This window comes from Orcinus orca, chromosome 19 (genome assembly GCF_937001465.1).
Source record: "Orcinus orca chromosome 19, mOrcOrc1.1, whole genome shotgun sequence".
NCBI classification, from domain to species: Eukaryota; Metazoa; Chordata; class Mammalia; order Artiodactyla; family Delphinidae; genus Orcinus; species Orcinus orca.
Genome location: NC_064577.1, coordinates 30,800,500 through 31,931,624, shown reverse-complemented (window position 1 = coordinate 31,931,624; position 1,131,125 = coordinate 30,800,500). Strand labels below are relative to the sequence as shown.

Sequence of the window (1,131,125 nt, the reverse complement as noted above, 5' to 3'; positions counted from 1 at the left end):
TCTCGAGAAGCGGGAGCTGCGTGTGGCCCAGGCGGCGAGGACCCACGGGCTCGGTGCCCGGGCGTCCCAGGCAGCCTGGAGCCGGCCGGGCGGCGGGAGGGAACGGTGAGAAGCATCGCTGTCACACCCCCCTCAGCGTCTCCTCTGTACCTGCCTGCTCCTGGACGGCAGGCTAAATGCTGCCCAAAGTGACAGGCCCGGCGGGTCCGCGGCCCAGCTGCGCGATTGGGCCCAAGGAGGCCGGATCAGACAGCTGCGAGGGGGAGGGCCGCAAGGGGTGTCTTTGGGAGGGGCGGTTGGCCAGGGTGGAGCCTCGGCCATCTCGGGCTGCTGCGCTCGTCTTTGACCCCCAAGTCCTATCTCCAGCTTGCTGCACCGCGTGCCTTTTCCCTCCTCACTCTGGCCGGGTTCCTTGCCCACCTGGAGAAGAGTTTTGGCCTCCTCCAGGCGAGGGTCTGGACAAGGGAATGGCCCCTGGTCAGGTTGTCTGCCAACCGGGGAGGAGCCTCAGTGGTGTGGTGACAGTTCTCCTGCCAGCTGGGTGGGTGGCACAGCATGGCTTTGCCAGTGAATGTTGTTGGAGACCCCAATAGCTCACCTATCGCTCCCCACTGTGTACTGGGCTGAGGCCTTTTCTTCCCACCGTTTGCAATGGGCATGAGACTCCCAGAGAGTCTTGCCAGAGGCTGATGGTCCTGAAGAAACCTATGCATCTGGACCAGTGGCCCCCAGAGTCTGAGAGAACGATTCCTCCTCTCACACTCCACGGGTGCCTCAAGTGCCCCTCTCTTGCCAGTTTGAACTGGGGTTGTGTCGACCTTGCCTTGGCTTCCCCAGTGCCTGGAGATGCCACGGAGGGAGCCTCTTCCCTCTAAGGAGGCCATTTCCAGTAGCATGATGCCACCTATAGAATGTACCTGGAATTAGTCCCAGCTGTGGCTATGCCTCCAGCAGCTTGGCACTGGTACTGGAGCTGGAGAGAAGATAATGCCCCCCGTTGTCCCCGACTGAGGTTGGGACTGGAGAGGCCATCTGGTCACTCAGCGCTTCCTTCAGGACTCTTCCTCTTTCTTCCTGGGCCCCCTAACTATTTAGTAGCTCTGAGCCTGGCATCATTTGAGAAACTGAGACCAGTACCGGGCACAGCTGGGACAGGAACTCCCAGCTCTCCCCAGGAGTCCCCGTGATTTCTAGGCAGTCACAAACTCCAGGGTTGTGTGCTGGCTGAGGCAATGCACCAGTGGCCAGCCGCCAATGGTTAACAAGTATTTTCTAAAGGTTTTGGAATCCCAGTAAACCTGACCACACGACCCCAAATGTACGGAATGTGGAAACTAGACAGGCTGCTCCAAGACTACCTGCTCCAAATGACCCTTTTACAGGAGAAACTGAGATCGAGAGAAAAAAAAAAAAAAAGACTTGTCCAAGGCAGCTCAGCCAGTCAGGGGTGGAGCAAGCGCAGGTTTGGACCCAATTCTTTCCATTCCCAATCCAATCTTTTTGGATTATGCAGGCATGTCTCAGCAGCAGCCCGGGCACTGGCTTCCATGTTTGCATGGTCTGGTGGTCCTGGAACCCTGGAGCTGGTGCATGAAGACCCATAGTGGCTGCCTGATTGGCTCTGCAAGCACTTTGGAACTGACTGCCTTTGATGGCAGCCAGTGGCTCTTCCTGGGTGGCTGAGGAGGAGGGGGGCCAGAGGCAGGAAAACTCTGTTGGACTCTGGCCCCAGGCTGCTGGGCTTCTGGTCTGGCCAAAGTCTGGGAAATCCAAGGGCCAGTGACCCCAACTGCACCCCAGATGGCTCTCTTGTGCCAAACCCCATGGCTTAGAGCAGCAGGAGGGTGTGTCTAGCTTCCTGCCGAGCCTGGTTCCACTACCACGGCACCTCCTCTTAGGCACCTCAATTCCTGGGTGACAGACCTAAGTCGAGCCCTGTCCTGCAGCTTAACTTGGTCAGTAGCAAGTTACTTAGCCCCTCTGAGTCTATTTCCCCAGCTTTAAATGTGGTTAATAAAGTCTCCCTCTAAGGGCTGTGATGAAGAATAGAAGTGAAGAGTTCGGAAATCATCTAGTCAGAGCTTGCCATGGAGCAAGCAGCCCTTGCTCAGCGGATGGTAGCTACATCTATCCACTCCCACCACTCCTGCACACCCTCTTGCACCAGGCTGGGCACAAGACTCTGGGATACAAATGACCATAAAACATCATGTACATTTGAGCCCATGTAGAAACAGGTACTCCCAAGCACTCCCCAGCAGGCTCCCTTGGGCAGTTGGTTGGTGGGTGTCAGCTCCAGCTTCCTCCCTACCCTTGAATAAATTCCTCCAGTCAGTGCTCTCCAGTTCCAGCCTGGCTCCACCCTCTGCCCTGCCCCACCCTCTGCTGCAACTCAGAATCCAGCTGTCTATCCCTTGGCTGGCTTCCCTGAGCATCCCTGGGAACTCTCCAGTGTAGACAGCCCCGGGATCTTTCCCTCTGGGGAAGAGAATTGCCTGAACCCACAGAAGCTGGAAGAAGCACTACCTTACTGTAGGAAATTGAGCCTGGGACCTCTTTCCCCATCTTAGAAAAACAACACGTGTGTGTGTGTGTGTGTTAAGGAGTCCTGCTTTCCTGGGATCCGAAGTACTCTCCATGTGGGTCCATTATAGGTACCTGTCATAGCAACAAAATGGGGAAGAACCTGCCAATCTGGCAGGTGGGAATACTGATTTTCCAGAGAGGAGAGGAGCCTGCTCTTCTTGCGGTGCAAGTGCTGAAGGCACTTTCCTGGATTCCCCTGAGCTGGAAACCCGGGCTGGACAGCATTGAGAGCCTCATCTGGAGGGGGCACCCGGGTTAGCCTACAGGATCTGAGTACCCAATGGTGGGGAGGAGAGGCTCTGACTGAGGCTCCAAGTCACTCCCCCAAGCCACCTCTCCTCCACTTCTGTGCCCAACTTTCCTTCTCTTCCCCCACACTTGCCTCTGGCACACCCTCACCCTCAGACTCCCATCTCCACGCTCGCTGTCGGCTCACCCCTCAGCGGAGACAGGCGACTCCTCCACCTGCTTCTGAGTGGTCCAAGCGCCTTTAAAGCCCAGACGGATTGCTGAGATCCCCGCACCCACTGCCCTCACTCTCTCCATTTCCACTGGACAAGTCCGCGCGGACCCGACTAGTGCAAAGTGGGGCGCGAACTTTTCGCCTAATCAGACTTGGGAATTTGCTCTTAGAAGTTTCCGACTCCAGGGAGGAAAGCTCACCACCCTGCTGCCCCGCACTGGGGCTTGCGACGGTGACTCGGAGCCCGAAGCGTGGCGCTCGGCGCCCCCAGCCCGCGGGCGCCGTTCCAGCGGGATGGGCAGCCCGTCTCTCTGCGTGGGCTGCTCTTTGTTCTCGGTCGGTTGGGCCCGGGTTGGCTCCGGCTCTGGGGTCAACGAAGCCATTGCTCCGGACCTTGCAGGCTGGATGGTGTCCCCCTCAGGATGAGAGGCTGCTCGCGGGCCGGGGAGGTCCGACCCCTCCCCTAAGCTTGTGTGTGCAGGGGTGCGGTAGTGGGGAGGACTGTTCCGAGACCCACGGCCCGGGGCTGCTAGAACACCCAGAGCGGCCGGAGAACGAGGTCGTCTAGAGACCTTCTCCTTCAGACTTAAGAGATTTCGGAAGCAGTGGACCCGGCAACGCCTCTGGCTCCTTTCTCTACTATTCATTGGGTGTTCTCCCTACTCTCCTAAATGGAGAAATTGAGGCTGAAACCTGGAGCTATGATTGGGAGGCCTGGAATCCCAACTCTCCCTGCGTTTCCTAGCGAGGAAAAGACTTGAGAGCGGCTAGAACATTTCCTCCGGTATTCCAGGGATGCCCTTCCCCCAGGGCGCCCCTGCCCCCAGGGAAGAAGCTGTGATATCACACCCACCGCCAGAAAAAAGATAATACCTCTGGGGTCGAGCTGCGCCACGCAGGGAGGTGTAAAAAAGGCAGAATGGAGACTGCGTCCAAAAGGCAGTGAGAATGAATGCAGAGGAAAGAGAAAGGAGATGGAGGGAGGGCCGGCTTCCTTGTCCCAACCCAGTAGTCCCAACTCTCAGCGACACCCTCTCCCGCGCCCCGCGGTCTCTTGGCGCCCTCCTCCTTTTCCGCGAAAACAGCCAGTCCTTCGACCGTGGGCTAATCCTCCGCCCTCTCGCTTGCTCACTTCACTCTGCAGGTCGCTCCACTCTCAGCAATTCGTAATCCGGCTTTCCCCCTGCAACCCTGATTTTAAATGAAATGTAAGAATTATTTTAAAAGGAGTGACCGCAATGATGGCTTCTTGGTGGCTAAGCTGAACTGGCGCCACTTCCTTAATTAAACGTAAAACTTCTGTCTTCTTGGAAGAGATAGGGAGTTCCTGTCCACAGCGCGATGCGGGGGAGGCCGCGGGTGGATCTCCCAACCTTTTGCACTGTGCTCTCTCTGCACTGTTTACTGGGAGAGGCAAGACTGACCTTGGAGGGGACAAGTTCTGCTGCAAAAATCTTCTGGAGCCCAGAATAGCCCTGAAAGTGGCCCCACGATGACAATTCTGGTCCAAATCCATTTGCCATATTTATTTGTGGATTTCTCCATGCCACTCCCCTTCATATTAAAAAAGATCAAAAAGATGTTTTAATGTATAAAAGATGCTTCCTCCACATAATGCCCTCCTGACTATCCACACACCCGTTTTCTGCTTTGAATCCAAGGATTTCTGCTGCCCCAGTCGTTGCGGCGACCAATCCCAGAGCAAGGAAGTACTTCCTCTTGATCTGTCCAAAGGGTGGAGAACTGAGCCTTAGAGGGGCCAGACCAGAGGCCCAGAGCGCTGATCAGCCAGATACCTCCTTAATCCAGTCGGGCCGCTGGTCTACTTTCTCCCCTCCCCACGCTACCTTCAACATCGACCTCCGATACCCCCAGCCACAGTCCATGCTGCCCCCGTTTCCCGAGCCACTGAACATCCCTCTACTGTTGAGGTGATAGAGTGTTTTCCAGGACTCTCACGGTGGCTCAGCCCTTGACCCGTTTGGCCCAAAGTAGATAAACTCCAAGGGTGAAACTAAAAAAACAACAGAAACTCAGCGTGAACATCACATTTCCACTACTTTAAACTTTATCTCTCCCTGGTCTGGTCAAGAACCCCACACTCACAGCAAAATCAGTTTTTCTTGCCGTAAGCTTCTGTTTTCAGGATCTCAAAGACTAGCTGAAGCAAAGAAAATTAATTTTGCCTCCATTTGCTGTGTCATTCTAGATAAGCCATTATTATGCAAATGAGAGAGTGCGGCTTTCAAGATGAATAAGAACGGTGCCGGGTAGCGGCGCAGGACAGCCCCAGATGTTTGCATAATTACTTCTGCCCCAACTTCAAGAGTGCAAAATGTCAAGGGAGGAAGTGTTGCGGGTAAATACGGTACCACGTTCCCTGAATTTGATTTCCTAGAGAAGGGCGGGGAAGTCGATCTGAGGCTTTCATCTGCAGCGAGAGAAGGCGTCCCGACTCTCTGGCGAGAGTGGCCCGGCCTGAGTGGCCGTCGGTGTCCTCCCCCTGGGGGGTGAGCCATCCCGCAGACAAGGGTGGCCGGAGAGACGGGTCTTGCCCGGGCAGTGAGGCGCTTGCGCGGGGACAGAGCCACCGCTGGCCGCGCGCTTTCCGGCAGCCCCGGAACCAGCAGCACGGCTTCTGGGCGTGCGCGGAGCCGGCGCGCTCTGGTCGCGCAACCTCGACGCCCGCCCGGCCTCGTCCGGCCCCCGACAGCGCCCACCCTTGGGACTAACGCTGGGGGCGCACCGCGGAAGCCCCGACCGGGGGCTACAGGAAAAGGCACTGATCAGAGTGGAGGACGCCGAGGTTCCACCAGGGTCCATCAGAAACAAGAAGGCCGGACCCTCCCGAGCACCGTCGCGTTTCCTCCGTCGAATCCCAAACGTCTGCCCCTAGGGTTTCCCGTATGCCCCGGTGAGGGCGAACGCCTCGGCCCCCTGAGGTTCTTTCGGAGTGCTCAGACTCGCTCCCCACCCCCACCCCTCCAACATGTGCCTCGTCAAAGGACCCGGCAGGCTCCTGCACTCGATTTTTCCGACCTCTAAAAGGGGAGACTGGATTTTGGCTCTTCTCAGCGTGAACAACCTCGCGAGGAAGTGGCACTGACTGAAGGATCTCCAGTTTGGAACTAACTTGAAGTCCCCTGAGTCACATCAAAAAGTCACCTCAATTCCTTCCGCTTGGGGGCGGGGTAGGAAGTGAGAATGAACGTGAAGCGCCAGAAGGAGTCCCAGGCGTCCCTGCAGATTCCCTGGGGCGGGAGAGATCCTGTGGGGATGGACAGGGCAGTGTGGCGACCAGTTGGCCACCATGGCTGGCGGCCGAAGTGCCAATCCTGACAGAGGTCGGGTTCTAGGGAGCCAGGCGACCTCGCTGAGCGCAGGCTCTAGGGCCACCAATCACTGCCCAACCTTGTCTTCCCTTGGGAAGTGCGTGTTCCCTGCCTTCTCGATGGATGGGGTCACGAGCGGGAAGGAAGCACACACGGACCCTGTCGAGTCACTGCGAGGTCAAGGCCCTCTCCGTGCAGGCAGAATCCGGAGTCAGACTCTCCACCTGGGGCATCTTATATCACAGGCTGCAGTCAGTGGGTCGAGCCCGGTGGCCAAGGCTGACGCAGCAGCAGAGTTCGCGCGTCCGGGGAATCTCGGGGCCAGGAGGCTTCTGATAACACCCTCCTCTCGGATGGGGCGCAGAGGCCTTGACCCTTAGGCCACCCATTTTTCTCAGGCTTCTCTGCCCCCACACCCCGCTGCCCTCTTCGCTTCTCCCAGTCCCGCCCCGGCTGTGCCTAGGCCGTAGAGTCTGACGCCCTTCCAGGGACGACGGGAACCGAACACCCAGACCTATCCGCTCTCGGACCCCTTTCATCCTGCGGGTTAGGCACGGAGGTGCAGCCGCTCAGGTCTCCCGTCCACCTCGGAGCCATCTCCCCTTGCACCCCGCCAGCCGAGGGTGCCTCCAGGCTCCCGGAGCCGGACTTCGCAAGCAACACCAGGCAGCCTTCCCGGAGAGGACTTGGGGGGGACCCACCACGCGGCGCGCGTGCGCGCATGCGCGCATGCGTGCCGGCCTCATCTCTGTGCGCGTGCTCCTGCAGCACCGCACCCGCACGGAGCCAGGCCTCCGCGCTGCAGGAGCCGCGGTTGCGTTTTGGTAGCGAGGCCATCTGGTGGGACGCATCCCGCGGCAGGCCGTGCTAAGGGGCGAGTCTAGACTGTGTCTGAGGAGCACACAGTTTCCCTGGGAGGGTCGGTGAGCACCCGGCTCCCTCTTTGTGGGTACCCCTCATAGGAGGTAGGGAAAGTTCGGGCTTGATACCGGGCTCCTTGGGGAAAGTCACCCAACCCAGACCCACCAAGTCCCATTAGCCTGACCTGGCCCCAGAACACTAATAAGCGACAAGTGTAACAGTAATGATGAACATTTATTGAGCATTTGCCTGTGCCTGACGGTGTGATAGTGCTTACATGACAACTCTCTGAACCTGTCCATTCACCCCCTGGGGTAAGCATGTTAATATTTCTTTTTAAATAACAGTTATAGGAGCTGAAGCACAGAGTGGTTAAGTAACTTGCACAAGGGCACACAGCCAATAAGTGGATTTGAACCACTGGCCCTAGAGCCCACAATTTTAGCCACTGTGCTCTATGATGAAGGAAAAACAAAGACTTCCACCAACATCCAGCCTCCAGCTTAGTTGACTGAGCTCTGAGAACTCCTCCCTCCCTCTGTTGTTCCAGCATCAAATTTTATGCTAATGGCCCAGAGCAGCATCTCTGCTTAGCACAACCAGGTTGCTGATTCTGGCAATAAGATCACTGTCTTCATCTATGGCCAGTTCCATGAGCCTCCATTAGCCCTTTCTTACCTTGAATAATTTCCATAAGCCCTGGAGGAAGTGAAACATGCAGAGTGTCCAAAGCCACTGCTGTAGATATTAGAGAGCATTGGGCTTGGGACTCCTCAGGCAGAACCCGTGTTGTATGTCCTTGGGCAAGTTACTTGCCTCACTGTGCCTCAAGTTTCCTCATCTATAAAATGAGGATAATAGAATTGCTCTTACCAGGTTGATAATGGAATGGCTCTTACCAATGGTAAGTGGGATAATGCAGGTGCCCAACAACAGCTGCTCAATAGATGTTGCTTGCTCCTGTGGGGCTGCTATTCCTCCTGCGATTTCAGGGGGCTGAAGTCAAAGGCTATGTGTCATCTAGAGTGTGTGCAGGCTTGTGGGAAATTATTGTAACATGGTCAGCCCCTTAGTATCCTTTGCAGCATGTTCTCGTGTTTCTCTGACACCGATGGTCTGGGTCTGAAAGTCTACTCGGGAGGAGAAAACGGGACAGGAGAAGTGGGAACTTCTTGATTCTGGGAAGGAGTAGAGGCTAGAGCCCAGGCCAGAAACCATGGCAGCCTCACCTCCAGTCACCGGCCAGTCTGCCTGGGCCGGGTCTTTGGGACCTCTTTGCCGGGTGTTCGGTCACCCCTGCCCTTCCCCCTGTAGCGGGCGAACAGCGTCCCGGAGATGTCGGGCCCTGGCCCAGGCGTGGGGGCGGCAAAGTTGGAGGGCGCCCGCCAGGCTCCGGGGCCGCCGGTGGTAAGTCACGGGCCGCGACCGCCACACACGCGGCCACGGCCCACGCGGCCACGCTCGGAGCCACCCGCGCTCACTTCACAGCCGGCCCGGCTGTCGCGCCCGAGGCAAATGGTTGGGTTCCAAATCCGCCCGCGTCCGCGGCCAAGACCAGGCAGGTCCGACACCCGCCAAGCCGTGGAGTTGAAAAGCTCCCAGTGAACGAGCCAAGGCCCGGTCTCACCCTCTAGCTAGAGGACGCGCTGGGGCTTGCTGGTCTGGCGACCCAGGAGCCCAGCCCCTCATCGCGGCCGCCCTTCGCCTTCCCTCCCCTCGGACCGCGCCAGCCTCGGGCCTCCTCCCCGGGGGCTGAGTCCACGGGCAGCGGACACAGGGAGGCCTAAAAGGCCCCCTGGACCGGGGGCGGCTCCCCGGTGAAGGAGGCGGGCGCATGGAGCACAGGGTCCGGACTCTTTCCGGAGACTGGGCCGAGGGCTGGGGCTGGCTTCCAGGAGTCGGGAGCAGGTTGGAGGCCCTTTGTTGGGAAGGGAAGTGGCAGGCGCGTCCCCAGTTCACCAAAACGAGTGCAGAGTCGGGCAGGAGACCCAGGCGTTCGGGAAGCAGGTGTCCCAAGGTGGGCGGGCGTCTATAATTCCATAAACAAAGAAACTGGGCAGCTCATCCCCGGAACTAGGGGGTGGTGGGAAGACTGCTAAAAGAATCGCCGACAATTTCCTTCATAAAAATGCGATCTGAGAGCATTTGATTTCCACTTTCACTCCCCCCCGCCCCGACACACGCACTGTCTCCAAAGACACTCAAATTGCAGCCATATGGGGCTAAAGTAATAGGAAGCAGTTACCTTATTTACTGCAGTGGCGGCGCACTCGAACCTGACAGCCGCAGCCGAGGACCGCCGGGCAATGAAATTAAGAGCAGAAGGTTCTTGTTCTTTGAAACTCTGTTTTGTTTACACCCAAGGGTGCACGAGGGAAAAGCAATTATCTAACTTTGAAGGATAAAAGAGGTTGTGTGGAGGAAAGAAGGGAGGTGGCGAGAACTGAGTGATCGAGGAAGGCAGGTTCAATAAGAAAGGTGGAGAGCGGGGTTCCTTCTTCCCTTGGCTTCTAAGTGTCACCGGCTGATCACTTTGAAAGTCTCAGCGGGAAGGACGCCTCTACCACCCCACGCTAGCCCCCTCTCCCGGCAAGTACAGGCATCTTTCTTCACCCACCAGAGAGGCCCCAGCTCTGGGTCGCGCCAGACTACAAACCTATTTCTCAGACTGCCACCTCTCAGTCTCCAAACTGTCGGGGAGCTGAGGTCACCCAATGACTGGTGTTCACACTCTCTGCAGCCCTGCTCTCTCACAAACAGTTGGCAGCAGTGCGCCAGTCAGGAGTGAGACACACCCCCATCACTAAGTTGGGGGTTGCTTTCCCCACCCCGCGGGACTGAGTTTCTCTGCAGCGGACAAGAACTGGGCTTGGTCTGATTGTTCTCAGATTATTCTATGCCTCTCGTTTCCTTCTGGATCGAGTTCCACCTTTGCTATAGGCGCTGCAGGCAACCCGACGTTTGAAAACTCAGACAGCTCGCAAGCGCTAAGCTAATTTTGTTCAGAACAAGTGTTTTTGCCACCAGACATAAAGACAGGCGGGAAAATGCGACAGGGAAGCAAAAAAAAAAAAAAAAATTACTAAATACCCCTCCGGAGGAGAGGGCCATGCACGGCAGCGCTGGGGTTTTCATTTCCCACTTGAAGCTTCGGAGGCACTTAGGCAAGGAAGAAAAAAGAGAGTGAGAGAGGGAGGGAGAAAGAGAGAGAGGGAGAGAGAGAGAGGGAGGGAAAGAGGGAGGGAGGGAGAGAGGGAGGGAGACAGAGAGGGAGAGGGAGAGGGAGGGGAGAGAGAGGGAGAGGGAGGGAGAGAGGGAGAGGGAGGGAGAGAGAGAGGGAGAGGGAGGGAGAGAGGGAGGGAGGGAGAGAGGGAGGGAGGTGAGGGAGGGAGGGAGGTGAGGGAGGGAGGGAGGGAGGTGAGGGAGGGAGGGAGGGAGGGAAGGAGGAAGGAAGGAAGAAAGAAAGAAAGAAAGAAAGAAAGAAAGAAAGAAAGAAAGAAAGAAAGAAAGAAAGAAAGAAAGAAAGAAAGAAAGAAAAACACTGGGAGGGAGGAGCTGAGCTAACTTTTTCAGCGTGAAACTGATACCATCGACCTCTGCACGCCTCGTGCAAACTCCGGGTCTGTAAAGGCACCCAACGCAAACACAACTCCCGGGAACAGGGCTCCAGAAACCCTATCAGAAGGGAAACCACCACTCTTCTCTGGCGCAGGCCATCTTGCGAGGGGTGGGGGAAGGCGGGGGGTAGCGAAGCCGGTCCGTTCCTCCAGCCCGATCGGGACAGGCTCCCTCTCTTCGGCTCCAAGGTGGCCCTGGGGCTGCCCGGGAATTCGGGCGGCCGGTGCGTGGCTGGGACAGCCTGGCAGCCATCGCCCACAGCGGGCAGCGGATTCCAAGCGGGTGCGGGCGGGGTGTGCAGAGCGACCCGGGCCCAGGGCGGAGGGTGGGCTTTCTCTGGGCGGGGAAACCAGACACTTATAGGCGGCTGAGGCCGACTTTATTTTTACTGCCCAAACTGTTGGAAAGTATTTAAGCTTAAACAGAAACAGCTGTATCGCTGGCACCGGCCAACGAAACTATTTGTTACCGGGAATGACTTTTTATGATTAAGGACGCGGCCGTCGGCGGCCTCTCGCGGGCAGCCCGCGCGGGTCGCCAGAGCGATCTGGGCGTCGCCAACTCGCTGTTCGCTTATAAGACCAAATGGCCAGAGAGAGGAGACTGTACACCTAAAGCCCACCTTGTAAAGTTTGAGCAAGGCCAAAAACTGGAACCCCGCGTTTCCAGGGGTGGGGGCGGGGAGTGGCAGGGAGGGTGGGCCGGGAGCCGCGCCTGTCCCGCGCTTCCAGGACGCGCCGCTCCCGCCGCGCACCTAACTTTGGACAGGAGGCCGGTTTTCCGCTCTGGGCTTTCTGCCCTTTCGAGTCAGACTCCTTGGCTCGCCTTTCCTTCTCTCTCTCTCGTTCTTTCTTTTTTCTCTCTTCCACCACATCCCTCGCCAAGGGAAACTGCTTCCAATCAAGTTTATCAGCGATGTTTTAACTAAATCGTGGGTTCCGAGGAGTAGGTGCTGTTACTTGCAGCTTGGTTGGTAAGAGAAAAGTGTTGGGGATTGCTGGGCCCGGACTTGGGCTGCTGTCCCCGCCGCCGCCGCCCCAGCCACGGGTAACCTCGAGCTGAACAGGAGCTTGTGTTTGCGTGTGTGCAAACTCGAGGCTTCTAGGGCCCGGCCCTCGCCCCCTTTCCTGGACCCCGCCATTTTCGCCCCTCTTCCTCAACCCGCACTAGACCCCGCGACGCTCCCCGGGTTTTCTCGCGGAGTGTCTGCCACGCACGTTGGGAAGAGCTGTGGACAGGAAGTGCGCGGCGCAGGCCCAGCGGGTCGCCCGGATCCGGGGGAAGCAGGACGCTCCCCCAGCCGCGCGCCCCAACCCCAACCAAACTCCAGACTCTGCTTGGTGGTCGTCCATGCCCTCCCCCAACACACCCAGGCGCGGGGCACGGAGCGGCTGGGCTGTGGCTGGCGACCCTTGGGGCCAGGGCCTGGCGGGGACGAGCAGCGCGGGCTGGCGGCAGAGGCAGGTGGCTGCGGGCGTCTGGGACGGGTGGGGGGGGCAAGAAAAAGGCGCGCGACGCCCCCCACGGGATCCCGGGGTGTGGGAAGAGTCGGACGGCAACAGCGAGCCGCCACTGGGTCTGCATTCGGCTTCCAAGCTGGGGGCGAGCGCTCGAGCCCAGCCCGGCTCGCAGGGCCCGGAGGGTGGCCGAGGGCAGGGTTGCGCGACAGGAGAAGGAGACGCAGGCACATTGATTTGTTAGCGGGATGGGGCTGGCGGCAGCGGGGGAGGCCGTTGCCATGGAGACCGAGGGTCGGGTGTGCAACTCGGGGGGAGGGGGGCCGGGTGGAAGAGCTGGCAAGGGGCGCGTCGCCGGCTCTTGGGGTTCGGGCGCGGCCTGCGGCGCCCCAACACCTGTGCATTGTGCATTGTGCGGCGCGGGCGACGGCGGGGGGACGGAAGGGCGCGAGTCCGGGCGGTGGGGGTGGGGCGGGCTGGGGGTCGCTGAGGGGGCGTGGCCTGGCTGACACCACCGCAGGGGTCCCAGCGAGAGCTGTGAGGGACGCTGAGCACCGGAGGGACATCTTGGCGGCGGGAAGGGGGCCCCGGCGGGGACAGAGGGTGGACAGCCCCCCTGCCAGCCCAGCAGACTGACAGCGGCCGAGCCCGCCCTCCATGCGACGTCACTTCCGGCGGCGGCCTCTCTCTCTCTCTCTCTCTCTCTCTCTCTCTCTCTCTCTCTCTCTCTCTCTCTCTCTCTCTCTCTCTCTCTCTCTCTCTCTCTCTCTCTCTCTCTCTCTCCTCTCTCTCTCTCTCTCTCTCTCTCTCTCTCTCTCTCTCTCTCTCTCTCTCTCTCTCTCTCTCTCTCTCTCTCTCTCTCTCTCTCTCTCTCTCTCTCTCTCTCTCTCTCTCTCTCCTCTCTCCTCTCTCTCTCCTCTCCCCCCCCCCCCCCCCCCCCCCCCCACCGCCAGCTCTCTGTCTCCGGAGTCGCTTCGGACTCCGCCCCCTGGCGATTGGAACGCGGGTCACGTAGCAACGCGGGGGAGAAAGCGAGAGGGGCGTGGCCCACAGCTCGCCCAATCAGAGCGCGGGAGAGCTGGCCCTGGCCGCTCGGCTTTAGCAACGTCGTTAGCAACACGTGGGGCGGGAGGAAGAGTGGGGAGAGAAGGGAGGAGGGAGCCGCGCGCGGGAGGGGGTGGGGAGGGAGCGAGCGCGCGGGAGGGGGAGGAGAACTGACGTCAGCGGGAGAGTATTATGGTCTGTCGTGCGCTGGCTGCTGCTTTTCTGCTCCTGGAAGCGGCCAAGGGGGGAATCGGCGAGTCAACATGGAGCTTTCAGCGGTGGGGGAGCGGGTGTTCGCGGCCGAAGCCCTCCTGAAGCGGCGCATACGGAAAGTAGGTGCCCCCAGGCCTTGGGCCGAGCCCTCCCCTCCCGGCCCGGGTTCCCTCCCACTGCTGCAGCCCAGCTTCCCTTCCCCCAGGTCCCAGCAGCGGCCGCGGCCGTGGCGGCGGCTCTGAGCCCAAGCGCTTTCCTTAGACTTGCAGCGATGCACAGATTGCATGGGTGGGGGGTGGGGGGGCGGGGTGGGGGGAATGAATGCCGGTGCATGCACTTTGTGCAGCGTTTCGTGCAGGGGTGATGCAGCGGGCGCTTGCCTTTCGCGGTGGGATTTCGCGCATTCATTCGGTGCATGCATTTTTTTGCATGTATTTCTCGTGTCCTCGTCATGCATTTTTCCCCGTGCACACATACATTTTCCTTTTTACATCCTCAGGGACGCATGGAATACCTCGTGAAATGGAAGGGCTGGTCGCAGAAGTAAGTAGGTTCTGTGCAATTCTCAACCCCAGACTGTTATTTGGGAGCTTGCTTTCTTCCTCTTTTTCCCTTTACGTTGAAATACAATACAATGCAACAAGAAAAGTTACAGACATACACACACCTACCCGCGGCTCTTTCCCTGCTCCCGGGACTGATGCCCACTTCTTCCTGATTCCTTTTAGGTACAGCACATGGGAACCTGAAGAAAACATCCTGGATGCTCGCCTGCTCGCAGCCTTTGAGGAAAGGTAGAGGCCCCTCCAAGCTTCGACTTCTCACTTAGAACATGAAGGGTGGCTCCTATCCAGCTTGAACTGGAGGCCCACTTGGTTTCTTTACTCACACACCCCTTTCTCCCTCCTTCCTTTCTGCAGGGAACGAGAGATGGAGCTCTATGGCCCCAAAAAGCGAGGACCCAAACCCAAAACCTTCCTGCTCAAGGTAGGATGGCAGTGTCCAATGGTGGGCAGCAATGTTATGTCAGTTTGTGGGAAGCGGGCCCTGAGGGCTTGTGAACCAGTGGGGTGTCCTATTTGTAATCTAGGAGGGAGTCCCCAGACAGGCTGTCACCAAGTCACTGGCACTGCTAAGTGTGTCTTGAGGGGAGGGGTATTTTAGAATTCCACACTAGAATTCCTTTATCGGACCCCCCAGCCATCCCAAATAGACATGTAATCAAATACAAGAAGTGTGCTTGGTGTGGATGGCTGCTTCCAGATAGATCGTCTACTCCTTCCTCCAGACTGCTGCCCCTAAGCTTCACCCCAACCCATATAGAAATTCCAAGGCATCAGAGAGTGTAGCAGGGAGGGTGGGGCTGGAAGAGGGGTGGGGAGGTGGGGGCGGTAGACAGGGCACTGCTCTGCTCTTGACACTGCATTCTCTTCTTGCAGGCCCAAGCCAAGGCAAAGGCCAAAACTTACGAGTTCCGAAGTGACTCGGCCCGAGGCATTCGGATCCCCTATCCCGGCCGCTCACCCCAAGAACTGGCCTCTACTTCCCGGGCCCGTGAGGGCCTTCGGAACATGGGTCTTTCGCCACCGGGGAGCAGCAGCACCTGCCGAGTGGAGCCCCCTCGGGACCGTGATCGAGAGAGGGAGAGGGAACGAGAGCGTGAACGGGGTGCTAGCCGCACAGATGACAAACCCAGCTCGCCAGGCGACAGCTCCAAGAAGCGAGGTCCCAAGCCCCGGAAAGAGCTCCTGGACCCCTCACAAAGGCCCTTGGGAGAACCCAGTGATGGCCTTGGAGATTACCTCAAGGGCAGGAAGCTGGACGACACTGCTTCCGGGGCAGGAAAGTTCCCAGCTGGCCACAGTGTGATCCAGCTGGCTCGAAGGCAGGACTCGGACCTGGCCCAGTGTGGTGTGGCCAGCCCCAGCCCGGCTGAGGCCACGGGCAAGCTGGCTGTGGACACCTTTCCAGCCAGGGTCATAAAGCACAGGGCCGCCTTCCTGGAGGCCAAAGGCCAGGGCACCCTGGACCCTGGTGGCCCCCGGGTCCGGCATGGCTCAGGCACCCCCAGCTCTGTGGGGGGCTTGTATCGGGACATGGGGGCCCAAGGGGGAAGGCCCTCCCTCATCGCCAGGATCCCAGTGGCCAGAATCCTGGGGGACCCAGAGGAAGAATCCTGGAGCCCCTCTCTGACCAACTTGGAGAAGGTGGTGGTCACCGACGTGACCTCAAACTTTTTGACCGTCACAATTAAGGAAAGTAACACGGACCAAGGCTTTTTTAAAGAGAAAAGATGAATTGCTGGGTGGGTGATCCCAGGACAAGAGAACAGGAGAGAGAGTGAGAGTGCAAACTTGGCATAATGCTTTTTATTTCTGGGTGGGAGGTGGCCTTCTGGCTGGTCCTTTCCCATCCCTACCTTCACATAACCCCCTTCCTTTCATCCCTCCCCCTCAGTTTTGGTTGGAAAGATTATCTCTAGAGTTATATTTTCTATTAGATGTAAATATGTTATTTAAGAAAAAATATCTAAATATATATATTTCAACTCTTGAAGTTGTTTTATTTAAACGAGGAGAGAAAGAGAGACTCAGTGTGGTTCAGTTGGGGCAGACAGGCTGAGATGGGCAGGAGGGGCCTGACAGCCACCCAGGGCACTAGGGAGGATGAAGACCTGGGCACTGGGCCTCTGATGGTGTCAGGAGAGACTCAGCCAGCCCACCTAACCCCTCCTCCCTTTTCCTACAGCCCCAGGTCACACCCCTGGAACCAAGGCAGGACCTGGATTTTTTCTCTCTTCCCATTGGTGGGCCAGGCCAACAAAAGGTTGGCTCCCCAATCAGAAAGGAAGGGGGTGGGGTCAGTCTGTTATTCTTTTTCCTAATTTTTTTTTTTTTAAGACTAAGAAATCTGTTGCGGGGAGAATGTATTAACTGGAGTAACATTTTGTGTGTGAGGTTAAAGGTAAAAAGTTGCGGGTGGTTGGGGAGCAGCAGATTTCTCCCAGGACCACACCAGAAAAAGCACTTTACGGGAGATGTGTGTGTTGTACACGCAGATCGGATCGTGTGTATGTCATGTGGACAAAATCTCCCAGTTCCCTCGATTCCTTTCCTTACTCCACAGAAAGAAAAGAAATCCAGCGAATCTGTTTACATTCCCGAAATGCCAGGATAAATTGGGAGGATTGCATGTCAGTGCCCAGAGTTCGAGGCGCTTGTTGTTTTACAAGAAAAGTGGTCGGGGTGGACTTTTCCTTTTCGCGTCCTCTAGTTACGCCAGAAGAGACGGTGGCCCCCACCTCCCAGGAAGAGTTGGACTAGCCTCCCTCCCTCGGGGAGGGCGGGCCGCCAGCTCTTAGGAGAATGTATGGCCAGACAGGCCCACCCTGCGGGACCCACAGAGGGAGGGGCGGCTGGGAGCGGGGGCCGCAGCTTGGCTGGGAGTGCGATGGAGGGTCTGGGCTTGGGGCTCGGGGCTCGGAGCCGGCAGGACTCGCATCCCGGCGGTTTCGGCTGGGAGAGGGGAGGGGCGAGGGGAGGTTTCCATCCAAGAGTGCGCATCAGAACTTTTCCTTTTTTTTTTTTACCCCCTTAAAAGCAAAAGCTATAATTTATAGGCCTTTTCGATTCGCGGAGTGTTCTCTATTTGAACTCGACATTCAAACTCCGCCAGAGGGGGAGGGAGGAGCGGGAGTTGGAGAAGAGACGGCTGGGGAGGCCTTGCGTGGCGGCGGGTCCCGGGACGCCCCCGCCCCGGCCGACTCCTGACCACGCTGTGCTCCAGGGTCGCAGAACGCGCGCTCCTCTTTTGACTCAAAAGCACAAATCTGTCCCCCTCACATCCCGGTCCCTTCGAGGAATGATCCTGCGGCCTCCCCGCCCTCCCCCACCCTTAAAGGGCCAGCGGGGATCTAACTTCCCATTGCTAGTGGAGGGAGGGGCGAGGGGGCCCCGAGCCTTGAGAGGAAGCACAGATTCCGGGCGAGCGCGGCGGGGACCCGGGATTGAGGGGGGAAACTTCTCGATGCTGGGGGGACAGGGCGGGAACCCCAGCCTGGTTTCTCTTCCGCACTCCCCGTATTCCCACCTCCCTCTTCTCAGCCTCTCTCTCCTCCAGACTTTTGCCTTTGAAGTGAGGGGGTAAAAAAGAGGAAGACGGTGTACTACATGATTTTTTTTTTAATTATGAAATTGCGCCTGTAAAGAGAAGCCCCTGGAATGGGGATTTTTAAATGCTCGCGTTTGTAAAACTGGTATTTTAGACTTTGTATAAAGAAGCGCCGTTGACCAAGTGTATCTATTTAAATATCGACGCTATTTTCAGATGAAACTTCATTGACGGGACATGTCTGTTACCGAGTGGAAGGTCACTCCGGGACACGTGTCTTTACCTGGCTGCCGCCTTCCCTCCCTCCCTTCCTCCCTTCGCCCTCATCTCCCTCCCTCGGGGCTGACTTTGCCCCTTCCCCCTGACCTTTCCCGGCTAGCGTCGTTCTGCCCCACCGTCCCTCTGTCCTGCCGTCTGTCCGTGGCCATTCGCTTGTCTCTTTTACTCTCTTTTGCGACGCTGACCTGGGGGTGGGTGGGCAGGGCCGGGGCCGCGTGGCTGGGAGTCTGCAACCGCGCGGGATGTGTGCGTGTTGGGTTTATTTAATTCTAAGATTTGTACAAATCTCGACTCGATCTCCGCCTCAGCTCGAGTGAAGGTTGGCACCTATCTTCCGCGGTTGTGAATGTCTGTATCCAATACCGCTTTTTACATGTTTAAATATATACTTTGTAAATAGAGACGTGTCTCGGATTTATTCCTTTTTGCTGGCCCTCGAGAAGAGGGAACAGGCGCCTCGCGGGGGAGAGGATCCTTCCCTCCTCGCTCATTTCCCATCCCACCCCCCTCTCTCGCCCTGTCGGCCCTGGACGATTCCGTTTCCAGTAGGCCCTTCCCCAACTGAGGGGATGCCAAACCCGGCGGTGGAGAGGGGTAGGCTTGGGAGGGAGCGGGATGTGACCCTTCTTAGCCTTCTATAAGGGGATGGTCCTGGCTTTCCTCACCTACGGACTGCACTTCTCTGCGGCCTGGGCAGAACTCGGGGATCTCGGGAAGATGGGCCCGACCTCTGGGTTCCCTTTTCTTCTGGCAGGACTCCCGCAGCGCACCCCACCCCCAGGCCTGAGGTCCTGGTCCCTGACGCCCGGCGCCTCTGTGCCGCGCTCCCCCGGCTTCCCCGCCAGCTCACCAGTGCTGTCTGGGGACCCGCCCCCCAGACCCACCTAGCCTCGCCAGCGCTCCCCGAAATGCAGCGCCTCGCGCCTATTGATTGAGGAATTGAGTTCGCGGGTATTGCTAGGCAACTGGCTGCTCCGAGCTGGCGCAGAGCGCGCTGATGTGATTAGTGAACCCGGAGCTGCCGCGGCGCAGCCCCGCGCCCCCGCCCCCGCCAACCCCCACTGCCTCTCAGTCTCCGGTCTTCTGGGGGGTCAACACCCCCATCGCTGGGCGAGGAACGGTCTGGGGTAGAGCAGAGCACAGGGTGGGGTGGGGGTTTCTCAGATTTTCCTGGCCGAAGACTGCAGCAATGGGGCGGGGTCGTGAAGCCGGCACAGAAGAGCCGCCCTTGGGACCCCAAAGAGGCCACCACATTGAGCTCACTTCCACCCCCATAGCCCTAGCAGACGTCGCCCCGTGGAGAAGCGCGGATCTAGGCGTACTTGGCAGAGCCCGAAGGGAGGCGTGTGGGCACGCGTAGGCTGGCGCATCTCCTGCTCTTGTCCATCGAATCGGTGACCCCACGTTTGGCGGAGCTCTCCCCGCCTCCTTTCTCTAGTCTGTGGCCTGTGTGAGGACCCGGGAGGGAGGGCGCGGCCAGGAGCCTGGGCTTGGGGCAGTGGGTCACCCTTCGGACGTGAGGGACTGGGCCGGCGGGCAGAGTCAGAGGGCGGGGAGTGGAGTGGCTTGGCGAGGGTCGCGGCGGGCGGCCAGCCCCAAAGCCCCAAAGCCGTGGCCCCGCTGCTCCACCAAGACTCCCTCCCGCATTGGGCAGCAGAGTGGGCTCGTGCTTTGGGAGATAGGGAGATGGAGGGCACCGACTCTGCCCACTTTCCCCAGTTGTTTGGCCACCACCAGCCTCGGCTTTGATCTGGTGCTTTTTCCACGAGTTTCCGTTGCCTGGGCAGATTCTCTGGGAAAGAGACCAGGTGTGGAGGCCTGGGCCTGTGGTGCTGCCTCCGGCTGGGGCATTCCTTTGCCTCCGGATGGCAGGGCCGCCTCGTGGGGCCGCCGCCAGCGCGGAGCCTGGCCCAGCACACACACTGGTTGAACTGGAATCTTTATGGCTCTTCGGAGAGCGTCGGGTTGGATTTTTTTTGGTCCCTTTGATGCTTAACAGTACAGATGCTAGTCGAGGCCCCGTGCTGTGTGCGGGAGACCCAATGGCGAACAGGCCTGCCCTCGCACTTTGGGGGCTCGTATTCTGATTTCCTCTTCTCACCCCAAAGTCCCCTGGGACCAAAGGGGTGCTTCGGTCCAGCTGGAGTTCTAGTTGGAGCGTCTCAGGGCTTGCTCGGGCTCTACCTCCAGCCTTGGGAGCCTGGACACGGCGAAAGAGGCTGTGGCCTGGGGCCGGGGCTTTCTTCGTGAGACTTTGGAAACGGAGGCTGCTGGGGGGCATCTAAGAGCGGTTGGGTTGCGGGTCGTCCAATTCGGTTCCCCTTAGCAGCTCGGAGCCCCGGGGTGGGGAATGTTCCCCGCGCGTCCAAAGAGCCCTCGGCCCGATCTTCGCGGGTCGCGCGCGCCCTCTAGAGGCGATGGCCTCAGCCCCGCTCCCTGGCGCCCACCCCCTCCCCGGCGGCGGTGCCTTTCTGGGTCCCAAAAGGAGAAGGAAACGCCTCATCTCCCCTACCCAAAAGTACTCTAGAGTGGGCCACCGCGGGCTCCCCCTCTGCGCCCTCCCTTCGGCCAGGCCCTCCAACCACAAAGGTAGGGAAGAAGGATGTGTCCAGCCCGCCAGATCCACCAGGCGCCCTCGGGCTGGACCAGGAGGCGCGGGGCTGAGCCCCCGGGATGCCGCGGGCCAGGTCGGGCCCCTTGGCAGCCCAGCCCATTCTTCTGGGAAGGCGGTGGATTAGGCGATCAGATCAGCAGCGCAGAAACTAACAAAGGCCAGTGTGGGTCAGGGCCCCCCCTCGTGCACGTCTGCCCGGCGCTCTGTACAAGTGGACTCGGGCCCGCCACCGGGAAGGGCGCGGGCTCTTACTCCCTCTAGCCCGCTTTTTCCCGGCCATCCCCAACCCCTTTCTGCTGCTCTCAAAGGCCCAGGACAGGACAGCTAGGGTCGTCCCTGCCCACCTCCTCCAAAAGAAAGCCGCTGCAGCCACCGAAGGCACAACAAAAGAAAACATGCCCGCAGCCTTCCCTGCAGGAATCTGATTGCAAATTCGCAGGGCGAATTCTGGAGCCGGGCAGAGCTGGGGGGGGTGCACTGCTGTTTGTATTGGGAATCTCCTCCCAAACTAAAACATTCAGGCCTTCGCCCCAACTAGCCTTTCAATCAGTGGTGGCCAACATCCAGGCCCAACTTCTCTCTTTACTTCAAAGGGAGCTTCATTCTCCCCAGAGGCTGAAATTTATGAATAAATTCATGCTGAGGGTAATGCAAACCTTAAAGGACCAGGGAAGGTTATATAATAAGCAAATCATCTCTTTATTATGAGCCATGGGTTAGGAGTCGCAGTAGCACCACTGATTCAGTTTCTTGTGCTTCATGGCAACTCCCCTGGAATTTTATTGCTGTGTCCTTCAGAAGTGTTACCATGTGTGGTGGATTCAAGGGGTTAAGCAGCTTTCCAACACAGTATCATTGGATACTGGGTGTGTGTGTGGAAATTTTGTTTTAACCTAAAGTGTTAGTTTCTGGGAGATGTCTCAGAGTGAGTTTATAATGTATTGCAGCATCCCTGGCCTCTACCCACTAGACGCCAGTAGCAACAACACTCACCCCTGCCCCCGAGTTGTGGCAACCAAAATTGTCTCCAGGAATTGCCGAATGTCCCCGTTGGTGCCAAACTGCCGTCCCTGGGAAACGCTGGTGTAGGGACTCATGACCAACCCCACCTCTTTGCTTAGAAGAACATTTTTTTTTTTCCATCCCAGGAAAGTGGCTGAGCCTTTCCCAAAGCCTTTAATTTTTTCACCCCATGATTCAGTTCAAGTCCAGATAACGATTTTGCCTCAAGAAAGGGAAAGTGAAGAGACTGTTGTTTCCAGGTATCACTCATGACATACACCAGGCTGAAAAGTTAAGAAAAGAATTTATTGATATACTAAGAGTTAACAAAAAGTTAAGACAAAAATCCTGACACCTTTGCTAATGACTCTCCCCTGCAAAATAAATTAACATCAGTCTAAAAAGATCTGCAACCTATTGCTAGCGTTAGTTCTCCAAAAATACTAGAAGATCCACAGAATCTTTAGATGCACTTGAGCAAAAATCTGGTCCTCTAGGCACTACCTCTCCCCTCCTCCCACCCCTTTCCCCCAGAACCATTGTGGGTTTCCTGGGGGAAGCATTTCCTTTAACTGGTCCTGATTGAATATGGGGGCTGGGCTGCTGTGCTGTTTCAACAAAGATCTTAAGTTTCCCAGGGCAATAACATATTCACTTTTGTTCTCTCTCTTTTAAAAAAAGCAAACAAACAGCCACACTTTAAAGTAATTAGAAGTGGCATACATGAATAATTTGGCTTTTTTTTTTAAATTAAAAAACACAAATCAAGCCAGTGATTGGCAATGGTCCAAAGCTCTGGTTCTCCCCCCTAGTTTCCCCCTAATAAAACCTCTAGGCTCAGAGCTCTCTTAGTCAGGTCAGAATCTTGAGTGTAACCAAAAACAAGGAACACTCTTTTTGGTACCAAAAAATATATATAAAAATATGCCAAATCCTCTAAAGAAGAAGATAGACTGGCCCCTTCCTATCCGTTACAAAAGCAAACAGAAAAACAGGATTGAAACACCCACTCAACATACACTGTGATGCAGTTCGCATAAGAAACCCTGCAGGATAAACAAGTCAGATGTGTGACCAATGCCTAGCCACACACACACACACACACACACACACACACACACACACACACACACACACACACACACACACACACACACACACACACACACACACACACACACACACACACACACACACACACACACACACACACACACACAGCAGCAAAAAAAGTACTACTTTTATTTATTGGTAAACATGACGACCAACTCTGAGCACCTGTCCAACTCTTCAGCGAAGGCTGTCACGCCTGCACATGTGTGTACACATACAAACACACACAAACATGAACCTCTTGGAGTCACAAACACCAAGAAAGACACACAACACAGCAAGAAGGCAAAGTGGCTGGGAGTAAGGTGTTTGCAGATTCAAACTTTGGGATTGAAGTAGCTGGTAAACAGAAAGGCACCTAATCAGGGTTTGGAGACCTGGCTGCTGGGGCTGTCAGATCAGCCCAGATCAGGGTCACCCTGAGGGCTTGCAGGGGAGAGCTGCTACTGGCCTGGCTCTGCAGCCTCTAAGGCAGCAAAACTTGGAGGTTATGAGCTCCTTTGAGGGGGAGGCAGCCCAGAAGAGCCCCTTTAGTCTCACCCAGGGACATCTGGGGACAGGAGGGGAGGTTGGTGCCAGGGGCCCAGGGTGCTGGCACCCCTTCCTTCCAGACTGTGCAGTGCACTGGCATCTCGCCATCTCCTGCTGGGGCAGTGGAGGGGGCATTCTCCCCCTTTACTGCCCACTTTCCAGTTTCAGCCTGGCTGTCCAGGACCCCCAGTCCTCAGGTTTGCCAGGGTGGGCACCACTCCTGCTGCAGCCAGCATGGCTATCACGTACAAGAGTCGGAAGCTGCATCTGGATGCCCCTCAATGAGGTCCTGGATGTGATCTGTCCCCAAAGGCACACTGTTGAAATCGATTTGGCTATGCAAAAGCCATCTCTTCCTATTTGGCGTGGAGGGTGAGGGACTGAGGGGACTGGAGTTCTGGCAGGCCCACCCTCAGAAACCAGAGCCCACCGTGTCCACTGCACTCAGGGCTATGGGGACAACAGAAGATCCCACACCTACTGGCTGATGTTAACCGATAATTGAAGCAGAAATAAAGTTCCCTGCATTCCCACTTTTTTTTTTTTGGCATAAAGACCAGTGACCCCACTCACTGATGTACCTCTCTGCCCCAAATCAGTAATGGCAATTCTGTTGTTGGTTGGAATTGCCAAGACAGCTGCCGGACTCAGCCATCTGGGGGGAGGCAGTCGGGCTGGCAGCTCTGGCCTTTCCGAAGGCCAGGTGGGTCACTCAGATTTTGTCCCATTTCCAAAATGGTACAGGGATACAGCTTCTCAGCTGGGTAAGAGAACATGGAACCCCCAGAAGTGGGGAGGGATTGTCAGGGGAAGGTAGGTGGGAACTGTGGGAAGCACCTGCACAGCAGCTGGAAGCCAGCGGATGTCGGGAGGGGGGACCTACTGCCAGCAACTGCCCACCTCCCAGTGGATCTGGGGCAGTTTGTGGGGCCATGATTAGGACTAAGACAGTCCTTGAACAGGTTGACAGAAAGGAAGGCAGCAGCGGCCCCCGACACTCGGTTTAGGTGGAAGAGCTCTGGGATCAGCCCCCTCCCTGCCCATGCTGGACTCGAGTCATCTGGGGGCTGCTGTTGTTAATCTGAATCAGGGTTAGATCGCACCAACACCAACCTCTTCAGGGTTCCTGATCCCAACTGCCACACCTGTCCTCTTATATTAAGGCCACAGCCCTCATCTGTCCCGGGTGGGGGCAGGGACAGGGAGGTGGACAGTCCCCTCACCCTTGCCAGCTCAGGCATTGCTGAGGGGGGAGTTCTGACCAGAAAGGCCCCTTTCCTGCTCCCCCCACCCTTCCACACACTGAGCAGAGTCCTCCCTGGAGCAGCTCCCCAGGCCTTACCTCCCCCCAGCCCTAACACCTTCTCTTCCAGCCGCTGGGCAGAAACAGCCAAGCTGGGCCAGAAGCCCCCTCCTCTAACACCTGTGCTCTGGGAAATTGGGAGGCAAGGTGACCACCGTTGTCATCACAGGCCACGGAGGCAGTTCAAACAGCGAACATGGTCAGGCTCAAGGAACACAGGATGCTCTTGAGAAACATTTCGCTGAGCCACAGGCGGCCACCTAGACTTCCTGAGGCAAATGGAGAGCAAAGCGAAGGCCCAGAGGTAGGAACAAGGGCGAGGCCGGGTGGCAAGGCATCACGGAGCCTCCCCTGCCAAAGTGGCAGGCAGGGCTGGGTCCAGGGGAGTTCCCATCCAAGCCTGCCCTTGAAGGAGGCCACCGGCCCCTGGAGAGGGTTTGGGAGGCGGGCCATGTATCAAAGCAAAGCCAGAGGCCAGAGAGGGGAAGGTGAGACCCGGGCAGCCAGGGGGTGTCAGTAATGTCTCAGGTTGAAGAAGCCCACGCTGGTGGGAGACTCCTTCACCGTGACTGTGATGAGGTTGGCGGTGACGTCGGTGACGAAGACGTGCTCAATGAGGCTGCGGGTGGGCTTCCAGTCCTGGCTGGTTTGGACGGACACTGACAGGTTCTGTCCGGCACTGGGCAGGGAGGCCGAGTCAGGGTCCGAGTCAGAGCTGCTGTTCTCTTCGCCGGTGCTCATCTCAGACAGTGTAGCTGTCTTCCGCGCCTCTCCCGGAGTCGGGTGGCCCTCCTGCCCTGGGGCCATGCTGCCCTTGACAAAGTCCCTCTTGCCAGCAGGGGTGGGCAGGGCTGCTGCCCTGGAGGCCAGCTTCTCACTCTTGCTGGCGTCGGTGGGCAGGCCAGCCCCACTCACCGCAGTGAGGCCACCCCCGGCACCCTTCCCAGTGGCTGGGTGGGGGGCAGGGTTACCCTTGGTGGTTGTGGCATGGCGGGCGACCATGCCCAGCCCTGGTGTGCCGTTCTTGACACTCTGTAAGTCCAAGACCTGGAGGCTCAGCTCCTGGGTGGGTGCAGGCTGGGGGCCCAGGCACCCGGCAGGGACCTTGTTGCCACTGTGGACGTGTGGAGGCCCTCCTGTGCCCCCCACTTTCTGCTCCAGAGCACCACTGGGGGCCTTTGGGACTTTGCTTCCCGGGGGGCTTATCCCCAGCTCCCCCTTCTGCGTCCTCACCTTTAGGTCCAGCCCTAGGCTGCACTTGTTGGCAGTTGGGGCCCTGAGAGCCAGTCTGCCAGCGGCCTGGGCCTGGCTCTGGCTCATCCGGTTCATGTAGTGCACGATGGAGCTCTGCCAGCTGATACCACCCCGGCTGGGGCTGCCGGCCATGCCCTTCATCAGGCTGGCCAAGTTCTCCGGGGTGGCCATGGTGCTGGGGCCACTGCAAGCCTCCTTGGCATGGGCCTTCAGGGCTGCCAGGCCGGCCACGGGGGCACTGAGCGGCGGGGGCAGCTTGCCGGCCGGTGCCCCTAGGTCCTTCCGGGCCGTCTTCAGCACCTTGGCCAGGCTCACGGGCCTGCGGGCCGCCTTCTGCTCTGGGGGCAGGGGCTTGCGGCCCCGCTTCTTCCGGATGGGATCCTTCAGTTCGGGCTTGGCTACCAGGATCTGGGCCTTCTTTTGAGGCACTGGGTGAGTCTCACGGCCCCGGGGGCCCCTCTTGGCGTCTAAGTCGCTGTCATCCTCTTCATCTGAGGAAGATGAGGAGGACGTGGAGGAAGAGGAGGAACTGCTGGATTTGGATTTGGAGGGGGCGTCGGGTTCCTGCAACGACAAAGGGGAAGGTGTCACTTCTACAGCCTGGTCTCCAGGGGCATCAGACACCTTGGAGCCAGCCCCTCCTGTGGCTTCCAGACCCGAGAGGCAGCCAGGAGGGAGCGATCTCACTGTTTGGTTCCAGAAAGGACTGAAGAGGTCCTTATGAGGTCCCAAGAAATGCAGTTAAAAGTGAAAGAGAACAAAGAAAAATAGGTGGTTCACAAAGTGAAGCCAGAACGATGGAGGGAAACGCTCACATGCTGACAATGGACGCCGAGCTTTCCAGGGACGCACGGGGAGCTCCTGGCCCTCGGCAGACACCTGGAAAAGGGAAATTCAGAGCAGCATGATTCACGTGTCTCGGAAGGGAAGGGTGGAGTGAAGCAGTGTGTGTGAGAGCTTGGTAACCTAAAGCAACCGGACATCTTGCTTCCATCTCCCCATTTCCAAAGCTGACCCCTTCAGAACCTTCCAGCACATAGGAAAACAAACCACTGCCCTCCTCATCCTCTGGGTGTCATCCCAAACACTAATTAAGCACACCTTACTATTTCTCAGGTCCCTGTGAAAGAACTGTGCTTTAGGTAGACAGAGCCAACACCTGCTCCCGGTCGCAAAGCTCGCCTGCCCCGAACTGGGGATGATGGAATCAAACCCAGGGAGTCTGGGGCCTCCCTGCCTGGCTGGCCCCCCGCCTTGCTGATGTTCCTCAACGTACATGCCCCACATTCTCCTGCAGTAAAGCTGAATCCTCCAGCCCCACTATCCTGCTCAAAAAGAACATTTTGAAGACAAAACCAGGCCAGCGTACCCTAGCCAATAAGGCTCACGGCAGGGTTCTCCGCCTCCTGGAAGGGCAGTTTTGTAAGAAGTGACTGAGCTCCTGGCCAGTGTGTGGGTTCAGGCCCCGGGGGCAGTGCCTTCAAGAGAGAAATCACAGACACATCTAAGACTGAGGCCGGGACCCCTTCCCCATCCTGCCTCTGAGCTACTGGAAGGAGGGGCTGTGCCATGGAGCCCAGGTGTGTGTGCCCCTCTTAGCTGCGCCTACCTGGCAAACCTATGAGCACCTACTGTGTACATGCTTCCTGTTTTTGTTCCCTGTAAGCCAATGGAGGTGAGAAAGTAGCAGAGTGGACGTCACAGGACCAGGAAACCAGCTTGGGGGGCTTAACCATTGCAGGGCCCTCCCCAGAGAGACAGGGCAGGAGGTGGAGAGCTGAGGTTTGCTGTTGCCCCCTGCTGGCAGAGGCTCACAGTGGCAGCCTAGAGAGAGGCAGAGTCAAGGTCTTCTGAGCAAGGGAAAGACTTGGAGGTGCCAGCTGGCCCCCTTCCCCAAAGCCCGCAACCCTCCCGCCACTGCCTTCCACTCAGCCGGCTGAGGGCCACTGCTGGGAGGGGAGCAGCCACCCACCTTAAGCTTGGAGTGCCGGCTGCAGGGGGACATCACCGTGTGCTTCCTCGGCCTGCCCCTGGGCCGCTTGCCTCTCTTCCGGTTCTGCACCTCCTTCTCGTGTTCCCTGAAGACAATCAGCAATCAGAGTCACAGACTTTCCTTCTGCCACCCTGGAACCCCGTGGTTTCAAACACCCCCAGGTAGCTTAGCACCAGTTTCCCTGCAAAAACATATCCTGTTAATTAACACATCCAAGGCAGAGGTCCAGACCCCCATCTTTGCATTAGGGTTCAGTATTATTTTTACCTCCATCTATTTCATTTACCTTTGGGTAAAGTCAAGTCACGAAATTCAAGTAAAGCTGGGAAAGGAACGGTTCCCAGTTTTCTCCGACTCCTCTTAAAACCCTGTGCGAATCCTGGCCACTTTCTGCAGGGAGATGATATTGTGGAAATTCTACAATACCACAACTAGAAGGAGGCTTTGTGCTCACGTGGTCCAACCCCCTCACTCCAAGTAAGAGAGTCCAGAGGTAGGGAGGTGAGGACCACTGCCCCCCATTCTCAGTCTTCTAATGCCCGCACAAAATCTCACGGTCGTCAGAGCACTGGGGTAACCAAGGGCTCCCGGTCCCCACACGGTCTACCCAGAGCCAGTGCCCCTGGCTCACATTTCTTTTCTGGTTTCCTCTTTCTAAGCCCTTTCTGTTCCTATACTCTGCTCTAGATGGAAGTACTGGTGACGCCTGATTCCGAGGTGGCCGGGGCTCAGGGCTCAAGGCAGGACACCATTAACCAGCTCCATGACTTGGGGTCAGGGAGCCAAGAAAGCCGCCTCCACCCACCAGCCCCAAAAGCCTCTATTCCAGGCTACCCCCGGGGAAGAGGCTCTATCTGGAGCAGTTTCCTGGTAATCAAAATGGGCAAACATCATCGCATTGAGGCCTGTAAGGTGATCTCTTAAAGAAGCCAATTAGTACAACGAGACAGAGCTCATACTCAAAGCAGCCCCAACATGTCTCCTAAAAGTAGAGGAGTCTCCGCTGACACATTAACCTGTACCCGTGAGCTCTGAACCTGAGACTTCCCCTTACAGTCAAAGGTCACATCCCCATACCAAGCAAATCACCACCAGTTCCTAGTTCCCAGGGGGATCTCTGGGGTGGACAGGAAGACAGAGCACCCACTTTCCCAGTTTTCTCTCCCCCGTGATGTAAACCAGACCACCCCATGGCTCTTTGTAACTGCTGCATCTATCTCTCTGGTATTTGCTAACCTCAGTTCCTGTCTGCTGTGCTGTAAGTAAAAGTGACGTTAAGGACACACACTCTCTCGACGGTCAGGACACTGTCTTACAGAGAAAAGTATCAGCTCCCACCCTCTGCGACTTACAGGACCTGAGTTATGGAGTAAACAGCAGACAGCTTGCTCATAAGCTTCTTCAAAGGTACTGAGGCAAGCATATGCTCGATGTATTTTCTCTCACCCCCCCCACCAAAATCTATCTCTATTTTTCCCCATTGCTCTGGCCCTTCTGAGAAGACCCAAAATGTCCTGCTATAGTAAAAAAAAGTGGACACAGCTTGAGCTACCAGAGAACAGCTGGCCGGATCGACCCCGTCTGGGAAAGATTTTGAGCACCTAATTTATCAGCCTCTATCAACAGGGCAATCCCCACACCTTGCCCCCACCAGCCTGCTCTGGAATAGCACTCCCTGGAAACTTATGCCATCACATGCCCCTCACCACCCTTTCCCCTGAGTATCTCAAAGAGGTCTCTTTTAACCCAAGTCTCCTACCTAAAAACAGATATGACATCTAGAATTACAGAAGTAAATTCAGCCCGAGACTGGTAAAGGGGCCCCCGTGGTGCTCACTTGGTGCTAGCTGTTTTGCAGCAGAGAAAAATAAATGTGTTGTTCTTGGTCAGACACACCACAGTAGGCATAACTTTCTGCTGTGTGTCCCAGCTCCCTCTCTGAGCCTTCTCTTGTTCAATGGCACCCACAAGGAGGACTGGGAGGCCAGGTCTGCAATTTTTAGGGCAAACCTGCCATCCTTGTTTTTAACCAGTGCTATTTGCAAACTAGTCAACAGAAAAGGCCAAGAAGAGAAGCCAGAACTTTTCTCGAAGGAACCAAGAAGGTTCATTTTGGCAAATCTGGCTGTCACAAAGACCAAAAGCAGCACTTACTCAGTGACTCCCAAGGTCTGGGCACAGTGCTGGCCAGCCGAGGGAAGGTGGGGAGAGGACTCATCTGGGACCTCAAACCACAGCCCAAGCCTGGGACTCCTGGAGCGCCATCACTGCCCTGTACGACTGTGTGACAGGCCAGGGTCCCCCCAACAGTCTCCCCCTCCCACAGGTCTGTTAACTTTCTCACTTCTTCTGGAAAGCCAAGAGCAGCCTCGGGTCCAGGATATTTTCCTCTGGCTCCCAGCTGTTGTGTCTGGAAAAGCAAAGAACAGGGCATCTTAAAGCACTAGGCACTGACCAGCCACTTCAGAAACAAGCCCAAGTGGGGTTGCGCCATTGCTCTCCGATCCCTGTTGGCAGCCAGGGCACCGGGGTGCTGGGGAGAGTCCCGAAAGGTCTCACCCATGCCCAGGACGAGCTCCTGGACACCAAACTCTTGAAGCCAACACCGTGTCCTCAAACTCAAAGGGAAACCACAACCTCAACCCCCAATTAACACCCGGCCTCAGGAGGACTCTACAGCCTCCCTCTGGAGGAAAACAAATCCCAATAAAATGGAAAGTTGCAGAGAGGGAAGACCCCAAACCCTGGTCCGGAGCCAGGGAGGGAAGGGAAGGCTCCTTCAGGATGCAGGGAGAAGGAGGCCTAGGGGCACAGAAACGCAGCCCAAAGATGTTGCTGTCGCCCAGGCCTACGCGGGCCAGGAACCCGGAGAGTTAAGCAAAGAAAGAAAAGTGGGGTCCGGGAAGAAAGGGGAACTGGGTCTGCGCGATTCTCTGTAAATAGAGCCCCTTCCGGGATGCCAAGTCCCCTCCCATCCATTAAAAGAAAAAAAAAAAAAAAGGAGTCCTACATCCATGAATAGAAAGCTCAGGTTACAGCGGGGAAAATACGGACTAGAGTAGGGGGGCTCGCGTCCCGCAGGGAGGGCTGAGGCGGGCGGGGGCGCATGCAACAAATGGGCGCGGGAGGAACGCGCGGCGCCGGAGGGGCGCGGGCCAGGCGCGGGGAGAGGCGGCCGGGGCGCCGGGAGCGGAGCTGGGCGGGCTGGAAGGGGAGGCCGCCCAGCCCTGCGACCCGCGGGCTTGTAAACAAAGGGCACCCTGCGCAGGCTGGGTGCCCCCTCCCGCCAAGCCCAAGGAGCCCGCGGAGCCCCCACAAACTTCCCGCCCGGCGCGCGACGCCCCCCGACGGCGCGGCCGAGGAACCCCACGCCGCCCCCCCTTCACACCGAGGTGGCGCGGGCGGGAAGGCGGGCGCCGCATTGTTGGGGACTCACTTGGAGGACCAGCCACGCCACTTGACCAGGTACTCCAGCTTGCCCTGCAGGGAGAGAAGAGGCGCGTGAGCCGGGGTGGGCGGGCGCGGGTGGGCACGGGCCGGGCCGCACGCACCTTGCGGAGCCGCTTGCTCAGGATGCACTCGGCGGCGAAGACCTGCTCTCCCACGCTGCTCAGCTCCTCCATGCTGCCCCGCCCAGACCGCGGCAACCGCCGCTCCCCGCACAGCCACCGCCGCCGCGCGCCCTCCCGGCCGCACACAAAGCACCGCCCCCGCCCCGCGCAGGCCCGCCCCGCGCACGCGCAACGCTTCCGCGCTCCGCGCGCCCCAGCCCGCCACCAGCCCGTGCGGGCCGCCCTGTTCCGGCATGGGCCAATGAGCGCAAGGGGGCGGTGCCTGGGGGCGGTGCGCGCATTGTTCACGGCGGGACCAGCTTCGCGCCCCGGGCGGGGGTCCGGCGCGCCTGGGCTGGGTGGGTTGGGGCCGCGGGCAGCGCGCGTGGGTCAGCAGAGCGCGGGCGGGTCCCTCGCGGGGAAGAAGGAGGCGCCTTGCCTCTTCGGACCTGGCGATCAGCAGTCGAGTCCCGCTTGGTCTCCGGGGTGCGCCTGGCCTCCTCCGAACTTCGTTTTCCGGGCAAAAAGCCATTGTTCTGCCCCGAAGCGGGGGGAAGTTGGGACGCGGCGAGGCGGCCGCTTCCTGCCTCTGTCCCCGAGGGGCGCTGCTTGGGGCGCGGAGGGCCCAGGCGCCCTCCGCATTTTTGAACTTGGTCTCCTTTGGTCTCGGGCAGTCGTACTATTTTGCGTGGGAGCAAAACGGGATGGGGCGGGGGCGGGGAAGGAATGGAAGACAAAGTGCTGGGGGAGGAGGTGAGCGGCAAAAACGGAGCAGCCCAGCTTTTTATCTCAAAGGCGAGAGAGGAAAATGCATCTGGTGGAAATGAACGGCTCTTCGTTCTTTAAGTTGTGAAGAGTGGCACCCAACCCCCAAGTTTTAGGGCGCACGTAGGGGGAAAAGCAACTGCACCTTTTAAAAATTTATTTCATGATTTTAAGGAAATGAATGTGGAGGAGATGGGATCGGGATTTGAGGACATGGTTCTAACCTAGGACCAAGTCGTTAATGGGCCCGCTAGGATTTGGCAGTCCATGTCCTTTGGATCAATTGCATGCGGCAGAGAGGAGACTGGACCGGGTTTAGAGAAGGCGGTGGGCTGGAGTCCGGTGGGGTCATCTTCGGCAGCCACCCTTAACGCTGTTCAGATCGGTATTCCGTGAGCAACTCTTCCCTTAAATCATTTAGATCTTGAATCAGAGCAAGTCAAACTAGTAATAAAGGGGATATACGTTAGCACTTTTTTTTCGTATCAATACAGTTTAACTCAAAATTCATTTTCTGGCTTTGTTTTTCCCTTGGACACAGCTGCAAAGTACTCTATGGGTTTAGTACGTCAAAAAGTCGTTTCTTGTTGCAGGAAACTGTCTCAATGTAATTTTGATCATTAAAACCATATTTATAAAGGATTCTGCAGGAGAAATGTATTTTTGTTGTTGTTTTAATAGGAAAGGCCTACTGTAGAAAATATGGAACTTCAGGAGCCCATCTTTCAATTTCTGGCATGTTCTTCAGTTTATTTGGTTAAATAGGTTACGTTCATACGATATCCTGGAGAGAACTTGAGTAACATTTGCAAACTCAGATATTATTTGCAAAGGAGGTGGGAAGAAGGAAGATTGCTTTTGGTGGGGGGTTGATTGCTTACTTGGGGGGGGCTGCAGCCCAGAATACCTGTTTTGGGATAAAACCTGCACTCCTGGGGTAGAGAGAACTGCGTACAATCTCTCTACAGCTCTTTTTGTATCCTCATCTTGTGGAGCCAGGCAGTAAATTGTGGAGCTGAGGCCAAAGGTGTATTTATTGTAATCCTACAAATAGCTGGATCAGTTTCAACTCACATTTCCTTGCAGAATTCATCTTGGGTGTGAGGTTTTTGCCCTGGAGGTTTCCAGTTTCCTCTTGATGATATATGTTACCCTGGGATACTTGCTTAATTTTTTTTTTTTTAAAGAAAAGAAAGCTTAAAAAAGAGAATGTTTTCTTTCCCTAAGAAATAAGTTTGTCCAGAATGTGATCCTAACTCATTGGGGGAAAAAAATCAATTTCTTGGAAGGTTTAATACATACATTGTCTATCCAACTGGGGATGCCCAGTTTGGGTAAAATAACGTTTAGATAATTTATTGGGAGAAACAAATATGACCTATTTGACTATAATTAAATTATCAAAGTTTTGTGATCCAAAGTTTGTGAAGTGCTCCTTAAAAACAAAACCGGAAGTTGGCAGAATTGAGGAATGATTCCAGCTAATCCAATTGTGTCAAAACATGGGTTTGGGCCAAAGCTGATTCTGTTTTGACTGTCACATTTAAGAATTATTAAGACAAATTAGAACTAATTATTTTCTTATTCATTCAACAAATGGTTCCTCAGCATTTGCTGTCATCTAGACATGAGTGGATATAGTGCAGAGTCTGTAACAGCGCTGTCTAGTAGAAGTTTCAGAGAGGATGGAAATGCCTTATGTCCATGCGCTTCAGTGTGTCAGCCGCCAGCCATCTGTGGCTAGTGAACACTTGAAATGTGCTGCTGAGGAATTACTTTTTAATTTAATTTAATTTTAAATAATTTAAATTTAAATAGCCACGTGTAGCTAGTGGTTAAGTACTGGGCAATACAAGTCCTTAGGAATGCAAGGACTATACTTTAGACATTTTCAATGAAAGTAATGCGATTATTGATACTTAAGTTAATCCTGGAACATGAATAGTTTATCTACATTTCCATTTATACTTTACTGTTAATGAGAATGTTTAAAACATGTACAAAAAAGATATTAAAAAATACAGGCATACAGGCAAACATAAGTACTCTGTTTAATGCCACTTTCTTTCTGTGCAAGTGACAGTGCCAATGACAAATATTAAGTAATTAATGTCTGAAATACCACCAAGAAAGGTTAAATATTTTCATGCTGCTCTTGTGGATCCGAAAGCAAAGATACCGAGACAAGAAATGAATGATGTGACGGTATTATTCTCAAGTCAATGGAAAAGTCAGAAATTGAGATGAAGCCAATACCCTGGATCTTTCAGCTTTGGCAGTTAAAACTAAATAACACTGGCTACATCTTACAAAACAGTTTCAGGCCAGCTCTTAGTTTTTTTTACAAATACTGTCTCATTGCCGTAATCAGAGTTGGTTAAAAGGAGTAACTAACACCATCCACACTGGACACACGCTCAATGGTCTGCATGGGATAAACTCAGGATGTATAATACATTGCACAAACTTGAATATTTAATGTGATGATTTGTCCCCCAACCAGGTCCGCTCACATTTGCAAGCCTGAGGTATAACTTACAGGCTAGCTGTGTTATGTGATGCTGACTCTGTATATGCAATGGATAAATGTTATACATACGTGACACACAGTGTTTATGTATCAGAACTCAAGTAAAAATAAGCACAGTTAGGGCCCTTGCAGAAGTTCTCAAGCTTTCAGTTTGCCTAAGTATCCCCTGGGCACACAATGCAAATATTGAACCCTGGGCCCCACCCCAGACATCCTGACCCAGGAGACCCCCCCCCGAGGCCGTCTGCAGCTCACACTGTTTAGAACACTTCTTACAAAGGGCAGCCTGTCCCAGCCCTCATTTTACAGATGAGGGCAAGGAATCGTAAATTGCTTCAAGTCCTGAGGCTGTGGAGCCTGTTCCTGCCATTCCCCACTTGTGCCTGGTGGGGGCGGGCAGGCTACGTCTGGAAGTAGTGAGGCAGCCTGCACGCAGTAGGCCCTCCAGGGCTGCACGAGGCCCGCCCCAGGCCGCCTAGCCTATTGCATGGCCCCTAAACATATGCACAGATTGGACCCCCCTTGGATCCTGGGGGCTGGGGAGGTTAAGGAACGCTGTTGTAGGAGGTAGGGAACGACAATTAACCAACTCCTTTGCGATGTTGCTTTGGAGACCAGACCACAGCCCCCTATGAGAGACCTCTGTTGTAGAAGGCTTTTATTTTAAAGAGTGTCGTTTATTAATTTTGCAATCATATCAGTCCATGATTCCAATTTCTTACTATTAGAAACAGTGCAGTGACGAACATCTTTATTTTTTTTCTTAATTGGAGTATAGTTGATTTTTGATGTTGTGTTAGTTTCTGGTATACAGCAAAGTGACTCCTTTATACATATATGTATATATACACACACATATATATAAATACATTCTTTTTCAAATTCTTTTCCATTATAGTTTATTACAAGATATTGAATATAGTTCCCTGGGCTATACAGTAGGACCTTGTTGTTTATCTATTTTATATAGAGTAGTTTGTATCTGCTAATCCCAAACTTCTAATTTATCCCTGACCCCCCTTTCTCCTTTGGTAACCATAAGTTTGTTTTCTATGTTTGTGAGTCTCTTCTGTTTTGTAAATAAGTTCATTATATTATTTTCTTAGATTCCACATATAAGTGATATCATATGATATTTGTCTTTCTCTATATGACTTACTTCACTTAGTATGATAATCTCTAGGTCCATCCTTGTTGCTGCAGATGGCATTATTTCCTTCTTTTTTATGGCTGAGTAATATTCCATTGTGTATATAAACCACATCTTCTTTATCTGTTCCTCTGTCGATGGACATTCAGGTTGCTTCCATGTCTTGGCTATTGTAAATAGTGCTGCTATGAACATTGGGATACATGTATGTTTTTGAATTAGAGTTTTCTCCGGATATATGCCCAGTAGTGGGATTGCTGGGTCCCATGGTAACTCTATTTCTAGTTTTTTAAGGAACCTCCATACTGTTGTCCATAGTGGCTGCACCATTTTACGTTCCCAGGAACAGTGTAGGAGGGTTCCTTCTTCTCCACACTCTTTCCAGCATTTATTATTTGTAGACTCTTTTTGTTTTGGCTATGTTTGGTCTTCGTTGCTGCGCGCGGGCTTTCTCTAGTTGCGGCGAGCGGGGGCTACTCTTCGTTGCGGTGTGCGGTGTTTTCATTGCTGTGGCTTCTCTTGTTGCAGAGCACAGGCTCTAGGCGCGTGGGCTCCGGTAGTTGCAGCACGCAAGCTCAGTAGTTGCAGCTCACGGGCTTAGTTGCTTTGTGGCATGTGGGATCTTCCCGGACCAGGGATTGGCAGGCGGATTCTTAACCACTGCGCCACTGGGGAAGTCCCTATTTGTAGAGTTTTTGAGGATGACCATTCTGACGGGTCGAACATCTTTTTTTTTTTTGGCTGCACCGTGTGGCTTGTGGGATCTTAATTCCCAGACCAGGGATCGAACCTGGGCCCTCTGCCATGAAAGCACGGAGTGCTAACCACTGGACTGCCAGGGAATTCCCTGGTTGAATATCTTTATCTTTGCATGTGCAAGGTGCTGGCACATCTCTGGAACAGCATGTATTGTACTGATGCTGTATTGAAGGGCAATGGGTCTACTTTTTTTTTTGTTGGCTATTGCCAAAGTGTCCCCCAGGGGTCAGCACTGATTTAGACTCCCACCCCAGGTAGATGGGGTTGCCTCTGTCCCCAAATTCTCAGCAACTCTAGGAGGTATAAGTCCATCTAGGGCATTTCTGAAAGTATTTGATGCTTAGCTGGTTTCAGTGGTATTCTAACACAAATTAGTCACGTCTGTTACACATCCCACATCTGCTTTTTTTCAAACCTTTGCCTGGTGCGGGATTGTTAGAGTGTAAAAATGATTTTATGAGTGCAGTTTCCAGTGTGAAATAGCATACATTATTTTCTCAAATTTAACAATAAGTTACACTTAACAAAGTTTTAAAATTTAGGGTGAAGTCCTTATTTAAAAACCAATAATTAGCTTGGGGATTCAAAGCAGTAAACAAATACACATCGTGAGTTTGCTAATTGTTCTCCCCGGATGCTAAAGGCGATCTTGAGCATCGTCTATAAATCCTGTGGGCACCATCGATAAACCCAGCGGTTTCAGGAGTGATGGACCTGAGAACTGGGTTGCAAATCCCCCTGTGAATCAAATGCATGCTCTTGTTTACTCCCTTCATTTGCTGGGTTACTTCTTGTCTAAAAGAACCCAAACAAAGAAATGTCTGTCGCTCAGGTCACATGAAACAAGAGATTTTCATTACCTTCTTTAATCCTGCTGCTTTGGAGAGATAGTACGAAGATAAGTCCAAAGGACACATTTTCTTTTAAAAAGTCATTTTCCTGCTTCTTGTTGGCAAAAATCTCAGTGATAATCAGAGGAACTGCATTTGGAGGCAAGGAATGTTAGAACCAAAAGGCACCGTGAAAATTCCGCTTTGCAGGTGAGCACAGGGTGGTCCAGAGGACGGCGGGAATGTCTAGTTTGACATGTCCAAGGCTGGGCCCCTGCTCATGCCGGGCAGCACCTTGCCAGCCCCCCAGCCTCCAGCTCTGCTCCTCCATCACCATAGGCCTTTGTGGCTCTTAACTGAGCAAGGAGAGTGGGACATGCCCCGGGTGCCAAAAGGTTCAGATGGATACTGAAAAAACTCCCTCCCCTCCTGTCCCCAGCAGTCTAGTTCTCCACTCTGGAAGCAACAAACTCAACCCCTTCCTAGGTTTTCTTCCAGGGCCTTTCTGTGCCTGAACCAGCAAGGATGCGTGGAGCGTTTTCTCCTGGTGCACCCTCCCGCTGGTTTCTTCTGGTCACACAAATGGTAGTGCACTAAGGCTGTTCTGCCTGCTGCTTTTTTTCCTCTTAGTTGTATGGCTCGAAGGTTGCTCCCCAACAAGTGGATAGACCTACCTTGCTCCTTTGAATCTCTCCATGATATTCTGTAGTTGCTGTATGGTAGTTTATATAAATAGATCCTGATTGACAGACGGTGAGTTGTTCCAATGTTTAGCTTTTGCTGCAAAGAGTAACATTTGTTTAAAAAATCAAGTTTTTCTGTTCTCTGGACTGTGAGAGGGATGCAGGCCTGCAGCAGAAGTGTCCATGATGACTGCAGAAACAAAACACTGGTTGAAATGCTGTTAATCTAATCACGATGCACGGCCAGGTGCTGGAGCCCGGCTCCTTTGGCTGGGCATGTCCTCACAGGTTCTGTGAGCATCTGAAATAACTCCCAGTTATTTCAGATGACAGTGGTGACCACTGTCTTTTGAGGTATTTTCATAGAATATTCCTCTTCAGGGCTGAAATCTTCTATTATACACGTCCTGGCTATGTAAGTGAAAGGGGCTGCTATCGACATCACCATTTCATATTCCTTGGGGTTTAGTACAAGTTGCATCCTGCAGTCGCTGCTTTTTAGAGTCTCATGTCTTAGTGTGAATGTTGCTGATGGGAGCACGTGTCCCAGAATGAATGGCACCTCAATGTACCCACGACTTCAGTAGACAGAGTTGGACAAGATAGTGAGGGTGCATCCAGGTAGGAATTCGCAAGGTGAATTTTGGGTTCAGAGGTGGTCATGAGACCATGCACACAGCAAATATTTTTTAGTGGCTCTTTTGGCCTGGCACTGTGTTAGGCTACCCTGTAAGAGTGAGGAACAGGGCTGGCAGGGACCCCAGCCAGCAGTGACAACAGAGCAGGGCCCACGGCCTCATTTGGGGGGTGGATTGTATCAGGTAGGATCCTCCAGAGAAACACCGATATAGAAATGCCAATACCTAAAGAGATGGATTGCAGGGAATTGGCTTATGCCATTGTGGGCTGCCTGGCAAATTGGAAATCTTAAGGCAGGCCGTCAGGAAGGGCAGGCTGGAATTCATGTTCACAGGCAAGATTTCTTCTTCCTCAGGGAAACCTCAGTTCTCTTCTTAAGGTCTTTCAACTGATTGGATGAGACCCACACAGATTATCCAGGAAAATCTCCTTTACCTCTAGTCAACGGATTGTAGATGTTAGTCACATCTACAAAATACTGTTGCAGAAACACCTAGTGTTTGAGCAACTGGGGGCAATAACCCAGCCAGGTGGACACATAAGATCTCCAAGGTAGTATGTTATAATGTGAAAAATCTAAGCATGGAGCAATATTGTATGAGTTTCCTAGAGCTGCCATATAAGCTACCACAAGCTTGATGACTTAATAGAAATTTATTGTCTCAAGGTTCTGAGGGCCAGAAGTCTGAAATCAAGGTGTCAGCAGGGCCAAGCTCCCTTTGAAGGCTCTGGGGAAAAATCCTTTCTTGCTGCTATTAGCTTCTGCAGGTGGTTGCCTGCAATCCTTAGCATTCCTTGGCACAGAGACCATTCCATTCTCCTCCTCTATCTTCACATGGACTCCTTCCCTGTCTCTCTTCTGTCTCTCTGTGTCTCAAACCTCCCTCTGCTTTCTCTTATAAAGACATTTTAAATCTTCTAAGTCCAGTCATTGGTTGTAGGGCCCACCCTAAGTGCAGGATGCTCTTATCTTGACATCCTTAACTTAATCACATCTGCAAAGACCCTATTTCCAAATAAGGTCACGTTCACAGGTACTGGGGGTTAGGACTTGGACATGTCTATGTGGGGGCCATTATTTAGCCCTCTACAAATATATATGATATTACTTCTGTTGTGCAACCAAAAGGAATTTGTGTGTTGGTGCATGTATACAAATCTTTTGAGAGGATACTCAAGACATGCATAACAGTGGTTATTTTTGGGGGGCAGTGAAGAGGTTTTTTTTTTTTAAGATTTATTATTTATTTATTTAATTATTTTTGGCTGTGTTGGGTCTTAGTTGTGGCACGTGGGATCTTCGTTGAGGCATGCAGGATCTTTCGCTGTGGCGTGCGGGCTTCTCTCTTGTTGTGGTGTGCGGGTTTTCTCTTCTCTAGTTGTGGTTTGCAGGCTCCAGGGCGTGTGGACTCTGTAGTTTGCAGCACTCAGGCTCAGTAGTTATGGCACTCGGGCTTAGTTGCCCTGCGGCATGTGGGATCTTAGTTCCCTGACCAGGGATTGAATCTGCGTCCCCTGCATTGTAAGGTGGATTCTTTACCACTGGACCACCAGGGAAGTCTCTGAAGAGGTTTTTAATGATCAGTTTATGACCTTGTGAATATTTGAAAAATTTTACCTTGTGCATGTATAAATTTATATAAAATACTGTTTCCTGAGTTATCTAGCTTTTAAGCTCACGGATTACTTTGATCTTTGTTATAGTTTAATGTGTTTTTTAAAACTCAAATTTTATAAAAATTTTCTATAATAAAAATATTCAGGCCCTAGTCTCCCCTCAGTATATTCTGATTTCTTTATTGTGGAGAAATATTAAAGAAGATTTAAATAAAAAAGACTGTTGGGAATTCCCTGGCGGTCCAGTGGTTAGGACTCTGCGCTTTCCCTGCTGAGGGTGCGGGTTCGATCCCTGGTCGGGGAAATAAGATCCCTTAAGCCATTATGCGTGGCCAAAAGAAAGACTGTTTATGAGCTGGAAGATTTGCTATTTTTAAGATGTCAACATCCCCAACTGGATCTAAGGATTTAACACACTCGCAATCAAAATCTCAGCATACTTAAAAAAAAAGAAATTGACAAGCTAATTCTAAAAGGACCTGGAATCATCAAGACAATCTCAAGGGACTTCCCCTGTGGTCCTGTGGTTAAGAATCTGTCTTGCAATGCAGGAGACACTGGTTCGATCCCTGGTCGGGGAACTAAGATCCCACATGCCGCAGGGCAACTGAGCCCGTGAGCCACAACTACTGAGCCCGCACTCTTTGGAGCCCACGCACCACAACTAGAGAGACGCCCGCATACTGCAACGAAGGGTCTGTGTGCCACAACTAAGACCTGATGCAGCCAAAAGTAAATAAATAAATATTAAAAAAAAAAAGACAATCTCAAAAAGAACAAGGTAGGAGGACTCACAATTCAAAGTCTGGCTAGTTCACTGCTGTGGCCCCACTGTGTAGAGAGGGCTCAGGCACAAAAGACACTCAAAAACTTGTTGAATGAAGAAGGTACTTCCTGCCACTCAAAGGTAAAGACGGCCAGGGAAGGACTTGGGTACAGTGGGGCTGCGGCAGGAGAGACTTAGAGGCCAGGGCTCATCCACGGGCTTGGTGGAGTTTGCCTCAGACCACCTGCCGGAGAGACAGCAGCAGATTGGAGCTGACTTCTGATGCTTTCACTACATGCGGGACACATATCAACCTCATCCTCATCCTCACGTGGAGGAGACAAAGACCAGGTACAGGGTCCACGGCTGAGACAGTGGTATGAGCAGTTTATGTACTGCCATGGGACCTGCAAAAGGATGGCAGGTGCAGTGTGTACCAGGGGACAGTGTGTACCAGGGATAGTATGTACCAGGGGACTATTCACCATGGGGCACTGTGTACCAGGGGATGGCATGACCCAGGGGCAGTGTGTACCAGGGGACAGCATGTACAAGGGGACAGTATGTACTAGGGACAATGTGTATGGGGTGACAGTACATGCCAGCCTGCAGCCCAGCCCATTTACTTGTAGCGACATTAGCATAATTTCCTTCTGATCAAAGTTTATCACTCTTTCTGGTTTGAAAAATCCCATGAAAACATTCAAACATTTTTATGACTCTGACATGAATTGCCAAAATGTCCACAGAAAGAATTACCCCAACTTCCCGCATTCCCGAGGTGTACACAACCTCCCTCTCACTTTCACAGGCTCATTCAGGCCTTTTCAACTTGATGACCTCCTGCGAGTACATGAGGGTTTCTTGGTTTATTTAATTTGTGTATTGTTCTTTAATTGTTTCTTGATTTAAATTCCTTCCCATCAGGGTATAAACCCTCAAGGGTGGGAATGGAATTGGTACGTCCCTAAATCCACCACACCACCTGGCACAGAACTGTAACCCCAGCCTTAGCCATAAAAATGAATAATTTGAAGGTAGGCATGGGGCAAATTCATCCCAGGAAAGAGCATATTAGTGATTTTAACCCCTCAAGTCCTCAATTAAATTAAAAATCAATTTAGAAGGCCCTGGTAAAAGTTGGGTGACTATGTGAAACCAGCCCTCATGCGCCGTGGGTGGGAATGCAAATGGCTTCATTGTTTCTGGAAAGTAATTTGCTAATGCGATTCCAGATCCTTAACACCAGTCACGCCCTTCTGTTATCCATTTGCCTAAGGAAAAAAAAATCAGAGATGTACAGAAAGATTTATTTATGTCCTGATTTGTTCACTGCAGTAGAGCTTATCATTAAATTGGAAATAGCTCAATGTCCATCAGCGGGCAGCTGACTTAAATGGAGTGTGCTGTGCTCGTCCAAGGAGATTCTCTATGATCCTTAAAATACAAGTTTTAGGAGATCTTTTTAAATGACATGGTGGAAACCATGTGTAATGTTAGGTTAAAAAATGCAGATTAAATAAACAGATGCAGTGTGGTCTCAATATTATAAAAATATCTATATAGATGCATCTAAAAAACGAGTGGAGAGAAATAATAAAAATACTTTATGTGAGATTAAAATTAGTTTTTTGATGCCTCTTGTCTATATTTTCCAAGATTTCTGTGATGAGTACACATTATGCTTATAGTCAGCATTTCTGAACTCAGATGCTCAAATTCGGACAGTTGGGTGGCTGGGTGGCAGGGTGGCAGGTTGGCAGGGGTGGGAGGGGGCAGACTCGAGAAGGACAGACTTTTTGAGTAAGAGAGGTAGAAATTATGAGAGGGAAGAAAAGTGAAGAGGTGCTGGTTTGATTTTTTTAAAATCGTTAAAAAATTGTGCACCAGAACAAAGAAGGCTGTGGCATCTTAATAAGTTACAGCCCGTCAAGGTTTTCTTTTCATGAATTTTAACGCAGGAGAGGTAGCATTAAAATGCAACAAGTAGCAGGACTTCCCTGGTGGTCCAGTGGCTAAGGCTCTGTGCTCCCAGTGTAGGAGGCCGGGGTTCGTTCCCTGGTGAGGGAACTAGATCCCACATGCTGCAACTAGCAGATTGCATGCTGCAACTAAAGATCCCGCACGCGGCGACAAAGATTCTTCGTGCCGCAACTAAGACCTGGCATAGCCAAAAAAAAAAAAAAGCAGCAAGTGGTAAGTATCACAACTAGAAGAATTAAGGAGAGAACAGTTGCCGCTGAGACCCTCAGGTATCCTTCTGAGAAATCACAGACCCAGCGGGCATGAAACGGTGAGGCCTCAGAGGACCAGACCCTGGTACTTTTGGTGTCCTGATGGAGCATCTTGTTTCCCTGGCAGGATGTATCTGTATGCTTGGCTCCCTAGCCCTGGTTCTGGGGAGAGCACCCACCTCCCTTTGGGGTGCCAACCCTCACTCTCTCCGTGTGGTTGGGTGTGCGTTGGCTGTGGGGCTGGACATGCATCCTGGGAGTTTATGCAGCTCCTGGCTTGGGGATGGCCGTGACTCAAGTTGGGGCAGTTACAGCCCTCCCCCGGCCTTCACCTAAGGACCCTGCGGGAGGGTCTTGCTTCCTCTGAGGTGGCTAAATTGGAGGGATGTTTGTCATGCCCTCCCCCCGCCACCCCTTGATAAGCGTTTCTACTGAGAGACACTGAAGCCAGCACACAGAGAAAGGCAGGCTAAGAAGGAGAGAATGAGAAATAGAGAAAAATAGAGAGAAACCTGGGACAAACGCAGAGTATCCGCCTGGGCCTTCCTAGTTGGGACATCCCTCTGGTGGTCCAAGCTAGTATGAACTGGGTTTCTGCCCCCTCCTGTCAACCCAAGACTCATTTCAACTTCCCATCAAACATTTGTAAAACTTGATGTTCTAGGCCACAAAGAATATCAAATTCCAAAAGTGGAAACCATATGGGCCCCATTCTCTGATCACGAGGTAATAAAACAGGAGACTAACCAAAAAGGGGGGCTGTCTAGAAAGAATCTAAACAAACACATCACAGAAGCAGACATCACCATCAACAGGCACCTCAGAAGATGCTCCATGTCACTGCTCATTAGGGACACACACGGTAAAACCACACCTCTGCCGAGCAGACACAATTTAGAAGACTGACAATAGCAAGTTCTGGTGAGGGTGTGGGGAAGCTGGAACCTGCACACGCTGCTGGGGGGAAGGCAAAACGGTTCGGCCGCTCTGGGGATCAGTTTGGCGGTTTCTTAAAAGTACATAGACACTTACCATATGACCTGGAAATCCCCCTACGTATCTATCCAAGAGAATTGCAAACACATGTCCGCATGAACCTTGTATGTGAATGCTCAAGCAGCTTCATTCGGAATAGCCAAATGCCCGTCAGCTGGTAAATGAATAAACACGTTTTGGTACAACCATCCTAGGGACGGCTGCTCGGCAACTAAAAGGAAGGGATTACTGATGAAAGAAATAACACGGACACGTCTCAACGTCTTACGCTCAGTGAAAGAAGCCAGACACAAAGGACTACATATATATGCTTTCTTTTCTATGAAATTCTAGAAAAGGCAAAACTTACAGACACAGGAAGCAGATCAGTGGCTGCCTGAGCCAGGGGTGGGGGCTGTCTGCAGAAGGCACGTGGGATTTTTGGCAGGATGCTCCCCACACTGGACTGGGGATGTGGTCCTAAAGTCTTTCTTCACTGTCCTAGGATTTCCTCTGCCTCTCTCATGGGACAGCCATACAACAGAATGCCTTATGGTCATAAAAAGTGCTGTAGAATTTTTTTTTTCTTGTCCTGGGCAGACAGACGTGTTAAGTTTTTAAAAAAGCAGACTATAAAGCTATATACACAAAATGATTCCATATTTGTTAACTATGTCCACAAAAGGCTGGAAATACATTTGTCTAATTTTTGCTTATTTTTTAAAATTGTGTCTGCTCAAGGAATGTGTATTGCTTACATAATGAACAAATAGAAAAGGTATTTGTAAGGAAGCCTGGAGAGGGACTTCCCTGGTGGTCCAGTGGTTAAGACTCCGCGCTCCCAATGCAGGGAAGTAGATCCCTCATGCCGCAACTGAAAGATCCCGCACATGGCAACGGGGATCCCGTGTGCCGCAACTAAGACCCGGCGCAGACAAATAAAAAAAAACCCAGAAAGTCTGGGGACCCTCCACTCTGGTCTTTTCTTCCCTCATCTTCTGTATCCTAAAACTTAATTATGGTGGTGGTTGCACAACTATATACATTTATCAAAACGGGTAGAACTGTTTAAAATGGGTGTATTTTATTGTATTTAAGCTATATCCCCCAAAGCAGAAACTAGTGAAACTGGAGAAATCTGAATAAGGTTTGTGGATTGTACCAATGTCTATTTCCTGGTTGTGATACTGTGCTATAATTATGCAAGATATCAACTTTGAGAGAGGCTGGCAACCACCAGAAGCTGGAAGAGGCAATGAAGAGTCCTTTTCTAGAGCCTTCAGAGGGAATGTGCCCCTGCCGACACCTTGATTTCAGACTTCTGGTGTCTGGAGCCGTGAGAGGATAAATTTCTGTAAGTTTTAAGCCATGTGGTTTGCTGTACTTTGTTATAGCAGCCCCGGGAAACTCATACAGAGGACTTTGAGCCCCTGATGGTAGTGACATTTGAATCAGTGTGGAGGGATGGTTAGGCAATGAGAGGTGTCAGACTAATTGGTAATCTTTTAGGAAAAAAAATAATAAAGTTGTACACTTTACACTGACACAAAAATTTTAAAAATATCAGATCGATAAAAGCTTAAATTTTTTTAAAAAGTAAGGCTATGACAGAAGAAAATATAGGAAAGATAAATTTGTTTACTCATGGAAAGTCCTTTCTAAGCATAATACAAATGTCATTAAAATAAAAAAGATGAGTAACTATAAAGATGCATTAAAAAGCAAATGCGGGAATTCCTTGTTGGTCCAGTGTTTGGGACTTGGGGCTTTCACTGCTGGGGCGCGTGTTCAATCCCTGGTCAGGGAATTATGATCTTGCAGGCCTGGTGGTGCAGTCAAAAAAAAAAAAGAAAAAAGCAAATGCAGTGCTGAAGCTTGGTTGGGTCTTGCTTTGAAAAAGAAATTTTGGGGCTTCCCTGGTGGTGCAGTGGTTGGGAGTCCGCCTGCCGATGCGGGGGACGCGGGTTCGTGCCCCGGTCCGGGAGGATCCCACGTGCCGCTGAGTGGCTGGGCCCGTGAGCCGTGGCCGCTGAGCCTGCGCGTCCGGAGCCTGTGCTCCGCAGCGGGAGAGGCCGCAGCAGTGGGAAAATTTGAATCTTGATTGAATATTAGATGAGATGGAGTATTATTTTTCATTTTCTCAGGTGTGATAGTGGTTTTGCAGCTAGGTAGGAGGCGGGCCTGGTTCTCAGGCAATGTATATTGAGGTGTTTAGTGGGGAAATGCCATCAACACCTACTTCTTTTCATATGAATCGGCAAAAACAAATTGGTAAAACAAATGTGGCAAAATGCTGAGAATTAAGTGGAGAGTACCCAGGTGTTCATGAGCTCTTCAACTTTGCTGTATGTTTGACATTTTTTATCATAAAAAGGTAGTGAGAAAAATGAAATTATAAGTGGACAGGATGTTAACATCCATGCTTTATTCTTTATAGAAATAAAAACAGATATACACTATAATATGTAAAATAGATAAAAAACGAGGACCTACTGTATAGCACAGGGGACTATATTCAATATCCTGTAGTAACTTATAATGGAAAAGAATCTGAAAAAGAATAGATATATATTTTTATGTATAACTTAATTACTTTGCTGTACACCTGAAACACTGTAAACCAACTGTACTTCAATTTAAAAACAGAAATTAAAAAAAGAGGTCCTGGGGATTCCCTGGTGGTCCAGTGGTTAGGACTGTGTGTTCTCACTGCCAAGGGCCCAGGTTCAATCCCTGGTCAGGGAAATAAGATCCCACAAGCTGTGCAGTGTGGCCAAAAAAACAAAAACAAAAACAGAGAGACTCCAAGAAAAAAATGGGCAAAGAGACAAATAAAGAGGCAATTTGCAGAAGAAAAGTTAAGAAAAAAAGTTAAGATGGTAAAGAAATACATGGAAAAGATGATCCCATCCTAGTAATAATCAAATAAATGCAAATTAAAATATCAATTACAGCATCTATTTTCACCCATCAGATTGTCAACAATTTTTTTTTTCGGGCCCACTATGCGGCATGCAGGATATGCGGCATGCAGGATATGCGGCATGCGCAGTGTGCCCACTGCATTGGAAGCGCAGAGTCTTAACCACTGGACCACCAGGGAAGACCCAACAGTTTTTTTTTTTTTTTAATAAATTTATTTATTTTCGGCTGCGTTGGGTCTGCATTGCTGCGCATAGGTTTTCTCTAGTTGCGACGAGCAGGGGCTACTCTTCGTTGCAGTGCGCGCGCTTCTCATCACGGTGGCTTGTCTTTGTTGCCGAGCATGGCTACCTGGGCCGTGTGGCTCACGGGCTTAGCTGCTCTGCGGCATGTGGGATCTTCCTGGACCAGGGCTCGAACCCGTGTTCTCTGCATTGGCAGGCGGATTCTTAACCACTGCACCACCAAACAAGTGCTGACCCAACAGTTTTTTTTCTTTTTTTTGTGGTACGCGGGCCTCTCACTGCTGTGGCCTCTCCCGCTGCGGAGCACAGGCTCCGGACGCGCAGGCCCAGCGGCCATGGCTCACGGGCCCAGCCGCTCCGCGGCACGCGAGATCCTCCCGGACCGGGGCACGAACCCGTGTCCCCTGCATCAGCAGGCGGACTCTCAACCACTGCGCCACCAGGGAAGCCCCGACCCAAGAGTTTTAAAAATTGATACTACAGAAGCATTTAAGGACAAATGGTGAGGATGTAGGGAGGGATACAAGCTCAAGCGTGGGTTGGCTGCGTGCAGTCAGCCTTGGCCATTAACAGAGACCCCGAAAGGAGTGAAGAAAACTTTGTTCCAGGGGCCCCATTTGAAAAACAAACACAGTTTTCTTTTTAAAATTTTTATTTATTTATTTTTTAAAAACATCTATCTTTATTTATTTACTGGCCGAGCCATGCGGCATGTGGGATCTTAGTTCCCTGACCAGGGATCGAACCTACGCCCTTGTCAGTGAATGCACCGAGTTCTAACCTCTGGACCACCAGGAAATTCCCCACATTTTTCCTGATTATGAAAGTAAAACATATTCCACAGAAAATACATGAACATTTAGATAGAATAAAGATCACCTAGAAAAAGGGCAATATTAATATACTTATATAATTGCTTCTTCCTTACTATTTTATATGGTTTATAATCTTTATCCTTTCTTCACTTAACATTACACCAGGAGCATTTTCCCATAAAAAGAAAGTTCTCTGCAAACGTAACTTTACATGATGGCACAGTTGTCCCTGGATAATTGTCATTATTGAGCACTTACATGCCAGGGACTGTGACAAGAGTTTATAGAGATGATCGTGTTTAATTCTTGTCTCACACTAGTGTTTAATTCTTGTCTCACACTAGTCCAAGAAGCAGGTAAAATTATTATTATTTTTTAAATTTTTTTTTATTTTTGGCTGTGTTGGGTCTTCTTTTCTGTTCGAGGGCTTTCTCCAGTTGTGGCAAGCGGGGGCCACTCTTCATTGTGGCGCATGGGCCTCTCACTGTTGTGGCCTCTCTTGTTACGGAGCACAGGCACCAGACGCGCAGGCTCAGTAGTTGTGGCTCACGGGCCTAGTCGCTCAGCGGCATGTGGGATCTTCCCAGACCAGGGCTCGAACCCGTGCCCCCTGCATTGGCAGGCAGATTCTCAACCACTGCACCACCAGGGAAGCCCAGGTAAAATTATTATTCCCACTTTAGCAACTTTAGATTTCCTACTTTGGCTTGTGACCCCTTCCTGTATCTTCTGGGCCAGCGGTGCAGCATTGTCTGTTGCTTCCTCTGACCCCTGCTTCCCCCCTCACATCTCCTCCTCTGACTCCCACCCTCCGGCCTTCTTTGTTCACTTATAAGGACAGCTGTGATTACATGGGCCTGCCCGGATAATCTGGGATCATCTCCTATCTCAAGGCCCTTACCTTTATCACGTCTGCACAATCACTTTTGCCTTGTAAGGCAGCATATTCACAGGCTCTGGGCTTTCAGGTGTGGACATCTCCGGGAACTGTTATTCTGCCCACCACACTTGCCCACATGACACAGTGTAAGCGATGGAGGCCAGATTCCTCCCTGCTGACACATTGTGATCTATTCAACCTCTGCAAATTGTTGGCTGGTTAGATTATTTCCAGTTGTTTTAACATTGAATAAATAATGCTGGATAAGCATTTTTGAATAGAAAACATTTTGTAATTGGAATTATTTCCTTATGGTATGTTTTCTTGGAGGGAATCTTGGGATCAAAGGGTATAATAATTTCTGTTGCTCTTGATACTAAGGGCTGTCCAAAAAGATTGGCCACTGCCCACAACCAGTAGCACCATATTTATCAGAGAATTCTAGCTCACATTTTTGTCTTAGAGCAGGAACAGCAAAAAGTGAATCCAGTTGGCATGGAGACCAAGTGCCGAGGCGGAGGACTTCTGCTCAGGTTGCGGGCTGAAAATTGCTGTTCTCAGGTGGAACGTGGTCCATAGATCTCCTTTATTTTGCTTGCACACTTTAAAAAATGTATACATAATTCACCAAGATAAAATTCACCATTTTAAAGTATACGATTCAATGGTTTTTAGTATATTAATAAGGTTGTACAACCATCATCACAGTCAGTTTAGAGCATTTCCACCATCCCCCAAAGAAACTCTGAACGCGTCGGTGGTCACTCTCCATCCTCCCCCACCCCCGACCACCCAGCCCCTGGAAACCGCTAACCTACTTTCTCTCTCTATGGAGTTGCCTCTTCTGGAATTTCATATAAATGGAATCATACAGTATGTGGCCTTTTGTGTCTGGCTTCTTTCGCTGAGCACCATGTTTTCAGGGTTCACGTTCGGCGTGTGGTGTGTCTGCTTCGGTGAGTAATATTCCACCACCTGGATGTGCCACATGCTGCTTATCCACTCATCCACTGATAAGACCTTTGGGTTGTTGTCACTTTTTAGCTGTTACAAATAATGCTGTTGTGAGCCTCTGTGTGCAAGTTTTTCTTTGAACACCCATTTTCCATTTTCTGGGGTATACACCCAGGAGTGGAATTGAGGGATTTTGTGGAATTCTCTGTTTACCTTTTTTTTTTTTTTTAGTATGAGGGCCTCTCACTGTTGTGGCCTCTCCCGTTGTGGAGCACAGGCTCCGGACGCACAGGCTCAGCGGCCATGGCTCACGGGCCCAGCAACTCCGCGGCATGTGGGATCCTCCCGGACCGGGGCACGAACCCGCGTCCCCTGCATCGGCAGGCGGACTCTCAACCATTGCGCCACCAGGGAAGCCCCCTCTGTTTACATTTTGGAGGACCGCAGTGGCTGCACCATTTTACATCCCCACCAGCAACGCACAGCTTCCAATTTCTCCACATGCTCAACGCTTCTTATTTTCCGTTTTTTAAATTCTAGCCATCCTAGTGGTTGTGAAGTGGTGTCTCATCGTGGTTTTGATTTGATCTCCCTAACGTACACATGTTCTTTTTAATTGGAGCTAGTCATCTCTTGAAAAACTGTAAAAGTCAGGTAACCCTGGGTGGATTCCCCCCGACAGGCTCCTGCATGCGCCTGCTTTCTCTCTCAATCCTGTTTGCCATTCTGGACTTAGGGGCTTACCCAGCCTGGATGGAGGGTGGGGTGCTGCTTGCTCGGTGCTGTCTCCAGACACTGGATGCCCAGCCGGGAGTGGGTCTGGGCCCCTCCCCCTGGTGGCTCCTCTCCCTGGCGGGCTCCTGATTCAGCCTCTTTGGGTGCTGTGTGGTGTTGATTGTTCTGCAGGTTTCTCTCTTACAGGCCGCGGGAGATGGTGAAGTAAGGCCTGGATCAATGAGGCAGCTGGGAGACGCATTTAGCTAAGTGGCTGCGTTAGTCCACTCAGGCTGCTAGAACAGAACACCATAGACTGGGTGGCTTATAAAAAACAGACATTTATTTCTCACCGTTCTGGAGGCTGGAGTCCAAGATTGGGGTTCCAGGGTTCTGGCGAGGGACCTATTCGGGGTTCCAATCTGCAGACTTCCTGTTGCATCCTCACATGGTGGAAAGCGGGTGAGAGAGGGCTCTCAGGTCTTTTATATGAGCACACTAACCTTGTTCATGGGGGCTCCACCCTCATGACAATATCACCTCCCAAGGCCCCCTGCTCCTAATACCATCACATTAGGGGTTAGGATTTCCACATATGAACTTTGGTGGGGACACAGGCATTCAGTCCACGACACTGTGATTGGTTCAAAGTTCAGTGACTCTTGTTTCATGAAAACCTGCCCAGGGCCAGGGCAGGTGGCTTCTCTGACAGATGCCCTCTGAACACTTTTGGAAAGGCTAAACCACCTAGCTGGCCGGCAGGGTTCAGCCCTCAGAGCTACGAGAGTGGGAATTGCTTGTAGGAAATGAGCTAGTGCTCACTTGGAGGCTGGGATGAGGCCTGGGCCTCCAGAGGCCGGCACACCTGGATTCAGGTTCAGAATTCGCCCCGAGTTGGGAGGGATTTAGCAGTAGATGCCGCTTGGGGTGACGTCAGGACTGAGAGTCACTCGGGCCTCAGTGAATGTTAGATGTCATTACGACATCTCATTATTACATCATTGTATGCCTGCTCCAAAAATAACTTGTCAAGGTGAAGGCACAGAGCAGAATATAGTAAAATGTCAGAGAGTAGAATAGAGCTGGAGGAGAGGCCCCAGATATGGGAGCCATGGGGTCTTCCACACCAACAAGTGGGGCTACCACATGCTCCCCGGCAGGCAAGGGGGCTTTCTGCCACCTCTCCCCACACCCAGAGTTGGAGGGATTTCTGCCCAGGCCTTGCCCAGGGTCGGTGGCAGGGTGTCCACTCTGAAATGAGCACAGGGCTGGAGCAGGGCCCTTCCCATCTTCTCTGCCACCTGAAAATGTCTGCTCTGGGGATGGACACGCAGGCAGCATCGATAGTAGAAGCGGCAGGAGGGGGATGGGTGTCCACTGTGCTAGTTTCTCTGAGATGGAGGAGTTTCCAGGGTAGTGGGTTGAATCGTGTCCCTGATGTGTCCAAGTCTTAATCCTGGGGGACCTATGAATGCGGCCTTATTTGGAACAAGCGTCTTTGAATATGTGGTTAAGTCAAAGATCTCGAGATGAGATCACCCTGGATTTGAGCTGGGCCCTAAATCCAGTGTCAGGTGTCCTCATATGAGGAAGGAGAGGGGGATTTGGGACACAGACACAGGGAGAAAGCTGTGTGCCGGCGATGCAGAGATTGGAGTGATGTGTCTACAAGCCAAGGATTGTTGGTAAACCCAGAAGCTGGAAGAGGCAAGGATGGACTCTCTCTCAGCCTCCAGAAAAAAACAACCTGCCAACCTTGATTTCAGATCTCTGGCCTCCAGAACAATGGGTTTCTGTTGTCTTAAGCCCTCCAGATTGTGGTAATTTGCTACGGCAGCCCTAGGAAACTAACACAGCTTGTGTGAGGGCCTTTCAGTGCTAGAACTGGGAGAATCCTGTACAAATAGAAGGGTTGGTCAGCCTGGTGCTGGAAATATCCACCATGTTTTTTATTTAATTTATTTTATTATTACTTTTTTATTGTCTTCTCTTTTTATTTATTTACTTATTTAATTTTTGGCTGCGTTGGGTCTTCGTTGCTGTGCGTGGGCTTTCTCTAGTTGCGGCAAGTGGGGGCTACTCTTCGTTGCTGTGCGCGGGCTTCTCATTGCGGTGGCTTCTCTTGTTGCGGAGCACGGGCTCTAGGTGCGCGGGCTTCAGTAGTTGTGGCACATGGGCTTAGTTGCTCCGCGGCATGTGGGATCTCCCCGGACCAGGGCTTGAACCTGTGTCCCCTGCATTGGCAGGAGGATTCTTAACAACTGCACCACCAGGGAAGTCCCAGCCACCATGTTTTTTAAACTTGAGTCAAAACACATGAGACAGCTCTGGCTCAGATGGCATTTTGAGTTTCTCTTAGATCGGGACTGGTCACTTTTCTACATCTCAGCTCCCCCTTCTGTCTGTCTCTCTGGTATCCAGCTTTAGGTAGCATTTGGGGCCTCCTGTTTAGGTTGGCCATGGCTTCCAGGGAGCAGGAATGGGCAGGGGGTGCCTGTCACGCCCTCAGTAGCCCTGTATGTCTTTGGGAATGTGCAATCTCACCGTGTCTCAGCTTCCCTCCTTTGAAAAGAGGAGATTCTTCCAGCCTGGGTTATATAGATGATCCGGCTTCCAGCTGAAAGTTGCAGCAGATGACAAAGTGCCAAGTGGTCCTCATCTTCCTGGGGCTTGTTTCTGAGCTGGGAGGCACTGGTGGTTTCATTTAGGAAAGAAACAGCCAACATCTGGTGGCAGCGGGAGCCCAGAAGCCCCGTCCTGGGAGGAGAGCTGAGCTGCCCCACAGAGAATGTCTGCTTGCTTACTTTTTCCTATTTCCTGCCTGATCAGATCAGCAGACCCACTGATTATCTAACCAGCGAGACCGCCTGAGAGAAAGGAAGTGTTCCACACTTCCCACCACCCAGACCCCATCTTCCTGGTTGTCCACACAGGTGCCTGGGGGGACTGCAGCACCCACCCTGGGGCGCAGCTGCGGGCACCTCCTCCCTGCCCCCTAGGGACTGACTTTGCAGCTGTAAAGCCAACAGCCAGGAGAATCATTTTGCCCTCGACACAGGTGGGGTCTCGCTTGGATTCATCCCAAACTCTCCTGCCCTTCTCACTGTAGTCGATCCCAGGAAACCTCCTCTGATGTTCTGGAAGCCTCCCAGGAACCCCCCAGAGTCCTTTATCTCCATCTGCAGCAACACAGAGTTGTTTGTCTGGAGATGTATTGATAGTTACACCTGGGCCGAGGCCTTCCCCTGGACGAGGCCTCTTGAACACAAGCAAGAATTCCTTTTGATCTCACAGTTTCTCAAGTGCAAGTATTTAGAAATGACTCTTGCCCTGAAGCAGGTGGCCAAGTGCCAGGAGGGCAGGCAAGACAGAGGAGTTGGGCGGGCTGGGGAGGGATGTAGATTCCCCCCGAGGCTGGGTGCAAAGGAGGGGACTAGTTTGCACGTTGGGGGTTGGGGGGCGAGGAGATTTACTCTTTCAAGAGTCTGGTCTTATATTTTCCTTACATCTTGTGTTGTCCATATATACAAAAGTAATGTGTGCTCACCATAAAAGATATATTTCTATTTTGTGTACTTAATATATACACAAAATATTTCAAGTGTGTTTTTATATACTGTGTTTTCCATATATATATATATACACACACACACACACACACACACACACACACACACACAAGTAATACATGCTCATGGTAAAAATATATTTATAGCTTGTCTTTTTGAGTATTTTTAATATATTGTGATTTTTGTACATATAAAGTAACATATGCTCACAGTAAAAATAACTTGTAAAATTGAGATATAGCTTACATATACTAAAGAGTACAGATCTTAAGGAAATAGCTCAGCATATTTTCACATTATGTATATATCTTTGTAATTACCACTCAGGTGGAGGATGCTGAGGCAAAGTGTCCTTTGGGGCCCCCCCCCGACCCAAGATGTCACCTCTATTCCAACTTATAACACCATAAATTAGTTTGCCTGTTTTAGAATTTCATGTAAATAGAATCGTACAGGATGTCCTCTTTGCTGTCTGGCTTTTTTGTTTTTTGGCTGCACTGCGTGGCTTGCAGGGACCTTAGTTCCCCCGACCAGGGGTTGAACTGGTGCCCCCTGCAGTGGAAGCGAGAAGTCCTAATCATTGGACGGCTAGGGAATTCCCTGTCTGGCTTATTTCACTCAGCATTAGTCTGCAAGGTTCAGATAGTTCACTTTCCCATTGAATGTCTACCCCACGAATTTACTCATTGTCTTGTTGATGGAATTTGGGTAGTTTTCAAGTGTTAGACATTGCAAATAATGCTGCTGTAAACGCCTCATAGAAAGTATTTTTGCAGGCTTATGTGAAGTGTGTGGGTCAAAGGATATATAAAATCTTCCAGTTTGATAGATGAAGCCAAATTGTTCTTCCAGAAACTTTCACCAATGCCCACGCCCACCAACATTAGGTGAAAATGCTTTTATTCAACTTTAAAATAGATCCCCCCACCCCCCGCCCCCCGCAATAGCATCTCACTTTGCTTTGTGTTGCTTTAGTTATGAGCGAGAGGCTGAACACCTTCTCTTGGATTTGCTGGCCATTAATATACTTCTTTTTTGAGAATTGTCTAAATATTTTATTCAAATCCTTTCTATTACGTCATTCATCTTTTTAAAATTGTATTTGCGACCACTCTTTGTATATTGAAGAAATTAGGACCTTGTATTTGAAAAGCATGGAAAGGAAATAATTTTATACCTACAGCAAAACACAGGAGTTTCTACTGATGTTAGTTTCGAAACTCAACTGTCGAGCCACACTCTTCCTTTGCTTGTATACCTTGACCACACAGTATCAAAATGAGGAGTTTAAGTTTAATTTTGGTAAGTGCTTTAGAATAAAATAAACCCAGAACTGGGAGGCACCATCATTTCTCCATCTTATTTCCAGGGATGACTTCACCAATTTACCACAGCATGGTTTCCCTTTGAGCCTAGACTGGGTCTCAGGATCCTTCCTAACCCAAAGCTCCATGTGGCCCGTGGTGTCTTGCGTTGGCATGAGTTGAAACCTCTGTGCCTCCACGATGGAATGTCACTGACTCCTGCAAGTTACCTGAATGCAGTGATGCACAGTAGAGGTCGGGGTAGTACCGGTTTCACCAGGCTGAGGGCAGGAGTTTGGAGTTCCGGGCAGGGGATGCAGGGATTCTGCCTAGAAAGCTGTGCACGGCCATAGTAGGTTCTCACTAAAGAGCTGATGGAATGTTGGTGATGAGCTTATGTGTGCATTTTGAAGGTGAGGACGGCGAGAAGGAGAGATTGGTGGCCTAGGAGGGTTCATGATAAATGTAAAGGACCCAGTTTTGGAGCAAGAGGTAGGTTGATTGTGTTTGTTGGTCCTTGTCCCTGCTTGTTGCCCCCACAGGTGTGTTTACAGAACTGAAGGGAGGGAAGCCTGGCTGACAACGAGGACACCTCCTACTTCCCTCCTCCAAAGTCTTTGCTGTCCTTGTTCTAGGCTGGGCTGGCCAGGTCTCGGGTGTCAAAGGCAGACTTTTTAAGCACCTTGTGTTTCAGGCTGAAGATCTTGGAAAAAAATGTATCCGACTGGGCATTTTGCCTGTTCCTTTTCCTGTACAGAGAAGCCTCCCCCATCTGCCTCCAGCTGGCTTTGCAATTTAAACTTGAAAATGCTGAAGCCTTTTCCCACAGCCACTTTGGGATGACTTGGTTACTTTCCACATCCTCCCAATTAGTTCACTGGCTTTGTGTATCCCTCAACATTCTTTCTCATTCCACTGCGAAAGAAAATGTATTTATGTAATTTGAGGGAAACGTTTTACCATCCAGACCATCACAGGTAGCCTGTCTGGGCTTCTTCGTGGAGCTAAGTGGATGGCGTTAGGTACCCTGGATGCACCTCCTTACCAACCCACCCCTCTGTGCAGGTGTGTGCAGGTGTGTGTGTGTGTGTGTGTGTGTGTGTGTAAAGGCTCACACAATTCTCTGTGTATACAGTTCCTTTGTATTGTGTATATTACCAACATTGCATTGAAAAACCAAAACACCAAATGACATATTTTAAACCTACTAGGGGACAGACAGGTGGTGGGCTGGGTGCTGCGCAAACACCTGGGAATAAGGCTTGCTGCCATCAAGAAACTTTGCTCAACCCCCAGACTGGCAGTCAGTGGGCTTCATTTGGCATCCAGATGTGATGTGTGGCCCATGCTGGGTCCAAGCTGGGTCTTTTAAACATTTTTTCAATTGTACACTTAAACTGTAAATTGTTAAACATAATATTAAATTTACCTTTTAACCACTTTTAAGTGGACGATTCCATGGCATTAAGTACATTCACGTCATTGTGCAACCATCACCACCATCCATCTCTGGAATGTTTTCATCTCCCAAGCTGAAACTCTGCCCATTAAACACTAACTCCCCATCCATCTCCCCCAGCCCCTGGCACCCACCATCTACTGTCTGTCTCTGTGAATCTGACGGCTTCAGGTCCCTCACATGAATGCAATCAGAATATTTGTCCTTTTTTGACTGGCCGATTTCACTGAGCATCATGTCTGCAAGGTTCATCCACATTGTAGCAGGTGTCAGAATTTCCTTCCTTTTTATGGATGAATAATATTCCATTGTATGGGTAGACCACATTTTGTTTATCCATTCATCCTTCGATGGACACTTGCGTTGCTTCCACCCCTTGACTTTAGAGATGGTGCTGCTGTGAACGTGGGCGTACAAGCCAAAAAGTGCTGGCAGCCACCAGGAACTGGAAGAGGCAAGGGAGCATTCTCCCCCAGAACCATCAGAGGGACCCCGGTCCTGCCGACACCTGGATGTCAGACTTCTGACCTCCAGAAGTCTGGATTGTTTGAAGCCATCCAGTTTGTGGTACTTTGTTAGAGCCGCCACAGAAAACACACATAGTAGGTAGCTGGATTGTCTCTGTGGATGAAAGAGCGCGTATTGGTCGGTAACTTCAAGATATAGTTGAAGATACAAAATGCAGAAATGCTGGGACTTCCCTGGTGTCCAGTGGCAAAGAGTCCGCCTTACCATGCAGGGGACGCGGGTTCGATCCCTGGTCAGGCAACTAAGATCCCACATGCTGCGGGGAAACTAAGCCCATGCGCCACAACTACAGAGCCCATGCACCCTGGAGCCTGTGGGCCACAACTAGAGAAGAGAAAAACCCACATGCCACAGCTCAAGAGAAGCCCGCTTCCACAACGAAGAGCCCGCATGCCTCAACGAAAGATCCCACGTACCCAACGCAGCCAAAAGTAAATAAAATAAATAAATAAATAATTAAAAAAAAAACGGAAATGCTTTTGGCATCACATTGGCCTTTGTGGTCAGAATAACATGACAGTGAGGCCCTGCTCAGTCTATGTAACTTGCACTCCCTAAAGTGCAAAAAGGACTTCCCTGGTGGTGCAGTGATTAAGAATCCTCCTGCCAATGCAGGGGACACGGGTTCGAGCCCTGGTCTGGGAAGATCCCACATGCCGCGGAGCAACTAAGCCGTGGGCCACAACTACTGAGCCTGTGCTCTAGAGCCCACGTGCCACAACTACTGAAGCCCGCACGCCTAGAGTCCGTGCTTTGCAACAAGAGAAGCCACCACAATAAGCTCGTGCACCGCAACAAAGAGTAGCCCCCGCTCGCCGCAACTAGAGAAAGCCCGCGTGCAGCAATGAAGACCCAGTGCAGCTGAAAAATAAAAAATAAATAAAGTGCAAAAACCACACAGAACCCCGTTTTAACAGAGGAAACTGGGCACACAGGTGTGATGATTTGCACAGGGTCTCATACATAATTAGTGGCAAAACTGGTGGAGGAGCAGAACCACAGAAAGAGTGAAAAGGTGGGTGATGACAGTTGCTTCCCATCTGGGTGAGTGGTGGTGGGAACCTGCCTTTGTGTTTTATCTTAAAAAGCAATGATTAGGTCCAAATAGCATCCCTCTGCTGTTGGCTCTTTAGAAAGGATGAACATCCTTCCCTATGCTTGCTTATTGGTCCTTTGAATTTCTTTGCAGAATTTATTTACCCATGTTTCGCATGAGAAAAGCAAACCTTTGGTGAAAATGACTTAAACGGAAAACGTTAATTTTCTAATAAAGTCTTAAGAGTAGCCGTAGCAAGAACTGAACAACCAGAGCCTTTTCTGGGAGGATCCTCCCGTAGGGAGTGTGGAGCTGCGGAGGGATGATCGTTCTGGACAGACACTGGGTCTTTCCTGTTCCCTGGGCTGGACATTTACAAATTATGTGCCGCTGCCCCTGACCTGTTTGTTTAGCAGAAGTTTCCATGTAAAACACTGGACTTCCAGAGGGGTTTTCTCTGTGGCGTGGTTTGTCCAAAAACATTGGCTCTTACATTTGTTCTCCAGAATGAGTTTCTCCCAAGGAACTGCCGGTTAAAAGAACCACTTCCCTAATTAATTCCAGATGTGGAATACGTCAACCTTAACTTTTTATTGAGAGGGTGGGAGGTATCTGTTAAGGTGTGCTCTGTTTAAAAAAAGAAAAACAATCTGCTGATGACTTGAATCTGATGATTGAAAAATGTCATTTTCCACATTGAGCCACCAGGAATCAATTCACTGGGACTGATACCCCACAACTGGAGCCCAGAGCAGCCTTGAGGAGGAGTTTCCAGGTGCTCCCTGGAGTGTCCTTGTCCACCTTCCCTGAGCTTCTCTTATGGAGGAATTGGGGCTCCAGCCAGGTTCTGATGGGAGTTGGGTTGAACTCTTCAGAGCGGGGACAACCCAAGCTGCTCCTCCTGGCTCCCCTGTGGGTCCCCGCGGCAGCATTTATCAGCTAAGAAGAGGACTGGGGCAGCTTTGTTGGAAGCGGGCTAAGCAAACTGGGTCCCCCGTGTTTCGTGGCCTGAAACACGGCCACTATGCAGTCTCCCTGCTTTTTTTTTTGTGGGGCCCCAGAACCTGTTTTTTTTTTCTAAAATACACGTAACATAAAGCATATCATTTAAACTAGTGTATAAATCAGTGGCATTTAGTACATTCACAGTGTCGTGCAACCATCACCACTATTTAGTTCCAGAACATTTTCATCACCCCAAAAGGAAACCTGCATTCATGAAGCAGTCACGCCCTGTTTCTCCCTCCCCTCAACCGCTGGCAACCACTAACTGCTTTCTGTCTCCAAGGATGTGCCTATTCTGGACACTCCGTATAAACGGAATCATACAATATGTGACCTTGTGTGCCTGGCTTCTTTCACTTAGCATGTTCTCAGGGTTCACCTGTGTTGTAACGTGTGTCAGTGCTTCACTCCTTTTTATGGCTGAATACTACTTCACTGTATGGATACATCACATTTCATTTTTCCATTCTTCTGTTGATGGACTTTTGAGCTTTTTCCACCTTTTGGTGACTGTCAAGAATGCTGCTATGAACATTTGTGTACAAGTTTTTGTTTGAACACTTGTTTTTAATTCTTTTGGGTATATACCTAGGAGTGGAATTGCTGGGTCCTTTGGTAATTCTATATTTAACTTCTTGAGGAACCACTAAACTGTTTTCCATAGCGGCTGCACCATTTTACATTCCCACCAGCAATATATGAGTGTTCCAACTTTTCCATATCCTCATTAACACTTATTTTCCTTTTTTGAAAATAATTATATTCATTTTATGTGGTGAAGTGACATCTCACTGTGGTTTTAATTTGCATTTCCTTGAAGATGGTGACATTGAGTGTCTTTCCTTGTGCTCCTTGGTCATTTGCCCAGCTTCCCTTGCATTTTACCAGCACTCTGTAACAGTGGACAAGTCTGTCCAGAAGGGAGTTGAACTAGGTCAATGGCCTTCAAGCTGCTTTGTCCACATAACTCCTAAAAGAATTTGGAAAAATCATGCAACTTTGGTACCTTTTCAGGTTGATATCTATTGTTTTTCATCATGAGGTTTACAAGGTTGCAAACGATGTGATTTCCAGTGTATTGTAAACTTCGACTCAAAAATAAAATGGTTCCTCACTCTGGAGAAGCAAAATCTGACATTTTGTCCTGCTTCCAAGGTTATTGAGCAAGTTACATTCCTCCGCTAAAAACAAACCAACCGGGAATTCCCTGGTGGTGCAGTGGTTAAGAATCCGCCTGCCAATGCAGGCGATGCGGGTTCGAGCCCTGGTCTGGGAAGATCCCACATGATGCGGAGCAACTAAGCCCGTGCACCACAACTACTTAGCCTCCGCTCTAGAGCCCACGAGCCACAGCTACTGACCCCGCGTGGCCACTACTACTGAAGCCCGCGCACCTCAACGAAGAGCAGCCCCTGCTCGCCACAACTAGAGAAAGCCCATGTCCAGCAACAGAGACTCAACGCAGCCAAATAAAACAAAAAACAAAAAAACCCAAACCAACCCAGCAAACCACTTTGCACCTTGAGATAAACGTAAATCACAGTCTCTAAATGATCCAACCCTGCCTATTTCCTGTGAACTTCGACTCTATTCGATAACAACAAGAATTTTAGCCCCGACCTTTGCTCTTCCTGTCACGTGTCCTGACCTGTAGGGTTAGCATTATCGCAGGAGAAAGTGGCTGCTGACCCACCCAGGACAGATGAATGTAAATTTGGTGACCTTAGTTCTCTCATGATTTTTTTTTCCCCTTTAAATACTTGATGGCTTTTTGGATTTGGTGAGCCAGTCCTTCTAAAGTCTGCCTCTTCTGCATTCTTTGCAAGAAAACTTTCTTTTTCTAAATGCATCTGCCTCCAGTTTTCCTTGGACAATTCTTTTAAATATATCAAACGAAATGTAATTTAGGTAGCAATGTGGCCTCATGATACCAAAGACATGGGCAGATTCTTCTTCGTTCTTTTCTCCTCCACCTTTCACTTCTTCCACTGAATTTTATTTTGATAAAAACATTTTTACGTTTGAAAGTAATTCACTAACCACTCAAGCATAGGTCTCTGCAACAAAAACATGTATGTAATGTAAATTTTAAATATTTTATTTCCTGTGACTCTAAGACTCTATTAAAAAAAGTTTCTCTGGGTTGAGTGATTTATACAATTAATCAACTCCTCAAACCAACAAAAATGTATTAAAATTGTGGTATATGTTTATGATATACATATAAAAGTTAAATTTTTGTTGGACTGCATCTCTTAACGAGATAGTTGGGGCTGTATGTTTTCAAATGGTTCATGTGTCATTGGATGAATATCACTTATTATCTGAGATGTGGTTCAGAATCAATTCCAACCCCATTTTTCATTTTTATTGGTGTAGACTATGAGAAAACTTGCTCATATAAAATTTATTCATGGTAATGGGATAGTTTTGTTAGAGCTATGTCGCTCCACTTTTTGAAATTCTTTGGAGATTTAAGCTGAAAGTTTCAGTGATTTATCACCAAAAGGAAAACAAAAAATTGACCAGAGTAAATTCTCATCCGGATGGAAAAGATTCCGGGTCTTAGCGACTTGCCTTCTTGGCACTGGGGTTATGTGAGTGGCCTAGGTCTCTCCTCCTGGGAGATTCACCACCTTCAGCCTCCTTCTGCCTTGTGGGATGGAGGGGCAACCTCTGGAGGTGCGATGGGGTTAGGAGGCGGCATCCCTGCGATGGTGGTGGTTGGGTCCCCCAGGTTCAGGCCCTGGCAAGCTCTCCCTGGAAGCGCGCCCCCGGGCGGTCCGACCGGGACACCCTCGGGCTGGCTCGCTGGGCTTTGGTCGCTAGGAGACGCGGGGTCAGGGCGCTTCCGGGCGGGATGAGGAGTGGGGGGTCCGGGGCCACCGCGCTGACCGTCCAGCCTGGGGGTGCGCGCCCCTCGGTGCTGCCCCGTCCCTTAAATGACCTTCAAGGTCGAGCTGCAGAGAGGGCCAGGGAATCCGCTGCCCGCCGATCACAAAAGGAACGGGCGCACCAGTTTGCTGCGCGTGCGCGGGCAAGGGTTCTACCCGGCTGCGGGCTGTGCCTTCGGCGGTAGAAGTCGGCGCAGGGCCAGCGGGGGGCGCCTGTTTAGGGCTGGTATCCTCCGGCGTCCAGGTCCCGAGTAGGGGTGTGTGTGTGTGTGTGTGTGTGTGTGTGTGTGTGTGTGTGTGTGTGTCTGTATGTGTTGTACGTGTTTTTATGCTGTGTGTGGCTGGGTGTGGAGCGAGGTGGTGTAGAGCGTGGGGTGCATGCAGTGTGCGCAACACGTGTGGAGTGTGCGTGCATGTGGCGTGTGTTTTGTGTGTATGTGGTGTGTGTGGGGTGGGATGTGGTACGTGCCGAGTGCGGGTGAGATGAGTGCGCGGCGTGTGCGGTTCGCGTGTGAAAGTGTACAGCGTACGTATGCGGCGCGTGAGGTTCGCGTCCCGTCCTGCTTGAGTCCCCAGCTCAAGCGGGCTCAGCGGTCCTCTGCCTGCGGAGGTGAACCTCCGGCTCGGGCTGCAGGGAGTGCGGCGGGTAACCATGGCAACAGATGGTCCCGTGGCGGGGGTGGGGAGGCGTCGGAGGAGGCGCCCACGTTGGAGTCTGGACGCGCTGCCCTCCTTGGTGACCCTGCTTGCCTGGGGGACCCGGCGACCTGAGTCGGGAGCTCTGCAGGCCTGGGGCGAGGGCCGAAGGATTCTTGCCGTCTCGCCTCCCAGCGACTCCGGTGCGCAAAGCGCTTGCTTCTGTGAGGTGTGAAGGCGCAGCAAGGCTTCGGCGCTTCGGTTCCAGCTCGGGGGAGATGAACCCGCGCGTTCTAAAGGTCGCCGGAACGCGTCGCAAGCAGTGGTCGGGTTTTAAGACTCGCAGGTGCTCCTGTTGAGTCCCAGGACAAATGAAAAGACTGGGAAGGGCTGAAGGGAGGCTTCTCTTCAGTGGAGAGGGGAGCAGCTCGCTGGGTTCCGGAAAGCACAGACTTCTTTGCCAGCAAGTAGAGCCTTCTCGGGAAGAGGCTGGCCAAGCCTACCAGGATTGAACTTGGATATACCTGTGCTCCCCTCCCACCTTTGTCCAGAGCAAACTGGTGGGTGACGCCACCTTCTTATCCTGTTTAACACGAGGAGGTTGGTCTAGGCCATTTTTCTTCCTCCCTCCCTCCCTCCTTCACTTCTTTCCTTCCTTCCTTCCTTCCCTCCTTTCTCTTTCTCTCTCTCTCTCCCTCCCTCCCTTCCTTTCTTTCTTTCCTTCCTTCTCTTCCTTTCTCCCTCCCTCCCTCCCTCCGTCTTTCTTTTCTTTTCTTTCATTCATAACCTTTATCCAGTGCAAAGATTCTCACATGTGGTGCCAGGGGCAGCAGCATCAGAATCACCTGGGAACTAGTGAGAAATGTAAATCCTCAGGCCCACTTCCGGACCTACCAATTTGAGAACCACTGATCCAGGGTGGCCCTTGTGCTAAGCATGGGGCTACATGATCCCTTCCCTCATGGGATCCTAAAACAAACCTAGTGTAGAAAGTTCTAGTTTTCTCTGAACGCCCGGTATTTTGCTTGGGGCTCCATCTAAAGCCAGAGGAAACATAAATACTGCTTGACCACTTCCCCAAGGCTGGTCTGAGGAGGAGTGCAGCTATTTCAGAGGAGAAGGAGAAGCTGGAGGAACAGGAGGTTCTGAATTCCTCTCTACTTCAGAAGCTGCTTGAGAAAGGCTTCAAGGGGTGTTGAGGAGCCCAAGAGTGCTGCCTCCTGGTGACAGCGTGCAGAGCTGGCTCTAAAGAATAGAGCTTCTTGACAAAGGGGGCTTTCAGTGTCCCAATCATACACCCAGCCAGGCATGAACTACACAGTCTTTACTCAGATGTTTCATCCATTACTGCCAGCAGTGGGACTGGCCAAATTCAACAAAGGCTCTGAGCTGACAGGCAGTTGTGTGTGGATGATGTGTGAGTCCCCAGTCATCTCCGTGTGGCTCCAGAATGCAGTGCATGGCTTTGTTTCAGCTGGGGTTTTCTCCAGACTCTTTTAGTTGGACTGATAGTAAAATGAACTTTGTGCAGCAAACTGCAACATTAGTTTTCTGTGGTGTCCTGAACTCCTCTGATAGGTAGCCGAGAAGGGTGCAGGGCATGTTTGAAATATAGTGTATTTCTGTGGAGGGGCTGGGAGGGGGAATCTTTGGACATTGGCCATAGAGAGGCCGAGTGCTGCCCTCCAGAAGTGTCCTGGGCTGGCCACACTGTGGGGGCGGGAGGGGAGGCAGGAGGATAGTGGACAACCTCCAGCAGGTCTGCTTCCGGATAACCTCCTTTATTATTTATACGTTTTGTTATGTCCACCAGTCAACATTTTTCTTTAAATCAACTCATTCTTTTTTACTTGTTACTTTTAAAAGGAAAAAATTTAAAATAACAGACTCAAATGGAAAATCAGTAGCACTCATCCAGGCTGAAGATGATCATAAAAACAAATATAATGCAAATAAAACAGGGTTGTAACATTCCACCCTTATACAGTTGCCCGCCAGAGCTCTGAGCCTGGGTCCTCTCTCTATGCTACAGAAGGAGGTGTTTTAAGATTTAGTATCACCAACCAGAAGCTTTCTGCTAGAGAAACAAGAAGGCTTGGAGATGAAAAGGGAGCCGTTGTTACTTTCTCACTACGTGATACCCTGTCTCTTCATAACTCCTAAAACATGTAGGCCTTCCGTGGGCCAGACCCTGTTCTAAGCAGCTTGTAGATATATATATTTTTTAAATAAATGTATTTATTTATTTTTGGCTGTGTTGGGTCTTCGTTGCTGTGCACGGGCTTTCTCTAGTTGCGGTGAGCGGGGGCTACTCTTTGTTTCGGTGCGCAGGCTTCTCATTGCGGTGGCTTCTCTTGTTGCGGAGCACGGACTCTAGGCACGCGGGCTTCAGTAGTTGTGGCACGTGGGCCTCAGTAGTTGTGGCTCGCGGGTTCTAGAGCGCAGGCTCAGCAGTTGAGACGCACGGGCTTAGTTGTTCCGTGGCATGTGGGATCTTCCCGGACCAGGGCTTGAACCCGTGTCCCCTGCATTGGCAGGAAGATTCTTAACCACTGCGCCACCAGGAAGCCCAGTTTGCAGATATTAACTCAGTCATCAGGCCCACCCCATGAGACAGGTACTGCTATTGGTCCTGATTTTACAGGTGAGGAAACTGAGGCCCGGATGTGAGAACTTGCCCAGGGCTGCAGAGTGTTGAGTTAGTGAGTGTTGGAGTTCGGGAGCTGGTTTGAACCCGCCATGCTGCTCAGGGCAGTGCCCCCACCCCTGGTCCACCCCCAGCTGCACAGATGGGAAACAGCCCACAGCTCACTGCCCGCCTTAGCTCCTGTGTTCCTGATAAAGGAAGCTTATTCAGTAAGTCAGTCAACTGCCTGGAATTTTTTTTTGGGTGCTCTGGTGACGCCAGACATCTGTACTAGCAGGATACTTAATGTGGGACAGACCAGATTATTTTTCTCTTTTCTCTCTCTCTTTCTCTTTTCTGTTTGAAAGAGCCAATCAAGAGTAATTCTCAGAGTATCTGTTGGCCCGTCCCTGGAAAGTAGGGTAGGCTGACCATGATAATCGTGGGCTCTCAGTTAAAGGTTGGGTGTCTCTTGGAAACCCGGGGGTCGTGGTTGTTATGCCGGCACCTGTGAACTCTCACTGCTCCGTGGACGTGGATGTATAGGGATAACCCCCCGGTCTCCTCCAGCCTGATTTGGGCCTGTCCAGAGTCAGAAGGTGGTACGGGCAGGCAGGAGGGTCTGGGTATCCTGGTATGGCTGCAGGCAGTGGGGGCGGGGTAGTCCTTCCAGGACAACTATGGGATGCAGGGCCAGGGAGCCGCAAGGCCTTTCCGGTCAGTCAGGACTCCAGCTCTAGGCTGGTGGTTAGGCAGCTGTGGAGGGCAGGTTGGGATGGATGGATCGTGCAGATGGAGGTGAAGCTCAAGCTGCAGGTAGAAGCGAGAGGCCCGGGGAAGGGAGAGGGGGATTCATAGGTGAGGAACAGGCAGATCCTGACAAAGCTGTCCTTCAAACAGTGCGTCTCCCATCGGTACAGCTGGATTTATTTGTTTAGGAGCTGAATTTGGGACTTCCCTGGTGGCGCAGCGGTTAAGAATCTGCCTGCCAATGCATAGGACATGGGTTCGAAAGCTGGTCCGGGAACATCCCACACGCCGCGGAGCAACTAAGCCCGTGCACCACAACTACTGAGCCTGCGCTCTGGAGTCCACGAGCCACAACTACTGAGCCCGCGTGCCACAACTACTGAGCCCGCACACCTACAGCCCGTGCTCCACAGCAAGAGAAGCCACCTCAATAAGAAGCCTGTGCACCGCAACAAAGAGTAGCCCCCGTTCGCCACAACTAGAGAAAGCCCGCAAGCAGCAACGAAGACCTAACGCAGCCAAAAATAAATAAATAAATTTTTTAAAAAGAAAAAGAAAAAGGGCTGAATTTGACAAGTCCAGTACCTCCCACAGTAGGGATTTAATCATTCCCATGGCTACCATCTATGAAGCATCTGCCCCGGTGCTTCATCCTGGGGTAATCTCAGGGAGGCAGGCACCTCCTTATCATCCCATTCTTTTCAGATGAGGAAACTGAGGTTGGAGGAAGTAAATGACCCCCCTAAGGCCACAGCCTGTGGGTGGGGACAGACTGGAGCAGGAGTTGGTCTGACTCCAAAGTCTACGCTCTTGAAAGTAGTTGTGAACGCACAGTCCTTGAAGTGGCTCAGTACTGACAGTGTCCAAGGCACTAGGTGGTGGACAGTGTCTTCCCTGCTCCTGGCCTGGCCACCCAGGTCCCCTCTCTGGACCCAGTCAATGCTCACCCTCTCTTGAAACTTCTCCAGGGACATGTCTTATGTCTAGACTTATCCCCCCTTTCTCCCCGCCCCAGTGGCATTCTACCATTTGCAGTGTTTTCTTTTTTGCTGAACAATGTGGCATAGAGATTCTGGTTCCCTGTCAGTTCTCATCCCCCCTTTCCTTTTTTTTTTTTTTTTTTTTTTTTGCGGTACGCAGGCCTCTCACTATTGTGGTCTCTCCCGTTGCGGAGCACAGGCTCCGGATGCGCAGGCTCAGCGGCCATGGCTCACGCGCCTAGCCGCTCCGCGGCATGTGGGATCTTCCCGGACCAGGGCACGAACCCGTGTCCCCTGCATCATCGGCAGGTGGACTCTCAACCACTGCGCCACCAGGGAAGCCCCCCCCACTTTCCTTTTTAACGGGGATCCCACCCTTTACCACCTCTTGCTGGCTGTACCTCTAGGGCCCATCCCCAACAAGAATGAGTGGGTTCCCCTGTGTTTGTCAGCCTTCTAAGGAATTAGGAGTTTATTATACACTGGATCCAAGTGGGGAGGCTGTAAGAAACCAGCAGGCTTTAGAACAAAAGGTCACACCCACACTGGTCACTGCATTTTAGTAACGACCAGCCCGGTCCTTTATTCCCATCCATGCTTTCTGCCTGGCGGTACCCTCCCGGTGGCCTGGGTGCAGGACCTGGTCAGCCAGATGGAGATGGCCCCAGGCTGGAGGCATGTGGACTTGGGACAGGGAACTCCAGGCAGAGCCTCTTCGCCGCCCATCGGAGGTGGAGGTGGAGGTCCGAGCATCTGAGGGTTTGGTCCTATAGCTCGACCACCATCAGGCCTGCGGCGCCTTCCCGAGCAGGCTCCCGACACCCCCCCCCCCGTGGCCACAGATAGTGGCACCTCCACGGGACAGTTCTGCGGTGAGAGGAAGTGGGGAGGCAGAAGAGGGCGGTGAGAAGGAGAGGGAGGGGGAGGGAAGGAGTGGGGGCGTCCTGCGAGTCTGGGAGCCGTGGACCGGTGAGTGGACCTGTGCCTCCGGAGGTCTAACCTGGGCAGGTCGTAGTGCCGGCACCATCATGGCCAAGCATGGGCTGGGGCTGTCGGGACAGGGAGGCATGGCCCCAGGTCTACTGAGGAGACAGGCCCATCCGTGTCCAGTAGGCCGTCAGAGCAGGCTCAAGCCCTGTGGCCAGCTTCTGCAGGCTTCCTAGAAGAGGCGGACCTGGAAGAACAGGTGTGTGTTGGGTTGGGAAGAAGGGATGCGGCAGGGGAAAGGCGGGTCTGGTGGAGGAGATGAAGCAGACGTGCCCGGAGGGAGGGATAGAGGGAATTCGCTGGCCAGGGTGGAGCACAGAGGCACCCATGGTGGGCGGAGTCTGAGGAGGGCCCCTGTGGGAATTCCTGACCCTCAGCTGGACCTGGGAGGGCACAGGGTGGGTGAAGGTGGGGCATGCGGGTGCAGAATGACTCTAGCCTGCTCACTTCTCCGTAAGTGGCTCCGTCCTTCATTGGGCAGCTCAGGCCCCGATCCTCAGACTCATCCTTCACCTCTCCATTTTCTTCACCCTCCATCTCCCACCATCTATCCATAAACCTTGGAGGTCAGGTATACCCTTAAAGGTATCTTGAATCTGTCCGTTGTGCCCCATCTCCACCCTGCCACTGAGATGTCCTGCTTGGACCCCTGAGTGACCCCCTCACTGGCCGCACCTGCTCTTGTTTCTGTGCTCCTGCCCGGCAGTTAATGTGCCACCTGATCACTCGTGTCAGACCACGGCACGTCCCTGCGTGACCTCAGCTGGGGGCTCCCCCAGGGCCTTCCCATGGAAGCCCATCGTGTACCCATGCTTGTATACCAGCCTCTGAGCACACTGGCTTCCTTTCTTTCCCAGAAGCACAGGAGCCAGTCCCACCTCAGGGCCTCTCTCTTGCTCTGCCCTGCCTGGAATCTCGTCCCCTGGGGCTTGGTGTGGCCATTTGGTCCTCATCATTCAGGCCTCATCCCACATCCCCCCCACCCCGCAGAGGCTCTTCCAGGCGAGGCCAGGTGACCTAAACAGCAGTCCCCTCTCCCCCACCCTCTCTATGGCCTGCTCTCTGCCATTATTGGGTATGTATTTGTTCTCTTCGTATTATCTGCCCTCCCTGGCCCCTAAATTACAAACTCCAGGGTTCACTGTGTGTCCCCAGAGCCCAGGCCAGAGCCTAACACCAAGCGGGCTCCCGCTGCGTAGTTTTAGAAAGAACGAGTGACCTGCTTCTGCTTTGGCCAGGGGCTGTCACCCAGCAGCTAGCTGAGTCCTCCGAGCTTGCTTCCCGCACATTCCAGGAACACTGCCCTGCAGTTCTCCTCCCAAACCTGACCCACCGTGGCTTCCCTTGTTCCCAGGGAGAACAGAGACATTGCAGGCAGGAGGGAAGGGACCGGGGAAGTTCTGTCTGGGCTGTCTGCTTTAGAAAGAACTGCTCCGAGTCTAGAGCAGAGAGGCTGGCAGGGGCTGCCTGGGCGCCCGAGGACTGACAGGGCGGGGGTGTCAGCTGAAGTTGCAGGAAGCATGGTTCCACCCTCCCCTCTACCTCCTGGGCCTCTGACCTTGAGCAGTGGGTATTATGCGACCTTGACCAGGAGAACTGCAGCCACCAGCGGTCCTGTCACCAAGGGGGGCCAGCTTCTTGGCAGGAGGGCAGACCCTAAGGAAAGTCGGAGGAGCCAGTGAATGAGGGAAATGGGAGCATGTCCCTCACCCCAACTGCTTAATGGCGGGTGAGATGCCACCAGGCTGCCCCCACAAGTGCCCTGGTTTCATCACCGGCCCCACCCGCCCACCGGCCTTGTTCTCCTGCCCCAGCTGCACTGGCTTCCTGGCTCATTTCAATGTGACCCCTCACAGCCCCTGCTCGGCAGGGCCTGCCCACCTCCAGCCAGGCACACACGGGGGCTGCCACCTTGCCAGCTCCCAGGTGACCTTTGCCCCTGAGATGGGTCAGGGTTGCGGTGAGGGTATGTGTGTGGGAGGCTGGCAGAGGAAGACTTTAGGAAGAAAGGAGCCCTCATGTGGCCATGGAACCTGGAGGTGGACTTCACCTGGAAGGCCTGTCTTGTGGGCAAACTGCCGGCTCCTCTGGCCCTCAGCCTCCCCACCTTAAACAAGGCTGCTTACATCCACCTGCTCTCCTGTCTGCGCGGCCAAGATGCACAAAGTGCACTGTAGTATGTCAGGGCCCGTGGGAATGTCAGGGACTCGAGATGTTCCCAGGAGCCAGGGACAGGGAAAGAGAAGATGACACCTAGTGGCAGGCTGGGCACCCTGGTCAGAGCTGTGCACACACACATCACCTGCAACTGCCTGGAGGTGCAATGGGTGCAGGTGGAGGGCAGGGGTGCACCTGAGGGGGTCGTGGGCAGCCGGGTGCTGAGGGCCCTGTCGCCGGCCTCGGAGCTGAGTGTGGGCAGCCGGGTGCTGAGGGCCCCATCGCCGGCTTCGGAGCTGAGTGTGGGCAGCCAGGTGCTGAGGGCCCCGTCGCCGGCCTCGGAGCTGAGTGTGGGCAGCCGGGTGCTGAGGACCCCGTCGCCGGCCTCGGCGCTGAGTGTGGGCAGCAGGGTGCTGAGGGCCCCGTCATTGGCCTCGGGCACGATGCCCAGCAGTTTGCACATGAGCTCGTACACATGGATGCTCTCAAAGGGCTCCACCTCCAGGCCCCTCTTGAAGCTGGGGCCCACGGCCCGGAAGATGGTCTTCATGTCCATGACGCTGTTGTCGAAGCCGTGCTCCCCTTTGTTGAACTGCACGTTCACTCTCTGCGGGAAGGGAGGACCCCGAGTGAGTTCTTGCTGGCCCTCCCAGCCCACCCCACCCTCTCCACCAGCACCCTCTGCATGGCCCTGCATTGGCAGAGGACCCCCGGAAGGAGTTCAAAGTGGGGGTGTGGGTGGGAAGGATTCTGAGCCTCGGTCTCTCTGAATTCTCAGCCCCCAAAGATCAGTGGCCTAAAGAGGGAGGCTTAGCGAAGACCTGATGACATGAATGGAGACCGCCAAGTAAGTGGGGTGGAGCTTCAGCCCAAGGATGCTTGCTGGGCTCCTTTCCATTGCTGGGCACCTCAAACCTCAGTACTTCCTCTCCCAGATTTCCTGCCCTGCTCTGCGTCTTGCTTCCCACTCAGCCTCCCTGGGCTCTTTGCTCTCACCTCTTCCGTGTCACTTTTACAGCTAATCTTCCTGCACTTTACCCTATACACATGTGCACACACAAACACATATATGCGTGCACACGTATGCACACACGTACACACAGGTATGCAATGCACGTACACCGCCCCCTGACTCCTGTTACACAGTGCAGGTGTGTCCCTTTGGTGGCTGACACTCCTCAAATTAGGGTCTGGCTAGAAACAGAGGGTGCTTTTTACAGAACTGGAAAGAGACCCAGCAGCCCAGGGAGCACCTGCACCCCCAGGAACTCACCCCATGGATGACGTAGCCAGGGTCACTGTACATGAGCAGGGGGGTGACCCTGGGGTGGCTGGCGTAGTGGAAGGACTTGGGGAAGAGCTCCTTCTTGTAGACGTGGAGTCTGGGGTGGGCGTCCTTGAGGACCTTGTATACCTTCTCCAGCTTTCCTTCCTTGGGGAGCAGCATCCCGTTTGGTCCGTAGTCTAGGAGCTCGAACTCAATGTCCTTGAAGGTGAAGTTAGCGATCTTGTGGAACTCCACCAGGTCGCTGGCCTTCTTGTTGACGGTGCTCATGCCATGGTCGGACACGATGATCAGGTTGAGGCTGCCCTCCAGGCTGCTGTTCCTGATGCTGTCCCGGAGGTAGCCCACGGTCCTGTCCACCTGCCTTACCATATCCTTCCTCTGCTGGGACTCGGGGCCATACTTGTGGCCCGTGGAGTCTGGCTCCCCAAAGTAGAGGGTGACCAGGTCCAGGCCCTCGTCTGTGAACCACTTCATCACAGTGTCGATGTTGGCTCTCCATTCCTTCTCGTCCTTGTAGTTGTGCAGGATGCCTTCCTTCCGGCTCAGCGTCACGGCCTCGCCTTGATAGGTGACATTCCCGCCCGGGTAGAAGAAGGAGCCGGTCTTTAGGCCCTGCCGGGGAAGGCGGTGTCAGTGCCACGGGCCTCCTGCCACTTGTCCCCTGCCTGTCATGAGCTGCTGACGCTTCTGCCCTCACCGCCTGCCCTTGCTCTGCCCACTCACCCATCCCTGCTCCTTACTGCAGGCACGGGACTTTGTATTTTCTGAAAGGCCTTTCATAGCTCTTATGTTATCAAGGCTGATACTGATTTTATAGAGGAGAGAGCAGGTGCCTAGTGGACTCAGCACTAATGAGATAGTAGGTATAAAAGTATCCCAGATATGCTGCATCCTCATCGACACTGTAGCCCTAGGTCACAGTGCTGCCCCAAGAGCCCTCCCCTTCCGGCCTGCAACCCGGCTTCTGCTTGCTGTACTCTTGTCCAGCCGTGTGTCCATCGGCCCCTCCACACACCGCCCATGACCTGCCCTTCTAGTCTTCAACCTGGCCATCCGTCTGTCTTTCCATAAACCGATTGCTGTTTTATTTACAGATCCATCTGTCCTCACAACCATCTGTCCATGCATGCCCCGTCTGCCTGGCCACTCCCTCTGGCCATTCTTCCTCGAGATGCCAAGTTCTTGGCTACACTTTCTGCAAGTCAGCCTGGTGTCTGGTAGCTCCTTCCAGAGCGAGGGGTCTCAGATATGAGTGGATGCCTTGCCTATGGGGGGGGGTAACCTCTGAAGTTTATTCTGGGCTCACCTTGAAAAATTTGAGTTTGTTGCCAGGAAGCCCAGAACATTGCAAGATGCTGGGGTCCTGGGCTTTTCACTAGGATGACCCACCTCTTTAGAATTAGCTGCCCGGCCCTGAGAGGCGTGCGACAGGGGAAGAGCACAAAGCCGTTTCATTGTTACCTGCCTTTTTGTGGAGTCACATTATTTTCCCCGCGGCCCCCTTCCCACCAGTACCGAAGTCCAGGTTTCACTCCGGTTGGGAGGGTGGAACAACCCCTCTGGGTCCCAGGGCTCCAGGGAGGACTGGGCAGGCTGTGTAGCTGCTGGTGGGTCCTCATGGGCGTCAGGCTTCCACCTCCCGTGGGACCCCACTCAACACCCCTCTGTGCCGGGATTGTCGGACTCCCAGGGCGGGGACTGGGCCTGCTATGGATGTCACGTGGTCATGGCCTCATTGGCTGGGTCCCCCTCCCACCTCCCCCGTCTGTCCGAGTGGGTGTGGGTGCGGCATACCTGCCTTTGGGCTGTGATCCAGATGGGCAGGCTGCCGTTGTCCCACCACGTCTGGATGCCCAGTGTGGCGTGGTAGGGCAGCTTCACCTTGCTGCTCGTGTTGTAGAACATGTTGTGAACCACCCCGTGGTTCTCGATGTATTTGCCTGTGGGGTGGGTGGGCGCGTAGAGGAAGTGGTGGGAGGGCAGGAAACAGCCAGGGCAGCGGGGAAGCACACGCCGCCAAGGGAGCCGGGCTGGGCCGTCACAGCCACATGCTCTGACTCAGAGATTCTGCTTCCACTTTGAGCAGCTTACCCTGCAGCTAAACGCGCACGAAGGCGCAAATACACACGTGCCGGGATGTTGTTTGCAGCCTCGTTGGTTTTAGCAAAAGGTTGGGAGCAACCTGGCTGGCTATCAGGAGGGAGCTAATTAAATAAATTATGGCCCAGCCGTGAAATAGAATCCCAGGCAGGCAGATAAATGAACCAAGAGGAGGCAGGTTTTATAATTTATTGTTTTCATGGGCAAAATGCCTGTGTGTGAGTTCAGAAGGTGGAAAAAGCGGGGTGATGAAGAGCTCGCCTCCTTTCTCCACATCCCCATTGTGACATGTTAAGTAAGGAGGTGACATGCAAAAGGGAGCACCAGGTGCCTCCGTTTGTGTGTGGAAGGGTCTGTGGTCATGGGAATGCTGGTGTGAGAATAAGCTGTCTGTACCGGATGATGTGCCCCAAAGTTGTGTCCACCCGGAGCCTACAATTGTGACCTTGTTTGGAAATAAGGTCTTTGCAGATGTAACTGGTTTTGTTAAGATGAGGGCATTCTGCATCAGGGTGGGTCCTAAATCCAATGACAGGTGTCCTTATAAGAAGAGGAGAGATACACAGAGGGGAGATGGCCATGTGACAAGGGGGCAGGGGTTGGAGAGCTGTGGCCACAAGTTGAGGAACGCCTGGGCCACCAGAAGCTGGGAGAGGCAGGAAGGATCCTTCCTTACAGCCTCTGGAGGGAGTGTGCCTCTGTGACACCTGGATTTTAGGCTTTTAGCCTAAACAGAGCAATAGTGGGTTCGAGGGTGGCTGAGAGGGGTGAGTGGTGGAAAAAGCAGGAGCCTCAGGCTCATTTCTCCTGCCTTTCTGAGTCCTGGCCACCCTCACCTCCACCAGAAGCCCTCCCAGGTTGCCACCCTGGCTGTGATCACCGTTTAAACTGAGACACCCAGGTGTTTTTATCTGCCTTCTATCCGTTGCCACCAACGGTAAGGGTTGCTGACCACCCCGTTGGCCGTGTCATGTCTGCCCAGTGACAGTGTTCCCTCCTTGGTCTTTCCTTGGTCTCTGGCACCACGAGCCCCATGGGTCAGGGCTCCATGCATGTGCTCAGTTCCCTTTGTTGGTTCCCTGGTTTCTCAGCTCTCCCTCCACCCCCAAGCCCCACCTGAGGCCAACACTCACCGGTGACCAAAGTGAAGTGGCAGGGGCTGGTCATGGTGACAAAGGCCGGAGTCATGTAGCGAGCCTTCACCCCATCGAGAGCCATGGCGTCCAGGTTGGGGGTGTGCACGTCCTGGTCATAGTTCCAGCGGAAACCATCGAAGCTCACCAGGAGTAGCTTGTTCCGGGACCCCTGCCGCTGGATGGGCGCCCCTGATGCTGGAACCAGGAGGGTGGCCAGAGCCACGGCGAGGAGGACAGCCGGGCTTCGCATGATGCGTTCTCCAGACATGCAAGAACCCAGGCAGGTGCCTTCTGAGGAGCAGAGCAAAGTCCCAGGGTCACTGGGCAAGTCTTATCCTGTGCAACTAAAATGAGACTGTGCACGTACCTGTGCCTTAGAGAGTGGCCCCTGACCGCGTGTCCTTGCCTGGCCCTCATGCGCATCTGCCTTTATTGCCAGCGGATCTCTCTGGGCTCCATGCCCTGCCCACTTCGTGAATAAGTGTCTTTACAGGAAGCATGGGGACCATTCCCGAAGGCTTGGAGAGCAGAACGGGCCTACTCCATTGGGAAAGCCTGTATCCCCGCCCCAGCTCTCATAGTAACTCTCTGTCCCTGTGCCCTGCTTACTGTGCTCCCAGAGCACCTGGATGGGAGCCCCTCCTCCAGACCATACTTTGGGGAGGCCTTTGGGGTACGTGGGTCTCAGGCCTGCCTGGGCCAGGGCTGTGGGGTGGGCTGGCCGGGGTCCAGGGTCCAGGAGGCTGACCTTGTCCACAGGGAGCCCCAGCTTGGGGGAGTGCCTCTTCCCCTCCCTGCCTGTGTTAAGGGGGCTCCTGGGATGCGGCGGGCAGAGATCCAACCTGATGGCCCAGATTAGCACCTGCTGTGCCCTCCTTCTCGGGCCCCAGGGAGCCTCAGAGGGGTGCACAGGCGTGGGCAGTCTCATCGTTGGAGTGCATCAACAAGGTGGTCAGAAGGGGGGCCTCCCTTTTTACCTTGTGCTCATGGGGAGGGTGGTGCGGGAGAGGGAACCCTGAGTTCATTGTGCAGTTTTCTCTCTGTCTCTGTCTCTCTCACTACCTATGAAGCAGATTCTGTGAGCCAGGCCCCGTTCTAAGTCCTGGGGACACAGCAGTGAACAAGATAAACGGTGTTCTTGGCTTCTTTCATCACGTTTGGGGACACACAAAGTGAATAAACAAGTAAAACAGTGAAATAGAGTCAGCAGAAAGAAGTAAAGCTGGAGATGAGGTGGAACATCTGTCTGGGGGGTGTGGGAGGGGGCAGTACCAGATCGGTGGTCGGCCAGGGCCTGGTGGCTGGGAGATGAGATGGAGCATCTGTCTGCGGTGTGTGGGACGGGGCAGCACCAGATTGGTGGTCGGCCAGGGCCTGGTGGCTGGGAAATGAGATGGAGCATCTGTCTGGGGGGTGTGGGAGGGGGCAGCACCAGATCGGTGGTCGGCCAGGGCCTGGTGAGAGGATGATTGTGAGGGAGTGATTCCGGGGATCGCCAGCCAGGGGAGTGGGTCGGGGCAGGTGGGAGAGCGGCGGGGCAGGTGGGAGAGCGGCAGGGCAGGTCCTGGGGCGTGTGGCTGTTGTACGGAGCCTGGCATTCTTGTGCAGTGCAGGGAGGATGCCATGGGATTTTTTTTTTAAAATAAATAAATTTATTTATTTATTATTTTTGGCTGCATTGGGTCTTTGTTGCTGCCCACGGGCTTTCTCTAGTTGTGGCAAGCAGCGGCTACTCTTGGTTGCGGTACGCGGGCTTCTCATTGCGGTGGCTTCTCTTGTTGTAGAGCATGGGCTCTAGGTGCGCAGGCTTCAGTAGTTGTGGCACATGGGCTCAGTAGTTGTGGCACAGGCCTCAGTAGTTGTGGCGCAGGACTTAGTTGCTCTGTGGCATGTGGAATCTTCCCAGATCAGGGCTTGAAACTGTGTCCGCTGCATTGGCAGGCGGATTCTTAAGCACTGCGCCATGAGGGGAGCCCCCATGGGATGGTGTTTTAAACACGGGAGTGACATAAACTGATTTAACATTAAAAAAAGAAAGAACACACAGGCTGCTCCATTTGCAGGACGGTCAGCATGACAATGGAAGGGAGGTTGGGTGCTCCACAGGGAGGGGACTGCTGGTGTCTAAACCAGGGTGGTGGCAGTGTGAGTGACAGATGCAGAGGGAGTTTGGAGGTTTTCCTGGAGGGATTTGCTTCTAGATTGCATGTTGGGCGGGACAGAAAGGGAGCAATCAAGGGAGACGTTCGGGTTTCCCGCCTGGGCAGCCAGGGTGATCGTGTCTTGCGTGTATCCCATTGGGCGATCAGAGGTCAGAGGGCAGGTCGAGGGCAGAACATTCTATTTTGGCCACATCCAGTTGGAGGTGCCCATGAGAAATTTGACGGGAGGTGTCGAGTCCTTGGTATGTCCTGGTTTAAATTGTCTTCCGCTGCTGACCTGCTGAGGGCGGTCCTACCTAGGACTCTGCTTGGCTGGCCAGAGGGATTCTCATCAGGCGATCCCCAGCGTCACAGAGCCGTCAGCAGCCTCCTCTGGGGTGAGGCGGTGGGGACCCCGGGGTGCAGATTCTTGGGCCCTTCCCCCCATCTGCAGAGCCACACCCTGGGGGGAATCCACGCACGGTGCCACCCCTCATGATTCTCTCGGATGCTGGAGTCTGAGAGCTGGAGATGGTCCCCCGCATGGACTCCTACAACCAGGGCATGTGGGGGCTGCTGTGGGCCGGCGTCACGCAGAGCTGGGGTGCAGGAGGACCAGAGGGCAGGCCTTCCCTCACTGAGATCATGGCCCGGAGCTCCGGCCGGTGGACCAGGTACCTGTGTGAGTAGCCACTGAATGTGGGGCAACACGGTGGAAGTGTGGGTGCCTTAGGAGAGAGCAGCGGGGACCACATTCACACTAGTGCTGGGAGTGGGGACCTGAAGCCTACTCTGAGGATCCAGACCTACAGGATGGATTTAGCAGGGAAAAGAGTGGGCAGGAAAGCCTTCCAGGTAAGGACAGACAATGAGGGTGATGAGGTGGAGGAAGGGAGTGATCAGGCTTGAGGCTGGGAGGCAGGTCTGGGGGAATCTGGATTTTATGTTAGTTGTCTTCTAATATCAGTTCTTATATCTTCTAATATCTATTCTTCCTTTCTTCCATAATAAAATGTCTGCCAAGAAAAAAAAGACTACATTTCCCAACATGCACTGCAGTGTGGTTTGGCCATGTGAGCATGTCCTGGCCAATGGGTCAAAAGAAAAATGTCATGTGACAGCCTCCAGTCTCCTCCCAGCGCCAGCTTTGCCCTTCTTTTTTGATTCTTTCTTCTGGTGCTTCAAGCTCAGAGGCTGTCCCGAGGACTGACGATGATGAGGGGCTCCCCGGGGGAGGGTACACAGAAGGAGCCTGGTCCCCCAAGGCGTCCTGGGCAGTGTGGCCGAGCCAGCCTCGAATGGCTCAGCCCCTGGGGCACCCTCGAAGGGAGAGTTACACAAGCTCTGTCTTTGCTTCCGTTGCCGTTATTTGGGTTTTCTGTCACTCTCAGCAGGACGTATCTTAACCTAATCCAATAGGATAATGGCTCTGGGAGGCCCTGCTGGGTTTAAGCAGGGTGTGTGTGTCATAATATGCTGGCTGCTGTGTGGGGGGTCGGGAGCATGCTGTGTGTGAGTGAGGGGCTGATGCAGTGGTCCAGGGGCAAAGCTGGGGCTAGGGGCAGAGGGGCACAGACCTGGGGTATGTTGGTGGCGGGTGGTTGTGGGGTGTGGTGAGGGAGGAGTCGCTGTTCTGCTCTCACTCTGCACATCCTTCTGCTGGTCCTCATCGGGGATATGGGAGTTCCCTGGCCCGCTCACCCTGTCCTGCTGGCCTGGCTCTGCCCTGCAGGTGGCATGAAAGGTCCGCTTCCGGCTCTCAGCCAGACTTGGGGGAGCTCCCCTCCTTTTTTTGGCTCTGTTCCTCGCTCACCTTTTGTCACAGGGAGCTGCTTGGCTCATCCCCCATCAGATTCCTTTTTATTCCCTGGTCTCCTAGAGCATGTCAGCAGAAAGATTGTGCAGTTGACTGTAGCTAACAGTGACAGGGCATCTCTGCAGATCAAGCCCAGGGCTTTATCCACGATCTGATTCAAGCTTTGCAGCAGCTCTTGGAGGCAGGAGTTAGTAATACCCTCACTTTACGGGTGAGGAAACTGAAGCATCGAGAGGTTTAAGGTCACTGAGCTAGTGGAGGAACTGAGACTTGCGCCCAGGTGTTCTGGCCACAGAACCCCCCTTGGAACCACTTCTAGATCCCATTGACTTACCAGCCACTTGGGATCTTCTTGTCCAGCTTTGGGGGCTGTTGATTTTTTTCTTTAAAGAATAGTGCAGCTGTGAATATCTTGGTATCACTGACTTTTTTCTTTTCTTTCCCACTCACATTATTTCCTTGGGGTACAGTCCCTAGCGAGGGGTTATTGGACAAAGGATGTAAAGGCTACTTGGTTCTTACAATCAGATTGCCATCAGGAACGGGTGAAGTGGATAGTTGCTGATACCTCCTCTGCCCCACTATTTTCATTGGGTTTTATTTTTTATTCCTTTTGGGTAGCTTGGTAGGTGTGTAATGACGTCTTAACGTATTAAGCCAGAGAGGCCAGGAGAGTTTCATGTCACGATTTCTTATCTCTAGCTACCTGCATGCAGATGCTTCATCATCTTTGACCGTTGATTGAGTGGTCAAAGCGGTCATCGAATCTTAGGGCTTTATTAGTTCTTTGTGTAATTTGCGGCATATATTTTTGGGAAGATATACTTCTGAAATCTATTTTCCTGTCATTTAAGTTTGTCACCTGTAACTTTCCCCACCCTCTTGCATGCTGGTCATTCTTCAGGTAGACTCAAAGCTCCCTGCAGGCAGGGCCTGCTGTATTGTTGTTTGTTATGTCCCCAGAGCCTGGCATGATGCCAGCCCAGAGTAGGTGCTCAATGCATATTTATTGAATATGAATAAACGCATTTAGAGGGAAAATGTATGCAAGTATCTACCATACTTTCTGGTTAGGCAAAACGTTTAAAAAAATAAACTTATTTTGCAATAATTTTAGGTTTATGGAAGAATTGCAGAGATAGTAGAGAGTTCCCATACACCCCATGCCCAGCTTCCCCTATTATTAACATCTTACATTATGTGGTATTTTTGCACAGTTTATTAACCAGTATTGATAAGTCGTTTTTTTTTTTTTTTTTGCGGTATGCGGACCTCTCACCGTTGTGGCCTCTCCCGTTGCGGAGCACAGGCTCCAGACGCGCAGGCTCAGCGGCCATGGCTCACGGGCCCAGCCGCCCCACGGCATGTGGGATCTTCCCGGACTGGGGCACGAACCCATGTCCCCTGCATCGGCAGATTCTCAACCACTGCGCCACCAGGGAAGCCCGATAAGTCGTTTTAAACTCGAGTTCCTATTCTGTTCAGATTTCCTCAGTGCCTGCCCCAGTGTCCTTTCTCTGTCCCAGGATCCCCCATTACACTGAGCTGTCACATCTCCTTACGGTCCTCTTGGATGTCTCAGTTTCTCATACTTTCCTTGTTTTTCATGACATTGACAGATTTTAAGGCGTGCTGGTCAGGGCTTTTGTAGAAAGTCACTCAGCTGGGGTGATATGATGTCCTCCTCTTGATTAGACTAGGGTTATGGCTTCTTGGGAGGAAGAGCACAGAGATAAAGCATCTTCTCATTATGTCCTGTCAAGGGTACATACTGTCCACGTGACTCATCACTGTGGATGTTGACCTTGACCATCTGGCCAGCAGAGCGTCTGCCAGTTATCTCCACCATGAAGTTACTCTCCCCGCCCTCCTTTCTCATGCTCCGCTCTCTGGAAGGAAGTGCCGCCCACACTTAAGGAGGGAGGGGTCATGCTCCACCTCCTTGGGAGCATTTACATCCATTTGTCTATTCTCCTGCTTTATTAATTTATTCAATCATTTATATCAGTATGAACGCATGGATATTTATTTTATACTTTGAATTACAATTCAATACTACTTACTTATTGTGTTGCTTAAATCACTCCAGCTTTGGCCGCTGGGAACTCTTTCAGTTGGCTCCTGCATCACTCTGACACACCCCATTGTTTGTCTCCTGGAGCACTCCCTTGCTTTTTGGAGCACAGGATGCTCCAGGTTCATCTTGTACATGTTCTACCTCAGTCCTGGAATCAGGTGTTTCTCAAGGAGCCCTGGTTCCTGTTATTGGAGGATGATATTAGATCTGGGTGGTGGGTGTGCGCCTTGCTACTGGGGTGTTGATAAAACATTTAAAAAGTCACCGTCTTAGCTGTTCTTGAAGCCAAGGATTCCCTAGCTGAGTCAGGTGCATGTGCAGCTTTGAGAGACAGGGCTGATGTGCTCCTCTGGGTGCAACGTTTATGGGCAAACCAGGATCCATGATGGAGAGAGGTCCTGAAGGACCCCTCCTTGAGGACACAGAGGGATGCATGAAGTGGTTTATTTGCTGCTTTTCTTGTTTAGGGGGCCCTGACCCAGAGGCCTGGGGACCGGGTGGATTTGACACATGTACAGGTGGTGGTGTGCAGCACACATGTAACCCTGGGCAGCTGAGCAGTGCATGGGGCTCAGGGTGGGGAGAACAGGCCTGCCCAGCCCTGTGCTCGGTTTCTGCTGGGGAGAGGGACATACCAGGCATTGTCCCCATAAGGTCAGCTTCCCGGGTCAGTGCCACCCTATTCTCATTCACAACCTGGTATGAGTGAACTACATTGCAATTGTTTCTGTGTCTCCCCTGCTAGGCTGTGAGCGACTCTTTATCCCCGCCTCCTGACACACAGTAGGCATTGCATGATCTTGATGCATGAATGAGAGAGTAGGTGGATGAAATTAGCAGGTCGGGACCACTGCTGTGGCCATCTGCTCCTGACCGATCTCCTTGCTTCTCCTTTGTCTCCTTCTAAAAATGGGAATCTCTCTCTCCTTCTCTGGTCACCGTGCCCCCTGGGCTGTGCTGCCTGCCAAGGAGCCCTGGATGTCCTGGTGGGGAGTGGGTGTGGAATCAGGGGTCCTCCAGCCATGGGCTGTCCCCTCTGTTGGATGAGCCCTGGAGGTCAAGGGCCCACCTCCCGAATTTCCACAGTGATGAGTGCAAAGTTGGGTCTGGGTGGGTCTCTCCCAGCTGCCAGTTCGTGCTCTTTCGGGGAGATTGTGGTGTTGCCGGCACACTGTTTGCTTCTGGGGAAGCAAACAGTTATACAATTTAGCTGGAGTGGAAGGTCACCATCAGGCGGGACCTGGACAAAGAAGAATTTGACTTGGGGACACGGTGATGACCGTTCCTAAACAGGGACCAGGATGCAGGTTGTTGCTGCGTTCGTCATCTTGGGAGGTCGTCCATGTGAACTCCTGGCTTGGGGGCTGGACTGGGTGCTTCATCCTCATGTCCCTGGAGAGGGGTGTGTGGGATGAGCCATTGAGCCTGGAACAAGTGCCTGGGGGGCAGTGGGAAGCCACCAGGAGCCACACACAGACAGGCCTGGGCTTCTCAGGTGTGCCGCCCGGTGTGGCCACAATCTTTACAGACAGTGGTTTACGTGGGAGGGAGACCGTGGTCCAAGTATGGTGATTCCTTCTCAAAGGGCTGCTTCGGCCCAGTGGTGCTGTGGAGAGAAGGAGCAGAGAGAACTGGCTTCCTCCCCTCTCTCTCCTGGAGACCTCCCACCATGGGCACCCTCCAGTGTCATGGGAGGCGGTCACCCCTTCCTGCTGAGGCCGGGACCTGCCTGCTGATGGTTGTCCTGATTAGTGACTTGACCTTCCCGACTGAGATTTTATTAGTGCAACAATGATCCACTTTATCAATTGCTATTGCCTTTTATTACTTCTCAGGGCCTTTATCTCAGCGGCCACCTAGCCTCCTGGCTAAATGAGGATTAATATTTTAACAGGATTATGTGCTGTGGTTAGCAGGACTCTGGGCACTCCCCTCGCTCAGAGCTTCTCCCCTCCCCGCAGGCTTCCCTCCTGGTGTGCAGGGAGGTCCCCCCGGAGATGGGGCCGCTTGTTCCAGAGCCTGGGATGGGATGGGACGGGGGAGGTGGGTGGGAAGGCTGGGTGGGGGACGGTTTGTCTTGAAGAGCAGGTAGTCCTGGGGTGGGGACAACCCTGCAGGGTGAGGTCCCTGTAGAGACTGCAGACTGTTTCCTGGGATCAGTGGGCTTGACCACCATCGGGGAGAAAGGAGGAAGATGGAGCCAGAGCTGTGGAGGGAGTAGACAGAGACAGAGATGGGGAGAGAGAGAGAGAGAAGGAGAGGGAGAGGGGAAGGGAGGGAGGGAGGGAGAGGATAGGAGGAGGGCTGCTTTGCTGACGCCCACTTGCCCACGGATCTCAGCCCGCAGGGTTGGAGTGGATCACAGCCTCTAATTTGCCAGCATCAGACCTTGATCTTTCTCCTGAAACAAGATTTCACTTTCCACCCAAGTTTTATAAAAGTAAGTCTGCCCCCTCTCCTGTTTCTGTCACTTAGAGGACAAAGCCCAGGTTCCCAGGCAGGGCTTTCAGGACTGGTGCTCAGACCCCGAGGGTCCCCCAGTGTCATGTCGGCATCACTGTCCTTCCCCAGAGCCACCATCTCCTTCATAAACCGAGGAAGGGCCTCTTCTCTGCTCAGGGCCAGCCCTGGTCCCCCCACCCACATCCCCACTTGGGGAGCTTCTCCCCGTTGCCCCAGGCAGAGTCGGGAACCTTTGGGGCTGTCCTTTGTGGTTCTTCTGTTGAACCACTTGTCACCTTTTCTGAAATTATGAGTTTGTTGGTCTGATTTCCCCACCACTGGGCAGTGGGTCCCTGAAAGGACATGTCTGTACTGTGTTCATATCTAAACACGTGGAGATATCAGAGTGTTCATGGAGAGAGGGATGGATGGGTGGATGAATGGTTGAGGAAAGGAGCGGGGAGGTGTGCCGGCTTCCCTTGGGCTGGCCTTCTCCCGTTGGACTGGAGAGCCTGACAGACCCAGCGGGAGACCCCAGACTCAGCTCCCACGGGGCCCTACTTGAGGAGAGAGGGGCCCATCACCCTTCCTACCTGGAGGTCCAGCACTGGAGGTGTGAGGGACATGGAGTGGATGGGGGACTCAGGAGGGCTCAGGGCCTGGGGCACCTCCAGGATTTGACTAAATGGCCCCAGACATTAGGTACTTGCCTAAGACTGTAGGTCAGTCTAGAACTGGGCCCTTACATCGTTGAATTGAGGGACAACACCTTCTCTACCCCTTTCTTACTTTCCTCTCCTCCCCAGTCTCCTACATGTATGGAGGGTATATTTTAAAAAATAAATAAATAAAGATTGTTTTAGGTTTAGTCATTTTAGACTCACAGCAAAATTGAATGGAAGGTACAGAGATTTCCCGTATACCTTCTGCTCCCACTCATGCATGGCCTACCCATTATCAACACCCCCACCCACCCCCCGCCCCACCCAGCTGAATCTGCATGGACACCTCATCCTCACCCGAAGTCCATAGTTTCCATTATGGTTCACTCTTGGTGTTGTATCAATACATTCTATGGGTTTGGACAAATTTATGACATGTATCCACCATTATAGTATCGTACAGGGTGGTGTCACTGCCCTCAGAATCCTCTGGAAGGCAGTTTTCATTCCAGTTTCTCTATGCTGACTCCTGCAAAGAGAGTTTAGGCACCTTGTACCCATTAGGCTGGCTGCATCGAAACCAAGACAGACAACACCAGGAAACAAGTGTGTACCGCTGCTGGGAACGTGGAATGATTTGGCTGCTGTGGAAAACAGTATGCTGGTTCCTCAAAAAATTAAAGTGGAGTTCGCATGTGATCCAGAAATCCTTCCCCAAAGAATTGAAAGTAGGATCTCAAATGGATACTTGCACACCCATATTCATAGCAGCACAATTCACAATAGTCAAAAGGTGGAAACAACCCAAGTGACCATCAATGGATGAATGGATAAACAAAACGGGTCCAATATTCAGAAATAAACTTAAAATGGATTAAAGACCTAAATATAAGACCGGATACTCTAAAACTCCTAGAGGAAAACATAGGCATATCACTCTTTGACATAAATTGCAGCAATAGTTTTTTGGATCCGTTTCCTAAAGTAAAGGAAATAAAAGCAAAAATAAACAAATGGGACCTAATTAAACTTAAAAGCTTTTGCACAGCAAAGGAAACCATCGACAAAACAAAAAGACAACCTGCTGAATGGGAGAAAATATTTGCAAATGGTATGACCGATAAGAGATGAATATCCAACATATATAAACAGCTCCTGTAACTCAACATCAAAAAAACAAACAACCCAATTAAAAAATACGCAGAAGAACTGAATAGACTTTTTTACAAAGAGGAAATGCAGATGGCCAACATGCACATGCAAAGATGCTCAACATCGCTAATCATCAGGGAAATGCAAATCAAAACCACAATGAGATCTCACCTCACAACAGTAAGAAAGGCTATCATCAAAAAGAACACAAATAACAAATTCTGACAAAGATGTGAAGGAAAGGGAACCCTCATACACTGTTAGTGGGAATGTGAGTTGGTGCAGCCACTGTGGAAAACAGTATGGAGATTTCTCAAAAAACTAAAAATAGAACTACCATATGACCCAGCAATTCTACTCCTGGGTATATATTTGAAAAAACCAAAAACGCTAACTCGAAAAGATACATGCACCCCAATGTTCATAGCAGCACTATTTACAATTGCCAAGATATGGAAGCAATCTGAGTGTCCATCGACAGATGAATGGATAAAGAAGATGTGGTAAATATATATACACATACACACAATGGAATACTACTCAGCCATAAAAAATGAAATGTTGCCATTTGCAACAACATGGGTGCACTTGGGGGGCATTATGCCAAGTGAAATAAGCCAGACAGAGAAAGACAAATGCTGTGTGACATCAGTCATATGTGGAACCTAAGAATACAACTAACTAGTGAGCACAACAAAAGAAGCCAACTCACAGATACAGAGAAACTAATGGTTACAAGTAAGGGGGGGTACATACGAGGTGGGAGGGGGTGGGAGGTACAAACCATTGTGTGTAAGACAGGCTCAAGGATGTACAACATGGGGAATAGAGCCAATATTTTGTAATAACTGTAAATGGAAAATAACCTTTAAAAACTGTATAATTTTTTTTAATAAAAAAATAAAAACGATCAAAATGAAACAGAACAAAACATGATCCATCCACACAATGGACTCTTATTCAGCCATAAAAAGGAAGGAAATTCTGACACAGGCTACAACATGGATGAACCTCAAAGACATTAAGTGAAATCAGCCAGTCACAAAAGGACAAATACTGTATGATTCCAATTATATGAGGTCCCTAAAGGGGTCCAATTTATAGAGACTGAAAGTAGAAGAGAGGTTACCAAGGGCTGGAGGGAGGGGAATGGGTAGTTATTGTTTAATGAGGACAGAGTCTCTGTTTTGCAAGATGAAAAGAGTTCTGGAGATGGGTTGCAACAAAATGTGAATGTAAATTTTATGTTTTGTGTATTTTACTCCAAGTGAAAATTAAAAAATAAAAAGATCTTGGAATCTGAGGTGTCAAGAACATTAGGGGTGATTTAACACTAGGTTTAGAGAATTCTAGATTCTGTCTTAGAGGCAGAGGGATGATTCTCTAAAACATGGGGAACCCCAGAGAGGCCCAGCTCTGTGTGGGGGACTTCAATACAAAGATAAGAAAGATGGGGTCCTTGCTGGAGGGCAGACACATAAAATGAAATCACAATAATAAAACCGTTGTCTCCCCGAAATTTAAAAATGATTAAAACAATTTTAAAAGTTCAAAACTAACTTAGGAGATCATTTTGAAATCAATTCAAACATATTTCCGAAAATCTGGAAAATACAGAAAAGCATAGAGAGGGAGATAGGAGTAATTATAACGCTCACAGCCCAAGGGGCCACAGCCACTAACCGTCTTTGCCATGCACATCATAATGTTATTTTTGATGCTGTTTTTCTCCTTTTTTTTAAAAAAAGAATTTATTTATTTCGTTGCGCCAACTCTTAGTTGCGGCAGGCGGGCTCCTTAGTTGTGGCATGTGGAGTCTAGTTCCCTGACCAGGGATCAAACCCAGGCCCCCTGCATTGGGAGTGCAGAGTTTTATCCACTGCACCACCAGGGAAGTCCCTGTTTTTCTCCTTCTTAATAGTGTTTTGTGAATGTTAAGTGATTAAACAGAGCATTTGCAGGCCAGTGAGGCAATGTGTCAAGGACTGTGATGAGGCCTGCAGGATGGGGTGTGGGGTGTGGGGTACAGGAAACGATTCCATGGGTGCAGCCCCCATGCTGAGCTCTGAGGAGTCTCGCCTCCCCCAGGCTCCACTGGTCCCACAGGCCCAGAACCCGGGGTCCTGATTCCCTTTCAGCAGACTTTCTGTGAGATGGTCAGCAGCTGCAAAGTCCTGGATCTAAGGCAGGATGTGAGTGGGGGAGCCCCAGCCCTCCTCATCCATCAGGGCAGGGCTGTGAGGGGCAGCGACCATATTTGGGGGGTGCTGGAGGATGCTCGGTGCTCTCGTGGCTGTCTCTTTTCACTGTTCGGGGTTGCTTCTTAAGCCTCCAGAGTCTGCCAGCCCCCTGCCCCGCAGACCTCTGCCTGTCTGCAGCCCTCACCCGGCTAGAGTCTTCCCCTCCTTGGCCCCTTCCCTTTGCTGGCTCCCTCGCTGGGCTCCAGCTGTTGAAGTCGAGCCCCTGTCTCCTTGCTCTCACCTTCCCCGCTTCTTCCTGCCCTCCGTTAGCTATTCCACACCACGCTCCCCCCTGCTCACACATCACTCCATCATTTGTTCCGTGACAGCAGCTGCCCATTAAATGAGAATTAACTCCCAGCTCCTGGCTGATGGAGGCGATCAGACGGTGAGGTCTGCTCACCTTGGAGAGGGGTCTCGGGCTGGCGGGCCAGGCGCCCAGACTCACCTCTGGGACTCTTCATTCAGGGGCCCAGGGAGGCAGCTGGGAGCTGCCAGGCAGGGTTGTGTGGCTCTGTGACCTCCCTGTGCTCTGGGTGATGCCCGATGGTATCCAACGCTTATTTAAGAAGCTTGCTTTCTACGGCTCTGGTTGGCATAAAGGAAACTGCCGTGTTCGTGATCCCCCCCTTCACCGATAGACTGTGGCTCTGAGAATCTCACAGGGCCCGGGACACTGGCCAGGATTGGGAGCTTGTCTGCTGGGAGGTTGGGGGTGGCTGGGGTCGAGGTTCTCTCTGGAACAGGCCAGCCGCTCCGGCTTCCTCCTGCATCTGTGAGGTGCGGGGTGGCTGGGGGGGTCGGCCAGGCACTTGCCCTGTGTTCCCACTGAGGACGGACCAGCAGGGAAGGATGTGGTCACCCTGGAAAGATGCGGGTGGGACCTTGGGCAGGCAGCTCTGGGCCCAGCGCCGCGGTCTAGCCCGACTCTCTGGGCTGGCGGTCAGCTGTGTGGGGAGGAGACCTTGCTTGTTAACGCAGGCTGCCGGCCTCCGTGGCCTTTGGGTCTTGGGGGCACAGTCCCCTCTGGACACATTTTCCAGTGATTCCTCCTGCTGCTGCCTTTATCTAAAACTGCTGATTTGTAACCGCTGGGGAGAGGGGAGCAGCAGAGCTGCTCAGCCTGTGACCTGGGTCACGATGGGCCAGTCCTGTGGTGGACAGCTAGCTGGGGAACCAGCTCTCTCTCCACCGGGGACCCTGTAGCCCCCAGAATCTATCTCAGGGTCTACCTCTGCTGGGGTGCCAGCAGCCCCCGGGGAGGCCCGTTGTAAAGGGGGGACGATGAGACACGAGTGGTTCCTGCCTCCGCTGAGGGGTTCCCACATCAGAGTGTCCTTGGACCAGTGGCCTTCTCCCAGACAGCAAGGCCTGAGTGGGCGTCTCCCCTCCCGCCTCCTCCTCCGGGTGTCAGCCTCACCTTCTCAGAGTGCCCCCAGGAGATGCATCAGGGTGGGGGGGGGATGGGCAGGGGGTCAGCAGCAGTCTCTGCTAGTTGGGACAGGAAGTCACATTTGCTGGCATCACTCCTCCCTTCCCACCTGCCCCCCACACCCCCAGTGACCCCGAGGCTGCTCTGTTCCTGGCTGCCCTCCCCCCTTTTTTTTTTTTGGCGGTACGCGGGCCTCTCACTGTTGTGGCCCCTCACTGTTGTGGCCTCTCCCGTTGCGGAGCACAGGCTCCGGACGCGCAGGCTCAGTGGCCATGGCTCACGGGCCTAGCTGCTCCGCGGCATGTGGGATCCTCCTGGACCGGGGCACGAACCCGTGTCCCCTGCATCGGCAGGCGGACTCTCAACCACTGCGCCACCAGGGAAGCCCCCAGCACCCTCCCTTTTGCGGCCCCGCTGGCCAGGTCTGATCACATCCTTTGTCCTGTATTTGGCTGAGCGCCTCCCACCCCCCAGGAACCCACTGCCTGGGACCCGCTCTTCTGATAGTCACAGCATCATTCAGAGCCCCTCGGCCTCCATAGAGCTCATCTACTGGGTGTTTTTTTCTTCAGACTTGCTTTGTCATTGTCTCCTACTTGTTTTGGGTATAAATCTTATTCTCTTCTTAGAACTCCACCTGGTCTGGTCCTCTGCCACCAGCCGTGGTCTCCAGCGGCACTCAGGACTGAGGCCTAGAATTTTCCAAAGGGGTTTTTCCTGAGTGTGTTGGTGTAAACAGTTTTCCCCTCTTGCTCCAGTGGCTGAGATCTGATGGGCAGGGGGAGAGAGGAGGTGGCAGCTCCAGGGGGCTGGGCCACGGGGCAGTGTTTGAGGTCTCTCTATCTCCTTCGCTGGCTCTCAGAAAGCACCTGGCCACCTTAGTGGGGTGGGGCAGCGGCTCTAAGAGGCACAAAGATGGTGGGGTAGGAGTGGCAGGTGCTGAAGTCCGGAGTCAGCTGTGGACTTTTCCAGACACTGTGGGCAAAGGAACACGACAGGTGACGTCTCTGTTCATCAGGCTGTTATCACAGAACCTTCTCCCGTAAGACTTTCAGAGGACCCGCCATCTCCAGAACCATCTATTTTATAACTATTTGGATGCTGTTTATGCCCTGATCATGAAGAAGGGACGTATCATGACAGATAAGGGTCTACCTTTGGCCATGATGGGCAGATAGGGGCTATCCAACATGTCACTACCAGGCCTGCTCCTCCCAACTCATCATCCTTATCTGGGGACAGGAACGGTGTCCCTTTCATGCAGTGCAAGTCCTTGGGCAGGTAACCACCTTTGTGTGGTCCCGTGATCATCCCTACCTGCCCTCCTGCCATCACAGCATTGTTGATAGTAACGGGCTCCATGTCACGGGACACTGGGTGATGACTGGAGGTGTGTGGGCTGAGCTGGGGATGCAGAGAGATGAAATCAAGAGCCTGCACTCCAGGCAGGGAGGCAGGGCCAGGGCCAGAGAAGGGAGGAGAGCATATGTGCGGGGCCCTGTCTCCCACGGGCTGCCCAGGCCGGGCCTCTCGGGGTCGGTGGAGGGGCTGGGGGGGGGAACAGCTCTGTCTCACAGAGAATTAGTGCAGCCTGCCCAGTGGGGCTGATTCACTGAGGGTTTGCCCCTGCACCCTGTCAAGGGTGGAGGCCAAGGAGGAAGGGGGGAGAGGCGCAGAGGGAGGTTGCTGATGCATCACCTGCCCTCAAACCACCAGGGTGACCTTCTCAGCCCCTCTAGCTCCCTTGAGTCCAGCATTCAGATGAGCCTTGCAGAGTGCGTGAGCTTCCTGTGGTCGCTGTAACAAATGATCATAAACTCAGTGGCTTAAAATAACACACATCATTCTCTACAGGTCTGGAGGCCAGAAGTCTCACTGGGTTAAAATCAAGGAGTCGGCAGGGCTGCCTTCCATCTGGAGGCTCAGGGGGTCCATTTCTTCACATTTTCCAGCTTCTAGGGGACGCTGTGGTCCTGGGCCCATGGTCCCCAGTTATGTCGCATCCTTCCAACCTCTGCTTCTGTTGTCACATCTTCTCTTACCTCCCGACCTCTTAGAAAGACCTTTTTGATGATGACACTGGGCCCACCTGGACCATCCCGGATATCCTCCCATCCCAGGATCCTTAGTCACACTTGCAAAGTCCCTTTTATTATATAAGGTACCATATTCTCAGGTTGCAGGGATTGCGGTGAGGACATCTTGGGGGTCATTTTTCTGCTGGCCACAGAGAGGGAGTGTAGGGGCTATAGGACCTCTGGGTGAGCTCCTTCCCCAGCACAATGTTGAACTGGTTCTGAAAGTCCATGAGGGGTGTGGAGGGGATGAGAGGCATCCAGGATGCTTGGTGGGGGCCCAGTAGGAACTCCCCCCTCCAGGTGTCCAGCCCTGCAGCGAGAGCCCCATAGGCTTGTGGGTACAGGAAACATAAAAGAGCAATGATGACACCATAGACTTTCCCTCCCCCAAACGAATATTCCCTGAGCAAGAGAGAAGGTGGGGGTCAGGGATACAAGATGAGTCAACTTCTGCAACTTCTAAAATTTCTACAATGCCAGGTGAGGTTTCTAGGAGACAGGACATGTTTTTCTTTCAATTTTTTTTATAATGTAAGTTTTCAAAATACTTAAATATAGACTAGCACAATAAATTCTCATATGTACATTCCCCCAGTTTGACAATTATCAAGAATCATCACATTAACCTCATCTATTGCTGTTTTCTTGTTCTTTGCTGTTCTCTTTGGCTGAAGTATTTTCAAGCCTGTAGCAGACATTCTGTAACTCTGCTCCGTCAAATGTCAGGATGCAACTCTCCAAATATGGGAAACTTTGTGACATACTTACAGCTCCATTAACGCAAGGTCATAATTAACAGTAATTCCTTAGTATCAGCTAATGCCCTATTTATAACCAAATTTCTCTGATGGTCTCAAAAATACCTTTTTGCAGTTGGTTTGTTTAAATCATGTTCCAGACAAGGACCACAAGTTAATTTAATTGTTGTGTCTCTTAAATCTCTCTTAATCTAGATCAGGACCCCCTCCCCATTTCCACCAGCCATGACTCGCTGCAGAAACCGGATCTGCTGTCCTGCTGAATGTCCCACATATTCTGGACCTGATCGCATCCTACTGCTGTCACTTCATCCCCGCCCTTCCTGGAAATGGGAGTTTAGCTCTGGAAGCTTCATTCAGGCTTATATTTCTGCCAGAACCCTTTGTGGCTGGGGCTCTGAGTTTCACTCAGAGGCACACCTGTGATGCTAAGACTGACCAACAGGTCCCAGAGCTCCTTGGTAAAGTCTTTCATCAATGGTCTTATCCATTCAGGACCATTTTGAGAAATAATTATTTCACAAGAACTTTCAAAATGGTGATTTCCTCATGGTATCATCGTTTTACAGTGAGCAGCTACAATTCTGTTAAACCAACCTTCCCTTGTCAACTAGAGTTATCAGGTTATCCTGAAATATAGTTTAAAAAGGGAAATCATTAATTCTTTTTCTTTTAGTGAACAATTTTTGGAGTAGCGAGTTGGGCCCTACTTAGTTCCAATGAGTTTCCCATGAGGTTTTGCTTTGTTTTGTCTATTCCCCCTTTTTCTGTATATATTTTCTATTTTATGTGTTATGTTTGTTTCAGCCAACTGTGTTCACTATACTCTTAGGCTTGATTTGCCCCTCTTTGGCCAGGGATTTCTGATTTTCCCCCTCAAAAGGCAGGCCACAGGTGCCTGTCACATCAGTGGTGGGAGGAAGGGCGATTCGCTTGGACAGTGGATGACAGACGTGCCCGCGCTGGGGAGGGGGCTTGCTGACCAGAAGCTCTTTCTTTGGGGGGTTTATTTTCCTGCCTTGTTTGAAGTGCCTGGGTTGGGCCCTCTGATAACGAGCCATATATAAGCAGAATCCGATTAGAGGGCAGGGGGTTCTGATAGTCACAGAGCCCCCCTGGGAAAAGGGGAAGAATTCCCCAGACTAAAAATCCCAGAACCAGAACGAAAACGCCGACTGGCTTTGTAGTCTCCGATGTGTCCACCAGATGGTGCTGTCCAGCCACGGCTCCACCGGCTTTGGTCTCAGCAGCCGGCTGGGGTCTCCCACATTTTGTCCCCACTCAGTGCCACTGCCCACCCTCTCCGGCCAGGCTGGGGGAGCCAAGGGAGGACAGAGGCTCCTGTGCCCTGCAGGGTGTGCAGAGGTGGGTTTGGTGGTGCTGTCTCTAACCTCGTGATGGTGACAGCTGTAAAGCTGGTTTGGCTCCCTGGCCCCTCTCCTCCCACCCGGCTGACTCGGGCTCTCCTCCACCTGCTCCTGCACGGAAAGCAGACGTTTGCGTGGTTATCTGACTGAGGCTGGTGGGGACAGATGGGTGTCACTGAAGTGAGGTGACGAGTTGGTGGGTGCACTGGGGGTTTGAGGCTCTGGGCCCAGACTCCTGCCCCGGGAGGGAATGGGGAGTGGTCCAATACGGTGGACTTCGGGAAGGGCACCCACCTGCTCCGGGATGTCTCGTGGTGAATGGTGTGTCAGCTGGAAGGCATCACGCTTGGTAAATGGAAGCTCTTCCTGGGGGTCCCGCAGGAGGGTCGTGAAGGGGGTGGTGGTGCGGCAAGGCCCCATTGGCTGCTTGCTCCTGGGGTGGGGGAGGGGACACAGCAGCAGTTGGCCGGCTCTTATCCTCCGGTCCCTCGCCGTCCTCCCTGCTGGGTGCTCGCCTGGGGGCTACTTCCAGGCTGGGAACTGGGGAGCTGTGGGAGCAGACAGAGCGGCTGACCACCTGCAAGGCTGCCCTCTGTGGCTTGCAGTGTGGACCTGTCTCCGTGTCTGACCCACCAGGAAGAACCCAGGCACAGCCGGGGGCTGACCCTCCAGCGGAGAGGAGGGTAGATGGCCGAGCCCTGCTCATGAGGGTGGGGGGCGCGCTCCTCCCCTCCCCCTCCCCACTCCCCTAGGAGGAGCCAGCCCCTCTCACCAAGGACAACTCGCCCGCCCGCCATCTCATCTGTGGAGGAGCAATCATGTCACACAGTGAGGGGAATCCTGGGAGGAGGCGGGGGTGGGGTTCACGGACAGGGGGTCCTGAGGCGGAGGGAGGCGCTGAGGTCTCATCTCATCACCCGATCTGACCTCTTGGGGTGTTCGTGCTGCAGGTGACACTCCCGGGCTCGGCTGCCGTCTCCCAAGGGCCCAAAATGCCCTGTGCCCAAGGTGGGTCCCCATGGGAGGCCCTGCCATGGATGTTGGTTTCCTCTGAGCAGATGATAGGGGGGGCGGGTTGGGGTCCACGATGGGGCCTGCACTTGGCTGTGGGCCTTGGGGGCAGAGCTGGGGCTTCTGGTGTCTTGCTCCCTCACCAGCCCGGACTGGGCCCTGGATAGAAGTGGCTCTTCTTCCTTCTCAGGCCCTGGGGGTCCTGGGGAGGCGAAGGTGCTGACCGGGGACCTGGAAGGGCGAGCTGAGTGGGGGCTGAAGGTCTGGGTGAGGGCTGCGGTCAAGGCCTCTCCAGCAGGGACACCCGAGGAGCTGGACCCGGCCGCGCGGGCCTCAGGGAAACAGGAGGATGAGGTGGGGTGTGCTGCCTCCTCCAGGTGCAAAGCCCTCTGTCCTCCTCCCTCCGCCACCCCAAGTCGCGAGGCAGAGTCTTGGAGGTGCCCCCTGCCCTGGTGGGGCTCTGCTGTCCCCTTCCCCTTAGGGGTGCCAGAGGGGGCTGGTCCGAGGCAGTCAGGTCTGGGCTCTGGCTCCTGCCCTTTCCCCTCCTGAGGGCCCTGGTAGAGCAAGGAGGAGGGCCCAGTGGGCTGGGCAGATGGTGGGCTGCGAGGAGAGGCTGCCCGGGCAGACGGGCAGACTGTCAGGACAGATGGTGGCCCGGGCAGGGGTCCGGAGCCCGGCCCTTCTGTTCCAGGCCCCTGGTGGGGCTTTTCTCGTCCACCTGGGGCTGAATTGGGATGAGGCCGAGGGGTGGCTTCTGCCCCTGTTTGCTCGTGTCCTGCTGGGTCATCTGTCCCCGAGGCTCAGGGCTGGGGGTCCGCTTCTGGTGCGGATCCTCCTGGCAGCCAGCACGTGGCCGTGCTCACAGAGCTGGCGGGATTCCCAAGGGTCCCGGGGGTGCCGGGCGGAGTGTGTGGCCCACCCTGGGAACAAAGCTGCTCATGGCGGACAGGCTGAGAGGCTCCCGAACCCGCAGATGAAAGTCGCGTCTGTGCTCAGTTGTCATCCTCAGCCAGCCCCATACAGCGGAGGAGTGGGTGGTGGGAAGAGGGGCCCTGCAGGCGGAGGGATCGCCCTGGTCGGGGATCAGGGCTGCTTCTCGGAGGAGGGGGAGGTGGGGCCCACGCAGGCTTCAGGGTGGGGAGGAAGCAGGCAGGCGGGCAGGTGGGAGGGCCCCTGGAGGAGGGAGAAGCCAGACGGGGAGGCGAAGGGTCCGCTGGAGTGTGGTGGGCGGGAAGGCCCCAGGGGTCCCGCTGAGGTGGTGGAGTCACCTCCCTGACCTCAGTCCTTAGAGCCCTGGGTGGGGGCGTCACAGCTGTGTCCCGAGGCCTGCGCACCCCGGGTGAATTTATCACCTTATATTCTTACGCTGATAATGATAACCCCAAAATATCTTCTTCTATTTTTTATTAACCAATTACAAATAGAAATCTTTGCGGCCACTGTGTGCCATCAGCAGCTGTTTCCTGGAGCGAGACAGGGCACTGCTTTTGTGCTTTCATCACTGCTGGGAGCTGGTCCTTTAAAGGCCAAGGGGCAGGGACAAGGGAGGGGCGTGTGGGCCTCAGGGGGTGAAGGAGAGGGTGTATGACAGGGTCAGGATTGCCCTCCAGAGGTCACTCTGGACGCCGGGTGGAGTGTGGTCCTGGTGTCTGCTGCAACGGCCTCTCCAAGGAGCCAGCGGAGGGCTCAGGGCTTGGGCGGCGCCTCCTGCCCGGCCAGCGGGTGCGATGTCCTTCCATGCCCAGCTCTGGGGGCCCAAGATGCCCCTTCAAGGCTGGGGCTATGACAGCTACTTCTTGTCCATTGCGTGATTCCTGTCATGCTCTTTCCTGAGTTCCTCCTCAAACACAGTTATCCCGGAGACCTTGGGTATGTCACTCACTCTCTCTGAGCTTTCATTCCTTCAGCTATAAAAGGGGGATAGTAGGGTTCCCAGCTACACCCTTGGAACCCTGTCCAGCACACAGCTGGCACTCGGTATTATAATTACTATTGTTGTTGTTATTGTGAAACTAGCGCCTCTATCTCATTCCAGAACATGTCATTGTCTCAGAAAGAAACCCTGTGCCCATTGTCAATCACGTCCTACTTATTCCCCTGCCTATCCCCTCACTCCCACCCCCCGACAGCCACCAGTCCCCTTCCTGCCTCTGTGGATTTGCCTATTCCGGGTACTTCCTATAATGGAATCATACAACACGTGGCCTTTTGTGTCTGGCTTCCTTCGCTTAGCACCATGTTTTCGAGCTTCATCCATGTCGTAGTGTGTGTCGAACTTCCTTCCTGTTTATGACTGAATAATACTCCGTTGTATGGAGGGACCACATTTTGTTGATTCATTCATCCGTTGATGGACATTTGAGCTGTTTCTACATTTTGGTCAAGGTTTTGAACACCTGCTGTATCTTTTCCTGTGAAGCCCTTCACGGATTTTGCAGTCGTCCTCGCGGGGGCCCAGGCTAATTTCTCCACATCATTCCAGTTTTGGTTTATGCGGTGCCGAGGCGAGCGCCCGTTGCACGTTTTCACGTCTATTATCTGGGCCCTTCCCAAACATAACGACAGCATCCAGGCTGCCGTGTTGTTGCGAGGCTTCCGCCTCGCGGGCTGACTCCCTGCTGCCTCGTGCTGCAGATGGGGAAACTGAGGCGCGGAGAGGCTCAGTCACTGCCTACAGTCTTCTGCTTCCCCTTGTGTCTCTGAGCCCTCTCCCCTGGGCTCCCCATCGGGCACAGGGGCCTTGGATCACGCTTTACTTTCTTCCTCTCCTCTCTCCAACTCCACTCTCCTCCTTCTTGGCCTTTGTGTCCTTTCTCTCCCTCCTCCTCCTGCCTTTGATGAGACCTTCTGGGATCATCCTGGAGCCCCCATGGGGGTCTCTAGTCCTGCAGGTGTCTCTTTGGGCTACAGATGTTGCCCATATCTCCTTTAGACCTTTGGCTCCCAGAGCAGATGCAGATCCTATGTCCAGCCTGTAGGTGCTCCAATGAGTCTGGCGGTCGGGGGTGTGTCTTGTCCCCACAGGGAGGAGGCCCAGGGCCCCTCGTGCCCAGAGAACTCTGCAGAGCCTTTCCCCTAGGGACAGTCTGGGGACAAGTGGCCTGGTGCTCCTGTCCCATGGCCTTGCTGTAATTGTAACTGCTGTGATAACTCATGTTCCCATTTTATGGTGAGGACCAGAGTGGCCCAGGATCCCTGTAAGGTCCTCACAGGGGGCTGCTACCTGACCTGTGTCTCTGTGGTTCCAGGCCCGGGCTGGGTGGAACCGAGACCCTGAAAGTGCTGCCTGGGACTCGGAGGGACCCGGTGGGGGCATAGAATGGGTCCAGGGGAAAGAGGCCCAGGGGCTCGGCTGGCTCTGCTGGGTCTGTGAGGGAGAGAGGGAGCCGTGTGGACGAGCTTCAGCAGCCGCTGTCCCCGACCTCTCTTTTTCGTGTGGACTGAAAGAAGGTGACACATTTTTCTTGCTGAGATTCGGAAATCCTAGTGTAAGTTCTCACTCGCTCACGAGGGTCTTTGCAGTTCCCTGGGAACAAGTGAAACACGCACGTGGTCACCCACACACCCCAGGTGACAGGGAAAACGGTGCTCACTGCCTGCTAGGCTTTGGGCAAGCCCTCTATTACTCGCTGCACTCTCATGGGACCCCCCTGCAGGGGGCGCCCAGAGAGGTCACACGGCTGGCATGTGTTCTCGAATCTCTAGGAATGGAAGCTCGGGGAGCTCCATCCCTCCTCTTGTGGGAAGGCCCCTTCCCAGCTGGCGGACGCTGCTGGGGATCTGCCCCACTCCAACGGGCCCCAATACCTCTTGTGGACTCTGAATCTTAGGCAGAGGGTGCCGCCTTGACTTGTACCGGCTGGTGCTGCCGCAGCAGCCAACCTCCTGGGGACACCTGCACACGTCCTTCCTTCGGTGCCACCCGCACGTCCACCCCAGTGTCTGGCAGTCAGCAGTTCTTCCGGGCCACGGGGAGCCCAGACCATGGCGGTGACAGCTGGTCCCTGGACGGGGACAAGGGACACCCCAGCTGCCACCCGGGGTTGAGATGTCCGTTGCTGGCCCTGGTGTCCTCTCCCGGGCCCTTTCCTGTCTGTCCTGCTCACCCCGCATTGATTGCTAATTGGGCCCTTTGCTTCCATCCCATTTTCGTGGCTAATGGCTCTGCTGACATTGATCTGCGTAAGGGGGTGTCTCAGTCAAGCGCCTGCTTACGTGCCTGATGGCGGCTGAGGCTTCGCTGCGCCAGTCCCCTCCCCCGTCATGTCCCTCTAGTCCTGCCCTTTCCAGCACCCCCTCCCTGAACTTTGCCCTCCCCCACGCCTTGTCTCCTCTCTTCAGGCCCCTCCAGAAGGAAGAAGGAGTATCCACGAGCCCCCCCCCCCCGGAGGGAATTTCTCCCTTCCCCTCACACGCTTCCCCTCACACGCGTCTGGCTGGGAGGAGGACCTTTCTAGTGGAAGCCTCAGGGGAGGGAGGGTGGGTCCTGCTATTTCATGGGCCGCCCCTTAACCTTGGCCTCAGCCTCCCACCTACAGACTTTGCACCACAGCCTGACCTGGGAGGGGAGACTCTGCCTAGGGCCTGGCTCCAGGAAAGTCCCGTCCCTTGGATGCCCCATTATAGGGCCCTGGGGCAGGGTGGGGAGGCCCCCCGAAGATGGTGCCAGGTGGCCCAGGGGGCTGGGTCCAGGCTGGGCAGGCCGGGGCCAGCTCCTCGCTGAGGCTGCAGTCCCTGGACCGGACACAGCTTGTCTGTGGGCCTGTGGAGCTCCCCAAAGGAGTGGGGAGCTTCAGTGTTCCCCCTCCTCTCCTGCTTCCTGTCTAGGAAAGCTGGATTCCCTGCCCCAAAGGAACCGGCCAAGGAGAATGTCACTGAAGGACACAGTCCAGTAAAAGTGCCCGGCCAGCAGGCCAGAGGCCTCTGCTCCCTCCCACCCTTAGCCGGGGACCCCTGCCTGCCGTGCTCTGCTCCGATTCCGGGGCCTGAGATGGGGTCTTGGGGCTCTGGGAGTCGGGAGGGGTAGTAGGGTCTCCCAGATTTGGGGTTGCAGTTGCCACCTGGCCCTGTGCAGCTGTATATCCTCGGCCCCTTCCAGAAGCCTCTCTGCCAGGGGGACACCCCAGCCTGTGAAATACCCTAAGGATAGCATTGCAGGGACAACACCTCTGGCACTGCCTCCAGCCAACCCGCTCAGTCCAATCCAGGCAGGGAGATACCGCAGCGAAAACTGTGTCCCGGAGAGGGCGAGTCCAAGTGAGTGTGGCCCAGAGTGTCTGATTCCGTGGGGTGATGGGTGGGGCCTGAGATTCTGCATTTCTAACGTCTGCTGCTCCTGGGAACCCCACTCTTAGAACCACATTAACTGAACTCATAGAGCGTGCTCATGGAAAGTTTTGCCTTTTTAGTAAAGACATCAGGTTTCATGTTTTTCTTGTTTCAAGCTCTATTGGAAATAAGCCAGTTCTAAGGCGTCGGAATGGGCGGCAGGGGCGTGGGCTCTCTGCCTTGGGGAGGCCTGGGGTCTCGCCCTCACAGGCAGGCTGAGAGTCAGGGGACATCTGCTTGCTGCTCGCGGGGGCCTCCCTCGGTGCCCTCTGCGCATTCCGTGGGGCGTGCTCCCCTCACACGGCATCACCAGCCCTCACATTAACGGGCATAAAATATTTACGTAACTCAGCTTTTTGTAAATATTCCTTCAGTTATTTCCCCTCTGCTGGGAACATAAACTGTGCACACGCTGCAGCGCACGCTGAGATGGTTGTGTGTTAAATAATACAATAAAAAGCCTGTGAAGGCCAGACAGCTCCGCGCGGCAGCGGCTGCCGGCCTGGTCGCTGCACCAGCAGACAGGCCTCCGTGGGAGCTGGACGCGGCCCCCTTGAGCCGGGCGGGGAGGGCGCAGCCCTGGGTGTTGTTCAGCAGACAATTAAACTTACATTTCCAGTCTTCCCTTAACCCTTCCAGAAGCAAGTTGCAAGGACCTTGGGGAGAACCAAGTGAGAAGCGTTTAAAAATGTACCATTCCTTTATATATGAATACCTTTTTATTGAAATGTTTCCTGTTTTGTTTTTTTTTTGGTACGTGGGCCTCTCACTGTTGTGGCCTCTCCCGTTGCGGAGCACAGGCTCCGGATGCGCAGGCTCAGCGGCCATGGCTCACGGGCCCAGCCGCTCCGCGGCATGTGGGATCCTCCCGGACCGGGGCACGAACCCGCGCCCCCTGCATCGGCAGGCAGACTCTCAACCACTGCGCCATCAGGGAAACCCGGAATGTTTCCTTTCTTATGGCTTTTTCTGACAGCCATTTTGCTTCCCGTCTCTCCTGGAGCTGCTGCTGCCCGTCTCTGAGGCTTTGCCCAAAAGCCCCCAAATAGAAACCTGTCCCAGTTGGTCCAGGGGCTGCTGGCTTCTCTGTTATTCATGAATTGCTACCCTTCCCCATCCTTCTTGTGAAGCTGGTGATCTATAAGCAGATGAAGCTGGAACTCAAACTTTGGGGGGAACCGACTGGGGAAAGGGGTTTTTCCAGGAACTTGGGGGCTGTTCTGCCCTGACTCAGGAGGGAACTTGAGGGCTGTTCTGCCCTGACTCAGGAGGGCATCTTCCTCCTTTCCTGACACTTCTCGGGTGGGCAGAAGCACTGTGTTTTCTTTTTTAAAATAATTTATTTATTTTTGGCTGCGTTGGGTCTTCGTTGCTGCGCGCAGGCTTTCTCTAGTTGCGGCGAGTAGGGGCTACTCTTTGTTGCAGTGCGCGGGCTTCTCATTGCAGTGGCTTCTCTTGCTGTGGAGCACAGGCTCTAGGTGCACAGGCTTCAGTAGTTGTGGCACATGGACTCAGTAGTTGTGGCTCACGGGCTCTAGAGCGCAGGCCCAGCAGTTGTGGCGCACGGGCTTAGTTGCTCCGCGGCATGTGGGATCTTCCCGGACCGGGGTTCAAACCCGTGTCCCCCGCATTGGCAGGCGGATTCTTAACCACTGTGCCACCAGGGAAGCCCTGTCACTGTGTTTTCTTGTCATTTCAGAAGGTTCTGTCCCCTGGGAACCTGCTGTGGACAGGGAGGGTTGTGGGGAGACCGAGCCAGATAGAGAGATGAAGAGAGAGATGGAGAGACAGAGACAGAGAGGGATAGAGAGACAGAGAGAGATGAGACTCTGGAAAGGCAAGGGATTAATCTGAATCACCAGCTGCGAGGTGATAAACGTGTGCTATTTAAACAAAGCAAAACGGCAACTCTGCTTTCGCAGTAAGATAACTCCATTGCGTGCGCCTCTTCCAGCAAAGAAGCAACATGGATTCATAGAATATTTTAGGTCTTCATCTAAGAGACATCCTGGCTTGACTTCTACCCATTGTCCTTCTGCCCATGGACCCGTCACATTCAGGAGTCCTAGGGTCCTAGGCAGGTTGAAGATCGGGACAGAAGTGGGGACCGAGGCAGGAAGTTCCTGGAATTGTTGATGGATTCTTGGAGCCCAGATCAGGCTGCAGGAGAGCGTTAGGAGCCAGGCGGCAGCCAGAGCCCACTCCTCCTTCGTCTGCCTCCTTGCCTACCGGGTGGCTGTCGGGACCAGCAGACTGGTGGTGGCGTCGTCTCACTGCTGGGGCAGTGGGTAGGTGTGGACCGGGTTCTGGTCTTGTCCATTTCCACTCCTTGCCTGGACTCCAGTGGAGCTGTAACGGCCACATCCGTCAAATCACGTCCAAGAGTGAAGAGGTTTCCTCTCACCCACTTTCTGTGGGCGAATATCGCCGATTGTGCTGGTGGCCCTTTCTGGTCCTGCTGAGCTGGGTCCAGGGGGCTGAGGGGGCAGCAGGACTGTGCCTTGTGATGTCCCCACAGGGCCAGACCAGGCTTGGCCGCAGCGAAGTTGTACATACGGGCATAAAATGAAGGAGATGGTGAGTTTATGATAATTTAAAATAAAAACTTGAAGCCTAGTGTCAACGTACAACTGCCACCTTCGACAGCCCCCAGGTGGGATGGACTCAGAGCTATCTGGCCTGGGCCTAAAGTCCCCAGTCTGAAGTCCGGAGGATGCTGCGCTGGGTCTGAGACCTATGTGAGCGTTACTTGAACTTCTCAAAGCTGCTGGGGCCGAGGAGAGAGCGGAGGATGGTCAGGAATCCACAGCAGCCCCCCGAGCCTGGGGGGACAGTCACCCAGGTGACCTGCGGGGTCCAGAGCTCGGGCAAGGTCTGACTTCAGTGAGGGGAGAGCCTGCAGACTCAGGGTCCCTTTGTGTGCATGCTCTCTGAATGTGTGCTGGCTCTCAGCCACGTGCCTGCGAGGTTTTACCTCCCAAAAGACAAAAGCAGGAGGGAGGGAGCTCTGCGGTGGCTGGGGCCCAGGAGGGGGGGCTCTCAGGCCCACAGGTCTCCCCGCATCCCCACTGCTTGCATCACCTCTGCCTGGACCAGGGTCACCTGCAGAGACACACAGGATTCATCACCCCAGTCATCCGGTGTCTTCGTTAACCTGCTCCTGTGTGCGCCCCACGCTGGGGCCTCCCCTTCTGCCTGCCCAGCTCCTTCAGGGCCAGCTCACATCCGCTGTCATCCGTATAGCTGCTCCCAACTGCTGGGCCCTCCCTAGCATTTCCCCAGTCTGCCTCTGGCCCCCTACTTCGGGGCCTACCCCTACATCTGCCTCGTCTCTCAGTGAGATGACAAGGTCGGTGAAGGTCACGGCTGTATTCCCCATAGCCCAGCATGGCACTGGCCTCACACACAGGGTCATAGGACTGAATGTCACGAATGTTTCTTCCCTGCCTGTGACCTCTACCTCCTCATGATTCGGCGACAAGCCACTTGCACGAGGGAACACTCTCACTGATCATTTATTATTTAGCCACCGTCTGTGACTCTCACAGATGTTAACTCCTGCGATCCTTGTAGCGGCCCCAAGGAGGGAGGTGCATTTTGCAGTTGGGGAAACTGAGGCCTAGAGATGTTTTGTGAGCGGCGAGGACCATGGAGCTGGGGAGGTTTGGGGAGGTTTGAACCCAGCGGTCTGCGCCCAGGTTCTCCCTGATCCCAGTGCGTCTCTGGCGTGAGCGAGAACTAAAGAATGTCTTATTTATTTTCCTGGCTGGACATCTTTCCGAGGTTTTTGCTTTTTTAATTTCCTGCTTTCTCAGAGGAGGCCTCTGTGCCCGCCATCTCAGAAACGTGCCCTCAGCCTAGGGACACCATCCTTGATGGTCAGAGCCCTCAGGTCCCCCCCGCCCCCTATCTGCGCGTTTCCCTGGGTTTGCAGCCCAAACCAGGAGACTGCTGTCCAGGAGGAGGACGGGTGAAGCCAGGGGTGCCTAGCTCCTCCGCATAATAAAATGCAGATTTCCTATTAAAAGCAAATCTTTATTTCAAAAGGTTGAATAGGATGCGTCTTAAAAAAAGATTTCCAGCTGGTTAAATTTAGGGCAGGGGATGAGGTCCAATGCACCAGCCCTCCTGGCCGCAGGCCCGCGGCAGAACCTTTGGATGGGAAATTGGAGCATTTTCACTTTCAGTGCTTGAGTCCTGGTATTTTTTTCTCTCCCCCTGAGTTAGGCAAACAAATGTTGATAGCCGTGTTGGCCAGGGCTGTGCTTACTTAAAACACGCTATTTCGGTTGGATGATGGCCAGTTCGAGATGGCCTCGTCCCAGCTCTCACCCTTGCCACACCATGGGCAGGAAGCATCCATCACTGATGGCTTTCTCCTTCCAGTGACCACCAGCACCCTGACCCAGCTCTGTGCTTCTTACCCACAGTCATATGTTCCTGGCCCATCAGGGCTCCTGGGGGCGGAAAGAGTTGAGGAGTCGTCCCTGAACCCAGTCCCCCAGACAGGCTGGTAACCATGGGCCAGTCACACGGCTGCTTGGACCTTGCTACCTGGTCTGGTGGCAGAAGAGCTGGATTAACCCATGTCTAAGGTGGTGTCCATCTCTGACATGCTAAGTGGGCTTCCATTGTGGGGTCAGCCCAGATGCCAGCCCACAGAACCCCAGCAGTGGAGGATGGCCCATGGGAACCTGGATGGGGCAAAACCCTACCGGTGGGACACGAGGCGGGTGAAGCTGTGTGAAGGGGGAAGCTAGGGCAGTGTGCATGTGTGTGTGTGTGTGCATGTATGGGTGGGGGACTGGGTGATGTGGGAAGACTTGCATTTGAGGGTCTCACAGCTCAGAGCCTCAAGAGGGAAGCAAGTGAGGAAGGGCCACCTGCCTGGGGTGTTGGGAATAATGCAGCCTTTTCAGAGCAGCCAGCCAGAGGGAACGGGCACGGCCAGGTGGCTTTTCTCCCTCCCCCCTCTCCCCTCCTCCCCTGAGTAGTGCTGTGTAGCAGCACTCTGCTGGTTGCATTAGTGACCAGCCTCAGAGACCAGAGGCCCAACTCAAAGGAGTTCTGAACTCTGCACGGGTCTGGGTCTGGGAGCCCCACCCTCTCCAATGCCCCCCACCTCTGAGTCATGCTGGGTTTCTCCTGGGGGGTCCAGGCCTTTTCCCCTGTGCCCTGTCTCCCATTCCGTGTTCTCTGGACTGGAAACTCCAGCCCGTGGGCCCCAGGCCCCGGCCTCCCGGTCCCACCTGTCCTGGCCCCTTTCCTTTAGTCTCAGTGCTGGACATGAAAGCAGATGGATGGGCTCAGCATGATATTAGCAACAGAACCTAATTTCACAGCATTTTTGTGTAATACTCCATAAAACTGAACAAAGGAGCTGTGGTCCAAATCCATCTCATTATGTGAGAGGGGCCAGCACAGGCAGCCGAGCATCCAGATTTGGGGTTGGTGCTGGATATCGGGGCACTAGAGGTGTCGTCAAGGGGGAGGGAAACAGAGCCTGAGAGGCAGGACCCCGTGTTATCCGAGGGGCAGGTGGCAGGGCAGGAAGGGAGGTGGAGCCCACCAGGCAGACTGATGGCTCAGCCCTCAGGACCACCTGCAAGGAGCCTTGTCCTTGGACGATCTGTCCAGACGGAGAGGGGAGACTGGCCCATGGCACCCTCCTCCCTCTGCCAGAGGTTAAGCATCCTGAGCTGGTGCACTGTGGGTGCCGAGTGGGGACCCAGGCTGTCCTCCTGGGCCAGGTGGAGGGGGCACCCAACAGGCTTTTGCCAAAGAGGACTGGACAGCAGTGCCACATGCCTGTCGTCTTCCGGTGGAGGGCACCGTGCCCAGGAGAACATTTCACTGGAAGAGGAGGTGAGTCTCCCTTAGGGCCTTGGGGCTGCTGCCCCCTCCATGTGGAGGGGGCACAGCAGGGAGCCCCACCTGCCCTGTGGGTCAGATGGGAAGGAGGGAAGAGGGGAGGTGCTGAGTAAGGAGGGTGAGTCCAGGTCCGGGGGGAAGTTGAATGGCAGGCGAACCTTCCCACAAGCAGCTGGACCGCACACCCCATCCAGCCCAGGTCAGCCCAGGGGAGAGCAGCGTGTCCCAGGCCACATGAGCCTCTAGGCGGGAGGACAGACGCTGCAGCCTGAGATGCTGTTCTGGTAGGGTGTCAGACGCAGAGACGGTCTGCAGGATGGGCCTCGAGGCAAAATTGGGCGGATTGGGGGTGGATCCCCATCAGCTGGTTGGGGGGCACCTTCCTGGCTCTGAGGACAAGCCTGCAGCCCATGCCCTGCCCTTCCCCCCTCCCCCTCGCTGCCCTCTGTCCCATCGCATTAGCTTCTTGCCTTCCCCATTTGCTCCTTTCTTGCGTGATGAAATATGCATAGACATCGAAGTGTAAATAATAAATAAGCAAAATGTGCCTGTGGACCCACCACCGACCCAGAGGCACAGACAGGTATCCTGGCCTTGGGTCCTGCTGCCCCCCCACCCCTGTTTTATTCCCTGTCCCCAATACAAGAACTCTGCCCTGCGTTTGGAATTGTTCATTCTCTTGCTTTTCTTTGTGATTTGAACTCTTCGGCGTCTAGGTCTAAGCAGCATATTGTTTAGTTGTGGATTTCTGAGCTTTACTTGAGCAGAGTCTCGCTGTGTGATTCCTCTGCACCCTGGCTTTTTTATTTTTTTTAACTCTACGTTGTTATTTCTGAGATTCATATATAAATGCAGTCCATTTCTTTTCAGCGCCGTGTAGAATTCCAGTGCGTGAGGGAACGACAGTCCTCCATTCTCCAGTTGGCGGATATGTTTTTAATTATTTCAAGCAACGTTGCTGTAAACATTCACATTTCCTGGTGAACCCGGGCAAGAGTTTCTCTAGAAAATTGGCTAAGAAGGGGGGTTTCAGGGTCTTAGGGAGGTGCGTTTTCAGCTTCATGAGATGATGACAAATTGTTTTCAGCATGGCTGTGGCATGTCCGACCACCGGCAGTGTCGGATTCATCAGTGACCCACACCCTCGCCAACTCTTGATACTGTCTCATTTAAAATTTTTTGATGATCTGATGTCTGTAAAATGGGACCTCACTTAGGTTTTAATTTCCATTTCCGTTACTTGAATATAGCATCACGTTTTAAAAGACATTCACATTTCCTCTGATGAAATGCCTTTTTTGTCTTTGGTCCATTTTCCTATTGTCATGTGTTTTTGAAAAGTTGATTTTTGTGAATTCTACACACATTCTGCATAGGAATCCTTTGTCACTTATGCATGGTGTAAACACCTACCAGATTGTTGCTCATATTCTCACTTTCTTTTTTGTATAAAGTTTAAAATTTTAATGTAGTTAAAAATTCTTGATTATCTCCTTTATGGGTTTTGATTTTTAAAATTTTTTTTTAATTTGTTTATTTATTTATTTTTGGCTGCGTTGGGTCTTCGTTGCTGCACACGGACTTTCTCTAGCTGCGGCAAGCGGGGGCTACTCTTCGTTGTGGTGCACGGGTTTCTCACTGTGGTGGCTTCTCTTGTTGTGGAGCATGGGCTCTAGGTGCGTGGGCTTCAGTAGTTGTGGCATGCAGGCTCAGTAGTTGTGGCTCTCGGGCTTAGTTGCTCTGCAGCATGTGGGATTTTCCTGGACCAGGGATCGAACCCGTGTCCCCTGCATTGGCAGGCGGATTCTTAACCACTGCGCCACCAGGGAACTCCCTGGGTTTTGATTTTTAAGAAAAGACTTTCTTATTGACTACAAGATCATAAATCTTTTCTTTGAAAAATTTTAAAGTTGTGTGATGCACACTCGTGGTGTGGGATAGGTGTTCAATTTCATTTTTGAAATAGGGTAACTAGGGACATTCCCTGGTGGTCCAGGGGTTAGAACTCTGACTCTCACTGCTGAGGGCCTGGTGGTGCAGCCAAAAAAAAAAAAAGATCTAGGGTAACCAGCCATCCAAGCTCCATTTCCTGAAGAGCCCACCCTTCACAGCTCATCTACTCGTGAATTCTCATGACCAAATTTGTATCAGCGTGGGGGCCACTCAAGCTTGAAGGCATCCCCTGGGCTCTGCTTGGTGTTTCTGGGTCAGTGTGACAGTTCTCCTATTTCCAGATTGGGAGAGTCTTACTCTATGGGCAACTGTGTACTTTTTGCTTTTACTCACCTTTCTATCTCTCTCCTCTCCCTCAACTCTCTCTCCTCTTTCTGTCTGAATCTCTGTCCTGCATTTCCATTCTCTCTGCCTCTCTCTTTTCTGATTCACATATTTCAGATCCCTATTTAAAATAGGACGTCTCTTTAGTTTTAGATCCAAAAAAGTTCCCATCCCATTCATGGGAGATCTGCTGCTCTACAGCCTGGGGTCTAGCTTGTGGGATATGAAGCCTGAAGCAGAATCCCTCTGCTGAGCCATCTTCATCCAGCTTCCTGAGATCAGCCGTAGACCTGTCAGAGTATGAATAAATTCTTTCATAAGCTGCTGACTCTGGGGGGTATTTTGTTACACAGCATTAGGTCAGCAGCAGCTGACTTATACACTGGACCTAGAAGAGGGGTGGCATTTTGAGAAGTTGACATTGGGGAGAGGGATGAGAGTGTTCTAAGGACTTGGGGAGGGAGAGGACTATGCAGAGGTGCAGATGTAAGGAGATATGAACTCTGGGTGGGGGGGGTGGGTAGGAGGGAGACTGGAGAGGGTCAAGCAGGGAGCAGTGGGGGGTTGGAAAGGCATATTGGAAGCAGGCTGTAAAAGCCAGTGGTGGTTTCAGAGATGACACCCTACCTCAGGCATCCTCCTTTTTTATTCTTTTAATTTGAGCTTGCTCCTGAATTGCTAAATATTTTCTCTGGGATGGTTACGGTGCCTGCTGCTTGCACCCCACGGAAACACCTGGAATGTTTCAGTGAGAGAGAGATTCTTAGCACATCCAGGCTCTGAGCTTTAACTTGGTTCTGGTGCCTCAGCCTTCAGTTCCTCTACATGGGACCCATCCAAGTGGTCTCTTAGGAGCCCCCTTCCCAGATGCCCCCACTAAAGAGTGTGAACACAGAAGGAGTTGCCAGTATTGGTCAGTCGCCCAGAGGGAAGCAGGAAGGGCTGGAACTCTGGGCACGTGGCCTGTGAAATCATGACTGATAGGGACAGAGTGACCGGATGCCATTGGACCATGGCCTGGGCACGTGTCTGGGGTCAGATGGCTGGCTGAAGGCGAGAGCTGGGGGTGGAGGCCCTCCCTGCAGTAACAGCATCATCCAGAGGAAGAGGCTGGGAGGTGGGGGGAGGAGGGGAAACAGCTTCTTTTACTATCGGTTTCCCAAGACTCCTGATCCAGCCTGAACATCATTAACCCAACAAAAGCAACAACTGACACAGTAAAAATGTTCCAAATATAAACAGCGCACATCCCCATCAACATGTTAATTAGGGCTCATTAACTGCGAACAAGCCCTGTGCAGCCCGAGGAGACAGCAGCCGCTGGGAGGATGTCTCCAGAAACTTCTTTCTGCCCCTGGAGACCTGAGTGCGTTCCCATCTGCTGGGACCCCCGGGCTGCCCAGCCTTCTGCCACAGTCTGCACAGATACCCTGCACGTCCCCTCCTTTTGGGCCTTCTTGTTTGGTGGCTTGGTTTCTGTCCATGCTGGGGTCTGACGTGGACATGGGTAACACAGCACCACAACATAAAATCCACTGGAATGGTTTGCTAAAGTGGCAGCAACAAACCGGAAGAGTCAGCTGCTCACGGCCGCCATTCCCGGGTCATGGCAGGGCCTGTCACCCAAGCCCCTTGCCAAGCTCATGTCACCAGATGAGGGCAAAATCTATTTGGAGGAGAAAAAAGGATGTAATTTTTTCCTGCCCTAGCCACTTAAATGCTAGCTGTAAGATTAGCTCCACTTAGAGCAAAACAAAACAAGAAATCAGTGCAGCCTGGATCAACTGCGTTTTAATTATTATTACCATTATTTGCACCTCTAAATGTGTAGTGATCAAAGATGCCTTCCAAAAGGTTCTGGACAGCCTGGAAGTACTGGTGATCATTGTTTTATAGGGCCACCAAGAGATGCTGACCAGAGGGCCCAGGCAGAGCTGGGTTTAGGGTCAGCTCTCAGGCCAAGGAGAGAATTTTGCTGAACTCCCTTCTACTGAACTCTGTGGTTGCTGCTGCTGCCCCCTAAGATCTGAGTCACCCCCTCCCCAGCTCTGCCAACTTGCAGCAGCACCCTCTATAGAGAATTAACCGCCCCCCCAGCAGTGACCAGAGCAGGGCAACAGGAGGTGCAAAGGGCTGGTCCCAGGGAGGGAGCGACTCTGGTGGTCCCGCAGGACCAGGCTGAAGCTGGCCTTCTGCTGAGACCGTGACTTTCTCGGTCCCACGTGGTTCCCTCCCTCTTGTTTTTTCTCCTGGGAACCCTCCCTCAGAATCCCATTCCCCACCAAATTGTGAGGGAAAACCCACCTTGGGCATTCCTTCTAGGGCACCCCACTGAGCACCCCTCAGGGACCTCTCTCAGTTTCCAAGCTTCACGCAGTCCTCAGTTTCCCACTCCAGGTAATGGGTGAATGGCTTCCTAAGGAAAAGGGATGCTAGCAATAGTGATGATCTCTGTGATTAACCATAGTGATACAGGAATTTAGGGCTTACTGGGTTGGCTCAGTGCAGAGATCAGTTGTAATCAGTGCAGTGCCCTGCAAGGTCAGCCCTTTACAGGTTGCCACGCCTGCTGCCTTCTCTTGGGCTGTGAACGTGTGGCAGAATTTGCTATTTTTCCACCTCAGGTGCAGTTTCTTTTCGTATTAATAAAAGATTGAAGTCAACTAATTTTATTATTATTTTTAATTTATTTATTCTATTTATTTTTCACTGCGTTGGGTCTTCGTTGCTACGTGTGGGCTTTCTCTAGTTGTGGTGAGCGGGGGCTACTCTTCGTTGCAGTGCGTGGGCTTCTCATTGTGGTGGCTTCTCTTGTTGCAGAGCGTGGGCTTCAGTGGTTGTGGCTCGTGGGCTCTAGAGCACAGGCTCGGTAGTTGTGGCGCATGGGCTTAGTTGCTCCACAGCATGTGGGATCTTCCTGGACCAGGGCTCAAACCCAAGTCCCTGCATTGTCAGGAGGATTCTCAACCACTGCGTCACCAGGGAAGCCCCTAATTTTAATTTTAATCCAGAAAGATGTATTTAAATTTGATACACAGATGGATTTTTTAAAATTGGGGTGAAATTCACCTAACATAAAATTTACCATTTTAAGGTAAACAATTCAGTGGTTTTTAGCGCAGTCACGATGTTGTGCAATCAGCACCTTTATTTACAAAGCATTTTCATTATCCCAAAAGGAAACCCCATCCCCATCAGCAGTCACTCCCCATTCCTGCCTCCCTCCAGCCCCTGAAACCTCTACTCTGCTTTCTGCCTCTGTGGATTTATCTGTTCTGGACAATTCATGTAAATGAAATCACACAATGTGTGGTGCTCTGTGACTGGTTTCTTTCACTTAGCATGATGTTTTCAAGGTTCATCCACATTGTAGCATGGATCAGCGCCTCATTCCTTTTATGGGCTATGTAGTATTCCCTCGTATGGATGGACCGCACTTTGTTTATCCATTCATTGGTTGATGGACGTTTCGGTTGCTTCCACCTTTGGGATATTGTATATAGTGCTGCTGTGAACAAGCATGTGCATGTGTTTGTCTGAGTATCTGTTTTCAAGTCTTCTGACTCTATACCTTGGAGTGACATCCTGGGTTGTATTGTCATTTTATGACTAAGTTTTTGAGGAACCACCAAACTGTTTTCCACAGTGGCAGTACCATTTCACATTCCCACCATCAATGCATGAGGGTTCCACTTTCTCCACGTCCTCTCCAACACTTGTTTGTTTTCTTCTTTCTTCCTTTCTCTCTCCCTTTCTTCCCTTTCCCTTCCTCCCTCCCTCCCCCCCCCACTTTCTTTAATCCTAGGAGGTGTGAAGTGGTGTCTCACTGTGTTTTTTGATCTGCGTCTCCCTGATGATAGTGATGTCTTTCCATGGGCTTCTTGGCCCTTCACCTGTCTTCCCAGGAGCTGTCCTTGCTGTCCACTTCTCTCTTCCTGCTTCCTCCCCTCGCTCCTGATCCACAGGCCTTTCCTTGAGCCCACTGGCCCTCAGTGCCCCCTGTGTCGTGGGCTCAGCCTTGAGTGACATAATGTACATTTCAGGAGGTTTCATGTTCCTGGGTCACACGTCCCCTCCCCTTCCCAGCTCCTCCCGTCAGAGCTGAGGGTGGGGGCTTTGATAGGGTTTCCCCAGAAGCAGACCCTGAGATGCAGGCAGGTAGTTTACCTGAGGTTGCAAAGCGCGTCGGTCAGGGCGAGAGGAGGAGAGGGAGGCAGCTCCTAAGGGGGATTATCAGGTCAGCTGCTGACGTGTCTCAGGGTTATTCCACCAGAGGGGAGGGGAGCTGGAGGTCTCATACACCAACCCTCAGTCTCTGAGGGCTGCTCCCTGGGGGTGTTCAGGCCTGCTGCCTGGGATCCGAGGTGGGGAGGATGTGGACACAGCGGCTCTGAGGGCTGGAGAAAACCCTCAGGCAAATAAAGGCAGGAGTTGGCATTTAGAGGCTGGGCCGGCATGCCCTGAAGCTGTGGGGCGAGGGTGGGGCATGCAGAGAGTCTGCTATGTGGGAGGCAGATTTCAAGCAAAGTGACGCGAGTGAAGATTCAAACAAGGTGTGTTCAAACCTAGTGCCATCACCCCTTTCCTGGCCCTGCCCACCTGTGTCCAAGTCCTGCCCAGGACAGGAGCCAATAAGAACCAGACGCAGCTTCCATTGGGGGCTACACCTCACTAGCCGGCGGGGCCTCACATTCCTTCTTTGCCCTCAGGCTCAGAGGATGGGGTGTCGTGGCCGGGTGGGAGCTGACCACGCGGAGTTGGCCACAGCTCTTCTGAGTCAACCACATGCCTGGACGGTGAATCGTGACAGAGCGCCCGGCTTTCGAGGACGCATCCCGGCCTGTCAACACCCTCAGAAATGGCTCTCTGGATGTGACCGAGACAGAAGCAATTTCCAGGCACCCGATGTGGCTGGCCCAGCTGCCTCAACCAAAAAACGTTTTCACCTGTGTCTGTTTTATTCCCAAGGGAGCACGGCTCTGAGGCTGGCTGGGATAAACGAGCATCCAGGGGCTCTGGTCTCTGAGACTTGTTCTGCTGCACAGGGGAAGGGATACAGAAGCGCAGGTGGAAGATGCTTTTTAGAAAAGCAAGAAGCATGAAGGCCGGGGACAGGGGCCTCGCTTCTTCTGCTGCTGACACGTTTCAGTTGGTGCAGCAACATAACCGGTATGTGTGTGTGTGTGCGCGTGCGCGCGCGCGTCCCAGAGTTTCAGGAACCGAAGGGGTGCCTGCGGGCTGGGGCATCTGTGGGTCTTAAGCTGCTGGCTGGCATGAGCCTGGCCGGGCAGCACTGAGCATTTCTCTTGACCGCCTGGCGCTCTCTCTCAGGCCACAGCCTTGGCTTCCGTCCTCGTCACCATTGACTGTGCTTCAGGAACCTCCCAGGGATTTAAATTTGCAGAGCTGGCTGGACATGTTACAAAGCAAGTGGCTGGCAGTGGTGAGCCCTGACTGTGACCTTCACCCCAGAAGGAGGCTGCATTGAGCTGAGAGCGACCTTTTCTCCCCCCATGAAGAGACTGAGATCCCTAAATGCATCCTGGCAAAAGGGCCCGCTGCCTCTTTATCCTTAAAATGCAAGTCTGAGAGGAGTACACTCTGCGGGGGTCCCTGTGGCAGGAGACCGTGAGGGTGGGCATTGCCACTGCCTTGGGGTTGGAGGATGGCCCCTGACCCCTGCCCTAATCCCATCGATTTCTCCCAATCTGCATCTGATGAGATCTGTGCAGGGATCAATACACCTTCAGTCCTGTGAATGAACGCGGGGAGGTGGGGGTTTGCAGGCAGAGAACCCATGGCTTAGGGAGACTAGCACGCAGGCCGGCCTTGCAGTCAACAGGAAAAGCCGCCCTCTGGCCAAGGCTGCACCCCAAAGACAGGACATGAAGGGCAAAGGTCAGCCAGGCGCAGGTCACTGGAGCCCAATGGACCGAAGGTGGGTGTGATCAGTAATTCACATGGGTGGGGACGTCACCCGCAGTCCCCGGAGCTGGGCTCCAGGAACCCATCAGCCACTGAAGGGGGTGTTTCTCCCACATGCTGGACCTGCAGTCCCCAGGGGAGGCTGGGCTGGGAGGAGGATTTGAATTCCCTCCCGAGGAACCACCAGAGTAGCATCTTCTTCCCACGGCACGGGTTGAACCCACTTCACCTCTTGTCCAGTGTCACCAACAGCTGCCCCTGGAGGGCTCTTTGCAGTCTGGCTTTGACCCTCAGTCCACTCAGCCCTGGGTGGCCAATTAATGTTTGTAGAATGACTAAGTGAATTTCTGGTGAGGCAATCCTGTCCCCCATGCCTGTCATAGCCCCATTTGCATCTTGTCACCATCTGAGCTTCTGCCTTGGCCTAGGACCTTTGTGTGGGATGTGCACCTGGGTACTTCCCCCTTTTGAAATCCTCCTGCACATCCTTCAGAACCCCACTGAAATGTCACCTCCTCCAGGAAGACTTCTGTGCACCTTCAGTTAGAAGTGGTCCTTCCCTCCCTAACCTCCTGGAACTTTCTGTTGTCTCATAGCCTTCCAGCAGTGAGGGGCTCCTCCCTCGAGCCTAGACCCACCCATTGGTTAATGTATTCCCCATGCTGTCTGGAGCGGGGCTTAGCCCCAGTCAGGCAGATCATAAGCATTTATTCCAATGATTACTTAAAGGAAAATCTTGTATTCCTGGGCAGTGCCCCATGGCTAAGGCAGAGCCCAGCCCCTTTTCAGCTTCGCCAGGGACACACCTGCAGCCTTGGGTCCTGATAAGGATGCTGCCATTCAGCTGCGTGGTGTGGAGTCTGCAGCTTTCCCAGTTCCCTCCTTGGGTCCACCCACCCTGGGATCCTTGGCCTGAGCCCATCCCTCCCCTGACAAGTCCCATCAGGAATGAAGACCAGCTTTCCTGGGGCCCCCTCCAGCTTAGAACATGCATCTTCCTGGACGTCTGCCTCCGGCTGAGCACAGGAAAGCCCATATGCTTCGCACCTGTGAATCTGGAGATGAGCTTCCTGGGTGTGGGAACCTGGGTCAGTGAGAGGAGAAGCAGATGTGGGGGCTGGCGGGACAGCGGAGCCGCGTCGGCAGAAGAATGAGCTCAGGAGAAGGAGGCAGGAGGGACACGTCCTGAAAGATGGGGTGTGTTTGCCACTCAGCGTGCAAGCTGCTGCTCAGGTGGGGGCTTAGTGACCCCGGACGTGTCTCCCTGACACACGATGGCTGCTTCTCTTTCTCTCTCCCTCAGTAGGAGTGGTCGGCAGAGCTGTGGCTGGCTGTCCCTGTTCTCATCTGGGGTTTCTTTTTGAGAGGAAGATGGATTTTGAGTCTTTCAATTTCTGTGCCTTGGGTGGCAATAATACTGCTGTGTCAACATTTTGAAGTTAAGTCTCATATGTGACCTAATCTCTCTTTTTTCCTTTGGGCATCTGATGCTGGGTCTTTGCCTACTGCCCACCCGTTAAAGGTGTGGGTGTTTTCCATTTTGTCTGGATCCCAAGGGGCTAGCAGGACCAGTGGGGATCTCCCCATGGTCTCCCAGCCTCTGGCCTTGTCCCCCTGGAGCCACACTCCCTGCTGCTGAGGTGGACTTTCGTCCAGCAGCAGGGACGTGGCAGAGACCCCGTGGGTGTGGTCATTATGAACAGGCTTGGAAACGGCCCACGGCATGAGGGTGCTCTCCGTCAGGGCAGAGGCCTCCCTCTGAAACCGACGCCTGGATCCCAGTTCACCAGGCCACAGGGCACCCCAGGGTTATGTGGGGAGGTGTATCAGTCAGTCCTGCTGACTGCCATAGCAAGTGGTCCCCAAGCCCCACTGACTTAACACCCTGCACGTTTATTCTCACTCTCACCAGTAAAGAGGCCAAATATGGCCAAGTCTCAGTAAGATGATAAAAGTCTGTGTTGGATATTTCCCATGTGCTTGTCTGTCAAAAGCTATTGCAAAATGACAAGTAAAATTGATAAAAGGGGATATAGCTGTTGGGTTTCCTTGTCTATTTATTTATTTGCCTGCGTTGGATCTTAGTTGCAGCCTGCGGGATCTTCTTCATTGTTGCATGTGGGTTTCTCTCTAGTTGTGGCGCACAGGCTCTAGAGCACACGGGCTCAGTAGTTGTGGTGCGTGGGCTTAGTTGCTCCGAGGCTTGTGGGATCTTAGTTCCTTGACCAGTGATCGAACCCGTGTCCCCTGTACTCGAAGGCGGATTCTTAACCACTGGACCCCCAGGGAAGTCCCTCCTTGTTTATTTAAAGAGAGAGTAAAGCAGAGATTTGGGGGATTAGCACAGAGTCCTCTCTAACCTAATCTTCCACCTGAAGACTCAAATAACTCAAATAATAAATTTTCCTGTTAGTTCAAGAAATGTAAGTATTCCCCACAATAGCCAAAAGGTGGAAGCAACCAGAATTTCCATCAATGGATGAACAAACAAAAAGTGGCCCATTGACATGATGGAATATTATTCAGCCTTGAAAAAGAAGGAAATTCTGACACCTGCTGCAACATGATGAACTCTGAGAACATGATGCTAAGGGAAATAAGCCAGGCACAAAAGGACAGATACTGTCTGATTCCACTCATATGAGGTACTTAGAGAAGTCAAAGTCATAGAGGTGGTATGGTAGGGGGAGGGGGAGTTAGTGTTTGGGAAGGTGAGAAAGTTCTAGAGATGGATGGTGGTGACGGCTGCACAGCAATGTGAATGTACTGAATGTCACTGAACTGTATACTTCAAAATGGTTAAAATGCTAAATTTTATGTTATGTGTATTTTACCACAATTAAAAAAGAAGAAGTGTGACTCTTTCCACTGGTTTCTGAGCTTCCCCATGCCTTCTCTGACTCTGGCTGGGGTGTTTCTGGTAGCACCAGCAACCCCCAACAGCAAATGCTGGGGCTTCTCAAGTTGGCAAGTCTTGCTTGTCAGGACCTGCCTTGTTCCGTAGACAGCATCTTTTCCTCGACCCTAAACCTTTCTGGATTTCAGGTTTCATGTCTCTGTTCTCTCCCGAACTTTGTGCTCAACACACGGCTTTAAGGGAATCTTGTATTGTTTTACGTAAATTCAAACTTCCAAAAGATACACTGGGGATGATTAACCAGTATCATCGAATCCTTTTTCTCCCTGCAAGATTTGCTGCATAGCTGACGTCTATAGATTAACTTCAAACGCAATTTACTCTGAGCTGTGTCCATGTGCAGCCACTCAAACTTTCTCTTTGGCTGAGATTCCGGGGAGGCTGCATGCATCTTTTATTGGGAGCAGATTACACATGACTGGTATTCTGTTTTCAGAATAAAACCAGAGCTGCATCAGCATGGTGGGAGGTGTGGGTAAAGTAGAGAAGAATGAGGAGAGGTGACATGGGGCATTAGGTGCTTGCAAAATCTGCTCTGGGGGAGAAAGTCCTGTTACTCTCGCATCCCAGAAGTCCTTGGCAAGGTCTGAGCCCCCCACAAAGGCCTTGGGAGGGGACAGCCTCAGCCCAGGATGACTTCATTGTGGAGACAGAAACTAATTCCTCTCTAAGTGGGAAAAGGCTCTTTAGCTGCATTAAGAGGCTGAAATCTGATGAAAAGGCGAATACATTCAATCTTCCTTGCATCAGTCACCTGGGACTTCATCAGCCTCAAACCGATTAGAAAAATTCACACTGAAAGCATCATTTATAATAGACCAAAATTATAGAAAACATTTGGCCTGGAGGGAGGGAGAAATAACATTTCCACCTAAGCCATAATCTTTCATTATCTCCGCCGCCTCCTTTATGGGGTTTGACAGCCCTGTCTTCTCCCCAAGACTAATCATTAGACTAATTAGGAGCTAATCAATGTTTAATTAAAACCTAGCCATTAATTACAGGAAGTACCATGGCAACTTGGGAACAAAATGTGGTTGCAGGAGGGATCAGATTTCCTCAGGCATGGCCGGTGGCCCAAGCAGAAAGCTTTCCTTCTTGTGTTTGTATTTCCTTCTTTGCACTTTGGCTTCAGGGGATCTGGAGGTCAGAGCGGGAAGAAGAGAGGGAGTGGAGAGGAGGATGGATTGCTATTTTTCCTCTAAAAATCTTTTATTGGGCATCTACCTATTTGCATTTGGACTAACACCCAAACCTCTCCCCATGAACTGCAAGGCCCCAGATGAGTGGTTCTCAACCGTGGCTGCATGTTAGAATCACCAAGAGAGGTTAAAAAAATTCGAATAGAAAGATAGACAAATAGACAGATGAACAGAGCATCCAGAAATAAACTCAGCACATATGGGCATATGATATATGACAACTGTGGCACTGTTGAGGAGGGGGCATGAATGATATTTGCCATAAATGGTGCTGGGCCAGTTGGAGAGCCACTGGAGAAAAAAACAGGAAGCTTGATCCCTACCTCACACCATACATGAAAGTCAATTCCACTTTCTAGAAAATAACATAGAAGAAAATCTGAATATCTTCATGATACAAAAAGTGCAAACTGTAAAGGAAAAGATTGACAAATTGGGTTATATTAAAATTGAATACTTCTGTTCATCAAAGGCGCTGTTAAGAGAGTTAAAAGGCAAGCACAGAGCAGGAGAAGCCATTTGCAAAATACATGACCAAAAAAGGGGTTCATAGAAAACTGGGAAAGAGACTCAAATAATCACTTCATAGAGTGCTTTATGGTCATCAGGGAAATGCAAACTGAGACACTGCTCTAAACCCACCAGGATGGCTAGAATAGATTGGCGACCTCAAGGTTTGGTAAAGACCTAGAACAACAAGAACATTCATACGTTCCTCGTGGGAATGAAAACCGGAACAAGCACTTTGGAAACTGTTCAGCAGAATGAGCTAAAGCAGAACACGTGCCTGCCCACGACCCACAAGCACGGTGTCCGGCAAACAGGAGGGGCTCGGCAACTCTCTCTCGAGGTGTAAGTGATGCAAGGACCCAAGACAGGACTTCCCGTTCTCAGAGGAGGAGGGGTGTGAAGGAGAGAGCCTGGACCTTGGGTCCCAGCTCCGCACAAGCGACAGGTTCACCTTTCTGAGCTGTGGTTTCTCCATCTGTACATGGTGCCTACTTCGTGGGCTTGCAGAAGGACTACATGTGATCATGCTTATAAAACACCTAGCACGTGGCATGGCAGATAGTCAGTATGTAATCCCTTTTATCACCCTAGGGGTTTACAACCAGAGAGGGGCACCTGAATGCAGATGTAGAGGGGCAGGAAGCAGGCACAGGGGAATCAAAGGCTGAGTCAGGAATGATCAGCTAGCATCTGCATTCAGTGGATACTGCTGCACTTTCATTCGGGTGTGGGGTCGGGTGGGCTCATCGCTGGGTGGGATCTGGAAGAGATACCAGGCCCTCTGCACTCACAGCAGGCGGCAGTGACGTGACATTCCCTGTTCAGGGAGGCAAGCCAGCGTCAGACACACCTCAGACAAAAGGCAGCCTTTTCACCCTAGGGTCCTCTGTCAGCCTCCCCTTTCATGTTCTGCTGCTTCCGTCCCCCGAAGCTCCATCTTCCTCTACCTGCGACCTGGTCCAGCCTCACCTGTCGGCAGATTGACCTTGGTTACAGTGCTGGATTTCACCTCTCCCGGGACATCTACATTTTTAGAGATGAGTCCTGGAGATCAGAGAGCCTTCCACACCGAATGAAAACCTCTAAGTGTGCGGTGATAAGGGGCACACTTGGGGTTTTGCCCTGTCTGTCTACTACCAGTCCCATTAGCAGTGAAAAGCAGGAGGAAACCAATGCTCCGCTCTCACCACAGGCAGCACCTGGGAAGCCACCGGTTTCTCCACACAGTGCCAGGATGGGCCTGGGAGGGACCAGGAGCCAGGACTGCACCTGTCCAGGTAAAAACAGGTACAAAGAGTGGGCCATGGAGGGCTTCCAGTCCAGGGGACCCCAACCTTTTTATACCAAAGAGCCTTTGGCATCTGGCAAAGCCAATGAATTCCTTCTCAGAATAATGGTCTTAAATGTATAAAAGAAACTTCCTAGGGTTAGAGTATTGAAATATAATTATCAAAGTATTTAAAAAACAAGATATTATTATATACACTTTTTTAAATTGAGATATTCACATATAATAACATAATTCACACATAACAAATAATGAACCATTTTTTAAATACAGAATTTATTTATTTATTTTTTAAATGTATTTTTTAACATCTTTATTGGAGTATAATTGCTTTGCAATGGTGTGTTAGTTTATTTTTTAAATGTATTTTTATTTATTTATTTTTGGCTGCGTTGCGTTTTCGTTGCGGTGCTTGGGCTTTCTCTAGTTGCGGCGAGAGGGATCTACTCTTCACTGCGGTGCGTGGGCTTCTCCTTGCAGTGGCTTCTTGCAGCGGCTTCTCTTGTTGCGGAGCGTGGGCTCTAGAGCGCAGGCTCAGTAGTTGTGGCCCACGGGCTTAGTTGCTTCGCGGCATGTGGGATCTTCCCGGACCAGGGCTTGAACCTGTGTCCCCTGCATTGGCAGGAGGGTTCTTAACCATTGTACCACCAGGGAAGCCCTAATGAACCATTTTAAAGTGTGCAATTCAGTGGTATTTGGTACATTTACAACGTTGTGCGACCACTAATTCTAACTAGTTCTAAAACCCTTTCATCAGCCCAGAAGGAAACTTTGTACCCAAGAAGCGGTTGCTCTCCATTTCTCCTTCCCCCTCCTGCATGGCAACCACCTATATGTGTTCTTTCTCTATGGATTTATCTATTCTGAATATTTTATAAAAATGGAATCATACAACGTATGGTCTTTTGTGACTGGCTTCTCTCACTCAACATAATGTTTGTGAGGCTCGTCCGTTTCGTAGCACGTGTCAGTGCTTCCTTCCTTTTTATGGCTGACTTTTGTTTATCTGTTCATCGATTGATAGGTATTTGGGTTGTTTCTACCTTTTGGCGATTGTATGTGCTTCTTTTAAGGCATTAAGTAAGGCGGCTCTGAGAAACACCTTAATTTAGAAATAATGATCTGGGTAAGTGAGATTTCAAGATGTCTGCAACAACTGTCACGTGACAGGAAAATGCCTGTGATGTTGTGGCAGAGACTGCTTCACTGTTGTGGCTGGGGCCTTTATTCACAATTGCAGGAATTGTCAGATCAAGGTGTGCATGGGAAAAAATGAGATGTTTTCCTGTTCAAGTTCACAGACCCTCTGAATTCTCCCCAGGTTCTGAACCCCTGGTCTTGCCCAATGCACCCATTCTTGTGAGTCTGAAGGAGTCATCTGCTTTGTCCTTCACGGTGGGAACCAGGGCCAGGGCTACAGGTTTCCTGGCTCCCAGGCGGCCCTGCTTCTCCAGCTCAGCAAGACCCACGTGTTGTCAGGTGGGAAGACTCGAGCGGCCACTGCTAATTCTCCAGTGTCCCTTGGCCTGCTCTTGGTCCCAGTGGGGTGGCCCGAGCTGCTGTGGGCAGATGTCAGGCTCAGACGAAGGAGCCGTGTTCTCGGAGCTTCTTTCCAGCTGGCAGACACCTGTAGCTGTTAGGCTCCGTGCAGGGTCTTCAGAGCACAGCTGACTTGCTGGGACCACGTGGAGCTGGGCAGTGATGGCCTCAGCTCAGGGGGCTCAGTCCCTTCAGCAGGCGACACCTGGCTGCATCTGAGGTGAGGCATGACCTCTGGGCTTCCCCACACGCCCGACCCTCTTAAGTGCGTGAGGTTTCCCGGCTTGCTGCTCCCAGGCCTCTGGCCCCTTCCCCACCCTCCCCTGGTCCCTCTTCTTGGCTTTCTCATTCATCTGCTACTTTGAGGGGGAAAACGGAAGGTATGAAGGTGGTGATGAAGGAGCTGTTCTTTTCTTGCTTTGCCTCAATGGTTTTGAAACGCTGCAGCTGTAGAACTGGAGTGACAAAAAGTTAGCCCATATTATTTCGTCATAAAAAGGAATGAGCCCTGATGACATCCTATAACCGGGATGGACTCGGGAAACATGCTCAGAGAAAGAAGCCAGACACAAAAGGACAGAGTTGTATGATTCCACTTGTACGGAGTGTCCAGACCAGGCAAATCCATGGAGACAGCAGATTGGTGGTTGCCAGGGGCTAGGGGGACAGGGGAGTAGGGAGTGACTGTTAAATGGTGTGGGGTTTCCTTCTGGGGTGATAAAATATTCTGGGACTAGATAGAAGTCGTGGCAGCACAACATTATGAATGCACTAAATGCCACTGAACTCGCAGACTTTAAAATAGTTAATTTTCTGTATGTGAATTTCACCTAAATTAGAAAATATTGTTAGTCCAGCATTTCCCTTGGGCCGCTGGGAGACGTGACTTAAACACATTGAGTCGTTACTTTTAAAAACCCACCTATGATTGCCTGCTCTGAGATGATGGGCAGCAGGCTGGATTCATCTGCCCCCTTCCTGATTGCCCTGCTCACTCTGGACCCAGGGCCCTGCAGGTGTTGGGAGCAGTTACGTCTACAAACAGTTTTTATCCCGAGGCCAAGAGCTGGACATTGCAAGGACACCAATGCAAGGACACCCATCCCCACTTCCCTGACCCTTGGGTGCCTCTCCAGGTGCTGGTAGGGTTTCAGCTTGGCCTCTCTGCCCCCATCTCCTTTTGCTTCTACAACAGGAATACACACGCCTGTTGAGTGGATACTGTTGCCATGTGCACGCACCATTTAAAAGGATGTGTTGAGCGGCTGACACAGAGATAAATGGGGATGGAGTCACAGGAGGGGGAGGGAAGGCCTCAGAGCAGGAGGGACAGGTATCACCGTCCCCCCTGGGTTGGCGGGGCTGCCGACCTCATACTGCTATCTTGGAGGGGTCACCGAGTGCCAACCTGCAGGTCACCTGTGTGTGTCTGGGCTCCCTGCCAGTGCCGCCCTCACCAACCTCCAAGGGCATCTGGAACCTGGAGCAGCTGAAGGTTAAGGGGTGCAGGCAGGTATTGGAAATGATCCAGGAGTGCAGGTGTGAGGGATCACATGTTGAGAGAGGGAGAGAGAGGAAAGGAGAGAGGAGGTGTGTCTTTGCCCACGTGTAAATCAGGACACAGAGAACAGAGCCACTGCTGACTCCCTTCTAAGTCTTCTGTCTCCTTTCTCTTATGAGTACTACGAGTCCTTCCCTTTTAAAACAGTGAATTGTCAATTCAAAGAAAAAAAAACCCATGAGTAAATTAAATCCTTCCCCTGTGCTGCCTGTATTGGGGCCACTGAGAACAAAGGGTCTCGTTTGTCACTTTTACAAAACAAAGTGTTCTCGCCCTTTGTCTCATCCTCTAAAGCATGGGCTCATGTGGGCTTGAGGGCCTCTGTCCAGAAAATGCCGTCTGTGTCCCCTGGAGGGACCAGGCCCCACTGAGATGTGCTCCTCAGTGTGGCCTCGATGCATTTATCCGAGGGAGCTGAGTCTCCTTTAAAACCCCGGGAAGCAGACCCTTGGGGTGCTCATTTGGCCCCCACATTCTTTCCTAAGTGTTCAAGGCTGATTGCTATAGTGACCCCAGAGCGTTCCATGGCATAATAGTGTGGGTGTTGGTATCCAGCCCTGTACTATGTGGGCTTCTAGAATCCATCCAGGGTTGGTATGTGTGGCTGGAATGTTGAGAACCTCCTAAGAGTATGTGGGGGTGAGGCAGGGTACTTGGAGGCTTAAAGACCCCCTGAGAACCAGGGTCAGAGGAAGTTTCCAGTCGCTGCGTGCATGCTTCCTCCTCCCCCACCTTCCCCTCCATCTCCCAAATCATCCCCCCATCCGCCGCTCAGCACTTGCCACCAAGGCACTGTGTCAAGAGCCCGTTTCCAGACAGATCTGCTCTTGTGCTCCATGCCACCGTCAGCACGAATATGTGTGTATGTGTGGTGGGGATGGGCTGTCCTGGCCCAAATGTATCTGGACAGGGTGGAGCCCTCCAGGATGGCAAAGGACTTGGGCACAGTCAGAATAAAGAAACCCATAGCAGTGTCTTCACCAAGGCCAGGAAGTTAACCTCGGTCCAGGGGATGTCTTGCTGCCTGCCCGGCATCCTCAGGGCCACCCGCTTGCCTGGCCTGCTGTGCTTTTCTAGGGGGACCATTTGTCAAGGCCCAAAACACTTTGATGGAGGAAGTGGTTATGGGATCAGGACTGTGCTCTGATTCTTGCTTTCCCCCCATGTTCCCACTAATGAAGGGCGGCCGCAGGAGGAGAGCATCCTGGAGGGTTTGGGATGTGGTGGGAGTGGAGGTCCTGCCCCATCCTCCTCCTGACTCCCAGGACAGTGTGTCACATCCCGCATGCCTTCCCGTCTCAACATGTGGTCACCTGTATTTTATGTAGACTACCTACCTGCATGGACCAAGAAGCAGAGGCATGGGAAGCCCGTCAGCAGCTCTGAGCCATGAATTCCAGTCAGATTTAACTCAAGAGTGAAAGGAAGGGGGCTCAGCCTCCCTTGGCCTCCATGATTCTTCATCTTGGTGCCCATGATACACGTGGTGGGGCCTCTCCCCTGTTTGCCACAGTCAGGGCTCCACCTGCAGGGCCACCTCCCACTTCCCTGTCTCTGCTCTTTCTCCTCTACACCCCTCGCCCTGCTCGCCTCACCTCCTGTGTTCTAGTTTCCAGTACCTCCTTATCTCCCACCTGGACCACGCCGAGACCTCCTCTTCCCCCCATCCCTGACATTCCCGGCCTACATATCCCATTGCTTTCAGAGGTGTTTTCTAGGAACAGAGCTATTTCCGTCATATGCCACTGCTCGAGAACATTCAACCCTGTTACCTATAGAAGGAAATATGTCCCAGGGGACCCAGACTCCTTAGCAGGGCATTGGAGCCCCTCCAATTTGACTCTGACAGAATTTATGGGCCTGCCCAGCCTCATCCCCCCACCCCTCTCCTCATCCCCACATACTCCTGGCTTGAGTTAAACAAGATGGCCCATTGCAGTTACCATCTGTGGCCACCCAGCCCGGGCTTTTTGTTGGAAAGGTCTGTGTATGAGAAGGAATCGCAGTGATTTTCCAGCCCACACTATCTTCTCTTTTCTCTGAACTTGGGGTATTCATGGTCTGGGTCACACTGCATGGAAATTCATTTATTCAACAACCACACTTTCCATTGACATGATTCTTTGGTTCAGCACAGCCTCATGAACTCTTCAAGCTGTTTGAGGGGGAACTTCTCGAGGCAACATCCCTCAACCTGCTCCTAATTACTTGGCATTTTCAACTCATTTTTGTATGGTATCAAAAGCATGTCATTGTATCATTTTCAAAATTCCATCATAAGGAACTTACAGTTTTCTTATCATTTCGTCCTTTTATTCTTTCATCCACCATGTGTTTATTGAGTTCCTGTTTCGTGCCAGGCGCTGTGCTGTCGTCAGGTTAGGCAGCACCGGACCCCCCAAGCACACAAGAGAAGCACTATTGTGATGAGCAAGAAAAAGGTGCAAGGGTGCTAGGAACGCAGGTGATGGGAGCTGATGCGGTCTTAGGGGTTGTCAGAGGCCCCCTCTCTGGAGAGGGGACATTCAGCTGACATCTGAAGGATGGGTAGGTGTTGGACACAGAATGGGGCGGGGGAGCATCTGGAGGGACTGAGAAGCAGGAAGACGTGTGAAAGGCAGAAAAAATGTCTCAGGTGACCCAGAGTGGCCTGAAATCAAGCCAGAATATTCAGGCAGAAAGGGCCGTAGGCCAAAGCAAGGGGTTTGCATTCTATCCAGGGGCAATGGGAGTCCTGGAAGAGCTTTGAGCTGGGGAGTGACACTATCAGACCTGCCTTTTGCAAAGATCAGTCTCTGCCTGCTATGTGGAGACACTACTGGAAGACGGCAGAGGGGCGGGGTGAACCAGAACAGGGGTCAGCAAACTAGGGCTGTGGGCCAAATCCGGCCCACGGCCTGTTTGTGTCTATAAAGCTTTATTGGCACACAGCTGCGTCCAGTAGTTTATGTATTGCCAATGGCTGCTTTCAAGAGGTGGAATAGTTGCCGCAGAGGCCATATATATAGCCCTTGATGCCTAATATATTAACTCTGACCTTTTACAGAAAAAGGTCGCTAACAGCTCTGTTAAAAAGCTGCCTTAATTTGGTTTGTCCTGGAAGCAGAGCTGACACAAGGATGTGGGCGCAGGTATAATAATGCTGGGTGGGTGAAGGTCAAAGATTTAGGAAGTGGGGCTGACAGGACGTGAGGATGGATGGGGTCAGTCAGGTGAGACAGTAGAAGTGAGGATATTGATGGAGACCCCGCTTGACATCCAATTCAGATCTGAGCAGGCCTTGACCACCCCAACTGTTCCAGAACCTTCATTTTGTTTCTCTACGAGATGACCTCTAGTTTCTGCAGCTGAATAATGTTCCACGAATCTTTCCCACCACGATCACTCATGAAACTGAAAAGGCTCTTCACCTTCTTCCCAAACATGACCCATGATTCCTGGGAGTGTCTCTCTGAGAGAAGCATGGGTACCATCCTTTCTCTCCCCGGTCAAGAAAGTGGCTGTCTGCCTAATTCCTAATTATGCCCTTCAAGGTTGCATTAAATCATTGTGCCAGGGCACTGCATTGTGGGTAATCAGCTGCTGTTTTAATATCTTTAGCTGCTCTGCATTTCCACAGGCAGAGCCTGTCTGAAGGGAAAATTGTGCCCCTGTCTGTCAGGATCTCCACTGGAAACCGCAGAACAGAGGATAAGTCTGGCATGGCAGGTGGATCGTGTTTCTCCCCACAGAATAAACCCTGCTGAGGGCATGGGCTGGAACTTTCACTTCTCACCCTTAGACATAGCTCAGAGCCCACGGTCATCCCAGCTGGAAGATATCCGGCGGGAATCTGTTCTATGAATTCCCTGTGTCCCTTCACTTCTTTTTAAAAAATAGCTTTATTGAGACGTAATTCCCATGCATACCCATGGAAATCTACCCATGGAAAGTGTTTTTGGTATCTTCACAGAGTTATGCAACCATTACCACAGTCAATTTTAGAACATTTTCATCACCTCTAAAATTGATAACAATAACTATCATCCGCCCAGGCCCCCCAACCCCTGTCAACCACTAATCTACTTTCTGTCTCTATAGATGTCCCTATTCTGGACATTTCATATAAATGGAATCATATAACACATGGCTTTTGTGTCGGGCTTCCATTACTTAGCAGGTTTTCAAAGCTCGTCCCTGTTGTAGCGTGCGTCAGTACTTCATTCCTTTTTATGGCTGAATGATGCTCTCGTGACACTTACTTCCTGTGGCCCATCAGTCACCCCACCCTGGGCGCTTCATCTTCTAGTCCACATAGAACCCCATGCGGTCGGTCCCTGACCTTCACTTGATGGTCCCGGAAGCTGAAACTCAGGGTAAGTGCCTAACTCAAGGTCTTGTGTTTGCAGTGAGGGAGAGGGTCTAATCCTGGTCTCCCCACACAGGGCTCTCTCAACCACACCTCATGGCATCTTTCCAAATCTCCTGTAATTTTCCTAGAGTCCAGAGCAGATTAGAGTGAATTAGGGGAGAGGGCCTCTGAATCTGATAAGGCCCACGATGGGTTGAATAACGGCCCCCAGAGATATCCAGGTCCCAATCCCTGGAACCTGTGAATGTGACCTTATTTGGAGAAAGGGTCATTGCAGATGGGATTAAGGATCTTGAGGTAGGAGATTATGGTGGATTATCTGAGTGGGCCCTAAATGAAGTCATATGTATCCGTATAAGAGGAAGGCAGAGGGAGAGCTGCCACTTTTGACACTTTGACACAGAAGGCCACGTGAAGACAGAGCAGAGAGAGATGTGAAGACGCTGGCCTTGAAGACTGAGTGATGCGTCCACAAACCAAGGATGGCCAGCAGCCCCCAGGGGCTGGAAGAGGCAGGGAACGGCTTCTGTCCTAGAGCAGAGCCCTGCTGACAGCTTGATTTCAGACTAGTTTTGCTGATTTTGGATTTCTGGCCTCCAGAACCAGGAGAGAATCAATTTCTGTTGTTTGAAGCCCCCTATGTGGCATTTGTTAGGGTAGCCCCAGGTCACTAGCACAGGGCCTCATACCTGATTCCCAGGGCTCTTTGTGCCTGAGACAGTTTTCTGCACGATCCTAGCCCGAGCATGGTGGTGCGGCCGGCTGTGCGTGTTCTGTATACGCTGAAAGTTGGGAACAGCATCTAATGCTTCTCACGTAAGAACTTCACATAAATGAGCCCAATCCCCACAACAGCCCTGTGAGATAAGCTCCTGTTGTTATTCCCATTTTACAGATGAGAAAATAAGGCTCAGAGTGGCAGGCTCACCAGTGAGGGGCAGAGCCAGGCAGCCCTGTTGCCCAGTGGGTTTCCACTGCTCTGTGCAGCCTCTTTAAGCTACATGGTTTAGAGAAGCAGATAAGAGGCCAGGCTTGGAGGGCATTTATTCATTGCTTTAACAAATATGTATCAAGATCCCACTGGGTCCTGGAGAATCAGCTGTTAACAAAACTCGTGCCCTCCCTGCTGGGCACACATGTCCTAGTGAGACAACCACGAAAAGTATAATGTGTTTGGTGGTGATAAGAGCCCTGGAGGAACACTGGACGGGGCCAGGACTCTTCCTGGGGTGCATGGGTGTGCATGTGTGTGCATATGTGCAAGCATGCCATTTTACACAGGGGATCGGGGAAGGGGGCTGAGCAGGTGGGAGTCCAGTGGAGCCCTGCAGGGACCAAGTGTGCTGGAGGAGCCCATGGCTGGCTCGGCAGAAGCAGGTGGAGTAGGACCAGAGGAGACTGGAGCAGGCGGAGTGGGCTGGCTGGGCAGAGCCGTGCCGGCTGCGGTGCAGAGGCCCTGGGCAACACTGGGCTGAGAGAACACGTCAGTTGTCCCATCGATGTCCGATGACTCTTGGTCATCTTGTGGCAGGGGAGACCCCCTCCCCCTGCCATAGGATGCCCCATTTCAAGGACCTCCATGGTACCATTAGCATACATAGTCTCTCCTTCCTCTGGAAACTTATTCTTGGAATTTTCATTTTTTTCCTTGGTTCTAGGGGGCTCCTGGTTCTGGAATTTAAAATAATACCGATCCACATTTCCTTCTCTGAAGCCCTTAGAACTCCCTCAGAACTAGGCAGGTTTTGGAATTCAGGCTTGTTCGGATTTTAGAAAAGATAACGGGATGCATGGACTTTATATTGTGACAGAGGCTTCTCGGGCCTGGGGTGGCACTGCCTCATCGGAGGTCACTGAGAGGACGTGACCGCCGGGTGACCCCGAGCTGGCCCCGGGCCACACGAGGCTCCTCGCCCGCCCCCCGCCCTCTCCCTCGGAACTTCCGCTCTGCCCACGGCGACCACAGCCCATCGCCGGTGCCGCTTGCAAGGGCACAGCCGTAAGACAGTTGCCAAGACCGCCCGGGCGGCCACGTGCCCGGCCCGCGAAGACCTCAATGTAAACGTTCCGGATTTGGCGGCGGCCCCTGGTCGCCCGCGACCAGCCTCGCGTGGCCACTCCCCCTGACGGCCCCGCCCCCCCCCAGCCCCGTGGCTGCCTCACCCTCCGCCTCGGTCCCCCTGCCTCCGCGCTGGGGCTTCAGGCTTCACCCCGCAGCTCTGAAGAGTGAGAAGCTACGCGGCTCCTGTCACCACGGTAAGTAATGGCCGCAGGTCACTTCTGGTCAGATTTTGGCGCCAAAATTAGAAAAGAAAACGTTAGGTTTTCGGAGCTTTCTGGATTTTGGAATTTGAGGTAAGGGGTTTGGACACGTGGGCCCAGCTCACGTGGACAGAACTTTCTATGTACCGGTCAGTCACTGTGCCTATTCTGCGCCTCTTCCTCGGGTCCTGTCAGTCACTTCCGGAGGCGTCCAGGAAGCTGCCTGGGGTCGGGGGCCGCAGGGTCGCAGGCCGCGGGGTCGCAGGGCCGCCTGGCTGGGGGGCTGCCCCGCGGGCATCAGGCCCTCGTCCCCTTTGTTCTGGTCGAGGTCGGGGCTCAGGCTGCAGCCCAGGGCCGGGCCGGCACGGAGGCTGAGGCCGAGGCCGCAGAGCCTCCAGGGAAGCCAAGCGCCCAGACCCAGCTGCGGCCCCGAGCATCACTGTGGTAGAGATCTTGTTTCACGATTCCCTCCGGATTCTGAGGTTCTCTCTTTTTTATTTTATTTATTTTATTTATTTATTTATTTTTTTTTGAGGTTCTCTCTTTTTTAAATCGTCCGTGGAGTTAGGTCTCAGTCCTCGGAGGGGAGGCCTGCTTTGTGCGGACAGCCAAGAGGCATTTGAATAACGTGGCTTTAGGGACAGGGGAGGGAGGGACACCCGCGTCCCTGTGGTGGCTTTACATCGGCTCTGAAGGCCACCTCCAAAAGTGGGGTCCCCAGGTGTTTTAAATAGGTAGCATTAAACAAACAAAAGAGAGCCCTCTCCAAGGTGACAGAAACGCTCCGAAGGGCAATATTCATTCTAGTACGTGTGGAAGTCCAGTTATTTTCATTTGAAAAATGGGTCGTCATCGTCAGAGTTCACATAACAGGATGGACTCCCTCACGCCGAGGGCCTTGTGCCCAGGGCTGGATGGCCATGGCCACGTTTATTTGAACTCCAACCTGAGCTATAGACTTTTGGGGCTAGATCTATAGAGTTAATTTTTGAAAAAGGATCAGCATGGTACTGGGCCTTTTAGATGTCGCATAGCCAATGTATGTCACTCTGTGACACCTAAAGTATCTCTGGAGCTAATTTTCCCAGTGTCTTCGTTTTCTCTCCCCCTCCCCTGCCCCCCATGCCAGATCACTTGTTCTAGAAGACTCTTTCCACTGTGCATAAAATCTTTGGAGGGTGGTCTTGAGGGGTTCAGGTGCTCTGGCTACATAAAGGAGAATAGGTCCTGGAGAGTCAGAGACCTGGGTTCGAGTCCTGGCTGTGCTGGTTGTTACCCACGTGCCTTGGGGTAAGCACAGCCCCTCTGGGGCTCAGTTTACAAGTCTGTACAATAGGTGCTTTGGGCCAGGAAACTAAAAGATCTTTGCAAGGTGCACAATTCCACAATTCCATCTTTCTTTTTTGCCCTTGCTTATCTTGGCAAAACCGTTAGTCTGCTCTGGATTACCTACTTTGTGAAGCTGAAAAAAGAAAAAGAGCAGTATTTATTTCAATATCATACTGCTCAGATGTTTTACTCATTTATACAAGCCACGAGACTTGTATGAATTGGTGAGACTTCCCTGTATAGGTACTCCAATACTTATTCTCAAGAAACTAAATGAACCTTTTAAAAAAAATCAAGGTGTATAACAAGACAGTAGTTTTAAAAGTCAAATAGTGCTCCAAGATTATAACAAACACCCTCTCAGCCTCTTTCTCCCTCCTTATCTCTGCATACTCTTAGCTGTCTTTTCTGGAATTTACTTCTTGTATAGGCTGTTGTAACAAATTATCATAGACTGGGTGGCTTAAACAACAAACATTTATTTCTCACAGTTTTGGAGGCAGAAGTCCAAGATCAAGGTGCTAGCAGGAGAGTAAAGAGAGAGCAAGCTCTCTTGTTTCTTCTTATGAGGGCACTAATCCCCTTCATGAGGGCTCCACCTTTGTGACCTAAGTACCTCCCAAAGGCCCCATCCCCTAATAAAATTACATTGGGAGATAGGATTTCCACAGATCAATTTGGGGGGGCACAAACATTCAGTCCATAATAACTCTCTATTTCTAAACATTACCTATACATTGAAATTTCTTTACTCATCAATTTTAGACTTTGTCATTGAGCTTTCTTTTATGGTAGATTAGGTTTTTAGCTTACTTACACTCCTTCTTCCCTCTTCTCTGTCCTCCCCAAATAACTTCTTATATTTTGGTTAAATCTACGTACAGGTTTTCTTCATCATGACTATAATAACTACAACATTTTTTTTTTGTACAGCTTTTTGTTTATCCTGAAGTTAATAATTTCTTACGCTTTCACAGGCCCTCCAGCGTGCCTTCCCGTGCAAGCGCCCATGAGGTCAGTCCTGTCAGATAGTTGATCAGCCCTCTGAAGTTGCCCTGGAGCCTTCTGACACCTGCCCCAGCCTACATGGGCTGCTCCAGGCTGCTGCATGGCTCTTGTCCAGGACTTCCCTTTGCTCACTCCTGTCATGGAGCCCACGCTTCTTAGATCTTACAGCTTCATCCTTCTGTTTCCTACCTAGTCTTAGTGGAGCTCATTCTCTTATAACATCTTAGATACCATATTCTGTTCTCATGTTCAGTTTGAATGTAGACTCCTTGTTTTGAAATTATTTTTACCTAGAATTTTGAAGGCATTTTCCCACCAAATTCTGGTTTCCATGCTGTTGTTGAGAAGTCTGATGCCATTCAAATATTTGATCCTATTTTATGACCTGATTTTCTTCTCTCTGGAAACTTTTATCCTGGTGTTCTAAAATGTCATAAAGATGTGCCTTTGTTCTTTTATTGTTTGGATACTTTGTATGCTGTTCAATCTGAAGGCTCATGTCTTTCAGTTCTGGGAAGATTTCTGGTATTATTTCTTTGATAATTTTATTCTCTTGATTTTCTCAGTGCTTTCTTTCTGAAACTCTTATTTGTCAGATGTTGGACCTCCTGGCTTCATCATGTAACTCTTCAATTAGAAAAAAAGATCTCCTATTGTACATTTCTTTGACTTTTTGTTCTGCTGTCTGGAAACTTTGACTTAATTTTCCAAGGCTCCTATTGACCTAAATTTATATTATTATATTTTTTTTCCAGGCATTCTTGTTCTCTAATTGCTTCTTCTTTTTTTATGGATGGCAATAGCTTGTCTCATCTTTGTGAAGATATTAATGATACATTCTTTGAAGTTTTCTTCTCTTTGTGAAGTATATACTTGTACTAGTTATCTAGTGCTGTGTAACAAATTACCCCAAACACAGTGGCTTAAAACAACAAATATTTCTCATCTCACAGTTTTGTAGGCCAGGCGTCTGGTAGGACCTAGCTGGGTGGTTCTGGCTCAGAGTCTCTCATGAGTTTGCAGCCAATGTGTCACCCAGAACTGGAGTCATTTAAGGCTTCGTGGAGATGAAGGATCTGCTTTTAAGCTCAGTCACTTGGTTGATGGCCAGAGCCCTCAATTCCTTACCACACAGGCCTCTCCATATGGCTGCTGGACATAGCAGTTGGCTTCCTCCAAAGTGAGTGATCTGAGATGGAGAGAGAGAACCAAGATGGAAGTTTCAGTGCTTTTTATAACCTAATCTCAGAAGTAACCATCATCTCTTCTGTCGTGATACATTGTGAGAGGGTAGACACAAGGACGTGAGTACCAGGAGGCTGCCGTCTTGGAGGAGGCTGACCCACCACAGCACTTATTCTGAATTTCCCCATATTTCTTGCTTTGGTCTCTGTTGTCCATGCTGGAGGCTTTTCTTGAATATCTGGTGATCTCTCTTTCTGTCCCCTCATATTTTCAGCCCACAAGCTGATTGGAGGCTGTGTGTATGTGCCTATGTGGGGAGCTTGTAGACTGTCTCTATTTGATTCCTCCAGAAGCCAATCCTGTTATGAAAATCTGAGGGCAAGCAGTTTATTTGGGAGGTGAAGGAAACCCCAGTATGGGAGTGGGGTTTTGGAACATGGAAGGGAGGGTGGCCAAGAAAGGGTATGATATTAAGTCAGGCACTGCAGTGCATGTTTGGAACTCGATCCTGCGGAGAACTCTGAGAAGTGGTGCAAAACACATACCTCAGAGTGATTCCACCTGGATGATGTTGATGGCTCTAGGGTACTTGTGCCCTGACTTGGTTGAGTCATTGGTTGAGGGCTATGGGGGAGGGGGAGGGTAAATGTCAGGACCTGTCCACCTGCTGCAAGAAGGCAGAGCAGTCTTCTGAGGTTTTAGGGAAACCTTCAGGCACAAGATGCAGATACCACTGTTGGAGTCTAGAGCACTTGGACATGGCTAAGGTCTGAGGGCCTGGCAGGCACGGACATTGACCATGCATGGGCTTCGCTATAGAGTGATGGGAGGACAGCCTGCTTTCCAATATGACTCAGTATATTTGTAGGTCTTTTCCCTGGGACAGCTTTTAGTCTCTCCAGAGAATGTTCCTCTGATCTCCTGCCTCGGGTGGGGTTGAGGTGAGGGGATAGGTCTGGCTTCTGGTGCTCTGGGGCTGGTAGGGGAGGCTGGCTGGGTGGGGCTGTCACCCTCAGAGTGGAGACTTCTATTCAATCCTCTTCTCTTCAGCGCTGTGCTTGACCTCACCCTCTCTGAGCTGGCATCCCCAAGCCTGGGGGTTCTCTGATTCACTCCCCACAAGAATGAGTATCAGGTCTCTGTGGGGCTTGGAGAGGGTACCTTGTTGTATGGAGGTGGGCAGGGCCCACATTTCTCATTTAGATCTTGAGGCATCTGTGCCTCACCCTGGCCTTCATAGTAGCCAACTTCCATAATTTTGGGGGAGGAGTCTATGGAGCACATCAGCTAGGCCCCATTCCCTGGCCCCATCCTGGAGGTCGCTAGCTTTGCCTCCTCTGTCCCTGGGTCACCCAGCCTTCCTCTCTCAGCCTCCTGGCTTCATCATGACTGGGGATTCCACATTGCTTGTTCATTGTGTTTCTGTTTCTCTATCTACTTGTTTTGGGGGATTGTTGAGAAGAAAAGGGATCAGAAAAGTCTCATTCCCCATTTCAAATTGGAATCACTCACAAGAGTTCTTTAAATCAGTCTTCGGGAACTTGCAGCAAAGGTGTTTTTATAAAATATAAAAGAGTTGTTGGATTAATCAACACAGAATTAGACCAGACTCTTCTGTGCTAACAAATAAACTCAGACATCTCGACGGCTCATGCCAGGAAAGATTTATTTCTCACTCACACCAAGGCTGAGGTGGGCTGAGCTGCCTTACTCCATTGTGGCTGTGCATCTGGAATGTAACTCCATGGCCGTGCTGGGGCATACGGACGGGTTGGGGAAGTTGAGAAGGACAGTTTAAGAGCCAGAGCTGCAAATGGCTTGTATCACTTCTCTCCACCAGCCACATGACTCCAACCTACTGCAAGGGGGTCTGGGAAACCTTGATGGCCCACACAGGCCTGGAGAGCTTGCACAGACCCTGTCGGTTATGTCCCCGCCTCTGGGAGCCCTCGAGCCCTAGAATCAGGAAGTGGGGTGGGGCATCTGGCTGGCTCTGGGAAGTCTGTGAAAATGGAAACTCAAGGGTGGAGGTGCCCTGTCCCTACTGCAGACCCAGGCAGCTGTGCCCTGCCCTAGCCCCCAGCCCCTGGCAGGGCAGAGGCTCCTGTGAGGGTGAGTTGTTTGGGGGGCATCATGGGATGTATACCCTTCAGCTGTGGGGAGCCCAGGTGTGGCCCTAGAGGGCTTGGTGGGGAGACCCCTGGGAGAGCTCTGTCTTTTGGGCTAGAGGGAAGTAATGGAAGAGATTGTGGAATATAATAATATTGTATTAATAATGTGCATTCTGATTGTGGCTCGTGGAGCGTCTGTTTATACTGAACACCATTTGGGGGCAGGGTCGGTTCTGAGTTAATGATGATGTGAGCCATGTGCACTCCTCCTTCCTTCCCTGGCCTCCGGCTTGGGGGGCTTCCCATTGCCCTCCCCCACCCTCTCCTTTTAGGTCAGCCTCAGGCTCCTCCCTTCGTGAGTCCACCAGAAAGGCATGGGCCCCACAGCTGGGCATGGGCTCCCTGGCTCTTCTGTGGGTTTCGGGAGGGGTCCTTACTGCTCCAGCAGTCTTTTTTTCCAACAACTTCATTGAGATAGAATCCACATAGCACACAATTCACCTGTCTGAAGTGTACGATTCAGTGGTTTTCAGTATATTCACAGAGCTGTGCAACCACCACCCCAGCAGAATTTAGAACGTTTTCACCACCAACCAAGAGAAACCCCATACCCACTAGCCATCGATCCCATAGACCACCCCCTCCCCTGCCGCTGCCCCAGCCCCTAGCAACTACTCATTCACTCTCTGTCTCTGGATTTGCCTAATCTGGAAGTTTCACATAAATGGAATTGGCCCCTCTCTCACCTCAATTTCCCAAAAGAGGATTGGGGGTTGTCTTCCCTCCTCCCTTGGCCCTGCAATCCTGCCCTGGGAGGCCCCCACCTGGGAAGACTCTGGTCCAGGGGAGCCGGGCAGGAGTTGGGGACCAGGCAGGGTGGCCCAGGTGATTGGTGAGCAGGATGGAGGGTTGAGGAGGAGACTGAGGTCAGGGTGAATGAACCCTGAGGTCACTAGACCCTGGTCTGTGCCAGTGTCTGGAGGCCCAGTTCGGTTGGGGGAGGCAGGGCTGGTGGGCTGAGGTGCTCTGGTGGCCCGTGCCTGTTTGGTGCTCCCATGATCCCGGGCTCCTGAGATTGGGGAGGTAGCTGGGGGCTGACTCTGGATCAGACCTGCTAGCATCTGATAGTGACAGCTGGGGAGGTGGTTATGTTTAGAAGTAATTACTCTGTTTGTGCAGAGGTATTTGGGCGTCCTCCTTGGCAGTGGCAGGAATTAGCTCAAGGCATCACTGCTGGAGCAGCAGCAACTTCATTGCTGGACTTGTGCTGCCTTCCTTACTGGGAGACATGAGGCTGCATTGAGGCAGGGAGAGGGACGGGGTGCTGGAAGTGGTGGGAGAGAGAAACCTGCCCACATTCAGAGAACTGGGTTATTCCTGCGAGCCATTGTTACGCATATGATAGACGATACCCACCAGACACCCTGGAAGGGATGCTGACCGTGGCCGTTTACTTAACAGTTATTTATTAAAGGCGTCTGATTGGTGGACATGGTTCTAGGCGCCTGGGATGCGGCTTAGCTGTTAACTGAGTCCCTGTTGTCATTCTAGTGGATGGGGCAAAGCAACACACACAGAAACACACACACAGACACACACACAAAGCAGGTGGAAGTAAAGCTGAGAGGTGCTGCTTCTCTCCTAAGGCAATGCTGTGCAAAGACCTGACTGAGGCCAGTGAGTGACCTGTGCTCTTCTGGGGGAGAGTGTCCCAGGCAGGTGGATCAGCAAGTGCAAGGGCCCTGTGGCAGGAGGGTGCTTGGCAGGATGGAGGGACAGCGACGGGGCACGTGCTCCTTGTTAACCCCTGCAAGGTGAATGTCCATCTGCTGTGAACGTTGGTGTGCCTGCCCCAAATTCATATGTTGGAACCTTAACCCCAATGTGATAGCATTTGGAGGTGGGGCCTTTGGGAGTGATTAAGTCGTAAGTGTGGAAACTGGGACCCTAGAGAGCTCCCTCATCCTTTCTGCCATCAGTGGACACAGTGAGAAGACAGTTGTCTGTGAACCAGGAAGCAGAACTTCACTGAATCTGCCAGCACCTGCTCTTGGATTTCCAGGCTCCATAAATGTGAGAAATAGATTTCTGTTGTTTATAAGGCCCCCAGGCTATGGCATTCCGCTAGAGCAGCCCCAACAGACTGACATACTACTGTTACCAAATAATTGCAGCCTTCACTTCACAGAAGAAGTGAGAAGGGGTCCGCACTGCTGTTTGGACCCCTGTCTCTGGAGACAGGAGCAGGGACCCCTGTGCTTGGATGATAAAGGACACTCTGGGCTGGCCGGGGTTCCCTGGTAGGCCTGGAGGGCAAGCTGTGGGCTCTCTTCCTGGAGGTAGTTGCGTTTCAGGATGAGGCAGCCAGTCTTTTGCTGGAGAAGAAGGTGGGGATGATGAGCACGTGCAGCATCGTCATGTGAGGGACCTGCGTTCTCTGTAGCATCCAGAGCAGAGGAAGGGGACCGTGATGGGAGGCAGGTCCTGGTCCCGAAGCCACCCTGCTCCTGAGGGTCCTTCATTACTGAGGGTGTCTGTGTAGGAGGGCCTGGAGGAGCAGCTGAGATGCTGAGCTCTGTGCTTTATAGGGGAACTGGAGCCAGGGTTGGGGGAGTCCCTGGGGCTCCTGGTATGAAAAGAGCTTCCTGTGACATGCTGCCACTCTTTCTTCATCTGTAGCCTGCTTTGTCTCCCTCCACTGATTCTCTGCTCTGACTCAGTTTCCAGGCTTTTCTTTTTATTTTTTATTGAAGTAGAGTTGATTGACAATGTTGTGTTAGTTCCTGTTGTACAGCAAAGTGATTCAGTTATACATATATATGCATATTCTTTTCCATTATGGTTTATTACAGGTTATTGAATATAATTCCCTGTGCTATGCAGTAGGACCTTGTTATTTATCTATTTTATATATAGTAGTTTGTATCTGCTAATCCCAAACTCCTAATTTATCCCTCCCCGTCGTTCCCTCTTTGGTAACCATAAGTTTGTTTTCTATGTCTGTGAGTCTGTTTCTGTTTTGTAAATAAGTTCATTTGTGTCATATTTTAGAGTCCACATATAATTGATATCATATGGTATTTGTCTTTCTCTTTCTGACTTACTTCACTTAGTATGATAATCTCTACATCCATCCATGTTGCTGCAGATGGCATTATTTCATTCTTTTTTATGGCTGAGTAATAATCCATTGTGTATATAAACCATATCTTCTTTTTTTTTTTTTCTTCATATCTTCTTTATCCATTCATCTGTCCATGGACGGTTTGCTTCCATGTCTTGGCTATTGTAAATAGTGCTGCTATGAACATGGGGTGCATGTATCTTTTCCAATTGGAGTTTTCTCCGGATATACGCCCAGGAGTGGGATTGCTGGATCATATGGCAACTCTGTTTTTAGTTTTTAAAGGAACCTCCATACTGTTTTCCATAGTGGCTGCACCAATTTACGTTCCCACCAACAGTGTAGGAGGGTTCCCTTTTCTCCACACCCTCTCCAGCATTTGTTATTTGTAGACTTTTTAATGAAGACCATTCTGATTGGTGCGAGGTGGTACCTCATTGTAGTTTTGATTTACATTTCTCTAATAATTAGCAATGTTGAGCATCTTTTCATGTGCCTGTTGGCCATCTGTATGTCTTCTTTGGAGAAATGTCCATTTAGATCTTCTGCCCATTTTTTGATTGGGTTGTTTGTGTTTTTTTGTTATTGAGTTGTATGAGCTGTTTGTATATTTTGGAAATTAAGCCCTTCTTGGTCACATCATTTGCAAACATTTTCTCCCAGTTTGTAGGTTGTCTTTTCACTTTGTTTATGGTTTCCTTTGCTGTGCAAATGCTTATAAGTTTGATTAGTCCCATTTTTTTTTTTTTGCTTTTATTTCTATTGCCTTGGGAGACTGACCTAAGAAAACATTGATACGATTTATGTCAGAGAATGTTTTGCCTGTGTTCTCTTCTAGGAGTTTTTTGGTGTCATGTCTTATGCTTGTCTTTAAGCCATTTTGAGTTTATGTTTGTGTATGGTGTGAGGGTGTGTTCTAACTTCATTGATTAACATGCAGCTGTCCAGGCTTTTCTTAAATCAGCCCCAGCAGGTAAGATGGCTTTTATGCTCCCCAAGGTGATAATGGGTACTCTTCCTCATTGGGTTTCCTGACAACACCCTCCAGTGAGCCATCAGTTTCTGCACGACACCTGGGACATGCAAACTCCGTTTTCAAGTACATCCTGGGGCTTGGCATGTGTGACAAAGACAGAGGGTGAGTTTCGTAAGAAAAAAATCAAGTGTGCATTTTGGATACATAAAAGACAGGCTGAGGCTTCTTTTCATGGGAAGGAGGTGGGGGGAGCAGAATGGAAAGATATTGAAACTCACCACCATGAATGAACGGAGAGGGGAGAGACCAGAGGAGGAGGAACGTGTGAGAGAGTGAGAGGGAGAGCGTGAGGCGCACGTGGATGAGAGAGGAAGATGCAAAGAGATAAAACGCTTTCACAGGAGGTGCAGGAACATCAGTCTAAATCAAGGATGTCAAATGATCGCGGATGCCTTTGAGTCTCTGACACATATGCCTCATGCTGGTTGCACACAAACTCTTCATGTCTGTACGCACTTGACAGTTGATTCTGGGCCCTCAGTGGGGGCATCTCACCACTGCCTCTGCCTCCCCCCATCCGCTGCCAGTGGGACCCCTCCCCCTAGTCCTTAGTGGAGGCTTTGTTGCTGCTGCCCCTCCTCCCTTCTCCCCGGCCTGGGTGGCTCTGTGTCCTTAATAAAGGAGGCCACTGTGGTCCAGGTGGCAAGAGTTTAAGTGAGAGACACGCAAGCTGGATGATGCAGGGGGGTGGGGAAAGCAAAACGCTGCATGCCTGGACCCCAGGAGGTAAAGAAGAGGGGAGGCAGCACTAGGGAGAAGGGTAGGATGAGGGAGCTACGTGCATCCTTCACCTGCCCCCCAGGGTCATCCTCGCTCTCAGAAAGCCCTCATTGACCCCCCAGCTCCCTCGGCTGGGCTGGGCTCTTGGTGGACCCAGAGGCAGAAGGAGGGCTGGTGGTGGCGACCGAGTGATGGGGCAGCCAAAATAGGTGAGGCTCAATCGGGGAGGATCCTCGCAGCTACCAGGAAGGGTCCAGGGTTTGAGGCTGCTCAGTTCTGACCCTCAGCCTTGGGCTGAGAAGGGGAGGGCCTGGCTTTGAGGTCCTGGTGTGATGAGCTGTGTGGGGGGCTTCCCTTGAATCCGGATTTGATACCAGTTACAGAGAATTCCCAGTTCTTTATCCAGAGGCTGTGTGTTGGGCACATGCAGTGTGTGTTCACCAATTTCTGTCCACTGTATTTCTAGTCTCCCCTACACACATTTGTGCAAACTGGGGAGCTGGAAGAGGTGGTCTTTTCTCTACTGCACATTCCCTGTGAAATGATGCTTCTCGGGGTAACTTGTCTGTTTGGTCCCCACCCCCCCAACTCCCAGTGCCGTGGTGACATATGAAGCTTCCTTTTTTTTTTTTTTTTTTTTACTGACCTGAAACTCAGTCCCCCTGGACAGAAAAGTCAGGGGACACAATGTCTCACAGAATCGACCCAGAGCAGCAAGCACTGGGATTTCACTCCTCAGCAGTTTCTTGCCCCAACTAATATGTGCACAATGACTCCATTCAGAAGAAGGATCTGGAACAATTGCTTTGGAGTTTGATTCTTTATCTACTTCCACAAAATGCCAAGCAGAGACTGTCCGGCTTACAAAGCCAGACTCCAGGGATAATGGCCATGTAGCAGAGGATTTAACCTTGTCCCAAAAGAGGTCTGTCCTTTGCCCTTGGACAAAGGGGATCTCTAAGGGGATCTCTAAGCCCTTGGAATGTTCTGGTCTTGGTTTGCCTGGCAGCTGTGGGCCATACCAACAAAGTGATTTAAGATGGGGCTCTGGGCCCCAGCAACATGTGACATGGGTGGGTCACATGGGTGGGATTGGGTCACATGGTATAAGCTTGACTTCTAGAGGGGCTGGACTGAGGTCAGCCACATGGGCATCAAAGTGCCTCCATGGTGGACCCCAGCAAAGACTGGATACCAAGGCTTGGGAACTTCCCTGGTTGGCAATGTCACCACACATTGATGCTGGGACAGCAGCACTGTCCTGACTCCAGGGAGAGAGGACAATGGAAGCCCCACATTTCGTATCTTCCTGGACTCCTGGGTTGACTTTAATCTGTATCTTTTCACTCTAATAAATCATAACAGTGAGTGTAACAGCTTTCTTGAGCCCTGAGTCCTTCTAGCAGATTATCAAACCTAAGGGTGGTCTTGAGGACCCCCAACTTGCACTTGGTGTCAGAAGTGAGGGTGGTTTTGTGGCCTACTCCCTGACTTCACACCAGCATTACGAGGGCTCCCTACAGACTCTGCACCTCCTCACTGCTCCTGGACGTTTATAGCTCTCCAACTGATCTCCCCATTTTTCTCACCCCAGGTCATTCTAGTGTTGCAGCCAGCATGGGCTTTTAAAACTGTCAGTCCTCCCACATCTTTCCCTGCTGAAGCCCTCCACTGGGCTGCACCTGCATGGACCCTAAAACCTTGGGCATGAGCTAAAACCCTGGCATAGTCTGGCTTTTGCTGACCCGCTCCAACCTCATCCCCTTGCCTACCACATTCTAGCCCCACCCCCCATCCCGGCCCCCTTTGGTGTATAGAGCATACCTGAGCCTTACCTGCATTGGAGCTATCTCCCATGCTAATCTCTTTGGCTCTTTCTCCAACTCTGAGTCTCGTCCAGTGTCAACCTTCTTGGGAAGGCGCAGAGGGGCTCAGGGCATCTTCCCGCTCATTTGCCAGCTCAGAATCTATTCATAGCCTTCCCAGCACCCCTCTCAGTGTGGAATCATACACTTATATTGTTCCCTTTCCTGTTTATTTCTACTCTTTCCTTACTGGACATCCCCCAAAGGCAGAGACTTTGCGTGTTTTATTTGCAGTTGTAGATCTCGTACGTAGATCTTGAGCCTAGCATCCCTACTTGTTGGAGCAATGAGTGACATTCCCCCATAGCTACCACATGGCTAATTTTCCCCAGCACTGGTGGTGCCCCAGCCCCCTTGGTCAAACTCCCTCAGTATCTGATCCCAAGCAGCATGCTCCTGTGGGTCCTGGTAGGTCTCCTGGCTCCTGGGGTGGTGGGGCTGGTATTGTCCCTTTCCTTCCACTTTCCCGGCTGGGTTATGCTGTGACTTAACCTAGTTATAGGCCTGGTGGACAGGAAGGTAGGCAGGGGCAGACCCTGAGTTCAGCACATGTTGTCTTATGGGGGAGAGTGCTCCATATTGTCTTCAAGCAGAAGGAAGGGTATGCTTTTCTATGCATCCATCCTTGATTTCTGTGTTCCGCAGGGTTTCTATTGCCTCTGTGTTGTGCTCTGGAGTTCCATCACTGCTATTTTCATCGGAATATAGTTGTTAATTCATTGTTTTTGGGGGGAAGATAAGCCTTGAGACCTCCTGGTTCTTCATCTTGCTGCCATCACTTGAGAGTTTTTCCCCAGTGGCTCAGCGCGTGATGTATTTGGTTAATATTCTGGGTACACTTGGAAAGAATGAGTATCTGCAGTTGTTGGATTTAGTGTTCTATAAATGTCAATTAGGTCAAGATGGTTAATGTTCAGATCTTCTGTCTCAATGATTTTGGTTGACTTGTTCTATCAACAGTTGAGGGAAGGGTATGAGAATCTCCACCTGTAATTGTGGATCTCTCTCTTTAATTCTTTCAATTTTTGCCTTATGTATTTGAAATTCTATTTTGCCTTTCAGGCTTGTAAATTTTATACTTTCCTAATAAATTAACTCCTTTTTTTATTATGAAGTATCACCCTGTAACTCTGTTAATACCCTTTGTCTTCAAGTCTAGTTACTCTGTTATTAATATAACCCCTCTAGCCTTCTTATGCTTATTATTTGCCTTGTATTAGTTTAAATTTCTACTTTCAGTCTATCTCTGTTGCTGACAACCTCTGCCTTTTCATTGGAGTGTGTAGTATGTTTACGTTTAATGTAGTTAGTGATATGGCCAGAATTAAGTCTGTCATTTACTATTTGTTTTCTGTTTGTTCTCCTGCTTCCTGTTCATTTGTACCTCCTTTTCTGCCTTCATTGTGGTTAATTTTATGCTCCACTTTAATTTATATATTGCCTTTGTAGCTTTATCCACTGTACTTTATAGTGGTTGCTCTAGGGAGGACTATAATGTGTTTTTTAAAGTCACGAGACTGAATGGGAGAAATGACATCTTTCCTACATGGAGGCGAGACGTCCCAGAATTGAGACCTTGAGCACATCAATGTGTAGAGTTTGGGGAGATGAGGGAAAGCTAGCCAGGGTGACTGAGAAGGCCTTGATTAAGGTGAGAAGGCCTCTAAGAGAGAAAGTGGTGTCCCTGAGGCCAAGCAAAAAGAGGCTTTCTAGGGAAGTGAGTTAATGACTGTGTCCACATTGACAAAGGAGGGGTGAGATGGGGGCTGAGGATTGACCACTGTGTTTGGCCATGTTGGTGGGGGTTGGGGGGGTCATTGGTGATCTTGGCAGAAGTTTTTCCTACTGAAGAGTGAGAAGAAACTTGTTTAGAGTTACTTCAGGAGAGAATGAGAAGGGATGAAGTGGGAACAGCACGTAAACACAACTTTTAAGAAATATTTCTTCAAAGGGGAGCAGAGAAGCAGTGCAGTATCTGGAGGGAGATTTGAGTCAAGGGAGGGTTCTACTGTTGTTGTTAGGAGATACTAGAGTGTATTTATACTAATGGGAATGACTCAGGATGTGGTAAAAAACATATGATCTAAAATACAAACCACATTTATGCATAGACACGTACTTATTAACAGTAGTTATATTTTGATTGTGGGATCATGAATAATTTTTATATTTGTCTCTATTTGAAAATCTGTACTTTATACTTTTTTCCTTACAATAAGCTCATGTAACATTAAAAATAAAAAAGTGAAGCGGCAGAGATAATTAAATTCACCAAGAAAACCAGAGCATGACTTTCTCATCTCCCTTAAAGCCTTTTTTTTTCTATGAACAAAGTATGTTTGCTCATGGCAAAAAGATAAAAACAATATAGAAAAGTTAAGAAGTAGAAACTAAAATCTCCCTGATTGACCCTCTCTGTTAACACCTCATTTCCACAGCTTAGCAGTAAAGTTGGTGTTGCATATTTCCAGAAAATTTCATATATATATATATATATATATATATATATATATGTATATATATATATATGAAAATCCCTATTTTTCTCCTACATAAACAGGATTTTATGTATATTGTTCTGGAACTTGCTTTTTTGGTTACAATTTTCTTTGGAAACAGTGACTCATCAGCACTTATAGCTCTCCCTTGTTTAAAAAGAATGATTGTGGAATATGCCATCATGTGGGCGTTCCATAATTTATTTCCTAGTGGGTGGACCCTTTCCCTCTCAGTGTATTTCCTGCTACTATAATAATATTAACTTAATTTATTGTAAGTAAGTGTTGGCTTACTTGTGAGGGTAAGTCCGTGGGATAGATTCCTGGAAGTGGAATTGTTAAATCAAAGGCATGTGCATTTAAAAATTAATAAATATCACCAAATAGTCCTTCCAAAAGATTTTACCAGTTTAATCCTATCTACTGTGTATCGTCCAGTACTGGGTATTGTTAAATACTTTTACCAGTTTGACACTTACCTTGCTATTAGTTGAATTTCTTTAATTATGAGTGAAATTGAGCATCTTTTCCTATGTTTAATGGCTGTTTACATTTTTCTGTGGACTGGTTGTTTCACTACTGGTTGTTTGTCCTTCACTTATTAATTTGCCAGAACTTTTATTTATGAAGGTGATCAATCTTTTGTTATACATGATATAAATCTCTCCTCACCATATAATTTTTCTTTTGACTTTGTTTATAGCATTTCTTTTTCTGATACAGAAGTTGTTTATCTTTTTGTCAAAACCCTTTTCCTTTTTTGGCTTCTATGTTTTATGTAATATTAAATATTGTCCACTCAGAATTTTAAAATACTTCATCGTGTTATTGTCTAGTGAAAGTGACTTTCTCTCAGTCTCCCTAGCTTCAAGCTCTGCATCCAGGGGAATAGTTTGGGAAGGGGAAGGGAGGGGTTGTGGCCTCATGTGGCCTCACGTGGCCTCACGTGACCAGGGAAGCTCCTTTCAGGCCCCAGGCTTCCAGGACTCCTTCACAGCCACTCTTTCCAGCCTCTCAAAGGGGTCAGAACGTTCAGGTTGCCATGTGGTACCTTCAAGAAATGGCCCACGTGCCAGGGCCTGTGTGCAGGCTGAGTCTCGGGGATGCCAGGACGCCTCCCCTGAACTCTACAACCATTGACCGTAACCCTCTGAGCTCTGGGCCTGTCTCATCCATGTTTCACAGTTTATTCCTGAATTACAGAAGCAGACAATTTTAGAGCTGGGAGAAACCCTAGAGATCATCTATGTCAGAGTCAATTTTATAGTCAGAGAAACAAGTAAAGTCAAGGATGTGTGGACAGTAAGTGACAGGCTGGGAGGCCTAGATGCCAGGTCTCTTTGGACCCAGCACTGGCCCCTCACAGCTCACGTCCTCTCTGAGTCAGTTTCCTTGAAGGCTCCCCAAGGATGCTCCTGGGCCTCCTGCAGCTTATCATCCATGCTCATTAGACAGAGCTGAATGGCAGTGGGTGCTTTTGAACCCCTAGGGGTGGGTCATTGTCTTTGCAGGATGGGCACTGTGTCCACAGCTCAGTGTACCCAGAAGGTCCACTTTGGATGTGATTTGAACCTATTTCGGGGAACAGCAGGGGCAGAAGGCCTCCAGGTCCCCTGGAATGGATCACGAGAGATACAAGGTGGGAGGAGGATTCACTCTGCTACGGGCTCTTGAGGACCTGCAGGGAGGGGAGGGGCAGCACTCCCAGCCACTCGCCAGTGGCTGTGATGGCAGGTGGGCAGGGGCTGACTCATGGTCAAGTGCAGGGGATCTGCAGTTCTTCACTGAAAATGGAGCTTGAGGGTAGTGTTCGGAAAGCATAGGAGAGGCATTTGTTCTGGACTCTGGGGCTCCAGCGGCCCCTCCTCCCTGATGGATGCCCGAAGCCAGGTGAGCCAGATAAGCTTAGTGTCAAAGAGGCTGAGCAACCAAAGACTATGGGAGACAGGTTAAGAGCAGCAGGAAGATGGGAGTGGTCTGTGGGTTATTTTATGGAGGTTTAGGTACTTAAACAGGGATTACAGACTGGCATGGGGATCTGTTTGAACAGGAAACTAAGTAGGAGAGACAATTAAAAAAACAAAATTACAGACTTATTTCGGAGCTCTGTTCTTCCAAGTGTTGTATGTCAGGGGACACTGGCTCTGGGGAACTCCCAGTCGGTCAGAAGGGTAAGAAAGATGGAAGAAGGAACCTCTCAATGTAAAATCCTACTGACCCTCCTGGCGCTTGGTTTATTTTAATTACAATTATAAAGCATGTCCAATCTCCAGTCCTTGAAGTGTGAAGCAGACAGAATCACTTATATGTATATATATATTTTGTGTGTGTGTGATACGCGGGCCTCTCACTGTTGTGGCCTCTCCCGTTGCTGAGCACAGGCTCCGGACGCGCAGGCTCAGTGGCCATGGCTCACGGGCCCAGCCGCTCCGCGGCATGTGGGATCTTCCCAGACCGGGGCACGAACCCGTGTCCCCTGCATCGGCAGGCGGACTCTCAACCACTGTGCCACCAGGGAAGCCCAGAATCACTTATAATAAAAAGAAATCCCTCTGAAGGCTGGTGCTGGCATTTGCCAGGTCTGGAGTTTGACCAGGTGCCTCCTCTGAGCTCTGTGTGGTAGGGTATCAGCCTCTGTGCCTCTCGGCTGGTGGCCTCGGTGCTGTGCAGCCATGGGCTGCCCACTGGGCACCTAGGACCCCTGGGCTGGAGCTGCTGTGGCCTCTGCCTGCCCCTGATCCATGCAGTCTGTGTGTCCCCTCCCTCCACATGTGCAGTGCACCCCCCTCTCAGGGTGGCCATGGTGCAGGATGGGCCCCACTGACGTGAGATCTGCATCCTTCACTGTGGCTTCTCTGTATAGAGATGGGGGAAGGTGCTCTCTATGTCCTGGGGGGCTGCTCAGCTGAGAGGCTCTAAGCCCCCATGTTTAGCAGCCATGGACTCTGTCCTCCACGTCCAGTGTATGCAGGACACATATTCAACAGGGAGATTAGGTCAATGGAAAGGGAGGACCAGGTGTGTGCGTGTGTGTGCGCGCGCATGTGTGTGTGTGTGTGTGTGTGTGTGTGTAACGTTTTGTCTCCAAGGCCAGCTGTACTTCATTAGTGGGCGCCAATGAACCATCTTTCAGATTAAGCTGGGTGAGTTGAGTTTCCGTCACTTGCTCCCCCAATATTTTGACTCTCTGCTTCATGTCTGAGGGCCGGGTGGGAATTCCTCATCTCCATGGCTAGCCCAAGCTGTCATCTGGGGTTTCTGCACCCCACCCCCTGCCTCAGTGAGTTGAGCTCACCCACCTCTCCCCTGCCCTCTACCCTTTGCAGGGCTTCGAGGAGCCTGCAGGGCTTGCCTTGGGGTTGGCTGAGCTTGTCCCCTGGCCTAGCAATTGCCCCCGTGGGTGCAGCACAGCCAGAGTGATGTGACCCTGAGCTTGTCTGCTTGGCAGTAACTGAGGGTGACTCCCAGCCTGGGCCCCCACAGCCCCTGCCAGCCTCCAAGGTGGGGCCCCCAGTGGCCAGGTCTCAGCTGCTGCTCAGGGTCTGGAGACCACGTCCTGGCACCTGGATGAGCTTGTGGGGTGCGACTCCTCCAGAAACAGCTCTCAGAGGAACTTGTGGGTGGTCCCTGGGTGGCATGATGGTGACGAGGCTGAGCGGCTCCCGAAAGGTCCAAACTTGTGTATCTTAGGGATGTGGTAAAAGTGTTTGTTTTTCTTCCCACTTCCGCCAAGAGACACGGGTATTTAGATCGTGCATTCCAAGGAATACAAGACCTTCCTCTCACTCAGTTGGCTACCTTGGCCAACAAGAGTCCTGAGTTACAGAAAGGTGGGGTGAATGCAGGCAGATGGCAGGGACCTACAGACGTGGGGCTTCAGAGACCATGAATATGACTTTCAGCTCTCTGTAGCAGTGCCTGGGGTCCCTGTGGAGGGCTGTTACGAGGACCTTGCCCTCTGGCCATGCCCAGTTTCTCTCCCTCTCCTCTGGCTTCCAGGGACATCACAGCCTCCAGCCACCTCCATCCCCTCCTCCTAGCTTGTGTGGATCCCATCAAATGTAAGCCCGATGGCAGAGAACCCATCCACGACAAATCAAGGCCGTCCATGCTTTCAAATATTAAATCTGTTCAGAATATTAAGTAATTTCCTCTTCAATGATCCCAGGAAATTTAATTAGCACTTGTTCTCCCAATAGAGTTGTCTCTTCATTTCAGAGATGTTGCAGTCACAAGGAAGGAGGCTCAGATCCCTGCAGTGTGCGTGGCTGGACAGTCTCCCCCGATAGTCCCCTCAGCTGCAGGTGCCCCAGTTCATCAGCTGCCGGGTCCCTGTGGCTGAGTGGGGTGTGGCCAGGAGACACAGAGCACCATTCTCTGCGAGCTGTCCATTCTCTAGGAAGGGTGGACATCAAGCCCTTACTTTGGGGTCCAAGTGGAGTCTGGGTTCCTATAGCCCTTATTGGCTGTGAGGTTACAAAAAGATTGTGGCCCCCATCTTGGGACTTTCTCTCTGGCTCTCTTCGATCAGCCGCTCTGGGGAAGCCAGCTGCTGAGTCCTAGGCCAGCTTTCTGTGTCTGGGTTATTGAGACTCATTTTCCTTATCTGTAATTCGGGGGCAATAACACTGACCTCAAGGCATTATTTCAAAGGTTAAATGAGAAATTGCATGTTAGGTGTGTAACCCACAGTAGGAATTCAATAAAAATTAATTTTCTTTTATTGCTCTCATGAATCATGAGCTTCAAAAATATTTATTTTGTAATGATGAAACTTCCAGAACTTCAGCTCAAAATAATAAACCCATGAGGGGCCTTCTGCTGAAAGGAGCCAGAGAGAGGGTTAGAATGTGTTGCCAAGATGGTCCATGAGCTCCAAGGACACATGTGGAGCTCCTGATGGCATGATACCAGCAAATCAACTCAAAACTTAATCTGAGGGCTTCCCTGGTGGCGCAGTGGTTGAGAGTCCGCCTGCTGATGCAGGGGACACGGGTTCATGCCCCGGTCCAGGAAGATCCCACATTCCGCGGAGCAGCTGGGCCTGTGAGCCATGGCCACTGAGCCTGCGCGTCCAGAGCCTGTGCTCTGCAACGGGAGAGGCCACAACAGTGAGAGGTCCGTGTACCACAAAAACAAAAACAAAAACAAAAAAAACACTTAATCTGAAAAGGGAGGTCAAGAGGTTGACTACTGCACTCCCTCAGCTTCTTGGTCAAAGGCATGGGAACCTTTCACCCCTGCAGGTGGGGCCCTGTGTTTATCAGGAACTGTCCAGATTCTTCCTCCCCCTGCGAGCTGGTGTGCTGGCAGATAAACTACCTCTGTAACATTTCTAATTGTATTAAACAACACTCCTTATATTTTTCCTGGTTACAAATGCAGTTGAGATCCAACGTAGAAAACTTAGAATATACAATAAAATTTCAAAAAGAAAAATTACCCATTGTTCACCTGTACAGAGGGAATCACTGCCGGCCAAGAGACTGTGTCCCTCCATCCTGTTTCAGGGCCTGGGGAGTATAAATGGCATTGTATTGCACACTCTGTTTTATAAACCTTCCCATTTGAAGGCTATGAACACTTTGCAGTGGTATTGAATATTCTTCTATGGTAGGGTTTTTAATGAGTGCCCAAATTATTTACCAAGCACCCAGGAGTTGCACATTCAGTTTGTTTTCAGTCTCTTGATGTCATAAGCAATGCTGCAAATATTCTAGTACATAAGTCTTTCGAGATAAATCTGCGTTTGTTCCTGAGTTTCTCCTTAGGGTGAATTCCTACAAGTGGAATTGCTGAGTTAAAGGTTAAACACATTTTGGAAGCTTTTGATCCAAGTGCCACTCGGCCCTCCAGACAGATGCCAGCTTTGACCCCACCATCTAGTGCGGGAGAGGGTCACTTCCCAGCGGAAGCTCTGGCTGCAATCAGCAGTTTCAAAATCTGGCGGGTGGAAAAGTGGAAGTGTGTTTTTGTTTTGATTTATATTGCTTTGATGGCTGGTGAGATGAGACACTTTCTGTACTTTGGGGCCCTTTTGAAGTCTTCTTTGTGAGTTGCCTCTTTAAGCCCCTGCCTGTTGTGGTCTCATCCAGCATATGTGTCCCCATCTTTGGTGTTTAAAGATGGTGTTGGAGGTGAAGACGGCCATGTTAGCATGTGGGAGTATGGATAAAAATATTGATAGAGGGCGGTGAGGCTGCTCTGTGGGTGGAGTATTTCTTCATGTTTTTCTCAAAGCACTTGCCATGTGGCCTTGTCATTTAGCTGTTTACCCATCTGCTTCCCCAACTCAGCACCCAGAGCCTGGACGGCAGGATTGGATCCTTTTCATGCTTGTGAGCCGCCGACTGACCTAGAGCTGGGCACGTAGAAGGTGCTCAAAGAATATTTTTTGGGTAAATGAATGCATGAGGAATTACTGTCTTTGGGCAAATGGCAAAGTTGTTCACGAAGGCAGCTTAAGACTGCCTGTCAGGGCTTCCTTGGTGGCGCAGTGGTTGAGCGTCTGCCTGCCGGTGCAGGGGACACGGGTTCGTGCCCCGGTCCGGGAAGGTCCCACATGCCTCAGAGCGACTGGGCCCGTGAGCCATGGCCGCTGAGTCTGCGCGTCCGGAGCCTGTGCTCCGCAACGGGAGAGGCCACAACAGTGAGAAGCCCGCGTACCGCAAAAAAAAAAAAAGACTGCCTGTCCCTTCATGTGACAATTTTGGAACATCCCTGAGTGTTAAGTGGGCAGGCCAAGAAGATGAGGACGGTGTGACAGTCCTATTCAAAAAGCACCAGTGCTTTGGAGCAAGAATAGTAGAAGCAATTTGCATTTTATTCATTTAACATCAAAAAGCACAGGGCTGGGGGAGTAGGGAGTGGCTGCTTGGTGGGTACAGGGTCTCCTTTTGGGGTGATGGAAACGTTTTGGAACTAGGTAGTGGTGATGGTTGTACAATAGTGTGAATGTGCTAAACGGCACTGAATTGCGCACTTTAAAATGGTTAATTTTATGTTATGTGAATTTCATCTCAATTAAAAAAAAAAAGCACAAGGTCCTCCTGGCTGGCCCCTGCTCCTGGCCACTTCAGCCTGATATGTGGTGTGTCATGACTGCCAAGGACTCTGCTGACTTGCATGGAACAGGAAATTGCATTGGTGTACCGGGCCCCTGGTTTGCTTTGTTAGCCTTGAAGATTAGAAAGGGTCTCACTGTCCTGGGAGTTTGCAGGGGGTGGGGGGGAGATGAGCTGGGTTTGCACAAAGCTGAGCAGAGGGCACATCTGCGTCAGTGTGGGGTCCAAAGTGCTTGGCCAAGGTTGGTTGACTATCCCTAGGCCTGTCCTTGTGGTGGGGGGCAGAGGAGGACCCTCCGGGTGGGCAGGGGCCACAGCCTGGCCAAGGAAAGGCCAGCACTTCATTTGGAGTTGGGCTTCCCAAGCAGGGCAGGGGGAGGCAAGTCTGTAGGAGCTTCTAAATGCTCAAGTGACCCTTCTTCTGGGGACTGGGCACTGTGAGGACCATGGAACAGGGGAACTGGCCTGAGAACAAGCCTCCTTCTATTGGTCTGCCAGCTGTGGGGATGATGGAGGCTGACCTGGAGGGGAGGGAGGTTGAGGGATGGAGGGGTCATTGTTTGACCTTGAAATTTTGCAGCTTGAGAGCCATACCCTCCCTCCCCCAACACCGCTGCCCCTTGCCAGGTGGGACTTGGCCATGGAGCTCCCGGAAGCAGGGAGGAGAGAGGAGGGAAGGAGGCAGAGGAGCTATTTTGGAAAAGGATGAGCTTCCCGGAGGAGGAGGTAGAAGGAGGAAGATCTGGAACAACAGGCAGCTCACCTCTCCTCCTGCCCCCATGTCTCCTTCGGGCACTGGCACTGCTGGGCTGGTTTGGGGCAGCCAGGCTGCTTCAGACAGAACTGTAGGCTCCCACTCCTGGAGATGGACTGAGGGTCATGAGGTCCATCCCTGACCATTAGCACAGGAGAAAACCAAGCCCTAAAGATGCCAATGGTAGGTCCCCATCATCCAGGCAGCCAGGCTGGGCCAGGCACCCAGGCCCTCTGTCCTCCCACCTTGGATTGTCCTCCTCAACAGGGGAGGCTACTTTCCTGTTTCTCAGGAACTGGCCAAGTGGGTCAGGGGCCCTGTGGCTGTGGAGCCATGCTTGGTGAACAGTCTCCAGGAGTTAGTGTCTCATTTTCAGTGTTCATTTTTATCTTGGTGGAAATCTGTCCTGGACATCCCAGGGGGCTGGCTGCTTTGAAGATGCATATAGGGGGCACTGGGTGGAGGCCCTGGTCCAAGGATCTGTGTGCTCTGAGTCATTTATTGCCACTGCTGGGGACAAAACAAGACACCCAGCTTGGCAGAGGGGGTGCTCCCCTGGATGGCCAAGGGACCAGGTCTGCTGGGCAGGGGTGGAAGACCTGCGACCCCAGCGCTGCCACACCTCACAAATATGTGAAAAGTGCCACCTGCCCAGCCCACCTCCCAGCTTCACATGGAGGTTCGATGCTGGATCGAGACAGAAATGTAGTTTTAGTTAGGATGTAGACGGGGCTGAGTGGGGAGGGGAAGGAAGAGTGAGAGTTATGGTCGAGTTTCAGCACTGGCTCTTAGGAGAAATAGGGACATCAACAGGGCATGTGGGCTGAACTGTCCCCCAGATTCACATGTTGAAGCCCTAACCCCCAACACCTCAGGATGTGCCTGTATTCGGGGGCAGGGCCTTTAGAGAGGGCAATTAGGTTAAGCTGAGGTCATGTGGGTGGGTCCTAATCCAACATGACTGGTGTCCTTATGAGAAGAGGAGGTTAGGACACAGACACACAGAGGGACGATCACGTGAGGACACAGGGAGAAGACGTCTGTCCTCAGGCCCAGGAGGCACCACCCTGCCAACACCCTGATCTTGGCCTCCTGGCCTCCAGTGTCTGTTGTTTAGGCTACCAGCCTGTGCTGCTTTGTTTTGGTGGCCCGGGGACACTAACACAGGGCAGGAGTGCAATGTGGGTAGCCCTACCCACAATGGGCGCCTTCTCCAGAGTCAGCTGGAGCTGGAGGGAGGCATCTCCTGTTCTGCTATTGCCTTGGTCAGACAGAGGGCCTTGGAGCTGTGAGTCTGGCTGGTGGTGGTGACTGGCACTGCCTTTGTTGTTGGGGACATGATCAGGTATATTCGTACAGGACTGTGTGTATGGGAGCCCATAGATAACGCAGTGCTCCGAGGTCTCTGGGAGCAAGTATGAAATAAAGCCACAATGTAAAGATGTCTTCTTTGGGGAAGATCTTAAAACAGAGAATGAAATTCAAAATAAGGATGAATTCAAAGACAGCAACAGCTCAGGTTCTAAGAGGCCTGGAACCCACCTACAGTTTTCTCCCCTCTATCATTTATTCCCCTGCCTCCTTCGGGTGGCTCCCAAGCCATGTCATTAACACACACCCTGTCCTGTAGGATGTAGGTACCATCACATGGGTGCCAGAAGCCACGAGACAGCAGCCAGCACCCCATGGGGGCTGCTTCGCATACAACCATGTGTCCCTCAGCCCTTCCTGCGTACGTGAGCTTTCGGTGACTGAGGGGAGGGCTGTCCTTGGTTTCTAGAGGACTTCAATCGGTCACGTCCCAGTGAAGCTGATGTCGTTTCAGTCACACCAACAACTGTCACCTCAGTTCACAGACTCACAAGAAAAAAAATTTGTAACCTTAAACTTATTGCAGTAATTCTTTTGCTGTAGTACATATATCAGATCATCATGTTGTACACCTCAAACTAATACAATGTTATATGTCAATTATATCTCAATAGAACTGGAAGAAGAAAAAGAAGTTTATGGAAATAGTAAAGGTCTGAGTTTACCATTAAGGTACTCAGTAGATTCCAAACTTTAATGATAAAAGCCATCCAAAGTGATTCAGTGAAGTGTTCTTTCTGATTATGTTAGTTACTGAGATTATTTAATAGCTGTACCCTTAAAATGTACATCCTCACGGCAACCCACCCACTCAGCGGCACGTGGGAGGGTTCTGTGCTCAGTTTCTCGCTGGCTTGGGCCAGGCTCTTCAATTGTGCTTTCAACCTGGGGATTATACAGTCCGAAGGACAGGCTGATATATCAGATGGCAGAATCAACACAAAAGATGACCAATTGGATTAAATTTAACAGAAGTAAGTGAAACCCTCATCCCCACGTTTGGATGTATGCACAGAAACCATGTGGAAGAAGCTGGCTGGACATGAAGCAGCATGTGTTGTAGCGACTGTTAGGACATCTTAGTGGAAACCCCATGTCAGAAGGGGGAGAATTATATGTCCTCTTTGCCATCTGACTGTGGTGGGGCTGGAGCCAGGACTTGTGCAAAATTCCATGAGATTCAACAGGACAATGACCACAGCAGATTCTGGGTCCACGTTGGGAGGAAGGTTTTCTAGCAGTGCAGGCTCTCCCCTGATGGGGAGACCGTCATGGGAGGTGGGGAGCACCCTGCCATGGTAGTGCCCATGCAGAGCTGGGGATGCTGTGTCTGGGGTGCTGTAAGAGACATTCCCTCGAGAGAGGGACAGGCTGGACCAGGTGATGGCCAATGCCTCCCTGCTCTGAAGCTCATCTGATTTCATTATCAATCCCCCTGGAGTGGATTGAATAATGTCCCCCCAAATTCATGCCCACCCAGAACCTCAGAATGGGACCTTATTTGGAAATAGGGTCTTTGCAGATGCAGTTAGTTAAGATGAGGTCGTGCTGGATTAGGGTGGGCCCTCAATCCAAAGACTGGGGTCCTTATAAGGAAGGGAAGAGGACACAGAGACAAGGCCATGTGGAGACAGAGGCAGAGACTGGAGTGATGCTGCCGCAAGCCGAGGACACCAAGGACCATTGGCAGTGGCCAGAAGCCAGGAGGGAGGCCTGGCGTGGTTTCTCCCTGGAGCTTTCGAGGCAGCAGGCTGACACCTTGATTTCCAACTTCTGACCTTCAGGACTGTGAGAGAATACATTTCTGTTGTTTAAAGCCCCGGGTTTTGTGTGATGGGAGCCCCAGGAAGCTAACACACCCTTTTGCCTTCGCCCTGGGCAGTCTCTGTGCAGCATCGTAAAAGGGAAGAAGCTCTCTTGGCTTCACCCTTGTTTTAAAGATCTTCAAGTCTAAATGAAAATTCTCGTTATTTTTCATGATGCCGCATCCCCTGCCTTTTCCTTTTAAAAGTATTTTATGCTCATGGCCAACGTTGTAACATCCACAAAGATGTTATCGTGATTATGGTTTGAATGGAACTGTAAAAAGAAAGCATGCTCTTCCATCTCGGCCTTGGGAGCACAAAGCCCAGAATGGCGGTGCCTGGGTGCTCCCAGCTCTGCTTCCTCCCTGCTCCTCCACGGGCTCTGGCCGTGCATCCATCTTCCCTTTCTCCTCCTCCTCTGTCTTCAGCCTCTGAACCTGCTTAATTCACCTCTGGCTGAAGGTGATGAAGACTGCTGGATGGAAAATCAGTTAAGATTCAGGCATTTTGCCTACACAGTTCTAAACACCTGTATCTTGGGGAACATGGGGAAACCAGATAGATTTTCCAGCGTGCGTCCAGATGCCTCTCATCCTGCGGACACCCTCGGCCTCTTCTCCGTCCTCCGGAAAATGCCTTTGTCCAGGCAGATGGGCACGTCTTCAGTTCAGGCAGCCTGTGCCTTCCCTCTGTTCATGACCTTGCTCAGATTCGGCTGAGCACGTCTACACAACAGGGACAAGAGTGCTACTTCTGTGGAACAAGCTTAACACAGACCTTCCCACAGGATCGCCTGGGGTTGCCTAGCAATCTGACAGCACTCTGCCTCAGCAGACACACGCCTTGGATGGATTTTTTCCTATTTTTAATTTGTTTTCTGGGTGGGTATTATTGTGCAATCGCAGGCAGAGCTCTAAGCCATGGCGTGGGTCCCACTCAAAACAAGGAGATCTGAGAAGATGGGGAAGGACACACCTGCCCCTGAGTGGACCGTGGCATCTGTTCTGGGAGGCTCTTGGCCCTGGCTGTCGCCCCTGATTATGAAAGTTGGACAGTGCCTGGGAACCCTCTGCTGGCTCCCCTCATGCATTTCCCAGGCCTTCTCAGCTCTCCCAAAGCAGCTGGGTTACCAAGCAGCCCAATGACTGAAATGTGTGCAATGTGGGCAAGGGACCCTGAGCTGCCTGGATCTCCCTCTGACATTTCCCAGCCACGTGGGAGGAGAGATGGGACGATCTGCAAGTGGCTCACCCTCCTTTGGAGAAGATAAATGTCAGAACTGAAAGCAACTGGGTACTGATATAGAGCTGCATGCTCTTAAATAAAATATCAAGTCTGGAAGTGTGTGTGTGACATTGCAGATGCACCCACCTGCTCCCCTGCATGTGAAATAAGAGGCACCATGGCAGGGGTGGGGGCAGCGCTGCTGGCAGAGTCGGAGGTTGGGTTCAAGGTCTGGAGTTGCTGCCCATGTGCTGGGAGGCCCCGGCAGTGCACCTGGACACGCTGGCCTCAGTTTTCTCATCTTTCTGGAGTTGCTTCCAGCTCTGAAATGTTGGGATGACATCTGCGATGGTGAAACCAGGGGAGGGGGTGAGATCATCGAGGAAAATAATGTGAAGGGACTGGCAATGGAGTCTCGGGGGAAAGCTGGCATTTAGGGAGAAGCAGGGGAACCAAATGGAGATGCGGAGGGAGCTGCCTCAGGAGGGAAGAGCAGAGAGAGTGCTGTTATAGAGGATAAGGGAGCAGGTTCTAGAAAGGGAGTGGAGAGCATGCCACCTGCCTTGAAAGATCCAGTGCATGGAGGAGGGCGCACAGGCTAGTTGGTCACCAGGGACCCCGGCAGGGCCATTTCCAAGGGGTTGTTGGAAAGGAGATGGGGACCACTTGTGATAAAGGGAAGGAGACGGGAGGAGAGCAGCTCTAAGGTCTGTTCTTAAAGGATGGGTAAAGACTGACTATGCTTTTAGGCTGGTGGGCTAGAACCCCCCAGAGCAGGGAAGGTGGAAGAGGAGGAAGCCCAAGGGGGCTGGATGGGGGCAGGGGGAGGATTTGAAAGGGAAGGAAGCAGGAAGAGGAGATGGACACAGACGGTGGGGGAGAGGGAAGAAAGCTGCTCAAATCTGAGCCCTCCCTTCTCGGCAAAGAAGACAGCGCTGTCTGTCTGTCTGCCAGCAACCAGGGTCCGGAGGACCAGGAGTGGGCAAAGTTTGGGACTGTTACTCAGGTATGAGGGAAGACTGGGAAGCCAGCCCAGCCGCTGCGGCCCCTGCTGAGGCTGGGCGCAGGCTGAGTGCCTCTCCACCAGCTGTGAGTAGAGGTGTGGGCCTGAGCCGGCCAGCCTCCACAGTGTCACTTGTTAATTAATCAGGTTGGTGCCTCTGACCTCTGAGGTTTCATTGGGACCTATATCTCACAAGATCCAGAGAGATACAACCCCTGGAGCCCTAGAGAATATAAGCTTTTTCATGGCTGCCCTGCATTTTGTGCGCAAGAATGTTGATGTGTCGTTTGAATAACAGGTTCCCTCAGGCCCTGTGGGGCTGTCCCTATGGGGAAGTCACTAAGATAGGGGGCACTTCTCCACAGTGTCCTAGCACGGCCTGGACTGTGGCCGAACGGGAAAGCCCAAATACCAACAATGGTGGTGAGGAAATGAAAAAATTTATATATTTATATGTAACATAAATATTGGGGTGTGTCTGTGTGTAGAGAGAGACAGAGAGAAAGATCCATTCTTAGCAAGGAGGTTATGACTGCATTGAGTAACCTTCTAATTTACTCTGTTGGATTAAAAGACCAAACAAAGAAGCCCAGCAATGGGTGTAAAGTACACTCTCCAACAGTCCACCAGCTGGTCATGAAAGACTGACAAGGACAAAGAAGGCCCCTTAGATTGTGTTTTCCTCAAACATTTTATTGTTTTATCATCATCTACTTATGTGCAAGGTGAATAATATAGAGAACTAGCCATGGTATCCTTTCTGTTTGTGGCTACTTTGGGCTGCTACTTGTAGATGGAAGAGCCTGGGAGAAGAGAAGAGGAATAGTCTTGGGGTCACAGACTGGCCTCAGCTGCCTGAGAGTTTACTAGAGTCCTTTTTAGGGAGTCAGTGTACCCACTGGCCCTGAAAGGACCATGGCATCTGTTCTAAGAGGCTCTTGGCAAGGCCATGGACATTTCCTGGGGAACTGAGGGCCATCCCCAGCTGGGATGTCTGGCAGGTTGGTGGGCGTGGGGGAATAGACCTATCTGAATTGTCTGTTTCTTAGCTCACTATGGCCATCCTCCTGTTTCTAAGAAAACAAAATAGGACACTTCTGATGGGGAAAATGAGTGTCTTCAGCTTATACAGGTGCCAGTGCATGCAGAGGAGAGCTGGAACTCCATCAGGACCTGGCCCAAGCAGGCCAAGTACAGATAAGAACCTGGCAGGTGCATCTGGCATTAAAAGGGCAGTACAATGTCAGAAGGTATATATTAGTGATGACAACCCTCAGCAGGTCTGTGTACTGGGCAGTTGGACGTGTTGACACCCTGCTCTAATCTGGACAGCCACCCTCCTGTGATCTCCCTTCTCTCCCATCCTGTGGAATTCCCCTCGTCTCTCCCTCTCTTACTGGATCCACTGTTGCATCTATCCCTTGTCATCCTCTTTCAGGCTTTACTCCCTTGTTTTGTTGGAGCACATCCTCTAGTAGCTTCCTGAAAAATGGTGCATGGGTGGTAAATTTGTTTGAGACCTTGCACATGCAAACATCTTTATTTTAATCTCACATTAGATTGCTCATTTGGCTAAGTAATGGATTCTAGGCCAGAAAATATTTTCCTTCAGCACTTTGAGGGCACTGCTCCATTATCTATTAGCTTCTGCTGTTGTTGAGACTTCTGAAGCACAGTCTTATTCCTGCTCTTTTCTGTGGAACCTGGAAGCTTGTGGAAACTTTTCTTTCTCTTCAGTGTTTTGCTTTTCATGATAATATGCCTTGATGTGGGTCAATTTCCCACTGTGCTGAGAACTTGAAAACTCATTTCTGGGAAAATTTATTAAATTAAATAACTCTTTCTCTTAGACAGGGTGGAATGGAAGGGAGGGTTCCTTTTGTACAGGTGCTGGGCCCCATGAGCTGGTCATCTAATTCTTTCATCCTTTCTTATTTTTCTCCTCTTTGTCTTTTTGCTTTGCATTCTGGGACATCCCCTCCCTTCTATCTTCCAACCTGTCTGTTGAAGGTTTTTGTTTCCGTTCTCACATGTTTAATTTTCCAGCCCTGTTTTGTTCTCTAGATGTTCTCCTTAAATAGCATCCTGCTCTTGGTTCATAGATGCAATATCTTATCTGCTGTCTTTTAGGATTATTTAAAATAAATTTATCTATTTTATTTATTTTATTTTTGGCTGTGTTGGGTCTTCGTTGCTGCGCGCGGGCTTTCTCTAGTTGCAGTGAGCGGGGGCTGCTCTTCGTTGTGGTGCGCGGGCTTCTCATTGCGGTGGCTTCTCTTGTTGCGGAGCATGGGCTCTAGGCGCGAGGGCTTCAGTAGTTGTGGCTCGTGGCCTCTAGAGCACAGGCTCAGTAGTTGTGGTGCACGGGCTCAGTTGCTTTGCGGCATGTGGGATCTTCCCAGACCGGGCTCGAACCCGTGTCCCCTGCATTGGCAGGCGGATTCTTAACCACTGAGTCACCAGGGAAGCCCTGTGTTTTAGGATATTAAATGGCTATTTCTCCTCCCTGCCTAATGTCTGTTTCCTCAAAGATGCCCACCCCCTAGGTCCCCACCTGGGTGGCTCTTTCTCTCAAAGGCTTTCCTCAGGTGCCTGGTAATCCTGGGTCATCTACTCACATTTAGGGGAGGGGACTGCAGAGCTGACTGGAAGGTCTGAGGATTGGGTGGGCTCATCCACTGGGGCTTCTCTCTAGGGAGATTGGCTCAGTGGTCTGCGGGGAAACAGCAAAATTACATCTTTAGGTTTCTCCTAAAATCTACAGGAATAGGAAGAGACTTTTCTAGTCTCTTGCCTGGAGGATGTTTGTGCTATGGGGACTGAGGGGGGGCTTTCAGCCTTCAGAATGCAGGACAGCCCTCTGTCACTGTGCATGAAGTCCCCCAGGCCACAGAGCCCCTGCTACACCCTCCTCCCTAGGAGTACCCTTCCACAGACAGATCACTGCTGCTAGCTGCCTTTCTTGCCTCACAGTTACCTGTCCCACAGCTCTAAGCCTTTGGAGGTTCTGTTTCTCAGCTTTCCCCATGGCAGGGTTAGGACTCAGCTCCGCAAGGCCAAGCACCACTTGCCCATTTGCCTTCCTGCTTCCCACATTTTGTTCATGGTTGTCTTTTCTCTGTTCTCCAGCTCCTTGGGGGTTTGTATCTTTAAAAAAATCTCTTTCAATAGTTTTAGTGGGGTTTTCAGGGGGAGTAAAATTAGCTATGTGTGTTCAGTTGTCATTTTAGGCTCCGAGCTAAATCTCCTTTTGCTTCTATGCTAATCATTATTGCAAAGGACCGTTCCTGGTTCCTTCTTCATGGTCTCACTTTTTTTTTTTAAATGAAGTTTCCAAATCAGAGGTTTGTAAAATTCTTTTCAATGATATCCCAAGATAGAAACCCCCCCTGGCTGATCCTAGTACGAGGATATACAGATTGGTCCTGACCCCCTTTTCTGGCCAGATCCCCATTCCACGGCAGCTGGTGCTGGAAGGGCAAATTCCATGGGGCTTGTAACGAGGCTAGCCTTGCCAGGGCCTGTCCCTGACAGGGATTCTGATGTGCAGGTCCTGTGGCTGATCCTGCCACAGATGCCAACTTCAATTCACAGGCTCAGGTGTCTGAGCAGACCTACTGCATGCTGAGTGCTGGCTGGGTCTGGTGGAGCTTGGGAACAAGATTTGGTGCTGTCTTCAGAGAGCTCTCCTGGAAGCAAAAGACCTGCCTATAGGGATGACGAGGAGTGGGTGGGCCCAGCCACGAGTTGGAGGCCTGGACCATCTGACAGCAGAGGATGGAGAGAGCCAATTAGGTCTTTTGAGCAGGGATGTGCCGTTTCAAATACGGGGGCTGGGGAAAGTTCAATCAACCAAGCAGCTGCCTTGCTGGTAGACAAGGCATTTATCCAGTGTTTAGCTGTAGGGCCAAGAAGCTAACTCGAAATTGTATAGCATGACTCCCACTGACCAAGAAAGATCAATGACCCAGACAGGCCAAAGGGCCAGAAATTAAAAGCGTTAAGCTCGTAAGCGGACAGTAGCCACTTGTCGTGGATACTGTCTGTCCTTGCTCTGCAGGGAAGGCAGCCAGCAGTGCAGAGCTCTAGGCACGTAGGAACTGAGTTTACGTCCCTCCCTTCACTGTCTCTGAATCCTCCAGGCCCCTAACAAACCCCAGATTCCATGACATGCTTTTTGCCTCACACAGAAAAGCAGGACAGTCAGGTATAAGGAAGAATCTGTTCCAGAAGCAGCATCGAGAAGTAAAAGCAACCTGGCACAGGCTTTTCATTTGCTTTTAGGTTGAGAATGTCTTTGAGGGTGCAGCTCACTTCCATCCCTGCTCTTACCCTCCTCAGTGGTGCTCCAGGCACTGCATCCGCCTGTCTTTTGCATAGAAACAGGAGCAAGTCCCTGCCCAATCCTGTGGTTCTGTTTGGGACAGTCAAGGCCCTCCTGCCTGTCTTTGGTGTGACCTCACAGCTCTCCATGGGTATCATCCTGCCAGCCCAGACGGTCCCCATTCCACTGGCCCTTAGCCTCCACTTTCCTTTTGCTCCCCCTCCCTCTCTATCCCAATGATAGACACCGTCTCAGACCCTACATCAGGGTCCCTTCCCCTAGGGTTGGGCAGCTGGGAGTGGGGACAGGGAATGCCTGCTTTTCTGATTTTAGGCAAATCCTTAGCTGACCTCCTACAATGACAGCCCCTCTTCCCCAGCCAAGGTGGAAATGTTTGAATTGGTTTGGTTGGTGAGTCTGGACAAACACCCCAGTGGTGACTCTGTGTGGCTGGTCACTCACTCTCGGATTCCTGGGAAGGCAAGACACCGAATTTCAAGCCCCAGTAAGGGGTGGGGTGTGTGTGTGTGTGTGTGTGTGTGTGTGTGTGTGTCAAACTGGAAGAGGAGGTCAGGCAGTGCAGACCAGCGGCAGAGGTTGGGGGGCATTCATCTCCGCTGACCGAGTCCTATTTATGGGGATCCCCAGTGTTGTCCTTTCTGGGCCAGGGCCAGGGCCAGGGTGGCAGGAGGGTAAGGGTCCTGATTGGGGCTGCTCGGCCTCAGGATCGCCGGAGGGAGGGAGGGGAGACGGGGACCGGGACCGGAGGGCGGCGCTCGCGGGAAACCGGGCAGCTCTGGGGGTCCTCCGCGCCTCGCCCACCTCTCTCGTGCAGGCTCTCCTGGCCCGCGTTTCGGGCCGCAAGGGTGCGTCCGGCCTGCGCTGTCTCCGCCGCGGCCCTCCCCGCCCCGCCGCCCTTCCCGGTCGAGCGGCTGCCCGAGCCCCCTCCCTCACCGCGCGCTGCCGCGCTCCGCCCGGGCAGCCGCCGCCGCCGCGTGTTCCTGCTGTCTCCTCTCTCCAGCCGAGCGAGCGAGAGGGGCCGGGGAGAGAGAAAGGGGGAGGAGAGAGGCGAGAGGGAGAGAGAGCGGGAGAGAGAGAGAGGGAGAGAGAGAGGAAGAGAGAGGGAGAGAGAGAGGGAGAGAGAGAGGAGAGAGAGGGAGAGGGAGAGGGAGGGAGAGGGAGAGAGAGAGGAAGAGAGAGAGAGAGAGAGAAGGCGGCGAGGGAAGAGCGAGTGAGGAGCTAGCTGCGGGGCTGCTCCGGAGCCGGCGGAGCCTCCTCGGACAGCGGCCCCGGCCCCGGCCCCCAGCCGCTCGCGTGGTCAGAGGAGACGCGATCGCAGCCGCCGCCGAGCCAGGCCCCGTGCGCTCCTCGCCGCCGGCTCGCCGGTGCCCGCGCGGCCCCGGGACGCCGCTGCCAGCTCGGCGGCCGGGATGCAGCCGGGGCATGGCCGCTGGGCCCCTGTCACCTGCCGCGGGGAGCGCTGAGCCCGTGAGTAGCTGGGTCCTCGCCGCCAGCGCTTCGCCCTGCGGCGGTCATTACATTCGTGTTGAGCGGGGTGGGGGTGGGCACGTCCCAGGGAGGGGCGCACAGGACCCCGCAGGGGGAGGCGGGGCTGGCGGGGGCGCGGGGCTGCAGAGCGTGGCCAGGGACCGACCCGAGGGCGCGCGGGGAGGGGTGGCGCCCTCGAGGTCGGGGCTCTCCGTGTCCCTCCTGGGCTCGGGTCGGGGCACGTGGTCCAGCCTACGGCCGGAGGGGCGGTTTTGTGAATGGGAAGGCTCCGGGGTCGGCTCCATGGAGACGCCGGGGAGTCCCGCGCACTGCTTGGCGGCGGCGGCGGCGGTGGTGGCGGCGGCGGCGGCACAATGCCCGGCGCGGGGAACTCCCTGGCGGGGGGAGGCCGAGCGCGAGGAGATCCCGGCCCTGCGGGGTGCGTCCGGGTACGCGGCTGGAGCTCGCGCGGGTGGGAGTGGGGGGACGGTCAGCGATCTCCACGGGATGCATTTGCTTCCCGCTAGGCACCCAGTCCCCGGGACCCCTGCCTGGGTCCTCGAGGAGAATGGTTCACTAGAGGAGTTGATGACCCAAAGGAGTTTTGGGGAGGAAGGGTCTCCCACGGTCTTCTAGAGAGGCCCCGGGCCCTCAGCGCAGCGCTGTGCGCGAGTGTAAAGCGGCAGGGGTCGAGCCGCGCGCAGGGCCCAACAGGGGGCGGACAGAGGGCGCTCCCCGCAAAGTCTCGGGAGCTGCATTAGGGAGGCTCGGGCGTGAACCCAGGCTGCTTCTCCGAGTCTCGGCAGCCCCCAGGGACCGGCGCAGCGCGGCTGGGGAAGCTGGCGCCAAGGCGGCTGGGCACACCCGGCCCAAACTTTCTGCCCCGGAGGCCCCAGAGGCCCCGGAGGCGGCGAGACTCGCCGGGGGGCGTCCGGGGGTCGCCCCCTCGGGAGGGCTGTCTCTCGAGGAACCTAGGGGTGGCACGAGGCCGTAGGTCGCAGCCTCCCTCGGTGCGGAGCCTCCCCAGGCGTGCATCCCCGCAGTGCCCCGCATCCCCGCAGGGGGCCCTCTTACAGTACGCGCGGGGACGAGGATGCGGCCCCGGGCGTGGAGGGACAAGGGGACCCCATCCCATTCCAGAGCGGCGCCAGGATGCGGGGTCTTACGTGGGGCAGGAGGGATGTTCCTTGGAGTCCAGGACTGCAGCCCCGCCAGCGGCACGGGGTCCAGGGGGATGAGGAGAAACTCCTTCCTGGCGAAGCTCTCCAGCTTTGGGGAGGGACTAGATTTATTTTTTAATGGTCACTTTAAAAAGAACACCCGCGGTTCTGCTCATGCTGACGCATGAGACATCCCGCGGTGGAAGAAAAGGACAGGGACGGAGGGACCCAGCCCTCCACCCCAGCTGGAGGTAAAGTCGCTTTTCCCGCGCGCCCGGCGGCTAATTTCCTGCTGAAACACCCGCTCGGCGCTGGGACGCCCTGGGCGCACACCAGGAAGCCCAGGGCACTTAGCACCGAGCAGGTACGAAGCTAATAGAGTGGGGTCGCCCGTATGAGGTCTTTAAGGCAGAAACCGGCTTTGGTTTTACTGGTCTGCAAATAATAAAAGTATAAACACTGCGACAGAACCTGTTCATTAAGTGTGCATCGCGGAATTGGGCGGATGTCTTAATTAGGCTGCGTTGTTAACGGGGATATTACACCAATTAAAACCAGACCCTCCAGGTGAGCGAAAATTGTGAAGGGAGAGAGGGAGAAAAGTTGCAGTGAAAGCGCCGCCTGATGAAAGCGGCATGCGGGCAGGTGTGGGCCTCCCTCAGGCCGCAAGAGCGCTGGCACCGGGGGGTTTTGGGGGGCGGCAGAAGGGGGCGGCCGGGCGCCTTCTGAGAGCCAGCCTGGCGGGCCCCCTCGGTCCCTGCCTCCACCTTTGGGCTCAGAGCTCCCCTCTGCACTGAGGATGGAGGCCTTGACCCTCCCCCGAGATTGGAGGCCTCCCTGAATGGGCATGGGGCTCGGGGCTCGCTGGCACACTCCTGAAAGCAACGTTTAACCCCTCATTTCCCAACTGGGAGCTTCTGAGAGGGTAGAGCAGAGAGTGAGGAGAAAACTGGAGAGTGAGGTGGGAAACTCTGAGGGGTTAGGGAGCAGAGGCAGAGCTGAGTGGTGAGACAGCTGCCAGCGAAGGGGAGGGTTTGCCAGGGGCATGTGGGCTGTTTGTCTTGGAGCTGCTGGGGTTTTCTGGCACAAGTTGCCTATTTCCAAGAGCAATTCCCTCCTCCATTAAAAGAGGACTTGAATGATTGCTCTGATTCCCCCCTCCAGGGGCCTGAGCTTTAGAGAGACCTGTGTCCACGCTTGGGCCTCGGGTAGCCTCAGGTCACCTGGAGAAGCTGGAGTCCAGGAAAGTCCCTGCAGGCCAGGCTCTGACTATGCTGGGCCTTCACTGCAAATGCCTCTGGTCCAGTGCCCTGGGATAGGAGTTGCAGCTGATCCGGGTGTATTCATGGCCCTTCCGCAGGGACCAGAGGCTGGGCTGGAGGGAAGGCTGCGTCCTGGTAGGCCCCCTGCCACAGGGGGTGCAGCTGGCGGCAGCACCAAGGACAGGGCCAGGGCGCGCAGCCTGCCCTGGCCCACTCTCGCCTTTGACATTGTCCTGGGGCCGCTGGGGGCGCTGCTGTGGCTCACCTCACCCTGCTGGGGGGAAGGGTTAGCCCGAGGCCAGCAAAGAGGCAGATTTAAGAAGGAGGCAGGTGGGAGGACTCCTGGGTACTATTCCAGAGTGGACCTTATGTTATGTTCCTGCCACTTACTAAACTTTGAGCATTACCAATGGCTCAAAGAAATAGCATCAGAGAAATGGAGAGAAATTATGGAGTTCTTTAGTATTGGGGAATGAACTAGGCCTGGTATTGGCCATAGAAAATGCCATCCCTGGTTCTGGATCCTTGCCAGCCTGGTCCAGCTTGGGTGCTGCCTCTACCCTACAGTCTTCTTTACAGTATCCCCCCACCCCCATTCAACCATGGTCCGAGACCCCTTCGTTCTGTGATGTGTAGAAGTTGGAGGCACCTTGCTCCTAAGGGCAGAGATGCTGGTTGATTTATCCCCACCTCCTCCTGTACACGCAGTGTTATTTGATGCATGCTTGTGGAATTAGGAGTGAAGGAATGTACAAGTGAAGGGAGCTGCTATCCCACCCAGAAGTGTCAGAATGGTGGTGTGTTTGTGGGGGGCAGTATAAGGGGCCTGGAGGAGTCACGCAGGGGGAAACATCTCAGTGAGCATGGAGCAACAGTGAACATGAAATTGAAATGTTATTTTTCAGCGGTTGTAGTGTGGGGTTTACCTCCTCCAGCCCATCCGTGTGCCTGCAGTTTTTGGTTGGTTGTCTCTCTGTGTTTATTTCCACACTCCTGCTTGATAGTTTGTTATAAAGACAAATGGAACCTGACTCGCAGCTGACATTTGGTGAGGAATTTTTTGTTTTTAAACAAGTGAAGGGGAAAAACCATCCTGAAACTTCCTCCCTTGAGCAGAGATGCTATGCTCCTCCGTGGGCACCTGTCTTTCCCTAAATCCCCACCTGCAGCAGGCCTTTCTTCTGCACGAGATACTGGCTTTATAAACACATCCCATTTGCACCTGCATCTTTTTGATTAGCTGCAATATCTCCCCACATTCTTTTATAAAGCAGCACTTATTTTCACAGGTTCGTGAAACATTCAGACAGCCTAAACATCTTATTTTTTGCTGCCTCTCTGAAGTAGGTTTTCTCTCCGAGCCATCACTGTCTCCTTTTTATTTATAACATTCTGGTTCCATCTCTCTCTCTCTCTCTCTCTCTCTCTCTCTCTCTCTCTCACTGTCTGTCTGTGTGTGTGTCTCTCTCCTCCCCTTTCATGTCTTTTTTTCTCCCTATACTTTCTGAGTGGTATGGACACTTGGTATGTGACTTTCTCTTTGAATTACATATGAGAGTTGAGGACAGCTCTCATCTACTAGTTGGATGGGTAGTAATTGAGTACACAGTGAGGTCTTTTTTTTTGTGGAGGATTACAGACAGAAAAATGAGTATCCTTGCTTAAAGAAATACCTTGTGGCAGACTGGTTTGATTTATAAAATGCATGTTTTTAAGTGCAATGCACTTAGTAAATTAGTTTGCTGTCGCAGTTTCTCCAACACATGAGCTGACACCAAAACATGCCTTAGAAGGTGACTTGAGATAATAAAGAGCATAAAAATCTGTTACTTCATTTGAAAGTGTTTCCTTTAGTAGCTTGGGGAAAGCTCACAGTATATGAATTGCATTTTGGAAAGTGTTGCCAGAGTCCAGGTGAAGCAGAACTGAACGCTCTGGCTCAGGAGCCAGGGGAGCCACGTGAGCATTGGCCAGCCAGCAGGGCCCTCAGGGCCTGGGAAAGGACTGCCAATTTCATTTTAAATTCTGGGGCCTAAAGATACCCTCACTGTGTGACAGGGACCTCTCCTCTGGATCTAGTCTCTACCTATTCTGTGTAGCTCTGGGCTGGGTCCTACTAATTCCACCCGGGAAGTGGGTTGTAACTCGTTGGCATCAGTTTGTGTTGGATGGGGTGGGGTCTTCAGAGTCTGTGGTTTCCTCTGAGGACCTAGAACAAAGCAGTCCTAGTTGCAAGTTTTTTGGAAGGCTTAATTTGTTTAAAGTCAGAGTGAATTTCCAGCAGAAAAAAGAAGGAGGGAGAGTATACATATTTTGAGCAGAATTTTACCACGGATTGCTTTGGTTAATGGCTGTCCCGAGAGATTCCTCCCAAGATTCTAGAAGAGCAGAGGCATGCGTGAAGAACTGCCCTGTATCTAGCCATGCCAGCTCCCTCTCAGACCTACTCTTGGTCATCAACTCTGTGTGCCAGGTCTCAGCTGATGCTCAGGGAAGTGGGCCAACCCTTCTGGTCTCTCATAGCCCTGGGCTGTGGCTGGAAACCAGGATGAGAGGCAGGTGGTTATGTATGTCTCTTTTGGCCCTTCAAGAAAACAGTCCTACTTGCGGGTGAGGAAACTGCCTGGGGACAGACACTTGCTACCAGCCGGACCCTGCCGTTTCATCAAGTTCCTTTTGGAGGGCCAGGTGAAATTGTAACACGTGTTTTTTGTATGGAAGAGAAGAGACTCCCATGTGCCTCTATTTCTCCAAGTCATCTTGTCTTATGTCAAAAAAAAAATATCTCCCTCCGCCTAATCAAACAAGCAAAAAAGTAACCCAAGCCCACCAAAAAGATCCTCTGTCACAGGGCTGCCATTACAGCTGCGCTGGCATGCACTGCAGAAACCTAGGGACCGTTCAGAGCTCTATCTGGGAATAGGTAGAACGTTGCAGCTCTGCTCATCAGTTCTCCTTGTCTGTGACACCAAATGAAACTGAGGGATGGTGGTGGCAGGAAAGGTGGCCTTCCAGAGTCTGGGTACTTCCCCTGCACCCTTGAAATTTGCGTCTTTGGGCACCAGGCTGGGCGTCACATCTCAGGGTGGTTTTCTTTTAGGCAAGGATAATGAGAACACAGAGAAGCACATTGTTCTCAGCAATGAAGACTTTTTATGTAAAAATGGGAAGCTCTGTTGAAGCCAAAGAACATAAAGTTTACTTGTATTAAAAAGGTGGGTATAACTTGGAGAAAGATTTAGAGGCACAAACACCTAGGCACATTTAGAAATAATTTCTCACTAAACTTTGACAGTTCAAATCCTTCCTGAATCTAAATGAGAGGTTTCTCTACAGGATTAAAAAGAAAATAGTTCCTAATTTTTCTGGAACTTTTAAGGATTGGGTGCAGGGCAATGCTCCAGGGTCTGTACATAAGAGCCTCTGGGCCCCCTGAAATCAAATCTCCTGCTGGTGACTTCTCCCCCACGCCCACACCTCTTTCTTTTGGCAATAGCAAGCAGGGCTTTTTAACCTTCTGTTTTCATCAAGAGGTGTTAAGATGAATTTTTACTACTTCAGTGAAATCACCGCACACACCGTGGTTTCCCTATGTTTCCCATCACCTTGAGATCCTAGAAGAAAAAGGAAAATCAGAATGATGCTTCAGGCTGGGTCTGCACACAGTTTCCTGTTGGGCCCCACCCTTTCCTGACTTGCCCTCCCATCCTCTCTTCTCCGTGGAGGTCTAGTCTGAATCTTCACTCAGTTAGTTTCCTTGTTAACGGGTGCTGGCTTCCCTGAGATTGTACATCGTGGCGGTTCCTCCTGTCAGCTGATTCTTGTAAGAACCAGCCTTCACCCCTGGGACACACACATTTAGATGCACATTTAAATGGAATGTAACTTCTGGACAAAGCTGTGAGCTGATTACCTTACTCGGGACCCCAAGCCCATTAGGGGAGCAGGGAGCAGTTCTGGCACATGCCTGAGATACAGAGGGAGTCTGTGTGCAGGGGACGTGAGGTGTGAGGCCAGGCTCTGACTTCCTGAGTGGTGGGGCTGACTGCAGCATGCAGTGGGAGAGGGCACGCAGATTTCCCAACCCTGTGGCCTGCGGGCAAGCTCTTGAACTCTCGTTTACTCAGCTGCGAAGAGGGCGATACACACATGTAAAGGAGCTGGCACATAGCAGGCGCACAGCAACTGGTGGTGAGCATGAACCTTCCTCGGTGTCATCTGCCTGGTGGAGGAATGAGCATCTCGTCAGAGTTAAGGAAATGGATTCTGCACTGTTTCCTGTGGCCACAAGGAGATGATGCTGTTTTAAAATGGTTCCAGATAGAGTCGCAGGTGCCAAGATGGAAACAAGTCTCAGCATTTCTGTATAGGTGAGGAGGTCCTTACTTGCTCGGGGGCCTAGGAGGGCCCCCAGGAGGAACCTGGAAGCTCATTTTCTCAGGAACACCACGGCCAGGCAGAAAGATGTGAGTGAGGTCCTGTCTGTGGGGCTGTGGACCCAGGGGTCGCCTTGTCCAGGACATCTGGAGAGTGGAGGGGCTTCTGCCTGCTCGTGGTATGCCCCATTGATGCGCCATCACGCCCTCCCCATGCCTCCACTCCTGGCAGAATGTCAAAGGACACAGAAGGAGGGGGGAGTGCTGGGCACTTTGCTTTTGCAGGAGTGGCTTTGGATTCTAAGAGGTCGGGGCCCTAGGTCAGTGCCAGCTGGATTTTCCATGAGGAGGAGGAAGAGAAGAATCGTGACGTCCCCTCTCCTCCCAGACTCCTCTGAACCTGTAGATCGCCACCGTGGCACTTTCAGACTCAGTGGTTCTATCCCACCCCTGCCTTCAGCAGGGAGATGTTTTTGGTTCTCAGGGCTCAATGTGTGACAAACCGAAACCCAGTTTTGCAAAATCCATTAGAAATAAACATAAAGTGTGCATGCCTTTCTGGAATATTGACTCTCCCTCATTGAAGGGACCACTGTGATGCCATTAGGCACAGCTGGGGCCCCCGCTGCAGGGACAGGCGAAGTGGAACTAGGGCCCAAGGGCCTTCTTACCCAGGCTCCTCACAGACCGGGGGTAGGGGCCGTGATTCACCGACTTCCCCGCTGTGTCCCCCAGGCTGCTCGTAATGGGACTGATAGTGCCTGCTGCCTACCTCTTAGGGGTGCTGTCTATGAGTACATTAGTCAACTATTTTGAAATGTTCGCAGAAAAGAGAAGTGCTGGAGGAATTTAAGATGAGAATTATTGTTTTCAGTGGTGTAATATTATAATCAACACTCCTAGACAGCCAACGCTGTATTGAGTATTATCATACCAGAAGTCTTTTTGATATGTTGTCAGCTGTGAACCTTTAACTGATGACCAAAGGGAGGGATACAGAAGCCAGAGGATAACCTTTGTTTGATGGGGGACCCCACTGCCCTTATCCTAACCTCGAAAGCCCTGGGATTGGTGTCTGGGACAACTTTACAACAGGACAAAAGGCAGCTTACCAGCATGTCCTTTTTTTTTTCTCATAGATCTCTCCTAGGACAGTTGAGAAGAATGCACACAGAATCTGCATTCTTTTGACCCTTCCAGCACCCCTTGGCCATGACTGGGCTCTCTCCCCAAGGTTGCCTTTGTGTTGGAAAATAAGTGTCCAGCTGTATCCATGCATTGACAGTATTGCAGTGATTAGCACTTGCAGTCCTGACTTGTCTGTGCTTAAGCTTGTAAAATGAATGGTGCATGGGTGCTTCCCCCCATGTAGATGGAAATCCCATTTCAGAAGTCGCACTGTCTGGACAGAACAGATGGGCAAAACCAAAACCAGGTCATAGATATCAGTGCTGACATGTTAAAGTGCAGCTCGCAGTTCTGCCCCTCCCCACAAGGACGTTATTCTTTCCTTGTCAGAAGTCACCACGGAGACTGACTTAGGGAGAGCTAAGCCATCTGCCCCCCTTCCCGTCATGGACACAATAGTATGTTTTGCTCAGATCCTAAGAAGAAAACTCACAAGACCAGACTTGGAAAACTTCCGCCCCCAAGGATAATTTTTCAGAAAGTAATGAACGCTAGAAAATGAGGGCTATAAAGGAAGTCTTTAGGTAATCATAACTATAATGTTCACTGCTTTGAAATGCATTAATATAGACTAAAATTACAGAAAATATTAAGTCTTTTGGAGGGGAAAGGAGGCCTGCTTTGGAGCCTGAGGCTGACTTTCTATGTGCCTGTGGCCTACCCCCCACCATCTCTTACAGAGAGGTCCCTGTGCCCCCAGCCGGGACCAGTCACACACAGTGAGGGTTGGATGGAGGATAGTATTTCCTCCCCAGTGGGTTCCTTTCAGGGCTGTGCTGTTTTTCAGCAAAGCAAGGGAATGCTGAGACACCCCCGGGGTCTGGCCCACTTCATATGAGTCAGGCTGCTTGAGAGCTGGGCCCGGTGAGGCAGGTGTGTAGACACTGTCCCGGGAGGGTGTAGCCCAGGGCACCCTGTGCACACTACCTTCCCACCGCCTCCCCTTTAAGCTGCAGTGAGGACTCCTCTGCAGTGCCCCGGGTTAGGAGCAGACTGAGCACATGGCCGTGCACCATCCCTCTATCCCCCTCCCTGAGCCCACCAGCCTCTTTCTCCTGCTTCTGCTCCCGCTTTCCCACTCCCCTCTTCCACCTTCAAAGCCAGCAGACTGCTCCAGTGGGATGCAAGCGAGGGGCTGGCAACGGCAGGTCAAGCAGTGCTGAGCTCAGAGCAGCTGGGTGGAAAGATTTACGCTTCCTCCCTGCCCTGCTGGATGGACAATTAAAGCCTTGCATGGCTGGAGGAGAGCATGTCGTTAAGAGGCAGGACGGTCAGAATAAATCAGTCACCTCCACTTAGATGGCCGAGCTAGGCTGCTTCCTGGGGCCTTTAGGGCGGGAGCCCCTTGGGTGTGGGTTTGAAGGCTCCAGAATGGACTGTTGAAGGATCTGACATACTCTGAGCTCCATCCGAGGCCAGGGCTGAAGACCCCAGGGTCTCCTCACAGATGGGGGATGTGCTGCAGGGTCTTCTGCAGAAGTTCTGAATAACACATCTGTGTGTTATCTCCTTAGTACCTGGCAGGCGAGAGAGCCACAAACTGGAATGTTTGTGGGTCAGAATAGTGGACCCTAACCTGCTAATAGAGTGTGCGTGCACATGGATATGTATGCGTGTGTGCACACGTGTGCATGTAGGCATGCGTGTGCATGATGTATGTGTGCATGCACATGTGTGTTGTGTGTGCTCATCTCCTGGACACGCGCAGGCTCCACTTGTGTCTCTAAACCCACACAACCCTCTGCCAGGCTGCCTGGGGCGGGTGTCTGAGCGACAGCCAAGCCCGGCCATCGTCCCTCTTCATTTGTTCTGTGTCTGACTTCAGTGCCTTGGAGACTCTGGCAGTTTCCTCAAGGAAACTTTGTCTTTGTGGAAATGAGATGCCAAGCACTCCCCAGCCCTCCTACTGGCTAATTGATGATGTGATCCCGTGTGGGAGCCTTGTCATTCTTGGAAACGCTCTTTATTTCCTGCGTTTCCCCACCTCCTTCCCCACCCCCTCCCACCTCCCCACTGTGGTCTGCTTTCCCTGGTGGCAGTGGAGCCACTCCACGTGAGCTGCGGGCTGCGGCGTTAGGGGTATTCAGCCAGCCAGCACGCCAGGCCTTTCATTAACTCGGATACTACAATTATGTGCGCTGAAAGGCTGAAAGGGCCATTTAGGATTTTTCTGCTTTAAAAAAAAAATATTCCTTTTTTCACAGCCATCTGCCCAGCCCTTTGGCGCCACAGCTGTGACATGGAACAGTGCGTGGCCCTCAAGCGCTCCTCGACACTCCTGACTCCGACCCTAATAGATGCGTTGGCACAGTGGGCAGCAGGGTAGGCGGGGCCCCACCATTGTTCTGCCCGGAGGTGCTTTGCAGACAATCGGGGCATCGGGCCTGGAGGAGTGTGCTTCCTGCCGCGGTGACTTAACTGCTGGCACAGCCAGGGCCACTGAACCAATGGCTATGTGTGTGGCGTGTGTGCCCCGTCAACACGTGAGCATGTCCCTCAGCATTGAGAGCCTGTTCCTGCTGCCTTCACGGAAAACGGTCAGTGTCAGGGGTGCGGCTCCCATTTGCCTCCGTGGAGGCCACCTGGGCATTTCCGAGTTTAGGTGGGATGTTGTTTTGTGGGGGAATGTAGTTTACACGACTCATGGTGGCTCTTTGTGCCTGCATGTGTGTGAGTGTGTGCACAGCTCTGCATGTAGAGATTAGGTTCTTGTAGGGGATCACCTGACCCTCTCCCTAAATTGGGAGATGTGTGAGTGGTGTCGTGGGACTTGGTTGTGATCCCCAGGGGCATGGATTGACAGTCTCGGGACTCCTGAAGAGGGGGAGGCATGGAGACACGTGTGGGAGGTGCACTGACTCAAGGTCACCCCACGCAGAACAGCCACCCAAGGACAGAACCTGGATATGTGACAGTGGTGCTTGGACGAGATGCGCCGCCCCATTTGAAGGTAATTAGAAGTCTGGAGGCAGCCGCTACTTTGGATGCTGTACCTGAAAAACTCATAAAAGTGTTATTCAGGGACCTTGTTATCTTAAAAAAGAAGGAAAGAACCCAAGCACCAAATAACAACCAGCAACTCACAAACTTATTTTTTTAAACTTCCCTGAAGTTGCCATGGTTACCCGCATGCGTGGTTCCTGGCTCTTTTGCTCTAAGTGTAGTGGCTCGGAGCAGGCATTAAACCCTTGGTGCAGGGCCTCCACGGTGTGTCCGCCCATCTGAGGAGCCTGTCTGTGCTCCGGCATGGAGGGAAAGAGCTACTGTAGAGATTTTGCAGGACCATAGAATATAATATTCTAATGTAGCACTTCTGAGATACTGGAGACAGAATTTGTCTCCCACGCTAAAATAATTATAGCCGGGAGAACAGAGAAGACATCATTCCAGGTCCTTAACAGTGAGGGGTGTGTGTGTGTGTGTGTGTGTGTGTGTGTGTGTGTGTGTGTGTGTGTGCGCGCGCGCGCGCGCGCATGCACATGCCTTATTCCCTGGCTGCTTCAAGGAGCACTTACCTGTACCTGGCTATACGTGTAAGGACAGCACAACCTGCGGAGCCCCTACACCTGTCGGCTGCAGAGCATGTGCCCAGGCCATGCTATGGGATATGAGTTTCTGCGGGGGGCTTTGGGGGAGAAAGAAGCCAGACCGAGATTCCTCCTGGCCAGACTTCTTTCTAGTCAGAGAGCGGAGCCCTCGGAACAGGTAGAGGCGCATTCTGCTATCTGCTGGGCTCCGAAGGGAGCCCCCAGGGTACCCATGGTCCAAGCTCTGCCTTTGTTGCTAAAACATGAGCTAAAAAGTGAAGAGACCAGGCTGCGGGCCACCAACTGCCTTGTCACCACCTGCCGTGGGGTCCGGCTACTTTTCTCGCATGGGTGTCTGGCTATTTTTGTGTTGGGGGCCTTGAGGCCTCAGTGACTTGTGGGGTGTCTGCTCCCTGCTTATTGCAGGGTGAAGCTGTTCTCTTTCCCCAGAAAGGCAGGAGCCAACTTGGGCCATGTGGGGGCACTCAGCAAGTGACGGTGGAGGCAGGGACTGACTCTGGGCAGTAAATTCCAGTTTTTTGGGACAGTAGTGACAGGTGAAGGCCTTAGTGCTGGACCATGTGGCCAAGGATGGACAGTGGGGACCCCAGAGGGCCCATTTTTGGCCAGAGCTCTGGTTTCCTTCCTTTGAGCCCCGCCGAGAGCAGAAAACCCACTGCACCTCCATAGGAGGCCTATCTCTCCCCTTCTCCCACAGCTGGTCCTCGCTCATTCCCCAACTGGAGCCAATTCCCCAACTTCATGCCAGTCTCACTATTCCATGGATGGGGTGTGATCTCAGACTCTGGCATTGTGTTTTTGGCCAATTCATGAACCCCTGGTTTAAGGGCAGGTGTTTTCTTGAGGAACCAGGAGCCCTGGTGTCTCCTCATGACGTCCTCCTGTATGTGGAGTGGGCAGTGGGATGCTGAGGCTGGGGGTGACCTGCATTTCTCCTAGAGAATCTTGGGAGTAGTTGGCCAGTGGGTATGGGTAGATTGTGAAGACAAATGGGGAGGTCCTAGATCCTTCCACAAACCTGGGGCAGAGCTGCACCTGTGGCCGGATCTAAGGCGGGTGGGCATTTGGAACTTACTTGCACACCTCACACAAAGGACATGAGAAGCTGTCCTCGGAGGCCCCTCCTCATGGCTTCTTCCAGGCCTGACAGCACCCTGTCTTTCGCAGCACTTTCTGGGAGCGGTAATTAGCACTCCTAAGGAAGAATGAAAAATGATAGATAGATCCTGCTAGGTGTTTGCACACCCGTCTCCTGTATCAGAGTGTAAAGGCTTTGAAAGCAGGGACCCTGTTTTCCCCCAGCGCGTGTAGGCTGCTCCTGTACTCACTGTATGTTTTCAGGCACTGTTTGTGGGGGTTCTGACAGCTGGCTGGGGTAGGGTGGACGTGGGCCTTGTGTCTTGTTAGCCCTCCATCCTGGCTGGGCCGGCTGTGAGGGGCCTGGTGGGTTTCCGTGCCTTGGTCCTTTCTGTCGCTCGAACCCCTGCTGAGTCCTGGCGGTGGGAGGGTTTGCAGGAGGCCTGGGCTTCCTCCCAGGTGTGTTATGGGCACACTCTGTGTCCAGGGGCCTGGAGCGGGGGTGCTGCCAGAGGGACGAGGAACCCGCTGGTCCGTAGGAAAGCCATGTGGTTTCTGGCTCAGAGAAGAAGTGGGCCCAGCTTCTGCCCCTGGGGTTGGCAGCAGTGAGGTGGTGCCCTGTGAGCATGGTCGGGCTGTGCATCCAGCCATGCTAGCTTCCTTCCCTTCAGTGAACCTTGGACTGTGTGCCACTGTTTTCCCAGAACCAAGGTCAGCTGCCAAAGAGAGCAGAATGCCTCCAAAAGTGGGGGGCGGGTGTGTGTGACTCAGATGTGTCTTTGAGCCCCACTGTTTACTGGGCTTGGAGTGAGGAATAGATGAAAGGGAAGGAACGTTCCTAGGAAGGTGCTGGACTCTTCTAGAAGATGGCAGACTGTTCTGGAAGAGAGCCTGAGACTCCTTAGATGCGTGACTCTGGGCTGGCTGCATCCTGTGGAGTGCAATGTGGCCCATCTACTGGGGAGTCAGCTCGTGATTATTGATGCTACTGGAAAACAGAAGTGAAATGGATAATTCAAGATGGCAGACTAATCAATATTATTTATATTTAGCTTGTGGATGCGCTGCATATTTCTCCGCTGGCAGATTGGCCTTCACAATTATATTTTGCAGAATCCAAGAATCTGCTGTCGGTGGGCCAAGGGCTGCCACCTTGCTGTCCTTCCAGGAGAGTTGTTGGAACACACGCACTCGAACCCCTCGTGACTTGGCCACCAGCACAGAGGAAAGTGCCAGGCCATCCTTACCAGTGCCTGCCCTCTCCCCACCTCTCAAAGGTCTCCCGCTGCTGACAGACCCCTGTAGTGGGGGATTGTTTAAAAAACGATTAGAAAGAATGGTTTATTCAAATAGTGGGTTTTATGCAGCTGTTTTAGATGATGTGGAAGGAAATCCGCAATACAGTATAATTGGAAAGGGAAGTCGGCAGAACAATCTGTGTACTTTAGTATGGAAACATACACATATATTGTCTTGTCTTCCTCTTGTATTCTCAGGGCACACAGTAGGTGCTCAAGACACACTTGCTGGGTGAGTGGCTGGGGGCTCAGTTAGGGGCATGGGTCCCAGTGCGGGTGGATGGGCCTGCTCTAGGGGCGCGTGTGTCTGTGCCCTGTGACACGAGGAACGTCTCCCCTCTTCAGTGGAAGATGCACGACTCTCCTCTCCCCCACAACAGCACCTCAATCTGTGCACCAGTGCTCTTTGGCACCAAAGTTTAAAAAATGACCTTTGATTTCTAAGGTCCCTTACATTAGACCTTGATTTAAATTTTTATACTGAACAATTGGCTGAGCTGACACTGTCCTCCCAGCACACTGAAGTCACACAGACTCAGGATAGGACCAGGGACTAGGGGCGGGGAGGCTTGCTGGCTCTACAGGGCGCATCTTCTCTGTGCTCAGAGGCTGGGTGGCTGCAGGCCTGGGGTGGTCTGACTGTGTCTGTGCTTGTCCAGGGTTGTGGAGCCTGATTTATATACCCAACTGGGATGGAGGCTCTCAAGTTGACTTTTGGGGAGAGAAGAAAAACAGGGCTTGGAGGGGGCTGAATGATGGTGAGGAAAAGATGCTTCCAGAGAATGTCTCAAGATCTGGAGACAATGGTCTAGTTCCTTCTGCGTCTTTCCCACAGTCTGAGTGCTTCTGCAGGGCACTGCCCCACAGCTTTATAAGCAGAAACTTCTAGAATGAAGGCCTTGTTCCTGACTTACATCCTCAGTTTCAGAAAGCTCCGGCAGGTTTTAAGGAGCATTTTGCAACATCTCAGCCCTTAGCTCTAGGATTCTTCTACTTCCAGTGACAAGCGTAGAGGAAAGGGGAACAGCCTCTTACCTCCCTGGCAGTAGATGTTTAATAAACATTGAAAGAATGTGTGTGTGGGGGGGCTGTCCTTTTGTCCTGAGAATGCAGATTGACACTTCACTTTCCTCAGTAACATCTCTCCCTGCATATCCCCCTAAACCTTAAAACAACAAACTCAGAAAGAGGGAGGAAGGAGGGAGAAGGGAGAGTGTGTCGTTGACGGATTCCCCAGGTATCCTGATCCAGTGAGCCTCTTCTCCGAGCAGGTTTTGCTTTCTGTCCTGGAGCCTGCTGGTCCCTTTCTTCTATTTCCTCTGCTGGCCCTCAGGACCAGAGCAGGCTGGCAGGAGAACACGTGCTGGGCCAGAGCAGATGACCTTCTGTCCAGGGCTGGGACCTGAACTTGTGCCCGGCGTGGCCATCGGGTTCTGTTGCTTCCCCTTCTCCCTCTGGTCATTTTAAAAACCAAGACACAAAAAGAAAACTAACATTGGTAGGAGACATGATCATATCACAGAGTTATCTAAAGCTATCAGGCCACTCTGGTTCCCAGAAATTAGATTATTTTAGAATTCCATCAAATTAAGGGAGGATTCTTCTCTCCAGTTCCTGTCTCCGTGCCCCTTCCTCTCGCTGCCCCTCTCTCTTCTCACCCACCCCTCCCTGCCAATGAAAGATTTTCTGGCGGTGTCAAGGCAATGTGACCTGGTTCTGTAATAAAGAGGAGGCTTATTAGAATTAAGGCCTAACAGTGTTAAAAAAGCAGTCTTTGCAAGATTGAGACCACAGGGGAATTGTAAATTCTCAGCAAAGACCTCATTTAAGGATTGGAATAAAAACTTGACACGCATGTGCGGGTGTGCACACATGAAGGGATCCTCGAAAAACAAAAGAAGCTTAGTTAAAAGAAAAAAGAGCAAAGGGGAGGGGGGAAGGATCGGGGACAGGTGGGAAGGATGGTGGTGACTCTGTCCCTGGTGTGAGGCGGGGGGAACCTCCTGGGTGGCGTTGGCCTGCCCGGAGTGGGCTGTCCTCCCGTGCAGGTCTCTCTGCACCCGTGCCTCTCCCGGAGTAGCTGCCCGCCCACCTCTGTCACCTGAGGGTGGCATCAGCCAAAGGGAGCTGTGTGCTGCCCGCACCCCGTGTGTATCCATTCCAGACTGAGGGGCTGGGGTCCCTCCTCTCTCTGCTATTCCCCAAGCAGTCACGTGTCTTATCTGGCTGTTGCCGCGGTTTGGGCTCTGCTAGGGCAGGGCTGCGGGTGGTGGGGTGTGTCTGGCTCCCTCTGGGCAGGGATTTAAGCCTAAGGTGATGCTGTCAGTGGAGGAATAGTCTGGATACGCCAAGGCTGCAGGTACATTTACCTGCTGTCTTAGTCCTTCAGGGCTGCTCTCACAGAACAGCACAGACTGGGTGGCTTATAAACAACACTCATGTGTTTCTCTCAGTTCTGGAGGTTGGAGTCTGAGATCAAGGCACTGGCAGATTCAGTGTCTGGTGAGGACCCGATTCCTGGTTCGTAGCCGGAGCCTTCTTGCTGTGTCCACACAAGTGGGAAGGGGCGAGGGAGCTCCCTGGGGTCTCTTTTATAAGGACACTAATCCCTCAGCACCTAATCACCTCCCAGAGGCCTTACCTCCTAATACCAACACATTGGGGGTTAGGATGTAACATATGAATTTGGAGGGGACACAAACACCTATCAAGGGTCACTTCTTGCAGTAACCAGTCTCATGGTGGGGATGCTTGAAAAGCTGGCCTTCGAGAGACAGGCTGGGGGGTGGAGGTGGGGGCACATGCTCCCTGGAAATAGACAACTGCCTTGGTTTTGGCCTGCGGGAGTGTGTGTCCCTTGGAGACCTCTGGGCTCACCCTCATTGTCTGCGGCTGTGGCCATGGCGGTCAGCTCCTGTGCATGCTGGCAGCTCTTGTCTTGGGCACCTGTGCTTCTCTGCCCCTGAGCTTTCTCTAGAGGGAAGAGGGCTCGCTCAGGCTGGTAACAGGGGCAGCCCTCCACCAGGGTTGGTGGAAATTCCTCCTCAGCTTCCCTGCCTCCCCAGGGAGAGGGGCCAGTCTGTGTGTTTCCCCAGAGGATCCCCCATGGATCGAGCCCCAGCTGCCCACAGGGTGACTAGTTTGATGATACTATACAAATAAATAATAAACAAATTCACACACACACACACACACACACACACACACACACACACACACGGCTGTTCTTCCATCCCTGGCTCAGGCCCCCAATCCTTCACTCCAGCTTCCTGGGATCACTCCCTAACAAGTAATCTGTACCCACACCCTGTCTCAGGCTGTATGTCAGGGGCTCCAAGCTGACCTAGCAACCCTACAGGAAACCTCCGTTCAGGAGGACGATGGGGTGGGATGTGGGACCTTTATAGGAACTGTGCTGCTTTATTGCTTTGGGCTGCACCTGGCACACAGTAGGTGCTCAGTGAACATTTGTGGACTGATGAGTCTGGACATGGTGCCCTTACCTCTCTGGGTGGTGGAGCCTGGCTGGGGGTCTTCCTTTTGGTGCCATGATTGGTCATAGGAAGGTGTCCCCCACCCCTGGGAATTCCAGAAGTGCAAAGTGGTTGTGACAAAGACTCTGAGCTGCAAGCAGAGTACAGCCCCTGGTGCAGGTGGGCTCAGTCCAGCCTTGACTCACAAAGCCTCAACCTGGGGCTACCTGGCCCTGGGTGGACATGTTGCAATGGATGCCAGCACTTGGGACCCCAGGGCAGGTGCTCAGGGGTCCCTCTTGGTGCATCTCTTGTGACGGGACTCTTCATCCTCAGTCCTGGATCCGTGTCCCAGGACAGTGAGCTGGGGAAGTGGGTATAAGCAGGCCTGAGCTGAAAACACACCAGCTGAATTTTCTGGACAAGGGATAGCTCCCTCCTTCCAGGGCCCAGAAGTATCTTCAGAAGCTGTCACAGGCTTATTTTGTGTTCTGGGAAGTGGGACCCCCTGGGATTTCTGGCAAGTCAGTCCCAGTCTTGAGCCCCTCTCCTCTTAAGAGGTTCATTGAAGATTTCTCTGAGGTTTGGGTGGGGTCCATGCTAGTCCTCTTCCTTGACATGGGTCACAGTGAGAAGGTTTCTCCCAGGGTTGCAGGGATGTCCCTGTGTACCCCTGCCCCTTCCCCTGAGAAAAAGAATACCAGGGAATGGAGGTGGAACCTCCAGGTGAGACAGGAGGACAGGTCTCATTACCTGCTTCACTGACAGGGAGAGGTGGCCAGAATGACCTTCATCAGTATCCCTGACCTTCAACTTTCTTTCCTAGGGGGAGCCATCTCTTTCCTCAAGGTCCAGATGAGATAGACTTCTTTAGACCAAGGTTCTAGCCCCAAAGGGCCACCAAGGAAGGCAATTTGCATTTCAGGCCACGAAAAAAGATCCGAGGGGTTTGGGAAGGAAATAATAGTCCCAAACTTGGCAACAAATAGAGTGCAATTTTTGGAAACTTATCTGTGTGAAGAATGAGTTTTCAGCTCTGCAGGAATATTCATTTGCCTGTTAAACAAAGGGCAATTATATGCAATCCTTCTCTGCTTTTGTCGGCTTCCCAAGAAGGATCTGGAGTTGGTCCCTCCACCCTAGTACCCATCCTCTTAACATGATAGGACGAGAAAGTTTCAGAATGATTGTTCATAGTTTACGATGTCTTCGTGTGTGTCTGTCACCCACCGGGGCCTGTCACCTCTCTGGGGTCCTTATCCTGGGCAATGACAGATCAGGACAGTAAATGAGGAGTGTGTGTGGGGACAGTTCAGAGGGGAGGGGGATTAGAGAGGAAGGGGCAGGTTGGGGCAAAGGTGAGACAAATTGAGGTGAAGAGGAAGCAACCCCAAATGCACAGGTTTCTCTCTGGGGTTCCCACAGCCTTAGGAGCTGCTGTGCCCCCAACCCTCCAGGAAATGCATGAGGAGGGGAAGGGGAGAAGGGGGAGGGAGCCCAAGGCTTCTCTTTGTCCTCCTCCTTTTTTCTTTTCTTTTTTAATCCCAGGGCTTCATTCTCCAGAAGCTGTCATTTTACATAAACCTCTGACCAAGGCTCATCCATTCTCACTGCCAGAATCTCCATATCAAACACTGGAATACACTGTGGAACTGCCAGCCCTCCCCACCCGGGCGATGGGGCTTTAGAGAGGCTGGAAGGACAGCCCACCTCCCCCCAGCCCCACCCCCGTGCAGGGGGATGCAGGACAGATTGAGCAGGGCATGCAGCCGGCCTGTCCTTAGCACCTTCCTCAGTCCTCTTGGGGGGGCGGTCCTTGCTCCTTCCCACCATCTCTGATAGGTGTGCGAGGCCCACCTGCCTCCCAGGGGACACACAGGAGCCTGGGGGCAAGGGGGAGGAATGTGTCCCCCCACAAAGATATGTTGAAGTCCTAACCTCCAGTAAGTTTACCTCAAAATGTAACCTTATCTGAAAATAGGGTCTTTACAGGGTAATCAAGTTAAAATGAGGTCATTAGGGTGGGCCTAATCCTATAGGACTGGTGTCCTTATGAAAAGGGGAAATTCGGATGCAGACTTGCCCAGAGGGAAGACCTGTGAAGACAAAGGGAGAAGATGGCCATGTGACAGAAGGGATGCGTCTACCTGTCAAGGGACGCTGAGGGTTGCAGGCAACACGTGAAGCTAGGACAGAGGTCCGGGGTGGATGGATCCTCCCTCACAGCCTCCGAAGGAGTCAGCCTCGCACGTGCCTGCCTTGATCTTGGACTTCTCACCTCCAGACTGTGAGGGATCGATTCCTGTTGTCTTAAGCCACCCATGGTGTGGTCCTTTGATAGGGCTGCCCCAGGACACTCACCCAGTCACCTGGGAGGCATGTCCAAGCTCAGGACTGGGCTTCTGGGGCCGGCAGTCCTGGCAGACTCTTCACTTCTCTGGAAATGATGACGATATTGAGGGGTCGGGGTGGGGTGTAGCTTCCTAGACCAAATAGTAACCTGGCTTGCAGATTCCTTCCTAATGAGGGCTTGTCAATCAATCCATCAACTGTTATTTGTTTTCCTGCCTGGGGAAGGCCCTGTGCTGGGCATCTGGGGCAGCCTAAGGAGGACACTAAGCCACCCTTGCAAAGAAGTCAGTCTGAGCGGTGAGATGAAGCCCAGGAGGTCTTCTTGCATTGAGAGCTCCCAGGATGAGTAAACAATCAGTTGCCCAGTGGAAAAGAACGCATGTGAGAAAGTGCCCAGGGTGGGGCCGGGACGTTAAGGTTCAAAAGCATTTGTTTATGAACATTACAGTGGGCTCAAGAGCCAGATCTGGATGGCCCATCACCACCGCCCCCCAACCCTGGAAACTCCTACTCATGCTTTAAGACCGAACTCAAATGTCCTCTTCTCCCATGAAGTGGTCCTTCCCTGATTCCTCCAGGGGCTTCTTCATCTGTTCACCCATAGCCTCTCCCCTGCCTCCAAGTGGGACCTGGACTGGGGGGCCTATAGTTTCCTGGTGGCGTATCCTATTCTTCCTCTGGGTGCCCAGTCCCTTTCTATGGCTGCATTTCCCAAGGTTTGGTCCCTGGACCCCTTGCAACAGAAACACTGTGTTTCTTGAAAAAATGCAGGTTCCCAGGCCAGACTCCACCTTTGGCCAACATAGTCAGTAGTAACCAGCTCCCCGGGAGATCCTGAAGGATGCTGTGTGTTGAGACTGGAGTGTGGGGTTAGGTGGCATCCAGGCAGGCTTCTGAGGTGTTGCACTTGGCTGGTGCTTGTGGGAGAGGCTTTCAAGCTGGTTCTCTGCTTGGCTGGGCGACTTCTGCAGTCCTGGGCTGCGGGAGCTGGTGGCAGCCCGCAGGTTGGTAGATGAGGGTAGTGTTCTGCTGGTCATGACATCGGGGTTACTTTTCTCTCCGTCCTCACCCCCTACTCCTGAGCAGAAGGATTGCACCATTATTGTGGTCGGAACATCAGAGGGCTCTAAATTATGATTAAAACAGCAGAACCCCTGCAGATGCATCTTGTAAAGAACTGCAAGGTGGAGGTTTTGGGGTCAGGCTGGTTCTGCACCCCTCACAAGAATGATACGAGGACCACACATGACAGAGTGTGTGCAGGGGCGTCACCTGTACAGTGACCCATCATGTCCCCATGTTCCCCTCTTCTCACACTGTCTCTTTTTTCTGGGGACTGGAGGGGGTCTTGCAGAGTTGGTGCACCAAAGGGTGGGTGTTCTGGGTCTCTGTTCATCTTTCTGCCTTGCACACACCTGCCACATAATTTTTGGGGCTGGCTAGTTGTTGAGTTAATTTCAAATGGCCTTGCCAGGACCAGTTTCTCCATCTGCAGCAGCAAAAGGAAAAAAATTATTTTAAACCTCCAGCATGGAATTTTCCCAGTTATTTTAAATAAGTTTCAGTTATTTGTGCTTGGCATTCAGATAAGAATTACAGCCTTGCACAGATGCAAATTCAGAGTCATAAAAGGAATATTGACAGCAATTGCAACCACATCACCATCTTTCTTGCGATCAGATGCCCTGGCTGCCGTCAGAGGAAAATGTAGCATTTGAAAAGCTGTAAGAGAACACACTCTCCAACAAACAAAACAAGCCTCTCTGGAGAAACGCAGGAAAGGATGCTTCTGAGAACTCTGCTGGGACGTTCCAAACAGCTCCTTACATTTCTGATTGAAAATATATTAAAAGAAAAATTTAAACCAAAGATCTCACCAAGTAAATCAATTATAAACCCTACCAGACTGAATTTAGCTGTGTGTCTCTGTTGGCTTCTGTCTAATACTGAGAAGCAGGATGAAGTTGTGGAGCATCTTCCTGCCTTTAGGGGGAAGAGTGTCAGGTACTGCTGTATAACAAACAAGCCCCCTAACTCAGAAGCTTGAAACAACAGTTGTTTCTTCTTGCTCATGAGTCTGTAGGTGAGCTGGTTACTTCTGTTAATCTGGGCCATGCTTGACTGGTCTTGGCTGGGCTCACTCATGGATCTGTGGCCATTTGGTGGGAGGGCTGGAGATTGACAGCACTTGAGGACTGGTTCCTGCTTCACATGGTTTTCCATCCTACAGAAGGCTAGCTCAGGCTGGGTTCCAAGGCAGGAAATGGAATTGAGCAAGGCCTGTTGAGAACCGGACCTGGAGCTGATTCACCACCACTTGCAGGACTTCTTTTGGCCCACATGTCAGGAGGCCAGCCCTGATCCCAGGGGTGAAGACATAGACCCCACTTCTTTGTGGGAGGAGCCTTAATGTCCCATTGCAAAGGGAGTGTTTCCGTGGAGGTGGAACAATCTGGGGCATTTTTGAAATCGGTCTACCCAAGGGGGAAGCATTGACACTGGGAGCCAATCCAGTCTTGAAGTCACGGCCTGGGCAATGGGAAGCCTGGTCTGTGGGCACTTGAGTTTGGCTGCGGGGTGGGGGGTGGTCAGCACTGCCAAGACGCATGGAGACGTAGTCAGTGGAGGGTCGTGTCCAAGCTCAGCCACCTGGCCAGTCCTAGCTCCCTTCTCAGCCCTCCCATGAGCCTGTCCCAACATCAGCTCTCCTTTCTCAGGGCCTACTGTGCTCACCTGTCCATGTGTTCACCTCCTGGGCGTCTCCTCTCTGCTGGCCCTTTGCTGGTGGTTCCTGGTGCCTTGATCTTCTCTCTGCTGTCCCTGGGCTGGGCCTTCAGCCACCATGCAAGTCCTGACTGTCCTCCTGCCTGAACCCCCATCTCCCCGGGTTTGTTCAGGCGTCCTCTTCAGACACGGCAGGTCCAAACATACAGGACTCCTCCCGAGCCTGGTCCTCTCTGTTTCAGCAGGTGGCACCTCTGTTCCCCTGCCCCCACTTGCACAAGCCAGGAGCCCGGGACTCCTCCTGTCATCTTCATCTCTCTCTCTAGTCCTGTTCACTTCTCTCCTTTCCCACAGACGCCACCTACTCTAGTCTTGACTGTGTCCATAGCCTCCCACCTGCCTGGACAGGCCTAGGCTGTAGAGTGGGGGAAGTAGATTGGGGGTGGTGGTGGCTAGAGCATCTTTGACAAATGCAGATCTGATCATACTGATCCACTGCTTAGAAAGCTTTAATGGCTTTAATGTTCTCAGGATAAACACAAAAATCCTGAGGGGCTTCTAGCTGACGTCAGCAGCCACCCTGGGGCCATCCTGCCTCCTGGTCTGTCAGTTCCTCAGACAGGCTATGCTCCTTGGAGCCTCAGGACCTTTGCACAGGCTTTCCTTCTGCTTGACGTGCTCACTCTTCCTCTCCCCATTTACTTTGTCATTAATCCCAGCCTTGTCATTAATACCAATTAATCCCAACTCCCTTTACCTTGTCATTAATCCCATTAGTCTTCAGAGCTCAGTTTTTTAGTCACTTCTGTAAGGAAGCCTTCCTTGACTGCCCCCACCCAGAGGTTGCAGCTAGCTTTTCCTATTCCCCCTGCAGGTCTCCCTGTAGCTCTGACTACAACTGCAGTGCAATCAGTGTGGTGCACTGATATCCGTCTGCCTTCCGTAGGGCCAGGGGCCATTCAGTCTGAGTCATCTCTGTGTCTTCAGAATACGTCATGGTGCCTGCTCCTGAGAAGCCCAACAAATGGTTGAGATCAGTGGATGAACACGTCAGTTATGACCACACACATCAGCTCATTGGGTCCTGAAAATAACCCAGTGAAATGGACATCCTTGGCCCTGCTTTACCGAGAAGAAACCAAGGCACAGGAGGCCAGGGTCATAGGCAGAGGAAGCGGGGTCGGAGCCACACTGCCTCAGTCCAGAGGGTGTCCCCTCCCTGCAGCATGCAGCGCTTAGTTCCTGTAGTTCCATTGTTTGGTTCCATTGTTTGGCCCCCAGACAGGGGCCCTTAGGAATGGGGTCTTGCCTGCCCCCTGCCTCGCCTAAAACGGCTTATCCCTGGGAAGCCCTGCCTGGAGGTTGGGGCACAGCAGGCCATTCGGAGTTCCAGTGGTCCATGACTCTGGTTGAGGCAAGATTAAAGAATGACCACCCCTTCAGAAACCACATCTAGCCACATCCTATGTGGCAATCACACACTGGGAGCTGCTAGCAACTCAGGTCCCTACAGGAAATGCATCTTGAGCTACATTTTATTGAGAAGAGAAAGATCTTGTCTGGCATCCCCAAGTCATTAGTGAAGGACAAAGGGAGGCATGGAGAGGTGGGAGGGGAGCAGCCACAGGGAACTGGAGGTGAATGCCCACTTTTCCAAGGCCAGATACACACACACACACACACACACCTGTGCACACACAGTGCACACTCACACATGCACATGTGTGTGCAGGGCTCTAGCAAAGGGGTTACCTTGCCTCAGGGTCAGCACGAATCATTGAAAGAAGGTTCTCCAAAGTGGCCCTGGTTCTGAGGCAGCATCCATGGAAACCAAGCCAAGTCCCTTTTGGTCCAGCTTCCCAGCTCCTTGGAACAGCAAGCAGTCTCCCTTGCCAGGTCCGGAGCAGGTGGCACCTGGTCCCCCAGGCTGTGTGGGCACAGGAACAGCCCTTCTCCCCTCCCTATCGGGAAACCAGATGGAAATCCTATCCTGTATCACATGCAATGGGGAAAGCATCTGTGACCTGGGGCTAGGGTGGGCCAGAGAGCGTGTCTAAGACCTGTGTCCTTTAAAGGAGGTTTCTTAGCTTGGTGCATACATGCACAGAAATCGAACGGGTGACTCTGATGGTCCCTCCCGCTTAGTTTCATTTATTCTCTTTTGCCTGAGGCTTGTTAGTATGTCGGCACCTGGGATTGCAGCCGGCCCTGCCTCCCCTTAATTGGGGTCAGCAGAAATGTGGGTGAAGCAGGGACAGGGTGACCATGGGAAGAACGGTCAGACAAATCCAAGGCTGGGTGTAAGTCTTCCTTCTTGACTCTGGAAGCCCAGTAGCATCTAAGATGTCCTAATGCACTAACGGTTTACAGTCTACATTGGCCTTGGGTCAGCACAGTTGAGACAGACTCATTGTTTATCACAAATATATGGACTGGTGATGGAATTGTAGCACAAGCAAGGTCTTTGCTGTTAAAAGCGACAGTGAGTCTGTGACCTTTGTTACATCAGCAGAACCTCCCCTCCCCGGGCCGACATGAGGTCCTTCCCAAAATCTCCCAGCCCAGTGTGGGTACCAGCCTCTCAGACTTGCAGTTGAATTCAGTGGGCACCTACTGAACCATCATGGTCTGTGCCCCCAGAGTGGTGCGGGCTGTTAGAACAGTGTTGGGTTCAGTCTTGGGTCTATTGGAATTGACTGTTTGGGGAATGAGCTTTTAAATCTGTGAAACAGGAAGTGGTTCAGGGTGGACTGCGGGAGCCCTTGGCTGATGGATGGAGTTTGGATCATCAAAGAATGGAGGAGGAGAAGGAAGAGGAAGAGAGGAGATCGAGGGACTGGGGCAGGGAATGAGCAGGAGAGGTGGCACCTCGCAAACTCCAGGATAAATAAGCAAAGATGTGGAGAGAGGACTGAGCATGCAGGCCTGGAGGACATCAGGAGACCAGCCTGCAGTGCATGGCGTTGGCACGTTCTGTGAGCTAAGATCCAGAGCCTACCCTTGAGACCAATCCCCCTTTAAGGATGAGTAATGGCTGTGGATGGCCATCCAGTGCAGCTCTGGAGGACAGCAGATACTCAAGGCCATGGAGCTTGTGTACTGGAGCAAGCTCCAGTTGTACTGGAGCAACCAAGTTCCACCATGTTTCCCAATAGCCCATGCAGCTTCAAGGGCCCGTCCACTGTAGCAGAGCCAACCTGCTCCCTGGGGCTCCATTCTGCTGTTGCTGAAAACCAGCCAGGAGCTCAGCCTTCCTCTTCCCCTTCCCATCATTCACCTCCACATGGTGGATCTCCCCCTCGGTTCAGCATCTGGGGCCCCTCCTGCGTCCCTCCCCCCACCCCGACCGCCGGCACTGCCCAGAGCAGATCTGAAGGCCAGGTGTTGTGGAAACAGTCTGCAGAACAGTATCCTCCTGTGGAAACCCAGGGAAAAGGACATGTGAATATCAAGTCCAGAAAAGGGGGGATGTTCTTTGTTCTGGGGAGCTTGAAGCAAATGGGCTGATTTGATACCCTCTCTGGTGCGGGCTTTTCTCAGGGGAGTGATGGGCCATCCACCTGGCAGCTGGGCCTGCACATGTGTCTAATGCTGCACGAGGGCAGGTGCCTGGGGCTGGGAACAGGGATCCCTGACAGGTCTCTGCCTTCACCATGTGGCAGGACCAGACAAGGTCCCGAAGGACCTAGGAAACAATTAGGCAAGGGCAGGAGTGGGAAGCAGAGCAGCGCAAGAGGGAAACAGAAAGACGAAGGCCTGTGCTGTTCAGAGAGGAAGAGATGTGACAGAGGTGCGTGGGAACAGCGTCCGGGAGCAGACACTCCAGACTGCAAAGAGGACGGGGACATTTGGGGGCTCTATGTCTAAAATGCAGCCAACTCTCCAGTAGACCACTGCTTTTTGGAGGATGTAATAAACCAGGGAGTTTGCAGCCAGTGTAGCCACAGCTGTGCACTCAGGGATATGTGGTGATGGTGCAAGCCCTGCTGTCAGCGGCTGGCAAATGGTCTGAGCTGGGAGAATGGTGGAATTCTGGAATGATCCACCGTTTGCTCAAAACCTCAAAATGCCAAGCAAACCCTACAGTAGCTATTTGTGCCTCTGGCTTTCTAGAAGAAGCTGTGTATAGGTTTAAAATTGTATGCTATTTTACTATTTTATTTTTAAAAGCCAGGCCAGGGAGTTCCTTTCCCATAGACATTGTGAATTCAAATGACATCTCTCCAAACAGTCTCTGTTGAGGACTTAGAAAATGTGCATCAATACCCAGTTTTCGTCGTCCAGAGTGGGTTCCAGGAGGTTGGTCGGCAAGCCCTAGCCTTCCCCTCATGCTGCCAGGGAAGGGGGCGGTTCTGTGTACATCCCCCACAACCAGCGCTCCCCCTAACTGTGGCCATACAGAAGAGGAAATGCAGGTATCTGCCTCCCAAAGGTCCTTCGGCTGAAGAAGCCAGCCTCACCCGCAGCCTCTACCTTGGTTCATGCTCTGTACCTGCCATCTGCCTGCTTTGCATTCCTGATGAACCAGGAGTTATTTGAGGATAGGACTTGGCCTTGGTGCTCCCAGAGCTGTAAGGTTACCAAACTTCTGATTTCCCTGGACTTTGTTGTTGCCCCTGGCATTGCTGAAACCCCAGTGAGTGAGGGAGATGAGAGGGAAGCACACAAGTGGCCCTTTTGGTTGAACAAGTTTCTGCCAGCCCCCTTACCCCTCCAACCATCCACCTCCTGCCCATCGGCCAGCCAGCTCTTAGTCCCAGAAGGGAGGGCACTCTGGGGCCAGGTGGAGGCACAGTGGGATTCCGAGCTGAGCGGATGCTTATTTTTAGGAGCTTGTGGGCACTGCTGCCCATGCTGGGTCTACACGGCGTTCCCCGCTGGGTCTACACGACATTCCCCGCAGATCTATCCCTCTGGCAGTGGTCCAGAGCCACCCTTGCGCTAGGAGACCTGGGCTGGCGACCAGTCAGAGCTTTGGCAGGAAGGGCTCTTCAGCCCAATGCTACTTTAGTCCAGAGAGCATTGTACCCCAGTCTCCCTTGTGCTGGTCTGCCCCTGTCCATCCCTAGCTCCTGCCTCCCCTTCTCTGGGTTTTTCAGGGCGGAAGTATGTTGACCAGCTGCTCCAGGAGCCAGAGCCAATTCTGAAACTGGCAGAAATGAGAAGCCACAAGATGTGTGTGTGCCGGCACGGGGATCTTAATTGGCAAAGCATGTGCCCGTCGCTTTTAACACTGGACTTTTGGAAACTGCTGCCTCTTATCAAGGGACCTCGGCACTGGAAATATGAGAGTTTTAAAAAATGTAATATCATTAAAACAGTTTTTAATTGAGTTTGATGATAAGTTTTTAAATCATCAAAGCCCAGGGACGCTTTTGGATGATGCGTCGTTTCCCTTTAGGGCGTTTTCTTGTCCAGCTGAGTCCACTTGGGTATGTGAAAGTCTGTTGCCTTTCTTCTTCTTTGTGGTCGTGTAGCTTCCGGGCTGAGGGTGCCAGCGTGCTCCATTTGTAGTACTGAGTTCCTTTGGCGACCCTACACTCCACCAAGTTCTCATACGTGTTTCTCACTCCCTGCTTTCCTGTTCTAGCCAGAATTGTTGGGAAATCTAATTGTCGGGGAGCTTAAATCCGGGAGTTGGAAGATGATAGAAATTTTCTGCGCTAGCTCTGTCTGCTTCAAAGCCAAGATAATTTCTCCAGTTTTGAGCGAGAAGCTGTGATGGGGGTCTGGTGTGGGACATTTCCTGTCAGAGTGAACAGTACGGATGATGCTTCCCAGTAATGCACTATTAGCATGCTGCGTTCTACAGGTTTGAGTTACCCGCTCCATCCTAATCAGGCCCATGGGGCCTGGGTTGGGGTTTCCATGAACCCCATTTTAACGATGGAGAAGTGGATGCTTGGATAGATCTCACCATGGGCAGGTGAGAGGTGATTAGAGGTATCCGAGGCCAGTCGGTTGAGGTTCTCCTGAGAAGTAGAACCGATAGGACAATTTCATATATCTCCGCCTCTATCCCCATCTCCATCTGCATCCATATTATCTCTATCTCTATCTCTGTCTCTGTCTCTATCTCTATCTCTATCATCTCTAGCTATCTCTATCTCTATCATTATCTATATCAGGCAATTTATTTTAAGGAATTTACTCACTTCATTATGGGGGCTGGCAAGTCCGAAATTCCTAGGGGAGGTTGGCAGGCTAGAAACTCAGGCAGGAGTTTATGCTACAGTCTTGAGGAAGAATTTCTTCTTCTCCTGAAAACCCCAGCGTATGTTCTTAAGGCCTTCAACGGGTTGGATGAGGCCCACCCCCCCACATTATTGAAGATCTCCTGTGCTTAGTCAGCTGATTATAGATGGGAACTGTACACAACACCTTCACAGCCTCACCTAGATCATTGGTTGAATCACTAGGAACTATGGCGTGGCCAAGTGGACGCATAAAACTGACCATCACAGTGGCCTTCCAGGCTCCCAACAGGACTAGGTGACCTCCCCTTGGGAGCGAGGCTCTGACTGGCGGTTTCAGCCTGATCTGAGGTCTGCTCAAATCGCAGGAAAACCGGGAAATAATTTGCAGACCATTGCAGGGTGGGCCAGACTGAAAACAGTGCATGTTGAGCTGTCGGATAATCTGCTGCACCAGGCCTGTCCCGGGCAGGGGCTTATCTCTTTCCCAGAAGTTGGAAATGACCCGACCTCATCTTGGCATTAAGACAGAGGTGCTCCAGTTCTCGGGTATTTAGCCTCGTTTTGAATTGCTTTTTCAAAGGTGAGTGATGGAGATTCAAACTACTCTTTTCTTTCTTTTTCTGGTGCTCATCTCACCCATTTCTCTAAGCCAAGGTCGGTCATATTTTTAAAAGGGAAATCTGATCTTGTCATTCCCATGTTTGAAACCTCCTCAAAGGGCTGCCTTTGGAAGATGGTTCGGGCTCCACAAATCCCGCCCGCCCGGCCCTGCCTGCCTCCCCACCCCCTCAACCCTCTTCCCTGCATCTCTCACATGCCAGCTCCATTGGCCTCTCCTGGTCTTCAGGGCCTCTGCCCATGTGAGTCTGTCGCTATGCCTCTCCCTGGTTGCTGTCACCCCAACATCTGCTCATTGAGAACCCCTTAACCTGGGAGCCCCTGCTCCCCTAGTGCATGTCCTTGCAATAGTGAGACAGTCTGCTCCTGTTCTTTGCAGGGTTTCCACAATTGTAACTCAATAACTAGTAGTTTGGTGAACTGTTTAATGACCCATCTTTCCCATTAGACCAGTGGTTTTCGACCTGGGTGCTCTCAGAATCCCCGATGCACAGACTGTGGTCCACACCAACAGGTCAGAGCCTCTGTGGGTGGGACCCAGGCAGCAGATGATTTTAAAACTCCTCAGGTGACGCCAATATGCACTCAAAGTTGGGAACCAGCCTGGCTCAGAGCTGGGCCTTGCTCTCAGCATCCACCCACGTGTGAGCTATAGAGACGTGAAATCCAGGTCCTGCCCAGACCTGCTGGCTCAGAATCTGCCCCTTAACAGGACCCCATGTGGTTTTGGGGGCACATTGTGGTGTGAGGAGGACTCAGCTGACCACTGCAGGAGGCTGGTCCCTGCCATCCTGCTCAGCACTGCTTCTCCAGCACCAGCATAGTAGCTGCTCAATAAATCCTTATTAAGTGAACAGATGAATAATTTTTAAACAATCCCCCAAATTTCTCCTCCCCATCCTGCTCACCCTGTCCCCTAGAACCATATTCACTTCCTCTCAGGCAGAGGCCCGGGAGGTGGTGGTGTAGGGGATGTGTGGGGGTGAGCATACCCTTTTTTTGCGGGATGCAGAGTCTAGAGTCTGTGGTCCTCTTTCTCCTGCCTGGTTTCCCACCTCTACAATCTTGTTTGTTCCTAGAGAATGTCATCCTTGGCCCAGGTAGGGAAGGAGACACTGCCTTTCTCTGGCTGGTGCATGTCCTGTCCCCCCTTCCCCCACCCCTGTCATGGTTTGGCTTCCCTTGCTGGTAGATTCATAAAGAAAACCCAAACCAGCATGGGGATGGGAGTCAGGTGATGCAGGAGGGAGGGGAGGGAGAAGGAACATTCCAGAGGAAGATGGGAAGGCGGAAATAATCACTTAGACTCGACAGTGAGGTTTTGGAAAATATTCGGCTTGAATCATTGCCTTGGAAAATCCCAGATGTGGTTCTCCCAGCAGCATCTTTCACTCGGAGTGGCCACAGCTGTGGGATGGCGAGGGCTTGGCCCCTTAAAGGAACAGTGTCTGTTCTCCCTGTGTTGGGGGTGTGAGCCATTGCAGAGCACTGAGGGGCCTCTTATCTCCCAGCCCCTCCCCGCAGGCTCCATGAGGTCCCCAGAGATCCCCAGAGCCTCAGGTCGCCCCTTGGGACTGCATCACCCAGAGGTAGGTGTGTGGACAGGACACCGGCAGGCAACGGGGTCTCATCTGCCCAGTCCTCCGCTGTCTTTCTTTATTTGTGGCCTTTGTCTCTCTCTCCTTTTCATCTGTCTCAGGCCCTGAGGAAGTATTTTTGGTGCCTCTGCTTCATTTTCTAGAGCTCTTTACAAAGCTCTGGGAAGAAGGGCGAATTCTAGGGTGGACTGGAGTGGCCCTTGCCTTTGGTGGAGAGGGAGCAGAGAGGAGGTGGCAGTGACTGCGGTACAGGCGAGAAAGGTCAAATGCCGTGGGGTAAAGGCTTGCCTCTCAGATTTCAGATAAACAGTGATTGTTTAGAATGAGTATATCCCCAATATTGTATGGGACATACTTACACTAAAGGTTTTTGTTGTCTATCTGGAATGGAAATTTAACTGGGCATGCTGTATTTTTATCTGCTGTATTTGGCAACCCTACGTGGAGTGGAGGTGCGGTGAGGGTGGGGAGGGATGTTGCGATGGTGCCCTGGGGAGGGAGGGGCACTACTGGTAAGCTTTCTGCTGTCCTGCATTTCGGTCCTTATTCCAGGCCTCAGAGCCTTGTTGCTGAAATCCAGGCCTTTGCTGTTTGCCTGCTGAGATGGGCGCCCAAATAGAGCATGTCTGGAAACTGCTGTAGGTAATAGAGTAAAAGGATACTTTTACCCTTACCTGCTATTGATACTTTAGAAATGAGCACACAAGGGTGATGGGCTCCCACTACTGACCACCAAGGAAAGGGTCCCCAGCTCTTGGGTTCTTCGGACTTGAATTGGCCCCGCCTCTGCTGGACCCCACCTCTCTCTAACTCCTACCCCATTGATGTGGCCGAATGCCTTCAGGAAGGGTAGTGGGTAGTGGGCATGCCATGACTGGAGGGCCCCGTGTGGAATGAAATCTGACCCTGTGCCCCAGGAAGTATTTGTAGGTTTGATTGATTAATTAAACTAAGGATTGAAGCAAGGGGCTGACATGATGGAATTTGCTTTTTCAAAAAAGCGCTCTTTGGAGAGGGGAAAATGGGCTGGAGGCCTGAAGGTGGACATGGATGTCATTGTCAACATGAGATCCTTTGGCTCATAGTAGATGCTCAGTAAATGTGTGTTGGAGGAATTGGCCCTAAGCACTGGGATGCTAGCTCCTCCCTGGGGTGGGGGTGATGCAGGCCTTGGGGCTTCTTCTGTCCCCTGGGAGATGGGGGTGTGGGTTTTCTACTCTCCCTGGGCCTCTGTGAATTTCGGTTCCTCTTGGGGCAGAATGGGGCCAGGCAGCCTCTGGTGGGGGGCGGGCGAAGGGTCCTTGGGTCAGACACTCTGAGGGGCAGGAGGAGGAAGCCTGGCTCTGCACAGCAAGTTCATGAATATCCAACCTTGGCCATGTTCCCTGCACCCTGATTAACCAATAGCCTTCACTTGGTGAGAGGCAGAGAGATAAAATGAGATACTGCATTGGAGACTTAGAACTTAATTGAAACTATGTATCACAAATTTAACTCCAGGCTCAATACAACCTGATATAATTATTCTAATACACTTCAGTTTCGGAGTTTCTGTGATGGAAAAGAGAGTGGGGAAGCCCAAAAAGGGATGAAAAAACACCTGCTATGTGATATGTATGAAGGCATCCGGCCTATGAGGAAGACCCTACAACCTCAGGGACAGGCAGACTGGGGAAGGAGGAAGTGTCACAGCCTGTCCTCACCTGGGCTTGATGGAACAAAGTCAAGACTTTGCTTCAGCCAGTTTTACAGCCAGGATCATGATTCGCCTTTTGTTCTGAGGCAAGGGCATGGTCTATTGCTTCCCCTATTCAGGATGTGTATTTGGAAACCACAACGCAGACTTCTTTAGAGAACTCAGAGATGCAGGAGTCTCCGGGATTCCTTAAGAATCTCGGACCTGAGATTCAGATCATCAGTCAGATTCAGATCATCAGTGATCATTCAGATCAACAGATCATCAGTCCAAAGGGTGAGATTGCAGTAATGAGAAACATCCTTTTCAGTGAGTTAATGACAGCTAGGACAGGGCAGGGGCTGTGGAGCCAGCATTACAGTAATTACCTAATAGATTAACTTCCTCACAGCTCTTCTGGCTCCGTTCGTTCTCTCCTTCCTGCCTCTCTGTTTCATAAAAAGTTCTTTCCCCCAGGGCCCCTCCTCATCCGGCAGTCAGTCTCTTATCTGTAATTTACAGGTTTCTCTATCCTTCCTAAGACACGACATTCTATTTCTTAAAAGCTACCCATGCTGCTATAGCCGTGCAGAGCAGCGGGGCCCCCAGACCACTCCTGGAGAGCTAGACCTACATCAGGGATTCTCAGCCCTGGCTGATCCTCTGAGCCTTGGGAGAGCCTAGGATAAATACTGACTGCAGGACTCCATTCTTGCCTGTCGGGTCAGAGTCTTGGGGTGGGTCCTGGAAAGTGTCACTTTGAAAGTGCCATCCAGGTGATTCTGAGGGGTAGGAGGGTTTGGGAGCCAGTGGCAGTCTTCGCCCTTGGTGGGAAACATCATTTACACACAACTTTTGAGATGCAGGAAGCCTTGTCCTCTCAGAAATTCTTAAACTGCTATTGTGCCAGTCAACTGGGGAAAGATAGGGTAGAGGAGTGGCATAGTGGGGTGTCTACTCATCTGTCCATGCGTCTACCCATCTATCTATCATCCATCCACCTGTCCATCCATCCATCCATCAGTCCATCCCTCCATCCAAACATCCTCAGAAGTTCACCTTGGCCACAAGAATATCTTGCATCTGCTGCCAATGTTTGCAGCAGGTACCCCTGGGCAGCAGCAAATGGAATAAATGCAGGTTGGTGGATTAAAGAAATCAACCTACTAGCATATACCCAAAAGAACTGAAAACATGGTCTCAAAGAGATATTGGTACACCTATGTTCATAGGCATTATTCACAATAGTCAAAGGTAGAAACAACCCAAGTATCTATCAACAGATGAATGGATAAACAAAAGGTAGTATATTCACACAATGGAATAGTATTCAGCCATGAAAAGGAGTGAAGTTTTGGCACATGCTACAGTGTGGATGAACCTTGAAAACATTATGCTAAGTGAATGAAGCCAGACACAAAGGACAAATATTGTATGACTTCATTTACATGAAATTCCAAAATAGGCAAATCCGTAGAGACAGAAAGTAGATTAGTCATTGCCAGAGCCTGGAGGGAGGGGAGAGAGTTATTGCTTAATGGCTACAGAGTTTCTGTTTGAATTGATGAAAAAGTTTTGGAAACAGATGTTAGTGATGGTTGAACAACAATGTGTATGTACTTATTGTCACTGAACTGTTCATGTAAAAATGGTTAAATGGCAAATTTTCTGTTACTTATATTTTACCACAATAAAAGTATTTCAGAAAAAGAAGAACAGAAGGGACTCTCCTGGTGGTCCAGTGGTAAAGAATCCACCTTCCAATGCAGGCGACATGGGTTTGATCCCTGGTTGGGGAGCTAAGATGCCACATGCCACGGGGCAACTAAGCCCGTGTGCTCTAGAGCCTGCACGCCACAACTAGAGAGCCTGCATGCTGCAACTACTGAGCCCATGTGCTCTGGAGCCCGTGTGCCACAACTAGAGAGCCCGTGCACCACAACTAGAGAGCCCACGTGCCACAAGTAAGACCTGGCGCAGCCAAATAAATAAATAAATTTTAAAAAAAGAGAAAAGAAGAAGCATGTTTGGGAGGCCAGTGAAGGTTTTCCTTGCTCTCTTCAGAAGCCAGTGTGTGGCTAGAGGGTGGGCTGAGAAGCCCCATCGCCCCCTTGGCAGGTCCCCACCCTGTATCTGAGAATCTGTGATTTGGGGACAGTAGAGGGGTTCACCAGCTCAGCTGCTCCCACAGAGCAGGATTTGGGGGCTTGGCTGGTTTGTCCTCAGTGGTGGTTTGCGAGTGGGATGCAGGATCCTGGGTTATGGACCAGTCACTTTCAGAGGGAGGGTTTTTTTTTTTTTTTTTGCAGTACACGGGCCTCTCACTGTTGTGGCCTCTCCTGTTGCGGAGCACAGGCTCCGGATGCGCAGGCTCAGCGGCCATGGCTCACGGGCCCAGCCGCTTCACGGCATGTGGGATCTTCCTGGACCGGGGCATGAACCCGTGTCCCCTGCATCGGCAGGCGGACTCTCAACCACTGCGCCACCAGGGAAGCCCCAGAGGGAGGGTTTTTTGATGGGGCAAAGGTGGGAATTCAGCCTGCTTGTCCCCTGCATTGAGTGGACGGGGCTCTTGCATCTGCCCAGGCTTTGATGGGGAGGAATCGCCTGTTTTGAATACGGGGAGTGTGGCAGGGTCAGGCAGCCATGGGCATGGGGAGAAATGTTGAAAAAAAGAGCCCTTAACCCCAGGTTTTGCTGTAGTGGGAGGTAGGGAAGGCCTACAAAAGTTTTATACCATTATAAAGGAATAGGGCATTTGTACTTTGTGTACATACTTATTTGAAATATTAGAATTGGGAGTCCCAGTGCTGTTTCATGGCACTAAGACCAGATGAGGCCCTTGTGCTCCCTGTGTGTTTTGCCCTGTGTTGGGTCCTGGCTCCCGAGGGGCCCAGGTGGTACTGGGAGCATCCAAGCAGCCTTCTGGGGGCTTTTGTGCTATAGGTTTGGTCTGCAAACCATCTCTCTCTCTTTTTAAAAAATATTTATTTAAAAAGTAAATATTTTTATTTTTTAATAAAATAAAAAATGCGCTGGGTCTTAGTTGCGGCACGTGGTATCTTTGGTGCTGCATGCAGGATCTTTGTTGCAGCATGTGGGATCTAGTTCCCTGACCGGGGATTGAACCTGGGCCCCCTGCATTAGGAGTGTGGAGTCTTAGCCGCTGGATGACCAGGGAAGTCCCCAAACCATCTCTTAATAGAGAGTATGGAGGGGAAGGTCAGGCAAGTTCTTATATGTGAATTTCAAATGGATTTTCAAATTCTGAATTTCTTGAATTGGAAGAAAAGAAGGTTTTCTCAATTGACATGACTCAGCCAGCCCTGCCTTGGAGTGAGTCCAGAGCCCAGAGATGAAGTCCCCAGAGAGGACACTGTTGTCATCAACACAGGCGATGGCTTCCTCTGCCAGAGACTTGGGAATCCTTAAAGCAGTGGCCTCGTTTTATAAAGAAGGAAATGGAGGCACAGGCAAGCCAGGTAATTTGCCTAAGAAGAAGCTAAGCACACTGCAGGTAGCTCTTCCACTGCAGGGCAGATACCTGAACCTGTTTGGTAGGCTTCAAGGCACAAGCCATTTACCCCATGGTGATCTGCCAGGCGTCCCGTCTGTAGCAACTCTCTTGATGGTGCTCAGAGATCCATGGAATGGATGAACCATGGACACTGCATCTAAAGGATGGCAAGTAAGGCTTCTGCCACTGGGCTCAAGAGCAGCCCAAGGTCCCCATCCACAGGCAGCTCAGCATCTTGGCTGGGGTGGCCTGGAAGCCCTGTACAGCTCCACCTATGTTGGTGGAGTCCATCCATCCTAAGGAGAGATGCCCCCATGGCGTGGTGATTTTCAAGCAACATCGTGGTTGAAAGCGTGAAATGGAAGGTATGGGGTTTCAGGGTTTGGCTTTAGGATCTGGTGTAAACCTCAGCATTTCTCCTCTTTAAGGGTCCAAGGTGCATAGCACATGGATGGATGGGGGACTGGGGCCCACAATGGTCCTTCCTGGTTCTCCGGCACACAGCTGAGAGTCCCATTGGAGTGCCGGGCAGTGCAGTGGAGGAAGGAGCTACTGGGGAAGACTGTTTGGCTGCTTCTTTTAGTGGACAAGTAGGTGATCCCAGACTCAGCATGCAAGGCTCAAATAGGGACTCTGACAGCCTTGTCAAATACCTTTGTTCAAAATGTTTATAATTGGTTGAACAACAAATGAGAGCTGATTAACAAGTGGATACAACATGGAGGGAGGTTTCTAGAGATGGGCTCTGTCGTCACGCTCTTCCTGCTCTTCATGGTGGTTGATGACTCAGACGGGACAGGTGGCAGAGTTATTAAACTTGAGGATGACGCGAAGCTGAGAGCAATGGTGAGTGCATTTTGTAGACAGACTCAGAATTTAAATATATCTCAGCAGTTAGAATGATAGGATGAATCTAGCAAGATACAATTTAGTAGGAATAAATTGAAAGCACTTTATTTGGGTCCAAATAGCCAAACTTTCCAAGCCTGTGATGGGTGAGACAGGGCTAGGTGGTGGCAAATATAATACTAAGTAAGCCACAGTGTGAGCCAACAGTGTGATAGGGTGGCATCAGAAATCCATAGGGGGTGGGACTTCCCTGGTGGTCCAGTGGTTAAGAATCCATCTTGCAATGCAAGGGATGCCGGTTCTATCCCTGGTCAGGGAACTAAGGTCCCACAACTAGAGAGAAGCCCGCATGCCACAACAAAGACCCCGCGCGCCGAAACGAAAGATCCTGCATGCCGCAACTGACCCAATGCAGCCAAAAAATAAATAAATATTTAAAAAAATCCATAGGTGGTTTAAGTTGCATTAAAAGAAGTATTATTTCCAGCAGAAAGGAGGAGACCCTGCTCTATCCTTTCTCAGAGCACTGCTGGGGTGCTGTCTTCAGATCTCTATGCCTCATTTTAAAAAGGACTTTGAAGAGCCGAGTAAGCTTCCAAAACGAATTCCACAGACAAAAAAGTGATGTGCTAAACTTACTCTTTGCTACTTAAAAATATTTATTATTATTATAGTAAATATTTTCTCTTTGTAAAAAATAAAGCACAGCTAAGTGTAATGATGGGAACAAAAATTAGCCATAACCTTAATCTTCCCACCCAGAGGTAACTACTTTAATATTTTGGTTTATTTCTTACTAGTCTTTCAAAATATGCATTTAAAAATGAGATTAGGATGACATTTATATATAGTCTCTGTCTTGTTTTCATTCAAAATTATATGGTGAGCGTCATTCCACATTTTAAAGCATCCACCAAAACCACAGTCTTTAGTGATTGCTGTCTAGTCTGTTGCATGGATGTCCCAAAAATTCGTAATTTGTTTCTTCCTTCCTTGCCTGTTGGCGGATTGGGTTGTTTCCAGTTTTTTTCCATGTTATAAATAATCCTGTGATTAACTTCCTTGTATATAAATCTTGGTCTGTGCCTGTGATTATTTCTGTGAGATCAATTCCTAGAAGCAGAATTTTGGGTTCAAAGAACACAAACATTTGTAAGGCTCCTGAAACATTTTGCTAAGGGGTCCCCAGGAAGTTTGTTCCCTCATTAACACGTGCCCATCAGCTGTTGCGGGTGCCAGCGCGCAAGCTCGCCAACACGGCTGTTATCCTCAGAAGCGATCTTCCCCAATTCAGTAGGTGGAAATGTTATCGCGCCTGGCTTTCATTTGCGTTTCCTTGGTTGTCGTGAGAGGCTGAATTACCCTTTGGTCGTCCTGCCTCCTGTTTGGTGATGCCTGGTGGAGCGCACACCTTCCTCCCAGCATGGTGAACACGTCTTGGGGTTTCCTGAGAGTGGGGACTATGTCTCCTTCATCTGGCCCTAAGTTCATGGAGAAGGATGGCTGGATGAAAGAGAGAGTCAGGTTGGGGCCACCCAGCCAGGAACCAGAAGGGTTTGGACTGCACACGTGCAGGTGTGGGTCAGAATGAGAGCAGGAGCCAGCCTGCCTGGAGTAAATGCTGGTCATCACCCCTTACCTGGGTGACCTTGGGCAAGTTACCTCAAGGAAACCCTGGGTCCCCCATCTGCACTGGGGCCAAGCGTCATGCTGGTGGGGGCACAGAGACACGTGGAGTGTTAAGCGGGTGCTAGGCACAGGGTTAGTTCTCATTTAACCTTAGATGATTTTCTTTTGAGTATTGTTATTCCAATTTCCTTCCTCTATATGAGGAATTCTTCCGTGAACCATGACAGAACTCACTTCCTCAATTCTGTTCTCTGTTTCGCCCAACAAATATTTATTAGGTGCCTACTCTGTGACGGAGAGCATTGCACCGGACAAGCAGATAGAGAAAAGACACGCTCTGTGACCTAAATTCCAGGCCAGCAGGGGATTCAGACAGGCAGTTGAAGAACATATTGGTTTAATTCCAAAGAAGAAAAGTGCCAAAACAGAGCACACTTTGCAAAAGAGGACATATTCGATTCCTATTTTATGTGGAAAGAAAATTAATCACACTAGTAATTAAATCCATACCAATGTAAACAGCGTGACACTCCCTTTCCCATTTCATATTAACAAAGGCCTAAAAAATGCGAACATGCAGTGTTGGCAAGGTTGTGGTGAAACAGGTACTTCTTTAAATTGTGCCATGAAATCGTGTCCTCTGTAGGTCAAAGACATAAATATGCTGAGAAGTGGCCGTCTTCATTTTCAAATGAACAAGAGAGCTGACAGCAGCGGAATCCTGCCCTTTCCTTGCCTACAGAAGCATGGCCCTTTATTTCCTGCCTCATGGGCCGCAGTTTCTGATGGGGACAGTCTCAGCTCAACAGATGAGTCAGCCTTTGGCCTGTTCACCCTCTTCCTTCTCACTGAACATTTCTTGGAGAAGACCCGTTGACTACGTTTCCACATTCCAGAGCATCTTTCTATCATGGTGGTTTCTGTGGGCTATTGATCCCATTGGCTTGTTTTCTGAGATCCACTTCATTTCATATGTTCCTAAAGGGAACTTCAGGACAAGCGAGGTCCTCCTCGCTCCCCTTCATCACCTCCCTATGCTGCTCCCGCGGAGGCAGTGGGCGTGTGCTGGTTGGTATAGGGCCTCATCTTCAGGTCCTAATCTGAGCTGTGATTTCGCCAGGCAGGTGAGGAGGCTGGCATCCAGCAGAGCCATGCTCTGAAGAGGGGAAAATGTGTAGTTCTACTGAGTGCTTGCTGCTGGAATACTGGGGTGGAGACAAGCCCCTTGGCTGGGCCAGTTCACCCACTGATCACGTCACCTGGTCCCTGATCCTTTTATCCAGTGTCTGGGAGGAGAAGAGTTGTGAATGGAAGGCAGTAGAGTTCTGGCCCTTCCCCGGCTCCACTCTCTCCAGCCACCTTGGACTTTATCCAGCGCCCCCAGACACCAAAGCGGCTGCAACAGCCGGGCAGTGCTTCGTGCTGGATGCGTATTTTCAGAAGCTGCGGGGGACGTCATGTGTATAAAATTAGCATTGCCTTGTTGGCCCCTTACAGACTAATTCAGAGTGAAATGTTTTAGCAATGGTGGGCTGATTCTATCAGGAGAACAAGAACTAATTAAATTCCCTCTGACCATCAAGCAGTAAATTATTTATATCCAGACAGATGCAATCTAATCTCCAGCATCCAGCTCAACCCAACACTCATCCTACATGATTTTTCAAGGGGAGAGGAAGAAAACAGAAAAGACTCAAGTACTCGAGAGAGGAGACAGACATTAGGGAGACCTGTGGAACTCTGGCCTGAGAGGTGCTTGGCCTCCTCTGCCGATGGGGAAACTGAGGACGCAGGTGAGGGCTCAGGGCTTCTCATCTTGGTTCCCAGGAGCCGTGGCCTCCATGCCGTTCCTTACACATGGAAATTAAAAAAAAAAAAAGGGAATTGACAAACTATTCTTTAACATGATCTCAACTGTTTGCGGGGAGAATTAATTTCACTAATGAATTTGCTAATGTGTGTCACAAAGACTTATTGATCTGCCCCTTGCTGGCCTTTGGTGGCCACTGAATGGCTGCCAGCTTGCATTCTGGGTAGAGTGATTAGCTTGGCTTCACGTGGTGGGATGTGCTGCCCACCGCGCGTCTCCTCTGTCCTCACTCATGATGGGAGCGTGTCTAGGAGACAACTTGGATTTCGTGGAACCAGTGCGTGGGAAACCCAGCGCCACCGCATCCCCATACCAGGAGACAACATCTTTGCACCAGTGCTGCTGGGTGCAGGTGGGGATGGGAGACTGGGCCCATCCTGGGCCTGAGTCCCCAAGCCTGTGCCCCTCCCTGGTGAGGAGATGGGGGCTGCCCCTGGGGTGCTGGTTGCTGGTCTGTGACGCCAGCCAGGATGTGGAGAAAACTCCTTTTGCAGTGCCTGAGTCAGTTGAGTTCAAGGTTATTTGCTTCCTGACCAGCTGGACTGTGCTGGCCCGTGCTGGACCCCAGGCTGTGCAGCGCTGAGCACTGTCACACACACACAGCACTTTTCAGCTTTGGTGGTGACCCTATTTGGGTGAAAAGGTGCTGATACAGTGGGCTCGTGGGCCTGGGGCCTCTGTAGCTGTCTCAGGACGCCTGGGTGGACCCTGTCTGTTTTCATGTGAATCAGCAGTGGCTGGCCCTGGTCTGCTCACCTTTGGGGTTGTCTGAGGCAGAGGAAAGCCTGGGGTTTTGGGAGACAAGGGGAAGGCTCATTCCTGGGAGCCAAGTGCCTGGCCAACTTGGCTTTGGTGAGGCCAGGCTCTCCTCCCAGCAGCTCCTTGGGTGACCCCACCACTGCCGCCCTGACACTTTTGGGCCCCTGAGCACGGTGGTGAACCCAAGGCCCAAGTAGGTACGTGGAAAATGACCAAAAGGCCCTTTTCAGAGTAGTCACCTTAGGGGGTTCTAAACTTAGGCCCCAAACCCCTAAAGCACTTTGAGACACCTCTTTGGGAATTATAGTCATGGTCCAAGGTATATTTAATTATGGGAACATGACCCTTTGAGGGTGGAGCTGATTTGGGGAACAGCCAAGAGCCACCTGGGTCTGTCTGGTGGGGGCCTTGGTGCATAAGAGTCGGTGTCGGTCCAAGTCTTAGCTTCACCTTGGTCAAATATGTAGCCTAGGGCCAGTTACTTAATCCCAACTAGCCTCAGTTTCTCCATCTGTGAAATGGGATCAGTCATCCTCCATTGTAGGGCAGTTGGGTGGAGAAAATGAGCTGATGCAGTAAAGCCCTCAGCATAGTTCTAAGCTCAGTAAAGACCCCACTGTAGTCACTAAGCTGGCAATGCCGTTGTGGATGGGAAAGGCGGGGAGGCGTCACAATTTAAGACAACTGAGCAGCTTTTGTGCCAGGAGTGGCTGGCCCCGGCGGGGCTGATGTTGCTGTGGGCAGAACTGGCTGGCATCTTAGATTTGGAGATTGGTGTTAAAGCATGAGCCACCATGTGTTATGGTCACTTGATGTCCCTGGACACAGCAGGGGCCAGGTGGGTGGTCAGTAGTCGCTCATTAGCTGCCTGCTGTCCCTTGTAAACACAGTGATGTGCTCACAGTATTCTGGCCATGTCCTGGGGCTACAGTGGGAAGAAAGTGGCTTTGCTCTCCAAGCGTTCCACCAGAGGAGAGGGAGGGTGCTTCAGTCTTTGCGGGGTGGAGAATAAAGCATGAATACTCCACATGTGTTCACTGCTCTGTAGTTTACAAAGTACCGCTATGTATATTATTTCATCTAATCCTCGCAAGAGCTGGGCAAGCCTTTCTCAGCCTCTTGGGTCTTCTTCAGCATCTCCCGTTCTTTGCTTAGGCTTAGAGACTCTCCAGTGATCCTTTCAGCCCAAGTCTCTTCTTCATTGGTCTCCTGGGGCTGGGATGGGGACTGATGGTGAGGGCACAGTCACCTGGAGCCTGATGTTCAAGGAATTGCTGAAGATGCAGCAGGGGGCCACTCCATCCATTCACTCATCACCTAACCATCCATTCATCTACCCTCCGTCCGTCCATCCATCCATCCGTCCATCCACCCACTATCTACCCCCCCATCCATATCTATCCCTCAATCATCTATCCATCCATTCATCCACCATCTACTCACCCACTCATCCACCATCCATATGTCATCCATCCATCCATCCATACTTCATCCACCATCCATCCATCCATCCATCCACCATTCACCATCTACCCACCCATGCACCCATCCCTTCATTCATCCATTCTACAAATAATTACTAGGCATCTAATACATGCTGGATAGTATCTTAAGTATCAGAGTATCAGCAGGGAAAAAAACAAAACACACAAAACTCCCTGTCCTCAAAGAGGTCACTTCCAGTAAGAACACAAACAATATGCTAGAGAGTAGAGGTCATCTGAGCTCCTGCCCATTTGAGACTTCGGGCAAACTGTTGGCTCCCAGGCCTGAGACCAGCCTTGCTGGTTCTCCTTGGGGTCTCATGGTAAGAGGCCCCAGCGTAGTCCAGCTGCTCTGCACAAGCCCCCTGCCCCCCGTAAATGCCTACTGAGTGGGGGCTGGTTGCATTTAAAGCTAATGCCCGTGTAGAGCCTGATTCAGCCTCTCAGGCTCAGTGGTCCTGCTCCATGATGCTGGCCCTCTGCACCCCTTCCCACCCGCTGTATCCCCCCAGCTCACCCTGCTCTCTGTCGGCCCTTTGCCACTGCCTTTCTGTGTGGCGCCCAGCCCCAGCCTATGCACCCCCTCTTGTACTGCCCTCTCCCCCCTGCTCCCAGCGGGCCCATGCAGCCTCCGCACAGGGGGCCTGTGGGAATATGTGGTTAACTGGATGACTAACCCAGTCCCCACAAGGCAGCGTGAAATGGCTGCTCCAGTAAATTTCCAAATGTGTCCGGAGCTGATGACTTCGTTTTCCTCCCAAGCAATGAACGGGCTGAGCAGGGAGGCCCGGCACTGTTCAATCGGCTGAATCAACCTTCTAGACACGTTCCCACTGCAGCATCTCAGCTCAGGTGCAAGCAGGCAGAGGGTTGGGGGGCAGGGCCTGATGAGATTCCTCTTAGGAAGAGTCTACCCCCCTGCAGCCCCGGTCCCCCACCCCGACCCTTCAACTGCTCCGTCCTGTGTCCACCCTCCCGACCTTCCAGAGTGTTCCCTCCTCCGGTCAACCCCAGGCAGCTGAGTGATGGGTCTTTTTTTTTTTTTTTTACGCGGGACCTCTCACTGTTGTGGCCTCTCCCGTTGCGGGGCACAGGCTCCGGACACGCAGGCTCAGCGGCCATGGCTCACGGGCCCACCCGCTCTGCGGCATGTGGGATCTTCCCAGACCGGGGCACGAACCCACATGCCCTGCATCGGCAGGCGGACTCCCAACCACTGCGCCACCAGGGAAGCCCTGAGTGATGGGTCTTTAATGGGTTCTTGTGCGCAGGCTGGTAGTCCTCTTCCCTGAATCTGATCATCTGCCTGCTTCTGTTACTAGGGCCCCTCTGGGTGTGCGTTGCCTCGGGGAATGTCCCTGAGCAGCACACTCTCCACCTCCTCCCCACAAGAGCTGAAAACACAAATCACACCCCCTTATTGCATTCGAGCTTCTCAAGTACAGGACCTCTGGTCATCTGATGTGGCACCGTCCCTCCTTCCCGGATTTCCTCTGCTCAGCAAATATCTGTTTCAGGCTGGGTTTTCTTCTTCTTCTCTCTTAGACGAGTGTTTACAATTTTCCCTCAAGCTGAATCTCAGTGTATTTGGGAACCGCTTACCTTCCCTCCTCCCTTCTCAGTGTATTTGGGAACCGCTTACCTTCCCTCCCGGTCATTTCTGCCACTTCCCCATCCCCCCCCCGACACAAACTGCAGCGCCCGCCTGCCCGTCTCCCTGACACATCTTGCTCCTGACCTGCCTGCTGTCTTCCAGATCATTAGCTTGGATATTAAACAAGATTGGGTCCTTGCAATGGCCCGGGGGAACTCCCCTGAGACGCCCCCTCCTGCCCCACATGCTGGCCTCTGCCTTGGTCTTTGTTTATGGTTTACAAACCTCCCTTTGGCCTTGTGACTATGTTTATACTGGAGCCAACCTCGTTCAGTTTCGCAAAGACAGTTTCTTCAGACTCCTTTGAAAATGCTTCACCGATGGCCACTCATCTGGGGGTGTGTGTGTGACAGTGTGCTGGCGGCCAGCAGCTGAGACTCATCCCAGTGGTGTCTCGGCTCCCATAGGCCCTCAGGTGCTGTCCCTTAAGGAATGTCAGGAGGCCATGTGTGGCCGGACTCCTGTCTTCTCGGTGTTTGGAGGGTGGTCCCATTCTGCATTCCATTAAGGGAGAGGAGAACAGACCACACAGTGGCTAAGAGCTTGGGCACCAGGGCCACACTGCCTGGGTTTGAACACCAGACCCATGGCTCACTCTCCGGTCCCAGTTTCCTAGGTGGGTTCTCCAAGGATGATGGAGACAGTCATGGAAAACCTCAGTTCTGGGCTTGGCGCAAAGTGAGCCCTCAATGCACAGCAGCCCCTGAGGACAGAAGGCCTTGGTTCCCTCCCCTTTACCATCCAGCTGCTCTGGTAGATTCTGTGCCTGCAGAAGGAAATGAATTTCCTAGGGAATTGCCACCTCAAGGCGTTTATTTATGTGCTACATGCTTTTCAAATATTTTCCTATTTTGCCTTTTGTCAGTAAATATTTTGCCAGTCTTTTCTTTCTAGTTCATTTTTTTTTCGTGCTTACAAAGATGTTAAATTAGCATGCGTTTTTTAAAGTAGCCATTAATTTCATATCATCCCTAATTTGTATACTTAATTTCCTCTTTCCACCCGCTCTGGATGTGTTTACAACTCCTACTTCTGTCACTCATTTTTGTTAAACTTATCTTGTGCTGCCCTTGCATTTTCCCTCAGCCCTTACGTTGGGCAGCCCATGCTGTGCTCTCTCCCACCAACTTCACGTCCACCCTGGTCTTGCCCCCCTGCCTGTGCCCTGAGAGCAGTGCTCTGTGATGCCAAGTGGGGTGGCTCCTCCCTCCTCCCTGCACCAAATGGAATTACTATCTGTTGTGCTTTGTGTGATGATGTCCCTCCTGTGTTCATCTCTTTGGGTTCTAAACTGGGGCCCCGCACAGGGTGAGTGCTCCGATGGTGTTTGGGGCAATGGCGGGGAGTAAGCATGGATCAGAACATCCGTACCAATCTCAGTCTGGACATAAACAGGTGTGAGACCTTGGACAAACCACTTGCCCTACTCTGGTCCTTGCTTTCCCCTTCTGTAAAACAGCGTGGTTGTGAATGGTCTTAAGAATCCTTTCCTGTTCTGAAATTTTATGATTTTCTATTCCTTCAACTCTGTGGGCATTTATTTTTCTTCCTAATGGGGCCTGTTTCTACTGTATGATGTTGGGTTTTGGTGGCATTGTGGTAACTGGAGGACTGGATGATACAATTGTTGTCACTTTCATCATCACCATCTCCACCACCATCTCCAGCATCACAATCATTATTACCACCACTAGCTCCTGAGTGCTTACCACAGGCCAGGCATTATGCTGGGTGTTTATTTCTATCATCCCATGTAATTTTTACAACAGTCCTGTGGGGGTATGGGTGTTTTTCTCCATTTTAGAGATGAAACCACTGAGGCACAGAAAAGTTCAATTATTTGCCTTGAGTCCCACAGCTACTAGTGGTAGATCTGGATTCATACCCAAACCTGTGCTCTAACAGGCTCATGGGCTCTCTCTGTTCCACACAGGCTGGTGTCCTTTGCTTTTTGTGATCAGCACTTAGGGGCACAGGCTTTGGGTTCATGAGTTCTGAATGATGTGACTTGGGGAAGTCCTTGACTGCTCCGAGCCCTGGTTTCCTCACTGTGAAAGGGGGAGAGCAAAACCCACCTCATGGAGTTGACTGAGGATGAGAGAAACTGATGTCCGTTGGGCATCTAGCACTGTGCCTGGCATAGAATAAATGCTCAAACGCGGGTTTTACAATTATCATCATAAAAATTTTTACCACTTCATGATGTTTTCCACATTTACTGATGACCTTTGATGTGTCAGACACTTGTGTTAAGTGCTAGATGTCCAGAGCTGCAGAGGAGTCTGACTCTGAGGAACCCAGTCCAATGGGGCAGACACACTGTCAACAAATACATCACAAGAGGGTCAGGCTCCCAGAGGGGTGTATGAAGCACCTACAATAAAGGACCAGCTGTGCCTGGCAGTGGTGAGGGTGAGGGGGGTAGAGAAAATTCACAGCCTTAAAAACTCAGTAAATTAGAGAGAATTAGAAATAAATGAATTAAGTATATGACTCGGAAAATGGACAAAAGAATGATAAACTGAAGGAAAGCAGAAAGAAGGCATTAGTGATGTTAATGGATAATGAATAGGAGTCACAAAATGGAAAATGGGCCTGATAAATAAAAAGCTGGTTTTTAAAGCAGTGAATAGCTGAACTACTAGCTAGCGCAGGCACGGTTAAGGGGAAGAAGGCATAAGAAATACAACATAAGAAATAAGAGAGAAATATAATTTACCCAAACTGACCAATTGCATGGAAGATAGAAAGTTTTTAAGCTACTCCCACACAAAGGAGGAAGTCTGGACGGTTCCATGGGGGAATTTAAACCAAACCTTTAAAGAGCAGGTACTTCCAATGCTTATCAAACTGTACAACAGCAAACAAAAAGAAGAAAAACATCCACATAATTTTCTTTTTATTTATTTATTTGGTTGCACCGGGTCTTAGTTGCAGCAGGCGGGCTCCTTAGTTGCGGCATGTGAACTCTTAGTTGCAGCATGCATGTGGGATCTAGTTCCCTGACCAGGGATTGAACCTGGGCACCCTGCATTGGAAGCATGGAGTCTTATCCACTGTGCCACCAGGGAAGTCCCCACATAATTTTCTTAAATAGAGGATAACAATGTATCTTAATCCGACAAAGACTGTACAAAAATAAAACTATAGGCCATTCTTACTTATGAATATTGATGCAAAATTTTAAATATTAGAAAGTAGGATTCAAGCATTACGTTAACAAGCATTACGTTAAAATAATAATACCCTATGTCCATTTGGAGTTTATTCCAGGAGTGCAAGAATGGTTCGATATTAAGAAATCTATTTATATAATCCATTATATTAATCAATATAAAAAGAATTATCACATGATTATCTTTTTTGATACTGAAAAGACATTTGAGAAAAGTCAATATCCATTCTTGATAAACACTCAATAAAAATAGGTATTGATAGATACTTCCTTAACATGACCATATGTAGTCATGTCCAAAATCCATTCTTTTTCTTAATGTGGAAACACTAACATAAGAACAAAGCAAGGATGCCTGTTATCACTAACTACTATTTCATATGGTAGCAGAAGCATCAGCCAATGCAATCAGACAAGAGAAATAAATGAGAAGAGTGAATATTAGAAAGTAGGGAATAAAAATATTACTCTTTTGTAGATGATACAATTGTATACTAGGAAAATCTTAGAGAATCAATGAAAAACTACTACAGTCAACAACAAGATAATCATCATTAGCATCATCTAAGGGCTTATTAGAATTACAGATGTCTGAGTCCCACCCTAGACCTGCTGAATTTCAGCATCTGCGTTTTAACAAGATTTTGGGTGCTTCGTATGGACATTAAACTTCCCATCTTATTCAGCAGAAATCTAAGGCTGGAGGAAAACGGAGCTGCCCTGCTCATGTTGGTATCAGTTTCTCAAAAAGTCACCCTTCCCAACTGCCCTCAGGTAGTGCATATTCCAAACAGCCACTCAGGGAGGATCAGCATATACAAAGGTGTGTTGGAAAACTCTAGAACAGTGCTGTCCAATATGGTAGCCACGAGCTGCATGTGACTATTTAAATAAAACTAAGTATTCAGTTGCTCAGCTGCGCTAGCCACATTTCAAGTACTCAGTAGCCATATGTGGCCAGCAGCTACCATATTGGAGGGCACAGGTGTAGAATATTCTCATCATCCCAGAAAGTTCTAACGGGCAGCACTGATCTGGACTATATCAGGTGCTAGATTTTGAGAACTTTCGAATTGCGAAGTCATGTTCTCAATGCTCTGGATTCTGAGCTCCATTTGCTTCCTTTTATGTCAACAGAGCATTATCCACCTATCCATCTGTGGGTCTGGTCCATCCATCCATCCATCCATCCATCCATCCATCCATCCATCCGTCCATCCATCCACTTAAATCATTCAGTCATTCCACAGATGGTATTGGCATATAGTGCTATTTCAATAAGTATGAAGTCCTCAGCCCAAAGCTGGGTGCTGGACACGTATGTGCCATGCTTCCCTGCCATGAGCATGTGGACTTGCATTTGGAACTTTCTCCCCCGATCTCTGGGACCCTATTTTACTCTATTAGTTTAGCTTTACTTGCATCGTATCCACTCAGTTCCATCAATCCTCCCTTCCCCACTGGTTCATGAGCTGGCTCCTATGGAAGAGATCTGGCTCCATGAAGTCACCCCTTTTATGAGAGTTTGTCCTACTGTTCAAGCATTCATGGGGATGCTTCTGGGTGTGGGGGGTGCCTTCTGACCCTCTTGTTTTCCTGGTTCCAGACCCCTTCATTCCAAGCACCCTGTGCCTGACCTCTCATACACATGGGGTATTTAGCTTCCTAAGCCTAACTAGGCCCTGGCTGGGGGGAGGCCTGTCTCTGACCTGTTGTTCTGGTGTAGACTTTTCCTAGTGTAGACCCCAGAAGAGAGAAAGAAGAAGGATTTGAGGAAGGGATACACGAGTGCTCTCAGTGGGTGCCCAGCAGGGACAGTCCATGTGCCTTCGTTGTGCCCTTGGAGGCTGCTTTCCCACAGTTTTGGGTTTTTTTGGTGTGTGTTCTTCCCAGAACACTGGGACTTTTTAGGTAAACTGCTTCATCTGTCATGTCTCTGAGCCTGGAAAATTCTTACTTTTTATGATGATTCAACTCTTCTTATTTTAAAGTTAGCTCTGCCAGGCAGAGGCTTGTGCCCACAGCTGTGGGGACTTCTCAGCTGTGATATTGGGCCACATGGTGAAGGAATATTCATGTTGTCCCCTCTCCCTTCCTCTCCCTCCTGAGGGACAGGGATGTGGAATGTGAGCAGGAATCTGCTTTCTGTTTCCTTTCTCTGTCTCATCCTCCCCTGGGGGCTCCTGTCCCTCAGCAGCACAGGAAAGCCTCAGGCCTGCTCTGCCGAGCCCCCCTCATCTCCCTGGGGTGTCCTCCAAAGCCTCCTTCTGGGCTGGAGGCAGGAGTCACTGCCCCGTCTCAACACAGACACAAACCATTGCCCTGATCTCCTTAAAGAGTCTTCTGGTTACTCTAACACTGGTGTCAGATAGATCATTCTCGAGTCTTCACAGAAACCTGAGCTCTGCCTGCCTCAGAGCTGCAGTTGCCTGTAACTTCTGTTGAGCTGCATCCCTGCCTGTCTCCAGTGGAAAAGGGGGAAACTATCTGCTCATTCCCAGGGCTGTCTGGGGCTCCCCCTGCCCTGGAGGAGTGGGTGACAGCCAGCTCGACAGCTGTGCTTCTTCATCTCAGGCTCCCACCTGGAGGCTGAGCCCCGTCTACCTCCATGTCGTTCCACAGCCTCCCTTAGGACTTTTAAAATAAGACAAGCTCCTGCGTGGCAGAGCCCAGAGATCCTGGTGAAAACCCGAGGCTTTGTTTTTTCTTGCTCACCAGCAGCCTTTCCTTAGCCTTCGTGGAAAGCAGGCAAAGGCTGGCTGGGTTAAAATTGGCGTCAGTTCTGATCTGGGGACAAGGGACCTCGGGCAGTGCATCTCCCCATCCTGAGCCTCAGTTTTTCCATCTGCAAAACAGCGATAATAATCGTACCACCTCACGGCTTGGAGGAAAGAAAGAAACGAGATCATGCAAACAGAGTGCTCCTACAGTCAACCACATCGGTTCCTGCAATAATGATTGTCCCCAGTGGGCTAATGAGGGCTCTTGCTAGTTCACAGGGTTTTTATGAGGATAAAATGAAATGCAACAAGGAAGCATTTCTATATTCATTTCACAAATATTTATTGAGCACCTACTGCGTGCCACGCCCTGACATAGGCACTGGGACTGAAGAGATGCCCAAAGATGTATAAAAGCTGCAGATGTGAACAGGCTATATTCTCAGGTTTAGAGAAGTCCTGTGGAGGAACAATGCCATGCCAAAGAAGCTGCGTGTCCCCTACTTCACAGAGGAGAATGGAGGCCCAGGGAGCTGAAGCCTGGAGATGGGGGGCAGATCCAAGCAGACCCCTTCTCCAGGAGCTGGTGCTGTTTAACAAGCACGTTTCTGTTGGATTGGTCTGTACCACCATCCCAGGTACACCTGTGGCTCTGGGGGTGGTGACAGAGCCATGTCACAGGGCTGTGCTGGCCCTTCAGAGAGGGAAGGGAACCGCTGCCTCCCCCCACCCCTGGCAAGATGCCTGCTTGGACTTTTGAGCTCCGAGAATCTCAAATGCAAGCTGGTCCTTGTTTTCTGGGAGAGTGTGGGAGAGAGAGAGGGGAGCAGTGGGTGAGGGTGGGGGCTAAGTGTGTCTCTGGGAGTGGGCATCCTCAGACCCAGGACCCAGCACTATGGCTGCATCTAGGACGGCCTCTGGAACGACACCTGCTCTGAGCCAGGCTGGATCTTCTGGGGTCGATTCCTGGGGCCCGCCCAGAGCTGGGAGCACCCTGTGCACCCGTTCCTTTACGGCAGGGGCGGCCCACTCTGCCATGCGGGTAGTGGCCGCCAGCCCTGTGCGGCACTCTGCCTGGGAATTTGAGTTTTCCCCAAGGAATCTCCTGACCAGCTCCAGGCCGTTCAGACCACGGTGAGTGAGGAGGGAAGCTGGTTTTCCTCCAGGGTTGTGGGGAGGCAGCCACCCCATGGCAAAGCCTCCCTGAATGAATTATCGGCCAAGCGGAGTGTGGGAAAAGATCAGGGTCCTTCGCCACAGGTCAGGGGACGTGGGGTGCTTGGAATCTGCACACATGAGCGTGTTTGGGTGCAGCCGGACACTCACGCCTGTTCTGGGGGAGCACCGTGGTGGAGCACCCCCACCCCCCACTATTCCCTGAACCTCCCTGGAGCCTCCTGTGCCATCTCTCCTTTGCCTTTCTCTGTTGGCCTCACGTGTGCTGTCGGTGCTGGACAAGCAGCTGCTCGACTGGAATAAAAAGGCGTCTGTCTCTTTTTCACTGAGCGGAGGCTCTCTGAAAATGCAGCATGCGCATTTCCTGCCTGTGCTCCAGATTTGTTTTGGCAAGTGGACCCCCATTCTGAGGAGAGAGTGGGTGAGAGAGCTTGTCTGGGGACTTGCTCCTGCGGTCCCATGCCTGGTTGTCCCCTGCCCTCCTCCTGCAGGCAGCAGATTTTTAATAGAAAAGGGAAAACAAGTGATGTGGGCCTTCCAGATTCTGTGACCTCCGAGCCACTGGGCAGCGGGAATGCTCCTTTTCCTGTTCTGTCATCATTCTGTGCTGTTCTCCATCGTGGCAATGGTTTGCCTGTGAGGGTCTCCCTGGTGGGAGGGCAGTGCCCAACATCCAGCTTCCATTTTCAGCTCTGAGCGGGATGCCTGCCACGTACTGAACCTTAACTATGAGGACAGGATGGCTGGGAGCGCCAGCAGGGAAGTAAGGGATGCCCGGCTCTTCGTGCACCTACTCGGACAAGCCATCAGTCATCCCTCTTTAGAAAGCTTGCTCTTTGGGTGCTGGGTATCGAGGGCTTGGAGCAGAGATTGGATGAGCTCAGGTTGCAGACAGGACCACACTGGCAGTTGTGAGACCTTGGTGACAACATTTCACCTGATGGAGCCTGTTTGTCCAGCCTTGTGGCTGAGAGGGGGAGACTCTGTGAAAGACCCAGTAGGTCCTCCATAAACATGCCTTTCCAGGGCTGAATCCCTCTGTTTTGACAGGAAATAAGCCTGGGGTTTGGGCTTTTCCCTGCCATACTTAGAATTGTCCATGAAGGATTCACACACTCATGGCTCAGCAGTGGCGACAGGTGGGAATTTAGACCCGGGGAGATGAGAGCCTCCTGAGATCCAGACAGCAGCCGTGACCTTCCTGGACCCACCTGTAGCCTCTTGAAGACTATTTGCTTTAAATATGTTGTTATGCACATCTGTAAATTGTATCCCACACATTTGGGATTTATCTAGGTTGTAACATGATGGTTTTTGCATGTAGTATACACTCATGTGCACGCACACACACACACACACACACACAGAGTTAACTATATAGGAATAATCAAAGGGGAGCCTTCCATGCCCACTAAGACCCTCCAAAGACAGTGCAGTAAGCCGAGTGAGTGAGAGGGGGAGTGAGTGTGCGCCCAGACGCTGAGCCAGACGGACTCTTCGCTGCATCTGGGTGTGGGCATCCAGACCAGGGCAGTGAGGACACAGAGAAGCTGAGAACACACAGAAAAGGGAACCACAGTCTCAACTGTGAGGCGGAATTGGATAACGGGAAGTGGATTAGACAGAGTCTCCTGGGGAAGAATTACGGATTTCCCTCTTGCTTTCATGGAAGCATTTGGAAGGGAAGGCAGCCATTTAGCGCTTGGCTGGCTGGAAGGACACAGGAACCCTGGCTCCCTCACTGCCTTGAGGTTGAGGTAGGAGTGGGGAGACGTGTGTCTCCCATGATGTCTCCCATCATGTCAGGGTTCCAACGATGTAGATCTTGGCCTCTTGATCCAAAACCAAACACGGCCCCTCCTCTGTTCCATTAGATGTGCTCCTTTGTAAGGAGGGGAGTGAGGACGAGGGCAGGGGAAACTGGGGCCCCAGATGCCACTTCCTGGTACTGAATTCTAATACCCTCCCCCCACACAAATGCTGTAGGAGCGCTGGGAGCCTGTGCTCGCACCTCTGTGGAGTTCTCTCCTTTCTTTTTTAAAAATAAGAAATATCAAAGATGATTTCAGCAATGGAGATGAAAAGACAGAGCAGCCCTCGTCTGCTCCCTCCATGCGTTCCGCCGCCCCCCCGCCCCCCCCCCCTCAGGATTCGTTACTGTTTTTCTAGAACAAGAAGGAAAGAGTTTTATTTGTAGGAGAGTTTTTCTTGCCCTTAATGATGTGGTGGGCGACAGTGGTAGCATGTTTTTATTTTATGTTATTTTTTATCCCCTGCTGCTTTGGGGGAGGGTGACAGTGTTTGAGTTTGGGGTGCGGTGTGTGGGGGACGGTGTTCCCTTGGAGAGGAGCGAGCGGTGCGAGCAGATGTTCCACCCCCGTGTCTAGAAGGTGGGGGGACTGGGAGGACGGCGCTGCTCGTGTGTGGGGAAGGACCCAAGTTATGTAAGAGCATCGAGGGGGTGGCTTGGGGACGCAGACAGAGCCTGAGGATGCAGGCAGACACCCTTACAGGGGCCGTCAGGGAAGGCGGCCGGGCGCTATCTGCTGGGGGCCTGGCGGCCGTATCGTGGCAGGCGCGGTGCCCGCGGGTGGTTCTCAGGGTGTCAGGTCGGCAGGGCAGGCGGGAGGCCTGGAAGGTGGAGGAGCTCCGGTAGGAGGAGCAAACTTCTTGAAGCCTGGGGAGGACTCGTTCTCTCTTTGCTCTTTCCCTCCCCTCTCTCCTCTTCGTTCCTGCTCCCCTTTCTCCAAATCAGTTCCCCAGCAACCGAGGAGACAGACCTCTTCATTTCCCGCGTTTCCTCGAGGTCTCCTTCCCCCAGCACCAGTCATCACCACGTGACAACAGAGCAGCACACGTCCTGAGCTTTACAGCATCCCAGGGGCCGACGCTGGTGCTTTTTCCTGGTACAGGTAGGGCCCCGCCTGACCCACAAGGAGGGACAAAAACCTGAGCAGGTGATGTTGAAACAGCGAGTGACTGGGGTTGGGTCCAGGCACCACCGCCAACCGGCCACTGATGCAGTATCCTCAAACCTGCTTGTGGGGCCGCTGTGAGGATGACAGCCAGGCCGCTGTGGACCTGACCCCAACCTCAGCAGGCAGGAAGGAGCCCGTCAATGCCGAGGGCGGGGGTCTGGGTGGGTGTTTGGGTACATCTGTCCCATAGTGTCTTCAGCAAGCTTCTTGGCGCTCCAGCTACCCCTGTGCCCCTTTCTGTGGACACTGGCTGTGTCTTTGCTGGTCAGTCAGTCGCTCTGCATTTTCACTGGGTGGGAGCCGGGAATCACACCGTGCTGTGGAATTCCAGCTCTGTCTGCACTAATGAGCTGATGGGCTTGGTACCTAAGGCCACGAGGCCGAGGCCAGTGCGAGCTCGGCATGCTTAATCTTCACAGCTTGTTTTATCTTCGTTGGTTGGTATTTATCTATCTGCTTGTTTGTTTATGTTTTTCCCTTGGAGGCCCTGGGAAAGGAGGGAACATGCAGAGGCAGGAGGGTCTTGGTTTCGCGCCATGTTGAGCTGCCCCTTTTGGCCGAAGGCTGCCCAAAGTGCAAAGTAGGGGAATCCTGTGCCTGTTTGGTTCTAAGTGGTTTCTCTTTGTCAGGACGGGATATTCTGCCCTTAGAGGTTGATAAACATTGATGTTTCAGCTCCCTGATGGTTGTTGACTCACTGTGTGATTCTGCAGCAACCCCATCACAGCCTCTGCTATCGATGGGATGTCGCAGTGATGACAGGACTTGCCTCTCAGAGCTATGCAGAGGATGTAGCAGTACGTCCCCTGCAGAGTTCTTCGTTCTTGACACAGAAGATGCCCGAGGAGTCATGGGGGTGGTGATTTTTCATTATGGTCTCATTGCGGTTTTGGAAAGTCACTAATCATGAAGGTTGTAAACATGCCTTTCTGAGCAATGGGCATATTTCCCTGCACCGGTCGGCAGCCACATGCAGCTTAATGGTTGACTTTTAGGCTTGGGGTTGTTTGTAAGTGAGACGATTGTGACACGAAGGAGTTCTGTGCTGGCGTCGCCTGAGAGGGAAGCCACTAGCCCGTGGCCTGTCCGGGTGGAGATGGGCTGTGGGTGTAGAATGCACACCGGATTTCAAAGACGCAGCGTGCTGAGAAAGCATGTGAATCATCTCGTTAGTAATTTCTTATGTGGATCACATATTGACATGATAATATTTTGGATATATTGGGTTACATAAAATATATTATTAAAATTAATTTCACCCACTTAAAACATTTTTTTAATGTGGCTGCTAGAACGTGTAATGACCCTTGTGGCTGGCATGATATTTCTGTGGGGCAGGCTGATGTAAGACCCCACCCCCCCGCCCACACCCCACCCACACGGATGAGCTGGATCCCTCCTGATCTCTCAGAGCCTTTATATCCTTATCTGTGAAGAGGGAGATTCCGCCAGAAGGTGCCCCAGGACTGACATTCCAGGAGTCGATGACCTTTTCCTTCCCCTGTTGACAGCACCAGGGAGCCCCTTAGCGAGGCTGAAAAGGGGACCTCAGGAAGTCTAAAGCGCTGCCTTTGAGAGAGGTCCCAGAGCTGTGTAACTCCGAGTTCTTCCCAGCTACGCACCACTGGGGTTTTCGGGAGACACCCTCCAGCTTTGTAAATATGCATTAAAAAAATAAAAAGAAATCCATTATTTTGTCAACCTTCACAACAACCGAGCTTCCACAGCGCCTCTCACACGGAGGTTCCAGAGCATAGCACGGTAAACAGTGCACCGGAAAAAAAACAAAACTGCACGCTTGGAGAGTTCGAAGGCAGCAGAGAACTTGTTTTCGCTTCTGGCAAAAGAAATGCTAAGGTGAAGGCTGGGCAACCGGTATGTGGGGACCCTGGAGGAGACCCCGTGGGCATGGAGGTGCCACATCTGCCCCCCAAGCTGGGGCCACGCTAACATCAGGTAACTGATATGGAAGCAAAAGAACTGAGAGGAATTTCTGGAAAGGAGGGAAGAAAGGTTAGTGATGAGAACCAGAAGGGCTAAGATAACCCGGAGTTTTACTGCAGAAGCTACTGCAGCGAGGTGGTCTCTGGAAGCCGGGACAGACTCTGAAGAACTGACCTCTGGGCCTGGGGCTCTGGGGGCAGATGTTCTGCACCAGTGTGCAGAGCTGCAGCGCTCCTTGTCTCGGGGAAAACCCATGTTCCCTCTGCCCATCCTGGCCTTGGTCACCCAGGGCACCAAGAAGAGAGATGCTGCCCAGAGGGCTACACAGACCCGGCACCTCTGGCGTTGTGCACGCAGCGCGGGAGGCATGTCAGACGTCCCTCTTATTTTTATTTTCCATTTTTGACATTGTCGTTCGGTTCCTCCTCCACGCTCCCCATTAAGCTGTTAAATCACTCCATTTATTTAGTGCGAGTGTTTCTGAGAGCTCATTTTTATCTTGGTGAAAACCAGGCTTGCTCATGGGCATATAATGAAATTGCATAAATATACCCTTAGCTTGGAATCTAATTTATTTTTCCTGTTCATTATGGGGTAGAAGGCCATTATGAAATGTATAACTTTTTTTTTCCAGTGCTGGAATTGAAAGGCTGGGGCTTGGGCTCTTTTTATTCTGATGATTTCGTCCTGATTCAATTTAAAGCTGGTTAGAGCTCAAATACTGGAGCGTAATTGACAAAGATCAGTGTGGATTGTAATGCTAATGTCGCGTCTGCGGCTTCCTCAGCTCGACACGATGGACAGCGGGTTAAGCAGCGATTCCATCAGGATACCTGGGCCTGCAGAGCCTCCTGGGGCTCAAGGAGAGGGCCGAGGACTTTCCTGTGGCTAGCGGTCACATTCTCTGCTTTGGGCAAGGGTGGGCTAGTGGCATACTCTGGAACAGGAGGGCTGGGGACACGTCTGACCTTAAACCCAGAAGGCTTAGAAATCCCTTCAAGAACATCTGCCCAGCCTCCGCTTGTACACGTGAGGAGTTTGAGCAGCCTGCAAGCTGGCCAAGGTTGCCCCGGCTCCAGACTCCCCGTCCTCAGCCCTGGGTCTCCTCGCCCTGACAGCAAGTGAATAATGTGGAATGAGATGCAAATATAGCCTTTGGAAGCATCGGCTTAGTCCACTGTGTATGAGGTTCATGCATTGTGTGTTCAGTGCTGGGAGAGGGGGGACAGAAGGCGGACCTGGCAGATAGAGCAGGTTCCAAGATGCCCACCATGGCTAAGAAGTTGGGGGGCATGACCCAGCAAAGCAACTGGCTGGAAGCTGAATGCCACACACCTTGAAGAGAGGCACCATCCTCCCTCCAGGGCATGCCTGTTCCTCTGTTAATTGGCTTCCCCCAGTTTGCTGACTGTTTTCTGTGTGCCCAGCACTGCTGGGCTTGGACACAGAATGGGAAAGGCACAGATGCTGCTCTAGGAGACTTGACGTGACATCCTGACTCTCAAGTAAGAGCCGTGACGAACATCAGTGCGTGCAAGTCAGAGGATGCTCTTTTGGAGGGTGACGAGTGATGATCAAAACATGTGAGTGTGTGTGCATGTGCGTGTGATCACTGGGAGAAAAAAATATCGTCATGGCTATGACAGGTTTTTACAGGGAGCTAGAAGAAATGGATTTAAATTAGAGTTGCAGAGGTCTTCCTTTTCCCTCCCCCTGTAACTAGGGTTGCTAGATAAAACCCGGGATGCCCAGTTAAATTTGAATTTCAGATGAAAAATGAAGAATTTTTTTGTGCAAGTATGTGCCAGATATTGCATGGGACATACTTATATTTTTTTTTAAAAAAATGTTGTTTATCTGAAATTCAAACTTATCCAAAGATCCAGTGTTTTTATTTGCTAAATCTGGCAATCCCACCTATAACAGCAGGGGAGGTAGAAAGGCTTCATTTCGAAATCATTTCCATAGTCATTAAAAAAATGCAGTCACATGAGTTATAAAAGTCATTATTTATTTATTGTATTAGGTCTTCCAAGACAGAAGTGTCTAAAGTGAGGCGATTAGTCTCCTTTGTTCCTCCCCAGCTCCAGCTCTCCGGGGTGACTTCTGACTTCTGCTAACAGTTGGAAGTGTCCCCTCCCCAAATCTCCCCTTTGCTCATACTGACCCACCCATGTGCATATGCTATGTATTTTCCCAGTACTTTCTGCTTTTTTGGAGAAAATCCCCAAAGTAGAATTATTGGGGCCAAGGGCATGTATATGTTAAATTTTAATAACTACAGCTGGATTGCTTTACAAAGTTGAAAGTATTTACAGATCTCTCCACACCATGTGAGAATCCTTTATCTTACATCCATACCAGTATCAGTTATTATTATTTCTTAAAGTACTTGCCAGTCTAAGGTACAAAATATCATTTTAACTTACATTTCCTCAACTTTAGGAAGGTTCATTATCTTTTTCTGTGTTTATTGTTCATTTGCATTTGACTTCTGTGAACTATCTGTTCATGTGCTTTGTCTGTGTTTCCATGGAGTCTTTTTTCTTTATTCATTCCAGGGTGCTCTTTACATATGGGCCACTCTCAGACTTTGACTATTACATGCAGTCTTGGAGTTGCTTCTGGACCAGCTGTGTTAAACCATCACCTGATCTCGAAGCCTTAGACCTGAGCTTCTCATGGTGGTGGCCTTCTGGGTCTAATGACAATGGTAGACCTCCAGCCCCACATGGGTGCCTAAGGTCTTCTGATCTTTTTGTCTGAAACTCCTGGGTTTAAAGGAATCGTGTGTGGCTCGCGAGCCTCAGTTAGTGCTTCACTGCCCTGGTACTGCCCCAAAGACAGCCGGAAGCCCTGGATGGCTTTCAAAACCCCACCCCCCCTTTATTATCCTGCCTTCTCTGCACGCACAGGAAGCTCTGCTCCAGTGGAGGGAACTGAGCGTTGGCAGGCAGCACTGAGGGTGTCCTGCTCTGATCCTGGGCATCTCCTCAACAGCCACATTCAGCATGTAATTCCACAGGGAGGCATCTCAGGGGCTGCAAGGTGGAAGGGGGAAAGATGGGAAGTCTCCAGTTCCCCCAGTCCACTTCAGCCATTAACTCATTCACTAATTCATTCATTCATTCATTCATTCATTCAACAAGACTTTGTCAAGCTCCAGGTAAACACACAGGACCTGACCCTGCTGTCAGCCTCTGGGAGAGAAGTCATCACACGATCACACAGATTTTATCAACAGACTGGCTGGGACCAGCTCTTCTTCCATCTGTCTCCCACACTGGGGGCCCGATAGCCCGACCTCGGGTGAGGGGCTGTCCCCATCCCCATCCCACACCCTCAGCCGGGATCCAGAGTCCCTGAACCTTGTCTCTCCAGCACTCTCAGCCTTATGCCCACAGCACCCTGTGCATGTTTGGGGAGAAGCATCTCCTCGGGGCATTTGTGGTCGGTTCTGTGTCTTGCTTTAGGAGAGTCAGTGGCCAACGGGGCTGGCTCAGCTGGGGTGTGCATGGATGCACACCCATGACAGGTGGGCCCTTGAAGCTACCAGGAGACTTGGAGAGGCAGGGTGGGTGGGGATGGGCCTGCTGCCGTGCTCCACTTATTCAAAGGTCTGTCGTGGTGGAGGAGGAAGTAGGTTTGTCCCTTTGTGTTCAAAGGTAGAAAAAGGATGTGTGGGTGTAAGCTCTAGGGAGACAGAATTTGGTTCTGTCTGAGAGATGCGAGCATCAGCAGGACTCAGGAGGCCGTGAGGACTCCGCCCTGGGGCACTGGAGCGGAGGCCGGCTGGCCTGTGGGTGATGGAGGGGTGTGGGGAGACAACCCTGGCACTGCTGTAAGTGCCTGTCCACCCTTCACCTGCCAGGAGAGACCTACTCTGTGCACTGCTTTGTGTCCCCATACGTCCAAGTCCTAATTCCGGGGGCCTGTGAATGAGATCTTATTTGGAAAATAGGTCTTTGTAGATTTAATCATGTTAAGATGAGGTCATACTGGGGTAGGGTGGGCCCTAAATCCAGAGACTGGCGTCCTTATAAGAAGAGGAGAGGACATACGACGATAGACAGCCACGTAAGGGCGGAGGCAGGGATTGGAGTAATGCAGCATAAGCCATTCCAGAGCGCATAGCGCTGCCGACACCTTAGTTTCGGGCTTTTGGCCTCCAGAGCTGTTCAAGAATAAAATTGGTGTTGTTTTAAGCCGCTTAGTTTGTTACGGCGGCCCTAGGAGACAAAGACATCTGCCAAGCAGGTCAATGTCCCACCTTCTGGGTCCCTTAGGGGATGGAGAAGACAACAGGGGACTCTCTGTGCAAAGTGCTAGGCCGGGTGCGGCCCCAGGAGCCCACGGCTGGCTCCTCTTAGAGTCTTTGGTGCCTCATTCAGCAGGAAGAAGCCAATGGCTGGCAGCCCGAGAGTCAAGGGAAGCCTGGCTTGTCCATCTGTCCATCAGCACAATGGCACACCTTTGACAGAACTGATGTGGCCACAAGCACATGCTTATTGAGCTACACTTAAGCAGGGCCCCTCGGCTGGCAAATTTCCAGGATGTGGTGGTGCATTTTACTGGAACGCACATGTATGTTACTGGTGTTGCCAGGACTATGTGGCACAAGACAAGGATGTGAGTTGGGTGGTGATTAGTATAATGGGGATTCTGGGGTCAAACTGTCAGGCCAAGGGGATGGTAACTTTTCCTCCCTGTCCCCCTGTGGGGTCTCTGAATTCTAGCCATGCATGGAAGTGGGAAGGGTGAGGAGAGAAAGTCTCTCGGTGCGTAGGAAGCTGTGGAGGGAGGCACTGTGCAGACGGACCTGCAGCGGCTACTACTCACAGGCAGAGGGGGCTGGGCTCTTTGAGTGGTCTGCACGGAGGGAACCAGCCCCTTCCCCAGAGGCTGGCTTGTGATTGGGGGCTCAACTGCTCCCAGTAGAAGAGGGGCCCCTCCTACTGCCTGGCGGACTCACTGTCCGTGTGGACTCTTCCAACTCTGCTCAGCCAGTGGCCCCACAAATGCAAATCCTGCAGGCCTCCCAGGGCCCTGGCACAGGCCCTCCCTGTGTTGGAATGGTCATCCCCACCCAGGCGACTTTGTCCTTGGGAGTTGGCCATCCTGTCTTGCCCTGTGCCCCCCCAGAATGTGGCCTGGCCAGGCCCTCTGGCCATGCAGCTGACCTGTGAGCCCAGGAACCCCAGAGGGGCAGCTGGGCCATTTTCTACCCTCTGGATCACCTGTGGACCCAAACGTTGGGGTGAGTGCTCTGGGGGATGAGCGAGAGGGTGAAGGTATAGTGAGAGTGAAGACAGCCGGCTCCCGGTGACATCTCCTGAGGGCAGGCAGGGAAGAGCCTTGCTGGGGAGAGGGCCCCACAGGCTGACCAGCTCCCAGGGGCATCTGGGCCCTCCCCCTTCTTCTTACTGACCTGGGCTTGGTGCAGGTGTCCATCCTCCCACCCCCTCGGGCAGGCCTGGGGAGAGTGAGGCCCACCCTGACCTCAGGGCCGAGCACTTGGTCCATGGGAGATACTGTGCTCTTAGCTGTGACTGGTTCTGTCTAATGAGGCAAGAGGAGTATCTTCCAGCAGGGAGGGTCAGCTTCTGGGAACACTTCTTGGCTTCTAAGAGAGGCCTCAGGACGTTGTTATGGATCTACTGCAGCCATCCTGCTTCCAGCCTGACGGGAGGGTGCAGAGCGGGCCGGGGGCAGAATCTGTGTTCTTGTGACACAGAGAGGTGCTGAATCACCCAGCCCTGCACCAGCTGTGGCCTGGACTTCCCGTCGTGTAGCATCACTCTAGGCACCAGGAGGCCTACATATCAGCCCCTGAAGCTGTGTCTCCCAGGGCCACCAGCACCCTGAGTCCCTGAGCCCTGTTCTCCCGGGGTTCAGCCTCTAGGGAGCCACTTGTTAAAGTGGCTCCCACCTGGAAGGAGATCCTAGCTTTATTTCATACGTGGCAGGTTGGCATTTCCCTAAAGCAGCTTCCCTGAAGTGCACAGAAAAGATAAGCAATAAACCAGAAGCCACCGGTGCTTGGCACCCGTGATGCTTTACAAGCTCGGATTTGGGTCACAGTGAATCTAAGGCTGGCATAGCTTACGGCCAGTCACCCTTGGTTCTGCCCCAGGACAATCTCGTCCTTGGATTTTCAACCAAGCTGCGGGGACCAGTGGTAGGAATAGCTGCTTGCTGGTCCTGAGGCGGACTGGGGGGTGGTTCTCAGCCCCTCCAGCACCCGGGCTCATCCTACTCTGGTGAGGGCCTGAGTCTGTGCAGAACTGCTCTCAGTGCCCCAACCCCTGGTCCCTGGAGAGGAACCCTGTGTTTTTGGCCCCAGGATTTCTCCTGACCCTGCAGGAGCCCTTTTTGTCCTTCTTGGATTTGGCCCTGGCTCTGGCCCTTACAAGCCTGCTGGTGTTCTCCATTCATTTCCCCCTGTTCTTTTGGGCTCACGGCGGGAGAAGAAGGCCACAAACACGGTGAGGCCATTGTGGGAGGGAGCCCGGGAGCTCTGCCTGAGCCTTGTCCGTGAGCAGCCCTGTTGGGCCATCCCTAAGCTCTTTGCACTTCATCTGTCGTCATCGTGAAACAGCAGACCCAGCCTGAGCTCCCATTTCATATTTGAGGGACATACCTCCTTCTGGCAGAGCAGCTGTGAGTCCTGGATTCAGGTTCCTCACTCCTCCCACCTCTGTATGTGCCCCTGGTGGGTCTCTCCTTGGGGAATGGCTTGACAAAGTCCAGATGACTGCAATCTTACCGTCCCCAAACTACCGTAGACATCTTACCTGAGGTCTTAGCCTACTTTGGCTGCCATGACAGAATACCGCAGACTAGGTGGCTTAAGCAGCAGAAATTTATTTCTCACAGTTCTGGAGGCTGGCAGTCTGAGATCAAGATGTAGTGTGGTCAGGTTCTAGTCAGGGCCCTCTTCCTGGCTTGCAGACTGCTGCCTTCTTGCTGTCCTCACATGGTGGGGAGAGGACTCTGGTGTTTCTTCCTATTAGGACACTAATCCCATCATGAGGGCCCAACCCTCATGGCCTCATCTAACCCTGATCACCTTCCAAAGGCTCGACCTCCAAATACCATCACATTGAGGGTTAGGGCTTCAACATATGAATTTTGTGGGGACACAATCATTCAGTCCATTAAACCTGCGGTAAGAGGAAGTCAAATCAGCCCTTCAGAACTATGAGGTTGTTTGTTTCTGAAGACATCGCCAGCCAAGGGGAGCGCCCCCTACTTTGAGCTCAGATCAAGGGTAGAAATGTTCATAGTTATAGTTATAAAGGTCAGTAGCAAAACCTTTTCATCGTTGCTCAGAACTGATTACCTTTCATACACATACATCCCCACCCCAATCTCACTCATCCATCAACAAATCCTCAGATATCCACCATTGCCTTTATACACACACACACACACACACACACACACACACACACACACACACACACACACACACACACACACACACCCCTAGACATAACCCCTTGTTGTTTTAAATTACTCTGTACTGTTGCTTCTCAGAACTATAGGGATCACGCATAGGTAGACTAGACACACACACACAGGGATCACGCATAGGTAGACTAGAAGGTTTTTAGATGCTCAGATCTGGCTATTTTCATCATTGATCCATTTCAGTAAGAGAAGATCTCAGAGAAGGGGGCTCTCTTTTGAGTGTCATGTCTTTAAGTCAGGTTTGGTTTTTTTAATATTGTAGAATTTGGACTAAAGAGGAAAATAACTTTAAAAAATCATATTTTTCTGTAACCTGTAGAGCTGATTTGTTGACAAAGATCATTTTCCTATTTAATGCTTAATTGCAGTGTTCTGTATTATAAAATTTTGCTCTCCTGTCTTCAGCTGTCCTTTTAGTATCCTTTGGCCAATTCAGCCATTTAAAAATGATGTTGTGGAAGAATACTTAGTGATTTGTTATGAGACATAGTTAAATGGAAAAAAGTTACAAAATGGAATGTACAGTATGATCCCACTTGGTACCAAAATATATATTCTATGCATAGGAAAGTCTGGGAGGGTATATATGCTCAAAATGTTAACAGGAGTTATTTCGGGGTAGTGTGATTGTGGGTTATTTTAAATTTTCTTCTTTTTGCATATGTGTAGTTTCTAAATTTTCTGCAGTGAATATGTATCACTTTTATAATAAGGACACAATTATAACTACAGATCTTACCAAAGGCTGCTCAGACTCCCTGACCACAGGGGGCTGAGGTCGCCCCTCCTGTGCTGTGCAGCTCCCATGCTCAGCCCCAGGTGCCTTGGGGGCCACACACCAAAACCTTCCCTCCCACACTCCTGGGACTCTGGGCTGTGCAGAGCTGATGCTGGTTTTCCCTAGTATTGAAGGGACCTGGAGACCCCTCCCTGACAGGTGGGTTTATCACCACCCTCCTTGACGGGCCTCTAGTCCTCTATTCTACCCATGCCAGCCAATGGGTGTGCCAGGGGCATGGCCGGGTGAGTCCAGGGACATGGCCAGGGCGTGGCCTCGGGAGGATTTCTGAGGCCTGAAACCCCCATTGCTGGAGGAGGGTGCTGTCTCATCCCTAGGGCGGTCCTGTGAGAAAAACAAAGGGCAGAGGCTGCGTGGTAGAGAAGGTCAAACCCCAGTTCCCCCACCAACTAGCTCGTGGTCGACTCTCTGAGCCTCAGCTTCCTTAACCTACAAAATGAGGGTGATGCTGTGAAAATGAGTTGAAATACGAGGGTCAAGTACCTTGGGTGGGGCTTGAAACAGGACAGGTGCTGAGTACATATGCATCCTTTTTCTGTCCTTTAAGGAATGTATAATCCAGTTGGGGACACGCCCACCCTGGTATAAACCAGTAAAGTCCACTGGGAGAGCTTCTGCGTGTCAGTGGACATTGAGCTCCAGATTGCTCAGAGCTAGTTCAACAGCAGTCACCCATTCTTCAACACACACGCGTGCGTGTACATACACGTTTTTAATAGTCGCCTGACAGAAGAAATCATGGAGCAGGAACTGGTCCCTGTGGCCTTGCTTGTGTCCTCGGAGTCTACTATGCAGGTGATTCAACAGTAGCCACCCCTGGACAGGGCAGCAGTCATGCTCTCCAGCATCATCAAGACAGGGCCCAGAGGCCAGAGCCCCAGGATTACTCCTGGCTGGTCTGTCCTGGACAGCGGCTGCAGGAGCAGAGGGAGGCTCCCTACTTTGAAGGCGTGGGCCTCTGTCACTGGCCTCTGTCACCTCCCTCTCCTCTGACCTCCCAAATGTAGTCTTCTGCCCAGTCCACTGACCTTGGACCTTGGATCTGTCCACTTCTGTCCATCTCCTCGGCCACCAGCACCATCGTCAGCTTTCCTGCCTGCAGCCTTGATGCTTCTGTCCTGCAGAGAGGCGTCTTCCCACACTGCAGGTCTGCTCGTGCTGACCCCTGCCTCACCCGCTCTGTGCTGGCCAAGGGCTCTGCACGGTCCAGCCTGGCTTTGCTGCCGGCCACCCCAGCCTGCCTTTAGGGCCATCATGTGGTGGATGTTACCACAGGGAAACTGAGTCTACCTCTCCCCCTCCCTCCCCCACTCCTGTGCAGTTCTCATGCAGATCTATCACACAGCAGAGGACACCTTGTGATGTCCTGGCGAAGCAGGTGAGAGGTGTGAGGGTGCTTCTGGTGATACCTCCCTATAAGAAATCAGATGAGGGCTAAAGAAACGCTGAGGAGAGCGCTGTGCCGTCTGCCCCGCTTCCTGGAAACCTGAGCCCTGACACAGCAAAATCGAGGCATGAGTGTTCAGATCACAAGAGGACCCTCTCTGGCTGCAGCCCCCTCTTGAATTGGTGTTTGCTCGAGCCCATTGCTGGTGAGCATGTCTGTGTGTGTGGAGGGAGCTGATCGGCGAGCTGGCCAGGAGAGAAGTGTTTCTGAGATGGAGGTGAATCACTGTGAACATGATTGGATTTACAAAAATTGGTTTGACACAAACTTTCAGGAATCCATCTGCGCTCCATGAGAGGTAGAGCTATTCCCTTGTCTAGATTCCCAGGAAGCTTATGTTCTGGGGAAACTGGGTGTATTTGCTGCCAAAAGAGGCTCTATTTTTAGGCAAATGTGAGAAAGGGAAGGGGAGCCCAGAGGTGGGGGCCGAGGCGCCCTGGGTGGGGACATACTGTTGGGAATAGTGGTGAAGGGAGCAGCCCTTGGGCTGGGGATTGGGACCCGACCTCAGAGTGTCTGCTACCTTTTTCCTTTTGGGAAAGAGTTTCCCTTCTGCAAGCACCTCCATGGGCTGGGATGTGATGGTGCGGCCATGAGTGGATCTTTCTGTCTCCTCCCCCTACCCATGCACTAAGATGAATACCAAAAGCTACCAGCCATCACGCGTTCTAAATTTACAAGGTACTTGTCCTTCACTGGTTGCTTAAAAGTGAAGCTGCCTTAGATGACGAGGATGCTAGAGCTGGAGGAGCATGGCAGCTGCCAGCTTCCTGGGCCCCACCTGCCGGCCTGGGCCACCCTCTGAGTGCTGCGACCTCCTCACCCCACCTGGGACCTCCTTGCAGGGCTGCGATCAGAGGCCGCGGGGAAGGGTGGGCTTGCAGCAGGAGCCCTTCCCCTGAATGCAGGCGCAGTCTGTGCGGGGACTGAGAGGTAGGGTCTGGGGACTTGGCAACGACACCGATGTTTCTCTGTGCTGCACCTTCCAGGAGGGAGCCTGCTGTTCTCTTTTCTTCACTGCCAGAACCGGCCAAGTCCTCGGTCTGGTGGAGCCCCTGGACTGCAGGGGCAACGCTCCAAGAGAGCTTGGGGGGCACAAGCAGGCACCACCAACCCCAAGCTGCTTAGGGTCCACCGCTGAAAACAGACCTTCTTAAAATGCACACGCCCTTGGAGGAGCTGCCCCCCGAGCTCCCGGAGGTCCATCATCTGCGCTCCTTCAGCACTCTGCACACGCCTTATGGTTCTGTAATGATGATCCATATGGGCTTTATCACGGTTCCCCCAGCCCTGCTGTGGACACCCTGAGGGCTGGGACAGAGTCTCATTGTCTCTAAAGCCCCAGGGCCTACACGGGCCAGCACCCAAGGGTAGAGTGAGTGAATGAACTGGGGGCAGACCACCACCTGCCCTGGTTTCTCCTGGTCTGGCTTGTAGGGCTGGCTTGCCTCTTGGTGCTGAATTTCATGGACGGATTTCATCACAACCTCAAAATAAAAGACTGTCAACTGAGCCCCAGGTGAGCAATCACTGGGCATGGGCTGAAGCACGAAGATAGAGATGGCAAGATTCTGGCCCATATGCATCTCATACGCTCGTGGGGGGCTGGCAGGTGTTTATTCACAGAGAGGACCGAGGGCCAAGGCGATGAGAGAGGGTGAGGAACACGGCATTTTCAGTAAGTCACCCCCTCACCATCCCTGAAACACACATGCAAAGATTCATTGCAACTCTCCATGGCAGGAAGGGCTGCTGGCCTCCCAGATGCGCAAGACCAGAGGGCGGAGGCCCAGAGGCCTGGGATGCCTGGACCCTTGCAGATGCCCGGGTTCGGGGGAGGTTGGGTGCGTGTGGGCAGGAGGATGATGTGGGATTCAGACAACGGATCTAGGCAGGCTCAGTGGATGGGGCCATTGGACTCCAGGGCCAAGAAGCCCTCAGAACAGGGCCCCCTGGCTGGGTGTGAACCAGTCACCCTTGTGAGCTGGCTGGACAATGAATTGTAGATGAAAGTTTCTCCCTAGGTTTGATTTTTGTCCTAAAAATGTTCTGGCCACTTGGGTTTTTATCTTTATTCTGGAATTCTCTTAGTTTGGGCTTCCTGTCCTGAATCACATCAGAAATACTCTACCACTTCACAGCATGTTCCCTTCTCTGAAAACACAGTTTACTTCCAGGTAACAGTGCAGGTGCCTGACCCTAGCTTGGCCTCTCCAAAGGTCACAGAGTGCCTTTGCTTTGCCAGAAATGAGGTTTTCCTCCAGGGCAGGTAAGAGGAGAACACTGCTGGTGGGTCCTCTCTCCATGGTGGGGTGCATTTTTGTCTTTGCATCCCATTAAAAATCCCCCCATCCAGGCTTTGTGTAAGTTCAAACCAGCTCTCATAGAGTTGAAATGCTCTGGAGCAGGGCTCTGCAAACTTGTTCTGTCATTGGCCAGGTAGTCAGTATTTTAGGGCCAGACGGTCTCTGTCACAACAACTTAACTTGGCTGTCAGCGTGAAAGCCACCTTAGATAATATGTAAGTGAATGAATGTGACTGTGTTCCAATAACTTTGTTTATAAAACAGGTGGCGAGCTGGGTTTGGCCCCTAACCTTGATTTGCTGACCTGTTCTGGAGCTTCCAGGGACACCCAGAAGCTTTCAGGCCCATCTTCCTCCCTTTGGAGAATGAAAGGCTCTTCTTCCTTTTCTCCTTCCTTCCTCCAGCTCGCTTGGAGCTCCCTTGACTGGTAACGCCCCAGACGTTCCCCGGCATCACCTCCCATGACATGTGTGTACGTCTAGCCCATCATCTCCTTTAGAAGGTCCCTCCTCTTGCACAGACTTGCATCTGCTACCGGGGTCTGCGGCCAGCTGCTTCCACATGCCTTCCCGATTACACGGGCCACCTCTGCCCTTCAGGACTGGCCAGCTCCTGCATTGGGCACCTCGCCGGTGGCCAGCTGCCTCACCCCCACTCTAGGTCCCTCCCTTCTTTGTCTGAATCCCACTAGGCACTCCTGGCCCCCAGTACCCCTCTCTCCTGGGAGCCACAGAACTGGTTCCATGGGTGTTTGAAAAACTTAGGTTCTAAGTGACAACTTTTCTCTGAATGCCTCTCTTTACCTCTTACTGGAAGTCAGAGTTTGCTTCTTAACTGTCAGACCTCAAGCCCACCTGTGAGCCAGGTGATGTACGGGGGGTGGGAGGGGGGAGAGGGGTAAGCCCTTGTTGGGCTTTGCAGCATCTTGTCAAACAAAAAGAAAATGATCTTTTTTTCCCCTAACTTGTTTTTGGAAATAACTGTAGACTTGCAGGAAACTGAAAAATCAGTGTGCAGAATCCTAGGTACCCTTCACTGGGGTGAGAGTGAGTTTTTGACGGCAAGAGTATCCTTTGGGCACTAAGAGAGGTCTTAAAAGAAACGGTTTGGAGTTGACTCCGAGTGATGTTTTCCTGTCCCATCTGCACCTGCTCACTGTGCTACCTGGGGGCAGTTACTTAGCCCTCCTACCTTCATTCTGCCAGGTAGTTTTTGAGCATCTACCCCGAGGCCCTGAAGCAGGGGCTGGGGGCACAATGGGCAAGGAAAATAAACACCACCCCAGTTACACCAACACCTATGAAGTCGCAGGTGGGAAGGAGAGGCCCTTGGAGGGGCTGTGATGGGGAGGTGTCTGCAGGGCCCCGCTCCCCTGAAACCTCTAGGGGAGAATCTTTCCTGGCCTCTTCTGGTTTCTGGTGGTTGCCAGCAGCCCTCGGTGTTTCTCGGCTTGTAGCTGCATCACTCCAGCCTCTGCCTCCATCGTCACATGGCCTTCTCCCTGTCTCTGTTCTCTCTCTTCTTGTAAGGACACCCATGATATTGGATTAAATGCCCTACTCCAATTATGACCTCATCTTAACTTACATCTTATTATATCTACAAAGACCCTGTTTTCAAATAAGGTCACATTGAGAGGTACCAGGTGTAGGGGCTTCATCATATATTTTGGGGGGGACACAATTTGACCCACGGCAAACACTGACCAAGCAGAAAGAGGGAGAGGCCAGGATTCCGTGTTCCACTCTGCTCCGCTGGGACCCCGCTGCTCTCTCCCCTCTTCTTGGAGCCCCTCCCGGCTTGTTTTAATGAGGTGCTGCCTAACAGCAGACTCAGTGAGAGGCAGTAACAGGCGCACTCTTCTATTATTGTGGCTGCCAGCACTCCAGGACCAACTGGGTTTACAAAAATAAAGTTGTATCATCTGCTGCATGTACCGCATCCCCTAAAACAGGTTATTAAGGGGAAGTGGGGAATATCGGAAGCAGATGGAGGAGTCTTTGATTTGCATAAGGTGCCATTTGCATGGCTCAGAAGCCTCCAGGGAGGGAATAATGTATAGAAATACACATACGTAAGCCCTTGGTTGGGAAACAGAGGCACACTGATCAACCACAAAAATAGATGCGCGAGAGACCGGGCTGGAGGGAGGGGGAGGCGGGCGGAGAGGATAACAAGCAAAACTAGTGCCCAGCACAGAACTCCAGGCACAGCTGCGGGGCGGCCCTCCCTCCAGCTTCTTTTCCAGCACTGTGATTTCAGAACTGATGGATTTTATACATGCAACGGCAGGATGGTATTTCCAAAAGATCTGGCTTTTCTTCTCTCTCCCAGAAGGGCAATTGGCTAAAAAAAAAAAGAAAGACAAGGAAAAGAAGAGCATAGTTACCAGCAAGCTGGCTGGATGATCCTGGCAGACAGGAGTTTGTGCATGCTTTCGGGGTCCCCCGGTGCAGAAGAGAGATAGTCCTGTGCACAGAAACAGCTGAGAGTGAGGGGTTCAGAGAGTGGTGATCCCGCCAGGAGAGGAGAGGAGAGGAGAGGGTGGGCTCAGGATGGCGATACCTGACCTTGGGATTGGCCACTGGTGTGGAGGGGCTGGCAGGTGCTCTGTGGGTCTACCACCTGTGAGGTCCTTCTGTGTCCCAGCCCCTCGCAGTCCTCAGCCTTGCTGGCCGCAGTGCTAAGAGCAGGAGGGGCTGGCTGGTGTCACACAGTGGTTTTGTTTCACACCTTCTCAAGTGCCTGGTTCTCTCACCAACACAGGTGTCAGAGGAAGATGGGAGGTGGGTCCCTGTCTGCACAGGGCCCTCTGCAGGCCTGGTTCATCTGCGCCCTGATCTTTTATTTATTTATTTATTTATGGCTGTGTTGGGTCTTCGTTTCTGTGCGTGGGCTTTCTCTAGTTGCGGCGAGCGGGGGCCGCTCTTCATCGCGGTGCGCGGGCCTCTTGCTGTCGCGGCCTCTCTTGTTGCGGAGCACAGGCTCCAGACGCGCAGGCTCAGTAGTTGTGGCTCATGGGCCTAGTTGCTCCGCGGCATGTGGGATCTTACCAGACCAGGGCTCGAACCCGTGTCCCCTGCATTGGCAGGCAGATTCTCAACCACTGCGCCACCAGGGAAGCCCCTGATCTTTTTTTGTGGTACGCGGGCCTCTCACCGTTGTGGCCTCTCCTGTTGCGGAGCACAGGCTCCGGACGCGCAGGCTCAGCGGCCATGGCTCACGGGCCCAGCCGCTCCACAGCATGTGGGATCTTCCCGGACCGGGGCACAAACCCGTGTCCCTTGTGTCGGCAGGCGGACTCTCAACCACTGCACCACCAGGGAAGCCGCCCTTGATCTTTTAATTGTATGTACCAGGGTGACAGAATTCAGAGCCAGTGTCCGTTTCATGTCCAGCCACTGGGACATGGTTTAGCCAGAACAGAACTACCCCCACCTCCCGCCCACCTTTGATTTGTCAATTCCAGTGTCCTCCGCTCTGACCATTCTGAACTCTGCAGATCAGGCGCTTCCTATTTTATGACCCGTTTCAGTAGTGGGGCTGGGGGCCACTCCTTGGCTGGGCACGTGGGCTGCTGTCCTGCCCTCACTTTCTGTTAGTGCCTGTCGATGTGGGAGTAGCACCCACCTACCTCCCTGGGACTTAATACTCTGACAAAGGTGACAAAAAATATGGACGACAGTTAGGGTCACCTCTCCTTTGGGAAGGAAGCCACTTGGCTCAATGCCACAGTCCAGTTTCATAGATGAGCCGGCCTCCTCCCGAGCCATGTGAGTGCTGCCCACTGGCTCGCTGACCGAGGCAGCTGGCTGAACACCGTGGGGCTGGGCTCCCCTCTTTGTGCCTAGTTGTTGCTTGAAGGAGGCCGCCCAGCAGGGCTACACTCCCCAGGCCTCGCGCTCCTGGGGGTCACGCGACTAGTTCTCCCTGGTGGGCTGTGAGTGGAAGTGACGCCTGTCACTTCCGGGCAAGGGGGTGAATACTGGTGGGGGGGCAACCTCCTTCCCCTGGGCTGTGGCTGAGAGACACCAGGGAGACTGTGGGTCCCTGCATCCCTGCGTGGAGGCCAGGCTTCAAGCTGAGTCTGACTGCAAGAGGTGTTGGGACGTGAGGACCCTTGTACAGCAGTTGGCTTGTCCTGGTGAAACCAGCCACTTTCCTTGTGCTTTTCTACCAGGCTGGAGGTCAGCCATTTCCATCCTGGGTGGGCGACATCCCCAGCATTTTGCCAGTTATCTCAAGAGATTTTGTAAAAATTTTAAATAAAAATGAGTTTCCATGCCTTTTGGCTTGAAATTTATACACATAGGGTATATACTCAGACAAGAAAAGAGATTTCCATTACAAAACTCCAAGCTTAGAAAAATAGATGGTGATGAGTGATATTACAATATACTTCTCAGAGAATTCCAGCCAGGTGCCTTCAGGTGTTGAGATCCTGACGAGCGTAAAAACTTCAATTTGCGGCTTCCCTGGTGGCGCAGTGGTTGGGAATCCGCCTGCCGATGCAGGGGACACGGGTTCGTGCCCCGGTCTGGGAGAATCCCACATGCCGCGGAGCGGCTAGGCCCGTGAGCCATGGCCACTGAGCCTGTGCGTCCGGAGCCTGTGCTCCGCAACGGGAGAGGCCACAGCAGTGAGAGGCCCGTGTACCGCAAACAAACAAACAAACAAACTTCAATTTGACTTACACGTTTGTGATTAGAGAGAGCTTCAGAGGTACAGATAGTCCTTCCCCATTGGGGTTGAAATGGGGGTAAGAGAGAGCTCTGTCGTTAGAAATGAAACTGAAATTGCCAGGGCACAGCCCCTCTGGAAAGAATAGGAATCATTTTCTTGGAAGTGAGGACAGCGGGCTTTCTTCCTTGCTGGGAAAGTCATTGGTGAATCCAAGTAAGCGCAGTAGAGGGGCCTGCTGGGTGATGTGGAGGTCTTTGCCTTCTGGCTCACCTGGTCTGTGGCAGACTAGAGATTCTTGCCACCTGATGTACCTGTGGTCCTTTAATTTCCAGCAGCCTTGTCAACCAGGGGAGGTTTTGCTCCCAGGGGACGTTTGGCATTGTCTGGAGACATCTTTGTCACAGCTTGGGGGGCAGTGGTGGTGCTCTGGCATCTAGAGGGTGGAGGCCACAGATGCTGCTCAACACCTGACTGTGCCCAGGACAGCCCCACCTGTCAGTGGTGCTGAGGTTGAGAAACCTTGATTTACAGGGGCAACTGGCAAGGTTGGCAGGTGCTGGAGGGTCCTCTCCATGCTAAAGCCATGAAGACAGCATTCTTTAAGCATCACGATGGGCACTTATCCGATGGTGAATTATATGCCAGAATCCTTGTTATCCAGTTATGTGACTGTGTCGGTCCTGAGCTCGTGGTGCCTGGAGAGATTCTGTGGGAGGGGTGACTTCTCTACCTCTCAAGGCACGAGACAAAGCAGGGCTGCTTTTACAATTGCTCCTCCAGCAGAGGCGTTTGCTTCCAGATGCAACGCCCTGTGCTCAGTCCAGACTCAGCACTTCCTGGGGGCAGCAGGCCTGGACCCAGCGTTCTGCACATTGTTGGGGGGAGAGCTTTCACCACTTGAAGCTGACATCCCAGGGAGGGGGCCTTGCTGCATATTCAAGAACACTGCTTTGCAATGGAGCCCCAGGGAGGACATGCTGGGCAGGAGAGAGAAGCCGTTGTCTTGCTGCTGTTTCTCCTCTTTAAAACCGCTGAAAGACAAAAAAAAAAAAAAAAAACCGCTGAAAGGCTGGAGCAGAGCTCTGCTGCCTCCACCAAGCTGAGCGGGGGGAGGAGAGGCTGAGTTAGACGCACAGGAAGCCGCTTGCCCATGTTAATGCTGAGACTGTTTGTAAATATTGGTTCTAGGGAACCAGCTCTAACCTGCAGTTTGTCTGCCGTGTGTTGGTAAACCTGCCTGAACATCACTCTCTGCAATACCCTTCTGTCAAACTCATTTTTTTTTCCAAATGGGGAATAGAATTATTTTATTAACTCAGAACTCTCCAGAATCCTGGGCTTCCCTCCCTGGTGGGAGAGTGGAAGGTCCCCATCACAGAATGGGGTCCTGGAGATCATTTAACCCAACTTTGGTTTTAACGGTGGAGAAACTGAGGCCCAGAAGGAAAAATCAATGAGGTGGTCACAAGTGCAGGACTGAAATCCCAGCCTTTCATCTCCCAGGACAATGCCTACTCCCCCTGAGGAGGTGAAACCCCACGACCCCTTAGTGATGTCAACTCATTTTGGTGGCACTGAGGCTAGAAGGGGAGTAGGAGATTCAGGACACGGAAACTGTGGGAGGTAAGATATCAGGATGCTGGATATCCTGATGTTGGCAGCTTTGAAAGGTTTGACTTTGATTAGTTTTGCATTTCATCAAGTTGCATTTAATTTGTGTGTTTGGGCTTCCCTGGTGGTGCAGTGGTTGAGAGTCCGCCTGCCGATGCAGGGGATGCGGGTTCGTGCCCCAGTCCGGGAAGATCCCACATGCCGCAGAGCGGTTGGGCCCGTGAACCATGGCCGCTGAGCCTGCGCGCCCGGAGCCTGTGCTCCGCAACGGGAGAGGCCACAACAGTGAGAGGCCTGCGTACCGCAAAAAAAAAAAAAAAAAAAATTTGTGTGTTTGCCAGTCTTTCTCTCTCTCATTGGGCAGACAGCTGTCCCACCCCTGGTTGTACTCCTGGCATCTGGGCTTGCCCAATGCTCGGGGCTCAGGCTCAGTAACTCCTGTTGAATGAACCAATGGATTTCTTGATCACCTCTCTTTGATCAGCTCATGGGGACACTTAACTTGGAAGAGAGAAACTCATTGACTAGAACTTTGGTCTTTTCACTGTGATGTTGTGACTGAATGTTTGCAACCTCCCAATATTCATGTCTTTAAAATGAATCCCCAGTGTGATGGTATGAGGAGGTGAGGGCCTTTGGGAAGTGATTAGGTAGTAAGGGCGGAACCCCCACGAATGGGGTTAGTGCCTTGTAAAAGAGACCTCAGAGAGCTCCCTCGCTCCTACCACCATGTGATGACACAGGAGAAGATGGACATCTATGAACCAGAAAGAGTGCTCTCACCAGATACTGAATCTGCCAGCACCTTCATCTTGGACTTCCAGCCTCCAGAAACCGTGAGAAATAAATGTCCCAGTCTATGGTATTTTTGTTATAGAAGCCGGAGCTGACTAAGAAGTTATGGAAGCATCAGGGCCTCTGTGAGCACAGGATGATCTTTCTTTCCTCCCAACCCATTTCCAGGCACCCAAACATGCAGAGCCCCAGTGGGGTTGGTGGTGCCTGGTGACATTTAGACAAGTTTAATTCCTATCATACTGGAAACATTTCAACTTAAAATTGTGGTAAAATACATGTAACGCAAAATTTACCATCTTAACCATTTTTATGTGTCCAGTTCAGTGACACTAAGAACATTCACGTTGTTGTGCAGCCATCACTACCATCCATCTCTAGAACACGTTTTCCTTTTGCAAAACGGAAACTCTTTGCCCATTCAACACTAACTCCCCATTCCCACTTCCCCAGCTCCTGGCAACCACCATTCTACTTTCTGTCTCTATGAATTTGACTACTCTAGGTATTTCATATAAGTGAAACCATGCAATATTTGTCCTTTTGTGAGTGGCTTATTTAACTCAGCATAATGTCCTCAAGGTCCATCCATGTTGTAGCCTGTGTCAGAATTTCATTCCCTTTTGAAACTGAATAATATTCCATTGTATGGATGGACCACATTTTGGTTATCCATTCATGTATCTATGGACACTTGGGTTGCTTCCACCTTTTGGTGATTTCGAATAATTCTGCTATGAACCTGGGTGTACAAATATCTCCTCAAGATCCCACTTTCGATTCTTTTGGGCATATACCCAGTTGTGGAATTGCTGGATAAAACATTTAAACTTTCTATTATAATCTTTTATTTCTGTGTCTGGAAATTGATTAATTCATCACGTGGGAGATACAAGTATTTGTACTTCTGGTTCAAATGTTTACTGTGCGCCTCCTACAAGTCACTCTTTTGGGGGCTGTGGGGATGCAGAAATGTGTAAGAGGCAGTTGGGCCTCAAGCAGCTCAACATCTAATAAAAGAGATGAGACTCAAACACAGAATGATGAATGCCAGGGAGGACATCGATAAGGGCTAGGATGTACAGGGGCGAACTGGGAGGGTTTCCTGGGCAAGCTGGCATTTCACATAGCTTCTGAGAGGAGGTGGGATTTGGACACATGAGGATGGGTTGTCAGAGATCCTTCTCAAGAGCCAAAGAGCTTTCACTCAAGAAACTCTTTACATAGTGTATTTTCTCTTTTGGATAAATACTAACATGAAGACATTCTCTTCTATACTGTAGATGAGATTCAACATCCCTGAGGTGAGCTCCATAACCTCCCTGGGGTTAGGGGTGGAGTCTGTGTTTGTGCATGTGTGTGTCCGGACTTTATTTAAAGACGACACTGCCTTAATATGACAGGAGATATCATAGGACACCTGGAAATGGTCGATGGGAGCAGATGGATAAAAGGTAACTGGGGCAGGGGAGGGGGGTATCTCAGTCAGCTCCTGCTGCTGGAACAAGAATCCCATAGACTCGGTGGCTTAAACAACAAACATTCTATCTCAAAGTTCTGGAAAGTCTGAGATCAAGGTGCTGGCAGACTCTGTGTCTCGTAAAGGATTCTCTTCCTGGCCTGTAGACTCCTCACCGTGTCCTCAAGTAGCTGAGACAGAGACCATCTCTCTGGGGTGTTTTCTTTCAAGGGCACTAATCCCATCATGAAGGCTCCACCCTCATGACTGACTCACCCTGCAAAGGCCCCACCTCCAGATACCATCTCACTGAATGTGGGGGGACACACACATTCAGTCCACGGGGTGGGGGTGGCCCCATGGGGCTCCTGGCCCTGGTGTCAGCAGGAGAGTTTCTGTGTCGGGAGACGGTTGCGGACTTGTAGCTACTGAGGAGTGGTTTCTGAGGATGAAGAGACTCTTGGACTCGGGGCACGGCGATGCCTTCAGCGTGGCCTCACTACGCCGGGCCTCTGCAGTCAGAGCAGTTTTCAGGACAGGCGTCAGAGAGCAAAGACACCTGGAGACTGGGAGTCCTGTGGGGTACCCAGTGCCTCCTAAACTCCATTTTCCAGCCTTGGAGGCATGCACACTTTTTAGGAGCGTTTCCGGGTCCTCCCCTCCCTCGTGGCCTTAGTTGATCCCTGTCTCCCCCTGTGGCTGAGATTGGCCCCCCAATCGTGGTGGGAGTAATAGGAGGGCTCCCTTCCCAGGTCCTGGAGCAGTAACTTTGTCGAAAAACCCGCATGTCTACTTCACCCTGAATGGGAATTTGTCAGGCTATACAGTTAAAGGTTAAACTATATAGAATTTTCAATGACCTGAAATAATCCACCTGTTTATATTAGCAAAAAGGTAAATTGAGAGTATATAAATATCAAGTCCCAGTAGGACTGTATAAAAATACTCATTGCTCAAGGCATCCTTTCAACAGTGGGTTCTGCCAGTATGTAATGGATTATAAACTGGATAATGCCCATCGATCCTGTAATCCCATTTCAGGAAGCACGGAGCACCGAAGTTGCTAAAAATGCCCAGTCTTACTTGTGCAAGGATGTTTATATCTGCAGTAACAGCGGGAAGAATTTAAACTGTTAATACTGCGTTGTTGTCAAGAATGACAAATTTGCTGATTATATATTTCATAGAAGAGCCTATTGAAATAATATCAAATTAAAATCACATCACATAAAACAGATTCCTGACAATTGCGAATGCAGGTCGATGATGGGAGAACTGGGAGCCTTTCTGTTCGTCCAGTGGCTTTTGTCTGAGTTGCTGCCATGGACAAGGCCCTGTGAGGCTGGGACACGGGTCGGTGAGCCCAGAGGCAGATCCCTGCCCTGAAGGGCCTGCTGACTAGCGGTTGGCGGAGTCAGCTAAGTCAACAGCTGGAATTCCAGGGTGAGTGACCAGTGCTCAGCAGGGCGAGGACAGGGGGCTGTGGGCGCCCCTAGGAAAACTCACAACCTGTCCTGGTGATCATTCCTGGAGGGTGGATGGCTAGGAGAAGGGCGAGTGTGTGTGTATGAGGGTGGGACATGTGGGGTGCACAGACGCCCAGGGTGGGACGAAGGAGAACGCGTGGCATGATGGGGGACCTGCCTGAGGGTTGTGTGACAGAGCAAGAGATGTGCAGTGAGAGGTGGAGATAGAGGCAGGCTGGTCATTCAGACCAGCAGTGGGCACCTGCTGCTTTTGCATTAGTTAGTTTGACTATCTCAAAAGAAAATTTTTTTGATAACAGCTTTAATGAGATATATACTCACACACCATACAACACACTGATTTAAAGCATACCATTCAACGGTTTTGAGTATATTCAGAGGTGTGCAACCGTCACTGCAATCCATTTTAGAACACTTTGTCCCCCCCTAAAAAAACCCCATGCCCTTTAGCTGTCACCTTCCAATCCTCCCCTCCCCCCAGCCTCTGGCAATCACGAATCCACTTTCTGTCTCTACAGATTTGCCTGTTCTGGATTTTTCATGTAAATGGGATCATGTGACTGGCTTCTCTCGCTTAACATAATGTTTTTATACGTTATTTTTTAATTGACACAAAAATCCAATTTGGTACTAAAGTGTTCTTCAGAGAAAAATAATATGAGTCCTTTCTGGCTAGGAAAAGGAAATTCAACTTCCCTAAATTAAAAACAAACAAACAAAAAAGTAGCCATGTATTAGACTGCGGGGGTTGCTGGAGAACGCTGGTGAAGATCCAGAGACTGAATTTTCTCCCTTCATTAGTCTCTCAAAACCGCTGCCCCCAGGCCTGTGACTTGGGGAGAGGTGGGAGGCTGCTCTGGAGCGCTCTGGCTCGGGTCATGGGAGGTCACAAGTGGAGAAGGGGTGTAGCTTCCTGAGTGAGGGAGCCACGCTGCTGCCCTCCTCCCCACCATCCCTACCTTGCACCGGAGCTCTCTGGTCCCTGCGCCCGAGTACCAGCATTGTCTATGGCGTGGCCGCCCCGCAGGGCAGGAGGGAGGGTGGATTCCAGAGAAGGGGGTGTCTGGGCATTAATTAAACACAGACCACCGTGTACCCCGTTGCCATGGGCTGTGTTTTTTTCTTATTTCCTCCCTGTCACTTTGCCCGCCCCCCTTCCTGCCCCCCGCTGGTACGCCCTCCTGTGCTGGACCCGCAAGAGCTTGTCCCAGCGTCTGTGGGCTGCTCGCTACCCTCTGCTCGTGCCTTTCCTTTATCTAGCCATTTGCTCCTCCTGGTTCCAGGATGAAGATTCTAGCCTTAGCTCATTCCACAGTCCTGGCACCAGAGGTACAGAGAGGGGAAGTTACCTGCTCAGGGCTCACAGATCCTGAATTACGGCCCCACAACTGGAACCCAGCCCCTCTGACCTGCAGTCCTGGAGGCCTTACTGTCACCCCGCCCCCATCCCGGACTCGACGGAGCTCTTTTATCCCCATCCCAGTTTAGGGTACCTGCATGAAAAATAAAGCCCTTATTCTTACATTGTTTTTCCTATTAAGAAATTATACTTATTGTAGAAAAATGGAACAATACCAAACATCAGAAAGAAAAGAATTCAGCTATCGTCCTGCTACCCCAAAACATAAATAAACGTGGATCTCTCTGTATTTATGCAGATTTTACATGTGCCTGTGCTCTCTCTTCCTCTGTGACCACAGAGTCCTGTTTCTGTTCCTGGTCCTGGTACTTGCTGGCTTTCTTCCTGGTCCTGTACTTCAGGAAGAGCCTCCGGCTTGGCCGTGATGGCGGGAAATGAAAAGCAACATTTTTCCTTAAAGTCTTCAAATAGTTATTTACCGAGCGCCTACTGTGTCCCTGGTGCTGTTCTAGGTGCTGGGGGAAACAGAGAGATCTGGCTCACCCTGCTGGGAGTTCCGGCCATTGGCCGTGGTGGGCTCATGTTTTTGTGTGATGAACCAGACCAGGAGCTCCAGGCGCTAGCACCCCTCACGTCTTAGGTCCCAGGTCAGGCACTTTCCTGCCTGGTCTCATGGACAGTGGGCTCCAGCATCCGTGTTCTCTGCCTGTTGGGTGCCCATGCCTCTACTTCGTCATGTGAGCTGGAGGCAGGGGCTGTTTTAGTCCTTTTACGTTCTGTAATTGCTGCAATTAAATGACGCCGTGAACTGACGTCCACTCGCCCAGAACTCTTTATTATGCTCCAAGCGCTCAAGTGCTCTCAAGGACCTGGGAGGTGGTTTTTTGTTCTTTTTTAAAAATATCATTGAAGTGTAGTTGATTTACAGTATTGCGTTAGTTTCAGGTGTATGGCATGGTGATCCAGTTATTTTTTTTGCAAATTACTTTCCATTATAGGTTATTACAAGATATTGAATATAATTCCCTGTGCTATATAGTAAATCCTGTTGCTTATCTATTTTATGAACAGTAGTTTCTATCTGTTAATCCCATGCTCCTAATTTGTCCCTCTTCCCCTCCCCCTAGGAGGTGGTTTTTAAGCTTCTGGTGCAGGAGGCCAATGAGTTCTGGTTTCGCATGTGGTATCCCCCAGGGGTCGGGGGCACAGGCTTGGAAGGCCCTGCCCAGCTCAGCCATTCCCCAGCTCCATCACCCTGGACAACCGCATGCCCTTTCTGAGCGTCTTGGAAGCAGAAGAGCATGTCCTGCCCCAGGCTGGGCTCCAGAACCAGAGCACAGAGCACAACTGTGAGGTCCTTGCTCTTACTGAGACATGTGTCAGGGCTAGTAATACAGACCTGCAAGGAGAGGAAGGTCCTGGTGCAGAACCTCCACTGTCCACTGAGAACCTCCTGGGGAGGGAAGTCCAGGCAGCTTTTTGGCCTCTCTTAGCCTTCAGTTCCTTCCCCATCTGCTAATGGAGGGAGTCAGACTAGCTGGTCTCCTGGCACCTTCTAGCTCTGGGACCTCAGGTTCTGGGCCAGAGGGCTGAGCCCATCTGCTCGCTCATCTTTTGGGGAATTGGCCCTCTGGGCGCTCTCTGGGACAGCTGCTCCTCGACGTCAGCTGTGCTGTCATTTCAGCCAACTCTTACGTGGACTTAGTGTCTCCCGAGTGTCAGAGGGAGGCTCTGAGTGTGTGTGTGTGTGCGTGCATGCACTGAGTTGCTGTGTCGTTTCTTTTTTAAAAAGATTAATTAATTAATTAATTTTTGGCTGCGTTGGGTCTCTGTTGCTGTGTGCAGCCTCTCTAGTTGCGGCGTGCAGGCTCTCTAGTTGCGGCGAGCGGGGGCTACTCCTCCTTGCGGTGCACGGGCTTCTCACTGCGGTGGCTTCTCTTTGCTGTGGAGCACGGGCTCTAGGTGCACGGGTTTCAGTAGTTGTGGCACGTGGGCTCAGTAGTTGTGGCTCAGGACCAGCTTGGCTCCTGTGCCACCTGGAAAGCTGTGCAGGGTCCCAGGCTCGGAAGGGCTGGGACTTGATTTAAAGCTCTGCTGTTGCTATCCGAAGTGTGAACAAGGGCCTCACATTTTCATTTTGTTCTGAGGCCTGCAGCTCATGCGGCTGGTCCTGGGGGGGCCCCCCTCCCACACAGAGTGATGCATCAAGTAGAAGCCCTGTCTAGAAGAGGCCCCTCCATGCTCTTTCCTGCAGCCTTGGAGGGAAGCCCAACATGAATCCCGCCCTCACACCTGGCCACCCGAGGCTGAGGGGCAGGTGCTGGCCTCTTGGTGCTGTGACGCTGGATGCCTCCCGGCCCAGGTGCCAGGCTGAAGTGGCAGAGGACATCAATCACTCTCAGGCCTGCGTCCCTTTGCTTTGGGCAGGGCAGAGGGAAGCTGGCTGCTGGGCTGGCGTCTGAGCGGTGGGGAGGGCAATGTGGAGCGTGTGAGTCTGCACCTGGGAGCATGTGCTGGGGTTTTAATTAGCATCCCTGCCTCCTGCCCCCGGGGCCCCAGCCTGTGCACTGGGGAGGGCGGCCTGGTTTGCTGTGGCTCCAGGCTGCTCCCTATCTCGGCCCAACACTCTCCTCATCCCCAGTGCCGACCCTCGGGACAGAAGGCCGTGGCAGCCACTCTGCTCCTTCGCCATCTCTGGCCAGTGGGGACCAGCCTTAGTGCCCGCATCTCCCCTTTTCCCCCTCTCACTCATTCAGTCTGCTGACACACTGCCCAGTGAGGCCTTCCCTTGGGGAAGGAGATAGGGATGAAAGCTGGAAGGGGGAAGGCCCTGTCCCAGGGAGGGGACACTGGTCCCAGCCCACTTCCCATGGCCCTACACGACCTTGGACAGCTCCCTTAACCCCAGTCTCATTTTCCTCAACTGCACGGGTAGAGTTGGACACGATGATTCCTAATATGCCTTGTGAACCACTACAGCTCAGAGGGCCCCGAGACCACCCCCAGGTCCAGTGATTCACTGGAGGAACTCAGCAAAGCCGTTACACTCCTACGAGTACAGTCTATCACAGGAAAAGGACACAAATAAAAATCAGCAGTGGTGAGGACACAGGGAGGGGGAAGGGTAAGCTGGGACGAAGTGAGAGAGTGGCATGGACATATACACACTACCAAACGTAAAATAGATAGCTAGTGGGAAGCAGCCGCATAGCACAGGGAGATCAGCTCGGTGCTTTGTGTCCACCTAGAGGGGTGGGATAGGGAGGGTGGGAGGGAGACACAAAAGGGAGGAGATATGGGGACATATGTATATGTATAGCTGATGCACTTTGTTATACAGCAGAAACTAACACACCATTGTAAAGCAATTATACTCCGATAAAGATGTCTAAATAAATAAATAAATAAAAGTCAGCAGTGGGAAGAGGCGCCCAGGGCAGCGTCCGGGGCGAGACCAGGGGTGAATATCCAGGTTCCTCTCCCAGTGCAGCCATGTGGATGGCCCTCAATCCTTTCAAAACGATGTTTGACAGTGCTCACCACCTAAGGTTGCTCCCCTGAGCGTTGGGGTCCAGAGTGTTCATTGGGAGGTGATCACGTAGACATCACTGACCACCCACGTGGCTGACCTTTGTCTGTGGCCCCCCAAGAGGTCAAACTGATATAGCACGGCCCCAGGCCCCCTTCCCAAATCACACTGTCAGCATAGTGTGACTATCTGGCTGCCCAAGACCCCCAGGTAAACAAAGACACTTATTGGTCAGGACCTTTCAAGGGCTCAGAGGTGACTTCCCAGGAACCAGAGGCAAGGGCCAAACCTTTTTTGGGGCAAAGCTAACCCTTTACTGCACAGGCCCCAAGATGATTGTGGCAGTACAGACAGGAGAGGTAAAGGGAAGACGATCCAGGAGAGAGAGGGCCACCCCCATTCTTAGCACAGGGCATGGTGTGCAGGAATGGCAGAGGGGGAAGGAGGAGGGGCCGAGCCCCAGGGGAATGGCCCCTCTGCCTGTTCTCTGAGGGCCTTGCCTCAGGCATATCCTGGGAGACTCGGGCCTGACTCTGGGCTGGGCTGTGAAGTCAAGGCCATCCTTGAATGAGAGGGCTTAGGAGACAGCTGGACGTGCCTTTTCTCACCCATCACCTGGCTCATCTCTCCTGCCTTGCTTTCCCCTTCTGGCCATCCCCTGGCACCTGCCTGAGAGCATGGCAGCTGGCCTTGGTTCGGCAAGTGAGCCCTGGGGCAGCAGTGGGGTGTGTGGGCTCCCAGGGGCAGCCCCATCTGCCGAAAGGGCTGTCTGCCCTTCAGGAGAGCAGCAGAGTGGAGGCGGCCTTTGTCTCTTCCTTTTTTATGCTGAGTTCAAAGCTCAGCCTTCCCCCCAACTCCTGAGCTCCCCCGTTCACCTCCTGAGCATCCGTTTAGGTGCCCCCAGGGCTTTAGGGGATCCACCAGCCCCGGGTCTTCTCCCAGCAGTTCCCGGGCTCAGCATCCTGAAGATGATGCCTCCCCTGGGCCAGCCTCCTCCTTCCCAGTGCTTCGGAGCTCTTTGCCCCAGCAGCCCTGGGCCCCGCTTCGTTTGGAGGAAATGTTCCACGTATGCCATCTCCACCCCCCACACGATGGGAAAACAATTTTTCAAAATTGTTTCTCTTGAAAGCAGGAAACCAGGAATATGGCTTGCTGGGCCTGGCGCCAGCCACTCGGCATCTCCACGCTCCATACTTCCCGAAGACTTTCCTGCCCACTTGCTCATTTCATCCTCATGTGGTTCTGGGGGGGTGCATGGCAGGCTGCGTCACCCCCAGTTTGTAGATGGGGACACTGAGGCCTGGCTGATTCTTGCAGGGCTCCTTCCTAGGGCTTGTCCTCGCAGCCCCACCCTTCTATGTTGAGGAAAATGGTGAGAATCACACAGATTCTCCCTCTGACCCCTGGGCCCAAGCCCCGCTGGCCTTGGGGAATCCTTCTCACGCTTCTCCTCTGTGGGTGTGAGCCCGCCTCAGGGACACCTTGAACAAGCCCAGTGAGACTCAGATGCAGACCTCTTTCCAGCACAATGTGACGTGGAGGAAGCGGGTCCTTGGCCTGGCCATCACTCGGACCTCAGCTAGGAGCCCCCTCTTTCCCTGGCCTCTCCCTTCTCCCAAACAGCATTACCTCTACATTTTCCAGCTGCTATAATAGATTTTATACAGTCGGTCAGTGCACTTTAGCGAGTGATAGATCACTTTCATTGCTTTGCTTCATGATTAATTTCCCATAATAGTCCTCTCTAACACCAAGGCGAAAAGAGGAGAGAGAGAAAAAAACCTACATGATCCACTTTGTGCTTCGAGTATAAATGAATTAGATTTAATTTCTGTTTAATTGTTTCCATAGCTCAACCTCTGCTGACTTCACAGGATAATTTATTTTGCAGTCTTGGGGAAAAGGAGGAGGGGGCGGGGGGGACAGAGGCTGTAGCCGAGTGGTCTGCCTGTGGACACTGTTTAATTATACCTAATGGTCTTATCTCCTTGTAATTATTGGAGGTTTGTCGGGCTTCTCTGGCGGCCTCCCATCCGCACGGAGGATTGATTCCTGGTCAGACCTCAGGCCAGCTGCTTTCAAGAAGTCCAGCCATTTGCAGGGAGTGTGGTGTGGAGTTGAGAACAGCAGAGGGGGTTCCTGAAGTTGCTGGTGGGGAGGCTGGATGCAGGGTAACGTGTCTTTGGAAGTGGAAATTTCCTGATGTTACTGTTGATGTTACAAAAAAGATGACTCCCAGCAGTGCAGCAACACAGTGAGTTTTTTCCCCAACTCTCCCTCTCTAGAGCCAGTGAGAGGCCAGGGTGGGCAGGCGGGGTTTCCACTGCCCCTCTCCCGAAGCCGGTTGTTAGAGCTGTGTTGACAACAGGTCCTCTCTGCCCATTAACTGAAGCACTTAGTGAGTGCTTGGCCAGCAGAATGGGGACCCCTCCTGCACCCCCCTTCTCACCCCCCTCCTTCCCTAGAGAGGCCAGCATGCTGCTTTCTCTTTTTTGAGATTCATTGTAGTAAAATACATATGATGTAAAATGTATCATTTTAGCCATTTTTAAGTGTTCAGGTCAGTGGCATCAAGGACATTCACACTGTTGTGCAACCGTCACCACTATCTACTTCCAGAACTTTTTCATCGTCCCCAAGTAAAACTCTGCCTATTAACCAATAACTCCCCATTCCCCCTCCCCCAGCCCCTGGTAAACCTCTATTCTACTTTCTGTCTCTGTGGATTTGCCTATTCTAGGGATGTCATACAAGTGGAATCATACATTATTTATCCTTTTGTGTCTGGATTACTTCACTTAGTACGTTTTTAAGGTTCATCCATGTTGTAACCTGGGTCAGTGCTTCACTCCTTTTTAAGGCTAAATAATAGTCTATCGTGTGGATGGACCACACTTGGTTTATCCTTTCACGGGTGATGGACATGGTTGTTCTGGTGGGCTTTGGGATGGTCCAGAGTCCATGGCCCCATCTAGATGATCTAAACTTCTCATCCAAGTTACCTGAGCATTCCCCTCCTCCCCGCCGTGTCATCTCTGCCAGTCAGAGAATAAGGTCCCCGGGCCCTCTCTGTAGATGCCCTCCAACTTGGGACTCCAGCAGAGCCTTGAGTTAGCGGTTCCTCTGGCCTGGGCATGAATATTCATGAAGCAGCTCTTCCTGGGCCATCTTCATTTCATCCTCTCAACAGACCCATAAAGAGAGGATGGTACCTCCATTTACAGATGGGGAAAGCAAGGTCAAGGGACATCAAGGGATCTGGTCAAAGTCCCTCTGGAAGGGTCAGCACCAAGTCCCAAGACCACATCTTCTGGATCCCAAAGCCTGTCGTGTTTCTATTATCCAGCACTGCCTGGTGGCTCCGTCTTACTCCACCCTTACCAGATGGAATCAAGACACCACTGTGCCTGCAAACTTCTGTCTGTAGCAGTGAAAACTGCTCTGCAATGCCCCATCTCCTCTGCCTCCTTGAGAAGCCCCCTGGGGGCATGGTGCTGATGGAGGCCCTGGTTGGGGGGTGGCAGGGGGCAGCCACAGCCCCGGTGGTTCCCAGCGCGACACTATGGTGCATCCAGCCTTGGTCAGGGGTTCACAGTGGTCCTGGGGGCAGGGGAGGGGAGTCCTGGCAAAGGACTGGTCACTCCCAAAACAGGTTACTGCCTTCTGTGTTTCAACATCTCTCATCCTTGGCAGAATTACAAGCTTGTGGGGGCAGAAAACTAATTTGTATCCAGCTTCTGGCACACAGGAAAAGCCTTAGAAGTGCTGCAGACAGGACCCAGGTGGAAAGGGTGGGTCCTCAGGTGGCGTTCCCTTAGAACAGGAGGGAAGATGGGTGGGGCTCCATGTTCAGATCTGTCTGCCCAGCCTCCACGCTTGCAGGAACTTGGAGGGGAGAGTGGCGGCCACCAGAGGGAAAGGCAGGTTTACACTGCGCTGAGATTCCTCCCTGAAGTTCAGAGTGAGGATGGTGCGTCCCTCAGGAATGATTTCTATTAAATGCCCACCGCAGGCTGCCTGTCTTGCGTGCATTGACACGTCCCCACACCTTACGTTTGACCAGCACTCTCTTCCGCCTCATTGCCACTGCACACTCCCAAGGCCATCTCTCCAGGGGCAGCCTCCTGGCCTTGCACTCGGCGGCGCAGGATAGATGCACACAGGGAAAGGGTGAGCGGACATCCAGGGAAGGCAGGGAGCTGAGGGAAGGGAGGGGGTGCCCGGGGAGGGGCTTGGCAGGCTAACTTGTCCCTTCTTACTTTGTATCTTAAACCCTATGGGGATAGGAATGTTTTCGGCAATGGAAATAGTTCATTTTTCTTCATTTGTTGTGTTGAGCGTTTGTCCTGCCCGGGATACTGGCTGACACGGCAGCAGCTGACACTCCTGGCCGGCCAGAGCTCACTCTAGCTCTCTCTCTGTTGTCCTGGGGAAATGTTCTTGGCTGTGGGCCAAGAAATGTTCCATGTCTCACATGGAACCGTGGACTCAAGGCTAGTCCTGGTCAAGGGGAGAAGGCCTTGGTTTAAGTCCTCAGTGGAAGCACCTCAGTGGAAGCCGGGTTTCCGGAAGGAAGAGGGTGCAGCTTGGACCTGGCTGGTTCAGGGCACCTGGAGTATGTGTATGGCGGTGCAAAGGTGGCCTCCCGGGCCGTGAAGTGGGGCGGGTCTGGAATCTACCCCTGTGGGGACTCATGAGGTGCCCTGCGCACACTGGTGCTAGCGGTGCCCACGCGTGTGAATGGTCATCCGTGGGCGATTGCTCAGTGTGTTGTGTGCGCCTGTCCCAAATCTCCCAGGTGCAAGTTTCAGATGCCCGCCTCTGCTGCTCATGTGATTGGGAGTACGGGAGTGAGCCTGGCCCCCGGGTGCCTGGATGTGGGGACTCAGCAGGGGGAGAGGGCCCCTGCATGTTGGCTGCGTCCCAACAGCTTCCCTGCTCCGTTCAGGTTGGAGGTGGAAGAGGCATGCCCTCAGTAAGTCTGGATGCCCTTCATGTAGGTCTAGCGACTCCAGGGAGTGGAGGGCCTCTCCCCACTGCCCTTTAGTAAGTAAAAACTCCAGGGACTATCTGAGGTCTGGCTGGGGTCACAGGTGAACCCGTGGACCAGTCACAGTGCCATGAGGATGGGCAGGATGTTTTGGTTGGAATAGAGGAAGCAGTGATTCGCCAATAGCAGGGGTGATCAGGTTACTGGACGAAGAGGGGAAGTCAGGGTAGACCCACCCAGAGGTCCACTAGGGTGTGTGCCCAGATAGACACCGAGGGACACACCCACTCTGGGCACTGGCCCCACGGGAGCTTGCGAGGTGCTGACACGTGTGCTGTGTCCTTCTAAGAGGCGGGAGCTCCTGTCATTCCCGTGGACAGTAGAGGGACTGAAGCCCAGGAAGAGCCCGAGGCCACACAGCTAGCATGTGGCTGCACTGGGCTGTGAACCCAAGCAGCCTGTGCTGTCTCACCGTGAGGACTGGGGTCCAGGTGAGGACCGGGGCCTGGCCGCAGTGGCCATGTCCGTGGTGATGTGTGCCTGGCACCAGTCACCTGACAGATAAATCCCCAGCTGAATTCACGGTTCATCTCGGGATCATCTCTCTCTTTTGCCCTTCCCGCCCCTGTCCCTGTCCCACAGGTCAGACCCGTGACGCCCGTGGGCTGCCTATGCAGGCCTCATCCTCAGAGCCCTCGGGTATTTATCAAGTTGGCATGACCATCTTCTCTGTGAGACCAAGAGCCTCTTGGGCAGGACTTGGTCCCTCAATACCTGTGTCCCAGCATCTCACATGGAGACAGGAGGTGGTCTAACCCTGAAAGAATAGGTAACCTGTTGCACTGTGTCAGCCCACCACACACACGCACACACACACACACGCACCGTGTGCTATTTCACCTGCATGGGTGTCAGCACATCCACGTACCTGCAAACACCCATTTCGCCGGGAGTGTCTTCCCCCTCGCCTTTCCCCTTCATCCTTAGGAGGTGCCCCCCGCCACAGGCTCCTCCATTCCCTTGGCCAGCTGAGCAGACGTTCTGCTTGACTTGGGCACCCTTGCTGGGATGGCGACCGTCCTGGCAGGAGCGTCTGCCTGTTAGAGGAGGCCCGAGTGTTACCTGGGGCGGTGGAGGGGAGGGGTGGCCACGGATTCCACGTGGTTTGATGAAGGGGCTGAGTCGTCTGATGTTTGTGGGCCCTGTGGACTTGGCCTTCCTCTGCCTCTCCGCCATGGAGAAGCCACTGCCCCGGGGTCCTCTGAAGCCTGGGGAAGGCAGAACGAGGCCTGCACCTCCCCTGGGGCTCGGGTGCTCTGCCTCAAGTCCTGGCTGCCCTCCCTTTTCCCGCACCTGGCCAGCACGGTGACCGCCAAGAGAAAAAAGCTCGGTGACGGGTGCCAGGGAAACGTCCCCACTCTCATCCCCTCCATTAATCACCAGCTTCCAGGGCACCGGGGCCCCTGTTTAAGACGCACCGGTGGTTCTGAGGTGAGCGCAGGCACTCCCAACCTCGGCTGTTAATCTCTCCCTCTGAGACAGGCTACCTCGGCCTGTTAATCACTTGCTGTAATTACAGCCCCAACTTTTTCACAGGGAATGTTAATTGACGTGTTGGATGGAGGGGCTGTGCACGCACCGCGTCCTTCTCCCGTGGCCCCCAAATGCCAAGGTCATGGGATTTGGCGGGGCTGACAGTGCATAGAAATGAGCGTGTCATTGAGGGTGGGGTGGCTGGCTGCCAGTAGCGGCTGTGCTCCTCGCCCCTCCTGGTGTCCTGCATGCCTGCCAGACAGGCAGTGGGTAGGAGGTGGGGCACTGTGGATAGTGAGGGCCGGGGCTTGGCTGGCCCGGGTTGGGAGCCAAGCTCCCAGGAGGCCTGCTGGCCCACCTGTGGTATGGCCATGGACATCCTGCCTGAAGGGTGAGCTCAGCAACTTTTCTGTGGTCCCTCTGTCCATACCAGGCAATTCTGCTGCTTTGTCCGCTGGGGGAAACTTGGCTGGCTGACCATCAGGGCCGACTTCTGGCTGTTCTCTGAGCTGTGTGAGGCCATTCATGCCACCCTTTGGGGCCCAGAGGTAATTTTATGGCCTTCACTGCAATTTACTCCTGTCATGAAGTTTGTTTTTCTCCAATTATAAAAATAATATATGCTTATTAGAAAATACCTGGCAGTGCCTCCTTTTTTTCAGGCTTTTGTGCCCAACAGTAGGATGGAGGGGATTCTGCTGATTCCCTAGTGCCGGCCCATCCTGACAGTTGGGAAACTGAGGCTCAGAAAGGGATGGAGTGGCCAGCCCAGAGTCCACGGGCCAGTGGAAGCACAGGCTGGGACCCTGCTTCTGATCAGGATCCTACCTGCGTGCCTGGAGCTTCCAGCCCCTGGGCCCTAACCTTGGATTCTGGCTTGAGAGTTCCCAGAGGAGCTGGAGAGATGAATGGAATGATGGAATTATGCAGGCCTGGAGGGGAAGGAAGGGGCAGGTCACTGGACTCCTGCGGATGGTGTGGCAGGGACGATGCCCTGTCAGGCGTCTTGGTGGCCCTAGCTGCTCACAATGCCCTTGGGGACCCGAGGGCAGTTGGGGCAAGGAACCAGGGTTGCAATGAACAGAAACATTCTCATAATCTGAGCATGGCCTCTTGGGGTCTGCCAGGGGCGTGGGGCCAGGCGGAGCAGGTGGTAGGAAGGACAGGAGGGCCCTTTGATCCGGGGGTATGTTGAGTTTTGTGTCTGTGATGCTGACGGAAAGTCAAGGACTTGGGCATGCATCGCAGAAGTGGAGGGACACGGGGTGGGGACTGCCACCCAGGGCGCCCCTGTGCTCTGCAGTGGGGCAAGGGGCTGCGCGGCAGCAGACTGGTGAGGAGGACGGAGCTGGTGGGGAGGATGGGTTGGCAGGGAGGACAGGCCTGGGAGGCCACGGCAGGGGCGCCCGCCTCAATCCCAGTGGAGTCATTAAAACCCCAGTCAGCTTCAGCAGAACCAGAGCAGGGAGGCCCTGAGCGCTGCTGTGGGGTGACAGCAGGGAGGGGCAAGGGTGCAGAGAGAGAAAGGAGGGAGCTGAGGAGAATGACAAAAAGGGAGCTGATGGCTGAGGGGCCGTGCGGGGCAGGGTGACCCTCCCGTTCCAAAGGACCCGCAATGGAGAGGTAGCAGAGGAGGTCTGGGTCCAGCACAGGATGCCCCCAAATCCCCATCAGGGGCCCCAACCCAGGAAAGGGTGTGACAAGCCAGTGACACTGACTTGGTGGTGATGTCCCCTGTCCGCCCCACTGGGTGATCACCCCACTGCGGTCCCCTTTTGCCACCCCACACACTCTCATTATTGACCCCAGTGGTCAGGCTGTGGGAGCTCTTTCCAGCAAAAATGAGTAAATGACAGATAAAATCCACCACCAACCCAGAAGCCTCCCAGGTTGCTGCGGGAATGTCCCCTTAGGGGTTAATTACGTCTGCCCTCCGCAGTGCCCCTGTCTACCGGGTTCTCCCGCATGCTCCCCCTTTTTTTTTTTTTTTTTTTGCGGCACGCGGGCCTCTCGCTGTTGAGGCCTCTCCCATTGCGGAGCACAGGCTCTGGACGCGCAGGCTTAGCGGCCATGGCTCACGGGCCCAGCCGCTGTGCGGCATGTGGGATCCTCCCAGACCGGGGCACGAACGCGCGTCCCCTGCATCAGCAGGCGGACTCTCAACCACTGCGCCACCAGGGAAGCCCCAGCTCCCCCTTCTTATCCACACACCCCGCCTTCACTGTAACCTCTGAGGTCTGCCAGTATCCTTGTTACCAGCCAGTTTGAAAGCCTGTCCCATGAAGCTCTGGCCGCGTGGTTTAAATCTGGGTGGGACGTTATCCTTTTCCAAGGTAACTGCAGCCAGGGTTCCTCAGGCCCATCTGAGGTCTTTGATGAGGAGAACTAGAGCAAAGCTGTTTGGTGGGTGTCCTGGTGGGAAAACTCTGGAATTTGAGACTTTCTTGCTTGGTCCCATTGCCGTGATGGGAGTGGGTGGGGCAGGAGCAGGTAGAATCTGCCTTTCAGGGGGATGGGGGGGTTCCTGGCCTGCTCTGTGGGACTGTGCTGACACCAGGCCTCCCATTTCTCATCTGTAAAGGAAAGAAGATATTCCTCCCCCTTCCCTTTGCGGAGTGGCAGTTAGAGAAGTCTCTGGAACCTTCTAGAAAGATCCTGTTAGCACTGAAGATATTCATGAACGTCTCCTCCAGGGGCTGCAGGATACAGCCAACTTATGAGAAGCAGTGATGATGCTTGCCCCAAGTAGAGGGTCTCGTCTGAACCCCAGACGTGGAGTCAATGGTGTATTACGGTTCAACATGGGGGGGTCTCTTTGCTGTGTAAGAAGCAGCCATTTAGAGCACACTGTAATCTTGAGTCGCATGTGTGGGTGGTGCAGCCATCAGAGACATGGGGTGGGGCATTCCCCCTGGGTCTAGTGGGGCAGGGCTTCTGTTTGCCCTGAATCCATTCTGACCACTGGAATGACTGCACAATCAAGGGGTGGCTGGCCGGACTGTCCCCTCTCTCACCCCAAGGCTGAGATCGGGCCTTTGCCAACATGCCCACGTGACGTGTGGGTCAGGATTGCCAGGCCAGAGCCCCATTCTCCTCAGGCCGGTGCTGCTGAGAGGGGCCCCTGAGGACATCAGAAGGAAGCTGCCACTTCCCCGTCTGGAGGTCCTGTGAGTGGCAGGCAGTGTGGGTGTGTGTTGGAGCTCTGACAACAGCGGGGTTAGAAAGGTCCAGCGCCTGCACCCTCAGCCCGGGTTGTCTGAGGGGCACCTTGCGAGAAGGGGTCTTCCCAGGGTCGGACAGCAGGGCTGGATCTGATAGGGCCGGCCTGTCTGAAATAAGAACTGAGGGCCTGGAAGTGACAGCGTCTGACTCCAAACGTGGGGCGAGAAGCAGGCAGGGCAGAGAGGTCACCTCCACAGGCCCCAGGCTGCTCCCCAGGCACTTGCCTCCTCCTGGCTCCACAGAGGTGGGGTTCTGGAGCTGCAGCCCCACCCTGGCCCCCACCACACGGCCAGGAGCTCAGGACCAGGCTCCTCTGCTCTTCCGCCTCTCAGATTCCACCGAAGGGTGCTGACCATTTTCTGGGGGCACAGGGGGCTTCTTTATCTTCTCAGGCAGCCGCTTGACAGCCAGTGCTGTCCCAGAACGCCAGTCACAGGCTCAGCCCTTCACTGCCGTGAAGTGATGACGTGGCTAGTGGAGAAGCCTGGAGACTCTAGATCCTCTCCATCCTGGGACCTTCACTGGGCAACATCCAGAATGGTCCTCATAGGGAACGGTCACTGTGCTCCTCCACCCTCCCTTCCGGGTCTACTTCTCTGTGACCTCATGCTTCTGTCCTGCCAGGACTTGCTGAGCTGGCAGATGCCACGCCTGCCCCCACCCCTACCTTCCCAACCTGTGACAAACAGGACGGAGCCAGGGGCACGTCCAGCGCAGCCCCTCCATCCCCGCCGCCCTCGACATAGCCTTTCTCTCACTGTCCGGGATTCGGTCTTTGTTTACCAGGCTCAATTGCTCTGTGGCTGGGGCAGTGCTGCCGGAACGTGGGGCTGCCTGGGTCCCCGCTTGAGGAGTTTGACAGCACTTGGACCCAAGGATGGGCCAGGACATGGAGGTCACTCAAGCCAGCTTCCTGCCCAGCGGGCCTCTGCTTCCCAGTGCCCCATGACAGATGGCCACACAGCAGGTCCTCCAATGTTCCCGTGATTCGTGATTTAGTGATCGTGGGAGCCAAGTGACAGCTGAGAGCCCTCAGCCCTTCTGCGTGCCCTCAGAAGGGTCCTACAGTCCAGCTGGGCAGGAAACTGGCATCCCCGGGTCCCTCCTGCTGCTTCCTCCCTCCTGCTTCTGCTCCGCTCTGGGGAGAGGCAGCTTCCAAGTGGAGACCTTGGGGTCACTCTTGGTCTGCAGGAACTCGGGGTCTCTATTTCCTCATTCCTCGTCTGGGTTTCTCTTTTTTCCCTCAAATGCCTGCTTCCTCTGGTTATCTTCATCCACAGCCTGAGAACTTCACGAAGTCGGCTGTAAGCATTCATGTGTTTGGTTTGGATGAGAGCGAGGAATGGGGAGCCCCTGGGCTTCAGTCCACCCTCGGCCTCTTGCTAATGGTGCGGCCTTGGCTGGGATGTGCTCTCAGCCTTGGTTTCCTCCACCATAAAATGGGGACAACAGCAGAAGCTCTTGGTTGTGTGGGTTCAATGACACGTGCAGGTAAAACATCCAGCGCCTCTCCTAGCCTTTAGTAAATAGCGGATGACAGTGATACAAATCAGTTTCACTGTCAAAATGCTCATCATAAACTCGACGGAGCAATCCAGCACTGCCCCGTTCAGCCACCTTCTTGGGTCCACTTCGTCCCAGACACCTCCAGGCTGGCCCACCTCTGCTTCTGGCTGTGCCTCCCTGGTGTTCTGACAGTGCCTGTGTCTCTGTCTGGGGGCTCCCAGGATCAGACCCTGAGATAAGGTGGTCAAAGACAGGCAGTGATGGGGAGGAAGGGGAGTGGGGGGTGGGACAGGGAGAGAGGCAGCCCACGGCCTTGAGGGCAACTGGAGCCTATCCCACTGGGACTCTGGGGGCCAGTGAGAACATGCCCCCCAGGGCTGTCTCACCATGGGGAGGAGGTGGGGTCTGTGTACACTCACCTCTGCCATTCCTTCTCGAGGCTGCTCAGGGAGCATAATGCCTGGACTCCAGGCCTTCAGGCCCTGGCAGACACAGAGCCCCAGGCAGGGGCTGGCGGTTCTTTAGAGGGACATAGCTGTGCCCTCTCCACAAAGTCTGGATCTCGGCCTGGGGGTGAGGGTGGGGGATCCCCTTCCTTGGGGTCTCTTCTAGCTCAGACCTGGGAGTAATGGCAGATCCTCATATCTGCTGATCTCATGTTTCTAGAGTTCTCTTTCCCTCTCGCTAGCCAATCCCGTTTATCTCAATTCCCTGTGGTAGTTAATAATTCTTTATATGAAGCATCCCCTGTAATTTTGAGGCAAAATGAATGTGGGGTTTTGCCTCCTGATTGGACTCTGATTGATAAAGAGTTGGTACACTGGGAGTGGTCCTAGGAAGTAGAAGGTTGGCCACTGATATGTTAAGGGTGAGGGAATACGGCAGGGCCTGGGCGGTGTCTTCTGCAGACCCTTACCTGAAGTGGTGATGATGGCTGATGAGACAGAGCACTTTGGTGGTGCCCCACTTGGACAGCTTTGGGGTGGCCCTCCCCAGGGAGCGATGGACCTCTCTGCCCACCTGGTCTTAGGGCCTGGGCTGTGGGGACAGTCAGCAGCAGCTGCCCCTCCGGGGGGTCCTTCACCTTGCTGGCTAAGGACTAAGTTGGCACCTCAGTCCAGCTAGGCTAAGTTGGCACCTCCCCAAGAACGATTTCCTGTGGCACGTGGCCAGCTTTGTCACCAGGGAATGAATCTATCTAATCCAATCTACTCAAATCTAACCTGATCCCTACATGCATATGTTTATTGACATATGGTTTTGGTGTCATATGGTGTCTGTTGTCGGCTGAATAACGGGCCCCTGAAAGATACCCATGTCCCAATCCCTAGAACCCATGACTTTGACTTTGTGTGACAAAACCAGACTGCACAGTGTGGTTAATTTGAGGATCCTGTGATGGGGAGATTATTCTTCTTTATCCAGGTGGGCCCTAAAGGCAATCCCAGATGTCCTTCCAAGAGGGGGGCAGAGGGAGATTTGACACAAACAGAAGAGAAGGCCTGTGAGTGACAAAAGAGGCAGAGACTGGAGAGATGCAGCCAAAAGCTAAGGAGCGCTTGAGGCCATCAGAAGCTGGAGAAGGCAGGCGATGGATTCCCCCCTAGAGCCTGTGGTGGGAGTGCAGCCCTGCCACACCTTGATTTCAGCCCCGTGAAGTTGCCTTCGGACTTCTGGCCTCCTCTGTGAGAGGATAGACTTCTGTTGGGTTTTGCCACCCAGTTTGTGGTCATTTATGGCAGCAGAAACTCACACAGGGTCATAACCAAATGCACCGCGCGGGTAACAAGTGAGCTACACTAGATATGAGGGAATCCTCTCCCATGGCTGTCCTCTGACTTGGCAATGGAGAAGCCTTGGTTTTTAAACATAGGCTGTAAGTGACTCTGTTACGGATATTTCCCTCTCATTTCCTCCTCCACCTGTTCTGATTGGGGTACACGTCATACATCAAAGCTTTAGTGACTGGGCACTTACTTACGCAGGCAGCCCCTGAGGGGCTGATGACCTTGCTCAGGCCCCAGTCCTAGGAGCTCTGTCGAGGGAGGGCACTCAAGAGCTCAAGATGAGGGGTCCAGGCACCCACACACGTGTCCTTTCCTCTTTCCTGTCTGAAGTCACTAAGGTGGGGGGGCATGAGGGGTCAAGGTGAGCACAGGGCTCTGCTGGATTCTAGCTCTGGATGAAGAGTTTTGTGCCCTGTCCTGGCCCAGGAGCCCCTGTTGATCCCACAGGGCCAGCACCTTCCTTCAGAGAGCTCGCATTCTGACAGTTGGCCGTGGAGGAGTTTGTGGGAGCCAGGCAGAGGACAGTCCTTCCCGCTGGTCAGCTCCCAGGACCGGGTGACCCTGCTTCTTCTCATTAGATTTTCCTGATGGACCACTGCAAACGTAGTGGGTCCCACTTTTCTGTCGCGTGCCTGTAGGACATGGAGGAAGCCCTGAGTGGCACCATCCAATATGGCGGCCACAACCACACAGGGCTGTTGGACACAGAACTGTGGGTAGTTTGGGGCTGAGATGTTGTGAACATGGAAAATGCACATTGGATCTCAAAGACTCAGCACAGAAAAGGTAAAATTTCTCATGGATCATTTTTATATGGATGTTGAAATGATACTATTTTTTTTCTCTTTTTTTAACATCTTTATTGGAGTATAATTGCTCTATAACAAGGTGAATCAGCCATACATATACATATATCCCCATATCTCCTCTCTCTTGCGTCTCCCTCCCACCCTCCCTATCCCACCCCTCTAGGGGTTTACAAAGCACCGAGCTGATCTCCCTGTGCTAGAGATTGTGTTAAATTTAAAAAATCATAAAAATCACTTTTGCTTGTTTCTTTCTAATTGTTTTAAAACTAGAAAATGTGGCAACTAGAAAATGTAAGCTTATACAGGAGGCTCACACGATATTTCTGTTGGACCAGATAGCCCCAGAGGTTGACAGATGCTCTCACTGCCCTCTGCCCACTTCTAGGCAAAGGGCACTAGTTTGTTTGCCCCTTATCAGAAGGGACTTTCATACGTTTGTTCTCTATGTCTGTGTCTCTGTTTCTGCTTTGTAAATAAGCTCGTCTATACCAGTTTTTTCAGATTCCACATATATGCGTTAATATATGATCTCTTTCTCTTTCTGAGTAAAGGCGGGGTGGGATGAATTGGGAGACTGAGATTGACATATATACAATATTGATACTATATATAAAATAGATAACTAGTGAGAACCTACTGTATAGTACAGGGAACTCTGCTAGTGCTCTGTGGTGACCTAAATGGGAAGGAAATCCAAAAAAGAAGGGTTATATGTATATGTATAGCTGATTCACTTTGCTGTACAGTAGAAACGAACACAATATTGTAAAGCAGCTATAGTCCAATAAAAATTAAAAAAAAAAAAGAAGGGGCTTTCAAAGGAATCACCGTGAAACCTCAGGAGAGGTTGGCCAGGAAGGTGGTGGCAAGTGTCTCCTGTCTTGAAAGCCTGCCTGGACCCAAGTGGACAGGGAGTCGGGACGACTGGCCTCCCTGCTCAGTCTGTGTTCCCTGCTCAGGAGCACAAGCAGTCGTGGGGAAGACAGGAATAGGCAATGCAAGAAACAGAAGCACATTTTTTCCAGTTCAGAAGCAGGATTTGAGCTCTTTGGGCAGCAGAGACCCCAGTGCCCAAACAGGTGTTGATTTTTGAGGGTGGATGTGTGAGACAGAATGCTCATAAAAGATTACTTTCTTATCGGGCCTACAGGTTAATCATTATAGCATCACTTTGCATTTTTATAATAGTCAAACATTTAAAAAATTTCTTATTGTGGTAAAATATATAGAACATAAATGTTACCTCTTTAACCATTTCTAAGTGTACAGTTCTGTGACATTAAAGACATTCACATTGTTGTGCAGCCATCACCAACATCATCTCCAGAACTTCTTCATCTTCCCCGGATAAAACTCTCTCCCTATCAAATGCTAACTCCCCACATCCCCTCCTCCAGCCCCTGGCAACCACCGTCCCACTTTCCATCTCTATGAATTTGCTTATTCTAGGTGCCTCAAATAAGTGGAATCAAACAGTGTTTGTCCTTTTGTGGCTGGCGTATTCACTCAGCCTATTGTCCTCAAGGTTCAGCCATGTTGCAGCAGGTGTTAGAATAGAATTTAATGTTTTTAAAGAACTTCCATGTAGCCAGTCTTGCTGCATTCTCCCTATCCTCTACACAGGTTATATTAGCCCCATTTTGCAGATGAAGACACTGAGGCTCACCATGGAGACTCACTGAGACATGCCTTGTCACACAGCCAGTGAATGGGGGCGATGACATAGATTTTCTGACCTCCCCACGGGCTCTGCCCACTTCACCCTGGCCAGGTGACACTGGCAGGTCCGCAGCTTTGCCAACACACCCCACCCACCATTTTAATAACAACTGTCACGTAAGTAGAAAATAAAATCAGTTCTGGAAGAAAACCTTCTCACTCTCAGTGTCTCCCCTCTTTTCCCTCTCCCTCTCTCTTGAGATGAGGCAGGGTGGTTTCTAAGAATAACTCCAAGTGATGGGACAGGTCAGTTTATAAATACTGTATAACCTGAGATGATGGGTCCAATTTGAAGCCTGTTGACAGTGAGGCTTTGAAGGATGGGCTCCAGGCGGGTGTGTGCACGCGCATGGAATACGAATCAATAATTTATAAGGAGAAGGGCATGTTATGCAAATTCAAGGTATTGGCATTGTGTCTGCAACAGATAAATGCTAGGATTCCATAGAGGGAGGGGTGAGCTGGAGCAAATCCTCAGCCCCTGGGCTCTCATGGGTTCAAACTCGTGGCTGTGGATGGTGATGACCAGGAGGGGTCGGCGTGGAAGGGGACTCAGAAGCAAAAGTGGCCTGTCCCCAGGGGCTCTAGTTCCCCGGAGCCATTGGATGCCCCTATTCTTTGGTAGCTGGGAGGGTTCCCGAGCACTTTAGATACCCAGTCTCTGTGGCCGGAGAGTTTTCTGGTGTCAGCGAGATGAAGAGCCCAGGACCTTCCACCTTTAGGGGGAGGCATGGTAGGGTGGCCGGAGCCACCCTCTTACGTGGCTAATCTGTCTTCCAAGCAACTGGCATGGGCCAAGGTATATTGCATAATCAACCTCATTACTGTTGTGCACTTAGCAGCTCAGAGGAAGATAATACCTTTCAGGTTTGACCCAATTTTAGTTTTTGTTGTCATAACCATGGAAAATCGACCTTTGGCCCCTCAGCAGCGGGCCTAAATGGGAAGTGATTTACAGTGAGCGTGCCGTGTGGAATCCCTAATGCTCTTGCAGGAGAGAGCCACGCACCCTCCGTTGCAGCCCTAATCTCCGCTGAGCAGCAGTTTCCACGACAAATTCTTATTCTTCCCTGCCACTGAGAGCCCAGCTCCCTGGAGATTCTGAAAATTGCGTTACCTCGACTTCAAAGTAGACAGATAGACAGACAGACAGACAAATCCCTTTCACTGGTGTCTGCATTTCCAGGCCACGGACAACCTTGCTGAACTTCTCTCAATGGTCATTCCTCTGCCTGAGCTGTGAGCTGCAATGTCACTTCCTGTTTCCAGTGAAGTAGCAGGGGTTGTAGGCAGGGAATTGAGGCTTCACGTGATCTGCTTGCAGAAGTCTTTCCTTTTCTGCCTTTGTAGGAGAGACATAATTAGAAGTTATATAATGTCTTTGATACAGAGACAGGAGAAGGCGGTAGAGAAATCAAAGGGGAAAAGGTGTATTAGTTAGCTACTGCTGTATAACAAACTACCTTCAAGGTCAGTTGCATAAAACAAGAATCATTTCTTTTCATTGCTCACAGGTCCCTGGGTCTGTTGGGGGGGTCAGCTGATCTTGGCTAGGCTCCCCTGTGGGTCTGCAGATTGACTCAGTGGCTCTGCTCCAGGCTGGGTCAAGCTGGGGCAGCCCTGCTTCATGTATCTTTCATCCCTGTTCTGGGACTAGGGGCCCAACCGTAGCAACAGCAGAGGCACAAGAGAAAAGCGGAAACAAACAAGGTTTCTTCTAGCCTCGGCTTGGAAATAGCTCACCATCTCCTCTGCCTCATTCTATTGGCCAAACTCACATGGTTGAGCCCAGATTCACAGAGGTTGGGACAAGAGAATCCACCCTTTTAGCAGGAAGAACTGCAAAGTCACATTATTTATTTAGTGCTTACCATGGACTAGTAACTAAATTAAGCATTCTGTATACATGATCTTATTTGTTCTTTATAGTAACCCAATAAGAGAATTATTATTACCTAATTTATACGTGAGCAAACTGAGGTTGACAAAGGTTAGTGACAAGGGAGCCAGGATTTTGATCCAAGTTTATCTGACTCCCAAGGCCAGACTCTGAGGTACTTACTCTACATTTTAGTCTTGTAGCACTGCCCTCCAGCCCCTGCCCCTGTTCTGGGCCTTCTCTGCCCCTCACTGGGGTTACTTTGTGGATGGATGGATGAATGGATGAGTGGGTGGGTAGGTTGATGGATGAGTGGATGAGTGAATGGATGGATGGATGAATGGATGGGGGCAGAGAGATGGATGGCAGATATACAGATGGTTGAGTAGACAAATGGAATTGATGTTTCCAGGGACCTTAACCTCTTCTTTTTTTTAAATTTTATTGAAGTATAGTTGATTTACAATGTTGTGTTAATATCTGCTGTACAGCAAAGTGATTCAGTTTTTTATATATATATATATATTCTTTTTCATATTCTTTTCCATTATGGTTTATCACAGGATATTGATTATAGTTCCCTGTGCTATACAGTTAGGCCTTGTTGTTTACCCCTCCTATATATAATAGTTTGTATCTGCTAATCCCAAATTCCCAATCCTTCCCTTCCCCACCCTTCCCTCCATCTTGACAAGCACAAGTCTGTTCTCTATGTCCGTGAGTCTATTTCTGTTTTGTAGATAGGTTCATTTGTGTCATATTTTAGATTCCACATTTAAGTGATATCATATGGTATTTGTCTGTCTCTTTCTGACTTACCTCGCTTAGTATGATAATCTCTAGGTCCATCCATGTTGCTGCAAATGGCATTATTTTGTTCTTTTTTATGGCTGAGTAATATTCCATTGTGTATATATGCCACATCTTCTTTATCCATTCATCTGTTGATGGACATTTAGGTTGCTTCCATGTCTTGTCTACTGTAAATTGTGCTGCTGTGAACATAGGGGTGCATGTATCTTTTTGAATTATAGCTCTGTCTGGGTATATGCCCAGGAGTGGGATCGCTGGATCATATGGCAACTTTATTTTTAGTTTTTTGAGGAACCTACATACTGTTCTCCATAGTGGCTGCACCATTTTACATTCTCACCAACAGTGTAAGAGGATTCCCTTTTCTCCACAACCTCTCCAGCATTTATTATTTGCAGGGACCTTAGTCTCTTTCTGATGTATACTCCTAGTTTCACCAAGCCATGCTGCCTCTGGAGAGGTCTTCCTTTCCTCATGAGCTAAAACTTATCTCCTGGGTGGTAAGAATGCTGCCCAAAGGAGCTCTGAAGGAAAGTGAGGTCCTAGGAAGACAGATGTCGTGGCCAGGATCACTCAGGGAGAGCAGACTGAAGGGTTGACCTGGGCTTGCACAGAGAGGCCTCCTCCCTGCCAGACCTTGGTCTAAGTTTCACATCCAGAAGGTGGGGCAGGAGGTAGGCAGGACAGCTTCTTGCCAAGGAAGCAAATGGGGAGAGAGGAAGCAGGTTGTGGTGGCCCTCGCTTCTCCAGCCAGCGTCTCTCCCATCTGCTCTCGTCTGCTCCTCAGCAGCACCAGCTGTTCTGACTGTGACCCTCCTGAGCCCCCCTGCACATCGGCTTCACCAGGGAGGCCTGGCTGAGACCAGGGCCCTGTGGCTGCCAGAGGGAGAGGAGAGGCCTCTGCAGTCCTGCATCCCCGGTGGTGATGAGGTGGCCACTGTGCTCCCGAAGGAAAGGGGGCAGCTGTGGGTTTGCCCCACCTCTCAATGCCCCCAGCCCTGTGCGTGGTATGTCCATCTCCACCTGGGACTCATCAGAGGAGGCCAGGCGTGGATTCCGGTCCCTGCTGCAGGTGTGCAAGGTGGCCAGGGTGGAGTCTGAGGCGAGGACACTTCCCGTGTTGTCATGTTCCCCCCTTTCTTCTCACGGCTAGAGAGCTGATGAGGGAAGACTGAGGCTTTGGGTGACAGCATGCTGACAGCTGTGGCCCTCCTGCCACTGCTGGTAGAAGCCCCCTGGGGCAAGTCTCTCAGCCCCAAGCATGGGACACCCGCAGTATCATTACACTGATTATTGCTTCTTTCCAGGCGTATTGATCTAGCTCCTGTCGCTGACTCTGGTGAGTCGAAAGGCTCCGAAGCCTCAGGGACCTGAGAGAGTGGGTGTAACTCAGGATCTACTGTCAGTCCAGGCGGTGACATATTTTTTAATTAAAAAACTTGAGACTAATTTACATACTATGAAATCTATAGGTCTTAGTACAGACCAAGCAGTTTTGACAAATGTACGCACCTGTTTAACCATTTCCTAGACTGAGATATGGAACTTCCTCATCTCTTGAGAAAGTTCCTTGTTTCGGCAGGGGGTACCGAAGTGCCTGGGTGGGGTGATGCGATGCAGGCAGGTGAACACAGGACTTAGTTGTAGCCTTAGCAAGACTCTCAGGACGGCCTCAACCAATGCAGGCCTGTGGGAACCCAGCTCCTTTGGGCTAATGGCCTGGCTGAGAGGGGCCAGCAAAGGGACAGCCAGCCAGGAGAAGGGTCCTCGGCTGGAAAGCACCAGGCAAAATCATCAGCTCATTCCCCACCTCCATGCACGTCCCACTCAGGTCCCCCAGGAAGATGTCCTTGTCCTATGTGGCAGGCACTCCCGACTTGTGGCGGGGCAGATAGGCATTGGCATTCGTGTGACAATCTTGTGAACACCTGAGACCATATGTGGGAGGCTCAGAGGTGGGCATCGATGTGTGCCGGGTTGTCAAGAAAAGGGATATGTGACACCTCGCCCTGGGTGGGGATTCAATGCTGTGTCCCGCCCAGGAATCCTTCGGTTCACTGTTTCTGCCCCAAATCCCTCTTGCTACATCTGCCCCTGTTTGCCTCCTGTGCTCAGGGGAGGTGGGGGTGGCCAAGGACCAGTACCCATACCAGGATCAGGCGACTTTCTCCAAGTGGCCAAATTATTCCACAGCAGGGCCCTTGGGGAATTCTTGGAATGTTTGTGCAAAGGTCATGTGGTTAACGGTAGCTAGCAATATATATTTTTAAAGCATGTTACCATTTTAAGTTAGTTCCCTGAAGCTCAGGCTGGAACTGCATTCCCTGTGCCCCGGGAGGAAGGTGTGGCTCAACAGGGGGAACATTTGAAAAACCTTCCAGGAGACACAGTCGGGCTCGGGCAAACCCCTAGACCTGTGAGTGCACAACAGAATGGAGGTCTCAGGGCCAGGTCAGGGGATCCCAAGGACCCCAGGTCCGAAAGGGGTCTTGGGGGAAGCAGTGATTCCGGTTCCTGCACTGTGAGAGCAAGGACTGAGTCTTCCCTCAGGCCCATTGGCTTTTATGACCCAGAGGCCACAACACCCCCCTGAGATCCCCAGTGCCCCTCCCATCGGCACCCCAAAATGCCAGTTCATGCAGGCACTGAGGCATCCTCAGGAGGGAACCCTAGGAGTCCTTATTCCGCCCTTTCCTTACCTCTCCACTTTCCAAAATTTAGAATCCTATTAAGATCTCAGCCCCCTCCACTTGTGACGTAAAGCCAGTCTGGAGAAAACGTCAGCTGTTCAACATCAAAATCCTATAACCAAATGCCCTGTTTCCGCCACGCAGATACCAGGCAGCGCAGAGATAAGTGAAAAAGAGCCTCTGATTGCTGCTGGCATTGCGCTATCTGCCGGGCCCAGCTGCGTGGGGCGGGAGCAACTGCGGACAGTCTCATCACCACCCCCCAGCCCCCAGCCCGTCCACCCCAGATGTCTCCTCCTACCCTGCCCGCCATGCTCTCCCCCACTCCCTCCACCTAGTTCCCACCTTCTTCGCCCCTCCCCTGCTTACCCTTCTGCCCTTCGAGCTCTCTTCCTCCCACCCCTTCCCTCTTCCCCATCCCTCTCGGCCATGCCCCTCCCTCACTCCCTGCACTCCATCCTGCCTCCTCTGTCCCCTCCCTCATGTCTACACGCCCTGCAACCCTACCCATCTACCTGCACCCCTGTCCCTACCCAGTGCACCCAGTCTCCAGATGTCTCAGCCCCCTGTGTTCCTCCCACATCTCCTTTTGCCCTGTGCCAGCCACCGCCCCCCCCATACCCTCTCCCCTTCCCACATCTCCATCCTCTGAGCTGCCTCTACACCTCTCTTTGCCCCTGAATCCCCCACTCCCTTGACTCCTGAGGCCCTGCATTCCCAGGGACTCCTTCATAGCTGGTGTTCCTGGCCCCTCCCATCAGGCTCTCTAGATGGGGGAACTCCCCTGTCCCTGTCCCTCCCAAGGAGGGCATCCCTGAGCTGGTGTCTCTGGCCTGCAAGAGGGCAGAAGAAAGGGGACCGGTGTGAGGAGGGGGGTTTGACCCTTTACTGGGCGTGGGCTGTGGGTAATACCCAGGGAAGCAGTGTGAGGATTAACTGTGGGGAATGGGCTGCCCTTCATCCCGGACCCAAATCACAGAGTCTTCTCTGTGAACAGACATGGCCTGAAGATGGAGCTGACATAGTCGGCTCCAGGCTCTCTCCTTGCGCCTGTCCATCTCCTTAGTTCTGATGAAAAAATCACCGACCTTCAGTTCTGTGATCCTGGGGTGGGTTCCCTCCAAGTGTGTCTGTTGGAGGGGCTGTCTTTTTGATACATGCCACTGGCCGAAGGACTCCCCTGCAGGCAGGTTGGGCTAATTCTTCAGTGAGCCGTTTGGGACCTTCAACCCCCAGCAGCCCTGTCTGTCCTGCCACCTGCCTGTGCTCAGGCCTCCTCACCTTGGCTGGTGAGGCTCTCCTCCCTGACCTCCTTCCTACATTTCTGCTCCACTATTTCTGCTCGGCTCTGCTGTTACTTCCTTCAGAAAGCCAGTCACATCCCAGCCCACTCCCACCCTTCCTGTGTCCACAGTGCTCTGTGCACCCCCTCTGTAGCATCCATCAGAGTGTATTATAATTTCCTGTTTAAGTCATGGCAGTGCACACCTATGCTCCTGCCCAGGCCCCAGTGTTTGCAGGTGATGGGCAAAAGGTGGTGCTATCACCACCTGTGTGGTTTGAGTAGCCCCTCATGGGTGAGCTGCTGAAGGAAGGAGAGGTTATGCGACTTGCCCAGGGTCTCCCAAGTAGAGGTGGCAAGGTGGGGAACACTCAGCCTCCCAGCCTCACCCCTTAGACACCCCTGTCTGGTTGCCCACTTCCCCACTAGACTGTGAACTGCTAAGGGGCCACATAGGATGTACCCTTGGTTCCCATCACCTATAGCTCGATGTGGCACAGGCTCTTCAGATTTGTTGAATACCTGGAGGAAGTATGGCGGCCACTTGGGCTTCCTCCAGACTCTTCCCCAAGAGCCCATCAGGGTTACTTTCAGAGTCTTCTCTCTTTCCTCACCTCCTTCCCCATCCAGCTGTGTTTTCCTTCACAGCCACATAGCAGTGTGTGGTGAAATGGAGGGGTGAAGGGGGAAGGGATGGTTTGTCCACCAGTTAACCTGGGCCACTAGGTGATAATCAGGGTTTTAGTCTTTCCATTCATTTGTTCATTCATTCGATTATTTGTTCCTCCAACAAATATAAAGAACCTACTACATGTCAGGTACTGGATTTACAGTGGTGAATAAAACATACTTCCCAGCTCTCGCAGACCATGGTTGAGTAAAGAAAAAAATCAAAATATAATTAGTTTGCAACAAGTACCAAGGAGAGTGAGCAGGGAACTGGGGTGGGGACTACGTTAGCTTTGGTGGTTGAGAAAGGCCTCTCATCAGAGATGTGATTTCCACTTGAGGACGAGAGACAGGATGGAGCCAGCAGTCTCACAAGGAAGCAGTGAGTGAGAAGGTCTCACCTGGGGGGTGAAGGACAACTGGGTCCCTTAGAAGTCCAGTCCTGCTGGACCTCTTTGAAGCATCCAATGCCCTCCTTCCTTGGGCTTTTGTGGTATTTTGCAATCTCATCTTCCTTCTCTTTGGGGTCTCTCCTTGTTCCTCCTTTCTCTCCCACAAACTCCTGGGGTGTCTGTACTCCTATTCCACCTTCTCACGAGGTGTTCTTATCCATGCCCATGGCTTCAGCCACCAGTTATATTTATATTTTGGTAATTCCTGCGTTAGTTATCTATTGCTCTGTAATGGATTACACTGAATTGTAGTGGCTTCCAGCAACAGTCATTTATTAGCTCATAGTTTCTGGGGTTCAGGAATCTGGAGGTGGCTGAGCTGAGTGCTTTTAGCTCAGAGTCTTTCATGAGGTTGCAGCATGTTGGCTGTTGGTGGGAGGCCTCAGTTCCTCACATGTGGATCTCTCCCTATGGCTGCTTGAGTGTCCTTATGACATGGCAGCCAACTTCCCCCAGAGTAAGTATGACCTGATCTCAGAATCAATGCACCATCACTTCTGCCATGTTCTAGTGGTTACTCAGACCAGCGCTGGTCTGATGTGGGCAGGGGCTACATAAGGGGACAGGAGGTGAGAATTGTAGGGGCCGCCTTGGAGGCGGGCTGCCACAATCTCCAAAGCAGATGACTGTTTCCTAAGCCTTAGACCCTAGTACCCAACCATCTACAAAGTATCACCCCCTACACATATCAGGGGCTCTTTGAACACATGTCGAAATCTGAACTCGATTCCACAAGCCTGGAAAAATTGTATAACATAATTGTTAACATATACAAAGGTGTAAAGAATAACTTATAAACTACATTATCAACCCAGCTGAAGCCCCCTCAGTGTAACCTTCCCTCAGTCCTGTGCATCACACAAATTCTCCATCTGCCCTTTCCTAAATCTTAAATCTTAATTTCTCACTTGATTCCTGGCGGCAGCCTCCTGATTAAGATTCCTGCCTTGGTTTTTATCCCCTCCATCCTGTCCACATTGGCACGAGAGTGAGCTTCCTAAGACATGCATCTGCATCGTTTCCGGCTTCAAATTCTTCAAGTGGCCTTTTAAAGTCCTTGGCCTGACATTCAAGGTGCATCATGATCTGATTCCTGACTTATCGGCCAGTGTCATCTTCCAGTACATCAAATCCCACACCTCCTGCCCCATTGTTTGCATCCCTGGGAGACATCTCGCCTGCTCTTCCTTCCTGGCTCTGCACCTGCTGTCTCCTCCTCTCCCCTCAAGTCTCTGACTCACTCCAGGATTGGCACCTGGGAGCAAGAAAACCCTCACAGCATGAGTGAGGAGCCTCTGCTCAGGGTTCCACACATCCTTTGTCCACCTCTCTTGTCACTGGTACTTTATTCCTTCATTCTGTCACTCAGACATATTCCTTTAACACCTGTGTGCCAGGCACTGTTCTAGATGCCGGGAACATGGCATTGAGCAAAACTAAGGCCTGCCCTGTGGAGCTTGCCATCTGTGGCCTCACCCCACCTCTGCTGGGAGTTTTGGTTTATTGTCACCTGTCCCTCTGTACCACAAGCCCCTTGGGTACAGGTCAGTGTGGCGTTTCTTATCTGTGTCCCCAGCATCTAGCACAGGAGGGACTTGATGGACATTCGGCGCAGGAATGGTGCTTTCTGGAAGGGCCAGAATGCGGGAACCAGATGACCTGAAGTCCCCTGATGTGTCTGGAACAGGCCCAGTTAACCATCCCGGGGTTTCGGTCATCGATTCCTAGACATAGGAACCCCGGTTTGGCGAGGGAGGCAGGCAAATGGACAGCAGAGCCTGAGAACGCTTTGGATCATGGCTTGGCAACGCCATCTCATCAAGAGTTGCTCGAAACCCAAGCAGCCTAGCAATCCAGCAGTATACTGGAGTTCTCCTGTATTTGGGGAATATTTCTGGTTTGGGGCCCGGAGTCCCTTGGCCACTGGTCCCGGCCTCACGTCAGGGGTTCTGAGCCCCCAGCTTGAGCCCGGCTGTCACTCAGGTCACACCGTCTCCAGCCACTCCAGTTTTCCCTGACCTTGCGGAAAATTGCTTCCCAAATGACACCCTCCATTTCACAAGCTTTAAACACAGTGCCGAGGACACATAAATTACATGAGGCCCTTCCCGTTCCCGTTGGATACGTTGAATAATGTAACATTTCAGCAATACCTAAAGGTACACTATTATTAAAACACACTGGTGTTAAAAAAAGAAGAAGCAACACCAGTAGAGCTACAGTAAAATTGTCACTGACTCCCACTAGATGCCAGAATAATAAAACCCAAATTATTTTTGCCAGAGACAGGATTCATAAGGCATGAGAGGAGTCGGGAACAAAGCTGGTTTCACAAGAGTGGTTTAAAAATGGGAGGAGGAGATTCATTTATTCAGAATATTACATATCCCCTATAATCTTTACTACTGAAATGAGATGCTTCACATTCTTCTCTTGGTTAAAGAAATAGCAAGTTTCGCTTTCTTAGCTTGAGTCCCATTTTAAGCTCTGATTTTGGTTATTAGCTCATATTTTGGGGGAAGCAGACTGAGAAGGAATTGGTGTGATGAGAAATCGAGGGGAACGCCGCCAGCATCTCTGAAAGATGCCTCGAGAGAGATTGAAGAGAGAAGATGGGAGAAGGGATGCTGGCACACAGGGAGGAGCGGGTTTCAGAGAAAAATAAGGAAGGAATACAGTGCCTTGCTGAACTACAAAGCAGGCAAATGAATGAGGACTCCATGTTTTAACGAATGGGTACAGTTAGCAGGATAAGCAGCTCTGTTTGGTTTGGAAATTTGGATGGTTTTTAAAAACGAAAACCGAATCCCTGCCATTACTTTGAATTTTTTCCCAGTTTTATTGAGATATAATTGACATATATAACTTTGTATTTGTTTAAGATATACAACACAATAATTTGATATTTGTATTTACTACAAAATGATCACCCTAATTAGTCTGGTTAACATCCATCACCTCACCTAGTTACTTTTTTTTTCTTGTGATGAGAACTTTTAAGATATGCTCTTAGCATCTTTCAAAAGCATATCTGTAGCACTGTTAACTAGTGTCACCATGCCATGCATTACACCCCCAGAGCATATTCATATTATAACTGGAAGTTTGTCCCTACTGACCACCTTCACCATTTCCCCCACTCCCCACCCCCTGCCTCTGGTAACCACCAATCTATTCTCTGTTTCTATGGAAAATCTGTGCCATTACTCTGAATTTCTTTTACTTTCTGCCAGGCAGAACTGGAGGACTAAAAAGCTCCATTTTCTGCAATGAAATGCAGCAGAAAGGTGTGATGTGGGAAGAAAAGCCCATTTCTAAGATATGTATGTTGAGTCCTCTGGGATTCTGCTGATGCCATTTCTGGAGTCCCTTTGGGAAGCCACACAAGAATGCAGGCACATCTCTGGCAATGTTTGTATCCTCATTAAAACAAACAAAGTACAACAAACTCCCCCAAACTTGATTTCTGAAGATTTCAGAGTCCTTTGGGAAAACCTTTGCCGTAAGCAATGGGGTCCCCTATACTCCATCCTGCCCCCCCTTAGGCGGCTCCTGGGGTCCACAGCTGACCTTTATGAAGAGGCCTGTGGCTCTAGGGGCCCTGAGAGGTCATTTGACTACTTGAGGCATTAGGAGAAAATGCGTCTGATTTAGTGCAAAGCCTTCGGAATGTATTATCCCTGTGCCTCTGGGGGGAGCAGGTCAGGTGATATTCCAGACACCACACCTCTTGGAACCTCCGGCTCCTGGGTCTGTGTCTGCACGCAGTAGGCTCTTCATACGATGGGGCAAAGGGTCAGAGCCATTCATTTGGCTTGTCCCGGGTCACACAGTATGTCGGAGATGGGGCTGGAGGAGAACATGCTCCAAACTGTTCCACCCCAATGCCCCAGAGTCTCCAGGAATGTCACCCAGTCTGTCATGGAGGGCAGCGACTATGTGCCTTGTTCCAAGGAGGAGATGAAGGGATCCCGAATTCGAGACCTGCACTTGCAGGGCTGCACATGCCCAGAGGAGGCGCTGTTGTCTTAAAGAGCCTCCCCGCACCCCCACCCCCACCCCAACCCACAACGGTGCGCATGTGCTGGCAGCAGACCCAGAGAGGGCACTACAGGGAGGGCTCCATGTTAGCTCATGGGCTGTCTCTGCTTCTCTGTGTTGCCTCAACCCAAGTCCTGTAAATAAAAACACATTCTCAGGTGACCTGTACTTTATAAAGGACTGTTGTCGTCCCAGCCTGTCTGTGGGCCCTAAAGTCCAAGTGCACCTTTCTCTTGGAGATCTGGAAGCAAATCCAGAATATCTGCTTGGCTGCTGGGCCTTCTCTCTGCAAGAGAAGCTGTGAGTGTGAGGGGCTTGTGTGGGCCCGGATTGCTGGCTTTGCTGTGTAGAACGTGAAGGTCATTCTACCTCTGGGAGTCGGAGACCATCCCGCTGACAGCCCCAAATTAAGAACAGTTAATTCCATGTGTTGGTTTTAAGGTTGGCTGGGAATTTTAATGAGAAACGTTACTCTCCTGCATACTGGTCAACCGGATGTGCCTTCCTCTCCTTCTTTGTCATTGTTCACTTACTGACTGAGCACGTACTGTGTGCAGTACTGGGCCAGGTACCAGGAGCCATGGTGAGCAAAGATCAACACAGGTCTGCCCTTGTGGGACTACGTTCAGTCCTATTTCAGGGATGATGATGATGATGATTCAGCCAGGTTCTCCCCCTCCTTCCCTCCCCCCTGCCTCCCTCCTCCAGTCCCTTCATCTCTCCCCACCTCCTCACTCCCCTCCCCGCTTCCTCCTGGACCCCTCTGCTCAGCCCCTCGGGACAGAGTCCAGCTGCACGGTGGGCAGAGGACAGGGGCCCTCAGAGAGGAATGGAGGGGCTGACTGCCCAGTCCCTGGCTGTGTAACTGCTCGTCAGAAGGGTTGGAGTTTGAGGGTGGCCAGAGGACCTTGTCATCCATGCAAGTCTGTTCTTGAAGGAGCCTCCGCTGGGGCCTGTGCCCCTTTCTGTGTTGGCTTATTTTTTGCAGAAGACACCTTTTAAAAGCCCAGGTGTTAATTTTTCCGTCTTCTCTCCCCAGTGGCAAGAATCCAACAGGAGGCCTTTTGGGGCCGGAGCACAAAAGGCAGCCCCCAGCTTCCTGCCTCCTTGGGAGCAAAGCTGGGAGCCGGGCTGGCTCAGCAGCTGCCATGGGCTGGAGTAGTCAGACTGGGCCACTCCCAGGCCTGGGAGACTTCAGTTCCCAGCTGAGATGTGGGGAAGCAGGCAGTGGGAATGGGCTCTTTACTGCCCTCTGAGACTCAGCCCTCCCTCCCGCCCAGGCTCCCTGCCCTCGCCCTTGGTACTTTCCAGATCCAGGGCCTTCTGTATATCACATCTCCAGCCTTCCTGGGATATAAGCCTCTGTCAATCCCCAAATTATTTTGAGGGCACCCGCCACTAATGCCAGGGGTATGGATCCTGAAGCAGGTAGGGGGAGCAGGGAAGAGTCCTGGCCCACAGTGAGCCCTTGCGCCCTGGTGACCCTGGGGTTCTGGAATGGGTGTGGGCAGCGGTGGGGGTGGGGCCGCAGAATCCTCCCCCTCTGCCTGCCTCCCTGCAGTGGGAGGGGCGAGGAGGCCTCGCAGATTGCAGGGCAGCAGTGGGAGGCCCCTGCCTGCCTCCTGCGCAGGGTGTGCTCTGGCAGAGCCTGGAACCACGGGTGCCTGGCACCGAGCTTGGTACATGGTCGGGCGCAAGAAATATAATTCCGAGAATGAGGAAGACGCAGATCGCTCCTGCGACCTAGCCAACCCTTTTGCCTCAGAGCCCAGAGTCCGAGATGACAGGCTATAGCCTTGACCCTGAGCCTGGCCCTGGGCAGGCTTGGCCTTCTGCTCTTTTCTTTTTGCCTTATCAACGGAGCCAACCTTGTGGGCCTTGAGAGAGGCATCTTGGCGACTTCATTGCTTGGCCTTTTGCCTCCACCCACGCTGGGCTCCGTGGGCAGGATGGGACCAGTTCCTTCCCCTGGCATGCCGGGAGCTGGGGCACCCTATCTGGGTGACCCCTGTGGTCCCTGAAACTGCGGGCCTGGCTTCTGCTCTGTGGGTGATGGGTGGTGTTTCCTACTGTGGAGTGAGGGAAAATGTGCCACTGCAATCAGGGACAAGCTATTAGATAATCTCCCAGTCAGCTCAGGTGGAGGAAAACAAATGAAGCGGGGAGAGGGGCCCCCCTCGGGCCCTGGCCCTGCTCTCGGCAGGCACTGCGTGTGGGGCAGAGTTAGGGCGCCAGGTGGGTGGGGGATGCGGAGGCATTTGCCCCTGGAGAAGGTGGCCTGGATTTGGGGATCGTCCATAACGATCAGGGTGGTGGGGACTGGAGGAGTTTGGGGGCATCCCTTGGATTCTAACTGCCTGTCCCCCCTATTTTTGCGCCCTTTCCTTTGTCACTTTCTTTCCCAGGTTTGGGTACCGGGGACACGGGGGTGGTGCCTGGCTGGGGAGCATCCACAGCCCTACGTGGCTCCTGTTCCAGCAGGTCTGGGAGAAAATGAACACCAGCCCTTGCCTTTTATGCCGGCTGCTGAGAATCACGCGTTTAGTTGTAAGAGAAGCCAGCCTACCTGCCTTCTAGCCCCGCCACTGGGGTGACCACCTGGAACCGCCTCTACCTGGGCTCCCTCCACTTCCGCCTGAGCCCCTCTTTCTCCCCCAGCCCCTCCCCCAGCCAGCCCTCTCATTGCATTTAGCCCACTGACCTAGGAGAATCAGATCACACACTTGTTTCTCCCCTTGAAAAGTGGCCTGTGGAGCTCAGGGCTGTCCCTGGCCTCTCCCATGCCCAGCTCCTGGCTCTGTGCATGGCACGGATGGTCACTGGAAAGGCACATGTGCCCGGGCATGTCTCTGCAGTTGGCAGCGCTCTGTGAGTTTGGCCCTGCCATTTGGGATGGGGCAGTGCTCCCTTAAGTAACCAGATTTTAGAAAAATAAAAAAACTGGTAATTTTTTCTTTATTATTTTAAAAAATCTCTGTTGTGAGATTTCTGGGGATGTGCCAATGGGGGCCTTTCCACTGGGGGTGGGGTGGGGCAGAGCTCAACCATTCCCCGGACAACATGATCTCACAACCCTGGCCCAAAGCCAGTCTCTGCAGGATGAGCAGAATGGATCCCCTAAATGGTTTTGTGTCCTGTTTGCCTGATGGCACTCACACTCGGTTAGAGTAAATTAAGCAAAAAAAAAAAAAAAAAAAAAAAATTCAAGGCCCAGGTGCCTCCTACCCCTGCAAAACCCAACCGGACACCACCAACAAAATGAACAGAAACAACAGCTCCCTTCTGTTTCCTGGGAATTCCTGCTCTAGAGACTGACACGGGAGGCTCTTCTAAGTAAACCTAAGAGTGTGAAACAGGAGAATAAAAGCGGGGGGGTGGTTCTTTCATTCATTCATTTATTCACTCGAATACTGAGTGAGCTCCAACTATGTGCCAGGCATGTTCCAGGCCCTGGAGATGGAGTTGAATAAAACAGATCAAGTGCCCGCAGGACGCTGGCATTCCGGGGTGGGAGAGGGGCAAAGAAAGACCACAGGAAACAAGTGCATTTGTGTGACACCAGATTCGATAATTTCTGGGAAATTATCCGTGTAACAGCTGGTGCAAAGGCTTGATGTAGGGGGGATGCAGGTGCTTGAGTGTGGAGGGACAGCCAGGAGGCCCAGGGGCTGCAGGGGGTGGGGAATGGTTGGAGGAGGGGCCAGTGGTGCAGCAGGAGGCCAGACTGCTTAGGGTCCTGTGGGTAGAGGAGGATTTACCATGAAGTTATGCACCCATGGGCCCCGTGTAAGACCCTGCATCTTACTTTTGCATCCACCATCTTGTCTTATTTTCTTAGAAAGCCCCCTAAATCGTATACGCTTCAGAGTCCCCAAACCTGGATTGACCCGGCTTGCAGGCAAATCTGGGTGTTTCCTCCCAGTGAAGTAGGACACCTTTGGAGGGATGCATCAGGAGAGTGAAATCACCTGAGGAATCTGTTAAAAAGAGAGGGACAAGGCAGTTGCCGTGGTGGTGGCAGGGATAGGTCCTGGAATCTGAACTGGGTGAGGCGGGAAGTAAGAGCAGGAGAGGGCATGAGACAAGGTGGTTTGGGACCAGCACAGAGGGGTCAAAGAATTGCAGGGCTCAGGGCTCCACAGCAAGAGAGCTGGGCAAGCAGCAGAGGACGTCACACCCCAGGCAGCAGTTGGGTTCTAATGATTTGTTTTCCACAAGGTTCCCCTTATTCCCCTGGGGTGTGATCCCTGGTGGCAACCAACTGGCCTTGAAGCTGCTCTCTCTTCTCTTGTTTATTAACACCAATGTTTGTTTCATATCAAAAAACGGATGTTTGCTCCAAAGGCATTTAACCTTTTTTCTTTTCTTTTCCTTCAGGTTGGAAGCCTGTCTCTGAGATCCTGAAGCTTTTCCTGCTGGTACTCGCCTTCCCTAGTAACCCTCTACCCCAAGAGAGTCCCAGAAAGAACCCCAGGGGGCCTCCTTGCTACCGCACAACAGACCTCACCTTCCACTACCAGGTAAGGCGCCACCTGCCCACCACACCCATCCTCGGAGTTTGCACTTGTGGTGGAAAAACATCTTAATGCGGCGATTTTATTTTACACGAGGGAATTCCAGGGACCTTCTTCTGCTGGCTCTGGTTTGCTGATTGTGGCGTCTTCTGTGGCTTCAGGGAGTAGGATAGGGAGAATCAGCAGATCCCCAGGAATGCCTTGGGTGGGATTTTGTAAGGAGTGGCTGCTGAAATCCATCAGCCTGGCCATGAAGTTGTTATCCCAGGAAGGAAGGTGGACAGGGTTGTGTCCATTGTCCAGTGTCAGCACAAAATGCCTAGAGGCCAAGGTCGGGGTCTGACCCTCCCCTGCACGGTTCCGTGTCCTGCTGTGCACATTCCCCTGTAACCAGTGATGGGCTCTGATGCCTTCATCTGGCTCTAGAGGGGACTCGGTGATTGCCCTGTTCCCCCCTCCAGTGGCTGGACTGTACTTCAACCCTGGCACTCACCACCTAGAGTTATTGGCAGACCCCAGAGGCTTAGGGCCTGTCCTCCCACAAGACTGCCCCACTTCAGCTGCAAGTCTCAGGGCCACTTGCACTTCTGACCACTGGCTACAGATTCGAGGGTTCCTACAACCCCCTCAGTTTTGATAATTTGTTAGAACAGCTTGCAGAGCTCAAGAAAGTGCTATACTTACAAGTAGTTTTATTATAAAGATACACATAGGAGGGGTCTGGGAGGGCGCCGGACAGACTTGGAGCCTCATGCCCTCTTCCGATAGAGTTAGGGCAGCTCACCCTCCCAGAACATCCATGTGTGTATCAACCACCAAGGTCCTGAGCTTTGGGTGTCCAGAGTTTTACTGGGGTCTTATTATGTCATTGGCCACGTGGTTGAACTCAGTCTTTAGCAACTCTTCCCTCCCCTGAGGTGGGAAGTGAAAATACCAAACCTCTAACCAGTACCCCTTCCTTGAAGCTATCTGAGGGTGTACCTGAGTCACCTGGTTAGCATAAAGTCAGCTGTGGTCTGAACGGACTTGAATATCAAAAGGCACTCCCATCTTTCAGGAATTCCATGGGTTTTAGAGGTTACCTCTCAGGTACCAGGGACAGAAACCAGAAAAATTCGTTATTACACCCGTGCAGCCCCGCTCCCTGCTGAGAAAATGCGCAAAGCTGGTGGGTCCATGTCATCCAGGGCAGGAAAGACCAGAGCCCCCATACCCCGTAGTCGGAAAGATACCAACAAGAATTCTGGGCAAAGAGACCGGAACACAGGCTGGTCTCTCTAATGCTCCTTAAAAGATGCCCATTTTAGAATCCATGGAATCAGATTCTACAGACGACACTGGTGGATCTCCAGGAATGCACTGCTTGTGTTCTTTTCGTGACGCAAATCGATTATCTTCCTGCCTCAGAGCATTTGGGTCCTTTTCTTCAGTGGGCTGGTGGGTCCACTGACTGGTCTGCATTCAGTCATCCAACCATTCCTGAGCCCCTCCAGGTGCCGAGCCCAGGTGTGGGTCTGGAGATGCAGTAGAGACACACCAAGTTCTTGCCCTCGTAGTGTTTATCTTCTAGCGGGGACGTGGAGGGTAAACAGATGCTTATTTAGAGCAACGTCAGGTAGTGACACGGCTATGAAGAAAATGAGGTGGGCAGGGGTAATTGAGAACCGTGGAGGCTGCTGAGCACGCAGGCAGTCAGGGCGGCCCCGGGTGCTGGTGTGAGCAGAGGTTGAAGGAGGCCACCTGGCAGAGCTCTGAGGGCAGAGGTCCAGGCGGGGGAGCGGCAAATACAAAGGCCCTGAGGCAGTGACGCACAGGCACATTGGAAAAGCAGCAGGAAGGCTGGTCTGCCAGGGTGGAGTGGGTGAGCAGGGCATGGAAGGAGGTGAGGTAGAGAGTGACCAGGCTACGTTCAGAAGCTTTTAGGTCAGGGTTAAGGATTTTGGATTTTGTCTTAAGGATGGTAGGAGCCATTGAAGGGCTCTGAGCAAGGGATGAATGACCTGATTTGAGTTGTATGAAGATGACGTTGCCTTCTGGGTGGGGGACAAACAGGGAAGGGAGGTCAGAGCAGAAGCAGGGGGACCAGCAAGGAGGATGCTCCTTCTCCCAGGGAAGGGTGACTGTGCCGTGGACCTGGGATGAGAAAGGTGTGGGTCTGGGGACGTGTTGGAGATGAGTATGTTGAACAACCCCTCTTCTATGCTGAAATCATGCTGTCATCCCGTTCCCTAAACCACTGGAGACCACTTAGAGAGCCCGGAAAGGAAGAACATATGCCCCAGACCACACTGGGACAGAGGAGCAAGTCCTCATGACCGATCAGGAAGTCTCAATCCCCCAGGACCTTCTGAAGCTTCCTCTCTGGGGCTCCTCACAGCGTTGCCATAAAACCAGTGCCAGGGCGCCATCCTCCGCAGCCCCTTCGTCACTCGTCACTGCACGCACCGAGATACCAGCCTTGCCAGCTCTCTGAAGCACCCTCACTGGACACATGATTTGGGGCTGACCTCAGCGTAAGCCAGATAACCCCTAGGGTCATGCACCATCCCCTTAATCTCAGGCTCCTGGTTCTGAGCAAGTGCACCTGGCTCTGTCCCTGGGGGAAGGGCAGCAGGGTGCCCACATCCTGAGGGCAGGTGACTGTGGATCAGCTCTGTGATCCCTCGGAGGGTACTTCTCCTTGCTGCCTCCTTGAAGGAGGTTGCAGGCCCCAGCCTCGCCTTTCTGTGGGTTTGAGAACGAGCATTCTCCTCAAAAGGTAAATCCTTGGTGTTGTGGAAGCTGAAAGCACTAGACTGGCCGATCCCGATGGCAGGGCCGGGAATTTGGGGCTCAGAGGAGTGGCTACGCAAGCTCCTTTCCACCCGGAGCGGCTTCTGGGTACACACGCCCTTTCTGTCCCCTTGTGGCTTCCGAAGGCATGCTTAGGGAATGTGCATCAAGGGTCTTCTCCCTCCCAGTGGGGTGAAGCCCAGGGGAGAGAAGCATCAAAGGGAAGACCCTCACGTTCCGTTCACCCTGAGCAGCATTGAAGCCTGCAGAGGCAGCTGGGCCCTGTGTATCACCTTCTGATCACCTTCAGGTGGGTGGTGGGTCTGAAGGGAGAGGGCCAGGCACATTGATCAGCGGTCAGGCGTGCAGGCTGCTGAGCCCCTGCAGACACCCTCCCACCCAGTGGCGGTGCTCCCACTCTCCTCAGTGGGATCCAGATGCAGGCTTCAGAGAGGGCTGCCAAACCCACCCTCCAGGTGCCCCCATGCTTCCAGAGCTGAGGCTGAAAAGAAAATGAGGCATGGGGCAGCAGGCATCCCATCTGGTTTCTCTCCCCCAGGGGCCCCCTCATCCGTGACTTAATCACCAGCAGCAGGAACAGGCGTTTTGGAGACAAGTCGACCTGGGGGATGGAGGTTTGGGGGATGACGGTGCTGGGGAGAGGCGCCAACACAGGCACGTATGGAGCCCCTGCATATATACGTCTTCCATGCCCTCTTGCAGTGGAAGGTTGCCTGGAGAAAGTGCTCCCTAGGGGTACTCTGGGATTGGTGATGGAGAAACTGCACAGAAGGGCACACGGGAGCTTCTGCTCTGGTGAGCGGGCTGTTCCAGCTCCTGTGGCATGTGGGACTGTCTAGTGTAGCTCCCCATCGCTGCAGACGCATCCTCGATGGAGCCCTGGGGTCAGGTGGGGGCAGGAAGGGGTCAGAGGAGGGCGCGGGAGGAAGCTGTTTCCTCCCAAGACATTGTTCCATCCCTGGCTCCCTTCCTCTGCCTTGGAAAGGGTCCCATAAATTACATCCCATTCTGAGGCTCAACCTTTAAATATGGATTTGATTTGGATTTTACTGTAAGTTCTGAGTCCTTATTAAAAACATGGGTGGAAATTTATCTGCTGCAAAATGAGATTTGTCTCTTATGTGCAGTGGCAGAAGCCGGGGACAGATGTGTGCTCTAGACCAACGGGGCAGGACCCGCCTGCCAGTATCCAGAACAGAAACTCGCAGTGGGCATCACACACTCTTCTATCCACGACCCTCCCCTTTCTCTCTCCCCTCCCCGCCGCCACTCTCATTGGACGGTCTGACTCCTTCCCACCCTCGGTGCTGTGCGTCACGGTCACTCAGACAGAGCAGAGGGCACAGCTGGCTGTTCCTTCTCCAGATGTTTTTTGGGGTGGGGGAGCACCTTTGTTCTGGAGCTGAGAGATGGACAAAGTCTTCTGCTCTGACCTCTGGCCCCTCAGAGGGTGCTCCTAAAACCTGCAGGGGCGAGAGAAGGGGAAAGTCCACACCCAAGAAGAATGGCTTTGGGCTGGGCCAGTCGCACTTTTTCAAGTACAGAGGAGAGCGCGTGGCCGAAGTGGGGGCTGCCCCACGCGTGTTGGGTCAGGCATGAGCGTGTCGTGGCTGTGCAGCTAGCACTTCAGGCTGTTGTCCCCCCCCAACGATATTAGAGCCCATCTGTCTACCCCAGTTCCCAGCCTAGGGGATGGACCCCTGAGCGGCAACATGCGACTTCCCATAAATCATTCCCGAATGAGCGTGCTTCCTGCACCATCCATCACGCTCGTCTCTTGTCTGCTTGTTTTTAAAAGCTGTTAAACTGGAATCCATCACATGGCACCCTCGGGGGGCCAAGCCGTAGCCAAGCCTGCCCGCATCAGCAATATTAATGCACACAGAGCTTTCTAGAGCATCGAGGTAAATGTCTCCCCGGTGGTGGGGAGAGGGAGAGCGTGACTTTATCTAGTTACACCAGAAGCTAATGGGATGTTTCTCTGACACTTGCAGTTATTACATTCCTGCCACGCATGAGGAAGTCCCGGTGGCTGCTGGGTGGAACAGGTAATACGCACCTGAACGATGAGGCTGGTGTTTCTCCCTTCTTGCAGAGGCATCTTATTTGCTTCTCATGCCTGATATTTTAATTTGAAGACTTTAGCTTGAGCCAGCTTTTGAAAGGAAAGATGAGTCTTTCTAGAAATACCTGTGGTTGCTCTTCTATTGCTAAATGTGTTTGGAAAAGAAGACTTGGGAGAGCGCTGAGGTCAGCTTTAATCCTTCCTTCTGAACATTTACTACTAGAACACGTTCTGGGGATGCGCCCATGAGGAAGGGGGAAGAGTCTGGAACCCTCTCCTTATATTCATTCTCTCCCTATCTCTCTCTCTCTGTCTCTCTTTCTCTCTCTCCCCTCTCCTTTCCTCTGATTGCGTGGGGAAGGCCTGGACCCTGTTTCTCTGTGGCTGGAATCTTCCAGCCTCTTTAACATTCACTAGTGCCAGGTTTGCCTCCAAGAACCCTTCTTTCTGTCCAAGACAGGTGTCACAAACCTCGGTGGCACTGGTGATATGCTGTCCCATCTGCTTTTGGTTTTTTGCTCTCCTTTTCTTTGCCTCATGTTTGTTGGTTGAAGGATGAAACCGCTTACTGGCACTGGTGTGACATCTTTTTAAAAATGGGAGAACAGGCCAGTATTTTTTGTTGGTGACCTTTGAACTCTGGGAGTGAGCAACCCAGGAGGCTGGGCGGGTGGCGGAGGGTGCTGTCAGAGCACCCCCTCGGCGACGGCGACGGGGCTGTCCAATTAGAGCCCATTAGTCACTCAGTGTGTTAAAGCATTAAGAACAATTAAGGGTGAGAAGAGTTTCCAGATGTAGCTTCAGCTCTGGGGCTGGAAGGGAAGCAATGCTGGCTGCTCCCAGGATGGAAATAGTCTGAGAAGAGTGGCAGGGATTGGCAGCCGTCTCATCAGAGCCCAGGGCTTTGAGATGGGGAACCTGTGTGTGTGTGGGGTGGGGCTCCAGATTCAGATGCTCTGTGGGCGAGTCCTGGGGCTGTGGCAACAAAGGACCACAAAACGTCGGTCCTTGAAACAACAGATATTTATTCTCTCACACTTCTGGGGGCTGGAGGTCTGCAATCAAGGTGCCAGCAGGGCCCGTTCTCTCTCCAGATTCTGTGGTCACTGGCAGCCCTCGGCGTTCCTTGGCTGGCAGACACATCATTCCAGTCTCTGCTTCCGTCACCACGTGACTTCTCCCCTCGGTGTCTGTCTGTCCCTGAGTCTTGACACACCGTGCCCCTCTGTGTATGTCCAAGTTTCCCTCACTTTATGAAGACTCCAGCTGTGGATTAGGGCCACCCTACTGCAGGAGGACCTCCTCTTAACTTGATCACATCTGCAAAGACCCTAAGTCCAAATAAGGTCACAGTCACAGGTACTTGGGGTGAGGATCTCAAGATATCCTTTTGGGGGGACACAATTCTACCTACTGTATCCGCCAAGACTACCGGGGAGGAAGGTGAGCCCAGACACCGTGAACTCTGCTTGTCCCCCACCCAGAAGTACCATCATTAGTCATTTTAAAGACAATGATAAGAATGTACCCATAGGCCAATTAGGAAGGCCAGAACCCTCAAGCTATAAGAGGGGCTTCTTGAAAACCCCAACCCAAGGTCATAGGTCCTCTGTAATTCAAGGCGGGGCAGCAGTGCCGGGTGCTTTTGGCTGAGGTCCTTTCTGTGTCATCAGTCCACTGTTGAGACTGGTCTTGAGAGCAAACTAAAAGTAAACAGTTCCTGCCGCACGTCTTGGGAGCTGTTTCAGAACCGGGCCAGTGAGGGTCTCCTTGGAGGCTTGGGAGGCCCAAAGGAAGGGATGGGAAGGTGAGGGAGAGAGGCCTCGGGGGAAGGAGGTGGGCGGCACGTAGCAGCGCTGGGGGTTAGAAATGTGGAGGCTCTGAAGCCTGAGGAGCGCAGCAGGCTACTGGAGGATGAAGTGCGGGAGTGAGAATCCAGGACTGGGGGAGGCCAGTAGAGAAAGGAACAAAGATGTCAGGGGACGAGGGGGAGCTGAGGCTGCAAACGGCCTGGTACCAGCTGCACTGAAGTCTACAGATACAAAAGTCCAACATGGGTGGGGCATCCTCCTCGGAGAACGGAAAACGCCGTCCGTCCGCAGTCACCTTCATGTGCACGTGGTGCATATTCCCGTGAGATTACGGGCCATCGGTATCAGGGCCATGTCATCTGGTCCGAGCTGTAAAAGATTATCACCAGCAACAGCAGCAGGCAGGTGCGTGGAGAGGAGGGAGGGACAAGTTTTTGTGTTTCAGCGTGCTATGCTGACACACTTGTGCACGCATCACGTGCAGTTCCTGTAAAGGACTTCGGGCTTCAAGGACAAGTCCTGGACAGAGACGTGTGAGAGGTTCTACATGGATTTGTACAAATCCACTGATTCGAGATTCAAAATGGGCTACTGGGGGCCATGAGGGTTTGTGAGCCGACCTAACCCGGAAGTTGACGTGTGCTTGCTGGTCCCACTGCCGGACGGGCACTGGCCTAGGCCCCTGGGTCTGATTCCATAGAAGCCTTACTTTGTTCTTCTGCGTTGACGTGGCAGTGAACTCCCCTCAAAGGGCAAACAGATGAGTGGGGATTTTTATGGATTGGGAGAAAATTATTTTTTTTTATCCGATTTGCAAGGATACATTAAGTATTCCCAGGCCTGGTGTTTTCAAAGACATCGGTGTTCTGAGGGGCAAAGAACAGAAAGAGTGTCAGCAAATGCCTCAGGAAGAAAAATTCATTTAGAAGTAGAGGTCGAGACAAGCTTAACTTTAGTGGGGGGTGTGTGGGGAGTGGGGGGAGAAAACATGGAGGTGGAACAGAATCCTTTTTCTCTTTTTCCTTGAGGCGGGAGAGGAGGTGACGCATGGACAGATGGTGTTTTGAGTGACCTTGTGTCGCTGAGTGTGGCTGGGTAACTGCTGGAATTGCAGGAAGCTCGCAGGGTGTGGCCACCTGCAGCTACCAGTGGGGGTTCATCAGGATGCCAGCATCCCGGAAGGACCTGGAAGCAATCAGAAGACAAACCCAAGTTCAACGAAGATCAAACAGCACACTCATGAAACAGACTCACGTGGGAGACGCCCCTGGGCCTGGAGCCTCTAAAGCAGTACGTGGGGCTTGGATACTGGTCCAGCTGACACGTTTCAGGTATCTTAGCCAAGGTCCTCGTCTCTGTTAATCCTCACAATGGCCCTGTAAGCTAGGTTCCCTGAGGAAACTGAGCTGCAGAGGAATGGTTAGCACGGGGCCATCTAGAATGTGATCCCACAGCTGCTCCCTGGTGACAACACTGGCTCACGTGTCTCTAGGATCCAAATCAGAGCTACTCAGAGTGAGGTCCAAGGACCAGTGCCTGCCTGTGAGCTGCTGCCCTGGTCTCTGCAAGATGAGGATGGAAGTATTCATTTAGAACCTTTTACAGCCAATGTGAAAGAGCAGTTTTCTGTCCGATTTTGTGTCTACTGAACCTAATAATAAGAAATTGGGCTTTGTATTTTGTATGTCTTTTTATTCCATTCTTCCAGTAATCCCATTTTTATAGCTTTAAAAAACAAAAACCCAAAATGTAGGTCTGCAGTAAATTAGAAGTAAAAGAGTGAGTTCTTTGCCACAGGGTTTGAGAAGCACAGATACAGAGGATACATGAGTCAGATCACAAAACTGGTGAAGTTTGAATAAGCTGTGTGGCTGACTGGTGTACCCAGAGCAGCATCCTTGTTTGGAACGTGGTCATGTGTGAGGGTGCATTCGTTTACTTGGGCTGCCATGACGAAGTGCCCCAGACTGCGTGGTAAAGGCAGGCATTTTCAGGAGGCATTTTCGCTGAGGCAGGTACAAGCCTTATTTTATCTTCTATGAAGAAATTAATTTGAGTGAGTTTTTCTCGTTTTCTGAGTCTAAAGGAAGGACTGGTTATAATTTCTTTAATGTGATGGTGCATCCCAGAGGTGGAACATGCACCTGTATGCGGTAGGCTGTGCTCAGGAAAAGGGAGATTAAATGGCTTGTCTTGGATGATAGAGAGCACACAGTATTCCACTGGAGGTATGAATTTTTCCTCTGAAGACTCCAAAAGGGCAGGAATATTAAACCTGCGCCCCTGAAAGACTGGGCATCTGTTGCCAGAAGGGGTCCAAGGAAACCTGACATTTCTTTGATGTCTTGTTATCTTAAAAATTCATGCAGATCTTACGTCTCATCCACGATATGCCCTTGTTGGTTGTGACGTAACAATCCTATTTCTCTAAAGTACTTCGGCCGAAACACTTTAGAAATGCTGTATATGCTTACTCAGCTACCCCCATCTCATCACCATGTTTCCTTGAGGGGCTTAAGGCGGTGGGTGGGGGTGGTGCCCAGGTTTGAGAAGCACTTGGTGGCGATGTGGGGGAAGGGATTCTAACGTGAGGTGCATGTGTGTGTTGGTGGGGCGTGGATTGGATGAGATGAATTTTAATACCATCACCTGTGAAATCTGATGAGCCTCTTTATATAATGCTATGACATTTCATATAGAGGGCCCAGTACACTAGAGATGAGCTACTGAGTGAAGACACCCCACTCCCAATCACCACCCCACCTCCACCAGCCTGCCAAATTTGCTGGTAACAATCTCTACTCTTTCCTCTGTGTGGGTGGGGTGATGTCTCAGATACACGCATGTTGGCCACTGGGTGTAGGTTGTTGTCTCAGACACACCCATGTTGGCCACTGGGTGTGGGTTGTTGTCTCAGACACACCCATGTTGACCATTGAGGGTGGGGTGATCTCTTGGGCTGGTAACATCCATAGTTAGGATGAAATCCAAGTGTGTAAGTATTCACTCTCCAACGTTTATGGAGCACATTAAGGGCAGGAAACAGCCTGGTGCTGTGGGTCCTGAGCTAAGAATAGGATGGTACAGAGATTGATAAAATACAGCCTGTGGTTGGCAGGACAACCCACACATGTGTGCAAAATTCTCACACTGGGTTCTTATTTAATCCTCAGGGCACCCTGTGAGATGTGCATCTCACAGGAGCCCAGGTCTGGAGGTATACCTCAGTAAGCAGAGGACCTTGAATCTCTCTCCCCCACCACTTCGTGCATCTTCTCCTGTCTCTGCCCAGCAAGCTGCCCTCCCCCTTACATGGAACGTTCCTTGGCCCACATTATCACTTCCTGTTGGGAGGAGGGGGAACCCACCAGGAAGCCCTGGAACCTTGAAAGGAACCTGCTTCCTGGGGTCACAGATCTGGCTGTATCCAGCTGTGGGCAGAGGTGGGGAGTCCAGTGTAGCAGGCTCCATGCAGCCCTTGGTGTGCTTGGGGTGGGATCAGACCCAAAGACCAACATATACAACAGAGATCTGGGGAGTGCAAGCAGCAGCCCCCTCCTCCCCGCTGGGAGGTCTGAGAGCAAGTGGCCAGGTCCTCATTGGCAGGACACTGAGACAGGGATGTGGGCACAGTTATCCAGGCAGGGGCATGTGGCAGGGCCGGGACTTGACATGGAGTGTGGGCACTCTGCTCCAAGCCCATCTCAGCTCAGGGCTGGTCCCAGGGCCTGGAGGGGCTTTGCAGGACAGAAAGGGAGAGTCATGGGGCCTTGGTGCTGCCAAGAGATGAGCAGAACCCTGGGCTGGAGCCTGCTCCCCATAGATCCAGACCACCTCACTCTTGCCCAGTGAGAATTAGTCCAGGCTTGGACACTTGTCTCTTCAGCCACCACTACACATCAGGGCCCTGGGCCAACCTTTCTGAAATGAACCCCAAAGGAGAATGTACAGAGAAAAAATGCAGGATTTGTTTTGCTATCTCTCTCTCTCTCTCTCTTTCTATATATATATATATAGCCATCCATTCATGTATCTATCTGTATATGTGTATACATATGTATGTATGTATCTATCAATCATGTATTTATCTATCCATTCACTCACCCATCCATGTATCTCTCATCCATTTATGTATGTGTATATCCATCCATTCATCCATCGTCCATCCATCTATTCCCACCCACCCCCTCTCTGGAAGTCACTGATTATTTTCATTGCTTACTATTATTATTACAAAGCTGATTTTTAAGCTTCATCCCTTTTTATCTTATAGGGGTGGGAGTATTTCCTTGCTCTGCAGTCTTTCATGCTTAACTAGGGCCTCTCTCAGCTCTCAGGCCTTAGTCAACCAATGAGGCAGAAAAGCTGTGAAGTGGGAAATGAGGATGGAGGGGAGGAAAGCCAGGCAGAAGGTGGAGGGGATGTGGAAATGTGCCCAAGGAGCCTCCTGGAAGGATGGTCAGGACTGACCGGTGACATGTGGCATCTGGTTGTGACATCCAAGGCCTTCAAGGTCTAGCCCCTGACCTGTCCTGTCCCCTCTGGCCCCTCCCTCCCTCCTCGCTGCCCCACCCACACTGCTGCCTCTCTGTTCTTATCTTCCCTGCCCTGCCCTTCCTCACAGCTGGTAAACGTCCAGCTCCTCCTCCAGGCCCAGTGCCGCTGCCATCCCCTCTGTGAGGCCTTCACAGGCCCTCCTGACCTCCCAGGCAGGGCGAATTGCCTTCCACCGTCCCTGACACTGTCCATTCCACAGGAGAGCACGACCACCTAGGTTATGGTTGTCACCTGTAAGGCTTTCTGGTTAGAGCCCTGGACTCAGCTGGGGGCAACCGTGCAATGTCTGGAGATGTTTTTGATTGTCGTGACTAGGGGAGGCTATGAGCATCTTGTGGCTGGAGGCCAGAGAAGCTGCTAAGCATCCTCCCGTGCACACAGCAGTGCCTACCAACAGAGAATGACCCGGCCCCAGATGCCCACAGTTGGGGTTGAGAAACTGGGCCAGGTGACGGCTCCAGGGACTGGACTTAGCTCTCGGGTTTGGTGTGCTCGTGGTCCTTGCATCCCCAGTGTCCCAGAGGGCACCTGTCGAGGGGGCGTTCTGCGTCTCCACAGGGAAGGGACGCAGACTGAGTGGTACTGCGGGGGAAGCTGCAGGTGCTGGGCCAGGAGGCGGCAGTATGCACTGTCCCTGGGGTTGGAGAAGGACCTCCTCCAGGGCCTGAGTCCAGGCTCCTGAGTGGGAGACAGGCCAGGCGTGCTTGGGAGCTGCAGGAGAAAACAGAGGCTGGGAGAGCGCGATGGGAGGGGTCCAGTCTGAGAAGGACACTTCCTGGGGACCCTGCTCAAGGTCTCCACGCCGAGCACTCACAGACCTAGTGGAGAGAAACACGGAATTCCGAACAGAGACAAGCCCAGTTAAAGTGGAGCCCGGGAAACCACATACCAGCTCCCGGAGCCGGCATAGAGCAGGTCCAGGGTAACATTCCCCTTGATGCTGGCGATCGCAGGCCACAGGGCTGGAGGGGAGGGTAGCTCGGTGAACAGGTGTACACAGGCCTTGCTGCCCACCTTGCAGATGGGGAGCCGTCCAGGGCAGAAGTTGCTTGGTGGGTTTTTTAAACCTTTCTATTTCAGGCAGGCAGGGCAGGAAGTGGGGACAGCAGTCCTGGCACCCAACGTCCAACGGGAACATGCTCCGCGGACATCACGTGGCCATGTCCCAGCATCCCGTGTGTGTTCGCAGGACCTTCCTAAAGACAGAACAATTGAAAAGGTGTTCGGAGCCTGTGTAAGGTTTTCTGCCCTTTCCCTCCTTCCTCCTCTCCTCCATGCCCCCGCCCAGCTCCTTATTTTCTGCTCTCTCTGGAAATTCCTACACTGGGGAATGAGAGCAGATGAGCAAGTGTGACCTGCCGGCCTCTCCTAACTGTCTTGCGTAGCTGTGCGCCTCCTTCCATCACCGTGGGAGTGAAGGCAGCCCCGTGCCGGGGTTCACAAGTGGCAGTGATGTTACACCGTCAGGAGGTCCCCTGCCAGCTGTGTCCGGAGTCCCTTCTTCCCACCTGGTGCCTGGATCCACATGGACACCGCTCCTTCAATCATCTGAGCTGACCACTCAGACCAGTCCCTGGGCCCAACAGCAGCAGCACCTGCCACAGGAGGAAAAGAGCTAAACTGCTTGCTTTCTTCAGGGCGTGTGTGTGTGTTGGGGGGTGGGGTGGGGAAGGGCTCTCAGGAGAATGCTCGTTTCTCCTTATATAACAGGCTATTCCAAGCCCACCTTCTGGAAGCACTGGGGCCCTCAGGTTGCACACTTGGGCAGAGAGTCACCTGTTGTCAGTATCTTGGATCGCTGCAGACTGCCCTCCCACGAGGGGACCAGCCTGGGTCTGTGCTCCTTCAGGAGGACAAGGCTTTGTGGTGGGAAGCACCGTGCCCCCCGGCCCCCAGGACTCTTCCAGATCACTGGGGTCTGGGGAAGTGGGAGATGTGTCAATCAAACTGTGGTCCACAGGTCTAGTGAAGCCCAGGGCCCCAGGCTGGGGGATGGAGGCTGGCAGCAAGGGCGAGGTCCCACCTGACACCTGAGGGCAGGAAAAGCTGGTCCCAGCACATGGGGCGCAACACACATTCAGAGGAGGCTGGCCTTGGGGCCGTGAACGGTGCTGCAGAGCATCTCCCCACAAGCACATGGGGACCACCCTCCAGATCTGGAAGTGGAACAGACCTCTGGGCTGAAAGATCTGGCTAGGTTATTCCTGGGAGGTATGGGGCACCCAGAATCTTTGCTCGGAGAGAGGTCACCGATGTAGATGCCCCAGCCAAATGGAGAAGGAGAGCTCAAAGGAACGTCTGGTCTCTGCAGGCATTCTGTCCAGGTGACCTGACCCCCACTGCGCAGAGCCAGTGACGCTGTGTCCACCCCCAGGCAGGCAGACGAGAGGCCATGGGAGCTGGAGCCCAGTCATCCACTGAGGGACTCCTTAACGCCCTTCCTTGCTGTGGGTCCAAGGCAGGTCCTGGAGAGGCTGCGCAGCCCAGGTGGAGCCTATGGGGAGGCGCTGGCCTCCGTGTGGCAAAGGTACCAACCACCTAGTTATCATGCAGGGAGTGTTGCGCTTGGAGAAGTTTCGATGTGTGTGTGTGTGTGTGTGTGTGTGTGTGTGTGAGTGCATGTATGCGCTTGCATGTAAATGTGGGTAGGTGCTGTCCTGACTGATGGCAATTAGCATTTTCTAACGGGAACAGATGTTCGGACTGCCAGGAGGCTGGTACCTAACACCCACGCCGCCATCTGCTCCCCGGGCGGGCAGGGCTGGAGGAAGCGCCCGGCCCGCGGCCCTGCCGTCCGCGCGGTGTGCACTGGGCAGGATTGTGCGAGATTGTCTCTGGAGGGAAGAAAAATAATAATAAAGATGTTTTCAGGGTTATAAATAGTTCATACTGTTTATTATGGGATGGAGCTTTCTCCCTGACGAGCAGCTCTGGTGTCTACGTGGACAGAAGAAAGGGAGGAAAGAAGGGAGGCCACAGTGTTGGCTCTGGAGTCTGGGGGGGTTGGGGGGATGGCCTTGGGAGGCCTCGGCCAGTTGTAATACGTTGAATCAGTTCTTGGTTCAGTGGATGGAGGTGACGGGGAAGGCGGATGAGGGAGAGGGAAGTCAGGGAGGGATCCTCTCCCAGCTTGCTCAGGAATGAGAGACCCTGGGGTCCCCAGGACAGCACGGTCGGTCAGTCGGCCGATGAGGCGGGGGGGGGGCTCGGGGCTGGGCCACATCCTGCTCTCCCTCTCACTGACCGGTGGCCTCACCAACTGGCTGAGCCCTGTATTCTTCACCTGTGAAATTGGGGTAGCGATTCCCCCACTCCCCAGGCTTCTGTGAGCGTGAGGGTGAGTCACACACAGTGCAGGCTGTGGGCCAGCTGACACTGGCCTGCCTTGCGCTCAGCTGTTCTGGGGGCTGGGGCAGACCCCAGCCTCAGCGTGCCTGGCTCCGAACCCTCCTCCCCTCCAGCTCTAACCAAAATGGCTCACTACGCTTCCAGAAACATTCTCTTTCTTCATTTCTTTGTTTCTTTCTCTTTTTTTTTTTGGCTTCTTAAAGCAAAACAGTTTGTTTCTTGCTATAAAAAGAGTTGCCTCCCCCCTTCATCCCTCCGTCCTACTCCCTGAGCGAAGTACCCAGCTTGTGTGGTCCCCCAGCGTCTGCATCAGAGCGGCTTCTCCTGCAGGCAGCTGTCTATGGGGGGATCTGTTGCCTGTCTTCCAGCTGCCCTGTCATATGTACTAGAGGTTAATTGGGGGCCCGGCGCCTGGCAGACTCCGCGGTGGGCCAAGGTCCCTGCTCTGCTAAGGCTCACGTGGGCTCCTCCTCTTGTACCCATTCTTGGTCTTAGTGGGCGTCTTCCCCAAATCGGCGGGCTCGAGGGAGTAACACATCGGGCAAGCCCGCTCCTTTCTTCTCCAGGCCATTGCTAACATCTCCCCGGTAATTTGCCCACTGCTTTGGAAGTGCTTTGGAGGAGAGGAAACACACTGGTTTCTGTGGTGGTGAAGGGGGAGTGAAAGTTTCGTAACGTGTCACTGTCTTGCAGAGACCCCACTGCAGAGCAGAGGGGTGGTGAGTTCTCCTGTGCATCCCCATCTGGATTTCCTGGTCTGGGTCCAGTGAAGCCGCAGTAGAGTCCCTGTAACGGGTGGCTGTCAGGCCTCAGGGTTAAACCCAGGAGGAGTTTGTTTTTGTAGAGCAGCCCTAGGAAAATTTGATGCTACTGATGGTGGCGGGGATGGCAGTGGTGAGAGCAGTAGCAAAATAATCAGAGAGCCTCCTCCCTGCCGTCTTCCCTCCACCTGGAGTGAGTGTGGACTGAGTGCCTCCAGAAGAAGTACAGGATAGATGACGGCTACGCTCAGACTGGAGAAATTCTGTGGGAGTTTTCAAGATGGCAGCCAATGAGGCAGGTCTTGGCCTCACCTTAGAAACACAGCCTCCTGCCGTCGCCCCCCCAACCCCGCACAAACCCCGTATATCACTCTGTGTCTGAGCTTTCACTCTGCATTGATATCCTGCTTCTTCCACTCCAGAAACCATTGTGGACTTGACATCAGTGCTTCTCAACCGGGGCACTATTGACATGGGGGCGGGATAAACTCTTTTTGGTGGGGGCTGTCCTGGACACTGCAGGATGTAGAGCAGCCTTCCTCACCTCCACCCCTCCACCCACTATGTGCCCAAGCGCCCCTCCCACAGGGTGTGACGATACTGTCTCCAGACATGGAGCTGGGGTGGGGGGCACAGTTGCCCCTGCTGAGAACCACTGTTAATCTACTTTCAAGTGACTCCATTTCCAACCCCATTTCTAACATTTGAGGGCTTACTCTGTACCAGGCACATTATAAGCCTTTCTAATCATTTATTCTTTGTAACAGCATCATGGGAAGTGGTTGCTACTGTTTGTGCCCTACAGAAGAGAAACATGAGGGTCAGAGAGGTCTGGGAACTTGCCCAGTCACACAGCTGGTAGCTGGCTGAGCTGGGCGAGGTTCGGGCTCAGGTGCAACATCCACTCATCTATGATTACTCATCTCTCTCCGTGTGGTGGGCACCGTTCTAGGAGCTTGGGACCCACCGGTGGATAAAGAGGCAGAAATCTCTGCTCTCGTAGAATGTGCGTCCTGGAAAGTGGAGACAAATAATGAACATAACCAGTAAATTATCTGGAATGTTAGCAAGTGTATTCGTTTCCTAGGGTTAGCATAACAAATTTCCACCACCTGGCGGCTTAACACAACAGAAATGTATTGTCTTACAGTTCTGGAGGCCACAAGGCTGAGATCAAGGTGTTGGTGGGGTTGGTTCCTCTGGAACCTCTGAGGGAAGGGTCTGTTCCAGGCCCCTCTCCCAGCTTGGTGTTGGTAGGATTGGTTCCTCTGGAATCTCTGAGGGAAGGGTCTGTTCCAGGCCCCTCTCCCAGCTTGGTGTTGGTGGGGTTGGTTCCTCTGGAACCTCTGAGGGAAGGGTCTGTTCCAGGCCCCTCTCCCAGCTTCTGGTGAATCCGGGCATTCCTTGGCTTGTGGCTGCATCACTCCCATCTCTGCCTCCCTCTTCCCTGTATCTCTGTGCCCAGACCTCCCTCTCTATTCTCTTAGGTACACACCAGCCGTTGCGTTTACGACCCATCCTAAACTGGGGAGCTTTCATCTCAAGGCCCGTAACTAATGATGTTGGCGTGGACCCCCATTTCCAAATCAGGCTGCGTTCTGAGGTTCTGGGTGGACATGTGTTTTGGGGGGATGCTATTCAAATCACTCCAGCAAGTGGCACTTACCATGGGGAAACAATGCAGCAGGGAGGGTCCAGGCCCAGGAGGGTTGGGGGGCCCTTCGCAAGGGGTGGAGGGTATAAACAAAGACGTGGTCGCTAATTCTTAAATGGTGTAGCTCCGCGGAGAAATGCTGTCAGGGTTCAAAGAAGGAGGACCTTGTAGAAGTAACCTCCCCAGCTTCATCCTCTCCCTTCCCAACTCGGCTCACTTTCCCAGGAAGATGGGAGGGCTGGGGTGTTTTGAAGCTGAACGGAAAGAATCTGAATGACGAGAGACTATTTCCCTGTGGGAATCAGAGGTCCTCATGGGCTGAGCCGGCCTCCTTTATTCATTCTTCATTGAATCCTTGGCCTCCTGTGGTATTTGTGGAATGAAAAGATGTTAGTCGTCATGCTTGTTCTTGGGTTCGTGTCCCCTCCCCTGGAGGAGCTTGCTGTCCCATGGAGGATACAGCGTATCCGTCCCTCGCAGTGAGGGCAAAGCTGTATAGAGGCACAACAGACTCTTTGGGAGCCCAGTGGAAGGGCTTTTGAGCTTTCTTGAAGGATGCATAGGAGTTTCCTGGGGAGAAAGAGGTGGACAGACGACTGCAGACAGAGGAAAGGCATGGAGGTAAGAAAGGACAGTTGCTCAAGAGGAGTGCCAGCGGCTGGAGCACGAGCAAGGAGCCTGGGTAGGTGGAGCTCTGGTGCGGTGGTTCTGTGTGCCCTGTGGAGAGAACAGCAGCTAGACCTGAAGAGGTTGGGTTTTGGGAAGCTGACCATGGTATTAGTATGGTGAAGGGTGGACCAGAGTCCTTTTTGGAATTTTCTGCAGGAGTTGGGTTGGGGAGGATGAAGCTCTGTACTCAGAGGGAACAGGAGAGGCAGAGAGGGGTCCGATTTTTAAAAATCGAGGTAAATTTTATATAACGTACGGTTAACTAGAATCATTTCAAGTTGAAAATTCAGTGGCCTTTAGTACACTCAAAGTATGGTGCAACCACCACCTCTATCTTGTTTCAGAACCTTTTCATCCCCCCAAAGAGAAACCTGTGCCCATCCGCAGTCACTCCCCGGCCCTCCATGCGCAGCCCCTGGCAAACATCGATCCACTCTGTCTCTATGGATTTGCCTGTTCTGGGCGTTCCATATAAGTGGAATCAAATCTGGCCTTTTGTAGCACGCACCAGTACTTCATTCCTCTTCGTGACTGAATAGTATTCCACTGCATGGACAGACCACACAATGTTGATCCATTTATCTGTTGATGGACAGTTGGCTGTTGTGAAAGAGGGAGGTTTTTAGCACTCACAGTATGTTAGCTGACTGAGGAAATAAAACTGAGACCACGAATCCCATAACCCCTCCACCCTTCCCACCTGTCCCCCCACCCTAATCTCAACGTCCCACCTTCAAGCAACAGGTGTTTCAATACCTGCGATATGTTGAGGAACCTTATTATCAGGCTTTAGGAATGCGGCCACCATGGGGGGGTGGAGTCTAGAAGTCTCTAGAATTTGAGGGCGGTGGACGTGGCCTCCCCAGGAACACAGAACAGCCCACCCCTCCCCCAGTGTCCTCCTGCCAAGAGGAGCACCATCTTCTCCTCGGTACTCCTTCCTCTCCAGGTGGGGCACCGCGCATGCCATCAGCCCCTCTGAGCTCTGACCACACTGAGATCCCCGGGACTCCCTGCTTCCTGGAGAAACACCAAGCCTGGCATCAGTGGGTGGTGAGGCGCAGAGTCCTAATGCCCGGCACAGCCGCTCCTCTTGTAGCTGCTCCCACACCCACTCGCCCGAGACAAGCTGGAGGGAGAGTACCACCCCTCCCCCACTTCCACAGCTGGCCCCGGAATGCCGGGCTTCCTGGAGGTGAGGCCACAGTCCCCAGGAGCCCTGTGAGCTAGCTGGACTGCACTGAGGGAGGAGCTCGAGGACCTGAATCCCAGGCTCCGGCTCCGGAGCCCGCCAGGTCTGGGGTCTGAAGAGACTATGCATGTGGGAGACAGGAGAGGGGAGGGGTCTGCTCTAGGGGAGGGCGTCTTGTTTGGGAGCAGAGACCAGCGGTGTTCTCTGCCCCCGGGTACTGCTGCCGCCAGGGATGACTGGACGCTTTGACTCTCCCCGAATACGGAGGCCCCGGGACCCATGTGTAGCAGAGGGTGCCAGTGACCTGCAGGCGCTGCCTTCCCAGAAAGAGCCGGCGGAGATATTGAAACGGACACAAAGGCACGTTAGAAGGAGTTATGGGCCGCGTGCCTTGGTTGGGTAATTTCACAGATCTCTGGAAGTCGGTGACATTTGCAGAGATTGGAAAGGCCGTCCCCCTGCTCATGAGCTGTATTAAGACACCCCCCGCCCCCTGGACACTCCAGCAAGGGGACAGCTCCCTGATGCTGAGACCACTCGTGCCATAGAGCTGAAAGCTGTCTGTTGACATCTCTGCCTCTACCGGAGCCCTTTCCCCACTGCCATGCAAGGAGGCTCTGTGGGCCTCATCCACCCGTCCACTCAGAAAGCATAACCAGGGCCCGACGTGTGCCAGGCACAGACCTGAGGAGTGGAAGGCGAGCATGGACTGTGCCGGGGGAGCTGATAATCTGGTGAGGAAAGTGGCCACAAACAAGGGGTCCATGTCTGTAGCATCCGTTATCTGTACTCATACCATTGTCATTGATATTTACATCTATATCATCTATATCCAGCACCTGTGACTATACCTAGATCAATACTACACACATATAATTACAAGCTGTTGTAAGGACCCTAAAGGAAACAGTTGTCCCTAAAGACAACTGGAGGAAGAGCATTTAGAATGGGGAGGTGACCCTGTGCCGAGTGGCTGGGGAGTATGTGCAGGGCTGGGGGCGGGGGTAGTTCAGGCTGTAGGACCAACTTGTGCCAAGACTTCACAGGAGCTTGTGCTGGAGAGACTGAGAGAGACGGTGAAGTGAACAGAGAGGGGACTTGCCAAGGCGGGACTGGACCCCGGTTGTGAAGGGCGTGGAGATGCAGGTGAGAGGGGTTTGTGTCTGTGAAGTGCAGTGGGGACTCAGCAGAGGCCATTCAAGTGGGAACAGTTGCTCTCACTCATGACAACCCCAGACATGGCCACTCATCTCTGGAGGTGGGAACTGGCCCTCAGTGAAGCCCAGCACCTCTCTCCTGGACACCTGGACACTGCTAAAGCTTCCTAACTGGTCCCTTTGCCTCAGATCCTGTTCCTTCCAATTCCTTTAATACATTAATCAGTGAGTTTCAGAGATGCCATTATTTTATAAAGACACAAACCTCAGCCAGGAATCGAAGCTAAATATGTTGACACATTTGTGAGGATCATCAGAGCATCCTCCACGTCTTTGCAGTCAGGACCCTCCAATGGCTGCTTCTAGGGTTGGCTGTGGGAGCCCTCTGTGCCCTTGGTGGACAGCAGGTCTTGGGAGCCTTGGGTGGGGTTGAGTGTCTGCTGCTGAGACGCTGTATAACCCTGGACAGATCACTTACCCTCTCTGAGCCTCTGATTCCTTGCATCACTCCCATTATTTCCTGTGTGGTGATACACAGGGTCAGACTGTCCCAGAATTCTTCCCTTGGCTTCCTTCTTTGGGCCAAGAATGACTAGGCCCTTTCTGCTTGAAGGTACCTAGGGAGCATTGTACAATGAGCCAGGGATCTTTCGGGGTATAGTAGGGGTTAGAATAAAAGTCAGGGGGTGTGGGGTTGGTGGGCCAGGCGGGAGAGGGACAGACCCCAGGAGACAGCCAGCAGGCCCACAGGAAAGGAGGGAGTGCTGTGAGGCAGGGGCAGGAAGGGGTCAGGAGGGAGATGCAGTGGGCGGAGCTGCGCCAGGCTGGAAGTAGGACGAACCCCCGTGCCTCTCAGACTCAGCTGGCTTTCTCGGGGTGTGCTGGGGAGAAAGGCCTTGAGGAGAGACGGCTGGGCCAAGAGAATGATGTACTGTGGCTTTGAGTGAATGAGTTTCAGCCTGGAGCAAGGCTGACTGTAGGAGAACAAGGGTGAGAGGGTCAGAGGGCACACAGGGGCTGAGAGGTATACGGTTGATGCTGGGGGTGGGGAGAGGCTACTGCACCCACCCCTGGGCTGGGGTGGGGACCCTTAATAAATGCACTCCTGGGTGGTGGGCTGGGAGGGCGCCTCCTGCATTGGATGCTGCACCCCAAGACCAGGACACATGCCTGCTGTCTGTCCAGGACCGATGGGATGGTGGAAATGAGCCGCCAGGGGCTGCGTTGATTCCTCTTTCTTGTTGTCGGTCAGCCAAGCCACTGAGGTTGCCGGTCACAGCCGTTCATTAAGCTGCCCCACATGTCTGCACAACTGCACACATGGGCAGTCTCACCTTTTCTCCATGACCTCAGCACAGGCGAAAGCTCCCCGGGTTCTCGGGGCCGTAGCAGGCAGTCTTCCAGCTCTTCTGTGTTGTTGCCATGCTTGTTTCAATATTCCCACCTCCCGCTGACTTCCCGTCGGCTACCCCGAGATGAGGAGAAGGCACCCTTTCCTGTCATTGTGACCGGCTAAGACGTGGGGAGACGCCTCCAGCCCCAAGCTTATCCTGTCACACGGAGACGAGGCTGCTGCCCCCAGGAGACCCCATCGCTGTGACTTGGCCCGTGGGCAGTGGGGCTGGGGGCCGGGCCAAAGCTGGTCTGCGTTCTTGAGCTCCAGTACCAGACATCTAACAGATGCCTGGTCTGCTAGCTTTTCACTCTAACTTTATGTAACATTAGTAAATAACACTGCCCCGACCATGGGCTGGGGACTCTTGCAGAAACTCATGCGTTGTGTCCTCAAATCAATCCCACGAGGCAGGTGACACCCAGGGAGATGAAGCAACTTGCTCAAAGCTGCACATCTCTTGGGTGGGTTTGCAGGTTGGATGTGGCCCAGGTAGCTGGGGGGCCAGGTGCCATGAGGGACAAGGGAATACCTCCCGGAAGCAGACAGTGCCCTGGACCCTGCTCAAACCCACATCTGTTTTCAAGCAGCCGTCTGTCCTGACGTGGCTGGGGGGACACAGCTAGCTGTACCCCACCTTCTGGGCGCTCCGCTGGCGCTCTTCCTTTCCTGTTGTAGCTGCCAGGCACATACCCTCTCCATCCCTTCCACCTTGACCACTGTGCTCCCCTTCAGCAAAGGATGCAGACAGAATACTTCCTCTTGCCCCTACACAAGAGGCATAGGGCAAGTCTTGCCCCTAAGATGCTAAGTTCCCACCTCTTGGGAGACCCTGACTCATATTTGTCTCCTGCTTCCTCCTTGAACATCCCCTCTCCTGCCAAAGAAGCCTTTTGCCAAGTCCCACCTCTGTGCTTCTGTTAGCCCATTCTTTCCACCACGTCCTTCTCCTGAATTCCAACCAGTCAGAATCCTACCAACCTTCCAGGCTTGGCTCAGAGCTCTCCTCCTCCATGAACCACCCCCAGATCCACAGGGGATGTAGCAGAAAGCCCTCTCAGCTCCGTGGGACCAAGAGTGTCAGCCCCTCGCCACCCTATAGGTTGTGTAGACAATATGGCTCCTACTGGATGGGAGGGACTCTCTGGGCCTGGAGGATAGGGTCCCATGAAAGTAACTCCATTTATTAAGCTCTTGTTATGTGTCAGTCATTGTACCCAGGATTATATATCAACACACACTGTCATTTAATCCTCACAACAATCTGATGGTGCAGGTGCCATTCTCATCACCATTTTTCAAACGATGGAAAGGAAGGTTTGAGGAGATCAAACGACTTGGCTAGGATCTCGCAGCCATTAAGCAAGGACCTGGGACATGAACTCCGGGGCCCCGTGGACACCTCTTGAATGGAGTTTAACTTACAGTGATGGCTCCCGGGTTCCCCGCTGGACAGCAAATGGTCTCCTTCTTGCGGATTTGATCCAAGGGCATGCATTGCCCCATGATTCAGGTTGAACGGTTGAGTTGCAGTCAAGGTGAGCAGGTTTGTCCCCTGGGAGGATTTGAACACACATTTCTCCAGCTTCCTCCCTGTCCCCAAGATGATGCTTCTGCGAGGCTGGTGTGCTTGTCTTCTGGCCTCAGAGCACAGCAACGTGATAACTTCTCCCCAGCCCGTCTCTGCCTGCAATTGTCACCCACACTGACAGTTCCTGGGGTTCAGGGTTGATTACACTCGACTGAGTTGAATAAATTAGCATAAACACTTAAAACCAAATTTCCTAATATCTTTTTCCCTCATTTACTACCCAGGTGTTTAGATTTAATTTCTTGCAAATGATACACCTAAACATCATTACTCCCCTAATAATTGTGCATTTTGATAGCAAATAGCCCTAATGAAGCAAAACAGGCAGCAGGAAGGGTTTAGCATATCTGTGGGTGGAAACTTCTGGGGAGAAAACATGGCTTTAGGTGAGCAATTGGGGCTCCTCATGCTGGAGAGGGGGGTAGTTGGTGCTCTTCGAAGATGCTGAACCAGCTTCTAATTGAAGGCTGCCAGCCCTCATTTAGCAAGGCCTGGTTTGTGCTTCTCTCAAAGTAGGTTTTACTTCTTAAATTTGTTTCTTTAGCAAGGGTTTTGCTTGTTCTCTCCTCTTAGGATCTATCTCTTTGGACATAGGCATTTGACTAATCTTGGTGACATAAAAACAACACCTTGTCTGAAGCTGTTTCCCCAATGGGTCTCCACAGAGCTTTGCTGCTTTGTTGGGAAAAGGGTCCTTTTCTTTCTAGCGTAGCGCCTGGGTCATGGCAAGTGGCTAGTAGTTTTTCTCCTGTCTTCTTCCTCCGGGCCATAGATTTGGATGAACTTGCAATTCCTCTTGGAATTTGGGGTGACTCATTTCCCTGGAGTCACCCTCCCAGGATCTACACCCCACATGGACTCCAATGGAAACATCTGCATTAATATCTGGGGACTGTCTTTCTACTTGTAGAGAGATGTTCCTGCGGTCCCCGTGGGGTGCCCCCTCTCTCTTTCTCTTCCTGTACCCAGGGCCCAGGTCTCAATTCACAGCCTGAGATGGGAAATGATTAGGATTGAAATGGGAAAGGGCCCACAGGAGGACAGGGAGAGGGGCTGCTGTGGCTGCCCGCCAAGGGGCGGCTTCCACCCTCTGGAGGGCTCCTGCACACGTACGACTTCCGTTTGATTGTGAGCGCCCGCCTCAGTTTTAGAAACTTCCTGTCATCCCACTCTCTCTCCCTCTGCCTTCCTGCAGCCCCATTAGTTGCGTTTTGGGTTTGGCATTCCACTGTGCTAACATCTTCCCCCCTAGTGGGAGACGAGATAGCTGTGATTAGCCTAATGAGTGATTAATTAACAAGCGGGCGGCTGGATAACGGAAATGTGCTGACCCTACTGAATGGTGGCAGGGATGGCGCAGCCCATCGCGACTTTAACCCTTAAGTCCACTCCTGCCAGCCACACAGCTGCCTTTGTGTCCACGTGTGAGGCTGCATGTGCACACATGGGTGCACGCTGACCCGGAGCTGGGGCCAAAAGGCGATGTCCACCAAGGGAGATGCTCTGTAGGGTCTGCAGGTTCCCAGATCCACAAAGTGTGTGTGTTTGTGTGTGCAGGTTGCTGATCAGCACATAGGAATCTTCATCCATAATTGAATGATGGAAACTGATCTTAATTAGCAATTATGTAAAATGCTGAAATATCTCTGGGTGGAAGATGTTGGAGTCTTCTGAACAGTTTTTGTTCAATAAATTGGGCTGGAGTGACTGGGGTGGGGTTGGGGGAGGGCTTGGGGAATTCTTGCTGACTCACCTTGATGTGGGTTGAGTGTCACTGGTGATTGGAGGGAGGGGCGGGGGCTGGCACGGAGATGGCATGGGGTGGCACGGGCTTTGGGGAGAAAGGATGGTGGGCGGGAAGGAGGGAGAGAAGAAGGGAGATGGGAGGTGAGTGACAGGTCCCCACAGCCTTCTCCGGGATATGTTCTTTTCAGCTCCTACTGTAATTAAATGTTAATTTTCTTCATGGAAACCAAAGGGAACACTGCCAGAAACGGCCTCCTCCCCTGCCTCCTAGCATGGAACCAGAGTGGGAGGTTTTATTTGCTCTCCCCCTCCTCACTGGGAAGGAACCCAGGGGAAGCCGGGAGAGGGTCCCAGCCTCCTGGGTACCCACCCCCACCATCTGGCAAAGCAGCCTCGATCCAGTGGCTAAGGCAGAGGGACACAAAAGTGGCCATGGGAGGAGCGAGGCTGGCAAAATAAACCTGCCAACACCCAGAGCGCCAACTGCAGCCTGATTCACCCCAGAGTCCCATCACTCTGGGCATTTCTCCTGTCGGGGAGCCTCCATGAGGGGGTCTTGGTGGCTGCTCTCCCGTAAGCTGGAGCTACCAACCAGCCAGGGAGGGTGGGCCTGTCAATCTCCCCGCACGTGGCAAGACCAGGTTCCTGATTCTGACCCTGCCCTGGGAAATGCTTTAAGAGGAAGCCCCTCACCCCAGTCCCTGAGCATGTCTGTGTTGAGTGAGTGTCCTGGGGCCGCCATAACAATGCCCACAAACCGGGGGGGCTCAGAACAACAGGAATTAATTCTCTCACAGTCCTGAAGCTGCAAGTCTGAGATATGGGCAGGGCTGCGCTCCTTCTGAAGGCTCTGGGGGAGGATCTGTCTTGCCTTTTCCAGCTTTTGGAGACCCCTGCATCCTCGGCCTGTGGCCGTGTCACTCTAGTCTCTGCCTCCACATCATCTGACCTTTGCTCTGCATCTTCCTCCTCTTCTGTTTCTTATGAAGACACTGGTCATTGGAGTTCAGACCCACCCTAATCCAGGATGATTTTCTCTTGAGGTTCTTACCTTAGACACATCTTAAATACATCTGCAAAGACCCTTATTCCAAGATGAGGTCACAGTCTCAGATTCCAGGGGCAGCACTTGGACATATCCTTTTGGGGGACACAATTCAACCTACTTCACTGTCCCAGGTTTTGGTTTTAGTTCCTCTGCCCCAGTTGTGTCCCCACCTTCCAGTACTCCCATCCCCTCTTCTAGCTGCATCTGACCCAAGATAGGCCCCATCCTGGCTGGCCCTCAGCCTGGCCGCAGATGCTTTGCTGAGCAGTGGGCCACACAAAGCCAAACGGACAGCAGAAGCTCTTTGCTTCTCCACCGGCTGCAGCAAAATCCCGTGAGAGGTGAGGAGACAGCACAGCGGCTAAGCCAGGCTTGCGGGGCGCAGTCCTGAGTTGGAGCCCTTCACTCCCCCACTGACTCTCCGTCAGCTTCTTGACTTCTCTGCACCCCAGTGGGTCCTTCTGTAAAACGGGGGTATACATCAGCACCTTCCTCGCCCCAGCAGACAGGAGGGCTAACAGTGCCAGCTGCCTGCGTGGCTGTGGGGAGCAGTTTGCGGAACGTTAGTCGGAGCAGCGGTTTGAGGCTGTGAGTTTAATTTCCCTGTGGCTCTGAGCTCAAGCCCTGAGATTTGCTCAAGGGCCTGTCAGAAGTTGACCGGAGCTGGAGCTTCATCCACTTACAGAGGCTTCGATAGATTGAAAAAAAGGTGACATGTGGAAAGCAGGTTGCAAAAATTGAGCTGTTTTAAGTGTTTACTGCTAACGGGTTCATGCAATTGCTACACACGCGGAAGGCAGTGACTGCGCTTCCAGGCTTTTCTGAGAGACGTCAAGAGAGGGAGGGGAGTGTCTGATGGGGAGGCCCAGGTCAAAGTGGCCCTGCCTTCACCCCAGATGGGCTTTGGCTTTGGGTATGGGGGTGAGGGGAGTTTGTGTGGGACCTGGTAGGTACCACACCAGCCTTCTCCTCTTAGCCCCTGTGGCTTCTGGCCAGGGATCTGCCGCTCTGCTGCCTGAAGGGGAAGCAGGGAGACCTGTGCTGGGTTTGGAGCTGGGAGAGGAGCCTATGGAACTTTCTGGAAGAGTGGAAATCTGTGTCCTTGAAGTACTGAGGACAAAGCTGAGGCAGCATTGTCTTACCCCCCGTCCCCATAGGCTTCCGACTAGGTGAGGGTGCTCTGGGCTTCGCTGGCCGGGCAGCTGAGGCGCTCGGGGCCTCGTAGGAGCTGTCACCTCCAGGGCAAAGCTTTCAAAACCTCAGCGCTACTGACACTTGGAGCCAGAGAGTCTTCGTTTGGGGGCCTGTCCTGTAGGATGTTTAGCAGCATCCCTGGCCTCTATCCACTGGATGTCAGTAGTGTCCCCCAATTGTGACCACCAGTAGTGTTTCCAGGCATCACCGAATATCACAGGGGAGCAAAACCAGTCCTGGAATGCACCACGCGTGGGTAACTTTCAGACCTCCTGCCTGGACTTTGCTGGGACATAGACTGTGCTCCACGAAGGCGGGATGGGCTGTTCAGGGGAAACACTGCATGGGCCCCAAGTTCATGCAGATGGGGAGGGAAATCTCGGGGAGGAAGGGTGGGGGGAGAGGTGGTCCTAACGGGAGAGCTGTCAGTGGTGTTGAGTGCTGGGAACCTCTCTAGTGTGAGCTGGGAAGGTGGAGGCAGCCCTCCTGGGTCTGTGGATGAGTTTAATACAGAAATGAGTCGGTGAGCTCTGGCTGCCTCTCTAAAGGCCAAGGCCCATCGATCCTTCTCTGAGGCTGCTTCCATTTAGAAAATTCATTTTGGATCCTTTGCTCCCAGGTCTTGAGCTTCATATGGCTTTGCCTCGGGGCAGTGGGACCTCTTTATAAGAAAATGCACTCCCTAATAGAGCCCAGACCAATGAAAACACCACGTTCACAGCAGCACTGTTCACAGTCGCCAAGAAGTGGAAATAGCCCATTGTCCATCAACAGATGAACAGGTCAACCTTATGTGATGTATCCACCCAGTGGAATATTATTCAGCCATAAAGAGCAATGAAGTCCCGACACACACTACAGCATGGGTGGAACTTGAAACGCGATGCTCAATGAAAGAAGCCCACCACAGAAAGGCCCCATAGTGTGAGATTCCATTGATGCGAAATGTCCAGAACAGGCAGATCGTTAGAGACAGAAAGCAGTTAGTGGTTGCCAGGGAGCGGGGGTGTGGGGAGTAGGGAGTGACTATTAATGGGTACAGGATCTCTTTTGAGCGGGCGAGGAAATGTTCTTTATGTACTCTTTATATATTTCAGATACTCTACAGTATCTATAGATACTGTTTGCTTTGGGAGCACATACAAGCTCGTAAAATACAAACCCAGGCACAGGGCTTGTGAAGGGTCAGATCTGGGCAGGAAGACAGGTCACATCAGGGGAGAGTGGGGAGCTCCTGGTGGCCTTGGGTGCCCGTGGGGAGGTGGGAAGACGGTTGGTGGGGGTTTGGGGTCAGGCACAGAGGGTTTTGGTTGTGCGGCTCAGAGCTGACCGCACGTGTGGGGCTCTGTGCTGACTCAGGACATCATGGGGTACCGTGCTCAGCCTGTCGGCACCGTGGCTGTAGATTTCTTCTCACAAGAGAAGTGAGTTCACAGCTGGCGAAACGTGCCCCGCCATCCCCTGGCCTCGCTGAGCTCGGAACAAGTCCTGCCAACAGGTATGAACTGGGCAGTGACTGCTGGGCGTTGAGTGATGATGATGTATAGGCTATGGGGGTAGGTGACAAGGTGGGCATGTCCTGGCAGGTCCCTAACCCACATGGGTCCCTGGTCCCTCTGCTGAGGTCAGAGAAATTGATTAACCCCTGAAGACGCAAAGGGGTCTGGTGTGCAGGCTCCCCAGCCTCCTTTCCTCTCTCTGCCATTCCAGTCTTCCCCGTGTTCCTTCTTCCCTCCCAACTCATCCTTCCCTCATCCCACCTCCTGGAGTCGCTGGCTGACATGTGGCCCCCTGACTGGAGGTGAGGCAGTGTTGCCAGGGGGTGCGTGGGGCCTGCCTGAGCTGCCTGCCTTGGTTCCCTCCTCTGTGAAATGGGGAGGGTAATAGCCGAGCGTAACTCAGAGAGAGGCTGCGAGGGTTAATAGCGCGTGTAAAGCGCTCCAAATAAGCCTGACAAACAGTGAAGGCCCTGTGATGCTCGCGGCCCAGCTTGAGGCCTGGGCGGTCAGGACTTGGTGCAGTTCTATGTCTCACCCAGTATCCACCCGGTGAGCCCATTACAGCTACGGCCATCCTTTCTCAGAAAAGCACGCTGTATTGGCTCCTGGGGCTGCTGGAAGAAATGGTCACAAACTGGGTAGCTTAAAACAGCAGAAATTCACTGTCTCAGAGTTCAGGAGACCAGAAGTGTGAAATCAAGGTGTGGGCAGGGCTGCTTCCTTCTGGAAGCCCTGAGGAAGAGACTCTTCCAGGCCTTTCTCCAGCTTCCGATGGCCTCTGGCAATGCTTCTTGTCCCTTGCTTGTAGACGCATCACTCCAGTCTCTGCTCCATTGTTGTGTGGCCCCCTCCTCTGTGTGTGTGTCTTCTTTTCTGTCTCTTGGAAGGCACTCTCATTGGATTTGGGGCCCACCCTTAACCCAGGATGATTTCATCTCAACCCTTACCTTCATTACATCTGCAAAGACTTTTCTTTCCCAAATGAGTTCACATTCAGAGGTTCTGGGTAGACATGAATTTTGGAGGGATGCTATCCAGCCCACTACAGACCCCAAGGCTCTGAGAGGGAGGTAACACAACCAGGACCACTGGGCTCCAGCCTGAGGCAAGTACATGCTGGGCCTGGGGGCCTAGTCCAAAGCCTGGCCCAGCCCCTCCCCTATCCCCTGTTCCCTCTTGGTGCGATTCTTTTTTCTTTTTTTTTTGCGGTACGCGGGCCTCTCACCGCTGTGTCCTCTCCCGTCGCGGAGCACAGGCTCCGGACGCGCAGGCTCAGCGGCCATGGCTCACGGGCCCAGCCGCTCTGCGGCATGTGGGATCCTCCCGGACCGGGGCACGAACCTGTGTCCCCTGCATCGGCAGGCGGACTCTCAACCACTGCGCCACCAGGGAAGCCCTGGGTGCGATTCTGACCCCTACTCCTGCAGCCCTTTCCCAGATGAGGTCTCTCCCTCCACGGATGTTTCCTTGACATCCTTTCCTGGAGTTCTGGTCCCTCTGCCCCTCCCTGTGTCCCTGGGATGTGTGACCACCAAGAAGCTAACTCAGGGCTGGAGCCTCTGCCCGGCCTTTGCTCAGCTGCAGCCCACTGTGGATGGCTGGAATTCTGCCTCAGTTCCTCTTGCAGGGCCTGGGCCTGAAGAGAGTTTTTAAGGCCCCTCTTGCTGGTAGTGGGAGAGCAGGAAGCTCCTGAGGGGGGAAACCCTTGTCTGAAGGAAGGCCGTGAACGGAAGCGGGAATTCAGATGCTGATGGTGGAGGTGGGATTGGCTCTGCCCCTGTCGTCCACAGGGATGGGGTCTGAGGCAAAGAGCCTCTGGCAGCAAGTTTTGCTGGGGGAGCCAGAGCAGCAGGCAGAGGTCAGCCTCTAGCCATGTCAGTGGGTGGGCTATGGGGGGAACGTGGTCCAGGGATCAGACATGAGTTAGCTGCAGATTGGTGGGTAAAAGGAAGTCGCTGGGGAGGCCTTGCTGACAAGATGAAGAGGCGCTGCTCTGGTAGAAACTGGTTAGGATGTCACAGAGCTTCCTGCCCTGACTCTGGGCTTGGACAGCCCAGGTGGACAGTTCCAGGTGTGGCCGGCAGGTCAGGCAGGAAGTGGAGCTTGTCCTGAGCAAGTAACCACCTCTCAGGCCCCTCATTTATGAGATGGGGACTATGGCATCGTCCTCTCCAGAGTCACAGGGGATAGGAAATATGCCACCCAAAGGAGACCCCGTTTGTGATAATGCTCTGAAAAAGTTAGAAACACCCCAGCAGAGCGAGGCTCATTCTCAGCTCTTTGCTGTTCCTCCAGCCCAGATGGACTCTGTGAACAGGTAAACGGCACGCCTCGCTCCAGCCATAAATGACGTAGAGCTTCAGCTACATTCAGTCATTCCAGCGAAGCTGACAGAGACCGACCCAGGAGGCCTGGTGTGCCTGGTGGGGAATGTCGTTGCTGTCCTGGGTGTTCAAGGCTCAGGCTCTTCATGGTCTAGTGGGAGCCCACGTGCCCTCTTCCTCTAAGCCCTTCTGTTTGTCCTCCTTTTCTGATGCTACTCCTGCCTTTCTGTCCTCACACACCTGCCTTCTTCCACTCCTGGAACATTCAGCTTATTCGTGTCAGACTCAAGGTCAGCAGAGACTAAAGAGTTGGGTCGGGAGCAGAGCTCAGGCTTTATTTGTCCCTCTTCTCTGGCTAGTCGGGCACGTGTGCCTGTGCATATGTGTGTGTGCCTGCGTGTGCGTGCGTGGGCGTGTACATGTATGTTTGTACACATGCACTGTGCTAAGTATACGAGTATACTTAGTGTGCGTGCGTCTATGTGCACGTGCTCACGTGCACGCATGTGTCCATGCATGTGTGTGTGTGCACGCATGTGCACTGTGTGCTTGCGTGAAGAGGGAAGAGAGCCCAGACTGCCTGGAAACCTCTCAGAACCCGGGGCCCACCCTCTGCCGGGCACCCATCACCGCCATTGCTCATTGGACAGAGCCCTTGGGGGAAGTTTCTGGACATCTGGGCAGAGGAGAGGAGAAATGAGATAAATGCCAGCTTTGCAGCATGTTACCTGCTTTTATTAAGAATCAATGACACAATAGAGCGATTCCACTCTATCTTACTTAACCAGTGTCCACTGTGTGGGAGCTAGGAGCGGGGAGGGGCCCTGCGGCCAGAGAGGAAAGCGGGGGCCTCAGGGAGGCCCGCTGGCTCTGTGAGCTGCTGCTTCCGGCCGAGCTCCCTCCAGAAAATAACCAGCTCATCTCGGGCCCCATCAGAGCAGGGATTTATGGCCAGGCCCGCGATTGCCTGCCTCACGCCTCTCTCGGTTTTATTCCTGCTATTTATCACGCCAGGCCCTGCCTCAGCGCCAGAGGGACAGTTAATCAAGGCAGACTTTTCTACCTTGTCATCTCAGGATTCTGCTGGGAGAAAATGTGAACCATAAAATTAAAATCATCAGAACTTGGGAATTTGTAAAGAAGGCAGTTTGGGGAGGAGGGGAAGAACAGATTTCCCCAGCTCCCTGCCCCACGACCCACACGTCGAAATGCGGAGCAACGGGGACTCCACACCCTGAATTCATTCCCTCTTACTGCTGCGGGGAGTTTGCGGCAATGCCTTCCAAACTCCCCCTACCCCTTACCTTCCACCCCATCTCCACCCCCACCCCCCGCCATCCCTCTCTCCTGGAGGAAATATAAGTGACAGTCGTGGCAGAGAAGAAAAAGGAACAGGAGGCGAGAGCCTAGGGATCGATGATGATGTCTGACTCAGAATCTGGTGGCAGGGAGAAAGCGCAGGTCCCACCACACAAGCAGCCTCCCCTGGCACCTCGATGAGCCTCCCGGCTAGCCTGTTCCCTCACTCCTGGTGGTCCTGGCCAGGCTCAGGGAGATGGAAGGCCCAGAGAAGAGAGGAGCCTACATCTGTGCAGCCTGGCTCTGCTGATGTCCATGTGGGGGTGATTTTCCAGCTGTTTCTGGAGATCTAGGAGAAGGAGATTAGCATTTAGAGCTGGGAAAGCATCGGGCCTTGGCCACGCACAGGGGAGGTAGCTCATCATTTGATCTTGGAGGGCAGGGGTAATGGATTGCTTCCAGATACTTCTAGACCGTTCTATTAAAAACAGTGGTGGGGATCTTATTTAATGTTTAATTTTATTTTGTGGAGGAGCCAGTTGGGGCTGGATAAAGGGAAAGAGGGAGATAGGACACAAAAGCCAGTGCTTGCAGGCCTGCTGTGCCTGTGGGGTTTGGACCCACTCTCAGGAACTGGCATGCCGGGAGCCCCACAGACAAACCCCATCCGGCATCACAGAAGTGGGTGGTTTTGCTTTTAAACATGGAGTTCCCCGTGTGTGCGTGCACGTGTGTGTGCAGGCATGTGTCACCCCAAGTCTGCTCAGTGCAGAAGGAGGGGTGTGCTGGCCACTGGAACAAATGGTTTCCCAGATCCCCAAAGAACAAGGCAACCAGGCCAAATGCCTTCTGAAGACCCCTGTGCCTGGAGACGCGGGTTTCAGGGAACGTGGCTAGATGCCTGCTCTGGGTGGGGGTGTTTGGGGAGCCTGGTGTTTGGGAATAGGGTCTCCTGACCCTGGGCTGGCCTCTCTCCGTGACCCCAGAGCCTGGTGTCAGGCCGCATGAGCAGCGATGAGCAGCTTCAGCTCAGAGGTGCCGAGTGCTTTCCCGCGCCAGAGCTGCCTCCCTGTGCTCGTTATTTATTTATTTATTTTAACATCTTTATTGGAGTATAATTGCTTTACAATGGTGTGTTAGTTTCTGCTGTATAACAAAGTGAATCAGCTATACATATACATATGTCCCCATATCTCTTCCCTCTTGCATCTCCCTCCCTCCCACCCTCCCTATCCCACCCCTCTAGGTGGTCACAAAGCACCGAGCTGATCTCCCTGTGCTATTAGGCTGCTTCCCAAATCTATTTTACATTCGGTAGTGTATATATGTCCATGCCACTCTCTCACTTCGTCCCAGCTTACCCTTCCCCCTCCCCATGTCCTCCAGTCCATTCTCTACGTCTGCGTCTTTATTCCTGTGCTGCCCCTAGGTTCTTCAGAACCATACGACCCAGCAATCCCACTACTGGGCACATACCCTGAGAAAACCATATTTCAAAAAGAGTCATGTACCACAATGTTCATTGCAGCTCTATTCACAATAGCCAGGACATAGAAGCAACCTAAGGGCCCATCGACAGATGAATGGATAAAGAAGATGTGGCACAGATATACAATGGAATATTACTCAAACATAAAAGGAAACGAAATTGAGTTATTTGTAGTGAGGTGGATGGACCTAGATTCTGTCATACAGAGTGAAGTAAGTCACAAAGAAAAAACCAAATACTGTGTGCTGACATGTATATATGGAATCATTATTTATTTAATCATCTCTTTATGATTCTGGAGAAGGAGGGACTGCAGGAGGGGGTGGGCAGAGTGACCCTGTCCCCCGGAGGTTCGAATGAACAGCATTCACATGGGCAGCTGCCAGTCAGTGCACCTGCCTCTGAGGCATTTGGGACAAAACAAGGTCACACCACACCTCTTCCCAGATCAGGGTGGCCCCAGAGTCCAGGGAGGTCTGTGGGACAGGGGGGGTCAGCAAGGGTGGCATGGAGAATCCAGACGGGAGGGCGGGGGCGGGGGTGGGAGGGCTCAAATGCCCTGCGCTTCCGAAGGTCCCTGTGAAGGAGGGGAGCCAGGGTAGCCTGGGGGTTGAAGTCACAGATAACCCAGGCACAAAAATGAGAACCAAATCTCAAGTTAGACTTTTCTGGCTGGGGATCTCCATTTCTAACAGAGTTGCTGCCCAGGGCAGAAGAGGGTGGCTCCAGCGAGGACCCTCCCTAATCTTGCTACCCCCCTGCCCCCAGGCAAAGGCATCACCAGGGCGCTGGATGGGAGGGGCAGGCAGCAGAGGCAGGTGGTGTACTTGAACTACACAAATGGACCAGAGGCTGGACTTTGAGGGTGCCCTCTGCCAGCAGGCCTCCTCCTGGCCTCCTTCCGAACCCTACTCGTCATTTAAGCAGGCCCAAGGCCACTCCCCTCTGCGTAGCTGCACACGCTTGTGTGTGCGTGCACACATGCACGTTTCAGAATCAGCCGTCCCTCCCGCATCTGTTGTGCACGTAGGGCTGCTGCATGACCTTAGGGCAGTTGCTGATGGATCCCCTGCCTCACCAGAGCCGGTGGTTCTTGGGCAGCACTGTGCCCTGTGCATCTACACAGTGCTGGCACGTAGCAAATGGCCAGCAGCCGCCTGCTGAGTGAGTGGTCGCTGACGTTTCTAGAAGAATCCATCTGCTGTGTGTACCCACCTGATATGGAGAACTCCATGTTGGCCCTCGGAAGCCAGGAGCCAGTTCTGTTCTTGTGCAGGCTGCTGGGGAGGGCTCAGGGGCGGGCAGGGGTCTGCCAAGGGAAAATGTGGCCGTCACTTTTGTGATTTGGAGCATCTGAGACCCGGAGACATCCCCCAGTGACGTTTCCTTGGATCTGGAATGTGTTATGTGATTTAGCTGTTGTTATAGATTTACCTTCCTAATTATGTTTGGCTTCGAACAATGTTAAAATTGTTTTGCATTCTCTGAGTACACAGAGCCGGGAGGTGGGAGGAGGTGACTGGGGATGTGAGAAGTGGCAGAGAGAAGACATTTGGGATTTAAAGGCTGTCAGGGACAAGCCACATGTCAGTAATAAAGAATTGCCTGTGCAGAGAGGACCTGTAAACAAGCAGTCACAAGCTAACGTGGACGCTGACACCAGCAGAGCCAGAGGGGACCTGGGACCAGGCATGGAGGGCCTGGGGGCTGAGCCTAGTGGCTAACATTTATTCGTTCCTACTATGTGCCTGGCTCTGCTCTAAGCCCTTTCCTTGAATTGCCTCATTTAACCCCACAACTGCCCAGATGAAGTGGATGCTGCTGTCATTCTCCTTTTATAGATAGGTTAAGTGAGGAACAGAGAGGGCAAGCCACCGGCCCGAGGTCACACAGCTGATATATGGCTGAGCTGGTATTCAAGCCCAAGCTCGAATCCTCTGTGATATGCCATCTCCAGCGAGACAGAGGTTCTAAACTAACAGCCAATTTCCTCAGATGGGTGGAGGAGAAGATCAGATACAAGGGGCACATCTTACCCATAGGAGGCTACCAGGAAAGTTTGCCTCCTTCCCTGGCTCTGCCGGGCCCTGGGAAACGAGGAATGTCGCCCTTGCATAATCAGTTATTTTCAAGAACACCTTGCCGGGTGGGAAACACTGATACATATGCTTCCCTGAGGATTCCAGCCTACTCGGCTGATACCTGACACCATGGCTCCCAATCCCATCTCTGAAGAAGCAGTTCTGTCCCCATCTGTGTTCCTAAGCAAGATCCAGCTCTCCCTAAAGTTCAGACCAATATGGATTTGAAGCAACATTACTTTAATCCGCTCTTTCCTAAGTCAGATACAGAATGTATCTGGGTCCCCTTTGCCCTCTCAGCTAATCCCCTAAACAAAGTCAGATAGTCAGAACCACGGGTGCCAAAGACAGCTGGGAGCATTCAAGCTATTCCTGGTTTCAGGCGATCTGGGTATTCTGAGGGGCATCAGAAAAGAGCTGAGGTCACAAAGATGAAGGTGGGCTGCTCATCTTTTGTGGGCTTGCCTTTCATCTCCTAGCTCTGGCCAGGTTTGTTATTTCTGAATGGACGGGGCTGCTTATGGCCCTTCTGATTCCGTATCATCCAAAAAATGAACACGGCTTTCACTGTCAGCCTGGTGTCCTGCGGCAAGAAGCCTTTCTCAGTGTCTCTCAGCATGGAAGTATCTGCATTTTGCAGGCAGAGCTGGTCCTGCAGTAATAAGCCCCTTGGTCCAGCTCCTTTTAAGAGGACCTGGTTGGCATGCTGGTATTCCCTACCCCCCGCCCCGCCCAAACTCCTGACTCTTCAAATCCTAAAACCCGCACACAACGCCCCAGCTGATGGGCAGGAGAGCGGCTGCCAAGATGCTCTTCTCTAGTTGTCAAGGCAACACCAAGGATGCTGAAACCCCTTGAGGACAGGAGGATGCTCTCTACATTCTCCGCCTGTACTCAGATCTACTGGGGGCCACGGACAGATGTAACACAGCTGTAACATGTAGGGGCGGGGGAGAGGCACGTTGCCTGGAAGAGGGCTGCCAGGCTTTTATTTCCTACTATGACATACACACTGGGATTTTTACCCTGTTGTAGAATCAGGAGAACCCTGATTTGTTTCATGGACTTCAGCCTGTCCTAGTGCTTTCAACAATTCTAGATTTTCCCATCTTGGAAGTTGAGGACATGGGTCCCCTGGGTCTTCATCACATGTAGCAGTCAGTTCTTGATGCCTAACCAACTACCCCATAAGTCAGCGGCTGAAAACGATAATAATTTACAGTTGACGCTCGTTATTTGTGGATTCCATATTTGCGAATGTGCCCCCTTGCTAACCTTTCTTTGTAAACCCCCAATCAATACGAAGGGCACTTTCATGGTCATTTGCGGACATGTGCAGAACATCGAAAAATTTGAGTCATCTGCGCAGGTGTTCTCAGGCTGGACAGGTGACGCTCTGCCTTCTTATTTCAGCTCTCATGCTGAAACATTTTAGTACCACACTTTTTGTATCTTTGTGCTTTTTGTTGGTGATTTCGCTGTTAGAATGGCCCGAGCATAGTGCTGGAGTGCTGTCTGCTGTTCCTAAGCGCCAGGAGGCTGCATGCGATGTGCCCTACGGAGAAAACACGCGTTAGATAAGCTTCATTCAAGAATGTAACAGTGCTGTTGGCCCTCAACTTGATGTAATGAGTCAACAACCTGTGTTAGATAAGGCATCTTTAAACAGAAACATACATAAAATAGGCTTATGTATTGATAGGTTGATGAAAACATTGTGAGCAGGGTCCTGTGTTTCCCCTAGGACCAAGGGTTAGCCATGACTTTCTAGACTGAACTCCACGAATAACAAGAACCATCTGTATTCTTGTCACGCCATTCTTGCACATTGGCTGGGTGCCGGCTGATCTGGGCTGGGCTGGGCTGGGCTTGGCGGGGTGCTTCTGCTCAAGCTGTGGACTCCTTGCTTTGAGGCGGGCTCAGGCCTGCTTGTGTGGGTTCATTCTGGGTGCTGGCCGAAGGAGAGCCAAGGACTCCCAGGAGAGTTCTGGCCATGGCGGAGGCACGAACCCAACCCACAAACACCTTTATAGCCTCTTCTTGCATCACATCAGCTCACCTCCCACTGGTTAAAGCAAGTCACTTGGCCAAGCCCAAGGTCCAGGGTTGGGAAGTGCACTCCACATCTACGGAAGGCACTCCAAAGTCACATGACAGGGGGCATGAACAGTTGGGGCCACCCATGGACACTGCCCAGGGAGGATGTCCAGGTCGACTGACCTGAGACCTGGGTCACTGGGGTGAAGGTGGGGATGCAGAAGAGGGATCCTGGCCGAGAGGCAGGGGACAGAAGAGCAACTGCTCACCGTGTCCCTGTTTGCACCTGAGTGTCCTGCTGTCTCTGCAGAAGCACTGCTCCAACAGGCCAGCTTGCCGCCCTCACCAGTACCGACCGGTGGAAGGTGCCTATCTCCTGGAGGGTGGGCTGGGAGGGAGCCGGATGAGACTGGTTAATCAGTGAGAGGGTGGGGGAGCAAGAGAGGAAATCCCCAAAGCTATGTGTTGTGGATGTTTTCCTTAAGGACACCTTGTATGCGTTTACCAAGCTAAGCGTAGAGTACAGATCTGTAGTGAGCCAGCCTCGCAAATTGTGGGGTTTGTCCTACAGACCTATTTGTCTCACCGAGAAGAGGAGCCGGTGGATCTTCTAGGATCATTCCAATTAGTTCTCCTTTCGAAACCGTGTACCATGTTTTCTTTTTTCTTTTTTTCCTTCCCCTGCCTCAGGGCATCTCCCTGGTTCCTCATCAGTAAATGAATCTGTTCCCTTCACCTCTGGGACGTGGGGCCTTTGATACTGGTGTGCGTGGGAAGGAGGGAAGAATAATTAACAAATTAATCAATTGTCCTTTGTTTCCACTTCAAACAGATAAGGTAATATTTTGAGCTGAACAGGTTGTGCTGGAATAAAGGGCCATTAGTGACCATTTAAAAATGAATGTGTGCCTCCAGGAAACAAACACAGACTCCCCACCATCCTGCAAGTCTGACATCTGTCAGACTCCCCTGCGAGCCAAGCTGGCTTCTGTGGCCTGGCCCATGAAGCGAAGCTCCATGTGTGTTTTTCCATGAAAAGCAAACGAAAAGCACTCCACCAGCAACAGCACTTCTGCAAAAGAATTGAAAGCAGGGTCTTGAAGAGATATTTGCACACCCATATTCATAGCAGCGTTACTCACAATTGTCAAAAGGTAGAAGCGACCAAAGTGTCCATCGACGGATGAATGAATAAACAAACTGTGGCCCATCCACACAATGGAATACTATTCAGTCTTAAAAAGGAAGGAAATTCTGACACACACTACGACATGGAGGAAGCTTGAGGACATTACGCTGAATGAAATCAGCTAGTCACAAAAGGACAAATATTCTGATTCCGCTCATGTGAGAGACCTGGAGCAGTCAGATTCACAGAGACAGACAGTAGGTGGTGGGTGCCAGGGGCTGGGGGAGGGGGAAGGGGGAGTTAGTGATTAGTGGGCACAGAGTTTCAGTTTTACAAGATAAAAATAGGTCTGAAGTTGGATGGTGGTGATGGCTACACACAGATTTGAATGTACTTAACACCACTGAACTGTCCGCTGAAAATGGCTCAGATGATCATGTATTGATGGGCTGACAAAGATGTCATGGCCAGAGGATCGCAGGAAGGCAACCCCCCAGGAGCAATGGTTTCGTGTTCACTAATTAAGAGTTGGTGGCAACTTTATAGAACATCAGTCCAGGAGTAATGAGAATCGCCCGTATGTTTATACATGTTCTATTTCACACTCAGTGTTTTGTCATCTCAGCCCTGGGTTCCTCCACTGTTTGCGTGAGCTAACACTTACGAGTATGGTCTCAGGCCTGACTTAAAGTTTTTATACTTTGCTGTAAAGAGCAATTCTCTGATTTGATCTGGGAAATTCCAGGCTGTCCTTCTGGCTGCAGATACCAACTAATTTCCAGTCTTTGACCCCTTCCCTCCGTGTTTCTGGCCAACGTGAGTCGCTAGGCTGACGTCTGCAGGCAACATCGGAATGCAGTGCTTCGTGCATGTGTCGGCACGTCAGCCCTGACCCCGGGCCCCGTGTTCTTACGAAGGAGTCTGTTGGCAGATGAGAAAGAGCATTTGTTGAGCATAGTATAGGATAAATCATATTTATACTTTACTTGGAACGAAAGTACTTTCGCAAGTATATTTGATTTTGAAATCACCTTTGATTAAGAGTCCCTTGAGAAGGACAGTTAAATAAACTGTGGGTTGGAGAGACTCCTTAAGTGTAGGCGTGGTTTTCCATTTATCGGTGTGTTGGAAGGTTTTAGGCATAGGTTTGAATCTTTATTTTCCACTTTTTTCTTATATGGTTTTTTTTTCCCTTCAAAGATGTTTCAGGCAGGCTCAGTCTCCTAAGATTCTTTCCTCCTGTCGTCGGTGACTCTCCCAGAGCCTGGACCATTGTTGGAATCAAACCTTCCAAAGCCAGAAGCTGCTCCTACTGTCCTGATATAAAGCTGGGGAAACCCTGCTGGTCGTGTGTCTCCAGGGGAGCCGGTTAAGTGCCAGGATCCCATCACTGGGCACCTCCTGTTTGCACCATCTGGTGGGGTGTGGGGTGCTGGAGGCCCACATCCTTGTGTTTCCCCCACTTCCTACCACTTTCCCTTCTAGATTCACAGACCCCAGCTCCCAGGTCGAGGTCAAGTATTCATGCACAGGGCCTGGGTTAAGTAGAAGCGTGGGTACCTAGATGAAAGGCTGTGTTTAATTTTTAAACCCTCCCTTTCCTCCTGAAAGAAAAAAAAAATGCAGGGATCACAGGTTCTGGAACCTGACAGAGCTGGAGTCAAATCCTGGCTCCCACTCACAAAATATGTGACCCCAACGAGATGACTCTCTGCCAGCCTCAGTTTTGTCATCCGTAAAATGGAGCTGCTGATTCTCCGTGGCAGAACCGTTGAAATGAGGGTCAGCATCTCAACCTGGCTCAGAGCAGGTACCTGGGAAGGAGGCTGTCACGTGGGGCGCAGACAACGATGATGTTGGGGGGTGAACCGGGAAGGCCATCTGCTCCCTGGTCCAGGCCTGCACCTCAGGCTCTGCTCGTGGGGATCCGGCCTCACAGCTCCAGGCAGCCTGTCCCACGCTGTGCTTCTTAGTAAAGTCGCCGCTGCCTGCAGGACCAGATGAGAAGTGACAATCGATAGAAAATCTGGCCAATTCCATAGCGTGGTCTTCATCCTGCAGCCCCAGACTTCTGCATCCTCTCTCTTTCTGACCTTCCCTACCTGCTGCTCCCTCTACTTACCAGGCTGCCCTCCCCATTTCCCGCTGCCCGTCTCCCCCTCAGGGGATGGCCCAAGGGTAGGGATGGGGCTGCTGACCGTCCTAGAGCCCTCAGCATGGATCAGAGCTTCCTGTGGAGGCAGAGCGGTCACTGCCGCCATCCCTGGAATGACCGAGGGCCAAGGAGGACCTTCACTGGTGCCTGAACACCAGCCCCTCTCTGGTGTCTGTGCAAGAGCCATGCTGCTAGGAGGGCTCCCTCAGTAGTTGTGAGTGAGTGTGTGTGCGTGTGTGTATGGGCTTGTGTGTGTGAGTGTGCGTACACGTGCACGTCCACTTGTGTGTGCACGCATGGTTTATGTGCACATGTACCCACTGGCTGCTTTTGCAGAGGTGCTATTGGTGTCAACAGTGGGAGGGGGGGTCTCTGGGGGGAGAGCTGCTGGGAGGCAGGAGGCGGGGAGCAGAGAGGAGAGCCAGGTGGGAACTCTGGATGTCTGAGGGTTTGCTCGTTTGGGGAAAGCCAGCTGGAACAGGTGAGAATGTCGTCTCCCCCCATGGATCTGACGTGTCGTGGGCTCCACAGTCATGGGCCACGTCAGGGGTCAGGTGGATGACTGTGCCCCTGAATTTGGAGGAGAATGTGGTCCCTGACCACTGAGGCTGTCTGAGAAGCTTTTGTGAGCAGGTCTTTTTTTAAAGAAGGGGAGACTTAGATAAACAGAGGAAAGTGGACAGGCCTCTTGGCAGGAGAAAGGGCATGGGTGAGTAGTGTTAGGGGAAGCCCTGTGTGAGGGACAAGTGGACGGTGGAGACCAGTCTGGGAGGGCCTGGTGGCTGGCTGGATGTGAGAGGTGGGGCATGGGTGGCCATAGGCCTGGAGGGCGGCCAGGGGTGGGCTCTGAAGGGGAGTGGCTGGTTTCTGAGGCTTCATCATGGCATACGCCCCTCCCTTGCCTCAGTTGGTGACGAATGTCCCCCGGGTGGCCCCTCCACGTCCGCAGGGGCTTCAGCATAAACCAAAGCTCCCAGGTATGACTGTGGGGATGGGATTGTTTGGGGGTGGCACTCTGGGACCTCGAGGGGGACCAGGCACCTGCAGGGGCTGAGTTAGAGGGAAGAAGAGAGAGAGAGACAGAGAGACAGAGAGAAGGACAGTTTAGGAGGCAGAGGCATGTGGTGGTGGCCGCTCTGCGGCTGCCTTTCTTAAGGCTGAGTGGGAGAGGTAACCTGGACTCACTCTCAGAGGAAGGAGAGGCTGGGATGCCCGGCCATCAGAGGCCTTGCAGACACAGTGGTTTTAGTGGCAGCCACATCGGGTGAAGTGTCTGCCGTGGGCAGCAGGCCTGGCACCATGTCCTGGGCCGTGTGACCCTGCCATTAGCTGCCTTTGTGGAAATAGCAGTTGGGAGGCAAAGCAGCCTCAAGGAAGTGTGTGCCTGTGTGTGAGCATGTACCCATGTGGTGTGTAGGAATGAGTGGGAGTGAATGTGTCCTCTGTGCACCTGTGTGAGGGTTATGCTGGAGTGCTCTCTGCTGTCTGTTCTTATAAGGACACTAATCCTATCAGTCAAGGCCCCACCCTTATGACCTCATTTCACCTTAATTCCCTCCTTAGAGTCCCATCTCCAAGTAATCACATTGGGGGATGGGCTTCAACATACTAATTTTGCGGGGACACGATCATGGCAGATCATGATGGAGAAACAGGAGCCAGGGAGAGCCCCAGGTTCCCAGCTCGGGCACGCAGACAGGTTGGGGCCAGCACGGGGCACCATATGCAACTCTGAAACAGGCCAAGACTCCAACATCTGCCCCACCTGGCCTGGCCCAGCCCTGACTCTGGTGGGCTCTGGGGACCCTTCCCAGGGTTGCATTTCTACCCATCAGCTACACGGGAACCAAAACTATGTGGAGAAGGGGCAGAGGGGAGGCAGCCTGGGCAGGAAACCCTGGGGAGGCAAGGGTGGGGGTGTGAACCCCACTTCCTGGAGGCACCACCCATGTGAGGGCCGCCCCTCTGCACACTTAGCAGGGAGGGGCCATGCGCACGGATACAGGGAGAGGTGGTGTGATGGAGGGTCAGACATATCCCAGTTGGGGAGGGCTGCGAGGAGGGCCAGGTGATTTTTTTTTTAATTTATTTTTGGCTGTGTTGGGTCTTCGTTTCTGTGCACGGGCTTTCTCTAGTTGCGGCGAGCGGGGGCCACTCTTCATCGCGGTGCGCGGGCCTCTCACTGTCGCGGCCTCTCTTGTTGCGGAGCACAGGCTCCAGACGTGCAGGCTCAGTAGTTGTGGCTCATGGGCCCCGTTGCTCTGAGGCATGTGGGATCCTCCCAGACCAGGGCTCGAACCCGTGTCCCCTGCATTGGCAGGCAGACTCTCAACCACTGCGCCACCAGGGAAGCCCCTGGGCCAGGTGATTTTTAAGGAAAGCACATGTCACGCTGCTGGGAGAGCCTTGAGTCTGCGTGCACCCAGCCTAATCCCAGCTGCTCCGCACATGGCTTCCCTCTGCTTCGCTGCCTCGACTGTCTCTCCAGAATGTCTCCAGAGGGGCTTCTCCTGAGCTCTCCTCTCCCTCCCGGCCCATCCCCTTCTCCCTGGGGCTCCCAAAGACTCCAGGTCCTGCGTCTGCGCATAACAGAACATGAGCTAAAGTGTGACATGCTTCTCCTAATCGCATCTGGGTGGGATTTTCATAAAGCCCTCAGTGCAGCTGACTCCGTACATCACTCAGCCCCTGATGGTGGCCTGGCCTTTGATGGATACATGACAATTGAACTCTTGGCAGAAATGGCATCTCGACAGCGCCCCCCAAAAGCCCCTGGAAGGTGAGTGGGGAGCCTCACAGGGGAACGAGGGGCTCACAGGAGAGCCCTCTACTTGGGGTCCTGGATACAAGCCCTCATGAGCCGAGATTACATGATTTGGACTTTGCCGCACCAGGTTGAAAACTGGGGAATTTTCCCTCTGCTTTTTCATGTTTTTCATTATTCCAGTTCTGCCTTGGGAGTGAGAAAGAGGCTCCTATGATTCTGAGAGAGGATCTAAAATTGTGTAAGAGGACCGTGTGCAGATGTGGGGTGGCTCCCGAGGGCGGGTGAGCTGTGGGGTGATGGAGAAACTCAGGAAGCTGGGCGTGGTTTCTTTCAAGCTGCTGGGCTTCAGGGGCCATCTTCACTGGGGTCTTCCACAGCTTTACCTCCCTGGTCTTCTCACTTCCCTGTCTCTCCATCCTCCTCTTCCTCTGGCCTCAAAGGAGACACCCCCCCACCCCACCACTCGCCCACAGGAGGAGGAGGAAATGTTGCTGGTTGCTGCCTTGGGCCGTGTTGTCTTGCTTGGTCATTTGCTATGCGTGTCAGATGCACAGGGTTTAGAAGTCCTTGGGGTCCCTGTGCTGAGGTAATGAGCCCACATTCCTCGTGTCCTCAACCTCTGTGGCCTTGCCTGGTACCCAGGACCAGCCACTCTCGGTTTGCATGTATGGCTTCATGTCCAAGGGATGTGTGCACACTCCTCCCATTTTGGACTGTTTACATCATGCTCTGTTCAGAGCTGAGGGGCTGGGCGGTGATGTTGCATGGTGGGTGTAGCCCATGGGCCTGGAGGGGTCCCGTGGCTCGGCCAGTGGGGTGACATCCTGCATGCAAGCCCCCAGTTCCTGTCTGCAGGAACTGAGGGGCCCCATCCCATTACAGCCAGTAGCCACACTATACCACCCACCCTTCTGACATCAACTTCAAGTTCGGAGCTTCTAAAACCACCCTCAGTTTCAATAATTCACTAGAAGGACTCACAGAACTCAGAAAAGTGGTTATACTCACAGTTATGGTTTATCACAGCCAAAGTATACCAGTTAAAGTCAGCCAGTAGGAGAGGCACAGGGGGCCAAGTCCAGGAAAGTAGGAAATGTGGGCTTCAGCTTTGCTTTCCCGGCTAATTGCTGTGGAGAACCCCAAAACCTTCCTCCGGGTGTGTGGGCAGGCCCCCGTCACCCTTCCCAGAGAGGCAGGAGAGGGCCTGGAGAGGGCCCAGGGTGGAGAAGTCCAAGGGAGCTGCCACACCTGCCAGGGGACCCCGCTGAGCCTGTCCTGGGGCTGCCGACTCCTGCTTTCCTTCCCACGGCCTGGAGCTGGGTGGAGGTATCCTGATTGGAAGTCCCTGACTTTGTGCTGTACATATGTTCTGAAAACCCTATAGATAAAATATGGCAGTGTATTTAAAATGAGCTCAGGACTGTTCCATTTCCACGAGGAACCTTTTGTGAAGTGAATCATCAGCCACTTTGTGTTTTTTAAACATCAGCTTTGCCTAAAAGCAACACGCCTGTTAATCTTGTATCTCTAATGATCCCACTAGAAGGAAGGAAGGAAGCGGGGATGCGAGGGGCATCCAGAACTCGCACAAACGTAACCACACCTTCGAATTCCTTGGTGCTTTCCAAAGTGCTTTCACGTGTGACGTCAAGTCTGAACCCCGGCAGTCACTCCGTGAGGGGGCTCGCAGGTGGGAGGGAGGTAAGTCGCCTTCCCCCAAGTGGAGATGAAGACGTTGTGGGTAAGAGATTAAGAGGCTTCTCCAAGATTGTGTTGTTTAAAAGAGGCAGTACAGCGTTGTGTGCTGACAGGCCCCGAGTGCCTCTGGATTTCATACAGGCGCACATACACGCGCGCGCACACACACACACACACACACACACATACGTACACGTGCATGCACAAGCACACACGTGTCTGCTGTTAGTAGCTGGAGAACACCTGTTGCTTGCTGTGCATTTTCTGAAGTTCTGGTCTGAGCTCCTACATTGCATGAAACCTGCAAAGACAGGGCTTGGCCACGGTGGGGCTCTGTGTGTCCTCAGCTTTCTGGGACATCCCTCTGATGGCCGTTTGCAGGCGAATGACTGGCATAGAGTGGAGGGGGAGGTTGGTGGCTGTAATTCTGCACTCCTGGGGGTGCACGCAGCGTCTGCGCTCACTGGGGATGGTTCAAGTGTGGACAGAGCTGCATCCTGACACAGGGAGCGGCTTCCCAAGGGGAAAAATAAATCTTAGTGAGCAGCTGAGGTGACAGAAGAGCCATTCATAGCAGCGTGTGCCTGAAACACAGGATTGCATGTACATACATGTGTGCGCATGTGTGGCGGAGCAGCCCACAGACGCAGGGAGGTGTCGTGAGGGGAAATGAAGGCGGGTAGTTGCTTGGCTGCCATGGATGTTCCTGTGAATCACGGTGTTTGGAAGACGCGGAATGCTGCTCTTCCTCTGGAGCTTGGGCAACCCAGGCCTCCGACACCAGCGACCACGTCACCCACACTGAACCGAGGGCTCGTGAAATATAGTTGTCTAGCAGAATGTGAGTAGGATTGCTGTAAATTAAAGAAGGATGATGCCTTCATAGCTGGGTGGTGACCCGATCTGAGTTAGTGCAGAGAGGGGTTCCATGGCCTTGGAACCTGCCGCTCTGGCCCAGCTAAAGCCCCCACCCGCAAGGCCGACCTGTGTCCAAAAGACCCAGGTCTCACCCCACCTGTGCAATCTCCTCGCTCACTCTGTGGGCAGCAACCCCTCTCCCAAGGGTTTCTTAAGTGGTCTGAGCGGAGTGGACTGCCACCCAGGCTTCAGGACACTGTGGGCACTTGGCAGCATCTTGTCCCTCTGTCCCCCTCTGTCCCCCTCTGTCCCCCTCTGAGGTTCTCGCTTGGTCTTCCTCGCTAAGAAGCAGCCCAGAGCTGGGATGCTGGTGGGGACTGAGCCACACGTCTGGCCACCCCCTGACGTATGTGGAGGTCTGTGGGCGTGTCCTTCTTGCTTTCAACCACAAAAACCAGGCACTGGGCTGACACACACTGTGTGTCGCTTGATCAGACCAGGGGAGCAGCAATGAGCAGCTTTCCCACCAGAGTGCCTCCTGTCACAAGATCAGCTGGGCCCAGCTTGGATCCTTCTTTGCAAAGTTGCTTTAGGGGACTTCCGATGGAGAAAGAATGGAGGAAGACAGGTACTTTCTTTTGTTGTAGAAAGACCTTGGCTGACTTTTAGCTTGGGAAGCACGTGCGTGTGGGTGGGTGTGTGTAAGAGGGGAGAGTCAGCAGTGGAGGAAGCATGGGGCATCCCAGAGACTTCTTTTTAGCTTAAGAAAATTGTGGTAAAACAACATATAAAGAACATAAAACTGTTAACTAAACTTTTAACTATTTTCAGGGGTACACTTCAGTGGCATTAAGTATTTTCGCATTGGTGTGCAACCATCCCCACCATCCGTCTCCAGAACTCTTTTCATCATCCCAAACTGAAACTCTGTCCCCATTAAATACTAACTCCCCACCCTCTGGGGACAGAGGGTGGGACCGTGCCATGCCTTCTGCCAGCCCCTGGCACCCCCATCCTACTTTCTCTCTGTGAGTTTGACTATCTCAGGTACCTAATATAAGTGGAATCATACAGGATTTGTCCTTTTGTGATGGACTTATTTCATGTAGCATAATGTCCTCAAGGTCTATCCGTGTTGTAGCAGGTGTCAGAATCTCCTTCCATTTTAAGGCTGAATAATATTCCATTGTATGGATGTTCTTATCCATTCATCTGTCAATGGACACTTGGGTTGCTTCCACCTTTTGACTATCGTGAATAACGCTGCTATAAATACCAGCGTACACACATCTATTCAAGTCCCTACTTTCACTTTTTGGGGTTATGTACCCAAAAGAGGAATCCTGGATCATACGGTAATTCTGTGTTTAATTTTTTGAGGAACTGCCATACTGTTCTCCACAGTGGCTGCACCCTTTTATGTGCCCGCCAGTAGTGCACAAGGGTTGCAACTTCTGCACATCCTTGCCAATACTTGTTCTTTTCTGTGTTTTGATGACAGCCGCCCTAATGATGTGAGGTGGCCCATTGATTTTGAGTCTGGACTGCCCTGGCTGAGTACGATTCTCTGAGAAAGGCTGTGGGGATGCCTACTTTTCAACACCCAGCAGGCTGCGCTACTGCTGGTCTCTGGAGGGGATTGTGACAGGACTGAGTGTCCTCTCTGGAGTCCTCAGGAAAGACTGCACAGCTGGCCAGGGGTGCTGGCCAGGGAGGCGTCGGGGGGCATGGAAGACTTTGCTGGTGGTGGTGGTTTAATCAGGCAATGAGGAACACCTCCCCTCGGTCAGATCCCTCCTCTCCCCCCTGAGCTGGGTGGGTGGCGCCTGCAGGTGAGTTCATGGCGCTTCTCTCCTCTCCCAGGGCAAGGAGGAGAAGGGGCTGGAAGGAGGCACAGGCCCCTCTGGGAGCCCTGGGGAGCAAAGACCACTGGGGGTTGGGGGCATCTGCACTTGGCAGGTGGCAGGAGCTGGCTCCAGCATAAGGGGGCTCCTCCTGGGGTCTGCAGCGTGCTCAGAGACCCCGTGGTCCCCCTCTCCTCCCCCCGGCACACACAGACTGCCCTAAGAGGAAACACTCTTAGTCACTCACGCCAGACTCTGCATCCTGCCCCACACTGGGTGGAATTCTGCATGCCAGAGGTTTGCCTCTTGGGAACCTATCTGGACTTTAAATAATTCAAAGGTTCTGTCCCAGTTTGCAGGGCTTCAGCCCTGGGACCCCAGCTCAGCAGTCCTCGCAGGTGGCACGGTGCGGCCCGAGTTTCTGAGTAGCGTTGGAAGTAGACTGTGCGCCCCTGACTCAGGTCCTTGCAGGTGAAATTGCAACCTGGCAGCTGTGACTGTGGTGTGGCTTTTATTCACTCTCCTATATGGCGGTGGCTGCAGGGGCTTCCTGTGTGTTGGCAGCTGGGGACAGCAGTGGCTTGGGAGCTCTCTGGGGACAGAGGGTGGGACCATGCCGGCCTCTCCTGCTTCCCTGGCTCCGTCCAAACCCCACTGCCAGGTCTTGCACAGTAGCTTATCCTAGTCTTGGGTATTTAGGAGCTGCCTGGGCAAAATGGACAGACATCATGTCTCATCATTGCACCCGTGAGCTGGGACCAGAGGCTGCTGTTCTCCAGCAGGAGGGAACCCGTGGTGTGTGGTCCTTCCCCCGGACATACCTCTTCTGTGGTGCCTGCCCTCTCTGGGGGTCTGCTTCCCGCAGCAGCAGTCCCTGAGCCTGGCCTGGCTTCTCCTAGACCTGACTTTGCATTCTTGGAATCCACGGCATGACCCCAGAGCAGACAGGCAGAGACAGATGGGGAGAGCAAATGGGACAGAAGGGGTTAACTGTAACATAAACTCATTTGTGTATTGAAATACATCCTAAAGGGGGCTTCGTTTGGAAAGTTCCGTGCATTAATCCATCTTCCTATGGAAAGGAGGAAATTATTCATAATTAAAAAGTAATAATAATGTGGTGTGAAGGAACTCAGCTGTACATTACTGGGAAAGAAGACGGGAGGGTGGGCAGGCTATTGTTAATGATCTCCATGGCGACAGAGATTTTGTTTACAGTGATTTTTTTTCCTCTTGTACTTCAACAAGGCAATTGCTGATTTGCATTTCATTAGAAGGTACTGCTGGCAAGTCCCCGGTGTGGACAGGAGTGGGGCCCTGAGGGGACTTGGGAGGGGGTCTGAACATTTGTGGGGTTCAGCAGGCCCTGGGCGGAACTGCACGGCCGAGGCAAGCAGGGGCTGTGGGTGCTTCCTTCCAGTCGCTCAGACTCAGCCTGCCTTCCCCTCTGTGCCCCGCCTCGTGCAGTCCCTGCCGAGAGGGCACTGCCTCGCCTGCCCCACCCACAGCTTCATAGCGCCGCTGTGTCCACCGCACCGGCTCCCCAGAGCCCCCCAGCCACCTGCTCAGGGCAGCTGGGCGTGTCCCAGCGACTCCACCTCCAGCCCGCACAAGGCTGGCAAGGGCCACTTGCTGAGGGCACAGGGCCCGGGGCTGCCGGCTGTGCTGCAGATGGCGCGGCAGCTGTGTGCCCTGTGGAAGCCAATGTGAGTGGCTGCTGGCCAGGCCGCAGCGGGACGGTGCAGGCGGGCCTGCAGGCGCCAGTGCTTCCGGGCTAGGGGCCCAAGTGGGCTTATTGCCGGCTGCCTAGCATCCTCCTGCTTCCCACCCACCGCCAGGTGTGGACCCAAAAAGGGGAAGGAAGCTGGTCCTCTATCTCTATTGCCATGGCTCTGCCAGCACTGAGAGCCTTCTTCCGTTACTCTAGGTGAAAACTTGCTTCCCATGTGTGATCCGGCCATGTGGAGAGGATGGGGCTCACTGTTCTTACCCCTGGGTGGGAGGTGGGGCGTTTGGTAGCTTCCTACATGTTCCTATCTGTGGACCCCCAGTGATGGGGCATCATTTTGTGTGCAGTCCCTCACCACACCCCATATCTCACCAAGATTTTTGAGTGCCTTTTGGATTCTTGAGGGATAGCCAGATCAATGGCTGCTCTTCCCCCCAAGAGGCTCAGCACCCTTCCTTTTGGGGAATTTGGATTCTAGGTCCCGGGAATTGAGAGAGCACAGCCCTCAGTCCTCAGCTTGGGTAAGAAGGCACCTTGCACGAAATCCGTCCTGCTGAGGACCATGCCGGCAGCCTCTCCTTATAGGGAGGGTCTGGTGGTCTGGGTTGGTTTTGGTTTTGGTTCTGGTCTCTCTCTTTTTTGTATTCCATCTGCAAGTGACATTTCCAGGCAGCTCCCCCTCCCCTGTTTTTTGTTTTTTTTTTAACTGGCAGAGCCTTTTGGGAAAAAAGTCCAAATTTCCCTTTTCCTGGTAGTGGAAGAAAGATGGGGCAGAGGTGGCTTTTTCTCTGGCTTCGGTGAGCGTGATTATGAAAGTCTGATTGATGGGGAGGCCAGAGGTTGGGGTGCACAGGGGCTTGGGGGTTCCACCGTACTGTCGGCATGAACCACACGACACACACATGCACATCACACACATTCATACACACCACAGACTCACACAAATACACGCATTCGTACATAGTACATATATAAATACACACCATGTACACTCTTGCATCACATATATATACACACTCAGCAGTACCCACACACATACACACACATGCTTCTCATTTAATTGGCCCCACTGTGAGGGCTCATTCATTCATCTGTTCAGCAACAGCCCCTGAGGGCTCCCTCAGGGCTCTGGGAGGCCTGGGTTTGGCTTATTCATGGGTCTAGCCCATAGTAGGTACTCAAGAACTACTTGTTGCCTGAATGAATGAATGAATGAATGGATGGTTGAATGAACAAAAGCTCCATGTCAGGTACCACAGGAGACTGGAGATACACAAGAGAATCCAACTCTGCTCCTGCTCTCATTGATTTACAGCCTCACTGGGTGGGTGGGATGGGGAAGGCAACAGACTTGCAAACAGGCAAGCAGTGATTACAGGACAGAGGAAGAGGGGCCAGGTGAGGGGCAGTCAGGGGGTGGGGGGGCCCTAAGGAGGAAGACCTAATGCAGACCTGGGATGGAGGTCAGACACCCTGGAGCTAGGACCTGCAGGCTGAATTGACCTTCATTATACCTGCAAAATCCCCTCACAGAAGCACCTTGATTTGTGTTTGGTTGAATAACTTGGAGAAGATTCGAGGATTCCAGGGGCCCAGAACCTTGGGGGCCTTTTGGGATGCTGCCAGGAACGATGCACTGTGGCAGGAGTGAGCCTGTAGTGTTCTCAGTGGGGCAGGCGGACACCACTGGGTCGGGACAGCCTAAGACTGTGGGGAGAGGGTGGACACAGATCTTGGAGGACCTTGACCCAGAGGCAGCCTGGCCCCGGAGGGCTCAGCGTTCAGAAGCTGCCTTTGTCCGGCATCCCAAACGCAGGTTGAGCTGGAAGAGGAAGGCGGCAGACACAGGGACACCAGAGCAGGCCACTTGCCAGCCCTCACCAGTGCACAAGTCCCAGGCTGACAGCACAAGATTGGTGTCCAGGGCCTGCCTGTCCAGTCTACGGAGAATGCTGAACCCCAGCTGCCCAGGTCTCGGGCCCACCTGCTCTGGGGTTTTAGACTCACCACCTCCCAGCTGCCTGCCCATGCTCTTCACTTCTTGCTTAGAATTTTCCATATGGGCAAGAGGCATCATGCCACCTACCCCCTGCATATCACTTATGGATTTCAGTAGGTCAAGTAGGTAAAGTGGCAGGCACTTCATGTGCCACCAGAATAAAAACAAACAAACATAATATCAGGGTTGGGAGGATGTGGAGAAATTGGAAGCTTTACACTTTGCTGGTGGGAACGTAAAATGGCGCAGCCATGGAAAACAATATGGTGGTTCCTCAAAAGATTAAACATAGGAACACAATATGACCCAGCAATTCCGCTCCTATTGATAGATATACACCCATCAAAACTGAAACACACATGTTTGTAGGAGCACTATTCACAAATGCTGAAAGGTGGAAACAACCCACATGTCTGTGGACAGATGAATGAATAAACAAATTGTGGTCTGTCCATACAATGGAATATTATTCAGCCATAAAAAGGAATAAAGGTCTTGTTACAACATAGATGAACCTTGAAAACATTACGCTAAGCAAAAGAAGATAGACACGATCTATCACATATTGTGTGATTCCCTTGATATGAAATGTCCAGAATAGGCAACTCCATAGACAGAAAGTAGATTAGTGTTTGCCAGGGGCTGGGGGCTGGGGGCTGGGGGCTGGAGGGTGGGGAGGTAGTGGGGAGAAACTGCAGAAAAAGGGTAAGGGATTTTTTTCTGGAATGATGGAAACATTTTGGAATTAGGTAGATGCGGCGGTTATGCAACATTGTGAAAGTACTAAATGCCACTGAATTGTTCACTTTAAAATGGTTAATTTTGTGTTATGTGAATCTCACCTCAAATAAAATAAAAAAGTATTACTCAACAGGAGAGACCATTAATAGCCGCTTCCACTGAGAGCTTACCCAGCCCAGGCACCTGCTTGGCACTCAGGGAGCCTCGGAGTTAATCCCCACGATGGCCCCGGGGCCAGTACTCCCACCACCCCCACTTCACAGATGAACAGTGGAGGCCTTGAGAACAAACCCCCTCGCTGAGGGCTGGTGCCGGTGCTAGCGTGCTGGCAGCCAGAGCCCGGGCCGTAAACAGATCAATACCTGCATCTCCCACTAGCCAACTCCATCGAGAAGGAACTATCTTTTTACTGTTGCATTCTGACCCCCCAGCCCAGTGCCTGGCACGTAGTAGGTGTTCATATAGGGTCAGTGAATAAAGGAATGATTCCCCATTTCTTCAGTTAGCAAATAAGACCCTGCGCCCAGGGCTCCTTCTACAAAACCCTCTTGGAGGTCTCCCACCCCAGGGAATTCTCATCTCACTCTCCCTCCTCCTTTGTGATTCTGCAAAGTCCTCCCTCCTCCACGACCCCCAATCCCAGGGGAGACTTCTATCCCCCAAACCACTCTTGCCTTCTGGTGTGAATCCAAGCCAAACGTGGGCCCTGATCCATGTCTTGCATTGTGACAACTGTGTATTTCCACCTCTAGTGAAATTACATCCTTCTCTAAAAGAAGGTAGGATGAGCTCACTGACCATTTCAACAGTCCAGACGCACACCACATAAAGAGGGAAAGCCCCCCGTTCCTTCCCATCCTCCCCTTGGGAGGAACCTCTTTGAACAGCAGGGCTGATTCACTTGTTAATTCAAGAGGTGTGTGCTGTTATTTTTCCTAAATACAGGCAGACACACATGGACGTAGGTGAGTGTAATGGAGCCAACAACTCACTTTTGTCACTCAACAGTGGCTCCGCCACAGCCTCGTGTGGAAGTTCATTCAGCTCTACCTTGTTAGCGCATAGGCTTCTGGAAAACAGAGTCTGCATCTCGTATTTCTTTGTATTTCCCACAATGCTCGGAATGTTGCCCTGCACATAGTAGGTCCTCAGTAAACATTCACAATTGTTTGGTTTTCTTATCTGCTCGGGCTGCTGTCACAAAACACCACAGCCTGGGCGGCTTAAACAGCAGACATTTATTTCTCACAGCTCTGGAGGCTGGTAGGTCTAGATCAAGGCACTGACTGATTTGGTCTCTGGAGAGAGCCTCTTCCTGCCTTGTAAACCTCTGCTATTGCTGTGTCCTGACAAGGCAGAGAGCTTTGATCTTTTTCTATAAGGACATTAATCCCATCACAGGGACCCCACCCTCATGACCTCACCTAAACCTAATCACCTCCCAAAGGTCCCACCCCCAGATATTATCACATTGGGGGTTAAGATTTCAACATATACATTGGGCGGGGGACAATACAGTCGTTCAGACGTTCAGTCTGTAGCATTGGCGTCAACTCTTCCATTGAGGGGACAAGCCACCTACACAAGCAAGTGTGTAGTGGTCCCAGGAGCCTGTGAATCAAATCTTATCACTCGACGGAGACAATTCTCTGAAGTTCGGTCATGGCCTTCAGGAGATGTGAAGCAGGAAGTTAACCGTGATGATCACAGGACATGTGTAGGCATAAAAGGAAATGAGGGCACCATCCTTACATAGATCCTGGGACACCTCTCCCTTTCCACAGTTCCCTGTGATTGGAAGTAAAGTAGAGGTTTTCTGGTGGGAGAAACAGGGCAATTGAGAGGCCTGGTCTTCACTGGCCCTGGGAAGAGGAGGTTGGCTGTCCTTCCTGGACACACAAAATAGGGGTGTCTCAGGGGGAGCAATCAGAACCCTCCAGCCCTAAAAAGTGGAGAATGATGTGGGGCAGAGTCAGGGCCCCACAGTGGAGGAGCTGTGGCCCCAGAGCCTGTGGCCTAATCCTGTTCCTAGAGACGTCAGCAGCCAGGGGAAAGAGTGGGAGGGGAGCTTGCTTTCTCCATCTGTTTACATCCACTGGAGAAACAGAGGTGGGAAGGAAGGAATGAGAAAATTTCTCAAGGAAGGGATGGTAACCAAGGATGTTCATAGCAGCTCTATTTATAAAAACCCAGGCACGGAAACATGTCCATCATAGGGACAAAAACGAATTAACTCTGGGACATTCATTCAGGGAATATTATGCAGCAGTGAGAAGGAGCAAGTGACTCTTCAGACACATAAAAACATGGATGAGCCTAAAAACACTTTGTAGAATGAAAAGAGCCAGACACAAAAGAGCATGATTCCATTTATATGAAGTTCTAGAACCAACTAAACTAATCAGTGGTGGGAAAAAGTTAAAACAGTGTTTCCCCCTTGAGGGCAGGAGCCGAGGTGACTAGGAGGGAGTGAGGAGATTTCCTGGGGGGTGGGTCATGATCAGCATCTTCGCAGGTGAGGGTTCCACAGGCATGTGCATTTGGCAAACTCATCCCGTTTCCAAACCAAACTTGAGTCAGTTGGGCTGCTCACAGGAAAGCCCATCTACCGACACCAGGTTGTAGTGAAGGAAAGTGCAGTGTTCATTGCAGGTGCCAAGCAAGGAGTCCAGACAGCTAGTGCTTAACAGGCCCAAACTCCCGGAAGGCTTTCAGAGACAGGTTTTTAAAGACAGGGTGAGGGAGGTGGGTTGTGGGGTGTGTGATCAGCTTGTGGACGTTCTTCTGATTGTTTGATGGTGAGGTAATTGGAAGTCAACATCATCAACTTTCTGGTTCCAACTGTTCTGGGGTCTACATGCCTGTGGGCAGCATACAGTTAACTTCTTCCACCTGGTGGGATTTCAGTATCTGCAAAACAGCTCAAAGGTTATGGTTCAGAATATTATCTATAGCCCTTAAGGAGAAACTAATAGTCCTTGACTTTGTTTAATGGCTAAACTATTATTATTTTGTCTTACTTGACTTTTCCTTTGCTTCTGCATTTTCTCACTTCTCTCATTAAATTTATTCTTTGGAACTCAGGGAAGGCCTAGGAGACTAAAGTTTTTCTACAAACTTTAGAGGCAGGCAGAGGTCGTGGAGGGGTATCTGTCCCAGGAAGGCCCTATACGGTCCTGCTCGGTTACAATCCAATGGGACACTTGAGATTTGTGCATTTCATTTGTGTGTAGGTTTTTTTTTTTTGCGGTACACGGGCTTCTCACTGCTGTGGCCTCTCCCGTTGCGGAGTACAGGCTCCGGACGCGCAGGCTCAGCGGCCATGGCTCACGGACCCAGCTGCTCCGCAGCACGTGGGATCTTCCCGGACCGGGGCACGAACACTGTGTCCCCTGCATCGGCAGGCGGACTCTCAACTGCTGTGCCACCAGGGAAGCCCTGTGTGTAGATTTTAATCCTGAGAAAAAAAAGAATTGTAAGCAAATTAAACTATAGTTACAAATATAAAATTGTAAGCAAATAAACGTGCTGAAGTGTGTATGGGGCAGTATATGGATGTCTGCAGCTTATTTTCAAGGCATCAAAAATAATAAAATATGTTGATGGATGGTCCGAGGGATGGGGAGATGGATGGATATGTGATAGAGCAAGTGTAGAAGAATGCTCGTGGTAGGCTCAAGGCAGTGGGTACATAGGTGTTCACTACAAACTCCTTCAGCTTTTCCCTATGTTTGAAAACGTTTACGATAAAATGTTGGGGAAAATAATCAGTTGCAAAATAAGTGTGTAAAGGGCTGTTTTGGGGGAAATTGGGAGGAACTTGCTTCACTGTGGTGAGCACTTGGATGCACACGTGTTTCTGGAGTCCCGGCTCCATGATGGGTGGGATGATGCTGGCAGGTCCTCAAGTTTCTGAGACAAATGCTACTTGTACGTCTATGGGTCTAGACCAAGTGTCAGGTCCTGACATGGGGGTTGAGACAATCTACTTCTTTGAATTCCCTTGATTCTTGTCTTTGGGGATTTTACAGACTAGGTGGGAGGTCAAAATAGCCATACAAGGGAGAGTTAATTGATCCAGATTTGGTGTTTGGTAGGAATGCTGCTGGGCTCCGGAGATGGAAAAGTGAAGGGGGGGGCTAGACCAGCCAGATAAGGCGGGTGGAGGCTGTGGGATGGCAAGGAGGGGGGCAGGGTGTCCCTATACAAGGGCTATAAGAACGGAGTCAGTGTGGGGTGTGTGGGGAGACCAAGGCTGGATAAAACAGAGGGGGGAACTAGGGGTTCCATAGGTTGCAGGCAGATTTTAAAAGGCTCTGAAAGTCAGGGCTGGATGAATCTCAAAATACCAGACCACGGGGAGCCATGGATGGTTCTCAAGCAGGGGAGCAGACCTAGGCACAGGGAGTGGTTAGAGGAACCAGCCGGGTGGTGGGAGAAGCTGGTGGCCGGGATGGGGGTGGAGTGAGAGGACCCAGGGCTTAGGTCTGGACCCACACGGATTCCTTCCTGACCCCTCACAGGCTGGCCTCCAGCAGCATGCCTGGGCCCAGAGGGCTTTGCGGCAAGCAGGGGAGGGGATGCAACCTGGCGATGTCTGTCTTCACCAAAGTCGCTAAGGCCTCCAGGACTCAGGCCAAGGCTCCAGGGCTCAGGCCGAGGCTCCAGGGCTCTGAGCATCCCTCCGGCCCCAAGCAGAGTCCCCTCAGGCTGGAGGGGCAGTGAGGGCTCCCACCTCCGTGTCCCATCCAGCCAGCTGCCCAGAGTGGACCCCAGCCTCAGCTCTGAATCTTTCCTGTCTCCCCTCACTCCTTCCTAAGTCTCCTGTGGTCCTTCCTCTGTGTAGGGGAGCAGGGGTCGGGGGTCGGGAGGGGGACTCACCTGGCAGGAGAATTGTTAGAGGAGAGGATTCTGGAAACAGTAACATCCTGAAATTGTACACAAGAGCCAGTGCTGAAAGGAAGGGGATTTGGGCAGCTTCTGCCTCTAAGTGATGCCAGAGGGCAGGAGATGGGGAGAGGGGGCATGAGGGGGATGGACAGGCCCTACCCAGAAGTCAGGAAGGAGAGAAGCCCGCAAATACTAAAGTTCTTGCCAAGATGTCTCCACTACAGCCAGGCAGGCCTCTCATCGGCTGGAGACAGAGATGGGGTGTAGGGGTGAGTGACCAGGAGGTCAGTGGGGAGGTTGGACACTCACAGAGGGACCCATGCAGAGGGCACCTGAAAGGTGGGGAAGCCTGAGCCCCTGGGAGGGGCTGCCCCCCTCCGATTTGCATGAGGACTGATGGGTGGCTCAGCTCCCCTGGCTGAGCACGTCCAGTGCAGTTACCTCTGCGGAGAGCTCTGCAGGCGTCAGCTCACGACAGCCTGGAGCCGTCCTGGAGCAGGGGCAGGCACCGTGGGTGCTCCGTAGTAGAGATGAGGAAGCTGAGGCTCAGAGAGGCTAAAAAAAAACTGGACCCAGGTCAGAGGGGAGAGGTGTCGGATCCAGACCACTGTCAGACCCCAGCGCCGTGCTCTGGAGTCGGATGCCAGGTGCACCCGGGTTCTGTCCCACCACCGGCACTCATCCACCCCTGGCTCCTCCAATTGTCCAGCCTCCTGTTTTACAGACGAGGAAACTGAGTCAAAGGTGACTCCCATTCATGGCCAAAATATCCCCGCAGCCCAGCATTCAGGCCCCCTGAGCTTTTCCTGTGCAGCCGGGGTCCTGTCGCCCCATGGGGCTCCTCCTCCCTCCATGTCCCCCCACACCCCTCCAGCAGGAGCCCTCACAGCCTCTCCGGGAATCGTTAATACCCGTCAGCAGAAAGGAAACAAACTCCCTGCTCCATTTATTTCACAAGCCTCCCGATTTAATTAGGTTTTCCAGTTTTCTGCCTGTCCTGGGCCAGTCACTCCTTAGAGCAGTGGAGAATTCATTTGCACCTGCTGTCAGAAAGCGGCTCTCCCCAGTTAGAAAAATAATTAAGCCATCATCACACATCAGGGGTAATGAATCACCATTTCTCACTCAGTTCGCAGGTCGTTTGTTTCCCCTGCACAGGCGAAGGAGGTGCAGACTAAACGTGAGCAGCTGCCACGTGGATCCCCATCCCCTCACCCCCTTCCCTCTCATCTCTCCCCAGAGACCCCGCTTTCTCCTTGAGCAGTGCTGCTGGCATGGCAGCCTCTGAGGGCACAAGGCTCTCCCAGGGCCTCTACCCTGGGCTCCAGGTAGCAGGCCACCAAGTCACCTGCTTCTGCTCTTTCTCAGGCACCTGACTCCCAGGTGGCCACTATCCAGGTAACCTGGAGGGTGTCACCTGAATGAGACCTGTATGAGTTTCCTGGGGCTGCCGTAACTAATTACCCCAAACTGGGTGGCTGAAGACTACAGTAATATATCATCTCACAGTTCTGGAGGCCAGAAGTCTGAAATCAAGGTGTCATCTGGGCTTCAGAGGCGGATCCTTCCTGCCTCTTCCGGCTTCTGGGGTTGCCGGCTATCCTTGGCGTTCTTTGGCTGGTAGACCCATCACTCCATCTCTGCCCATGTCATCACATGACCCTCTCCCTGGTGTCAAGTATCCCTTTCCTTTCTCTGTCCCTGTCATTGGGCCTATGGTCCACCCTAATCCAGGATGATCTCATCTGGAGAGCCTTACCTTAATTACATCCTGCAAAGACTATTTCCAAATAAGATCCCGTTTACAGGTCCTGGGGGTTAGGACATGGACATATCTTTTGGGGAGAGGGTTGGGAGACAGTTCAATCCACTATGGGTTCCACCCTTCAGGTTGTTGTGTTCCCCAGATGCTCCCACACCTGGACACTGCCAGGGTCCCAGGAGATTCTTCATCTGTATACACCCAGCAGTCTGGCCCCTTTTCCCAGACAAATTCCATCTCAGGACAGGCAGGCCAGCAGTTTGGGGGCCTGGGGCTGGTGTGTCAAGCCACCGCATCTGGGGCTGGCTTTCAGTCCCATGACAGTGTCTGAGTGGGCACTGCCCATAACCCACTGGGCCAGGTGCCCTGGGGCTCATAGACTGACACCCCATCCAGAAGCTCACGATCACGGAGCAGGGTCAGCAGTGCTTGGACACCAGCACTGGGATTGGAAGGCGGGATGAAGATGGGCTGGGGAGCTGGGGACCGTATTGGGTGTCCTCTGCTTTAAAAGGGACAGAAAAGGAATCTAGGTCACCTCCTCTCATTTTCACCCCCTCCCTCTTCCCCCAACAAAAGGTCTCCGATGGGAACACACATAGGATGCTGCAAGGGCCCTCTGGGTGGCTAAGATCTGGGGAACCCTCCAGAGATGAGAGGCCACACCTGGTGGCCTGAACCTCGCTCCCTAAAGAAGCCAGGCTGGCAGGAGACTCCAGGGCACCTGTGCAAGGAAGGAAGCTCTGTGAGCGTGCCCTTTGCAGGCAGAGGCCCCAGATCACACCATTAATAAACTCGAAAATATTGCTGCATTTTGTTGACCCTCTAAAGGTGTTCTTGATTGATTGATTTATTGACTGACTGACTGACTAACTGATTGATTGCATGTGCCCATGGTTCATGAAGGAGTCTTTCCTTTGGGACTGACTGGTTTTCTTGCCTTTCTTTTCTCCCTGTTTTGGTTGAAGTTAACTACCTGTTCCGGGAAGTAGTACCCATGTTCCGCCACCTGGTGGTGCAGGCTAGCCACCAGCCCGGAGGACAGAGTTCCTAAGGTTTTATCTTCCTGTTTGAACATTGGGTATGAATTCATCAGCCCGCCGAATCGTTGTCATTCTAGAACCAGACCCTGGGGCGGACCCAATCTGGCCAGCTATTATGGAAGCAGCATTTCAAGAGGTTTTATGGCTGCAGATGTAAAAATGAGCACACCCAGGTTTCTCTGTTTTGGAAGGACAGGTTTTTAAAATGTGTTTTTGTTTTGTTTTCGTCTGGAGGAGGTTTTCTTGGTGTCAAGGAGACTGTGCCCTCCCCACGTGGCAGCATCTGGGGGCGGCTTTTGGGGGGTCTGGCCCAGGTCAGGAGCATAGGCAGTGGGCTTTAATTTTGGCTCCTGAGGTGGCTTGCCTCCGATGTAGAGACCCTCTGAGGTCAGGGTGGGTCAGGAGCTGGCAGGGGTCCTGGAAGAGGCCCTGCCCCAGTCAACAGGTGTCTGGGCAGTAGCTGCTACAGGCAGGGACTGCTTACCTGTGAAATGGCCCTGTTGAGGGGGGATCACTACTCCACGTGGGGACATGCGGACACCCCGCTTTCCACAACACCTGCCTAGTCCCTCTGGGCGCACTCTACAGTCAGGGCCCTCTTTATCTGCGGGTTCCACATCTGCGGATTCAACCAACTTCAGATGGAAAATATTTGGGAAAAAAAGTTCTGGAAAGTTCTAAAAGGCAAACTTGAGTTGGCTTTGCACTGGCAACTGTTTACATAGTATTACATTGTATCTGGTATTATAAGTAGTCTAGAGATGATTTGAAGTATACGGGAGGATATACGTGGGCTATATGCAAACGCTATGCCATATTATATAGGGACTTGAGCGTCTGTGTATTTTGGTGTCTGCAGGGCTCCTAGAACCAGTCCCCTGTGGATACTGAGGGATGCCTATACTTCCCTCAGTCTGTCCCTGCCTTCTGGGGTCCTTTATTCCTTCTTCCGTCCTGGTGCCAACCACTCGCCTCCACCCACACTATGGGAAGCCCTAAAGTCAGCGAGCCTGACTTTTAAGATCCCTTGGTTCGTATCTTCAGTGTCAGACTGTTCCCCGCTCCACACCCTTTTCCCAGGGACTCCAGTCCTTATCTCACTGGTGACACTGAGTGTGGCCGGAGGCCCGGAATCCACGGCTGTTCCTTGTTACTTCCTCTGTCACATCTGCGGGTCGAGCCGAGGGGCGGGTGGGTCTGGAGGTCTCGGACTTTTTCTAAGCACTGGTGAACTCTCTCTGTGGTCCGGGAGCTGGTGTTGGGTTGTCCTACATTAGAGAGAAAGGAAAACTTCACTTAAAGGAAAATAAAGATTCCTTGTACCACCTGGGCCAGTTGTTCTCCAGGGATGAGCCCTGGCTTATGTGCCCCTGAGAAAGCGAAGTGGAAACACATTGAGGACACAAGAGAACAGGTTGTTTGTCATCAGGGATGTTACTTAGCACGTTAACAGCATTATTCCCACAAAGTTAAAGGGAGGTTTCTTCCTTTCTCCTTTCCGTCCACTGGGCACTTGCAGGGCCACCACGTGGGATTTTTGCCCCATTTAATGATCCCTGATGTTCAGGGTTCTTCCTGCACGACTGCAACAAAATGATAAAACCCAACACAACCCTCCATATGAAGCCATCGCAATCATAACATGAACCCCCCACAAAACCTAAATGCAAACGCTCATGTTCTGATCAGAAATGTGAGCAGTCGGAGAGGCTAAAGTGAGGAGTTCCCAGCCGAGGGAGCGCGAGAACTACCCTGAATCTCTCTGTTGCCCTTTGTGTAAAATGGGGGTAAGATTATCCACTGTATTAGTGTCCTGGGACTGCCTTAACAAAGTCCCACAAACTGGCGCACTTGAACAACAGAAATCTGAAATCAAGGTGTCATGGGACCGCGCTCCGTCTGAGACTGGGTAGAATCCTCCCTGGCTTCCCAGTTCTGGTGGCTGCTGGCAATCCTTGACCTATGGGCGCATCACTCCAATCTCTGCCTCTGTCATCAGTGGCCGTCTTCTCCCTGTGTCTCTGTCTTCACACGGTGTTTTCCCTCTTCTTTTAAGGTCGGTGGTCATATTGGATTAGGGCCCACCCTAATGACCTCATCTTAACCAGATTCCATCCGCAAAAACCCTATTTCCAAGTAACGTCACATTCACCAGGTACCAGGGGGCTGAAACTTCAATGTATCTTTCGAGGGGACACAATTCAACCTATAACATCCACCTCACAAGTTGTGGTTAATGAGTTCCCGTGTGGAAAATGCCTAGAGTCGTCTCTGGACCTTAGTAAACACTGTGTGTCAGCTGTACTGATTATTGTTGTTCTTGTTATTATATGCATTAGCATTTCTCTGGGTGGCTTACATTTCTCAGCCTTAGCACTACTGACACCTAGGGCCGGGCCATTCTTGGTAGGGGGCTGTCCTGGCCTCTGCTTACTAAATGCCAGCAGCACCCCCGCCTCCAGTACAGGCTCAACTTCCCCAGAAAGGGTGTTTTCCTTTCCCCCAGTGGTCTAGGTGGCCGGCAGCTGTGCCAAGAAGGTGGAGGCGGGTTTGGGAGGAAGGAGCCTTTCTCATCTCAGGTGGAGATGCGGCGGTTTCTCCGGAGGTGCTGACGGTCCTGGACAGGGCTTGGGTTCTGAACTCGCTCCCCAGAGCCTGGGAGTCTGTCTGTCCTCATCTTGTGCTGGACCCTGATGCTGGAGCAGGAAGCCCGTGGCTGGCAAAGCCCCCAGTACCTCCTTAGTGACTCTACCCCCAGGTTTGATGGTGCCGGGACTTTGGCACTGCTGAGCCCTAGCCGCGGCCTGGCAGGATCACAGGTGAGGGTCTGGACGGCCCCTGCGGTTCACGAAGCAGCTAGAAGGGGGGATTCTTGTACGTCCCTGCCTCACTTTAGAGGGGCAGCCGAGACCCAGGCCGGGCCACCGGCTCCTGTGATCTCATCGACCACTTAGTGCTGCTGACCTTGGGCAAAGCACTCCTGCCCTGTCCCCCTCTCTGAAATGGGAGAGCAGTGGTCCTACCCCTTGGGGTTGAGGGAGTGAACCCACAGACAGCATTTGGACCAGTGCCCACATGACTAGTGGTGACATAAGTGTCAGCTGCCAGTGTCAGTTGTGAAGGGCCCTGTTCTCCCCTGTGAACCGGGGCCAGGCTCTCGCTCAGGTGCCTAGGCTGACTCAGGACGGTGGGTCCCAGGATGAATCTGACCTGTAAACTGCGGGCGGGCGCTGTGAATCGCTCACAGGTGGGACAGGTGGATTCTCAAGCAGGAATCCAGGGGCACAGCAAGTTCCCGGGAAGTGGGGATCCTAAGGGTGGGCTGGCTTGTGTTGTTCCTTCCGGGCATTGAGTGACCTGTCCCTTGAAGTAAGTGGCCCTTTGAGGCCAGGAGCCACGTGGTTTGCCCAAGACAGAGGCTGCTGCAGCTCACCCCTCAGCCGGACACCATTAGGACTCTCTGGGCTGGCCCGCTCTGTGCCAACCCTCGACGGTGGCTGGTGTCTTCTATGAGGGTTGGAAATAAAACTGTGTAGCCTGGATCCCCCGCGTGCGGGTGACGTGAGGGTCGAATGAGACGTTGCATTGACAGCCCAGTGAATGGCGGCCACGGTGCTACTGGGACGGTTTGTCCCTCACTAAGGATGTGCTGGGATGCTGTACTTGGCCTTGGTCCTCTTCAGGACATTTGGAGTCCTCCCCATTTGCCCACCACCCTCCAGGCGATCATGCCCCGTGCCCCCCGTCGTGGCTCTTCTCCCATCCCTCTCCCTCCATCGGCCACTCGTTCAGTGAGCAGGACCCTGTGCCAGGGACTCCTCGGTATCAGGGGCCTGGGGGATATGGCTGCCTTCCCAGGTGGCCCTTGTCTAGTTGAGGAAGTGGGGCTCCATTGTTTGGAGACACGATGTGCAGGACTTGGAGAAAGAAGACCTGTGTGACCCGGGCCTTTCAGGCAAGGCCATCTGTTTATGCTGTGGACACGGTTCCACTTGTCTCCTCCCAGAGAGGCCTGTGATGTTCCCTGTCTGGCAACCCCAAGTGGACAGCAGAGGATGGGCCCGTGCTGCTGGCTGCTCCTTTCTCAGCCCAGCACCGAGGTGAGATCCTGGGGGGCTTCGCAGTGGGCTCTGTTCTAGGAAGCCACACGAACCCCACCTGCACTTGGTGGGCCTAGAACTCGGTGGGCCCGTGAGCCCTCCGTCCCAGTGGTGGAGACGGGCTCTGCCTGGCTTCGGCCACAGGGTCCCCTCTGCATTGCAGGGGTGTCTGAGTGACTCCCGGCAGAGAACAGGTGGTGACCTTCTTTCCATTCAGGGCTGGTGTCATCCTCAGGCCACATCCTGTTTTTCCATCCTGAGCCTTTTGTCCTTTCCCTTCATGTGTCCAGGGGAGTCAGATGTGTGGGATGGTCGCATGCAGCGCGCTCTGGCCCTGGCAGGAGCAGGCAGCCGCGGGCTCCAGGCAGTGCTGACCAGCGCCACTAGGTGGCGCCAGGGACCACAGCAAAGGGAGAGCACATCGTGGGGCTCTCACCAGCTGTATTTACTCAGCTTCTCCCTCCTGATAGGTGGGAGCCACCTGTCTTCAAATAAATAAGTTAGGCGGGGGCGGGGGGGGACACTGGTGGAAGAGGTGCCCCCAGGCTTTTGTCTCTGCTGTTGACAGGGGATCTCATAGGTGGGTACCAGGTCTGAAACCCCAAATCAATTCTCTGTAAAGGATTTTTGGCCTTTTCAGAAAAAACACTGTGAAACTCTGTTTTGTTTCATTTCTTGCTCATGTCATAGTTCATGATGTACTTCGAATTGCAAATTTCACTGGTACTATTGCTTGGTATTCTAAGTTTTGGGAAAGGAAAGATGTGTGTTCATTCATTTTATATTTATTCATATTTAATGAGCCTATGTTAAGGTAAATGAGAGGAAATAATTTCTTCTCAGAAGCTCTGGAGGAATAAAAAGTGTGTCGGTCGACATAAGCTGAGTTATGCTCAGTAACAAATGATGCAAATCAAAGTTAACAGGCTGTTTCTGACTCACACTGCACTGCGGGTCAGCTGGGTGGTTCTGCATTGGTAGCACCACATCCCAGAACCCAGGCTCACACAGTGACCGCCTCCTGATTGCTGGAAAAGGAAGTGTGGTGGCCCTGAACACTTCCACCAGAAGTGGCCCCCTTATCTGCCGCTTCATTGGCAAGCAAGTCCCGCGGCGGTGTGGGTGGGCAACCCAACCCTGAGCCAGGAGATACGAGCAGCCCCAGGGACCACCTAGAAGCACCTCACAACTGACTTCACGTGAACCTGTGATCTTCCAGGCCCCATTCTCAGCAGCTCACGAGAACTAACTCATAAACCCTCACAGCTCCTTGACGCATAGGGATGAAAGAATCCCTATGCTCAGGATCGCACAGCTGGTAAGCGGCCGAGCCTCGTGGGGACAGTCTGTGCACCCAGCAGCTTCTCTGAGTTTGCACTTGGGAAATGGCGATGGATGGCCAGTGAGAGGAGAAGCCTCGGTCACCTCGATTTACCCATCATGTGCACCCCTCCTTGTTCTCACAAGGACTGCAGTGACTGATGGAGAAGAAGGTTAAAAATCAGACAGAGGAGGAATATTAAAAAGAAAGAGGATGAAGCCAACAGACAAACCCAGAGGCCAACAGAGTCATGGGGCTTAAAGAACATCTCTTTGTTTCTCTCCTCGAAATCTCAGAAAATAACAGTAGTTTTCCCGTGTTGGGTATTTACTGCGGACACAGCAACGACCTAAGTGCTTTTCATGTGTGATACCAGTTCACACTCAGAACAGCTCCACACGGATGCACGATTATTAGCTCCATTTCACAGACGAAGATGCTGAGTCTACGGGAGAGTAAGGCCACGCAGAGGCATGAAGTTCCAGGCGGTGTTGCAACCCCGGGGCTCACACCGCAAGTGTTGCCTCGGGCGGCAGGAAGCCCTGGTGGGGAGCTTGCTGTGCAAGTTTCTTCCACCAGGTGGCAGCACATGTCCTCTCGCAAACCTCTTGCCACCTGACAAGTGCACTTGGGATCCAAGAAGAGGGGGGACCCAAGGGGCTTCCGTCCAGCCCCTTCTTTTCCAGAGGAACTTAGGTCCATAAATGAGGTGTGCTGCCCCAAACACGTGCACTGCAGTTGTCACACAGGGCCCAGTGACCACAGTGTTCCCAAAGCCCTCCCTAATCCCCCCCCCCCCCACACACACACACGCGCACACACATGCCTCATTGTCTGGGCTCCATTTCTGAACTCATCCCACCGCTGTGTGGTTCTCATTGAGCCCAGTTTAAAGAGGTGGCAATGCTGCAGTCAGACAGAGAAGCCACACACTTGATATTTTAAGTAATAACACAGCGGAGGTGTTATTAGAACACCCATTATTAAGATGAGGAAACTGAGGCTCAGAAGAGTCAGGGAACCTGCCCCAGTTCTCCTTCAGGTATTGTTTGTCGTCTGGTGTCAGGTGAGAAGTCCTCGGAGCTGAGATGGGGGTCGGGGGTCGACCTCAGTGGCCGGCCTGAGGAACTGGGGTTTCTTCCTGCAGCAGTGGGAGAGCCACTGAAGGCAGAGAGGAGGAGGGCAATGTGATGACAGCGACAGTTTTAGGGAAATGAATCAGGGCATGTCTGAGAAAAGAGAGCCAGGTGTTGGGACCCTGCCTAGGAGCAGTTACAGACCCCCCAATGCGAGGTGTGGAGGCTCCAATGGGATTGGGATCTCCTGGGGGAGAGGATCTGAAGAGTAAGTGAGAGAGACTTTCGAAGAAGACCCTGCAGGACTTGGGAGCTGTGGAGACAGGAAGGGCTAGGCAAAGGGAGGAAGCAGAGACAGGGTCCCAGAGGTACAGCGGCCTCCCCCCCACAGCTGGTCCTGCGGTAAGAGGCGGCTCACGCCAGAGACTCATTCTGAGGCGTCTTGACGGAAACAAGCAGCCCCGCTGCCTCCGGGCTAATTTAGAATGGGTGGTGCGCTGAGGGCTCGTCCACCTGCCTGGGCTCCGCAGGGCATCTTCCTGGAGCCAGCGTGGGTAGGCGTCCTTAGATTCTCAGGCTGAGCCGCAGAGGAGATTCAACCCATCTCCTGGCCTTGGTGCGGCATTCACAGTGAGAGCAGCGGTCTGGGCGATGTTTCAGGCCAAAACCAAGTTAAGCGCAGCACTGAAATAAATCCACCTGGGATGGTGGTGTTGACGTGTCCACGGAGAACAAGATGGGGGAGGAGACGGACTCGGCATTGGAGGGACTCCGGGGCACTTTCCAGGGTCTAGATTTGGCACAGATTCCTGTAGGCTGGATGAGACTTAGAATATTCTAGACTCCTTCCTGACGCTGGGTCTCCCCTCCAGCAGCCAGATCCTTGGTGGGTTCTTTGAGGAGACAGGGAGCTCGTTGTCTGCAGCAGCTGATAGGTGGAGGGCTGGCTCCATCTGTTCCAAGACCTCCTTCTCTTAAGCTGAAAGCTGCTCTGATTTGGAAACACATAGAGAACTTGTGTTTCCAGCCCTTCGGTGTTTGGAGATGGCCTCCTGCCCCTGTGTCTCCTCTCTTTCAGAGCTGTTTGCTTTGGTGCCATTGAGTAAATGAGCCCACGCTGAACTTGAACAGCGCTTCCCCAAGTGTGGTCCTCAGACCAGCAGCATCAACCCCAGCAGGAACTCATTAGACATGCAAACCGCCTGCCCCACCCAGGCCTACAGAATGCGACCCGCTGGGAGTGGACCCTGGGAGCTCGCTGGGAGTGGACCCTGCGAGCTCGCCTGTGGCTTAACAGCCCTCCTGGGATACCGATAATGGTTCCGAGTCAGGGGCAGCGGTGTGAGAGTAAAGGTTTAACAACAGGCTCTTCCAAAGGGAAAAAAGATTGCCTTGATTTGTAGCATTTGCTGATTCCCACAGTGTAAATACTCCCACCACGGCTGACTGGTTTCAGGCGACCCACCTGCTGTCAGTCGGCTCAGATAGTTCCTGAAAAGCGTGAACTAGCTCCAGCACACTGTGACAGGGGGAAATTAAAAATAACCCCAAAGACCACTGGGAGGAGAATTTGGCCCCAGTGCAGTCCAGGGAGGGGTCCTGGGGGGCTGCATCCTGGAGGAGACCTGGCCATCGCTTGTTTGAGACCTCATCCCGGGGGTACTCAAACCTTCGTGTTTCCACCCCCAGTTTCTCCATGTGTCCCGTACCCACTGACCCTCACTGGACCCCGCCACCCATGACTTGATCAACCCAACCACCTCTCTCCTATTGTTCGTGCTCCCCTGGAGGAGCAACGGAGGGGGAGGAAGGGGACCCTGACCTTCCAAATTAATTCCTCCCCTCGGTACGCACCCCATGGTCACAGCGCCTGTGACCATGATGGGTGTAGAGAGTGGACTTGCAGAGACGGGGGACCATACCCTCTGCCCCCACCCGACAGACGAAGGCGGATGGGGTCAGAATCCAGAAGACTCCCACTCCCCACACCTGGGCCATCTTATCCCCCCTTGGAGTGAACTTTAGGGGGAAACATTCTGATGTGATGAGGGCTGGGCCAGGGGCAGGCCCACAATGTCAGGGGCCGGATTGCAGGTGGGGGCCAGCCACACATGGTAGCAAGTGGCAAGTTCCAGGGTGGCTGCGCTGGCCCTTGTTCCGTCTGTGTGTTCTGTCGGCTCCTGGGGCTCTGGGCCTGCTTTACCCTCCTGGAGTCACAGCCCTCCCCGCCTCTTACTGCCCCCAGCAGCCCTGATGTCTCACATATTAGACAGAGAGAAAGAGAAGGGGCCGACAGTACTGCAGACCGTGCTCTCTTCCTGGTCCTTGCCTCCTTCTCCCCTCCTTCCAGGAAAGTGGGAAGGAGACCGGAGGAGGCGGGTGGCCAAGCGTGGAGCTGCCTCCAAACGGGGCGTCTGGCTTGCAGTTCAGATGGGCCGGGTGGGGACCAGCCTGGAGCTCAGCGCTGGGAGGGATTACTGCCAGGACTTGTGGAGGATCATGGTCACCATTTCCTAGACAGGGGTGGGACTGCGCCCTCCACCTCCGGGGATGCTTATTGCCAGGCAAGTGTGAACACTCACCCACCCAGGGCATCCTGACCTCATCCCTGGAGGAGGCCGGGAACCTGCAGGCCCTTTTGCCCCTGCTGGCGTGGGACACCCCTCACACACACTTGTGCAACACGCCCGCCCACGGGCTGGGGGCTCCCTCTGAAATGCTTATTGCAAAAGGCAAAGGAAGCTCAGGGCAGTGAGACCCCTACACTAAAGGGATTAGAGGACCGGGTGGGGAAGAGTTAGGGAACTCCTTGCCTGCCGAGGAGAAAGGGATCAAGGCTGGAGGTGGCGGCTGGAGGGTGGGTGGGGGTAGGAGGGGTCATGGACCAGCTGCCTGTGAGGCTCAGAGGCCTTGGCGGGGAGGGGGGCCCAGGCAGGAGGGGGCATGGCAAGAGGTGCCCCTGGGGAACTGCCACCTGCCTCTCTGCGGGGATGTGGCTGGCCATGGCCATCGGGGGCAGTGCGGCTGCAGCCAGAGCACTTAATCCCCCACCAGCTTTCTCATCTTCTCTTTGAATAATGCCTGGCCTGGGTGAGGAAGGAAAGGAGCCTGCAGATGGAGCATCTGGACGCAGCTGGAAACCCTTTCAATATGTTTTTGAAGAAACAGGAAAAGGCTCCATGAGTTGGGGGAGTGTCCTTCCCTGAAGCCTCTGGTTCTAGCCTCTTCTTCTGCCGAGGTCGCGCCTGAGCGCGTTTGAGACCTCCATTCCTGGGCCCTCGTGCCACTCTGGCCCAGCAACGGCTCCACCCACGCATGGCCTGGGAGACCCAAGGTTGGCTGATGAGGCCTCCAGGCCCTTTGGGGAGCTTCCCCAGGCCGGTGTGTGCCACCCCGAGGACGGAGGAGCAGGTGGTGCTGAGCCCCTGGGCCTTGCAGCTGACAAGGCTCTGGGCACCCATCCAATTCTAAACCCCAAATTCCAGTCCTTTCCTGGTGGGGCACCCGGAAAGTGCCCAGGAACCCCCGGGGCTGTTTTTGCTCTGATTCCACAAGGAGCATTTTTTACGAGTTGGAGCAGGAACCAGCCATCTGGGTGGGATTCCTCCGGGGGGTGTGTTCCTTCAGCGATGAAATTTCATCAGCAGCAATTAATTCTCTGTCAAGAGAGCCCACGAATTTGTGCCAGAAGGGGGAGGAAAACCAAGTGAATCTTTGATCAAACAAGTCTGTGTGCTGGAGGCTGGGTGCAGTTAACTACTTTCCTGGCGTGTGGCTGCCGGGAGGGGCAGGAGGCGGGGGTGCCCTCGCTGCTTCCAGGCCACTTGGGGAGGGGGCCGCCACGTGGCCAGAGACGCTAGGTCTCCTAGGCCACTGCTACCCTGGGGAGGAAGCTGGGGACTGGGCTTTAGAGAGGGGACGGGGGGAGGACGGGGCTGGAGGCCCCGGGAGACTCTGGGACTTGGTACCTCTGCCCTGTTCCCATCTTCTCCTGTGCAGTGGTCTCAGGATGAACAGTAATCAGATACTGGAGCTCAGGGCGCTGGTGAAGAGTGGTATTGATTCTACACTCTGTGAGTGTGTGTGTGTGTGTGTGTGTGTGTGCGCGCGCGCGTGTGTTTGAGGGGGTGAGGTTGAATGCTTTAGAAATATGCGCACACAGCCCCAAAATACAGTCCCAACAGCTCAAATCAATCATTAAGATAATTGAATCCAGCCATTCAGATTAGCCATCCTGGCCTGTGCACCTTCAAACCTCAGTACCAGCTCAGAGAAACTGAGGCCACCTCTCCTGGGCTCCCCTGCTCCTTTCTGCCTGGACTCCACCCTCAAATGCTCAAGAAACTGGTGGCGGGGTTCAGGCACCCCAGTTCCCTTGGCATCAGGTCTCACGGAGCCCAGGGGGAGATGCTCATGGCAGGGGCTGCCAGGGACTGCTTTGGGTGGATGGCTTTGGAAGCTGTTTGAAAGGGTGCCAGCTCTGAAGCCTCAGAAAAGCATGTGAAACTGTGGTTTGGGCCAATTTGGAAAGGTCTTTAGTGAGGAGAAAGGAATGCTGGTGGCTGCACGGGGTTCGGTTCCTCAGCAAGCTCGTTTGGAACCAAGCAAACCCAAGCAGGTCTGTGTGCCTCTGGGAAACACACATTTTTTTGCCACTGTCATGGCAAGATTCAGGCTGTTCTGTAACACGATTGGTGGGACACAAGCAGGAAGCCTGAGCCGCCAGTCTTATGTGGTCAAAGCCCCCCTGTCTTCCATCAGCATCAGATATCTGAGTGCCCACTGCACAAAGTTTGCCCCTATTGCTTCAGTCACTGGCAGCACAACTGCCTCAGAGGAACCAAGTCTGGTGGCAAGGTGGGTCCAGAGCAACACAGGGAATATATTTAAACCCCAGTGAGGGCTTGTGTTTTGTTGGGTCCCAATGTGTGTGTGCACGGCGATCTTTCTGGATCCTTGGGGAGGATGTGTTGGGTGTTGCCATTTGACAGCTCACCTGTAGAGGTGATAACAGGGTCCGCTGGAGAGAAGTGATCTGTGCACTGAGGCTTGACACTGAGTATGTTTAGTGGTGACGGTGAAATCAGGGTTGGTTTTGTTACCCCGACGCACTCTTGGGCCAGCTTTGGAGCCTTCTTTCCTCATCTGCCTTTTCAAAAGCTTGGCTTGAATGAAATAAATTATTAATGTTAATTTCACCTGTTTCTTTTTACCTTTTCAACATGACTTCTAGGAAATGTAAGGTTACATCTGTGGCTTGTGTTATGTGTCCACCGGGCAGTGCTGCTTCACCGGCAGAGGGACACAGGACTGTTGATGGCTGTAGATCTAGTAGAATGAGACTAAAAGACACAAGTGTTAATTGAGGTGGACAGAAAGTGTGGCAGGTACAGGGTTGCCTGGAGGGTGCATGGACACAACTGGCTCTGCAGAAAGCTTGTTGGACAACTGTGGTCCATCGCTGGGGTAATGCGTCTACAATTTCCAACTCAAAGAATTCCAGCCTCCTTCCCCTGGGTGCCAGCCCGCCCTGGTTTTCTCCCGTTTCTCACTTGGAACATCTCCTCGCCACCCCCTGCTTAGAGCGGCCCCAGGCCCCAGGATTGCAGGCTGCATGGCACTGAAAGGCTTCAGGGTGGTCCTGGAGGCTCTGAGCAGCCCTGGGAGGCCATGCAGCTCCCTCCCAGGTGGGGAGGGGGGCAGCTTGGGGTCGGCTTGGTCAGCACGACCAGGTGAGGGGTCCTCATTGTGTATGCACAGCTTGTCGGTGCCATCTCGGGAGCCTTGGAAAAAGTGTGCCCATGAAGAAGATAATTGGAAATCAAAAAAGACTTTGTTAATTTGATTAGGCAGAGCCGTCGTTGAATCGTTCGTCATCAAAAGAGATTTAATTTTGACATGCAATTAAATTCTTCTGCTGTAAGATCTGCCCCAAGTGCGGGAGATGGGCTTGGCAGCCGGGGGAGGGGCGTTGGGAGATGAGGGGTGTTGCTAAGAATTGTTAGGTGGGGGTAGCAAGCTGTGGGGGGGGGGTTACTGATGCTGAAGATTTGGGAGAAAGACAGAAATGATGGCAGTGGGGTCCTGGGAGGAAGGGGAGAGCTGCGGCAGGTGGAGGGAGCCCAGCCGGCAGAGGGACTCAGAGGACGAGGGGAGAGTTTGCGAAGAGAAACAGGTGACAGAGCCAGGGGTATGGGGGAAGGGGACAGAGGGGAGCTTTACCAAGAGGAAGGAGGGGGAGGCCACGACTCAAGGCTCAAGGAACTAATCTGTAGTCCTCAGGCGTGTGACAAGCTTGGTCATGAGTGGGAACCAGGAGGCTTCTTGGTGGCCTGAAATCAGGAAATCTCCTGGAGTTGGGCCTGGATCTGGAAATCTATCTTAGAGGGAAGCAAGAAGGTCCATCGGCGATTTAAGGGTCTGAGCCGTGTGGCCCCCAGCCCCCGAGGGTGCCCCCAGGGCAGCAATGGAACCAGTGTCCAGCTCCTAATCTCCCATCCCAGACAGGGCCCCTGCTCACACACCCACATTTTTATTCATCCATCTAAAAGCAAGGGTGTTATTTTCTTCAATTAAAATGATAGTGGTTGGGCTTCCCTGGTGGCGCAGTGGTTGGGAGTTTGCCTGCCGATGCAGGGGACGCGGGTTCGTGCCCCGGTCCGGGAAGATCCCATGTGCCACGGAGCGGCCGGGTCTGTGAGCCATGGCCGCTGAGCCTGCGCATCCGGAGCCTGTGCTCCACAACGGGAGAGGCCACAACAGTGAGAGGCCCATGTACCGCAAAAAAAAAAGATAGTGGTGTTTGCTTTAAAAAATCACCCGCGCTTCTTGAGGAAAATCTGGAAAATTGAGAAAAGTGTAAATAAAGATGGAGAAACATGAAGCTCCCTTAAGTGACTTGTGAGGATTAAAGACACAATAAACACAAAGTAGAATTAGAAATCATGCCTTTCTCCACTTCAGTTCATCCCCCCACCCCCAGTGTTTGTCCTGAGGCCAGGAGAGGAGATGGTGTCCTGGCTGCAGCCCACCAGCCTGTGCTTAGCACCAGGGGCACATCCATGAACAAAACAGATAATCCCCACCCCTGGGGGCTGAAGGCCACAAGCAAATCAGTGAATCTTCGACTGCAGAGAAGCATGCCCTGGGGCAGTTGTCACACAATGGTGGTCCAGGAAAGAGGTCAGTTTGGGGTAGATGCTGGTGAGAAGTACACCCCCCCACCCCATCCCTGGAGTTTCATGCTCCCATAGTCAGACCCAGGGCCGGGGACGGTCAGGTCCAGAGCTCTTTCTGAGTCTTGGGCAGCCTGGACAGGGCCTGTTGCTCTGGGGGCAGGGAGCAGAGGCCAACAGCCCACAGGGGTGAGTGGGCGCTGAGCTCCTGCGGGAGAGGATCCAGGCTCTTCTCACTCAGGGTTACCTAGAGCAAGAATCAGCACGTTGCAACTAGCAAATGTTATCTATTAGGCCAGCTCTGAAAAACTCGGGGTAATTGTGTAAAAGAGAGGCATTAACACAGCAACGCGGCCTGGAGAGGGAGGGGCTGGTGGAGGCGGGGATTACAGGAGGGAGCCCTGTCTTCCCTGTCTCCCTGCTGGCCCGTGGCACCGGTGCCTGGCAAAGCTTGGTCCAGGCTGTCAGATCCCGAAGCGTGAAAATGCTTGTCCAAAGTTAGAACCAACCCAGAGGGGTGGCCAAAGGTTGTGTCCCAGTGAGTCTCATGCCTTGGCAAATGCGGTATTTTTTAAAATGCTCTCTGTCATATTATTTTAATATCTCCTCCACTGGTTCTTAGGAGAAAAATTATGGTCTGGGGCAGGCCTACGTCCGACTCGTGAATTACCCACGTGAAATCTCCTCCGTGGGTCCTACGCCTGCTTCTCTCACTCTGGCAACGCTCCGGGAAGGGAGCCAGCCACCCATCACCCCCAGCCCCCCTCAGGCCCCACTCTCATCTCCCTGGGCCTGCAGGATGGAGTTCAGTCTTTGTGAACTTTCTGGGTGGTGATGGAAGCTGAGCCGCTAAGGGGAGGCACGGTGCTCTCCAGGGCTCCGGCTTGTGGAGGGGCCCCCGGATGCTTCCTCCCAGCCATGTGCTCACAGGGGCCACGTTAGAACTCCTGGGCCCTGGATGCTCCTGCTTTTGCTCCAGCTCCTTCCTCCATAAAAAAATATTAAAAGTTATATTTTATGACTGCATTGGTGTAAGATGAATATATTAATATGATATGTCGAAACATTGTCCTCAATCTAAAAGCTCATTTATTTATTCTGGTTTTAAGAGAAAGTAAAACATTTTCGTGGGCCCTGGCACCGTGCCTCCTGGGTCTGGCTAATGGAGGAGTGGCCTGCTCTCACGCTGGGGCACTGGAGATTAGCACAGCCCAGAATCCTCAGATCTCCAAGTCATTGCCCAACAGCCACTGTCCACCAGGGCAGTGGCCAAGGGCACAGCAGGGAACTCTGGAGGGCGAGTTTGCACGGCTCAGGGTGAGAAGGTTGGGTCCATTGCCTTCCTAAGGCCACGCACACCCCGGGAGGCCTCAAGCTTCTCCTACAGAGTTCCCCAGGGGGTTGAGAGCAGATGGACAGATGGAGGAACTACAGGACGCCAAGAACCCTTCCATTTCAATGCAGACACACAGAAGCTGGATGTCCCCTCCCCCTTCATCCTCCCTCTCCCAGTTACTGCCCAGTTTGGAGCTTCCTGCTCAGTTTGGAGCAGTTGAAAGGCTTGATTCTAAGTGGACAGACCTGCCTTCCAAGTCCAGCTCTGTTTCTTAGGAAACAACTTGGCCTCCCTGAGCCTCAGCTTTCTTACCCGTAAAATGGGCATGATAGAGCCTTGGTAAGAATGTCACATCACTCAGAGAAGCAATTGCTGAACACTCGTGTGTGTGTGTGTGTGTGTGTGTGTGTGTGTGTGTGTGTATGCAGGGCAGGGACCCAGGGCACGGTAACCATGATTATCCCAGCTTGAGTCTTAACACCTTTGAGAAAAAACAGTGATTTCCCAGTTTCGGATTTTCTGGTCTTCTTTCTGGTGGGTCACACTGTCAATGACAGGGTATTTCATTGCAACTTAATGTCCAGAAAAAGGCCATAACTTGGTGTGTGTGTGTGTGTGTGTATGTGTGTGAGCATGTGTGTCTGTTTATATATGTGTCTCTCTGTGCTTGTTCCTGTGTAGTTGTGTCTGTTTGTCTCCATGTATGTGTGTGACCCCATGCACCTGTATCTGAGTGTGTCCCTGTGTACCTGTATGTGTGTGTGTCCCCGTGCACCTGTATCTGTGTGTGTCCCTGTACACACACAGGCAGGACCAGCCAGGTGGTGGAGGTCTGGAGCATTGCCACAGAAATAGCCAAATTAGGGAAATGAGTTTTTAGAAGGAGGGGAATATTTTATGCTTGATCAGGGATATTTTTTCTCCCCTGCAGTTTCTTTAAAAACTATTAGGAAAACAACACAAAAAGCCCCAAACTCGACAAACAACCTGGTAGAAAGTACCGTGAGTTTCACCATCACTGAAGCCAGGGTTGGGTTGGGGGGCGGTGTCTGGGCCCCAGGTTTGGGGACAGCCCAGACCACAGAGGAGACGATGTGGGGTGCCAGGGTGTCACATTCACAAGAAAGCTCCCTGTCCTCCGGGGTCGCGGGATGTGGAAATGGACCTGCAGGCAAATGTGCAAAGGAGTAGGCATCTTGACTGTCTTTGTGCTCAGGCTGACCCGTGGCGGAGGGATGGCAGAGAAATAGAACAGAGGAAAGAGATCTCCACAGCCCTGTCCTGCTGCCCCTCCCCACCTGCTGAAGATGATATGCTCACCTGCCAGCCCCTCCCCTGGGCAGTAGCTCCCTCTCCTGCCCCAGGGCCTGGCTCTCTGCTCGGTGGGGTGAGGTGGCAGTAGGAGGCCAGGGAGGCCACTGGTAATTTAATTGAGCTGGTTTGTTCACAGTGGAATATTACTTCCTTACAATACTTTGAAAAGGAATTCAGCTGAACTCTTGGCTTTATGTGTGCATTGGGGGTGGGGTGTTCCTTCCTATTGAGCCCTGGCGTCTTTCCATCTCGGCAGCTCCGGTCTCCCCAGTCTGAGCCAAGTGAGGGTCCTGCTGGTCCTGGCGCTGGTCCTGGCAGGTCCCTGCCACTCCCACCCCTCCACCTCCTCGCCTGTTTCATCCAAATCCTCCCTGGCTTGCTGGTGCCACAGTGGCTAGAAAGGCAGCTTTAGGCATGGAAACTTGATCTTTCTGTCCTCCCAAAATAAAATGTAGGGCTCAGGCATCCTTTCCAGCCAGGACTACAGTGTGGAGACCAAGCCAGGGAAGGTGTGCTCCTGGCCCTGGGGCTTTGAGAGCAAAGAAGGAAGGTGTGTCTGCCCAGTTGAGAAAGGACCACCCTGCGTCGGGGAGAGGGCAGGGCTGTGGTGCATTTGGACTCCACATCCAGGAATGATCAGGGTAATAATTGCTGTTAACATGTATTGAGTACTCACTACCTTCCGGATACAATTCTAAGGGTTTACACAGAATAACTCACTAAATCCTCGTCCACACTGTGAGGGACACATAACCATCACCCCAATTTACAGCCGAGAAAATGAAGGCCCGGAGAGGTTAAGTAACTTGCTGGAGGTCACACAGCGGGTACAGGGCAGGGGCAGGTTTGGAACCCAGGCATCTGGCTGCAGTCTGGGCTCGTCACCACTGTGATGCCCCAGAAGCCGAGTTTTGTCACGGGACCAGATGTTTCACCTGGAGCAGCTTAAGGGATTCTGTGACCCTCTTCTGGGCAGGAGTGTGGCCCTGGGAGCTGCAGCTCTGCCCCCCAGTCCCCCTCACTCTCTCTGATTGCTGCCTCCTCTCCCAGCCAGGCCCCCAGCCCCCTGGGGCTCCCTCTGAGCCGTCGAACCATCTCTGTGCCATTGAGAGACACCCTGTGTGCCCAGAGTAATGTGACATCCCTGGGGGCTGGGGACACAGCCCTCCAACCCCAGTCATTTTGTCAAGAGCCCCTGCCTACCCACCCTGTGATCACTTTACCCACTTGCCCAGCCATCAGGAGACAGCTTTGTGTTCAGTGTGTGAGTGTGTGTGTGTGTGTGTGTGTGTGAGATGTACGAGTGTGTGTTTTCTATCTCCCAACTGGGCCGGCAGCTTCTCAGAGACAGGGGCCAAATCCCCCCCCGCCATCCCCTCTTCACCCTGCCCCTCCACAAGTCGCAGAGTGGGTTGATCTATAATCAATGTGTGGAAAACGATTTCCCTCCACCGGCTCCGTACTCTCCTGGGAAACCCTTGTCTTGACCAAATGACTAGGGATGGGTTGGAGGGCTGTGTCCCCAGTCCCCGGGATGTCACATTACTCTGGGAACACAGAGTGTCTCTCAATGGCACCGAGGTGGTTCCACGGCTCAAGGGGAGCCCCCTGGGGCTGGGGGCCTGGCTGTGAAAGTAGGTGGCGATCAGAGAGACATGAGCAGGGCATTGGCTGGCAGAGCTGCAGGGGCCTGAGATAGGAACTAGGGGAAGGGAGCCAGGTATAGCTGTGGCAGGGGGGAGGGAGGAGGAAGCAGCAGCCTGCAGCTGTTCAGAGAAGGAAGCCCTGGGCTGAGGGGGCCGGTGGCTCTCCAGGAAGCAGGTGGAGGATCTATGGGATGTTGTATGTAAATAGAGTTCCTTTAAATCAAGTCATATTTTCAATGCACTGAGGGAAGCTCAGTCTGTAAAGAAACCTCGCCAGAAGCCTTTTCCAAAACACAATGCTTTTGCTTGATGCAAAGCATCATTCTTCATTGAATTCATGTGTTTTCACATGGGGTGTTCCTAAAGCAGGGCACCCCTAAATAGCAACCCCCCCAAATCCTGCAAATGTGAAAAAAAGGCTGCATGCGTGTGTGTGTGTCAGTGTGTGCAAACCCTCCCTCACATGTACCTGGGTGCAGCCAGTGAGGGCATTTTCTCATTGCTCAGTGCAATTTAAATTAAAGCAAATGTTTAAAAGCCCTTCCTTCCAGTTTTTATTTGCTGGCCTAAGTCTTCTGCAGCAACTAATTAGCTTAATGAGTTTTCTTAATTCTCGGCTGCTAGCAAACCATGTTTCTGCATGGAAACCCGTCCTTTCCAAAGGAGAGGGTCTTGGCACTTGGCACGCAGAGCCCCCTGTCCCCTCTCGCCCGGCGCACCAGCCCCTCCCTCCTCACCACCCCACCCTGCCCCAGCTCAGGAGCAGGTGGAGCCCGGCGTCAGGAGGCCTGGCCTTCTCCACTTCATCACAGCCACCTGCCCACAGCCCCCCACGCTGCCTCTCCAGAGCCCTGTCTTCCTGGGACCCGCCTGGTGTGGAGGAGGCAGACCCACCATGAGCTTAAACCCCATCACAGAACAGAGGCAGGGAGGAGCCGGTTCATCTGGAGGGAGGAGGGGCCGGTGGGCCGTCGTCCCACATGTGTCCTTCCAGGCGGGCCTCATTCTGGGGTCGTGGGGAGACACCAACCCCATTGCAGAGCCTCCTGTTCAGGCTGTGAACGGCCTGGGCACAGTCAGGACAGCCCTGTGTTGTCAAGTCCTCCGGTGGAGTATTTGCTCAGCCCCAAAGGCTTGTGCAAACAAGCACCCTTTTGGCCCCTCCGACCCATTTTGCGTAAACTTAGAAGAAACTATTTCAAGAGCTCAGGATGCAGTGGGGTTGCGGCTGGCTTTGCTGTCTGTCATTCAGAGGCTTTGGGCAAATTATTTCCTTCCATGGATATTCCAGAGTGCCCTCGGCAGGCAGGGCAAGCAGGTGGGCTGGGTCCATGGCCAGTCCCCTCCTCTCTTGGGGGTTTTCCTCCAAATGGAAGTGGGGATTGGCTAGGCTTTTAGGGGGCCGCTTGTGAGAGAGTATGGGGGCCATGGAGGGGGGAGAATGGGGAGGGCTGTGAGTCACTGTGGGCTACACCTGGGAACACAGCTGGATGGGCCAATGCATCAGTAAACAACACATGGAAATAGGGTGCGAGCCCTGCGGTGACCCCACCCCCCAAAACTAGGAAGCTTTGAGCTTTGGAGACCAGGCCTCTGATCTGCCTGACAAGAGTTCACACTAAGCTTCCCCTTCGAACGAGCAAATAAAAGTCCAAGCGAGCCTGCCCCATCTTCTCCAGGGACTGGGCTCTCGCCGTGGCAGAGGGGCTCCAGGCCCCACCAGCCCCTCCATCTTCTTCACCCCTTGAGCTCCACCCCTGCAGCCGGCACCCCGCACCTTCTCTACCCTGAGTCTCTGCATCACTGATTCACTCTCATCCAACTTCCCACACTCTGACCAGAAGACAATGTAGGAACAGACTCATGTTAACTTAGGTTAGCTTCCTGTCTTAGTCTATTCAGGCTGCAATGACAAAATATCACCGACAGGGGGCTTATCAACAACAGGCATCTATAGCTCACGGCTCTGGAGGCTGGAGTCTTGAGACCAGGGAGCCGGCATGGTCGGGGGACGGCTTCTCTCCTGGGATACCCTGGGCACGTGGCGGAGGGGCTGGGATCTCCTGGGAGCCTCTTTTATGAGGGTGCTTAGCCCATTCCTGGGACTCCAGCCTCATGACCTAAGCGCCTCCCAAAGGCCCCATACCCTGGTATCATTGCCTTGGGGGTTGGATTTCAACAAATGAATTTGGGGGTAGGGATGAAAAACACTCAGACCATCACACCTGCTCTCACTGTATCCATGGCCAGTCCAGCGCCCACGCTCAGCTCTCCTCTGGTCCCTCCTGATGCCTACTGAGGGTGGGCAAATGCCCCTTGCCCAGTGCTCCCTTTCTCTGGGTTAGGGGTGGGATTTGGAGCAGTGTGTCCGGCCTCCTCCATTCCTTCCCAGCCCCTGTGGGTGGAAGCACGTCCCCAGGAAAACGTGGCTGGGCCTGGGGTCCTGGGGCAGCTCCTGCAGGATTTCATCCTGACGTGGGACATGGGCTGGAGGATCCCATGAATGGGAGCTTGGGCCAGGCCTGGCCTGTGGAGCACCCTTCGCACAGAGGCAAAGCAGTAGGGCCAGGAGGAGCCATAGGACCTGGGGGGACCTAGACACTGGAGGGGGGACCATAGGGTCTGTGCTGCGTGGGGCAATGAACAGAATCTGGGAGAAAGTGGCACTGTCTGGAGGGGCAACCTATGGTGAAGCAGCCTTTTTTTTTTTTTTTTTCTGCGGTACGCGGGCCTCTCACTGTTGTGGCCTCTCCCGTTGCGGAGCACAGGCTCCGGACGCGCAGGCTCAGCGGCCATGGCTCACGGGCCCAGCCGCTCCGCGGCATGCGGGATCTTCCCGGACCGGGACACGAACGCGCGTCCCCTGCATCGGCAGGCGGACTCTCAACCACTGCGCCACCAGGGAAGCCCTGAAGTAGCCTTTTACAACAGAGGGAGGAATACTTGCTGAAAGGGTATAATAATAATAATTAATAATCATGGTCACTGGTATTTGGTGAGCACGTGCTCTGTGCCAGCCCCGAGCAAAGCGTCTTGAGGAGCGTCTCCCTGAACCTGGCCTGTGGGTTTTGGCTGGTGCACAGGTCTCCTCGGCCCACTTAACACCTTCAATTATTTTATCATTGTTTCTGTATTAATTGGGGAAATGCTTTCTTCTGGGGCAGCGAACCCCCCAAATCTTGGTGGCGTAACGCAACAGAAGTTTAGTCGTCACATGAAACTCCCAAAGAGCGTTCCTGACCTGGGGCCTCTGCTCGCGCTGGGGATTCCCTCCATTTTGTGGAATCTGACATGACGTCCACATTTGTGAGAAGAAGAAAGAGCACGGGGGTCCCTCGGGCTGGCCTGGAGGTGTCACACATCCCCCACCCATATTTCAGTGCCCCCCATCCCCGAAGGCCGCTGGGCGCCCGGGAGGGTGATGAGCGCGTGGGCTCCGCTGTTTCCATTTCCCCTTTCATATCCAGTGTCTCGGCCCCGCAAGGGGTGCCTTCTGGGATCAAACGCTTAATTGATTGGCTAGGGGACTACGGAGTGTGGAGGTGAAGGCCGGCTCTGGCTCAGAGCTTCTCGGCCCGGCGGGGAGTGGCGTTGTGTTGAAGAATAAGGGAGGCCTTGGGTTCCCCTGGAACGAAATCAGAGGGAGGCCTCCTTATTTCCCTTGAAGCTACAGGGTATTCAGAGCCCTTCAGAACCTAACAGCTGCCTCCAAACCAGGCAGAGTGACGTGGGCCTATCTGCCCAGCGGGGTCATGGCAGACGTGCAAGTCGGGGCCCCTGTGCAGAGCAGGAGGAGAGGTGCCAGCCGGCCAGGCAGGCCCCTGCCGGCCCTCCATCCCTGAGCCCCCATGCCCATCCCTCTCCACACTCACATGTGAGGGGAGGGCAGATGCCGTCCCAGCCCAGGAGCCCAGCGTGCTTGTCTCGGCCTAACCTGTGCCGTCAGATTCTGCACGGAAAGTGCTTGGTACTGAGAACTGAGAACCTGAATCATTTCCTCAAGATTTTCCAAAAGAATTGGGTGAGAGTGTGTGACTGTACCTGTGTGAGTGTGGGAGTGCATGAATTCGTCCTGGATGTGTGAGTGTGAACAGGAGGGTGTGTGTCCGTGAGTGGTCCTGTGAAAGGTGGGTGGGCTCTGCACGCTGGCCACCTCTATTTGGGCGGCAGCAGGCCAGCCCCATAAGCAGGAATTGAGGCACCAACAAGGGGTTCTGACGTCCCAGGGAAATGAGGGGGCACCACGTGGCGGTGACTTCCCAAACTTCGGTTCCATGGGAAGGCTGTCTGGAAGATTCCCTCAGATGTACACACGCCATCTTTGCTGCTTCTTCCCTCTCAAACCCTCCTAGCTCTGCTCCTGACGAGACACCTTGGGGGGGTGAGCATCACGTGTGACCAAGGAGCAGGGGGCACCAGGAAAGGGGCTTGGCCTCGGCTGCCCCCTCACCTGTGCAGCCCAGGGAGGCCCTGGATGTGAGATTCTCTCCTGGATCAAGAGCCTTCTCTTGTGGGGGGACCCCGGACTTCATCCAAGTGAAGGGAACGTCTGTCGGTCCTGGAGGGCCCACTCGTTGATGTCCAAGACCACCTCCTCTAATGCTGTGGATCCTCCCTCTGCGCGGGCTTCCTGTGGGAGGGGAAGGGGGGCAGGAGGGACGAGGCCAGGAGACAAAGATAGATGCTCATTCCAATGCTGTTGACCCAAACTGCATCCTTCAGGGTCAGACACGGTCACCCAGGGCCACAAAAGAAGACCCCTGGGCTGGAACACAGGAGAACACAGGAGCCTTTGGCCGAAGGCTGTCTCTCAGGAAGGGGAGGCGGTACAGGTGTGTCAGCAGCGGGGACACACCTGAGCTCTAACAGTCACTGCCGGGGGCAGAATGAACCCAGACTGTGGTGATGGGCACACTGCATGTGAAATAGCTTTGAGCACTAATTACCGTGACATTGGCTGTGCCCCCAAAGTACACATCTGGAGTTTGGGGAGAGGGGCCGTGCAGGGCGAGCGTGACTGTTGGTCAAGTGTCAGCGTCAGTGCTGGCACATGACAGATGCCCAATGAGTGGACCTCCCCTCTGAGCCCCTCCCCATTGGGTAATGGGGCTGGGGAGGCCAAACTACTCCAAAGATCGCTGGCTTTCTGATCCTCGTCCCAGAGGCTGTGGCGCTGCTAGTACCTAGGCTGGGAGGGTGGCGGCCCCCTCTAGCTTCATGCTCCCATTGCTTTATGTGAGGCTTGATCCTTCCAGAGAACAGGTGAGTGTGGGTGTGGAAAGAAGGAAAGTTGTCCTGAAAGAGAACCCACGTAGTGGGGCCCCAGAAGGAGAGACAGTTCACGCGTGATAGAGGATAGTATCAACGAGAACCTTTGTCCCCACACCTCCCATCTCGTTAGTAGGAAATGAACACAAATCACACTGAAACTCCTCTTCCCATGTGCTGAGAACCTCCTGTGAGGATTTCAGGAGTCCGTGCATCTTCACTGCTGTTCGTCTTGGGCTGGAGCTAATTCCCCTCCCTGAATGCACACAGGGATGTGCCCAGGGGGTCACAGACGTGGAGGCAGAAGACCCCGTCACGGCGAACGTTTGCCTGTGGGCCGTCTCAGTGCCCGCTCCCAGCACGATGGTTAAAGTGTTTGCGGGCTGCGGGCGTCCTTGGGGTAGCTCTGGTTCATCTCCCGCGGCCTGCAGAGCCCCCTGCCCACCTCCCTCTGCTTCTCCACACAGGTGCACGGTGCCTGCATCCTCTCCTCCCCGGGACCCCGGGCAAGGTTGCTGGAGGGATTGTTTCGAGTTGTTCACTCAAGTACAGCTTGCCTACCCCACCTGAGCTTCAAGCCAGGGAGGGGCTCCCTTCTATTTACTGTCTTCTCCTCTCTCTCCCTCCCGGCACCTGCAGCCCAGGGCCCACATTTGGTGGTCAGTAATGCTGGGTGACAAACACGTGGATCTGCCCGACGTGATTAGCATTTTGCGTAAGAATCGGGCAGTGGGCAAAGATCAGGGCACCGGAGGAGGGAGAGGAGGACAGGAGGGAGAAGAGGAGGAGGGAGAGGAGGTGAGGGAAGAGGGGGTGCCCACTAGGGAGGACCAGTGTGGACGGTCGGCCCGGCTGGTTCCTGGGGTCAGAAGCCTCCCAGCTCCATGTACATATTCTCCACATGCCGGTGCATCCCTGCATTTGTCCTCCTCTAATTGAGCAGATGCTGGGCTGGCGGTGAAGCAGGCCAACATTGACTGTGTGCGATGGAGGCATCAATAAAACACTGCGTGTTGGGAGGACGGCTCGCACACTGGCAGACAGTGGGAGCTGGAGAGTGGCACTCTATTCATGATGTTTTGATTTCTCGGGCTCTGGGGAGACTGACTTTGATAGATCGAGATGTGACGCCAGCACAATATACCATAAAGTAACAGCTCACTTCCTGAGCAGGCATAAGCCGCTGGAGCCCACCCATTCCTTTAAAATTAAATACTTGCAAGAAAAAATAAAGCTTGGGGAAGATAGAGCCACAGCTCACGATGCCAATGGCCTGTCGTGCTGTCAGTTTCACACGTGTGAAGTGTCGGCTTTACTGACGACGGTGCCTGAGAGGTGGCTGGCCCACCTGTCAGGGAGGCCAGCACAGTGCCTGGTCACTGCTTGGACTGCAGGGTGGTCCTGGGGTTGCCTCTGTCAGCCATCTAGTTAGTTCTACTAGAGACTGGGATGCTTCACTCTTGCTCTGTTGCCTGCAAACTCACACCTCCTTGCTTTCCATAGTGCTGGTTTCGGCACAGGGATCCCAAGTTGCAGGTGGTTCCTCTAAAGTGCAAGTCAGCTAGCAGCTATGGCAAGCCCCTCTTGTGTGTGTCACGGTGGGCAGGAGTGTCCCTGAGTGCGGTCCTTCTTGTCTTATGGGTCCTGATCAGAGCTGTGCTGTGGCAGAACTTCTGCAGTTGATGCTGACGTCCTCTTTGGTGCAAGAGGGTGGTACCCAGGAGAGGACCTGTCTCCATGGATACGGGCCACGTGGAGGTGTGGCAGCTGTGCTCCTGGCAAGCCTCCCTGCCCCATCCCTGTGGCCTCTGCTGGGTTCTGACCATGCCCTCCTTACCTGGAGGGTTTCATGAGCTCTAAATCAGATAGCAGCTGTAAGTATAGAATATGGGGCAAAACTGTTTAATCTACGTTGTCAGTGTGAGGAAGATATATTCCTTCAGTTTTATTTTTTCAGAAGGTGTTATCAAATGTGCTGGTGATTCATGTATAGGAAATATATTCTGTTACAACCTTCTTCACCTGCCGGGAGCTGGCTTCGGCAAAGCCCTCATTGTCTCTCCGCTCGCCGTAATCCATTTATCTGGCATTCGTATGGGAGCGAGGGGGCCGTTGCTGGGGCACCACTGGAATTAAGTATGAATTAAGTGTACCATTAAAATAAAGTGTTATCACAGGCATTTAATGATTTTATTCTTTAACGGTTTCATTTTATGATTTTTTGACGCCCAGGCAGCCTCCTATTTTCGTTTTTCTCCGTGGACTTTCGGTTGGGAGTTTGTTGTGTTCCTTAACGTCAGAGAGGGTGCTGTATTTCCCCCATAGTTACAGCTGTCCCTTTAGGTTCTGCTGGAGTGAGTATTTTGTTTGGAGGAAAATGAAACTGGAGAAAACCAAAGTGATTCTTTAAAAGGAGTTAAAAAGAGCAAGGAGCTGAGGATTTTTCCCAGAAATACTGTGTGTTCAGAGTGGAAATTAAAATATTTGGCGTGAGTGGGCTTCATCTAGGCTCAGCAAAAATCAGGAGACAAGCCTCCCCACTCCCAGGTCAACTGGATACAGCCAGGGCTGATGGAATCTTGTTTTCTCTTCTTTTATGTTCAGAGCCCTGCTTCCCACTCCCTGCCCCTGCAGACCTCCCCTTGTCCTCACTCTGGCTCTGCGCAGCCCAGCCATCCCGTCCTGATGCAGGGACCACCTGCCTCCCAGCCCTGGGCAGCCTTTCTGAGCTTTGGGCCAACTGCTGCCCAGACAGGAACTGGAGAGTTGGGATTTATTCATCCCATCAGCCAGTAGGTAACCGGTACTGATTTTGTGCCGGGCCTGCCCCGGGCACGGGATGGAGCAGAGGACTACACCTGCTCTCCCAGAGCTCACCTCTAGACACGGGGTCATTTAAACAAACAAGTGAAGGACCCCAGAGATCACATGCTGTCCCAAGAATCCAAGAGGGTGGGGGGCTGGGGCCATTTCCTAGGGGACGGGATCTCTGAGGCTGTGGCATCTGAGCTGGGGCTTGGAGGGGGGCATGGAGAGGAGCGGCCGTGTGAAGGCGGAAGTGCACAGTAGGGCAGCAGGAATGGCCAAGCAGAGGCTCTGAGTTGATGTGCAGAGTGACCAAAACAGAGTGGGCACCAGGGAGGTGTAAGGGGAGGTCAGGGCCCCTGGAGCCGCTGTGATGAGACCTGATTACCTTTCTAAAGTGGACCCAGGCTGCTGGGTGAGTGGGGCAGCCGGGTCCAAGGGCTCTGAGATCACCTGGCAGCACCAAGAAAATCAAGACTCCCAGATTTTTGGCTTAAGCCACTGGGTGAGTGGGGTGCTGTTTACGGGGACCCCTGAGGGAGCCTGGGCAGGAACCGGGCAGGGCAGATGGAGTCATATTCTGAACACATTGGGTTTGAGACTCCTGTGGGGTTTTCAGGAGATGCCAGAAAGGTCGCCAGACGGAAGAGCCTGGAAGACAGGCATTGGGGCAGTTGGTGGGGTCATGGCTGGGAACAACCTTTCAGAGGTACTAGCATCTGGAGAGCCTGGCTGATGTTGCCTTCCCCATCCACTTGCACGGGACAGACCACATCTGCCTGCACGTTGCAGGAATCCCTTGCGTATCCTCGAGTATTCCGGGAGTCTCTGTCCACAGCGCATCTGCCCTTTCACGAGTCCCTCAATTCTTGGCACATTGAACCAAACGTCACTCACCCTTCTCTGGGCTGCAGGACCCTTGGTCACTCTCAGAAGGACAAGATGCCTCCTCAGAGGCAGGACCTGCTGCTACGTGACTTCAAGTCTCTGCCACGCACCCCACAGCCTGTATGAACATCACTCCTCTGCGTCTTTAATTACACGCGGTTCTCAATTTCCCCTGAGTGCCGATGATACTCTGCCCTGTGAGATGTGCGCAGCATGCAGCCTCTCCCCAGCGGATCCCCTGGACTCTGTAGGGTCTCAGAGGGTAGAAGCGTTTCCACACCCAGAGGCAGGCGTTGAGGATTCTCTGATGCTTCTGCATTAGCCAAAGACACCTCCTCTGAGCTAATGGGACACAAAAGGGGGCATTTAGGCCCCTATCCCATACGCCAGGGCAACAAACACCAGATCGGCGGCATTGGGCAGGTGGCAGAGCTTCTGAGTCACCTTTTCTTCGTGTCAGGGCTGGTGCAGGGGATGTGGCGCCAGCAGCTTGCTCGGTCACAGGGAGCATCACCCAGCGGGTCGGCGCTCATATTCCAGGCATATCTGGTATCTCAAGCCTGGAAAAGCGGCCTCTGGGCGCCTCCGCACACAGAACATAAAAGGCTCCTGTTCCCCCTTGAATGTCCAGCTGGCATCAACATGCTCGCCTGCAGCCTGGCACCATCCCTGCAGCCCAGCTCCAAGCCCAGTGCAGGTGCTACCCATGCCCGCCCCTCCCCGTCCCCTGGTGGCCATCCTCTCCCTGCGCTGGGAGCTCAGGGCCTGTTTAGCTCTTGGAGACGCTGCCTTCCCCGCTGTCCTCACTGGGCTCGGGCTGCGGATCTCAGCCAAGTCCTGGAGCGCCTCATTTAAAGTAGTGATGAGCTGACAACTCTGACTTCAGAAAAATGCAGAGGGCAAGGTGCATTTTCCCGAAAGTGAGAGGATATCTGAGAACCAAAGAAAGTTCCTCGGGCTGCCCCACCTTGGGCTGAAAGACCCCCAAGTGCGGCAGGATTTGAACGGTTAGCCATCTCCCGACTGGCCTGAGGAGCGAGCAAGTGATGGGGCAGGTCCTCAGGCTCTGACGACTGAGTAGATACGCAGAGGCAGGGAACATTCATCCACAGCAGCTGTATTATTTAGAGAAGCTCGGGGAATCTCGGAGGAGAGCAGACACTGCATGCACATGCATATTAAAATGGAAATGGCAATTAACTACCAAAATAAGACATTTTTATAACGTTTTTATTGAAGTTTTAATGAACAAATAAAGAAACAGAAATCTGCATGTGCCTTGCGAGCCATATAAAAACGACTAAATCAAGATGAAATGGCAAGAACCAGCAACACCTCAACTTCCTCTGCTTCTCGAAATAAATAAGCAAGTGCTCACAGCTTCACCTGCCGACGGGCACGCACGTGTGCACACACACATAGCCTTAGCCCAGAGACTAAGAAATGCAGGAAAATGGGAAAGGGTGGGAGGGGGAAGAATGAAAGAGGGAGGAAGTAGGGAGGAGGAGAGGAAGGAACCACCCTGGACGGAAGTCCCGGCAGCTGCACTGTGCACGGTTGGTGGCCAGCCCTGCACCAGGAGCTGGGGCCCAGAGGACACGTGGGCTCTGGGGGAAGGAGGTGGGGCTGTGTGGGGCTTGGAGGGCCGGGGAATCCTCACGGCTCCATTGACCAAGAGGGTGGCCTGAGAGGGAGTCTCCTAATTACCGTAGGGATGTTTGATCGGGAAGGAGGTGGAAATTTCTGTATGCCGAAGGCAGAGGGGAAACGTTGGCCTGTGTGAGCTGAATGGAGCCATGGATTGGTCATAGGTCACCCCCTTGACAGGTGGGTCAGTACAGAGACTGACAGAAACTGTCACCTGGGGACAAAGAAACGGTGAGGGTGGTAAACTGTGTGGGAAAAACTGCCGTCCACAGGCTGGGGGCGTCTGGATGGTGGACTGGGGAACGGCTGTCAGTCACCATCTTCCAAACCTTAGGGGCCAAATGTGGGTCTTTTCTGATGTGTGTGTGGGGAACTCGTCCCCCTGTGACCAAAAGCTGACATTTTCCTGCGTTCAGCGGGAACAACCCAGACAAGACGTCTGCTCCCAATAATTGCTCACAATACACAATACACAAATCGGTTTACAATCTTACCTCGACTTTATCACAACTAATTTAAAACTCATATTGCCACTCCTCTCCCCCACCCCCAAAACACATGATTTAATCTGGTTCTTACACACACACACACACACACACACAAGGAATTTGATCCAGAGCAATTTTTCTCAATTAAAATTTGTGATTACATTTCTGATCTTCCACGGCAGAGTTCTGAGTGAGGCTGTGATATAATTTACCTTCTCCTAAATTGCTGACACCAATAACCCTATAAATTAACAGATGGTGGAGGGAAATCTCCTGCCTTCTTCCTTGCGATTTTGTAATGGTATGATTTTGTAATAGGGGTTTTGAGTCCAAGCCAGGAACCACTCATCTGGCACTGATGAGAGCTTTTCCCATTTCATCATCTCTGAAGCTGATTGCATGGGTTTTAGTTCAATGAAGATGCAGAATCAGAGAACTGTTCACATCCTGGTCCAGCACCCTTGTAGAACCTGGCTGAGGGGGGAGCCCCAGGGCTTGGCACTGGACTGGGCTGGTGAGGTTCGGGTGGCCGTCTGACCCATGCTCCCTGCCAGGCTCAGGGTTCCCCGCCTACTGAGGCTGACCAGCCATTCTCTTAGCTTCCAAGCTCACTGCAGTCATCCTTGTTTTGCTCTTGCTACGTAGTGCTTAGGGCTTTTGAAAGTGTGTCTACATGCCCCTTTGAAATTCCCAGTATCCTTAAATATTTTTCTTCTTTGGCTCAGTGTACTTAAAATGGTTTATTAGTTAAGGTGCATTAAGATCAGAAAGCCCAAGTCACCTAGACCCTGGCTGCCAACAAGAAAAAAATATATAAAGAAATAAGAATGACCCAAAGAACCAGATGCGGTAGATGTGTAGACGTGGCAGAACGGGCCCTGCCTCAGCTCAGTCTTGTCAGGCCAACCTTGTCTGTATGGAGAGGTTATTTTTTTCCCTCTGTCAAAAAATGTCGACCAGACTGTTCAAGTATAACAGTCCTGCTTGTGTAGAGTTTAGCAGCCAGCGATGAGTACCATTCCCATCCTGCAGGGGTTAACGCCTCACCTTCAACAAAAATACGCTCTTTGGAATTTAGGGGGGAGGATGGGGAGAGTAGGTCCCAGATAAAATACAGGATGCCTAGTTGAGCTTGAATTTCAGATAAACAACAAAAAAATTTGTAGCATAAATATGTCCTGTGTAATATTTGGGACATACTTATACTAATACTTATACTAAAAATGACTTGTTAATTTGAAATTCAAATGTAACTGGGCATCCTGCATTTCTGTTTGCTAAATCTGGCGGCCCTAGCAGGGAGGTACTGTTAGTCAGCCAAGTCACCCCTCCCCTCTTGCCCTGAGCCTCTTGGGACCACCTTTACAGAGGTAAATTTAGGGTAAATTTAAGTCCACCTAACATATCAGAATCTTGATTTCCTCACTCATAAAATAAAGTTGTTGAGAGGATTAAATGATGTGTTGACGGATGCACCCAGCCAGGTGCTGCCCAAAAGAGACAAACCACTACATATATTTATAGCCTGCTTGCATTGGCGTTTTAGGAAATGTGCACACGTTTTCCAGAGCAGCAGCTACAGCACCTGGGGAGGATGTGTTTGTGGCTGGCAGGTGTGGAAGTGTCCGGGGCCTGGGGCCAAGGTGGGGCTGGGTCAGAGCAGGAATGTCACTGTGGGGAGAACCTGCTCCCAAGGTGCCATTGCCAAGTCTCTGTTTTGAGCACTCAGGTGAACACTTTAGAAAATAGCGTCTCGAGCAAGAGGCAAGTAGCTGAGGGGTCCCATCTGTGCGCAGTTGGGAGCCCCTTAGCCAGACAGGAGCTAGCTGAGGAAGGAGGGTGCAGCTGCACCAGGCCTGGTGCTCAGGCCTCAGGGGCCTGGCTGAAAAGGACTTGGTCTGCCCTTGTAACACTTTTTAACCGGGAAGTGAGAACTGACTTTTTTTCCAAAGATTTTTTTGACGTGGACCATTTTTAGTCTTTATTGAATTTGTTACAGTATTGCTTCTATTTTATGTTTTGGTTTTTTGGCCGTGAAGCATGTGGGATCTTAGCTCCCCGACCAGGGATCGAACCCACTCCCCCTGCTTTGGAAGGTGAAGTCTTAACCACTCGACCGCCAGGGAAGTCCCGAGAACTGAACTTTTCCCTACAATTCCCAACCAGTTCTTACTTTTGGTCTGTTTTCTAATCTTCGTCTCTGATCACATTCCAGGAAATAAACTGATTTTTTCTGAATGGTTGTTCAAACCTGCCGCTATATCATGTCTTTTCATAGTGGCATAAAAATAATAGGAACTTTCTCATTTCAAAGTGGACAAGCACGTGCCCTTCAAGAGAGGCACCCCTCGGCAGTGCCCAAGTGGGGTCCCTGGGGCACACATCTCTTTCCCACCCAGTCCGTAGGTCTGCTAGCATTTCCTGTTGCTGGAAGAACACATCTCTCAGTTTCGAAGACAGAAACGCTTGGACCACAGATGGGACAGGTCTCTTGTTTAAGTTCTTGCAGAAAGTCAAGAACCGAAGACGCTTGAGTTTCAGCTTCAGTTGGGGTGAATGCCCCAAAGCTGTATCCCCAAGTTTACACTCAAGTTCCGGGTGGGAGGGAGGAGTTTGTAAAGACTCAGTAATATTTGGAGTTGGCAGCAAGCCAGGATGTCCCACTGCAGGAAATCTCTTAAACCACATATTAGATAATTTTGTTCTGCCTCCTGTAAGACATTTAACAGAGATGGAATTTTCCTTGCACTTACAAGAAACGTAATTTTAAAAAAAACAGTTCATCAATGGACTTGGGCATATTCAGCTCTTTAGTTTCCATTGTGACTTGAAATCAGTGGTCCAGGGGCCTATGTCTCCTCAGCCAGCAGTACCTGGAGAGTGGCCTCCTCTGCAGTCACTGGGCCCCCTGGGTTTCCATTCGAGCACAGAACAAGGCGGTGGGCACCCCAAGCAGAGAGGAAGTGCTTGCCTGGTGAAGTCAATAGGACTCCTGCCTGGGGGCCTGCAAACAGAACTCAATCCCCCTGGCAAACAACATGTCTCTCCAAAGGGCTTGATGCAGCTGAAGAACTGCACATGCTTGTTCAGAGTCCAACTCCTCATGTCTTCCCTCGTGGGGCCACTTTATCATTGGGAAGAGTCGGCTCCAATCCGGGGGCCCTTTCCTCCCCTGCCCACACTTCCTTCCCTACCGCCCCCCACCCCATGTTTCCTGAGTTATTACTTTGTATGTTTCCACCTGAAAAATACACCACGTCCATTTCAGGGTCCTGTGTTAAACTGTGTGGAAGTGCGTGAGGAGGTGGAATGCATGAAGAATGACCTCATGAAGAGGCGAGGCCGGTGGGATGAGCCCTCATCAAAGGGGCGGGCTGTTAGCAGGAACACCCATTAATAACCGTGCAGCAGGGGAGGGGGGCAGGCCATTAGGTGGTGGCGAACTCAGTGCAATCTCTATTAAATGAGCTAATTATATCCTTTAATTTTACTTTCAAAGGATCATGGATACCTTGCAAAAATGCAGAGCATGTCAAGCTACTTTCAGTGCCATGGAAAGAAAAATAATTATAATAACGATTAACAGTGCAATGTGGAAACTAACCCCTGTGCGAGAGGAGGGGAAGGGGGGAGGGTCCTAAGCGTCGTGCACTTGCTCACCTCCGGGAGAAGCGTCTTGGAGGAGGCTTCTCCTTACAGGCTGGAAGCAGAGGAGATGGGACTGTCCCTTGCCCTGAATTTGCTGTCTGTTTTGTTGCCCTTATTTCCGTCGTCTTCCGATGACCTCCGCACACCGGCCTCTCTTTCCTCTATCCCTGTGCTGTGAGTCTGCTAAGAACTCATAAATAAGGTTCTCTCTGAGGAGAACTTTCAAAACACCAATAGCAAAAAGGCAAAACTATGGAGACAGTAAAAGGATCAGTGGTTGCCAGGGGTTTGCAGGGAGGGAGGGATGATGGTGGAGCACGGAGGATTTTAGGGCAGTGAAACTGCTCTGTAGGCTACTGTAAGGATGGACACATGACATTCCGTGTTTGTTGGCCCCGCAGAATGTACAGCAGCAAGAGTGAACCCTGATGTAAACTGTGGACTCCAGGTGAGGATTGTGAGTCAGTGTAGGTTCATTGTTTGTAACAAATGCCCCACTCTGGTGTGGGGTTTTCATAATGGGGGAGGCTGTGTGTGGAGACAGGAGGCAGGACCTCTACGGGAAATCTCTGTACCTTCTGCTCAGTTTTGCTGTGAACGTAAAATAGCTCTAAAAAATGAAGTCAACTAAACACGCACAGACACACACACAGACAATGAGACAGCACCTCAAATCCTAGGGCTGCAGAGGCAGTGGGGTGGGGAGTGGGTCACCAGAGCCAGTAACCCATCAGAAGTGCCGAGTAGGAGGGGCTGTGTGGTGGAGTTGGGGCAGGAGGATGCAGCTGCCAGAGCAATGCTGTAGACAGGAGATGATGCCCTGTCTCTCTCCAGCTCCCCAGGCCTGTGCCTCCATTGGCCTCCCATCTGGAAACTGGGGGCCAAGGCTCCCGGCAGGCGTGGTTCCCTCTATACCGAGGATGGAGTAAGGACACTTCCCCCAAGGACAGGAGATGACTGCACCTGGGGCAGAGGGCAACCACGGCAGACGTGGGCCCCATAGCCTGGGCCACTCTGTTCTGGTTGTTTCAGTTTCCCTGGGCAGTGTGAACCAGATGGACATGGACAACCCTGTATTTCAGGGCTGTGCTGGACACTGGACAACAGCAGGAAAGGTGGGATGGACAGGCATCAGACAAACGGTCACACAAATAAATAGAAATCCCACAGAGTGGTAAACGTGGTCAAAGAAGGGTGCAGGTGCTCGGGGGTGTCATGGGGATGTGCCTGCGTTAGGGGTCAGGGGTGGCTTTTCTGAGAAAGGGAAATTTCAGTAGGCATCTGATGGGTGGGTAGGAGTTGGGTGAAGGGGTGGGGACAGAACAGTGCGAAGAAGTAGAAACTGGCCTCAAGGCAACAGGGAGCTCAACAGTTAGAGGGACTAAAGGCCCCATGTGGCCGGGTGGACAGGGAGGAGAGAGCCGCGTGAGATGGGCAGTAGGGGACATAGGCAGGACAGTGCCTGGCCCTGCAGCCCCAGTGCCGTGGAAGGCATGTGCAGGGGCTGAGCAGGGAATGACAGGGCTGGTCTGTGTTTTAAAAGATCAGCTTGGGGGTTTCCCTGGTGGTGCAGTGGTTAAGAATCTGCCTGCCAATGCAGGGGACATGGGTTCGAGCCCCGGTCCGGGAAGATCCCACATGCCGCGGAGCAGCTAAGCCCATGCTCCACAACTACTGAGCCTGTACTCTGTAGCTCACGAGCCACAACTACTGAGCCTGTGTGCCACAACTACCGAAGCCCGCACGCCTAGAGCCAGTGCTCTGCAACAAGAGAAGCCACCACAATGAGAAGCCCGCACACTGCAACAAAGAGTAGCCCCCGCTCACCACAACTAGAGAAAGACTACGTACAGCAACGAAGACCCAACACAGCCAAAAATAAATAAATAAATAAACTTATTAAATAAAAGATCAGCTTGGCTACCCTGTAAGCATCCGTTGGAAGAGGTGAAGGGGAAGCAGGGATTGTAGTCAGGAAACATGCAGCAGCCAGGGCAGGGGAAGACCAAGCCTCAGATGCTGAGGTGATGATGGAGTACGTGGTGGGACATTTTGGAGGTGGAAGCTACCAGACTTGCTGGTGAATTGGATGCAGAGGAAGAGGGAAAGGGACCTGGCGAGGCTGGCCTTCCATTCGAGGTGACCAGCCAGCTGCCTGGAAGAGTTGTTTACTTGGATGAGGACAAGAGGGAGGAGCAGAAGTTCCTGGACAGCGGGGAGGTCAAGAGTTCTGCTTTGGACACGTCACTTTTGAAGCCTGGTGTTGGTTCTGATGCTTAACTAGCAAAACCACTGACTCCTTATGCCAAAATCACCCCCGGGGAACAACAGAGGGAAATTGATGAGATGGGGGTTAGACGGGTTTCAAATCGATGTGCGTGAGGCTGGGGTTGTGGCTGGGGGCAGGAGGTAGCTGAGCAGAGCTGCGGGAGAACGCAGAGTGAAGGGGACTGTTGGAGATCTGCTCTAGTTTATCCCAGGTCCTGCTACCATTGCCTTGGGACAAACAGGGCCTGCCCCACACCTGTGGCCACACCCCACACCTGTGGCCATGCAGAGTTCATGTGCAGGTGGCCTAACATCAGAACAGCAAAGAGCCCTGTGCTCATGGGGAGCCAAGCAAAACAGGTGTGGACCACCTGACCTCAGCAGTCACTTCCCACCACTCTCCTTGCAGACTACCTGGAGATCATAGTACTGCAGGCTAAGGCAGTGGGGGTGGAGGGGGGCTCATCCTAATGCTGCTTCTCTCTGGTGGGGGGGAAGGTGCAGCTCTGACCGAAGGGGAAATCTGGTGGAGTGAAGGGTGATTGATATGATCTTCTGGAGCCTCTCCGGTGCCAGAGCATCCACCACCACCCCTAAGGTCACATGGGTTCCCTGGGCTGGCTTTCCTCCAGAGGCACTGCAGGGCAGAGTAGCAGATTTCCACCAGAGGGAAATGAGCTCACAGGCAAAATAACAAGACATTTGAGAAGCACATGCATTAAAAAAAAAAAAAAAGGCAACAGACTGTGTTACAGATCATTCCAGATTCCATCAGAAGCAGAAATACTAGAACAGAGAGACCAATTTTAAAATTCAGCTTAATAAACATACTAAAAGAGATAGAAGATGTTATAAGCAAAGTGAAACAAGAACAAGAAAATATACAAAATAACCAAGCAGAAGTGTAAGTATTGAAATGTTTTAGTTAAAGAGCAGTGCAGGGCTTCCCTGGTGGCGCAGTGGTTGGGAGTCCGCCTGCCGATGCCGGGGACACGGGTTCGTGCCCCAGTCCGGGAAGATCCCACATGCCGCGGAGCGGCTGGGCCCGTGAGCCGTGGCCGCTGAGCCTGTGTGTCTGGAGCCTGTGTTCCGCAACGGGAGAGGCCGCAGCGGTGGAAGGCCCGCGTACTTAAGAAAAAAAAAAAAGAGCAGTGCAGGGGATAAATACTAAATACAGCTGAAGAATGAATTAGTGAAATGAAGGACCAGCTTGATATATCTGCCCCCCCAAAAAGAAGAAAAGCACAAAGAAAATGTTTTTTAAAAGCTATAACCCAAGAAAGAAAGAAGTTAAAGTACTAACATCCGAGTAATGGAAGTCCCACAAAAAAAGAAAAAGAAAAATATAGCAGAGGATATATTTGAAGAAAATGTGAAGATAAAATCTCTGGGATTAAAAACAATGGATGAATGGTCCTAGATTGAAAAGGTCTTATTAAATTGCCAAAAAGGAAAGATGGGGGGGGGGGCGGAGGTGGGGTGGGGAATCAAACCTACACACTTACAATGAATTTAAGAGCAAAAAAGATAAAGATCTAAAAGTTTTCCAGAGAGGAAGAAAAGATCACATACAAAGAACCAGAATCATAGGGATTTCAGGATTTTCAACAACAGCACCAGATGCAAGAAGACAATGGGGTGATATTTTCAAAGTACAAAAGAAAAAGAACTTAGAACATAGAATTTTATATGCCACCAAATTGTCATTCAAATGTGAAGTCATAACAAAATTTCCCATTAAACATTGTCCTAGACAGTGCAATAGAAGAAGAAAAAGAAACTAGAGATATAAGGATTGGAAAGGAAGGAAAAAATTGTTATTATTTTCAGATGATATGGTTGTTTACATAGAAAGTCCCAAAGAATCTACATAAAATCTTTTAGAAATTGGAGAGTTTAGCAAGTTGGCTGATGTAAGATTAATATATGAAAATAAGTTATACTCTATATACCAGCAGCAAAAAAAAAAACCCAGACTAGGAAACACAGTTAATGAGAAAATACCATTTATAATAGTATCAGAAAATGTCAAGTACATTTGTAAATAAAAATGTTTATTTTTTTATTAAAAATAAATTTTTAAATGTTTAAGACTTATAAAGGTAAAATTATAAACCTTTACTAAGTGTAAGTAAAGGAGTTCTAATAAAGGAAGGAGAGACTTTATATCATTAAAATATCATTTTCCCCATATTGATCTAGCCTGACTATAGCCAATGCAATTCTGGTCCACATCGAAACAGAACTTTTCATGGAACTTGGCAAGATGATTATACAGTAAAGTAGAGGACCAAGAATAGCCAGTACCCTTCTAAAGAGAAGAGTGCAGAGTGGGTACTTTTCCTACCACATATCAAGGCTCATTACAAAGTTCTAGTGATTAAGACAATGTGATGTTGTCACAAAGATTGATCAATTCCCCAAATTCCCAGAAACAGATGCATGGAATTTTGGTTTATGATAGACATAGCATTTCAAATCATTGGTTAAAGGAAGCGTTGTTTAATAAAATGAGTTGGAAAAAATAGTGTCATTACTCTATAAAAATTATGAAACTGGATCACTACCTCACATCATATTTTGAAAATCAATTCAGGTTGAATGAAGAAGTTAAATGTCAAAAATCTCTTAGAGGAAAATATAGGTGGATCTTGGGTTATTTACAAATTAGAAGAAAATATTAGCTGTCCATACAGTTGACAAAAGATTAGTATCAAGAACACTGAAAGAACCAATACAAATCAAGAAGAAAAGTACAAAACATCCCATTAGAGAAAAAGGCAGAAGACAAAAATTTTACACAGAAGGAAATATATGACAAATGAACATAAAAAGAGATGTTCAGCCTCATAAGGGAGTTGGGAAATGTAAATCACGTCCTCAGTGAGAAGAATTTAACCCCCATTTGATTGGCAAAAATTAAAAAGTCTGACAGATCCAAATGTCAGAAAGGATGAGCATCATTAGGCTTTTTATTCATTGCAGGAAAGCATAAGTTGGTTCAGGTCCTTTAGAAGAAAGTTTGGCATTATCTCTCAAATTTGAACATTCCCATACCCTATGATTCAGCAATCCTACTCCTCCATCTACACTCAAGAGAAATATTTGCATATGTCTAACAGTAAGAGGCATGTACAAGAGAGTTTGTAGAATTACTGCTCATAATAACAAAAACCTAGAAACAACCAAAATGCCCATGAATGAGAGAGTAGTCTTTTCTTATTTTTTTTTTATAAATTTATTTATTTTATTTATTTTTGGCTGCGTTGGGTCTCGTTGCTGCACGTGGGCTTTCTCTAGTTGCGACAAGCGAGGGCTACTCTTTGATGCCCTGCGTGGACTTCTCATTGTGGTGGCTTCTGTTGTTGTGGAGCACGGGCTCTAGGTGCACAGGCTTCAGTAGTTGTGGCATGAGGGCTCGGTAGTTGTGGCTCACGGGCTGTAGAGCGCAGGCTCAGTAGTTGTGGTGCACAGGCTTTGTTGTTCCGCAGCATGTGGGATCTTCTGGGAGCAGGGCTCGAACCCGTGTCGCCTGCATTGGCAGGCGAATTCTTAACCACTGTGCCACCAGGAAGTCCTACAGTGATCTTTTCATTCAACGAAATATTATGTAGAAATCAAGACGGCTGAACTACAGCAACATGCAACAATATGGATGAATCTGAGCTACATAATAAGTTTAAAAAACAAAACAATAAGCTCCCAAATACTACTCTGAGCATTGTACTATTTTTATAAAGTTTAAAACAATGAGAATTTTTAGAAGACAGGTTGGCAGAGTGGATTTTTTTTTTTTAATGACCCAACTACATGCAGCTACAAGAAACTCACTTCAAATATAATGATATAGGTAGGTTGAAAGTAAATAGGTGGGAAAAGATTCAAACATTAATTTTAAAACACAAGAGTGGCAATATTATTATCACATAAATTAGCCTTCAGAGTAAAGTGAATTACCAGGGACAAAAGGAAACACTACATAACGGTAAAAGGGTCAATACAGTATGAAGATATAACAATCCCAAATGTATGTGCACCAAGCACAGAGTTTCAAAATACATGAAGCAAAACATGATAAAAGTGTAAGGAGAAATAGCCAGATCCACAGTTACAGTTAAAGACTTCACTATCCCACTCTCAGCATTTGATAAAACTACTAGTTGGAAAGTAAACTAGGATACAAAAGAACCAAACAATACCATCAACCAACAGATCTAATAGTTGTTTATAAAACATTTAATCCCAACAACAATAGAATACACATTCTTTCCAAATGGAAACATTCACCAAGGTAGACCATATCCAAGGTCATAAAACAAACCTCAACAAATGTAAGAAAATTGAAATCATGCAGAATATGTTCTTTGTTTTTAATGGAATCAAACTAGAGATCAATAACTGAAAGATCGCAGGAAAATCTCCAAACATTTGGGAAGTTTTTGAAGGCACTTCTAGATTCATGGATCAAAGAGGAAGTCTCCAAGGAAAACTAAAAGATACTTAAAGCTGAATTAAAATGAAAATACAGCATATCAAATTTTGTGGGATGTAGTTAAAGCAACACTGAGAGGGAATTTTATAGTGCTAAATGCTTATATTTGAAAAAAAATTCTCAAATCAATAATCTAAGCCCTACCTTAAGAAACTAGAAAAAGAAAAGTAAAAAAAAAAAAAAAATCAAAGCAAGCAGAAGAAAGGAAATAGTAAAGAGAAGAAATGGATGAAATTGAAACAGGAAAGCAGTAGAGAAAAACCAATGAAACAAAAAGCGGATTCTTTGAGCAGAGCAGTAAAATTGATAAACCTTTAGCAAGACTGGCAGAGATTAAAAGAGAAAAGACACAAATTACCAATATCAGGAATGAAAAAGGGGATATCGCTATAGACCCTGCAGTCGTTAAAAGGATAATCTGGAAATACTACGAACAACTCTATGCATGTATCAATAAATCCCACAACTTAGAAGAAATAGACCAACTCCTCAAACAACACAAGGATCCAGAGGAATACTGTGACTAAAGAAGGAAAGCAGTTGAACTGGAGCTCTGAGGGACTCCAGCATTTAGAGTCAGGTAGGAAAAGCAAAGAAGAATCAGCCCTAGAGCCAAGGTACAACCAGCATCATGTCACAAAACCCCAAAAAAGAAATTGTTCCAGAAGGAGGGTGGGGATGGTCAAATAGGGTCTGAGGACAACAAGTGACCGTGACTTCAACATTTCACAATGTTAGGAGGTCAAGGTGACTTTGGCAAGAGCGTTTTGATGGAGTGAATGGTGAGGACAGAAGCCAGATTGGAGTGGGTTAAAGAGTTGAATGGAAGGTGACAAAGTGGATAAATCCTATGTAGACAAGCTACTGAGACACCGGGCTAGGAAGGAGAATAGAGAGAGGGCAGCAGCTCCAGCACATGAGAGGAGTTGACAGACTCTTGGTCATCCTTGCTTTAATGGATGCTTTGAGACAGGAGTCCCTCGAGCTTGTTTGAAAGCTGCTGGGCATGGTGGACTCTTCTAAGGATGCACTCACCGGCACTCGAGATGTTTTTCACTTACCCAGACTCAAACTAGCCAGCTGAGAATACCTAAGACTCTAAGATTCAAGGCATTTTTTTTTTAATGCATGTGCATTTCTCCATTTGGCTCTGAGCCCTGGAAATCTGGAGGAGGGGGTGTTGGCCTCAAGTCCCTGAGCACAGAGCCCTGATGTGCGTGAGCATCCTCGTTTTCTGCCTGCACCTCTGAAGTGGGCCGTGTAGCTCTCTAAACCAATTTTTAAAAACTTCTTAGAGATCTGATTTTCCATTTCTCGTGTTTTCCTTCTCTATAGAAATGAACCAGTCACAGGCATCTTCCTGGCATCTCACATCACTACCCGAAAGCAGAGGAGCAGGGTCAATCCCTTGGTCCTGCTCAGGGTGGCAACACTGCGAGCGGGAAGCCTCACCAGTGCAGTAGCTAGGAGTGCAGGCTCTGTGTCCACATCCTCTCCGCTTTCTCCTCTGTGTGACCTTCCCGAGCCTCAGCATCCTCATCTGTGAGATTGGTTGATCTCGCCTATCTCGTGGGGTTGTGGGGATGATTACTGCCTAGCATATGTGTAGTCCACACCCCACAGATGGCAGCCTTTATTATCCATCTGCATCCAGCCCAAGTGACCCTGGATCCCGTGGAGGAACCAAGGAGGGCAGCAGATGTCTTTGGTCCAATGGTGGTCTTGCCCAAGAAGTTAAGGCACATTTTCCTCCTTCAGTTTCGAAAGAACCGCTGAGTTTCTGTGCTGTTGGTGAGGATGACCAGTCTGATCTCAATGAAGAGATGGCCAGGCTAGGCCTCTGCCAAAAGACAAGCTCTAGTGAATCACCAGCATCTGGCTGGGTTTTTATTGATTGAGGTCTTCTAAGCCCCTATCTTGTTTTCTGGAAAGAAAGAAAAAGAAAAGCTTGTCACTCTTTAATGTGAAATACAGCATTACCTTGCCAGATTCTTCCTTCCTTCCTACTTTGCTTCCTTCCTTCCTTCCTTCCTCATAATGAAACTTGAAAAGTCATATAAAGTAATCCACATTTTAAATGGACTTAGAAGAATTACTGGAGAAATACTATGACAATCCAATTATAAAGTGAATCTTCTCACCCTAGTTTTCTTTATTGTAGATGTGGATTTTCTTATTTGGAGTTTGCTTAAAGCCACATTTAGCTTTTTTTTTTTTTTTTTTTAACGTACTGAGCTTGTTTTCTCTGTGACTCTCATTGGGACTTTGGACTCCACACCCCTGCCCCCAGTGCCTTACAGACGAAGCTGGGTCAGCATCCCCATGGTTCCTCTGGGTGGAGCTCTGGCCCTTTATCCGCATGACTGAAAAGTCCCTCATTCATCAACATGTGCTTTGGGAGAGTGTGGCGCCCGCTGAGGGGTGGGATTCTCAGGGTGTTTCTCCTCCAGCCCAGGACTTCAGTTCTCATCCCTCCTGCTCGACGTATTACCTTTCTCAGCAAGTGAAGGTTTTAGCATTTCATCAGAACAGAAAAGAACCCGACTCAGACCAACATCCACCAGCCAAAAGAGAAAAGAACAACAAACGCCCAACAAAATACAAATAAATTTCTTTAAAAGTGCAGTCGTTGGGAAAAAGAAAAGGCAGTTCGTCAGCTTGACATCAGAGGAGCTGCAGTCACCCTGACAAGCCGCAAAGGCTAATGTTTTATTCACCAGGCCTGAAAAATAACTTCCCAACGAAGGCCCCATAAATAAACCAGTGTGATGAATATTACACGAAATAAAAACTGATAAAGCAAGAGCCCTAAACACGAACCACACAACAAGGTTAGGAAGTGTGTGGTTTTCATTGCCTCTCATGCCAGGTGACCGGTTTGGCAAACCGCCCGCTCGCCAGGACCCGGAGGAGGGGGCAGACCACCGAGGACACCCTCTCGCCCCAGCTCCCGGGGGCCAAAGGTGAAATTTTCCAAATGGATTCCATTTCTTTCATCTCTTTCGTATTAGGACGTCACCTGCATCCACTGAGAGAGATATTTCCATACATTAGGAGCCACCAGCAGCAAATCGTTTTTCCCATGGCCCTGGCTAGGGATTTTCAGGGAGCATCGCTCATGAGGGCAGACAGGCCCTCCACTCCTCTCCCTATTAAGACTATTATGCAAAGAGCCCAGAACCCGGAGAAGGATTGAAGATGATGCATCCCGGGCTCTGTCCCTGACGCGCTGAGGGACTGGAGCCGCTTCTCGGGCTGAGAAATGGATCCTTAATGCCCTGTGTGCACAGCTCAGGTGGCCCGAGAGACAGGCAGTGAGGGCAGGGCGGAGGTGACTGTTCACACCCAGCTCCCGACTCCCCTCCCTGATGCTTCGCCCCAGTCTCTGGTCGCCCAGGGACGACGCCTCTAAAGTCACATTAGTTATACCTGAGGAGGGCACAACTCGGAGACAGATTTGTTAGTTATAGGAAGGCGTGGAGGGGGGTCTTGCTGTTGAAAAGCGTGAGGACATAAAAAAAGGAAGCTGCAAAAAAAAAAGAGTAGCCTGCAAATATGTAAACTTTTTTATTTGGACATTTCTGTGCATGTACACTCACATGCACACACTGACACAGACAGACACCTGTGTGTAATTGTGCACAGGCCCACAGACGCACGTGTACACACGCCTGTGAGCATGACTCTACACACACCCACACACGGACTTGTGTGAATGTGCACACCCAGACACCCGTGTGCATGTGTGCACACGCTTGCCTCCCTGAGTGCATGAATGCACACCCACAAACACACAGAGGTGCATTTAACACTTTGTTCAAATGACTGTTTTGGGGAACCAACTGCCAAAATCCAGAGGCTGTAATCATGCCAGTTTGAGTCCAGAGCTTGACTTGCGGGTATAACCATCTCCCTTGTGGCTCAGATACAGAACTGAACTCAATGCCTCACCATCCTGAAAGGGTTTAAAACAGGAAGTTGTGGTGCTGGGGCATTTTTTTTCCCATTTAAATATTGCAGTTGTTTATAAATACACCCTTTCCCAGCCTTCTCCAACATGCTGACTCTGAGGGAATTTGCTTTCATGGTTAGCAACAGAATCCAGATGTTCTTTACAGATGTTTTCATCTTTTTCTTTTCCTTTTTTTTTTCGTTCATCTCATAAATTTAGGCTGTCATGGAAAACTGCAAGCTTTTCCGTCTCTTGGTTTCTGAGTGCCAGGCCTATGTCGGGAAGCACCAATGATGACACCCTCGTCATCGTGTGGGTTCCCTCTAATCACCCCAGATTGGGTCACTTTTGAGATGTGCTGGGACATGCTGTAAAGTCACACTGCCCCGTGTGGCAGGGGAGACCTGATGGGGACCACATGTCATCTTTATACTGACTCTAAAGGTCAGGGTGTCGAGGGCAGCTTGGGACCCAGCCCTCTGAGGCCTTCCCCATGTGGAAAGAAACAAGCCTGGGATTTAATTTCTGGGAAGCTGGGCTCGTGCAGGGCAGCTGCCGGCTGCCTGTTTCCCAAAACAGGTTCTATTGTGTTCGAGTTTAGCTTCAGGAGGTGGGGGGAGAAGGGGGTATAAGAGCAGGTAGAAGGATGGGGGACAGTAAAACAGGCTCTGTGTCACCCCTAGTACCCCGGGTACTGGTTACTGCTGTGTTTCATCAGTGCCTAGAACCGTAGAACATAGGGGTTGAAAGGACCCTCATGGTCGTCCAACCCAATCCACTCATTTCACTCACGATAAAAAATGTGACTCAAGCAAAGAAGACACCCAAGCGACGTACCTGAGGCCACACAGGTTAGGGCCAAACTAGGACCCAGACCCCAACTTTCAAGCCAGCACGGGCTGTGCTATCATAGGCTGAGTCCCCCTGGGTCAGTGCTCCTTACGCTGTGGTGCCCAGGCTAGCAGCATCAGAATCACATGGAAACTTGTTAAAAATACAAATTCTCAGACCCCAGACCTACTGAATCAGAAACTCTGGGACAGGCCCAGTAGTCTGCTGCTCGACCTTCCCTCCAGGTTACGCGTATGCTGCTGGTCCGGAGACCTCACTTTGAGAACCACTGCCCTAGACCAATGGTTTTCCAAATGTTCCAGAAACCAAACAGCCAGAATCGTATAATAGCCCACGGGTGAAGAAGAGAAAAAAGCAGCAAAGCGAGTTGTAGCTAGCTCCTTTTTTGTATCCAGGGCTCATGGGAAAAGCATCTGTCACACAGGAATTTTCCCTCTTGGTAATGAAATGCTTGGGGACCCACGTAGCAATTTTAATTCCAGAAAGGATGGTGAAGTCTATACTCGTGGATCCCACTACTAGGTGGTGTATTTCAGCCTCTCTGTGAGTATAGACTGCTGAAAATGGATGCAGATGGAGAGCACCTTTTACATAAATGAAGTTCTTGGGATAATAATGGTGGGGGTAGGGCTCAAGGAACGTGAGTTACGACGGCTCCAAATGCAACTCTGGAAAAGCTGTTCGCGGGAACTGTTCTCCATCTCACCCCAATCTCCCTGAAATTCCACGGAAGAAGAAATTTCACAGACTACAGTAATAGAAGTGTCACAATACTTTAATAAATATTCTCTGCTCACTGCAGCGTCGTGGATAGCTACACAACCGCCTTCCTAGTTCCTTGCCTCTACCATTGTAGGGGATGACTGGGCCGATCAAGATGAAACCCCATTTCCTTCCACTCCATTGCAAGGTATCTGGAGGGGCGTGCCCGGGAGAGGTGTGAACACATAGCAAGGAATATACATATTTGCCAGTTTCTTTGCTTTTCAGAGGCAGGATGTGAGTAAGAAGTGTGTGTGTGTGTGTGTGTGTGTGTGTGTGTGTGTGTGTGTGTATGAGAGAGAGAGAATGTGTACAGTAAATACAAGTGCATTTTCTTAATCTGACTTATGAACGCGTTTTTCTTGAACATGCATATGTACACAGGAACGTGTGAAGTTATGCATGCAATTCACATGCAAGGGTGCAGATGCCCTGATTCAGTGAGACTGTCAAGGATCCTGCACCTTAGGCCCTGAGAAGGGGTTCCGGAGATACGGATGGTGCTAGGGATATGAAGGGAAGCTTGTTAGCACCTGTGGCTCTATCCCAGCTGTTACTAACATTTTTGCCAAGTAAGCACAGTCTCTCCTTGGAAAAGTTCTAGCCCTGAACCTGATCTTAGGAGACGCTGGGATGACGCAGCTCTTCCCCACAGTGTGAGAGTCAGGACTGTTGAAATAGTAACACTTCACTTTTTTATCGTGCCTTTTTAATTGCCTCCTGAAGGCCGGCAGCCACCGATATAGCCCCAAAGCCCCAGAGAATTCTCCATTGTTATTCATTATGTGCATTTCCTTGTTCAGAGCCATGTCCCTCTGGACGTTCTGGTGAATGAGCTGCCCCTGGGAGCCCATTTCCTGCAGGGCTGGGCTGGGTGGTAGAGGCTTTCGGTGCACCCCAAGGCCAGACTGTTCTGTGTGACAGGGTGAAGTTGAAGGGCCGACTCAGAGGAGAGAGGATGGGGCTGGAGGCTCACCTCCACAGAAGAGAGTCTGCTCCTGGGAGCCTGGACACCGGAGCATGAAGCCCCTTGCCCTGACTGTCCTGTTTACATGGGCTGCTGGTCAGGGGGCATCAGCTCTTGGGACTTCAGTTGTCCCATCTGAGATTTAAAAGAACAACGGAAGGGGCTGTTACAGGGCAAATGAAGAAATGCAGGTGAATCTGTCTGAGCTCACAGGTAAGAGTGACGAGGAGAAATGTGTCACTATGATATGGTGCCGGTCGATCGGCAGGTGTGAGAAATAGCAAGTCTTGCTTTTTCTGTAAGAACCAGTTGAATAGTATAACAACAAGAACCGGGGCAGGATTTCTGGAAAATCCCAATACTGGACAGGAGACTCTAAGTTCCAGATACGTGCTGCAGGCAGCATGGAACTCAGGGAAGGCAATCTTGCTGGGGTCTGGGGGGCTCGGGGAAGGCTTGGGGGACCTGAGACTTGGAGGAAGAGCAGACGGGAGCAAACAGGAAGGAGGCGCTCCCAGGATGACCGCGGTGCCTGTGAGCACAAGCACAGGCCAGGGGCACTGGGGAACAGCAGTCTCGGTCCTTGACGTCACTGGAGGTAACGCCACAGCAGGAAGCAGGGGCCAGGCCTAGGAGGCTGGGGCGCTGTGCCCGGGAGTGCAGACAGGGGCCTGCGCACACGGACAGTGCAGGGGGGTCTGGCATCAGGGATGAGAGTCTGGCTGGTGTTTAACCTCTCAGAGCCCCAGTCTCCTCCACCGCGAGACAAGGGTGATGATTATAACGTCTGCTGAGGGGGTTGGAGTGAGGATCAAATGAGATAATACAGGCGCTGTTCTTGGCCCAGGGCCGGGCGTATGTTAAGGTGAATAATAAACCGTGCATCTGACGACAGGTGCACGCCTGTTTCTCTTTCTAGATAGTTTATATCTAGGCCCCTGGCAGGTGAAAGAGAGAAGTCACGTGCAGCGGTTCTCCCAGACTCTGTCCCAGGCACCTCCCCTGGGTCACAAACAGAGCTCCATGTGCTTTGTTTATAAACTGAATACCTGCCCTGGGCACCAGCGAGGTGAGAACCAGTACACAGCTGCCCCATCCCTCGGAGCCCAGTCCACTGAACACAGCCCTCCCGTACAGCTCCTGGGCACAGGGCAGACACCGTACGTCACCAATAATTCGAGGAGCCTTGAGGAGGGGCTGGCCGACAGCCCTAGAGGCCAGGAAGGTATCAGAGAGGAGGTGACATGTGAGCTGGGTTTTGGAGGACAAGTGACAGTTCTCCAGCAGAGCATATTCTAGGCAGACAGAATGGAACGCCCAAGGTTCACTGGTTCAAAGGAGCCCAGCCCACTGAGGAAAGCCAGCGTGTCTGCGTAGGACGAGTTGGCGTGACTGGTCAGGAACGAGACATGGGCTCTGTGTGGGGCACAGCTCTACGTGGCTTACACACGTGCATCTTCAGGCTCACACACACCCTCTGAGGTGGGTCTGTCACTGCTCTCACTTTACAGATAAGGAAACTGAGACTGGGAAGATGTGTTGGGGACAGACTGTGATGGTCCTTGATGCCTCCCTGGAGAGCTGTCTCAGCCCTGCAGACCCTTAAACCGAGGGATTTACAGATGGCTTCCCGTTGAGGGAAGGTCCTAGAAAGGATTCCTCTGAGGATGTGGATGGAGGTTGATTGTGCCTGCAGGTCGAGGGAAGGATCCAGGGAACAGGAAGGGCGAGAGGGACGGGGAGACGGGAGAGAGGGTCAGAGAAGGTGTGGAGGATTTTGTCCTGGTAGAACTCTCACCTGTGTGGGCTGACGGTCGGTGTGGTCTTCGGGGTGAAGTCGTTTGCTATCAGACAAACCCTCTGGGGTCATGGCACGTTCTCTTCCCAAGGATCTTTCCTCTTCTCATTCTGCCTCCCCTCCAGGCACTTTTGTCGCAGAGCCAGTTGGGTGATGCTAAGGTTGGATGGTCCTGAGCAGGAGTTTTGCTTGCAGCCTCCTAAGCAGTGGTTTTTGCCTTCTCTCTCTCTTCTTTAGACTGTACTCAGTCTCCATTTTTTTTTCTGGTATAAAAATAATGGCTTTGGATGACATGACATCAGGTATTGATTTAAGAGATGAGAGTTAAACAGTTCTGTGTCTCTGGAACAAAAGAAATTGAAACCATTGCAGCTCACAATGCCTGGGGAGGCCAGCGTGGGCTTCTCGATGAGATGAGCCAGGATGGCAACTTCTTAGAAAAAGAAAACACTTTTGGAGAAGAGAAAACATTCTTCCCAACTCCTTGATGACAGACAGTGCCCTTATTGAGGCTGTGAGATGATCAGCCGTGTCTTAATGGGGCTTCTGAGGGTCATTTTCCTCCATGATAGGGTTTGCAACCCACTGCCCTCCTCTGTCTCTGTGTCTCTGTCCCTCTGCCTCTCTGTCTCTGTCTCCTTCTGTCTCTCTGACTCTCCCTCCCCTCCCCCACACCCTCCCCCTACTTCTTCCTCATTTTAACTTATGAACTCAGGTGCTGGCCTCGGGCCTGTACCTGGCCTTTGTCCCCAGTGCCCTGGACTCCCAGTTCATCCCCTTTGCTCCCCACCTTGGGCTCTGTATTGATATATCACAAAACACCTCCCAACAGCTGTGCTCAGCCTGACCCCTGCTTTGCTCAGCAGCATAAAAAAATAAAAGAGCTACACATGGTTCCTTCCAGTCCTGAATGGCTGGAGGATTTCCGGTTTGGAGACAGAATTCAAACCTAGATGTCAGCAGGTGAGGATGAGGGGGTGGCCCAGGGGGTTGGTGAAGGGTGGTGGGGACAGGCCACTGAGGGTGCTGGTCTCCCCCTGCTCTGGGCTTCGGGGGGCCATCTGCTCCCTCGCCCTCTGGGGCCAGGGGTCAGAGCTGGCTTTCCCAGAAGCTCTGAGCCTGCTTCTGAAGCTGCGCGTGAGTGCTGGGCAGCTCATGAAACCTACAACGCTGTCTGGACACAGGATTGCTCAGACCTGAGACAGAATTGAAAACAGAATAGTCTAAGACAGCAGGGAGTGACTGTCAGTCAGGGGGTGGATGTCACTATGGAGGGGACCAGGCCAGGCTGGGGAGGACCAGCCCGGGAGCCCCTCGGGACTCTCCATACTGTTGTCTGGACCCTCCTCCGTCACATGGGCATTAGGAACTACGGTTGAAGGGAAATGGGATTCTGTGATCGTCCCCGCAATGCCCACAAAGGACCACAGCTAAAATGTGTATGGTCTCCAGCAGATAGACACCGGGGAACCATGGGAATGGCGGACAGGCAGCAACACGAACTCAATTCGGAAAGCCTGTGGCACCATGCCTGTCTTCTGGAGGCTTCCAATATCTCTGGAGATCAGGAGTCTGCAGTTTGTGAAAACGTCTAGTCATAAGCTGAGCAGGTGTGTGGTGAAACCCCAAGCTGCAGGCAGGAGGAAAGGGACAGGGGAAATGTTTGCATGGGCCGATGCGGGTGAGAAACCCACCTTCTGACTCCAAGCAGTGAAGCCCTCCAGGCTCTGGGGCAGGGAGAGCTTGCTGATGCAGGATGATGGAGACAGAATGGCATGGGCAGAGGCAGGGCCGCTGTGGGGACCAGGGTCCAATTGTTAGGAAGGAGGTGGAATTGAAGAGGAAAGTGAAAATGCAAAGAAAAGACTTTGAGGCTGAACTCAGGAGGAGATGAATGGGAGTCCATGTGGCAGAAACAGGAGCTCTGCACGCAGCTCTGGCTTTTCGGACATGATGAGCTGGGTCCCCTGGGAAGGGGTGTCAAGAGGCCATCGGGTGGACACGCCCCGTATATATTGGGAAATAGAGGCTTAGAGCCTGGGTAATACAGATGTGAGGCATAAAAACATTTCTTTGAAAGTTTTTTAAAAAGTATAAGTAGACAGGTTAATGAGACAAGACACACACTCATGGAAAGAAAAAAAACAACCAGTCACTAGATTGAAATAACCCAGGGACCCAAGAGATAGCATGAGTGAAAACAAGACAAAGTGACCAGTGACAGTACCAGCTGTGAGACAATGGGCTCAGAAAGGGGCCACAGTGGGCAGGGGGCACCGCAGGACCTTCAAGCCCAGAGAAGACTCCCTGGGCACAAACCTGCCACGCAACTTCATGACCCAAAAACTGCACGGCAGCCACCTCCTTGTGGGCTGGGCTTTCCCCGTCTGAGAACCAAGAACTGGTGAGAGTTAGGGGGCTAGAGAGATGCCTGACCCCTCCTTCCACCCTGAAAATCCCACCTATGAAAGATGGAGGAGGACATCAAACCTGAACATCCCCTGAAACACTGTCACCCTGTCTATTTAAAGAATCTATGGGGACGATCCAAGATTCTGTGGAGTTCAAAGGAAACCACAGCAGGGGGCATCTCTGTGCACACAGAGGGGGTTTTGGCAATGACAGTTGGGGTCTGTGTGGGGAAAACCAGGACGAGCCAAGGGGACTTCTGGATGGTCTTAGGGAAATTCCAGAACGATCCAGGGCAAGGGGTGAAACCCCAGCCCAGCAGCAAAACCAGCCTGACACCCTAAATAAACGCTTTACTTTTGTCTAAATGAGGGTCAACCACTTGGCCCCTCTATGGGATACCGAGGGCAGGGATGGCCGGGGGAGGTGAGACGGGAGAAAGGGAAGGCAATGGTCCATCCCAAGGTGGAGTTGACCTCAGGTGGGCAGACAGTGAACACACACATAGACACACGTGAACACACGTATACACATACGCACACACAGAGAGTTTCTGCGGTTCATCTGAAGGCCCATTTTTCAGGACAGCCTGACTCCTTAGCTGTAAATGGAGAGGAGAGTCAGAGGCCCACAACCCTCTGAGTGGGGGCAGGTGTGGTAGGGGTGTTCTTCTGGCTCTGACTTAGGAGTGTGGGCAGAGAGGCTGGTAACATACCTGCCACTTCTTTAAAGGAGGAACAGGGGTGGGAGAGCATAGATGGAGCCTTCTGGGATAAACAAGGAGTGAATCTAGAGCAAAAGTGGGCAGGGGAACTTGAGTTTTCATTCTGATTCTCTGCATTTCCCAAAGATGCACCCAGGAGATGGCCATTGGGCCAGGGTGGCCTCTGGCTTCCCTGGCTTTGTGAGTGAGAGTCAGGGACCAGGGCCGGCTCTTTAGAGCCCCCAGGGGTTCTGTAAACCTCCTTGCAGGGAGAAGGAAGAGAGGACACCAGGTTTGGAGTAACTGCTGGATTATATAGTGAGGGTCGTAATGAAGCAAGTTCTCAGGGGTGATTTGAGTTTACGGCATGACCATATAGTATCATTGGCAGTAATTTTTACTGCGTGAGAAGAGGCACAAAGGATGAGGCACTTTAATCACCCCAACTGCCCTCCCCCCGCCACTGAGGGAGGAATCGCCTGCAGGAGTTTGGCTGGGGTGGAGGGTGGGTTTGGGGAAGTGGCCCTTTATGGGAGTCCTCAGGATGGCCATAGTGGATGCTGCATTCTGTCAAGCATTAATGAAGATAATAATAATAATAATGAAGCAGGAGGGGAATTGGTTTCCATGGAGAGCAGAGCTGAGGTGGAAACAACAGGGGCCCATAAATTCTCCTGTGTCTGAGGCAGGAGGAGCTGGGTGGGAAGGTCAGAGCTGGTGTGAACGTGCCCTGAAGAGACCTGCGGTGACAGTGCCTGGGGGCCAGGGTCTGGGTTACCATGGGCAGGCGTGGGTACTGTCCCTCCCTGCTGCATGGCTCCTTTCTTGCACTAGCGTTCCTAACTTCTTCCCTGCTCCCCTCCAGCCACTGCCTGGGGCACCTGCTGATGCAGCTGTCTGCCCACCTTGCCCTCCCCCTGGCCCTCATGTGGCAACCGCCAGGGCCAGGATCCTGAGCCCTTTGCTGCCTAGCACCCTGGTGCCCTGTCCCTGTCCCTGGGCAGCCATGGTTATCCCCATGCTGTTCTGTCCAAGCAAAGAATTTAATTTCACAAAGTGCAGGCACTGGCCATTCATCAATTGAATGCTGTTTTCACAGGTTAAGCAAAACGTCTCAGGCTGGAAAGAGATACGTGCCCCTCCCATGGCTCAGGCTCCAGAACAAAGCTTTAGAACATGAGGGTCTTGGCCACACCTGCCCTTAGCCAGTGGCCAGTGGGGTCAGGCAGTGTGAGACCCTGAGGCTGTCTGAGCAGCTCACCCTCCAGAGCTGGGCAATTTAAAACAGTGGCCATTTAAACTTAAATGAATTTAAATGAAATAGTTTAAAATTCAGGTCCTCAGGCACACTGGCCACCTTTCAATTGCCCAAAAAGCACATGTGGTCGTGGCTGTGAAACGAGGCGTCTCAGCCACGGAGCATCTCGGCGATGGCACCAACCATTGGACATACTGGTCCAGAGGCAGATCCTCCACCAGATGCGCTGTGATGGACAGGGTGGCCTGCACGGGGGCAACCCTGGGCCCTGAATGCTCAGCAGAGAGTAGCTAACTCTACAGGGCAAGAGGCCTATGGGAAGGTTTTATATTAAAAAAAAAAGGGAGGCGTGCTTGCCTTTCTCGCCAATCCGAACTTATCCCCTGTCTGCTCCATACGCGGATGGCGTCCTGCCACATTGCATCCATGAGACAGAGCCCTCCCACCCTCCTTCCTCACCTGACTACTTTCCATGCCCTTTAAGACCCAGGTCAATTCACATTCAACCTCCTGCAAAATGCTTTTCCTGACTTCCCAGCGTGAGGTAGGGTCCTGCCCTCAATGTCTGCACGGACGTGTGAGTGATGGAGTAAATGAGAGACGGGGACGGAGGGGGCGTGGCAAGAACAGAAGGCTTTTTCCGGGTGAAAAGGCCGCAGCTGAGTTCCCAGGGTGAGGCAGGTAGAACTGTAGTTAAAATAAATAAATAAAACAACAAAAGAACAAGCTGAACTTTTGCTGTTCTCAGATGCAGCCTGATTTTATCCCAGTTAAGACCTGACTCCAGAACACTTGGCAGCCGGTCATACTTCTGAGCTGAGCATCATTGCGTGGGTCCCTGATCTGCCCGCTCAGAGAATGACAGGGTCCTGGCAGGAGGGGGGCACTGCCTGGTATTCAGGGTCTTTGTTTAGAGTCTCAGAGCCTATACCCAGGGTGAGTTCTCAAAGGCTCTGCCAGTGAGCTGGGTGATTTAACCTTCCCCAGAGCAGGTTGGATCCGGCAGAGAAGCTCAGAAATTACAGAGGGAGAGCCTGGAAGAGGGCAGGTCCCCATGGAAGGAAATTCTCAAGGGTGGCTGGGCCCAGTGCAGCCTCCTGGGAAGGCAGGCAGAGGCCAGAAAGGCCCTGGACACAGAGCCAGGAGATGAGGGCTTGATTCTGGCTTGCCTGCTGGTTAGCTGTGTGGCTTCGAGAAAACCACTTAACCTCTCTGGGCCTTAGCTGCCTCATCTTTAAAATGGGGATTAAAAATAAATGTTTTTATCTAATGCAAAAGCTGTGGTCATATTAGGTAAGTGTCAATATGCTCCGTGAATTCTGAAGTAGAAAGAAATGAACTCTGAAGTAGAAATGAGGGGCCTGTTTGTCTGTGTAAAAGGGTCTTTTCTGGGGAGCTGGGGCCCAGGGAGTCAGTTCACTTCCTCATTGCAGGGCCATGTGAGGGAGTGGGAGCTCACTGGAGAAGCATTAGGTGCTGTCCTGCTGGAGGGGCGCTGGGGGGTGGGGTCGGCCTCAGAGGGCCAGCAGCCTCTGGCAGGGAGAAGTTCCCTGTGCATCTCTGCCTTGCCGTCTGGACCTTCGGGCAGCAGGCTAGGGAGGGTTGGATGGGCCTGGGCAGGAGACCTGGACCCGTCATGCACCTCCATGAGCTGTAGTTCTCTCACCTGTAAAACAGGAATAAGATTACTGTGAATCAATGTACAGAAGGCATCCAGCTCAGCGCCTGACCCAGGGTTCCACTGAGGTACTCCTTTCCTTTCCCCTATGCACATAAATATCAAACTGCATGGCCTACCAGGAAGATCCAGATGTGTTTGCTGCACCCATGCATGATTCCTGGTTGTCAGTAAATCTCAAGTAGATCCGGGCGGGGGCTGAGAAAGGAGAGACATACTGGCCTCTTCTATCTTTTCAACACCAGTTGCAAGAAATCAGGAGCCGAGGTGAGACGGGGAGCCCTGGGAAATGCGACAGGGAAGCTTTGACAGGCAAAGGGGTCCCTCCACCAGCGGTCCCCACCCCAGCCTTCTGACACCCTTGCCCCCAGCACCTTTGACAGCCTTGCTCTGGGAAGGAAACACCCCAGAAATATGTAATTGATTTCACCTCTTGCCAGTTCTTTTTTTTTTTTTTTTTTTTTTTGCGGTACGCAGGCCTCTCACTGTTGTGGCCTCTCCCGTTGCGGAGCACAGGCTCCGGACGCGCAGGCTCAGCGGCCATGGCTCACGGGTCCAGCCGCTCCACGGCATGTGGGATCTTCCTGGACCGGGGCACGAACCCACGTCCCCTGCATTGGCAGGCGGACTCTCAACCACTGCGCCACCAGGGAAGCCCCTCTTGCCAGTTTTTAACCTGGGCTTTCAGCAAGAGGAAAGGATGCCTGATTAGAATATCTCTGAAGAGGCAGTGAGTTATAGTAATGGACACTCTTCTAGCTGTCTCTCCTGCTTATAAATCTATCGCCCTCTGAAAGTGCAGATGGTCCATAATCGTCCATCACGCAGGAGTTCAGCACCGGACAGCTCCCGCGTGGGTTTTTCCTAGGAGGCTCCTTTTTCTGCAAGCTAAACGGAACTGCGGCTCCGCACAGCCCCTCCTCGTGATGGAGTGCAAGCAGTCCAGCCGTCAGGAATGATTTAGGGGGGAACGAACAGTAAATATCTGAGAGGTTGGAGCTCAGAGCAGGGAGGCAAAGAAGGCACCTCTGCAGCTGTACTTATATTTTTGTTGTTCTTTTCATTTATTTTTAAATTTTATTTTATTTCATTTTAGAGGGACAGCAGGTGGTAATATCCTGGGAAGGGGCCAGTCTTGAGTGACCTTTCTAAGGAGCTCCCTCTCTGTCCCTATCACAAGAACGAGAGGAGGACTGAGCTCAAGGGGCCGTCCGGTTGGGGGAAATGTAAATGACTGGGTAGTTGATATTTAGGGATAAGTAGATTCCCTGAAATCTTACTGGGCTCACTGATAAGTCCCTCTGAGGTTAAAGCTGTATCTTTTGATGAGATGGCCCAAGTTGTCCCTGGACTTCCTACCACACATGGGCCCAGGAAGGCCCAACCCAGCAGGCTGCCCAGGCTCACCTGTGGAGTTCCCAGCGATGAGCCCATCACTGTCTCCCGTGGGGAGGCTCACGTGAAGCAGGTCACCTGTACCCAGTTCTTGTTCAGTGTCTCCTGCCTGCTCCCGCCCTGCGCCGGAGCTCGAACAGAAGGAATGGGCAGGAGTGCCGTTGCCTGTTGCCTAGGATGGGGGAGCGGCTGAGGCTTCAACTTTCCTGAAAGGCTTCATTGTTGTCTGCAAAGAGCGGTTGTACCTGATGTGCTAAACGTGACGGCTGCGTGTCCTACAGACCTTCTTCCTTGATACAAGCCTTCACTATGGGGCTTGTCCTCTCTGCACACAGAGGAAAGTCCCTGGGACCGTGACCCTGCCTTTGCCCGTGGGCAGCATTTCACAGCTGCCCAGCCCTCCCCACTCCTCTCTGCCTGCCCAGAGGCAGAGGAGCCAGGACTGGGCTGCGAGGGTGATGAATGAGCGTCTGCCCCCTACAGGTGCCGGACTCGCTCTGCCAGGTGGTGCGTTATAGCTGCGCGGCAGCAGGAAGTCTGCCTGCTCTCCCCTCTCCACAGCCCTGACTCTCTCCAAGGGCCTCCCTTCCTCCGTCCACCCAGACCCTCTGAACTCCGGGTGGGGGGAGGCTTTCAGAGCACAGAGCTGAGGGCACAGGCCAGATATCTGCCAGCATCAGCTGCCTGCCCACCACCAGACGGGCTGCCCCCAGCAGGCGGGAGGTGAGCCACATGCCTTTCTCTCAGGAAGGGGTGGGGGGCTGCCAGGGGGAATTGCCAAGGGGAGGTCCAGAGAGGGACCCCACCACCCATCAGTCCCCGGGCTTGCCCCACATACTTGGATGGCATGGCGTGGGTGGCATGGCAGGTAGAAGGACGCAGCAGAGGGGCCAGCTATGTCACTGCGGCAAGCAGCATCCTGCCTGTGAGGGGCTCAGTGAGAAGTGGGCTTCCTCTCCCTGCAGCTCCCACAGAGGCACTTGAGTGATTCAGCTCCTCCTAGAAATGGGCACCTGAAGATTTGCAAATAGCCTGCAAATGCCAGGTCCTGAGTTCTCATCCTGCCTCGCCAGCTCCACAGCAAACTGTCCGAACAATTGGCCTCCCTTCACTGTATGTGTCTGTGCACTAATGAAGCCTGGCTTGGGCTCACGCTGGTGCATCATTCCATGCACCACCGGCCACGGGCTGAATGCGCCTCTCTCACCAGCTCTCAGCAAGCCGTCGTCGCTGGCCAGGGCAGAAGAGCGCTGAGTAGGGGCACTGCTTCGTCTGCAATCCTGGCAACATCAAGGGCAGGAAGACGATGGGGTGTGAACTCCCAGGACAGGGAGGCTTGGAAAGGGGGTCCAGGTGGGTGGGCACATGCAGCCACAGAGTGCCAATGTCTGTTGGTGGCCTCGCAGCTGCCATTACAGGCTCTTTTCTTAGCTGCAAAATGTGCTGCCCTCACCATCACTCGACCTGCTGGACTAGGAGAGGGGTTTAAAACCTCAATTGATGATATGGTTGACACCTAGCAAACAGCTCTCAGATCTCCATCCCAGGGAAACCTGCCCTGGGGTCAGTGGTGATAGTGGGAGAGGGACTGTCCCTCATCTGTGCTGCAGCAATGACTTAACCCAAGTACTAAGAAATGCTGTCTCCTGGAATCGACTCTCCATGCTTGTGGACCCTCTTTGAAAAGTCCTGGTCCAATATTTCTCTTACCAAGATCTTGATATCACCATCTTCTATTGTTACACACCAGTGTTCTGTGTCTTTCACACACATTCTTTCCAGTCCCAATGACAATGGGATGGGAATGACAAGAATCCCTGTTTGACACCTATGGCCCCATGGTTTAGGGAGCCTGACAGCTTTGCCCAAGCCCCACATTCAGGGAAGGTAGGGCAGGAAATGGAACTCAGCCTTGCCTGGTTCCCAGCCCCAACTTCCCACCCTCCAGCACACTACCGCCTCCCCTCCCCCACCCCCACCTTGTTTCTTACTTTCAAACTAATGGCTTCGACAAGTGAGCGACAAGTGAGCATGGGGCCAGTTGTCCACACCCAGTGCCAGCCAGTCTCATATGCTTCCCTGAGTGCTTTGCAATTGCTGGAGCTGGGAAGGGGGCTTCCAGGCAAAGGACTTTGGAAACACAGCACTGCCGGTTAACTCACAAAGCGTCCCAGACCCCCTCTAAGGACCCAAAGACAACCCTGGATATTCTCTCTCCAGAAGATGCATGTGTGTACACAGGTGCACTCGGGGCTTTGAGACCCGTGGACTGTGCTTAGGGATGCTCGTCTCAGTGGGTGCTTACCTGGACCCGTCTCCTTTCCATCCCAACCCTTGGGCGTCACACTCACCTGCCGTTGCCTTTCGACACAGCATGACATGCATTTCATCATTCCCGGGAAAACAAGTTTCACTTAGAAGCCAGGTCCTTAGCTCTTCCATCCACTGACCCCAGTCGGTTCCGCTCCACGTGGGAAAGCGAACTAACTTTTATTAAGAGCTTGCTGGGTGCCAGGCTCTGTGCTGGGAACTGTGCCTGGGCACGCTGCCTGTGCCAGCTCATTGAATGAATTGATGTTCCGCCAGCCCTTCAGCTTTGCAGTCTCGGTGAGACCATACCTGCCTGCCTTAGCTTCACGGCGGTGGCTCTGTGAAAACGCTCTCCCTCTCCCTCTCGTTTTCTTGGTCGGGTGCCCTCTCTTCTCCTCCCCCGTATTTATCATTACTTCTGAGGCACACCTGGAAACCATCCTTGCCAGCATATCCCCTGGTATCTCTCTACCTGTACCCACCTCTTCTTTCCTTACGCCGACATTCTTCTGTGTCACCTTTTGCATTTTTTTAATAATTGTAGACACGTATACAAAGTTGAGTAAGTCACGAAGGTAAGTTCTGGCTCCTGAATTAGAACGTAGATTCCTAAAGCCTTTGGCATCCTCTAGTCTTCACCGCTTGGGTTCTCTGCACCTGGAAAATACTCATAACTCTGTTTTTCCTTCTCGCCTCTCTCTCTCCCTCCGTCTGCCTGACGTGTCTTCTCCGTGAGCACACGGGCCAAGGCAGGGCCCACACACAGCACATTTCTGATGAGAACTTACTCACCTGCTCTCCATGGGAAAAGTAGGCATGGAAGTTTCTACCTCTTGCCTTGAAGTGCCTTTGTGTGCTGGCTTGGCTGCGGGGGTGTGTCTGGCTGGGGTCCAGAGGAGGCAGGGGCCCGAGCTTTGGCTTAGTGACCGTGACCTCCCTAAGACCTGCTGCAGTACCAAGAGAGCCTCTTGGTTTTGTGTTTTTCTTTCCCTGACGTTGAGTTGGCGTTTCACACAGGGAGAACGTGAGGTGGGCCCCTGAGGTCCCTGGACCTTTGTAGGTGGGGATGCGCCTTTAGAAGATGACGGGGTCCATCTGTGCCCTGAGCTCCAGCACCTCATTTGAGCACGATAAGTTTTAAGCCCACCTGTTTCTTCAGCTCATTTGAATCTGAAAAACAAAGGCCATGAATCAAATCTATGCGTGGTGTTTCATGGCACCTGGATATTGGCAGTGGCACTGCTGGCCTGTGAGGGCTTCCTCTCCGGGGACCCTAGTGCCTCTGGAGATGGCCTCCCCCAGCTGTGTCACCAGTTACATCTAGGACCAGATGGTGCTGTAATGGGGGCTCCTGGCAGAACGTGCCAAATTCCCTGAACGTGCCGAGAAGGTGGCTTCCCAGGACCGTGAGGAATCCATTTTCCACTTACCTATTAGTGCTGGCGAGAGCCATGCTGTGACACAGAGAAGCGGGGCGGCTCCTCGGAGCCATTCCAGCTGCAAACAGTAGCAATTCCGCTCCAGGATTTTAGGAGGAAAGACAGATATGCACAGAACAGGCAGGCAGAGCTCACAGCTGTGAGGTGCAGTATTTTCATGTCGAAGGCTCTATTGGCAACTCAGCAGAGAGTGGCAAGCTGCTGTTCTCCAAACCCACCAAGGGTAAGATGTGGGGAGTGAACTCAGGGTTCATCGTGCAGGATTTGGGATAGATCAGAGGAAGGACTTTCTCCGGCAGTGGGGTTGGTTTGCCAAGGGAGACAGGGCATGGGGAGCTCCTTACTGGGAAGCATTTAAAAATTGTACCAATTCTCATGATGAGGACAGTCAAAGAGGGTTCTGCCTGAAGGTAGGAGAATGACTGAATGAGCATTGTCAAGTCTGTTCTCCAAGCAAGAAGATCTGGGGTCCTGCTGCCAGCTGGGGCAAATGGGGCCCTGATTCTGCTGACGGGCTGGGCTGCCAGCAGCGCCTCTTTGTCTTGTGGCTTTGGGTCAGAGTCAGCACCAAGAGGGCTCTGTGGGGGAGTGAATCCCCGCCACCACCCCCCAGAGTACACATTTGCAGTGGTCAGACAGCAAACCCACCACAGCCTTGTGGGAAATTTCCCACATCTCAGGAGCCACAGGCCACCTAAATGGTCCAGCACCACAGGACATACCAGCCAGCACAGGCTGCTCTTGACAGTCATTTGCCCCGGGCCCTCCAACCAGCTGATCTTCAACTTTGTACCCAGAAACCGGGCAGAGGCCTCCTGGGTAATCGCTGCTCTGGCAGCCAGGCATTTTGCACAGGGAGGTTGCCGTGTATCTTCTGAGTGGCCAGGAAGAGCCTCCCTGTTGCTCTTTCTCCCTCACCTGCCTCTCTCACTTCCAGCCTCTTACCTGTTTCGTCTCTTGCCTTCTGCTGAGGCCCGCCAGGCTCCCAGGTTCCCTCCTTTTTTGGGGTAACACAGGTTTGACGGTTCTTCCTTTCTGGCTCCAGTATGCCCAAACTTTGTGGTAGAAATGAAATGCAGGGAAAACCATCTGGGAAGTAGGTCATGTAAAAAAAACAACCACCTGCCTATAATTAAACCAGCTCCTTACAGGGGGCTGTCCCCAGAAGAGCCAAAATCCAGTGGCAGCTTCCTCCTCCGACCCCCTACACCTTGCCTCCTTACAAGGGAAATCTCAAGATGCAACACTTGACACAAATTTTTCCAATAAAACTCCATCAGGCAAATAATAAAAGCATCACAATATTAGTACTCTGACTACCTCTTGACTGCATTATTGAGAAGGGAAACTGGAAGGGGTGAAGGTGCTAATCGTGGATACGAAAGCAGCAGGCATTGGCTGTACTTTTCAGGTAGAGCCTGTCTCGTTTGCCCTTGCAGTTCTGTTTTCTGGATTTTAACATGTGATTGGTGGTGTCCTCTGGGTTGGAGTTTTGGATGACCCACGACGGTCTCCTCCTCTTTCTTGTGGCCTCCTCAACCCCATGCTGGGTTTCTTCTTGGCCACTGGGTAAGCAAATAACACCTGGACCACCCAGATCTTCAGGCCCAGAATGCTTTTCTTTCACTCATGACAGGAATTAGTCCTTACAAGGACCTGGCTGACAGCTCTCAGATAGGACCTTCTGTCTCTCATAAACTTCGCCAATAGTAGGCAAGCAGTTCACAGGAGGGGGACTGACTAATGATGTGCTGGAGGTTTTTCCAATCCATGAGACAATTGTTTTTAAAGGAGGAGGGGGGAAAAATTATTTCTAGATATGACAAAGTGGTAAAGCTTAACTTTCATTCTCAGGAAATTATCATGAAACCAAGTGATTAAGACTTGGGAGTTAGTGTGTGGTGTGATAACTGTCTTGTAAAGGGCAAGATTTGTCAGCCAGATCTAATCTCTTTCCCTGTCTCTCATCTACCTGGGCTACCCTGTGACTCACCTTGGCCTCATCAAAGATTGCAATTCTTCTTCTTTTTCTTTCTTTAAAGGATTGCAATTCCAACCACATAGCAAGGTTCAGAACCACTTACTGGTTACCTGGGAAGCAACTAGTTGATAAGGGGAAGTCAAGCATGCAGGGACACCTTGCCAATTTGCAGACAGTCTCAGGTCTATCTTTTCAGCCCAGGAAGGCACAAGTTTTGTCCCCTCCTCGGTATCCAGGGGAGAGATCCTCTTTTCTAGAATGCTCTGCCACACACACCAATGTTTCTTTCCATACTTGCTGGGGCTGGGATTGCCAGCAGAGCTCTCCGGATAGACCCAAACCACCAGCCCTCTGAAAGGAAGCCAGGTGTGCTCACCCACACCCCGTCCTGGGTGAGTTCCCCACCAGGGGCCTCCCAGGGTTGTAACGGCATCTTCAGATGTCAGAGCTTGGCGTGGGCCTAAGCCGAGACCTCAAATGCTGTGCACTGGCTTGACTGCAGAATCAATAGCAACTTCCTTATGGCCATTTTGTTTGGAGATAAACATCTAAAATATGACGCATTGGGTCTGGTTTAGTGGAAAGAGTGCAGACTTTGGAATGAGAATGACCAGGGTCTGCAGTTTCAGCCCCGCTGCCTGCTGACCATGCGGCCTTGGACGAGTGACAATCCCAGTGTCCCAGTCTCTTTGTCTGAATGATGGGGCAGCTGTGGGGGGGTAGGGAGGCGGATGGGAGGAGGGCTCAAGGAGAGAACAGAGGGGAAGCACCAGGCAGGCAGTTGATCCTTGTGAAGTGTTAGCTCCTTTCTTTTTTTGAAGGATGTGCGGGTATACATGTGCATGTGTGTGCGTGCCTGTGTGTGCATGTATGTCAGTGTGTGTGTGTGTGTGTGTGTGTGTATTTAGGCTGGGCAGTCAGACAGCTGGAAGCTAGTGTTTCCAAGTAAAAATACAGGATACCTTGTTAAATTCTAATTTCACATAAACAATGAATGATTGATAGTATAAGTATGTCCCAAATATTGCATCATACATACTTATACTAAAAAAAAGTGTAATACATAATTTGTTGTTTATCTGAAATTTAAAATTTAACTCGTCGTCCAGGAATTTAATTTGCTAAATCTGGCAACCCTAGCTGGAACAGGGTTTGTCATTCTGGTTGTAAAGCTGGACTGACAGAAGCAGGCGTGCCGGGGAGACCGTGGTGGCCTTGGGGTGTGGCGCACTTCACCCAGCCCGCACTCCTTGAGTCTCTGTTTGGCCTGGTGACGTCTTTTCCTTTTCTTGTTTTGGGGGTCCTTCAACTGCATCAGGCAGAACTTTGAGCAGTAGACAGTCTTAGCTGGGAGCCAAGGTAGCAACCAAAGTCTCGGCCCAATGGGGTTGCCCCTGACTCAGGGCTGACCCCGAGTTTACACTGAGCGACACAGTAGCAGCTTGGGCTGCTTACCAGGCTCCATCTACTTGCTGACCTGGGTGCTGGGCAATGTTCTCTGGAACCTTATCCATTTGTCTCATGGGTGACATTTGATCTTCCTGAAACAGGACCCAACAGAGCTCGGAGCAGCTGCCAGATAGCGTGACCCCCGCACAAGCCGAGGCCTCGGTAAAGCCTTTCTGCCTTCTCAGCCCCAAGACACCGCCGCCCCTGCAGCTGTCTTCCAGCCCCCCAACCCTCCACCTTCACTAAACCACTGCCTGCCCCTCTGTGCCCCAGCCCGGCAAATTACACCCTGGTTCTCCCAGCCTGCTCAGTTGGTGCTGTCACCCTGGCAGATTCTGCTGCTGTCGGCAGGGGTCACATACACGTGCAAAGGGGAACTAATGGGAAATAAAATAGTTTTCCTCCCCCGAAGACCCCTCCCAGCTCTGCCAGCAGACCCATCCCTTGCAGAGTGAATTGTTTTCAATCCAATCTCGTTTTTATTGAAGTTTCCTCCCGGGTTAGCTCAGGAGACTTCTTCCCCAACCTCTTCCATGTGGCCTTATTTACCAGAATCCCCTCGACGTGGCATTTAAGCGTCTCCATTAACATTTCGTGCATCTGCTCATTGCGAGCATGGGCTCTCCAAAACCTCGGGGGTGGCGGGCACGGCGGCAGCCCGCAGAAACGCCAGGCTTATTTTAATTGGTTCGAAACTATCGCTGGTGACCACAGAGGGGTCCCTTTCCTTGAGTAATGACCTGGAATTCGATCATGCAGCTTTTACTAGCTTGTAAGTGGAACCGTGTACGATCAAAGCCAGAGCCGGGGGCACATCTGCCCACCGTGGCACACTCAAGCCCCGTACACACCTGCCCTCCATGGCATACCAGCCCTGGAGGACGGGCAAGGGTGCATGTGCAGCCCGGTGGATGACACGTGGCAGCTCTTGGGGGAAATCGTCTCGAATGGGTTTCTGGCCATGGACTGGCCTGCCTCCAGCTCTCTTGCAGACTTGGCCCCTCATAACAGAACAGCCACCCTGCTGACCCCTCTTGTGTCACTCTGGGTTCCTTGTCTGCTTGAAGACGTTTGCTTGCCAAGGAGCGGGAGAAGCCCTCTGAGCGTCCAGGACCTCGTGGCACCCTTCTCAGTGTGGGGAAGCTCTGCTCAGAAGTCGGCCGCTGGATCTCCAGGCTCTGTGCCCTCCCCTTGCATTTTTGGGGGAGAGGAATGTGAGAGCTCGAGTTCTCGGAAACACGGATGGTCTAGACTCCAGAACATTTGGGGACTTAACGTCCCCACACCCAGGACCCTCGTTTAGAATGCAGCACCTTCTGCTTCCTGCCTACTTAGGCTGGTGGTGTCTAAAGAAAACCTCAGTGGGCAGTTGAAGAAACAACTCTAGACTACCTTATTGTCCTTTAAATGGAGGGAGAGTGGAAAGGGCAGATCTGACCCTTCCAGAGCCACTGCCACTTGCGCCATTCATCTGTTCCGCCATCCAGGCCGAGGAATTCTACTGAGTCACTGAGGGTGAAAAACACCGCGCTACCGGCTGAGTGGCCATACACGGCATCAGGGTCTCTCACTCTCTCAAGGGGCTTATAATCTAACCATGCTTGTCTCAAAAGTTTTTTCGAGATATGATAATTAAGGTAAAATATAATATTTTCCTACCTGCAATTAACAGTGGTTAACATTTAGTTATACTGCATAGTTTAAAAAAAAAGAAAGAAATGAAGCATTATAGATGGAGGTCAAGTCCCCTCTGCATTCCCAGCCTCAATCCCCCCGACATATAGACACCCAGAGGTAGCTCTGAGCGTCGACTTGGTGTCCATCATTTTTGTCCCTTGAAGACACACTTGCACACATGTAACCATGAACAATAAATAGATCATAATCCTGTGTCTTTTTTTTTTTTTTTCCGGCTGTGATAGGTCTTCATTGCAACGTGCAGGTTTCTCTCTAGTTGTGGCGCTCGGGCTTCTCTCTAGTTGTGGTGTGCGGGTTTTAACTTCTCTAGTTGTGGCGCGCAAGCTCCAGAGCACGTGGGCTCTGTAATTGTGGCAAGCAGGCTCTCTAGTTGAGGTGTGCGAGCTCAGTAGTTGTGGCATGCGGGCTTAGTTGCCCCGCAACATGTGGGATCTTAGTTCCCCGACCAGGGATTGAACCCGCGTCCCCTGCATTGGAAGGCAAATTCTTTACCACTGGACCACCAGGGAAGTCCCTGTATGTCTTTTTAAAGTGCACGCACGTGACATCTTTCTGCAACTTGCTTCTTTCAGCTTTGTGTTTTTGCAGCTCCTCCGTGCGTTTCTGATCTACTCCTTTTATCTGTTGTGTAGAAATCTGTCTTAGGAATTTACTGCTTCATCTTTATCCACTCTGTCCTTTATGAACATTCCGGTTGTTTGGAAAATGTTGCTATCACGGAGGATGCCACGGCGTGGGTCTCTGTGCCCATCTCCTCTTGCACTGGAGATGGTACCTGTGAGTGGTCTGTGAGTGGCTGGTCTTAGAATGTTCCAGATCCCGCCCACAGCTCTCCAACAGTCTGGACCTGCCTGTGCTCCCCCAGCCGTCTCCTCCACCCTCACTGAGATTGCTAGTCGCGTCTCCTTTTGTCCACATGAGAGCTGAGGTGGCAGCTTACTTTACTCTGAATCTCCCAATTCTTGCGCACCTTTCCTGTTTATTGGCAGGCTTGGGGTTCTGCATACTCCTGGGGAACTGTGGATTACTCCACCCTCTACTCTCCCACTTGGGAAAGCAGTCTGTACCCCGGAAAGATTTAAGGCAAAACCTGAAACTGTTCTACTTATTAAAAAAAATTAAGAAAACCATTTGCCAATGTCTGGACTCCTTGTTAGGCCCCCAATGCCTGCACCCCACTTCAGGAGTGATCATGACCCCTGACCTCCCTGGCCAAAACGCTGAGCAGCCTGTGTAGGGCCTTGACCCCTCCCTGCCCTCTAAGTCTCTTTGGCTGCTGAGCCTTCAGGCCCGGGCAGGCCGGACTACAGACCCTCGGACCCTCAAAGCAATCCCGGGAGAGGGGTGGAGATGCAGGCGAGGATGAACAGAGGTCTGGAGATGTTTACATTTGGCCTCAGGGTAGCTCCCAGAGGTAGGAGAATTGGCAGGGGTGTCCGCTAGTCCAAGGAGCATCTTGTGGCTCAAGACCTGGGCTCAAGCACCCCCTTCTCCAGGGGACATGCTGCAGCCACACGGGCCCCCAGGGATTGCCAGTGGGAAGCAGAGTCTCTGGGCAAGTGAAGTAAACAGCAGACCTCAGGCCAAGTTGCCCTCGCCTTGGCACTTTATCTGCAGGAAGAGACTAGACGCCACGCCCTCCCTCCCTCGCTGCTCTGAGGGTGTCACTGGACCTTTCCCATTTTCCACTGTCAGGACCCCCTGCCTGGGGCTCTCTGCCCCTTCCACACCCAGACAGCCCAGCTCTGACCTGAGCCCCTGGGGTCCAGCCTGGGAATTTGCTGGGGATCTGGGGTGGGAAGAGGTAAGGTAAACAGGACCAGGGTGTCATGGCTAAATGAATGAGTGGACCCACTAATGCTCCATCCTGGGACTCGTGCTCAGGAAGTGCACAGAGGTCCCTGTCCCCTCTCTGGCACTTTCCTAAACTAGCCCCTGTTATGTGGCCCCACTTGTCCCGCCTCCTTTGATGGTCCTGCCCTGGGGGGGTGGGGCAGGGGGTGTGTGCAAGAGGGGGCAGCTGTTTTAACTGCTGCGAGCTCACATCGCAGATGGGAAACCGAGTCACCCAGCAGCCACTGTAGCAAGAGCAAGCACAGTGTGGCAGTCACAAGCCAGGCTCCAGGCTCCAGGTTCCCTGGGCTCACCTGAGTCCAAGACGTGCCAATATGCAAGTTGTGCGCCTTGAGCGGTTGGGGCTGAGGAGCTCTTCAAGGGTTCCGTGCCTCAGTTTCCCTCTAGGATCTCAGGAAGGGTTCACGTGTTACAGCAGGAAGAAGGTTCTGAGAGTCTTGATGATCAGAGATATGGCCCTGCCTGAGCCCCTGTCCTTCCCTCCTGCCCGATCTCCCCTCCCCGGGGAGGCTGAAGCAGCCCCAGAGCACCCCCCGAGTCCTCTCCTGTGCTCGGCCCAAGATTGACCTGGCAGAGGCGACAACACAGTTTATTAAGGCAATGAAATCTTTTAAGTACATGAGCCCCAGGGACCCCTGAGGTCTTCATATGCTTGGAGGAGTTTCCAGGCCTGAGGTTTGTGGGCTGCGTGGGACCGGGGGTTGGGGGTAGGGGGTCTGTCCCCATCCCAGGAAGGATTCTGTCGCCCTCCACGTCCTCACTCAGCCCCGAGTCGGGGTCCAGCTTGCCTCCCCTTGTTCTCTGTATTACAGCTGAGAATCTCCAGTTCTCATCTTTTGAAAAAGCTGCTTTTTTCCTGGTCTCCTTCTTCCCTTCCTTTCCCGCCCCGCTTCTTTGTCTCTTGGGACTTTTCCTGGTGTGCCTAATTCCCGGGGGCTGCAGCGGCCTTGGGGACGTGGGCCCACCTCGCTGCGCACACTCAACCCTGCGAATCGATTCCAAAAACGATTAGTTACAGTACAGTAGCGCTGCTAACTGTGGCATTTTGCTTTGCAGTTATTGATACATCATCAGAATTGAGCAGCCATCGTCAGGCAGGGGAAGAGAGGGCAGCTGGGTGGATGCACAGAGGAGGGGGGCATGGAGACGACTGTCCTGCAAATGCAGGGAGCCTGGCTCTGACGGCAGGGATGGATTTTGAGGCCCCAGCAGAAGCAGGGGCTGGGGCTGGGGTGTCACTTCAGAGACTCACGAGGGCCAGGTCGTTCCTGGCTCGTTCCCAAGCAGACGGCTAGACCCTCGCTGCCTCCTTCTCCCTCCTGCTTCGATGTCACTGCAGGGGCACAGCTCCTTCCCTGAGAGTGGGAACTGCTTGCTGGGTGGAGCATGGGGGCAGAGGCAGTGACATTTCTGGTTCTGTGAGGGGACAGGGTCAATCTCTTGCAGTGCAAGATAAAGAACCTGAATCAGACAGCGTTCTCCAGAAAAATGGAATCAATATGATCTATGTATCTATCTACGTACATATGCATGTATGTATCTATCTACAGCTACGTGAAGATATATCTTGTAGCTATAGATAGATGGTAGATATCATGTAGAGAGAGGTAGGAAGGAAGGAATGAAGGAAGGGAGGGAGGGAGGAGGAAAGGAAGGAAGGGAGAAAAGATATTTGTTTCAAGGAATTGGCTCCCAAAGCTGGTTGTGGCGAGCCCTATAGGTTTTGACGAGAGAGGTTAAATGTCTAGATAAACTGCAAGGTCAGCACCAGCTGCAGCCCCTGGTCAGCCCCACACACCTGGAATCTAGCCTGGTGCTGGGGAACCCCAACTGGTAATGGGGTGATGCTGATAATTTATCCCCAACCCAGCTCTGTTGACCTGAGCAAAGAGTTGGGGCCTGAGTTGGGAATGGGTGACATGGGCCATGCTACCATCAGTCTGCCCATTGCCAGCCAGACCCCATGGCCTATTGCCCCCATCTCCTCGCATTCCAGGGACCCATCCATTATGGTGAGTCTCACTACAGGGGAGCCGCATAGCTGGGAGCATCTGCTGCCTTGAGGTGGTAAGCGGGGACGCCTCATTATAACTCCCTGTTATAACTCCCCCCAGCCTAATGTTTTCTCCTCACCGTGTTCAAAGGATGCGGTTCCCATGACACTCTGTCCTGTGATATTTTTAATCAAGAGCACGGGAGAGCGTGTGTCTGATGCACTCCAGATATTCAGAGATTGAAATGGTTTTGTTCTCATGTTTTCTCTTTTCAATGCAGGGTTAAGTCAGATCCGCCCGAGGAAGATTCTGCCCACGTTTCCCTCGAGCTAGTCTGCAGGCCCCTTCGGCTGGGACCCTCTCCCAGGAGCTGCCCATCTGCAAACAGGTGCGTGCCCCCTTCCTGTAATGCCGTCTTCCGGCATACATTCTGCTCCACCTGACCTGGTTCTCAAACCCAGAGCATCTCGGAGGCCTGGGGGGCTAAGGGTGGGGGGCACAGCCATGGGCGGCAATGTGGCCTGGAGGGGTGTCCGCTGGGGAGCTGTGGTCAGTAGAGAGGAGGGTCCACACCTGTCCCCACCACTTGGTTCCCGGACCCCTCTGTGTTTTTCACCTGCCCTCATCCTGTCCTTTCACTGAGATGCAAATCAGCGACTGTATGATAGATAATTAATAGACTGATCAGCCAGCAAGGGAGGTAAGTAGATAAATAATTTTAACGATCCTTGGGTTGCCCATAAATTCCCTCACCGCCTTTTTATTAAACGCTGTTTACAGGCATCATTTATACTGCATGTCATTTTGTGGACCCCTCCCCCACTTCCTTAGCGGCACCCACCAGGTCTGACCTGGGGTGGACACGTGGGTGGCAGCAGCTCCTTTCCAGGCAGGGCCTGGTCTGGCACAGGTGACGGGAAGCTCTGCCCGGGGAGCAGGGCTGGGTGGCAATGGACAGACCACGGTCAGGGCCCCGGTGCGGCTACAACCTATATTTAGGCAACTGGGGAAACTATGATGCTTGGCGCCTGTTCTGTAGGTCTGCGCTCATTGTTCTCCCCTGGGACGGCTTCGGCCTATTAATAGCCTTGGCTGAGGTTTCCTCGTTGCTCCGAAGGCCAAGAGAGAAAGTGGGTTAATAAATATAAAAGAGGGCCTGGGGCCAAAATCTCTCCCAGACTCTCCGAGAGCCGTGGCTGCCGAGCCCGGACAGGGCATGGGGTTCCCTTCACCCCAGTTTCCTGCTCCCCTACAGAGGCCCAGTGCGCAACTGGCCGGTCTGAGGACCAACGTGGAGAAGTGCTCCCAGGTTTCCACGGAGCTGGGATGGAGGGGGCCCTGGTGGGAAAGGCTGCCATCCGCATGGGGCAGAGGAGGGGGCTTAGGTGTGGCCTCCGGGCATCTAGGAGGAGACGGAGAGGGAGGGCGTCCTTGGCTTCCCTGCCTCCTCTCCTACCTGCACCCCTTCCCCATCATTCTGCTCCTGGCCTTCTATGCCGACTCATCGATACGTGGAAAAGAAAGGGGACGAGGCCCTCAGGATAGTTACTGAGCCAGATCCCTCCCTCCTGGTCTTGTCCCCAACTCCTGGGGTCTGAGGCAAGAACAGTTCAGCCTGAGTTAGAAACATTTGTATGGGGAGGATGGACTCCCAGGAAACAGAGCAGGGAGGACACAGGGTAGCTGTCCAAGGACGGGTGTACCCAGGGTCTGCCCACAGCTGAAATTCGAGAGCATCAGGTGTGTGCTGGCTACTGGCGTCCTGGGCTGGAGGTTATCAGCGAACGCTACTGAGGGCCTGGAGCTGGGAACAGTTCAGTCCCTGCCTTGTTTGTTCTCAACATCGTGCTGTAAGGGACACTCCTAGAATCTGTCCTCCTTCGGGTTTGGAGCAGGGCGCGGGGAGGTCACTGCCACCAGCTCCTACGTGTATGGCCACAGCAACCTGCTGCGTCAGAAAGCTTTGCACCTTGTTGTTTGACTCCGTCGGTTTCGTCAGTTGGGAATAAAGCTGAGCCGTGGGTGTCGCTGCTTCTGTACAACGGGACTACCCAGCCTAATGTTGGTGTCTCCTGCAGACCTCCAGACGGTCAGCTGGCCCGTCTCCTCGGAGGACAGCGTTCGCCCAAGGCAGTGAGGGAATTTGGACTGAGCGGAAAGCCTTTTGAAGCTTCACTCAGTGGAATTAAAGTCTGAAAAATGGCCCAGCAGAGGCTCCCTGCCCTTTCAGGAGTCTGTCTAGCTCAGAGCTGTGCCGCTCGCCCTGCTGCCTGCCTGGCCCACGCAGGCTGAGTGGGAGGAAGACGGGCCAGGAGGCAGAAAGCGCTGACGGGCGTCTTTTCCAAACGCTTCCTCCCTCTGGCAATTCGGAGGCCTGCTGGAGGGGTGGCCACCCAGCCTGTTTCAATTATGTTCTGTCCAGAGCAGGCAGACAAGGGCACAGGACTTTCGTTAGGAGAGAGAGGCGCCGGGAAAGCAGAAAGTCTTTCTGTAACCAAAGAGCATCCCTGTCGGAGCAGCTCTGCATCTCCTTGGCCTTTCTGTTCGTTTTGTGGCATTTTTTAGGGTTTCTCATCTGTTTCTGTTTGGGGGTGGGTGGAAAGGAAAAAATAATAATAAATCAGAGGTAGGAGCAAACTGCTGGTCCACGGTCCCTTCCCCCTGTGAAAGGCATCACAGCAGGGCTGGGCCAGGCCTCCCTGCCGCCATCCCGTGCTCTGGGACCCGCAGCACCTGGTCAAGGGACAGAGCAGGCTGGTTCACCCACGGGAAGGGGCCTGGTGGGGAGGCGGACACTCCGCCTCTCCTGAGAGGCCAGTTCAGAGCATCGTGCTGACAAGTCTTGCGACTGCATGGTTACATCAGCTGCCATGGTTGAGCCTCACCCAGCCCCATCAGAACCGTCACCCCCCACCGCAGATGAGGACCCTGCGGGCTAGTAAGTGAGGGGCTGGGACTGGGACTCACATTTTCTGGGTCTTCTGATCCCTCACTCATTGTGTGCCATGCGGAAGTGGTTTGGCCATGAACTGCCTTGGGAGGAACACATCTGTCTGACTGTGGGCGTGTCGGCCCCAGACTGGCCTCCTTGGGCAGCGGTTCGTGCAAGACAGAGTGGGGTCCCCGGGGTAGGAGCCCCAGTGTTTGGGGAGCTGAGTGAGGGCGTTGTCACTGGAGTTTGCTGTGTCCTTGGTTTGGAGTCAACACTGGAGGCCTTTCATGGAGTTGTGCTGTGGCACTGGGGGGGGGTGTGTGTGTGTGTGCAAGGGGGAGAGACACGCTCCAAGCTGGCAAGGAGTTTCTTTCTCAGAAATCTATTCCTAATCCTGAAATATGAAGGAAGTAGGAAGAGGGTGTTGCTGTGGTCCAGTTGCTGTCAAATGTCTGAGCGGGGAGGGAGCCGGGGATCTTCTTGTCCAACTCCCTCCTTTTATGACCAAGAAGGAGATTGGGGTCTGAAAGACCCATAACTTGCCCCAAGGCCCTCAGCCAAGTGTGGAGGCAGCTCTCCTGAATCCCACGCAGGACCTTTGAGGCATGGCGTCACTTTCACTTACCATCAGAGTAAAAGTGGTACTTTCAGTGACTAGCACTCCTGTCCACCTGGTCCTCCCGTTGGGACCGGACAGGTGGAGGTATGAATTAATTTCACAGGGGTCCCTGTGCTCCTGAAGGTGAGTGGGTGAGGTCAGAGGCTGAGTGCTTTGTCTGCCTTGTTTCCAGGAACTGAGCCCCCAGCCATTGGGCAGTGGGGCAGTGCGGGGGGAGTCGATGATTGGTCAAAAACCACCAGAGCAGTGCCTCCTGCCCTGACTGTGCCTCAGGCCCCTGGGTGGGCGGAGGGCGGCCCTGCTGAGCAGGCACTGGCTGACGGTGGGGGCCACCTTGGGCCGGTGCCTGGTCCCCAATTCAGGGGACTCTCTCAGTGTCCTAGGAATGAGTATGTCACCTATCAAGAGAAACGGTGTGAGGCAGGAACCAGATGAAAGGGTGAGGGATTTGGTTCTCCCACAGACACTAGTGGGTGTGAGCACATCCCACTCTGAGAACACGATTCGCCTTCAGGGTGACCTCATTGCGAGAGCCACCAGCACCTTCGAAGGTTCACAGAGTGGGAGCTAAGAGTGCTGGCTCTCTGGTTGTCTCCCGTGTCTTTGCTTCCAAAAACACTTTCACCTTCCTCCCCTGGGGCTGTCAGGGTCTAAAGACCTTCAGTGGGATCGTTTCTTTTCTTTTCAAATTAAAACAATCTCTTAGTACCTTTTCATTATTACATAAGCAATAGATGTTTGTTGTAGAAAATACAGACAAGAAAAACGAAGGAAGAGCACATACCCACAATCCAACTGTCAGAAACAACCACTGTTTACACCTCAGTGTTTTGTTATCTTCCAGATAGTTTGCAAACATAGAGCTTGCAAATTTATTTCACCCTATAGTCATTGTTTTGTAACTGGGTTTTGTTGTCATTGTTGTTGTTACTTGACAGTATTTTCGGGAACTTCTTTCTAGGCTGATAGCCACCTCATTTTTAATGATTGAGTATTATTTCACTGTATAGAAGTACCCTAATTTCCTTAACCAATCTCCTCAGGTGGGTTTACAAAGACTAAAACAGGCTTTAGCCACTGACCCTATTTCTAAAACCCTGCACCACACTTTAAGAAAGCAGAAGATTAATTTTCCAAACAGGAATTAGGAGATGATTATTCACATTGTAAAGGTGTCTGCAAACATACCCTCCAAAGAGCGTCTTTGAGAAATGGGCTTCTCCAGGGTATTATTGCAGCTACAACATATCAAATACCCATTCACACCGGACTGCACGGAGGGTGCCACATCTGGCTTCCCATCCATGTCCCTTCATTCATGGATGTCCTTCTCAGGTCCACAGAATGTGTGTGTGGATGTGAACACACACTAGCAGTGCATATGCATACACACGTACACATGTACATGTGCACCCACTCATGCACATGCACACGGGCTCACACACATGCACACAACACGTGCTTACGCACGTACACATATGTGTGCACGCTCACACATGCGTACACTCATGCACATGCACATGTGCACCTACACACAGATTCTGGAAGCTTTTCCCCACTGTCGGCTGAAAGGTGATGTTAATTTAATTCATTATTAATCACATCTGTTTATCAGGTGGTCTGCTCCCAGCAACCATTACTGAGGAATAAATTATCATTTCTCTCTAAAAGATAAAGGGAAATGGATGTTGATGAGGTGAGGCAGGTCAGTGCTCCCAGCCCACGTGACTTATTATTTAATGAGACAGACAAGCCTCTGAAGAGAAAATGCTTAGGGACTTTTAATAAAACCAGGTTTGAAAGCCCCAAATCCCCAGCCTGCAGGCTAGTGTCCACAGGCTTAGCATGGAGGGCGGGGGTGGGGGGCGGTCCATGGTGGTGTCACCATCTATGAAGTGACGTTGTAAGCTCCCCTAAGAGCATCTTTGCCCTGACAAGTCCAGCTGCAGGCCATGCCCCCAGGCTCGCCACTTCCTCTAGACCATTCAGAAGAGAGCAAGGCCTAGCCATGGGAGAGTGGTGCCCATAGGGGGCAGTTTTGTGTTTATTCAACCATATACCAAATGAACCACCAGCAGACATACTTCTGGTATATTTGTATTCAATTTCAGGCTATATATGTATTTATTTATTTATTTATATTTATGGATATATATCATATATGTATTTTTAAATAGTATATTGGGTTGAAATTCACATAACATAAAATTAACCATCTTAAAATGAACAATTTAGCTGCATGTAGGACACTCACAATGTAGTGCAGCCATCACCTCTATTTAGTTCTAAAACATTTCCATAGTCCCAAAGTAAAACCCCTCACTCAGGTCTATTTTTGATTAATATTTATCGTTTTAGGTATGAACATATGAAAACTTATAAGAAAAGATCAGCATAATTTAGCTGTAGTTATACAAAATTAAGCCAAAATTAAGGTTTTGCCAGTCACTGCTTACATGACTATACGTTGGTTACCATTCTCCTATAGTCTTAATTTTCACATATATTAAATGAAGGAAATTTTTTAAAAAAACTTCATAGGTTTAATCTGATGATGAAATTAGACCATATGTAAGGATAGCTTAGCTCTATAGCACAATACTTGGCATGTAGTAAACTAAATGATCTCTCTTATTGTTAAAATATATATATGTTTAGAGTTACTTTATTTTAAAGGTGCCCCAACTACCAACAACCCTCTCCCTCCCTCTCCCCTAAAAACAAAAACTTGAGAAACCAGGGCAAGTTCAACAGTGTAACAGTCTGGGGTTTGACATAATTCATTCACTCACTCGTTCTTTCAGCGCCTGTTTATGGAGTGCCTGCCGGGTACTAGAAACACCCTGTTTGAACCCTTGCTCTGTCTCTTATTAGCCAGTGACCTTGGGCAATTTATTTAATCTCTATACCTCAGTTTCTTGTCTATAAAATGGGTTAATACCATCTTTCTAGAAGAACTGTTGACAGGATAAAAGAGGTACTTATTGTATATGAAGGAACGAGGACAGTGCCTGGCACACGGTGAGAGCTCAGTGTACGCACAAATCTTTTTTAAATTTATTTATTTATTTATTTATTTATTTTTTGCGGTACGCGGGCCTCTCACTGCTGTGGCTTCTCCCATTGTGGAGCACAGGCTCCGGACGCGCACGCTCAGCGGCCATGGCTCACGGGCCCATCCGCTCCACAGCATGTGGGATCTTCCCGGACTGGGGCACGAACCCGCGTCCCCTGCCTCGGCAGGTGGACTCTCAAACACTGCGCCACCAGGGAAGCCCTAAAATTTATTTTTAATTGTTGTAAAATACACAGAACAAAATTTACCATTTTAACCATTTTTACATGAACAGTTCAGTGACATTAAGTACATTCACGTTGTTGTGCAGCCATCACCACCATCCATCTCCAGGACTTTTTCATCTTGCACAACTGGAACTCTATTCCCATTAAACACTAACTCCCATCCCCCGACCCCAGCCCCTGGCACCCACCATCCTACCTGCAGTCTCTATGAACATGACTATTCTAGGGACCTCATATACGTGGAATCGTACCATATTTGACCTTTTGTGTCTGATTTCTTTCACCAAGCATAATGTCCTCAAGGTTCATCCATGTTGTAGCATGCGTCAGAATTTCCTTCCTTTTTAAGGCTGAGTAAGATTCCATTGTGTTTATCCACATTATATTTATCCATTCATCCATCGATGGACACTGGGGTTGTTCCCACCGCTTGGCCGTTGTGAGTCCCTCTGCTCTCTGCTGGTGTGCATTTCTATTCATCTGTCTTGGCGAGATGGGAACTAAATTGACTTGGAAACACTTGCCAGTAGAGGTTCTCCTCTACCTCCCTTCCTACACATAAGGACAAACACACACACACAAACACAGGCCTGTGAAATCAGTCTGCAGAAGAAAGGCCTTTAGATGGCGGGCTGAAGCCTTGTGAAGGAGACCGTCTTCACCCGTCTGTTTGGGGAGCGTTTTTAAGTCTCTAGGTCTTGAAAAAATGTACCCAATGGAGGCAGTCTCCCCTGCCCCCACTTTGCACGAGGCTTATGAGGCCATATGTCACCCTGGGACATTGTCTTCTATTAACTGCTCGCTCAGCTAGATTCCAAGTCCAGGTACAGCCGAGACGGATGAGTTGGGGAATCAGAAGGGCCAGAGTGATTGAAAGGCTTAGAGCACATCCATGGGTCCTGACATAATGCGAACTGGATCTTGGGGCTGGGACCCAGAGTGCTCCCTCAGGGTTCTCCCAGGTCCACCCTGGAGAGAGAGTGTCTTCCAGCTGGAACCAACTGGTTGGGGCATGTGTTCAAACTACCTATGGGCAGGGGCCGGGAAGGTGTGGTCTGGTGGGCACAGGATTTCGGGAGCTGATGGTGAGGAAGAAAGCATTTGTTCCCCAAATGTAACTGCAGGAAATAGGGACCATGCTTCACCCCAACATGCGTGAGTCTTCTGTGTGGGATTTTGTCTATAAATGTAGCCACGTAAGTTGGAAACTTCTGAAATGTCAGTTCTCTCCTGAGGCCTATTTATCTTTTCTGGAAACAAAAAAAACCAATATCACTTCCCCCTTAAATCACCAGGGTCTCTGGCTTTGAGTCAAAGGGGGTTCCTGGTATTTCCCTCAGAGCCTAAAAACACTGGTTTGGAGTCTAAGACACCTTGAGAGGTTAATCACCACGCAAAAGAATAATAATTACACGACAACAATAACAACACACGCTTTATCTGAAGTGCTTTCTCCACCGGTCCAGGCAGAGCTCCCACTGTCCTGATCGTCTCATCCATAAATGACTCTGTTCGGTAGATTTTTCTGTATCTATGTTTTAGCCTCATTTTACCTACAGGTGGATTCTCCCCTCCCCCAGAATTTTTGCCCAAAATATAAATGTAATTAGTTTCACTTTTATTAAGAAACAAAAGATATTTTTGTTGGAACTCAGAGCTGCAATTTAGCAGGATCCTATCTCCCATTTTAGAGTGATGTCACCCATTTTAGAGTGATGTCACCCATTTTAGAGTGATGTCACCCATTTTTCTTTTTCTTTTTTTTATTTTTGCCACGCCACACAGCATGCGGGATCTTAGTTCCCCAACCAGGGATTGAACCCACGCCCCCTGCCGTGGAAGCGCTGAGTCTTAACCACTGGACCACCAGGGAAGTCCCCATTTTTCTTTCTGATTCCCCATCTCTACTGGATTCTTGGTGCTCCCAGAGCAGTACTGAGCTGACAGGGCCTGTGTCAGTCCGCTGGGGCTGCCATAACCAAGTACCACAGACTGGGAGGCTTAAACAACAGACATCTGTTGAATATTTCCTCATAGATCTGGAAGCTGGACATCTGCAGGCTTGCAGATGGCCATCTCATCTCTGTATTTTCACACGGTCACCTCTCTGTGCATGTCTGTATCCTCGTCTTATAAGGACACCACTCACATTGGACTAAGGCCCATCCTAATGCCATCATTTAACTTAATCACCTCTCTAAAGACCCTCTCTCCAAATACATTTGAATTTTTTTTTTTCTTTTGCAGTACGCGGGCCTCTCACTGTTGTGGCCTCTCCCGTTGCGGAGCACAGGCTCCGGACGCGCAGGCTCAGTGGTCATGGCTCACGGGCCCAGTCACTCCGCGGCATGTGGGATCTTCCCGGACTGGGGCACGAACCCGTGTCCCCTGCATCGGCAGGCGGACTCTCAACCACTGTGCCACCAGGGAAGCCCAATACATTTGAATTTTGAGGAGCTGGGGGTTAGACCTTCACTGTATGAATTTGAGGGACATAATTCATCCCATAAGAGGGCCTGACCCTGACCAGCATCGCACCCAGGTGAGCCATTGCTCTGTCCCGCCGAGTTTGTGTCAGGGAATGGCTCCCCAATGACACATCCTGCTCTCTTCAGCATCTCTGCGTGGCAGCCACCTGGACCCTGCACCCGGCCTCTTATTTATTAGGCCATTTCCTATGTCTACCCCGTCTCCCCGAGTCCAGCTGCATATGCTGCTGGGAGCACTTCAACAATGCTGAATCCAGACAAAACTCTCCGATTACAGGCATTGCCCTCCTGCCTCTGAGCCTGGCCGTCAGCAGATGCTGGTGCTCAAATGCAGCCACCCCGCCTCTGATCGATCCGCACCACCAGGACAGGCTGTTTACTCCTGTCTCTCCTGCCATTAAGGTCAATTGCATCAGATGGTGTGGTGCTACAGCCCCCATGGAAGACCTCCACCCTCTTCCACTCCGACCCCCGCATCCCCGCACACCTCATACTCAGGGTGTGTAAGTGTGGGGCGGAGACAAGAAGAGGTGGGTCTCCATACCTCCCAGGCTTGCCCTGTAGATGTGCCATGTTCACCAAGGACTGACTTGGGGATGACACAATCTTCTCGACCCTGGCTGTCAAATGAAACGTTGGCTTGTCCTCTGTGCCTTTGCCTGGAATGCCCTTCTCTCCCTCAAAGACCCCTTGTCCTCTGATATTGAACCCAAACATCACCTCCTCCATGAAGCCATCCTGGCACTCGCCCTCCCTTCTCCCTGCTTTGCAGGTGTCACTGTGGCTCCGTGCTCACCCATCATGAAACAACCCCGTGGCTCCTGACCTGTCTTCTCCACCCGGGTGGGAGCAACTGGACACAGATTTTGTTCAAACTCGTTTTTGTCCCCCCAGCCCACATGCGCACAGTGCCCAGCATGTTTTTGGTGCTGGGGAAATGCAGACACAGTTCCTTTTCTCCACGGTGTCACTCAGTGGTGTACTGCCCATGGTGTACTGTCCACTCCTAGAAGACGTTTTCCACGTTCCCAGACTGCCTTAGCCTGCCCACATCTTCCTCCTACTGTCGTTTTGCTCCAGCACTGCTGACTCAAGTGACCTAACTCAGATGCATTTTATATCTGCTTGTGGCGAGCTCTCCGCCAGGAGAAGCTGCCGGAATGGGATGATAACACCCATTACGCCTTCCTGGGCACGTGCTTTGCTTTGTAATTTGTATGCTTATTGTTTGTTTGTTTTTTCGGTGTGACCATTGTATATAGTAGGACAAATGGGCTTTTCTGCTTGTCTGTCCAGAACTCTGTCCAGAATTCTGAAGAGTGGGTGGAAGGAAGCGTCCCGGGCCACTGAATCACCCTGTCAGCTTCTGTGGTCGCTGATTCCAAAGGCTCAGCTTTTTGAAGGCTACCCCAGGTGGGCCAGAATCTACACACGGGTCAGTGTGGCCAGCCCTGCCTGCTGTAAATAAAACATAACTCAGGCCCGATCCCCCATCCTGGAAAAGACACATTCCATTGTGTCATATGGCCACCTTGCTCTGTGGCCAGCACCATGACAGATGACAGCTCCACCAGATTTCCATGTGTTTGTCCTACATCAATCACTGTTTCTCATGGAGGCCATAGCCCAGCCTGTTCCCAAGAACCCCCTGGGGCTGCTGGAGATAATTAGGAAAGGTCTCAGTGATGCCACGGGGATGGCTCCCGGAGGTCACATGGCCCTGGAGAGATGGATTCCATCTTCCCTTTACCTCAAAGGGGACAGCTCCGGGATGGTGGAGGACACCTTGGCCAGGGATGAGCTGGCAATGGGATCCCACGGCAGCTGTGGAAGGTGCAGCCACGGAGTCCCCGAGAGAGAGTCCAGGGTGTCGGAGATCTGCTGGAAGCCATTCGCATTTGGCTCTGGTGTGACTCTAGTCCTCCAGGTCGGGAAGCCTGGGACCCAAGCATGGCTGCTCAGGGGAGAAAAGGGAACTCTGTGCATGCCCAGAGAAGAAAGGCAGTGGACTTCGGAGGGCACTTTAGGAAAATGAGCAAACACAGAAATGGAGACGCTGGCCAAGATCGGGGGGAAGAACCACAGCTGGTGGTGGAGGAGAAAGGAGGAGTGAGAGAGCCATGGCAAAGTGGCTGCGGAAGAAGCATGAGGCTCAGTCTGGGCATGGAATCTTCCATCCAGCACTTTCCCAGGAGCCCAGCTCCCTGGGGAGGGGACAGATGGAGGACCACTCTCCTCCAGGTCAGGAGACTGTGCCCTTTCTTCAGTGTATTCCTTTTCCTGACATTCTCATTATACTAATCATTTTGGGGTATATATCTAATATAAAGTCTGCCATAAAGTAATGAAACATGGCATGACTCTGGCAAATGATGTGATTATTACATAATGAGACTAAATGCCCTAAACCAAATGAGAAAATCAAAATCAGATTGTGTGTGTGTGTGTGTGTGTGTGTGTGGTGATGTTGGTACCTTTTGGGGGGGTTAAAACTTTTTAACTTTTTTTGCTGATGGCAGGTCATTTTTTTAAAAGTTCTTTTGTATTTTCTTTTTGAGTCTGTGCACTAGGGAGCCCCATAAATTCTGAGCTGTGGAATCTGGCTGTGTCAGCAGTCTGCAACATGAATTGATATTAAATGCAACGAAAGTTCCTCCTATTCACCTCATTTCTGCCTCTGCCTTCCTCTAACCCCTTCTCACTCAACTCCCCCACCCCAGACCCCCCCGACCCTCACAAGCTGTAACTGAAAAGTGGAAGAATAGAGATGGCCATCACTACTGGGAACGATGCTGGCACATCTATTATGTGAAACCTCATTAATTAGGCATTATTGGGCTTCCCTGGTGGCGCAGTGGTTGAGAGTCCGCCTGCCGATGCAGGGGACGCGGGTTCGTGACCCGGTCCGGGAGAATCCCACGTGCCGCGGAGCGGCTGGGCTCGTGAGCCATGGCCGCTGAGCCTGCACGTCTGGAGCCTGTGCTCCACAGCGGGAGAGGCCACAACAGTGAGAGGCCTGCGTACCGCAAAAAAAAAAAAAAAAAAAAAAAAAAAGGCATTATTTACAAACAGCTGCACTTTCTCATTGCCCTGCCACAGACAGACGGATACCCCCAAACCTGCCCATGCATCCCACACTTCCCAGCACTCTCGTAAAGCACTGTCACCCACTCACACATGGACACACTAGCCATTCTCACACAATCTCCATCACTCTCGGCCGGGGTGGGCATAGGTGCCAGACCACTCCCCGAGCCATGCCCTGGGCACCTGCTTGGCCCACGTGTCCCCTATGGGATGGACATAGCGTGGTGTGCAGTGGGGAAGGCTGAGGGTGGGCAGGTCAGGAAACCAAGTGAAGTGGCAGGATGGCTGAAAACTCAGGGAAGAACAAATAGCACAAAACGTAAACCAACAACTTCTGATCCTTCGCTCAGCACCGTACCTTAGTCAGACCCCACAGTTTTGACTTTGAAGTCAGGCAATGCTTATCCCAGATTTTCATGGAAGCCCCTCCCCCTTCCCCAAGCTGGAAAATAATTGGCTCCCACTCAAAATGTACAAAGTGGCCAAGGCGGCAGGCATCCTCCTTCCCTCACCTTGCCAGGCTGTGCATTAAGTTTTTCCTCCTGCCCTCCCCACAAAACAAATCTTGATTTTAGAAATCAGACCTGGCAGCTGTATCTCATCCTTAACATGCTCCAGTTGCCAGGATCTGGAAAATCTGCTGTGGGCAGGCAGGATTTCCTCCAAATGCATTTCTAGCATTTGAGACCCTGCGGCACACACACGGCAGAATTTATCTGCATACTGCACGTCTCACGGGCCCCAGCCACCGGTGTCAGGTAAAACTGTAGCCTCCAAGAAGATCCCCCAATCTGAGCATGTCCCGTAGTGACCATTCTCTCTCATGTGGAGCCTCTGACATGGAACAAGTGAGGTTGGAAAGGTGAACTGGGCTCTGAGCAAAGCTTACACACATCATTATCCAGTAGAAAATCAGGCTGTTTGTACTGAGTATTGATCTATTTCATAGCAAATCTTAGTCTACCTACCTCCAGGGAAGAACCTCTTCCTCCTGATGAACAAAACTTTAGGAAGTTATTCAAACAGAGGGCTGGTGGGGAAATGAATTAAAACAAGCGACAAGCAATCGTGTTTCAGATTTGTTGAAGGCAGATCAGTGGTGACATGAGCCTTTATAAGCACTGTCTGCTGTTTCCAGGTGATAAATGAGTGCCATGTGCTTCTAGGCATGGGACAGAGATGAGCGGAGGCCGCGTCACCAGCCCCCAACCTGGAGCTCGGGAGGTGGCTGGCAGCCCGAGGCCCCTTTGCGTCGCTGTCCGTGGTGCTGAACTCTTGTTCTCTCACACTCCGTGTCTTTCCTTGTTTCTCTGGGAAGTGAAGGCATCTACAGAATTAGGGTACAGCTATCTGATGCCGGGATTTGATGACAGGTGTGCCTATTCTAATCTTCTAGATGGCCCTCCAGTCCAAAATTCTGCCGAGGGGTTTCAAATGTGGAGAAACTTAGGGAAAAGCAGTGACCCATTGAAGGGGAGTAGAAAGCTAGTTCAGTTGGCTGTGCTTTTCTAACTGTATGAGGCAGCCATGTAGTCACAGTTGGAGACACTAGTGGCCTGCAATATAAATACTTACCTGTCCTGGCAGCTGGATGGATAACCATATGTGAGACAGTGTCATTGCCTCCCAAGTTCTAGCCAACTCCATGCAAGCTGAGGGCTCTCTCTCTCATCCCTGATTCAGTTCCCCATCCTGAATCAGTGCTGAGGCTGAAATTCTAATGAGGATAACCTCCCTAACAGCCCTCCCCATGTGTCTCATCTCATCCCTCTGGCTCATCTGGGGACCACACCATTGCTACAGAGTAGCCCTCTGGCTTATTCATCATCCCCCTGAAGCAGCAGGTTAATGAAACAAAGAGTGTCTTGGCGTGAGCAGCAGATAAGGAACTGGGACAATTGATGCTGATCCCTATGTGACCTTGTGTGAGTCACTATCTCCCCAGGCTCTCAGTTTCCTTACCCATTAGATGGAGATGGTGGGACCTTCCCTGCCAACCTTACAGGGTTGTTGGAAGGTTTAAATGAGGCAATACCTTTAAGTGGCTTTAGAAAACTGTGGAATGTAATGTAAATGTAAGGCATTAATAATAGCAGCATCGTAAAAGAGAAGAGGCTCCTGAGACCTGCATCTCTGATGTTCCAGCCAAGCAAATGCTTCAGGGGCCTCTTTTCAGGGGTGGGGATCAAGGACGAGGGAAAATCTAAAACCCCATAAAGCCAAAGGAAGGCTTTCAGAGAGGAATTATCTTTTATACCAACTCCCAAAAGAAAGGCCAGATTCCAAAATGAAGTCTATTTGCTTCTTATTTGCCTAATATAAAGGGAGCAGGCGATTTCTCCCCCCACCCCAAATGCGGCTTCACATTGGTGGAATCAGAATACAATAGTCAGAGGTCTCTGGTGGCAGAACTGAGCGGAGGAAAGAAAGCAAAAAGATCTGTTCTAAGCATTCGGCATACTGCTGTTCTCTCATTATCCAGTGAGAGAAGCCCAGTGTTACCCTCTGAAGCACTGAACACCTCTAGGGGCAGTACATGGTGTGTGTGTGTTTGTGTGTACAGTGCCAAGTATAAGCGTGAGCATAGATATATTATCATTATAGACTAACATTTTAATTCCTACAGTATTTATTGAGAACCTTCTATGTGCCAGTGCTACTGGTACAATTCAGGGCCAGGCTCGGGTCCTCTGGTTGCTTTCAGGGTAGTGGGGCAGGGCAATCAAGATGCAGTGTGATAAATGCTGCACTGGAGGTGTGAGTGGTCCCACCATACTTTCTGGCTCTGTGAAGGGTACACCCTGATCGTCTTCATCTTGCCTCTCTCCCAGTCACCACCTGTAGATGCTCGTTAAGTCCTGTCCTCTGATGTGTCCTGGTGTCCTTGGAGTCCGTGGCTTCCTTTGACTTTAAAACAAACCCCCTCTTACTTTGCAATGATGACTGAAGGTTCATAACAATTTAGAGTAACCCCGAAACAGTGATCACCCACGAAAGCCTCAGAACTAGGCATTGGGCAAAGTTGGAGTTGGGGCTCCAGGGTCTGGCTTTGGGGTTTCTAAGTTGCAAAATCTCATTAGGTTGTGGGAGCTGGTTATGGTCAAACCCATGTCTCCAGCCCAGTAGCAAGACTGAGCATTGTGAAATTCAAGGTTTTGCTCCATGGTAAAACTTTTACATCAGACCGTCACATGCAGCTCCAGCCTGCAAAGACAGTTCCCTCTCTTCCCACTGAATGTGGAGGAGCCACATGGGGCCATCCAGAAAAGTTCTGGAAGTGGTCAGGGGAAAGGGCTGTGTTCCCTCTGTGCTCCATGAGTACAGGGACTCTCCTACACTGCTGCCTGTCCCTGAGAACAGAAATCAAGGGAGACTTCAGAGATAATTCGGTGTTTGGTCCTGCTTTCCAGGCAGTGAGCCATTCCAGAGCCCTGCAGGGCCTGATGCTAATGCAATAAGGGACTATTGGATTCGAGGGTGTTGGCTAATGATACTGCTCAGAGGAGGAGTATCCCCGACCAGGAGCATTTGCAAGATACTTCAATAAATTCCCACACTTGAAGCAAAGTGCTGCAAATACCTCTTATATTTAATTACAAATCCATGTGGACGAGCTAACTGAATGCAACTCCACAACAACTTTCCCATCTCTCACACTCCAACTCAACTGATGAAGTTACCCCAGAATCCAAAATGAGGCATTCCAGAGAGAGCCGTAGGTCTTTCCACATACCCAAGGCAAATATGAGACAGAAAATAACCTCAAAAAGAGTGCTCCAGCGACCATATGCTTTAGTACCCCAGCCATCAGAGCTGACGTTTATGCTATTAATTTTAAAAAACATTATTTCATCTCTATTAACTTAGACTTGTTTGGGGCCAGCCAAATAGCTCTCTTCCTTAACTGAAGGCTAACGTTTTATTGCGGTCCTTCACTCCCTCAGCCCTTAACACCTCACCTTTTATTTGCATTTCCTCTCCTAAATCCCAGGATAGGGGTGAGAAGCATGAGGAGAGGTCAAGCAAGTGAATCCTTCTAGAAAGGCAGGAAGCCACACAGGCTGAGCTGACCCACCAGCTGAAGAGCCCCCCCTCACCCCGGCATAGATACCTATTCAAGCACGCTGCCCGTTGCTGGGAGAAGCCAGCCAGCATTGTCAAGGGCAGAGTGACCAGAGCTGAGGGCGTGCAGGAATTGATTTTGCATGTGTGGCGGAGCATTTCCCTCCAGTAGTTGTCAAACCCAGAGAAGAAGCCTCTGGAGGTAAATGAGATGCACATAATCTATGCTTGTCCATCTGCCTTGTCAAACACTATAGCTTCTCTGAGTTGGGTGACCCTTAATCCTAAAAACCATTTATTTCCCTTGGGCCTGACCACAGAAGGCCCCTACTGAGGGTCATTTGTCTCAATCTCAGACTCCACTTACTAATTGCTTGTGCCTGGAGTCCCTCCCTTGACTGTATCGAGAATAAGCATTGCAACCTCAAGCATGTATGGAACTGTTCCCCATGTGCCAGGCAGGAGGCTAAGACCCGCACAAGGGCCATGTAATTGCATCCCCTCAAGAAACCTATGATGCTGGCACAGCAAGAAGAGTCATGAATCTCCACTTTCCAGGTGTGGAAACCAAGGCTCATCCCCTGCCGGACCTCCAAGGCTTAGAAGGTCCTGCCGTCCCTCCCCCCGTCAGCACCCACTGGGCTTTTTCTTCTCCTTCTTCTGGCTGAACACTACCAGGCACTCAGCTGTTGGAGGAGCCTGTGTTCAGAGGCAAGAGCTGGCTTTCCTCGTATCCCTTTCAGGGGCGGGGTTGGAGCAGTCCCTGGCCACCCCTAGCCCCGCGTTATTAGTTATTTTTAGCAATCAATGTTATTGATGCCGTGTTCACTAGAGAAAGCCACCAGAGAGCTGTTCTTCCAACTCATTACATTTAGAGTTGAACTATCCCCTTTTTATATAAATCCTGACACATGAAGATAAAATACACCACTTTCTGGGGGAAGCTCCGAACCAGAGGCTAAGAGCAGAGAGGTAGCTTTGAGTGCTAGAAGCAGCTTTAAAGGTGACTCCAAAAGGTGAGGTCCTGGAGACCTGTCCCCTGAGCCAGGAAGTTGGACCAGGGGTTCCAACCTCACGTGGAAAAGAGCAGCCCATCGGCTGTCACCAGCCTGGAAAGAAAGGAGACAGTGAACTGTGGGTTCAACAGAAAAGACAGGGCTGCTTTTGGAGGCCTCACTCTGGACGGCTAAGGGTAAAGGAGGGGGGTTGTTACTGGGGGCTTGAGTGTTTGGCTTCTTCGATGGCTGCTGAGGGTAGACAAGGCCGCAGGATCTCAATGCTGAGTGGTCAACACAACTGGTGCTTGCGTCTCCACTAATCTGCAGGGGAGACATAAGATCTTGTTTTTGAGAACGTTCTATGCTCCTCTCCATCCCTTTGCCTTCAGCTTCTCAGCCTTGAAGGAACAAAGATTTGGGCCAACCAGGGGGCCCCAGGATAGCTCTCTACACACGGACTGCCACCAAGTTGGACTTGAGACTAGAGAGTGGGCAGAGAGCTGTGCCAGACCCATCAGAGAAGTCTGGTGCCCCTTTCTCTGCCTCGAGAGGGGGTTTCTTTGAGGATATGATGGGTGGCAGAAGGCCAGAGTTTACAGGTTCTGGTGCATAATTTCCCAGATGTGCAAGTAATAAGAAGATGCCCGTGATTGATTTCACCTGACTATTTCCTATGGAGGCAACATCCTCCCAGCATCTCTCCCCTGGCCTAACCCATTGCTCACCTCTCCTCATTCCCAGTATTTTTTATCCACACTGAACAACCCAGTTCCTAATACAAGTTTGCAATACTTATTTCCCTTTCGGGACTTGTGCTTTTCACAAGGTGTTCCTTCTGTCTAGAACACTCTACCTCTCCCCATGATTTCTCTGATGAACTCTGAAATCAGGGAAGGTGCTGGGTCAGACATATCAATTTGGGGTCATTATATTTAGGGGGACCTGAAACACGGAGGTGAATAATTCATCCCATTGGAGTGCAGCTGGTCTGGGAAGACCAATGATGTGAAGGCAGAGCCCAGGGGAAGCAGAAATGGAAGAAGGAACAACCAGACACAGTGCTGGGGTGTGGGGGCCACCAGAGGCAGAGAGTGTCAGGAATAAGGGAGCAACTGATCATGTGAGAGGTGCTGTCAATAAGGATAGAGAAACATCTGTCACATTTTGTAGCTGGGGAGTCCCACGACAGCAGCTTGACCAGCATGGAAGGGCCAGACATCAGGCTGTGGGTGAATGTGAGAGCATAAAAGGGGGCAGTGGTTTTGGGGTTACCCTCTTGGGAAGTTGGGTCTGGAAAGGGAAGGCGGGTTGGGATAGCTTGAGTCATGGGGGGACTTTCTTTGGATGGAGAGACAGAAGGGGCAGACCTCTGCACCCATGACTTCTCTCTGCCTTGTGAGTGTTTGTTCCCCTATCAGTCCTCCTGGGTGGCCTGGGGACACCTGGAGGGCTGTGACTGCCTTTTTCATTTTCCTTTCAATCATCCAGATGTTCAGTGAGAGTTCACTGCTTTCCAACACGTGTCAGGCACCATTCTGGGGGCTGAGGATTCAGAGGAGAACAAGACACACAAAAGTGCTGCCCCAGGAGCTCCCAGGGACTGAGGGAGGGGACAGAGGGGTGCTTGGAGGCTAAGTAAAGTGGGGAGCAGACCTCACAGAGGAGGTGACACCTGAGCAAAGACCCAAAGGTGGAACAGCGAGGAGGACACTCTGGAAGAGAACCAGTACGGGGAGGCCAGATGGGGCCTTCTGAGAATGTTGGCTTTACTTTGAGTGAAATGGGGGTGTTGGAGGGGTTTACAGCCAGGTCATGGCACCATCCAACTTACTTGGAAATCGATCACACTGGCTGCCATGTTGCCAACAGACAGTGTGTCCTAGGCCAGAGTGAAGCAGCTGGACCAGGTGGAAGGTTTTGCTTGGCTACAGCCAAGGTGATGAACGGTGGAAGTCCAGCTGTTTCAAGGGTGGACTCCCATGGGCTTGATGGATCGTGTGTGGGGCGTGAGAGAAAGACACAAGCTTCAGCTGTCCCTAGAGTCATGGTCTGAGCAAGTGGAGGTCACTCAAAGAAATAGGGACAAGTTGGCTCTCGGAGATTTCGTTTTGGATGGGTTAACGTTGGGACATGTCCAGATGGGAAGGTTGAGTTGACAGGTGGACACACCTGCCCAGGGAAAGACGTTCACCCGTAGTGCCCAAGCGGTGCTTAGCTGGGGGTGCTTGGAGCATGCTTTGGAGTGAGTGCGTGTTGGGCCATCAACTCTCTGAACGTTCCTTCTACACGGGCCTCTCCCATCTCTCTGTCTCCCCTGCCCCTGCCACACATCTGCAAGATTTTAGGAGCTTAGCCTCGCAAATGACCCAGGGTGCCATAGAGTAAGATAGAAACCAATCTGATTCTCAGAATCCTGAGAAACGAGACTGAGTTTCCGTTGCCTGCTGGCATCGTAGGATCAAATGATGTGATTGCTTAGGCCAAGTCCGAGTTGAACGATCTGAACAAGTTTGATAGGATGCTGATATCACGGCATTTTACATCTCCTCCCCATTCCAGCCTTGCTGCGCCTCCACATGCCTACCCCTTGGTCCACATCATAGCCCACAGCCCAGGACGAGGGCAGGGACAGGGTCAGAGACAGGATGCGGGCGCCTGTGGGTGAGATCTTTGCCTTCGTCTTGGTCACACTTGCCTTGAAATTGTCCTACTCTTGGCACATTGTGGTGGAGATACCTGCCCATGAAAACTTAAATGTTTGCAGATGGATCCAGGGTCTCCTGATTTCTCAGAACCAAGGATACTGCTGAGTACAGTTGACAAGTGGATGCACATCCAAATTACTGAAATCCCATGAGCAGGGGAAAGGTGAGGGGAAACCATCAAAGGCAAAAAACAAACAAACAAAAAAACGCCAGTTACCCTGTCATTCCCTGTAGCCAGATACAAAAATAAGAATGTTAAAGGGGTGGAAAAATGCAAGGCAGTTGACTCAGACCCCCCGCCCCATCCTCCCCATCTCTGTATCCCAATACAGTTCCCTTATTTCTAGAGTGTTCTTTTTTTAATTTAATTTCTTCAAAAATTTCTTGAAGTGAAATTCACATAATGTAAAATTATCCATTTTATTTCTTTTTCTGTCTTTACTTTTTAAACTTTTTTTAAAATTGAGGTATAGTTGATTTACAATATTTGTTTCAGATGTACGACATAATGAGTCAAAATTTTTATAGATTATGATCCATTTATAGTTATTATAAAATATTGGCTATATTCCCTGTGCTGTACGATATATCCTTGTATCTTATTTATTGTTTACATAGTAGTTTGCACCTCCTATAAAATTATCCATTTCAAAGTGAACAATTCAGTGGTATTTCACAATCTAGTTCCAAGATGTGTTCATCACCCGAACGGGAAATTCCATACCCATTAGGTAGCCACTCCCCAGGCTCTCCCTTCCCCTAGCCCTGGCCAGCCACCAATCTGTGTTTTGTCCCAATCGATTTCCCTATTCTGGACATTCCATATAAAAGGAATCATTCCATATGGGGTCTTTTGTGTCTGGCTTTGCTCACTCAGCATAGTGTTTCCAAGGTTCACTGTGTTATAGCAAGTGTCAGAGCCCATTCCTGCTTTGTGCCAAGTAACCTGCCATTGGGTGGACGCACCCCGTTTTGTTTATCCACTCATCTGTGGATGGGCACTTGGGCTGTTCCCAGCTTTGGCTGTTGGGAATAAGCTGCTATGAGCATGCGTGTAGGAGTGCTCCCCTTTAAGATACCCTCGACAAGTGTGTGTGTTGAGGGAAAACAAAATGTGAGGCCTCTCTTGTCCTCGATTTCTCCCATCCCAGAAGCTCATGGTTGGAGAAACAGGATGTAGCCAATGGTCAGCACGGCCCCCACACCAGGAAGCCTCTGGGAGGAACACTGTGGGACCTGCCCCTCCAGCAAAGATGGCTCCTTCTTTCTCTTGTGCTCACCCACCCCACCCACAGAGCCCACCTAAGAACCGCCGATTCTCATCAGGGACCCCAGGTGACACACCTGGCCCAGGTACCTGCTGTTGACTGAGTCTCCTGTCAGTGGACTGGCCCTGTCTGGGGTCCCGGTTGGGGGCACCCACGTTGTGGATTTTGCCAAGCATGAGAGCAGAGAGGGAGAATGCTGAGCTGTGAGAAAAGGGCGTCCCAGGCACCCACGCTGATCCATCTCTCCCCACCTGCCCCCTGCTCAATGCAAACCTAATCTGGAGGAAAAATGAATCAATTGAAACCCAATTTCCATCCCTCTGCACAGACACTCCAGGGTCTCTGCGGGTTGGGGAAATGCTGTTTCGGTGTTTGGTGAGGGGGAGCTTGGTGCCTTCCAGGTGGCAGTGTCACTTGATGGTCCTCCTCGTCCCCGGGGGCTGACAGGCAGGGACCCCTCTGCCTTAGCACAGGCAGGACCTCAGGGACCAGGGGAATGGGGAGCCGTCGTTTGCTTGGGAAAAAGCATCCCTTGCTCTACAACAGGCACCATCAGAGTCTCCCAACGCTGCGTTGTCCTCATTCACGTAAATCTATTCTACTCACTGCAGTGCCTGCTCCAGGGTCAGAGCTTCGGGGGGGAAGGGAACCTCGCTCCTAGCTCCTTGTTCTCAGTTCTCTCTCCAAGGAGGAGAGTGGATGTGCTCCTGCAGGACCCGTGGAGGACACAGTCTCACAAGGACCAAGGGGAGTCCTCAGAGGGTGTCCCTTTGCTGGGCCCCTCGGCCCTCACTCCAGCTGGTCAGCAGGGCTGGGCTTTCTGATCCAGCTTCCATGTTAACACACAGCCTGGATTCATCCTTTTCACATCCCACACTTTGCTTATCTCAACACCAAGGGAGAGGAACCAGAATCAGCCCTGGGGCAGGGGTGGGGTGGAGGGGCGTGGTTACAGAAAGGCTTTGGAGATTCGGCTCTCTGGGGGCAGCTGGCAAGGCAGGAAGCAGTATTAAGCCCCATCAGATATCAGGAGGAAAGCAGCCCAGGGGTGTGCACACTGTCACTGCACAGCTAATAAGTATCAGGTGCAGGGCGTTAAGTGCCTCCCTTACAACGTGTTCTGTTCGACAGGCTTTGCCAGCCTTTGGGAACAAGCCAAGGAAGGAGGGGAGACCTGGGGAACTGAGATGGGGGCAGGAGATGGGGAGTCTTTCTCCCTTCGGGGTAGGACTGCAGGCGGCAGCAGGGGGCATGGGGAACGTGGCTGCAAGAGTGGGCTAGAGGGCTTCCCTGGTGGCGCAGTGGTTGAGAATCTGCCTGCCAATGCAGGGGACACGGGTTCGAGCCCTGGTCTGGGAAGATCCCACATGCCACGGAGCAACTAAGCCTGTGAGCCACAACTACTGAGTCTGCGTGTCTGGGGCCTGTGCTCCGCAACAAGAGAGGCCGCGACAGTGAGAGGCCCACGCACCGCGATGAAGAGTGGCCCCCGCTCGCGCAACTAGAGAAAGCCCTCGCACAGAAATAAAGACCCAACACAGCCAAAAATAAATAAATAAATTTATTTTTTAAAAAAAGAATGGGCTAGGGCCCCACTCAACTGAGCTGAGAAGCCATGGACTGCCAGGCTGTCCCAAGAGGAAGGAAGTTCTAGAAATTTCCAGATGACCACTATGGCGCAGGAGCCAATCCAGCGTAGTCACCGGTGACATCAGAGAGTCCCTGCCAGCGCTCGGAGGGGTAAGACAGCCATTTATCGGCAACAGCCACGGACTTCTGGATCGGCACCACCTTCCAGGAGGGCACCGCACGGGGGGTCCGACAGAGGCACGTTTTCACGCTAGTGCCCTCCCTGTTCATTGGCATCTGCACGGGACTTGAAGGGAACCCAGCACACAGAAATGCAGCCTTTCTAAAGCAGTGACAGGAACCGGTGGTTTGGGGTCCTGTGATGGGTCTTCAGGCCACCACAGGACTCACAGTGGGGTTCCTGTAAAATCAAGCTTCTCTGGTATATTTAAATATTTGTCTACAGAACATTAGCTACTTGGTGACGTGGCTTTGGGGCAGAAACAACTTTATGCTAGAATCTGTGGAGGCCCTGCTCATTGGAGACGGTCAGAAATGAGGGTAACTCATCATGTGAACCCGCGTGGATGCGTGGTTGTGAACTGGCACCATCCCGTCCACACGGATCAGGAAAAGGCAATGGGAATTCCATAGGCATGTTCACTGTGTCTTGACTGTCCACTTGTCTGGGACAGAAAAAGGGGGACACCAGCTTTTCTGTGGGAGCTGGGAGAAGCTCACAGCCCCAGAAGAGGGTTCGGCTACTCCTTGCCAAGGGCCTGCTTCGTCAAGCACCCCCTCCCTAATCCTCCAACACCCTGAGGGGCAGGTACCACCACTACCATTTTGCCAATGAGAAAGCTGAGGCTCAGCAAGTAAACCATTTCCCTGGTGTCACCCAGGCAGAAATATCTGGGCAGGGTTTCAAATCCACGAGTGTCCACAAAGCTCAGGCTCTCTCTGGGACCACTCCCCTTCCCTCTGAGCACCAGGACTGAACGAGAATGAAGGGCCCCAAGCCTGCCATCTCTCTGGCCCCTTCATGGCCCCAGAGTGCTCTCAGACAGCGCTGAGGAGGCATCTGTCCAAGTGCAAGGCCGTTCATCTCCTCGTGACTACCGTAAGCCTTCAGTGCCAAAGAGGGTCCTGGCTTGATTTCCTTGCTCCCCCATTTTTTATGATTCTCCTTGTTATTGCTGTTGATTTATGAACAAGATATTTGGATTATGAATTTTGGGATAACAAACAAAACATTTAAGCAAGTTATTAAATATCATAACCCAAGCTTTACCAAAAGCTTTTCTAAACCCCAAACAGCACACAGGCTTTCTACCCCCTTCTCCAAAGCAACCCTATATTTGAGACAAGACTGTTCACGCCAGGCACAGGCCCATGAAAACGTGCAGCAGATAAAAATCAGCTGGCTTTCAGAATACGTTTCCACTTCTAAGTACGGAAGTACATAAAGGAACGGGACAATTCCATGAACAAAGGGAAAAATCTTCGTTTTGAAATCTTTAGTTGTAGGAGCTGGAGCCAGTGTTTGAGGCCACAGCTAACCTAATGCTAGAGCCCCCCATTCCTGCCTGACCGGCCGCGGCTTGGGTTCTGGGATCAGGAAGGGCTCTCGACTACACGTGCATCAGAAATGCATTTCCAGGGGCCAGCACGTCCTCCCCACGGGTCCTCTCTCCAGGTCCAGCACATACGACCAGTCTCACCTTGATCTGGTGCATTTCCAAACCCAGACTGCACTCACGTGAAAAATAGGAATGTTATCTTAGCATGGAGAAACTTTCGTCTCTGTCCTTTATTCTAGGAGCTATAAAAATGAAACAATGAAAGAAAGCAAAAACTACCACCAGTGGCTGCTCCCTCCTGGCCCATGTGGCAAGATATCCACAACTTTAGCACAAGCTCCCTTCCCACCCCTGCCTTGATGTCGTTCCTGAAAACGGAAACTTCCCACACCTGCTTTGAAAACAGAGCCACTTAGATCGCACGAGGTGCTGGCTGTTTCCTCTGTTTCCCTTTAGTTCTATTTCTCATGCAGTTAAAGTAAGAACCATTGACTGGGCTACTTGAACTGCAAAGATGTTGGTGCTAATGAGCGCCAGGTAGAACTGAGGGTCAGTCTGGCTTTCCAGGGGTCCAGCTTTCTCTTCCTCTAGCCTACCCTGGATCTAGGAGCCTGCCCAGCCCGCTGGTAAGCTGGCCCCCCTCGCACTTCGGACCTGCCGTTGTACAGTCGACTGCTGGGCTTGGAGGAGGTGTGGGTGACAGTTCTGACCAACGTCTGGGGATGCTCAGAGAGTGAGGACAGCCTGCCACGTGCAGTTACATCCTGAGGGGTCCAGGCGGCCCAGGGAGGGTGTGGCACGATCCCCCAGCAGAGGTGGCCTCTCCCTCTCGGCCCCCTCTCCCGGCACCTCAAGGACCCCGTCTGAATTAGCAGCCTGCCCACGCCCACACACCCGTGCATTGACCCTCCCTGCCCACCCCATGCCCGTCTTTCCTCTCCTTTGGTGCAGGGAACTGCTTCCCACTCAGGCTTTCAGCTAAATAAACATGAAGTGCATTGAGCTAGCGGTTCAGGCTGGGTCCAAGCCGCTCGTCCAATTCACTCTCGTCATTTTTCATTCCGAATGAAATTAAGCTCCCGAGAGCAGAAAAGAACGCTTTTCTAAAAGGGAAATGCATCAGCGAATCCCTTAGGGGGAAAGCATTTTGACATGGAAGTTTTCCTGAACTTTCTTCAGCCAGCGCAGCAGCTCCCTCCACTCTCAACCCCACTCCCGCACTCCTTCTTTTATGCCTGTGTTTTCAAACTTCTCCTTGATTTGTATTTGCAGGGGAGTCCACCCCAGCTCCCTGTGTCCCAGACCCCGTCCCTTTGCTCTCCCAAACCCACTCCAGAACTGCCTGGTCAGTAATAAGCTGCAGGGCATTTGGTCAGCACTATCTCAAGAAGCAAATAAAACTGCAACCCAATACGACAACCTCTGAATTAATGTTATTCTCTTGTCATCCCCTTCCCACCCCGCACCGCCCAGATACATTTGTCTCAGCAAAGTCCATGGACCAGCTCCACAGTGATCACATTAATGGGTTGTGCCTATGTGGACGCGTCTGTTTCCAGCCTAATGGCTGTTTATTTCCCTGATGACTGGTATGTTCACTAGGATCTCTGAGCACCCAAAGCCAGCACCGGATGAGCTTGACCAAGGGAAAGATTATGCATATATGTACTTAAAAACAAAACCCTCAAGGCCACTTATCGATTTTAACACCTTTTGATGTGTTAAAAGCCCTTGAGGGGGCTTCCCTGGTGGCGCAGTGGTTGAGAGTCTGCCTGCCGATGCAGGGGACGCGGGTTCGTGCCCCGGTCCGGGAAGATCCCACATGCCGCGGAGCGGCTGGGCCCGTGAGCCATGGCCGCTGAGCCTGCGCGTCCGGAGCCTGTACTCCGCAACGGGAGAGGCCACAACAGTGAGAGGCCCGCGTACCGCAAAAAAAAAAAAACAAAAAAAAACAAGCCCTTGATGATGGCAGTTCAATCCATACACCACGGGGCGTGAACCTCAGCAATACCTCACAATGTGGTCACTGCAGGACCAGAGCTGAGCTGGGCATGCTCGCCGTGCAGGGCTGTGGATGCCGATGCAATATCCAAAGGGCAGTTGGGCCATCTTGGCATGACCACACGCCAACGCCAGCCCTTCTGAGCCCCGGGCACCTGGAGAATTCCCAACACAGCACCTCTACCCGTCCCCACCTCTGCAACGCTGGTCTCATTTCACAAATAAAGAAGCTCAGGTTTGAAGATGATAGGAAGTCCCCAAGGCCACACAGCTGGTCTGCGCTTGTGACTGGAACCCAGGCCTGTCTGGCTCTGAAGCTCCTGCTCAATGTGTTGCCCCACCTGCCAACGAGGTGATTCATGTAGTCTGGGAATGACAGCAGATCATCTTTCAAGCAGACCTTTCTCTAGCTAACGTGCTTGGTTCACTGCCTCTCCCACCCTTGATTTATGGAAGGTTCTGCCCAGGATGTTCTAAGCAATATGTGATGGACGGCAGAGCCATGCCCCACATGCCCACAGCTTTTCTGTAATGGAAATGTGAGGACCCCACCCACAGACAGCCTGCCCTGGCATTCTGCTCTGTCCCTGGTCTCAGGCTGGCATGTAGGCAGGGGTACCTGGGGGTGTGAAAAGTAAAGTCAGTTTATTCTGTTCTGCTCTGACACAGGGTGTACACACAGCATGACGTCTGATCCCACCTTCCAGAGCCCCCAGCCCATGTGTTCCTTCAATCCATTTACATAACTACAGCCTTAATTTAAATTCACTCTCTAAAATGCATACCCATCAAAGGAGTACATTCCCTCCAAAGGTGTCACTAAGCTGATGCCAAAGGACCAACCTGTCGCACATGACAGGTGAATATGAAGTCCCCCTTTAGAACTGCTTGCAGAGCGGGTTTGGAAGGTACCTGTGGAAAGCACAGCAGGCCTGGTATCCCTGGACTGTGTGTGTCCTGTGCCCAACCAGCCATCGGGTTCCTGAGTCACCACACCTTCATTTCTTCTTCAGTCTGTCATGCATCACACCTAGGACTGCGTGCTCCCTTTTTTGATGGATTCGTGGTTTCCTTAGAGAGTGGTGTGTACACATGTGTGTGCACATGTGTTGGCTTGTGACTTCTATCTATACCTGCAGCTGCTGTTTGGTCTTCTGTGGACGTGGTGATATTCTCGATGGTGACGTGATCTTTTCTCTGGACCACCCATTGCCACCCTAGGTTATTCTGGGAAGAACACCACACCCCCACACACACACACACACACATGCACGCACGCACACAGACATGCACCGCTGCTTTAATTCCCAAGACATTCCCATGAGTTCCAAGGGGGCTGGTGGGTGGTGAGAGAGGAGAGGAAGAGCACAGCATCAGGGTCCCTTCCTTTGCCTGCCCAGCTTCACAACAGAGATGCAAGAGCATCTCTGAGGGAGTGTGTCCCGCAGCTGGCTGGCAGGCTTGCTGCACCCAGCCCTGGGCCCCTGGAATTCTCCATCCCAGGCAGCAGACAGCTACTACTTAGATCTGAGTCTTTGAGTGTTGGGCCTAAGGTCTGCAGCCACATAACACAGGTGGAACACAATTCTCAAAATTTGACAGTAAAATCATTCATTTTACTTTCTGCTGCACTTGTAAATGGAAATATTTACATTACCAACATCATCCTCACCATCCAAGCCGAACCCTCCCATCAGCAGATGCCGCCTTGCCTCTGTATTAGCCTTATGGGGCTGCCACACAAAATACCATGGGGTGGGCAGCTTAAATGACAGACATTTATTGCTCGCAGTTCTGAAGGCTGAGGAGTCCACGATCAGGGTGACTGCAGGGTTGATTTCTGGTGAGGGCTTTCTTCCTGGCTGCTAGATGGCCACCATCTCCCTGTGTCCTCACATGGCCTTTCCTCTGTGTGCACATGGGACAGAGAGAGAGATCTTTGGTGTTTCTTCCTCTTCTTATAAGGACATTAACTCTTATGGGATCAGCGCCCCACCCTGATGACCTCATTCCATCTTAATTACCTCCCTGGAGGCCCCATCTCCAAATACAGTCACGTTTGGGGTTAAGGCTTCAACATATGAATTTGTGGGACAAAATTCAGTTCCTAACAGTCACTTTTCGGGATCACTCCACCACCACCGCCGCCACTGCCCTTCACCGCCCTACACACCACTATTAACCAAGCTCTCCTGGACCAGTGTCTTTAACCTCTTGGTCGCTGAGACCTCCAGCTATTCCCCCCAAGATGATGCTGGTCCTTTCTCCTAACTTTCTTGATGATAAGGACCAATCTGCATCCCCATTTCAGAGGAGGTGGTCTCCTGCCAGGGTGGGTGGGCAGAGCCCAGAGTTCCCAGTTGGTAAGGTTCATATCTCTCCAAAGCAGATCTGCTTCGCTAGTTGTAGGGAATGTCTACATTTGCAGTTATCAAGAAAATACTAGCTGGACAGAGAAGGTGATAAGGAGCTGCTGGCCAGATGTGCTGCCCGTGAGTTATTTGAACTGTGTCATGTGGTCTTTCATTCAGTCTCATTACCAAGCACTCACTGCACACCAAACTCTGAGCTCCTGCTGCCCAGGGCTATTGCAATAGGGCACTCATTCCACCCACCAGAATCTTGGCATAATCAGAGGTTCCAAAACACAAATAGTTAAAAAAGAGACTTTAAAAAAAATATTTATTTATTATTTATTTATTTATTTTGGCTGTGCTGGGTCTTAGTTGCAGCATGTGGGATCTTCAGTTGTGGCATGCAGACTCTTAGTTGTGGCATGCAAACTTTTAGTTGCAGCATGCATGCAGGATCTAGTTCCCCGACCAGGGATTGAACGGGGCCACCTGCATTGGGAGTGCAGCATCTTACCCACTGGACCACCAGGGAAGTCCCCAAAAGAGGGACTATTATAAACATCAGAGGGGATGTACAAGCCAAGTCAGTAAATATGAAGCGCCTTCTACATGTCCACCCTAGAGAAGTAGAGACACACGTCCTGCTAACCTGATTCTGTGTCTTTTTTCCTGCTGGTTCCCAAGAACTCGGACCACCTTCCACACCAGCCTCATGGCATCACCAGCCCCTCCCCTGCCCTCTCCCCTATCCCCGTCCTTATTACAGTGTGGAGTTTTAGACCCAGCTCTGCCACTTAATGATTGGGTGTCTGAAACTCTCTAAGCCTCAGTTTCCTCATCTGTAAAATGGGCATATAAATGGTGCACACCTCGGGGAGCTGTGAGAGAAGCATATGAGAAAGTGGATGAGGTGACAATACAAAGGCAGGTGCCACGAATGCACTCGGTCAAAACCTGTTGTTGGCGTCACTTCCTCCAGGAAGTGATGGTGTCTGGAGCGGGTCCAGATGCTGGCCCTGCGTTTACTGGCCATGTGACCCGGGCAAGCCCTGTCCTCTCCAGGTTTCCATGCCCTCATCTGTCCCAGAGGGGCTGGGCTTAGGCTTCTCCCATTCCAGTATCATGCACCCTGGTTACTCCAGCCAAGCAGACATGGGGCCCTGCAGCCTCCGTCCAGAGCAGGGACAGGAGGGCTAACCTGGCAGCATCTTCAGTGTGAGGCTGTAGTTGACAGAACGCCAGGCTGAGGCTTAGGCCCGGCCAGTGCGGGGGTGAATGCAAGCAGCACACAGGTCAGGATGGGCCTGGCACACCCCCTGGTTCCCAGCCTGCTGGACAGACAACTTCCTGGTGGGGTCCTGCTGGTCAGGGGGCTCCTGCCAGCCTGAAACAGCCAAGAGGTAGGGTCAGGAAGGGCGTCAGCTCCCACCTTCTGGAAACAGGTGTTATGTGGCAACACCTGAGCCACCCCCCAAGACTGGGGTGACGCCTACAGCTCAGCATTGGGGGTCTCCCCCCTCCACTGGGGTACCAGCAGCTGGGTCCTCGGCTTTCCTGAGGAAGGAGACCTCTTTCCTCTGATGCTGTTTTTGCAGGCAGCCTGGAACCAGGACAGCCATCGGGACCCCTGGTGCTGCTGACCTCCCAGGGCTGGAGAGGGAATCCAGAGGATCAGGGCCAAGAGAGGGGATGCCGCTGCCTGCCCTACAGCCGACCCATGTCTTAGATCTTCTGGGCTGATCCCAATTCCAGATGTGGCACCCCACTATCACTATACAACACTGAAAGTGGGAATTTGTATGTATTTGCAGTCTATCCTTTTCAGGCTCCCCTCTCATACCAAACAAAACTCTTTAGCCAGACTATGTGCCCTGATTTGGGGTACGTAGTCTTGGGAAACCTACTCCCCACCCATGAAGCCCTTAGGGTTTTGCTTGGGCAGAAACCCCAGGGCCCACATGGGTTGCTGTACCCAGAACACTGCTGAGACAACCTTTCACCTCCCGGAGATCCTGCACGGGGTGAGCAGGGCCTGGAGGCTGCCAAGTGGACTGTTTCAGGGCTTTTTGATTTGTATACGGCATCCCCTGAGCCCACAGAATTTTCCAGTAGGCTTGCCCACCCTCCTCTGCTTTCCTTTGCAAGCAGCTCATTTCTTCAGCCTCCAACACTGCCTCCCCCACCATGCCGGCCCCCTCCCAAGATGCGACCCTCGCAGCTGACATTGCCCCTTGACCTGTGAGGCTTCCAAGCCCCACGGTGGCAGCCTGCCAGCCCCCTGCCCAGCCAGGCAGCATGCTTGTGGCGGCTTGGGCAAAGGCCCACAGCAGCCTGCCCTCTCCCCGGCTTAGCCCAGCGGTTCTAACTACAGAGATGGGACTGCAGGTTGATTTACGGTGTTTCGGGGAGCTGAATCTGGGAATGTCTTTGGTCTTTAAATTAGTCATGAAGTCGGATCCCACCAGCGCAATTAGAACCCTCAGCTAATGATTATTTATGGAGTTTGGAATGCGTATTAACCCAATGATATTAAATATTAAACCAAATTGTAATACTTGTATCTGTATTTACAGTACAAGGTACGGGATGAGCTGCAGTCCCCCCACCACCGCCATGGAGTCCTAGGAGGCCTCAGAGCATTGAAGGGTTCGGGCAGAGCTGGGCAGGGCAGGGCAGAGTGTAGGGGAGAGAACCAGACCTAAGCTCAGGGGCCTTGAGGTGGGGGCAGGCAGAGAGCCAGGTGCGCTGTGCCTGGAGGGTGCGGGGCAGCCTGGCCACACTCTCGGCTTCCTCTGGTCCCTGGTAAGATGTGAAGCTCAGTCTTCCCAGTGTCCCCCCTCCCGTCCTGTGGACAAAGCTTGAGCTGGCAGCACCATCGCTTTCAGCCCAACCTAACAGAGTCCCGACCCCCAGAGCACGTGCAAGGCGATGGCTGACCTCATCACGGGCTCACCTTGTGCTAGCGGCGGACACGGTGGTGGTTGCGTGTGCAGGGTCTAGAGCCACACACACTGCGTGTGAGTCCTCACCACCCCCAGCAGACCCTGCGAGCTGGGGCAAGCGCCCTGTCTGAGCCTCAGTTTCCCATCTGTAAGAGAGGCGGCAGCCGTCCCCAAGGCACAGGGTATGCTGGGTAAGGTGTGCCGCTGCACACACGTGCTCAAGACACGTCTGGCAGGTGTTGGCTCCAGAAACACTACCTCTTTTTTTTTTTTTAAATAGCATTATTGAGATACAATTCATATATCATACAATTCACCCATTTAAAGGGCACAAGGCTCTGAAAATAAAAACATCTTGAATGACCCCCAAAATTAAGTGTACAATACAAGGATTTTTTGTGCATTCACAGAGTTATACAGCCGTCACCATGATCAATTCCAAAACACTTTTTTTAAAAAACAAATTTATTTATTTATTTATTTATTTTTGGCTGCGTTGGGTCTTCGTTGCTGCGCCCAGGCTTTCTCTAGCTGTGGCGAGTGGGGGCTACTCTTCATTGCGGTGTGCGGGCTTCTCATTGCAGTGGCTTCTCTTGTTGCGGAGCACGGGCTCTAGGCATGCGGGCTTTAGTAGTTGTGGCACTCAGGCTCAGTAGTTGTGGCTCTCGGGGTCTAGAGTGCAGGCTCAGTAGTTGTGGTGCACGGGCTTAGTTGCTCTGCCGTATGTGGGATCTTCCCAGAGCAGGGCTCGAACCCGTGTCCCTGGCACTGGCAGGCGGATTCTTAACGACTGCACCACCAGGGAAGTCCCCAAAACACTGTTATCACCCCCAAAAGAAATCCGGCACCATTACCAGTGATGCCCTGTTTCCCTACAACCCCAGCCCTAGGCAGCCACTAATCTTTCCGTCTCTAAGGATTTGCCAACTCTGGACATTTCACATCAATGGAATCGTACACGACATGGCCTTTGTGTCCAGCTGACTTCACTCCGCAGAATGTTTTCTGGTTTCATCCGTATTGTAGCAGGTGTCAGCGCTTCACTCCTGTTTGTGGCTGAGTGATATTCCATTGTGTAGATGGGCCACACTGTGTTTATCTGTTCATCCATTTGTAACACTTGGGTTGTTTCCACCTTTTGGCTCCTGGGGACAGTGCTGCTGTGAACACGTGTGCACGGGTACTTATTTGTACCAGTTTTCATTTTTCCCGGGTCAGTACCTCAGGGTGGAGTGCCCAGGTCCTGTGCTAACTCTGTGCTTAAAGAAAATGTTCACTCTCCTATTCTAGGTCCAGGCCGGACCAGTGGCCACTTCCTTCATGGCCATCCCACTGCTCTCCCCAGTGTTTTCTAAATGCGCTCATCACTTCTCACCCAAACTCACAGTGTGTCCCTTGGTTGCATGGTGTTAATGGCTGTGTTGGGGGTGGAGGTGGGGGCGTAACAAGAGCTTATCTTCAGGGTGGCTGATGCTACATCTGCTCATCCGTCTGAACCTAGGCACACAGCAAGGGCTGAACAAATGCTAAGATGACTGTGCATCCGTGAGAGGGTCTGCTGGACGCCCACGGCGGTGGCGGGGTGAGGTGCACAGCGCAGCTCATCTGTTAGCTCCACTCAGCACACTTGAGTGAGCACATACTCTGTGGTCAGCACTGTCCAGGAGCTGGGAAGCAGACGAGCAAAGGGGAAGACAGACACAGCCCCTGAGCTCATGGAGCCAAGAGTCAGGGTGGAGGGGGAGTTAGTCCACAGATAAAGTAACCAAAGGGGAAACCCCTGCTATGCAGAGAACTGGGCAGCTGTGACAAGGCCCGGCCGCACTTCAAACCTGGAGGTCAGGGCATCTCTGAAATCTAGCTGACCAGGTGGAGTCAGGGGACAAAATGTGCTGGACAGAGGGCCCGAGGGCAGGAAGGAGCTGGGAAGGGGGGATGAGATCTTTGGGAGGAAACCCCCAGAGGGGAGGAGGGGAGAGGGAGAGGCAGAGAAGGAGAGACAGAGAGAGACAGAAACAGGAGGTCTGGCTCAGGAAGGTCAGTCAGGCAGAGCTGAGAATGCGAGGCGGGAGATGCCGGCCCTTGCTCTCAGGTCTGTGAGATCATGCAGGGGCGAGGTGGGAGCCCAGGGCATGGATGACACGATGGAAGCCTGGACCTGGCCAGTAGCAGGACCTGGAGAGGAGGGAATGGAGACCTGTTTTGAAGGAAGCCCTTAGAGACTCACTGATGCTTGGATTGGAGAGACTGGGGGAACGGTAGGAGACGGAGAAGGGTTAGGAAAGATTCCTGGGCTCTGAGCTGAGCAACTGGGAGGATGGTGGGGCCGTTTCTTGGGATACGGGTGTCTGGGGGACAAGTAGACCAGGGAATCAGACATGTGGAGACACCTGTAACTATGCCCCCAGGCTTATTGAGAACAAATAGACGCCCAAGCCACGCTGATGACATGGGCATTTCCAGGGTGTCACTGGGGCTCCCTGAGCCCCACAACTGGGAGCAGCCTCCCCGTAGGGAGGAGAGAGGCCAGACCTGCCCCCTCCCAGATAATCCCCCACCTCCCGGGGTCCGACTCCCCTCTAAAGGTGGAGAAAAGAGCTGTGATGCCTCACATCTACTGAGGACCCCATGCTGAGTATTAAAGGTCTTCACTCAAACTTGCCCCCATCTTACAGATGAGGAAACTGAGGCAGTGAACTCCAGATGCCTGCTCCTGGCCTCATAGGCAGTGACCCTCCACAGCATCCTGGTACCCAAGGCCCCGGGTCTCCAGCCCAAAGGCACAACCTGAGAAGGATTTGTAGGTGGAGTAACAGTGCCCAGGCAGATGGATGCTGATTGGGGGGTGTGGGGAAGGGGGTTGGGATAGGTGGGCAGGAGGCCTTCATTTGGCCATCTGTGTGTGCAGGGTCAGCGCCCACCCCTGCCCCGGCTCAGCTGTCCTACTGATACCTGACTGTCTCTTTGTGTGGCTACGGTATTGCTGGATACTAATCTGGGGGCACCCCTGTTCTGAGTCACCAACCCGGGAAGAGACTGTGGTGCAGCAGGAGACCTGGATCTGCTCCCCCATGGCCGGGCCAGGCCAGGCTCCTCCATGGCAGAAGGTGTCTCACTCCCTACTTCAAGTGCTGCCCCGTCACATGGCGGGGGCACCCCTACCGCCCGGCTCTTTCTGTCTTCTGGGCCTGTGGCTCTAACCACTTTTGCTCTGAAGCTGGTTCCCCGCACCTGTGCCACACCAGCATCAGTCCCAACGGGGCTGAGCCACATGGTGCCACTGCCCTTCCCCAGGCCACCACATGCCTCAGGACCAGGGCCGCAGGCCAAACCCCACTCCCTCCCCCGCCCAGAGGCCGTTTAGCACCTAAGCTGAGCCTGGCTTAGCTGGTTCATTGGTAGTCTTGGGGATTTAGGGCACGAGGCAGCCTCCCCTGTGTGGGCCTTTGCACATCCCCCTCCAACACCAAAATGCTCTCTGCCCCCGTCAGGGCCCTAGAGCCCAAGCAGTCTGAATGACTGGAGCCACCAGATTTCAGGCAGAGTGATCTGAACACAGACTCATCCTCGTCCCAAAGCAGCCCTACGACCAAGACAGAGGACAAAAGTGCGGGCGGCCCTCAACCCCTGGTCCCTGCCAGTGGCTTTGCAGCCCGGCCATAGAAGGGTCGACCCAAAGCACAGCAGAGGATGCTCAGAGAACATTCTAGATCCACTCTCATAGTCAGGGAAACCCCTGCCCACCCGTGCAGCCCCAGTGAGTTGGGGGCCCTGCTGTGGGCAGCGGCCCTCAGGTCACCTCTCTGTTCTTTGACCCCAAGCCCCTGAGGGTGTCAGTCCTGATTCTTCCTACCCTTTGGAGGCAGAGCCCCTTGAAACTTGGTAGCACTTTTCATTTCTGACTGGGCTAGGGCTTCCTCTGCGGCCACTGCACTTGGGGTTTCCTGGCTCAGGGGTGAGTCTGGAGAAGGGGACAAGGGGGCGGGTGGAAGGGGATCAGCTCATCTGAAGGACAATCTTCCTGGAGAAGGATGTCAGGAGGGGAGGGCAGAGCTGGGGCTGGGGTGTGCACCCTGATTTCCTACAGCCAGGGCCTCTCCCACAGCTCAGGGGACTAACTCCAACAGAGACAAGTCAGGTGACAAAATCAGCTGCGGCAGCAGAGCCTGAACGGAACAAAATACCCAACTGCATCGATTTCATCAGTAGTAGGAAAGCCTCTGCATGAGGCGACCTGCTCTCAGCTCCCGGCAGAGGAAGGGAGGGGATTGCCTCTCAGGAAAGGGCCCCTGGGGTCAGGGGAAAGGTGGGGCCCGAGGTTCCACCTCAGGCGGGCAGCCCAGGAGAACACTGGGCAGAGGGACCTGTTTGGGAGAAAATGCTAATGATTATTCTCATTGTCTTATGATTTCAATTAAGTGATGGTATTGCCAATAGTTACCAGTGGAATCCAGGTCTCAACTCAGCTGAGCAATGCAGGCATCACTAGGGACAGGACAGCCAGGCACAGATAAAATCTCCCACAGATGTGACACCAGGGTCTCACTCGAAGCCCCCCAGAGATCAACAGGGCCTTTCACCTGTGGCTGCCCATCGAGGCTACCCTGAAGGCTCACTTCCACAGTCTGTGCCGGTTCATTCTCTCTGGCAGGAGCTCCACGTGCCCCCAGAGCTGGCGTTTCCCCCCACCCCCCGCTCCCCCTGCCCACAGGCCAGGTGGCTCCAGCTGCTTCCTTCACCTCAGCCTCAGTGCTCTCACCTGGAAAAGGGAGACATCCTGACCGCTGCCTGGAGGGCTCTTTTGAGGACAAAAGGAGATATCGGAGTGAAGGGACTGAGGGTGCCTGGAGGCGGCAAGCCCGGCCAGCTGGTGGCCGATGTGGGCCCAGTGCCTGCGTGGGGCTGGGTGGGGGGCTCCTGGGCCTCTGGCACGGCCTCCCTGTGAAGTCGTGGCGTGGGCCCGCCCCTTTTCTTTGACCAGACAGGTGACGCTTTCTATGGTGGACCACACCCTTACTGTTTTTAACGAGGAGACAGGGCTCTGGCGAGGATTGGTGGTTTGCCCAGGGCTCAGAGCTTTCGGACAGAATGATGTAGGAGGAGGGAAAATTAAGAGAGGGACTTGGTTGGGAGAGACATGGCCCAGGCATCATCCATCCTTAGAGAGGGCTTTGGGATGGATCCGACCGCAGGAGGGAAGCCCCCGCCCGTGGAGAGGTACAGTGCGGACAGTGACTGCAAACTTGAGCCCTGGCAGGGTGGCTTCAGGTTCCCAAACTTGGCTTTAGTGGTGTTTTGTTGCTGTCTTGAAAGTTTTAGTACTCTTTTTTTTTTTTTTTTTTTTTGCGGCACGCGGGCCTCTCACTGCTGTGGCGTCTCCCGTTCCGGACGCGCAGGCTCAGTGGCCATGGCTTACGGGCCCAGCCACTCCGCGGCACGCGGGATCCTCCCAGACCGGGGCACGAACCCGTGTCCCCTGCATCGGCAGGCGGACTCTCAACCAGTGCGCCACCAGGGAAGCCCGAAAGTCTTAGTACTCTTAACAAGGGCTGCATTTTCAGGCTGCACTGAGCCTGAAAACTAAGTTGGTCTTGGGTTTGGAGTCCAGAAAAAAAATGGGTCTGAATTGCGGGCCTGACATCTTGTTGCAACACCTTGCCTGAATCACTTAACCTTCGTGCCTTGTTTCCTCACCGCTAACCTGGGGCTGAAGGTGAGGCACCCTCAGAGCAAGGCCGCTCTCACAGTCATTCCAGTGGAGAAAGGCCATTGTCACTGGTGCCTCCAGTTTGTAGATTTGCCTCAGATTCTATGGGTCAAAGTAACTCCACTTCCCCGCCACCTCCTTGGCCCCATCACAGCCAGCTCGGTCCCCTCCTCAGTCCCACTCCTCAGATGGAAGGGAACATCTCTGGACGCGCCCTTGGGTGCTGTGTCCTGGAACAAAGCACCATTGCTTGGCTTGCTGCTGCGTCACTGCGATCTCTGCTCTGTCTTCACGGGGCTGTCTCCGCCGTGTGTCTGTGTGCCTGCATCTCTCTACAAATTTCCCCTTCTTACAAGGACCCCAGTCATTGGATTTAGGGCCCACCCTAATCCAGTATGACCTTGTCTTAACTAATTCCATCTGCAAAGACCCTATTTCCAAATAAGGGCACATGCTGAGGTTTTCAGTGGACATGAATTTGGGGGGAACACTATTCATCCCAGGGCAGCATCTAAGCTGGACAAGGCGGGGTGTGAATTCTGAGGGGAGAAGGAGAAATTTCAGGGGACAAGCTGTCCTAAGGAGGCTGGAGATCAGCATGCCCCGTGGGACGAAGGGAGCGGGAATGCTGGAAAGAGGGGAGAGTGTAGCCTGGAGGCAAGGTGGCAGCAAGGTGGGGTCTAGGTCACAGGCTGCTGGGGAGAGGTGAAGGGAGGGAGAGGGAGGCCATCTGACAGGTCATCGCAGTGGCCAGAGTTGGCCAGGCCACGAGTGAGCCCTTGTATCCAGGAGGGGGCAGACGTAGAATAGGGTGCAGCCAGGTGGTTGAGGGCACAAAGAAGCAGGTTGGTTTTATTTTCCCAGGAAGGTGGAGCAGGCCTGACATGGAAACTGGAGTAGGGAGCTCAGAGGATGACCCTGCAGGGTAGGGAGGTGGGAGGATGAGCAGCCAGCCCCCAGCTGGACAAAAAGTAAGAGGTCAGTCTTGGAGGAAGGGGTAGAACTTGACCTTTGTGGTCCAGAGGGCGGAGCTTGGACCAATGGGGAAATCATCAGAGGCAAATGTCAGTCATTCCTGGGGAAGAACTTTCTAATAACAGAAGTCTGGGGGTTTCCCTGGTGGCCCAGTGATTAAGAATCTACCTGCCAGGACGTCCCTGATGGCACAGTGGTTAAGAATCCTCCTGCCAATGCAGGGGTCATGGGTTCGAGCCCTGGTCCGGGAAGATACCACAGGCTGTGGAGCAACTAAGCCCATGCACCACAACTACTGAGCCTGAGCTCTAGAGCCCGTGAGCCACAACTACTGAGCCCGCATGCCTAGAGCCCATGCTCCACAACAAGAGAAGCCACCACAATGAGAAGCACGTGCACCACAACGAAGAGTAGCCCCCGCTCGCCGCAACTAGAGAGAAAGCCCACGCACAGCAACGAAGACCCAACACAGCCATTAAAAAAAAATAAAAAGAATCCACCTGCCAATGTGGGGGACATGGGTTTGAGCCCTGGTCCCAGAAGATCCCACATGCTGCGGAGCTGCTAAGCCCGTGCGCCACAACTACTGAGCCTGTGCTCTAGAGCCCGCGAGCCAGAACTACTGAAGGCCGTGCGCCTAGAGCCTGTGTTCCACAACAAAAGAAGCCACCGCAGTGAGAGGCCCGCGCACGGCAATGAAGAGCGGCCCCCGCTCACAACAACTAGAGAAAGTCTGTGCGCAGCAACAAAGACCCAACACAGCCAAAAATAAATAAAAGAAAATAAATTAATTTTTAAAAAGTTCTAAATAAGAAGAAGTCTGGAAGGGATGGGAGGTGAGGCTTTGTGGGCCAGAGGCAGTACGGGTCATGATAAAGGCGATGTGGGGGTCGGCAGCGGGTTGGGCAGGATGGCCTGGAGAAGCCTGCCTACCCCGAGCATCTGCCCTGCTGTGGATGCCGGAGTAGAGAAGCTGAGACCTCAGCTGTTCGTAATTCACGTGCAGCCAGAAAACGCGTTTACTGGGCTTTTCAAGAACTGGGAGAGAAAAATGGATGATGGGGTAGAGGGGAGTAGAGGGATTAAAAACTACCTGGAGCAAAGGGGAGTTTGTGGTGAGACTGAGGGCATTTCTGACCTGTGCATGTTGAATTCTGTCACTGGGGGGTGAAAATCGATAGAAGGTTAGCGATGCTGGTCCAATGTTCCAACCGACTGATCCGAGGTTGGTTACCAGCCCCCATTCCGCAGCCAGCCAGGGCTCTCCCTGAGTCATCTCGTTAGCATAACAAAGAACCTCCCATCACTCAGGAAATTCCGAGGGTTCAGAAGCTCCCAGCTCAGTAGTATCCCCTTCAAGGCAAGCCGTTGGTCACAGGTAACCTGAACGTAGTCAAACAATTCCATTCGTGCAGATGACAAGTAATATCCCTTAAGGAAAGTACTGGAAGAGATCCACTCAGAACAATCACACCAAAACACAGAAAGCACCGGGATGAGACCGACTTAGCAGGTCAGTAAAACCCAGGACAACAAGGCAAGGTGCTGGTCAGACCAAGACAGTGAGGTCCTCAAAAGAAGATGGCAGCCAGCATGTCCAGGCTCCCACAGCAGCGGGGGGGTGGGCAGGGGGGCTGGGGTCAGAGGCCAGGACAGCAGAGCACAGGGAACTCATTAACCTTATTCAGGGTTGTTTCTGCTCCGACAGCAGGCTGCTCTGTCCAGGGTGCTTTTCACGTTGAAATGAGATTCCATGCTGCAGGCAGGAGGGCAGAGACATCTAACAGAGGTCTGCACAGACAGCCTCACCTCTGCAGTCACGGGTGAGCAGCCCCGTTGGAATCTCCACGCTGGTGTGAGTGTTACAGTGCCAACGGATTTGTGCAGTGTTTGTATGACCAACGAATTTAAATTCCTGCTGCCCAAGGCTGCTGAGCGCCTTTCTGACTCAAGCCACGTGGGGGTCCCCACCCTAAGCCAGTTCTGAGTCACCTGCCCAGAGTCACCTGGAGCCTTGGGTGTGCACGACCTGCTCGGGGGTTGGCAGGCTTCCCCGGCTACGGGCTCTCAGGAAGCAGTTTATAAGCTTACCTGCGAAATCCCAGCCCAGTAAATCTCTGGAATGGGAACGGATTCACCTAATGGAATTAGCAAGTTTAAAATAGCGGTGATCTTGAAAGGGATTCGGAAACTAAGCCCTTTCTGGAAATTGGAAAGTCGCTAACGTTGGCCAGGGAGACCCTGGAAATTACAGACCTCTGTGCCCAGAGGTAATGAGGTCAAACGGCTCCACACATCCACAAGGAAAGCGGGCTCTTGGACTCACCAGAGCACTCTAAAAAGTTAATAAAATGGCAGGCATCCCAGCAGCCCAGTGGACATAATTTACTTGAGTTTCAAAAAGCTTTTGATGAGTCCTTCATGAGAGACGATTAGGGACGGGGAACCAGGGAGAGAGGACAGAGTCTCACTGCAGGTTAAACCCTCGTTAAGTGAGAGGCTCTGGGTCCTGGGGCCAGCTGCTCCCCAGAACTGCATGAAGACAGTTAATAATTGTGGACCCCCAGGGCTGGCTTTGGGGAGGAGACCACTGTTAAATTTTAAAATGTAATAGGAGCTTAAGAAGTTGAGTTTCACTGAAAGCATTCCTACAGGCAAAGGAGCAGTTCGAGTTTTGTTTGTCAGAACTGTTTGCTTTTTGCTTTTGGTCCTTTGAAGTAGGGGTCCAGGATCACACCCCCCCCCCCCCGCATATTGCCCAGTGCTGGATGCAGGGCCTGCAGAGAAGCTTGTGGAGAGTCGGCTCTGGAGGATGCTGCCCAGCTGCTTTCTGGGCAGGTTCAGAGCTGTTGTTATTTATGGCCCCAAATCTGCCTTCTGGACTGAGGCAGAGGTGACAATCTCCCTCCCTCCTCCTGGGCAGATTCTTCTCCTGGGGCCAGCTGACAGGAACAAAGCAGGGAGGTACAGACCCCAGCCTGTCCTCAGAGCGCGCCCCCTCCAGCAGCAGGGGGTAAGACAGAACGAACTGGGAGGGATGAGCTGGGAGACGTGATACGTGTACGAGGTACACGAAGAGGTGACATTGCCAGAACTAAGCTCCAGACCACAGCATGTGTCCGAGTTTCCTGTGGCTGCCGTAACAAACGTTCGCAAACTGGGTGGCTTTACGCAATAGAAGTGTCTAACAGTTCGGAAACCGTGCACCTCAGATTGGGACTTGAACCCACGTGCCGGGACTCGAACCCGGCCAAAACCCACAGTCTTCCAACTGAGATCACACGCCTGGTCTCAGGACTTAATGAAGCTCAGGTTCTTGATGTCTCATCGCAGAAAGAATTCAGTGAGAGACAAAGTGATAGGTAAGAAGTGGATTCATTTAGAGAGAAACACACTCCATAGATAGAGTGTGGGCCATCTCAGAAGGTGAGAAAGGCACCAGGATGTGGGGTTGTCGGTTTTTATAGGGGTAGGTCATTTCATAGGCTAATGAGTGGGAGGAGTATTCCAGCTATTTCAAGAAGGGGCGGGGATTTCCAGGAATAGGGCCACCGCCCACTTTTTGACCTTTATGATGGGCCTTGGAACTGTCCTGGCGCCTGTGGGTGTGTCATTTAGCTTGCTGATGTGTTACAGTGAGCGTATACTGAGGCTCAACGTCTAGTGGAAGTCGACTTGTCCTCCATCTTGGACCCATTTGATACTAATCAGGTTATGTTGTGTCCTCGGGCTACGTCATTCTTTTAAAGGTTGTGCCCTGACCCCTTCCCTCCTATTTCAGTTCTGGGGGCCAGAGCTCTGAAGTCAAGGTGTCAGCTGAGCTGTGCTTCCTCCAAAGGCTCTGGGAGGGGGGGGAATGTCCCTTGCCTCTTTCAGCCCCAGGAGTTTTTTGGTGATATGTAGGTGCATCACCCCAATCTCTGTCTTCGTCTTCATGTGGCCTTCGCCCCTGTGCGTCTATGTCCAAATCTCTCTCCCTTCTCTTGTGAAAACACATGTCATTGGATTTAGGGCCCACGTTAAACCCAAGATAAGCTCATCTCCAGATCCTTAACTTAATCACATCTGCAAAGACCCTTTCTCCATGTAAGATTGTTGCCGGCATCTCAGCTTCTGTACAACGGTGCCGAATAGAAATATGGAGACAGAAGTTAGGAGGAAAGAAGAAGAGTAGCTTTACTTCTTTGCCAGGCAAATAGGGAACACAGCAGGCTAGCACCTCCAAAAACTGTGCCCCCCTTGAAGAGGGTAGTGAGAAGTTTTCATAGTAATGGTTCAAAGAAGGCGTAATCAGCTCGTGGACATTTTTCTGATTGGTTGGTGGTGAGGTAAGTGAGAGTTAGCATCATCAACCTTCTGGTTCCAACTGGTCTGGGGTCTACATGCTTGTGAGCAGCATGCCATGGTTAATCAGTTAATCGTTAACTTTTCCAACCTGGAGGGGGTTTCAGTATCTGCAAAACAGCTCAAAGATATTGCTGTGTGTGTCCAGTAGATGGGGAACCAGGACCTTGCCCCAAGGCTGAAATATTGTTTCTCTTTGTTTCTCCCTTGTCTCGCATCCCCTCCCTTCCCTAAATTAACAACTGCTTGAATCTGCCAGTTGCAAGTCGCAGAAGGTCACTGAGGCTGAATGAAAGCTATTTCCTGTAATCAAAGAAATAGGGGACACAGAAAGGCTTTGTGCCCAGGAGCCCCACAGGGCTCGGTGTCGAGATCACACACAGGTTCTGGGGCTTAGGACCAAGCCATACGGGGGACACAGTTCACCCTATGGTGTGTGTGCATGCCTCCATCCAAAAAATACTTGCTAGGTTCTGCTGTGTGCCAGGCACTGTTCCAAGCACTGGAGATTTGGACAACCACCGACAATGTCCTAGATCTCCTGGAGCTTTGGTTCCAGTCAAGGGGCACGGTAGCTTTGACACATTGGGTCTGCCATCCAGGTGAATCTCAGCAAACCAGCCTAGAATGAAGGAAGGGGTAGTTCAGGAGGAGACAGAGCAGCCTCCTGCCTCTCACCTCCTCTCCTGGCTACTCACAGGGCAGCCACAGACCAGAGCAGGATTCTCCGGCCAGGCCCCAGGGCCCCGCCACGACAGGTAACGCCTGACCGGCGACGGAGGCATTGGTGTCAGCAGAAAGTTTGTGTGCCTTTCCAGTGTTCTGAGCAAATAGCATAAATTTAAAGTGCTACAGAATTTACAAAGTACCTATAAAATACCAACATTCTCTTGGACTGCTCCTTAAAAGTGCTGGCCACCATCCAAAATGCTGGGCTGGGAGAAAAGAAAAGAAATCATGCAAAAGGTCGCCTTTGCTGCGGTTCTCACTCCAGCCTGAGTGTTTCCAGAGCCATAAATGCTTCCAAAGCCGGGAGGAGTCACGGCAGGAGGAAGCCCAGCCAGTGGACGGCTCCAGTGTCCATTTGGATCAGAGAGGGAGGGCTCTCACTGAGCTTCTCGGAGCCCTTGGGACTCTGGAATGGCCTCTTAGCCCTGGCTGTGTTACCCCACCTGAGCTCAAGGCCCCAAGCCCACACAGCCACGTGGCAGCCGTCCAGAACAGCCACGGGCAAGATCTCAGGGCGCGGAGTCTGACGCCTCACCTGTTCCAGCCCTACCTGGAGAGCTCATCGGCCCAGCTGGCATACGCTCCCACAGCTCCAGCAGCCAGGCCACCAGAAACGGAAAGAAGAGGAGGCGATCAGAGAGAAGCTCACAGCCAAGGGTTAGAAGGCACATCGTCCCATCTGGGCTGCCCCCGCGTTCATGACTGAAGGTGTATAGGCTGGTTTCTAGTCGATGGCAAGAGACTGATTCTTCTGTACCGGTCTCGGCCTGTTCCCTTGGTGTTCCACATAGGAATCCACTCCGGCGTTCCACTCAGCCTGCGGTCCACCTCTCAAGAATGGAACGATGATTAAGGGGTCCTACCCTCTGAGCAGGCAGAAGCACAGACCTAATTTAGGATCCTAATCAATTGGCCCCTGTGTTATTAATTGAGATCTTCCCATTGATTTTCCTTCAGTGGAGAACTGCCGGGGTGGAATTCAGAGAGAAATGTGTAAATGCCTGCACACCCCTGCAGCAGGGACTGGAGATGAGGGGCTGGGCCCCGCCTCAGGCAAGGGGAGGGGAGGGGCGTGGGGCGTGGGCAGGGTCTGGGCGTGCAGGGTTCCAGGCTTGGGTTCTTGGCTTCGCCACATAATGCCGTGACTGACGAGGAGCCCTTCCGAAGTGTTTATTTCAGTTTAGAATGCAGCCCAGGCAGAGACAAGGAGTGTCAATAACTCAAAGTTTTTGAGTGCTGTGAGTGGCGCAGAATCCCCAGCTGTGCTGCGTGAACATGGAAGGTGTTCTTATCCCTCTGTCCTCTCCAAGTCCCAGAAAAACAAGCCAACAGTTACTCTGGTCCTGGGCAGCCTCCACTCCTGCTCCCTCCCCTTGGCAGACTCCACCAGAAAGCAAGACCTTGATGGCCGAGAAGGGCCACTCTGGGCACGTCTTTGATGAGCAGGGGAAGCCTGGGGGTGTGCAGGCCTTGAGGTCACTGTGGGGATTAGCATAGAACAGAGCGAACCAGAACTCTGCTCTCCACCTGCTTGGTGTTTGAGCTCTGACTCAGACTGTGGTCCCTGCTCCAGCAGCATCCACATTACCTGGGGCCATAAGTCTCACCTGGGACCTCCTGAGAAATAGAGGCTCTCAGCTCTGACCCCTCCCCCCCCAGACCTGCTGAATCGAATCTCCATTTCAAGAGATTCCCCAGTAGAGTTGTGTGCGCACAGTCCTGGATGGACTCTTTGTGGACTCCGGCAGGAGCATCTCCACCTACACCCTCTGGCCTCCAGTCCCTTTCCCACCTTGCTCTCTGCTCTCTATGATACCACTCTGTCAGGGAAGGGGGGGGGTGGGGGGAGCTGGAGGAAAGGAAAAAGGAAGCAAGGGAGGGAGGAAGGAATTTTGTGCGTATAATTTCGTGGGTGCTCACACCTCTTCCCTCATTTACACAGACATATTTATGAAGTGTCACTTCTGAACCAGGTCCTGTCCTGGACTGTAGAGACACGTCAGTGTCTACGTCGCGGACAAAACACATAAGAATCTTTCGTGGAGCTTACATTGTGCTGCGGAAGAGGGACAGTCAAGGGACTGTACTCATAAGGAAGTTGCAGTGAGCCTGCAAGAGCCACGTGCCATGCAGTGGGGATGGGAAGTGGGGGCAGGAGTGAAGGTTACGATGTTAATCCTTTTATTTGAGCACAGACCTGGGGGAGTGAGGAGCAGCTGGGGCAGGGGCAGAGTGTGGTGTGGAGTGTTCCTGGAGGGCTCCACAGCCAGCAAGGAGCCCAGTGCACGCTGAAGGGAAAGCAGGAGGGTGATGAGTTCTGGCCGTGGACAGGCCAGAGCAGGCGGGGCCTCGGAGCTGGGGAAGAACTTTGTTTGAATCTGTGATCTAGACTGAAAATCCTCTCTCACGTCCAGGCTTTCCCTACTCGACTTCCTGATGGGCCAATTCTTCCCTTCCCAGGGGAGGGGGCACGGGACACCCCTCAGGTCCAGGTGCTGGTTCCACCTTGGCTACATCCTCAACTGCAGCCTGGCCTGATCAAGCCTCTCTAGGCAGAGGACCGGATCCTGCGGCACTGCCTCCAGCCACGGCAGGTGGCCATTCCCTGAGTTAGGGTCTCAGGCCCGGCCATGCAGCTGACCTCTGGCCCTTGGAGGTGGCCTGTGGGCCCCTGTAGCTCTATTTATCGCCCACCGTGGGTGCTCTTTCTGGGGCTTATCTCAGGGAAAAGCTCACGGTGGGGTTCCATCTGGGGTACAGGGTATGCGGGGGCTGAGGCACACCCACCTGGGTTCACGCTCTCCTTTTCCTCACAGTTGACTTAGCATTTCTGAGCCCCAGTTTCCTCATCTGTAAAATGAGGGTGATGCTCAGACCAGCCTTTGGGGCCTCCCCACGGATTGAATGAGAGAGAAAGGGGCAAAGTGCTTAGAATAGCAGCTGGTGCCAAGGACACACAGCTGCCACGTGCCCTGATGTTCAGGAGAGGCTGTTATTTGCTCAGGGTTGTGCAGCCAGTGTTGGGGAGGCCTGGGTTCGAGCCCCGGGCTGTAGAGTTCTATCCAGAGGCCTCACTGAGCGGCAGACCTGGGTCGATGTCTGGGGATGAACCCTGCCCCGGGGCACTGGCAAGATGGGATGGGCCATGGGTCTGCCTCACCTGCTTGCTCAGATCTCCCAGCCACTGACACTCACAATTCAGCCAAAGGGTTGAAGGCGGTATAATCCTGCTGGCTCCTTCGCCATCTCCGGTAGCTGCGTGTATAGCTGGCAGCCTTCCTCTTCCTAATGAGTTCCTCAGAGTGGCAGCCATTAGCCAAGGCCCCTGTTGGTTGACCCCAGCACTGCTGGGAAGGTTTGCTCTCCCCTCCCAAAGCCTGTGGCCACTCAGGCTACCTGCCTCGTTGACCCCTGGACCCCAGCTTAGGGCAGCTGCAGCTGCAGAAAGAGCTGGCAGGCTGCAAGAAGGGCCCCCGAGGGCCCAGGCTGACATGAGTGGAGCCGTCCGGGCTGGGTTATGTGTAAATGCCCTGTTGCTAGTGTACACAGATGGTCCAGGCTTGGGATCGCTCACTTCCGAGGGGGGCGCAGGATTGCCACTTCAGCAAAGGGAAGTATGTCTGCTGCTACTGAGCCCCTGCTCTGCCCCTCCCACTCCTCGTGTGTCAGCTGAGCACATTTCCCTTCCAGGTTGCAAAGCAGTCCTTCCTCGGCCCCCAGAAGGTCCATCCCCTGCCCTTCCCCTCACACAGTGCCTCCCAAGCAAGACTGATTTGCAATTTGGCAGGGAAAAATAGAAGAGGATCTTTCTAGGTGATGACCCTTCTCTGTAGCCCCACCCCCAGGACCTTTCTCATTAGCCTCTGCGTTGTGGGCAGCTGCCCTCGACCCAGAGGGGCTGGGCACCCAGAACATCTCACCGAATGGATGGCAGGTCCTGCGGGGCCAGTTCCACCTGGGATCAGTACTGCACCCATACATCCCACACCCCCCTCACCCCAGGGAGAGTGCAGCCTCTGGGGTAGAGTCCGTAGATGTCAGGTTGTGTCATGGCTTACTCTGGGTATAAGGTCAGTGTTTGGGGGAGAAGGAAAATGCAACTATAGAGAAACAGCATTCGGTACACACCCTGCTCTCTCCGCTCCTACACACAGTTCAGCCTGATATGCAAAATTTACAAGGGAAAGAATTTTGACATTTCTGGTTGTGAGCAATGACTTTAGAGCTAGAATTGCAGCCACTTAGAAAGAGCTGGCCCTTTGCTTGGGCCACAGTGCTGAGGACACCGGGAGTCTTTGAGGATACACTTTCTGGGACAGTGTCTTTGAACATGACATGGAGTGGTGGCTCTCCCCTCCCCCACACAAATAGGTTGTGATAGCTGGTCAAGTTCAAGATATCTTGGGGATCGGCCCCTTCTTTGCAACCAGCAGAGCAAGAGGATGAGCAGGTGGGACACCGCCAGAGGTGAGCCTTCACCTGGAAGCTGCAGGGTCCTCCCCGTAGCTCTGGGCTACCACACTCTCATCTTCCAAAGGGCCCGCCCAGCTTCTGCTTTGGCACAGCTGAGAAGAATTGAGTTCCCACTTGTCCCCCTCGGCCCCCAGAACCTATCGCTCCTTTTAATCTGCCAGGATCTGCCCCCGAGTATCATTTGTGCTCCTGGCTCCATTGCAGCTTGGGGAAATTATGTTCCATTTCCAGGGACCCCAGGGAGCCAGGGCTGGTCTAGCACATTCTTGGTGCTCAGTAAATGTAAAAATCATACCGGCAGCAACCTTAATGGTGATCGGCAGCTGTACGTACAGTGGTTTCGAACGTTGGAGATTCTATCCTCTGCTCTTGCCCTGGTACAGAAGGGCTGAGTGGGCTGTGAGACTCAGGGGCACAGTTTTGGGTTCTTCCTCCTCGACCCTGGGGGTGTCATTGCAGGCCGCTCTCCAGTGCTTCAACTTTGCCTGCAGGCACAGTGCTTCCCCGCACCAGGTCAGCTCTTAAGAGCTGGACCAGACCAGCCCCCAGCCACAAAGCAAAAGTAGGTTCTTCTGCATTCTCCAAGACGTTTAGAGACGTAATCTCTAAACTATATGGACTCTTCCTGAAAATGTCAAGAAGTACCCTTGGACTTATGTTGAGGAATTAGAATAGATTTCCAGTAAGGCCAGAAAACAGAAAGAGAAAGAAGGATATGGGACTCCCCTAACGTAAAAAGCTGGAAAGAAAAAATGCCATCATTGCTTTTCTTTGCCCAAAACAACAGCAAAGGACAGTGAGGAGAACTGGGTATCTCTTCCCGACCCCAGGGGTTCTGTGGCTCTTCAGCCACCCCCCAGCCCCCCACCCCCCTAGATGATAAACCTCAGGGCTCTGCTAATGGTGCGTGCAGCTCAGCACAGGCTGTGCTAGCTGACTCGGCAGCACCTGCTAGCTGGAGCACCTTTCTGCTCCCCCGCTTATGTGCTGGGGAAGCCGCTTGAACCCTTCGGGACTTCGCTTGCCAAGTATGAACTGAAAACTCCTAAGGACGCTCAGCCCTGCACAGGTCTCTCTGGGGCCGAGCATTCTGCCTGAGGCTCGGGGTTTGGGGAGAAGCGGCTTGAAACCCCCACGGGCTGAGGGCTCAGGCTTAGGACTGTCCATTCTTCGGAAGCCTTAGGACAGTCACTTCCTGGCGTCCATCATCAACGAGTGCTGCGTCCGCTTTCCCGGTGATTTCCGCTCTGGCAGTGGAAGGGGGTGGCAGGCCGCTGCTGGGCTGGTGGAGAGATGGAGTTCATTGGTTCCCCACATTTCTCCCGCCCCCACTGAGAACTTCTTTCTCTTTCTTAGAAGAAAGGGGGGAAGATGACACGGTGTCTTCCACCTAAAGACTTTCTCCTTCCTGCAGCAATGGTTCTGCGATTTACATTAAGGGCTGTAAAGGGTCGGAGTAAATGGAGCAGGTTTGCAATTAGTTTTCAAAGTACTTATCTCATTAAAGTAAATGCATTATTGATTTAGTGACACTCATGCTTTTAGTGAGTGGCAGGGCTCCATCCTTGCTCTGTGTGGCTCTGGGAGCCGGTGGCCGGCACAAGCAAACTTGCTTTGTGTAGAGATTTTTTATTATTATTTTAATATTTCTTCTTGTTATTTACCTTTGTAATTAAAGTGGATCCACAGGAGAAATGGAGGGTCGGTTTATGGGAATAGGAGCTCCAGAGATGAGCATGCCTGCCTCCCTGCAGGAAAGAACAGAGCTAGTATGTGTCTCACCTCAGCAGCTAATGGAGGTCGAGGCAGGAGGGGAGGGGAGTATCCCTGGGGGGCTGGGGAGGGCTAAAGGTGGACCACCGTTGCCGGCCCATCAGCAAGCCCATTTCCTCTGGACCATGTAGTTCATGGCTTTGGAAGGTAGCTCCCCACATTCTTAGAGGACTGTGACCAGGAGTTTGTTGGGTGACAGGACCTAGGCCCCCCCAGGCAGGAGGAAGCCGGGGAGTCAGCAGGGGTGGTGGCTGGGCTCGTCCTTGGCCCCAGCGAGCGTGGCGTGGAGCTCTACCCTGAAGCAGAAGATGAAAGTCTTGCCCTTGGTTTGGACTCAGTGCCAATCCCAGCAGCACCACTGTCCTGGGATGTGCAGGAGGGTCTCCCTCTCCCAGGGCCCTGGGAAAGAGGGTTGCAGGAAGGGAGAGGGAGAGAGCGAGGGACACTGGCCCTGAGCTGCAGCGCCACTGAGGCTGGAAACCTGCAAGCCTAGGAGGCCAAGCCAACTGCCAGCTGCTGACCTCGGGCGGCCCCGGCCATCCAGGTGCCGACTCAGCACCTCCCCGAGTCTGCCCCGGGAGCTGCCATCACCAGGGGAAGGTGGAGAACCCCATTAAAGGCCGCTGGCTTCTGTCGGCCTCAGCTTCCGCTGCCTCTGATTTCCCCCCGTGGTTCAAATTAACATGGCCTTACCCCTGAGTCCAGCTGGCGGGGACAGCACTCTGGAGTGAAAAATGGGGGAGTGTGGCAAGGGCTACTTCTTGGAACAGCTGTGGCAGGATAGATGTTGGAGTGTCCAAGTGTCCCTCGTGGTGTCATTAGTGTCCTCCAGCCCTGGCTGGGCGGGGCCTCACCATGTGGGCCTGGGGCACTGTCACCCTAGATGCCCCCTCCATGACTACTCTGTGCTCCCCTTACACCCACCCCCAACACACACACACACACACACACACACACACACACACACACACATGACCACACAGCCACCTGACTGCCCGTTTCTTGTTCTGGGGACAGGACCGTAACCAGAATGGCTGGGAAGCATGTGGGCCCAGGAAGGATCTACAGGGAAAGACCTGGCAAGAGGTCAAGTTTCAGAAGGGTCAGCTAAGAAGGGGAGGGTCAGGCAGATGCAGCACAGGGACAGGGAAGTCAGCAAGGTCTACTCTGGGCCGTCAGAAAAGGCCACCTGCCCTCCAGCATGGCGGATGGTCCCTGCCCAGGGTGGAAGGCTCTGGGCACACAGGTCTTGTCCAGGCCCTACCTGGAGCTGGAACAGGGTAAGGTAGGGCCCAGGGAGCAGGTGTTACCCCTTCCACCACATCAGCCTGTAAGCCCAACCATTTCCCCAGAATGTCTAGCCCATGGCGAGACCCAGAGTGGACATTGCCTGGGCAATGGGCACATCCGAGCATCAGGCCCAGTCAAACAGTGGCCTTGTCAGTATGCGGAAACCACGCAGGGATGGCTGGTTTCACAGGGACATGGCTGGTACATTGCTGCCCACGGCCTGGACCAACACTGCACGGGGCCCAAGTCCTAGAGCTGCTGAAAGGGCTCAGGAGTGGCCCCTGGTGACAGCAGACCAGTGGCCCCTGGTGGCAGCTATGAGTCTTCCCAGGACAGGAGGGCAGTGCCCTGAGATCTCGCCCTGGGCACTACTGATGTTTCAGGGCCCAGCTTCCTGAAGTTCCGTCTCTATCCCCAGGACCCTCAGATAGGGCGAGGGATGGGCTGGACAGCTAGGGGGCCCTCCCTGGATCTACGTCCGAGGTTAGCACGCACGAGTCCGGCTGTGAAGCTGGACCCCAGGGCCATGTGTCCCAGATTGAGGGGAGGGGCCTGCTATGGCAGGGGGCCCCTGAGAGCAAGTGGCACTCCTTACCTGCTGCCACCACGGGACAGGGTTGTGAAGAGGAGGGATCAGTGCTGGGCAGCAGCTGGCCTCCTCCAGACCTCAGGGTCCCTGCTCCCTGACTCCAGGATACCTGAGCCCTCCTGGAAAGTCGCCCTCACTCTCATGAACTTTAAAGCTCCCTGCATGATTGCTGGGAGCCCACTGAGCCTGGGTGTTAGGGGCCCAACAGTGACCGAGTCCCGATGGCATAGCTGCATGCTTCCACCCGGCGGGCACCTGCGACATTTCCTTTAGTTACTAATGACTTAGCAGAGTCCGGACACACAGCGGGCAGAAGGCTGCTTCCTGAGTTTGTTCTCAGGGGCTATGTGGGGAGGAGAAAGAGCTTGGGTCTGGGAATCTGATCTGGATCCACATGTGGGTCCCTCATTCAGCTACTTCTGCTGTGTGACCTCAGGCAGGTTGCTCTACTTCACAGAGCTTCGTTGATGATAATACCGCCCCCCAACCCTGCCCTGCCTCCTGTACCATAGTTGGGAGAATCGAAGTTGTATGAGTGTGTAAACCACCTAGGAGAGTGCCTGGCACACAGTAGGTGTTCAGCGAACATCCTGGAGCCTCCCGTGCTCAGCCACATGGCTGGGCTTTTATGGCAACAACTACCTACCCAGCTGGACACAAACCACAGGGCCTGTGATGATATTCCAGAGATGTCCCCCCAGCTCCAGCAACACATCCCAGAGCAGCAAATCGGGACTATTGCCAACTGGTTCAAATGTGGCTTTTTAAATATATATATCTTTCTTTGTGATAAAAAAATTTTTTTCATTTAATTAACAATGTTGACATTGTGCCTAGACACCCTGCCAGAGAAAGTGGCTATAAAGTAAATATTAAATCTTTAATGGTCCATAAAGAAATATTCGTTTCTGGTTATGTATATAGTGGATATAAATAGATAAAGAGAGGGCTTTATTCATCTGGGAAGCAGACTTTTTTTAACCTCAGCTGGATAATCTTGTTAAGTGAATGTAATTAAAAGTTAAATTAGGGACTTCCCTGGCACTCCAGTGGTTCAGACTTCACCTTCCAATGCAGGGGGTGCCGGTTCGATCCCTGGTCGGGGACCTAATATCCCGCATGCCTCACAGCCAAAAAAAACCAAAACATAAAATGTAAGCAATATTGTAACAAATTCAATAAAGACTGTAAAAATGGCGCCTACATTCCGGGGCTTCCCTGGTGGTGCAGTGGTTGAGAGTCCGCTAGCCGATGCAGGAGACACGGGTTCATGCCCCGGTCCGGGAAGATCCCACATGCCGCTGAACGGCTGGGCCCGTGAGCCATGGCCACTGAGCCTGCGCATCCGGAGCCTGTGCTCCGCAACGGGAGAGGCCACGACAGTGAGAGGCCTGCGTACCGCAAAAAAAAAAAAAAAAAAAAAAAGGCCCACATTCCAAAAAAAAAATTAAATTAATCCGCGTCCTCCCCCGGCTTTGTCTGGGGTGTGGTGGGAGATGGGGTGCTGAGGGAGGGAGGAAGTTGACTCTGTCTGGCTTTAACCCCTCTTTGGGAAACGCTGGGTGTTGGCTCAGGAGGAGGCGCCACGTCTCCCGCTAAGGCATCCATCGGCCACCAGAATCCAGAATTCACTTGGGCCTGGCCAGGCTTGGGCTTCACGTTTCCTGGCTGCCTTCCCAAACTGCATCCCATGGGAGGGTCGGCAGCTTGAGACACCGTCCCGAGAGGCAGAGGTGGCTCAGGGAGCAATTTTGCTGAGCTCCAGGCTCCAAGGAGAGCACAGCCGACGTAGGGCTCAGGGTGGGCTCACACCAACTGGTGTCCCGGGGGGGTGGGGGTGGGGGCGGGGAGTGAGAGAGAGAGGGAGAGAGATTGGCTGGAAGTGGTAAACAGAGCCAGGATTCTGGGAGTCTGGGGCCTTTCCCCTAAGAGGAGCGTGTTAGTTTCTTATTGCTGCTGTAACACACTTAGTGACTTAAAGCCACACGGATGTATTATCTCACAGTTCTGGAGGCCAGAAGTCTGAGATGGGTCTCACTGGCCCCAAATCAAGGCGTCAGTGGGGCTGTGCTCCTCTGGATGCTCTGGGGAGAATCTATTTCCTTGCCTCTTCCAGCTTCCAGAGGCCGCTGCATTCCTTGGCTGTGACCCCTTCCACTTTCTTCAAAGCCAGCAATGGTGGGTAGAGACTTTCTCACATCTCATCACATCACTTGGACCTCCTCTCCCGCCTTCCTCTTCCACACGTGACAACCCTGTGATTACACTGGGTTTACCTGGAGAATCTAGGATGATCTATGTCAAGGTCAGTTGATTAGCAACCTCAATTCCATCTACTGCCTTAATCCCTCTTTGCCACATAGACTAACATAATCACAGGTCCCCATGGCCAGGACTCGGACATCTCAGTGAGGGTGGTGAGGGCCATCGTTCTGCAGACCACAGGGCCTCTCCCTTTTTACTCCTTGGGACAGACTATTGCGATCACAGCCTCCCCCAAAATGCATGTAAACTTGGGGCATCTCTTCAGTCTGCTGAATTATAGCTTCATACAGACATCTGCATGTTCTAATCCTAAGTTGCCTGAGGTGAGAAGATGACCTGGGATTACGGAGTGAAACAAACTTCTCTAATTAGGGGGAATGTCCAAAGGCCTGGGGTTGATGATGCTTTCAAAGTAGAACAATCCTGATGGTCCCATATGGGGTTAGGGCCCAGGAAGTGGGTGGGAGTTGTTTGAGGGAGGATAAGGAATCTGGGAGAAGAGGTGCAGATGACATAGGTGCTGGGTGAATGCCCTTCACAAGCAAATTCCTCCCACTCACTCAGCAATGTGAGTGGCGCTCCCAATGTGTGCCTGACCTCACCGGGGTCAGGGAGGCCTCCTGGGAGGTGGTGCTGGCCGAGGTCAGAGGTGGGACTACAGCCTCGGAGGGGAGGATTGCAGCAGGAGAGGGCTGCAAGCAGAAGGAAAGCAGGTGCAAAGTCCCTGTGGCTGGAGGAAGCTTGGTGTGCTCAAGAAACTGACGAGAGACGCGAGGCTGGAGCACAGGGGAAAGGACAAGGGCAGCAGCAGAGGTGGGCAGGGCCAGACCATGTGGGACTGTGCATGCCAGTCGAGCCGCTCTGAGGAGCAGTGGAAGTGTGTTAATGGGGGGGGGGGGCATGTTCAGATTTACATCATGAAAGTCACCCAGTCTCCCTGGCTGTTGAGTGGGAGCTGGGGTGAATTCCGGAGACCATTTGGGGGCTGGTCCAGGTAAGAAGTGATGGCCTTTGGGGCCAGGGAAGTGGCATGTGGCATAGAGGTAGACAGAAGTAGATGACTCCAGAGGCATTCTGGAGGCCAAATTGGCAGAATCTGTGATGGACAGGATGATGGGGCATGAGGGAGGCCAGGGTGGCCCCCCAGGTGACCTGCTCACTTGGCTGGGCGATGGCTCCATTTACTGAAATGGAACCGCTGAGACAGGACCAGGAGCTTGGACATGTCGGGTTGGAGGAGGGGAGATGCAGGTTTGAGTTGGCTGGTTGAGTTGTCCTGACCCTCAGGGACCTCAGCTGGAGGTACCAAGTACAGCATCCCTGGGATGCAGGTGGTGGCTGCAGCCAGAGTGTTGATGGAGTTGAACGGGGGAAAAGGTAAAGGGTTAAGAAGAGAAAGGGTCTGGATTGAGCCCTGGGGTACCCACTAGAGGAGGCAAGGGGGCTGGAGTGGCAGGAAGATGACCAGGAGCATGTGGGGCCAGCCTAGGAGGCTTGAGGGTCTGGTCAACAGGCTCCCATCCTGCTGAGAGATTAAGAAAGACGAGGCTGACACAGACAACCTGATAATTCAGTTGAGGGAGAGTTTATGGGTGGGGGCAAAGGAACAGGTCTTTGCAGGCACAAACAAGTGCATTGTGGACCCACAGCACTCTCTCCTTGACAGAGAGTAGATCTGTGATGGGGAGCTGCAGGGGAGGCAGGGGTGAAGAGGTGGGTTGGCACCAGGTGTGAGCAGCCTCAGGGAGGTCTGAACCTTCCCCAAGCCTGTGGGGCACTGTCAGGTGTGTGAGAGGGTCAGGTTTGCAACGAAGCAGACCCATCTGGCCACACATTGGGGCTGGACTCATGGAGGGTCCAGACCAAGTTCAGAGGCTGCACAGAGTTCTGGGGAGAGAAGGGGCCCTTAGCCAGGTGGTGAGGAACAAACAGGTACAAAGGTGCTGACTAGGGAGAATGGACAGAACCCAGGAAGACAATTTGGGGGAGAACGAGGGAGGGGGACAAATGAGAATGCCCAGACGTTCCAAGTCTGAGTACTGGATCAGTGTCAGCACCATTGGCTGAACTAGGAGATGCAGGGGCTGGGGGGTTTCTCAGGAGGGGCGATCACCCCTTCTCTGCCCCACACCTTGAGTTTGCATGTTTCCTGGCATAAATAACCAGGTAGTGATGTCCAGAAGGGACCTGGGGATGCTGGGCTGGACACCTTGATGTCGGAGTTCTTGGAGGACAGATGGTGGATGGAACCAGGGCACAGAGAAGATGATCCAGGCATGTGTCACTGGGAAGAAAGGGGGCAAATGGGAGGGAAGCTGGGGAGCCACTAAGGAGGCTGAGTGGGCAGTTAGGGAGCACAGAGAGTCCAGGAGGGGGGTGTCTGTCCAAGGAGCCTTGTGGGGAACACTTCCTGTGACACATCAACTCTGCTCCCTTGTTTCTATAAATCAGACGTCCTTCAAGCGAGACAGGGTGTGTGTAAGCCTCACCCGACACGTGTGTCCACTGAAGCAGACATTCATTCAGCACTGACCAACCATGGTCTTCCCGTGATGACTCATCCGCCCACACCTCAAAATCAGCTAGTTGAACAGTCCTCATCAGGGCCTCCTCCTACAACGAAAGTCATTTTTGTTATTACTATTTTTTTTACCATCTTTATTGGAGTATAGTTGCTTTACAGTGGTGTGTTAGTTTCTGCTTTATAACAAAGTGAATCAGCTATACGTATACATATATCCCCATATCTCCTCCCTCTTGCGTCTCCCTCACACCCTCCCTATCCCACCCCTCTAGGTGGACACAAAGCACCGAGCTGATCTCCCTGTGCGATGCAGCTGCTTCCCACTAGCTATCTATTTTACGTTTGGTAGTGTATATATGTCCATGCCACTCTCTCACTTCGCCCCAGCTTACCCTTCCCCCTCCCCGTGTCCTCAAGTCCATTCTCTACATCTGCGTCTTTATTCCTGTCTTGCCCCTAGGTTCTTCAGAACTTTTTTTTTCTTTTAGATTCCATATATATGTGTTAGCATATGGTATTTGTTTTTCTCTTTCTGACTTACTTCACTCTGTATGACAGTCTCTAGGTTCATCCACTTCACTACAAATAAATCAATTTCGTTCCTTTTTACAGCTAAGTAATATTCCATTGAATATATGTGCCACATCTTCTTTATCCATTCATCTGTTGATGGACACTTAGGTTGGTTCCATGTCCTGGCTATTGTAAAGAGTGCCGCAATGAACATTGTGGTACATGTATCTTTTTGAATTATGGTTCTCTCAGGGTATATGCACAGTAGTTGGGTCATATGGTAGTTCTATTTTTAGTTTTTTAAGTAACCTCCATACTGTTCTCCATAGTGGCTGTATCAATTTACATTCCCACCAACAGTGCAAGAGGGTTCCCTTTTCTCCACACCCTCTCCAGCATTTATTATTATTGATGATGGCCATTCTGACCGGTGTGAGGTGCTACCTCATTGTAGTTTTGATTTGCATTTCTCTAATGATTAGTGATGTTGAGCATCCTTTCATGTGTTTGTGGCCATCTGTATATCTTCTTTGGAGGAATGTCTATTTAGATCTTCTGCCCATTTCTGGATTGGGTCGTTTGTTTTATTGATATTGAGCTGCATGAGCTGCTTGTAAAATTTGGAGATTAATCCTTTGTCAGTTGCTTCGTTGGCAAATATTTTCCCCCATTCTGAGGGTTGTCTTTTCATCTTGTTTATGGTTTCCTTTGCTGTGCAAAAGCTTTTAAGTTTCATTAGGTCCCATTTGTTTATTTTTGTTTTTATTTCCATTTCTCTAGGAGGTGGGCCAAAAAGGATCTTGCTGTGATTTATGTCATAGAGTGTTCTGCCTATGTTTTCCTCTAAGAGTTTGATAGTTTCTGGCCTTACATTTAGGTCTTTAATCCATTTTGAGTTTATTTTTGTGTATGGTGTTAAGGAGCGTTCTAATTTCATTCTTTTACATGTAGCTGTCCAGTTTTCCCAGCACCACTTATTGAAGAGGCTGTCTTTTGTCCATTGTATACTCTTGCCTCCTTTATCAAAAATAAGTTGACCATATGTGTGTGGGTTTATCCCTGGGCTTTCTATTCTGTTCCATTGATCTACATTTCTGTTTTTGTGCCAGTACCATACCGTCTTGATTACTATAGCTTTGTAGTAGTCTGAAGTCAGGAAGCCTGATTTCTCCAGCTCCATTTTTCTTTCTCAAGATTGCTTTGGCTGTTCGGGGTCTTTTGTGTTTCCATACAGATTGTGAAATTTTTTGTTCTAGTTCTGTGAAGAATGCCTTTGGTAATTTGATAGGGATTGCGTTGAATCTGTAGATTGCTTTGGGCAGTATAGTCATTTTCACCATGTTGATTCTTCCTATCCAAGAACATGGTATATCTCTCCATCTGTTTGTGTCATCTTTAATTTCTTTCATCAGTGTCTTATAGTTTTCTGCATACAGGTCTTTTGTCTCCTTAGGTAGGTTTATTCCTAGGTATTTTATTCTTTTTGTTGCAGTGGTAAACGGGAGTGTTTCCTGAATTTCTCTTTCAGATTTTTCATCATTAGTATATAGGAATGCAAGAGATTTCTGTGCGTTAATTTTATATCCTGCGACTTTACCAGATTCATTGGTTAGATCTAGTAGTTTTCTGGTAGCATCTTTGGAATTCTCTATGTATAGTATCATGTCATCTACAAACAGTGACAGTTTTACTTCTCCTTTTCTGATTTGGACTCCTTTTATTTCTTTTTCTTCTCTGATTGCTGTGGCTAAAACTTCCCAAACTGTGTTGAATAATAGTGGTGAGAGCGGGCAACCTGGTCTTGTTCCTGATCTTTGTGGAAATGGTTTCAGCTTTTCACCATTGAGAACGATGTTGGCTGTGGGTTTGTCATATATGGCCTTTATTATGTTGAGGTAAGTTCCCTCTATGCCTACTTTCTGGAGAGTTTTTTATCATAAATGGGTGTTGAATTTTGTCAAAAGATTTTTCTGCATCTATTGAGATGATCATATGGTTTTTCTCCTTCAATTTGTTAATATGGTTTATCACATTGATTGATTTGCATATATTGAAGAATCCTTGCATTCCTGGAATAAACCCCACTTGATCATGGTGTATGATCCTCTTAATGTACTATTGGATTCTGTCTGCTAGTATTTTGTTGAGGATTTTTGCCTCTATTCATCAGTGATACTGGTCTGTAGTTTTCTTTTTTTGTGACATCTTTGTCTGGTTTTTGTATCAGGGTGATGGTGGCCTCATAGAATGACTTTGGGAGTGTTCCTCCCTCTGCTATATTTTGGAAGAGTTTGAGAAGGATAGGTGTTAGCTCTTCTCTGTTTGATAGAATTCGCCTGTGAATCCATCTTGTCCTGGGCTTTTGTTTGTTGAAAGATTTTTAATCACAGTTTCAATTTCAGTGCTTGTGATTGGTCTGTTTATTTTCTATTGCTTCCTGGTTCAGTCTCGGGAGGTTGTGCTTTTCTAAGAATTTGTCCATTTCTTCCAGGTTGTCCATTTTATTGGCATATAGTTGCTTGTAGTAATCTCTCATGATCCTTTGTATTTCTGCAGTGTCAGTTGTTACTTCTCCTTTTTCATTTCTAATTCTATTGATTTCAGTCTTCTCCCTTTTTTTCTTGATGAGTCTGGCTAATGGTTTATCAATTTTGTTTATCTTCTCAAAGAACCAGCTTTTAGTTTTATCGATCTTAGCTCTTGTTTCCTTCATTTCTTTTTCATTTATTTCTGATCTGATCTTTATGATTTCTTTCCTTCTGCTAACTTTGGGGTTTTTTTTGTTGTTGTTGTTCTTTCTCTAATTGCTTTAAGTGTAAGGTTAGGTTGTTTATTTGAGATATTTCTTGTTTCTTGAGGTAGGATTGTATTGCTATAAACTTCCCTCTTAGAACTGCTTCTGCTGCATCCCATATGTTTTGGGTCGTCATGTTTTTCATTGTCATTTGTTTCTAGGTAGTTTTTCATTTCCTCTTTGATTTCTTTGATGATCTCTTAGTTATTTGGTAGTGTATTGTTTAGCCTCCTGTGTTTGTATTTTTTACAGATTTTTTTCCCCGTAATTGATGTCTAGTCTCATAGCGTTGTGGTCGGAAAAGACACTTGATATGATTTCAATTTTCTTAAATTTATCAAGGCTTGATTTGTGACCCAAGATATGATCTATCCTGGAGAATGTTCCATGAGCACTTGAGAAGAAAGTGTATTCTGTTGTTTTTGGATGGAATGTCCTATAAATATCAATTAAGTCCGTCTTTTTTAATGTATCATTTAGAGCTTGTGTTTCCTTACTTATTTTCATGTTGGATGATCTGTCCCTTGGTGAAAGTGAGGTGTTAAAGTCCCCTACTATGATTGTGTTACTGTCGATTTCCCCTTTTATGGCTATTAGCATTTGCCTTAAGTATTGAGGTGCTCCTATGTTGGGTGCATAAATATTTACAATTGTTATATCTTCTTCTTGGATTGATCCCTTGATCATTATGTAGTGTCCTTCTTTGTCTCTTGTAATAGTCTTTATTTTAAAGTCTGTTTTGTCTGATATGAGAATTGCTACTCCAGCTTTCTTTTGATGTCCATTTGCATGGAATATCTTTTTCCATCCCCTCACTTTCAGTCTGTATGTGTCCCTAGGTCTGAAGTGGGTCTCTTGTAGACAGCATATATACGGGTCTTGTTTCTGTATCCATTCAGCCAGTCTGTCTTTTGGTTGGAGCATTTAATCCATTTACATTTAAGGTAGTTATCAATATGTGTATTCCTATTACCATTTCCTTAATTGTTTTGGGTTTGTTATTGTAGGTCTTTTCCTTCTCTTGTGTTTCCTGCCTAGAGAAGTTTCTTTAGGATTTGTTGTAAAGCTGGTTTGGTGGTGCTGAATTCTCTTAGCTTGTGCTTGTCTGTAAAGGTTTTAATTTCTCCGTCAAATCTGAATGAGATCCTTGCTGGGTAGAGTAATCTCGATTGTAGGTTTTTCCCTTTCATCACTTTAAATATGTCCTGTCACTCCCTTCTGGCTTGCAGAGTTTCTGCTGAAAGATCAGCTGTTAACCTTATGGGGATTTCTTTGTAAGTTATTTGTTGCTTTTCCCTTGCTGCTTTTAATATTTTTCTATGTATTTAATTTTTGATAGCTTGATTAATATGTGTCTTGGTGTGTTTCTCCTTGGATTTATCCTGTATGGGACTCTCTGTGCTTCCTGGACTTGATCGACTATTTCCTTTCCCATATTAGGGAAGTTTTCAACTATAATCTCTTCAAATATTTCCTCATCCCTTTCTTTCTCTCTTCTTCTTCTGGGACCCCTATAATTCGAATGTTGGTGCATTTAATGTTGTCCCAGAGGTCTCTGAGACTGTACTCAATTCTTTTCATTCTTTTTTCTTTATTTTGTTCTGCAGTAGTTATTTCCACTATTTTATCTTTCAGGTCATTTATCCATTCTTCTGCCTCTGTTATTCTGCTATTGATTCCTTCTAGAGAATTTTAAATTTCATTTATTGTGTTGTTCATCATCATTTGTTTGCTCTTTAGTTCTTCTAGGTCCTTGTTAAACATTTCTTCTATTTTCTCCATTCTTTTCCCAAGATTTTTGATCATCTTTACTATCATTACTCTGAATTCTTTTTCAGGTAGACTGCCTATTTCCTCTTCATTTGTTTGGTCTGGTGGGTTTTTACCTTGCTCCTTCATCTGCTGTGTATTTCTCTGTCTTCTCATTTTGCTTAACTTACTGTGTTTGAGGTCTCCTTCTTGCAGGCTGCACGTTCGTAGTTCCCATTGTTTTTGGTCTCTGCCCTCAGTGGGTTGTGTAGGCTTCCTGGTGGAGGGGACTGGTGCCTGTGTTCTGGTGGATGAAGCTGGATCTTGTCTTTCTGGTGGGCAGTACCGAGTCCAATGGTGTGTTTTGGGGTGTCTATGAACTTATTATGATTTTAGGCAGCCTCTCTGCTAATGGGTGGGGTTGTGTTCCTGTCTTGCTTGTTGTTTGGCATAGGGTGTCCAGCACTGTAGCTTGCTGGTCGTTGAGTGGAGCTGGGTCTTAGCGTTGAGATGGAGATCTCTGAGAGAGCTTTTGCCATTTAATATTACATGGGGCTGGGAGGTCTCTGGTGGACCAATGTCCTGAACTGGGCTCTCCCACCTCAGAGGCTCAGGCCTGACACCCGGCTGGAGCACCAAGACCCTGTCAGCCATATGGCTCAGAAGAAAAGGGAGAAAGAAAGAAAGAGAGAGAAAGAGAGAGAGAGAGAGAGGGAGGGAGGGAGGGAGGAAGAGAACAAAATAAAATAGTGTTATTAAAATAAAAAATTAAAATAAATTATTAAAAATTAAAAAGGAAGAAAAAAGAAAGAAGAGAGCAACCAAACCAAGAAACAAATCCACCAATGATAACAAGTGCTAAAAACTATATTAAAAAAACAAACATAAAACCGACAGACAGAACCCTAAGACAAATGGTAAAAGCAAAGCTATACAGACAAAATCACACAAAGAAGCACACACATACACACTCACAAAAGGAGAAAAAGGAAAAAAAAATATATATATATATAAAGGAAGAGAGCAACCAAATCAATAAACACATCTATCAACAATAATAAGCTCTAAATACTAAACTAAGATAAACATAAAACCTGAAACAAATTAGATGCAGAAAGCAAACCCCAAGTCTACAGTTGCTCCCAAAGTCCACCACCTCAATTTTAGGATGATTCGTTGTCTATTCAGGTATTACACAGATGCAGGGTACATCAAGTTGATTGTGGAGCTTTAATCCACTGCTCCTGAGGCTGCTGGGAGAGATTTCCCTTTCTCTTCTTTGTTCGCACAGCTCCCGGGGTTCAGCTTTGGATTTGGCCCCGCCTCTGCGTGTGGGTCGCCTGAGGGCATCTGTTCCTTGCCCCGACAGGATGGGGTTAAAGTAGCAGCTGATTAGGGGGCTCTGGCTCAGGCCTGGGGGAGGGAGGGGTATGGAATGCGGGGCGAGCCTGTGGTGGCAGAGGCCAGCGTGACATTGCAACAGCCTGAGGCGCGCCGTGTGTTCTCCCGGGGAAGTTGTCCCTGGATCGCAGGACCTTGGCAGTGGCGGGCTGCACAGGCTCCCGGGAGGGGCGGTGTTGATAGTGACCTGTGCTCGCACACAGGCTTTTTGGTGGCGGTGGCAGCAGCCTTAGCGTCTCATGCCCGTCTCTGGTGTCCGCGCTGATAGCCGCGGCTCACGCCCATCTCTGGAGCTCGTTTAGGCAGTACTCTGAATCCCCTCTCCTCACGCACCCCAAAACAATGGTCTCTTGCCTCTTCGGCAGGTACAGACGTTTTCCCGGACTCACTCCCGGCTAGCCATGGTGCACTAGCCCACTTCAGGCTGCGTTCACGCCGCCAACCCCCGTCCTCTCCCTGGGATCCAACCTCCGAAGCCTGAGCCTCAGCTCCCAGCCCCCACCCGCCCCGGCGGGTGAGCAGACAAGCCTCTTAGGCTGGTGAGTGATGGTCGGTACCCATCCTCTGTGCGAGAATCTCTCCTCTTTGCCCTCTGCACCCATGTGGCTGCGCTCTCCTCCGCGGCTCCGAAGCTCCTCCCCACCGCCCACCCGCAGTCTCCGCCCGCGGAGGGGCTTCTAGTGTGTGGAAAGCCTTCCTCCTTCACAGCTCCCTCCCACTGGTGCAGGTCCCGTCCCTATCCTTTTGTCTCTGTTTATTCTTTTTTCTTTTGCCCTACCCAGGTACGTGGGGAGTTTCTTGCCTTTTGGGAGGTCTGAGGTCTTCTGCCAGCGTTCAGTAGGTGTTCTGTAGGAGGTGTTCCACATGTAGATGTATTTTTGATGTATTTGTGGGGAGGAGGGTGATCCCCACGTCTTACTCCTCCGCCATCTTGAAGCTATCCCCCCATTTTTGTTACTACTATTTAGAGTCCTGACCATTAGCCTCAGGACCTCAGGGATGTATGCATAAAGACACAAATGACCATGCTCTCCATCCAGCTCAGTAAAGGCTTTTGGTGAGCAGAAGACAGCGGCCATCTATTATTAAATAGGCCCAATTGTCGATATGGGCACAATCCCCAATTACCTGCTTGTCAACAAGGGTTAGTCTCAGGCAGACGCTCCCAGGGACATGGGTCTGATAGAAGTCCAGGTTCACTTTTTACTTCTGAGGCCGATTCCAGTAGGAGACTCTGAAATTGGTAAAGTGGGCAGAGATGGGTTAATCCCGAAAGGTAATTGCTGAGCAGTAATAGTCTTTTTGAGGAGGTCTGACAGTGGCAATCGGGTCGAGCCAGCAGCCTCTAAGCTGCGCCAAGCGCTAACTGACTCTTCCCCCACCCTCAGGGGAGCACTTGGGTGTCACTCCCTAAAACCGGATCCCTCCTGCAAGAGCCAGGATGCTGAGGGAGAAACCAGCGAGTGCAGCTGGGAGGGTGAGTCTGGCAGGTGCTAAGGGGACCCAGGATGTGTTTGAATCAGGTGGGATAGGACACACAGACACGAAAATGCCTGCCATGCCAGGAGAAGACTTTATACTCACAGTTCCCTGGAAACAGGAGGCATGCCACACAGGACAATGTGGGACAGCACCAGGATGGGTCAGAAGACAGAGGGAGCCGGAAAATGTGGGCAAGAGCCTGTACTGTGGTTTCCAAGGGAACAGACAGGTGAGGCAGGGTGAGCAGGCTTAGGTTGGGCTAGTTGAGTAATTTCAGTGGGTTCTGGACATACGGGCTGTGCCAAGTTGTCTGATACCTGGCCTTGGGGTGGTTAGGGCAGGTGGACAGTGGCCTGGAGTGTGAGAGCCCCGTAGAGGAGGTGTGGGTGTGGGCTCTGGGTTGGTTGGTTTGTACATGCAGGATGGGCTGGGGGAGTTGTCTGCCATCTCTAGGAATTAGCCAGCCCTGGGAGAGATGGTCCCTCCAGGGTGAGCGAGGCCCCAGGTATGAAGCTTCAGGTTACAGAAGATAAAAGACATGGTTATGCAGCAGGGTTGGACCAGGGCCACCCAGGACGCACTGAACAGAGGGAGGTGTGGGTGTGGGCTCTGACTTGACTCACAGCTCAGTACCTCCCCCTGCCCCCGAATCTGCAGCCCGAACACAAATGCGTGACTTTGAGGACCTAAGCGCTCCTCGGCCACCGGCGTTCCAGCAGCAGGTGGTGGTTGGCTGTGCCCGAGGTCCCAGGCTTCACAGCCGTTGCAGCCGTGGGTTTTCAGGGCTTGGTGGTTTAGAGGTTTCAGGTGTCCTTTGTCAGCTGAAAGAAGGGGAAGGCCTGCGACATTGCCGACCCAGGGGAGGGGGCCTTGCCGTGGCCACGCTGGCAGGAAGATCCCTCCCCAGCCTGTGGTGGCAAGTCCCAGCTCAGAAATAGGACCCGGCAGGAAGGGGGTCCTCCTGCCAAAGACAGGGCAGCCTTGGTTTCACTTTTAAAACTCATTACCTCGGGGCTTCCCTGGTGGCACAGTGGTTAAGAATCTGCCTGCCAATGCAGGGGACACGGGCTCGAGCCCTGGTCCGGGAGGATCCCACATGCTGCAGAGCAACTAAGCCCGTGCGTCACAACTACTGAGCCCGCGCACCACAGCTACCGAAGCCCACACACTCTAGAGCCCATGCTCCGCAACAAGAGAAGCCACCACAATGAGAAGCCCGCGCACCACAACGAAGAGTAGCCCCCGCTCGAAGAGTAGCCCCTGCTCGCTGCAACTAGAGAAAGCCTATGCGCAGCAACGAAGACCCAACGCAGCCAAAAATAAATACAAATAATAAATAAATAAAACTCACTACCTCATTACTGGGGTGAAATCCTCCCCAGTAATGCGCCAGGTGTCATGCTAAAGCCTGTTCTCCTTTACTCCTCACAAAGGCACCATGGGGGCTGCACTGTTGTCATCCCACTTTACAGGTGAGTAAACTAAGGCACTCAGAGGTTGAGAAACTTGCCAAAGGTTTCCCAGTCATCCCAGGTGGGACTGGATTGTGGATTAACCTCCAACATAAGCACCCAGCACAACCAGGGACTTCTCTCCCCTTTGGGGAGCGGGAAAAAGCTGCAGATACCTCATCCCAAGATTTTTCCTAAGATGGACAATCTCTGCCTGACTTTTCTCTATTTCTTCAAGCGATTATCTAGTTGTTGTGTTAAAGTCAAACAGTACGGTTCTGTACTCTGCACATCTTCCTCGTGGCATTTACAGAAGGCACTAGTGGAGGAGGACGGGGCTGGCTGCACTTCCCAGCGTGGTCCTGGGACGTTGCCTGGACTCCGCCTGGCTCCCATGGGCTGTGCAGACAGCTGTCCTGGCACCCAGCTCCCAACCCTCTCAGCCAAGTCTCTACTTTTATAAGTAGGTTGATCGAGACAGATTTCTGAAAATCTTAGAGGAATGAACAGGTTGGTTTCTTAGGGGATTTGCTCAGGAAATGAGATTTTGCCCATCTCCCAAAGGAGAAAGGATATGTCTAAATTATTGATAGAAAAACATGCTCATCTAAGAAGCTAGTATAGCAGACCGTCTGTGTGCTGAATGGTGCTGTCTGTCCTGTGTATTTACTCAGCCCCTCCCCGGTCTCCACCACACTCCCCACCCCCGACCCGTTCTGCTCAGGGCGCAACTGGGCAGCATCCCACCCACTGCTTATGCCGAGGGGTTGTGTCCTCGGGCCAGACCTGCCCTACTAAGGAGAGGCTGTAAGTATATCATCAGGTTTCCAAGCATCACCTACAAGGCGACACATCCCAACTGTGATTTTGAACACAGCCCTGGCGGACTCTCCATGCGCAGGGGCCGCCGGCTTTTAAAGAAACAGAAGGGACAGGAGCCAAGTGGAGACTGGACGGCCGCCCAGACTTGGCCATCACTGAACTCCATTTCAGCCGAGTTTTGTAGAGAACATGGCAGCCCCTGGCTCCCCGGGGAACAGCTCAGATGGGGCCCTTTACCTTCATTAGAAAGAACAGCCTCCTCAGCGAAATCAGACCCCAGCACACGGACGCGACCAGGAAACCAGACAAAGGTGTTCACACCCCACAGTCCGAGCTGTGCGCATTGCCGTGCCCCTCCTCCTGGAGTCGATACATGTTTGCTGAGTGAATGAGTGAATGAATGAACTTGGAGACAGGAGCTGTAACGCTGAGCACTCTTCAGGGGATACACAAGCTGGTGCGGCATCGAGGACAACTTGGAGAACATAAGCTGGCGAACGCTTCTACCTGGTATCCCCATCGTGTCCCATAGACGGTTTTGCATCCATTTTCATAACCACACTAAATAAAATAGAAATGTGTCAGTAGGTAGAAGTCAAGATTAGAGAACAGAAAAAGAGAAATAGGAAGGGAAAAGACGGCTGTCGGGGCTTTGAAATACAACTAGCGAGGTTGAGCCCCATTTCTTCTCTTTCTTGAACTTGCTAGCAGCTAAAGGAAAATGGGAAACATGGCTGATTGTATGATTCTTGCTGTCTTCAAAAGTGGCTTAAAATGTTCATCGACAGATGAATAAACAAAATGTGGTCTGTCCATAGTGGAATGTTAGCCTGTAAAAGGTATGAAATTCTGACACCTGCTGCAACATGGAGGAGCTGTGAGGACACTGTGCTCAGTGAAATGAGTCAGTCACGGAAAGACAAATACTGTGTGATTCCACTCAGAGGAGGTCCCTGGAGGAGTCAAATTCACAGAGACAGAAAGGAGGATGGAAGGCGCCGGGGCTGGGGGAGAGGATGGAGAGCCAGTGTTTCATGGGGACAGAGTTTCAGTTTGGGAGGATGAAGAAGTTCTGGAGATGGATGGTGGTGATGATTGCACAACAGTGTGAGTGTATTTACCCCTGAACAGTATACCTAAAAATGGTTAAAATGGTCAATTTTTTGTTACATATATTTTACCATAATAAAAAATCAAACAAAACCCCCAAAACCCCAAACAAATTAAAAAGTGGATTCAAGGGCTTCCCTGGTGGTGCAGTGGTTAAGAATCTGCCTGCCAATGCAGGGGACACGGGTTCAAGCCCTGGTTCGGGAAGATCCCACATGCCACGGAGCAAATAAGCCCATGCACCACAACTACTAAGCCTGTGCTCTAGAGCCCCCGAGCCACAACTACTGAGCCTGAGTGCCACAACTACTGAAGCCCGCATGCCTAGAGCCCGTGCTTCACAACAAGAGAAGCCACTGCAATAAGAAGCCCATGCACCACAATGAAGAATAGCCCCCGCTCGCCGCAACTAGAGAAAGCCCGCATGCAGCAACAAAGACCCAACACAGCCAAAAATATATAAATTTATTTTTTTTAAAAAAATGGATACAAAATACCCGTCAAGGGAACAGTGGTTTTCCTGGGGTTTTTCAGCCTGAAAGATGTTTCTCAGGATCCGGTTGCAAGACACCAGCGTGCCGTGCAGCATCCTCCTCGGACCACAGCTCCTCTGTGGCCTCTCCATCCCTGTAGTTTGCATTAGAAAGAACAGCTCTCGGAGGGGTGACCATTGGAGAGTGGGCATCATCAGAATGACGTCACAGAGGGCCAGTGAGTAGGAGGAAGGGCTGCTGGGGTCTGGGCCCAGGCTGCCCAGGCCAGGACAAGAGAGGTACAGCATGGGTTGGGGCAAATGTCATGATCGTTCTAAGGCATTTGGAGAAGGCTGGCAGATTAGTGTCCTGGGGCTGCCGTCACACATTTCCACAAACTATGGGGCTTACAGCAACTGAAATTATTCTCTCACAGTTCTGGCGGCCAGAAGCCTGAAATAAAGGTGTCAGCAGGTCCACGATCCCTCCAAAGGCTCTAGGGGAGGATCCTTCCTGTCTCTTCCAGCTTCTGGAGGCCCAGGCTTTGCTTGGCCTGTGGCCACATCACTCTAGTCCCTGCCTCTGTTGTCACATGGCCTCTCTGTGCCTCTGTCTGCCCTTTTTCTGGTTCTTATGGGGACACTCTCATTGGACTTAAGACCTACCTAATCCAGGATGATCTCATCTTCACCCTTAACTGGCTGCATCTGCAAAGACCCTCTCTCCCATTCTGAGGTTCCAGGGGGACACACATTTCTGGGGGTACCATTCTACCCAGTGCAGCTGGCATCTTCTCCATGGGCTGACGGCCAAGTGGGTTCTGTAGACTTGCTGAAATAACCCACTGCGGGGCTCTTGGCGATAGGGATTGTGTGTTGGAAAGCTCCTCAGGGAGGAGGTGCCACCCCTACTCTCCCACGTTTCCTCTGTGACTCTGGCCCCTGGATGGTTTCCGTGTCCACAGCGGGTTCTCTGGTCCCTGCCCCACACCATCTGCCATCTGCCTGGTGGCACTGGACATTCTTGTCCCAGCTTTGGTCCTTCGGAGCTGTGTCCACCTTGGGAAAACTCCCTCCCTGGGCCTCACTTTCTGCTCCTGGCCAACCCTGGGACAGAAGGGTGACATGCAGTAGTGCTGGCAGACAGCTCAGATGCTGGAAATGCCACTGGCCCTGTGACCAGTGAGCTCACTCGAGTCCCATGTCCCTGCTGAGTTCAGCTAACGTGGAGAAGCACCTTCCCCAGGGCCCTCCGCACCAGCTGCCTGCTGACCTCATCCCACCAGACAGAGCCTCCTACACAGCATGAGCAATTGACAGCATTGGGGCTGCTGGCAAAGGCCGAGGCAGCACAGGGGCCATGGGGCCAGGCCGGGTGGGGATCTTGAAGCTCAGGAGTTTGCAAAGTGCATCACAGCCGGGAGAGCCAGCTGTCCACAGGTCAGAGAAGGGACTGCCGGGGAGTCACAAACAGACAGAAGGGTTTGGCAGACACTGGGCACCAAAGCCACATGCGTTCTGGGACCAGTGGACCCACAATGGGCTGCTGGGCTTTCCCCACCCTCTGCCTGCACACTCAGCAGGTGTCAGCTGTGCTGTTACTGCTGCAGGGCCCACAGGGCCGCCCTTCGGGCAGAGGGTGAGATGGACCCACCTGCTCCCTGTGCCCTGGAGCAGGACGAAAGGCCTTGGAGGACCTTGAAGCGGGGACTGTGGCTGGGGGGGCCCTAATCTCTGCCTGGCCTTCCTGGGAGAGGGGTCTGGGCTGCTCTGAGCACAGAGAAACCTCGCTCCTGCCCTGACGCCCTGTGAGGGCCCATCAGGGGGTGGCTCTTCCCCTGGTGGCCCTGTTCCCTGTGTGCTCAGAACCCCAGTGGGCCCTGCAACCACTGATGGCCAGAACCTGCTAGAACTCCCCAGTCTCCCTTTCAGTGCCTCGGGGTCTCTGAGCCAGGAGCCAGCAGCCCTCCTCTCCCCGCCCCATCTCTTCCCTCCACTCTCCTCTCCTGTCCTCTCCTCTTCTCTCCAAAGGTGAATTTCTTTTCATAAAAAGGAAAAAAAAACACCTTTAAATTGAGGTGGCTCTGGCGTTGTGATGGCCATCATCAAAAGTCGTGTTTAAGGCACCCACGGTTAATTTCTTATTTATAAAACTGCACCGTTCACCTCCAGTTCCTCTTAGAGCACAAAATAGGCTATTTAATAAAATCCAAAGTAATACAGCAGGAGTAGCAGTGGACAGGCAGGGTTTTTAATGCTGCCTCAATACCATCCACCTGGCCTGTTCCTCCCCAGAAGGTCAAGGTGGGGGTGGGCACCAGGCTCTCTGAGCAGAGACCCTAAGCAGTAGCATGACCACGGTAGGCAAGGGGCCCCTGAGATCCTTCCTGGGCTGGCGACTGCACTGCAGCAATGTGTACGACGCCAGATAAATCTGCTCTGATCTTAAGCAAGAGCCCAGCACCAGCGCTGCACATTTGGGAAGATGCAGAAAGAAAACAGCAAAGGAAAGAGTGAAGCTGGGGAACGTGCCACGGACTGAACATTTGTGTTCTCCCAAATTTGTGGATTGATGCCCTAACCCCCACTGTGATAGTGTTAGGAGGTGGGGTCTTTGGGAGGTGATTAGGGTTAGATGAGGTCATGAGCATAGGGTCCCATGATGGGATTAGTGCCTTTATTAGTGCCCTTCCTATTTGAAGAGACACCACAGCTCTCTCCCTACTGTGTGAGGACACAGCAAGAAGGCAGCTGTCTGCAAGCAGGGAAGTGGGCTCTCACCAGAACCCAACCACGCCGGCACCTGCATCTCAGTCTTCTAGCCTCCAGAACTATTTAAGCCCCCCAGGCTGCAGTATTTTTTTATGGCAGCCTGAGCTGACTCAGACACCCAAGCTTCCTCCTGCAGAAATGGGTCTGTGTTGTCACCGGCAGCCTCCTCAGCGCCTTCAGCATCAACAAGCTCTTCCTCTCCCAAACACCCCTGACAGGACAGGCCATTTCCTGTTTGTCCTGGAACACAGGCATCTGTGGCAGACTGGGTTATTCTTTCCAGTGGAGCTAAGAACACAGGTATTCCACAATGATGGATTCTCCAAACCCTCTTCTCCAAAAGTGCAGGAGGGTGTGGTGTAGTGGACTGGGACTTAAAGTGAAATGGACCTGGATAAATATCTGAGCATCCTTTTTCTCATCAGGAAACCGGGGATAATAATGCCTACCTCATGGGCTGATCTGAGGCTTGTATATTCAGTGTCTGGCACATAATAGATGCTCAATAAATAAGAGACAAGTTGGCTACTAGTAAATAATTTTAGCAAATAGCTGGAGTCACAACCAGTCACAAATACATGTTACACTTTCTCCATACCTTTCTACCCCTGCCCCACAGTCAAGTGACTCGGCACCTGGCTGGGAAGGGGAGGGAGGAAGTCCAGGGTGTGCCATGGGAGCGCCACCAGTGAGGGGGCGTCTGGGCCACAATGGGAGAGGAGTTTTTCTGGCAAGTCATTTTGCATGACCCACACTAAAAATGGGTTTTACTAATAGATGAGTGTTCTTTTTTTTTTCAATTTTATTGAATTATATTGGGCTGGCCAAAATGTTCATTTGTTTTTAAGTAAAACTGAAAGACATTTTTCATTTTCACCAAGAATTTTATCGAACAATGTATTTACTAACCAAACAAACTTTTTGGCCAACCCAATAGTTGATTTACAATGTTGTGTTAGTTTCAGGTGTACAGCAAAGTGACTCAGTTATACATACATACATACACACATATATATATATTCTTTTCCATTCTGGTTTATCACAGGATATTGAATATAGTTCCCTGTGCTATACAGTAAGACCTTATTGTTTATGTATCCTATATATACTAGTTTGTATCTGCTAATCCCAAGCTCCCAATCCATGCCCCCCATCCCCCATCCCCCTTGGCAACCACAAGTCTGTTCTCTTTGTCTGTGAGTCTGTTTCTCTTTCGTAGACGTGTTCATTTATATTGTATTTTAGATTCCAATATAAGTGATATCATATGGTATTTGTCTTTTTCTGACTTACTTCACTTAGTAGGATAATCTCTTTGTCCATCCATGTTGCTGCAAATGGCATTATTTCATTCTTTTTTATAGCTGAGTAATATTCCATTGTGTACGTGTGTGTGTGTGTGTGTGTGTGTGTGTGTGTGTGTATGGAATATATATGCCACATCTTCTTTTTTTTGAGGTTTTTTTTAAATTTTTTGAATTTTATTTTATTTTATTTTTTATACATCAGGTTCTTATTAGTCATCAATTTTATACACATCAGTGTATACATGTCAATCCCAATTGCCCAATTCAGCACACCACCATCCCCACCCCCCCACGACTTTCCCCCCTTGGTGTCCATACGTTTGCTCTCTACATCTGTGTCTCAACTACTGCCCCACAAACTGGTTCATCTGTACCATTTTTCTAGGTTCCACATACATGCATTAATATACGATATTTGTTTTTCTCTTTCTGACTTACTTCACTCTGTGTGACAGTCTCTAGATCCATCCACGTCTCAACAAATGACTCAATTTCATTCCTTTTCATGGCCGAGTAATATTCCATTGTGTATATGTACCACAACTTTTTTATCCATTCGTCTATTGATGGACATTTAGTATGGTTCCATGTCTTGGACATTGTGAATAGGGCTGTTATGAACATAGAGGTGCAGGATGTGTGTTCTTTTATCCCAAGGGTGATACAAGCAAGTTGAGGCTTAATTTCTGAAAAATCCAATGGTTTAGGACAGAAGAGAACACAGGTTAAAGGGGGTGACCTCCGTCATTTGGATGTGGTTGAATAAAGGCAGATACTAATGCTCTTGAGGAGAATTGCAGAGAAAAGCCCAAGAGGGACTCGGCATCAGAGGGGGACAGGGGTGAGGGCGGCAGGTTAAGCTGTGAGCTGGTGAAGTCTGTGGTGAAGGAGAACTGAGCAGGGAGACGGTGAGGAATGGTCCCCGTGGGGGTGAGTGTCCATCCATGACGGGACCCCCAGGAGCAAATATCACTCTAGAAGGACCCAGTCCCGCTTCTCAAAATGGTCATCTGGTCCCAATCCCTCGTGGCAAATGCTTGCCGGATGGTTCATTCATTCATGCGTCCACCAAACATCCACTGCCTCCGTCCGCGTTGGCCCTGCACCAGGCTCTGGGGCTGCGGGGCTGGTGAGATATGGCCTCTGTGGGGTGGGGGTGGGAGTCACAGTCCAGTGGGCGAGTGCCAGATGGTGGGGATGTCCCGCCCCAGCAAACGGAGAGCAGCTCCCCTCTGGGTAACTCCTTGCCCACCAAGTCTCCGCTGGGAAGTCTGCAGTTTCTAGCTCAGCAGACTTCGTGCAGAGGCTGTTGCAGTGGGAGTTGGGCTGGGTGGAGACCCTCTGAGCTTGGTAAATGCGTCTTGCTCTGTTTGGACTCTGCGGAAGTTTTCCACGGGTGTGCTCGGGAACTCAGCGCCCCTGGTCTGATGAGCTGTGCTCCTCCCCGTACCTGATCACGGAGGCAAAAATCTCCATAATTAATTATCCCGCTGAGTGGCTGAGAGCCGTGTTTGCTAACCGTGAGGCTGAGAGTCAGCTGCACATTTCCCGGCCCAGCAGCACGCACACGGGTGGATGTTGTCAGCAAGGCCCGGGCAGCAGGGTGAGCCCCTGGCTCCTCCCTCCCTCCTCTCCCAGATGGGGTGGTGGGACAGGGTGGGTGAGGTGAGAGAGTAGAGGGCAGAGGGTGGGAAGATGGGAAATGCTGGGGACGTGGAAGAGGAAGGGAGAAGCCAGTGTTTGTCTCAGAATGCAAGACAAGCCCCGTCAGAGTCGGCCCGTCCCCGTCTGGTTCACACCAGGAGGAGAGCCAGACCACAGAGGAAGCAGGTCTACACGGGCCCCACTTCCTTTCCAAGTAGCAAGAGCCTCCAGGGAGGCACAGGTGAAAACTTCATTACCCTGGAGATCCTGTACCCGGACAGAGGAAAGGGAAGAGCCAGGGAGGCTCAGCCTGAAGCACCAGGAAAATAGGCTGGACCGTCACGTCCAACCGATGGTGAAGGCATCAGGTTCAGCACGTCCTCCTGGCCACCCCTCTGGTTCTGGGTCTTTCAAAACGTGGAGGTTCTTTGGAGATGGACATGGGTCCCAGCCTCTGAGACTCCTTACGTGGACTGCGTCGGTGTAACCCCTGGGTTCAAATGGCATAGGTACCAAATATTTTGCTTTGACCAAATAAGGACACTTGTAACCATGGGAAACATTTAGGAGAACTCAAGGAGTGACTCAGGACCTTAGGACCAGTGGAGGCTGGGTGGGGGTGGGGATACCTTGCCAGCCCTGATCTGTGCTGATGTCGCCCAAAGATGGGGAATTCAGGGCCAGAAGCTTCCCTGGCGCTTAGAGGAAATCTGTGGGTTGGACACAGTGGGTAAAGGAGAGGGATCTTGGGAGTTGTTTCGGTGGAGGAAAGGCAAGGACAGGGAGGAAGGAACTGCCCCACCCCCAATCCCGGACTAGCCCGCGTTCTCTGGCCCTGCAGCCACCTGCCCAGCAGAGCAGACTCCTCGCATCCAACACCCACACACTTGGCCCAGAACTGTGCTCCAGCCAGTGTGTGTGTTTGCTCACTGGGGCTGGATGGATTGAATTAAATGGAACCAAATTGAATTGCACTGGGAGGAAAACTCACTTTAAGAAAAAAAAAAACAAGAAAAAAGACGACAATAAGAAAATCCCCCAAATCAACTGAAGGCGGCGGTTGATGAAAGCTGATTGATTCAATCCATCTCGTTTTGTAATGACGCCTTCATTCGACGGTGCCTTCCAATCGCATCGAGTCACTTTGTGAGCTGCGTGTAGACATGTGCCAGAAGTACTTGCTTTTGCCATTTGACTGGGCAGGGTGGGGGGAGATGTCGAGCAACAAACAGAGGCTATAGGGGGGCCACCTCCGTGATGGCCTCTCCTTGTGTGGTTCAAGTTCAGCCACGCCTTGGCCCACGGCCCTCCCTGCTGTGGTTGGGGGTTGGGGGTGCGATTTCCCATGAAATACCGCCTGCGTGATTTGCACAAACTCTAACACAGGTCAAGCAGGCTCCACGCATTAAATGTTCTCTTTCCACTTTTAACCCTCGTTTCCCACGGAGAAGGGTGCCTCTTTCCGTTTGTGGGTGAGAGGGAGTGCAGCACAGTGGGAACCTGCCAGGGAAACCCGGTCGCCCCAGTGGTGGGGCAGTTGCTTAACCAAAGTGCACCTCAGTTTTTTCATCTGAAAAATGGGGATGATAAGAGTAGTGCCTGCACCTGGCACATAAAATGTGCAAAATAAGTGACAGCATCTACCTGCTCTCCCTGGTGATACTGATGATGGTAATGATGGTGATTTTCTACATCTTAAAAAAGAGGTCCAGTCTGACTGCCTTTTGATTTTAGAAGCTTTTCACTTGTTTTTATCCTGTTTATGCTAAGTTTAAAAAAAGAAATACACACACAGTGGAGAGAGGGCGACGGGGAGTGACTCCTTAATGGGTACCTGGTTTCCTTTTGGGGTGATGAAGAAGTTCTAGAACCAGATATGGTGGTGGTTGCACAACAATGTGAATGTACTTAGTACCACTGAATTGTACACTTTAAAATGGCTAAAATGGTAAATTTTATGTTATGTGTGTTTTACCACAATAAAAATGGATGTGTAAGATATGTACCTATAAAATTATGAAACACTACTAAAATAAGGAGAATTTAAGTCCAGAAAAAGCACACACACACACACACACATACACACAACCTCATTTCTAATCTCTGAAGTGCCCAATGAGAAAAGGGCAGGATTAGGAGTCCAGACACATGTGTGCAGTCCTCAGGCCCCCAGGAATCAGCTTTGTGACTCTAGGCAAGTACCTTGATCTCTCTGGCCCCAGGTTCCTGGATTATAAAAGGAGTTAACGCCTGGCCCCTGCTAGTCTGGCACTAGCTCTGAGCTGCTCCTGCCAATGGAAGCTCCTGGAAGCTGCACCTAATTCCAAACAACACACAACAGTGGCTTCTGAAATCATGTATTTGTGAGATTTAGAACTCTCTTGCTTCTCTTTAAGCAATAGCAGCTCTTCCACTTTTCCCTGTGTTATCCTTTTTTTTCTTTTTTAATTTTTATTTATTTTATTTATTTATTTTTGGCTGTGTTGGGTCTTCGTTGCTGCGCACAGGCTTTCTCTAGTTGCGGTGAGCGGGGGCTATTTTTCGTTGCAGTGCGCGAGCTTCTCGTTGCGATGGCTTCTCTTGTTGCAGAGCACAGGCTCTAGGCGTGTGGGCTTCAGTAGTTATGGCACGTGGGCTCAGTAGGTGTGGCTCGCGGGCTCTAGAGCTCAGGCTCAGTAGTTGTGGCGCACGGGCTTAGTTGCTTCGCGGCATGTGGGATCTTCCCAGACCAGGGCTTGAACCTGTGATCCCTGCGTTGGCAGGGGGCTTCTTAACCACTTTGCCACCAGGGAAGTCCCACCCTGTGTTATCCTTTGACGAATATTAAAATAGATGTGAGCACCATGACCCCATACAGAGAGACACCTGGGGAGGTGGGGACAAACCAGTGCAGGTAGCAGGGGAACCCAGTTTGGGATTAAACACCACATCCACAATTCACAAAGTCCCCATATGAGGATAACCTCAAAACCAGGTGGGGGTAAGGAAGAAGAAGAGGGGGCAGATCAGAGTTTGGGGCAAAGGGAAGACAGAGAAAAAAACACAAAGGAATACCCCAGAGTGGCAGGGAAAATGAGTTTGGAAAATCTGGATGACAGGACCACGGTGTTCTGTATCCCTTTGTCTTTGCCTGTTAAATCAGACGTAGACTCCCAGCCACACTGGCCGTGCAGTTTAACGTGGGCAGGTTTCCTTGGCCTCCCAGGGAGATAATGCCTCTTCTTCCAGACTTGGCTAGTCAATGAGCAAATCGCAGCCGGCAACCAGATGTGCAATGACGACAATAAATCTAATCCTCTCCCCTTCTTCTCTCTCTCTTTTTTTTCTTAGAGAGCCCACAGTGCCTCGGGAAAAATTGGCTGAATAAAAGGTATAAAGACTTTCTCTTTTTTTTCCTGAATAGTTTTTGACAGATGTGCCCATATTGAACATCTTGGGAGCTGCTGACAATGGCTGCTGGGGGGTTCTGGGTTTCCTATGCGCTGGAGGGAGGGGATTTGTGGAGGCTGAAGCGGGGGTGGCTTATTTAGCTCATCCCCCCAATGGGCCTGTCCAAAATGCCTGGGAAGGCAGGCCTGGGGAGCCAGAGGAGCCAGCAGGGAAATGAGGGGACAGGAGTTTGTTTAAAGGTGACGCTGTTTAGCAGCTCCAAGCGGCCAGGGAAGCCGTGCTGATTCCTTCCTGGTCCCTGCCCTCCCCTCCCCCGCCCCAGGTACTCAGGGCCCAGGTGTGCACGCCTGAACTGCACAGCCTTCTGAACCAAGGGCACCTCAGGCTCACTGGTCCAGGGTGGTCTGACTTCCCTCGGTGGCCTGGTCTTCTCGGGGAGGGGGCTCAGTTCCCAGTGCCGATCCCCATGGGGGGACTGGACAGGTGTGACCTGAGCCCTGGGTCCCTGTGTTCCTTCTGCCTGCAGCTGATCTCCTTTGTAGGTTCACTTTCAGAGTTATACTTTGGGGGGAAAAGTTATTATAAACATAATGTATATTTGTTGTGAATGAAATTAGAAAAGGCTGGTTCGCCGTGTATTTGTAAGCCTGGGTCCAGCAGGCTTCTCCTCATGGGCTCCTCGGTCTTGGGCTGCAGGTGACAAGGATGGCAAAGCGTGTTCTCAGATCAGAAACGGAAGTAACGCTGTCAAGTGGGAGGAGTCTGACGCCTTCCTGAGCCAAACACTGGAAATTTAGTTTGGTGTTCGCTCTTGCATTGTTTTTGCTGCAAGCCCACCCTTGCTTGCCCCAGAAGTGGGCGTTGGCCAAATGGAGCTTGACGTGGCCAGGGAGCTTTGTCCTGGAAACCGCTCATCGCAGACCACAGGGGCTATGTGGGGAGGACAGCGCGGGCCCCACTCACTGGCTTTCCATCAGGGCTCCTCTTCTTGTGGCCCTGGGTGACGCATGACAGGGTCCCCAGGGAGTGGCTGTCCTGTCTCTGTGGGTGTTCGATGCGTTTCTCCGTAGGAGGGGACCGAGAAAGTGCAGTCAGCCTTGGTCTCATCCTCTTACGGAGTATTGTAACCACAAAGCTGCTACATATGGCAGCTTTCTTGACATGCCGTCTTTATAAAATGAGTCTCATTTTACGTGGAAACATACAAACCAGTCTTCAGGTGAATCTGTCTGTGGATAAAGAGTCCATTTGTGCTCTAAGGAATGATGCAGTGATTTGCTGACTTGAATTTTTGCAAACTTGGTGTTTTAATCAGCTTTATCAAAGTATAATGCACACACAATCAACTACATGTATTCAGAGTGTGCAATTTAATGTTTTGACATATGTTTATACCCACAACGTCATCGCTACTGTCAAGATACCGAACATATTCATCACCCCCGAAACTTTCCTGATGCCCCTTTAACCTCTTCCTCCCACCCTTTCCCAATCCCCTCTTCCCAGTCAAGCACTGATCTGCTTCCTGTCACTATAAAATGGTTTGTTTTTCCTAGCGTTTTATATAAATAGAATCATGCCATATGTACTCTTTTGGGGGGGTGGGGTTTAGCCTCTTTCACGCAGGCTACGTTGAGATTCATCCAGGTGGTGGTATTCATCCATAGTTCATCCTTTTTATTACTGAGTAGTATTCCATGCTATGAATGCACTATAGTTTGTTTATCCATTTAGTCCTTGAAGGACATCTGGGTTGTGTCCAGTTTGGGGCTGTTACAAATAAAGCTGCTTTGAGCATTTGTGTCCAAGTCTTTGTATAGGCACCTGCTTGCTTTTCTCTTGGGTAAAATACCAAGAATGAAATGGCTGGATCCTATGGAAAGTGTGTGTTCAACTTTTTAAGTAAATGCCAAACTGTCTTCCAAAGTGATTGCAGCATTTCATATTCCCACCAGCCAGGTGTGAGGATCACAGTTCTATATTCTCACCAACACTTGGTGTTATCGGTCTTTATAATTTTAACCATTCTAACAGGTATGAAATGGTATTTGGTCGTGGTTTCCATTGCATTACCCTGATGACAAATGATGTTGAACACCTTTCATGTGGTTGTTTGACGTTCCAAAATTTCCTTTGGTGAAGTGTCTGTTCAAATCTTTGCCTATATTTTTTGGGTGGTTTGTTTTCTTATTGTTGAGTTTGGGGAGTTCTTTATATATTCTTGATACGAGTCCTTTATCAGACCCCTGCTTTGCAGATATTTTCTTCTAATTGGTCTGACTTCTCATTCTCCCAATAGTGTCCTTTCAAAGAGCTGACTTTTTCATTTGGATAAAGCCTAGTTTACTAATGTGTTCTTCATAGATCATGCTGTATCTAAGAAATCTTAGCCTGACCCAAAGTCACCAAGACTTTTTTCCTCCTATCCGTTCTTCTAAACATTTTATAGGTTTTAGGTGTTACATTTGGGTCTATGATTTATGTTGAGTTCATTTTTGTGTACGGTGGGAAGTATGGCTTCAAGTTCATTTTTCTGCATATGGATAGCCCATGATTTCAGTATTACTTATTTTAAAAAAAAAACTGTCCTTTATCCATTGAATTACCTTTTCAGCCTGGTGAAAAATTACTTGTCACATATGTGTGGGTCCATTTCTGGACTTAGTTGCATTGATCTATTTGTTTACCTTGATGCCATACCATACTGTCATGATTATTGTAGCTTTATAATAAGTCTGAAAATCAGGTAATGTTAGCCCTCCAGCTTTGTTCTTTTTTTTTCTAAGTTGTATTGGCTATTCTAGGTCCCCTAAATTTAGAATCCACGCATGGATTTTTTTTTTTAATGCCCACTGGGATTTTGATCCGGATTGCATTGAGTCTATAGATCAACTTGAATCTTAACAGTATTGTCTCCTGACTCATAAACAAGGTGTGTCTCCCCAGTTAACCGGGGCTCCTGTCTCTCATCTGTAGTTTGCAATTTTCAGTGTATAGGTCTTACATGTCTCTTGTCTGATTTATCCCTAGGTACTGCATATTTTTTTTTATAATGGCCACTTTATTCATTTTTAAAGAAAGGGTCCAAGCAGTGGGTGATTGTAGCTGGAGCATAACCTCTAGGTTGCAAAATTTCCCACCTTCCTTCACCCATAAGGAAGAAGCATGTAAAGGAATGTGGTGGAAAAATTAACCCTACTATGAATAGGACTTTTATACTTTCATAAGTAAAGTGGTTTGAAGAGATCTTTTCCCTGTCCCTTTTTGATTTCTTTACCATTTAGATTTTCATCTTTTATTGTATTCTTCTTCCATGGGGCTAGTGATGAAATGTGGTCCAGGATTTCCTCCAACCTGGGAAAAAATACTACTCTCATCCCTCTTTCTACTAACTCTGAGTTATAGAGCCAGGTAGTTGCAACCCAGTGGGACCCAGGAGACAATAAGCATGAGAGAGGCCTCTTACGCTCACATTTTGTCTGGGCTTCGAACTGGAGGGAAAACCAAGATATCTTAATCTGACTCATGTTACCACACTAGGAGAATTTATAGAGATATGTGACTGAATTTCTAGTAATTAGTAATGTGTGAATTTTTGTGGAGTATCCCTAGGTATTGCATATTTTATGCTATTTTAAATGGTATTTTTCTTTCAATTTCTGATTGTTTGTTGCTAGTGTATAGAAATACAATTATGTTTTTGGATATCAATCTTCTATCCTGAAACCTTGCTAAACTCACTTACTAGTTGTAGTAGCTTTTTTGTAGATTCCGTCAGATTTCCTACATTGATGATCATGCTGTCTGTGAATAAAGACAGTTTTACTTCTTCCTTTCCAATCTGGAGACCTTTTTTTTTTTTGCGGTACGCGGGCCTCTCACTGTTGTGGCCTCTCCCGTTGCAGAGCACAGGCTCCGGACGCGCAGGCTCAACGGCCATGGCTCACGGGCCCAGCCGCTCTGCGGCATGTGGGATCCTCCCGGACTGGGGCACGAACCCGTGTCCCCTGCATCGGCAGGCGGACTCTCAACCGCTGCGCCACCAGGGAAGCCCCCAATCTGGAGACCTTTTATTTCTTTTCCTTGCCTTGTTCCACTGAACCTCCAGTAGAACAATGAGTAGAAGTGGTGAAAATGGACATTCTTGATCTCAAAAGATAGTAAGCCTTTCATTGTCAAGTATGATATTAGCTGTAGGTTTTTCAAAGATTCCCTTCTATTCCTAGTTCCCTTCTATTGCTAGCTTGTTGAAAGGTTTTATCAGTTTTTTATTAGCAATTGATGTTGATTTTTGTTAAATTCCCCTCCTGTGTCTACTGAAATGGTCATATGCTTTTCCTTTTTTAGTCTGTTAAAAAAAAAACTTCGACATATATACACTAATATGTATAAAATAGATAACTAATAAGAACCTGCTGTATAAAAAAATAAATAAAACTAAAATTCAAAAAAAAAATAAAGAGGATCATTTTCCTCTAATTGCTGCCTTAAAAAAAATACTTTAGGGCTTCCCTGGTGGCGCAGTGGTTGAGAGTCCGCCTGCCGATGCAGGGGACATGGGTTCGTGCCCCAGTCCGGGAAGATCTCACATGCCGCAGAGCAGCTGGGCCCGTGAGCCATGGCCGCTGAGCCTGCGCGTCCAAAGCCTGTGCTCCGCAACAGGAGAGGCCGCAACAGTGAGAGGCCCGCGTACAGCAAAAAAAAAAAAAAAAAAAAAAAAAAAAACTTTAAAAACTTGGTGAATTATATTCATTGATTTTCAAACTCTAATCCAGCATAGGCTTAAGTCTATCATCTCACTATTTTTTCTGTTTTTCTCATTTGTTCCTTATTCCCTTTTCCCTCTTTTATTGCTTTCTTTTGGATTGAGTATTTTTTTATTATTCCATTTTATCTCCATTCTTGACTTATTAGCTATACCTCTTATTTTGTTATTTTGACGGTTGCTTTAGAGTTTATAATGTATATATTTAGCTAATTACAGTCTACCTTCAGGTGATATTAACCCACTTGGCACAAGTATAAGTACACTTCCATTTCTCCCCCCTTGACCTTCATGCTATTATTACCATGTATTTTATTTATGCATGTGTAATAAACCTTACAATGCTGTTTTTTGTTTAAACGGTTATATTTTAAAGAGATTTAAGTAATAAGGAAAAAGTCATATATTTATCCATACAGTTACAACTTCTGGTGGCCTAGAGCACAGGTTCTAGGCGCACGGGCTTCAGTAGTCATGGTTCACGGGCTCTAAAGCGCAGGCTCAGTAGTTGTGGCGCACGGGCTTAGTTGCTCTGCGGCATGTGGGATCTTCCCGGACCAGGGCTCGACCCCATATTCCCTGCATTGGCAAGCGGATTCCTAACCACTGCGCCACCAGGGAAGCCCATGCCTGGTAATCTTTAACTGGATGCTACATCCTGTAAATTTTATCTTCTTGGGTGCTGGATACTTTTATTCCTATAGATACCCTTGAGCTTTGTTCTGGGATGCAACTAAGTTATTTAGAAAGAGTTTGATCCTCTCAGATCTTGCTTTTAAGATTTGTTAGGCCCCAAGGCATGGTTAGTCTAGGTTCAGTGTCCCCTACTACCAAGGCAAGCCCCTCTGAGCTCCATGAACCGGGAAGTGTCCCAGTCTGGCTGGTGAGGACACACGCTATTCCTGGCCCCGACTGAGTGCCAAACACAGTTTCCTCTAATCCTTTCAGATGATTCTTCCCTCAAATGCATGTGCTGATGAGTACTCAGCTGAATACTCACTGGGGACCCTCTACAGTTCTCCAGGGTCCCTGCTTTTTCCAGCTCTCTCCTCTCTGCTATCCAGCCTTGCAGCTCCAGCCAACTTGGTCTCCCCAGCTCTCAGCTCTGTCTCAGCTCAAGGACAATACCAGGCTCTACTTGGGGTCCCTGCACTTTGGCCTGAAAACTCTCTAGATGGCAAGCTGTGGGGACTCCCCTCACTGGTTTCCCATCTCTCAGAGATCACTGTCCTTCATTGCCTGGTGTCCAGTGTCTTAAAAACCACTCTTGGCTCAAGGCACCGGGGTGGAAGGGGGCAGAGCTCCTGAGAAGGAGGCAGGCTGAGGCGCTGGTCAAGGCATCTTGGGCCTGGGGGTGAGAGGTCCAAGTGTAGAGACAAACACCATTGTCTCATTTTCCTTGAGAATGGCCCGCCCACTGCCCACCTCAATTAAGAAGAATCTGCAGTATCAAGAACTTAGCTCTTAGAAGATCGTTACAAAGGGCTCGTCACAAAATCTCTTCTCAGGAAACTTTTGACTGTAAAGAATAAGGGGGGAGGGGCAGGACAATACCTCCAAGCCTCCTAAAACCTCAGTGGTGGGGAGCTCAGAAATCCCCCAGTGGTGGGGGAGAAGGGAACCAAGAGTCCCTCAGCAGCCCCAACTGCCTCATGGTTTAAGCATATCGGGGGCAGCGTCCACCTTGACCCCAACACAAGTAACTGAGCAGGGGGGAGGACCTGTCAGAGACTAAGGCCATTCATTCCTCCAAATCGCAGTCCCCACACCCCCTCCGCTGAGCCGGGCGCAGCAGGAGCTGCACTCTTAGTGCTTTATCTGTGCACAGCATCTCCCCGCTTACGAGGTGCTCACACAGCTGTTAGCTCATTCAGCATGTTATCCCATTGACCGTAGGGTCCATCTTATAGATGGGGGAAACTGAGGCTTAGGATGGGTAAGTGATTTGCCCAGGCTCGTGCTGCCCAGGCTTCTTTTCATGCCGAGAATTTCCCTTGAGCAAAGTTGATGATCCCTGTAAGAGAGTGTGGGTTTCCTGAGCTTGGGTTTCTGAGCCCCTTCCCAACCATGGCTCCACCTGCCACACCGAAGGAGCTAACTGACCAGCATGGGGCACAGAGGCCTCGACCCTGCCCGGCCCACTAGGGCTCTCCCGACCTTTGACAGAGCATTTCCGTTATCAGGGTTGTCAGCGGTCTAGCTTCATGGGACTGCAAAGCTCCTGACTCAGGGTAGAGCTTTTCTTTGGAATATCAGATGTCAGGAGCTCTTTGATACAAATGCACACATGTGTTTGGACTAGTGCATCAGTTAGGCTGCCATAGTGGGAACAAAAACAAAAGGTTGGGGGAAATGCCTGAAAATGTTGATCACAAAGGGTTCACCCAAACCCCTGGCTATTTCTAACTCTAAGGCCAAAGCTACACTGTACCAGCAACGTGGGCACTGCTTTCCAGAAAATCAGCTCCCAAACCGTCAAGCTCTGCGTCGCAGGGACTGACAAGTGTCCCCAGAGCCTCCCTTGGCTTTCAGGATGTATCCAGCTGGGTGGCTTTGTGCCACCCAGAAAAGAAGCAGGACATGAAACATTTGAGATGGGATTAGAGGACAACAGAAAGAGCCTATGTGTGCGCATCCATGTTTGTGCGAAAGTATAAAAAGCCCGAGTCTGTGTTTTCCCCCGAGTATTAATTACGGCTGGAGAGGAGGCCTGTCCGGGCGTGTTCAGCTTGGGCAGAGTAATTTATCATCTGGTTTCAAGGAGCAGAAGGCGGGTCACGGTGCAGAGAGCAAGACACACATCTCTCTCTCTCAGAATTCACAGCCGCCTCCACCTGCTCCGGAGTGGACAGCTTTGCCCAAGGCACGTGCCAGAGGGGGCACGGAGAGCTTGCAGGCAGCACTCTGGGAGAGAAGGGAGCTAGTGAGGCCTTGACACAACCTGCATAAGACAGAACGCATCGTGGGAAAAGCCTGTGCGGGTGGCTTGAAATGAGAAACTGTCCAGTCTCTCTCGGACGTCTGCCCCGGTTGGGGGGACAGGCAGAAAGACATGGGCGCCAGCCAGCCTGGCTGCCCACACTGGATTCCTTCTAATCCTGCAGGCCTTTCCTCAAGGCCAACAGAAGGGCCAGGGCTCTCTGGGATCCACTGGGGTGGTCCACAAAGACGGCAGGTTTTATTCCTTTTGGTGGCTGAAAAGCAGGGTTACGTATCGGCTCACCACTTAGCAAAGTGAAGGTCCCTCGCCATGTGACGAGGTTGTAATTCAGGATCTCCCTGGCCTTGGTGAGGTGACCAGAATGGCAAAACCAGTACAGAGGACTGGGCCGTCCTCCCTCTGCCCCTGGGTCCCTCCACCCTCACCTGAGCACTAGGGTCACCCCCTGTGTCTCCTGAGCGGCTCAGGGTCTTCCCGGGCACTTTGCTTTTGTCCTTTCTACCATCACATGCATGCTCCTGTCTACTGCTGCTGCAGGCGGATGCCGGACACCTGAGCCTGGAGTGACCACACCCTCACTTTCAGCAGCAAGTGTTTTTCTGAAAAGTTATAAAGTATATAATAATGAGTACTGGCCCCAGGTCAGCTCTCCTTACCACCCTTCCCCTCGAACCCCAGCCAGCGGACACTGAGGGCCCCTGCCCCTGCACGAAATCCTCCTGGGAAGGCCCTGGGCGGCACCAGTGATCCCGTCCATGCCGGTGCCGTGAGCACCTGCTGTACTCCAGGGCCTGTGCTAGGTGCTCAGGACACCACCCTGAACCAGCCAGACTGATACCCGAGCAAATAATCACCCCTTCCTGGCGGGGGGCGGGGGGCAGGTGGCACACCTCCAGCCAGTCTATGGGAATAAAGGGAAAACCACTCAGAGGCAGAGGTCCTACTTGCCTCCATGGATGTGCTCTCACCAGCTGCTCAACTCACAGCTTCAGTCTCTCGGGTCTTCTGTTCTTCCTCTGCTGGATTTAGCCTTCTGGGATTCGGCACACAGAACCGGTGGTCTCGGTCAAACCAGCAAGAAATCTCCAGGCTTCTTTGCTGGGTGTCCAGCCTCCTGACTCTCTGGTATCTGGAGATGCGTTAGAGGGAAGGAGGGAAGGACAGGAGATGCAGGAACGAGGATGGAGCAGAACGAGACGGGGTCAGAGGAGCGTCTGCAGCTGCTTCTGTGCAGCCCAGGCCAAGAAGGAAGTCACTGCCCAGAGGCTGAGGGTCCCCGAGGCTGGCCGGGCCCCAGAGACTCCTGAACGACTTGCCGAGTTGGAGTTTTTCCTTCCCCGGTTTCTTGGTGAATAAATTCACTTGCCCCCCCGACCCCCACTTTCACACCTGCTTCTCTCTTCATTCTTATAACTGCAAATTCCCTTGATTGAATTTATAGTGGTGATCATTTATCAAACACCACGTGTGTTCCAGGCCCTTTACCTTGGTGATTTCTAAACCTCATAACCATCCAGGAAAGTAAATGATTCTATCCCATTTTGCCAAAAAGGAAACTGAGGCTCAGAGAAGTTAAGTAACTTTCTAAAAGCCACACTGCAAGTCAGCAGCTGAGCTGGAATTAGCGCATGTCTGAGTGATGCCAGATTCAGGCTCCTTCTGCCCCAGCAGTTTGACCCTCAAGAGGTGCCTGGTGCCAACAAAGACACCACAAACACATGTTCTCTTGATCAAGGTTGGGAGGATAGGAGAGGACTGGTAATTGAGCCGAGAAAACATCCCCACTCCTCTGTGGGCGCTGGCTCTGAAGAAATCCTTAGGGTGAGTGGAGATGGTCTTAAGGTCTTCCTCCTTAGATACCTGGCCCTCCCCCTTTTTCAGGACTGTGCACAGGGGTTTTAATGATGAGTTGGACCTCGTAACTTGCCCCTCCTCAGCTCAGATCCTCTCAGGGCTGCCAGTTCTCTTAAAGAAAAGCCAAAGTCATCACAACACCCTCCCATGTAAGACCTCATGTGATCTGACCCCATTATTCCTCTGACCACCTCTCCCACTGCTCCCCTTCACTCTCCTTACTCCAGCTCATGGGGCCACTTTACCTGTTCTCTAAATAGCCAGACACATCCCATGACAGCCTTTGCCTGGGGTACTCCCTCTGCTGGAACATTCCTCCCAAAGAGCCTCAGGTCTCCTTCCCTTGGCTCCTCCAGATGGGCTTGACCGTCACCTCTTAAATTAGGCCCACCCTGACCACACCCTCTTCTAATCGGGCACTGGGTAGCAGTACAGTTAGGTGCGTTCGGAATTGTCTGAATGATTATCTCCAAAGAGCACTGGCTCCTGGGGTGTCCCTAGTGGTATGCCACAAGGCTCTGCTCTCAACCCTATCCCAGCCGGGATTTTTATCAGTGATTTATGTAAGCACGTAACAGGCATGATGCTCAGATTCTGGTTAATCTGAAACTGAGAAGAATAACTAATACTAGCTAGGACCATAGATGAAATTGAGCTCAATTTAATAAGAATAAATGTAGGGGGCTTCTCTTGTGGCGCAGTGGTTGAGGGTCCGCCTGCCGATGCAGGGGACACGGGTTCGTGCCCCAGTCCGGGAGGATCCCACATGCCGCGGAGTGGCTGGGCCCGTGAGCCATGGCCGCTGAGCCTGCGCGTCCGGAGCCTGTGCTCCACAACGGGAGAGGCCACAACAGTGAGAGGCCCGCGTACCGCAAAAAAAAAAAAAAAAGGAATAAATGTAAAATCTTGCTCTGAGGTCCAAAAACACTAAATTGATGAATGTAAGAGAGAGAAGACTCAGGGGTTTTAACTGATAGTAAGTTCAGTACAATTCGGGGGACTGTCTCAGTCCATCCGGCCTGCTGTAACAGAACACCACAGACCTGGCAGCTTATTAAGAAAAGCTGTTTATTGCTAACAGTTCTGGAAGCTGGAGTCCAAGGTCAGGGTGCCAGCAGGGTCGGGGTCTGGTGAGGGCCCTCTTTTGGGTTGCAGATCGCCGTTTTCTCATTGTGTCCTCACATGGAAAGCAGAAGCAGGAAGCAATCAGGACATTTATCCCAACACAGGGGCCCCACCATCATGACCTCATCTGACCCTAATCACCTCCCAAAGGCCCCACCTCCTAATACCATCACATTGTGGGTCACGGATTCAACATGTGAATTTGAGGGAGGGAAACATTTAGTCTGTAATAGTGATGAAATAGCTTATCCAGACTGGGGACACTGTTACCTGTAAACCCAGAGTGTCCCAGACAAGCTGGAGGGTGCAGTCACCCTGAGTGTAAGTGGTTGCCTCGAAAGCTCATGTTATTTGGATCACATGAGTGAAGGGACATGCCCAGCTTATGGAAGGTGGAAGCTTGTTGGAGCCCCCCTGGACCACTGGGATCACTTGGAAGGCACCACTGTGGTGCTTCGTGGGAATCCCCAGGGAAACGGCTGTAGGGGTGAGAGCTGTTTGCCTGGTGGAGGAAGATTGGGCAGCCAGACGGCCTGTCTTGGAGTGTCCGAGGGCTGGCCTGCCAAAGGGAAAGGTGGTTTGCTCCATGTGGCCTCAGATCAACTGAGATCAGAGGGAGGAGTCCAGGCGGCAGGTTTTACAGGCTTTCTAAAGGGAGGACTTCCTAAGGATGACAGCTGGCCGGCGATGGCTGAGTTCCTTTCCAACCCTGAAGGCTGCAGAGGAGTTTCATTTGTTGAAAGCGGAGGCCCAGGTGACTCCTCAGGCTCTCGGTGGGAGGCCGGCCACCACATGTTACTGTGCAGGAAGAAGACTCTGCAGCACTTCTTTATTTTTATTTTTATTTTTTGCGGTACGCGGGGCTCTCACTGTTGTGGCCTCTCCCGTTGCAGAGCACAGGCTCCGGACGCGCAGGCTCAGCGGCCATGGCTCACGGGCCCAGCCGCTCCGCGGCATGTGGGATCTTCCCAGACCGGGGCACGAACCCGTGTCCGCTGCATCGGCAGGTGGACTCTCAACCACTGCGCCACCAGGGAAGCCCAGCACTTCTTTAGATCAGGACACACAGAGAGCCCGCCGGGTGTGATGGTGTGTGAGGGGTCAGGTGTGAATTCAAGCCCGCCTTCCCTTTGCGCCCCACCTTCCCCCTCTCTCAGAGCTGAAGTGGGTTTCCCCTTCCCAAGACCCCCCTCCTGCTGCTGAATTGTTGAAAGTGTTGTTTGCTCTATTGCTGTGCTGGAGGGCCGCAGAGCAGCTGAGCTTGGATGGGTGGGCGGTGGCCCTTAGAATGCCCTCCCCAGCCCCACTGGTTGGGGGAGCTGCTCCCAGACCCTCTTCCTTCTCGCCTCATCATTTCTTGCTCATAACTGCTGGCGTTCTGACCGGAGCATGCTGCATCCTCTCCCTGCCTCGTGCCACCAGCTGCAGGGCTGTGGATTGCATCTGTGACAGATGTCACCACCCAGCCCGGGTGCAGAGCCAAGTCTCTATGCTGGGGCCCTGCAGCGTCCCCCTGTGGCTGACAAACTGAAGACCTCCAGGGCGTGGGGGACATGGCCTGCCAACTGGGGGCCACCCTGATGTGTGTGCCACGTTGGTACATTTGTGGGGGCAGGGTCGTCATGTAGATGTGAGTGTGTGTGCACCCACGTGTGTGCAGGGAAGGACCTGTGCATTTGTGTATGTGTGTGGGTGCAGAAATGCATGCAGCTGTGTTGCAGGCTCCTGCATTTCCACGTGTGTGCACTCAGGCATGCATTTTTATAGCAGACACCCTAGAGCTTAATTCAACGCAGGCGCTGCCCACGAGACATTGCCATCTGAGCCAGTCTTTCTAGAGAGGGTGACAGTGTGGCCAACCCAGAGCACAGAGGATGCCAGGAGACATGCGACTTATTCAGGGACAGCGCTGGTGGCATGGGCAGGTCCCTGGGGGATAGAGAGGCACGCAAGAAAGGGTGAGCTCCCAAAATGCTCGCGGTGGGGGAGGGCAGACCTCCCACCCACATCCTAGAGGTGTGGCCCAAATTCTCCAGACTTGAGCCTCCAGCCTGTTGGCTTGTCAACAGTGACCCAGATCATGGAGTAAACTGCTTCTTTCTCTCCATGAGCGGTTGCCCCGCCCCCGCCCTCCCTAAAGGGCAGCCCAGCCATGCTCTGCAGCCTTTAAGTTCTCTATTCAGCCCTCTGGCCAACACGTTCAGGCATCTGCTGTGTGCCCAGCACCCTCTGGCTGCCCCGGCTACAACAGCCGCGGCCAAGCCCCTGACCTCTAGGAGCTGTCCATCTCCCAGGGCGGAGATGGCAAGTCCAAGTATACGGGCAAGGCCACATGACCGGGCTGGATGCCACAGAAAGTAAGGACGGGCTCTCAAGACCACTAGTGGTGGGCGCTCTGGTCCCAGTGAGCTTTCTATGTCTAAAGCCTGGTTCCACAGGGCTCTCTGGACACACTCAGAGGCAATGTGACCAGGTGCCAGCCCTGAGCACTGTGTCGACAAGTGTGGCCGCTCATCACCTCGGCAAGGACCCAGAGGAGGACGCCCAGGGACCTGGGGTGGGTGTCGGGGCGGGGGGGGCGCTTTTGAAAAGCACGGGTCACTAGGTCCTTCCTCAAGCCTCAGGGAGGCAGGGAGACCCCTCTCCACTGTGATGTCCTGTTTCCTCATCACTCATCCTCAAGTGGTACGAGGGTACAGGCTTTTTATGCATCTTGTTTGATCACTGATCATTTGATCAATCTTACCCAGTCACTGAAACGGCCTAGGAGCATGGCTGGCATCGTTACCTCAGTTAGAAGTGAGTAAATTGAGACTCAGAGCACAGCTGTGACTGGCAGAGCTGGGTCTGTAGGCTCTAGGGCCTCCGAAGCCTCCGGCCAGGCTTGCTCCCTGGCACGGGCCAGTTCATAAGTGCTGGCACCCCCAGAGAGCCCTAGAGCACATCAGACCTGCTAGAAATCAGGCAGTGGGTTCCTAGGGCATCAGGCCTTCTCTGAACATCTTTTCCGTGCTCCAGTACTTGTGGCTTGTGAAGGATTTTGTAACAGTTACAGAGCATTCAACAAGAGCACACAAACACCCCTGCCCTCTGAGACCCTCCCCCCGCACCCCCACCCTTCCCCATACCCACCAGCATCCTTGCCAGCCCCAGGGGTTTAAAGTCTGACATCACTGCCTCTGTCCTGGTGCCTCCTCTGGTCTGGTCCAGCCTGGGAAGCACAGGCCGGGGCTTGGAGGGGAGCCAGGGGGTCCCAGCCGCAGAACCCCACCTCCTCCTTCTCTGTCCAGCCCTCCTCCCTTCTCAGCCGGGTCCCCCTGGGGTGGGGATGACGGGGCATGGATAGGGTGGTTCCCACTGCAGCCAGTCATGAAACCTCCCTGTGCCCCCACCCCTGGCAGCTGGCCGTAATGGGGTGGGAGGGGCTCCTTCTGACCTGAGCAGGCCAGAAGCCACCCTCCAGGCAAGGGAAGGGCTGGGCTTATCAGAGGTGGTCCCCATCCTCTCCCAGCCAGAAGGCACCAGCCCAGGCCCAAGGGTGACAGGAGGCCCGCCACCTACTGCCACTCTCCACGCATAGGATCCCCATCCCCATATCCAGACTCTGGGCCTCAGTTTCCCCTGTGGGAAGAAACCTTAAGAACCGTAGAAAGAATGGCTTCCTTTCATCTCTTTGTTTTGTTCCTTCAAAGAGGGGGCAATGGCCTTGGTGGGGGGGGGGTGGTCTTGCCTTCAGGCGTAAGGTGGATCTGCCTCCCACCTGGCCGGGGGCGGGGCCTGGGTCCCTAGGTGGCTGGTGACCCTAGGCAGCCCTGGCCTGAGGGGGGCCAGCCATCTGGGCCAGCCAGCTCTGGGCAGGCCTGAGCAGGAACGCAGAAGGCTGGCCGCTCTGCAGGGCTGCGGGTCTGGAAGCGGCCCCCCCAGCAGCACAGCGGCTCATGGGGAGGGCAGCCTGGAAGACGCTGAGGCAGGACGGCTGTGGGACAGAGACACGCACACATGGGGTCCCAGCCATCCCCACCCTCTCACTGTCCCCACGCTGCACTCAACTCCGGGCCAGCTGCAGCAGTACCTCATCTCCGCTTGGCCTCAGCCCAGCGCCCAGAGCCAGCCACTCTGTACCTCTGCAGCGGCAGCTGCTTCTCCTCCCTCCCCACCGGCTCCCAGACTTGGGGCTGGGGTCTCGGGGGCAGGTCTCCCTCTGTTCCTACCATCTTCCATCTTCCCACCCCTGAAGCCAAGAGCGACCTTCCGCGAAAACAAACGGTGGTCCTTTTCTCCCACTCTCTCTGTTCTTCTCACCTCGGAGGAGGTCTTCCCTTCCCCATCTGGTATGGTGAGATCTGTTAGGCTGGGAGATATTGCCTCCCCTACTCCCACACCGTGGGAGCCTCCCCGGGGTCCTGCGTTGGGGTGCCGGGCGTCAGGATGGGAAGCTCAGCTCTGAGCAGAAAGCCGGGCGGCAGGAGTGACCGGACCGGGGAGCGCCGGGCAGGACCCCAGCAGGTGGGCGAGCCCAGAGCAGGCGCTGAGCTGAACAGCCTGGGAAATACACAGAGAGACCAGGGAGGGGAGAGGACCGGGTAGCGGCAGGAGCAGAGAGGAGAGCGGCACTTAAGGCAGCTGCAGGTGCCCGCTAACCTGAGCACCGGCGTGGGGACCACAGCCTCCAACCCCACCCTGCTGCCCGCCACCGCCGCTGCCTGCGAGGAGCCACGGTTCCGAAATTATGATGTATTTTTGGCTGTGTACCAAGCGTGGACTGCCGAGTTGCCTTTTCATCTCCGGGCAGATCTGGGGTTGAAATGTTGAGAAAACAGCGTGCCCACCGCGGCCCCTAAAGTGCCCTCTCGCGCCTGTCCCCAGCTGGCACCAGCTCTCCCCCAGGGCCCAATCAGCATGGTGCTGGGGTCAGGGGCCTCCCCAGACAGGAAGCACTGCCTGCCAGGAGGCCAGACTCCCCTCGGTGGCCTCCGTGGGGCTGGGCGGAGGCTCCAGTATGCCCTGCATGGGGTGCGCTGTCCTGTCCCCACCCCTGCCTGGCCATGGGGGGATCCTCCTCAGATCCCCCCGTGAAAACTTCAGGTGGCTCCCAAGACCAAGTGTACAGCCCCCAGCCCCACATCTCAGGCGCTCCCTTCGTCCCTCTCCCATCTCTGAGCTGCTACGGAAACTGGATCCCAGAGAGACTGGTGGGGACACTAAACGTGAGCCGGAGCCAACACCCCCAGAGCTCTGAGCCCCCAGACCCCAGAAGCTGGGAGGAGCCTTGGGGAGAGGAAAAAGCCCAACCCGAAGACCCCCGCCCTCCTCCCTGGCTAGCCCTTCCCAGCCAAGAAAATGACAGCGGCAGTGATCAGAGTAGGGTCTCGGCCAGACCCGGGAAGAGGCAGTGGGGAGAATGAGGCAGGAAGGGCCCCCACCGGGGGATTAGCTGGGACTAGTGGTTCTCGTTAAGTCTGGCTGAACTGGGAGAAGGAAAGCCTGACATGTGCCTGTGCGTGTGTGCGTGTGTGTGTGTGCTCGCATGTACACGCAAGTGTAAGTTCGGGTCTCCGGTGATCACAGGCCTCAGGGCTCCCCTGGAGGTGGTTTGGAAATCTATATGAATTCTGTGCTTTTCTCGTGGGGGAGGACTTTTCCCTGGGGCCTGGCCAGTGGCCCCAGCACCTCCCAGGCCGTGGGCTTCCCCACATCGAAGTGCTTCTCTCCCAGGCCCATGGGCAGCCTGCCCCGCAGTGTCCTCCTCCAGGGCCACAGCAGGTCCCCACCTCCAGGGCAAGCTCTCAAAGACTCTGGGCCTCACTGGGAGGGGCTGAGCCAGGGAGCAGGAACCTGTGGGGCACCTGGGTGACTGGACAGTGGGCTGGGCAGGGAGTCAGCAGGAGAGGCCAAGGCAGCCACAGAGAAGCCACCAGTAGCCACTGGGAGCCAGGATGGCTGTGGTCAGCCCCACGGCTATGGTCACAAGCTGAGTTCCATTGAGCCCTGCTGACCACATTCCCACCCAGGGCAGAATTAGGGCCAGCGTGTGCCTAGATGCTCCAGGCCTCCATCTTTTGCAAAGACCATTAGCTCTGCCGAGAACGCCCTGGCTGCCCAAGCCTCTGTCTGCTCTGCAAATTCCTCCTTGTTCTTCAAGGCCAACCTGAGGGGACACTGCCCCAGGGACACTGTTCTTCAACCAGTAAGCAGAACAGATTCCTCTCTGTATGTTGACTCCCGGCAGCACCAGGCTGGCATTCGTGCGCTGGCCCCTCGTCCTTCCTGTGGCCTGGGGGTCCCTCCGGATCCTCGTGGGACTTCTGCTGGTCTGGGCACTCTGCTTCTTTGGGGGCTGTGGCTTCTCTTGGGGGATCTTGCCTCCAGGACCCCCTCCCCTCCAGGGCACTGTCCTTGTCCACTCACCCAGCCAGGCCTGGGGGACACGCCAGAGTATCCCCTCCTGAATTTTTGAGGCTATTTTAGGGCAGGGCTGGAACCTGATGAGGAGAGTCTCCCCCTCTCATCTTCCCTGGTTGGCCTTCACCTCCAGGTGGGGATTTGCCACAGTAGAAAGGGGGGGGCCACGGCAGGCAGACCCCTTCCCTTGGTCTTCTCTCCCGGATCTCTCTCTCTGAGCCATGTCCCCACCCCAATTTGGGAGACGGCACTCAAACCGCCAACTCCCAAGTCAGCACCCCAGCCTGGACCCCTCCCGAGCCCCACCTGGCACCCACTCATTTCCTACTGTCCACCTGATGCCCACCTGGTGTCCATATACTCCTCAGACTCAGCACATTGAAACTGCTCGTTTCTCTTCTGACCAGCTTTTCCTTCTTTTTCCTACAGATCATGGGAGGGTCCTCCCACCCACCTGAACTCTCAGAGTCACCCTTAATTCTTGCCAACCCCAGCTTCCCAGCACAGGCTGGGCCCTTCAGGCTCTGTCTCTGCCAACTTCTCTTCATCCACCCCGTTCCCCAGACCCCCAGGCCCAGCCCCCAGCACCACCTGGCCAAGTCAAGTCTAACCTCCTTTCTTAGCCTGGAGCACAAAGTTCTTTACATTTGGACTGTTTAGTCCCAGCCTCACCCACTGCAGCTCCTTCACATTCTCATGCCTCCTGTGAGGAGCCTCCTGAGGCTGAGCTGTTTCCAGGTTAACTGGAACATCTGCTGAGCTCCCCCTCCCCCAGGCTTGTTCCTCCTAAAATACCTCTCTTCCATGCTCCCCACCACGCAGCTGGTTCCTACCTTCCCTTCAGGGTGAGCCTGTGGGCAGAGACATGAAGGGCTACAGCATGTCAAGTGAGAAGCAGCTTAGAAGTCACCACATCCAGGAAGCCCTCCCTGACCACCCCACAGTGGGGTGTTGTTCCCTCCACTGTGCCCCCATACAGTCATCTGAGGGCACTGCCATTACCCATTTACTCCGCCATCTCCCCTCCACCAGCAGCTCCCTCCAACACCCTGCTTGGTCTCGCTCAACTCTTGTTTCTGGTGCCCACCCTATAATTACCACTTGCCCGGGACTCCAGGAACCTTGCATGCTGGAATGAATGAATGAGTCTTTTTCCAAGAAGCAGAGTGGGGCCTGGTCAGGGGGTGTCCTCTGAAGCAGAAGCTCCACAGGGCTCCCCACTCCTCTGAGCTGAGGGTCACACAGTTGACCACCTGTTTTCCCATGGCTTGGACACAACTTTTCAAGGAGGCATTGGATATATCATTGCTCCCATTTTAAAACTGACAAAGTTGGGGCCCATGGTCTCCACACTCATTATGAAGGACCCGGCCATGGCGAAGCTGGGGTTGGTTGGGTGCAGGAGGGACTGCCATCCCTGGCCCTTCCAGCCTGGCCACCAGGGTTCCCCTTGGTGGGGTGAGTGTGGAAGTTCACCCCTGCTCCATGAGAGAGGCCCCCCTCCTGCTTTGGGGGCATCTCTGTCTTTGGATCGTCTGCCTGGTGACTCCACCTGGAGAAGGGCTGTCACCGAGGAGGGGAGACAGAGGGCCTGGGGTGGGAGGGCAAGGTCTGGGCAGAGGGCCCAATGCTGGGGCCTGGCCTGGAATCCAGCTCTGTTGCTCAACAGCTGTGTGACCTCAGTGAGTCAACAAACTTCTCTGAGCCTCAGGTGGCTCTCTGTAGGATGGATCACCACGCCACTGTGCAGGTTGAGAAGCAGAGATGGTTTGCATGTTCCGTGCCCAGAACGGGCGAGAAGGGATATTCAGCAGCAAGACAGGGTGACCCCGGGATAGGAGGACATTTTGCTTTCCTCACCCACCTGGGCTCTGCTTGTGACCACAGCACCCTCCTCTGCTCCACTGTGGGAGGAGGCCCACACAGCTGTCTGCCTGAGCTGTTGGGAGCCGGAGTCCACAGGGCTTTCTTCCCCACCCCTACAGGTGTGTGGGTACCACTGGGCAGGGAGGACGCTCAGGCTGGAAGGCTGTGCCCAGGGTCCCACAGCACCGCCTGGCAGAGCCAGGACTGGAACCGGCTCTTGCTCTGGCCCCCAGATGCTTTCCTGCACCTGCCGCCTCAGGGTGTGTGCTCACGCTGGGTCTCCCCACCCACCCCTGCCCGGCCCATGTCTAATGTCCAACCCTGTGCACCAGGGGGGATCCACCTGGTCTTCCCTGAGCCCTGCCATTCTTCCTTTCTCATGCACGACCCCCCAGACTGGGAACCCCACGTGGGCAGGTGTGTCTGAGCGGTGTTCTAGCTGAGCCCTAGGAAAGGAGGATCTTGGCAAATACTTGTGGGGTGGATAAAAGAAAGAGGGAGGTTGTTGGTGGTGGCAAGCCCTTGGGGAGCAGGGCGCCTGTGTCAGAGAAGGAGCAGGGCTACTTACAGAGCTGCCTCCTGCACAGGTCTAGGCCTAGGGCCAGAGGTGCAGTGTGGCTCCGGGACTGATGGGGCTGCAGCCCAGACCAGACAGAGGACCCACTGCCAGCCTTGTCCCAGGCTCAGCATTGCTGGGCTCAGCTCAGAGACACACAAGGGCAGCCATGTGCAAGGCCAGGGTCCAGGAGCTTCAGCAGCTGGGAGCCCTGCAGGGGCGAACACCTACCCACCTCTTCCTCCAGAGCCGGACCTCGGAAAATGGGCTCCCAGGACAGACTGAAGGGTCAGACAGATGGCTCAGGGAGAAAGGGCACTGGCCCATGATGTGTGAGCACCTGGAGGGGCACCTTGGGCATTTGCTCCTGTCCAGGAAGAGGCAGGACAGGAGCTGGGATGGGCTTGGAGACAGGCTCGTGTCTCCCTGCAGTCTGGGGGAGCCGGTGGGTGGCTTCATAATTGACTAGCAACAGGCAGAGTTGCTGGCAAACCATCTCCAAATTAGCCATAATTGCAGGAGAAACAAAGAGCAAACAGGGTGCGCTGAATGAGGTTTTCTATAAATATTGTGTTTTTTAAAGTTTGCCCTGGAGTAATAGAAGCTGTTTAAACGCTAATATCCTGTCTGTGCATTTAAAAAGCCTTATAATCAGGATTTAGTGCCTTCTTTTCCTAAGGCCTGGGATCTGGGGGCCCCTGGGTCTCTGGCCTCCTCTCTCCTGGGCGTCTCAGAATGGGCAGCCCCTGGGAGTCAGAAAACCTACCCTCCCCTGGGCCGGACCCAGCCTCCGCGACTGAGCTCCGCCCACCCTGAGTTCCTCCCGCCCTCTCCCCAGGTAGATGCAGGGGTCCTTCCTTTTCCCACATAGCTTCTCCTTCCTTATTCCCTTCGTACCTTCCCACCAGCGACCAGCGAGGGCCAGCAGCAGTGTTCTCTTGGTCTGAATCACTTTTGAGACCTTGACACCTTCAGCTCATTTTGTCAAGGCCAAGAGTTCCAGGTCGCCTGGACTCACAGACCGGCCTCTCTCCTCACCCAGGGGGAGAGCTTGTCTGATTAATGAGGGATGGGGTCCCTCGGTGAGGCACCTACAATACAGGGCCATGTCTGGTTTTACTAAAAAATCATCATGCAGTGTCCATTCACTCCAACAATGACTGCAGAGCCATTTTCCATGGTGAGTGAGAAAGTTGTAGGAGGGGCCGCCGGCACCCCCCACCAGAGGCGACTTCATCAGGGGCCTAAAGCCCACAGTGCGAAAAGCCCTATTGAGGAGCAGTCCCTAGGGAGCCCCTTCCTAGGCCAATTTTTTTTTTTTTTTTTTTTGCAGTACGGGGGCCTCTCACTGTTGTGGCCTCTTCCGTTGCGGAGCACAGGCTCTGGACGCGCAGGCCCAACGGCCATGGCTCACGGGCCCAGCCGCTCTGCGGCATGTGGGATCTTCCCGGACTGGGGCACGAACCCGTGTCCCCTGCATCGGCAGGCGGACTCTTAACCACTGCGCCACCAGGGAAGCCCTCCTAGGCCAATTTTCAGCTCCACTTGATTCCGTGAACTCGAGCACCTGCTGTGCCAGGGCTGAGTGGGGTCCCACAGGTGGGTCGTGGGCATTCCCTCTCGGTGGAGGGTCTTCAGGACACTCGTCCATCCAACAGCCGCTGGCGCCACTTTCAGAAATAGAAACAGGCAGGTCTGGTCTGTGGTGGCGTCTTGTGTGCTCATGCCCGTGCAACGCCTGCACACAGCGTCGTAGCTTCTCCACGTCCACTATTCCCAATCCCGGGCAAGGCCGGGTCCAGGATGGCTGAGGAGATGCCCTGGCTTGTGCATGGGGCACGAACTACAAAGTCAGGCTGTGATTCCCGCAGCCTGCCATCCCTGGGGCACCAATGTTCCCGGAGTCTCAACTGGTGGGGGCAGAGACGAGAGAAGCGATCGCACCCACAGCCCATCAGCACCTGTTGGCCACACCCGGTTGATACCATCTCTTGGGTGTGAGGTGACTCTCGGGGCCAGCAGTCCCCCTGAAGTCTCAGAGCCTCCGCGGTGGAAGGACTTGGGACCCGTACAAAACCAGGACTTGAATAAACCAGGGAAAAAGAGGAGTGGGTGCCTCTGAGCAGAGCTGACCCAATCGAGGGGACGTGCCTGGCTGGCTGCAGGGTCCTGGGGAGGGCCCGGCCCTTGGTTTCTGCCATCATTTTCTGATCACCCTGGCAATCGCTAGACATAGGGTTCTAGTTGGAGCTGCAGGTAAAAATGTTGGGATTTGACACGGCTCGGGAAGGGTCCAAACTGACGAACAAAGACAGAGACGCAGGAGTGGCTGGGCAAGTCTGATGGGGTTTGAACCAGGAGCTTTTGCTCCCCGCCATGCCCTGTCCCCTTCCTAGGAGAGCACAAGTGGGGTAGACACACCCCGCTATTCCCACAGCCCTAATCTGGTCGCCAGAGAAACAGGAAATTTAATCCCTTTTCTTTTATTTCTGTCTAGAAGGTAGCTGGGGTGACTTCCATGTCCAGGTCCCAGGGAGATGGCAGGAACCTGGGCAGATGGGGCCCCACTCCTCTTTCTAGCCTGTCATATACTCACCTTTGACCACCCCCCATAAACAACTGAAAATGTGGGCCTTCTGGGGACATTTGAGCTTCTAAAAGAGCAGAGAAGGTGAGGGTTGTAATCTTGGCCAAGGTTCCGCAGGGCTGGGACGGAAGAGCGTGTCAGGATTTTTTTATGAAAGAAGCCAGTTGCTCTGAAGTCTAATCCTTGGAGCTAATGAGGGAAGAGAGGCGGGTGGGCAAGTGTGGGACAGAGAGTAGGAAGGGGTCTGCTGGGGGCAGGAGGCAAGACGTGACCTCCAAAAGCAGGGTGACAAAGGCAGGGGCCCTAGAGGAAGGAGACATTGGGAACAGACGCCAGGCTACAGGATAGGGCAAGGAACAGGCAGGGCTTCCTGGGGGCATGGACCCCCTCTGCTGGGGGCTGAATGGATGGAAGAGGAGGGGGTGAGGAGAGTCCTGCTCTAGCCTTGAAGAACTGGGGTGGCTGAGGGAGGCCTTCCCTGTCACATCCCTGGTGTGGCCCAGGATCCTGAGGTGGGGCTATGCCCTCTGGTGTTTGTCAATTTTCAAACGCAGCAGGACTCAAGAGGGAGAGATGCTGGCTGGTTGTCTCCAAAAGCCCCAGGGAACCAGAGCTTGAGGGGGCTTTGCATGTCCAGGCCCCCCTGGGCCCAGCCAGGGAGCTCCCTGAGAGTAGGGCCTCACCTGTTCTGTGTCCCCCTGCCCAGCCCTGAGCCTAGTACAACGTGGGTCTCCTACAGAGGTGCTGAATGAGGGAATGAGTGATGTCAGTTTAACAAAGAACCAGGCAAGCACTGTGGAATGATTTCGAGGAGGGCTTGACCGTCTGAGCTGCCCCTGGTTCTGGTGAGGGTGTTTTGAGATGCCCCGTCCAAGGGTGGGGAGTAAATACTGGGAACAAGGCCTCAAAACTGGAGACCAGCCGGAGCTGGGGACTCACCACAGTGCATCTGCAGCTGCCGGTGTTGTCCGTCCAGCAGTGCTCCCCCACCCCGGGGGGGTCTGGCTCTAGGAACAAGGCACCCCCACGGCTGGGCAGTAAGCAGGGTTCTCCTGATCTATTGGCAGGGCTGGCAATCCCCCTCAACCCCCGCCTGGGTGCCACAGGCCGGCCTCCACCTGGAGCCCATCCCATCTGCTCCACTGAAACCAGGTTCAGCGAACTGTGATTTCAAAACTTAATTATGGAAAGAAGTTGGGATTAAGGACCTTCCATTTATCTCACTCCAGCCGTGGCTTGTCAGCAGCTGGGGTTTGGAAAATCCCACTCACAGCTCTGGACAGTGAATTGGGAGATGCGGCAGAGGCCGGCTTTGGCAGGGCCAGAAGCGGGGGCCGCAACGTGCTGAGATGAGCATCTTGATTCAGCCCCGTCCCTCCCCAACAGCTGAAGCCATAGCCCCTGCCAGGAGACAGCACACCCTCATTTCCCATTTTGCCCTGCCTGCTAGAGCCACCTGCCCTCAAGTCCCTCTGTCTGCTCTGTGGCACTGGGCACGCGGGCCAGTCGGAGACCACAGGACCTGGAAAGGGATGGAGTAACCTCCAAAAATTGGCACCCTGATGGTATCCAGAAGCCCAGACTTCATGCTACCTCCTTTCTCCATCCCACACACCCCCAGCCAGGCACAAGATGCGCAGGTGATGGGGCAGGTGGACGCTCGCACATCACGTACCCCAGCTCGGTCTTCTTGAAGGGCAACCTGGCAGAATGTAACAAGAGCCATCCCGACCCTTTGACTCCATAATCCCACTCCTGGGACCGACCATATCCTTGGGAAATAATTCAAAAGGAGAAAAGAGCTTGAAGTACCAAGATATTTATAGCAGCAGAAGAAACCGCACCGGCTAGATCCAACCTGTCCGGCAGTCAGGTAACAAGTGAATTATGTGGCAACGACTCAATGTGATATTATGCAGCCTTTAAACATGATGGGAAGGAAGACTCGATACAGGGAAAGTGTCTTTGAAATACCATTAAGTGAAGAAGTAGGACACTGATTGTAACTAGGTAAAAACTATAATTGTATATAGATAAAGATCAGATGAGGCCACAGAGAAATGGGGATGGCGGTGTTAAGATGAAGTTTTCTAATTCTGAAAAAGATTTGGAGAAATAAATAAAACTTAGCAAAAGAATATTCTCCCTCCAAGACCCCTGCCCCATGTGCTTTGGGGGTTATCTTAGCCAGAGAGGAGCCTCGTCTGTCTGTCCTATCTGATGCAGGGTTCACTAGAGCACCCTCCGTGCACACAGGGAAATGCTGTCCTTTTATGGCAAACGTGAGCCCTGCACGCTCTACCTCTCATTGTGTCTCCGCAGGCAATCTTATTTTGTTTATTTTTATCAAGCAAATATGGTGTGCAGCCACTTGTGCTGGACACTGGGAATACGAATGAGACCCATCTCTATGAAGGAGGTGCAAGGTGCAAACACAGAGGGAGTGCGCTGACCTGCCCCCGGGGAGGGGGGAGCATCCCAGAGTGACCCCTGCAGGAGGGATGCCCAGTGCATCAGGAACCACCAGTGGGACGAGTGACCTGGGCAGAAGAAAGAGGAGGGGTGGAGAGAGGGCAGCCTGAGGGGAGATGAGGTGTCACGTCTCACCTGTTTTGTAGAAGCAGAGCAAGGTCAAAGACAGCTTGAGAAACCCCAAGCGTGGGGACGTGACCTGAGGCAGTTCCCGCTCAGGCACCAGGAAGGGGCACCCATCAGACAGCCACCCCTCACTTGAGGCTCCCCCACTCTTGCTTGCGTGGGACTGACATTCCGTGAGAAGGCCAAGAGCTGACTGTCTTCTCAGACAAAGATACAACACAGGGAACCAGTCGGAAGCTGGAAGTTGCCCAAAGAGAGGGGAAGTCAGCCAGTGGTCAGAGACCCCAACAGAGAGGGGGCCATTGCCTCTTCGTCTTCACCCTCCTGGCAGCCCCTCCGGCTTGCTGCCTGCCGGTGAGCCCAAGGGAGTCCCTTCTGTTTGCAAGTGTCAGGACCTCAGCCTACTGGCTGGGATGGCCTTGGCTGACGTGGATGGGATGGAGATAGCGGGGCTGGCAGAAAGGACTGAGAGCCTTGGTTCGATGCCTGAATCCCGAGAGCCACAGGGCAGGGCCTACAGCTAGAGAGCGTGCCTGCCAGGCTGTGCCTCAGCCCCATTGTGTCCACTTGGTTCCGGTTATACCAACAGAGGTTAGCAGGGGCGTTTCTGCAGTCACTGTAAATAAGCCTTTCCCTGGAGCTGCCGGAAAGAGACAGGAGTGAGATGATGGGGTGAGAACAGAGAGAGCTACCAGGAACTGGCCAGAGACGGACCACCTTCTGATCACTTAGCCAGCCACTGGGGCTGCCACAGCCTCTGACTTGTAACCCATGTTGTTTTAAAAGAAAGAGGCAAGATGTTGATTGATTGTATAACTAAATAAATAATAGTTTCCTCGATTCAGGGGCAAGAGTGGCTAAATTTAAAGGAGCCAAAGATGTGTAAGGAGAGAGGGAACAGGGAGAGAAGGAGAGTAGGCACACATGTGGGGGTCACGGGGTGCCCCAAATGCACGTGAATCTGCAGGTGGCCCAGGAGAAGTTTCCATGAGGGCAAATGCTCCCCAGAGGGCAGCACTGAGCCTGGACAGATGTCCTCCTAGAAGGAGGTGCCTGGCTCAGGACCTGGGGCCGGAAGGAAGCGGGACCCAGGAGGCAGGTGAGAAGTGGGCTTCTTCCAGAGCATCCTGCTCTCGGGTGATGTCCCAAGAGAGCCCACGTCCCTTTGCCCCATGGGCTGACCTCACAGCCCATTGGCCCAGAGTCCCAGCTCTAACCTGGTTACCAAGAATGGCCCGGAAAGCTTCCCAGCTGAGCTTGCAAGGGACACTGGATCCATGTAGGGAACAATGACACCACCCTAGAGATAAGTGTCAGGAAAGGGCAGCACCTAGAGCGTCTCTGACCAGAGCTCCCTGACTCTGGCCTCAGGCCATGAGGAGGGGGTGAATCGAGTGGTCCTTGAGGTCTCAGATCCAGCAATGATCTTAGGGACATCAGGAAAAATATTTTACCTCTGTGCCTGCCACTTCTTTTTTTGATCTATTCTTTATTTTAATTTATTTATTTTATTTATTTTTATTTTTGGCTGCGGGCAGGCTTTCTATGGCTGCGGGCAGGCTTTCTGTAGTTGCGGCGAGCGGGGGCTACTCTTCGTTGCGGTGCACGGGCTTCTCTTATTGCGGAGCACGGGCTCCTCTTATTGCGGAGCACGGGCTCTAGGTGCGCGGGCTTCAGTAGTTGTGGCACGTGAGCTCAGTAATTGTGGCTCACGGACTCTAGAGAGCAGGCTCAGTAGCTGTGGTGCACGGGCTTAGTTGCTCCGCAGCATGTGGGATCTTCCTGGACCAGGGCTCAAACCTGTGTCCCCTGCATTGGCAGGCGGATTCTTAACCACCGCACCACCAGGGAAGCCCTGCCTGCCACTTTGACAGGGGAGGACCATGTTCTTCTTGTTAATGACCAACACTTAAGGCTAATAAGATCGTTTGATCACAGGTGATCATCTTCATACTTGGCTCTTTTCTAAATTAAAAAAAAGCCTGCTAATTATAATATTAAGAAGTACTTTTCACCCAACAAATATTTGAAAACAATTAATACCATTACGGAAACTGGAGAGGAGAGAAAAGTCAGGTGGCTCTTCTTCCTCAGGATGAGAAACTCCAGATTTCAAATCTTGCCTTAGTCTAGATTTTCCCCTCAAAAGCAAAGCTTGAGACAAGGGCTTGTGTGCAGGAGGTTTATTTTGCGAAGTGATCCAAAGGAAAGAGGGCTGGAAAGGGAGCTGGGAAGGAGGAAAGCCACTGCAGGGTGTATTGTTGAGCTGATGAGCAAGGGTGCCACTGGGGCTCAGTCCACCGAGACCCCTAAGGGGCCACGCACAAGGCACCTGCAAACGGTCCATGGAGGGGAGGGAGGGGAGAGTTTTAACCACCAGCTCCGGTAGCCCATTGGGAGCACTGTGTCATGGGGTGTTGACTTGGGGGCATCCCCAACTTTGTTCCTGCATTGGTCCCTGCAGACGTCATATGCATAGTGGCTTCAGATAGACAGAGATGTGTGGTTCGGCTAAGCAGACAGGCAGCAAAGCCTGGAGTAGAAAGGAGGTGAGAGGAGGTGGGTGGGATGCAAGAAGTGTGTGATGCAGTCCTCCTCTTGCACCCCGTATTGTATCCAATCATCACAGGGCCTTCAAGGTGACTTCCTTGGAGTCAGTGCTGTGTGTCTGTGGTAGAGACTCACCACCGCAGTGTGGTTCTAGCACCATCGGAAGGTTTGTGCCACGTCTTGAAACTGCTGCAGAGCTCTCTCTGCAGGACCTACTCAAAACCGGTAGCCTTTGGAGACATTAACATATGCTGCCTCCAAAGTCCACAGAGGCCACTGAGTTCCTGTGCCCCCTTCTTGGTGGAAAAGAAATAGGACACGACAGCTTGCCTTTACATAAACGTCAAGGAAATGTTCTGGAATGCTCCGGACTCTAAATCCTCCATTAATGGAGCAAGCTTTGGACCTTCCTGGGGTTCATCCCTCACCCTCTGACACACGTGTGTCCTCCTGGGGCATTTGGGGTGCTTACCACTTTCCACCCACCTGGTCCAATGGACGTGATCTCCTCAACATGGCGGATGAGCATGACATTCTCTGGAATGTCAAAATGACCAAAGACCTGCAGACATTTTGACAAAAGCAAGAGGATAACTATAGCCCTGGGGCAATACAGTAAATGTGTACTGCTATCCTTCTTTTATAAAAGCAAAGAGCTTTTAACCCTCTTTACTGATAGGGATTGTAAAGAACACATTTTTCATATCAACAACCACGTACCAAGTAATAGAGGCTCTGTTGATTGGTTCCAGTAAATAAAGCAATGCAGTCTGTGTTTGGAGGCTTGGTTAAGTGCTCGGGAGTCCACCGTCATCTACTGTCATTCATCTGGTCGTTATAGGTGAATTGAACACAGATACAATGGGGACCTCCACCCTTGCCTCCTTCAAGTCCTTGATGGTGGATCTAATCTCCACAGTTTTCCAGGGGGGGTGGGGGGGCTGTTACTTTTTCTGATTTGCTGTCTTGGCCAGGCTGGGGCAAGGGTCATGGGCTTCCACTTGGCCCTTCCAGGTCAGAGAACCAATATGAGTGTTATGCCAGATGCTAAGTATATTTGTCCAAAATGATGTACTCAGAGATGAGACAAAGTACAGGATGGGTCTGCGAACCCGTTGGACCCGCTGTAAGATGGACTTGGATCAGGGTGTCATGTATCTCTGGCTCTTCATAACCTACCCTCGAACTTGTGACTGTGATGGCGTTTCCGTTTTACTAGTGCTTGTGTCAGCCCTGCCCACGTGTTCCACAGCCTTCAAAGTCTGGATACCCCCCTTTCCCAGGTACAGGTTCTCTGGTCAATACCCCAGTCACCTCTGGGGAAGGATGGGGGCACTATCACTGCATTTACTGCTGTGTCATTGCCAAGCCCTCCCTGGTTTCCCCTTCAGTCAGCAGGCTCTGATCCGAGAACTGCCTAAGACCCAGAACAGCCAGTTTCCATTGCAATGGCTGAGAACAGTCTTCTGCTCACCAGATCTTGACTTCTTTCTGGATTATGCAAATCAAGCAACACCCCAGTGGACCACCCACGCATCTCACCTCCAGGAACACTGTGGTCAGTTGGCCACAGATCCTGCAGTCCGAGGCACCCTGGTTGCTACCAAGCCTTGCTGACCATAGTGGTACTGATATCCACCTTGCCTGTGATGGTTAAACATGGCCACCTGGCCTCTGCTATTCCGGAATCTTCTCATGCTCACTGATACCCAGGAGCCCAGTGAGTGGCAGTATATCCTAATGAAAACCTGGCCTGCAGAAGGCAGCCACTACTAGCTTTGCACGGACGTTGGTGCCCCCTCAACAAAGCATTTCTTGTTGCCTTTGAAGGGAGTATCCCCTGGACCCTCCTGGGCAACGGTCAGCTGGTGGGCTCTGTGGTCACAGCGCCCTGGGCCTTCTGACCCTTCCTAATACTCTGCCAAAGTAGTTTCAGTGTCTCTGCCTCATTTCCTGAAAGCCATCAGCGTGTCTGTGCTTGAAGCTGGTTATTGGATTGACTCAGATGTCCTTGCCTGAGTCATGGGGAGCTACTTTCTGTCAATAATTTCTCCCCTATCCAGACTTATATTCTGGTCCAACTCTTTCAGGATATACTCTGGCTCCTGCTTCCCAGTACCAGCTAGGTCTTGTTCCTTTGGGCCTGGACATCTCCTCCTGGAGCTGGGGATGTCCCCTCACTTGGCCTCTGCTGTACCTTGACTCTAGCTACTAGTCTCACTAGTAGGGGCAACTTGCTACGAGACAGGCATTGTCTTGTGAGAAACCTCCTCAGGTGAGGTCTTCGCTTGTTCTCCAGGTAAGGAGAGCCAGCTTTCTTCTAGCAAGGAGGAAGGGGCTCCTTTGGCCAGCCCAGAGAGTTCAGGAAACTCAGGGGGTGCGGTACCCTCAGGCTCATCCCCATATGCGTTCACATGTCTAGGTCCCACTCTTTCCTATCAGGGCTCTGATTTTGGCAAAGGAGGTGTATCACATCTGTGTGTTCGGGCTCCTTGGTAACTCTGCTACCCTTATAATTAAGTCCTGGGGCTTTAGAAAACAAGGTCGATTTAAATATGTCCATGGAGGCCAATGTCCCTTGAGTTGATATTCAGCTCACCCGAGACTGTCTTTGTCTTTTTTTTTTTAAGGCTTCTGAAGCCAGCCAACTCCACAGTCCTTATGATTAGCACAGCCCCAGACCATTGCCACGGCTACTGCATGACCAAACGCCCCACACTCCACCTTCCCCTCTGCCCAATCCTCCACCAGTGAGAGTGTGTGACTGTGACAGCCCTGCATGCCAGGGACTGTCACAAGCCTATGTGACAGCAGCAATGGGGTCCCTAGCAATGTCTGGTGGTGATCATCTGTTTCCAGAATCCTATCCTGAGGGGCTGCCTTAGCTTGGTTTCCCCCCAGACACCAGGCCCTGGGAGAAGTGTTCAAAGGCAGGGAGTGTATTCTGGAGTGAGGGGCACTGGGGAGAATAAAACAGGGAAAGAGGGAGAGCCAGTCCAGGGGTACGCCGTTGAGCTGATCGCCGCTGTGGGCAGCCGGAGCTTAGGCCTGTGAGGGAGCCCGTGAGGGACCATGTGGGAATGCACGTGAGGAGTCCACATGAGAGGTGGAGAGAGAGCATTCCCTGCCAGGTCCCCTGCCCCTCCGGCCGAGGACTGCTCCGTGTGCCATTACCCTTGCACACCCCCAGGTTCGCCCATGCGTCAGAATGGCTGAGTGGCTTCCCACAGGTGCCCGCTCTGCAGCAGCAGAAAATCCCCGGGGCAGAAAGTCAAAGATGTGCTGAGGGGAGGCGCTGTCAGATTACAGCACAGCTGGCTGCTGTGGAGAAGGCTGGAGTGAAGGGTGGGCGGGAGGTGGGGCACAAGACGTGTCTGACTCCTGGGCTTAAGGTGGGGGATCCTGGGCAAGTCCCCTGCCTGGGCCTCCCTCTTCCTGTGTATAGCACTGGAGTAACCACTCCAGAAAGCACTGTGCAAGGCAGGGTGTGAGTAGCACGTGAGATGCTATTAGTGAAAGCTTTGTAGGCTGTAGAGCTCTGCCCCAGTGTAAGGGTTTTGCAGTTGTTGTGATGGTGCTGGCACCCTGCACGCAGCCCCGAAGTTTCCTGGGACTGCCTCTGCTCCCAACAGCGCTCTGAGCCCCAGGCTTCCCCCCTTTTGCTGGGACAAGCGGTGCCTGTGGATTACACAGCAGAAGGGAGCACAGTCCCTCTCAGATGCACCCTAGGGTTTGTGCTTCCCACTCCGGAATCCTCCCCCATCTGGGCTCTGGCCCCCTCAACCCCTCATGTCAAAGAAGCCTTGTCAGTACCTCCAAGAGCACCCAGGGGACCTAGGGTATTCTCCCAGTAATGACTGCTGATGTTACTGAGACATGTGTCACCACCCCAGGATGGTGACAGCTCCCAGTGAAGCAGGCAGCAGGAGGAGGATGAGACAGATGCTCCAGAGAGGGGGTGGCACAAGCCAAGCATTTGGGTCGTCTGCTGCAGGGAAGGAGGTGGAGAGAGACGAGGTCTGAAAGTTGAAGGCAACTTTTAAGGAAGTTTGCCCAAGTCTGCCCCGGGCTCTTCGTCAGTCTCGCCCAGCCTCAGGTGGAGTCGGGAAAGTGTGGGGGAAAGGAAACATGTGGGAAGGGGTGAGAAGGCAGAGAGATGAGCACAGCACTGGGGGGCATGGAGGGCAGGGCTTCCACCTCCAACAGCTCCAAGGGGTGGGAGGGGTGTGTAGTTGTAAAAACTGAGACTTGCAGATACATTGTATGCGTCCTGGAAAATACCAAAAGAACGAGAGAGACAGAGAGAGAGAGACAGAGACAGAGAGAGAGAGACAGAGAGAGAGAGGGGGAGAGAGAGAGAGAGAGAGAGAGAGAGAGAGAGAAATGAGGGAAAATCTCTTGAGAGTACAGACAGAGATCACCAGTGCCCCGCCAGGGTTGGGAGAAGCGTCCACTGGCCAGCAGGCACGTTCGGGACCAAGGGCAGCGGCTTGGGGGAGCCTGTGCTCCCTGTTCAGCCCACAATCCCCTGAAAATCCCACTTGTGCCCCTGGTAGGAAGCTTGGCTTTCTGCATTCCAGCAGTTTGCCATCGCTCGCACTGCAGGAAGCAAGATATCCCCCGATTTCCCTCTTTCCATCTCTCTCACTCCACCCGCCTCCCCCACATTCCCTATAAAAGTGTCCAGAATTCCCTCTCTCAGCCCATTAACTTTGGAGCCCAAAAGGGCAGATCTGTTCCAACTTGGACAACAGGTGAGAACACCCCTGCGTGGGAAGGAAGAGCTCCTCGTTAGGGCAGCACTTGGGCCACCTCTGCTGCTCAGCTTACAGCTGACTTGGGTCCCGACAGTTTTATCGATACATGTCACTTTCTGTTTTTGTTTTGTGGGAAGAGAAGGTGATATTTTAAAAGAACAAAGAGAGGGAAGAGGGGTCTTATGGAAAACAGAGGTGTGTGGGGATGGATGGAGAAGGAGCTGAGGACAACAAAGAACTGGCGAGTAGGGATGGGCTCATCCTGGGGGCATCGGGACGTGGCTGGCCCAGCTGCCCACTTCCAGAGACTCCCAAGGATGCACGGCTTCCTTTGCTTGCCGCCCCCCACCCCCCGCCGATATGGCCTGAGGAAAGGTCCTCTAGGACTTGTCTCTGTGTTAGGCAGGGGCTCAGGTGTCTCAGACGCATCCACCAGGTCAGTTTCTTAGGGCAGGTTTTGTCCCCTTCCCCAGCAAAGGTTTGCTCTCTGTGCAACATTCCCTTTTGTTCTTTATATTGAGTTGATGTGTGGGTTTCTGCCAGCCCAGCAAAGCTTCCCTGGCTTCAGCGACTCCCTGGGAATGTGCCCTGTGAAACCTCATGGCCCCTCCTGCCGAGGCATCCCTCCCACAGCCCCGCCTCTGGTACAGAGAGGAGCCAGATGTGTGGAGCCACCAGACTCTCCTCCCACACGGTCGCCCTCCCAGGGACACCTCTTACCCTCTCGGCTCTGGGTGGAGACAATCCCTGTCGTGTGGCTCTGTCTGTGGGGTTTATTTCTCCTTTTTCTTATATTTGCTGTTAGACGGGGAGATAGCATGAGTGACATGGCTGGTGCCCACATCTCCCAATAGATGAGAGGGCTTTGAATTTCCCCTGCAACCTCATCCTTTGACCCACTGGGATTGGCCGTGGCAAACAGCATGTGTCTTGTGGGCTTGCCACTCTCAAGGGCCTTCCCATGCCTCTCTCCATTCCCAGCAGACCAGCAGCTTGGGTACAAACTGAGGCCACTTTGTTCACAATTTTTACACTGTGCTTTGGCCATCTGCTATCTCACCGAGCCCTGGGCAATAGTTAGGGTACTTTTCTTCCCGTTTTACAGATAAGGAAACTGAGACAAAGAAAGCTTTAGAACAGGACCATCCAATAGAACTTTCTGCAACCATGGAAATGTTTTATGTCGGCATTCAACACAGAAGCCACTAGTTGCATGTGAACATTGAGCACTTGAAATATGGTGCAGTGGAGGAACTGGAGTTTTACTTTTATTTAATTTTAATTGAAGTTTTAGAAACTTACTAAGAGCATCTAATTACTTTCAGAACTGGGACCAAACCAGGCTGTTCTAGGTCACCCGTTCTCACCATAGAGGTCATGGACATCTCAAGGTCTACTATTGTGTTGACCCCTTCCTTGACTCTCACCTGGGCTAATTTCCCTCCCTGGAGAGAACCCCAAGATCTGCCGCTCATCACAGTGGGGTGGAGAGCAGAGGAGTCTGGACCTTGCCCTGATTCTTGTTCCCACACCTGCTGGGGGAGGGCTGAATGAGTGAGAGCTATAAGACGAGGTGAGATAGGTGAGATAGAGGGGGTGGCAGAGGAGGCCAAAGCCCACCTGAGAGGCATGGCCTGCTTCCCACCAGCTTCCAGGGATGGTGCCTAGCAGAGACCCCCCCAAAGGGGCCTGGCTGCAGTGGGGACCACTAGTTTCCTTTTCTGACAGCTCCTTGCCACCCTGTCTGTGTCTCCAGGGAAGATAACGTGAGCCAGCCAGACCCCACCCCATTACCTTGGTGGCATCCTTCTCTGTGTAGTTTCACTCCACGGGGACAGCCCCCACTGGCTTTGCTACTGGCCAGTGTTTTTCAGGCCTCCTCCTTCTCTCCCTGAGAACGAGCTCTCAGTCAACAGTCTCACGAGTGAACTGTAGACTTCGTGTTCTCAGCATCTTTGCGGGAGTGGGTTTGCTTCTTACCACTGGAAAATGCACAATGTTCAGCTTCAGAAAGCTTATAGCTATGGAGGGGCTATCTGGCATCCCTAAAAATCATAGCAGAGTTGCCTGAGGCCTGGACAGTGCATGGAGGTGGGGGTGTCTCATTCTTCTGAACCTCAGTCTCCCCCCGCTGTGCCCGTCCGTCTCTCAGGGATGTGAGAGGCACATTGAAGTGACGTATGGGAGCACACTTTGCGAGCTGGCGTGCGAACACAAATGTCAGTATTTCACTGCAGCCTTAGCACTGGGCCCTTGAGAGCTTCAAAGGCGTCTGAGTCAACCTCCTGCCTGGTGCACCTGGGCCTGTGTGGATGGAGAGGAGGCTGGCATGACCAGGGCAGAGGGCTTTCAGGAAGCAACCATCCCTCAGGGAGTTTGCCTTTTGGTCTGGTCCAGCATAGAGAATGACCGAGCGTTGCCCTCATAGCACTGTGAGATGACAGCCCATCCCACACTCTCCTGACACAGAAAAAGACTTTCAGATGGTGAAATCACTCGGCAGGCTGAGAAAATCAGAAGCAGCTGCCAAAGTTACTGTTGCATGTTGTCTTGGTTGCCTCGTGTAGGTGCAGGACCCCTCTTCCATGCCTGGAACTCTATGTGGGGCAGGGGGAGGGGTAGGCGGAAGAGCGACAGCATGAAATGATGGACTCATTATGTTTTCTCTTTTTCTCCCTGCCCTGAAGGGGAGGTGGGTGGCCATAAAAAGGGGTGTCCATTTAGTTATAGCCCCCTTGGCCACCAAAGCTCACGATTCTAAAGGGAAGACTGGTCCCCCCACTTCCAGCTGCATGGAAGTTATGTCTATTGAAAGAAATATCTGTTTCCTGGTTTGCCCTGGGGAGAAGAGTGCTCAAAATAGCACCAGTAGAGGAAGGTGTGGAGAGTGATGGAGAGACACACACACAGAGACAGGAAGACATGAAGGGGAAGACACACACAGAGAGAAGCCCAGACAGAGACAGAGAACAAGATGTAGACATTCCCAAAGGAGAGCTGTAAGTGGAGGAACATTTCGTCTCTATTCTACGTCCCCAGGAGAGAAAACACAGGTCATGGGATTCAGTGTGGCCCCCAGGCCTCCGCGTCACCATGCCCAGCCACCCACATATGCGGAAGACTTAAAGCAGACGGAGGATGATGTCCTCCATCATCCCTCTTGGCAGAAAGCAGGAAGGAGCCCCCAGCACCCACTGCTCCATTTTCAGTAGATGTTAGTCCATCCTGGGGGGATAGTCTGTGACTGGTTTCTGCCTGGTGGTCCCAGCATACTTCTGGGACACACTCCTCACCACCGGCCCATGTGAGCTCTGAGAATATAAACAAGTTTGAGCATAAGCCAGAACAAACAGTAATTAGGAAGGTGAATCCAGGGCAAGAATAAGCAGAATGCATTTCAAATTCAAATAAGAATTATTTGTGGACTCTCTGCTCTTTCTGAATTATTCCATTTGCATATATAATTGAGAGTTAACGATACTTCCTGCCCCAAGGCTTGGGAGGTGATCAGGGCAAATTCGGTCTGTTGAGGTGGAGAGAAAGGCAACTTCACTGGATGTCTCACTTGGCCGCTGCAGAGACAAGGGACCCAGAACAAAGCCCAGCGTTTGGAGGCACTCAATAGATATCTGTTGAATTAATTAACATGATTTATTGAGCATCTACCTTGTGCCAGCTCCTTTGTATATAGAATGTCTTTGAATCCCACAACGCTTGGGGGAGGTATTGTGTCCCATTCTTATAGATGCAGAAAGTACAGCTCAAGATGTTGAAGCACTTGCTCCGAGTTTCATGGCTGGTCAGGGTAGAAATGGGCTTGCTTCCAGGTTGGGGTGACTCCCAAGCCTGAGTCTGTACCACTTCCTGCTGGTGGAGGGTTCTGCAAAGGCTGAGGCCACGTGTGTGGTGGAAAGCAGGAGACCTGGGACTACAGTCTTCCCAGAAGCTCAGCTCTGCTTCTGTTCCCCAGGTAGGAGGGGGTGACCCCAAGCCTTTGGTTCCCCTCTCCACCCTGGACACTCCTCTGCTCTCTGTGTTTCATCTTATTCATCTGATGACATGGAAAGAATGATATGCATCTTTCTCCCTTCCTTCAAGGGGGCTGGGGCATAGAATGAAGCTGAGGGTAATCTAGGTGCCTGAGATCTGATCTGTCCAGAGCACTTGAGGATGATGATAATTATTGCCCTGCCCTCTATCACTGGAATGGCATTTCCGAAGCCTCTTACAGTACACTGGAAAGGAAAATCAATATGCTCACCCAGGAGCCAAATACAAACAAGTTCAGCCGCGTGGGAGCTGGCTGCCGGGATGCTTCTTCCCAGTGCAGGTCAGGAGGCAGAAGCACTCAGCTAAGCTCCAAAGCTGAGAAGTCTTGGAGCGCTCGTTTCCTTGTCCTGTCCTGGGCAGGAGGGGAGAATAAGAAGAAAAGCCAGCCCACGACCACCACCATTGGCCTCTGGGCTTGTGCAGCTGCACTGGCAGGACATAATGACAAGACCCAGTCCCAGACATCAGGACGGAATAAACGGAAGCCAAGCAACACAAAGAGATTTAAATGGAGCAAACCCTGTTGCTGGACGTCTGTGTTTGGGGTGGGGGGGATCAGTGTGTGCTTTCTGCCAGTGCAGACTTGTGTTCTCTGGACACTACCACAGGAAGAGACCCAGCGGGCATCCCACCACGGGCCAGGCACTGCTGAAGGCAATGAGTGGATGGTGAGGGGGCTGAGTGCAAAGACATCATGCCCCTGCTCAAGACCAGTGTCGCCTGGTGGAAGTAGAGTGCAAACCACGTGTCCACGTGTAACTTTCCAGTAGCCACATTTAAAAAGTAGAAAGAAACCTGGGAGATTAATTTTAACAATATACTTTATTTAAGCCAATATATCCAAAGTATCATTTCAATGTGTAATTGGATACACAAATTATTTTTCATTCTTTCTATCGTACAAAGTCTTCAACATCTGGCTTATATTTTGCACCAGCAGAGGCTAAGGGCTCCTGTGTCGGACAGCACCAGGTCCAGAGAAAACCCTTGAAGAACCAAGAGGCAATGTGTACCTAAATTCCCGGTAGAACTCCCTTTCTCAGAATCAGAGCTTCCTTATTACAACCCACCTTGGACCATCTGGGTGCCTGGGATCTTAAAGAGACGCAAAGAGGAGAAAGTAGCCCAAGTTCATTTCTGCCATAGCAAGTATGGGAATAAGGGCTGCACCATGTGAAACTGGACAAAGCTGACATCTTCATGAGAAAGTGATCCATCTGATTTTTTTTTACCAATTTTCTTTGAGGAGAATTAGCCCACCAGACAGATAGAACACCGGGATTCTCCAATGCTGCCTCTGTCCATCTCCATCTCAATGATCCCTTTCCCTCTGCTGGTCACAACAGTCCTTCCTTCATACTCTCACCTGCCTTCCCCAGATCAAACTGGGAGGCATCAGGGCTTCCCCCCTAGCCCAGAACTCCTACCTACCTTCCTGTGTGCCAGCTTAAGGGATCCTCCTTTTAAACTGCCCCCAAACAGCCAGTGAGCCAGCCACTCTTTCCTCCAGAGAACCCGGCCCTCTCAAGGCTCCACTGACCCTCTCCACAGCATTTACTCTAAAAAAAAACAATTCCAATACAGTAAAACTTCTAGTCTCCCAGCGTGGATTTCCAATTACCCACACTTGGCCAGGTGGCAGCCACTTCATTATAATTCTGTAATTGCTGTATAGAATTCCTATAAATTTGCTGTTAATTTTTAACCACTGCATCCTTCTCTTAGAAAGTGTAGCAATGATTTGAAAATCTATAGACGATATTTTTAAGTGGATAGAGGCGGAGTAGGGGGAATAAATCCAATGGGGGCTAGGTCTAGAGAAAAATCCTAATAAAACAGCAGTGGGGTGAACATGAGAAGGCAAGTCTGGGGCTTCCTCAACTTCGATGCAAACATTTCTTCCAAATATATGGTGTATTGGTGGCAGCAAGGATTGATCAGAGTCTGATCCAGGAAGATCCTTCTCTTAAATGAGAATGGCTTTGCGCACTGGGTTCTCCACGAACAAGCACATTCCCTGCCCGCACTGGGAGGTAGTTTACAAGCCCGGCTTCCGAGTGTAATCTTCCCACATTGTACTGTTCCGTGCACCTCCCCAAATCGCAGCACAGACCAGGTCTATAAAAGGCGTTTTGGAGGAAATGGCAGCCACACAGGATTCCCCCCTGACCCCCACCAAACAAGTGAATACCCAGGTGCTAAGCAGAGAGATTAGCCTGCCTTTCAGGAGATGCTAATGACACAAGTTGGGAGGGCATGAGGTAGAGCCAGAAGGGAAACTGTTGGACCCGCAGAAGCTCCAGGCACTGAGGAACAGCAGGGAGATGGCCTAGGTAGTCCTAATTAAGAACCTCTGGGGAGGCGGTCAGAGAATAAGAAAGCGGGATCTAGGACTTCCCTGGTGGTGCAGTGGTTAAGAATCCGCCTGCCAATGCATGGGACATGGGTTCGAGCCCCGGTCCAGGAAGATCTCACATGCTGTGGAGCACCTAAGCCCGTGCGCCACAACTACTGAGCCTGCGCTCTAGAGCCCACGAGCCGCAACTACTGAAGCCCGTGCGCCTAGAGCCTGTGCTCCGCAACAAAGAGAAGCCACCGCAGTGAGAAGCACGCTCCCCGCAACGAAGAGTAGCCCCTGCTCGCCGCAACTAGAGAAAGCCCGTGCACAGCAAAGAAGACCCAATGCAGCCCCCCCAAAAAAAATTAATTAATTTAAAAAACCACCTTACACTATAAAAAGAAGAAGAAAGAAAGAAAGCTGGATCTAGAGGAAGCCTTAAAGGGAGACTGTGCGGGTGAGAACTTGCAGGGTGAGATTTATTTGGCTGGGGTGGATGTTTTGGTGAAAGGTGGTCGTCAGCAGGGCTAGCCACTAGCCGCCTGCAGCCAAGCAGTGAGGTCCTTTACACCCACCCATCTGCGATTGGCTCAGGAAGGCAGGGGTGTAAGCAGTACTGGACCCCCCCCCCGGGGGGGAGGGCTGTTCAGAGCTGTCCCTGGTGCTGAAGGACTCGCTCTTGCAGGGTTGAAGTGCTGAGTGCTTCCAGCTCTCCTTCCCGGCTTCCAGGAGGGCTGCAGCCATTGACCTCCACGTCCAGTCCCTGTCCCCACCCCTGGAAGAGGGAGATATTGGCTCCAGGCTGGGAGGGTTATCAGGCGGCGGCAGCGATGAGAAATTGGGCCACGGAGCGATTTGAAGGTCCCAGTGTTTGATCTACTGCAGGGCTGGCTCCTTGCAGCTTTGCTGCTCCGAGTTTGGTGACCTGAGAGCATTAAAGCTGCCTTAAATACAGTCTCTGTTGGCTGTATATTAATCAAGCAGGAATCAAAAGTCACAGCATCCTAGGGAAGTAAGAAAAGGAACAGACGGCTCCCCCCCCACACACCCACCCATCCTAATGCAGCAACTCTCAGCGGGAGGAAAGGCTGGGAGCTGCTAAGAGCAGCACAGGGCCCTCAGCTGGCTGCCAACTTCCCCCAAACCTCCTTGCCAGTGAATTCTCAGAAACCTCATGCCTTGGAACTTTACAGTTGTGTCGATGCCAAAGCAGCACTGGACCCCACTGCTAGAGTAGATCAGGAAGGAGGAAGGCTTCCCCCTCCAGGAGTGAGAGGCAGCGGAAGGATGGGAAGCCAGCAAGGGTAAGGGCCCCAGAATAGCCTCGCTTCTGAGACCCCCTCAGCTCCGCCAGAGATGTCCCACTTCCCTCCTCTTGGCAAACTTTAGGGAATCCAAAGAAGGAAGCAGCGTCCAAGGCCCCTTTCTCTGCTGCTCTGTCCTCCAGTGGGCGCCAATTCATGAGTCTTTCCTCGTGTGTTCTGAGCTGCCAGGCAGGGCTCATGCCAGCAAGGGTCCTACCTTCCCCTCCCTCCTCACCCTGGCTCACCTCCTCAAAGCCTGAGAAAGAGCATATATTTGGCCTCTGTCACCCTGCAGGTAAGGGGAAGAGAGTCTGCAGGTAAATTCTGTTCCTCTGCTTCCTGGCAGACAGGCATGTCACCACCCCTATGAGTCCTGGGACAAGCTCAGCTCCTATGAAACTTCATTGGAAGGGCCTCCTGCACCCAGTGCCCACCTCCCAGCACCAGCCACCTCCCTGTTCCGTCTCTCTGTCCCTGTCTGCAGCTTGGCGCTGGCCACCTGACACAATGCACCTACCTCCCCAAGGCCATGCACTTTGCCAGGACGGCACTGCCTCTCTGGGCCTTTGTGGCCTCAGGCGCCTAATGAGCTTTTAATGAGATACTCCTTTGGCTTTATGGGGCAGGAAGGGGCAGAGGAAGAGCCGGTGCCAGGCCCCCTCACATTCTGCTCCTTGCAGCCTTGAGGTTGCTTTTTAACTGGTTGAAGCTATAAGCAGATGTTTGACCCAGAATCTTTCAGATTTGTTCAGAGTTTGGAGGACCTGACTTTCACAGTCCCTGGGCCCAGACTATCCCCTGATTGTCACTCCCTCTCTACAGGGCTTCCTGGGTCTGTCCCTTTGTTGCCTCTCCTCAACCAAGGCTGAAGGAAGGGACATTGGTTTCTCTGTTAAGTAAGATTTATTTTAACTGATGGCAAAGTGCAGAGTCCAGCTACTTCAATTGCTGTCTATGAAGAGGCAGGGAGCACGGAATGGGCCCTTGCTGCCTCTACCCTAGGCAGCTCGGACCCATCCACTATGGATGAAAGAACATGCCTTGACCCTTTTCCATGGCTCTCTGCTTAGGGACCCTCAATGCTTTGTGTCTTCAGTTCAATTCTAATTGAACTTGACACAAGTTCATGCTGGTTGCAACAATGGGAGATCCCCAGATATCAAGTGTACAGGCTTCCCTTCCAGACACCCTGAAGCGTGCGTGGCTGTTGTTGGGCCTCCTCCTTGGAGCACACAGCCTTGTTCTACAAGTTCTGGTGGGTGATTCCCACTCCCTCTTGGGCGTTAGAGGAGGTGACAGTGGCTTCAGCTGACTGGTCCAAGCTCCCCCTTGGAATTCCTTCAAGGCTTTTCCCCTTTGAATAAAATTAAGGTGGAAAAGACTTGTGTGAGACACAAGGCAGAATTTCTTGACAGCCAAGGTGATAAAGATCTGAACGAGCTCCCCAGAGATGTCCAGGTCTCCCTCCGTGGAGTACTTCAAGAAAAAAAAGAAAAAGTACCAGTCCCTGAAAGCTTCAGTGACTTCCAGCTAGAAGGCAGAGGGCTGGACACTGTGATCCCCGTGACCCCTCCAACTCCATTTCTGTGCCTGTGAGTGCGCCTCTCCCTTCCAGGGACTGTGTTTCGCTGCAGGGGTAGTGACCAGAGAGAAACACGATGCTGGCGCTGTCCCTGGTGCTGAAAGGCAGCAGGTACGGGCGCCGAGGGCAACTTTAACGCTCAGGTGGGCCACCCCGACGGGGCTGCATGGAGCTGCGAGTTATGTAGGTTTCTCTGGTCCCACAGCCTCTGCTGGTGATAAACCTGTAACATGAGCCCTGCCTTAGTGTGAGCAGAGGCTGTCGTCAGTCATGTCTGCACTGGGGACTCTGCCATCCAAGGGCATTTCATTGGTGAGCCAGCCAGAGCTGGCATCTTCACCTCCAAGCAAATATACAGATTTCCTGTGCCTCTCAGGACTCTTTCTTTTCTGTGGACACTCTCAGTGTTGGCACGGGGAGCCAAGTAGATATGCCCAGATTTAGGTGGGACTGGAGAGCTCAGGTGGTGGGCCAGGCTCAGAGTGTGAGATGACAATCCAGGAAACTGAGCATCTCATGGCAGACCAACTAGGAACCCTGCAAAAGGGCTTCCTCCGTCCAGTGGCAGCTTCTCTCCTTGGCTTCATCATAGAGTTCAGCAACCCTACTGAGTTCCCGCGACCTCCTGCTTAATGAGAGAGAGGAAATTCAAGATAATTGCCGTGCAGACTGAGCGGCAGTGTGATTAGTAAATGCCCAAGCTACTGCAAATGACGATTACATTAACAGATTTGGTTTGGGGTTGATCCTGTTAGGAGAGAAAGCCAAAGGCTAGGGATGAGGTTGCTCAGCGGAGCACATGAGCCAGGCACAGTCGTGGAAGGGAATCTAAAGGCTCGTGTGAGTTTGTGAACCCGGAGGCTTGTTTTCCAGCCTGAACTCTGCCTCTCCCTAGTTGTGTGACTTTGGGCCTCCTCTGTGATCCTGGAAGTGTCATCATAAACCGAGTGGGCATCATTCTACCTTCCTCATCTACAATGTGAAGATCAAATGAGATGAAAAGGTTAGGAAAGCACTGAGCCAGTGTAAGGTATTGTTACAGTTAGCAATCAATAATGATAATAAATGACCACTTTTTCCCTTTGTACACTCTCATTCCTGAGAAGTTTAAGCAAACAGTCAGGCTCTTGAGACGTTTTGAAAAATTCTGCCCTTCTCCCTCCTCTGGCTTCTGTGGCTTCTGGGGCCAGCATCCTGAATGGCGGCTGAGCCACACCAAAGAGCACAGATCTGTTCCTCCAAGGCTCTCTCAGCCCAGGCGGCCTCCTTGCCAGGAGCTCGTGGCCCAGATGCAGCAGAAGCCTGCGAAGAGCTTTCCAGGGCTGTAGCTGCCGAGGCCTCTTACCCACCAAGCCCCGAGGTGGGACATCACAGTGCTGGCTGATTTCAGATGTTCTTTTGTTCTGTGCTGAGCTCTCTCCCCCTCTCCAGAAGAGCAGAAGGGAGAAGTCCTGGGGGCTCATTTAAAATAAATAAAGCTTGGCAACGGTGCTGAGTGGAAAAAGCAGGGAGGAATGGCACCCACAGCCCTTCTCTGAGAGCATTCCTCTGGCTCCCAGGCCCCGAGGGGAGAGGAACTTGCCAAAGAAAGATGTGCTTATAACTGCAACCCTGTGCAACTTCTGGCTCTGCCCATATATCTCGAGTGTGCCCTTTGCTTTCAGTCTCCGTATATTTATTATGTTTAATTTTGCCGGGACATGGTTGTAAGTGAGACGAATGGACCCGAATGTGGCTGGCAAACGCCTCTTAATTAAACAGATAAATAAACTTCCTTTGCACGCTTTTTACTTTTGCTGCAGTCTCTGCTGGGGCCAAGGGGACAGGACCAGTGGGTAGGGGTGTCCCTGCTGGGCTGGACGGTGGGTGCTGGCCACGGCAGCCTGGGCTGAGACTGACTTTCCCTCTGTGTTGGGAAAGCACTTGGTGGCTCAGGGATGCAGAGGGGCCCAGGGGTGGGGAGCACCCCCGGTGGCCCCTCCTTATAGGACTGACCTCAAAGGGGAGGCTCTGGCTGGTGTGAGTGGGCCCTCTGCTGGATGCCTCTGGCTTCTCTCTGGCTTCTCTGGCAACTCCCCTGCCCTTCTGGGAGAACAGGACACACCAGGGTGAAGCAGAAACGGTCCCCATGCCCAAGTTAGGGAAGCCACCGCCTTCAGGGAATCTGGGGGGTTCCTACATTTTACACGATGACTTAAGAGCTTCTTCTTGTCCTCAACCTGACATCTCCCCAGTGGTGTCAGGGTGTTGGAGGCACCCCGAGCAGCCCCGAGCTTGGAACTGGCCCCTGACTCTACTCCTGTTCCCTTATCTGTGGAAATGGGGCACGAATTCCCCTGGGAGAGTGTTCAGTTGGTGATGTGGGCATCTGGTTGGCTCACATAAAAGATGCTTCTTGGGTCACCCCATGCCCCCTTACGCACAGCCTCTGCCCCCTGAGCCATGGCCACCCTAGCCGACTCCACTGTGGAGGTGCCATGTACAATTCTGCTGCTCCCGCTTCCTTGGTCCCCCAGCGCTCATGCCCAAGCCTGCGCCAAACACCCCAACACTGGGGCAGAGAGCTCTGGCTCCGCTGGAAGCACAGAGCACACTGTCTTTGTAGATTATGGCCCGGCTGCAACCGGAGACGGTGAGCTCACTCCTTGTCTTGGGAAGCCTTTGCCAAGTTCCACGCTGCTCTCCCTGTGTGGGTGAAGCCTGAGGATGCCAGCCTGGGCGCTCAGAAGGGGAAAGAGGCACAGGCCCAGGAGTAACTTAACCCCCAACCTATCCTCCCCTAAAGGCACTGCAGGGCTTCCTGTTTCTTGCTGGAATCTGCCAAGGTGCAGCCTTGGAATCTCCAAAGGATGGAGGTGGTGTTGAGTTCGCCAACACTTTCCCAAATCATTTGGCCACCGAACCGCCACCTTTGTTAAAAACACAGACCAGGGCTTCCCTGGTGGCGCAGTGGTTGGGAGTCCGCCTGCCGATGCAGGGGACACGGGTTCGTGCCCCGGTCCGGGAAGATCCCACATGCCACGGAGCGGCTGGGCCCGTGAGCCATGGCCGCTGAGCCTGCGCGTCCGGAGCCTGTGCTCCGCAACGGGAGAGGCCACAACAGTGAGAGGCCCGCGTACCGCAAAAAAAAAAAAAAAAAAAAAAAAACACAGACCATTTAAAACACTTTGGCACATGCTCTCCAAGGGAGACCCCGTGTCCCCATTTCACAGAGGTGCACGGCAAAGAGACTGAGAGTGTAAGGCTGTGGGCCTGGATCTCCCAGGGAGGCTTGCCCAGAGTGGGTGTGGGAGAGGGGGCAACGCCCGCACCCCCAATAGGGCCTCCTCCAGGGAAGGTGACACGGGGTGGGGGCAGGAAGGAGCCAGGAGATCTCCAAAGCCTTGGAACCATCTGGACCTTTTGAGGTGCCTCCTTGCCTGGTATTTATAGTGGTGCCCAGGAGCACAGAAATAATTACAGCTCAGTTCCTGCCTCCCTAACAAGGCCCTTCTCAGATTCAGGGCGAATAGGATATTTTTTTCCTTGGCTCTTTTTTTAAGTAGTGAATATTAGCACCGGATTGACAGCTCTTCCCAGCTCGCAGTCTCCCTTCGCCCCAGAAGCGGGGGCAGCTGAGAACTGGGCGCCCGGGCATCCCCCTCCCCCTCAGGGCCGCCCACCCTGGCCCGGGAGACACCAGGGGCTCCGGAGGGCTGCGAGGAGTCCAGGGGATCTGCAGAACGTTGTACCCCACAGCCTAATGTGTTGCCTCTGCGCCAGGCACTGGAGGTTCTGGGTGGGGATGGCACAGACTCAGAAACAATCGCATTAGACGTGGTCCATGCCACTGGGGGGCTCCCAGGAGCACTTGGAGGGGCGCAGAGCACTCTTCCCCTTTCTTCTCCAGACCACAGACAAGGAGTGGTCCTGACACGATCCAGACATACACGCCAGGGGCACTGATCTTTCTGCAGCAGCCTGGCCCAGCCCTCTCAGTGCCTGTGCTTCCTAGATCCTCCAGCAGCTAGAGTCGACTCACCTTTGGAACGAGCCGAGACTCGGGCTGGGTGTGGGCGTGGGAACAGGGGCAACCAAACGCATCCCTGCCAGGAGCTACTCCAGGCATTGGCATGAGGCTGTGAACCAGCCAGCAAGTTCCCTGCCCTCCTGACACGTCAACTCTTGAAGGGGAGACCGAGAAGTGATCGGGGGTGGGGGTGGGGGCTATTTAGCTGTTCCACGACCTTACCTCCCCCAAAAGTCACCCCCCTCCCCCAGTGCACCGAGGCCTCTTCAATTTGCCATTTAGTCATTGGCTCCTAGTGAAAGTCACAAGTCCAGGACACAGCGCAGGAGGCCATGGGCACGCAGCCCCGTCCTGAGAAATAAGCCAAACATACGTGTTGTTCAAATCCTTCTTCTGGAGGTTTTCTTTCTATCCTGTTTTCCCTCCTCACTCTTGCTGGAGCCCGAGTGTGATTAGGCGGCTGATGGAGACGGGTGTTTAGACGTGCTCTCCAGGCCTGACAGTCTTTGGAGGTGAGGCTTGAAGGCAGGTGGCTATGCTGAGATGCCCACTGAGGACCAGGTGTGAGGCTGCTGGAAGCAATACTGATACCGAGGCTGGCATTAGTCACCACCCTGGTTTTCTAAGGGCCAATAACTGAGCTCAGGAGTCCCTCCACGAAAGCTTCCCCGACCATACGCCAGGTCTGAGCTCCCCCTATCCTGGGCTATCACAGCTCTCAGCACAGTAGGTGGCAGCCTTGGTTTGCTGGCTTGGTTTCCCCACCAGACGGTGTGCTCTCTCCAGTACAAAGAATTTTATTTCTACAGCTCTAGCATCTGGTGCAGTGTCTGCACACAGTGGATTCACAATAAGAAAAAGCATGAGAGTCAACTCAAAGGGTGTCTCCTGTGTGTTAGGCACTGTTTAGGATACACTCCCAAGTCCTCTTATGGGAAGGATAAAGCGTTGATCTCAGTAGATGCTCTGTAACAACAGCGAATTAGCTAGTGAACGGCTCACAGGCAGGGTGGACTTGGAGCCCAGGGCTGAGTGTGAATGCTACGTGGCTGCCCAGATTCCTGAGTGACAGCTGACAGGTGCTAGGAGAGGACAGAAGGAGGGGGAAAGCTTCTGAAACAGGACGGCAGAGCAGCACGACTCCAGACACAAGCGGCCTGCAGAGCTGCCCTGGGCTCTGTGGCCGGGGCCACTCTGGGGTGCCACCCTCCACACAAGAGCAAGGTCTCTGCTGGCAAATGCTGTACCCGGTCGGGTGCTCCTGCCGCAGATGCCCCAGGCCTCAACACTGGGCCACCCTGTTACTGTCGTAGGCTGTAGGGGCACCTCTTCTGGGTTGCTAAGTTAATAACCTGTCCAGCCTGAAGGCAGGGGTGGTCTCTGCAAGTCCATAGCTAACTGCCCCCATCCCCACTCTGTGCCAGCGCCACACCTGGGGTCAGCACAGTGAGGGATTCCAAAAGAAAGGTCAGGCAAGGATGGCTACCTAACACAGTGGGTCAGCTCTCCCCACTGCCACCTCTCCTTTGACCCTCATCTCTTCTGTCTGCCTCCCTGTCAGATGTTGCACAGCCCCCCTTTCCTTCTTAGAAGAAGGTGAACAGGAGGTGTTTCGTTCGAGGGACGTGCGGTGCCTCAGAGAGGGGTATCCAAGGGGCACACACCTGCCAGCCTCGTTCAAGCTGAGCTTGTTCCCAGACTGCTTGGAGGCAGCCCATCCGCAGTCCCCACCCCTTGCTGCTTCTTTCTAAATGGCCCTCATGGACACATCCTGCAGCAAGTGCTACAAGACATCTCAGACATCATCCACCCAAACTTTCAGGTTGGGTGCAGAAACCAAAGCCCAGAGAGAACAAGCAACTTTCCTAAGATCACACAGCAAGTGGAGCTGCCTCTTCCCACTGGTCTGGGAAGCTGGTCTTCCCACTGCCAGGCGGTCCCAGCACTGCTTCCCTCCAGAGTGGGGCTTGCTCTCCACAGTGAGAGCACAGGAATTACAGGTGCCTCTTACGTAGGACAGCTGAGTCCACAATTGGTAATAGGTGTCCGGGATTTGCATAAGGAAGGAAGTATGCATAAGTTGGGGCGAGAGGTTGGGTATGTCCCCCTGCTGTCTCTAACCACAGTGAGAGGCAGACTGTCCCTCTCACAGCCACGCTTACCTGTGGCTTGTCCTGGTAAACTGGGCTCGGTCAAGGGGCATCTGGCAAGCGTGGACGCGTGACAGGCCCGTGGGTGCGTGTGTGTGTGCCTGGTGAAGCTGCAGACTTAAGCACGTGTGTATACACACGCGTCTGTCACAGTGGTGGTGTATGGACACAGTCAAGACCTCTGTCAGGCGCTGACTGGGGTCAGGGGTCCTACTGTGCACTCCGGCTCCATTGATGGGTGCACACCAAGTCCGGTGTGTTTGTTTGGGTATGGGGAGGGGAGCAGGCGTCTGTGGCCAGTGCCCCTTGGCCCCCTCCCCTGTATATTTAGGGTCCACAAGACCGTGTGCCTGGGGCAGGCCTGGGGTGTAAATGGGGCCTGGGGGACAGCGGGAGGGTGGGAGAGCCTCCCAGGGGCTCCAGTTGGGCTTCCAAGCCTGGGGCAGCAGGAGAAGCGTTCTCTAGCGAGGAAGCCTCTGCGTAGATGCCCTCATTACATCACCGACATCCCCGCCACTGAGCCGGCCTCCCTTAGAAGAGGCGCTTCTCTGAACGCCAAGCAGGACGAAGCGCCTTCCGGTCGGGCCGCAGAGCCTGCAGAGCGGCTTCTTCTCTCCGCAGCGGCCGGTGGACAGAGCGGGGGCAAAAGGAGATTCCACAGACCCCAAACTCGGGAGTGGCCGCTGGATGCGGGGAGGAGGAGGCGAGCGGAGGCCAGTAGGAGAGTGCGAGGACTGGCCGCGCGGGCGCCGGCGGGAGAGGGGTTAAGTGTGGGATCCGCTGTTGTGCTGTCGTTCCGGATTCTCTTCCCTCCGCGCGGGGCTGTTTGATGTTGGAGTACGCCAGGGACTCCCCCTCCCACCGCTACACACGCGCGCACACGCGCACACTCACACACGCACACGCACCACTCTTTGCAGACAGGGCTCCGGTGGCTCCAAAGTGACGGACTCCCTCTCCCCTGCTCCCCTCACCCATTCTCTCGCGCATATAGCCTCCCTTTGCCATATTCTCGCGCGCGCTCTTTCCAGCGTCCCCGCCCGGGCAGGGGAGCACCCGGCAGAGGCGTGCCGCTTTCCTTCCATGCCTCCGTCTTAAAGAGCGCCACGAGGGGGAGGGGAGGGCCGGAGGAGGAAGAGGAGGAGGAGGAGACCGAGAGGGCGCCCGGGAGGCAGGGCGCGCGCACACGCCGAGGGACGCGCGGAGGGTACGAGCCGCGCAGCGAGCGCAGAGCTTCCTCGGCCGCCGGGCGCCCCCCTGCCGCCCCATGCTGTGCTCCATGGCGAACTCGGGCTGCCTCCTGCTGTCCAACTCCGGCAGCATGCTCCCGCACTCCATGCCCTGCCCGCCCGCCTTCCTCTACCTCCAACAGGTAAGCGGCCCCCGGCCCGCCCGGCCCCGGCCCCCCGCCCGGCGCACGTGCGCCCCGCGCCGCCACCCACACCCGCACTTGGCCGCCTCCGCGCCGCCGCGGGGGCTCCGCTGCGCTCCCCGCGTCATGGCGCCGGGGCCCGATGGGGGGAACTGCGCCCCTGCGCGGCGGCCGAGCGCGGGGTCGCCTGCGGCGCGCGCGGCGCGGGGCCGGGGGCTGGAGTTTGGGGTGTCGCTCGCAACTTTTCCGAAGGCGCGGGAGGGGGCGGCGGGCGGAGTCTCGGGGGAAGCCGGAGGGGAGGGGGTGAGGGTTCTCGGCGCCCTGGTCACTTTGGGGAACTTCGTGCCGGGCCGCGGGGGCGAGGAGCGGGGCCTCTCTCTGGCCGGTCGGGAAAGCCTGGGGGCCGCGCGGAGGCGGCGGCGGGGGCGCGGAGCTCTACTGCAGCGGGGACCGCGCGCCGGCCTCGGGGAAGGCGGGCCACCCGCCTGATGGGGCTGACGAGGGAGGCCCCTGGAGCTCTGACTGGGGAGGCGGCTGGGCCAGAGTTTTGCAGTCTGCGGGGCTGCGCAGGAAGCTCGGGCTGGCAAGGGGGGTGCAGGAAGCCAAGCGACTCTGGGCCCCCAAATCCTCAGGGCTGCCCACGGGGAGATGCGCGCAGAAAATCAGCTGCCGCCTGCCTGCTGGCCGTGGTGTGGAAGGCGGGGGTCCTGCGATCCCACCCAATGCGGAATCAGTGGGGACATTGCAATGGGGACAGAGCGGGGACTCCCTCGCCTCCCCCAGGCCCCATGGCCTCTCGGGGCTGCAGTTCCCAGTGCCAGCTTGGCCAGAGCCAGCTGGGGGGCTGCAGTACCTTGCCTCACCCACCCTCGCTGCCCACACCTTACGACCTGCCCTCCTCTGCGGCGCTGTGGGGCTGCCTTCTTTATCTTTAGCATCCTCAACCCCTGCTTGGACCTGCAGGGTCGGGGTGACTGCTTGGGGAGGCCTGGGGCTGGAAGGGGGAAGACAGTGAAGCCGAGAGAGCTTCAGGCTGACCATCCTGGGGCCTGCCTGACCCGGCGGCCGGGGGTGGGGGGAGGGGGCGGGGCGTGGGGACTCCCGTGGAACCAGGTCTGCACCCTGGGCTGGATGTGGAGATGGGAGGCAGAGGGCAGGGGGTGCCACCCCAAGGCTGACGGCCAGGGTCAGGCCAGGCCTAAGTGAACATGTTCCTCCACCACCTCCCCCATGGGTATGTTTGAAGGGAGGATGGCAGAAGTGTGTGTTGCTTGGAGATAGGGAGCGGTCCAGGTGGAGCTGGGCCTTTGTATGGTGGGTTCTTGTCCTTTTGTGCCCCTTTGGGCTCTCCAGGGAACCAAGAAAGAGAGAGCCATCGGAGGTGGCTCAGCAGGAGCTGGGGACACGGCAGACAAAGATGGGGTCCTCGGCTGAGCCAGGGCAGCTCTGAGTCCCCAGGCTGCTGGGCGCCTGGGTCGGCCCCTTACACAGATGCACGCAGCAGGAATTGACAAATGTCAGTAACTGCAGAGGAAGGGACAGGGGACTGACTGCACGGTCGGGAGCAGAGTGTGGCCAGAAGCAGCCTGCAACCCGGAGCCCTTGGTCCTCGGCCGCACCTTCCCTAGGACCACCTGTGATGTCTGAGCAGCCCTGGACACAGCCCAGTGACAACAAGAGCCGCTGAGAGGGCCCCCATACCCACAGGCAGCGGGCATCCAATTCCAGGCCGGGGCCGACTCACAAAATTCCCCATCGTCATTGAGTCGCAGGCGATCAGGCTGGACCTCGCGGGTCAGTCTCCCAGTGCCTCCCAAACTTCCACGAGCGCAGGAATCCCTTGGGGATCTCTGAGGTGGGGCTGTGAATCTGCATTTCTAACAAGCTCCCAGGTGGTCATGGGGCCCACCACTCAAAGTAGCCAGGATCTGCCCCACCGCCAGCCCCACTGGCAAGAATGCTCTGGGCTGCAGGAAGAGGCTTCCATAGGTAAAATGTAAAATTGGAGACCAGTCCACAGCTTATTGGCTGTGTTAGGCAAGTCAGTTCATCTCTCTGATTCTCAGGCTCTTCCTCTGAGAAACAGGGCAAAAGCACCATCCCCCCAGGTTGAACGGGAGGGTCAAGTTAAGATGAAGTAGCGGCAAGGCTCCGAAAAATGCCAGACATTTGGCATTGTCTTGATGGAGTCAGACCGGTGCTCATACTTGGGATAAATGCATCAAAAAGACCGGGGGGCCAAGGTACCCAATTCGTCCAGTGCTGAGTGGACGCATCCTCTACTGGTGGCATTTGGAGCTTTCTGTAGGGGCAGCAGGATGGCCAGAAAACCACAGCCGAGACAGACCCATCCAAAATGGGCATCCACCATGGGTAGAATTGTTTGTGGGAAAGCCAGAGTGTGCACCTTGGGCCAAGCTTTGAACACCCAGTTTCCTTCACAGCTGTTCTGTAAGAGATGGCCGTGTGTCTCAGCAGACTGGAAAAGATCTAGCCAGCCATTTCCTAGCCATTTGTGGAGACACATTTTTACAGGAGCACACGCAGCTCTGGTGGTCCAGGACCAATACCAAACAAATAGTGACATTTAGTTCAAGACCCCACTTGTCCCAAACCACCTTTGAAGTGAGACAGCCTCCCGCATCCCCTGGAAGTGGGGCTCAGGGCGGCTCTGGCCCAGCCTCCAGAGTCAGAGCTTGCCTCCCCTGCAGGCTCCCACTGAGGGCTTGCAGGTCTTCCGCGTGAGTGAGCCTTGGTGCCCTGTGTAGGCTGTGTATTCAGTCTCAACACACGTTTGATAACAGGGGCAGGAGCAAAAGACGTGAAATCAAGCAAGACCAGAGACGTGGTTTTCGGCGCATTAAGATGCAGGGTTTAAACAGGCAAGCTTTTGAAACATAGCCTTTCGAACTGGAAATGAGAAAATAAAACCTCCACCAAGAGAATTCCGTTCTCTCTGTTAAAGCATCAACCTTTCCCCGCTGCATGGGCTGGACCCCAAGTGTGCTGAGCATGGGGCCGGGTCCCCTCTGAGACGCAGCAGCGCTATAATTAATTAGAGGAGCTTGTTGTCGGGCGTCCCTTCTCCCAGCCTCTCAGCCGTGCTGGTATTTTTCAGAGTTCTAACCATCCGAGGCAGGACTTCAGGTCACCCGACACCAGGAGAAATCCAGCTGTGGTTTGGGCTCCGGCATTTGTTCAGAGCTCACCCGAGCGGCCCGGGGCCTCACTCAGGTTGCGCCCCACAAGGCCTGGCCTTGGTTTCCCCACCTGCCCAGCTGGCCGCCTGGGGGCTCTGGCTCTCTGTGAGTACCTCGGCCCCCTGCAGGGCAGCCCAGAGCCGTGGTCCCCCACATCTGGTCCCTGCTAGGGATCCAAGGATGGGACACAGAGAGGCTGTTGTCCTGGTGCATTGCGGCCAGCGAGGGGTGGGGCCGAACCTGATCACCTTTCATAGCAAGAAGTACCTCATCTGGAAACCCAGAATACCAGCAAGGCTCCCCGAGAGGCCCCAGTCTGGGCTCCAGCAGAAGAAAGTTGTAGAGAGTGGGAAGAAAAACCCGCAGGCCCACAAAATGGGATTTTTTGTCACGGTAATTACTTATTATTAAGCTGCAGTGTCCTATAAAAGAGAATCTTATCACCACATCCAGTTGGGAAGCTGGGAAATCCCTCGGGGGAAGACAGAGATGTAAGTGCCCTAAGTTTTCTAAAAAGGAGTATTGGTGACAGAGAGGAGGGGACTGTGCTGGCAGGTTGCCAGCAGGCCGGAGAGGGACCAGACCCTGGAGGATGGGAACGTTGGGGGCCTTCCCGAGGGCTGTGTTTAGAGTTCTGTCCATCTTATCATCTTCATGTTCTTAATCAAGGTGAAATCACAGATGGCCTCAGTTGTCATTGGCATAAACATTGCCAGAAACCGGAAGTTTCCATGGAGGATGTGGTGTTTCCACCCAGCTTCCTGATGGGAGACAGATTGTTTCTTGGAGTTGGTAGCAAAAAACATTCCTTCAGGGTGTGGAACCCAAAGGCTCCTCGGGGAGGCCAGGGAATTCTAGGGTCTGTTTTGAGATTCGTTAGGAAGCTCTGCTCTTATTAACAATCATTCTGTTTGGGGTAGCCATGCTGCTAGTCACAGGAATTTTTAATGAGGATTAATTACCGTAGCAAAGGTAGCACTGCTTCTTACACCTTCTTGACACGCCTGGGCATCTTGTCTGTGTTCCTGGGCTGTTGGCATGTCACCGTGGTGTGATTCTGGGAACCCCGTCTGAGACACACATGTTCATGGTGACATAACATGCCTGTGAGTGCACCCCAGCCAGGGGGCAGGGACAGGCACAAAACAGCAGCTTCTCCACCTGCGTCGTCAGAATTACATGCTATTGAGGTCTGTTCCAGTGGCCGGAGCCACATGCTAAAAATTATCCTGTGAACTGGAGAATTTAACTAAACCAGTAGTTGAGGCCCCACGATGCTCATTCCAAATTGAGCCACCTGGTCAGGGAGCCCTCGCCCCCCGCGCCCCCAGGGAATCCTTGGGGACCAGAGATAGCGCTGTTCTAGCTGCCCATGCCTCATACTTAGGGGGAAACCAACTTACTCTGGTGTCGTGTGGTTGCCGAAGTAACTCGGTTATTTCTATGGTTCCCCCTCAGTTTTTGCTCGTTGGCAGCTCTCGTTGGTCCCCGAATCTGCTGACTGAACGTGCGCGTTTTGTAGTTGAGGAAACTACGGCACAGAGAGGTTAGGTAATGGCTAACTCGTAAAGCCCCCGACGAGGGACTTCCCTGGCGCTCCAGCGGTTAAGACTCCAAGTTTCCAGTGCAGGGGCCACAGGTTTGATCCCTAGTTAGGGAACTAAGATCCCACATGCTGCGGGGCGCAGCCAAAAATAAATAATAAAGCCCCAGCCGGACCCCAGCCTCACACATCTAGTGAGGAACAAGGACCCTCCAGCCACTTTCCGCGCCACGCACAGAAGAGAAGTAAGTCAGCTGCAGCCTTGAGTTGGGGAAGGTGGAAGCAGCCTGCCTCCGAAACCCGAGGGTCCTGGCCTATCGTATCTTTCTGCTTGGGGTGAGTGGGTTTCTCTGAAGAGGGAGGAGCGAGGAGCTGTGTCTAGCTGGATGGGCGATAAGCATGGCAAGGAGTGGTGGCCGAGGGGGGATCCAGCCCCGGGCATGGACAGAGGGTCGCCTAGTGTAGGATGTTCAGACCCAGCAGAGCGTGAAGGCTGGGCAGAATCGAGCAGCCTCAGACCCCCGGCTCTGCTGTGGGGCCTCCCTGCCCCAGAGGTGTGGGTGCGTGGGGCTGGGTACGGGCTTCACGGGGGCAGAGGAGCTGGCATGGCAGGCGTGGGCTAGGCCAGTTGGCATGCTGGGAGGGCAACAGAGGGCAGGAAAGAACGCTGCAGCCGGGAAGACCGTGCCTGCGGCCTGTCCTCTCCCCCTGGCACAGCCAGGTGCCCACAGCCTGCCAGACCAGTGGGCAGGCACTGAGCCACACAACTTGGAGGTCGCAAAACGCCACCATCCTTGGAGGAGGCGAGGCTGAGGTCCCAGCCCAAGTGCCCTCTGTCTCCTGTCCTCGGTCCTGGGGATGGCGACCTGCAGGCAGCTCAGAGCAGAGTACCAGGTTCCTGGGGGAGGGTGGGAGGCTGGCAGGGCTTCTAGCCAGCTCTGGGGTGGCACCTGGCAACCCAACTGGAACCCGGGCGAAAGGCAGTGGTCCCACAGGCAGGCAGATGTCAGGAGGGAGGTCGGCAGCTGGGGGCCTGCCTGTGACCGGGGCTGAGTCCCACCCAGGTGTCTGAAGCAGCAGCGCACTGCGGGCCTGCAGAAGGGGCTCCCGTACTCCCCGAGGGCAGGGCTTTGCGGCCACCCCGGACCGCTGGGGGCTCCATGAGGCTGCACGTTGCTGTCCCTCCTCCTGCCTCTCCTTCAGCACCTCTCTCCGTGCCTCCCCCAAGTCCTCAGCCTTTCTCTTCTACCTTCATGTCAATGGTTGCCCCTAGAATATTCCCTGCCGCTGGGCCTCTACCGCCCTCTCCTCCCCTTCCCCCGGCCTACTTTCTCGCCTCTCTTGTATTCACTTTCTGTTTTCCCCTTCGCCCCCGACTTCCTCCCAGGGGATTCCAGCCCCTTCTCATCCCCCAGACTCTGGCCAGCCCGTGCAGCCCCCTCCGGCTCCCTCCATGGCCTGCCAGCCCACGGGCCAGACTGTTACGTGGTCCCGTCAGGGGCTGCACATGCGTTACAAATTGCATCTCCATGGGATCACAGGCCTTTTGTGTCACCAGCACAGCTGAGCGTGGTCCTTGGTGTCCAGGACCCCCAGGGGGAGCGAGTCCAGTTCTGGAAGGAGACCGGGTGGGGCTGGGACTTGGGCTTGGGCAGGAGGCCTCGGCTGCTCCGGGGAGCCCAGGGTGGCTCTGGTGCCAGCCCACCTGCCACGGTGGGGTCCCCACCAGCCGCAACAGAGATGGGCCGGCAGCCTCTGAGAGGCAGTGGAGGCTAGTCCTGTCCCCGCCCCCGTACACCCCCCAGCCGGGGGCTCCAGCGGGCCGGCACAGTCTTCATCCCCCTGGGATCTTTGAGCAGCTCAGGGAGTCGACAGGGAAGGAGAGGCGCAGGAGGTCGGCAGCCATAATTATTTATGGAGCGGCTGTTTGTGCCAAGCTCTGCAGCGGGCCCTGGGTGTAGAGTTGGGAATGAGAGCCCCCTGTCCTCCGCTTCCTGGGGCTCACAGGCCCAACTCAACCAAAGTAAACTGGTTCTAAGAGCAGCACACGTCTCTCCCCCCGTGGCTGTGAGGGCACGTCCAGAGCCCAGCCGGGTGGCCTGACGGGAGCCAGCCAACGCCTTCCCTTCATGGCCGGAGCTTCTGTGTCCAGGCGTCTAAGCTGGAGTTTTACATCACCTTTCCTTCCCTTCCAGGGGGCTTTTGGGGCTGCAGAGGCCCCTGCTTGCTCCCCCCAGCCTGTACCTACCCCGTCACCACCCACCCAGGTGTGGCGTCCAGCCTCTTAATCACTGCAGCGGGCGGCTCGGGTGTGCCCGGGTGTGGTGAGTCAGCTCCGCGTCTGGGGAACGTGGGGAACTTGTCCACAGGGGCAGTGGGGAGCCCGGGTGGACTCGCGGGAGAGGCCTGGCCCCCAGAGCCCCCGAGGCAGGAAGGAGGCTGCTTTGTCCTGCTCCCCAAGCCAGTGCAGGGCTGGTCCCACGCAGACCCCCAAGGTCACCCACACCAGGTGGTCCTGAGAGGAGCTGTCCCACACCAGCCTCAGAGCGGCTGCCGGGCCCACAGTGTCACCCCCGGAGGGGGACGGATGGAGGCAGACGCTGCCTGTCCTGGCCCCTCAGCAACCGGCCCTGTGGCCTAGAGCACACTCTGGTCTCTTGGGGCCTTTGGGGCTCATCTGCAGAGCGAGGGTACAGTCAACAAATGTCAGGACGCTGGGGGTTGAGCCAAAGTACAATCGAGCCGCAGTGCCAGGGCCCCCTGCGTGTCACCTGCCGGGCGTCCTCCCTGCCTTCACGGAGCTCTTGCTCCAGTCCGGAAGGGAGGGGACGGATCCACAGAAAGGCAGATACGAAGGCTGACAGACAGACGCGGACGTGGAGGACACGGAGTGGGGGCTGTGGTGGGGCAGCAGGGCCCCCCAAGAGGGCCGAGAGCACTTAAGCTGAGCCGGGAAGCAGAGGCAGCAGCGCCAGGAGTCAGGCTGTGTTCTGCTGGGACTCGTGCCCACATCCTTCCCGGGAGGACCCTGTGCCCAGATCATGGCTCCCAGAGCACAGTCTCACTTAGACAAATGTCACCTGTGCCCGTGCTGTGCTAAGGGGGCTGAGTGTGTGTGTGAGTGTGCAAGAGCACATGTGTGAGTGAGGTTGTATATTGTGTGCATGTGGGTTGTGTGTTGTGTCTGTGTATGTGCGGGGTTGTTGTGTGTGTTGAGAAGCCGGAAGAGAGCTCGGGGCAGTTCAGCTTCTGTGTGTGGTGAGTGCAGAGCGGATACAGGTGTGGGGAAGGGTCCCAAGAAGACGTCCGCAGAAACCGTCCGCATAGAAGGTGGGTGGCGTGAAACTTAATCTGTCTTGAGCTGCAGGGTGAGGTGCGGTGGGGAAAGGCCTAGATTAAGAATCAGGAACATTCAAGTTTTTTTTTTTTTTTTTTTTGTCTGCATTGGGTCTTCGTTGCTGCGCGTGGGCTTTCTCTAGTTGCGGTGAGCGGGGGCTACTCTTTGTTGTGGTGCGCGGGCTTCTCATTGTGGTGGCTTCTCTTGTTGCGGAGCACGGGCTCTAGGTGCACGGGCTTCAGTAGTTGTGGCTCGTGGGCTCTAGAGCGCAGGCTCGGTAGTTGTGGCACACGGGCTTAGTTGCTCTGTGGCATGTGGGATCTTCCCGGACCAGGGCTTGAACCCATGTCCCCTGCATTGGCAGGCAGACTCCCAACCACTGCGCCACCAGGGAAGTCCCAACATTCAAGTTTTGATTGCAGCGCTGCCTGAACTGCCGTTCTCCTCCTGGGTCTCATTCCCTCATCGGTGAGCAAATAAGCAGGACCAGGTCAGGGCTGCCCAGACCAGGAAGTGGGGTTAGAAATGGAGAACGAATGTGTGGGTTTTTCCATCCCAATTGTCATATTCTGGGGGGGAAGTTACTGCCAAACCAGGGTGTGTTCAAAGAAGGGTGATTAGGAGCATCAGCTAAAGGTATCCGGGAGATACAACCCGGATCTCGGCTGAGGTCAGCAGGTGGGCACATAAGGGAGAACAGACCCTCCCCACCTGGACAGGAGCAGAGGGTGGGAACAGGCAGTGGGTTTAGAGAAAAATCTCTAAGAACATTTGTAACTGTTTGAAAAAATCTCTGTTTTTTCTCTGTAACTGTTTGAAAAATTTTTCAAAAACTGTTTGAAAAATCTCTAAGAACATTTGTAACATCTCCCAGCTTTAGCATTGGTTGTTACGTGAGGTAGTAAGTTGCCTGTCATCAGAGGAATGCAACAGAGGCTGACTGGTTCTCTACTTCAGAGGCTCTAGAGCAATGCTGTCCGATAAAAATATAACGTCAGCCAGTAGGAAAGTTTACATTTTCTAGTAGCCACTTAAAAGAAGTGAAAAGAAACAGATGAATTGCAATATGACATTTTTTTAAACCCAATGTATCCCAAATATCAACCCATCGCCTATGATCAATGTGAAATAGTCAATGAGGTAGTTTGCATTCTTGTTTTCGTACTAAGTCTTTGAAATCTGGTGTAGATTGCACACGTACGGTACATCTCCACTCAGACTAGCCACGTTTCCAGGGCTCAGTGCTCACGGAGTATTGTGATTAACATGCTGGGCAGATCCAGAACTTTTCCATCATCGCAGGAAGTCAGCTCTAGGCCTCGCTGCTCAAAGCCTGGTCTGCGGACCCGCAGCACAAGGAGCCAGCTAGAAACGCAGATCCCCGGGCTCTCCAAACCTCCTGCGTCTGAATCGGCGTGGAGTGGGGCGTCTGGGGGAGTCACACTGCTCCAGAGCTTGGTGAGTTTCAGGGGGTGTGGATGGGGTGGCCTTCGGATCCCTGTCGTAGCTACAGGTCTCAGAGCCCCACTGGCCCCCACTGCCTGTCTACAGGCTGGCTGTGTCCTTGACAACATCTTCACCTACCCTGGCAAAGTGGGATAACTAGGAAGCTAAGTGTAGAAACTTTTCTCATAAAGATCAATCTATTGACTTTTGTGTGTAAAATAACTGTTTCAGTTAAGTGATGGTGATACCCGCTGTTCACGTTTTCAATGTCCTTATTTGGTAAAATAAAAGGTTGGCAATTCAAATCCTCCACCACCCTTCTTTTGAAAATACATTTTACTAAGTAGCCCTCTTCAACAGTCTGGAAACCAGTGATCTCGAGCAGGAATCCTTGAGCCAAATCCAACCTACCGTCTGTTTTTATAAAAAAAAGTTTTGTTGGAACACGGCCACGTTCGTTTGTTCACGTGCTGCCTGTGGCAGCTTTCACGCCACAGCGGCAGAGTTGAGCAGATGCAACAGAGACCACGTGGCCTGCAAAGCTCAAAATATTTGCTGGAAAAGTTTGCTGGGCTGGAGGTTGCTCCAGCCCAGAGCAGCGCTGCCCATAGAGGTACAATGGGAGCCCCATGTGATGCTGCGTTTTCTAGCAGCCACGTTGACCAGCATGAAAAGACAGGTGAAATTCATTGTAATGATATATTTTATTTCACCCAATCCAAAATATTTTCATTGCAACATTTAATCAATCTAAATATGATGGAGGGACTTTCCCGGCGGTGCAGTGGTTAAGATTCCGCAGTTCCAATGCAGGGGACGCGGGTTTGATCCTTGGTCGGGGAACTAAGATCCCACATGCCGAGCGGCCGTAAAATAAAATAAAATGATCCATTCTAAAAAGAAAAAGGAATATGATGGAGATTTTTGGCCTTCTTTTTCATGCTAAATCTTCAAAATTCACTGCGTATTTTTCATTCACGGCTCGTTGCGCGTCGGACCAGCCAGATTTCAAATGCTCAGTAGCCACATGTGGCTGGTGTCTGCCCTAGTGGACAGCACAGGTCTGGAAGGAATGAGGTGAGTTCCAACTGGGGCATCTGGGAAGGAAGCTGAGAGGAGCTAGGCTCTTCCCTGGGTGTCAGTGGGGCTGAGACCTGCAATAGGTGAGTCTGTGGGCAGGACCATCCCACAGGGAGCCAGCAGTTTATATGGAGAGACAGAGAGTTGAGTGTGTTCAGGGCCGGTTCCTGGACTGCCTGGAGCGTGAGGGTGAGAATGATGATGGGACTGGTTCCGAGTCTAGGCTGAGAAATTTGGACTCTTTTCAGTAGGTAATAGGGAGCCACGGAAGGTCTTTGAGCAGGGCAGTGACATGATCAGCTCTACATGTAAGGAAGATGAATCTGGGATGGAAAGGAGACCACAGACCAGGCAACAGCCAGGACCAAGGCTTGGGCAAGAGATGATGGGGCCTGACCCAGCAGGCAGTGGGGATAAGGTGGGTGAACAGGAAGATTTTGCAGAAGAGGTGTGCCCCAGACATGCTAACAGATGGATCATGGAGAAGGAGGGTCCCTGCAGAACTGGTGGTTTCTGGTTTAGGGTTGGCACTGATGTGGGGTGAGTAGGTTGCTCTGGTGGCCGTGGCCTTAACCACGTGATCTCAGCCCTCGTGAGCCCCCGGGCCCTGGCTCCTTGGTGGAGAAAGTCTTCCCCCCTCCCTCACCGGCACAAGAGTCCTCCTGTGGGCTCCAGGGCAGGCTGCATGCCCCAGCAGAGGACCCTCGGGTCCTGCCCTCTCCTCCAGCCTCCTTTCAGGTCTGTTGGGACAGACCAGGGCAAGTGCCCCAGACAGATGTGAACATCTGGCTGTGCCCTTCTGGACACTTGGCACCTTCCCCTCATGTCCTCCCGAGACATTCCCTGCTGTCCGACCATCCCCAGAATAAACGTGCTCCAGGGTGCATTTGCAAGGTAGATGGGAAGGCAGCTCCTTGGCTCCAGAGGAAGCAGTGGCCCCACGTGCCCCAGCCCCAGTGTCCCCGAGCCACTGTCACAAACACCTGGCCAGGGAGGTGCATGTCAGGGGCTGGGGGCAGGCAGCCTCCTGGGTGGAAGGGGAGGGGAGCAGAGCATCCCAGGAGGGACGGAAAGGTCACAGGTCACCTCTGTACCACCTGGGAGGGCCTCACAGACAAGGAGGCCAGGTCGATTCCAGGCCCGGAGCCTGGTGGGGAAAACACATTGGGAAGGGAGTGAAGCAGAGGTTACCTGAAATGGGCTGGGGCTGCGCTGCCTACCTGAACAGGAGGATGTGTGTTTCTCCCCAGGCGGTTCCAGCCTCCTGGCCTTTGTTCTTGTGTCTTTCGCCGGGAGTGCCAGTCCCCAGACACTCGCCTGACATGCGTTCTCATTTCCTCCAAGACTTTGTTCTCTCTCTTGAGACCCTTGTTGACTGTTATTAAGCCATTTAGAAGTGCAGCCACCCCTCCTCATCTTTCTCTCTCGCATCCCCTTTGCTATATTTTTCTTCGTAGCATTCGTGGATTTCTGACATACTTCACATTTCACTTCTTTGTTTGCCTCTACCAGGGGAAGCACTGTTGTGTTCACTGTGTTTCCCAAGCACGTAGGACAGTGCCGGGTACATGGAGATGCTCAGTAAACGTTCACTGTGTGATTGAGGTCTGCCCTCCCTCCGCGGGCAGCCTCGGGGAGCAAAGGGCCTGTTTTCTGTTTTACCCGCCGCCCTTTCCAACACCCCCAGCCGGGCAACCCCTCCAGGCCCAGCCACCTGAGCAGCCAGCTGGCAAGTGGCTAAGTGGCCACAAGTGACAAAGATGGGGCAGGTCTTCTGTCACAGCCTCTGTGGGGCTTAGAGGCTCAAAGGGCGGGAAAGCTCGGGGCGAGGGGGCTGGCAGGGAAACTTGGCTCTTTTATTCCACCACCCCCTTCCTCCTTCCGTCCCTCCCTCTCTCCCTCCTTTCTTTTTCTTTCCTTCTTTCTTTCTTTCTTTTTTTTTTTTTTTTTGTGGTACACGGGCCTCTCACTGTTGTGGCCTCTCCCGTTGCGGAGCACAGGCTCCGGGCGCGCAGGCCCAGCGGCCATGGCTCACGGGCCCAGCCGTTCCGCGGCATGTGGGATCTTCCCGGACCGGGGCACGAACCCGTGTCCCCTGCATCGGCAGGCGGACTCTCAACCACTGCGCCACCAGGGAAGCCCTCTTTCTTTCTTTCTTTCCTTTTTCCTAACCGTATAGTTCATATCTGTGGTTCTTTTTTTAATTGAGGTATAATTCACACGGCATAAAATATACCCTCATGAAGTGTACAGTTCCATGGTTTTTAGTATATTCCCAAAGCTGTGCAACCATCTCCACTCTCTAGTTCCAGAACTTTGTCATTTCCCCCCAGAAGAAACTCCATGTGCGTTAAGCACCGCTCCCCCTTCCCTCCAGTCCCTGACACCCCTAATCTGCCCTGTGTCTCTGGATTTCCCTGTTCTGGACGTTTCACTTCAACAGAATCATACAGGACGGGGCCCTTGTGCCTGGCCGCCGCTGTTACGTGGGCACTGGAGCAGGGATCCCACAGCAGGGAGGTGCGGGCGCTGCCCTCAGAGGGCTTGCAGACAGTGGAAGCAGTGGCTTTCTGGTCCTGGGCTGAGTGTGGCCTGCAGAGTCCTCAGCTGCCCTTCCAGGGGCCTTGTGGGAGAGGCTCTCCCACTGCCTGCCCACACGTGATAGTGGGTAAGTCTGGGAGGAGGAGCCCCTGGCCAAAGAGGGGCGGCCCCTGACTCTCGCAATTCGTCTGAGCCTCGCCCCTGCCTAGGGCGTGCGTAAAGAAAAACCCAGACCCTCTGGCTTCCTCGGATGAAAGCCAGGCCATGGGTGCCCCGCGAGCAAGTGCTTGGGCTCGAGTGGATGTGAATGTCATCCCTGACGTCTGAGAGCCAGTGGGGACTGCTGCTTCCACCCCGCGTGCAGCGTGCAGCTCCTCCGGGCTCACATCCCAAGGAGAAAGTGACGCCAGATTTCCCACGGTCCCGGCAGCGCGGCAGGGCCAGGGTGGCCATTTGAGGGGTCTCCGGGGCCTAGCAGGTAGCCTGGTGGGAGCCCGTGCGTGGTTTCCAAGGGTGACACGTGTACGTCTGAAACCTCCGCAGTGTGATTAAGCATTTGGGACTGTGGGTAGAGACGGAGTCGCTCTTCAGGCTAGAGTGTCAGCCCGAGATGCATGAGCCAACACACAGCCTGCGTGCCCCAGGCCTGGCTGGGCGCTAGGACAAGGCAGCTAGGAGGACGAACCAGCGTGCGGGCAGGCTGGCAGAGGAGGTGCAGGCTGTCCCTGCTGGGCCACCTTCACTGTCCCTGTCCCCGGGGCTGAAGGCAGGCAGAGCCTCCCGTCGAGCCCTGGTTGTCCAGAAGCCTGGCCTCCCTGGGCACGTCTGTGCTCTGCTCTGCCCTCTGTCAGTGCACTGGTCATGGTGGGCAAGTGGAAACTGGCAGGGTGTGGAAGGAGGGAGTGAGCTAGGCCTGCCTCTCCCCTGTTCAGTGACCCTGGCTCTTCTCCTTCCCGGGTCTCAGTTTCATCCTGGGTCCTTGGGGGTAGCATTGCATCCAGTGGTGGGATAGATGACATGGTGCGGCCCGAGTGGCCAGCCCCAGGCCTGGGGTAGGGTCAGCCCTGGTGGACGTGGCCTCTTCTGTTGTTTAAAGCTCCAGATATATTAAATCCAGAAAAGGAATTGCTACAATAAGGTCACAAAATGTGTAGTTTATCTTAAATATTTCCATTTAGCAAGTTAACAGTTTAAATCCATGCTTGAGCAAAGGCAGTGTAATTGTGCTATTCACAAGTTAATGATGGGATTTATTTTAATTTAGAATTGAAAATGTACATTGGAGGCCCTGCCTGGCCAAACGTTCCCTGCCTGTGCAGTTCCTCGGGGGCCAGTGGGTGCTAGGGTGCCTGGGACAGGTCAGTGCCGCTCAGAGCTGGATGGCACAGAGGGCCTGGGCGTCCAGAGCCTTTGGGGCTTCCTGAGTCTCCCAGTGCTAGCTCTGCTGTTTTCCAGCTCCCCAAAATAAAGCACTGACCACCACCACCCAACCCGGCCCGGTGACTTACATCCAGCCAGGAACCCCCCCACCCTTCTGCAGTCGGAGAGCTGTTACCTATGCATTTTCCTCCTCCTTCCTCCTTGGAAGCTGCTAGAGCCTTTGGTGGGTTCTGTGCTGTCCCTGGGCCGGGGACTGGAATAGAGGACCTAGCAGCCAAGAGAGGCAGCTTCCCAAGGCTGCTCGGGCACCTCTGGCTCTGCTGTGGTGGCCCGGGTGGAGCTGGGCTTGAGGAGGCCCCAGGGCTGACTAGGAGAGTCTAGAGCAAGAAATCCAGGCAAGAGATGGACAGCTGTGCTGGGAAAACAGAGGCATCCACCAAGGGGCCCTCCCCCTGGGGATGCAAGCAGACCCTGGGCTGTGAGCAGGCTCAGGGTGAGGGTGCCAGCAGGGGAGAGGGTGAGAGGTCAGAAGACCGTGTGTCACCACCAGACCTAGGTGCAGTGCAGCGCGTGGGCACATACACCCCTCCAGATCAGTGCTGCCCTACAGGGTGCTCGGTAGAGACGCCAGAGAGGGCAGGGGCGGGAGGGAGCCAGCACTGCATTGCCTTGTGCCTGGCACTGCTCTTGTGAGTTTCCCAGCAGCCCCAAAATGTAGGTTGTGAGCCCATTTTACAGAAGACAAAAACTGAGGCACAGGGAGGATAAGAAAATGGGTGGGTGTGGGGGTGGTGTGCCCATCTTGCCCAGGTAGCCCTAGCCAGGAACTGGGACCCTGCCAGTGGAGTCCCCCTCCAAGCTTGGCTCCCTTGGTGTCCACATGGTCACTATTTTCAGGGTGTTTCCAGGTTCCCAGAAGCCAGGGGTTCCAGTCCCTTCCCCTTACGATTTTTCACAGTTTTGTCGAGGTATAACTTGCATGTCATAATACTCGACCACTATAAGGTGTACAATGCAGTAACTTTTCATACATGTAAACAGTAAAGTGGCCACAGAGAAATTCTGCAGAGGCAGGATTTCCATTATTCGAAAACTTTCTTGGCGATTTCCCTTTGTTTTGACTCCCCAGCCAGCCCTGGCTTGGGGCAGCCCTGGCAGGAGGGGTGATGGGCTCCGAGCGGCCTGGGACTTCCTCTGGCCGGTGAGGGCTAAGCCCAATTCACTGGCTCTGGTGCACACTCTTCGGGGCTGGGCTGCTTCCCCCTGGACTGCAGTGCCAGGGTGTTCGATGTCACCAGGCTCTGCCCTCCCTCCGGACCATCCTGAATCCCCCCACCCCTTCCACAGCCTCGCCTCCCCGTGGGTGGCTCAAGGACTCCCCTCCATCCTCAGCTCAGAGCTAAGCCTACTTAATTCTTTTGATCTTGGTTCAGAAATCAGCCCCTCCAGCCATTCCCGCTGCTGCTTTGCTGGGTCTGTGGCTCCGGAGTCGGAACCGCCGCTGCCAGCACCTGGTAGCGGGCTCTCCTGGCACCTGCCCTGGCCTGCTTTCCTGAGCACGCCCTGGGAAGGCCTGCTGTGGAGGAATCCCTGCTTGCCTGGGCTCTGCCTCGGTGGGCCCCCTGCCTGACCCCAGGAGGGAGGGGACCCCACCCGTGCCCGTGTCAGAACCTGCACCCCTCCAGGCTTCCCCACGCTTGGTCTGAAATGAGAACCAGAGGAAATCAGGAGACCTGCAGTTCATCTGTGAGCTGCATTGTGTTGGGGGCTCTTAATTAGACCTAATTAGACTAATTAACTTTCAAATGAGAAACTTGGATTGTTTTTCTCCTCTCTCTTTCTATTGCTTTCTCTTCATTCCCCTTTTGGAAAATGAAGCAAGGATAAATATTTGATCGGCTTGCGGCAGCCTGGAAGGTGGAAGCCCACCCAGGGGGCTGGGTGCAGAAGGCTCTGGAGGGCGGAAAGTGCATGCCACCCCTCCCCCCAATCCTTCTCCCCCACTCCCACCCCACCCTACTCCCCCCTCCCCTCCCCCTCGGTTTGGCTGTTTTGTTCTGGGGCCCATGTCACAGGCATACTTCATCCTGGTTCTAGGAAGATTAAGGTGTGGCAGGTCTTTCCTTTAGCCGATGACGTGCATTTTGTTCCTGGCGCCAAGAGTGGAAGATGAGTGAGACGTGAGACATTAGGTCCATTGGGTGAGACTGATGCCGGGAGAAGGGGGACAAGAGAGCTTCGGGAAAAAAAAAAAAAAATGGGGCTTCCCAGGTGGTGCAGTGGTTGAGAGTCTGCCTGCCGATGCAGGGGACACGGGTTCGTGCCCCGGTCCGGGAAGATCCCACAGGCCGCGGAGCGGCTGGGCCCGTGAGCCATGGCCGCTGAGCCTGCGCATCCGGAGCCTGTGCTCCGCAACGGGAGAGGCCACAGCGGTGAGAGGCCCGCGTACCGCAAAAAAAAAAAAAAGAGAGAGCTTCGGGCTCACCCTGCTCACTCTGGCCCGACCGCTGCCCCGCCATGGGCTCCCATCCCTTAGCCAGGAGAGCTGTCTGTGTTTTGATCCCCTGCCCTGCAGGCTAGGCCACCAGCGATGCTAGTTTCCTTGGGCAAAGGTGGCCATGCCCAAGACGTTAATTCTGCAGCACCTCCCTTCCCCAGACTGAAGGGGTGAAATGGTGCCCACCCCCTGGAGGGGACCTGACCAGGCGGGGGGAGCCCTGCCCTCCTTCCCCCAGAGGGAAGGCCCCCCAGCTGCTCACTTCTCTCTGTGGATCAGGGGCAGGCCAGCACCTGCGTCTCGGGGGAATTTGAGGGGTAAGTGGAATGGCCCCGTAAGGAGCTCGGCCTGGGGCTGTCTCCCTACCGCCCCCCCAGACATAGCTTTGACATCCTGCCCCAAGGCCTGTCCACCTGCAGCCCCCGCCCAGGTGAGGACGGCAGCGAAGCCCACCCCTCCCGGAGGTTCTTTCCTTCACCTCATCTCACCTCCCCAGAACCTGATGCCAACACCTCCAGCTTTCGTACTCATTTCCCCTCTGCCTCCATCCCAGCTGCCAGGGTGATGGCCAGGGTGGGCCCTGCCAGCAGAGGCGGGCAGAAAGCCACTTGCTGACGTTCTAGAATGTGCTCAGGCAGCAGGGAAGGGGGCAGGTCCCACCCACCCTCGGAGCCGGGCCCCCTCGGTGCGGCCCCAGACTGTTTACCTGGCTCAGCAGAAGGGTCGGGCTTTGGCAAAGGCTCCGAGGAGGCCGGGCAGGGTGAGCTGTAGCAGGCTTGTCTGGACTCCATCTGGCCCAGAGCCGCCCACAGCACCTGGGCAAGGAGGAGCTGAGCGCAGGGAAACAGGTTCTGTATGGGGTGGCCCCTGGCAGCAGACCTGGTGAAAGTGGGGCACCCTGTCTGCAAGCCTTTTGCATTTGGCTGGGCAGGAAGCAGACCGGCACCGGCTGACCATCAGGGCCTCCATCTGGGCCTTCCCCCACCCAGACAGCCTTGAGCCCAGCAGTACACGGGCACCGGCAGGGAAAGTGCCCAGGCCCCTTGGGTGGGTTGGGCAGGATACCTTCTTCCTTTTCAAATCCTTCCCCCCAGCTCTGGGGTTCCAGTGACTTGCTATCTTGCCTGAGTCTTCCCAGAAGGATGTTCTCCTGGACGATGGTACCCCTGAAGACAGAGGCCCAGCTCAGAGTCAGAAAGAGGCTGTACAGGATGCCCCCGGGCCTCTCCGCGGCCCCTCTCAGAACCATGCCCCAGCTTGTGGAGCAGACTCAGACCCTTGTTTCTGGGATCCGGGGTTCCCCCAACACTGGGTGTCGACACCTTGTCTTGACGCCCAAGGCACTGAGGGTCCGTGGCCAGCTCTGGCCGAGAGGGCAGGGCCGGGTGGCCTCTTTCCCCCCAAAAGGCCCCACGTGGGCCTGCTGCTGTCCCCTCGCAGAGTTTAGTGACAGGCTGCAGCTCTGTGTCTAACACAGAGGCTCAGCAGTGCCTTTGAAACTCGGTTCAGCAGGCGTGTGCACAGGCCCCAAGGAGGGACCGCAGGGCCAGAGAGGTGCAGGTGTAGGGGGAGAGGCGGCCATGCTCTGGGCTGGTCAGGAGGGGACGTTGCCTTTCCCTCCCAGCTTGAGCTTCTCGTTATGGGGCTGGGCATGGGCTGGGCATGCGGGGTGCATGGGCACCCCGCAGTTTCAGCCCCCAGCTGTGACTCCCTCCCCCAGGCAGCCCTCACGGCTTGCTCGGGAACATCCCCTCAAGCTCTCTTGCACAAACCTCCGTCTCCTTGGCGACTTCCTCCTGCTCCAGGTGGCAGCAGGGATGCTCTGAAACGCTGCAGTTTGAGAACCACCAGATCCAGAAAGCATGGCTGGGTTTCTCCATCCCAGCCACCTTCACTTCCTCTGTTCTCTGCTCCTCAGTCCTGGGCTGCCTCACACAGATCCTCCCCGGCCTGCTCTCGGCCTGCCTGCCTGCCTGCCTGTCCCCCTCCACCCGCTGCAGACCCCGGCCTTGCCCACCAGGCCTGACTCTGCGTTCCCACCCGTACCACCCGCCTCATGCCAGGGCTCTGTTAGCACAACTCCGTTCAAATGTCTGATTAGTCCTGAGGAGATCGAGGGGTCGGTTTTCCACAGCTCCTTCCTCTCCATTTAACTAATTTAACTGCACGATTGTTACAAATTTCATTTTATTATAGCCCTGCTTCTCAGTCCAATTGAATTACTAAAATCTCATTTTCTCAGAAGTGCTGAATATGTAATTAGAGGAAAAATTATGCCCCTGTCTGCCTATTCGGACGGTTCATGCATGTGTGCGCTGTACGCCATGTGACGGCCACACAGACGTCTCGTGTGCTGTGGGCTTGGCCGGAGGCGGGCGGAGGTTGGGGGAGGCGGGACACTCACGGTCAGCACCCTGCGGGGCGGCCCAGCGCAGCCATGTGGGTGAGAACACGTGTGCGCAGGCAACCCCACAACTGCAAGAGGGGAAAACCGCATTAACCCCCCGATTACAAATTAAACAGTATCTGTGGGCCATTGTAATTAAAGGGAAATTCGATTCTGTTCTAACGCTCCATTATGCCAGGCTCTGCGCGGTGAGGCTGGGCTGCTGCAGCTGGCTTAATGGGACCGGAGGTTACAGGGGGCGGGAACGTCAGCCCAGGGCTGTCCTTCTCCAGCACCTGGTGCTCAGCGGCGGGGCAGCAGGGGAGGGTGGTCGGGAGCTATTTTCTGATCTGCCTAGTCCCGGGAATTTCTTCCCATCTCTGCCCCTGAAGGGCTGTCTGTGATGGTGGCAAGATCTCCTTAGATAGCTGGTTTTGATGTTGTGGCCACTGCCTGCCCTCCAGGAGGCCCTCGTACCCCAGAGTGTGCTGGTGGGGGAGGGGCCACACAGGAAGTGCAAAGGCAGGGGAGGGTTCAGACCAAAGCTGCAGGAGCAAAGCTCAACCTTTGGGGAGAAAGCCCTTTGTCCCCCACGTGCCCAGGGAGACTCTCGGTGTCCAAAATGGGTGAGACTGGTCTGTAAAGACCAGTGAGACAGGATTAGGGTGCGTGCCAGAGCTGTGCGGGGTTTCTAGGCCTCTCTCAGACTTCCGTCGGGGGGTTCATTGGCATCAAGGGAAGGTCCTTGGTGTCCTCCCCCAAGCTGAGCCTGCACCTGGGCTCCAGGAGCACCAATATCTGTACATCTTGCCTCCGTGACTTGACCTCTGCTGGCCTCTATCTTGACCCTTCCTCAGCTCCCTCCTACACATCCATCAAGGCTCCAGCAGAGCCACCTCCTCCAGGGAGCCCCCCAAGTGCTACAGGCCGGGTGACCTCATCACTGCCTGGCTGTATCCTCCATCCTCCCACAGCTTCAGATTCTCTGCAGAAGGGCCTGTACATCTGACTAAGCTGTAATTTCCTGGAGGACCAGGGCCAGATAGGCATCTTATTCGGTGCCCAGCTCAATAGTGAATCTCAACTCCTGCCCCTCTGACTGCTCCGCGGGTCTCCGTTGTCCTTCTAAGAGAGTTCTCTGCAAGAGGAGTAGCAGATGGGATGGGGTGGGGGTGACTGGGGAACCCAGGCCCGGCTCCAGGGGAAGTGCTTGGACGGGAGAGACAGCAGCAGACCTGGTTACTGCTGTTCACCCAGAGGTTAGAACCTAGGCCTTGGCCTGCCCAGAGATCCATGGAGGCTCCATCCAGCTCTGATCCCCGCAGCCCAAGGTCTGTGTGCACACTCACCTGCTCGGCCTCTGTGCTGATTCAGGTGCTGACATGGCCCCGGGATCTACCCCTCACAAGTACCAGGAGAGCCGGGGTCTGCGGGGCCTGCCCTGGCTCCAGGCCACCCTCCTCCTGTGTTGTCTGGAGAGCATCACGCGTGAGCTTTGCTCCGGGCCTGTGGCTGTATCTGCTCCCTAATCCCCAGCTTTATCTACTTGCCACAGATCCCGGGAGAATCCCCCAGAGCAGGGGCTAGACGCTCACTTATCACTCACACACAGCACAGTGCCTAGAAAGTCAGCCCAGCCCAGCCCAGCCCGCCACCCTCCGCAGGCCCGGGGGGCCGAGCAGATCTGTTCTCTGTTTCATCCGCACTTCAAGAGAGGGCATGGGGGCGGCGCCGCTGAGTGGGGTTGCAGGAATGCTCACACGTGTGTGAAAACACACACACCTACCCCTCCCCTGAAGCCTCTGCACCATTTCTTGGCTGTCCCATAAGGGAGGTGGGAATGCGACCAGCCTGGGGGGTGAGGGTGCAAGTGTGTGTGTACCCATGTGAATGTATGTGAGCATGAGTGGGTGTGAGTGTCACACACGCATGTGTGAGACCAAGTGTCTTGCACCCCCAAGCTGTGGCACGTGGCAGCTGGGCCCTAGATGAGCTCCGGAGACTGGAGGGCAGGGTGTGTCTCATCCCATCAGCTGATTTGTCCATCTGTTTTCTTGTCCCCCAGAAGCCCGCCTGCAGCAGTGCGGAGGCGGGCGTGCGCAGAGTGTGCGCCCCCGGGCACAGGGGCTGAGTCTGACCCAGCCCTGGGAGGCTTGCCTGGCCCTGGCCACTTTGCCAAAATGAGTGCAGACCCCAAGCCCCACCCCTCCTCCCACCTTCACTCCCTGGACCCCTCCTCAGCCCTCCTGCCTGCTCCCTGTGGCCCCCTGCTCTTGGGCCGGGGGGTCAGGTGGGGAGTGGAGGTGGCTGGGCAGGTGGGTCAGACCCAGCAGCCCCCATGCAGCCACTCAGGCCTTTTTCGGGGGCCCTTGCCAGGCGGCCTCCTCTGTGGAGCTTGTCGCATCCCAGGGAGGGGAGGGGAGTATATAGGAGTACTGGGGTCCAGAGCCACTGCCTCAGGTGCCCCAGGTCCTGGCTGTCTTTTCCTAAGGGGAGTAGGTGTCAGGAGGAGGGAGAGGGAGGGCAGCCGGGGCAGCCGGATGGGTCCTCTCCCCTTAGGCTGTGGCCCTGAGGCTCTTGTGTTTCTGCAGTATCACAGCTCAGCCTTCACAGGCATTTCTCAGGCAGCGATCTACCACCCTCCCTCCCCCAGCGTCCCCTCATCCCAACACCTGGATACAGGCCAAGTGGGAGGGGGCGCAGGGAGGGGTCTTAGCCCCACTAGACAGCCGGGGAGACGGAGGCCTGGGGGAAGTGCTTTGATGCCTCAGCCTCCGCCGTCAGTCTGACAGCTCTGGGCACCCAGGTGACTCCACATGGTGGGTTCCCCGCCCCTCACTCAGCCTGAGCCCCCCCGAGCTTGGGTTAGGTTCTGAGCCCAGCCACCTGGATCTGTGCCCTTCCCATCCTGCGCTCAGCCCCTGCCACAGTATCTTCAGTATCTTCATGAACATCAGGCACGGTGGGCATGGGAGGAGCAGCTGCGGGCCTGGGATGCAGTTGTGGGATGCACTGCCCTTTGTCTCCATGTCAGTGCAGGTGCTCAGGGCTGGTCATTGCAGTCCACTCCAAGAGAAGCTGTGGCCACACACTTCTCTCAGCCACAGCTGGCCCCAGCTCCGTCCCTGGGCCCCTGCCCAGCTCCCTGTGGTGAGTGGTCCAAGCCTGGGAGCAGAGGGGGAAGGGCAGGTGCCAAACCAGAGCTGGATTGCCGGTGAGAGCAGCCTGGCCTGGCCTTCTGTGCCAGGTGACTGTGGAACAGCTGGTCACCCTGCCTCGCTGGACTCCGTTGCCGCTCTCCTCTCCTGCTGGCTCACCCCCGCCGTCCTTCCCTGCCTCCCCCGTCTTCCTCCACCCACCCCTGGAGGAGCCCCTGGCATCCCTCCCCAGCGCAGTCCTCCCGTCACGCTAGAACCAATCTCAGGCACACGATCGCAGAGTCTTGGGCTCCCTGCTGGCCCCATTTTGAGCAGGTGCTGAGGGCCAGGGGTTGGCCAGGCCAGCCGAGAGCAGAGGCTGGGGGTCATGTCCATGGCCTTTGGACACTGGAAGGCAGTCGTATTAGAAGATGTTGGCCCAGGTGGGCCAGAGGCTGGGGCTGGTGGGGAGGGTCTGGGGAGCAGGGTCCTGCTGCTTCCTTCCCGGGACCCCTCTCTGTCTGGGACACACAACTCCCGCCAACACCCCGGTGTCCGGTGCACACTGACAGCCCAGCCCCTCTGACCCAGCCAATTCCCTGGTTCAGCTGAGACAAGGCTGGAATTTTCCCGAAGGAATTTTGTTGTGAGACTATAGGGAAAACCAGGAAAAGGGCCCTGGGAGCCTGCTGCCGTGAGTGTCTGGAGCCAAACCTTTCCCTCAAGCTTGTCCGTGGGATGACGTGGCGGCACAGGATGGGGTCTCAGAGGTCCGGGCCTGGGCAGGCCCTGTGGTTCGTTTCCGTCACACCTGCAGAGTAGGGGATGAGAAGCTGCCTGGGGGCAGCTTTGCTCCTGGACCCTCTGTCCACGCGGCGCCTGCCTCTAGGTCTTTTCTCAGCGGATGTCCTGGCACCCCCAGGTGAGCTCGCCCAGGCCCAGGTGGTGCTGGACATTGACCCAGGAGCTGCCCTGGCCCCCAGCATAGCCATCTGCATCTTACACCCTGACTCACACACACCATCTCCCGCTGCCCACCTGCTGCAGAGATGACCCTTTTGCTCCCATGTGGCCTCTGCAGCTAGGGTGGTGCCCTGGTGCCCAGCTGTGAGCTGGATGTGGCCTGCACACAGCAGGTGCTCAAGCAGTGTCAGTGTCCCCCAGGCTTAACCCTGTGCTTCCCTGCTGTGCCTTCCTTGTCCCCCACCAAAGATCCTTGTCTTTGGGCACAGAGCAAGGCTCGGTTCAGCACACCCTTAGGCTGCAGCTGTCCAGGCCACAGCCCGGGCCCTGAGGGGGTGCCAGGCTTATCCCCCAGCAGTGACAAGAAGAGACCCCCACCTGTCCCACAGGCCCATCCGGAGGGACACGTGGGGCTGGGTGGCGGAGGCGGCCTTCTCCCGGGTCTGCCCTCTGCTTCCTGGGCGTCTTTCTTCCTCTGGCAGTGCTGAACTTGAGCAATAGGACAGCTGTCAGCCGGCACTGGAGAAGGGGGAACAGGGCCTGCACCTGAACCCTTTCTCCGTTTCTCGGAGTGTTCGTTTTGCCTGCAGCAAATCACCCACAATCTGCCCTCAGGGGAAGGTTGGACCAATGTTTGAGAAGAGGCTCTTTCAGCCCCTCAAAGGCAGGATCCGGCCTGCTTGCTCTCAGCAGCCCCAGCTGGCACTGGGCTGGGGCTGCCACTGCTCCGTGCCTGCGTCTCGTGCAGATCTGCCCACGTCCCCCCTCCCCTGGGTGGGGCGGTTACAAACTCAGCACATGCCACACAGCCACTGTCTACAGGGCGGAGAGCCTTCCACTGTCAGAGCTGCCCGTGCCGACAGTCTGCCCTAGACGCCTGGGTGCCCATCCCCGGGAGCCTGAGTAGGACCCGGAGGCCATCAGCCAGGGATGCTAGAGGAGAGGACCCCTGCATGCCCTGGGCCACGCCTGCCCAGACCCCTTCCCACCTAAACTAAGTAATTGCAGAGGCGGTGTCCATGCCTGTGGCTGGACCCCTGCCCTGGAACCCCCAACCCCTGCCCAGCCCTGGGGCCATCTATTCACTTACATCCTGACCTCCTGCCAGGAAGCAGTGGGCCCCAGGCCTGGGTACAGGGGTTGCTGGGAGGGAGGGTGCCCTGCTCCCCCTCCTTCTGGCTGTCATGGGGCTCCGGTTGGGGGTGTTTGGGGCAAGTGAGTGTGAGAGCCACAGGCAGGGCCCAGCTCCCCAGGGGCTGGCCTGGGAAATGTGAAGGGTGGTGACAGTAATAGCAACGTGTACGGTGCCCCTCGAGCCAACGTGTACGGTGCCCCTCGAGAGTACGGTGCTCACTCTCACCATAGCCCGTTGTTACCCCATTTTACAGTAGAGGAAACTCAGGGCACGAGGCACCTGCCTGGGGTCCTCTGATAAGTGGCCGTATTCATTTGCCACAAGACAGGCAGCCTAGACAACAGAAATGTATTGACTCACAGTGTGGAGGCTGGACGTTCGGGATCAGGGCGTCGGCAGGCTGGTTCCACCCGAGGCCTGTCTCCTGGGTGTGTAGACGCTGACTTCTCCCTGTGTCCTCACACAGTTGCCGCGTCCTCTCTTCTCTTCTGGTAAGGACACCAGTCATGTTGGCTTAGGGCCCACCCGTATGACCTCATTTAACCTACATCACCTCTTTAAAGACCCTCTCTCCAAATGCAGCCACCTTCTGTACTGCATGTAGCAGAGGTAGCTCCGACCCCACCCCCCGCCCCGAGCTCGGAGTCACCCCTTTGTACTGTTTCCCCAGTCATGTGATTATCATAAACAGCAATAATGGTTAAAGCCGTCGGGAGCGGGACAGTCAGGGCTGGGGGTGCCCTGGGTCACCACAGCTGCATGGGGTGGTGAAGGTGGGCAGTCTGGACCTGTGACAACTGCGTGGGAGGGACCGCCCCCACCCCTGCCTCTGCCTTGCCACGTAATGCCCTCCCCTGAGAGATGGCTGTCTGGGGCTAGGGAGCAGGGCGTGCTCAGGGCCCCGTGTGTCTGAGCTCTTAAGGACTCATGGAGACCCGGCCCTGGCACAGCCTCACCTACTGGGTCCTTACACTCCACCAGACCGAGACCCTTGGGGACATTATTCAATGGCACCGGCCGGTTCTCACTCTGATTCATCCACCCAGGTGGAGCCAGGCATCTCCGTTCTTAGCAGGTCCCCTCAGGGCTCCCTGATGCAAGTGTTCCTCGGGCCTCACAGGCAGAAACATAGCTCTCGGTGTTTGTGGAACTGGCAAGTGGGCATTTGGTGGCCTCTTGGAGCCTGGAAAGGACAAGGGGCAGACCTGGTGACAGAGGGAGGGACAGCTGTCAGCCGAGGACCAGCAGAAAGGCTCTCTGCCAGGAGTCGGTTGACCCTCTAGCCACAAGGGCCAGCTGCAGACTGGACCGTGCCCAGGTACTGATGGGCCCCAGCCCGGGGCAGAAGGAGAGAGAGAGAGAGAGAGAGGACAGGCAGCCTGGGGGTGTGGGGTGAGACACCGAGAGAGCGAGGACATACAGGACATGAGAGGAGAGAGAGAAAGAAGGGGCGGTCTCCCCAGGCACTCATGCCCTTCAGCCCTCTCCCTGCCCCCTGGCCCAGGCTGGCTTTGAGAGGCTGCAGACCAGACGGTGTGGCTCTGTGGTTCACCAGGGATGAAAGTCATTGTCACCCAGTGACCACAGTGGAGGCAGACGCCACCAGCCAAGGGCAAAGAGTCTCCGTGTTCTCTGAGACTCCCACGGCTGAGCCAGCTCCCATCCACAGAAGCTGGAGGATTCCAGCGAGCCAGTGCATCCCAGTCCTGTTGTCTAGCTCAGGGTCAGCAAACCTGCTCCATGAAGGGCCAGGCTGTACACAGGTTAGGCCTGGTGAGCCATACAGGCTCTGTCTCAGCTCCTTAGCTCTGCTGCTGCAGCAGGAAAGCAGCCAACAACTGTGCAGGCGAATGGGTGGGGCTGGGTTCCCATAAAACTTTCTTTACATAAACAAGCAGAGGGCCAGATTTGCCTTACAGTCTCTAGTTTGTCAGCGCCTGGTCTAGGGACCGTGATACCATAGGCCTGCCCAACTGTAGAAGTGGAGAAAGGGGAGGGGGCCAGGGAAGCCCAGTCACCCCCAACTTGGCGAGACTTGGGGCTGCCAGGCCTCTGGGGTCTCTGTCCCTTAGGAAGGGAAGCCTCCCAGCCAGGGCTCTTCCTCTGGTGTGGGACCTGGGGAGACTGGCCCAGAGAAGCCAGGGTTGGCAGTCTGGGTGGATGAGGAATGGAGGCTTGAGGCAGCCACGATGGTACCTCGAACTTGAACCCTGGCCCAGGAGACAGACATCTGGGCGTCCAGAGGCCAGAGAACACTTTCTCCTCTCACTGGGTGATCTCTGCAGCCCAGAACTCATCTGAGATCCCAGGAGATGTCTCAGAGCCAGAAATCAAGCCAGGCGTGCCCTCCCTCCTGAGACATTGCACACGCAGCTCCCGAGCAGGCCAGGCCCAGGGCCTCAGCTGAATCAGACCCAGGGCCAGGAGGGCTAGGCCTGGCTCTGATGTTCTGCCCAGACAGGGGAGGCCCCCTGAGTGATACAAACCCAGAGGGGCTGCACTTGGGGCCTCTGGCAGGACCGGCGTGAACCACCCCAGAGGTGCCGGCTCCCCTGTGCCTGGAGAAGGCCAGTGCTGAATCGGGCCCCAAGGCCTTGGCCTGAAACCCAAGCTTCCTGTGGTCAGCAGAGGGGAGAGGCAAGCGGGGAGTTCTCGGGACAGGAGGATGCCTGGGGAGCCTTTGCCCGGGAAGGTGGAGGGTGGGCTGTCTCCTTCCTGGATCTGGAGCCCTCAGGGGCTCCCACGGCCCATGGGCCATCCCTTGCTGCCCCCCATCTGGGAGCTGGTGCATCCCCTCCACCCCCATTCTCTTCCTCTCCCTGTTCAGAGATTTGGTTGTCCTCATCTCTGTGCTCCCAAGGGACAAGGGTCTGGGGGTGTCCACCCCCCCCGCCCCGCCTCCACGCAGAGAATTTTCTTGCCCCCCGCCACGCTCCAGCCTCCTGATCTCACTGCCTCTGTTGGACAACATTATCATTTCATAATACTCTGAAATATACATGAAGTTGGCTGAATGCAGACAAAATCGCACCATTTACTGCATGAATATTTCATGCTGGCTCTGCTCCGAGGTGTCCGTCTGATGGAGCTGGGAGCCTGCTGCCGTGAACCTCCCTGCCCGTTCGCCTCCAGCGTGGGAGTGGGCAGCGCCAGCTTCTCTGCTGAGTTGGGGTTGCCCGAGGAGGAGGGAGGAGACTATCGCTGAGGGGTCCGGGGGTGGTTGGGGGAACCGTCGGGGTTTGTGGGCATAGGGTGGGTCCCGAGTTGCTCTGTGGCAGCCACGCCTCCACTTTGTAGGCTGGGCATTCAGAAGAAAACCTCAGAAAGGCAGAGAACCCTGGGGAGGGGCAGGAGCCACAGGGCGCCCGCGGGCTGCTCTTCCCCTACTATTTGGGGGTGCAGTGGGCAGAGCTCCAAGTATCTGGCAGGGAGGCTGCCACTTCTCATCTGCCCACTGCCACCTCCCTGACCTGGCCCTCTGTGAGCCAGGCACGGCAACCTCACTCTTCCACAAACTCCAAGACCAAGGGCCACGTGGCTGGGGAACAGGACACCCTGCGCCTGGGAGGACAGGAGGGGGGCCCTGTGCGTGAGTACGTGTGTGCGCGCCTGCGCGCAGGTGACACAGTACACAGGTGACACTGGTGCTTGCTCCAAGGAGGATGTGGGAGAGGCTCTGCCGCTTGCCAGCTGAGCAGTATGAAGCCCCCACTTCTCAGTGCCCCCTCCCACAGGCTCCCTATTTCATCAAGGCAAGGGCAGGCCGAGGGGACAGGTGCTAGCGACTCCAATCTCATCGTCCCCAGTGCTCTGGACACTGCAGCGTCCTTTCCCTTTGCCCCTGCCCTAGTCCGCCTCCTCGCTCAGGTCCTGAGTCCTTCAGTGCAAGTGACGGACTTCCTCTATCTGCTGTCCCCTCCACCCATCTGATTACTGATTCATTCATTTATTGAGCACCTGCTGTGTGCCAGGCATCGTGATGGCACTGAGTATGCAGCTGAGAACAAGGTATATGAGGTCCCTGCCCTCATGGACTTGCAATCTCCTGGAGCACAGAGACAACAGACAAGAAACTGAGAAAATATTTACAAGTCAGCCTCAGTGCTGTGAAAACAGGGTCCTGAGATAGAGGCTAACAGTGGGACGGACTTGAGACAGCATGGTCATGGAGGACATCTCCAAGGGGGTGACTTGTGAACTGAAGGACTAGCAGAAGCTGAGTGTGGAGAGACTGAGGGGAACAGCATTGTAGGCACAGGGAACGGCATGTACGGAGGCCCTGAGGCAGAGGGGCCTTGGCATGTCCAAAGAACTGAAAAAAAGTCCCCAGCAGCTGGAGTCAGGTGTACAAGGCAGAGGTGGAAAAGGAAGCAGGGTGGTGACCAGAAGGGCCCTGGGGGCCGGGGGCAAAAATATGCATTTTCTTCAGAGAGGAAAATGAGATCATTAAGAGGTTTTAGGTGGTGGAGAGGCACAGTTCAGTGTAGGCCTCATTTTAACTCCTTCTCCCTGGCTGCTGTGGGAGCTGGAGCGAGGCCAGTGGGCTCTGCAGTGGTCATTGGAGGGTGAAGTTGACTGCTTCACAGAGGCAACAACACAGAAGATTGGGCCCAGCTGGAGGAAGGAGGAGTCCTTACCGAGGGCAGGGGTGTGGTGGAAGAGGGCAGGGCTGCCATGGCAGGAGCTAAAAGTCAACATCCACAGTCCCAAGTGGGCAAGAATGTGTAGGCCCATCGCCAAAGACAGGGTGGAGAGGTGGAAAAACCGCGTGCTGGGGTTAAGGTTCTGGGATTGCAGGCGATTCTTTTCTGTTTTCTTTTCCTGCGTCTATAACGTGTGTGTAACAAGTAAAGACTGAGAAGAAGCAGAAGGAAAAGAGCGCTGGAAGGGCAATCTGGGCGCCTGGCATTCTTGCTGATAACTGCTGTGTGTCCTCGGGCAAGCCCCTCTGCCTCTCTGGGCTCTTAGAAGCGCTGGTCCACAGTGATTCCCAAGAGCCCGTCAGCTTGAGCCACCTCTGTCATTCTGGAGCCCCCAACCCCTTTCAGGGAACTTAGCTGGGCTCACACCCACTGTCACCCCTAGCAGCTCTGAAAATGGGCTTCTCGACGAGAAAGACAATTTCCCAGATGAAGGGATTTGGAATTCTTTCAATTAGGCATGAAGTCCCTTCAACACATTCTAGAAGGCCCATCCCCTTCTCCTCCCTGACCACAGGGAAAGGGGGTGACAGTGGGTGGCTGCTGCTTCTGTCCCTTCTCTCACCCACGGTACCCAACACCCCATCAAGCCTGCTCCAGGATCCGGTGGATCCATGGCTCTGCACATGGGAAGGACTCCAGAGCAGGGCGGGGCACAGCCGGGACCAGGGCAGGCAGGAAGGGTGAGCTGCTTACAGACTTGGGACAGGGACAGAGAGGAGAGAGGCTCGGGGGCAGATGCCCTGCCCTGCACTTCTGGGGGTGAGCAGGGCCGTGCTGTGTGTTGGATGGCAGGCGCACCCAACCCCAGGCACCCTCACTGGAGAAGGGCCAGGAACATCCCTGAGCACGCCCGGGGCTGCAGACATGGGGCAGTAAACACACCAAATAAACAACGGGAGAACGAGGCAAAGTCCAGAAATGGGACCTGTTCTGTTGGTCAGAAGCGGTTGGAGCGCGCCTGCAGCGCCTCCGCTCTCTCTGTCTGCTCCTCTCATTACTGGATACTGTTTCCACTGCTCCCTCTGCAGCCCTCCCTGCCTCACCTCTGCTCTGGCGCACTCTCGATCCCTCTCTCTCTCTGGCTCGGATATCACACTTTTCCTTCCCCTTCCTCCCCCTCCATCTCTTTCCGGGGTCCCTCGGCCTCTCTGTCTTGCGGTAGCTCCTCCTCATGACGGGCCTCACCCTGTCCCTTGTGTGCAGCCTGCCGCCCTGTGCAGGGGTGCAGGCCCTGCCTCCCAAGTTGGCGGTGGTCCCCTGCCCAGCTGGAAAGTGCCCTCTCTGCCTTGGCCACCCCTAAGAAAGTCACTTCCCCACCATCGTGGGCCACCATCCCTGGCCAGTGCCCCACTCCTGCAGCTTCCTGGGCCACCTCCTCCTCGCTGGCCGGCGGCTGGTGCCGCACCTTGATTTATAGGAGGCAGCGTCCGTATTTGCTGGGCAGAATCAGCGGCAGCTCAGCTTCAGTGTGGCTGAAATGGAGGTGCTTGGGAGGAGTCTCCCCGGGGGTGTCCGGGCCCAGTGGGACCCTGCAGGGACAGAGCCCTCTGGGTCTGGGGTCCCCACAGTCCCATGGTCGGCCACCCCGAACCCTGTGGGCACCCCCACACTTCCAGCTAGACCAGCTGTAGCCCACCAGATGTTTGGGGGAAGCTGCCCCAGATTCAGGAGCTGGCGGGTGCGAACTCCCAGCTTTCCCGCCCCTCTGCATCCTCATTTCTGCATCAGCTCCGCTTCTTCTCTCCTCCCGGTGCCTGTGCTCTCTGCCAGGAAGACCCTTCCCCAACTTTCCGTGACTCCGAGTCCCACCTCTGCCCACCAGCCTTTTCTGACTGCCCGTCCCTCTAGGGTGGTGCCCCTGGTGGGCTTCCAGTGCCCCAGTCTTGTTACTCTCCCTGGGGTGCATGTCTTGTCTATCTGCGTGTCCCCCTGAGCCCTCCCAGGGCAGGAGGTGAGTGAGCAGCCCAGGGCTCTGCTGCTGCCAGTCTGCTCACGCCAGTTTCCTTGTCTGTGTTACTGGGAGAGCAAGGCCTGCCTATGTGGGGGTGGTGTGAGAAACAGATCCAGACCCGTGCGGGGTGACCTCGTGGCTGCCGCCCCCCACTCCCCGTCAAGGCTGTGTTTTTGTCCTGAGTATCCAGGTGCCCAGCTGAGCAGAGGGACGAGCGGGGCCACAAGGGGGTGGCAGTGAGTCCTGGCAGTGGCCAGGCACTTTGCCCGGACAGGTCTCTGGTGGGGGGGGGGGCGGTGCCACATGGGAAGTGAGGCTTTGTTCTCCCCACTCTGCAGACGGGGACACTGAGGCTCAGTGGGAGTGATGTGCCCAAAGTCGCACAGCTACTCGGAGAGTCCATCCGTCTCCGGGGCTCTTCTCTGCCCTCACGTGTGCTCTGGAAGGTTGGAGGCTGGCTGAGAATGCCGGGCAGGTTGGGGATTGATAGGAAGTGAGGACGGGGACATGAGTCTCTGTTGCCCCAGGCTCCCGTGGGGCCCGGTCCTGTGTCAGGAGGTGGCCAGCTGTCCTGAATTCAGTGGTGGCTCTGGACCTCCCCAGCCCCACAGCCCTCAGCTGGCCTGGCCTCCCCAGGGGTGTGAGGTCAGGGGGACCAGCTGCCTCCCGTCCCAGGCGGTGCACCTGACTCAAGGGTGTCATCGAGGCACTGAAGACCCTGCCATCGGGCTGGGGGAGCCGACCTCGGGCTATAGGGGGTGCAGATGGAGCAAGTTGGGGCTGGTGCCGTGTGGCCCAGTGGAGAGAGCCAGGCCCTACCTCTGTGCCTGCACTCCCCAGGCCCAGCAGGCATCGTTTCTTCCTTAACTCACCCCCCCTGCTCAGACCGCCCCCGCCTCGCCCAAGTTCTGAACCACTTCCTGCCTTGGAACAGCTGGGCTCCACTGCCTCCTCTCCCTGGGGACACCCCCCCTGCGAGGCTTCTCCTTTCCTCACATCCCCCCCTCTACCCCCGCCCCTAACCCCCTGGCTTGTGTCCTTGATACCCAGGTGTGTGGAGCCACAGCAGCTCATTCTGTCCGTCTGCAGACCTCGTGCCTTGGTGTCCCTGGTGTACGGCTGCTGGTCCAAATTATGTACAGCAGACGGGGTGCCTGCTGCTTCCCACCGTGCTGCAGACTTTATCCTGACCACAAGGGCTGGTCCTGGCCACCTCTGTTTTAGGTGACACCAGGCTTCCGAGAGCCCCTCCTTGTCTGCCCCCAAATAAATGCACCCTGTCCTCCACCCCCGGTACACGATGTGAGTCCCTAACACAGCTACGGACAGTCCGCTTGCAATGCCCGTCCGTCCCGGTCGGGGGGTGCTGGCTGCCCGTCTCCGTCCACTAGCCCTGGCCTACAAGATGCATAACGGAAGCTCGGTGCAGTGACAGATGGCAGCCAGCCTGCCCCGTTCCCCTGCGGGACTGGCCTGTCCCGGGGGGCTGCATCCCAGGAGGGAGCTGGAGTGGGGGATGCAGCAAAGTGGGAGAAGGCTCAAGTGAGGACACAGGCCACCCCCAGCCCGCTGGAGTACATTGGGGTGTCCAGCTTCCAGGCAGGTGGCCAGCAGGGAAGGAGGCTAGTGTGTGGACCTGCAGGAGGAATTTTCCATAGACTTCCCCAAGGCACGCTTCCCAGTGTCTCTCACGCCTGGCTGCCTCAAGCTTCTCCGTGCAGCCAGCTTCAGTCCCTCTTACTGCCGTCCAAGCCCTTGTCCTCTTGTCCAACCCCCTACCTCGTCCAGGACAACTCCTCCCATCTTCAGACTGAACTAGTCCTCCATGTAGCCTCCGTGTAGCCACCAGGAGGGTGTCGGGGGCTGGGCTGGGGTCTGCTTCCTTCTCCCTCCCATATCCCCCCACCAACCAAGCATCCTGGCTCCCTGCAGCTGGACAGTGCCAGGGGACGCTGCCTCCCATGCTCTACTAATCCTCAGATGGATGTCCCCACCTCCTCCCTGGCGTTTGCTAATTCGGAAACACTATCCCCAGTGTAACCCCAGCAATAATAACAGAGCCATCGCATTCCCCAGCAGCCGGCTGCGGTCTCTCTCTCTCTGGGGGCTGCGGGAGCCTTGAGCCCCTAGAGGGTCTCTTTTGGCGTCTTAAGCTTCAGGATGACCTGTCATCGGTTGGTGGCTTCAGGCTGGGTGTTTGGGCCCCACCCACCCAAAGCTCAGGGCAGCACGGGGTTTATTGTTACTGTTTCTTGGGTGAATCCTTTTCCAGCCCCTTGACATTCCCGGGAAAAGCCCCAGACTGTTCTCCTCCACCCGCCATGATCTTACAAACTCAGGAGCCGATTGAGTGCCAGGAAGGGTGGTCCTAGCCTTTCCTGTCCTCTGGAGTTCAACCTCAGCCGCCCTGGCCCAGCCTTCGTAGGCCCTCGGAGGGTGCCAGGACCACCCGTGGGGACCTGAGTCTGAGCATCCCGAGCAGAGTCTCCCGTGAATAATTGCTTCCAGGTGGCTGACTCCTGTTCATGTCGGGCACTGGGTTTAGATTTTGTCTTATTTCACCTTCAGGTAGCCCTGGTTGTTAGCCTTGTTTGGGGACTAGGAAGCGATAGTCCAGAGAGGTTAAAAGCCTGAGGAAGGGGCTTCCCTGGTGGCGCAGTGATTTAGAATCCGTCTGCCAATGCAGGGGACACAGGTTCGAGCCCTGGTCTGGGAGGATCCCACATGCCACGGAGCAACGGGGCCCGTGGGCCACAACTACTGAGCCTGCGTGTCTGGAGCCTGTGCTCCACAACAAGAGAGGCCACGATAGTGAGAGGCCCGCGCACCGCGATTGAAGAGTGGCCCCTGCTCGCCACAGCTGGAGAAAGGCCTCACACAGAAACGAAGACCCAACACAGCCATAAATAAATAAATAAATAAATATTTAAAAAAAAAAAAAAAAAAAAGCCTGAGGAAGGTGTTCGGCAGCCCAAGGGCAGAGGCAGGATTTGAACCACAGCCCTGCTGCGGGGTACGTGCTCCCCCGGCTCGACGCCACCTTGACATTGGGTCTGTAGCGTTAGCACTGCTCCCCTTCTCCACCATCCCCCGGGCCACAGCACCGGAGAGCAGGGCAGCATGAACTTCTAGAAACATCTAGACCCAGACTCACCCAAGCCTGGGAAAGAACTTCTGAGTGAGGCCCGAGTGAGGCAGCTGTGAGGCTTGGGAGGGACGCTGGCGGGAAACTGGACTCCAGATCTGGAGCTGGGACGTTCGGGAGATGCCGGGTGGCTACTCCAGGCACACAGGGCAAGGAGTGTCGGCTGTCACCACTCCCCAGACCAGAGCAGCTACGATGGCTTCAGGTCCCATCCTTGGGCCTCCGTCTTTCTTGGTGCTCAGGATGAGCCCTGGGGTCTTGGGTGAGGAAGTCGATCTAGGTCACAGCCTGGAGGTGCAAGAGCCCGGCAGAGCGCTGAGTCCGGCGCCTCCCGGGCCCCAGACTCACGCCCAGGCCGGCCCCCGGTGTCCACGTCCCCCCAGACCCCACAGAGCTCCTGGCTCTGTCGCCGCCGCGGCTGCTTGGTATGGATGGTGCAGCATCTTGGATAATGAAATATTCACAGGTCAGTGATTCCTTGAGAAATAATGGGGATCAGTCAATTCCTTTTCAGGGAGTAATTTTCTTCCCCTTCACAGCCTCTGTTTCATGTTGACAGTCATTAGCATGAGAGAGAGGCCGGATCGAAGGAGTTTGTCAGAGCCCAGGATGAGCTGCCGCCTAGTCGAGGGCGGCCCGCCCGCATTCCTGGACGAGGGGGCACAGAGCCCAGCCAGGAGGAGCATGTGGGGTGGGAGGCAGGGCCAAGGGTGTAGAGGGCTGGCTGGTGGCCCTGAGAGCCCTGCTCTCCTGGGTCTTGCCACCCTTCCTCCCTCTTGGTCGGGGAGCACAGCGGCCCCCAGGACACTCAGGTTGAGGGTCTTCCTGCCTCCTACAGCCACTTCCAGTGCTTTGGGCTCAAATCCCAGCTCTGCCATTCCCAAGTTACTTATTGTCTCTGCACCTCGTTTTCCCCGTCTGTAAAATGGGCTGCACAGGCTGAGTAGGGCTGTGAATTCCCTTAAAGCATCCGCAGAAGGGGCCACTGGACTGGCGTCCTTCTTTCCCTGGAAGGCCACGCACTGCCCTGCCCCTTGTGGCCCACAAAGCACTTCATCGTTCCCACCAAACCCACAGCCACCACCGCTGCCACCCCCTTCCCATGACCACAGCTCCCGCTGACGTGGGGCCTTCCTGCCTCTGAGGAGGGAAACGCGGCCAGGGCCTTGGTTCAGGTTGGACGGGTGCCGGCACCAGTGTCCACAGTCACACAGCAGGCCGGAGCCCACCTCTGGGTGCTGGGCCCGTGGTGACCACACTCATGTGCCGGTTTTTATTTTGTCTTGTTTCCTCTGGAGGGTCAGAAACAAAGGATCTGGCCCCCTGGGTGCGTCCAGTAACCAGGATTTTGATCGTGCTCTGCTTAAGCCAGAGGGGGTGGGGACAGGGCTGCTGACACCCTGCCCGATGGCTGGCAGCCGGGGGCTTCCAACTCTGCCCGGGGCACTTGCCCACCTGCCCCCTTCCACGGGACGGGATTGAGCCTGAAGAGGGCAACACAGCCGCCGCAGGGATGCATCCAGCAGGCTGACCCACCTGACCAGCAGGCGGCAGGCCCCTTAGAACAAGCTTTCCCAGGCCTTAGGCAGGGACCGGGACTGCCCCCTCAGATCCAAGGGGGCTGTGACCCTTCACCAGGAGTGGCTGGGATTTGGGGACGAGCTGTACCCGGCCCTATTCACATGCTGAGGTGCCCCAGCGTGACACTGGACGCTGTCACACACAAACCAGCCCCAGGTGGGGTGAGAACGGGCACCCCGTGTGCAAGCCAGCCCAAGCAGTGGGCCAGTGCTGGGATTGCTGCCCCTCGTGACCAGCGGAGTGGGGCCTGAGGATCACGATGGGAGGGGCCGGGGAGAGCCCTCCGCTGCTTCCCCGGTTGGGCCAGAGGCGCGCCAATCTGTCCTGCAAACACCTGGGAACCAAAGGGCTCCGCTTGGAAGCAGGCAGCCGTGTAAAGCCTCGTAGGGGCGTGGTTTTGGAGCCAGAACAACTTGGAGAAGGGAAGAGTAGGGGCCAAGCCTGAGCCTAACGCAGGTCGGGCCACAGACCCTGGATCCTGGGTTTAAGTCCGAGCAGTGCCAACGATGCCTGAGGCACTGGTGTCCCCAGATGCGGTTTGATGTGACTGAGATGGGGGCACTGACTCACTGGGTGCGTTACCTGAGGGGTCGTGGAGAAAAGACTGCATTAGCCTGGAATCCCGGGCCGCGGTGCTGCGTGCAAACAGCGGTTCTCCCGGCCCCGGGGGACCTTTGTCGATGCCTGGGGAGAGTTTAGGCGCTACTGGCTTCTAGTGGGTGAGGCCGGGGTGCTGCTTAGCCTGCTACAGTGCACAGAACAGCCCCCCACAGAGAAGGACTGGCCCACGTGTCAGTAGCGACCTGAGCTAAAATGACAGGAGGTGGGCAAGGCTCAGCTACAGCCACCCAGACGGGCTCCCCCACACCAGAAACTGGCCCAAGAGGAACCAGCAGGGGGACAGGGAGGGGTGTGGGAAGAGCTTCTCCAGCCACCGCCCCTTGAAGGGTCAGTGCCCAGCAGGCCTCTGCAGGCCCCAAGGAGGCAAGGCTCTCCCCAGCACGAGTGGGAAGCTGGGGGCCAGCTCCAGAGAGCTCCAGAGAGCCGGCACCCCTGAGGCCACCTCTGGCTGTTGTCCAAGCCAGTGTGCTTCTCAAACTCAGTTGTACATTTGAATCCCCGAGGCAGCTTTAAAAAACCCCTGTGCCAGGGCCTCACCCCAGATCAATGACATCAGACCCTCCGGGGATGGGATGCAGGCACTGGTATTTTTTAAAACTTCCAAGGTGATTTCAATGTGCAGCCGCTTTTGAGAACCACTGGTCCATAGACGGATAGCTGGGAGCTTACTTGAAATGCAGAAGCTCAGGCCTGCCCCACACGGCTGAATCACAATTTCGGCCAGACCCCGGGAGAGGTGGTGAACCGTCAGGGGTGAGACGTCACGGCCAGAGCTCACTGACCAGCAGGCAGGGTCTGTGCTCTGGGCTCCTGAGCAGTTTCCCTTGGGAATCTGTGTTTCCCGACTTTCCTGAGACAGGCAGCCCCTCACGGCCCCAGAGTATGGGTCAGTGATGTGCTGAGAGCCCCCAGGGGTTATTGTAGAGTCTCTTGGTCTCGCGCAAAACTAGCCGTAGGGGAGAGCACAAGTGGACTCGTCTCCTTGCCTGGGAGCCTGGTAACGGCCCAGAGGTGGGCAGACATCAGCTCCCCTGCCCAGTTTATGGACCAGGCTCAGAGAGTCTGGCCTGGACAAGAGACAGGGGAAGGGCAGCCCTGCGTCCACTTGCCTACCCAGTGCATCTCTCTTCCTACACTGAGCAGTTCCTGTCCAGGGAGAGCTCTCATCCCCTCACGGCCAGTGCTGGGCCCTGTCACTTAGATTTGTCCTTCTCTGCAGGGGGTATCCTGGGCAGAACTAGCCACAGGGAGCCTGCTGTCCTTCCCCAGGTGTGGGCCGAGCAGGCCTCGCATCTCAAGGGCTGCCTTGTGGTCCAGCCTCCCCTCACGGAGCGTCCTTGAGTGGAACGATGGGGCAGGCAGGGGCTTTGGGTTTGCGCAGGTTGGTGGACAGTTAAACAAGGACAGGGTGCCGGGAGGAGCATTCTCACGGTGAGCACGGGAGCCCTTTATCCGGGCTCCTTGTAGACTAAGAATAGAGAGGGGGTCCTCATAACAGCACGTCCTGCAGGAGGGCCTCAGAGGGCCACTGCCTTCCAACCAAAAGCATGCCCAGCCCTTGGGTGCCAAACCGGCCATAGCTTTCAGGCCAGGGGGCTTCTGCTGGAGGGTGACTACCCCCCATTTCCCATCCCTGGTGAGCCCCACACATGGGTTTGAGTCGGCTGACAGGCTAAGTGCGTCACCTGTGGGCCAGAGCAGAGGTCTCCCTGGTGGGAGGGAACCCTGGCTCTGACAGCTGAAGCCCAGCCTGGGTCTGCAAACCACTCCACGGGGTCCAGGGTGGCAGCATGCCTGGCAGGAGACCCCCATGCTGTGTGAGCCTACCCAGGGGTGTTGGGGGCCTCAGGAAGTAGAGGGAAACGTGTGAGGTAAAGAGGGTCGAAGGTGAGGGTCACTGGGGGAGGTCAAGGAGACACCTGAAACCCAATTTGTACCCACCTCCAGGACAGCACAGCTGAAGGCCAGCGTCCTGGTTACCCAGGTGCTGTACCCGCGAGCTGGGATGACCCCTGGGTAGCCTGTGCAGGAAGGAGGCAGAGAACAGGGTGAGGTCCCAGCGAGCTGACCCAGCAAAGGTCAGCACGGTCCCCTCTCCCGGTGCGCGACTCTCCAAGACGCAGGCACAGAGACCCACATTCCTGGGGCTTGAGTCCATCTCAGACCCAGCCAGCTCCCCTACAAGAGAAAGATAAAAGGGTCACATCCTGTCAGCCAGTCCTCAGAGGCGCACGGGGAAGTGGCAGGCGGAGGTGCAGAGCCAAAGACCTTGGCCCCTGGTCTCCCCTTGGCCCCCGCCCAGGTCCCTCACCTTGTCTTCCTGTCCCAAGGCCTAGGACGAGGGTGTAGGGGAGAGGGCCTGCAGGGCTGGGGAGGGAGTAGCACTCCCTGGGACCCTCTTGTCCCCCATCCTTGGACTTGCCCCTTGGTAAGGCTCCGGAGGCAGAACAGAACCCCACAGTGTGAAAGCCCTACCCCTCTCCCCACTGTGTGAGAGCCCCAGGCTGGGTCAAGAAGCAGCAGCTCTTGGCCTGTTCAAAAGACCCCAGGCAGCCTCCTGCCCACTACCGGCCGGTCTGCACAGAGACAGCTGGCTCTCCACCAGCTCTCACCCCTTCCCACCCACACGAGCTTCAGACCACCTTGCCCTCGGAAGCCCATGGGCTGAGTCAGTTGCTGCCCCAGTCGGGGGTGATCCATGGGCTTGGTCAGTCCTGCAGGGGTGAGCAAGGTGAGAAGGGGCAGCTCAGAATGGAGATTCCATTAGTGCTCAGCCATGGGCAACAGGGCCTGTTCAAAGAACACATTCAATTAAAAACTGATTTTTCAGTTTAATCTCAATCATAATGAACCACATTTAGACCCCCTTCCACCTCCCCGGACAGTGTGGCTCTCACCTGCCCGGCCCAGCCCTGCAGGCTCCCTGGCCTCACCCCCGCCCTTCGGGGGGAGATGGTAGAGTGAGGCGCGGGGGCTGGGGGCCATCCTTCACCGAGTTTGGGAATAATTACAAATGAGGTGCACAGGGGGTTTTGTTAAAAGGAAGCGTCATGGTGGTAAATCGTATTTTTATTTACTGTGAGGTTGTGTTTTCAGTGTGGCTCTAGTTAAAAGCTGCAATATTTAATTTCCCTTGATCCAGATGGTATTTCAAAAGCATCATAAAACGAAAACAGCTCCAACTTTTTCCCTCCCTCTCTTCCCACAAACTCAAAGACACCAGGCAAGAACCCCACACCTGGGCCTGCAAAGCCGGCTCCCTTCTCGGGAGCGCCTCCCCTTCTCACTCACCTGTTTCTCTTTCTTTCCCTGAGACCAGGTAGGGGAGGCCAGGTTCCCCAAAGATCCCTGGGGCGTCTGGGCAGCAGAACTATTAGAAATATGCTCGGTTTTGTCAGCATTGCTCAGTTTGGGGCACTTACTGGGCACGGCTCTGCTATCCGCTTCCCTGCATGAACACCTCCTGTCTCAAACAGCCGCCCAAGTGGGCTCTGTTCTCATACCTGCCTTACAGATGAGAAAACAGAGCTTCAGTGAAGTGAGGGATTTGCCAAGGGACTCTCAGCTAAGCAGGAGTGGAGCTCAGACCTGCTTGTCCCGGGTACATGGCTGCGGTTCTGCTGTATTTGGACCTCAGAATGCCCAGCCCCACCCTCCTCGCCTTCCGACCCTCACCTGCCGATTTGCTGTGTGACCTCAGGTCCCATAATCACCCTGTCTGAGTCTCTGTAAAAAAAAGAAGTCCAGCCCCGGCCGCTTGTGATATAACTGGAAGTTCAGAATCAGATGCTCAGGAGACACCCTCCGGCCCCCCAGACAGATCCTTTGCCTCTGCCCGCCAGCTCTGCGGTCCCCTCTGCTCTGGCCTCCGGGTAACTCCTAGTGGCAAATGGAGCTCCGCTGGCCATGAACACACTTTTCCTGTGCTCTAAGCATTCACTGGACCTGACTCCAGCTTCCTGTTTTGGGGGGGGCGGGTTTCACTGATTCCAGTTACACTAGGAGTACATCCATTCATTCTTGTTTATCACAGAAAGGACAAGGTGTCTTTTGACCCCTCTCAGTCCCACCCCCAGCCTGCAGTGGTCAGCAGTCTGGGGGCTCTCGCTTGTCCTCTCTGGCCTGGCATCATGTTTTTGCTTGTGTTCACAGCTGCTTTGAGCCACGCTGCTGGGCCCTGGGGTTCCCCCCGCCCCCACCCCCGGTACAGGGCTTTGTCTCCACTGGGTACTTAGGAACTGGTCACTGCATGCAGTGTCCAGGACCTGATCCTGGGAAGCCAGCCACTCCAAAGCCTCTTCCTTCACTGCTTCGGTCCCCACCCTGTGTCCTCTTGGCCCTCAGCTCCCAGCGGGAGGTACAGAGGAGGGGCAGCCCCCAGCTCCACTCCCGGGGGCCTGAGACCTTTCAGCAAGGGCGCTCAGCATGGCGTCTCCCAGCAGCGGCCAACTGCCCCCGACCCCCCCACCCAGCATGGTGTCTGCCTCTGTTTCCCAAAGATCTCAGCTTCTGGTAGACCTTAGACAAAAAAAAAAAAAAGAATCCTGGGTCTGAGAAGTTTGGGAAACAACGTTAAACTCATCTTTCCTGCAGAACTTCTCAAGGCCTTTTCTAGAACTTTCCAGATCACTAGAGTTCTGTAGCACATGCCTTGGGAAGTGCTGGTCCAGGGAAAATGGCCTGGACTGCAAGTGGGCTGGGATCTAACTCCCCGTGCCTCTCCGAGCTGTGGGACCTTAGCCCGATCTCTTTGAGCTTCAGTTTCCCCATCTGCAAAAACAAGGACTCTGATACTCCCAGGGCCGTCGTGTGCTTTGCAGCTAATGTAGGGGACAGTGCCAGGGCCTGGTAGGTGCTCAGCACACAGCAGGTCGCCGTGCCACCCCGCTGGTCCACACGGGCATCAAGAGACGCACATGTGCCTCTGGCACCCGGCTGGCAGTGGCACCTTGGCTCTGGGGCTCCCTGGAGCTGCCCCAGCAAGGGCTGGGCGTTGCTGAGGCTTCACCCTCCAGGGCCAGCTCTCGGGACGCAGATACTGGGAGCTCTGTCACGGATGAGCTGTGTGATTCTGGGCAAGTTCTCCGAGCCTCAGTTTCCTACTCTATAAGATGGAGACAACAGCACCTGCCTCTCAGGTGTGGGGAGGAGCCTATGAAGAGAAGGGGCAGGAAGCTTATGGTAAACGGATGTGTGGCCATCAGAGCTGGGTAAGCAGGGCTGCCCTCGGAGGTGGAGCAGCCTGGCAGGGGCGTGGAACCAGGGAGGGTGGGCAGGGGAGCCAGGCAGCACTGTGCTCAGAGCCGGCCCCATCACCTGCTGGTAGCGGGACCACGAGACTCTTCCTCTGCTTCTCTCGGCCGCGGTTTCCTGTCAATACTATGGGGATAATGACAGCCGCTTCGTCCGACTGGGATGACAAGTTGGTGGGACGTCCCAGCGGGACACAGGCGGTGTGACTGTCCCTCCGTCTGGTGTCATTCCTGCAGAGCACTCGTTGTGCCCTGGCCACGGCCTCTCCAGGCCGGCTCCTGGTGCCAGAAGGTCCCTTTTCTGCCCTGCAGGAGGCTCTGCTTCTCTCACCTGGGTGTCAGAGCCAAGCCCCGGTCCTAAAGAATTGTCCCATCCTGTCCTACCCGCAGGGGAGTCGAGAGGGCAGCTCGTCCCCCTCCTTGGCTGCAGTGACCCCTGACTGCCCAGCCTCATGGGTACAGAGCCCAGTGTCCTCGTCAGCAGCAGGAGATAAATGTTTTTAATTCAGGGAGCTTTTCATGAGCCATTGAAAGAGAGTAAATCATCCTTCCAGGCCCTGGAGCCCAGAGCTGGCGCCCGGTCACAGCAGGGCGGGCAGCCACTGGAGCCGGGTGGCAGCCAAGCAGGGTCACTGGACTGCAGGGGGACCTGGGGACGGTGTGGCCTGGCATGCCAGTGTCCCCTGCAAGCTATTCTTCTGGGGCAGGTGTGGGCGGGCAGGCGGGCAGGGTCTGCCTGACTTTGTTTCCCAGGCACTCCCGGCCTAGACTGGCTCTGAGTGTCCCGGGGTGCGTGCACGTGCGAGGGCCGAGTGTGGACACGGGTGTGAGCGCGCGTGTGCCCATGTACCTCTGGGCGCCCCGGCAATGCTCTGGGTGTGCACAGAGCATGCGTGTGCCCCCGTGTGTGTGCGCGAGCACGCATGTGCACACGGCTTCTGGAGAAGAAATGTTAAAAATGGAGTTGTCAGCCCCGAGTTGACAGGCGCAATCAGCAAAGTGCAGCGTCGGCAGGAGCGGCCACAGCTCCCTCAGTTCCCCGGGAGGAAACGGCCCGCTTTATGCTGACGAGGCACAGTGTGACTGGAATGAAGCAAGTGGAGCAGACCCCAAAACTCCATTAATTAAAGACACTCATTAATGAGGGACATTTACTCAGCTGAAGATTAGATCCACGCTTGCCTCTCCGAGGAGCCAGGCGCCGACCGGGGCCCGGAGCCGGCCTGCCCACACAGCCAGGCCAGGCGCCAGGGCCCCGGCAGGGAGAGGCGGTGCTGCCGGGTCAGCCGTGCGAGGCCACGTGGATGCACGTTCTGGTGACCAGGAAGGGTGGGGCGTCGGGGTCAAGGGTGCTCGACTGAGGCAGATTCTGTCCCCCCCTGGGGTCACGCGGCAGTGTCAGGAGACATTGCTCGTTGTCACACCTGGGGAGGGTGGTGCTGTTGGCATCTACTGGGCAGGGCGCAGGGATGCTGCCGCACACCCTACGGCACCCAGGACGGCCCCACGGGAGAACGAGCTGCCCCAAACGTCGGTAGTGCCAGGGCTGAGACACTTGCTCCAGGCTGTGTGTGTGAACGCTCCTGGGGGATGGGGTGAGTGCGTGGCACGTGAATGAAGTGTGTGTGTGCACAAGGGAGTGTGTGTGCGTGGGGAATGCAGGTGCGTGAGCCTGTGTGCACGCGGAGTGTGTGTGTGACCGTGGGCGTGTGTCAGGGTGCCTCCCCGTGGGCTGACCGCTGGGCGTTGAGAGCAGAACACAGAGCGCCTCTGGTGAGGTGTGGCGAGACTGCGGCCCCGTTAGACCCCGTTAGAGGAGGCCCGACAGGCGAGCTCAGAGGCCTGTTGCTGTGTGTGCCATCCCTGGGCCCCCGGGAGGACCCCGCTTTTATGTGTGTTCAGAGAATTGTCCGTGTGGGGTTTCAGGCTGTGAGGAGAACGGCCCCCGCCCAGGACAGGCTGCCTGAGGGCACACCCGTCGCGTGGGCCACCGCCCCACACCCGTGGTCCTGACTGCACGTGCAGGGCCCCGGCTGGGAGTGCCGCTCTCGGGCCACGGCGCTGCGGGGTCCACCAGGCTGCCCGGCACCTTCCCTGCCTTCTGCTGCCCGGGCAGTGCTCTTCCCGGCTGCCCCAGTAGACAGAGCATGGGTGAGAGGCGGAGGCCTGAGTGCCTGGAAAGTTCGGTCACAGTGGCACAGGGTGGACCCGTCTCCTCGGTGCAGGTCGTGCCCTTCTGACCGAGAGGTCTGCCAGCCAGGGGCTCCCCTCCCACCCTGTCCTCCTCCCTGCTCCTCCCTCCAGCCCCCCCCCAGTGCAGGCGTGCAGTGGACTCCCCCACTGTGCCAAGACGGCTCCCCACCAGGGAGAGTGGGGGCACTCTCCTGGAGACACTGCTCCCAGCTCACAAATGTCCCCACAAAAGAAGGGGGCCACCCAACCGATGAATTAACTGACAGTTCTCAACCCAGATCCCCGGCAGGTGCTTCACTGTGGGGCGCATTATGTAATCCTTGTTGCCAGGAAATTTACCTTCCTAATTACATTTCGCGAATTTTCATTTGAGTCTGCCTTCCCAGGGCTCACTGTAACAAGGAGAAGGGCACCATGGTGGTGGCGGCGGCGGTGGGAACATCCGGGACCTGAGGCTGCTGGGTGCAGACGTTGGGCTGCACCCAAGGGTGGGTCCAGCCCACCCCCCGCCCGCCATTCCCACCCCCACCTGCCCACGTCATGTTGTGCTAATATTTCTTAATGAATATGCAGGAAACACATACGAGGTTGCCAGTGTGGACGCAAGGGGGCTCATCCTGGGGACGCAGAGGCAGCTGCCCCAGACCCTTGGGGGAGAGTGGCCTGCACGCTGCTCTCTAATACTTGTGGTCAGAATGAGTGGGTTCTGTGTGGCACTCCTCCTTGTGGGATCACCTTGACGCTGTCCTGTAGCTTTGCTCTCACGAGGCCCTGGGAGGGAGCTTCCTCTCCATCCCACTGAGTAGGAGCCTGGTGTCTGCTGGTCCACTCTCAAGTGCACACAAAGATACCACATGTGCTCACCCACTTATAAATTCACAGCAGCATCTCAGCAAGCGTCTCAGGGAAGGATGGAGGAGGGACTGAGCAAAATAGAGGTCACAGGGGGTGGGAATAACCTGGAAGGCTTCCCAGAGGAGGTGTTTGGACATTTCCAGGGCAGGGATAAGGTTGGAGGAGGGAAGAGGCCTGGGTCACAGCAGAGAATCTCTGCACAAAGCCTGTCCATGAGCACAGCACTGGGGTGGTGTTTTTCACTTTGGCATCTCCAGACATAGGAGGTGCTCAGCAAACTTAGGAGGTGCTCAGCAAACAGTTATTGACTGAGTGAGTGGGGCGGTGAAGGTACGGGTCAGAACGAGCTGTGTGGGAGCTGCAGTGGACGCTGCTAGGAGTTGGCAAGCGACTGTGGTTGGCAGGCTGGGCCGGGGCCCTCCTCAGGGACCCTACCCTCTTGCCTTCTCCCTCCTCCCTAAGGCTTCCCCAACAGTGTCCTCCAGCTTCTCCCTCCAACCTTGCCCTTGGTAGCCTACGAGCGTCTCAGAACCTTTGCTCCCCAGCCCCCAGGGCCCAGGCAGATGGCTCAGCTGTCCCGAGCTTCCTTCTGGTTGAGCCCGGGGCTCCTGTGGGCAGGGGTACAAGACCACCAAGAGCTTCTCCTCTTCCCAGAGGTGAGAAGGGGGCCTTGGGCTGCCCACGCTGGGGTCAGAGCTCTACCTGCGAGGCCTCAGGCAAGGTGCTCGACCCCCAGGAGCTTCACTGTACTCACCTGTGAGGTGGGGGAAGCGGGTGGATGGACTTGTCCCCAGACACAGCACCTCCGAGGCGCCAGCACGCTGCCTCCCAACCCTTCTTGCTCTCACTTCCCACCTGGTTTGAAGAGGGTCCAGAGGGGTTTGCCTTTCCCAAGCACCTCCCTTGCCTCTCGGAGCTGAGGATGTCTCCTCCCAGCGCTCCTGACTTTCCTTGTCGGGAGGCCTGCAAGCAGCAGCTGAGAGATGCTTGGGGGCAACTGGGCAGCCACCTGACTCCTCCCACCCAGTGCTCCAGCGGGGAGCAGGGGGAAGAGGGTGTGGCCTCCAGACTCTGCAGAGGGGCCCATCAGGTGACAGACAGCGTCCCACCCCCAGTTCTGACCCCACCGGCTCCCGCATCCCTGGACAGCCACCGTTTCCTGTTAACCACGGCCCCATCCGTCCCCAGAGGGGAGCGGCCCAGGGCCTGGTGCTGGTTCTTCATGGTGCCTGCACACACATGTGTGGACACACACGTACACACACACACGGCTACAGATTCAGGGCCGGGCAGCACCCAAGGGGGTTTGTGAAGTGGGGTGAGGACCCCACTCATCGAGGGGCAGCGACCGTCCCCAGCTCCCTCAGCTCCCCTGTGCCACCCAGCGCCGTGCTTGTCCCCCTACCTCCCGCCGTCCTGCAGAGACACGGCCCCGGGGGTCCCTGCCTGGCCCAGCAGCCTCAAGCTCGGCAGGGCCCCCAGGAGTCGGGACCTGTTGGGGGTCTTGATTGACGGCACCCTCACCCCACCCCTGCTTTCCTGGACCCACACCTGCCAGATGGCAGCTGCCGGGTCCTCGCTGATTTCCCCAGGCAGGACGGACGGCGGGGTGGAGGTGAAGCTGATGGGAGAAGGAGATTTATGGGGCCACGTTGTGTATGATTTGTATGCAGTGAGCTTGGAGGGAATTGTGGCTTAATCTTGCAAAAATCCGTCCCCTCCCCTGAGGCTTTTCAGCTGAGATCTGGGCCCAACTTGATGCGGGAAGAGGATGAGTCTGGGCTGAGGGACCAGCGTGGGCTCTGGCGGATGGCCGGGCTCCATTCTGGGGGATGGGGGTGGCATCTCAGTCAGTAGAGCGGGAGGGCCCCTGGGGTCCATCGGGTGGACGTTCTTACCCTTTCTTGTGCCTTGAACCCCCTTAGCATCTGTTGAAACACATGGACTCCCTCTCAAAAAATGGTCTTCAATGCATAAAGCACATAGGATTACAAAAGAAACCATTTTATTGAAATACACTTTCCGAAAGAGAGAGAACATTTAAAATCGTAAGCTGTGGCTTCTTTACAAACGTGTGAAAGGGCCAGGCGCAGGGTCGGGTCTGCTCACACCCTAGTTCTGGAGTTGGGTGAGTGTCAAGCGCAGCACGGTAGGAAGGACCTGCGGTTTGTGTCGGTGACGGGGTCTCGTGTGGTGCACACGCCCTGGGTTTGCGGCCACGTTCACGGGTGCTGACATTCCAGGTGGAGGATAAGATGGAGATGTAGGGTGTTTTTCTGTCCAGGACCACAGGTGCCCTGAGTTCTCTCCCCAGATAGCACAGAAGCACACACGAAGTACACAGAGCGCACGCAGAGCACACACGAAGTACGCAGAGCGCACACGAAGTACACAGAGCGCGCGCAGAGCACGACCGCGCTGCTTCCAGGCTCTGGGCCAAGTCGGTGCTTTTTGTTCTGGAGCCGCTGTGGCTCTGGGTCGGCACCGTCAGCCTTCGTGGTGCAGAGGGTGGAAACCAGGCCCACCGGCAGGGACACTCGAGAGAGAGTGTGGCAGGGCTCCCCCACCCTTGTGCCAAGCCTGGGTGGAGGGCTGGGTGACCAGGGCACCCCAGAGAGCTGTGTCAGGAGACTGGCCCCAGTGCTGGGGGCTAAGTGGGAGCCCAGGCTCGGGCCCCACGTGTGCTCCATGTGGAGGGGCTCCACCATCAGGACTCGCTGTTTGCCAGGGTGACCCGGCCCATTACCCACCCGGCAGCCACCAGGAGGGGCGTGAGGCCCTACTGGAAAATGAAGGTCTTTGGACCAAAGGAAAAGGAGACATAAAGCGGGAGAGACCCAGGATTCTGGAGGGAAGGTGGCAGAGGCAGTGGGAACCCAGCCCGGGCCCGCCTGTCTTTGCCATTGCTGCCAGGAACGGCAGAACACGAGGCCGCAGCATCAGATTATAAACTTGCCGAGCGATGCAGTGTCCTAGGGGCTTACCTCTAGGGGCTCTGCTTGGATTTCCCCTGAAGTCCCTCTAGGTCTCAGGGGTGGGAGCAGACACGCAAGGCACCCTGTGCTCTCTGGAGTGTCAGGTCTGCTAGACTCTCCCCCATCACCCCGCCCAGAGAAGGAAGGAGGGAGGGAGGGAGGGAGCCGGCAGCTGCAGAATACACAGCCCAGTGGGTCCTGAATGAAGCAGTACAGGGTGTGACGGGCCTTCCCACAGCCCTAATTAATAAAAGATACTAAACTGGCTGCCAGGGGACAGAATGGACTGGATGGGGCAGAAGGAGCAATCGCTCAGGTGGACTCTCATCGCCGGCCTTGAAGCCTCTGCAACTCCCTCCCAGCAAGCCCTCCCGGCTGTCTTCTGGGGGTCCCTGGTCTCCCCTCCATCCCCGTGCAGCCCTCCCCCAGCCTCCCCCAGAGCCCCCGCACACCTACCACCGGCATTGCTGGCCTTCCCTGACCTCCAGTTGCCTGGATGAGGAAAGGTGAATTGGAACCCGGCTGGCGCCGGCGCCCTCTCCCCAGGGGTGTGCTGGGGTCCTTCATATGAGCCCTGGACGGTGTGCATCCCTTCCCAGCTCCACGTTCAGTGACTCCGAGCTGGTAGCGTGAAATCAGGGAGTATTTACACCACGGAAGTCTGCAGCCACCACAAGGCAGGACATTCCCTCAACAGAACCCTTGTCAGACACTGAACTCCCTCCCCCTCTGGCGGGGAGGGGAGGGGAGCCCAGGTCAGCCTGTCTTCTGAACACTGGAGGAGAGCGTCAGGCCCAGAGGTGGGCACCTGCCGCCGGATTAGAAGGAATTCTGTGAAGCCAGGAAAGCCTGCTCAGCAGAGCCCTGGGATCTTTGGAGAGGGGAGTGAGGGCATTGGGCTGCCGCTGACCCTCCCCCTGGGGCCGTGGGTGGAGGCCCACCCTCTCCTACTCCCATCTGGACAAGAGTCTGTAGCCGTCATGCAGCATCCGCTTGTTCCGGAGTCAGATGAGTTTGGGTTCACGTCCCAGCTGTGTGCTCATGGGCAAGTGACTTCTGGCTCTGAGTTTCTCTCCTCACACAGAGAATGCCAGTTCACGGGTTGTTTGACGATTCCATGAACTAACACTTTTTTTGTTGCTTAACACGGTGGTGGGCTCTGAAAAGCCCTCAGCCAATGGCTGTCACTCCTGCAGTCAGCATTATTCAGCATATACTGAGCACCCGCTATATCCCTGGGCTGTGTCAGGTGTTGGGGACTCAGTGGTGAGCCCTTGCCCCCGGGGGTCTCCACCCTCCACTGTTGAGGTTCTGAAATGTCCGGGTGGACTCAGGTGCTAAGGCATTGCCCTTCCCACTCGAGTTCCCTGCACCGTGATGGCAGCCCTGCTCTACCCTGAGGCATTTGTACCAGCACCCCGGCTTGCAAAGACCATGCCAAAGTCTCTGCCTTGAAGTCCTGGCCTGCAGGGATCCACCCACCCCGCACGCCTCTGGAACGACATCTTAAAGAACTCTAGGAAGGGAGGTGTGAGATTCCAGGAGGGGGATATTCCTGCCGTGCATCTGGGGTGGCGGGCTGGAAGGGGGAGGAGGGGTCTCGAATGGAGATGGGCACTGGGCCTCCAGGACTCACCCTCCACAGGCTAGGACCTGGCTTTCTTCGGGTGCCTGGGCTGTTTGGGGCCTCTGTTCCTGTCTGGCAGGGCCACTCTTCCATGAAATTTGGGGGCAGGAGCCTGTGAGCCATGGAGGTGGCCTGTTTCTGGGCTGAGAAAGCAACTGCGTCCGAGGCCAGAAAGAACCTGGTGAGGGAGACGGCTGTGGCCAAGCCGTGTGCTGTCCTGCCCAGCAGGACCCTGCTGCCGTCCTCCCACGTGTGACATCTATCCCCGGGCTGAGCCCCAACTGAGTCCTGGATCCACCCTTCCTTTCGCTCTGGGTCTTGGCAGGTCCTGGCAATCTCAGTTGTAACTGTTTATTTCCGTATCGGTGCTCCCGGGAAAACAAGCTCCCTCCCCTCCTTAAGTTACACAGGAAACACTCAGAGGCAACGGAGGTGCCCAGCCCGCGCACGCTTCCGCCAGGCCCCTGCTGTCAGTTGGCCGCCCAGGAAATTGGAATGTTAGTGTGAGCCCAACACAGTGGCGAGGTTAATTGGTTGTCCCCCGAAAGTCACGTCGTGCATTTCAGATTTAGCTGATGCTCGCGGGGACTCCCCGGGGTGTCCACTGCCAGAGGCAGGGCACACCCCAGCACCTGGAACCTGGCCTACTGTGTGTTTGGTGTGTATTCAGCGAGCGAGTTCACGCACACCTTTGTTTCCACTCCCGCTGGCGCGGATATGGGAACACCAGCCCTGCCTGCACTCAGCAGCAGGTGACCCTGGATGAATCAGCCTCCCAGGGTGCTGATTCCTCCTCAGCTGAGTGGACAGGAAGTTCTCGGTCTCGGAGTTCCCTCTCTGGGATCCCGGTTGTCCTGGGTCTCCTTGGACAGCGCCAGGATCCACCGTCCTTGGAGAAAGTCAGAGGACCCATGCTTACTCCTGCTCGTGCGCCTTGAGTCCCAGCGGGACATCTTGCCCAAACCAACGAAACTCCCCCACGTGTCAGCAGGAATGTGAGCAGGCCCTGATGTGTGGGCCAGCACGGACAAGAGTCCGGGGGTCTCCGGCCCCTTCCCTTGATATCGTCATGTGTCCCAGCTTCACCTTCATTCCTTTTCGATAATCTCATCATCTCTTTTTCCCCAAAACTTCACTTTCCTGTGATCAGCACGTTAAGAAAATAGGACTATCACGTCCAAGAAAACAACTAAATGTGTTAGTCTCGTGACTCCCCTTCTCTCCTGTTCCTCGTATTCTCCCCCTCCCCCCATCCTTTTCCCTTTCCCCTCTGTGAGCATCGATCCTCCCCTCTGTTACCATCACGTTATCGCCGGTGACTCTCCTGCTCTATGAAAACTCCGTCCCTCTGCTCCTGAACCAACCTCCCTGGGCAGCCACAGCCAGAGGGAGCCTCCCCCTGAGCAGGTGGGTGTCGACCAGGCCCTCAGCCCCTGGGAAAGGAAAGGTGCGGTGGTCGCGAGGACAAGCGGAACGCAGCCTGGGCTTGGATTCACCCGGAGCCATGGACCTGCGTCTCCTCACCTGTAAGATGGGAACAACCATCCCACATACTCCTGGAGCTGCACCAGGGAACAGTCAAGACGGGTAGAGTGTTGTGGATTCTTCGTGCCCTCAGAGGGTCAGCGAGTGGAGGACGCCCACAGACTGCAGCAGTGTAGGCATGGGATGGAAGTTTCCAGAAGGCAGATTTCAGCTCTGCGTGTGGAAGAGCTTCCCAGCAGAGCTGCTCTGAGAGGGAAGGCGCCTCCACACCGGTAGTGAACATGCATCGCTAGGCTCGCTCAAGCAGAGCCAGGCGGGGTGCCGGTGAGAGCGCAGAGATGAAAGTCACTTTGTCTGGCAGGCCGGGTCTGGTGTCGCCTGCAGTCACCTCCTGTCTGAGACTCGGGGATTGAAGGAGTCTCGGGTTTGCTCGGGTTGCAGATTCCCCAGTGTCCAGAGATTTGGGGCAAGGCCTCACTCGTGCATGCCCTGGGATGGGAAAGGCAGGACCATCCTGCTTCCTGGCTGAGAGGTCAGAGCTGTGAGGTCCCCTGGCTCAGCCGTCACTGGGGACTTGAACCCACACATCCTGCCTGCCAGCCGTCAGCCCCTAGGTCAGCTGCCTCCCCTTCCGACACTGATCGGCACGGAACAGGGGAGGCCTAGAGGCCAGGCCAGGGATGCTCACAGAGGGCCCTCTGAACCAGCCTCTTCTGGAAGCTGACCCACCCATTCTCCTGGTCCTGTGAATTCACACATGGCATGAAGGCTCTGGCTGGGCCCCTGCTCCGGCCTTAAGAAGTTGACGTCTGTCCCTCTTGTCCTGGGAGCATGGGTGGTGCATCTCCAAGGCCCAGTCCCAGGTCTCTCCTCCCCACAGCCCTCCACCGTGCCTGTGTAAGGACCCTGTCCGTGCTGTGAAGTGTGGAGTGTGGTCAGGGATACCCTGGGGCGGCTTTCCTGCCCACTCTCCGCATGGCCATGGCCTCCGTACCCCCTCCGTGAGATGCAGCTTGTGACACCTGCCTCTTCAAGTCACCCAGAGGATTAAATGGCCAAGTTCGCAGAGTACCAATGGCAGTCCCTGCCCACACGGGCACTGTGTAAATCCAGCCTGTTCACCTCCTGTGTGTCCCCGGTGCCAGGCAGCAGAGGCTCAACAGATGCCAGTGACTTGGGTAGAGCTCAGTATTGGGGGGCGTGGCTGTGAGGGTGGAGGTCTGCTCCCCTCTCAGGGCAGGTGAGCCTTGTCTAGAGCAAAACAGGCAGGTCACACACCTAACAGCTTGGCCCTCGGGACTGGTGGTCGTGCTGCGCTCCCCTCCTTCGCCCCGTCTAGAGGCCAGCTTTGCCCAGAGGTGGTGGAGAAACGGCTTGGAGCCCAGCCTTTGCCGCCAGCCTCCCTTCCCTCTGCAGCCTGGCCTGTGGACCAGGGGCTTACGGTGCCCTCCCTCCTCAGGTGAGGAGTCTGGGAAGCAATTAGCCTAATTGTCGTGGCGGGGCTGTGAGCAGAGGGATCCCCAGGGGACTGCACAGCGAGGGGCTGGGACTGTCTGTCTGCTGCCACTTCCACTCTTCCCTTCCCCCCAGCACCCTGCTCCCTGAGCATCCCGCCCAGCACACCACACACACAACGGACCCTCACCCCGAAAGATGGGAGCTCACTGGCCGAGGCCTGAGTGTAGGAATTTCCATTGGGCGAGTGAGTGATGTGGGCAGAAACACTGGGGAGGGTCTTAGCTCTAGATCTTGAAGATAGAAGGTCCTCCCGCCCAGCCCCTGCCTCTAGGCAGACGAGTCACTGTTCCCTTCCCACAGACTAAGAGGTTGGGCTGTGCCCAGGGCCACCTAGAAATGGACGCATTGAGTCTGTGCTCAGGGTCTGGTACCAAAGGCAGTCCCACCCCGGATGCAGGAGCAGAGACAAGGCCGTTAGCCACAGGGCCTCCCTGAGAGGCTGGCCAGGCCCTCCCTGGTCAGAGCCCCTCCCTACCCGTCCCTTGGGCTGGACAAGCGCTCCCATCCCACGTCGCCGTGTCATCAGGATCCAACAGGGAGCAGGTGGCTCACTGGCTCTAGGATAACATGAGTTTATTTACAAGGAGATTCTCTGCAGAGGTGTCTGGAGGATGGGCAGAGGGTCACCACCAGGAACAGCGCAGAGCTGGTGGTGACAGACCTGTTACCACCCCAGGCCTAACGGTCAGAGGAGGAAGCAGCAACTGAGACTGAGAAGGAGGGGGGATCCAGGAGCAGCCCCTCGAGAGGGGGGTCTAGGTCCCCCTTGGTCTAGGACAGAGACGGCCTCCCAGGGAGAGAGCAGGGGAATAAATACCCCAGACTCACTCCCCTGCTCCGGAAGCCAGAGGACAGAGCCCTAGCCTCACCCTCATGGACAGCCACACAGCCTCCCCCGACATCTTCCTTCCTCCCGAATCGGTCCACCCTCTGTGTCCGTCGCCCTCAGTTCCCCTTTGCCAGATGAAAAAACTTTGATCTCTCTAGAACTTACTGCCTTCCAGCCACCATCACTGTCGGCTTAGAGCGGTCAGTTCCCGCTGGGCCAGAAACTCCTCCAGGGCAATAAAGAGAGTGGTGAGTGAGGACCAAGAAAAGAGTGCGCGTCTGGAGAGAGACTAGGAGTCGGCGCATTCAGCGCAGCCGAGGGGTCAGGCTGGATAAGTACCGCGAGCTGACCATTAGGTTGTCAGGTGGCAGAGGTGGGAACCTTGCCCAAGGTAGTTTCAGGGGATGGTGCCAGGGAGAACCGGCTTGGGGTGGGATTACGAGGGAACGGGAAGAAAGGAGTTGCAGCTGCAGGTCTAGGCAGCTCATTCAAGAGACTTGGCTCTGTAGGGAAGCAGTGCACGGGCTTTGTAGCTGACAGAGCCGTGTGGTCGAGGAGGGTTTTCTTTTCCTATCATGGCAGAGAGTAGACAACTTGCCAGAGCTGTGAGCACATGCGGGTGACAAGGACTGGACAGCAGTGTGCACTGAAGCGACTGGTCACAGACAGGAGCGGGGACGGGAGGGAAGGCCGAGGGTAGGACCACAGGCAGGGAGGTGAGCAGGGGAGCATGGACGTTGTCTTCCATTTGCCGCGGGAAATAAGCAGCATGGTCATCACTGAGGGTGAGGCTAGTGGAGCACAGTTGGAGGGTTGAGGAGGGAGAGTGAAATGGCCATTGAGAGTGAGGGGCAGTGGCCGGCAGAGGGAAGTGATCTAAGGAAATCAGGGTGATTTGGTGCTTTTCTCCAGTTGTGGGCCACGGAGTGGAGTGGGCAGAGGTGATCTTACTGGTTTGCCAGGCCAATGTGATGACAGGAGAGAGGAACAGATTTGCAGAGGGAGTGGGGATACGTGACCCGACCATAGTCTTTAAGCTTTAACCCGTCTGTCCATCGACTCATCCATTCACCTTTCATCAATTCACTCTCCATCTGTCTTTCCATCCATCTTTTTATCCATCCATCTATCCACCCATCCACCCCTCTGCCCATCCATCATTCCATTCATCCACCCATCCAGTGTGCACTGAAACTCTTCCGAGTACAGCAGTGTTGTGCTGAGTACAGGGCTGTGGGGATGGAGGTACAGGGATGTGGGGATGGAGGGTGAGTGAGTGGCCCGCATTCTCTGGGAATTCATGAACCCCCGGGGAGCCAAACAAGTTCACAAGCTGCTCTGAGATCATCTGAAACCATGAGGCTATCTGAGATGAGCCCCATGGCCTGGCAGGGGGACTCTGCTCAGCTCATGCCGCCAACCTCAACCCCTCCCTCATTGTGGCCCCAACAGACCAGGGAAGAAGGAAGAAAAGGAAAGTGACAAACACTGTTGCAACCCTCTGTGTGCCAGGCAGCTAGACAGCCTCTCAGGATGAACCTGATTACTCACTGCTTTTCCATCCTAGCCTGGTCTGGCGGCTCTCAGCCCAGGCTACACTTCAGAACCTCATGGGAAAGTTTGGTCGTAAAGTTGGGCTGCCCTTTGATGGGGTCCAGCCATGCGTGTGCAGCCAGGGTGAAGGCCACTCATGGACGACAGCCTCCATGCGTGGGCGTGGAGGACACCCAGGGCGGGGGTGTCGAGAATTGCCCAGGACCCACCGAATCACACCAGAGATGACCACTGCAGAGAGGATAAACGGTGACCTGGGGCCACTCGGTGGCCAAGATGGGGGATTGGAGCCCTCCCTGTGCTTTTGCGCATCTAGACTGTCACTAGGCTGTGGAATCTCACCTCCCTCCAGTCCCCCCCGCCCCCCGCACGAGGAGCAGAGGGCCAGGTTTGGGAGCCGGTGGCTACTGGCAAGTCACTTCGCCCCGTACCTCAGCTTTATTAGCTGTGAAATGGGGAGGTGGCGTCTACCTTGTAGGTTGGAGGGAGTTCGATGAGTTCACGTCCGCAGAGCAGGGAGCACCAAGTGCTCAGATGTGCTGACTTTATTATGTTGCAGATGTCCCTCGATGTCCTCGTCCCATAGCTGCTTCCTGCCCACCCCAGACCCCTCCAGACCCTGGCACTCAGGACTCCAAACACACCTCCCAGCATTCCCACTGGGTCGAAGCTTCCCCTGACAGTCTGGGCTCTGGGCTCCTGCCCAGGAACCACGCAGTGGGAGTGATCAGCGGCTGCCCCTCTGCCAGCACGGGACCCGGGGAAGAGTGCACTGGGGAGAGCTATGGGTGGGGTGGTAAGGAAGCAGACGGGAGAGGAGCCCCCCTTTCCTGGAGCCTTGGAGGAGGTGGGGAAGAGGGGGCCCTGGGAAGATGTAAGTTAGTGAAGGTTCTAATCAAATATTTATCAGTTAATTGATATCCGGAGGCTGCTGACAGCACCCTCTCCCTCACCCTGGCCTGTCCACACTCCTCGCCTGGCTCTCCGCCCCCCACTCCCCTCGGCCCCTTGCCCTCGCCGTCCTGGAGCCTGGCTGCTCGACCTCTGCCAGCCTCCCTCCCGCCTTGCTGGCCCCCTCCTCCCTCATCCTGAGCCCACCCCTTCCTTCTCCCTCGGGCCGGGAGCCGGGGACGTTGCCAGCACGTTGGCTGACTGGGTAATGGGGCTTTTCGGCTACTTGGGATCAATGAGGCGGGACCTTCCAGCAAGGAACGGGCCCTTGTGAGTGTGTGCACGTGTGTACACGCGTGTTTCCCTCCACTCGTAAGGGGCGTGATCTCTGCCCCAGTTTCTGCAGAGAGAGGGGAGGGACCTGGGGGCTTCACCAAGGAGGACGTAGAGGACGGGACTTCTCATCAGGCGTCGGGTCACCCCAGGAGTGAGGGGTGTCAGCTGCGAGGCAGTGAAGGCTGGCACTGGGGCCTGGGGAGCAGGGCAGGGCTGGGCCCCAGGCAGAGAGTTGGGGGCCTCAGGCCTCCGGCTAGAAGGGAGGTGAGCAGGCAGACAGTGGAGGGGCAGGGCTCCAGCCTGAAGGCAGAGAGGTGGGGGCCTCAGGCCTCCGGCTAGAAGGGAGGTGAGCAGGCAGACAGTGGAGGGGCAGGGCTCCAGCCTGAAGGCAGAACACCAGGCCTTGCGCTCAGTCTCCATGGCGCTCAGGCCACCCCCCACCCTAACAACTGATTCAACATCTGGGTAGTTGGATTTACTCCCCAATGGATAGCAGACGCCACCAGGGCAGGGGCTGCCCACCCGGGTCCCCACCGGAGCCACAGGCCTGGCACCCCCAGCTGCCCACTAAACAGTTTCGGGTGAATAAATTGTCACCAATTGAAGGCGCAGCGTCGAGCAAGCCAGCCCGCTCACTGGAAGAAGCATCTGTCTCGCGGGGGAGATGGACAAGGAGACAGACGCTAAAACTGAGGTCAGAACACGCAGAGGAGGGCTTCCCTGGTGGCGCAGTGGTTGAGAGTCCGCCTGCCGATGCAGGGGACATGGGTTCGTGCCCTGGTCCGGGAAGATCCCACATGCCGCGGAGCGGCTGGGCCCGTGAGCCATGGCCGCTGAGCCTGCGCGTCCGGAGCCTGTGCGCCGCGACAGGAGAGGCCGCAACAGTGAGAGGCCCATGTACCGCAAAAAAAAAAAAAAACACGCAGAGGTTGATGGGGGAGCGCGGGAGCACACGTGAGGTCCCAGGGCATCGGGAAAGCAGTCACAAGGGTCAGCTGTCCCTGTGTGTGCAAGGGTCCTTCCACGCTGGGAGGCTACTCCAGTGAGAGGTGGCCCCTGTCCTTCCAGGTGGTGAGGAACCCTCTTCCCTGGAGACACCCTCAGAAGGCCAGGGGCCACCTCCTCTGCTCCCCAGTGTGTGTCCACAGCAAGGGACAGCCGGAACCCTGCTCCACCCCTACCTCCCCTGGCACCACGAAGGACCCCAGTGGCTTCTCTGGGGCTGAGGGACCTGCTACCAGGGCTGCTCTCTATGCCTGACGTCAGTGGTTCTCACAAGCCCCCAGAGTGCAGGAGGTCTGGGGCGGGGCCAAGAGTCTGCCTTGCTACCTGCTTCCAGGTGGTGCTGTTGCTGCCGGTCCTGGCACCCCATTTGGAGAACCACTGCCCTGGGCTGTTTCCGGGCCCTGCTAAGGGTCAGGGCTTCTAAGAGCCCCCGCATGGCTGGGATCAGCGTTGAGGGAGCACTTTCCCTCCTGGGGCAGCAGGCCTTCGAGAGGGTGGGAGGGATCTTTGGGGCATCTCCGGGATCCTCAAGACAGAGGCGGGGACCCTACTTGCCCCCCGATAGCACCTCACCCGGTGGCCACCGTGCGGCCGAGCTGTACCAGGCTCCATGTCTGCACAATCAACTCCAATCCTCTTCCCTGCAGGCTGTGAATCGTTTTCGTCACTCCTGCTTTACTGATGAGAAAACCAAGGCTTAAAAGCCTTTCTAAGGCGGGAGGGAGAGGGTGTGGCTATCAAGGGCCACAGGAGGGCTTCTGGTGCTGCTGGGACGTTTTGTATCTTGACTGGACCCATGTCACTCTCCTGGTGGGGAAGGTTTCACAAGATGTCACCACTGGGGAACACTGGGTAGAGGGTACACGGGATCATGCTGAGATATTTCTTACAACTGTTGTGTCTACAGTTATCTCAAAATATTTAATTTTTTTAATTAGGTGGATTAAAAACAAAAAAAATCTTCAGTGTACTCAGGCCTGACGAGTTCGCACAAGTGGCCTCAAACACAGAGGTGTCTCACCCCAGACGTGGCTGCCCAGAATTCCCCCTGCAGCCCGGCTCTGAGCTGGTGCCCCACGCTGGGGGAGCCCCCCTCCTAGGGGGCATGGAAAATGCTGCTGAAAGTACAGTTGGAGACCACAGAGCCTTCTGGAGAGGAGGCAGTGAAAGGGGGCAGTGTCCAGGCCACACGGAGGTCTAACCAGCCTTGCTCTCTCCTTCCCCAGGGCAATCAGGACGCCACGGCTCCGCCTGAAGCGATGGCCCAGCCCTACCCCCCGGCCCAGTACCCCCCTCCGCCACAGAACGGCATCCCCGCCGAGTACGCCCCGCCGCCACCGCACCCCACGCCGGACTACTCAGGCCAGACCCCGGTCCCCCCAGAGCACGGCATGACCCTGTATACACCAGCACAGGCCCACCCGGAGCAGCCCGGCGGTGAGACCAGCACACAGCCCATGGCAGGGGCCCAGACAGTGCCGGTAAGGGCCCCCCAACTTCAGAACCTCAGGGGGAGTGCCGGTGGGGAAGGGGCCTGGGGGCCTGTGTACGGAGAGGCAGCCCCATAGCAGGGGTCCCCGCCCCCAGGAAGGAGCGCCTAGCCTCCAAGCTCATCGCCATCCGACCCCAAGGATCTTTCTGGTGGGCAGGTGCCACGGAGGGGCAGCCAGGCCCACCGCCTCTAGCTACCCCCCCAACCCCGGTCTCCCCGAGCGGCAACTTCAGGCCAACTCTCACCTCATCTGGGAGATGGAGCGTGTCCTCAGTGGTCAGTGACCTGTTAATGGGAAGTGAGAGAAATGGGCGAGGCCAGTGGCCTGGGCTTGCCCGGCCCAGCGGCATCACGGGGGCAAGCAGGGGGCGGCGGGGGGCGGGGAGGGGGCTGGCAGCAGCAAGGAGAGGCCCAGGGCCCCTCAGGGCTGTCTCAGGTTGCAGGCACTCCTATCATTGCTAATCACTTGTAATCTACCTGCTTGGCTGCCCTCCAATCAGATAGCTTCAATTATGTGGTTGTAATGCAGCCCCAAGGAGAAAGTGCTGAGCCGGGCACTTCTCGGAGATTTCCTGATAGCCAGGGTCACGTCCAGGAGTGGCCGCCGCCCCTGGCCAACCGGGGTGGGCGCCCTGTGAAGGTAGCCCCTCTGGAGACCAGGCTGCCGCATCCCCTCCCTGACCTCCTCCGCTGCATTCTCCGGGCGCCCACGCCCCGCCGAGCTCTGGGGCTTTGCGCTCGTCCAGTTGGCCCTGCTGATCTGTCCCATTGCCGGCTAGCGGGGCCTGGCAGGAGGCCAGCACGCCTGTGCTGACCGGGAGTGACACCACCCATCTGATGGGTGTCCCCCTCTCACCCAACCTGGCTCCCACGGTGTTCCCCTGGATCCAGATATCACCTACCCTCCCTGTGCAAGCAGCAGCATCCAGGCTCTGGGGAGACACAGCCCCCCCCAAGCTGCCCCCTGGGCTGGACCAGACCCCAGCCGGTGCCCTTCCTGCCTGCTCGAAGCACCTCCCAGCCTGAGTCAGCACCAAAGCCACCAGGCTTTTCCATTATCCCAGTGTCCCTGGTACAGGGTGTCTGCCATAGACACCCCCAGGGTTCCACGGATGAGAAGGGCAGCGCCCACGGGCCTTAGAATGGGGAGGCAAACCATAGTTCCCTGGTTTAGCTTTTCCACCTCGGAAAAGAGAGGTGAGCACGGGAGCCAGAGGGGCTCCCTGTGAACAGGTCACGGCCGGCCAACCGGTCTCTTTCTGATGGACAACAGCAGACGGGGTGTATCTGGAAAAACCTCTCACAACCTCCTTGTGAACAAATACTGACCCCCAGAGGTTTGCCCTGGAAGCAAGCCTGGGAGACAAGAGGGTCAGCCTTGCAGCTGACAGAGGGTGCCGAGACCGACAGCTAACACCCTCCAACGCCTCGACAGCACAAACAGAGGCCTCCTGGACCCCCTGACACAGCCTCACCACGACAAATTCAAAGTCGTCTCCCTTCGGGGCTTCCCTGGTGGCGCAGTGGTTAAGAATCTGCCTGCCAATGCAGGGGGCACGGGTTCGAGGCCTGGCCCAGGAGGATCCCACATGCCACGGAGCAACTAAGCCCGTGCGCCACAACTACTGAGCCTGCGCTCTAGAGCCCGCGAGCCACAACTACTGAGCCCACGTGCCACAACTACGGAAGCCCGCGTGCCTAGAGCCCATGCTCCACAACAAGAGAAGCCACCGCAATGAGAAGCCCACACACCGCAACAAAGAGTAGCCCCCGCTCGCCGCACCTAGAGAAAACCAGCGCACAGCAACGAAGACCCAACGCAGCCAAAAATAAATTAATTAATTAATTAAAAAAAAGAAAGTCGTCCCTTTGGCAGACATTTGCGGGGACCTGCTCGTGCCAGGTGCTGAGCCAGCACTGGGGACACACGGGAAAAATGACCGGCCCTGCCCCGCGGGAGCCGTTGCTTCCCACCAATCAGGGACATAAAGTGGAAGGGGGCCAGTGTTGACCTCCGTGCCTGTGAGAATCCACGGCCCCGGAGAGGACCCAGGAGTCTCGGAGAGAAGCCAACTAAGACATGAGAGTCTCCCTGCTCAGCTGAGCGCCTCCCTGGGAAAGTGCCTGGGCCACAGAGCCACTGAGCCCGTGAACGGGCAGCCTCGACCTTCCTTTCTTTACCTGAGGCTCTTCAGGTACTGCAAGGGGGTCAGAGTCTGCTGCTCTTCCATCGGGATCCGGAGACGGAGGCCCCACGGGTGAAAGTTACTGGATTAGTAGGTGACCTCGAAGACACCCAGAGCTGCCCGGCAAAGATTTTGGCGTGAGTGCTCTGACTGGGAGTGTTTCTTCAAGCAGGGGCTTCCCACCTTGGGAGAAGCTGGGGAGGGTGGCCGCCGGCCGTCCCGCTCTAAGATTCCAGGAGCCACTTCCACTAGAGTAACTCCTGGCACTCGCAGCCCTGCTTCTCAGCTGTCTTATGTCCCTCCTGTGTCAGGCCTCCGTCACTGCTCTGACTCTCCTCTTGGCCTTCCCCAGGCAGCCTGACGTTAGAAGCAGGAGGTGCGGGGCAGCAGGCGGTGCGGGCTCCAGCTTTTGTCCAGACCTGCCGTCTCCTGTCTGGATTCCGTTTGTCATCACGGTGTCATCTACGTTCTTTTGTCAAAAGGCAGCAGGGGGAGCTGGGTGATTGGGGCTGCTGATGGAGCGGGCCCACCTCACTACCCTGCAGGGCCCCCCAGGGGTGCGAGTTGGGGACCACCTCCCTGGAGTACTCATTCATTCAAGGTCATGCGGGTCCCCTGCAGGTGTCCTCCCCACCCACTTGTCCACCCTCCATCGTGGGACAGCCAGAGGGACCTCCTCTCAGAAACTCCTCCCCTTCTCCCAAATCTTCCTCTGGGGCCACCTCGCCTTTGCACCGTGGGCCTCACACGGCCTGCCCCATGGCTGTCTCTCCTCCCCCACCAGCAAGCGCTGCAGCAGCAGAAACTCCACCCGGAGCAGCGGCCTTTGGTCCCCTGTGCTCTTGGCTCTCGGGGCTTAAGAAAAGTAAAAGGGGTGGACCGTGGTGGGAGTGCACCACTGCAGGGTGAGACTCAGCCGCGTGCTGCCTCCATGCAGGCGTGGTGCGAGCAGACGGCACCATCAGCACCAATGCAGCAAGCGCAGCGGCCAGCAGAGAGCCTGGAGCGTGGCATCATTCATGGGGTCCAAAGCGGACACACAGCTCCACTCAAGGTTCGGAAGAAGACTTCATGAGTGAACGGCGTGAGGACACAGGCGGAGGATGCCTCCTCCAGGGCTGGCTCACCGCCCACCAGGGGCGAGCCATGTCTGGCAGGCAGCTGACAGTCACTGCACGAGTGCCCAGGAGGTCTTGGAGGACCAAAGATGAGGAGAGATGGGGCCATAGAGAAAGGGCATTTCCAGGAGTCTCCCGTGCGGCATCAGCAAGCCGTGACGGCCACCAGGTCCTGGCCTGCTGCCTGTGGCCCTGCCAGACCTAACGAACCCTGCCCAGGGCCCTCTTGGCCTCTCCCTGTGCTGGGCTTGGGGAGGCCCAGGTGAATAGAGCTGCAGGCTCCTCGGACGGTGCGAGGGTGGGACATATGCTGTCCCACCAAGATGGGCTGGCTGCTGCCTTGAAAGGTGGAGGGGGACCCATGACGACTAAGGTGACACAGAGATGGGGAAGACACGGAAGCGAAGCGGCCGAGAGCAGTTGTGGGAGGGAAGGGAGAGTTGCTGCCGCTGTTTCTCTTTTCCCTGCATTTGAGAATCAAAGGCAAAGATTGCTTCAAAAAAGAAAAAGGAAGGGCTTCCCTGGTGGCGCAGTGGTTGAGAGTCCGCCTGCCGATGCAGGGAACACGGGTTCGTGCCCCGGTCCGGGAAGATCCCACATGCCGCGGAGCGGCTGGGCCCGTGAGCCATGGCTGCTGAGCCTGCGCGTCTGGAGCCTGTGCTCCGCAACGGGAGAGGCCACAGCAGTGAGAGGCCCGCGTACCGCAAGAAAAAAAAGGAAGTAAAGTCCCTTGGAAGGCGGTGCAGGCTGCCTGGACCACTGTGATAAATGGTGGGAAGGCCTCCATCTCGCCTTGGGGCAGCCAGTGTGCTGTTGCACTCTGGGGTTTCTCTGCACATCTTACAATTTCACAGTCATTGAACCCATTTATCTGCCTCTGTCTGCAGCTGCGCTTGGGGGCAAAGGGGGCTCTTTTCTTACTTGTGTCCTGCCCCCATCACCCCATTTCTCCCACCTGACCCTCAGCTGCTCCCCTAAGAGCCTTTGGGGTGGGATGCAGAGGCAGGAGGACCCTGGATCTTGGAGACACACAGTGGGCTCAGTTCTGCTATTAGGAAGGGCCCAAGGTGGGACAGAAAGGACAGCCCAGCCCAGCCCCAGATGCCCCAGCTTCGTCAGCACCCTCCCGTGGTGTCCCCGCTCCAACCCCTGCCCCGCCCAGGGCTCCCCATCTCCTCTGAGCGCAAGCTGGGCCTTTCCTGTGGCCCTGGCCACTAGGTCGCGCTGACCGCTGCCCTCTGCTGGCCCAGAGTCAGCATTGCATGCCCCTCTCCCACTAGTTTTCCAAGTCTGGGGTGAGTCCATTTAGTCACCTGTACCCAGGAGCAGCTGAGGGCACAGGTCTGTGGGAGGCACGGGGTGGAGGGGGGTGACGGGCACTGGGCCCACCCTTACCACTGCCAGAGGGCGGGGCTCAGACCTATGAAGAATCAGCAGATGCACTGTGGGTTCCACCTTGATTCGGGGGCACAGGTGGGCCCTCTGAAGGTGACGCACAAGCTTATTTTCTGCAAGGAAGAGTGGGACCAAGGGAGGAGGACAGCAGGACAGCTGGGGAGGGGGCTGAGCTCTCGGGCAACTCCAGGTCCCGGGCTTGGGGGGAGGAGCCCACAAGTGTCCCCGAAAAGCCCAGAGGCAGCTGCCCCATGTTGCCCATCAGGAATGAAGGCATGTACAGGCCGGATCAGGATTCTCAGAGACTTGCTACCTCACTCCCACCCCACCAGCTCTTCCTCCTCAGACGCCTCCCTGCTAAAGGTGGGCTCCTGGGAGCGGGGGTGGTCGGCACTTGTTGGTAAACCCCCAGGAACAGGCGCAGGACCCACACTTGGGCTCAGAGAACACACGCTCGTCAGAACTGGGCCTGCCACGCATGGGATGGCCAACCTGCTGAGCCCCAGGTCACGCGTGTCCCCAGGCACACGAGACGATGGTAGCTTCCAACCCACCAATGGGCTCTGATACCCTGTGCTTCCTCTCAACACAGGAGCACAGAGCTGAGGCTAAGGGGCCTTTGAACAAGATGCTCCCGCACCCCTGCAGCCCTCCAGGCCCCCTGCCAGCTCACCCCCGGAAGTGTGCTCAGGAGCTGGTGACATCCCCTCCCCTGCCCTATGGCATCCACTGAGTGCAGGAGTTGGGGGAGCGGCCCTTTCCTTCCAGAAAGGATGACGAGGGTGGCCATCTAGGGCAGGCACTCAGGAGTCCAGAGACATCTCCAGCCACTGGCCTTGGTGAGGCTCTGCCCCTCGGGGTCCATTCCTCAGCCACAGCACGAGGCCTCGGTCACAGTGACCTCGCCCTGCTCACTGTTCTGGCTCCAGGAAGCTTGTGGTACTGGTCAGCACTCCTCCGGTGGACAGAACCCACCAGAAGCAAACGGGCAGTTCCCGGGGACCTGTGGAAAGTGCTCTCCGGCACCTCTCCTCTCAGCTGTGTCTCCGCGGCCCAGCCTCCCGCCGCCGGCCAGCTGCCTCTGCTCCTCCAGCCACGTGGGAGACCACAGCCACTGGGACTTCCATTTGTGCAAAGTCTGACCCAGGCCTCGAGGACCCTGCCCTCCCCGCTTCACTCTCTGTAGGCCCCCAGGCCGTCCGTCGTCTGGAGTCCTGTCTCAGAAGCAGACCCCCAGACAAAGGTTCAAATTCAAGCAGTGTATTGGGCTGGTGATCCCAAAAGACCCGGGAGGAGAGCCCGGACTTCAGACAGGAAAAGGAAAGAAGCAATAAAAGGTGTTTCTTGGCCCGTTATGCCCACAAGGGGCAGAGGCACGAGGGGGCAGAGGAGCCCCACGGGAAGGAGCCGGCGTCTGTCCACCCACCCCATCCGTCACCGGCTCTGATCCTGGGTACTAACGCTGAGCAGCCCGCAGAAGGCCATGGGTGCCAGCCCCTGGGTCACGATGAGCCAACCAGGCCCCTCGGTCAGTCCTCCCCCACTCACCACGCCCAGCCTGCCTTTGGCTCTGGGGATTCAGCAGGGACCAACCAGGCTGAAGGGCAGCCTGGCTGTGAGCTGATGGCCCGTCCCTGTTGAAGTCCCCAGGGAGGAACCTCACATGCACACCACCAGCCCAACCTGCTTGTTGCCCTGCACCGCCTCGGGCCCTCTTCACGGCCTTGGCCTCTCGGGGAGCTGGTGGGAGGGGGGGTCCTTGCTTTGTGGCAGCTTTGTTCCCTGAGACCCAACTCTTTCAGAGTCCCTCTGTTGACCAACATTTAGCTCCAAAATGAGGACCAGCTCTGAAGCACTGGACGTGGCCAACCCTGAGCCTTGGAAGATTCAGAGCCCCAGAGCAGGGTTAGAAGAAGAGGCAGGCAGCCCCGGGGGGGCCTCCCTGTGGGGCAGCACCGCCACGGATATGTGTGTCGCGGTGGCTTCTGAAACTTCTCCACTTTCTCATTGAGCTGGAAACCCCAAATGGCGCCCATGGTCCCAGAACTCGGGCCGTCAGGGAAGCAGTGCACTCATAACCTCAAAGACCGTGATAGCCGAGGGACCGCTGACGTCAGACCTCAGTGGACAGGCCGAGCCACGGTGGGAGGACGCACTGGGCCAGGGAGGCCTGGCCCTGCGATGGTGTTGCAGACACAGCCCGGGGAAAGACCTGGAAGTGGGACCTGAGGCTGAGGTGCTGCTGTGCCATGTCTCCTGCGGGTCCCAGGATGGGGACGTCCTAGGGGCCTGGGGAAGACCTGGCACTTAGATGGTCCCCTGCTGTGGGATGGGAGCTGAAGGGGGCACCTCCCAGCCCGGGTCCTCTTCCCGCAGCAGACAGACGACGCGGCACAGACGGACAGCCAGCCGCTCCATCCCTCCGACCCCACAGAGAAGCAGCAGCCCAAGCGGCTACACGTCTCCAACATCCCCTTCCGGTTCAGGGACCCCGACCTGCGGCAAATGTTCGGGGTGAGTGTGTGTGGCCCCTCCATCTGCACTCCCACTCTCAGCGCACAGCCCAGGTGTCAGAGAGGCCCCCTGGGTTTCCTGCCTCCCTTTGCCCTCTGGGTCCAGCCCTGCTCTGACCCGAGCCTGTGGGGTAGGAGGGAGGAGGAGGGATGCAGGCTCTGGGTGGAGAGACCTGCGCGGCTGCCACCTCCACCACCTGCCCCTCAGGCCCAGGCCAGTGCCAGTCAGGTTATCACTCCGCTGGCCTCTCCTTCTGATGAGGGCTCCAGGGACCCCTGTGCCCCCAGAGCGGCAGCCCAGCCTCCTGGCCTCACACCCAGCAGCCCTGCCTGTCCTGTGTGCCTGGGGCCCAGGCACTCAACCTCTCTGGACATCCTCCAGGCCCCAGGGGTGGGGTGACAGGAGAGCACACGATGGGAAGCAAGTGCGCGTTCCGTTCCTGGATTCTCCCTGTCTGTTCCTAGACTTTGCTCTGTAGGATTTCAGCCAGTTGTAGGGTTACTGTAAGATCCTGCAGGGAGGCCCCTAAGTCCCGTGGTGACTTTATTCTGTCACTTGATTTGAACACCTGCAGGTGCTGACACCCACCGGGTGCCAGGGCTGCCCCGTGGGCAGGTGAGGGGGCAGCAGCCAGGGTTCAGCCCCGGCCACAGAGGACACATGCGCCTGGCCCGTGTTCCCTCCCTTTCTTCCCTCTCCCACCCCAAACTCTCGTCCCCCTGCCTGCCCTGTGCCCACTCCCCACTTCTGCCACAAGTCAGGCAGGCTCTGGGCCCTGAACCCCAGCCCTCCCCTCATGCCACCCACCACCCCAGGTGGGATCTGTCAGGCAAACAGGAGGTGGCCCTCCTGGGATGGACTCAGCACCTACACCTGCCCTTGGCCCAGATGTCCACTTCTCTTCCTGGGGGCCAGGCCCCACTGGATTTGGGGTTATACCCAGTAGGGTGCAGGCAGGATTTAGAATCATCGGAAGATGAGAATTCTGCCCGCTCTTGGCCCTGGGCCTGGGCAACTGCCAGCTCTCTGAGCCTGGGGCCCCCACTCGGAGCAGCTGGTATTACGATGTTATTAGGTCAGTTCACTTGGACGCCCTTCCAGTCCCGACATCACGGGCCTCAGCACACTCAGTCCCTACAGGCCGCCCAGGGGCACCCATGGTCCCTGCAGGACGCCCATGAGTTCACTCGCCCCTGCAGCACAGCAGCACCATCCTCCCCCTCCAGTACTTGTCAGGGTTGGCATTACCTCACTGTCTGGTTCCACGTCCCTCCCTGCCCACGTGACACCCACCTCCAAATGTTACATCAATTGTATGCACTGGAGACCTCAGGACAGGCCCCTCGGGACCTCAACTGGGATTTTAGGGGACCTGGTTCACAGGTTCCTGGTCTCACGTGCCAGTGAGGGAGACAAGGCTGCCCCTTGGGAGTTCCAGGCCAGCGATGGGGCAGGAAGGGGGCAGCCAGAGCGTCTGGGCCCAGCTGACTGGTATGTCCTGGTCAGGCAGAAGGGCCTGGGCTCACTTCACCCTGCCCCACACACAGCCCAGCCCCAAACAGCACAGGCAGCAGGCAGTGCAGGGTCCCTCCCTAGCACTTTCTCTCTTCCAGGGGCTTCTCTCCCTGGCAGCACCCCCACCTTTTGGGAAGGACTTACCCAGAACCCATGTGTGTGAATTAGGGCTGTCTGTCAGCAACTTGTGTCAAAGTCCCAGCAGGGAGAGGAGAGGATGCTGACAACACCGCAGATGGGACCAGCATCCTGGAGGGAAAAGCTCTCTGCACGGGAAGGTGGGGAGGGATGCCCCCCCGCCGCCAGGCTACCCAAGAGCACCTTCATGTCCCTGCAGGAGGTGGAGAGAGGGCCGGGGGCAGAGGACCTGACACAGGCAGGGGGCAAGGGTCCCCTGGGGAGCAGGCCAGCCGGGCCAGCAGTCTTAACACACCCTCTCCTGTCTCCCCCACCCCCATCTCTGTCTCTGCAGCAATTCGGAAAAATTTTAGACGTGGAGATCATTTTTAACGAGCGGGGCTCCAAGGTGGGTGCCGCCCAGAGGCCGCCACCATTACAGCGCCCGGCTGTAGGTCCCGCCAGGCTAACGTGTGAAATGTGCGTTTGCTTCCTGGAGAGCTCCGAGCCTGAGGACCCCTGAGCGACACGGGTGCTTGTACTCCCCACTCCTCCGCCCGCCCCACCCTCCCCACCCCGCTGTCTGTGTTGTCGCTGCCGCTGCTGAGGCTTCCTTCTCTCTAAGTCGCCAGGACCTCTCTGTCTGCACTTGGAGCCCCGGCCCCTGGGCCTGGGTCCCCAGCCTTCGAGCTGCTCCCCCGGGGGCCACCGGCCTTCCTGGAGCTGCCCGGAGACTGGTGGAGGGCCTGCAGGGGGCAGGCGGGAGGGTGCCCGCTCCTGGACGGGAAGACCCCCCCCGCCCCGGTTGGGGCTCCTGGGATGACGATGGGTGAGGCTGCCCCCACTCGGTCCAGAAGCCCAGCCTTGGCCCCCCAGGTGGGGTGAGGGCAACAGTCCTGGCCCCTGGTCAGGTCAGCATCTCTCTTATAGCTCTGGCCTGTCCCTTCAAGTGCCAGGCGGTCAGCGCAGGTCAGGCTCAGGCCAGGCCAGCAGCTGCCCCACCCCCGGGGCCGTACGTCTCCCAGGCGTCCTGCCAGTGGCACCAGGACAGACCTCTGGGCTGCCCGAGTCTCTCCTTCAACTCACCTGACTCAATCCCTCTCTCTCTCTCTCTCTCTCTCTCTCTCCCCGCCCCCCATTGCCCTGCCCACCCCCACTCCCCACGCCTCCTTTTTTTTCCTTTTTCTCATCCTATGTCTTTCTCTCCATGTCTGTCCTTCTCCGCTCACAGGGTTTTGGGTTTGTAACTTTTGAAACTAGCTCAGATGCTGACCGAGCCCGGGAGAAGCTGAATGGGACGATCGTAGAGGGACGGAAAATTGAGGTGCTCAGATAAGTGTGCTGCGGCAGGGACGCCCTTGAGAGCCGCCTCCGGTCACCCTGGGCCCCCGACCCAGCCCCGCTGCTGCCATGCAGAGAGCCAGGCCAGGGCCCCATGGCAGGGCCAAGCTGAGATCGGAGCCGAGCCCACCACCCGCCACGCCTTCTGGGTCTAGGCCTCAGGCTCACCCAAGGGCCCCCCAGCCTGCCCCCTCCCTCTCATTCCTGGAAAAGGTCCCCAGCTGTGGGGCTCAGCCAGACACTGGGAGGAGCCCCAGAAGTCTCGTCTCCGAGGCTTGGCGGCTCCAAGGACCTCAACCAGCCCAGCCTGCCCGTGGCTGGGAGCAGGTCATTAGTCTCACCAAGGAGCGGCAGCTGCCCCGTCCCCCCTCCCCATGCTGCCCCATCCTGCAGTTTGCCCCTTGCCTTTATCCCCCAGAGGGTGGGCAGCAGTACGAGCCAGAGCCTAGAAAGGGATCCAGCCCAGAGGCGCAGAGGGGAGGGAAGGCGAGGGGTCCCCCGACACGCCCGCCTCCACCACCCCTTCCCGGGCGGCTGCGTGTGCCCTGCTCAGTGCTGAGGCTCTGGTGTCTGGGAGCTGGGCTTCCCGAGCAGGGCGGGCAGCAAGGGTGGCCAGGGAGGGAGGGCTCAACGGCTAGTGCGGAGCCACTGGAAGAGCGGTGGAAGGACCTGAGGGAGGGTTTCCAGAAGCAGAAGGAGTGCCAGAGGCACCGACCTCAGCCGGGCTCCAGCCCAGCATCCGGCAGCCCAGGCTGCGGCCCCAGGCCCCAGGGGCTCACACTGACCGGGGGGAGGCAGTACGGCCCAGACCCCTCCCTCGAGTTCCACACCTGCCCTGCTTTCTCCTCCTCCCTACAGCCCAGCCCAGTCCTCTGGGCAGCCTGACCACGGCCTTAGATGTCTGCACAGTAGGACCCACTCCCTTGGTACCTACCTGCTCCTCCCCCATTGGCTTTGCCCCACCACCACGGGCACGTGTGCCCCCCGCCCCCGCAGAAAGCTCTCTGCTGGCCTCAAGGGAAAGGGATGCTGCCCCCACGGGGAGGGGTGACCATCCTGGTGCCCACAACCAGGAGGGCCTCAGCAGCCACCCACGGCAGAGAAGTCTTGGGGGCCATTCTGTTAGCTGCGCTGAGAGCACTTTGGGGAGAGTCCACCAGCCAGCTGCTCCAGTGGCCTTGGGTTGCCAGAGAGAGGCTGGGCTCGGTTTGTGGGAACAGTCCTGTGAACGGCAAGAGCCAGTGGGACTGGATGCAATGCTTAAGCTGAGGGCCCGGGGCCTGGGCCAGGCTGGGCACCAGCCAGTGCTGGGAACAGTGATGGCCCAGGTTCTCAGCCGGGGGGTGAGGTGCGGGCAGCACTCGGAGGGAGGAGGCCCGGGGGGAGGGCAGGCCGTGGTGGGGGGCCAGGCGAGAAGAGGAGGCGGTCCTGTGCCTCGCCTGGGCGTCCCAGGGCCTCCTCCCCAGCCCCCAGCCCCCTCCGAGGCGGCCACGGAGGAGAAGTTCAGAGCAGGACCATGCGGCCAGTGGCCTACAGGCTAATGTTCCCTTCAGCCTCTCCCTCCCTCTCTCTGGGCAGGTCAATAACGCCACGGCCCGAGTCATGACCAACAAGAAGACTGCCAACCCCTATACCAACGGTAAGTGGCCCAAGACCCCAGGGAGGCTGCAGGGGCCACCAGTGGGGACAGGGCCCAGGAGGAGCCCAGGCTGCTGGAGGCCAGCCTCCCTGGATGCTGAGTGCCCCCTCATGTCCCGGCTCTGCCGCGGTCAGAAGGGGGTGGGTCAGCGAAGCAGGAGGAGAGCTGGGGCCACCCGCCTCCACCCACACAGCTGGTGAGACCCCCGTGCTTTCCCGAGCGTGGCCGTACCCGGAGGCCGAGGACAGGCTTCAGGCACGGCGGAGAGTGGCCACTTCCTGGGTCGTTCCTTGTTTTCTAAGTGTCGAGGCTAGAGGCGCTCAGTATTTAATGAGTATGATGACAGTTAGAGGGACAGCCCCCCACCGCCCACCCCTGGGCCTTGGAAACACGGAAAGGTTGAGGCCCCGCTGGCCATAGTGTGCGTCAGCTGAGCAGTGTGCCCGTGTGCACCTGGACCCGACTGTAAGCAGATGTGGCCAGTCTTCTTTGAAACAAAACAGCTGATGCTAAATGCTGGCTGCAGGGAGGCGTGGAGGGACGGCTCTCAGCCTCTGGGTGACTTCACTCCACCAGGCAAGGACTGGTGCGGGGACTGGTTTGAGTGTAGCTGGGAACTCTTTGGGGCCTTTTTGACTTTGCTCCTCTAGCCAGGGAGCAGCAGCCCTGCTCCACCGGGACGAGTCTCCTGGCAGGACATGGGCTTTGCTTCCCACCCCCACTAGCAGGGAAGAGTGGACTGAGCCACCCCCAGACTCTCTTGTCCTGGTCTGATCAAATATACATGGAGTCAGGGGACCGGCCAGCATGGAAAACCTAGGGCAGGACAGTGGGCGGATCTGCCGCCTGACTCGCCAGCTGGGCCCCCCAGTCTTCCCTCCTGGGGCAGGGCTGGGGCACTGGCCAGACCCCATTTAGATGAGATTCTTGTCGCTCCCATCCTGCTTTTTTCAGGACTAGCAAAGCTCAAATTCTTTCTAAAAATCTGGGGGCTCCCCGGCTTCACGCCTGTCCTGAGCACACGCTGTGTATGATTTCAGTGACCTGGTGCTCAGCACAGGAAGGAAAGCGGTAGACGTTTTTTACAGGCCCAGGGTGATCCAGGGGGCTGCGCAGCCTCTCCCGAGAGCCACACGCCCCTGCTTTCTGGGCAGACCTGAGGATGTGGAGGGACATGGGATTCGGAAGAGAATCCATCCCTGAACAAGTTCACCCTTGGCTCGGAATGGGCACAGAACCAAGGCCGGTTGAGCGACGGGGAGTGGAGAGAGGGAGAAACCTCTGCCCACTTCGGTGGCAAACATGGTTTCATTTAAACATCTTAGTTGGCCTGGGCAAGAGTGACAAGGGCTGCAGTGGGCCAGCCCTGGGTTCCCTGCAGGTGGCAGTGAAGCCCAGCTCATGGGCTCTGTTGACTGAGGCTTCACTCTGCTTAACACTTCAGAGGACTCAATTCATCAGTCGGTCAGAGGGGCAGAAATTTCCACTTCAGGAAATAGACTCGCAAGGTTTGACCAGGTGTTACTATTTGCTGAAGAAACAAAGGATCCACCCAGGTGGGTCTCCGACTGCCTCTGTCATCTGGGGTCTCAGACAGTGAATTGGGGCCAGAGCGACAGGTGGAGGCACCCAGGACTCCAGAATTGGCAGAGGGAGGGGCCAGGGCCATCCGAAGCAGAAGTACAGCCTCTCTGACTGCACGCAGGAGAGCTGCCAGATGGGACCTAAGGGAGGTGGGCTTGGGTCACGGGCTCAGGACTCTGCTCCGTCGTGGATTTCTACTAAGAAGACTCAGTTCTTGGGACTGGAGGTCATCGCAGAAGATGAAGCGTTTCTTCCCTCCTGACCTGGTATTTATAGAAGATTCCAGAGGCCTAGCAGCAACGTTCAGACGCAAACATCTGTGCTGGTCATGTGATGGTGGACCAGGGATGGAAGGCGACCCACAGTCTCATGGAGAGTGTGGAGAACGGGCCCCCAGGAGGAACAAGGCCCCAGAAACTCTGTCCTGGACACCTCCCGGCCAGCCCAGCAGTGGGGCTGTTAGAATCTGGACTTGAGACATGGAGCTGGGCTGGGGGTGTGCTGCAAAGATAAGACCCTGATAAGCTGAGGGGCCAGGGGCTGGGCCTGGTCACGTGAGCTGACCCCACCCTCACTTCCTGACCACCTGGAGCTGGTACAGGCTCAACTGGCTGGTTTCTACCCCCAGAGCCTCAGGTGGGAGCAGGCCTTCACCCGTGCGCCTGGGTCTCTGGTGGGAGAGGATGACCAGCCTGCCCACCTGCAGAGCGGGAGAGGCTGGGGGCCAGGGAGTGGCCAGGAACATGGGCCTGGCATCCCACAGCTGGTCTGGCTCTGCCACTCTCCAGCCCTGTGATTCAAGGCTGCCACGCCTCCCTGAGCCTCCATTTGCTCATCTGTAAGATGGGAGGCCGTGACACCTTCCTCGTCGGATGGGTCTAGGACAGTGTGGTATATGGTAAAGTGGTCAGAGGATGCTAGCTGTCCTTCTCATTATCCCTAATCCCAAGGCCCCTCTTCCCCACCTCCTCCCCCGGCAGCCCTCCCACCGGCTGCTTTGGGGGAAAACAGACAGAGGATAGCAAAAGCAGGACTCAGCACTGAGAAAGGGAGCCCCTCGGGAGCCCCTCGGGGGCCCCGACCCAGGACAGAGATGGGCAGGAGGTGAAGGAGGTCGCCGTGGCTGAGGCCAAGCTCCTTTACGGCAGCCTCTGACCGTCCTGGAAGGCAGCCAGGTGCCCACATGAGACAGCTCCCATGAGATTGGGCCGTCAGGCACTAACGTACCCAGGCCACCAGCAGCCCCCATCCCAGCTGGGGGCCTACAGACGTTGCATAATAACGCGTTCCACTTTCCCTCCTCGTGCTCTCCTGCAGACACTGCAGACCCCAAGCTGCTGGGGCCAGTGCCCCAGGACAGGGAGGGCCTGGGGCAGGCTGGGGAAGGCCGAAATGCGAAAAGAATCAAGACACCGGGAGGATCGTCAGCAGTGACTGGGTCTCTGTCAGGGAGCAGAAAGCACTCAGCCAGTGAGGCTGCAGCATCCCAAGAGGGGCCCAGGGACTGTGTTCCCGCCTAATCCATCTACCCTGACTGCAGACGGAGGGGTCCCGCCCGTCCTCTGCAGTGGCCACGGCCTCGGAATGTCCCAGTGGGGCTCATCCTGGAGTCCTTGGGGTTCCCAAGCATAGTGTGAGGTGGGGAGACAATGGGGAAGACAGTGATTGGGTTTCTTTGCTTCTCTTCCAGGCTGGAAGCTAAACCCGGTGGTAGGGGCAGTCTATGGACCTGAATTCTATGCGGGTAAAGGCTGGAGCTGCGGCGCGGGGCTGGGGCGGGCCTGGCCGGGTATTGGGCGGTCATTGGCCAGTCGTCCTGGGTGGGAGGACGTGGCCAGGGGCGTGGCTAGGCGGGGGACATTTTTCGGGTGGGCGTGGCCAGGCCGAGGCGTGGTGGGGCGTGGCCATGTGGGAGCGGCCAGGCGGGATGTGTGGCCCGATGCGGCCGTGGTCAGGCCCCAGCCCTCCTGCCTCCCCTCCTGCCTCCCCTCCTTCCCTTAGCCTTCCCTCTCACACTGTCTCCTCTCCGACGCCCTTTCCTGCAGTGACGGGGTTCCCCTACCCCACAACCGGCACAGCTGTTGCCTACAGGGGCGCGCACCTACGGGGCCGGGGCCGGGCTGTGTACAATACGTTTCGGGCTGCGCCGCCCCCGCCCCCCATCCCGACTTACGGAGCGTGAGTACCTGGGGCGCACAGGGAGGGAGGCTTGGAGAACGGCCCCGGGAGCGTGGGGAGGGGGGCGTGGTGCAGCCAGAGGGGCTAGGCAGCCTTTCCAGCACTGTGGCGCGGGGGTGGGGGGCGGTGGGAACCCCAAACTTCACACAGCAGTCGCTTCCACATCAGTACACCCACCTCCGTCCTGCCACCGGATCTCAGGGTCTCTGGCATGTGAGGGATGTTTAGAGCCCCAGCACCTTGCCCGATGCCTTAATGGGTGGTGGTCGGCCCTGGAGCTCAGTGGGCCTTCTCTAAGCCCTCCCTGGTCCGTTCCCCGGGGCCCTCCGACCCTAATGGGGGGGATACAGCTGCCTGGGGTGGAGTAGGGGAAGGGGAAGCAAGGTGGGCCGACGGGCCCCTGGGTTTGTGGGAGAAAGGAGCTGACCAGCAAGGGTGTTACTCTATTGTTATACCAAAACAGGGCACTGGAGCAAACGCTTGTTAAAATGCCAGTCCCATGGGCAGGGCTGGCACCCTGCCCCCTCCCTCCTCAGCAGACACCGGAGCCGGCCTACCCCACCTCTCCAGCGTTCCCACCACTTTCTTGTCCGTTTGCTTCCAGGGTCGTGTATCAGGATGGCTTTTATGGTGCTGAGATTTATGTAAGTGTAGCCCCGGGGGAGGGAGGGTGGAATCTGGCGTTTCGTATGTCTCAGTGAACAGTCAGTGTCTCCCACTCCCAGCCCCACTACCCCCACCCCCTCCCGTCCTGGGAGCCCAGGGGGCGACCTCAGCACAGGTAAACCTGGGTTATCTGTGCTCAGGGTGCGAGTAGCAATGGATCCCCCAGCAGCCCGATGAGCCAGGCGTGTCTTCTCCGTTTCACAAGGTGTCAGTTGTATGATGGGGACAGTGGGTGAATCTCCCATATCCCTAACAGCATTGGGGTCACTGAGTGAGCCCCCATAGGCACCCTGTGTCCATTGCAGAGGCCAGAGAGAGACCAGGAGGTAGAGGCTCCAGGGCAGACCCCCTTGATGGGGTCCTGTCTCCTCTCTCCTTTCACGGGGCTGCACTTACTGCTTCCTCTAGCTCGGAGCCCTTGCTGACGACCCCCACCCCCACCCCACCCAAGACCTCATTTCCATCCCGGGTGGTCGCCTGTAATTCAGCAGTCCATTGGTCAGGGCTAAGACGTGGTCTGAGTTAATGCCCTTTGCCCTTGTCCCATCCCAGTGTCCAGGATAGCACCGAGTCTCCATACCCATCAGCATCAGAGTCAGGGCTGCGCTGGCCTGGTGGCAACTCTGTGAGCACCTACCGTGTGCCAAAGCCTTGAACACAGCCAGACATATCATTGATGCTCACTCGTGTGTGTTGAACGCACAAATGGACGCATCAATGAATGAGGTGAACAGAAACCCCACCTTGAACCATGCCACGAAACCAGAAGCCAGGTGCCCCCAGGCCTGCACCAGCTACCCCTCACCTGGCCAAGATGAAGGTTGAAATGCTGTGTCCAGCCCACTAAGCCCGTGTGCCGTGTCCTCCCCTTACCCTGCAGGGAGGCTATGCCGCCTACAGATACGCTCAGCCCGCAGCAGCCGCGGCCGCCTACAGCGACAGGTACCCGCGGTGGGCGGGGGCGGGGAGAAGATGGATGGGTCGTCGGGCTGGGCTGGGACAGACAGGAACCCTCACCCACAACACTCAGGGCCTGGGGGTGCCTCCCTTTGGTGGACACAGGGTCTGAGCAAAGGAGAGCAGGTCCATGTGAGCTTGGAGACCCCAAGCCAGCAAGCCCCAAACTTCTGTAATCACTTCCTGCCTGCAAGAGAGGGGAGCCTCGGGATCCCCTGGTTCTCGGGTAGCGGACAGCTCCTCTGATGCCCAGCCCTGGAGGCCTAACCCCCCTCCCCAAGCTCTGGAGGCCCGAGTGAGAAAGGTAATTAGGAGCGTTTGCTTCTGCTCGGGCACGCCTCTGACGCTTCTCAGCGCTCCCAGGCCTGAAACCCTTCAACCCCGAGAAAGAAAGGCAGAGTGTGTGCACCTTGGGAGCAGAGGCCTCTGCCCACCTGGAAGCACACCCAGAGGCCCAAGGGGGGGTTCTCTTTTGTTTTGAGGGTAGGTCTTGTGGGGGGGGCTGGCCTGTCACCTTTCCCTGTGGGCACTCGGCCTGTTGGCTGCAGGGCTGCAGGCTGGGGAAGCGTGCGGGCTCCAGTACCGGCCAGGCGGTGGGCGCTTCGTGGAGGACAGCCATCGTGTGCCGGCTCTGGCCTAGGAACTGCCCAGCCCTCCCTCTCAGGGGCAGGCGGCACCCTTGGACCCACACCTTCCTCGCAGCCTCACACTGTGTCTCAGCCTGTGGGTCTTGTCGGGGGCGCAGCAGGCCAGCGCTCAGGGTCAGCACTCGCTGGACGTGTTCAGAGGGTGACCGGCTGTGTTCCCTCCAAACAGGCAGGAAGAAGAAGGGGGCGTGCAGGGGAGGGAGGGGCCTTGGGGCGCCGTCTGGGAGGAGGCAGGAGACCTGCTGGCCCCCCAAATGCCCCGTTGCCCACACCCCACCCCCTGTGCTCACCTCCCCAGTTATGGCAGAGTCTACGCAGCTGCTGACCCCTACCATCACACCATCGGCCCCGCGGCGACCTACAGCATTGGAACCATGGTAAGGAGGCTGGGGCCTGGCTGCCCTGAGCCTTGACGAGACGGCTCGCGCTGCAGCCAGGTGTGTGGCGGGGGGCGGGCGAGCGGGCAAGCCCTTAGGGGAATGACCCAGCCCTCGGCCTGGTGCCTGGAAGACAGAGGCCTGGATTTGAGTTGGAGGAGGACTTGCCCTTTTGTGCCCTTGTGGAATTAGAGGGAGGCAGATCTGCCCAGATAGTCGGCTGCCCAGTAGTGACGTCTGGTCGTCTGGGAAGCATCCTGGTGCGGCCCGGTTTTCTGAGGCCTTGTCCCGTCCAGGCCTTCCATTCCCCTCACCAGGAAAACCAAACAAAACCCTCCGGCAGAGGCTCCAGAGGCAGGCAGGGCCTCCACTTCCCCTCATGTGGGTGTGTCCGTGCCATGGTCCCTCTGTGTTCTGTCACCCCCTTGCTGTACCTTTTCTCACATCGAGGTGGGGAACAAGGGCTACCTGCTGTTTCTCACCCAAGGCCCTGCTCCATGGCCCGTCCGTGGCTCCGGCTGAGTCTGCAGGCCCTCTCCTGGGGAGACGGGGCCTCTGACCACGGGCCTGGGGCGGGACGGAAGGGGCGCACTCCTGGGCTTGCTGAGGCCGGAGGTGTGTGGGCCAGTGTGTGTGTGTGTGTGAGCGTGTGTGTGTGTGTGTGTGTGGCCAGCTGTTGACACATACAGCCCAGCTCACTCTGTACCCCCAAATCTGCTTGCAGTGGACACCTACCTCCCAGGCCCATCCCACCCCCAACCCCAGGGGGTGTTACTGTCGGTTTTTAGCTAGCTTGGCATCCAGCATCAAAGATGAAAACATTTTTGCGGGGGTCAAGAGGGAGGAGGTTCAGAGACAATACGGATTTTTTTTTCATCTCCCTTGTTTTTGATTACTCCCTCCCAGTTTTTGTTTTGTCTTTTTTGATGTTTAACGAGCCTCAGATATCCCAGGCAGCCTGCAGTGACTGCTGGCAGCCATGAGGCCCAGGCCTCAGGGTGGGGGCCCACACCCACTCCTGGATGGAGGCCCCAGAACCGTGGCTTGCAGGCCCCATGGCTCCAGGATCGTAATTCACAAGGGTTCCCTCTTGTGTTTCCTTTTATTGATTTTTTAAGATTTTCTGTTTCTTCCCAACTTTTCTTCTCTGCCACTTGCCACTTTCTTCCTTTTTCTGGGGAAACTGGTGGGTAGGGCAGGAGGTTCCTGTGCGGGCCTCCCTGACCCAGGGGAGCCCAGGGGCACCGGAGAGCAACAGTGCCAAAGGCCCGTCCTCCCAGCAGGATGGAGGAGGCGCAGGGACCCCAGGAGGCCCCACGGAGCTGGGTGAGCAGATGCAGCCCCTCCTGGTAGAGCCGAGGCCCTGGGAACCCTGACAAGAGGTCCCTCCGCCCTCCCGTGCCTGGAGGGGCTGAGTCCTGACCCCGGCAGCCCCGCTGGGCGCTGAGGAGGTGGGGCTTCTGCTCAGCCCTGCCCCCCAGATTACAGATGACAGAGAAAGCTGGCAGGGAAGGGCCAGGCCTGAGCCAAGACAGTGGCCGAAAGACATCTCAAGCCTCGTTATCCAGAAGCACTGTGGCTGGTGACCCCAGCACCTCCCTGACCCCAAGACCACCACATCGGAAACAGGCCCAGGGCCCCTCCTGCTGCCATGACAACCAGCGCCCATTCTCCCCGAGGCAGACCATGAGGCGGGCAGAAAACGGGATTTAGCTATTTCTCTTTTTGCTTTTCCTTATTTTTTTTTCTTTTTGCTTTTTCCCCCTCTCCCAAAAGGCGGTACTGATTGGCTGTTTTTCATCTTTGATGTTGCAGGCTAGCCTCTGCCGAGGAGGGTACAGCCGCTTCACCCCCTACTAGCAAGAGGCCCAGCCCCTAACAGCATTCACACTGACTGCCTAGTACACACCAAACCCAGCAGTCCAAAACCAGGCACAGCCACCAGGAGGACAGTGCGCCCCTCCCGGTCAGCGACACGCGCCGCTGGCCTCTGCGACTCTAAGTCCATAGGTTTTACCTCCGGCCAACTGGTCTCCCCGCCACGATGGCGTGTGTGTCTTTGACCCTGGTCACCCCCGTATGTCTGAAACCTTGGTTCCTATTTTGACTCTGTTGACGTTGTGCCCCCCCCCCCCACCGAGCCATTTCAGGTACAGTATGCACACAGTGGGAGGGGCTAGGCTGGCAGAAGACCCCTCCCCGAGAACTAGCAATAGAGCCTGAGAGGGCCATGCCCACTCCCTATGCCCCCGGGCCACAGAGCCACGGAAGACGCCAGCCCGGCCTCCCCAGGAAGCCACCCCAACCAGTCTGGGCCAGAGCCCCGGCCCCTCCCCTGGGGTTCAGGAAGCAAGGGGCTCCCGTCTGTCTGCCTCAGTCGGTGGGTTCCTAGCCTCGACAGTACTCCTCCCTCCCCATCGTCACCCAGCTAATCACAGGAGTAAGTGTCTCTGCCCTCTGTCCCCATCCAGCTAAACTAACATTTCTGATTAAACTTTATTGATGTTTCCTGCTGAAGTTGTCACAAGTCGTGCGGGAGCCCCACCAGCCTCAGGGGTTCCTTAGCCTCTGTTATAAGAAGGGAGAGCGTAGGGAGAAATTTCCCTGCCCCAGAGCCCAAAAGCGGTCCAGCCCTGCAGCGCCCGAGGGCCCTCCGCTCAGCCCGTCTGCCTCACCGCCCACAGTCTGTCCTCTCCAGCCACAGTCTTGAGATGGGGTCCCTGCCAGCCTGGCACCTGGGCCTGTGCAGCGCCAGAGTGCAGCACCATCTCCCCTTCCCCAACCTGAAACATTCTTATCCAGGTACATTTCCGGAGGGGGAGTCTGAGTGAGAGAGCAGGGGAGGGTGGTGCCCGTCCTCCGGACTCCCTGGCGGAACAGTGCCTAGCATCCACCAGCCGTCCCGAGAGGCCTGGGGCTTAGCTCTGCTGCAGGGCTCTGGGGCCTGCAGGTGAAGCTGAGACGGCCGCGGGAGCTTTTGGAAGTTTCATATGCGGCCCTGGTACCTCTGCGACAGGAAAAAGTGGCAGGGACCAAGGAGGCCCAGGTCTCCTATGTGCCAGAGCTGGGCTTCCAGGGGTGTGGACGCAGCTAGAGGGTGCAGGTCCCCGCCAGCCAGGGCGTGAGCCTCCGCCGACTCCACCAGCACATCTGTCCTGGCTGGTGGAGTGGGCAGGTCACACGCAGGGTGCCCAGCCAACTCACCACCACTGCCCAGAGCACCTTCTCAGCTGCCTCATTCCAGACCCCCACGTGGCCCATGCAGCGTCATCCACCCACCACGCCCTGACCTCTGCCCTCATCTGCGCCGAGCAGCCAGACCCTGCCCACCCAGGTCTTAGCAGAGTCCACCAGCTGCGTCTGCCAGCTGCGCTCATCCCGGCTGCCCTGTTCTGCCCCCACCACCAGCCGTGCCCTCTCTGCCCTGGAGGCCGGAGGTCTGCATTAAATTCCCTTACGCAAGATGAGGGGGCTCCTGAAGCTGGGAGCGGGGCCGGTTTGGGGGCGCCTCCTCTCTTCCCTCCTGGCACCCGGGGTCCTGGGTCCCGCTGCCCCGGCAGCACGCCTGGCCGGTGCTCCTGTGAACTGCAAGTCGCGCCTTTCTGTTTCTGTTGTAGTGAAAGCTTCCACCGTTTCCTTCTTGGACCATGAAGGGCAAAAACAAAAAAACACAAAAAAATCACAAAACAAAAAACAAAACAAAAAAAGATGTTCAGATCCAAGCAGCAAAACAGCCAACCAAACCGAGAAGCACCCACCGCGTCCGAGTCCGCGAGCCCGCGAGCCATCGCACCGCAGCGAGGGAGCAGGTCCGCGGCCCCCGGCGCCGGCAGCGCGCTGGCAGGAGGGAGGCGGGAGGGGAGGGACTCCGTTTTCTACCACGTCTTCCTTCCGGGCCCCACTCAAGGCAGCGTGGGCCAGTGGCGAGCGGCTGCAGGCCCAAGCAGGAAGAGTGGCCAGCAGGACTCGACCTTGGCTGCTGACTGTGCCAGCGGAGGGACGGCTGGGCGGGCGCGGGGACGGGGGCTGCTTTTCATCTCGGGGCTTCGGCTGTGCCCAGTCACCCTGTGTCTTGCGCTCTGGGCCCCGGCTACCCCTCCTGCCACGCCGCCAACACCTGTGTCCTGCGAACCTGGGGAGGAGTTTGCAGCCACTGGAGGCTGTCCAACCAGCAGCCCTGGGGTCCGACCTCAACACCAAGGGCTGATATGTTTCCAGAACTACAGGGCACCCAGGCCCCCTCCCTCCACATGAGGGGGCTCTGGCTGCCCAGCCAGGGGTGAGGGCCTTGAGGCCGAGGTCTTGTTCTGACTGGTCGTTTTTGGTTCCCTTTCTGGAGGAGGCCCTGGGCCTGGTCCAGGAGAGAGAAGGTCAGCCTCACGCTGCAGCTGGGAAGAGCCCTCTGGCCCCCGCCCTGCAGGGCCCAGTCCTGCAGAGAGGAACAGAGGGACGGGCCGGCACCTGGCTGCACGGCGAGGGTTCGGGTCACGGTGCTATGGGTCTGGACGGCACGTCCAAGCAGGGAGAGCCAGGGGTGGGGGAAGGCCTGGGCGGTCCGCAGCCCCCTCCCCTGCTCCCGGCTCAGGTCCTAGAGTTGCGGGGGCAACAGACAGCAGGCAGCAGGGAGGAGCCGCTGGCCAGGCAGGGAGAGCTGGAGTCGGGGGAGCAGCAAAAAACAACAAAAGATGTAGGCTCCCAACATGGCTCCACTGTCTCACGAAACTTTAAAAGGAAAAAAAATACACCTCACTTTATATTCAGCATCAGCTCCTGAAGCTACTGAGATGAGGCTCCTTTTCTATTCCCGTTGTACATAGCCCCGCCCTGCCTCCGGCTTCGTCCTCTGTACAGGTCCCTCCACCCTCTGCTGTTCTCGACCCTTTTCTTGCAGCAGCTCCACCCCCGGCCCTGCGCCCTCCCACCCCTCTCAACCCCGGGACTGCAGCCAGGCCCCAGGCTTCCTTTCTTACCATTCTGTATGCTTCCAAGGTGTGACCATTCAAATCAACCGCATTATTATTATTAAGATTATTAATAAAGATTTTTCTTCAAACCAGGACAACTCTTTTTGATTTGCCAGCTCCCGGGCACAGAGGGTAGAGGGCACAGAGGACCAGGACGCCCACTGTGGGTGGCCCCAGGATGGGCAGCTCCTCCCAGGAAGCCAGATGGCCAGAGGGGAGTCAGAAGACCCTATGGGAGACGGTCTAGAGCCCCCATGCTCTCCTCCAGACTGCCATCTCCCCATCCCGTCCCAGGAGTCTGGAGGCAGGGCTCACACGTGCTCCCCGCAGCCTTGCCCTGTCTACTCTGCGAGCAAGGTCTGTGACGTTACCAGCAGAGTCTGGGGCAGAGAGGCCCCCCGGCCCCACCGGCTGCTGAGTGGTGGCCACTCCACATGTGTGCCTGATGACCGGTGGGGCAGACATCTGAATACAACAGGGCCGGCTGGGCAGTTGAGGCTGGTGCTCTCAGGGCTCTTGCCCACACCACTGGCTCTGCCTGTGCGCCGGGGCCCAGCCGTGGTCCCAAGGAAAGGAGCTGCCTGAAGGTAAGCCCACTGCTCCACCCCGGGTGTGAGTCCCCAGCCCCGGCGCAGTGGGGTGGAGGACAGTGGCCGCCATCCTCAACTCCCAGCCAGAAGAGGAGGGAGAGCAGGGAAGGGAAGCAGCAGAATCCAAACCAAGAGCCTGAAAGCCGCGATGGGGGCGGGCTCCAAACCCGGGACGCGCTGTCCGCCCCACGTCTCACCAAGACCTGCGCTCTTCATTTTTCACAGCGTCGGATCATTTATTTCGGAGCGATTACACACGCCAGAGGGGCACAGGCTTAAACGCCGACATATTATTTTCCTGCATACGAGCCTTTACCGTCGGTGGGACTGGGGACCGTGCTCTTGGGAAGCTGGGGCTGTGCGATCCCGCAGCACGCCATGCTCTGCTAAGCCCCCTTTTTTCTAATTGCTTGCGTGCCAGACTGTGAGAAAATAATTGCCACTATAAATTTTCCCTCCTTCTCTGCATAAAATATTCGGAAAACCAGCACTTAAAAAAAAAAAAAGCCTCCTGAAATAAGAGCAGTGGGGCATGACAGCTGTGCTGCCCACTTCCGGGTGCCCAGTCCTGCCCCCCACCCGACCCCCACCTCTGGGAACTGGGGTGGGAGGAGCCAGGAGCCCCCACCCCAGTTCCCCCAAGTTCAAAACTGGGGGGGGGACTCAAAGCATGCCAGGGGAGTCAAGGGAGCGGTTCCCCAACCCCGACAGTCTCCTCACGCTCCAGATTCACAGGGAGAATCTGGGGTGCTGGGAGACCTGTTCAGGGTCAGCCAGTGGAGGTGTCTTCCTGGCCCGCAGGAACCCTCTTCCCCCCTCTCAGACAAACCTATTCCCGTCCTGGGGCTGAGCTGGGCCACACGCGTGGGGCATGAAGAGTAAAACGTTCCCAATTAGGAAAGACATAGAACCAGAGGTCCTGCGTCGGGCTGGGAAAAGGGCACGTGGGCACCCGGGAAGCAGGACAGGTGGAGACAGAGGCAAACGGCCCCGGAAGGAGAACCCCTCCGTGTCCTGCGGTCCTCTCCGAATTCCGAGGACCAGGATGGATGCTGTGTGGCTGCACTGCCGCCTGGCGGCCACTTCTTCCACTGCGGCGTAAAACTCAAGTCTGCTGACCGTGCGTGACACAGGGGGCCAACCCTCCAGCTGGGAGGTCACTCCAGAGGGCCCTGGCCCTTGGCATCGTCCACATCAAGTAGCACAGGGGGAGGACAAGAGGAACAGGAAAGTAACCCCCATCGTTGGCCTATGAGGCCTGGGGTGAGAGACCCCAAGAACGAGGGGCTGACGGCCTTCGTCAAAGGGTCAGGGCACAGCCCGCTCAGGCCTGGAGAGGGCAGGGGAGCAGGGTTACCCAAGGCTGCGGGATTAAGAGACCCCTCCTGGGAAGCCACCGCAGCGGCCCAGGTGTCAACAGGGGAGCTGTGTGGCTGGAGAAGCCATCTCTGGCTCACCTACCCCGCTCCTCCCCATGCAGAGTGCTGGGCAGAGGAAGGAGGGAGGTGCGGGGAGAGAGAAGGAAGCGGGAGGAAGGGGCCCCAGTGGGGCGGGCCGCCGTCCCGATGCCTTGATGCTCTGGATTAACACCTGCTCAAGGGAGCGATGGAGCCAGAGGGTGTGACGGAGGCGGCCCGGAGCCTGCACCCAGGGCTGGGGGGCTGCTGGGTGCCCCCCGAGGGCCTTCCTGGGCCCTGCCCGGCCTCCTGCTGCTCGAGCTCACTGGGCTCGCCAGCTTGCACCTACGACCTGGAAGAGACGAAACAGGACACAGGGCCGATGGGAATGCTTGGAAGTGGCTCTGGCTCAGGGGGACGGTAAACTGGGAAAGCCAGGACGTGAGGTGGTCTGGCCCGGGTGCCTGCCCTGCCTGGGACTGGTGTGACCTGGCGCAGCCTGGCCTGGGGCTCCCATTCCTGGGGAAGAGGTCCCCCGGGGACACCCTCTCAGCACTTGCAGGGGCCACTGTTCCTGAGCTACTGCCCCCCCCCACCCCACTGCTCTCCTCCCCCATCGGGGCCCCTCTATCTCATTCCCACCCTTGGAAGCATCTCAAGGCCCTACTCCGAGGCCCTCTCGCCACCATTAAGCTCGCTTCTAATCGTCCCAACTGCAGGAATAAAAGGTCACCATTGTCAGCATAAGCGTCTTTCAGCCTATTAGGCAATTCCCTTTATGGAATTTTCTAGACTAAATTTTCCAAATCTTTTCACTTGTACCCGGAAACTGTATACTACGGAGAGGGATTAGACAAAAAGGGGGGGGGGGGTCCATTCACCGCTGGAATTATCAACTCAGCAAACTGACTTCTCAGTTTTCCTATCCCAATGCCCCAACGAAGAGCCACAGCCCACAGCCTTCCGGGGCCCATGACCTTCTGGCCCAGCCCTTGGGACCCGGGCCTTCCCCGCACACGGGCGAGGCCCCAGTGCGGAAGAAGTCTTATCCTTGAGGTGGGAGACTCTGTGCTTTAATGGTCGCTCATGTGCGGGGCGTGGAGTACAGCATGGCCGCCGTGCCCCACTCGGCCCGCGGCACCAGAAACCCCTCCTTGGGGATGGGCTCCACCAGGAACTCCACACGGCCATCCCGGCCAGGCTCTGCGGGTGCCACTGCTAGGTCCACTATCCGATACCGGTTGACAAAAGCCAGGCCCAGGAGCGTGGGCTTCTCTGGCTCCGACGGCCCCCTGCAAGGAGAGTCACCTCCTGACCCTCGGCAGCAGTGGATCCGGAAGCATCGGACGTGAGGGAGGAGGTAGGCCCAGTGCAGAGTACAGCTGAGCCGGAGCCCAGCGGGGCCGCTCTCCCCCTCGGAGGCGGCCGGCTGCCAGCGCACCTGCGAGACAGTCACGGCCTGCACCTGAGGCAGAGGCGTCAGCAGGCTATTGGCATCCACCACCTGCCAGAAGAGAGAAGGCTCAGCACGGCCCGAGAGCCCAGGGCTGGTTGGAGGGCGCCTGGCCCTGCAAGGTCCACCCCCCGCACCTCTGCCCCAATCCCCCCGGGCCAGCAGAGGCAGCAGGGGGGCGCTCGGCCTCATCTGCAGCCGGACAGATGCCCCAGCCGAGCCCCAGCCGGCTCCCTGAGATACCTCACCTGGATCTCTCCAAGGCGACAGACGAAGTTCTCTTCCTCCTGGCTGCCCAGAGGCCGGGAGAAATTAACGAAGAGGGCCTGCAGGAGGCAGCCCCGCAGATTCACTTCGTAGCAGCTGGGAGAGGCAAACAGGCCGGTCCCAAGGGGCCTCAGCTCGGCACCTTCAGACTGGCTGCTCAGAGGCCCCGAGCCACAGGGAGCTCCATCCCAAAGTTGATCCTGCGGTCTTGTGTCACTGAGCTGCCTGAAATCCGAGGGGTCGGCCCAGGGCCCCTCCATTCCCGCCATTTCTGGGGTTTCTCAGTGGACAGTCCCTCACTCTTCAATCCCCACCCCAGCGTGGCCATCCCTGGCGGGGGATTCAACAGGAAGGGGAGGGACTCACCGCTGGACCCAGCCCCCGCTGAGCTGCTGGCCGCAGCGGCCCACCCATTTGGCCAGCTTGGTCGGGGGCACCCGGAGGGGTCGGGGACTGCGCCTTGAGCTCGTTTCTGCTGGGGCAGGAGACACAAGACTTTCACAAGGAGAGTCCAAAGGAAACCGCACTGGGAGGTGTCACTGAATCGGGAGCCGGGGGCCCAGCAAGACTCCCTGGTGGCCCCAGGTGCTCTCGGCCCGATGGGCTGAGGCCTCAGGAGAAGGGGAACAGGGAGGAGAGGAGGAAAACTCAGGGATGGATGACCAGGACTGGCCCATGGACATCCTCGCTCTCAGGGCGCAGCTGCACAAGACCCCCCATGGGAGCACACCTCCACCCGCACCGCAGGGCCACAGCCCAGAGGTTCCAGCTGAAGGGCGAAACTCCCTGTCCAGGCCTGGACCACAGCAGTGCCCCCAACCCCAGCTGCCCCCGCACCCCATGCAGCTTTCTAGCTTCCTCCTCCCCGAGACGTCCCCTGAGAAGGCAGAGGCCTGTGAGGAAGGAAGGAGCCATCCCCTCACCGCTCAGCGCCGAGATGCCTCCCACGTGACAGCTGCCTGCGTCCCCCGTGGTGAGCTCCAGAGCCACCCCCACAGCCGAAGGTCCTTCTAGCTTGTACACCATGGACAGGAAAACCTGGGGCGGCACTGGGACCTGCAGGGAGAACAACCTGGAGGAGGAAGGTCCTGTGATGAGAGGTCACAGGGAAACTGCTGGGAAGCGGGACTGTTCCGGGTCCCATCCGCCAACTTCTCCCTCCAGGACGGGGAGGGGGAGCGGGCTGCCCGCGAGGCCAGCCTCAGGTCTGCGAAAGGAAAACGCACACAAGAGTGTGCAGGTAGCTGACGCTACTCTCCTGGACACTCAGAAGCGGTGAAGATGGTAAACTGTATGTTGCGTGTTTTTCACACAATAAAACAAAACCCCGGCTCTGTACTCACTCTGGCCTCTGCTGCCCACCTGCCCAGTTAGGCGACTGACATGGACGATGGGGGAAGCTGACAGGCCCTACGTCTCAGCCCCACTCACTCACCTACCTCACAGACACGTTTCCAACCTCAGGTGGAATCAGCCCCCGGATAAGCAGAGAGCTGCCCCCGTTCCAGGCATCTTCCAGGCAGCAGTGCATCTTCACCCAGCCCCGTCCGTCCCCTTCCAGCCTGTGCTCTCCAAACAGGGGCTGGATTTCCTGGGCACTCAGGTGGTACCAGGGCCCCCCGGCCTCCTCCTGAAGAAAGAGACAGAAGTGGAGGGAGGGCAGGGGGCAGACGGAGCCGTCACGCCCAAGGCCCCCCCCCACCGGTCCCAGGTGAGGACCAAAGACGAGAGAGAAGGCAGCCCCTTCGCCAACATGCGGCACATCCGGGAAGCCCCTCGCCCCCGGCCACCCAGCACGGGACTCACGCACCTGGCCATAACAGACTCTTCGAGTCCCCATGCCCAGGCAGAAGGAAGTGACAAAGGGCAAGGAGCAGATGCTGTGCGTGGGCAGATAGCGTTCCAGCAAACTCCAGAACCTGCGGGGAAACGCATGGAGACTCAGGTCCACAGAGGGCTCCGTGACGCCCTGAACTCACTCTTGCGACTCCAGTCTTTCTGGCACTCCTTCCCGAGTGACCGCAGCCCCCCACTGCAAGTCTGCAGGAAGTGGTCCCTCGGGGTACCCAACCTTGGTCCTTCCTGCGTAACTAACTGGTCTCCACGACCCCCAGGAGCAGCCAGGGCAGCTGAACCCCTTGCCCTGCCTTAACCCCACCCCCAGGGGAGCAAGGCCAAAAGCTGGCGAAATCACCCGAGACCCTCCCTGCCACGGGCCACACTCAGGCCCCGGGACACGCAGGACTCACTTGTCCTGGTTCTGGAAGAAATCCCCCTTCTCCAAACACTCGTACACCCAGCCAGGTGCGAACAGAGCCACCGAGAACCCGTGCTTCCGGATCAGCTCCAGTGACTAGGGAGACAGCAGTCAGGGAGATGACCCCGTCCCAGCAACCAGCGTCCACGCATGGCGATGGGGGGTTTGGGGAAGCGGGGAGCCCGGAAAGGGAGGCAGGAGCCCCAGCGCCATTCCGGGCGTTTAGGGCTCGACCCTGCAGTTCTGCAGCCGCCCAGAAGAGGGCGCGGGCGGCGGGGAGGCGCAGAGGGGAATGTCCGAGGGGCAGGGGCCAGCACGGGGGGCGCCCACGGGATACACGTCTCTCACTACACTTCACACTATATTTTCAGCCTCACAGGGGGCGGAGAGAATCTTCAGTTATTGGATTAAATGTATTCACTTAAAGCTTAATTAATGAGTTGAGAACGTCCCCACGGCGCCCGGGAAGGGTAGGATTGACAGCCCCGGGACAGGCTGATTCCCCAATTATCCCACACCAGGTGCAGCAGCCCCCGCGGGCCCCTCTTCTCTTTTCTCACTGCTGACACCGCCTGCCTCGCCAATAAAACCTCACTAGTTATCAAACCAGCAGTTCCCGAAACTGTGGGAGTTCCACCTCAGTCCTTCGCCCTGGGCTAAGGAAACACCAAAAGATGCCCCCCGGCTTTCCTCTGAGTCCCCGTTCTCGCTTTGCAATGCTAGCTCAGTGCCCTGCAAGCACGCAGTCCAAAAGGAAGTAGAGCTACAGATGAGACCAGCAGTCGGAAGAGGTGCTTTGGACATTAACGCCTAGGTAAAAATGGTACCATCTGACTGCAGAAATGGGCTGCAAGGTAGGATTTTAGGGCAGACCTTGTTTCTTGGTGCTTCCGTTTCCCCACTCTGGGGAGGATCACCGCTGCCTCTCTTTCCCTTGAGGTGCAGATGGCAATGAAAGGGCACAAGGACAGCAGGCACCCGGGCCACTGCCACCACCTCCCCGGCCTCAAAGGCCACCACCCACCTTGTCCGTGTGGAACCGGCCCCCGACGACATTGCCCCGGGCGAACACATCCACTCCCACGTACACGTCGGCCAGGCGCTCCCCAGCCTGCCCCAGCATCCGCTCCAGATGTTCCTCCCGCCAGTTATAGTTGGTGAAGAAGCCATCGCAGGAATCGAAGAACACCCTGGGGGCGGCAAGGGTGGGCTGTAAAGCCCGGGCCTTCTCCCCTCAAGCACCTGCATCCGCTCAGCCCACAGACTGCGGGCTGCCTCTGGGACCCAGCCCACAGACTGTGGCCCGTAGAGCTGGGCACGGCCGGGCTGACCAGGCGCTCCTTCTCTCTGGTGGTGCTCGGGGTGTCAGACAACTCTGCCCATCCCTCACTCTCCCCAAGGCAGCCATGCCGGCAACACCTCCGGAAGGCAGAGGGAGCTCCTGCCCCTGTCCAGGGGCCCAGGCCGCCCTCCTGCAGGCTCACCTGTTGTGCTCGTTGAGCTCATCCTGCCACGTGAGTTGCCCGCTGCTCACCACGCTATCATACCAGAGCACCAGGCCCCTGGGGACCTGTTGATGCAGCTGAGTGGTCAGGTACCGGAGGAAGTGGGGCACGTTCCCCACGGCGGCCAGCTGGAGACAGGGAAGGAGACAGACCTTCCGTGAGGCCCAGAGAGGTCTGTCGTGAGAAGCGCCTGGCACAGGACAGACAGGAGGACACTTAACCCCAGGAGCAAACGGGTCCTGGTCCCGGAAGCCCCTCAGCCCCACGGCTGTCGAGCAGAGGGTCCAGCCAGAGGTCCGACTTTCCGTTCTTTCTGAAGCAGGAAGGACATGGACACAGCAATCAGGAAACGATAAAACGCAATGAAAGGGGAGGGCAGCGTGAAGAGGAAGCCACACATGCGGCGCGAGCAAAGCAGAGGCCGCCTTGAAGGAGCCAGAGAAGCAAAGCTCAGCACGCAAGGTTTCTGGACACCGCGCTGGAGAACATCCATCTCCCTGTGAAGAGGCAGAGGCGTAGGAGCCGGCTCTAACTGAGACGGAGGAAGTGCTGCCGTAGCAGGGACCGGCCTGATGAGGCCGAGGAGTGCGATGGAGGGTCCCCGCGGGGCACAGGGGCCGGCGGGCCAGGCGCCAGGGGCAGGCGTGCTCACACTCAGAGAGTTCTCGATGTTGATCAGCCAGCCATCGAATCGGAAAAACTGGGCAATCAGGACCAGCTGACGGGCCACCGCCTGGTATGAGCGCTCGTCCCCAGCCAGGAAGGCCTCACAGAGCCGCTCCCCTTCTTTCCATTCGGTGATGAAAGTCCCTGTGGGATGGGAGAGAAACAAGGTCGGGCCCGGGGATCATTTCCCCTCTGACCCAGCAGTTCCCAAGGTGTGGTTCCTGCACCAGCAGTGTCACTGTCGCCTGCAAACTTATTAGAATTTCAAATTCCCAGCGTCCCCAGATATCAAATGAATCGGATCCCCTGGGGGCGGGGCCCCAAAATCAGTGTTAGACAAGCCAGTAAATGATTCGGATTCAGGAGAAAGCTTGCGGAGCACTGCTCTCCCCAGGGGTGGACCACCTACAGCCCGTATCCAGCCCCCCACCTCTTCGTGTAAAAACGGTTTTACTGGATCACAGCCCAGCCCATTTGTTTGTCTATTGTCTGTGGGGGCTATTGTCTCTCTGGCAGTTCCAATAGTGACCCAGTGGCCTGGAAAGCTGAAAATATTTACTATCTGGTCCTTTCCAGAAAAAGTTTGCCTTTGCCTGTCCTAACCCATCAAGGCAGGTAAGGAGCTCTACCCACTAAGAAGCAGCCAAAGCCCAAGCCCTTTTTTTTTTTTTTTTTTTTTTTTTGCGGTACGCGGGCCTCTCACTGTTGTGGCCTCTCCCGTTGCGGAGCACAGGCTCCGGATGTGCAGGCTCAGTGGCCGTGGCTCACGGGCCCAGCCGCTCCGCGGCATGTGGGATCCTCCCGGACCGGGGCACGAACCCGTGTCCCCTGCATCGGCAGGCAGACTCCCAACCACTGCGCCACCAGGGAAGCCCAGCCCAAGCCCTTTCATCACTGGATCACCTGGCAGGTGTGCCAACGAGTCTGGCAGGGTTGGAGGCGGGTCCCTGGCTCTTACCCAGCACACAGACCCCATGCCTGTGGGCAGCGTTGGTCCAGCCTACTGGGGGGATGGTGACCGTGTGATGGCTGAAGTACACAAAGATGTCGATGTACTGCCAGTGGTAGAAGGAATAGGGGTTCTGCGTGGCTGAGCCCTGAATAAACCTAGTGAAGAAAGCGAACAAAGTCAGGACCCAGAAACAGACAAGGACACGACGACCCCATGGTGAAAAGAGAGGGCAATGGCGAGTGAGTGAGGATTCTCTTCGGTTCCATCCGGTCGGCGCTAACGGCACGCTTGCTGTGAGCCAGGCCCTGCCTAATGACTGCGCTGAGAAGCAGCATAGGCCACAGCCCGGACGTTGACAGGCTTGGTCGCAAGGGAAGCGTTTTCACCAGGCCGTGCAGGTACCCCCCGCATGGGACCCGATGGACTGAGCATGTCTAACCTCAACAAGCAGACAAACACAGGACAGAAGGAAAGAGATGGGGAGGGGCTCATGCAGAGCTCCCGTGCCTGGGGTCCCACTCTATTCTGAGGTCAGCAGCTCCCCAGGACACGGCCTGCCTGCAGGTAAGGTTGGGGTTGACAACCACGTGAGCTACACCCGAGGTTACATCACCCGCCTCTGTCTGTACCTTGATGGCCAGCTCTGACTCAAGCCTTCCCAACAATCGTCATGTCCAAGATTGTTTTATGGACGTTTAAGATCTCTAGGCTGACCCCGCAGCAACCTGGAGGAAGCGCCCCCGGCTGCGGGGGGGGAGGGGGTGGAACGACTCCAGAGCCAGTGGGCCAAGATGGAAGGGAGCTTGAGTGAGGAGGATGAAGAAAAGGAATCAGCTGAAGAACCAAGTTTCTGGGCCAGGCCATCTGAAGAGGGTCCCAGCTGTGGCGCCCTCTCCGGCCCCCCAGACTTCAGGTGCAGGTAGTCCCCAGAATCAAACAGTTTCAGAGCTGAAAGAGGCATCAGCTATTGCCTAATCCAGTGCCCTCTTCCTACAGACGAAACAAAGAGGCCTGAGTTCCTCTCCCAGGTGGTGGCAGTGTGGGCTGATGCCCCATCTCCCGACTCCCCATCCAGTGCTCCTGTCACACGGCATGCTCCCGCCCCTCCGTCCCCTCCTGCCAGGCGATGCCCTCGCAGTGTCCTCACTTGTCATCCAGGTACCCGCCCATCATGTCATGGCACATCAAAGTCCGGGGCCTCCTGCTGCTCAGAGGGGGCTGCCGACACTCGGGGGGCCCTAAGGCCACGTTAAAGCCGTCCTCCATGTTGGGCGTCCATGCCAAGAGTTCCTCCAGGGAAGACAAGTAAAAGCTGATGGGTTTGGTGGTGTCCTTGTCATAATATCGAACTGGTTCAGAGGAGGGAAACAGCGAGGCATCAGTGGAAATTACGGGATTAATAACAGAAAACTTGAGATGGGGAGGGGACAGCCCTGTCCAGAAGCTCCAAGCATGAACACGGACACAGGTGTTCAGAGCCTCGGTCCTTCTCACCTGGCAAAGGGTCTGGGGTAAAACTGACCACTTCTCGAAAGACTGCTTCTTCTTGATCCTCTTCAATTCTAAGCAAAGAAGGAGTTAAATTTCTTTTAAATAAAAGGGTAAAGAAAAAGAGCACTTTGAAGCCAACAGACCAGCCCGCACTTAGACATGCAGGGGGAGATGGCCTCGGGCTTACATTTTTTAATGCAAACTATGGAAACGTGCCTTTGCCCATTCTGTTCCCTCAAACTGGAACACCCTTCTGTCCATTCTCCACCTACTGAAATCCTCCACCTCCTCAAAGACCAGTTCAGATGTCCCCGCTCCAGGCACCAACCCCTTTCCTGCCCAGCATGGGCACGAATAATCCTAATTACACACGCTGGCCTGCCCTGAGCAATTAAAAATGCCACGCTCGGATCCTCTGCGCAGATCCACCGCCAGGGTTGGGAGGCACGATCAACGCATTTCGCAGATGAGGATGTCAACGCTTCCCGCCAGGGCGCCAGGATTCCCAGCCTGGCCCGCTGTGAGGTCGCATCCCGGTTCCGAGACTCTGTCCGTGCCTGCTGCTGTGCGGGCTGGGGCGGCGGGCAGGACCCGCCGCGGACAGGGAACTTGGGGGCCGAAGATTGCTGTCCTGCGCCCGGAGCTCCCAGCGCGCCTCCCGGGGCCTGGGCCGGGCGCCCATCGACTCTGGCCCCACTGCCCGGCCGCGGGACGGGGCCGCAGGATTCGCCCACCGGTCTCTTACCCACCTCCTCTGCAGCAGCCGCCCGCCTGGCTGGGGATCCCGCTGCTCCTTCAGGGTCGCCGGTGCCCGCAGCCGCCGAGCCCGCCGCCGCGCAGCCGCCTGGGTCCGGGCGCCCGCGGCCTCCATGACGTTGCCCCGCCCGCGCCGCCCGGCAGCCCGGCTGCCGGCCAATCGCAGTCTGGAACCCGCCCCTGACACCGCCAGCCGGCCAATGGGGACTTCTCGGCGCTGATGCCCCGCCCCGACCGGGCTCCGGACAGACTCCCGGCTCGCGCCATGGGCTGGCTCACCTGCTGCCGGGCCTTTGTAGAAGAGGAAGGTCTGGGGGCGGGGCCTGTGGAGGGGAGGGACCGAGACGAGGGGCGGGGAGGGGGCGGGGTCTGAGCCCAGGGCTCCGGAAAGCACCTTTGTACCAGTTCTGGCCTCGCCGGCCTCCTTTTTCAGATGAGCGATCTCCCGAAGGTCACAAAGTCAGTAAATTGTAGAAGCGATATCTGAACTCAATTCGTCTAATCCCTATTCAAAGATAATTTTCAGAAAAAGGTGAAATAATAATTCTCATTCAGGTATAAAAATAGACAAATGTTAAAGACTGTCCTATTCGTTAATCAGAGAAGGAACCAGACAGGTATTATAACCAGTTCAAAAGAGAATCAAAAAAGAGAGCCTTTTATAGATCAGGAATATTGAAATGAGAACGTTAATAGAGGCAGAATGAGTTTTTCCGCAGGAGTGGGGGGTGGGCAAGATCACTGAACGTCTGGACAAGACAATTTACACGTTGTAAAGAAGATGATAAAAAGCTAGAATCAGATTAAGTGGTACAAACTACTGTGTATGTATAAAATAAATAAGCTGCAAGGATCTAGTGTACAACACAGGGAATATAGCCAATATTTTATAATAACTATAAATGGAGCATAACCTTTAAAAACTGTGAATCACCATGTTGTACTGAAACTTATATAATATTGTACATCAACTATACCTCAACTTTTTAAAAAAGCTAGGATCAGATAACAGCAGGATGTGCAGTATGTAGACCATGCATAGTTTCCACTGAAGCACAAATTTTTTTCTACACCCCCAAATCTGCAGGGCCCCAAGCCCACAGGGCCTGGAGGTATCTCAGATGTGGCACCTCCCCAGCATCTTGGGCACAGAGGGGTTCCCAGCATGTGGAGTGTGAGGAGAAGCGCCTGGACTCAAGGCTGGGCCCCGCAGGGCTGAGTTTGGGCCCACCCAAGGCGCCCCTCACCCAACCCCCAACACCCCTTCGTACAGCCGCGAGTGTCCTGCTGCCCAAGCCAAGTTGAGTGGGCCTCTTTATTATCACTGCAGACGTTGAACTTTATGAGGCCCCAAGCTTCCATAAACCCCAAGAGTGGGGAAAATGACTAGGCTGTGGAATACGTATCCCGGCCATGCTGCAAGGGAAGACAGGGCCCTCGGGAGCAGGCGGCAGTGATCACAGGGAGGACAGGGACGGCAAAGCCCTGGGAAGTCTGCCTTGAGAAGGGGGCGCAGGGTCAAGACCCCCCTCTGGCTGTGCTCAGGGGAGCGCAGAAGACGTGGAGTCTGCATTCGATCTGCATTTAAGCCGCTTACCTGCAGCTTAGTGGTAAAAATAAACTTGCCATCCTCAGAACTCAAACCTAGTTCTTAGAGATTCTTTAGGGTAATGCTCAGTCTCTGGGGGGAAAAATACTCGGGCCTCCCTTCCCTGCTCCTCTTGGCAGCGTTGTCCTCTGGTCTGGGGGAACAGGGAAGTTTAAGTCACCCTGCACACCCTCCCCAGAGCAGCAGGGAAGACTCTGGTCTGTGGCCTCTGCATTGGCCCCTGCTTTGCCGCCTGCCCTGCAGGTCCCTGTGGCTCCTGGTCTCAAGATCCTTGTCCTGGGTCAGGGCGAGCCTGGAGGTCCCCATGTTTGCCTTGAGCTCACGCTGGTCCCGCTGGGCCTCCACACCCCTCCAAAGCCTGGCTAGGCCCCCTAAAACCCTCACCTTGTAGCCTTTCCAGATAAAGTACAGGACACCCAATTAAATTTGATTTCCAGATAAACAACAAATGGAAACGGGACATGATCATACTATGCAATTCTTTCTCATTTACCCAAAATTCAAAGTGAACTGGGATCCTGAGTTTGCTAAATCTGGCAGCCCTACCTGTGAATCTTCGCCGCAGCCTTGCTGCAGAGCCCCCTTGCCCCGCCACGGGGGCCCCACCGACACCTCCTGGCTCTGTCCATGCCAGCACAGGAAGCCAGGTTGGCTCGGGAACCTGAGCCTGGGGACCTCCCCTGCCTGACCGACCAACTGTGCCACCGGCTTGGTGCTGCGCACCTCGTGTTTCCTGCGCTGGCTGCCACGTCTGCCCCTCGGTTGGGCCCAGCGGAGACCTGGACTCACACCTGCTTGCTTTGCCTTCCTCCACTCTCTCCCTTCCAGCCTCCACAATCTCCCAGGGCCAGGAGCGAGAACCAGGTCACCTGCTCCACAGGCTTCGTTGTTCATATGCTGAAGGGTGTGGCAGCAACAAATTGTCCCCAATATCCCTCCTCCCCTTGTACTTTAGGGAGAGAAGCCCATGTTTTAGCTGGCAGCTGGCTGCTGGCTGCCCAGATGAAGACAACATCCCCAGCAGCTTAGAGGGGCCTGGCGAGCACGTTCTGGTTTCCAGATGAGAATGGAAGTCACACTTGCAATTCTGGCTGTGCCTGCAAAACAAAGGAACGCGCCCCCCACTTTTTCTTCCCTGCTTTCGGCTGGCGGCCAGGTGGGTGTGAGATGTGATGGTAGGCACTGCAGCAGCCGTCTGAGACTGTAAGACAGAAGCCACATTGGGAGGGCATGGAGCAACCAGAGAGAAGGGGCCTGGCTCCCCCAGTGGCACGGACCACAGTATTGCCCTGGACTGCTGGTGTTTGAATTCCTATGTAAGGAAAATAAACTACGGTCTGATTTAAGCCAATAGTATTTTGGTAGCCGAATCTAACTACGACAGGGGGAGGACACAGGAATTTAGAAAAACCTCTCAAAATAATAGCCTGCCTTGCAAGGCTGTTATCGGTTTTTGTTTGTTTGGTTTTTGTTTTGGGGGGGCTTTTTCTTCAAAATCTTATTATCTTATTGTTCCTCAGTGCATTCCTTCTGCAGTAAATCCCACTTTCCCTTCACTCAGAGCGCTACCTCAGACCAGCTGGGGTGAGAGCAAAAATCCCATTAAAGACTACTTCTGAACTATCGCTCTGTATGGTCAGGCCCCTCAAGGTGGCTTGTTCTCTTGCTCTCTTACATCCCCTGCTCCACCAATGCCTGTTCCACCTGCACCCTACTCACCTGACTGACCTTCCTACATACTTGTCCCTGGCCCAGGCTAGATTGTTCTAGTTTTAGATCTGAACATCAACACGATAGCTTATCAAAGGGGCGGTGAGGAGTGTGCCCCTCTGCTTGTTCCCCGGTAACTGATGAGCCCACCTGATGTCAATTCCCCCCTATAACTGGTAACCACCCCCTCCCCCTGGGGGCAAAGACGCCGCCACGTCCTGCCCGCCGTGGACTGCACACAGAATGGTGGGCTGTCACTCCAGGACCTTGCTTCCGACATGTAAGCTCCCCGATCCATTAAACCATTGATGTGTCTGTCACTGACTTCAGGCTCTTTGGTCTTGAATCTGGGCCAGCACAGGGCTTGCAGGCCTGCATGGTGCAGCTCAACACACTCCCTTTTACAGAGTTCTCCTAGGTGCTCAGCAAAGACTTAAGGAATGAAAGGATGCTGGGCCCAGCTCCTGGCTCTAGCCACCCGCCTCACCTTTACACCCACTCGAGGCTGTGCCCAGGCACCTGCTTGAACGTCCTGCACAACGAATATTGAGCCCCTCCTGGTTCACGTCTGCCTGTGAGCACACACTCCTCGACAATCATGGCAAACCTGGGGTGCCTGCCCTTGCCGGGTCCCCGTATCATTATACCTGCACAACAGTTACTTTCATTTTCTCCTTTTAAAAATGTAAAGCACTGCAGATGAAATGAATGTTCCCTTTAATCCATCTCCTGATTTCCTTGCCTCCCCTGTCCTCCTGAGACCCCTCAGTATTCCCCCAATTCTATTGGTTTGACCTGTATCCTTCCAGATGTCTTTAAATACTTTGACACACCTGTATATATCTGGAACCATATAACATTGTTTGTGTTTCATAAAAATGGTATCAGAAGAAAGTGACATCATATTGTACACATTATGCTGTATCTTGTTTTTTTCGCTCAGCAACATTTTTGAAATCAAGCCACATTGATTGAAATAGCTCTACTTCGTTTGTTTTCACCATTGTTTGCTCTGCTATCATTTTGACACATCAGTCTACTTACCTAACTACCCATCAGTGGACATTTAAATAGTAAACATTTGTTTGCTATTATTTTTTACATGTTTAAATGAACATATTTGTATAGACCGTTTGAGGTATACGTATGTTTTTTTTCTTTTTTCAGATAAAACAGGATTAGAGCTGCTGAGAGTGACAGCACGCACGTTTTCAGTTTTAAGTCACTAACAAGCTGCCATCCAAATGCTCCGTCACCAACATCCTCCCCAGTGTGGGGTAAATACAGGTTATTCCACAACCTCTCAAACACTGATGTTATAGAACTTGAAGATTTTTGCTCACTGGGTGGGTGCCCGTAGGTGTCTGGCTGTTGTTTTAAATTGAAGTTGCAGCTTTTCGTGTTGGTCAGCCATTTGGAAATGAGGTCTCTTCTGCGTCATACCTGTTGCGGGGCGGAGCGGGGTTTGCCCATTACTACTGTGCTGTCTTTCCTTCCTGTTGTGTAGGTGTCGCATATATTCTAAATACGAATATTTTGCCTCTTACGTACATAAATGGAACAAATATATGTCTGCTTATCTTGTACTATAGGTCTTTTAGATTCTCATGTGGTCAAGTTTATTAATACTGTCCTTTGTGGCTTTGCTGTTTTCTTCTCTTTAGGAGTACTGTCCCGACTTTAAGGTCATGAAGATGCTTTCCTGAATTTTTAGTTAATAATTGTGAAGTTTAGGTCTTTGTTTTTTATGTCTACAACTTCCAGTTGCCTTTTGAGGGTAGGTCTTTAATATTTCATCTTCCTTTCTGCTTACTGACTTATTCAGATGTTTCTCTTTCTTCCTGGGCCAATTTTATGCTAATAAGTGTTTTCTTTAAAAAGTGTCCATTTCATTGAGGTTTTCAAATGTAGGGTATTAAGTCATTTCTAATCATATTTTTTGATCTCTTGGTTATGCGCTCTCTTTAATTTCCAGTGTTGTTTATTTGAGTATTCCTTCTTTTTTTCCTGATGCTTTTTTTCTTTTTTTGAAGGACTGTCTATTTTATCAGTCCTTTCAAAACACAAGCTCTTCATTTTGTTCTATTTTTTGTTTGTTTTCTATTTCACTCATTTCTGCTTTTATTTTCTTTCCTGTTATTTTCTTTGGATTTATTTTGTTGTTCTTTTTCTGGTTTCAAAAGTAGACAGTGTGGTTCACTTACTTTGAAATCTTTCTTGTTTTCCTATAAATGCAGTTGAGGGAATACATTTCCCTCTGAGAATGACTTTCACTGTATCCAACAGCTTTCACTTTCAGTAAGTTCTAGATGCTTTGTAATTTCTGTTAGTGCCCTGCTAACTCATCCAAAACAATCCTCAATTTTGTTGCAGTAGAATTCATCAGGCTTTTCTGTTACGATTAGTACTTTTGTGTCTTTTTCAAAATGTATTTCCCTACCCCCAACTCATGAGAATATGGAATACTCCATCCTCTGTTATTTTCTAGAAGCTTTACTGTTTTGCCCTTCCCCTTCTGGTCTACAGGCCACCTGGAATTATTTTTGTTTATAATGTGAGGGCGGAGGTCACATTTTATTTTATTTTATTTTTTAATTGAAGTATAGTTGATGTACAATGTTGTGTTAGTTTCAGGTGAACAGCAAAGTGATTCAGTTAAATATATATATATATATATTTCTTTTTCAGATTCTTTTCCATTATAGGTTATTACAAGATATTGAATATAGTTCCCTGTGCTATACAGTAGAACCTTGTTGTTTGTCTATTCTGTATATATGTTTTATTTTTATCTATGTTTTATTTTTTATCATATGAACCCTCAGTCATTCATGATTTTTGGAAAGACCGTCCTTTACCCCGTGCTTTGCACTGTCCCTTTCTGGAAAATCAAGTGCCCACACATGCTTGAGTCTGTTTTGGGCTCTGTGATATTGTGATTTATAATAAGAAATGTATGTTTGGTCTTCATGTCTGGCACAGAACTCCTAAAAGCCTTGGAATTTCCTAAATGATAAGAACCGTAAAGGTGTCTTTTGTGAGTTATAACAGAGTTCATGTTAATGAGGTGACTTTCGGGGAGCCCCGCCACCACGTGATGGAGGCTGGTTGCTAGGGAACCAACCTTGCTTAGAGGGTTGGCACTTTCAGTATGCACACCTCCAACTCTGGGGAGGGGAGAGGGACTGGAGATTGGATTAATCACTGATGGCCAATCAATGTAACGAAGCCTCCTTAAAAACCCCTGAACTATAGGGTTTGGAGAGCTTCTGGCTTGGTGAACCCATGGAGGTGCTGGGAGGGTAGCACCTTCCCAAAAGAGCATGGAAGCTCCCAGGCCCTCCCCACATACTTTCCCCTATGCCTCTCTCCCATCTGGCTGTTCCTGAGTTATATCCTTTTATAATTACAGATCTCGTGTATCTCCAATCCTGTCTTGGCATCTGCCTCTGAGAGGGCAAGAACCAACATACCGTCCATAGATTTAGATTTTTTTTTTCTTAATAATATTTTGTTCTCTATGTAGAGGTCTTACACATCTACTGTTAGATTTACTCCGAGGCAAATGACATTTTGTAAGTGGCATCTCTGATGGATTAGACATGGCTGCAAATTCTTTTTGTCTCCTCCCAACCAAAGATAGAGCCTTTTACCCATCCCTTCTCTGGGCTGACCACTGGAATATGACTTCTGAGCCTAGGTGTCAAGCAGGTCTTTCTCAGTGTCGCCTCTGTAGAGGTATCGCCTCTATTCTGTCCTTTGCTTCTTTTGTCTCTCCGTGCTTCTTACTGGATATTTTCTTCAGGTTTATCTTCTAATTCACTGATTTTTCTCTTCAGCTCTGTATAATATGCTGGCATACTCATCCACTGAGTTCTTCATTTCACTCGTTTTATTTTCCACTTCTAGAGTTTCCATGTGGCTCTTTCTTTTTCTCATTAGTTTCAAGTTCTTTGCCGCAATTCTCAATCTTGTCTTTTATCTCCTCAAAGGTAGCAAGAATCATTAGTTTAATTTTTGATTGTGATAATTCTGCTGTGAGTTTTTCCCCCACATGGTAAGTATTTAATACATACTTGTTGGATATTTTTAGTAGGTAGGCTCTCAACTGAATGGACAACTCACTTAGTGGCTATCTCAATCGAACACTTGGAACAGTTTCTCTATCTTTAGGCAGGGATGTTTTCAAATTATCTAGAGTGTTTTCAAATTATCTAGAGTGTATCTAGGCTATCTCAATCGAACACTTGGAACAGTTTCTCTATCTTTAGGCAGGGATGTTTTCAAATTATCTAATCTTACTTGTGAAAATCTCTAAGGTAGAAATTTCTTGTCCTCGCCTGGTCATCTACCTATGGAGAAATGGGCTGTGCTCTATTCTGCCCTGGGAGGAGCTGGCTACCAGGGCCAGTTGAGGTAGGGGCATTTGAGGTCACTGTGCCTTTCTAGTCCCTACTCCAGCTGTGTGGGGACTTCAGAGAGAAAGGCATGGTCCTCAATTAGCTGTCCCTTCTGGAATGCTTCGCTTGGCACCTGAGTCAGCCTCCTGTGTTTGCATGATCTCATCCATCATTTGATTCCAAAATGTTTGTTCGTTAATGCTCTTGGAAGAACTAACCCTGACACTCCCATCCCACCTCATTGGACCCCGGACCCTAGCCCCATGCTAAGTCAAGCCTGGCGTAATGAGACTGGCTCTGCAGCTCAACAGAAGAGGGCAAGGCATTCTGGTGTGTGTGTGTGTGTGTGTGTGTGTGTGTGTGTGTGTGTGTTTTGCGGTACGCGGGCCTCTCACTGTTGTGGCCTCTCCCGTTGCGGAGCACAGGCTCCGGACGCGCAGGCTCAGCGGCCATGGCTCACGGGCCCAGCCGCTCCGCGGCATGTGGGATCCTCCCGGACCAGGGCACAAACCCGCGTCCCCTGCATCGGCAGGCAGACTCTCAACCACCGCGCCACCAGGGAAGCCCTGTGTGTGTGTTTTGTTTGCTTTTTATAACTACTTTATTGAAAATATGATTTATATACCATTCAATTCACCCATTTAAACTGTGCAACTCATTTGTTTTTAGTATAGTCACAGAGTTGTGCAACTGCAACTGCTATCAATGTGAGGACACTTTCATCACTACAAAAAGAAATTTCATACCTGTCAGCAGTCACTCCCCCTACCTCCCGCCAGCCCCTGGAAACCGCTAACCTACTTTCTCTCTCTATGGAGTTGCCTCTTCTGGAATTTCATATAAATGGAATCATACAGTATGTGGCCTTTCGTGACTGGCTTCTTTCGCTGAGCATAATGTTTTTGGGGTTCATCCGTGTTGTAGCCTGTATCAGTGCTTTATTCCTTTTTATGGCTGAGTAATATTCCATTGAATGGATGTGCCACATTTTATGCATACATTCATCCACTGATGGACATTTGGGTTGCTTCCGCTTTTTTGTTTATTACAAGTAATGCTGCTAAGAACATTCATCCATAAGTTCGTGTGTAGACATATATTTTCATTTCTTTTGGGTACGTAAGTAGGAGCGGAACGGCTGGCTTGTCTGTAACTCTACGTTTAACAGTTTGAGGAAGCGCCAGACCATTTTCCAAAGCAGCTGCACCATTTTACATTCCTGCCAGCAGTGTACAAGGGTCCCAATTTCTTTACATTCTTGCCAGCTTTTGTCATTTTGATGACACAACCATCCTATTGGTTGTGAGGTTGTAGCTCCCCGTGGTTTTGACTTGCATTTCCCTGGGAACTAGTGATGTGGAGCATCTTTTCATGTGCTTCCTGGTCATTTGTTTATCTTCTTTAGAGAAATGTTAATTGAGATGCTTTGCCGTTTTTAACTGGGTTATTTGTCATTTATTATTGGGTTGCCAGGGTTCTTTATATATTCTAGATACAAGTCCCTTATCAGATACAGTTTGCAAATATTTTCTTCCATTCCGTGTTGTCTTTTCACTTTCTTAACAGTGTCCTTTGATGCAAAATTTTTATTTTATTTATTTTTATTTTATTTTATTATTTTTTTTGGCACGCTGTGTGGCATACGGGATCCTAGTTCCCCGACCAGGAATCGAACCCATGCCCCCGGCAGTGGAAGCGTGGAGTCTTAACCATTGCACAGCCAGGGAAGTCCCTAATGCAGAAAATTTTTAATTTTTATGATGTCCAATTTCCTTGTGTTTCTGGTGTCACATGTAGGGAACTATTGCCTAATACAAGGTCACGATGTTTTACACCTAAGTTTTTTTCTCCTAAGGCTATTACTCTAGCTCTTCTATTTAGGTCATCGATCCATTTTGAGTTAATGTTTGTATATGGTATGAGGTAGAGAGACTACCCTTTTGCCTATGGAGGCATCTTGTTTTATTTATTATTTTCTGTAACCTTCCGGTTTTTTCATGATTTGGGCAAGAAAGTCTCTTTTTATCCCAGTCTCATTACTGTGGCCCAATAAAACTAGCTTTGCCACCATGCCATTGTGTTCCCGCAGTGAGCCCCACAGAAAATTATCTTTGAGCGTGCACACGTGTGTGCACACACACACACACCCCGTGGGATTGGGCGTACCCTCCTCACTGCTCCCGCCCCTGGCTACAAAGACTCCTGAAAGCTCTAACATAAGCAATTCTTTCCTTTGCCTGAGTCATCAGCCGTTTCTAAGTCCTTTCGCTAAAACACAAGTATTTGTATTGCAGCTGAGTTTATCAGAACTTTTCCAGGGATGGTTAGCCAATTCCTCAATAGCCAGGGTCAGGACATGGGGAAAGGAGCCAATGCAAGGTAGACTGCTTTGGCCAGGGGTCAGGTGGAGCAGATAACTAGGGGCCACGCGTGCTGTTCTTCTGAGAAGATGGCATCCATGTCACACTGCAGTTAAAGTCCTAGAAAAGTCCTCGAGACATGGCAAGTACCATGTCTTATTTGTCATTGTGCCCCCAGCACCTAGCACCTGGGCTAGCACAAAGCAGGATCAAGAAAGAGCAGAGTGGAAGTGTCAGCAGGAAGGGAGTGGAAGATTGGGTGTGGAAGAGCTTAAAGAGCAAGGGACCCTGAAAGGGGACTGGGTGGGCTCCGGAGCAAAGGCTGCCTCCTCTTGCATGCCGGCTTGGCCGGCAGTGGGACAGGTGATACACGCTCCACGCCACATGACTGTCCCTGGAGAGAGGGCACGCAGTGGGCACCTGGATGAAGCTGATTCATTCTTTCCACACACCTTTGGGAAATGCACTCAGCCCCTGTTCCCAGCTGCATCCTCTGCCCGGTGGCCTCAGCTGCAGGATGGTGAGGCCCAATCTTTGTCCTGCAGGGAGCGGGGTTGCAGTGTCCGCCTCCTCCGGTCTAGCCCCAGCGCAAGGCCCGGCACGGCTGCACCGGCTCACCCAGAACCAGGCAAAGGGAGGCCAGCAGCTGTTTGCCAGCCTGCTGGCACCAACAGGACCCAGGCAGCTTCTGCACTGCCTGCTGGCCATCTGGTAAGGGCCCTGGCCACTAACCCAGTTGGCAAACGATGGAGAGAAGAAGAAACATCTGCTCTTCACCACTTGGTCACAAAGGGGGCTGTTGGTGGGTGTATTCAAGCCTGCGAGTTGCTGTAGTGGGTTGACTTGTGTCCATCCATGGGCCAAAAGATTGGTCCAGGTCCTGAGCCCTGCTAACTGTGAATGTAACCTTACTTGGAAATAGGGTCTTTGCAGATGTAATAGAGTCAAGGATCCTGAGAGGGGATCATCCTGGATTTAGGGTGGGCCCTAATTCCAACAACTGGGAAAGAAGGGAGGGGGAGATTTAAGAGATCTAGGAAAGAAGGCCACATGAAGACAGAGATAGGCAGGGACTAGAGTAATGCAGCCACAAGCCATGGAACACCTGGGGCCATCCGGAAGAAGGAAGGCTCCTCCCCTACAGGGCGTCCAAAGGGGCCAACTGTGAAATGCATTCCGGTGACGAATGAGGCAGTTCAAGGCCCAGCCTGTGCCTGCTGGGTACCAATGTCCCCAGGTACCAAGCTGAGGGCCCCCAGGCCTCCAACAGGCAGTAGGCGGGGTTCCGGCGGTGGGGTGGGGTGGATAGAACGGAGGAGGATTTGGTTCAACACCCAAACTGAGGAGGCCACGATGCTGAAACACACAATTCCACGTTTAATGTTTTCTGGAAGAGCACTGGGGCAGCACAAAGCAGGAGGCGGGCGCCCTGCTCCCCAGCCCTCCCACACGTATACACAGTTATTAAAGTCTGACCAGCAGAAGTCCTTCAGAGGGAAGGATGTGCAGACCCCAGACCCAATGGCCAGGCTCAGGGAGGGCAGAGGGATTGGTCAATCAGGGCTTAGCAGGCAGGCAGTGGGAAGGAAGGCTCCTGGAGGGGCTCAGGGCCCAAGCAGACGGGGTGACCCTGGCCCCGGGCGTTGATGCAGAGAAGTGGGGAAGGGCTGCCGGGCCAAAGTCAGCCACGGGCCACAGCACCAATCCAGGCAGCGCCCCACTCCAGGCATCCCCCCAACCCCCTCAGAGCAGAGGTCTGACCCCGGTGGTTGGGACGTGCCCTCTCTACCCCCTCAGACGCTGAGCCATGCAGGAGCCCCTGAGACAGGCAGGGGGGAGCTTTCCGGTCCCTTCCAGCTCCCCCCTGCTCTGGGGCCCAGGAAAGCCCCCTCCTGCATTGCTCTTAGGCTGCTGGTCAAAGAGGCCCCAGGGGAGGGTGCTGGGGCGCTGAATGGTGAACTCTCTGGGAAGCAGGACTCTGAGACGGTGGGTGAGGCGGGTCTATTGAAGTTGTGTAACCATGACAGCTGCTGCAAAATCAAAGGCCCTGGTTCCTTCCACAGCTGACCCGTTGGAGAGGAGGGACAGAAAGCCAATGCCAGTGTGACAGGCGTGGGGGCCCCGTCTAGGACGCAAGGGTGGGGTGGGGGAGTGGGTAGAGCCATGCCAGGATGCACGGCTCTGCTGGGTTGTACTGAGCTTGGCTGCCAGGGGCCATCTGCCGCCAGGAGCCTGCGGGTTCCGGCGGGCAGGCTGCTCACCAACGCAGAGGCCACGGCCGAGGGCTTGGCTGTCCCTCTGAGGAGCTGACCCTTGCTGCCCAGTTCGAACCCCCTCGCCGTTGTGGCTCAGAAAGACCAGCTGAGCCCTCGGGCAAGGCCACAGGAATGTCCACGGGATGTGGACGTCAGTCCAGCTGTCCCCCAAGAAGGTTCCTACGTGGCCTAAAATATTAAGCCAGACATGGTTTTCTGGTCCCCACGCCCCCCACCCCCTTCCCCTGTCACCCTTGGCATCTACTTTAGATCTTCTCTTACAGGAAGTCTCCGGCAGCCTCGAGGGGAGACAGCCCTCCTGCCTGGAGCCAGCGAGGCTGGCAGAAAGGCAAAAATAATAATGCCTCCCTTTCTTTTCCATGGTTTACTTTGCTCCTTTCACAACCTTTAGAATTGGCTTAATTATTCCCAGCAATGGGAGCAAGGGTGGCTTACTCTGGGACACCCTGGCGCGTCGTGGCACACGTGCAGGGGTCACTCAAGGACGTGCACACAGAGGGGAGCTCTCGTGGGCACCCGCCTGGTGATTTCATGTGCGGACACGGCAGGGCCTGGGACCACACAGCCGATGTTGCTTCCCACTCCCGCGAGGGGGCGTCATGTCGAATGCCAAAGCTGGGGACGTGTGGGCCGGGGAAACCCGGGTGGGGGAGGGGGTCCGGCGGAGCAGGGCGGGGCACGGGGACAACGGGAGGTTAGCCTGTGGCGATGGAGGTTAGCCCTAGCGGGCGGCTAGGGCTCGGTGGCGGGCTTGACCAGGTAGCCACTGAAGGTGATGTAGGTGTCAAACTCATCGCTGAAGATGGCGTTCTCGCGCTCGCCCTTGAAGAGGCGCACCCACACCTCGTCTTGGTCCTGAAGCTCCAGCATCAGGCTCTGGCTCTGCATGATGCTGCGGTCGCTCACCTGGGCGTACAGGATCACCACCTCCTCCCCGTTCTTCATGATGTGCAGGTATGTCTCCTTCTGGTTCCAGGTGTGCACATTGAGGCTGAAGAAGTAGATGCCGGGCACATAGCAGTAGAATTTTCCCGTGAACATGTTGAAGTGGCCGTAGAGGTTCACGAACTCCGTGTCGAAAATCACCGTCTGGTAGTAGTCGTTGCTGTGCAGGGGCTTCTTCCGGCCCACCGAAAAGGCAGCGTAGTGGTTCTTGCACCGGTCCCCAGGGGCCCCCATGGACCCTTTCTGCCCTTTGGGTCCCGCGTGGCCCCTGGCGCCCACGGAGCCTGTTTTGCCATATTTGCCTTGCACGCCCCGATCTCCTCGGTCGCCCTTCTCACCTAAATGGGACGGGAAAACACGTGGCGTCAAGCAACCTCAAGGATTATTCTATTTTCATCCGGAAGCAATCGTTTTTTTTTTCCTTCTTGAAAGTCCTGGCGAAGAAAAGGGAACGTATGCGTTTATCCAATAGCAACAGGAGCAGCAGCGGAACCCACGGCTCCCTCCGAACAAATGACCTACAGACGCAGGGGCTGGGCCTGAGGATCTGGGACCCGGGCCGCTTGGCTTCCCGATTCAATCGTCCCAGGCTGTGCAAGGTTATCTGCTGCTCACAGGACCGTGAAGCTGAGGCTTGCGGTGCAAAGGCAGGTGGGGTGAGACCCCGAGCTGCCCTGAGGCTCCTTCCCCTGTGGATCCCTCCCCAACCCCTCCTCTTGGAAAGGGGCCAGAGCCTCAGGAACGGAATTTCCTTCTCCCCGCTAGATGACAGCATGCCTCTGCTCGGTGCCCTGAGGAGCCATTCTTCTCCTGCCCACCCCTCCCTAACTCCATCTTCTGCCCTGCCCTCCAATCAGGATGGAGCAGTGCCCCCTCCCCAGGGGACGGTCCCCCCCTGCTGGTCTCTGTGCCTGACCTTTCAGGATGGTGATGTTGATCTGTGGCACCGGGATGGCCTGGTACATGGGAGTACCAGGGTCACAGCAGCGAAAGCACCGGGATGCGGGGGGCTCCTCTTCCTGCCTGGAGCTGTATTTTTCATGCTTTTCTTCCTCTCTAAGGGAGTAAAGACATCACCGTGAAAGCCAAGAGCTCTCAGAGCCAGGAACTCTTCTCTCTTCTGCCACCATAGGGCCTAGGGTACCTGTCTCGCCTTCTCTCACCTGGATGTGTGAGGCTGTGTTAATTTTCCCTCCACAGAGACTGCGTTGGCTCTTGGCAAATTCTGAGGCTTTTAGTGAAGGTTCAGAAAGAGCCCCCTGCCCTCTGTTGACAGCAATGACAGTCGTGGAAACAACGATATAACAAGAACGGCAATAATTTGAGGAGCTTGGCAAGATAGAGGCTACATGGGAGAAATCTGGCACGTGACATGCCAGTGGAGTGACTGGACATCCCCTTCATGTATCTAGGATTCTAGAAGCTGCTATGTTAAGCTGACTCGTTTGCAAATGAGAGGGCTCAACCAGATCTGCTCCTGGGGGGCGGGGGGCAGCGGCAGCGACAGCTCCATGCTGCTACCTCGAGGCGTCACACTGCACCGCACCGTGCTATCTGCTCGCAGCTCTTTGGCTGTGACGCGGCCACCTTGGAGGTGGCACAGTCCGTCTTGAAGGGTCAGCTCTTTGTCTCCCTCTGCTCCCATATTCAGACCACAGACAATCCAGGAGATGGATCTATACACCCTAAACTCAGCCACCTACAAGCCCTAGACTCCCAGATGGACCCCCGCCCACCTCTCACCAGAAGTCTCCATTTAGAGATTCAACAAGCCCCACACACGAGATGTGTCCCAAACTGATGGCCCATCACTGCCGCTCATCCCTAGAATCTTCTCTTTCCAAACCCTGTTCACAGCAGCAGCAGCATCGCCAGTCACCCAGAATGGAACGCTCAGCCTCATTGCAGATGCTTCTCTGGCCTCACCAATCCATTCTGAGGATCATGGAGTCCTGAGGAGTCAGCCCACCCCACCATCAAAGTACCTCCAGGAGCTGGGCCCTCGGCTCTCCTCACCTCTAGGGACCACTGCTGTTCGGAATGCCCTCCTGGAATTCATCTCTCCCTTGCCAATTCATCCGCTGTTCTGCCACCCTCCAGCATTCTTTCTAGGGTACCATGAAATTTAAACCTCTCCATGACTCCCCTGTAGATGAAGTTCCAAAGAGACCCCTTCCCACCAGGTTCATCTGCCCTCCCATCCTCCACCCTCCGGCATCCAACCACCCTACCCAAACGACCTACCAGCCCTTACACTGCCACACACTGGAATGGCCACACTTCGCACGTGCCATCCTGGCTGCCAGGCGGCTTTCCCCTCCTGTGCCTGGGATGCCCCTCAGGTGTCCTCAAGACCCAGTCACTCCTCCTCCTAGCCTTCCCCAACCCCTGCCCCCGCTCCGCGCATCTACACCGTGGACACACTGAACTGGATCGTGTGTGTCTGTCCCCCCATAGCCTTGGAGTTCCTGGAGGCCAGTGACTGTGTCATTCACATGTGTGTCCCCAGTGCCTAGAGGATGGCCAGACCAATAACAGCCCTCAATCAATGTTTGTTGAATGAAAAGAAGGAGGAAGAAGAGAAGGAGAAGAAAAGACAAAGAAGAAGAATGATGTTACTTTGCCCCAAATCCTATGCAATTCCATTGTACTCCAAGACAGCCCGAAGCCTCAGGTATCACGTCAGCCCAAAGCTCAAAGTGATAAAGAAACTCAAAGTCAGCATCAGGTGTCTAGGACCTCACGTTTGATGAATGACATTTTCATGAGTAATCCCAAGCATTTTATGCATCCCTACAAAATATCCCAAATAGCCTGGAGTCTATATATCATCGAAGGTCATATATATGAAGACAGTGCCATTCGGAAGAAATTCATAACTTTTCAAGGAAAGCCACCACTTCTTGTGCCAGTCTTCAGCCACCATCCCCCATCTTGCAATGTGATCAGACATCAGGGTGGTGGAGATCAGCTCTCAGCCCAGCATCGTCCCTGTCTCCTACTTCCAGGTGGTACTTAGAACCCTAGAAGATATTCTCAAAGGACAGGCAAGGACGCAAAGAAACCGAGAGCTGGGGGTTGGGGTTGTGGTGTGTTCTTCTTTTAAGGATGTGGCTGCAGCACCTCACACAGACCCACATTCCTCTGGGGTTGGAATGAGGCTGGGTTACTGTCCGCAGTTTCAGATAACAGGCCCGGGTCACTGACAGGAGAAATGGCGCCTCTGTCCCCCAGCACCGGCTCCTCAGCCTTGGCCTCTGCTCCTTCCCCTCTAGCTGCCAAAGAGCCCCCTGGGGCACCTGACCCCCAGGCTCATCCCCGCTGCTGAGCCAGCGCTCCTGCATCCACACCGCACAGCCTCACCTCTCAGCGTGGTCCAGCGGTGGCTCCCTGGTCCCCTGCTGCTGCTGCTGTTCGAGCTGCCCACGGGGCACGCGGCCCAGCACCGGGCCACAGGCAAAGGCCAGCAGCAGGCAGCACGCCAGCGCGAGTCCCAGCCCACGGGGGCCCATCTTCCCGCTGAGCCCTGCTGGGGAGACACACGGGGAGGACACGGGTTGGAAGGGCCCTGCAGGGAAACAAGCCTGCAGTGCTTGCCCGACCCACCAAGCTGACCCACTAAGTGCTTCAGCTGCCACTCTTCCTGGGACGGCGATCACACACTCACACTCACACACACAGTCACACAAGCTCAACATACATACTCACAAACCCCGGTGCACATCCATGCACATATACAAGTGCCCTCACACACGCACATACACACTCAATACACATTCATACACAAACACACTCTGTACACACTCAAGACACTCGGTACACTTACACACACTCAGACCCACACTCTCTTGTGTTTACACTCGCACACTCAACACACTCACGTGTACTCTGGTGCACTCACGTGCATATACATACGCTCACATGCACACATGCATGCCCACACCTGGCATTCACACTCTCAGCACACTCACAGACTTATACGCACAGACTCGCACACCCTCACGCACATGCCCTGGGGCCGGGCTGGCGTTGGAGCACCAGGCCACCTGCTGCTGCTGAGCATGGCTCTGCCTGGCCCCCCACGCCTCCCAGGAAGGAGACCCCTCAACCCTGAGCTCTGCAGATGGTCGTGTCTCGGCCCTGTTAGGACAATGAGCAAAATCCCGAATGAATCTGGGGGGTCCGCTGTCCAGGGACTTTGCCCCAGCCTGCACTGTGGGGCCCGGTGGGCAGGCAGGCGCTGACATGTCGCTCTCTGGCCACCAGGGGGCGGAAGAGCGTGTCCTCGAGCATCTGGTGTTGCGGGGGGTGGCGCCCCGCCGCACAGGGCATTTATTGTCATCGAAGCCAGCCCCATGTCTCTCCAAAAAGCTCTGGACCGGACCCTCTTTGTACAGGATTGAGATAGTCCTTCCAGAAAGAGCTGTCCACTGGGGGTTCCCAGTGAGCCCACTAGGGGGCAGTGCTTGGGCTTAAAACAGACAAATCCCACTGGTTTCTCACCGTCAGAGGCATCACCCCGGCTAACCCCAGCTGTGGGATTTACACGCGTGCCTCAGCCGTTTCTGGTGTGTGGAGTCAGAAGTCACACGTGCCTCGACTGTTTCTGGTGGTTGGGAAACCTCCCCATCACGGAGGGGGTGACGGTGGTCAATCCCAGCCCATTTTGTTCACCGAATCATACAATTTAACACCAAAAGGGCTGACAAGGACACCTAATTGGACCCTCTGGCCTGCACAGTGAAAGAACTGAGGCCAGGGGAGTAAGCACGCCTCCACCCTGCCCCTGCAGCTGGGCTGGGGCCGGGAACCAGGCATCGTGGGGAGGGGCAAAGCATCAAAGCAAGGGAACAGCCTCAGAAGGTCCTGTCTGATTTGTCTTTAACTCCTCTTTCATGTCTAAGGAAAACTAAAATACCGAGACGGATTTCTGTTTTTGTCGGTAATCGTCTACCCAGATGAATGCTCCTTTCACGCATCTCGGGCCACCATGGACCTCCTTCAACTCCATGGCTCAGAGGCCTCGCGGCCGGTGAGGGCACGACCCTCTCCGCGGGGCCGACTCTTTGGCTTTGTTCTTTATTCTGCGTGTTAGCAGGCTCGCTGTTTTAGCTCGGAAGGCAGAATTCTCTGGCCGCCCTTGCTGCCGGAACCCCGTGCCAAGTCAGGAGAACCTGGGGGAGGCCGAAGACCGGGAACCAGAGCTGAGGCTCTCCCGATGGCTCCTCGGAGATGTGCTATGAGACTCTGAGCCAGGAAGCCTGGCCTCCCCAGGAATCCCCCCACCCCCTGAAGCCACACTTCTGCCCGCTCTTCAATTCTCTGCACAACCCCCACCCCCTGCAGTGGATTAGCTGGGCCCCCCACATCCACGTTCTCTACCTGCCAAGGGTCAGGACCCAGAGACCTTCCAAATGACAGAGAGACTGCTGGGACCAGCCCCCCTCCTCAAAATGTCCACTACCTCCCCTCCACTTGGCAAAGAAAATTTGTACATGTAAATGTAATTTATAAAATACATATTAAAAGAATCTCTCCCTCTCTCTCCTCGCCCCCTCCACCCATCCATCATTTCTCCAGGCTCCTTGCCAGGGTGGGCACCACCCTCCCCAGTCTGCTCCCACACTTCGCCTGCATTGCCCAGCACCCCTCGTCCCATGTTCAAGCTCCCTGCTTCACGTACTGCAACGTGCATACACGTCACCTGGGAAATCTTGTGAAAATGCAGATTCTGATTGGGCAGATCTGGGACAGACATTTTCCAAAAGCCCCCAGGTGCTGCCAAGGCACCAGTTTGAGCACCAGGTTCCAGCCACACCCCCAAACTCCTGGCACCTGCCCACCTGCCCACATCCTTCTCCCCTGGCCAGGAGCACCCTTTGTCCTCTTTTCTTCTGCTAATAACCAGGCTAACAGGACTGACAACTGCCCCAGGCCCGGTGCTGGGCATCCCAGCATCATTTTCACTCATCCTTACAACCCTAAAGAGAACACTTCCTCATTAATAGTTTTTACCCCATCACAGGTCTCGTATGGACCTGCGGTGAATCTTTTAAGGAGACAATATTCATTCATTATTATACTGAATTCACTAATGAAGAAACCGTGATGAGAAGTCGATTAGCCTAAGGCTGCCCACTTTTTTGTGTGTTTTGTTTTTTGTTTTTTTTGCGGTACGTGGGCCTCTCACTGTTGTGGCCTCTCCCGCTGCGGAGCACAGGCTCCGGACGTGCAGGCTCAGCGGCCATGGCTCACGGGCCTAGCCGCTCCGCGGCATGTGGGATCTTCCCGGACCGGGGCACGAACCCATGTACCCTGCATCGGCAGGCGGACTCTCAACCACTGCGCCACCAGGGAAGCCCAGGCTGCCCACTTTTCAAGCCATGGGGGCTGGATTTGAATTCAACAGGCTGCCCTCAGATCACATCAAAATCCCACCCAAGGGACCTCCCTGGTGGCACAGTGGTTAAGAATCCGCCTGCCAGCTTAGGGGACACGGGTTCAATCCCTGGTCCGGGAAGATCCCACATGCCACGGAGCAACTAAGCCCATGCACCACAACTACTGAAGCCCGCCCACTCTAGGGGGTGTGCTCCACAACAAAAGAAGCCACCGCAACAAAGAGTAGCCCCTGCTCTCCGCAACTAGAGAAAGCCGGCGCGCAGCAACAAAGACCCAACGCAGCCAAAAAAAAAAAAAAAATCCTACCCAAGACCCAACTCAGGTGCTTCATATTCCTTCTGAAGGTCTCCCAGACCCTCAACTGGAACAAACTCTCCCTACTCTTTTTTGCTTGCGTGTCTCATATTGTCTCATTCTGCAGAGAGTTTTTCTTGGCCTAGAAGATTCTGCACAGCAGACCTGTGACCTCCTCTGGGCTTGGGATACGGTCTTGTTCAACTTGGACCCACCAAGCATCCTGCAGCACCCTGAACTCAACAAATATTTGTCAGATTGAATTCTCCAAATTTGTTTATTGCCCTATTTCTGTATTTCCCCTGTTTCTCCTTGGCGCCTTGATAATTACTCTCCTTTTCCTTTTCAATGCCAAGCTTGCATCACTTGAAAGGAAAAGAGGTTTTCCTTTCTTCAAACATTTTTTTTTTCCTGAATCCAAAGTAATATATATTCATTTGGGAAAGGCTGGAAAATAACAGGAAAAGAAAGTACAGAGCTGACTTGGACTCTTGTCCCCAGGGCTCCTCAGCCTCGGCACCATTGACATTTGGGCTGGATCAGCCTTTGTCGTGGGAGGCTGTCCTGTGCATTGTAGGATGTTCAGCAGCAGCTCTGGACTCCACCCACTAGATTCCATCAGCACAGCCCCACCCCCAGTTGCGACAATCAAAAACATCTCCAGACTTTGCCACATATCCCCTGAGAGGCAGAAATCCTCCCAGTTGAGAATCAGTCCTCTACCCTCAATGGAAGTACACTTTTGCACGTTGGTACGTTTCTTTCTAAGTCTGGAAAAGGGATTTTCTGTACCTAGATAGAAGAGATGGAGACCAGGATGCAGCCGGCGCAGGGGTGATGCTATCAGTGGCGGGGGGGGGGGGGGGGGGTGGTGGGTGGTGGCCTGCGATGACCCAGCAAAGAGTCGGAGGCGCTAGGAGCACTGAGTGAGGGCAGCAGAGGTCGGTGGTTCTCCTCAAGGACCTCCTCTTTGGGGTCAAAGCAAACCCAGACTGAAAGCTTTCCCTCTTCAAAACTGTCTTCAGAACGCTTTTACTAAGTCCCACAGCAAAGTCAACATCATGACATTATGATCATTTTACTCACTTTTGGGCAAAAACAGTATTGCCCAGGGCTTCCCTGGTGGCGCAGTGGTTGAGAGTCCGCCTGCCGATGCAGGGGACACGGGTTCGTGCCCCGGTCCGGGAAGATCTCACATGCCGCGGAGCTGCTGCACCCGTGAGCCATGGCTGCTGAGCCTGCACGTCCGGAGCCTGTGCTCCGCAACAGGAGAGGCCACAACAGTGAGAGGCCCGCGTACCGCAAAAAAAAAAAAAAAAAAAAGAAAAGAAAAACCAGTATTGCCCAACATCTAACCAAACTTAGCTCCGGCCCTCTTTAGCAATTTCCAGTGAAACAGAGTGCCCTACAAGGGGGGAGGTGTGCCCCCAGAAAGATGACTCAAAGAACGTGCTGTCAGGTCCAGGGAGCAGCCCCCAGGACTCTTTGGCCAGTGGTGTGTAACCCTTGTGAATCTGGACCCGAGTGGTCCAGTCTCCTGGCTGCCTTGCGGTCAAGGCATCTGAAGTTAATTCCAACATGACTCAGAACTGGACTTGCCTACCCCAAACCCTGTGAAGACATTCGTGTTCCAAATTCCATAACAATTCCATGAACATCTTTATCTCCCACCCACGCCCTTCAGGACCTGCAGCTCCTCCACTCCCGTCTTCTCAAACCTCCCCATCTCCCTGCATCTTAACCTCCCCCAGCAAGGAAGAACCCCCCTCTACAGTAGGTGGGAGGCGAAAGGGAGGAATTGGGTCAATGACAGGGTCCGGAGGAAGGCAGGAAGTCTGAGAACACTTCCTGGTTAATGATTTTTATCCTCCCAGCCCTCGAATGGATCTGTGGTGAATCCTTTAAGGAGACGATATTCATACACAAGTGCAAGTTTCCTTATATCCGTTTAAAATCGGTCCTGTCATTTTGGGGGGCCCGCCCACCTCCGTGGTGTCATGCCTGTGTTCTGACAGTGAACTCCTAGCCCTCAAGCTCCACAAGTTTGCCTTTTGTCTTGTTGCCAACCCCGCCCAGTGCCCTTTGACAAAAGCATTTTATAAACCTTCCTTAATCTTCATCGGGTAACCAGCTGTTCTGAGAGGCGAGAAGCCTAGGATCTCCCTGGATTAGAAGGAGTTTAGAAGACAAGTCGAAATGCCCATGTAGCTCTGGAATTCCCTCTTAGGAGAAAATTGAACACAGGCACGGTTAACTGGATGCCCGTGATTTGCACAGCATCAGGTAAGAGCTTGGGAGACAGTGATTCCACCGCAGATTAAATATACTCCCTGACCTCAAGATTACCATCCATGGGGACTTCCCTGGTGGTCCAGTGGTTAAGGATCCACTTTCCAATGCAGGGGACGCTGGTTCGATCCCTGGTCGGGGAACTAAGATCCCACATGCCACAGGACAACTAAGTCCACGGGACAACTAAGCCCACGCACCGCGACTAGAGAGAAGCCCATGTGCCACAACGAAGATCTCGAGTGCCCAAACTAAGATCTGATGCAGCCAAATAGATAAAAATAAATATTAAAAACAAAAAAAAATTACTGTCCAGTGAAGGAGACAGATATGTACACAATCACAGCTCAAGGCAGAGCAGCAGATGTTGACTCAAAATGTGACATTCTAGGCCTGTGCCGTCCACTGCAGTGGCCGCTAGCCACCTGTGGCTATTTCATTTGAAACCAATTAAAATTAAAGAACATTCTAGGGACTTCCCTGGTGGTCCAGTGGTTAAGACTCCGCACTTGCACTGCAGGGGGCACGGATTAGATTCCTGGTCGGGGAAGTGAGATCCCGCATGCTGCACAGCATGGCCAAAAAAATAAATTAATTAAATTAAAGACCATTCTAAATTCCATTCCTCAGTCATGATAGCCACATTCCAGGGGCTCAATGGCTACAGGGAGGTGGGAGCTACCTTCCTGGACTGCACAGAACATTTCAATCGCTGCAGAAAGCTCTGTTGGGCAGCTCTGCTCTATTAAGATGAAGTTGGGGGGTGGGGGAGTAGGAACTATGAACAAACAGCGGGCCAGAAATCTGGGAGTCATTTAGACGCCTTCCTCTCACATATCTGCCACATCGAGTCAGTCATCAAGCCTCTTTAATACCTCCTGAAGTTCTCCGCTCCTCTGTACCATTTGATGCTTTCCAGGAGCTCTGGCTGTGTCCCAGACTTCAATTCACCCAAAACAAATATCTTTGTCTGGCTTGTCTAGGGCCTGGACACCACCCCCAAATTTTACATGCTTCTCCCGAGGAAGCTTGGCCTAAGATAGGACTGTCTCCCACACCTAAGGTCTTCTAGGTCGAGAAGGCAATGCGGATCAGTATCCAATCAGTCTCTGTTTCAACACAGCGTCAACTGTCCCTCAGCCACCAGCAATCCTTCCGCACATCTGCTCCTGCCACCCTCCCCTCCCCAGTATCCTCTCTACCAGAAAGGAAGCCCTGGGGCTGCCCCTCACTGCTTCGACATCTGGCGGAAATTCTCCCGTTGAGACACTCAGAGCTCTCCAGTTGCTGCAGAAGGTTCCCTGGACTCAGATCCTGGGGTGCCCAGAAAAGAGAAAGCCCCATGTTGGGGTGTCCCTCTGGCCCTTATGACCATCCGGACTGTCTAACACATGACGTCTGTTTTCCTTCCCCAGAAGCCATTCATCACACTCATTTTCCACTTACCAGACTCCTCTGGTGATGGGCAGGAGGGAGGTAGAGTGGCTCCCACTTGATAAATGACATTTGTTCGCCAATCCCAGGAAGCCATTTCATACCTAATTTTTCCTTCTGTAATGGGGCAGCCCCAGCCGGTCTCGGGCCCTCTCCCGCTTCCTCCCAACCTTGCAGAGGAAGCAGCAGTGGGGGCTGTGCATCCTTTATTAGAGGAGCTCTGGTCAACTGGAGGTGTGCTGTGCCTTTCCCAAAAGGTGAGGGCATCCTGGCGCCCAGCTCACTTGCTGAATCTCCCTCTTCCCCTTTTTCCAAGAAGCTGTCCTCTGGCGTAAAGGAAGAGGGTTTATTTTTTTAAGGTTTGGGGTTTTTTTGGTTACCTCCAAAGCCCAAGGCCAGCGATAGAGATGGGGTCTCCCAGGGCTACTCGCTAATTAATAAACGAGGGCTTCCTTTGTGCTGACTTGGGATAAAACAGTGAAGGAAAGAGGGGCCAGGCATCCTCCCATCCTGAGACATCTCCATCCTCTCCTGAGGCAATTCACTGCACCTAGACCAGGAGAGGCTTACCTGGACCTGAGAGAAGACACTGCCTAAGTTTCTGCCCAGGCCCTGCATACAAGGAGACCACGTGGGCTGCAGGCGGCGGGCCTTCGGGGGCACCTGGCCAGCCCAGCCTCCCCAGTGCAAACAAAGATTTCCTTGACTAGAGCCCTGTCCTTAGATCACCTCCCAGCTGTGAGGCCTCGGGCGGCAGGCTTGGCCCCCGCTTTGAGAACCGTGTGAGAGAGAAGAGCTACTGACAGCTCGTGCCTTGCCGGTGAGCCCGCGCCGCAGGTGGCCTGGCCCACGTCCCATTGCCCCGCAGCGGTGACACCCTCAGGGGCTGTTCCCAGGGCCGTTCCCAAGACGGAGGGAGGAAAAAAGCTGGGAATTCCACGGCCTGTGCGCCGACTGCACCATCCCTTTTACAAGCACCACACCGTTTTTCGTTTTCTAGGGCCTGGAAATCACTGCCGCATTTTACAGCCATCTCCGGGGAAAGCTTGGCAAAAGGTAGAACCTTGTCCCACATCTAACGGCTTCTAAGTCAAGAGTACAATTCAGCTCAGCATCCAGTCAGCCCTGCCACTGCCTGCTGCAGCCCAGACTGCTCTGGTTGAGATCGCCGATGTCCAGCTCCCGTGCAGGCTGCAGGGCGCCTGCCGGCGACGACCGCCCACCTCCCCGCCCCCTATCCGGCCCACGCTGTCTCGCTGTGTTTACCCTCCATAACCTCCCCCTTAGCGACAGGTGTTTTCCAGACCGTGTCCTCAGCCCTCAGCCCCTCTCACTCCGAACACTTTCCGCCCATCGTTTCCTGTGTGACAGCTTCAGCGGACAGCTCCTTGATCCTTGTCCCCAGCAGGCGTCCCCGGCCACCAAGCTCTAGGCCTGCGCTCTCCAGAACATTGGCCTCTGGCCTCTGGGGCCAGTTAAATCCTTTACAACTAAACATAGTGAAAAATTCCATTCTCGGCCACTCGAGCACGTTTTAAATGGCTACCCTCTTGGATGGCACAGCTGGGAGGACTCTTCCATCATTGCCAAGTCCTACTGCACAGCACTGGTCCAGACCCAGATGGCCAGCTGTCTCCAGATCATGTCCTCTTCGCTCTGTCGTAAGATGCTCAAGTCCCCAGTTGGTTCACTGTCTTCTTCCCCAGCTCCCGCCGTCCCTGTTCCTCCTCAGCGCTTACAGCTGTTCACACAGGGCCCCCGGCCCGCATCTCCGAGCTCTGCAGACTTCGGCCTCTCTTGCACCGTAACCAGGCCCCCTGGCAGTCTCTCCTCTCCCTCCCTTCGGGCGCTGTCACTGCTTCTTTCTCAGCCCTGCGCTGGTCTCCCCATCTCTCCTCTACCTTCCAAACTGCTGGCCAGAGGCAGCTTTCAAACCTGCAGATCTGAATGCCCCCCTTGGCTCAAAAGGCTTTCATGAAAATAAAGGAAACATTTAAGCCCTGCGCTTCACCATCTGCCTCCCACCTCATCTCTGGCCCCCTTGTCCCCACCCCTGCATGTGTATCCTTCACCCCAGCCAACTGGAGCCACCGGAAGTCCTAAGTCACACCACGGTCTCGTCTTCTGTCTCTTTCTCTTGCCACCTTCCTCGTCGCTGTGTCCTTCAGAGCCTGGCCTGATGCCACCTCCTCCAGGAAGTTTCCTCCCCCAGTATCTAGCAGAGACCGGCTTCCTTGTCTGGTCCCCCCCACAGATCAGGAGGTCCTCATACACAGGAGATGTGTCTCAGTTCACACGTGTCTCCAGTGCCTGGGGTCTGACTTTCAGTACTGACCGAAATCCACAGTCCCTTTCAGCCCTTCCCAAGTAGCAGAGCCATCGTCCAAAGAGGACTCAAGCCAGTGTGTTCAAATCTCTAATTCAGGTTGGGGGTGGTTTGGGGTGGGGGGAGAAGGGAGGTGGGGAGAGTGGCCCAGGGCACACTCTTGTATTTTATTTATTTATTTATTTTTGGCCACACCACGCAGTATGCAGCATCTTAGTTCCCCGACCAGGGATCGAACCCATGCCCCCTGCAGTGCAACTGAGAAGTCTTAACCACTGGACCGCCAGGGAATTCCCAGGTCACACCATTAAGTGTCATCAGAACGCTGAATCCCGACGTGACCAGGTAGCCATCTTTTCCTCAAGTGCTCCTCTTATCAGCACTCAGAAAGCCTCCTGCTTCAAAAAGAGTTACAAGCGCTCGCTTCGTCAGCACATATACTAAAACTGGAACGATACAGAGAAGATTAGCATGGCCCCTGAGCAAGGATGACACGCAAATTCGTGAAGCGTTCCATATTTTTAGACGTAGAGAATGGACTTGAGGACATGGAGAGGGGGAAGGGTAAGCTGGGACAAAGTGAGAGAGTGGCATGGACATGTATACACTACCAAATGTAAAACAGCTAGTGGGAAGCAGCTGCATAGCACAGGGAGATCAGCTCGGTGCTTTGTGACCACCTAGAGGGGTGGGCTAAGGAGGGTGGGAGGGAGACGCAAGAGGGAGGAGATATGGGGATGTATGTATATGTATAGCTGATTCACTTTGTTATACAGCAGAAACTAACACACCATTGTAAAGCAATTATACTCCAATAAAGATGTTAAAAAATAAATAAAGAGAGTGAGATGCAAAATAATTAATTAATTGTAAAAAAAAAGAGTTACCACCCATTGCCTCCATCAGCCAAACTTACAAAATACCTCAATGTCCTGCAAAAGCAGTCTAATCAAACAAATGATGGTGCAGCCACACGGTGGAAAACTAAAGACGAGGTGGTTGGTCAGGCTGGCAAACTCAAATGCCTTCAGCCATTGGCCACGGGCTGGGTGTAATGTGACAGGGAGGGGTGGAGATTGCTCCGAACCCAGAAACACACGCTCCGTTTAAAGGCATTTAAATAAATAAATAAACGATGCTGGAGGGGGAGGGGCAACTTCAGCTGGTAGCACCAAGGACTGACCTCTGTAAACAGACGAATATTTACTGGCGTGGAAAGATGTTCGTAAAATGCTGATGAGTGAAAATGCAGGTTGAAAACATACATACATAAAAACACATCCACACATGCACGTACATTAGCCCAGAGATTTGAAGGCCACCCACCTGGCTGCTAACAGCAATTACCTCTGGGTGATGAAAATACGGATGCTTGCCATTTTCTTATTTGGGGGTCTCTGGGGTTTTCCCCTATAACCGTCACATATTTTTTCACATTAAGTACACATTATTTTCCACTTAGACAAATGATAAGTAAGCCCCACCCTGGAGACTAAGAGAGCATTTTGTTTATTCGGGGGAATTTGAATCTCTGCCTAGAAAAGGAGAACGGGGAAGGGGCTTGAGGATGCTGTGGCAAGTTTGTGGCTCAGGCGGGACTGTGGGGGATATAAACTGCCCTCGTGCTGAAGTCCCACGTTCTTTTTTTTTTTTTTTGGAGAATTTTTTATGTATTTATTTTTGTCTGCATTGGGTCTTCATCACTGCACGCAGGCTTTCTCTCATTTCGGTGAGTGGGGGCTACTCTTCATTGTGGTGCGCGGGCTTCTCATTGCGGTGGCTTCTCTTGTTGCGGAGCACGGGCTCTAGGAGCACAGGCTTCAGGAGTTGCGGCACGCGGGCTCAGTAGTTGTGGCTCTCGGGCTCTAGAGTGCAGACTCAGTAGTTGTGGCACACGGGCTTAGTTGCTCTGCGGCATGTGGGATCTTCCCGGACCAGGGCTCGAACCCGTGTCCCCTGCGTTGGCAGGCGGATTTTTAACCACTGTGCCACCAGGGAAGCCCAGAAGTCCCACGTTCTTTCGCAAGTGTTTGTTGAGTGTCTACTGCGCACTGGGAAGAGGGCTGGATTCTAGGGACACGGTGGAACAAGAGGAAGAAAAGGCCCTCCCCTGGGGCAGCCGAACCCTGGAGTTACCGTGGGTACTGATTACGCCGGGAAAGGCACCCAAGTGGGGCTAGAATCAGGCCAGCCAGAGAGAACACGTTTTGTAGAAGCAGGGGATTTGTCCTGCCTTTGACACACCAGTCACTGGTGTACTTGCCACTGAAGGAAGCTGCCTGCAGCCACAAAACAGGAGAAAATGGAGCCAAACCTTTGAGGCCGTCATCAGGACTTCTGCTCAACAGCCAGGCGAGTTAACCGGCCCAGGAGCAGCCCTGTCATTTATCAGAGATTCCTTCTAACAAAGCTCTGGTTAAGCACCTGCTGCCTGCCGGGCTCTGGGCACGTGCTTTACGGAGGCTACTGAACTTGTGCCCTACAGTCACCTTGATTTCTCAGAGGAACAAATGGGCTCAGAGGGAGGGAGTCACTCACCCCAGGCCCTGCCGTGGCAGGGGCTGCAGCTCAGGTGAGACCCAGGTGTGTCTGACAGCAGAGGTCTTGCCACTTCGCCTCGAGGGGGCCTCCAGGAAGATGTCGGCTAGGTAGGACAGGCTGGTCCTGACGAACCACCGTCCTGAGGACACTCCCGCCTGCCGGGCGGGTGTCCACCTGCTAAGCTCACTCGGTTACGGTGGGAACAGAGGCAGCAGCCCCGGGCCCTGAGGAACTTATCCCCCAGCTGAGACCTCGCATTCATCCCTTCAGCAGATTGCTGAGGGCCTGCTCCATACCTGGCACCATGCAGGGCGCCAGGGATCCGTGATAACCGTCCTCATCAAAGCAATGTGCTAAGATCTCCCGGCGCCAGCATTTAACATCCACCACTGGAGCGCAGTTCCTTCGGGTTTAGGCACAGGATCACCAGGAACCTCCCTCACACCTCAGGATGGACGGGGCGTGGGGGTTGTGGCCACTGAGTGTGCATTCTGAAAGCACTGCTTTTGCAGGGTAGAGAGAAAACAGTGCATGGGTGAGCTCTGCAGGGGAGGGGAGGGGGAAGCCCACATCTCACAGGGATGGCAAACGGTTCCACCCTGACCCCCATGCCCTCTGATGCTCAGAAGCAAAGGGGACTGAGGCCGAGTGCGGCTGGCAGGAGGGAACGATATACAGAATTGACATTCTTTACAGGGGGTGCAGTGAGCGTGCCCTGTGTCTGCCCATCCCTGGGGGCTGCCAGGGGTCAGGTGTGGGAGGGGCCCCACAGGAGAGGTCCCTGCAGAGAGGGAACCAGGAGTAGAATGGAACAGAAGGGGGAAGGGCAGGCATCAGACTCCAGCCCAGTGCCCCAGCTGCCCGGGCCTGCTTCTGCTTGCTCTACAGGGTCCATTCTCAGGGTCTCCTCCTTGTAGGTCAGGCCAGTTTACAGAACCACGGGTCTTGCTCTCATAGCTATACCTTAAGGGGTGGGGGGTAGATGTCCTGAATGCTGGAAGACCTGAGTGCCATGGCCACCCCAAACCCCACCCAGACCCACCCGTCTCTCACCAGAACTCACTTACACTCTTCACAAGCAGAAAGGGCCCAAGTGTTTCCAAGCGCACCCCAGTCCCCCACCCTGACCACCAGCCTCAGAACCTGCAGGGCAGAGCTGCAGGGCCCAGCCCAGCCGACGTCTGGCCTGCATCCGCCCGCAGCTCCACCAGGGCTGGCAGCCTTCTCAGGCGAGGTCCTTTTCCTTCGCTGGTCCCCAGGGCAGAGGGTGACTGGTAACCAGATGTCCCCACTTGGGGACAGCATGCAACGGAGGCAGAAGGTTTGCGACCTCCCCCCAAGTGTGGATTCACCAGCGGCTGGCAGCAACGTCTGACCCAGCACGAGGCACCACGCACCTGGCATCGGCGTGCTCCCCACCTCCCCCACTGCCCGCCCCGCCTGCCTGCCCCTTCTCCCGCCTGTCCGGTTCTCCCGCGCTCCCTTCCCATCCTGCCTCCTGCCCGCAGTCTCCTGCTCTGCTCCATGTCATCTCAAGGAAACTTCCTACAGGAGCCAGGGAGGTGGTCAGGCAGGGAGGTGGTCGGACACAGAGGCACAGGATGGGACAGGATGCCCCAGTAGGACTGTGCCAGTGGTGCCCACAGCTGGAGAGGGTTTGACTCCAAAGGCCTCTGGGCAGGCCAGGGACACCCCGGTGGGCAGTGGGGGGCCTCTGGCGCTTCAAAGCCCATCCTGCTTTGAGCCCAATTCTGGGAAGCAAGCGTGGGCAAGGATGAGCGGCTTCCCGGTGTCGGAGCGCCACTTCCACCTCCAGCTGCTCAGGCCCCTCTCAGCTGCAGCCTTGACGAGGACCCAAAGCTAAAGCTGCCCCCAATGAGCTCAAGAGCTCCCGCTCCTGCGCCCAGCATCGAGCCCCTCCCCGAGAGGCAGGAAGACAAGGGTCAGAGGTCACAGGCTGCGCTGGCAGAAGTTTCACGGCGCGGCTTGGGGAGGAGGAAAAGAGCCAGCGTGCTCGCTTCTGCATGTCCGTGGTTGAGAGCAGAACTGGTCCTGCCAGGCTGAGGATGTCTGGGCGGGGCCCCAAGAATCCTGAATCCTGGGCCCGGGGGGACCGGCTCACTGGGCTGCCCCTAGAGCACGGAAGGAAGCACCTGTTCAGGCTTTGGTGGTCCTTTTCCAAATCCTTCTCCAAGTGGGCAGATGTTCCCTCGTACTGTGTGAGGGGTCAGGGAGGTGTCTGGGGTCCTGTCCAGGGAGCTGCCTTGTCTCATTTGACTTTACGAGAAGGCAGATTTCAGCAGGTAAAAACAGGAAGAAAATAATAAACCTCTGCCCAAACGGTAGTTACACCACCAAGATGAAGTGCCCCAGGAGACCATCACCCCCACTTAAGATCGCTGGACTCTCAGGGCAGGGAGACGAGGCTGCTCCGGAGACACTCACATCTCTCTCCAGTGGATGGGCAGGCAGAGTTACCTTAAGTAGTCAGCAGAGTGTGGGGACCATAACAAAAAGGAAACTTTTTATTCTTCCTTTCCTTTGCAAGCTATCACCACCGCCTCTCCCCTAGGGCCCTGGAGCCTCAGCCACCCGAGCTCCAGGAACAGGGACTCATGCAAAGGTCCAGCCCCTGAAGACAAAAGCGCAGTGGCAAGCTCTTGTCTGGTGAGGACGCGCAGCAGCACAACTGTATCTACAAAATTCTTTTCATCTTTGTTTTGATGGGTGAAGTTCAATGAGAATATTTGGTTTATGAGTCATGCTAATTACATCGGGGGGGGGGCGGGGGGGGTAGGGCGGGAGGCACCAGGAAGAATAACAAAAAGCATGTTCCAAAAAAATTATGCTGTGCTGGTTGCCCTGAATAGGGAGGTTACGTCCCAGGAATGAGGAGGGAGCTGCCTGCACCCTTCCTGGGGCCGTGTTGGCCTTCTCGGCTCCCACCTGGGAACCTGTCCCTCACTGATGGCTGCCCCTGCCCCAGACAGACAGCGGTGTCCTCTGGCAGAAAGAGGGCCCATCCAAGGCCTCTGGCACCTACATTTGTCTGTCGCCCTGACCTGCTGCTCACCAGGAGCCTGTTCCTTGGCATCCCAAGAGACTCAAGATGGGAGAAGGAAAACAGAGAGAGCCAGAGGAGAGGCCTAGAGTCCCTGGGAAGCAGACCCCGGCTGTCTTTCCGGCCCCAGGGAACTTTCTCTGTGGGCTGCTGGGAAGTGGAAATTTGGAAACTTGAGGAGCTTGGGTTCCAGCACACACACATCCATGGCTGCCGCTATTTCTATTGCCACTACTGTTGTCGGGTCATCTCTAAGCCCCACCTCAGCTCTCAGGTCAAGAGGGAGAGTGGAGAAGGGGGACCAGAAAGGGCAGCTCAACCCTCTGCACCCCCCACCTCCCCTTCACCTGTATGTTTCCTGCCTCTCCCTGCAGTACACACAGGCAAGTGCCTCGATTTGTGAACTTGCACGTGGGGCTGTCCGCCTGCTTCCCTGAACTATAAAAAGCAAAGGCCTAGCGTCTCTGAGGACCTCACATCCTCCCCCAGGGACCCAGGATGTAGCTAGTGGTTGAGAAAACTCAGTTTCTCAGGACACTCCCCATTTTCAAAGCTTGGAAAGAGGAAGCTCCAAGTGTGCCAAACTGCCTCCATTCTTAGAAACCAAGTGAGAGAGAGGAGACGGAAGCAAGTCACAGAGAGAAGTCAAGTCACCCTTCCTCCCAAGTGGCTCAGGAGGGCCCGTGAGCACCTAAAGCACGTTGGGGTCCCACGGAAGACACAGCAGCTGTCCAGGAATCGGCACGGCAGGGCCCAGTTTAACACGACGTGGGTGCCCAGGACAGGCGGGGATCACATCTGTGCCGTGGAGATGCTTGCTACTTGGTAGTGCACAGAGAGGCAGGCGCAGTCCAGAGGCTCAAGGGCAGCTCAGTGACTCGGGCCCAGACCAGGGCCACATTCAGTGGTGTGGGCAGACCAGAGGGTCCCCCGAGAGGGACATTATTTTTTCCTGTCCAGGCTGGATCCCCTCCAGGAACACCAAAGCCATTAGATGCAGGGGCCAAAGCCAGCATTCCCTGTTCTGTGTAGGGTCCAAGTTGCCCACAGGCAGGGCTGGCTCTCAGACAGTCCAGGCGCTATTGGGGTGGGGTCTCCCCACCAGGTGCGGAGGTGACTTGGGTATCACTCCTTTCCCTTTCACACCCAGGTAAGAGTGAAGCAAGATAAACACGCCACAAAAATCGGGGGAGGTAACAATCATTCCTGACAGCATCTGTCTGCCACAGAAGCCCCCTGCTCCCTGGTCAACAGAGGGAAACCACGGCCACGGCTCTCCACTGCACCTCGGCTCCGAAGGGAGTGTCAGGAACCGGCACCGGGCCCTTCTCCGCCAACTCCTGGTCTTTCTGCCCCTTTGCCGCAACTGGCTTCTGGCCCCTCCCACCCCGCTCCTCGCCCCGTGTAGGTGTCTGCTCCGCGACCAGGCTGAAGCCAGGAAAAGGCGCACCGGATCCCCCTCCTTCCCCCCACCCCCGCCACGGCCACGTCCCGTCCGCCAGGCCACCTACCTCCAGCCACCAGCGTCCGGGAGCGAGCGGGGCGCCCGCGTCCTCCCCGCGGCCTCTCTTAGAGCATCTCCCAGCGGCGGAGCCCCCTCCCAGCCAGGTTGGGGGAAGACCAGACTTGTCGAAGGAGAGAGCAAGCAGGAAGGAAAAAGTCCTCCGGGAAGAGGGCTCAGAAAGTTGTTGGGGTGCAGGACAGCCGGCCGCTCCCCGGCACCTGGATCTCCTCGGCTACAAGGTCTCTTTGGCCAGAAGCGGAAACGCGGTTTCTCGAAAGTAGAGGAAGGACCGAAGCAAGCGGGACAGACGCGTAAAGAGCAAACCCGGGCCAGATGTGAGCGGCCGCGGAGCCTCGAACGCTCCCAGCGCATTTTATCCAAACAGCAGCCGCCGAGGATTAACTGTGTGTGTGCCCGGGGGGGAGGGGAGCCCAGCGCAACCCTCCTCCTGGCTACCCTGGGAGCTGGCGGGGGCCGGGGACTGGGGGCGGGGCTCTGAGAGTCCGGAAGTCCCTCCAGGTGCGGGAGTGGCCGGGGGTCCGGGACAACGAAGGTTGGGAGCTCCGAGTTGCTGGGGGGCAGGGGGATGGGCTCCAAGGAGCTCCTGGCGCGCTTGCAGCCAAGCCCCTGGAATCCGTCCCCAGATGGTGGCAGACCTGAGAGATCCACCTGGGGTCCGGGGACCATGGACAGGTCTGGGGGAATCTGTGAACCCCCGAAACAGAACACAAACTTGCACGTGTGCCCGTGTGTGTACGCACATGTGCGTTGTTGGACGCTGATGGTCTAATGCTTTGATCAGATTCTTGGAGGAGTCTGTGATCCAAAGGTTAAGAACCCTGGCTGGGGGTGCAGACTTTCCAGGGGACGTGTGAGCCAGGGCAGGGCTGGTGGGGCCAGCAGGAAAGTCAGCATTTCTCAGTCTCCATCAGGCCTTTCATTCTTTGATATGAAAAACAGACATTTTCTCCACCTCATACAACTTCCTTGGCCCCTCCTCGCATCCTGATAAGCTGCCTTAGGCTTCTCGAGAGCTGCCCCTGGTCAGGCTGGTCTCCATCCCCAAAGTCTGAATCTGGATAGTTCTAGAATCTTACCAAATCAGAAGAAGAGGAAGGATCTGGCCTGAGGAACACAACTCTGCTGTAATGATAATGGTTTTCTTTCTTTTTTGTTTCTCCCCCTCTCCCATGGTCTCTCCAATGTTTGGATGTCCTCCCTGCACTTTTTGTTTTGTCATCACTCCTCCCAGGGCCTCTCCCTCTGGCTACACCTGGACAGGAGATGTAGAAGCAGAGATGCCGGACTGGGATGCTCGGGGCAAAGCAGACTGAGTCTCACTCTTCCTTGCCTTGGAATTTCTTCTCCATCTCTCCTCCCCATGTGCCTGCCTGGAAAGCTAAGAAATCAAAACAGGAGGAGGAGGGGTGTGCATTTCTGACATCCACGTGGCACACCTTCTCGCCAGGGCAAGCTGAGAATGATGGAGATGAAAGGAGACGGAGGGCTCCAGGCACAGGAAAGACCCTGGCCACCAACCTGCTCCTGTGGGAGCAGAAGGACAAGTGGTCCTGATGCTCCTTGACCCTGGAGAACTTCAAGGACTCCGTGGCAAGATTAAGTACATGCATCTCCCCTGGAGATGTGGTTTCACTTCAGCTGGCATTAAAAGACTCAGAACTGCTCATGGTCTTTGGCGTGTGTCTGAGACTTGGCAAACCCTACATCCCTGGTTGCTTATCCACACAGGAAAACCCAGAGATAAGCTCATCTTCATTCCCACGCATAACCCAAGGACGTGTCCTGGTAAACAAGACCCAGGCCCAGCACACCCACTGACCTTCCTCCAGTCTCTCTGTCCTCAAATAACCTTCGCAGCAGGGTGACGGCAACACGAGAGAAGAGGCAAGTAAGCTACATCTTCACGCAGCCTCTTTGGGACCTTCGTCTGGGACGTTAGAGGACTTGGGTCTTTCTCAGAACTCCTAGGAACTGGAAACCCCCTGAGTGCAATGGGAAACCTCCCAGGAGACTCAGACCTGGGAAAGTCCTGGACCAATACCAGAATTCAATGCGCACAAAGTTGGGCATGCAGCTTGGAAGAGAAAGAGATGAGAAGTTGGAAGATTGGTCCCCCTCTTGCCCCCCATGTAAGACGGCTTTGTTGTTGAAAAACTAAGAGAGTTACCTTTAAGATCCTTCCAAGACATGAACTCAGAGGCCCAATATAGAGCAGAGCTCTAGAAATACAGCCAGACAATGACCATGTCTTCCTGCAGCAGCTGGCTTGTTCTAAAAGGAGTCTTTGAGTCCTCAGCCAGGGGATGCTGCCCTACCTTGGCGAGCCTTAGGCCCCTTGCCTGTAAAGCAGAGCCAGGTCCAGGGTGTCTTACTGGAACCCGTGAGGACAGATGTGCCTAGAATAGGCCGCAACTATCACTACAGCATCTTACCCAGTAGGCTTTGGGCAGGGCCCCTTCATCAGACACGTACATAGTCCTAAGTGGCACAAATAAAGGGCATGTACAGTCTCCCAACAGTTCAAGTCACACTGTTCCGTGAAATTTGTTTTGTGCCACATTTAAGGGAACACTGCGTTTTCAGAGTTTTTTTGTACTGGGGGATTTGGGGTAAAGCATGAGAATGTTCGTTATAACTATCAGTGTTTTTACAGGTATAATCTTCCCTCTCTCCTCTTGGGTTGAGTCCCCACATCTCCCAAGAGTTAGGAAGAGATTACTCATTGTTTTGAGGCAGAAACTGGGGGTTAGGGGGTGTTGATATTAAATGTGGCAACAAGAGCCTAGGGTTTCCCAAGATATTCATGAGAAAGAGAAGTCTCAGAGGTGAGGGAAGTTCCAGAGAATGGGAACTGAAGTCTGAGTACATGTTGGGTAGTGCCACCAGGGCCCACAACTCAAGCCAACAGGCAACTGGGCAAAGATTCGCCAGGCTAGGCTCCCAAAGAAAGCAAAGTCAGCTCTCAATAAAAGAAATATTATGTCACGCAAATGGAGCTGGCCAGGGCCCTGATGCCCGTTGTCAGGTACTTCCTTACTGCTTTAAAGTGGTAAGTAGGACAGACTTGGCAATGCTTGATTCTCTCCATCGTGGCCAAAGCCACCCGCCCCCAGCAACCAGGGCGGAATGTTCCCAGTTCAGCAAATATCTTCCCGTCAGGCAGTCTGGGCTGGCTCTAGGACAAGAGTCATGGTGAAAAACCAAAATTAACGAATTAGAACCCAAAGCCAGCAGCAGTGACTGGGGGAGATTTCATCAGCCCTGAGATGGGTCAGAGGCCATCTGATGATGATGAATGATGACCCTTCCCCGCCCAAAGAGGTCTCTTAAGCTCCCAGAAGAGCCGTAGGCCACACCCATCCTGGAATTCCCCAGGAGCCCATACCTCCTGCACAAGGATGTCTGAGCCAAACTCCTAATGTCTTCCTGAACATTCATTCCCCAGTGGCTCCACGTTCTCAGACAAGGGCAGCTCATGGGACGTAAAACCCAGCGGCTCACGGTGCTGGGAGGGGGGCACATTCCCTGGAATCCCCGCCCAGACGCAGCACATCCTGTGCACTCCCTGGTTTGGCAATTCCTTCTCTCTCCCTGGGCATGTCCCTGTGCTCACTCTGCTTGTTTTCTCATCTTCGGAAAAAACTACGTGACCTCGGTTAACGTCGGCAAGGCGCTCGGTTCCAGATAAGCACAGCCTGTCATTAGCGGCGCTGTGATTTTTTCCCCCTGGGGCCCTAACATTCTGCCTCTCCCAGCTATTTTGGGCCAGGCTGCCCAGCCATCCCACTGGCAAGGGCAGAGACTGGTATTGCAAACTCTTGAATTCCGTTTCAAAGGGTAGCTACAGGCAGGCTAGGATGGTGGCGTCCCACTGCCAAGGGATGGGTGTGGGAGAGCCTCCGTGAGGAGTTGGGAAAGGAGCTGAGATGGAAACTTGGCAGGCAGACCCAGCCTCCCTGGCCGCTGGCCCACCCTCATTGCTCCTGGATGGCGCTGCTGGTGTTCTGGAAGGGTTGGGGGCAGGTGGGAATCAGATTGGCGACTGCAAGGATGGAACAGGCTAATCTGCTGTGATCCTTACACCTGGAGAAGACACTCTCACTATGAGAAGGACTGCCCTCTGGACTCCATGCCAAGATGGGAGGTCGGAGAGAGGAAAGTACACTCACCGTCTTACTTTTGCCCTTTATATGCTGTCCGACTCTAATCAAGACATTAAATGCCCCATGCCTCGGTTTCTCCATCTCTCAACATTTACTCCCCTATTTTGGGAATTCCTTTCCAGCACTTTCAGTTACACAGAGATAGTCCTAGACGGACCGGTTAGGTAATACTACTTTACTTGAGGTACAAAATAGGAGGGCCCCCTGGTGGACTGCAGGATTCTAGGCATTTCACTCTGAAATGAATGAGTAAATGAGTAAGTAGACACGTGAATGAACAATTAAAGTGAAGAATTTTTAGTTTTTTATGCAGAGCCACAGAAACAAAAGGAGGAGAGAATTTCCAGGAGAAGGTCACGGTGAAGTCTCCTAGGATGCAAAGAAGACAAGGACAATGAAAATCAGAAGGAAAACCTGGTTGTACATGATTGTAGACTGGGAGGAAGGCAATTCCATGCCACAGCCTCCCGGGAAGGCAGTGTCTATTCACCAGAGGATGCAAGGCCCCTTTGATCTAATCATTTTTCTTCTAGGAATTTATCCTACAGATATACTTATAACTGTGCTCAAATAAGTAAGTTCTGGGATTTGTCCGGAAGCATCACTGTAATGTAGAAAGATCACAGATAGCCTAAAAGGACATCATTAGGGGCCTGGTAAAAGAAATTACAGGACATCCACACAGCGGAATACCACGTGGCTCTCTAGAGAATGAAGCAGCTCTCTATATAATGATATGGAACAAGCATTAATGTGAAGTGAAAAATTACAAACCTTATTGAAAGACGTTAAAGAAGACCTCGGTAAATAGAAAGGCAAACCATGCTCGTGGGTAGAAGATTCATCACCATAAAAATCTCAATTCTCTCCCAATTAATCTACAGATTCAAAGCAATCCCATTCAAAATCCTAAAAGGCTGGGGTGGGTGGGATATAGTGGGAGGGAGTGGGGAATTGTCCTGCAACATATGAAGGCTTATTATAAAGAGGTAATGATGAGGAAAGTGATATTGGAGCTACTATGAGAAATTATATCAGTACAACAGAAAGCCCCCAGACAGACCCATGTGTATATGGAAACTTGATCTATGACAAAACTGGCATTGCATACATATCAATGCGGGAAGATGGATTCTTTCCTAAAAAGAGCACAGAGATATTGGGGCATCTCCAGAAGAAGAAATAGAAACGACCGAAAAATATAAGAAACAAACACAAAGTCTCAGTAATCAGGCAATGAAAAGACATTTAATGCCATCAGTGGGCAAAATTAATACACCTGATAATACCTCTGGAGCGGCCTGATCTTTCATCCACTGCATAGAGTTTTATTTCATTGTTGTAAAAGTTATAATAGGTATATATGTTGTTTAGGGATACATACCTATTTGCTAAAATTATAAAATCAAGCAGGAGAATGATTATTAACGCAACATTCAAGATTGTGATTACCTCTTGGGATGGGAGGGAATTGGGAAGAGGGAGGAGTAGCAAAAGAGCTTTCAGGAGAACAGGGCTAAGGTTTTAGTTCTTAAGCTGGGAGGCATATATAGATTTAGATATCTTAATAAATAAAAGATTTGAAGAATTTACAATAATAACAGTATATATGGTGTATGGAACAAATGAATTCAAGAAGGTTCCCCCCCAAAAAAAAATGCAGAACCATGTTCAGCACATTTCCATTTTTTTAATAAGGTAATTTAATATATGTGTTTATGATTAGTTTGTGTGTCATAAAATACCTCTAGGAAGAAACTAGTAATAGTGATTGCCTCTGGGCAGGGAATGCAGAACGGGACCGGGGGTTGTTTTTCACTGTGCACCATTTATATAATTTGAATTTTTCCCTTGTGCATCTGTAAGCTCTTGGGAGACACGAGGCTGTTTGCAGGCAGCGAAGGGCTGAATCAGGTGCAGACCTGCAGAGCACTGAGGCACCCTCCTAGCCAAGCACTTGGGTGACGCGCCACTGCTACCAGGTTTTTTCAGGATTTCTGAAATAGGCACATTGCAGGACTTGGGGGGTGAAGGGCCAGGATACCTTTTAACACTTCCATTAAAACAGCCCCGGGGGCTGGGGAGGAGACTGGCAAAACGAGATGAATCAGAGACCCTGATTTGGGAGAGGATTCGTTGATTGCCAACCAGTGGCAGCGAAACCTCCACCCCATCCCCAGGACCCTCCACCTCCCAGGACAGTACAGCCTGTAGATCTGATCTTTGCTTTGGAAACGGATCAACATTCCGATGTGGCCGATTAGAAGAGCCAAGGAGAGGGGCTCTCCGAGAATGAGGGTGGCAGAAAGGGGCCCACGCTTCTCTGCCTCCAGGAGAGGGGTCCTGTAATTTCAGCTCGAGGAATGATAACCCCTTCCTCATAGCCTTCATCCCACCCCCTTCCCATTTTGCCTTGGCCAACGTTCCGGAATAACGCGGGGGAGATAGCCTGCGGGTGGGCGCAGACTCCAGCGCCCCTCCCTCCGTTCTATCCCCTGGCCGGCGGCTCCTCCTCCCGGACCCGCTCGCTGAGCAGCAAAAACTACAACTTCCAGCAGCCGACTCGGCGACCGGCGCGCAGCCGCAGAGCAGAGGCTGCCGGGAGCGTGTTGCCCGGAGGCGGGGCGAGCACGCCGGGCGGAAGTCGGCCGCACGCTAGGTCCCGGCACTTCCCGCAGCGAGGCCCCGCCGCCCGCGGGTCCCGGAGCCAGCCCGCACCGGGTGAGTGACGGCCTGCCCGCGGCCGCCGGCGCCCGCTGCCTCCTCCGACCCCGCCGCGTCCCGACCCCGGCCCCGCAGGATCCCTCCCCATCTGACTGAGCGGGGCCCCTGCCCCCTGACTCGCTGACTGTGGTGGGACGCCTCCCTCTGACTCTTGAGAAACTGTCCTCTTCTCCCGACTGGTGGCGGACACCTCCTCTCTCTGACTTGTAAGACTCTTACTTCCTCTGACTTGCGGGACACCTCCCCCCCTCTGACTTATGAGATACCTATCCCGTCTGACGGCGGCACTCCTACCCTTTCTGACTGCAGGACTCCTCCCTCTCAGACTTGCAAGACTCCCCCCCGCCCCAACCCCCGACTTGTGGACACCTCCCCGCTCTGACTAGGGTGGGACATCACCCCCTCTGACCCTGAAGGACGCATTTCCTTTCTGACGCTTAACTATCCTTGAGAACGACCCTCCCCTGCCCCCGTGATTTCATTGCTGCTCCTCTGACCTACGCAGGGCCTCTCCTAACCAGTTAGGGAGCCCTCCCCTCTCTGACTGGCACTTTGTCATACCTGCAGCAGGCCAGCCTTCCCCACCCCAGCAGGCCTTCCTCTCCTTCCCTTCAGCACTTTTCTTCCTTTTGCACCCAAACTGTGCATCCTCCCCTCTCCCCTCCTCCCAGCCTCCATCTGGCCTGGATGGGCACCATCCCTGGGACAGGCACCTCTTGCCCATCCTTGCCGCTTGGTGCCTCTCCCTTGCCCTCATGTCCCTAGGCTTGGCAGGCACCTGCACCTGCGCTCACCCTTCTGTCTGCCAGGCACATCTTTTCCTGGGCACCTGCGTGTCCCCCAGGAGACCAGTGTCCCTTAGCACTCTTGCTCCATTTTGCCTGCCTGTCTCGCGGTATGTGCTTGACATCTTTTCCCACCACGTTCTCAACAGATTGTAGGTTTGGGAGCACGCATCTCCTGGTGTCGACTGAATCTTGCTGGCTCTTCAGTGTAAGGACCAAAACTTGACCAAAGCGTGGGGTCACAGGGGGTCCATGAGAAGGAAGCCAGTGCTGCAGTCCTTCAGGAACCTGGGGCGGGGGGTGTCTCTGCAGCCTCTCCCTCCTCTCTCTTTGAGGAGCTTGATTGAGAAAGATCTTCCTGGATTAGGCTGTGGGCCCTCCTCCAGCCCCCAGCCCCACCCCACAGGCCTCTCAGTGGAACGGCCCAGCCTGAGCCTGTGGGCATGGTGGGGCACCTCCCAGAGCAACCAGCAGCCTCCCCGGGGGGCCCCTCCCTGCCGGCCTCAATGAGCCCTCTATTCGGCCTGAGAGGCACACTGACTGGCCAGCCCCTCCCTCTGCACTTGGTAGGGGCTGCGTCCTGAGAGTGTCTTCGGGAGAGGACTCAGGGGAAGTGTAGATTTGTTCAGGAGCTGTCATGAGGCCACTGCAGTGGTCTGGGAACAGGATTCTCTGTCTTCTCACTCTTTCTCATCCAAATTTCTCATCTGCTCACAGAAGGCACTGTGACGTCACAGGGTGGTGGAGGAAATCCCATGCGTGCGAGTATACTTTGTGCCACCATATGATCTGATCGTTTGATACCTTCTGTTAGCTGAAAGTCTCCTATCTTCCCCCTAAAGATGTTCACCAAATGTAGGTCACACCTTTTTTTCATAGCCCACAGCAGTGTCATAGACTTTAAGCCGTTGATACTTGAGGGATTTTTTACATGCCGGTCTGACGGCACCCTGAGCATGTGCCAGGCATTCCCGAGCCACAGAGGCAGGGAGGAGGGACCGAGGGTGCAGGAGGAGCGGCTGTGTCCGCCCCGCTCCCTGAATGTGGCCTTTGAGGTGAGCACTTGGAGGCTGCCGCAGACACACGCCCCTTTCATCTGAGTCGCAGGACTTCCCAGGCAGCAATGTGGCCATCCTCATGGCAGCTGTGGGGGGGGGGGTAGGTGGATCAATGCCCTAGTGTTTTCTCCTTCAAAAACAAGAGTATCTCAGCTCTGGGAATGTGGTCCAGAGTCCTGAAATAGCTCTGCACTATGATAAGGAAGTCATTTCTCTATTGTTCAGATGTTTGTGGAATGGTACCTAGGACACAGAAAAAAAAAAAAAGCCAGTGATTATTCTTTTCCCTCCAGTAACACTCCGGACTGTGGAGATTCCCGGAAAGATCTTATTAAATGCCAACATTAGGGGAATCTAAAACTTTCATATTGATCTTTAAGGACTTTTATGTTGATTTTCCTTTTTATTAGACCAAGGTGATCAATTAGGAAAAAATAATCCTGATAATAGAGAAATCTGTTTGGGAAGATGTTCGGTTTTCTCTTTTTCTACAGTTTTTTTTTTTTTTTTTTTGAATCCTACGTGTTTCTCTGTAGTAAGTCCAGTCATTAAGTGGAACTCACAGCTCCAGGTTCTGAAGCAGAGCCCTACTTCCATTCGTGCTCAGCCGGCAGGATGGGTCGTGGGGAATGAGGCCGGAGTAGGGCTCCAGATGGCAGTGTGCAGACGAGGCCAGACCAGATGCAGCTACGGTTACTGGCGGTGTGAGAGTGAGGGTGAGGTTGGAGCCCACCCAGAAGGGCTCCAGGGGGTCCCAAGGGTTGAATGAGTCCCAGTGATGATGGCCACTGAGAAAAGTGGGGGAGAAGATGGGTTCTTGCAAGTGCACCTCCACTGTGGGAGCAAGCCCTGATTCAGGTCGATCGTGGGGTGATTGTGTCCCCATATTTGTGGGCTCTCTGGGAAGCAACCCCAATGATGTGTGGTTTTGTTTGGGACCTCACTTCCAACTGGGAAGATAACTTTTTGCTAAAAATCCTCCAAGTATAACATTAACGATACAACTGAAGCTCACGCAGCCCTACTGTGGTGGGATAACTGCAGAACTGTGGATGGACCTGACACTGTGCCGCCTGCCCCAGAGACAGAGCCATGTGTGAATGGCCCTGCCCCTTGGGAAAAGCTGGAGGTTCTTTCCCTGTCTCCCTCCTTGTGGTTGGCAGAATAATGCCCCCCCAAGGTGTCCACATCCTGACCCCCCAGAATCTACAAATATATCACGTGACGAAGGGAGATTAAGGTAGCAGACAGAATTAAGCTTGTTAACCGGCAACCTTTAAATAGGGAAATCATCCTGGATTATTCAGGTGGTCCCAGTGTAATCACAGGGTCTTTAAAAGTGGAAGAGGGAGACAGGAGAACTTCAGAGGGAAATGATGGCAGGAAGGCTAGAGAGATGCAATATTGCCGGCTTTGAAGGTGGAGGAGGGGGCCGTGAAATGTGGACGGCCATGAGAAGCTGGAAAAGGCCAGGAAGCAGATTCTCCACCAGCCCCTCAGGAGGGGACACAGCCCTTGATTTTAGTGAGACCCACGTCAGACTTCTGTCCTGCAAGACTAAAAAGTTTGTGGTGTTTAAGCTGCTGAGTCTGCAGTGATTTGTCACAGCAGCAGCAGAAAACGAACTCACTCTTCTTGGGTAGCGACTTCAAAACAAGACAGAGGGCTGAAAATTAAGTTATCTCAAAGTGTATTTAACTGGATTCAGTAAGCAGTTGTGAATGCCTGTTTGCAGAGAAGGAGAGGAGTCAGGGGAGGTGCAGAGTTAGGTAGCACGCAGAGTCAGCCCTGACCTCAGGAGTCCCTAAAGGACATACTGGACTACTGGGACCTTTTCCTTCCTCCCTGGTTTCCTTCTGCTGCCCACCCTGTCCAAATTTGAAATGGACTTTTCAAATACAAAATAGTAAGCCTTGGCGAGTCCAGAACAGAAGAATGCCATGAATCAGGTCACATTCTCAAGGAGCTGAGACACATCACCCGCATCCTTTGAGATGCTGTCTCGCTGCGGCTTTGAAGCCCTTGGCCTCTGTCTTTGCAGCCCCAAAGAGTCAGTGATGTCCACGGGATTAGCTCTTGACTTTCTAACCAGGAAGTGCCCTTGGGCAGTGAGCAGAGCAGGAACTCTGAGGCCCGTCTGCTGTCTGGATGCCGCTCTCCGGGACCCTTCAGATCAGAGACCGAGGCAGGGAAGGGAAGGCAGCTGCTCTGCAGGAGTGAGAGGCTGGGAGGAGAGTGGCTGCCACTCTGGGCGACAGGGAGCTGGGAGGGGCCTCCTGTAGCTTCCTGCCTCCCTAGATCCTGAAGGGGAGGAGTTTTGCCCTGGCAGCTGTCATTAAACCTGTTTGCCCTGCCACCTGTCACACCCGTGTTCCTAAAGGAAGCTACAGAAAGAGGCCCTCAGCTGTGTCCAGAGTTGCCGCCCGCTTTTGTCTAAGCCCTGCTAAGTCCAGTGGCGAAAGGCGCAAGGATGGCCCGTGGAGGTAGGGGTGTCGGAGCCCGTCCTCATTCTTAACCGTAACCAGACCTCGGAGGGGCTCCTGCTTCTGGGTTGGGGAGGTGGCGTCACCCTGGACAGACTTGCAGGAAGAGGTCGTACCGCCTTCCTTGGGCCTGGGAACCCACTAGCAAGTGGACAGACCCCAATGCCACCCCTGGCTGTTTCAGGCCTGTTTTCTAAGGAAGTTTGACAGAAACCGGAAAAGCATGAGTGTCAGTGAGCCGTTCTTGATACCCACCCTAAAGAGGGGGGACCGGGAAGGAAATTAGGACTCGAGCCTCCTGGATGGTTGTTGCCCCTTGACAATCAGCGACTTCTTTCTGTGGATGTTGCAGTGGGGCTGGCGATGGAGAAGGAAGCCAGCAGGGGTGCCGTGCCCTGGGGTTTCTGAGCAGGAGAGGACTTGGCTGCAGGGCCCCTCAACAGGCGAGCCTGGCTGGTGAAAGAGCCTGTGACTTTTTACTGCAGCAACTCGGTTCCAGTTTCCTGGGTTATATAAAGTCAGCCCATCATGCTGCACGTGGTGGGACTGACAAACTTTTGTTACACTAAAGCAGACATTTAACCTGCGTAGTGTTTGGAGGTGCGTGGGCAGGGGGAGAAGCGTCAGCCCGGCCCTACTGGGGACAGCTTTGTCCATTTCACCTCTCACCTGCGCTGGCTCGTTTCTCTTGGTTCTCGTGGTTTGGTTTGGTTTGGTTTGGTTTTTTAATGAAAATGCAAGCTCTCGCTTGGCACCAGACCTCCAGCAACAAGACACTACAGGCAGCTCGCCACCAGTTTTAGGTGATAAACCAGCAGACCGTGGCATGGCGTGAAAATGCATGTGATTGTAAACTTTCTTTTCTACAAAATAAAAGTAATTCCTTGGGATCCTAAAGGAGGGATGGAGACCAAGGTTGGGCTTTGATCCAGTGGTGAAGCTAAAGGGATTTTCTGGAAGGCAGCCTGAGTTCTCCTGTCACTGAGAGCAACTGAATGATTGTTTATTTAACAAAAGGTGATCGAACCCCAGGTGTCCTTAGGTCTTGGGAGCCAACCTGACTGAGCAGAGCCCCTTCGCTCCTGGGCTCAGAGTCAAGTGGGGAGGCTGTGGACTGGATCGCAGCCAGACAGATGGCAGAGCCCCTGCCCAGAGAGAGGCCTCACACAGAGGCGCGGCAGGCACATCAGGGGTGCGTTGGTTTCTAGGGCTGCCCTGACAGATCACCACAAACTTGCTGGCTGAAAAGAACACATGGTGACACAGCTTCACTGGCCCTCATAGTTCTGGAGGCCAGAAGTCCATCTGAATGTCATTTCACTGGGCTGAAATCATGGTGTGGGCAAGGCCACGCTCCCACTGAAGGCGCCGGGGGCAATCCGTCCTCTCCTCTTTCCAGCTTCTGGGGGTCCCCCGCGTTTCTTGGCTGTGGGCCTCTTCTTAGTCGTCGAGTCTCCCTCTGTCTCCCTTCCGTGACACGTCGCATTTGCGGCCCCACCTGGATAATCTCCCCATTGCAAGGCCCTTGACTTGCTCTCATCTGCAGAGTCTCTGTTGCCGTAGAAGGAGACAGTCACAGGTTCTGGGATTCGGCCTGGGTGCCTCTGGGACCAGTGTCAGCGCCCCCGCAGGAGGGATGCTTACTGGTGGGGGAAGGGCACTTCATAGACACAGGGCAGGAGGGGGAAGGGACAGCGGAGGCATGACTCTCATGGGACAGCCAGGGACTTCTAGGTGGTTCCGTGTGGCCGGGTGGAGAAGGCATCCCAGTCAGGGCTTCAGCACACGGATCGTGGGATCGCAGACAACGTGCTGTGTGTGGGGAGCGCACGCGAGGCGATGAGGCTTTCCCTGCAGGCTGCGGAGCTTGTCCTTTAGCAGGAAGGCGTTGAGGGCTAGTAAAGCTTCACTTTTTAGGAAAATCTTTCTGTCAGTTGTGTGCAGGATAGATTGGGGAGGGTCTAGCCTGGGGATCTGTTCCTGGGGGGGAAAGAGCATGGGTATTCTCAGCTTTGCAGGCTGTCCAGGTCACTGACTCTGCAGCCATGCCTGGTGCTTGCAGGGATGGGCAGGCACCTAGCCAGCTTTGCCTGCAAAGCCGCACCCCCCCCAGCAGGTGGGCGAAGGTGCTAGTAAAGTGAGGAACAAAGCAGCCAGCCAGTGGCAGGCAGTCAAGCGCCAAGGCCTACAGCATCTGAGCCAGCGGCCGTGGCGCTGGGAAGCCAGCACGTCACAGACACAGTCCACACGTGGAGAGACGGAGGCCCAGAGAAGCCAGGGCACTTGTCTGAGGTCATGCGGCTGGTAAGTGGCAGAACTCAGGTTGGACCCGGACGGTCTGGGTCATCAGGAGGCCAAGGTGAGACAGGACCAGGGCAGAGGCCGTGGGGGTGGGAATCCAGAGCTGGGGTACAGATGGGTGAGGGGACCTGGCACCTGCCTGGATGTGAGGAAGTGAGTGATTTTGACTGAGGATGGCCCCTGAGGGCTGGGAGTGCCCTCAGCCGGCAGTATGTTCCTGAGGGGAACCTGCTCCAGCCACAGGAAGCTCGGCAGCTGGGCTCCTAGCCTGGATTCCGGGGGAAGATTCAGGCTCGGAAGGTGTGGATTCAGGAGAAGAGGTGGGTGGCAGGGAAGGAGCCAGCCTTGGGGGCTGAGAAGAGACAGGCAGGAGGAGGACCACAGACAGGTCACAACTCACATCCCTGTGCCTGCTGGCAGGAGGTGCAACAAGGCACCCTGCGGGCTGACCTCGGGGCTGGGCCCCCAGAGCAGGCCTGTCGGTGGGTCATCTCCGGGGGCAGGGGGCAGACCCTGGCATGGACGGGAGAGTGAATGCTGTTCCAGGATGGTGGGGGGGGGGAACAGAGGTGTCACAGGGTGGGGGCGGGCTCTCCATTCATTCGTAGATTCATGGGTTCACCTTCATCCATTAACATACTGAGCGCTTTCAGTGTACCTGCGAGTGTAATCTGGAGATAGAGCGGTGACTCGGATGGGAGATTTGGACCAGTCCAGACGGCGGGAAGGAACCAGAAGAGGAGGCAGGGCTGCACTGAGCCTGAGCAGGAGGCGCTCCTCCCGGACCAGGGCTGGGTGGCCGGCGGGCTCCACTGGCTCCTGGACCATGGCCTCAGATTCTCTGCTGGGTGCGAGTGGGCGGAAGATGGGACAGGATCACTGGTGACAGTGAGGATAGTGACTCAGGGACGGGGAGAGGGTTGACCAGGGGCGGTGAGGACGCCACATCGCAATGGCGACACATCTTCACTGGCAGACACTGTGTCCACTGCACCTGCGGCTCTGTGACCAGGAGGCAACTCGACCATCAGGGACTGATCCAGGGCCATGGGCTTGTGCGTAACTAAGGTGGGGCTCAGGGGCAAGACGCTGAGGGGCTGCTCAGGAAGTGGGTGTATTTTTCACTCCTTCAGCACTGGATGCTGTGGGGTAGAGGGTGGGCGGGCACAGGGTGGGCAGGGAAGTCCTTCTGAGGAGGTGAAAGCGAGACAGCCAGGAGCCGGGGCGGGAGGATGGCAAGCCCTGTCTGGGGGACGAGGGCCGGCTGGGCCGTCGGGACAGAAGGGAGGCTGGCGTGGCCAGTCGCTGGGGAGGGGTGAGGGCTGGCAGGGGTCGTGTAAGTAGCCAGGGTTTGCTCACGAAGCAGGGAATGACATGGCCAGAGGGACTGGCTTGAATAGCAGGTGTCGCTGGCTGCGGGGCACCAGTGGCTGTCAGGGAGGGGAGTGGCAGCAGGAGCTGGAGGGCGGCCTGTGTGGTTGCAGTGAGAAGGGGCCGTGAGAGCAGATGGGAGCCGATGGGGAGGAGAGGGGTGGCCGGATCGCTAGGGCCTGCTGGCGGAGCAGGTGCTGCGAGGAGGGGAACCAGGGCTGTGCCTAGGCTTTTCGAGGTGGTGGTGGTTCATAACTTACTGTCAAAGTATGTTCAGGTGGAAAGTTCCACCTCCCAAGGTTTCGATGAAAGTTTTGACCCGGGCAACTGCAGTTATGGCCGTCCTCCATCACCACCTCTTCCTGTGGGGGGAGGATTTGTGGGCGAGTGCATGTTAGAAATCCAGGCAGAATTCTGACTAGGAGGTGAGATGCAGGAGTTGAGAGCTCAGTGGTGACGCTGGGCTGGACGTGGGCACAGGGCAGCTTTGGCCTGGCTGTGCTTTTGAAGCCTGGGTTTGGCGAGACCAGAGGAGGGGCTGGGACTCCGGTTTCTCCCGCGGAGTCCTCAGCGACCAGCTTGCAGCTGCATGGCAACTTGGGGGGCTGCTTCCTGGGGGAGGAGGGAGCCCTCTCCCAGGAGGGGAGCTGGGAGCCAGTGCCCAGGGAAGGAGAGGAAGGCTCCGAGGCCGTTCTGCAGGGCCCCACGCGTCTTGCTTCCTCCTTAGAAGTCACTTTTCTGCACTTGACCCTGTGGCCGAAACCTAAGAATGTCCAAAAAGCAAGGGAAGGGGAAGGCCTGGTTTCCATGTGGACCCGTTGCTGTGATTTTCCATCCTAGGAGCGGGGCCGCATGCTCTGCATTTGGGGGGCAAAGGGTGGGGGGTGACACAGAGCCGCCAGATCCCCGTGAGACCCCACAGCCTTCCCAGCTGCTGCCTGGTGGAGGGAGGGGCATCTGCACGGAAAGTCACACGGTTGGTTGTTTTGGGGGCCAAGGCAGAAATGCTCCGTGGCCCGAGGGAAGTTTCTCAGGCTGAGACCTACTGAGTTACAGCTGGAGGCCGAGACTGAGAGCGGCCGAGGGCTGGCGTTCTGCTGATTCCGCCCCGGAGACAGCGCCGGCCTGGTGCCGCTGTGGCCTCGCTGAGCTGCGTGCTCTATGCCGGGGACAGGAGCTGCTGTTCCTGGCCGCTACAACCCGCTCTGGAGCTGTGCCTCGAGCTGTGCCCCGGGAATGGGCTGTGGCGAGCACGCTGTCCTTGGAGCCGACACGCTAGGCTCCAGTCGGTGAGGGCCCCTCAGACTCTGGTCCCTCAGCCATTTGCATTACAGAAAGACGCCAGGGGACGGACGTTGCCAAAACCAGAACTATTTTTGTTTGGATTGAATGTGTTTTATACTTATATTTGAATGTTACAGAAACGTAACCCAGGAGGAAGTAACAGCTCACTCACTCAGTGAGCATGCGTCTGCACTGTGCACTGTTCTAGGAGTTGGGGACACAGGTGAACAAACTGATAACTGTAACATGATGTCAGGTGGTGACAGATGCCAGGGAAGGGGATGGAGAGTGCCGTCGTCGGGAGCAGAGCCGTCAGGGAGGGCTTCTCGGCTGAGGTGACCTTGGATTAAAATGCAGACCTGTACTCTCTCTGTTACCCTGTCCTGCCTGACCCCCACCCCACTCCCCAGCACGTGCTGCCCCTCCCGCAAGATTGCAAAGCATGGAACCTTCTCTCACCGAGCTTTCTGTCTTGCCAGCTGGGATAGAGGAGATGGAATAACATTGCTTTGGAAAGACTTTTCTTCTTGCTGAATAAGAGTAAACACAGATACTGCTAGAGTCGGGGTTTACTTAAGCCACGGAAGTAGTAATGGCACAGAGTCGCGGCAGTGCTCTTTACCCTGGTTGAGGCGGCCTCAGACCGTGTGCCCTCACAGAAGCGGGAAGCGCTGTGCCTGGCCCGTCACTGACTTCTCCTTTCCCCCTGGGTTGCAGGTCCCGCCTGCCCTTCAGTCTGATGCCCGTCCAGCCCTCCGACCCCCTGGAATGGAATGAGTCTATGCACTCCCTCCGGATCAGCGTGGGGGGCCTTCCCGTGCTGGCGTCCATGACCAAGGCCGCAGACCCCCGCTTCCGCCCCCGCTGGAAGGTGATCCTGCCATCCTTCCTGGGTGCCGCCGTCCTCTGGCTGCTCTACGCCCACCGCCCTCCTCCTGGCCGGCCCCCCGTGCCCAATGCCCACAACTGGAGGCTCGGCCAGGCATCCGCTGACCGGTACAATGACACCTACCCCCTATCAGCCCCCCAGAGGACACCGGGCGGGACTCGGTACAGAATCGCTGTCATTGCCGACCTGGACACGGAGTCAAGGGCCCAGGAGGAAAACACCTGGGTCAGTTTCCTGAAGAAGGGCTATCTGACCCTGTCAGACAGTGGGGACAGGGTGGCCGTGGAGTGGGACCAAGGCCGCGAGGTCCTGGAGTCCCACCTGGCGGAAAAGGGGCGGGGCATGGAGCTGTCGGATCTGATTGTCTTCAATGGGAAGCTCTACTCCGTGGATGACCGGACAGGTGTTGTCTACCAGATCGAAGGCTCCAAGGCCGTGCCCTGGGTGATCCTGTCCGACGGCGACGGAACCGTGGGGAAAGGTCAGTCGGGCCATCTGTCCCCTGGGCTCGTTGCAGTGCTAGAGGACAGGTCCTGGGTCAGCCTCAGCGGGCTTGGTTTGCACACGTGTGCAGTGAAGCAGTCACGGGTCCAGAGGGAGGGGACGTCAGGGAGATCTAGTCTCCTCCCTGCCTCTGACCTGCGGCCCCCAGAGCGTGAGCAGAAGCCTCCGAGACCTCGGACCAAATCTGTGTCCAGGAGCGCGAGCTTCTGCTGGGGGCCTGCGGGGGAGGCAGGGCCTCTCCAGGAGCGGGGCTGGGCTCCCCCGCCGCTGCTCTCACTGCCCCCAGGAACCACCCCTTTCTGCGTCCTGCACCCTCCACATGCCTCACCTTTAAAGCCGGGTTGTCAGATTTTCTCATTTTGAACGAAGACTTTATTAAAAAGCAAACGTCTCCTTTCTGAAAACCCAGCAGAAGGAAGGTCTGTGTGAGCAGCAGTGACCGCCCCCCACCCCTTGAGTGGAATCTGGACCTCTGGCATCGGCTGTGCCCCACTGCTCTGCTGTTTGCCAGAAGGTGGATAGGAGAGCTGCGAGAGGGAGCCTGAGTGCCCAGAGCCTTCGGACAGGGCGGCAGGAGAGTTGGCACCAACTTCTGCGTGTGCCTGTGCCCTCGGGTGGGTCCGCACCTTCTAGAAAGCCAAACTCCACCGCAGGCGCCTGAGGTCAAAGGAGGAATCGCATTAACTCCCTGGGCCGCTGCCAGGCCCTACCCCGCCCCTCTTCCTCCCCCTCTCCTGGTGATAAAAATCTCTCCCAAGTGTGCTCAAGTCTGGGCAGGTTGGCAGGACTATCTCAGCCACCGTTTTATTGAAAGCATTGGCTGTCCGCTTCCTGCCTCAGGCTGTCAGGGCGTGTAGGGCACCATCCAGTAGTTCTGTTTGCCCCTTGGATAAAGGGAGCTCAGGGTTGCCCTGTGGTCCGTCATCCAGAGCCACCTGCAGAGAAGCATCTTGCAGGGAGGGTTGCAGCCCCAGCTCCTCGGGCTGGCAGGAAATTTGCAAAACATTTGCGAAGCAAGCACAATTTAGAGCACGGTGTAGGAACAGGTGAGAATACGCTAGAAGAACAAAGCACCCACACAGCCTTCAAAACTAAGCTCATAGTGAGTAAATCCGTCTAAGAAAACAAATGCTGTTTGGCGTGGCTACCGTGAGCCCCCGCGCCAAGCCCCGCTTAGCTCTGGCCGCCGGCACATAGTTGACTCAGGGATGTGTCAGGTGTGGCCTCAAGGACCGCAGGCGCGTTCTGTGCGACTGACACTTCCCTACACTTTCCTAGGATTGGGCGTAGTCTGAGTCGGGGCTGACGGCTCGAGAAACAGGGAGCTTGGGGTCCGCGGAGATTTGTGAGTGGAGGGTGGGCCTTTCTGGCTGTGCAGGGCGCAGCAGGGTTCACGTGGGTTGTGAGGCGGGTGGTCCCAGCAGGGTTTCTGGGGTGAGTTTGGGAGGAAGATGTGGGGGCTCCGGAGGGCCGGGAGAGAGAAGGGAGAGGCAGCAGGCAGAGGTGGCGCCCATCTGCGCCTCGTGAATGCCGTGGGGTCAGCGCTAAGGAGAGGATCCCAACCGCCTACCCTCTGGGGTGGAGCTCCCAGCAGGCTGGCCTGGCCTCTGCTCTCTTGTCGCCGCCCCGAGGGACCTCTGACACCCAAGGCTGCGGACCCAGAGGGCTCTCTGCTCTTGCCTGACCAGACACACGGAGCCAGGCCAGCAGAGGGCTGGCCGTCGCCTCAGGCCCGCCCCCTGTCTCCCTGTCCCCAGGCTTCAAAGCCGAGTGGCTGGCTGTGAAGGACGAGCATCTGTATGTGGGCGGCCTGGGCAAGGAATGGACCACCGCCACGGGGGAGGTGCTGAACGAGAACCCGGAGTGGGTGAAGGTGGTGGGCTGCAGGGGCAGCGTGGACCACGAGAACTGGGTGACCAGCTACAACGCCCTGCGGGCTGCTGCTGGGATCCGGCCGCCAGGTGAGAGCCAGGCCTGCGAGCGGGCGCTGCGCAGACGGGTGGCTGCGAGCATGCGGCCTCCACGTGTTGCTTGCCGAGCATGGGCTTCGCTTCTTCCTTGTTTGACGATTCAGCTGTCTCTGACGGTTGCTCCCACCAGGCCACTGGGTTCAGGGGCCAATGAGACATTTTTTCTCTCACCCCGACTCACCCAGACAGACGGCCCGGCAGGCTCAGACAGCAGCCCCGTCTACAGCGTCCTCCCGGTCGCCACCCTGGGGTCAGGCCTCGCATCTGACGTGGTGGGAGCAGGTGCACAGAGCTTTGCTTCTTTGCCCTCGTTTCCAAGAGTCATGGTTTGTAGTGGGGATGGTGGTGCTTAGAGCGGCCTGGTCACCTCTAGGCCTGGGGCATGTGACTGAGGACATGGCTTCACGCCCAGATAGGCTCACTTCCCATACTTTTCTGCTTCGAGGCAGCCTCTCCCCACCTGCCCTGATCCATCTTCACAGATCGGACCTGCGTGTTCCTCGTGCCTCTTCCCCTGGCGCTCTCCTTTGCGCCACTTGAGTAGCACCAAGGAGGCGAAATACAGACAGACCTTGCAGCCATGGCTACTCGGCAGCGCTGGGGAAGCCGGCGAGGAAGGGTGGCCAGAGAGTGGCGCAGCAGAGACTCAGCGCGGCCCCGCGGGCTCTGTGCTGCTGTCCCGGGCTCAGTCACTCTGGACAGGTGGGAGCAAAGGCACATGGAAACCTAAAGAAAAGATGACGGTGACGCTGCCGGTGCCGGGCCGCTCGAGGGTCTGCGTGCAGGGGCGAGGCCGCCCTGGCTCTGGGGAGGGTGGGCGGTGACCGGTCTGTGTGTCCCCAGGCTACCTCATCCACGAGTCTGCCTGCTGGAGCGACACACTGCAGCGCTGGTTCTTCCTGCCGCGCCGTGCCAGCCATGAGCGCTACAGTGAGGAGGATGACGAGCGCAGGGGCACCAACCTGCTGCTGAGTGCCGCGCAGGACTTCGGCGACATCTCCGTCAGCCACGTGGGGGAGGTGGTCCCCACGCACGGCTTCTCCTCCTTCAAGTTCATCCCCAACACCGATGACCAGATCATCGTGGCCCTCAAGTCCGAGGAGGACAGCGGCCAGATCGCCACCTATATCATGGCCTTCACGCTCGACGGACGCTTCCTCCTGCCCGAGACCAAGATCGGGAGTGTGAAGTATGAGGGCATAGAGTTCATTTAAGCTGGGAAGAATCAACACGGTGAACAAGGCTGGGGGGGGCAGTTTCAAGCTACGTCAGGACTCAAATTTTATAAAACCCCGAGGGCTGCACTTTTAGGTGATGTTTAGTTTTGCTTTTTTATTTTTTTCCTCGGAACTCTGAGGTGTATACCTGGTTTAGAGATTTCCAGAATTGGGAGCTCAGTCCCAGCCTGAGGTGTGGCTTCTCAGAGGGGAAGGGGCGGGGGTCTTGGGACTGCAGGCCGGACATTTCCCTGCACTGCCATCTGGTGGTATAATCTAGTCATTGCAGGCATCTTAATTTGGGGCCCATCCTCTGATTCAGCCCTTTCTTCCATCCGACCTACCTTTCTTTTCTCTCCATTTCTTCTTTTGTTCAATAAATATTTCTTGAGCTCCTACTGTGTGTCAAGCACTGTGCCCCTTCTGCGAACACAGCAGTGAGTCTGAAGCAGGCCTGCCAGTTAGGTGCTCCTGGGCTGCCCCCTTCTCTTCCTTCCTCGTGAGCCCCGGGCATTAAATCCACCCCTCCAGACCCCTGGAAAAGAACCTGTTTACGCTACAGGACATCACAGGGCCGTGAGAGCGAGGGCAGGCCTCCGGGAACGCCGCAGGTGCCCAAAGTGCTGCAAGGGGGGACGCAGGCCCACCATCTACGCCCCCATCAAACTTCTCCATTCAAGTGACCGACCCCGTTTTCTGCCTTCAGGAAAATTCTGCGGCTGTGTAGCACTTTGAAGTTTTATTATTAACTTATATTAATTAAAGTAATTTCCTTTCTTATAAAATGGAATTGGCAAATCTTATCAGAACAAAGTCTTGTAGTTAATAAATTCAATCCCAGCAGTGAAGGAAATGGTAATTAAGCAGTTACAGTTGGTCAGGCAAGTTTTCAACCCTTTCTAAGTCCTTGGTCAAAGGATACAAAGATAAGGATAAGGATACATTGCTGTTTTCTAGCAATTATCAGAAATTGCCTTTCCTTGGAAGACTTGCATGAATGACTTGAATTTGTATTTCCTGAGTCAAGTGGGGCCCTGGGTTCTGGAGAGCCTACACCCTGCCCCAGGCACTGGGGCTCCCTTACCCTGGAGGCTGTGGACGAGGCCTGCCTGGCCCTGTGGTTTCTGTCCTAGCCTTTTATTTCTCCTCAGCCTCTTCTTCCTGGAAACTCTTCACAGAAACCTTGGTGTGTCTCAGTACCTGTGGCCTCTTCTCCACGCTCCAGGGTAAAGGCGGAGGGTTTGGGACAGAGGTCAGCCAGGACCAGAGCCTAGAAGGGCCGTTGCCATCAGCCCACGGCGCCCCCTCGCCCAGAAGCTACCTCACCCCTCAGGAGGATGTAGGGTTCGTGATGGCTGGGAAGGGCTGTGTTGTAGGCCCTGGCTGCTACTGTGTGGACCCCCTGTCTCGCAGACTTTTCCCGCTTTGAAACTTTAATACAGATGCTAGGAGGGAACCCAGGAAGGATCCCTCATTCTTGTGCTGGTTGTCTGTTTCTTCCACTGTAAAACAAACAGCAAAAGAACAGAAAACAAACCTTTGAACGTGACATGTTTCTCTGGAACTCAGCTCCCATTGGACACAGTCTGAAGGCCCAAGTCTTTTCTGACTTTGCCCAGCTGGGCTCCCTGACACGCCTCCTTGATAAACATCCATGAATGACATCAGGGCTGTGTGATATTAAAAATACAAAGATGGAATTAGGAAGATTGGAGGACTGGGGACAGTCACTGAGTTGAGATCCAAGACTCAGGTGCCCAGAAGCACCATTTTCACACAGTGATTTTCAAATATTTTAAAGCTAGCCTTTCCCCCCTGTATTCGCTGCTGTAAGCATAATGATTGTGTTCCTTTCTACTGGAGCCATTGTTTTGGAAACAATAAAGTGTATTCTCTTTGTCTCCTGGTCTGTGTTGTCTTTTGGCGCTGCCCCAGCGGATATGAGAGCTGATTCACACAGGGGCTCAGTGAAGGGTGCGCTCCCTGTGGGGGTGAAGAGGGGGTCCTGGCAAGGAACAAGCCAGAAGCCTTCTTGACACAGGATGGCTGATGTGCTGTGGGAGTTCACAGGATAGGGACCCATGGACCTTTGCAGTCGAGGAGACTTTTTGGAAACTGAATCATCCAGTCCAACTTTTCCCCAAGTCTGAAGATGCTCTTTTGGTCAGAGTGGTTAAGAATATAGGCTCTGGGACTTCCCCGGTTGTCCAGTGCTTAAGAATTTATGCTCCCAATGCAGGGGGCCCAGGTTCGATCCCTGGTCAGGGAACTAGATCCCACATAACGCAACTAGATCCTGCGCGCAGCAACAAAGATGCCTCGTGCTGCAACTAAGACCCGGCACAGCCAAAGAAATGAATAAATAAATACTAAAAAAAAAAGAATACAGGCTCTGAGCCTACTCTCGCCCTCTGAAATGGCCCACACTCTGTCTGTGGAGTGTGTTTCTCTCTGAATAAATCCACTTCTTATCTAAAGAAACAATATATAGGCTCTGAGTCACTCCCGGGTTCCAGTCCTGGCTCTGACACTTCCCAGCGGTATGACTGTGGGTAGATCATCTAAGCTCTCTGTCCTTTGACTTCCTCCACTGTGAAAGGACGATGATAATGGGGCTACTTCACAGAGCTGTCGTGAACAGTAAGTGAATCATTCGCAGAGGGGAGTAGAAAATCACCTGATTCTTCCTTAGCAGCTGCTCACCCATTTTGTTGGAGGTGCTGGAAGACTGGTAGTGAGGTGGGTCCCGGCGAGAGGTCTAGACTGGTCCAGGTATCACTAGGGAGTCTGATGAGTCTGCAGGAAAGAATGAGATCGTTCTGCAGGACACGCGGGGCCCTAAGAAGTCCTAAGAAGAAGCCTCAGGCGCACGGAAGGAAGGGACTGGTGAGGAAGGGAGGCCTGCACTGGTACAGGACACCAGGGGAGCATGGGGTCAAGTGGCAGCGTGCCCATCGTGCTTCGTCCCTTCTGTCAGACTCCGCAGGAGGTCAAGTAAGAAGGTTGAGCGTGTCCACGGGCCAAGCAACAAGGAAGACGTGGTGTTCTTGGCGAACCTTGTGAGAACAGTTCCGGGGGGTCGTGGGGGGAGCCAGAGTGCATGGGGCTGAGCGGGAACAGGATGGAGAGCTGCACACGGATGAGGAAGGCATGGAAAATCGGCTCTTGACTGTGTTCTTAAGTAACCGCTGTACCCTGGACTCGCAGTGACTCGTGCCTGCCGGCCACTCACACCTGAGTGTCACTAGCAAAAAAATATTTCCCAAAGTCGTCTCAGAACTGGGTGAAAGAAAATGAGCTTAGTTTCTTTACAAATGTTAACCCTGTCTTCTTGTGCACTTTAAATTGGTAAATTTCCAGGTAAATTATACCTTAATAAACTTGTTAAAAGATGTGGGTAAAGTGGAAATAAAATACCTTCACACAAAGAAAATTCCAAGGGCAACTGGCTTTACTGGTAAATTGCGCCAAACATTTAAGGAAGAAATCATAACGAGCCAACACAAAATCTTCCATGATTTTGGGAACTGGGAACACTTCCCAACTCATTCTGTGAGGGCACCATTACCCTGATACCAAAACAAGACAAATATGAGAAAAGAAAAATACAGACCAGTGTCGCTCATGAACATAGAGCCAAACATCCTGGGCAAAAATTTAGCCAGTTGAATATAAAAATGAAAATACATCATGACAAAGTGTGATTTATTCCCGGAAGGCAAGGTTGGTTTAATATTCTAAAATCCACATAATTCACCATATTAACAGACGAAAAAGGAAAAAACGTGTGATAATCTCAAAAGATACAGAAAAAACATTTGACAAAATCCGGTACCCGTTCACGATTTTAAAACAAATAAGCGGGGCTTCCCTGGCGGCACAGTGGTTGAGAGTCCGCCTGCCGATGCAGGGGACACAGGTTCGTGCCCCGGTCCGGGTAGATCCCACATGCCATGGAGCGGCTGGGCCCGTGAGCCATGGCCGCTGAGCCTGCGCATCCGGAGCCTGTGCTCCGCAACGGGAGAGGCCACAACAGTGAGAGGCCCGCGTACCGCAAAAACAACAAAAACAAACAAACAAAAAAACAAATAAGCAAAGAAACCCTTAGCAAACTAGAAATAAAAGGAACTTCTTTAAGCTGGTAAATGTCATCTGTGAAAAACCTGCAGCTAACATCATACTTCATGGTGAGAGACTTTCCTTCGAAGGCTGGGAACAAGGCAAGAAAGTCAGCTTTCACCACTTTTTCCCCCACCACTTTTTATTTTAAAGTCATTTTAAACCACAAAGAAGTTGCCAAACTAGAATAGTGTTGCTGTGTTCCCTTCACAGCAACAGTGTACAGTACACTGTTGTGTACAGTGTTGCTGTAATTTTGTCCAGTGACAGCCTCTCACATAACCACAGCTCAGTGATCAAACCAGGGAACCGCCATTGTGCTCATTACTTTCATTCACCTGCTGTCCTATGCGAGGTCCCAGACAGTGCAATTAGGCAAGAAAAAGAAAAGTCTTTAGATTGGAAAAGAAAGAGTAAAACCTTCTTTATTCACCAAGGACAAGATCAACTAGATAGGAAAACCCTAAGGACTCTTCAAAAAACAACTAACAGCTGAGTATAGCAGAGCTGAAGGATACACAGTTCAAATACAGAAATTAATTTTGTTTCTGTGCAGCTGCAGTGAACAGTTGGAAATGGAAAATTTTTTAAACAGCGTCATTTATAATAACACCGGAAAACATGAAATAGTTAGATATAAATCTAACAAAATATGTACAAGATCTATATGCTGAAACTATAAAACACTGATGAAAGATATCAAAGAAGACCCAAATAAATCAAAGAATATGCTGTCTTCATGGGTGGAAAGACTCAAATTTTGAGGAAGGGAAACAAAGTTGAAGGACTGATACTATCTGACTTCGAGCCTTAATGTAAGGCTGTAAGTCATCAAAATGTATTAGTGCCATAAGAAGAATAGGTATATAAAGTCAGGAGAACAGAAGAGAGTCCAGAAATAAACCCATATGTGTGTGGTCAATTGATTTTTGACAAAGGTGCCAGGGTAATTCAGTGGGAAAAAGATTGTCTTTCCATAAGTAGTGGTGGGACAACTCTATTCGATATGGAAATAAATGACTGAAACCCTCATCTCCCGCCATACACAAAATTAACTCACGTTAGATAATAGACCTAAATATAAGAGCTAAAACTACAAAATTCTATAAATTTCTATGCAGTAGAAAATCTTTGTGAGTTTAGGTTAAGCAAAGATTTCTTAGATGTGACACCAAAAGTATGGAAAATTGTGCTTTTTCCAAGCTCAAAATCTTTGCTTTTCAGAAGACACTCTTAAGGAAATGAAAAGGCAAGTTTTTCATCCAAACAATTTGCAAGTCATGTATCTGCTAAAGGACTCATAGCCAGAATATATAAAGAATGTATACGACTCAGTGATAAGACAACCCAATTTAAAATGTGTTTAAGATTTAAATACTTCACCTCACCAAAGAGGAGGCATAAATGACAAATAAGCACGTGAAAAGATGCTCCACATCGTGAGACATTAAAACCACAGTAAGATTCCACTACACACCCACCAGAATGGATAAAACTGAAAAGACTGGCAATACCAAGTAGTGGTAAGGATTTAAAGCTACCGGAACCATCATAGAAATTGCTAGTAGGGTTGCAAAATGGTTCAGCCACTTTGGAAAACAGTTGGACAGTTTCTTAAAAAGTTAAACATACACCTACCATACGACCCAGTAATCTTATCCCTACACAAAAGAAATTAAAACTTATGTTCACACAAAGACTTGTCTCCAAATGTTCCTAACAGCTTTATTTGTAATACAGTAGTCCCGCCTTTATCCACAGGGGATACTCTCCAGCACCCCAGTGGATGCCTGAAACTGTGGATAGTATCAAACCCCATATATTACTGTCTTTTCCCATACATACCTACCTATGATGAAGTTTAATTTATAATTTAGGCACAGTAAGAGAATAGCCGAGCTGCCAGCATACCACTCTTGTGCTTTGGGACCATTATTAAGTAAAAGAAGATTTGCTTGAACACAAGCACTGTGATATCTGGACGGTCGATCTGATAACAACAACGGCTACTAACTGACTAACAGGTGGGATACGCTGGATGAAGGGATGATGCATGTCCCACGTGGGACGGCGCAAGATTTCATCACGCTACTCAGAACAGTGCACAATTTAAAACTCACGAATTGTTAATTTCTGGAATTTTTCATGTAATATTTTTGGACTGCAGTTTACCACGGATAACTGAAACTGCAGAAAGCAAAGCCTCGGATAAGGGGGTGGTGGGGGATGCGGGTGAGTGTGGTCCAAAACTGGGAGTGACCCAAATGTCCATCAATGCATAAGTACAGAAACAGATTGAGGTCTGTCCACACAGTGGGCTACTACTCGCGAGAAAAGAACCAATTACTGATATTCTCAGTGACATCTCAAAAGCATGTGCTAAGTTAAAGGTTATATCTTGTGTATTTCCATTTATATGAAATTCTAGAACACGCAGAGCTGCGGTGGCAGTAAGCAGATCCCCGGTTGCCAGGGTTGGGGGCTGGCAGAGGGGATTGTCAGCAAAGGCATAAGAGAACATTTGGGGATGATGAGAATGTTCTCTATATTATGATTGTCATGGTTACCATCTGTATACATTTGGCAAAACTCATTAAATCGATGCACTTTATTGTGTGTAAATTATTAGATCTCAAGCCAATTTTTTTTTTCTATAAATTTATTTCTGGCTGCGTTGGGTCTTCGTTGTTGTGTGCGAGCTTCTCTAGTTGCGGCCAGCGGGGGCTACTCCTCGCTGCGCTGCACGGGCCTCTCATTGCGGCGGCCCCTCTCGCCGCGGAGCACAGGCTGCAGGCGCGCGGGCTTCAGCAGCCTCAGCACGCAGTCTCAGTAGTTGTGGCTCACAGGCTCCAGAGTCCAGGCCCAGTAGCTGTGGCGCACGGGCCCAGCCACTCCGCGGCATGGGGGATCCTCCCGGACCAGGGACCGAACGAACCCGTGTTGCCTGCGTTGGCAGAGGGACTCCCAACCACTGCACCAACAGGGAAGTCCCTCAAGCCAATTTTTTAAAAAAGAAAGAAAAGTGTGGGTTGGAATCCCAGCTCTCCCGCTCCCAGCTGTGTAACTGGTTGGGTTTCCCCTCTCTGCACTTCCGTTTTCTCATCTATTAAAGAGTTAATAAGAGCAGCTACTTCCTGTAGAGGTTGGGAGTATTGAATGGGTCCTGTCAAAAGTTGACAGCAGTGCCGGCTACCTCGAGGTTAGTATTACAGGCAGCGTTCCGTGTTTGGTGGGGGGGGTGGGAGAGGAGGCACAAAGAATGTAGACGGGCGTCGTAAGGGCTCTGGTCTCTGACAGCCCCCAGCACGCTCGCCACCACGTCTCGTCTGTGGCTTCCTGCTTACAGCAGCGGGCTCTACACTGTCACCACTGGCCCGATTGTCCACAGTGTCGGGGCTTTCAGTTGGTCTGCTTACCAGAGCTGAGCCACTCCTCTCTGGAGCAGATGGTCTCAGTTCCTGTTCTCAGTTCCCGTTCTCCTGTTCCTGGAGAGACCCTGAGAGCCGGAGGGGAACAGACACCCGTGCTTTGATTCCATGTCTGGGCCTCAGTTTGACATTTTACCACCTGCACACAAAGGACTTTCCAGCAGGAAAGGACTCAGGGAATAAAGATTCGGCAACTTGGGATTTTCGACGTTGCCACCAGTACCTCCCAAAGGACTTCCTATGCACTCCTGACCTAGACTGGCCACTTATTGCTGCAAGTACCGATGGACGCTAGAAGTGACAGTGCTGGGGTTTCTGTGTCAGCCAGCACTGAGGCTCCTTCAGCTGGATGGCGTGTTAAAACTCCCCTGTCTCTTCTGCCACTTTTGTTTCTGCTGCTCTCCCCACTGATCTTTATGGTTCCTTTGGAGGGGATTAGATGAGCCGGTAGCCCCCTCAAACCTCACATCTTGGGCAAATAGTCATTGAATGGTTGACCTGGGGGCTCACTCTTTTGGACGCAGGTCTGCCAGGGAAACTCTGTCTCCCCCACTGGTTCTCAACCCCGGCTGCACATGGGAACCACCTGCAAGGCTTTAATGCCAATGCCTGTCCCCACCCCAGAGATTGTGATTTAATGGGTCTGGGCCTTGGGAGTTTGTGAAACTCCTGGGTGATTCTCATGTGCCGACCAGGTTGACAGCCACTGGATTAGAGAGACCTGGGGACATTCCAAGGGGACAGCTCTTGTCCAGAACCTGGAATGCAAGTGACAGAAATAGAAGAGATCGATTGCCTCATTTAACCTTGAAGCCAGGGCTTGGCCTTGACGTCAGGCCAGCTGGATGCAGGTGCTCAAGCCATAGCATCAGGACCGAGGTTCCTCCGTCTCTCAGCTCTTCCCTCACCTGCATCCTCAGCTGGGCTTTCCTCAAGGCACAGTCTGGGGCACCACAGACATCAGCATCTCCAGGCCGCCTGCTCCCTGCAGGGTCCCGTTCCGGGAGTCTGAAGCTGACTCCCTGGGCCGGCTGGGATCACGGCGCCTCCCTGACACCATCTGTCTCCCACCCACCGGGCTCAGGTCAGCCCCAGAGGAGCCACACAACCTGAGGGTGAGACGGGGGTGCTTCCCCAGGGGAAAATCGAGGTGCTGGCTCCCTGTCAGAGGAAAGGCAAGGGAGTGGGCGTGAGGCGGGCAGAACAATTTATGTCCACTCCAGAGGTTCTGCCCCCGCCCCAGCAGGGTGCAACATTCAGGTCAGGCTTGAGACCCAGGAAATGGTTCAGGGTGTGGGTGAAAGAGCCCACAGTCCTCGGATGCACATCCTGCCTGTCCACGCCCACCCTCTGCTCTTCTGACCGCTGTCCGCTGCTGCCCCTCCTTTCCCCTCCCCCAGCGCAGGGGCCTGGCACTGGTCCAGCTTGGAAGAGTATTGAAATTCAAATGTGGCTGTCGGCCGCCTTGCTCTGGTTACAGAATCAGCCAGACTGCCGCCTTGGGCCACTGCCATCCCCACCGCCCCAGTCAGCACCGAGGGGGATTGGGGTGGTGCAGGAAGCCTTGGCGGCAGCCAACCCCAGAAGAAAACAGTGTCAGGTGGTTTCTAGAAATCGAAACTAGACTGAGCTTTCTGAAGCATTTCCTGAGACCAGCCCGACCACGCTCTGTACTGGAAGGGTTTGCTGGGTTGAAGAGTGGTCTGCAGAGGGATCCTGCAGGCGGGAGGCTATAGGACAGCCATCAGTAGTTGTCTCGGGCAGGTAAGCTTGTGCCTGTTGCTCTCAGGTGGGTGTCCCTCTCTCTACACCATGTAATCTCATGGGGGCCAAGTCTCCCTGCTTGTACCCAGATGGGGATCTGGTGCTTCTCCTGAGTCCAGGGACCATCACTGCAGCTCCCATGTCCAAAGGGTCTCTGTGTACGGTTGGGCAGGTTGTTCACTGGCACACAAGGACACCAGCCCAAGGGGCAAGCAGGCTCGGGATTCAGCCAAGGTGCTCTCTCTGATCAGTGCTTTTCAGCCCAGGCTAAAGCTGCCCAAAGGAAGAGCACCTTTCTCCAGTCTGCATAAACTCTGTCCCACTTCCCAAATGAGTCAGGCAAAAACGGGTGGTCGCGGCCACCTGAAGTGCTGTGACATTCGCATACCGCGTGCCAAGCGCTTAAATGGCCACTTGTCTGGGGCCTTGAGTTCCTGTTTCAGGATGAGCAAAGCTGGTGGCTGCCACTGTCTGGGGAGTGCAGAGGGTGGCCAGCCATCCCCGTGTGCCTGCGACCTAGGGCATGTCCCAGGACACAGGAGTTCCCGTGCTAAAGCCGGGACAGGCCCCAGTGCACTGGGCGGTTGGTCATCCTAGCCCCTTGGCCATCTGCTGAGGTCAGTGTAATGAAGAGAGGGCACCCCCACACACAAACACACCACCCACGACTCCCCAGCTGTGTGAGCCGAGCCGGCTACCCCTTCACTTGTAAGGTGGGATCAACACAGCATTTCTCAGGCTCGTGGTCAGGATCCCACGAGCCAGTGGTGTGAGCGGTCCTGGCCCAGGGATGCCGTTCAATGATGGTTAACAGGCCTTCGTGCCTGGGAGCCCCCGGGGTCTGGTTAACGCAGTCCCGGGGTGCCGCCCCGAGGTCACCAGGCCCTGACTCGAGGGGCAGCCACAAGAGAGGCCACATCTCTGCTCGCTGGGCCCCGGGGGTGAGTGTTGGTGTTGCAGTGACCACCCCTTGTGTGGACAGGAGGGGAGGGAGGCAAGTGAGGGGCAGGATGGGGGTGAAGGGGAAAAGTGAGCAGTGACAATTAAACGGAGCCAAGAAGTCCAGGCAAAAGTGGGGAGACCTGGGTCCCCCCTGCCTGCCTGCCCAGGGCTGGCTGTGTGACCTTGGTGGTCCCCCGCCTCTTCAAGCCTCTGCTCCTTGGGGACACTGACCTCAGAGGTCCTCGCATCCTGTGCCCCTCCCCGCAGCCTCTCCCCACCCACACCCGGCTGCACAGTCAGAGGCCTGGGCCTCAGCCCTGACCCCTGTCCCCCCGGCCCGACGCGCCCAGCCCAAGCTCTCTCACTGCTGGCTGTCCCTCTGTCACTCCTGCCCGGATTTCTGGGGCCTCCTCCTGCTGCGTCCCCCTGCCCTGCTCTTGCCGCCCACTCCCTCCCTGGGCTCACTTGGTCCAGAACCCACCCACAGAATGTTCTCCGTCTGCTGCAGACCTCAGGGCACCCCCTCAGGGCTCCATTGACTGAAGACAAAGCCCCATCCTGAGCAGGGCTCCCCAGGCCCTCCCAATCTGGGCCCTGCACACCCTGCCTTCTCCCTCCCCACCCTCCCCACCCATCCCCCCCACAGCCACGCCAGGCCTAGCTTTCTGAGATGGGCTCCTGTTCCCACTGTCCTCGCTGCCCAGAGACCCCCCTTCCTCTGGGCAGGTCTTCCTCGTCCTCGGAGGACCACCTTCAGATGAGGTAAGGGGCCCCCGCCGGGCGCTCCCCAGGCTCCCGGCTCTGAGGGTGCAGGCCCTGCACCCGCCGGCCGCCCTCCGTGAGCAGGGTCCAAAGGCTGGGTGGACACGCCGGCCCTGGTGCCGCGGGCTGTCCAGCTCCGCTGTCTCACTCGGCTGCCTCCTTTCGCTGCAGGACAGGGGCTCCCAGGCAAGGCCATGGCCCCCCTGCGGCTCCTGTGGATGTGGCTGCTGGTCGCGGGGATTCACGGTGAGCGGGGCCCCGGAGATCTGGAAAGCAGCGTCTGTGAAGCTGCCGCTCCCTTGCTCTGCGGGGTCAGCCCCCTCTTTGCAGAAAATCAGGGCAATGTTCTGCCCGGTGCCTGGGTGACGGGAGTCAGCCCGGGTCTTCTCTCCTGCTTGAAGCCCCGGGTGTCCCAAGTCATGGCTTGTATGTTTTGGTGGGGGGATGCCAAGGGAGTCACCATTTCATCCGGTGGGAACCAGAGGGGCCCGGCAGGAGGGGCCCACAGATTGGCCCAACCCTGGGGGACACGAGTCCAGTGCCCTTTGGACACAGTCAGATTCCAGAGTCCTGGACGGCTGTCCTCACCCTTCACACTTCGAGGCCCTTCCTCATCCTGGTGACCCCACAGAGGCCTGTTGCTCCCCCATCTGAGAAGTGCCCTTTGACACGGCACCCAGCTCCTGCCTGACCCTGTCGGCTCCGGCGGGGGCTGAGGTGGGGCTGGGCAGGGGAGGTCAGCGGGCCGAGTCCCAGAAGAACAGGTGTAGGGCCGGGACCCCGCTTCCTCTCCTTGCCTGGCACACTCTGCCTGAGTTCCGGGGCGCCCTGGGCCTGCTTGCCCCCCACGTTCCCGCACGCCCCTTCCAGCAGTCCTCACTGTGGTGCCCGGGCTGCACCCCAAGCCCCAGACACCCTCAGTGGGGTCAGTGTGGGCCTCCGCCCCGTCTCCCATTCTTTCCTTGGGGTCCTGCCACCCTACTCTCAGGTGGAATCGGGCACCCCTCTGCCCCTCCTCTATCAATAAAGGGTTCAGACCTCAGAGACAAGAAAGGTGGAGTCTACCCTCACTGTGTGTATGGGGGGCGGTCTACGTGTACTTTCCACTCCTCCCCGGGGGGTGATCCCCTCGAGGATGGATGGAGTCTTCAAAGCTAAGGATCCAGGGGTCACCCCCTACTGGGGAGAACTTTACTGCCCCCGTGAAAGCACATGACCCCCGAGGAGGGTGGGGCGGCCATGCTGCTGCCCTGGGAGGGAGGCCCAGCACGCAGCTTTCATCCTTGCTGACCTCTGCTCTCCCTCGGGAGCTTGCAGGCGTGAAAGACGGTGACATGCGGCTGGCCGACGGGGACACCGCCAACGAGGGCCGCGTGGAGATCTACTACAGCGGCCAGTGGGGGACGGTGTGTGACAACCTGTGGGACCTGACAGATGCCAGCGTTGTCTGCCGAGCCCTGGGCTTCGAGAATGCCACCGAGGCTCTGGGCGGAGCCACCTTCGGGCCAGGTAACCTGCGAGTCCCCAGGGCCTCCAAATCTGGACGCGCTGCTAAGTAACCAGGCCCAGGAAGGGATCGTACCTAAGGCGGGCAAATGGCGTTCCCGCCAGCTCGGTGCCGGCAGAGGTTTCAAAGAGGCCGAAGCCCCGTGCTGGCTGAGCGCTGGCGGCCCGGCGCGCACGCAGGCTTGGCCGGCGGCCGTGTCCTCCAGCGCAGTGGCTCCACTCTGGGCAATTTACCTTCTTGAAACAGTTTCCCCCCAAAAGAAAAGTCAGTGCAGTGCCTGTGATTCAAAAAAAGGGAAATCATCCAAATATTCAGAGACAGGGGTAGACGCATAAATTGCAGTATAATAATTTGATATCTACGAGGCAGACAGACCTTGTGAGAACAAGGCTAGTTCATGGTATGACGTTACAAGAGCCCCGAGAGCCCCAGCTCCCCCTCCAGGCTCTGTCATCCTTGCTGTGCCACCAGGAAGGGGCCCCATCATGCTGGACGAGGTGCAGTGCACAGGGACAGAGCCCTCGCTGGCCAACTGCTCATCCCTGGGCTGGATGAAGAGCAACTGTAGACATGACGAGGACGCCGGCGTGATCTGCACCAACGGTGAGCGGGGGCGGGGGGGTGTGCCCCATCCTGAGCCCCAGGGCCCTCCCTGTACCCCCGCCCAAGAGCTGCCACGGAGACCCAAGCCGGGCATCCCAGGGACGGTGGTCACGTCGGCTCCCCACCCCTCCACGCGGATCACACACCTCCCCGTGCAAAGGTTCGCAGGTGGTGCCTACTTTCCAGGAGGGGCAGGAAAGGCCCAGTTCCCACCACCTCACAGCAACAGATCTCCACTTCCTTACCGCCTCCCCCCCCACACCGACCGGAGCCACTCAGAAATGCTCCATTTAACCCGATTCTCGGGCAATGAGCTACATTCCAAATACAGGCACACCTCGGAGATATCTCAGGTTCGGTTCCAAACCACTGACAGCGAGTATCACGGTAAAGCGAGTCACAGGAATTTTTGAGTTTCCCAGTGCCTGTAAAAGTTATGTTTACACTATACTGTAGTCTACTGAGTGTGCAATAGTATTATGTCTAAAGAAACAATGTACATACTAAAATATTGAATCACTATGTTGTACACCTGAAATTAATATATTGTAAACCAACTATACTTCAATTAAATAAATAAGCAAGCACACTTAGTTGGAAGCAGAGCTAGAACTGGAACAAAGATTTTCTGACCCTAGTCCAGAGTCCTAGGTCACTCCTGCAAGAGAGAAAGCAGCTGTCACCGGATGCAGGCTCCTGGCCCAGCAGCGCCCCCTCCCTGTGATGGGGGGAGGTGCGGGGAGACTGACACCCGTGCTCAGCTGTACACGGGCAAGGCCTTGTTGCATTAAGAAAGGATTGAAGCTGAAGAGTTTCAGATAAAATAAATACGCATATTTTCTCTCTTTTTTTGTAGAGAACAAATTTAAAGACTAGCCAGTTCTAAATATAATAGATCTATGGCATAAAATCAGTGAACCAGAAAAGCTATCGATGAAAAAACACTCTACACACCATAATTTTTAAAAGAATAATGTACATACCTTAATTAAACAATACTTTATTGCTAAAAAATGCTAACCACCATCTGAGCCTTCAGCAAGTCATAATCTTTTTCCAATAGTAACATCAAAGGTGACTGAGAATTACCAAAATGTGACACAGAGACGCAAAGTGAGCAAATGCCGTTGGGGAAAAAAAAAAATGGTGTAGCTCAAGGCACAGTTGCGACAACTTTCAGTTTCAGAGAAACGCGGCATCTGTGAAGCCCATTAAAACGAGGTGCCTCTGCACCCTGTGTCTACACGCTGCAGGCTTATCTCTCGAAACGCCAGCCTTTTGTTTCTGCTGGTTCGCATTCCAAAACATATTATAGCACACCCCCCGAACCCAGGCTTAGACAGCGTGCTGAACGTGCTTTAGACATTTCTTGGGGGCAGAAAGGCCTGATTGCAAACAGCCCCAGCCCTGCCCTCTCCCCAACGCCATCAGACATTCTAAATGGACCGAGGCTGCCCCGCAGTTTTGAGTCCTCGGGTCCCAGTTTTATCTCGTCTCTCATGACCACTTGTCCTTCTCCCTGGGCTCGCACAGGGAGCGCGGGAGCACGTGCAGGAGACACCTGGGCTGTGGGGCCGGGGTGCAAAGCAGGAAGCAGCCCTGGCCTGGTGGGGAGCCCCGGGGTGAGAGTAAAGGAGAGTCTGGGGTGCAGGGAGGAATGGGGGGGCTGAACCCACCTGGTTTAATTGTCAGAATTGATTCAAACCTGTTTGTGGCAAAGAAAAAACAGATGGAATTTAGTTCCCTGCTAAGCTTTGGGAGGGGCCAGGAGAGGCGGTGCATCACCCCCAAACCACCCTGGGGGCTTCAAGTAGCTTCTCTAGGCTTCGGTTCCCTGAAGGAGGCTGCTAAGAACCTCAAAACTCTAAATAGGGTTGCCATTAAACCCTCCCTCTTCAGACCAAACCAGGCAGGAGGTTTGGGTTTTAGAAGGTCATATCTGGGTGAGTGATTGATTGGGATGGGGCCCCAGGCTCTGGGAGTCAGCGCCTCTGAAACACCCACCTGGATGTGCTGTCAGAATTTGGAGGAGGCAGATGAGCTAAGTAGGGGTGTTTGACAGAGCGGGGGCTCTGGGCCACGGAGGGCAACAGCATCCTGTCTTCCAGGGCTGTTCTTTCCTTGCCTCCCCAGGAGCCTTTCTGAGTAGATAAGGCAGGAGCGGGGCCACAATTTAAGGGAAGAAACTGACTCCAGGGAGCAAAAGTGTTTTCAGGTCACAAAGGAAGTGAGTGCCAGGGCCCCTCCTAACACGGCACATTCCCTTCTACCTCTTAGAAACCAGAGGCTTCTACACCTTCGACCTGTCCAGCGAGCTCCCCGCAGCTCTAGAGCAGATCTTTGAGAGCCAAAAGGGCTGTGACCTGTTCATCAGGGTGAAGACGAAGGAGGAGGGCGAGCTGGGCATCTGTGCCCACAAGCTGATCCTGTCCACCAACCCCGAGGCACATGGCCTGTGGAAGGAGCCGAGCAGCAGGGTCACCATGGAGGTGGATACCGAGTGTGTGCCTGTCGTCAGAGACTTTATCAAGTGAGTGTCCTTGGGGCCAGGGGCTGGGGACTGGGCAGCATCCCCTCCAAGGCAAACCGCAGGGACGAGGGATGCGGCACCGATGGCAGCCATGCTTGGGTGAACACACTTGTTCACACTTGTGTGCACACACACTCACACATTCACACATTTGCCTTCACAGCCACGCATCCTCACGTTCACACGCACATTCTTATGCATTCTTTCTGCAGGGGCTGTGAGAGATGGGGCAGCACACACACACACACACACACACACACACGCAGACACACACACACACCCCTGTCTCTCAGGTGTCGTAAAAGCATCCAAAAAACAACCATCAAAGGATTCTCCCTCTTCTCACCTGACTGATCTGCTCACTCAAAAAATTTTTTTAAAAACCGAATCCAAATCTGTTGCTGGAGAAAAGTGGGGGGAAGCCCTCAGGCGGGGCCGCCCAGGCCTCGGGTCTAACCAGTGGGCCGGCCACGCTCAGGAGCCCGTCTCCCAGCTGAGAGTGGGCCCCGAGGGGCGGCCCCTTCCCCCAGACCGCCCTGCTGGGGGCCACTCTGTCCCCACCCGAGGGGCCTCCCGGGGGGCTGGTGTTCTGTGAGCATCGACTTGAAAAAAGAACCACGTCTATGAAAGCTGTTCTCTCTCGTGACCCAAAGCTGTAGGTAGCTGAAAGTGACATTTAAGAGAAAACAACAAATGGCAGTGAAAACAGATTAAAGTGGCTTCTTTTCAGCCAAGGACAATATAAGAACCTGGCAGCCATCCTGTGCCCCTCCTAGCGGGACTGGTATCTGTAATGCGTTTGCGCCTGTCCCCAGCTTCCCGGCCCCAGCTGGAGTCACCACCCTCGGTCAGAGTTCAGTGATTTTCTGGACTGTCTGGCCATGTGCTCCGGCTCTCTCTCCCTGTCTCTCCCTGTCCCTTTCTGTCTCCCTGTGTCTCTCTCTGTCTCCGTCTCTCCCTCCCTCTCTCTCTCTTCCTTTCTCTCTGCCCCTGTCTCTCTCCCTCCCCTGAGGCAGAGAGGCTGCAGTGAGCCCCGTCCAGGCCCCAGAAGGCCTCAGATGACCCCTGCTCACTGCGGCTGCCCCGCACGCTCCCCTTCCCTCTTCCCAGTGTTCCCCACGCGGCAACTGCTGTTCAGAGCCTTCTGTCAGTAATCCGGCTTCTCACCAGTTTCTGGGGTCTCTGGGGGTCACTAACATCCCAGGGCCTTTGGTCTTTTTTCTACCTTTCAGGATGTTTTCTTCCCTGATGGTGGCGCAGCGCCGAAGGGCTGATTGCGACCCCCTGTCCGCAGCCACTCGGGTGCCCGCCTGAAGCTGAGGGTGGCCAGTGTGCCCAGACCGGGGAGAGCCAGCCGGGCTGGGGCGTCACCGGGTGGGAGCTGCACAGCTCCCAGCGGCTGGGAACCATCCCTCTCTGGCCCCAAAGCGGGATTAAGAGGTGGTGACGGAGACACTCTGTGGTTTCCTTGCTCCCTTTGTCAATGGCCATCTGCGGGGCCCTCGGTGGCACTCCTTGCCTATGAGAGAGGCAGTGCCTCGTCCGCTGTCTGGGTGCTGCCCAGGACGGAGGTTCCTGGGCTCAGGCCACCACCAGGCAGATACACAGCTATGGGCGACGGGCCAGAGGGTGCAGATGCCCTTTTTTGCCCCAGAGTTCACGGTCATCAGCAGGATCACGTGATGTGTTGAGCGCATGAGGGCAGAGAGGGTGGGAGGAGGGCGGGCCCACCTCTGCCACCGGCACTGGACACTGTGGCGCCCCAGCTCTGCTCTGGGCGCCCCCAGCTCCATGTTCAGGTGACAGGGTGGCCACCAGGTCCGCTGCTCCCTGGAAGGCTCAGCGTTCGAGAGAAGCCATGGGGAGAGTTTGGCTCTTCCCAAAGCAGGACCCCACTCACCATGTCCCAGGAGACAGCAGCCACAGCCTATCGTTTCCCCTCCCAGCAGGCTCCCTCCTCACACATCTTCACGCAGCAAAGGGCTTCCTGGTGGCTCACTGAGTTACATGGCAGATGGCACAGACTGGGTGCCGCCCGTGGGGCTCACGGCTGGTGGGGAAGGCAGATAGGAGGTGGCCAGCGGCGATGCCTATGTCACGGGAACACCTGACAGGTGCTGGGGTCAGAGGGGCGCCTACGGGCACCCAGTGGGGGCCCGAAGGGGTCTGGCCAGGTGCGTGACGGTGGGAAGGGAAGGGCAGGGCAACGCTGATGCCCGGGATGGCCGGCAGGCCCTGGCGCCCATGGTCCGACCCGTGAGGCTGATGGTGATGGTGGAGGAGGTGGTGGGACCACCTCCCTCACGGATGAGGATGAAGCAACATCCTCAAAGAGCCTGGGATCCGCCCACACCTGGCTCTAAGCAAACGGGAGCTTGGAATGTGCGTTGACCCAGGAGATAAATCAGGGGGTTCTGAATGCCCCTTGAAATAGCTAGCACCGCGGTGTCAGCGGTCAATAGCTCACGTGCACCAGGGCACACCTGCTGTCCTGCGGGGAAGGAGTATCACCAGGCATCAGCCCTTGTCTCCCCGCAGGTACCTCTACTCCCGGAGGATCGACGTCTCTCTGTCGTCGGTGAAGTGCTTGCACAAGCTCGCCTCTGCCTCCGGGGCCAAGCAGCTGCAGAGCTACTGCGGACACCTCTTTGCCATCCTCCTCCCCCAGGACCCCTCTTTCCGGACGGCCCTGGACCTCTATGCCTATGCCCTGGCCACCCGGGACCCCGTGCTGGAGGAGATCTGCGTGCAGTTCCTGGCCTGGAACTTCGGGGCCCTGACGCAGGCCGAGGCCTGGCCGAGCGTCCCCACGGCCGTGCTCCGAGACCTGCTCTCCAGGAATGAGCTGGTCACTCCCAGCGAGCTGGCCGTGCTGCTGGCCTTGGATGAATGGAGCCAGGAGAGGCGCATCTCCCGCAGGGAGGTGGAGGGCTTGGTGGAGAGGGTGCGGTTCCCCATGATACCGCCCAGCGACCTCTTCACCCTGCAGTTTAACCTGTCCCTGTACTGGAGTCACGAGGCGCTGTTCCAGAAGAAGATGCTGCAGGCCCTGGAGTTCCACACCGTGCCCTTCGAGCTGCTGGCTCAGTACAGGGGCCTGAACCTCACCGAGGACACCTACCAGCCCCGGCTTTACACCTCGCCCACCTGGAGCGCCTCCGTGACGGGTTCCAGTTACAACCGCTACCGGTCCTTCCAGACGCCCCAGCACCCCAGCTTCCTCTTCCAGGCCAGCTCAGTCTCCTGGTCTTTAGTCTACCTCCCCACCGTCCAGAGCTGCTGGAACTACGGGTTCTCGTGCTCCTCTGACGACCCCCCCCTCCTGGCCCTCTCCAAGTCTAGCTACTCCAATCCCACCATCGGTTATGAAAACAAGGCCCTGATGCTCTGTGGGAGAAACTTCGTGGCGGATGTCACCAACTTCGAGGGCTGGAAGGCCCTGATCCCCAGCGCCCTGGGCACCAACAGCTCCAGGAGTGCTTCCTTCTTCCCCTGCCCGGCAGGGTCCTTCAGCAGCTTCCAAGTCGTCATCCGTCCCTTCTACCTGACCAACTCCACGGGTGTGGACTAGACCCGAGGCTGGGGGAGCCAGGGTTGCAGGAGCGCCCGGAAGCGGGGCACCTCCCATCCTTCACCTCCTCTCTGCAACCATCTCCAACCACCAGCCACCAGATGGCCCCCCCCCCGCTTCCGTTGATCTCTCTGAGCTTAAAGAAATTACTGGAAGGTTTCAACTACTGCAGTCCACAAACCGAGAGCTCCCACTTCCCACTGCCCGCCCAGCTGGTTTGTCGGGACGCAACAAGATATGAACAAGGAGCTGTCGGGTCTCCTCCCCTGCCTTTCACTGTGCCCTCTGCTGTCCCTTATCTGAGATCATTAAAATTGCACTGTGGGGGCTTCCCTGGTGGCGCAGTGGTTGAGAATCTGCCTGCTAATTCAGGGGACACGTGTTCGAGGCCTGGTCCGGGAGGATCCCACATGCCGCAGAGCAACTAAGCCTGTGAGCCACAGCTACTGAGCCTGCACACCTAGAGCCTGTTTTCCGCAACAAGAGAAGCCACAGCAATGAGAAGCCCGGGCACCGCAACAAAGAGTAGCCCCTGCTTGCCGCAACTGGAGAAAGCCTGTGCACAGCAACGAAGACCCAACACAGCCAAAAATAAATAAATAAATTTATTTTAAAAAAAATGCACTGTGGTTCCCAAGTTCTCTTGTTCATGCAGAAAGAGTTGTTGAGTCCACTGGGTGTTCAGACATTGGGTGTGCTGGGCCCTGGGGTCCAGTGAATGAGCAGACCCAGTCCTTTCCGTGTGAAGCTGCAGTCTTGTGGGTGAGACAGGCGATCACAAGTAAAACACTTGGGGTAAATACAAGCTGGAATAACAGGTGATGGAAACCAGAGGGTGGCAGGGGGAGGCACAGGCTGGAGCTACCTTAGTGGATCTCAGTGCAGAAATGAAGAGTGCGGGCCAGCAGATGTGGGGGAAATGGGAGGAGGGTGTGTTCCAGGTAGAAGGAACAGCACGTGCTTGGAATCTTTTCTCCATCAATCCTTGCACATGTGCACAGGGATGGGGGCAGAGATTCTCATCTCAGCGTTGTTTGTAAAAATGGGAATTTGCAAAGAACCTTAAAAGGCCACCAACAGAGTGCTTGACCACAAATAAAAGACACCCACCATGGGGTGGTCAGGCAGAAGAAGGATATACTAGAAGGATACTGGAAGACCCACAGAATCTAGGCCAAGGCGGGGGGACCGGGCCTGGGGTTCCGTGGGTTCTGGGCGCTGGAGGCTGCCCCTACCGGAGCAGGGCAGGAATTCTAACCTCTCCCCGCTTCTTTGTGATGCACACTCCAGGCACCTGGCCCCAGTGGAAGCATCTGGTTGGCCAGGCTCAGGCCATGTGCCCTCCACTCTCGGCCAGGGTCTGAGAGAACAAGTATCTGGACTGTTTTGGCCTCGAGAAGGGAGGCGGCACAAGGCTCACCCAATGGGAGGGAGGTTCACAGGCTGGGCAGCCAAGACACAGCCGTCCCCACCGCACACTCCCCTTCCCCAGCGGCCCTGCGAAAACAAAACCAGGGACACAAAGCCTCCGCCTCATCCCACACAGCCTCACCCTTTCCCAAAGGGTGCCCCCAGGCCCCTCAGGCTCCAGGCCCACCATCTTGGCCACCTCCGTAGCGGTCCTTTGACATTTTAAAAATCTTCGACTTTAAATCACACTGTTGACCATTGCCATCACCACTCTCGGCCACATCAGCACGTAAAGGAAGACAGAAAGGAAATGTTCATTATCAATGTGCACCAGACACACACAGGGGAACGCTGTCCTCGCTGTAGCAATGAGTCAAGAGACCAGAGCATCTCCCCTCTCCTACCCACTCCGTGGACCTCTGCCCACAGACAGCACCTCGGCAGTGAAGGTACAGGCCTGGTCAGATAACCAGAACCTTCCAGAGAGCTCAAGGCCCTGGTGGATCCTGGCTGTAAGGAAATCTACAGCCCCACATTGCGCCATTGGATCCGGCAGTTTGAGGAATCACTGGGTTCCTTCCATCCTCCTTGTGGGCTTTTGATTGGCAGACCTGTCCCCCGGACGATCGGGGCCCACCAGCCCAGGGCAGGCCTCCTGCTTTCTCTCTGCATGCATTTGCCCGAGCACATGAGTGGTCCCACAGGCCAGATGCTGCTCTCAGCTTCTGGTCAATGCAGCGTGGAGGTGTCTCTTGGTGGAAACATTCCTCTCATAGGTATAAAACCTCTAAACCAGCAGAGCCCAGAGTTAGGGGGACCAGAAGCAAAACATCTGCCCCTGGGGCACTTGCTGTCCTGCTCGGCCACCACTGGCTCCCATACTGGGGTTCCAGGTCAGGGAGAACCACACACTGGCCGTGAGCCCAGTGTGTGCCACAGACTGGAGGACAGGGTTGGGTTTTTGTTTGGGGTTGTTTTGTTTTGTTTTGTTTTGTTGGCAGTAAATGATAAAAGAATTTATTAAGGAATCTGGAAGTAGGTTGATTCCAGGATTGGCTAATGGGCTGTTGACCTGTCCTCACACCCAGGTTCTTCCATCTTTTGGCACGGAAGAATTCACAAACCAATTCCATGTCGTGGGCTACTCATACGACAGTGAGTCCCTGGGCCTCAGCACCTGCACGATCTGGGGGCAGCCATCCAGGCACCATGCTGTTTGGTGAGTCCAGGGTTGGTAGCACTAAGGCACACCGATGGGTGGGGAGGACCAGTCCAAATGAGTTCAACATTGATTCCTTGGATGGATGGCGTTGATACCTCTGGGCAAGCTGCCTCGTGCTCTGACTCCAGTCTTTTTGGGTCACGTGTCACCTCAAATGTCCAGAGGTGGTACCCTTTTCTAAGTGGCCAGGGCCACCTGTCTTCAATTCGGCCCAGGGCGATGGCTGTGGCATGGTGAGATGGCAGGAGGCGGGCCCAGAATCGGAGGGCTGACGTGGTCCCGAGGCAGGTCGTACGTGTGTGTGTGCGCGTGTGTGCGCGTGTGCATGCATGTGTGCGTGTGTGTGTGTGTGCCCGCACATGAGAGAGAGAGAGAATTGCTCCCAACAACGGCTGCATTCCACTTGCTGGGCTATAACACTTTGCTCCAATCAGGCCGTGTCTGGAACAGAAGGGCCTATTGGGATCTTCACCTGGTCTAGTTCAGGATAATCTACTAACCAAGTGTTCACGAGAGCCCGTGAAGCCTTTCCCGGGAGCTCTCGGTCACCTGGTTAATGGCCAGGAGGAAGGCTGTCAGTACCACACGGACTGTTTAAGTCCAGGCCCTAAGACGTTTGACCGCTTGCCTCTGAGGGGGCTCTGGGCACCCAGGAATTGGGAGGGGACCACACCCCTATCATGATAGCACAATCACTTCTGCTTACCACTTCTCAGGTTTTGTTGTTATTATTGTTTTTTCAATGATACAAGTTAAGTAAGAGTTTTGCAAGCTGCTTATCTGTTTTGGTCTTGAGCAGCTCATGGACAGCTAACCACATCCACTCCCACTGCATTAGGGAAGTCCTCTCAACGGCAGTGTCTGTGGTGGGGGCCCTCTCTGACCTTCAGAGATAAGCCACAAGGGCACTTTCTAAGAGGCTGGTGCTTCCTTCCCCAGTGCATCTCACCAGGTCTTGTAGGGAGGAGAGCTGTCTGGGTTTTTCCAGATCAGGGGCTAGAGACTGACTGCACACAGTACACTCTTCAGGGGTCCTGGCTCCTGGATTCCTTTCTCTACATGGTCCGGAGGAATTCATGGGCCCCCAGGGAGGCCAGTTTTCAGTCAACCAATTGAGGAGATAATTAGCATCACTCTCAGCTGCTCAAGCTAGCAAGGGCGCTAGGTCTCTGATGGATGTACCTGTATTCGATATTTTTAGATTTGGCTTCATATAATGAAAATCAAAAATAGTGGCTTATAAGAGATACTCTATTTTTCTCTCACATGGAAGAGAGGTAGGCTCCTCCTCTTTCTACACCACTTAGTATGTGACTGCCATCCTCAAGGTTACCTTGTGGTCCATAATGGCTGCTGGGATTCCAGCCATCATGTCTGCCTTTCAGGAGGCAGGAAGGAGGTAGCAGAAAAAGACAAAGGGCTTTCCCCAGCTGTCTATCCCCCGAGACTGAACACATCTTAAATTTTTCACCTAAGGTGACTCTCTTGCTTCATCCTTGCTTTTGTCCCACTAGAAACAATCACCTCTGACCCTGCAATCCTTGAACACCTCATTCCAAGGAACCACAGGCAATAACTGAATCAGCCTCTTCATGACTGTGTGCAATGCTAGATTCCCATCCCTGGATGCCAGTGGGATTGGGGGAAACAGATTTCCTGGTGTATAACATATACATATACCTATGCATATCTATATCTATGCATATATACAAGTATATAGAGCTTAGTTCAGTGCTCTTCAGTGGAAGAGCAGCATGTGCCTTTCAGTGGTCGCCTTGTTAGCTCAGTATTTTGTCTGGGATTCATGTGTATTTTTCCATGCAGCAGAGCAGAATTCCATTGTCTGAATTTACCACAATTCAACCTGTTCTACAGCTTTGGGACTGTGTCCAGTGTTTTGGTGTTTTGAGTGAAGCTTCTACGAGCATTCTTGTGACATCTTTGGTGGACACGTGGGCTCATTTCTCTTGGGCATGTACCCAGGAGTGGAATTGCCAGGCCAGTGTGTTTAGCTGTCCCAGGGCCCACGCTCCCCGGCAGCGTGTGTGAGTCATTTGTTCCACATCCTCAACAGCACCTCACAGCCTCCATCTTTTTTTTTTTTTTTTTTTTTTTTTTTTTTTGCGGTACGTGGGCCTCTCACTGCTGTGGCCCCTCCCGTTGCGGAGCACAGGCTCCGGATGCACAGCTTCAACAGCTCATGGGCCCAGTTGTTCCGCGGCATGTGGGATCCTCCCAGACTGGGGCTCAGAACCCGTGTCCCCTGCATCGGCAGGCGGACTCTCAACCACTGCGCCACCAGGGAAGCCCGCCTTCATCTTTTTAACTGCAGCCGCTCTGGTGTGTGTGTACAAATGGGATGTCTTCTGCTTTCAGGCCCCCACTTTTCTGAGGGTCCATTCCCTGAAATGCATTTCCAGCATCAATTTCTATACCAGCCAACATCCTTAGTTGCTAAAAACAGAAACCAACTCTGGTGAACTTAAGCAGAAAAGGGATTTGTGGAGGGAATTAGGAAGCTCGCAGACTGGGTGGGAAGGCTAGAGAACCAGGCCCAGGAACTGAGCTGGAACTAAGTGAAGGTTAGTGTCCCAGGTAACTTTCGACAAGTAACTAACCACTGCGAAACATAGCAGCTCATTCCCTCCACCATTCATCTGTGTGTGACCAGCTGAGCTCGGCTGCGATGGGTTATCTTCGCTCTGCACAGGGTTGGCTGGGCTCACTCATGTCGAGGCTTCATCTGGGACGGCAGGAACTGAGGGGGGAGGGCTCCCTCCATATGGTCTCCCATCCTGGTGGATACTGACCCAGGTTTGGTCACGTGGTGGGCAGTGTTCCATGATGCGAGATTCAAGGCCTCCCGAGGCCCAGGCTTGGAACTCACCCCTGACATCCCAGGGCCAGCAGGGATCCAAGGGTTAGGAAAATAGACTCCACCTCATGACACGAGTAAATGCTATTTGTAATCGGCTGTTTGTAACTAGGAAGCCGAGAACAGCAGGACCCAGAGAGTCAGGTTGGAACTGAAACCACCCGTGCCCGGCCCGTGGAGTTGCTCACTGCCTTGTGGGACCCTGGCTTCCGGATGCTGCCTCTGTGGCCGTTCCACTGCCCCCAGCAAGCACCCTGAACCAGCCCTGCGTCGCCGGGCACTCAAGGCCCCAAGAGGCCATCTGAGAGCAGCGACCTGGTCTTCTCAGCTCACGTGATGACAGGTTTCCCAAACACAGGAGGGAGATTCAGATGCACTGAGGGATAAATACGTTACAGGCCCTCCGTAGAGTAGGAAATCATACCGCTGTTCAAGAGGACTTCATGGACCCCCGTGTACCGACGTGAAAGATCTTCAAGACACACCATCAACTTGGACAAACAAACATGCAGAACTATCCTGCCTTGAACAGTCACTGTTGTCTGTTCAGTCTCCATGTCTCACACGTTCCTTCCCAAAATGACGCAGATTTTCACTCTGGAACCTAACGCCCATCCCCCCTCCACTGAGCCGCAGTCCTGGGCGATCCCAGGGAGGGGCCCAGGGAAGCCACCGTTACTGGTTTGGGGCGCACGTGGTTGGGGGCAAAGAGCTTATGACCCATGTCGGTGCTTCTGTTGGAGGAGGGGTTTCACAGGAGACTTTCCCCTTGAAGACACTTGAGTATCCCTCGGGCAAGGAGAGGTGTCTGTTTGTTTTTAATTTATTAAATTTACTTTTTAATGGAGGTGTATGTGACATAACGAAATGCTTTTTAAAAGCTGTCTCCCCACTCCTCAGGCCCTCACCCCCCCCCAGGTTTCAGTCACAACCTCACACAAACCTGCTCAGACCTCCCAAAATGGCTGGAATGCACAATGACCCGCTGGTGCCCCACCCATGTGGCCCCAGGCGAAGGTGGCAGGCCCCGGGGCCTCAGGGAGTGCTGGACAGAAAAGGTCTGATGTGGCAGCAGCTGATCTGCTGAAAGAATGTCACTGGTGGGGACGCCAGGAGCTCGGAGCCAAGCATGTGGTCATTGCAAAACGGCAGGGAAGGAATGTGGAGCTCTCTTCCCGGTTCCCTGTTCCCCACGCGATTGCTCCCCGAGCGCCATGCCGATTCATCCGCATCGATGCCCGCACCGGATGTGTGCGTTCACGCCATGGCTGCAGGAGGATCTCATGGAGGCCGCTCCAGGCTGAGCTGGGGTCTCTGCCTGCAGGAGATAAACGACCGGCAGAGACAGCCGAGATATAGACAGAATGACGCATGCGCTCGAGGAGGAGAGGGGGAGTTGTAACCCGGTTGGAGGAATCAGGCCGGAGGAGCGGCCGTGGGCTGTGGTCTAAAGAGAGAAAAGGAAGGAGGTGTCGGGAGATGGGCTGAACAAGTGCTAAAAATGGAGGGCAGGCAGCTGGTCCAGACGGTGCCAAGGGGCCCCAGGACGGAGGCGTCGTTGCCTTGCCCAGGTCAGGCAGGGAGGGCGCAGGGCCTGAGTCACGGCTGCCCTGCCTGGCTCCTTACTAGAACTTGCTCAAGCAGGGCCTGCCGGGAGCAGGCTTGGGGACCTCTGCCTCGCGGAGCTCGCCAACACCTCTGACCCCTCTGATCCTAATGCTGGAGACGGCCTCAAACCCCGCTGGAGCAGGGGCCCAGGGCTGCCCTGCCCACTGCAGATCCAGGGGGCTGCACGGATGCCCAGGCCTGCCTCCGGGGGGGGAGGGGCGGGAACTGGGGGCTCGTGTTAATTTCCTGGTGCCGCCAGCACAAATCACCACAAACTGCGGGGGCCTGAAACAACACACATTTATTCTCACAGCTCTAGAGGCCAGATGTCCGAGATCCAGGTGTTGGCAGGGTGGCTTCCTTCTGGAGGCTCTGAGGGAGCATCCGTCCTGGCCTTGAGCCCAGCTGCTGGGGGCTCCAGGCATCCCTGGCTTGTGGCTGCATCACTCCAGCCTCTGCCTGTGTCAGCTCCTGGCCTCCTCCCCTTGCCTCTGTGTGCCTCGAGCCCCCTTCTCCTTTCTCTCACTGGATGGAGGGCCCACCCTAAACCCACGATGGTCTCCTCTCAGGATCCTTAACTTAACTACATCTGCAAATTCCCTTCCTCCAAAGTCGCATTCACAAGCTATGGGGACCAAGACTCGGACATATCTTTTGGAGGGACGCCATTCATCCCACTATGGGGCTGTTCAGAGTTCCAGGCACAGGAGTTGCTCAGCGCTCACGTGCATTCTGCAATCCGAATCCTGCTGGTGCTGCGGGGTGGAGTCCTGTCCCAAGGGGACGCCCCCTCAATCCCACCACGGGACTCCTTCGGTGACGCTTAGACACCAACAGTGAGTCTGATCCGTCTGCGGTGTTCCCGGTGGGATTGGCAAAGACGGTTTGAATGGATCATGGACCGCGACATCTTTCAAAGCTCCAGGAGGCCGAGGCAGGAAAGCCGTTGAAACAGGTTTTGGCGTAATGTAAGGAGGCCCATTCTAATGGTCAGAGGGGGGCACGATGGAACGGCTGGCATTTGCTGGGGGATGATCGTGGAGGCAGCCGGCTGAGACTGGGACCGGGGACCAGGGTCCTGAGTTCCAGTGCTTAGCTGAGGAGCTGAGCAGATAGGAGCCCTCCCTGCTCCCCTACACACCACCCAGCCCCAGGTTCCTCTTCCGTAAGGTGGGACCCTGCCGGCTTCTAGGCCCCCTTTCACCTCTGGAGTCCCCGCCCAGACGGACCAGCCTCTCCCAAGGAGGCTGAGACAAATGGTCCTTTTCCTGCCTCTCTTTTCTGGAGCATTGCGGTGACACTGCTCAGCCCCTGTCTGTTTAAAGAGCCCACCTGGGCACCACTTCCGGTCCAGGCGCCACAGGGAAGCCAGAGCTGACTTTCCAAAAAGCAAATCTGTTCTTGGAATTTCAGCAAAACAATGCTCCCAGTTTACCAATGAGGAGTGCCCCCACCTCCTGGGGCAGTCAAGGGTAGGGTGACGCACTGAAAGCCCCCCAACCTGGAAAACCAGAGGTTTGGTTGCCCAGTTAAGTGGCGGAGAGCAGCCAGGAGTGTCCCTAGTGGTAGCCCTTCACGAGGAAAGAGGTTTCTCTTCCACCCACCCCCAAATCCTAGCTCTGATCAACAGAACTTCTTTTCTTCCTTGGAATACACACAGGTGATTTCTTTTTCTGAAATAGCCCCCTCGTCCTCACCAGGTTAATTCCTATGCCTCCTTCAGGTCTGGGGGCCTCTCAACCTCAGAGGAGCCTCAGATCTTAGGCTCTTGCTAAAAGGGGCCTGAGCTTCTGCATTTCTAACCAGCTCCCAGTAACGCTGGTGCTTCTGGTCCTCGGACCACGCTCTGGGGACCACACTCTGGGGACCAGTGGCTCAGATCCCCAACCTCTTGGGAATGCCTCTGTCTTCAGCCTGGAGGCAGCTGCCCCACCCTGCGTCCATGACACACTCTCCGTCCCCCCTCAGTAATCCTTCCACAGGGCATGGCCAATCCCCACGTGTGTCTGTGCTGCCACTAGACTGATTTCATCTTTTCCACCATCAGACCCCAGGCACGCCCAGCACAGCGCAGGAGCGTGGTAACCCTTGAATCTTGGTTGAATGAATGGATCCATTCATGCCTTCAAACAAAAGGTCAACACAGACCTATGCCAGCTTTCTCCGCTCCCATGTCTACACCTTGGGGGAAAACACTCAAACACTTAGAACTTAAATCTCGTTTGGAGTCATAAGAAGGTGAAGTGAAAAGGCTGCAAAACGGCAGCCGAGCGTGGCTGGGAAACTTGCTAGCGGTGCAGATGCTCAGGGCTGCCCCAGTCTCACTGGGTCAGAAACCCCATGGAGGGGGCTGTGATCTGTATTTCCAAGCCCTCCAGGGATTCTGGATCACTCAATTACAAAGCCCCTCCAGGTCTAGACCAGTGACGGCTACTGTGTATTGGAACCACCTGGGAGCTTTTTTTTTTTTTTTAATAAATCCATTTATTTTTGGCTGCGTTGGGTCTTTGTTGCTGCGCGCAGGCTTCCTCTAGTTGCGGCGAGCGGGGGCTACTTTTTGTTGCGGTGCGCGGGCTTCTCATTGCGGTGGCTTCTCTTGCTGTGGAGCACGGGCTCTAGGCGTGTGGGCTTCAGTAGTTGTGGCTCACGGGCTCTAGAGCGCAGGCTCAGTAGTTGTGGCGCATGGGCCTAGTTGCTCCGCGGCATGTGGGATCCTCCCGGACCAGGGCTTGAACCCATGTTCCCTGCATTGGCAGGCGGATTGCTTAACCACTGCGCCACCAGGGAAGCCCACCTGGGAGCTTTGAAAGCTCTGATGCCTTTGCCCCTCTGTACTGCCGTTACAACACTTGACTCCAAATGAGAGGATTTTCCCTCCTGACACCGAATCTGTATTGTCCTTTCCAACACCACGTCTCCAGCTCTCTGACACTACCTGGAGTTAGCGCAGACCCCACAGGTTAAGGCCTCAGTTCCGTAAGACTGCCTCCCACTTCAGATGCCAGTCGCAAGATGGGGTGGGGCGAGGGGTTCCTACGACCCCCTCCTCAGGTGTAGGATTTGCTAGAATGATTCAAACTCAGGGAAACACTGTCCTTACTAATATCAGTTTGTTATAAAGGATGCAACGCAGAAAGAGGCAACTGGAAGAGATGCACAGGTGTTGGGGAGGGTGCAGAGCTTCTGTTCTCACCAGCCGCCACCATCCCAGATTAATTCCAGCCTGTCTCCCCTCCCCGGAGGTCAGGGGTTGGGGCTAAAAGTTCCAAGCTTTAATGAAGCGGGTTGGTCCCTGGGGCAACCATCCCCATCCCGAGGCTGCCGAGGGGCACACCGAGAGTCACCTCATTCTCATAAACTCAGGTATGCTCCAGAGAGCTCCTTAGGAATGCGAAACAATGCTCCTCTCACCCAGTCACTCAGGAAATTCCAAGGGTTTTAGAAGCTCTTGTACCAGGAACCAGGGACAAAGATGCAGTGTGTGTCTCTCAGTATGTGATATTATACAGTATCGCAGCCTCACCATGCCATTCTGGGTGGGTGGGCTCTGTTCAGGCTCCCCAAGCTCCGTCTCCTTTTTGCTGCCATGGGGGTGAGGGAGGGGCTGGACAGGAGCAGGCAGGGGCCAACCAGGTGTGCGGCCAGGATAGCTCAACAAAGCAACGGGGAGGGAGGCTGTCACGGGTGGGAGATGAGGGGGCACTGGTCTCTTTCGCTAGAAGCTTGCCTGCAAGCAGGGAGGCTGGGAGGGGACGGTACCCATGGCAGCTCCGTGGGACTGTGTGTGCGGCGTGCTGACAGCTCAGCCCATCAGACCAGCCTCAAGCCCTTCCTAAGGAGGCTTTCGATTTAGTCACAGCAGACCCCACGTGGGGATGGGTAGCTCGGGAGGAGCGTTGCCTTGGCAACACAAAGACTTCGGAGGGTGGTGCTGGTAACCAGGGCTGCTTTTGACCTCCGCCAGCTCTCGGGCTGGTGGCTTTATCATCTCCTGCTCTGACGCTGGGGCCATGCCCAAGCCTGCGATGAGAAGTCCACCTCAGGGGAGGCCATTGGCCGCCCCCTCCCATCCACCCTCTTATCTTAGAGGACATCACCATGAAATACAATTCACCAGGAGGTGCCCATTTGAAAGCACCTAAACCAAGGCTAAGCCCCCGTTTGCCCTGGATTGACCCTGTAGTCACCACCCCGGGCCGCACCTGCTGCTCACCGTGCGTCTATAACCAGACAAGCAAGGTGACCTCTGAGTTCCAGGTGGATCCAGTGCAAAAGATGGTGAGATACAGCCTTAGCATCACTTCTCCAGGCTTGACTCCTCTCAGCTGTGTGACCTTAGACAGAAGGCTTCACCTCTCTGAGCCTCAGCTTGATCTCAGTAAATTGGGTGCTGATACAGTTCCTCTCTCCAGGGGCTGTGGTCAGGGGATCTGAAAGCTCCCATGGGCCACAGTCCCTCGTGTCATGAGGGTGAGGGTGTGTGTTAGTCTGCTCGGGCTGCTATAACAGAACACCATAACCTAGTGGCTTATAAAAGAAATTTAGTCCTCACCGTCCTGGAGGCTGGAGTCTGACTTGGTGTCGGGTGGAAGTCCTCTTCCTGGTTCATAGATGGCCATCTTTTTTGCTGTGTCCTCGCAGGGCAGAAGGGGTGAAGGGGCGCTCTGGCTTCTCTTCTATGAGGACACTAACCCCATTCCTGAGGCTCCACCCTCCTGACCTGATCACCTCCTAACGCCGTCATAGTGAGGGTTAGTTTTCAACATGAGGATTTGGAGGTGTGGACACAAAACTTCAGTGCACGCGGGACGTTCATGCATCTTCTATCACCATTACCAGATGTTCGTGGCGGTCCAGCACTGTGCCAGGTCCTCCAGGAACCTTGACTCTTTTAAAGACCTCAGTTAGAGACCCCAGTACCCACCCCTGACTGCGGCCAGCCAGCCATAAGCTTCCCTCCACTCCCTCCAGACCACAGGCAGTGTTGCAGGTTTGGGGTTCAGGCTTCCCGGTAATTTGAAGGCTTTGCACTGACTGGGGTTCAGGGAGGAGGAGAGGGGAGCTGGCCCCTGCTGGCACAGAGCCCACGCTGCAGCCGGGCAGGCCCCGGCAGCGGCCCCCCTTGGTGGCCCGGGCCTTGGGAATAGCGAGGAGGCCTCACCACTGACCACACGGCAGGCCAGGCCAGCTCCTCCCACCCCACTGGGCCAGGCAGCTCCCTTTGACCTCGGCGGGGTCTGTTGCACACGTGTGCGGGCAGCCTGCCTGGTCTCATGCAAGGGCAGAGGATTTCTGAAGATGCTGAAAAGCTTCAGCTCTTTTAAGAAGGATTTTCTTCATTTTGGCACAGTGGGGTGTTTCTGGGCTGCGAGCTGCCCAAGCCCTGGAGCGCCTGTGTTCGTTCCCTCGGTCTGGGGGTGAGGCCCGGCCGAGGGCACCCTGGCACGGCGCTCCCCTGAGAAGTGGGTCTCAGGGACTTGTCCTGAGCTTCCTCGGGGTGGGGGTGAATGCCCCGTAGCCAAGGAGGAAAAGGAGGCTGGGTAGGTGGCCCCCCCCAACCCGGACAGTCAGGGTGGCCCGGCCACTGCAGCCCCAGGGCTGACCACTGAGGGAGTCACCCGGCCTGCTGGCCCTAGCTGTCCCAGCCCCAGCACCTGCCCCCACACAAGGTCAAGAGGGCGCCCCTGGGAAGAACCCAGAGGGAGGGGGTGCCAAGGCCTGGGAGCATGGAAACTAGCCGGGCCTCTTTAAGAATCTGTGTTACCAGAGGGGAGAAAGTGCAGAGCAAGGCCTTTAGTAAACATCTGAGGGCTCACAGTAACAACTCCCAGCTGTGTGAGGGGGGCCGGGGGGGGGGCGGGGAGGCCCACGTAGCTGGCTGGAGGGTGGGATGGGCTGAGGTCAGGCTGGGTGGGGCCCAGCCAAGAGCACATGAGGGCTGGCGGCGGGCTGAGCAGGGACAGAGGTTTGTCCGAGCTAGGTGGGCAGTGGACGAGCCTCCAAGACGCTGGGCCTGGAAGTTTCCACTTCCCTCGGGGCCTTTTCTGAATCCTTCCAGAGATCTCTAGCCCCTCCTTGCAGCCAGGAGAGGAAGGTTTCAGTCCCGTGGTAGTGGAGGGGTGGGGGGGGAGGGAAAGGTCGGTGCAGCCTTTTCCAAGTCACAGCTGATAGTTCAATTGCCCGGCCAAGTGGTGATTAGTATCTCTTTCTATCACTCGGAGTACCAAGCACAGCACCTGTGAACCGTCCCTCAGCAACGCCCTTCTCCAGACCCATCCCCTGGAGCCCCACCTTCTCCTGCCCAGGAGTTGTGCTGCAGCCCCCTGGGTGGTCTCGCTGCCTCCCAGCTCTGTCCAGCCCAGCCCCAGAGACCCACCATCATTACTGCTCTAAGATAACCTGATCGGGACATTTCTCTAGGCTTAAACCCAGGTGGTGATCCCCTGTCGATATCCTAGTTCGGATGCTTTGTTATGAGTAACAAATCCAATTCAGAAAGGCTTAAACTTCGGAGAGGATATGCTTGTTCATATTAACTGGAAAGTCCAGAGGCTGTGTGGGTTTCATGGGTGTTTGAGCTAGCAATTCAGCCATGTCCAGAGGACCAGGTTCAGGTCCACCTCTCCTTTCTATCCTCTGTAGCAGCACACTGCTACAGCCAGTAGCAATCCTCACACTGGCTTCCTTCATGTTGCCAAAATGGCTGCAGCGCCTCCAGCTCTACACCAAACCTTTAAATGGCAGAGTGAATCTCTTTTTCTGGACTCCTGTTCTGGTTACGTATTTCTGTACAACAAAATCACCCTAAAACTTAGTGACTAAATCTTTTATTTTTCTCATAAATCTGCAATCTGGGCAGGGCTCAGCAAGAACAATTCATCCTTGCTCCACATGGCATCAGCTGGGGCAGCTAAACTGGGGCTTGGAGAACCCATTTCGAGATGGCTCACTCACGTGGCTGACAAACTGGTGCTGATGCTGGCTGGGAACTTGGTTCCTCCTCATACAGAGCTGCTTGGGCTTCCTAACAGCATGGTGCCTGGGCTCCAAGAGAACAAGGCAGGAGTGCATGGCATTCTCATGACCTGGCCTCAGGAGTCACACAGCATCACTTCCTTTGTACTCTGTTGGTTGCAGTGGTCACAAAGCCCTGCCCAGATCCAAGGGGACGAGCCATAGTCCTTACCACTCATGGGAGGAGTGTCAAGGCTGCATCCATGAGGAATTTGTGGGATGGGAGCTACTGTTGTCACCATCTTGGAAATATGATCGGCCACAACCCCCTGCAAGCATCTTCTCCACTCTCACTGAGCCAGTCTGGGGCACACGCCCAGAGCTAAACTGATACCCAGGGCCAGAGGATGGGTTGTGTGTCACCCCTGGGGCCAGGGAAGACTTGGCTCTCCCCAGAGTGTCTGGGCTGCGTGGGGGAGGTGTGGGTCCCCCAGAGAAAGGAAGAAGCTCAGGATGCAGCCAGTGCCCCCTATAGCCACATTCACGGAATACTGACTACGTGCCAGGGGCTGTGCTAAGTGCTTGGTCCCATTTACTCCATTACTTCTCACCACAACCCAGTGAGACTGGTGCTGTTGTTCTCTGCACTTTACAGAAACTGGGGTTTGTCACTTGCCCAAGGCCACAAGGCCAGAAGACGACAGACACAGAGTTAAAGGTCAGGTGTGTATGGCTCTAAGTCTACGCTGCTAACCACTCCATGGCAAAGTTCAAGACTTCTGGTCCATGGCTGAAGAAAGCAACTTGAATGTGGAAGCATATAGCCTCATTTCACTGGCAGCCATTTTGTGACCATGAGGCGATCCAATTTGAGAAAGAAGCAGGGGCACCGAGAAGGGGTGAACCTTGATCAATTATGGCAACGTCTGCCCTCCGTAGGGACTCTTCAGTTATGTGAGTCAGTAAATCTACTTTCCTGTTTAAGACTGTAAGGGTTTGATGCATAGTTACTTATAATTGAGAGTATCTTAACCAACGAAGGAGGCTATTGTAATATTTTTCCTATTTCATTACAGGAATTGTCTGTATGTCTGTCTATGGGATTAGACAACAAGTGGCTTAGAAGAAGAGACCAGGCCTCAAGCATTTCTCTATGCCCAGTGCCTAGCACAGCTGGTGACACTCCATTTTTTGAACCATACTTGGAGAGAAAATAAACGAGAACGAGTGTAGCTATTCTTCCGGAATTTTCAGGTGTTTATATCAAAACCCCCTTCTCTTCTCTGCTTCCATATCCGGTGCTGTTCTTTCACTGCCTCTTGTTTTCAAAGCCCAAACACAGAACCCACATTGCAATTGAGTCCCCCACAGTGTGACTTTGGGAAAAGAGGTGAGGAGAAAAACGAGTAGGTGCCTGGTCACCAGAGCAGCTGGGCTGCGGAGGTGGCCCTCGGCAGAGAGGCGGTGGAGAGACCGAGGAGAACCTTCGTGGGAAACAGGGGTGTGGCCGGGACGAGGCGAGCCTGGATGCTTTTATACTATCAGCATATTTCATGGCAAAAAACTTGGCCTCGTTGCTGAAAAAGCCTTCAGCCCAAGACACGCAACCTTTCTTGTTTTCTTTGTTGAAGGTTAACTTTTCGCAAGTTAAATTTCCTCCTACTCATCCAGCCTCATCAAGGAGCTTTGGCACATAAAGCTTTGCTGAGCGCAATAAAACAAAGCCTCAAAAAAAATAACATATGAGTGTTCCGAGAACGTTTCTGGGAAAGCATGGCCAGCCAGCTTGTTCTGCAGCCTTCCTTTCCCCCCACTCAGCTCCCAGACTTGGACCCACCCTCACCCTTATCACAGCGTGTGGGCAGCAGGGTCTTTCCCCCACGCCTACCCCTGGGGCCACAGCACTTCCTCCAGAGCAGCTGGCTGGAGCCCAGTCCTAAGGCTGATCCCAGAACGGTGGTCACCCGTCTTCTCCATCTGTGGGAAATTAGCAAAATAAGGAAGATGTATCAGTCTTTTCAGAAAATGGGATCTCTTAAGCTGATGGAGCTGGCTCTCGTTCTGACATTGGGTCTGTATTTGGTTTGCTTTCCCCTGCAAATAAAAGAAAACTCCAACTCAACAGGTGTAAACCAGAAGAATGGTTTAAAAATCTCACTTAACACGGAGCCCTGAATCAGCGACACGCTCAGCCTGACTGCACGCAGCTATCATTGCCGGATGCGGTTTCCTTTCTCGCGGTGTTCGACTGATTCTCACATCCTAACCATGGCAGAACCATCCTTTAGTTCTGTTCTGGGCTGCTTCCCCCAGGAAGGGAAGAGGATTGTTGGACCAAATTCTGGATATTTCTCCAGGTGTCAAGCAATTTCTACAGACACGATTCCTGTCACCTGGTACCTTTTCCTCTGAGATGGTCACCCGCGTACAGATAAGTACAAACTGTTGGCAAGAAATTAAAAGCTTAACCCAACTAAGCAGTGACTGCATTTTCTTTCTTTTCTTTTTTGGCCGCACCACATGGCACGTGGGATCTTAGTTCCCTGACCGGGGATTGAACCCATGCCCCCTGCAGTGCAAGTGTGGAGTCTTAAACACTGGACTGCCAGGGAAGTCCCTGCATTTTCTATACCAATAAAATCATCTTTGCAAAAATGACTGGACAGGTTTTTGAAAAATGGGGATATGGGTTTGGGGTAATCAGATCTGAAAAGAGAAGCCTGGCACAGTGGGTGCCCAGTGCTAGCAGGCAGGAACGAGGTCTACGTGGGGGAGTGACCGGGAGGTGGTGTTCCAGTGCTGGCAATGGTCCACTTCTCCACTGTCTGGACGGTGGTCACTCACTGTCTTTACTTTGCAGGGATGTATCAAGCTCAACACTTAAGACTTGTGTACTTCTCTGTATGTATGTTGTCCCGGAACAAAAAATGTCTTTCGGTACCTCTCCACCCAGGGAACCCATGATGTTCTCTTTCAGGGCAGGTCAGAGGCAGGCACTCACCCTCCAAGCTGCTGAAGCCGGAGGTAGGAGTCTCAGGAATGGCACCTGCCAAGATGCCCCGTGAGAGGAAACAAGCCCCAGGGCCCCTCCCCCTCCCCTCCCACTAACGGCCCTCAAATTGTCACTCCATCCCAGTCCTTGTGTCTGACACCTGTCTTTTCTCCCACTCCATCTTCTGATGGCTTTGATTCCTCTTGTTCTTCTGCCAGCAAAGCTCTGTTTTTGCCAGCCCAAGAAAGAGAAGCTGTTCTCACCTCCCTCTTTTCTCTCCCTCACCCACGACCCCCACTCGGACCACCTGGATCCCCAGACCCGGAGCCAAGCCAGCAGACCCCATGGTTCCAGGGGCTACAGTGGGTGCCGGGTGGCAACAAATACTCATAGATTGGAGGTTGTCCTGCCCAAGAGAGAGGAGGGCAACAGAGAAGCTGATGGTGATGCCATGGGGAGTCCCATGCCTTACTGGTTAGATCACGACGGACGAGCTTGGTTCTCATGGGGCCTGGCTTAGAGACGAGCAGGGTGACAGCTGGATGGAAAACGTGCAGGGCACTGAGGAGGGGAGAGGCCATTCTTCGGCAGAGGACAGAGTCCAAGCAAGCAGAGATGGCTGTGCCACTTAAGCTCTTTTCCTGGGAGCACAAGGTTTGAGCCTTTGCCTCCCCTCCCCATCCTGTTCCCCGTGTCCCCCGGATGAGCTCTGGGAACGTTTCCTCTTTGTCTCAGCCCTCTCAGGCCTGAAAGAGAAGCTGAAGCTCTGTGCCTAGGCTCCTCTTGGGAGGGGCCTCCGTGCTGGTGTCACCAGACAAGGCAGGTGCCAAACCCAAGAGACAAGTGTTGGTGGAAAAGGAAAATTTGCTTTATTCAGGAGGCCAGCAACCTGGAAAGACTGATGTCCTAAGACCATCTCCAAGTTGCCGGTCGGGAGACAAAGGTTTTACAGGTCCTGTGACGGAGGGGGCCGCAGGGCGCCTGACCAGCTTGGGTACAATTCTCGATTGGTTGGCATCAAGGTGAAGTCTTGAGTATCACCAGCCTTCTGGTCTCAACCGGTCTGGAGTCTACATGCTTGCGTCAGCGGTTTTCATTGGAGTGGGTCTGCATCCCATAAAAACCACTCAGGACTGCGTGTCAAACATTTATTTATCTATATATTTCGGGGAACTGGGAGTTCGGTGACCCTGCTATGTGTCTGGTTCATAGTCTAAATTGTTACCAGTTTTCCCGACCAACAAATATTCTTTGCTTCTACATCTTCACATTTCCAAATCATTAACTCTGGAGCCAGCCCTTCTGAGACTCAGGGGAGGCCTGGGGGACGAAAGCAAAAGCCTTTTACTTCAAAGGACAGGGACACAGGGGCTGGCATGCTGTTTCAGTCCCCCTTTTCTCTGATACCTCTCAGTCTCGAGGGGAACAGGTGTTGGACAAGAAAGGGAATCACGTTTTTTTTTTGTTTGTTTTGGTTTGGTTTTTTTGGCCTCACTGTGCAGCACGTGGGATCTTAGTTCCCTGCCCAGGGATCGAACCCATGCCCCCTGCAGTGGAAGCGCAGAGTCCTACCCACTGCACCGCCAGGGAAGTCCCTGGGAATCACGTTTTGAACAGAGAGGCTAATCACAAACTTGGCAGAGAAACTCGGTTTTAGGGGGACTTTGTTTCAATGGTTCTCATTGAACCATGTCCTCAGCCCCTGCCTCACCCTCCCTGCCAGCTTCTCCTCAGGGACTCCCTTCCCCCACCAGCCTATCCTCACCAGGTCTGTGCCCACAAGCCCAGACTGGCTCCCCTCTATACCCCCCACCTCTTCCCCCGGGGAAAGCTTCTCTGTCTTGACTATCCAAATTTGACCCAACCTTTAAGACCCAACTTCCGCCATTCACATGTCTTTGAAAAAAAAAAAAAGTTACATTGAGATATAATTCACATATCATACAATTCATCCATTTAAAGTGTACAATTCTATAGTTTTGGGCACATTTACAGTCATGCGGCCGTCCCCACAGTTAATTTTAAAATATTTTTATCACTTCAAAAAGAAACTATCTCCCTTTGGCCCCTCTCTCAGCCCTAAGCCTATTCTGAATATTTCATATAAATGGAATCATATAATATGTGGCCTTTTGTGTCTGGCTTCTTTCCGTGAGCATGTTTTTGAAGTTCTGATGTAGCATGTGTTAGCGCTTCATTCTTTCTGATGCCAAAATCCTAGTCCATTGCCCAGAGGCAGCATATCTTGTTTATTCAGTCCTCACTCGATGGACATTTGAGTGGTTTCCACTTTTTGCTCTGATGAATCCACCATTCACCTTTAAACTTTTTCCAAGCACCTGGTCTGTGCATTGTAATCTCGCCCTCCTCTGCACAAATCCTGCCACTACTAATGTTAATTACCCTCTACCAAGCACCTACTATATTGCAGAATCCAAATTAGGCTCTTCTTATGTCGACAGACTGAATTCACACCATACCCCGAAGAATGTGGTATTATTTCCACTTTATGGATGAGAAAGCTTGAGCCCAGAGGAGTAAAGAGATTGGCCAACATCATGGTGGAAATGGGACTTGAACCCAAGTCTGTCCTGCCACAAAATCCTCCTGTTGTGTTTATCTCCTTTTTGGCATTTAAGCTTTCCTTAATTGGTTTTGCGTATTTTGGGGTCTCCCTCAAATTGTAAGCCTCTTCAGGGTAAGGACCATGTCTCACAGTTCTCTAGTCTTAGACCCAGTACCTTGCTGGACAGTCCTTCCACGCATATTTGTGGAGCTCCTGTTGGCTTGCAGTCTGTGGGGGATCTATGCATTTTGTCTCTTCAGCATCCCTCCCCTCAGCCTCCTCCTGGCTACAGGATGGGCATGTGCCTCAGGCCCAACCAATCAAAGCCCTCAATCGCGCTGCCCACAGTGATTGGCTCAAGGATGGGCCTAGGATCCAAGCCTGGCCAATCAGAGCCTTCCTCAAGTATTTTGCCATAGTAACGGCTGAGGACACCTGCTTACTCTTTGGGACTGGGAGCTATAGGGACCATCAAGCCTGGCATTGCCATTGGCAACTTCATCTTGCCTCCCGGGCAGAGCCTACATCAGAATGCCATGCAGATGTTTAAAATAGTATTGCAGGAAAATATTTAATTACATGGAAAGATGTTCATGATACCTTCCTGGGTTTAAAATAAGGCAGCTACAGAATAGAACATACAATATTACTTGCTACATAAGTGTTCATATATACCTGCACGTAAAGAATGGGTGATAGATGCCAAAATACTAACATCGGTTCTCTCTGTATGAGTATTGATCAGATATTTTTTCTTTGTTTATTTGAACTTTCAAAACTCAGGCTGAATTCTGTACTTTTTAGAAGTTTTTTTGTTTGTTTTCCTGTTTGTGTATTTTAAGCTAGAGCCCTTCAGTTCAGCCTGACTCATCTCATTTGCCTTTTTAGAGCACACAATTTTCTAACAACCCCATCATCTGCCCTGGTCCTGGGCTTCCCCACCCTTGGCCACTCTGCTCACCTGGGCCCCTCCTGGCCACCAAGGACCTGCCATCCCAGCAGTGCCTGGGTAATGCCATCCCCAGGTGTCTTACCGATTCTCGGAGAAAGGCAGGCCTCCCTCCCTCACTCATCCTGCTGGGTGTTGCGTTTCCATTCTCAGCTCACGAGGAACCTGCAAAAAATATTTTCTCTGGCAGTCAATTAGAGAGTAGCAGCCCCAGACATGCCTTCCAGGCGACGTCCGAGCCTGGAGCGGCTGCTGTCCTCCACCGCTGCCAGGAGACACGGTCAAAGACAAGGCCAGGGTTCTGACCTCACAGCCTTGAATAGGGCTCTTTGCCCCATCAAGGTGTGAGCAATAACAAGGCCTGGGAGGTGCAGCCCCACAGGATTCTTCTGCTGGAGCCAACCTCTCCCAAGCCGATGGCACAGAGCCATCATCCTGGGCCCAGACCCTGACTGCCTTCTCCGAATGCTGAAGGGTTCAAAGGGTGTGAGAGTCTCATGGGTGGGCAGTCAAGGGTCCAACTGTCCGCCCACCCGAGTGTCTCTCTGTGGGGGCCCTGCCCTCACTCCAGAGAGGTGTCCCTTCCTGTTCCCCTCCTGGGCCAGCCTGTCCTTCAGACCCCAGGCTCTGACTGCCCAGTTGGTACCAGCGGCCATAGCCGTTGAGCCAGGAGTGGGTAGTCACCTGACCCCGGCTGGCCCATTGGATCTGCTCTCATAAGAATGCTCTGGGTAAAAAGGCAGCCAGGCTGGGCTGTGAAAACACAGAGAAATCCGAGGAGAGAAAGGAGACAGAGAGACCGGCAGGTAGTTGAGATGAGCCATTCGGAGGAGTGAGAAGAACAAGAGGAATAAAGTAGGCCTGAGGGTTCTCCAGATTCCAGACGTTCAGAGGCTACATCCTTTGAAGAAAGCCCACTTTAGCCAACCTGTCTCATCTGGGTATTTATTCCTTACAACCCATAGATTCAGGGTTACGTTGAGAGTACCTGTTCCCAGGTGGGAAGATCTGAGCCTACCTTCAGGTGGAGGGAGACGCCCTCTTCTCATCCCTCTCCCCTCCCATTGGCTGAGGTCCCATTTGCTGCTCATTCCCAAGGGCCTTGAGTTCTTGAAGAAACTGCTTCCCTGCTACTGGGCATCTCCCCCAACCCTGTTCCAAGGGGAAGGAGTTTCAGGGCAGAGGGACCTTCCAGATCATGACCAAAAGTCACTGGCAACCTTGGTTCAGTGGATCCTCAAAAGCATGCTGAGGGCTTCCCTGGTGGCGCAGTGGTTGAGAGTCCGCCTGCCGATGCAGGGGACACGGGTTCGTGCCCCGGTCCGGGAAGATCCCACATGCCGCGGAGCGGCTGGACCCGTGAGCCATGGCCGCTGAGCCTGCGCGTCCGGAGCCTGTTGCTCCGCAACGGGAGAGGCCACAGCAGTGAGAGGCCCGCGTACCGAAAAAAAAAAAAAAAAAAAAAGACATGCTGATTGGGCATGCCTACCATGCCTAAGTTATGAAAAAGTAACAGGTTTTGCAGCCTGGCAGATTAGGGTTTGAATCCTGGCCCCAGCAGCCTCCTGGCTGTGGGATCTGCTTTGTTTCTTGGAGCCCTCATCACCAGTATCATCCGAGACCTGCCATGTGCTGGATGCCTTCCTGCGAGCTCCTGTAGAGGCCACTACCAGCAGGAACCCATTTTCCAAATGAGGAAGCAGAGACAGGAGAGGTTAAGCCATGGGGCACGAGTCACACAGCTGGTGATGGAGGATAAACCCTGGTTTATCTGATTCTGGGGAGCAGGTTTAGTCCAAAGAGAAGAAAAGATGTTGTGAGAAACCCTCATAAAATGAAGTTAGTGTGGTTCTCTACCCGGAAAAAGAGAAAGTAGACCTTCAACAGAAATGTTCTTCCAATGTTTACAGAGGAACTACATACAATGTCTGGGATTTGCTTCCAAATCGTCCATTGGGGCACGTGTTGATGAAAGAAGATTGGATGAGTTGATCATTTTCGAAGCTGGGCATTGGGACATGGGTGAACATTACGCTGTTCTCTCTCCATATGAATATGTCTGGAAGTTCTCATAATGAAAAGGTTGTTTTTAACGTATCGAGTAGGAACTCAGCCAGAGTTGAGGAGCGTTCGGCAAAGGATGTCAAGGTGCAGACGGTGGGCACCGACCATGAGGGAGCCCGGAGCCCCTCCCTGGCCCTGCCGACCACTCTCCCTCCCCACCAGTCTCCCTCTTGACTCCCATGTTGTCCAAGAACCCTCGGCTGTGAGTAATGAATGCGCCGCTCCGCGGGACATGTGTTTCCAATCACCGCTCAGCAGTGAGTCACCACGGACAGCTGCTGCCTGTCTCCGACTCCCACCCCTCACGTCGTCCAGATCCGCCCTGCCCCCACCCAGCTCTGCGCTCAGCTGACAGGCCCCTCCTGCAGCTCCTGCGTCCTCCTACCTCTGGGTCCTTCTGCCTAGAACAGTGCTCCCACCTTATCTGAATCATTCTGACCAACCTCCAGGTCTCTACCCCAGGCCATCCGGACCTCGCCGGTACCCTTGCTCCTTGTCTGGCCCCCAACACACTTTGCCATCATCTCTGCCTGTATTTCTACTAAAAGGTGGATCACGCTGTAGCAGGAAAGGGGCTGTTTTTGTTCCATCCACATCCCCGGCACCTGCACATGCCTGACACACAGCTGGGGCCCAATACAAACTTGTCGAATGAATGAATGAATGAGTAAACAAGTGAGCTATAACCTTAAGAAGTCGGGAGTCTCGGGGAAGGCAGACATGAAGACAAGTAACCCGTGTGAGAAAACGCAAGGGGTCTGAGAATTCCAGGTAAACGGGCCACAGAAGGGCAGTTTCCATCTCTACCCCTCCCTAGGGCGGCCCGCTCTCCACACCACCCCAGCCGGACACCTCCCTGGGAGGGAAATCAATCACGAGCCCCCTTTGGCTGTCTGGGCTGGCTCCTGGGTCTTGGCGAGGAAGGCTCTGAGGCCACGTCCAGGCTCAGCGGGGAAGGAGCGCTGGAGAGCGATATGCCTGGTGGCGGGCTGGGGTGGGGGGGACAGGGGGCTACTCGCCAGCCAGGAGGCCACACCTGGGACACCCGACTACCTGAGGAGTCAGACCACAGCCCAACTCGATGGGGAGTGCCAAGGGGGACCCAGGGCACCCTCTGTGTCTTCAGGAAGCTCAGCCTGCCTGGGTGCTGAGAGACGCAGCCCACCCAGCCCCTGTTGCCTTCCCTGTGGGCATCCAGGCGACCGGGCTCTGTGGTCAGATGACACCTGTCAGGGGAGCCTATGCTGGAGGATGCAAGTCACCTCCAGCAGTGACTGGGTGTTGGCCTTGTTCCTGGGCCAGGGAATGCCTGGGCAGAACTGGGGCTGTGCGGGGCAAGGAGAGAAACAGTGGGATTTGGGGCAGGACTGCACACGTGATCCCACTTCTACCAGGGGCTGGGCAGGCCTGGGGACATGGGGTCCCAGAGGGTGAGCCACTGCCTTTTGGCCCCTCTTGCCTGTGGAGTTGGGCTGCTGTCTCGTAGCTGAGGAGAGAGTGGGAGTGCCAAAAACTGAGAGTCAACGAGCCAGGCCCACAACTCCAGAGAGCAGCTGGAAATGGCGGTGAGGACCTGATGAATCACTTTTCAGGGAGCCGGGCCTCTCCTCGCCTTCCTCCTGGCTCTGTTCGTTGCCTTCTGATCTCTTTGTTGGGGACCAGAGCCACCCACGCGCCGCTCTCCGTCTTGTCTGGCAGTTCAGCTCAAGGTTGAACGAGGGCCTTTAGGCATTCTGTCCCCTCGCCCTCACCCCGGACTCTAGTGGATGACCTCCAGGGGCTGGGACCTCATCCGTTTGCTCCGAAGCTCGTCACAGAGGGAGGGAGTGAGACAGGTTGGAATCTGAAGGTGACAAGAAGCCGGATTGGGGTTGGAAGGAGCTTGGTGATGCTGACCACGGGCTGACCTCGCTGAGAACCTGAGGCATTCCCAGAGAAGAGAGACCGGGGCGGGGCAGGGGCGGGGGGCAAGGGGGAGAGAAGACAAGGCAGGAGCACAGAAAGGAAAATGGGATTGGGGAGAGGAAGGAGAGAGAGAGGAAATTCTTGGGCATAGTCCTAATCATAGCCTTGAAATGAAATTTACTGCTGCACTCAGCATGGGAAGCCAGCCAGAGCCGCCAAACCAGCCCCCCTTCTGTTTGGATTAGGCGATGACATCATGGCCATGGGCCATCACTCCCAACACCAAAGGAAGGGCAGGATGGCGGGGCGGGAAACCTGAGCCTCCTGCCTCTGGCTTGCAGGGAGGCGAACCTGAAACCACGAAAACTCAGCCCCAACCATCCCCTGCTGAGCTAGGCAGCCAGTCCCCCAGCTGTCCCGCCCCTTGCTCCTGGCCAGCCCCTGGTCCCCGGAATGCCAGCTGTGGCTGCTTCCGGGAGAAAGCCAGGGATGGAGAAGAACTGGTCCCATCTCTGCTCGCTGGCCCTCCTCCCTAACCCGCCCATGCGAGGAAGCACGTGACCGCATGCCCAGGGCCAGAAGGAAGTGGCCTGGGCACGAGCAAATGCAGAGCAGTGCCCCAAAGCGAGCCACTGCCTGCTGTCTCTCATAGTCCTTTGTTTTCCATGTAAATGAAGCCTACGGGGGGCTCTGGGAAGAGCCCAGTTCAGGGAGAGCTGAGAGGCAGACAGGTGGGGAACCGGAGGAGAAAAGCACAGCTCCGGGGTGTGGACTTCTGGGGCACAGACTGTGCAGGAGCGGCTCCCCGACCCTCCCTCGCTACGGGAAGGAGGGACGTGCCCTCCCTTGCAGGACTGGAGTCCCTTCTGAGTCACAGGGAGGCAAAACGCAGCCACAGGGAGCAGAGGCAGTGCCATCTGAGAGTCCATGGGAAGCAAGGTCTGAAAAGGCTTCCCAGCCCAGGGATGAAACCACGGCCGTGCCAGAGCCGCCTCCCTGGAGGAAGTGTTTACGTGCTGCCGGTCTAGGCTGTCTGCTCTGGATACTTCAGATGCGGCAGTGTCTTCAAGCCAACAACTTACTTCATGGGCTTTCTGTTCACCCCCAGGACAGCCTCCCTCCCTCCCTCCCTCCTTTCTTTCTGGAGTCACTCTAGAATGGATCAGAGCAGCATGGGTGGTGTGAGTACGCTGCCCGGTTTGCGAAGGCTGTGCTCTGCATAGTGGGGAGCGGGGAATTAAGACACAGGCAGGTTTGCAAGGGGTGTGCCCTGGCTCAAGGCTGCCTTTGCCCAGAGGGGACCTGCCTGGGAGGGGAGGAAGGGGGATTGACAGGGAGTGAAGGAGAGAGGCCAGGTCCTGCCTTCTTAAAGATGCTTTATGGGATGGCATAAAGTATAGCCACAGGCGCAGCCAAAGAAACCCCAATGGGAGGCGTGAGCCAAAAGCAGTGTAGAGGACGGGGCAGGAGCTTTGGAGAGTAAATGCCTAGAAAGAGCTGCAGCCAGGGCAGGCTTTAGTAGTGACGTACCGAAAATGTAGAGAAATGGCCATATTTCTGCCCCAAGTGCTGTCCATTTTAGGGTTGGACCATCATCTGAAATTGCTTTCCCCACACGAGGAGCAGGATATGACATCTATCTCATCACCTAAGTCCCCGTCACCCGGAGACATGCAATGAACTTTTTGGTGAACACCTGTTCATACATCCGTCTGCATCCCTGCATATGTGTAATTTCCCATAAATGGACTATCACGCATGCTGTATGCTCATGCACACATTATTATTATTATTAATTATTTTGGCCATGTGGCTTGTGGGATCTTAGTTCCCCGACCAGGGATGGAACCCAGGCCCTCAGCAGTAAGAACGTGGAGTCCTAACCACTGGACTTGCCAGGGAATTTCCATGGGCACTTCTTAAACAACAATCTTTATACTATTTCTTGCCTTCCCTCTCTCCCGTGAGAACCAGTATGGACAGAGCACCATCTCCCAGCCTGTTCTCTGGGTGATACGTGGGTACAGGGACCCTCCCTACGCATTACTATTTGCCCTACAGAAACGGAACCTTGTTGTTTATATCTGCATTTGGTCTCAAGACCAACGATTTTTATCAATTTCCCTAGTTAGGGGTTATCAGCTAGGGAAGTTTTGCCACCCAGGGGACATTAGCAATGTCTGAGGACAGTTTGGTTGTGCAAATTGGGGGGAAGATGCTGTTAGCATCTAGAGGGTAGATACCAGGGTTATTGCTCAATACCCCCGCCATGCACAGGACAGCCCCGCTGTGCAGAGGACGGCCCCACCAGAGAAAGGTCTGGCCCCAAGGTCAGCAGTGCCGAGGCTGAGAAGCTGGCCCAGCGGAAGAGGATTCATAATGAAATTAATGAAATGAAACAAAAATCGAAACGTCCTTTAGAGTGTCCACGGCTGATCACAAAGATGTTCATGTTGACTGTGCAGTGACCCGTAGCCCATCTTCACGCCACACACAGGTCATTCTTATTCACCTTCTTGTCCCCTTTGGGATGTCCTATGGTAAACAGCCCCGCCAAGGAACTTTGGGGACAGATGTCTGGGCTGCGTGTGGCACCGCCACCTACTGTGGCCAGGAATCTGATGCCCGGAGTCGACACGGGGGTGGCGGTGGGCATCAAGACCCCGTTGCCAGCTGCCCATTCCTCTCCGGGGGCCACACATGACAAACCGCCAGGCACAGGGACGCATCCCTCACCCTCATCAGCCACCAGCTCCCGCGACCCCGGACCGGCCCGAGACACGCCCACTCTTTCGGGGCCAGATTCCTGAGCCTGTGGGACCGATTTTCACACTACATACTGTAGAGCGTCTGGCTCTCTGGAACCTGCCGGAAGGAGTGTGAGGCCTTCAGCTCCGCTCCAGCTGTCTCGAGGGAGAAAACACTCCAAGCTCAGGAGGAAATGGATCTTCGGTAAACTGGGAGAGCGAATCGAGTGAGAAGAGGCGTCTCTGATGCCTATCCTCGTGCTGGCTGGACAGGGCCTCCTCTCTGAGCCTGGTGAGGTCACTCTGACTCGGTTTACCTGAGAGGAGCAGGAAGGACCCTGGACAGCGTTTACGCTGCCAAGCCCAGCCCAGGATGTGTTTGCTAGGTGTGCTCCCACAGGGGTGGGACCGGCTGACAGCTCTGCTGGGCTCTGCCTTGAGAAAGTCTCTTTGGGAAGGAGGCAGGGGCAAAGTGGGCGTTCCTGGTGGGAAGTAGTGGCCCCAGGGGGTGCGGGTGATGATCTGAGGGTCCTAGAAGCCCCCCTCCCCGGCCGGCCTGGCAGGTGCTGCCCCCTCCTGTCTGTCCTGAGTCCTGCCGGGAGTCACAGATACAAGCCGAGGTCCAGCAGGCTGTGGTCAGAATGCACATGGGGGCTGGGCGGGGGTCTCCCGTATGGCTCCCCTGTTAGCCTGCCCCCTAAGATCAAGGTCCGGGAAGCTAGTTAGGAGAGAAGCCCATGGAGAGAGCTATCAGCCTTCGGGTCCTCCTTCTTCCTGCACGTGGGGCGCCCTGACCCTGACCTCCCTCCTTGGACAGAGGTCAGAGCTGCGGCCCTCTCCCCACATTCATCCCCAGTTGCTGAGCCCTCTTGGCGGTGGAGCAGAGAGCGTGTGAAAGGGCATCTGTTGACACCGTAGTCAGATCCTAATGTACTTCTTGTCTTCAGTAGATTCCTCACCTGGGGCCTCAGTTCCCGTGGTTTTGAGATGGGAAGATTCTAACTAGGAGCACAGGCAGAGGACGACGAGGAGGAATGGAGAGGCCGGGGCAATGAGGCGGGGCGCCCAGGAGCCAAGGCCGCCACAGGCACCGTGAAATGGCTGCGCAGGTCAGGGTGGGGTGCGCTTTCGGGGGCTGCTCTGTCCCTTCACCTGCTGTGCCCTCGTGAAAGTCGTTTAACATTCAATGCCTCCTGATGGCAGCCACCACATGCACCGGATTTTAGAGCCTCTGCTCAGCCATGCTCAGAAATCCACTAGGAAGGGGACTTTATCATCGTTTTGTGGATGGGGAGACAGGCTTGGCAAGGCCAGCGAGGAGGCTGGGCTGCTGCAACTCTGAGTCACAGGTAAACCCTCTGCCCTCACTCCTGCCGATCCTACCACAGAGCTCCATCCTTTCAGAGGGGCCCGCTGCGCCCCTCTGCTCCAAAGCTTCCAGAAGCTCTGACCTCAGAATAAAACACGGTCCCCTCCCAGACCCTCTAAAATCTCCTCCATGGCTCCTCTCCCCTCACTTCTCTTCTCCTTCACCAGCTCAGGAGTCTTTCTACCCACTGGCCCAGGGACCATTGTCCGTTCTGTGGAGGCCTGAATGCCCAGCTCTCAGGACAATGCCCACTGCAGACGCTCAAGTAAGCATTGTTGATGGAAGGAAGGAAGGCAGGCCAGCCCAGGCCCCTCATTTCCTGCCCTGTGCCTGGCGTGGACCCCTATCCCCTTCTGCACCATCATCAACCTACCTGTAATGTATTTCTCACCCTCAGGTATACTTGATCATTTATGTGTCTATCTTGCCTGAAAGGCTGAGAGCCCCTAAGATAGATATTTGTTTCTTTCATAAACTGACAAATTGATTTCAGCTTCTGTAAAGTTCAAGAGCATTTCGTTCCACTTGCAATAACAAAGAAAGAAAGAAATGAAAAGGCTACAGGCAGCCAACTTGCGATAATTTTCCAAATTAACTGTGCTTAAAAAATTAGCATTTCACAAATGACACGACTTTATTTTACAGAAACAAAAGCCGAAAAAGTGACTTTGGAATTGTTAGAGTACTAAAAATAACTGCCCTGCCTATTTAACTTTTCTTCAAGTTGTCTGTTTCAAAGCACGCACAAACAGAAAGAAGCTGTTTTTCCATTGTTTCAGTATTTCCCAGTTTCACATCTCAAGTTAGCAACACAGTTTAGCGGGCAATTATTCTTTAATTGTGTCATTTTTCTCAGTTTACAACTCCCTGGCTAGATCACAAACATCCTGCTGGCAAGAACGAGGCTTTATGTGTAACAGTGCCCACCACAGAGAGGGCTCAGAGACAGGTAGACAGGGACCCCAGGGGCCACACTTTCTGTGCCATCCACACCTCTAAGACCCTCTGCCCTACCGTGGAACACAGAACTGTTTTGGGAAAAGTCCTTCAGCTCCCACATTTGTAGGCTAAGGGAGCAGAGCCCGGAAAATGCCTTCATCCGATCCTACTGTCTCTTGGGCTCCTGCCCCCACCCCCCGCCCCGCTGGCTGGTCAAAAATATGGCCAGTTTATATAAAATCCTGTTTTGTTCATAGTAACCACTCTCCCCTCCCCCTCCAACTCTACTGGCCAAGCGCACTTAAAATTCTAAGGCCTCCATTTGAAAAAGGAATCCTCGGTGAATTTCAGGAGGCCACCCAGCCAAAGGGGCCTGGGAAAGCGACGGCAGGGAACGTCCTTTTCCTCAATCCCTGGCTAGAATCTCAGGGACCCCAGGGGTGGAAGGGAATCAGGCAGTGTACATCTCCAGTGCCAAGCTGGAGGGGAAGGGGTGGTGCGTGGGCCGCCTGTGCCCTGGAGGGGTGGGCTGCGAGTCCCAAGTGCTGAGTCAGGGTCCACTGGGCACTGTCCTCCGCAGCGCCCCCCCCCCCCAAGCTCTGGAGATTTGGGAGGCTGCGGGGTACGGTCCCGGACGGTAGGAAGCCAGGTGCGCAGCGGCGGCTGCCGCCGGTGCCAGGCTGGACACAACAAAAGCCGGGCTTGGGGGAGGGCCGGGAGGCGCGGGAGGCGAGCGGGGAGGAGGCGGCTGGGAGCTCCCGGAGCCGGCATTGGCCGCCCGCCACTGGGGGGCGGAGCCCAACAATCCTCGGAGAGCAATAAAAGGCCGGCTCGGCCCGCGCCCGCGGCGCACACAACCATAGAAGGCAGCTGAGTATCGGCGACCAGGCCCGCGGCGCGCTAGCTCGCTCTCTCGCTCGCTCGTTCGTTCGCTGCTCCCCGGCCCGCTCTCGTCTCCGCGCTGCCGGCCGCGCCCCGCGCCCCCTCATCGCCCCCGCGACCAAGAGCCGAGAAAGTTTGTGCGGCGTGTGCGGGCCGGAGCGGAGGGCGCGGCCGCGGAGCGCCGCCCAGACCCGCGCTGCCCCGGCCGGCGAGAGGGGAGCGCCCCGAGCCCAGGCGGCGGCGGCTAGCCGGAGCCCGAGCCCGCGCCCCCGCCCCCCGCCCGCCATGGGCGCCGCGGCCCGCAGCCTGCGGCTTGTGCTCGGCCTCCTGCTGCTGGGGACGTTGCTCCGCCCGACCGACGCCTGCAGCTGCTCCCCGGTGCACCCGCAACAGGCGTTTTGCAATGCAGACGTAGGTAAGGACGGCGACCCCGCCCCGGCCCGGCGCCCACCGCCCCTACGGGACGTGCTGGACCCGTAGGTTTCGCCGGCGCCCCGCCCGCCCGCATCTTGCAGAGGGACCCAGCGCCCGCCTCCGGGGCCTCGGTGCCTTCTAGAATCCTGCAAGTTGATGCCAAAATCGTACTTTTTACCCCCTTCCTTCTCTTCCTTTATTTTCCTCTCTGCCGAGATGCTTCTCAACCTCAAAATTCCACCGAAATTCCGCTGCAGCTCCAGCCCCAGAAAAGGGAGCCAGGGAACGGATTGGATTTTGGCAGGCGGAGGGCCCCGGGATGCCAGCGCGGGGGGTGGGGTGGGGAGGGGGGGGCGGAGCGGGGAGAGTGCGGGACACAGCCTAGGGGGTGGGGGGACTCTCGACCTCGGTGGGTTGAAGGACCGGGGACCCCAGGAAGAAACTTTCACAGGTGAGATGGGACTTGGGCTCCTCTGGGCTTGGAGCTGGGTGGGGAAGAGCTGCGCTGCCTGGGCCTCTCCCACCAAGCCGCCTGTGGGGCTCACCAGATTAGTCTGGGGCTGGATGGAAGCTTCCCTCCCCTGGTCAGGTTCCCCAAGGGCTCAGTGGAGCAGCTGGAAAGAGCCCCAGGGCCGGCTCCTCCCACGTCCTGCCCAGGAGGCATTGCACACAGGGACAGGCAGGAGGGTCCCTGAGTGGTGACTGCTTTTTCAGGACATCCACACAAGCTGGGGACTTTGGTGACTGGAGGTTGCAGGTAGTATGGCTGCTCAGGGTGCCCGACAAATATCTGTTCCCCTCAGGACCCCTTGCTCCCCACACATGGGAGCTAGCGAGGAAAGGAGGAGAGCCCAGCTATTTGTTCTGATACGCAGAGGGGCAGGAGACAGAAGTGGGGAGAATGCAGCAGAAATGGGAGGAACCCCCTGGGCCCTGGAGGTTTCCATCCAGTTCTGGCACTTGCAGGCCTCTACTGCCCTGGTGACAGTCAGCCAGGTTTTCCTGGGGCAGGTTCAGTTTAACCAAAAGGATGGGTGCACAGCAGGTGGGCCTCTGCAGCTCACTCTCACCTCCTGACAGGTTTGTTTTCTGCTACTAAGTCTCAGCTGCCAGCCGTGCATCCTCTTGCCAGCTGTGGTGAGGCTGGGCTGCCCTCGCCTGTGCAGACTCAAAGGCAGGGTCTCCGGGTTTCTCCTCTTGTCAGCCATGCCCCTCTGATCTCCCCACACTCCCCACGGCTCCTGGCCACGCTTCAGTTGGCCCTTGGCGCTGCCGCTGTTGGCCTGGCGCGGGAAGTCTTCAGGTGACCCTACCTGTGCGCATCACGTAGCTCAGGCCACCTGCACTTGGGGCACGGTGTGTGCTTGCAGAGTGGTTTCCACACAACCCGAACTGGGGAAGTTCTCCAGTTTGGCTTCGCTGCTCAGCAAGACTGGTGGGGGGAGGAGAGGCTCCTCCCAGTGGCGGAGCCAGGATTGGCCTTGCATGCGGTGTCCCCTGGGAGTCCAGGCCTGTCCAGGCCCCTTGCGGAGAGAGAGGCTGTGCTTCTAGGGCAGAATCAGGCCCAGGCTCAGAAGGAATCCGTGGCTCAGGAGACTCTAGGGCTTGGTTCACAGGGGCTGAGCAGGAAGGGGTCGGGCCTTGGGTCCACCTCACACCCCTCGGCCGCACGGAGAGAATGCCCAGCCAGCCACTCCCATCCTTGCCCAGTGTCAGCTGAGGCAGCGCTGGGGCCGTTTCTGCTTTGGGTTTGGATCAAGGGCAGCAAAGGTCAGGCTGCAGCAGTGTCCGAATGCCCCAAGGCCCCCTCTTGTTTTGCGCATTACCCTCTCCTCCACCTGCATCTGCTGGCATTTATGGCTTAGTCATCACATCAGAATCATCGTAGAGCCAAAACTTTTAACCCCAGCCCAGCTCAGAGGTTCCACAGCATCGCGCCACAAAGCCCATTACATTAGGTTCCCATGGCTGCTGTAACAAGTGACCACAAACTGTGGGGCGTCAAACAGCGAGAATTGATTCTCTCACAGTTTAGGGGGCCTGACATCCAAAATGAAGGTGTTAGCAGTGTAGGTTCCTTCTGGAGGCTCTGAGGGAAAATCGGTTCCACCCCTGGTGGCTCCAACAGTCTTTAGTGTCCCTTGGCTTGTAGACACATCACTCCAGTCACTGCTCTGTCTTCTGGTGGCCTTCTTCTCTGTGCGTGTCTCTGTGCCCTCTCCTCTTATGAGAATACCCGTCGTTGGGTTCAGGGCCCTCCCTAGTCTGCTATGACCTTATCTTAACTTGATCATATCTGCAAAGACCCTATTTCCAAATAAGGTCACATTCACAGGTTCTGGGTGGACATGAATTTGGGGTGGATGCCGCCCAGTATTGTTCCATGGGCAGCCCTTCTGTGCTTAGTCAACTCGGGATATGTCCCAGAGACATCCCGGGGTGGCCATGGAGTAAACCCCACAGTGAAAGCTGTAGCCTTTCCGCATCTGCCTCTCCTTTGGGTAGTGCAAGTTCATGGCTTCTGGGTGATGATTCCCCGCTCTGGCCGAGAGCATAATTGCCTCGGGTCTGGATCTCTTTGTAGACATCGAACGTCTGGCTCAGACCTTGGCTTTTGTTGTTTTAAAGCCCTACAGGTGACTGTACCACCAGGGCAGTGGCCCGGGGGTTCAGGAAGGGTGATGGTCTGCTGTACTTGGGGTCCCTAAAGACTGACCTTTAGTGCAGTGTGCTGGCTCCTTTAATTGTTGGCTGGACGCAGGCTTGTGAAATGGCTTGGTGTCTACAAGAGGCAGTTGGTTTAGGAAACATTCATTTTTCTGTCTGCCTGTGTAAGGATTTCTGGGGGCATCTCCTTAGCTCTTGCAGCCGGTAGGATTGGAACTGGGGTCAGCAAAAGAGTTTGTTATGAGATTGAGGATGAAGGGGTGGGAAGAGGTGACCGGGGCTCCTCCTGGAAGGCCCCGCTCCCTGTCCTTTCCAGAAAAGTGAGGATGAGCTTCCTTTCCAGGAAGTCTTTTCGCGTCTTAGAGCCCTGCTCGGATGTGCCGCCAGCCTCGTTTCCTCTCATCTAATGGGGTCCTTCGCCATCTCCTACAGGCCTGCGCGGCTCCAGTAACCTGGCTGGAAACCAGCTTTGGGCTTGCTCTTCAGGTAGTGCCACAGTGCGGGAGCCTGGAGTTCCTTAGCCAGCTGAGTGGCTTGGCAGACCTGGGCCGCTTGGGCCGGTTTCTGGGGTCGAGGGTGAATCCAGGAGCTCTCTGGGCCCAGATGATAAACTCTCCCCCACGGCCTGGATGGCGAGGCCCAGGGCCACTGTCTCCCAGGAGGGCAGTCTCCATGCCGTCTTTCTCAGGATGCTCCCATTTCTAGACGCTGCTTTTTGCAAACCCTCCGGTGGTCTCTAGCACCAGGTGGGGCAGGGCCCACAGCCTGGTTGCCAGGGCAAACAGGCTGGCCTTGGGCACACACTGATGGGGGCCAGATAGCGGCCACTCGGGGAGAAACACAGTAGGCACTCAGAAGCGGCAGCATCCGCACCAAACACGTGCTCGGGGAAAGCAAGGCAGGTGAGCTTCCTGTGCGTTGAGTGAGGCCTTGAGTGCACGGGGGCTGGGATGGGGGTGGTGCTGTGTAAAGACACTGTTGGCAACTCCTTTCGCAAAGTGTATAATCAGTCTGTGTTTCGTAATCCCGATTTTCCTATCGGGCTCACCTGTGTTGCAACAAGCAGTTACAGGGTGCCCAGCTCTGCCCCAGGGGACATAAGGGAGAAGCAAGGCATGATCCCTGCCCTCAGGAAGGAGCGCTAGGACACTGGTGCCAAGCAGTGTGGAAGCACGTTTAAGACTGTGGGTCAGGGTGGGCAGAAGACATGTAGACTCCCCCCACCCCGACTGCCCGCCAGGGGCGTGGCTTAAAGTAAGTCAGCCTCCATGTGCTTCGGGCAAATAATGAACCAAGTAACTGTCACAAGGTGAAAAGCATTTGGGCATCTGAAGAGAGATAACGGGTTCCGATGAGAGGATGGGGAGGGGGCCTTGGGGGGCCCTCGAGTTCCTGGGCTTGGTCTTGGACAGTGTTCCTGGAAGGATGTATTCTCCAGGGGAGCGACTGGAACCTGGGTTGGGAGATGGGAAGAGATGTGTGCAGCGCTTGGAGGCTGTGCTGCGGGCATGGCACGTGGCTGGGAGGGAGCTCTCCGCACCCCACGTGTTCCTCCCTCTCTGATCTGAGGACATGGTGCCAGCCTGGGGCCTGCTGGGTCCCCTGGAGTCGGTGGTCCTGGCCGCTAGTCCTTGAGCTGCAGGTGGGCTTGGGTCCTGCCGCTCTTCTTTTTCATCTCAGCTGGCTTGCCCAGAGCATCCCATTGGTGCGGGTTTAGACGACTCCCAGGCTTTGGGGGTCGGGGGTGGACGCAGCCACCCGTGTCCTGATGCAGAGCTGCTGATCCAGTGCCCAAGGGGCTGTGGGAGCAGATGAACCCCTTGGGTTCCAAAATGGCTAAGAGGTATGCTTGGAGGACCCCAGGAGGTCTGAAGGATGGGAAAAAACAGCAGGAAAAAGCAAAAGCATGTGTATAACTGAATCACTGTGCTGTGAACCTGAAACTGTCACAACATTGTTAATCAACTGTGACTCCAATATAAAATGAAAAGTTAAAAAAATAAAAATTAAAAAACAATGAAATATATAAGTACTAAGGAAGTAATGTACGAAGTGATGACTATAGCTAACACTGCTGTATGACGTATAAGAAAGTTAGGATTTGCTCTCTTAAGAGTTCTCGTCACAAGGAAAACATTTTTTTTGTTTTTTATATCTATGAGATGATGGATGTTAATTGAACATGTTGTGATAATCATTTCATAATACATCTAAGTCAAATCGTTACGCTGTACACCTTAAACTTATACAGTGCTGTATGTCAATTATATCAATAAAACTGGGGGGAAAAAAGCATAAAAGGAGATAAAGAGAAGGCAGACTAGGGGTGTAAGTGCCACCGAGCTCTCCCCTGCCCTGGAGCTCGACTCAGGTGCCTGCCCTAGACACCCCTCCACCCTGCAGTGTGTGTGAGAGCACACACACTCCACACACACACGAACAAGGGGCTGAGGGCAAGTGGTCTTGTGGCTAGGATGGTCTTTCTGGAAAGAGAAGGGCAGACTTAGGAAATCAAGGTTGAAAGCATAAAGAACCCTAAATTGGAGGGTGGAGCTGGGGGAACATGTACCAGGCATGGTTCAGTGCATCATTTTGCAGTGCCAAGGACAGGGACAGGCTGCCTGGGAAAGGTGTGAGAGAGTCTGGGTACAGAGCAGGCTCAGGGGCAGGAGGGCCCGAGAGGCAGAGTGGGACTGGACATCTGGTTTATCACATAGCGTTTGCATTCCATCCCGAGGGCCTGAGGAGAGGCATCGAGAGTGTGTACCTGTGGGTGACAGCGGGCATCCCCCAGGGAGTTTGCTGGAAGGCAGTTGTCTGAATTAGCGTCCCATATTGGACCCTTGGGGCTCAGGGCGTGGGCATGGGTATTTCTCAGACTCTCCAGGTGATTCTGACACCCACCACCAAAGTTTGCACAGAGCAGTCATTTCCAAACCGGGTACCCAAGACAATCTGAGTGTGAGAAGAGAACGTTATAGATACCTTACTATACGGATTGACAGCTGCACTTGTGCATAGTTTTAAGCGAACAGGTAGATTTTGAGTGCTGGGCTAGGCTTCTGTTTAGTTGCTCCAGGATCCACAGACTGCGAGGGCCATAGGGTGTTGGAGTGGGGGGAGGCTTATGTGAGATGCCCCAGAATGCTGGGAGGAAAGGCAGCCAAGGGAAGTGGGGAGGGAGGAGGACTTCCAGACTGAGGGGCGGTCTGGGTACCAGCGTCTCAGAAAGGGCAAGAATGAAGCTGGCTCCCCCAGCCCAGGCTCTCCCAGGGCTCACCTCCAGGACCCCTGAGGCCTGGGCTGGCTGGAATCCTGGAGCCTCTGGCGCCGCCATCACTGCGTGCATGTGCAGCTCCAGTGGGAAAGTGATAGAGACCCAGGTGAACCCCATTTTGTAGCTGACAAAATTGGGGTCTGCCTCGTCCAATTAGCATCCTAGGTTAAGCTACTGGAGACCCCAGCAAGGCGGACTGGGCAAGTGTTTGCTGTAAAAATTAAATTGAGATGTAATCTCTATAAAGAAGGGTCCTAACCTGGGGGGCATAGACGTCTGTTCAGAGATGGGCCTGGTGGGGGGCGGTCTTGAGCCCTGAAACTGTAAGCAAAGCTGTGTGTGTGTGTGTGTGTGTGTGTGTGTGTGTGTGTGTGTGTGTGTGTGTCCATGTTTTTCTGTGGACAGGGGCCATGGCTTCCACCAGGTTCTCAAAGGGGTATGTGACCCCTAAAAGGTTAATCACTGCCTGTAAAACACTTTTTTATGGCCTGTGGGGAGGGGTGAGAGACATGGTGGGAAGGGGCTTTGAAACCAAAGGGTGGGCAGCCTTGAGCCCGGGCGCAGCAGCAGAGCCTGAAGCCCCGGCAGTGGGAACCAAGGGGGGTCTTTGTTGTCCCCCCACCTCCCCGAGAGCTGTTAGACATGGGGGGGGGAGGGAAAGGTAGCTGCAGGCAGAAGAGCAATGTTAAGGGCTTGTAGTCAGTCACCCAGGTGAGCGGAGCAGGCACCTGCACGAGGGAGGGACTCAGGAAACGGAAGGCAGGCAGGGGGGTGACCAGCTGGGACGGGGGCTGCCTCTGGGGTTTGACCTCAGGGCCAGGGCCAGGCATCCCCTAACGTGGTCAGGTGTTCAGTGGGGTTCCCTGCTGAGTTCTGCTGAGAGAGACAGTGGGGTCTCCGGCTGTAGTAGCTACAGCAGATTATGGAAGTATGTGAGGGGCCTCGGAGGGAAGAGGAAGTGGGAGCAGAGGCAGTGGGAAGTGGGGACACATAGGTTTGGAGCAGCATGGTTAGGGCAGCTGCTCTGCAGCCCCACGACTCAGTCCATGGGAGAGATCTTGGGCAAGTGCCCTCTGCCACGGTTTCTCCATCACCAAAGAGGGGATAATAATTTACCTACCTTTTAAGGTTGTGGGCAAAGATCACAAGAAAGGGCAGAGGTGCAGTGCCTAGGACGGTGTCCATAGAGGCTCTCGGGGTTGCGGTGGGGGGACTGGCTCTTTCTGTGCCAGATGCTGTGCTGGACGTGTAATCTTCACCCAGCCCTGAGGTCTGGCCATGGTTATCACACAGGTAGGGGGGCGCAGAGACACACAAGCCTGGGCTCTGGTGCCTCCAGGAGGGCCCAGGGAACTAGGAGGGAAACCGTGGTAGTTCTGTGAAGGAAAAGTGACTGTGACAAGTAACAGTAACAGCAGCTGTCATCATCCATGCTAAGTGCTTAGAACTGTGATCCACACGTTCCTCGTGTTAACGCGTCTGATTCACAATTATCCCCATTTTACAGATGATCAGACTGAGGCACGGGCTGATTAACTTGCTTGGGTCACATGACTATCAAATAGCAGAGTAAGAAGGCAGAGGGTTTTAAAATGAAAGGAGACTTAACAGCGAGGAGGCTGAACGTGGCGATTCTGGTCCACCTTGGCTTGGAGGGAGGGGGTGGTCTCTGGGGAACATGAAGGTTGGAAACTCCTGGAAGCTGACCTTGTTCGTGAGATTTGCTCATCAACTGGAGATGAGCTAAATTAAATGAAGCTTTATCCTGACAGCAGAATATTAAGCAGTCATTTTAAACAGTATTATAGATTCATGTTTTTGACCTAGAAAAATGTTCAGAGTGCATTAAATTTAAAAGCCCAGTTACAGTCAGTATGCTTTCACATTTCAAACACTGTCTAATATAATTTTTAAGTGCACCATGCGTAACTGTACATTGTAACAAAAAGTTATCAAGCAAATACTCAAATTAAGAGACTAGTCATTGCCACCCTGAAACCTCAGTTAATCCCTCCTGGTCCCAACCCCCTCCTTTCCCTTAGATAACCACTGTCACGGGTTTTTATGGTGAAAATTCCCCAGCATACAGAAGTTTTATTGCTTCTGTATGTATCTCTATCCTTTTTTTTTTTTTTTTTTTTACTGTGCATGTACAGAAAAGTCTGGAAGGGTGACTGTCAAAATTCTAGACAGTGGGTGAGATCAAGGGTGATTTTTATTTCGTTTTGCTTATCTGTATGTGCTAAATTTTCTGTGATTAACGTGTGTGAGTTGTATAATTATTTTAAAGTTAAAAGGCAATGGGGAGACAGGGGTGGAGGTTTCCTCAGGATGGGGGAGGCAGAGGAGAAGGCTGAAGGCGAGAGGGTGAGTGCCCGGAGGGAGGGGGAGCGCGTCCAGGGCTGCCCACCTTTGCCTTCATCCCCCAAGAAGCAGATTAGGGAAGGGTTTATTGCCTCTTAAGAAGACTGTTATTGTTTTTCTGCCTCAGAGACTTACGCTTTACTGAGGTGTAATTCACATACTGTTCACCCATTTAAAGTGTACAATTCAGTGGTTTTTAGTGCAGTCACAGAGCTGTGCAGCCATCGCTACTATCTGATTTTGCAGCATCCCGAGGACCCCTGAGCTGAGTACATCTGAGGTTTCCGAGGTGAGACTCAGGTGGTGTGTTTCCACCTGGTGCTGCCCCAGCAAGGCCGTGCCCTACAACAGGACGCACAGGATGCAGTCGGCCTCCTAAAACTCTGCTGGCCTTTCAGCGCTTGGCAAACTGCACCCTGGCCCCAGACTGCCTATTGTGGTAAATACAGTTTTGCTGGGATGCGGCCACGCCCATTCCTAATACAAAGTCCGCAGCTGCTTTTGAGCTACAAGGCAGCGTTGAGTAGTAGCGACAGAGCTACATTAGTTATTGTACCATCTGGCCCTTTATGAGAACTTCCCCCCACCCCCTTGGGTGTGAGCTTCCTGGGGCTGGCTCACCTCTCACCTGATGGCCCACTCCCTGCTTTCCAGAAGAAATGATGCTCGTGGATATCATTCTCTGAACTGACCCCGAAGATGCAGCAGATCTTGAACCTGTGGGCCTAAGGGAGGGAGGGATGAGTTTAAAGGCCATAACCCCTCTGTAGTGGAACGTTCCGGGGTGGAGAGTCCCTGGGGACAGAGCCTGGCTCGGGATGAGTCTTCATGTGGCCCTTTCTGATCTGTGGTCTGGAGATCTTGGTTGGCCTTTCCGGGAGACCCCTTAGGGTCAGGGCATCCTCACGAAGTTGGCTCAGCACCCCGGCTCTGCACCAGGCATGGCCGAGGCCCCTCTGATGACAGTCAAAGACCCTAGTTAGGTCTTCCCTGGTTGGCACAGTGGTTGAGAGTCCGCCTGCCAATGCAGGGGACGCGGGTTCGTGCCCCGGTCCGGGAAGATCCCACATGCCGTGGAGCGGCTGGACCGTGAGCCATGGCCGCTGAGCCTGTGCGTCCGGAGCCTGTGCTCCGCAACGGGAGAGACCACAGCAGTGAGAGGCCCGCGTACCGAAAAAACAAACAAAAAAAGGCCCTAGTTAGGAGGCGCTTCAACAGCTGATTCTTAACCAAGGACAGAATGAAATGGACCGACATTTTAGAGGAAAAAAGACGAAGTGGAAGGTATTGGGAGAAGAAGCCTGGGGCTTTGGAGCCTGTTAGAGCTGGTTCTGAGTCCTGACTCTGTGCCTCTGTGAGCCTCGGTTTCTTCTGTAAAAGCAGAATTAAACTCAGGGCCGGGCCATAGCAGATGCTGAGTGAATTTCTGATGTATGAGTAAAGTGTGCAAAAGCAGGAGAGGGACTCAATAGATGTCAGCCCCACCCACTCCATCTAGAATTCTGAGACCCTGGATGATGCTTCTGTGAAACCTTGTGGCCTCTGTCCCCAGAGCTCCTCAAGAAGAAAGTTATGTGTGTGCAAAAGGGAAATAAACCTCCTCTGACATTCCTGGCCCCCTCTGCTTTCTCTGTTCTTCCTACAGTGTGTAAAATTCAGCCTGGCCTCTCTCTCTGTGGCCCAGCTCACTTCTGCTGCCCTTCCTTTAGTCCAGATCAAGAGTTCAGGGCCGGTGGATGGGTTTTCAGCACAGGCCACGTGATGTGAGGGAGACGCACTCACGCTGGCTCCCAGCACTGTATGGAAACTGTACCTCTGATGGTCCCCTGCTCTGCCTTCTCCGTGCCGCCACTCCCTGGTCACTCCAGGTAGTTGAAAATTCACTGTGCAGAGTTGGTTGACCCTCCCCAGGCCGCCTTGTCCTCACCTGGGTCCCATGACATGTGAGGGTGTAGAGAACAAGGACGGGGTGGGAAGGATGCCAGGAACGCGTTAGATGTGGAGGTGCGCAGGAATGATCTTATTGGGCCACATGTCTAGAACGTTTGCAGGCACGCGATGAGGTCTGAGCTTGCGGTGACCCCGGGCGCCGCAGCCTCTGGAGTCCAGGGTGCTGTCAACAGACAGCACTCCGTGTAGCCGGGAGAGAAGGCCGGAGGTCACTCGTGGGCTTCAGGTTCCTGTGGATTGTTCTGCTCCGAGGGGAACATCCCTTTCCAGGAGGGCTGTTGACCCTGTGACAGGGCGATTTTGGGGGCAGGCACAGTTCTCTCCTGGGGACTTCTCTCTGCAGCCCTTCAGCATTTAATCTTCAATCCTCAGAAGCCCCTGGGAGAAATGGCCCAGCCATGCCCAGGCAGAAACCAGGTATCTCAGGAGGAATGGTGTTGGAGCAGAGCCATGATGAGCACTGTCAGTCCCCAATTCTTGGTTGTGACATCTTGGCCCCTTGGCCCTGTTGGATCCAGGGCAGGGAACAAAGGAATAAATCTCAGGTGGTGTTTGTTTCTTGTGCACCGGTTCTGCGGGGGCGGGGGGGGGGACCACCGGCAAATAGTCACCAATCATGTCTCTTCGATAAAAAAACATCGACTGTCTAGGGATTTTCAGTGCAAAAGGACTTCATCTCTTCCATTTCACAAGGACTCATGAGGTAGGTGGTAGGTCAGGCAGGTGTCCTCCCCTGTCTGGATGGAGAGCAGTCCATGATTTACCCAAGGTCACGCAGCCAAGGGCGGCACCAAGAATCTAAGGAGCCGGATCCTGGCTCAAGTCTCTGGAAATAGATCAGACGTCACAGCTCTGGCCTTTCCGTTGCTCTGTTCTGTGTGGCCAAGAGGCTTGTTGTCCTTGGAAGGGCTGACGCTAAGTAGGTGTGTTTGGTCCTAACCTGAGCAATTTAGAAGCTTGGAAGGGCATTTTGACAATGCTGATCAAGGACTTCAAGTCTCCCCTTGAATGTCAATTGGTGCAGCCACTATGGACAACAATATGGAGGTTCCATAACGAAAAGTCAGACTCACCGTGTGATCCAGCCATCCCACTCCTGGGTGTGTGTCTGGAGAAAACTAATTCGTAAAGATGCATGCACCCCAGTGTTCATAGCAGCACTGTTTACAATAGCCAAGACCTGGAAACAACCCAAATGTCCATTGACGGAGGAATGGATAAAGAAGATGTGGTATATTTCTACAGTGGAATATTACTCAGCCATAAAAAGAGTAAAATAATGCCATTTGCAGCAACATGGATGGACCTAGAGATTATCATACTAAGTGAAGTAAGTCACAGAGAGAAAGACAAATGTCATATGATATCACTTATATGTGGAATCTAAGAAAATAATATAATGAACTTATTTACAAAACAGAAGAGACTCACAGACATAGAAAACAAACATGGTTACCAAAGGGGAAAGCTGGTAGGGGCAGGGGGGAAGGATAAATTAGTAGGAGCTTGGGATTAGCAGATACAAACCACTATATATAAAACATATAAACAACAAGGTCTTACTGTAGAGCACAGGGAACTATATTCAATATCCTGTAATAAGCCATAATGGCAACGCATACAAAAAAGAATATATGTATGTATAATTGAATCTCTTTGCTGTACACCAGAAATGAACACAACATTGTAAATCAACTATACGTTAATTTAAAAAAAAAAAAGAGCGAGTCTCCCCTTTGGTCAAGCAACTCTAAAGCTAGGGATTTTTTTGCAGGAAATAATGAAGTGCATGTGCTGGCATCTCGTGACGAGGATGCTCACCTCCATCCTGTTTATCTCAGCGTTAGAAGCAGATACAGCAGCAGGGTGGTGGTCAAGTAAATCACAGCCTCGGATGCTCTGTGGGACCAAAGGTTGTAGAATTTTTTTACTGAAATGTGAACTGTTCAGATAAAGGAGGGGAAATTAGGCTTGCTTTTGCAAGTGTGTGTTTTCTAATTTTTCTCTGTTGAACTTGAATGATATGTGTCGTTTTTAAAGTCAGAGTTTGCTGAAGTGTGGGCCTGACTGTGCTCAGCAGTAGGTTGGGCCGCGCTATTAAAGCTGGGTTGGTCCTAGTTCATTGATGGGCCCCATGGAGCAGAGACCACTGAGCAGAGCAGGTTCATCCAGAGGATGGGAGCTGCATCCTAGGAATCACTAAGATGGTGTCAGGAGAGCCCGGGCTTGGGTGAAATATCTTCAATGCAGGAACTACCTGGGGAGCACGGCAGTGGTGGCCATTCCAGAATGCGTCAAAGGCCCCACAAGCTGAAGTCTTTGGCCACCATGATATCTGCACTCTCCCCAAGCCCTGCCCCAAACTTGTCCCATGCTGAAGGTGGGTGTACATGATCTTGCTGAGAAGAGGCTAAGGGATTGGGGGCTGGGTGTGCTCTGGGAAAGGAGAAATGGACATAAGACTTCGTGTCTATGGGGCCAAGAAGAGGGGCCCAAAAAGTGGGTGGGGAGCTGTGGTTGAGAAGTTCAGGGGCAGACTTCCTGCCCCACGCCGGGTCGGGGACCACATGACCTCCCCAGGGCCCTTCCAGCCCCACACAAAGGCTTTCATCCCTGGATCAGCTCTGCCTCCAAGGTTCCAAGTCCCTGCTGTTGACTTTCGCGAGAAACCAAACCCTGAGATCGGTTGCTTTGACATCTTGGGGCCGATATCATGTTCCCCAAACTAAATTTCTCAATTGTCAAATTTGTGGAGGGTGCCCTTAGCCCTAGAAACGAGGTCAGGCATGTCCTATTTCTTATTTTGGGTGGATGGGTGGGTGGGTGGGTGACATGGGGGCCCCAGGCCAGCATTCCTTTCCCCCACCTCCAGTCGGCTCAGCTCAACAGTGGATCCAGGAGGGGCAAATATCCCGAACCTGAGTGGGACCAGATGCCCTCCCTGTGGGAGGAGGGTGGCCAGCATTGTCGGGAAGCCCTGACCTTGAGGTGCAACAGCTCAGAAGAGTGACACCCCGATGAGGAACGTCACCGTGCTGCCAGGCTGGGACAGGAAGGATTTTCTCCCTGCCAGACCGTCTTTAAACACCGAAAGCACGCGCACGTCAGGCATCTTCACAGGGCCCCCGAGGTGGCCATCCCTCTGCGCATCACCCCAGCTGTTTGAGCCAAATCTTTGTGATCGGTGGACTCACAACAGGTGTGCTGACAGGTGCTCGTCCTCTGGCTGGCTCGTCACTGTCCCTGAGTTCACCCCCGCTCTGATGTCAGAGCACAACAGCTCTGTTGTTCCCATGGCAGCGGCTGCCAGAGTTCACCGGCTGGGGCGGGTGCTGGGCTGCTGGTGGAGGTGGGGAGCTGCGATTCCAGCCACCTTTGGTCAGTGGGCCCCAGAGACCCAATGCAGAGCACCCAGGGCTGAGGTTCTTGTTGTGTCCCTGCTCCCTTATCCATTGTGAGGGTGGACTTCTTTCTGTGCCCAGTGGTTTGGTGAGGGCGCCTTGGGAAGTGGGCCAGTAAGGGTGTCCAGGCCACGTGCCAAAAGGCTAATTTGAAAGTCCTTGCACCACGGGGCTCTGCATATACAGTTGGATCGGGGAGGATGGGCAGTGGAAGCTGGTGGGATGGGGTTGGGAGTGAATGTGGTGGTTTGTGGGGGGGAGATCATCATACAACAAGAACAGTTGTTGGCACTGGGGACCCCTGACCTAGGCGGGGTAGCTGCAGCAGTAAGGCTGGAGGGAAAGCAGATGACGTCGTCAAGAGACATTTAGTAAGGCGCCAGTTGGATCAGCCGTAAGCAGCCCCCCAGCTAGCCTGGTATCTCCTGTGAGTTTGGAAGAGCCTGTGCCTCATGTCTGTCTTAATGAAGCTGGTCAGGGAGGTAACGGAGACAAGATGACAAGGGCTTGTTCTCCTAGAGGCTGGCTGCCCGGCCATCTCAGCCTTCTAGAACTGTCCTTATCCTGAGTGTGCATCAGGGAGATGGTTAAACATGCAGATTCGCAAACCCCACCCCAGGATTCGGGTGGAAAAACATGCGGCGGGGCCTGGCCAGGACGCATAGTCTACCGTGATCACCTCCCCACCAGGTGATTCTGATGCAGCTGGTCTAACACCCAGCCGGCTTTATGAACCACTACTCTGGAACTTAACTGAGGGAGAGTCAGGAAGTGAGCAAAAGTGGAAGCTCTGGGCAGCACACTGGGTGTCACAAAGTGTATTTCTAGCAGCTAGAACTCAGAGAAATGGAGTTTAAAATGTTTCTGTTGTTTGTTTTATCTGGGCTTGGCTCGGATGCCTCCAGTGATGGGTGTCTCACTACCTACCAAGTCAGCCCAGTGATTTCAGGACAACCCTGTAGAAAGTGCTTCTTTCCACCTGGGCCAATTTCTGCCTTCCTGTAATGTGTTCTTGGTGGTCTGGTCCAGGCATCTGGAGGCACGCACAGTAAGTACCACCCTCTTCCCCAAGCAGCTTGCCAAGGATGTGGGTGTTTCTGATGGTAATGAGCGCTAGCATCTGTGTAGATGATGGGTGTTGCTGTTATTATCCCCGTTTTACGGATGAACAGAGACTGAGGCACCCAGAGTTAAGAAACCTGTGCTAGGTCACACAGTCAATACTCTGAACCACCAGAGTACGCTGTTCTAGACTCTTAGGACTTTCCTTCCTATGACCTGTTTTTGTTTGTTTTTTCATTCTCCTCCTGAACTCTGAGGCGCTTCTTCCCATCCTTAACCACTCTCTGCCTTTCTGAACCGTATCTGGGAAGACATACCTCTCCCTTACTCAGATTTTCTCCTTATTTAGTAAAAGTGTAATTCTCATTTAGTGTGTATTTCTCATTAGGTGAATTCCTAGTAATTTCTTTTCTTTCTTTTTTGTTTTTTGCCGCACCGCGTGGCATGTGAGATCTTAGTTCCCCGACCAGGGATTGGAAGCGTGGAGTCTTAACCCCTGGACCATCAGGGAAGTCCCCCTAAAAATTTCGATAGTTGTATTTTGATTTTAAAACTTGCAGGCCATCCCGTTTGATCTTCACGCATCCCATGGGGTGGGAACAGGGTGGGTGTTCCTCCAAGTGCCTCTTTCACGTTGCGGCCGGGAATGTCCAGGTGAGTCTGACCTGTGCAGGGGCTGGGCTGGACCATTACCCTGCTTGTTTTAGGCGTTTCTAGCAACACAGGTAACGATCGCATTGGCTCTTTTGGTGACCACGGTCTCTGCCGACTGAGCTCACAGCCGGCTCGGACCCTCTCGTCTCCAGCTTTGCTCCTTCGGAGCTACATTCTCCGCTTGGCACTTGCAGGGTCGGATGTGGGGACCCACGTGTGGGTTGTAGATGTTTTCCCAGTATGCTTGGCCTTGTTAGATTTGGCCAGGGGTTCAAGCCTGTGAAAAATCTGAGCTGAAGGCTTGCATGCCAGCAGCACGGCTGGTTTTCCATCTCCCTGTGGGTGATTGAGTGCCGGGGACATCGCATCCAGAGCTGGTGGCCATGGATTCAGACGCTCATGTACTTGACTCATGGAAAGCCCGCCGGGGCCCCAGCCTCTACTCTTCTTGCTGTAGACACACCGTTAAGACACTGCTTTGTGTGGGTCCCACGTCATAGCAGTTTAGAAGCCGTATGAGAAAAGGGGGATAGGGTGCTGTCAGACACACAGACAGAAAGTTACAACTACGGAGGAAGCTATAAGAAGTACACTTAAAAACTCCAAATTATATTCAGGGGTCATTTAGTTTAGAGGAACTCTGTCATATATATATATATATATATATATATATATATATATATATACACACACATATATATACATGATTTTTTTAGTGGGGGTCCTATATATCTTAAAAGCCCTCGAGGGATTCTCTATATTATAGTTCTAAAGATAATCCAGAGTTGTAAGAAGGTCAAATTATATCCCTTCTGTGTGCTCTCAGGAGACAGAGAAATGTTTAACTTTACACATGAAAGAGTAAGCTTTACTTATATGGAAATGTTCTCTCTGGCCATGCCAGGTAATTGGGAGCCCTTTTTTTTTTTGGCGATACGCAGGCCTCTCACTGTTGTGGCCTCTCCCGTTGCGGAGCACAGGCTCCAGACGCGCAGGCTCAGTGGCCATGGCTCACGGGCCCAGCCGCTCCGCGGCATGTGGGATTTTCCCGGACCGGGGCACGAACCCGCGTCCCCTGCATCGACAGGTGGACTCTCAACCACTGCGCCACCAGGGAAGCTCTAGGAGCCCTTTTATAGCCATTTTTAAATGTTTCAAAAGAAAATGTGCTAAACCGTGTCCCTGGGGCGTTGAATCTGTGGGCCCCGGAGAAAAACGGGAGCATTTTCCTGTTGCTGCGGAAATCAGGGGCGGCCTTGTCAGGGAGGAAGAACCAGAACAGGGCTGGGGACAGGTGGATGGGTAGGATGAGGGGGGCTCTCTTTGAGGAAGAAGGACGGGCACGAGCACAGTGAAGGTGTTGGACCTGGGTCAGGGGCATTTGGGATGCCCGGCTGGGGAAGGGGGGCCGGATCCTGAGCTGCTGGAATGTTCCCAAGCCTGTCGGCCAGGGACTGCCCGACCGACTTTGGTGAGATGGTTAACTGAGCGCATTTCTGGGCCCCTCCCCACTGAGGCAGAGGTGGGATCGGTCTGGGGCGGGCCGCCAAATCTGCATCTTAACTAGCAGTTCAGGCAACCCGTGAGGCAGGTGGCCTCTGGCTATGCTTGGCGACTTGCTGGTGCCGACTGCACAGGGCCCGTTGCAGATGCTCAAGTGACACAGGTGGCCGAGTTAGAACAGTGGCTGTAGCCATAGTGCTGGGGAGGAGGAGTCAGGTGGGGTGGAACGGGGGTGGAACAGGGAGCCTAGTTAGGAGGCTCAGGTGAGACCCTTCGACCGGAGTCCGGTCCACCTGGCATTGGAGCCCCTGGTTTGGGCGCCACCCAGCCTCCTTCGTGGTCACCTTTCTTCTTCCTCGGCCTGGGGTACCCTGGAGCCTCCACTGAGGGATCAGAAGGCAGGAGGGCTGCTGCGGGTCTGGCCCTTCCTGGTGGCCTGGGAGGGGGTCTGCCTCGGCTGAAAAGTCATCTGAGCCACTACCCAGGTGACCGCCGCGGGCTGGCTCCACGCACCGGGGACGCAGAGGGTGAGAGGAGAATGGGCCCAGTGTCCTTCCCATCTGCCGCTCTGAGTGGAGCTTCTGTAAGGAGAGGGCTGCGGCTTCCCGAGGGGTTGAAGGCAGCCAGCACAGGCCAGCCCGTCCTGCTTCGGGGGAGCAAGGTCAGAAGGCCCAAGAGAGAACCCCGACACTCAGAACACTGGTCTCAAGTCAGTGCGCAAGGAAGGGCTTGGAGGTGAGGGCATGGGGCAGCTGGGGACATGGGCAGAGGGCAAGGGTGCCTCTGCCAGTTGGTACAGGGATTTCAGTTCCTGAACGAGGGAGCTGACTCTAATTTCCGGGCTTTATCCCTAAGATCACCACCCAAATGTTTCAGGTCTTCATCCATTTGCGTGTCTCCAGGAAAACCACCTGGGCAGCAGTGGGGCGCCCACCCCAACGGGCCTGGCTCAGGGTGTAACGGGTGACCGAGTGGGTGGGGGCCCTCCAGAGTGGGAGAGGCTCGTGCAGGTTTTGCTCATTGTCACCAGTTAACATGGGGCGTGAGCCAGTGGCTCCAGGCCCAAAAATAGACCTTGGATCCCGGGGTGCAAGTTTCCCCATTCTCTACAGGTGAAGAGACATTCACAGCGCTCTCCCTCTCCTCACCTGTTTGGACACCCCTGTGGCCATTCCCAGGGGTGGGAAAAGCTCAATCTCTGACATTTGGGACCCAGATTCCAACCCAGCTCCTCCCTGTGAGCTGGGACGGTTACTCAGTTTCTGCACTTCTGTTTCTTGGTGGAGTACAATTGCTGGGTCATACGGTAGGTCTACGTTTACCATCTTATAGAACTGCCAAACTGTTTTCCAGAGCGGCTGCGCCATTTTGCATCCCCACCAGCAGCATGTGAGGGTTCCGATGTCCCCACGTCCTCACCAAGTCTTGTCATTGCCTGTCTTTTTCATTGTAGCCATCCTAGTGGGTGTGAAGTGGTATCTTCATTTTGCGTTTCCCTGATGAGTGTTGGTGTTGAACATCTTTTTATGGGCTTTATTAGCCATACGTAAATCTTCTTTGGTGATGTGTTTATTTCAACCTTTTGCCTATTTTTATAAATTTAGTTATTTATTTATTTATTTTTGGCTGCATTGGGTCTTCGTTGCTGTGCGCAGGCTTTTTCTAGATTGTGTTGAGCGGTGGCTACTCTTCCTTGTGGTGTGCGGGCTTCTTATTGCGGTGGCTTCTCTTGCTGTGGAGCACGGGCTCTAGGCACGCGGGCTTCAGTAAATGCGGCATGAGGGCTCAGTAGTTGTGGCACACGGGCTTTGTTGTTCCGCGGCTTGTGAGATCTTCCTGGACCAGGGCCCGAACCGGTGTCCCCCGCATTGGCAGGTGGATTCTTAACCACTGCACCACCAGGGAAGTCCCTGCCCATTTTTAAATTGGATTGTTTGTCTTCTTATTATTGTAAGAGCTGTTTATACAAACTGATTCAAGTCTTTTGTTGGATATGTGATTTGCAGGTATTTCCTTCCAGTCCTTGTCTTGTGTTTTCACTTATTAACGATGTCTTCTGAAGTGCAGAGGTTTTTAATACTGATGATGCCACACTTATCAATTTCTTGTATTGTTTGTGCTTTTGGTGTTATATCTAAGAATCTTTGCCTAACCTGAAGTCATGAAGATACAGTTGTTTCCTTCCAAGCATCTATAGCTTTAGACCTTACCTTAAGGTCTGTGATCACTTTAATTTCTGTATATGGTATATAATTTTGTATATGATGAGATAAGGGTGTAAATTAATCTTTTTTGCATGTGGATATCCAACTGTCCCAGGAACATTTGTTGAAAACGAACAAAAAAATGACTCTTTCCCCCATTGAATGGCTGTGGCGCTTTTGTTGAAAATCTCAACCCTTGTGTTTAATTTCCCAGCTTTCTCTTTCTCTCTCCTCTTGCTTATCGTGGTGGTTGGCAGACTGGTAGAATATGATGTTAACCGCATTTCCACATGTATAACTGCATCATCATAGTTTCCAAGAGCCAGCGGCTATGTGACCATTGGTCAAAGACAAGATGGTCTACCCGAGTAGCAGCTGCCGTCTGCCAGCTGTGTGATTTGGGTCAAGTTTCTTAATTGCTCCCTGCCTCAGTTTCCCCACCCGTGAACCAGGGGTGCTAATAACTCCTTACCTCAACGGTTACTGTAAAAAAGATAAGCGGAGGGCAGCCCACACAGTTGACATTAGTTGTTCCGCTGATGCAGCTGTGTTTCTGATGACCAGCATTACTTTGGGCTAAAATTGCTCAGCCTGGCTCCGCACATCCTAAAATAAAGAAGGGAAGGGATACCCACACAGTTGAGGGGCGCTCCGTGCAGACCGCAGTGCCTAGGAAGCAGCTCCCATAGCCCACACATCTGGCCGTTTTTGACATCAGCTGCAAGTGATACTCTTTTTTGGTGTGAATGCACCTTCTTTAGGAAGGCCTGGCGGAGCACGTGTCCCTGAGTGATGCCAAAGAGATGTGAGAAAAGAAATACCACTAGCTTAATCTCCTCTCTGGTTTGCACTGAATTCTAGTACAAACATGCACGTCAGCACACTCACCCACACTCACCTCCCCCTACACACACACACACACACACACACACACACACACCCCTTTCCTGGCAGGCTCCTCCTCCTTTACCGCCTCCTCCTTTCATTTGTAAGTAGCTCCCTCCAGAGGGCCAGACATTTGCATCACCCCCACCTGAACCCTAACTTGTCTCCGAAGGTGGGGTCTTAACCCTAGCACTGGACATCTGGAGCCTGGTCCCTGTTTGTCGTGGGGCCGTCCTGGAGGGAGGGGGGTGTAGCACCCCCCCCTTCCAGTTGTGACAACCAAAACTGTCTCCAGACATGGCCACATGTCCCCCTGGGAAGCAAAACCACACCCCACTGAGAACAGCTGCCCTCCTGGGTCTCATTAAAGGCGTATGAGACAGATCGGGAGCCGGAGAACAGACCCTCGTGGGCAGATGTCAGGATAGTGATCTGAAGGGTCACATCCCCCGGGCTGTCCTGCACTCAGAGCCCCATGTGCCTTGTCTCCAGGGCCTCACTGTGCTCGGAACGCTCCGGGCAGCGCTGTGCATCTTCCTGCCCTGTGGGCTTGCCGTGAAACGGCCATAGCACCTGTGGCTCCTCGGCCCTGGTGCCCTGGAACCTCCACTCTTGGTTCACACCACCTTCTCTCCGAAGCCATGTCTGCAAAGGCCCCCGACATGAAAGGAAACGCGGAGAGAGCCCCTTGGCGGAGCCCCAGTCCCGACAACGAAGCCTTGCTTTTGAGGCAGAAGCACCAATTGCTACACGTCCGAGAGAAAGGAGACCTGCCCCCACAGAGGAGACAGGACCTCTAGCAGTGGAAGAGCTGCCCCAGCGCTTGGCCGAGGAGCTGCAGGCAGAGCAGCAGGAGGCCCCGGGCCAGCAGGTCCGAGGCCTGGAGAGGCTGTACTTAGCACATCTGTTGGAGGGGAGGCGGTGGCGGGCAGACTGGCCGAGGACCATGAACCTGACTCAGAGGGCTCGACCCAGCCAGGAGCAGCCAGGTCGCCCAGGGCCGAGAGAAAGCACACAGTGGCCGTGCGGCAAGAGAAGGGACACAGGGAAGAGCTGGTCTGACGGCAGCCCTGGTGCACCACGTCCCGGAGAAGAGCGGTGGACCAGGAGAGGCAGGGAGCCTCCAGAGCCACGGGCCTGAGTCCTCGTCCCCTGAGCCCACCAGAGAGGAGTAAAGGAAAACACGTGCCTTCAACGAAGACCGGCGGGGGCCACCGTCCCATTGACCCTGGGCTGAGCAGAGGGACAGACTTGGTCCCTGCTGCTGTAGGGGAGATCAAATGCCTGGAGGAACGGGAGACGGAAACAGCCCAGGACGGCAGGAGGCAGCTGGGGAAGCGAACGGCTTGTCTTCAAGGCCCGAAAAACCACTGTTTGGATCAGAGCCCCGAGGGCGAAGCCGACGACCTGGAACAGCTGTGGCCAGTCGGCTCGACCTGCAGAAGGGGGGCCTCACCGCTGGCACAGCTCTGTGACGAGAGCAGGTGGTAGGGAGAGCTGGAGTTTGCCTCTGAAGGGTTGTTTGATACCAACCGGAAGCTGAGAAAACACCTGAACTTGCACCTGGATCTCAAGTCCGGGATGGATCAGAGCCCCAGTGAAGAACAGGGCTTTGAGGAGACGCAGGCGTGGAGAAGGGAGAGCCAGAGAAAGAGGAACGCAAGAGATGCAGAGATGGACATGGTGCCCGCCGGGGAGCCCGTGAGTCCAGCGGGGTTGGACGCCCACCTGACGCCGTCCAGAACCAGCTTGAAAAAGTTACTAAGCAAACCCAGGAACCAAAAATCCCATAGGATGGCCAAGTGCGTGGTTGAGAATGACAGTAAACCGTGGTCTCCCGAGGCAGGGACATCTGTCGATGAAGAGAACCTGCTCTCGTGCAGCCCCGAATCCAGACAGGAGCCTCCCCGACCGGACGCGCTGGTGCAGGGCTCCCTTCAGCTTCACCTGCAAGAACAGGCAGACAGAGGTGGCTTGACGGCATCAAGGCAGAAGCAGAAAATGCAGGTGGAGCAGAGAATACCAAAGCAGCTGGACTCGCTCAAGCAAATCAGACACCCCAAGATGAGCTTGGAGGCCGACCTCCAGACGGAGCTGGAAGATGGGAGGAGGGAACAGAGGCAAGCTTCTCTGGCTCATCGGAAGCCTGACTCCCCCTCCAGACCAGGAGAAGAAAGGAGGGTATGACCGCAGCCCCACTTCCCCCTCGGCCAGCATCGTCGACAATGACAGGCACAGTCAGATGATCCGTGACCTTCAACAGCAAATTCTAGAGCAAAACAAGTTGCACATGCAGTTTCTTGAAGAAGCCAGGAAATGCTTGTGAGAGTTTCAGGGAATATGTTAAAAGCGAGAGTCCTGCCCCTGGTAAATACATCACTGATAACTGAGCGTTCTGCCAGAGCTGGCACCCAAGTCTGTGCGATTGTATTTGCACCATCTGCTCAGAAACCTGTAGCCTCTTTAAAATGGGCCAACAGTCATCCTTCCATCCTTTGGAGCGAATTCCTCTGCAGGAATCATACTTATTGCCAGTCTCGCCTTTAAAACTAAGTCCAATTCAGGAAGACTCCTTAGCACGAACGTGTGGGGCGCGGTAGGAGGGTCTGGCCATTGTAGCACAAAGGTGTGTCCCGGAGCTGAGGCTGTTTTCACGTGCCACAGCACAGATGGAAACACCAGGTACATTTAAGTGCTTCAGATGTTTTGGCGAAATGAACACTGGACTTTGAGGGGCATGCAAGGTCAGACGGGCGCAGTTTCAAAAGATACATCATTTGTTGCTTAGCCAGTGGCTGAGACGTTAATGGAGAGATTTAACAAAAATCTTTTAGTCTTTCAAACCAACATCATTTAATAGGACATCAGTAACATTCTTATAACTTTAATATTAGAAAGCAGGAGGGAGGGAGAAAGGAGGGGGAGAGGGAGGGAAAGAAGGAAGCAAGAGGCAGAAAGAGGAAAGAGAGAGAGGGGAAATGGTTCCCAGCAACTCAGCCCTATAGACTCCTTCTGGGGCTGGCAGTGCTGGGGGAACCAGGGTGTCTGGTAGGTTCCCTACCCTCCAGCTTTACCTCTGACCCAGAAGTCTTGGCAGTCGTAGAGACCCTACACTGGGTGGGGTTTTATCTGCCTGTTACATACTTAGGGGTTGGAATGGGGGTGGACACACCTTTTCTGCAAAGAGCCAATAGTAAACATTTTAGGCTTTGCTGGCCATACGGTCTCCGGCAACTACTCTACGCCTGCCTTTGCAGCTGGAAGACAGCCACAGACAACACATAAATGAATGGGTGTGACCGAGTTCCAATAAGACTTTTATTTACAAAAATAGGTGGTAGGCAGGCTTTGGCCCTTGGGCCAGAGCTAACTGACCCCTGGACTTAGCATATGAAGGAGATGTTCCTTCCCTCCCTCCGTCCCTCCCTCCCAAGGACCTCAGATGCACCGGGTGGGATAAATCCTCTTCATTCATGATATGTTGGCATCATTGGGCCATCAATGGCCTTTTTTTTAATCTTATTTATGTTTGGCATCATAGCCCAGCCGTGTGAAAGTGACCAACAGAGTGAAGGCAGGGTCTGCCGCGACCCCAGCCCATCCATATATAGACAATATAATGAACAACTGTGAGCCTACCACCCAAACCCAAGATCTGGAATGTTTGCTGAAAACCAGCTTTATCTGTGTGCTGCTTCCCTCTTCTCTACGCTGTTCCTCCTTAGCTGTATCGCACACCCGCTGAACTCGGGAGTTGTCCCTGCACTTCACTACAACCCAAACACAGCCTGTATTGTTTAGTTTGACTTCTGCTTGAACCCTATAAAAAGGATATTATATCATGTGTGGTCTTTTGGAAGCGTTTTTGGACCCAGCGTAGTTAGTTCCTTCGTGTCACACGTAGGTGTCATTTTTGCCACAGTGTCATAGCATGTGACCCTCTGAGCCTTCTTTCCATAGCTGCTTCTGTTTTGTGCCAGTTCCCCAAAAGTGAACTACATCCCTAATGCATGTGGATCAAAAGGCCTGGCATCAAAAAGTGCTTTGGGAATGTTTGAACACCACAGCTGGGATGTAGGTGTGGGAAAGGTCCCATCCCTCCTTTTCTTCCCATTTTCACCTTTTTTTTGGGTCCCTGGAAAATGTTGACCTGACATTATACTGTTTTTCCTTTGCAAGTACTGAGTGACAGACACTGCCCCACTTCACTGGAGCTGAACAGTGAACAACACACACACAGGACATCTTCTAGTGGAGGATATAGGTAACAAGTGACCACAATGACAGAGGGTGATAGAGGGATACTCAGAGAGGTGGGGTGACCGACCGGATATGTGTCTCTGAGCATCGAGCCCACAGCCCCTGAATGCGACCATTTGTATGGAGCAGTAATGGCATCCCACAAGGTGGTTTTGTTTGTTTGTTTGTTTTTCAGTTTTGTTTTAAAATCAATAGCTTGAGTGAGGAACCTTCCACCATCTCACGTCTCCATCGTGTGCGCCTCCACTGTCTGTGGCTTTTCCATTTTAGGTGGAGAGAATGTTTGATCCCAGCCCGGTTTCTCTCACCTGCTTCCGGAATAGCGGGTCAGGGCTGCAGAGCTGCTCTGGGTCAGGGCTGCAGAGCTGCTCACCAATTTGGTCTGAGCCCAACAGTGAATACGAAAAAAGTCCCGGGGCCAAGAGAGCTTTGTCACTCCCAGGCCAAGTGAGGATTCCCTGCGGGGAGGGGCACCGGCCTTTAGTGGCTGCTCAGCTGGAACTCCCATCTGCCACTATGGGATCACCTCGGTCTGAGGGTGGAGGGGGTGCCGTGGGATCACTGGGTTTAAAGCCGTGGCCACGATGGGACCCAAACACTGAGTAATGAGATCCTCATGACTCGGGCTGGAAGCCGCAGCCTAATGAAGGGGCAAGGCTGCCTTTAAGCGCGTTATTTTTGTTTCCACTTTCAGAGGTCATGTTTGTGGCCCGTGTGTTCTAGGTGAGGAATTGTCCCTTCTTGGCCACACTTGAGCTAAAAGTAGGTGTGGGGGATGGGCAGCGAGACGTGGTGGAGGCTGACTCAACTCTGCCTGGCCTGTCACTCCCACACTGTCCCCTGGAAGCTGGATGAGACGCCCTGCCCTTTCCCACCTGTCCTGCAGAAGGCTGAAGGGGGGCGGGCCAGGGTACCCCCTTGCCCAGGTCAGTGACATGGGTAATGAAACAGCCCTCCAGGACTACCCCCGCCCGCCGCCCACAAAAAGAGCTGACCCTCCAGTGATTCCCGATGGAGATGTCACCGGTAACTTCCATCTCTCATTGGTATCCAGGGGGTGGGCTGGGATCCCAGAAGACACTGCCTTCACTCCCTGTCGGTCACTTTGACATGACTATGGTGCCCAGGGCCCTGGGACAGCGCCACCTGGAAGGGTTCCACCCAGTACTGCCAGGGGGCAGTGGGGACCCCGACACAGTGCCTCCTCCTAAAGGGTCCTCGCCCGGCGGCCTTCCCCATGCGTCCTCCCTCCCTCCCTCGTGGGCTCTTCCTCTCTGAAACTGCATCTTCTAGAACTTTCCCCTGGTTTTGTGATTCATCCCCCCACTTTTGGGGGCAGCTGCCCTGTTCCTGTTTCACTCTGTGTTGTCAGGTCACTTCCTTGCGGCCCAGCCAGTGAGTCCTCCCCAGACGGCAGCCGCTAGGGAAGGCCTCCGTGGCTGGCCTGCTGGTGGACAGGCCCTCCGTTTACCCAAGGGACCCACAGGCGGAAGACGGCGCCGGTGGTACCTGCTGCGAGGTCCGCTGTCCGCAGGCAGGTGCGGGCCAGCAGTGACCGACAAGGACCAGGACACTTCGGAAGCAGGGACAGAAGTTCTCCCTCAACAGTGTGCCTGCTCCAGCCCTGGAGGGGCCGGTGGGCACCCTCGGTTTGGATGTGACCCCGCGTTCCATGTGTGCTGCCCTGAGGGTCCTTATGCCTGTCCACCCCCCCACACGCTGCCCAGCCAGGTGTGAGGTTGTAGTGGGTATGAGGACATCCAGAATCTCAGAAATGGAAAATAATGGGAAAATAGGTTTTTCAAGTTGGGGTGGAGGGCAGGGGACCCTCTTTCAAGCCTTGAGGTGCGGGCAGCTTCTTGCCTCCACGTGATGGAGACATGATTAAGAGCTGATGGCGGAGTGCAGCCCAACCTCGTCCTGGCTGGAGACGGGAGGCTGGGTGGACTGCACACCACACACCACCCACTCCGAGGGGCAGCTGGGCTGCCACCTGGGCTCTTACTTGCTAAGCTAACGACAGCTAGCCGAGGAGAGGGGGCGTGAACTGCCCGGCCTGCGCACCCAGCTTCCCTCCACACTGGCAGCTGGGAGAGTGGCTCTGGGGTTCCAGCCTTTCCATCGCTGCTCCTGGCTCCTGAGAAATGCCGTGGATTGGAGTCGGCCCACAGACCACATGCCTCAACGTCCCACGCCAGGGCCACTGCTGCTGCTCTGTCCATGCGGACGGGGGCCTGAGCCACAGGCCCGGCACTCGAGTGTTCACTCCCCAAAACGAGGCAACCTAGAAGGGGAGACCTGCCCGAGGTCACGGCCCACCAGCAGCAGCATGAGGACGGGACCCTTGTCTGCTGCCCCTCACTTCTTAGCTGTCCGTCCAGCCCCTTCCTCAGCCTGTGGGTGGGGAGGGATCGCTGGGGGGTTGCGGGAGGGGGCGGGAATCCTCTCAGCATCTCTCCCTGCCCCCCGCCCCGCCCCCTGCCCCGCCTGCTCCTGCCCCTGCCCCCGCTCCGGGCTCTAGGCTTGGGCTTGCAGGACTGAGCTTGGCTCCTTCTTGGGGTCTTGGCGGAGAAAGTGCAGAGCAGCAGTTCCCTCCACAAAGCCGCACTGTTCTCAGCAAATCCTCCCAGGATGCATTTTTTTCAAATGATTCAGCAGCACGTGAATGGGAAGGGCCCGAGCCCAAGGCTTCGGAGACTGTGACCAAGGCCTCTGGCATGAGATCCTGCTGGGCCCACAGGGAAAAGGGGGGAAAGGTGGCAGGGCTTGAGTCAGGGGTCCTATCTGGGTCCTGGGGGGTCGGGAGGGCAGCGTGGAAGCTGGGCGGTGAGTGCTGCAGCTTCTCTCTACATCACCAAGGCGCTTTTAGAGATGCTTCCCTCCTGCTCCCAAGGGGAGCCAAAGCAAAGGGACAGGAAATGGAGATGGGAGAGCTGGTCTCCATGGAGACGGGGCATCCAGTGGACAACGGCTCACGTGTACGTGCTAGAATCTTGAACAGCCCTGGGCAGGCCTGGCAGATCCCCAGGTACCGGGCTCATGGGCAGCGTGGACCAGGGCTGGGGCTGTACTGCTGTTTCCTGTTGTCTGTCCTGCACCCGTCACTCTCCCTGCCCCACCCTCAACTCCTGAAAAAACACATCTGCTCTGAGCAGTTGTCATTCCAGGCGTTTTTGACCCTGGCCTGAGTCATGCTGGCCAAGTCTTGCCCTCACACTGGACACCACAGCCCTGCCGCGGACATCTGTTGGCCCCTGGGGTTGGGGAGGTTTGGGGGACCTGGGGGTGGGTCTGGTCTCTCACAGCTGCTCCAGGGATGGAAGAAGCCCTCCGTTCCCTGCATCATCACAGGGCTGTTTTTAATTACTTCATTTCCCTGAAAGCAGCGAATTTGGAGGAGGTCTGCTCCACCCCTGGCTGAACGGGGCCTGGCATTGAGGCCAGGGAAGGCAGAGCTGAGTGCTTGGGGAGAGCCCCCGGGGCCATGTCCACCATGGGGCAGCTGGAAAGGTGAAGGCTGGGTGCACCGTGAGGCCAGAGGGGCAGGTGGGGCTAGATGCTCCCACGGCCTTCTGGGCACCAGGCCAGCGCTGACGCCATGCATTCCTTGTGACATCTCCCAGGCTGCTCGGCCACATCCCGTTTCCACGTGCCGTTCTGTTGGGGGGGGGGCGTGGCCCCGAAACCTGGGGAGTCCCAGCAGTCTGCAGTCCATGTGAGCACGACCCTCTTTCTAAATCATCATCCACCCGCCCCCTGGCCCTGTAGCTGGTGCGGTCTGCCCCCACCCCAAAGAAGCGGATGCAGCCCACTGCAAAGGCTCACAGTGTCTTTATCATGCTCCCCACAGCCCACTGAGATGGTTTAGTTACTTGTAAGCAGTTAGGCATCCCTCAGTAATCCAGAGCAGGGCTCTGAAAAGCATGATCACTTCATTACAGCTTTCGTGGGGCAGAGCAGCAGGCTGTGTGTCTGGGGTGTGGGCACAGGAAGCGGGGCGCCCCTCATTTCTGACTCCACCCTTAAGGGCTAGTGGTGGCCAGGATGCAGGCAGCCCAGTCCACCCTCCACTGGGACTTGGGGCAAGTTCATCAAAATTCAAAGGTTAAGGGGCCTCCGCCAGGTCAACCAGCCATACAGTGTCACTGTGTCCACCCTAAAGGGACAAGAGACTCATCCCAAGAGGCAGCCTCGGGATGTAACTGCAGGCATTAAGCGAGGACTTTGGTAGCTCTGTGATTTGAGGGTGTAGATGTCTACCCTCGTGCTGTCCCTTCTCTGGAGAGTGTGGACAAGAGTGTGGAACCCTCCAGCCCTCCCCAAGTACCCCAGCAGTGCAGAGCACACCTGGAGAGCTGGGGGTCCGAAGCGTGGCCTGGAGTAAGTGGGGGCTGGGTCTTGTGTGGGACAAAATCGTTGCTTTCTGAGTTCCTCTGAAATGGTTGGTGTGTAGTTTTTCCCAGAGACAAGGAAACGGACCAAGTGACCCTCTACTCTCAAACCAGGGCTCGCGTTCCAGGCACAGCAGCAGAGCGGCCCCCACCCACTCTTGATTGGGGCCAGTAGGGTCTTTGGCAAATGTGCCGGCCAGTCGAAAGCCCCTGACCTCTCCCGCACAGCGGATGGCTTTGAGACCGTGTGCGCCTCACCGGAGGGACCACTGGGCGTCTTCCATGAGGCTGCGACCAAGACTGAAGAGTAGGGCGGCGAGGTCCGTGTTAATGCCTGTCTCGCTGGGCGCCCCTTCCAGATCTGAGCTGGAGGCTGCAGTAGGTGGGCGGGGAGGTGACGGTGGCCTCTGCTGCTGCTGAGGCACCCTTGCTGCCCTGAGTCAGTGTAGACACCTAAGACTCAGATGGTTCAGGGTTTTTTTGTTTTTTTTTTTTTCGCGGTATGTGGGCCTCTCACTGTTGTGGCCTCTCCCGTTGCAGGGCACAGGGTCTGGATGCGCAGGCTCAGCGGCCATGGCTCACGGGCCCAGCCGCTCCGCGGCATGTGGGATCTTCCCAGACCGGGGCACGAACCCGTGTCCCCTGCATCGGCAGGCGGACTCTCAACCACTGCACCACCAGGGAAGCCCGGGTCAGGGTTTTGACCTTGTATTTAGATGTTTTTCCGAATCCTGGAGATTCCCGCACCTGTTGCAGGCAGGCCCGTGATTTTTCCCTGCGCTGGAAGCTCTGCCTGGGCAGGCTCCGGGGTCTGGGGATTCTGGGGTGTTGAGTGTGTTGGTGCAAGGCCGTGAATGTCTAAAAATCAGAGTCCTGACATCCACAGTATTACCGTGCTCTGGGGTCGGGAGCCCACGCCGAGCAGCGTAGCCCCGTTGGGAAAGGTCCTACAGGATACATTCGCACGTGTAGCATATGGCATTCCTCTGGAGAGAAGTTGGGCCCGTGGGAAGACAGTCAGGATAATTCAGTTTATTTCAGTGTGAAATAAATGAACTTCTGACAGGCAGTTCTCTTTCGGGGCCTGGGTCCCCCATAGACTATGTCCTTGGCTTGTTGTTCATCTCCATGGCTTCCCCGATAAGGTCTGCAGACACATGAGGACTCAGACGTTGGCAGGGTGTGGGAGAGACATAAATCGGCCTGGGCTGGTCGAGTGTGCTGCTCCTCTGGACCGGCCCTGGCCACAGGGTATGCTGGGGACACCCAAGGTTTCCTGCCAGCCTCCTCCCTGTCCCCTCGCCCCAGGGCAGTGGCACAGTCTGGCCTCCGTTGGTTTCGCCTGGGCTGTTGTCATCTCTCAGAGTCTGAACATAGCCTGTGTTCTTTGGATCGTTGTCCGCAACCTTGACTTTCCACCCACCCCGTTCTTTTCCATCCCAAATCTGGCTGGGTGGACTAGGGATTGTTTTTGCAGGCTCCTAGTGGGGGGAAGTGACGTCATGTGGTGTCCACAGCCTGAGGGGTGGGGGCAGGGGCTCTGCGGTTGCCTGTGCTTTGAATTAAGTCCACGGCTGTGCATTCCAGTAGCCAACATCTGGCAGTGAATTCATCAGCCAGTGTATCACCCTTGATCTCAAACCCAGATGTTGTGTTAACGGCAGAAGAGAAAGAAGAAAAAATCTGAGCAGCCCAGGGAGAGGCCATCATTTTTGCGTCCAAAGCGGTTAGAACAGGAATCTTTATAAAGACTCTGCCTCCTACTGCTGCCTCTGGTTCCCCAGGGGCAGGATGGTGGAGCAGAGCTGCTTACTCGGGGGGTGGACAGGACCTAGACTGATCCCCCAACCCAGGGCCAAACACCAGGCCCAGCATGCAGTAGGTGTTTGGTAAACATGAGTCCATGCCTCCATTTTAACTTCTTCCCAGATTCTTTGGGTCTCTTTGCTTCTCCCCAGCCCTGTCCTTTAAATGGCCTGGGACTCAGAGAGGCCCATCCCTCACTTGGAGTGGCCTCCAGTCTGGAGCTCAGGGTTATGCCCATTGTGCTAGGTGCAGAGAACACATTTCTGGAAAGCTCTTCTTGCCGCCTCCTCTGTCCGCCACTGGCAGTTGGAAAGAGTGTGCTTCTTGGTTTTCCTGTCCATCATCTATCTTCCTGCCTGTGTTGGATCTCCTCGAAGGCAGGGACTGTTACTGAAGACCTTTCCACACTTTACCCCTTTTTCCCTTTGGGCAACAGGAGGGGGGCCCATGCTTTTTGGATTTACACTTAAAAGACAGTCCAACTCGGAACTCTGAGCTTGGCATGGAAGACAGTCCCCACTCTGGCTCGTGCCGGGGGCAGAAAGCTGAGGGTCGGGATGTCCGCAGCCGAGTTGGCTGGGGTCCACTGTGCGCTGCTGCCCCGCCCTCCCTCCCCTGTGGGGCCCCTCAGGTCTCCTATCTGTAACTTGCCTGTGGGAACCTCTGGCTGTGATCAATTCATCAGCCAATGCTTTGCCTGTGTCCTCCCCCCCCACCCCATGCAGAGTGGTGCTGAGCCCAGATGGTACCTGCTGCCCTGAGCAGCTCAGCGCTGTGGATCCCTCGCACCTACGTGGACTGGTGTGTGCCCAGCATCTCTCTTTCGTGGTTGGAGGGTGTTGACACTTTGGGGAAGGTTTCCATAGAACTGGGCTTTCTTTTCTCTCTTGCTTCACTTTCTTTCCTTCCATTTCTCTCTCTTTTTTTTTTTTTTTTGTTTATTCATTTATTTTTGGCTGCATTGGGTCTTTGTTGCTGCACGAGGGCTTTCTCTATTTGTGGTGAGCAGGGGCTGATCTTCGATGCAGTGCACAGGCTTCCCACTGCAGTGGTTTCTCTTGTTGCGGAGCACGGGCTCTAGGCGCGCGGGCTTCAGTAGTTGTGGCATGTGGGCTCAGTAGTTGTGGCGCACGGGCTTAGTTGCTCCGTGGCACGTGGGGTCTTCCCGGACAAGGGATCGAACCCATGTCCCCTGCGTTGGCAGGTGGATTCTCAACCACTGCGCCACCAGGGAAGTCCCCGAGGTGCTGTGTTTGTTCTGTCCTGAGCTACACCTGCATCGTGTGTCAGGCACCGCATCACGTGCCCCCCATCTCTTAGTTCTCCCACACCTTGATGGTGTGCAGATACTGGCGGCGGTGTCTCCATTTCGGATGTGAGCAGCTGAGTCCCAGGGAGGTCAGGGAACTTCCCTGAGGCTACACAGCAGGGAGGGGCTACAGCAGGATGGAGCCCCGCTGCTGCCCCCTTTCAATTAAGAACTCAGACTGCCTGGGAGGCTTAGGAGCTTTTATAAGAGAAAAATGCATGGACCTTGATGTGTGGAATGGAATGGAGTCTCTTGGCTGTTGGGGAGTAGTTTTTGCTTCTTTTCTTTTTTTTTTTTTTAATTTTATTGAAGTATAGTTGATTTACAATGTTGCTAATTTCTGCTGTACAACAAAGTGATTCAGTTATATATATATATTATTTTTCATATTCTTTTCCATTATGATTTATCACAGGATATGGAATATACTTCCCTGTGCTCTACAGTAGGACCTTGTTGTTTATCCATCCTGTATATAATAGTTTGCATCTGCTAATCCCAACCTCCCAATCCCTCCTCACCTCCCCCTTGGCAACCACAAGTCTGTTCTCTATGTCTGCGAGTCTGTTTCTATTTCATAGATATGTTCATTTGTGTCATATTTTAGATTCCACATATAAGTGATATCATATGGTGTTTGTCTTTCTCTGTCTGACTTACTTCGCTTAGTATGATCATCTTTAGGTCTATCCATGTTGCTGCAGATGGCATTACTTCATTCTTTTTAATGGCTGAGTAGTACTCCATTGTATATATGTACCACATCTTCTTTATCCATTCATCTGTCGATGGACATTCAGATTGTTTCCATGTCTTGGCTGTTGTGAATAGTGCTACTATGAATATAAAGCTGCTTTCATCGTTTGTTTGTTTGTTTGTTTTTTTGGCTGCATTGGGTCCTTGTTGCTGCACGTGAGCTTTTCTCTAGTTGCAGCTAGTGGGGGCTTCTCTTCATTGTGGTGCGTGGGCTTCTTATTGGGTGGCTTCTCTTGTTGCAGAGCACAGGCTCTAGGTGTGTGGGCTTCAGTAGTTGTGGCACTCAGGCTCAGTAGTTGTGGCTCATGGGCTCTAGAGCACAGGGTCAGTAGTTGTGGCACATGGGTTTAGTTGCTCCGTGGCATGTGGGATCTTCCTGGACCAGGGCTCGAACCCGTGTCCCCTGCATTGACAGGCGGATTCTTAACCATTGTGCCACCAGGGAAGCCCAGGGGTACTTGTATCTTTTTGAATTATAGTTTTCTCCAGATATATGCCCAGGAGTGGGATTGCTCAATCATATGGCAACTCTATTTTTAGTTTTTGGTTTTTTGGGGTTTTTTTTTGCGGTACGCGGGCCTCTCACTGTTGTGGCCTCTCCCGCTGCGGAGCACAGACTCCAGACACGCAGGTTCAGAGGCCATGGCTCACGGGCCCAGCCGCTCCATGGCATGTGGGATCTTCCCGGACCGGGGCACGAACCCGTGTCCCCTGCATTGGCAGGCGGATCTCAACCACTGTGCCACCAGGGAAGCCCTATTTTTAGTTTTTGAGGAATCTCCATACTGTTCTCCATGGTGGCTGCGCCAATTTACATTCCCACCAACAGTGTAGGGGGGTTCCCTTTTCGCCACACCCTCTCCAGCATTTGTTATTTGTAGACTTTTTAATGATGGCCATTCTGACTGATGTGCAGTGGTACCTCATTGTAGTTTTGAGTTTTTGCTTATTTTCTAATGGCCAGCAGTGTGTTTATTGAACACCTATAATGCAGTAAGCATTGTGCAGGGTGCTGGACCTCTGAAAAGCAGTGCCAAAAAGTTCCAAAAAGCATGCAGAACTAGGCGTACCATAGTAAAAGCAATGCAGAACTAGGCGCACCATAGTAAAAGCAATGCAGAATTGGGCGCACCATAGTAAAAGCAATGCAGAATTAGGCGCACCATAGTAAAAGCAATGCAGAACTAGGCGCACCATAGTAACAGCAATGCAGAACTAGGCGCACCATAGTAAAAGCAATGCAGAACTAGGCGCACCATAGTAAAAGCAATGCAGGACTAGGCGCACCATAGTAAAAGCAATGCAGGACTAGGTGTACCATAGTAAAATCTGGCAGCACTGCTCCTTTTAGAGCTGTCATCTCCTTTGGATGTTCCTGGTTCATTTGATGTCATGAGCTGAGGATGATGCCGCGGAAGAGCAAACTTAGGACAGGACTAACCTGATGTTTACTGATTTGCATAAACACCTTTCTGTGCAGCATTGCAATAAGGTATAGATGAGGCAGGTCGTAAGAGGGACCAAGACAAACCTAACCTGTGCTGCCGTCCAAGTATCTCAGGGTCAGCTCAGCAAATAGTGAGCCCTAACCGTTCTGTGGTTAGAGCATAGCTTCTGTCTGTTAGAAGCTCCCAGGGCCCTGAGCAGATGGGTACAGATGTTTACAGCAGAGTGGATGAGAGTTGCGGAATATACCAAGTGCTGCGGGAGGACAGGATTTCCCTGAGGGAAGATGGGGAAGGGCTATTCCAGCTGGGTCTTGAAGGATGAATGGACATTCTCCAGGCAGAGAGAGGGAGATGGCATTCAAGGCAGAAGAAACTTGCCTGTCTAGAGGTATGGACACCCCGAGCAGGTTCAGATTCAGGGAGTATTATGGACTGGCGGAACAGCAAGAGTGGGGGGCCACCACGGCAGCCGAAATAGTCACTGGCTGGCGCCAGGCTGCACAGGGTCTTCTGTTTTAGACGAGGGCAGTGTGCGGCCGAAAAAGATGTTTGAGCTGCACGGGACGTGACTGAGAAAAGATAACATGTGCTGCGGAGGGAGGATGGGTGGGGGGTGGGAGGAGACGCTGGGATCAGGTTGACCAGCTACCAAGGGCAAGGCCCTCTGTTTTAGGGTGGCATTTCCTAGATATGGCTTTGTAGGTTGGGGCCAGGCTCAGCCTGGGAAACAGGAACCTGTGGCCTTGGCCAGTCATGACTCAGCGCCGACAGAAGGAAAAATAAGGATGGGTTTGGGCCTGGGTGGGGCGCTGGGGCTGTGGCGTGGGGCTCTGGTGCCAGGCTGGGATCCAGAGTGCATTTCAGGGGTCCAGGGGGATGGGCACAGATGGGGATCCGTGTGCCTGGGCCTCCCTGCTCTATGGGAAAAGACAGCCCTGCCTGGGGGCTCTGAGATTCCAGCTGCCCATTGGGGAGTGGAGGTGGGAGGTGCCTCTGAGCCTGTCTGCTCCTTGTTTCTTTATTTTGCTCACACCCACACTCACGTGACCCTCATCCAGCATGACCCTGAACAGCCGAGTCTTGGAGGACAAAGCTGTTTTTTTTTTTTTTTTTTTGCGGTACGCGGGCCTCTCACTGCTGTGGCCTCTCCCGTTGCGGAGCACAGGCTCCAGACACGCAGGCTCAGCGGCCATGGCTCACGGGCCCAGCCGCTCCGCGGCATGTGGGATCCTCCCGGACCGGGGCACGAACCTGTGTCCCCTGCATCGGCAGGCGGACTCTCAACCGCTGCGCCAGGGAAACCCAGGACAAAGCTTTTAAAGCCATTAAAACAGGCCGTGCCACCAGCTGATAAGCCTCGAAATGAAAAAAGGGAGGGCTCTGCCCGTGACAGGGTGAACCGCTGATCCGCGCCCCGTCAGGTTATGGGTTGGAGCGGAGTCTGGGCTTAATTGCTACTAGGAAGCCCTGGGGTGCATGGCTCTCGAGCAGCCTCAGGCCCCAGGGAACATTCCGGAACCTTCCCACCCTGACCTCTTCCCCTCTCCTTCATCTCGTGTCACGTTCCAGGATCATCCTTCTTTCTGTTTGGCCTTTTTCCTCGGCATCTGTCCCTTATGTCTGCTAGAGTTGCTCTCGAATGTCTCCTCCCCCCATTCAACAGTTAAAATGTTCAACCTTCCTCTGCCGTGCCTCTGATAGAGTATGTGTTATTACAGAGAATCATCCCTGCGACATCTCTCAGGGACACGTTGAGGACAGATTAGGAGGCTGACAAGATAGACCTTTTAGATGGAAGACCCCCAACCTAAATGTGATGGGGCCCCTCGTAGGTAGGTAACTCCCCCTCAGCCTTCAGCCCAAGAGAGCCTGGTTGCCGGTTGGCTATGGGGGGTGGGGACTCTCACCATCCTTAACTGCGTGATCAGGACTGCAGACCAGTCAGTGTGCTTATCTGCTTCCCCAGCCGCAGATATATACACACTGGGGAGAAAGAAGAAAAGCCCCGGAGTACTCAAGCGTGACATCAACAGCGAGCTGCTGTTCAAGTCAGTGACGGCCCCAGCAGCCCCCCCTCGTGAGGGACGAGAGCTTCTGCTCTGGCGCCCTGTCGACAGAGGGCTCTAGCTTCACTCCTGGTCTCCCCCTCGGGATGGAGTCCGATGCTGTACCCAGGGCTGGGGTCATCTTGCCCCTCACCTCCCACCTCCCTGCTGCCCCTTGCCCCCTCCTTAGAGCCAGGACAGTCTTTCGGGGACTCTGCTCACCTCTCTGTCTTTGTTTTGCAGTGATCAGGGCCAAAGCCGTCAGCGAGAAGGAGGTGGACTCCGGGAATGACATCTACGGCAACCCCATCAAACGGATTCAGTATGAGATCAAGCAAATAAAGGTAACGGCCACTGTCCCTGCTCCATTGGGCAGAGCTGTGGGAGCTTTGGGAGCAGGGCTGGGGACCGGGCGGGGCTGGCCCACCATCTCAGTGCACCACTGGGTCCCTAGGACTCGGTCCATCCACCTCTGAGGCAGACAGCTAGGAACGAGGGCGTCAAGCCACAAGTGGATCTGATTTTCCTTAATCCGTAAATGCTGAGAAGTGGTGTGGGTGTGGTCTGTTCCCACCAGCTAGGTTATTTCAGAAATGCATCATCTTCGTGAGCCTCAGCCTTAAGTTACCAAGTTCACAGCGTCTGTGGAACGTTCTGTGAGTGCCTCTTCACCTCTCCATGGCAGGCTCAGAGGCAGTGGGAACTTGGCTGTCGCCTCTGGGAGCCCGCGACCAATGTGAGAGCAGGTGACCTGATTCCCCCAAACTGCGGGTGGACTCTACTCTTGCCTACTCTTCCTCCAAACTGCGGGTGGACTCTACTCTTAGCTTTATGCTCTAAGAGGAGGGGGGATTTGGGCAGAGGAGGACTCCTGTGGACAGGTGTGCTGGGACAACTTCCTGAGAGAGGGGAGTTGAGAAGGAAATGGACATGGCAGCCTGGCCGGTGACGGAGAAGATGCTTCGCCGGGGGAGGGGAGGGACGGGAGGCATTGGGGGCTGCAGACCGAGGCGGTGGTGGCATTTGTTAGGTTTTCAGAATGGTGGCTGTGTTCGAGGTCATATGGCGAGGAGCCCATATTTGGGAGGGAGGGAGAGAGGGGAGGACGTGCGGGGGAGGTTGGGAAGACAGGACCAGTGCTGATGTTGACAATAACTAACTTGGTCTACAAGAGGGAAGAAGATTCTAGGCTCCAGCTGGAGGAACAGCGTTTCAACCTGGGTAGTAGTTGTGGCCATCCATATTTAATTTTGTTACAAAAATAAAAAATAGAACATAAATGTTGCCAGAAGGTCAAAGAAATGCTTAATCATTGTGCCTATGTCATTTAAAGAGGTGACCCAGTGCCTACATCTCTATTTATGAAGCGGGAAGGACAGTTATCTCTGCTCTCACGCCTCATTGAGGGGTCGTGAAAAGGCAGGTGTTGACAGCAAGGAAGCACTTTCAGCCCTTTGGTGACAGACGTCATTGATAACCTTTCTTGGCATGAGTTGGGGTGTAGCTCTTGCAAAGCGGGTCCGCCGTGACATTGGGATGACCCTGTTCCATTTGAGTTTGCTTGTTGAAACTCTTCCCCCCAAAACCAAACAACGCTATTAATCTCAGTTTAGCCACAGCGAGAGTCCTGATGCAGTTCGTGTGGAATCGTGGAGCCCGCGTGTCTGTGATCTACAGCCGTGTTTAGGCTCCTCTGTTGTGTGGTCCTGGTGCATGCGTGCGCTCCCCTTTCCATTACCCCCACCCCCGCTCCCCCGGCTTCCAGCAGCCTGCACCCCCAAAACTGGCGTGGAGGGCAGTTCTCAGTCCACACTCAGGCCACCGCCTGTCACTGTCCCCGATGGGGCCGCAGGAGCTCCCTGGCTGTGGCTGTGGCTTTCTCAGTTCCTGCCCAGGCACTGGAACAATGCACCCCTTCACCTGGGCAGCAGGTCTGTTCCCAAGAGGCTGTAAGAAAATCACAAGTTGAAAAGTCAAACTCCACTTGCCCAAGGAGTTACGTCCTAATTGAGAGGCGCCTCTCCGCTCTGGTCCTCGTCAAGTAGCCAGTGCGTAAAATTCCTGGAAAGACACAAAGTGGTGATACTCCGTGATGTGTCAGAATCACCTGGAGAGACATAAGCCCCTCCCCAGGGATGCTGAGATGACCTCACAGGTGGTAGGGAGAGCAGGTGTGTTATCTGAGGCGGGTCCTTCTGGATGACAGTCTCATGCCCAGCCTGGTGACAACTGCCACACTAAGAAGTAAATCAGTGTCTCCAGGGAATCCCGTGCATTAGGAATGGTCGTCTTCTGATCTGTCTTACTGGTACATCTCCATCCCCTTTTCCATGTTGGCAGTACCACGGGCGCAGGTCGGGGCGCCCCGCCGTGTTCGGGATGGGAACGTGGCTGTGCCGCCCAATTCGTTTACATTTCTCATCCTCCTCTTTCCAGATGTTCAAGGGACCTGACAAGGACATAGAGTTTATCTACACGGCCCCCTCCTCCGCAGTGTGCGGGGTCTCGCTGGACATTGGAGGAAAGAAGGAGTATCTCATTGCAGGTGTGTATGTGGATATGGGCATGGAACGTTCCTAGGGACCGTCCAGGGCTGGGGAGGCAGGGCGGCTCAAAGTGGAACAGAGCTCTGACGATACACACAGTGCTATTCAGAAGTCTCGGGGATTCCCTGCCTAATTCCCGTCAGAGAATTAGTGAATTTTCTCCTGTCCTAGACATTCCCCTTGTTAGACTAGTGGAACCAGTGTGACTTGAGGGGAAGGAACAAAGTAAACCGGTATTCATAGGAAATTTGAGGTCAGGTGCACGCAAAGAGGTGAGATGCTGGAAGTGCTCAAGCCCGGACAGGAGGCGGGGAAGGAGAGTTGAAACCTCATTTTAAATCTCTGGATATTATTACGCTCTCTACTCACCTGCTGCTTTGTTCGTCGTATCCCTCTTTTTTTACTGTGATAAAATATATATAACATGAAATTTACCATTTTAGCCATTCTTAGGTGTACAGCTCAGTGGCGTGAAGCATGTTCACATTGTTGTACAACCACCACCACCATCCGTCTCCAGAACCTTCATCTTCCCAGACTGAAACTCCATGCCTGTTAAACGCCCCCCTCGCCCCAGCCCTGGCAATCTCCATTCTGCTTTCTGTCTCGGTGAATCTGACTCCTCTAGGGACCTCATAAAAGTGGGATCCTACAGCGTTCGCCCTTTTGTGATGGGCTGATTTCACTGAGCATAATGTTCTCAGGGGTCAGCCATGTTGCAGCAAATGTCAGAATTTCCTCCTTTTTTAAGGCTGAATAATACTCTGTTGTATGGATAGACCACATTTTGTTTATCATTGCATCTCTTTTAAAAATTATACTCTTTTATTCTTACATAAAATGATTTCCCTTTACTTCTTTCTACTGCCTCCTCTGCCCACCCACCTAGGCTTCGCCCCAGAGTCCAGAGCAGGTGTCCTCACAATCAGCGCTATTGACATTTGAGACCAGATCATTCTTTGCTGGGGGGCTTTTCCTATGCATGTAGGACATTTAGCTACATCCCTGGCTTCTACCCACTGATTGCTGTAACATCCTCCCCCCAGTCGTGGGGTCTCCGACATCACCAGATGTTCCCGGGGCAGGGGCAGAATCACCCCGAGTTGAGACCCCGCCCCCCGGTCTAACAGAACCTCCAGTGATGCCATAAATGCTGTATGCCCGTGCTGTCCGGTATGGCCGCCACGAACCACACACGGCTGCTGAGCGCTTGAGCCGCGGCTGGTGCAACTGAGGGGCTGGGGCTTTCATTTTACTTCATTGCAGTTGATTTAAATGTAAATGTGAACGGCCATCTGCAGCTGGTGGCCCCTATACTGGCCAGTGCTGTCTGGGTCAGCCAAGGAAACTTGCTGCCCTCTTCTAGGGAAAGTAGGAGTCAGATCACAAACTTAAGAAAAAAGAAGAGACAGGACACCTCCCCTAGACCGACATCCTATTTTGTTCCCCAAATCCCAATTTAATCATAAAATGAATTCCAAATCCAAATCTCCATGATTTGGGGGATTTTCCTCCGTCCCGGTTATTCACACATTTCAACACATGTTTAGCGGGTGCCCCTAGGTGCCTAGCTCTGTGCTCGGCATGGCAGGGGTTCAGGAAGAGAGATCCTGGGGCCCTGCTGTCAGGAAGCCCATGTTCCCACCCGCGGGGGGACAGGAGAATAAGTTAAAGAAAGTAAGGTAAGTTTCACACGTGGGGAAATGTGAATAGTGAGTGAATGCTTAAAAGGTACAAAGAGGCAGAGACCCTAGCAGGTGCCAGGACCCAGAAGATGTAGTGTCGGGAGAAGGTACTGACCTTGGCCGTGCAAGGGCGGTGCTGCAGGGAGGGAGGTGCAGTGGGGCCAGGGAGGCTTCTGGGATCTCTCCTTGGACAAGTACCTCCCTCCCTTCCACAAAATGCTCACATCCAGCACCTGCTTCCGTGAGTTTCTTTGTCAATACCTCAAGAATTTTGTCCCTCTCCTTGGGGATAATGGGAGATTTTTTTCCTTCCTTTATAGGCCCTTCTGAACTTCCTAAATGTTTTATCTTGAGCACCTATTATTTTTTAACATCTTTATTGAGATGTAATTCACACAGCATACAATTCACCCATTTAAAGTGTATAATTCAAGGGTCTGGGTGTATTTACAGAGGTGTGCAACCTTCAGCACAGTCAAAAAGAAACCCTATACCTTTTAGCTATTACCTTCCTAACTCCCACTCTCCCCTGACCCCAGCTCGCAGCAACCACTAATCTTTCTTTGTAGATTTCTTTACTCTGGACTTTCTTATGAATGGAATCATGTAACATATGGTCCTTTGTGTCTGGCTTCTTTCAGCATAATGTTTGTTAAAGTTTTTAATGTTTTGTTCATGTTATAACATGTATCAGCACTTCACTCCTTTTTATGGCTGAATAATATTCCACTGGATGGATGTACTACCCATTCAGCATTTCTCCTATCCATTCAGCATTTCACTGGGGTTGTTTCTGCCTTTTGTCTATTATGAGCAATGCTGCTCTGAACATGTGTGTGCAAGTTTTTGCCTGGACGTGTGTTTTCATTTCTCTTGGGTAGATACTTAGGAGTGGAACTGCAGGACCTACGGTGACTCTGTGTTTCACCATTTGAGGAACTGACAGACTGTTTTACGAAACAGCTGCACCATTTCACATTTGCAGTATCTACTGTTTTTACAGTAGGAAAGATAATATCAAATGGAGAGAAGCGGATGAGGACAAAAATCACAATGCAGAGAGCTGACAACCTGACTGTGACATCACAGTAGCACAGGAAATGGCACTGGCGGAGACACACCTGGTTCAGGGACCTTATTGCCCCAGCCAATCAAAGGCTTCTAATTTTCTGTGTCCTTTTTTTGTCCTTGTCTCTAACACCCTTTAAAATGAGAGCCTCAGCCATCCTGCTGAGTCTCCACACTGCCCTCTAAGGGCTGTCTGGCCAAACTGCAGAGCTGCCGAAGCCCTTATTCAAGGAGGGAGAGCCTGCATCCTGTCGTGGGCGGCTCCTGGTGGAAAAGCGACCTCAGTGTGGGCTAGGACCTGCTTCCAGACATGCCCAGCTGAATCCTTACCCACGCTGAGGCTCTGTCTTAAAGGCCTCTACATCAGGCTTCACCAGCTCCCTGTTAATAGAAATAGGAGTGCCCTTTTCCTGGCACTGACGTTCTCCAAATGCTTTCCATGTGGGTTCCATTTAATCCTCACTACCCCCTATTATCCCCATTTTACAGATGAGGAAAACTGAGGAGTAGAGGCTGGAGCCGTGTTCCCAGGTCCCGTGGTGTGTGCCTGAACCCACTTTCACTTTCAAGCCGATTGTTAAACTTCGGTTGATGTCATGGTGGCAGCTTGAAATTGGCCAGAGGGGGAGTATTTACACCACAGAATTAGGGCAAACGCTACACACCAGAGCTTTTCCTCCCAGGAGAGCTGCTGGTCAGGCGTTTCTCAGCACACGCCTGACAGCGTCACGCTGCCGGGGAGTGGTGCAATGGTGCAGCCGGAATTTAGACCCTGGTCCGCCTGACCCCTGGGTCTGTTACACTCTGCTTCTTCCATCATTGGTCCAGGTTTCGAAGTCTCACTGCCCCAACGCCTAACCCAGCAGTCCTCCACATGCACTGCTCGTTGGAATTCCACAGGGAGTTTGCAAAAATCCTGATGGCCAGGCGGCACCCCAGACCAATTCAAGCAGAATCTCCAGGGGTGGGGCCCCGGCATCAGCATTTGTAAAGCTCCCTAGGAGAGTCCAGTGTGCAGCCAGGACTGAGAACCTGCCCTCCTCTGGGTCAAGGCAGACCTTTTGTTCCAGAGGTGCCAAATAGCCAGTCTGCATACACTCAGGAGAGCTGAGCCCCAGCAGCCGTGGTTGGTCACCTCCCTCGAGGTCAGTAGCCTCTGGACATTATTTCATCTCCTGGGGCCCTTCTCAGTCAATCAGACCTGCCTCTTGCCCCGAGATTCTGAGGAGCGGGGCACCGCCCTTTATTCCACGAGATGGGTGGTCCAGACCATGGGGCCCTTTGGCCGGATCCTGGGGCAGGATGGGGAGATGGCTTATGTCCAGCAGTCAGGAGCCCCAGCAGTGTCTCCGTGGAGCGTGGGGCTTGGGTCCTGCCCCGTTCCGCTTACCCCGAGAGTGCAAGGAAACCGCAGGGCTGCTTAGCAGGTGGGTCCAGGACAAGAGCGGAGGTCCACGTGGTGGCCGCGTGGTGATTGTTTTCCTGGTGGTTGCTTTTCTTTCTTTTGGGGGACGTGGAGGGAAAATCAGTTGTGCTCAGACCCTTTTCTGAAAGGGAAGGACTTCATGTCCAAAGGGAGCATCGTGAGTCAAGTGCAGAAAGCCTCACGATTTCAAGTCACTCGTGATAACATTGATATTTTTCCCACGCGGAAGCTCAGCCGTTCATATGTGCTATTTAACATGGAACATGTATGTGACCTGTGCTGCTCCTACCACAGGCCCTTTCAATTGTCCCCAGGCTGATTGAGAAGACAGTTATACAAGTAATTGCCACACACATTTCAGAAGCTTGCTACACATGAAACCATCCAAATTGTAGCTCCACTTATAATAAAAATTAAAAACACTTGAAGAGGAATTCATGTGGTGACTGTGTGCCTATCATCCTGACTACCTCACATTTAGTATTGGAAGCAAGCAAGTGACATGGGACACATTTTAGTTCCCTAACTGGCCGTGGAACATAAGATTAATAAAAGGCACTTCCACTGGCGGCTGACTCACCCCATTACAGAGGGACCTCTCTAATCTGACTTCCTTCCCTGGCTCAGCGAGACAGCTCTGGAACAAATCTGTTTAATTTCTAAAGAACAGACTCTAGATCTTGTTTTCCTGGAGTTGGAATGGGCTAACCAAGAATCACGGGGCACAGTAAACCACTCAGCCAGCGCTGGCTGCAGCCCCAGGAGTGACCACATAGCCTGGGGCAGCCCACCTCCTCCTGGGCTGATGACTCAACTTCACATGTTGAGTTGGCTCCGTGAGACGCTTGTGTTCAGGAACTGTTATGGAATCGGCCCTGTAATTTTCTTCTACAGTCCTCTCCTCCGGAAGGAAAAATAAACATACAACCCTCAGTTACAAATTTTAATTAATTCCTGTTTTTCTGTAGCCAAGAAAGACTTTGCTTTTTTTCCAAGGCAGACAGATGCTCACGTGCCCAACCAAGTCTTAATTACCTCTACTGAAAGGGGTCGCCTTTTAACATTCTGAGATGCCACACCGTTTACACGTGACAGTTAAAGCTTATGTGAGCCCAGTAACTGGGACCAATGAAACTATACAATTTCCATTTCATCTCTATGTCCTCTGTGGAAGTTTGAATTGGTGGTGAAAAGATTAAAGAGGAAGACAGCAAGAAAAAGATAACGAAGCACATTGTTAGAACAGATACCCACGCCATCGTCAGCAGACTTTTATTGAGCCATTACTATGTGCAAGGAACTATGGATAAAAAAGGATTAAGACACAACCCTTACCCTTCGTGTTTATGAGCTGGTTAAGGAACAAGATACGTAAGAAAGGCAAAGAACGATGTGAAGTGGGATATTGGTGCCCGTCACCTGACACAGTGGAAGTTGCTCCGGAAGTCTGGAGGGAGAGACCAGACTGAGAACTCAGCCTGCCTTTGATGAATGACCAGGCTGGGCAAGGTAGTAAATGCCAGAAGAAACCAGGCTGTGGGAAGGAGTTACTTGCCATCTGTCCATTTTGCTCCTCATCTATTCTGAACTCATAGAAAGTAGCTACAGGCCTAGAAAAAAAAAATAGCTATTTTTGAAGTTTAAGGCCACCCAGACGTATATTTTTTTAGTTATTAGGATCAGAATGAATGCTGCAGTAGTCATTCTGCTCTTTGATACGTTTCTTTACCTGGAATGTCATACAACTCTAAACAGATACAAAGAAAAATAGAGCTCCTGAAGGTAAGAGGCGTGTTTAAAGAAGAGGTAAGAGCATGAGAATTCATACCTGGGGACTGCTTCCTGCCACCTGCCCAGCAAAGGATGGGCAGGTGGCAAAGGATGTCACTGGTGCCGCTCGCAGCCTCAGGCAGCCCATCTCATCTTTCCCCTGGCAATAGATTTCTGTTTCACTTCCTCCCGACAGGGCGCGGTTGACGACAAGCTGCATCAGTGCTTCGCTGAGCTATGTTTCTATTAGCAGATTGTCCGTGGCCAGGGCTATGCCTGAGATCATTAAGTCGGATGCATTGCAGCTTTGTCAAGCCGAGGTGCTCAGGGTGCAGCCCGGGGCTCCTCTCTGCCTCTGAGGGAATCGCGTGTCGCTCTCTGCCAGGCTCTGGTGTCATCACTGGGTATCTGTGCCTCTTGACAAGGTGCCATTGTAGCAGGAGGGACAAGATTTTAGACGACCTCCCTGGCCCTCGTTAGGTTCTGTCAGTCACCAGAATACACTGGCTTGTCTTTTTCTCCTGCTCAGTTAATGCCCGGGCTGTCACCAATGAGAACTCTTCACAAAAGGAGGAAGGGGGCTGAGTCAGGAGCCTAAGGTACCACAGCGTCTCATCATCCCCAATAAAAGGAATTCAGGGCAGATTTCTGATTTTATAAAATTCTATTTTTACTGTTCATAACGGAACAACCCAGAATTACAAGTTCAACATCAAATGGAGGAAATGCTTAGGAATAAATATTTGGTGGAAAGAAACCAGGAAACAATACAATCTACGTACAACATGATCTTGTGTGTGTGAATACGTGTGCATAAAAGAATATTGGAAGGAAATGCATCAAAATTTAGCTCTAGGTAATGAAAAGAGAGAAGTTTTTAAAAATTATTTCCTACCGGACTTCCCTGGTGGCGCAATGGTTAAGAATCCACCTGCCAGTGCAGGGGACACGGGTTCGAGCCCTGGTCCGGGAAGATCCCACATGCCGTGGAGCAACTAAGCCCGCATGCCACAACTACGGAGCCTGCGCTCTAGAGCCCGTGAGACACAACTACTGAGCCTGCGTGCTGCAACTACTGAAGCCTGTGTGCCTAGAGCCTGTGCTCTGCAACAAGAGAAGCCACCACAACGAGGAGCCTGTGCACCACAGTGAAGAAAGCCCGTGCACAGCAACGAAGACCCAACACAGCCATAAATAAATAAATAAATTTTTTAAAAAAATTATTTCCTACCTTTTCTAAGTTTTCTACAGTGAGCTTGCATTCTCTTTATACTCAGAATAAATATTCCACAGTGTATGAGTGTGCTCGGGTTGCTATAACAAAAACCACAGACTGGGTAAACAACAGAAATTTATTTTCTCACAATTCTGGAGTCTGGAAGTCCAAGATCAAGATGTTGGCAGGGTTGGTTTCTTCTGAGGCCTCTCTCTGTGGCTTGTGGATGGCCACTTTCTCCCTGTGTCCCCACATGGTCGTCCCTCTTTGTCTGTCTGTGTCTAATCTCTTCCTCTTATAAGGGCACCAGTCCTATTGGATTAGGATTCACCCTAATGACCTCATTTTAATCAATTCTGGAAAGGCCTTCTTTCCTAATTCAGTCACATCCTGACGTGCTAGGGGTAAGAGCTTCAACATCTGAATTTTGGAGGGGACACAACTGAGCCCACAGCACATGGTACTGTCAGAACTGACCCTCCCTATGCCCAAGCCACATCCAAATGCAGGAGGAGGATGAGAACCCAGGACTCGTCCTGAGCTTGGTGACCCCTGTCTACTCAGGAAAGGCCGAGGGGAACGGCAAGATGCACATCACCCTCTGCGACTTCATCGTGCCCTGGGACACCCTGAGCACCACCCAGAAGAAGAGCCTGAACCACAGGTACCAGATGGGCTGTGAGTGCAAGGTAAGCCGCCACTACCTCCTCCCATGCTTCGCCTCACCACCACCTCCTCCAGGTGGGTGGACTGCTGGGATTTGATCCCTGGCTTTCCTGGGCCTCTCAGTCCTTGGGGTCCCAACTTAGGCCAGGGCTCTGGGGAGGTGTGGCCTACCCACAAGTGAGGATGTCCAGCCAGGGACATTTGGGAGGTGAGGGGAATCTGACCATGTGGCCTGTGGCTTCTAGGAAGGAAGCCTTCTAGGAGGAGGAGTTTCGTGGGGAGAACATGGTCCTAGGAGTATCTTTCTACAAATGTACAAGGGCAGAGAATTGTGTGCCTTGTGAAAGAGTGTCCCGGGTGCTATGCTTTTGCCAACATACCAGCCATTTCCATGCATGGGTCCGTGTAAATGTGGGGTCTGTGTGCTGAAGCCCCAGCCCCTCTTCTTAAAAGCAGCCCAGGGGTTGCACCAAACACAGTTACAGCGGCGCTAATGCTTAGAAGCAGCCGTAGAAGGTGAGATCTCCTCCACGGCCCGCGGGCTCCCATCCTGTTGTCTCCTAACACATCAGCACTGCCCCTCCCCCAGCCCCAGCACAGGATGCGAGTCTGGGTCCCGAAGATGCTGGCCCAGCGCAGCCCTGTGTGAGGCTGCGGGGATTGGCCTCTGCCGGTTGGCGCTGCTTGTGCCGCCCTCCTGCCCATCCTGGTAGATGGGCCCTCCTGTCCTTAGCTCGTTCAGAACGTGAATTCCGACTTACAGCTACACGTAGGTCCAGCGAACTCCTCTGTGCCCAACATGAAGTTAAGAAGCGAGTTCCTCGTTTTTCCTTGCTTGGCCTGAAGGTGTTCACCTTCCTGTGAACTCAGGTTCTTTTGCCAAAATGCTACTTGCCGATCCCCTCTAAACCCATGCGTGCTTGGGAGCAAGACAACGTCCTTTTAATTTGATTTGAACCTATCCAGTAGATTCAAGACCCTTTATTGTTATTATTGTTATACTCCCAGGAGGGCAGGGCTGAGCTGAAGCCAGTTTGTTATGCTCAGAGAAGGTAGACCAGATGGCCCAAAGTGGAGGAGCGTTCGCAGTTGCTGGGGGTGCAGAGACTGTGTACTGTCCCGCCTTGGGCAGGCTGCCTACTACCATTTGGAGAGTATGGGGCTCAGGAAAGGCTACTGATGGAGCGGGTTGGACTCCAGTCCCAGCTCCCTCCCTTCCTGGTGCACTGCCAGGTTCTGGAGATGCCCCCGTGAGTGGCCTTGGTCCCTGACTGAATCCACCTCTGCGTCCCCCTTCCTAGATCACGCGCTGCCCCATGATCCCGTGCTACATCTCCTCTCCGGACGAGTGCCTCTGGATGGACTGGGTCACGGAGAAGAGCATCAACGGGCACCAGGCCAAGTTTTTCGCCTGCATCAAGAGAAGCGACGGCTCCTGTGCGTGGTACCGTGGAGCGGCACCCCCCAAGCAGGAGTTTCTGGACATCGAGGACCCGTAAGCAGGCCACCAGCACCCCTGTGGCCAATTGAAAGCCTCCAAGAGTTCAGACTGGTCCAGCTCCGACATCCCTTCCTGGAAACAGCATGAATAAAACAGTCATCCAAGTGGGTCTAAATTAGTGTGATTCTCCTCCCCACCCCCGTTTTCCTTTTCAACATCGTTGTGGGTCTGGAGGCAGAGGTGGGTCCCATACCCCACCCGCCAGCCTGGACACTGCACAACTCGGTCTCCCATCCTTGAGCGCGGGCAGGGGCAGGACGCTCGGGCTTCCCTCCCAGGCCCAGCCTTGGCACTGTCACAAACGCTGAGCAGGCAGCGACTTAAGGGTCCCCTAGCCTGGTCAGGGCAGAGCCTGGAAGTGTGCATTTTGCAGAAACTTTTGAGGGTCGTTGCCAGACTGTGTAGCAGGCCTACCAGGTCCCTTTCCTCTTGAGAGGGGCATGTCCCTCAGTTCCTGCAGCTTCCACCTCTGGCCCTAGGGTGGCAGCCCCTGCCCCTTGTAAGTGCCCTGTACCCCCGCAGACTCCCCCATGCCCACCACGGACTCCCAGTACCTGTGACTTCTGTGTGTCTGGGAGCAGCCCTGGACCGGTGGCTTGCTCTTAATGGAGCCCCAGTTAATTGTATTAATCTGCAGAATTCCATCGGGAGCCTCCCTCCCAGACCTTGTAGCGATGCAGGGACAAGGAGCTTCAGCTCCAGCCAAGTCCTTTGATTCCCATCCCTGGCCCCCAACACACACCCCAGCCCTTGGCGGAACCTGCCACGTTCTGCCCTGGGGCAGACATTTGCGGGGGCGGGGCTTGGCTGCCCTTGTAGTTCCTTACTGAGCTGCTGAGGCCCCTTGCTCCCTCTTTCTCTTTCTGGCCTCCGGCATCTAGGTGGAGGGGCGCGAATTTGCTTGGCGAGGGGTTGTGTGTGGCTGGTGGCATGAGCTGGCTGTGCCGTCTGCACATCCTGAGGACATCAAAAGCTGGGTCCCGCTCTGTCCCCCAACACGCCTCAGAGGCCCCCAAGCAGGTGCCAGAGGTTTAGAGTATGACCTCCCTCAAAGACTGACTGTCACTGTGCCATGCGGGGGTTCCCGAGAGTGAAGTTAACGCAGCGTAGAATGAAGTCCTCCCCAGGGAAGGACGGATTTGGGAGGGAGGTGGCGTCAGTAGAATTCTCATTGCTTTCTGGGCCTCCAGGACTCTGTGGCCAGCTTTAAGAGACATTCTTCTAAAGATGAATTTTTAGAGAATATGTGAACCCAAATTACAAGTGTACCCACCTCTGCTTATATTTCTTGTATTACGAAGATCTCTCGGTTAAGAAAGTTCATAGGGAACTAGGGAACCTATCTGTTCCCTAAAGGTGGTTTCCTGATGCCAGTAAACTGGGAGTTAGCAGAGGCAGAAATTTCTCAGCAACAGTAAAGATAATCTCCTTTTTCTTCCCACTTGTGTTCTAAAGATAAACTGTTCTGAGTTTATCATGCACGCTATATGCAAACACACACAGTGAAACTGAAGTCTGTCAGCCTGGGAGTGGTCCTTCTGCAGAATTCTTCCAAAGTCATCTTCTAAGCCTGCTCTATTCTGCGGTGACCCCAAAGCACCTGTAAGACTCCTGACCTCCCCCACCAGTGGCATGCAGCCCCCATGCCTACCCGGGACCTGGTCAGCACAGATTTTGATGACTCCCTTTCTAGGGCAGACTAGGGGACTCTCCAGGAATCCGGCCCGCTCCAAGGGCGTCTTCATGCTGTACAGTGATAGAAAGTTTGTAAGATGTCATAATGGACCAGTCCTTGTGATTTCAGTATATACGAGAACACCAGACCCTCCAATCAGTATAACACCCCACCCCCGTCTGCTTCCTGTACGGTGTTATCATATGTAACATTTACTCCTGTTTCTGCTGATTTTTTTAAATGTGTTGGTTTGTTTCTGACATCAGTTGTAATCATTCCTGTGCTGTATTTTTTATTACCCTTGGTAGGGGTTAGACTCGCACCTTTTTTTTTCAAAGGTTTCTGCATCATGGGAGCAGTGGACCCAGAGTGGAAATGGCGCGGTAGCTAGCCTATGATGGTGATTCCTTCAGACCTTTTCTTCAGTTCCTTGAGTATCGTTGATTTTCCGTCTCCCATCTTTTGTTCTCCAGTTCCAATTATTACGAGGCAAAGAATCTTTGAGTAGGTTGGTTCTAAAAGATGGCCTTTATATTCAGTCTACGCACATCCGTCTTGTAGCCATGCTGAGCAGAAAAAAAAAGTCAAGATGAAGTACCTGGTGGTGGCCGAGAGAAGCCACTCAGATACCCTCAAGGGTAAATAGTTGCCGTATATATATAGTTTAAGAAGGCTGCATTCAGCATTGTTTAATTTATATGTTATGTTCTAAGCACTGCTCTTTCCTCCCTCTATACTTCTGCAAGCAACTCAAAATATTTAAAATAAAGTTTACATTGTAGTTATTTCCAAATCTTGGCTTGATAAGTATTAAGAAATATCGGACTTGCTGCCGTAATTTAAAGCTTTGTTGATCTTGTTCGTTTTTGTTTGGATTTTTTTTGTTTGTTTTTTTTTTTTTTTTACTTTTGGGGCAATGTGATTTTGCTGGAATATGAAGTCTGAGACCTTCCTGTGCTGGGAACACGTGAGAGTTGTTGAAAGTCGACAAGCAGACAGCGCATGTCTCCGATGCCTTGTGTCATTCTCGAGTGACCGCTCGGTCCGTGGACAATAAACAGTATTATCAACGAGAGCGCTGGCTATCTCTGTGTGATTGTGTCCGACACTCCGAGCTGCCGCTTTCTAGATTAGGAACACGGGAGGGTGCGGGTTGGTTTATCCCCTGAGAAGCAGGCCTGGGCGCTTAGAGGCCTAGGTGGGATGTGGCAGAGAGTGGGGCAGACGACGGGGAATATGGTTTCTCAAACTGGCCAAGAGGCAGGACGGGGCCCCTTCATTCAGCACATACTTCTCCCTTTCTGTTACGGAGCACTTCACAGACACACACACACACACACACACACACACACACACACACACACACACACTCACACATGAAAGCAGAGCCCTGCAACCATCTTGCATCGTCCACAATGAAACCACAGTCTTTCTTCTCTTCCTGCACCCACTCCCCCAACCACCCTGCCCGAGATTATCAGTAAGGGAAGATTCCAGATGTCAACCAGTTTTATCTGTAAATGTTTCAGTACATATCTCTAAAAACACAAGAACTATCCTTTTAATATTTATTTTTTGATTTGGCTGTGCCGGGTCTTAGTTGCGGCACCTGGGATCTTTAGTTGTGGCGTGTGGGATCTAGTTCCCTGACCAGGGATTGAACCTGGGCCCCCTGCATTGGGAGCGTGGAGTCTTAGCCACTGGACCACCAGGGAAGTCCCAAAACAAAAACTATTTTAAAAACATTTCCGAAATACTTTTATCACACCTTGAAAACATAATTAGAATCCGTGAATGTCATGGAAGATCTAGTCAGTGTTCAGACATCTCTGATGGTCTCGTAAATGCTTTTTTATAGTTTGTTGTTTTGAATCAGGATCCAAATAAGGTCCCTACATTGCAGTCGCTCCCTCAAGTCCCTTCCCCTGCCCCCCTGCTCCCCTGCCCTGCCTCCCTTCTCTCCCTCTCAAGCTGGAAAAAATGGTCCCATCATCATTCTTTTTATTAACTTATTTACTTATTTATTTTTGGCTGTGTTGGGTCTTCGTTGCTGCCCGCGGGCTTTCTCTAGTTGCTGTGAATGGGGGCTACTCTTCGTTGCGGTACACGGGCTTCTCATTGCGGTGGCTTCTCGTGTTGCGGAGCACAGGTTCTAGGCACAGGGGCTTCAGTAGTTGTGGCGCATGGGCTTAGTTGCTCCGCAGCATGTGGAATCTTCCCGGACCAGGGATCAAACACGTGTCGCCTGCATTGGCAGGCGGATTCTTAACCACTGCGCCACCAGGGAAGTCCCCCCATCATCATTTAAACTTTAACCGAGTCTCATATCACTGCGAGTCACCATATGAAAGTCCGTTCATGGTATGTTCGAACACATGACCACCCTCTGGCCCCCTTGTAGAATTTGTTATTCCAGGGACAAGCTGGAAGATTCATGTTTGCCATTTTCTGTAGCAGATCCCTAATCAGCAAGAACAAACTCACAGCTGCCTCATGAGGCAGTAAAGAGTTAGTGAGACAAAGCATTAAATGCCATCCACTGCAGGAATATCTGGATTGTTCTTTCCATGTGATGAGATCTATGGGGGAAATGGTTCAGAGGCATATTAGAATAATATTGAATAATACAAACACTTTCTCTATCATACAAATGACCTTACTTGGCATTGGTGCCCGTCCCAACCTGCAGACCACATTTGGGGTCTTAACACAAACGTTTCATTCATTTTATGTGTTTAGGTCAAATGGGACTTTTTAAAAACACTTCTTGTGGAAATTTTCCAACACAGACAGAAACACAGAATGACAAAACGAATTCCATGCACTCATGATCCGGTTTCAACAATTTTCCCAGTTTTCTTGATCTTTGCAGGCAGTTTTAAATCAGTTTGAAGACCCACATATGGGGTAACCAGATTGTTAGGGATTCTACCAGACACCACTGTTTCCCCCTCAGCCTTGCTCATTCTGCGAAAGAAAAGCAATGGGGGCAACTGAGGACAACCTGCTCTCTGGTCGGAACCCCCAACAGACACATGTGGGTTCAAAGTGGAAACACGGCAGCAGCCTCTGCAGGATCCAGTTCGCAAGACCATGATCGGGGGTGGGGGTGGGGTGGGGGACAGGGCGGCAGTGGGAGAACCATCAGGGCTGGTGAAAATCCTTCAGACGTTTGAGGGGCACTATCTTTTCCCTCCTAATTATTCCTGGATCTGTTTATCTGATCTAACTTAAAATCAAACCAAGATGGTGGAGCTGCAATATTTCAGTAGGGTCAGCTTTATCCTAACAGCGACGTGCTGTTGCCATGGTTTTACATTAAGACTTTCAAGTTCACGGACAGATCTATCTCTGGCCTTGGGTTCAAGCTTCTAGCCGAGCCATAGCTCACCCTGTCACAGGCAGTTGCCTTGAATCATCTTGCAGTGAAAGGCAGTGCTTTGATTTGGGGAATCATTTAGCTCTAATAGCTTTCTTCCTCCAAGAAACAAATTGTGGGGAAAAGAAAAAAAAGACATTCAGAAACAGGAGAGAATTCTGCTTGTTTTCATTCAGTAACAACTTGGAGGAATGTTTCTTTCTAATTAAATGAAACAGAAGCGTGAACCAAATCCAAGTCGGAGTCTGCAGAATGGTGGGGTGTCACGTGGGGGTCAAAATCAGAGAAAGGGTGAGTGTTATAGAGGATCTGAGGACAGGATCCAGGATGGGATGCAGAGGGAAGGCTGCATACCTCACCTAGAAAGAAAGCTTAAAGTTTCGTTTTTATTTTTAGGCCAATCAACGTGTCCTTGCTTTGTCCTTTGAAGTGAAGTTGGGTGGTGGGGCTGGGCGGGTGGGCAGCAGGAATGAGATTCCAACAAGAGAGGCTCCCTGGAGACTTAGCCCCCAGCGTTTGTATTGGGTGCTGGTCAGGTTGGCGCCCTCTGCCCAGCGTGTAGCAAAACCCCAGACTCCCAGAGCAGAAGCAGGTTTCAACATCCACAAACAGCTGGGGCACGGGAGCCACTCTTATTAGAAATCCACGCTCCCAGACCTCGGAAGCAGACCTTCCAGGGGGAGAGAGGTCTCGGGCCTGCCGTGATAACTCTTTTTCGCGTATGAGTCCTTTCCATCTTCCTCCATGATCTGTCCCCAGTTCAGGAGACTCTGCTCCTAAACTCCCAGGGGCAACTGCTTAGGAAATCATTCTGATAAACCTAATAATTCCAGTCATAGCTAACGTTTATCCCACGCCAGGACTTGTGCTAAATGTTTCACGTACATGATCTCATTTAACATCTGCCAACTCTGAGGGGTGGTCCTCTCACCTTCCCATTGGATAGATGGGGAAACCGGGGCCTGGGAAGCTTGAGTTACCGGTCACCCAGCCGTTCAGCACTGGAGCTGGGATTTGAACCCAGGCAGAGTCAGAATCCTGGGCCCAGCTCTTCAGTAGAACATACGCCTGCCCTGCTTCCCCAGCCTCTCTAAGGACCACGGACAGAGCCTCCAACAAGGACGTGGCTCAGGTAGAAGCAGGTTATCCTCCACAGATCGACGCCCACCCAGCAGCAGGTGGGGACCCTTTCCTTCCACTTGCAGGAAGAGCCTTGTAGTGGTTTGTTTTTATGTGTTTTTTTCCCCCCAGGACAAAGGCAGATTTCTCTCCCTTTTTCTGAATTTTGAAACAATGACAGCAAAATGCTAGTCTCAGTGAAGACACTTGATCACACCAAGATACCTTGTTCCAAGTTGTAATTTCTAAACTTAAAAAAAGAATAAAATTCAATTATCTGGGAAATTCATCCCTATGTGCTTTCTCTTCCAAACCAGGACACTTCTGAGCGAGAAAGCGGATGCTATTAACAATTAGTAGTATCAAGAGGTGTACAGAAGCACTGTCCTGGGCAAACTGCTAAGTGTCACCCTGTCATTATGGGACACCTTCCAAACACTCAAGGTATATCAAGCCCGCTCTGCTGTATTCCCAGTTGCTAGAGTTCATCCTCAGATGCAGCACACCCACAACCCTGGGGCCCGAAAGCCTTATCCTACCTTCCTGTGATCTGAGAGCGAAGGTGTACCAGCTAAGGCAGCTCTGGATACCGTGGCAAATGAGCCCAGTATCCCAGGGACTAACACAAAGGAGTTTATTTCTTGCCAAGACCAATGGGGATGTTTGGTGGGTGCCCTCCAAGGCTGATTCAGAACCTGGGTTCTTTCCCTCAGTGTCCTTCACCACCTTCTGGAGCCTCGGAGTCCTTGGTTTTCAGCCAGAAAGAGGAGGGGAGAGGAGGCACCATAGATTCTTAGCCTCTCCGGCTTGGGGGTGACATCTACCACCTCTTCTCCCAGGTACTAGACAGACTGAGTCGCCATTCAACCATTCAACCCCATTCAACAGGCAGCTTCGGGCCATGGCCCCTCTGCCTCTACCCACCCGCTTCCCAGGCAGGCCCAGACACGGCAAGGAGGAGTCTAGGTGGGCCTACTATGTGTTCCCTGGGCAGTGCTGGGGGCGGAGGGCTCAAAAGCAAGGTGGTGCCAGGACTTAAAAGGCAGGGTCTCAGGCTTCCCTGGTGGCGCAGTGGTTGAGGGTCCGCCTGCCGATGTGGGGGGCACGGGTTCGTGCCCCGGTCCGGGAGGATCCCGCGTGCCGCGGAGCAGCTGGGCCCATGGGCCATGGCCGCTGGGCCTGCGCGTCCGGAGCCTGTGCTCAGCAGTGGGAGGGGCTGCAGCGGTGAGAGGCCCGCGTACCACAAAAAAAATAAATAAATAAAAAATTAATTAATTAATTTAATTTCATTAAATAAAAATAAATTAAAAAAGGCAGGGTCTTGAACACTCTTGCAAAGTTTGTATAATCTAGTCCTGAGGCCAGAAAGTTGCAAGCGGTGCTTTGAGGACAGTAACAGAGCTGTGCAAAGTGCCCCTGTGGTACAAAGGAAAACCAGAGCCACCTGGGGGGAAAGGAGCAGATCAAACCAAGCCCAGCAGCGGAAGCAACACCCAGACGGATCAAGTGAGAGGCCTGGTGGGGGAGTTTGGGGGAGGCAGACGGGTGTGCAGAGGGGTGTTACGAGAGCCGTGGGGATGGGTGATCTCACGGCTTCCGTAAGGATTCAAGCAGGATTTCAGTATTAGCAGGTGGGGAAAGCTGCCCTCAAACACACAGGGAAAGTACACACCTGTGGCATTTACGCTGGGTGAGTTTTCTTAGAGAGGAAGCTTTGTCAGGGAGCGGAAGGAAGAGGCAGGCGAGTGGCCACAGCCGACACAGGGATTTAAGGTCCATTGGCTACTTTTTGGCCAAACCACTGAACACAGGCCCAATTCCATTGCAGCCCATCTGCGTGCAGGGGAAAGAAGGCCTAAAACAAAACTCTGGGAGCCCTGCCACGTGGCTTTTCCTTGGTGAGTTCAACCAGACCCGGGTTTGGATGTAACTCCAGTCTCTAGAAACTGGAAATTGTTAGGGTTGTGTAGGCCCAGCAGCAGCGGCTCACAGGAACCAAAACTCACAGTGACTGACGTAAAGGTCAGAAGAACAATGATTACTTTACAGTTAGAAATGTGACACAGGTATTTCCAGAAATTAGCTTAAATCTTTAGTCATCTACAGGCTGTGAAACCAGGGGAGGGGTCCAGTCCCTTTTACGTCAACCTCCAAAGTAAGGAGCCCCCAGGTGACTTCTGGGCAACAATACTGTTACTTTGTTAATGCACCTTTTTTAAGGTAAGTTCTAATTTGATTCATTTTGGTTACAGCTTTATTTTTTTCTTAATTGAGAATGCTTTATTCTTTCATCTTCAGTGTTTCTCCAGTTTTCTCTTTCAGGATTTAGAGATTATTCAATTGTCTCATCTCTAGCATTTTTTTTTTTTTTTTTTTGCGGTACGCGGGCCTCTCACTGTTGCGGCCTCTCCCATTGCGGAGCACAGGCTCCGGACGCGCAGGCTCAGCGGCCATGGCTCACGGGCCCAGCCGCTCCGCGGCATGTGGGATCTTCCCAGACCGGGACATGAACCCGTGTCCCCTGCATCAGCAGGCGGACTCTTGACCGCTGCGCCACCAGGGAAGCCCTCATTTCCAGCATTTTATTTGCCATTTAGTTGGATTTCACATTTATCCAGTGTACCTCCAGCACACCGGTCCAGGGACACACCAATGAAATGAGACTTGATGGGGGAGGGAAGAGAAGTCCCGAGAACATTCCAATTGAATGTATAAGTGGAATGTGCCGCCAGCCCAAGGCAACACCAACCTAATGGCAGGGATGGAGGGAATCCAGGAAGACCTCTTGGTGGAAGTGGCACCAGAGGAGGTTGTTGAAGGACAAGTGGGAAAGGGAATTTTAGGCCAAAGACCAACCTGAGCCTGGAGTAGAGACAGCCTGATTGGGGCCTGGGGGGCACTTGGATTTAGCTCTGCTGAAGGATGCAGGGCAGGGAATGGCTGGGGAGGAGGGGGAAAGGCAGGCAAAAGCCAGCCCCTGGGAGGCTATTAGAGACCCTGCGAAGGAGCTTGGCTTTCCCATCAGCAGGAGGCAGGGGGAGGGGTGGACGGGAAAGGGTTTCAGACAGGAGTGAAATGGGTTCAGTTCGGCCTTTTAGATATATTATTCTGTTTGGCAGCTTGAGCAATGGACTTGGCTCTATTCCAGTAATGCAGGAGAGAGCGGAGAGCGGCTTTACTTCGGCAATTGGACTGAGGGGAGGGAATGGCTTGAGGAATATTTGGAAAGTAAAATTAGCAAAATTTGTTGAGAATTTACACGGGGTGAGGGAGAGAGGGGGAGTCCAGGATGCGGCCAGGCAGGTGATCGTTGGGGTTACTGGCTGCATCAGTCCAGGTCCAACCAGGAACACCAAAACCACTCTGCACAGCCCTTAAAACAGCAGGGATTAAGGTAGGGATTGGTGACAGCCTGATGGAAGAAACTCCCTGGGAAGCCAAGAAGGGAACAGCAGGAAGCTGTCAGCAGCTCGAGGGTGGAGGGGCAGAGGGAGGGGCAGCTCTTGTAGGCTGCCCTACAAGAGCCCAGGGAGAGGCCAGGTGGGAGGCTGCAACCACAGTATGTCTCTCTGGATGGAGTTGAAGCCACTGCTGGAAACTCCACTCAAAGCAGAGAGGGAGGGGAAGAAAGGCCTGCTTCTCCTTTCGTCTGCCCACCAGTCTCAACAGTGCCCCCAAGTGGCCGGACCCACTGGGAAACCAGCTGAAAAGGGCAAGGATTTGGTCTGAGCTCTAGCACAGCAGCCCAAGTAGGCAACAGGGCAGAAAGAAGAGGCAGTTTGGGGGGGGGGGGGGGGGCGGGGAGGCGTTTCTGGGCATGGTGAATTTCGAGGTGGGACACCTCGAAAGGACACCCCCTTCTGGGGAAGGGGTGTCCAGGAGGCACTGGACCCACCTTTCCAAAGATTAGGGGGAGAGGTCTGTGTTGGCACATTTGGAATTTACCAGCCTACAGGAAGTAGTTAGTTGCAGTGGTGACAGCAATGGATGTACTCATAGGTTAAGTATGTTACATAAAAGAAACATTCAAATTATTTTCCCAAATGATTGCATCATTTTACATTCCCTGCAGTTTTACAATCTATTTGCTTACACATTGTTTCCAATGTGTAGTCTTTTAGCTTCTAGCAGTTCCACAGAGTGTGGAACGTCAACTCATTGTGGTATTAATTTGCATTTCTCTGGTGACGTTTGAGATGGAGCATGTTTTAAAATTTTATTTATTATTTATTTTTGGCTGCGTTGGGTCTTCGTTGCTACGCGCGGGTATTCTCTAGTTGTGTCGATGGCCTTCTCATTGCGCTGGCTTCTCTTGTTGTGGAGCACGGGCTCTAGGCGCGCAGGCTTTAGTAGTTGTGGTGCATGGGCTCAGTAGCTGTGGCTTGCGGGCCCTAGAGCGCAGGCTCAGTAGTTGTAGCGCCCGGGCTTAGTTGCTCCACAGCATGTGGGATCTTCCCGGACCAGGGCTCAAACCCATGTCCCCTGCATTGGCAGGCGGATTCTGAACCGCTGCACCACCAGGGAAGCCCAGGATGGAGCGTTTTAGAAAAGACTTTCCTATGGGCCATGTGAACACACCTCTAGGAGATTCCACTTGGAAGCCTTCTAGGAGGGAATTTGACAGGGGGGTAGGGTGGGAGTGTGGGTGGCCAAAGGCTCCTCTCGACTTCCAGGTCTCAGATCACATTCTCAAGCAGCATGCGGGCCTTTTCAGGCAATAGCTTTGTCATCTAAGAAAAATTTCGGGGTTACCCCTGAGGGCCTGAGCTAAAGATGTGAACTTGGAGCCTGAGAAACCCGGGTTTAAACCACCACTTGCTTGCTGGGATCATGCACACTCAGTTTTATCATCTGTAAAATGGAAACAATATCTTTTTGTAGGGTTGCCATGAGGATTAAATCAGATAGTGTGGGCAAGTGGCCAGCTTGGTATCTGGCACATCATATGAACTCAGCAACGGGAACAAATGTCATCAGTATTGTTATTAGAATCAAAGATCTGCTGGAGATCATCTTTATTTCACAGATGATCACATGGAGGCCCAAAAGAAGTGTCCAAAGCAACGTGCTAACTAGGGCAGACCTGCGATAAAACTGAGGTCTCCGCATTCCTGGGCTACTTGCCAGCCCTCCGCCTCCCACCTGCTCCCACACTTTTTTTTGTGTGTGTGTGGTACGCGGGCCTCTCACTGTTGTGACCTCTCCCGTTGCGGAGCACAGGCTCCGGACGCGCAGGCTCAGCGACCGTGGCTCACCGGCCCAGCCACTCCGCGGCATGTGGGATCTTCCCGGACCGGGACACGAACCCATTTCCCCTGCATTGGCAGGCGGACTCGCAACCACTGCGCCACCAGGGAAGCCCGCTCCCACCCTTTTAATCACTCATTTATACATTGTATCAGACCTGGAAGAGTGACAAGGTCTTTGTCTGAATCATTGCTTTAGGGTGCAGAGTGGACTCCGGGACAAATCCCAATCTGAATCTCTGTAGTTGACGATTCTCACAGACAAGGCAGAGCTCAACCTCAGGTTCCTGCGGGTCTGTTTATACTTGTTTGCTTTTTCAAAAACGAGCACTCGCCAAGTGGTAACTACAGGTGAATTTTGTTCTAATTAAACCCATTCTCTCTCTCCATTGCCAGTCCCTGCTTGAAGGACTGTGCGGGGAATATAACGACTAGCTGCAGGTTTCTAGTTGCTTCACCCAGGATCGCCCAGCCTGCCCTTCACACTTGTCTGCCAAGGACACAGCAGATTGTGTTGTATACTCCAAGTGTTCCCTTTTAGGAAAAGTCGTTTTTTGTGGAGTAACAATATTCCTTTGCTTATGTGAGAGTATCTGGAGGTCAGGTCTGGAACTGCACTCTCTCCACCTGCCCTGCGGAACGGGACGGAAGGCAACCAAGTGGATTAGGTGAAAGACATTTTTAAAAGTACCGCAAAAGCAAAGCGCATTTGCAAACATTCAACCAAAACTTTAACGTAGTCATCACGGGATGACGCTTCTGAAGGAAGGGAGTGGGGTCAGGGAATTGCACAGGGCCCGGGACACTGCAAAGGTCAAATACCATCGCTCCCGATCCCTTAATCCCAAGAGCATTTTGCTCCGCCCTCCGGGCTTCACTGGGCCCGCTGCCCTCTTCTCGCCCGGCCTGTGTCTTGGTCACTAAATGCCCTAGAGGGTGCGATCAAGCATCCCGCGCCACCGCCCCTACTGCAGGTGAGAAAGAAGTGCGCCCGGACGCCGTCCTAGGTGCGCCGGCTCGCCAGACCCGGAAGCAGGCACTTCACGTGCTCTGCGGGAACTCGGGGGGCGCCGGCCAAGGGGGCGGGGCGTCTCAGGCTCTGCGTGCTTTCGTCATCGCGTAGGCTGGCGGGGCCGCGGGATGGGGAGGTGACGTATAGGGCACGTAAAGTGGCTGCGGGCGGGTCCAGGGAATAGGGCGGAAACTAGCACCGCCTCTTAAAGTTGCCGGGGCCTTTCGGTGTGCCGCCTTGAGGACTGTGGACCGCGGCTCCTTTAAGCGTCGCCGTGACACGTGTGTGAGGCGGCGGAGGCCCGGATGGTGCGTGTGCGGGGCCCGTGCCGAGCAGACGCCAGCTCTGCGGGCCTGCAGCCGGGCCAGCGGCGGAGCCAGCTGCGGGCCTGGTAGGCTAGGGCCGGGTTGGGGCGGCGCGAGGGCCGGGTGGAGAGCCTCTGCGCCGCGGGGCGTGGGACTGTGACTCCCGACGCTGGGCGCACCGGCGAACGCTCCGGGGAGACACGGGTGTTTGTTTGCGAGGGGCTTGGGGTCCACGGAGAGGCACCAGGGCTGCACCGTCCGCAAGGGGCTCCGGGGTCCACGGGGAGGCCCCGGGCTGCACGTCCACGGGGGGCTCCGGGGTCCACGGGGAGGTACTAGGGCTGCGCCGTCCCCGAGGGCTCGGGGGTGCACGGGGAGGCCCTGGAAGTGTGTCCTCCGTCCGGGCTGCCTCGGGTCTGCTCTCTGCTCTTCTCCACACACCGGGAGCGACCCGCGGTGCAGGGGAGAGCTGCCCCGGCCAGGAGCCCATGCAGGGGAGAAGGCAGCAGCCCGTGGCGGTGTTACGCATAGAAGCATCATTCATCCAGAATTCAGACTTTCTTCGGAATGGCTTAAGTCCAAATAAAGGGGAGGGCGTTCAGTTTGGCAGCAGAGTTGATATCTTGTTTGTTCTTTTTTTAGTAAGATATGTGGGAAAGCTCACCCCTGGAGAGGGTAACATTCCTTATGGTCTTGGTCGTGGTCATGGTCCTGGTGAGGGGATGGGTACAAGATATGAGTTTTTAAAATACCTATTTCTTTGGGCGGGTAGTATTGGGTCTCCCCTGGGGTTCTAGGAGCTAGAGCAGCGTCTTAAAACAGGGATGGATGAGAGAGGAAAACATCCTGGCCGTGACACAGTCCACTGTCTGTAAGGGATGGGAAGAATCAGGCCTCCAAGGAGAGGGGCGCTCAGTTTGCTCTTTCCTGGCTGGGGACCGATGCTTGCTCTGCAGAAGAGCCCCCTCTGAAAGCGCCCCAGGGAGGCCCCAGCCCTGTGCTGTCTGGGGCTCCTCCCCGCCAGCACGTGGTTGACCCTGTGAGTCTCCAGTGCATTTTATGCTGGAAAAATGCATTTAAAGGGAGGAGGGAGAGAAAACGTTCTTGAATGGTGATTGATTTAAGGAAGCTTTATTTGAGTAGAGGTAGAAATGTGCATAGATAAGTGAGAGCTGTTCCTGGACCGTGAGGAACGTGCACTGGAGAGAGCATCCTCCCTGAGTTTTGAAGCAAGTGTGTACATCAGAGGGCTTGTGATGGTTACAGGGACATTTTTCTCTGGGTCGCTGCACCTCAGGAATAAATCGTTTTTAGGTTGTTGCTTAATGTTTCGGGTTGAATTGGTGAGTAGAGGTTTGATCTTCCTGTTGAAACTTGAAAAATTCTGTTTGTTCAAAACCTCTTGACTCCACATCGAGGAGTGGGCTATGTGGAATGGGTGGGTGTCCTTTAAGTTATTTATCTCGAATTAAATTGGGTTAAATCTTCCAAGTTCTGTTTATCCTCTAGCTTCGAGAGGTTCCCAAACCCATATCCGCCCATGACAAGAGTCCTTAGCAACGTGTGATCTTGACAAGAAGAGGGACATTGTAGGGAGTTTTCATGAAACAGAAATCTTTACAGATTGACTTCATTCTGAGATCATGTTTATTATGCTCTTTTGTTTTTCTTTCTTTCTTTTTTTTGCTGTTAATATGCTTTTACTTATGGACATGAGACATGGTATATCTGAAGCTTGCTGTAAAGTAATGTGGGCTCAGGAGAAGAATCGACTGGTCCTACACAATAATTATTGACGCTGAATTAGGGGAGCGTGGCGGTTCCCTGTGATGTTCTCTCGACATTGTAAATGAACGTTTTCACAGTAAAAAGTTTTTAAGTACCTTAATGTTCTGTAATCACAGTGATTGTGGTTGGTAATTAAGAAAAAAAAACAAACTTAGCAGAGTGAAAATTTGGCAACTCTCATAGCGCCATTTTTTTGGGAACTCTTACTGGCTCATGAAATCTGAAAGTTGGAGATGATTATCTGTTATCTCTTAGTCTTTGCAAATGTGATGGAGTCTGGAGTTGACTGGCGTGTGGGGAGATTTTTGTTCACTGGGCTTGTCCCTGGCGTGAAGGTTAAGGTATGGAACAAAGGGCAGTGTTTTCATGTCATGTCCATCGAAATCGTTTGTAGTTAGTTAGCTCAGCTCTTCACTCTTCCTAAGTCCCGCACTATCCATATTCCTTCCGCCTTAATGCTGACTGTTCCTGGTAGATGGTTGGCCTTCCTACTCCGTGTCCAGGGAATGGGGCTGATGAGACAGCGGGAAGAGAGCTGGCCTCATGTGATGCTGTGTTCATCCCACAGACTCTGACACCCATTCTGGACGACACGCTTGTGGCTCGGTCATTGAACAGGCCAAAGCCTGGGAGCACGTGGTTTTGAGGGCCCAGCAGCACACCTGCCTAGTCTGGCCAAGCACCTGACTCCATGCTGCAGGAATAGCACCCCCAAGTTCAGACACCCCAGGTAAGCCCACATGTGGTCCAGCAGCCGTTGTGCAGTTGGTGAGAACGCTTAGATAATTCCCCTTAGGAAAGCTGCTTTTATTTTTTTCATGTCAAAGAACTTGTGCTTGCGTTTTTTTAAATAATGGTCTTACGTTTCTGTTCTTTACAGAAATTTTTATAGAAAAAGAAATTCGATCCACATACAGAATTAGGTGCCCTATAACCATAAATCTGGATGGTTTACCAAGAGGTGCTGGACGGGGTCCTTTGACTCGAGCAGAGTTTTGGATCCACCTGACTAGTTGGGTCTCCTGGCTCAGGCCGGCGACCACATACCTGGGGGAGGTCATCATTTTTCTGATGGGAGTAAGCTGTGTAAGGAACTATTTTTCTAACTGTGACTCAAATAGTCCTTGAGCTTTGGCCAGGGTGGTTGAGTTGACAGGTAGTGTGTGCAGTTAGAGGTGATGGGGATTTCGGGTTTGTTACAGTTTCTACACTGCGGCTTTAGGGACTGTTCCGCAGCCAGCGCTCAGCCCTCACCCAGTGTGTTTCTCCCCATTAAGCTCACAGGCACCTTTGACACTTGTTTTTTTTCTTCCTATTTTACAAAGAACGGTCTCCGGCAGTCCCAGTGATTGTCCCTGGAGGCTGTAGCTAATCCATGATGGAATAACCCAGGCCTGCCGCCTTCCAGAGCCTGAGTTGCCGCCACGGCCCCTGCCTGCTCCGCCCCACCCCCCCTTAAGTTTAGGCGTTTTTGTGTACACCATTCTAGTCCTATTACTATCTTCTCTCCATCACTTTTAAAAAGATAGTCTGTACAAGCACTATCCAGTAACACAAGCCACAAGTATAACTGAGTTTTACAGTGACCACATTAAAAATAAAAAGCAGGTGAAATGAATTGTCACAATATAACTTATTTAACCCAGTATACGTAAAATATAATCATTTCGGCATATAACTAGTCTTAAAATCACTGAGATGTTTTACACTTGCAAACTGACTCTTCGAAATGCAGTGTGTGTTCTACACTTACGGCACGTCCCAGTTTGGCCCAGCCTCATTTCTCCTGTTCAGTGGCCCCATGAGGCCCGTGGCCTTTGTTTTGAAGAGTGTGGTTCTGAACAGATGAGTGAGCTCATCTCACTGTCCATGCGAATTCCTTTATTGCATGGATTTGTGTGTGTGACCAGAGTGTCTTGGGAGAATTAGTGTTCTCCTGGTTTTGAGCAGACGTTAGGAGGACGTGGTTGCCTCTTGAGGGAAATTGCACCAAGTATGACGTCCAAAGTCACTTGATGGTACTTGTTGAAGAGAAGACGCCGAGAAGGTAGTCTCGCCTCCTCCGGGCCGTGTCAGTCCATTTAGTGCTGTTTGCGGAGGCACTTTGTCTTTTTGAGAGGAGAAGCGTGGGCGTCGCTGTGTCCACGTGGTCCGTACTACGTCTTGTGTCACCCTTCCTTTGTAAGGTTGGCTTTTATGGTGGGTCACATCTGTAAGGCCCAGGAGGGGGTTGTCAGGGAAGGGATGCTCTGTTCCTGGGACCCGCTTACCCGCCGCTCCGTGTTCTTTCCTATCCCCACAGTGATGCACCATGCCCATAGTCGACAAGTTGAAGGAAGCCCTCAAGCCTGGCCGCAGGGACTCGGCTGACGATGGGGAGCTGGGGAAGCTCCTGGCCTCCTCTGCCAGGAAGGTCCTTCTGCAGAAGCTGGAGTTTGAGCCGGCCAGCAAGAGTTTCTCCTACCAGCTGGAGTCACTGAAGAGCAAATATGTGCTGCTGAACCCCAGGACAGAGGGAGCCGGCTGCCACAGGAGCGGGGATGAGCCGCAGGCCAGGACACAGGGTACTGGGAGAGGGCCTCGCTCTGTGCTGACCAAGTGGAGGGACGAAGCATTGACTAATTAGTAGGACCAGAAACAGAGTGTAGTCACTTGTGAATGTCGTGCATGGGGTCAGTAGATTTTAGTTATGGAAGTAACGGTACAGGGTTGGTCAGAAAGAGATCTGTGTCCTTAGAGGTTCAAGAGCAGGCCTTGGAAACCAGACAGAGAAGTGGGGTGGGCTCAGAGTGCCAGGGCCCAGTTCTTCCAGCTGCTGATTCTCACAGCCTCGTCCTCTCATCCACAGAGGGGTCCTGGGGTGCTAGACCGACGCCGTCAGGGAGAGCCGTGGGGTGACAGGTGTTCTCCTGGGCTTCCGCAGCGGGAACCCAGTCACCCCTGGATGCCGCGTTCTGAGCACGTGCCCACCAAGTGCGCCACGGCACTTGCTCTGGGTGGTCTGCCTGGGCACGGAGTCAGACGGCCTCCTCTCTCCCATCCCTCCCCCTCCAGGCAGCGAGCGCGCGTACGAGAGCTGCGGTGACGGCGTCCCCGCACCCCAGAAGGTGCTCTTCCCCGTGGAGCGGCTGTCGCTGCGCTGGGGGCGTGTCTACCGTGTGGGCGCGGGGCTGCACAACCTCGGCAACACCTGCTTCCTCAACTCCACCGTGCAGTGCTTGACCTACACGCCGCCCCTGGCCAACTACCTGCTCTCCAAGGAGCACACGCGAGGCTGTAAGTGAGCGCTGTTCGGGGAGGGGGGGGCTCTGCACACGCATGGCTGTGAGTGTGCACGTGCAGTGGGGTGGCCCTGGGTCCTCGGGGCCAGATGGTCTCCTAAGTGGACAAACCCGTGTGCTCACGGTGCTGCCAGTTCAGCCCGGGTCCAATTCAGGAGTGAAATAGTAACTGATAAATAGTAACGCTTTATAGTAACTGATAAATCCTACATTTGAATTGTGCCAGCTGCAGGATGGGCCGTGAAAGAGAATCAGGGTAGAGTAATGGTCTCTAAACTGGGCTGAAAGTAATTACCTGAAGAGAGAAAAGGGTTTTCAAAAGATACCTGCGAAATACGTGTATTCGGTTGTTTTATACACCTGTTTTTGTAGCAATGTTTTATGTACATCATAAAACATCCTCCAAAGTGGAAATTGAATGTGGGTAAAATAAAGATGAAAGAAAATATAACTTACCCAAACTGAAGAAAACAGAAAGTCTGAATAGCCTTTCAACCATTAACAAAATTAAATCAGTGGTTAAAATTTTTCACATGAAGAAAACACCAGGCTGAGACAATTTATGGGTAAGTTTTACGAAACTTTTAAGAAACAGATCATTTCAGTGCTTCCTGAACTCTTTCAGAGAAAAGAAAAAGAGAGAAAGCTCCCTAGCTCGTTCAGTGAGGTTCTCTTAACTTGGATAACAAAATTAAACAAGCACAAAGTGAGAAAGAAAAATTACAGTTCCCTCTTGTTCATGAATATGCATGTAAGAATTCTAGATAAAATACTAGCAGATTCAATAGTCTTTTAAACACTGTGAGCAACTTGTGTTCATCCTAGTAACACAAGGATGTTCTGATATCAGAAAACCTCCAAATGCAATTGTGGAGCCAGTATAGCACAGCAGTTACAAGCACCACTCTGGAGGCTGGCCTGCTGGGTTTACATCCTGGTTCTGCCACCCGGCGACTGAGTCCTAGAGAATTACCTGACCTGTTCCTCATCTGCAAAGTAATAATAATATTTCCTTCATAGCGTTTTTGTAAAGCTTACATGAATTATGTCGAGTGCTTAGAATAGTACTTGGCACACAGTAGGTTCTACATCCGTGACTGCTAATCTTGCTACCTTAGTTGCCGTCACTTTATTAACAGATTAAGAGAGAAAGGTCGCCTGAAAATAGATGCCCCAAAAAATTATGATAAAGAAAGCTCTTAGCAAAGTAGCAACAGAGGGATTTTTTTACTAATATTGATAAAAGGTATCTAGCAACAACTACAAAAAAGCATTCCAATTAGGAAATAGTAGAAGCACACCTCTTAAAAATAAGGAGAGAAGCCAGGGTGGCCACTCTCTGTACTTGTGTTTGATATGCTGGTCCTGGCCAGAGCAGTGACACAGGAGACAAGAGGAGGGAGTAACACTCTTGTTAGTTGAAAATGATATTCCTGCGTAGAAAAACAAAGGAATCCATAGACAAATTAGAAATTCGGGGGAATAAGAAAGAAATTTGGCACTATGACTAGATATAACATCAGTATACAAAAAGTTACTTGAATTTCTCTACACCAAACAAGAAATTGTTAAAAAAAAAATTTTGCTATTATAAAAAATTGTATAACAGCAACAAAAATGATAAAGTGTGGAGACCCAGATTACCAAGATATACGTGGAAAACCTCTCCTGGGAATTCAAGGGCATTTTATGATGACCTACACACGGAGATTGCTACCTTCACAGAGGGAAGCCTCAGTATCATAACAATGTTGGATCTCTCCCAAATTAACGTAGAGATTATTGTAGCTCCAGCTGATTCTAAAATTTATATGGAAAAGAAAAGCAAAGGACCAAAATCACCAAGACACCTGTGAAGAATATGAGAAGCGGTATACTTTAGCAGCTGTAAAGTCTTTTTGTAAAGTTAGAGACGTTAAAACGGCAGAGTTGAGTCAGGGAGGGAGGTGCTGACCGATGGAGAGACAGCCCAGAAACAGAGCCACGAATGCGTGGACGTGTGGCATTACGCACCATTTTTTCACATATACATGTGTCTCCTGTTTTAAATAAATGGAACTTAAAAATAATCGGAAAAAATGAAATAGAATCCCCATTTCACAGCATACTCACACCAAAAAATGGATTTAAAACTTCTCAAAAGGGCTTCCCTGGTGGCACAGTGGTTAAGAATCCTCCTGCCAACGTAGGGGACACAGGTTCAAGCTCTGATCTGGGAAAATCCTGCATGCCGCGGAGCAACTAAGTCCATGTGCCACAACTACTGAGCCTGCACTCTAGAGCCCGAGAGCCACAACTACTGAGCCCATGTGCCACAACTACTAAAACTTGCATGCCTAGAGCCCGTGCTCTGCAACAAGAGAAGCCACCGCAATGAGAAGCCTGTGCACTGCCACGAAGAGTAGCCCCCACTTACCGCGACTAGAGAAAGCCCGCGCACAGCAACGAAGACCCAACGCAGCCAAAAATAAATTAAATAAATAAATTTATTTAAAAAAAAAAACTTCTCAAAAGTAAAAACAATGCTTTTATAACAGACATGAGCAAGTATCTTTCTGACGTTGGGTTGGGAGAAAGCACTAACCATTAAAAAAATTGATGAATCCGGCTGCATTAAAATTAAGAACTTTTGTTCATGAAAAAACAAAATTAAAAGACAGGGAGCTACAAACGAGGAGGTGACACCTGGGATGCATAAACAACAAAGGATTGGGACCAAGAATATATACAAAACCACAAATCAACAAGGAAAAGAGAATATCATATTAAATAGATAAACATTAGGAGCAGGCATTTTATAGGAGAGGAAGCTCACGTCATGGGGCGGAGGAGGAGATGGCTAGTAACCGCGTAACCTGGGAGACGCTTTCCACCTTTGTGGTCGATGAGGATTCGGAAGTCTGACGGTACCGAAGGTCGCAGGGGATGGAGGTCAATGAGATTCTTTGTAAACTCCTGGTCTGAGTTGGCATAACTGCTTTGGAAAACAATCTGGTGTTCTCTGTCATATAATCTACACTTAGCAATTCTGCAGAAAAGCTCTGGTATCTGTGCACCAGGAAACCTACAGCAAAAAACTGTAAGCAACCCAGATGCCCATCAGCACAATGGGTACCTGAATTATATAGGCATGTGGTAGAATATTATACAGCAGTGCAGAAGAATGGGTTCGCTCCATGAATGAGTCCGAATAACATAGTGTTGAGTGAAGAAAAAGCCCCAGAAGACTGCATGCAGCATGAATTCCTATTTATAAAATTGAAAAGCAGACAGTTTGTTGTTTAGGTGTACGTATATGTGATAAAACTTAAATAAATAAAAGTGATTTTTAAAAGTAGGTAAATAATTAGAAATCAGGGCAGAACCAGAGGCAGGGACATGGGAGTGTGGGAGGAACATCGTTATGATAAGAGTTTGGGATTGCATGACGTGTTCAGGGATATTAGTTATATTATTAAAAAAGAATGGAAGAAGGCCAGGCTATGGGACTACTGTAGTATTTAAATGTCTCGCAATGGATCACAGTAGCACTAGCTACTATATCAAGGCACAGTGCACACTTCTAAGATGAAGTTGATTATACATCTCTGTTTCCAGTAGTTACCTTGGTGATGGCTGAGGTTGTTTTGGGTGGACTTTACTAAGGTTTGACTGGACTGTCTTTGTTTTTATCTCATGACGTTGGCGGTGAGAGCCTCTCTCCTGAGCCTGTAGGTCGCTCGGCCGTTTTCGTGTTCCCTGTGCTTCTGCTGTTGGTTTCTCTGCAGGAATCTTTGAGCTGTTGTCAACTTTGCAAGGGTTAATACAGTTAAAAGTAGGTCACATCTGTAAGTCCGTGTAACCTGGCACAAGTAAACTGTGGTATATGGGGGCAAGGGCTTCAGTTGGGAGCAGCCCCTCCTCCTGTGAGCAACGCAAGCAGACCTGGGGAGAGTGCCAGTGTCCCTCCATGTCACTCTATGAAATGTCACTAAGCCTTAATTTCTTGGCTTTTTTAGAGTAAAATGTATTAAGAGAAATTTTAATATTTTTTTACTGGCACCTGACTGGATCCCCAGGTGACCCCTAAGTGGGCTTGGGCTGTCCTCTCTTCCTCGAATTCACTGTTTGAAGATTCTCAAGGGTCCAGGGAAGTATGGCTTGAACATGACAAGGGGCTGCTTGCACAGAGCCCCAGTCCTGCAACGTGCCTGGACCACTTCAGGATGTATCCACAAAATAAACACTGTAAAATATCCAGGAGGATTAAATCCTATTCTTTTGCACCTTCTTCCCCAAATTTAAGTAGTAGTGTCCCCCAAATCATGGATACAACTTTTATGATATATTTTCCTAAATTACCTGGACAAAGTGTCCACGGGCTTTTAAAATTAAACTTGCACATTACCAGGGATTTGGGAAATCCTGTTTCAGGTATTTCTGGGTGAAATTGTTACTTGCCCTATTTTTTTTTTTTTTTTTTGTGCTGAGTCACAAGGCTTGCGGGATCTTAGTTCCCGGACCAGGGATTGAACCCTTGGCGGTGAAAGCGCCGAGTCCTAACCACTGGACCACCAGGGAGTTCCCAGTTGCCCTATTTAAGAGTGATGATTTATTAGTCTAAAAGTCTCAGCGTTTTAGATAATGATTAGAGGCTTAATTTCCACACGACTTTCATAGGAGTATCTTAACATGAATCAGATTTTGTAAATGGGAGCTCTTTTTGTTTGCTTAACGTTTGTTGTCTTAAATAACATTAGGTTTTTTGCCTCAATTTGAGCCTTCTCCACAATTATTGCCCTTTAAAAAATAAAAGTAATGAATGGATATAGAGTTGAGAAAACTCTAAAATGAAAAATAAAAGCCTCTCCTTCATGTAAAGGCATTAATCACATGAATGGTTTTTTGATTTCCCTCCAAGAAGAATTTTTTGTGTAAATACTAGCATTTTTTAAAAATTAAACTTTTTTGCATTATGGTAAGTGCATATAACGTAAAATTTACCGTTTAAAAATAAATTTACCGTTTTAAGTGTACAGTTCAGTAGCATTAAGTACATTCACACTGTCATGCAACCATCACCACCATCCATCTCCAGAACTTTTTCAAACTGGAAGTCCGTCCCATTAAAAACACCCCCCCCCCCCGCCAGCCCCCATCCTTGGTACCCTCCATCCTACTTTTTGTCTCGGTGACTCTCACTGCTCCAGGTACTTCATGTAACACAAACACAAGTGCTTGTCCTTCTAGGACTGGCTTACTTAGTATAATGTTCTCAAGGTTTCTCTTTGTTGTAGCAGGTGTCAGAATTCCTTTTCTTTTTAAGGCTGAGTAATATTCCACTTTATGTATAGACCACATTCTTTATCCATTCGTCTGTCAATGGACGCTCAGATTGCTTCTACATTTTGGTTCTTGTGAATAATACTATAAATGTGGGTGTACGAGTATCTCTGAGACTCTGCTTTCCCTTCTTTTGGGTAAATACCTGGAAGAGGAATTACTGGATTATATGGGAATTCTATTTTTAATTTTTTGAGGAACTACCATACTGTTTTCCACAGTGGCTGTACCATTTGACATTCCCACCAGCAGTGTACAGGGGTTCCAGTTTCTCAACATCTTTACCAACATGTGCCCTTTTCGTTTGTAGATACTAGGATTTTTTTGTGTGTATATGGTAAACAGGCTGCATGCTGTTTCATTTTTTAATTTGAGATAGGTCTAAGTAACTGGGTGATTGGAGGTGTTCAGGGGGAGAATAATGGATTGGTGTGAATTTTGTGTTAGGCGCTGGGTCTGTTGAGGAAGGTCGTGCGCTATATACACGACTACAATATCTTGTAGAACTAAAGATGTGCTTGCCCTTGGACCCAGAAATGCATCTTGTAGGTATATGCCTTAGAGAAACTGACATGCGCACAAGGACCATTCACCACAGCGTTTGTGATAGCAGGAAAAGGCGGGGAGGTTGGCATGCAGGAAAAGGGGGGTCGTGTGGATGAACTGTGATCTGGAGCAGGGATTAAAGAGCAGTTTATAGAGAGTGAGCTTAAACATGAAGCTGCAGTATCCTGGTGAGTGAGTGCCACGTGTGGAATACAGTGAATCCATGAATGGGAACAGTGGTGACCTGGTTGGGGAGAAGGATGAAGCATGTGGGGAACAGGGTTGTGAGAGGTTGAGAGGGGAGTTCAACTATCACACCAGTACTTGACTGAAAAATCACCTAAAATGGGGTGTAGTCTTTGCTCTTCTCTATGTATTTAAGATCATAATTGTAAGTAGAGGTAGAAGCATAATGCCATCTCGCTTAATTCCTGGGGGACAAATAGTTTATCCAGAGCACGGGGACTGGCCGCAGCCTGGGGGCTCTGTGTGGCCCACCGCCGGTCTTTATGGACCCGTCCCCACCATGTAGGTGTCGCCTGGGGCCGCTTGGGGTGCCAGAGCTGCAGAGTCGGGCCATTAGGCTGGGGGGGCACGTGCCCGGGGTCTCCCCAGAGCTGGCTGAGCCCCTGTGTCTCCTGGAAACCAGAGCAGAGGTTCCTACACTGAAGAGCACATGAAGCGGGTGTCGGGAAGCCCAAAATATTCTAGCCTGTTGACCATGTGATACAGTTTGGAAGTCAGAGAAAACATTGTTCTAAACGGTGCTTGAAAACTCAGACTCCTCGGGCTGGGTTGCAGCCGAGCCCGCAACTGTGGAGAGACCGGGTCCCGGGTGCTGCAGGCGGCGTGGGAGCTTGGGCCGGGCTGTCGGGCTCCTGCTGTCTCTGCCGGGCGGGAGGCCATGTCGTCAGCTCTCCTGGGAGCTCTCGCCTTACCACGACCGCCTGTCCGTGCCCGCAGGTCACCAGGGAAGCTTCTGCATGCTGTGCGTCATGCAGAACCACATCATCCAGGCCTTCGCCAACAGTGGCAACGCCATCAAGCCCGTGTCCTTCATCCGAGACCTCAGGAGTAAGAGCGGCTTCCTTCTGGCGGGGGGCAGAAGGGAGGGCTCGGGAGGCTGCACGCACAGAGTGTAGCCGACTAAGCGAGCCCTGGGGCTGGATGTGGAGGAGTCCACACCAGGTGGTGGTGGTCCCCGCCCTGAAGATCAGGCGGCTTTGGCCAGGCCGGGAGCTGTGTGTCATGGGCCTGGAGGTGGGGAGCAGGTAAGGGAGGGCTGCGGGGCCTTTTCTCAACGTCGGAGAGACCAGTGTCCATGTGCTGTGGCAGTCAGATATCTCCCTTAGCAGAAAAGATGGGCTCATTGGTTTTTGAAGCCGGTGTAAGTTGTATTGCGATGACATAGTGATAATCTGCCATGGTCTGTATTGGCTCCTGGAAAACCAGCTTTAGTTCATCAGTGGATCTCATATCCTTAATGCTTGGTGTTCATTCGTGCTTTCTGTTAAGTGTAGAGGGTTTAAGCCCTTAGGTCTCATTGAGAAGATAACTGCCGTGAGGGTGGTACCTGGGATGTAGGAAGCCAGGCAGGCTCCTTTTCCTCGCTTGGGTTTAGTCCTGGGTCTGCTAGGAGTTGGTGATGAGACCGACAGGAGTGGGACGTTTGGAGAGCAGGCAGGAGCTTTTCCCTTCCGGCCTGATGCTTCTTCCTTTCCTCCTTAGAGATCGCCCGGCATTTCCGCTTCGGGAACCAAGAGGACGCACACGAGTTTCTGCGGTACACCATTGACGCCATGCAGAAGGCCTGCTTGAGCGGCTGTGCCAAGTACGTGCTCCTCCCCCCACCCCAGGCTGCCTCTGTGGACCTTAGCCCCGTGGCCCTGAGCTGAAGCTCCAGCAAGGGGTCGCACTGCTTCCCAGGAAAGGGCTTCTCCTGCTGCAGGGCAGGTGGTGGCCATCTCTGTCCCAGCAACTCATGGAGGGAAATGCCTTTTTTTTTTTAAATGTTTATTTATTTATTTTTGGCTGCGTTGGGTCTTCGTTGCTGTGTGCAGGCTTTTCTCTAGTTGCGTCAAGCGGGGGCTACTCTTCGTTGTGGTGCGCGGGCTTCTCATTGTGGTGGCTTCTCTTTGTTGTGGAGCATGGGCTCTAGGCGCGCGGGCTTCAGTAGTTGTGGCATGTGGGCTCAGTAGTTGTGGCTCGCGGGCTTAGTTGCTCCGTGGCATGTGGGATCTTCCCGGACCAGGGCTCGAACCCGTGTCCCCTGCATTGGCAGGCGAATTCTTAACCACTATGCCACCAGGGAAGTCCTGGGAAATGCTTTAATAGATCTCTTCGAGGATCTTATGCTACTGACAGGGACTTTTCCCATCTTTTAAAAATCACCTCATTATTTTGGTACTGAGGATGGGGTGGTAGAAATTATAATGTCTTTATGGAAGAACTTGAAAGGCTGCAGGAAAACTTGAGGGTAAGGAGATTATGATTTTTGAGGTTTCACTCTGCTCAAATTTGAGAGCGTAGACAAATGCACATGACGGATTTATGGTTGGTTGCTTAGTCTTCCCTTTTGTAAAACAGCTACTGTCAACAGTGTTTTTGTATCATTCTTGGATTTTTGGGTTCAGAGAGAAGAAAGGAGGCAGGTAGTGCTGCCTAGGCTTGGAATAGAACTGAGTCCTGGACTCTGGAAATACAACTCAGGAGTCATATCTGGAACATCCTTTGGGAAAGTTAGTTGAGTTGTAGCCATGAGGATGGGAAACCTCTGTTTCAGTGGATGAAACTCTGATGTCATTAAACCTGACCCGTAGCCCGGTAAAGTGGTCTGTCTTTGGTGACCCCGCACTGGTTGGGAAGTGACTCTCCCCTCGGGAACACACGATGGCATTGCTTTTGCTTGTGTTAAAGGCCCTTTTTTCCCCTTAATGCCTGGGAATGTTTCTCGTGTTCTGCTTTATGTATTTGATGGTACGGTGCCCTTTCGGGTGCCGGGTTGTTGGTGTTCTCATGTCTCAGCCGCCCCCTCCCCACGGCTGCACCGCACACCCCCGCACCCCTGCTTCCTGTGCCCCTCACTCCATCTCCTTTGAGTCTCTCCTCCATGTGCCCCTCGAAGTTCAGTCTTTGTTTCTTTCCTGAGTTCAGTGAACTTTCCCTCCTTTTGGTCGTTTTATCTTAGTTTTAAGGCGTGTTCATGGTGTTCTTCCATCTCCCCACATGCTTGTTTGGGGTCTTCAGTTCAGCCTGGAGTTTGTGTCGCTGTCTTCTCCTGCTTCATGTTGCTTCCGGGGGGCTGATTCTAGTCAGGTAGGGTGTCAAGTCTCCTTCACCATTTTCTACCGCAACCGCCTTTGCTTCCGTATCACGAGGATTTGGCGATTCGCTCGGCTCTTGCTTCGGGCGCCCCCTTCTGGCCACACAGCGAAGCACATGCTGGAGTGGGCAGCTTTTCCTCTGGGGGCAGAAGGGGCTTGTGGCCTCAGTATTTTTATGTTCCTTGTTCAGGACCCTGGTTTTCCCCTTCATTCTCCTGCCCTGAATCCCCTGCTCCCCAAGGAGCCTGCCTGCCTCCTCCCGCTGAGTTGCTGCCTTGGGGGCTGCCTCCCAGCCACATCCTGTTGCCAGGACGCTTGGGAGCCTCACCTTATAGGAGGTGCCGCACAGGCCTCAGGTCCCCTCGTCCCTTCTCCTTTCCCTCCCTTCCTCTGGGACGCTCGGTGGGAGCGTCTGGGATAACTTTTTGATCTGGCTTTATTTTCCTACTTCTGGGTGATTGAATGTCTGCGCTGTCCCTGCTTCCAGCTGAACTGAGGGTGCGTCCTGTGTGGTCCTCTGGGCTCCTGTCCTGATGGGCTTCTGGTGACCCGGGGGGCGACCTGGAGTTCAGCAGCTCCATCACACCCAGAGGCTTTCAGTCTGCTCTGAGGTTATGTCCTCGCTAGTTTGGGGACCTAAAATGTCCCTTCTTTGACGAGTGGTGGTGACAGTATAGAAGGTAGCAGCCGATTTTTCTTTTCCTAACGTGCAGAATAAAAATCTGCTGACCCTTTGTTGGTCCCCCACGTGTTTTGGAGCTATACTCCTCAGTGCGTCTGGGCAGCACAGCCATGAATAGTCGTGTGGCCTGAACAGGAGGCTGAGACCAGGGCGCCTGGCTCGCTCTGCTGGTGGTGGGAGGTGGCCGCCTGCGGAGGGAGGTGCCGGGTTAGCAGCACGCACGCCGCCGCCCGCCCCCGCCCGGGAGGCAGAAGCACCTGCAGGAGGTGGTGGGCAGGAGACTGGGGCCTGGGTGGACACGGGGAAGCTCTTCCCGGCAGGGAATGGGCCTTGCCACATAGTGCTTTTGTGGCCCAAAAGACCAAAAGGTTAGCTGCGTTTGTGTCCTGGAGGTCTCGGGGACTCAGGACAGTTGCAGAGGAGTGGATCAGATTCGGTGGGTTGCAAGCAAAACCAGGAGCAGAGGCTAGACGTAGGGTATTGTTTCCAGAATCTTCGTTACGTGAGTCGCTGTGGGTGCAGGCGCTGCGCTAGGTGCTCTCTGGAGCTCTGCTTTGCGGCTCTGGGGCTGGGGGTTTGAATGTAGGTCTTCCGGACCCTAAAGCCCACGCCCGTGCTCACTGCTGTCCTGCTGAGAGGGTTCAGAGGGGGAGTTTGTCCCTGCTCACCCTGCGCTCCCTTTCCCAGAGGTGCGCGTGTGCGGTGCCCACGAGGGACTGTGGGGCTGAGCTGGAGCGGAGAGGGGTGGGCCGGGGGTGGGGTGACGTACAGGTCCATCCGGCCTCTTGCTCCCCGTGCCGAGGGAGGTGAGGCGGCGGCTGTGGGGAGCAGGCCACGCGGGTCAGCACGTGCGGAGGCCTCGGGGCGGAGCTGCCGCTGACCAGGTGGGACCTTTCCCGTCCTCGCACTGAGTGGGTAACAGCACAGGGGCTGGCGGGGCTGCCGGCCTGCTTCTTGGCCCCTGTCCTCCCCCTGAAGGTCATAGCCTTTCTGCAGGTTGGATCGTCAGACGCAGGCTACGACTTTGGTCCATCAGATTTTTGGAGGCTATCTCCGATCACGAGGTAAGTGGAGAAACGTTCTCTGCCCCTTCTTGTTGGGGATTAGAGTATTAACCAGAAAGGCTTGGTGTTGGCGCCCAGGCTGGCCCGCCAGGCCCAGGAGGCCTGCAGCCTGGTTTGTGCTCCGCAGCCCCGCCTGCTGCTTTGCTGGGGGCCCCGTTCCTGGGAGGGGGTTTGGAGCAAAGCATCAGGAGCCTGTGGATGCGGGTGGTGTTCCTTTTCCTCAGACTCCATAGTTGCTCAGATGTGGCCGCTGCCCTTGGCATGGGAGTGAGCACCCCTGGGGCAGCTGGCCAGGCTGGGAAGGCACCTCGGGGTGTGCCCTCGTCTCCTCCTGAGCACTTCCCATCCCAAGATTTCAGGGGGCTGGTGAGCTGGTGGTCTGCCTCCAGTTCTCAGACTTGGAAACGGGGTGGTGCCCTGGAGGCCCTGCACCCACCCCACTGCCCCCCTTGTTCTCTCGCAGTGAAGTGCTCCGTGTGCAAGAGCGTCTCAGACACCTACGATCCCTACTTGGATGTGGCACTGGAGATTCGGGTATAGACCCTGTCATGCTGTTTCGTTTGCATTAGGACAGGGAGGCCAGAGGGCAAAGACCCCAAAGAACAAAAACCTATGAGGGCATGTGATCCAGGTAGATCAGGAAAGAAATACTTGGAGTCCTACATTTTCGTGTATTTCTTCCTAGCCATTTCCCTCTGCGAGTTCTATTTTTTTCAAAAAGAAGAGGGAAAATAATGCAGTTTTGTGCCCTGAGGCATGAATAGAGGCCACACTGAGTGCAGGGCTTGAGCAGGGAGGTCCGGTGTGCTGCGGGCAGCTTTCACAGGCTGCGCATTTCGGAGCGGCCTTCCTTTCTCCCTGCTCGAGCTCTGCAGGAGGTGAGCTCACCTCAGCCTGAGGTCTGGACTGGACCCTCTGAGGCCTTGATAAACCCCCAGGGCTGTGATCCTCGTCAACAGAGGAGGGGTAACAGCCTGGCTCCCTGTTCCTTCGCCATGTTCTGACTCCCAGAAGGTGGCAGCTAGCAGGCCAGTTCTTATGCAAGTGAAATGTTGTGATTTGCTGCGTCAGCCTGAAAAAGACCTTACATTTGGCATTTCTGGAGAGTCAGCCTATTTCTTCCGCTCTTTGTTCTATTCCCTGTTTTTGTCCTTCTCAGCAAGCTGCAAATATCGTGCGTGCCCTGGAACTTTTTGTGAAACCAGATGTCCTGAGTGGAGAGAATGCCTATATGTGTGCGAAGTAAGTTTCGTTTTGCTTGCGGCAAAAAGATCAAGCCGGCCAGAAAGAAAATATGTCACCTAACCTGACACGGCTGCCGTCCTCTCCCTCCCTCTAGCCCTCAGAGGTGACCACTGTCCACATTTCTTTTTTTTGGCCGCGCCTCACGGCTTGCAGGATCTTAGTACTCGACCAGGGATTGAACCCAGGCTGTGGCAGTGAAAGCGCCGAGTCCTAACCCTGGACCACCAGGGAACTCCCAGTCACTGTCCACATTCTTGAGTGGTGTAGATGTGTCTTAAAACTGAAAACCTTTAAACAACACAGATGGAGGGATAGCTGTGGTTGTCATAGCTGCTGTTTATTATGTGGCACTTACTCCGTGCTGGTCCCTGTTCTGAGGGCCTCGCGTGCACTCACTCGTGAAGCAGGGACTGTTATTACCCCCATTTCACAGGAGGAGAAAACTGAGGCACAGAAGTGGAGTGACTGGACATGGCCGTCGGCTCCGGAGGTCGTCCTGCCTCCTCGAAAAGCCGTGTTCTGTGGCTTCCGTTTTTGACTTGAGTTGTCCTCGGCATTTTTCCGTTTCAGCAGTTGTGACTGACCTCGTCCGCTTTAGGGTTGTGCAGTCTCAGTGTGTGGCTGTTACTTTATATCCAAGTCATTTAAGAGCTGTAATCACTAATGAAAGTTTTCTCACTATGCTTTTCAGGGGGATGATTCTGTGCCTGAACCCTGCTTTTTATCCCTCTCAGTTCACCTCCTTTGGCTCTAGAAGCTGTTCACTTTTGCCTCTGTCTTCTCCCCCTTCATTTCCTTGTCTTCTGGCTTTGCTTTCGGTGATTTCCTGCCTGCCTGTTTATCTCTTGGCCACATCTGCTCGAATTTGGTTTTCCTGTGTTATAGCCCAAAGTTACTTTTCCATGCATCTTCTTTAGTCTCCTCATTGGGAAAGTACTTTGTTTTTGCTTTAGAATCTCCACCTTTTCTCTAGTCCTGGTGGCCCTGCCGTAGCTTTCCTTTCCTTAAGTGGTGTTGATTGGTTTTTAGGGGTGCGGAGGGCACAGTCTCATTTAAGAAGACCCCTTATTTAAAGTGCAGTTCCTGATATTCTGCTACTGACCTAGTGTGAGGACAGCAGTCCTCAGAGCACGAGCTGATAGCTCTTCCTCTCCCCTTCCTCGCAGATGCAAGAAGAAGGTTCCGGCCAGCAAGCGGTTCACCATCCACAGGACGTCCAACGTCCTGACACTCTCACTCAAGCGCTTTGCCAACTTCAGCGGGGGGAAGATCACCAAGGTGAGCACTCACAGCGCCCAGGCTGCTTGGTCAGCGCTTTCTGAAAGATTCCAGGCTCTACTCCAGACTGAGTGGATTCAGATCCCTGGAAGACAGGGCCCAGGAGTCCGCATTTTTGCAAAATCCCTAAATGATCATTATGCAGTCAAGTTCAAGAACATTTTTTTTCCCAGCATCTTCCTGTGCTTGGGGTGTTCCTGCTGTAGAAGGTCTGGGTGGCCCAAGAAATCAGTGTGATGAACACTGTGCTCCATGTCCTGTTTGTCTCTAAAGCAGGTGCAGCTGCATGCCGTGCCTTTTTGTGGAGTGTAATAATTTACTTTTTTGCACAGTGGTGTTTTAATAGAAGATGCCTTGCCTCATAAGGGCCTGGAGATGTGTTCTCGGTTGGTAGAGCCTAGCTGTGTGGTTTGGGGCGAGGCACTTGTCTGAGCTTTCAGTCTTCTCACTGGCAGTGGTAGTGGTTAGGTCAGCATTTCCCAAACTGGTGTTCTGCAGAACGGTAGTATGGTACCCTGAAAAAAAGTGTTCCGTGTTCTGTGTTCAGCCGAGTTTGGGAAACGCCAAGCCCAAGTTAAAATAGTTCTTTTTAATTGCAGACCTTCTCAGAGCCTTTATTAAGCTGTGTCGTATTTTGAATCTCCAAGAGGAATTTACTAAACTCAGTTACCGAGGGAGTCACTCATTCCTCCGTTCTAACACTTGGGCTTACATTGCACCGTGCCGTGCGAGGCACTGGGAAATCAGTGGGAGATAATCAGTGCTGAATGAGGTCGTGTCGCTTCTGCCCTGAGGATCTCACGTTCCGCCATAAAATCTCCTGGAATTAGTTTTCCATTAGGACACAGTTTGAGAAACTGGTCTGTTTGATTTTGGCCCCATGTCTAGCAAGATTGGACTGGGGCTCCTGAGCCTATTGGGTGTGTTGGCTTTTGAGATTTTGAGATTGTCAATAGACAGGAAAAGATATGTCGGTTAATATCATGACATTCTGTTGATCCAGACAAACAGGTACCAGCTGTATGAAGCCCAAGAACAGGCAGAAGTAACCACTTGCCGTAGGACTTGGAACAGTGGGTGCTTGAGATGGGGGCACTTACTGGACAGAAGGGGGTTTTCTGGGTCCGTGTCTGTCTCTTGAATGGAGTGTAGGTTACCATCAGTGTACACTGGTCGGAACTCACCAAACTGTACTCCTATTTTCACTCTGTGTAAACCGTACTTCTTTTTTTGGCCGCACTGTGCGGCATGGGGGATCTTAGTTCCCAGACCAGGGTTTGAACCCGTGCCCCCTGCAGTGGAAGTGTGGAGTGTTATCCACTGGACTGCCAGGGAAGTCACTGTACTTCATTTTTTTAAAAGTCTATATGTGCACAGGCAGAAATGCAAGTATGTTATATCTGTATCATTCAAAGATCATGTTTGGTAATATTTTCTTATGAAAGATTGTTGATTTCTAAAATAACTTATGGCATGACCTGCATCCTGAGCTACTCCATTAAAATTTTAACCTGCTGTTTCAATTAGCCGTGTGGAGTCAGCACCTGTTTTCCTGAAGCCCTGACTCCCAGCGCTGTCCCCCTGTACTCCCCTTGCAGTGTTCCTGCATGGTGGCAGGGAGGAGAATGAACAACTCTTCTCCTTTCACATGTGGGACCCAGGTAGTGAGAGAACTAATTGGGATGCACGGCTAAGATAGGAGACCATAAACCACTTGTCAAGACAATAAAGTAAGAGTTTCTCATAGAAATTCCATAGAGTTTCCATAGAAAGACTGCACTTTTCTGCTTCTTTTCTAATCACTGACTAAGGGAGGCCCCCGCCTCAGCCTTGCTGTGTGCCCATTGCCCCACATTGTTAAAGACCAGCTGATGGAGAGGGCAAGGTGACCCTTACTCCCAATGGTGAATTGTAATTGCCTTTTCCTTGGCTTTTCAAACAGGATGTGGGATATCCGGAATTCCTGAACATCCGTCCGTATATGTCCCAGAGTAATGGTGAGCCTGTCATGTACGGACTGTATGCTGTCCTGGTCCACTCGGGCTATAGCTGCCACGCCGGGCACTATTACTGCTACGTGAAGGTCAGTGGCTCCTGTGTTGGTGTCAGGCTGTCTTAGGTGGTGGTACGCGTGCTACCTCCGGGGGGCAGGTTTGCGGTGCCTGTTTGCACAAGTCCAGATGTGACCTCTGCAGAATGTTTATTCTGTGGAAAGTGGCCGTGTTTTGTGGTTGTGTCCAGGTCCTGTTGTTGTTTCTTCGTGGAGTGCAAAGACATGTTTTAAACCTGTCTCACCAGGATCTGTCCCACTCTTGGCCTTGCGATGAGACACTGGAGGGGGGCTGCTGCCAGTGCCCTGTCCTTAGACCCCCTGGAGAAGTCTCAGAAGGCCAGATATTGGTGGGAGAGGCTGTGCTGAGCAGACCTGTCAAAATAGCCTTCCACAAGGAAGGCTCGCATCTTTTGGGGTGCCAGGAAGGAAGGGGGACTCCAGCACACTCAGGGGCACATTCAAAGTTAGAGGGATACTTGACATTTTATGAAATCATTGCTAGTTAGTTCATCAGCACTGGGATACATGTGGCAGCTAAAAGGTTTTTTCCTTCCCTTGTTAAAAGTAAGGATCGCAGAAGTGTTGATCGTTGTGTTTTGTTTCGTCCACACCCTGCGCTGCTCAGGCAAGCAATGGACAGTGGTACCAGATGAACGACTCCTTTGTCCACTCCAGCAACATCAAGGTGGTTCTGAACCAGCAGGCCTACGTCCTCTTCTACCTGCGGTAACCGGCTCCCCACCCCCACCCCCCAGAGCGCTCGCCTTCACTCTGCTCTCGCCCCGACCGGCCTCCCTGGCCTTTCCCTGCATGAAAGTGACTGGAATTCTGCAGGAGGGAAGCTCTTGGAGCAGCTCTCCTGCCAGTCAGGTGTCGTGGAGAGCGGCCACTGGGAAGGGCACTTAGATCACGCCCACTTGGCTGTTGAGTCAAAGCCAGAGCCTGTGGGAAGGTCAGAGCAGGAGTCCATCTGCCCCACAGTGAGGTGGCTTTGAATGTAAATTGGAAGGTTGTCTATTACATCATTGCCCCACATTAGATGCGTTCCATCTGGCTATCGGCTGGCGTACAGACCTGCCTCTGGGGAAAGTGATCCCGGTGGGCAGTGAGGTAGGTTGTCAGGGGGTAGAGGCTAAGTAGTCAGAGGGTGTAGGCCTTTGGAAGGTGCCTCTTCTTGGGACTGATTGTCACCGACCTGGAGGATGAGGATGTGGAGCAGGGAGGTGTTTTGCTGCTCCAGGATGGCTTTCTGATAGACTGAGACTCTAATAATCTCGGAAGAATTGAGTAATTTGCTCTTTGCTTACATTGAGCAGAATCTGAGGCTGCGTAGTAAGTTCTCATGGTTTAAGGGCGCAGTCAGCTTCAGAGAAGCACGTTGGGACAGTCATGGTTCCCTCTGGCTGTTTTTCTGCCTTTGCCTGTCTTTTTTTATTTATCCGTGCAGCATGGCTTGTGGGATCTCAGTTCCCAGACCAGGGATTGAACCCGGGCCACTGCAGTGAAAGCCTGGAATCCTAACCACTAGGCCACCAGCGAACTCCCTGCCTGCCCTTTTCTTTTAGGAATGGAATTGTAACCTTGACTTCTGTATTCTGATTCCTTCTCACACTCAGTTTCGGTAAAGCCTCTGCGGCTTTAGTAAGACACTCCCTGACTTTGTTCTCTTCCTTTGACAGGATTCCAGGCTCTAAGAAGAGTCCTGAGGGCTCCATCTGCAGGACAGCCTCCTCCCTTCCCAGCCACCCCAGGGTGGTTCCAGACCACAGCAGGAAGAATATCAGCAATGGGACCACATCCTCATCAGTGACTGGAAAGGTACTTGTTTAAGAGGATCGATGTAATCATTGCCGTTCTTCGTGCCTGTGCCTCTCAGGGGATCGTGGAGCCCCCAGACCTCTTCATGCTGGGGAGCTCGGCCCGATGGAAGGAGAGTGCAGACAGCAGTCCTGCTGTATTCCACGTTCTTTCTGAAGTGGGTCACGGAGCCAACAATGGTGAGAAGGAAGAGGGGGACAGTGATGAGAAAACCTGACTCAGCAAATCAAGACTTAGAGCTCCCAGTGTGTCCCCACCTTAGAGCAGCTGCCACGCGGAAGTGCAGTGACAGGTTTCCCAAGCAAACCTCTGGCCTTAAGCATCTGGGAAAAAAATATTTTATCCCCACATTTTAATACTAAAAACGTGAGTAGTTTGTACCAGTGTTAATTTTCTGATTTTGATAATTATACTGTGGTTATGCTAAGAGAACGTCCTTTGTTTTTAGGAATACTCGTGGGTGTGTATGGAGGTAAAAGGACGTCGTGTCTAAAATTTAACTCATAGTTAGGAAAATATATATGTACATACATACACATGTATATATGCAGAAGGAGAGAGAGCAGGAAAGCTAATGTGGTAAAGTGTTAACAATTAAGGAATACCCTTGAAGTTATTTTCGTATGTATTTGAAATTTTGTACTAAAAAAAGTTAAGAACTCAGTTTTATTAATAAGATAATAGCAGTTTCCTTATAACGTAATTCGTAATTCAAAAATAGAACGGCCCTCTCTGTTGACTACTTCTGTGATCCTTTCCCTTCAGTCTGAAGATCAAATCCAAACACAGGCTGCCGGGGCCTTCACATGTCTACAGGGGTTTTAGTCATTTATGCAAATCTGTTTCCTTTCCAACATTCAAGAAAATAGAAGCTGAAATAGAAGCATTAGAGTTGACGTAGCAATGACATGCCATGACCTGGTTGCGAAGGTGGTGGTCACTGTGGCCAGAGCAGGAAAGCCAGAAGCCTTGGGTGCTGCTCAGAGGAACAGCGACGGGCATGGGGGTGCCTGAGGGCGAGCATGGCCCCCCCCACGCCTGCCCCCCACCCCACCCCCTGGTCAGGCCACCGCAAGGCCTCTTCACTGACCCTGCGTGTTTTCATCATGAAAATAACTTCCCAAATACACTGCAGTTGCACAAAAGTTATTTTACTCTAAGTAACATTGTGTAAGTTCCATGTACTTAAGTGCTCAATAAGTGAACAGGTTTTGCAGCACAGCGGGAAGATTATTCATTTTAGGAAGAATGCTAATAAAGAAATAATGGCCTAAGTGACGTAAAACCAGTCTGTTGCCTGTGCAGAGGGTACGGATGTTTAAGCGATTCAAAATAGTATCAAATTAGCAAGAGTTTTGGGAAAAAATTGTTGCTGGCAAGAGTACAGTAAGTGCAGTGTGGCAGTATGCCTCCTAATTTATGAAAGTATCAACAGCCTAGTAATGCCATTTCTAAAAAATTAGTGTGGAGTACTAAGTACAGAAGAAGATTCAGTCTTTTTTTTTTTTTTTTTTTTTGGCGGTACGCGGGCCTCTTACCGCTGTGGCCTCTCCCGTTGCGGAGCACAGGCTCCGGACGCGCAGGCTCAGCGGCCATGGCTCACAGGCCCAGCCGCTCCGCGACATGTGGGAACTTCCTGGACCGGGGCACAAACCCGTGTCCCCTGCATCGGCAGGCGGACTCTCAACCACTGCGCCACCAGGGAAGCCCCCAGATTCAGTCTTTTGACCATTCCTTCAGCACATAGTCTCTAAGACCCTGACCTGGTTGGGGGTGGAGGTGGCATGTCGTGGTAAACAGCACCGACGCAGGCCTCGGGGAGCATTTCGGTGAGTGAGTGGCATAGACCCAGTTGTGACGGTGCTATGGAGAAGGATGGGGCACTTAGCACCTTAGTGGTCATGTCAAGGGGACCTGGAGCCAGGCTGGTTTATAAACTCTTCATGCAATGAGATGGTCGCTAGTCAAACATTAAAGACCTTTGTTGATGGGCCAGAGTACAAAGGTGATAACGGCATATGGTGAAACTGAGATGCTCCTGTGCACCTGTGTCAGAAGAAAAGCCCAAAGGGAGAAGACACCAGCCTATTAATGGAGGGTTATGTTTAGGTGATGGAACTTGGTAGATTTTTTCCCTTTTTATTTTTTTGTATTTCTCAAATCTTGATGAACATGTACTGCTTTCGTAGTAAAGGTAATTATAAAGAGGCACACCCGTACGTGCGCAACTCAGAAGATACTGCAGAGAAGTAACAGTATCTGTCTCGTGTGTCCGTGTAAATAATTTGTCTAGAGTTGCCCCTCAGAGCCCCTGCCTGCTGCCTCCTTGTGGGGCCCTCGCCAGCCGGCTGTGCTCCCTCCGGCTTTGACCGCCTCCTCTGCTTTGCTCCCCTTTAGAGACCAGACCCTGTGACAATGAAGAAGCCTCAGACCCCTGAAGAGCTCGGGGTGCCCGTTGCCAGGAATGGCTCTGTGTCGGGCCTGAAGTCTCAGAACGGATACACTCCTCCCAAGCCACCCCTGGGGTCCCCTTCCCCCAAGCCCTGCAAAACGCCTCCCCACGTGCCGACTGTTCTGGATGAGCCTGGAAAGAAAGTCAAGAAACCAGCCCCCCTGCAGCACTTCTCCCCACCGCTCAAAACCTCCCCGGGGCCCCCCGGTGCCGGCGAGCTGGGCGGCAGCAGGTGTGAGGGCCGCAGGCCCGGCTCCTGGGACGGCAGGGCCACCCTCTCTACCTCACCTCGGCCCCCGGCCGCCAGGACCGCCAACGGGCTCGGGCCCAAGGTGGGTGATGAGGGCCCAGCTGCCGAGAGGAGGGCCTCCAGCCCTGAGCACCCTGCTGGTGGTGGCCCCGCCAGGCCCCCCTCGGCACCCCAGAGTGGAGCCGCCCCTCCTGGCGATTCTCAGGGAACCCACTCTGCCGGCCCCGCCAAGGTGCTGCTGGCCCGAGAGGACGCGGAGCTGGTGAAGGCCAAGTGCCCCGACCTGAGCAGCGCCTCCCCCGAGCCCGCTAACACCATGTCTCCTCCGCCGGCCAAAAAGCTGGCCCTTTCTGCCAGGAAGGTGGGTGTGTGGGAGGGTGTCGGTCAGGGTTGGGGAGCGGGTTCGATTGTAGTTTGGGGGGTGGGGCGGCAGCACAGGGGCATTTGGCCGCCCGAGGAGCTGAGACGTTGGGTGTCCCTAGGTGGCAGAGGGCTGTCCAGGCGCAGGCAGGTTGTGGCATCTCTGTCATTGGATGAGGCCAGTGGCCGATAGAGGGTCAGGGCCACACAGCTGTCCTCTGTCTCCATCTGTGGACAGATGTCCTAAGGGAGCCTCTGGGAACGGGCCCCGGCAGGGAGCTCTGAGCACGGGGACGCGCGGGACATGGGCTGGCTGGCACCTCTGTGTGCACCTCGAAGCTCCGTGATGTAATTGTCGTACTGAGATTTTTGTTTAAACTTCCTTCGTTTTTTCCTTTTTGTTTCTAACCAAAAACACTTCTGATTCTTCTTCTACCATTCTCCCACCCCTCACGCCCCCTTTTTTGTTCTTCTGTCCTCTCATCCTTCTTTCTGGGCTCTTTTATTTTTTATTTTATTTTTATTTTATTTTTACTTTTTCTCTTCACTCACGGCAACCTTTTTTAGAGCACCAAGTTTTTATTTATGTCAATAACTGCAGGCCAGCACCCTGCGGAGGGCAACCGGCAATGACCTCCGTCCACCTCCCCTCTCTCCATCCTCCGACCTCACCTCCCCCCGGAAACCCACTCACCCCGTCGTCGCCTCCACGTGGCCTGTCAGTACAATCCGGTAAGCAGGACGGCTGCTCCTCCCCCGTGGGGACAGCACACAGGTCTGCCCGGTGTCTCCTCTGTCCTCCTGCTGAAGGGGCTTCAGTGGGGCAGAGGCGGCTTGGTCTCTCAGGCCCTGGCTTTTTTACTCTGTCTTCATCTTCCGTCGTCTGCCACGTGCTCGTGGTGATGCGTGTGTTGTGAGCTGATCTGCCTATGGCCCCCCAGCCCCGTGACAGGACCCTGAAGTGGAAGGGGGGGGGGTGTTTGAACAGACCATGCGTGAGCTCAGGGTCCTGTGCACTGGTTGTGTCTCCCAGCGGTGCTCCCTGGCTTATCTCGGGTGGGGTGGGGTCTGTCACCCTGGCCCTGAGGGCCTCCCGAGGGGACTCAGGCGCCCCCCGTGCGCTGCGGAGGCTGCTGCGGGAGGCGAGGTTCTTTGGGAGCTTTTCAGGCTCCTGCGGAGATGCCCCCCTGGAGGTTTGGGCTGTCGCCTCCTGGCCCGCTCCGTACAGGGGTGTTCGTGTTCCTTTGTGAGTCCAAGGCCAAAGGCCCAGAATTACTGATACACGGCTTGTTTGAAGGCTGAGGGGCTATCAAGGCCTTTGGCAGCTGGGGAGGGAGGAAGGAGCGAAGGAAGATGGGGCGCGAGGACGTGGGGTGGTTTGGGCGGGCTTGGCGTTGCTGCGGCGCCAACGTGCCCTCCCTGCCCTCCTCGTTCGGGGCCCCGCTGTTCCCTTTGTCCAGCCCCCCTCCCGCTCTCAGTCCTGGCACGGGGGTTTTGCACATGCTAGGTCTTTAAACATCCAAGACATTTATTGGGTATTTTTTCTTTGTTTCTTTGACATATAACTTTTTTTTTTTTTAATTCCAGAAAACGCAGAGTAGCGTGATGTAGTGCAGTTTGTATGTTGCCATCAGAGTTTGTTGTCTAGTTTAGATGATGTTGAGACAGTCCTGTTTCATTAGCAACCCTTGGAGATGGGTTTATTGTCACACATTCACAGATGAGAAAATTGTGGCCCAGAGTGGAAAGTTGACTTTTCCAAGGTCGCATAGCTGGCAGGAGGAGATCCAAGAGTCTCACTTGATTTGCTCTAGATCCTGCCCTTTACTTGTCTTGCTGTATCATCTGACTGGAAAGTCTGTTTCCCTGATTTTCCTGAACCCCAAGTTTCAGAGGAAAATCCTTGAAGGGTAATAGTGGAAGATGCGTAGGCTCACAGCCGCCTTTCTTATAAGACTCACCGCCTGTGCTCAGACACCTGATACTTGCGGAGGCTGGACATTTATTGCTTAGTGGAGGTTTCCTCCCAACACATTTGTACTGAGAATCTGAAACATTAGGGTTTGCAAAAGTACTTTGAACTGCCTGGTGACAAGAAACTAAGAGATATGTAACGATTTTTATTAACTTTGATCTTAAGAGTTGAATTTGTTAGCATGTATTTTCTAACGTTCGCTGAAATGTACATATATCTGAGGTTTACAGGCGAAAGTCTTTTAAAATCCTGACCTGCGAGGGAAGGGGCCGAGGGAGGGCAGGCAGGGAGAGCTCAGCCTGTCCTCACTACCTGACTGTCCCTACAGGGCTGTGTCACCTGCTCCGAGACCATCCAGCCATCTGAAGCCCCCCCTTGGCCCCCACTCCCCGTCACTGTCCAGCAGCCCCCCGCCTCTCGGGACATCAGACCCACAGAGCCACTCGCCCGCCTCTGCGCCCCTGCCTCAGGTCAACGGGGGCTTCCGGGCCCCCTCACACCAGCTGCCAGAGGCCATCGAGCCCCCCCAGGGTCTCTGTAAGAAGAGAAAGAAGACCCGCGTGGGAGAGACCCAGGGCCAGGGCTCAGAGGCCTGCACAGCTGTGGCGGCCCCTCCAGGGCCTCCTAGGAAGAGGAGGAAGAGGAAGAGGAAGCACACGGGGGACACGGACGCCTCCCCTCTGCAGGCGGGGCGCATGCCGGGGCCACCCTGGAGCCCCGCGCATAGGAAGGAGGGTCGGGCGGAGCCGCTGGCGGGCAGACCGGAGGAAGAGGGCGGACAGCAGCCGGGGAACGGCTGGCCCGTGGGATGCGTGAGCGACGGCCACCGCGTGAGCCGCAGGAAGAGGAGGAGGCAGGGAGCTGAGGGCCTTGGCGGAGAAGACGGCCTCCGCCGGGACCACCCACCTCGGCGTGGGTGAGAGCCGGGAGCCCTGCGCCTCCGCTCACACACAGCCCACTCCCCGTGGGTGCTGTCTGGAAATACAGGCGCTGCCCGGCCCTCTGGGACCTGACTGTATCGTCAGGTGTCCCAGGCGGGTGGCGAGTGGAAACAGCGTTCCGGACCTGGCCAGCCCCGTAGGTGCTGGGAGGTCCCGTGACCCGGGCCGGGCCACGCTGGGGTCCTGTCGTCCACCTTGTGGGACTTGCCTTGGATTAAAAATGCATTTGTGTGCTTTTCTGGACTGTGGCCGTGGGCAGGTCCTGATCAGGTTCGGGTGGAGTCTCCTGGGGCTCTGGAGGGCTGAGGCACATGCACCAGAGTTCACGGGGTATCTGGGCCTCAGTTTGCTAGGAGCTGACTGTCAACTCTGACTTCCTAGGAGCTGCTCTTCCTCAGATGTCGTCCAGCCAGAGGCTATTGCAGCATCACCAAGGAAAAAGAGAAAGAAAAAAAGGAAGCAGGAGTCACAGCAGGAAGTAGAAGAGAATGAGCCTGAGGGCCAGAGGGGCTCTGAAGTCCCTGGGAGCAGGCCAGGGACAGCTGTGAATGGCCAGGCTCCTGGAGGCCCCACAGGTGTGCACTGGGCCGGGAGGGGACGCCAGGGGAGCAGGGGGTGGGAGCCAGCCTACCCTGTGCGTCTAGAGGCAGGTGCGGTACCTTGGGAGGGGCCCGCTGGAAGACCTCTTACCTCTGCCCTCGTGCCAGCTGTCTGCCCACTCGGGCCTCCTGACCTGGCAGATCGTTCAGCCCAAACTACCCTGCAGGAGAAGATGGGGTACATGTAAACTTCACACGTTCTGTGAGCGCAGTGTTTCTTCTGGTTCAGGGCTGTTCCCATCTAAACCTTCCCACTGGAATTACTCCTGGGCCGCCCAGCCTGGCGTTTTTCTTTGCCACTTGAACTTGCAGCATTGGGTTCAGAAGCTCACCTCCCTCTGCCTCTCTTTGTAGCCGGCCTTCCTGAAGATCGTGTGGCCTTTTGCAGTGGGGTTCTGTGTGCTGTGGCCGTGCCTGGGCTGAGGCCTCCACCAAGCGCCTCGTCCACGTTGTGTTTTCTTTTTCCTTAGTGGGCCAGCCCGTTTCACCAGGCTCTCCTGGTGGAATGTGTCTGTTAAATGAGGGGAGTGAAGGTCCTCAGCGCCTCAGGAAGGGGCCCCCAGGTGAAGGATCGTCTAGGGTCTGCTGTTTGTGCTTTGGGGGCACACTGGTTCCCGGGGATGGGTTTGTAGTTTATCAAACTCCGGAGAAACGAATTCATGAATAAACACGGAATTCCATTAATTACACGGCAAAAGCACTAATTGCTAGGCAGTGAGGAATGGCCACTTCAGGCAGCCCGTGTGTCATTGGAGAAAAGGCTGCAGAGACCGGCTGTCGTCAGACGGGGTCACTTTGTGAGCACGTCAGCCAAGCGGGAGGTGCTGCCGGGCCCCAGGGCTCTCCGCCCAGTGCAGAGCAGGAAGTGCGCGGCGGGCACGCCCAGCACCCCGTGTGTTTGTTCATGATCCCAGAATTGGTGCAGGCATTTGTGACCCTAAAGAGGCCAGAGCCCGGGTTGCGGGTGGCTCCGCGTGACCACCGGGCCCGAGCTGTGCTGAGGAGCGGCTGGAGAGGGGGTGGGGGACAGGCCGGGGGCAGACAGTGGACGCTGTCCTGCTTAGAGCACTGAGCCTGAAGGGCACCAGGTCATTGCCAAATTGGTGGACCAGAGAGATGAGGTCAGGCTTGTGTTTCGGGAGGTGAGTCTATTCTGACAGTTGTGGGTGGTTAGGGGGACTGGGCAGAGGCCAGGAGCAGCTAAGACGTCGTTTCTAGAGCCCTGATAAGGGGTGGTCAGTGCTGTCTGTGCAGATGTCCTTGCTGGCCAGGCTCTCTGCGGGCAGGGCGGTGGGAGCTGCCCTGCGAAGCTGCGGTGGTGGTGGTGCCGGTGGCACCTTGTCCCTCCAGTTCGCGCTGCTCCGGTTTCTGCCCCTTCCCTGCAGGCGAGGAGCCTCCATGGGGAGCTCCCGTCCCTTCCTCCGTCAGACCGAGGGCTCACTGCTGCCTGTAGGTTTTTTGTTTTGTTTTCAGTGTTCAGGTTTTCATCTTTTGCAGAGTTGATTTGGACCAATAACCTCTTCTCTTGAGAAAGAATAATCGTTAACTCCCTTGTCACAGGCAGGCAGGCAGGCAGGCAGGAAGAGCTTGCTTTTACACATTCTCTAAAGAATTTGTCATTAGTAAGTTCTGCAATTCTGTACGAGTGTTTCCTCGGTGGTTTATTTTTAATGTATGTAAATGTTATTCTGATTGCAGGGCTGGGACAGGCTCCTCTTGTATCCTGGGACAGAGAGAGAGAATCCGATGTGGTCCAGGAATTGCTCAAATATTCATCTGATAAAGCTTATGGGAGAAGAGGTACTGGTTTTGAGACTTGACTTCTGTCTTCTGCAGTTGGCTTATGAGGAGCTAGAGAGGCCTGAAAAAGACCTCCTGTGTTGAGCCTTGTGCATAGGAATTGCTTGGCTCTGAAGATGGGAAGAGGAATGTACATGTCTGTTGTACCCTCTCTGACCCCATTGCCATTGTATGCAGATCAAGAGCCCTGCAGGCGGGTTTTGTCTGCGGTGGGGATCCAGAGCAGCTTCCTGCTGGGCTCTGGGAGCCTGGGAGAGGGCAGAGCATGGGCGTTTGGGCAAGGCAGGGCAGGCCAGCCAGGGAGAGCATTAGAATTCCAGAGTCGGGGCAGGCAACAGACCGAAAAACTCATCCAGCACTCATGCTGTAAGTTTTTATTTAGAACATTATTTTTCTAATTCGGACTCGGAGAAAGAACGCAAGATCTTTGTTTCTCAAATGAGGGCATGGGCTTAAAAAGAACTAAATATTCGGGGTTAACAGTGTTTGCTTTTAAGTGACGGAATCACTGACTGGCCTACACACCGGAGACCACTCTGTTCCTCCCCTTTTCCTTCTCTGTGTATCCATTTTCACCAAAAGGTGGCACTCAAAACTTTTTGAATAATTAGGAGTAGACCAGCCTATTTTGTAAACTTCACCCTTGAAGTAAATCCACAGGGCAGCCAGGTACCCGCACAGGTCGCAATGCCAGTGTCTGTCTTGCAGTTTTGACGTGGGACGGCGAGGTGTCAGCTGTCAGTCAGGACGCCATTCAGGACAGCAGGCTGGCCCGCATGGCCACAGTCATTGACAACTGGGACGAAGAGTTCGACCGAGGGAAGGTGTGATGCGTGGTGGCGGCCTGGCGGGGGCAGAGCGCCGCGGAGTAGCTCAGCTCGGGGGCCGCTGGGGAGGACTTGGATTTTCAGGGCTGTTTGAAGGGGCAGCAGCACTACAGAGTGGCCGAAGGCGAGACTGGAGCCGCGCTGCCCGGGTTCAGGAAGCCTGTGTCCTCCAGTCACTCCTGCTCCTCCGTCAGTGAAGTGGGGGTCGTGGGGACACCTTCCGTGGGTCACTGGAGTGTCAATCTGTTAGTTCAGGTCGCACGTTGAGACTCGTGCTAGCACGTAGTAAGCACTTGGAAAGGAGCCCCCGGGACCCGGGGGAGCCCTTTTTGGGAATTATGACACTGTGATTCTTGACATAGGAAAAGAAATTGAAAAAATTCAAGAGAGAGAAGAAAAGAAACTTCAATGCCTTCCAGAAACTTCAGAGTAGACGGAACTTTTGGTCTGTGACTCATCCAGCTAAGGCTTCCAGTCTCAGCTATCGCCGCTGAATTTGGAGCTGTCAAGATGGGTCAGTTTGTGCGTGTGTGTGTGTGCAGTCGTGCATGGGCTGTGGTGTGTACGGTGTGGAGTGTGGTGTGCACACACCGGTCACTTGCAGATTGAGGACCAGGCTGTTTCCAGGCTCCATCTCGTGTCAGTGGCGTTGCCTGTGTTGGACGCGCTCTCCCGGGGTGGTGGTGGGACTCCTAGGGTCTCGTTTCTCTCCCTCAAGAATGATGTTCTTTGCCTCACAGCCTCCAGAGACGCGGTCCCTTCCTGGGGACCGTCTATCTGGACTGAAGAGCCACTTGCCGAGGACTTGCTGGCTCTGTCGGCTCCAGGCCTGCCATGGGGGACGGCCCGCAGAGGCCCCGGGCTTCTGTGGATCAGGACCTCTGGTGACACAACACGCACTGTGACAGACACGGGGACTCTTAGAGCAGGGGGCAGCACAGCAACTGGGACCTGAGATGGGGCTGAGCGCCCTGTGATGCTGTCCTGGGGCTGCGGGGGACGGCAGGGAGGACGGCGGCTGCGCCTTCCCAGTGTGACCTCGAGCTCCAGAGATGATGGCGTGCAGCCAGTTGCTCTTCTCGACGGGCCCTCCGTCCCCCACTCCTGGCGGCTGGCACTGCTAGCTCATCCTGCACCTCCCGCTTCCTCAGGTGGGGGCTCTGTATGCCTTACCTGTTCAGCCTCAGAGAGTCGGCGGCGCCCCGGGCCGGCCCCACACCGCTGCCTCTCCCTTTTATGGAATTGCGGGGCGGGCAGCCCTGCCAGTGCATCTCTCTCTTGCAAGAAACTCTAGACCCTCTCTGGAGAGCAGGTGGCTGTAGTGGGGCAGGTTGGGGGCCGAAAAGATGTGCCGACACATCTGCTTCTCAGGCTGCTACTTGTTCCGAGGTGGCTTTGCTGGACCCTGCCTTGCAGCTGCAGTAACCCGGGGGTCCTTACTGAGGTGGTGGTCTTGGGGTAGATTCTCTGTTTATTTTACTACTTGATATAAAACATTTATTTTTGACCAGGCCTGTGGCTTCCATCAGCAATATGTTTCCTCTCCCTAATATGCAAATACTGGCTTTGTTTGCTCAATTTTGTGAGTGCTTTTTGAATTTAGATGATTGTATTACTCGAGAAGATCACGATCACTCTTTTATCTTGTTCAAGCTGTGCTGCGAACTTATAATTTAATAAATACGGAAAAGCCTCAGTGAGGTGATACTGTCCAGAAAAAGGACGCATGTCCCAGCGGTAGAAGGTATGGAAGTAAATCTGAAGATTATCCCTCAGCGCATGTCCATGCTTCCTCTCCTCTTGGTACCGCTTCGGGTGGGAGTGGACCAGTGCCTGGTCCTGTCCTTCGAGTGGTCTCCTCAGCCTGAGGCCCGATGCACTTGTCTGGCCCCCACTTTCTTCCTCACGGAGCCTTGCCCTTTGCTCTGCTGCTTGTTCTGGGGCCTGGGGGATCCTGGTGGTATCGAAAAAGCGTTACATTTTTTATACGGGGAGCTATGTTAATTTTTTCATGTGGGTCGATCTTTATGTTTTTTTCTTCCTGTTTTTGTATTTCTCTTTAAAAAGTTGGGGAGAATAATACCAGTGGCCTGCGCTGGGGCTGCTCTGGTCCCAGCAAATGGGAACCAGGCTCTGCCTGGACTGGCCCGGGAGCCTTTTTGTCTTCTACAGAGGACTGATTCCTGCATGTCAACCACACCTTGCTCAAAGCTGAGGGGCCCACCGCAGTGCCCTGTGGCTCTGTCATTTGTCATCTCAGGAGGGAAGGCAGGTGCCTCCGTGGGCAGGGTTTTTTCTCTTGAGATGTTGACATCCATTCCTGCGTGAACTATCTCCCCGACCATATTTTTAACATGTTCTGTAGCTGAAAAAAGAAAAATTCAGTTGTTTGCTAGCACAGAATTGATCTCTTTTCTCTCTCTCCCTCTTCTCCAAACAAGTCTCTTCCTTCCTCCACTATATAACTATAAAGGCTTTTCCTGAGGAGAACGTACCCGTTTTCTCCTGGGCAGGGATGAGCACTGGCCTGACCCTGCAGCATTTAAGTATCACTGTTAAGTAGACAAGTCCTCCCATCCCACGGAGAATCATCGGCCAAACTGGGAGGGAAAGGATAGGCCCAGAAGACGAGTCCAGATCCTAGGTGTCCGTGTATAAAGCTTCAATAGTGGCAGTCTTAGACTTTGTTGACTTAGAACATGGGTCTCATTTAACTCACCCCTCCCAGTGGTCCTGGGTCCTGTCACTCCCTGACCCTCGGCTGGGGGCCTGCGCACACGGGGCTGGGGGCCTGCTCACACCTTGGCCCCGTGTGCGCGTCGAGTCCACGGCACATGACCTGCACCTCCGTTCCAGGGGCTGAGGGGCCCCAGATGTTGTCAAGATCTGGGTGCAATAAAACAAGGAGTTTTTGTGAGTCCTGCCTGTGTCTTTGTTTTTTTCCCCTTTGACTTATAAAAGGTTCACCCCGACCCCAGTCTGCTGTCCTAGTTTGCGCGTGAGGTTGGCCTCAGGCACCTTCTGGTCACTGTCCGTGAGAGGGAGTCAGGTGCCTTTAGCAGTCTGTGCAGCAAAGCTTAGAACAGGTCTTTGTTAAGAATAAAGGGGGAATAAAGAGGTTTATTTGAATGTCTTAATACATTGTTTGAATTTAAGAAGGGAGAAGTCCTTTGAAGTGACTCCTTGAGCTTTGAGGGTGATTTTCAATGAGCACCAGATTGAAACTTGGAAACAGTATCATTCCACTGAGGTTTGTTTGAAAATTTTTTGAACCAAATGGTTGGACTTCTGCAGGGAAAGATGAGGGAGAAATCAGGTTTTGCTAAACTGAGTTTTCCTCACAGTTGGCAGGGACAACCCAGGCCTCCGGTTTGGGGACCCCCTCCTGAGCCTGGCTTGTGCACAGCGGTGGGTAGGGCACGGCGATGTGGTCAGTGCCTGTTCAGTCTCCCCTGACCCGAGTGGGCACGCCCAGCTGCTGCTCCGGCCACATACCGGAGGCCGTGGTGAGGAAAACTCATCTCCTGTGTGGACTGGAATTCATTGTTGGTAGAGTGTAATTTGGACTCACGTGGACATTGCAGCTCTTGTCAGGCTTGACGGGAACAGGAGGGGCAGGGTCTGGCTGATACCGCACGTCCTGGAAGTGGGGTAAGGCCAGGAGGGGGCACAGGTGTCTGCAGAGCGCTCCATGATCCCGCAGGTGGCAGGAGCAGTGCCTGTGAGTGGGTGACAGGAACTAGTGTCGTCCCAGGCAAAGGCAGGTTTCCGTCGAGTGGGTTCTGGTGCCCGAGCTCCGCGGCTCCTTACTCCTTCCTTCCCTTCAGTGACACCCCACAGTGCCCCACCCAAACATGCTCCTCAGACACGGGGACTCTCTATTCCAGTCACTGTGGGGGGTGGGGGGGTGGTTGGCCGGACAGCTCAAAATGAGGACAGCAAAGTAAGAACAGGTGAGGTGAGACATCTGCTGGACCCAAACCAGAGGGGGTGCTCGGCAGGTGGGAGAGGGTTTGGGGTGACTGATGTAGTTCATGGGCCTGTCTCACCAGCGGAACTTGTGTCCAGAGGTTCTGCATCACCGGCTGGGAGGCAGCTGGAGTTGATCCACTACATATCTGGGCACAGGGGTCATACAAGCAAGACCATAGCTTTTGCGTGTTGTTACTGGTTCCCATCAGTAGCAACATGGTTCTGGCTGCGTAGAAGTTGAATAAGGCCAAGTTTCCCACTGGCAGCCCATGGTCTCAAGCACAGAGCTGCCGGCTCCAGTGGGAACCAGGAGGAGGGCGTGCCAGCTCTGCCTGGTGTGGCCTCGGGGAGGAGGGGAAGCTGTGAATGGGGGGTTGACAGGTGAGTAGGCTCCAGCTGGTGGGGCTTGCTTGAACGACCCTGTCAGGTGACAAGGCAAAAGCACAGGATGCTTCTCCACGGATAATTTCGGTAGGAACCTTTCACGCCAGCCTTTCCTTGTGTGTCTTTCGGATTACAGTGAGTGCCTGCGGTATCGTCAGCAAGGGTCTACAAGGTCTGATTCGCTGTTTACACACCCAGGGCTGATGGCAGTGTGCGTGCAGGCCAGGGGCGGGGGTGGAGAAGACAGGTGAAGATGACCAGTCCAACAGGCTGGCCAAGAAGTGCTCATGTCTGCAACTATGACATGGTAGTAACAGAAGAGGTGGGGCCGCTTGGGTATTCAGAGGTGGAGTCAAGAGCAAAGGTAACATAAGGTGGAAGGTTCAGGGCTGGGGGAAGACCTCTGGCTTGGGAAGTCAGCTGAGTGGTAGGGCACGTCATACCAGAGAGGCAGGTGGGTGACAGATTCCAAGGCTGTGATGCAGCCAAGCCTGCGTTATCAGAACAGAATGGGGAGACCCACAGGTGTGAGAAGGAGGTGACCAGGGAGCACGGAGTCTCCCGATTAGGAAAAAGTGCGGGACACCTGGGGAACCAGGTGACCATCCATTAGAAGCTCGGCCAACCTCGGGAGTCAGGAGCGAGCAGTGAAAGGCTGGCTGGTACGATGGAGTGAGGAAGGCCAGGGTTCGAATCCTGCCCAGTCTTGGTAGCGTGGACAGCCTCCATGTAGATGGGACCTAGGTGAAGCTAGGTTCTGGTAATCCCAGGCAGCTTGAGGATGTGTCATGTGACACCTGGTGGGAGCTCAGCGGTGTGGTTCTCTCTCTGCCTTCCGGGCCTCATGGCTGGTCACCTGCACTGGCTCCTCCCTTTAGCCCAGGCTCGTGCCTGGAGGAGCCCCTGCTGCACAGACTCTGCTTAGCCCAGCTGCATCCTGCTCCTTCCTTCCCTGCTCCTGCATCAGGACCGGCTGGTACCGTCAGGGAGGACCATCCAGCTGCCCAAAGCAGGTTGCCATGCTTCATTAGGCTCTGTCTCAGGGGGCCCCTCTCTCCCACCCCATTAGTGGCTGTTGCCCGTTTGTGCCCTCCCACCGCCTGTGTGCCCCTTACTCTCGGCAAATGATTTTCATCCCACTGCAAGAGTTCCCTCCCACTGCAAAATAAACAGTGAAACACCAGGAAACCAAAACCATAAGCAACTTCCCTCCCATCTCCGTGTGGTCTATTCTCTCTCTGACCTAGCGGTTCCAACACTCACGGAGCCCAGAATCACCTGGGAGAGTTATTGAATACTAATTTAATTTAATACAAATGTGAGGGAGATGAGACTCTCGAGAGTGAGGCTTGGGCAAACCCTTCCCGAGTGATTCTACCGGGCGGGCGGCCGGCGTTGAGAACTGCTGTGCTAGTCCTGGGTTTGAGAGAGGGTCAGAATCCCCAGGGGGTTGTTAAAACACAGGTTGCTGGGCCCCATCCCCCGACATTCTGATTCAGCAGGTCTGGGGTGAGGTCTGAGAATTTGCATTTCTAACACGTTCCTAGGGGATGCTGAACCCACTGCTGGGTGGGAACCACACTCACAGCTCTGATCTAATGGTTCTTACATGGGATGGTCTGTAGGACCCCCTGTGGGGTCCTCAATGTGCTCTCCAGACCAACCTCTTCCACCCCTTGGCGACCTCGCCTCAGTGATTTTCCTGTCTGCCTCCTGTGTCTCGCTCTTCCCCCTTCCTTCTCTTGTGAACATGTTCAAGTGTCAGCCATCCTAAAAAAGGCCCATTTTTTCCGTGTCGCCTCCCAGCCACCCTCTCCCTCACCTAAGCTTTGATTTGCCTTCTGCGTCCTTCTCCACGGTCCTCAGTCTGCCCTCTGCCCGCATCACTCCACTCAGTGACCCAGTTCCCAAATCTGATGAGCCTTTGCCACAACTTCTTTTCAGGATTGGACACTATTCACCCCCGTCTCCCTGAAGAGCTCTTCTTTTTCTGTCCCTTCAGTGTTAAATCTGTTGGATCTGGTGAGCCCTGGATACCTAGATGTAGCCAGAATCAATCCACTCCAATCAATATTCCCCATTGTGTACTCAATATAGCCCAAGGAACATCTTTTCCTGGATATCCTACTGGCAAATTTGTGGCCCAGACAGAGTTCATTGTTTTGTCTGCCCTCCTCTTACCTGTGTCCTGCTCCTCCTGTGTCCCTCCCATGGCTGGGGGCCCACCATCCACCCTGATGCCAAAGCCAGAAACGTGCCCGCCACGCTTGGCACCTCCTTCACATAACTCCCACGCATCAGTGACAGAATTCTGATCTTTCCACCTGGCTGCCGGAAAGTCCTCTCTTTCCCGTCCCCACTGCCTGGCTCTCAGCTTGAGTCGCCACCACGTTTCTCTTGGACTCAAATCGTCTTCTAACCAGTGCTCCAGCCTCCAGTGGACCTGCTTACTGGTCTGCCTTCCTGGCCCCCAGGATAGTCCTTCAAGACAAGAAGCCCAGGCTTCTGGTGGCGCAGTGGTTGAGAGTCCGCCTGCCGATGCAGGGGACACGGGTTCGTGCCCCGGTCTGGGAAGACCCCACATGCCGCGGAACGGCTGGGCCCGTGAGCCATGGCCGCTGAGCCTGCGCGTCCGGAGCCTGTGCTCCGCAACGGGAGAGGCCACAACAGTGAGAGGCCTGCGTACTGCAAAAAAAAAGAAGCCCTAATCAAATCATTCCGTCCTCAGGTTTCCCAGCACCTGTCACAGCTGTGTTGTTGAAAGGATGTGTCAGCCTTCATCATCCCGTGCTAACTGTTGGGACTATTAAAATGCACCTTGATGTGGTTTTTTGCTCTTATAGAAATGATCCGTGGTTCACGTACTTTATTCTCCCTTCTTACGTGTACTGATCTGCAGTTTTCTGCCTTACGTGGCCTCGGTTAGACAATTCCCCTTGGCAGAGACGGGTGGGTGTTGCCTTCTGTCAGTCCCGTATTCCAGGCCCCCAGGAAGTCTTGGTTGAAGGGGTAAGCCCGACAGGAGTGTGGTTGGTGACCGTGCCCTTGGACTCCTCTCAGAACACGGCCAGCCCACCTCCGTTGATGTCCTTGGCCCAGAAGCCTCCTTGCGCCGTCCTCCCGACGCTTCTGTCTCTGAGCCCCTGCCCCCACCCCCCGTTCCCCCCACTTTTGTTGTTTTCACAAGTGAAAATATTTTGGCAGGTCTGGCGGGAACTGGAGCATTAGCTCCTCTATTTGAAGTGAAAGCCTGGACTGTGTGGCACGTGGCCAGCTGTCTTGTCGGGCGGCAGGGGAACTGTTTGTGACAGCTGGACACAATCAAGATCCATTACAAACAGATTTCAAGTGCCATTCACACACAGAAGAAATCGCAGAGCTTTAGCAGAATAAAATCTGGGGGTTTTCAAAGCAAGACAATGCCGCAGCCTCGGCCCGTGTGAGCAGCTCGGTTTGCGTCTCTGCAAGCGCCCTTCCTTCCCCAGCACCACTTCCCTCCTGAGTGCAGGCTGGAGAGGCTGGCGGGGCTGGCGGGGGCTGCCCCCAGGCCCTGTCTTGTATTACTGAGGACACCTGTCTAAACCTGCATGGGGAGGGCTCAGAGGCTGGCTTCCGGAAGCGCCGCTGGGCAGCCTCGTCAGCCTCTCACCTTGGTCTCAGGGAGAATGAAGGGTTCACGTAGCAGTTGGAGAGTGAGGCTGGCAGGCCCAGCTGAGCCCATTCCTCTTCTGTGAGGCAGGTGTTGTCTGAGGTAACTGTCCCTCCCTCCCCGGCCCTGGCCTTGGTGGAGCTCTGAGTAGTGGCGTGTCGGGTAGCCATTTATAATTCTGTATGGGTGGGAGGCCTTAGGACATGGTGCTTCCTGTGGTTCTGTTGGCCTCAGGGGACCGTGTTCCTTCAGCACATGCGGGGTGGCGGTGCGAGTTGCTCCTTTTGCACATGGAGGGGGTGTCAGCGCTCATGCAGGGAGGGGACACCGTCCTCTCCTTTCTCACGAGACCCTCCAGTTTGCGCTGCCCACTTGGCCCCCTGCTGTCTCACTCATCTTGATGGGAGAAGAGAAAGGCAAGGAAGTAGAATCATTTGTTTTAGAAAAAGGAACCAGATGACATATGGGCACAAGGAAGAACAGAGAGGTAATAGTAAAGTCCCTTACCATGGTATCTTATATCTAAGCCCCCTCTAAAATTCTTATTTAAAACATTAATTTAAAATAGGTAATAATATCATATGATATCACTTATATGTAGAATTTAAAATATGACACAGATGAACTTATTTACAAAACAGAAACAGACTCACAGGCATAGAAAACAAACTTATGGTTAACAAAGGGGAAAGGGCTTGGGGGAGGGATAAATTAGGAGTTTTGGGATTAGCAGATACACACTACTATATATAAAATAGATAAACAACAAGGGCTTACTGTATATCACAGGGAACTGTATTCAATATCCTATAATAAACCATAATGGAAAATAATATGAAAAAGAATATATACATTATATATATATATATATAAATAACTGAACTTCGCTGTACACCCAAAACTAATACAACATTGTAAATCAACTATACTTCAATTAAAAAAATAAAATAGGTAATACATACATATTGTGTTTAATTTAAAAGCTGTGTATTTCCCAGGGCTGCTATAACAAAGTCCCATGGGCTGGGGGGCTTAAAACAACAGAAATTTGTTCTCTCACGTCTGGAGGCCGGAGGTCTGGAATCAAGGTATTGGCAGGGCTGCACTCTCTCTGAAGAATCCTTCTTTGCCTCTTCCAGCTTCTGGTGACCCAGGCATTGCTCGGCCTCTCCAGTGTCTGCCTCCATCTTCACATGGCCTTCTCTATGTGTCTCTGTGTCCTAATCTCCTCTTCCTAGAAGGACACCAGTTATTGGATTTGGGCCACCCTAATGATCTCATCTTAACCTGATTACATCTGCAAAGACCTTATTTCCAAATAAGATCACAATTCACAGGTACTGGAGGTTAGGTTTTTGGGTTCACAATTCAACCCCTTTGAGTATTGAAGGGTATTTAATGAAAAGTCTCCCACTCCTGTTTCCCTGGCAACTGGCTCTCCTCCCAGAGGCAGGGAGGCCCCCAGTCTCCTGTGTGCCCTGTTAGCCACAGTCCACGCTTGCCCACTAGTTTGGGAGTCCCGAGAGGGCATGGCTTTCCAGCTGCTCTCTTCGCTGCTGTGTCCTCAGCATCTTGAACAGCGCATGGCACAGCACTGCGCCCTGCCCCCGACAAATATTTATCAAATGGCTGAACGTACAATGTAAATGTACATCACATGTTGATGTATTTTTGTTAGAAATGGAAATATATACCCCTGTTCTGTCCTTGGTTTTTCCACTTCATACAGCTTGGGAATAGTCTCACGTCGGTAAATGCGGAAATAAGCCTCAATCTTTTGTTTTGTTTTGTTTCGTGGTACGCGGGCCTCTCACTGTTGTGGCCTCTCCCGTTGCGGAGCACAGGCTCCGGACGCGCAGGCTCAGCGGCCGTGGCTCACGGGCCCAGCCGCTCCGTGGCATGTGGGATCTTCCTGGACCGGGGCACGAACCCGTGTCCCCTGCATCGGCAGGCGGACTCTCAACCACTGCGCCACCAGGGAAGCCCAGGCTCAATCTTTTAAAAGCCTGTGGGTGCTCCCTTGTAGGAAAGGGACAGGACCCAGTAACCTGTCCCTTTTTGAATACTGTTTCTGAAAAAGTTTTAAACATCACAGTATAAGCACAGGAAAAAAAATATATTTTGGGTTACCTCTGCTCAAAAACCTTCCTAATTCATTCTAATTTTTGAAATTATTATGTAAGGCAAGGATGACAGAAGGGAGGCACTAACTTAAAAAAAAAAGTTCATCAGGCGGATCAACCACTAAAAACAACAGACCACAGTGAGAGGCCTGCAGGGAGCCCCGACCCATTTTCTTTTTCTTTTCAATTTTTTTTTTTGATGTGGACAATTTTTTAAGAGTCTTTATTGAATTTGTTATAATACTGCTTCTGTTTTATGTTTTGGTGTTTTGGCCACAAGGCATGTGGGATCTTAGCTCCCTGACCAGGGATCTAACCCGCACCCCCTGCATTGGAAGGCGAAGTCTTAACCACTGGACCGCCAGGGAAGTCCCTGACCCATTTTCAAAGTTCTTGACGTGGGGGAAGAGGTCTGGGGGTAAGTAGCAGACCAGCAGATTCCAGACCCACGGCCAGTGCCCTCTCAGCTCCTCTGCTCCCTGCCTCTGGCTCTCCCTTTGAGGTCTCACTATGCTCCAGGGTCTGAGGACTTAAGTAGCAAGTGAAGCTGACCTGGTGGCTCCCATTCTACACTGTGACCTCTGTGGGCCTCAGTTTCCAAATCTGCGATATGGAGATAACAGCTCACCAAAGCCCCGGAGCCAGGAGTGTGAGCTAACAGAGGGTCTTTGACAGTGACTTGCAGTCAAGTACATTTTACATCCCTACCCAGTGCATTCATCTACAACCAAAACAAACATTATCCTTATGGTATGTGATGGACACTGATTCTATCTTATTCTATCTTCCTTTCATCCAATGGTGATTGGTTTCTCATCCATTCAGAGTCAGGACCTGCCATTGGAAAACACTGTTGTAATGAAATAATGTAAGTTAAGGGAATTTGTAAACAGTTAAGTACCAGGCTAATTGAAGTGATTAGCATTCACACCCGTATTCCTTCCCATCCAAAGGTACTGGGTTTGGGAGTTCAGATCATAGTGAGAATTAACCTGTGGCCTCAATTGCTTTTCTTCCCAAGTTTTGGTCATTGAGCAAGAGTTAGGTGAAATCAGTGAAGATTAAACGGCTAGGTCCACCAGAATCAACCTTTTAGGAGTAAGATAACAATCTATACAAGGGAAGTGTCTAACTTCTGGAACTGTTCGAGAGAAACACCTGCCTAAGGAAATGGAGACCATCTTCTTAGACTTTCCGGAGACATCAAGCTTCTCCACCAAAGGCTGGGTCAGACAGCTCAGCGGAGTAAGAGGGATGTTTGTTTGTGAATGTACAATATTCTTAGCCACCAGAAGGGTGGGCCAGAGCTGCACCCTGATGGAATGTAAAGATTAGGATCGCTTAGGGTGATATGTTGAAATCCATCCATCCATCCATCCCTGTGCAGAGGTCAAGAGGAAGACAACGACAGATCTGTCACTTCAGAGATCAATATTGGGTAGAAGCCTGGATTTTATAGGCAGAGGCTCCATTGTGTGGGTGGGAAACAGGTCCAGGGCACTGAGCTGTTTGCCCAGGTCACAAGGCTAATAGGAAGCAGATCTGGAAAGAAAGCCTAGAGTTTCATCATTCATTTATTCCTTTTGCATGAGGGGAAATTACTTTTCTTTGTTGTCTCTTGGGAGGCATATTTTAGGGCTCACCCAACAGGCTGCTGAGGAGGGTCACAACTCCCCCTGATGGAGACATTGCCAGGGACATTGCCAGGTCCTTGGGCTGAGCTCTTCTCCAGCAGCCCCTGGGTACAGCATGTTGGCTAGGTGTCCAGGGTTATGACCCCCCAGGGGGGTCTTGGACCATCCCTGTGTGATGTGTGATCCTGAGATTCCTTCCAACTGAGGCACTTATAATTTTTAGGGGTAGCACCAAACCAAGAGTGTATGCATCCAGAAGTGGCTAGAAAAAGTGGCATTTTCCTAAATTAAAAATTGGGGAGGTGCCCATCTCCCGGTGAAGAGCTATTGCTCATGCTCCCCGAAGGGCAGCTCAGTTTACCAGTGGGAGGGGCTTGGTCCGCCCAGGGCAGACAAATAAAACATGTAAGGCACAGTCTAGAAACGTGTAAATTTAAGAGGCCCAGGAATCAAGGTCACCCAAATCCTGAAATGCTGGGAGATGAGGTGCCTCTCTTTGAAATTTGACCTGGGTAAATTCAGAGGACAAATAAAAGGAAGTATAAAGGCAGAGAGCTCATGACATTCACGGTGCTAAGGTTCAGACCTCAGAAATAATGAATTCAAATGCTCTGGTCTCTGACCAAGGACCGGCCCGTCTCTGGCAGTCTGGGGAGGGCCGGACCTGCGAGGTTGACGTCAGCGAGGACCACCCTGCCCTTCAGTGGCCGGACACGACCTTGGGCTTTTGTGGGCAGCCAGACTCCGTGCTGTACCCTAGGCCTGTGCCGCCCTTGAGAAATCCGAAACCCGATGCGCCCCTGTAGGCGGCCGGGGCGGGGCCTCGGGCTTGGGCGTGGTATGAGGCGGGGCCTCGGGTCGAGGGACCAGTCGGAGGGGCGGGGCCTGAGCGGGAGCGCGTACGCAGGCGCGGGCAGGCTACAGGACGCAGCCCGAAGGGTGGGCGCGCGGGCGGCGAGGGCGGGGCCGCGGGCCTGGCCGGGCGCGTGCGCAGGCGCGGGCCGGGAGGCAGCCGCGTGCTGGGGTGTGTGTGTGCGCGCGCGCAGGCGGCGGGCGGGGCGCCCCGCGGGAGGCAAGGGGCGGGTGGAGGGCGCGGAGCTGGGGGCGGGGCTCCGAGACGCGCTGGGCGAGCAGGGCCAGGAGCTAAGGGTCCAGGGGCGAGCGGCGAACCCGGCGCGGAACCCGGCGCCGGCACCATGGACGAGGACGACAGCTACGGTCAGTACGGCCCACGGCCCGGCCGGCGGACGCCCTCTCCCTCGCTTCCTCCCTTCTCCGGCCCGGCGTCCTGCCGCGCCTCTGGCGGCTCGCGTTTCCCGGGGACTGTGGTGCCGGACGCGAGCCTAGGGCGGCCGGGCCGGGCGGGGACCTCCGCAGGGCAGGGGTCACCCGGGGCCCTGAGGCTGAAGGCTGAGGGGCGCTGAGGGGCCGGCGTCGGAGTGCCCATGTCTCCGGGGTCGGCGCCGGGGGTCGCCGGGCTCGGGTCTCTGGGGCCGGGTTCGTAGGACTGGGGTCTCAGGGCCTGGGGCTCCGGGGCGGGGGTCTCCGGCGTGAGGGTCTCGAGGCCGGGGTCTCGGGCGGGTTTCGCGAGGAGAGGGTCTCGGGGCCGCGAATTCGGGGCCAGGGTCTCGGGAGGGGGTCGCGGGCCTCTGTCCGGCGCAGGCCCGGTCGCCCCACAGCCCCGCCGCGGGCCCCCGCGAACGCTTAAGTTCCCCCCGGGCATTCTCCGTAGTTTCCGGCCCCTTAGGTGTTGGCAAGTTGTGTGCCCGGGTCCATGTCTTTGTTCAGAAACGAAAATGAGAAAACACAGGCAGCGAACCCGAAGTGGACAGGCTGCGACCAGGGGGTGCCATCGGGACCAGGACCTCGGCCAACGTCCACTCCAAGGCCCGGGTTGACGGTCGCTGCCCGCCGTTCCGTGTGAACGGGCTGCTGGTCCAAAACGCCTGCGGGTGAAGCCCGAGGGGCGCGGAGAAACGCAAGTTTGCTTTCTCATCTGTGCACAGAGACGCGGCATAGTCATCACATCACACAGACAGGGAAAACTTGACAAAACTACCAGTTCCCAAATCCTCCACCAGCTAACCTTATCCTGGGAACTGCTGGCCATCGGCAGGGCATTCCTCCCTCAAATAGCTTCAGATCGCCGGGGTTTTAGAAGGTTCTGTGAAATGCTTTTGTTAATTTAACGTTTTATTCCTGAGAGATGAAAGAATGGCAGATAGAACAAGTGGTGAACTTCTGTGGTTTGGTAGCAGAGTACAGAGAGCACAGTTAAAAATGCTTGTGTGGCTAAAGGGAACCGAATCCTGCTTTATTGACTAATTGACATAGGTGGTGTTTGTTTCTTAAGTTCTGAGCGAGCAAGCTTTGTCATGGAGTATGTTAAAAGGAGACGGGTGAAGCATGTTGTTATGGTTTTCTGTTATTTATGAGTAAGTCATTGAGGAACCACTGACCGCAGAAAAGGCGGGTTAATGACCCACAACCCTGAGTGGCAGACAGGGGAAGGGCCACCACTTGTGGCCTGAAGTCCAGAGCATGTGAGGGATGGGTACCCATCAGATGTCCCCTTGTTACCTTCCAAGTAAAAGTAGTGTGTGCTTTTCTTCTGTGATTGAAAACAAATCACCTCCTGGCTGGTCCCGAAGGATTTTCTGGCTCCTCCAGGCTTCTGTCTTTCTGCCCACCCGGGAGAAGTCTTCTCCAGCTTTGCCTGCCGCTGTGCCTTCTCTTGCTGTTTAATCTCTTGTGGATCCCAGTGTTCTGCCAGGCTTTCTTCGTGCCCTCTTCTGGTGTTCTTACCCACCGGGCGAGGCAGGAAGCTGTTGGTCTGGTCGCTTTTAACACAGTGACTGCTTTGCCACCAGTGGCATGAATTTGTGCTTGGACGGGGTGAATGGAAGCAGGGGATATTTGTTTCCTGTGGTGGCTGTGACAGGTTAGTGCAAGCTTGGTGGCTCAAAAGAACATACATTTATTATCTTATAGTTCTGGAGGTCAGAAGTCCAGATTTGCTCTCACTGAGCTAAAATCAAGGTGTTTACTGGTCAGTGTTCCTTTCTGGAGGTCCTAAGGGAACGTCCGTTTCCTTACCTTTTCCAGCTTCTGAAGGCTGCCCACATTCCTTGGCTGGTGGCCACCTTCCATCTTCAGAGCCAGCAGGTAGCATCTTCTCATTTCTCTCTGACCTCTGCCTCTTCTAATTAGGACCCTGTGGTTCCATCGGACCCACCTGGATATGGATGAGGATCAGCAACCTTGATTCTGCAGTGGTAATCCCCCTTTTGCCATATGTAGGGGTAACATGTTCGCAGGTTCTGGGATTGGGACAGGGACATCTCTGGGCTCCGTTATTCTGCTGACCACACATAAAGATGAGGAAGAAGTTCTTCCTTTCTTTCTCTTTATGCAATTAAAAAAAATCGTGTTCTTTGTATTTTGGAGGAGCCAGAAATGTTGACTTAAAGAAGATTCCCCACCCATAGGGTTTACCACACAAAAAGTACCTAATAGCTCAAGATGATCATTTGAAGAATAAGGCTCCCAGTTCTTTAAGGGTTTGCCTTAGTCTCCAGAACTGTCCATTTCTCTCCTAGGTTTTACAGAGAATTTACCTCAAAAGATAAGACAACTATTCAGATTCCACACTTCAAAAGGAAGTGTGTGCTATGGACTCATAAAGCACATAGAATGCCAGGTCCAGGGGTTCCCTCAGAACCGCCACTGGTGGTTCATGAGTCAGTCTGGGACACTAGTACTGTTTTTAACATTGTATCTTTGGGGAAATGGGTTATGATTTCCAAGCTACCACCTTGGTATAAAAAACCTTTGAAACATAGCTCATTTATAACAAGCTAAAGAAAGAGAATTAGTCTTAGAGTTTCTCTGTTCAGTGAAAGAGAATTTCAAAAACTCACCAGAAGGCCTTTCTTTTTTTTTTTGCGGTACGCGGGCCTCTCACTGTTGTGGCCTCTCCCGTTTGCGGAGCACAGGCTCCGGATGCGCAGGCTCAACAGCCATGGCCCATGGGCCCAGCCGCTCTGCGACATGTGGGATCCTCCCAGACCGGGACACGAACCTGCGTCCCCTGCATCAGAAGCCCCAGAAGGCCTTTCTTGACTGCATACTCTTTGGTGTCCTTTACGGACCCAGAGACCACACCACTGAGTTTGTCAGCCCTCTCTGCTGTATACTCCCCGGAGGGTCTTAACTCCCTAGACCAGTGCAGCGTGGTTCAGACTACACATGTGGTATGATAAACTGTCCTCTGAAGACCTATGTGGGGTGGGGGGGTGGGAAGGATAAACAAAAGTCATTTCAAAGCTTATTTTTTTTTTGGAAAAATGTGGAATTAGGGATTTTCTGAATGCTTAATTGACACTTTAAGAAAGATGTTCATAATGCTTGTGGCTGGCTGGTCTTTATCCCCCGGCAGCTTCTTTCTAAACACTGTGAAATGATTGGGAGGTGTTTTTTTCCGGTCATTTTACCTTCTTATTAGATGACTGTACTTCCTGGATGTCACAATTCTCATTTGCAAAAGGAAGAGGTATTTTTGCCTTCATAGGGTTCCCTGCCCAAGAAAAAACTCAGTGACTCTGTTCATCTTTGTGACCTCTGAACTTGAGGAGACATTTTTAACCTGCAACCTGCCCCTTAATGGGCTTTCAGGCCCCTCTGAGATTGTATGTGAGAGTTTCTGTGAATGTGCATTTTTGGAGAGTCTTTAGCTTTAATCCGGTTCTCAGACGGCTCTGACTCTGGGAATTGCCGCTCCAGAGGTTGCCTGTGTGTTTGCCTGCCTCTCTCTTAGGACAAGTCGCGAGGTAGAGATGGGCGGGGTCCATCTAGTAGTAACATCGGAAATGTTAGTGGTGATGACTCTGACAAAATAATCAAATTTCTGAGCATGGGTTCTTAAGATCGTTAAACTCAGCGTGCCGTTCAAGGCTTTTACTTCTCAAACACAGATCTTAACTCCTCTCGGCTTTTATTCGCTTCAGGCTGATCCCTATCCTGCAGCACGAGGGAGAAGAGGTCTTTAAGAAATAAGCCTCTTGAGAGAGTGGAGATGTTGATCTTAACCAGGCACACCTGCCGTCCTCAGAAGATTAAAGTGAGGTGTGGGCAGTGACACGCATGGGCGCTGCCGCAGGATGGTGCGTGGGAGCCCGTGGCGTCTAGAGAGGTTTGCTGTTTCGTCTTTGTGCCTCCAGAACAAGCCTGGGGCCCGGTACCCAATAGAAGCAGCTCAGCAACTGTTGAGGGAATAACAGATTGAACCAGGTTCCATGTGGCAAAAGTTAACATTCATTGAGCTTGAATTTTTGTCTTCAACCCTCCGTCCCAAACAGAAACTAGAACACTTTGCTGATTGACCCTGTGCCAAACCAGTTTTCTTCATTTTTCTATGATATTGATGACTTTCATTGTTTCCAGGGTAGTTCCACTCTTAGTGATTTGCGTTAATTGAAAAGAATACAATTACATGAAGTCAGGGCTTTCTTAGAAAATCTGGAACATAAGGTTACCATAATTATACATTTTGTGGTCTTTAGGGTAGATTTCCAGGGGTGACATTAATATGTCAGAGGATATAAACATTTTGAGAATTCTTTTTTTTTTTTTTGCGGTACGCGGGCCTCTCACCGCTGTGGCCTCTCCCGTTGCGGAGCACAGGCTCCGGACGCGCAGGCTCAACGGCCGTGGCTCACGGGCCCAGCCGCTCCGCGGCATGTGGGATCTTCCCGGACCGGGGCACGAACCCGCGTCCCCTGCATCGGCAGGCGGACTCTCAACCACTGCGCCACCAGGGAAGCCCGATTTTGAGAATTCTTGATACGTGGTGCCAATTTGCTTTCCAAAAGGGCTGTATCAGTCTACCCTGTTCTTAGCCACGTATGGAGGTATGTGTTCCAGTATCACTGCAAATGTGCCACCGGTGAGGATTAGCATATGAAAGCTTTTTTTTTTAAAACTAATTTAATGGTTACAAATAGCACCTCATTATATCTGTTGATTACTAGCTAGGTTAAAAAAAATTTCTTTTGCATATTTGTGTATTATGACCTGGCTGTTCACATGAGATGATGGTTTCTTTATTTATTTACCTGAGATTAACTCCTTCTTTAAGGCCTCTGTTAAATCAGCTGATTTACATTTTTCTCACTCTGATATTTTAAGCGTGGGGAAAATATATATTTGTTCTGATTGGGATTTGGGTCAGATTTTGACGATTTGTAGAGTCACGTATTTACCTTTCCTTAGTTTTTGTCTTAAAGATTGAAGATCTCTCAACCCATATATTGTCTTCTGGCCAGATACAAAATGTTTCCTTTAGGGGAGAAATTGCGAGTTAAGTGGCTTTTATTGGTTTGGGTTCAGTCTGTGGAATCTTAGGGTTCATACCAGCCTGCCCCTTTCTGAATGTCCTGGGTGTTAGTCAAAAACCATCTTGCCAAATAGAGTTTTTTCTTATGTATTTCATGCCTTTAAGATTAGGTAGTTCTCCAGTAAGAACTAGAAGGAGAGCGCCTTCTTATTCCAATGTGAGAGCAAACATAGAGGTTACTTGGCGGTGGAGGAGGGTGGGGACGTGTGTGTGTGTGTGTGTGTGTGTGTGTGTGTGTGTGTGTGTGTGTGTGTGTGTGTGTGTGTGTGTGTGTGTGTGTGTGTGTGTGTGTATGAGAGAGACATGAGGCAGAGGACGGAAAGCTTGAGCCTGAGAGCCGTGTGGCTGGTGGAGTCTCCACTCCTGTAGCCCTCTTCACCCCTTTCCTGCTCACCCTCCAAGACAAAAGTTGTGGACAGGGGGCTCTGAAAGAAAAGCACTTTGCCCGAACCTGTCCGTCTGCTGCATTGCCACACTGCCTCTTGACTGTCTCTCTAATTATTGTCACTCAGTTTCAGTTGCAATAATAGAGGTCTGGAGGAGGTGGAAAATTATTTAGAAATTTTCAAGAAGTGAATCCCACATGCTTTGAAACTGCTGGTAATGTTGTTTTCCTTCTCTCTTCCCATGGACTAAAAAAATGTAATATAGGGTGAAGGCTGTGTAGGGGATTTTTGTTATTCTTCATTATGCAAGATGCTGCGATGCTGCGTCTTTCTGCTTTTGTGGTGGTGAGATGGCTGTGAGCTGCTTCCTGTGAGGCCTGGCTGCTTTAGAGAGGGTCAGGATGTCACCTTAGCCCGGTGCTTTCTGTGTCTTCCACTTTTTTTTTTTTTTTTTTTTTTTTTGAGTCTTCAAGAAGATTTCTATGGGAATTCCCTGGCAGTCCAGTAGTTAGGACTCTGCACTCTCACTGCTGGGGGCCTGGGTTCCATCCCTGGTTGGGAAACTAAGATCCCACAAGCCGTGTGGCATGGCATGGCCCAAAATAAAAAGGACATTTCTATTTCAAAAGCATGCCTTTATCTGGCATTGTTGCAGTCTATATTGTTTTTTTTTAAAAAATAAATTTATGTGTTTATTTATTTTTGGCTGTGTTGGGTCTTTGTTGCTGCATGCAGGCTTTCTCTAGTTGTGGTGAGCGGGGGCTACTCTTTTTTGCGGTGTGCAGGCTTCTCATTGCGGTGGCTTCTCTTGTTGCGGAGCACGGGCTCTAGGTGCGCGGGCTTCAGTAGTTGTGGCACGCGGGCTCAGTAGTTGTGGATCGTGGGCTCTGAGCTCAGGCTCAGTACTTGTGGCGCATGGGCTTAGTTGCTCTGCAGCATGTGGGATCTTCCCGGACCAGGGCTCGAACCCGTGTCTCCTGCATTGGCAGGCAGATTCTTAACCACTGCGCCACCAGGGAAGCCCCTGCAGCCTATATTGTAATTATTAAAGTTGGGTATGAATGGTGGAATTGGTTTAATGCTATTAAAAAACTTTCCCCTTCAGTAGTCCTGAAACAGGCTTGGTTTCTGTGAGCAATTTATAAAGGCTTATTCAGTCAACAAGCACTAGTGACCACACCACGCAGCCCCTACTGTCACAGATGCTTCGAGCCGAGAAGGAGGAGACAGACGTGGAAGAAGGCTGTGAAGGAGAGTATTAGAGTGGATGTGACAGGTGTACAGGAAAACTCAGGCACACAGAGGAGAGCAGTTCTACCTGGGGTCGGGGTGGGACCGGATTGGGCAGAGGACAGTTCACGGAAGAGCTGGCACTTGGGCTGGATTTTGAGTTGAGTTGGTGCTAGCTAGGTGGATATGGCAAAGAAATACATTTCAGGCAGAGAGATTGAGCAGAGGCCAGGCGAATGGAGTAACCGGCTCCTGCGGGGAGCTGCAGATGGTTCTGTGTGCCCGGGGGGAGGGCGGGGAGGGTCCTGAGGGCTCCTGCGTGGGACCCAGGACTTTCTTCTCTGTGCCACGAGGAGCCATGAGGGGTTGGGCTGGCCTGTTTCGAGGTGATTATTTTGCATTTTGGGAAGATTCCCCCGTCTGGTGTGGTGCAGCTGGGCAGCGTGGAGCCCCTTTGGGAGCTGTTGCAGGCATCCGGGCGGGGTAGAGGATGGGGCCTGCGTTAAGGCAGTAGGGGTGGGAGGAAGGGGGGAACAAGCACGAGACTGAGTAAGGACCTGAAATTGATAGGATTTCGTTGCCAGAGTTTGGGAGGGACAGAGCTTCGAAGGACGATAAGGAAACAGGATGAGTCTCGGGGAGACCGACCACTTAGAGAGTGTCTAGACTGAGTGTGCAGAGTTGAACGCAGGACCTCAGGTGAGGACACACTGAGTGGAGTCGTGAGGTTCGTATGGGCCCTCCACGGGGGGAGGTCTATTTAGGCAGCTGGATTAGGAACTGGAACTCAGGGAATTACCAACACACGAGTGGGAGTGGAAGCAGGGAAGGGGTGATGTGACATGCTGACTGAGAAGAGGTCCAGGGACGTCATCTTGGGCGTGCCACCGTTGAAGGGCTGGGCAGAGGAAGCAGCCCGAAAAGGAGACTGTGCAGTTCTATATATGTATATATAGAACTCAAAAAGAAACTAGATGAAATGAACAGGGAGGGGGCAGCAGCTAGAAGGCAATGCAGAATGGAGAGGCTTTTGTTTTAAATTTGGGGACACTTAAGCCTGTGTATAGACTCTTTTTTGAAAACTACTCTGAAGCAGTCTTGGATTAAGGTTTTCATAGCCCATGTGCTGTGAACCCCGCGTAGGATGGGGCTCATATTTCATTTTGTCTGTTGAGGCTTTTACACACAGCAGCTGCCGGACTGCATGTGTTTGCAACCTTTTTAGCTTAAGTTACTTTCTCTCATGATCTCTGCTTCCCTGAAATACTTTTTCCAACAGCCCTAATGATTGAAATTAAGAGAGTGTTTTGATTTTTAGCTGTATTCTTGCATTTTCAGCTGCCTGCTTGACATTTCCCCCTGGGTATTCCATCATCTCAAATTCAGCATCGGAAGGTGACCTTCTGCCTCTCTCCCTTCTACTCTCCTCTCCAGACTCCTCCTCCCCCCCCTTTTTTTTAAACTTTTATCCCCATTTACTTATCACCCCAGTTACTCAGGCTTGAAAAAATACTCTACTCCTTTGTCTTTCTTGCCTTCTAAATTATTTCCCGGCTGTCCATCATCTATCCATCTATTAATCCCATTTTCATTATCTTCTTTGTGTCGGGGCATTTGCTTGATGCCGAGGCTATGAAGAATTTTAAAATATGGGCCCTGTTTTCAAGAAGCTCACAGTGTAGGGGGGTTGATGAATTGAAAAATTTCAATGAAGAATATATGACAGATGCTCTGATGAAGATATAAACAAATGCTGTGGGAGCCTGGAGGGTTCTAGTTTTCAGTGTGTTTTGGGTGAGATACACTTTTGAGTAAACCACCTAACTTTGGGATGAAATGAGGTGGGAGCATTGCAGAGCATGTGTTACCACTATAACTATTTTTGCAGCAGCAGTTAACTGCTTGCTGTGCACTAAGTTCGCTGAACATCTTTTGTACATTCTTATTTAGTCCTCACAGTAATCCTGGGTGGGAGGAACAGTGGCCGCGTCCTCTTAACAGGTGACAAGATAGAAAGGTTCAGAGATTTATTTATAAAAGATGACCTGGCTGATGAGTGGCAGAGTTGGCACTGGAACCAGATTTCTCAGACTGCAGAGCCTGTGTGCTCACCACTTCTGCTGCCGGCCTGCTTGTTCTTTTTCTTTTTTCTTTTGAATTTTAGTATAGTAATTTACAGTGTTGTGTTAGTTTCAGTATACAGCAAAGTGATTCATTTATACAAATATATATATTCTTTTTCAGCTTCTTTTCCATTATAGCTTATTATAAGATATTGAATATAGTTCCCTGTGCTGTACTGTAGGTCCTTGTTGTTTATGTTTTATTTACAGTAGTGTGTATCTGTTAATCAAAAACTCCTCATTTATCCCTGCCCCCACTTTCCCCTTTGGCAACCATATGTTTGTTTTCTGTGAGTCTCTTTCTGTTTTGTAAATAAGCTCATTTGTATTATTTTTTAGGTTCTACATATAAGTGACATCATATGACATTTGTCTTTGTCTGTGACTTCACTTAGTCTGATCATCTCTGGGTCCATCCACGTTGCTGCAAGTAGCCTGCTCATCCCTGTTTCCTATTATTTCACACCCCTCTCTTCACTGTTACATGCTTATACATGTAAAAGGTATACATGCCTTGTATACTTTTTATAAACTTCCTAAACTTTCTGTTTTTCTCCTGGAATTAGGAGTTCCAATTCCATGAGTTCCATGTCTTGATACACTTTGGTTACTTTTTTGGTTAAAACCTATGTTGCAGGTTATTAAACAGATGTATATTGAAAGAGCCCATTGTTAATTTTAGGGTTGAGATTTGAGGGGTTAGGCAGATACAGTAAAGCCTGTTTCTTTCTCCTAGTCTGTTGGGTTGTGTTGGCTTCTCCTGGGGCCTCTGGTAAATGGGGGCTGGTGTGGCGACAGGAGTCACGCTCCTGGCCTTTGAGGGTCCCCTGGAGCCAGACACGTCCTATGGTTGGGCAGCCAGAGTTTATATATGCGAAGCCCAGGTAACCAGGTGAAGGTTAATACAGGAGTCCTGCCTGCTGCAGATCTGTCCCGAAGCTGGCCTCTCAGCCATTTCCAGGCGCCTCCTGGTGTGGCTTCTCACCTTTCACCCCTTAGGATGAAATAGAAGAGCCTGTTATGTAGAGAACAAATGTATGGACACCAAGGAGGGAAAGTGGCGGGGGTGGGGGTGGGGGTGGGGGGGTGGGAACTGGTGGGGGTGGGATGAATTGAGAGATCGGGATTGACATATATACACTAATATGTGTAAAATAGGTAACTAATAAGAACCTGCTGTATAAAAAAATAAATAAAATTCAAAAAAAAAATAAAGAGCCTGTTGAGAGAGGAAACCCAACAGTGAAACAGGAGACTGCTGTGGTGGCACGGTATTTCTTCAGGGGAATGATGGTACCTTCCAGCATCACCCCACCCCCACCCCCCGCCACTGCTGCTCTAACTCCGTAGTTTGTGCCTCCTGTCAGGGCCTCGTCCGTACGACAGTCGCCTAGAGGGGTCACCGAGGATTCTGGAGCAGGACTTCAGCTTTGCAGCCTCAGAAAGACTTTTGGGGCCTAGATTCCTAAGTGAGCGTGCTGATTTATGACGGTGTTTGCAGGAGTTTTTGAAACCAGCCTTTGGTCGTTTGACTGCTCTTAGCCCAGCTGTGGGAGCGCCTGCAAGAGGGCTGTGGTTCAGGACGCCCAGGCAGCCCAGGACCCCAGCGTCCTCATTCTCACGCCTCTTGCTTTTCGCCTCCTAAGTCTCACCTCCCCTGGACCATCACTCTTGTGTCAGGATGACACCCAACAATAAAGTGGGATTGAAGCAGCTCCTGAGCACCCTGGCTGTCGTCTCAGAGTCCCAGATCTCGTGGTCACCTTAGTGGCCGCGTCAGGCACGCTTCCTCCCTGGAGTGGCTCTCCTCCTTCATGGTGACTTTTACCGGTGGTGGGCAAGGGTGACTTCTTCAGCTGATTCAGTAACTTTGACAAACACTTCCAGTGATTTCCCCCAGTGTCCAGACAAAGCATGGAGGAAATGAATTTCTGAAAAGATTGCAGGGTTGGAATTGAAAGATTATTTTGTGGGTTTACAATATTCTCAGAGAAACAGGGATTCTGCCCTAGCCTTTGTGGTCTAGCCCTGGAGGCACACCTTCTGGGCCATGGTCTCCAGGGAGGCCCTTGAAGACCTCTACACCTCTGCCCTCTCCACTCGGCCCACTGCCTGCCGGGATGCTTCCCACCCGGACATCCTCGTGATCAGTCCCCTCACTTACCAGCCTTGGTTTAGGTTCCCTTCCTCCCAGGGAGGCTTACCCAGATCTGCGTGCAGTTAATTAAGCAGCCTGCACTGCACGCCTCTGCCCCCCAACTCTGCTTGACTCCCACCCCCTTCCCTAGGCACTCATTGCCTGCTACCGATTACGTTTATTACATGTGGCTGGTCTCCTCCAGCTGAAATGGAAGCTCCATGGAGACAGGAATCTTCATCTTCTGTTACCAGACACAACCCAGGTGCCTAAGACTGGGCCCGGTACACTGTAGACTCTGAGTTTGTTGATGGAATTGTTGAGTCCACACTCTCTCTCGCCCATCTGGTTTTGATGTGGAAACTAGGGTCATTGAAATTGCTCCTGTAAACTTGCAAGTTGTTGTTGAAATTAGAATTTACCCCTCTTATCTCACACGTGCTCTGTCCTTTTTCATTCTTCTGTGTTTTGTGGTTTATTTGGGGGCTTGGTTCTTGCTGCAGCTGGTTGTGGTATAACCAGTTAGGAAGTTCCACACTACTGGCTTGCTGCAAGCGTTACGGGGACGCTTTCTATGCGTGCAGAGATTTCAGTACAAATCTTAAAAAAGGGATATTCGGACAAAACATATGATTATTCTATTCTTGAAAGATGAGTGAGACGAAGAAATTCTTTAAGAGGGCTGACGTAACCTACAGTAAGGTGATTTCTGGTGTGAGTCCACTTTATTTTAGGAAGTATTAAGGTATTAGACAAACGTATGTATCTTGACAAGGATTAAAAATATTCGGGATTAAAAAAATCAGGAAAGCAACTGGGCATGTTGGTAGGATGCTGCTTTGACCTGGATCTTTTCTGGACATGCCCTCAGCACCGTAGGGAGACAAAAGAAGTGGCTTCACTGTATTAGTTTCTTATGGCTGTTGTAACAAATTATCATGAATTTAGTGGCTTAAAACAACGCAAACTCATTTTATTGTTCTGGGGGTGGGTCACAAGTCTGGAATGGGTCTCAGGGCTAAAATCAAGGTGTCAGCTCTGTCCCTTCTGGGAGCTCTAGGGGGGCCCCCATGTCCTTGCTTTTCCCACCCTTTAGAAGCCACCTGCATCCCTTGGCTCGTGGCCCTATTGCATCTGTTTTGTTTTGTTTTATTTCTCTCATTACATCCCCAAAACCACCAATGACTGATCAAGTCTTTCTCATATCTCATCACTCTGATGCTGACTTTGCCCCACTTCCACTTTTAAGCCCTCTTGTGATCACGTTGTGCCCACCCAGGTAATCCAGGATAATCTCTCCATCTCTAGGTCAGCTGATTAGCAACCTTAATTCCCCTTTGCCGTGGGATTTACCAGATCCACATGGTCCAGGGACTAGGGTTAGGACATCTCTGGGGGCCGTGTTCTGCAGACCACATCACCCTAGCGCTTTTGTTCCTAGGCTGTTTCTCATGAGGAGGGACCTGTTTCTTCTTGAGGAGATGTTCTACGTGAATAGGAAGGACTACAGTATTGTGTGGGCTTTTTCTAGTTTTGTCAAGCATTTCTTGTCCTAGAAGAGCGTTCCTCATTCAGCACACATGCAGAGCAGCAACAGACTCTGACCTGTATGTCCTGTTCTGCTCCTCAGCAGCCCTGTTTGTCTTCAAATTGCCGGAACAGAGAAGGTCTCCAGCCAGAGGCTGTGTTGTTGCTGCCCGTCCTTAGGAACGTTTTTGTACTTACCTTGGTAGCAAAGAGAATTTTTTTTTTTTGGTTTCAGGTAATGGAAACATCCCTGAACAATGGAGCTTGATAGGAAAAAGGAGTTCATTATTCTACAGGAATATATTGACATGACATTGTTCGGTGATTATTTTCCCAGTCATCTGCCTTTTTTCCTCACATCACTTGATGGGCATCCGCGTAGAGGAAGCAGGCTAGGTGTGATTACTCTTTCACAAATTCGTGTTAAAGGCTCATTTGGTTTGATTTCCACCCTGAATGGATTTCGAGGATACAAAACTGAATTTTTGGCTAAATACTACTGTCCTTTCCCTTTTCGGATCTTGCTGTTATCTCTCATTTTCTTAAACATATAAACGTGTACATATAGCGTTTTCATAAGAGGAATTTAAACTTCTACTTTAAAAAAATTATGAAAGTAACATCCTTATGGTAAAAACACAATTGATAGAGACAAGCATGTAGTTAAAAGTCACTTTTGACTTTTAAAGGGGGTTCTAGGCTCTAGGAAGTTTGCACGGTTTTAGTTCTCCGTGTTATCCCCAAGGTCAGTTGATTTCCACACAAAAATAGGTTACACATCCCCTGATTCTTGCCTGGAGCCACAGAACTGAAGAAAACAGTCTCTGTGAGACTGAATTGTGATTGGAGATTTGCCGCTTGGAGAAAATAAGTTTGGGACTGTTTGAACGCAAAAGTCGGGTGATCTCGCACGTAGAGACCGCGTGAGCCAGGATGTGTGCTCCTGCATTGCTGTGGGACTCAGGCTGAAATTACAAAAGTATCAGTAGTCTGTTTAACCTGCCCATATGAGTTGGTAATCTAGTAAATAGGGGTTAGAATGGTGTGTCCACGCCTGGCTAATCTACAGAATCGCCTGTGTCAGTTTAAAAGGCAGTTTACTCTGGGGCCCCACTCTAGCCATAGCTAATGGACCGGGACCCTCCAGGGTAGGATCCAGGAATGAATGAATACATACATACATACATATGTACACACACGTACACACATATTTTCAAAGAGCCTAAATTCGAGGATGTAGAAGACCCACTCTCAGGAAGCTTGCGCTGCTCTCTTCGGGGTCACGTTGCTTGGCCCTGCGTTAGAGATGGTTCCCTTTATTTCCTGTGTTTGTTTGAAATGATGGTGTGAGGATTTGTGTCAAGGATTGTAGGAAGGGTTGGCTGAGTGTTAAATGCATTTTTCCAAGGTAACCATCTAATTGATGTGGTTTTGCTTTAGGCCATTCAGAATTCCCCTTAGAGGATTTTGAACTTTCAAGCAGAGGTTTGTAAGAAGAGGCTCAGCAGATCAAAGGAGCAAAAAATAACCAAGCTTGGGTTTTTTTTTAAACTCCTTTATTATAGCCACCAAGTTTATATGCCTCCCCACTTCAGCTTCCCCAAGTGTCTGTGAGGTTTTAGTTTTGCTCCTTTTAGAAGACACTTTCCCTGTGTGTTGCTCAGTTGCTGGGCAGCCCCTGGGCAGGCGCCATCCTGGAGCCCTGATCTGCACAGCAGAGGAAGTGACCTGAAAAGAGCCTTCCCATGTCCCACCTGGGACGTGGATTGCCAGGCACACGAGGCCTGTGGAAGGGCTGAGGCCCGCAGTCACCTGCCAGAGCGTCTTCGGAGGAGCTCTCAGCCTCTCCTCAGGGGTTGTTGGTGGATAGGCTGGCTGTAATTGTATATGCCCTCTTTAGCACTTTGGGCGAGCTTTGAAAAGTTAACATTATGGAAAATTTCAAACACATGCGAAAGTGCAGGGAAGAGTGTAACGAACTCCCATGGACTCATCACTGTGAACGTGTTGGTATAGTTTTCTTTCATGCATATTCCTACATGTCCACCGACCTTAAGTCCTTTTTGGAAAATGTAGGATTTAAAAAATAAGCTTAAACCTCAGCTTCCATCTTAAGAGACTAGCCAAAAGGAGAAAATGAAATCAAAGCAAGCAAAAGGACAGAGAATATAAAAGAGCAGAAATCAATGAAATAGAAAACAGAGCAGCTGCTCAGAAAAGTTCCCACCTTGAAGGGAAGTGGATTAGCAGAGAGAAAGGGGAGGACATCCACTCCATTTATCACATGTTAGCAGTCTGGGTATATAGTGCTGAGCAGGCATGAATGGTATGGTAGAAAGAGCACTGCACGTGTAGTCTGGCCTGGCTTCTGGGTCTGGTACTGTCTCTAATGGCCCTGTGATCTTGGGCAAGTCACTTAGCATCCCCGCGTCCCCTGCAAAGTGTAGACAGTGGTATCTTTCCTACCTGCCTTGCAGGGTTGTTGCAAGGGCAAATAAGAGAGTGCATGTGAAAGTAATTTACATAAAACAGCTGCGGAAACGTGGAGTGTAAGATTTGATAAGGAGAAGTTTGGAATTACTAGATAAACTGAAGCTTGGGGGTTATATGTCTGGATCTTATTAGCAACAACAACAACAAAAAGCTTAAAAACTAGTTCCAGTCACTCTGTGGAATGTTTCGTAGCTTTTTAAAAAAAAAATAAGTGTTTTTCTGTGCCATTAAAATTTATATATGGATGATTTTTTTGGTGGCATCTGCCAGGGAAGGACCCCATCCTCACAGAGGACAGTGGGAAAAGCAAGAGTCCAAAGGAGGGGCTGGAGGTAGGTGGCAGGCCTCACTGGGTCAGAACCAGACAGTTTATCACGTGGAGCCCAGCAGACACCGGAACCCAGGCTGGGGCTGCTGCTTCCCCTACACCAAGTCCCACAGGGTGATGGGATGAGCCCAGACGATGGGCACGCTTGAATTGGGTTGGTCTGCAGCCGAGGGACCAGGGCCCCAGGGCTTAGCACCTTCCACAGCAAGCAGCAGACAAGCCAGCCCTCCCCTGGGAGCCAGCAGGTCATGCTGCTGTCTCCTTGACCAACCAGATGTGACAAAAGACGTGTGGGGATGCTGGGGCCCTATGGTGGCCTGCCTATGCCGAATGCAGTGTAATGTGGTGGCGCCCCGATTTGATTAATTGTCCTCTCTTGTTGGTCATTTAGAAGTTTCCTCTCTGTTCCTGTAGCAAATAACCCTGTAACATCATTGTTGATAAAACTTTGCCCACATTTCTGATTCTTTTCTTAGGCTAGATTCCTGTAAGTGGAATCACTGGGTCAGTGACTAAAAACTGTTTTTAGTCTCTTGATATGTACTGTCAAGTGATTTTCCAGAAAGTTCTGTCACATTTACGTTTACATTTCACACTAGTATATGATGATATTTGTTAATTTATCCTTCCAAACATTGAATTGTTTTTTTGTTTTGTTTTGTTTTTGCTGTATGGGGCCTCTCACTGTTGTGGCCTCTCCCGTTGCGGAGCACAGGCTCCGGATGCGCAGGCTCAGCGGCCATGGCTCACGGGCCCAGCTGCTCCGCGGCATGTGGGATCTTCCCGGACCGGGGCACGAACCCGTGTCCCCTGCATCGGCAGGCGGACTCTCAACCACTGCGCCACCAGGGAAGCCCTGAATTGTTTTTTAATCATTCGTTTTTTGATGTAACTTTTAAATATTTTTTTCTCTCTCTTCTCAGTGTTGGTGGGGTAGCTTTATTCTAAGACCTTGCCTAGTGCTCGTATAAATCAGAATGGGAATTATAGCAGCTTCTTTCCCAGGTCATTTCTTGTTAATTTAGTCAACAGATATTTATTGAGTACCAATTAGGAGCTGGGCACTCTGTGGGTCTTGGAATTTAGACGTGAACAGAGTTCTCAGGGACCTTGTATTCTAGATGGAAGGAGAACTTTGACCTTTAACCAAGAAAAGGAGCTGTTTTTTCTGGGTATGTTTCATCCAGCTGTATTCTCTGTTGAGCTCAGATGAGGGTTTCTTAAGAGTTAAGTTAGGGTGAGAACTCATCTGCTTCCCACCTTGTGTTTACTGGACACAGGCCAGCTGTTGAGCTTTGTGTTCCTGACTTCTCAGCACTCCTGTGTCCCCTTGTGACTGAAAAGGGCTTTTTATAGACATCTGCATCCACAAATTGTGTTAAAGACTTTTGAAAGTGAGTCTACACAAACCACGATTTAATTCTGAACAGATAGGTTTTAGAATCCTTTTCTGTACAGATAGGGAGGACAGTGCCTGTTTAGGGACTCTCTGGTAGAAAGAAGCTTAAACTTGGCTTGATAATTTTGTCTTTTAATGCTCTTTCCAAAGTGCATTGTTTGGGAGTTCCCTGGCAGTGCAGTGGTTAGGACTCCGTGCTTTCACCGCCAAGGGCCTGGGTTAGATCCCTGGTCACGGAACTAAGATTCCACAAGTCGCGTGGCGCCGACAAAAAAAAAACAAGAGCAAAGCGCACTGTCATGAATTTTTCATCAGTCAGCCTTAATTTTTACCCTGGCCACCTTGTGCCTTGGGCAGATTATCTGTCTTCTCTAAGGGGCACAGACTTGGGGGTAGCGACACAGTCGCACCTGCCTTGCAGGGCATTGTGAAGGGTCCAGTGAGGTGCTCTGTGTACATCAGTCAAGGGGGTGACATGCAGCAGGAGCCTGGGGAGTGTCTGCTCTGAAGGCCATCGTCAGCGGACATTCTGGAGGACTTGGTAGGGCCTCCACAGCAAACTAGGATACCAGCGTTGACGTTGAAACATCTTACTTAGTGATAACAAGTACATTCATTTCCATTTATCTTTTTGCTACAAACTTTTCTGATTCCCCCTTATTGTGTTTAAAAAAATAACTTTATCGAGGTATAATTTACATACAATCAACTGTATCTATGTGAAGTGTACAGTCTGATGAGCTATATTTGACAGATTTGTACACCATCGAAACCACCATCACCGTCAAGATACAGAACATTTCCATTGCCATGAAAAGGTTCTTTACGTCCATCTGCAGCCCATCCCTCCCTCTACCCCAGGCACCCTGGATCTTTTTGTCACTACAGATTGGCTTGTGTTCCCCAGCATTTTATATAAATGGAATCATACAATGTTTTCTCTACTGTGTCTGGCCCTCACTCAGCATGAAGTACTTGAGATCATTTTTGGGATGTCAGTTTTTTCTGTTTATTTCTGAGTGGTGTTCCATTGTCTGGATGGACCACAGTGTATTTATCCAGTCACCTGTCATGAACGTGTGCATTGTTTCTGGTTTGGGGCCATTGTGAATAAAGGTGCTGTGAGCCTTCATGTAAAGTCATCGTGTGGACATGTTTTCATTTCTCTTGGGTTAATATCCATGGATAGAATGGTTGGCTTGTATCGTGGGGTTTTCCTTTTCTCCTAAAAAACGTTTTATTATATGTAAAATGTAATAAGGAATGGTATGTACAAATGGTATGTAACTAGTTTTAAAATGTCTTAGAGAAGCTTTTATTTAATGTGAGAATAATATGCAGATCAGTGAAAGTATGTTTTAATATGTTATCGTTTTGCATCAATCAAAAAAAATACTGGATTTTCCTAGAAAAAAAGTGACGTAAAACTTGAAACAATCACAAAGTAAATGCAAATTTTTTTTTCTGTTCTTGTACAAAATCACAATTTTGTACTTACTTAAAATTGGAGAGAAAGCTTCACACAAAAATACAGAAGAATAAATTCTTGCAGGTGGGCAAATGCACCCAGGAGCACAGCAGAATCAGGCGTGAGGGCAAGGTAGCCCTCAGGAAGGTTCTCTCAGCATTGTGTGCCTGCGTCTCCTGTGCTTTCCCTTTGCAGAGTTGCTCTGTGTGCCTAGGTAAGCTGCTCCCTGGTAACTCGTGGCTTTTGTCCATGATGTTTGTGAGACAAACACAACGTAGACAAGCCTTCGATGGTCACTTTATTCCTCTCCCCCAGTGTAGCCAGAGGATAGGCACCCTGTCATGTCATCAGCCAGGCCTTTGCCACCCACTAGATTGCTTGCACCACTGCCACTCAAAGTGTAAATCTTCTTTTAAAAAGGGGGGAGCGAGTGTTAATATTTTTTTAAAAGGGATTATTCTGTAAAATATTTTTAGAACAATTCTGTTGTTTAGGGGGTTTTGGTGTTTGAACTACCAGGCAGAAAGTCTTCCACTTTGGAGTTAAGGTATTAATTAAAGGTTATTCTAAAGATTCAGTGATTTATGTCCCCAGACAAGTTAGATGGCAGGAGTTAAAAGTAATTTATCTTAAAGTTGGCAAATTGGTCCTTTCATAATTGTGGTGTGGCAAACCACCGATTTAGTCCGCTTAGTACCTTGTTATGTACCGTCTTCTGTCCTAATTGTTAGCACTGCTTTATTTAATGGTTGTCGTCTCCTGCAGGACTCCCTCAGGTCATTGTGTAAACCCCACGTGATGAACTAGGGATGCCAGCCGCCCTCTGAGCCTTCGTTCGCAGTCTGTCAGCCTTCGGGGTGGGATGAGAGGTTTGGCCCCAGTGTCCTCACGCTCCTGGTGACTCCTGTCACACAGCTTACTCAGGCATGTGCCTGAAGACTTCAGGAAAGGAGGAGTAAATCTTTGGGGAGATTGGGTAACCCCTGCGTGTACTCTTTTTCTTGATGTGTTCTTGGATGTCTTGTTTCCCGACCAGGATTATACATGACTTTTTGGCAGGACCGTCTTTTACTAAACAAGAAGTTTTGTATTCTGCAGAACTACCTTTAGCTTTGTATTTAAGTAGGCATTTTACATTTTCAATATAGGATTTAATCTGTACCATCACTTTGTGTTAAGAGCTTTGTGACATTACCTCCATTTACTAGGTCACAGTTACAAACTCATTGATGTGCTTTTGCAAAGTTCTCAGTTGTCATCTTATTTGACAGCATTATTTGTCCTGATCATCCCAAACCAGTTAATTGATGATAGAGGTTTTCCTCCAGTTAGATACATTTTAAAGGTAATTTCTATGGAAATTGATATGAAATGCATATGATAAAGCTCTTTCCTTTCCAGTGGGAGAGAGCAATGAATAACAGTCCTTTCTTTCCCTTTCAAGTTCTGAACTGCTGGAAATAGAGAAAGCAGTCAGAAAGTGGAGATCAAATCACCAGCTTTATAACTGGTGAAGAGAGGGCGTCCCCCTAACTCCAGGCATCTGGGAATAGACTGCAAGTTGTAAAGTAGGTCACATTTCTCCCTCTTTCTTCCCTAATGGGACCTTCTGAACATTTGGAATCACCATTCGGTATAACCAATAGCTTTAATTAAGTACTGCCTATCCTGTGATGTCTCCCGAGTTTATACAGCCAGTCCTCGTCATTTGTGAGTTCGCCTCCTCACTAGAATCCGTTTGTAACCCCAGATCAGCACGAGGGTGGTGCTCTCTCAGTTGTGTGTGGATGTGCGCAGGGCAGTGGAAGATGCGGGTGGTCCACCACGGCTCCCAGGGCCCTCTACCTCCCCTTTCAGTGCTCACGCCTTAAGCAAGGGCCCTGGATGCACTCTGCTTAGTGCCACGTTTTTGCCCTTTCTGCTGGTGATTCCTCTGTTTAAAATGGCCCCACGCATAGTGCGGATGTGCTGTCTGGTGTGTTCCCCAGGGCAAGAAGGCCATGGTGTGCCCCACTGAGAACACACGTGTGTTTGATGAGCCTCCTTCAGGCATGAGTTCAGTGTCAGTGAGGTGTCCTGAAACAAGCTTACGTGTTGATCCTTTGAGGAAGTGGGGTCAGGGACTCGCAGGAACCTAGCCCTGTATTATCCCTGGGGACCTTGGGTCAGTGTTCGGCAATTCAGGGTTAGCAGCGACTTTCTAGGACGTAACTGCTTGAATTATGAGGACCGACTGTACCTCTAGCCTTCTTCCTCCCCCTAAGCTGCAGGCTCGGGTGGCTCACTGCCTCATTTGTCATCCCCCCGAGATGTCTGACCGGGGCCTCATGCTCAGTGTGGCACTGCAGAGCCCCCAGCTGTCCCCATCCTAGGAAACAGCATGTCTGCCCGTGTGGTGTGCACATTACGTGTTGAGAAATCAACCCTGATTCCTCCATTTCTCTCGTTTTCCACATCCAGTTCCTTAGTAGTGCTGTCGATTCTACTTCCAAACACGTTCTAAAGTCCTCTGTTTTTCTGTCTCTCCTGCTGCCACGTGAGTGGGGGTCACTGGCATTGCTCCCCGGATGCGACTCCAGCTCCCTGTGTGGACCTCACTGTGCCCCCACATCCCATGCTCTCCCCCTTCTGGGACCTGATTAGCTGTCCCTTTTCAGGTGGACCCAGAGGCTTTGGGTGGGAGCACTTGGTGTTACTCTGGGTGATGGTAGATTCTGCAAACAGAGACCTGCCTCCAAACCTGGTAGGAATATTTTTGAGACTGGAAGGGAGGGGTTTTTTTAGGGAAAGTAAACGTCTGAACAGTGGTTTAAGAGCTTGAAGATCTTGAAGAAACGCCCCTTCAATAATAGATTATTAGAGTTTCCTTGTTTGTTTTGTATTTTACTGAAACCACCTGCCTTGTAAAACAAGGAGATTAGATTTTAGATACAACCATGGTTTCCGATTAGTTTGTTTTTAAAATCAGTGACAGGTACCAAGAAGTTGTTTGGACTGGCTGCTCGTGTGGTACTGCCTTCCGCCTCCTCTGCTCTGCCCGGTGACACAGGGTGGGCGTGGTCTGTCTCCTGCTCCTCTGTCATGTGATGGCTCCATCTGCAGGGCCCTGGCTTCTTTCTTTTCACTGGTTCGCTTTGCTCTCTGTCAGCTGAGTAAAAGGATGGGTGGAGTGCACCGATTTTGTAACTTGGTCTTGTGGTTTTACAAAGAAAGGGGGTGATGTATAATTAGTAAGGCAGAAAGGGAGCGAAGGAAACAGGAAGAGGATATACAGTGCTTGTGCATCAGAGTAGATGTCCAAAGCAACGAAGAGTGGGCAGGCAGGCTCCTGTGTTCCCCAGCCTTATCTGTCCTTACTGTTTGAGCTGTCAGAGAGCTTTGCTTTCATACACGCTTAAATTTCACACCATGATAGCAGTTGTTTCCATAGTTATTGAAGGCTGGCCATTTTTTTCCCAAAAGTTATTAATTGAATTTGGTTTAGAAGTACACAGAACACCATTCCCCTAAGTAGTAAAAGTACCAGAAAGATCATTTCTTTCTTTCTTTTTTTAAAAAATTTATCTTATTTATTTATTTATTTATTTTGGCATGCGGGATCTTTCGTTGTAGCTTTCGGACTCTTAGTTGAGGCATGCATGCGGGATCTAGTTCCCTGATCAGGGATCGAAGCTGGGCCCCCTGCATTGGGAGCGCAGAGTCTTACCCACTGGACGACCAGGGAAGTCCCCAGAAAGATCATTTCTGGAAATATCAATTGAATTTATCTTAAATAGCTGGTACTTGTCATGTATTACTTTACTCCAGTTAAAGAATGAACTTGCCTGATAGCTTAGTCACCATTGTCCCCTACAAAACCATTAGGCTTGTTTGATCCGTGAACATTTTCCTTTCAACCCAGGACAGCGTTAAAACCATCCATTCATCATGCGGTGGGTGATGAGTATTACACTGAGCTGATGGAATACCTAACGTGATTGCTCCGTGATTACCTGAGAGGATAGAACGCTGTTTCAGCAGGCACTTTTCATCTTTGAGAAGGGGAGTCTTAGTTCACAGAATCATAAAATGTTTAGAGGGGAAACTTACCATGAATCTGAGTCAGCATCTTTAGTTTGTTTTCTGTATATGGCGTGACAGTGAGAGGGTTGTGGGAGGAGGTTCTGGAACTGGAATTTGAATAGGTAGAATTCAGGTAGAAAAATAGAAAATATTTTAAAGTTTATTTTATCTCAGTGATACAATATATACACATAGTTTAAAAGATCGTACACCACATAAAAATTTACACGCATGCTTTTAAAAAATTAATTAATTAATTCTTGGCTGTGTTGGGTCTTCGTTGCTGCACACGGGCTTTCTCTAGTTGCGGCGAGCCGGGGCTACTCTTTGTTGCCGTGTGCGGGCTTCTCATTGTGGTGGCTTCTCTGGTTGCGGAGCACGGGCTCTAGGCGCGCGGGCTTCAGTAGTTGTGGTGCGCGGTCTCAGTAGTTGTGGCGCATGTGCCACAGCTCTGTGGCATGTGGGATCTTCCCGGACTAGGGCTTGAACCCGTGTCGCCTGCATTGGCAGATGGACTCTTAACCACTGCACCACCAGGGAAGTCCCTCTGCAGACTTCTGTTGACCATGACGCTACTGAGCCACATGGTGTTCTGTAGTCATTCTGTCTTCCTGGTACAACTCTTTGTTTTCCCTGGAGCTATTAATTGCCTCAACTTTCCCTTTGCCTGGTTTTCTTTGAAATTATCAATTGTTTTCTAAAATACTGCAGCTTTGTCCCAAGCTTATCTATGATGCTTTCTATCTGCTTAAGCACATCAGTCAGTTGTGTCCCCCTGGACAGTGCACATCATTTTTCCGCTCAAGTCTAGATCAGTTGCTCATAAGTCTGCTGTGCGGCCTTTGTTTCCATTCCCCCCCCGCCCCCCAGAGTCATTGGGGATTACCTCTCTGTTGGATCACCTTTTCCTTGGTCTGTGTCTTTCCTGTTTTCAGTTTACCTTAAGTTTACAGAAGCATATTCTCTAGACGTTTCCTAGGAAAGAGTATGTGGGAGGTCAGTGTTCTGAGTTTGCATGTTAGAAAATATTTTGGTCTGTACTTAACACTTTTTGGATTTGGTATAAAATTCTTCCAGTAAAGTTTTCTTCTGATTTTAAAGGCTTTGGTTTTTTTTGTTTTTTTGTTTTTGCTTGTCCATGTGATTTATCCATGTTGTTTCATGTAGTTATAGTTTGTTCACTTTTACAAATGTATGATATTTTATCTTTTTTTTTTTTTTTTTGTGGTATGCGGGCCTCTCACTGTTGTGGCCTCTCCTGTTGCGGAGCACAGGCTCCAGACGCGCAGGCTTAGAGGCCATGGCTCACGGGCCCAGCCACTCCACGGCATGTGGGATCTTCCCGAACTGGGGCACGAACCCGTGTCCCCTGCATCAACAGGCGGACTCTCAACCACTGCGCCACCAGGGAAGCCCGATATTTTATCTTTTGAGTATGCCACAATTTAAAAACAAATCTGTTCCACTTTTAATGGACATTTAGGTGTTTTCTACTTTGGGGTTATTGCTACAAATGCTGCTGTGACCATTCACATTCATATTTCCTGGTATTCATGTGAAGGTTGTATCCCTAGCAGCAGTTATAGGAAACTCAAGTCTGTTAATAGCTAACAGATGCTGTTAGCTATTAGTCCCTATTTATGCTTTATTTCATAAGCAGTTTGATAAAAAGACCAGAATTCAGCCTTTACGAAAAGTTTCTTACTGGTTCGTATTTGTATTTTATAAACTTATCTGTAAAATACAGATCTTTTATATCTGTATAAAGTGGAGAGGGGCTGTCTCCTAGGCAGTTTCAGAGTTAAGGGAACTCACTCTTGATGACTTCCTCACTAGGGGTATCTGGTCCCTGTGCCCGGAGTGTGCATCCTGTCAGGCTGGGGGAGCACATGGAGAGTAGATGGGGGCGAGGGCACCGCCCCGGGAGGGCCCCACTGGGCTTGGTGTTGGCAGCCGTGGTTGGCATGGCTCCTCCACTCTCCCGTGTCCTCAGCTTCCTTCATCGTGGAAGGGGATGGTGATGGTGGTGGTAGGGGTGCCTCCTGATCTCCTCCAGGGTTGTTTTGATGCTCAAGAAATCCTGTATTTCTGTGAAAATACCTCTGTGTCTCTTTGGAAACTGATACAGCTTTTCACAGTTACCTGACTGATTATGGTGCAGTAGCACGTGTCCCTTCAGTTGGGGTGACAAGACCTCAGGCTGTCTAGCAGCTCCGTGAGCCTGGTTCTTGTTTGGAATTCCACATCTTTTTGTCTTTGAATCTGCATTTCCTAGGTCTCTTTTTCTTGCAAACTTCTCTCCAGGTAGGTTTCCTGGCTGCGAAGATAATGTGCAGCCCGGCCAACACAAATGTCATTCTGTGACTTTGGGTATAATGCCCTTCCTCTCCCACGCAGTGCCTGCTCACCCCAAAGGTCATCTCTACTTCTTCCTTTAAGATTGTGGCCACAAAGCGGTACTTGAATCTCCCCGGATCTCCTCCTAAATACCAGATAATGCCACTGAGATTGTGGGTTTTCCCAAGTCTCTCTCCGTTATTGGACTGCTCACATCCCCCTTGTCCCCGCCTCTCCCAGGGACTGATTTTTGGTGTTCTTCCTCCAAGAACTTGGAGCACCCTGCCCTGGCATCCTAGTGCTGAGCAGCGTGAGTGGTGGTTTAGGTGACCGCTACTGCTGCCACCACACGGGGCTCCAGAGGCCTGTGCTCTCTTCACCTCCGGACCCCCAGCACCCAGCTAGTGTGGTGCTCAAACTGAACACACAGTAGAGACCCAAGTCCTTTTTGAGTGAATGCAGAGTACTAAGCACTTAGAGTTTTCAAATAATGAATACTGTGTGTGTGAGCAGCAGCTAGAACATGGGGGGCAGGTATCCTAAGGGTATTAGGCTCTTTCAGGTTGAAAGTAAGAGACCCTCAGGTTACCAGGTGATGAGACTTTCTCCTAAATGGACACAGGAAGTGGGAGGTTCAGCCGCCACAGTCGCTCTGAGTCCCGGAGCTCAGGTCTGTTCATAGGGAAATGGCCTTGGGAATCCAATCTTGTAGAGGGTGCCTGTTTAATTTCTTTAGTCCACGTGGTGTGGAACAGGAAGTAGGAGGTTCAGAGGAGAATATAAATGCATTTCACACACCACAGGATTTTGGACAAGAGAAGCCTGTGTATGGTGTTTTTGTTTTGGGTTGGGGGGAGTCACTGAGGTTCAGCTTTCACCTCTGTGATGCCTGTTCTGACCACCACATTTAATACTTTAATAACTGCTCCCACGCACGCACTCCTGATTCCTTCTTTTCCACATAGCACTTACCACTTTCTAGCATGCTAGTTAATTTATTATTTATTGTGTATATTCTTTGTTGTCTGTGTCTGCCCATATAACATAAATTCCCATTGGCTATCACCCATTCCCATAAATTAGTCACAGTGTATAGACAAAGGGCAAACCAATTTTCTTAAAACAAAAAACCCTTCAGAGAATGAGAACTGCTGAATATCACCAGAGCATGGCTTGTATACTAGGTAGAACATGACTTTCTTCTTCTGTATACATTCAAAAGGTAATTTATTTGCAAAAATGGCTAATTGTAAACCTTTTAACAATCTTCTCATGTAGCCAGCAGAGGGCAGCACAGATTGAATTGACCACATCCAGGAATTTTGACTTTATTTTAAACGACATTTAAAATTGCAGCAGCTGCTTACAGGTGTAGTTCGATAGTTATCAACATCAAGTTTAGTATACTTCTTGCTCATTTGTGAGTCGTACTGTTGCTCCTCTGTCCTTGTGGAGGAAGATGTTTCTGTTTATTGCAAATATGACAAGTCCATGTTTTCTAAAGCGTACACGTTTCCAAGTGTGATCATGACGGCAGGTGTGAGTCCTTTGGGGCATCGTTCCATTGTCACCAGGAAGTGGGTAATCATTTGTTTCCCTGGGCTTCTTCTAGGGATGGTGCTGCCCTTACCCACTCTTGGAGGGCTGGGTCCAGGTGCAGATTCCTCCACTTGAGGGTCCTCTCTGAGCATCTGGTGATGTGTCGACCCCCTTCTCAAGGAAAAAAAATGCACAGAAACTCAAAACCACATGTTTTTTCACTTTCATGGCATTGATAATGGATTTTCTTCACACAGAAAATAAGACCAGATTTTGTGAAGAATTGCACCTTTCTCATTTTTTTCTTGCAAAAGGTAATGACTCTTTTTGGAAAAAATTGAAATTCAGATTGTATACATAAAATAAAGGCTAAAAGGGCATGGTTTGGGCTTTTTTTAAAAAAGTACCTAATTGAGTTTTACTTTTGATGATAAAACTGCCAAAAATTCTGCCTCACGAAGTACGTACTGGCAGATGTGATCAGGTGCAAGGTAAGTGCATGTCCAGGAATTTTTCATTTGAATTCTCTGCGACACACACGGTATTTCTTTTGTTCTCAAGTCTTTTTTGTGCAATACTGATTTGATGCTGTTTGTGTCTGTGAGGAAAAACAGTACAAATCCATGTTTTTCAGCTAATTCAGGAAGTAGAAGTAACCTTTAAAAGAGTTTTGCAGTATTTCCAGGCGACTGGATTTCTGTCTGTAGAAGGTTGAGGTCTTTGTCACTTTCCACCCCAGCTTACAGATGCAGTTCTGGGGGTTTGAGGACACTCCCGTGGTTGCATGCTCTAAGCCCCTCTCCTATTGGCAGCTTATCAGGAAAGATCTAAGCTGCAGAGAAGGAGGCCATCAGGAAGCAAAACAATTTATCTCCATATCTCAGAAAGACTTCAAGGCACCATGGGCCTCTGAGAATAGAGATACGGAGTGAGGCTAGAAACTGGAGGGTGGGTTGGAAGTCATGGCAGGCAGTTAAGACTTCCAGTTCTCTTCCATCTCCTGTAGCAAGGCGATTTCTCTTCCCCTTTGGTAAAACATGAAGATGAGCCTGTAAGGAAACCGAGTGAAAGTCTGTGTACTTACTTATGAGCTCCTTACCCTTTCTCCTCTACCTAGCTTCCCAGATGCTGCTGGCCAGGTTTATAGCCCACATAGCTCAGGTAGGAGGTTGGAGATCACTTCTTTAGGTCATTGCCCAAGAAAAAAGAACCTACAGAGTCCTCCATGTGGGGTATCCACATGTTATTGCTTTATTATTTTACAAAGACACCCACCACTCAATAGGTCACAGCTACTACACAGAGCTTTTAATCGGGTTGTCAGTGCGTCTCTCTTAAATGTAAAGAAACAGCCTCTGTTTATTAGACATTTGAGGAAAATCCCCGAACATTAACAACAGAACAGAACAAAGCAAACAGAAGAAACAGGTCATGGAAGATATGGAAGAAAACCTTATAAACTATATACTTGGGACTTCCCTGGTGGCGCAGTGGTTAAGAAACCACCTACCAGTGCAGGGGACACGGTTTCGAGCCCTGTCCGGGAAGATCCCACATGCTGCAGAGCAACTAAGCCCGTGCGCCGCAACTACTGAGCCTGCGCTCTACAGCCTGAGAGCCACAACTGCTGAGCCCACATGCCGCAAATGCTGAAGCCCGCGCACCTAGTGCCCGTGCTCCACAACAAGAGAAGCCACCGCAACGAGAAGCCCGCGCACTGCAACGAAGAGTAGCCCCTGCTCGCCGCAACTAGAGAAAGCCCGTGTGCAGCAACGAAGACCCAACACAGCCAAAAATAAATAAATTAATTAATTAATTTAAAAAAAAAGAATCGTGTTTAGAAAAAAAGAAAGCATAAATATTAAATGATAATTCTGAGTTTTTTTTAACACAAAAAAAGGATTATCTCACTAAAGGCAGAATATATCATACTTACTTTCTTCTGTTTAAATTACAGAAGGAATACATTATTACTATGTTCTGGGGTGGGGGAAGTGCAGAACATATAAAATACAAAAATAAAAGTCTTTTTTTTTTTTACTGCCTACATCACAAGGTTAAACAGTGTGTGTTTTTCTACAAGTTTTTTTTTTTCCAATTAATATGTCTTAGAGATTTTCCTATGTCAGAGCACATAGATCTACCTCAATTTTTTTAAACTGGTACATTCCACAGCAAAATCTGTACTATACTTTCATTTTGTACTGATGAAACTTTGTTTCCAGTACTTCGCTGTCACAGGCTGTGTGCAATCACCATTCTTCTACTTCTGTCTTTCTGTACCTGCAGAAGAGATTCAGAAACGCTGCAATACAGAGTCAACAGGTCTGGGCAGCTAACTTTTTATTTTGAAAATTTTAAGACCTGCAGAAAAATTGCAAAAACATGGAGTTGCCATATGCCCTCTACCCAACTTGCCCTAAGGTTACTATCTTACATACCACAGTACAGTTATTAAAACCAGCGAATTAACACCAGTACAATACTAATAAGCAATCTGGCAATCCTACTGGAACCTCACCAGTTTTCTCACTAAGGTCCTTTTCTTCTGGTCCAGGATCTAATTCAGAAGACCCCACTGCAATTAGTTCTGACCACGACAGTTCCCAGTCCTGTGTGTCATGACCTTGACACTTCACAGAGGACTTCTCGATTATTTTGTAGAATGTTCCCCAATTTGGATTTGCCTGCAGTTTTCTCCTGATTCAATTGAGGTTGTGCATTTTTGGCAAGAATGAGGTTGTGTTCTTAGTGCATTGTGTCAGGGTCCATGATGGTGATGAATCCTTTTACTAGTGATGTTTTTTTTTTTTTTTTGCGGTACGCGGGCCTCTCACTGTTGTGGCCTCTCCCGTTGCGGAGCACAGGCTCCGGATGCGCAGGCTCAGCGGCCATGGCTCACGGGCCCAGCCGCTCCGCGGCATGTGGGATCCTCCCAGACCGGGGCACGAACCCGTGTCCGCTGCATTGGCAGGCGGACTCTCAACCACTGCGCCACCAGGGAAGCCCTTAGTGATGTTAACCTTGAACATCTAGTAAAGATGAGTCCACCAGGTCTCTGTAAGTTTCTGTGGCTGTCTGTCCTTTTGTGATTCCTAAGAATCTTGTTGAGAGATGCTCTGGGGTGATGTGGATATCTGTTCCTCGTCATCCTTTCTCACCCCCCAATTTTCGTGTCAATGGCTGGGTGCTTCCTCAAGTTGGCTCCTATGTCTTTCAACCTGTCCCCCTCATTCTCTGAGCACTTCCTCACTTCCTGCCATCACAAGATTTTCCAGGCTCATTTTGTATTTTTCCCTACCCAGCCCTGGAATCAACCATTTCTCCAAGGATCACAGGTTCCTTTTAATGGGGAATGGTATTTAGAAACCAAGATCTGGGCATAGGGGTGTACTGTATAAACATTTTTAACTGGGACAGACATTACCAAACTGCCTTCTGAAACTTGGCACCAACTGCTCCCCACCACACACTATGAGAATGTCCCCTTCCCCACAACCTCACCGATGCTCTTCAACACTCTGGTAGTCTACTGGCTATTGTAATTTATTCTGCCCTGTTTATTAGGGTTATTGGCTGTCTGTCTTTCTTCTCTGAATTGTTCATATCCTTTGTCCTATTTTGCTACTGTTGTTTGTCTTTTTATTGGTTTGTAGGTACTCTTCATATATTTTGGATAGTAATCCTTTGCTTGTAAGTGTTGCAAATATTTTCTCCAACTATACTGCCAGTCTTACCTTTTTTATGAGAGCTTTTGTCATACAAAATAGAATATAAATAATATATTTATATATTAAGTTCATTCATATGAAGTCAAGTTGGTCAATTGTTTTTTCTTTTATGACTTCTAGGTTTTTGTGACTTGCTTAGGAAGTAATGTTCCTTTGCAATAAAATGAGAAAAAATTCACTTAAAAGTGTACATATGTACATATGTGTACATATATAGGTATATATAATATATACTTTTTATATTTACATACTTATATTTGTCATTCTATACTTAAGGAAAACAAAAACCTCCAGGTGGATTATAGGTCAAAGTGCATATACATATATAAGACACACTTTTACCTATAATCCATCTGGAGGTTTTTTGTTTGCTTTTTTAAGTATAGAGTGGCAGAGGGAATCTAAATTTTTTCTGAATAGATAGTCAGTTGTCATCACCATTTATTGAAGAGCACATCCTTTCCCTGCTGATCTAAAATACCACATGATCAGTACAAGGTAGTGACTAAAAGCTCAAGCCCAGGAGTCAGCTGCTTGGGTTATAGTCTGGCTCCACGGCTCACTAGCTATTTGCTTACTCTCTCCATGTCTTTTAGTTTTTTCATCTAGGAAATGGAGAAATTTTTCCCACTTAGTAGGGTTATTGTAAAAGTGCTTAAAACAGTGCAGACACCTAGTAGACACAATACATGTTAGCTATTATTATAGACTAAATTTGCACGCACACATTGGTGTGTCTAGCCAATGCTGTCCAAAAAAACATAGTGTGGGCCAAATACGTAACTTAAAATTTTCTAGTAGCCGCATTAAACAGCTAAAAGATAAATGGTAAAAATAACCTTAATAATATATTTTATTTAACCCAATATATCTAAAACATTATCATTTCAACATATAATCAATATAATAATTAAGATACTTTGCATTTTTTTGGTGCTAAGGTTTCAAAATCCAGGGTGTGTGTTACACTTAGAACATACTTGAAGAACTCAGTAGTGGTTACCACACGTGACAGTGCAGGGCTAGACTAGTTCATGACTTGGTTGTATATTCTTGGAACAATATCACATGTGTACCTGCAAGAAAATTACTAAAAGAACTGAACAGCCACCCATAACTGAAAAAAATCTATTGACAAACTAGAAAGAGAAGGAATCTTTTTTTAACATGATAAAAGGTATTTACAACTTATAGTAAATGTTATATTCTGTGGAAGAATGTAGAAAACTTTTCCTTTAAGATGGTGAAGAAATGAAGGGTGTCCACGCTCAGCAACTTCACTAGTGCTGTGCTGCAGGGTTTTCTAGCCCAATCTTTCTCAGCCACGGAGCCTCAGGAGAATTGGGCCTGAACGCTCTAGCCAGGGAAACGGGGCAAGAAAAAGGGCACAAGGATTGTAAAGAGGAAAAAAAGGAAATGATTATCTCACAGGTGGATTGACTGTCCATATAGAAAAGGTAAAAAAACCTAAAGATAAATTGTTAGAATCATTCACAGAGGTTGACAAGGCTGCTGTTTACGAAGTCAACATATAAAGCACAAATGCATTCCGATATATTAGCAACCAACAGTAATTAAATACCTGGTGATAAATCTATCAACAATGTGCAAGAGTTTAATGGAAAAAAAATTCTAAAATTTTATTGAAAGACTTGAAAGAGGACCTAAATCCATGGAGAGAGAAAGTGCACTCAGGACCCAGCACACTCAGATGTCAGTTTTCCCAGAGGACCTACAGATTCAATGTAGATTTGCCACTGAAAATCACAATCCCAGCAGGTTTTACTTGTCTGTTTTGGGGGTTTCTTCACCACAATGAAGAGTAGCCCCGCTCACCACAACTAGAGAAAGCCCACATGCAGCAGCAAAGACCCAATGCAGCCAAAAATAAATAAGATAAAATAAATAAATTTATATGTAAAAATAACTATATACTTAAGAGTCTCAGAAATTATATTACTGAAACAAGAACAGGATGCTATCAAAAAGGAATATTCAGAGATTAAGAGTGAGTTCTTGCAAATTAAAAATAGCAAAAATAGAACATTCAGTAGAAAGGTTGGAAGATAAAGCAGAGAATCGTCTTAGTTCAGGCTGCTGTAACAAAGTACCACAGGCTGGGTGGCTTAAACAACAAATGTTTATTTCTCACAGTTGTGGAGGCTGAAAGTCTAAGATCTCAGTGCTGGCCTGTTTAGGTTCTTGGTGAGGGCCCTCTTCCTGGTTTATAGAGGTCTGTCTTCTCGCTGTGTCCTCACATGGCAGAAAGAGAGAGCTAGTTAACTCTCTGGCCTCTTCTTATAAGGTCACTTATCCCATCAAGGTGGCTTCACCCTCGTGACCTAATCACCTCCCAGAGGCTCCACCTCCAAACACCATCACATTAGGGTTTCAACATATGAGTTGGGGTGGGTGGGACACAAACATTCGGGCCATTGCAACAATATTTCCCAGAAAGCAGCTCAAAAAGGAGAGGAAAAGTAGGAGTGAAAAGATAAGAATAGTTAAAGGATTCACAATGGAGGTCCAGTGTCTAACTAATAGAAATTCCAAAAAACAAGAACTGGAAAAAAAAAAGGACAGGAATTTATTAAAGAGTATAAGACTTCAGACATAGGTTCTATCTGGTGGCTAACATAACGTATGAAATTTCACAATACTGAGTGTAGAAATAAGGTCCTAAAAGCTTCCCGAGAGGGGAAAAAGGTCTCATACAAAATATTGGGAATCAGAATGGTACCATCACTACCAGCAATACAGGAAGAGGAAACAGTGAGTGGTTGCCTCCACTATGCTGAGGAAACATGACTTCGCTTAGAATGCCACACCCAGCCAGACTGTCAGGTGTGAGAGAAGAGACATGCAGAATTCACAACAATGACGATGAAAACCCACCCCTCCACAGCCTCTCTCTGTTAGTTGTTAGAGAAGGTGCTCCATCTAAATGAGCAAGTAATCCAAGAAAGAAAAAAACCATGGAATCAGAGGCTCAGGTCCAGTGGTGGGAAATGTCCGGGGGAGTGCTCAGGGTGGTGCCCCGAACGCGGGCCTCAAGAGCCACAAGACCAGGCTGAGTAGGAGCGTGGAGGTTTCTGGAGGCCACCTCAGAAAACAGACCGCTCGGCGCGTTTGACAGTCTTGACAGTTGCATAGCTTGGTAGAGAGTCTGGCACGAGCAAACAGAAACAAACAAAGGACACTTAGTCCATTCTGTGGTTATTTTAATCATAGTACATTATATAGCTGAGTTGTGAGCAGTGTTTATGGGAATACTAAATACTGATTTAACCAGAAATGTTTGTGTAATTATACCGAGTGGGCGTGTGTATGTGTGTGTGCACGTGGGAGGGGGGTGGGGGTAAAAGGCGAGTCTTCATCTTCCATGGCGGGCAGTTGACGTCTAGAGGTGAAAACTCGAGAACAAGTAGTGTAACTAGTTCTTTCAAAACAGGGAGGTGACGAGCAGAAGAAATAGTCGAGAGACCTACGTCTGTGAAGCATGATTCGGGGGTGGGGGGGTGGGGAGTTGGGCAGGAAGCCGTGGTTTTCTGTTTTAAGCCTTAGGTACTATTTGCTTTTTATATGATGTGTGCATCTTTTGCTTAGAGAAACAAACCAGGCACGGTGGTGAGAGACGAGCCTGGAGAGGCACAGGGTCCCAGGAAGAGGGTCTTGAAACTGTGGTGATTACGGAGCTGAGACTTGGTAGGCAGATGTCAGGCCATTGAATTCTTCAGGGCCGGCTCCTGGGGCCTTTGGTTTGTGTTGTGCCCTCACAGCTCCACTCTCTGTGCTCTCCCTGGTCCTCTGGCCCTGTTGGATTGTGTAGGAGACTGGCGGGCCAGGGGACAGTGAGGTCAAGGTGTCTTCTCCCCACCAGGTAGCTAAGGTCGGCTGAACCCTCTACCTGCGGTCCTGCCAGCGGCCTACTCCGCTGCCCAGCAGGCCTGGCCTGGGTCAGGGCCGCCCCCTCTCACTGGCCCTGCTGCTGCGTCTCTCCCTGTGGTCTCCCTACACTCCACCCTCACTTTTATAGACAGTCCCTCTCTTCTCTCCAGACTCCCACTCTGAGTGCGTCTCTGTCTCCTTGGGATCGTGACTGACGTGGGTATTGTGCTGAGAAAAAGATTTTTCCCAGAACATTACGTGAATATTCATGGAAGCTTTCTTTCAGGTTACATCCTGATAAACCCATCATAAGTTGAAAATGTTGTAGGTCAAAAATGCATTTAATACACCTAAACTGAACATCATAGCTTAGTGCAGCCTACCTTAAAGGTGCTCAGAACACACACAGTTTGTTTTGCCCCCTGCAGTGGGGCAAAATCATCTAACACAGAGGCTATTTTGTAATAAAGTGTTGATTTTCTCATGTAATGGCTTGGATACTGTATTGACACTGAGAAACAGAGCAGTCGTCTGGGTCCGGGATGGTTGTAAGTGTATTGGTTGTTCACCCTTGTGATCATGGGCTGACTGGGGGCTGTGCTCACTGCTGCTGCTGCCCAGCATCACAGGAGAGGATTGGACCCATACCGCTAGCCCGGAAAAGAGCAACATTCAAAGTATGGTTTCTACTGAATGCGTGTTGCTTTCACACCATCATAAAGTCGAAAAATCATAAGTCAACCATTGTGGGACTTCCCTGGTTTTCCAGTGGTTAGGGCTTCGTGCTTCCACTGCAGGGGGCATGGATTTGATCCGTGGTCGGGGAACTAAGATCCTGCATGCTGCAAGGTGCGGCAAAAAAAAAAAAAAAAAAAAAGTCAACCATTGTAAGTCGGGGACTGTCTGTATACTTATCTCTTGAGGTAAGCATATCTCAAGGATAAATATATCTCATATATTGTATAATATATGTGGTTATACAGGTTAACTATGACAGATATGAGAGATATAGAGATATAAAGAGATACGTATATATAGTTAAATTTTACATGTAAAAGACAGAGAATGAGAATATAGTATATAAAACAAAAATCTGGAAAAATGTAAAGAATATATACTGAAATGTCATCAGTGGTTAGCCCTGGGTGCCCCCCCCGCCACTACTATAATTAATTTCAGTAATAAACATGTGTCATGAGTATAGTAAGAGAAAAGAACAGTTTGGTGCAATATATTAGAACATAGAATGGGGATGAAATTGAACTTGTATTGGGAATAATTCCCTTAGACTTTTTTTCTTTTGGCCTCTAAAATCTGCCTTCTACTTTTATCCTGTGACCTCACAACATACTGTAATGATTACGATCTCTTAGTCATGCTCTTGGGAAATGCGCTATTATCACATTGTGAGACAACCAGGGGTTTTTAAGTGATTCCATTCTAAGAAGGTACTTGGGAAGTGAAGAGAGAAACGCCAGCTCTGTCTGCTGCTTTGGGTGAATCTGAGACCAGAAGTGCCACTGTTGCTCGCTGGACTCCAGCCTCAGACTGCTTCCAGGGAGGAGGTGGTTAACCTCTAGGAAGCTACTTGAGCTTGACTTCAGGAACTGGGTGGTGGCCGCGAACTGGGAGTGACGCTTCTGTGGCTGGAGGCTGATTGGTCCAGGCGTGTGGCCAGCGAGTTCCCTGTCGGTCCAGGAAGCAGCTCTGAGCTGTCCCGGTGGCTGGACAGCTCACAGGTATTCCTGCCCCACCCTGCCCTGCCTCCCAGGGAGTCTTTGCTCTGAGTTCTCCTTTGAAGAACAAAACCCAGCAACCTTCAGGGTCCTACTGTGACAGAAAAGATGGTCCTTAAAACCAAAGAAGACGATGGTGAGTCCCAGTCCTGGCTTGGGTATATGGGGTGGGGTTTAAGTAGCTCTTTTGATTGACATGTGAAATTCTGTGACGACAGTTTTACTGCCTCTTGAGGAGTACCGACCGAGAGGCTCTTGCCTCTGTGTGTGTGTGTGAGAGAGAGAGAGAGAGAGAGAGGGAGAGCGCGCGCGCGCAAGCCAGAGAGATTCTGTGTTTTTAAACTGAAGACGTCCCCCAGCCCCCACCCCCACTCTTTACTTTTCATTGAAGATCCCCCTGGGAGCGTCTTGGTAGCATGTGCCCTCCTACTTGGTGATGGTGTCTGATTTCCTGAATCTGAGCAGCAGTCTTAGAAGCTCTGCAAGTTGCATGTACACCCAGAGTGAGTGTACACTAAAAAGGAAAGATGTTAGAGACCAGGTTGAAAGTATCGGTGAGGTACAAGATGAATAATAACCATTTTTATTAAATAAAAATGTAACAAAGAGAATATCCATAGTTATTTGATCTTCCTCTTTTGGTATTAAGTAAAGACTGTTTGAAGCCTCGTCAGGTCTGGGGAACTTCCTTCATCTTCTCCACACCCACACTGTAAACAGTGAAGCTATGAGTAAAGGGGTGACAAATTTTGTGGATTATAAATCCCAAAAGCTTTTGCAGAAGAACTGGCTTAAAGCACCCTAGGTCAGGGCTCTCAAACGTTCTGAGGTTAAGTTGTATGTGTGTATGTGTGTATGTTTTCTTGTGATGCTTTCATCAGATGGCCATGTTTGTTTGGTTTTTTGCGGTACGCGGGCCTCTCACTGCTGTGGCCTCTCCCGTTGTGGAACACAGGCTCCGGACGCACAGGCTCAGCGGCCATGGCTCACGGGCGCAGCCGCTCTGCGGCATGTGGGATCTTCCCAGACCGGGGCACGAACCCGTGTCCCCTGCATCGGCAGGCGGACTCTCAACCACTGCGCCACCAGGGAAGCCCTGGGGAATTCATTTGTTCTCAACTCCTGGCTCGGAGGCTTGACTGCTCTGAAGCCACTTGGTCCCTGTTGTCCTCTGAGGCCTGGGCAGGCGTGGCCACTGTGGCAGCATGTGCTACCACCACAGGCTCGCACACCTACCCCTCTGGCCTCTCCCTTCTGTGCAGGGCATGGGCTGGAGCTCTTTAGATCCCAGCTCCGAGCACAGGCTGGGCATATGCAGATGCACAGTAAACGCTGAGCTGAGGTGGCTTTTATTATTCCCGTGAGAGAAAATAAAGAGCTGAGTGCTCAGCCAGTGAGTTTGAATTGGGCTTGGGCTGTTTGTGGATTATTTATACTCACTGAGTCTTACCTCTAAACTGGAGGTAATAGTGCATAGTTCATTGGCAGGAAATGCACAGAGTTCATAGTCAGACTTTGCTGTCAAGTTCAAATAAAAATAGAAATGAAAAAAGATTTTAAGCCATGGATACTATGTGAGTATAGGATAGTGTTATTTATAGGAAAATATGCTGAATAGAATGGAGTTAAATAGAGTGCCTCTCCTTTAGGACGTTGGATTTTCAGGTTGCGTCTAGAATACTCTCTCTGATGGTAACTTACCCCTCATCCCGTCCTCTAAATGTGTTCCTTGTCATTGTGCCAGCCTTCTGTTGGGCAGTTGCTGAGGTCGAGGCGAGTATTAAACAGAAAAGCAGAGGTGCTGTAAGTGAACATCTGTAGATACTCCTCACTCCCTTCCTTAGGGGTTGAGTTTGTATTTTGCGAAATCAAAAATGGTTACATCTTTATTTTTAAGCTAGAGCGCTTGGCACTGTACAAAGCACACATCTCAGCAGACCTGCATCACCATCTGCTGGGACCAGTTTTGAAGGGGACTCGCTCTGGTCCGGATTTCATAGGTTCTAGCCTGGATTTCATAGGCTGTCTGTGGACCGCACCAGCGTGTGTGCCCGCAGCGTTGAACAGAGGGTCAGGACTGCCCTTTTTTCTTGATGAAAGACATGAACAGAAACGGGGCTCGGGTCCTGCTCTGAAAAGAGCGGACCTTTATCCATCGTCTGAGGCTTTCTGCAGCTTCCCAAGTTCTCTTTGGTACGGAACATAAATGCATAGGGCTGGCTGCCAGTGGTCAGGACCCAGCATCCAGGAGGCGGGTGGAGTGTGGAGGGCAGCAGGTGGAGTTGTCTGAGGAGCCAGCATTGTGGAAAGGAGAGGCAGGGAGCGTGGGTCTTGGCAGGACACAGGTCTGGGGCCTTAGGGGCCCCCAGCCTGCCAATGGGCAGTGGAGACGAGGACAAGGCAGGTGCGGTAGATCTGGACAGGAGGCGTCAGGACCTTGTGGTGCAGCCCTTCCTGTGGCTCTGGAAGATTCGCTGAATATGTTTGTGATGGGGGGCTGGCAGCACAGGACCTACATAGAGTTTGCTGCTGGTTACGTTAAACATGGAGGGATAGACGTCCTGGAAGTTTTTTATAATATCCATTTCTCACTTTTCCCTTGCATTTTGACAGCCTTCCAAAGGCACCTTTACTGAATTTACATTGTTCTTGTCTCTGCTCCTCTTTCTGTTTGTTGCAGCCCAGCTGAGATTTCCTTTTTAGAAAAAGACTCTTGTAACTGCTGCTGTCTTCTCCTGTTACCTTGTGAAGAGCTTCCACTCATGGGGATTCAGATGGGCTCATTTTGAAGCTGGGACAGTCACTAGATGCAGAGGGGCCACAGGCTTGTGGGTCCGCGGCTCCTGGCGGGGGACATGGAACTCCGCCGGGGCTGGCGTTGGGCAGCACTGCTGAGATGTGCTGCTCTTGGGACCCATGTGTCCTCTTCCTGAGCCCGTGCTGGGTGTGACATACCAGTGAAAACGGGGACAGAAGTCAGTCCTGCTGCCCTCAGCTCTGCTCATGGTCAGGACTTGCCCCGCCACTCCTTCCCTTCTTATGAAGATAATTTCTTGACTTTTGTATGTTCTTCCTTCCTTACCCTATGGAGAAATCATGAAAGCTTAACTTCTGACCTAGAAAAATGCAATACATTTCTTTTCTAAGTCAGTGGCTGTTTCTGCGTCTCCTCTCTTTCTGGCATCTTAAGTCTCTTCTGTTAAGCATTCAGGATTCTGATTCATAGAAATATGTTGGAATCCCACGTAGACAGCGTGGCATGATGGTATAGTTGCCTCAGGGATTTCACACGCATTATAACAGGCCTCAAGTATGTTCCTTCCACTAAAGGAATAATTAGTCATTAATCTGAGCAAATGTTTTGGGGTAAGTGGCTGGTGACATTTCCATATTTTCTCTGAATAGAAATTTCAACATACAATTTTGCCTCACTTGTGGATCCAGATACACAGAAAGGTATAAAATGCGGTGTCGCTGCCTCTGCTTGCTCCCTGTCCACACTCCTCGTCTCTGAACAGGGTCCCTGTTGACAGTTTCAAGTGCGTCCTTCTCAGATCTTGCGTTTGCCAGCATTGGTGCCACGCGCATGGTGTCCTGTTCCTTCCCGTGGCACAGTGTCTGGGAGATCTTTCTGTGCTGGCATCTACCAATCAGCTCGTTCTTTTTCATGACCAAATCGTGTGTAAGTAGTTTTCATTTTTGCACTTTTGGGAGTACGTCCATTGGATAAGTTCTTAAACGGAATTGCTGAATTGAAAAGTACTGCAGCAGAAAGGTTGCGCCGTTTACTCTCCCCCAGCAGAGCCTGGGCCGCCTGTGTACTCCCGCGCCCTTGGCGGACACTCTCATTTCTGCCAGACTCACCTGAAGCGGTGTGGTGTTCATGCTTTAACTGGAGAGTTTAAGCGTCCTTCATGTCTGGCCATTGTGTTTGTCTTTCTGGGTCTGCTTTTTATGTCTTTCGCTGGTTGTGTCCACCTTTGTCTTACTGCTGTCCTTGTGAAAAGAAGTTAATCGTCTGTCATGTATTTTGCACATTGGTTGTCCTGGTGGTTTACCTTTTAGCTCATAGAACTTTATTTTCCATTCTGAAGCTTTACATTTTATTGTAGCAAACTGAACAGACTCTCGGAGATTATAACCGTATTAATCCATGCTTTATTCTAGAATTTCTGTGGTTTCTTTTTTTACATTAGAATCTTTGACTCAGCTAGAACTTACTCTGATATAAATAAGTAGACATGCAGCTTACTTTGCCCTCAGATGGGCAGCTGGCTAATTGCCCCCCCCACCATTGACTGAATAATCCTATTTTTCTTTATATTTTTGTATATTTTAAAAATATTTTCTTTATGAGATTTTATGACTTGAAGTGCCACCTGTGTGTTTCAGTATCTCTTGAGTTTCTTTCCTGCTGTTTTCCTTCTCCAGTGCTGAAATTTCAAATTTTTGATGTCTCAACGCTTTAATCTCTGGCAGAGGCTCACCTCACATTACCCTTCTTCCTCTTCATAGTTTTCTAGGCTATTCATACATACATTTTCCATATGAACTTTAATATCGTTTTATCTGTTGCGCTCCTGTGAAACTCTTGTTGGTAAGGTAAACAGTAGTTTTAGAAACGGATGCACATACTGAGGACAGCTTTTCCCCGCAGAGGTCTTTCTGCCCGTGCTCAGATCTTCCTTGTTTTCTTGGTGACTTGCTCCTGGCACAGTAAGCGCGCTGGCTTGCGGGGCATTTACTGGTAGCCCTCTCACGGGTCAGCTCGCCTCCTTGAGCTGGTGGCTGTGAGGCACAGTGCAGCCCTGGGTCTCTGCGGACAAAGCATTGCCCACCGCCTGCCTCAGCCTCCTCGTGGCCCCATAGTCCTCCCCTCCTTCCTCCCTACAGTCTCCTCCTGTCTCTGCTGCGCCCTCTGCAAAGGCCAGGAGGGAGAGGATGGCCGAGAGCAGCCCCGGCAGGGATGAGTCCCCTGCGCTGGTGCCGGGAGCAGGCCCCATCAGGGAGGCTGGCCCTTGCCTGCCCCAGCTCTGCTGCCTGTGAGCGGACCCAGGACCACTGGGACCCGGAGAGCGGGCGCCTGGGTCGGTGCCTCCAGGTCCTCTCAGGCTTCTCTCAGACCTCAGGGGCACTTCTCTGGACTTCGGGCAGCTCTGAGAAGGGTTGATGTCTGGCACCAGGAGCTGGCTTCTTCTCCTTTGAGGTTAGAGTTAGGAACTGCTACCCTCTAGGTTGCTTCAGGCCTTTCTCAGAGAGGGGACAGAAGCCAGTCTCGGCTTCTTTGAAGAAGCATTTATGCTCCTAGCTTTTACTAAAGAGCAATTCAGCATGTTAAAGCGTAAGGGGGGCTTCCCTGGTGGCGCAGTGGTTGAGAGTCCGCCTGCCGATGCAGGGGACACGGGTTCGTGCCCCAGTCCGGGAATATCCCACATGCCGCGGAGCGGCTGGGCCCGTGAGCCATGGCCGCTGAGCCTGCACGTCTGGAGCCTGTGCTCCGCAGCGGGAGGGGCCACAACAGTGAGAGGCCCGCGTACCGCAAAAAAAAAAAAAAAGCTTAAGGAATAGGGTAGAATGGTTGAAATTCCATGCCTGAGTTTTGTGTGACACAGAAGCAGGGGAGATGGGGATGCTGAGATGTGGAGGGCTCCACGCCTGGTATGGGCTGGTGCAGGGCCTTTGCCCAGGTGACGTGGGGCTTGGGGAGGCTGAGTGCGTAGGGTTAGCAGGTTTGTGATGTTGCTGAATTGAAAGACGCTGATTTACTGCCTCTCAGGAGCTGTCTGTGGAATAAGCGAGTGCTGCAGACCACCCTGCGCGCGTGGCGGAGGGCCTGTTTCAAGGCAGCCCTGGGGAGACGGCGCGTGGTGTGGGGAGCGGGTGTCGCACAGGGTGGCCGTGCAAGCTCTGAGCTACCAGGGGGGCAGAAGACACTTAGTCCTCTGTTCCCACTTTTGAGCCCAAGTTTCCCTGCCTTGGACAAACGCCCTGTGTTCCTGTCACTTCTCCCTGGCCACCACGGAAAAGCTGCCCGGCCGCCTCTCCGGGTGCCCCCACGCCCCTTCCCACTCTGTCTCTACCTTGCCTCCCGCCTGACAACAGGACAGTCAGATGTCCTCATGCCAGACTCAAAGGGCACGGTCTGACTTGTGCAGCTTTTCTAGGCATTCCCAGTTTGTCCTCTGTCCCCAGCCTCGAGGGCCCTCTCACCGATGGCCCCGCCTCAGCTCTCGTGGGGTCTCCTGGGACAGCCTGGCTGCGGGCTTGGCTGTCTCTGACCCCGTGACGCCTGTCGCCAGCATTCATTTGGCGCTTACTTGCTGCTTGATTCTTTTTTCTTTAAAAGGACCAAGTAACACGTAAGCTCTTTGGGGGCCTGAACCATGTCTTACCATCTTTGTATCTTCTATGGTAACTAATAGGGTAGTTACTAATAGGCTACCTGGTTTATGGGTGGTAACCATTTTTCCCCCAAAGATTGTTAGATTACAGGTCTGAGAAAGTAAATTTTTAAAGCTTTTATTTTCTCTGTTGGTAGATTTCCTGAGATTACTAGCCGGTGAACAGTCTTTTCCTCTGATCATCGCTGTGACTTCACAAACTTGATTGCGGGGCCGCTTATTGAGATCTGTGTTCAGAGAAGAGGCGGGCCACACTGCAGACTTCCTGTCGGTAGCTTTTCATTCTCACTTCTTGTCTCCTTGCTTCCTTGGATCATACTGTTTGTGCCAAGAATTGACCGTGGTGCAGGCTTTGCTGCCAGCCAGTCTGGCCTGGCTTCACGCTGAGGACTTTGCTGGTTTACACGCTACAAGGCAAGCCCAGTGGTGGATCCTCTGTTGCTGAGTTGTAGCTGGTGAGTTAAGGGTGAGCCACAGTGAGCCTGTGCCTTATGACCCAGTCGTGCACAGAAAGTGACAGGTCAGGATCTGCCTGCTGGGACCTTTAAATCCCTGGAGTGTGTCTGTGCGTATTTTGACGTTAGCTCGGAAAGGGGGACATAGCCCTTAGGAATGTGCAGAGTGCTGTGAGAATATTTATGGTATTTTACTAGAAGGCAAGAGCTTAATTTCATGGACAGATAACCCCCTGGGAACAGGACAGTGTCCAACCAGGTGGTAAACTGCATGATACAAACATTGTTCAAAGGAAACGGTATGAAGAAGGCCTTTAAGTGAGGGTTAATTTGTGTGAACTGAGGGAGTTCTCCCCATAAGAGGTGGCTCTTGATGGCTGGCCAGGATGAGCCTCTAAACAATGAGAAGGAAACGGAAACAGGTTGGGAACGAGGTGCTCTGGTGGACCAGGGAGGATGGACTCTCCCTGGGGCCGGGTGAGGGATGGGCAGCTCACCAGACTGAGTGTCAGATAGGGACTCTCAGTCCACGTGTTTGTTGAAAACTTGCCTCCTTTTGCAGCTTAAAGCAAAGATTCCATAAATAATTTTAGGGTTTATTTCTCGTAGATTTGGTATGATTCTTTTAGATGAGAACTGTCATTTCGACACAAAAATAAAATTGTTCACATTGTGGCTGTTTCTTTAAAGACAGGCTAGGCTGCAAAGCCCAAGTGTTTGGTTAAGTCTGGTGACCCTCTTGGTGATGAGGAAACCTCAGAGTATGGATCCCACGTTAGTGTAGTGGGGGAGGGTGCCTCCTGTCAGCAGTTTCCTAAGGGCAGAGGACTGGAAGGCAGGGGAGGGTGTGGGATTTTTAAGTTTTTTTCCTCCTGTTGTTGTGTGCCTGGACCAGTGGTTCTTAAGCAGAACACTTTTGCCCTGCATGGGATTTGGCAATGTCTGGAGACGTTTGGGATTGTCCTGTCTGGGGGATAGGGTGGGGTGTTACTGGCATCCAGTGGGTGGAGGCCAGGGTGCAGTTAAATGTGCTCTAAGGCACCAGGATGCCCTCGACACAGAATGATCCCCGAAATGTCAAGAGTGCCGAGATCGGAGAACCTCATCTAGTGTAGTGGTTTATTTTCTCTTTTTTCTCCTTGTTTATTTGGCACTTGTTTTAAAATCCTTATGTCTCTTCCCTTATTAGTCAAAGGCAGTGCTTCCCAGAGGGGTCTGCAGACAAGGCTTCCAGTCACCCTGTGTTCTGGCTTAACACGGGGGCCTGAGCCTCTGGAACCCGAGTCTCAGCCTGGGGTCCCAGATCTGTGTGTCTGATGGTGCCCTTGGTGACCCTTGCACCTCTGGAGCTTGAGAGCCACTCCTCTCAGGCTGTAGCGACGTTTCTTGTCACCAGCCATCTTACAGTATCGTCCCTGGACCCACCTGCCTCACTCACCCTAACCAGAATATACTGGAACGCTATGTTGCAGCCTCTGCTGCGGAAACACCTATGGCCCGTGTGTAGAGAGAGCGGCTAGCACATGGCCTGAGTGGGAGGCAGGTCCTTCTTAGTAAAAAGGCTGGAGCGTGCCACGTGGAGACAGGGGGCCTAGGGCCTCAGAGGACAGGAAGGGGGGGATTGTGTCCCTGCCTCCTGACACAGTGCTGGGAGAAGGAGGTGGCTTTGCGCTGAGGGCGACAGAACAGCCTGCCCTCTGGATCCTGCCCTCCTGTTTATCCACTCAGGAAGGGAGAGGGTACCTTAAGTAAGGGTTAACATCCTCCCTGGGAAGCCACCATCAGCTTTTTGCTTCCAAGGGGGAGAAAAAAGCCGCTGCAGCCTGTGAGCAAAGGCTCTTGGCGCGTCCCCCCTCCGAGGCCGAGAGTGGGGGCGTGGTGGGCGGGGCACTGTCATCGCATTCATGGAAATAAGCCTGGAGGAAGGAGCACACGCTCCAAGTGTCAGCCCGGCGACGTCTCCGTCCACGCCTGCCTTCCCCACCAGCATCAGTTCCCTCTCCACCCGGGTTTCCGCTCAGCTTTTGTGTTCGCGGCCGCCGCCTCTGCCCTGGCTGTGCGGACGCACGTTCTGTGCGGGCTCCATCGCTGCCTCCGCCCGGCGCTGTGGGGGCAGCCGGGGGCCTGGGACTGGGGGGTCGCGGTGCTGGGCCACCATGGCCTCTGAAGCTGAGAGCTGCCAGCTGCCCGGGCTTTGACGTCGCCGCCCTGGGGCTGCCGGGATCCTGGGGCTGCCGGAGAGGGGACTCGCCCTGGGTAAGAGGCCGGGTGGGTGGCGCGTGTGAGCCCATCGTGTGCACCTTCCTGTAGAGCGCGGATCCCTCTGTTATTATTATGCGCCGCCGCTGCTGCCGGCCTCTCCCACCCAGGAGCAGGCAGCAGCGTGATGTGTGCAGCGGCTGCTTCTCTGCATGTCTGTCTTGTGGTTTCGCCTTCTGCTCTCTCCTCCTAGGGTTTTTCCAGTAGCTTCTTCAAATAGAGGTTTAAACCTTCAGTGTGGTTTCTTCTAGGCCTGAGATTGAGGAGCAAGCTAATAACCGATTTCTGTGGTCCTGCTCTGGTGAGGTTAGAAATAGGCCGGCAGAAAGCAGAGGGGCAAATCCGGCGAGATCTCCCTCTCAACCCACCCTAGGAGTTTTTATTTTACTCATTAAGAACTTTGGAACCTTCCCCGGGTATGGTAGCCCTCTTTCCAAAAATGCACATAGAAGAGGAGCTGGAGTCCCACGTTTATTTTGGTGCCAGGGGTCTGTTCCAGCTGTCAGCCAAGGGGGGGACAGTGTTTCAGTCTGCAGAAGTGTTCAGGGTTTTACAAAGGGCCAGCGTACACATAGGTTTTAGGAAGGCGGGTAAAGTGAGAGCGAACTGACTTCAGTTCTTCACGCCCTCACCGAGCCTGTCTTTTGGAGGGAAGGGATGTGGTGGCACAGCTGTGCAGTGCCAGAGATGGCAGCTGGTGTGGGGAGGGAGGAGAGGGGCGCCGATGCTCAGTTCGGCTGCTGGGATGGGAGCTCCGAGGCTCCCAGAGAGCACGAGGGCTCTGCGATGTCTCAAGGAGCCAGAGGTAGAACATGGCTCTCCTTGCTGAGCTGGCTTCAGCTCCGCTTGCAGTCTCTGTGACCCTTTCAACAACAGCCTTGGAGACAGAGATTGCAAGTATGAGTGCTGGAGAGAAACTGCTGCAGAAGTCCAGCTGGATCACATAGTACCACTGCTAGGTTTTAGAAAAGCTTGAGGTTCTTAAAATGATTATTTTCTAGTGTTCAGCTTTTCTTGAAAGCAGATGTTAACTTTATTTTTCTAAACCAAACTTTCAGGATAAAATTTTATGACTTTGTTTCTTTTACTACCTTGAAATTTGACTTCATTTTCCCTTTGGTTAGCTGGTTGAATCATAAGGTTATGCAAACTGGTCTTTGAGTTCTAGGATTTATTAGATAAAATGTGTTGATTCCCTTCTCTATGTAAGGTAAGATGATAAAATACCCTGCTTTCATGAGACAGTTTATGGAGCTGTTTATTATACACCCTCTCATTGGGAAGGACAAGGATGCTGACATGCCCATTCCTGCTTAAGGAAACCAGGGCAGGGAGAGGTGGTGGTTTTCTCCAGGTCACAGAGCAACTAGGCAGTGAAGCCCCACACAGGTGTCCCTCCCCTCAACCCCCAATCCCTGGGCAGTGTCTCATCTCAGTTAAGGGGGCCTGAGTTGTTAGGTTAGCGGTTAGATGAGACGTCTCAAAGACTGAGATAGGAACAAAGTTTTCCTTAAAGATGCAGACTATGGTAATAAAATCTTTAATGTACTTACTTCTAGGTGGGAGACTGGGTGGTCTTTGTGTGGAAAGAATTTAAACTAGAAGAGTAAATATTCACCTTGGCAATTTGCTAGAAGGCACCTCTCACCTCCTGTGTTGAATGTCAGTTATGCTAGCCACGTGCCAATTTAATTCTTTCTTTTAGAATCACTTAGGCTGTAAATTGGTGGTGAGACACTTCTCTTCCAGTGCTTTACACAAAAGTCAAATCATAGCTTCTTGGGAAAGGGACTAAGGTAAGCAGAAATCGGGAAGTCAGGATATTGCTATGAAAATTTTGTTTCATTTGTTTTTAATTACAGTAGAATATATGTAACATAAAATTTACCATTTTAAGTGAATGGTTCAATAGCATTAAGTTCATTTACCTTGTTGACAACCATCACCGCTATACCTCTCCAGAATTTTTGCAAAACTGAAACTCTGTCCCCGTTAAACACTGACTCCCCATTCTCCCCTCCCCCAGCCCCAGACACCCACCATTCCACTTTCTGTCCCTGTAAATTTGGCTTCTCTAGGGACCTCATGTAAGTGGAATCGCACAGTATTGGTCCTTTTGTGGCTGGCTTATTTCACTTAGCATAATGTCTTCCAGGTTCCTTCATGCTCTAGCACGTGTCAGAATTTCCTTCCTTTTCGAGGCAGAATAATATGGTATTAAATTATACAGAGGGTTGTGTAGTTTTGACTTAGTTGAAGGGAAAAGGAATTGTTTCCCAAAGTCGGGAGACTTTCTGTAAAGGTGTGAGGTGGTCAAGTCAGCAGACTGTTGGCCGTATATGTGTCTACAAGTTTCAGATTTCGGTCACATCCCTTTGCTACATCCTCCTGTGCCCTCTGGTCTTGACAACTACCCTGAGGTCTGTCTCTAAGTGTGAGGCTGTCAGCGAAGCCCCTTAGTCATTGTAGCTTTCTGTTTCACTCATCTCTATGTTGCCTTTACTTAAGGACCCTGTGAATTTTGGTTGTTTTCTTATCCCCATCATGAAGATCTGACCTCATGTATTTCTTTTTTTTTGGCAATACGCGGGCCTCTCACTGTTGTGGCGTCTCCCGTTGCGGAGTGCAGGCTCAGCGGCCATGGCTCACGGGCCCAGCCGCTCTGCGGTGTGTGGGATCTTCCCGGACTGGGGCACGAACCCGTGTCCCCTGCATCGGCAGGCGGACTCTCAACCACTGCGCCACCAGGGAAGCCCTGACCTCTAACGTCAGCATAGAATTGAGAGTTTTGTGAAAGTCTGCTGACTGTTTGTATGTCACCAAAGCCTGAGTTCTTTCTAGTCTTTTGGGGTTTTTCACACTGGAAGGCACTGGGATCTCTTGGGAGACCAAGGTGACTTACCCCAGGGTGGAGCAGAGCGAGTGATCTGACCGGAGGATCTGCACAGGCTGATTCAGAAAGTGCCTGGTGGTTTGACCAGCACTCACCACACCATGAGTTCTGTACGCAGGCCCTTTGATCTTTGTCTTTGGAGGCACACCGCCTTCACTCCGCGGGCAGCTTCCCAGATTTGCGCTCTTGAACCCAAATGCTGTTTGTAAAAAGCTCATGTTCCCTCTGGAGCCGGTAACAGTTTCTGGAGAGGGTACAGGAAGGCCCAGTGCTTTGCTTTACCTTTCTTTCTTTTTTAAGAACATTTATTTTATTGAAATATAGTTGATTTACAATGTTGTGTTAATTTCTGCTGTACAGTAAAGTGATTCAGTTATACATATATGTGTGTGTGTGTGTGTGTGTGTGTGTGTGTGTGTGTGTATTCTTTTTCCTATTCTTTTCCGTTATGGTTTATCACAGGATATTGAATATAGTTCCCTGTGCTCTACAGTAGGACCGTGTTGTTTCTCCATTCTGTGTATAATAGTTTGCATCTGCTAATCCTCATGCTTTACTTTACCAGGCTGCTGTGGCTCCAGGTGGGCAGGTGGTTTCTGAGGCTGTGTGTGTTTTCAGTTTCATGAAACTCCAGCCTGGAAAAGGTCTGGCCTTGCTTAGCAGGGCACCCTGGCCAGCGCTGGCTCCGGAGGCCTGGAAGTGCTTTTTCTGCACACCGACGCCCTCCTGGGCTTCATGGAGACCAGACCTGTTTGTCTACTTTCTCCACACATGGGGAAAAGGGAGGGCCTTATGGACTCTTGGCCTCACCTTTTTAAATGTTTCCCTGCTGTGCTGGTTTAAATTTAGACCCTTCTTATCCACCGAAAGGCAAGGGCTATATATAAGAAGGATGATGGTTGATGATTATGGTGGAAAAAATAAGGCAAATGACGTATTTTAAAGCTAGGCAGAGGGACCTGGTATAGCTGGAGGACCTCAGGGAGCTGTGTCTGGGCCCTAAAGCGCACCTCCAACACTTTGATAGATGTCACCCCTGGGGACGAAGGACAGACAACGCGGTCCCTTTTGGCTGGCAGCCGCCTGTATTCCTGTTGAGCAGAAACTGCTGTCAGAAGATCTGCCTTTTCAGTTAGACTTCATGGCACGTCTCTGGGCACCTGCCCGTGACTGTGACCGCCGGAGAGGGAGAAGCTGGACCTAGCGATGCCGCATGTGCATATCTACCCGCCCCCAGCCCGGAAGGAGGGCGCTGTCCCTTTAAGAGAGCCTCCTTTGTATGCGCTGGATGGAGCACATTGCTGCTCTGGGTTTCTGCCGGTTAAATCCGCAGAGCAACATTTAAATAAAGAAATAAATAGAAGGTCCCCTTGTGTGGCTTTTCTATTCACAGCCGAGCACAATGGTCCCTTGTTGTTGTAGGCTCTTTAATCCCCTTCATTAAATTGGAGCCCTGCAAGGGAATGGTGAGGGGCTGCTACTGGACTGGTCCCCGTGCTGGAAGCAGGACACCTTGTAGTGAAATTAACCTTTGCAGGCATGAATTCCCAAGGCCTCCAGGCCCTCTGCCCCGTGTCCTTTATGCGCAGGCCGCTGCCTCCCTAGTTGCCATTCTTTTCAGGAGAAGAGGGCTTAGCTGCCTTCCTGGCACAGAAGCGTGGCTGCAGCACGTGGCAGTCGGGGGGTGGGGGTGGGGGGTGGGGGAGGAGTTGTTTGTTGCTCTGCCATCTGGCCCATCAGATCTTTTACAGTTTAACCCTAATAGCTACGCAGGAGAGCCAGGGCGTGGGTAGATAGATGCCTTTCCCAGGGGCCCACGCTGCTTTCTCAGAAACTCGGGGTGCCGAGTGGATGTGGTGGTTTCTGAGTACCAGCTGTTCCTGTCGTGTCCTGGTGGCAGCCTTCCAGGGTCCTTGAGACGCCAGCTAGGATGCTAGGGATCGCTTACTCCTCTGGCTCTCCAGCCATGGTTTTGATTCTTCATGCTGTTAAATGAAATTAAGCATTTTGTCTGTGGAATTTTTTTTTTTCCTCATGGGCAACATGAGAATGAGGACTTGAGTTGAAAATTTGCTGTTGCATTGATAAGGTTAAGCAGAGGAAAATACATTTGTTAAAATGCTGGATTTTTTTTTCTCACCTCAGAGCAAAATTCCACTGGAAAAATGAGATCTAAATCTGCTTCTTTTTTTTTTTTTTTTTTGTAGTAAGTTCTTAGGTGATTTGTTGAACCAAAAGGGAAGCAGTGCTGTGATTTAAGGGTACTAAGTGTGGAATGGCGAAGCGATTTAGAAATTGTGTGGTTAATGTCAGGAGACAGCTTCAAAGTAAATGTGGATAAATGTCTTGCTGGTTCTAACTGCACATTGGCTAGAAGTATCTTCCATCTGACCACCAGGACATATTGATGTTCCGGAAAAACCCGAACGAACTTTCTGGCCAGCCCAATAGAAGGCCTGTCTTTTTCTATGACCATAGGCTAACATTTTTATTTTTCATTTAAAAAATGCAGTAGTACTTAACTGTATTATTTTAAGCAAGTATTCAGGAGCTCTTGTGCCCCGTCTCTCTCCATTCCCAGACCCCCTACCCAGAAGCAACCACTCATAATGAACTTATTCTGGATTTTGATCTTCTGGTAGATGCTGCCAGGTGTGTATTAATATTCTCTTCCTGCTGATTATTTTATCAGAGTCAAAGATTATCTCCTGATTTCCTTCACTTGCAGCATTCTTTCCTTCACTCTCTCCCTGTCCATTTTTGATAGTTTTTCACAAATGTCTGGTCGCTTAATTTTCATCTTTGAGACTTTCATACACGCATTGACAACCTTGATTTCTGTCTGTGATCTTTCACGCGTGCCTCCTCCTCCTTTGTAAGAGGAGGTGTGGGGACCCCGCTTGCCCCTCTCAGGCCCTCACACCTCCGTCAGCTCTTCCCGCATTTCAGCATGCTCACAGATGATTACATACAGCTTTTGTCCTGGAACCTGAAGTGGCCTCTGTGCCACGTGCTCCCCACCGGCACCCGCCCCGCGACAGGAGTATGCGCCCTCCTGGGAGCTCTTCCCAGCACCAAGGTCGATGCCTCCTTTCTTGCCTCCCATTGGCTTGTGGCTTGAACCCTGATTCCCTCTAGCCTTTGTTTTTCCTGTTTCTAGCTACCTTGTTGTTCTGTTGAGAGGAGACCCAGTGATGCCTTCTCCCATCGTAAACACTCCAGCTCTTTCCCATTCATTCTCTCGTCCACTCTTCCTGAGGACGGTCTTCTTACAGCCCATTGGCCTCTTGTTCTGATCGGATCCTCTCCACGCTGTGAGCGTGCGTGCGTGTCGGGTCAGAATCGTTTTTGTTTAGAACTTTGAAAGCCCCTTCCACTGTCTTACGGGATCTCTGTTGCTCCAGCCCAGTTCTTGTTTTGTGGGTGGTCTGGTTCCCCTCTTTACTCTTCATCGAGGTTTCAGGATTGTCTTTAATCCTTCAACTTCTGAACTTTACTCTGAGGACTTCTCTGAGATTAAAAAAACTTTATTATACTGAATGGACTGACTTCTTATATTTTGTTTTGCTTCTTTTTTCAAGTCTTTTCTTTTGCACTTTGTTCTGTAGGAGTGCCTCAACTTCATCTTTTATCCTTTTTTTGACTTTTTTTATTTTGGGAGAGGCTAGAGGGGCAAAATATGTTTAATTTCCAAGAGCTTATTATTTTTCTGTAGTTGTGTCCTTTTCATAGTTTCCTGTTCTTTCAAAGTTTTCTCTGTTCCCTTAATTATCTCTGTCTGCTCCAGGGTAGGTTATCTGCTCCCTGCCCTGCTGGTTACCATTCGGGCCGGAGGCTCAGCCATCTCTGTGAGCGGAAGAATGATACGGTGGATAGGCTGAGTGGGAGCTCCAAGTGTGGGGACGGGCCTGGGGCATAAGTCTGCTCTCCACAGGGCAGTACCAGGCCTCCCAAATATAGGAATCGAGGCTCCGCCCTGGGCACCCTCTCCCATGCTTGCTCTCCGCGTGTCAGTCCAGCTCCTTTGTTTTTGCCTGGGGACAAATATATATTCAGAACCTTTGGGTGCCAGACACTGTGCTGGGTGCTGCGAACACGGCAGTGTCAGGCATGCAAGGTCCCTGCCCTGGTGGAGTCTCTGCTTTCAGAGGGAGGTGTTGGCGCTCTGCTTTCTTTGCCCTGGAAATTCGTTGAAGCCTCTTTTGCCGATGGCCCCTCTCCCCATACTCTGTGGTATTGCAGGATTGTACCTTTTTTTATCCCTCTACTCTCTCTAAAGCAGCATCTCAGAAGGTGGAGGACCGCAGGCACATTTTGAACTTCTACTGCAGAAACTAGATTGTGACCTTCCAGAAAAACTGTCTTGTGTGAAGGCTAACCCAGAATGGCTGGGTGTTTAGATTCTGAAAAGGAAGCCACCACTGAGAGTTTCCAGTTTGGAACAGTAGAAATTGGCTTCTCAGGGTATCCAGCAGTCTTGAGATACAGATTTTTCACATCATGGTTCTGTTTTTCATCAGCCTTGTTATGAGGCCCGTAGTCTTGCCTCTGATTGGGGCGAGACTCCTTAGTGATCTGATCAAGCCTTCTCTGTGGTTCAGAGTCAAAGCCTGGTTATTCATTCCCCCATGGAATAGCTATTAAAGAAATGAACTATTGCCTCAAATTTTGCAAAACCATGTTATGTTAGAAGCTCCGGAAATTAGTTTCTTAAAGCGAACTTCTCATCTTCATGGACTAGAAATTTTTCCGGTTTGTGAAGTCCAGAAGAAGCAGAGTGAACTCCTTTGGGTGTGCTTTTCTCTAGAATGGGGAATGGATCAGTATAGTTTGTGCTGTTTCTTAGAGTGGCTTTTGCTCTAACTAGAGCTGACCTGTTGTTCGTTAGCTTTCTCCTGAAGTAGCTGCTGGCATGCTCACCCCTGAGTTCACAGAGGCACAGTTGAGGCCGCACTTGGAAGGCCTGGGCTTGGGTGTAGGTGGTCTGTTGGAATCTCTAGATGGCTCTGCCTTCCAGCCTCTAGTGAATTAGGAGTGTATTTCAAACTACAGGACTCAGTGCGTTCATTAGGCTACGAAATCAGTTTCGTGGGCCACAGCCACTGTTAGGAAAACTAAGTGTAAAACAGTAGAAAATGTCAATAGATTTCTCGTGGTAAGGGGTTTGTTTTTGTTTTCTTTTTTTGGCTGCACTGTGAGGCATGTGGGATCTTAGTTTCCCAATCAGGGATCAAACGCATGCCCCCTGCAGTGGAAGCATGGAATCTTAACCATTGGACCACTGGGGAAGTCCCAAGGGTATTATTTTTGTGTATGGGGGAGATTGGGTCGTGAAATCGAATGCATTTTTTAATTGTGCGTCTTGGAGAAGTTTAAAAGACACTTTTCTAGGGACTTTCCTGGTGGCGCAGTGGTTGGGAATCCGCCTGCCAATGCAGGGTACACGGGTTCGAGCCCTGGTCCGGGAAGATCCCACATGCCGCGGAGCAACTAAGCCCGCGGGCCACAACTACTGAGCCTACGGGCCACAACTACTGAAACCCGCACACCTAGAGCCCGTGCTCTGCAACGAGAGAAGCCACCGCAATGAGAAGCCCGCACACCGCAACTAAGAGTAGCCCCCGCTCGCCGCAACTAGAGAAAGCCTGCGTGCAGCAACAAAGACCCAATGCAGCCAAAAATAAATATACAGTGGAGAAAAGACAGCCTCTTCAATAAGTGGTGCTGGGAAAACTGGACAGCCACATGTAAAAGAATGAAATTAGAACACTCCCTAACACCGTACACAAAAATAAACTCAAAATGGATTAAAGACCTAAATGTAAGACCAGACACCATCAAACTCTTAGAGGAAAACATAGGCAGAACACTCTATGACATAAATCATAGCAAGATCCTTTTTGACCCACCTTCTAGAGAAATGGAAATAAAAACAAAAATAAACAAATGGGACCTAATGAAACTTAAAAGCTTTTGCACAGCAAAGGAAACCATAAACAAGACGAAAAGACAATCCTCAGAATGGGAGAAAATATTTGCCAATGAAGCAACTGACAAAGGATTAATCTCCAAAACATACAAGCAACTCATGCAGCTCAATATCAAAAAAACAAACAACCCAATCCAAAAATGGGCAGAAGACCTAAATAGACATTTCTCCAAAGAAGATATACAGATTGCCTACAAACACATGAAAGAATGCTCAACATCATTAATCATTAGAGAAATGCAAATCAAAACTACAATGAGATATCATCTCATACCGGTCAGAATGGCCATCATCAAAAAATCTACAAACAGGGGCTTCCCTGGTGGCGCAGTGGTTGAGAGTCCGCCTGCCGATGCAGGGGACACAGGTTCGTGCCCCGGTCCGGGAAGATCCCACATGCCGCGGAGCCTGCGCGTCCGGAGCCTGTGCTCCGCCGCGGGAGAGGCCACAACAGTGAGAGGCCCGCGTACCGCAAAAAAAAAAAAAAAAAAAAAAATTTACAAACAATAAATGCTGGAGAAAAGAGAACCCTCTTGCACTGTTGGTGGGAATGTCAATTGATACAGCCATTATGGAGAACAGTATGAAGGTTCCTTAAAAAACTAAAAATAGAACTACCATATGACCCAGCAATCCCACTCCTGGGCATATACCCTGAGAAAACCATAATTCAAAAAGAGTCATGTACCAGAATGTTCATTGCGGCTCTATCTACAATAGCCAGGACATGGAAGCAACCTAAGTGTCCACTGACAGATGAATGGATAAAGAAGATGTGGCACATATATACAACGGAATATTACTCAGCCATAAAAAAGAATGAAACTGAGTTATTTGTAGTGAGGTGGTTGGACCTAGAGACTGTCATACAGAGTGAAGTAAGTCAGAAAGAGAAAAACAAATACCGTATGCTAACACATATATATGGAATCTAAAAAAAAAAAAAAGAAAAAAAAATGGTCAGAAGAACCTAGGGGCAAGATGGGAATAAAGATGCAGACCTGCTAGAGAATGGACTTGAGGATACGGGGAGGGGGAAGGGTAAGCTGGGAGAATGTGAGAGAGTGGCATGGACATATATACACTACCAAACGTAAAATAGATAGCTAGTGGGAAGCAGCCGCATAGCAGCAGGAGATCAGCTCGGTGCTTTGTGATCGCCTAGAGGGGTGGGATAGGGAGGGTGGGAGGGAGAGAGATGCAAGAGGGAAGAGATATGGGGACATATGTATACGTATAACTGACTCACTTTGTTACAAAGCAGAAAGTAACACACCATTGTAAAGCAGTTATACTCTAATAAAGATGTTAAAAAAAAAAGAAAAATAAATAAATTTTTTTTTTTTTAAACAAGACACTTTTCTAGACAAGGGTGGGGAAAAGCTGGATAAAAAAGGAAGAATCAGCTTAGAACCTAATGTAACTAACTAACCTGTGCTGAGACTTAATTGTGGTCTATTGTTTCTACCCTCTTCTATTGTCTTACATGATTTTTATGAAATATTTGGGGAGAGTAACTGTGCTCTGAACGCAGTAGATTCAGTTTCAGTGCCATTGTTGGCAAGTCGTGCACCCTGACTGCGCCTTCAAGCAGAACTGTTCCACTGTGCTGCCCAGTAGAAACGTAATATGAGCCACAAATGCAGTGTTACACTCCAGCAGCCCCTGTGAGCACAATTAAAATAATGTATTTTATTTACCAACTTATCATTTCAATGTTTAATCAATACAAAAAAGTATTAAAGAGATATGTTAACTTTTTTGGTACAAAACTGGTGTGTATTTTACACACACAGCCCATCTGAAAGTGGGCTAATCACATTTCAAGTGCTTACTACCCACACTCGGCTTGTGGCCACCACATCATACGGAGCAGTTCTCACTTACTGAGGCGCCTGCGCGAAGGATGGGAGCATCCAGGTACTGCCCCCCCAATCTGGCAACATGGGGCCCTTTGCTGTGGCCCCCAAGGGAATGGGACCAACACTTGTGAGCCCCTCCTAAGCCCCAGGCGGGATGGGGCGCACTTCAGTGACTGTGGGACTTCACCCTCACAGCAGCCAGTGCATGGGCGAGGGTGTCCCCATTTTATTGGTGGTGCACGCGGCCTGAATAGGTTCAGTAACTGTGCAAAGTGGCCTGAGTGCCGTGTGGTGGGATGGATCTGGGATTGGAGCCGGGCGTGCCTGATGCCAACGCCTGTTCTTCCGTCGACCACTGGCTGCCCGCACACTCAGAAGGGCCGTTGTAGGGCCTACCTACCCTGAGCCCCTGCTTTTAGAGGAGATGGAGTCTTGAGGAATGGGGAAGCGTTTTGTGGTGAGAACTGTGATGGGGAATTAAGTAACTTTGTTCTGATGATAAGAGCTCATTTAAAAATATGATTCAAAAAATGTTAAAGGGTATAAAGCAGAGACAAAAGTCCCCATAACCCCATCCTCAGAGTTAAACATTGTTTCAGTTTGGGGGTGTGTCCTTCTAGATTTTTTTTCTCTGTACATACTAGTCTCTCCCCTTCCCCCTCCAGAATGGCACAAAACTGTTGTTCACGTTGCCTCTCTGTTGCCTCCCCCTCCCCGCTAGGGTCATGGCCATTGCCCTGTGTCGGGGCTGGACCCAGTGAGGGAGCTGAGGCCTAGAGAGATGGATTAACCAGGGGCCTGAGCCCCCCACCCCTCAGGATGGAAATGGCCAGGGCCTGGCCCACAGTCCTCCTCTTTCATTCCTAGCCAACCTCATCTCATCTCAGGCAGCCTTTTCTCTCTTGTTTTTTTGTGACAACTGTTCCTTTATCAGAGCTCTTCTCTGTGATCCACTATCCTTTCTAACCTTGGTAATCCTGACGGAGAATGGGAGCCAGATCCGTCCCCAGCAGTCGCTCATTTCCGACACTGGCTTCTCACCCCTTCCGTGGTACCTTTGTCCTTTTGCGTCTCTGGATTGTATTTATTTTTGGCGAGGAAAAGCTTTCTTAGTAATCCTTCCCTCCTTCTCTGTAGTTCCCAGTGACCTGACTGCAGAGGAGCGCCAGGAGCTGGAGAACATTCGGCGGAGGAAGCAGGAGCTGCTGGCTGACATCCAGGTAGGAGCTGGGCAGCCACCTCGACCAGGTGTCTTCTCGTGACACCTTCTGCCTTGGTCTCACCACAGTTCTGATAAAGTGCAGGTATTGATAACCAGCTTTGCTTATTAACAAGTGAGAGTGGAATCTCAGAGAGGAGGAGTGCTCTGTAAGCTGCACCCAGCTGGCCGGCTGTCAGGCTAGAGTGACAGGTCTCCTGACTGCGACTAGAACCCAGGCTTCAGGTTATGTAGACCCATGTCCACGTCCTGGTGGCCACTTTCTGGCAGGGCGATTCTAGATAGAGAATTTTGCCTCTCTGGTCTTCAGTTTCTTTTTCTGTAAAATAGGAATGAAAACACCTGTTGATAGGTTGCCATTAGTTGGATTATTTAGCCCCTGGGGAAGCCAATTCTTTTAGAATTCTCTGCTCTGTAACACATTTGAGAGCTCAGGGGCAGGGACGGGAGGGGGCACACCCTGTAACGCCAAGCTGCGAAGTGTATCGTCGGAAAGACTGGGCATGCTCCAGTGTTGGTGTGAGTATACTTTGCTGTGGCCCTAGTTCTTTGATTCCTCCTTCACTGGTAAGTGCTGGGAAAGCTTCGCAGTTCTTCACTCAGAGCCCCCTCCAGCGTGACGGTCGTCCACTCTTGAGGGCCTGCTTAGATGGGGGAGGGGTGGAAGGCAGAGCTGGGATCAGCGTTCCCTTTGCCAGCCACTTGGCGGCACTGTTGGCCCAGCACCAGCACTGCTGGCTGGGCAGCCTGGGCGTTGCAGGGAGTGGTTTATCCTGGGAATCTTCTGTCACCCGCTGTTCAGTGAGCTGCGGATGTGCTCCAACAGACTGTGTTAAGGCTGCCGTTTTCAGTGGAAAAATACATATTGTACATAGTGTGTATGATTATAAATTTCTGTCCTAGACTAAACTCCTTGTGGTCAGGAGGTATCTTTTTCACCTTTGTATTTCCTAGAATGTTTACTATCTGGTAGGAACCCAAGAAATATTTGTTGAATAGATGAATTTTCCAAAAATGTTTAGATTTTGGGGGGGCGTCATCTTATTTAATTTCATTTTGCTTTATTTTAGTTTTTGGTTGGAGGGAGTTGTGCGAGATTTTAATTTGATTTGTATCTTCCTCCTGGTAATTCTGGGCTGTGTGTTTTGCAGAGGCTGAAGGATGAGATAGCAGAAGTAGCTAATGAAATTGAAAACCTGGGGTCCACAGAAGAGAGGTGAGTCTGTCCTCTTCCAGGTGGTTTTGTGGCTGTAGCATCGCCAAGTGCCAGCCTGCAATTGTACACACGTGGTGTATTTAAGAAGAAAGTGTGTTTTCTGCCCTCTTTGCCTAGCAAGCATGTATGTAACCATACTTTTTGCCTTTAGCACAGGGACTTCTAAATGTGAGGGCTTTTGACATTGTTGGAAAGGCTGAACTGGAGAACTTGGCAGGTCCCCCAAAGCCTTAAATTGCCCTTAAACTATCATGTGAACTATTTCTTCCCTTCTCTTGTCCACTGTGTACCTATTCTAGAGTTTCTGTTTTTCCTTTTTGGGTAAAGGAAAAGCTTAATGGATGATGCCAGTGCCGTTCCCGAAGGCTGGAGGCCCAGTTGTGTCTGGGTGTCATCATAAGCTTGCTGGTGCCTCCCTAAGACTTAAGAGAAGAGAACGTAGACATGAGATTATAGCACAAAGTGACAAGGGATGTCTGCAGGTTATTTTCTTCTTTTAACTACATGAAATCTTAGTTGCTTTGAGAGTTTAATTTTGAATGGGATTCCCAGACCATTTTCTAACTGCTTAATGTCGTAAATGGGCTATTTCTAATTCACTACATGTCTGTATTTTTCTAAGCCTGAGTCTCCCTGTCTGGCTTCATGAGACTGTTTGATTTTGTTATTTTAAACTTGTGTGGGCAGGGCCATCAGGGATTAGTGAAGCTGCATGTCCTGCAGAAATCGGCCAGCTCATCACATCCAGTCACAGCATTGTCAGTTCTGAATTATAGCTTTATTACTTGCCACTAAAAAAAAATTGTAGCTTAAAAGAAATGGACAACTAGGAGTTCATCAGAATTTACAATTTCTGCTCTTATAAAATATACTCTTAGAAGAAATGAATAGGCAAACCACAGATGAGGAGAAAATACTTGCAATACCCAAATTTGAAAAAGGACCTGTATCCAGAATATCTATAGAAAGAACACATAAAACTTACTAATAAAAAAACAGCTTAGGGGCTTCCCTCACGGTCCAGTGGTTAAGACTCCGCGCTCCCAATGCAGGGGGCCCCGGTTCGATCCCTGGTCAGGGAACTAGATCCCGCATGCTGCAACTGAAAATCCCGCGTGCCGCAACTAAAAAAGGTCCCGCACGCTGCAACAAAGACCCCGCACGCGGCAACGAAGATCCTGTGTGCCACAACTAAGACCCAGCGCAGCCAAACAAACAAACATATAAATAAATCAGCTTAACTAAAAAATGGGCAAAAAACTTGAACACTTTTATACGTATAATAGACACATGAAAAATGCTCAGTATCATTAGTCATAAGGAGATGCTGCTTCACACCCACTAAGACGGCTGGCATTAAATAGACAGGTGGCGTCTCGAGTTGCCGAGAGCTGGTGAGAATAAGCAGTGTAAACACTGGGGAAAACGGGATGGCAGCTTCTCATAATGTTGACCATATATCCGTGCTGTGCCCAGCAATTCAGCTCCCAGGTATTTACTCAAGAGAAATGAGAGCGTGCCCACATGCACGAGGATATCTACAGCATTCTTATTTAAAATAGCCAAAAACTGGAATTAGCTTTAAATGTCTACCAGCAGATGAATGGACGAACAGATTGAGGCAATAACCTATTAACTTACATAGCATACACTTCTAGGGTTTTGAAAATGCTCTAAAACTGGATTATAGTGATAGTTGCACAACTCAGTAAACTTACTAAACATCATTCAGATGTACACTCAAAATGGGTATGTTATATGATATGTAAACTATACCTCAATAAAGTTTTAAAAAATCATGTTAAAAAAAGAAACCCACTGCGGTAGAAGGAACAAATGAGCCTGGGGCCAGGGTCAGGATTTCAGTGTCCTTCCGTAGTTAGACCTAAGTGTGCCTGTGCTTTCCTGGATAAATCTCCGAAATCCCTGCAAATCAGTGGACGCGTGTGGGGGTCATATCAGTCTTTCAGAAATTCTCAAATACCTGGAGTACTTAAATGGCTGTGGTGGTTGTTTTACAGGAAAAACATGCAGAGGAACAAACAGGTAGCCATGGGCAGGAAAAAATTCAACATGGATCCTAAAAAAGTAAGTGGAAAGGCAGCAGCCAGAGCCCATAGTCTGTAAGGTGGTGGTTTCCGCGGTGTCAGCTGGAACCCAGGGGCACTAAGACAGCTTACCTGCCTGTTTGTAGAGGGCAGCTCGTGTGAGCCCTGCTTCCTGCAGAACTTGGAATTACTTAGTAGATACTTCCTCTGTGTCCAGAGCACCCATACCCGTTCTTCCTGCGCCCTGTCTCCTTTCCGAACCTTCCTGGGGTCTAAGGCACCATTGGCATCTTTGCTGTCTTTCCAGGGGATCCAATTCTTAATAGAGAATGATCTGCTGAAGAACACTTGTGAAGACATTGCCCAGTTCTTGTATAAAGGTGAAGGGCTCAACAAAACAGCCATCGGTGACTACCTGGGGGAGAGGTAAGGCCTCCGGAGACACCTGTGGTAGGTTGGTCAGCAGTTAGTCACCTAGAGAAACAAACTCCATGATGCTCTGAGCTCTGTCCCGAGGGGCGCTGGGGAACAGCAGCTTGGGGGCGGAAGGACTCCTCCTGCGTTCAGCTAGCAGACAGAGAGCTGCAGGTAGATGGCTGCCTCCCCGCCCCGGCCACGGAGCCGCAGCGCTCAGCGTGGGAGGCGGCCTGGCTGGGGGTCGGCATGACTTTGGGTTCTCAGCATCAGTGTCTGACTTCTGCTCTCCCCTCCACCCCCGTATCTTTTGTTTCTCTTGCTAGAGATGAGTTTAACATCCAGGTTCTTCATGCGTTTGTGGAGCTACATGAGTTCACTGATCTCAACCTCGTCCAGGCCTTACGGTGAGTGTGTTCACAGCTAGCAACTTTTGGAGCGGGAGGCGGGTCTTTGGTTATGCGTCTGCCCTGTGTGGCATTTTAATGAAATTTACCTTTGGCGGTTATTTGAGTATCTCAAAGCATCTTAAAGGAGAGTAGTCCGTTGGCCTATGATTGAAATGATTGGATGGTTAAAGGGAATTAAATTGAAAGCAAATTTTGCAAAACTGTTCCTCAGGTCTTTCATTTAACATTTTGGAAATGGATGTTTACACTTTGAATCTTTCCCAATTTCGCTTTAGAAAACCTTTAATTTCCTGCCCTGGCATAGGAAGTAGATAGTATGCCCTTCATTTTAGAAGGAAAAAACTCAACATTAATTTTTTTGCTAAATCTATTACCTGTGTCTTTTGAGAAATTGTCATTTGGTATTTTCACTGCCGTTAGTGTAAATAATACCATCTTTTGTGTTGTCATTTAGATTGATGAAAAATAATCCAGAATTAAATCTGTTGACCACAGGTCTCTCTTTGACTTAAAGGGATTAGTCTTGAATGCTTTGATAGAAAATCTCTTTTCCTGCTATGTCATCTTTTTTTCTGGAAATTGAAGTTCTTTTAAAATGGGCATTATCTGTATTTCAGTCTTGTGTATCAGTCTGAGGAGGAGAACCTTTCTTTTGAATAGGAAAATCTTAATTGTTTTCTAAACACATTCTCTCCTATCGAGAGAATGGTGATGTGGAGTAGTTAGTCTGCATCTGTTCAGAGTTACTTGACAGAAGGCTGAAGTCCCCCACGTCACCCTTTGCCGCAGAAATCATTCACAGAGAAACAAATTATCTCCCCAAGTCCCATAACTTGCCCTGTCTTCACCTCCTAGGCAGTTCCTGTGGAGCTTCCGGCTGCCGGGAGAGGCCCAGAAGATTGACCGGATGATGGAGGCGTTTGCCCAGCGCTACTGTCAGTGCAACCACGGGGTGTTCCAGTCCACAGGTGAGCGGGGTGGCGGCGGGGGGCGTCCTCTCCTGTGGTTGGCAGTGCCTGTCAGGTTCTTTTCTAGGTACTAGGTCATTTCTAAAACAAAAGGGCTTAGGTTCTTGCCTAAGAACATTGCTTTAAATGGTATTTATAATAGTAAAAGGTTGGAAACTATCCAAATTCTAACAATAAGGTAGTAAGAATGTAAGTTATGGTACCTCTGAATTATGAAGTATGCAACTATTAAAACTCATGTTTTTAAAAAGAGGCTTTATTGACATGGAAAAATGCTAATAAGATTAGCCAAAAAGCAGACTTCAAAACTATGTACCTGTTTTCATTGTAACTGTGTTACAGTCTGTATCCGTGAGATACATTGGTGATACCTTACACGTAGGCACGTTTATGTGAGAAAGCAAAATAAGTTCTTACTAGGTGGTGAGATTATAGGTAGTTTACATCTTCTTTTTTATACGTTGTGCTCTTCTGGTTTTCTATGGTGTATGTGTTCTTCTTTCACAATCTGAAGAAACAAACGTCTTTAAGTCTTGAATGCTTTATGTTCTTTCCCGTGCCTTGCTCTTTTCAGTGAGCAGTATATAACCTTTCAGTTAGAGCATACCCAAGCGCATGGATTTTGCCCATTCTTTTGAGAGCGCTGCTTTTTTTTTTTTCTGGTACGTGGACCTCTAACTGTTGTGGCCTCTCCCGTTGCGGAGCACAGGCTCCGGACGCGCAGGCTTAGTGGCCATGGCTCACGGGCCTAGCCACTCCGCGGCATGTGGGATCTTCCCAGACCGGGGCACGAACCCGTGTACCCTGCATCGGCAGGCGGACTCCCAACCACTGCGCCACCAGGGAAGCCCTGAGAGCACTGCTTTTTATTCTCTATCTCATCCGGAGTTTCATGTTCTTTCGGGTGGGATGTTTCCGATCGGATTTTGCTTTTCTCTTTTAGACACGTGTTATGTCCTCTCATTTGCCATCATCATGTTGAACACCAGCCTGCATAACCCCAATGTCAAAGACAAGCCCACCGTGGAGAGGTTCATTGCCATGAATCGAGGCATCAACGACGGGGGAGACCTGCCCGAGGAGCTGCTCCGGGTGAGTTTCGCGCTGATTCAAGACTGTGGTCCCGGGCGGTGCTGATGGAGGGGACGGGAGGGACGTGGGATCATCCAGTGTCTACTTGGACCATACACATAATTATGTGAATTTCATTAAGAAATTGGTAGTGAGGCCCAGTGAGGAGTCAGTGGGGGAAAGTGGTTTATAAATCTGAAACTAAAGGCTCGAATGGAAGTCGGGCTGATCTCTTTTCTTTCTTAATTGTCCATTAGGCATCTTATTTCTCTTGTCTCTGTGAGCCCCTAAAGGGAGAGATGTTCTCCATGCCACCAGTGCGTGGCACACAGTGACACTTATTAAATGAATGGTGGGAAAGGGCGGGAGGAGAGGTATTTCTCGGATCAGAGACATGCAGTGTCATCTTTTATCCCAGAATCTGTATGAGAGCATAAAAAACGAACCCTTTAAAATCCCAGAAGATGATGGGAATGACCTTACTCACACTTTCTTCAACCCAGACCGAGAAGGCTGGCTATTGAAGCTCGGTAAGTGATGCCATCTGGGTTAGGGCTTCTAACGCAGAAACTTAGAAAGAACGTGTGTGTGCACGCTCGCCAACCCGAGCCTGCACTGTGGGGAAAAGGGGGTTGGTGCAGGAGGCGCTAAGGAGAGTCTTTGGTATGAATTCGTACTGTTCTAACAAGATCGCCTCCAGAAAGGAAGGAATGCACGGCTAGTGCCCCATGGGACGCACAGAGACTCCTGGGGATAGGCTTGCCCGCATAAATATTGCCTACATGTGTTTGCGCTCCACATTTCCTCTCTGGGGCAGTTCCCGGAGGACCTGGTCCTTTTCCCTTCCCGGACCACCGGGAGGGCGGCCAGCTGTGCCCTTCTCTCTACTTCCCATCACAAGTTTGTATCCGGTGCTCCCGCCTCCCCCACCCCGGTGCATCATCACTTCCTTCTGCATCTGGCTCCCCACAGGCAGCGTGCATGGCAAACCCAAGGCCCTGGCTGCAGCGCAATCCACGGCACTCTTACTCATTCTTGGGCGCTGGTTTTTTTTTCCCCCCTCCTTTCCAATACAAATCAGCCACGTTAATGATTTTGTTCATTCAGAAAAATTAAAAATTATTCCTCTTCCCTCTGCCAAAAGTGAGCTTGTATTGCTGAGATCTGTGGTCATGCCTTGCCACGAAGGTGACAAAGTAACCAAAAGGAAGGTTTTTATACACATTCATATGCACATGTGATTATTTCATTAACCGTTTCAGAATGCAGAGAGAGCCCCCGGACGTAACGATGTTAATTTTTTGGCCACTGAGAGAGTACTTTCCCCTGTTTTCTTCTGCCTTGGCCTTTTGATGTGTGGGTTCCTGCATTATCAGGAGGTGTCATTAGAATGATCCTCCTCTACCATTTCAGCTCCTGGTCCCAGTGAGATTAGAAGTCCTTACACTCTATGCCATTATTGACACATCTGGGAAGCGCTGAAATGAGATCTTCAATTTCTGACTAGTTCAGATGGCAGTAGGATTTGTATTCCCTTTTAAAAGCGTATCCTAAGTCCTCGGGTTTATACATAATGACTTAGTTCATAAATTCTCCTTAAGCACCACCTCACTGGTTGGAGTTTTAAATGTCTCTTGAATTTGTCAACGTTTCATGTATCTTTAAGCCAGGAGAATCTTCGAAGTTAAGGCTCTAAAATTAGTCACCCCAGAGGTGGCCACTGTGCTCTGCATCTTTATTGCCAAGTGGCTAGAGTTAAAAGGGAACCTGCTGGAAAATTTAAAAGTGCATCCAGGTTTGGATTTGCTTCCCCCTCCAGCGAAATTTGTTTAAATGCTAATACTAAGTGTTAGCTTTGACAGCCCAGATAGTAAAATTAGAACAGTACGAAGATTACCTTGGTTCTTACACCAGGATGACATGTAAATTCATGAGCCATCCCATATTTTTTAAAAAGAAAAAAATTTAACTAAATGTGAGACTCGTTTTTAGGTCATTGCATTACTTTTTCCAGACCTCCACCAAACCCTCCTAAACTCTTCACATTGTGTTTTCATTGTAGCACACTTCAAATCACCCCTTCGTATGTGTGTGCCACAGAAGGCAGGCCTTCCAGCCGTCTGCAATTGTGTGTATATGTCTGTGTATGCATATAACCATAAGATTGTGTATTCTTGTGTATACACATATGTACATATGTATTCACAGGCTTGTGTGTGAGCATTTTTACACACACTTTAAAAAGAGGTAGCCATCCGAAGAGAGACATTTAATTTTCCCCAAAGTAATCTTCACTGTCTTTGCTCTGGATTCAGGATATACTAATAAACGGCAGCTTGGTGAGAGCTGATTTGTGGCATCTTTGAGGCCAGGATTTTGGTGGTGCCTCAGATCTTGTCTTTACCAGATGGGATGTGGCAGATGAGGCCAGCCCCTCATTCACACGCCGGACAGTGGCATTTGCCCTGTTACTGTCTTTATGTCCCGTCCCCACAAGGCAGACATGAATGACTAATACAGTGCACCTTAGGGTTAAGGAGTCGGGTTTAATTTCTTTGTTTTAATTTTCTTTTCTCCCTCATTTGTATGTTTCCATGATTTTGGCTCTCCTTTTCCTTGCCCCAAACTCCAGGAGGTATGTAATCCCCTCAACCTGCTCGCTCGCTCTGCCCAGGCCACTGTAATCGCTGCAGCGTTTTCTTATTTTGTTATTTTTGATTATTTTGTTTTAAATTGCTGGTGGTAGTGTTAATGCTGCTTCTAACTTACCGTACAGTCCCTAGGGAACTGGTCAGGATTGGGGGTGCAGAGTGATTTTCATGTTTCCCTTGGAGGGGTAGTGCATAGTACATCCAACAGCTGGGCACACAGATGTGGGACAATTTGAACTTTCCTGAGTGCAGTAGTGCAAGAAAACACACTAAGAGTGGATTTGTAAACGCAGACAAAGTATTCACTGAATTGTCTCTCGGAATTATTGGCCAGGCGTATGCTATATTACTGACTCAAATTGACACTCAGGAACTTCAGAGATTTCTGAAGTGGAGGAGAGGAGGAGGTTGTGATTCCCGCAGCCGTGTGCTCACGCACACGTGCCGTGACCAGAGAAGCAAAGTAGGAAAAGAAGTAAATTAGACAACATAGGACATTTGTCTTTGCATGAAAAAGGGAAATGGTGTTTCTTAAACTCAGAATGAGGCCAGGTAAAGTTAAAAAAGATAAAACCCCCAAATCCCTTCTTGAAGTCCTTCCCGTTTAATCTCCTGTGTTTTAGGGGAGGGCATTACAACCTCGGCTCTGTTTTTTATGTTTTGTTTTGTTTTTCTCCCTCCTCTTTTTCAATGAGTCATCGTTCAAACCCCCAAATTGGCCTCATAGTTATGTCGTTGGTATCTGCTCTCCACTTGCTGATTCAGGGAAACATGTTTTCTAGATGAGGAAGTCCTCAGGTGTCTGCTTCAGCCTCACTTGAGCAGAGCCTCAAGGGAAAGAACGGCCCCAACACTGACATTTATGAAACGTTTCCGGGCCTTGTCAGGTGGTTACCACCCAGCTCCGGGGGAGCCAGCGTCTGGCCTTTACATCTACGGAGTAGAGGCCCGCAGGCTGGGAGGTGGTCCTGTGAGTTCCTCAGGGACTGTCCTAGGTGCGCGCATCGGTCTGTCTGCTTGTTTCATGTCTGTTTCCCTTTCAACATGAAATGTGTCCCTGGGACCGCATGGTGCTTCATGGTAGGGGTCTCGTTAATGCAGCAGGTTGTCGGGAAATGAAATAGCCACGCTTTCATCACCAGGGAGAGGATTTGCCCGGCTTTGCTTTCTGTCCTAGATTTCCTCCCATCTTCTTCCTTGTGACATCTGACCCCTCTTCCACGACCTCCTGAGCCCCAGGTGCCCCGGGGTGGTCCTGTGAGGGGAGCGCACGGCAGTGGGCATGGGTTGAGGTGTCCTGTGTGCTGAGCCGGCAGAAGAGCTGCTTCCTCGGGTTCTGAAAGGGGGAAGGGGGTTTCCTTTTTATAACAAATCGGCTCCAGTTCTAAGTATATTCCTTGTGTTCTTTCTCCTCCTGATTTATTTCGGTTCTGCCCAGCCTTTCCCATTTCCTCACGCATGTCGTATTTCCATCCATGGTTCTCTTGGTTCATGCCCTAGGGCCTTAGGGGCCAGAGGCACGTGCTCACAGAAGCTGACAGTTGCTGTGGGCAGAGAGTCGAGCCGGTCTTCGCTTTGACAGCAGCAGGGGTGCGGCTGGGGGGCGTAGCACGTGCTGGCTCAGGACCAAACTCCTTCCGTGAGGTGGTGCCATTGGGAACCTCGGCAATTCAGGATCAGGTGCTTAACCTCTCAGAGTTCGGGCATCCGAGCAGAGCCGTGCAAGGGGCCCGAAGTCCAGCTGTCCTTAAAACTGCTACCGGGACCGACGCTGGACACTTCATTTCCGTGACAGGATTTGCGTTGCTCCAGCAGTCGGATCCTTTGAGGAAACCTGGCGTGATCACACAGCCACGTCCTGGCAGCTGGAGATACTCCCTCTAAACCCTGTGCTCAGCTGTTTGTGGTGAGGGGCACGCAAGGAAGCGTGACTGGGGTCACTAAATTTACACCCTGTGGTCCTTGTTCTTTATGAGGATTGGAGAAGTGATGTTCTCTGTAGGTTAAGTCAGCAAAAGAGCATATCCTGTCCAGGGCAGTAAGAAGTGTGTATGAAATGCTGTGTGTATCTCACCACATGAAGGCCTTTCATATGGTTCATGTTCAGAAAGCTTTCCCTGGACCCGGTGTAAGTCGAGGAGAAGAAAGGCTTTGCTCATGGTCAGGTTGAGAGCAGGATGTGCCTTCACTCACCGAGGCCATAGTGAAGTTTCTCTTCCTTTGTATCATCTTGGGATAACTTCATGACCCTGGTGTTTCTTCTTATTGAGAAATATTGAGAAGGACTAAGGGAACCTGCAACAGCTCACAGCCACCCGTGAGAGCTCACTTGGCCTGTGGCCTCCTCCTCCAGTTATTTTTGTTTCAAGATTCCGGTGAGAAGTCCAGAATTGAATAGGGACCTCTGCTTACCAGTGGATTCTTCCCTGATCCAGGGATACTGCTTTGTCCCACCCAGGACTCTGGGGCTGGCCCAGAAACCTAAAAAGCCAGTGTAGAAATGCACTACAGTCAGGAAGGTGGGGTAGAAGGTGAAACCGAAGGAACTTGGGTTCCATGTTCCAGGAAAACTGGATTTGATTGTGAGGGGATTAAAATGTCTTACTTCCTGGTTCCTCCTCCTGTCCTGTTCTGATAAAACCCTGGGCTGGTGGACCAGCAGTGTAGCGTAGCCAGGGGGCTGGCCCTCTCCCCTCCTCTTGTGTTCGCCCATTTCCACCGCATCCATAGGCTTCTGCTGACGCTTCTCTGGTCCATCACCGTCCCAGCTCCCTCCCCAGCCCGTGCTCTCATCTGCTGTCCTGATGTCATCTCCAGGGGGCCCCCCAACTTGCTTGCTCTGCTTGTACCCACAGACTTTCACGCTGTGAAAGGTGCTTCTGTTTTGGCTCTGTGTCTCGTTACTGATGTAAATCTGCCATGATCTCAGTGTCTTCCTGGCGCCCTGCCCCCGCTTCCTCGTCCTGCACCCTCTCTGGGGGCAGAGCTTCGAGCCCCCCGGAGCCTGCGCTGGCTGGTTGACTCCTATCCAACACGCATCTCTCTTTGCTCTGCAGGTGGCAGGGTAAAGACTTGGAAAAGACGCTGGTTCATTCTGACTGACAACTGCCTTTACTACTTTGAATACACGACGGTGAGCGCCTGCTGGTCAGCTGGGACGGGGGTGGACCAGGCCTTCTGTTTAAACAGCTCTAATGAGACAGGGTTGGAGGACGCAGGGGGAGACAGTCAGATTTGTCCTGCTGCATCTTTGGGGCAGGAGGAGAGTTTATGTGAAGTGGAAGGGCTAAGACAAATCTCAAGAGGGGTGCCCGGGTGTGGTGTGGGGTGTCTGGCCACAGGAGCCGTAGCTCAGAGCTGACATCCACTTCTCCATTGGGACACCATGTGCCCGGCCAGGAGACAGTGGCAGACAACATCATACACGGCATTAGAAATGGGTTGTAGAGCCGAGCTAGAAAGAATGAACTTGGACCCATGGCCAAGAGAGAGTTTGTGGCCCCATTGAAAGGGAAACAAAAGTAATTGTGATTCTGTGGTAGCAGAAATACTGAAGCACTTGATTTAGAAGAAACAGCCGAGGGGCAAAATATGTCATAGAGGAAAAGAAAGTGAAACGAAATGGGAGATTACCTGGAGTTTTAAGAAATTGACGTTTACTTAAACTGAAAGTTTTGTTGGTTTTTATTTAGTGGGAATGGAATTACAATACACACAATACTATGAGAATAAAGATTGTACAGAGTCTGTGAGAATAAAGATTGTACAGTAAAACCTTTTCTGAAGCTCCCTCTAGGAGCCCCCAGGAGGCCCAGCAGGTTGGTAGCCTCAGGTTGGATCCCACTCAGACGGGCTCCCCACAGCTGGAGGCCCTCGTTTCTGCCCTGTTTCCTGGTCATCGAAAGAGCAAACCATATACCACTGGCAGCACTGGAATGTGTCTTAAATAAATCAGGGCAGTTGAGGTCCTACTGAGAAAACGAAGGTTTAGAAGTATCTTTTATGATAAAGGTAGAGCAAGATGGGATGAGAGTCCTGGCAGTGTTTGTGTGAAGCTTGGTAGGAGCCAGGATGCAGGTCCATGCCTGGCCCTTTGCAGCTTGGGGGTGAAGCGGGTTTCCACTGTGTTCCGCACTGTGGTTCTTCAGCTTGCAGACGTCGTGCGGATGTGGCTTCTCACATGGGGACTGAGAGTCATGACAGTGTCAGCTCATAATTCAGTCACTCAGCAATTTCCAAGGGAATGCTGACCAGGATTTTGTGTGTTATGGGGGCTAAACTCATGCCACGTTAAGTTCTGCAACTGGCTTTGCTTTTCTGTTATTAAAATCCTTCCAATTATGAGAGTACTGTATTTCAAATACCCAAAACAGTACAAAGATAGATTTCTTTTTCAGCCCCCAAAGTACCACTGTGAACAGCTTGGTAAATTTCTTTCTGTTTTGCCCCTGTCCCCCCACCCCATGTATTAACTGTTTTTTCTAGACTGGTGACATCTTTAAAATCTTGTTTAAATCTTTTTCACTGGTCTCTGGGTTAATATGAACCATGTGCGGGGCATCTAAACAATGCACCCCTAAGTCCCGGGACAGTCTCAGTGGTAATGCAGTGAGATTCTAGAATCTTGTGGTTCTTCATGACGCCGACCATGGTGGCGTTACCTGAATTCAGTCTAGCAGCACACCAGCATTTTATCAGACAGTGGGAATCCAGAGAAAACGTTTCTGAAGATGCTGAGGGGGGAGCCTCAGGGTTAAGATGGTAGGTGGAGATAACCACACAGAAATTACCCGACAAAGAGGAAAAACCTAGTAGAAAGAAGTGGGGGCATAGCAGCCGGATAAGGAAAGGGCAGAACTCATTCACTGCGCTTCACAGTAGGCAGCAGGGGCCGGGGCGCAGCCTGGAGCCAGCAGAAGGCCCCTTGCTGCGTGGCCAGGCACAGCCAGCCCCAGACCTCCCCGTGCCCAAGTCTGGGAGAAGTAAACCGAGTAGGAGTTCTTCCCTCCTCCCCCTTTGGGTGGAGGAGTGGTGAGGTCTGCTGCAGGGTAGAAACCGGGAACGAGAAAAATGGAAAAACAGGACTCACTTTCTGCGATATCAGTGAAAGCTCCGGGTGTGTGTTCATGTAAGAAGACTGTCCGTGGGGGGCGTGCGGTGAGCATCAGCTCCAAGAGATGCCGGACACCAGCACCCCAGGGGAGAGTTGGGGCTCGGGGTTTCTGAGGGGGGCGCTCCCTCCACTCGCTTCCCTCCTGAGACTCTGGAAGTGGGCCAGAACACCAATAGCTGGCTCTCCAGTAGTTTCAGACTTAAATGAGAACCAAAACTATATATTAAGAATATGACTATATAATTGTAGAATTATAACTTATTTATTAACACATAAGTTAAAACTTTAAGGAATGATTAGCTAGAAATGTAATCACTATCCTAGAAGAAAGGCTTGAGACAGTCATAGAGATTGTGTCTGAAAGACAAGCATTAAAACAATTAAGGGTAGGGCTTCCCTGGTGGCGCAGTGGTTGAGAGTCCACCTGCCGATGCAGGGGACATGGGTTCGTGCCCCGGTCTGGGAGGATCCCACATGCCGCGGAGTGGCTGGGCCCGTGAGCCATGGCTGCTGGGCCTGTGCGTCCGGAGCCTGTGCTCCGCAGCGGGAGAGGCCACAACAGTGAGAGGCCCGCGTACCGCAAAAAAAAAAAAAAAAAAAACAAGGGCCAGCGAACAGGTGTGGAGGACAGATGAGGATGATCCCAATACCAGAATGACTGGGACCTGCAAATGCAAAGACAAGTTATGAGATTATTTCCCTAAAAAGGAGAAACAAACCTGATCTGCAAATCAAAAGAGTGCATATGGTATTTTAGGAACATCTGTCCTAGGAAGCTTGGTGCCAAGGCATAGCCCGGTTAAACTGTTGAACTTGGAACAAAGTCTTTGGCCATTGGTTGTCTGGACATCAGGGAGAAGAGGTGAAGGCTGATGGCCCAGCAGGTGTGGGGGTGGCCTTTGCTGAGATGGGAAGTCCTGGAGGAGGGCCAGTGGGTGTGAGGGGACGCAGGGCTCTGTTCTGGACAGGAGTTTAGATGCTTTTGGGTCCAGGTGGAGTTGTCAGGCAGGCAGTGTCTCTTTGAGGATCCTACAGTCTGGAGGGGGGAGGTGAGGCTGGAGATAGTGAGAAGGTGGTGACACACGACACGACTATAGTCCAGGCGTTGCAGGCACAGAACAGGGGCACCTCGGGCGAGACTTGAGCTTCCTAGGGTTGCTGACACTGGAACTGAGGTTTGAAGGATGAGTAGGCGGGCCAGACAAAGAAGCAGGATAATTTTTGTGTGAAAGGGCCTTACATGTTCCCCACTGGAGGGCCACCCACAGCTCTTGTCACACTCACTCTTTCAGAACGTCTGTGGAAGCTCCTCCTCCAAAGGCTTTTCGGTCTTAGGGATTCATATGTGGTATGTTGACAACACCCACACATTTCTTGACCCTATTCTTGTTTTTAAAGCTGCTCTGTGGGACTTCATGTCGTGGAGGAGTCACAGCAGCTGGGCTGAGTTGCCGTGAGGAAGGTAACAGGACATGCGTTCATAAACTGAGCAGTTAGGTCTTCTCTCTCCAATTCTTCTGCAGGATAAGGAGCCCCGTGGAATTATCCCATTAGAGAACCTGAGTATCCGGGAGGTGGAAGACTCCAAAAAACCAGTGAGTATTTTTTGGTGAGATGTTTTGGGGGGACAGAAGGGATGGGCATAGCAGCTGTTTGATACAGGAAGAAGTTGCAGAGGTTTACAGTTGACCCTTGGACAACAAAGTTGGGGCTGTGTGGGTCCCCTGACACGTGGACTGTTCTCAGTGGTAACTCCTGCGGTAGAGTGCCGTCTGTGCTTGGCTAAGTCCGCGGCTGCTGAGGCACTGCTGTACGGACGGAGGCCGACTGTCGGTCATACGAGGATGCTTAATTGCGCGGAAGGCCAGCACCACCCCCACCCCCGCCTTACTCAGGGGTCAGCTGTACTTGAGAAAAACCCTGAAAGTACTCATATGATTTAATTTAAGTTAGCCTAACTTTTAAAATTATCTTTACAGTTCAAGCCAAAGGTGAGACTAAATAACCTCTTTCATTCTGTCCATCAGCTTTAGTGTCATTTATTGAATATCACATGAGGTATAGAATTGTCCTTCCTTAAAAGGCATCAAGCTCTCATGATTGGACCACTTATTTTATGATCTTCAGATCACTTATAAATATTTTTCCTCTGTTGTGGAATATCGTATTGCTGGCTTGGCTTTAAAAGGCATTAAGTTACCTGCAGTTCGCTCCATATTTTCTATATATTAGGAGTAGAGCTAACGTGTATCATCTGCTCGATATCTTTGCTAATAAAACCTATTTATATACAATCTACATTCTCCAGAATTCCACTTCTAGGCTCCTCTTTTCCAAAGGAAAACATATGTTGGCTATATTTTATGAAGGTGAGAATAAAGAAATAAATTAACTTTTTTTTTTTTTGGAAATAAAAATTTACTTTTTGGGAACTTAACTTTTTTCTTGGTCAGCAGCTTTCTTAGATCTTTGTCACTCTCTCCCTCTCTTTCTTAATTCTCAGAACTGCTTTGAGCTTTACATCCCCGACAATAAAGACCAAGTGATTAAGGCCTGTAAGACGGAGGCTGACGGGCGAGTGGTGGAGGGGAACCACACGGTGTACCGCATCTCAGCCCCAACACCTGAGGAGAAGGAAGACTGGATCAAGTGCATCAAGTAGGTGGCAGGTGAAGCTGGCGACCTCGCCTCTCAGATAGTGACGCTCCAGCTGTCCCGTGGGCTGCCCATCCCGCCTCTGCGCCCTGTGTGCTGAATCATTAGCGAGTAGTTTGACTGTGATTCCCCAGTGACTTTTCCCTGGGTGTCTGGATTCTTGACCATTGAGCATTTTTAAGAGTGCGCCTCACATCTAGGCTTCCCAAGTGCAGCTCATGGCCCCAAAGAGGGGACAGGTGGGCAGGCTTATAGGCATAGGTGCCACTGGCCAGACTGGCCTTTTCACGTCTTAGGAAGTGGGTTTCGTCTTCATGGTGGCAGCTCAGCGGGGATTGTAACCGTTCCCTTTTATAATTTCTTAGTCCTGTGAGGCACTGTTGTCCCATTTACAGATGGGCAGACTGAGGCCCATAGAGGGTAAGTAATGAATGCTTGTCAAAGTCACATGGCCGTGATCCGGGGTTGTGAGGCAGAGCCTCATACTCCCTGCTGAGCTGTGAGGAAGTGGCGGTTCTGGGGTAAGGGAGGTGTACACAGATCCTGGGGTCCAGGGCTCCTCCTGGCCCTCGCTGCACCTGTTTCACGGGGGAGGTGTCCTGCCCCGGCAGCTCCTCCTCCCCACAGCTTCTGTGAACCCTGCCCCGCCCGCCATCACACCCGCTGCCCATCACCACACCTGTCTTGCCCCTGGGAGTGCATCCTCGCTCTCCCCGCCAGCGCTGCGCCCATCAGACATGGCCCAGCCGTTTCCTTAGGGTGTCCCCATTACTGAGCCTCGAGGCTTCCCCTGGAGACTAGTGAGGCCGCACTGACCGGCGCCCAAGGCCCTGCGGGTCCTGCGTCGCCCCGAGTGATGGGCCTTCTCCCACCCGGGCCGCGGCCTGCTCCTGAGGGGCTGGGCACGCTCTAGTTTTTGTGGTGTTTTTGGCACCTCTACTAAAACAAGTGTAGTGTTTGGGCCAGGGTTAAATAGTGAATAAACGGCTGAAGGGGGGCGAGGTGATGTGGGGGAAGGAGCAGGTCGTTTATTCCCACACAAAGAGCCTCTGAAAGTTGTGCGGTTCAGATGGGCGGGACAGGAGAGCACCGGTTCGGAGTCAGGCCAGCCCGTGCAGAGTTCCCGCTCTGACTCTCGGCGTCGCCTGCCCTCCTCCCAGACCCTCAGCTTGCTCACCACACAGCAGTGAGAGGCGGGGCTCCCTGAGGACTCCCGGGGACGGTGCCGCCCCCTTCTGGATGATGGTGTTAAGGCACAAGGCCGTTCTGAGGGTGAGACAGATGGTGCAGCGCCGTGCTCAGCACGCCGCCTGGACTCAGGTAGCCCCGGACGATGATGACGGCTGTCGGAAGTGTGGTGTCATCCGAGGCCGTCCCACGTGCCGTGGAGCCCATGAGGCACCGCAGCGTTTCTGGCGTCACCACCAATAAGGAGGCTCAGGGGTCCTCTGTGCTGGACGCACCCTGAGGTCTGTGTGGAGGAGTAGCGGCGCCTTGGGGACCTGTGGCCACGGAGAGCTCCTTACCCATGTCCCCGTACCCTTTTTTTTACCACATGTTTTTTTAAAAAATACTTGACTCTTTAATCCTTATGCAATGTATTTTTTGCATGTGGTTTGAAGTAAAGGATGTAACCTTATTTTCTCAAGTGAGTGGCCGATTGTCCTGATACCGTTTATTAATCCATTTTGTCCAGTCTGAAGCGCCCTCTTTAGTGTGGACCAACTTCCTGTGTGTGCACGGTGACCGTGTCTCTGTGTCTCTGGGTCCGTGTGCTGTCCTGCATGATCGTTAGGGCATCAGAGCGTGTGTTGACAGGGGATTGTGTGTAGCCTCCCCCAACTCGTTGTTCTTTCAAAAAGGCTCTGTCTGCAGGTGTACATTCTGCCTTTCATGTCATTGTACTTCGGTAGCCAGAGAACCCGAGCCCTCCTTACGGTCATGCTTGGAATGGTTCAGTCCCTCCATCGAGGTGAATGCAGAGCCTCCTCGGGGGTGGATCCCGGGGTCTGCCCGGAGCTGGCCTCATCTCCTTGTGGGAGTTGCAGACACTGCTCCAGCTCCACGGCTCAGCGCCCTTAACCCTCCCCAGAGCCCTGGGAAGGTGGGTGCAGCAGGATGGTTGTCCCCAGGTGACAGATGAGGACACAGGCACAGCGAGGTGAATTCACTCGTCCCGAACCACAGACCCGAGCCTTCTGACTCAGGGAGCCGTCCTCCTCCATGTGCGGCGCTCAGCTCCAGCCGCCCTTGGCTCTGACGCTCTCCCAGTGAAAATATTGGGGCAGAGGCACCAGAGGAGCTCTGCCCTCCCAGGGCTGGGGCGGAGTGTCTCCAGGGACCATGTGAGGATGGCCGTGAGAAGCACATGTATGTGCAAGGCCGGGGCAGAGCTTCCAGCCCCAAGCACTTCACTGTGTCCTGGCCCCCGTCACGTGGACTGGAGATGTCCCGCGGCGTCCCTGGGGGCTTGGCCCACCCAGGAAGCGGAGGTGGACTCACCCTAGTGCTCTGAAGGTGGAAGCAGGATTCCCTCCCGAGCACTCCGAGTGGTCAGATGCTGCATGGCGGGGTCCCTCAGGATGCGTTCCGGGCCCTGTCCAGCTCCTGCCTCCCCCGGAGCTGAGTTGCTGTTTCGCACGGACACATCCTCTCTGTGAACGGGGCCCGGTCAGCCCGCAGGAGCCGTCATGCACCTGGTTAAGTGCGGTCCACGGTCATGTGGGCTTGTGACTGGCCCAGAAGCTAGTTGGCACCTGGAATACTACTTCTCAGGAAAAGCAAATGAAACTTCAAAACGTGGATCACACCTTGCTTGAAAGTGGAGAATGACAAATACAGAGGGACAGCGGGTGGCTGAGGCCTGCCATCACCACCTGTGCTGGTGTCTCTGGGGCCAGTGCAAGGGCTGCTTGGGCTCCCTCCCCACCAGGCTGTGGACACAGAGCAGGCTGCTGGCCGCTTGCTTGGGCCCCGACTGCCCAGTGATGGGTCCTGGCTGTCAAGCTGGTGCTCTTGGGGACTCAGAAGTTGCTCAGCACAGAGGGTGGCCGCCAATCAGATGCACCACGTGGCAGGGGACACATGGGGTTGTGTCATGGTCGCTGTTCCAGACAAATGCCACTGTCATGACGGAACTAAAGCACTGCGCTTGTTTTGCTGCGTTAGAACACAGCTGTGAGGGCGTAGAGGATTCCTAAACTTAAATTTATTACTTGGTTGAAACAGGCAATAAGCACCCCACAGTGACCTTGTCGCCTGTACCACGTGTCTCCCTCAAAACTTGTCTTTTACGCCACATGTGGACACAGTGAAGGTTGATGCCGTGACGTGGCCTTTAAAGGGATGGTCGAGCAGGGAGGGGGTCTGGGGCACGGCTGCTGCTAGGAAGCCCCTGCCTGGGGTCGTGTCTCCTGGTCCTGTTCCTCAGTCTCCTCTGCTTTCTCCCCTTTTCTGTGTTGCAGGGCAGCCATCAGCAGGGACCCTTTCTACGAGATGCTAGCCGCACGGAAGAAGAAGGTCTCTTCCACGAAAAGACATTGAGTCTACGCAGCCAGCAGGGCTGGTGTGCCCAGCGAGTGAGGCCCAGCGAGTGAGGCCCGGTGCAGCCTCCCTGCCTCCCGTGCAGTGGGAGCGTCTTGCCAGGCATTGCCCTGAGTTCCTAGAGACTAGCTTCAGCTTTTGCTAATTTTTTTAAGTGGGAGAAGGGCAGGCAGTTACCCTTGGAGAAGGGGGCCTGATGCCTTCACACTTGGGTTTTGAGCCTTTCTCTCTAAAAAGAACAGAGCTCCTGTTGGCCACGCTGCCTCCCCGCAAGTCTCCACTCAACAGGTCTGATAGCAGAGCTTGGAGCCGACCATTACCTCTCGGTTATTCCCTGGGAAGAAGCCTTCAACCCTGCACCATAAATACGTGTACCCATATCTTATTTTATGTTAAGAAAAAAAGTGGAATGGAAGAGAAGCCACATGCTATAAAGATATATTTTTGTTTTTTAAAGAAAGAGAAAGAGAAGGTAGAGCTGTCCAGGCATTCTGCCTGTCTGCTTCGGGAAGCTTCTCCCGAGAGAAGCAGCTCCCTGGGCCGCCGCTGTGCATGTCAGCCCGGGCAGGGGCAGGGGCCAGGCGGGCCCCCTCCTCACGCTTCTGGGGCCTCGTCTGGGCGAGAGAGGGGGTGGCGAGAGGGGGGAGGGGGCCGCGCGGCGAGGACAGACTCGGGGCCTGCAGGGCAGCGCCGGCCACTCCAGCTGATGCTTTTCCTTCCAGGTGCCTGGGGAGCACTGCGGGGAGAAGGGAGCCCGCCCCCCGCCTGCGCTGTTCCTTCTCTTTCAGGACTCGTTCTTGTCGGGCTTTAAAATAGTCAGCATCTTTCCTTGAGCTACATACCTAATAACCAAAACTGTGAGGAAGGTAGTCCCATCAGAGATTCTGGGATAACCTGTTTCTTATTTGGTTTTTCTTCCTCCTGCCCCTGAACTCCATTCCTCGTTTTAGAGGAAGGAGCAGGTCTGACCCGATCACCTTAGGGCTTCAGCCTTTTCTGCCTCCGAACTGGCCTTCACCTGGACTCGCCGTGCGTGTGGCGCTGGCCCTTGGGGAGGAGCGGGCCTTCATCTGCGCGGCAGGGGCGGGTGGGGGGAGCCGGAGGGTGAGTGGTCGGCCTCCCGCTGGAGTCGGCCTTGCCCTCCTAACGCGTGGCCTGAAGGAGCCGTGGCCGCCGCTCTCCTGCTGTTCTCTCAGGGACTCTCGTCCGGGGCCCGGCGCCCGGTCCAGGCAGAGCAGGGCTGGCCGGGCCATTGCAGCGCCAGTGTGACCCTGGCTCCTCTGACACCTTCCGGGCGGGCTCACATCTCTGGAAATAGCTTTTGTAAAGGGGAGTGGTGGGGTCACTTTCTGGGGTCCCCTCTTCATGTAGGTCCTACCTGGAGTGGCTTCAGGCGTTTTAATGCCAGAGCTCGTGAAGGTGGCAGAAGAGGGTCCAGGCTGGGAACCTGAAATTTCTGGGCGGGAGAACCAGGGGGTCTGGGTCGGTGCTGGAGCCCCTCTGGCTATCTGAGTCCCTGGCCCTGGTTCTCATGAATATTACCTAGACAGAGAGGCACCTGGATCAGTATTAGTCTATTTATCAGAGGTGTAAATAATCCATGTATAGTTTTTCTCCTTTTAGATTATTTTGTATTTGTTTTAAAAAAAAGTTTTGTCAAAATATAAAGAAATGACTGAAAGTTGTTGACAGGGTTTTTAAAAAAATTATAATTATTCCAATCGGTTTTTGTTTGTCTGTTTTTTTTGCATTGTAAACTAGCGCCAAGGAACTGCAGCAAATAAACTCCACATCTGCCCAAACCACTTTGTTGCCTGTGGCGTTGCTTCATGCCCACATGGGCCCTGAGAAGGAAGGTTGTGCTTGTCAGGTGCACTTCCGCGGGAGGATGTGTCACTTGAACCTCTCGTCTTAAGTCTAGTGATGATAAAGATCGGAAGTGGCGAGGATGGTTGTGTCTTCCGTTAAGGAGAGCGGAGCAAAAATGATCGTTAGCATAGTCATTCCCCACCCCCCCGCCCTTTTTGGAAGAAGAAACAAATGTCAGGCATCAACTTCAAATTAAGATCAAGAAATGGGCCTTCAGCCTTTATAATACATTCTTAGTATTATTTCGTTTTCCAGATGTGCCTACATAACGCCAGGGAAGAGTCACAGTGAGGTAGAGCTCAAAAGTTGAGAAGACATTCAGCATAGCATCTCAGGGTAAGGAGATGGACAAGCCTTAGCCTGTCCCTTCGGCTGGTGGTTCATCAGAACATGCAACGGAGAGTTATTATGTGATCCAGCAATTCTATTCCAAGGTACATGCCCAAGAGAATTGAAAGCATGTCCACACAAAAACTTGCACACGACTGTTTGTAGCAACATGATTCACAACAGCCAAAAGGTGGAAACAGTCAAGATGTTCATCGACTGATGAATGGATGAACAAACTCATCTGTTCATACGAGGGAGTATCATGCGGCCGCAAAAAGGAATGAAGTACAGATTCGTGCTGTGACATGGCTGAACCCTGAAAATGTTATGCTGAGTGAAAGAAGCCTGACACAGAAACCCACAGTTTATATGATTCTTTTCATATGCAGAAAAGGCAAATCTATGGAGAGAGAAAGTAGATTGGTGGTAGTCAGAGGCTGGAGATGTTGGGGAGAATGGGGAGTGACTGCCCATGGGTACAGGGTTTCTTTTTTGGGGTGTTGAAAATATTTTGGAGTTAGTGGTGTTGGTTACACAGTGTTGTGAATGCACTAAATCCCACTGAATTGTACACTTTAAAAGGGTGAATTTTATGATAAGTGAGTTACATCTCAGTTTTAGAACAATAGCAGTGAACAAATGCCATCACTTCCCATGGTTTTACTGGTTCTCAAAGTGTGGTTCCCTGGTCAGCATCTTCAGCAACATCTGGGAATGGGTTAGGAATGCACATTCTCAGGCCCCCGCCACACTGACTGAATTAGAACCTCTTGTGCTGGGGCCTGACACAGTTTAACAAGTTCTCCAGGTGCTTCTGGTGCCCAGTAATGTTTGAGAACCACTGGCTTAAACAACCACCCTGATTCCTTCCATTACCAAACTGAGGTTTGGCCGCTCATCGTTTAAGAATCCAATGTTGAGAGACAAATGTTGGGTAAAAGGAAAGATATTAGCTTTATTGAGGAAGCTGGCAATCCTGCAGAGAAGGTGGACTCATGTCGCAAAGAACCAATTCCCCCTTGTCGACTGGGGGCAAGAGCTTTTAAAGGGGAGTTTCAGGGGTTCACAGGCGGGGTTGGGGGGCCATATGCAGAACAGCACAGTCAGCTCTGACAGTAGTCTTGAAATTGCTCACGCAGAGGTCTGATCAGTGTCGTCTTGATTCAGTTAATCTTCGGCTCCAGGGTCAGTTTGTTCCCATTTCCTTGAGGCCAGTTCTTGGAATTGTGCAGGATGGAGCAGCTTATGTCTCATGGCTACGCTCTGGTCGTCATGTAGTTAACTTCTTCCTCCTGGTCGGGGTTTCAGTATCTGCAAAGCAGCTCAAAGGATATGGATCAGAATATTCTCCATAGCCCTTAGGAGGAACTAAAGGTCCTTGATTTTGTTTAATGGTTGAACTATCATTATTTTGTCTTGTTTGACTATTTTCCTCTGTTTCTGCATTTTCTCATTTCTCTGATTAAATTTATTCTTTGGCTAAAGTTCTTCCAGACAAGAGGCAGGTGGAGGACATGGGGAGGGTGGGTGTCTGTCCCAGGAAGGCCCCAAAAGGTCCTGCGCCATTACACTTCCTTCTCTTCATTGCTAGGCATACACACACACACACACACACACACACACACACACACACACACACACACACACACACACATCAGGCTTAGTGAGGTATAATTCTGTACCCTATAATTCACCCATTTGAAGTGTACAATTCAGTGAGTTGGTATATTCACAGAGTTGTTCAGCAATGAACACGATTTTAGAATATAATCATCGTTCCCAAAACAAACCCTGTTGTACCCATTAGCATTCACTCATCTCCCCACAGCTCTAGGCAAACACTACTTTCAGCCTCTGTGGATTTGCCTATCCTGGACATTTCATAGAAGTGGAATCATACACTACGTAGTCCTTTGTGCCTGACTGCTCTTAATTAGCACAGTGTTTTCAAGGGTCATCTGTGTTGCAGTTTGTGTCAGCACTTCATTCCCTTTTATAACTGAATAATATTCCATTTTGTGGATACACCACATTTTTATCCATTCATCCATTGATGGGCATTGGGTAAGTTCCACTTCTTGGCTACTCTGGACAATGCAACCATGAACATTCATATGCAAGTTTTGTGAGCGTTGCTGGAGTTTTTGACAGTTCGTCCTATTGCATCTATGGCCTTGCTTGCCATTTACTTCTCAGCCGAGTGCCTACCTCGACTCTCTCCTCTCGGCTTTGATGGACGAGTCTGGGCTCACCTACCTCTCGGCCAGCTCAGTGTCAGGCTCTTTCATTGGCCTCTCTGCCCACCCACCACCTGCTGATATTCCCTGGGGCTCTAGCCTCTAGTGCTCATAAGCTTCCTGGGTAGGTGACCAGTCACATGGTTTCAACTGCTGCTAACCAGCTGGGGCCCTTAAATGTGCCTGTGTGATTCCTGTCTCTCCCCAGCACCCCCCAGGGGGCACTGGGCCTTCCACACTCAGCATGCCTGCACCTGAGCTTATGCTCTGATCGCCCCAGGGGTGCTCCGTGTCAACATTTTCCCCTAGACTTAGCCTCGTGGGTGATTTTCTTTTAAATTAATTTATTTATTTTTGGCTACATTGGGTCTTCGTTGCTGCGCGTGGGCTTTCTCTAGTTGCGGTGAGCAGGGACTACTCTTGGTTGTGGTGCACGGGCTTCTCACTGCAGTGGCTTCTCGTTGCGGAGCACAGACTCTAGGTGCGTGGGCTCAGTAGTTGTGGCACGCGGGCTCAGTAGTTGTGGCTCACAGGCTTAGTTGCTCCGCAGCATGTGGGATCTTCCTGGACCAGGGCTCGAACCCGTGTCCCCTGCATTGGCAGGCGGATTCTTAACCACTGTGCCACCAGGGAAGCGCTCGTGGGTGATTCTTGTCCTAGCACATCTTTACTCTGGTGGCTGCAGAATGATGAGCCCCATCTCCAGTGCTCCCTCCAGTGACCAGTCGGCCCTCGGCATCCTGGCTGTGAGGAGGCTTTCCTTTTCCTATTTATATGCCTGTTAATGGCACAGATGTGTGGATTCCTATTTCTAGAGGTCTGTAACATATCATTGTCCTAAATGAATTTGATGCTCAAAATGTCCCAGATTTGGCCAGTGAGAGCCCTATCCATCTGCTCCGTGTCCTGTGACATGTCATGCCCTGCATTTTCTTAGCACTGACTCCCTTCCTGGCATCACAAAATATTTCGGGATCACCTTGTACCCACCCTGCCTCAGCTCCAGGGTCAGCCATTTCTCTGAGGGGCGCTGGTTCCTTTTAGAGACCAAGATCTGGGCTCTAGGTGTGCTCATTGCTACTGGGGTGTCTTTGCTTCTTTGCCCTTTCAGTGAACAGGGCTGGGAAATGTGCGCATAGATAACACATGTATACGTACACACACACTAGGGCATGTACACATATATGTAACAGCACATACCTCATTGGGCTATAAGAGAATGAGATGCACATTTTAAAAAGCCGAAAAACAGTAACAACTCTTAGCCCAGTGCCTGGACATGGAACTCAGTTTAATTATCATCATCATCATCATCATCATTTTCATTATTATTGAAAACTATGGAATCCTTTGCTCATCCAACAGGGAAACTTTGATCCTCCACATGCCGTGCATGAAATCCCAGTTTGGGGTCCAGAGCAAGGGGCCAGCTGACTCACCCCCTCACTCCAAGCTGGTGGACAGCGGCGCCAAGTGCACAGACTTCTACTCAAAACGTGATGCATGGATGTGCCCAGCAGCTGCGCCTTCGTACTGCAGAACGTCAGAGCCCTCCCCGAAGGCGCCAAAGAGATGCTTTGCTGGAAAGGGAAACGCTCTGAGCAGAGGATCACGTGCAAGCGATACATGCTGCTCCTGCAGGAAGTGCTCTGCTGTATCTTTTCTTTCATATGTTATTCGGGTGTTGGCACAAGGAAAGTACGGGGCCAGCTGCCAATTCAGGCTACTTGACACCGTGGACTCTGCCTTGCGGTTCCTGGGGAGGCCATTGTCTCACGTTACAGGACCACGATCTCCTCGCTGGATGGTCTTGGCCCCAGCATAGACGAGCCACAAGCAGCTCTGTGGTCAAGTCTGTGCTGTGAAGTGTCTCTTTCTCTCCTTTCCAGCCGAGGGTTCTGCTAGATTTTCATGGTTTAGATCAACTCCAGCTTCTACCTGGAGCGAGCTGTTTCCTAACCTGGTTAAAACAAGCGGGCTGCTATGTGTGACTCGCTGCAGAGAAGACAGTAGAAAACCTCGGCCCTGTTAGCCACGGACGGTCATGTGACTTGGGTACCAGAACTCATGTCCTGTACCAAGAGGGACAAGAGTGATCGCAGCCAGACTAGCCTCATCTTCCTTCATCTAGTCCTCCTCTTGGTTCGCTGCATTGCATCGCACGAAATCTACTTTCTACTCTTGGATTAGATCTTTGTACAAATTCAGTTGAAACACATCTGTTTATGTTTCCTACGGGTTCAGAATTCTGCTTAGCATCCTCCTGACAAGCGTCCTTAGTGGTTATCATACACAGTCTCCTCCGATCTTTATGCTCTTAAGCAAGACGTAATTACAGTTTATTGAGCACCTGTGTCCTGGGCCTTTTCCTTCGTTTCTCCACTATCCCCGACTACCACCTAAAAAACTAGCATCCTGCCAGACGTTAACAGGTGCTCCTGAGTGTTACGCAAACAGGTTTAGGACATGCCAGTTTGGGCCACGTGGCCAGCGTCCTTTCCTGCAGCCTCTCCGTATCTGCAGGTGTCCAAAGCACGCACCGTCTCCTGGACCTTGTGCATGGCGCTCCCTTGCAGGTGGCATCTCAGGAGAAGCCAGCGTTCGTTGGGCCGGCGCTACCCTTATCTGGTCCATTCACCTTTCTCTGATGACCTGGGTAGGCCCGGCCCTTCCTGACTTCAAGGCTGTCACTGCCTCTCTGGCCAGCTCCACTTTCTTTGGGATTCTGGCCCTGCTCGCCTCCTAGTTTGGGCTCTTTCTTGCACCTTTCCTGGTTATTTCTTCCTTCCAGCCTCTGGGTTCTTACTTCTCATGGACCGTCTGTCTCCTGCCTCCTGGCCCTGCAAGTCACTCTGCCTTCCACTTGGAAGTTCCTCCACCTGCATCTTCGTGGGATGCTTCTTCTCATCCCTAAGATCCCCGCTGGGCAACCCCTACCACCAGGAGCCTTCCCAACCCTCACCCCCCATTCCCCGCCAGCCCCCTGGTCTCTCCGCATCATGATTCACATCATGCTGACTCTTTCTTTTCTGTTTGGAAAGGAACGCTCTTAATGGTGCAGCCTGCCGAGTTTCACAGGATGACCCTGAATTTTAACTTCTCAGCGGTTTGTCTCTCAGCCTAGGCAAAATCCACGGGAGCTTTCCTCACTTCGTGCTCACAGAACAACCCACGGGAATCGGGGAGGGGAGCGCTGCTTGGCCTTACACCAGCTTGGTGAACGCAGACTGGCTCAGTCCCAGGCCAGCACCAAAGACCCTTCTGGAAGCTCTGCGGGGGCTTCTCCCATTGTTCGTGGCTTGATTTTACTTGGGGGCCGTCCGCCTCTTAGGCCTTGATCTCAAAGGGCCCTTTTACTGGGGACTGAGGGCCAGAGAGGACGGGTATTGACCCAAACGCTCTCCCAGTTTAATGAAAACGTCTGGATTCAGGGCCCAATTCTGATACCCAGTCTGGCCCCCCGTGACCATAGCCCTGCCTCGTTAGGGTGAGGCCCACGGGGCAGGAGTGTTCTGAGTGGCCTCTCCACAAAGCCGCTGGGGCCCCGTGAACACAGGTAGCTTCGCCGAGCCTGGTTCTGTCCTGTGGGGTTTAGGGACGAGCCCCACAGAACCGCTTGTTCGTGACTCTGAGCAAAGTGAAGTCGGGGTCTCCGGGAACTGCTGTGTGATTTGCCCTTCATCTTGGCTGCCAGGAAGCCCAGAGAAAGGGGCACACTTCCTCATGTGACTTGTTAATCCTGCTTTGCACTTTTATTTTTGTTAATAGACTTATTTTCTTAGAACAGTTTTAGGTTTACAATAAATTGAGGGGTTGGCCCAAGGATTTCCCATAACCCCTGCGCCTACACCTGCATAGCCTCCCCCGTTATCAACATCCGCCACCAGAGCTCGGGGGGTAACCGACGAACCTACATCGACACATCATCACCCAGAGTCCGCAGTGTACATTAGGGTTCACTCTTGGTGTTTTACGTTCTATGGCTTTGGATAAATGTGTAATGTCTTGTATCCGCCATTATAGTATCATGCAGAGAGGTTTCACTTCCCTAAAAATCCTCTGTTTTCTGTCTATTCACCACCACTTCCCCCCAACCCCTGGCCACCCCTGATCTTTCTGCCACTGCCTACTGTCTCCATAGCTCTGCCTGTTCCAAAATGTCACAGAGTTGGAATCATACAATGTATAGCCTGTACTTTCCACTTTTAATCGTGTTTTGTTTTTTTTTTAAATAAATTTATTTATCTTTGGCTGCGTTGACTTTGTTGCTGCACACGGGCTTTCTCTAGTTGCGGCGAGCAGGGGCCACTCTTTGTTGCGGTGCGCGGGCTTCTCATGGCGGTGGCTTCTCTTTGTTTCGGCGCATGGGCTCTAGGCACGTGGGCTTCAGTAGTTGTGGCTCTTGGGCTCTAGAGTGCAGGCTCAGTAGTTGTGGCGCACAGGCTTAGTTGCTCCGTGGCATGTGGGATCTTCCCAGACCAGGGCTCGAACCCATGTCCCCTGCATTGGCAGGCAGATTCTTAAGCACTGTGCCACCGGGGTAGTCCCTTAATCGTGTTTTTTGACCCTTTATCCTGTTTTATCATTACCATAGTATATATTAGAATTTATAAGCTCATTCACTTTTTTTTTTTAAAGAGGAAGTTTGTGAATAAAATAGGGACAGAACTTTAAAAATTGCCTGAATACTTGGTCCATTGTTGGGCCTATCAGACACTTGCTTTTGTGTCTCTTAGGAGTTGTGTAATGCTTTCTTTGTGACTATTTGAAAAGGGAAGTGGAACCGTCTACTGCAGAGGACACAGCACTGAAGAGATGCAGGGTGGCTTCCCGGGGGGAGCTCTGAGATTTAGCAATCTGTGATAACGTCACTTCTGACCCCAGCCTCTTGTTAGGACAGGAGGGCCTGGGACGGCCATGACACTTGTGGAAATGACCTTGCAGCTCCTGCTGTGGGTTAAGCTTCCTGAGATGGGTTGACAGGACAGAGAAGTCCTTTCTCAAAGTGCCCTGGGAGCAATCGTCACAATTTCAAATTCTGTCCCCTCTCTGCCTTATTAGATTTTGCTGGAAGCCCTGTGGTTTGAGGGCAGAGGGGGGACACCCTCTGAAAACCTGTGGGCACTGGCCGGAGAATGGCATTTCTTGAAGGAATAGACGTTACAGATGATGTGGAAATAAGACCACAGTTTTTGTCACTGTCATTAAAATGGTGATATGATTCTGAGAACTCTCAGCAGAGAGCTTGTTTTGAGAACCATCCAGAGACAGGGAAGTGGCCCCTGCTTCCCTTGCTGCCCCGCCTTTGCAAGGGCCACGTGCTCCACAGGCTGACCTCAGCCTTTGGACGCTGGTGGGCTCTGCAGGGTGAGTGGTTTGTGCAGGCCAGCCTGTCTGCTTCAGCGCCATCTCCCCAGACATCAGCAGAACGTGGTCCCTCTAATGTCACCCTGTATCGAAGGAGCATCAGGGGTGGAGCCCTCCTTTCAGCAGCCAAATGGACCTGACACCACCACAGGGCGTGTTTGGGTAGGTTGTGCTGCCAGCAAGGGTTCCAACAGCATCTGTCAGAGCCAGATCGTACCTTTCCTGTTCCCTTCACTCTTTAAGCCAGTCTCTACCGGAGGCATCGTGTGTCCCCCATCTGAAGGCTCACTGATCATCTTCTAGGAATCAAAGCTGTGTCTCAGTCTGTTTTCTGAATCAGGAGTGAAGATACACCCCCTGTTGAGAATGCTGGACTTGATGACTCAGCCCTCTCCATGTGAAAAACTGTCATTTCTTTGCAGGGAAAGGTGCATGTCTGGCAAAAGCTTATGTATCTGTATCGCCCAGAACCTCGAGGGAAGTGGTTCTTATTACCTGTGGGCCTTGGCCCCTCTGTGAAGCTAATATAAGCTACAGATGTTCTTCCCAGAAAAGTACAGAGGGAGCCCCAAGTGCAAAGTCGGTGGAGTCCCTTCCACGGCCCCAGGTTAAACAGCCCCCATCTGAGCCTGCGTTCGCCAAACTCAGGGGCGCCCGAATGGATCGCGAAAGGAGGAAGCCTTGCATTTCAAAGTTTGTTTTTTCACTCTGTGTCTGCTCCCTATATGCTCAATACCTATTTAAAGAATAGGTATTCTTTAAATAGATCTATTTGTCTTAGTCTGCTCAGGCTACTGTAACAAAAAATACCACAGACTGGGCGGTTTAAATGACAGAAATTTATTCCTCACAGTTCTGAAGGCGGGAAGTCCAAAGTCAAGGTGGCAACCAGTTGAGTTCCTGGTGAGACTGTCTTGCCTACTCGCTGTGTCTTCGCATGATGGAGAGAGAGCGGGCTGGAGAGAGAGAGAGAGAGAGAGAGGAAGCAGGCTCTGCGGTCTGTTGCTTCTGTTTCTGTGGAGAACCCTGACTTACATAGACAGCAAAGAGATACATGGGAAGCAGCCCCCTTGGGAAGGAATTCACTGCAGTGAGTCTCGGCCAATGTGCAGGGGCAGAGCTGGACCTCACGTCCTTTCATCTGCTTTACTAACTTTATGAACTCCTCGGCCTGCCCAGATGGCATCAGCTCTTCCCGGGCACGTATACGCAGTTGACTCAGGTTGGCACCAAATCCATCCACACCTGTAAAGTATCTGCCCGTTGACGGCCGCTAACATCTTAGCGTGGTACCGCTCCCTCAGGCGTCGGGTGCCACCTTCCCCGCGCACTCGAGGGGGACAGTTGTGGGTCTGCTCGGCGGTGCCAGGGGACTCCCTCAGAGGCTGCGGGCCCCCACGGGGATGGCAGATGCCAGATGTCACAGCCAGGGAAACACCTTGCTGAAGTTCAGATGTGCAGTGGATGGACTCCGGGTCTGGGGAGCCTACCGAAACAGAAGTTCAGGGGGTGTGTCATGGGGACGAGGCGACTTTGACTCTGGATTGAAATATAAGGAAGCAAGGAGCTAGTCCAAGTCACCAAATATTTCTTGGAGGCAGCCAGTCAGTTCCCAGGGAGCAGAACCCAAACCTCAAGTAAATAGCCCTTGCCTGTTCCTTAGATAAGTACAGGTTCTGGGTGAAGAGGATGAGGCTGCATGCAAATACTGACACTGGCTGGTGGGTGTCTTATGTAATTGGCCCTGTTAAACTTTCCAAGCAATTATTGCTTATAACTTTACCTGTAGCTTTACCTTTAGCTTTCAAAGGTTGGGTCTGGACATGGCTACAGACAGAAAATGTGATATGGGTGGTGTGTTGGAAAAACTCCCATTTCCCACTTCTCCCTTATGTTCACACACAACTCTTCACTCTGATGCTTCTGCCACCAGATGTGTGGGAGTTGCCCCCAACCGAGCATTCTCTGTGACACCAGCTGGATGTCCTACAGCTGAACTCAATTCTGACACTGCCTACCCGGAGATGGCGTCAGATCCCACAGGTGAAGGGCTCAGTCCCACAAGGCTGCCCCCCTCAACTTCAGACGCCCAAAATCGAAGGAGGTGGGTCCCCACATTACCCACCACTCTGTCCATTTTGCGTGTAAACTGGCGTCATATGTACTTATTTATAAATATTTCTTGTCTATATTTATTTACAAATATTATTTATATTTATTGTTGAAATTTTAAAACTACAGAAAAGCACAAGGAACAATACAAAAGCTCGTATTCCTACTACCCAGTATTTCCGACTGTTCACATTTTGTCACTTCCCGATCCCCTTCCAGTTTCTTAGAATAAATAAGTTAGGTATTCTGGCTTCCCCTTAGGACACAGAAGGCTGGAAAGAGGCACACTGCCATCCTAACAAGAGAAATCTAGATAGTCTACAAAATGATTCCAAGCCCATCAAGGAACGGAGCTTATAGGGTGACAGCCTCGCCTGAAATCTAAGAAAGACAGGTCTCCAGGGAGAGCAAGAGACGGGGTCACAGGGCAGAGCTGGGGAGGAGATGGGCCGCGGTCCCGGTGGGTCAGGAGACTCCGCTGGAACTTCTAGCCACGTGCTGCAGGCGCAGCGCAGGCAGGGGGAGGGGAGAGAACCGCTGGTGCTGAGACTCGACGGGTCCTCCCCAGGGACCTCCCCGTGCGCTCACGGGAAGAGCGGAGGCAGGCAGGAAGGGCAGAGAAAGCTTCCTTGAAACCCACAAACCTCTCCTGACAGAACAAAAGCCTGCGGCCACTGTGGAAAGAACTACAAAGCCTGTCACCCCCGGGGCACAGGTGAAGACTCATTGAGGCTGGAGGAGCAGATACCCTCTGCCCCTCGTGGGGAGGTAGAGGCCGTCAGAGATCTCCTACCACTGGGAAGGGCAGGGCCACGAGAAAACCCCACCCTGAGATGCAGGGACATGGGGACTGAAACCCAAACCCAGCAACAGAGAACCCCTCTCCCCATAGCCTGGTGCCCCAGCCCAGCCCAGCCCAGCCCCGGCTGGAAAGTGTCCAGTAACAGCGGTCCACTGCTGCGGCAGGGGGAGGGAGCCCCGCTCTGAGGGGCAGGCTCATCAAGAAATCCCAAGAACAAGAATGTTGAGAAAAGTTCTTTGGCCCCCAACGCTCACGATTGAATTACCCTCCCTGAGGTCCACCAGCTGGGTTTCCTTCTCGCCCGTGGCCACACTGCTACATGAATCATTCGATGCTGGGAGGTGTTTCGTTGTCGATCCATCCACAGGTTTTTGTCTGTTCTGAATAAGCTGACATGAACTTGCACAGACAAATCTCGGTGTGGACACGTGTTTCCATTTCTCTTGTAAATACCCAGGAGCAGGGTTGCTGAGTCTTAGAGCATGGGCATCTTTAAGGAGACCACCGAACTGTTTTCCAAATAAAGCTGTCCCTCACATTCCCAGCGGCAACGACCCGAGTCCCAGTTACTTTGCATCCCTGTCAATATTTGGTATTGTTGGTCTCTCTGATTTTAACCACTTAAATGGGTGTGTGACGGTATCTCATAGTGGTTTTAATTTGCATTTTCCTAGTGACTAATGATACTGAGCATCTGTTCGTTGGCTTGTTCCCTGTATTTCTTCTTTGCCGAAATGTCTGCTCAAGTCACTTGCCCATTTTTTTAAAAGTTCAGGTTGCCTTCTTGTTAAAGGGTTGTAAGCATTCTTTATATAATCTGGATACAAGTCCTTGGTTGGATATATGTGTTGCTAATATTTTCTCCCAGTCCAGGCCTTGCTTTTAAACTTTTTTTTTTTTTTTTTTTTTTTTGGCCACACCGTGCGGCATGCAGGATCTTAGTTTCCCGACCAGGGATCGGACCCATTCCCCCTGCGATGGAAGTACGGAATCTTAACGACTTGACCGCCAGGGAAGTCCCTTAAACTTTTTAATAGTGTCTTTTGAAGGGCAAACGTATTTAATTTTGATGAAATGATTTTATCAATTAGTTTTCATTTATGATTTGTGCTTTTGTATTCTAAGAAACCTTTGCCTAACCCAAGATCACAAACTTTTTCTCCTAGAAGTTTTACAGGTTTACCTCTTATGTTTAGGTCTGATCCATCTTGAGTTAGTGTTTGTGTACGGTGTGAACTAATGGTCAAAATGAGCCCCTTGGCCTCGTTCCTGATCGTAGGAGAAAGCATTCTGTTTTTTATCATTAGGTGGGGTGATAGTCTTAGGTTTTTCAGAGATTCTTTTTATCTTAAAAAGGTTAAAGGTGTTCTCATTTCTTCCCACTTTGTGGAGAGTTTTACTCATGAATGAGGGCTCAATTTGTTAAATGGTGATTCGGCATAGGTGCAGAATCTCATATGATTTTCCTCTTTCAGTGTATTAATATGGTGAGTTACACTGAATAATATTTTTAGTGGTAAATCAGCTTTGTGCCCCTGGGATAAAACACACTTGGCCACGGTTTTTAAAAACGTATTACTGGATTCAATTTGTTAAATATTTTGTTAAGGAGTTCTTGTATCTGCATTCATGAGGGATAAGGTGATATGGTCATTTAATCCATTAAACTAAATTGTCAGCTCCATGAGAGCAGAGAGTCTGCCTCTTCGGGTCATCTCTGGGTTCCCAGCTCCTAGACAATGCTTGGCACATAGAGGACCCTTGGGACCTATCTGTTGAATAAAGGACAATTAATGAATGCATGACCATAAGTCACAGGTTGCTTTATGCCGGACAGGATTGTGTGACTAGTTTATCAGAACTTGTTTTCTGTAACCCAAGGGAATGTGATTCAGGTGAGTTAGTAGCTTATCTGGTTGTTCTGACTCTTAAAGTGGTCCAGGTTTGTAAGGATGGAGATGACCTGAAGATGTAAGAGGAGAAGCAACGTAGGAAGGAGAAAGAAGGAGGCCATTTCTGGGGTTTCACCCCTGTCTTCTGATCCTTGACCCATTTCTCTCCACCTGATGGGTGCTACCTGTTCACTAAGCTCCCCTCCCTACCCCTGGATTAGGCAGCTACAGCCCTTTTCCTTAAGCACCTGGTGGGTCCCGGTGCCGTTGCATCACCTTTGTGCACAGTCTAAACAGACTGAGGGCAGGGCAGCTTATCCCCCAGTTGCAGTCAGCTCTCACGCTTTCACTTCCATCATCATTATCACTGAATCTTTACTGGGTAAATACCATGTGGATATCACTGTGCCGTGCATAGTGCCCTTCATTTGTCTGGCATTTCATGTAAGAAATCACGATGATTATCTACTGACTTCCTACTATCATAATAAACATTATTTCTTTGGTTAAGTAAACTCAGGATGCTCCTGGGAGGCAGACATTTGCACAGTCAGGACACTACAGTGAGGCAGTGCCCAAGGTCCCCCAGACAGCACACGGTGCAGACAGGATCTGCGTGCCATTCTGATGATTGGGACACCCTCAAGCCAGTCTTGGACTCAGGTAAGCACCTCGGTCTAGTGCTCTCCAGGTTGTGTGACTAAGACACTCATTTTCTTATCATGTGTTTGGAAAGTGGGATGTTTTGCAATAATGCAAAAAGGTAATGTTATATTGATCCTGTCTCTTCCTACACAGATATAGTTAAAAAGTCTAATCTAAGTGGGAGTTTAGGGGAAAACCCATTGACACGATTTTCTTTTTCTTTTTTTTTTTTGCAGTACGCAGGCCTCTCACTGCTGTGGCCTCTCCCGTTGCGGAGCACAGGCTCTGGACGCGCAGGCTCAGCGGCCATGGCTCACGGGCCCAGCCACTCCGCGGCATATGGGATCTTCCCAGACCGGGGCATGAACCCGTGTCCCCTGCATCGGCAGGTGGACTCTCAACCACTGCGCCACCAGGGAAGCCCTGTTTTCTTTTTTGAAAGAATTTCAAAAGTACAGAAACGTTACCAAAAATTATTGTATAAAGAACACCTGTATGGCCAGATTTACCTGCTAATATTTCACTCCTTTGCTGTGTTATTGTGCGCGCTCTCTCTCTTTATCATTTGAAAGTTTACTTGCATACACTCAGTCCTTTAGCTCTAAACCTTTCTGTGCATAATTCCTAAGAATAGGAATATCCACTTACATAACCGTAAAACCACGGTATAGTTACCAACATCAGTAGATTTAACACGGATGCAACACTTTTGTCTGATCAACTGTTTGAATTCAGATTTGTCAGTTGACCCAGTACTATCCTTTATAGCATTTTCCCTCCATCCAGGATCCAGTCCAGAATCAGGCATTGCATTTAGTTGTCCTGTTTCCTTAGCCTCCTTTAATCTGGAATTCCTATGGCTTTTCTTTTTCTATGGCATGGACATTTTTTAAGAGTAACCCCTCACCCCGGCCTTTTAAAAAATAATAGGTTGCTTCTCATTTGGGGTATGCCTCACGTTTCCTCGTGAGTAGACGGGGGTTATGCATTTTGGGAAGGGCCCTGTATAGAGAGTGCTGCATCCAGCACAGGGCACCCCATCGGGAGGCACGAGGTCCAGCGCCCCTCACTGGTGATGTGGGTGTTGACCTGCCTGGTCCACTGCATAATCGCTGTTTCTTTATTCTCCCTGCAGCTAATAGGCAATCAGGGAGGAGACACTTGGAGATGATGTAAGAAATAGAACAGAATATTCTATTCTCATGAAACCTCCTTCTAGACTTAGCTCCATTGGTGACTCGCCTGCTCCAGTATTCACCTGTCAAGCACTTTTACTTTCTGTTCTTCCCCAGGAATCACACAAGGGCTGCGTCACTGAACTCAGGAGGATTCAGTCATCACCTGGTTTGTCCTTTTGAGGGTTAACTTCGTTAGGAAGTTTTCCCGACGTTGATACACACCCTGATATAGCGCACTGCAGAAAAGACCAAGCTCTGCCACAGGCTGACTTGCTTGGATCATCTGAGCGTGGCTGTGGTCCTTGGCGATCGAGGCTCTTTGTGTGTTTGCTAAAAGCTATGGGTGGCTTTCCCAGAATTTGCATACCTCATGGATCCACTAAACTTTCTTGCAATTTCATTGATGTCCCTTCCTTAAAGCTGGTCTGTGGGCCCCACTATGAGGACCCTGCCAAGCAGAGATACCAAAATGTTTTTCGTCTTGAAGAACTGACGTGCCTTCCTTTTTCACATAGCCAGTATTATCCTGCTGCATTCCCATGTTGTCCTGCCTTCCAGGAAACCTGTAGTAAAATGCAATGTTGTAGCTCAGCCCCAGCCTCCAAAGACTGGGGGAGAATGGAACTTACCTTTAGGCTGGAAGTGCAAAGTCTTGGCACGATCGTAGATTCTGTGCTGAAACTGTCCAATGGAACACAGAACATCACAAAATTCGTGGTTTCCAGACTGTCAAGGGGAAATGGAAACCACCGGTGTGGCCTTTGGAGGGTGTTCGAGGTTGGAGGAGCTCTCTGCTACTGGAAGCCCGTCTGCAGTGCTCGACCTTAAGCACTGGGTTTGTTTGTACCCGTTTCATAGAAGAGAAGGCTGAGGACAAGGAAGCATAGCTCACTTACCTCCACTTGCACCGCTGATAAATGGGAGGGTTGGGATTCAAAACCAGACCTGTTAGGATAAGCTTTCTTATGCTACAAGAATTGTTTGAGAGAAGCTAATGTAGGTTTATAAAACCCAAAGAATTTTAGGACCAGAAAAAGATTTTTTAAGACAACCTGGTTCTCCCTCCTCATTTGATGGACGAACAGGTCTGCCCTGCCAGTCCCTTGGAATGGATAGACTCCCCCACATGAAAGCAAGGGTCTGCCCTGAAAAGTTTCTGTTTAGTTAGGCACCTGAGTGGGAAATTACAGAGTGATTTCAGTATTTTATTAGGTGAATTGAAGCAGATATAAGTGAGATCATTCTGTGGTCAAATGCCTTACTTTAATATAAACTATTCTGAAATAGTGACTCTCTATGGTTTTCTGCTATGGTAGCTTTGGCTTTCCCTCATTCCACCTCAAATTAGTGAAAAGCACATGCACAGATGGATTCATCAAGCCTTTGGAATGTTCTGGTACTTTGTTTGTTTACATTTTTAATGGCCTTTTTTGCTGGGGTTCATCTCTACGTGATCCAAAGTTATTCAGACCAACTCTGACCCTAACTTGTTCTCCTGGTCCATCCTTGTCAACCACACTTTCAGAAATGGGCAAGGCCTGCTTGGTTGGGAACATCCCAGAGTGTCCACAGGCTCATCGGCTGTGGGCACTCATCTCGGAATGGTTATCAGCTGGTTACAGATGTCTGGAGGGGGAAACACGCAGTTTGAAACTAACATAAAGCGTTTATGATCTACAGATAGAGAAACAGATCAATAGATACATCAATAGAGTCCACATAGAATTTGGGGGGTTTGAAGGGACCTTAGCATTTAGTGTACCCCAAAGTTCCTCATATATCAGTACAGAAAGGTGAGACAGCCCACGAGTAAATGATTTGCAATGTGGTCATGTCCACAAGTTAGCAGCAAATCTGAGTCTGGGTCAGGTGTCTCAAGGCCTTGTACCACACCACGTAGACTGCTCTGTCCAGAGTCTGCACTGACAAGGGAGCTTTTCTTTACTCTGTAAAGATATTGGTATCTTTAGGGAGCCCCACAGGATTGGGCCTCCGATGTGGCCCATTCTTCTTGTTAGTACAGATATTGGCATCTTTAGGGAGCCCCAAAGAATTGGGCCTCCAATGTGACCTGTCCTTCTTGTTAGTTACGTAGGCAAACACATGTTCTCTAGAACACGTAGAAAATGGCTTGAGGTGGATAGCATGTAACTGGACTCAGCACACCTAAGTAGGAAGGCAGGACAAAAGATTCAGAAATAGCGAGACAGAACCTCTGCCCTAAGGAAGGGCCAGGCCATCCTTCCCAGAACCCCTGGAAAGGATTCTTCAGGAGACATTGGGGAGATGCTGGGGCACCCGGGGGAGGGAGTTCAGATCTGGGGAGATGGTGGATCTGGGAAGCTTTATGAATTGATTTTCACTCCAATTAAATCTTGGAAGACAAGGTAGAATTTCAACTTGGGTCAGTGAAGGAGAGTGGGAAATGGCTTTGGACCTTGGCAGAAGAGAAGGGGCCACCTGTGAAAGGGCAGCTTGTTTGGATAGAGGGATGTAAAAACTGGTTTTATCGAAAAGAGATGTTTTTCTTTCCCATTGTCCTCATTGAGGCCATGCCTTACGTTTGGTTTTCTGTGCTCCTCCTTTGCAGCAGGGCTGGGGGTGGACCACTTGGCTCCTGGCTGCCGTGGGTGACCAAGTTGTTGCCTTTGCTCCAAAATCAAAGCAAATTAAACTTGCTTTTGTCTGATTAAATTATACGGGGCTTCCCTGGCGGTCCAGTGGTTAAGACTTCGTCTTCCAACGCAGGGGGTGCGGGTTCAGTCCCTGGTCAGGGAGCTAAGATCCCACATGCCTCGCGGCCAAAAGACCAAAACATAAAACAGAAGCAATATTGTAACAAATTCAATAAAGACTTTTAAAATAGTCCACGTCAAAAAAACTTTAAAAAGTAAATATAAGTAAATAAATAGCATCCAGGTGAGAGCCAGGATCAAGGCCACAGAAACTCTCCCGTGGCCTGGCCCACACGTCCCACACGTTATAAGCACGTATTTAATCTCAGCAAGACTCTCTTTGACACAGGTTGCAATGCAGATCGTGGTGATAAATCTCTAAGGCTGTATGTGTGTATGTTTGTCCACTTGAAACACTTACTGGATGAACCTAGCATCAGGAGACCATGTTCCTCAAAACATTGTTCTAGAATTTCAAGTTATCGGCATGAAATGATACCTACAGCCCTCTAATATCTAACTTTCTGTCTTCCTATTTGCAGTGAGAACTTACGTTCTCATTCCTAACGTGTATTTGTGGTTTCTCTTTTTCTTGATTAATCTCGCCAGGCGTTTGCTCGTCTTGCTGTTGTTTTCAAACTGCTAGTTCTTGGTCTCATTTTCAGATCTAGGATGAGTTTTCCTGGGGCTTGGGGAGGTCTGGTCCTTCGTGTTTGCTTCTTTATTAACTCCTTCTTTCTTTATCCTGTGACGGTTGTTGTCCTTTTGTTTGAGTTCCATGCTCAGCGCGTAGATGTCCATCTGTCTGTCTTAGAGCAGGTGTGGGATGCCAGCTCTCAGTCCGCTGTGTGCAGACATGTGATTCTGTTCTCATCTCCGCCCAGACATTTCTCTGACAGGCCCTCATTCCTGCTTGGCAACAAGAAAACTAAATTTCACTCCCTTTAACCCAGTAAACAATTCCGTCAGGCATTTCCCTCTAACAGCATCTGGTTTAAAGCTTCTTCTCTCTCAGATGTTAGTTAAACATCTGAGCCCATTGAGTTGTGAGCCCACAGCCTCCATCTGGCCCAGGCTCTTCCCAAGCCCAGGCGCAGCTTCCAGGGAGAAAAATGCAGCAGCCCTCTGGCCCCTTCCCATTCCAGGAACCCATGCCTGCAGAGTGCCGAGGGCGCCGGGCCGCAGGGTGTCACCCAGAGAAGTGCGTGCCCAAGGCTGGCTGCAGGCTGTGGGGTTGCAGGTTCCCATCCGATTCTTGGTGACTTCTCTGGCGTCACATGGTGACATCGTCCTCTCCTGTCTTAGGCATCGTCCTCTCCTTTAGGCCTCGTCCTTAGGCGGTCTTTGGGCACCGTCCTCTCCTGCCCTAGCCTCCCAGTGTTGGGATCCTACAGAGGCTCTGCTCAGCCACCCCTCTCATTCCTACGAGAAGGAGAACTCCCAGCCCACCATCCAGTGGGTGACACTTTGGCGGGGCGGGTCTGGTCCTCTAGCCACGTCTGTGGCCTCCCTGGGTCCACAGGAACCTGAGGAATCCTGTCCTGCCCACCTTGACGTGATGAGGGGGCGGGTGGTGGGACCTGCCTCTGCCTGGCCCTGCTCACCCCGGCACTGACGTACCTGCAGGTTCTGTCTCTCGGCTACCTTCACGGGAGGGAGGTGCTTCTGCCGAACCCCAAGCCCTTCAGGCTTCAGGGAAGACGATCTTGTCCCTACGGGGGTAGGGGGGAACTTCACCCCGGCCCCCAGCACACAGTTTGCTGTCCTTTGTCACGTGGGACAATCTGCTGGGGTCGGGGTGGGGGCACGGGAGGGACAGCAAAGTGGTGCAGTGTCTTCAGTTACTGCTGAGGACGACCTTCCTTGCAGAACATACGAACGTGCTCTTCTTCCTCGTGATGTCTCCCCTCCGGAAGCAGAGTTCTGAAAGGGAGAGAAAGGCGGGGGTGTCGTCGGGCAGCCTCCAGTCTCGAAGCCTTTCCCTTTCCTCTTTCCTTCCTGGTCCACAGTGAGAAATCATCCGGCCCTCTTGTTGTCCCTGGTGTGTGAAACGGGAGTTAAGGGAATGAAGGGGAGGATCCCGCCTGCCTCTCCCAGCTTCCGACGGCTGCCGGCAAACCTCGGCGATCCTCGGCGTGTGGCTGCATCTCTGTCATCTCTGCCTCTGTGTCACGTGGCCTCCGCCCTGTGTGCCTCTGCTTTCTCATAAGGACACTCTCATTGGATTAGGGCCCACCCTTATCCAGGAGGATCCCGTGTAACTAATTACATCTACGAAGACTCTTTTTCTAAATAAAGTCTCACACACAATTCCAGGTGGATGTGCATCTCTGGGGGGCACTATCCAGCCTAGTATGGCGTGGGACTTGGGTCTCTGCCGAAGCTGTCACCTTCCCAGGATCTCTTGGTTCCTCCGCCAATGAGCAGGCCAGGCCCGGGGGGTAGTGGAACGTCTGCGGCTCACGTTCCTTTCCCTGGACTCTCCACTTGCCGCGGAAGCGCCGCCACAGCTACAGGTGTTTTGGAGGCTGGAATGCGGTCTTACTGGCCCTGAATAATCTGAGCGTCACTGGGAACACCCACATCCTCACTCCCAGGAGACGATGGAACACTTCGACCATTGTTGTGAGTGGCTGTTCCTTTGAGCCCCAAAGCAAGAGAGGTGGGAGGTCCAATGTCAGCTGACAGCGCTGAGTGGCCTGGGCTGCGTTTATGGTGTCTGGTGCCATTGTGCTTCTGCCTAGCCAGGTCGTGCACCGCATAGAGTGTCTGCCACCATGTGAGAGTGAGCGTCAGGCTTGGGGACCTAGTCTAGCTGAGGGTTTTCGGGTTCGGGGGAAACATAGCTGTCACCTGGTCTATTGATGCTCCAGGTGGCTGCACGTTGCAATGACTCGGGAATTTTTAAAAGGACTGATGGCTGAGTCCCAATTCTAATGTGAATTAAGTATGTGACTCTATTAGAAATAGATTCTAATGTGAATCCTGGAAATGGGGTGTGGCCTGGGCTTTGGGGTTTTTTTAAGTCTATTTTTAAAAACAGCTTTATTTAGATATAATTAACACACGATTCACCCAGTTTCAAGTGCGTAATTCAGTGGTTTTCGGTAGAGTCACAAGGCTGTATATCCGTCATCACAGTCTTATCTGAGAACTTTTTTTTTGCCCCTAGAAGTCATCCCAGACTCATTAGCAGGCACACCCCATTACCACCCCCACTATTCTCTTAGCCCCAGGCAATCCACTTTCTCGAGATTTGTCTATTCTGGTCTTGCATATAAAAGGAATCGTATATATGAGGTCATTGTAACCGGCTTATTTCCTAAACATAATGTTTTCAGGGTTCATCCACGTTGTAACGTTCCTTTTTATTGCTGAATACTGTTCTGCTGTATGGACGTGCCATGTTTTATGTATCCATTCATCAGTGAAGGACATTTGGGTTCTTTCCACATCTTGGCTATTATGAATAATGCTGCTACGTACAAGTTTTTCTGCAGACACATTCGTTGCCTTAAATTTTACAGTTTCCTGTCAATTTATGAATGTCTCAAAAGAAGAAGTTGGTTATCACCTCCCACTAATATAGGAAAAACCAGCTTCCTCTTGGTAGTATTTGCTTCTCATATTTACTCTCGATCTTTCTGTAATGAAACAGAATCTCTTGTTATTAAAATGTAGCTTGATATCATTTTTTTGGTCCAATCTGATAACCTCTGTCATTTTACTGGCAAATTTAGTCCATTCACAATCATAATTACTATTCTGGATTTGTATCTACCATATTATGAAATTTCTTGTTCCACATTTCATATGTTTTCCTCTTTTCTTGTCTTTTTCTTTTTTTAATATTTATTTATTTATTTGGCTGCACCAGGTCTTAGTTGAGGCACACAGGATCTTTTAGTTGCGACATGCAGACTCTTAGTTGCGGCATGTGGGATCTAGTTCCCTGACCAGGGATCAAAGCTGGGCCCCTGCATTGCAAGCGTGGAGTCTTAGCCACTGAACCACCAAGGAAGTCCCTTTTCTTGTCTTTTTAATTGAGCTTTCTTTAGTTCATCCCTACCGCCCCTAGTTTGGAAGCTACATAGATGTGTATTCTTTTTTTAGTTAGCCTTACATTGTGAATACTTTGTCTAAAAGGAATGAATATTTCTCATCTACTCTCAGAAAATAGAGGAACCGTAGAATATTTCACCTTCTATCATCTCTCCCATTGTATATTTAAAAAAAAAAAAAACTTTTTTTGAAACATTCATAAACTGACAGGAAATTGTAAAGATAGTACAGAGAGGTCCTGTGTACACTTCACCCAGTTTTCCCCAGTGGTTACATCTTACGTAATTGTAGTATAATATCAAAACCAGGAAATTAACACTCATAAAATGTATGTATAGTCCTCTCATTTTATCAGATGTATAAATTTATGTAACCACCACAATCAAGATACAGGAGTGTTCCCTCACCACAAAGATCTCCTCACAGACATCCTTTCAATAGTCACACCCATGACCTTGTCCCCTACCACCTGTAACCCCTGGCAAGCACTGATCTGTTTTCCATTTCTATGATGTTGTCATTTTGACAAAATTATATAAAATCATCCTCTATGTGACCCTCGGAGATGGGCCTTTCTACGCAGCATAATGCTTCTGAGATCCATCCAAGTCGTTGTGTACATCAGTAATTCCTTCCCTCTTTTCGTTAAGCGCTATTCAACAGTATGGATGCACGAGTTTGTTTAACCGTCCTACTTCTACTGTAGGACATTTTGCTTGTTTCTACTTTTTGGCTACTCTGAATAAAAATTGCTATAAATAATCATATAAGGTTTTTATGTGGACATAAGTTTTCTTTCTCTAGGATAAATGCCCAAGACTACAACTGTTGGGTCATAGGATAACTGTTTGTTTAGATTTTAAAGAAACTACCAAACTTTTTCAAAGAGACTATGCCATTTTATGTTCCCACCAGCCATGCAGAAGGTATCCAGTTTTTCTGCATTTTCAGCATTGGGCATTAACATTATTTTTTATTTTAGGTGTTCTAATAAGTATGCAGTGATAGCTCTTTTTGGTTTTAATATTTCACTTCCCTAATGGTTTAGTTATGTTGAATGTATTTTCATGTCCTTATTTGCCATCTGTTTGCCTCTTCAGTGAAATATCTCTTCATTTTCTGACCTATTTTCTCATTGGATTTTTTTTTTTTTTTTACTGTTGAGTGTTGAGAGTTCTTTATATATTCTAGATACTGGATACGTGGTTTGCAGATATTTTCCGCCAGTCTTAGCTTGCCTTTTCATCTTCTTAACAGGGTCTTTGAAAGAGCAAACATTTAGAATTTTGATGAAGTCCAGTGAATTTTTTCCTTTTTTTTTCCCAAAGGTGTTGCTAATCTGAAAGCCATGGCCCTGGATGAGTAAAGCCCTCTCCCTGAGCCCGTCTGTCTCCCTGCATCCTCTGACAGCCTAAGTCTGAGAAGAATCCCCCTCACTGGGGGCGAGCTGGCCTTCCTGACGCTTTTCCTATGGGCCGCATTCTCGCTGTTTCAGCCATCGAGGCAGCCTGACCCTGCTTCCTTTGAACGACTCTTCAGGTATCTGAAATCAGCTTTCTGAGGTTCTTGTCTCCTCTTTTCCAAAGGAAGAGGGTGTCCACTTGCTGGGTCATTGGTTGGTCAGGCAGGATGTGTTGGATGGGCTGGGGATGCCTGGGCCCCTCCTGGCCCACTCCCTCCGCTCAGCACAGCAGGCCCTGGTCAGCCCTGTGGGGTGGACAGAATGAGGAAACCGAGACCCCTTGGTTTGCCTTAAAGAGTCTCTGGTTGTTTGCAAGCTCCGGACACGTTCCCAAATCCTGGCTCATGTGCCCCAAGAGGCCTCGTGGGCAGGCGGGCCCCAGGGAAGAGAAAAGCAGGGCCCTGCAAGTGTCACACCTGTGACAGGTGTGAGCCGGCCAGACCTCCATTTGCTCACTTGTGGAGCAAAAGAGGCAGAATCTGCTGTGCAGGTGCCATGAGGGGGACTCAGGAATGCCGGGCCTCCAGCCTTCCGCTCAGCACAGAGGGACCTTAGTGACATGATGAGAGCAAGGACAAACACGGATGGAGCTCATCCCAAGCCAGGCCAGGCTCCAACACATTTAACCTCTCAACAGCCCAGAGCCAGCCCTGCCCGGTGCCTCGGCCCCACAGCTGCAGTGCAGGCCCAGACAGGTGTAGTGATGTGAGCAGTTCACCCGGCAGGTAAGCGGCAGAGAGTCTCCCGGCGATGTGGCTGGAGGGTGGGAGCCCGAGGCCACTGGGCTCGCTGCCCTCCAGCGTCCACTCGTGAGTAGAAGCTGCCTCCTGTCCCAGGTGTGTGTTTGGATCAATGGGTCATCCTGCTTTTCTTCTGAGAACCACATGCGCAGACACCAGACCGATGAAGCTCCTGGGTTTGCATCTCTGTGGGGTGGTGTAACTCAGGCAACTCTGCTGCTGGGGCTGGTGAGGGGACGGCGCTCCCCCACGATCACGTTCATCCATCTGACAGTTGGGAGACCAGCGAAGAATCTGGCCAAAATGGTAAGTCCTGAGGCTTGTTTGGGAACCATCAGGCCAAGCAAAACCAGATTGGAAACTATTTCCAGATCTCCATTCAGATCGCTGTCTTCGTGATTCCCAAAACTGAAGTGTAAACACACAGAAATCCCCACTTAAAGTCTAAAAATGCTGTTCTTATAATTCTTCTAAAGACCTCAAATTGTGGAGTGTTTTTCTTCAAAATATTTTGAATCTCTGCCCCTGGGAATACTGTCTTTTTAAAATCAGAATCTTCAGTTTCCCATCTGGGCTCATGACTAGATAGGTTTCCACGTCACTGGAGCCCAGATTTTTCATCTCTAATACCTTCTTCCAGGTCGGCGGCCCCAGACACTTGCCCAGGGCTGCTTTCCGCCCCCCATGCCTGGTCCTGGGGCAGGCTGATGGTTCCCTCCACTACACCTGGCCAGTTCTGGTCACTCCTGATGGCTCTCGCTTCTTGGGGCTGCCAACAAAGCCCCACAAACTGGGGGGCTTAAAACATCTCACAGTCTGGAGGCCAGAAGTCCGAAATCAAGGCGTTAGCAGGGCTGTGCTGTCCTTGGAGGTGTAGGGGAGGGTCCTGCCAGGCCTCTTCCAGCCTCTGGTGGCCCCAAGCATTCCTTGGCTTGTGGCCACATCACCCCAATTCTGTCTCCATCCTCACATGGCCACATCTGGGTCTATGTCTCAAATCTCCCTCTGCTTTTATCTTATAAGGACACCAGTCTTTGGATTTGGGCCCCACCCTAAATGGAGTTGGGTTTCATCTCAGAATCCTTTACTTAGTTACATCTGCAAAAACCCTTTTTACAAATGAGGTCATGTAAGGTTCTAGGCAGACAGGACTTGGACATATCTTTTTTTGAACAACTTCTTTGAGATGTAATTCACATGCCATATAATTCACCCATTTAGTGTACAATTCAATGGTTGTTCATGTATCACATTAATTTTTTAAAATTGCGGTAAAAAATATACCCATATCTGGGGTCACCTCATCTCTCACCTGCTGCACTGGCCATGGGCTTGACTCATGGGCATGGGGTGGGGAGGGGGGCCATTTCCCTTCATTTTCAGTTATTCCCTTGGGTCAGCCTGTGTGGCCCTTGGGCTGCCTTTGTGGGCATTGTGTGACAGCCATAGGGCAAAGCCCAGGGCTGACCAAGTGATCAGAGGCCTGAAGTCCCCCTCACCCCCGCGGGTCCTGGGCATACTTGTGACACCTGAATGGGGAAGGGGGTGATTCCTCAGCGGGATGTTTTGGCTCTGCCCATCTCTCACCCTTGCTGTCCGGGGTCCGTCAGGGGCTCCCTGGTCCGGCCTCTGCATTGTGGTCCCCTGTGCTGCGTCCTTCCTGGTTCCCTTCTCTCTTCCTGGAGACGCACCTGGCCTGGCCTGTTCTGCCCGGATAGGTTTGGGCTGGATGATCACTGATATTACACTCTGACCCTTTCTGTAAGTGTTGCTCTCCGGATGACTTATATATATGTTTATGGGGTTTCTTTTTAATACCCCAGGACGTTATTTAAATGATAAGAGACTGTGACACAGAGGCTTTTGCCGAGATTTCGGGCAGGAGGGCATTTTCCTTCCTTTGAAACCTGGCTGCCTCTGCAAGGGGTCGGATGAGGCAGCTGAGGAGCAGCTGCTGCATCGCCGGGGAAGTGCGGATGGGGTGGGGCCACGGGTCACAGAAGTGGCGCTAGGAGGCTGAGGAAACAGCTGACAGCTCAGCCCTCCATCACCTGTGAAAATGGCAGGAAAAAAGCAGAATGTTCCATGTCATTTAGCCAGTCCCACGTAGCTGATTTTCTGGGGCACTTTAGCCAGGAGGACACGCTCCCGCATTTGCTCTGAGGCCATATTATCTCACGCCTGGGATTTCAGAAGAGCTGTCACCCTCTGGCTGTACCCATGGCAACGGGAGACCCAGCATCAGGAGCGCTCTCTCAGTGTCTGCATTCAGCACCGAGGGATGTGGAGGGGGGGCGCTTTGGGAACAGAATAGACCCTGGCAGTCACTGGGTCCAGACCCCTCCTTCGAGGGCGTAGCAGGGAGCCACCAACGGGAAGGGAAGGGCCGAGGAAGACCCGTCTTCTGACTCCTTGCCGGACCCCTGCTAGCCCTGCTGCTCCTCCCTCAGGGGAGGCTTCCGGTACTTTCTCCCTTGATGGGCATTAACTGTCAAGAGGCGCCAACAGCTATGGGAAGGGAAGGAGAAGAGTCCATAAGGCCATGAGAAAGGGGAACCAGAAGGGTTGGAGGAAAGCCAGAATGTTCCAGAATCTGCGGGAAGCAGGGGCTATCCAATACAGCAAGCAAGTCAGGTTAGATAATTAGCAAATTCAGCATTTGTTTGGAATCCACCTAAAAGATCATCCCTAATTTGAGCTTATTTCTAGGCAACATTCCCTGGACCTAGTAATTAGGGAGCAACCTTTGCCTCTGAGATTTTTGTCATTCTGGAGATGTCCTATTATGCAGACAGTGAAGGGAAGCAGCACGATGGATAGAACGTTTTTTTTTCCTAAGCCACGAACCATCCTTGGCTTCTGCAGTTTCTCCCTAGCATTGCAAGTTAGTAGCTCTTGTGCTTTAAGTCTTCCCCAGAAATGTTTAACAATAGCAAAAAATATATAAACAAGCAAAACCCAGACTTATAGCTACAGACTTGATTTCTACATGGCAGAAGCTAGGTTTTCTTTGTCTTTTATAGCACGTTTCCAGGTCTACATATTGTCTGGCCTGTGCACCGTCAGTTTTTATAAGTTTTGGGATTTGACCTGTTGTGAAAACTATTCTTGCCACGTACATACATGTAATAACACCTAATTACTACTTAATACTCTATTTGTTAATTCAACAACCATTTAAGTTTTTTCTGCATCCAAGGCAGTGTGCTGAGCAGTTACAGTTCAATGGGGAAAACAGTGTCCCTGCTCCCAAAGGCACATGGACAGTATTCCAGGACAGGGGAATCAGGACATGATGGGAGCATGTGTACATTGTGTTTAGACCAGAGGGGCCAGTGGTCACTTATTTGGAAGGAGGGAGGGGGTCAGAAAGTCTTCCTCGAAGCAAAGCCTCTCTCTGGCCATTCAACATTCTCAAATCCTTTATGCCGTGGTTCTTCTATATTTTATCAGAAAACCTTCAGCAGTAGGTCAGTGCCACAAGCTGTCCATCTGCGTTTCTATACCCGGTTGCTGAGCCCCGTGAGAAGCCATCTCATCCGCTAAACATCCAGTTTAATTGCTCATAAGTTCCACCTTCCATAAAACACTGAACACATTCAGCCAGGTTCTCTGCCACTTTATAACATGGATCACCTTTCCTCCGGTTCCCAAAGTCAGCTCCATCCCTTTAACTAACTGTCTGTTAATCCCATTCCTGGTCATTCCCCCGTGACAGCAACTTCATGCTATTCCATCAGTGGCTGTCTTCCCACTGGCCAGTCTTGGCCCCATGGGGGATTGGTTCATGCCCCTGAACCCCTAGATTTGCACCTGCCTGAGTGCTGTGTGGTTTCCCACAGGCGTCCTTTACTGTGTCTTCAGAGACTTCTCAGTGTGAGAGACACACAGTGCAGGAGAGGCAAAGTACTGTCAGGCTGCAAGGCCATGAAGCTTGTGGCTGGAAGGTGGACCACCAGGATGTGAAGAAGACGCCAGAGGGTGTGATACAGTCCACCCGTCGCACTGCGCAGATCCACTCGTTCCTCACGTCACGTCCAATCCATCTCAGAGCCCTCCAGGTGGTGGCAAGAATCAATAGCATTTCAGGTATCTTGGTGTCACCATCAGACTCGATATCCACCAGCCCTCAAAATTCGGGGTGTCCCCCTTTTCCCAGTGAATACTCTGATAAACGGCTGTAAGTCCATTTAAGGAAGAGTTAAGGGGCCTTTATGATAAACACCTGTGGTGCCAGTGCAGGGGCTCTTTCTCAGGAGGACCAGTGTCCTCCCTTCATCAGTGGACTCTTGGTGCGTGAAACTGACCCAACGTGATTTTCCACTGAATGGCTGATTTCAACCTTCTGTTCACCAGCTCTAGATTTTTGTCTTGGTTCCACTAATTCCCTGCCCATCCCAATGGCCTTTTAGCTCTGCTGTCCATTATAGTTGTTATGTCTACCTGACCACTGTCCAGTGAGGACTGCCACCTGCCTTCTCCACTCTGTAATCACATCATCATCTTCACTGACACTGGGGAGCCCAGTCCCATGGCTGGACCCCTACTGTAAACTGCAGGCCCACAGAGGACAGCCAGCCTGGAGCCTCTCAAACATGTCAATGCCCCTCTCACCAATGCATTTCCTATTGCTTTTGTAAAGGGGGTGTCCTTTGAGCTTTGCTGGGGAACACAGTCAGGTGGTAAGTTCTTTCATCTCACACAGCAAAGTCATCCTAACATTGCCCCTTCCCTGAGCCCTCTGTCCCTTACCTCAGTGCTCTGCCAAGGCAGTTCCAGCCTCTCTGCCTAATTTACTGCAGGTCATCATGATGCACAAGCTTCATGGCCCCATCCCGGCAGGGCAGTAAGGCGGGCTCCAGGCCTTCTCCAGCCTCTAAACTAAGCTGGAGATGTTCAGTCCAAGTCTGAAGATCTGAGAACCGGGGGGCCGATGGGGTAAGTCTCAGACTGAGTTTGAAGGCCTGAGAATCAGATGTCTGAGGGGAGGAGGAGGTGGACGTCTGCACTCAAGCAGGGAGCAAATTCACCTTTCCTCTGCCTTTTTGTTCTACTCAGACCCTCCACAGAGTGGATGATGCCCACCCACGTCGGGGAGGGCCATCTTCTTTCCTCCGTCCACCAGTTCAAATGCTCATCTCTTCCAGAAAGACACACCCAGAGATAATGTTTGACCAGCTATCTGGGCATCCCTTAGCCCAACCAAATTGACACACAAAATTAAACATCACCACAGGTAAACTCACAGTCTGAAGCCCGAGGTTCCCCCTTGTGCCCTGGTTGGGGAAGAACACTGATAGGTGTTTTCTACTTTGGTTTTCCCCGTTATCACTTTGCGCCACAAGGAAGTGGAGAGAGATTGGGAGACTCAGAGGAACCACCCTCAAAGCACAAAATCCTTACGAAAAGACCAGACTGGGAAGAAATGAAATTTCCAGATCTCGACTCTAGGTTTTCCCCTGATTGCTCAACTTGAAGCGTTAACCACATTCCGGGTAGAAGATGATCCATTTTTATTCTAAAGACCCAGCACGTGCTGTGCTTCTGCTGTTCTCTCCCCTTCGGTTTTATAAACACCCTGAAAATGCCTTACAGACGTAAACATCAATCAGGAACTCTCTCCAGCCTGTGTGACAAAATCCAGGGCCGTCTGCAAAGGAAAGTTCTGCTCCCCCATTTTATCGTTGTTTTGATTTCCGAGGGGTCCCCAGGGCATCTGGTTTCCATAACTTCCTGCTTCCTCCAGATGGAACGACCCAGCCAGCCAGCTCCCTCCAAGGAGAGCGTGTGGTCAGGCTGGGGTTCCTTCCCTGCACCTCCTTCCTGGCGTTTGGAAAGTTGGAGATTTCCTCTCGGTTTCATGGTTTATGTCAAATATCTGCATATTCAAAGCAAATGGACTGCTTTGTGTATTTCAACATTCCTTCGGGTAACTTATCTGACTCTTGAGAGTTGTGGCTGTTTTTGCAAATCACTGAAGAGGGGCAGAAGCAGGTCCTCTAGCTAATGGAAAGGGTTGGGGGGAGGGGAGAGCCTCAGACCCCTCCCACCATGAGCAGGCAGACCACAGACCACAGTGTGTCTTGGGTCCTGGGAGGGCCCCAGTTTGGCTTTTCTGAAGCCGTTTTCCATGCCCACGTGCGCTAGGTTCCCATGTGAAAGAAGCCCCACTGGCGATCGGCAGCTTTCCCCAAGCTTTCCCATGGGGCAGGCATTTCCCCATGTTTCCGGGGCAAAGGCAGAGTTGGAGTGCCAGGCGCTGAGGTCCGAGTCGACTGTTGGCGCGTTTGTGCATTAGAGAGACAAATCCAGGATAAGTGTGTAAAAGAGCTAAAACCCAGCACTGGGAAAATATACCCAATACTGGCCCTTGAAAGATTGGGTCACTCTCAGCACCTTTAAATGCCAAAAAACGCGCCGCGATTTTAAGGCACATGCTAACAAGAGCTGTGCTCCCAGGTCAGTCTTGAAGCTTCATCAGGTCGATTTAAAATTCAGAGGTTGGGGGCTTCCCTGGTGGCGCAGTGGTTGAGAGTCCGCCTGCCGATGCAGGGGACACGGGTTCATGCCCCGGTCCGGGAAGATCCCACATGCCGCGGAGCGGCTGGGCCCGTGAGCCATGGCCGCTGAGCCTGCGCGTCCGGAGCCTGTGCTCCGCAACGGGAGAGGCCACAACAGTGAGAGGCCCGCATAATGCAAAAATAAATAAATAAAAATTCAGAGGTTCTCAAAGCCTGTTCAGCGATTCCAGGGTAGGACGCATCACAAGAGAAATGAAGCTCACAGAATAAAAGCTCGCTGTCCAGACCAGACAGCTGCTCTTTGATGCTGAGTTTGGTGTCTCGTGGACCGAACCCCAGGATGCAGAGGTAGGAGGCTCTTAGGGATCATCCAGTCTATTGATAAATGAGAACTCAGCCCGCAGACCAGCCCTGCCTCCCTGTTAGCTCAGTGCCCTAGGGAAGGGTACCCCATCGCTCTGTGCCTCAGTTTCCTCCTCAGAATCTCGTTTCACTAAGATGTTGAGAAATGGCCTTACATCCCACGCTGGGTCTGTGGCCCACACTAGGTCCAGAGAGAGCTACCGGGATTAGCTTTGCTGGGCTGTGGTCTTTGATCCTGACTGCTATGCACTTGCAGAAGATGTGTCCTCGGTACAAAATATGACCGTGCTTTGCTGCCAAGGATAGAGAAAACGGAAAGTTCAGCTTCTTACTCCACAATGCAGGAGTTCTAGTGACAGTTATATTTGGATCAATGGAAGTCAGAGGTTTTAGTGATTTTCTGGTATTCTGACCACACCAAAACTTCGCCCTAGTTGCTAATACACTCTGTGTCAATCAGGGTTCAACCCGAGAAACAGGGCCAGCAGGGTGTGTGTGTGTGTGTGTGTGTGTGTGTGTGTGTGTGTGTGTAGACTTATTGCAAGGGATTGACTTATGTGATTGTGAGGGCTGGCTAGGCAAGTCTGAATTCATAGGGCCGGGAAATAGGCAGACTGGAAATTTGGGGCACTGGCCGAAGCTGTTGGCCACACATGGAATTCTTTCTTCTACAGGGAAACCGCAGCTCTGCTTTTCAGGTCTTTCAGCTGATTGGGCGAGGCCTACCCAGGTTATCCAGGCCATTTCCCTTATGTAAAGCCAATCGATTATGGGCTTTTATCACATCTACAAAATACCTTCCCAGAAGCATCTAGGTTAGTGTTTAACTGGGGACTGTCACCTTGCCAAGCAGACACACTCTGTCCCTGCAGAATGAGCCCTTTGATATTGACCCGTCCTTGAAATTTGCATTTGCTAAACTCCCTGATGCCACAAAGACAAGAGACTTCACCATTTGCTACTGACTTGTTGACCAACAGGGATTTTAATCCCCAGCTTGCTTGCCCCGGGCCTTTGTGGCCACTCTGCACACAGCATCCTGGCTCTGGACTCTCCTGACTTAAACGTGTACCTTAGAAATGCACGTTTCCTGTGTCCCAGGCCCTCAGACCTCTCGTCTGCTACTCTGGTGCTTCTCAGATTACCTGTGGCAAAGGACCAGTTGTTTTGCTTTGTTATTAATTTCCAATCCATTATGCGACTAAGGCTTTCATAAAACACGATCAAGATGAACCACCAGAAAAAAATGACTGTGCAGTTAGACGCCATGGAGCTTTCAGGTGTCTGGACGTTGGCTTGCAATTTCCGTGCTCACCACAGGCCCAGGACGGGCGGTCTCAGGCTGTCACTGAGCATGGACCATGCACGCCATGGGTGACTCATGGATTCCTTCTGTGAATATTTCTTGAGCACTTACTATGCGCCAGGCACCGCTTTAGCTCATGAAACTGTACTTTTAATGGAGGGAGACAACGAAGAGACATAATAAATAGGTAAATGAAACACTGTGTTAGAAGGTGATACGTTCTATGGGAAAAACTAAAGCAGGGCAGGGGGTGAGATTGCTGAGTTGGTTGGGTTCCCCACCCCCTGGCTGGGTGTTTTGGGGTTCTAAATGGTGATGTAAACCCATCTATGGAAAAGTGTGCATGGTTGTCCTTATCCGTTAATACATTTGTATTTTAACAGGAAGCTTCTTATTACGCAGGATGAGAACTGAGACCCATGCATTGACACCTGTGGGTCAGGTCAACACTGAGGGCCTGGGATCCCTGAACCGGAAGCAGAAACGCGTGGACGGGCCCCGGGGAATTTCTGAATGGAGATGGGAGCAGAGAGAACCCGAGGAAGAACAAAAGGTAACAGAAAAGACTAAGGTTAAGAAGCCGGGTACCCACCACCCCTCATGCTTAAATGGGAGGAGGAAGGAATGTTCTCGCTGGGCTCATTTTAACTCGGCGGGCAGCAGCTTCAAGGGAGGGCGCTGGGGTCCTGTAGACTTAGTACAATGCAGACAACCCAGGAAACCATTAGTCTTGCTGCAATTAGCAATTTTTTTAGCAACAATAATGTGTTCATTGGCATCACCCCAGTGGACCGGGTGTTCGACTGTGAAGGAAAAGAACAAAATCTAAGAATGTGCACAAAGAGCTGGAAATAGAGTGTCAGGGATGCCTAAAGGCTGCCGTGAAAGCAGGGACCTTGTACTTTTTAGCTTTCAGGGTGAAAAAAACACTCCATGAGAACATGTGAGTTTATTGTTCCACTTGACAACGTGTAAGATGGAGACAAGTGATAATAATAGGTGAGACTTAGCATCCATTGTTAATCCACGTGCTGCGCTTTGAGGGGGCTCTTTCATTGTCCCCCATTTTCAAATGAGGCGTGAGAGGCTGGCTGGCCAAGGCTGCAGGCAGGCTGGTGCTGCAAACCCTGGCCACTTGGCTACATGTCTGGGCTCCTACCCGTGACGCCATCCTGCCTCTCAGGAGCGCCCCGCATCCCTTCCAGTAAGTTGCGGGGGACTGTTCTGGGTGGAGGGAGCAGCCCAGGACCCTCAGAGCACTTACTTCACCAGCTCAGCCACTCAGAGACCAGCACCCAAGACAGCGCCTGTGCCCCAGGCCACGCTCCTGTAAGCTAAGCGGATCCCAACGCGAAGAGCACAGGCTGCTTCCTCGGAGCTGGCCAGGGCAGGGAGTCAGTCCAATCACCTGCGTTTGGAGAGAGATGGATGGAGGGAGGGAGAGAGATGGATGGAGGGAGGGAGAGAGATGGGTGGCAGCCAGAGCAGTAGAAAGCTGCTGGCAGAGCAAAGGCAAGGCTTTGGGTGAGGCGCAATTGGAGGCTGTTGGCGTAGGGGAGCTGGCATGCTAATTACAAGCAGGACATCCTTTGTGATTGGTTACGGGGCATATTTGTTTTTGCCAGGTTGGTCCTGAGTTGAAAGCAGGGGCAAAAACGAGGGAAGCTGGCAGTCCCTGGCCAAGTCCTGGCCATTTTGGCCTGATCGCTGCAGGGGTTGGAGTCAGAGTTCTCTCGTCATATTTGGTCTGGCTGTCGCTGTTTGTATGTTTGATCTCTTGTAATGAGAATGTTCTCCAAACGCCGGCTCCCAGGCATGTTCTCCAAACACACGGCGTTGTCATGGGCATAGTGCCCCGGGGAGCTGATTCCACTGAACGCCTGGAAACAGACTCACAGGCCCAGGTGCAGGGTGGCTCTATGCCCTGGAGTGGGGACAGAGGGCTACATCGTGGTCATTTCCCCAGTAGCCACAGATGAGACCTGCCCCAGTCCTCTCTGTGGGGACTAAACTGAGCCCCAGGAACCCCTTTCCCCCTGTCAGACACCCACTGTTCTCTAGCCAATTAGCTCAGAAAAGCCTGGGAGCTTGGGGCTGGGAGCGGAGGGGAAGGAAACCCAGTTAGGTTGCGTCATTCCTGCAATCCTCTGCCCAGGCGTCTTCAAGTCAGTCTCTCCTGCGGTACGTTGTAATGCAGCACTGCTGCTTATCCTGTCTTTATTTGGAATTTGGATATTTTGTTAGCATGCGTTATTTGCATTCACTTTGATATTTTTCAAGTATTGCATTGCATATCGTTTATCTGGATCCCTGAGTGTTGGGGACTCCCTTAAATTTTGCACCTGAAGCAGGTGCCTCGTGCTCCTCATCCCGCCCCCTCCCTGCTTTCAAGCCCCAAGTGGTTCCTCCTCAGTATCTAGTGTTCCAGGGCTGGCGAGCAAATGCTGCACATTTTTAATGGACTGTTAGGTTTCAGTCATGGTTTCTGCTTCACTTTTTATTAATTAACAATTAATTCATCTCAAATATTTCTTGAGCCAACTCTACTCCAGGAACCGTGCCAGGTGCCGGGGATTCAGGAATGAGCGAAACACTAGTGGGTGGGCTTTAGCCCCGGAGCTCACAGTTCTGGGGCTGGAGTCCCAGACTCCGCGGCCCTCACCCTCCCTACCTTTGTCCCGGTGGAGGGAGGGCTCCTGGAGAGGCCCCTTCGTAGCCCCTGGTGGGGGCAGCACACGTGTTGGGGGAGTGAGCTGAGCCCCATGCCTCCTGACTCCTCTGGGATCAGTTTTGGCTCCGCCAAGGTGGCAGGGAGCTCCCCCGCCCCAGTGGAAATGACTGTCCGAAGAAGCCTGGAAGATGCTTGCACCAAGGGGTTGAGGGGTCGCCTCTTCGGATCTGAGAGGCCCTGCCCTCTTTCTCGATCCTGGCCAGCCCATCCCTGCTTTTTCATAAACACACTTAGAGTTTTGGAAACCAGTTCCAACCACCCCCAGCCCGGGACCTCACAAGAGTGGCCACCCATGGGTGTTAAACAACGGTGAACGGAGCGGCAAGGAAAGAGCCCATCTTGTAAAACCTTCGGTGTCACCTGCTTTGCAAATCCAAAGATAGAAACAACGTCAGATCAGCTTTGCTCCTTACTGGCAAGCCTTTCCATTTACCTTGTAGGGGGGATGGTCATTGTCTGCGGGTCTGAGCTCGGGAACCCTCAGATCTTCTAGGACCAGGAACAGGTGGGTGTCTTCCAGCCCGAGGTCTGTAATGACACTGCCTCTCCAGCTGACCTATACCTTTGCCCCTTTTCCACTGTAATGCCCCGTTGTACTAAAGCTCTACATTTCCCTGGCCGGGTTCCATAGCTCTGTGGGTTGCTTTTCAACGTCAGAAGTGTCTCATTTTTGGACATTAAAGCCCAAAGTTCTAAATCGTAACTTGTCTCTCTCATCCACTAAAAACCTTCTCCTTGGTCCTAGTTTCCTTCCTGGTCTCTCAGGCTCCCACCCCACCTTTTCACTCTCAGCTGAGGCCTGGCTCGTGCTGGGAGGGGGATGGTTAATGTAATCATTGATAGGATGGATTGAAACCCACTATCTTTCTATTTGTTTTCAACATGACCCATCTGTTCTCTTCTTCCCTATTCCTGCTTTCTTTTAGATGATTTTTTATGATCCCATTTTATGTCCACGATTGTCTTACTGGCTGTTATGTACTGAATTGGGTCCCCTTAAAATTCATATGTTGAAGCCCTCACCCCCAATGTGATGGTGTTAGGAGGTGGAGCCTTTGGGAGGTGATGAGGGTTAGGTGAGGTCATGAGGGTGGGGTTCCCACAATGGGATTAGTGCCCTAATAAGAGGAGACACCTAAGAGCTTGCTCGTAGTCTCTCTACCATGTGAGGACTTATCAGGAAGTCAGCTGTCTGCAAACTAGGAAGTGGACCCTCACCAAGAACCAAAGCTGCTGGCACCTCCATCCCCAGAACTGTGAGAAATAAATTTCTGTTGTTTTAAGCCACCCAGTTATGCAATTTAAAAAATTTTGGTGGGCTTTCCTGGTGGCGCAGTGGTTAAGAATCCTGCCAATGCAGGGGACATGGGTTCGAGCCCTGGTCTGGGAAGATCCCACATGCCGCGGAGCAACTAAGCCCGTGCGCCACAACTACTGAGCCTGTGCTCTAGAGCCCGCGAGCCACAACTACTGAGCCCATGCACCTAGAGCCCATGCTCTGCAACAAAAGAAGCCACCGCAGTGAGAAGCCCATGCACCGCAACAAAGAGTAGCCCCCACCCCCAGGGCTTCCCTGGTGGCGCAGTGGTTGAGAGTCCGCCTGCCGATGCAGGGGACATGGGTTCGTGCCCCGGTCCGGGAAGATCCCACATGCCGCGGAGCGGCTGGGCCCGTAAGCCATGGCCGCGGAGCCTGCGCGTCCAGAGCCTGTTGCTCCGCAACGGGAGAGGCCACAACAGTGAGAAGCCCGCGTACCGCAAAAAAAAAAAAAAAAAAAAAAAAAAAAGAGTAGCCCCCGCTCACCGCAACTAGAGAAAGCCCGCGCACAGCAATGAAGACCCAATGCAGCCAAAAAAGAAAAAAAAGAAAAAAATTTGGCTAGTAAATTTCTATCTCCCCTCGTGTTGGTCAGGTTTTCTTGTAAACTAATGGGAAGATGTTACATTTTTAAATATTCAACAAAATGGTTAAAATAACACTAGAAGAGTCCCTGGATTAATATCCAAAATATATAAGGAACTCATACAAATTAATAGCAGAAAAGCAAATAATCCAATTAAAAAATGGGCAAAGAACCTGAATAGATATTTTTCTAAAGAAGACGTACACATGGCCAACAGGTACATGAAAAGGTGCTCAACATCACTAATCATCAGGGAAATGCAAACCAAAACCACAGTGCGATATCACCTCATACCTGCCTGTTAGGATGGCTATTATCAAAAAGATAAGAGATAAGCGTTGGTGAGGCTGTGGAGAAAAGGGAACACTTACACACTGTTGGTGAGAATGTAAATTGGTGCGGCCACTATGGAAAGCAGTATGAAGCTTCCTCAAAAAATTAAAAAGAAAACCACCGCATGATCCAGCAATACCAATTCTGAGTATATATTGGAAGGAAATGAAATCGGTCTCTAAGAGATATTTGAACTCCTGTGTTCACTGCAGCATTATTCACAGTAGTCAAGACATGGAAACAACCTAAGTGTCTGTCAGCCGATGACTGGATAAAGAAGATGTGGTGTGCATACATGCACGCTGGAATATTATTCAGCCACGAGAAGGAAGGACATCCTGCTATTTGCGACCACATGGATGGACCTTGAGGGCATTATGCTGAGAGAAGTCAGACAGAGAAAGACAAATACTGTATGATCTCATTTATATGTAGAATCTAAAAAAGCCAAACTTGTAGAGACAGAGAGTAGAATGGTGGTTCCCAGGGACTGTGGGTGGGAAAAGGGGAGAGGTTGGTCACAGGGTACAAATTTCCAGTTAGAAGATGAGTGAGTTCTGGGGAGCTCATGTACAGCGCGGTGACTACAGTTAACAATTCTGTATCCTTTACTTCAAAGTTGCTAAGACAGTAGATCTTAAGTATTTTCACTACCACCACAACAAAAAATGGTAATTATGTGATGTGATAGAGGTAGATAGATATAGATATAGATATAGATATAGATATAGATATATCATCACATTGTACACATTAAACTAATACAATGTTGTATGTTAACCCCTAAATTTTGTGCTCACTTCAGCAGCACATATACTAAAAACTCCTAAATTTAAAAAAATGCCTTAAAAACAACTCATACCACCAAATCAGCAATAGTTTAATAAATTTTTTTTTTTTTTTTGGCGGTACGCGGGCCTCTTACCGTTGTGGCCTCTTCCGTTGCGGAGCACAGGCTCCGGACGCGCAAGCTCAGCGGCCATGGCTCACGGGCCCAGCCACTCCGCTGCATGTGGGATCTTCCCGGGCTGGGGCACGAACCCATGTCCCCTGCATCGGCAGGCGGACTCTCAACCACTGCGCCACCAGGGAAGCCCAATAAATTTTTTTTAAGTATTTTTAATTACAAAGTTTCTTATACTTCTAACAAATTAGATTTTTAAAAAATTTAAATAGCTCATTTCATCCTTGTCATCCTTTTAAATGTTCTCTTTTTGTAGGTTTTGTAAAGTATCTATCAGTACTATAGCACATGGCTATAATTCAGAAACAAACATATGTACTGGGGGACACCCAGTCAAGGATGTCCCCCAACAAAGTGAGGGGAGCAGGGCCTTCGTGGGCTGCCCCTTCTTGTGGGATCTTGAACTCATGAATAAAGGAAAATGAAGCTGGTCAATATTTTCCGTTCTCCTTTCTCTAGGGAGGGGTCAGCCATAAGGTCTGCAGGCCAAATCAGGCCCCTCTGCCTGATTTTGGAAGTAGCATTTTATGGGAACATGGCCACACCCATCATCCACATGTTGTCTGTGGTGGCTTCAGAAGTACGATGGCGGAGTTGAGCGGTTGACACAGAGACCAGCTAGATTCCAAAACCTACACTAGTTACTCTCTGGTCCTTTACAGAAAAAGTGTGCTGGCCCCCAACACCCCTAAGGTGGGCTGTGAACTTAAAGGGGACTCTTGCAGCAGGCCTGCCTCTGTGAAGTCCTGGTAAGGCTGGGAGAGGCCGAGAGCTCAGGGTTTTTGTATTTCAGGAAACCCAGTCTCCACAGATGCAACCGCAGTGTTCCCAGCACAGCACGTAATTGTGTTTTCCCGCCTCTCAGAAAACCATTTAACCAGGAGGCCTGTGAGTTACAGGTGATGAGACCAGCTCCGTCTCCACAGGGCCACGCCCTTGGAAAATAGGAAAGTCATCTCCTTCAGTGTCTGGGCAGAAGATCGGGAAAGAGACCAACTGGGCATGGCCGGGCATGGCCGTGCAGGGCCCGAGGCCACTGGCGGCCAAAGCAAAGGCTTGGGGTGGGGATTGGGGGCTGAAGAAAGGATTCAGGGGCTGGGTGGTCTAGGTTAGGGGCCAGGAGAAGGAAGCTGTTCTAGCTTCAACATCTGGGGGCGGCTGCACTGAGTGAAGCCCAGAGTGTCTCCCAGAGTGTCAGGTGCATCACCCTGGGACCCTCACAGTCCGAGGGGTGTTGGGATGTACCTCAGTCTTCACCGGTTAACAGTGACAAGGGCACACCACCTAGTGCCTTGGGGGTCCGGCACGCCCTTCCCGGCCCCCTGCCATCTCTACTGTGGGATCAGAAGCACAGGCCTTGCAGGATTCAGGGAAGCAAAGGCAGAGCATCGGCCAGTGGATAAGTGCCCAGCGGTGGGGTCCGTGCTGGTCCTCTGCAAACGCTCCTTCCCGGAGAAGCCAAGCTGGCTGCAGAGAGGGGCTCACCATGGGCAGCAGCTGGTGAGTGTCCTCAGAGCCGGACCCTCCCCGGGTGAGCCAGGAAGCCCTGTACTCAGTGAGGAGGGGGCCAAGCCCCAGGGAGGAGCTGAGGAAGTGACATTCCACTCCGGCTGGAGATGGACTGAGCCGTGTTGAGGAGTGGTGTGGGAGCTGGGCCTGCGTCTTGCCTTTTGCTCCAGGAACATGTCATTTTCAATTCAGACCTCTTTGGTTTTACAGTGAGCTCTTTAAACACGGGGTTGTTTTTAATCGTGGCAAAGGGATATCAAATAAGCAGAAGCTGTAGCTCCCTTTTCCATCCCCTCATGACTGAAGGTCCTGAATGGAGCCAGGGAGGGAGAGCTGACCTTCAACATCCCCAAACGCCAGGCAGAGAGGTGGGAGGTGAGTGGGGATGGTGCCTGGTGAAGGCCACGGCCAGGAGTGAATGACGGCCTTGCCCTGCCGAGGACTGGGTGCTTCGGCCCTGGGGCATTTTGGGTGACTCTGTGAGGGACAGAGTCATGCCTGGATTGCTGGCACAGGCTCGTACAAAGGGAGGGATGTATTGCAGTGACTGTGACCTGAGTGGGGCGAGGGGGCAGCCTGGATCTTGAAGGGGGAGATGGAGGGGGCGTCTCTGGGAGCCGGTGCTCCAGTACCAAGGGAGGGTCCGAAGGGGAGCTGCCAGCACGCAGATCCCATTGACCCTCACCGTCTGGGCAAGTGCCCTGGATTTACTGCAGTGTTTTCACACCCTCATCATGGAGGCCGCTTTCTCTCTCTCTCTCTTTTTTAAAATCGTGGTGAATACATATCATGAAATTTACCATCTTAACTGTTTTAAAGTTAACCATTCAGTGGCATTTAGTACATTCAAAATGTTGTGCAACCATCTCCTCTATCCAGTTCCAGAACTCCTTCATCTTCTCAAAAGGAAACCCTGGGGCTTCCCTGGTGGCGCAGTGGTTGAGAGTCTGCCTGCCAATGCAGGGGACGCGGGTTCGTGCCCTGGTCCGGGAAGATCCCACATGCCGCGGCGCGGCTGGGCCCGTGAGCCATGGCCACTGAGCCTGCGCGTCCGGAGCCTGTGCTCCTCAACGGAAGAGGCCACAACAGTGAGAGGCCCGCATACCGCAAAAAAAAAAAAAAAAAAAAAAGGAAACCCTGTACCAAGGAGCAGTCACCCGCGCCTTCCCTGGCAACTACTAATTAATTACTCTCTGTCTCTGTGGATCTGCCTGTTCTGGGCATTTCATACACATGGAATCACATACTGTGTGGCTGTGGATTTTTTTAATATCATGTTTTAAACGATTTCTCCTCCCCCCACTAAAAACTGGGCCAAAGTTCTAAACAGACACCTCGTCAAAGAAGATACACAGATACCAATAAGCACATGAAAAGATGCTCCATGTCATATGTCATCAGGGAAGAGGCACTTAAAGCAACAATGAGACACGACTACACGCACATTAGAATGGCTCAAATCCAGACCACTGACAATACCAAATGCTGGCGAGGATGTGGAAGAGCAGGAACCCTCATTCATTGCTGGTGGGGATACAACACGGTGCAGCCACTTTGGAAGAGAGTTTGGCGGTTTCTTACAATCCAGCAATCACACTCCTTGGTATTTACCCAAAGGAGTTGAAGACACGGTCACCCAAAAACCAATACACAAATGTTTATCACAGCTTTATTCACAAAATAAAATTTGGAAGCAACCAAGATGTCCTTTAGTAGGTGATGGATAAATAAACTGTGGTACATTCAGACAATGGAATATTATTCAGTGGTGAGAAGAAATGAGCTATATTAAGTCATAAAAAGACATGGAGGAGGGAACCTTCGATGCATTTTGCCAAGTGAAAGAAACCAATCTGAGAAGCCTACTGTTTGATTCCAACTACAGGACATTCTGGAAAAGGCAAAACTATGGAGACAATAAATAGATCACTGGTTACCAGGGTTACAGAGGAGGGAGGGATGAGTAGGTGGGGCACAGAGGATATTTAAGGCAGTGAAACTACTCCGTATGATACTATAGTGCTGGTCGCATAGCATCATACATTTGTCCAAACCCATAGAATGTACAACACCAAGATGAACCCTAATGTAAGCTACGGACTTCAGAGTGAAGAATACTATGTCAGTGTTGACTCATCAATGGTAACAAATGTCCCACGTGAATACAAGATGTTAAGCATAGGAAATAAAGGGGGTTGAGGGGGCAGTGAGAGGGTAAGAGGCGTATAGGAACTCTGTACTTTCAGGTCAATTTTTCTGTAAACCTAAAATTCCTCCCCAAAAAGTCTGTTAATTTTTAAAAATCTCTCTCTGTCATGTCAGAGATCATCAATTAAATAATTGATTTGTTTTCCCGGTTTTATTCAAAGACACATGTAACTGCCCTTCAAAACCTGAAAAAACAAACTCTATCCAGAGCATAGGATCCTGCTGTTTTGGTTAGCTTGGGCAGGTTCTCACTGGTAAATGTACTATTTTTTTTTTTTCCTATTCTTTTCCATTATAGTTTATTACAAGATACTGAATATAGTTCCCTGTGCTATACAGCAGGACCTTGTTGTTTATCTATTATATATATATATAGTAGTTTGTATCTGCTAATCCCAAACTCTTAATTTATCCCTTCCCCGCACCGTGCTTTCCCGTCTGGTAACCTTAAGTTTGTTTTGTATGTCTGTGAGTCTGTTTCTGTTTTGTAAATAAGTTCATTTGTATCATATTTTACTCTTTTTTTTTTTGGCTGTGCCACGTGGCTGGCAGAATCTTAGTTCCCTAACCAGGGATGGAAACTGCACCCCCTGCAGTGGAAGTACGGAGTCTTAACCACTGGACTGCTAGGAAATTCCCTGTATCATATTTTAGATTCCACATATAAGTGACATCATATGATATTTGCCTTGCTCTGTCTGACTTACTTCACTTAGAATAATCTCTAGGTCCATCCATGTTGCTGCAGATGGCATGATTTCATTCTTTTTTATGGCTGAGTAATATTCCATTGTATATATATACCACATCTTCTTTATCTATTCATCTGTTGATGGGTAGTTAAGTTGCTTCCATGTCTTGGCTATTGTAAATAGTGCTGCCGTGAACATTGGGGTGCATGTATCTTTTTGAATTCGAGTTTTCTCTGGACATATGGCTAGGAGTAGGATTGCTGGATCATATGGTAACACTATTTTAAGTTTTTTAAGGATCCTCCATACTGTTTTCCATAATGGCTGCACCAGGTTAAATATACCATTTTTTTGTGTCTTTCATTAAGACCATTTTTCTGTGGGGGAGATGGCTCCAGCCCCACCCCCCCTCACATACCCCATTTCTATCTCCCCATCTCTGGAACAGGGCTTTGTCCTGAATCACCTGAGGATGAGGTAAATTTAGGTTCTGACGGAGTCACAGGGTGGGATTGGAGAGTCTTTGTTTCCAGCGGTTTCCCAGGTGGTCCGGTCAGGGGATCACCCTTCAGGTAGGAGGCTCTGGAGTTTGAAGATCTTAAAATAAATCTTCGCGATTAAAGTAGTCCCTTGAGGGGCCAAGCCAGCAGCATTTGGTGAATTGGAATATCAGATTCCAAACTTGGCTCCACTAATTACAAAATGGGCGGGGTCCTGAGAAAGTTCCAGACCCCTCTGAGAACCATAAAGGAATTTTTTTGGATTCCTGACAGGTCCCCGGGAACCAGGCAGCCGTGTCACTTCTGCTGGCAACAACCAGGTTACCAAGTGGTCTGGGGTTCCCGGGACTTTCCTGGGTTTCCTTCAGAAAGTCTCAAGTTCTGGCACGCAGGGGCAGCTGACAACCCGGGATTCTTATTAGTGCTTTCCCACCAGCAAAGAAAGACACAAAAGATAAAAGTGAAACCAGCAGAACGCGTCTCGGTCGGTACTCAGTAGAGCATAGGTTCTTCTGTCTCGGAGCAGAAGGAATTCAGCGAGAGGCAGGGTGACAGGTTAGGAAAGAGCTTATTAGTATAGGACGCTTGTGAGAGATATAAGCGGTCAGGCAAGGGAGTGCAGCACCGCGAACTTTGTGGCTACATTTTTATAATCAAAGGAAAAGTGGTGAGAGGAAAAAGACCGCCTTCTTCCTCATTCTTGAGTAGACGTCACGCTTCCGTCATCAGTTCCTCCTCCAGGTCGGGTGGGGGAGTTTTCTTGTCCCTACGTGGTCAAGCTGACACTGTCATGGTGCAATGAAAATGAACGATAACATATACTAAAATATGATGTCATCTCAGGTTTCAGTATAGTGTCACCTTTTCCTTATATTTTTGCTTTTAGTGTGAGCAGAGGACCATGTCCTAAAAGTCATTAACTTACTGACCTCACTGGGCAAGATGTGGGTCTCATGCCACCATTGTGTTATTGTTTGGGGGCATGTCTCATGCTTCTGTTGCGTGGTTTTGTTGCTAAGCAAGCCTGCTTGGTTTTGTGGTTAAGCAAACCTACTTTCTTGAACGATCATTAACTTACAGGGGTCTCCCATACTTTTTCCTTTACTTATGATCCTTTAGTGGGATTAACTGTTTAATCACCTACTCTGTCTCTTTACTCTGTCCCTATCCAAAGGACTGAGATTTATAGTGCCTTATTGCTTAAGAAGCCTTCAGGGACGGAGGCCAGGCTGGAGATGACAAATCCCCCAGTCTCAGCAGAGACCAGAGGGGAACTGGGGATGGCATCCACAGAATCGAAGGCTCGTCTCCGCAGCCCTGCCTGTGCTGGTAGCCGCCCTGCTTCCCAGATTACCTGCCCACACCATAGGAGTCTGGGGGGTGCAGGGACAGCCTGGTCACAGTGCAACGAATATCCTTGGGGTAGATTTAGAGACAGATGGGCTGAGTCCAACCGCAGGCAGGAAATTTCATTTCCAGACCTCCTTCAAATTCTTCTTTCCTGACTCACTATAGTCAAAGGACGTTTTGTTTTACAAACAAAGCCGAGAAGGCCTTCCAGCAGAGGCCCATCCCCCAGGACCCAGGTGTCTGTCTCCCTCCCCTGAAGTCTGGAGTTAAACTTGAATCTCGGGCAAACAGGACGATGGTCCAATGGTCCGTAGAAACACAGAGCGTGTGGGAGGAATGGTGCTGTTTCAGTGGTAAAGCCGTTGTCTTGCAGCTTTTTGCTACTGTTTTGATTCCCATTTATTACTTAGGGCCCCTGACTTTCACCTTGGAGATATTTTTTTCCAGTATGAGATAATATAAACTAAGTCATTGAACAGGAGACTACTCTATAACACAGTTTAATTTTTTTTTAATATCCCAAAGAAAAGGGATCTTTGCACTTTTAAGAAAGAAATCTTTTCTATTTCCAGAATACAAAAGATTTCCACTTCTATTTCCACTTCTTGGGTGGAAGTTGAGCTGTAACGTTTTGGAAGCCATTGGAGGGACGCTGGGTCTCTTAAAGGCAGCCTGTCCTTGAACGCCCCCTCCCCCCAAATACAAAGTGTGCCCAGGTGGACGGCATGATTGATGAGCAGTTAGTGGAGAAAAGGATGTTAGGGGCGGGGCAGGGAGGCAGAGGCCTAGGGCCTTGCAGGACCTCTCCTGGAAGGACAGCAAGGGACGTCCAAGGTCTGTCCCCTGAGGGAGACAGTCAACGTGAACGAGCTCCACTGTGAGGTTTTTGGGGTGAGAGCTGCTCTGAGTTCCGGGTCTCTCGGGTGTAGTTCTGCCGCACGCCCTGCTGTGCATGGACAGCGTTTATCCCTGAGTCAAATCTGCCCAAATTTCTAGTTTGCTTGTCAGCGACTGTTCCGCTACAATGGGCCAAGGGCGGCAAGACTCTCCTCTGAGGGGCACTGACCCCTCCCGGGCCAGGTTTCCACACCTGTCCACACTTAGACCCGAGGGAAGATGTGAACATCCAGGCGTTTGGCCCTGCCCGCCTGGGGGTGGGGCCAGAACCCTTAGTTGGGGCAGCTTCCCAGGTGATTCCACTCTGCAGCCATGGGGAGAACCGTAGCCTTTGAAGCACCTGCTCTTCATGTAACCAGTGGGCTCGTTGAAGGGAACCCAGGCCCTGAGGGTGGGTTCTTCTCAAACGTGTATGACCATAAAGAAAGGAAATACAGGAGGGCTTGATAGCTAAGGATAGCTGGCTACTTCAAGTGAATTTACTTGAAACAGAGACTAAAATTTTACTCTAAACCAGTGGTTCTCAACCTCTAGCGTGCATTAGAATCTCCTGGGGGCTTGTTAAAATTCGGGTGGCTCCCCCCACCCCCATATTTCCTGCTTCAGCAGGTCAGGGCGGGCCGGAGCATATTCATCACTAACACACTCCCAGATGAGATATGCTGACGCTGTGGGCCAGGGAGCTACTGTGAGAACCACATTCAAAAGAGTGGGAAAAAAGTAAAAGGCTTGATTGAAGCGATTTTTAAAAATGAAAATTACAGAGAGTTTATTTTATCTAACATTTAATAAAAACACAGGTTGCAGGTGCCGTCAATTCTTAGAATAAAGAATGAATTAAGTGTGTGCGTGATGAGAGGCGTGGCAGTGTGGGGAGGGGAATGGGGGGAGGGGAATGGGGGGAGGGGCAGCCGGGGATGCTCCCGGCGGCCACAGCGCGCATCAGAGATGTACTGGCACCATCCACAACAGTTTTGAAGGACTCAGGGAGCTGGCAGGAGGGACAGGGCGCGGGTCCCAGATGAATCGGAAATGTAAACGCCTGACGTTAGGTTTTGGTTCCCGAGGCATCCGTTTCAAAAGACATCCGTCTTGAACGAACTATTGCGAGCTGCGCGGTACAGCCACCTGCAAAACAGCCAGGTAGGGATCCAGGCCCCCGCGACCATGAAGCTGCCCTTTCAGAGGCCCTGGAGGACCTAGATAACCAGGTGCTGAGTGACCCGGCCTCCGGTTTCCTGAGCCCTAATTCTCACTCTTATGCTTCAGTTAGCCCGTGAGTGACCCCTCGAAACCCCAGACACGCCTCCCTCGGACCCTAAGAAAGGCAGAGCCTGGGGTCACCTCTCTCCCCACCGCCTCGCTGTGTGGCCCTGGGCATGCCCTGTACCCTCCAGGACCTGTGAGGGATAAATCTTGTTTCCCCCTCCCACCAGATGGAGCCGTGGTGAGGGAACCCTCTGTCTGGAGCCTGAGGCTCAACCCTGCCTGCCCCCCAAACTCAGCCCCTCCTCAGGCTGAAGCGGGGCAAGGGCTCTTCTTGACCAATCCTTTAGACAGGTTCCCCTGAGCCCTCTTTTCGGCAGGGCCGGTCCAGGGCCCGCCTAAGCCAGTCTCGGTAGAGAATCCTGCTATGTCACCCCACCCTTGCCATCAGACCAAGCCCCTCATCCTCACTTTGATGTCTACTCCTTGAACTGCCTTTAGCAAGAATCCTCCTCCCGTTGTCTCCTTGTAGTAATTTTCCACCTACGGACGCCCTCACTGCTCCTTGCCTGTTTACCCCAGCTGTCTCTGCTGCCCTCGGAGACGAGCACAGCTTTTTCCTCTATCACAACAGGACCGAATAAAACCCGGCTCTCTCGCTCAAACCAGCGTGCGGCTCCTTTGAGCACGAGGCCTGTCTGTCAAACACCTGTTTTCATGGGAGCATTACCCAGCATCCCCTGCCCTGTGCAGGCAGAGGCATTTGGCTGCAAGAGCCTCCCGCTCACCCACCCAGCCTCCCAGCCTGGCTGGCTTGGACTCCAGGCGCGTCTGTGCCTTGTGGGGCCTCACCCCGGGGCTTGCTAGACAGAGACCCCAGGCCCCCAGGGTGCCTAGCCTGGCAGTGACCTCTGGAAACTTTGCGGGCCGGAGACGTCTCTCTGGCCACCCTGCCTTCTTTGTGAAGCCCGAGGCCCCTGCTGAGCCAGCCTGGCCGGTGGGGTTCTGCTCTCCCTTTGTGCCCAAGGCCAGGGGCAAGGACACGGCTGGGCAGAGGACAAAGCCGCCTGTCCTCCTGTCCCTTCTGCCGGGAACTCAGCCTGAGGACATGTAGCAGCGCCAAAGTAGACACAGGGAGGCTGCATGTGGTGGGGACAGTGACGAGACCCAGATGGCCCAGTCTCCCGCCCACCGCAAGCATCCCCAGCTGAGGAAAATCGTCCTGCAGTTGTATTTAATGAGGGGTCACGTCTGTGGAAACTTGTCTTCCAAGTTAATTCGGCAGGAGGAAGAGCTCCCAGGGAACTGTAAGTAGAGGGAGAGCCTTTCGGCGCATCCCCCATGGCTGTGACTGTCGGAGCAAAGGAAATGAGGGAACCAGGTGTCTCAGCTGGCAGAGGGGACTGTGGCCAGCCACCCACTGCTCAGCCCCAAATGCATTTCCCAGTTAGGAAGTATTTCACACCGCCTGGCATTTCCGAAGGGCCCGCTGTTTCCCCCACAGTGTGGACATAGCGAAAGCTAATTGTGCCACCTAGAACCTGGGGGTCCTCCCCTGGCTTCTCTGCTCAGGTGGGACTTCAGGTGGGACCCACTGGGAAGCACCTTCCTCCACGTCACTCCTGAGTCTCTCTCCTCCAGGCAGGGCGTCCACCCTGAGCCCAAGCCTGTGGTTTCATGGCCAAGGGGACGTCTGCCCGACTCCCTGCCATGTCCACCATTTCACCATCTGACGTTTGGTCCTTTGTGTCTTGGCACACGTAGACCCCGGAGAGCACAATTTTGGTGGAAGTTGGAGCAGCTAGAGCCTTGATCTACAGTTTCAAACTGTTCCTCGGAAGAGTGATGGGGCTTAAAGGAAAGAATGGTTTCATGCTCAACTATGTTAGGGGAAATGCTGGGTTAGATGAGGTTAAACAGTCTTTGCAGCAGGACTTGTCAGAGCCTTTGTTCCTCAGTGATGTTTATTGAAGGACTGCCGCAGGCCTGGTACAGGACCAGGTCCTGGGGTGGCAGTGCTCATCAAAAGGGATGGGCCTTAGAAAGAGGGGAAGTGGATAACTGATGCCTAATTAGTGCCTAATTGCAGCTGTCATGGTGATGCAGTGAGCAGTGCTGGGTGCTCAGCAAACAGAGACTGAGGGAGTGAACGGTCCATGGGGGGCCCTTTCTGGGAAAGATGCCACAGCTGAGGGTGAGGAGGAATTAGGTGTTTGTGTGCACGTGTGAGTGTGTGTGTGCAGGCATGCAGGATTCTATGCTGGGCAGGAAGCCTCTCTGGTGAGTGGGTGTCTTGGAGGAGCTGGAAGAAGCCAGCGCAGCTGGGGCACGGGGCATTCGGGTCGAGACTGGGGGAATGGTGTGAGTGAGCAAGGGCCAAGTCCTACAAGGCCCTCGAGGTTTATTTGGATTTTCTCCTAGGAGCACTAGGAAGCTGTTGATGGGTTTTAAGTGTTGTGTTGACATGACAGTTGTCTTTTTTTGCTTGTTTGTTTTTGGTGGGGTTTTTTCGAATTTATTTTTTTATATGGCAGGTTCTTATTAGTCATCCATTTTATACACATCGGTGTATACATGTCAATCCCAATCTCCCAATTCATCACACCACCACCACCACCCCCCGCCGCTGTCCCCCCTTGGTGTCCATATGTTTGTTCTCTACATCTGTGTGTCTATTTCTGCCCTGCAAACTGGTTCATCTGTACAGTTTCTCTAGGTTCCACATATATGCGATAATATACAATATTTGTTTTTCCCTTTCTGACTTACTTCACTCTGTATGACAGTCTCTAGATTCATCCACGTCTCTACAAATAACCCAATTTCGTTCCTTTTTATGGCTGAGTAATATTCCATTGTATATATGTACCACATCTTCTTTATCCATTCGTCTGTCGATGGGCATTTAGGTTACTTCCATGACCTGGCTATTGTAAATAGTGTTGCAATAAACATTGGGGTGCATGTGTCTTTTTGAATTATGGTTTTCTCTGGGTATATGCCCAGTATTGGGATTGCTGGGTCATATGGTAATTCTATTTTTAGTTTTTTAAGGAACCTCCATACTGCTCTCCATAGTGGCTGTATCAATTTACATTCCCACCAACAGTGCAAGAGGGTTCCCTTTTCTCCACACCCTCTCCAGCATTTGTTGTTTGTAGATTTTCTGATGATGCCCATTCTAACTGCTGTGAGGTGATACCTCATTGTAGTTTTGATTTGCATTTCTCTAATAATTAGTGATGTTGAGCGGCTTTTCATGTGCTTCTTGGCCATCTGTATGTCTTCTTTGGAGAACGTCTATTTAGGTCTTCTGCCCATTTTTGGATTGGGTTGTTTCTTCTTTTAATATTGAGCTGCATGAGCTGTTTACATATTTTGGACATTACTCCTTTGTCCGCTGATTTGTTTGCAAATATTTTCTCCCATTCTGAGGGTTGTCTTTTCGTCTTGTGTGTAGTTTCCTTTGATGTGCAGAAGCTTTGAAGTTTCATTAGGTCCCATTTGTTTATTTTTGTTTTTATTTCCATTACTCTAGGAGGTGGATCAAAAAAGATCTTGCTGTGATTTATGTCAAAGAGTGTTTTTCCTCTAAGAGTTTTATAGTGTCCAGCCTTACATTTAGGTCTTTAATCCATTTTGAGTTTATTTTTGTGTATGGTGTTAGGGAATGTTCTAATTTCATTCTTTGACATGTAGCCGTCCAGTTTTCTCTTATTGAAGAGACTGTCTTTTCTCCATTGTATATCCTTGCCTCCTTTGTCATAGATTAGCTGACCATAGGTGTGTGGGTTTATCTCTGGGCTTTCTATCCTGTTCCATTGATCTGTATTTCTTTCTTTGTGCCAGTATCATATTGTCTTGATTACTGTAGCTTTGTAGTATAGTGTGAAGTCAGGGAGTTTGATTCCTCCAGCTCCGTTTTTTTACCTCAAGACAGCTTTGGCTATTCGGGGTCTTTGGTGTCTCCATACAAATCTTAAGATTTTTTGTTCTGGTTCTGTTGGTAATTTGATAGGGATTGCATCGAATCTGTATATTGCTTTGGGTAGTATAGTCATTTTCACAATATTGATTCTTCCAATCCAAGAACATGGTATATCTCTCCATCTGTTGGTATCATCTTTAATTTCTTTCATCAGTGTCTTATAGTTTTCTGCATACAGGTCTTTTGTCTCCCTAGGTAGGTTTATTCCTAGGTATTTTATTCTTTTTGTTGCAATGGTAAATGGGATTGTTTCCTTAATTTCTCTTTCAGATTTTTCATCATTAGTGTATAGGATGCAAGAGATTTCTGTGCATTAATGTTGTATCCTGCAACTTTACCAAATTCATTGATTAGCTCTAGTAGTTTTCTGATGGCATCTTTAGGATTCTCTATGTATAGTATCATGTCATCTGCAGACAATGACAGTTTTACTTCTTCTTTTCCAATTTGTATCTCTTTTTCTTCTCTGGTTGCCATGGCTAGGACTTCCAAAACTATGTTGAATAATAGTGGTGAGAGTGGACATCCTTGTCTTTTTCCTGATCTTAGAGGAAATGCTTTCAGTTTTTCACCATTAAGAATGATGTTTGCTGTGGGTTTGTCATATATGGCCTTTGTTATGTTGAGTTAGGTTCCCTCTATGCCCATTTTCTGGAGAGTTTTTATCATAAATGGGTGTTGAATTTTGGCAAAAGCTTTTTCTGCATCTATTGAGATGATCATATGCTTTTTATTCTTCAATTTGTTAATATGGTTTATCACATTGATTGATTTGCATATACTGAAGAATCCTTGCATCCCTGGGATAAATCCCACTTGATCATGGTGTATGATCCTTTTAATGTGTTGCTGGATTCTGTTTGCTAGTATTTTGTTGAGCATATTTGCATCTATGTTGCTCAGTGATATTGGCCTGTAGTTTCCTTTTTTGTGACATCTTTGTCTGGTTTTGGTATCAGGGTGATGGTGGCCTCGTAGAATGAGTTTGGGAGTGTTCCTCCCTCTGCTATATTTTGGAAGAGTTTGAGAAGGATGGGTGTTAGCTCTTCTCTAAATGTTTGATAGAATTCACCTGTGAGGTCATCTGGCCCAGGGCTTTTGTTTGATGGAAGATTTTTAATCGCAGTCTCAATTTCAGTGTTTGTGATTGGTCTGTTTATATTTTCTATTTCTTCCTGGTTCAGTCTCAAAAGGTTGTGCTTTTCTACGAATTTGTCCATTTCTTCCAGGTTGTCCATTTTATTGGCATATAATTGCTTGTAGTAATCTCATGATCCTTTGTATTTCTGCGGTGTCAGTTGTTACTTCTCCTTTTTCATTTCTAATGCTATTGATTTGATTCTCCCTTTTTTTCTTGATGAGGCTGGCTAATGGTTTGTTAATTTTGTTTATCAATTTTGTTTATCTTCTTAAAGAACCAGCTTTTAGTTTTATTGATCTTTGCTACTGTTTTCTTTGTTTCTATTTCATTTATTTCTGCTCTGATCTTTATGATTTCTTTCCTTCTGCCAACTTTGGGTTTTGTTTGTTCTTCTTTCTCTAGTTCCTTTAGGTGTAAGGTTAGATTGTTTATTTGAGATTTTTCTTGTTTCTTGAGGTAGGCTTGTATTGCTATAAACTTCCTTCTTAGAACTGCTTTTGCTGCATCGCATAGGTTTTGGATCATCGTGTTTTCATTGTCATTTGTCTCTAGGTACTTTTTCATTTCCTCTTTGTTTGTTTGTTTGTTTGTTTTGCTGTACGTGGGCCTCTCACTGTTGTGGCCTCTCCCGTTGCGGAGCACAGGCTCCAGACGCACAGGCTCAGCGGCCATGCCTCACGGGCCCAGCCACTCCACGGCATGTGGGATCTTCCCGGACCGGGGCATGAACCCGTGTCCCCTGCATCGGCAGGCGGGCTCTCAACCACTGCACCACCAGGGAAGCCCTCATTTCCTCTTTGATTTCTTCAGTGAGCTCTTGGTTATTTAGTCACGTATTATTTAGCCTCCATGTGTTTGTGTTTTTTACATTTTTTCCCTGTAATTGATTTCTAATCTCACAGCATTGTGGTCAGAAAAGATTCTTGATATGATTTCAGTTTTCTTAAGTTTACTGAGGCTTGATTTGTGACCCAAGATGTGATCTATCCTGGAGAATGTTCCGTGCGCACTTGAGAAGAAAGTGTAATCTGCCGTTTTTGGATGGAATGTCCTATAAATATCAATTAAATCTGTCTGGTCTATTGTGTCATTTAAAGCTTGTGTTTCCTTATTAATTTTCTGTCTGGATGATCTGTCCATTGGTGTAAGTGAGGTGTTAAAGTCCCCCACTATTACTGTGTTACCGTTGATTTCCTCTTTTATAGCTTTTAGAAGTTGCCTTATGTATTGAGGTGCTCCTATGTTGGGTGCATATATATTTATAATTGTTATATTTTCTTCTTGGATTGATCCCTTGATCATTATGTAATGTCCTTCTTTATCTCTTGTAACATTCTTTATTTTAAAGTCTATTTTATCTGATATGAGTATTGCTACTCCAGCTTTCTTTTGATTTCCATTTGCATGGAATATCTTTTTCCATCCCCTCACTTTCAGTCTGTATGTGTCCCTAGGTCTGAAGTGGGTCTCTTGTAGACAGCATATATATGGGTCTTGTTTTTGTATCTATTCAGAGAGCCTGTGTCTTTTGGTTGGAGCATTTAATCCATTCACGTTTAAGGTAATTATCGATATGTATGTTCCTATTACCATTTTCTTAATTGTTTGGGGTTTGTTTTTGTAGGTCCTTTTCTTCTCTTGTGTTTCCCACTTAGAGAAGTTCCTTTGGCATTTGTTGTAGAGCTGGTTTGGTGGTGCTGAATTCTCTTAGCTTTTGCTTGTCTGTAAAGCTTTTGACTTCTCCATCGAATCTGAATGAGATCCTTGCCAGGTAGAGTAATCTTGGTTGTAGTTTCTTCCCTTTCATCACTTTAAATATGTCCTGCCACTCCCTTCTGGTTTGTAGAGTTTCTGCTGAGAAATCAGCTGTTAACTTTATGGGAGTTCCCTTGTATGTTATTTTTTGTTTTTCCCTTGCTGCTTTCAATAATTTTTCTTTGTCTTTAATTTTTGCCAATTTGATTACTATGTGTCTTGGTGTGTTTCTCCTTGGGTTTATCCTGTATGGGACTCTCTGCACTTCCTGGACTTGGGTGGTTATTTCCTTTCCCATGTTAGGGAAGTTTTCGACTCTAAGCTCTTCAAATATTTTCTCGGGTCCTTTCTCTCTCTCTTCTCCTTCTGGGACCCCTATAATGTGAATGTTGTTGCATTTTATGTTGTCCCAGAGGTCTCTTAGGCTGCCTTCATTTCTTTTCATTCTTTTTTCTTTATTCTGTTCTGCAGCAGTGAATTCTACCATTCTATCTTCCAGGTCACTTATCTGTTCTTCTGCCTCAGTTATTCTGCTATTGATTCCTTCTAGTGTATTTTTCATTTCAGTTATTGTATTGTTCATCTCTGTTTGTTCTTTAATTCTTCTAGGTCTTTGTTAAACATTTCTTGCATCTTCTCGATCTTTGCCTCCATTCTTTTTCCGAGGTCCTGGATCATCTTCACCATCATCATTCTGAATTCTTTTTCTGGAAGGTTGCCTATCTCCACTTCATTTAGTTGTTTTTCTGGGGTTTTATCTTGTTCCTTCATCTGGTACATAGCCCTCTGTCTTTTCATCTTGTCTATCTTTCTGTGAATGTAGTTTTTGTTCCACAGGCTGCAGGATTATAGTTCTTCTTGCTTCTGCTGTCTGCCCTCTCGACAGTTGTCTTTTGAAAGATGCTCTGGGGGATGTGCTGCTGGGACAAGAGTGGGTGTGGAGAAGGAGAGAGGGTGTTTGTAGACCCCAGGGTGGGGGAGGGGGTAATGCAGCTTGGACCAGAGGGCAGTAGCCATGGAGGAAGGTGGACCTGTTCAGAGACATTGAGGAGGCAGAATTGACTGGTGTCGACAGTGGAAGCCAGGACCCCTCTGGTGCCTGAGCAGCTGGCTGGTCATCCACTGGGTCAGCAAAGCCTTAAGGAACACCAGGTGTGGGGGTGTGTGGGAGGAGGTGGGGAGAGGGGGAGAGGTCAGTTTTGTGCACTCTGACTTTGAGGTGGTACTTCCAAATAGTAACCTTGAGCTCTGAGAATGGTTCTAGGCCAGCGTGATGGAGACTGGTTACTGTCCACAGATCCCCTTTATCCACTTAGTAACCTGTCAACTTAAAAAAACCACACAATTTAAGAACTGTGAGTTGAGTTTATTCAGTGTCTTATTCAGCTGAGTATAACCTGGGAGACAGCCTCTCAGATGGCTCTGAGAAACTGCTCTGAAGAGGTAAGAGAGGAGCCAGGATGTATATGAATTTTTTTGCTGGAATAAACATGTCACATCAAAAGATGACTCCTAATCACAAAGAACAGTCATCTCAGGTTAATAATTCTAGTGCTTTTCTTTCTTTCTTTTTTTTTTTTTTGGATTTCAACCACTTTATTTGCTTTCAGGGCACACCTTATAGCATTGTATTATAGGAATCCAGCAGTATATCAACAAAAAATGTTTTTCTAGAACTTTTCTATATATGGGAAGATTCAAGAATCTGGGGTGATTGACATTTTTCTTTAGATATGCGTCTTAACTATCTAGGGGAAGGTATCCAAAGCTCAGAATGCTTCCTGTTTTTCTCCATCCTCAATGCCCCTCAGGCATGCAGTCAGTGGGCAGCTACAGTGGCTAAGGGCTTGACCCTTGTAGACCTGGAATTCTGGGCAACCTTTTCCTTTTCTTTACAAACCCAACCCTCCAAGTCTGGGGGACACGTGGATGCCAGGTAGAGACTACAATTCCAGCCTCCCTTGCAGCTAGGTGTCCGTGTGACCAGGCATGGGCCAATAGGGTGTGAGCAGAGTGGCCTGGCACCATCTGGACTAATCAGTGAAGACATGTCCCTCCCCCCAGTTCCGCTCCTCCCATATCCCAAGTACAGTGGACAGAGAGAAAGCCAAGTGAGTGTCTTCACGGAAAGAAAGAGAGATGGATACAGACATTCCAGGCAATTCTTTAGAGAAGGGTGGCCGTGAAGGGAGTGGAAGTAGAAGGCAGGGTGAGTTTGAGGAGGGTTTTCTTCTAAGATGGTAACGGCTTGTTCATTTCTCAAAGATGATGGCAGAAAGAGGTTCAAAGGCAGAGACGAGGACGGACAGGAGGAGAGGGGACCCAGGGCACGGTAGAAGGGTTCACCTACATGAGAGAGGGCTACAACTCAGTTTTATCAGGTTTCATTGTGGACATTTTAGAAAGTTGGTTCCAATGGTTCCAGTTTTCTACCTGAGGTAAAGGGTGAGACTGTCTGCTGAGGGGGAGGGGAAAGGTCAGGGACTTGAGAAAAATTAAGACTCAGAGGAATTGTCCTAGAGCACAGTAGAGTGAGCTGACAAAAGTTAATTGAAAACAAAAACAACCCAGCAGTAACCTGGCAGTGTGTAGACCAGGTGAGTGTACAGGTGTGTGATTTCCCCCCCCCCCAGCAGCACTGAGCCTGGGTACCAGTCCAACAAAGGGAGATGGTCATTATTACCATGGGGTGTAAGGAAAGGACCAGTGGCGAGGTCAGTGCAAGTGTGACTGGGAATCAGAGAGAGGGAGGGATGGAGGAGAAGACAGCAGGGGATGATGGAGGAGGGCAAGCAGAGGTGCCCACAGGAACTGGAGGGACAAATTAAAGCAGGGCATGGACATGCTGGAAGCAACTGAGGAGGCCGAGGAGCCAGGAGGCCAGGGAGTGATGAGGTTGTCTCTGTGGTCCCTGAAGTCCCCTAGGGGAGGTGGGAAATGAGGGTGCAGGGGACTGCCTCCTGACAGTGATCTAGAGTCCAGAGTCCTGCATGAGTGCAGATGTCTGGGATGTGGAGGGGGAGGCACAAAAGTGGCAGGAGAGCCCGGGTCTCAGAGTGAAGTGGGGATTTGTGTGTGTGGTAAAATAGACTCTCTTGTGCTGGTCTTAGCCTATCAACCACCAGTGTTGTGGTTGGAAAAGCCCTGTGGTTCTTACTGTGATTGCAAGATGCCCTTCAGCAATAACCATCCAGAAACTTGGAAAGAATTAGAAGTTTACTACTTCCAAGACCTGTGTATGTAAGTTTACTACTTCCAAGACCTGTGTATGTAAGTTTACTACTTCCAAGACCTGTGTATGTAAGTTTACTACTTACATACACAGCACATCTGGGGGCACACAGTGAGGTCATGTGTGTGGGGGGGGTGTACCTGAGCTTGTGCTTTTATTGGGGTAGAGGGTGGGGGCCTAGGGTTCTGAGGGCTCACTCTTTATTGGTGAACTTAAAACGTAAGAGTGGGAATTTAAAGCGCAGGAAGAGAAAAAATAAACAAAACCAAAAACAAGTAGCCTAAATTGTCAGTTATTAAAATCAACCAAGATCTCTAAAACAAGGAGCTTCAGTTTGGGGGGTGGCCTGGCTCTTTATCTGGTCGCGTGGCTGGCAATGTGTGGAAGGGGATGCCTCGGCAATGAAAGCTTAATTCAGGCACTAGCACCACAAAAAAGAAAAAAAAAACTGTCAGAGCTTACACTACATATACCCAAAAGAAAAGTTACCATTCTGACCATTCTTAAGTGGCATTAAGTACATTCACACTGTGGCGCAACCAATCACCACCGTCCATCTCCGGAAATTTTTCATCTTCCCAAACCGAAATTCTGTCCCCATTAAACACTAACTCCCCGTTCTTCCATCTTCTAGCCTCTGGCAACCTCTATTCTACTTCCTGTCTCTATGAATTTGACTACTTCAGGGACCTCACGTAAGTTCATTTCCCTGATGAGTTGCATTTCCCTGAAGACTAATGATGTTGAGCATCTTTTCATGTACTTATCAGTCATTTGCATACCTTACGTGGAGAAATGTCTATATCCTTTACCCGTTTTTAATTATGTTTGTGTTTTTATTATTGTGTTATGAGTTCTATATATTTTTTGAATACAAGTCCCTTATCGGCTATATGATTTGCGAATATTTTCTCTCATGCGGAGGGCTGTTTTTTCACTTTCTTCATAGTGTCCTTTGAAGCACAAAAGTTTTTAATTCTTCTTTTATTGATACACTTGATTTACAATGTTGTGTTAACTTCTGCTGTATAGCAAAGTTACTCAGTTATACATATATACACATTCTTTTTAAAATTCTTTTCCATTATGGTTTATCCCAGGACATTGAATATAGTTCCCTGTGCTATGCAGTAGGACCTTGTTGTCCATCCATTCCATATGTAACAGTTTGCATCTACTAACCCCAAACTCCCAGTCCAACCCTCCCCAAACCCCTCCCCGTTGGCAACCACAAGTCTGTTCTCTATGTCTGTGAGTTTCTTTCTGCTTTGTAGATAGGTTCATTTGTGCCATATTTTAGAGTCCACATATAAGTGATATCGTATGGTATTTGTCTTTTTCTTTCTGACTTACTTCACTTAGTATGATAATCTCTAGTTGCATCCATGTTGCTGCAAATGGCATTATTTTGTTCTTTTTTATGGCTGAGTAGTATTCCATTGTATGTATGTACCACATCTTTATCCATTCATCTGTCAGTGGACATTTAAGTTGTTTCCATGTCTTGGCTATTGTGAATAGTGCTGCTATGAACATAGGGGTGCGTGTGTCTTTTTGAATTATAGTTTTGTCTGGATATATACCCAGGAGTGGGATTGCTGGATCATATATGGTAATACTATTTTTAGTTTTCTGAGGAACCTCCATATTGTTTTCCATAGTGACTGCACCAACTTACATTCCCACCAACAGTGTAGGAGGGTTCCCTTTGCTCCACACCCCTTCCAGCATTTTTTATTTGTAGACTTTTTAATGATGGACATTCTGACTAGTGTGAGGTGATACCTCATTATAGTTTTGATTTGCATTTCTTGAATAATTAGTGATATTAAGCACGTTTTCATGTGCCTATTGGCTATCTTTCTGTCTTCTTTGGAGAAATGTCTATTTAGGTCTTCTGCCCATTTTTCGATTGAGTTGTTGGTTTTTTTTTTTGTTGTTGAGCCGTATGAGCTGTTTGTATATTTTGGAAATTAAGCTCTTGTTGGTTGCCTCGTTCGCAAATGTTTTCTCCCATTCTGTAGGTTGTCTTTTTGTTTTGTTTATGTTTTCCTTTGCTGTGCAAACACTTATAAGTTTGATTAGGTCCCATTTGTTTATTTTTGCTTTTATTTCTATCGCCTTGGGAGACTGACCTAAGAAAACATTGGTATGATTTATGCCGGAGAATATTTTGCCTATGATCTCTTCTAGGAGTTTTATGGTGTCATGACTTATATTTAAGTCGTTAAGCCATTTTGAGTTTATTTTTGTGTATGGTGTGAGGGTGTGTTCTAACTTCATTGATTTACATGCAGCTGTCCAACTTTCCCAGCAGCATTTGCTGAAGAGACTGTCTTTTCCCATTTTATATCCTTGCCTCCTTTGTCAAAGATTAATTGACCATAGGTGTGTGGGTTTATTTCTGGGCTCTCTATTCTGTTCCATTGATCTGTATGTCTGTTTTTGTGCTAATACCACACTGTTTTCATTACTGTAGCTTTGTAGTATTGTCTGAAGTCTGGGAGGGTTATGCTTCTTGCTTTGTTCTTTTTCCTCAGGATTGCTTTGGCAATTCTGGGTCTCTTATGGTTCCGTATAAATTTTAGGATTATTTGTTCTAGTTCTGTGAAAAATGTCATGGGTAATTTGATAGGGATTGTGTTAAATCTGTATATTGCTTTGGGTAGTATGGCCATTTTAACAATATTAATTCTTCCAATCCATGGGATATCTTTCCATTTCTCTGAATCATCTTTAATTTCTTTTATTAATGTTTCACAGTTCTCAGCATATAAGTCTTTAACTCCCTTGGTCAGGTTTAGCCCTAAGTATTTTATTTTGAGGGGTGTGATTTTAAAAGTTTTTTTTTTTTTTAACATTCCCTTTCTGATATTTCATTGTTAAAGAAATGCAACCAATTTCTGTATGTTAATCTTGTGTCCTGCTACCTTGCTGAATTCAGTTGTCAGTTCTAGTAGTTTTTGTGTGGAGTCTTTAGGGTTTTCTATGTATAGTATCATGCCATCTGCATATAAGGACAGCTTTACCTCTTCCCTTCCAATTTGAATACCTTTTATTTCTTTTTCTTATCTGATTGCTATGTCTCAAACTTCTAATACTGTTTCAAAGAGAAGTGATGAGAATGGGCATCCTTGTTCCAGATTTTAGCAGGAAGGCTTTCAGGTTTTCACCATCGAGTATTATATTGGTTGTGGGTTTGTCATAAAAAGCTTTTATTATGTTGAGATATGGTCCCTCTGTACCCATTTTGGTAAAAGTTTTTATCATGAATGGATGTTGAATTTTGTCAAATACTTCTTCTGCATCTATTGAGATGATCGTGTGGGTTTTGTCTTTTCTTTTGTTGATGTGGTGTATTACATTGATTTTTGCGTATGTTGAGCCATCCTTGTGAACTTGGGATGAATCGTACTTGGTCATGGTGTATGATCTTTTTTATGTATTGTTGTATTCGGTTTGGTAATATTTTGCTGAGATTTTTTGCATCTATACTCATCAAAGATATTGGCCTATAATTTTCTTTTTTGGTGGTATCTTTGTCTGGTATCAGGGTGATGGTGGCTTCATAGAATGCCTTTGGGAGTGTTCCCTCCTCTTCAGTCTTTTGGAAGAGTTTGAGAAGGATTAGTAAAAGTTCCTCTTTAAATGTTTGGTAGAATTCGCATATGAAGCCATCTGGTCCTGGACTTTTGTTTGTAGGGAGTATTTTTGGTTACATATTCTATTTCATTTCTAGTGATTTGTCTGTTCAAATTATCTATTTTTCTTGATTCAGTTTTGGTGGGCTATATGTTTCCAGAAAGTTGTCCATTTCTTCTAGGTTGTCCAATTTGTTGGCCAATAATTGTTCATAATATTCTCTTATGTTTTTTTTCCCCCCCAATATCGGTTGATGTTTCTCCTCTTGCATTTCTTATTTTGTTTATTTGGGTTCTCTCTCTTTTCTTCTTGGTAAGCCTAGCCACAGGTTTGTCAATTTTGTGTATCCTTTCAAAGAACCAGCTCTTGGTTTTATTGCTTTTTTTTCCTATTTTTTAATCTCTATTTTGTTTCCTCTCTGATATTTATTATTTCCTTCCTTCTGCTGACTTTAAGTTTTGTTAAAAGTTTTTAATTTTGATGAGGCCTAATTTATCTTTTTCTTTGGTCACTTATGCTTTTGGTGTCATATATAAGAAACCATTGCTTCATTCAAGGTTATAAAGATCTACTCCTATGCTTTATGCTAAGAGTTTTATAATTTTAGCTCTTACATTTAGGTCTTTGATCCATTTTTTAGTTAATTTTTTAGGTGGTGTGAGATGAGGGTCCAACTTCATTCCTTTGCATGTGTTCCAATACTATTTATTGAAAAGACTCTTCTTTTCCCAATCGAATTGTCTTTGTACCCTTGTCTAAAATCAGTTGCCCATAAATGTATGTGTTTATTTTTGGACTCATCAGTTCTATTCCATTGATCTATCCTTATAGCAGCCACACTCAGTCTTAATTACCATAGCTTTCTAGTAAGTTTTTAAAATAATTTTTTACTGAAGTATAGTTTATTTAAAATGTTTCAGGTGTACAGCAAAGTGATTCAGTTATAGATATTACTATTATATATTACTATTATATATTATAGATATTACTATATCTATTCTTTTTCAAATTCTTTTCCATTATAGGTTATTACAAGATATTATAGTTCCCTGTGCTATAAGTAGGTCCTTGTTATCTGTTTTATATATAGTAATCTGTATCTGTTAATCCCAAATTCCAAACTTATCCCTCCCCCCTTTGGTAACCATAAGTTTGTTTTCTATGTCTGTGAGTCTATTTCTTTTTGTAAATAAGTTCATTTGCATCATTTTTTTAGATTCTACATATACGTGATATCATAATGATATTTGTCTTTGTCTGAGTTACTTCATTTAGTATGATCATCTCTAGGTCCATCCATGTTGCTGTAAATGGCATTACTTCATTCTTTTTTTATGGCTGAGTAATATTTCCTTGTATATATACCATATTCACCTGTCAATGGACATTTAGGTTGCTTCCATGTCTTGGCTGTTGTAAGTAGTGCTGCTATGAACTGTAGTAAGTTTTGAAATTGAGAAGTTTTGAAATTGGGAAAGTTTGCTGTTTTTTCAAGATTGTCTTGGCTTTTTTTGGTCCCTCAGATTTCCCTAAGAAATTGAGGATCAGCTTTTCCATTTCTGCAGAAACACAGCTGGAATTTTGACAAGTATTGTGTTGAATCTGTAGATCAATTTGAGGAGAATTGCCATCTTAACAATATTAAGTCTTCCATTCCATGAACATGGGATGTCTTTCCATTTATTTGTCTTTAATTTCTTTTAATGATGTTTTGTAGTTTTCAGTGTATAAATCTTGCCTTTCTTTTAAAATTTTATTCCAAATATTTTATTCTTTTTGATGTTACTGTAAATGGAAATTGTTTTCTGAATTTCATTATCAGGTTGCAATGAGTATTATACTAAGGTAAGTCATGCTATGCATGATGCATGTTATAATGTCCATGTACCTCTAAAAAACAAAAGATGTATAGTAACCAAGATAATGGGGAGGGGATGAAACAAATCTAGAAGAAGGCAAGAAAGGAAAAGAAAGGGAATCTAGAAAAGGCAACACAGATAATAAGCACTTAATAAGACAATAGTTTTAAACCCCAATATGTTAGTAATTTCGTGAAATGAAAATGACCTAAATGTTCAAAGGCAAAGTTTGTTTAATCCAAGAGCCTTTCCACTGTGGTGGGTAATTGACGGTTGTTCATTTGCTGCACCACCACCCGTCACTCAGGTCCTGAGAAGGTTCTAGAAGTCCCAGTTCCCAGGAGACTTGCAGAAGTTCCATGGCAGTTGGTGCCCGTCAAGGGAAGGGAGCCATTTCCTTTACTGGTCTGGGAAAGAGCTGCCCATTGTTTGGCTCTGCTCGCTACCTGAGAAGCCATTTGCTGTCAGCTGTGAGTGGCCATGAATTGTGTGAGGGGTGCTTGGAGGCAAAGCTGAGGAGGCTCCAGAGGACAGAGGGAGAACCCAGGCCCTGGTGGACAGAGTAGACCCCCTACCCACCCCGGAAGGTGCTCTGTTCTCTGCTCGGGGCCGGTCAGGATTTTGGGCACCCCTTTAAATATTATGCCCACAGGGAATGCCTCATTTGTCCTGGCCCTTTGGAGCTTCAAGGGTGTCCCCGCAACTCTCCAGTTAACCCTGCCCCTATGGGAGAGCCACAAGGGATTGTCCCAGAGGGATGTGAGCAGCTTCTGTGGGGTCCATGGGCACATGATGGGGACTGGAGGGTGGGCGAGGCTGAAGGGCTGGACAAAAGTTGGGGTATACTGTGGCTGGGGTTAGGACAGGGAGAGTGTGATGAACCCCACACCTGCACATTGGGTCCACCCCCTCCTGTCTGAGTTTAGCCCATATCCTGGGGGTGTGATGTCACCTTCCTGGGATCTTTCAACCTGACCCTTTTGTTGCCTCATTTCACCTTTCCCCACCCCCTCACCTTCAGACTGTCTTGCTATGATCCTTTCCTTTTCTCCTTTTCCCCAGAGCCCATCTCAACCTTTCCCAGCCTATTAACTTCCTGGTCACAGTTAACACAAGCACACACCACTGCCGTGCGGCCCTGCTCCACAGTGATACCCACAGCGAGGCAGAGGGCAGCCGTCCAGCCAGAGCAGACAGACACAGCCCCCTGGTCCTCCCTCACTCGCAGCCCACCCACAGCTGAAAACAATGATGACCCTTTCCTTTCTCGATTGGTTAGAACAGGGATTTCAGATGGTTCCAGTGACAGGTGGGAAATGGAGATTCCCCAGGAGACTGTGCTGTATCCGTGTCTCTGTTCATTTAACAGGTGTAAGTGAACGTCAAGATGACGATTACACCAGACGTCAGGTTAGAGTATTTGGAGAGTGTCGCTTCCATCTTCCTAAAGTTCAAGCCGGACAAGTGGACTAAAATGGTCGGAGCAGAAGAGAACATGGGTTTGTTCACCGAGTTCTTTGAGAAACCGGACGTCCTAGTTCTGGTGCTGACACTCAGCCCCGCCGGCATGATCATACCCTGCCTGGGCTTCCCGGCCTCCCTCAAGTCCAAAGGGATGTACTTCATCAAGAAGAAACCTGGGAACATCAGCAATGACAACTACAAGGACCGCCTGGTCTATGGGGACATAAGCCCCACTCCCGTGGACCAGCTGATCGCCATCGTGGAGGAGGTGGGTGCATCTAGGCCTTGCTGGGGCGGGGCACAGGGCTCAGGAGAAGCAACACGTGTTTCTCATACTGTGAGTGAGTGGCCTTGAGCGCCGCCGCTCAGGGAGCAGGCCCAGGGGCCAGCAGCATCTGCATCGCCTAGAAGCCGGTCAGGTATTCGAGAGCTCAGGCCCGGCTGCCCTGACCGCTGAGACAGACCGGCTCTCTAACGTGGCCTCCAACCGATGCTGTGCATGTGAGGGCTGAGTGGCCCTGGCCACCGCCTGTCCTCTCTCGAAATCATTAGAACCTCCATACTGCACCGGGGACATCCCTGCCTGTAGCCTCAGAAGGCATGGGCCATTTGAGATCCAGTAGATAGGTTTCCTAGTTCTGAGACTGCAGGCAAAGAAAGGGACCAAGCAGGTGCTGCCCTACGTACCTCTCCACCGTTGGCAGGCATGGCAGGTGCAGCTCCCTCTGGAGAGTCAGACCAGCCAGACTTCCAGTGACTTAGCTTTCCTAGTCATCGTTCTCCTCATCTGTGAGATGGGGCCGTGCGTCCCTGCCTTGCGCAGACTCAGGCCACAGGGGCCGCTCAGCCAGGACCCAGGCCAGCCTCCTCTCACATCCACCGAGGCAGCTGGCCTGGCCCAAAGCTGGAGCACACGGGTGTTTGTCGTTCTCTGCTCGGGCTGCCCTGACAAAGCGCCACAATCTGGAGGCTGCAAGTCCCAGATCAAGAGGGGAGCTGGGCCGGTTCCTTCTGAGGCCTCTCTCCTTGGCGTGTGGATGGCCGACTTGACACGGCCTTGGGTCTTCACGTGGCCTTCCCTCTGTGCGTGTCTGTGTCCTCATCTCTGCTGAGGACAACGGTCTTATTGGGTTAGGGCCCCCCTTAATCACCCCTTGAAAGGCCCTCTCTCCAAATACAGTCACATCTGGAGGTGCTGGGGCTCCCGTGTGTGAACTGGGGGCGGGGGCACAATTCAGCCTATAGCAGCACTCTGAGGCAGCGCGAAATGTTTGCTTTCGGCCAGGAGTGTGTGCTCTTGGGGTCTCCCTTCATGGAGATGGCACAGGGGCTGGGCTGTCGTCACTGGCTTCAGCACCTCGACTGGCCCCACCTCCTTCTGCAACGGGAGAAGGGCTCAGATCCCCCCGGGACCCGGGCACTGAGGACCCTGCTTCTCCTTTCAGGTCCTCTATTCCCTGTTAAACCAAAGCGAAAACGTGAGCGGATGGCCCCGCGTGGTCTCAGAGGACATTGTGAAGCAAGTCCACAAGCTGAAGAACGAGATGTGTGTGATGGGCGGCAAGATCAAGGGGAAGCCGCTGCTGCCCATCCCGGAGCACCTGGGCAGTCTGGATGGTACCCTTGAGTCCATGGAGAGGTAGGGACCCGGCCGGGGAGCTGTCTGGAAGGAGGGGCATCTGGTCCCCGACCACTGAGGATAAACTGTCTCACCGAAAACTGGTTTCGGAGCTGGTGAAACCGAGGAGGGCAGGATGGTGCCTTTAGGTGCTGAGTCTGAGATCGAAGGCACAAGGACAGAACAGGACAAGACACTGGAGCCCCCGAGACTCCAGCTCTGGCAACTGCTGGACACCTGTGCTTCAGCCCCTCCTCCGTCAGACACAAGGACTAGGCCAAGGATGTCACATTGTCACATGGGAAAGGGGATACCCAGCTTTAGGACGTGGGTACTGAGGGACAGTGAGGGGCATGGAAGGGATTTTCAGCAGGTGGAGGCTGGGCTTCTAACTCGAGGCTGTGGCATCCCAGTGGCCCACAGACGCACGAGGACTCCGAGGTGTCGCCTTGCACCCGCCTGAGCGCCATTTGCAACCGCCTGGTGTGTGCGACGCTTGAAGCAAGTTGCAGTGACAGTGTGTTCCCTTACTCCCATCAGAGGGCGACCGCTCCTGCAGGGCTTATCACATGGCAGGTCCTCTAGGCCCCCAGCACACGCCCCATGGTGACCCCAGTCAGAATTGCTGGAGGAGCCCTCGTGAACGTGGATTTTACTCCAGAGCTGGCCCTCCTCACCCTCTTTCTTGGGGGCACTGGCATCCCTGGCAACACCCAGTGTTGGTGCAGGGTCTCTCCTGGCTGACAGCCTCTCCCCCCGACTCTGCCCGGCAGGATCCCCTCCTCCCTGGACAACTCGCTGCTGCACGCCATCGAGACCATCATCATCGACTGGTCCCGCCAGATCCGGGATGTGCTAAGCAAAGACTCGGCCCAGGCCCTGCTGGACGGGCTGCACCCCCTGCCCCGAGTCGAGTTTGAGTTCTGGGACACCCGGCTGATGAACCTCAAGTGCATCCACGAGCAGGTGACGCCTGTTCTGCCCCTGGCGACCAGGCACCCACTGGAGTCCTGAGCACCCAGCCTCCCCAGGGGGACCCCAGAGGGGACCCGGGTAACCCGCGTAGATCCCTCAGCACCAGCAATGGGGTGAGGCAGCCTTCGTCTAGAATCTGTTGAAAGGCTAATTTTCTTCTTTCCTTCTCAGCTCAACAGGCCCAAAGTGAACAAAATCGTCGAGATCCTGGAAAAAGCCAAAAGCTGCTACTGGCCAGCCCTGCAAAATGTGTATACGAATGTCACTGAGGGTGAGCGGTGGCCCTATGAGAACCCTTCCCCCTCCAAGAAGAAGGTGTCAGCCCCTCCTGGGAGGGGCTGGGCAGGCCCCTTGCTGACCCTGGGGTGGAGGCGCCTTCCGCCTCCCCCATCAGCTTCCTTGGGCCCCGCCTTTTGAGGAAGACCCGTTCTTGAGGCAGTGGGTGCCCATAAACACACAGAGCTGCCCGTCACCATTTCTGACCGTCGGGAGTGGGGTCCGGCTTCCGCTCCCCAGTGGATGAGCCCCTGTTCCTGTTTTGGGCAGGCCTGAAGGAAGCCAACGATATAGTTCTGTATCTGAAGCCTCTGAAGATCTTGTTGGAGGAGATGGAACAGGCTGACTTCACGATGGTATGTTAGCAAGACAAAGGTCATCTGGCAGGGGCTGGGCTTGTGTCTTGGGGGAGCAGGGGCTGCGGGCTTCCTGGCTGTGGTCGGGCTCGAGGACCTGGCAAGTGCCTCTTCCTTCCCCTTGGGGGTCCCCTCCTGGAGCCGTGGGGAGGGGCGTGCTGAGGTGCTGCGACAAAGCGCCCGCCCGGCCCGTCTCTCCCCAGCTCCCAACCTTCATCACCAAGGTGCTGTATACCATCTGCTTCATCTGGGCCACGTCCGAGCACTACAACACACCCTCCAGGGTCATCGTCATCCTGCAGGAGTTCTGCAATCAGCTCATCGAGATGGTAGCCCCCCGGCCCTGGCCACCTTCCCTGCCTCCTGATTGGCGCCCCCCCATCCCTCCCCGTGTTCCTCAGCAGTTTAAAAACAGGCAGAGATGCTGGTGCCGGGATTTACAGGCTCTGGGCTAAGGCTGGGCCCTCTGGGTGGCCACCCAGTGTTCTCCCAAGGCCTGGGCAGTGCCGGCCCAGTCTGCCCCACGCCGGGAGTGGGGAGGAAAGAAAGTGGGGCGGCCCACTGAGTCCCGGCACCCCAAGACTCGGCCGGGGGCCTTGTGGGGTTTATGTGCTCCGACACCAAGCCTCCTCCCGTCTCCCTCAACACCGATTCCCTTTCCTTCTTCCATTTCACGAGCACAGATTACACAACCTCCAAGGTGTGAGTTGCAGCCTTGCGCCCCTGGGCTGCCTGCGTGTGTTAGAATCATGCTCGCAGCCCTGTCTGCAGGCCCAGAGGGACCTAGTGGCCCAGGATCCCGCAGCCGTAGCAGGACTGCGTTTCTGGACCCCTAGAGGGCCCCTAGTCATCTACCATCAAAATCTGGTTGTGCTGTGGCCTTAGCCCGGGGTGAGGGTCCCGGTGAGAGAAACGGTTCGGGCGCCGCGCCTGTAAATGCCCTGCAGTCAGCAGACGGGCTGGGACAGCGGATGTGTCAGAAGAAGTGGCCCAGGGGCCCGGGGTGGGTCATTCTAACCAGTGAAACAGCTGTGTCACCCCTCCGGCTGGTCCGAGCTTGGGGACACCTTCCCTTCTGCCCAGACTCGGACCTACCTGCGTCCTGACGACGTGCTGAAAAGCCTGCAGGGTGAAACTGAGGACGTGCTGAGCAGCGTCTCTCTGTCCCTGAGCGTCCTGAAGGAGCTGTACCGAGCCTACGAGTTCTGCTGCACGAACATGAAGCTTTTCTTCAAGGTACGGCCTGGTTGTAGAGAGCGAACCGGGGGAAAGGGGTCGGGGTGATGTTGGCCCCGGCGTCGGACCCCATGGACGTGTCGGAGGCAAACGCAGCCTTTTTTCTCTCTCTCTCTCCCCTAGAAAGACAAGAAGCCAGTGCCTTGGGAATTCCCTTCTTCTCTTGCCTTTTCCAGGATAAATTCCTTTTTCCAGCGCGTCCAGACCATCGAGGTAAAGGTGGAATTTTCCGCGTCATGGGGAAACGGAGTCCCTGGGCCACCTCGGCCAGGCCCGGAGCTATTAGCCCAGAGCAAAGCGACCCATTGTGCTTGCTTTTCCCCTTTCTCTTGCTTTCTGTCTATGAGCAGGTTAATGACAAGGTCAGTGACCCTGGTCAGGAAGCCTGCAGGCCAAGGGAGAGTGTTAGTGGGACTAAGTTAGCCCAAGGGAAGACTTAAGAAGGACCCTATTTGGATACTTGGGATGACACATGGCAAATTAAAATTTTTTAAAAGTTTCAAAATGGTTTCCTCTGGCGAGAAGAGGTGAGGGGTGCAGGCATGGGCAGGGCGAGAACGTTTCCCTTTTGTTTTCTAATCTTTACGGTCTTCTTTTTTTTACTTTGTGCACATTACATCCTTTAAAAAAAAAAAAAAAAAACGGGGAACCGTTCATTCATTGGGCAGTGATTTTATGATGGATGCCGTCAACAGTGGCTCCAGGAAGGCGTGTCTAGTTCTCATCCACACCCTCTGGGAGGCAGAGCAGGAAGCCCCCCTTAAGACTCCCAGATTCCCATCCTGGAGTGTTTCTTCATGCCTGAAGGCTCGAGCCCAAGAACTGGAAGGTCCCAGCCAAGTTTCTGGCCAAGTAGCCACTGGTTCCCACATTATAGATTGTGAGTCAGGGTGATGCTTCTAGGAAAAGGGGGGCTTCTGGGGGTGGGGGAAATGGCCATGCCAGCCACCCCCTGCCTGAGTTCTGTGCCACCCATGCCGCCCTCCTTGGGTGTAAGGGCCCCAGAGCTCAGGGCATGAGGATGCTGTTACTTTGCGTTAGGTTTGCTTGGATTATAGCTCGATACATCTTGGACATCTGCGGGGGGGAAGTGGCATGAACCTTGGCACTGGCTTAGGGGAGGGACACGAGTACCCTACAAGCATCTTCCGTCTAAGCAGCAACAGGCACTGGGTCAGGCACCTGGGGACTGCTTGTCATCCTCAAGAAGCCTTTGGGGTCTCGATCGGGGAATAAGAGCTACACACAGAAGCGTTAGATAACGTGATAGGACTGAATGGAGTTAAATGCCAAAAGGAAGAGCACAGATAGCAATTGGGGATTCTGGAAAAGAAGGCACCACCATGGGCTAAAATAGGTGGGACGGCTTCCAGGAGAAGGTAAGGTGAGACCCACACCTCGGAGGGAGTGAGGGAGTGGGATTTACATGCAAACATCCATCAGGCACCCTGTACGTGAGGCCATCAGGAACCACCGCGTGCCCTTCCAACTGCTTCATCCCACAGCTGAGGGAGTGGGGCCCCGGTGAAGTGTGGTTTATTTAGAGGCACATTTCGCCCAGTGTTGGGTCAGGACAAGAGCCCGACCTTCACCTCTTCCTCCTCCATAATCACAGCTTGGAGATGGCTCATGGGACCCTTCCTTCCATCTCCTCTCTGCTACAGCAACGGCTTTACAGAACATTAACACCAACACACAGAGGGCCCCTCCAGACTGCTGTGTGGCCCCGGGGCTCCTCCCTGCCGGGGTCAGAGCTGGATGAGTGACTGAACCATTGGCGTAGTTAGGAAGACGAACTGACGAGGGTGCTGGGGTTTTCTCCACCAGGATCTTTATAAAACAGCCATCGAGTTTCTGAAGCTGGAGAAGATGGAGCTCGGGGGCGTGAGGGGCAGCATACGCGGAAGCCAGGTGACTCAGATCTCTGATGAGGTCTTTGAGCTGGTGAAGGTTTTTGCCGACTGCAAATACGACCCCTTGGATCCCGGAGATTCGGTAAGTCGGGGGCCTTGGCAGGATCGATGGCAAATGCCCCGAGAGTGGGAAGGCACACGGAGGGAGCACGTGTGGCAGAGAAAAAAATGGTGCAAAAGATCTGCCCCGGGACTTCCCTGGTGGTCCAGTGGCTAGGACTCTGTGCTGCCAACACAGGGGGCGAGGGTTCGATCCCTGGTCGGAGAACTAAGATCCCACATGCCACACGGCAAGGCCGAAAGATAAAACAAACACCAAAAAAACTCTGCCTGTGGAGCAGCCTCCAAGACGGCGAGCTTGCTCAGCCCAGATGTAACCTGAATCCTGCCGGGGGTGGGGGGTGTCCGTGGGCATTAGAGTGAGCCCACCCCCCTGCTTTGCATGCTGGTTACGGTTACAAGGTTGGTGTTTTAATTCGCTTTCAGAGCTTTGATGACGATTATGCTGATTTTGAGACCAAAATTCAGGATCTGGATAGGAGGCTGGCCACGATCTTTTGCCAGGGGTTTGACGACTGCTGTTCTATTGAGTCCTGTGCAAAGGTACGGGTGGGCGGGGACTCTGCATTGACTGAGAGTTCGTCACAGCAGCACCGCGATGCCCAGAACGGTGGTAGAGATGGTCTAATCATGCAGCCTCATTCACAGGTGAAGAGCTAGGCCCAGAAAAGGCCAGGGACCTTCCTCGGGGCCTTAGAGCAAGTCAGCAGTCATCACCTTGAGTAGCACTGCCGCATCTTAGAGTAAGAGAGGAAAGTGAACACGAGGCGGTTATTTACTGAGTCCTGTTGTGCTCCATTGATCCTTATATGATTCAGTTCCCCCACTACTTAAAAGGAACAGAAGTTAGAGAGAGGCAAAGTTGCTATAAAAATAAAACACATCCACATTTTGAGCCACTGAGCCACACTGCCACTTTCTTCAACATTTGAGACTCCAGAAATAAGCACGGTGTCCTTACGGGGGGCCGTCTCTAGGTGGTGGGGTGATGGCTAATATTTGTCTGTCTTCTGTGTACTTTTCTACAGTTTCCAAGTTGTGTGCATGAAGTGTGTAGTACTTTTACAGTTAGAAAAAAGCAATGATGTTATAAAAACATTTTAAAAATAGATTGCAGAAAAGCACTAAAACCCCTAGAGAATGTCAACTTGAAAGAGAAACGCAAATGTCCAATACAGACATAGGTTGTTGGTTTAGCCTCTCAAATAATCAGGAAAGTGCAAGTTAAAACAGCAAGGTGCCTTTGTTATGGGTCAAGCTGGCGTAGTTAGGAAGATGAACTGACGAGGCAGGGAGTTGTGAGGAGCTAGACACTCGTCCCCCCTGCTGGTTGGCGTGCCCCTCCCCGAGGATCCCTCAACAGCAGGCACGTTAGGGGGCGTGGAGATGGGCCCCTGGGCCTGCTCGGTCCAAGCTCACGAGGCAGCCAACATTCAGTACCAACACACCAGTGCCAGTTCACCAACTTGCAGGCAGAACACTCAACACGAAGCACATCCTGTCTCTGCCCACAGACCTCTTTCCCTAGGGCACGCTCACCCTGCTATTCCCAGGATGGTTTTGAAACAAAGTCCAGCATTTCAGAGACCCCCCACTTCTGTCCCAGGCAAACCAGTACCCTCACCAAGCAGTCAGGAGGGGCTCAGTAAGCGTGGATGAGAACAGAGTCTGTGTGGTAATCAAATGTTTCGCAGCATCAGCCTGTGTTACCTTTCCACTGCTGCCATAACAGATTACCGCAAGGGAAGCCAGCTAACTTAAATAGTAAACTCAGAAGGACAGAATGAACAGAGTAAATTTGCAGACCCCTTACTCAGAAGTTAAGCAGACATGGTGATTATCGGACTTTCCAGTGTTTTGCGTACATCGCCGTCTCATCAAATAATTCCGAACTCGGGCATTTACACCCATTCGTCAGAGTCACGAACAGATGCCTTGGGCTGCAGGGACCACTGGTGGGTTTCTCCCGGCTCACGTGGGACTTTTGAGATGTAGTTCACGTAGCGTACAATCCACCTGTTTAAGGTGTACAGTTAAATGGCTTTTAGTGCATTTAGAGTTGTACGGCCATCCACAATCCCTTTTAGAACATTTTCATCACCCCCAGTCATTCCCCATTTCTCCCCGACCTCCCCGATCTTAGACGATCACTAATCTACTCTGTCTCTCTAGACTTGCCTATTCCCACGTGACACTTCTCTAAAACCTTGAATTAGTCACGATATTTAAAAATTGAGAGAGTGCACGTAAAACTCCAGGTTTTCACTCTCTCTCGGAAAAACAGATCTGGCCACGCGGGACACACAGTCCCTCATGGTAACAAGCGGCTGCAGGGGAGGAGCTGTTCCTCGCGATAGACAGCAGTTTGCCTGGAGTTTGCCCCACTCCTCACCACTCCTTACTGTCCTAGCCCAGCATGCGTCACGCCTTTATGTGACCTGCCTTGCCCCTATGACAGAGAGGGGGGATCTCTGCAGGATGTAGTGTGTGTAGCTACAACTCATCTGGACAACAGGCGTTGAGTATTTAAGGGGGCAATATAGGTATATGCTTGGGCACCTTTTTTATTTCTCTGTCTAGTGTTATGCATGTTTATCATCCATGACTCTCTACAGGTCAGAACTCTCTCTTCCCCTCACTTTGCAAGCCTCTGGGGTGCTGCCAGTAATGCAATGCCTGGGGGAGATGACCGATAATCAGCACATTACCTCGTTTAGTTCTCACAAAACCCCAGCTCTTTGCTAAATTCGTTGCCCACATTGTCTATCCCATTTTACCAGCTCCGACAGGTCAAGAAAGCTGCTCAAGGTCACAGGGCTAGCCAGCAAGTAGGGAAACCAGGGCTCCCAGCCAGCTCCAAGGGCCACTGCTGGCAGGATCCCTGTTCTAGACCGCTCATCTGGATGGGCTCCCGTGGCCGGGATGGCAGTCGGGTTGGCCTGGGTGGCATAGGGCAGTGGCCGATCTTCCGGAGGATGCCGGGGCTGGGGTTGAGTTGGGGACCCAGGAAGCCCGCCACCCCTGAGCACAAAGATCTCTCTCATGCCAATGCCAGGCTGTCCTTTGCCTTTTAGGTTCTTTCAAAAAATGCAAATGCTTGGGGATTTGAAGCTCTGCAAATGTAATGATCAATTAAGTCTTGGATGGAGTTGGTGCTCCAGGCAAACTATCAGTGAATGCAAATTAGGACAGTGCCCCCATGCTGTTCCCTTCCATGGAGCACCCTTCCCCTGGAGCTGCCTCAGGCGCCTCCTTGGAGAGGCCTCCCTCACTTCGTCCTCCAGGCAGGAGCCCTCCCCTCCGTGCTCCCCTCGCTGCCATCGCCAACACTGACCTGCTCGGTTTTTCTTCTTCGTGCTTGCCCGCCCCGCCCCGCCCCGCCCCGCCCCGCCCCGCCCCGCCCCGCCCCGCCCCGGCATCTGTGGTGTGTGGATCTCTATGAGTTTGTCGTCTTCCGAACTAGAATATAAACTCCCTGAGGGCAGGCGCTCGGTTTGGGTTGACTCAGAACCGAGCCTAGCACACAGCAGGTGCTTTGGAGCTTTCCCGGTGGAGGGAACTGGCCCCAGCCGAGGGATTGGAGCTGTTACCACTGCTCACTCCCGGGGAAGACCTTAGGCGGGACCGAGAGGCTCTTACCCCCAGGGCTACCCAAGTGCAAAGAGTCCCAGGTAGGGTTTGCAGCCAGTGCTTTAATGTGGAAACACCAGGTCCTCCCCTGTGGTGGGGTCTCCGAGAATTAAGACGATGCTGGAGCTGACGGACCGGGGTGCCAGGCGGTTAGTCCCTCTCGCCTCCTGTGCGGATGGAACCAGGAGAAGAAGCACCCCCAGACCTTCTGCTGGCTGGGTGCTACATTGCACTGTCTTCCAGTGATGGGGAAGGGGGTGGGTTGATGTATCCAAACCGAGACGCCTGTTTCCTTCGCGATCGAGAGACCGTAGGACCCCCCTCGGAGGGGAGGAGCTGGTCCAGGAGGAACTCGGTTTGGCACCTGAGGGACTGAAGTCCACCCCCAGGTGCTCAAACTGGCAAACGCCCTTGTTCTACCCCCGGGCGTTCCCCACTCCTGTTGTGGCCTAAATCGGCTTCTGCACTCCACAAGGTGAAGTCCGCTTCTAACATGTAACTTTATGTCTGTGCTGAGCTAGAAAGAAAATAAGGCAGAAAACTCTTGTGAACCATCCCCGTCTCTGTCTGCTCACCTTCCTCTCTGCACCGAAGAACATTTCCTCCCCCCTTGACAGCCCTGTGCTCTAATCAGGACAGGCCCTTGGGGTCCCCTCCCTGCCGTCCCCTTGATCCCCTGCGTGTTCCCAAGCTGTCTGGATGCTCTTGTGCACTGTCAGTAATTCACACGCAGCCGGGAAAGTTCTAGAGCAATTTTCCACATGAACTCCTCCTGGCAGAAAATGAAATTAACCTCCTTCCTAGAAGCCAGAGGCCAAAAAACATGTAAGCATGAAATAAAAGGAATAGGAGTGGGAGGAAAAAAGCCAAGAGGGTCAGCAACCAACAAGAGGAACAGGTTCTTCCCAACTGTTACATGTCAGTTTCCAGAGAAATGACGCTGGTGACCTAATATGTCCGGAGCCTCTCCGCAGGTATCGGTGCTTAGCAACTCGGAGTTGCGGGGTCTTCCCGGGAGTCCCTGGCTGTCCCGTCTGGCTTTCGGGTACCTGAAAATCTTTCCTCCTTTCTCTGCAGCTATTATTCCACTGTTTCCCCAAAAGGCCATTTTTAGGGACAGTGGTCTTAGTTTTCATACCAAAAAGTAGGACAAATCTGAGACTTGGGTCCAGCCCTTCCAGGCACCAAGGGCTGCAGCCCATATCCCAGAGAAAACGGGGCCGTGTGGTCTGAGCCCTGATGAATCCCCGTCTGTCTCCAGGAGTGCTCTGCCGCAGGCACCCCCAGGCTCAGGCACCCCTCCCCTGGTGACCTCAGGCTGGCTCGGAGCTGCTCTAACATGTCACGTGTCACTGTCCGACCCCACGGCCTCTCTCTCCAGGCTGCAGTAAGGGCCCCTCCCTCACCGCTCAGGCTCAGCCCCGGCCTGAGGCCTCCCTGGACACCCACCGCTGTGAGAGGATCTTTTAAGAAACTCTCCTCTGTGGCCCAATTTGAGCCATCCTCCTATTCCAGGCAAGACTCTAACTGAAACACCCAGGTAATTCTACCTTATTCTCTTCTACTAAGCCTTTCTTTAGTTTTAGTTTTTTTTTTTACAATTGCCAGTGTGTAGCATCCGCAGACCACAGGGTGATGAGCTCGTTACTTGCAAGGTGCTAGGGCATGTTTATGGTTACCACCCTCAGATATGTGAGGTGATGTCCCCCACTGGAGTAATCAGGTCAGGGCTCTCGGGCTGACAGGCCATGGAAATGACACATTGAAGGGGACCCGGACTGTCCCAGCTCCTGGGGGAATCAGGCAGCCCACGCTTGAACCCCTGGTGTCACGGCCTGGGAAGGTGCCAAGCTCTCCCTGTAATTTCCTCAAACCCCCAGGAGCTGAGCTCTCCCGGTCAGTGCTTCCTGCTCTCAACACCTATGCACGATGTCTGGGCCCTGGCCCCACTGCCATCTCCACCTGGTCAGCCCAAGGCTAAACACAGGCCCCTTTGTTGGTGGGTGGAACTGTGTCCTCCAGAGAGGATAAAGTCTGGACCCCCGGGACCTGTGCATTATTGGAAATAGGGTCTGTGCAGATGTAACTGAGACGTAAATTGAGGTCCTACCACAGCGGTGTGCACCTTAATCCAGTGTGTCTGGGGTCTGTGCCAGAAGAAGGGAAGAGACACACACAGGGAAGATAGCCCCATGACCAAGGAGGTAGCGGATGGAGTGACGGGTCTACAAGCCGAGGGTTGCCGCCCACCCCCAGGGACCCAGGGGCTGGGACAGACTCTCCTCTGGAGCCTTCAGGGTAGCGCAGCCCTGTCCACCTTGATTGTGGACTTGTTGCCTCCAGGCTGTGAGAGAATAAATTCTGTTGTTGAAGCTGCCCAGTTCACGGTGCTGTCATGGCAGCCCCAGGACGCTCCTACAGACCCTTCCCCACACCCAGCACTTGGCGACTTTAGTGGTTTGGGGACCCCACGTGGTTAAGATTGGCCTCCCTCTCACCTAGTTTGTTCCTGTTTTCCCCAGAGCATTTTTCAGAGCAAAACAAACTTCCCCATGGTGGCTTTTCTTTCCTGGGTGGGTCCTTGAGAATCAGAGCTCTTCCTAAAAGGAATAATTCTCATGACTAAGACATTTCTCCGAAGTGAGAGAGTAGCATTGACATATATACGCTACCAAGTGTAAAATAGATAGCTAGTGGGAAGCAGACGCATAGCACAGGGAGATCAGCTCGGTGCTTTGTGACCGCCTGGAGGGGTGGGATAGGGAGGGTGGGAGGGAAGCTCAAGAGGGAGGAGATATGGGGATATATGTATATGTATAGCTGATGCACTTTGTTATAAAGCAGAAACTAACACATTGTAAAGCAATTCTACTCCAATAAGGATGTTAAAAAAATACAGGAAAAAAAAAAAGACATTTCTCCATCCAGTTATAGCGTAAGCCCTGGTTATATAAGTGCAGTATTGTGGTTACTTTTTCTTTTTTTTTTCAATTTTTGAAATGGTATTTCTTAAATGTTTAAATCTTCTTTGCCCAAACCCTGATTTCTCCTGGGCCCAGAATAAATTTTTCCAGACCTTGGACCTAGTTTGTACTGTTGGTTTATAAGCTAAGTATGTAGGGACCCAGCGTACATCAACATGGAAATCATTGAGGCGCCTGGTTAGCCAGTTGCCACACAGAGAAAAGCTTCTTTGTCTGGAAGGCGTGTATCTTCCTGATCCTGAAGCGTGGCTGCACACGGCGTCCCAGACACGCAGCTGGAGGTGACGCGGGGATGGGGCAGGTGGCGGGCCCCGGCGAAGGCGCATCTCTTGTTTCTCCCCAGCTCCTACACATGTGTGGCAGCCTCTTGGAACGGCCTCTGATTCTCCCCGAGGTGGTGCCCAGGTACTCGGTCATGCTGGAGCTGTTTGACGCTGAGCTGGACAACACCAAGACCCTGTATGACGCCCAGATTGCGGCCTCGGCAGACGGGAACATCCCCCCTATCCATAAAAACATGCCCCCGGTGGCCGGGCAGCTCAAGTGGAGCCTGGAGCTGCAGGAGAGGCTGGAGGCACCCATGAGGGACCTCAAGCACATCGAGCACCCGTGAGTGATGGCCCCGGGCGGCCAGCGCTCCTCCACAGCTGTGGAGTTTGCGGTGGGTTGTGGGGACGTCTGTCCCAGCTCTGAGGCAGGCCCATGCTTACCGTCGCCCAAGGCTTTCCTTCCCAGGGCACGGTCCCAGGAGAGACCCTGACTGCACCTCCCCCTCCTCTGGGTGCCTTCCCAGCGGGCATGTCGGGAAGGTGACCTTGGTGGTCACCCTCATGGAAATGAACAAAGACACCCAAATGAGAACAAGCAGAGGCTGCTTCCTCGGTGCTGGCCAGAGCAGGGAGTCGGCCACTGTCACTCGTTTTTGGCAGAGGCTGGAAAGCAGGGGGAGGAGTGGAAGAACCCACAGCAGAACAGAGAAGGCCCCAGGTCTCCCGGACTGGAGGCCATCAGCATGGGGACTGGAGGAGGGCGTCCTGTGTGTTTGGTCAGGAGGCATGTCTGGCTCTCTGGTTGGTCCTAAGTTGGAAGGGAGGACAGAAATTAAGGAAGGTGGCAGTTATGAATCAAGTCCTGGCCATTCAGGGCCAATATTACAAGGATTATCATTTGACTTTCTGGGCTGGTTGCCGCCTGTGAAGGGCGTCATCCACGTGTATGTTCAGTGTCTCAGCCTGGAAGAAACAGAGAGCTGGCTGCCTGCTGCATCACCCCAAGGTCTGGCAGGCACGGTTGGGGTGTTAGCGAGGCCCTGAGGGAGACGGCACCTGACCCTCCTTCTAACTCTGATTCCAGGGTCATGTCCAGTGTGGAGGCCAAGCTGATCTACCAGAAATACGATGAGATGGTGGAACTGCTGAGACGCTACCGTGAGAGGATCTACCAGCAGTGGGCGGCGGGGGTAGACCAGGACTGCCACTTCAACCTGGGGCAGCCCCTGATCCAGCGGGACCCCGTCACCAGACTCATCCGCGTCAACTTCAGCAAAGCGGTGGGTGTCGTCTGGCCGCAGCATCGGGAGGGCAGCGGGGCCAGAGGCTGTCCCAGGGACCTAGGGTTCCCCACGGGGCAAGCCCACGTGAGGCTGAGGCTGACCCCCCTCCTACCAACAGCATGGACTTGTGGGGTTGATGTTTATGTCATATCCAGCTAAAGCTTTATTATTCAAGTGTTGCTTAAAGTATGCCCAGGATATATTTAAGATATGAGACAGTCGTAGCCTCCTTGAAAATAGCTGGAATGAGTACGCTATTTTAAAGCTGGGCCGCCTTTCATGGGATCCCAAGAGGAACTATCAATTTGAGAATTTAAAAGGAAAAAAAAAAGGTCTTTTCAGGATCTGAATAAGTGGACCCCCTGGTCAAGTCGGGAAGGCTGGAGGGAATCCACACCGTCCAGGGCTAAACCCCAGGTAGTTAACCATGTACGCGGGCAGAAGCTGGGGCAGCCTGCATCTCTACAAGCAGCTGCCTTTCAAGAACGCATCTGCCCTGCTCTGAGGTCAGCGGTGATACCAGGAAGGCAGGGAACCCAGATGGGACTTTTCCTCTGAAACCTTCTTTCACCCAAATTCATTCTTTCATTCAACAAATAGTTACTGAACACCTACTTTGTGTATGTGTTTGGGATGAATTAGTGAACCAACAAAGATCTCTGTCCTTCTGGAGCTGCCTCCTACAGGGAGAGGGGGAGAGAGAGAGACAGAGAGAGGGGAGAGAGTGGTGGGGGCCCGGTGGAAGGGCCAGGAGAAGAGGGGGCGGGGACGATGAACTAGCATAACGTATAACACATGAGAACATGATGGTCGGTACCTCAAAGAATGGGAAAGGCAGGTAAGCGGGGAATGGACAGAGCCGGAGGAAGAGGGCAGGTTGCGGCTTTGGACTTGAGCAGAGACTTACAGGAGGTGAGGGCGTTGGCCAGCAAAGATGGGAGGAAAGCCTTCGAGGAGAGCAAACAGCTAAAGCAAAGGCCAGGAGGTATGCGTGTGCCTGGTGTGTTGTGGGAGCAGCGAGGAGACGGGGGGGCCGGGGTGGAGTGATCAGGGGAGGTGCAGGGAAAGGGGGTGAGGAGACGATGGGGCACAGAGAGCCTCTTGGGCCCTGAAAGGGACTTGGGTCTTTGTTCCGGGCAAGATGGCAGCCGTTGCAGGGTTTCGAGCAGAGGAGGGCCCCGATCTGAGTTGCTGTGTGTGAGTGGGCTGGGGGGAGGGCAAGGCCAGAAGCACAGAGACCACTTAGGAGTGTTTTGCTGGAATCCAGGTGAGGGATGATGAGAGGGTGGTGGCCTGGACCAGAGCAGCAGCAGTGAAGGTGCGCAGAGGTTAGATTAGATTTTGATCACAGGGCCGATGAGATCCTAGACAGGTTGAAAATCACGTGTGCGGGAAGAGAGGGGTCAGCCCCAGCCTTCTGGGGCTGGGCAACTGGAAGGGGGGAATGGCCATCAGATGAGACAGCGGGTGGAGGCGGCCGGTGGGCAAGACTGCTCTGTTTCAGTCACGTTGAGTTTGACACGTCAACTGGACATCCACGTGGAGACGCTGAATAGGCAGGTAGATGCAGGAGTCTCAAGTCAGGAGAGAGTCCCGAGCTGGGGATGTGAGCACAGGAATCACTCACACGTAGATGGTTCTTAACGCTGTGACACTGGGTGAGGTCACCAACGTGAGAGCAGATCGAGAGGGACCCCATCCGCGGTTCTCCAACACTTAAATCTCAGAAGCATCAGAGAGACTAGTAATGGGGACCAGGAGAGCCTGGTGTCCTGGACGCAAAGGGGACCATGTGCCCAGGAGGGGGAGGGACCAGCTGCTGAGAGGCCACGTGAGACGGGGCCTGTGAAATGACCCATGGATTCAGCAATGTGAAGGTTACTGGGGCCTCTCCAAGAACGGTGTTGGCCGAGCAGTGAGGGCAGAAGCTCTGTCGGAAGGGATGCCCTGCTGTTGGTCTCCTGGGCTGTAACCAGGGGGTGGAGAGGGACAAGGGAAGGTCAGACCCTAGGGAGGAGCCTTTCTTTGGACACCTGGCAGGCTAGTTACAATGATGGCGTCCACCATGCTGGTGGCGCCAGCGCTTCTAGACATCAGGAACAGTCAATAGGGTGAAGGCACCGTGATCCTACCAGTGGAGCCCATCCCCAATCAGACCTCCCCCCAGCTTTGGGGGCTGTCGAAGCATCCCAGGGACAGACCCTCACTTGCGCTGCTACGTACCATGCCACTGAGGCCACCCCCTCACCTCTTGTGTTCTCTTCATTCACCTTAGCTGGTGGCAGTGCTGAGAGAGGTCAAGTACCTGAACTTCCAGCAACAAAAAGAGATTCCCAGCAGCGCCGAGAACCTGTTCTCACAGTACGAAAGCTTCTGGAAGTTTGTGGGCAACTTGGAACTCATTGCCCGCTGGTACAATGAGGTGAGCTGGTGTTGCTTTGTTTTGTTTGCCACGATGGGGGTTTTGTTTAGAACAAACACAGGTGTACGATCCCCACCCAGAGTAGAACTGAGAATGTTTTCCTATTTGAAGGTGGTTGGAGCCACCCTCTGGGGAGAATCCACGTTCTCACCTTTTCCACCTTCCAGAGTTGCCCGCGTTCCTTGGCTCGAGGCCACGTCACGCCACCTTCGGATCACAGCACGTTTGCTTTTGTTGTCATGTTCCCTTCCTTAGTTCTTCTTGACTCCCTCTTATAAGGACCTCGCGATCGCATTGGGCCCGCTTAACTGAATCGCGTCTGCAAATTCTCTTTTGCCAAGTGCAAGGTGACATAGTCACAGGTCCTGTAGATTACGACGTGACGTCTTTGGGGGCCATTATTCAGCCTACCGCAGACACCTCATCCAAAAGGGGCCAATGAAATTCCCTCTCCTTGAACCCTGGGAACTTGGAATTGGGTCCCAGCATCATTCACACCGGAGTCTCAGGGGGAGCAGAGAAACCAGAATGAGCGAAACACGGGCCGCAGAGGGAAGGGAGCAGGCGGGTGGAGCAGACAGGCGGAGAGGCCCCACGAGACAGAGGGGAGCCCGGGCGTGGGCTTTGTGGGCCCAGTCCCCGGGGCTCCACCAGCGCACCTCCACGTGACCTGAGCCAGCTTTAGTGGGCTTATATTTCTTGCAGCCAGCTTGCCCCCGACTGGAGCCACTGGGTGGAACCTGGAATATTTCTGTTTCTGGGTTTTGCATCTCGATCTGTTGGAGAGATGCTTACACGCTCCCAAATCCCTGATGTGACAGCCCCTTTCCTAGAGCCCCGAAGACCGTGCCTCGGTCGCCTTCCCTGGCCTGTCTCGTAGGGGCCTTGAACTTAATGCTCGGTTCCAACCAGAACGTGGAGAGGGAGGTTCCTGTTCTGCCCCTCCCCTGCCGGCTTGTTAAGTGCCCTCTGAGTCGGTAGTAACTGCAGCACAGCTCTGCCGTGCACCTCCTCCCTACGGTGGCCAGATTTGACCAAGCCCAGGAATTCCCTGCCAAAAAAGAGAATGTTGGAACATCAAAAGATTCAGAGCAAGGCCTTTGGGACACTGAGGAAGCCTCCCGACCTTGCTAGAAGTGACCGCCTCCTACCTGAATGTGAACTGAAGCACGCCAGGTCATGCCATCACGTGGATTTGCCAAAAAGTATCACTCCCCCACTGCTCACCCCGACGCGCCCACCACAGAACCAACCACAGACCCGTTCCTTACTCTATTCCACAAATTAGAGCATGGGGGTGACGTCACCTGAAATGTGTTCAGGATAAACTGGAGTAAGCTGCTTTTCACTAATTTCATTTTTGAAGATAAAATCTTAATTGACTCACTTATTGGTGCTGCGAACTGTGACAGCCCAGGGCCCGCCTGAAGTGCGTTTCCTTGGATTAGCTTTCTCCAGAAGCAGCTCTGTTCAGGTTCAAAGAACGCCGTGTTCATCCGTTCCCTGGAACGCGTCCCGGATGCGGTGTTTAGGAAGAATGGAAGCCTTAGAGATACAGTCACATGGAAAAATGTTTGTGGGTTACTTTCAGTGCAAGAGCTTTTTTTTTTTTTTTTTTTACAACGACGCAATCAGAAACAGACAAAATCCAACAAATGTTATTTAGAATGAAACAAAAAAATTGATCTTCCACTTCTGAATTTCCAAACAAAACCCAGCCAGTCCCATGCGGGGAAGCATGTTAGCTTCCGCTGTGAACGACATTGTTCTGCTAATAGAAACATCGGACAAGGATGGGGAGCCAGGCAGTGAGACCCAGAGCTCAGCGCCTGTGGTGACCATCATTACTGATGCCGGCTCCCCTCTCTGGGGTGCTCCTGGCCCCTTAGATGCGCTTCTTTTTTTTTTTTTTTTTTTTTTTTTTGCGGTACGCGGGCCTCTCACCGTTGTGGCCTCTCCCGTTGCGGCGCACAGGCTCCGGACGCACAGGCTCAGCGGCCATGCCTCACAGGCCCAGCCGCTCCACGGCATGTGGGATCTTCCCGGACCTGGGCACGAACCTGTGTCCCCTGCATCGATAGGTGGACACTCAACCACCGTGCCACCAGGGAAGCCCCACGCTTCTTATTCTTAACGTACTTTCTGTTGCCGAGAGAGACCCCAGGCCCCCAGACTGCTAATATCTATTAATGTTTGAGCTAGGTGAGTGTTGGAGTGGGGCTTTAAGGGATCTGCTGGGGGGTCTGGGAAAAATGCCCTAAAGGTGTGGATTTATTATATAGGCTGCTGGAAAATAATAAACAGGGCATATTAAATGGATCTCAGCGCTGTGAGCTGTGTTTACTCTGGGCAATCACAAAGGCATAATAACATTTAGCTCTTGTCTGGGCTATTCGTGTAATTGTTTAATATCCAAACTCTGATAAATGGAATCAAGATTTCACATTGACTCACTTTTCATTCCGTCAGTGCTTTCTTCTGCTCCTGTCTGGTTTCCACTGGTAATAGCTGTTAACCTTTATTTCTCTGCCATACCGTACCTTTTCTAAGAGTTAATTGTCTGAAAAGGGGGACATGGGTGGGGAGGGGGCACCATTTAAAGTACCAAATATATGTCAAGGATTATTGTGAGTGGAGCTGGGAAAACTGGACGGCTACGTGTAAAAGAATGAAATTAGAACACTCCCTAATACCATACACAGAAATAAACTCAAAATGGATTAAGAGACCTAAATGTAAGGCCAGACACTATAAAACTCTTAGAGGAAAACATAGGCAGAACACTCCATGACTTAAATCACAGCAAGATCCTTTTTGACCCACCTCCTAGAGAAATGGAAATAAAAACAAAAATAAACAAATGGGACCTAATGAAAGTTAAAAGCTTTTGCACAGCAAAGGAAACCATAAACAAGACGAAAAGACAACCCTCAGAATGGGAGAAAATATTTGCAAACAAAGCAACTGACAAAGGATTAATCTCCAAAATATATAAACAGCTCATGCAGCTCAATATTAAAAAAGCAAACGACCCAATCCAAAAATGGGCAGAAGACCTAAATAGACATTTCTCCAAAGAAGACATACAGATTGACAACAAACACATGAAAGGATGCTCAACATCACTAATCATTAGAGAAATGCAAATCAAAACTACAGTGAGGTATCACCTCACACCAGTCAGAATGGCCATCATCAAGAGATCTACAAACAATAAATGCTGGAGAGGGTGTGGAGAAAAGGGAACCCTCTTGCACTGTTGGTGGGAATGTAAATTGATACAGCCACTATGGAGAACAGTATGGAGGTACCTTAAAAAACTGAAAATAGAACTACCATACGACCCAGCAGTCCCACTACTGGGCATATACCCTGAGAAAACCATAATTCAAAAAGAGTCATGTACCACAATGTTCATTGAAGCTCTGTTTACAATAGCCAGGACATGGAAGCAACCTAAGTGTCCATCGACAGATGAATGGATAAAGGAGATGTGGCACATATATACAATGGAATATTACTCAGCCATAAAAAGGAATGAAACTGAGTTATTTGTAGTGAGGTGGATGGACCTAGAGACTGTCATACAGAGTGAAGTAAGTCAGAAAGAGCAAAACAAATACCATATGCTAATATGTAGAATCTAAAAAAAATAAATGGTTCTGAAGAACCTAGGGGCAGGACAGGAATAAAGACGCAGACGTAGAGAATGGACTTGAGGACACGGGGAGGGGGAAGGGTAAGCTGGGACAAAGTGAGAGAGTGGCATGGACATATACACACTACCAAACATAAAATAGATAGCTAGTGGGAAGCAACCGTATAGCACAGGGAGATCAGCTCTGTGCTTTGTGACCACCTAGAGGGGTGGGATAGGGAGGGTGGGTGGGAGACGCAAGAGGGAAGAGATGTGGGGATGTATGTATATGTACAGCTGATTCACTTTGTTATACAGCAGAAACTAACACACCACTGTAAAACAGTTATACTCCAATAAAGATGTTAAAAAAAAAAGAATTATTGTGAAAGGCAAATAGCATCTAATGTACAATTTGAATTCTATGTACATCCCTCACTTTAGAGAGTAGACCTGTCCTTGAAAACTTACATGTAAATCAAAATGTTGCCAGATAGGACAATATTCCAAAGCACAACTGGTGCTTGTTATTTAAAGGAATAATTAATGAAAACTGTATACACACTCTGTCTTTTTTTTTTCTGTTCTGTGAATCGAGGTTTTCGAGTGTTACATGAATTTCTTAGCTCAGGGTAGACCCGTATCGAGCCTGTATGGAACCTACCCTACTGTTCACTCTGATGCTTTAACAAGTGAAACAGCTTCTCCACAAATCCTGGACCTCCTTTGTATGATCACATTCCGAGCCTTAGATCATAGGCAAGGCGATGTTCTGAGAAACGCCCCAGAAGTGTCCCAGTTACCAGTGTGTATTCCTCTGATTTTCTTTTTATGATTCTAAGCCGGATATTTTAAGCTTTGGATTACGTACGCACTGTTTTTGCATTAGTGAATTCCCTTCTCTTTCTACCCCATAACATGGGTGATTAGGAGTTAAGTATATACGTAAATCCTTGGTGATAAAAAATAATTTTAAAAGTTGGAATCTCCTGAACTTTGATGTACACATAATTCCCAATTAAATAACACTAACTGTAATTGGTTTGGTTGGGATTGAGTAATAAACACCCTTACCAGGAGACGATTTTAAATCTGCTTGGATTTGGAACAAAGGCCCTGAAACTGTAGCCCTTGTTTTGCAGATAATGACCACTGTGAAGGACGTAGAATTTCCACTGATAAAGTCAGAATTGGAAACAATCGATGTCAAATTGTTGGCCGCTGAGACGACCTTATTCTGGAACGGCCAAGGTACAAAGGCGACATTCATTCCCCCTTAGGTTGAACTTGGGTGAGGGGGATGGAGGGCCGGGTCCAACCTGTCGGCCACCTGGAGTTCCTGTGGAATTAGTGATCCGCCTACGTGGGGATAGGGAGACCTTGTTTCCCAAGAGACACGATGTGCTTTATTCCTCAGTGTTGCCTTTTGGGAAGCTCTCCGCGATTTCCTCTGCTTCAGGCTCCGGAGAAGCGGACAGACTCGCCGAGCATTGTGTTGTAATAACGAGTGTTAAGCCAGCCCTTGCTAAATCGTTCATTTTGTAAGATCCCTTTATGCTTCTGTTTTAGGTGTGTTTGAATATATTCAAGAGATGCGAGAAATGCTATACAACTTGCAGAACAGGATACAAAAAGCAAAGCAAAACATAGAGGGGATTTCCCAGGCCATGAAGGTGAGTAACCTGCAAAGCACAGAGCGGGGCTTAAATGGGGACCCCGGAGAGGGTCCTGGGGAAACGGGCCCCCTCGGAGACGATCACGGAAAGTGCCCAAGGCAGTGGGGGCCTGCTGTGTGAGGCTCTGGGCTGTACCATGGTGACGTCAGGGTGGCCCCAAGGCAGAAGGGCCCCTGGTCACTCTGCAGAGCTCCATTCCATCTGGGTCTGTTGAGCTCAGCAAGTGTGTGGGCAGGTCCCTCCGCCAGGTGGGTGCCAGGAACGAGGGTGGGGGTGGAGATGCGCTCAGACTCGGCCCCACCGGGAACACACTCATCCCTCGATGCAGAGCAGCACAGGTCCTTGCTCTCAAGCCGCATCCAGAAAACTGGGGGAAAGCCTTCGCTAGCACTTCCCTCCCCCACCATGGTTTGTCATCAGTGGCTGCACTTGCAGACACCTGCCCTGGGCCAGCGCTAGTTTGTTCATTAGAAAACACCTCTTCTGTTTTGAGACCCCTTTGGCTTATCACGGTGTGAAACTCTTTCCTTCGTTACAATTGACGTTCATTTCATCACCATCCACTTAGATTTAACTCAATACATTGTAAGCAAAAGCCATTGCTCACCCCATTTTTTTCTGATTTGTTTTCTGATTCAGTTTTCTTTCAATCAGATTATTTCCCCAAGTAATTGCCTCAGAAAGGGTGCATTGATGACCTACTTTCTGAATCCTTGCTTTCCAAAACTATCTTTCTTTGGATGTTACCTATAGCTGTCTTGTCCAAGTAAAGGATTTTCTGATATGGTGCTTTTCTTTCAGTAGCCTAGAAGCATCCCTGTACTCGTCTGCTCTGGCTGCCATAACAAAGGACCAGAGACTGGGCAGCTTAAACAGCAGAAATGTATTGTCTCATAGTCCTGGAGGCTAGAAGTTTGAGATCAAGGTGCCAGCAGGGTTGGTTTCTTCTGAGGCCTCTCTCCTGGGTGTGTAGACGGCCGTCTTCTCCCTGTGTCCTCGCACAGTCGTCCCTCTGTGTCTATGTCCTAATCTCCTCTTCTTATAAGAACACCAGCCATATCAGATTTAGGCCCACCCTAATGACCTCACTTTAATCATCTCTTTAAAGACCTTCTCTCCAAATGCAGTAACATCTGAGATGTTAGAGGTTAGAGCTTCAACATATAAATTTGTGGGAGGAGGCACAGTTCAGGCCACAGCCACCCCTGCTTATAGCCTCAATGTTGAAAAAGCTGACAAAGGTATGACTTCCCTTTGCTGATATATTTGATATTTCCTCTGAAAGATATTTTTTGACTTTCCTGTTCTCTCCGTCCAGAGGTAGGTAGAGTCCTTGGTCATCTTCAGTGTTCAGACGTGTCACCAGAGTGTATCCAGACGTGTGTCTCCTTTTGTTAATGTTCCCTGGATCCACAAAGTACTTTCAATCCGAAAATGGCAACCTTGCCTCAGCCCCCAGGCACCTTCTCCAGTCACTCATTCTCTCCTGTGTGTCCCTTTCTGTCCTGTACTCTGAGCATCTCCACACGTGTCTCCAGATCTGGCTGCCATGTCCCGTCACCCCCAGCTCCTGAGGTTCCCCGACAAGAGGGTCAGACACTCCTTCCCCTAGAGGGGCTCCTTTGGGGCCTGACTGGGGAACATGCACAGAGATCTCTCCGTGGTCCTCCAAGGCCCTGGTTGGTTTTGAGTCACATCATTGGAGGCTCTCTGGCCAACAGTCCTCAGCGGCCCCTTGGCCTCTGCGAGGCCAGCCTAGGATGGGGACACTCACTCTCAAGGCTGTGTAGGAGAGAGTAGGGCCAGAAGCTTTTTCTTCAGACACTTCTCTCCCGCTCACCTTTTCCCTCCAGGACTGGTCGGCCAACCCAATGTTTGAAAGGAAGGACAACAAGAAAGAGGCCCTGTTAGACTTGGACGGGAGGGTGGCCAACCTCAACAAGCGCTACACCGCGGTCAAGGACGCCGGCCTGAAGATCCAGTCCATGGTCATGGTAAGCAGCTGCCCGGGAGGGCCTTGGAGAGGCCATGGGCTCTCCGCAGCCAGGGAGGGAGGAGGGAGAGCTCGAGGCTTCAGAAAACGTCAGGCGTCTAAGACCTTTAATCCAGGAGTCCGATCTTACAGTAGCAGACCCTGCTAACTGCTCCCCCGGAAGTCTGATTCCTCTTGTCACGTGTCTGCCCTCCTCCCCTAAGGGTGTCAGAGCCCCCTCCCCCCACCCCACATGAATCGGTGTGGACAAGTGACACCTTCGTACCAAGTCCCTGGGAGAAGCTGTATCACGGCTTCCCACCCCTGAGTGTGAGGAAGGCCCAGCAGCACGGAAAGAGAGAGGAGCACAGGATGTGGGTGCCCTGTGGTGTTTGGGTGCCAACACGTTGAAACTGGGATAATGTGCGGGCATGTGCTTGCTGGGCTGCCCGGCCTGAGGGTTATTCCTTTCTGCCAGCCGTCTCAAGGGTCCTTGGGCCCGGGGCCCCACAGGCACGGGCACGGTCGGAGGGGGATGCAGAATGGGAGCCTCATGCCCCTGGTAGCTCTGCCTGATTCCTGGCAGCATGGGGTTCTCGCGCCTTCCTCTGTCTTCCTCCGTCCGTGGCCACTTTAGCCAGCTTGCATTTTCGCCTATTTCTGAGGCAAATGTGAAAGGTGCAGCTCTGCGTTGGCCTGGAAAGGAGAAAACTGCCCGCCCCCCCACCCCACCGAGCTCAAGATATTTTCAGGACAGTTTTTCGGGGTTTCCCAGTGCATGGTGCAAATCATTGCTATGGCCTTAAATGATGGGTCGCCACATCCAGACAGACCAGCAGGCCCCCCAGGAGGAGGGTCTGTGCTGGGCTGTTCTCATGGTCAAGTCATTGATTGGAAGGTCATTGCACCTGTGGAGTGACTTGACTGGACCAAGAAATATTTTGTCTTGTTTCCAGATCCTCTTCCTTTCCCCTTTGCCCTGGTGCCAGAAGGGCCAACGAAATTAACATGTTAGACTGCAAAAAGGTTATTTGGAAGAGTTAACCGATTAACCTATTAACATTACCAGATGTGTTGGAAACAACATGGGAGAGATAAATCTAGCTTAGCATTGGGAAGAGGTTCACAGCACACTAGCCCAGCTGGAGGGGGAGCCAGGAGGGAACAGGAACCCCAGTGAGGCAGAGGCCAGCGAGCAATTGACAAGGCTTTGTTATCACAGCATTTGTCAGAGTCCTCTACTCCCATAATGGTCATTTGAACCATTGTTACACTGAAGTTATTTAAGCCTGTGTCTTCTCTCCCCTATTAGAATATAACTGCCTGAGGGTACAGACTGGGTCACATTCATCTTTGTGTTTTCCTGTAGCACTCAGTGTCTTACAGTTTCATCTATCCACCCACCCATCCACCCACCCATCCACCCACCCACCCACCCACCCACCCACCCACCCATCCATCCACCCACCCAAACATCCATCCACCCACCCAAACATCCATCCACCCACCCATCCATCCACCCATCCATCCACCCATCCACCCATCCATCCACCCATCCACCCATCCATCCACCCACCCATCCATCCACCCACCCATCCAACCACCCACCCATCCAACCACCCACCCACCCACCCACCCATCCACCCACCCACCCACCCACCCATCCACCCACCCAAACATCCATCCACCCACCCAAACATCCATCCATCCACCCATCCACCCACCCACCCACCCACCCATCCATCCATCCATCCATCCATCCATCCATCCATCCATCCATCCATCCACCCACCCACCCACTCACCCACCCACCCACCCACCCACGCACCCACCCACCCACCCACCCATCCACCCACCCACCCATCCACCCACCCACCCATCCACCCACCCATCCACCCACCCAAACATCCATCCACCCACCCAAACATCCATCCACCCACCCACCCATCCATCCACCCATCCATCCACCCATCCATCCACCCATCCATCCACCCATCCACCCATCCACCCATCCACCCATCCACCCATCCACCCATCCACCCATCCACCCATCCATCCACCCACCCATCCACCCATCCATCCACCCATCATCCATCCACCCATCATCCATCCACCCATCATCCATCCACCCATCATCCATCCATCCACCCACCCACCCACCCACCCACCCACCCACCCATCCATCCATCCATCCATCCATCCATCCATCCATCCACCCACCCATCCATCCACCCACCCACCCACCCACCCATCCACCCATCCACCCATCCACCCATCCACCCATCCACCCATCCATCCACCCATCCATCCATCCATCCATCCACCCACCCATCCACCCACCCATCCATCCACCCACCCATCCATCCACCCATCCACCCACCCCCCACCCACCCACCCATCCACCCACCCACCCACCCACCCATCCACCCACCCACCCATCCACCCACCCACCCACCCATCCATCCATCCATCCATCCATCCATCCATCCATCCATCCATCCACCCATCCATCCATCCACCCATCCATCCATCCATCCACCCATCCATCCACCCATCCATCCACCCATCCATCCACCCATCCATCCACCCATCCATCCATCCATCCATCCATCCATCCATCCATCCATCCATCCATCCATCCACCCACCAGCTCCTGCTCTGTTCCAGGCATACTACTTAGTGCTGGAGGTATAATGGTGGAAAAGACAGTCGATCCCTGTCCTCGTGATGCCTGGCATCAAGGGGAGGTACAGACCAAAGACAAAATAATTCAGAATTGTCATCTGTGCCATCACAGGCACAAATAACAAATTGCTAGAGGGAACACAGGTCGGCGGGCAGGGACAGGAACCAAACCTGAGATGAATGGGGGGTGGTCAAGAAGGGCCTTTGTGAGGAGCTGACATTTGACCTGAAACCTAAAAGATGAGAAGCCACACCTGGCATGAATGGGAGGGAGCAGCCTGCAGGAAGAGCCTGGAGGGTTCAAGAAGCCGAAAGCAGACCACTGTGTGTGGAGGGTGTGAACGAGGATGAGGGTAGCCCAGGGAATTGTTGAATAAATTGCCTAAAGAGGGAACAGGTGGACCAGTGAGACGACAGCCAGCCACGTGGTTCTGTTTGCAGGAAAATGCGGAACTCTTCAGAGCGAATACGACGAGCCAGCCCTGGAAGGATTATGTCAACTACGTTGACAGCATGGTCTTGGATGAATTTGAGCATTTCATTCGCACGTCTCTAAATCACCTAATGGACAACATGGTTGTAGATGTAAGTTACAAATGTGAGATACATATATGCATATACATATATGTGTATTATGATATTATAAATATGAGAAAGGTTGACGCTGGAATCTATAATCTGTGGTTTCCTGATGAAAGAACAGACTGTCATGTTACAAATGAACAGACTTATTAAAGTCTTCCCAGGGTGACCAATTCGTCCCGATTTTAAACCTGAAAGTCCTGCGTCCCGGGACCCTGCTCAGTCCCAGGTGCTCAGGACATCTGGTCCTTAAATATGCTGCAGCGTAAGTGGGCTATAGAACACCTACAGGGATCTGAGTTGTCCTATGCTGCTGCCAGGTGAGGAAAAGCGGGTACCACTGCCCCCTCCTTATGCTGATTGGGGGTGGGAGGTGCCCTCCTATCGGCAACATCAGCCCCCAGCCCGCTCAACCCTCTGCTGAATTGAGTATAAGCTTAAACCAGGTCAGCACTGTGGCTTTGCTGGTTAATTGCATCCCAGCCTGTTCTCCAAGAGCTATTCCCTGCCCATGTCCTTTTCACTACAGTGGTTCCCAAGTGATTTTGAATACTGCCAGGAGGGCAAGATGAGAGACACTCTCCCCCGCAAAGCCTACCCGCAGGAAAGGATGGTGGGCACTGCAGTGAGATGCCCTTACACAAGCTGCAGAGGGCGCTTGTCCCCAGAAAATCACAGACCCCAGATTCTGTTGATGAAAGTAGCCGGCATTACCAACTGTTAAGTCTCACTAAGCAAGGCACAGTGACACGGTATCAGCAATGAAGGTAGCTAATTTATAGTGAACTTATAAACTAAATTATCACTACAAAGAGAGGAGAGTCACGATCAAAAGCATGATGAGACCCCGATAACAAAGCATCCTCAGAAAATCCCAGGGAGCCCCCGTGTTCGTGAGTGGCCAAGCAGTGGGAGCGGACCCCTGAGCCAGAGGCTTTAGAAAAGTCTGGTCCCCTGAGTTTGTGACAACAGACCTCTCCCACTTAGCAGCTCACTCAGGCACTAGTGCAGACCCCGCCCTACTCAGTCATAGAACAGGGGTCTCAAGCCAGCCACCCACAGGGCCAGCATGGGACTACGTTTGGAGGAAGATCAGTGGCCACAGAGCAGGTCCCGAGGTCACCCATGGGCTTTGGCCCGCACTTTGAGGCTCGCCGGTACGTTGGGCGAGCCTCTACCCTGTCCCCTTACACATGAGGCTGCAACTCAGCCTCGCAGCCTCCCAAGAGGGAGGCTCCCAAGAGGGAATAGACAGGGTTATGGCGTGTGTGCTTTAGAAACAGAACCTCCAAGGGACGTGAGGGCTTGTCCTTTCTGGAGCTCAGCGGAGACCATCCTGCCTGTCTGTGACACTCCCTGCCCCTGCCCCACTGAGCACTGTGGCCACAGCTGCTGACACACCTGAGACAGCCACCACCCCACGCGCTCTATGTGTTAGTCGTCCCTCTAGTCCTCACGGTAACCCAAAGAGACGGGGACAGTGATTGCCTCTGTTCTATAGAGCAGCTGTACTCATTTTGTATATTTGGGGAAACTGGGAAGCCGAGGTATCGCCCAAGGCCACGCAGCTAGACAGTAGCAGATATGGGCTTTGAACGGAGGTAACGGGTCTCCTCGGCACTCACAATCACTGCTGTATCCCGCCCTGGACACCCAGCCTGCATTTGGCCCGATGGCGTTGCATTTGGTTGTGTAGCTCTCGCTCAAGGGCCCTCAGGAAGTGTGTTCTCTGCAGCGGCCCCAGCCAGCAGGAGTCAGCCGTATACCTTGTCTGGGGCTGGGGTGAACATCCGGGCACTGAAAATGGTTCAGCCCAGGGCAAGTCTTTGACCCCATGACGGCCTGTTTCAGGAGAGCATCGCACCGCTGTTTGAGGTCCGCATGGAGCTGGACGAGGATGGGCTGGTCTTCAATCCGTCCCTGGAGGTGGGCGGGGAGCAGGGCTTCCTGGCGCTGATCGGGAGCCTGGTCACTGACATCTACAATGCAGCCAAGCTCATCCCCAGGCTGGCCAAGGGCAGGATGAACTACAAGGTCAGTCTGGGCTTGGTATGGCCCCACCCCTTTCCCTGCCACCAACTGCTACCCCTAATGGGTCCTGAAGGTGAAGAGGAGCCCAGAGGCTTCCATTCCATCGGGTTCCCCAGGACGGTGGCCCAGATTTCTCTCTCCACTCCTGAGATCCCATCTTTCTCCCCAGAGCGGCTTCTCCTCGGTCGACCTGGTTTTCATTCCCCTGACAGCTCCCCACCCCCAATAAGACGCCAAGTGTGCATCTCCACCCTCACTGGTACTTCACTCCCTCCCGTAATTTAAACCCCGTGATCCTCTGAGCATGCAGGCTCTTTGACAGATGCGCCTTGCATGGGCTCCCGCACCCATTTGCTCTGAATGCATTAAACACCTAATGTGCATCTGACACGTAAAATGCAGTCAGATCAGATCCCGGGGATGCAAAGGTGTGGGAAATTCAGCCCCACCCCCCGCCAAAGGGAGGTCTGAGAAGGTGTGTTTGTCGGAGCATGGTTTGTGGGGCAGTTAAACAAAAATTGGAAAAGACCTAAATGACCATCAAACACAGGTGTCCTTCAGTAGATTCCGGCCCATCCAGACAAAGGCATCCGGATGAATCCCAAAAGGGAGCCCGGGATGGAAAGCTGCTCGCGACACGTTTGTTATTAAGTGTTTAAGTTGTGGAACAATGTTTAGAATGTGATTTCATTCATTCAAACAAAACAAAAGCCTGCCCTCCTATGGATACACTCCAAACTGTTAAGAGTGCTTGCTTCTGGGAAACAGGATCGGGGTGAGGATGGTAGGAGGACAGGGGACGCCAAGGGAGCTTTTTATTTTACGTGCTTCTGCCTCATTTGAACTTTTTGATAGTGGGCGCGTATTATTTGTAATAAATATTTACAGCAAGATGCTCTGTGCTATTAGGGACAGAGGTATGTGTGCATGTGTGAGTGAATGTAGTGATGTGAGGACATGAGGAAATACCTGGCAAGGTCAAGGACAGCTTCCCAGAGGAGCTGACGCGCGTTCTGAGTCTTGAAGGATGGAAGGGGATTTCCAGGCAGAGAAAATGGCTTGAGGATTCCTGAGCCGCAAAAAGGTGGTATTTCTGGCCCAAGTGCACACAGCAGGCTGTTGCACAGCTCAGAATAAAGTGAACTATGCCACCAGTGGTCAGCTCAAGAATACACCCAACACAGAGCTGGACTCCCACGTGTGCTCCAGAATCTGACAGGATGCGCATCCGGGGCTCCTGCACCCACCCGGGGTCCCGAGGGGCTTGGCATGATGAACAGGACAGAACAAAGCAGAATAAGGGTCCCGGTGATCAGGCCGTACCCCAGGCTGTGCACGCCCCGCTCTGGTCTCGTTTGTATCCATGAGATTTTAATTCACAGAAGTGACCGAGTGACTACATGGAGAGGTCAGTGCCATTGACAGAAAACGTTAATGTCACTCACAGTTCCCCTGGAAAGGAGAAGCACGGCTGGCTACTCAGGGTCTCGGGGGAGGCAGCAGGTTGGTCAGAAAGCAGAAGCAGGACGGAGGGCGGAGCCCAGGCCAGAGGCTTTGCTGGGGTTTCTGCGGGAAGGTGAGACAGGACCAGGGAAAACACTCGGGGCCAGCCAGTCTGCACATCGGCGGCTCAGGGCTATGGGGGTCGTCTCCAGTTATCTGGTACCTGGCCCTGGGTGATGGGGCAGGGGGAACATGGGCTTGGAGTGTGAGGGTTAGTTAGATAAAGTAGGCAGTTGGGGGATTGGCTGGTTTTCACGTGAAAGGTGTGCTCCCACCCCAACCCTTTGCTCTCTTAGTATTGGCTGGCCCTACGAGGGGCAGTCTCTCCCCAGCCAGCAAGATTTTTTAAGATGCCAAAGCTTCTTAAGATACAGGAAATTTTAAAAACATGGTTAATACACACCCTCCACCTTGAGATTCTCCAGTTACATAAGGCAATCACTGCCTTTTCGCTAACACCAATTTGGGTTGGGTTTTCTGTCACTTGAAACTCAGAGCATCCTGTCCAGTCCGGGCCTCCCGTGCTCCTACTCCGGCCATCATGTGGTCTCCACGCAGGTCCTCACACATCTGCTTCCCTCCCAGCACAGGGCCTTTGCACGTGCTGTGTTGCTACTCTTGCTCTTTACCTACAGTCCATCAGTTCTCAGACCAATGGTCACTTCCCCAGGGAGCGTTCCCCCACCTCCTCCCTGTTACACCTGAATGCAAGGGTCAGAGTCATGATGTCTCGTTTCTGTGATTTTTTTGGTGAAAATCTGACCCCACTCCTGGGCTGTCTACATCACATGAGCCCTGTCGACACCCCTAGGGCCCCCTCCCCCTGCGTGCACACAGCAGATTCTGAGTAGCTACTTAATGAATGAAGCCACGTGAGTCGTCCTGGGGTTTGCCTGGCAAAAGTCACGTCCAGTGTATCTTCTCACGGGAGAACATTGCAAACATTGTTTGCAGATGTCCCTGCGTCCCATCTAGAGAGGTTAGCCAACTTGCACCAACAGGGAGCCACTCTCCAGGGCGGGGAGACCACGGGCGAAGCGCTCACCCATCTGCGCCCCTCCTGCCCCTCGCAGACCGACCTGGAAGACATGACTGACCTCATAGAGATGGGGGAGGAGCTGTCCAACCTGGTCATCAGCGCCATAAAGGAGGCTGAGGAGTACCAGGACTCCTTCGAGCGCTACGCCTACCTGTGGATGGACGACCCCCAGGAGGTCATGAAGAGCTTCCTCATCTATGGGCACGCGATCAGCCCAGAGGACTGGGACCCCCAGGCCGAGGAGACCCTCCCCAAGATGCCGCCTACCCTCGCCCAGTTCCAGCAGCAGGTGTGTGTGAACCTCACCCACCGGCTTCCTCAACTCCAGAATCCCTGCCGTGGAGGGGCACTGGACTTGATTTAAAACTTGGGTGAACATTGTTTTTACATTTTTATTTATTTATTTATTTATTTATTTTTGGCTGCGTTGGGTCTTCGTTGCTGCACGCGGGCTTTCTCTGATTGCGGCGAGCGGGGGCTGCTCTTCGTTGTGGTGTGTGGGCTTATTGCCGTGGCTTCTCTTTGTTGTGGAGCACGGGCTCTAGGCTCGTGGGCTTCAGTAGTTGCAGCACACAGGCTCAGTAGTTGTGGCTCGTGGGCTCTAGAGCGCAGGCTCAGTAGCTGTGGCGCACGGGCTTAGTTGCTCCGCGGCATGTGGGATCTTCCCGGACCAGAGATCGAACCTATGTCCTCTGAATTGGCACGCGGATTCTTAACCACTGCGCCACCACGGAAGTCCAGGGTGAACATTTTTTAAATGTAAGTTTTATTATAATTCAAGTATGGAGAGACCAACAGATCAGCAGACGCCTGCTGTGAAAAGAGAGGTTGCGACTCACGGCTCCCAAGAGGAGGGGGACACTCCATGCCATGCAGGGCCACGTAGGGCCACGTGGGGAGGCACCAGCGTCGGGCACGAGGCCGAGGGAATGAGGGGAAAGCGTGGCTGAGAGCCTGAACTGTGGTCTTCATGGGGAAGAATGGGCAAGGCGGGGCGAGCAGGCTTAGGATGGGCTAGTTTGGATCAGTGATTCAGGGGCGCACTGGCTGTCCCGGGTTGTCAGGGGCCTGGCCCTGGGGTGATTAGGGCAGGGGGACAGTGGCCTGGAGTGTGAGAGCCCCATAGAGGCGGCGGTTGGGTTGTGAGCTCTGGTTGGTTGTTTGCATGTGAAAGGTGTGGTCCTGGGGGGTTGTCTGCCGTCTCTAGGACTTGGCCAGCCAGGGGGCAGGGGCAGTCCCTCCAGGGTCAGCGAGGCCCCCAGTACCAGAGCGTCAGTAATATAGAGCATGATGGGAATTCCCTGGCAGTCTGGTGGTTAGGACTCAGAGCTTTCACTGCCATAGCCTGGGTTCGATCTCTGGTCAGGGAACTACAATCCCGCAAGACGTGCAGTGCGGCAAAAAAACCAGGATATAGGACATGAGAAAACATAACGAACTTACAAAACTTCACCTCTTTTCCTGAAGCTCCGTGAGGGTGACCCAGCCACAGGGAGATGCACATGGGGTGGGGGGACAGCTGGCTGGTGGAGCTTGAGAGCCCAAGGATGTGCAGCAGCATAGAGTTAAGGGATGCCCCATGGGTGCCCGGGACCCCATTCACCCCTTGAAACTTTTGGCCCCTGCTGGCCTTGCTTGATGACGTCCGTTTTTGACAGGCTGTCCCGTGTCAGGGATAGACTGCTGGGCCGCAGGGCACCCCGGGGGTGCTGGGAGAAGGAAACTAGTGCCTCGTAAGGGCCTCCCCCACACACACGTGCTGTGCTGGCCCCAACCCCTGGCCCCGGCAGCCCGACAGATGAACGGGGTTGTGTCTTCCAGATCGACTCCTATGAGAAGCTGTATGAGGAGGTGTCCAAGTGCGAGAACACCAAGGTGTTCAACGGCTGGCTGCAGTGTGACTGCCGGCCCTTCAAGCAGGCCCTCCTCAACACCATCAAACGCTGGAGCCTCATGTTCAAGCGGCACCTGAGCAACAACGTGGTCAGCAGGTGGGCCCCAGAGGGCCATGTGTGAGGGGCACCTGCAGGCAGCCTTCCATGAAGTGTCGGTTGGACACCTCCTCCCCCAAACCGGGTGGCTGTTGGGGTGAAGGTCAGGCTCAGAGGCCGGCAGCCCCACGGAGGGTGGGTCCCAGCAGGAAGGTGTCACCTGGCAGGGCGTGGAGGTCCTGGTCCCTCGGTCATTGCTTCTTTACTGAGCACTTACCGTGTCTGGGCTACAGATGCCAAGGAACCGTTCAGGAGCCGAGTCGGGCAGGGAAGCCTGGCGTGAAACGTGCCGGTGGTACCCGTGCAGTTACAGGTGGGGTCGGGGCCGGGAGGGGCGTGGAGCCAGGAGAGCGTGTAATCCAGCTCCTCTGTCCGGGAGGCCCAGCAAAGGCTGCCCTGAGACGTGGCTCCATGCGGGACTCGCCGACCAGGCGAGCCGGTGAGGCACAGGGGTGCTGGGCAGGCACCCATCACAGGCGGCCTCTCGCCCACCAGCCTCGCAGACCTAGAAGCCTTCATGAAAGTCTCCAGGGCGGGCTTGATGAAGCCTCTCAAGGAGGGGGATTATGACGGCCTCGTGGAGGTGATGGGGCATCTGATGAAGGTCAAGGAGAGGCAGATGGCCACCGACAACATGTTTGAGCCCCTGAAGCAGACCATCGAGCTGCTCAAGTCCTATGGGGAGGAGATGCCCGAGGAGACGCACGTGAAGCTTCAGGTAAACAGGCCTGAGGGGCCCCCGCTGGGGGAGCTGGAGCTGCGGGCAGGGCCAGAGCCAGAGGAGGGCGGGCTCTTGTGCCGGAGCCTGCAGGCTAGACCTCCTCTGCTAGACATGGGGTCCCCGTGGAATGGCAGGGTGGGAGGACAGGGCTCTCTGGAGACAAGGGGACAGTGAGGCGGCCTCCAGAAGGGGGCGGCAGTAGCTCTTCCATTTGATTGGCGTTTCAGTGGATAAAAAGTACCTTCAAGTCCCACACCTGCTCCTGAGCGCAGCAGGAGCCTGGGCACGAGGGCTGGGGGACCAAGAATGGGGTCAGCAGAGACCTGATTGGGTGAGGGCGCCCAGAAGGCCCGCAGCCGGCCCCGGCCCCGCGTGGGACAGGTGGGCCACAGCAGGGAGGCTGAAGGGGACTTCCAAAAGCCCAGTGCTTTACAGCTAATTCGCAGAGCGTCAGCTGTCGGCGTCAGAGCAGCTGTATGTGCAGCTGGGCTGGGGCGGTGGTAGTGCAGAAGCTGGGTGCTGAAGCCACAGCCCAGCCACCCCCCTGGAGTTTGTCTCCTCCCAGACCTGGCTGCCTGCCCCCCGCTTCTCTGCCCTGGCTCTGGGACTGGTCAAACAGGTGTGACTCCCCCTGCCGGGAGGCACTAACTCCAGCCAGTGCCCGAGACCCCACAGCACAGGGGTGACAGGATTGTGTGTCGATTGTGGGTCGGTGGCCGCCGTGATCTCCGCGGTGATCTCATGCTGCCCAGGCCCTGCTTTAGAGCACGTTGTGTTTTGCCCCAGCTGCCCCACCCGGGGCTCAGCTAAGGACCAGGATTCGAACCGTTTGTGGCCGGGCCCCAGGGGCTCCAGGGCTATGAACAGGGCGAGCGGTGAGATAAAAATTCTGACAAACATTTGAGGTGTGTCGCTGCCAACAGACTATTAGTTAATCGTAGAAGAATGTGAAACAATGTCTATTTGTGGGTAAAGAATTTGGGGGCTGGGATTTTTTTCTTTAAAATATTTTATAATAAGTACAATATTTGCCCAAGTGTGGAGAACTTGGAAAATACAAAAATTCGTCTGATTGCTAAAGCCATTCTTGCCATGACAAAATCGTAGAAACGGAGGACAGGTTAGTGGCTGCCCAGGATGGGGCGGGGGGCGGTGCTGGGTACAGGTACAAGGAGGTAACACAAGACAGTTCCCTCACCGTGATGGACAGCAAGGTATGTGGATCACGGCGGGGGTTATGGGAATCTATACATGAGGTAGAATTGCCTAGGACTGCACACGCCCACGACGCATGCACTCACACACACACACACACGTGCATGCATGCACACGACACACGCACACATGGATTCAGCTTAAAACACAGGGTGAAAACCGCCAAGTTCCATCACCTGCTAACAGAAACGCCCCAGTGTCGGATGCCGGTTTGGGTGTCGAGCCTCTGCTTTGTGAGATGCCACCACCAGGGGAGGCTGGGGGCGGGCACACAGGACTCTCTGTGCTATTTTTGCAACTCCCCCTGAGTCTGTAATTACTTCACAGTAGAAAATTTTAAAAAGAGCAGGAAAAGGAGTGGTCCTTGGCCTTTGCCTGTGTAGGAACTGCCGGAGCAGTGGACCAACACCAAGAAGCTGGCCATCCAGGTGAAGCAGAACGTGGCACCCTTGCAGGCCAACGAGGTCAGCATCCTGCGACGGAAATGCCAGCAGTTCGAGGTACCACGGCCTCAGGGGGCGGGGCGGGGCGCAGCGTGCACCGCAGCTGGGCCCTGGGGCGGGAGCCTGATGGCTTCCACGTGGTCCTCCTGCAGCTCAAGCAGCACGAGTTCAGAGAGAAGTTCAGGCAAGAAGCCCCGTTCAGCTTCAGCGACCCCAACCCCTACAAGTCCCTCAATAAGGTACTTCTGCTCAAGGAGGAGATGGGGTGGTAACTCTGGGGACCCTGATGCTTTCTCATCCTTCCTCAAGCTGTCATTCTCATGAGCCCAGAAACGTGGCCTTGATGGGACTGGGCTCGGGGCCGTGCACGTGTGTGTGCGTGTGTGTGCACATCTGAATATCCTTCGAGCCTCACAAACCCACCCTGCGGCTCAGCCCCTCCCTCTCCTAGGTCCCCACGTTCAGCAGTTTGCTGTCCCCTCGGGCTTTGCACTCACCCTGCTCCCTGGCGCCTTCTTCTCCCTGACTCGCCACGTGCAGCTGGTGGCCAAGCCTCACCTGTGTCCCCTGGTTCCCACTGCCCAAGTTCATGGTCAGTGTCCAACGTGCCAGCTCCATGGCCCCGGACCAGGCAGCCCATTCAGGCTCAGGCCCGATGGACTTCCACCTGGCAGGGGCGTTTGGGGTACATGGGGCCTGGGGGGCCCCCAGGAGCACAGGGGGGCACCGCAATGCTCCCGGCACAGTGCTCAGCCCCCACTGTGCCCGGGCCCCAGCCCACACCTCGACCATACTCTGCAGTACCACAGGCGTGAGTGAGCGCAAGGGCACCCCAAGATGTCCTTTAGGGCCACCCCACAGTTTCCCTCCCCCGAGCCTCTGCTCTTTCCCCTGCTCAGCCTCGAAGCCCACCCTTCCCAGAGGCCAAGATCCTGCCCTCTCTACATGGGCATTTTCTCAGTCACGCCCCCAGCCCACAGCATAGATGCCACCATTCTCTCCTTCGAGCCCCCCGAGCACTTAGCCGTGGACGCAGGCTAGGCTCTTTGAAGAACTCCCCTGTCAAGTCTGTTTAGGAACCATGTCCATGGTGAGAGAGGCCCGCAAGGCAGGGTGCAAACACTCAGGACCCCCTGTGTACCCAGTCGAGAGTGGTACACACTCCACACCAAAGCTTTCGCAGCTGCTCGCACTTAGTCGTGTGGCTCAGGACGAATCTTTTTTTCCTCCTCATTGCTTATCTAGATTTTTCTAGTTTTCAAAGCAATCAAGCATTACTTATATACATTTTAATACAATACAAATATATACAGTGAGAGAATGGGGGAGGTTCTGGGAAGTCAGAAAATGTTAGGAGGAAGTCTGGCATTCATGCAACATCCATTACGAGTCAGTCCTCACACCTGAGCTCGCCGAGATGACCCACCCTCCCATCAGAGGAGAAGCTGGGGGCGGGCGGGGGGACCGCTGCCCTCCCAGCTGGAAAGTTTGCCGCCACCCTGTGTGCGTGGTGTTGGCTCTGGGCTTCACGGGGACGTGGCGGGGGAGACGGGGAAGGCTCCGCCGAGTGCCGGCACCCTGTTCACCGGCTTCTGCACGCCCCCAGCAACAAAAGAGCATCGCGTCCATGGAGGGCGTCATGGAGGCTCTGTGCAAATCCGGGAGCCTGTTCGAGGTCACAGTGCCGGACTACAAGCAGCTCAAGGCTTGTCACAAAGAGGTCCACCAGCTGAAGGAGCTCTGGGACATGATCATCATGGTGAGGGGGGCGCCAAGCCTCAGGGGGCGGGATTGGGGGGGCTCCACGGGCAGCATCCCAGCACCAAGAGGGGGCGCTCCCGTTATCCTTCCGTAACAGCCGCCTCTGATGGTTGATGGAGGCAAAAAGACGAGTAGGAAGCCTCACTGCTCCTGGTATCAAGGCTGTGTGTCCACAGCGGATGTGCGCGTGTTCGCTCCCCAGTCTCACCTCTTGGCTCCTGTATTTCCAGAGATATTTTAGCTCTTCTCTCTTTTTATTTTTTATTTCATTTTATTTTATGTTGGAGTATAGTCAATCAAGTGTTGTGTTAGTTTCAGGTGTACAGCAAAGTGGTTCAGTTATACACATACATGTACCTATTCTTTTTTTGGGGGGGGGCAAGGAATAGCGACTTTATTTGGAAAGCCAGCAGACCGAGAAGATGGCCCACTGGTGTCCCAAAGAACCTTCTTACCTGAGTAGAATTCAGGCTTCTTGTATACTAAAAGGGGAGGGAGTGTGGCTGGTTGTTGCAAACTTCTTGGTGCTGAATCCTTTGTTCTTGCAGCTGTCCACATAGTTCTGGTCACAATGTTGACCTTCAACAAGACAAGTGTTATTTTCTGTTCTGCAACTTTTTAATCTCTATATGAATGGAAAAGTGTTATACCTTTAAAGGTCAAGCCCGGGAATATTTCAAGCTATAGGTGACATTCTTTTACAAAGGTGCAGAGCCAGTAGGACCATGTATCTATTCTTTTTCATATTCTTTTCCCATTTATCACAGAGTATGGAGAGGAGTTCCCTGTGCTAGACAGTAGCTCCTTGTTGGTTATCTTTTTTTTTTTTTAATAGATAATGGCTTAATTTTATTAAAAAAAATTTTTTTTGGCCATGCCGCGAGGCATGCAGGATCTTAGTTCCCCAACCAGGGATCGAACCCGTGCCCCCTGTAGTGGAAGCACAGAGTCCCAACCACTGGACCGCTAGGGAAGTCCCTGGTTATCTTTTTTTTTTTAGAGAAATTAAAGTATTTATTCCATATACAATTTAGGTTTTTTTTAAACTTTTTATTTTATATTGGAGTGTAGCTGATTAACAATGTTGTGATAGTTTCAGATACACAGCAAAGCGACTCAGCCATACATATACAAGTATACATTTTATTTGTTTTGTTAATATATTTATTTTTGGCTGCGTTGGATCTTCGTTGCTGTGCGCGGGCTTTCTCTAGTTGCGGCGAGCGGGGGCTACTCTTCATTACGGTGCGCGGGCTTCTCATTGCGGTGGCTTCTCTTGTTGCGGAGCACGGGCTCTAGGTGCGCAGGCTTCAGTATTCGCGGCACTTGGGCTCAGTAGTTGTGCCTCTCGGGCTCTAGAACGCAGGTTCAGTAGTTGTGGCTCACGGGCTTAGTTGCTCCGCAGCATTTGGGATCTTCTCCAACCAGGGCTGAAACCCATGTTCCCTGCATTGGCAGGCAGATTCTTAACCACTGCACCACCAGGGAAGTCCCTACACGTATCCATTTTAAATACAGCAGTGTGTACCTGTCAATCCCAAACTCCCAATCTGTCCCTCCCCGCTCTTTCCCCCTGGTGACCATGAGTTCGTTCTCTAAGCCTGTGTTAGCTCTTCTCTCTTGTGCTCTTGAACGAACTTCAGAGTCTCTGAAAAATCCTCCTCCCTCCAAAAGAAAACTCTTACGACTGTAGCTAGAGTTAAATCTACTCCATGAGCAAATCTGGGGAGAATTCCCCTCTTGACAGCCGTATTCACTGTCCCCACCCAGGAGCAGGCTCTGTCTTGTCAGTTATCTTTTTTTTTTTTTAATTACATCATAGTGAAATGCTCTAAACGTCTTCATCTTGACCATGCTGAATCTACCTATTCCTCGCAGAGAAGGGGAAAAACATCTCTGGAGCCCCAGGCTACCTCACAACCACCCCCAAAGAGAGCGAACCCATCGATGCCTCTCGATGCTTTGTTGTTTTCGCAGTTCACTGACTTCAAGTCTCTTGTGCATGAACGACATTACTGAACAGTCGGTGAAGTCAGATGAGGATGCTGCACTTTCCCTCAATAAACAACCCTTAGCGCAGACCCAAGAATACGGTTACTTTTCCCAGGAGATGACGATAAGCGTTTCTGGTCAGGGTGTTGCAAGAAAAATTCTCCAAAACAAACTAGCCAGGACAATTTTATGATCACGGATACAGAGCAGCTTAAACGCACCAGAAAGGGCCATCAATTCCTGTGGGGATTAAGGTTTCGAGTCTTGGGATCTGCAAGGTAAATCTCTTGTAAACACCCCAATTGTTTATCTTTATCTGACATGGATGTCTGTCAAGACCGTGTCTTTCCACCCCAAGCCTGTCTCAGCAACCTCTGACCCCCTCCAGGACCGGCCCGTCCAGCTTCACGGCTGTTCTCAGCCTACCCTGAATTAAAGACTGTGGCCTCACAGGGTTCTGTCTCCACTCTTGGTAGCGTTGTCTCCCAGTAGCGCCTGTGTCTTGTTTCATCCTTTCGTGAGTGAAATATCTTCTGGTGTTTTTAATCAGTCAGTATAAGCTAGGTTACTCTGCAGTGACAGACAGCCCTAAAACAAAACAAAAAAAACTGTGTGTAGTTAACCACAAACATGTATTTCTCATTCACGCAAAGTCCACACTCCAGTTCCAAGCAACCCTTGGGCAGATCAGTGCACGCATCCACCATTGCCAAGGCAGACTGAGGGAACTGGGGGCCAGGCGTTGGCAATCCAGTGCTTCTGCCCCCAGGTGTCGGGCATCACCCACATTCCATTGGTCGAGGCAACTGACGTGGCTGCACCAGGAAGTGGGACAGAACTAGATCCTGGTGAGCAGTGACGGAGCCCACGTTTTGCCAAAATACCTCTTAACTGCTGACTTTTAAGTTGAATCTTTCATGATAGAACTGGGTTGTTGGTTTTTTTCCCCCCTTGTATCCACCCACTTTACCAAGCTCTGTCATTAGTTCTCAAGACTCATTGGATTTTGCTTCCTGAGAGCAATGGCAGGAAGGTGGCACAGGTGCCTTCCTGAAGTGTCCCCAGTAGAGGAGACAGTGAGAGTTTCCATCTCAGGTCAACACCAGCATCGGTGACTGGAAGACCACCAAGTGGAAGCACATCAACGTCGAGCAGATGGACATAGACTGCCAGAAGTTTGCCAAGGCTGTGAGGTCCCTGGACAAGGAGGTGAAGGGCTGGGATGCCTTCGTGGGGCTGGACAACACCGTGAAGAACACGATCGCGTCCCTGCGCGCTGTGAGTGAGCTGCAGAACCCCGCCATCCGGAACCGCCACTGGCAGCAGCTCATGCAGGCCACCCAGGTACCGCGCCTCGGGGGAGGAGGGCGCTGCTCCTTGGGGACTCGCTACAGGATGGGCGGGGCTGGCTCTGATAAAGCCAGCTTTGAGGTGCTTGGGCTCTGCGCTCTGGGTTGGATGCTCTGCTGTCACCATGTTGAAGTCCTTAATGATTTTTTAACAAGGGACCCCATCATTTTCATTTGCACCAGGCCCCTCAAATTATGCAGCCAGTTCTGTTGTAAGGTGAATGTCCCCGGGGCTCAGGAAGTTTGGGGCGGAGGAATAGCTCCCCAGGTCCCCCACACGCCACCGGAACACAGAGTCCTGGCACCCAGATTTTCCCAGGGATATCCCCCAGTGGGGGGTCACTGGCCTTGACACTCACAGAAGGCAAATAGGAACATCTCCACCGTCAGCAAACATTGAACAAAACTCTGTGGAACGGCTACTCTGCAGAGGCCCCACGTAGGTGCCAAGGAGGCAGAGAGACAGAACACGGGCCCTGCTCTCAGGGAAGCAAAGGAAGAAAGAACAGCGTGGGTCACGGTGTTTGGGACGCCGAGTGGGATGCTCAGGGGTGGTTCTAGGAGCATAGAGTAGGCAGTCACCTCCATGGCAAGGGAAGGGCAGAAACGGCTTCAGGAGCACACGGGATGTGGCCTGGGCCCTGGTGGGGAGAAACAGACGAGCAGAAGGGTTATCCTGAGTGCTGAGACCACTGGCCAGCAGGCTCGTGTACCCCATCCAGGGCCTGGGAGAGACCCCCGGGCGGTGATCAACAAGCAACTAAAACGTCCCAGGAACTGGGCATCACCGAGGACTGTTGATACCCGGGCAGGTATTTTTCCAGCCATGATTGAGAGACACTCGATTCCATCACTTGGTTAAGCCAGTTTCCATGGCAGGCTTGGAATCGGGGCCTGGAAACGTCTGTCTATGTGACAGCGAGAAGGATTTGAGGACTGGGTGACACCATGAAAACACCTGGTATTGTTACTGGAGTAATAGTACCTGTGACTTGGCCACTACTGTTACTAACATGGCAGCTTCCTGAGGTGGTGGATCAGGTCCTGCGACTGCTGTAACAGAGCCCCACACCATGGGGGGCTTAAAACCACAGAAGTGTAGTCTTCCCTGGCTCTGGAGGCCAAAAACCTGAAATCAAGGTGTCGGCAGGACCGTGATCCCTCTGGCAGTCTAGGCGAGGGCCCTTCCCTGCCTCTTACAGCTTCCGGTGGCCCCAGGCGATCCTTGGCTTGTGGCCGCATCCCTCCAATCCCTGCCTCAGTGGTCACGTGGGCTCTTCTGCATTTCACTCCCTCCCCTTTCTCTGTTGACAACACCTGTCATCGGATTTAGGTTCCGTGCAGTTGATCCAGGACGATTTCATCTCAAGATCCTTAACAGCTGCAAAGACTCTATTTCCAAATAAGGTCACATTCTGAGGTCCAGGTGGACATGAATTTGGGGGGGACACTATTCAATCCCCTATCAGTGGACTCTGCTGTTACCAGTTTGACGGGGAGGAGAGGTGAGGCCTGGAGAAGTGACTGCCCAAGTCACGGAGCTTCCAACTGCCCCCGCCATGGCCTGGGTTCCTCCCTCGCCTGCCTCTCCATGAAGGACAAAGCTGTCCCTCAGCGGGAGAACATGTGACCTTACGTGGAATGTGCCTCTTTTTTTTCCCCGTAGGTGAAGTTTGAAATGTCAGATGAGACCACCCTGGCGGATTTACTCCAGCTGAACCTACATAAATACGAAGACGAGGTCCAGAACATCGTAGACAAGGCTGTGAAAGAGTCTGGCATGGAAAAGGTAGCCTTTGTTGACAGCAAAGTGCGTTTTGTAGGGGGTGATGCTGAACCCGACCCACCTGCCTAGCCCTACTGAACTCTCCTCCCCTACGAAGCACCCTCACTTGCAGTCCATCCTGCCTCGGCCTTCTGAGAAGCTGAAGGGGGGGACGGGGGCAGGAGGGCCGGCCATCAGCCAGTACCCGGGGCAGTTCCAGGACACACGGAAAGTCTGGCTGACTCCTTTGCGATCCAAACCTCTCTCCTCACCTGTTTTTGAGTTTGAATTGTCACATTTTGGCTTTCTTTTTTTTAACAAACTTATTGAGCTCTAAATCACATACCATACCATTCACCCATTTAAAGTGTACAATTCAATGGCTTTTAGCATATTTACAGATACGTGCAACCATCACATATTAGAATTAGTCAATTTTAGAACATTTTCATCTCCTCAAAAAGCAATGAAACCCAGACGCTTTAGCTGTGACCCCCCATCTTCTCATACCCCCCACCCCAGCTCTAAGCAACCATGAGCCCACTTTCCGTTTCTACAGGTTTGCCTTTTCTGGACATTTCATATAAAGGGAAACAAATAATATGTGGGCTTCAGTGTCTGACTCCTTTCACTGAGCATGTTTTCAGGTTTCCTTCATGTTGTAGCATGTGCCTGGGCTTCGTTCTTTCTTATGGCCAAATAATGTTTCATTATATGAATACACCACATTTTGTTGATCTGTTCATCCACTGAGGGACATCTGGGTTGTTTCCATCTGTTGGCCATTGTAAATAACATTGGCATGAACATTTTGGCTTTCTGAAAAGCGCCTCCTTTCTGAAGGGGTTCCTTCCATGTTCTAGGAAACTCTGGGTCCTTTTCAGCCCCTCATGCCAGACACTTGCTGAGCCGATTTCTGTTCCCCCAAAAGGTGCTGAAAACCCTGGATAGTACCTGGTCCACCATGGAGTTTGAGCACAGGCGGCACCCGCGGACAGGCACCATGTTGCTCAAGACGGATGAGGTGCTGGTGGAGACGCTGGAGGACAGCCAGGTGCAGCTGCAGAACCTGATGATGTCCAAGTACCTGTCCCACTTCCTGAAGGAGGTGACGAGCTGGCAGCAGAAACTGTCCGCCGCGGACTCGGTCATCTCCATCTGGTTCGAGGTCCAGAGAACCTGGAGCCACCTGGAGAGCATCTTCATTGGTTCCAAAGACATCCGCGCCCAGCTGCCGGAGGACTCCCAACGCTTTGATGACATCGACCAGGAGTTCAAGGTGAGCACAGCTCTCTCGCCCCTGCCTGGGCACTTTCGGAAATGGCTCCGTTGGAGAAAACAGGGCTCCTGATGCCGTGGCGGCCCCTTTCTCTTCCCAGGCCTTGATGGAGGAGGCGGTGAAAACACCCAACGTGGTCGAAGCCACCAACAAACCTGGTCTCTATAACAAACTTGAGAACCTGAAGAAGAGGTGGGTCCCACACTGTCCAGGGGAGGGGCTTCGCTGTGGCAGAAACCCGAGTCATGCGCCCCTTGCTGGCCAGGACGGGGAAAGCCCCAGGTTGTGGGTTAACACATCCCCTTCCTCCGAGTGCGAGCTCTCGGGCCACATCCTGCCACGCCGGCCACAGAGCGGGCCTTCAGCCTCAGAAGAAGCACTGACTGCAGAGATTAAACTATACCCTATCATACCTGGGGACACCCACCAGGTCAGGGGCTGGCAGAGAACAAGTGTGGAAGATTTGAATCAAACTGGGGCTGTGAACAGCCTGGGCGTCTCCGGGGCTGTCCGTCTAGCGCGTGGAAGGATGGGCTGGAAAAGACCCTCTGTCGAGCAGGACTCAGCAGCCTTGTTTCCTCCCCCAAGGTTGGCCATGTGTGAAAAAGCCCTGGCCGAATATTTAGAGACAAAAAGACTTGCTTTCCCAAGGTTCTACTTCGTCTCCTCAGCCGACCTCCTGGACATTCTCTCCAATGGAAACGACCCCGTGGAGGTAGGTGGGCCCCTGGCATCGTGAAGAGAGGCCGACCTCAGGTGCGGCCTCCAGGCTCCAGGCGGGTCCCGGCTTGGCTCCATGTCCAGGTGGCCCTGGGATGTTGGAGGAGTGTCCACAGGTGTCCCTGTGGCATCTCCACGAGGTCATCCACACCTGAAACCACCCAGGGGCTGGGCCATGACAGAAAGACCTGGGACTGGTCTCAGACCCTGCCCTTCCCTCCCCAAGCCTCATCCGCGTCCTCTGGAAAATGGGTGAGATGCTCGTTTCTGAGAGACACGCCTGCTCCTCCTAATAAATCCCAGGCGCCAGGAAGAAAAGGTCCCTTGAGGTTCCTCTTCTAAAAGAGAGGAGGGTTAGCTACCCCGGCGAAGGGAAGCGACTGTCTTATTTTAATCATGAAGTTCCAGACGCACAAGAAGGCAGCCACAGGGTGGCCCACAATTTAGGTTCTGAGCGTCTGACCTAGGGACGTGGGTCCCATGCCGGGGACAGAACCTTCTCAAGGAAAAGAAATCTTCAGGAACAGACATTCGGAAGGTTCCCCCTGAGAGCAGTTTTTGCCATTTGTTGGCTAAGTGCGTTCAGTCAACATCCCAGAGGCGGTGGGGAGGGGGGGGGCGGGTATAAGCCAAAAAAAAAAGATGCTTAAAACCTCCCGAGGAAGACCCAGGCTGCGTGTCTCCTGCCTTTGAACCCCTTGGCTGCAAAATCCAGTGATCCCCCCGCCCAATCCAGGTGAGCCGCCACCTGTCCAAGCTCTTCGACAGCCTGTGTAAACTGAAGTTCCGCCTCGACGCCGACGGGAAGCCGCTCAAGTGTGGCCTGGGCATGTACAGCAAGGAGGACGAGTACGTGGACTTTGACCGGGAATGTGACCTCTCGGGGCAGGTGCGTGCGTGTGCGGAGGGACGCCCCCGCCCCAACCCGGGACGACAGTGCAGCGTGTACAGGGCCACACGGCCTCAGACAGGCTGTCACCCCCAGCCTGGGACCACCCCTCTCTCCTTCCCTCTGCCTCTCAGAACAAATGCTTAAGGGGCTTCTCTATAGAATTTCCAGCACAGCCTTACCTACACAGTATGAGGTGCATTGTGAGAAAAAAAAAGAAGAGAAAGGAGGGGACGGAGGGGGAGAAAAGGTTTATTAATGCCATTGAGTCTTTATTATTTTATTTATTATTATTAATGCCAAGGGGTTAGTGTTAGCGGCACCCGCCCCCCTCTTTGAAGGGGGCCACACACACCTGAACCAGCCAGTTCTCATTCCTGCCCAGCGTAAGGGGCTTTACTGCTTTGATTTAGCACAGGGGGGTCCCTTTACCTTGGGCAGCCCGGCCCCCTTTCCAGCTTCCCCCCACCCCAGGAGGCTGCTCCCTTCTGCTGACAGCAAGCTTCCCGGCTGCCCTCCACGCCCCCCCTCCCCCAATCTCTTTGCCCAAGTATTGATCAAGCCTTCGAATCGATCTTGACATTAGCCTAAGCGAAATGTAATTCAGAGGTAAGTCAGCTTGGGGGGTAAAAATCTCACACAAGAAAACCCAAGCTCCCACAACTTGAATTCGGAGAACCTGGCCAGATGGGGTTGGCAGGCCGGTGGCAGGATGCAGTCCTCAGTTCGTTCAGATGCTTCCCACACGTAACTGCTTACAGACATAACCACGAGCTACAGTGAGCTCTGCCTGCACTGTCGTTGTAGTTGAAAAGAGAAACCAACCCAATTATCTCATTTCGGTATGTTCCCCCCAGTTGCAGGCAGTTGAAGTTTTGTATTTTAAGATACACACAAGGCTCGTCAGCAAGTTTGTCCACATGACAGTCTAAGACCCTGAGATGATGCACCTGGAGAGCTAGTGGGGGCTCCACTAGTAAGGGACACGGGGCAGCGGGGCCGGGCGGACAGGCCCCGCGTCTCTGCACGTCAGCACCACTTCATAGGGCCAGACATAGACTATCTTCTCCTCTTGACTTTTCCCTGGTTTCCCCTCCCTTCTCTGTGTAGAAACAGTTAATGCACACGAATGCCCAGTGCAGCTAGTTGTGCGGGTACAGCTGGGCTTGCTGACCACATTCTTCAAGCTGGTCGTTCTTACTGCTCTGAAAACCTGGGTATTTCTACCCCTGGGATGATGAGGAGGATGACAAATGGTCATTTAATTTGTAAATGACAAAGCAAGCCATCGGAATGAGCTGTGCTCGCCCCTCTCTGGTCCCTGTGGCTCCGTCCCCAGGTGGAGGTCTGGCTGAACCGGGTGTTGGACAGGATGTGCGCCACGCTCCGCCACGAGATCCCGGAAGCCGTGGTGACTTACGAGGAGAAGCCAAGGGAGCAGTGGATCTTCGACTACCCCGCCCAGGTCTGAGGCTGGGTGGACGGAGCTCACCTGTCCTGGGTTAGCCACAGTGGGCGGAGGACAGCCACCTTACTGATGTGAACTCTTCTGTCACGCTGAGAACGACGCTCACGTTGGCGGGGGGCCGGGGGCCGCTCTGTTTTCAGATTGCGCTCGCGTGCACCCAGATCTGGTGGACAACCGAGGTGGGCCTGGCGTTTGCCAGGCTGGAGGAAGGCTACGAAAACGCCATCAGAGATTACAACAAGAAGCAGGTGTGTGCTCCCATCCCCTGTCCATCCAAAGCTTCTTGCTCTGAGGTGCCCACTTGTGCCACTGCCATTTCTGTGGGTCAAAAGCAACCAAATACTGGCACCCCCCAACATCCTTCTGCCCAAGAGTAACCGCTTTAGAAGTACATGACTTTAATTCTCTCTCTTTTTTAAAAAAAAATATTTATTTATTTATTTTTGGCTGTGTTGGGTCTTCGTTTCTGTGAGAGGGCTTTCTCTAGTTGTGGCAAGTGGGGGCCACTTTTGATTTAACTTTTTAAAAGATTCTTGGTTAGAAATTTAGAAACTAAAGATAATTTTTAAAATAAAAACCCCACCACCCATATATAACCGCGTCAACAAATTCTTATCTAACATTCTAATCTTTTTGTGTGCATGTAATCGATTCCTAGGCAAAAATATATAAACTGTCCACACAGCTTTAAAATCCTGGTTTTACGCAACGTCCGCCGTCTTTCACGGCATCCGATCTTCTTCTACACCATTTTTAGTGGCTCCTTGATATTCCATGGGGGGGCCTGTTCCCCAGCGTTCCCCACCCCCAGTTGGGGGATAGCGAGAGCTTCTTTCTGTGTCTCGTTGTTGTGAACAAGAGCATGGGGGTCTTCCCTACCCAACCGTGGGGGACCCCCCCCCCCAGCCCGGAGTCCGCCCCGCGATGGGTGTCCCAGCCGAGGTGCCTTCGCTCCTGCAGATCAGTCAGCTGAACGCGCTCATCACCCTGCTCATCGGAAACCTCAACGCCGGGGACAGGACGAAGATCATGACCATCTGTACCATCGACGTCCACGCCCGGGATGTGGTCGCCAAGATGATCACCGCCAAGGCACGGGCGCCGGGAAGGGCCGGGAACCCCGCGGGGGGCTGGTGCCTGGGACTCCCGTGCACGCCCCCATCCCAGTTATTGCTGCTTCTTCCTGGGTTGAGGGAGGTGGGCGACACTACTCTGGGCAGTGGCTACCGCCTCCTTCATCCCTTGTCTCGGCCCTGGTAAGCGACTGGACAAGCGGCCTGATCAGGGGTGCCCACGGTTCAGCGAGACTCAGTGGTGCACGGAGTTAGGCTTGACGTGGGCACCGTGGGAGGAGCCGGAGGCCGGGGAGCCCCCCCCAACCCCGGGGCAGGGGCCAGCGGGAGGCAAACCGGCCTGCCCCTCCTGCAGGTGGAGAGCGCCCAGGCCTTCACCTGGCAGTCCCAGCTGCGGCACCGCTGGGATGAGGAGAAGAAGCACTGCTTTGCCAACATCTGCGACGCCCAGATCCAGTACTCGTACGAGTACCTGGGCAACACTCCACGACTGGTCATCACCCCGCTCACCGACAGGTGAGGACACACCAGCCGCCTTCCTGCCTGGCCCTGAGCAATGCAGCGGGGGGACTCTCACTGTTCTCTGGGCCCTTCCCCATGAGTCCTTGCGCTGTCAGACCCGAACGTGCCCTGCTGAGGCTGACGGGTCCAGGCATTTGGGTCAGATTCAGTCCTGCTACCGGCCAGGCACCCAGACTCGGGGGCCACGATCCTATTCCCTCCCTCCGACCCTGGCTGTATGGCCTTGGGGTTGTTCCTCAGCCTCTCTGAGGACCTGCGAAGTGGGGACGTTATTTTATAAATCCTCAGCAGCTCGTTGAGGGTCAAGCGAGTCACTTAACAGCAAAAAGCACTCAGACCAGCAGCTGCTCAGAGCGAACCGTCAGTGACTGTGACGTTAGGCAGTGGCCTCCTCTAACGCCCTGGTGGGCACAGCCCCCATGTGGCATCCGCCCCGGCAAGACGGTGTCTGCTCTTTGGCGACATCACAAGTGCTTCCCACCGGCTCCCTTTGGTGCCTCCTTGGGGCTTGGGGGGGGTGTCACTGCACCACAGTGAAAGAACGTGGGTGGCTGTGGGGTTGCCGCCCGCGAGGTGATCGGAGGTCCTTTGCAGATGCTATATAACCTTGACCCAGTCCCTCCACCTGATCATGGGCGGAGCCCCCGCTGGCCCTGCCGGGACTGGCAAGACAGAGACGACCAAGGACCTGGGCAGAGCCCTGGGCACCATGGTCTACGTCTTCAACTGCTCCGAGCAGATGGACTACAAGGTACGCATCCCAGGCCCAGGGGGGCCTGAAGTCCCCAGGGAGGACCACCCACGGCCCCTCCCTCAGAAGGCACAGCCTCCACGCCCCAAGTGAGCTCTAGATGTGTGGACACTGCAGGCCGGACCCAGGCAGGAGGCACCAGCTCCCCAGCTTGCTGACGGCGTCCACCAGACAGAGAGGCTGAGTAGTGGTGCCCCGACTGGCGGCCTTGGCCCTCCTGGGAGGCTGGGCCTCTGCAGCATGACCAGCGTGTCTGGTAGAGGCTCTCAGGGTGGGCACAACCAGTCCTGCCTCCCCTGGGGAGGTAACCCCTCCCAACCTACATTCCAAGCTTGTCCCTGGCAACTGGGGGCACCAGACAGAGTGAGCACCTTTGAGAGCTTGGGGGGCAGGGTAGCATGAGGGGTGGGTATAGGGTAGGGGCTGGGTCCTAGCGGTCACTGGAGACTTTGCAGGACAGCCACAGCTCTCAAAGGGCCCGGAAGAGGGGTGACCATGGAGGTCAGGTCAAAGCAGCCCCTGGGGGCCGGGGGGGACACTGAGATCAGGAGCTCGGGCCTGCAGGGGGCCTCCCTGCCCCACCCCCATCAGAGCCCCACAGTCCAGGGGACCCCATCTTGAGGCTGAGGGTGGGGACAGCTGCCCCTTCTGACTCTCAAGGCCGCAGCCTGCACCGGCCTTCTGGGTTTTAGAAAAGTGAAATCTGAAGCTGGATCCTCCCAGAAGGAATCCTGTATGTAAACGTTGAAGAACCATCCTGATTATCCAGCTGGGGCCTGCCGTCCGTCCCCATACCTTAGAGGGAAGCCCCCTCTCCTGTGTGCTAGCAGAAAATGCAAGGGCTGAACTTTACACAAACTCGCTAATCTGAGCCCGGGCAAAGCCCCCATGCCAGGGAGGGTCTGGACTCTTCCTGGCACCCGGCCCCGGGCAGGATTATCCCTCCCAGGGAGTGAACGTCCTGCCTTTAGCCTTCTGAGGGCCCCAAAGTTCCCAAGCCTGACCCTCGGCCAGGGGGCTGATGGGGCAGGTAGGGGCTCCCGGCAGGGCTCTCCACGCGTGCTTCTCCCATCTCACCCTTTCTAGTCCTGTGGCAATATCTACAAGGGCCTGGCCCAGACTGGAGCCTGGGGCTGCTTCGATGAGTTCAATCGAATCTCCGTGGAGGTCTTGTCTGTGATCGCCGTACAGGTAGGGCCCGCGTGGTCTCTGGGTCACGTACGGGAACTCACTGCCCTGCCGGCTTGGCGCTCGTCAGCTTTCCTGTAGGGTCAGGTCAGCCTCACTGAGTTGGGGGGTGTGGCACAAAGGTGAGCGGGACCCCAGCCCTGTCCTTCAGGGGCCCACAGAAGGAAAACAGTAAGGATCAGACCCAGTGGCACATATGTAACCGAATACAGACGAGGGGATAATCAGTTTTGCCTAGGGGACCAGGACAGAGGGCTTGGTCTCAATTACCAATGGAGCTGGGCATTGAAGGATGTCTAGGAGTTTATCAGTTAGACAAGGGTGCTGGGAGGGAGAGAAGGAGGAAATGAGCCTGAGTATTTTGGGAACACCCATGACAGAGTGCAGGACTGCCTAGTTCTGGGCTTTATTTGAACTGTCTGTGCCTTCATCTTCTAATCTGTAGAATGGGTTTGCTGGCAGGATTAGGGGTGAGTGCAGGTAGCTGGCCTCCTCCACTGTTGTTTCCCCACCTTGGCATAGACATGGAACTATCCCCAAGCCCTGGGGCTGGAGGCCAGTACTGCAAAGAGAGGACGAGGGCAGCCAGCACCCCCTGGACCCATGGGCAATGCTGACGGCTGCCTTGGGGACCCCTGCCCCCAAAGTCAGTGCACAGACCCCAGGATAATCACGTAGAGCTCTGTTGACTCGGGTGGAGGAGCAGGAACTGGGACGGAACATTAGGAGAGGCTCCACGTGGAGGGGAGGGGTCCCACCGCCAGCCCCTGCCCTGCTGGGTTGTGAGCCGCACGCTGCAGACCAGTCTGGGAGGAAAGTCCTGGACAACTAGGCATGCGCTTTGCTCCAAAGCCCCAGGCTCGTAGGTCAGGGCTTAAACTGTGGCTGCAGGGCGCCCTCCAGTGGTGGCTTGGAGATTTGCAGCTGCTCAGCACCACCGAGGGTCAAAGGCAGCTAATGGTCCCTGAATTCAGATTTCACCCGGGGCTGAGTTTCTTTTTTTTTTTTTTTTCTTTTTGCGGTAAGTGGGCCTCTCACTGTTGTGGCCTCTCCTGTTGCGGAGCACAGGCTCCGGACGCACAGGCTCAGCGGCCATGGCTCACGGGCCTAGCCGCTCCATGGCATGCGGGATCTTCCCGGATGGGGGCACGAACCCATGTACGCTGCATTTGCAGACGGACTCTTAACCACTGAGCCACCAGGGAAGCCCGGGGCTGACTTTCTGATGTGGGGATGGCTACCAGTCAGCCCTCCCACGGGTCACACTGCCCGAGCAGGAACGGGACACACAGAACGGCCAGGGGGTGGGACGCCACTCAGTAATATCAAGGAACAACCCCAACCTGGAGGAACCCCCAGGGCGTCTCACTGAGTGACCAAAGCCCGTCTCAGGTGACACACTGTACCATCCCGCTTACTAACGTTCACGAAAGACAGAATCACAGAAACGGGAGCAGATGAGTGGTTGCAGGGGGTCGGGGAGGGCAGGGTGGGAGAACGGTGGGGGTGGCTATAGAGGGTGACAACACCTGAGGTCACAGAAACGTCCCATCATCACGTGGCTGTCCTGGTGGTGATGCTGCACTACGGTCACCCTTGGGGGTCGCCTGGGAGGGGCCCACGGGATCCCCTCCTCGTTCGTTCTTACAACCGCATGTGAATCTACGGTTGTATCAAAGTCTAAAGTTTAATTTAAAAAAAGAAAAATCAGGAAGGTCCTCTGCAAATTCACAGCCACACGCTTTAGCACAAACGGCGATCCGTCCCGCCCGTCGAAGGTGGTCATTCCCACGTGAACGCGTCTGTATACCCACTGTTTAGGTCAAATGTATCCAAGATGCAATTCGGGCCAAGAAAGAAACGTTTAATTTCCTGGGAGAGATGATAAGGCTTATCCCCAGTGTTGGCCTCTTCATCACCATGAACCCCGGGTACGCCGGACGCACGGAGCTGCCCGAGAACTTAAAGGCCTTGTTCAGGTGTGTGGTGGGCGCGGATGGCATGAGGAAGTGCCCAGGAGGGTGCTGTGGAGGGCAGAGGGCGAGGCCGACCAGAGGGGGCTGTGGGAGAGGAGGAGTCTGGAGACAAGGCCTGAGTAAGAAGGACCAGCCCGCCGGGGCCTCTGACACCTGGGATGGAGGTCCCGTTTCCGATACATCCGGCCAGTGAGGGAGGACAGGGCTCAGGTGACTCTCAGAGGAGTTGAGTCAAGGGATGCAGGGCCTGGAGACGCCCCTGCGCAGGGTGTAGGAGGAACAAGTGAAGCGGGAGCGCAGCCAAGCGGCGGGTGGGGGCCTGGGAACCCGGCTCCGCACCTAGACTCTCAGCCAGTGGTGCTGTGCTCCTCCTGGCAGGTGAGGTGTGCCCCTAGGTGACAAGGGGCAGGTGGGGGCATGGTTGGAAGAGGGGGAGAAGCCAAGGCAGACCCCGCTGACCCCCTCAGGCCCTGCGCCATGGTGGTCCCCGACTTTGAACTGATATGCGAGATCATGCTGGTGTCTGAGGGCTTTCTGGAGGCCCGCCTTCTGGCCAGGAAGTTCATCACACTCTACACCTTGTGCAAAGAGCTGCTGTCAAAGCAGGTGTGTGACAGTGTCCTGGGCCCACAGAGCTGGGGTCGGGAGGGGTTACAAACGCAGGTGGCCCGCATGCCTCCACGCGTCCCGGCGGCAGGCTGGCCTCAGTCCCAGCACCCCGCCGGCGCGCTCACACCCGCCCGGCCCTGCCCTCCACTCGCAGGATCATTATGACTGGGGCTTGCGGGCCATCAAGTCTGTGCTGGTGGTGGCCGGCTCCCTGAAGAGGGCCGACCCCGGCCGAGCAGAGGACCAGGTGCTGATGAGGGCGCTCAGGGACTTCAACATCCCCAAGATCGTCGCCGACGACCTGCCCGTGTTCATGGGGCTCATCGGGGACCTCTTCCCTGCACTGGACGTGCCTCGGAAACGGGACCTGAATTTTGAGAAGGTGGGAACAGCCAGGGTCACGGTGGTCCGGGAAGCCACACCCCAGCCTCCTTCCCGCCGAGGATGCCTCTTTCCGCCACACACTGTGGCAGGTACCCACACTGGGGTGGTGGTCACGTCTGCCAGCGGGCAATGGCCACACATGCACGGCTCCCTCTGCCCCGAGGAACGTCCTGAGGCTACGGGTTGCCTCTCCAGCCCCTCTTGCAACGCTGGGGGGTCGGGAGAGGAAGGGGAGGATGCTTTGGGCAAACCCATTCCCCGCACAGGGTTCTCAGTAGCACCCACGGCAGAGCACGTAAACATCCCCACGGGCAGGGCCGCTGTTCCCTTCTGAGCTCTCCGCTGGGCAGGGGGCTCAGCGCCCCGTTCCCACACGCCTTCCCCAGGTCATCAAGCAGAGCATCGTTGAGCTCAAGCTGCAGGCGGAGGACAGCTTCGTGCTGAAGGTGGTGCAGCTGGAGGAGCTGCTGCAAGTCAGGCACTCGGTGTTCGTCATCGGGAACGCAGGCAGTGGCAAGTCCCAGGTACATGCCCACCCGGGGACCCAGCCCAGTGCGTCCCGGGCGGAAGGGTGTCGCGGGCCGGGAAGGAAGCTGTGACGGGGGGCCGGGGACGGCAGGGGAGGCGAGGAGTGGCCAGCGGACCCTGGTCCCACCGATGAGGCCCTTCTCCCAGGTCCTCCTCTCTCCCTCCCCCTCCTTGATATCAGTCACCCCGCCTCTCTGCAGCCGACCCCCCACCCTCCTGTCCCCTGCCCCCTACCACTGCCTGGGCACAGTGGAAAGCAGAGGGCGGCGGCCAACATGACTGATACCTATAACATCGGAAAATTCTAAACCAGCCGAGTATTCAGCTAGCCACCCACAGGATGGACTATTATGCTATTATTAAAGATCATTTCCAAAGACTATGTAACATGAGGGACGCTCACTGCAAGTTATTTTTAGAAGGCAGAAACTGTAGGAACCAGTTCTCTAAAAAGGAATGTGTGTATTTCTGTCTACACATATACCCATGGGAAACATCCTCAGATGTCCTCAGAAACCCTTTTCTCTGCGGGGGAAGAATGACAGGTAGTTTCCTTCCTTTAATTTTTCTTTCAGCGAGCACCTTACTTTTATTATCAGGGAACTAGTATGAATGTTACCCAGTCTGGGCACAAGTAGCCCTCCTCTGTGCACAGGCAGGAACCATCGCAGCGCGTCTTCCTGGACGTTGTTTGCGGGTCGCAGACTCACACGCGTGTCGCCAAAGCAAACCAGGCCCAGAGCAGGGATTCTGCCCGTGGGTCTTCAAGGGCCCTTGGAGCTCACACAAGGGCCCTAGCGCAGGGTCTGGGTGCGCGATGTGGCCCTGAGTGAGCAGCCCCCGCCTCGGTGCAGGTCCTCAAGTCTCTGAACAAGACCTATCAGAACCTGCAGAGGAAGCCGGTCGCCGTGGACCTGGACCCCAAGGCCGTCACCTGCGACGAGCTCTTCGGCATCATCAACCCGGTGACCAGGGAGTGGAAAGATGGTAATGGGGCAGCATCCCCGGCAGGGCCGAGAGGGCGAGGGCTCGGAGCAGGCGTCCCAGGCCTGGGTCCACGGCGGGCCCGCTTTGTCATGGCCGCTCGGCCGGCCTCTGTGCGGTGAGCACGTGGCCGAGCCCCCGAGGGAGGCCCGCAGCGGGCCCAGCGGCGGTGAGGGGGCCCACACGTACGCGTGTGTAATGATGGTGCTTGCGGAGAGCAGGAAGGTCACAGAGGGGGGCTGGTTCACGCTCCCAGGCGGGAGGAACCAGGGAGGCCATGGACACCGGAGCATCAGGGCTCAAGCAGGGCTGAGGGGAGACAGGGCCCCCACCCCATGGGCTACAGGAGGAGAGCCCTGAAGTGCAGGCTGGAGCCTCGGGTGCTGGGAATGGTGTTTCTCCGGGGAAGGGCCTTGGTGAGATCTGTGCTTTATATAAAAAAAAAAAAAACTCGGGACATTGGAGAAAGGACAGGTGAGGGGCTAGGGGAGATGGGGGGCCCCAAGGGTGGTCCAGGCGGAGGAAGGGGCAACTGGAGGGGTTGGAAGAGGCGGGTGTGTACTGCTTGCCAGGGGACTATCCCCACCCCTGCCCCACCCAAGCTTCCATGCGTCCCCCTCCCGGGCCAGGAAGCCAGGGAGGCTCTGCTCCAGTCTCCCCTGTGAGAGGCCCCTGCCGCCGCATCACCCTCTGCCCCCCGCCCCGCTTTCTTTTTGTGACTTGGCATCTATCTCTGCACGTGTATCTTGCGTCGTCACCCCCTCCACTGGGATGCAAGCTCTATGGGGTGGGCAGGGGCTTCAGTTGTCCCCACGCCCCCTGCTCTGAGCCTGACTTTTTTTTTCCTGTTTTTTTTTAATTAATTTTATTTATTTTATTTTTGGCTGCGTTGAGTCTTCATTGCTGCGTGTGGGCTTTCTCTAGTTGCGGCGAGCGGGGGCTACTCTCCGTTGCGGTGTGCGGGCTTCTCATTGCGGTGGCTTCTGTTGTGGAGCACGGGCTCTAGAGCGCAGGCTCAGTATTTGTGGTGCACGGGCTTAGCTGCTCCGTGGCATGTGGGATCCTCTCGGGCCAAGGATCGAACCCCTGTCCCCTGAATTGGCAGGCAGATTCTTATCCACTGTGCCACCAGGGATGTCCCTGAGCCTGACTCTTTAAGACCACTCAGCAAACCTTTATTGAGTGAATGAATGAAAGAGGGAAGGGATGAGTGAAGGGGTACAGGGTGGGGCAGTGGCCTTCCATGTAGGGCTGTTGAATCTGAGAACTGGACCAGACTTGGGGGGGATGTCGGGGGGCAGGGTCGGGGTGGAGTCACAAAGGTGGGTCCTCGGGGTCAGGAGAAGGGCAGGAAATGAGCCAGGTCCCCTCCTGTCTGAGGGCCTCTGCTGTCCCTCTGAAGTAGGGCACTGGCCACCTCTGAGAGAGAGGCCAGTGTTGGCCCGGAGGGGGCGAGCTTGGTCTCAGCCCCTGTGGCCCCAGGGAGAGCCGCCCAGAGCTGGACCTGACAGAGCCCCACCGCCCACAGGCCTCTTCTCCACCATCATGCGGGACCTGGCCAACATCCCTCACGACGGCCCCAAGTGGATCATCCTGGACGGGGACATAGACCCCATGTGGATCGAGTCCCTCAACACCGTCATGGATGACAACAAGGTACAAGGGACCCCTGGATCCCAGAGCTGACCCCCCCAGAATGGCAGTAACGTGGGGGAGGGGAGCATATGGGACATGCCACATGTCTCACCTGCCGCACTCAGCAGACAGGACCCGCTGTGCATGGGGACTCAGGAGGGGGCCTGCCTGGCGTTCTGCACAAAGCGTTATGGACGAGGGAAAGCCCCCCCCTCATCACAAGACGCGTTCCTCACAGGATGCAGGCCCGTGCACCCGGCTCACCTGCTTTTTGGCCGCAGTGTGGGCGAAGGATGCAGGTGTAGAGAGCGTTCCTGTCTGACTGACGCGTGGCACGATGTCGGAGGGGTAGCTAATATCTTGGAAGGCGCGGACAGTGTTGAGAATTATCTAGAAGCAGCTTAAGAAAGTGATTCTCAATTGGGTAGAGGAGGGACCCCCAGAGTTCCTGGGGGGCAGGGGCGGGGTCATGGTTTGAAAGGCAACTTTAGCCTCAGAGTGAAGTCCTACATCATCCACGCACATCTGGACGCTCTCCATGGCCCCAGGCTGGGAAGGGCCGGGGGGGCTGGCATCGAGGACGGCAGGGAGATGCTGGGCTAGGGAGGCTGGTTGGTGGCTGGCGGGGGTACGGGGAGTGTCCCCGACCTCCTCCTCTTCTGAGATGTGACCTGTGAAACCCTCAGGACGAGGGTGCTTTGGGGCTGAAACCCACAGGCCCGTGTCCCTCACTAGGTCCTCACGCTGGCCAGCAATGAGCGGATCCCCCTGAACCGCACCATGCGGCTGGTGTTCGAGATCAGCCACCTGAGGACGGCCACGCCGGCCACCGTGTCCAGAGCCGGCATCCTGTACATCAACCCGGCCGACCTCGGGTGGAACCCGTGAGTTGGGCTTTTGTTCTCCGGCTCCAAACTATGCAGAGAAAGAGGAGGGCGTTGACGTTGATGTATGTTCCTGTGAATGCGTTCATTCGTTCACTCACTCCTTCATTCATACGATAAATACCTTGTGCTGGGCCCTCCCCAGGCAGCAGCGTGGGGGCGATGAAAGGATGCGGGACAGATGTGTGAATAAGTGATGTAATGCGTGGAGACTGCATCACGGCAGCTAACGAAACAGAAGTTTGTACCACATGCAGGGAACTCTGAGGAGGAGGGAGGGTCTGGGCCTGTTGTGGAGACAGGAAGTCTTCCTGGAGGAGCTGGAGTTTGGGCTGAGCCCCGACAGGAAAAGGAGCTTTCCGGGTAGACAGGTAGGGAGAGCATTCCAAGTGAGAACCAACATTTAAGGGGCATCAGGGCGAGAGTGTGAGCTTCCCAGGAACGGGCGGTGGTCAGGTGTTCGTGGATGGAGCGTGAAGCGAGGATGCTCTTGGCAGGAAGGGACTGACCCTGGACCAGCCTCCAGGGCCGGCACAGGGGCCGTTTCTGACGTGACGAGGAGAGTTCATGGCAGCAGATGACGGGTGGCCACTGGGGACAGGGGAGGAGGGATGGATGTGAGAAATGTTTGAAACCTTAAGAAATGGAAGGCTTGCCATTGATCCTGGAGGCATGTTTTTGTACTTGGACACAAGGCTAGTAATTTATACACCAGGACGTCCTGCGTGGTCTTGAGTAGAAACCCCAGTGCAACATCCTGGGACGGACAGCCTCAGGAGAAACACCCCGGCTGCATTCGTTCAGTCGTCCACTTCATTCATTCATTCACTCAACCAGTGCTTTCTGCATCTGCTGTGTGTCTGACCCACGGCTGCTCCGTGCTGGGGAAACTGGGTCTCCCGGAGAGATGTGGAGAGTGGTAGGAGAGGTTGGGAGGAAGAAGAATCCTTGAAGCATTCGAGAAGAAACAGGTAGAAGGGAAACCGGGGAGGTGACGCCCCACATAGCCAGGGAGGAAGGAGCTTCAGGAGGGAAGCAGGGTCGCGTCCGGAGGGTCAAGGAGCCGAGGACAGGAAGTTGCCACTGGCTTTGGCAGCTGGGAGCTCACCATTAACTCAGGAAGAACAGCTTCCTGGCGCGACAGGGGCAGAAGCCAGATGGCAATTCACGGAGGAGGAATTGAGAGGAGGCCCTGGTAATGAGGGTCCTTCTGGAAATGTCTCATGGCGGCCGGGGCGAGATGAGCAGGCATGGGTGTTTCCAGGCACAGGCAAGTGTGCCGGTGGGGAGGGGGGAGGGGGAGAGTTCATGCTCGATGTGTCTGTGCATCGAGTGGGAAGTGAGACCGCTGTCTCCCGATGCAGCGAGGCCGGGGCTAGGGGGCTACACGAGCGCAGTGACCCTGCAGGGACAGAACCAGAGCTGGCCTGACCCACAGGGGCCTGGGGGCCGCTGAGACCCAGCACCACTATGCCGCCTTCTCCAGCCACACCTGTCATCCTGCTTTCTTAGTGTCCTGTGGCCGCCATGACAAAGGGCCACAAACCGGGCAGCTTCAAACAGTGGAAGTTTTTTCTCTTCCGGTTCTGGAGGCCAGAAGTATGAAATCAGGTGTTGGAAGGGTTGGTTCCTTCTGGAAACTCTGAGGGGGGATCTCTCCTAGGGCTTCTCCCCCAGCTTCTGCTGTTGCTGGCAATCCTTGGCTTGTAGACACATCACCCATCACACAGCCACCTTTCTGAGCCTCACGTGGTCTCCCCTCTGCACATGCCTCTGTGTCCTAACTTCCCTCTTCTCATAAGGACCAGTCGTTGGATCAGGGCCCACCCTCATCCAGGATGCACCCTCTCAAGATCCTTATTTTTTTTTTTTTTTTGTGGTACGCGGGCCTCTCACTGTTGCGGCCTCTCCCGCTGCGGAGCACAGGCTCCGGACGCGCAGGCTCAGCGGCCATGGCTCACGGGCCCAGCCGCTCCGCGGCATGTGGGATCTTCCCGGACCGGGGCACGAACCCGTGTGCCCTGCATCGGCAGGAGGACTCGCAACCACTGCGCCACCAGGGAAGCCCGAGATCCTTAATTTGATTGCATCTGCAAACACCCTTTTTCCAAATACGGCCACATTCATAGACTGTGGGTGGACATGTCTTTTGAGGGGCCCCCATTCCGCCCACTACACATGTCTGGGCGTTTCCAGGGTGGGCAGCAGACAAGGCAAGAGAACTGGAACAAAGTCTGAGCGGGAGCCGCTAAGACGCAAGAGTACGGGAAGGAGACGGTGGGGCCGAGGGGCCCCCGGTGGACGCTCAGCGGGGGCGGGAAGGAGAGCGGAAGGTCAGCAGGGGTGGGCGGGGGCGGGACCCGAAGGCTCACCCTTCAGCCGGAGTGGTTCTTAGGGCTCCAGAGGGGTAACCGAGAGAGTGAGTGGCATCCTGGGGACCAGGAGGAGACCCGGGTTTTGCTGGAGAGAAGTGGAGAGGCTGAGGGCCTGCTCAGGCCCCCCCAACCCAGAGAAAGAGCAGCCCTCCAGCAGGGGCAGCCACGACTCGAGGCAGGGGTGGCTGAGCGTATCCAGGAGCGGGAGGTGAAGCAAAGCTCCAGGGCCGGAGGGGCCCCGTGGCCTCTGGGGACAGGGCAGGAGCCTGCAGGGAAGCCACTCGTCCTCCCGGGGTCTGGGTCTGGGTCGGCTTTTCAGATCAAAGCCAGCGCGCACATCTGCACGCACTAAATGTCTCTAACAAGGCAAAATTTAAAATTTGATATATCCGCCTTCAAGAGAGAAGGCAAATGCAGCTGTCTATGTATAGATTTGCAAATCGGTCTCCGTTCTGAAGACCCACTGCATTTGGAATCCAGTTCTCAGCTGCACTGTGTTCGCTTGTGGACGTAGAGTGTTTAATGGTTTCCTCTGTTACCTAGTGAGCCCAGGGGCAACGGGGCAGAGATTTTGAGCTCTTGGTTCTCTGTTCTGCTAGGGGTGCAGTAAGAGGCAGAGCTTCCAGAACGTGCGCTCACTTGCAGAAAGGCATGTCTGCTGGGGCTGTGGAGGGCAGGCGAGCTGCCTCGGGTAACGCGAGCTTCCTGCTTACGTTTTGGGCATCCTAGAAAGGACAGCTCACTGAGCTCATCAGCCCGCAAGGGAGCCGGACGCTCCTTCCGCTTTCAGCAGGCACTTGTTCAGCACTTACCGTGGACCAGGCTCCCCTCTATGAGCTTTAAAAGTATCAGCCCAGGTAGTCCTTCGAATATGGGAGCAATTATCATCACTCCCATTTACGGATGAGGAACCTGAGGCCCAGACATGTTGAGTAACTTGCCCGAGGCCACGGCTGGCCACGCTAGAGCCCATTCAAGCCAGGCAGTCGGGCTCCAGGATCCACACCCCTCACAGCCGTGGTGGGCCACCTCTATGCAACCCACTCCAGAGATGTATGTGTGCCGGACAACCCAACATGGCTCCTCAGGAATGCCTGTTGTATTGGTTTGGACTCTTCCATTAAATGCGTCAATTGGCTCAATTCACCATGTATGCTTCAGGCATGGCTGGATCCAGGAGTCCAGATAATGCAGTGATGTGTCCCTGCTCCTCTCCTTTCCTTTCCCTTTTCTTCCCTTCCCATCCCCTCCCTCTCTCTCCCCCAGGTGATGTTATAAAACTTCTCTCTCCTCTCTTCTTCTCCTATATCCAGCTCTACTGTCCTCAGTATTATCTGCATTTGGGGGTGGAAAGGATGGCTCCCAGTTGTTCTAGGAGGACAGCACCCCACAGCTAGAATCCCAGGGAAAGAGCACACCCTCATCAGATCCTCTTAAGGTCTGGGACTGGCCCCATCACCAGGCAGGAGTGCCAGAATCCCATGGAAGCGTTCCCCAAGCGGAGGGTTGCCGGGGGACCCAGCGTGGTGGCCCAGTCCTCCAGCACCTCCTGTCTTCCCCAGGGTGGTGAGCAGCTGGATCGAGAGGCGCAAGGTGCAGTCGGAAAAGGCCACCCTGCTGGTCCTCTTTGACAAGTACCTGCCCACCTGCCTGGACAAGCTTCGCGTCGGGTTTAAGACGATCACCCCGGTGCCCGAGATCACGGTCATCCAGATGATCCTGTACCTGCTCGAGTGCCTCCTCACCGAGCAGAACGCACCCCCCGACTCTGCCAAGGAGCTGTACGAGCTCTACTTCGTGTTCGCCTGCTTCTGGGCCTTCGGAGGGGCCATGTTCCAGGACCAGGTGAGCAGCCGGCCGCGGCGGGTGCCTGGCCACCCAGACCCGGTCTCCCGGCATCCCCCTCAGCTGGGCCGTTTCTGCGCTCTATTTTGTTTCCCAACAGCTTGTAGATTATCGGGTCGAGTTCAGCCGATGGTGGATCAACGAATTCAAGACAATCAAGTTCCCCTCGCAGGGAACGATCTTTGACTACTACATAGATCCCGACACCAAAAAGTTCCTGCCGTGGACGGACAAGGTGCCCCGCTTCGAGCTGGACCCTGATGTCCCCCTGCAGGTAACTGCCCAGAGCGGTGACGATTTATGACGATTTAGGGGCAGGACTCAGAGCCCCATCCCACTCGCTTCTCAATGGGATGTCCGGTCGCAAACGGTTTTCAACAATAGGACCTTCCAAGTAAGACTGGGGATTTGACAAACTGTCCAGGTCTGCAGGTTTGTACGGAGGGTGGGAATTGGAGGCTCAGGTGTGTCTGGGGTTACAGCTCCTCCCTCTCTCCCGCAGGCCTCACTGGTGCACACCACGGAAACCATCCGCATCCGCTACTTCTTGGACCTGCTCGTGGAGAAGTCGTGGCCGGTGATGCTGGTGGGGAATGCAGGGACGGGCAAGTCGGTGCTGATGGGGGACAAGCTGGGCAGCCTGAGTACAGACGACTGGTTGGTGCAGGCCGTGCCCTTCAACTTCTACACGACCTCGGCTATGCTGCAGGGTGAGGCTGAGGACAAGCGCGCATCCTCACAGCCTGGCCTCGACACACCCCATCACTCTCATCCGACGCGACTGCCCCCCAGTCCCACCCTGACGTTCCTCACAGTGCCTTCTTACTGCAGACCCGGGAGCTTGCCAACTGCCTCTCCACTTCCCATGCCCCCACCCACTGCCCTCTATGCCCAGAGCAGGGGGACGAGGGTGGCAGATCCCACAGGGAGCTCCCCTCGTAACCAGTCTCAGGTGGCCCCCAGGTCGATGAGCACAAGGTTCCTGTCCCCCTGCCTGGAGCCAGTGGTGCCCACCACCCTCTCCTTTATTCCTGAGGTGGCTGGAGTCCAACCCATCCTGTCTCTGGTGCCCCGGGGCTACCCCTCGGGCCACCGCCTCTGAGATCTACCAGGCACCGTGGTAGTCACCCCATTCCCTTCTCTAGGTGTTCTCGAAAAGCCGCTGGAGAAGAAATCAGGGCGGAATTATGGGCCACCAGGCACCAAGAAGCTGATCTACTTCATCGACGACATGAACATGCCCGAGGTGGACAAGTACGGGACGGTGGCCCCGCACACCCTCCTCCGGCAGCACATGGACCACAGGCACTGGTGAGTGGGGGCGGGGCGGGGGGGTTGCCACAGGGAGGATGCAGGGCTGGGACACAGGACCACGCTGATGGGGTCACAGTTCTGGGGAGAGGTGGGGGATCAAGGTCTCCTCCTCTCATACATTCCGCAAATACGTCCTGGGCATCTGCCAGGCCCCGGGCTGGCGGCTGGGGCCTGCAGTTCCATGGAGCAGGGACAGACAGGGGCCCCTCTAATTGAAGTGTCCATATGGCAGAGAAGACAGAGGGGTGCAGTTCCAGGGTGAAGGGAGCAGTCACAGAGGGCCCCAGCGGCTGGGTCAGAGACCCAGGGCGGGAGGAGGCAGCTGGGAGCTCCATTACTGGCCTTAGTGTCAGTACTTTGGAGGGAGAGCATCTCGGGCACAGTAGATGCCATGGGCAGAGGGAGTGTGGCCCCTGGAGGGGGCCATAGGAGCCCAGCGTGGCTGGAGCATGAGAGCCAGAGGGAGAGGTTGCCCGGGGCAGGGGCGGCCAGACCCCAGGACTCATGGACCACTGGACAGAGAACACTTTCTCCCAAGGGCAACGGAAAGCCGAGGGTGGCATGTTTACATTTGCAGTCTGGAAAGGTCAGAACATTCAGTGTGGTTAAAACAAGTATCACTTGAAAGAAGTGTGCCACGATGACCTGGCAAGTGGCCCAAGCCAAACCTGGGGGTTTTGAGACCAGAGGAACCCGAGAAATCTCATCAGGGGTCAGTGAGGGGATGCGTGGAGTCTGCCCCTTACTGCCGAGAAATAGGGCACAGAGCGGATAAGTGGCCTGCTGGCGGTCACAGCCCTGATGAAAGGCGCAGCTGGAGGTCAAGCCCACGTGTCTGACTCCATGGCTGGCCTTTCCCCGTGACATGACACCGACTCCAGGGCTCACGGGCTGTAGGAACCCAGCAAGGACAGCAGTGAAGCCATGGGGACTGTGGGCTGTGATGTGGGAACAGGGTGTTAGGGATGGCTCCCTGGGGAGGTGACAGAGCTGGGCCGGGGCGGGGCACACTTGAAGTGCAGCCCTGCGAGAGCTCGACATCTGTGAGGACATGAAAGTGGTGTGGGATGGCCAGGGCCCAGGACAGGTCTGGGGAGGGACAGGGCAGGACGCCGAGGACAAAGCAGGAGGGATACGTGAGGGCTGCCCGCGCCCCCTCGGGAGGATCTGCTGGGGGACCCAGGGGTGGCCCCTCACTCTCCCGGGCCCTGGTTGCATGCTCTCGAAATGGGCTCACCAGGTCGTGCATCCTTGCAAAATTGACAGAACTAAGATGTGTTGCGCTCTTCTTTAAGAGGGCCCTAAGGGCTGTGAAACTTCAGCCCTGGGTCCACAGCTGCCCTTGAGTTTGTCCTGAAGCATCTCTCTAGGAGGGGGAGGCATAGTCAGATTTGGAAGATCCCTCTAGAATTTCAGATAAAGGGGCCCCACAAGCAACAGGGAAGGCTGGACCGTTCAGAGGCTCTGTCAGCAAGGGCAGAAGAGACGGCAACACAGACCACCCCCTCCCACACGGATCAGGCGGGCCCCGCGTGGAGGGCAGACCCACAAGCCAAAGGAGAAACTGCCACGTTGGTGGAAGAAAGTGTGACCCGGGGAAAGGTGGGGAGTGCGAAGGACTTCTCAGACCTAGGTTTCAAAAGCATAGGCCAGGAGGCCCAAGAATGGTGACTTTGACCTACCTGAAAACTGAGTAACGCTGTTCACCCAGAGACACCATGGCCCAGCACAGTATGGGATTAACGGGAGAAATTACTTGCAGTGCCTGACACTGGCAGTGGATTAACACGTGGGGCATACAAGGAATCCCCACAAATGAACAAGAGCCGGCGCCAACTCCCAACAGAAAACAAAAAACAATGGGGGGAAAAGCCAAAAGGTAAAAGGCACGTGAAAGACGCACAAGCTCTTTATAGCCTTTGACCTCGTCTGAGCCCCTGGAAGTGTTAGCAGTGCCCTGGCACCGAGGAAGCTCCTCAGCTTACTTGATCGTCGTCACCATCATCTTCCTGGATAATTAGAGTGATAATGGGGGGGGGGGTGGTAAACATCTGTGGAACCCTCGCTCTATTTTAGGGGCCCTTCTGAGTTTATTTTCATGCATTAGCTCCGTTCGTCCTCATCATGACCCATTGCACAGACAAGAACACTGAGGCACGGCGGGGTTAGCCAGCCTCCCCAGAGTCACGAGGCCACTGAATGGAGGAGCTGGAACATAAACCCAGACCTGAACACGGAGCCACTCTGTTGCCTCCTGTTTCAAATTTTCTCTTAAGAGCGTGAAGTACAATTGGCCATTTCACATGTAATTGTTATTTTGAGGTGTTTTTTTTTTAACCATATGCAGGGCAGTACTGGGGTGGGTGGGGAGCCGGGGGGTGGCTCCGGCAGCAGGACATTATGCTGGCCTTGCCCGCGCAGGTATGACCGACAGAAGCTGACACTGAAGGACGTCCATAACTGTCAGTACGTGGCGTGCATGAACCCCACTGCTGGATCCTTCACCATCGACCCCAGGCTTCAGGTAGGCAGAACCTGGACTCATCTCGGTCAGCTGCAGGAGCCCAAGGCTCGCTTTGGCAAATGAGAAGGAAAGCATTGATTTGGGATCGTGGGGCTGTGGGGGGGCATTCCCTGGAGAACGCCCCAGCCTTTCAGAAGATGTCAGGACATTCCCAGTGGGTGGGGGAAGGAGGGGGGTGTTGAGAGGCTAGTCAGCTCTCCCTGTGAGCCCATAGGGCTGCCAGACTTAGCAAGTAAAAATACAGATGCCTGCTCAAATCTGAATTTCAGATAAACAGAAAAGCATGCCCCATCCGATGTTTGAGACATATTTGTACTAAAAAAAAAAAAAATTTCCTATGTGAAATTCAGATTTAACAGGAAATCCTGTACTCTATCTGCAATGCCACCCAGGCAGGACCTCACCTCTGAATGACCTAAGCAGATGGAGACCTGGAATTTAAATCCAGGCTGCGCTCTGAGGCACTCTTTGGCCTCCTCCAAGTTTTCTCTGGAGAGCATGACACGAATTTGGCTGTTTGAGATGTAATCAGTATTTAAGGGGGCTTTACCACACACATGGCATGAGGAGAGAACCTGTCCATTCTGACCATGCCCACGAGACATTAGGCGATGAGGACAGAGTCTGCTCCCCAGGAAGGTGGCCCCGCCCCAAGCTGGTCCCTACGCGCAGCCTGACGAGGGTCTCTGGTTGTTCCGGGCAGCGCCACTTCTGTGTGTTTGCCGTGAGCTTCCCGGGCCAGGAGGCCCTCATGAGCATCTACAGCACCATCCTGGCCCAGCACCTGGCCTATCAGTCGGTCCCCATGGTAGTCCAGAAGATGAGCAACCACCTGGTGGCCTCCGCCCTGGGTAAGCTGACCTGCCTCGCCCCCTCTCCCGTCGGCGAGACCCGCTGCTTTCTGGGGCTGACGGAGGCTTCATACTTGCCCCTGGTAAATATTTTGTTTATACTTCCAAGTCAATATTTTTTTTAACGATGCTGTTGAGGTATTGTGAAATCCAGTTTCTTGAGGGGGAGGCAGAGGATAGGCAATTCAGTACACAGAAACAATTTACACATCAGTAGAGGAGCGAACTTCCTCCCTCCTCAGCTCTGTAGATTTCTTACTTAAATTGTCACCATCGCATAGTCCATTTGCTTCAGAAACGATAGCTTAAGCTTTGCACTTCCCGAGGCCATTAAGGGTGTACAAGAATCGTCGTGTCTTTTTCCTGTAACAGCCCTGCACCAGAAAGTGACATCAACGTTTCTTCCCACAGCCGTTAAGTTTCATTATGTCTTCAACCTCAGGGACCTCTCCAATATTTTCCAGGTACTGCTTTTAGCGCTGTGTCATGTCACGTTATGGCCAAGGCCTGACCCACAGATGCTCTCCTCCTCTGCTGCTCTCAGGAGAGAAAGCAAAGTGATCTATGGACTGATTACAGTGATGATGTTGATGATGATGGTGACCGTGGTGATAGTGATAATGATGTGATGATGGTGACCATGGTGATAATAATGATGGTGATGATGGTGACCATGGTGATAATAATGGTGATAGTGATGATGGCAATAATGATGGTGATGACGATAATGGTAGTGATGGTGATGATGGTGATGACGATGGTGATGGTGGTGGTGATGGTTGTAGTCTTGATGGTGGTGATGATGTTTCCTCTTACGTATTGACTGAGCTAGCCAATGGGTTTGGCCACTTATATCCCCATTTTCTCCTCCAAACAACATGTAGTGCTCGTATATCCCCATTTTACAGGTGGGAAGTCTAAGGCTCCCTCCACTTCGAGTGTCAGCTCAAATGTCGTGCCCTCAAGAGGCCCCTCCTCATCCCCACACGCTGTCTCACTGTCCCTGTTTATGTCATTCATAGCACACGTCACAATGTGTAATTACCTTGTGATTTTGTCTGGTTACATCTCCCCACTAGAAGGCAAACTCCATGAAGGCAGGGTCAGTCCCATCATCACTGTGTTCCCAGAGCCCAGAACAAGGGCCTGGAAGAAAAGCACCTGTTGAACTTGCCAGGTCCCTTGGTTAGTGAACGGCCAGGCCTGGGCCTGCCAGGCTCGCTGCACGGCCCAAGCTCGCCGGCCACTCCATGGCCTGATCAGCCCCCTTGTCCCTTTCTCCACTGTCCACCCCCTTAGAGGGGGCAGCCCTTAACCCTGTCTCGTGAGGAGAATCCCCCCACGTCTCTCAGGCCACAGACACACCCTCCAGCCTCCAGGACTTGCGCGGCCTTGGCAGTCCGTGGCTTCCTGGACCTCTGGTGGCCGCTGTACCACAGCCTAAAGGATCATCCCCTGGGGAAGCGGCCACTTTCTCATTTATTCCACACGCGGTGCTCGGCTTGCCTCCCGGACACGGCTAAGGATGCCGACCGCCCCGCGTCTGGGGCAGGGGCTCCTGTTCTCCACCACAGAGACCCTGAAAATCCCACTGGACCTCGTCCGCCTCTGGCTGCACGAAGCCGAACGTGTGTACGGCGACAAGATGGTGGATGAGAAGGACCAGGAGGCGCTGCGCAGAGTCACCATCGCTTCCACCAAGAAGTTCTTCGACGTACGTCAGGCCGCCACGTCCCCCTGCCAAGCCCAGGAAGGCTCCGAGGGGCAGGGTGTCGGGACCCCGTGACAATCCCCGCCCCCCTGCAAGGGCCCTGGGCTGGGGATGGGAAGGACCACGTTGGGTCCCACGAGGTGACTCTGCCACGTGGGTGTGGCCCGAGCGAGGAGGAGTGAAGACCTCCCTCTAGCCGCTGGGCACAGACAGCTCTGCTGGGGTCGATGTGCTCCGCTGATGTGTCCGGGGTTTTCGTGGTAGAGTCATTTTTCTGGACTCTCCGTTCATTCCCGATGTGGCAGGGGCCAGGGGATTTTGCCCAGTGGTTTGCGGGGGCCCCTGCAGACGTGGCCTGATATTCTGAGGCCGCCGGGCAAGGTGCTCGGGCTGCTGTTCGTGATCTGTGTGCCCGAGGCAGCGACAACAGAAGCATCTTGTCTCTGACGTCTAGGATCTTGCTGACGAGCTCTTATTCGCCAAACCCAATATCTACTGCCACTTTGCTCACGGGATCGGCGATCCCAAGTACCTGCCGGTGACTGACGTGGCTCCCCTGAGCAAGCTCCTGGTGGAAGCTCTGGACAGTTACAACGAGATCAACGCGGTCATGAACCTGGTGAGCGGGGCTCGAGCAGGCAGCAGCGGGCTGGGGAGGGACGAGGGAGGCGTGTCTGCACGGTGAGACGCCCGGGGTCTCTCTGGCCCGGTCTCTTCAGGTGCTGTTTGAGGACGCGGTGGCCCACATCTGCAGGATCAGCCGTATCCTGGAGTCCCCACGGGGCAACGCCCTGCTGGTCGGGGTGGGCGGCAGCGGCAAGCAGAGCCTCTCCCGCCTGGCCGCGTACATCAGCGCGCTGGACGTGTTCCAGATCACCCTCAAGAAGGGCTACGGGATCCCAGACCTCAAGGTGAGATGTCGCCTCTCAGTAAGCCGCCCTTCGGGAGGGGGAGCGGAGAAGAGTCTCCCCACTCCCGTTCCCCAGACGAAGCATCCAGCGCAGAGAGTGGGAAGGTCACCAGCAGGGTGATTATCTTAGACGGTAAAGGCCAGGGACACATTCGGCCGGTGCCCACGGCCATGTGACGAAGGTAAAAGGAAGTGTGGGTTTCCGGTAGATTAGAGCCAGTAGAGAGTCACCCCAGATAATAGCGGCAAAGAGATTTGGTTCTCGTCTCTGGTCATCCAACCGTGCCGCATCTTTCCCAGTTTTCCAGATTAAATAATTGAGAACCGGTACTCACTAGCTGTCTAACTACATCCTCAGGGTTCTGGGGGCCTGCTTTTTTTAATTAATCAAATAAATATAAGCTTGATTCAGGTCTCCCATCCCCAAGATGTGCCGCCGAGGCTTTTTATTGATTCCTTTTTCCCGAAAATTTGCTCTCTCGGGGACCTGTGTGCTAGTCAAACACGATCAGTCTAGAGCTTACCATCGTTGTGTCTCAGATTAGAGCTGAAATTGACTGGACCACGTCACACGGCTCGTCCCTCTTTGCCTTGGTGTCGAGGCTGCCTCTGTGGGCCAGGACAGTGCCAGACCCAGGGACCCTCCCCTCCGCTCACGGCTCCGAGGCAGTTGCTGGCCAGGTGGCCTTAGGGGGGTGGCCTGGACCCCTGCCAGAGCCTGGCACCCTGGGACCTCAGCAGGAGGGGGCTGGTCTGTGGGCAGAGGCCCCAGGAAGGACGATGGGGACGGTGAGCTAGTTCTCAGCCCTGCTCTCGCGACGATGCTGAGCAGGCTGTGCCAGGGCCAGCGGCCTCCAGCTTGGCATTGCCCCCGGTGCATTCTACACTTCCTATCAGAGGACTAGCCCGCTGGTGTCATTGCCCCCGGTGCGTTCTACGCTTCCTATCAAAGGACCAGCCAGCTGGCTGTGTTTTTAAAATCCCAGCCTTAAGGGAGAGGTCTCCCTAATGTAGGTTCTGCCAGACACCACCTCCTGAACTGAGCCGGCGTGTCGTGGGTCTTAGCGGTGCTCAGCTAAGCCGCGCGAGTGGGTTTGCACCGACTCCCCGCGTGCGCTCGGGGTGGTTAGAATCCTCGCCTCTGGAGCTGTGTGGTTGTACTGAGTTGTCTCCACTGGAAAAGTCTCTAGTCTGTTAGCTTAATTGTACTGCTTTATTTTCCTGATTGCATCATACTCTTTGCCCTGTGCTTGTGAGGATTTTGTTGGCCTCACCTTGGGGCCACCTGTGGCAGATGTTGTTTTATCCCCTGGCATTGGCTGCAGCAGCTCTGTGATCTGTTTCGTCACAATTCATTGCTCCTGCGCCCGCGACGGACTGGGTCTGTGCTCCTCATTGGTTATCATTTATTAAGTGTTTATTATTATATTTGTTATTTATTAAGTAGCTTCTGTGGATTCGGAAGTAAGGGCAGCCGTAAACAGGGCTATAGGACCTTGCATTGGACCTTGCGTCATATTAGGGGAAGCAGACTCCTGAACAGTTATAAGATGCATTATTATTGTTCTAATGAGTGCGTCACAGTAAGAAGTTAACAATGTGTATGTTATTAGCGTAACAGATGCGTTCATGATGATGTAACATTATTATAAAGTCGTACCATAAGCCACGGGCACCCACTGGAGTTTGGAGACGCGGCGGGAAAAGGGTCAGGATCCAAACCCAAGGGCCATCGTGTGCCTCATGGAAAACCCTGGACTTGGTCCCAAGAAAACAAGATACTGTCAAGGTCATGTGTGCAGAGGAGGGGCAGATCTGGTGGTGTTCTGGGACAGAGTGGAGGATGGCTTGAAGACAGCAGAGATCGCTCAGGGGTGACGGGTAGAGGGGTACCACAGGAGCCCCGGTGACCCCACAAAGGCTGGAACCAGACAGTGCAACAAGAAGGGAGGAGGGAAAGATGGAGCGAGACCCTCGTCGTGGGCGAGTGCCCTGCACTGACGGGAGGAGTGGGACCTTAGCTGGACTCCCACCTGCTGGGTCCCCAGGCCCCACCCCCCGTGCAGTCCCCAGGCCAGGCAGTGGCGTGCTTTTGACTTCTGTGAGCCCTCTCCCCGAGGCCCGAGTAGTAGCCCAGAGAGCTGGACCAGACCCTCTGGAGAAATGCTTTAAGCTGAGTGAGGGGCCAGGCCCACGTCCCAGCAGCTCGGGCGGCCCCCTCGACCTTCAGCAAATGTTGACCGGAGACGGGCAGGCGGGGCGAGCGCTTGCCTTCCTGCAGCCGGCAAGGCAGAAGGAGGAGAGCGCCCCTGGCCACACCTCTTCGACCCTCTTCCCTGAGACTCACCCCCAACCTGGGCTCCGTGTTCCTTCGTCTCTGCCGGCAATGACGACGGCCGCGAGGGGCCCCGGAAGTGTGCCCCGGCCAGAGAGGGGAGTGTGCGCCCTGCTCTGTTACCGCCAGTCCCGAGATGCACCCAGACGCAGGTGGTCTTTAACATCCTCAGATGCCGCTGTCCGGACCCGCTCCCTCCTCCTCGATGGTGAGTGAGGAGGGGACCCTCGGAGCTGAGCTTGTGGGGCTGACCATGACGTTGGCAGCTGGAGCAATTACTGACACGAAGTCTCCCTCAAGCAGACAGGAACTGAGGACAGAGGGGGACTGGGAGGGGTGGCGAGGACGGCCAAGACTCCAGTGCCAGAAGAAACCAAGATAGTGTGCAGCCTCGTGTGCGTGGGCGTCGGGGGAACTGAGGGGACACTCGGCAGGAGATGGCCAAGGCGCACTGGGACCTGTGGGGCTGGGACGTGCAGGAGAGGGCGGCAGGTGGAGATCTCGGCCCCTCAGCCTGAGTGCGTGGGGGTGGCGGAGTCCATGCCAGAGAGGTGCAGAGGCTGAGGGGGACGGGATCCCGGGGCAGGCAGGACGAGGACCACGGGCCAGAGCAGTGGTCAGCAGGGACAGAGCAAGCGCCACGGCAGGAAGGCCAGAGAGGGCCGAGCTTCACGACAGTCGAGGCCTCAGAGGCTCCAGGCAGGACAGTGGGCTGGGGCCGAGGAGAGGCCCTGAGGTCTCGGCCGGAGCAGGTTCCCCTGGGGGCCCCAGGAGAGAGCCTGGAAGCGGGAGCCAGAGAAAGGGCAGCGGCCAGAGGGCGCGGCAAACCCCGATTCTCCCGGAGACGAGCAAGCGGGATGGGGGAAGAGAGGTGCTGTAGGCCTGGGGCCACCACGCCGGCCCTTGGCCTTTAGGGACCATCGGTCTTTCCAGAACATTCCGCTCTGACCTGGGTCCCTGCAGCAACTAGCTTCCCTCGCTCCAAGCAGATCCCTTGCCTCAGCCAGTCGAACCGGATTCAAAAGCTGAACTTGGTGGAACTTCGAGGCCCCTCCCAAATTCGTTCATTCCCAAACCACAGGAGGGAGGAACACTCAGGGGCCAGCATGACAGCGGTGCAGGTTGAGCCCGCACCAGCCAGGAGCTGCCCTCTGTTGTGCAGTCGCCACACTCGCCTCCCCCAGGACGACCGCCGGGCTCACGCGCGCAGTGAAGCTCCCGCGCTTAGGTACCTACGGCTGATTCCAGCGTTGTCGGCTCCCAGCCCACATCCATGATGGGCTGTGAAGTGGGAAGAGTGATGTGTCTCAACACCAAGGCCCCCGCCGCCTCCCCCGCCGCCTCTCCAAGTAGGACCTGCCTTGGAGGCCACACCCGAGGGCGCGACCGGGGTTCACATCCCACTTGAGGCCTCTGCTCTCCCAGGCTCAGGGCTTCCCTTTGATTTGTTTTTTAAGCTTGTCCAAAAACCCTGGAATTTGGAGCTTGCCTTGTGACCCCAGTTATACCCCTGTCAGCTCCAGCTGAGGGACCCTGGTGATGCTTCTCTCTGAACAGATGTCAGGGAGGTGTGCTGCTTCCAAAGGGCAGAAGAGAGCTACTCGGGATGCCTACAATGGACATTTTAAAGCCTTTAAAATAATTACAGAGGCTCTCAGGTCTTATTTAAAAATTAGACGGTAAAGAAAAGCAAATCACCAAACCCCTGAAAATTCACATTCATACTTGGATGACACTGACGTTTTAATATATATTTACAAGTTATACGTGTAAGTTGGCACTTTTCAAACATAGCAAGCTAGTCACACTGCTCTGTAACATGCTTTTTTTTTTTTTTTTTTTACTATTCTCCTTCATTTATTCATCCAGAATTACCATGCAATTGTTTTGTCAATTATTTCTTTAAAACCTACCAGTAATGTGATAGGCGTTATGATGAGCAGAGGCAATACTTTCCAGCCTCCCCCTCCCAGCCTGTGGTGTATTTATTCGGGGCCTCTTCCAGGGTCTTCATTTAAGCTTTTTATTCCTTTTTTTACGGTAAAGCATACACAACACAAAATTTACCATTTTAACCACACCATTCAGTGGCATTAATATGTTCACATAGTGGTGCCACCACCCCACCGTCCATCTCCAGAACTTTCTCATCTTCCCCAACAGAAACTCTGTCCCCATGAAACACTAACTCCCCCTGCCCGCTCCCCACAGCCCCTGGCACCCAGCGTCCTACTTTCTGTCTCCATGAATCCGACTCTGCCGGGGACCTCGTATGAGTGGAATCCTACTCATGTGAGGACAAATCCTATTGGTCCTTTTGTGACTGGCCGACGTCACTCAGCATAATGTCTTCTAGGTTCCTCTGTGTTGTAGCATGGTCAGAATTTCCTTCCTTCTTAAGGCAGAATAATATCCCACTGTGTGAATGGACCCCATCGTGTTTATCCATCCATCCGTTGAGGGACGTCCGGGTTGCTTCCACTTTGGAGCTGTGGCGAGTAGAGCCGCCACAAGCCTGGGTGTCCTCCACGGAAGGCCCTGGGTCTCCATCTACAGACCCTGCCCATTTCTTACGGAGCTGATCTCCGGGTGCCCCCGTCTGGGTGGTGGTGGAAGATGCTTCTACACGAGCATCTTCTTGGCAAGACCTCTGAGGGTGTCCTCCTCGGGTCCAGCTCGACCTCAGCGCCCAGTACATCAAGTCGGCCGTGAAGAACGTTCCCTCGGTGTTCCTGATGACGGACTCCCAGGTGGCCGAGGAGCAGTTTCTGGTGCTGATCAATGACCTGCTGGCCTCGGGGGAGATCCCGGGGCTGTTTATGGACGACGAGGTGGAGAACATCATCTCCTCCATGCGGCCGCAAGTGAAGTCCCTGGGCCTGACGGACACCCGGGAGGCGTGCTGGAAATTCTTCATTGAGAAAGTGCGCAGGCACCTGAAGGTAGGGGGTCCCGGGCTTGGGGGCGGGGGGTCCCGGGGACCTTCTAAGGGCTGGTTCTTCACTCGGGGAGGAGTTAGGGGCTGTTCCCGCACAGGAAATGGAAAACTGTTAGGAGAGTATGGTGGGCTGCCTGATGGAGGTGGGCTGTTAGAAGTGCCTTGTGGCCGAAAGAAGTGATTTCTATATGCGCATCCACCCCCCCCCCAAATAGAGCACGTTTAAATAGATTAGTTCACCTTGACCTTCAACATTCCCCCTTGGGGAAGCTGGCTGAGCTACCCAAGTTACACCGAGAGCACTTTGGGTCCTTCTCTCCCTCCTCGTCCGTGACCAGTAGGACAGCTGCCCCTGGCCAGGTGGCCCTGCTTTCGTTCCTCCCTGCCCCCAAGGACCAGACCTGCTAAAGGACCATAGCCCTCCCTGTTCTGGGACCTCACCTACCCAGTGTGGTTGCCCACGCCCTACTCCCTCCTGCACCCAGCCCTCCTTCCCCCTTTGTGGGGCCACCCCAGGAGGGCTTGGGGCTCCCCTGCACCCTCACATCGTGATGCAATGGCCACACTGCCAGCCCAGACCTGGGCGTGTTCTCCCCACCCCCGCACTTGGAGATGGACACCACGCAGAGAGCTTTTCCTTCTAAAGGGGCTTTCTGCAAAAGCAGTGCGATTTGGCCCCAGCACCGCCATCCCCCAACCAGCAGCAACTGTGTCCACTTCTAGGTAATCCTGTGTTTCTCCCCCGTGGGCTCCGTCCTGCGTGTACGAGCAAGAAAATTCCCTGCCGTGGTCAACTGCACAGCCATCGACTGGTTCCATGAGTGGCCAGAGGACGCCCTGGTGTCCGTCAGCACTCACTTCCTTGAGGACACCGAGGGGATTCAGGTGAGTCACGGAGCACAGAGCCGGGAGGGAGGGTTCCCGTCGGGCCGGGAGTAGGGTGAGGCAGCTGAGGCACTCGCCTTGGGTGCAAAACTTAAGGGGGCACCAAAAACTTAATCAAGATCAGTGATGTTTTAATGCAGTATTTTAAAAAACCAACATTAATGCTGAAATGCTCAAAAGTGTCAAAACTGTAAACAAAGACAGGCTGCCATTTGTTGGTTTTCTGGCCCCAACTTACTGTGCCAGGGAAATGGTCGTTTCAATCAGCTGGGGGTTCCGGGCCTCACGCGGCCACGGGCCCACAGGGCTGGTTCCGGGGGATCCTACGTGCGAACAGATTGAGCAGCTCGGGCTTTGAACATAGTCCCTGATTGGAACCGACTGCAGAGCCCGTATTTACTTTGATAAGTGTATGCGGGCGCACACTTTTTCCTCTTGCCTTGGGCTCCAACATGGCTCTGCCTCCAGGGCTCTGCCCAGGCCTGCTGCCTCACCTTTGACCTACCTTTTTTTTGGGGGGGGGCAGTATGCGGGCCTCTCACTGTTGTGGCCTCTCCCGTTGCGGAGCATAGGCTCCAGACGCGCAGGCTCAGCGGCCATGGCTCACGGGCCCAGCCGCTCCGCGGCATGTGGGATCCTCCCGGACCGGGGCACGAACCCGTGTCCCCTGCATCGGCAGGCGGACTCTCAACCACTGCGCCACCAGGGAAGCCCTGACCTGCCTTTTATAGGGCATGACAAGTAAGACGGGGTGATATAAGCCTTCTTTTTTTTTTTCTTTTTTTTTTTCCTTTTCCTTTACAGTGTCTTTCATTTCTTTTTAAAGGCTCTTTTTTTTTTAACATTTTATTTATTTATTTATTTATTTTTTGTCTGGGCCGTGTGTTAGTCGCGGCACGCAGGATCTTCTTTGTGGCGCACAGGCTTCTCTTCAGTGTGGTGCACGGGCTTCTCTCTAGTTGTGGCATGCGGGTTTTCTCTCTCTAGTTGTGGCCCACGGGTTCCAGAGCGCATGGGCTCTGTAGTTTGCGGCATGCAGGTTCGCTAGTTGAGGCGCACGAGCTCAGTCGTTGCCTGCGGGCTTAGTTGCCCCGTGGCATGTGGGATCCTAGTTTCCTGACCGGGGATCGAACCCACGTCCCCTGCATTGGAAGGCGGATTCTTTACCACTGGACCACCAAGGAAGTCCCTACAGTGTCTTTCTTTTATTGAAAGACGGTGCCCGCATTCACCGTTTGTGCTCATTGCCGGCCTAGAAATGGGCATTAGCCTGTGACCCAGCTGATGCAAGTGATACGCAGGCCCAGAATAAATCCCACGTGGTTATCGTGTCTGATTTATTTTGATCGCATATTCAGTTATTAAGTGGAATAAAATAAGCCTGAAATTAACCTCTTCCCTAGTTTTTAAAGATGGGTAAAGCCCCCCGCTTATCACTGTCAGAGCGTTCAGTTGCAGGCTGAGCCTTTCCCAGAAATGCCGCCGTCATGTGTCCTTCACACCCCGAGTGCCTGTAGGGGCGGGGGCCTCCGGGGACCGGCGAATGGCCCCACTGCTGGCACCAGCGAGGGCTGCAGAGTAGATGCCGAAGAAGCGTGTGTTGGATGAACACGTTCCCAAATTAACCTGAATTACAGTGAATGTCCCTTGAACAATTCCTGGGGCAAAGCTCCTAGTGCCTGTCTTCGGGCAGGTGGGGCAGGCCCAGGTGGTGGGGCCGTGACCCTGGCGTGGACGCGGGCCAGAAAGGGCTGGGAAAGGAGTTACTAAAACCCCAGGGCCTGGAACAGGAAGTGTCCGATAAATGCTTGCAGAAATTACCTGGTTAATCAAGCATGTTGTATATGCAAGTGTGTGAGTCAGAGAGAGAATAGTGATAACCTTGGCTCTGACCGGGCCCCTTGGCGGTGCAATACCACCGTCGCCCGTGAGAGCCCTGCAGACCTTGCTGTCTTGAGCCTCATTTGACAGCTGAACCACCAAGGTTGACAGAGCGGGTACCACTCATCCAGGGTCCTCGGCGAGGAAGGGAACCCACCTTGTGGTCCACTGTGGCCAGCAGCCTCCTCTTCCATCAGGGCACCGGGGAATGAATGGTTCTGTCTTGTCTTTGTAGCCGGAAGTTAAGGCCTCCATCAGCCTCTTCATGTCCTACGTGCACACGACCGTCAAAGAGATGTCCAAGGTGTACCTTGCCACCGAGAGACGCTACAACTACACCACGCCCAAAACCTTCCTGGAGCAGATCAAACTGTACCAGAACCTACTGGCCAAGAAGAGGATGGAGCTGGTCGCCAAAATCGAGAGGCTGGAGAACGGGCTGATGAAGCTGCAGAGCACAGCCTCTCAGGTAGGAGAGCTGGGGCCTCGGGATGTGCTTCCAGAACCTTCCCCCAGGCATGTGACACAAAGTAAGGGGACTGGGACCCCTGCCTCGGAGAAACTTCCACTGGCAAACCACAGCAAGTATATGGGTTTTAACCTAGACGGTGGATCCCAAACGCCTTCCGGGTGCTGATGCTACGTCGGGTGCTTCCTGGGGGTCCCGCGTCTGGGGGGGTTTGCTCATGCAGGCAAGTGCAGCCCGTGGAGGCGGGTCCATCCCGGAGCCCCGTTCACACTGTGGTGCCCAGATGGAAGCGCATCTGCCGTACTTTCACGCCATGTTAATTTTTAAGTTTTCTGCCTGGTTTTAAATATCCTCCGTGGTGTAGCCCCGGCTCCCTCTTTACTGCCCACCGTTGGCGTCTCCGCGGGAGCCTGGTAAACAGCTGCTACAGGCCTTGGAGCTGCAGAAGCACAGGTGGAGGGTGGCCCCTGACACAGGCTGCTGCACGGAGCCAAGGCCACCCCGTGGGGGCAGAGAGGGGAACCCGGTGCTGGGGCTGTCCATTCCTTGGACAGAGCTTGCCGGAGCCACGAAGCAGCCTGCTCCCTCCCTGGATAGGAACAAGGGAGAAGCCCGGCTCAGCAGGCGTTTTTCCCCAAAGGTACCTTCTGGGAGTGGTCCTGGGACACAGGAAATGCACCCAGGAGAGGGCGGTTACAGCGATGGAGTGGTGGCCTCCTCGTGCTAGAAGTCATCCAGATGGGGAAGGGTGTCTCAGCCCGTCACTTACCACTTCCCAGAACTCCCTCCGCCTGGCTGCCTAGGGCCTCGCCCGAGGGCCCGAGGGAGCTTTTCATCCCCGGCTCCAGGCTCTCACAGCCCCACCAGCCTCCCCAGAACTCCTCAGCACCCTGCCTCTGCCAACATTGTTTTTACCCGGCCACCTTGACTGCCACCTCCTTGAATGACAGGAATGGGTCTTATACTTGCGACCCTGGGTACACAGTCGGTGCTCAGTAAATACTTACCTTGGAGAAGCTGAAAAAGCACTTAGAAATGCGTCACAGGGAGTGGTAAGCAACCGGCAGGCCTGCTGTTCTGCTCGGGCCCCGCGGCTCCCATGGCCACCAGCCCGTACCATCCCGGGCCGGGACAGCCCGGCCGAGTAGGAGGCAGTGTGCGGTGGCTGGGGCCCCAGCCTGCCCGCCTCCCTTCCCTCCTCCTCTAGGTGGACGATTTAAAAGCCAAGCTGGCGGTTCAGGAGGCTGAGCTCAAGCAGAAAAACGAGAAAGCGGACAAGCTGATCCACGTGGTGGGTGTGGAAACAGAGAAGGTCAGCAAAGAGAAAGCCATTGCTGATGAGGAAGAAGTCAAGGTGGAAGTCATCAACAAGGTGGGCAGACGGGCAGCGGCACGCGGCTCTGCCCTGCTGGGCCCCTTCCCCTGGTGGCCAGTATCTCCTATAGGCCCGGGCAAACCAGCAGGAACCCCGCAGGGAGGGCTTCTCTCCCAAGCGCAGGGCCCCCAGCTCAGCAGAGGGCTGCCCTCCCAAGCCCCAGCAGTGGCATCTCCTGAGCTGGTAAGACATGCGGGTTCCCAGGCCCCAGCTCTGCCAAATCGGGTCTGCATCTCAGTGAGATGCCAGTGGCCTGTGAGCACGTTAAGGCTTGAGAAGCCTTCCTCGGAGCCCTGGTCCTCAGACTTGCTGCACCTGGAGCCCCGAGATGTTCCAGTGCCACTGGCCCTGGGGGGCTGCACGCCGAAGGTTCATGGCTTGGGTTGATTTCTCATCGCCTTCTCCTGCATGCCTTTTTTGTCATTAGTCATGCACCTGCGTGAGTGTCTAAATTAAGAGTCCCAGTAATTGTCTGCTGTCTCTTGAGAGGGAGGACAGCAGCAAGTCATTTCTTTGCCTGAGACAGCCTCCTTCCAAGGCCAACAGGAGGGGGACCTGAGCCCTTCCCTCCCCACCAGTGCTGGAGCGCGGAGGGTCCCGGGCCGGGTGGGGTAGCCAGGAGCTCTGCTCCATCCCTCATTGTAACCTGCATGACCACAGCCCTGTTAGGATGGTTGGCAATGTGCCTGAGGTCTCAAAATTAGCAAGTGACATAGTCAGGATCCAAGCCAGGACCCACACCTGCACCCTGAACTCAGGGACCTGCCGTCTGATACATGCAGCTGTTAACATCTGGGTGCCCACCCCTCTCCAACCCCTGATCCAGAAATGGCCCAACATGCTCCAGGGAAGCCTGGAGCTTCCCAGCACCACCGGCCAAGTCAGTGCCTTCCATGCCCTGTTCCCTGAGTTGTGTCCCGCATGTCCCTAAAGTAAGGTATGGAATGGGATTCTCCAGGAGGTGTTCTGCAGAGACCCTCTTCTTTCTGTCGTCCTTCCTCCTTGCCCAGCAAAAGCTCCCAGCCCCGACTGGCTTCTTCATCTCTGTTGTCACGCAGATGCTACTCCTGACTGATGGGTACCAAGCTTCTCCTGGTCTCTGCCTGGTGCCTGAAGGCTCAGAGGGGTTCTTCCCGAGCCAAAGAGCGAATGCATGCATGAATGAATGAAGGCGTGCATGCGTGAATGAAGATGTTCTCACTTTAAGGGGAGGATGGGCTGTACCTCTGAAATGGTCCATCCTGGAGGGATGACAGTGGCACCAAGAAATAAGGCCTCAAAGCCAGGGAGTGGCCTGTGTGGCCCCAGGTTTCCCCTCTGGTCCTGGAAGCTGGAGCCAAGAGAAGGACCAGTTCCCCTCCCTGAATCCCAGGTCAGCTGACACCCAGCTCCTTCTAACCTGAGTGTTTCGGGGCAAAGGAGGCAGGGCGGGGAAAGGCGGGCTTCACACGGTGACCCAGGAAGCGAGAGCGAAGGGCAACTCCCCTCGTCACCCCTCCTCACCCCTCCTTGCCCTCACACCGCCCAGGGTCCCCCCTTCACACACGCCACCCAGACGGACCCCTGCATCCATCTTTCCCATCTGCCTTCCTTCCAGAATGTTACTGAGAAACAAAAAGCTTGTGAAACAGACCTGGCCAAGGCAGAGCCGGCCCTACTGGCTGCGCAGGAGGCCCTCGACACTCTGAATAAGGTGAGGGCAGGAGGGGGAAGAAACGGGGATCACGACGCCTGAGAAGAGAGGAAGAGAGGAGACGCCGTGGGGTCATCACCGGGGGCCTCCTGGTCCTGCTCGGGGCTAAATCCCCATTCTAGTCTGTCCGTCTGTCTTTGCAGAACAACCTGACAGAGCTGAAGTCCTTCGGGTCCCCCCCAGACGCCGTGGTCAACGTCACGGCCGCCGTGATGATTCTGACGGCACCCGGGGGCAAGATCCCCAAGGACCAGAGCTGGAAAGCTGCGAAAATCATGATGGGCAAAGTGGACACCTTCCTGGACTCCTTGAAGAAGTTTGACAAGGAGCACATCCCCGAGGCCTGCCTGAAAGCATTTAAGTGAGTTGGGGCTCGGCTGCCGCCATGGGGTCAGCTCAGTCCTCATCCTGTTGGGAGCACGTCACGTCCAGGCACCGTGTGGTCCCGAGTCTTCTCCCACCTGCCCCTGGCCCCATACCGCATGGTCCCAAGGGAAGTCTATGCTTGCTGGAGTGGGCAGGGTCTTGGGCGGCACAGAGCGAGGTGGGACCCCCAGAGACAGCAGGCAGCAGTCTGGGCGAATCTGCCTGCCCCTGAGCTGCCCAGGCGTCGAGGTGAAGCACGATGCCAAGCTTGCGGGGAGCCTCATCACCCTCTGTCTCCCCAACCTTGCTCAGCGGGTGGGGGGTGAGCTGCTCCCTTAAATGGGGGGAGGGCAGGGGTGTATTGGTGGGTGGGGTCAGAAGGGGGGCTTAGGTGGCCTGCCCACCCCCTTGGTGGTGCTGTGTGCAGGGGTCATGCGCAGGACCCTGCTTTTGCTCCGACACCTCAGAAGAGGCAGTTGGGTTTCAGCCTTTCTGCATCTTTCTGTTCATAATTTGCCCCAATGTGCATGCACGTAGTACTTTTAGTCCCTTATAGTTTCTTTGCATTTTGCTGCTTGAGGAGGTATTTGTCCAGGTACAAGCACTCCAGCAGAGGGTCCTAGTGGGACTTGGGAAGGGTGTGCAGGGGGGACCTCCACGTCTTGCCCCATAAATCCGATGCGCTAGCATTGGTGAGCACTGCACTTGTGAACACTCTTTGCCTGGCCGTCCCCTGGCAACCCGATTTCAGGGCCGACCTGACCTGACCCCAACTGAGAAAGGGAGCCCCTCGCATGACCCCAGGTGAGACTCCAACCTCTCTCAGCTCCATCTGTTGAGGAAGAGGGCTGGACGATCGAAAACCATTTGACGACTAAGGAGTAGTTTAAAGTTTAAGAGAAAAGACAAGAAAAACGCAGACCCACCTCCAGGGAGCGGCCTGTGTCAACATGTGGCCTGTTTCCTTTCAGTCTTTTTTCTCGTGCTTCTCCCTGTAGTTGAAAGAATGCTGTGTATATGCAATTACCTGCTCTGCTTTCTATCTTTTACTTAACATCGTGGGGGAAAAAGGCTTTTCCCTGTGTTGTCAAAACACTCAATCAGCTTGACTTTTTTGCCGCAGATGAACCGTAATTTACTTACTACACCTGCGTTGCTGAGGGTTTAGGCTGTCTCCGTTTCTGCCGTCATAAATAACGCCATGATAAATGTCTCCTCCTTGTCACCCAGCAAACTTCTCAACGGCCACCTCCCCATGCTGTCTGGAGTGTGCTTAAAAGACGCAGACGCTTTGTACTATTTGCCCAAACAAAGCGTAAAATATGCCAGAGTGAGGAGGTGATGGGCCGTGTTCCCCACCTACATTCAAATCACACTTCAATTATTATTTTAAATTGTCCCTTTAGAATTCTTCCTGCAGACAGGTCAGTCTGTTGTGCTCAATGACGTTGCCATTATTTTAAAAACACTAGTTAAGGTGCTCTAGTTTCTAGAGCATCTTAACTGCATCTATGGGCATTTTTCCTCATCCCTCTTGTACAATAACACCTACCACATCACCCCTTTTTTTCTTTAACGTCACCTCTTGTAAGTCTCATCCTTAGAGCCTTAGCCTCACTGGGGATCCCTGAAAACTGGGCACTGAGCTGAGGGGACGCAGAAGTGGCCCGTTGTGTGTGTGGGATGCGGGGGAGCGGGGGTGGCCTCTGGGGCAGCCTGGCTCCGTGTGAATTCCTGCACTGCCCAGTCCAAGCTGTGTCACCTTGGGAGACACACTCAGCCTCTCTGGGCCTGTTGCCCAGAGTCAGATGGCGTGAGGACACGTGCCAGGGCAGGGGTGGCTCCAGGACCTGACATATGGGCAGCGCTCAGGGCAGCACCTGACACGTGGCCCCTGATGTGAGAACTTGGTGAAGAAACCCTGGTTCCAACACTTCCTGTCGGCGTTGCTCTGGGCAAGTTGCTGACCCCCCCTGAACCCCAGTCTTCTTGCCTAGGACTGGAGTCGTTGCAGAATGAAAATGAGACCAGCCATATAAAGCAGCAGGAGCAGAGAGGATTAAAAAAAAAAAAAACACAGGTTTTCTTCCATCATCTAGAATATAGGACTTGAAATCACTACTTCCGTTGCCCTTCACCCTCCAAATTCTACTCCAGAGGCCAGAATTCTGAGTTTCATTCTTTTCTTTCTTCTTCTTTCTAATCTTCTTTCTAATCACTAATCACTAAGATACAAAAAAAACAAAGTTAAATGTGCTCCCCGTCCTGTTGCTGGTAACGGGGACCGGAGCGGCAGACGGATGCGGAGCTGGAGGCGGGACGGGGGTGGCGGGAGGTCTGCGTCCTCAGAGCCCGCTGTCCTGCTCCAGGCCCTACCAAGGCAACCCGACGTTCGACCCCGAGTTCATCCGCTCCAAGTCCACGGCTGCCGCGGGCCTGTGCTCCTGGTGTATCAACATCGTCCGCTTCTACGAGGTCTACTGCGACGTGGCCCCCAAGAGGCGGGCCCTGGAGGAGGCCAACGCGGAGCTGGCCGAGGCGCAGGAGAAGCTCTCCCGCATCAAAAGCAAGATCGCTGTGAGTGCCGTCGGCAGGCGCGGCTGGTCCGTGTCTCCGTTTGAGAGGGGTCGGCACAGCCGCTGCCATGAATTACGGAGCAGAGCAAGAGCCCGCAGGCCGCTGTGGGGACCTGATCACCCCGGAGGCTGCCGGCGTCGGCCGTGTTCCCGGCCCTCCCGGGAGGAGAGCTGGGGACCCCCAGCGTTGCCCGATTTCAGGGCCTGTCTTGTTCCTTCAGGAACTCAACGCCAACCTGAGCAACCTGACGTCGGCATTTGAAAAAGCGACAGCCGAGAAAATCAAGTGTCAGCAGGAGGCTGACGCCACCAGTAGTGTGATCTCGCTGGCTAACAGGTGCCTTACTCCCTCCGAGGGGCCCCTCCTGTCCTCAGACACCACCCCCCGAAAGGGATGAGCCCACAGAATGGCCTTTCGGGGGGGGGGCTACGCCCCAGGTGGAGGCAGCAAGGCCCCCAGCCCCCGCTTTCTGAGCACAAAGTGATAAACCCCGGGAGACCCCCAGGCTGTGTGCCTGGCCTCCCGTGGGATGTGGACTCACCTCCACCAGGTCAAGTGGCCTTTCGGTCCCTGGCAAGGAGGGCTGCTCGGAGGATGCTAAAGCCAGACCGCAGGCTAGTCAAGCACAAACCTGTCCACACTCTCAGACTCCTGGTGTCATTTAGGGTTGGGGACCAGCCCTCGAGCCGGGGGCCTGAGAAGCACGAGGCACACCCTGGAGTCCCCACTCCACACAGGGCCAGGGGGCCGCCTCTGGACTTCCCGCTGCCCAAAGCGCGTGCTCAGTGGTGTCCGAGCAGCAGCCTCGGCACGTGGGTGACGTGGTCAGGTAGCGTCAGCATCCACGTGACGTCGGCCCCTTGGGGAAGGGAAACTCGGCGTTCCCAACCGCCTCCAGAAAGCATTAGTTTTGCTTCCCTCAAGCGTTTATTGCCCAAAACTTCCCCCAAAGCATGTTTTGTCCTGAACCGCTGAGCAGAGTCAGGATTTGAAACTGGAAGGTCCCTGGCGTGTTAAAGGTGGAGGTGCGCCTTTCCTGGCCCTCCAGTCCGTCCTCTCTCCCCCCCGACACACGTGCTTCTCTTCTGCCCACTGACCCCTGTCCCCATCTCAGGCTGGTAGGAGGATTAGCATCAGAAAACGTCCGCTGGGCCGAATCGGTGGAGAACTTCAGAAGCCAGGGGGCCACACTGTGTGGGGACGTCCTGCTGACTTCCGCCTTCGTCTCCTACGTGGGCTACTTCACCAAGAAATATCGCAATGAGCTAATGGAGGGGTTTTGGATCCCTTACATAAATGAGCTAAAGGTAGGCGGTCCTGTCGCGCCCATCACTCAGCACCTTTGGGGGGCCCCCGGCAGGGCAGCCCCAGCCAGAAGGCACCTTTGCTCCTGCAATGGAGGCTCCAGCCACTCAGGATGTAGATGGTGGCCCTGTGAGGCCGACGCCGACATCCCTTCTGGCCGGGCTCCAAGCTGCTCCTCAGCGTGATGCGAATGCGTGGCTGTCCTCCCCTACGCAGCCCGGCGGCCCACGTGTTGCTTGGAGAGCCGCTTTCCGCTGAGAGGTGAGTAAGGCCACATCGCCCCCTCGGCAGGTCCCCATCCCGCTCACAGAAGGTCTGGATCCCTTGAGCCTGCTGACCGACGATGCAGACGTGGCCACTTGGAACAACCAGGGGCTCCCCAGCGACCGCATGTCCACAGAGAATGCCACCATCCTGTGCAACACGGAGCGCTGGCCCCTCTTCGTGGACGCCCAGCTGCAGGGCATCAAGTGGATCAAAAACAAATACGGCAGCAAGCTGAAGGCCATCCGTCTGGGACAGAAGAGGTGCTCGGCCGTGGCGGGTGGGGTAGGGGCTCCAGAGGTGGCGGCCGGCCGGCCGGGCCACGGTGCTGGGAAGTCCACCTGGGGCCCTTCATACTCGCTAAATGGATGGATGGGTCTTTGAAAACAAACACTGACCCACATGTGGATTTCTTTAGTACTTGGCCCTGGGCACTGGCAGGAAAGAATTAAACTCGGGGCTCCTCTCTCCCCCGTTACGTGCCGCTCCTGCTGGGGGACGGCACTGGCCTCGGCTCCTGCCTGCGTTGGTCCTGCCTGGTCACTTGCCAGCCGGGGGGCTGCGGGCGGTCATCTTCCCATCTCTCATCGTCATAGATGAGAAGCAGTGGCCGTGACACGGCTGCACTGGGAGCCTTCCCAGTGTGCTGGGCAGTGAGAGGAGACTCGCAGCTATGGAACGTCTGGCTCAATAGCCCGGAAGCGCTCCACGTGCACCAGCCCTCCTGTCAGCCTGGGGGCGATTTACGCAGAAGCCCTGAGCTCCTCTTGGGAAGGAGGCGTTTGGGAGAGGAATGAGCTCTTGGCCCCTCGGTCCCTCTGGGGCAGGCAGTTGCGCCGTCACCGGGCCCCAGGGCGTTCACGGCCCCTGTGCTGTGCCCACAGCTACCTGGATATCATCGAGCAGGCCATTTCAGAAGGGGACACCTTGCTCATCGAGAACATTGGCGAGACTGTGGACCCGGTTCTGGACCCTCTGCTGGGCAGGAACACAATCAAAAAGGGAAAGTGAGTGGCAGCGTCCACCTCCGCGGGTTCACCCACGAGATCGTCCTCAGTGGTGAGGTCTGGCCTCTGGACTGAGAGAAAGGGCGGGGCATTTCCTTTCCTGGGAGGCAGCAGGGGCTTCAGCAAAATGCGTGAAGGGACACCCAGCTCCCAGGGGAGAGACTGACAACTGTGGGACCACGTTCCAATTAGGAAGGAAGACCTACACCAACAGTTTATTAGCGACTGCCTGCAGATCACGATCCTTGATGGTCATCTTTTTTTTCTATTTCCATATGCATTTTGCAAATCCTGAGTCTCTTTCTTTCTATTCAGGTGAGATTCACATAACATAAAATTAACCAAAAGTGACCAGTTCCGTGGCCTGTAGGACACTGGTGCCTGGCTCCTTTCACTGAGTATCTTTTCCAGGTTCATCTGAGCTGTAGCGAGTATCTTTCATTCTTTCTTATGGCTGAGTAATACTGCATCGTGCGGACCTGCCACGTTTGGTTTACCCGCTCATTTGTTGATGCGTTGAGCTTGTATGACTGTTTTTTCTTTGGTTGCCCCATGTGGCTCATGGGATTTTAGTTCCCCGACCAGGGAACGAACAACCCGGGCCCTTGGCAGTGACAGTCCAGAGTCCTAACCACTGGACCACCAGGGAACTCCCTGTATTGCTTTTCTAATATAAAAAATTAAATCAACTTTAAAAATGTAAAGGTCGGAGTTGATCTGAGCCACCTATAAACTCAGGGGTGCAGGCAGAAGCCCAGAACAGAGGTGACATAAATGTGCTGATGTCCTAGACTCTGAGAAGGGCCTGGTGTGAGTAGTGATACCCAGGGCTGAAGTGAGAGGCCCCCCAGAATGTGAACTCGGCCAGAAAGAGGAGAGCAGAGTGGGGAGCCGGAGAGAAGCGACCCCCCCCCCAGTGGGTGAGCCGACCCGGGTTCCCACCCTGGCCTCTCATCAGATTCACCTGGGGAGCTCCAGGGATGTCCCGGTGTTCTGAATTGGGGTGTCAACATCTTTCGATGTTAATGGCTCTGGGGTGGAGCCCAGGCCAGAGTGTTTCTGCAGAGGCTTCCAGATGAGTAAGATGTGCAGGCAGAGTCAAGTAAATGCTCCTAAAAAATCAGAACAAGCCGGCCGGAGAGCGAGCAGGTGCATTTTCTAGAAGGGCCGGTCACAGACCAGAGAGGGATGGTTGTGAGTTTTTTGTTTTTTTCCAAGTTTCAGATTATTTATTAATCAGGGTAAACCCCCGCACAATATGCCAACATGATTTCGTGCATTTAGAGGGGAAATACTTCCCGGTTAAGTGGAAAATTGTGCCGACGGCTTCTGGAAGACCTTTATTCTAAGCAGCTTTATAGTGAAACATGTCGTTGAGAAGTCTGGACCTTCCTCCCAGGCCGGCGGGAAAGGCGGTCTGTCTGTGCTGCCATCCCTTGGTCGCCGGGGACCCTCCTAACCCCTCCATCCGCCGACCGCCAGGTTCATTAAGATCGGCGACAAAGAGGTGGAATACCACCCCAACTTCCGCCTGCTGCTGCACACGAAGCACTTCAACCCCCACTACAAGCCCGAGATGCAGGCCCAGTGCACCCTGATCAACTTCCTGGTCACCAGGGACGGGCTCGAGGACCAGCTCTTGGCCACCGTGGTGGCCAAAGAGCGCCCAGATCTGGAGCAGCTGAAGGTACGTGGAGACAGGAGGAGCGGGGCAGGCAGCTCAGAGACAGCAGGGGGCAGGTCACTGTGACCCAGGCGTCCGGCGGCTGTGAAGGTGCCCTGCTTGTCACACTGAGTGTAGCTGGTACGACAGAATGAGTCACTCCTCCTCCCCGGCCGCCTCCCGAATCTAATTCTAAATCAAGTGATGGCTTCGCTGAAAGAACAGGAGTCACAGCAGTGCCCGGGCTGCCCTAGAGCACCGCACTCCTGCCCCACGAGAATGTCTTTGCTGCCGGCCCCTGTGTACCAGGCCCTTCCTTGACTGGCTGAGCCATACACGTGGGCTCACAGGGGTCCCAGGCCCCACTCATGTCCCATGGTCCCCACGTTCTTGCTGCACAGCTGCCCATGACAAGCAGCTGCAAGACCCAGATGCAGGGCCCCCTACCCCGCACTGCTTGGGGGCCTCCACTCCGGCCCCTTTCTTCCAGGCTTGCCGTGTTCCTCCCGTTCCGAGTCCCAGGGCCTTGGCCCTGAGCCCCCCCGAGCCCCCCAGCTGGGGGACCAGGCCGTGCCAGCGACTGATTTCCCTTCCCGGTCTCTGCCCCTCCTGCAGGCGAACCTCACCAAGTCTCAGAATGAATTTAAGATTGTTCTGAAAGAGCTGGAAGATTCTCTGCTGGCCCGTCTGTCGGCCGCGTCGGGGAACTTTCTGGGAGACACAGCCTTAGTTGAGAACCTGGAGACCACCAAACACATGGCCAGCGAGATTGAGGAAAAGGTAAAAGACCATCTTGGGGGCTACCCCCTTGCACCCCCAGCCGGAGCACACAGGGGGCATGGGAGCTGGGCGGATGGTCACTGAGAAGAGAAGCCGTAGCCACATGGGGGCCCCTGGGGGCCCGGGGCAGGGTCAAGGCACGTGGATGCCCTCCAGGCACATCTTCATCCGTTCATCTGTAGATGGACATTTAGGGTGTTTCCCTGTCTTGGCTATTGTGAAGAGTGCTGCCACGCACATAGGGGTGCGTGTAGCTTTTTGAATTATAGTTTTGTCTGGATATATGCCCAGGAGTGGGATTGCTGAATTAGACGGTAGCTCTATTTTTAGTTTTTTGAGGAACCTCCATACTGTTTTCCATAGTGGCTGCACCAATTTGCGTTCCCACCAACAGTGTAGGAGGGTTCCCTTCTCTCCACGCCCTCTCCAGCATTTGTTATTTGTAGACTTTTTAATGATGGCCGTTGTGACTGGTGTGGGGTGATATCTCACTGTGGTTTTGATTTGCATTTCTCTAATTATTAGTGATGTTGAGCGGCTTTTCATGTGCCTGTTGGCCATCTGTGTGTCTTCTTTGGAGAAGTGTCTACACAGGTCTTCTGCCCATTTTTTGATTGTTTGTTTTGAGGTGCAAGAGGCAAAAATCACAGAAGTTAAAATCAACGAGGCGAGAGGGAACTACGTGCCAGCCGCGGGGAGGGCGTCCCTGCTGTACTTCATCCTGAACGACCTCAGCAAGATCAACCCCATCTACCAGTTCTCGCTCAAGGTGCGGCTGCATCCGGGTCCGGGGCCACTGGGGCCCAGGCTGCAGGTGGGCTTGGGGGGTGGGACCCAGGACACCAGGTCTGACCAGCACCAGCACCGGGTCCGAGCAGTGCCCCAGAGCCCGCGTGGGCAGCGTGGAGCCCCCTGCATTCGGTGACCCCCCCTCCCCGACCAGGCCTTCAACGTGGTGTTCGAGAAGGCCATCCAGAAGACCGCCCCTGCCGACGAGGTCAAACAGCGTGTGATCAACCTGACGGACGAGATCACCTACTCTGTGTACATGTACACGGCCCGCGGGCTCTTCGAGCGAGACAAACTCATCTTCCTCGCACAGGTGACATTTCAGGTAACATCTGGCCTCGATGCCCCATGTGTGGTCCTTGGACGGGCAGCACCGGAGCCCCGTGGGGTGAGGTGGGGTGCTGGGGGAGAGTGGGGGGGGGGGTTGGAAATGCAGATTCTCAGGCTCCGGCTCAGACCCAGTGGATCCAAACCTGCATTTTTAACAATATACGGAACACACCTGGGCTCTTGAGTTGGTACCAGGAAAGGTGTCCCAATGGGAACCATTGAAGGGGAGGGGAGGTCAGTTAAAGGGAGACGTCGTTCTAGTCCCTTCAAGTCATGCCGAGCCGACAGTCCCGCCTTAGCGGTTAGTCCGCTGTGGATGGGAAAGAAAGGTACTAATGAGTAAACATGCCCCCTGTTTTTACAGACCTGCTGAAATATTTAAAGATTTTGGTTCCACTAAATTGATTAAACAACCTCTCCGCCACTTTGTTTGCACCGTGTTATAAGTGTTATTGGGAACACGGATTTCATAGCTAGCTTGGGCATCAATGTCAACCCAGCTTTCCATCCAAACTCCAACTTGGAATTAGGGGTCCAGGTTAAGGAGGTTTCTTTTCCATGTGAATCTCTGAGTAATGGGTTCCCTGTTTCTCCCCTGCTAAGAGCACATCAAGATAAGTTTCCTTGATGCTCCCCCTAATTTTCCAGAGTAGAATGTATTCTTTTCAGGCCCAAAGAACTTTTTATTTTACTAAGATTAAAAAAAAAAAAAAAGAGACCCTGACTCAGGGGAAACTCTCTGTGGAATCTGAGAAAGCAGCTGTGTGAGCTCCTGACTGGGGAGGTTACAGTGACCGCGGCCCCGGCTCCCCTGCCGTCCATCTGAGATGGAGGGGCTGGGCCAGTTGCCCAAAGAGCCACTTCAGTGACCAAGACAGGGCCTGCTAGAAGCCCAGAGAGCTTGTGCGCACCAGTGGCAAGGTGACTTCAAATGTGACCAGAAAACGTATATACCCCAAAGAATTGCAAACACGTATTCAAACAAATACGTGCATGTAAACATTCACGGCAGCATTTTCTCGACAGCCAAATGGCAGAAACAACCCAAACGTCCAACGACGGACTGTTGGGTAAACGAGATGTGGTCTCGCCATACACTGGCCCATTATTCGTCCATAAAAAAATGAAGCAGTGACACGCGCTACAACACGGATGAACCTTGAAAACACGCTCAGATGCAAAAGGCCTCGTGTTGTATGATTCCATTTACTGGAAATGTCCAGAAAAGGCAAATCTGTAGAGACGGAGAGTAGACTGATGGTTGCCTGAGGGTGGGACTGCTGAAGGGTAGGGGCTTTGCCTCTGGGGTGACGAAAAGGCTGTGCACCTGGACAGTGGTGCTGGTTGTACAACAGTGTGAATGCACTGAATGCCACCGGATATTAGACTATAATAGGGTTAAAGTGGTACATTTATGCTGTGTGTATTGTACCGCAATTGAAAAACAAACAAGGTGCTGACCAAGCTTTGGGCTGACCCCAAAGGGGCAGGACAGTGCTTCCCCTGCAGGCAAGGGGTATGGGCCCCTGTCGTAGGGCAACATCTAAGCGAGCCCCACGGCCCCTCAGGTCTTGTCCATGAAGAAGGAGCTGAACCCGGTGGAGCTGGATTTCCTTCTGCGGTTCCCGTTCAAAGCCGGGGTCGTGTCACCCGTGGACTTCCTGCAGCATCAGGGATGGGGCGGCATCAAGGTTGGCCTTCAGACTTGAACACTGTGTTCTCTCCCCACCTCGCGGCCTTTCCTGCTCGCCCCAGACATGTTTACAAGGTGCTCCCGGCCGTAACATTCAGTAGAACGAGGAGGCCTCAGAGGTGGGACCAGGCACTGATGGGCTGCCTGCCAGCTCACGGGGACTGTGCTGTCCTACTGGAGCGCAGCAACTTCATCATCACGTCCCTGCAGGCGGCAAGCTGAGCCGCGATGGGCCCCAGGGTGTGCCCAGGGGTCGCCCCTCCGCCGCTTCCCCTCTTTTCCAGGAAAATGCAAAGTGTCAAGGCTATTCCTCAGAATCCTGGGGCCCTCACTGTGTCAGTTCAGAAAGACCAGAGGAAGGTGGCCCCCTGGGATGAGCAGGGCCCCTGTTCCAGAGCCCCCGGAGAAGCAGCCAGGAGTCACATCCCCGATCGGATTCCTCCCTCGTCCCAGCCATTCATCCCCAGCAGCTCATCGTTTGAGCGACAGGCCCCATGGTCATGCTTTTCCCGGAGCCCGCGGGGAAGGCGCCCACTGGGATGGGGGAGAGCTGAAAGGCCGTCTGCCCCCAGGCCCTCTCGGAGATGGATGAGTTCAAGAACCTGGACAGCGACATCGAGGGATCCGCCAAGCGGTGGAAGAAGCTCGTGGAGTCGGAAGCCCCCGAAAAGGAGGTCTTCCCCAAGGAGTGGAAGAACAAGACGGCGCTGCAGAAGCTGTGCATGCTGAGGTGCGTGCGGCCCGACCGCATGACCTACGCCATCAAGTGAGTGCCCCCAGCCCCGCCCCACCCCGCCCCAGCCTGGCCTCAGGGCTGGGGAGTGGGCGCCTCCCATCCCAGCCACCAATTCCCGTTCTGAGTTCTCGTAGCTCTGGGGTCTCTGAAGGTGGCCAACAGGAACCCCCGGCTCCCCTGACCCTGGGCGAGGAGAGGCGCCCCGAGATAAGCGACGGGAAGATAAAACTCCCCGGGTTGGCCACCAAGATTTTAAAAAAGCCTGGGCGCGCTGCCAGTGCAGGGGACACGGGTTCGAGCCCTGGTCCAGGAAGATCCCACATGCCGCAGAGCGACTAAGCCCACGCGCCACAGCCCCTGAGCCTGCGCTCTAGAGCCCGCGAGCCACAACTACTGAGCCCGCGTGCTGCAACTACTGAAGCCCGCGTGCCTAGAGCCCGTGCTCCGCAACAAGAGAAGCCACCGCAATGAGAAGCCCGCGCACCGCAACAAAGAGTAGCCCCTGCTCGCCGCAACTAGAGAAAGCCCGCGCGCGGCAACAAAGACCCAACGCAGCCAAAAATTAATTAATTAATTTTTTTAAAAAAGCCTGGGTGCTAATGACCTCCAAGGCCACGACCACGCGGGGTCCTTTAAGGATGCTGTGGGGAGAAAGCAGTGGCAGAGCCATCAGCATCCGAGGACTTTCATGGCCTCAGTGGCTGGATTTAGAGGAAATCTTTTATTTTTACGGCTCGTTTGCAAAGAGAACCATTCTGCTTTCGTGAACAATCTCTCTGGACCTGAAACGCCTCCAGGACTGGAAACTTAACCATCGGGTTTCAGCGCCCGTTCCTTTCACTCCCCAAAGCACAGAAAGACTTCAGGAATATCAACAGCTGTAACATCTGCACGGCCGGCCCGGGCAGGCCATGGCGTCGTGGGGGAGGGAGGGAATGAAACAGGCCCCGTTCTCAGAGGGGCGTCTTGGTTTTCCGTTTGCCCTAGTGGCCTGAAAGCCACCAGATTTCCCAAAAGGCGCCCACGTCTGACAAAGCAGAGGCCTGACTCACACCCACTGGTTGTTCACAGACACGTGTTTCTGTTTTGCTTTGTTTTCTCGGGACTGAAGAGGAAAGGGACCGCGAGGGGTTCTGGGTGCGGGAGGGGAGCGGGCGGAGTGAAGCAAGAAATCACGTCACGAGGGAGAGTCGAGCTGGTCCAGGGAGAAAGCAGGAAGGCATCCCGGGAAGGTCGGACACGGACACAGTGTGGGGAAGGCCCAGGCGAAGGGCACTGAGCATCCAGGGGGACACCGCCTGCGGGCGAGCTGAGCACGGGTGGGTGTCCAGCCCCACGGCCCCCAGAGCACCCTTGAGAGCCACCCGAGTCACCACGGCAGAAAACGCATCGGAACCGCGTGGGCGACCGCAAACGCCAGGCGAACCCAAGTCATGCTCTGCGGCGGTCGCAAGGAAAGCAGATTCACCTCCCGAATCAAACAGGGCGGTGGAGCTCAAGAGCAGGAAGTTCAAGTCCAAGTCCACGGCAAATAGCAACAACACACAGTCGTCAAGAGCGTGGGTTCACTCCGCCCTCCGCCAACCCCTCGAGCCGGGCACCTCCCCTCCTCCGGGTCCACAGGCCCAGGGAAGGGAACTCGCCCATGGCGGGGCGGGGTGCTGGTAACGGGCTCCCCAGAACAGCAGCCCGGGTCTGTAGCACCTGCCAGCATGCAAGCCACTGGGGGCGGCTCCGGCACCCCCGTGCCCAGGACCCAGCGCTAGGAGCAGCGGAGCCCTCCATTCTGCGTCATCACTGCAGCCGCAGAGAACGACCACGGGGGCCCGGCCACGTCAGGAGCAGCAGGGAGCTTGTGACATTCCTGCCCCAGGCAGGACCTGTACCTTCTAGAATTCCTTCCCGGGCAAGGACTCTAGCACTGACATTCCGGGTCAATTCCAAAGGCCAGAATCAAGCACAACCAGGGGCCTGGAGCAGGAGCCCTCCCACCGGCCTGTGGTCAGCGCTGCTCAGGGTCTGTATAGAGGCCAGCAAAGGCCAGACCGGGGAGCGAATGACAGCTATCACTCCCACGGGAGTGGGAAGGCCCACCTGGCACCCGCCCGCAGACTCCCCGTTGACTCAGAGGGACGCCTCTATGTGAACAGGTCCACCCACGGGGCTTCACGACGCTCAGAGCGCTCAGATCGCCGACTCCTCGGGAATAAGTGTGTTCTCTCCCGGGGAGACTGCCGTCGTCCTTCTTTCAAAGACCGCACTGGACATAAGTTTAGCTCCTGTGTTTCATTCAGATACAGTGAGCTCAGCCACCTGTGGTCAAGGGAGAGGGGCAGAGAGCTGAGATCCCAAGGTCACCCTAAGAGGGGCCTCGACTGACCCCAGCCTTATCAGGGTCAAGATAGAGTTTGGGGCTTGGAACAGAGGGGTGCTTATGTAAAGAGACGTTTGGGTTTTTTCTGTGACTTTCCTGATGATCCGTGTTTTGCGGTCCATGGAGCTCACCAAAGCAACTCTAATGCACGCGTCCTTCCTCCTCAGAGCCCCCGTCGGGGGAGATTCTCAGGACGCAGAGGCCGATCTAGGTTCTGTTCCGTGTTGCTGCTGCCCTGGTCTGGAGAGCAGATAGGAAGTGTGTGGGGGAAACAGAAAGCCACTAGAAACTGATCCCTTCCTTGGGAGCGCTGAGGTGTGGTCACCTGGAACACTTGCGGCCCGGGTTCCCTCCCGGCTGACCTTGCACGCCTTTGAAAGTGGGGGTGGCATCAGCTGGCTGAGAGCCTCTCACCTGTCTGTGCACAGGTGGACGGGCGCAAAGGGTGCCCAGCGCGAACACCGCCAAATACCGCGCACGCTCCCCTCCACACCCCCCCTGCCTGCAGGAGGGCCCTGTAGAGACCGACTCTCCAGCTAGAGGCCCTTCTCTGCCTGAGAAAGTCCCCCAGAAAAGCGGTCCCTCGCCTCGGGTCTGACCAGGCGTGTCCCCCTCAGGAACTTTGTGGAGGAGAAGATGGGCAGCAAGTTCACAGAGGGCCGGAGCGTTGAGTTCTCCAAGTCCTACAAGGAGAGCAGCCCCTCAAGCCCCATCTTCTTCATCCTCTCCCCGGGCGCTGACCCCCTGAAGGACGTGGAGGCCCTGGGTAAGTGCGGCCGGGTCTGGGGAGAAGCGCATCCAAACCACAGTGAGAACGGCCCTTCACACCCACTAGCAGGGCAGGTATCAGACACACGGAGGTGACAGGTGTCGGGAGGGGACGAGAGACGGGGCCCTGTGCATTGCTGGTGGGAATGTGAGCAGGTGGTCCCTCCCTAGGTCACACATCGAGTCACCACATGTCCCGGCAATTCCACTCCTGGGGACGTTCCCAACGGAGCCGGGAACAGGTGTCCAAACAAACAGGTCCCCTCACGACGGCCAAAAGGTAGATCCAACCCACACGTCCATCAGCTGATGAACGGCTGATGGCAAAGTGGTAAATCATAAAAGGGAACGAAGCACTGACACAGGCTACACCGTAGACGGAACGAGAAAACACTGTGCCGAAGGCTCCACGGTATACGATTCCTTGTATCTGAAACGTCCAGAACTGGGGAATCCGTAGAGGCAGAAGGCAGATTAGTGGTTGCCAGGGGCTGGGGCGGGAACAGGATGCAGAATGACTGTTTAATGGGTACAGGGTTTCCTTCTGGGGCGATAAAAATGTCCTGGAACCAGATAAACAGTCGCACGACACTGAATTATTAAATGTCCCTAAATCGTACACTTTAAGATGGCTTTTAAAGGGGTACATTTGATGTTATGTGTATTTTACCACAATTTTCAAAGGGGTAGGGTGTGGAATTCCCAGCTGTGGATCACAGAAGCTCCATTTCTGTCATTCAGCCATCCCCATGCTTTTCCTGTTTTCCTTTCCTTTAGGGAAAAAATTGGGATTTACCATAGACAACGGGAAACTCCATAACGTGTCCCTGGGGCAGGGACAAGAGGTGGTGGCGGAGAATGCCCTGGACGTGGCTGTGGAGAAGGGACACTGGGTCATTCTGCAGGTATGGGGGTGGGCGGCACCTGTGCCTCTTGGGTGAGGGATCCCAGCCTCAGCGCCCGTGGGGCTTGGCCTGAAGGCCTGAAAGAAAGCAGGTTATGGGATTCACATGCACAAGCGTGGCTGGGGATCCTACAGCCCCTGAAGGAGGGGGCAGGAGGCGCCCACACCAAGCACAGCTCTGCCTGGGTTGGCAGGTGGTGTGAGGCATCACCACTGAAAGTGTGGATTCTTCAGCAGTGAGAAAGACATCCCCGCCTCCCCCCCTCCCCCTTGTTGGCTCGACTGCCCCTCCTCGGTCCTGCAGCCCCTCCAAGCACCCCGCCCCCCGACCACCGCCAGGCCCCGGCTGGTCCCACTGCAGGCCCGCCTCAGCTTCCGGCGTGGCTGACCTCAGTCCACAGGGCCTAGCCTGGTCCTATGCGGGGACCTCAGGTTCGAGTCATTTCTTTCTGTTCATTTTCTTTTACAAAATGATCGCCATGACGAGTCCAGTTACCATCTGTCACCTGTTACCTCGTATTCCCCACACTGTGCATTCATACCTGTGACTCTCCTACTTTGTACCTGGGAGTTTGTACCTCTTCATTGCCCTCACCTATTTCTCTCCTCCCCCCACCCCTCTGGCAACCACCTGTTTGTGCTCTGTATCTGTGACTCTCTTTCTGTTTTGCTGTGTTTGTTCATGTGGTTTGCTTTTTAGATTCCACGTATAAGTGAAATCATACAGTATTTGTCTTTCTCTGTCTGCCTTATTTCACTCAGCATCATATTCTCTAGGTCGGGCCACGTTGCTGCAGGTGGCAAAATTTCATTCTTTTTTATGGCTAGTATTCCATCGTGTATATACACCGCATCTTCTTTACCCACTCACTTGTTGATGGGCACTTAAGTTGCTTCCACATCTTGGCAATTGTGAATAATGCTGCTGTGAACATAGGGGTGCACGTATCTTTTGGAATCAGTGTTTTCATTTTCTTTGGATAAATACCCAGGATTGGAATTACTGGATGACAGGGTAGTTCTATTTTTCATTTCGTGAGGAGCCTCCAAACTGTTTTCCATAGTGGCTGTTTCAATTTACAGTCCCACCAACAGTGCGTGAGGGTTCTCTTTTCTCCAAGTCATTTCTTTTTTTTTTCTTTATAAATTTATTATTTTGGGCTGCATTGGGTCTTCGTTGCTGCGTGCGGGCTTTCTCTAGTTGTGGCGAGCGGGGGCTACTCTTCGTTGTGGTGTGCAGGCTTCTCATTGCAGTGGCTTCTCTTGTTGTGGAGCAGGGGCTCTAGGGTGCGCGGGCTTCAGCAGTTGTGGCGCGCGGGCTCTAGAGCGCAGGCTCAGTAGTTGTGGCTCGCGGGCTCTAGAGCACAGGCTCAGTAGTGTGGCTTGCGGGCTCAGTAGTTGTGGCTCACGGGCTCTAGAGCGCAGGCTCAGTAGTTGTGGCTCACAGGCTCTAGAGCGCAGGCTCAGTAGTTGAGGCGCACGGGCTTAGTTGCTCCACAGCATGTGGGATCTTCCCGGACCAGGGCTTGAACCCGTGTCCCCTGCATTGGCAGGCGGATTCTTAACCACTGCGCCACCAGGGAAGTCCCTCCAAGTCATTTCTTTTTACTCAAGCCTCTCAGAGGAGGGGTGGGGACCATATAATCCTCAGCCCTTATGCTGGTGGAGGGCAGGAAGGACTCGCCGCAAGGCTGGAGGTCCTGAACGAACTGAGAACAAGCTTCAACTCTGGGGACTCAGTTGCTCAGTGAAATTATCAAGCGTGGCCAGCGCCCCGGGAAGGGCGGACAGCGGGGTGGGGAGTGCGGGTGCCGTTGGGGAGGGGCCTGCCCTATGGGCCCGGGGTGGAGAGGAGTGTGCGGGCACTAAGCCCTGGTCTTGGCTGCAGAACATCCACCTGGTGGCCCAGTGGCTGAGCACCCTGGACAAGAAGCTGGAGCGGTACAGCGTCGGCAGCCACGATGACTACCGCGTGTTCATCAGCGCCGAGCCGGCCCCCAGCCCCGAGTCCCACATCATCCCCCAGGGCATCCTGGAGAACGCCATCAAAATCACCAACGAGCCGCCCACGGGCATGTACGCCAACCTGCACAAGGCCCTGGACCTCTTCACCCAGGTAGCGTGGCCTCCCCCCGTGTCCCGTGCCTGGCTCAGCGTCAGCGCCTGCCGGTTCTCTCCCACCCACACCATCCCCAACGCGCACACACTCCTTGAGCCACAAAATGAACAGATCCCCGGAGGACTGTGCAAATGCAAATGATGTGGCGTGCCTGGCGCACAGCTTCAAAGAGCGGGAATGCGCATCACCCATGAGCCTCATGACCTGCACGCCAGGCCCGGCAAGCGTGGGCCGGGTTCTCTGCTTGTCCGAGCACCTTAGGAAGGGGCCAGGCTCCCGAGGTGGTTCCCTGAGCGTCATTCAGCCTTGCTGGGGCCACAGTGCTGCCCAGACCCCTGCTCTCGCTCCCCGTGAGACGCGATGCTGTGGGAAGGCCGGGTGCGAAGGGGAGGGGGCCACAGCGCCCGGCTGGAGGGCGGTGGTGACAGACGGGAGGGCGGTAGTGCCCGCCGCACAGGTCTCCGTGCTCTGGTCCCGGGCCCAGTCTTCCTCCCTCGACAAGCAGGCCCCACTGCCTTGTGGAGGGACGCCAGGTGCCCTGGCCCTGCAGGGTGGGTAGGGGGGCCTCGGCTTGCCTGTCCACGCTGTGTCCGCCTGGACCTTTGTTCACCTGACTCCTCCCCCATCCAAACCTCCCAGTCCCCAACCTGCCAAGTGTGTAGCCTTCCCTGGCACCCCTGCTCCCCTCCGCAAATCCCCAGCATCTACGTCCATTCTTTTGGTACCTGATCTTCACCTGTTCTATACTAGAACTTTCTGGGTGCACGCATTTGGTCTCCCAAGTGAGTCTAAAACCGTTTTGAAGAAGAGAGCCGATATTCTCTGATAATACCCAACAAAGATTATGTATGGAGCACATTGTGCCGATGTTGCGTAACGTCTGTATCTGATTTCTTTAATTTACGTGACAATATCTGAGTCATCCACTAACCTCTCCCTATGGGCTTAAAGGACCCACCAAGGTCAGAGTGTAAAGTCACAGAGAATGGAAAGCATGAAAACAGATGTGCAGACCGGGTCCTTCCTCCAAACAGTACGTCCGTGTGCCCAGGACGTGGTAGGCTCAGGGAACAGTGAACAAGACCCGTTACGCGGGTGACTGGCCTAGTCTGGTGAGGGGCGTGGACGCGTTCACAGGAGTGAGAACAGGGTGTGATGAACATGTGGGGACATGCACGGAAACCCCAGGGCGATGCAGCTCACACTGGGGGCTGCGGGCCAGTGCGGGGTCCCAGAGCTGTTTGCTTCTGTCTGTGCTGAGTCAGTACGGAGGTGGAGAGGGGGCATGCGGTGAATTCTGTAGCATTTCAACATCACCGTCAATCCGAGCACGTGATCCGTTTTTCATTTCTATCATATTTTGCTAGAATATCAGTCAGTGATGGAGTGGCGGAGGGTGGCGAGGTCGGCAGGAAGCTGGTCCCCCACTTGCAGGAGTCTGGGGCCTGCTCCAGGCCGCAGAGTGGCTCCCGAGCCAGGCTTGGCCGGGGGGTGGGTGTCGAGGTAGAGACAGCTGACGCCCGAGGGGCAAGCAACAGAAAATGCAAGAGCCTCTGAGCCCCGGGAGCAGCTCCCCACGGCGCATGGAGCCCGCTGGGGCCTCTGGCGGGGGACATGGGGGCCGGGAGGACGTGGACGGGCTGCTGGGCTTTGGGGAGATGCTCTGGCTGCTTGGAGTCAGCAGGAAGCGCGGTCGCTGTCGGGCAGAAGCGAGGTGGGGCTGCCCGGCTGAGGACAGGCGAGCGGGCACGTGGCCGGGGCTTGCTGAGGTGCTCGAGGGCTCCCTAACTTTGTGCATCACCTAAGGCATCTGCAAAGATCGGAAGGGAAGCCATGCGGAAAGCTGTTGCTTCCTGAGGGGACCATCCCAAGTTCGGGGGCCCACTGCCTTCACAGAGTTTCACAGGAAGAGGCAGTAGTGGCTGGGATGCGCCCAGACCATCCCCGGGCACATCACAGAGCCCAGAGGCCCGGGAGGCCAGTGATGAGCGGTCCAACCAGAGGGAAGTCTCCGGAGGCAGACGGAACCCGCCAGGCCTTCCCTCATCCTCGGGCCTGGCGGGTTCCTCCCTCTGGTTGGCGGTCTCAGTCTGCACCCTTTCACGGCCGATGTCTGGAAGGGTCCAGCCAGGCCTGTCTCCTGGGCCCACAGCTGACAGGTGATGGCGCCGTCTCTAGGACAGGCATTGAGGAAGGATCTGGGGGGAATGTTGGGGTGATGGAGCCCCCATCTGTGCCCCTCCCTTTCCATGTTTGCTGGAGGGGACCCCAGCCGGGCATCTGTGTCAGGGCTTCCATGGAATCAGGACAGGGCCCCTCCCTTGTTACACCTTGTGTATCTTTTCCTGGCACTTTTCCCGACGATGACCATTTGATAGGCGTCTGTCCCCTGGTCCAGCTTTCTGGCTGCTGTGCCTGCGGCCCCCGGCCACTGGGAGGCACTCATAGGGCTGAGCGGGTGAAGAGGAGCCCAGCTTAACTTCCAGAAGCCTCTGTGTTCAGAGGCACCCACTTAGCAAAGACTAATCCGTTAAAGTCGCACAAACCCAGAGAGAACTGGGCTTCAGAATTTGGGCTGGGTTGGCCTTTCCCTGGGGCCACCTGCTTTCAGAAAGGCTTTCCTCAGCATCCCCTCCTCCTTTACAGATCGTTTTTGGCGAGTTTGGGGTACTGCTTGCGTGTAGATGATGAGGAACGTTGATAATTGCGGGGGAATTATATAGGGGAATATTTTATTAGGAAGATGTATCAATAATTTGACTTGTAACCAATACTTAGAGTGATACAGCTGCATTTCTGGAGGAAGCAAGGACAAGAAAGCGTCCTCTACCCGACCCTACAGGTCGGGAGAGACTCGGGAAACCGGCTCAGAGCAGTCGATGGCCTTAGGCCCCACCCCTCATCCCCACCTGCACCCCCAGCGAAGCAGCTGGCAAAGACGGCCCTGGTCCTGCCCCGGCCGTCTGTGCGGACCCTGCCTGACCCGCGTGCCTGCCCTCCCGCAGGACACACTGGAGATGTGCACCAAGGAGATGGAGTTCAAGTGCATCCTCTTCGCCCTGTGCTACTTCCACGCCGTGGTGGCCGAGAGGCGCAAGTTTGGGGCCCAGGGCTGGAACAGGTCGTACCCCTTCAACAACGGGGACCTCACCATCTCCATCAACGTGCTCTACAACTACCTGGAGGCCAACCCCAAGGTAAGGGCCCACCTGGAGCCCAGCTGGGTGGTCCTCCCGCCCTGCCTTCCTTTCAATTATTCTGTCTCACGTTTAAGAGACACTGAATAGGTTTCATAGGCCAAAGAAAATCTGAAAACGTGCGACTCCTCTGTGACCCCAGCCATCTGATATAATGGTTACCACCCAGGCCCTGGCCACCACCTCCAGCAGTTCTCAGCCGTCTGGCAATTTTTCTAACTCCACGGGAGTCAATATCTTTGGGGACCTGCCAGTCCTGCACCCGAACAGTGACTCCCCAAGAAAGGCCAGCCCCCCAGACAGCGTGAGCCGAGAGAAGATACCAAAGGGCTGCCTGGGCTGCAGGCCTTGCCGACAGAACGCAGGTTCAGAGGGAAGGCCAAAAAAAAATCTCCCTGGAGACACGGAACGCTCCCTTTCATTTGTGTTGGAAATTAAAACCAGTGTGTCCGGTGCCGTGCAGGCTGTTGCGAGGGCTGCTGCGAGGCGGCCCCGTGGCCGGGAGGGCCTGTCTGCGGGCCCAGAGGGGAGACTCGCGCCCCAGGTGGGGTGAAGCCCGCTGCAAGCCCCCCTCCAGATGTGGCCACCCCCTCGGGAACTTAGAGCCGGCCGTTCTCCCCACCTGACATGGCTCCTCTTGGGATCTTACGTGGAGCGTGGCGCTGGCACAGGACCCATCTCCGTGACCCCCGGGGGGGGCAGGAGGGAACCCCATAAGCCCAGGGCTCCTCCGTGCTCCTGCGGCCGGCACCTTCCTACACCGACAGAGCTCGACGTTCCGCTTACCCAGGAGGCTCCCGAGAACCTGCCCAGGGTGACCGGACACACCCCTGTGTCACCCGCTCCCTGTCCCAGCGCCCCAGGGCCAAGGCACTCGCCGCTTTGGGGCTCGGTGGGCGCCCCAGGGGCCTGGCTAGAGGCCTGAGGCTCACACACCCCCTCCAAGCTTTGGGGACTGGGCGACCAGGGGCGGAGGGTGTCCCACCCATCGTAACAGAGCTCAGATGCACTGGGAGGAGAGACCTGGGCCAGCTGCCCCCAGACCCCAGAGGAAGACGACCCCCCAGGACGGCCACCACCCCAGCCTGAGCCTGGAATGTTGTTGGCTTAGTTCCTGGCCAAACACAGGAAGTCGGCCCTCCTCAGGGGAGGGGGACAGTGGTCTCCGTGGGCAGGTGCCGGGGGTCACTTCGCCTATGACAGGGTCTGAGCTGAATGCCAGTGGCACATCTTACAACACGCGCACAAGTAAATAAACGCAAGAAGATGTGAAGAAAGATTTTCCTCATCACAGCAGCTTCGTCAGAGCAGTTCTCTCCGGGGAGATTCCAGTGGGAGGAGCAGTCTTGCTAGAAGTTTCTAACGACGTTTACGCAGACGCTTCCCTCGTTACACACCCACAGAACCCTAGCTGGGTAAGAAACTGCTCGAGAACGCACACCGTGTGCTCCAGTGACCAGCGGGCTGAGGTGTGAGTGACACCCCGTGTCCCGCTCAGCAGTGTGTGATCAGGCCGGGGCCCCAGGCCTCCACAGCCTGACCTTCCCTTTGTCCCAGCTCGCGGCGGGGAGGCAACGTTGAATAACCTCCTGTGAGGATGTCGCCCTCGGCCCGCAATGAGCCAGTCCATCCTCCCGACTCTGAGGAAGTCGACTCAGACTCTGAGGGCGAGGCCTGGCAACGTGTCTCTGACAAGCGCTCTGGGAACTCCATCCAGCAAGTGTGGGCACACAGACGGCACCCACCCCCCAGGGGTTAGTCCCACTGGCCCGCATCCCAGGAGGCAGGTCATGGGGCCGGAGAGGCAAACTGGGGTGTACCCAGCCCTACTTTGCAGGAGAAACAGAAGCTGTCCCCGAAGCAAATACGCAAAATGCAGAAAAGGCAGCTCGGCACATACCCAAGATAACTAAACAGAGAGAAAAAATGCAAGACACAAGATGACGATCGAGAGGATATTAATGGTTTGTTTTGTTTTGTTTTTTTATTTAGTTATTATTTTTGGCCGCGTTGTGTCTTCGTTGCTGCGCTCGGGCTTTCTCTAGATGCGGTGAGCGGGGACTACTCTTTGTTGTGGTGCACGGGCTTCTCATTGCAGTGGCTCCTCTTGTTGCAGAGCACAGGCTCTAGGCGTGCGGACTTCAGTAGTTGCAGCACGTGGGCTCAGTAGTTGTGGCTCGCGGGCTTAGCTGCTCCGCGGCATGTGGGATCTTCCCGGACCAGGGCTGGAAGCCGTGTCCCCTGCATTGGCAGGCGATTCTTAACCACTGCGCCCCCCTGGGAAGCCCCGATATTAATGTTTTAAGTCAAAGTTCATGAGAGCACATCGGACACTTGATAAATCAGCAAGTTCTTATCCAATTAACTTCAACTTGCCCACATTTGGTAAACAGCGGCCATCCAGGCAGGGCACTGTGGGAGTTACATAAATGCCCACCTTGCCCTTAAACAGCCACAATCCTCGGAGAAACTTGTGTGTGTGCTATGCTGCCCAGCGCGTCAGCTGCCACCACACGTGACATGCAGCAAGTCCCAGCGGAGGGGAACGAAAGACACTCTGGATTTCAGAAGCTTGGTCTAAAACAAAAAAAGAACGTAAAATAACTTATTCATAGTTTTTATGCTGAGTGCCTGTTGGAACAATTTTTCTACTTAAGTGGCTGCTGGCAAATCTGAAGTTACGTGCGTGGCTGCCCCGTGCAGCTCCCGCTGCTGGACAGCGCCGTGCAGGAGGTGCAGCTACGTGCTGGGACCGGGGCGGGAGAATGGGTTCCTGGCTCTGTGGAGGGGCCGCACTCGAGCCGCTCTGGAGGAGGAGCACGGTCATGGCCATGTGGTGGCCAAAGGAGCGGCATCCTAGGCTGAGGGCACAGCGTGGAAACAGAGGCAGAACAGAGAGCAGTGAGAGTGGCCAAGGGTGGGATGCACGGAGAGACCCGGCCGCCAGGGGGCGCACTTGTGTGCACTGCCCGGTTTGGTCCGGTTCCCTCGGGCCCGTGAGCCAAGGTTCTGGCGGGGAGGCTACTTGCTGGAGCTGGCTGTGCCACCGAGACCTCAGGGGCACGCGTGGGCAAGGCTACTGGAGTATAATCGGAACCAGGGCCCTTTGGGGGATCAGAAAGTAGACCCACTCGATAGATCCTGAAGGCACAACGAACTGGACGTGACTCATGGCCAGAAAGATCTACGGTGCCCAAGAGCCCATCCACAAAGAGTTACCGCTCTTGCTGGAGACGGCGGTGAAGGGAAAGGTCACAGGTGGCTCCACACTTCCATTTCCAAGCGTGGGGAACAAAGGGGGCACGGGCAGAGGGAGCGTGTGGGAGCTGGGGGGAGGGCCTGCGGGGTGGGCAGTGCCGGTGCTGGGGTCGGGGAGGTCACGTCAAGGGAGAGCGCAGAGAAGAGGGGCGGGCACAGGGCCGGGCCGTCCTGGCTGGGGGTGGGGTGGAGGCAGGGGAAGCCGGCAAGCCCCTCGTGCGAGGAGCCCGGCAGGAAGAGGGTCAAGGAGGAGCTGGTGGCCGAGTCAGGGGGCAGGAAGGGCCAGGCTTGGGCCTGGTGACCGAGGGTAGCAGGTGACCCTGCAGACCTGGTGGAGGCAGGGGTGACAGGAGGGGCTGGCAGACCCAGGAAGGGGTGGGGCACAGGGTCCCCTGACGGCCGCCGCCCTTCCGAAGGTGCCCTGGGACGATCTCCGCTACCTCTTTGGGGAAATCATGTACGGCGGCCACATCACCGACGACTGGGACCGCCGGCTCTGCAGGACGTACCTGGAGGAGTACATCCAGGCGGAGATGCTGGAGGGAGAGATCCTGCTGGCCCCGGGCTTTCAGATCCCCCCGAACCTGGACTACAAGGTGAGGGCTCCTTCCAGGGACGGGTAACACATTAAACATGAGCTCCCTCTGTGACGCAAAGCAACAGAGGTCAGTGCCGTCCCGCAGGCTCCCTGGCGAGAGCCTCTGTCGCAGATGGACCACCAATAAGCAAGCGGACAGGCAACCCAAGCAAGAGGGCCTGAAAGGCAGCCTCCATGGAGGAGAGTGGAAACTTCCTCTGTGTGCCTGGGGAGCAGCCCCAAAAGGGGGTCAGGGAAATGAGGTTTGGTACAGAGGGCAAGACGTGGACAGAACGTTCTGGGAAGCGATGCTTAATAAACGGAGGACACGGGTTCCAGCTCACACAGCTCTCCCTGCTTACCCGCCCCCCCCCTTTTGCAGGGTTACCACGAATACATCGACAAGAACCTGCCCCCCGAAAGCCCCTGCCTGTATGGCCTGCACCCCAATGCAGAGACTGGCTTCCTGACGGCCACCTCGGAGATGCTGTTCCGCACTGTCCTGGAAATGCAGCCCAAAGAAACCGGGTCGGGAGCCGGTGGCGCCGGGGTGTCTCGCGAGGAGAAGGTAGGAGCCTGACTACCCATCCAGCAACAGAGGAAGGGCAGGGCCTGGGACATGGGGGCACAACGACCGGCAGCAGCCCCTGGGAACTTGTTAGCAACTTCATCGGACCCCACTCCAGACCCCGGGATCAGGAACTCAGGGGTAGGGGAGCCTGCAAGCGGGCTGCTGCAGCCCAGACGGAGCACCAAGTGCTGAGCTAGAGAGAGGCGGGGCGTCTCCGCGTACTCGCCCGAGCAGCCTCCCTCCCTGCGGCTCCTCACTTCCCTGGCTGGGCTCCCGAGAGGGCCTGCCCTTCAACCCTGCCCCGCGAACACAAGGGCAGCAGCTGAAGTCCTGGGAGGGCAGTGCATGTGGCTCGGGCAGTGCATGTGGCTCAGGCAGGGCAGTCTAGACGCTTAAACCAGTCCCTCCAGATGTGCTTAGGTGAGCACGGGGGACAGATCCTATGAACACTCACCGCAACAGCACGGCGCAGACAACGTAAGAGCATGTAATAAACCCCCAGCTGCCAGGGTTACCTCTGCGTCTAAGAGGCGTCGGCACCTTGGCACTTCTTAAAATATTCCCGACAAGCTCTGCTAAAAATTAGCTAAGTACTGGGCTTCCCAGGTAAGTAGACCAGATTCTTGATTGGAAGACTCTCAGTGCTCTGAGGCCCCTTGACATTTTCTTTGTGTAATGACTGAAACCAGAGATCAGTAGATGCTCTGGTGGCCGTGGTGCTCGTGACCACCATGTGGGCCACCCCTTGAGAGGGTGTGCCCCGCACGGTCCCTGCAGACAGCCCACACCAAGGGCAAGGTGATCTGATGGGGGAGGGAAGCAGTGCATCCAGGGATGTCTGAAGGCACCAGGCTAGGGCAGCCTAATGCTCCCGTGGCCAGAGCCATACGGCCGTGACAACGAAGCCAGAACACTAAAGCCGGATGGCCAAGATTACCTTCCCCTGATCAGACGCGGGGCTGCACCTCCGTGATCCCGTTTTTCTGGCAACTCCACCTGCCTTGCTCCTGGGCTCGGAGCTGAACGTCGGGGCAGCACCCGGGCCCTGGCGCTGGGGGAGGGCTGGGGGTGCGGGCGCAGTGACACGGGCTGGCTGGGGGCTGGCTTCCAGGTGAAGGCCGTGCTGGATGAGATCCTGGAGAAGATCCCGGAGACCTTCAACATGGCCGAGATCATGGCCAAGGCCGCCGAGAAGACCCCCTACGTGGTTGTCGCCTTCCAAGAATGTGAGAGAATGAACATCCTGACCAACGAAATGCGCCGCTCGCTGAAGGAGCTGAACCTGGGGCTGAAGGTAAAAACGTGGGTGGCAGGACCTGGGGTGTGACTTGGGACGCGGGCTGGCCACCGCAGGCTGACTTCCCTTGGCCACAAGACCAACAAGCCCCAGGCCGCTGGGCCTCGGCACCTCGAGTTCCCCGGTCTGGAGGAGTGGGCACCTCAGGGCATCTGCAGATGCATCCAGGTGGCCATGGACGCCATCTGGACTGTTCCCTGGCAGGAAACCCTGGTGTGGCCACCACAGGGCATCTGCAGGGGCACTGCACAGACCCACGTCAACTCACGACACAGGGTGGGGGCGGGGGGGGGGGGCTCGCCCACCTGAGAGCAGGTGAAACAAGGCATAGGACTGACCGGGTCTGCATGTGTGCCGAGCGCCCCAGCACCCCTGTCTGCGTGTCCCTCAGGGAGAACTGACCATCACGACTGACATGGAAGACCTGTCCACGGCTCTGTTCTATGACACTGTGCCCGACACGTGGGTGGCCCGGGCCTACCCCTCGAGGTTGGGCCTGGCGGCCTGGTACGCCGACCTGCTGCTCCGCATCAGGGTAAGGACAGGCTTCTGGGGAGCCGCTGGCCTGACTCTCAGCAAACCTGCCCCCAGGGCCTGAGGAGTGAGGCGGGGGGGGGGGGGGGGGCATGCATCCCCGTCAGAGGCCTGGAGGCCCCTGCTGGCCTGGCCTTGGTCAGAGCACAGCCGGAAGGGCCTGGGCCACACCACGAGCACGCAGGCCCGACAACGCAGGAACTTCCTCCCCGAAGGAAGCAAAGGGCCAGCGCGAAGCAAGAGCAGCTTCTGCGGCCACAGATGCAGAGGGCCTCCCAGCAGAGCCCAGGAGGCTCCAGGGACACCTGTCACGGGAGCCACCTCCTGGGGGAGAAAGAGAGCAGCAGCCTCTTTCAGACCCAAATCCTCTCAATTGTGAGCCCCCCTCCTGGACCCTGCTCTCCCCGTCCAGACCGTGAACGGGCGTCTCGGGCAGGCAGCCGTCCTCTGCGCAGAGGCGGGGAGGCTCTAGCACGGCCCCACGCCCATCTCCTCCAGGAGCTCGAGGCCTGGACGATGGACTTCACGCTGCCTACCACCGTGTGGCTGGCCGGCTTCTTCAACCCGCAGTCCTTCCTCACGGCCATCATGCAGTCCATGGCCAGGAAGAACGAGTGGCCACTGGACAAGATGTGTCTGTCTGTGGAGGTGACCAAGAAGAACCGGGAGGACATGACCGCGCCCCCCCGGGAGGGCTCCTACGTGTACGGGCTCTTCATGGAAGGTAACAGGCACTGGCAGGGGAAGCACCAGGGGCACGTGGGCTCACAGTGGCCTGAGGAGCCCAACCACACACCGGCATCCGCTTGGCTCTGCTGCGGTGCAGGCTCGTCCGCAGACCTGAGCCCCCATTTTGAGGCCATGAGGAGCTCAGCCCTGGAGCCCAGGAGCCCACCTCTGTCAGGGCTACTGTCCAACCACCGCACCCCCACAAGGCACAGGTTCAAGGGCAGGGAGGCCCGGCCGGCCCCCTCCCCTGAGCCGAGCCCAGTGCGAGGCCATCACATGGCCAGGTCCCAGCAGCGGGGCGGGGGGGGCAAGGCTGGCACTCATTCAGTTCCGCCCACGTCACCCCTGTCCCGCACCAGGCAAGGTCAGACAGGACCAGCCGGCAGACCCACTCTGAGTTGAGTGCCAGCGACTCCCCCACCCTCCTTAGCGACTGATGTCACCCCTTTACCCCCCGTGCCCACATCACCAAAGACAAGCAGAGCAGCAACCATTCTCCGTGTTTATTTTGGAATTACAGACAGGAAATCTAAGCATCGTTAAATAGGGTGAGTAGAAGTAAGTCTGGTTCAAGGCAGGACAGTTGTATGTGCATATACATATTTGTACTGTGCAGGTGCACGCAGGACAGTCGCTACAGAGGGAGGGAAGCAGGGAGTTTAGTCTGTCACTTTCAGCTGGAGTTATGATTTCCTGCCATTGAAACGAAGAAGGCTGGCACATGAGGCTCTGAAACCACCACGCACGTAGACAATGGAGCCCGCGCTTTAGGGCCGATCTGTCCCTCAGAGGTGCACAGCGAGACACACAGGCAGTCACGCCGTGCACACGACCCCCACCCCGTCCTCTGCCTACAGCCCCCCCTGCAGCAATTCCTGTGCAGTCCAGGCCCTGGCACCTGGCCTATCTCTACAGGGGTGCGGGTGCAAGCCAGGCCCCTCCCCTCCCCCACTGCCAGCACGACAGACGGGAACCGGGAACCAGTCACCTCACCCTGGGCCACCCTGACCCTTGGCTGTGCTGTCCCTGCAGGAGCTCGCTGGGACACCCAGATGGGAGTCATCGCCGACGCGCGGCTGAAAGAGCTGACGCCGGCCATGCCCGTCATCTTCATCAAGGCCATCCCTGTGGACCGCATGGAGACCAAGAACATCTATGAGTGTCCCGTGTACAAAACACGCATCCGCGGCCCCACCTACGTCTGGACCTTTAACCTGAAGACCAAAGAGAAGGCAGCAAAGTGGATCCTGGCAGCCGTGGCGCTGCTCCTACAGGCCTAGCTGGAGCCCCGGGTCCCGCCGTGAGGCCCATGCTGCCCGGCGCCAGGTCCTGACCGCAACTTCAAATTTACAGTTAGGAACTCAGCCTTGCAACTATCACTTATTTTCACAGGAACTGATGATTGCTTTTTTGTTCTCCTAAATAATCGAGGCACTTTATAACCATGCACATCGAGACTAGCCAGAGGGTGGAGGGCAGCCTGGGAGAGGGGGTGTGGATGGGATTAAAACAATGAAGCCACTTAGCCAGGTTTGTCTGATTGATTCACTTGAGCCAGCCTTCAGCCTGATGGCCACCAGGGGCCTGGCACAGGCTTAGGGGTGAGGCCCCAATTCCCGGCAGCCAGGGGAGCATCCCAGGAACCAAACCCCCAAATCCTGACTTCCCACAGGGTCAGCTGGGTTTATCTTTTCCCACCGGTGGCATGTAGGGTTAGAGCTGGAGGCAGCCACACCCCCTTGCCTGATGCTACCTGCAAACACCCACCACTAAGGGCCAGGGTGTTCCATTCCCGTACAGACAGGAGCGGCCACTGCCACAGGCACTGTCCCCTAAAGCACTATTCCTTCTCTCAAGCAAGAAAACCTCCCTCGATTATGGGTAATGCCGCCTCCCTGCCCCAGAATTCCGAAAAGCAAACTATTCCATGGAGGGGCCATTTCCATACAGCTCAAGTGCTTCCCTGTCAACTTCCCACTTTCTGAAATTGCTGGGAACGGGAGGGACCACTTTAAACACATGTCTGTGTCCTGGGAGGTCACAATAAATGGTCGTCCCCTCTTAGTTCTGGGCAGCATCTTCGTTGTCTTTTGTCTCCCTCCCCTCTCCCCACCGTCAGTTCTCACTTCCTGCCACCAGACAAAGTAGACTTTAAAACAATGTCTACAATAGTAGACAAAGAAGGGCATTATATAATGATAAAGGGATCAATACAAGAAGACAATATAACGCTCATTAAACGTATATGCACCTAATATAGAAGCACCTAAACGTATAAGGCAAATATTAACAGATGTAAAGGGAGAAACTGACAATAACACAACTAATGGCAGGGGACTTTAACACCCCTTTAGATCAATGGACAGATCATCCAGAAAATCAGTGAGGAAACAGCAGTCTCAAGTGACACGTGAGGTCAGTTGGACTTCTTAATAGATAACTAGAGCACATTCCATCCAAAAGCAGAAGAATACACATTCTTTTCAACGTTCAGGATGGATCATGTGCTAGGCCACAAAACAAGACTTGACAGATTTAAGAGTACAGAAATTATACCAAGCATTTTTCCCAACCACAACAGTATAAAACTAAAAAGCAATTCTAGGAAGAAAAATGGGAAAAATACAAACACACGGAGACTAAACAACATGCTACCAAAATCAGAAAATACTTCGAGACAAACAAAAATAAAAATACAACTTTCCAACATCTATGGGATGCAGCAAAACCAGTTCTAAGAGGGAAGTTCATAGCAATACAGGCCTACCTCAAAACAAGAAAAATCTCAAAACAACCTAACCCACCATCTAGGAATTAATTTGAATTAGAAAATGAAGAACAAACAAAGCCCAAGTCAGCAGAAGAGGGACAACTGCTCAGCAGCCAAGACACCCCGACTTCCAAAAAGGTGAGCGTGTCCACAGGCACTGCGCCCCAGGGCCGCACGCTGCAGCACCGCAGCAGGCACAGGCGACAGGCGCACGCGCGCACACACACGCGCGCACGCCAGCAGGGAAGGGACCAGAGGTGGCCCGCCTCATCCGGCCTCATTCTGTGAGCTCCTGCTCCAAGGGGAGCAGGTGGCTACCGCGGTGCTGGTCCCAGGGCTGCCCTGGGCCAGGCCCCCATCTGACGGACCCAGGTAATGGGTGCAGACAAAATGAGACGACGATGAACTGGGAAACCAGGGGTACAGGAAGGCAGCTAGCAGGGCCCACAGCCTCCAGCGGGGGCCCACAGGCTGGCACCTCGGTGTTTTCTAGCTTCAAAGCAGAGTAAAGCAAGCACCACGCCGCCGTCCCACGCACACACCTGGCCTCCTCCTAAGTTCAACTTGATGCTGAAGTAGTTCTGTGAAAACTTTTTTCCAAGTATTCACCCAATCCTTGGGTGAAGAAGAGGTCCTAGAAGCCCTAACTCCGAGGCCAATAATTTACAACAATCCTGGGGCCTGGTGGGGCTAAGAGGGAGAAGGAAAAATGCCCCTCAAATCCTCCCTCCCTGGGGCCTAGAGAATCCACCCCTTTGGAAGGCAGGAGTCCTGCCCCCAGAACCTGGCCACCGGGCAACCACCTCTGCCGGCCAGGAGGGGTCACTATAGCCCTTCGTGTCCAGGCTGGAGGGCCAGGAGAGCCACCACCCTGACTGGAGGACATAAAACTGCCAGTGGCCACCAGGCAACTCATTTTAATCCCTGGTAATAACCAAAAAATGGGGAGATTTTCCAGTTTTGCCTTTAGAGCCTGAAATAAAACATTTATTCCACACTCTACACATTGTGGGTAGATGACAAAATTCTCTTCGAACTTTGCGAGAGATGATTCACCTTGCTTGGAGTTGCAATCCAGCCTTGGGGAGACAGAGCCTGGGACAAAAGCTATGCTGCGTCTGAAGGTGCCGTGACGCCCGCAGCAGTCCTGGTGGGTGGAAGGGTAGGGGCCCTGGCTGGAGCGAGCGCCCGGGGGGTGGGGTGGGGGGGCCGCCCAGGACCGTCCCAAAGGCAACCAGCAGAGACAAAGCGAGCAGCTCGCAAAGCGGGCAGCCACAGATTGCTCAAGCCCGGCAGTGGCACAATGCTCGCTCTGGCCCCACAGCATCTGCAGGAATGCAAACGCTGTTTACCGAAAGCCTCTCTCCAAACAGAAACCCAGCGCCCCAGCACAGGCACATTCTTTTGGCTTCCCTCCTCTCACTGTCCCACAGGACAATTTAATAACTGGTTTGGAGGCAAACAGTGTTAACTGATGTGCCACTGCCCCCAGGCAGCGTGGTGTGGCCACTGCTCCACCCAACTCCCCACCACAAAAGCCTGCAGATCTGCCCAGGCCCAGGGGAGGGGCTGACGAGGTGATCCCCGCACCGGCGCCCCACGCATACAGCAAGGTGGTGCGAGCTAGGCCAACCACGGCCTCCCAAGACCCACAGACGAACGCGACCATCGGAGCCGCCAGCCCTTTGGAGGGAGACACGTGAAGCTGCCTCCAGGGCAGGTGGGCAGGGATGGAATCCCGTCTGCTGCCCCCAGCCCCAAGGATGAGCTGCCATGCCCTGGGGCTGCGAGGCCTTCTCTCTGGGCAAGGTTCAAGCACCTGAAGGTCTGGGGACTGGGCAGGGAGGTTCTGAAATCTGCTCCTGGAGACACTGGGGGCGGCGCAGGAGCACACGGGTAGATATCAGAAGAAACACAGGTAAAAGAGTCAAAAGTGGCTGCTAGGGGGAAGGAAGGGCAGCTGCATCTTGTTGGCCTTTCGGTATTATTTTACTCTCTAAATTCGCATGTTATTTGAATGAAATTTAAAGTAATTCAAATGCTGAGAAAAAAATGAAACAAAATTTTTTAAAGTGAGGCTGAAAAGAGAACCATGGTACCAGGCCGCAGGGGACGCGGGCCGCACACAGTGCCAACGCGGACGACGCTCGGCCGCTCAACCCTTCATCCTTGTCCTCCCGCCTCCTCTCTCCCTTCCCCACAGGCCAAAGGCCCAACCATTCCCATCCCCCCAAACCCCTAGCGTGGGCTGGACCAGCAAAGTCCGGCCCAGACCATCCCACCCAGGAGACTGATCCCATCTGGGGCCACACGGCGGGGAGGTCAGGGTCTAAAGGGATCTGAAACACATGGGGGACTCAGGAGAGACCCCACCTCCAACGGCAGCTGCACCCTGGCCGGCCTCCCGGCGTCCGAACAGCCAAGGGGCAGCTCAGGTGAGGCCTCGTCTCGTCCTCCCGTGGGACACGGCCAGAGGCCCGGCCGCCAGGGGAAGGCTCCTGGGCGGGCGGGGCACGTCCTGCTACCAGCTGCCACCACGGCAGCATCTCATCTCCGCAAGCGCACGTCACAGAAACGTCAGGGAGATGAGGCAGCAGCCCCGGGGCCTCTCATGCTGGCAGCTGCAGCGGCCCAGGGCAGCAAGCCAGGATGCTCCCGACCAAGAGCGCTGCCCCTCCGCTCCCACTGCCTTCGGAACGGCGTGCTCAGCAGTGAGGAGGGGGCGCAGAATCTACCTCTGTACCCGGTGGCCACCAGGCCCTCACCCCAGGGCCGCCTCCGGCCCCCGGGGAAGGGAGAGCATTGGTGGGCCCCACAATGCTGACCGCACCACAGCCCCAGGACGTGGCAGAAGGTAAGAGGGCTGCCTCACTTAGCACCAGGCTTCCAAAACCTCCACAACCACCCACGAGCCCAGACATACACCCCTGGACATGTAACCAAGAAAGGACGGAAGGGCCCTGGAGTCCCTGCGAGAGGCCCTGGGGACCCCCGCTGGGGGGAGCCCCCCGTCCCTCTAGTGACCCCCTGGGAAACCGCACTGGGCCGGCCTGGTAGTCAGTACCTGCTGTCCTCAGAAGAAGTTCTTAATCAGCGGAGTCACCATCTTCACCCACAGCTTCACCTGCCGGCTCGGCTGCTCAAAGGTGGCAGAGGACACCGCACCAGACCTCAGGTAGAGCTGCGCCTGCTCCTGGGGAAGAGGGGCGGACAGGGGTTGGGGTCAGCTCCAGCACCGGTGACGCGGCCCGCCGGCCCAGGGGCTCCGTGGGGGCCCCAGCGCAGGTCGCCCCGGTACACATTCCTTAGAAAAGCCAAGAAGCCAGTGTGCTTCAATTTTTAAGACCAAGCAAGACGTGTGTGGGACAGGCAATTTAGAGTTGAAGAAATACAGCTGGTGGAAAAAATATTTAAAAGTTCGCCCTCACTAAATGAGGTAGTGCCAATTAAAATAATGAGATTTTCTTTAAATGAGACACAGTTTTTTCTTCTCTCAAACTAGCAAAAAGTTGTTTTGCATCATCGCCCTCTGCTGACGAAGGCCGAGGGAACAGGCACTCCCGGACGCGCTGGTGGAATGAATGGAAAGGGGGCTCGGATCATCTGTCTGTAGAGCAATTTGGCAACAAGTACCAAAAGCCTTATAAAGCTCCACTTGCAAGAGTTTATCCCGAGAAAACAACTGTGCACTAAGATCCTTGTGTACTGACATTTATCACAGCAACATTTATGACAGAGAAAACCTGGAAACCCCCTAAATGTCCACCAACCAGCTAATTAAATATAATAAACCCATATGACAAATCAGCATTCACCATAAGATAATCATACTCTAGAAAAACATTTACTTAACAATACGGGAATGTGCACAAATATATTAAGTGAAAGACACTGGACATGAGTTAACATACACAATATAATCCTACTTTCGTGAAGAAGAAAAAAACAAGTTACACGTCTCCATACGCACACAGAACAAGACAGACAAGGAGCAATCAAAACGATTTCAGTGACTCTCACTGGATGAAAGGTTTAGCGTCTTGTAACTTTTCCCGATTCTTACAATGAACGATTCTTACATATTTAAAAAACAAGTTAAAAAACACTGATAGAAGCCTCATCTTAAATTGTGTTTAGAATCTTTGAGAGGAAAAACTGCCTCTTTTTAAAACATTACACCCTACAAGTGCTGTGCTTCCTTAATAAGGTATCGAAGCTTTCAAAGGGCAAAAGGCAGCAGTCAGGGGATGTGATTCTGTTTCCACCACCAGGAGTGGTGACATCCCTCTCTGAACCTTCTGTCCCTTTAATCTATAAAATACTGACTTAACCCACACTACGGTGAGGATCCACCCACGCTGGCTTTGCAAACACCCTGTCCACTGCGGGACCAGGAGCCCCAAGGGGACAGTGGATGCCGCCGCACCATCCCGCTGGGAGCTGGACGCTCTCTTCTCTGGGGGCAGGAACGGAAGCCACGTCCCTGGCAAACTCCTCTGACCCAATGAGGACAGGGGATGAAGGACACCGCGCCCTCCAGGACACTACAGAATTTGCCCACAGCTCTCCCCGGCATGGGCTGGGGCGATCTCGTGCCCGACTTCACATCTTCCTGCACATTTTTTGCGCTCACTCCCCTGTGAGTGGGTGTTCCCAGGGCCGGGGTCCCTGGCGCTTCAGGTCCGAGCAGATTTTGCCGGCCGCCTGCTGACCATGGCTGGATGGGCCTCATGGAGGAGCCAGCCGGTCTCGGGGGGCTGCTTTGCAGAAGTTTCCACAGACCCGGCTCCAGCTTTATGTTTTCCAATGAATACACAGCCAAGATTTCAATTAAATTACCAGAAACACTTAAGTCTCCTCACAGACTCCACACGGGGATGGAGAAGGAAGTCAGCTGGTCGAGGTTACAATGCTGTTCAAGGGAGTCTTTCTTAGGTCACAAGTGGTAAACCGTGTCCTCTGAACAAAACCAGGAAGCTTTCAGTTTTTATTGTACGTACTAAGTGAAGGGAGGGACTTCGGATTCGGATAAAAATATCTCCCCACTCTGGTGCCCAGTGTGACATGAACAGGGCCCTTCCCTGGGTCCCCAGGAGGACTCCAGAGGCAGCTTCTGAGAGCAGGGACCCAGGCAGCCGGGGTTTCAGGGACTTTCTGGGCTCGGGGAAGGTTGTGTGGCTGGGCAGTCCCAGCATCGGGCATCGTGTGGGCCTCTCCAGAGGGTGGCTGCAGTCCCAGTATATAATAGGTGGAGTTATCCAGAAATGCATTTTTGCATTTCAAAGGCACAGAAATCAACGTGCCTCTAAAGAACGGAAGGACTGCAGTGGCATGAACTGTCACCCTCCCACCATCAAAAGCCGCTGGGATTCAGGTTTGGGAAGAAAAACAAAATATCCCAAATATGTCATTTGGGAACGCAGCTCCTGACCACAAGCGGCCCAGCTTTTCTCAGATCCAGGATGTGGGTTCAGGCCCCTTACTCAGGAAGTGGGGGAGAGCGGCCAGCACCGGGACCCTGGGCAGAGACTTGCTCCCCCAAATCAGCCCAGACCCACAGAGACCTGGTCCTCGCCAGAGGCCACGTTCACACTGACCACTCGCTACCGTCTGAGGAAACCCAGCTCTCAGCAACCGAGGCAAAAGTCCAGGAGACCCCACTGTTCCTCTCAACCCAGCCCGCTCTGAGGCCGGCCGGCCCCTACTGGAACCTCCTCGGTCATTTGCTGGAAGCCTCACCATAGCATCTGTGATCTGCTGAGCAGATCAGATTCTCCCGCTGGCCACCCAGAGCCCGACCGCTGCCACTTCCTCTCAGCCCTGGTCGTGAAGCCCTTCCCAGCACCAAGGCCCCACTCAGTCACTGACAAGATTCCCAGATTGCAGGAGGCAGATCCCGGGGAACAAGGCAGTTACCATTTCCTCGTCCATCAACAAAGGCTCCAACAATTTCGCAACAGTAGTTCCCAAACACAAGAATAAAAGCTTAACTCAGTCTACACGCTTCTGAGGGCTGGCCTACAGCAGTGTTATCTACATTCCCATGACTCAGGAGGGAAGCTGGCACCTTCCCTGGAAAGGCTTTGTTGTCAAGGTCACAAATTTGTGACCCCAAAGGATCATCTAGGTTTCACATACACAGGTGCTGTGCTCGCATTCTCCGAAGTTCATCAGCACTGCTGCAGGTGCTCAAACGCGAAGATTCACACAGAAGCACTAACTTTCAGTTATTCTCGACTTCAAACAGAAAGACCATCACGAAAGGAGGCCGAGACCGCTGCCCCTTTGGGAGTCACTGCCACGTTCCTATCCCAGGGAGCAAAGGGCACTCTCCCCTGCCCCGGCTCTCCAACCTGACCGTGGGTCTCCAGCAGCCAGCAGCAGGGGTTCAAGGTGCCGTCCCCCGTGACTCTCCAGCCCCACCTCAGAAGAAAGGGCTGCTCTCCCGTGAGCCGTGCCGGGAAGTCTCTTCCCAGGGGAGCGGGAGGTCCTCGGTGGGCCACATAACACGCCCACCGAGCCAGACAAAGCAAGTTCGGTTCTCTCTCAGGCTCTAGGTCCGCTCTCTCGAGAAAAATGCCTGCCTTCCCCTCTCACAACTGTAAGGAAAGAAATCCTATTACAACTAGGAACGTGACAAAAACAACACAGAAATTCCAAGACACCTTGGAAACAGGGGCCTGCCTTGCCCAACCGCCATCCCCTGACACGGGCAGGAGGCGAGGCAGCCACGACCTTCCACTGCGTCCCGCCCACCACCGGCCCCCACAAACATGCTACAAGGGGCCCCTGCGCCTGGCCAGGCACACCTCTGAGCAGTCCCTCCACCATCTCCTCTGTAGGTCAATCCCCAACCAGATCATTACCAAGTGAAACAATCTGAACTAAAATAAATAGAATTCAAGTTCTCAGCGCAGTAGGATCGTGCATGCTGACTCAAGGGCACAGACAGAAATCTGTGACCGGGACTGTCAGAGCGCTCGCAGCGGCTTAGCTCCCCACGAACCAGCTCTGTCTGCACGGGCGTCTAAGTTCATTCTATGGTTTGGCTCTTTTTTCCGGGTTCTCTGTCCCCACGTGCAGAGACTCTGGCTCCCTGCGTGCCCCTTCTGCCTGGGTGGCAACCCTGCCTCCTGCCTCTCCCTCCCCCGACTCTGAAGCACCTCCTGGGAAGGGTCTTCATCAGAAATGACCGAGGCCGCCTGAAGCTCTTCCCTAATGGACCCAGGTCCCGTGTAACCCTGGCTCCTAACCCCCTCTCATAGTTGATCCGCAGTCTCAGAAGAGGCTGGGAACCAGCGCTATATTCACATGCCAGTGAGAACAGTGTTCTCTTCCCATGCAGGGAAAGAAAATGTCCTCCAGGATGTAAGGAGTTGTGGGGGAGCCCCTGCAGGGCAAAAGCGGGCCCCGGGCTGGAGGCAGAAGGGCCCAGGCTTCGCAGGACAGCCCCGCGGCAGGTGTCCCTCAGGACCGGCCACCAGGACACGCGAGAGGACGCCGGTTCTTTCCTACTCTGCTCAGCCCCCGGCAGGAGACGACGGCAGAGGCAGCCCTCGGGGACCTGGCTCCCAGCTATGCCCCCCCCACCCCCGGGGAGGTCCCACCCACCCCAACCGACCTGGTGAAGCTGCTGCTGCAGGGCCCGGCTCTCCGTCACGATGGCGATCTGGGCCTCCAGGTCCCGGTGAACTGACCTGTACCCAAAATTAGGAGAGCCAATCAACGTGAGGCAGGGCAGGCTGCTCCCTGCCAGGTACAGCCAGAGGCCTGCAGGGAAAAGGAAACGTGCAGACAGGAAGTGAGCACAGCAGCTGCCACAGCCTCTCCAGTCGCGCTCCAACCTAAGAGGAGAGCAGCCCCCCACGGGGTTTGCGTGAACAAGACACCGAGGGGACGGGCTAAGCAGGGGCCACGTCTGCCCAGCCCAGGGTGCTGCCAGGAGGCGCAGGGACCGCAGCGTCTGCAGGGCAGCCCGGCACTAGGGACACTCACTGGGACAGCTCCCCTTTCTGCCACATGGCACGCTGTGGCCTCTTTTCCCGACAAGGCGAGAAGTGGGTTCTTAAAAGGACCATGGTGATGCCAGTGCTCAGGCTCTGTTCTCACCCCCACCCACCCCGCGATGCTACCAGAGCCCATCCCAGAGAGCGCAAGACCTCTAATCCCCACTCTCCGAACTGCCTCAGCCGCGTCCTGGCCACCATCCAGCCTCCCCTGTCCTTCCGCAGGCCCGGAGGGAAAGCGGCCCCCAGAGCTCAGGTCACACCTGCTTCTCAGGAAAGAAGCCAGCTGACCCGTGGGCTCAGGAACAGAGATGCTTTCACCCAAGCCAGCAGACGTGGGGCGGTTACGGGCATGACGAAGGACTGGGTTTAAGAGCGGGTTACTTGGCAAAGCAGGCCGTAAGCAGCCTGTGGGGTGGAGGGCATCTGTCCTTCCTCCTAGAACTGGCGTGAGGACGGCCCCACCAAAACCCTTGCAAGAGCAGAGGGCAGAGAAGCGAGGGGACTGGTCCAGCCCCCAACTCCTCCCAGAGGAGCGCTCCGTGGGCCCAAGTCAGAGCTCTCGATGTCTGGGCTCCTATGGGATTTTGTCCCAAATCTCTTAAGGTGGAGCCTGGGTCTGACCGAGCTATTAAGGGTCCCTGCAAGGGGAGGAGCAGCCCAGCACGGGCCCTTTAAGAGGGTTTTGGGGCGGGGGACAGCCGATAGAGCCCCAGCCTGAAAACAGAGCTCAGGTTACTCCATGCTGCATCCACCTGCTGCATCTACCTGAAGACGAGCTGGGCCCTGCCTCCCCAGGGCCACTCGACTCTCCCTCGCTCAGACTGCTGACTGTGAAGCCCATCGGGGCACCAGAAATGAGCCTGCTGGGGGCTCGGGGCTTTAGGCCAGACAGACGAGAGGTCACGAGAGGCCAGCGCACGAGAGAACCTGGGAGGCCCGGTCCGTTTTAGTCCCAACCCAGACAACACTGCTTCCCCCTTTTTTGCTAGAAAATGAGCCAGTTAATACCACAGACAGGAAAAAGCAGGGCTCGGTGTGAGCAGCCATGTGGTAGTGGCTCCTGCCTTGCCCGCCACCCTCCCCCAGCCCTGGGAACTCGCCATCTCTGACAACACCACAGCGACATCTCTGTAATGAAGGTGGTGGATTCTCTCAGAATCCTACATGTCACCTGAAACACGGCAGGCAGGTCCTCTGCTTTGCACCCCATTCCATCCCCTCTGAGTTCCAGGCCCCATCAGGACTACTTCTCCTAAAAAGACTATTCCCCAAACCTAACCTCTCAAGGACATCTGCTGCCCAGACTTCCTTCCTCCTACGGCGAGCCCAGGTTTGCATCTGGCCTCTTCTATCTTTCCCTCCACGCTGCACCAAGAGCGCCCAGGCCAGGACACCCAGTGTGGCCACGTCAGTCCCAGGCTCCTCTGCAGGCCACCCTGCACAGGGCTGGCCTCCTCGCACCCTTCCACCACCACGGGTCTCTCCCCTGCCAACGTGAGACTTTCAAAGGGCACACAGGCACGCAGGAGCAACACAAGCAAATCAACAACATGTAACACACACCACGCTCCTAAAATAGAAGGCCATTTCCTAATTCTCACTCAGAACAGGAGCATTTCCAAGAACGTCTTGGGTAAGAGATGACGACTCTCTGCTGCCTGTTCCTGTAATATGCCTGCCACCCCCCCAACACACACACACGCAGGGGCCACATCAAAGCCACTGGCTTGTCCATGTGTATCGCTCGATCGACTGTAGCCCGCTCCGCTGGGCCGCTGCATGTAAGCAACCGTGTGGCTCATCTTAGCACGCGGCCAGACCACACAGGTGGGCAGGCTGGCCCTGGCACTCTGCTCCAGATGCCCAGGGAGGTCCGAGTGTCCTCCTCTGCAGTAAAGGCCCTCCATCTGCACTAGGCTCAGCCGCCCCGCCCCAGCCCTCCATAAGCCCAGGGCTGGGTGAGATCTCCACCTGTGGTCACTGTTCCAACTCTTCTTTTATTCAATGTATTTTATTATTTCATATATTTTTTTTTTTGGCTGCACCACATGGCTTGCAGGATCTTAGCTCCCCAACCAGGGATCAAACCCGTGCCCCCTGCAGTGGAAGCTCAGAGTCCTAACCACTGGACTACCGGGGAATTCCCTGTTCCAACTCTTCTGATGCCAAGATTGGCCCCATAAAGACATTGGGTCTGCTTGGTGCTACCTGTCCAGCTGGCTTGCCCAAGCCTACTTAGAGAGGGGACAGGTGAGAGCCAGGACTAAGGAGGCCCAACACCCACATGGGTGATGTGGGATTAGGCTGGTGTAAATCACTTGCCACCATGACCCTGTGTCCCTCCAAGGCTCCCAGACCACAGCGTCTGGCAGAGAAGGTGGGAAGGGCCTGGTCTTACACGTACTTATTTGTAAAATCTGCCTAAGGGCTTCCCTGGTGGTGCAGTGGTTGAGAGTCCGCCTGCCGATGCAGGGGACGCGGGTTCGTGCCCCGGTCCGGGAAGATCCCACATGCCACGGAGCGGCTGGGCCCGTAAGCCATGGCCACTGAGCCTGCGCGTCTGGAGCCTGTGCTGGGAGAGGCCACAGCAGTGAGAGGCCCGCGTACAGTAAAAAAAAAAAAAAAAAAAATCTGCCTAACTGCAGACCGCTCCCTCTCAAGGCAGCCTATGGGTCAGCCATCAGAGGCAGGCAGCCCATCTCAGCCCGGCCCGCAGCTCCCCAGTATGGACAACTGCTTCTCAACCTGTTTTCATTCCTGATCCCTGAAGGAGCTTTTTAGCCCTGCTGAAGACTTTTCCAGCACCCTCCCCAAGAACCAGTCTCTGCTCCGTGAGGCAGCATCAACCCTGTTGGTTGTGTATGACATACACCTATTTCTTCTCTTTTCTCTCTTCCCTGCCACCTCGGCCTCCCTCAGCTTCTTTCCTCTCTGGCCCAGGGTGGACTTCAGGCGAGGGCTTGGATTAAAGAGGCAGCGCTTTTTTACCTACTGACCACTTTGGTGAGGCCTGCAATCACTCAACCAACTTTCCCTGTAGACTCATTTGCACGGTCTTTCTCCATCGAAAAGAAAATAAAGACCATAAATGGCGAGACGGCCACCCTTTGGCGTGCCGTGATGGGGCGGGGGTTAGCGCAGCGCGGGAAGCCAGAGGGGGATGCCACACGGTGCCACCAGCAGCTCCACATGATGCCCACAGCCTCAGAGAGCCCGGGACAGGGGCCCACTACGAACAACAGTCCTTCTAGATTGAAGACCACCAAGTCAGGAGTTTTTAGCTATTGGTCTGTGCCCTGAAGACAACTGGGAAATTCTCACTCGGCCTCCCAAGAGGCCCTTTGGAGCTCCCCTCCCGCCAGACACACAATGCCACTCAGGATGTCAGGGTGAATACACACAAAGGGTGAGACTGCCGGGCAGGGACTCACTGTCGAGAAACACAGCACTTCCCAGCCCAGCCATAAACCTGTTATCAAGCCCCAAGTCCTCATCCCAGGGCCCGACCTTTGGGCCCAACACCTCCAGCATTCCCGGAACCAGTGGATCAGGGAGAGACTCTGCGGCAGCAAGGACGGCACAGGAGGGGAGAAAGTGCCTTTGGGGGTGGGGGGGGAAAACACTGAACTTCAGCACCGGGGACAGCAGGTCTCACCACAGAGGGAGCGTGCCATGGGTACAGAGATGACTGGACTTGGCGGCCAACAACTTCCACTGCCTCCCAGCTCTGCAATGAGACATCCTGCCCCACGCCCTGGCCTCCTCTGTAGGGAGAGAGACACCGCTCTGCTCGCGCCGACGGTCCTTCACAGTCCCAGCATCATGCTGAAGGGTAAACCAGAGAGCCCCAGGCTGCCCGCAGCCAGCATCATGCTGAAGGGTAAACCAGAGAGCCCCAGGCTGCCCGCAGCCCTGGCTCACCCTGGCCTCCAAGCCGCTTCCAACTTCAGTGCCCATCCTCCGCTCTGACCACCCTGGCCCAGGGGGTGTCCTTCAAGCCTAGTGTAGTCTCGGGGCTCCACGCTTCTGTTCCCTCTGCCCGGACCTCTCCTGCCCGGGGGGGTCTCTGCTCAGTGTCACCTCCTCAGAGAGGCCCTCCCTGACCCCCATCTAACAGACTGCCATCAACCTGGAGCCCCCTCCTGCTCTGATCTTCTTCAAAGCCCTTTCCACGACCTGACATTGTATTTGGATAGATTCATCCACTTCTTATCTGCTTCCCAGTAACCCACACCTCACGAGGGCAGGGAGTTGGTCTAGTCCCCAGTGATGTATCCCCAATGCCCTGAATGCTGCCTGGCACACAGCAGGCCCTCAATAAATACTTGTTTGAACAAAATAAGTAAAATGCGGATAAAAACACCTCTTCCAGGGCTTCCCTGGTGGTGCAGTGGTTGGGAGTCCGCCTGCCGATGCAGGGGACATGGGTTCGTGCCCTGGTCTCCGCGGCTGGGCCCGTGAGCCATGGCTGCTGAGCCTGCGCGTCCGGAGCCTGTGCTCTGCAACGGGAGAGGCCACAGGAGTGAGAGGCCCGCGTACCGCAAAAAAAAAAAAACATAAAAAACCACCTCTTCCAACAAATGTTTAAGTATATAAAAAGGCCTTGAGGTTCTACAGCAGGAGCACATGAACATTTCAGATTAGAGACCTTCTTTGAGGATCTCTCCAGGAAAAATTCAAAATTATGCACCCCTCCCTCTCCTCCCCACACAATATTCTGCAATAAATTTCAGAGGGTTCTCAGATCCCTGTAAAAACAAGAGGGGACAGAAGACATCACAGTCCTAACCTCAGATGAATGAATAAGCATCACCTATTCTGAAGCCAGAACAGAACCAAAACACTCCAAGAGGCCCGGAGGCTGGTGCCTGCTCGGTCCAAGGTGAGCGGCACCGCCCCAGGCACAACCCCATCCCCAGGTGAGAACTGCCTCACGTGTGCCCCACAAACAGGGTGGAGCTGCCCTGGTTCTCACTACAAGTTCACCTTTGGGCGCCATGCCAAGTGGCCTATCGGGAAGGCAGTAAAAATAGTGACAATTCTCATAATCATTAACAGATTCCTCTGTCAGCAGAAGCCAGAAATCTCTTAATCCAGTGGCCCTGCCCCGCCCTCGCCACACACAGCGTGCTGTTAATGCTGGAATATTGCATCCACACGAAATCAAAGTCAACATCTTAACAGCAGGCAGAGCCCACGTCCCCCAGCATGGATGTGTCCCTTGCTCTCACAGCAAGAAATCCCATGATGGTGCATACACCACCTCTCAGCCCCCTCCTCTCCATGGAGCAGAAAGCTAAGAAGATGCGAGAACTAGGTTTGACACACTTCATACTCACTCAGACTCCCCTGAAGTTGCTGCCTCTCCAAGACCTAAAGAGGTTAGTTCATTGGCACAAGGTAGACAGAGCACGCACAACCGCTGACAATGCCATCCTGCTCCTGGTACCCTGTACCCTACTCTCAACCAGGACCAAGTTTAAAAGGGGAACCCCTGGAAGCAACTGAGATGTTGTTCAGTAGGCAAGAGGATAAACCGTGGTCCATCCAAAAAATGATATACATTCAGCCCTAAAAAGAAATGACCTATCAAGCCATGAATAGACGTGGAGGAAACTTCAATGCATGGTAAGTGAAAGAGGCCTGTTTGAAAAGGCTTCAGGCTGTATGATTCCAACTATATAATATTCTGGAAACGGCAAAACTATGGAGACAATAAAAAAAATCTACGATTGCCCAGGGCGGAGGCCAGGGGTGTTGGGGGGAGATAGGCAGAGCACAAGAACACAGAGCGGGGGGGTCCCCTGGTGGTGCAGGAGTTAAGAACCCGCCCGTCAATGCAGGGGACACAGGTTCGAGCCCTGGTCCGGGAAGATCCCACATGCCGCAGAGCAACTAAGCCCGTGCGCCACAACTACTGAGCCTGCGCTCTAGAGCCTGCGTGCCACAACTACTGAGCCCACGGGCCACAACTACTGAAGCCCGCGCGCCTAGAGCCCGTGCTCCACAATGAGAGAAGCCACTGCAACGAGAAGCCCGCACGCAGCAACGAAGAGTAGCCCCCACTTGCCGCAACTAGACAAAGCTCGTGCGCAGCAACAAAGACACAACACAGCCAAAAATAAACAAGTAAAATAAATTTATTTAAAAAAAAAAAAAAGAGCACAGAGGGATTTTAGGGTAGCGAAACTACTCTATACATTTGTCCAAACCCACAGAACGTATACCACCAAGATGAACGCTGATGTAAACCGTGGACTCAGGGTGACAATCACGCGTCTCTGTGGGTTCATCAATTATAATAAATGTAGTGGGGGGGCTGTGCATGTGTTGGGGGGCAGGGAGAACACGGGAACTCTCTGTACCTTCCTCTCAGTTTTGCTGTGCACCTAACACTGATCTAAAAAAACTAAGTCTTTAAACTCCAGCTGAGCTGGTGGTGCTCCCCATTAGGTAGGAATGCTCCCCCGCTCCCAGAACCCTGTTCCACCTCACCCACCAGGTGAGGAACGAAGGCCGGGCAACAGGAAGCTGACAAACCACCAATCAGAAGCGCTGCCAACTGACGGATGTCGAAGGTGGACCCCTACCCTCCCACACCCTCAAAACCCTCCTGAGGCCAAGCAGATGCTGGTAATAAGACTTCCGGGTTCAGTGTCGCCCTTCACTGAGCCATGGGGAGATCAGCAACAAAACTATAGGTGAGGAGGGCTTCCCTGGTGGCGCAGTGGTTGAGAGTCCGCCTGCCGACGCAGGGGACATGGGTTCGTGCCCCAGTCCGGGAAGATCCCACATGCCGCGGAGCGGCTGGGCCCATGAGCCATGGCCGCTGGGCCTGCGCGTCCGGAGCCTGTGCTCCGCAACGGGAGAGGCCACAACAGTGAGAGGCCCGCGTACCGCAAAAAAAAAAAAAAAAAAAAAAAAAAAAACTATAGGTGAGGAGGATGCTTCTCCTCGCCAGGGGTCCCAGCCCTCTGACGCCACACATGGCGTCCCTGCCACGACCCCTGGGACTCTATTCCTCGCCCATGAACCGCACGGTCACTTCACAGAAACTCGAACGCATGCATGTCACCATTCCCTCTGAGTACAACCCAAAGCCATCGCCCCAGCTGACACGGAGGTTGAACCTGGTCCCTCCACTTGTGCCAAAGGCAAATTTGGGCCGAGAACCAGGCTTCGAGACTCCCATCCTGGTAACCTGTCCACCACATCATGCTTACCCAGGGTAATAAAACTAACCAGATAAAAACTCCCAATAAAAACTAACCAGATGGGACCACATTGCCAAAGGGGTCTCTAGTACATGCCTTTAAAGAGTGGAAGGTCCCTCTGGTTCTTTGAAGCAGCTCAACTTACTAAAATGGGATATATATTCAAGTCTGCTAGGAAATCGACAGAGTAGCCAGTGAGGCGGCCTCCGCTCAGGCCACTGGGCAGAGCCAGCGCTGCTCCAGCCGAGCACGCACCCCTGCTCCACGTTCCTGGCGACATTCGGTGAGCAGAAAACAACAGAGTACACCCCAGCCCTCGGGGCCTCCCGTCACCAGACTGCACTGCTATCCACTAGCACCCGTGGACTGGCGTGGCCGTTGCCCACGAGAAGGCTGTTTCTCCCCACCTCGCCTGCCAGCGTCCACAGGCCTGGACCGAGCGGAGCTTTCCTGCATCGCCTCGCACGTGGCCACCAGCAGGTTCAACACAGTCAGGGCCCAGAGCCTCGGGATGCCTGACTCCCAGAGGCATGCAGCGCTGACAGCGCTCTCGGAGGGCAAGGGTCTGGAAGCAGGAACACGGTGTCCCCGTTCCCCCCATCGCCCAAGGGCTTCTGGGAGCAGGAGCCCGGGGAAGGGAACTGTAGTATAGGCCACTCAGCCATGGGGAAGAATTTTCCGGGGCCCAAACGCAGACACACCGCTTGCACCCAGCATGGCCTCTGCACAGGGCAGGCAATCAGTAGATGGTCCACCACTCCACAGTCCAAATCCAGCGCCACCTGCGCTGCCAGCTCCTTGTCCTAGGTTGCTTTGGCCAACAAGAGATGACTCAGAAAGGGGGGCTGACGTAAGAGCCCCCACTATCGAGCACAGCCACTAGGCAGGGAAGGGCCTGGCCTCTCATTTCAGCGCTGAGTGATCTGACCTTTGGCTCCTGCTGTTAGGGTGAGGTGTCTTCTGCGCGGAAGCCCCTCTCCACGTGCCCCGTCGTGCTCTCCCCCTCCCCCTCTACTGCACACACCCTGGGATTCCTGGCCTTCCCCACTAAGCCAGCTGCCAGGTGGCAGGGCTCCACCCGCAACAGGGCGTGCGGCAGGAGGGAGCGGCTGGAGCACACCAGTCCGGGAAAAGGCGAGACACACTGGAAAAGCCGGTTGGGTGTTTCTGTTTCAACGGTAACTGGGGAGTCACTGCACGTTTATCAGCGCAGCTTCACGGAAATAACCCATAGCACACTCAGAACTGATGGGCCAGGCTACGCTGGGGGCCCCAAAGTGACAAGGGACCCCCCGCACCGACCCAGCCACAGGGCAGACGAGGAGCGAGCGCTCTCAACGTGCCTCTGCGCGGCTCGCCAGGCACACAGGTCCCCTCAGAGCTCAAAGCTCCTCCCACTATCCAGCTCTCTGTCTCCACTACCCCACCCCAGGCACCACTGTTATTCTCAGAAGTAACAGAGCCAATCCTAAAATACCTTCCACACCCCCGTGGGCTGGCCTGCCTGCCCGGAGACACCTAATCACCGGCCGGCCGGGCTTAGCCCATGACACATCCAGGATCGGTACAATGGCAGAGCTCACTTCCCACACCAGACAGTGCCACCTGCCTGAGCAGGCACGCAGGCCTCACAGTAGCAAGTGGAAACCACCCAATCCCAGAGGGCTGGACCCAGGAGGCCTAGGGTGGCCTGGGGGGATTTCCTAGTATACCTCCAGATGGAAACCAATGGTTTAAGGAAACAAGAGTCCAACCTGAGGGTTCAAAGTGACCTCAAGTCTAAACAACATAGATGAGTGGCTGTGACAACACCATCCCCCTCCCGCCTCGCTCAGGCTCTCCGGAAGCCCCCAGGACTAGCGCAGGAGCAAAATGGGTCTCTGAAACACCAGCAAGAATTCAGTAAAGCCAGGCACTTCAGTCGGGGCTTGGGGTCCCCATGCTGTCCACTATTCCTTTACACACAGGACTAACCGAGCTGGCCATGGGGTCTCCCGGAGGACAGAAAGGAGCAGTCACACTCGAGAGGCAGATGCCCTCGGCATGGAGAAGGCACAGGGTTCTAAACCCGTTTGTTCACATCGTGGCTATCCCCTGGGATTGTGCCACATGTGGGCTGCCCCACAGATGCACATAACTGTGCAAGAGAGACCATTACAATATGCAATTCACACTCTGACCCACCCTGAGGCAGTCCGGTACATGTAAACATTCTAAGTAGATAGCCTCAGTTTTCTCAGCAAAAAAAAAAAAAAAAAAAACACGAAGGTTTGGCACATAGGGGAAAAAACAGGACTGCTGAGGAAGGGACTGAAAAAGTGGGCTGTTTGACGCCAAACAAATGATCCCTAAGGAACCCTCTCTGTCCCCAAGAAGGGCAGGGCCAATGCGGGAGAACTCGGATGATCACAGAAAGACTAAAGCACGTGCCTTTTCATCTATTTGAGGGGAGAGGTTATGTGTATATTTTTTAAAACAGCCCCCCAAATGATCTGAGTTTATAAGTTTTGGGAGAGATCTTGCATAACTGAAATGCACATAAATGCGATGACTGTGATGTGCCCGCAGGGCTGTCATGGAGACAGACGGGGGAAGGGGCAGGGCTCTACCAGGCAGGCACCGGCACCACGGGCGCTAACAAGTGGGCCAACTGGTCCACCCCCCGGTTGTCCGGCATGGGGGCCGTCCTCTGGCCAGCCGGCTGCCACGTACCTTTGGCATGAAACGTCCAGCCCCTCCGCCAGTACTCCTGCAGCTGGACCCGCTCCTGCTGCCCCAGGCTGCACACCTCACTGTAGAACTGCCGCTCAATATGCACGTAGGCGGCCGGGATGGCACCTGCCACCCCCTTGGCCCCGAAGAAGCCGTTCACCTCCGGCGAGGCCAGCAGGATCTGGTACTCGGCTCGCGTGCCCAAGACCAGGTCCATGTAGGCCTGGGTCAGGTTGAAGTAGCCAGTGGTAAGGTAGACCTTAGCGCCTCGCTCGGCCTCCGTCAGCAGGGTCTCAGTGACAATCTCATCGATCTGAATCTCAAAGGGCTTCATCTGGATCAATGGGTAAATCCAGGTGTCTGGGGCTGGCCTCTGGTCTCCAGCGGCGGCTGCATCTTCCTGGGTTAAGAGGGAGTTGCTGTGGAAGGTCTGGGCATGCAGCATCTGCTGGCGGGTCCTGGCTGAGTTGATCACATCCATAACCCTCTTATTGGCTGCCTTGCAATACGCAGCCCGGTCACCTAGAGGGAGACATGGCAAAGGGGAGTCAGGAGCAGAGAAGGGAGGCTCTGGACTCCCATTCAGCACAGGAGACACACCACATGGCATGTGACAGGCAAGCACAGATGCCACAACTGATCCTTCACCAAACACGTCTCGATTGAGCACAAGACACTGGGCCCATGTGAGGCTCCTCTGTGGACAGAAATGCCCGGAAAAGGATCTTGCCACAAGAAGCCTGCACTCAGGGGGAAATGAAAAGGCCTCTACCAATCCACTTACGAAAAGTTCAAAAACAGGCAAGACTAGTTGAGGGCGGCAGTGGTCAGGATAGTGGGCACATAGGGGTCGCGCCTGGCTAGGGACCCGAGGGGGCTTCTGGGAGCCAACCCACTATGAACACGTACATAAGCTGCACACACGTGACTAGTGTGCATGTTACACGTCAGAAAGAACATGTGTCCGACAGAGACACGTTTAAGTATGACCAGAGAGCAGGAGAGCGAGCCACAAAGGGTCAGAGGTGAACAGGCAGGCTCTGGGCCTTGTTTTCACACGGACACCAGTGACGAGTGGCTGCATGGACACAATGAAGGGAAAAGAAGTGAGTCTAAACTCTATCACTAGATGATAAGAGAGTTAATGAGCTAAAGCATCCAACTCAAGAAGTTAGGAGGAAAAACAACAGGAAAAGCCAAAAAATACAGTACAAGGAAGCACATTATATAAAGCAAAAATTAACAAAAAGAAAACAACAATATAAAAATAGGTAACTTCAACATTGTCAAAAGTTGATTCTCTGAAAACACTGACAGAATAGCAAGCCTTGGGCAGGGCTGATCAACAAGAGAGAGACGGGCAGCACGACTGTTCTGGTCACCGCTCTCGCGCTCTGGGCTGGGAACAGGCGCACACGCCCGAGTGCCTTCCAGGGCTGGGCAAACAGCCCAGAGAAGGAATGTTGCTTGCGGGGATCCCTCCTTACTGACGGCGGCCACCACAGGGGCCGCTCACTCACTGCTTCTCTTGAGCTGCCCTGGTCCCGAACACGGCTGTGCCCAGCCCCCCACGCCCTCTGAGCGTGCTGACTCTCAATTCTGCCCCGAATGGGGGCCCTTTTTTCTGCATATTCACGCCAGGCCTGTTAAGTTAGATCAGGGGTCAGCCAGTGTTTCCTGTACGGGCCAGACAGTAAATATTTCAGGCTCTGTGAGCCAGAGGGCAAAATTGAGAACACTGTGTAGGTGCTCATATAATGCAAGAGAACACAGACTTCCATGAATTTGTATTGTGGAAATTTAAATCATAACAGTAATTATCATACTACTCTACAGCACACAGGCGTAGTGGCAGCAGGCAAGGCAGGCACTCAGATCACGGGCTGGCTCCACAGTGCACAGATCCCCAGGCCCCCGGGACAGGGTTCCCACCAGACATCCCCACTCAGATGCTTCCTTTCTGGCTCTTCTCCTCACATGGGCTAGGTTTAACCCGTTCCCCACATTGCTGACACGGTTGCAAATTCAGCAGCAGGCCTCCTTAAAGGCCACCAGGAAGCCACGGCCACAAGAATCACAGGAATGCAAATAGCCCGGGAATGCTAGATGCCAGGGTTTGCCTGTTTCCAGTGAGCAGGACCGAGGACTCTCCCATTTCACGTTCCAGGCAGGAGGCCGCAGACCTCAATGGAGCCGAGAGCCACAGACCCTCTGTGCTCCAGAGTCACGGGAGGTGGCCCTGAGGGGGGTGGCCATCCACCAGGCCGCTTCCTGTAAGTGCAGGGCAGGCTCCCGGCTCACTCCCGCGGGCACCCAGACCCGAGGCCCACAATCCCACCTTCCCCGGCGGCTCCCTCACCCGCAGAGCATGACCGATAGCCAGTGAGTCACGTCTGTCTGGCTCCAAAGACAAAAGCAGAACAAGGCTCTGCCACCCAAGTCTCCTAAACCCGTGGCAAGGCCCCCAGAGGCGCGCCCTCCTCACCCTCACCACCCCCAGGCTCAGGAGGGCGAGGAGCCCGGGACCCTACCTTTGTAAGGATGCACCATCCCCTCCACCACCTGCACTGTGTCGTCCCCCTGCAACTGCAGGGACACGTCCCCCACCGCGTCCACCAGCTCCGTGAAGAAGTCCGCAATCTCAGGACAGTCCTGCAAGAACACGTAGCGGTCCTGCCGGTTGGTGAAGTAGGAGTCACTCAGGTTTGCGCTACAGGGAGGAAAGCAGCAGGTGAGGACTCAGGCGATAGGGTGCGACAGCAAGTGCTGGTGACCCTGGTCTCAGGGTCACCAGCAGGAGCAGGGGAGCAACCAACTTGGATCAGGTGCACCAGCAGCCAATTAACAAACAGCTACTGACGGGCTTCCCTGGGGGCGCAGTGGTTAGGAATCCGGCCACCAATGCAGGGGACACAGGTTCCAGCCCTGGCCCAGGAGGATCCCATATGCCGCAGAGCAGCTAAGCCCGCGCACCACAACTACTGAGCCTGCGCTCTAGAGCCCACGAGCCACAACTACTGAGCCCGCGTGCCACAACTACTGAAGCCCGTGCACCTAGAGCCCGTGCTCCGCAATGAGAGAAGCCACTGTAATGAGAAGCCCGTGCACCCTGCTCGCCGCAACTAGAGAAAGCCCGCGCACAGCAACGAAGACCCTACACAGCCAAAAATAAATAAATAAATAGATAAAATAAAATAAAATAAAACAAACAGCTACTGAGCCTGGCCGCTCACGAGAGGTGGGCGAGAGTGACACTAAGGTGACACAGAGGAGTGACCGCAAGGCCATCCCCTCACCGAGCTGACCACCGAGAGGAGATGCAGACACTTACAGAGCCAAGGACCACTCGGGCTTGGCCCCAGTGTCCCCCAAAAGGGCCTGGATTCCCACCCAGCCCTGCCTGACAAAGTTATTTGTCCTCTCGGGCTTCTTGTGTACAAAGTGAGGGAAAGACCACGTGGGGTGACAGTGAGCATTAGCTGAGACAGTACACGAGGGGCTCACCCAGGAGCAAACACAGAGTAAGGGCTCAGTAAACCACGGCCAGCTTTCAGTCGCCCTTCGTGGCTTCCAGCCTCCGTGGCAGACAGGACACCGGGAAGACGCCGGGAGGGCCAGGCAACCAGACTAAACACGTAGCAGCAGGCCCTCGAAGGCTCGCGGGGACGGACCTTCCCTTCTCTGCGTGCTGCTGGTCTCTGCCCTGGAGACCCCGACAGAAGGAAGCCAACTCACCCGCTCAGGACGACGCTGTTGTCGAAGAGGTACACCTTGATGTGCTGCAGGCCGATGGTCTCGTTGAAGCGCTCGGGGATGAGGAGCCGGAGGAGCCCACGGAGGTTAGGCGTGTGGAAGAGAGACACTCGGACCTGTTCTGGAAACCTCTGCAGGAGTGGGAGCAGCATCGTGCGAGAGTTTTTCCTTCCTGAAGACGTGGGCAAGCAGGAGAGCAAGGACGGCAGTCACACCAGGAAAAACATGCAGCCCGCCAGTGCAGCGCCACCTACCAAGGGCCTGCGCAGCCGTCCAAGTCAGACCGCCGGGGGCTGTTTTCAGCCAGAGGGGCTCCGGGACAGCTTCTACCTGGACACCCACCACATCTCGGGGCAGGACTGAGCGGCCCGTGTAGCGGACATCCGCTCTTCCAGCCCCACGGCACCCTCTACCCGCCTCATGGTAACTGCACCCAATCTCCTCCCGGGGGCACCACCCAGCCCCGCTCTCATATTTCTGCTCTGGGTGAAGATGACTCTGTCCACCCCAGCTCTGGGAAGGCACGCAGGCCCAGGCTGGGTCGGTCAGCACGCTCAGGAGGCCCGGCACAGAGCCCGAGACAGGCCATGCAGGAGCTCCAGGCTGACCACGAGGGAAGCAGATGCTCTTCCAGTGGACAAGATGTGGCAAGATGGGCCTGGGACTGCCAGAGGCTGCCGCAAGGAGCCAGAGAATGAAGCCAGCCTAAAGGTCCAAGCCCCAAATCACGACCCACCCGAATCAGGTCAGACGTGGAAGTCAAAACAATTCTCTTTTTCCCAAAGTCATTTTTACTTGGACTGTCGGTCACTTGCCACAGACAGAATCCTGACGGACAGGCCGTCCTGGGCCATCCCAGAAGGGCTTCAAATAGCCTTGCTGCTGGCTAAGGACAGGGCGGTGAGGGTGTAATTCCTCGTTCTTCCTGAACAGGGAAGAATCAGGGGGCCAGGGAGGGCGTCAGACCTACCTCTTGAGCCCCGCGTGAAGTCTAAGAGAATGGACACCCTGAGGTCGGAAGGAAACTTCGTCTGGAGTGACTCTTCTAGAGTGCTTTCCAGGCAATCCACCTGCCAAGAAAAGACCCCAAAAGAACAGAAATGAAAGATCTGAAAAGATGGTTATGTATTAAAGAAATGAACCAACCTGTCAGCTAATGCCCCCACGGTCCTCTTTGAACACACACACAAGCATGTACACGCACACACCAGCCACGCTTGCCCAGAAGCCAACGCTGCAGAATCTCTTCACCTGAGGCCACCGCGGTAACCGTAATCCGAAGACATGGCGTCTGCGGCCCGGGCCTGGCAGGATGAAGGCTCTGGGAGTCAGGGACGCGGTGCCCAAGGGTCTGGACCTCGCCGCTCTTGAAAACACTAAGACACCAGCTCCCACACACGTTCCAATGGATCATCCTTACAGGCACACAACAAACAGCGCCCCACACACAGACATCACTCGGTAAATATTTGCTGAACAAATAAATCCAAGACACAACCTGCCCACTGCCACTCTCCACAGGCTGGACGTGGCATTCTTCTCCCAGGAGAACAAACACGCTTCCCAAGGTGGCAGCTAAGAGCACGTCCTGAAAGCGGGGCAGCCTTTCCTCACACAGGAAGGGAAGGGGTGGGCTCTCTCCTGCCCCCTACCACAGCCCCTGTTCTCTTCCAGCTATGCCCTGGGGGTTGCTGAACAAGGCAAACCAAGAAACACTTGCTGTGGGCAAGGGTCCATCTCACTCCCTCAGAGTAGAAAGCCATCCAGGGACTCCGACGACACAACGACCTCATTCACACCCACTTCAGCTCAACCTACAGATTCTGCGCTGGGCTCGTCCTACAGGAAGCACCCGCTGCACAACAGCTGACGTCTGCTCCTTCCCAGCCCCGCGTGTCTCGTTGGAAGGGACAAGCACGGCATGACAGCAAGTCTAGGTGGAGCCAGGCTGGCCGCAGACCCGCACCCGACACCAGCCCTGGGCGAAAGCAACGGCCAGCTCGACCTGCCATGCTGGCTCCTCTGTCTAACACAGACTCAGAAAGCCTTCTCTATAAAGGACCAGACAGTAAATATCTTGGGCTTTGCAGGTCAGATGATCCCTGTCACAGTTACTCAGTTCAGCCACTGTAGCAAGAAAGCAGCCATAGACAGAACAAAAATTAATGAGAGTCACTATGCTCCAATAAAGCTTCATTTATGGACACAGAGATCTGAATTTCACATGCTTTTCATGTGACACAATTACTACTCCTCTTTTGATCTTTTGCCAAACATTGAAAATGTAAAGCAGAGGACACGGGTTTGAGCCCTGGTCCAGGAAGATCCCACATGGCAGAAGATCTAGGTGCACGGGCTTCAGTAGTCATGGCTCACGGGCTCTAGAGCACAGGCTCAGTAGTTGTGGCGCATGGGCAGAGCAACTAAGCCCATGCGCCACAACTACTGAGCCTGCACTCTAGAGCCCGCACGCCACGACTACTGAAGCCCGCGTGCCTAGAGCCAGTGCTCCGCAACGAGAAGCCACTGCAATGAGAAGCCCGCGCACCGCAACGAAGAGTAGTCCCTGCTCGCCACAACTAGAGAAAGCCTGAGCACAGCAACAAAGACCCAACGCAGCCAAAAATAAAATAAACAAATAAATTTATTTTTAAAAAAAGAGAGAAGCCACCGCAATGAGAAGCCCACGCACCGCAAGGAAGAGTAGCCCCCACTCACTGCAACTAGAGAAAGCCCGCACGCAGCAACAAAAACTCAACGCAGCCAAAAATAAATAAATAAATAAATAAATTTTAAAAAAAGAAAATGTGAACACCATCCTTAGCCCATATTCCACACATAAATAGGCAGTGGCCAGGTTTGGCCTGCGGGTCACAATTCTCGGAGCCCCGGCTTGGCAGACAGATGGCCTACGGCCCCTGCGCAGGGTGAGGAGGACACGGGCCAGCGAGGTCAGGAGGCCCAGGATCACATCTCCCTGCACCCCTACCTGATCCTCCTAACGTGCCCCAGAATCTGGGGCAACAAGAACAAAAGCTGGCCTGAGACGCAGGCCAAGGAGGGCGGCTCTACCCCAACTCCACGGCTCTACACAGCCCGAGGTTTTAGGGTGACTCACTACTGCCAGTAGGACCACCCCTGCTTAAACCTTACCAGTTCCTGTTCCAAAGGACCTGTCCCCAGGTAGAGGGACGCCATCACGACCCGCCTCTTGGCTACTTTTATCTGCCCCTGAAGAGAAGAAACAATTCAAAATTCATAATCACCATTTTCACAGTTCAGTGAGAAAGATACAGTCCTTTGATACTGGAGGCAAATAACACTGCAAGCTGCACTATCCTGTATCTTCACCAATTAATATTTAAAGCAAGCCCCAAATGTGTGTGGTAACCTACCAGGTAAGGACCCACAACCCTAATTTAAAATACTCAGCCTGAAAGTAAGGCATGACCTAGCCATGCTATAAGATACAGCACAGCCACGAAAAGAATGAAGGTCTTTGCACACTGACCTGAGGGGATGGCCACAGTGCACTGCAGGAACAGAAGCAAATCACTGAACAGAACGTAAACCATGCTCCCCCGTCACCACCCCATGCACACCTGTATGGGGGGGTGTGTGTGTGTGTGTGTGTGTGTGTGTGTGTGTGTGTGTGTGTGTGTGTGTGTGTGTGTGTGTGTGTGTGTGTGTGTGTGTGTGTGTGTGTGTGTGTGTGTGTCCGAGGAGCAGAGCCAGACGAGGGAGCGCGGGGGCAAACTTGCACTCCAGCCCCGTCTGCACAGCTGGGGTTTTATAATGAGCATGTAATTTTTTTTTAAATAAATTTATTTATGTTAATTTTTGGCTGTGTCGGGTCTTCGTCGCTGCACGCGGGCTTTCTCTAGTTGTGGTGAGCGGGGGCTACTCTTCATTGCGGTGCACGAGCTTCTCATTGCGGTGGCTTCTCTTGTTACAGACCACGGGCTCTAGGCATGCGGGCTTCAGTAGTTGTGGCACGCAGGCTCAGTAGCTCTAGAGCACAGGCTCAGTAGTTGTGGAGCACAGGCTTAGCTGCTCCATGGCATGTGGGATCTTCCCGGACCAGAGCTCGAACCCGTGTCACCTGCATTGGCAGGCGGATTCTTAACCACTGCGCCACCAGGGAAGTCCCAAGCATGCAACAGTTTTGAGATGCAGACAGACAGGTACCTAGCTAGACACACAAACAGAACACACCAACATTCAAAGATGATGCAACAGTTCCAATAGCCAGCATCCCCTCCCTAGACCTGATCCAGCCATGGGAGTACACCAGACCCCTCACCAGCGCGGCCAGGCCCCAGAGGAGGTCAAGAGCAGGAAGAAGGGCAGCACCACCCTCAGGGCAAGCTGGCGAGGGCACCGGGGAGGCAGGACACACACACGTGCTGGCTTTCCCACATGGCCCCCACAGCCTGCACTGTCGACGGAGGAAGAGGGGCATCTTGACTAGATAAACACACCAACACACCACTGGGAAAGGCTTATATGCAAGGAACAAACAAAAGAATTTCCTATGTTTGCTGTTTCCTTCGTTTTGTTATTTATTCAGATGGTTGCTTGTGGGGAAAATGAGTATGAAGACAGGAAAGAGAGGAAAACAAGTAAAGTGTGAGGCAATCAAGTTCGGGCAGCAAAAGTCTATGCAATTGTTTGCCATGGCACCAGGTCCTCTGGTACAAGCTCAGCTGTCACGAAGGCCTGGGCCCAGGCAGAAACCACGCTGCACTCTCTTCTCAGGGAACACGGGCCACTCTGTCCCAGGAAGAAACACATCCCGCTCCACATAGAACTTGCCGGAGAACCCGCCCATGACTCAGTGCAGAAGGCAGGGAACGGTGGCCTCGGCTTCTTCCTGGCCTGCTGGGCTGAGCCCCTCACGCGTCCCTCCAGGCGCCGCGTGGCCTCACCTCCAGGCCAGGGGACCCCCATGTGGAGACTCAGTCCATCCTTCACCCGGAGTTGATTGGGACACTAAGAACCACCTCCTTTGAAAAACCTGTTTCTTCAAGCCAAGCAGAGAACCAAGTAGGAGTAAAGAGCAAACAGCCTCAGCATCAGTTCTACACAAACAAGGACACACAGGAGAGTCAAGCAGTGTAGGGAAGTGGGGGAGAGCATGCATGCATGTATGTGCGTGCGCGCGCGCGCACACACACACACACACACACACACACACACACACACACACACACACAGCATACCAGAATGAGCCAGCCGGAAATTAAGCTAAGAGTGGATCTACAGAACAACAGGGCAAAGGAGAGAAAATGTGCAAGCATTCAAATGAACTAGAGTTTGTTGTGCAGAAAAAGGAACATCTACATATATTTCCTGTTATGTCCCAGCACTTCTGACAGCATCATACCTTAATTCTAACATCACTGAATTAATACAAACTCAGAATTCATGTAACTAAAAATTAATTAGCGTTTAATTACTTCATTCCAATGAGCAGTTTAACCACAAATAACTAGACGTGGCATGAACACCTGACTAATGTATTGAAAGCCGAACCCCGCCAAATGCGAAGTTTAGCATCTCTACCAAGAGAGAGAAGGTACAAACTTTAGACAGAATTACGGAAAAGAACCAGGATCACGAGACCTAAAACCAGACATCCAGACTTTCCAGTTACCTGTAAGTACTCTCCACTGAATTGAGAGGCTCCCGGCCACTTCCTACATATCAAATCCCATCCACAGGTCATTATGTCTCCATTTCCTGTCATCTACTCTATGGAGCTACTGTGTGTTGGAGCCGTTGCCGGGGCAGGAGTCTGCCATGCCCTAACCAGAATGAGGTTCGTTCCCTCCCAGACGTCCTCAGCGGGGACGTGCCTGCTGAGGTCCCCAAGCTCTCACTAACCTCCCGCCTAGCCTACATCTCCAACACGGAACGAAGGGAATCAATCTGTCACAAGAAACAAAACCTAGGACCTGACCCTCAGTGCCCGCAAGCTCTGAGCTGCTCCACCTGAGACATCAGCCACCCAGGAGAGCTTCTGATCACGGCTCAACTCAGCCATCTGTGAAGCGGAAACCTAACAGGTGGAACCCGCAGGAATAAGCTGAGCAGCCATCAAAAGTGTCTAGAACACAAGGTGCTTCAGCCCAGGACTCGGCCAACCTTATGCCCCCAAACCTCTAATTCCATGTCTGACCCTCTCTCTTAGACACAACTTACCTTCATGAGCTCAAAAAACTCTGCAGGTGAAGAAAGCACCCTGACGTGAGAGCTGGAGACTCCGAACTCTGGAACCAGGTTTCTGATCCACTGGAAGCGATGCACACCCTCCGGACACAGGCAGCAAGGAGGCGAGGTGACATGGGGGACAGCTGGAGACAGCAGAGGCGCCAACAACAGCCATGGTGGCCTGGGAAAAGAGACATACAAAGGGTCACACTTCTCAAATACTTCCTCACAAGTCTCTCTCAGCTCCTGTGGGCAAATAAGAATTTTTCGGGGTGGGGGCGTGGGGGGGTGGGCGAACTTCAGATTTCCTAGACCATCTTAAGAAAGCCCCAGTCAAACTCTGTAAAAGAATTTTTCAGCCCCTACAAGTTGAGCAACTTAAGAATTGCCAAAGCCTATGGATAAACCCCAAACTTTACGCTGATTCCAAACAACTCAAAATTTAGAGCAGCCACAAGTAAACTCAGAAAAGCCATCGCCTGGTTAATGGCCCCAACGAACCCACCCGCAGAAAGCCGCCAAAGGCTGCTTGCAAGGGCAGGTCTGGTCTCAGGCTGGTGAGTACAACCCAGACCCCCGGTTGTCTCACTGATGAGATAAATGGGCTTTTATTCAAGGAAGGACCCAGAAAAAATTAAGTTTTCTCTTTAATACTAGGATACAGAGAGAAAAGCTGGCACTGGAAGAGGTCACCTCAAGAGGGGCCGGCAGTGACGACAACTGCCCCTTCACCCCTGGACACATTCTCCTCAGAGGTCACACCCAGTCTCTGGCTGGTTCCCGTCCACTGAGGCCAAGACCGCAGTAAACAGTCCCCTGCCCACTGAGCCTCATCTTTGTCCGGATGACGAGACACCTGCAGGGGCCGGGGGAGGGCAGTGCACACCCAGAGCCCCACACCAACCAGCCCCTCATCTGACTTCCAGCAAAGAGCAGCAGGAAAATCCTTTTCAGCACGTGACCTTCACCACGGCCTCAAGAGGGGCTCTAGGGAAAGGACGCTTAAACACCCCAAGGCCTGAAGGGCCACAAATTCCAGGAAGATGATTTCATTCACTTGCCTCCTGATAAAACGCTGAATCTTCCCAGGGTTCCTGAATGTCCCTACACACACGCCAGATGGCCTGCAGCTGTGCTTCCCAGAAAGCCCACCGGGCTGTCACGGCAACTCATTGCCAAGAAAAGTTTAGTCAGCGGGTGGAAGACACCGGGTCTGGACCCTGGGAAGCCAGGGTTCACCATGGGCCTCCGAGCAGAGGTGGGGACCACACTCCCGGGCATCAGCTTGCTACACGTCTCCTCTGGCTCCCGGGTAACAAGCAGCAAATGAAAGGCCTAGACGTGCAAACAAGGGATTGCGACCTCGATTTCCCCAAAGTGGAGGCCATGCTCCTGCTGTGCTCAAGGCTACCTTCCAGAGGGGAGAGGGAGCGCCTTCAGTCCAACGGAAAAGCATGAGAACGGGAAAGGTGCACAACAATCTATCAACGAGAAGCCGCAAAGTGGGGCTAAAGTCTAATGTTCATTAATTAAACATAGTCTGTTTGAGGAGGAAAACCCCACAGCGCTGTAAGATCAACTGATCTCCCAATCTCACAGCACTTATCGCTCAGACCATATAAAAAGTATCCAGGGTGTCGCCGGCAACCCAGGCCATGCAGTCAGTCCCCACGCGTTCTTCAGATGAGCCAACAGACTCAGAGCCGCTCCCAAAAAGGAAGATGAGGAAACACCTCTTTGGCACACAGCAACCCAGGAGAGGGCAAGTGCCAACCTGGGCCTCAATCCAAGTGGTCATGTGAGCACTGATGGTGTACGGGGGAGGCACGGCCGGCCTGGGCACCACTGCCCACAAACCTGGTGGCCTCACAAGCGCACACACCTGAAATCATCTAAGAACACAAAAGGAAATGCTAAGGCTAATGAAGGAAAGGTCAAAATATACATACGGTAGATGTGCTTCAAATGACCAAAAAGGGGAGCTGCTGATGCCTGAGCTGCTGGGGACGCCTCACAACACCGTCCCTCCAAATGGGCTTTGATCGCCCGGTGGGATTCAGACAGTAAGTGCGGGGGCTCCAGGCGAGGAGAGGTGCGAGCAAAGGGAAGAGGCAGGAACTGCCAAAACCCACCAGCGCCAGAAAAACCCAGGAGGGGCTCAACAGGCAGTCCAGAGAAGACACACAGTGACTGTACGGGGGTCAGGCCCCGCCACCCAGGAGAGGGGCTCGGCAGGACAGGCTTGGCCTTGGGCCACCGCGGGCAGGCTGCGGGCCTGTCGGGCAGCTCTCCTGGGAAGCTTCAGTCCAAGTCCAGATCAGGGCCTCAGTCCAAGATCTGATGAGGGCTTTTTTATGTTACTTCCTGTTTAACCTGTGTACTGACAGGTTTATTTTTGTTAGACAGGAGAAGAACTGAAAACCTATTAGGTTTCAGGGATTCATCGTGGAGGAGACCCAACCCTCAGGTGGTAACTTCACATTCCAAAGAGGAAGGTGCTTGGAAAAAGAGCACAGAGTTTTATAAAGGCCCCACAAGGTCGGCAAAGGTGGGGAGACCACATCCAGAGCCCAGACACTCAAAATCTAACTGCAGCACCTGGGCCGGGGCAGAAGCAGCCAGTCTCCGTGGGAGACAGCGCAGGGGCTCACGTTCTCCGTGCATCTCAGCCAGATCCCCACGGGGGTGAGTTCCCGCTTTCCATGACGGACGCCTGGGAATCTTCTCAGAAAACACTTCTCCCCGTGCCAGCCACAGCCCCTGCTGCACAGTAATCCCAGCCTCCAGGGGCCGACCACCTGCACAAGCAACTTCCCCCTCCAGGCAGCTGTCCCGGGTCAAAACCCTAACCCCCAAGAGACAGGAGAAGGCAGGGAGCTGTGGTTACTCTACAAAAAAAGCAGGGCTGTCACACTCACCATTTAGAGAACTAAACAAACACACACACATTTTCCACATCTAGGCCTGCACTCCCCTGAATCATCTCTTTCTAGATAACATGGAGCTCCCATTTCTAGTTATAGGGAGGAGGAAGTGGCAGGGGCTGGGGGGCCAGATGATAAGGTTCTGCCGCCCTCTCACTCCTTTACTCCGGATCATCAGGGAAGTTTGGAGGACAGAGCTAAGGCCAGATCAGGGGCGCGCCCTGGTACTTGAACTCAGGCAAGCCTAACTACTTTGCTACAGCCCTCAGTGGGTGGCAGAGGCGGCAACAACAGTGCAAAACAATCCTCGGCCCACAATTCTGAAGGTGAAACTGACAGCATCCTCTCCAAAGGGTGGGCTCCAGCCACCACCCACACAGACACCTGACTCTGGGGAAAGGTTCAGCCAGGTGATTTAGGGCTTCCTATGAAATTTGCAAACAAATTCCCTGAGCTGGAGAGTGGGCTGGGCCTAAGTGCTGAGGACCCCTGACCTGGGGCCACTCCCTCCACCTGGAGAGGGGCCTGGGGGAATGGGGTGAGAGGATGGGGGGGGTGGCGCTAGGAGAACACAGTGAGTATGGAGTGGGAGGGCAGTGGGGAAGAGGGAAGTTTCTTCTCAGCATCTCTAAAAGGAATCCATATCTGGACTGCCTTGACCAAGAACAGCATGCAGTAACACTCTTGTCCATGGTCCGGGGGCCACCATTAAAGCAGGGACAGCAGAAGCCTGCCCTAGACAGGACGATGCACCCACCCGACTCATGAGAGGCACAGGACCGCAGCGGGACTTGAGTTCAGAGTAGCCAGTCAAACCGAAAGAGCGAGAGCAGAACGGCTGCTGAGAGGCCGCGAACACAGCTATGTGCAAGGGAAGCTTCAGAAAACGGGAGAAGGCATTTCTCCTTTGTGTGCAGAGACAGGAGTCTTCCATTCCACCAAACATTCTGAAGCTGCAAGTGCTCCATGGAAAAATACTGCCACACCTTGCGTTCTCCGTTCGTCAGGATGCACAACAGTGCGCCTGGAGGTCCAACCGAGCTCTCACGGGGGCAGTGGAGGCGCTACTAAGGAAAGGCAACGCCAGAGAGTTCCACCTGGGTCTGCACTTCACCTCCACCAGGCCCCGCACAGCTCTCACGGCTTCAGAGGACACAGGTGCTTCCCCTGGGGCCACAGTGGTGTCACCCACCCTTTGGGACACAAGGAAGCAGGCCCACCTCCTAGCGTCTTTTCAAAACAGGGTCTGCAGGGCTTTGAAGGAAGAAAACGGTGATGCCGGAGGACTATCTCCTACACTAACCACAAATCCACCGTGGACAGCACAAGAGTTCTGTCCCCTGTACCACGCCAGGGCACTAATTAAGTGTCCTGCACTCAGGGTCATGGTCTAAAGGTCCACGAGCTCTCCAGGGACTATAAGGTTCGTGGTACACACTCTGTGGTTTGTATCCCACCCAAATCTGTACAAAACGACGAAAAAAGAAAGAATGTTTTAAAAGAAACTGAGCTTTCCGGATTGCAATATTTTCAGAAACTACTTTTTAAGAAAAACCCACCCTCCCCCCGTCACACACATTTAAACGTAAAGAGGTGAAGTGATGAGAAAAGACCAAGTCATAACACTTCCTGAAAAAGGCTCGAAAAACTACACGAAAGGACGAAACTTCCTGCAGCCCCAGCAGCAGGCAGCCCTTCCTGACTAACGCAAGACCTAAACCCAAGTAAGGGAAATGAGTGTGAATTCCCGTAGGTCACAGAAGACCAATGGCTGCTCCCTCAAGGCCGGCACGAGGCCGGGGCTGCCAGCATGTGGCAACACGCTGACTCTCCTCTTGGCTTGTCCAAAAGAAAGTCGATTACATCGAGGGGCTAGAAACCTAACATATACTTATAACCCACAACACACCTCCGTAGCCAAAGGCACCAGGCATAGCCAAGTGCCTGCCGAGAACCACTCACACGTTCTACTAATCCAAACTGCTGCAACCAGCCTGACTTCCCGGCAGTGAAAACGACTCATTTACATTACTCGGATCACGTGTTTACAAGGGAATTATCTATCAGACCGCTTCAATCCCAGGCTAGTTTCTATCTATGAGCACACAGCTGACTGACCAGCCTACTTCATCAGCAGCAGCAATGTGCTCAGAGGGTACTCAGGTTAATATGAACCTAATAAAGCTACAATTTACAAGTCAGTCAGCTGCAAATCTTATTTTAATTCTCTGCAAGATGAAATTTGAATTATTTGGGGAAATCATGCTTTGATTCTAAATATCCCCCCTCCCACCCATTCTACTGCTATAATACAAGAGGTGGCGCTACTGAACTCTAATGAATAAGGAGGACTGGGTCCCAGCATCAGAAAACTCAGAGAAAAAGTAATTTCTGGAAACCTGGTGGTCCCTCAGAGTAGAAACCACTAAGAAGTAGAATAAGAGTATGTTGAGCTGGCATTACAAGGTAAGGAAACCTAATAAAAAGAACAGTTTGCTGGTTATGTTTCCCTCTTACACTCGGGAAAGTTAGGACACCCCACCACCACCCCACACACACACATACACACACATACACACAAATACGCACACACATACACACACACACACACATACACACACCTAAAATAAAGAAAATAGAACTTGGGTTTCAAAAATAAAGACTTTTCTGCACACATAGCTCAAATTGAAAATAGTTTTTAAAAAAAGAAAAAGGAGACCACAGAGAAAATATTTTCTTGTATGGCAGCAAACTCAGTTAGGAACTAACGCCCTCTCGACACATTTTCCACCAGGTCTCATACCCCAAATAACAAGTCAATTCTGTGTAGTCTGATGACTCCAAGAAACTACCTGAAGTTTCTGTCTTCCTCGCCTGACCGCCGGACCCGCCCTTCACCTGAACAGTGAGCGCCTCCACTTGGACCCACCTGGATACGAATGGACATGCCCTGAACTCACCTTTATCGTCATCCCCCAAACTTGGTCCTCTTTCTCGCTCCCTGTTTTAGTGAAGCATACCACCATCCATGTAGTCACCCAAGTCAGAAACATGAGCTACCTCCTCAGCACCCCCCTACACACCCCCACCAGAGCTGATTCCAGTCCAGCCCTCTCTTCTCTTCCCACTGTCCATGACTTCATACAAGCCCCACCCCCTCAGGCCTAGACCGCCGCTGCCACCATCAACCTACATCACTCACTATCCTTCCTTGAACACTGGCTCCCCACTTCCTCACCTAGCCTACTCCTACACGCCTCCAAAACACAGCTCCAAGATCATCACCGCCCGGGAGCCTTCTGTGACTTCCAGGTGTGCCTTAGTGCTGCCATGACCTTTCCTACCTTACTTTACTATTGTCTGTTTATGGGTCTGAGCACCATGAAGGTGGGACTATGTATGTTCCCTTGGTACCTAGCACAGCACAGCTGTGCTCTATACACGCATGCTGAATGAGTGAATGAATCCAGCTGTCCACGGTAATGAGTCAGATGCCTGCTTAAGAAAAAACAGCAGTATTTCCAAATCACTAATTAGAAGTAATTTTTTTTAATTGATTAATTTATGGCTGCTTTGGGCCTTTGTTGCTGCACGCGGGCTCTCTCTAGTTGCAGTGAGCGGGGGACTACTCTTTGTTGCGGTGCACGGGAGTCTCATTGCCGTGGCTTCTCTTGTTGCAGCATGAGCTCTAGGTGCGCGGGCTTCAGTAGTCGTGGTGCACGGGCTCAGCAGTTGTGGCTCACGGGCTCTAGAGCGCAGGCTCAGTAGCTGTGGCACACGGGTTTAGGTGCCCCGCGGCATGTGGGATCTTCCCAGACCAGGGCTCGAACCCGTGTCCCCTGAATTGGCAGGCAGATACTTAACTACTGCTCCACCAGGGAAGCCCCTAGAAGTAATTTTAAATAGAGTTCTCTGTCACTATGGCTGTCTCTATAACTGAAAGGAAACCACTGCAGTAAAGAACTGTTCCCTCTCACCACTCCCCTTGCTAGTCATGAGGATTCACCAGGCACTCCAACAGTTGAGTCAGACTGGCAAGCTAAAATCTAAAATAAGTTCATGGCTACACAGAACTATTATCAATGAATCAATGATCAGAGTTACAAGAAACCACATCATTCGGGGAATGAGGAATTGGTTGGTGCAACTGAACAATAGAGAAGAAACGAAAGTCAGCAGCCACTGGAGGTGAGCGGCCATACAGACATGAGTAACCCCAAACAGCCAGGCCACAGAGAAGCAGAAAACATCTGCAAACCAAATAAGGCAAAGAAAGGGTCAGAACCCCACAGTACTGTAGTAATACTGCTCAAAACATTTATCCTCCGTCCTAGCATAGGCATCACCTCCAAGGAGTAAAAGACGCAAATATCTGACATTTGTGTTTCTATGTCTGTGATTTAACTGAGTTCCTGGTTTAATTTTTGACCCACAGCCTTAACCAACTTAATCAAGAAGAAATATGGAGCCACAAGTCCTGCATCCACTAATGCTATTTACAAAAAAGACTTTTAAGAAGTCACTGTAGACTATCCCCACGGCCACACTGCCCTCCCCCCCTGCAGAAAAACACTCAAGAGAAATGTCTTTCTTAAAAGAATTTGTGGCGATTGCCCCAAAAGCCTTTAGTAATCAACTCCAATGTTAAACAGTGATTAATCATGAAGTACTTTTCTGTATAGTTTAAATACATACAAGGGAAATGACAAAATGGCCTAAACATCTCGTCCTTGAGAACATTTTTTGAAACTTTAAACCAAATTTCTCAGTGGTTTGATACCAGGACGTAGAAGTCATCTGACTTCACTACCCACTGTAATAAACAAGTCTTTGCTAAGCACCAATTACAGAGAACAGAGGCCACCTCTTCTACACCCCACTCCCACCGGGTTCACTGATGTGAAACTTAAAGCCGTTCTGATCAGTAAGCTTCCAAGAGTTCCATCCTGGGCTGATTCTATCACAAAAAGTTCCCCTAAGTGAAACCTGAATTTTTGCTGAAAATCTTCCAAAGTAACCCAATAAGAAGCAAGTTCCTTTCCATACCTAGAATCAGCACACATGACTGGACCACAGATCTCTCTACCAAAGGCCAGAAGGTCACATCTCACCCTAGTAGCAGATAAAAATCTAAGGCGCAAACTCTGCAAAAAGACGCAGTTCCAAGATTTTTTTTCTTAAGAAACAAGCGTAAGGCTCGAGTCTCTCCAACAAGAAAACTACTTGCACATAAGTCTTTTTTTTTTTTTTTTAATATTAGCAACAGCAGCAGGCCTCTTAGGTCAGCATGTACTTGGCAAATGTTTACTTCGATAGACCACTGCCTGAACGAACTGCTTCAAAGCCTACTTCACTATTTCCATAACTCACTTCAGTACTTTTCCAGAACACAGGCCCTTTGCAAAGTGTAAAAGGGGTTTCAAGTGGTTCCTCTTCCCTGGCCTGAGTGTTCCTGACTCAGGATTGCTTCACAGCCCTCTCTGGCAGGATGTGAGAAATGCTGCAGGCACAGAATCCCAGCAGGGCTGATTCACTCCCGTCAAGTCACCTCGCAGCTAGGATTACTTAAGGAAAAGACCCCTCCGGACCCAAACAGTGTCTCTCGCGAAGACTCTCCAACACACACACCCCGGGGCCCAAAGCAACGCACGAACTCATCCCCCCGCCCCGGATGTGCACACACAGCCCCTTCGCTCCACCGTACGAGGCCGGAGGCCGGAGGCCGGGCTCGCCCCCCTCAGCCCCGGGCCGGCCCGACCGACTTCGGGAGGGGTCCCCCACCCCGGGAAGGCCGGCGGCGAGGCGGGACTGCGGGGTCCGGGCGGGCCCGCGCGCGGGGACACGGAGAGCTCACCGCGACGCCGGGAGCGCGGAATGAGGGTCGGGGCCGGGCACGCCCTCAGCCCCACCGCTCTCTCACCTCCTGCGCCGGCGGTCCCGGTTCCTGCCGAGTCGGTCGGACAGGCGCCCCAGCAGAGCGGCCAGCCCAGGGCGGCCAGGCAGGAGGCCCAGCAGCCGCCTCCAGAACACCGGCCCCGCCGCCGCCGTAGCCGCCGCCGCCATGGAGACTCGCCGCTTCCGCTTCCGGCGCGCGAGAACTTTATTGACAACCGCGCGCGCGGACACGGGCGGCGCGCGGGAGCCTGGAGGGGAGGCGTACCCACCCCGCAGCCTCAGTTTCCCGCCAGGGGGGCGCAGGTGTACTGCACGCAGGGACCAGGCCGTGGAGGAGTAGGGCGCGGGCACCAGCATCCCCTGACTCGGTCTTGATACCGGATGGGGGTGGAGAGTGAGGGGCATCACCTGTCAGACCCCACGACCAAGTTCAGGCTGGACCTGACAGGCCGAGCCCCTGCTCCAAGGTGTTAGCTAAGATGTACAGAAGTGGGTGACCATTGACTCACCCGGGCGCACTGAGAACGGAAAATCCCCACCAGACCCAGGCGGGACCATCTTTCACCTTGTCAGCCCTGGGCCTGCAGCTCCAGGGCACAGAGCAGCTCACCCAGTCTAGATGCCGTGAAGACCCCTCCAACCTCCCCGTGCGCCCAAATGCATACACACACGCTGTTACCCGCCCCTGGGAACTACGGCTCCATGGCCAAAGAGGCTGAAGGAGCTCATCCCTACAGCCAAGAGCACCTTTTTGTAGCTGATTTTAAAAAGGTAACGGATGACTCTCATCTGTATCATGTGGTTCCTTGGCAGGATCCACAGAGGCTGGGACTTGGAAACTGGAAAAGCTGTAGGAGATAATCATATCCTACTTATGGTGGTGAGGGGAGGTGTTGTGTGGTTAAAAGGATATGGACACACAGGATACAAAACATTCCGAATTCTGCTTTCAACAAATTACCCGAGGAAATGAATTATACATTCCCTACAAGAATGTTCATCTCGGGCTTCCCTGGTGGAGCAGTCGTTGAGAGTCCTCCTGCCGATGCAGGGGACATGGGTTCGTGCCCCGGTCCGGGAAGATCCCACATGCTGCGGAGCGGCTAGGCCCGTGAGCCATGGCCGCTGAGCCTGCGCGTCCGGAGCCTGTGCTCTGCAACGGGAGAGGCCGCAACAGTGAGAGGCCCGCGTAACACACACACAAAAAAAGAATGGTTAATGAAATTAAGAGTAAAATCTAGATTTCAAAGAGCAGTATAGAGCTTATCCCATTTTGTTAAAAATTTGAGAGTGTGGGTACAGACAGACTGAAACTAAATACACCAAAATGTTAACATTGCTTATTTGGTGCTATTTAAGAGTTTCCAAATTGTTTACAATCAGAGAGTACTTCAGATTTTAATTTTTCCTTTAAGTTCAGATAGCTTTACAAATACAGGGCGAAATTTGATTCAACTCTTCCAAGTGAGAAGTGGTGAATCATCAAATTGCCTAATTTCCAGGAACTAGAATGAAACTATCCCTTGCTTGGTTCCACTTTTGCACCATGCCTGGCACAGGGTAGTTGCAGGGTCAAGGTGCTGAATGGCTGCACCATGATGCTGGGCAATGAGTACCACGTGGACCACAGGAGCATCCTAACCGTCCTGAAAAGAGCTGGCAGCTTCTTTGCGCAATGTGATGCTTTGCTGGGAGAGGTATTGAGACAAACAGCCATAGTACCAACCCACTGGGAATTTCTGATCTAAAGTAAACTATAGTAGCACACAGAGATATTGACAGTACCGTAAGTTAAACTAAGGAGTATTTACATTAAGTATAAACAGCAGACAATAACCCCAGTCCTCTCTGAAGCCACACACCGAGGGCCTCTGGCCTTCCTGGCTACTTTGAAACAGTCCGAGCTACAACCAGAATGAGGCAACTATGACTTTGCCCTACAACACACACATTTAGAGTTGCAAAAATTTTAAATAATGGTTTTCAGGGATTGAGCAATATTTTAGACGGTTACATTTTTACATGATGACAGCACACAAGCACTGTTTCCTCCAAGAAGTCTCATCTGGACTAGTTAGGGAGAATAAGTAGAGGAGGTAAGTCATGCTAACACAGGTGGCCCAGAAAGTCTGCCTGGGAGCACCCCCAAGCTGCTTGGAGGACAGGCAGTCTGGGCAGACACGACGACAGCTGCTGGGAGTTCTCAAGTCACACCTTGATGACCCCAGACGAGAAAGCATCTGTCCTCTGAAACCCCTCGGTGGCTCGGAAGCCCATCCGCTGAGTCTCCCTCATCCTCCTGTTTGCACCCACTGCCTTCTCGTTAGCCTGCTTGCTTCTTCCCAAACAGGAGGTGCTAGGGTGAGAATGACAGGGTCGACGGACTGATGACCGAGACCATGTCTTCCCAAACGGAAAAGGAAACCCATTCATGAAAAGGAGAGTTGACGTCAGGGAGTGGTGGGCTGCTGCCCCTGATAGCAGGGCTGCTCTCCCAGGCAGGAAACACCAGGAAGTCCTGAGCTAAAGGCCCGTGCCTCACTGTCTGTGATTCACTCCCTGGACCGAAAATCATGCCAGTGTGAGAGGAAAGCCCTTCCTTCCAGAACTTGCTTTGTGAGCAAGGGTCTCTCCCAAACACAGGGCTATTGCAAATCCAGGAAGGAGGGAGGAAGGGGCTGGCCAGCCCACCTCCTGCCTCGGTGATGAGAAACTCTCCTAGGTTAGTTTGACCTGGGGGCTGATGGGCTGCCTCTGAGGAGCGCACTCTTGTTTTGTAGGGAATGCAGCCTAGGTACTAAGGATGGCATGAAACCAGCCTTGGGGCCACAGCCTGCCTCCCCCTCCATTCTCCTACTCCGTCACCGCCCCGCCTCACCAGCCTGGCCTTTTTACCACCCTTCAAACTCCCCACACACATTGCTCTCCTAGGATCTCTGTGTTAGTTGTTCTGTCTGCTTACAATGTCCTCCACCACTGCTCCCCACCCCCCATCCTTCGGAGCTCTGTCTAAAGCTCTCCCTCCCCTAGAAAGGCCCTCCTGGCCCCATAACAGGATTGTATTTTCTTTCTATTAAGAACTGTGATCTAATCTTATTCATTGGTTGATTGCTGTGTCTTTTGTCTTCCTGTGCCACCCCCCCCCGCCCCCAAATCTGAGGCCTTAGAGCACTGAGGCACGAGCACCCAGAAGAGGACCTGGCACCAGAAGCCGACTCATTCATGCTGGTTTGATAAGTGCATGCATGGCGGGAGGTGTGAGCTCTGGAGCCTCCCGGCTGCAGGAGGGAACCAGCCAGCTTGTGCTTTTCCGCCAAGGGTGGGGCGATGGTGGCTTGGCCTCCTGGGATTTTACTGACCTGCTGCCACAGATCACTTTGCAAATGTGGCAGCCCACAGAGCCCTCGGTCTCCCCTCAGGCCACCAGCCCTTTTCCTGCCTTCATTCTCCCTGGGATATGCTCTCCCCACTGAGCTGTTACCCTGATCTTTTCCAGCCCTTGATACTCTTCCCCCCCAAAACTAAGACCTGACCCCAGTCCTCCCTGGCATGAGACAGGCGTCTGTTCCCCCAGAGCAGAGATTGCCAAATGTTTTCTTAAAGGGATCAGTGGTAAATATTTCACACGTTGGGGGCCAGTCTCAGTCTCAAGTCTGGTGCAAAAGCCACAAGCAGTAGAAATGAGTGTGGTTGTATTTTCAATAAAACTTTATTTACAAAAGCATCCTGCCAGCCCTGCACCATAGTTTGCCAACATCTGTTTCAGAAAATGGCTTTTCCCTGGGCTGCAGCAGTGGACCTGGCATGGGCCCCACCGGGCTTGTATGGCCCTAAAACAGGGAGAGATGAGGTCTTCTGGCACCAGGGACCTGAGGAAGTTGGAGTTGCGGGTTGTGAAGAACAACTTGTCCAAACACTGAGTTCAAACCAGCAACCTTGCTGGTGGGGGTGGAGAAGCGGTCAAGGTTCTTGCATTTGTCATTTAAACTTTTCAGTGTCAAAAATCTTGTCATCTGCAAAACAAAATACCTATTGCTCAATGGCTCTCTTGCCACAAAGAGGCCCAGGATAATCTGGCATTTCATCAGCAAGAAGTCAGAGCCCAGATTTCTGGAAATGCCTCCTGGGCAGAGCAAGCCAGTTCGCTTCTCTGTCCCGGTGAGAGATAAATGCAGCTCTCAGCTTCAGGGGAATCTCAGCCTCTTGTGGTGTGGCAGGCAGCCAGCACCACCCCAACCAGGAGCTGCAGGCCTCCTCGTGATCCAGCAGCCCAGCCCTTGGGGAGACACTGCGGCCCGTGGCCAGTTATGTCCCAGGGAATCCCAGGCTCCCCAGGAGCCACATGGGTGGTGGAGGTGAGCTGCTGGGGGGGCTTCCTGGCAAAACCCCACCCTGCCCCACCTTCCTCTGCTTCTCCCTGCCCAGCCCTCATGGTGCTTTGAAGCAAGAGGCTAGGTGTGCCCCAGGACTGGTACCAGAGTCTCCAGCAGGACAAGTCTCCTTGTTGAGATGAGGCCAAATCAGACCAGGCCCCAGCAGGTGGGAGAAGAGGCTCCGGACTCCCAGGCTCAGGCTTGATTTATTTCCAGTCTCCTGGAAGTTAGGAAAGAGACTCAAAGGAAATCCCCCAAAGTCAATCATCCTCCTTATGCCTTAGCCTAGAGAAGTGGGAAGACAGAAGCCAGGTACAGTTGCCACATCTATGCCTGCAGCTCCTGGCAGGAAGGGGAGTGGGGGGAGGGCAGTCATCCTGGGTGGTGGGCTATGCTGAGCTGGAGAGCCCAGGTCCCATCTAGAGGGCCCACCAGACCTGCCAGATTGTTCCCCAAAAGCCCCCAATTCAAATATGGATGTGAAATTGCCAGATTTTTAAATGTTGTCTCAAAAATGTTAAATTCTGTACAGGTCAACCACTGCATCTGTGGGCTTCCTTCAGCCTGTAGCTCACCACTTCACAGGCATCTTTTGATCTGTAAAAAAAAAAAAAAAATGCCCCAGATACCACAGGAGGAAGGGTAACTGTAGAAGGTCACAGTTCATCTGTACCTTTTGCCTTTTGAATGTTGAACCATGAGGCTGTCCTGCCTGTTCGTGAAACATCTTTTCGCTTTCCAAAGTTCCAGAAGTTAGATGTTGTGCCTGACCCACCTCCCACAGTAGAATGGAGTCGAATATTCCATCTTCTCTGCTCGTAGCTGCCTCAGGTTGAGCTCGGAAGCTGGGGACTA

The 1,131,125-nt window shown here is 52.9% G+C and overlaps 13 protein-coding genes, 2 long non-coding RNA genes and 4 other non-coding genes across 62 annotated transcripts; 12 read left to right on the top strand and 7 right to left on the bottom strand.

The window, feature by feature from the left end:
• Window positions 1–13,533: 13,533 nt before the first annotated feature.
• CBX8 (chromobox 8) lies at window positions 13,534–16,126 on the top strand. Its single transcript, XM_004275542.3, has 5 exons — window positions 13,534–13,693; window positions 14,074–14,117; window positions 14,303–14,368; window positions 14,495–14,561; window positions 15,014–16,126. Exons 1-5 carry the CDS (start codon window positions 13,625–13,627, stop codon window positions 15,869–15,871), a joined length of 1,104 nt encoding a protein of 367 aa, XP_004275590.1. The 5' UTR covers window positions 13,534–13,624; the 3' UTR covers window positions 15,872–16,126.
• A 5,605-nt stretch (window positions 16,127–21,731) lies between these two features.
• On the bottom strand, window positions 21,732–31,457 carry CBX2 (chromobox 2). Its single transcript, XM_004275541.4, has 5 exons — window positions 31,325–31,457; window positions 31,210–31,253; window positions 30,118–30,183; window positions 27,753–27,858; window positions 21,732–26,344 (listed from the first exon to the last, which is right to left on the bottom strand). The coding sequence occupies exons 1-5, from the start codon at window positions 31,394–31,396 to the stop codon at window positions 25,040–25,042; spliced, it is 1,593 nt and encodes a 530-aa protein (XP_004275589.1). The 5' UTR covers window positions 31,397–31,457; the 3' UTR covers window positions 21,732–25,039.
• A 39,553-nt stretch (window positions 31,458–71,010) lies between these two features.
• On the bottom strand, window positions 71,011–75,516 carry ENPP7 (ectonucleotide pyrophosphatase/phosphodiesterase 7; the record flags this gene model as incomplete). Its single annotated transcript, XM_033439034.1, has 4 exons — window positions 75,255–75,516; window positions 73,816–73,961; window positions 72,007–72,633; window positions 71,011–71,340 (listed from the first exon to the last, which is right to left on the bottom strand). Coding segments are annotated over exons 1-4 (1,356 nt in total), but the record flags the coding sequence as incomplete, so codon positions are not given.
• Window positions 75,517–104,277: 28,761 nt separating this feature from the next.
• Window positions 104,278–116,686, top strand: LOC125962096 (uncharacterized). Its single transcript, XR_007473504.1, has 3 exons — window positions 104,278–105,626; window positions 112,619–113,078; window positions 113,241–116,686. It is a non-coding gene; the product is annotated as an uncharacterized LOC125962096 (long non-coding RNA).
• Window positions 116,687–163,024: 46,338 nt separating this feature from the next.
• RBFOX3 (RNA binding fox-1 homolog 3) lies at window positions 163,025–615,062 on the top strand. Of its 10 annotated transcripts, none has more exons than XM_033438665.2 (15): window positions 163,025–163,373; window positions 278,393–278,535; window positions 407,104–407,211; window positions 484,249–484,288; window positions 591,507–591,761; window positions 598,851–598,985; window positions 600,973–601,026; window positions 601,849–601,941; window positions 603,537–603,597; window positions 606,872–606,925; window positions 607,227–607,359; window positions 607,823–608,003; window positions 608,906–608,967; window positions 609,928–610,006; window positions 611,822–613,617. In XM_033438665.2, exons 5-15 carry the CDS (start codon window positions 591,540–591,542, stop codon window positions 611,864–611,866), a joined length of 1,119 nt encoding a protein of 372 aa, XP_033294556.1. In that variant the 5' UTR covers window positions 163,025–163,373; window positions 278,393–278,535; window positions 407,104–407,211; window positions 484,249–484,288; window positions 591,507–591,539; the 3' UTR covers window positions 611,867–613,617. The 10 variants fall into 10 exon arrangements, with proteins under 10 accessions (XP_033294556.1, XP_033294553.1, XP_033294555.1 ...); XM_033438662.2 differs by having other exon boundaries at window positions 163,027–163,373; window positions 598,848–598,985; XM_033438667.2 differs by having other exon boundaries at window positions 163,029–163,373; window positions 607,964–608,003.
• Window positions 226,929–227,004, bottom strand: LOC117203617 (small nucleolar RNA U2-30). Its single transcript, XR_004486482.1, has one exon. It is a non-coding gene; the product is annotated as a small nucleolar RNA U2-30 (small nucleolar RNA).
• Window positions 227,208–227,322, bottom strand: LOC117203618 (small nucleolar RNA U2-19). The gene has a single exon (XR_004486483.1). It is a non-coding gene; the product is annotated as a small nucleolar RNA U2-19 (small nucleolar RNA).
• Window positions 541,303–1,126,095, bottom strand: PGS1 (phosphatidylglycerophosphate synthase 1). 14 transcript variants are annotated; one of them, XR_007473305.1, is made up of 11 exons: window positions 1,125,923–1,126,083; window positions 1,117,070–1,117,259; window positions 1,114,019–1,114,096; window positions 1,111,836–1,111,935; window positions 1,110,848–1,111,037; window positions 1,109,644–1,109,822; window positions 1,107,113–1,107,634; window positions 1,096,799–1,096,947; window positions 1,092,242–1,092,370; window positions 1,081,524–1,082,018; window positions 541,303–541,379 (listed from the first exon to the last, which is right to left on the bottom strand). XR_007473305.1 is itself a non-coding variant. In XM_049701573.1 (11 exons), the coding sequence occupies exons 3-10, from the start codon at window positions 1,116,909–1,116,911 to the stop codon at window positions 1,092,251–1,092,253; spliced, it is 1,422 nt and encodes a 473-aa protein (XP_049557530.1). In that variant the 5' UTR covers window positions 1,116,912–1,116,974; window positions 1,117,070–1,117,259; window positions 1,125,857–1,125,987; the 3' UTR covers window positions 1,081,391–1,082,018; window positions 1,092,242–1,092,250. The 14 variants fall into 14 exon arrangements, 8 of the variants coding, with proteins under 8 accessions (XP_049557530.1, XP_033294527.1, XP_049557528.1 ...); XR_004486400.2 differs by lacking the exon at window positions 541,303–541,379 and having other exon boundaries at window positions 1,081,391–1,081,682; window positions 1,081,879–1,082,018; XM_049701573.1 differs by lacking the exon at window positions 541,303–541,379 and adding an exon at window positions 1,116,828–1,116,974 and having other exon boundaries at window positions 1,081,391–1,082,018; window positions 1,125,857–1,125,987.
• Window positions 618,015–626,486, bottom strand: ENGASE (endo-beta-N-acetylglucosaminidase). Of its 5 annotated transcripts, none has more exons than XM_033438659.2 (14): window positions 626,298–626,486; window positions 625,552–625,619; window positions 625,205–625,406; window positions 624,064–624,212; window positions 623,092–623,249; window positions 622,419–622,567; window positions 621,959–622,124; window positions 620,927–621,030; window positions 620,488–620,596; window positions 620,117–620,307; window positions 619,601–619,749; window positions 619,044–619,152; window positions 618,659–618,773; window positions 618,015–618,461 (listed from the first exon to the last, which is right to left on the bottom strand). In XM_033438659.2, the coding sequence occupies exons 1-14, from the start codon at window positions 626,417–626,419 to the stop codon at window positions 618,042–618,044; spliced, it is 2,211 nt and encodes a 736-aa protein (XP_033294550.1). In that variant the 5' UTR covers window positions 626,420–626,486; the 3' UTR covers window positions 618,015–618,041. The 5 variants fall into 5 exon arrangements, with proteins under 5 accessions (XP_033294550.1, XP_033294551.1, XP_049557526.1 ...); XM_033438660.2 differs by having other exon boundaries at window positions 619,044–619,149; window positions 626,298–626,479; XM_049701569.1 differs by having other exon boundaries at window positions 626,294–626,431.
• C1QTNF1 (C1q and TNF related 1) lies at window positions 637,738–659,904 on the bottom strand. Of its 5 annotated transcripts, none has more exons than XM_004275538.3 (4): window positions 659,463–659,904; window positions 642,968–643,130; window positions 640,521–640,660; window positions 637,738–639,942 (listed from the first exon to the last, which is right to left on the bottom strand). In XM_004275538.3, the coding sequence occupies exons 2-4, from the start codon at window positions 643,114–643,116 to the stop codon at window positions 639,392–639,394; spliced, it is 840 nt and encodes a 279-aa protein (XP_004275586.1). In that variant the 5' UTR covers window positions 643,117–643,130; window positions 659,463–659,904; the 3' UTR covers window positions 637,738–639,391. The 5 variants fall into 5 exon arrangements, with proteins under 5 accessions (XP_004275586.1, XP_033294543.1, XP_049557540.1 ...); XM_033438652.2 differs by having other exon boundaries at window positions 642,968–643,133; window positions 659,463–659,903; XM_049701583.1 differs by lacking the exon at window positions 659,463–659,904 and adding an exon at window positions 654,888–655,878.
• Window positions 652,766–652,872, top strand: LOC117203609 (U6 spliceosomal RNA). The gene has a single exon (XR_004486474.1). It is a non-coding gene; the product is annotated as a U6 spliceosomal RNA (small nuclear RNA).
• CANT1 (calcium activated nucleotidase 1) lies at window positions 666,224–699,483 on the top strand. 6 transcript variants are annotated; one of them, XM_033438650.2, is made up of 7 exons: window positions 666,224–666,360; window positions 676,363–677,015; window positions 691,412–691,486; window positions 692,558–692,749; window positions 693,219–693,350; window positions 695,628–695,880; window positions 698,419–699,483. In XM_033438650.2, the coding sequence occupies exons 2-7, from the start codon at window positions 676,385–676,387 to the stop codon at window positions 699,449–699,451; spliced, it is 2,316 nt and encodes a 771-aa protein (XP_033294541.1). In that variant the 5' UTR covers window positions 666,224–666,360; window positions 676,363–676,384; the 3' UTR covers window positions 699,452–699,483. The 6 variants fall into 6 exon arrangements, with proteins under 6 accessions (XP_033294541.1, XP_004275585.1, XP_033294540.1 ...); XM_033438649.2 differs by lacking the exon at window positions 666,224–666,360 and adding an exon at window positions 667,866–668,003; XM_049701568.1 differs by lacking the exon at window positions 666,224–666,360 and adding an exon at window positions 673,604–674,058.
• Window positions 729,891–780,957, top strand: TIMP2 (TIMP metallopeptidase inhibitor 2). The gene is made up of 5 exons (XM_004275535.4): window positions 729,891–730,348; window positions 766,573–766,673; window positions 768,766–768,874; window positions 776,605–776,729; window positions 778,008–780,957. Exons 1-5 carry the CDS (start codon window positions 730,219–730,221, stop codon window positions 778,203–778,205), a joined length of 663 nt encoding a protein of 220 aa, XP_004275583.1. The 5' UTR covers window positions 729,891–730,218; the 3' UTR covers window positions 778,206–780,957.
• Window positions 746,651–753,217, top strand: CEP295NL (CEP295 N-terminal like). Its single transcript, XM_012535128.3, is given in 4 exon segments — window positions 746,651–751,127; window positions 751,130–751,237; window positions 751,240–752,477; window positions 752,479–753,217. Coding segments are annotated over 4 exon segments (1,701 nt in total). The 5' UTR covers window positions 746,651–750,955; the 3' UTR covers window positions 752,662–753,217.
• LOC125962019 (uncharacterized) lies at window positions 754,078–766,566 on the top strand. The gene is made up of 3 exons (XR_007473308.1): window positions 754,078–761,572; window positions 766,003–766,116; window positions 766,251–766,566. It is a non-coding gene; the product is annotated as an uncharacterized LOC125962019 (long non-coding RNA).
• USP36 (ubiquitin specific peptidase 36) lies at window positions 790,872–825,464 on the top strand. Of its 3 annotated transcripts, XM_033438645.2 has the most exons (21): window positions 790,872–791,029; window positions 793,300–793,461; window positions 795,034–795,295; window positions 795,786–796,007; window positions 802,844–802,954; window positions 803,609–803,711; window positions 806,882–806,949; window positions 807,413–807,483; window positions 808,109–808,191; window positions 809,361–809,472; window positions 811,415–811,555; window positions 812,151–812,251; window positions 813,205–813,343; window positions 815,741–816,406; window positions 817,007–817,137; window positions 818,709–819,296; window positions 819,703–819,896; window positions 821,619–821,720; window positions 822,429–822,544; window positions 822,910–823,061; window positions 823,288–825,464. In XM_033438645.2, exons 3-20 carry the CDS (start codon window positions 795,043–795,045, stop codon window positions 823,039–823,041), a joined length of 3,333 nt encoding a protein of 1,110 aa, XP_033294536.1. In that variant the 5' UTR covers window positions 790,872–791,029; window positions 793,300–793,461; window positions 795,034–795,042; the 3' UTR covers window positions 823,042–823,061; window positions 823,288–825,464. The 3 variants fall into 3 exon arrangements, 2 of the variants coding, with proteins under 2 accessions (XP_033294536.1, XP_049557524.1); XM_049701567.1 differs by lacking the exons at window positions 790,872–791,029; window positions 793,300–793,461 and having other exon boundaries at window positions 795,282–795,403; XR_004486403.2 differs by lacking the exons at window positions 819,703–819,896; window positions 821,619–821,720; window positions 822,429–822,544; window positions 822,910–823,061; window positions 823,288–825,464 and having other exon boundaries at window positions 816,973–817,137; window positions 818,709–818,849.
• CYTH1 (cytohesin 1) lies at window positions 835,372–926,396 on the top strand. 7 transcript variants are annotated; one of them, XM_049701575.1, is made up of 14 exons: window positions 870,584–871,223; window positions 892,084–892,166; window positions 893,317–893,381; window positions 895,403–895,469; window positions 895,737–895,855; window positions 896,170–896,250; window positions 897,109–897,221; window positions 898,165–898,313; window positions 898,711–898,823; window positions 903,998–904,076; window positions 907,580–907,651; window positions 908,560–908,714; window positions 923,991–924,161; window positions 925,906–926,396. In XM_049701575.1, exons 1-14 carry the CDS (start codon window positions 871,196–871,198, stop codon window positions 925,994–925,996), a joined length of 1,386 nt encoding a protein of 461 aa, XP_049557532.1. In that variant the 5' UTR covers window positions 870,584–871,195; the 3' UTR covers window positions 925,997–926,396. The 7 variants fall into 7 exon arrangements, with proteins under 7 accessions (XP_033294533.1, XP_033294532.1, XP_049557532.1 ...); XM_033438643.2 differs by having other exon boundaries at window positions 870,622–871,223; window positions 923,991–924,100; window positions 925,906–925,928; XM_049701577.1 differs by lacking the exons at window positions 923,991–924,161; window positions 925,906–926,396 and adding exons at window positions 914,379–914,459; window positions 918,056–920,940 and having other exon boundaries at window positions 870,632–871,223.
• On the top strand, window positions 900,139–900,242 carry LOC117203613 (U6 spliceosomal RNA). The gene has a single exon (XR_004486478.1). It is a non-coding gene; the product is annotated as a U6 spliceosomal RNA (small nuclear RNA).
• DNAH17 (dynein axonemal heavy chain 17) lies at window positions 926,392–1,087,932 on the top strand. Its single transcript, XM_049701566.1, has 86 exons — window positions 926,392–927,526; window positions 936,752–937,610; window positions 942,428–942,563; window positions 942,684–942,861; window positions 942,971–944,494; window positions 946,199–946,368; window positions 977,095–977,457; window positions 978,635–978,828; window positions 979,581–979,773; window positions 979,954–980,053; window positions 980,329–980,414; window positions 980,618–980,743; window positions 981,498–981,650; window positions 981,774–981,863; window positions 983,478–983,645; window positions 984,050–984,166; window positions 990,581–990,846; window positions 991,591–991,786; window positions 994,065–994,211; window positions 998,991–999,099; window positions 999,418–999,521; window positions 1,001,378–1,001,518; window positions 1,004,623–1,004,766; window positions 1,006,615–1,006,797; window positions 1,009,371–1,009,625; window positions 1,011,158–1,011,327; window positions 1,011,823–1,012,045; window positions 1,013,647–1,013,763; window positions 1,013,859–1,013,945; window positions 1,015,313–1,015,465; window positions 1,018,555–1,018,803; window positions 1,020,475–1,020,597; window positions 1,021,505–1,021,852; window positions 1,021,953–1,022,044; window positions 1,022,441–1,022,567; window positions 1,023,309–1,023,461; window positions 1,024,801–1,024,926; window positions 1,025,070–1,025,177; window positions 1,025,890–1,026,021; window positions 1,026,358–1,026,518; window positions 1,027,119–1,027,275; window positions 1,028,362–1,028,466; window positions 1,030,285–1,030,442; window positions 1,030,907–1,031,045; window positions 1,031,203–1,031,430; window positions 1,031,819–1,031,956; window positions 1,032,815–1,032,947; window positions 1,034,473–1,034,600; window positions 1,035,315–1,035,463; window positions 1,039,401–1,039,683; window positions 1,039,784–1,039,957; window positions 1,040,186–1,040,393; window positions 1,040,829–1,040,994; window positions 1,043,419–1,043,521; window positions 1,044,225–1,044,372; window positions 1,044,745–1,044,836; window positions 1,045,925–1,046,086; window positions 1,046,538–1,046,702; window positions 1,046,803–1,046,994; window positions 1,052,004–1,052,270; window positions 1,052,990–1,053,151; window positions 1,055,268–1,055,501; window positions 1,056,709–1,056,873; window positions 1,058,474–1,058,569; window positions 1,058,713–1,058,930; window positions 1,061,305–1,061,512; window positions 1,061,733–1,061,848; window positions 1,062,627–1,062,819; window positions 1,063,109–1,063,344; window positions 1,063,966–1,064,088; window positions 1,065,571–1,065,775; window positions 1,066,367–1,066,531; window positions 1,067,160–1,067,300; window positions 1,067,475–1,067,645; window positions 1,069,219–1,069,341; window positions 1,069,916–1,070,109; window positions 1,073,071–1,073,219; window positions 1,073,999–1,074,126; window positions 1,076,014–1,076,241; window positions 1,079,250–1,079,441; window positions 1,083,116–1,083,295; window positions 1,083,659–1,083,844; window positions 1,084,959–1,085,141; window positions 1,085,536–1,085,679; window positions 1,086,177–1,086,402; window positions 1,087,440–1,087,932. Exons 7-86 carry the CDS (start codon window positions 977,113–977,115, stop codon window positions 1,087,685–1,087,687), a joined length of 13,395 nt encoding a protein of 4,464 aa, XP_049557523.1. The 5' UTR covers window positions 926,392–927,526; window positions 936,752–937,610; window positions 942,428–942,563; window positions 942,684–942,861; window positions 942,971–944,494; window positions 946,199–946,368; window positions 977,095–977,112; the 3' UTR covers window positions 1,087,688–1,087,932.
• Window positions 1,126,096–1,131,125: the final 5,030 nt, after the last annotated feature.

What these genes read in the sequence shown, in the direction of transcription:
- CBX8 (XM_004275542.3), top strand. Translation starts at nt 13,625, where the DNA reads ATGGAGCTTTCAGCGGTGGGGGAGCGGGTGTTCGCGGCCGAAGCCCTC. An exon ending in CTCGCAGCCTTTGAGGAAAG is followed by an intron (nt 14,369 to 14,494) that starts GTAGAGGCCCCT and finishes TCCTTTCTGCAG; the next exon opens with GGAACGAGAGATGGAGCTCT. An exon ending in CCAAAACCTTCCTGCTCAAG is followed by an intron (nt 14,562 to 15,013) that starts GTAGGATGGCAG and finishes CTCTTCTTGCAG; the next exon opens with GCCCAAGCCAAGGCAAAGGC.
- CBX2 (XM_004275541.4), bottom strand. Translation starts at nt 31,396, where the DNA reads ATGGAGGAGCTGAGCAGCGTGGGAGAGCAGGTCTTCGCCGCCGAGTGC. An exon ending in TGGCGTGGCTGGTCCTCCAA is followed by an intron (nt 30,184 to 31,209) that starts GTGAGTCCCCAA and finishes TTGCTTTTCCAG; the next exon opens with ACACAACAGCTGGGAGCCAG. An exon ending in GCCGGCACTCCAAGCTTAAG is followed by an intron (nt 26,345 to 27,752) that starts GTGGGTGGCTGC and finishes TTGTCGTTGCAG; the next exon opens with GAACCCGACGCCCCCTCCAA.
- RBFOX3 (XM_033438664.2), top strand. Translation starts at nt 591,540, where the DNA reads ATGGCCCAGCCCTACCCCCCGGCCCAGTACCCCCCTCCGCCACAGAAC. An exon ending in TTTATGGTGCTGAGATTTAT is followed by an intron (nt 608,004 to 608,905) that starts GTAAGTGTAGCC and finishes CTTACCCTGCAG; the next exon opens with GGAGGCTATGCCGCCTACAG. An exon ending in CCTACAGCATTGGAACCATG is followed by an intron (nt 610,007 to 611,821) that starts GTAAGGAGGCTG and finishes TTGATGTTGCAG; the next exon opens with GCTAGCCTCTGCCGAGGAGG.
- ENGASE (XM_033438659.2), bottom strand. Translation starts at nt 626,419, where the DNA reads ATGGAGGCCGCGGGCGCCCGGACCCAGGCGGCTGCGCGGCGGCGGGCT. An exon ending in GGGCGGCTGCTGCAGAGGAG is followed by an intron (nt 625,620 to 626,297) that starts GTGGGTAAGAGA and finishes TTCTTTGCTTAG; the next exon opens with AATTGAAGAGGATCAAGAAG. An exon ending in GAAGAGTCTGTTATGGCCAG is followed by an intron (nt 620,308 to 620,487) that starts GTGCGTGAGTCC and finishes CTCTTTCTTCAG; the next exon opens with GAGGAGGCCGGGGGGCCCTG.
- C1QTNF1 (XM_049701581.1), bottom strand. Translation starts at nt 649,933, where the DNA reads ATGGGGCTTTCTCTTTTCTGGGCACCCCAGGATCTGAGTCCAGGGAAC. An exon ending in CCGCTGGACCACGCTGAGAG is followed by an intron (nt 640,661 to 642,967) that starts GTGAGGCTGTGC and finishes TTACTCCCTTAG; the next exon opens with AGAGGAAGAAAAGCATGAAA. An exon ending in CAACATCACCATCCTGAAAG is followed by an intron (nt 639,943 to 640,520) that starts GTCAGGCACAGA and finishes CGTCCCATTTAG; the next exon opens with GTGAGAAGGGCGACCGAGGA.
- CANT1 (XM_033438649.2), top strand. An exon ending in CGGAGCCACCTTCGGGCCAG is followed by an intron (nt 692,750 to 693,218) that starts GTAACCTGCGAG and finishes CTGTGCCACCAG; the next exon opens with GAAGGGGCCCCATCATGCTG. An exon ending in GTCGTCAGAGACTTTATCAA is followed by an intron (nt 695,881 to 698,418) that starts GTGAGTGTCCTT and finishes GTCTCCCCGCAG; the next exon opens with GTACCTCTACTCCCGGAGGA.
- TIMP2 (XM_004275535.4), top strand. Translation starts at nt 730,219, where the DNA reads ATGGGCGCCGCGGCCCGCAGCCTGCGGCTTGTGCTCGGCCTCCTGCTG. An exon ending in ATGAGATCAAGCAAATAAAG is followed by an intron (nt 766,674 to 768,765) that starts GTAACGGCCACT and finishes TCCTCTTTCCAG; the next exon opens with ATGTTCAAGGGACCTGACAA. An exon ending in AGATGGGCTGTGAGTGCAAG is followed by an intron (nt 776,730 to 778,007) that starts GTAAGCCGCCAC and finishes CCCCCTTCCTAG; the next exon opens with ATCACGCGCTGCCCCATGAT.
- USP36 (XM_033438645.2), top strand. Translation starts at nt 795,043, where the DNA reads ATGCCCATAGTCGACAAGTTGAAGGAAGCCCTCAAGCCTGGCCGCAGG. An exon ending in CTTCATCCGAGACCTCAGGA is followed by an intron (nt 802,955 to 803,608) that starts GTAAGAGCGGCT and finishes TTTCCTCCTTAG; the next exon opens with AGATCGCCCGGCATTTCCGC. An exon ending in AGGCTATCTCCGATCACGAG is followed by an intron (nt 806,950 to 807,412) that starts GTAAGTGGAGAA and finishes GTTCTCTCGCAG; the next exon opens with TGAAGTGCTCCGTGTGCAAG.
- CYTH1 (XM_033438641.2), top strand. Translation starts at nt 871,196, where the DNA reads ATGGTCCTTAAAACCAAAGAAGACGATG. An exon ending in AGGCTGGCTATTGAAGCTCG is followed by an intron (nt 898,823 to 903,999) that starts GTAAGTGATGCC and finishes TTTGCTCTGCAG; the next exon opens with GTGGCAGGGTAAAGACTTGG. An exon ending in TGGAAGACTCCAAAAAACCA is followed by an intron (nt 907,652 to 908,559) that starts GTGAGTATTTTT and finishes CTTAATTCTCAG; the next exon opens with AACTGCTTTGAGCTTTACAT.
- DNAH17 (XM_049701566.1), top strand. Translation starts at nt 977,113, where the DNA reads ATGACGATTACACCAGACGTCAGGTTAGAGTATTTGGAGAGTGTCGCT. An exon ending in GCGTCAACTTCAGCAAAGCG is followed by an intron (nt 991,787 to 994,064) that starts GTGGGTGTCGTC and finishes CATTCACCTTAG; the next exon opens with CTGGTGGCAGTGCTGAGAGA. An exon ending in AGGTGGAAGTCATCAACAAG is followed by an intron (nt 1,056,874 to 1,058,473) that starts GTGGGCAGACGG and finishes CCTTCCTTCCAG; the next exon opens with AATGTTACTGAGAAACAAAA.
- PGS1 (XM_004275534.4), bottom strand. Translation starts at nt 1,126,065, where the DNA reads ATGGCGGCGGCGGCTACGGCGGCGGCGGGGCCGGTGTTCTGGAGGCGG. An exon ending in GTCCTTTGGAACAGGAACTG is followed by an intron (nt 1,111,936 to 1,114,018) that starts GTAAGGTTTAAG and finishes TTTTCTTGGCAG; the next exon opens with GTGGATTGCCTGGAAAGCAC. An exon ending in CTGGACGTTTCATGCCAAAG is followed by an intron (nt 1,096,948 to 1,107,112) that starts GTACGTGGCAGC and finishes TTTTCCCTGCAG; the next exon opens with GCCTCTGGCTGTACCTGGCA.